We start from the raw sequence: 1153433 nt of genomic DNA on the forward strand, positions 1-1153433 counted from the left end.
AGCCCGGACCAAATGGTCACAACAGGACTGAAGATGATTGGAGTTAACTGCCCTAGTGGTAATAGGGGCTGGAACTACTTTACTTACTTGGAAAATGCAAAGGAAGAGGGAGGAGAACGCAGTTTACCCAGGCTCCCTCACCCCTTCCTGCTAGGACCCACTTGGCAACGGCAGAGACGACAAAAACCAAACGAAAGGCTTTCCCAGGGGTGAAGCCCAAAGGTCAGTCCCAAGCTGTGGCGGACAATGGGGACCCAGCCTCCTCTTGTATCTTCCTACGGGGGGGGGGGGATGAAGGAGTCTTAATGAAGCGAGTTCCCCCCCTCGTACTCCCCCCTCCAGCGAAGATTCTCAGACCCAGCGAGTTCCACTCCACCTCCAGCCCGGGGCGGAGGAGGGGCGCAGGGCTGGGACAGGCTGGGATCGGCCACGCCCCTCTCCTGCCGCTGCGCGACCCCGGCCCCCGCCCGCGCTCCTGCGCCCCCGCCCCTGCCCCCGCGCGCCGCGCGTGCCCAGCCCCGAGCGCGTTCCCGCACTCCCGCGCCGCTGGCTGCGAGCGCTCAGATCCTGGCCGCCGCCGCAGCCCTTTCAGGCAGGGGACAGCGTCCGGCCCTAAGCCCCGCGCCTCGTCCGGGCTCGGTTCCCGCGCCCACGCGTGTCTAGCCCCGCAATCGCCTATTCTCTCTCTCTCTCTCTCTCTCTCTCTCTCTCTCTCTCTCTCTCTCTCTCTCTCTCTCTCTCTCTCTCTCTCTCTCTCTCTCTCTCTCTCTTCCCGTCTCTTCTCTCTCTCTCATTCATCACATGTCCAACTAGACCCTGGCCAGTCATCGGCGTCCCCTGCCTCAGTGTCCCCACCCTCCGCACCCTAAGTTGCACCCCAGCGGCCAGCGAGGGGTCGCGGACCAGGCTGGAGATGCGAATCCTGCAGCGCTTCCTCGTGTGCATCCAGCTACTGTGCGTGTGTCGCCTGGGTAAGTGATAGGACCTCCGCGGGGCGGCCGAGCGGGGCTCAGTCCCTGGGACACGGCTGGGGGAGGTTTTCAGAACAGTCGGCAGCACCCTGGAAGTCACCCTGGCCTGGCCTTCTAGATGTCACCCCGCGGACTGCGCCTCCACTCCCCCTCAACCGCGAGGCCGCCACCTGCCGGGCCCCCGTACTGTGGCTCGAGTGGTCAGGACACCTGGACCCCCGAGTCTGCCGAGTCAGGGTCCCCTCTTGCGCGCCCTCTCTTCTCCGCGTTGCAAACTGTGGAAACAGCCTTGTAGACCTATATACGAGGATGAGTCGGTGACTGGAAATACAATCCAGCGAGCGGTGGCGAGGGGCTGCGACCGGAACGTTCATTTTTATGCTGCCAGGACTGTGGACCTGTACGGAAAGTACACGAGTCTGTCTTGAATTACACGCACTCGCCTGAAAGATACTGAACTGAACAAGCACCGACCTGATTTCTCGGTGGTTCTAGTACTTTCAGTTTGGTCACGTTCAAGTCCAGGCAGCCATTTACAAAAAAAAGTTTCGGTCAAATCCCTAGGAGCATTCTGCCCCAGCTTCCAGAGCTGCTGGTGATGGGCTTACTGGAGACCCAGATTTTCCTCAAAGCCCTCCATACCATAAACGTGTTAGACGACGTTGGGCTCTGCGACCAACTGTTTGAATCACCAGTGTGTGTGTGTGTGTGTGTGTGTGTGTGTGTGTGTGTGTTTCTATTTTCTTACTGAAAGCAGCCTTCATGGTGATTAAAGGACTATTTGGAGCCATGAACCTAAAATTTAGGATGTATGCCTCGATTTGTGATTTTAACTGTTTAGCTCCCATCAGTCCCATAACCCTACTTTTAACTTTTTAGATTGTTTATAATAAATGATATATTCGGAGTGCATTTCCAGCCAGTGGGTGGTGCTGCTTTTGGAGTCCTGGCCTTTGTAAACAGAAGTCCTTTCTAGTTCTGATGAGAATTGTGTCGCCACTATAGTGATGGCTGCCTGTACCTCTCTCTGTTTATTCTGTACCTCACTTCAGTCCCTGAGGCTTGATGAAGGTGTTCAGAACTGGTGTGCTGGACGCCTTGCACACCGCTCACGTGTAAGACAGCAGGACCCCCCCCCCCCCAGTCCCTTGCCTCCGCCTGACTGCAGGCTTGCAGTTGAATGCAAGTCTGGAAGGTCCCCCCCCAGCGTTGGAAGAACTCTTCTAATCCACACCTGTTGAATTTGCATTTCCGCATTCCACTCATAGGCATTTTAGCAACAAAGCAAGGTCCCCTTGATACTTAAACTATTGTTTAAGGAGATCTTGCGGTATTAGGGATGCAAATTACAGTGTTGCTCTGGACTTCAGCAAAACAGATGCCCAAGACTACTTTAAGAATGGTTTTAATTAAGAAAAACAACATCAATTGCCACACCGTTCATCTGTTTGAAGTGTAAGGTTTGGGGGTATTTTGCAGAGTCAGAGTTGTGTGTCATTATTGGCATCTGATCCCAGAGCATGTCATAAGCCCTCCTTGCTCATTAATAGACATTCCCATCCCATCCATCAGCGGTCTGTGTCTATTGACAAGCTTGCTCTGGACATTTCATCCGAACAGAATCCTGAAACGTGCAGCCTTTCATGCCTGGCCTCATTCACTCAGCAGAAGGTTTTCAAGGTTTACCTGTGTCATAGGGAGTATCAGCACTCACTGGTTTTTATAACTGAGCTGGATCCCATTATACGCAAATCACACATTTACAAAGTTGATTTTTATTTTTTTCCCCCATAAGGCATTACCTGTAGCCTGCTTAGGGTTGTATGGATTTTGGCTTATTGTCCACATGCATTTGAAGACATAGATCATAAGGGGGAAGAACTGAATGCATTGTTCAAGACATTTATAGGCTCATGTCAAGGCATCAAATCTAAGCCTATCCATTGTAACTGAAATAGGAGCTTTCTTTCTTTCTTTCTTTCTTTCTTTCTTTCTTTCTTTCTTTCTTTCTTTTCTTCCTTTCTCATTCTCTCTCCTCTCTCTTTTCTTCCTTTCATCCATCCTTCCTTCCTCCCTTCCTTCTCCCTTCCTTTTTCTTTTCTTTCTAATGACTATTACTCTGAGAAGACTGTTTTTATCCCTCGCCATTTTAAAGCAGCCCTTTGCATTGCTACAAATAAGCTGACCTGGGGACACTGGTCAAAGGGATAGATATATTGACCTTCCGGTGGCATATTGTGCAAAACTGAGTAACATTATCTACAAATGGAAAATTCAGTCTCCCCTTTAATGCCCGTCCATGTAGACATCGGTGTTTGGGGATCTTCAGTTGTTGGAGCCATCCAGGTACCGTACCTACCACCATAAAATGTGCTCAGTAAAAGGTTTGAGTACTGACTGAGGGAGTGATGCATGCTGGCAATTCTTAGATAGTTAGACCACTATTCATACCATTATCCAGGAGAATTCACTGAAGTACTCACTGTTGACAGTTAAGAACATCTCTGTGATCAGGGCAGTATCACTGTCTGAGTCCCACGCGTCCTGATCGTTTGAACCAAGCTATTTGATTTTCCCATACGAAGGTAGGACCGTGAGTCATGGAGGGAACCGAGGCGCTTGAAGAGCCATTAAGGAATCACTTCTTTTCATTCATGAGACCTTGGGGTCTTAGAATTAAGCCAGTCACAGAGCTGCAAGGGCCAACAAATCCTCATGTTTGCACACTCTTGTTAAATAGGTAACAGGTGAGATTCTGAACTTCCTTGTCATGTCTCACTGCTGTGGGGGCCACGTTAAAAATGGGTCATACCCTAAGGCCCCTGCAACAATTATGACTGCAGTGGGTTCTGGGTGTGGTACCAGGGGCTCCTTCAGTGTTGACTCTCAGTTTGTCCTCTACAGCGAGTCATCTACCTCCAAATAATAACTAGTCACCATTCAGGAAATTTATTACTTTTGATTAGCATGATAACACTTTCTTGTACATGGGATTCCCGCCCCCCCTCGCCACTGCCACATTCAGAGCGGGGCTGCTCTCAAGAGAGAAGTTTGCGGAAGAAATTACCTTATCAATGAATTATTTCTACACTAGAAATGAAGGGTCTCACTAACATTGTCTATTGGGAAAATTTTGCTTCTGGGAAACAATTTTCTTCTGGAAGCATGATCTGTTTCCCCCTCTCCTCCCACTTCAGGGAGGTCTGAATGGGTCTGTCCTGGGAGTTCAATTTGAGTACCTGTTTGCTAATGTCTGTCTCAGATTGTGTCTGGAAATGGCTCTGCCAGCCAAGACCACGGCGCCTAAAGGAAATAGTTGGTGCTTTAGATCCACTTGCCACCGACTTGAGCATCCTTTTGGTACCATTCCTGTGAATGTCTACCCATCTTCTCATTTCCTTCTCCTTCTGATATAAATTACGGATGAGACAACATAGATACAGAGAAGTCAAATGACTTTCCTGGCATCACACAGCCTAGTTAGTCTTTGTTCCTTTTCTGTGGTTTGTTTTTGTGTCTTTTGTTTATTCGTTTTGCTTTAGACCGGGTCTCCTGTAGCAGGCTGGCCCTAAAAACTCTGTGTAGCCAAGGATGGCCTTGAACTCCTGATCGTCCTGCCTCCACATTCTAAGATCTGATGTAGGAGGCATGTGCCACCATGCCTTGATGATGCCTTTTGTGTTCACTCCGATAGTGTATTTTCCTGTTGAGAATTTACAGACTTGAGTTTTGGAACGAGATGTAGCATTCAGTCCTGTTTGCTTTCCTGCAAATGCCCCTGGTGACTTTCCTTGTACATTTCCATGTTGCATTTATTTCCCTTTTAAAAAATGAAGCATAGTCTGTCATATTTAGGCGACCTCAATGTAATCTTGAATATTGTGGCAAATCCATACTGTTCGTGATGAAGGTAGCCCCACCTGGACTACTGTTTCCCTTCCTTTGCTGTTGTCTGCTGCACATAAAGAACCCAGCAGGGCTGAAGAGGTCTTGACACCTGTGCCCTCCACCCACATGTTCTGATTCAACCCCACACCAAAGACCTTTAAATCTTATTTTTAAGCCATTCATGATGGTTTATGCCTATAATCCTAGCACTTGAGAGGCTGAGGCTGGAGGTTCTTGTGAGTTCATGACCAACCTGAGCTACATAGTGAGCTTTAGACCAACAGCCTCTTCTACAGAGTAAAATCTGTCTCAAAAACAACAAGAGCCAATAAATAAATCAATACCACCCCCAAGAACCGCATCCTAACTTTTATGATTTTTACTCCATTGACAGATAGTTGAGAGTAACTGTCTTTTCCAGCAATCTGTGAATGTGTTAAATGTGTTAGTTCTCAAATATTTTAAAATGCTTCCACTCAAACTTTAATGCTAATGGCGAGAGCCAATTTAAGTAAGATACATACATGCATGTATCTGAAGTCATTAGAATTATCTGGAGTGTTAATACATGGCTTGTGTAATGGGAACCAATTTTTATCTATATCTGCAATTCTTCTGATATATGTATTACACGCATTAGGTGTTAAAAGGAAATATTTTATGCTGTTGCACATTCCTAAAAAATAATTCAGTTTTTAAATTATGCTGCTTAGTACCATGGCCACTAGGCGTATGTGATTGATTCATAGTCTATCAAAGTGAAATCACTCACTTCCTTTGCTCACACTAACCGTAACAACTGAAGTGCATCTTAGTCATCTGTGTGTGTGACTACAACGTAGGGCAATTTCAGCGCATTTCCATCACTCAGGAAATCTTCTGATTGGGAGACGATGGTGCAGATGGCAAAGTACGTACCTTGTAAGCATAAGGACTGGAATTGAGAGCCCACGGTGAAGCCACGTGTGATGGTTTCTGGTTGACATTCCAGTGGTGAAGACTGAATAACACAGGCGTGTCTATGGAGCCTACTGTCCCAACAGTCCCGCCTACTAGACAAAGCTCTAGGCCAATGGCAGACCGTCTCACACAAAAGTGGGTCGCACCTGAGGAAGGACACCTGAGGTTATCCTGTGACCTCTGCATATGTACACGCACATATGCATGTGTGTACCTGTGCACACATATAAAGAAAATTCACCAAACACTGTTTTATGACAATAATAAAAAAATCATAGAGAGCAATAATTAAAATTAAAAAGCAATCATTAAAATTATTTGAACTGCTGATACGTGGTGGTTGTTTCTGGACTGTGTTCTGTCAACTTACAAAGATCCTGAAACATGATGGTAGTTATGTGTAATGGATAAAGAAGGGTTAACAGTCTCTTTGTGGTCTTTATAAGCTGAAATCCACAGCTGGTGATTTATGTGTGAGTGATCTGTCTCTTACTATATTTCCTAATCTGTTTTTACCATATACTGTATTTTCTGGCAGGACATCTGTCTTCCCCACTAGACCAGCTCTTCAAGAGCAAAGACTGTATTGTAGTCTTCATTAGCTTCTTAGACTTGGCATCTGGAGGACATGCCTATTAAGTCCTTCAATGTTCAAGGCCTTAGGGTTAGCTCTCTATTATTGAGGTCTGCCATTTTCTGTTGGTCTCTCTTTGCTTCTGTTTCTCAGTCAAGACTTTGGTCAGCATTACCTTGGTCTGTTCATCAGTAATGCCTCTTCGGGCACCAGACCCTCATTTTCAGTGATTTTCTCAGATATATTTCTGAGGATCACCTAGATCCACACACTCTATTATCTATGCATAAAAAGCAAAGTGCCCATGCTTAATATTGCATGGATGGTTGCCATGGTAGCCATAAGAGAGCATTTAACTGTTGATGAGTTGATGTGCGTGAACCTGGTTATGTTTCAGAGTTCAGGGTGAATGTGCTTCTCTGTGTGTATGCTGTTCATGTGTTAGAGATGAGAGGATGACGGGATGTGGTCAGTAATAAGAAACAAAAGATCTTCTCCATAAAGACTCTGCTTCCCATCAGCCCAAAGCCATGGGATTGGATAAATTTCGTCAGAAGGACCATGAGAGGTTGGTGGCCCAAGACAGTTCTGAAAATAACACAACAGCCAGAGTGAGGAAGATGGGGAGTACAGTGGCATCTCACGATACACATTTCTTAGAGTTCTCCTACCATTTGATTAATCATAAAGGCGAAGTACAGGGCATAGTTTATTCTTACACATAGCATGCATGCAGCATTTTAAAAAATGGAACTGAATTCAAATGGGTGGGGATTGGGACAGGTGAGATATTGCCAGCTGTGAAGAGGTGAAGAGCAGAAGTTAGGGGATTTGCTCTTTTATTATGGTTGTCTTCCAGATGTTCTTCTCTACATTCTCCTCCCTCCCTTTTTACGTTTTTGATGTTATTTCCTCTTTTATCATTACTTCCTTTGAGCACTGATTTATGTAATCAAGCAAACTTGGCACATTTCCTCCCCACCTTGATGAAGAGTTGGATAGGGATGAAACTGATGGTGTTTGATGTTATTAGTAAACGAATTTTTACTTTGCTAATATAATTTGGAAAGCATAGTGGTTAGCGTAATTTTAAAAGGATGGGTTAACAGATGCTTCTGCTGAAAATTCCCATGGTTAAAATAGGTTCAATTGTCTTTTATTTCTTCTGATATTTGCTCACAGATATTAAAGTAAACTCAATTATTCAGGGTCTTGGTTGATGTGAACTTGCTGCTCTGATTCATTAAGTGTGAGTCTTTTCGTGTGTTTGTTCATAAGGCATAAATTTTATAAATTTCTTTGGAAATACTTTCTTCATATTTTTGAAAAGAATAATTTATTTATAATTTGGAAAGAAGGAGGTTGGATTAAAGTATTTATGAGTAACTAGGCTACAGGTAGCTTTTCCCTCATAGAGAATCATTCCATCTGTCTCTCTCTGCCTTCCTCTAAGCATGGGTCTTATACTAGATCTTTCTCAAACTGACTAACTCAGTATCTTGAATAGGAATACATAGAAAAAATGACCCTTTTAAAAAGTGACCCTTTAAAGCAGATATCATGGCTCCTACCCAAATCCTGATCACATACTTTGAAATGCTGGACAGATATACATAACCTTCCTGAGGTGATCATGGTTTTCAATCACATCATCAGCCGATTACAACTGATTTCTATAACTAAATTGTCATCCACGTTCATCTACAAGTTTTCTTGAAGAGAACATGTAAAGGTGTCACTTGTGACACAGTAATGCAGAGTCAAGAGCTGCTCACAGGATCCATCAGCATGGCTATCACCCTCAGGTTTGCTTCTCCGCAAATGTGATCATAGACCTTGACTGAGGTCATGAGTTTCCAATCCTGGCCACACTTTAGACAGGGCAGGTGTTATTGTGTGCTTCCCCCACAAATTCCATGTCGAACCCCTATCAGGGTGCTAGTACTTAGAAATGAGACTTCTAAAGGATAAATAGGTCATGAGGTTCAAGCTGTCATAAAAGAAATTAATGCCTCAGAGAAAAAAAAGACAAGAGCTGTGTCTTTTCCCATCCCATAAAAACCCAGCAAGGAGCCAGCCATTTGAAAGCCACAGAGAACTTCCATCAGAATCAAATCTCTCGACCTCTTGATATTGGACTTTCTAGCCTCAAAACCTGTAAGAAACAAATGCCTGTTGTTTTAGCCACTCGGTCTAAAGATTTTGCTGTGGTTCTCAGAGCTAGCCAATTCACACAAATAAGGTCTTGCTAAGCATGGTATAGTGTCCGAGTGCTGTGATCAAGAGTGGGTGTTCTCTTAAAACACTTCAGGTGACTGGAGGACACAGTCAGCGTTTGAAAACCACAGATCTAGGCCAACCTCATGATACTACTAATCTTAGTTCATTTTCCTTCAGGTGGCGACACTGGCAGGCTGTGTGCCTTGCTAAAACAAAGCCAGTTCCATGGGACAAAGGCCTTGGAAAATGGCCCGTCCTTTTTTCCCTTTCTTAAGGTAGCTTCAGTTTCAGAGTAATCCTAGAAGAGGAGCATAGACTACAGTTGCTGACCTCAGAGTCTGTGTGCATGTCAGACTTCAGGAGGGCAAGAGTCTTGGGGCTGTTCCAAAGATTCAAGTCTATCAGCAGCTGGGAAGACAAATGAACCAGCTCCAGAGATAAGAGTCTCAAGTACCATTTGTCCAGATCCAAGCATTTATTATCTTTCCATTTTTCCAGTGATGCATATTCTTGGTGGTACCTAATGTTGTTTTCTTATGAAAATTTCAATAGAACTAGTTAGTGTTTTCTATTAGTTAATAAAAGATTTTGCTATATTTACCATCTATTTTATGCTTTCTCAAAGCTAAAAATTTATCAATGTATAAATTATGGATGATAAAATTCATAAAGAAAATATCAATTATTTATTATGTCCTGGCTCTTTGGGTTTTACTGTGTTTGAAAGGCCTTAATAACACATACTTAAAAGCTAATGATGGACTTTTCTGGGTGGTCAGCTTACCTCCTCAGTACACTAATGCTCAGTAATGATAACCTAAGCACAAATTGATGCTGTAGATCTTGATTAAGAATCTTCTTTGAGACAAATATTTCTCTAGAGAGAATATATACCTACTGGTTAATTAAAACCTCCCAATATATAAGTAGTTTCCTAGCATCGAAAACTTTGCAGATGGATTGGGTGGGGTTATATGTAGCTTTAACCCATATCTGGAAGACAGCTGTTTTTAGACCATTCAGGGAGGATGGGTAGGAAGACTTGAATGGTCAGTATAGGAAGCATAAGGCATAAGGGCCAGCAAAGACATCCACAGAAGCATAGAGGAGAGTCAGAGTTTGGTATTTGGAGAGGGGGAACGAGTAGGGTGGATGTATAGTAATAAAAATGCTCAAATAGTAGGGCAGATTGCCATCAGCTGCTTGAACTGATGGAAACTTTGTAGCGGACAGAGGATGAATATGAGGTTTTGAGTAGCAAAACTGCGTGAGAAAATCTGTAGTTTTAAAATTTCTAAATTATTTTTTTACTATAACTGCTGTATTTGATTGAGCATATATAGGGAGATAGATAGATAGATAGATAGATAGATAGATAGATAGATAGATAGATAGATAGATAGATAATGGATGATAGATAGATAGATAGATGATAGATAAGTGGATGATAGATAGATGTGTGTGAGAGCGATAGCAAGAGTGAGAGAAAGAAGAGCTTTATTTGTATCTGGTTATGCTTGCCTTTGTGGACATGTGTGGAAGCTAGAGGTTGATGTGAGCATGTTTTCTTCAATTACTTTTCCATCTTGTGGTTTGTTTTTTATTTATTTATTTATTATGTATACAATATTCTGTCTGTGTGTATGTCTGCAGGCCAGAAGAGGGCACCAGATCTCATTACAGATGGTTGTGAGCCACCATGTGGTTGCTGGGAATTGAACTCAGGACCTTTGGAAGAGCAGGCAATGCTCTTAACCTCTGAGCCATCTCTCCAGCCCCCGTCTTATGTTTTGAGACCAGGTTTTTCACTGAACCTAGAGCTTACCATTTTGGTTATACTGGTTGATCATCAAATCTTAGAGACCCCACCAGCCTCCATCTCTCGGTGCTGGGGTTATTTGCATACATCCCACACACCTGGCTTTTATGTAGATGTTGGGGTTCTAAAAACCAGATCCTGATGTTCATGCTGCTGGCACCGTATCTACCCATTTCCCCAGCCCAGGTCTATAGATTATGGGACAACACAGGTATGAGAGGAACGTGACAGGAGCAGAGTAATACAGGGCATCAGGCTCTTTCGGTGCTGTTACTGTGGAAATTTGCTGGATGGTTCCAAGTGTGCGAGCGTGATAGCACCACACTATCCTCATGCACGACTTTAAATCCCAGCAAGCACTTTCAGATACATCACTTCATGTGATTTTAGTAGAATCGGAGTATTTGATAGGATGTGATCCCATTATGCGAGAACAAGACATTGGTCATTCTCAAGGGAGTGTCTAGCCTGGGAAGGTGAAGGTGTAGCAAGGAATTTAAGAGTGTTAGAGAAATAGCCAAGAAGGGAAAGTATAGGCAGCAAACATGTGCAGTTCTAAAAGAGCTGATGACTTGGAAACAAAGGGAAAGAAAGTGCGGGCGGCAGCGAGAGCTTTCGTATCGATTGAAGAATAAGACTAAGCCTGTTAAAATGAGCCCCAGGCATTGAAGGGAGCCATTCCTCCAAACTGATTGGGGCAGCAAGCAGAGTTAGTGATGCTGCTTATGGAGAAACTTGACGAAAACAAATGTCTTTTGAAGGATGAAAGGACCTGAGCAGATTGGTAGCGTCGGGTGCACCTGCAGCGCCCACCTCGACACGGTTCACTTCATTGTCTTGGGAACGCCCACGTGGTGTGTTCCCTTTTCACAGTGAGCGCACACACCCCTGTAGCTGCAGCCAGCGGGCTACGGGTACCGGAGCTTTCTTAATTATCCATGAGTTCATCTGAACTGAAGTATATCGTAGTCATCTCCCATAAACTAGTGTCTCTGGAAATTGCTCACAATGGGGGCTTCCCATTAAAAACATTGTGACAGGAAACAATTGAAGCAATAGTCTTCCGTGAGTTTGCTTTGAAGTTTATTTTTGAAAGGGAGATAAGAGGAGAGAGGGAGAGTAAGGGAAGGAGGGAGAGGAGGAGGGAGGGAGGGAGGGAGAGGAAGAGAGAAAGAGAGAGAGCATGAGCATCACACCAGCTTCGTACTGTGTGTATAGGTTTTTACTTGCCATGGTAGCATTTTTTGGCAACCACTTTCTTTAAGATTTAGTTTCTTTCTTTCTTTCTTCCTTTCTTTCTTTCTTTCTTTCTTTCTTTCTTTCTTTCTTTTTTTTTTTTGTGGTTATTTGCTGCCGGGTGATCCAGTCTGACTGGTCCACAAGCTTCTAGGAAGCTTCTTGTTCTTATCTTGCTGTAAGAGTTCTAGGAATATAGATGTGTTATTTGTGTTATCATGTATTGACATGTCTAGTCTTTTCATAGACCCTGGGGATTCAAGCTCGAGTCTTCATACTTGCACATCAAGGTTGATGTGCTGTGAATTAATGAACAAAAGACTTTTATTACTTACTATTTGTCTCTTTTAGATAAATTTATGATATACAAAGTAGTAAACTGAGAAATCATGTAGCTTAGGAAAGGAAGAAAGTAGCTACAAAACAAAAATATATGTCTATTTTTCCATATGTAATGGAAATATAAGCACAATTTTCTGTATGTGATTAAAAATACAGTATATTGTACTATATAGAATTTGATAGCAAGGTTAAAGTATATTAAAAAGGGTGGACTGTATATAAAATATGCTTGGTTGTGGTCAGTTTTTGTTTGATGACTTCTGTAATAGGAAATATATATACATGTAATATATACATTATTACACTAGTATATTATAAATTTATAGTTACATAGACATATGTACTCATGCATAAATTAATGAGGATTTATAAATACATTTATATGAATAGGCATAAACATATATGTGTATGTTTCTTGTTGCTAAAAATGGAAATACCTTTTAAAGTATTAAAACAGTATCTCTTTTGTGAAAACTATTCAGATTAATTCTAGCACACTTATTGATTTTTTTAAAAGATTTATCTTTTTTTAAAAGATTTATTTCTTTATTACGTATACAACATTCCTTCTATGTACACCTGCACACCAGAAGGGGACACCAGATCTCATTACAGATGGTTGTGAGCCACCATGTGGTTGCTGGGAAATTGAACTCAGGACCTCTGGAAGAGCAGTCAGCGCTCTTAACCACTGAGTCTTCTCACCAGCCCCCCCAAAAGATTTATCTTATTATTTTTATTTATATGTTTGCATGTGTGTGAAATTATGCCTTTTACATTGAGGACTATATTCCATGCCTATGGAAACCGGAGGGTAGTGTCCAGTTTCCTGGAGCTTGGTCGAGTTATAGGCAGTTGTGAGCTGCCTGAGGCGGGCCCTCTGAAAGAGCAGCAAGCATTCTCAACTGCTGAACCGTTTTTCCAGCCCTAGGTTTGACATTTCTGAGTCTGACTTTTTTTCTGGACCCAAGAAGAAAGACAAGAAAGATGCCCACTGCTCCCTGTGACCCGAGTCAGTGCCCTGCTCTCCACAGGAGCTGGGCCCAGTTGGATAAGTGACACTCTGCTCAGCAGGTGCTTCCAGGAGTTACTGTGCGCTCAGCACTACACCTGGGCTTGAATCGACATTTTCCATCCTTGAGGGGGTAAATCTCGTTACAGATACAAAATACAACCGGGTGCAATAAGGTCATCAAAAGGAGAGAAAATAAAAACGTGAAAACACTTTCGAAAAGTCACATGAGTGGGAGCAGCCCTTCTTTCTTCCTTTTGAATGATACAGTTTGTTGTTTCCTTTCATAAACATAAGCCTCTGTGTGTCCTCTGTTTTTTTTCTGTGGCAGACCGATCTTTATGGATTTGAGACCAGGCTGGTCTACATAGCAAGTTCCAGGCCAGCCAAGGCTGTATGTAGATCAAGACCTTGTCTCTTAAATTTTTCTTTTCAGACTGTAGATTGTTTACTCGAATTCTCTGAAATGTGTTTAGTTCTCAGTATTCCTCCCATCACACTCAAAATAATCACGTAGCTAGGGAAACATCCAAACAAAGTGAACAAGTTAAAACCCTCTTCGTGTACATTCAGTTCACTATCCCGTGCTAGGGACGTGTCACATGGTTTGTCCAATTAGACCTGTTCTATCATGTTGACGGAGGGAGCTGCCATTCGATCACAAAGGCCAACTCTGTGTGCTATAATGTTAAAGAGTCAGTCAGGAAGGCTCTAATTTTAGGCTACTCTAGAAAAATTCTGAACATAGATAGTAATGTCTGCTGAATGGATTTCTTGAAGAGTGAAAACACATTTTAATTGGACAAGAGTGGCTAGGGCAAGCTGCCCTGAAATCCTATAAGACAGCACAATCTGGACTCCGTCTATCCTACCAGGAAGTGCCCAGAGATGCCTGACGTGACAGTGATCCCAGCTTATTTTCTTGCTAATCTTTCCGCACTTTCTGACTGTTCGGTATTCTTGGCAGAATTAATCAACACAAAACGCTTGCATGCTCCTCAGTAGATTCTAGATTTTATACAAACCTCTCTCCCACTGGCAAGATGCCTGTAAGACAGCCTTCTGGTTCAGTTTTCGAAAGGAGCTTGTTGCAATATTTAAAAGTTAAAATCCTGCAGGGCAGTGGTGGTGCATGCCTTTAATACTAGCACTCGGGAGGCAAAGGCAGGTAATCTCTGTGGGTTCAAGGCCAGACGGATCTACAGAGTGAGTTCCAGGACAGCCAGAACTACACAGAGAAATGCTGTCTCAAAAAAAAAAAAAATCAAACCAACAACAACAGTAACAACAAAAATCCTGCAGCACTTGTAAATTGAAAGGTGGGGGGCTTTTGCTTTCATAAATTTTGACATTCAATGGAATTTAGGCTAGTAAAGATGAATAATCAAGTAGCCTTTCTATTGTAGTCATTGCTGTTAAGTCATTTTTCCATGAGGCAGATTAGGTCTTCTGCTGGCCAAATGTGCCTCTGTGTAGTAAGTGATCACTTATAAATACACGGGGATTGTTGGATTTTGCATAGGAGTCTTCTGGATGAAAGCTCTCAGACTGCTGGAGATCTGCTTGGGTGATTGCACTGCTTGCAAAAAATGAATAGAAAACAGGTTATCAAGCAAAGACTGGAACAGTCATTTTGTGAGGAAGTAATTGTGCTTGCCTGTTGCCCCCTAAGAGGCGGAACTATGCACTTTCAATAAGAAAATATTAACACGCACATGTAAACTTAGAATTTGTGGGCTAGAGTTGAAATCTCCATTAATTATTCCTCACAGGGGTCTCTATGAACTCAATAACTAGAAATGATATGGTTTCTGCACATATTATGTATGTCTTTCTTCATCCACCTGAAAATCCTAGACATACATAATAATTAACCAAAACACAGAAGGAAAGGTTCTCTGCTGGAAATATATCCAACACCAAGCCATAGCCATGAAAATCAGCACACATCTGCCTGCTCTGAGCCTAGGAACGGCACACCATCCAGTGAACATCCTTAGGCTCTAGACATAAATAATTGTTTTTCCAAGACTGACATTAAAAACTTTTTTTTAAGTATGCGGCAGTGGATGTGGGGATACTTGCTGGGACTTGCGTCCTAAGAGGACTTTGTGCTTTCACAGTATTGTTGCTGCAATTCTAAGAGGGAAATCTTTTGCAATCAGCCTCAGAAGTGAAACATAGTGAGTGAGGTTTGCCAGAGTTTCCAACCACAGAAACCTTTGAGGAAACAGTGGGTAAGATTCTTGTATTTACGCTAGCCATTACTGGGAAGAACACATAGGTTCTTGCACCTTCTGATGTCCTGTGCTGCACTTCTGGGGCATCCAAGGTGCTTTAAAAGCTGAACTCACATTACTTATCTGGTTTTCCTTCAATCTTCATATGCTGCTCTTTCCCCTCGACTCTAGATTTTTGTCATTTAGTGGTGGCGTTTGGCCTCTTGAATCTCTAGTTGTGTCCTCTCTGTAATCTTCAACATCACCGCATCCTCAGGTCACTGCGTCCCTCAGGACCCAGCATTCATCCTGCCTTCCTGTTCTTTCCACAGTTTGCTTTTTCTTGAGGAAACAAATCTCAAGATTTACATCCACTGGGCTATAAGGCCATCTTGCCTATGTAGTAGGCACACAGTACATTTCTGCAGTCCTTATGAGTGAAGTTCCCTCCAAACCATTTGTATTGAAGACGGAAAAACTAGTATGATCCTAGCTAATGACGGTCGCTCTACACCAACTCTTTCGGGGCACTCTTCGGCAGTCTAAAAAACTCGGGATCCCAGTTCCAGTGCTGGGAATTAGAATTCATGTCACCCTCAAATTCACTCAATTCCTCTCATTTATCAAAAGGTAAACTAAAAGTGGGCAATCCAATCACATACTAATTTTCATTGGTCCAAGTATCTATATAGATTTTGAACCGAATTGGCACACAATCGCGGACAACTTCCTAAGGGCTTTTGCTCTTGGCGTTCAGACTTTTAAGAAAATTAAGCGACTAGAATAGAGCACAATAGTGAATGCAGAAGAAGGGAAGAAAGATGTCTGTGGCCAGAAACATGAAAGAAAGAACACTATAAGTTTCTTTATTCTACGCAGCGGTGGGAGAATCTACTTTTTGGCCTGCACAGCGGATACACCATTTCTTTGGGTAAGTTTCCCCTACGTTTCCTGTCAAGCCGGGGTTTTAATGAAACAAAACGATACCGGATCCCTCTCACTAACACTTCTACATCCCCCCAACACGCTAGTCAGCGCCAGCCAAGAGTGTTTCTCTCAGCCTCTTTTATCCCCTTTTTTCCCAAGAACAAGATCAGATATGTGAGATCCTGTTTGATTCAAGCTTGGAGAAAGTGCTGTGTGCCTCACCCCCATGGGTTACCTGCAGCTGCCAATAGTGGTATTGTCCGCCCTGTGTCCTGGGTCTATACTTTAAATCCTTCAAGCAATAGGAAAGACTTATAGAGGAAAAATTATTTTCCATGGAAGAGAGGGCTGGGCTGTTGACATTTCAAAGTCTTTAAGAAGCGAGAATAGCACAGCTGTGCCCAGCTCCGTTTGGAGGCCCTCAGAGACATTTTCAAACCACACACTTTGTGTCGACTCAGTTCCTTCTCTCGGAGCTGTTGGCATCGCTTCTCTAGTCTAGTTAGAGAGGTCTCGATGACGGCAAATAGAAGTCCACCAAGATGCTGCAAATGTCTAATAGAATACTAAAGAAGTTAGTGTTCTGTTCAAAAGAGTGACGTAGTAGTTATGAGGCTAATAGACAAGCGGAAAATATTCTAACACAAATAATCACACTGAGGAAGGAAAAAAAACATTAGTTTTAACTAGATGTGAATTGAACTGACAATGAATTGCAAGAAATTTAAGAACTTGTAATGTAGGTTTTAACATGTTTAAAGGCAACCAGGACGATCTTAAGGAATATAAATGAAGAGAAAGCAACACATCTGAGGGAAATAATTGCTATTCTCAGATGTAAACCTCCAAATTGAATTGCCTGATAGAACAGTGATACTCGATAGAATGTTAACTAGGTAATTAAAAGTGTAAAAGCCATTATTTCATTAAATACTAAAATCAGCAGTGTTTATGATAATAAAGAATTGTCAAATATCTATATGATCAAGGCTCCTGTGAAACTCCAAGTGGGGAAACTAGGCTTAAAGATACAGTTACATAGGGAATTAATTAAATTATTCAAGTTTTGAAATCATGAGCACAGGGATGAAACTGGTAGGTTTGACACTAGTTTTTAAGGAATAAATGTTTCATTCTGCTTTTGGAAGAGTTTAGCTTTTTACTTACATAAAATAAAGTCCCACTTAAATATTCAGTATAAGGGTACTTATGGAAAATTTGCCATTTTAGCTACAGCCCTTCAGAGGCCATAATAATATTAGTTATAAAATTGCAAACAGTCTGTTTCAAGAAGCATTTGATAGCGAATGATGTTCTCATCAAAAGGAGAAGTAGATATTCAGTGGTAGAGAATATAGCAAGGTTGCCTTGAATTACTGTGAGGGAACCCTACTATCCTCGAGCAAAATGAACCAAATGCTCACAGAGGAGAAGCAGCTTTCTAGGTACAGGATTCTTTTGTTTGCACATCATGTCTATTTGTAATCAAAGCATGGATGCTTCCTCTCAGGTTACTATTTTAGTATTTGATAATGCTAATGTTTTTTTTGTTTGTTTGTTTTTTAAACATGCGGACCTATCCTCATTAAAGCCAGCATTTCCTTTTTGGCCAGGGAGATGTTTCTGTAGCTAAAGCATGCACCATGCAAGCAAGAGGACTGGAGGGTGGATCCTAAAAACCCACGTAGAGCCAGATGTGCTAATATGCACCTGCAATCACTGCATTCCTACAGAGCGATAGGAGGGTATAGAAATGAGAACCCCTAGAAGCTCCGGGTCAGCTAGTACAGTGTTTGCAACAATAAGCAGGCAACACCTGTCTGAAACGGGGAAGAAGGTGAGAACTAACATCCAAGGCTGTCTTTCGACCTTCACTCACATGTCATGAAGTGCGCATACCATGGTGCACGCATGCCCACACATGCACATGTGAATATGCATACATATTAATATGCACACACATGTGAATGTGCGCACACACACACGTGAATAAAAATGAAGCCGAGTGATATTCTCTTCGCCTCTGCCACATTTCTGGCCTTGCATATATCACAAAGCTCTTAGAATTTTCCACAGTTAGCATCCACATTTTCTCTCTTGCCCCTTGTTTGAGTCTGCAATAAACAAGAATATGCTCCCATCACTGCAAAAACTTCCCTTGACCTATCTCAGCAGTACCCTTGAATTTGTTATATGTAGTTGGCAGAAATCTCCATCATCACTTAGCTCAGCCATGGTTTGTAATTTGTAAATTTGATTCTGGAGATGCTTGTTGCCTTAACTTCCAGAATGTCTCATGGGCCCACTTTCCTGCTACCTCATTGCCATCTTTCAACCCCTTAATTCCTTCTTATAGCTTCAGTTCTAGCATTAGAGCCACAAAAAAACTCATACCTTGAGCTGTACTAATGTTAGGACCCTAACGGACCCCCCACGACTTGTATGTTGAAGTTTTGATCCCCAGTATATGCACTGTTGGGAGGGGATAGAACATTGATGGAGTGAGGTGTAATGGAAGGAATTAAGGTCACTGGTGACATTTAGACTATCCACCCCTTGCTCTTCCTCTCTTTTCTTTCTCTTTGTCATTGGAAAAGCAATGTGGTCTGCCATGTTTTCTGTCCATGATCACTGCCTAGCTACAGGACCAGAGCAATGGAGCCAGTTACCATGTTCTGAAACCTTTCTAATTATGGGTCAAAATATACCTCTCTCTTTTTTAGGATAATCACCTCGGTTACAGTATTGAAAAGGTGCTAATATAGGCTGCTTCTGTCTACACACTCACCTGACTGCCCGACAGTCTCTTTTTTACATTTTATGCATTGCTGTCTCCAGGATTTATACCTATAGGCTAGAACTCTTACCTGAACACCATATGAACAAATCTAACCACCCATTTCAGTATTCAGTGGACTTCAGTGTGATCTGCTGACCATTCTGGCTCAAGCTAAGAGCCTTGGGGTAATCAGCAATTCTTTCACTGCCTGTATTAACCTGTCGACAAATGTGGGTGCGTCTTCTGAACAGTCTTCCTCCCCATCGTTCCTCACTTGCTTTCTCAGACTAGCTTCCCAGCTGGTTTCCTTGCCTTGCTTCGCTCATCATCCAGGGTGCGCTTGCTGAGCTGTCAGGTCATGCCACTCTCGATTTCCCATTTCCCTCAGACTTGCCATTGTCTCCACCGCTCTCACCAAGCTCTCAGTGGTCCAACGTCTCATTCCTTCTTCAGTTGCTCTTATGCAAATGATCGGTGATCTGCTGTTTAGATTTAAAATAAAGTGCAAGATTGTATCATGCCAGCAACCATCATCATTTTTATTTGTTTTATTAATGAGGTTTAGAATGCCGTTTGATTGCATTTGAGGAAATCTCAACTGCATCATTCAGACAAGAAAATTCCCTTTCTTTCTGTTTACTCTGTGAATCCATGCTGATTGGCCATGTTCCTGCAGTCAGTGCAACCCACCCTAAGGCATTTGAAAGCAGGAGAACTGGCCATGCCCCTTGCTTACTGCTGCAAGGGATGAACTGGTCATGGTAATGCTGAAAAGCCCATCTTGGTGGCAAAGACAGGTGAGCGCAGCATCAAGGGCTGCAGGATCTTCACGACACAGGGTAGCAACAGGCTTGAGGACCCTGGTATCTGCTGCACCATCAATGTTGGGCTCTCGGTGGAACTCTTTCTGAACATCCCATTGCTACCCTGTGTTGTGGAGATCCTGCAGCCCTGGCTGCAGGGTGGGCTCTCCCATACCTACACCTTCAGAGCCAGCTCTGCTGTGTTGTCCAGGCATGGCGTAGGGGATACTCTCCAGAGTCCACAGCTGACAAGGGAACAAGGACTGTTCTCCCTCTTATGATCTTCAGGCCCAGCTCCTCCACCTGCCTTGGGGGTTGATAGAATGAGTGTGGGAGTGTGGGAGTGAGGGAAGGTATAATTCTGCAGATTGCTTTCCTGCCAAACAAGACAGGGTATTTTTATGTTCATTGAGAAAAATGTAAAGGGGTAGTATTTTACAGCAAATGGGAATGCTGAGAGAGCAGGTATTTTAGTACTTCATATGTTGTGGGAGCTTATCATAGACACAGTTTTATTGTATTCTGGTGCTTTTTTAGATATCTTCTAGTATTGCATACTTTTGATCTCAAAAATAAAGATTTCTTTATCTTAAAGGTTAATCTGAAAGCCTTTGAGATAACTCATATTGATCTAGGACTCTTGGGTCCTCAACCTTGGTCATGCTATGACCCTTTAATATAGTTCCTCATGTTGTGGTGACCCTCAACCATAGAGTTATTTTCATGGCTACATCAAAAATGTAATTTTGCTACTGTCATGAATCAAAATGTAAATATCTATGTTTTCCAGAGGTCTTAGGTGACCGTTCTGAAAGGGTCATTCTATCCCTCCCAAAGAGGTCACCACCCCCAGGTTGAGAGCCGCTGCCTAAAAGGCTAATATATAAAGTGGACGGCAGCCTACAGTCTTTGCACCAGGCTAGGAAAACAATTTTCAAAGAATTCAAAACACCAGATCCTTTCTATAGCCAGGTAAATCACAAAGAAAGCCTGTCTTAGCATCTTTCTGCCCTCCCTGATGCGTTCCTTCCCATCTCCCCTAGACACACATTGCTCCAGGTGCTCTGAGAAGGGCTGCATCACCATTGTCTGCACTTTGGGGCCTAGTCACTAGACGATCTCTGCTCTTTAACAGAAGTCCACTGTTCTGCCTTTTTCTTAATCAAACTCGTCTTTTTCTTTGACTACTTAGTTGTAGATTTCTTTAATGAATATCAGATCAATATAATTTATAGTAGATATTTGAATAGCCACTACTAATGACACATACGTTTGAAGAGTGTTTTAAATCAATAATTATTTGATTGTTATAAAAGACGTTTTTAAAAATGTATTATGCCAAAAACATACAATGTAAGGTGTACTTTCTTATAATTCTGATTCTATAGTATAGTATAGATCACTACAAGTATGCTGTACAGATGATATTTGTGAAGTTTTTTCACCTTGAATTTCAGAAACTCTCAGTAAATATCAACTCACATGACTTTCTACCCAGAAACCACCACTCTATTCTCTACATCTGAGAGTTTGAATATGTTAGATACTGAGCCATTTTCACAGTAGCCAAGAGATGGAAACAGTCTAAGTGTTCACAGATGATGAATGAACAGAGAAACCACCACACGCGCATGCAGTGAAATTTAACTCGAACTTTAAAATAGGACCGTTTAACATATGTTGCAGCACTGATAAGTCTTAAGAACATTATGTGCAATCAAATGAGGCCAGTTACAGAAAGATAAATACTTCCTAATTCTGCTAACATAGAGTAGATATTTCTTCTGAGCATAGGAAAACAGGCTTTGTGGCATGAGACATTTTCTACTTCTTCTTACTTATGACCTCTGTGCATTTTCTTTCCATTAGCAATATGCTTGAATCTTTAAGTTGACAGGGATTCATTTCATAATTGATATTTTCTATATGAATAGAGAAACTAGCTTGATTCATATTATCACATTAGCAATGATCTCTTGAGATATTCATTTAATATTGTATTTTCATGTGCTATTGATAATATTGTAATGGACATTATTGTTGATTTATATTGTTCATTCTTTAGTTTCTGTTAATTCACAATTGGGAGGTAGAAGAATTTAAATTTGTTCTTAATTTGTTCCTTCCCAAGTCCTTTGCTTTTGGTCCCTATCACCTTCAGTATTGATGAGATCTACAGAAAATCATGGCAGGATTAGGATTTAAAATTGGTTTGACATAGTTAATTTTAGCATATACATTTCTAAGAACTAATCTCTATAGTAGGAAATGTATTTTTTTCCTAAAAAACCAGAATCTCGAGTTTCTCAAGTTGACATTTGGTCCTTGGGCTGTGCTGTATGGTGCTCTCAGTTGTGAGTATGTGTGTGTATGTGTGTGTGTGTGTATGCACGCGCACATGTACAAAAGAGCTTCTGTTTGTCCTTGGTGAGCTCAGGAGTGTGAGTTTTAGAAATGTGGGTGTCCAGGGTGAGCTCAGGGCTGTTGGTGTTCAGGACTATGGGTGTCCATGGTGAACTCAGGAGTGCGGATGTCCCCAGTGAGCTCAGGGGTGTGGGTGTTCAGGACTGTGGGTGTCTACAGTGAACTCAGGAGTGCGGATGTCCCCAGTGAGCTCAGGGGTATGGGTGTTCAGGACTGTGGGTGTCCACGGTGAACTCAGGAGTGCGGATGTCCCCAGTGAGCTCAGGGGTATGGGTGTTCAGGACTGTGGGTGTCCACGGTGAACTCAGGAGTGCGGATGTCCCCAGTGAGCTCAGGGATGTGGATGTTCAGGACTGTGGGTGTCCACGGTGAACTCAGGAGTGCGGATGTCCCCAGTGAGCTCAGGGGTGTGGGTGTTCAGGACTGTGGGTGTCTACAGTGAACTCAGGAGTGCGGATGTCCCCAGTGAGCTCAGGGGTATGGGTGTTCAGGACTGTGGGTGTCCACGGTGAACTCAGGAGTGCGGATGTCCCCAGTGAGCTCAGGGGTATGGGTGTTCAGGACTGTGGGTGTCCACGGTGAACTCAGGAGTGCGGATGTCCCCAGTGAGCTCAGGGGTATGGGTGTTCAGGACTGTGGGTGTCCACGGTGAACTCAGGAGTGCGGATGTCCCCAGTGAGCTCAGGGATGTGGATGTTCAGGACTGTGGGTGTCCACGGTGAACTCAGGAGTGCGGATGTCCCCAGTGAGCTCAGGGGTATGGGTGTTCAGGACTGTGGGTGCCTGTCCCTGTGCATCCTTCTGTGCATCCTTTTCTTCTGCAGTTCTGGTGCACAGTGTTGGCTACTTGGCCTGTGCATAACCTCTCAGCCACTGTTTGTCTTAACAACCATCACTCACTAAGATGTCATGGTCTTAATCATCCTGCTCATCACAGGTCTAGGCTGAGCAGCTTCCTCTGTCTCTTTCCCATGGCAACATAGAATCAATGTCCACTGCTTCCTGGGAAGAAGTGTTAGTGATCAAGAATTGCTAAGTGATTGTCTGGTCAGAATAGAGAGGGACATGATAGTATACAAGGCCAATTTTTCTACTCACGACTTTATTACTCATTCAGTCATTCAGCTAGAGGTTTTTAAGCTCCTGCTATTTCCCCTGAAAGCTTATCTATTAAAACAGTCCCATTAAATCCATTTTTTAATATTAAGGAAAAAACCTTTTCCTGGGAAAGTAACATCTTGTTAGATGTAGTGTATACCTCCTTGGTGACACATTTAAATGCTATACTACCAGAAAATGATACTATCAGTATCTACAGATACAGTATAAACTTCAACAGAATAATAAACCAGAGAAGCATGTGGCATGTCAAAGAACATATGTAGCTCTTATAAATCTCGTTCTGCCCACAAAATCCTGTTGTTGTGTTATTTTACTTTTTGGGAGGCCTGCCACCCAGCTCCCAAATAAATCATACACGAGGCTTATTCTTTGTTATGAATGCTCAGCCTCAGCTTGACTTGTTTCTTGCCAGCTCTTCTTAAATTATCTCACCTACCTTTGGTCTCTGGGCTTTTTCCTTTTCTTACTTCTGTGTATGTTACTCTTACTCTGTGGCTGGCAGGCTGGCTGGCTGGCCCTTGATGTCCCCTTGTTCTCTTATTGCTTGCTCCCTCTCTACCCAGATGTCTCCTCCTGTTTAGTCTCTCTGCTAGCCCCTCCCATCCTTTCTCCCGCCTTGCTATTGGCCATTCAGCGCTTTATTAGACCATCAGGTATTTTAGACAGGCAAAGAATCACAGCTTCACAGATTTAAACAAAGGCAGCATAAAGAAAAGGAACACACCTTTACAGCGTTAAACAAGTGTTCCACAGCATAAACAAAAGTAACACACCTGAAATTCACTTTTCACAGCAAAATCCCCTTCAGGGAGACTTCCTTTAACCACGGAGAAGGGGTTGGTGGGTTTCTCACAGTTTATTCAAGTGGCCCCTAGAACTCAACAGAAGTGAGACATGTTTTTACTCAGCCTCAAAGTTCTGTCTCACCATTTTGAGAAGGTAATTCTGATGGTTAGAGGAATTTCTGGGATTTTTTTTTTATCTGCTGTTCTTGGTAGCCGTGATAGAAATAAGTAGATATTATCTCTGCTGCAGTCAAACAGTATTTTCTAGAACAGAAGAGGAAGAAGTTTGCTTTCAACACTAACTTTAAAAAAACCCTGTTGTCTTCCCTGCTAGCATACTGCAATTGCTTCAGGTTGGTGGGGGGAATGAATTTGAATATGTTCTTTTGAAGGAACTGAACTGAGAGATCTGCCCAAGTAATACTGCCGGGTGCTTTGCTAATCTATGGTAGAACAAGATGGAAACGTCTCTAAGAACAAATAATGTCTGTTACAAAGAGAAGTTTTCCTACTCACAATCTATCTATCGCAACGTCCAGGGGAAATTTTAGCAAGTGTTTGACGCTAATTATCCTTAGGCAAAAGAACAATAGAAAGCATATAAGTAAGAAGTGAATTAGGGGAGCTGGGGAGATGACTCAGATTGGAATGGGCTTGCCCTGCAAGTGTGAGGACCTGGGTGCAGATTCTCAGCCTCTATATAAGAAGCCAGGTACATCACCTTGCCCTCCAATCCTATTAGCAGAGAGAGGGGGATTCTGGAGGTTTGCTAGTCAGTTAGTCTGGCTCTAGGTTTAGTGAGAGTACTTGTCTCCAAACTAAGGTGGAAAATGAGTGAGGAAACCATACAACATTACCCTCATAACTCCATACATACATACCTACATACACATGTGCGTATATACAAGCATATACACCAGACACAAGTAAAATAATAAATAAAGTAGGGCATGGAAAAGAGTAGCTAATAGAATACACAAGGAATTTTCAAGCTATGATGATACAGAACTTAGAAAGTTGAAGTTGACCATTTAGTCTGTAGACTGACCTTCATAAAACCTCAACTCATTATAATTTAAGCTTTTCTAGATGGCACTATTCCAACACTGCTTTGTTTTCTCTTTCTTCTTACCACTCAAGCTCCTAGATGGCAACATTTCCACTGTTATTCCCTTTGTTTTAAAAGGCCTCAACATTAGTGGCCTTCACTGAACTGAAACAAGAGGGATAGAATCATCTCATGCTCCCTCTTGGACAATCCTAGCAGACATTGACGTTTATATCCAACTTCACACTGATTGCATTTATGTTCCGGCATGACTCTACCCTCTAATACCTGGGGGTGTATTCCTGTGTGGGTCATAGAGCTCCAAATACATGCTCTGCATCTTTCTTACTTCGCCATCTATTATATGCAGTATTTTATATGCTTAGCTGAATACACATAAGGTGAATTCATCTGACCGTGAGTTATTGGAAGTTTTGCTATTATTGTTAAAGTTTCTAAAAGCTTAGATTTCATTTGAACAGAATGCCAATTTAGTGTCTCTCTTCCTCTGCCTCATTTTTCTTCTGTCTATGCTTTCCTGCCTTCTTCTCCTCTTCCCTCCTTTTCCCTCCAGGAGGATATTTAGATTCGGGAGCACCATAAAATCAGAATATAAAGAGACTGAGTAGCTGTGGACTTGGGACAAAAGAGGGCCTTTTCTCTAGACCTGGGGAAGGACCCTGTTTAATTGGAGAATTCTGAACCAGGGCTGTGAAGGCATTGGCAGGTGGTTCTTGTCTGGCCCCTTGAGACACCATGAAATGGAGGGTATGGATTAAAGATGTTTTTTATGGCCTTTCAGAGACTTCATGTGGAGCCAAGAAAAGTTAAAGTATAAGCTAAGTCTGGCAATATCATCTGTTTTGGGGAATTAGTTCTTCAATCATTTAACCATTATGATTTCAGTGGATGAATAGCGGGAACTGCATTGCTTTGAAACAGATCTCAGGTCATGTTCTGAAGCGTATTCCAGCCCAGTCAGTAACTACTATCACGACTAAAGTCTGAGCAGAGGTGAGATGGTCAGTTAGTAGAGCAGAACAGGATACATGAGCAGTCACTGAAACCTGAGAGACAGGTGTCAAGCTCATATTGATGCTCAGGGTGGAGAGGTCAAGTTTGAAAGTTAGAAGAAAGTATGAAACATGACTGGGATGAAGACAGAGTGAGCTGAAACAAAATATCAGGGATGCAGGGTTACCAGTGTGTACAAGGTCACATCCCTGGTGAAGCAGAAACCAATACCACTCAGGCAAGGCCCCTCACTTGGAACAGGGACAGACCACTTGTGTGTGACCCTTTTCTCTTTGTCTGAAGACAGCTGCTCCTCTTCTGTGGGATCACATTGTTTCAACGTATCTCTTGATTGGATCAGATAGTATGAGTGGCTTCCTTTCTACTTGATAGCCATTGCTTGTGCACGTTTCTTCTTGCTCCATGTGGAGTTCTCCATGTCACACAGTAGTTCACAACATATGAACCATGGAGCACTGTAGAACTTGAGAGCTCCTGTAGATCAGGATGCCTCTCTGTGTCTGAATTTGACCTGCCATAGGGCTGAGATGGGCAGAGGGGGATAAGAACATGCCTGGGGCCAGACCATGTGGCTTTATAGGTACTGTTAGCAGTGTTTGGGATACAACAAAGAAATGAAATCCCTGTACTAGAGAGTCACTTGAAAGGTATAATGTGTGCTGTTTCTTGCACATGCTGTACTTACCAGTCCCTGCTAAGTATTTTGCATTTATTTAGTAATTTAGCTCTGAAAGCTTTGCAAGATGTATTATGTGCATTTGATAAAAGAGATAGAAGCATAGAGAAGTTACATAACTTGCTCAAAATGATGGTTTCAGTTGCAGTTACCCCACAAGAAGCAACTTAAGGGAGGAAGAGTCGATTTTGATTTATGCATGGGGGGGGGGCATAGTCCAACATGGTGGAAGAGGACTAGAGGTTGGAGCCAGATACAGCTGGTTTCTTCTAAGGGAATCAGGAAGCAGAGAGGTCCAGTCCAGATCCAGTACAAGCTTACTTCCTGTAGTGAGGCCCTCTACCTCCTAAAAGTTCTACAATCTCTGCATACTTAAAGTGAAAAAATTAGAGTTGAAGCAATGTTTTATAATGCTTCCAGAAGTCATAGACCCTATAAAACAATTGACTACTATTTCTCTACTAAATGAACTTAATATTAAACTGATTTCTAGTTAATTTTTATACTATTAGATTAGTGCATCTCTTAATCCTCATCAGAGAAGCTTCTATTTGCCATAGATGGTAATTAATGCAGAGACCCACAACTGACCAAGGTATAGACAATAGTGGTGTGGGCCAAGTCTGTATTCTGTCAATTATGTTTTAAATAAACGCTGATTGGTTAGTAGCCAGGCAGGAAGTATAGGTGGGACAACCAGACAGGAAATAGAGGCAAGGCAATGAGAACAGGAGAATCCTGGGAAGGAGGAAGCCCATTCCTCCCCAGTCCTGTCCAGACACTGAAGAAGGAAGATGTGACCTATCCTGCTGAAAAGGTACCGAGCCATGTGGCTAACATATACTAGAGTAATGGGCTAATATAAGTTATAAGAGTTAATAAGAAGCCTGAGCTAATGGGCCAATCAGTTTATAACTTATGTAGACCTCTGTGTAATTTTCTTTGGGGCTAAATGGCTGTGTGACTTGGTGGGAGGACAGAAACCAGGCAGGGCAGAAACCCCAGACAATAGAATGGTGCTGCAGAAACCGGGCAGAACAAGGACTGGACAGGATAGAAACCTCAGTCAACACAATAGTTAACTGTGGAATGCTCAGTCCTAAACGGAACATGTATACCAATCCCTTCCTCCCGAGGACTAAGGGGTTAATGCAGAAGAGGAGACATACAGGGTGTAAGAACCATAGGCAGGGGGATTGGAGAGATGGATCAGAGGTTAAGAGCATTGCAAGCTCTTCCAAAGGTCCTGAGTTCAATTCCCAGCAACCACATGGTGGCTCACAACCATCTGTAATGAGGTCTGGTGCCCTCTTCTGGCCTGCCGACATACACACAGACAGAATATTGTATACATAATAAATAAATAAATAAATAAAAGAACCATAGGCAGTGAAGGGATAGAAGGAAACAGCAGAGAACAGCTCCACATACGAACTCAGGGGTTACGTCTCCATCACAAGCCCCAAGCAAGTTCAAGCCAGGCAAAACAACTTCATGAGAGGGAAGGTGGATATGAAGTTCCACCCCTGGTCAAGGGACTTCTGACAGTTGATAGCTTCTGGGAGAGGAATAGCCAGTTGTTTTTGAGAATGTTTGTTGTAAATGGTGAGCAGGCTGCTTTTCGTCCCGCCTGGCTCCTGGCTACTCGAAATAATTACACGGAAATTGTATTCATTTAAACACTGCTTGGCCCATTAGTTCTAACCTCTTATTGGCTAACTCTCACATATTAGTTTAACCCATCTCCATTAATGTGTATTGCCACTTGACTGTGGCTTACTGGCATGAGTCTAACCTGTGTCCATATGGGAGAAGAGAACCATGGTGTCTGCCACACTGCCTTCTTCCTCCCAGCATTCTCTGTTCTATCTACTCCACCTAGCTAAGCTGCTGTCCTATCAAAAGGCCAAGGCAGTCTTTATTTAACCAATGAAAGCAACACATAGAAAGAAGACCCTTCTACAGCAAGTGATGTCATTTGCAGGTCCTCTGTGCCCGAATGGAACACCATATATCCGTGACTATATAGGCAGCACAAACTGAACTTGATCGGTTAAAAGAAAATAAAAAAAAAAGACGCAAAGTTGAATGAGTAGGGAATATGGGTGGATCTGGGAGGACTTGGGGGAAGGGGTGAATGTGGTTGAAACTCATGCTACAAAATCTTCAAAGAACGAATAAAAATCTTTGGGAGAAAGTTAAATCGAAGTATTAGTGTAGAAAAGATATATTTTATTGAAAATGGTTAATACCAGAGGAAAACATGCAGTAACAGGTTGCTTATTATATGTTTGCCTCATAATATAGTGTACAGATCACTTTTAAGATAAATGATGCTGCAACATTTAAAGAATTCTCTGGTTGCCAGGTGGTGGTGGTGCATGCCTTTAATCCAGCCCTTGGGAAGCAGAGGCAGGCAGATCTCTGTGAGTTCAAAGCCAGTCTGGTCTACCAAGTGAGTTCCAGAATGACTAGAACTGTTTTACAGAGCAACTCTGTCTTAAAAAACAAAACAAAACAAACAAGCAAACAAAAAAAACAAGAACAAGAACAAAAACAAAAAGAATTCTCTGGTTACCAAAAATATCTAGACTAGTTAAAATGTTCTAAAATTTGATGATGAAAACATTGTATGTCAAGTGAAAATTTAATCAGTCACTTGATAATTTTAAATAATGTGTGCTTATGTTTTAAGAAAATATCAATTATTTGACTTTTTGATATAATTTGCAAAATTATTTCTCTAAGAGTTATTTCAGATTTCTCATCAGGTCATTAAAATTCATGTTAATTTGTATCCTTAGTTTTCTTTCACCTATTTTAATCCAGTGTCATAGGAAGGGATTAATTTCTTTTCCCCATCACCAGTCTGACCAACATGATACCTCTTCCACATTGTCTTCCTTCTGTAATACCCACCTGCACCCAGCTAGTTGAGTGGGCTACCCCCAAGTGACTCTTTCTTCACACGTCTCTTTTCTATTACCCAGAAGGGAATGGAGCATCAACATGCCCTCTACCAATAAGCGCATCGACACTTAGAAAGTAATATTATTTGGAAATAAGTGTGAAGGATTCAAGGCATACTCCGTTAGCATAATGAGCTACTAAAGGTAATTTATATCCAAAGGATATAAATTCCTCCCCCCCCTTTTGTTAGACTTTTTTTTTAAGTTCAGAGACCTGCAGTGTGAAGTGTGTGTGTGTATGCGTGCGTGTGTGCGTGATTTGAATACTAGAAGAAAAATCATGCAAGCCTTTCAGTTTAACATTTTAAAAGTTTTAAATTTACTTTCTTCTTTTGTATTCATTTAGTCCTTTTCAGCTAGGACTTAGAGAATACCACGCCATATCCTATCTTTCTTTATGTGCTTTTTTCATCTTCAATAGGTCACAATCTTACCATAAAATTATTTGTTGTTTGAGAGTTGCATTCTCCTTTCTAGCACCAGGTAGCTAAACCTTTTGTTCCCTTTTTCATGAAGCAGCAAATGCACTTTAATTCCCTAATAAAATTTTCAGGCTCCTGCAATCAAGATATTCAGTTGATTTTATCCAGTGAGAATTGGAATAATAGTTTTTATTGTTTCTTAAAATTTAATAATAGCTTTAATAATTTCTAGAATTTTTATTTGATTTCTGAAAATAAGGAGAATGTGGCCTTGGGTAGGAACCACAGCATTGCCCATTACTACTACATTACCAAATATAAATACTGCTTAGTTGGGTGTCTATAAAGATGATGAGCAAGCAATCTATCATATTTTAGTGTTTATGTAGTCCTAAGAATTATAGATACCATTTTAGCTTTACTTTGATAGACTAAAAATAATTCTATTTTTGCTGCCCTTGCAAGTTGTTCAAGTTAAAAATCTTTTACGTGAGCTGTAATTATGTAGATTTATGTCTGTGTAATCACCTTTAAAGCTCGCTGACTGATCTGAGCCTTAGGATATCTTCTTTCTGTGTTGATTACCCAGAGGAACTATAGGTAATTTCTCCGAGTAAAGAGATATTGAGAAAGACTCTTCCTCTTGCTTTGACGTTTCTGCTCTCAGTCCTCAATGTTGCATGTTTCACTGAGTGGTCCCAACAATATTTAGAACAATAGCATGAAGCGTTAACCAAGAGAACCGTTCAGGCACCAACAGATTTTTACCCAATAACCCTCACTCTACTCCAGCATTTGTGGGGAGAGTTCTAGACAGGCAGTCACCAGGGCCAGATTCCTTGAGCGTGTTACAAGGGTGGATGCTGTATCTCATGTCCAGACCACAGCCTACCCCAAAGCCAAATAGATGATGGGATTAAAGTGGGAGCCTCATTTAGAAAGATTGGGGAATTCTGCAAGAAGTGGTAATTGACATCTTTAATCTAAAATCATTGTGCACAGTGATTCATGTGTTTATATCTTCACACACACACACACATAGGCACATGCACACAGAGAGAAATGGAGCCATCTGGGCTTTCATTACGAGAGGGGAAAAGAAAAATGATCTGTGATATGAATTCAAATAATTCAAGGCTGTTTTGCAAATCCACACCTGTTCACCATGAAAAAAATACAAGTAAACTTAAAAACTTAAATATACCTAATCATGTCATCACCTTGTTGAACACCTTTCCTAGACAATTGACATGATTTATAAGCGATAATTGTCTATAGTCTTTATAGATCTATTTCTATCATTTACTTCCACTACAGAAAAGGCTAAAGACCTTACCAACTTCATCTGAGGCTCTCTGTATATGTGGTGGTTTCTACAATCCCTGTGTAATGTTTCAGGGTAGATTTTTCCTAGACAACCAGGAAATTTATATCTATTAATGGGTTAATAGATTAATGACAACAGGGTTTAAAGAACTCTGCCCCCATTTTAAGGGAACAGTCATCCCGAAAGTTCAAACTCTATGGTTGACTAAAGATTGTTTCAGAGATGAAAGATAATGCCAGTAATATTTCCTGCCCAATAAACCTCTCATATTTAGAATGTGAATTTCACATTTGGAGGAGCACATACTAGTCAATTTCCAATGTCCAAAATGGTTGTTTGATTTTTTCATATTATATAACAGGCTCTTATAATAAAATTATATAGATTGTTCTAGAGGAAAAATGAAAACTATTAAATTTTGTCCATTTTGCTCAGCTATAGAAATCTGGTATGATTCAATAACCAATGTCATCATAGTTCAAATTCAGATTCATGGTTTATGAAGAATGGAAGCTAAATTGAAGATTGCTTGGTACGGAGGCATTTCTTTCCAAGTTATGTTTGAAGGCATTTCAGGAAATTGAGGTCAGTTTCAGGGAGGCAGTCTGATTTAGACAGGAAAGGACAGAGGTTTCTGACCACACCTATCATACATGTTAACAGTGTACCCCGACTTGACATCTCTGTTCAGTGGCTTGCTGCATCTAGCTTTGCTGATATTAATGAAAAAAATCATTTTCAAGTCATTCACAATATTTAGAAAGTGACGTTTATGATTTTGGAATAGAACTTGGGTTCTATTTATTATTCTTATGGAATAATAAACTATTAGATCTTTAAGAGCACTGTTCAATATGGGAAACTCTATCCTGTGTATGCAGGGAGATGTCTCAGTTTGTATTGTATAATATAGATAGTGTAATTGAAAACATGAAAAATCTCTGTGTGAATATTTTTTGTAACTAAATATCTCATTATCTAAGTAAATGCTATTTACAGAGTTCAGTCCCATCAATAATTATACCACTAATGAATGCTAAGGAATAACCTTATATAATCTAAATTATACTTTTACTTATAATTATCAAATTAACAAAGGGCCAGAGTTGTATCAGTGGCTATTATTATGAATGGTAATGATTTTAAACTAACTGGAATATTCATTAAAATTCATCTTAGTTTTACTGAACTATATATTATAACAAACAACGTGAAAAAGTTAAAAACAAATTAAATATGGAAGCTAATTTGAAGACATTTAACTTACTTTGTCATGTCCGGATGAACATTAGGAGCAGGAATTTTGTGAAGAGAAGCCACAGTCTCAAGTTGCTTTATGCCTTTGTATCCATGTGCTGAATGCTTTTTATTATTTTTAGTGATATACAAGGCCATGCATTAAAGAGTTATCTAAGCACCTAAACCTTCACATAGATTCTTTAATTATAGGACTAGAAGCCTATTTTAAATGACTAGAAAATGTCATAATGTATTATAGATCATGTCTTTGTCAAAATCTGTGGAAAGATTCAAGGTTAAAAAATCTTAAAATATAATTTAGTATATTTTAGAAATCTAATTTATCATATGTATGCCTACTTATGCATTTCACAAGCAATTGTGATTTTTTAAAAAAATAAAATTAACAAAGCCATTCAATTGTGATCACCATATTTAGACATTCCGTCTTCGTGTTCCGGTCAGGAAGAAGTTCTATAACAGTAGTGCTCCTCATCTTTTGAAATAAATATGAGGTCCTCATTGGTAAGGATTAGGAAAGTGCAATTCTAAAACAAATAGGATATTAAAAACAAAAATAGCTATAGGTATCTGAAGAATTATTACGGAGCTCTACTCCACGTATATAGGGCATGCAGTGGGCACATGGAGGCTCTGGTTCTGAGATGTTGCTGACTCTTCTGTGCATTCGGTAATTTTGCTCATGCCACCGTTCCGCTGACTCATTTGCTCTTCTTCTGCCTTCACACTGAGTTTTTGCCTGGTCCTTCATCCCCTGCCTTTCAGATCCGGGCATAGAACAGCTTTAGAATGAGCGATGGGGCTAAATGAGCACACAGACATATACTGAAGGTCTCAGGATAATCTGGGGGCCTTTACTCTGCACTTCTGCATCCTAGTCCCAGAATACCAAACCCCAGACACCCAACAGACGGAGACTGGCAGCCCACGATGAACAGTTCATTTTATGTTGCAATTATCCCAAGGGGAGCTGACAAATACCATTCAATTACACCCAACCTGTGTTTATTTGGTGTTTTCCTATTAAATAACAGTCAAATGGCTAAATCTAAGTAACCTATATATTATTTTGAATAATTTTCATTTTGTGTGATAGCTACAGTTTTGAACTGCATGGAACTACATAGTTTAACACTGACAACCTGACAACCTATCAATTTGCGTTCTAACCAGACAGTTAAATAAAATAAACTTTTTATTCTATGAATTATAATGATGAATAAATAGATGCTGTGGTTTTGCTTCGTATCAACAGCAAATATTTCAACACTGAGTACATTTAAAATATCTCTTCATACCTAAATGCTGATAAACACCTCAAGCAGATATGTACAGTGGTTAACCCAGTGTCGGACACACTTTTTTTTCCTTGTCTTTTTTAATTGTCCTTCCCTTTGCCTAGATAAATGGCAAAGGATTGTAGAAAGGTATGATCGTAAGTGTCCAGACTTTCTAGGACATTTTTAGAGTGTCAAGGGTAAGTTTCAAAATCAAAGGAAAAAGTTACTAAGGAACAAATTCCACTAACTAGTTCTTTGTAAGTATATTCAGCTTTTCCCCTCTTGAAACTGTTTTTATCTCTCCCTGACGGCTGTAAATTTTAAGACACAGGATCACTCATATAAATCACAGAGAAAAGATTATTAGGAGTCTGTTTATATTCTGTGCTTATAAGAAATGCTTTTTGTTTAAATAAGGTATTTGGTACTTCAATAAGATTTTCTGTACTGTAGACACCTAAACAACTATAAGGCCAGTCATAACATTTATCTCAACAGCAAACCTGCACAGGAAGAACAGAAGGGAGAAGTAATTGAAGTTCTCTTCATGACCTCTTAATCAAAAAGTAAAGGTGTTTCTGAAAAGGAAGATGGGAATTATATTTGAAATGGAAACTTAAGGGGAGGGATTTTCTACTGGTCTGAACATTGATATTTTCTTTTATCCTAAGAGGTTAGTGTATAATTGAAGGTTTCAATAATTGAAGAGAAGGAAGTACTGGCTAAGTTCAAGAAAACTTGGTAAATCCCAAGGGAACTTTGAAGTAAGTTTCATGTTTTTATGGCTAACGGCAACCATTTTCTGTGAAAATGACAGTAAGACAAGGTTTACTTTTTGGAACCAATAAAGGATCTTCTTGTGCTGCTCTCTCTAGCAGAAGCTGATACTGGGGGCATAAACTAAGAGATGCTTATGAAGTTGGAAGTGCATTTTCATCCCTTGCCATTCATTCTGTATTCAGTAACCTCTCTTATTCATTTTTCTATTAGCCATTAAACACATTCTTTGCCTGTTAAGGTTGATAGATTTGCTGGCTTCCACTGGTAAAGTGATTCTCCAGACCAAAAAAAAAAAAAAAAGAGGTTAGATGTCACAGGAAGATGACAGGTGACTTTAGTAGAGTGTTTGGAAGTGCACATGTCTAGTGCATTTGGTAAAGGGCAGAAAATAGATAAGAATTTTTGGGGTAATTGGGCTTGATTGTGTTACAGGGTCCAAGGAGATGAGTGAAGAGAGAGACTGAGGCTCAAGTAATCCTACAAGAGGTGAGAGGATGGAAAGGGTGTGAATATTGTCTCCATGAAACATAGAGGGAAAATAGCCACTGAGTGAAGAGCGAAATTAGTTGAGAGATCTCAAAGAGGCGGGAGCTTGCAAATGCCTGGACAATGGCTGCATTCTTCTCTGTGATAACACCATCAACAGAACGACAGATTTAGTACCATCACTCTTCTCTCTAGGAACAGAGAGGATGGACTTGTATGTGGCAGAAAACATTTCTCGGAGATAATAAACCCTAAATCCATGTTTATTCATTGAACTGGTAATTTGTAAACACCTACCAAGCACAAAGCTAAATTACCTGATTAGGTACAGGGAACACATTTTGAATTCTCAAGGAGTTCAGAACTAAACACAAAGAATAAAAACATGTGTTAGACAAGTTATGATTCAGTTCATGAGTCAAAGACTTGTCATTAAAGGAAGATTAGGGCTGGGGGGTATGGGGTGAGGCTTAGAAGGGAGAAAGTCAAGATACCGAAACAGAGAGTGGTTGAGTCAGGGCCCTGAGGCAGAAGAGAGTTTGAGGGCAGCAAGGTGTTCTACCCAGAGTTCCTCAGTACCCTGTCGGGTTATCACTTTACCAGCGCTTGCCCAGCTATTATAGACTGCTGGAGGGTGCTAGATAATTAGAATTTTCTGACTAGGCTGGAATCTGAAATAGTTTAAGAACCCTGAAAACTGACCCGTGAATGTTTTCCTATGTGAGATCAATAAGGCACATGAGTAGATGTTTGGAAGGTGTATTTTTTAATTATTATTTCTCCGAATATCTTTATCTATTTAGCAAATATGAACTTGGTAAAATTATGCTATTTTTAATCTGCACTAATTTAATGAGTATTATGAGTGGTCACACAGATGGTCGGAATGACCAAAGACCTTGGGATGGCTTTCCCTGGATATTGCCATGGTTACCTCACCTCAGCAAGGAAGGTGGAAATGTTCCGTCCTTGTTTATTAGTGTCAGTATAATTGGGTTACATTGAGTGAAATTTCAAGAATTCAACTCAAAGATTCTAGGCTCGTTTACAATAATTAAAACATTCCAGAAATCATTTATAATGTTCAGACTTGCTGGGAAAAATTGGATTCAAGGCTTGGAATTATTCACCCACACTGTCAGGTTGATGTTTTAATTGCATCCTTACCCTCTTTCCTTCTGTACATGGTATCCCTTTAAGAGAAGCACAGAGCTAGAGTTTCCGCTTGGGCTGCTCCAACTCAAGAGTTCTTACACCTTTACCACTGCTTTAAATCACACCATGTGTTTCTGGTCGCTTGGTACTTTCTGGAGTTTTTCGTGGTCCTCTTTGGCCCGTGTGCATGGCAATTGTTTCTTCCTTTCTCTGACTTTCCCATGGTAATTTATAATTACAAAGGTGAATATTGTCTAAGGGCCCAAGAATGCTTTAAACGCAGAGAGCGCCACTGCTTTTTCTTCTCGTTCCCCAAATATAACCCCGTGGAGATGCAGGGAGTGAAAGGCATCCGAGTGTGTCCATGGCAATCGCTGGCTGTGTGCAGGAAGTTACTGTGGCATCAAACCCTGAAAAGGACTGATTGTTTTTGTGAAAAATCCTCAAGACATGCCTTGAATTCAAAGAGTCAAGTTCATTAAAATCATAAATCATCTGCTGACTCAGTCCCTCTCTTCCCCTCCCTCTCTCCTTCCGTCCCTCCTTCCCCTCCTTCCTCCTCTGAAATACCTTTAGCAGTCAGTGCTATTTTAAAGAACAAAACTTCTAAATTTTTATTAAAAGAAGAAATTGATAAAATAATTTGAGTCACTAGAACTAAACCCCTTTGTGCTCTTTTGCCCTAAAAGCTCCTATTGGACACTTGCTACTTCTCTCCATCCATGGAACCAAATAGTAACTTCATTTACTTCCTTGTGCACCAGGACCATGCTGGCTATACATATGAAAACACTCCCTAGGGTTTACTTATTATTTCACAAAGCACTGCCAATTGGACTTAGGTTTATAGGCAGTGTCTGTGAAAATCTGACGAAATGGCATTAATCCTTGTTGTATATCCATGAAAGAAGGGGATGTCTGTCTCCCAGAGGAGCAAAGCCCACCAGTGCCCCTGATTACACCACACTGCTTTCCTTCTGGATTACAGCCATTTTAAGAGACTAGAAAGCTGTTCATGTGATAACATCACCAGTGGTTTTCCCTGGCATGAACCGCCAGCCCTAGTCACTAGCCAACCCTGTCGCTTTATCACCAAGGAATGTCCAAAGTCACTATGTAGCCCAAAAGTGTCTCCTAATAAATGCCAAGTGACTTCTGTTCCTTGCTCATAGACCAGAGAGGCTTCTGGGAATTCAACCTTACTAGGAATCAAGTACTTAAGTATAAGACACAAGGCATTTCAGTCAGTTGAAGATGTATAGTATCGTTTAAAATGGAAAAAGCCAGCAGTGTCTGTGTGAATTGTTCCTGAGGATGTAAAGGTGACTTAAAATACACCATTGTCAAGCCTCTCAAGAAGGAGACTGCGGCAGGAACAACCATGTTTTAGGGCAAGTAGGCAACACAGCGAGATCCCATTGCATGCTGCTAGTTCATGATCTCCTTAAGTACCAAATATTTACTGTGAGACTTCATTTCCCAAGTTGAATCAGTATGTATTGTGCCTGGCGTGGCATATCATCAACCAAACGCTTTTTCCATCGAAACAATTTTGCCTTAGTAAGATTAATGTCAGAAGTATAAACTTCAGGAAAGTATGCTTTTTTTAGTCATTTAAAACTATATGAGGGCCAGAGAGAGGTCTTGGAGGATATAGGTGGTTGCCGCTAAGTCCAGCCCCTTGCATTTGATCTCCAGAATCCACCGGTAGAAGGAGAGAAGAGACTCCTTAAAGTTGCCTTCTGACTTCCACTCATGTATCCTGGCACAGGCAACCCCCCACTCACACACAAACACATGAGTGCTAAAGATTTTTTTAAAGCCCTGAACAGAATCATCATTCCGTTTCAATATCTTGTGTCTTCATGGTATCATATACAAGATTTAAGGCCTAAGTCCTTTCAGGAAAACACTTTCTTTTTCTTAACTCTGTCGTGAGCCGCACTTCTTCTTTATTGTCACCCTGCAGGAATATGTTAATTACCTTGAGGTGTCCCAGTGGCCTAATAACTTCAGGGCTAGGTGCCAGCAGAGTCCTGGTTGCAATCCAGGTCCCAAACACTCCGTTCGCTTGTTCTGTCTATTGACATGCTCACAAATGAAACGGTAAACCTGGAGAGAAAACGTGTTTGCGCCAACTAAGTGAGCTAGTCCAAGAAAAATAATACCTAGCCCCTAGCCAGCCATTTGTGATTGTGTGCAGATGTAACTAGCGAGATGTATCCTCCTAGGCTGTTCATTACACGCGGAACAGGAGCGCTTTATGCATATTGTTCCTATAAGCTCAATAATGCTGCGTTATCTAGGCCACCTAGTGAGCATTTCTGAGCATCTGCCGCTGTAGTGAGCATCCGCGTTTCAGCCAAAATTTATGAACAGCTGTTGCAATCGTGAGCCAATAAGAGCCAAGGCTGCTGTCAGTCAAGTACCGACCACAAGCTTTGAAGAAGAATGTCACAATCGGTGATCGAAATGAGTAATTTTTCCTAAGGCCGGCTTTGCTGGGCTCAGGGAATGAGGACTGTGAGGTCACCGAGATCCAGAAAGAAGGAGGAAGTAGTGTGCCCGGCTGGCATAGAGTAAAGTTGTGGGGTGAAGAAAATCTAAATACTACGCAGAGGAATAAGACACAAATAACACCAGCCCGGTGGCCCAGAAGGCCATCAGTAGGATTTGCTCAGTTTCTGGTGCCTCGTGCTTTTCGGTGGGCAGAAATAAGGGATAAGTAAGAACTGGCCGCGAAACACCTGACCGTACTAAAAAAACAATTTTCTTTTTTTTATCAGAAACACCAGTGACTAACGTAGATTGGCACTTGATAGCAATTGAAAGCAACTGACTAAGGATGTTATTAAAACATCTTTACATTTAAACTAACAGTGTTATTAATCACATAATTTTTAAAAGATTACCCTTGGGGAAAGTCTTTGTAAACTGTAAAACATGTGCAGTTTTAACAAACAGTGGTCCTGAGCTATCATTAACCTTTTCTAATACAAGGCAAAGGTCAGTGTGCTAAAAGTCTTGCTGTTAGAGTTGTGTTTATTTTGAAAGCTGGGTGTGGGATAATATACTCCTCATCCCAGCCCATGGAAGGCTGAGGCAGGAGAGTCTTTACTGGGGACTGCCTTGTGCTACAAGACACTGGCTCAAAAGAGAAAAGAAATAACTCACTTTGAGATGCAATGGAACACCTAGATAAGAGTGGTCCCTCTGAGTCTAACTGGAATTCAGTATTGACCTTCCCGGTGTCCGTACTGCTCTTCAGAGGAAGCTGTTTGACGTTCACATGTAAGTGTATCATCTCTATGTGCATCATACGTCTAGTGACAGTAATTCACAGCTCTCTGGGCTGAGAATCTGGTAACAGCAATAATCAAGTAAATGGTTCTGCGGCTGAGCCAGTGTGGACCATGTGTATTTTATTGGTGTCAACGCTTTTTGTTTTACCTTATTATTGAGAAAAATCCAAAAACATAAAACAAAATTTAGAAAATGATATATGTGATATGAACATTTTTTTTAAACAAAGAGCTCAAGATGACATGTTCTGTCCCTTAACTCCATGAGTAAAGAGTGCTGTGTGTTCCTCGTCTACATTTGTGGAAATAACAGCAAGGGACATGACTTTGTCAAGGTCATCTCTCAAAGTCCTACCTAAGAATGGAGTGATGAGGCACAACAAATATTCCCATATGTATATAATCAAAACTAGGCAAGTCTGCCATGTTGGCCTTGATCTTTTTTTTGAAATATATTGACTGGTGTAAGTAGGTTTAATGAGCAATAACTTGTAACCCATTCAGTTTGTAAAGAATACTGGCAAATAAAAAAGTCAAATCATTAAAAAAAAACATTGAAAAGGCAACAAGAAGTTAATTATTTTGAAATGCTCCCTATGAATAATTTATTTTTTTTCAAGACCAGTGAAAACAATCTAAATGGCGTTAATGACAAAAATGGATTTCCAGTCCATACCCTGGAAAGAAGTCAAGAAAACCTCTCTGTTTTGCCCAGATTTAACTGTGATGAATCTCTCAACATACTGGCAGCAGCTTTAAAGGACAATCCATACCTATTTCAAAATAGGTTAGCACATAAAGCTGCCAGATTCTCCTATTCATGGGGTTTTAACTTTTTCTGCTAAGAAATTTACAAGAACTAAGATATAGATGCGGATGTGGCAGTCTCAAGAGTTTCAAGGGTCCCGCACAGTGGACGACACCCTCAGTCTGACCAGAGTGTCATGGGGACAGTCTGCCAATTAGCTGTGGCTCTTGGTAGTCTAAGTGCCAAAGCTGCCTATTTAGACTCAGGTGTGTTTCCTTAGTTTAACTTTAACCTGTTCTTCATGTTACATCTGTGCCTACAGTTGCCTGGGAATAAAGATAAGCTTTTATTGTTAAACCCAAAACGAGAAGCTAAATTGATTTTCAATCCCCTTTAAACAGTCTTTAGAATATGTATTCATCTTTCATTTGTCTGATTGTAGATTCCAACAATGTTTCAAAGTGTAAATGCACTAAATTAAAAAGAAATTGATACTGTCTCATCAAATATATTCAAGTCATAAGAACATATAAAATGAAAATCCTAATTGCTGGTAGTGACTTCTGTCCTCTACAGTTGCCACAGTACGAGAATTTTGAAAATATAATCTTAATGGGTTCATATTCTTACCTAGTATGAACATTATACAATTTAGATGCCCCCATTTTGCACATTTGCATATTTTCCAGTGGCTATCTCTTAATTGCAGTGCCATCAATATCTTAGCATATAATGTGTGTTCTCTCTCCAGTTAGTTTTTTTTATAATCTATGATCATAGTGTCTAAAGAATAGACTACCAAAGGTTCATTATCATGCTCACTAAATGCACACTCTCTTAGTTGTATTTCTTTGTGTGTGCACATGTGCACTTGTAGACAGACACACAGGTGCATGTCTGTGCACATGCACGCAGAGTCCAGAGGACAGTGTTGGGCGCTGCCCCTTGGGTGCTCTCCAGCATCTTTGTAGGCTGGACCTCACACCAGTCCAGGACTCTACAGGTAGGCTAGGCCAGCAGGGCAGTGAGTCCTGGAGATCCACCTGTCTTCACCCTCTCAGGACCAGGATTGCAAGTGCACTGTCCCAACTGATGCTATTTAAAGACATGAGCTCTGGAGAGGAAACATGTCTCTACGTTCTTACCTGGCAAGCACTTTACCAACTGAGCTGATGTCCCAGCGTCAGTTCTTAGTAGCGCTACTGCAGCTACACTTTTTGTTTTTCTGTTCATATTTTACTCTTATTGGAGTGTAGAAATTTATGCTTTGAATACAAGAATTATAAAAATTAACATCTATATACATCAAGCTGCCTTCTAAATATGTGTATTTGTGATGCTGCTTATAGCATTTACAACATTAGTTAGAAGAGTTTCGTTTTTGCAGGAGGATGATGCTTTCTGTGGAGACTGAATAATGTGCTGAGAGTGATTGACTAATGAATGCTAAGTCCTAGGTAGACCACCTTTATCATCCTCGTTAAGGGACCATCGTTTTTGAAGGCATGGAAATAATGTAAGAGCCAGTGGGAGAAAAGGCAGGCGTGTGTGGAATGCTGTCCTCCAGGAATGACATGGTTGCTGCACTTAAGAACTCACCGTCACTCTGCTTACCTGTTCAAGACTGAGCCTGTCAAAGTGACACATATCTGTCCCCTTAGCAGATATGGTGGGAGCTTCATTCCCTATGGCTTATGCCCGTTTTAGCAATGAGCTTTAGATTCAGCTTATATTACTGGGTATACATTGCCTTCTGTGGAGGGTGCCTCGAATCTAGTCAAAGAGCAGTCGGCTACTTCAATGACAGTCATGCCACTATTGCACTACTGGGCCACCTTGACTGGCAGGTCAGAGTCCACAGCTTAGGAAGATCCCGGATGACCTTTCTTTTTCATGAGCCTCCACAGAACCTTTTAGCACCATGAAAACGAATCATGTCCCAGCTTGATTTTTCTAGGCATTTTTGTTTTCCTTCATGAGCCTCCACAGAACCTTCTAGCACCATGAAAACGAATCATGTCCCAGCTTGATTTTTCTAGGCATTTTTTTTTTTGGTATTTTGTGCTTTTTATAAGTGCCATTATATTCTGTAGCTGCTCATATGAGTGTGCATGTTCTTTGGGAAAATCTAAGCAATCCATCATAGAAGGCACAACAGATGTTCTTCCACTGTGGATTTCAGTGCAAACAGGAGAGCAACAGAGTGCCTGGCAGCAGTCTCATTTGTATTAGTAAATAGTGTTGCACTATCACAGCAGAGGAGATTTAATAGTACACAACAGTACAGTGATAGATGATACAGATAGCACATTCAATAATTTATAGTCAGTTTCCTAACCACTTTCAGGAATGTTTCCTTACCTTTATGTCTCTTCCTACTTTTCATCCTTTCAGCTCACCCTGCTTGTACATTTCCACATGTGGTTATTTTTATCTCTAGTCTTCTTCTTATTACTGTGTCATCAAAAACTAGATTTTTCTTTTATGGCAGAACAAATTCACTGTTAATTATGGGTATAACATAGACAGCTATGATTGTGTGATAACAATGAGTTGTCCATCTCATCATATTTTTTTTTGTGAAAAGTGGTATTAAGCTACAAACTTTATTTTATATATTGACTTATTATAGGCTGGCAGAATGGAACTTGTCACTCATTTAAGTCCATCAGACATGATTTTCAAACTTAAATAAACTTTTAAAGTATTTTACTATTATTATTTATTATTGATCGTTTTAAATTATGTGTATATGTGTAGGTTTGTTCATGTAAGTGTGGTGTCACAGAGGTCAGATGATGGAGTCAGATCCCCTGGAGCTGCAGGTAGATCTGACCATCTCTCCACCCCCAGACTTTAAATATCAATATCCAAAGGTACAGAGAATGCTTTAAATATATTCCTATAATGCTGTAGAAGCATATTTATTACCTTGAGATTAGATCAGTGATTTGTTAGTTTGTGAAAAATACGCTTTATCAACTGAGTAAAAGATTTCATTAAGTTTATGTAAAATTCAAATTAAATATATATATGACTACAGAACACTTTTTAAACATATGCATACCCCCCATTCCGAGACTCAAAGATCAATATGGAAGATGTAGAACACTTGTAAAAGCCAGAGGTAGTGGTTGCTTGCAACCAAACAGTGTTCTTTGGACATGGCAGGGCCATTGCACACATCAGCTCCCAGCGCTGGGACTGCATGCACAAGATAAGCCAGGTAAAATCTTGGCACGCATGGGGGTGGGTGGTCATGAGGTTCCAGCACCAACTGAGGAGTGATTGGGAACTGATGCTGATGGGGGAATAAGAGTCAGGTCTCTTCATGGTTGCAGCCCTTGAGCAGCCCATGATCCAGAAGATGAGTCTATACCCATGCATGCACGTACAGGCAAAAATAGGTAGATTCAATGGGCTTAACGCAAAGAGCACATGAATTTGGGAGGGAAAGTGTGTATTGGGGGATGGAGAAGAATTAGAAGGGAGGAAATAGGGGATGGACTTGAACATTATATGCATATATGAAATTTTCAAGCAATAAATAAATAAAATGAATGCATAAGATCATAAACTATAATTGTCTATAAAAAGATTGTGTGATTTTAAAAACTATTTTGTACATATGTATTTTTATAACTCATCTAAAACAAACATGCATGAGTACCTATGTGATAAAGATTATTATGAGCATGTCTTTAAATTTTAAAAATCTTCAGCTTTAGAAATATAGATGTGTCACTGAAGGTTAAGAGTGTGTGTTTAAGTATAGGAAAATACTGTAGTGTAATGTACTCTCCAAGAAGTGTCTGTGACCATTCTGAGCTGTCATTGGATACTCTGAATAGAGTGGGTAAACTCCCTGGCTGGGGAAGCACTGTTGGTCCTCGGTGTCTACTGAACAATGACATTTCATGGCTCACCTCTGCCTCTTCCTCAGCACTAGGAGACACACAGACTTCATTGGATGTGTCACTACTGAAATTAACATTTGAAAAAATGACTTTCTTTGTTCCTTTATTATGACTAATCTTTCCATATCTTTCGTTAATTTTATTATTTAAGGTTTTTTCCGAGTTCTTCGAGCATCTACCTTTTTTTTATCTCTTTAAGTTTACTGTCTAGAAACAGGTTACTTGAGCTTAAAACTTATTTTTAATCTAGCCTTCCTCATCATTAATAATACAAACCAATGTGCCCTCCTGTTTGGCACTGTATTCCTTCTTAACTTTTGAGACTTTCAATACTAATGTTGCTGTGAAGCCCCTGCAGAAGGGAGGAAACCCAGTGGCATGCTCCCTCTAACACTGGAAGCCAGCTGAAAGGGAACAGCTGGAGTCAGGCGTAGTAATGTACACACTTCAGATTTATTTACTTATTATGTATACAACATTCCTTCCATATATGCCACAAGGCCAGAAGAGGGCACCAGATCTCATTATAGATGGCTGTGAGCCACCATGTGGTTGCTGAGAATTGAACTCAGGACCTCTGGAGGAGCAGTCAGTGCTCTTAACCTCTGAGCCATCTCTTGAGCCCGAATGTACACACTTTACAAAGAGACATGGTTCTAGAGACTTGGGTTACATTAACAGTAAGAAAATGTTTGGGCGATTACTATATCCTAAGGAAGCTATATTATCTGGCTGACTATAATCAGTCAGGTCATAGCCACAAATGTCGTTTGTGTCTATACTTCATAAAAGAGAAAAGGACAGGCGACATAGTCATTAGAAATGAATGACAAGAGAATGAGCAGAGAAAATCCACCATTGATCGGTTGCCCTTAAGCAGAGAATTGTGTTGGTGTGACTTGCATTGAAATGATGCTGAAGACTCTTTACACACAGGCAAATTTAATTTTACATGCAAAGTGTGCATTTGTTGGCTGCTGACATTTGATCACTCAGATAATGAATTGAAGTTTCTTGTTAGAAAGAGAAAGACAATCCCAACAGGGAAATCTGGGTACATATTTTGGCCTGAAGATGAACCGATCTCTGTGGCCTGGGTGTTGGTGGGCAGTGCTTCAGTTGGTGGCACTATTTTGGGAGGTTTTGGAAATATTAGGAGGTGAAATCTGACTGGAAAAAGTAGGTCACCATCCATGGTCCTTCAGTGAATAGTCTTCCTGGCTTTGCCCGTCTCTCTGTTTCCTGTCTGTGATGAGGGGAGCTCACTTCCCTCCACAGTCTCCCTCAGTTACTGTGTTCTTCCCAAGTCATGGGGCCAAGAAACGGTAGACTGAATGCTTTGATGCCAGGAGGTAAAAATGAATCTTCCCCCTCTTATGGCATCTCTGCCAGGTATTTGGACACAGCTACATAAATGTTGTGCCTACCACACAGAGGGGCTTTACTCTTGTGTGGTATTATCGTAGATATTCCTTCATAACAAGTGGAATCTCTGCTGAAACGCTCATTTCAGATTTTACGTTATTGTATTTTCATAACAGGTTATCATGACATCTGTCACTGTCAGTCTTTTTAAAAATTATTGCTGCATAGTATCTGCATGCCAAAACATTTAGTGGATAATTGCTCTGACCATACTACACTGTCTCCAGGCTTCTGGCCCCTTGTTCATGCTGTTACAAGTCACCTAACTTTCTTTATGGACACATTCCCAAACCTGTTCACGTCAGATAAAATATTTATCTTGTTGCTCCATAATCTTTTTTGATATACTCCAAAGAGAACTGAGACAGGTATCAGAGCCAACATGCTTCCATCAGCTCAGGAAACTACATCCTTTCCATCGAAACCAGAAGTCCTAGGAAGGAAAGGAAGTAAGCTGAAAATTAAAGGTGGGGAGATTGATTCAACCTTTTTTCATAACGAATGTCCCCAAGAGTAAGTCTCTAATGATCTGCAGGCTGATGTGAGAGGTTGGCTGACCCTACAAGTTTTGGAAAGCTCCATCTTTTGCTGCTCCTGACTATCAGCCCCTTTCTTCTCTTGGAACACGCACTTCCTCTCTTCATGACTTTCCTTGTGAGCCTTTCCCAAGAGCTTCCAAAATTCATCCTATTCTTGTCTCTTTCCCCATCCTTCTGGGTTCTCATCACCAACCGACTTCTTTCCTCCCTCTGCTGAAGAGTGTGGAGATGTCTTTAAAGATTTCCAGGTGTAGAAGTATTATCTACTTTGGCAAATTCATCTTCAGAAATTCTGTGGTTGTGTTTTCCCTGGTTTCTTTTTCTGAGAATAACTGTTTCTCCCCTCCCTCCTTTATATTCTGGACATTGTACGACATTAAATATGGACATATCTTTTTATGCAAAATCAAAACACTGTTCCTACAGTCTGTAGCAGGAGGCAGATGTTGATCAGGATGTAACAGAGAGGTTAGTTAGGGTAAACTCGCAATCAGAAGTGATTTTATGATTAAAATATTTATGATATTTTAGTTGGAAATAAACATCTCATTTTTATTTGGAAAGAGGGGATTTAAAACGTGAGAAAAATAGTAATGGTGGTTATCAAAGAAAGTAAAACTTTCCTTTACATGAGTATAAAGAGAAATAAATATATAATTGTGTATATGCTTATATGTATATTCCTACTTATTTTTATATAGATTGTTTGAAATATTTTTTTTTTACTTTTTTTTTTTTTGGCCTGGGAGAGTACATGCTTTTCCTGGTTCAGAAGTCAGAGGAAAGCATGTAGGGATTTCTTTCCTTCCACTGTTTGAGTTTCCAGGACTGAATTCAGATTAGCATTCTCAGCAGCAAGTGCCTTTATCCCTTGAGCCCCTTATATTGATTCTTAAGGCAAGAGCAAGATGAAATGGGCTGAAAAATGAATGTTTAAAGTTTTCTGAAAGAAGAAAAAAAACCAAAAATGAAATAAAAATGGGGCTGGGGATTTAGCTCAGTGGTAGAGAGCTTGCCTAGAAGCTCAAGGCCCTGGGTCTGGTTCTCATCTGGGGGGCGGAAGGGGGGGGCAGATAACAAAAGTTATCTGAAAGAACAAAAGCTGAATCTCTCTCAAGTTTTAAGCAGTTTCAAACATCACTTCACACTAGAAAATATTTTTTTGTAACAAATTTCAGAGTAGCCTTTTAAAAGACTCACTTGGATGATATTCATTCCCGTATAGTCTCGTGTACAATTCCTTAGAATTTCTCTCCTGCTGTATCATTACAAAACAGACCTGAACAGACTTAGTTGGGGTTGAACCATTTTCCCAACTGAAGTTCCCCTCTTCTGATGACTCATCCTTGTGTAAAGTTGAGCTAAAACTAGTCTGGACATAGACTTAGGTGTTTTCAATGCAAAGAAATAAAAATCTAAAAGCGACAGAAACTGAGATCTACAAAAAAGTAGAACACCACTCTACAGTTTATACTTTGAGTGAATGGCGAATGTTTAAGCTCTTTGAGAAATCACACTTTCTGTGGGATTTCCTGGCCTTCGGGGCATACAATGCTAGGGAAAAAGTGAGCCCAATCCTTTTCTCCTTGCTCACTGGAGCTATCATGTCTCATCTGTCCGACCTCTGAGTGTAGTTCTCGAAGTGGGGTACTCTCTCACGCCCAAGGTCTGTGCGATTAGCATATGAATGTGTAACGGGATTGTTTGAAGTCACAATTAAGGGAACAATACATAAAGGAGCTGAAGAGACCTACCAACACCTGGGAATCTAGCATTGAAAAGGCTTCCCTAATGTATGTAATTAGAAACCAAGGACAAAACGCTCATTGTGTGGTAATAAAGCCCTAGAAGGAAAGCCAAAACGTGGCTCATATTTTGCTGTCATTCTTTGTGGTGAATGTTTAAGCAAGGGTTTATCGTTACACTTACTTCAAAGGAACCCTGGTTAAGTACAGTTTTTGCATGGTATCATCTTGGAAAATCATCCAAAGGCTTCTATATGATAAAAATACCTAACAGCTAAAAGTGAAATATTTCAGATGCATAAACAATTAGAGAATGATTCCTGCAAGGTGGGTGCAGAGTTTGAGGAGAAACATCCTGCTGATTGCCTGGACAAACCACACACATCCAGTTAATCCTCTGTAACGGATTTCTTTTCAGTTGTGCCCACAGACTGCTACATGGTTTTGCTTTGTTTTACTTCTCTTTAAGGTATACAAGGATCCTGCTCAGGAAACAGCACCTTACCAAAGTCATGAGGAGCTTTTTTAATCCTGGGATCAGTGATTGGGGGAGCAGGGAGTGGGGGTATTAGTGCTTCCGTTTTTATCGATGACTGCATGTACAAATTAGTCCTCTGGTATTATCGCCTCATAGTGAAAAACAGAACATTTCCCCGTAAATTGTTAAAGTTCAAGTTGTATATCTTTCTTTATTCTCAGCATTTAAATTCATCTACATAACTATCATTTTAAGAGAACTGGATTTGAACAGTTAACAGTGAGCCTAATCTCACCGTCAAGCAGAGAAACAAATGCAGGTGTAACTGTTCACAGCACTGTTATTCCATAATATACCCCAAGGGGAAACTAGTGGAGAGCCCATTGGATGATGAACGGGTAAATTAAATAGGGCATGTCTGCTCTCAAAACAGTTTTCAGGAGACAAATTAGGCTATTGCCGTAGAAGAGAAAAGCCAGAGCCAATCTGACCTCAGCTCCTGTGAAGTACGGTTTTCTAAGGGCTGCCATGAGCGGGTGGGAAGGACCTGAATGACATCTGGGGAACGCAGTAGTAACGTGTGCTTGTTAATAGATGTTATCCAAAAGAAAAATAAACTCAGGTTCTCGCCATGTGCAGCAAGTTCTCACTGAGACTGTGAGACAAGGATACTGTTTCCCTTGATGCCTGTACTCCTCCGGCCTCGTACCCAGTACTCGAGAAGCAAATTGCCGGATTGGCTGCTAAAGATTTCTCCATCTTAATGGAAGAGAAAGATTTTAGAGTTCCAGAATTTCTGCAGTAAAATGGAAGTCTAAGAAAAGGGAAATGAGCACCAGGAAATAAGTGATCAGCATTTAATCAACCCCAGGGGAAGTTGATCCTGACTTGGTAACCATAGAGTGCAATACTCTTTGTGAGTAAAAAGAAAATGGATGAAGTTTTGGTGAGTGCGGACCATGAAGGAGCCTTGAAAACATTACATAAAACGAATGAGGTCCATCACAAAATTATTTATTGTACAATTGTGCTTATACAAAACATGAGCCATATTCAAATGTATGAAGAGTAGGTAATAAGAATAAGAAATAGTTTTCCCCATTAATAAGAAAAAGATCAACATATAACATGTACGTTTGTGTGAATATTCACAGGACAGTGGTGAGAACTTCATATTTGAATGAACATTGTTCCTCAAGGTCATTAGTAAACTGTCTACAGTCTTTTCTGAATAAAGAGTTCTGTCAGCTGCACTGTTTGGGTCCCAGACACAGCTTGCAAAGGTTTCCTGAACTCACCCTGAAGCTGAAATAGAGCAGGGACCTTCCGGTAGTTAGGGAGTAAGGGTCTGTGGCACGGTATTGGCACCGTGAATCCTGATCCCTGAGTGTTACAATGGATCTAGGCACATTTTGAATTACACAGAATGAAGTTGGGGACTTCCAGACACCTTCTTCCTGTATGAATTGTCCCACATTCTCCCTAGAGCCTCTCTCCTTGGGCCACAAGGTATCTGCCACTTTCATAATGGTGGAAGCTTTCCAAGGTCTGACCTGCACCAGGAACTTTCATTCCTCCAGGGATGAATTCACTTACAATGAAGGGAGATGATGTGGTATGTCCTTCAGTATATGTGTTGTTTTTATTGGCTAATGAATAAGGCTGCTTTGGCCAGTGACTTAGCAGAATATAGCCAGCCTGGAAGAGATAAAGGGAGAGAGTAGGTGGAGTCAGGGAGACTCCATGTAGCTGCTGAAACAGAAGGACGCACCAGAACCTTACTAGTAGGATACAATCTTGAGGTGATACAGATGAAAAGAAATGGGTTAGTTTAAGATATAAGACTTAGTCATAAATATGCCTAAGCTATTGGCCAAACATTATTGTAATTAATGTAGTTTCTGTGTGATTATTCGAGTCTGGGTGCCAAGAAATGAACCAGCAGTCTCCTCCTACAATAATATTTTCCCCAGTCACAGTCATACATTAAAGATTTCAGTTTTGGGGCTGGAGAGATGGCTCAGAGGTTAAGAGCACTGACTGCTCTTCTGGAGGTCCTAAGTTCAATTCCCAGCAACCACATATGGTGGCTCTCAACCATCTGTAATGAGGTCTGGTGCCCTCTTCTGGCCTGCAGGCATACGTGGAGGCTAAACATTGTGTATATAATAAATAAATAAATCTTTTTTTTTTTTAAAAAGACATTTAAAAAAAAAAGATTTCAGTTTTGCTTTGTCTGCCCTTCTTCCGCAGAGGCAGCTTCTGCCTCTGTCTCTCTTCTCTCCTCTCCTTTTTCTCCTTTCTCTCCTTTCTTCCCCCTCTGTAACCCACGAAATAAACTCTATACAACCCCCCCCCAAAAAAAGATTTCAATTTCAAGATATCTAATTTCATTGTGTTTTAAAAGAAACACAAGTTTTGAACATAAGATAGCCACTGGGCTCTTTTAAGTGTTTATAAATATGTGTTGGATCTATAAAACCACAAATATGTTTTCAAGCAACAGGATTTCATATATTGAACAGAGACAAGCTGTCCTTTCTGACCATGCCCTTCTTTGTGATGATGCCTCTAAGTTGCTGAGAACTTTGCTCCATCTCTGCTTGAGCTCAGCATTTACTAACTACTCCAGAACAGGGGCGTTGATGTTGATCATGGCAGAGGTGTAATTGAGTGGAGATGTTGGGAGGGTGACATAGAAACAAATATTGAACTAACCACTCATGGTGTGAAGAATTTGGGCAACATAATTCTTAATGCTTTTCTGAAAGTTAATCACGTAATTTTCCTTGGTTCTAGATTGGGCTTATGGATACTACAGACAACAGAGAAAACTTGTTGAAGAGATTGGCTGGTCCTATACAGGTAAGCATATTACTGACACTGTGAGAATTAACAGAAGCCTCTCCCCCCCTTTTCTTGCTTTGTAACTGTTACTGTACGTAAAAAGGAATTCTTATAAAACCTAGTGCATTATTTTAGTTTCCCTGATTTTTAGTGGGCTTTTCATAAGTTTGGTAGTATAGCATATTGGATAGAGCTGGGCTTAGATCTCAGGACTGTACTTTTATTCCTTGGGACGATGCATAACCTCCCTGAGGGCAAACTGGGCATAAAGTGAGCTAATGAAATGAGAAGCACTTGCTTAGACCTTTCTTTAAATGGAAACTTCCAGTAAGTCCTAGTGGCCAGTGTTATAATTGTGTTAGTGATTATTTTACAACTCATTTGGCAAACTTTGATAATGCACGTTTTTTTTTTTTTGGAAGTGTCTTCCTTCTGAATGACTGTGACTGAGTTCACTGGAATCAAACTCTAAAATTATTCTGTCTGATTACCATACTTGGCTTGAATCATCACAAATGTTTGAAGTAGGTTAGAAGGAATCCTAAGCGGAAGTCATGATCAAAGCCCTGGAGGGAAGAGAAGCTGTAGTGTTGACTGGAAGAACATGAGCGGGAGATGGATGCACAGTTGGTAACCACTTGGGATATTGTTAGAAGTGCTGCAGTTAGACACTGATTACACATGAGTGGGTTGGGGAGATGAACTCACAGTAGAAGGGACTGACTATGAGCCTGACCAGTCTGGGCTTGATTTTACAGAAAAGCCCAGCAAAGTCTATTTTTATATAGAAGGACATGCTTTTCTCTTTTTGTTAATTTATGGGTCCTTTTGCTCCAATGAATCTTTAAGCGAAGAAGCCAGGTGATTACCAGGACTCTTAGCCTGCAGTGCCTTTATACACCCTCCCTTACCCAAAATGTAGAACTAGAAAATGGAGGCTCTCAAGTTTGGGGAGAGTTATCATTCTCATCGCTCCAAGAAACGGCAGCAGATACGTATGGACAGATGGGAAGACTGTTTAGGTGTTGCCCAGCTTTTCCAGGTCCCAGAAAAGCTGGGTATACCTGGTGAGCTAAGAAGAAAGCCGTTCTACCATGAGTTTCAGTAGATAAACTGGGAGCAATGCAGTGCCACTGTGCAATATACGATTATCTTGGGAGCTAGCCATAGAACTACTCCCTTGAATGTCCTAATTGAGCAAGGCATGGCTCATTGGTCAAATGACCAGGCTTGGAGCGAATCAGTTTGTGCATACATAATGAGCACCTCTATCCTCTATAATCGGGTTTTATGACCCTGCCCATAACCAAAAGCCTGTTGGTTTTACCTCCCATCAGAAGCAGTCTCATGATCCAAAGTGCAAACGTATTAAATTGTGGCATTGCTGTGGAAGGGTAACACGTTTCCAAAGGGATATTCGACAGTCGGGTGACGGTGGAAGATGAATTGTGTTGTTTATATTAATGCCTTCTATTGGGTTGGGAAATTATTTCTGGAATGGTTTAAAAGTCTAAGGAAATTTTATAGTTGTTTACAGTTCCTGCACAGTCTGACTTTATTCTTTTGTAGCTGCAATATGAAATAAAATAGCTAAGAATTTTATCCAAATGAATGGATCTCTCCCAAGAAAATCCTTATTTACCATAGCATTTACCTCATTTTAAAATTCGAACATTTAAGGCTGACCAGTGCTTCCAATGCTTTGCTTACTATTCTTCCTCAAAAACAAAAATTATAGCTACATATAAAATTTAAAATTAAGTTCATGGTGTGATTCTTAAATGTACCTAATTTTGTAGAGAGCAGAAACGATTCCATTTACACGCTTAGTCTATATTTTGTGTTGTGGTGTTTGAATTTGTTGAAGTAGCTGAACTCTTTAGAAGATTTCTGACAGTGTTTGCCCATAGGCTATTCTGCTAATAAAAACTGCAAGCTTGACGTTTTTCCGTAAGGGTGCTGTCAAGCCACCAGAAGTCATTTTCGACATGGGACACACCAACATGATTCCAGTGGAATCACTTAAGCTGAGATTATTTATATGCTTGAAGTAGATGAAGGAACAGTACAAATCCCTCCTAGCTACCAGATGGGTGGAGAAGCAGAGAGCAGGCAAGAATTACTCTCTTAATTGTGCTTTTTACGTAGATTAAAAACAACTTTTCTATTCAGGACTGCTGTCATTGTGCTAAGAAATGACAGGGCTGCTCCATAAAGATAACAGTCCCAATGTGAAAGTTTTTTTAGGAAGATAGGCGAGGTGTGGTGGGAGGGCTGACTGAAAACCTGGGGATGTCAGTGCTAAAACCCGACTCCACAGTTTTACTCTTTGTAAGCTCTTAGAAGACGAGGTTCACTCTGTAGTAGTATAGCATTAGATTTTCTATGACAGTGTCCAATTCAACATAATTGCGTGAGGACAAATATTTTTGTCTTTCATTTTCACTATTATGAATGTGTAGCTCAAGATGATCCTAAGAGATGCTGGAATCTTCTTTTTACTTGACTTGTTAGGTCTTACCTAACAAGCTTGAGCAATGATAAGGTTATTGGAAATACATGAACTTTGACTGTTCCATTCTTAGAAGTTGTCACTACTGAAATATCTTTACCTCCTAGACTTACAAAGATTATATTATTTTCCCTTTAGCATTCTTTAAAGAAACTTGGAATTGACTTTTTCATAGTGATATGTTCTCAAGTTTTCTTGCCTCCAAGCACCTTTTTAAAGATAAGATTTAGTTAAAGGGTTACAATGGGCACAAGGCAGAAAATGCAGCCCTTATGACCAGTGTTGGGTTTGCCTGGGTACCGAATGAAGGGAGATTTTAAATACTAAATGAATCTATTTCCTGGAGGAGAATATCTTTTTTTTACTTGATAAATTTATAGAGTAGAGAAGTTACTGAGAAAAAACATAGAGCCACGTGGGCCGTGTGGTGTTTGACAAGGCATACACTTTAGTATTTCAGACCATACCTAACACAAAGACTATGTGAACCTATGCAGAGTAATGGCTGGAGTCTGGCTTGTCTGGGTTGTTTCCTGCTTCTGGGATGTCTTTTCAATCCGTTATTTATTCTTCTTTGATCCCTTATATTTGAATGCCTTATATTAAAGAGATTGTTCATTCTCATTTCAAGTGTAGGAGTGGAAAAAAAATCAAGTAACAGAATTGCCCCATTTCTGTCTAAAATTGCACATTCATGTGGGCAGAGAGGAGAGGCCTGGGAAAACACAGCCCAGACCCTTGGTATCATCATCCTGGAGAATGACTCAGTGGAAACAGATGAGAGCATAGCAACAGGATTGTCACTTCCTACTGTGCACGGCTCACTGAGCCCTCTTTATATTGACAAAGAAAGATTTTGAAAAAAAAATCATTGTTGTAAGTTATTTTTCAGTGCATCTATCTTGTTTAGTTGAAAAGGAGAAGGTCACTAGGTAAGATCCACAGCTCTGTCTTTACTCACTGTGATAGGGGTCCGTGCTTGACTGAGTCTCAGTGGATCGAGCACAAAGTGCACACAGGGCACTGTGCATCCAATTCCCTGCCTGTGGTGACCTGTAGGCAGAAGAGGCTGCTAATTGCTCTTCATTTCAGGTTTTTCATCTGTAAAAAGTTCTTAATAACACCCTATCTAATTGAGTATGGATTAGATAAATGCTTCCCATTGTTGCCAAAAAAAGCTCTTTGAGCAAGGACTATATGCTGCAAATCCAAGTGATTATTGTTTGGCAGTGTCTTAGCTTGAGCCCGAACAGATTGAACAAGCCTGGGCGCGTCTGATAATCCCACAGGAGGATTTAGAAAGAGTAGATCAGCTAAAATGCATCTTATAGACATATATTTCCTATGCGCTGTGTATTATTTGAAGCTTACTTAAGATTTATATTCTCGGTAGATATTTTGCCTGTGGTAAATGCAATGATTCATCATGCTTTGTTGTGGAGGCTGAATAAGCTTTGGTGTATGGTATCAAATTCAGAGTTTTCCTGTATTGTATTCTCAAAAATCACAGAAATAGTGTAGGTTACATGTTCTCATTGCCACAAAATGATAAAGATGTGAGGTAATGCAAAAGTTAATAAGTTCAATTTCACTATTGTACACACACACACACATACACACACACACAGCATATGCATAGATAACATGAAAGTCCCTGAGGCTAGGTAGGAATAATAGCATATGGGAAGGGTAAGAAGAAGACAATAGGAAGGCATGATGGAATATGTTCAAGGTAAATTATATACATCTATAACAGTGCTTTTATATAACCCAGTGTAATCACATGTGTGTGTGTGTGTGTGTATGTGTTGTATGTGTGTCTGTATGATGGTTTATTCCTTTGTCTCTAAATACCATGTTATAACTACAGTAGACTGTAGACTATTTTGTTGGGGTCAGAGATCCCCTAGACTAAAGCAGAAGTAGGATTTGTTCTGGCTGGAATACAAGGGGTCTGTTGTGTTCTTTGAACACTAGCATCCAAATTGTAATTCATTGTTTAGGAAGCATCCTAATTATCATTGAACAGTCTGATGTACCTATTGCCACAGGTCATGATCCGTGGCTTCCATAGAAAGAGGAGGAAACTTGAACCCTAGTCAAAGGTAGGAGTTACAGCTGTGTAGCATCAGATGAACTGTGGCAGTGGACCTGATGGAAGCCAGGATTCAGAGAAAGACAGTAAGTCTAGAAAGTCACCCTAGGGAGACTGCTGTGGAGAAAAAAAGCTGGCAGTAGAGACTGAGGGCAGAGTTATCCATAAGAGCGGGGCTGAGGTCATTATGGTGATCCTAGATGTCTTTACGATGCCCCCTTTCTCAGAGACTCCCTCCCCATAAAATGCCTGCACATTCTGCCCTGCAAACGACATAACCCAAGCTACTCCAACATGGGGCTCTTTCTGAAAGAGGCAGAAAGGAACACAGGAAAGCTAAAACGCTCAGGGTTCCAAGCTAGACACCAGGGTCGGTCAGAAGAGCATAGAAGGTATTGTGACAGCCAGTAGAACATTCCCAGGTGACAACTGATGGTCTCCAGTCAGGAGCAGAAACAACTTAAAATTGGATTCTTGTACTCACAGGCTGCACTTTTTGCCTAGGGTGTCTTAGGGTTTCTGTTGCTAAGATGAAACACCATGACCCACAATCAAGTTGGGAGGAATGGGTTTTTTTGACTTACCCTTTAGCATTGCTGTTCATCACTGAAGGAAATCAGGAAGGACTGATGCAGAGGCCATGGAGGGGAGCTGCTTACAGACTTGCTTACCATGACTTGCTCAGCCCACTCCTTTGTAGGACCCAGGACCAGCAGGCCAGGGATAGCAGCATCCACGATGGACTAGGCCCTTCCCCATTAATCACTAATTGAGAAAATGCCTTACAGTGGGGTCTCATCGAGGCATTTCCTCAACTGAGGCTCCTTCCTCTGATGACGCCCAGCTTGTATCAAGTTGACACACACAACCAACCCAGTACACTAGGGGATGCTCTAGCTCTATAGCTTTCTAATTTAGTAGAGTAAGTTCTGTTGATAAACTGAACAACTGGTCACACCCAGGCATTAGAGACCTAGTGGGGGGAAAACTACTATGTATGCCTTTCTAGTCATTTACCCTCAGTGCTGGGTTTATGAAGTATAAGCATCCAGATTATTTTCCCTGGTGTGCACTGTGTCAGTTTGGCATATGTTTATGCATGAAGAAACATGTTCATTTAAGATAAGAAATTATACATATGTGTGTATGTGTATGTATGTATGCACAATAGTTGGAATTATTTTAACCTCCAGAAGTAATTGCTATTAATGCCTTTGTTGGAGAAAATATAGCTAAAAATAAAAATTTATCTTAACTCAGAAATTCTTTCCATGAGGATATAGAGAAGATAGGGGACCAGTTATGGGATGATGATGAAGAATATGTGCTAGGCATCAAAGGACATCTCTCCATGAGACTGCAAAGGACTCTGCAGTTCATAATCAATCAAACATAACTTACTAGATCCATATTTTTAAGATAAACTATAATTAGCCTTCATATAGAAAGACTTGACAGTAATTTTGGTCATATGGTATTCATCCAGTAATTAGTTGGCAATTGGAATGACTACCTGTGTTGACAGATTCACTTTTTCCAGAGGAAATCCATTACAGATTGGCACAAGGGGCTTGCAGAAATTGGGTCCTTGTCTTTCTATGAACATTGGGAGTTGTGTTAGACCTGGTACTCTAACGAGGTTTCTGCATATCAGAAAGATGGCTCCAAAGTCCTAAAGGAAGACACACTGGGTCTTAGGCTGACGAAAGGCTAGCCTATCTAATATTTATAAGGTCTTGCATTCGTTACAAAGAACATCCTTATAAAGTACTTACACTGATCCATTTAGGGAGCATTCTCTTTTTTTTTTTCTTCTTTCTCTTCCCTATTTTCATCAGGAGTAATTAGGCCTCATCTTATTGTTTGTGTGTATTAAATTGTCCTCCTGACAGTCTGAGAGCATCTCCCTCTATGTACTGCTGCTCTCTGTAGCTGCTTTGATTTCGCTAACAGTTTGTGGATGTTGTTCCAGGCAAATGTATTATAATTAAGTCTGTGGAACAACAGAAAGCATACATGTCTATGGGACCGTTTTCTTTATTGTATATCTCTGTCTAAAACAGAAACTCACCTATCATAGGTACCAAAAACATATTTGGTAATTAGTAGTCTCTTTCTTCTGTGTCACTGGGGACACGGAATTATTTCATCTTGGAAGAATTATGACTACCAATGTCCTGATTTTAGAGGATTATTCCAGATCCTCCTAAAAACAAAAGATATATGCGATAGATAGATAGATGATAGATAGATAGATGACAGATAGATAGATGATAGATAGATAGATAGATAGATAGATAGATAGATAGATAGATAGATAGAGTGGAGTGACTGTTGGACTATATACAATTTGCAGAGAAACTGAAAAGAAAAAAAGTTTGCGTTTTGTAGACCTTTGCAACCTGGAAACAGAAAGAGTGACACACACCCCTGAATTAGTACCAAAGGGAAATCTAAGTATGGTGTGTGCCATACTAGACAGCTTACATCTTGCAGATCAATGGCTTATGTAGCCTTTACATGCATGGTTCCCATCTTTACATATTCTATGAGTGTCTCGAGAATGTATGATCTGCATGCAGTACCCCCTTCTAATAAATTTTGCACGGTTTTTCATTTTCAAAGCCCCTGAGTGTTCTTTTTTAATCAACTACATTTTGTGCATATAACTTCCTAAGCTCTCTGTTGCTGAGATGTTTACCTTAACCACCCAATATTAGAATGTAAAGGAGTCAGCGTCTTATCAGTTCTCCAGGCTCGCCCCCTCCTCTAATGGCATCCCCACCTCATTGGCAGGAGAAATGTAAAGTGGTGGGATCCTGAGTTTCATCAGTATGTGCCAGGAGCGAGAAGATGCAGGACATCAGGGAGGCAGCTGTGGACGGGAGCTGTAAGCAGTGTGCAAACAGGGTAACAGTGAGATTTTTTACAAGTGTGGTCTATGCTGCAGTGGTAGACTGTCGCAGCTCTGAGTCCCCAGGATCCAAAATAGCCTGAGGATTTTAGGTGAGATGGCTGGAGAAAGGGAGCTTAAATTGAGCCGGAGGATAGACTGCCGTCATCTTAGTACTGCAAAGGATGCTCTAGGTAAAGGGAGTAGCTGTCCTGACCTACAGGGAAGAGAGGAATCTCCAGACTCCAGCCTACGGTGGCCTCCCTGCCTTTTGACCCAACTAGGAACATGAGAGGCAATCTTCATGAGATATGAATTTTTCCTATAATTCTTATTCTATTTAGAATTCTAGGTAATCTTATATTTTTATTGTCAATGACCTAAACTTGTAGTCACTGACACTGGTGTCTAACAAATGTATGGATTGATTTTATAGCAGTGTTTCTGCTGGTAAACTAATGGAAGAAGAAATGAAGAGAGCCTTTAAAGGACAGAGGAAATCTTCCATACTCCCCAAAGTGGGAGGGTTTCCAAGTAGACAGCTCTAATGGGCATCTCCCATATGTCTGCAGGGAGTTCACTGTGAGATGCTCATGACTGGCTTGGGTGTGTTCTAACAGCAGGATTAGTGGATGTCCTTCTACTGGTTCGCCTGATAGGCAGAGTAAATGCTGTGTTGTTGATCTACGTGTTCAACTTCAAATCTGGCTTCCACCTTTATCTCTTTTAAATTCGGGCTCCACAGTCATCATAAATGCCTACTTCAAAGGGACTGACGGGGTTATGTTAGTCTGTACTCACCAAGCACTTACAAATAGTGCCTGGCATGCATGAAGTGCCCAATCAAGTTAGCAAAGTCACATACATCTCTAATACTCAATGATTTGTCTTGGGCCAGGATGTTTTTAAAGTATACATATTTTAAAAATATTCTCTGAGTTTTCAGGTCCCTTGATGGCTCAGTGTGTAAACTGCTTGTTGTGCAAGAATGAGGACCTGGGTTTGTAATGATAAATAAAAAATAAGGGCAAAGTGGGTACCTTTCGGCAGGCCCTGCTCAGGTATTCCACTGGATAGGAGAGTGTGCTCATATAACACACACTCGGTAAGGGAGTGTGTTCATGTAACACACACACACACACACACACACTCACACACACACTGGATAGGGGAGTGTGCTCATGTAACACACACACACTGGGTAGGGGATTGTTCTCACATAACACACACACACACACACTCCCTCTCTTTTTCCCCATTACTCAAATGGGTTCCTCACTAGAGTGTGTCACAGAGTGGTTGTAATAATCCAGTTCAAGCCCAGCTATATTTTTCCAGTCCTCACAATTGCTTTTCCCTATGCCTGCTGTGGTCTCAGCACCTTTGAAAGCAAGATTCCAACTCTAGCTGTTCCTGGATGTCTTGCCTTGTCTCCGGCCCTTCAAGTGCCGCTTTCCTGCCTCTCATCCCCTGTCCTGAGAAGACCCTATCTCTTCTCTAAAGTACCATAACGATGTCCTCTTTGTTGTAACAGTGACATGGCTAGCGGTACAATTCATGCCTGTGCCCTCTTCAGAAAGTCAGACATACAGTGCTCAGCCTAGATGAATACATACGTGAGCAAAGCCACCAAACCCCAAGTCCTGGGTTTCCAAAAGAACAAAGATGAAGTGATAGCCAGGAGTAACAAAGTAACCAGAGACTCTGACTGGAATGCTGGTCCTGACACCTGGGGGTGGTTGTTGAGCATCCTTGAGCATCCTGTAGCCACTGGGGCTCCTCCTGCTTTGGTGACTGGGCAGTAAATGGAAGCCATGAAGCTCTGAATTCCTGTGTAAATATTGATTATGCTGGCTTCCTCGTCACCATATGCAATAGCATTTTGTCTTCCCGGTGCATTGTTTTAAGGAAGGTGTTAAAAGTAGTCGCTTCTGGAAAGTGGAATTGTAGCTGCTTCTCAATTTCATCCTTTTGTTCCTCTTTCTTCTTGTTTTTTTAACAGACATGCATTCATTTTATAACTGAATTGGGAGAAAGGGAATTAAATGTCTATCTTGTAGAGTATAAGTGTAATTAATTTCACTCTTAGGATGGCTTAAGAAGATGGAAGAAAAGCCTTCCACGTCTACGTGGCTCTCCACTCTGATTCTAATTCTTTTGTGTCTCAGTGGCCTGTGCCACGGTGAGCTACTCTACTGATCAGTCAAGGCAGAATGACCATGAATCATGTATGTCTTTACAAAGTAGGGGAAACTTCCCAAGAGAATATTCTTTTAGAGAAGCGGCCATGCTATGTATTAGCATTTTGCTAAGACTCCGTCTAGTCAGGATTCTACCTCGGGCGCTTCCAGTATCTCATGACTTGATTTTTTTCTCTGGTGAGAGGCAGCAACCTCGCTCTGAATTCGTTTCACAATCTGGAATCATTATCCCTGCTCAGCGAGAACCAGTCTCTCATAGTGATTGTCTGAATGGCTGCCAGCTCAGCCACGTTCTGTACATCATCCACCACGGGGGAGAGTCTTTTAAGAAGTGAGAACAATGATGCAGGAAACCCACAATCAGGATATGCTCTCAAATAGGTTTCAGAGCCATCCCTACCCACCGGCAGCTTAAGGTTCTCTGCAAACTAATGACAGTATTACTGAGCTATAGATCGGAGTATCCATCCCACTCCGGCACTGGTTTTGGTTTTAAATTCTGTCGAGTTTATTGCCGATGCAAATATTGCCAGATTGCCTAAATCTTCCGTAGCAGGTACAAAACTAAAATAGGGGAAAGCTTGATTGGTTTGTTAAGTTTTGTTTTATGAGACAGATCTTTGCTATGTTTCAGGCTGGCTTTGAGTTCACGGTAATTTTTCTGCCCTGGTCTCCCAAGTGCTAGGATTACAAGCACGTACTCCACACCCAGCTTGGGAAAGGATTTTAAAACATCCTTTGATAGTTTTGTACATGTATGCAGAGTGTTTTGCTCATTTTCACACGAACACACACACACACACGCACACACACACACACACACACACACACACACACACACACACACACGCTCCATTAATCTCTCTCATTCCCTCCCATTTCCACTGAACCCTATAAGTCCTAACAAACCTTCCTCCCATTTTTATGTCTTCTTTTGTTTGTTTGTTTGTCTGTTTGTTTGTTTGGGTTTTGTGTGCATGTGACCCCACAGAATTTAATATTGTTTACATGGCTGCTTGCATTCATGGCGTGGGAAACTCAACAGTGGCTATACCACTGAAGAAAAGGACCGCCTCTTCCACAGCCAGCATTCCTGGCTCACTTTGCTCTGCCTCCACCAGTCTGAAAGAGTCTGTTTTCTTTTTCTGGGAGAATTCATGTTGACTGAATAGTCTCTATCGTTTATTGCTTCCCAGAAAAATCACGTCTTTAATTTCTATGACTACAAGGAAGAAAAGCAGCTTAGCAAATGCTTATGAAGATTCAGAGCACAGATAGGGAGAGAGTCCTATGACTTAGTAATGATTCCATCCCTGGCCCCTCAGGATGTACATTAGTAGGTAAATTATAATAACCCTGCTATTACTTTCATTCTGACGATTGCTTATTCATGCTTGAGCACAAGGGAGAAGCACTGATTGAAAATCTAGGTCCTATTGCTGTGTTTTTATGCCACCAACATTTTGTAAAGTAAATTGAGTAGAAAATTGAGTTCTGGCATATGATGCAGAGTTCTCTAATGTATCTGGCCTGCCTATAATCATTTATGAGTTCTCACTGCAAGATGCTGATATAGATTAGATACCATGGAGATCTAAGGAACTATATTTATTTGATCCTAATTAATACTTGGCCTTAGATAGATAATCACATTTCTTTCCAATTTTCTAATGTTAAGCAATTAAGCAGACAGCAGCTGTTGGCTTGATAGGTATTAAACTTTGCCAACTATATATATATATGTAATTTCTCCATGTTTGGAATATATTATAAGGTGCAGCAAAATCTATATATGCTAATATTATATATGTTATCAATGGGTAGTTGTTTATTATGTTTAAAGTGTTAAAATTATACTTAAGTACTGCAGACAGTTGTACAACAAACACTTGTGCATAGCAAGTGGACACACCAAATAAAAACTTGGGGCCTGACTTAGGAAAGTGTTTTGTATGTATGTGACATACATAGCCCTTAATGTAAAGTGTGGGGTTCCTGAAGGTTTTGTTTTCTTAGCAGGAATAATCTTAAACTTTCATAGCTTGTTCCTTCTCTTCAAAGTGAAGTTTCCCCCAAAGCAATTACAATAGTGAAGGATGAAGGGAAGATTAAATATAGATACCGTATAATCTACGTCAGGTTTCTAAATTTCAGAATGTATCAGACTTACCTGAAGGGATTTACTGAAAAGAAAAGATTGCCGGGATGATCTCCATCGTTTCTCGTTCAGGAAGTGGAGACAGCAATCCCCCTTTAATATCTAACAAATTCTCAGGTCTCCCCGGTGCTGCTGAAAAAAAGACGCCTCGTTTTTCAGTGTCTAGAAACGGGATCCATCCTAGCTTATGTTGTTTTAATTTGCAAAGTGAAGAAGCGGGAGAGCGAAAAAGAGGAAGAGAACGCGCTGTTTCTGCGCTGTTGGAAGTGCTGTAGCTCTGCGTACGAGGGGACATAAAAGACAGTGTGATGGCTTCTCTGCCGTATGTGGGCATCTTCTAACATCCAGACCTTAATCTGTGTCAGGAAGAGATAAATACTTGGTACTGCAACTTGCAGTTTGCTCCCAGTATTTTCTGGGTGGGGCCTGTTACCTGGAGAAGTTCCTGGCTTCACTGTGTCTTTTAGGCTTCCCTCCTTTGTGGGTCTGTTAGGAGCCCTCTTGTGGCTCATTCCCTCTGGGCTGATTTATGCCCAGTGATTTCAAAGAAAAGCTCCTGTTAGAAGAAGAGTCTTTAGGGCCGGAGAGATAACTCAGCAGTGGAGAGCACTTGCTGCTCTTTAGAGGACTCGTGTTCAGTTCCTAGCACTAACGTCGTGGGGTTCACAACTTCCTGGAACTCTAGCTTCAGGGTGTGTGACATCCTTTTCTGTCCTCCTCAGCACCCATACACATGTGGGCAGACACATAGGCAGAAGTCTAAACTTCAATAAATCCTTGAAAAGAATCTTTAAAGAAACTTGGTTCTACCGCCACCAGCAGATATCAACAGGGAGTAGCTTTTCGGCTAGGGGTGAGGGCTTAGCCCCTCCACCTCTGTTGGAATGCTCGCTGCCTTGATCTTGGACCAGCAGCAATAGCTGGTGAGTTCCTGATTGTCACTGTCCTGTCAGGTCTGCCAGATGCCATTTTGCCCTAGTCCTTCCCAGCCTATGGCTACTACGATGTTTTCACTGTATTCAGAGACGGTCCCTGAGCCTTGGGCAGAGGGAGTGGATACCTATGTCCCTCTTGTGATGCAGCAATCTATGGTCACTTATTCTCTGCCAGGTTTGAGCCACTGTCCACTAGACAAAGAAACTTATCTCATGACGTCTGAGAGCTGCACTAGTCCACGGCACAGAGAAACAAATTTAGAAAACAGTTGTAAAGTGTGTTGGCCCTGGTAGGTCAGCCAGGCATTCGCAGACGGTCCCACACCCGTGAGGTTATGGACAGCACAAATTGGACTCAATTAATCAAATATCTGACAACTTGGAAGGGGGTGTAGGGGTGCAAGGGGGATTTGGGAGGAGTTCGGGGAAGGAGTAGGGGATGAAGATGAATAAATGCATTATATGCACTAAGAGTTCTCAAAAGAATGAGAACTACTATATATTGATTTTTTTTTAAAAAAATTATTTTTTTGACTTCAAGAGATCCTGTGTCCTGCTAATATCAAGATTCTATTTTCTGGCTGGGGAGGTCATAAGTGAAGCGTTTGATATGTAAGCATGGGGACCTGAGTGTGCACTCCAGAACACATGCAAAGATGGACACCATCCCAGATGCATCTGTCTGTCATCACAGTACTCCGATGTATGCAGAGGAGGGGGCAAGAGCATCCTCTGTTTGCGCCCAGGTCACCTAGCTAGCATGTACAGAAGAGAACAAGAGAATCTGGAGATTCCTGACCCTGACCACCCCTCCACATGTTTCAGAGAGAGAGACAGAGAGAGAGAGAGAGAGAGAGAGAGAGAGAGAGAGAGAGAGAGAGAGAGAGAGAGAGACTGAGATACTATCCATTCCTATGGTTTTGTTTTGTTTTTAAATCCCAGTAGTATATGTCTCCAACAGTATATTTTTGTTAATAATGACCTAAGAGTTTGCTCTGTGGGCGGCATAATGTAGTGGTGCCTTTAAAACTCACAATGTATTCCTTGATTTTGTTTTGTGTGGGTGCTTATCCATCCTTTGCTGCATTAGCAGTTTGGAGTTGAGTAAATCATTTCATCATCACTTTTCAAGGCAGCGCTGTCAACGACACAAGACAAATGGCTGACTGCTACACGGACCAATTACACTTTCCATCACTGGCTTGATTTTCCCCAGATTTTAGTCTCCAGGCCTTTGGGGTGTATTTGAAACTTTGTAATAATTATCCATTAAAAAAAAAAAAAAGCTATGTCGCTTCCCAATCCTGTAACAGAGAACTTTTTAGAACATCTTTGTGAGGTTGGTTTTGTTTTGTTGCTTTGGTTTTGGACACAACATCATACACTGTGACCCATGTTGGTCTGCAACCCACTACGTTGCCCAACTTGGAATTTATGCAATCCTTGTGCATCAGCTCACAACGTCTCAAGTGTTGGGGTTGCAAGGAAGAGCCACCACACCCAGCACAACTGTCTTGTCATGGATATTAGATCCTGAATTTGATGCGTAATAATTTTATTCATTTATTCACTTAATACTTCTTAATTGAGCATGCCTATCTGCCAGGTACATAGCGACACAAAGGAAAGAGAGAAAAATACGAAGTGTCCCTCATGGTCCTCGCATTCTAAAATACCTGTTGGAAAAGAAATGACTCATGGTGACTGTCTACCATTCTTGAGTGTCAAGGAAAGTCATTTTAGATAATTAGCCTCTGGGGAATTTCCAAAATTATAGAGCTTAAAACCACTGCTCTAAGTAAATAAATAACTGAGGATTTCCAAGACGAACCCAGTTTGTTTTAATTAAATCGCAATTATCTATATGTTTTCAAAGTGGAGAGTTTCATAATACTTCCCCACCCTTACCCAATTTGCTCGAAATCAGGTTTTCCCTGGCTTAAAAAGATGTATTGTATGCCACCAGGGAGTTTCTGAAGCCCTACCGTGCTGCATCTCGTAATGACTTGCGCCATGTAGGAGCGCCTCCAAAATCTTTCGAGTCAACCTTCTCACATTTCTCTTTGCAGGCAGTCATGCTTCCTCATTTGCATTCTATACTTCCTCCCTTCAACACCTTAAAGGCAGCATGCTTTGCACAGTATCTCAACCCATGCCCAGTGCAGGGAGGAGTTATCTGTTCCTTATAAGCCATGCAGTAGCCCTTGTAGCTTAAAAGCTGCCTCACCTCCACCACCCTTGAAAGCGTGTTAGACTTACTAACAGGATCATTTTCTTAAAGATGTGTAATAAGCAACTTGTCGGTTTGTTCAGCTTATTGTCATGAAGATTCTGAAGGCATCCTGCCCTGATTATGACATCTCCCTTACTCACGGAGAGCCCTGCACTCCACCCAGCATGTGTACACTATTTGATTTTAGTCAAATGGATAATGACAGGGAAGTCTGACAAGTACCTCTTAAAGCAGTAGGCAAAGGTGATTGAAATTCCTGGAGCTGAAACAAAAACTTTCATTCTAAACAAAGAAGTTGGAAGGAGGTGAGCCTAGATATTAGCTATACATCTGGGAAGAGCTGTTCAGCTACACAGATGCACTGTTTGCCCATGTGGGTTAATTTAGCACCTTCTCATGTGTATTTAGTGTTAACTCCAGCCGTGAGAACCTTTTCTGGACCCTAGCATGAAGCTACAGTGGTCTGGATGAGGGTGAATATAATTCTGAGAAGGATTTCAAAGTCTCATTAGGAACTATTGATTTCCTATATCAACCCTAAGAACAGGCACGCGGCTCTTATTCTGTTTTTTTTTTTTTTTAAAGAATCAGTATTAGAAAGAAAGGGGGAAACAAAGATCCTGATCTTGTAGGACTCCAATCAATAACTGTAGCAACTCCTTGTACCTAGTGAATCAACGAAGAAATGGGTTTTAGCCAATATACATCAAGAACCAAAAAAAGTTAGTTGATGGAGAATTCTCAGGTATCGATGTAATTTCAAATTATCCCCCCTGCCCCCCACACACATACAAGATACCTTCTAATTAAGAGAAGGAGTGTGGCATTGTAGTGAAAGAACTCATGCTTCCCTGACACGCCACTTTTATCAGGTGATCAAAGAAAACACCAGCAATGACGAGCCCTGTAGACTCCCCGTGACTAAAGCACAATGATTAAAGCGCATTCCTTTTTGGTGACATTCCTAATAAAATCGCAGAACCCGAATCTCTCACGAGGAACCATCAGATACATTCAAATTGAGGGAGACCATAGGAAGCCGCTCCAGGTGGCCAGAGTGTTGAGATTGTGGGAGTCAGAAAAGGATACAGGAAATAAAATGTTATCCGTTGATACGACAACCAAAAGAGCTGTCACCAAACTCAATGTTGCCATAAAGGACCTTATGGGGAGGTCTTGTTCATACTCCCATCACGATTGGAGAGGGCGAATGTTTTGATGATGGTTTTGCTATTATATTATTCTGTGTTATAATAGACTGAACTCTCTTAAGCCATTGGGAAATGCCGGGAGAGTATTGGTGGACTTGTCCACTTTGGTGGCCTCCTGCCTTTGTGAAATGTGTCTCTGTATGTTTTTGTTTTTCTAAAGATGCGAGTTTGTTTTTTTTTTCCCCTGCCGGCTTCGAGTAGCACTCCGAGTACTAGGTGAAAAGATAGTTGCTGACCACAGTGATGGAAAGAGTACTAGGTGCTTCTCAGCTTGTTTCACGGTTCGGAAGACTGCGAAGGCACCTGTTTTGGTTAAGCTTACATTCTATTATGGAAGAACGGTGAAAACAAAATGAGTAGAGAAGAAACTTGCCGCGGGATGAGTGCTGAGAGAATGGATATAGCAGAGGGAGGCAGTAGCGCTGGGACTACATAAAAGGGAAAAACCGAGCCAGGGAAGAGAGAGGAGGGGCGATGTTCAGCGCATGCGCATGCTCAAGGAAGGCGCCAAGGTGCCAAGACGAGGAAAATTTATAGTTGTATTTTCAGGTTTGGAAATGATAAGCGTGTCAAAAACTAAAAATCTGTAACTAAGGCAAGTAGCAGACCCTTGCCAGTCTAGAGAACAGGATAAGAAGGCCAAATAAAGCCAAATATAGAAATATGACACATTCAGAGCCAACATTCGTTTCCCAGATACGCATCAAGGTTCTAAATGTGAAAATGGTCTCCAAAAATAACTCACGGAATACAGTTTTGATTGGACGATGGTAAGAGCCAAATGATTCTTTATAAGGCATTATGGGTTATCGTTGAATTGAGTTTTAAAACTAGAGGAATTTTCCATGTTCTGTTCTTCAAGTTTTTTCAAACCAATTGAATTAGAGTAAATTCATGTAAAATGAGTGTTATTTGCTAAGGCAACTAGTTAACTTTTTCAGACCTGCATCAGGGTCGGGTTTATGGTCAGATGATGTCTTTTGTGGTGTGGAGTGGGACTATGTCTTTTTAGAGTGGAGGTGGTGGTGGTAACCGTGTGTCAACTTTAGCTTCTGTACCGCCACTGGAGACGTCCTGTGTGCGATAATTTGGCATGTGACTAATAGAATTTCTATGTTTTTCATTGGAGAAGTGAGGATTGACTTCTTTGGGGTTTTTCTGGTTCAACTGTCGTGAACACCGTTTAGCAGCGTGGTGCTGATTGTTTGGTAATTCCAGTCTGGTTTCTTCTGGCCAGCCTGCCTCTCTTCCCTGCTTCAGTTACGCTATCGCGGAAGTCCTAAGCTTTCCTTAGGGTTTCTGTGATTCCCACCTTCACTGCTTAGTACCTGCTCAGTACCTTGTTCTGGTTTCCTGACAGTGCGTTTGTATGCAATTATGCGGAGGTGAAGTGAGGAACCTACTTTTTAATTAGATGTAAAAATCTGCTTTGTCCTACTGTACTAAATAGAGGAGAAAGGAATGTTAACCAGGCTGAATAATGTATATGTAATTTAAAATACATTTGAGTTTGTGCAAGTGTATTTTTGGATAGTGATTTTTAATATTTTAGGTCTTGTATCTCATGTCTCAACATAATCATTTCTGACATTCTTTCCAAATGGCCACAATATCTTTTTTGTGTGGATGCTGTACTCTTTCCTTGGATAGTCAACCAGAGTTCTTCCTTTGTCTCCAGTTGGATATTTGTCCATCTTGTAAGACTTATCCCAAGCATCTTGTCTTATAGGAAGCCCTATTCGTCTTTTGCCCCATCTTGGTTATATTCTCTTAGTGTCTCTGAAATTCTCTGTACACATTTCCATTATACTTAGTATATAGCACTGTAACAGTTTGTGATGTTTGCCTGCTCTAGTGTGAGTTCCTTGATAGGAAACGCTTTATTCATCTTTGAAAATTCTGTATGAAACCCCATTTTCTAGCTAACGCTAACCTCTCCTAAGTACTTACTGAATGAGTAAACATAAGAACATTAAAAACTGAATTTAGGAGCACTTCAATTTGACAGGGTCTGAGGATAATCTGATAGGATTCTAAACAGTGAATTTGACTGCAGCCAGAAGAGAGTCAAGGATTCTTTTCTGGCCTTCGCATGTGATCAGTTACCTGCATCTAGGGGCTCTGATACGAGACCGTTTCATGATTAATATTTAGCAATTGAATTCAGTTATTCTACATAGGAATTAAAGAAAGCGCTGACCCTTTGAGCAGCATGCTCTTTAAACAGTGATGCAGCAAATAATAAATAGATTTTGTCATGAATGAAGGATTCTGGGATATAGCCGTGTCTCAGATTTCAAACTTGAATCTCGAACCATCATGCCAGACTTAGGGATTAGAGTCACAGTTGAGCCTTATATGTATAAACCTATGTGTAATAAGCACGGGAGAAAGACATGCTGCTGCTGTCATGTCGGAGACCTGTGATGTTATGTGGCTACATTTTTGTTTTAAGTACCTGGCTGATCAATTATGGAAGAAAGAGGAAAGTTGGTGGCCAAAAGAGAATTTTCAGTGGCTGTCAGGTATCACCATCATCATCACCATCATCACCATCATCATCATCATCAACAACAGTTACCATCACCACTCCTTCCCAAACCAGAATAATTTCTAAGGCTGACTCTTCTGTATTTGCTTATTTCGTTGGCATTAGCCAGACATCAGCGTCAAAAGTCTTCCTCTCTTTCTTTCAATCTTTCCTCACGTAGTTCTCCTGCCTTTCATTGAGAGAAAATAGTTCATTGCCACTGCTACTAGCGAAAAATTGCTACAATCATCATCTTTCACTGTCTTCAGGAACTTGTGTGGACAATATAGGTAAATATAGAATCTATAACGCTAATCAATATTACTATCTTTGAGTATCATTTTTTTAAAATGGAAATTTATCAGAGAGGCCAGAGAAACAAGATCTAAATGGAATTTCTTGAGCTTGTTAAATTTACTCTGATTGTTTTATTCATTCCTGATTTAATGTTTCCTACCAGACTAGTGCAATGGGCTTATTTCAAGATTTGAATTGAGCACTATCAGTCTCTCCTTTTATATTTAGAAGGAGGGGTTGCAGAGGAAGCCTGAGTTGTAATTGTTCTATAGCTCTTTAAAAAATTTTACCTTTTCTTCCTGTTGCAGATTAGAGACCACTATAAGGGAGCTTATTGGTTCCTTTTCTGTTTCTGCCACAAAAATACACAGCAAAAAGCAACTTGGGGGTGATAGGGTTGGTATTGGCTCATGGTTCCAGACATGTAGAGTCCTTCCTGGAAGGGGAAAAAAATATGACAACAGCCAATGAAGGTGTGGTGGCAGGAGCCAGAATCTGGCTGAACCCAGTGCATGCTCACACAGGAAGCAGAGAGAGAAAACAGGAAATAGGGCCAGGCTATTGGACTCCACCTCTATGTGATAAACTTCTTCCAGCATTTGGAGACACCAAGTTCTAGCACAGGAGCTTACAGGAGACATTTCCCATTCAAACCACAACAGAGAGCTTCAACACAAAATCTCCAGGACCTCCAGTTCTGAAGCCTTTTATCTCACTGCCCAGTTCTACTGATTGCTGCTTACTCCTGCAACCACATGCCCTCTGGCTGTCCATCAAGATTGTTGACCTTGTCCCCAAATATAAAACTATTTAATAAAACCGAACACGCACTCGTAAGGATTAGATCTCTCTCTATGCTTGTCCCTGTCTCTGAGTACCACCGTCTGTCAGTCTGGTCTTCACGGCAAGTTGTATCATACTCCTCTTCTCAAAGTTCAAAGACTGTCTAGAAGAGGGAGTGAAAGTTTTCTAAGACCTAGAGACATTGTAGGACAAGGAAACAGTGTTTTCTAGACATAACAGGGTATTACACATATGAACTCAGAGCAATGTGATCACAAACACAAGACCTATATAGGCTCAAGCCAGGCAAAAGTCTCAGCATGGAGGGTGAGTGAGCAGGGCATGGAGCCCACCCCTCGCCGAGGCACTATTAGCATTTGAGGGCTCCTGGGAGAAAAAGAATCAGATTTTTTTTATTTTGTTTTTGTTTTTAGTGGTGTGACTCTGGTAGACCAACCATGTCCTGGGTCAGGTCCCACATCTCAGAGTATTTGGGCAACACAAATTCTATTCAGTTGTTTCTATTTTAAAATTTCTTTTAAATGAGAGAACACAAAAGTTGGGTGGGTACAGAGGTGAAGGTAGAGTTGGAAGAAGTTGGGGGAGGGTGATAAATACTATCAAAATACATTGCATAAAGTTCTCAAAGAATCAATAAAATATTTTTAAATATTTATGGTTGGGATACTTGTTAGCTTATAAAAAGCTATCCCATCAGCCGGCGGTGGTGGCGCACGCCTTTAATCCCAGCACTTGGAAGGCAGAGGCAGGCGGATCTCTGTGAGTTCAAGACCAGCCTAGTCTACAGAGCTGGTTCCGGGACAGGCTCCAAAGCCACAAAGAAACCCTGTCTCGAAAAACCAAAAAAAGAGAAAAAGAAAAAAAAGCTATCCCATGGCCAATTATAAGGCTGTGGCTTAAGCGTGTGAATTCGTGAGTGAAGGTTTTTTTTGTGTGTGTGTGTGCAGACTAGATTCTGCAAACATTACTATAATGTCCGCCTCATTATCTCTTAAATTTCATATAGTATTGTTATAGATTAATATGGAGAGAGACACAAACATTTTGTGCCAAACCTGGGACGCATGAGAAAAATTTACGAATTAGAGCATCCTAAGTGTTATTGCAGAACATCTCAGCCTTTAATGACCAGTTAGGTATAAGTTTTTTTTTTTTTTATTTTATTTTCGAGACAGGGTTTCTCCGTAGCTTTTTTTGGTTCCTGGCCTCAAACTCACAGAAATCTGCCTGCCTCTGCCTCCCGAGTGCTTTGATTAAAGGTATAAGTTTTAAAATTCAGATCTTATTAAGTAATAGCAATTTGAGATTTTTGTCAGATCAGTGTTCAGCCGATATTCTGGTAATTTTTTGTGCATTATTTGATGTTTCAAGGCAAGATCCAATAAAAAAAATAAACCCAATAAAAAATGAGGAGACTATGGGGCATAGGAGAGGGAGAGTCAAAGAGAGAATGTATTTAGAGGATATCCAAGGGAAAATGACTTTTCTTTCATTCTTTTGTTTGCATCATTCACTCACTTTTTTCCTCTGTGTATGTTTTCTCCAAACATTCAGAAATTTGCATATGAATGCTATTTTACTACTTTCCTCTTTATTTTACATTTATTTTTCTTACTTCATAATTTTAGTGCTAGTGACCACTGAAGTAATGTTTCGCAATGTAGAGTGCTTTGTAAAATATATTACCCTCTAGAACGGCAACTGTCAATCTGCGTCGTCACAAATGAACACTGAATGGCAATGTCACACTGATTTGTGTTTAATCCTCTGCGTCAGATTCTAAGAGCGGTGCTGAATAAGAGACAGATATATGGACATTCAAATAAGTCCAGGACACTGTCAATTCTATCCACATGGTGGTAGAAGATGCCTGTGAAAATAGCCGTTGATTTTTTTTATTTCTTTTTTTTAAATTTATTTATTTATTAAGGATTTCTGCCTCCTCCCCGCAACCGCCTCCCATTTCTCTCCCCCTCCCCCAATCAAGTCCCCCTCCCTCATCTGCTCGAAGAGCAATCAGGGTTCCCTGACCTGTGGGAAGCCCAAGGACCGCCCACCTCTATCCAGGTCTCCTAAGGTGAGCATCCAAACTGCCTAGGCTCCCCCAAAGCCAGTACGTGCAATAGGATCAAAAACCCGCTGCGATTGTTCTTGAGTTCTCAGTATTCCTCATTGTCCGCTATGTTCAGCAAGTCCGGATTTATCCCATGCTTTTTCAGACCCAGGCCAGCTGGCCTTGGTGAGTTCCCGATAGATCATCCCCATTGTCTCAGTGTGTGGGTGTACCCCTCGCGGTCCTGAGTTCCTTGCTCGTGCTCCGTCTCCTTCTGCTCCTGATTTGGACCTTGAGATTTCTGTCCGGTGCTCCTCTGTCTCTGTCTCCTTTCATCGCCTGATGAAGGTTAATATTCATGAGGATACCTATGTGTTTGTCTTTGGATTCACCTTCTTATTTAGCTTCTCTAGGAACATGAATTATAAGCTCAATGTCCTTTATTTATGGCTAGAAACCAAATATGAGTGAGTACATCCCATGTTCCTTTTTGCAGCACCTTTCTTCCTACTGTGCCTGGATTCCTCTGCCACCTGAGTTTGCTCAGGCTTATTACTCAGTGGAGCAGGACGTGGGTTCCCTCGGTCAGAATCATGTCTGTCCATTAACGCCCACACCAGTATGCTTTTACCGTTCTTGTTCACTTTTCTTCACCATGTCCGCTCCTTTCAGACGTATGTGGATTTATTTAACAGTCTGCCCACACTTCCCCCTCCAACAAGTAACAAACTAGCAAACAACCTTGAACTCCGGCAAACTCCCCTACCGAGTTTGGAATTGCTTTCCTTTCCACTTGGAATAGAGAGGGCATAGTATACAAATAGTCTGATGCACAAAGACTATTTTACAAATTCCTAATTTGCTTTTTCTGTATGCTAGACTTGGTTTGGCAATCATGTGTACATGAAGTAGACAAGTTAGCTGAAAAAATTACAGCCTGTTAAATCCTCCAGTGACAAGCACAAGAAATCAATGGGAGTGGTGCTAACTCAAGTGAGGAATGAATGGGTGAAAGATTTGATAAAGGAATAATTTGCCTACATTACCTAGAGTTCCCATTCAGTATTCTGAAGTGCTTGCTACAGGTAAATCATCTAATGGTCTTCTACAATTTGCCCAAACACAACTCAGAGAGACTCGGTTTGATGAATGACACGATCCACCTGCCTTCTCAGATGCATAATCCTAGGCTTTAACCACTGCATACTAAAGTCTCCAACCACGCTAATGATGAACTTGAGAACTTACATAATAATGCTTAAGTATAAGAGTAATTTAACCTGTGTGTGTGTGTGTGTGTGTGTGTGTGTAGAACATTGACATTTATTGGCTAACCTCTCTTGATTTTTGTGCTCCCTGTCATTGAAACAGCCTGTCTTTTAGAGTCCTCTATATGAGGAGCCTCCTCAGTTGTTACTTTTCTTCTGTGGTTTGTCTTCTTTCTTTATTTTTCTTTATTTACTTTTGCTAGAAATAAAATCCTTAACCTTACCCTGGCCTCTTTTCTTTTGCCTTTCCATCACAGAAATTAAGGAGTCATTTAGATCATGTTCTGCTCCAAAAATCACCACATAGCAAATATTACAGACTAATGCACACTCTGTAATTTGTGTTTATCTAAAACTCAATTTAGCTGCTCAGCCCCATTGTGCTATAACATAAGAAAACATAGAGTTCAGACCTTGGTTCTTTCCTGGTATGTTTCAGCAGAACTTCAGAATGCTCTACTGTCATCCAGCAAAAGCAAGATTTACAGTTGACTTTAGGAATGTTCCTGCAATTGGCCTTTTTCTTTTTTAAATTTTGCTGTTTCATGTTTAATTGCCATGAGTTCCAATGCATAAAATTGTCACCATTTCTTGTAAACAAATGTTTATGGAACACTATTGTGTACTATTTATTATAGATACTAGTGTGTGTGGAAACAACAAAGAAATAAGCATTAATGCATTAGAAGAAGAAATATAAACCAAAGACATTGAGCATGACCAAAAGCAGAAAAATATTTTTGTGAAGCTGCTGTGATAAAGTGTTTCTAGGGAGTAGTATCTGAGTAGAGACCCAACTGAAGCCAGAAGACCTTGCAGATATATGGGAGTGCAGTCCAGGAGATGAGAGTAATTTCCAAGATTTTGCGTGCTCTGGAACAGTGTGGCTCTAGCAGAGTTGCCAAGGGCAGTGGGAAAGAAAAGCAGAGAGGATGTAAAGTGGTACCAGACCTGACAGCCTGGGCAGCGATCTTGTCTTCTGAGTGATATGGACAGGCACTGGAGGATTTAAGGAAGGAGTGGACTGAGAGCTTATGTGTACTGAGCTGGGTGGTGGTGATGCATGTCTTTAATTCCAGCACTCCAAGAGGCAGAGGCAGGTGGATCTCTGAGTTTAAAGCCATCCTGGTCTACAGAGCAAGTTCCACGCTGTCCGGTGACAGCCAGGGCTACACAGAGAAAGCCTATTTCAAACACTCGAACACACACACACACACACACACACACACACCACTCACACACACACAGATTTGCTAGTAAATTTTATTGACTGCAGAGTAATTAAATTACTAGAGAGCGATTTAAACACAATTTAGTTTCTGGTTTCTTGGGGTCAGGAGTAATGAAGCCTTCTTAGTTGGGTTCTCTGCCCAGGGTCTCACAAGTGTAACAACAAGATGTCTCATTTGAAGTTTGGCTTCTTCCAAGTACATTCAACTTGTTAAAAAAAAATTCACTTCTTGCAGATCAGAAAATTGTGGTGCCTGGTTTTGTTAGTTTACTTGCTCTGGTTGGGAGTTTGGGTGCACCCTCAGCTCTCAGCCTTGGCTCTTCGATCCTGGGCATGTGACCTCTTAGAGTCTGGTCACCCAATTCTTCAAAACCAGGCAGAGAATCTCTAACACCTAAAATCTCTTATTGCTGAGGAAGTTTCTACGGCAAAATCAAGCAGTGACTTGTTATTGCCTTTGCCATAGAATATGAATTATTCAGAGAATGACTGCCCACCATTAAGCACAAAATGTATGAGGTATAAAATAGTGAGAATTTGGAGGGGCATTTCATAATTGCGCTTGCGACACACAGAGAACAGAGTTGTGGAAGAGACCAAGATGTAACTGTAGACTTGAAAGAAAGCACTAGAGATTTCTTGGCTAGTGTGATATTTCACGTAGATGAATTACCTGGGTATTGTATTCAAACGCAAATCTGGCGTCATGGGGCTTCAGAGAGCTGGCTTTCTTAAACCCTCCTTCAGGAGGCTTCTTCTGAAACATTAATTATAACAAACCCGGTTTGGGCAAGTATGGTGATGGTAGAAATGACAGATAGTGTAATTATTTTGAAGGCAGATCCACTATGACTTACTGAGATGGAAACTGAGACCTGTCAATAATTTGTAAGTTTAGAGAATGGCAAAGTGTATGAAGAATTTGTTTCAGAGAAGAAACCGAGAGTTCCATTTTGGAGACTGAGTATGGTGACAAACACCTTTAATTGCAGCCTTCAGAGAGAGGTGGATATCTTTGAGTTAAAGGCCACCCTGGTCTGTATAGTTCTAGCACAGCCAGAGTTAAATATGTAGAGAGGCCCTATCTCACAAAAAAAAAAAAGTTCCATCTTGGATATGCTAAGATCCAAGTCAGAGTGTTGATGAAATGCAATGGACCAAAGTCAGCTTCTATGTTACACACAATGTTACCAGAGATGTAAAATTTCGTGCTCTGTGAACTATGGCTATGTGACTCTTATTTTTAAATGTAAGCCATGAGAAGAATCTTATTGATTCATGCTGCAACTCTGTATGATTCCTTTACACTGACATTAGTAAAATTAGCAACATTTACTTGTCCCCGTGCCAAAGTTCCTACATATCAAAGTGAAAGCAACATATCATTACTGAAATCAATAAAACTATTTCTAGAAACCAAAATGGGCATCACTGTACATATTCAAAGCACGTTGTGCTCAACAACTCTCGAGGAATATAGCCAACGTCGGGAGTATGTTTTTATCACCTATTGATTTTGGTGAAATCCTCACTCTGTGGTATTATCTGCTTTCTCCAGGACTTCAGAGGTGGTCTCACGGTGTGACTAATGATCCTTTCTTTCCAGGGATGTTTTGCAAATTAGCTTTGTCACACTATGGAGACGTGGTCTTTCAATTCAGCTTACACGGAAGTTATCCTGCATCTTCTCTCACATCCCGAGGGGGTGTGTGGTGTAGGCTGGGGCCGCACCAAACAGAAGTCTTTACTGGGGATTTCCAAAAAAATTCTAGTGATACCAGCCAGCTAGGCTTCAATCATACGCATTTTTAGAAAGAAAAGTTTTCAAAATTATACCCACTTAAACTATGTTGCCATTTTCCCTTCTTTGTGATAACTGTAGAAAAGTGAGAAAAGATTGAGCCTCGGACTTATACTATCATAAGCATTTGAATGAAACTTTCAGTAAAAGTTGCCGATTCCTAGCACCACTCTGATTCTGTGAATGCGAGGGACGATGATGAGACGACTCCAATGGGCGAGAAATCAAGGCCATGTGGGCACTTGGATTCTGAGGGCAGTTTGTTTTGTGGAAGAGATGGAAATTCTCTCACTGGACACTGAAATATTAATAAGGTGTTTTGGTTTAATGTGGTTATATAATAAGACTTGATTGTATGACCAAGTAGTACAAGGGGAGCCTGAGGGTTGTTTTCAGAAATAAGACTTGAATAGATGGAAATTAAATCAAATCTTTGGGTGGCAGGAGCGAGGGAGGGTCTGAAGGAGGCTACCTCATGTGGATTGGTAAAGATGTCAGAACCACTCCCAGTGCCTGATCATCTGGACGCTGATCAGGACTATCTTGGCTTTCTGAAGACTCAGAAAACGCTCCAGCCAAAACAAGCTATTGATGAACACTAAATTTGGGAAATTTATGAGTGGGCCAATAGTTTACATAGTTGGGATTTTAGGAAATTCTAAGTAAACACATCTTTTGGTGCAACCCCAATGTGTACCGTACTCTCTTGTGACATGGGAGATGATGAAGTATTTAAAATCTAACCTCTAATTGAGGCATAATTATTAGATGATTTATTTTGAAGATATGCCATTTCTATCATTCTAATGTTTTTATGTCATATATTATTTGATAATGTCGAAATTTAGTTTTTACTTGGTTATTTAAGAAACTAATGCTCTTTTTCTTTCTTTTCCCTAGGAGCACTAAATCAAAAAAACTGGGGAAAGAAATATCCAACATGTAATAGCCCAAAGCAGTCTCCTATTAATATTGATGAAGATCTTACACAAGTCAATGTGAATCTTAAGAAACTGAAATTTCAGGGGTGGGAAAAAGCATCCTTGGAAAACACGTTCATTCACAACACTGGAAAAACAGGTAACGGACTTGTCTCTTTCCTGTGTCAGGTTCTTCAGACAAAAAATACTTTTAGATAAGATGCATTTCCTTTGAATAATATGCTAGGAACCGAAAAGATGCTGATAGTAGAAAAACTGAAATGGAATAGAGACAATTAGACATTTTGTCAAAAAGAAAGATTTTGAAAATTTGTACAAAAATGTAGCTAACAATATCATCATGTCGTGTTTTGTATTTGTGTAATGAGAGTGGTCTTGCCATTTGATGTGTGAAAAAGATAATGAAATTAGGGCTAGTGAAATTTTGTAGTTCAATACGTAATCAGACACTTGGTCAGTATTTCTGTATCTCAGGCATTAGAATTTGATCTTGGATGTTCAGCTGCATGCTATAATCAATATTTGAATATGGTGGGATAATTATATTTAAATTAAAGAAAAAATAATAGCTTTTTGTTTGAGAAATAAATTTAAAATTATAGTCCATCCTTAAGGAGTTACTGAGCAAGCACCTTTTGTAAGATTATTTTCTTTTCTCAAAACATGCAAAATGTAATTCCTTAAATATATAGTAATTAATATTAATATAATAAAATAAATTATTATCAAGAAATATAATTTCTTAAATTAAGAAAATACTGGTAAGCCATGAATATCTATACTAGTTTACAAATGTGAAATATTTCCCTTTTGGCAATTTTCTTCTTGACACAAAACATTTTGTGTATACTTACCTGGTCTATGACTCAGTTACCTTATCTGTAACAGAGATCACGATGATCTTTGCTTCCTAAGGTTATGTGACAATCAAGTAGATAGATAAGAGGTATAAACAATCCATACCAACTAGGTACTTCATAAATGGTGGCTGTTAACTGCCATTGTTTTCATTATTGTCATTGTGCTTGACTTTCTTATTATCATAATCAGTGGAAGCATGTATCACTCGCTGGCTAGCCGGTGTGTGTGATTTAATCAATGGCGCCAATACCAACTGATTTCTTCTTAGCTGAACAAGGACAACTTAAATCAGACTTAGGTCTTCTTGAATCAGAATGAGAGACATTATCATCTCACACTAGGCAAGCCAGAGAATCATTACCCTTCAGATTAATGGTAAAACTAAAGCCAGTAAAAATCTGTGGGACTTGGGGGAGTTTGGGGTTCTTGTGATGGATACTCCAAGTTTAAATGTGGAAATGCAGAATCCTCTCATTTGAATGGGCTTCCCAACCGGCTTGCCTAAGACAATTTGTGGAGCCAGATGAGGTCTGAACTGAAAGTAGAAGTTAGATGGAACAAAAAGATGTAGGGTGAGAAGCTCTCCTTCTGCCTTTCCTAAGTCCATCCCATCATTGTTATCAAGCCCCTTGAGGCAGCAGAGCTTTGAAGAAAGAGCAGTCTCAGTAGACCAAACAGGCTGTTCTGCGGTGAGAGCCAAACAGGGGTCATGTCTTCAGTGTCCTTGATTTGTGGCAATAAGATGTACTAAGTATGTTATAAGGGCAAAACTGAAATTCAAAATGCTTTAAAACTCTTAAAAGTTGTCAAGTGTGTTTTATCATGTCTCTTAAGAAGAAGGAAATTCGGTAAAAAATCATAAATTTGGTTTTCAGAAACTTAGATGAATTTTTGGTATTTTAAATTTTTTGTTTGTTTTGTTTTGCTTTAGTGGAAATAAATCTCACTAATGACTACTATCTCAGTGGAGGACTTTCAGAAAAGGTATTCAAGGCAAGCAAAATAACTTTTCACTGGGGAAAATGCAATGTGTCTTCGGAAGGGTCAGAGCACAGTTTGGAAGGGCAGAAGTTCCCTCTTGAGGTAAGGTAGCAGCCTGCTCATTTCAGGCCTACTGTCTACATCTTTGAGATTTTCTCTCAAATATAGAATTTGACTTACTGTTTTGTTTAGAATTTCGAACATACAGTTGTGTTTTGATGATTTGATCAATATATGCTTTCCTTCCAAAAGACTGTAAAGTCAGTGACCATCTTTAGCCTTTAGATTGACTACATAGATACCCAGATTATTCTTGACTAGCTTATCAATAAATGCAGATGAGAAATTGAATGAATAAAATAATCAAATTGGTGATATAATCAAAGTACCACAGAATGCTTGCATTTAAGTCATTTAATTAAAATGAGAAAAATCTTATGTTTAAAACTAAAAAAGAGTTATAAGTATGATAAATGATGTTTATATTAAAAACTTTCATATGTCTCTAAAGTATTAAGCTTTCTGGAAAATAGTTCGATTTGTATTGAAACTTTAAATTGTTTATTTTTAGTATTTTATAATTTGGATTGTAGCAACATTTCAATTATTAATTATTGATTAATATAAATTACTCAATTTATGTGTAAAGATTTTTATATAATATTAAATATTGTAACAAAGAGCATGATGAAGAACATTATGATGAAATTTCAGACCTTGTAAAAATCATGTTTTGAGTGATATAATTCCCCGGAAACTTTCATTCGGAGGGTGGAGAGATGGCTCAGCAGGTGATTCCAGTGCTCCTATAGCAAGGGGGAGGGGCAGAAAGCAAACACCCCAGAAGCTCTTGGGCCAGCTGTCTTGGAGTAAGTAATGGAAAGCAACAGAGACCCAGCTTCAAACAGGTAGATAGCAAGACTCAATATCCAAGACTGTCCTCTCACCTCTATACCCACACCATGGCATGCCATCCCCCCTCTCTCTGACACACACACACACACACACAGAGAGAGAGAGAGAGAGAGAGAGAGAGAGAGAGAGAGAGAGAGAGAGAGAGAGAGAGAGAATTCATACCCTCCCATCACAAAATATTTTATATTATTAATGCATTGGGAAAAAATATAAAATGGTCTGACCAGCAAACTTGGGAAAACATGAAAACTAATTACATGAGACTGGGCCAAATGGACCAGACTCTACCCTTAGTGACATGGTGTTGTACAAATCATTCTATTTGCACATTTTTCTATTTCTGTCCTAGTACCAGCTGTATGGAGTTAATTAAGGGAGGGAATATATTTAATACTCTTTAAAAATCCTTCCGAGAAACCATAAAAAGGTGAACAGTGGGTTTCTTGAAATGATAGTATTATAAATGCTTCTTATAGTTGCTTCATTACCCACAATAAAACTGTATTACTTTTTATAATTCAAAAATAGTTATTAGTAATAAAAACAATGCTAGAGTGAATTTTGTTGAAGAACCAAAAGGCCTTTTAAAATGTGAATAATACATTTGTGAACTATAATCAGGAGGGGTTGTATATTAACTATCTAGGAATAAATTTATATGTATTAAATGTGTCAAAGAAATAAACACCAACAATTTAAATACATAGCATCTCGCTTCTATGACTTAAGCTTTTGTACAGTTATCTACTTTTTTTAAGCAATCAAAATAAATACAAAAGAATGTATGAGGTTGGGCGGTGGTGGTGCACACCTTTAATCCTAGCACTCCAGAGGCAGAGGTACGTGGATCTCTGAGTTCAAGGCCAGCTGGTTTACTGAGTGAGTTCCAAAGTAGCCAGGACTCTTATATAGAGAAACTCTTTAAAGACTCTTTTAGAAGAGTTGTTTGTTGGCTTGCTTGCTTTTTATTTTCTGTGCTGCTTTAAAAAAATATTTTTCAGGCTAGAGAGATAGCTCAGGGATTAAGAATTGTGTGCTGCTCTTGCAAAGTGCCCCAATTAAGTTTCCAGCACCTATAAGATGACTCACAAATGCCTGTAGCTCCAGGTCCAGGAATCCAGCTCCCGATTATGACCTCTGTGAGCAACTATGCCCACATGCACCTACTTCCACATAGACATACACATAAGTACAGCATTAATAAAAATAAAAATAAATGAAAATAAAAAATAAAAATAAATAAAGTTCAAAGATTTGACTTAGTGGATAAAAGCATTTGCAGAGGATTGAAATTCAGTTCCCAACACCCACATGGTAGCTCAGAACCATCTATAAGTCTTGTTCCAGGGTACCTGATGCCCTCTTCTGGCCTTCCTGGGCACCAGATATACGTGTGGTGAACTGACAAACTTGTAGGCAAAACAATCATAGACACAAAACAAAATTAAATACATCTTTAAAATAAGTGAATCCTAGAAGTATTTTCCATGCTGTTGTTCATGGAAAGGAGGATCCTAGAAATTTTCCTTCTATTCTTTCTTCTTTCCTTCCTTCCTTTGTCTCCCACATTCCACAACCAAGTCTTTTGAATTCTTTCTACAAATTATATGTGTTTTAGAAAGCAAATTCAAACCATGATTATTTCTTCATAACTTTTTAAATGTCAATATATTATTAGTTTTTCTTTCATCTCAGTCTCCTTCAGTCCATCCCCGTTCCTATCCCTTACCATTTGTAGACAGAAGTTTCTGTCCTGCCTGGTTCCACAGCCATTCTGTCCCAAATAAACACACAGAGGCTTATATTAATTATAAACCAGTTGGCCTGGTGCTCAGGCTTATTACTAACTCGCTCTTACAACTTCAATTAACCCATAGTTCTTACCTATGTTTACCCATGTGGTTTTGTACCTTCTCTCAGTAAGGCATTCTCATCTTGCTTCCTCTGAGTCTGGGTGGCTACTGACTCCCTGCCTTTCTACTTTCCAGAATTCTTCTAGTCTGGTTGTTTCACCTAGACTTCCTGCCTGGCTAGTGGCCAATTAGTGTTTTATTAAACCAATATGAGTGACAAATCTTTACCGTGTACAAGGACATTATCCCACAGCACCCATCCTTATGTCTGTTTCCTAAATGACATTGGTGACTTCCCATAGCTTCATGGTGTGACCACTGCCTGCTTCTTCAGCCTCCTCCCGTACAATGATCCACTGATATCACATAAAATGACTTTCAGTTTTCCATGCTTATATTTTCTTGGTGTACACCTTTCTGGGGGCACTTCCTTAGAACAATAGAGCATCCATCAATTCCTTCCCATTTCAACTTACTCAAATCTCTTTGTCCTTTGTTGGCTTAGATGCCCTCACTGAAAAGGCATTGTTGGCACACCATAGCCACTGCTGTCCTGCTGGACATGGTGCTTCTCCACTTACAGTACTTGAGAGTTCTCACAGACTTTCTACTCTCTCCTGAGTTCTACCTTTATATGAGGGGGCCCCTGCAGGTGTCGTATAGGGAAGTGAACCACGTGAAGAGATAGCAATGGAAACTCAGTGCAGATTGACTTTATCAACCTGGATCAGACTGTGGGAAGCCTATGATCAGGCAATTAATTTCCATTGTATTTAAGTTCTGTACAATTTTTTAAAAAATGTTTCCAGGTGTAATACAGTCCTTGTTGCACAAAGAAGCATAATTATATTGAAACTCTACTCAGGGTTCATGTCATTTCTTCCATGTTGTGGGTTCTAGAAATAGGCTACCTGTGCCAGCTGAATCCTAAAAGTCTGGCTTAGTCATGCAGATTGCTTAGACATCATTTGGGCTATTAGTCACCTCTGGTCCTGGGTGAGGGAGCTTTGGGGAACCTCTGGCTATAAGCGTCATTTAGATTACTAACCTTTTCCGGTTCTAGGTGTAGGAGCTTGATATGGTTTGGCTCAACTGATGATACAGATCACCAGGCCGTTAAAGATTTCTATTTCTTAGCTTTCTAGATGGAAGAACAGGTTTTTCATCTTTACCTTTGGAGAGACAATCCTGAGTGCTTAACATTCCTGGTTTCTCTGGTAATCTGTGGGCACAAGACATTCTGGCTATGTGCCCAACATTTATATAGCTCAGTTACCTGGGTTTAAGCCCATAAGTGAAGAATCCATTAAAAGCTTGCATACAGCCTGTCATGGCTGAGCATCTAGAGTAGACACTCAACAGGCTAGCTGCACAGCAGAAGTTACAATAGGAAGCTTGAAACACTTGGCATTTTTTAAATACAAGTAGACTCTTTTAGAATTTCAGTGTAAGATCCGTAAATACCCTGAGATAATACCCAAAACTGTAATAATGGGCCATCAAGAAAGGAATGCTTACTCAAGAAACAGCAAGTTACAGGTTTGTAGTAAGTAAAACAGTTAAAAGAATCTTTGTTAATTTTTGTAGGTTCAATGATTACTTAGTGAATTATTACTGTCATGTTTTGCTATTCCCTTGGTAATACATGCTATCCTAGAAAGATTCTGTATTTCCTTTTTTATTCAAAGATATAAATGATAGAAAACTTATTTAAGTATATGTGTAACTGAGAAATTATTTGGGGAATGCAGAGAATATAGAACTATGTAGTCTGTAGAATTTTTCAGTAGATTTTGCTGACTTAGTCAGCTTCTCTCTTTTGTCTCTGTTGATTTTCATGCAGTGCTTCTAACAAAACTGTCATCATTACATTTACAGATGCAAGTCTACTGCTTTGATGCGGATCGATTTTCAAGTTTTGAGGAAGCAGTTAAAGGAAAGGGGAGGCTGAGGGCTTTATCTGTTTTATTTGAGGTAATTATTACACACATGTTTATAACTAATCTTTTCCATCGTAGAACTGTCAGGAGTAAATGTTAATATAAATACAAGCTGGAGACATCACCACCTTAATGATCATTGGTGGTCGTTTCCAGGAAGGGTGACCCCTGGCTGGTATGTTTAAAAGAGGGGGTTTATACTCATTTACTGGAAAGGCTTCTTCCAGCTGAAGTGAATAGGTTAAGTGCACAGATTTGCCCATCTGTCCATGAAGAGTATCCCAACTCAATAGCAAGTAACTAAATCACAACATTTTCCATTTTACTTTTCAGAGTGTAAAATAAAAAGTTACCGGATTTTTATGTTTTGTTTTTACCTTGCTCTTGAAAACAATGGGTGGGGTGGGGTGTGTTCGGAACATACTAAAACATACTTAAACTGGAATTCCTTGTGCAACAGTCAGTTAATTGTTGGATTCTGTTCTCATAATGTCATTCTTCTTTCACAGGTTGGAATGGAAGAAAATTTGGATTTCAAAGCCATTATTGACGGAATTGAAGGTGTTAGTCGATTTGGTAAGCTGTTACGATTATGATATGAATTCCTATGAGTATCTGCAGTGTGACAAACCACTTGTGAAGGATGGAGAGGAAAATGTCTGTAAAGATGAGCGTATTTCCCTTCCCACACTTGACTGCTTTTTTATTTCTCCTAAGTAAAGAACCATTTATCAAAGAATTTTGTACCTTAAAGACTATGAGTACTTGGCTCTGATGGCGCATGCCTTTAATCCCAGCACTTAGGAGGCAAAGGCAGGTGATTCTCTCTGAGTTTGAAGCAATCTTGGTCTATACAACTAGTTCCAGGACAGCCAGCAAGGGCCACACTGTAGGTACTGTCTCAAGTAAATAAATAATTAAATGACTAATTAAAATTTTAAATTATATGTTATAAATGTAAAAAGAAGTCTGACATTGTCTAAATTCTTTCTTAAAAATAATGCGATTGTACTATGCTCTTAAAACATTCACCTCTTAGGCTTTGGTATTATAGATCCCCTTAAAAACTATTTAAAACTAATTAATTAAGAAATTACTTTATTATTAATTAATTTCGTTGATTATTTTTTAACAAATTAATTAGTAATTAAGCTAATTAATTTTTAAAATATCAAATTGTGAAGTGAAAAGGAATTTTACTCAAGTGGACATCTAATTCCCTGGTGGTTTTCTTGGCAGAAGGGTATTTTAAAGAAGTAAAATACTTGCAAAATGTTGCAGGTTTACATAGAACAGGATGGAGTGTGCTTTATATTATTCTGTCTGACACATACCTTGTGGATCTTGTCATACATCACAGCAAATGCTTTTGACAACCTTGGTGACAGGCTCAAAACCTGTGCCCACACAGATGATATTAATGCTCCCTTGGTTATCAATAAAAATGAAAATTATTCCTCCCTGGTAAGCCAAAGATTCTGAAGTCAGAAACAAGGCTCCCATGGTCCCCTTCTTTGAAAGCAGAAACCCAACCTAGGATTCATTCATCTTCGTCATTTACATTTGAAGATCAGAATTGACTGAACTTTTCATGAGTCAGGAATGTGTGGACTCCTGCAGAGGAGAACTCTGCTTCCCCTCTCTGTCTATAACGAAAGGCAAGATCCAGCTGACTGCCCTTCGGTCTACCTGGAAGCAAATTCAACACTGAATACCATAAGCTGCACTTAGCTTTCTCTCAGTAAGTCAGAAAGTGGATTCTCTTTCACTGAAGGAAGAGGACCAGGTTGGCTTTTTTTTTAAGCATAGGAACCTGAGTGTTTCTGTGTTTTCCATCAGCTGAAGGGACAAGAGAACCAGACTGTTCACCCTAACGTGTGAAGTTATGGGACCTTCTCCATTTTCTTTCGCACTCGGGAACATCCCCTAGATTCCATGAAACTGGGGGCTTCTCAGTTTGGTCTGCTGAGCTATTTATTCTTATAGGGAATCTTAAAGACTGACAATAGCTGTGACCCTTAGACAAAGAGGACCCTGGACTGCATCCAGGTCTTGATTCATGGTCTCCATGTAAGAAAAGTTGCAAACAACTCAGTCTCAAAAACATCATTCAGAATACAAAATCTGCTCGCTATGATGTGGGCTGGCTGCTCAGCTCCTGCATTTCTCTCCAAAAGGCAAATCTCATTTCGCTTTGAGATCCTATTCTCTCTCCTTTTCCTCTCCCCGTAACTATTTGATGTTAGGCATTTTATCTGTAGACTGAGGAGAAAGGTGGTGACTGTGCAGTGATACAGAGATAAAATATTAATAATCTTCAAGCAGAACAGACAGAAGAGAGAGGTATTACTGAATCTTTTCAGCTGCAAAGATGAAAAACATGCAGGTAATGTTATCAGTGGTTCTCAAACGGACTGTCTCATCAGGGCTACTTACGCTGCTTGCTCAATTGCAGAGTAGGCCCAGCCTTCTGCATACTGAAAAATCCTTGCAAGCAGTTTTGAGGTGGCACCTTAAATGTCGTTGTTGTAAGTAATAGTTGCTATGTCCCCAGTAGCACTCCTCTAGTGCTGGGCTGTGTTATGGCTCTCAGTCACTTGTCTCCGCCTCATCTTCCTCCTTTCATTGTCAACCTCCCCAGGAAAGGAGCTAGCATGTTGGTTGGTTAATCATCTGTGTTTGAGAGACTGGTGATTGAGAGGAATGCCTGAGCACTGATGGAGAGCTGCTGGCCCGGCGTGATTCTCTTATGTAGTTATTCAGATGGAAGTCACAATTATTTCACGAGTCACAAAATATCACCATAGTCCAATTTTCTCAGTGTATGGTGGCAGGACTGAAAATCAGAGCCAGAGTTGAAAAGTTTAATGTGGTATTTAGGACAGAATTTTAGGACAAACATGAAAATACCAGCTGTAACAAACAGCGTGAAGTTTTATCCCCTCAGCAAAAAAAAATATGCCTCCTAAGGTCCAGAAAAGGCAGAATGGATTATGTATTAAGGAGAAAAAAGGAAGACCTCCCTATCTTCTTAACCTTCCTTACCTTTAATCATCTCCATGTCCCAGGAAATTCTGTGCCCCACATCCCCACATAGGTCTCAAACCTCTGTCCTCTCTGCCCTGCCTCTAGATCTTGAATTGATCAAGAATCAATTCAGTTTCTCCCAGCTAGCAGGGCATCAATTTCCACCTCTTGATTTAATTAGTATATTCCACAATCATATTTTCATAAGACACATGTTAAAGAAATTTTATCTTTTGTAGAAAATAAAAACTGTTTTAGTTCATTTACGATTCAAGAGATTATTTAATCACCAAAAAATTCAATACTTAGAAACAGAAATCTGAAACTGGAAAATACCCATGGATTAATAGGAAATACTCCAATCATTTCCTGAGAACTTGAGTTGGAATCTGTACTCTGATAATCATTTTTATTTTCATTTTTGAGATTATAATTTAATTACATTTCTCTCCTATTTTCTCCCTCCAAACTTTCTCAGATACCCATCAATTCTTCATCAAATACATGGCCTGTTCCCCACTATTTATTATTGCATGCATATATATATGTGTGTGTGTGTGTGTGTGTATATTCCAATATATAACTATTCAATACACATAATGCTATATATATATGTATGTTTTCCGGGCTATTTGGCACAGGGGAACCAATTGGTATGCTTGTCCCCACTTCTCCTGCTCATAGATTTCCTCAGTTACCCATAGTTCTTTGTCTAGGGTTGAGGTCTCATGGACTTTTCCCAGTCCTAGTTTGACCCCAAACACTAGTAACATCATAGTGCATCAATAGTCCATCAAGCCAAACAAAATGTGAACTTCCTAATGAATTAAACTAAGATTTTAATTGATCCAGGAGAAATGTAATTCAGTCAAATAGTATTCCATTTGTAAGATTTAGTCTTTAACTCAAACTCTAGTCAATTAGCTCTAGTTTTAATTATTAATAATGTCCATGAAAAGTGTCAAAAGAAGGGTGAAAATCTTGGAAGCACTTCCTTATACCTGGGTTTTATCCTTAACCGCATGTCTGCCTCATCTGAGGATATATTTCACAATGCTTGCAGCCAGGCTCCACTCCTAGAAGGCCTATTTCCAGTGATGGGAAGTCTTTGACATTGATGTTATTTTAAAACTCCTTGGGTTCTTCTAAGTAGGTGCTATCTCACACGGACTCAATTGGCTCCAAGAACACTGTAATACAAACCTAAATCTCCCAGACAGGTAGATTTTTAAGACATGCACCGGATTAGGGATTGGGGAAGGTGGGGAAATGCAAGAGATGTAGCTAGCCAGCAAATCACTGCCTATATGACTAAGGGCAGTAAAGAAAGAGCTGGATGGCAAAGGTGGTGCCCTTGACAAGCACTGTTGGAAAGGAATCATACATGTCATGTCTGCAAAATGTCACCATATGGTTTTCACAACAGTATATGATCAGCAAGCCTTCTTGTCTGCAGTTGACATTTGTGCAGCTTGCTATTGTTCAAGATTATTGGATTTATAGACTGTGTTTCATTTAAACTTTACAATCAGCATCCCCGTTAACAGATGAAAAGCAGAGGTAGTGGAGCATGCTGTCGGTCTCAGCACTGTGGTCTGTATAGTGAGTTTTGGGATAGTCAGAGGTACTTGTATTTCATATTTCCTCTTATTTTAAACCACGTTGCTTTTGCAATAGTAGCTTCTGGGAAAGGGATATCAGTTTTCTCCAATGGAGTGGCACTGGGTATATCAACCACAATCCAGGGCAGGCCCCATACTCGGGAGGAGTTGGGCAGCACAAAACAGACTCCAGTTTTGTTTGTTTGTTGTTTGATGCTTTTTGTTGTCTTTGTTCAGTTTGAGGGTTTTATTTCTTTTTAAAAGAGAATGGACATGAAATTGAGTGTACAGGTAAGCGGGAGGAAGATTCTGGGAGATATTGGAAGAAATATATTGTATAAAAAAATCTAAAGAAAACAATTTACAGAAAAATTATTTTTTTGTTGTTTGAAACTGAAACTGTAGAAATACAATTATGTTTTATTGTACTGGTATTGTGCTCAGTGACTTTGCCAGATTCATTTATTAAACAGAATAGTCTTTTAAAAATACTTCTCAATATGCATGTTTAATTCAATTTTATCTTGAAGCTTGCAAATGTGGTATATAGTTAAATTAATACAGAATTTAAATGAGAAAAGAAATAAACCTCTTCAAACACACTCAGTCAGTTCTCCATTGTCTATTAAAATGACAAGAGCTCTTCACCTCTTCGCTTGTATATGAACTTGCTTAATTCCCTGCCTTATGAATTCTTCTTTGTATAATTGTGTTTGTGCCTTTAATTCTTCCTCTTCTCTTTTTTTAACCCTTAAAAGCATTTCTTAAAAGACAAGTGTTTATTCCGAATACAACAATGCTTATTCCATAATAGTAATGTTTCTATTATTTATCCTTTTTCAGAATACTTGAGATCTTTCTCTACTACAACTCAACTTTTCTTATTTGTAAATAATAGTATCTTGTTTTGCTTCTGAACACACCAGAATTTTTAAAACATGGAAATTTCCGAATAGATGAGAGCAGTGGATCCCAGAAAAAAAAGAAGCATCAGTTGATATTGATTTTGAAATGACAAAGAGTCCAGAATCCAAAGAATGCTGGCGAGAACACATTTTGGCTCTCTTATTCTCCATTTTTGCCCCAAATAATCACCAAGGTGCTCTTCCAAAAGTTTCCTCAATATCCTGATTTCTTTTATTATTATTATTATTTTATTTTATTACTTAAAATATACCAATCCGAATTCCCACTCCTTCCTCTCTTCCCACTTCTTCCCACTTCTTCCACACGCCTTTCCACCCCACCCCCTCCAATCCTAAGAGAGAGCAATGCACCCCACTCTGTGGAAAGTCCAAGGCCTCCCCACTACATCTAGGTTGAGCAAGATATACATCCAAAGAGAATAGGATCCCGAAAAGACAGTACACACAGTAGAGACAAATCCCAGTGCCAGTCAGTGACCCTCTCAGTCTGTCCCAACTGTCAACCACATTCAGAGGGACTAGTTTGATCCCATGCTCATTCACTCCCAGTCCAGTTGGAATTGGTGAGCTCCCATTAGCTCAGGCAAACTATCTCAGTGGGTGAACCTCTCATGGTCTTGACTTCCTTGCTTACTGTTGCAATGAGACCACTTGTTTGTCCAGGCTACCCAGCCCCGAAATAATCACACAGAAACTTTATTCATTAAATCACTGCTTGGCCCATTAGCTCTAGCTTCTTATTGGCTAACTCTTACATTTTAATTTAACCCATTTCTATTAATCTGTATATCATCACGAGGTTGTGGCCTACTAGCAAAGTTTTAGCACATCTACCTCCGGCTGCAGATCCACGGCATCTCTCTGACTCTTTCCTTCTCCTAGCATTCAGTTCTGTCTTTCCTGCCTACTTAAGTTCTGCCCTATCAACAGGCCAAGGCAGTTTCTTTACTCATTAACCAAGAAAAGAAACACACAGAGAGAAGGACCTCCCACACCAGCTCATACTCTCATTCCTTCCACTCTTCAACTGGACCTTGGGAGTTCAGTCCAGTGCTCCAATGTGGGTCTCTGCCTCTGTTTCCATCTGTTGTTGGATGAAGGTTCTATGTTGATATTTAGATAATCATCAATCTGACTACAGGGCATGATCAGTTCAGGCACCCTCTTCTTATTGTCTTAGCTGGGGTCATCTTTGTGGGCTCCTGGAAATTTTTCTAGAGCCAGGTTTCTTGCTAACCCCATAATAGCTCCCTCAATCAAGATATCTCTTTCCTTGCTCTCATCTCTGTTCTTCCTCCATCTCGACTATCCGGCTCCCAAATTTTGTCAGATGATCATGTCTCTTTCCAATTTCCAGGTGGGTATATGTTTGTTTTTCTTTGGGTTCACCTTATTATTTAGTTTTTCTAGGATCATGAACTATAGGCTTAGTATCCTTTGTTTATGGCTAGCATCCACTTAGTAGTGAGTACATACCATACTCATTTTTTGGGGTCTGGGTTACCTCGCTCAGGATAGTGTTTTTTAATTCTCCATTTGCATGCAAAATTCAAGATGTCATTTTTTTTTTTTTACCACTGAGTAGTGCTCTAATGTGTACATATGCCACACTTTCTTTATCTTCAGTTGAGGGGCATCTAGGTTGTTTTCAGGTTCTGGCTATTACAAATAATGCTGCTATGAACATAACTGAACAAATGCTTTTGTGGTATGATTGAGTATCTCTTGGGTATATTCCCAAGAATGTTATTGCTGGATCCTGAGGTAGTTTGATTTCCAATTTTCTGAGAAACCGCCACACTGATTTCCAAAGTGGTTACACAAGTTTGCATTCCCACCAGCAATGGATGAGTGTTCTCCTTACTCCACAACCTCTCCAGCATAGGCTATCATTAGTGTTTTTGAACTTAGCCATTCTGACAGGTGTAAGATGGTATCTCAGAGTTGTTTTGATTCGCATCTGATTTCTTTAAAAAATATTTTTCAGAGTTCTGTTTTGCAATTCTGTGGGAGTGGTGGCCATTCTTAACACTATTTAGTCTTTTAAAAGAAAGGCTTTTAATCAAAACAGTATTAAATCACTTTTCTTGTTCCCTTTTCTCCCCACAGCCCATCCCATATCCCCCCTCACTCTCAAATGGATAACCACTTTTTCTTTGACTATTGCTGCTCCATATATGCACAAACATGTGTATTTACGTGTACGCAAAAATGTATATAAATACAACCTGTTGAGTATGCTTTCGCTGTTTGTGTGTATATGACTTTCAGGGCTGACCACTCCTTATTGGACAATTAATAAGAGTCTAAGCCCTAGGAAAGGTTAATTTTTCCCCTCCCAACAACCATTAGTTGCCTGTGGCTCTCTGTCTAGGGATGGGGCCCCATGAAAATTTCCCATCTTCTCATTAACACGTCCACTGCTTTTTGTCATTGTCAAAGTCTTGTTTGTGTAGCCATTTCTAGGAGAGACCATTTCACACCTGACTTCCTGGTATTCTGGCTCTCTCTGCCTTCTCTTCTGTCTTGTTCCCTAAGCCGCAGATGCGCAATCATGTGTGCTGTTTGCAAATTTGGATGATATCAATTCCTATAAATCCTAATTGTTTTCTCCCCACTCCTTTTTTTTTTTTTAAAGAGCGTCTCCCTAAGCAACCCAGGCAAGCCTCCAGCTCCCAATGCTGGGATCAAGCCATGTGCCAGCTTCACTCAGCACAGTTTTGTTCTTCTTCATGTTTAATATCAAATAAATGTGATGACTTGACACACCCTTGTCTCGTTCTTGACTTCCCGGGGAAGCTCTCAGTGTGTCAGCCTTAAACTAATGCTCACTCTAGGCTTTTGACAATGATCTAAACAGGTTAGGCCTTTGCTTTTGTACTCCATGAACTAGAATGATTTTTTTTTCAAAATATGTAGAGGATATATATCCATTGACATAAGCATAAATTTCTTTATCTTTTTATATAAAATGATCTTTTTTCAGCATCATTTTACAAGAGAAGACATCAAACAGCCTATAATGATATATTTAAGGTGATTTGTGGTATGCTCAATATATTATACATACATATATATCATATATCTAACATTCTTAAAAATTTTATTCTATGTATATAAGTTAAGAGTGCACTCTTGTTTCATAGCAGATTTGATAAGTAAGTTCCAGTGTTGGGACGCCAGCTGAGATGTGTGTTATTACTTCCTAGGGAAGCAGGCTGCCTTAGATCCGTTCATCCTGCAGAACCTTCTGCCCAACTCCACTGACAAGTATTACATTTACAACGGCTCACTGACATCTCCTCCCTGCACAGACACCGTGGAATGGATTGTTTTTAAGGATACAGTTAGCATCTCCGAAAGCCAGGTAATCTCGGAGGTTCACATAATGAGGCAATTTGACGCTATTGTAAAAGCATTGCTTTGTAGCTGTGCTGCAGACTATCCCGTTAAAGCGTTTGCTGAGGCTTTTGAAGCCGGTGTGTTAAATGATGTGGTCTTCTTTCCAGCTGGCTGTATTTTGTGAAGTTCTCACAATGCAACAGTCTGGCTATGTCATGTTGATGGATTACTTACAAAACAATTTCCGAGAGCAACAGTACAAGTTTTCCAGGCAGGTGTTTTCCTCCTACACTGGCAAAGAAGAGATTCACGAAGCAGGTATGTATTGAAATATCCTTTTGCTGTGCCCCTCACAGACTCGGCGTCGATGGCTATTTTGGTGTGGTGGAAAACGCGCAAGGCTTACAGTTTTTGAAAGATTTAAATTAACTTCTCTAGCTTTAGGCGAGCAATTTAGCTTCCCTAAATTGTGGTTCCCACATCGGCAAATGAGAATTTGAAAAATCCATTCTTCCTCTATGAGTATTTTTACAGGTGAGAAAAATAAAATCTGATAAATGGAAGCCACTTTTCCAAATTACAACAAGCAGCAAAATCCACATAGGAGTTCCAGCTTCACTTTAAAGCATTTGCCGGGCTGGAAGCTGTAGGAAGGAAAGGCTGCGATAGGCAGACCTTGGGGTGTCGTGTCTGGTTGGCATCATCAGGGGCTTGAGCTGGAGGTGGTAACATGGACGGAAACTCAACATGAGATTATGGTGCATACACTTGTGTTGCCAGTTCCAAGAAAAAAATAAAGCACCTAATAGGTATTGAAAATGTTATAATGAATAACTAAAATGTCCTCGATTTCTTTCTTGGGAGGAAAATAAGTTTACCTTCATCATAACCAACCAGCAGGGGGGAATATGTGAGTGTGTGGGTTCCTTGCATATGTTCTGTGTTTTTTGTGCCTGACATAGGACTCCAAGCCATTACAGATGTCCGGAGGACAGAACCAGAAGCATCTCTGACTTATTCCTTTCTGTTTATTCGAGGCAGTAGTCATCCATGAAGAAATCTTTGGAGTAGCCTTCATTTTGAAAAATTAAGACTTTCCAAACTAGATTCTCTTTTATCTCAGCCCTGCACTTAATGTTTTGTCATGAATAATATTAATTTAATTTAACATTAATTTTTAAATTAATATTCAATATTCATACTTTATTGTTTTAATGGGATATTTAGAAGTGTTTTTAGCCAAAATAAAAACTAATGACAACAGTATTAAATAACTATGTCTAGTTTTGACATTCGCATTCAAGTTAAAATTGCCCAAAGTGATAAAATTAGTCATATTTCCGCTAGCCATCTCAATTACTTAAATAATTTCATAGTGAATAATATGTAATTGATCAGAAAAGAGAAAATGAACCTGAACTAACTCCTTTTCCAAAATACAGTAGACTAAATATCAAATTTAAAATATGATAGCTTTTTCCATTATATTTTAAATCACATTTTATTGAAACTCTGGATGGCTCCTCGACACTTGTAGATTAAAGTCAGAGTCTGTGACTAGATGTTGGACATGTTTCGTGTTCACTCATCTTCAGCAAGGCTTTGTTCCTCGCTCTAAACCTTCCCTGAAGCAGGGCGACACAGCCTCACACGTCCCCTGAAGATTTTTCCTCTGGGCAGCATGCATCTTCCGCTTCTGTTGTCTTCACACTTTTGCCTGCTCCTTGTTCTCTCAAACTCAAGAAAATATTCCTCCTCTAAGAGATAATGTCTTGTGGGACCCTTATCTCCACGCTGTCTGAATCTAGTCCATGAACAGGACTGCTCTCAGGTGGCATCAAAGCCGTGGAGTTCAAGGCAAACAATGTTCATCTGAACTCCATACAGTGTACCCAACTAGATGTTCCTTTTAATGACCAGACTATAGTAATTGCCTGTGTTCATGGCTGTCTCATTGCCCTCTAAGCCCAGGAAGGCAGTAACTACATCTTTTATCTCTACGTCTTTCTGAGGTAAACCAAAGCTTCAATTCACTGAATATTCACTGCACATCCAAAAGACTAAGCTTCCATATAATAAAATCATGGTGATGCTTGATAGATAAACTCTGCCCTGTTAATGTGTAACCCACATGTAGCTCTGAATTAGCACGGGACAATATAGTTTCCATAATTAAGTTAAAGACTTAACTTAGTAATAATGACAATAAGCAATGATAATTACCAACTTCGTGTAACACTACCTTGCCTTGAACCAGAGAGCATTATACTCAAGCCTCATATCACCCAGTTCATGATGCTGGCCAACATGTTTCTGGTTTGCATTTTGGGCATCTGATACTGAGTGATTTGTCCAGGTTTACACAGCTAGTAAGGGGTGATGTCAGTATTTGAACTCAGATGTCTCTGACTTTAAAGTTATCCAGAGTCCTTTCTACTCTACAGAATACCTTAAAAGAAATATAACTTTAAATTTTTTAAAATCAATGTCCTTAAAAACATGAAACTTTAAAAAGTATTGACTTTTGAGGGTTTTGCTTATCCCAAGGTTGAACAGAGACGCTACACTCTCTACACTATTCGGTGTTCTGAGTTACAGTAAGCGTGTTAACAGACCATCAAGGGAGGCAGGCAGTTCTCAGATGACACATATGGGCATGGATTGTACTCCTCTCAGCTGTGCGTGTATATTGTCACACTATCCCCCAGCTCTCTGGCAGCATTGTTATGACTGCCAGAGTAATAATTATCACATTTTTGCAACTTTGTTCCAAAATAATTAAAATAGCAGAACTCGTTCTGCAAGGGGGCTGTTGGAAATAGATATTTTTATTTAATTGGAGTTACAAATGCAAACTTTAAAATAAATTCTACCATAACAATGTTCACCCACGGGCTCTTTGGGAAGTGTGCTCGTTCGTAGGTGCCCTTCTCCCAGGAACCCTCCAGAACAGCCAAGTAGTGTTTCACACAGACATCTATGTGCGCAGCTGAGACAATTGCTTAGGCAGAGGTATTGCTTTATATTGAGCCAATACTAACTTTTACTATAGTTTTGTGTCTTTGAGATCCAGGCTCTGGCCCTCTGGTCATTTGACCTTCCCCTTGTCCTGTCTCCCTGGCAGAGTCTCAGCTGCTTCCTTCATCCTCCTGTAGTTCTTGGGTTCTTCTCAATGAACGAATTACCTCGGCCCAGGTCCTGGAGATCATCCTACCCATTCCCATACCCACCCCTTGGAGTGCTACCCGCTCTAAGGGCCTCTATTTACCAAGATGCCATAGGAGTGAAAGAACGTCTTTCTTTTTCCTTTTTTGGTTACATAGCATTTAATTTTAAAGCTTCAGTTTTTAAATCTGCCTATTACCAAATTCCAGTCTGTTGGTTGTACCAGTTTCATCTATACAGTTGATATCAGTCAAACATTACTTATTTAATATGAGACATTATCAAATTTTGGCAATTCATCTGTCTTACTCAACATGCCTTTTCTCCATCCCTGAAAGTAGCCATTTCTGCTGAACTCCTGGTCCTTTGTCAGCAGTGATGCTATTTTTCATTGCCTTGCTTCAGAGCTATTCATGCACCTGTTTCACTTTTTTGATAGGTTTTCACCTTAAGGATCTCACTGTCACCTGTAGCTCGAGAGAAAGGACAGTCCCTGTCTTCTAGGGACAAGGCTTCTCCTCTCTTGAAAAGTGAGGGAGACAAGAATGAATTAAAGAATACGCTCAGTTCCCTTGTTCCCTAGCCTTTGGGGCTACAAGGAACATGCGTTATTGGCACCAGGCACCAAAGGAATGAGTGGCTTTAGATTTCCAGACAGGTCAAAGCCAAGTTCTTCTTTATGTAATGTTATTTAAATTTTTTTAAATGCTCAAAGTCTTCAAAAGAATGTATAGCATACTCTTCTGATTCTCAGTTAAAGACAGCTTCAAGGAAAGATTCTAATTTTAAAAACAATATCTGTGTCATAATAAAATTAAGAAATCATTTCCTCATGACTGAGAAACAGATACCGTGAACCAAAAAGATACAGCTCCTTATTTGAACTCTGTCACTATTCAGGTAAAACTATGATTATATTTGACAATGATGTATGTTTAGCATGTAAAGATAATTACATAGTAATCTTTCGGATTCCTACTGTATAATATTTTGCATTTACTGAACTTATAATAAAAACTGAGGTGCTTGCTCTCTGTTTGCAATTGAGAAGGGGGATTTCTGTTTAGAACAGGAACATTTGCTTATGAACTGAAACAACTCTTTTTCTAATACGACTGACTGTTTGCTTTTCAGTAAGTATTATTATTATTATTATTACTTCATTTGTTGTGCATATCCCTGTGGTGTTTTTTTTTATAATAAAGCTTTATCTCCCTTCTTTTTGAAACTGAATTTGACAACAATTTAGGGTGTAATTCAGGTTTTAATTTTTGTCAAATTTAGTCTGAAATAAGATCCTACATTGGTTCTATTGTTAAAGTAGAAAATATGAGCTGAGTGTGGTGGTGCATGCCTTTAATTCCAGCTCTCAGGGAGGAAGAGACAGGTAGAGCTCTGTGATTTGTAGGCCAGCCTGGCCTACAGAGTGAGTTCCAGGACAGGCATAGATGCACAGAGAAACTCTGTCTCAAAAAAAAAAAAAAAAAAAGAAAAGAAAATATGTGTAAGCTCACAGAAGACGCCAAAAATCCCTTATGATGTCACCACTCAGAGATGACCCCTGAGAACTCTGTTGGATATCCTTTCAGACTTCCTACTCCAATTAAGAACATAGTTGTATCTCATAATGGCAAAATTTTTACATAGTGATATTAAATGAATCTTTAATAGAGCATTTAACTGTTATATAGTATTCTACCACTTAATGAAATTTTCTTAAACCTTTTCTTCAGTGTTGGATATTCAAGGTATATTTATACTTTCTCCATTTATAAATATCTAACATCTTCATTTTGACTAAAACAGAAATAAAATGTAAGGTAAAAATTGTCAGAATCTTTCTCTTAATAAATGTATCACAGGAAATACATATTTTCAACATATGTATCAAACGTGACAAGCATGTGACTGACTCCCTGTTTCCAAGTGCACTTGGAGATTAAATCCCAGACGATATTCATTTTTACAGTCACAACAGCCTCTAAGTATTCATCCCTCCAGGACATCGATGCTCTAATTTTCTGCTTCCAAGTAAGGCTAACCATTTCTTAGCAAGGCCCTTCATTTGGGCATCGTAAAGGGGACATCGTAGATTCTACAAATTGTTGAATTTGATAGAACCATCTGATCTGGAGGGGGTTTTATAAAGGTTACCTTTTAAGAAAGCACTATGAACAACAGTTTAAACATGTAAAAGTATAACGTAGGCAAATTTTTATTTACTCCCTTCCTCCCTGGCACAGACACTACCATGCTGTGCTGTTAGAACTTTAGCAATTCTCCCATTAGAGAGTAGGAGTTATTGAAGCATGCAGCTAAATAACTTGGTGTCAAAGACCAGAGAACATTAACTTCCAAATCTAGTACCAATACCTGGTTATGTAAAAGCCATTACACTGTGGATGTTATAAAATACCATGTCTTCACCTATAAAAAGAGAAGAATAAAAGTGGCCTCTCCAATCCCACATCAGACAAAGGGCTGATCTTCAAAATACATAAAGAACTTAAGAAATTAGACATCAAAATTCCAAATAATCCAATTAAAAATGGGGTGCAGAACGAAACAGAGAATTCTCAACAGAAGAATCTCAAATGGTCAAAAGACACTTAAGGAAATGTTCAATATCCTTAGTCATCAGGGAAATGCAAATCAAAATGATTCTGAGGTACTGTCTTACACCAGTCAGAATGGCTAAGATCAAAACCACCGATGATAGCTTATGCTGGAGCGGATGTGGAGTAAGGGGAAGACTCATCCATTCCTGGTGGGAATGCAAGCTTGTAAAACCATTCTGGAAATCATTGTGACAGTTTCTCAGAAAATTGGGAATCAACCTATCTCAGGACCCAGCAATTCCACTCTTGAGCATATACTCAAAAGATGCTCAATTTCTCTCTCTTTTCTTTCTTTTTATTTTTTAGAAAAGAAGCAAACTATCTATTTTCATTTTACATAACATTCCCAGTTCCCACTCCTTCCTCTCCTCCAATTCCTTCCACCTTCTCCCTCACCCCACCCAATCTATTCCTCAGAGTCATTAAGACACACTGCTGTGGGGAAGGTCCAAGGGCCTCCCTACTATATACAAGGATATACAAGGACATTTGTTCAACTATGCTCATAGCAGCATTATTTGTAATAACCAGAACCTGAAAACAACCTAGATGCCCCTCAACTGAAAAATGGATAAAGAAAATGTGGTTCAATTACACAATGGAGTACTACTCAGGAGTAAAAAAAAGAAATGACATCTTGAAATTTGCATGCAAATGGATGGAACTAGGAAAAACCATCTTGAGTGAGGTAACCCAGACCCAGAAAGATGAACATTGTTCTTATGTACTCACTCATAAGTGGATGCTAGCTGTAAAACAAAGGATGACGAGCCTAGAGTCCGTGAGCCTTGAGAAGCTAAGTAACAACGTGATCTCTAAGAAAAACATATATAGACCCACCTGAAAAGGGGAAATAGACAAGATTGCCTGAAAAAATTGGGAGCATGGGTATGGGGAGGCGAAGGGAGAGTGGAAGGGAAAGAAGAGGGAAGAAGTGGGGAGGAGAACTTGAGGGAACAGTATAGTTGAGATGGAAGATGAACAGAGATGAGAGCAAAGAAAGAGGTATTTTGACTGAGGGAGCCATTATGAGGCTAGCAAGAAACCTGGCACTGGAGAAATTCCCAGGAATCCACAAGGATGGCCCCAGCTAAGATCCTAAGCAATAAAAGAGGGTGCCTGAATTGGCCTTGCCCTGTAGTCAGATTGATGAATATCTTAAATGTCACCGTAGAGCCTTCATCTAGCAACTGATGAAAACAGAGGCAAAGACTCACAGCAGATTATGGGGCTGAGCTCCCCACGTCCAGTTAAAGAGTGGGAGGAGTGAGAATATGAGCAAAGAGATCAAGACCATGATGGATACACCCACTGAAACAGTCTACCTGAGCTAATGGGAGCTCATTAACTCCAGCCAAACAGGGAAGGAACCAGCATAAGACCAAACTACTCCCTCTGAATGTGGGTGACAGTTGTACAGCTGGGGCAGACTGAGGGGCCACTATCAGTGTCACCAGGATTTATTCCTACTGCATGTACTGGCTATTCAGAACCCATTCTCTTTGGATGGATGACTTGCTCATCCTAGATATAGTAGGGAGGCCCTTGGACCTTCCCCACAGCAGTGTGTCTTAATGACTCTGAGGAGTGGATGGGGTGGGGTAAGGGAGAAGGTGGAAAGAATGGGAGAAGGGGAAGGAGTGGGAACTGGGAATGTTATGTAAAATGAAAATAGATAGTTTGCTTCTTTTCTAAAAAAATAAAAATAAAGAAAAGAGAGAGAAAGAGAGAAAGAAAGAAAAGTGGTCCCTGCAGAGGCCTGCTGTGAGACTTATAAAGAGGTAAATTTTGCAGTGTTCCACAGTGCCTTAGATGAGTAAGCTGCCGAGTCAGTGACTGCTATTGTTGCCATTTGTCATGTACATAGAGAAACAAGCAATCACGGTGAAGACGTACAGCTTTGCAAAATTAGCATGGCGTGCATTTAGAATACTTTGTTATAGAGTGTACTTCATTGAAGTACTCATGAATGGACTTCCAGTGTTAGCTAGCAATGTAAAACATTTAATGTACAAATTTAAAGCCATATAAAATAGTGTGCTTTTCAAGAAATAGAGCATGTTGGGGGTGTCTTTGTAACATAATGCATCTCAACTCTGTAGCCTAAGGCAATGAACTGCAAGATATTTTCTACCATTTCCTAAAAAATGTCATGAATTATACATTAGCAAATCTACTTTCATAATTAACAGTGATTTCTCATAACCAAAGAATTTTCTTGCATTTCGCCTCCATTTCTTTTCTGCTGTCTTTTTCTTTTTGCTTTTTTTCTTTTGTTCTCAAACTACTCAGCACCTTGCTTAGTAATCTTTTGATTCTTTCTCTGTGTGGGAATGTTCTTCCATATATTAACTACTGCCCTTTAGGCCAGCCAAACGTGGGCGACGCACTTTGCAACCTTGAATGTTTACATGGGACTTTTGATGAGCGCAACCCTATTTGGTCTAAGTAACAGACTATTTTGTTCTATTTTGTTTGGGTTCTGGTTTGTTGTGCATTACTCTGCAAAGGAAGTCAAGAGGTTAGACGCTAAAGACACCTGGAACTTTATGACTGTCAGCATTAGAAAGCTATGTCAGGAATGAACTTCCAAGGGGCAGGAAGAACAGATACCCCATATGCCAAGAGTAACCAGAATCAACCTGAGTGGAAGACTTCAGCTGCTCTTAATCCAGAACACATGTGGCTGTTTGATCAAGGAGATATTTTAGGGAGCTTTTTTGCCTGTATGTAACACGTAAGCACTCTAGAGCTCTGTGTGCTTCATGAACCAGGTTCCTTCTCTCAGTCGTCATTGCTTAAAGAATGAGTGGCTGGGATCCAGATTGAATGTAACTCATAAAAATGACTTGAAAGGTAGCATGCTCTCCCAGTAAAGTTGATGAAGCCTATACAAGAAAATTATAACTTTTATTGTTTACATTTTTGTTAACATGTGTTTGATATCAAAATATATATTGATCTAGAAAAGACTTCTTGATTTTTAGTCCAAATAGTTGGCTTGGTATAGTTTACATCTTTCTAATAAGAGAATTGCACTAATTTCAGGGAATGAAGATGGCTCAACAGTTAAGAGAACCTACAGCTAAGAGTGCCTAATAGGCTGGCAGAGGCCTTGGGTTCAATTACCAGCCCCATCTGCTCACAGCCACTTATGGGTAATTCCCGCTCCAGACAAGCAACGCTCTTTTCTAGACCTCACCCATTTCTGCAATCAGTGTGTACGACTTCACACAGAGACATACACTGCGTATTCATATACTCTAAAATAAAAATAATAACTAATGTCAATAGAACAATAGTAAGGGAAATAATATTAGGTCATGTTAAAGATCTATTCCGTGGTCATTGCCTAATTTTATGTCAAAATACCAGACTATATTTATGGAACCAATTGGTTTGTTCTTAAAAGATCTAGTCAGTGCTTTGGCAAGATCACAGTGTTCAGATGTAAGTTAGACTTTTCTCTTGAACACATTCTAAAGTAGATATGTTTTATCCCCTCGTGTCCTTTGTTTCAACAGTCAAAGAATAAGACTTACCTAAAGGTTCATATTACTAAACCACTGATTATCAGTTAACAAAAAGGATGTTTTTTTAAAAAAATAGTGTTCTGATTAAAATAAAGCTGAAGATATATGTGTTTCACTTAGAATATCTACAGTGGTAAGTTGGTCAGTAAGGCATGGGGCTGGCAAGATCTTCCAGGGAAGAGAAAATTTTATTTTTAAAAAGCCATATGAAAATCTTCTACTATAGAAGTTTACTAAAATATATAATATATAAAATATATACACATATTTAAAAGGAGTTTAAATGGCATTACCATATTATGGGGGTAGCAATACCCCAATTAGACATTGTATGCTACCAAAGAAAAGTCCGAAGAATTAAGAATGGGTTACATATATTTGAGTTGTTTATTAATGTGGTCTGATAGAAATCCCAACCATTTAGGGCAATTGCCATTGTGGTTGATTACCCTCCTGCATTTTGACAGTGAGATCCTATTGCTGAGGACACCATGTGCTTATGTCATAGAACATGGAGAAATCTAGCAGGTACTCATCTGGAAGCTTCATCCCTTCTGGCTTGCATTCGTGTATTTGCAGGTACTCTACATGCTACACAAAGAGAAAAGTGATCATCAGTCTCCCCCAGCTATGAACCCCAAGAGTTACAATAATGACATACCTGCAAGATGTGCCTGATGATAGACTAGTAACACAAGTGTTATGGGAATTACCATCATTTTTTAAAAATTTGGAATTAAGGTCCACTGCGGAAGATGGAACCCATATATATATACCATCAATGAGATCAAAAACTTGACATTAGATAGGTCATTGACCTACTATTATTACTCTGCTAAATGAAATAGCAATGAAATGACTCCTAATGACCTATCATCATATCCATAGATGAGTGAATGACTCAGCCTGCGTTGGAGAAACATTTTCTTGAAGTATTCGGTAATTAACACAGAAACTTGCCCGTGGTCCGCATGTAGAACACAAGAGATGCTGGGATGCTCGGCCTTCATTGGGATGTCTCTGTCACACTCTCCCCTCAAGGCTCGAACATCTATGCAGAGGAGGGAAAGGAACCTTTATAAGAGCCCGAGATAGTACATGACCTTAAGGAAACAGTGTCTTCCAGACACAGCAGAGCAGATGTACTTAGGAACCCACAGAGATGATGGCAGTGAACACAGGACCTGCGCAAGCTCAAGCCAGGCAAATCCCAGGACAGAGGAGTGAAAGCAGGCATGAAGTTCCACCTCTGGCCAAGGAGCTATTGCCGACAGATAGCTGCTAGGATAAAGAAAGTCAATTTTCTTCAGTGGAGTGACACTGGGCATATCAGCTGCACTCAAGGCAGGCCTCAGGCTCAGGAGTAGTCAACACAAACAACTGCACAATTTTTAGAAGGAAGAAAACATGAAGTTGGGTGGTTAGGAAGGTAGAGAGGATCTGCAAAGAGTTGCGAAAGGGAAATGAAGAAATAAAGGGGAAATCTATAAGCCCCAACTATGAAACTAACTATAAGAGTCATATAGACTTATAACTAAGACAGTTAAAAATGAGAACCTGCTAGCAAAGAAACACAATTTTCTTTGAAAAGTCTCACTAAAGATTAAAACAGAAGGTTACCATTTGAAATGTCTTAGACAGATACAGACAAGCCAGGGAAGCTGCGTAAGAATGCTTTGGGCAGATCCCAACGAACACTTTTCTGCTTTTCTCAGGCCATTTTTGCTTTGTGTGGATGCATTCAATTAATAAATTTTACAGAGTACAACTCAAAAAGCATAAAACTTACATCACTTTAAAGCATTCTCCTTCTCCAAAAAGAGGGATTTATTTTAGGAGGAGAGAATCTACAAATTATTCTGTCAGAAACCCACCTTCTACAGGTCCACTCCTCTAGAAGGAAGAAGGGGGTCATCTGGGTATTTCAATGATACTTATGTGATGCTCTGGGGTTGAGATGACTTGATTGTCTTCTGCCATCTGGTGGAAAAGTCACAGAAGTGTCACAGGTATATGGTGTAGTCTAAACATAACTTGGAAACATATTTTTCGTCTGAATTCACATTTTTCACAATGAAAGAAATTTCCTCTTATTCTTAGAGGGACACATCACTCTAAGCCCTTCTTAAACAAAATAAAACATTACCAGTTTGGGGGGCAGGGGAAGGAAGGAAGGAAGGAAGGAAGGAAGGAAGGAAGGAAGGAAGGAAGGAAGGAAGGAAGGAAGGAAGGAAAGAGAAAAGTCCTATCTCTAACTCATGTAGATTTACCCAGGCATTTATTCAAAGCATATGTTTATATTTTGTGAATAGCTAATTTACTGTTGCAGCTACAGGGTTGCTAGCTGCTAATGGTCAATACCATATGGAAGACAGGCTGCTTGTGAGGGAATTGTTAGTCGTGGGCGCCCTCGTGTGTTTATGAGACGAACTACAAACGGGAAAGGAAAGGAAAAAGAGAAAGGGCGAAACCCTTTGGGTCGCACTCTGACACACCTGTTGGCAGTGTCAGAATCCCTACAGGTGTCTTACCCACCATGAGTGGCTCATTGAAGGCACCCACATGCTTCCATGACACAGCTTTGTAGCTGAGATGTCCCTTGAAGAGTGTCCCAGCAGTGAATTTCTTATCTTTGTCCTGAGAGATTTTTCTTTTTCTGTGCTTTGCAAATGTCTGTGGCATCTAACCTTTTCCCTGTAAGCTACTGCAAACTTACCCATATACATACACTCTACAGAGCATCAGGACCGTTCCTGATGGGACTGAAATTTTGGCCCAGTTCCTACTCGATGTGATCTTTAAGTTACATTAAGAAATTTTGAAAGTTTTTCCCCACAGTTTTATTTTCATATGAGACAAATATTCTAATTCCCTGTGCTTATTTATTTAATCTATTAATGATGCCAGGGTGAAATTTCATTGTCAGTTCTCAAAAAGACTGAATTAATGGTTTTAGTTTTGATATGGCTTTCATGGGTTGGGAATTTTTTAAAATTATTTCAGGGTTTCTCTAGTAGCAAAAACGTCCAACTATAGATCATATTTTATAATTGATTATTTTCTAGTCCCAAGCTAAATAAATTTGCCAGGTATCAGATAAGACATATACAGACACCATGAGTTCGAAGATATCCTATGTTCATTTTTTCGAATAATGAATGTCCATGCCAAACACTCTCAAAACTCTGTTCTAGGCAACAGCAAACGAAAAAGGAGAAAGGAGCTATAGTTCTTATGCTTCAGAAACTAATCTAAACATAGTGATTTTAAGCAGGAATTTGGTTCCAGGTTGGGTTTGTGGAGGGAACCCCTGTGACTGAATGCTGGCAGTGTTTAAGGGCAGAGGAAGGGACCTTTACCGACAGTGAGATTACACACGCTCCCGTCAAGATGGATCATGGTCAAAGAGCCTACAGCAGGACTTCCACCCTGCGGAGCTGCCAGCCAGAGTAGCCCTCTTTTCTTCTAAAAAGAACCTACCAAATCCAATTTTAGGTGCAAAAATCGGAGCAAGAAATAATATTTTACTTCCTATTAAACTAAGATACAATAAAAAAAATTCCCAAGTATGTTTTATTTAATACAAATTCCAGAAGTCAATGGTTGTGCCAAGGACTTCCTTTTTTTTCTCCTGAAGTGTGCAGCTCAGAACCAGAAAATGTGCAGGCTGACCCTGAAAACTACACCAGCCTTCTGGTCACGTGGGAAAGACCTCGAGTTGTTTATGACACCATGATCGAGAAGTTTGCTGTTCTGTACCAGCCGCTGGAGGGCAACGACCAAACCAAGCATGAGTTTTTAACAGATGGCTATCAGGACCTGGTAACTATAAGATGAATTACTTTCTGTCTGATAACATTATAGTTTGGCTTCCAAGGTAAGAATTTGCAAATGACTATGTATTTTTGCCTGTGGTCACTGTAGATGTTGAGTGAAGGTGTCCCCAGGGAATAAAAGGCATAGTAAATTATGTCAGTAGTTAGAATTAAATACAAGATCGTGACCCTGTCAGCAACATTATAAGAGGTGGCTACATGTGGAAAACGTAAGCACAGAACATTATTAGTGTACTCCTCCCTTATAAATAAGATGATGTAAGGAATAGATAAATATTTCAATTAAAATCTCACAACTGACCTGAGAATCTCACCTTGTAATGTTATGTATTCTCTACTTAATCACAGGAAAAACAAGGTAGGGGACTTAAAAGTTCTTTGCTTTGCTTTAGATTTCTAGTGGCAATTATCAAGTGGTAACTATGTCAGAATTTTGAGGATAGAATAACATAAAAGATCCACTGAGCCATCCCATGAATTACATGAATGAGAGAAAGTACAGCTCAGATTCCTTGTGTGGTTTGATAGGAAGGGTTGGCCCAATGGTGGTGAGTTGATAATCCCTCATCTGGATGCAAGTACGGGAAGTCGTCACTGCACCAGAAAAGTCTCTGGGATGTACATCCAGGCAGCAAGACGACATGTCCTGAGACCCTACTTAAATAAACCTGCCATTATTAGTACGTTTGATAGCATATCGAACAACAGATAGGTTTTAACTACTTTTACACTCATTTGGGATGTAGAGAGAAAGGTATAGGAGAAGATGAGGATTTGGTGAGCAAATAGTTCCTCTCACAATTTATAAAGAAGATAACACCACTTTGTGAGACGAAAATGCGCATACACACATGCATTTTCATGCAGACACACATTGTCAGGATAAAGAGTTGTCCCTTTGTCTCTGTTAATAATGTCTAAAGAGAATGTTTTGTATAATTTCTAATGTCTTTCTCCTAGGGTGCTATTCTCAATAACTTACTACCTAATATGAGTTACGTTCTCCAAATAGTGGCTATATGCACTAATGGCTTATATGGGAAGTACAGTGACCAGCTGATAGTTGACATGCCTACTGAAGACACTGGTGAGTGCTTTCCTAAGTTGCCCCTCTGTTTCCTGAGCAAATGAGGCTGTTTTGATGATAGGGGACACATGTGCTTTCTTCTGGCTTTGTTGTGTGTTTTTATAAAGTTTCATTTTTATTAGCGTTCAAAGCAATGAGTTTCATTATAGCCTTTTCATACATACATACTTATTTTGGTCTTCCCACACCTCCCCTCTGCTCCCCTCCCGCTGATCCCATTCCTACCCCCAGAAACCACCCTTCCGCTTTCATGCTATGTTTATTTTATTTTCCCCACACAGTTAAGACCTCTATTTTCGCTCTCATGGACTCCTTTCTAGCTTGATGACTTGTGCCCACCTACCTCTTCACATATATGAAAGTCAAAATCTAGAATTCCATGTAAATGATAAAATATAGTATTTGTCTTTCAGGGTCTGATTGTTACTTAGCTCAGCGTGGTACTTTACAGCGTCACCAATTTCTACAACAATGCCGTGATTTTTTTTTTTTTCTGTAATGATTGACTTCAGTTCTATTGTGTGATAAGGGCATTCATTCATCTGCTGATGGACATCTAGGCTGGTCCCATTTGTTGCTGTCACGAATAGTACCACAGTAAATACAAACGTGTTGCATAGGACAGTGACCTAAAGAAATGGCTCTCCAAGGAAAGGACAGAAGGGAGGGAGGGAGAAAGGAAAGGAGGAGAAATGAAAGAAATGCAAATGGCCAATAACTATTTTAGTAAATGTTTAACATTTTTAGCCATCATAGATATGCAAATTAAAGCCACATTGAGATTTTTATCTCACCCTAGACAAAATGGTTCTTTTTAAGACAAAAAAAAGAGAGAGAGAGAGAGAGAGAGACAATCAATACTAATGAGAATGTAGGGAAAGACCTTTTCAGAACTTGTCTTAGGGTTTCTATTTCTGTGAAGAGACACCATGACCACAACATCTCTTATAAAAGAAAAAATTTAATTGGGGCTGGCTTATAGTTTCTGAGGTTTAATCCATTATCTTCATGGCAGCAGAGAGGCAGATAAGGTGCTGGAGAAGGAGCTGAGAGTTCTATATCTTAATCCATAAGCAATCGAAGCAACTGTGTGTCACACTCAGCATAGCTTGAGCAAAAGGAGATCTCAGATGCAACTCCCACAGTGACTCTCTTCCTCCAACAAGGCCATACCTCCTAATAGGACCACTCCCTAAGGGGGCCAACTTTTTTCCCACCACCCCAGAGCTCTTATCCACTAATGTTGGGAATGAAAACTAATACAGCCAGTATGGAAATCAGTGTGGAGTGTTCTCAAAAACATAAGTATAGAACTGACTTTATATCCTTTCAAACGCAGAAAATTTCCTTTTCTGTTAGAGGGCAGAAAAACAAATCATTTTTTCTAATAAAAGGTGATCTGTACTTTTATTATTAATGCCAATATTGTATACTCATACAACAAGAAAAACAAGATCTATTCAGTTTGTAAAAATCATCGAATGGAAATTGACAAGTGAATATTGATACTTATTTTAGACTTACTAAAGACTTGGTTTCATTTATATTTATTTCCTTTTCAGCCCCCAAAGCATGTAGTAAGTATATTCTACCCTAGAATTATGCCAGGTATTTTGAAATATCTACATGAAGCATCTCGAAATATACTTTAAATGTTTTTCCACTTTTTTTTTCTTTTTCCACTTTTTTATAATTTGATTGGGGCATGTTTTTTGCTTCCTTAATGCACCAATCTTATTTTGCAGAAACAAAAGTGTTTCTAATTGTGTTTCTCTGCATGCATCCTTTCTAAACATTAAGAAAAATTCTTTTGATCTTGAACATATGCAATAGACAATTCAAGACATAGGCATAGTTTAACAATTTCAGATTTACCTAGGTTTCCTTTTATCACTAAAAGTAGTTTTCATTACTGGAATTGAAGTGTGTGTGTACACATATGTATGGGTGTACTCCACAATATGCATATTCACATAAATGCATATCTACATACATAAATGGGAATATTCCTTAGCCAACCCTCACATGACTCTAGTCATTACAGTCTTTTCAAGTTTTTCATGTCAATGAATAGTTGTAGCATAACCATGTTTTATGTACAGAGAAGAAAATGCCTGGCTTTAATTGTCTACAGGCTATAGCAGTTTAAGCCAATGTCAGCCCATGTAACAAGCATGTTTCATCACTAGCTGACATTTAACTTTAAGGAATTTGTGACTGTTAAATATCATAATGCTTTCCCTTGTCAACCAAATAATACAAAGCCCTTGCTCATTGATAGTTCATGACTTGCTCATGGAATCTGCTTGTTTTTAAATGTTACACCTCATGGCCACTATCTAACCATTTTCCCTACTACCTTTATTTAGTTTTGTTTTAAAAATTGGGTTGTTGTTTTTTCTTTTATTAATTTTTTCATTTATTTTATATCCTGACCACGGGGGCCTCAGTTGCCCTTCCCTCTCTCCTCCCATTCCCTCCCTCCCCACCCCCTACACCCCACCTCCTCTCTGCTCCCTCATTGTCCACTTCTCCTCCATCTCTGTTCAGATAGGGGCAGGCCTCCCATGGGCATCAGCAAAGCATGATCATCAAGCTGATGCAGGACCAAGCTTCTCCCCTGCATCAAGGCTGAGCTATGCAAACCAGCATTGGGAATAGTTTCCTAAAAGTCAGCTCAAGCACCAAGGATTGGCCCTAATCCCACTGCTAGGAGCCCCAGAAACAGACCAAGCTACACAGCTGTGCAGAGGGCCTAGGCTAGTTTCATACAGGTTCCCTAGCTGTTGGTTCAGAGACCATGAGCTCCCAGGAGCCCAGGTCAGCTGTCTCTGTGGGTTGGAAAATTGGTTTGTTTTTAAATGGAAAGCCAATGCTAAATTTTATTTAAAGGTGAGACATGCAGGAACTGACCACAGTTATATTCTGTGTCATGATATTCCAGGGAACAACAACTTTCTCTAAAGTTTCCCACATTAAAGTGACATTGTCCAGGTTAGCCAGGCACATATAAATAGGCCAAAATGTATTATATAATTGATGCATTTAGTATGAAATATATTGAGTATATTCACTTAATTATCTTGTTTTAGTTATGTATAGCACTCCCATCTCTGTACATAAAGCAGATTCCAAGGCATTTATGAGAAACGAGCTGCTTAATATAACCTGTCCTACACTGCTTACTATGCCAGATTTTCCAACTTTTTGAAATTTTTTGTTTATTTTTTATCTTGAGATGCTTGTTGCATATGAGAACGATCAAATGGACATCTTCTGTATGATTTATCTCTGGGTGCTTTGTTTTTAGAGTGAGTCTATCTTGACACGTTGCTAATTGTTCTAGTATTTTCTCATTTGTACAAAATAATAAAGATTATGACTTAATTTCTATTTATTCAAAGGATCGGGGCACTGTTGAACATTTCTATGACGAGACGCTAGGTTGGACCTACCATGTAATCGCCACGGATGTCTTAGACCCAGAAAACACTTTGTACAGTAATGGTGCTTTAGTCTAGAGTGATATTTGACTGGATAAACGTAAGAACACAAGATAATGAACGTAGTGGGTAGATTGTCCCCTAACTACACCCATCGAAAAGTCTCTGTCAAGAATCAGTTTATTTCAAACTTGGAGGATTCTTATTAATTATTTAGAAAATATTAATTCTCTTAAACCTTCTCACTTGATTTTAAAGGCTGCTTCTTTATTTGCTTACTTACAATTCTCACCAGCTTCAATATTGATTCTATGGTACACACGGCACACTCCGGACGGTGATGCCACCTTTCTACTTGGTGGATTTTGTTATTTTTGTGGCTGATATTGGAATGTCTTAGCCTGGCGAGCATTTTGTAGCTCTGATCAGTGCCTTTCTATGCTGTTTGCCATGCAACTCCTTTACCTGAGTGATGTTATGATACAGACGGTTGAATTAATCTGCTATTATTTAAAATAAGCTGTTTTCTACATGCTGTATAGCTTATTGATCTTGTTCAAACGGGAAATGAATAAGGGAATTTATGATTGCCCTCATGTTTTCTTAGATCTCCAGTATTAAGTCAATATCAGGAAAATTCAGTCTTCTATATTGTTTAACTTCCTCATTTGATTAAATTCTGCATTTAAATTGATTGGTTTACAACTTTATTGCTTGTGCATCCTAATTTTACTGGTCACTATATACAACAATATTAGCATAAACTAACATCCATTAATTATTATTTCAAGCACGATTTTAAAATACATGCATAAATTCAGGTTAAGAAAATAATTTAGAAGTCTCAAGATTTCCTTCTTAGTGTGGAAAAGAAATATTTTAATATATATTTTAGGAAATTATATTTACAAATGTAAATTATTCCTAAATGAATAATTGATAAATATATTCATTTCATTGTAACTATCATAAGCATGTTTAATTCTCTTCTCTGACATAAAGATTATGCGATATAAAAGACACTTACACATAAAGATTTTAGGATTTTGGTAACTATATATGTTAAATTTAAACACATGGCGAAACACATCCACACGTTTTACTATCTACTCACCGTGTGCTTTGTGATTGGTCTCTGGCATCATTGTTACATCGCTGGAGCTGTCATGACTCCCCATGCATCATGCCATGCTACTAAGGCTTTGATTCACTTCCGTTTTAAATTACAGTCTGAAGCGATTGGAGTTTACATTATTTTTACATCCGGCACTGTGAAACTTGGCTTACCTTAAAACAATTAAATAACTTTGCTGTCAAACATTATCAGTGTTGCGTCCTTGTATTATGAAATATTAAGGTTCTAATGTCTACTAATGTATTACTTTTAAATACATCTAGCATTATCTGTGCCTCTGAGTTTGTCACCCGTGTTTGATCAGCTGTTACACAAATGTGAATTTTAAGTATTCACTTTAAAAAGAAAAGAAAGAAAGGGAAAGAGAGGGAGAGAAAGAGAGAGAAAGGAAGGGAGGAGGGAGGGAGGGAGGGAGGGAGGGAGGGAGGGAGGGAGGGAGGGAGAAAGGAAGGAAGGAAGGAAGGAAGGAAGGAAGGAAGGAAGGAAGGAAGGAAGGAAGGAAGGAAGGAAGGAAGGAAGGAAGGAAGAAGATAGCCACAGACATTTGTTATCAGATTTCCCTTGGGTCACTTGCAGCCTATTTAACTGAAGTGAGGATATTCTATAAAGCAGTATAATTTGTAACTTTTTGATCAGTAATACCCAAGTCATTACTAGAATAACATTTATCATTTTTGAGGAGCCATCACGGGGAGACCAATGTGAGACCCATTGCTGTCCAGCTCTACCTTGGGTGCTGGTCTTGAACCTTCACACTCAGAAGTATGGCTTCAGGATCTTGCAGGGAAACACCAACGGTTCCTAAAATTGCCCTACTTATGAAACCCCAGATTTTCTATTCAAATGGTCTGAGTCCAGTTGGAAACTAGAGTGAAGATCTTTCAAAGAGAGTTTGTGTTTAGCATTGTGAAGATGGGGACCTGCTCCTTAGGGTTCGATGGGACAGAGAGAGCCACACAGGCTGCTCAGAACCTAAGGAGGCCCAGAAAAGGCTTGTTCGTACTGTAGTGAGCAGTGAACTCAAGTCCAATAGCAGTGACTCATACTCTGGGGTGACATGGTTAGATGGATAAGTATACACATTTCATTTGGGGGGAGCCATGATCCATATAGTTAAGTAATGCTGATTAATGAAAGATAAAATATATCAAACTCAATATATACTGAGACTACTGAAATGAAAGGAAGTCAACCTTCACCCCCAACCCTGTTAAATAAATAAGAAAATTAGGGGGTTTTTTTTCATTAAAAATATGTAGTCAGATGAAGTTAAACAGTCTTACAAATCTAAAACATGTCCTGATACCTGTTGAAAAAAAGCACAAAACTGTTGAGTTTTTTCATAAAGGTGAAAAATATATAGTAGAATATAATCATCATTAAGAAATATTGCATTATGATTTGCTTTTATTATAATTAAAATGGTTGAAAGCAGATGAAAAGGCGCGGCTCCTGGGAAGCCGCAGACAGTGTCCCATGGACAGCATTTGGAGATGCTCTCCGCCTGGACCTTTCCACTCCTGCCGCAGCTTTCAGAAAAGCAAGTCTAGCCGCAGTGCATCGTGTGTCGGTTATGTCCCACATGTTGGTTTTTTTGACGGTTACACGGACTCAGGTGTTTGAGAGAATAGATATTACTATAACTCGGAACCGTTATGAGCAAAGAACATGAAAACTAGATGTGAGGAAATGATTACATAGGAACAAGAACAGAACAATTGGTCCATATAAAAAATTTCCAAACTCTTTTGTAGTCGATATTCATAAGGAAAAATAATTGAGGAGAATTTAATGTAATCCTGGGAATTTTCACTTTGATAGTACAGAAAATTAGTAAGGGTAAGTAACTCTGTAACAGCTAAGCTTTTAAGAGTATTAACTTTAAATTATAGGAATTGAGTACATTTATAGACATCATGTGATTTCTCTTGTAAATAGAGTTCATGTACCCAACTATGGTTTTGCTTTTACCCCTATTAATACCTAGCAAGTTTCTGATGATAAAAATGAACTTGTGACAGTCGATACTGAAGAAAAAATCAAAATATGATGAATATTAAATATCAATTCAGCTATGCCATGGAATTGTTCAAAAATATGCCTTTACTGTATAAAGACTTAAACCTGGAGCACAAGCAACATCAAGGTGGAGCACAAACTGCCAATGGAGTAAAGTTTCATAACAGCCTGGATAATATCAGGACATCATTGAAACAATGCCCCAAACTCTCTCTGCTGCTGTGTTTATCTTTATCATAATAAACCCAACACTTGGCTGAAGACTGAGAAATAGCTATCAACTCCCAGTTATTGGTTTGTGTGCTAGATTCCTTTCTGTACACCAAGAACCAGGTTTTAATCTTTCCCAGGCAAGCACTCAACCACTGAGCTACATCACCGGACTCTTAGCCTATTCTAGCACTTGCTAATAGGTCTTTTTTTAGCAACAGTAAAACTGTGTTGATTCTAATTGTTTGGGAAAATAAAAAGCAGACTTGAATGAATCACTTACTGATTCTCTACAATAGCGTAAATGGTATTAGCTGAGTTTCCCTGGAGAACATACAAAGGAATCTTTCTGCCCACTTCTCCGTGGTGCCAGCCCATGCTGAAGCTTGCTGATAAAACGTTCTCGCTCTTACCTGGTGCAGGAGCCTGCATTTAATAAGTACAAGTGCTCTTAATCAAAAGAACTTCGGGAAAGAATCCTGCCAGAGTCTCTGTCACCCCTCAGTTCTCCTCCTGGCGGCTCCAAAGATGCCCTGGTGGCTTGTTTTTACATCAGTTTTAGCACTGCCGTGTCCTCTTTCTCCTTCTCAGCCTTGGTGGGAGTTGGGCTGGGCTTGGGGAAGACAATTTGAGGAGAAGATAGAAATCAATGTCATATGCCAGTTTTTAGTGCTATGTTATGGGTTGATAACTAGTGTTGAAAACTAAAATGTGGCATTTTTATTTTGAGATATTTTCAAACCTAGTGATTTTTCACTTTTTTAAAAACTCTCTATCTACTCAAAGATAAGCTTATAAGGTTGCAAGAGTTAATTGAACACTGTTAATAATATTGTTTTTAATTTTGTAGAGCTTGATCTATTTCCTGAGCTAATTGGATCTGAAGAAATCATCAAGGTATTATAGCCATTTTTACATTCAATTTTTTAAAAGTTTATAAACCTATCTAGAATTAATTCTTGGATTTTAGATACTGTTGTATGATTCACTGTTAGAATAGTTGCTCAGTATATGTAATTTTTGAAAAACCTGGAAGATACTTTGATTAGTTTAACACCCAAAAATGATTATAATGAAAAACTAATCCGTTTTACAAATAATTTTAGCTATAGGTTTCAGCTAGATTGGATCTTTGTAGCTACCTATTTTTTCTAGTAATGTTTTTATAGTTTTTAAAATTGCTACAGTTTATAAATAACCAATGGCAAACTAATAATAAATATGAACCAGGTTATAAATAGAATATTTTTTGTATTTGAGCTATTCATATAAAAAGTATGTTTCCAGCACAATGTCCTCTGAATAAATAAACATTTGAGAATATCACCAAATTTAAATTTATCTTACTTTTTGACATGAGAGAAAACAATTGTTGCATAAATGTATATTTCAACCTAACCACAAATGTATTGTTCATCATAACTGAAACTATATTTTCAAACCAAGCACTCAAAATGATATAAACATGTGCATATGTACAAATTGTGTAGGAACAGAGAAAATTATAATTATTACCATTACCTAGTAATGAATTGAAATCAGGCTATCATTTTACAGAAATAATTGCCTCAATGATTTATATATCTATCATTAACCTTTCTTACAATGGATTGTCTTACCCAAATACTTATTCTACTTTATAACAAGAATTCACGAAATTCATCTAGGGTTAGCTTTTTGTGTGTGACTACATATTCATTTTCACATATATACAAATAATGGATAAAATTAACAAAATCAAGTCAAAAGAATGAAAAATACTTTTTTTGCTATGCTGCCAAGTTAACTCTTTTTATCTGATAAACTGAAACAAGCCCTTGTTCTAGTAATTTAGCAAATATTATTTGTGTTCCATTTTGTATGAAATGTAGTATACAATTATTTTTCATTATAGTAGCCATGATTACAATTCCCTATTTTTTTTTTACTAGTAATTAGTATTGACACTACAGAGGCCTCGGGAGATGCATATGAAGTTGTTTGAAATCTTCCAATGTTAATTACTAGCAAGTTTCTATACAAAACTACTGTGTTTTGCTTATTATAGCATTTAGTTGTGTGACGAGGCTATAAATTCTAGCAGTGTAAGGTTTGAGATCCTAAAGGAGACTGAATATAATACATATTTCATATGTAGCGTGTTATTTAAGGCTCACCAGCTACATGTACTACAAAGAAGCAGATCTTCTCATTAGAGAAGTAAGCTGCAGTGTTTGCGAACTACACCTCCACAGTCTATCTTTAACTATAGTTAAAGGTTCCTCTACAGGAAAAGGGAAAATAACCCAGCGTATCTATTCAGATTCCAACAAGAAACAGATATCACAGACAAGTGTATTCAGTGAGATTGATTAAAAAAAAAAACGATTCAAAGGTGTGTTTGAGAATGTCAATGGATGTCAAGAGGTAGGTTTGTACACTTGGAGCTACAGCTATCAGAGACTGCTATATACCTACACCTGAAAGTCAAGGAAAAGATGTAGAGACTGTCTTCCAGCAGATGCTGGGACCCCTGTGGAAAGACAGGGCCATCCTGTCATGGAAACATAAACTACGAAGTTCCTGGACAATATTCTCACTCTCCTTCTTCCTACTTCCTAGCACAGCAGAGTGGAGAATTGTGGGAATCAGGAATTAAAAGGGGAGAATACATAGTTCACAGAGAAATATATGTGAGTAGACTCAGTAAAACTTTTAAAAAAATCATCATTTTCTTGTCAGGAAGGTTTGTGTTCTGTCAGAAAAACAAAGGATATTCAGTATTTGTGGGATTTCCCATGGCAATAGCATCCAAAGAAGCAGCAATCCATTTTATAATGTAAAAAACAACACAGTTTGCATTGCTATGGGAAAGGAGTCGGCTACCACCACATACATGGGACTTTAAGCATTAGGTCCAGGTACCATGATTAGCCAACTTAACTTTACAAATCAGTATATTTCAGCTTATAGAAATTAACTATCAATGTATATGGTCAGGCCCGAACAGCTACATTTAATAGTGTGTTTTCCTGCAGTATGACTTTGAGGTGGGTTGAAAATACCACTCACCTTACGCACTGTTTATTGTTTATTTCCCAATACCTTCTACTCTTCCGTTCCATGCCTGAGTGAACGAGAGAGGCTGAGAAGGGTGTGGGTTGTATCCATGATAGTTTTTAAGTCCTGAGTATCAAAATGAGAAGTAGATCCTCTCCAGGTGGAAAAGCATCACTGTGGAAAAGACACCTCTGCATGATCAGAGCTTTAAAGCTTCAGATTCAGAAGGGAAAAGTTGAGAAAACAGGTATGGTAACACAGAAGCAAGAATAGAAATTACAATTCTATGAGAACTTACAAGAAGAGTGTTGATTAAAATATTTGCAATCATATATATATATATATATATATATTAGAGCATGAAAAATATATTCTCGAAATGGTGGCACAGATGTTATAACCTCACAGAATCTACAGAACGTAGCAAAGCTTGGAGAATGGTCGATCATTTCCCTCAGATTCTAAGAGATATTTTATTTGAAAGTCATAAAATTTTAAATCTGCTAGAAAAGAAATCACATGAAGTATATGTACATGATGGGTGTAAAGCTTTTCCCCCAAAATATGCTTTGGGAAAAAATAGGTGAGTCCCACCAGGCTCCATTAAATTGCTTTGGAAATCCTCATGGTTAATGGTAGGGTATGGTAAAGTAGATTAGTGGAGAACATAAGCAAAGATGAATATTAGTGTGGGGCCCATAGAAATTATTAGGCCATGTATAGCAATACATGATTTATCTTTTGGGAGATTCGGTTCAGAAGGGGAAAGAAAAGTAAAATGATAATTGAGGTTAAATTTGAGATTTTCTTTTATCTCCTTTTTCAACAGAAGAAACCTAAATTCACTTAAACTGGTTAGAATAATCTGAGGATTTGAGAAAATGAAGAAAACTCAACTGTGTTCAGTTTGTAAAGAGACAATAGAAAGTCCGCTCCTACACAGATGTAGGAGTGAGCCTTTGGCGGAAAGCCTAGCAATTACGTAGAGACAGTAGAACAGTACAGGTAGGGGTGACTGCACTGAGCGGTGTTTTCAGTGTTGGGAACATATGTGATTTTTTTCTCCTTGTTTTCCTTGGAAAATGAACAAGAAGATCATCCACTAAGAATGAGAAAAAGAACAGGAAGTGGAAGGCTTGATCAGTGCTTAGTATTGGCCGTAGTCTGTAGTGACATCAGAGAGCTAGGCAGATTCTTGGACGTTTAATATTGAGGTGGAGGGCAGAACTTCGATCCCACTAAGCTGAACACTGGTGCTCAGCAAAACTGGGTCAGATTATAAAGCAAATATTTTTTTGCAGTATTATTTTGTTCCCTTATTATGCAGCATTAAAATGAAGGCAGTCGTAACTAAAGTGGCTTCATTTAGTTTAATTGCTTTCCCTAGTGAATATAAAATAAACGGAATACAATAAATGTGTGTAAAATAAATCCAAAAGATAAATAGAAGGATAGGATAGAATAGAATAGAATAGAATAGAATAGAATAGAATAGAATAGAATAGAATAGAATAGAATAGAATAGAATAGAATAGAATAGAATAGAATAGAATAGGAGAATGGTGTCCTGTGAGGATCAGAAGTCACCAAGGTCCTACAAGTGTAGAATCATAGTGTAATGTGTAAGATATTTAACTTTCTTCTCTAATGTCTTAATGCTCCTTTAAAATTTGTTCTCCTTTCACAGGAGGAAGAATATGGAAAAGATAATGAAGAAAACACTGGCTTAAATCCCAGTAGAGACAGTGCCACAAATCAAATAAGGAAAAAGGAACCCCAGGTTACTACCACAACTCACTACAATCACATAGGGACTAAATATAACGAAGCAAAGACTAACAGATCTCCGACAAGAGGAAGTGAATTCTCTGCAAAGAGTGATGTTCTCCACACATCTCTGAATTCAACTTCCCAACAAGTTGCTGAATCAGATACAGAAGAAGACATGTCTTTGCCTTCTCAGACTGGAACTAAGCTGCCACGGCAAGGTGTGGAAAGTACTTCAGCCCCCTTAAATGATGGATCTAAAACTCTCTTTGTCTTCCCACAGATGAACTTGTCTGGGACTGCAGAATCTCTAAACATGGTTTCCATAACAGAGTACCAAGAGTTGTCCACTGACATCGGCGAGGAAGAAAACTTATTGACCGATTTCAGGCTTGATAGGGGAGACGATTCTTCAGGCTCCAGCCCTGCCACCTCTCCTGTCCCTTTTTTCTCAGATAATATATCCCATGGATATATATCTTCTTCAGAAATGCCTGATGCAATCACCTACAACGTTCTAAAGCCAGGATCTACAAGAAGTGCTTCAGAGGATTCAGCGGCGTCAGGCTCAGAAGAGTCACTGAAGGGTCCCTCTCCTGACGGGAGCGTGTGGTTTCCTGGTTCCACAGATCTAACCACTCAGCCTGAGACTGGATCTGGCAGAGGGAGCTTCCTCCAGGTTAACTCCACAGACCTACGTGTTGATGAATCTGGGGAGACAACGGAGTCGTTTTCTCCGGGTGCCACGGTGTCACAGGGCCCTTCAGTCACAGATACGGAAATGCCACATTATTCTACCTTTGCCTACCTCCCAACCGAAGTCACACCGCATGCTTTCACGCCGTCCTCCAGACCACTTGATTTGGCTCCTACTCTCAACGTACTCCACTCACAGACAACTCAACCCGTATACAATGGTGAGACACCTCTTCAACCTTCCTACAGTAGTGAAGTCTTTCCTCTAGTCACCCCTTTGTTGCTTGACAATCAGACCCTCAACACTACCCCCGCTGCTTCGAGTAGTGATTCGGCCTTGCATGCTACGCCTGTATTTCCCAGTGTTGGTGTGTCGTTTGAATCCACCCTGTCTTCCTATGGCGGTGCATCTTTGCCCCCATTTTCCTCTGCTTCCTTCAGTAGTGAACTGTTTCACCACCTGCATACGGTTTCTCACACCCTTCCACAAGTTCCTTCAGCTGCTGAGAGGGACACGCTGTCTTTGCATGCTTCTCTGCTGGTGGCTGGGGGTGATGTGTTGCTAGAGCCCAGCCTTGGTCAGTACTCTGCTGTGGTGTCGCATCAGGCCACGGCTCACGCTGCTGCTTCAGAGACGCTGGAATTTGGTAGTGCATCCGCTGTCCTTTATAAAGCATCTATGGTTTCTCAAATCGAGTCACCCAGCAGCGATGTCTTTATGCATGCTTATTCTTCAGGGCCTGAAGCTTCCCATGCCTTTGAGGGCTCCCGCCACGAGCTCACTGTTTCTTCCAGTTCTGAAATACCCACGTATGAGTCTGTCGGTGTAGCCGATCAGGGGCCCTTACGTATCAGTCCTAGCCATACCCTAATGCCTGGGTCCTCACTTGTTACTCCAACTGCATCACTACTGCAGTCTCCTACTGCCTTCTCTGGTGATGAGGAGTGGTCTGGAGCATCCTCCGATAGTGAATTGCTTTTACCTGACACAGAGGGGCTGAGAGCTCTTAACATTTCTTCACCTGTTTCTGTAGCTGAATTTACATACACGACATCTGTGTTTGGTGATGATGTTAAGCCGCTGTCTAGAAGTGAAGTGATGTCTGGGAATGAGACTGAACTGAAAGTGTCTTCTGTCCGTGAGATGGGGTACCATTCTGAAAGCACAGGCATGCCAAAGATGTCTGCTGTTGTAGATAAGTGGGATACAGCTTTCCAAGAAACCTCCGTTCCTACTTCTAGCATAAATGGCATGCTGCCAGAGTCTCTTGCTTATCCCCTCACTAAGGTTTTTGATCAGGAGATTAGTCACGTTCCAGAAAATCACTTCCCAGTTCACCCTGCACACACTGCATCTCAAGCACTTGGTGATACTTGGCTTAAACCCACGCTTAGCGCAGACACAGAGCCAGCCTTCTCTGACCCTGCTCCCAGTGAAGTATTACATCCTTCAACACAGCCCTCGCTCTCTGAGGCCGCGTCTCCTTTTAATACTGAAGCGTTGCTGCAACCTCCCTTTCAGGCTTCTGATGTTGACACGTTGCTTAAAACTGCTCTTCCATCTGTGCCTAGTGCTCCAGCGTTGGCTGAAACCGCCAAGGTTGAACAAAGCAGCTCTTCCATGGGGCATCCCATGGCATCAGAGTCTGCTTGGAGCGGAAGCACGCTGCACTTTGCCTCTGCGCCCGTCCTTGATGTGTCACCTTCTAATACGCACTCCACTTCACTTCGAGGTTTAACAGTTCCCTACACACGTGAGAAATACTCTGAACAAGGTTTGCGTAAGAGCGCAAGTCCCCAGCAAGTGCTGTCGTCTTTGTACAGTAACTATGAGCTGTTCCATACTGCACATCCGGACAGTAGCCAGGCCTTTCCTCCGCAGGAGGGGCGTGCATTTGCTACTCCTGTTATTTCGATTGATGGGCCACAAAATACACTTCTAAACAGGCTTGTGTATTCTGAGGAAGTTTCCATGCTCACTGAAACTTCTAGTACTGATAAGGTACTTGCTGGCCTACCAACGCTTGTTTCTGATGTCCTTGTGTCTACTGACCATTCTGTTCCATTAGGAAGTGGGTCCATTTCCATTTCAACTGCTTCCCCCAGCAGAGATGTCACTGTGGCCACAGCCAAGTTGCATCTTCCTTCTAAATCCACTTCTAAACTGACTCCTAGTGCCAGCTCGGATGCTGATTTAGTGGGAGGTGAAGATGGCGATGACTATGATGGTGATTATGATGACATAGATAGTGATCGCTTTCCCATAAATAAGTGTATGTCATGCTCACCCTATAGAGAATCACAAGAAAGGGTAATGAACGACACAGACATCCAGGAAAATAGTCCTGTGGATCAGAGTGGCCCAATTTCCCATTTGCTATTGGAGACTCCTGAAGAAGAAAATGGAGGTGCAGGTGTAACTAGTGTGGACAAAAGTCCTGATAAATCACCACCAACAAGTATGCTCCCCCAGAAGAACAATGAGGGGAAAGAGGACAGTAACATTCCAATGGGAGGTGCTGTCCTTCCTCTCACCCCAGAATCTAAAGCCTGGAGAGTTTTGACAAGCGATGAAGAGAGTGGGTCAGGGCAAGGCACCTCAGATAGCCTCAGTGATAACGAGGCTCCCGCAGATTTCAGTTTTCCAGATGTTAACGAAAAGGATGCTGATGGTGTCCTGGAAACAGACGACACAGGCATAGCTCCTGGATCTCCACGGTCCTCCACACCATCTGTTAATAGTGGGCACTCAGAAGTATCCAACAGTTCAGAGGCAGGTTAGTTATGAGCAGAGAGATAGGTCGAGATGTGCTAATTTTCTTGCTATGAAAGTAAAATAGAAGAATCATGGAAGAAAAGATCGCCATCAGATCTTCACTTTTAATCAAAACACTCGACAAATCAATTTAAAGCTCCTAAGGACATCATTATACTTATATGAATATTCAACATATTTTGGCCCTTGATTTAATTATCTTCAACAATACAATTTTTATGTTTTGTTACTAATTCTTATCCTACAGGTTTCAATTGTGTGTAGAATCAATTATGTGTTCATAATACACCATTGGTACATTACAATGCAGTGTGCTGTGTTTAGACAATTTACATGTTCACATTTGTATCTTAAAATAACTTGTAAACTAATCCTTTTGGATTTAAGAATCTCAGTAATATGCTATAAGCACCTGTGCACCAATGGGAAGCAAGGAGACACTTCAAATGTCCTCCGTAGCTGGGAGAGCTTTTAAAAATAATCACAAGGTTTAATAGTTAAGCAAGATCTTTATAGACATATTGTTATAAAAGTATCTTTCTTTGAGTTTCTTTCTGTCGCCTAAAGAGGGCAGTATAAACCAGTGAAATACATTCTACTTTGTGTTTGTTAAAATATTTGTCATTCCTACTTAAATAATAGACATGAATATGCATAGTACATATAGATATTGTGTGACAAGATGTAAAAAAAAACCTGGAGCATTTTCTGTAGAGATGCATTTCATTGTTAATATATTTTATGCAAATTGGTTTGTTAGCCAGATGTTTCTTGGAGCAGATTGCAATATACCATACAGATGTGTGCTTTAAATGTCAATGGTAACAAAACTCAAGTTTAATTTCATTACGCATATGAATAACTAGGTAATTCCACAGACTTCATGATAAAAAATATAATTTGCTTTGATTAATTGATAAGGTATTTTTTTTTTTAATTTTCAGTAAAAGCATTTAAACCTTAGCAGGTCAAAAGATAATCTAATGTAATATTGGGTAGTAATTGCACAGAATTTAATGTTCAAAATTCAGAGTATAGAACCAATGTCATTAAAATATGTTTTCTTTTAGTTATTTTCATCATTCAAATGAGTTGTTTATTCTTTAGTATGGAAGCAAATAAGAATTTATATATTTACATAGGGAAGTTCCTTTCTCCCGTATTCTGACTCGATGTCCGTTTAACAGGGCTTTCAGCCTCAGTGTATGAACTGACGTGTGAGAGGGAGTGATGAGTCCATGGGTCATTGTAATCAGTAGTATTGTTAGCTATAGGCAAATTGTTATCATCCTCAATTATAGAGCTTGTTTTTCTTTTTACATCTCTAGATTTATTTTAAAGGCAAAGATCCTGAGTCAATCTATTTTTCTTCCTTGCAAGATTATACTCTTATGGAAAGGCCACTTAAACACATATATAATAAAGCACTACATCTAGAATTAGTGAAGGAAACCATTTCTCTTGGGCACACTAATAAGATTTATTTAGCTGTTAAGAATAAGCTCCCCAAAAAACAAAGACAAAGCAATATGAATATAACATCCATCATCATGAAATATTATTAATGAGGAGTTAAGATCAAATAAGACTGGGGGAAACTGGCATTTTTAAAACTGTATCTGTAAAACTAATGGAGAGTTTTTCATATCCAATTATTGAATATTCCCTAGTCTGAAACTTAGCATTTATGGTACTTAAGATGTAGAAAAATTTACATAATATTTCTTAATATAAATAGGGTCTGTGTATGTGTGTGTTGTGTGCAAACATGGACTAAAAGATACTTGATCTAGGTCACGTAAAGAGTCACTACAAAACTAACCCTGAAAATGTATTATTAGTGTCTCTCTTAGAAAATGCTTATATGAAAGAGAACAATAAAATATATATTATGCTTAAATTTTCACACCAAAGTTATATTGTTTTATTCTCAGCCCTTTAAAATGTCAATCTTATTGTTTATTGTTTAACTGAATTACTGTTAAGTAACCTATCTAATAAGTTCTATCAAAACACATATTTTAGTCTCAAATAAATGAAAATAAGACAACTAATTGTTACTCTCAGTAACACACAAAGCTGCTAGCCGACTGTCTGTATTTTCATAAGGTATGCCATCCTGTACAAAATGCTTAGGTTTCAATAATATGTAAATATAAAATTATTCTAATTCTCAATTACAGACTTAAAGATCAGATCTCCCCAAGAACTTAACACGGATGTTTATGGAGAACATAGATAGATAGATAGATAGATAGATAGATAGATAGATAGATAGATAGATAGATAGATAGATAGATGGATAGATGGTAGATAGTGTGTGTTTATAATGCAAGCATATAAATGTAATTGCATTTGTATTACATATTTTCAAGATACATAATTTTCATATACATCACACATAAGACCTGACATATTTCATGTGTGTATGTATATATGCTTAAGCTATATAATTGGCTATATACACATATATGTTCACACACATATATGTATATGTATGTATATGTTGTGTTTGTAGTATATATTACAGTGAATCTATGTGGTCATAGAATTTATGTAAGCTTCATTAACTTGCACTTTTTGTTCTTAAACTTGAACATGCACTCTATCCAAACAATCTAGTAGGGTTTCAGGGGGACCCCAACTTTACATTCTTAAAACATTGCAGGTGATGTTGTTGCTTTTATTCTAGGGGTTACAATTTAGAGATGATAGTATGAATGAGAATATAGCCACCCTTTGGAATCACTGGATACCAAAGGTTACAAAAAGGTCATTTCTTTTATTCCCCACAATCTCTTTCCATTCAGGTAATATTTATAATAAAAAACGTGTAAAGATAGCCATGGAAGAGGCAAAATGTCATTTTAAAAGTTATAAGGACATTTAAGTATATTGATCATCAGATTACTTATGTGTCTACATGAATCTCCACAGAGAACATAATGGCCAGCGCATATGGATGACCTAATTTAAATATTCAAAACTTTGGCTTTCTTACAGGAATATTAACCACAATACAAATAGGCTGGTCTATGATATTTTATCATTTATTTATATGGTTTTATAAATTTTTAGGTACGTCTTTGAATTTCACTTTTTTTTTCCAACAAGGATAGTTAATCTAAATGGTTATCAGATCCTGGAAAATATGGGTATCATTTGTTTTCTTTGGTACATTTTTCCATAGGAATGGATCCAAGTTCTTAAGCCTACGTTCTCAACGCTAGTTACGCAGGAAGCTGTTGTGCTAAACCAAATCTGGTTACACAGGAAGCTGTTGTGCTAACTCAGTTCTCCACAGTTAGACACGTAGTGGTATCATATGTGCATTTAAAGGAGCTTTGATCTTCCCAAAGTTTAAAGGGTATCACATATTTGAAATTAACTCTTCATATTTGTGGCCAGTGAAACATTTGGTATGCACCACGAATTGTATCATATGCTGGAAGTATGAAGACTTTGATGGGAACTTCAAGTTAGTGTTCTCAGCACCTGTTCATGACAGCAACCGGGGTCAGGTAGAGTTGAAACAGCGCTCACGAATAATTGTCTTGGCTTTCCACTGAATACCCTTCAAACCAGAGAATCGAAGCTCTTTACCAACATCCACAGTTCTGGAGTTCTTTTATTTGCTTATTTATTTATTTACTTACTTATTTTGACAATCTATAAAAAGTAACTTAGAACTTAGTTACAGTGATTTTTTTTTCAAAGATATTGTACCATAGAGTACCTGATTGGACATGAAAGTAGTGGCTCACCAATTTTTATATTAACTCAAGTTCTGTCTTCAGATGTTTTCAGTCCACAAGTGTATTTGAAAACAATTTCTTAAATACATGTTTTTTTAAGTTCACATTAAATAGAGAATTTATGGTTTTTGATAGAAAAACAGCAGACAAAAAATTTGAAAACAAACCTGATCAAAACCCATGATATGGATGCATGAAATTCTCAAATAATGAAACATATTTAAAGGACTTTTGAAAATAACACAAAATCAACCTATGTTTAAAATAGAATGTTTGCTTGGTTGAAAAGTAATTATCTATTTTTCTTAATTGTTTACCAAAATACAAGGTTGATACATACATAGAATTAGTTCTAGAACATTAAGGTCACATACAGTGATTTAGTAACACTGTGATTCCCTAACCTTTAACAGTAATTTTCTTATATTCATATTTCAGTTATACATTGAGCAATTTTTTTTCCAACCAGTGTTGGTTCCAGGTCCTGCTATAACCACCCTAACTCTGATGATTTATATATTTTTTAATAGCTCTAATATCTTACCTTAATGTTTAAGCTTAAGTTTACCTAAACTGATGTCTAAACAACCTTTGCATCATAGAGTCAGAGCTGTAAAGGTAAGTAGAAACAATTCAGGCTGTACTTAACCAGCTAGAAAATACCATGACTCTTCCATCTTAAATCTCAACTCTCTCAATTTTCTCCGACTACAGAGGCCAGTAATAGTAGCCATGAGTCTCGTATTGGTCTAGCTGAGGGGTTGGAATCTGAGAAGAAGGCCGTTATCCCCCTTGTGATTGTGTCAGCACTGACTTTTATCTGTCTAGTGGTTCTCGTTGGTATTCTCATCTACTGGAGGTAAGTTGAGTGTTTTGGAAATTTGCGTTATTAGAGCTCAGATTTCTGCCTATATTTAATCTGAAAGATCTCCAAATCTATTCAGAATTCCCTTTACATTAAAGCTGTTATTAATGTATTCACCTGTGAAGAAGGTAAACTTATAAATCTAAAGGTTGACGTTTTCTGTGCTTAAAGAATTAAAGGCAAATGGTAGAACCATGACCTTAGTTGATGTCTATTAAGGTGTCTCGACAGCTGTACTTTTATATTAACCAAGTTAACATTCTGACATCATCATAGCATTTACCACTGATAATCAGCTTTTTATCAACTGTTATAAATACAAGAGTTATTACTTAGGGAAAACAATTTTATATGAATAAATATTTTATGGGTTTTTCTATGATGTATATCACTGTGTACGGTAATGGAAGATGATAGCCTATACACAAAAGCAAAACTGAGCAACAAAAATATAAAAATATGATAAATGGCTATAAAGAATAGTGGAAGGACCCTTGCCACTTCGGTTTAATATGTCAAAGATGATATTGAAGACAATTTCTTTCTAGTACATGTTATCCTTTGACTATGATTGTTTTGCTTGCTTTAAAAGAGAACATGCTGTTAACTGGGTTTTTCATTTCTTTTTTTTTGCAAATTCACCAAATATTAGGAGTTTGCACTTGGAGACAGAGAGGGGCCATGTTTTAATGTTGTCTAACTTAAGATACTAATTGAGTTCCGGATCTCAAGAATTCATTAGTGTCATATTGGTCGAGAAGTTTCCTCTTTATCATTCAGACTAAGTTTGGGAAGAATTAACAAAGCCAAAAAGATATATTAAAATATATTTGATCCTTTCTTTCATTGTGTATATACCATTAATAACCACCTAGTCATTTAAAGACACTTTTGTGAAGATCTAGCACCCAACTGCTTTTGTTACCATTTTCCCTGTATCCTACTGTCTAAAATGAATTATTTATTAATTCAAATGTTCATTAAACGCACAGGAATTTAATATGCCCATTTTAAGCATGTGATCTATCTATATTAAACATTATTTTCTGTGCTATAAAAAAGAAGGAAAGGCATTTAAAACTTTTTATAATTGGCTTTGAATTTGAAATATGCCCTCATACTCTTCGCTGATCCTTCAAAACTTTTCCAGGACCAGGGTAGTTACCTGTTAATAAGCTCCTCTCTTGTACCAAGCAGAGCAGACAGCTAATTCATGAATTTATTAAAGACACAACACGTCAGTAAAACCATTTCTTGGAAAATAAGAACTTGATGATGCTGATGATAGGAGAATTTCTGTCTACAAGCCAAGAAAGGACGGCTCACATTATTAGGATCCCATTTAGCCACTAGCAAGATGCAGAGGCAGCTTTCTTCTGTCCGTGCCCACGTGGTGACTGTCACCTTCTATAGATTCTGTAGCATAGAAGATGCCGTGGTTGCCAGCCTCTGAGTATCACATGCTCACATACATGTTCTTCAGCCAGCGTTGGTTGGATTTTCCTGACTTGTTGTTCAAAGTTTTGGACACATTTTTCTATTCAGTTTCTTCACTTTTTATTTCTGTCTAATCTGATTTTCCCTACAAAATGAAACATTTAAATGAACGAGAATTTGTTTTACATAAATTTAACAAAACATGGAAGACATGACAAGATGGATTTCTTATTAAATAATGCTAATGTTAAGCTCTAATAAAATGGCAGGCGATTTATGCTTAAATGAAATAGCTAGAATAAGTTTCATAATTTCTATTATTTGTTCTAAGCTATGTTGTGCAAATTTAAAATTCATTGTGTTTAATATGGTCAGATACTTCATGAAAAACTAAAATCCAAGTGTCTTAACTTTTGTTAGTATGGATTATCCCATATATATCGTCAGGAAAATCAGATTAAATTGTTAAGACCAGTTGATCCTCAGTAGTAAGACGTTTCTCTTTTCCTCACAAACACTATTTCATGTACCTTGAATAGAGGATGCAGTTAAAAGATCAAAACGCATGCATTTTGTCTAGTAAATATACTGACAAAAAATGCCACTCTTTGCTAACCCCCTTCAGAATGTGTTAAACAATGTTAGATATCTGTCTTACACATGTCTGTATGAAATTAACTCACTAGAAAAAATAGCTTCTAGATTGATTTTAAAAAACTAGGGTTGTGGGGAATTGTGCCTAATCACAATAGTCTCTTGTTCAAGGTTTGTGGGAATTATTCAAACTCCAATGTAAACATATTTATTAATAACATACTTCATCAGCCAAGATAAGTGCATTGTAGGTGTTTGTGACAGTCATGGCTCATGGGAAGGGAGAAAACACTAAGGCAGGGGAAGCAGTTCAGGTTGAGGAGAGCGCTATAAAGAACATTCTGAAGAAAACTCGGTGCAGTGAAACAGGAGAGAAAGGGCAGGCGCAGTGCAGGCCACATCCACTCACCTGCTTCTCTACAGTATCTCAGGGCCTTCCTTTTCAGGAAAAGAAGAGCCTTCTGGAGTTGATGTCAAGTTAAAGAAATAATTTGCTTTCTAGAATAAAAAAAAAATCTAAGGCAAGAAAAAAACTAATATGTGTAGTACTCACAGTCCTTATGAGTTTTTCCAAATGTTTATGTTTAAACTTAAAAAAAAAAACCAGCTGGCACTTTCATGAGATAAAGCTAATGGATCATAAAAGCCATCTGTTTGGCGTGGGCAGTGCAATGCATTCTGTGCTCTGCAGACTTTCCCTGGTGACTAATAGTGCTGATTAGTTATTTTCCTTGTCCTTACTCAGCAATTTCCTATCGTTAGAGAACTGTGTGCTCAAATCCTTTTCAGCTTACTTTTAATTAGGTTATTTGCTTTTTGTTTTATTTTACTGAGTGTCTGTGTGCATGCGTACATGTGTGTTATGCATGCATGTGTGCATGCATATTTGCATGTGTGTGTGCATGTATTTGTCTGGGTATGGATACAAGTATCTATGCATATTATTCATGTGCATATTCATTCATCTTAGGTGTCTTCCTCAATCTCCCTCCATCAAATGTAGAGTCAGAATTGAACCCAGATCTCGCTGAAGCCAGGTCTTGCCCTTTCTGCTGTTATAACCGGTCAACTTGCTTTGTGGATTTCCATGTCTGCCTTCCAGTGTTTTAGGATGACATACAGTCTGCCATGCCTACATGGCTTTTGTGTGTATTTTAAATATATAAATTCCAGTCCGCATGCTAGTATGGATGTGCTTTATCAACTGAACTATCTCCACAGTCCACGGTTCTTATATCTGAATTGTAAGCATTTTTTTTATATGTACTACATATAATGTCAGTCACCATTATCCAATTTACAATTTTTTCTACTTTGTGTACAGACTTCTTATTTACAGAGTACTATCTTTTAACATATTATTGTTTGTATTTTCGTGAAGTCCCCTTTATTACTTTTTTTTCTGTCATTGCTTATGAGTTGCTGTTGCATCTAAAAAGGCAGCTCCTAACCTGGAGTCATAAGGACTTACCTTGTAAATTTTCTTCTAAGAATTTTGCAAAGATGAATGGCTCACACTCCCTGACTTCAAGTTTGTTTCAGAGCTGGAGTAATCAAGAGACTAGTTCTGGCATTAAAAATAATCACACAGTTCAAGGAAGTAGAACTGAGAGCCCAGAAATAATTTCTTATGTTTGTGATCAACAAATTTTAGACAAGAGTTCCAAGTTCTTCTTGGGAACAGAGAATATCATTTCAACAAATGTTATGAGGCTGTACGATTCCACAAGTTGGATCTTTTCCTCATAACACACACACAGACGCACACATACATATGCATACACACACAACTCAAAGAAGATCATAGAGGCTAGGAGATGGCTCACTGAATTCAATCCCTGGAATTAACGTTGGCGGAAGGAAGAACTGACTTCCATAATTTGTCATCTGCCCTCTACAAACATGTGCCCCCCGCCTACACACGCAAAATAAGGAAAAAAATGGAAAGGATTGTAGATAGACCTAAATGTGTGGGGGGGGGGTAAAATTTAAATGTTTTTCTAATATAATTTTTAGTAGAAAATTAACCTGAATGGCATCATGAGTCTTGTTCTTTGTCTAACTTACCCAAGTGCTTCCCTGTGCTTTCGTAGAGACACCGAGAGAAAACAGTTTAGCAGAAAGACAGAATAAATGGTAGATGGCAAAAATGGAATCCCTTCCTCAGGTTCACCTCTAATTTATTCGCTGGCCTTGGTTATGCCATTCTGACCTATGAATGTGTTTCTTCTGTTTTCCATTGGACAGTACCTGTAAGGGCATCTTTAAGTGTGCAGTGAGGCTTTCTCTAGGTGTCCTGTGAATGAACGAACTTTCTGAATGTTGTTTCGTATTTGTATGAGGACTCTAAGAGGGATATAATTACACATTTCCAGCTTTTAATTCCAAATACTGTGAAAGAAAGGTGTAAATTAAATAATCAGATTACCATTGATTGATGGGACCTATCTCTACAAGTTTAAAACAGTCATCACTTTTTTCAGCATGGTGGAGTGATAATTAGCAGGAGACACAGTTATCAACGCTTAGCACATAGACGTGAAGACATTAGCTACTTATTCGGAACAGATGGGCTATAGAGAGTTAGGCTTGTCATACATTAAGTAATATGCCTTGAAATTGTTTTCCAGATGTTTTAAGGTATAATTTACATGAGCCACACCATAGGATTTTAAGATGCAAAACTACTTCCACAGGGAAGATTTGTAGAGTCTTTTTTTTTTTAATTTTTTATTGAGAAAAAGAAAAAAAAGTTTCCGCCTCCTCCCAGCCTCCCATTTCCCTCCCCCTCCACCCACCCTTTTCCCCCTACCCCCAGTCCTCTCCCCCTCCCTCTCCAGTCCAAAGAGCAGTCAGGGTTCCCTGCCCTGTGGAAAGTCCAAGGTCCTCCCCCCTCCGTCCATGTCTAGGAAGGTGAACATCTTTTTTTTTTTTTTGAAAAAGGAAAACTACAAAATTTTTTAGAGCATTTAAAAAGAGTTAGACCATGAAAAATGCCAACATTATGTGTGGCAGAACGACTCATCACCAAAAGTAGAGTAGAACAGAAAATTTCATAGATACAGTTGTTCTCCTTCGAGAAAATGGAGCTAGGAAATATGAATTCTCTCTTGACTTTAAATCCGTATTTGTGAATCCTGGGAAAGAACAAACAATGCTGAATGTAGGCTTCCCAGTACCATACTACCTTCAAGTAGAATGTCACTCTCCCTGTAGACTACCCTGGAAAACAAACCTACTGACTAAACAATGTCAATTCTTCCTCACACAAAAGTTTTGATATGACTTATAAGAGTCTTGGGAAAACTAGTGCCAAGTATCATCATTAGGCCACCTGTGTTCAAAATTTCATTATGCATTTGAAATGAGCAGAATTGATATTAACCCAAGTGCTCTAACACACATTAGCAACATGGCAAATTAAAAGGTCAATGTTTTCACTTCCATTTTTATATTCTATTATATATTTTATATTATATATATTCTATTATATATTTTATTATAATACATATTATATTATATATTCTTCCCATTTTCTCGTTGTTTCCAGCTTATCTTCTATCCATCTATTTATTTATCCATTCAAATTGTTTTTTATTACTATTTTTATTTAGCTCTACACTTTTTCTCTGCTCCCCTCCCCTTCAACCCTCTCCCAAGGTCCCCATGCTCCTAATTTACTCAGGAGATCTTGTCTTTTTCTACTTCCCATGTAGATTACATCTATGTATGTCTCTCTTAGGGTCCTCCTTGTTCAAATTGTTAATACATGTGTATTCCATCTGTCCCTTTCAAACATTTTGAAACATCACGTTATCATACTTGAGGCTCAGTAAGACAACAGAATCAAGTGTGCATCTGAATGGCATATAGTTGTTAGGGTCTATTTACTACTACAAATCCATCTAATTCAACAGATGCTGAGTACTATTAGACTCTTTTAACTATATTAAGAGTTGGGTTTCTGTAAATAAAAAGACATAGACAATTATATTATAAAATAACTATCATAAAAACAATTACTTAAAGTAATTAAAATAACATATTTTGATGCCCAGACACTGAAGACCACTTTTGGACTCAATAACTATTTTTTCCAAAGCAGTCTTTTATAGATTCAAAAAATGAAAATCTGTGGCAGGCGCAGTAGATAGAGAGGGATTGGGGTCTAGAATCTGCTTAGACGATGAAAGCTGTTTCACAGAGCAAATGCTTTGAGCTGTCTTGAAGGAAAACAATGCTTGCCTGGTCTATTGACGAGTAAGACATTTGGGTCCCAATGCAGGTAGGAGAAACACTAATTGGCAAGAACAAGGCAGGCTCAATTGCCTGCTATGTAAACAGATTATTAAACTATAAATGTCAAATACAAAGTCAGAAAAAGAAAGGACCACAGATAAATACGTTTGGGTATTAAAACATTGTGGACTGCATAATCTAAAAACTATATAAAATATGAACTAGGTCCAGAAGATATATCTAGCAAGGAGTCGATACCAATAGAAAGGTGGGCACAGCATCACTGCAAGTAGCCCTGCTCCCTGTTCCATTTGGCAATACTTACGGGAGAATGGGCTTTAAGTTAGTAGAAGAAAGAAATGCTTAGCAACTAAATGTGAGCTCCTTGTTACTGAAAACCCCAAACTGAACCTTCCCTAAGTACCAGGGCTACTGCTAAATGATTCGTGTACCAACTGTGAATTGCAGGCAGTCCCAGAAAGCATGTTCTAAGTCCATCACCTCCGTGTCAGTGACAGAACATGGTTCCCATGGCTGCACAGGCAACACACTTGACCTAGCGTGTCTGCTCCAGTGGGAAGCCAGTGTCACTCGTGTGCACTGTCATCAGCACGGTTTCTTTATCATGGCCTGGTTGTCTCCAACTGTCCCATTCCTCATCTGACTGCAGACTCTGCTTTTCAAGATGAAATTGGTGTCAGGCCCCTTTGGTACTTGTCTTCTTATACTACTGCTGTCTCTGGAAGATACTCTACTGTTCTTTCGGGTGTGAATTTCAAGGTCTTAAACTCTTAAGAGCCAAGTGCCATGTCTTGCTATGAACATTGTTGCTATATATATAATATATATATTTATATATAAATATAGGTTTATATATTTCTCTTGATGGTAAAGTTACAAAATAAGTTATAAATACACAATTTTATATTACATTCATTGAAAATGTATCTTGGGGTATGTATAAAATGATGGCATTTATGAATAACATTGTAGTAATTAAATATTTTTGCATGATTGGATTATATTTTGGTGGAGAAAACTAAGTATAAATGTAAAACATAAATGGATGTATAAGTAATGGAAGGTTTGTAGCTTAAGATGGCTCCACTTTTTTTTATCTTTACCATACTACCAAAAAGGAGTTCACATTCAGTAGAAACTGTACTTCAAGTTTTGAATTTGAGGTAGCATGCTGGACTTGCTAGATAAAGTTCACTATTCTCTGAAGTTGCTGGGCAGTGAAAAAACTAAAAATTTCCAGTCACATTATCACGGAAGCAAATAACCAACACTCTACCTCATACTATGTTGCTAATTTATGGCATGTGGTATGTTGGGTGTGTATTTAATGCGTTTTCAGCTTGAGTTCATCCAGATGTAGTCCCACCCGAAGTAGAAGAGGATTTGCATTTTTCAGAGTGACATGGGCCACAGACTAAGCAAAGGGAGGAGAATAGTGACAGAGATATCCAGGGCCCTCAGAGGATGTAGCGTTTGGGATGATGCAAAAGTAGCGGGAAGAAGGCATGTGGCCAGAGGAAGGGCCACACATGAGATGCTAATGTGGTACAGGTGGGTTCCCAGAGTGAAAAAGAGAGCAGGAAAAGCTGAAGCTGGGTGAAGGGGTCGTTGGCTATGCAGGGACAAAAGATTGGTGGAAGCTAGGGCCCTACTGACCTTGCGGCCGTGGGAGGCCATGCACAAACTGTATCCAGAGAACCAATTTACTGGGAAAATCCTGAGATTTAGGAGGTCACTGAATAAGAACAAATGTCACGTTAAAAGCTCATTAGGATACATAACATGTAGCTCGAAGCTTTAAAATGGAAAGTAAGATTAACATTTTCTGTAAAGAGATGTTTCTGTTGAAAATCAACCATTAGTGGATACGTTAAATAACAACGCTCATCAAAAAGGAGTCGTTAGCAGTTTTAATTACCTAAATTTCTCAAATGAAGGGAAGGCTTGCTTTATTGGAGTGCAGCAGTTGCATCTCTGCTCTGATCGGTACTTTGTGGTGTGCTCTCACCAGATGTTCCTCTTATTATCAGAATGAATATAGATGCAGGTGACATTGCAGGTCACAATTGTCATTGGTTCTAAATATATTCATTCTCCAAATGCTCATCAGCAAGACTAGCATCTGTCAGAAATAAAACCACCTCTGGTTTTGCTTCTGTGCTCATTATCCTCACTTAAGTTTCATCACTGCCGCATTATTGTACAGTAGAGGCTGCCTTCTTTTTTCCTCAAAATGATGCCACTGTGGAATCTCATTTCTATGTAGACATTGCCTTTTCTACCAGTTGAATATGCTCCAGAGGACAGGGTTTAAAGAATGTTCTGTAGGGACTTACTTTGCTTTCAGCCCGTGTCCTGTCAAGTTGGCAAGACCCCTCGGTATATGACAATATAGGAGAGAGTACCTAAGAGACATTGATGTTTCCTGCATCTGCAAACTACCATTTGGTACCCACTGCCCCTTCAAATGCTACCTCTGCTTTCGCCTTGTCTGGTATCTGCTCACTCTTTTGCATCTGGTGTGGGTAAAAGTGAGATTAATTCAGATGACATGGAAATTCTTTAGTATTTCTGCTTTATGAAAATGGACGTAGATCCAATAGTTATTCTTCTGGTCATGTATCCATTTCGTTGTAATCTAGAAACTTACACAATAACTTTTAAGAAGCTTACATGTCATTCTCTTATATGTTCATTCTTTCTTTCCAGAAAATGCTTCCAGACTGCACACTTTTATTTAGAAGACAATACATCCCCTCGAGTAATATCTACACCACCAACACCCATCTTTCCAATTTCAGGTAATGACTTAGAGCGTGATGAAGAGTAACTGAATTATACTGAAAGAAAGAATGATGTGGGAAGGTTTGCCTTTGTTAGAATAGTTTGCAAATGTTTAAATGTTACTAAAATATATGTTATATCATGTGCCAAGTTCCCACTCTTTAATTTCAAATAGATTATATATCAAAATAATTTATAATTATTCTGGTATAATATGTAGAAAACATTATTAGTCATTAATATTAGTTGAAAATAATGATCCTAGTTGGATTTCCATTGTTGGGATTAAAAACCATGACAACAAACAAGTTGAGGTGGTTTTTTAGCTTGCAATTTATACTTCATTGCAGAGGGAAGTCAGTACATTACCCAACTCAGTAACCTGGAGGCAGGAATTCAAACAAAGAACATGGAAGAATGCCACTTACTGACTTGCTCTCCATGGCTTGCTTATTTTGCTTTTTCTTATAACCCAGGACCATCTCCCTAGGGGTTGTACTGCCCATAATGGGGTGGGTTCTCTCAGATAAGTAGATAGTTTAGAAAATGCCCCATAGACATGCCCAAAGGAGAATTTGATGGAGGCAGTTTCTCAGTTGACATTCTCTCCTCCCAGATGACTCATCTGTGTCAAGTAGACAAAAAAACTATCCAGCACAATGATGCTTTCCCTCATTTCCATTACTGTAGAGGAGACCTAAGCAGAAATTGTCAGATTAACTCAAATTAATGAATGTGGAAAGGAGAAAAAGAACATAAATAAGGCCAAAATTTAGTTCCTATAGTAGTTAGGGTGTCTATTGCTGTGACAAAATACCATGACCATAAGCAACTTGGGAAGGAGAGGGTTTATTTCATTTTACAATGCTCAGTCAGGTCTTACGTTATCATTGAGGGAAGTCAGGGCGATACCTCAAGGCAGGGATGTTAAGGCAAGTCCTGAACCAGAGGTCACAGAACAGCATCACTTAAAGGCTTGCTCCTCATGTCTCACTCAGTCTGCTTTCTTATACAACTCAGACCCACTAACACAAGCTTGGCCCTACCCACAGTGGGCTGGACCTGCCCACTTCAGTCATTAATCAAGATAATGACCCACAGACTTGACCAATCTTGGAGAGGAATTTTTCTCAACCTAGAGGCCCATTCCCAACTTACTCTAGTTTGAATCAAAGTACCATAAAACTAACCAAGTCAAATGCCCAATTTTCAATTTGACATACAAACGTGCAACTATCAAACCATAACATTTCTTTTCTTGTTGTCTCTAAGATGTCATGTTCATATTAATATATATATAATAAATATTAATGATAATATTAAGCATTTCAACTTTTGAAAGTTCTACGATCTTTAAAAACTCAAAAAACACTTTAAAAGTTCATTCTCTCTTTCGTAGGAAAGTTTTTCATCCTGCCAGCCAATTCTCAAATAACTACACAGAGCTTGGGCTTATCCTTAGCTAACTCTTACAGGTTAAATTAACCCATTTCTACTGATCTATGTTCTTCCCTGAGGCTCATTTACCTTATTGTATACTTCCCATCCTGCTCACTCTGTGTCTCACAGTGTCTGGCTCCTAAGATTCTGTCCTACTTCCTAACATCCTCCTAGTCTGGATCTCCTGCCCAGCTATAGGCCAGCCAGCTCTTTATTAACCAATGAGAGTAATACATATTTACAAGCATACAGATTATTCCACACCACTCTTTGAAATTGAAAATTCCAAAGCATCTGTAAAATATCCAAAAAGCTCTAAAATCCCAAAGTCTTTTCACTGTGGACTCCGGGAAAGTGAAAAGTGTAAGAGTTACGTTCTTATTTAAGAAAGGAAAATAGTCAGGACACAGAATCAAATCAAGGTAAAACCAGTCCAACAGTACAAAGCTCAGTATCAGATTTCTGGGACTCATGTTCTGGGCTCCAAAGGATCACTTCTCTGGATCTGCCATTCACAGCACATGCAACTTGTCTTGAAAGCTCAGGCTGGCTCTGCTCCGTACCAAGCGCTGTCCTTGGAGGTCATCTCATAGTAACGGCGTCTTCAAAGTGCTGGGGTCTCTACTACAGCTATTCTACACCTTGGCCGGTAGCCTCCCCTGGGCTCTCTTCAGGAACTCTGGCCCTCCCATGTGGTTCCAAGCCTAGTTTCTCTTCATGACTGTTTCAGTCCTGAAAATTTCAGTGTAACTGAGGCTACACCTTCACCTGACCCTTCACAGTGCCAAGCCTCAAATTCTCTTCATGGTTCCTTCATTTCTTCAAAACCAGTAGCCCCTATAAACTCTTACATATGACCAAGTTGGAATGCCAGTAGAGATACAGTCTAGGCCATTCTGAACTACAACATCTGCCTGCTGACCCAAGAAAACTTGCCAGAAGATTTTTGCCTTAGTGATACCAATCTCTCCCTAATCATAGCCAGTGTTTCAGATTGAGATGACCAGAACCACAGATTCTTTTTTTTAAAAAATAATATATTTTCATTTGAACAAGTATATCCAAAGTGTTAGCATGTCAACTTATAATTAATACAAAAGTATTAAAGATATTTTTACATTAAGTCTTCAAAATTTAGCATGGCTTTTACACATGTATAATTCAACTTAGTTCATATTGCAATGACTAAGGCAATGCTATCCTGTTCTTACTTCATTTTGTGTTGCTTAAACAGTTCTGTCTCTCCTACCGTTCTCCCCACGATGGTCATGTCAGCCTCGGCAACACATTTGAGATTTCCACGGACTCAATTATGTTTCAGCTGTATTAACCAAAATAATTAAAGTAAACTAAAACAACTAGAAAAGATATAAGTAAAACATGATTGGCATGCTATGTCTAAAATGATTACTATAAGCTGTCAGGAAACAACATCTCAAGGTTACTCTGGCCTCATCGAACCTTGATGTAAATCATGATCTTTGTGACTTTTGCTTTTAAAATTTTCCATATATTTGATCTTGATCACCAAGAAACTTTTCAGAGGGATGAGCCCACTCTTGGTCTGGCTATCTAAACAAACAAACAAACAAACAAACAAACAAAATGAAAACCTTCTCATTGGCTTCATCAGCATGTTGATAGCCATCTAACATGGATCATTTCCATATTCCCAATGTTCAAGAGAGCTCTATGCCACCAAGCATGAGAATAATGAGGCTTTTAGAAGCAAATTTCTATTGTCTTAGGGTTACTTAGGTGCATCAAGGTCAAGCAGGTGAGCAGTGTTAAAGAAAAGAAAATTCAGGTGCCAAGACCTGAGTCCTAGTGAGGTTTTAGGCAGCCTGCTGGTTCTGAGACCTTCTTCCTATGTCACTCTCTCAGCAGCTGATCATCTCTAGACCTCAGCCACCACAACTCATCCTGATGTAGTGCACTTTCTGCACCAAGAAGCCTATAGTGTCTGCTTTTATAATCCAGAGAAATAAATACCACGTATGTGTTTACTTTTGAAAAGCTGGATAACACATTTTTAAAAATTAAACCTCATAGGATACAGGGGCCTAGAAACTCCCCCTATCCAGATTCTCTTTTTAAATATATATGGGCTATGGGAAGCTCGTTAACATAACTGCTTCAATGTAGGAAAAAGCTGAGGTCCTATGACTTCAGGAAGTGTTGTTTTGGAGACAATTTTGACTTCCTTGCTGATACTCTGGACTCTTGCAGGCTTCTGTTGCCTTCTGGGAAACCTGAATTAACTTTTGCATTGTTTTGTCAAATTCATTCCAAACCTTCAGGATCTACCAAGGATGCATATAAGCAGAATACTAAACTAGTAATTCTCTCTAGTACTGTTTTCATCATTATGTTTCTTTAGTTCATAAGACTTTAATTTTAAAAAGAAGAACCTGACAGGCTTTACTGTCAGGGTTTTGAATTTTTTTTAGATGGCTGCACATTTTTTATTTAGACGTATTATACTTAGAATTAAACATTCTTTAAGGGACTCTCAAATTTCCCTCTGAACCTTCGTAGGCAAGGCCTCTATTGTAGACAACGCGCTAAGCATGACCATCCAAGTTCCCATGATACTTCATTAAGATCTGAACACTCAATAGCTTTTCTAAGTCCAAAGCCTCCAAAAAACATTGTCACATCTATCACAGCGATCTCATGAAACTGGTACCAATTTCTTTTTCAGTTGGGGTTTCTCTTGTAGTAATGAAACACCATGGCAAAAAGGAAAGGGTTTATTTCATCTTACACTTCCAAGCCAGATAGCAGTGGTACATGCCTTTAATCCTAGCACTCAGGAGCCAGAGCCAGGTGGATCTCTGAGTAATCTAGAATATGCATTATTATAATTTGTTCTTTCTATATATAGGAATTGCCTTCTGTTCTTCTAGCTGATCTTAAACCAAATTTACCTCAGTGCAGCACTAATTCTTTAACACTTTCAGCATTTTGATCCTGAAAGCTCTCAGTTGCCTATGGAATTACGATTTCCTTCACTTCCAAACATCTCTTCTGCATACTCCATTATCGTGGGCATTCAGGTTATCTCTGGTGTTAACCAGAGGTCCAAACAGTAGGTTATCATCAATAAGACACAGTAAGTCAAAATCTAGCACTTGTCAAAGAATCCCCAAGCCGTGCCCTGTGAATGTCAGAAGAGCTATAGCCAGAGGCAACTCCTCTCATTTAGGTCCAAAACATTCACTCTTGATCACCGGGGCATTTACTCTTCACGTGAAATCAGAAAAAGAAAATATCCTAGTCTCGTTTGCAGACCAAAATACTTGGATGTGCCTGGAATGCTGGACTGGCTGGGCATGGAAGACCTGGGCATTTGGGTCTGAAGAACATTTATAGGAACTAATGATTTAGGTGTGACAAATCATTTGTTTTCTTACCTAATTATACATGCTTCTTGCAAGATCTTTCTCTAGGTGTGAAGGAGAAATGACACCTAGGTGCTTCTCAAGCTTCACTGGCTAATTCAATGTTAGTATTCAGGTCCACTCATCTAAGGGGAAGAACAGATGGATTCTCATTTTTTTTAATCAAGAAATACCTAGTAACTGAAGCTTAAAATTTTTAGAAGGCCTAAATATTGAACATCTGTTAATGTAAATAACTATTTCTAGTGAAATGTGTTTGATGTTCCCTTATTAGAGAAAAAAAATGTATACTGTGAACTACTATGTTTAATCTCAGAAAATCTTTCCCAGAAAAGAAAAAGAAAATACTGGGCTAGTTAAAATAATTTGGCTCCTTCACAAATAGGTTCACAAATCCATGACTTTGTTTACCTGGCATATTTTCAAGTTAAAATTCCTGAAACTTTACAGATTAAATTTCCAAATATTTTTTTTAAATTATCAGTCACATTATCATTAACGAATACTCCCCATTTAGAAGCTTTTTGTTACATCTAGAGGGAAGGAAGAAATATTTTCAAGTATAAACATGTAATTGTTGATTATAAAGTGTTGAACTATGTAATGTTATACAACTGTAATTGTACCATAATAGATTTAAAATATAGCTGAGGGTTGAGCTACAATACTTCAACCCCAGGGACACAGACAGAACAATGACAAATTCAGATACAATATAACCAACTTAAGGCCAACTTTTTATTTTTAATACATTTTTATATTTTTATTGAGACCATAAATATAAATAAATAAGCAAAATAATATATTACTTCTACAAATCTTTTTGCCAGAATTTACATGCCATCTTTACTCATATTAAATGAAATTTTCCAAAACGAGATGAATGCGTTGATAAGAAGTATGGTTTTAGTGTTATTTGTGAATTAACATCGAAAAGAAATTAGTTTCTATTTAGAGTATATAAGGAAAAGAAACGTGTAATCAAATTCAATTTTATAACAAATGTATCTAAAGTTGGTCATTGCACCTTGCATTTTAGTTAGGATTCTCGTGGTTGAATTGTGAAGTTGTTTTAGATGACTCCTTATAAACAGAAGAAACAGTAAGTTCTGCTATTATTTTTTCTAATATGTTTGTTTGTTTTTTATTCACTTAGATGATATTGGAGCGATTCCAATAAAACACTTTCCAAAACATGTTGCAGACTTACATGCAAGTAATGGGTTCACTGAGGAATTTGAGGTATGAGTTAAATATGTCTCTTTTAATAATATCAAATATAGTACATTTCAAAGTTTCACCAGGAAGCTACTTCATGATGTAAAGACATTGACATCAGTTTTAGTTCTAGGAAGAATATGAAAGATTGTATATGTGTTTAGGAAGTGTGCTTTAGTTACTAAAACTTAGAAAATCGGCTTTCTGCTTTAAAATCAAGTGTGGGCTAGGAGAAGAAGCAAACCTAAGTGTGACCCCTTTCGCACTAAGTACAGACAGTTAACATTCTTTTCTTAATACCTAAATTAGTAACAGCGATTCATTTTCATTTTCAAAATTATATAAAGAATACTAAACCACTAAACTTGAGGATTCTTAGCAAAACTGAATACAAATCCTTAACTGTACGTGTGACATCTATGCTACACCAACACAAACTCAGAAGCATTTAAAAACTTGAATTATACAAAATAAAATCACAACCACTTTCCAAGAAAATATGTAATTCTAAAATCATTTGCACTTTTAATCCTTGAGAAAATTTCTAATGACCCTGTTAAATACTCTTAGAGGAGGTGGAGAAACTTACTGCAAGTGTATTGTGCCCACCAACCTATCTCTTAAGCATACTTCTCAAAATAAGGAGGCAGGAGTCCCAGGTTCGCCATTTCTGAGGGTCACAGGTCACTAACCAGGGGCTTCATGGTCAATGTTCGTTCAGCTCCAAGAGTCGTATTTTATTATATGGAATCCTATAATTGATGCGATCAAACTTCGTAGAAATTAATTAGCAACTGATAAACAGCAAAGCTGCGATTCAAACCCAGGTTTGTGATTTGAAATCTCATATCCTTTCCATTAACCTTCACATCAAGTAAGCAGTAGTCAGTCTCCCCTCCCCGCCGTCACCCCGTCACCCCAGCTAGGAAGCAACATACTCTATATTGTTTTTGTATCTCTTCCTCACTCCCCACCTCCTCAGCACCCCCTAGAACTCTCTCTCTTTAATGGTATGGCGCTCTGGCCCTGATCATAGTTTTTGTTACCCTTTCATCTACTCTGTGCATACCCAACAACTTCTTACACCCAACAAGACTTCCCAAGAGTGCTGTCAATCAAGACAGCTACAGAAGGGAAAGGCAACATATTAGAAAGTTTTCAAAGGAATAGAAGTAAAATGTCGTATAGTATAGCGTCTCATGTTCACAGCACCAAATTGCTTTCTTACTATAAGCTAGAGGTTACTGGAGTACAGGATTGCTTTCATGGTAACTGTCATGTTAAAGTCACCTGCTCCCTTAACTGGCGGAAACCATCAGGCTACCATGAAATAGAGCTATAATTCATCAGGGAAAGATGACTCTGACTTTCCAGATATACAAAAGCAAATCCTAAGCAAAAAATAAATGATTTATAGTTAAAGTTGGTGACAGCGTTTGTCTCAAGGCTAGTCAACACTAGTCAAGCCACCCTGAAATTATTTAAACAGCCTGTAATAATTAAATTAATATAATAACCATATTTCTACTCAAATATTTCTCTTAATCCCATTACTTTTCACTCAGTCTGATTTAAGAAAATGTGTAACTAACTTAATAACTGAATAACTAATTATTAGCTGAATAACTAAAAATGCTAAAACTTTTAAGTGGTTCTTATATTAGATTGTTTTTAGTCATTCAGAGAGTCTTGCCAAAGAGGGTGTAAGTGCTTTTATAGAGGGGTTGGAGCATTTGCTGGGGCTAGATTCATATTTGGTCTATACTTTCTCATAAATTAGAAGACTTTCATTTTATTTATCCCAGCTCTATATATTTATAAATTCTAAACCGATATGTTTAGATAGGAAACAATTCTGGAAAAATCTTTAATCCATTTTAATAGAAAGTTACTGGAACTTTCTCTGTATCCATATAAATTGTTTTTAATTGACCTACTAATTAAATCTATAAAAAGTAATGATTTTTAAATTTTATGTCAATATGACAATGTCTATGATTAAAACTCTTCTAGGAGTATTTAACACTTTGACAACCCTAAATCTGCTCTAAACCACCTAACAAGAAGCTATTTATTCCATAAAATAACTCAAAAAATATATCACTAATTCAGAGTTTCAAATAGTGCTATTGAGGTCAATTCGAATTATATTTGTACATTAGTAAATCCAATCACTATGACAGAATGGGTCATGGAATATGTGGTTCTTATTTGCATTTTAAATATTCATCATATTACACCCGCATCCCCATGTAAACATGCTGTGTTTTTTCATTTACATAATCAAGGTTCCAAAATATTAGGTGTTTTGATTTGCATGCAACTGTTTGAAACATTCTGTTGTGTTAGTATGTTGACAAATGTATTTATTGCATAACCATAGTTTTCCATTGTAAACCTAATATGAACACTTTCTTTTCTCATTTGTCGTGTGCTGTGGAATTTGGTTTCTTTACTTTTTTGGCATTCATTTCCTCATTAGACACTGAAAGAGTTTTACCAGGTAAGGCATTATTTCACTGCATTTTCTTTTAGCCAAGAAGTAGTTGTAACATATAAATATGTATATGTATCTATATATATGTATACATTTTTTTTGTTAGACTATTTTATTTGTTTTGTCTCCCATATATATTTAAAGGCACTTGTTTTAAAAGAGTCTATGTTACAATGCTATGCGTGTCATTTTTTTTTCCAGGAAGTGCAGAGCTGTACTGTTGACTTAGGTATTACAGCAGACAGCTCCAATCACCCAGACAACAAGCACAAGAACAGATACGTCAATATTGTAGCCTGTAAGTACGCTCTTTCCTCCGCTGACTCAAGCATCATCCGTGCTTTCCTGTTGGCTGACGATGGATGTCCTCATATCATCTGTCAGTAGACCCTTATTGGGGTTGTTTCAACGCCTGTGTGATCAGGGAGGGAAGTTTCTGTAGCATGCTAATATCGGCGTTAAACTAAGGACACACGTACTGCTGTCAGTGGCATGGGTTTACTTTCTACAGAGGGACTTCTCTTTTTATCTAGTCCTTTCCTCACCCCCATAGACTGAATCTCTCTCACTAAGGTTGCAGCCAGTGTTTATAGTCCACAGTCATCCTCCTTCTTAGCATCCACTCGCTCCTAGTGGATCCTGCTAACCTGCTGAGCTTCTCTTGACTTCCTTTATCCGCTCCTACCTTCACTTGTTTTCATCCTTTCTTGGAATTCTTCCTGGGTTCTGTGGTGGATCTGCTAGAGATACTCCTTTCATTCCTCCCTCCCATCTTTTCTTAGCTGCCTTTTTCCTCATCCTGAAGCCGCTTTGGCGCTTCCATCCTCGATGTGGTTTTATTTCTGTCTTCCTTCTAGCCCCATCTTTCTTCATTCTTGTTATGGATCTTGTTCTTCCCACCTTCCCTCCCATCCGGATCCTCTCTCATGACCAGATAAAATAGAGTAAGATAAAGCAAAATCCATCACCTCGAAGTTGGACAAGGAAAACCAACAGAAGGAAAAGAGCCCAAGAGAAGGCACAAGAGTAAAAACGCACTCACTCGTACTTGGGAATCCCATAAAAACACTAAACTGAATGCTATACTATACACTCAGAGGACCTGATGCCAATCTGTGAAAGCTCTGTGCTTACTCCTTCAGTTGTGAGTTCAGACGAGCTTTGTTTAGTTCATCCAGAGGGACTTGTTCCCCTGGTGTCCTCCATCCTCTCTGGCTCTTAGACTCTTTCTGCCTCTTCTTCCATGGAATTCCTGGAGCTCTGAAGTGGGGGGGGGGGGGTTGATGGAGACATCCCATTTAGAGCTGAATGTTCCAAGGTCTCTCTCATTTTCCTGTGTGTGTAATGTCTAACCCCTAGGCGGGGTGGGGGTCTTTGTATTTGTTCCCATCTGCCGCAGGAAGAAGTTTCTCTGACGATCGCTGAGTAGAACGTTAGTTTGTTAGTATAGCAGAATGTCATTAAAATTCATTTTCTCACTACTGTTTTTTTCCAAGACCAGTAATATTTGTTTTTGCTATAGGTCTCTGGGCTATCTAGTCTCTGGTTTTGGTAACCGAAGCAGTGTCTGGTATAGGTGCCATCTCATGGATTAGCCCTAGGTCAACCCAGACTTTGACTCATTACTTCCGCCAGCTTTGTGCCACCATTACCATAGCATATTTTGAAAGAGAGGACAGCATTGTAGATCAAAGGTTTTGTGACTGGGTTGGTGTGTGTGTGTGTATTTCTCTTTTGGTAGCCTGCAGGGTACTTCCTCCACATCTTGAAATCTGGTTTCCTGTTCATTCTTCCCTCTAAGGAGAAAAATGTAAAAACTCCAATCTTTTCTCCTATGATGGTTGGATGGTTTCCTAACCATATGCATTGCTACAAGGTCACTTAAATTCTGGCTCCAGTCCAGCCTATAAGACTTCATATTCCTCCACTTAATTATCATGTTCTCTTCAGCTGTTTGCATAGATACTTCCTTCCTTTCAAACAAGTATTTACTTTTTAGAAGGATCTACTATGGGTTTGTTTCTTCCCCTGAGACAGTTATCCTGGTTACATTAAGAAGGAACAGAAGTTGACATGTGTTAAACACCTGCTATTTCCTTAGCACTGAAAATAGTACTATCTTATTTCCCACCTAAATAACCCTGCAAAAACAGGTACTAACAGCTCTATTTTAGAAATGAAAAAAAAACCCAATTTTAAAAAATGTGTTAGGCTCAGAATATAGAAACAGGTCAGCCTGGCGTCCAGACCCATTTTTCAGGAGCCACAACTCTCTGTACACGTGTGTGTACACATGTAGTCTGCTATTGTCAGGGAAGCCTCAGTGTCAGGCGTCTTAATAGAACTGCTACAGTTTGATCGGTGTTTACTTCCTTGTCCTTGTTTCAAGCAAGCTCTTCCCAGAAACTCCCAAGGGTCCCTCAGCTTCCCTCCCTGCTGTCTCTTCCTCTTCCAACTTTCTGTTCAGTATCCGCTGCCAGTCTTCACTCCTTGAGACACTCCCATCCCTCTTCTCTCACGTGGCACACCACTATCCCCCATAGTGACATTTTATTTGTATTTTAATAAATAAAGCTTGCCTGAAGATCAGAGAGTAAAACAGCCACCCCGGTCAGCCTTACAGACCAGGCGGTGGTGACATACACCTTTAATCCCAACACTACAGAGGAATATAAGATGAGAGGAGACAGTTCTCAGGCTTAGTCTCATTCTTAGGATTTCTAGAAATAGGACTGCCATTTTCAGACTGAGGTAGAGGAAAGAACCCATGGCTGGCTGCTTTGTTTTTCTGGTCTTCAGGTTAAACTCCAATATCTGTCTCTGGGTTTTTATTAATTATACTATAATTCCTAACCCCTGGACCATTTTTAAAATCCACCTAAGATGTCAATGCCAGATTCCAGTTTCTCTGAAAACTTTGGTTATTGCCTTATGCCAATAGTTCTCAACCTTCCTAACGTTGTGGTCCTTCAATAAGGTTTCTCTTGTGGTGGTGACCCTCCCATGACAAAATTATTTCATTGCTACTTCATAACTGTAATTTTGCTGCTGTTATGAATCATAATATAAATATATGGTATGTGATCCAATGGGGACCGTGACCCACAGGTTGAGAACCACTTCTTTACACCAATATAGTGTCTACTTTACATTTTTCTTGGTAGTAGTACCTACCTCTTTGCACCTGCATGTCACTTTCTGGGTATTCTAGCCTCACTGCATGAGAAACTCTTAAATCTGAGATCCTTGTCCATTTGTCTTGGTCACGTTTGTCAAATCAGTATGACCCAGAATTATGATAGTATATTATTTTCTCTTGAATTTAATTTTACAATAAAATTATGTGCAAATATAGAAGGTCTTTATTATGAAGAGAAGTCTATGCTTTAGTGAAATATATTCTTTGTTGTTATTGTTGTTCCAGATGATCATAGCAGGGTTAAGCTTGCACAACTTGCTGAAAAAGATGGAAAGCTGACTGACTACATCAATGCCAATTATGTTGATGTAAGCATATTTGACTTAAAATTTTATGGAAATTTTGCAAAGTCCTGAATTTTCTTGTGCCACAGATATATATATCTGATATATATATATATATATATATATATCTGATATATTATATCAGATATATATATCTGATATAATGAAATTACAAAAAAATGAATAAATTTTAAGAACCTATGGCTATAGGTCTTTGGGTTAACTAATACTGTCCTTCTGTTATATTCTAAGAGAGGGAATGTTGGCAGAGACTGCTCATTTGTTCCCGCTGCTCAGACCTGAAACAGCCGCACAGAAACTGTATTATTTGCAATACTGTTTGGCCAATAACTTAAGCATCTTTCTAGCTAGCTCTTATATCATAAATTAACTCATTTCTATTAATCTGTGTCTCTCCACGTGACTGTGGCTTATCAGGCAAAGTTCTGGTATCTGTCTCCTCTGGCAGCTACATGGCTCTCCCTGACTCCATCTTCTTTCTCCCAGCATTCAATTTAGGTTTCCTGCCTAGCTCTATTCTGCTAAGCCACGGGCCGAAACTGCTTTATTCATTGACCAATAAAAGCAACATATATACAGAAGGACTTCCCACACCAAGGGAAGAATTTAGGCTGAAAATACAACACTCCAGGTAGAATATGGATATTCCGATAGACTGATAACTCCATAAATATGAGGGTATAGGCCTTATACTTAGTTTGAGTTCCTGTTCCAGGAGCTATGTGATATACTGTTACATATATCACAGATGATCAATAAATATAAATGAAAATTCTCAATGGTAGTACTAAACAATAGGTAAATGATATTATGAAGCCAGCATTCAGCCTCTGTGGTTTTAAGCAACCTCGTGACATCAGCTTTGTGGCATTCTTCAGAACAGCAGATAATGCCAGAACTTAATTACCCAATGTGATCAACTGGATGTTAGCAGAACTCTGATATACTGCTGGCTCTGTTCTCACAGGTCAGCATCTTTGTGTTAAGGCTACATTCAACACTGAATTCAGAGCTTCCATTTCTTTTTTCCAGAGGAAGCCATTTGTGTGTCAAAACAATGCAGGCTTAGAAGGTATAAGTGCTTATAATCCCAGCTCTGTCCCTGGCTCGCAATGATACTGGACAGTCATTTAATTTCTTTGAGATTTGGTTTCCGCATCACCAAGTCAGGGCTGATGCTTCCATTTTGTACAATGATTGATTTAGAGCAGTGTTTGCACAGCATCCGTACAGCACTGCCTGCTTCTTAAGAGACATCTGTTAATGATTAGCCAGGCTCAGTGTCCCCTGACACTGAGAAGGAGAAGAAAGAGGTCGTAATTCGAACACTTTCTTAACTGAGCCTTATTGCCTGAAAAACATTTCAAAGTAACACAATTAAGGAGCAGACTTTAAGCACAGCAAAAGTTTTGGACCGAATGCCTCTGAAGTAGAGATGTAAGTCTGTGGTTGTCTAAAGAGAACTCACTAACCTTTCCAAAAAGTTAAAGTTGAAGGCAAGCTACTATCTTTATTAGTATCATCAATGTTCTACAGCTTTGCAAGTTATTTATGTAGTTTTCTGATATTGAAAAGGGGTGTTGACCTTAGATTCCACAGTTTAAAAAAAGTGTGTAATTTACATAACAAGACATACTTGTGATTTGTTTCTCCAGGGCTACAACCGGCCAAAGGCCTACATTGCTGCCCAGGGTCCACTGAAGTCCACAGCAGAAGACTTCTGGAGAATGATATGGGAGCATAATGTGGAAGTCATCGTTATGATAACAAACCTTGTGGAGAAAGGAAGAGTATGTGGTCATCTGTCAGTTAGCGGTGCTTTTAATTAGATAATCTTATTTTGTTTTATTTTCTAAGGCATGGTTTCATGTAACCCAGGCTAACTGCAAACTCTCTACAAAGTTGATCTTGATTTCCTAATCCCTTCTTCCTTTCCATCCCATGTGCTAGAATGGCAGGGCTATGAAATCATTTCCAGCTGCTTCTAATATCTGATATAGTCAATATTTGAAACCAGCAAAAATTATGAAAGATAATTGTATTCTTCCTAATTATTTTTATCTTATATGTATGGGTGTTTTGCCTTTGTGTACATCTGTGCACACTTGCCCTGTGCCTGTGGAGACCAGAAGAGGGCATTGGATCACCAGGCACTGGAATTACAGTTTGTGAGTTGCTATGTGGTTGCTAGAAATTGAACCCAGGTCCTCTGGAAGAGCAACAATTGCTCTTAACTGCTGAACCAGTTCTCTAGGCCCACAGTATTCATTCTAGTATCATGACAACTCAAAGGAAATTGTTGCCATTATCAATGAAAATGTTTTATCATCAGGTCAAGTGATCTACTTCTTCAATGCATTATTCATAATATAAAGAAAAGTAAATTGAACTCATGAAAACCAATGAAGAACAGAGTAGGTTTCAATTCGTGGAACCTAAATTTGAGTGCCGAGCCTATAGTAACCCAGTGCTCCTGTTTTACTTCCCTTGTCTGAAAGATGGAACATGGTACTAGATCATATGAGATGTCTTTCAGACCTGTGATTCTATCTCTGGATCATCTAAAACTGATTTGCCGTTGCTTAGGAAAGAAGAGAAAATAGTCAAGAAGTGTCGGAGCTCATTGATAGGGTTGGAGAAATGAATGGACTGGCTGGTCTTCCCGAGGACCCAGGTTGAATCCCAGCACCCAAATGGCAGCTCACAGCCATCTGTAACTTAAGTTCTAGAACATCCAGTGTCATTTTCTGGCCTCTGTGGGCCAGAAAACACACAAGTGGTGCATAGCTATGCTTGAAAAACATGTATGAAAAACATACATAAGGCACCATAGGCCATGCCCATAGACCGTTGTGGCGAGGCATTTTCTCAATTGATAGACATAAGAGAATATACAACGATAATAATAAAGAGTCCATTCATGTCAGTCTCCCAGACCTTTACTGTCTTCAAGAGTGATATGCACATTGGATTTTGAAACATGAAAATTACATAATTATGTTTTTCTTTTACAGAGAAAATGTGACCAGTACTGGCCTACTGATGGTAGTGAAGAATATGGAAGCTTCCTAGTGAACCAGAAGAATGTTCAGGTGCTTGCTTACTATACTGTGAGGAATTTCACCCTAAGAAACACAAAGATAAAAAAGGTAAGTGTTTTAGGGTTTCTATTGCTATGATAAAGCACCATGACCAAATGCAACTTGGTGAAGAAAGGGTTTATTTTAGTTTATGACTCTAGGCAACAGTCCGTTACTGAGGAAAGTCTGAGAAGGAACTCAAGGCAGGGGCCTGATGCAGAGGCCATAGAAAAAAGCTATATATTATCTAGCTCCTCATGGCTTCCTCAACCTGTTTTCTTATAGTACCCAGGACCACCAACCCAGGGGTGTACTCCCCACAGGGAGCTGAGTCCCCCCACATCAATCGTCAGTAAGGAAAATGCACCATAGGCCATGCCCATAGACCGTTATGGCGAGGCATTTTCTCAATTGATATTCTCTCTCCCAAAGTGGCTCTGGCTTGTTTATGCTGTACACCATAAATACACGTAATTCTTACTTGCTGCTCTCAGCTGTCTGCACTCTTCCAGGGCTCCCAGAAAGGAAGATCCAGTGGGCGCCTAGTCACGCAGTACCATTACACTCAGTGGCCTGACATGGGCGTTCCGGAGTACTCCTTGCCAGTGCTGACCTTTGTGAGAAAGGCTGCCCAGGCCAAGCGCCACGCGGTGGGGCCTGTTGTTGTCCACTGCAGGTGAGTCCCGAAGACGTGCTTCTAAGCGTGCAGGATTGCTTATGATGACACGAGGGAGCCACTTTCCCAAACCAGAAGCGATTTCATGCAGTAGGAGAAGTTAAATTATTTTCCTGTCCTCCTAAGCACTGACCAGTAAGACCGAGTATGCTAGACTCACAACTGGAAGGCTGGAGATGTCACAACTGGAAGGCTGGAGATGTTGCTCTATCTGAACTGGACTTCAGCTTATTAACTGTATGAGTTAGGGACAGCGCTGCTTTCTTCCTAACATCTGTTAGCCACACACAACACCATAGGGTGAAAATGCTTAAAACATCATCCTTGTCCTGACTTAATCTGTTGTCGAATTTATCATGCCAGCTTTATATATTAGAGAAAGCAAGGCACTCAGACGAGGAGAAATTTAGCAAGATAAACCTGATAATTTTTTAAATACTTTGGCTCCCCCAAATCTCTTTCTTGTTTCCCCAGCTCCTTGAAAGTCACGCTGACTCTATTAGCAATTCATTGTTGCCCAAGAACTAGACTTTCCAAGAGGAGGCTGATAAAAGGAATAACACAGTTGGGCGGGGGAGAAAAAGAGAGCAGTTCGTATTGGAGATGTCACTGTAATGTTCTACAGTTAAAATAATCAAAGCTAATACTAAACAAGTATGACAAGCATCATCACTGCCCAAATCACTTTGACTTCTTTATGTAGGATTTGAGGAGAAGCAGGGGCTGTGTTTACACAGCAGCGACTTTGATACACAGCTCATCTGACACATTTTAATCACCTGCTTGGTCTTGTTCTCAGATAAAGTTGGAGAGGTTGATCCTGGTGGTTTTTTTTTTAATCTGGTAACTTGACAATAAACTGAAGAAAACCAGAGAATTCAAGGAAGCGGGCTTCTGAAGGTCAGGGATTGTCTCTCGGCAAAGGGACAAGGGTCTGACTATTGTGCAGAACAGGTGCTAATTCGAACTGTAGTACTTGTGGGGACTTTTGAAAAGAAGCCCTGCCTGGATTCTGTCCCTCAGACAGCGGCTCTAAAGAAGGTGGACAATAATGGCCCTTTAGAAATGGCAGGAGATGTGCTTTATTCCTTGTGTACTCTCGGAGATGAAATTTTCAGCTGAAAGCCCCATCGAGTTCTCTTTTTCTCATTAGTGTGAAAACCTTTGCAAACATGTCTACTTGGCAGCACAGACCCTGGGACCTTTACCTTTCAAATCTGTTGAAGCTGACGGCTTCATTTCTGTCAAACTAAATGTCTGCTTTACTCATGTATCCCAATGCATAATATTTTCTTTGTAGAGTAGACAAACAACAGTAACTCTTGGAACTGTTTTTGAAACATCCCTCAGAAACAGCTAGGTTGCCTTGCAATTTGACCCACAGCAGAAACAACCAAAAAGTAAACTTATTTATTTTAACGTGTTAGCCCAAACTGCCAAACTCTCCAATTTTAGATCACGAAGTTTACTTATGGCTTATTCTCTTGGGGGAATGGAGCTGTTTTTCTCAATGTGACAGCTAATAGTGACCTACCTTCACACTCTTACTGTACTTGACATTAAAGAGTTTTTCTTTCTTTTCTTCTGGTCAGTGCTGGTGTCGGGAGAACAGGCACATATATTGTTCTGGACAGTATGCTGCAACAGATTCAACACGAAGGAACCGTCAACATATTTGGCTTCTTAAAACACATTCGTTCACAAAGAAATTATTTGGTGCAAACGGAGGTATGACTTTTTAAATACATCTTTAGTAATCTAAAGTATGGAGGTGTTCCTGAAATCTAGGTGCGTTGGTCTCTGAGAATGGCTGTAAGGAGGGACTACTTATAGTAAAAATAACAATGACAGAAATGTATTTGCTACAGGCTGAATTCAGAAAAAGGCCATCAGTGAAGTCTTTGCCGGGCTTCGATCCTCCATAAGCTTGGAGAGTTGTGTGCTTTCTGGCCTTGTTTTGGATTCTGGGGCTGTGTGTATCCTTGATCATAGGAACATTATTCTAATTTTTCCCTCTGTCTCTTCATGGCTTTCTTCCCTCTGTGTCTAAACTTCCCTTCTCTAATGTGAATGCCCGCCACCTCTCTATGCTAATCATACCTGTGGTACCGCTATCTATAAGTAAGACTGTATTCAGAGGTATTCCTGTGCTGAGTTTCAATTTATCTTTCAAGGAAATACAGTTCGACCTATAACAGTAAGTTACAAATGAGTCATGACTAGGACAGCTAAATTCTGCCCATTTTGTGAGAAAATGAGGGCTTTCGGATGGTATGAGCTATGGTAAAGTCTCAGCCTCAGTAGAACGGTCAAAAGCCACCCATGCGAGTGAACAGCTAACGCTGCTCAATGTGGGAAATTAATGGATTTGGTTGCTTTTATTTAAAGTACATGATCAAATATAAGACAGGGCAGAGTTTAAAGATCTCTGTGTTATTATTTCCTATTTTCAAATGAAAATAATTATAGATTGAAAGTTATGATACCAACGTAAGCATACTAATACATATGTGGCCAGTCTGAAACAAAAAAAAAAAAATAATAACAAGCCAAAGCCAAATTCCATCACTGAGATAACTTTCTGCTAGACAGAACCAGAGAGAAGTCTAACTAATGAAATATAGGAGAGTGTTTGAATACAAACCAGACAAACTTGTTCCCTGTGGCTGTGACAGAACAGTGTGACCAGAACCATTTGGGAGAAAAAGGTTTGTTTGGCTTACAGGTTTCAGTCCACCAGCCATGGAAGACAGGGAAGGAACTGAAGTAGAGATTCTGGAAGATTGCCGACTCTCAATTCCCCTGACTTCCATAGCTACCGTTTTTATACAGCCAACACCTACCTGCCCTGGGATGGCATCACCCACAGTGCCGTGGGGTAGACCCCCTTACATCTCTTCACAATCAAGAAAATACCCCCATAGACACACCCACAGACTAATCTGAGGGAAACAATTCCTTGATTGAGCGATCCTCCTCCCAGGAATGTCTGGGTTTGTGTTGCAATGACACATACCTAACCAAGAGCCTACTTTGCTCATATGTAACAGGCTACCAGGAGAGCAAAGTATTTCCCATGAGAAGCACTCCCTTGGCCCCAGAGCTTCTGGTGAGGTTTGAGACTGCAGGAGGGCAGAGGACTTTGCTTTACCCTTGCGAGTTTTCTGTCCTTGTCTTCACCAAGATCGACGTGGGACAGAGAGAGAGGTTGTTTCTCTCTGGACCCCCTCTCCGGTCTGCTTTCTAACCATTAGCAATCTTTGGCAAGACCTCTCATGGCCATTTTGTTGAACGCTAGCATTCTGTCAATGCAAGTTTCTGCATTTATACCTAGGTATCCGCCAGAAAATCTAAAGCTGTCTTCCTGTCACCATTGTTTTCTCAGGAGCAGTACGTCTTCATTCATGACACACTGGTTGAGGCCATACTCAGCAAAGAAACAGAGGTGCCGGACAGCCACATTCATTCCTATGTTAATACACTCCTCATACCTGGACCAACAGGGAAGACAAAATTAGAAAAACAGTTCCAGGTGAGTTTCCTTGCTTCAATGCCTCTCTGCTGTCACTACAGAACTGAATGTCCCTGTAGCTCCTCATTTGACTAGACAAGGCCCACGTGGAGGAGTTGGGAGTGTTGCTGGAATAATGGCTTTGCATTTGAATCACCCTTGTTCCTTACAAAAGGTGCCAGGGCCAGGAGATAGAGTTTAAAGAGACGCTTAATTCTAGTAACAAGAGGAAAAGTTGTCAGAAACCGTGGGCTAACTTTGATAAATGCAGATGTGACCCAGGAAAGAAGGACGCAGAATTACAGAATGAACAGACAAGACTCAGAATACAAACTGGAGAAGTACTCTTTTTGCTTTCAAAAGAACCAGACCACTTCAGCACAAGAGCAGTGGCTCAGGCTGTTCCTGCTACTCTTGGAGACAACCTGTGTCTCACTTGAAACCCTTGGGCTAGAACAGGTCACCTACCCACAATAGCTGCCTCAACCCCAGTTTCTCCCACTCACCAGTCTCGCAGAAGAAAAACCAGTGAGGGAGGGAGACATGCTTTGTTTGTTCCCGAATTTCCAAAATGCTAGTGCTCCGACTTTTGGAAATAACTTTGCAAAGATTTCAGAAAGTGCGTGCTAGCCGACCTGCATCTTGTACCAGAGAAGGTACAGGCTGAGCCTGGAAATGAGGGCTGTCCTTTCCCTGCACACAACCCACGCTATCCTTAAGCTTCTCAAGGTTTCAGGAGAAACAGGGTTACTTTCTAAGGAGAAACTATCTGGGGAGAATTGAGAAGACCCTAGGAAAGGCTCAGAAGCTTTAGATTGAGATCTTTTCTTCTTGCTCTTTGCCTAGCCCACAACATAGTGTGCTAACTGTCAGCCCCCTACCTCTACCTTCTTGGAGCTTCCCTTTTTGTGCTCTGGGAAAGGAAGAAAAAGATTGGGGTGACTGCTGACCCCAGACTTTGTTTTCAGAAAGATGCCGTGTCTTTCTCAGCAGGCCTATGTGGGTTTCAAAGGGATGGATTGGAGAAAGTATACAGTCTGGTTTTTAGAAATAATAAAGAAACATAAATCAAGAAAATTAGCTGGCAAGCATAACCTTTACAGAGATAAAAGGAAATCTCACTTCCTAATTTTGAAGTTATATCACCTTTATATCAATATAAAATATATATTTTATTGTCAATATAATCTCACTTAAATATGATTAACCCAGTGCACAGCCACATAAGAGAACTCATACGACTTAAGATGAATTAGTCAGGGTTGAAATAGAAATAAAACTTAAACATTCTTCAAAACAGAGATTTGGCTCTTTTGTTCCTGTTCACAATATAAGCATGGAAACGCAGGTGTAAGGTGCACTGTCTCATTTAAAACAGTATTCATTCAAGTTCATATAAAGAGAATTTTCTTTAAAACAAATTACATCTCTATTCTATGAATACTTACCAGATACCTATTAGATGGCAGGCTTCAGTGGTTAGTACTGAACTATGAACTTGTGGGCTGAGGCGATGGCTCAGTTGGTAAAGTGCTTGCTGCATGAACATGAGAGTGTGTATTTGCATTCCCAACCCCACAGGAAAAACTTCACATAAGTGGTGCGGGGCCTGTAATCCAGCCTGTGGAAGCAGGTTCCTGTGCATCTCTAGGCTCGCTGTCTCATCAGTCTAAGTGAATCAGTGAGGTCCAGGTTCAGTTAGAGATTACTCGGGAAAAATGAACTTCTGACAAAGATATGTGGTATCAACCTCCAGTCTCTACATAAACACACACACACACACACGTGCGCGCTCACACACAGACATTCACACACTCACATAGTAAAGGAGCAGCTGGAGAGAAGGCTCAACAGTTGGGAGATCTGATCTGCTCTAGCTAAGGACCCACATTTATTCAAAGCACCCACAATGGGTAGCTCATATACAGCCTGTGACTTCAGCTTTAGGGAATCCAGAATCCTCTTCTGGACTCCTCAGATACCTGAACTCACATATACATGTAACCACACACACACACATACACATGCACACATAATTTAAATTAAAATACATCTTTAAAAATTAAAAGAGCACATTCAACTCTTACTCTCATGGTGCTTGCATTCTATCGAGAGAGAAAGATAAGAAAGTAGACAAACCCAGAACTCTGGGACGTCCCACTGTGGAAGGAAAGATTCTGTAGGTGCACAGATGAGGGTGCAACTTAGGGACTAACTGTGTGCATCCAGAAGAGGACTCGTTTGACTTGTCCTACAAGTCAAACATTTGCAAAGGAGAAAAGTCAACTATAATAGCTCATACTCTGTTAAGTAGGAGGGGGCGATGGTCTCTGTGACTGAGAATTCAAGAGAAAAGGCACGCAAACACAGGATGTGGTGGAGGACAATTGCTCAGATCACTTGTATGTCTATGTAACTTTGAATTTCTAGAGGCATATTAGCAAAATTTTTCTTGTTAAATCAAATGACTGAGGTACAGGGCTCTAGAAACAAAAAGTTTCCTTGGGTGTGATTCTATGGACACATGGTACAAGGAGTCACATCCGCTGATGGCTTTTTTGCTAAATGGCAAAGTCTCGAGTTTCTCAGAACATCACCTGACAACATGATAAGCATTTGCATTCGTGTATCTGTGTGTGTGTCTGTGTGTGCGTGTGTGTGTAAAACTCTCCACCTCTTATAAAATATAAAGCTACTAGGATTCATTCATGGGAGCTCTAACCTAAAGACTTAATGTAATCCTAGTCACCTCCCCAAATCTCCACCTCTATACACCATAGCTGACCTCAGTTTTCACACTCTCAATACCTCACAGCAGGGATTAAATTTGAACACATGAAGCCTTGAGGAGCACATTCAAACCATCACCAAACAATAGCGGAACATGCTTCAGTTAAGGTGTGTAGTACGTAACTTAATACTGAATTTAAATGGTAAGAGATAAAGCCTGGATTAACTTGGAGATGCTTATTTGAAGTCTGGGATCTGGGTAAGATGAGTACTAAAAATGAGGTGTTTATGAAGGTTTGAGAGAAGGTATAGAGAGAGACACAGCTCAGTGGGAGAGCTCTTACCTAGCACACACCATGCCCTAGGCTCAAACCCCAGTACTTCAAAAAAAAAGCAGGAATGAAAGGAGTTAAGAGGGGTAAGTGGAAAGCAGGAGAGAATAAGGAATGGTGACAGATAAAAGAATCCAAAGAAAGTAAGATTTCAAGCAGAAAGAAAAATGAAGAGGCAGCAAATGCTGATAACAAAGGAATTCCTGGGCAGAAGGCAATGGGGCTGAACTTTTGCAGGAGCTGTGTCACAGAAGTGGGGCGTTGAAACCAGATAACAAAGTTACAAACCAAATGACGAGAACACAGCAAGAAGCAGGCGAGAAGAAGGATAAGGCATTAGAGGAGGGACGATTGGGACAATATATTGACAGATGTGTATGAAAATGATCTGGTAATGCCTGTCTCTTTGTGCAACAAGCTTTTAAAAAATCAGCTTTATCACCTCGAATTCCAACTAAGCCTCAATGACATCTTTAACATTGTCGTCTCCTGAATCTAATGGAGCTTACGTCCTGTCAAACATGTCTTGACTGTTTTCTGTCCCTCCGGTTGTGGATTTAATTCAAGTCCCTACTGGGTCTGCCTAGATTTGTTACTGTGACGGCTGACTAGGTCATCATCCTTGCTGCCAGCCTGACTCACAAGTGCCAGCAGAATGAGCTTCTAACTATATCTGACCGCATCAGTCAGATGTAGAAATGGCTGATAGTTCACAGAGATCATCAGGAGAAATCTGTTCCTCTCACAATTGGAAGTATCTTGTGGTACCCTTTAACATCAAGCTAAAGTCGTCTCTCCTGTGTGAGCACCTCACTGTCTGCCACTGTAGTGATAGCACTTAGAACAGGCTTTCGTTATCAACCTTAATGCCTGCCTGACTTTTCATTAAAATCAGAGTTCTTAAAATCAGAAAAAAAAAATCAGCTTTATAAACCAACTGTGTTTGAGGAAGCATAGAGAACAGTCACATAGCTCTTTTTAAAAAGTGGTTTTCTGAAGTCCGTAGAGATGTCTCAGCAGTTAAGATTGATTGCTGCTCTTCCAGAGTACCTAAGTTCGGGTCTTAGCACCCATATCAGGTGGCTCTCAACTAATACAACTACAGCTCCAACAAATATAATATCAGGCTGGAAGCTGAGAAAAAACACAAGGAATGGGCACAAGTCTGCCCTTGATGCAGGAAGAGGAAAATATTCACAAGCTAAGTAGGTACATGCTGGGTACAATGGCCCACACCTGGAATCCCAGCATTCAAGATGCTGAGGCATAAGGGTTGCCACAGATTCAACATCAGCCTGGGCCACAGAATGAGACCCTATTTTCAAAAATGGAAGGGGTCATAGAACATGATTAATACTTTAGAAATATTTTTCCATTTTTTAAGATAATATATCTATTTTTATGCGCATTGACATTGTGTCTGCATGTATGTCTGTGTGAGAGTGTCACATCTTGGAGTTATAGAAACTTGTAAGCTGCCATGTGGGTGCTGGGAATTGAACTGTGGTCCTCTGGAAGAGCAGTCAGTGCTCATTGCCACTGAGCTATCTCTCTAGCCCCCTAGAAGTATTTTCTAACCTTAAATAAAAACATACTGTAAAGGTGGGAGTAGGAAATAAGGCTTTGCCAGATTTTTAAGAAACAAAAATTTCCAAATATTGGTGGGGAAAAAAAAATCTAGGTGGAAAATCAGCCCATCTACTTTATGAAACACATAATTATTTGGTACCAAGAAGGTGTGTGTTTACGACATTTATAGGGCAGTGTCAATAGAATGGTATTTAAGGTTTCAGTCACCGAAAACCAACAGTACACACTTTAGCATCCTGATGAAGTAGTTTGTAGGATTCCTTCCAGAAATTTAATAACTATTTAACACCAGTGAAAGTAATTAGTGGAGAAGGAGGGCACAGGGCCACAAAGGAAGCCATCAGGGGGTCTCTCTCATAATCAAAGGTCTTGAAATACAGCCTAGATGCTTCAGGACGTGACTAGAAAGGGGCTTAAATCAAGCCATAGGAAATAAGTCGGCCACGTTTGCAGTGTCCTTCTTTTGTCGAGGGGTTGTCGGTGTGGTTCGGGCATCTGTGGCCGTGTGTGAAATGACCTGCACTCTTCCTTGCCTCCCGTATCAGCTTCTGAGTCAGTCCAATATTCTTCAGAGTGATTACTCAGCAGCCCTGAAGCAGTGCAACAGAGAGAAGAACAGAGCATCGTCCATCATCCCTGGTATGTTACTCGGAATCCTGAGAAATCCACTCGGGTTTTTATTTCCATAACAAAAGGCCCGCACATCTATCTTTAATAGACATGTATACCAATCATAATGTTATGTCTGTTGTCATATTATTCTAATTATACCCAGTATGTGATCATTTAAAAGGACTCAAGTCCTTGGCGTCTTATCCAGAATGAAAAACTTGGCTTTAACAATTCATTAGCCGATTAGTTTAACCATCAAAGGCTCTCGTTGAGAAGTGTAACTTTGGTTAACATTTGGGAGTTGTTGGGGGAAAGTGGCTCATCACAGCGAGCACGTTTGTTTACTTGGAATGTTCTGTGTTCCAGTGGAGAGATCGAGGGTGGGCATTTCGTCGCTGAGTGGGGAAGGCACAGACTACATCAATGCATCCTACATCATGGTAAGTCAAAGACATCCTGGGAGAGCTTACCAAAAGCCTGCGTGTTATCAGAATTAACAGCAGAGCAGGCTGGCTCCCAACAGCACCTCTAGGACATAATTATGGCACACAGTTATTAGCGACCAGAGGAAAACCAGCACACCTTGAGGTTTTCATGTGTGCTGGAACTAAAGAAATCTCAAGCAAAATTAATAAGTTAGCACAGGGTCTCAAATTCACCCTTTAGAGCTAATGGACAAATATAAATCATATGTTTCCATTCCTCAAACCAATATGTGGCAGAGACAGGACACATCCGCAGGACACAGGAAGCTCAAATTCACTATAGTTAGCACCCCAGGTTTTTAGCATAGATCTTCCCTGTATACTGGATTCACTTGAGCTATTGGGTTTCTAATGACCTTTTCCAAGGAGGTTGTCTGCTGAGTGGCTGGGTGCTTTGATGGTTTCATGATCCTTTATTAACATCGCAGGATGGTCAATCACACAGCTTGGTTTCAAATGAGAGTCTTAATCTTAATGCCCAAGCCATTGTTCTAGTTGGCCAGCAAAGACATGATTAGAGAATATGCGTGTGGGGAACAAGGTGATATGCAGATACTGCTGTCGAACACACCCCACTTCAGATGAGTCCGTGGGAGAAGTGAAAGACCACACAGTACACAGCATGGAAACCATTTGATCCAGTTACCCCACTTTCCAGGCTTCATAGATATAACCAGAAAGGAGCCTTCCTGATCCCTCTCATAGGGGAGGCAGCCATGAGGCCAAGACAGGTGACCTATGGTGAAGAGGTGTGAGATTTAGTATTCTGATGCCAGGAGCTTGTGGACAATAAGGATTGTAAACTCTGTCATGGATTTCCACTCTACCTAGTGCAAGACGCATGTGCACAAGCCATTTTGGTACTTCTGCTCCTAGTGGTCATAGCATTGCTTAAGATAAAGTTGCCCTCAACACTGAATTTTACCCCAGTTTGGTCACCATTAAAATGAAAGTTATGGTTTCTATCTCTGTCTCATTGATTCTTTAATAGGAAGGAAACTATACCTAGCAAATAGACAGTACCCAGCAAATGCTAGTTGTAATTCAGTATTATTTCAATACTATATCTACAATTAAATTTACTACTTTAACACAAAACATGTTTCTCTGCCAAGTCCTATCAGGGTTCTTTTATCTTGTCTTTGGTTTTGTAGGGTTATTACCAGAGCAATGAATTTATCATCACCCAGCATCCCCTTCTACACACCATTAAGGACTTCTGGAGGATGATATGGGATCATAATGCCCAGCTGGTGGTGATGATTCCAGATGGTCAAAACATGGTAGGTCACTTTTGTTTCATTTCTTACAAGGATAACATAATATTGCAATAGCCAGAAGCCTATCATGCACACACCAAAAAGGTAATCTTATTTCTACCTAATGGACTAATCTCCCTGGAGTCGTGCTTTGCTGGGCTGGATTAGTTATATAGTCTATAGTCCTACTGGATCGAAGTAATGAATGAGAGATCTAAATGAAAGATTAAAATTGCTAAAGATGCATTTATGATGCTACGTAAGCACATCAGGAGCGCAACTACAAATGACCCAAGTCCTTACTCTTCTATTGGCATTTTCAAGATAAAATACATAACATTGTGTTGAAAATCCCATTTAAGTCTCTGTGTTTTTATTTTATTATTTTGTTTACAATCCCATGAAGGCATAGTTGAAGAAGTAGTTACATTTTCCTAATAATATCAACCAAGGCTGTTCCATGTTGACTTGGTAGTGTGAGTCTTTTTTTGAAGAAGAGGGAGATTTAGGAAACTTTCAAATTTGTTCTTTGAGAATTTCATACATGCATAAAGTGAAATAGGTTCACCCCCAACTCCTGGATTTTCCCAACACACACCTCTCCCAACATGAAGTGTTTGGTTTATCCTTTTTAAAGAGTTCACTACAATTATTGTTGACCATATATGCATAGATACATCACTGTCCATTGGAATATGGGCACCCTACAAGTGCCATAGCCCCAAAGAAGAATAAATCCTCCTCTGCAAGCTGTTCTCACCTCAGCTCCTCAACTAGAATGGTGCCCCATGAGCTCCTCTCCTGTCCATACTAGAAAGCTTCGTTTTTTAAACAATATAAACTTGTAAAGAAAGAGTCTCTACAGAATCAGAATATCAGTGGCACGTCCACTCTTTTCTCTGTGTTTGTAAAACCTAAAGACTTAGTCAACATTAATGTTTGACTTGGGCTTTGCATATATCCTTAATTAACCCTCATACTCAGTTCGCGTATCTAAAGTCACAGAGATTCCAAATCATGCTAGAAACTGATGAGCTCTTGCTTTGTCAGTTATAGAAGCAACAGGCTCAGTAATGCTACTACTGTTGAGTCAGGAGCACAAAATGCCATGGCAATAGTTTGGGTGGTGCGAGGTTTTATTTTACACACATATCTAAGGTGCATTAAGATATCAAGATCATTTTAATGGTAAATTTTGTTATTTAAAGAAAATTTTGATTTGAAATTTGTACGCCAACTAAGGATCTTATTTCACAATCAAACCAATGAGCCAGTCTGAAAGTCTATGCCCTTCCTTGGTCTCCTTCAGGCAGAAGATGAATTTGTTTACTGGCCAAATAAAGACGAGCCCATCAACTGTGAAAGCTTCAAAGTCACTCTTATGTCTGAAGAACACAAATGTCTGTCGAATGAGGAAAAACTGATAGTTCAAGACTTCATCTTAGAAGCTACTCAGGTATGGAGACATGCTAAGGGATGAACACATGCCCTGCTCTTCTGTGAGACATGTGCTAACTTGGGAATCTTTCTTTTTTTATAATTCTTTTTTTAATTGTTTTATTGAACTGTTTATTTTTCTCAGCTTCCCTCCCTTCCTCCTGCTTCCCTTCTAGCCTCTCCCATGCTCCCAATCACTCAGAAAATCTTGCCTTTTTTTAAATTTTTTTTTTAATTTATTTATTTATTAAGGATTTCTGCCTCCTCCCCGCAACCGCCTCCCATTTCCCTCCCCCTCCCCCAATCAAGTCACCCTCCCTCATCTGCTCTAAGAGCAATAAGGGTTCCCTGACCTGTGGGAAGCCCAAGGACCGCCCACCTCTATCCAGGTCTCCTAAGGTGAGCATCCAAACTGCCTAGGCTCCCCCTTTTTTAAGAAGTGGAAAAGATTTCGATTTCTTACAAATGCACAAAATTCCAGAACTAACCAATATTCCTTTACTTACAATGTTTACTTCCAAAATCAGACAGAATCATCAAGCCATTAATCTTAGCTAAACTAGACAATCCTTAACTCTGTGTTGTCAGAAAAGCAAAGATTTCTCTTTTACTCCAGATTGGTTGCCGAGAGAACTTAGGTTAAAAATATTTTTTAAAAAATTTAATTTTAATTCACTTTACTTTGAGATTAATTTTTATTTTCTGTAAATGGATGTCTTATCTGCTTTTTTGTCTGTACACCACATGCATGCAGTTCCCATGGAGTCCAAAAGAAGGCATCAGATCCCCTAGAATGGGAGCTGCAGGTGCCATCACATTGGTGCTAGGAATTGTCCTCTGAAGAGGTGCTAGTGCTCTTAACGGCAGAGCCTAATTCCACATCTTTTGTTTTAAAATCAGCACGGTGTCATGCTTTCCTCTCATAGGTCTCCGTCGTTAGTAAGAAGGCATATTTCAAGAAAATATTCATTACAGATCCGTTGTCTTGTTCGACTGATTATCCGATCCCTCTCATTGCCTAGCTCAGCCTTAGGAAATACAGCCTTTCCCTAGTATTTTACAGAAAACACACTAAATAATAAGCATTTATGACTAACTCCAGTTCAATGCATCTCAAGTATGTAAATCAAATGTCGTTAGTGTCCTAATCTCTAGAAAGCCAGTCCAGGAATAATAGGTAGTTCTAAAGCAACGGGTGGGAAGGCAAGATAAAGTAGGCATTTCCATCCACTTCGTTTATAGCTACTGTCTCTTAAAAGTCATAGCATTTGAGGCTGGTAAAGAGGTAAAAGATGATGCTGTATGGAACAGACTCACTTCACCATCCAGAAAGTTTGTTAAATAACGAAAGTCAAAATCTGGGTGTCTGTTATTTATTTTTTATAAAGACTATTTTTAACATAGTATATATAATACAGTACAGTGATGCAGTAAATGATTCACAGGCTACTGAGTTCAGTAAAGGAACCTAATCTTGACCTTGAAGATCCTTCACGTTCCTACTCGTTCATGTTGTCCTCCCTTCAGATATAGTAACCTGTTCCTGAATTCTTTTGACTTACTTCGTAATTGGGTATATGTCAATTCTGTTTGCTTCTGCTATCAACATATCCATTATGGTTTCTCTATTTTTTTTTTTTTTTTGGTTTTTCGAGACAGGGTTTCTCTGTGGCTTTGGAGCCTGTCCTGGAACTAGCTCTGTAGACCAGGCTGGTCTCGAACTCACAGAGATCCGCCTGCCTCTGCCTCCCGAGTGCTGGGATTAAAGGCGTGCGCCACCATCGCCCGGCTTGGTTTCTCTATCTTATATTTAGGCCACTACTTGTTTGAAGTTGGTTTTTTGGTCTTTTTGCTTCATTTTGTTTTGTTCAGATTTTTGCTATTTCAAGTGGTACCTCACCGAATGAAATGTGTTTACACATATGCAAATTTTTCATGGGTCCACCTTAGGGTCATGGAGAATCAGCACTTTCAACTTTTCAGTGTTGTGATTGCTGGAAAAGTGGGCCTATTGCCCTCCCGTTTAGAGCCCACAGGAAACTTGGACTCTTCTCTCCACTGCTTGTGTTGGGGATGAAATGACATTTTTTTGCTCCATTAGTTTGAATTTTCCTTGTTGAAAATGAAGGTGAATATCTCTCCAAAATTGTATTGGTCATTGCATTGGTAATTAATTTCTAGTGGTAAGCCGTCAGGGATTTTGCCCAAGTTTCCATTAGAGCCTTAACAACTGACTTATTTACTTATGTGGGGTCTTTTTAGAGTCTAGCTACTAATCCCTTTCCAGCTACATATGTTGCAAATATTCTTTTATGTAATTTAAAATTTATTTATTTATTTTGTAAATGAAGGTTTACAAGCCTGATTCATGTGGATTTTATTACCTCACCCATTTTGTTATGAAGAATCTATCACTTAACATTCACTGTTAAGAAAAACCCTGTTGGGGATCAAGGATGCAGTTCAGTGGCAGAATGAAGGTGTAGCATGCAGGCATCCCTGGGTTCTATTCTTTGCACCAAAACCAGACTGAAAACCACAACAAGATATGTCTGAAATCAAGACACTTTTTCCTATGTAGCATTGTGTTCTAAATGTTTTGTATCTTACCTTTATTTTTTGTATTCCTTTTTGCAAGTCAAGAGTACACGTATATTTTCCATACACTATCACTGCCCTAATGTCCCAGCGCTTACAAATCAGCAGTACCAGCTCAGCCACACATGTAGCATTATGGACTTGTTCCTAGCGTCACCACCCCTTTCCAGTGGGCTCCTCATTGCTCCCTCTGGTAACATGGAAATCCCTTCATTTTAGCTTATAATAATTCTTGATATTTGATGAGTCAATACATGACTTTATTTTCTTTGTTAATAGTATTTTGGTTGTCTGGGAAGTTTACATTTACTGCATAAAACTGATTTTGAGACATTTGTCCCATTGCAATGATTTTCTCCTTCCACAATGAGAGATGATATTTCTTTTCATTATCTAGCTTCAGTTTCTAATTTTTTTCCAGTTGTTCCACTTGTGATAAACTCTTACTAGCCAGCACCCTTTAAAAACACTAATTTGTGCTTTCTTCTTGTAGGATGATTATGTTCTGGAAGTAAGGCATTTTCAGTGCCCCAAATGGCCAAACCCGGATGGTCCCATTAGTAAAACATTTGAGCTTATAAGTATTATCAAAGACGAAGCTGCTAACAGGGATGGGCCCATGATTGTTCACGATGAGTAAGTTTCACAGTCTCAATCGCTGTACACCTCTGGGTATATGCATGCTTCTCTTGTCTTCAGACCAGCCTGGTGCTTTGTGCGCATGTGCTGATTCAACCAGAGTGGATTTGTTTATCATCAAAGGTCACACAGAACATTTTCCCTTTTTTGTAACTTCTGGTAAAGGCTAAAGACTTAGATATGAACACAGAATCTGCTCTTACGCTTTATAGCGGGGGCATTTGTTGAGATGAGACAAGTTTTCAGCACTGGAAGCTACCCCAGGATATGTCTCAGCTATTCACTTCTTGAGGAAGGAGTAAAAAATGACTATTGTTTCATGTTTCTTGTTGGGTTTGTTTCTGTTTTTTTCTGAAAGAGAGCTCTTTATCCAATGATTTTTTTTCTGTTTCTGTAACAATGAAAAATGCTAGAATTGTGTTATATAGCTATTCTATAAGGTATATAGTATATATATATATATATATATTGTAACTTCAGTCAAACATGTTTTACCTGCCCATTTAATAGAATAAAAATAACTATGCTTACGCAAACAGTAAAGTTTCTATAAAGGACTTTGCTGTTAATGCCATGAACACTTGGCACTCTGTCCAATTCAACCTTAAGTCTTGTACAATGAAAAGAAGGAAAGACATGCCATTTCAAGACTGTGCTCTCAGTTACAAAGGCATTTGATGCATCTGAATGGAGTCTTTACCTTTTCTCTTTACTGCAAGGCATGGAGGCGTAACAGCAGGAACTTTCTGTGCTCTGACAACACTTATGCACCAACTAGAAAAAGAAAATTCCATGGATGTTTATCAAGTAGCCAAGATGATCAATTTAATGAGGCCGGGAGTCTTCACTGATATTGTAAGTGATGAACCTCATCTTTCATTTTTGAAGTATCACTTCCTAGATGGTACTAAAGCCTTTTTATCCTATATAAGGAAGATCACAGTGGTTGGTAACATTCAAGCTAAATTACAAATCTGCACCTTGTAGAAGACTGGCAGATTAAAAAAAAAAATCTAAGTCACACCATCCCTTTTTACAGGATTCATTGTGAATCGTAATATCTTTAGTGGAATTAACCACAAATCGATTTCTTCAGCAAATTATGGACTTAAATTCCTGGGGTTCAAGTAGGGCCTTCACAGAAGCCCAGGAGATACATCTCAAAGACTTAAATGTTAGAACTATTAACTCTTCTCTAGCCAAATCCAGTTTCTTTTTGGTTTGTTGTTTTTTGTTTTGATTTTTGGGTTTCTTTCCTTTTTTTTTTAATTGATTAACTTTTAAAGTTTCATTTTACATTCCAACCACAGTTCTCTCTCCTACTCCCCCTCCCCCCAGCCCACCTCCAGTCCAGTCCTCCCAATGGGTAACAGCTCAACAAAGTCTGGCACATTAAGTTGGGGCAGGACCAAGCCCCTGCTCCCTGCATTAAGACTAAGCATGGCATCCCACTACAGGGAATGGACTCTATCAAGTGAGCTCATGCACCAGGGATAGATCCTGGTCCTATTGCCAGAGGCTCCTCAAATAGTCCAAGCTTCACCACTGTCTCCCACATATGGAGGGCTTAGTGTGTACCATGGAGGCTCCACACCTGTCAGTCTAGAGTTTCTGTTCCGCTGTCTTTGTAGAGTTCCCCTTCATGATCTTGACCTCCCTTGCTCATATATTCCCTCCTCCCTCTCTTCAGTTGGATTCCCGAAACTCATCCTAGTGCTTGGTTACAGATCTCTGCATCTGGTTCCATCAGTTACTGGATGAAAGCTCTATGATGATAGTTGGGCTGGCTATTCACCAATGTGATTACAAGGGAAGGACAGTTCAGGCACCCTCTCTACTATATGTCCTCACTCATAAGTGGATACTAATTAGATGTAAAACAAAGAATAACCAGACTACAATCCACAGCTCCAGAAAAGCTATGTAGCAAGGAGGACTTTAAGAAAGACAAATGGATTGCCCTAGAATAGAGAATTAAATAAGATCTCTTGGGTAAACAGGGGGCAGGGCAGAACAAAGAAGGGGGGTGAGAACCTGAGGGAACAGGATGGTGGAAGGGGAGGGATGTAGTGAGAGAGCAATGAAAGAGATATCTTGATAGAGAGAGCCACTATGAGGTTAGGGAGAATTCTGGTGCTATGGAATGCTCCAAGAATCCACAAGAATGACCCCAGCTAAAACTCCTAGTAAATCCGGGATCTTAAATTGACCAATTACTGATTCCTGGGTGCTTTTAAGAGGAAAGAGTCATGACAGTCAAGAATGAGACACACTACCTCCTGTTCCACAGTTTAGCTTAGAAAGAACCTGGAAGTTGTTATTATTGTAACAAAGTAATGCCGAACTTGATGAGAGTCTCCGGCAGATTTAGAAGTCCTGGCATCACTGTTGTCTTCTTAGCTGATTACAGATAAGGGCCTCATCGAAGGATCATCTGGTAGCATGAAACCCATTTTCTCAGGGCAGACCATCAAAGCAGGCAGAATGATAGAGTGTGAAGAACATTTGCTGAGCAGTGTGTCCAGTCAAGGTGCTATGCTCTGGTGATATACTACAGTCATTGTTGAGCCCTTTCTGTGGATGCACAGAAACATGTGATTACACAGTGATTAAAGGAAAGTAAGATGCTTATCTTTGAGGGTTGGGGTATATGACTCAGTTAGTAGAATGCTTCCTTAAAAAGCATAAGGAATGAGTTTTGATCCCCACAAAACATGGATGAATAGTCCAATGACTTGGGAGGCAGGGACAAGAGTCTCAAGTCATCCTCAGCTACATGGTGAGTTCAACACCAGTTTCAGGTTTATGAGACAAAGAAAGAGGCAGAAAGGGGAAAGAAAGACATTGCTTTTGAAAAGGCTATAAATGCTGAGCACCAACAAACTGCATTTGCATCATATTCCGACTGCAGAAAACAAAGGAATAAGAACTGAGTGCTTATGACTGTCTGATGTGCATGGGCTTCTCCTCCAAATCCAATGTCCACTTGCTCATTCATTACAAAACAATTTTGACGTAGCCAAATAGGTAAAAACCAAATGTAGATTGTGCACCTCCGCTGAGCACAAGCCCTTAATACAGCCCTGCACCCTTCTGTGAACACTGCCAAAATGCATCTGAAATCCATTCCTGGCTTCTGCAAATTCATGTCTCTGTGGAGCTTCCTGTTTGTGATCTCCCTCTCTGTGTTTTCTAGGAACAGTATCAGTTTCTCTACAAAGTGGTCCTCAGCCTCGTCAGCACAAGGCAGGAAGAGAATCCATCTGCCTCTCTGGACAGTAATGGTGCAGCTTTGCCTGATGGAAATATAGCTGAAAGCCTGGAGTCTTTAGTTTAACACCGAAAGGGTACAGGACAACCCAGTCTAAGCATTGTTCTCATCTTTCTAAAGTTAGAAAACATGAGTCAGTTCTGTTGTCTGTTTACTTCCCGTGACGTGATGGTAACTCATTCTGCTGCCAAATTGACACCATTAACAATGTGTGCCTTTTTGAAAGACTTCTTGTAATTCACTTATTATGTCGAAACTAAAACGATTGAATTTTACAGGGTTTCTAAGAATTGAATTATGGTATTTTTTTTCCATATTGATTTTAACAGAAAAATTTCAATTTATAGATGATAGGAATCCCCATCCTTGGAAAACATTTGTTTCTAAGTGTCAAATTTTTAGCTGTATTTGTAGCAGTCATCCGGTTTGCGAGAAATGTAACTTTTAATATAGTAGATTGTAAGTCAACCACTTCATCCCCGATGTCATCCAACATTTTACAACTGCAGAATTCACCTGAAGGAGCGATCTAATAACTTATGTAAATACTGCTGTGATGTCTTCATGGACCAAATTTATATTTATAATTGTAGATTTTTATATTTTACTACTGTGTGAGTTTTCTAGTGGTGTACTTGAGGTTAATGATGTAGTTTATTCTCTGGTCTTACTTACTCCACGTGTCTTCTGAAGTTGTACTGTGCTAGCCAAGGCACTAACCCTGTTTCCGCATGTCATTTTAACTCTTGTGGGAAATAGAAAACCACTTGTTTTAAAAGATGTTTTTATGGGAATAACACCTTACCAAACGTTCCTTGAATGGTTTTTATCCAGGAAGTTGCAAAAATAAATATATTGCCATTAACTCGTGTTCACGTGTGGAATGTTGTGCTGACCGATGTGTGGGAGAAAATTACGAACATGGGTCCCACTGAGGAAAAGTGCAAAGCCCAAAGAAATGAGACAGAGTATCAACCTGGGGTTCCTATCACAGTTTGAATGTAACTGAACCCATAATCTCATAGGGAGTGGCACTAATTGGAGGCGTGGCTGTGTTGGGGTGGGTGTGGCCTTATTGGAGGAAGTGTGTCACTGTGGGGGGCTTTGATGTTTCCTGTGCAGGATATCGCCCAGTCAGTCAGTTGACTTCCTACTGCCTTCTGGCCAACATGTAACCAGCACTTTCTCTGCCTACATGCCTCCATCCTCTCCACCATGATGGCAATAGGCTGAACCTCTGACACTCTAAGTGAGCCATTCCAATTAAGTGGTTTACCTTATAGAATTGCCATGGTCCTGGTGTCTCTTCACAGCAATAAAAACCCTCACTAAGACTCTAGTTCCCAGACTGTGCTCCTTGTGGTACTCAGGGAACTCACAAAATGTTATGATTTTGAGTTCAACACTGTTGCAGGAAAGCCTGCTTGTTCGGCCCCGGCCGCCCAGCTAGCTTAGCCCTGAAATAATCACACAGAAACTGTAATTATTAAAAACACTGTTTGGCCCATTAGCTCTAACTTCTTTTTTTTTCCTTTTTTTTTTATTGATAAAAGGAGAATAAAAAAAAAACAAATTTCCACCTCCTCCCAGCCTCCCATTTCCCTCCCCCTCCTCCCACCCCTCTCCCCTTCCTCCCACTCCTCTCCCCCTCCCTCTCCAGTCCAAAGAGCAGTCAGGGTTCCCTGCCCTGTGGTAAGTCCTAGGTCCTCCCCCCTCCGTCCATATCTAGGAAGGTGAACATCCAAACTGGCTAGGCTCCCACCAAGCCAGCACATTGCATAGGATCAAAACCGCGTTATTGACTAACTCTTACATACTAGTTTAACCCATTTTTATATCACCACGAGGTTGTGGCCTACCAGCAAAGTCTCAGCACGTCTATCTCCAGCCGTGGGTCCATGGCTTTCTCTGACTCTGCTTTCTTCCTCCCAGAATTCAATTCTGTCTTCTCCGCCTACCTAAGTTCTGCCATATCAGGCCAAGGCAGTTTCTTTATCCATTAATGCTAATCACAGCACGCAAAGGGAAGTCTCACATCACTACATACCATTAATTCATTGGAACCTGCTTGCTTAAGCAGAACCATTAGGTGTTACTTTTCTCTTATGAAATTTCCATGATACAGATATGCGTGACTCCCCCAAACCCATGGGTTAAGATTTGCACCCCTAGGCTGGCAGAGAGAAAAGGCTCTGTCCTGTGGGGGGAGGGGAACATAGGGAACAGGAGCAGGAGGCTTCTGGGCACATCATATCTTTAGGCAGGAAGCAGACAGAGAACAGAGAGGGGGTTCTGGCTATAAAACTTCAAGCCTGTGCCCATGACTCACTTCTACCAAGATTGCTCTATCTCCTATTGGTCCCATAACTTACCAGAACAGCACTAGAAAGTGGTCAAATACAAGTCTATGGGGGACGTTTTACATTTAAACCACAGTGTCCTTAAACAAAGGGGGCCTGAGAATGATCCCTGTAAACTTCTCACAGTGAGAAGATCATAACTGAGGGGAAAAAAAAAGAAAGAAAAAAGCAAGTTCTTGCCAGACTTGAATCTGCCAGCATTTTGGCCTTGGACTTTCTGACTTTTCAGTTTCTAGAACTGTAAAGAGAAAAACTGTGTAGTACACAGACACCCAGAGCCTGGTGCTTTGTTATTTTAGCCCAAGCTGGCTGTGAAGACTGCTGCCAAGAAAGTAAGAGCACCATGTGCCAGGAAATGATGGGTTCTTGCTTCAGAGACAAGCTGTGTTTTAGAAGCTGCTGGACTGGCTGCAGACTCCAGTTTAAGCAAAGATGCACCTAGTCAAGAGGGTGGAAACCAGGAAAACAGAAGGCCACATATTCCAGAATAGAAAAAGCAGGTAGTCTCTGTTATCATAAGGATCTAAGAGCTGTGCAGAACTGGGAAGCAGGAAAACTAAGCCATAAATAAGCCAACTTTGATGCTTGAAGCAGTCTCCTGCCTCAGCCAGAAGTGTTTAGAGTACTAATTAAGAGGACACTGGACTGGGTGGTGATGGCCCAGGCCTTTAATCCCAGCACTCAGGAGGCAGAGACAGAAGAGCTCTGTGAGTTCAAGGCCAGCCTGGTTACAGAGTGAGTTCCAGGATAGGCAGAGCTACACAGAAAAACCCTGTCTTGAAAAACCAAAAAATAAAAGGATACTAGGTGAAAATATTTCACCTGGAATAGCAATATGCTGAATGTATGATGTTCTGATACATTAAAAATCTCCCTTCTTAGTAAAATGTTGAAATGTTACAGCAGGCAGCTTTAAATAGTGAGGAAAATAAATGAACACTACATCAGTGTTAGGAATCGAGACATTATTGGCCTTAAATTGTAATTCACAAGTTTTTTTTCACCCTCTTAAGATAATTGTCTTCAAAATGGAAACAGAATTTGATGGAATAAGTAAAACATAGCATGAAATAGATATGTTTGATTACATCCATAACAAGAAATTCTAACTAGTCCATCACCAGTGGTAGTTTGTAAACAATTCTCAAGGCACAAACTGGCCTTAGAGAGAAGCTTTTCAGGTAGGCTAATTTTAAATACCTCCCTCCACAATTTTATATAATCCACTCACAACATCTCAGCTTCCTGTTACATTATTTCAGTCCCGTGGTTGTTACAATAGTACCAAATTATCCACAAAGAGATGGACTGATGCAAAGAATTTATTATCTTTCTTGCTAACTTAATTACTTTGTATTAAAAAATTACTGGCATCCAGGATCTTAAAACTAAGGTACTAAAATAGCAAGTGCTATTATTAACCTTGTTATGTAATTATTTTTAAGCAACATAGAAAGTTAAAATTATGCATTTCTAGTTTTGGTTTGGGTTTTTTTTGCTTTTTTAATATTTATTTATTTATTTATTTATTTATTTATTTATTTATTATGTATACAACATTCCTTCCATGTATGCCCACATGCCAGAAGAGGGCACCAGATCTCATTACAGATGGTTGTGAACCACCATGTGGTTGCTGGGAATTGAACTCAGGACCTCTGGAAGAGTAGCCAGTGCTCTTAACCATTGAGCCTTCTCTCCAGCCCCATTTGTTTGCTTTTTTTTGTTTGCTTTTTTTTTTTAACATGTATGTGTTGTTTGTTTTTAGACAATGTTAAATAAGAAACCTTCCCCAATTTTCCTATGTGGTAGTCCAGTTTGAAGTCCAAGAGAACACATAAAAAGGCTCAGGGAACTCTCAAGGAAATAAACAAATAATATTGAAGCCAAGAAGAAAGGCTAAACCCTGGGGTTCCCAGTGCTGTTCACAGAATCCACCACTCTGCCACTGTCCTTAGGACTCCAACCTGTGGCAGATTGTTTCTTAAAAGACCATCTTTGTCCCATGTCCCTTGACACTCATGGAACTCATGGAACTCAATGGAACAGATGACCCCTGTCATCTAGACAGGTTACGACTACCAAGGTCGAGTAACAAAATGCTTGCATCTGATTCCCTTGGGATGTTGTCTTGAACAATGCCACCAAGCCATGACTCAGAGACACACAGCAGTGGAAAGAATCCAAGGTCAAGCTTCCAGCTGATAACCAGATGAAGGCACTGACCGTTGATGAAGTGAGACACCCAAATAGGCTCTCCTGGTTGCCACCAACACAGCCCAAGTAACACTTTGTGGGACAAATAAGCTGTTCACATTGAGCCAGACCCTAACTGCATAGCAATGAGCCGGACAAGCGACCCATGCTTTCAGCCGTTGTAAGTGGGGACTGATAAAAAAAAAAAACAGAAGCACTTTGGCCACTACATGATCTTTTTAAAACATTGTTTAGGTTGTCTCTGTGACACATGCCGCTGGAGTAGCTGTTCTCACCCCTTCGTCTTGCTCTCCTCCCGTGTGTTACAACATCGCTTCTGCTTTCTTCCGTGCATGAGCTCAATTCCATTCGGCTTCTATTCCTTTTTAAGTATCTCTCTCCATCTCAAGAGAATAAATTTTTGCAAACAATTTGCTAAACCAACAAGATGTAAATTTTCTTTTTTGATTGGGACTGTCCTGTTTCTCTAGGGAGTTGTTTTTTAGCCTATGAGAACCTCACCATGAGTCAGGATCAGAAAAAATGAAATTATCTCACTAGAGTCAAATGCCTGAATAATTGTCCTTGACAATAGCCTAGAATCCCTGTCACTCAAATCTGACAGCAGTATCCATGCCACCTCACCAAGCTCTTCTAGGCCCTAGGGCTTATGTGTGATCTGTTCATTTCATACGCATTGCCAATAGACAAAACTAGAAGGCTATCTTACTACCGCAGCAACTGAAAGGTAGAGACAAAGTCTCTTAATTACCTAACAATTTGGGACTCACTGCTGCATTTTATTATTTACCTAGCTAATTAAAATTAGGAAAGATTGTTAAGGCAAAAAAATTACGAGGAGGAAGAGGGAAAAGGAGGAGGAAGAGGAGGCATTTGATGAGTTCTCAGCTACTAGCATTTATTGCTACAAGACAGCCAGCATTTCCCTGTGAGCCTTTGAAGTCACATTCTGAGCAGAGATGGCCCATGTGTAATCCCAGCACATGGGAGGCAGAGACAGGAGATCCCAGAGCAAGCCATCTGTCTGGACGAGATGAATGAGTGAGCTCTGGATTCAAGTAAGATGCTGCCTTAGTATCAAGGAGAGTAATCATGGAAGACATTCAACATCAACCTCAGGCCCCTATATGCACACACATGCATCAGCAACATGTCTACACACTTGTGAATTTGCATGCATATCACACATCCATGTGCAAAAAGAGACTGAATTACAAAGACACTCTTAGGCTATCTTCAGATAATGGTTATTCAGTATGAAAACTTACCACCCTAAGCAAGTCATTTCACTCAGTGACACACATTTTCTCATTTGTAGAATTAGAAGGCTGGCCAGTTACTGTGGTGCCCTCACCCTTACAATCATTTTAAATTCCTCCCTATGAAATATGTAGCACATCTTTTTTGAATAGCATGAATCTTTGAGGCCTCTTTCAAACGTAGGTGATCGTTCTTCTAAATGGCTGGACAAAGTTTCAAAGTTAAAAATCATAAATTTCAAAGGAAAAATGCTACTGCAAGAAAAGGAGGAGAATATCAATGTTTTCGAGCATATACTATGTGATGAGCATCTTCTTTATCTTGTATAACCATCCAGAGTATTGCCTATATAGAAGGAAGCAGTACTATTTACAAAACCAAGTAACAGTGTCTCATGAGTTTAGAACAAGGAAAACTTGATAATGGTAATTCTCCATTGGTATTATCTGGAAGCGACTAAAAGATGGAAATATGACTCCGACGGTGGTGGCTCACACCTTTAATCCCAGCACTCAGTAGGCAGAGGCAGGCGGATCTCTGTGAGTTCTGGGCCTACCTGGTCTACAAGAGCTAGTTCCAGGACAGGCTCCAAAGCTACAGAGGAACCAGATCTTGAAAAAAAAAACAACAAAAGATGGAAATATAAAAGACATGAGCCTTCAGTTTACCAGAATAATTAGATCAAGAGTCCATATTTGGCTTGCGATCAAGTGTGCCAAACATGCTTTTCTAATAAAGTTTTATTGGGACAGTCATATTCATTGTCTATGGCTCTCTTCACATAACAAAGCAGGAATGGGCAGGTGTTTGTTATCTTGTCCTTTACAGAAAAAAAAAAAACACAAAAAACAAAGAAACATCTTACTGATCTTTGAAGAGCCATATGCTCAGAATGCTTTCATTCATACCGACCCCTCCAACTTCAACCTTTATTGTTGGAAGCTCTGGAGGGAAACTTCATGTTGAGTCAGTTGAGTCTGACTTCTTACACTCAAGGTCAATGTTTCCTTTTCTATCGCTACCAGCAGACATTAGTAGCTGTACAGTAGCTGCGGCAAGTGGGAGCAGGCATTTTCCACTCTGACCCTTTCCAAACAGCGCCAGATATTTTCTTGTCATATACCTCATGCATAAATAGTAGATTATCTCAGAGGAGGAACTAGTTTCACATTCCAGAAGGAAAACACATAATGAAAGTCAGATGAGTACTCAACAGAGTTTTAAAGCCGAAGTTAATTTTATAAAGAAGCAAATACATTTTACCTGAAATGCAATCTTTTTATAAGTTGGAGATTATGTCCATATATATGTGTATATGTATATATATTTATACATATACGTATAAATCATAGTTTACACACTCCAAGTGTACAAGTCCTTGATTTTTGTATATTCAGAATTATGCCATTGTTAAATGGTTTATTAGCAGTCATGCCATGGTATCCAATCCATTTCATCTCAATTCTCCTAGCACTGGGTAACTATGCATCTTGCTCTATAGAGAGAGGTGTTTTTTTCTGGATGTCACAAAAATGAAACTACACAATCAGTGGCATTTTGTGTAACAGAATACTTTCAATGTTCATCCATATCATACAGAATACATACCTTATTTCCTACTATTGAGAAATAGTCCATTGTGTGGGTATTTCACATTTAATGTATTCATTTCCTAACGGATGGGATATTGCAAATAATGTTGCTATTAACATCCAAGTACATGTTTTTATAATTATTTGCATCCATCATTCTTAGTTATCCTTCAATAATCCATTAAATATCTTTGCATCTACATGAACATGTGTTATTTTTTTTGATTCCTGCCATTCTCATGAATGTAAGGCAGTATCTCCCTGAAGAAGTGATTTTCACTTTCCGTACTATTAGACTTTTGTATATCTTTAGGGAACTCCAAACTTCTAAACACCATTAAAATTGGGTTATCATTTTCATGCTGAGTTCTTTATGTATTTATTCTAGCAACATATCCCTTTCTGAATAAATGACTGTAGAAAAATTCTGATTCTATGGGTATTTGGAAGTGAGGTGTGTGTTTATTTCTCAGCAGTTTCCTTGGAAACTCAAAAGTTCTAACTTTTTATTACATCAGTTAGTCTATTTTTTTCTTCTGATGTTTGTGATTTTTGTTTCAATTACTTAATAAACTATTGCCTAATTCACACACATGAAGATTTATGGCTATATTTTATCTTAAGATTTTTACAATGTAACTCCTTTTTAGATTTTTTTAGACCCATCATTAGTCTAAAAATTAGTTTTTATGAATGCTGTAAAGTAGTTATCCAACTCCATTGCTTCTGATTATCCATGTTTTCAATCATTTGATGAGAAAGCATTTTTCTTCACTGAGTTGTCTTAGCACACTTTAAAAAAGGCGATGGAGCATAACCTCTTAATCTTGTTACCTTTTTTCTTTTTGACAATGTTGTTTTTCTAAAACCACTTTTGGTTCATATTATACAGAAAGGCAAATGCTGCAAGTAGTTCCTGAAGTTTTTCTGAATTCATAAATTCAAATGTTTTCTTTTGCATTGTTTTTACTATGTCTTTGGATTTCCTATGCAATTCTCGGAGATTCTATGCAAACAGAGTTTATTTTGTTTCTTTCCAGTACAGATGTTTCATGTTTCTTATCATTTTATTTATTTATTAATTACCCCTTTGGCATGCCCTAATCTCTCAGTACAGGTTGAATCAGTGTGGCAAGTGACAACATTCCTGTCTTACTTGTGGTATTAGGTGAAAATTACTCAGCCTCTTGCCATTAAATATGATACAAGTTGTGGGTTTTCCATGGCTATCCTTTATAAAGGCGTCCCTTTCTACTCTTGGTTTGTATGTGTTTTGTGGCAGATTTTCTGCTTTGTTTTTTATCATGGAAGGGTGATAGAGATTTTCAAGCACTTTCTCTGTTTCCAATAAAAGGATAATGAAGATTTGGAGTTTATTGTATCAATTCTCTTTTCCAAAAAATTTACTAAATAGATCACAACTTTACAAAAGGCATGAAACAGTACTTTTGCAATTGTTTGTAGATAAGTTGGTTAAAGGCATCTAGCAGAAGCAATTTGAAAAATACAAAAATATAACTACATGAAATTTTTCTGGAAAAATGAATAGTACACAATTGCTGATGACATGTTCTTAGAAGAAAAAAAAGAAGCACAATAAATTAACAAACTATGATCATCAATCACTTTTACATGCACACAAAATACACAGTAGACTTATTAAAGGTCTCTGTAATGACTGGCATCTTCTACCCCCAAAGTTTTACTAAAATAGAGATTTGAGTTTCAAAAACACCATTCCATTAACTTACTCAAAGCATACACTTCACATTTTGAGTAAGTTAAGCTCAAAACATAAAGCCGTATGCTTCAGCACAACAGCAAGCATGTTCGTCATACACAAGTTGACATCTGTGATGCCTAGAAAAATAAAGGCCTATTTATAGTTTGATTGTGCTCTGTGTATGAAATACAATGCCTTCTGCTTTAATCCGCTCCAATATTGGCCCATAGATCTCCTTCGTAAATGGCCCCAGGAGGCCTTTGGCTTCGATTTCACCTAAAAGAAAGCAGATTTTTGATTTTCAATTTAAAAGGTAATGTTAAAGGTACATATCCATGTCAAGAATCCAACACCAGGGCCAAATGGTATTGTATTCCGAAGCAAAGGTGTTCAATCTATATGTGACCGTGAAGGGAGAACATGGAAAATTAAGATTTGAAATTCTTTACAGAAAGTTCCAACTTAGTCCCAGAGAAGGTAAGTAACATGATCGCCCTGGAAAGGTAAAATGGAATAGATTTTGTAGGTTGACAGCTGTAGGTGAAGATAGGAACAGGAGGCATAAGGTGCGGAGGGGTGGGGAGGCAAAGATGACTGGGGTGGAGGTGGGCATTTGGGAGACTATGTTGAAACCTAGTGAGGTGGAAACTCCCTGGAAGGAAATCCATGGCAGTGACCCTACCAAGGCCTCCTAGTACTGGGGGATGGGGACCCTGAACTAGCCGTCTTCTATAACAAGGCAAGGCTTCCAGTGGTGGCATTGCGACACCAGGCAGGCCACCAAACATTGACCTGCCTGAAAGATGTACTGGGGGAAAGGCAGCAGAGATCTTGTGAGAGCGGTTAACCAACAGCCGGTCTAACTTGAGGCCCACACTATGAGAGGGACCCATGCCCAACACTGTCTGGGTGACCAGGGACCAGAGGTTGGGTAACCCGGACACCTAGAATAGAACCAAATACAACTGACCAAGAAGAAGGCAATAGAATGATTCCTAATAATATTCTGCTATACTCATAAATTGGTGCCTAGCTCAATTGTCTCAGAGAAGCTTCATCCTGCAATTGGTGGGAACAGACGCAAAAACCCAAAGTCAAACATTAGGCAGAGCTTTGCAAACCCTGAAGAAGAGAAAAAGGAAGGATTTTGGGAGCCAGAGGGGTTGAGGATACCATAAGAACACAGAATCAACTAGGCAGGACTCATAAGGGCTCACAGAGACTGACAATCAGAGAGCCTGCATGGGTCTGTGTTAGGTCCTCTGCATATATGTCATGGTTGTGTAAGCTTCCTGTTCCTGTGGGACTCCTAACTGTGGAAGTAGGGTTGTTCTTGACTCTTTTTCCTGCTCCTGAGACACTTTTCCTCTTCCTTGGTTGCCTGGTCCAGCCTTGATATGAGGGTTTGTGTCTAGTTTTACTGTGTCTTGTTATTCTACGTTCATTTGAGATCCTTAGAAATGCTGCTCCTTTCTGGAAGGAAAAGGAGGAATAGATCTAGGGGAGCGGAGCGGGGGTGGATGGGAAGGGACCAGATGGAGTGGAGGTAAGGAAAACTGCACTCAGGATATATTGTATGAGAGAAGAAAGGAAAGAAAGGATTGGCCTCATAGTTTGTAAATGATGCAAAAACATTAAGAATAAATTCTACTTAAAATTTGAGTTCTGTCCAAGCTAGTGATATGCTTTATGACAGTGTGCCATGGTGCCGGGAAGTAACAGGAAGTCACAGATGCCAATCAACCAGAAAGTCACTAAAGGAGGCAGCTGATACTCTCCAGGGGCCTGTGTCACTGAACTATGCTTGTCAGTCCTCCAGCTCTAATGAATGTATCTTCCTTTGTCTTTCAACTTACAATAACTACTCACAATAAAAACCCCTCTGTAATTCAAGGAGCACATCAGAAATACTTGTTCCGTATAGATAATATGCTAAGACATGAGAATTAATAAACCAGTCTATAGCCCTGACGGCCTACAAATGAACACCCTCTGCTAATTCAGAGCAACCACTCACTAAAAGTACACATGAAAAGGGAGGAATTTAGGAGCCAGAGGGGTTGAGGACACCACCAGAACTCAGCTTTGACTTTCCACGTTCAATAGGAGGAGACCTTGGCCTACAGGTGTTGAGCTATATCTATTCCATCATTCTGAGGTCCTGTGACTAAGCTAGGTGAAAATTTGGTCTCTTGACAGGGCCTAATCTCATTCCTCACCATAGTGTGGCCCCCATCCAGGTTCCTCTAAGATTGTTCATTTTTAATAAAGCAAAACATTTGCTCTCCAGACACGGGCTGACTTGAAGGTAGAGGAAACAGACTTAGCCCTGATGAAAAAGGGACTTACCATCAAGCAACATTTTGGCCGCCATGGCCGTTGGCAACCCCACAGTTTTAGCCATTGCTGAAAAGCCATTGAAGTCTCCATAAACCACAAGATCAATGACCTTGTTTTCTAAATGTCCAGACGGATGTCTGATGCCAAAGCTGTCTCTCATCACAATCATATCCTTTTCCTCGGGACCTTGAGATAAAGACAAACATTCTAAATCATCATTACCACCTACCCATTATTGTAGTCTACCTTTCCGCCCTTCTTAGACGTTTCCCATCCAATTACATATCATCACTAGATAACTCCCTATGATGTTTTTACCCAAAGATCAGTGCAAACCTCAAAGAAATGGAAACTCGGACCATGTTCCTTTCTCAACATCGAGTAGTCTGGTTGATAAGACAAGTCACAAAAATACTTGCTCCCCAAAATACCGCTTTGGTGTTTACCTAATACATTACATACAAAATTCCTTCACCTTCTTGTAGTTCCTGAACTCATTATTTCCTGACATTTTTTCTCCTATTGTCTCTACCTAGTGCTGTTTCCCTCCTCTCAAATCTCTCCCTTTGTATTGCATGGATGCTGCTCTCAAAACCAATCCTTTGGGGGCTCTTCTTCAGCATCGTTTACTATAAGCCCATGCATGACCTACCATAGGAGAGCTTTGAGACCAAGTGCTTGGAGAATGCATCCACAATGGACTCGGCCTGAGGGACTTGCTCATCGCCCAGTAAGCCCAACCTGAAAAACACAAGTGCCACTGTTAGTTCACAGTCTCTGCATGCTCTTCTCTGGGGAGTGGGAAAGAGCCCCTGGGCTCTTAGGAGTCAGCTCACAAGTTCTAAGATTCACCTGAACCGAAAACTGATAATAATGGGAGCGCCATAGCATCAGAATCTCCCCGGGTCCCTGAAACACTGCTTCATAGAGCAGAGCAGAGAGGATATATGCAAACTCATTTTTATGACATTTTAAGAGCTAATTTACAGATGAGTGGTCTCACATGAATGAATAATTACCATAGTCACATGAATGAATATTCTGCAGTCAGTGGGGGATTACCCAGAGAAATCCCATGTTATCCCGGAATGGAATGAGAAAATGCTCCAAAATAAACATTTTTCAGTTCATAATTGCTATCAGGTTTCTTCACGTATCTAGTTTTTGTCCCAATATACACAATATATTATAATCTCTCTAAGGCCAACTAAAGAGCATCAATTAGCTAATAAACAGTTAATTAATCAAAGACAAATACAAAGTATATGGTGTGTCGTAGCCTTCCTTGGCCAGAAAGGACTAGGTCATTAATCATTGGTTCCAGGTGTTTTGATCTAAATGAAAAGGTGAGTACATACCATTCAGTAGCCTCCAGCTGGGTGCTATCCCCACCCAGCTTTGTAAAGACCACTTCCTTAAGCTGCTCACATGAAGAGGAGCGGGAAATCCCAACTAGGTCACACAGGAGCTGTTTCTGATTGGGAAAAGAAACATGGGAAGTCTAAGTCCCTGAGAAGTAAAACAACAGTTATCTGAAAAGTAAGTCTATCAAGACATCAGACATCGAGTGTACCCGAAAAGTTTGTTAGAAATAATTGATATAGAAAATTAAAACATAAATTATATATGTACAAATATATAAATATGCATGCATGCTTAGCTGTATATTACAAATGTGTGAGATGCCAGAACAATATTTAACAATATTTTTTTAAAAAAATCAATGCTAAAAAGGGGAAGCACACAAACACTTCCTGGTCACGTATCTTCCCCATCCTGGTCATGTGTCATCTTCCCCATCACTTTTTTCACCCATACCACCCCCAGACACACACACACCCCTCACACACCCTCTAACAATCAATCTGGAGCAGGTTAAAGTACAAGCGACTTACTGCCGTGGTTGCCAATGGCAACCAGAGTTCTTTTGTAGCTTCAATAGATGAGAAAGACCTCGCAGGGAATCAAATTTCAAAAGAACACTTAAAAGAGTGGTCATAGAATTTTCTTCTTTCTAAACAAAACCTTTTCCAGGGTCCTGGAAGGAAGCTAGGCTATGTTCACAAGTCAACCAATTGGTTCCCAGGCCCAGTGTGGCTCGCTACCTGGTTTATAAAATAGAAGTTCACTGGAAGGCATACCCACCCGTGTGCCTATGCATTGTCTACGGCAGCACGAGATTCTTCTGCAGATACTGCTTGGTCCACAGAGTCTAAAATGTTTCTACTCTGATGCTGTGCAACAGGTCTGTCATTTGTCACTTGTGCCCTGCAAGCTAACAGCATCCTGGGAGAGCTAGGACAGCCCCCCTCCCATCAGCTGGTAGTTAAATATCAGCCACTAGTGGGAGCTCTACTTGACATCCAGGGACAAGTCCTAAATCCCAGCCCAACTCTGAGATGCCAGGGTGGGGGTGACACAGAAATGCCTAAAACTCAGTAATAAACTTATTGCCCACGATGATAAGTGGCCCAATGAGCGGACTGGCAAGACTCACACCAACATCTTCCCAAATACACACCAATGGGGCCAAGTGACCTACACAGCTGGGAAATTCCAGACTGCAAAAACAAAGTGAGTGCATCTCCTTACAGGGATGCAAGGGTGGGGGTGGGGAGTCCTGTGAGTGAGTGAGTGCAGGGCATTTCCTTACAGGGTGGAAGAGGGGGTCCTGTGAGTGAGTGAGTGAGTGAGTGAGTGAGTGAAATCTCCTTACAGGGCTGGGGGTGGTCCTGTGAGTGAGTTCAGGGCATCTCCTTAAAGGGTTTTGGGAGCGGGGGTATGGGTGGGGATCCTGTGAGTGAGTGAGTGAGTGAGTGAGTGAGTGAGTGAGTGAGTGAGTGAGTGCAGAAGCAGCCAGGCATATTAGCCCATCAACTTTTTCCATCCTCCCCAAGTGCAGAATGGAGAGGAGATGTTCACAAGGACTCATCAGTGTACATCAGTCACAGAAGGGATGCTCTGGAGTTCTCTTGAGTTCTGTGCAAAGCGGAGCTCAGTGGGCCATCTCAGAAGGTGTGTGTACAGCAGACAGCACAATTCTGGAGTTACTCACCCAGGTGAGAGGGTTGGCCTCAGGTTGGAGCGCGGGATATGCTTCTCTGTTGATGAGACCTAACTTTACAAATCCATTCAGAGCTTTGGAATATCCCTGAGGCAAGAATTAATAGGCCGCAAATGAATATTTTCCTTTAAAGACAAATGAATTTCTAGCTATTTTTTAAAGAAGGTATTTTTAAAGAGGGTTTTATATTTATAACCTATAAATGTCATAATTCAACTGGTTTACATAAAAGACTTTGTAAATGAGTCGTTTCTTATTTTCTCAGTGCTATATTGTATGTTATGTTCTGGAAGCTTAAGGGCTAAGTTCCTGGTGAATTGAATAATGCAGTTTAACAGAATATTGTTTAATAGGATAGTTACATTTTAGTCTTTATTTGTTACACTGCTTTGTTTTCTTTTAAGTGCTAATGATCACATCCAGGGCCTTGTGCATGCCAGGAAAGCATTCTATTGGCTTAACTTCTATCTATTTTGTTTTCTTGTGATGGAAGGGACAATAATCCATACCCCCTAAAAGAGAGAACCCATCCTATAGAGAAGACCTGGGCATGTGTAGAGTATGGGGAAGGATGCCATGCCATTCTGTTGCCTGGTTTTATCATTTTGAATATACTCATAACATCTCAAACGTGGTCAAATGAAGCCCTATTTTGTGGTAAAGAAAGCACTTCAAATTGTTAAGGAAGTCCATCTAACCCTGTAACTTTTCCCAGCCTCAGTCCATGTGTTTCAAATGTTGTTAACTCATCATGAGCTCTGAAGACATAGAAGATACATAAATCACAATCAACAAGACAAAGTTTATATGTTTAGTTATCAGCAAAAGGGGCAGATTTGTCACTCACAATGGATTTGAACCTAATAGGCCTTAACGGAAAACTGGAACCAGAGACCAATGTAATCTTACAAGACCAAGAAACAAAGCAAGCACTCATATCCAGCTACACCTAGAGTTGGCCTCCTACCTGCTCCCAATCCCTAAAGAGTCAATAAATTCATGCTTTTGAGTTGGGTCTCCTAACACTTTAATAAAAGCTCCCCCACATCGTCCCAGTGAACTGAGTTGGAAACAGAATATCATAGCTGTATGGGGAGTCTGAGAATTAGCGGCAGTTGAGTGTTCAGTCCCAAACAAGACATTTATATCATCCCATGTAACATTGCAGAAGGAAGCAGAAAGACTGTAAAAGCAGGAGGACAGGGAGAGGGGAGAAAAATGATGTAGTCTACACTCTGCACAAAAATTGCAGTTATGAATTCTCAACAACTGAGTGAGACTGCAGCATGTATACATCCAGCAGCCAGGCAAGGGTGGAGAAGAAACTCAGGGGGCTCAGGTGTTCATTGCTTAACAATTTCCTATGGGTAGAGTCAAGAAAAGGGGGAGTCTTTACCTTCAGTTTACACCCAATGGCAAGCCTACCAGACTCCCTAAGGGATGGTACCAATTCAATGATCAGACAAATAGCTCTGTTGTATGACTGAACGGGTCATACAGCAAAACCAAGTCATAAACCTTGGAAAGAGACAAGTATAGAAAGGGGTGGAGAGATTGGGGGATCAAGAGGTTATAGGAGAAGGTGTAACCAGAATGTATTATATAAAAGTATGAAATTGTCAAGTAACTAACTTAATAATAACTAACTTATTATCTGAAAAAATAAACTCCAACTTGGTTTCCCATTTCAATTATTAGAAGAAAAATAAGCATGTATATTTTTTACATCAAAACTAGCAATGTGTTTGGTCAGGATATACACAGATGCGAGCCTGTTCCACCTTGTCTGAAGGTCACAGAGCTTGAGCTTATTTTTGCTTTTTTGAAGTTGTTGACAGCAGGTGAGACTACAAAATAAGATATCCTGACCTAGGGTGTGGTGACTTGGTGTTTTGGAGATTAAAGTGGCCCATAGAGGTGGATTGGCTCTATCCTGACCAAAGGTGAGAAATTTCAAACATATCCCTGTGCTCCTTCATTTAAAATAGGACATTTGACACAAGGAATGACTGCCTAGGATACTTGGTCTAGGGTGTGTTCACCACACATTCCTGCCCAAGACATCAATGACTTTACTCAGGAAATAATGACTTGATGTCTCAAGAATTAAAGCAAGTAACTGTACTGGTTGTTCTTTGTGTCATGTTAAAGCAATACTTTACCTTCTTTCCCCCTTTTGTATTGAAGTATAAAAGCATGTGAAAAATAAATGCAGGTGAATTCAGCATTTAATATTCAGTGATTTTCCCTCCCGATGCTGTTTTGTGTTTTTGTCTCTTATTTCTCTTATAGTTCTCTTCCTTTTGCTTAATAATTCTAATCCTCACGCTCCTACCCTGGAATGTATGAGTTATGTAAAAACTGGTTTTTGACAGTGTTTGAAATAAAGCACTTACCTTATATCTCAGTGTTCCCCTCAGCAATGTATGGGCAGTTGGAATCCCATAAATTTCAGCATATTTTGTACTATCTCTGTTAGGATACCCTTCCAAGTTCAGGCCTGGGAAGTAATCCATGGATGTGACAGAGTCAAGAAAAGAGACTCCCCCTGTCACATTCACAACCTGAGGAAGAGTGAAAAATAGCTGGGGTTCACAACAGCTTGTTTCTTCTTGGTTTATCTGCATTACTTATACAAACAAAACTAACAGAACTTTGAAAAATGTTAGTGAAACCACGATCAATATTTAACATGCTATTAGCCAAGCTGTTCTTCCTGAAATAACTTGCCAGGCTTTCCCCAGACTTCTATATCCTAATCTGTAGGCAGAGACTGCTCTTTTGTTTCCCTGCCACCCAGACCCAAATAATAACACAGAAACTATATTAATTACAGTGCTGCTTGGCCAACAGCTTAGATATATTTCTAGCTAACTCTTACATCTGAGTTAAGCCATTTCTATTAATCTGTGTATCACCGTAAGGTTGTGACCTACCAGTAAGGTTCTGGCTGGTGGCTGGTGTCTTTCTCCTTCGGCAGCTACATGGCATCTCTCTGACCTCATCTACTTTCTCTCTGTATCTCTGTTCGGATTTCCCACCTGGCTTTACTCTACTAAGCCATTGGCCAAAACAGTTTCTTTAATAACCAGTGGTAATAAAACACATTCGTAGCATACAGAGGGGACTCCCACATCTCTAATACACATTATTTTCTAAACAAAAGGCTTGTTTTCAATTGACTCTTGCCCCTGGCTAAAATAGTGTGATGCTGCATTAAGGATTTTTTGTTTGTTTGTTTTGCTTTACTTTTGTGTAAGCTAATAGCGTCAAGTAAGCATTCAATGGCTTGTATGCTCTGACAGCAATGGCAATATTCTTTTTTTAATTTCATGTCTCTTTTAGTACTAATCTTGCACTTTTCACTCGCCCAACTATTGTTTATTGAATACCCATTAAATATGTGCCAGAGATGATACAAATTGTAGAGAGAATAAGAAAAATAATGAATAGAATTCAATTCACATCTTCTGTTCACTCTGTGTTTACTGTAAAAAACATTTGCTGAATGATCAGCAATCGCCAGCAACTGTGTAGAGGCAGCAGAAGGAAGACCTCCCTTCACAACAGAGACAATGCCAAGACTACACAATGAAGCTCAAATACAACTTCTTTTTAGTGAGAAGCAAAATCCTGGTTCCCTAGAGCCGTGTATTCCTCCCCAACACATATTCAAAGTGCAAGGAGGTGTTGCTTTGTGTTTAACTTTAAGTAAAGTATTACATTTCGCCTTAGAGCTGGAAGTCTGTGGTTGTCCTTGGGATAATGAAAAACATTCTGGAATGATAAAATTAGGGCTGAGGCTGCTGTCAAGCTGGACTTTGTCCTGCTGGAAACAATTTCACCCTGTTTCTAAAGCTGCACAAACCAAAACTGCAGGGGGCAGTGGCCAGGGTTCACAGGGATTTTTCCAAAAGAAGATGGGCTAAACAATGGTGCCCAGAATACATTTGTGGACGAGCTCACCTGTATTGAAGTGTAAGAGAGAAAATGGAAACTAATTTATACACAACCGAGGGTCCAGAAGGAGAGGGCTGCCTTGTACACAGATGGATGTGGAGAGATCCTTTCAGTTGAAAAGACAGATCACTTGCAGTATGCCTTCTAGAATCTCTCAGAAAGAATCCAAGGAATGTGACTGATACTTCCTATTTAATGTGTTCAGAGTCCCTTCTTTAGACTGTACTGAACTTCTTCTAATAGAATTCTAGTTTTCAAAACAACCTAATACAGAAGCCACATGCTGGGTCTCTATATCAATTTCACTTCTGTAACCTGTAGCAATTCTAAAGTTCTTCTTCTTCAATTGAAGATCAAGACAATCTTTAAAGAAAAATTCTTACCAGGCAAAATGGTAAAAACCTATAATCCCAGAGTTTAGGGGCCTGAGACAAAGGTATTACTAAAAGTTCGAGGCTAGCCTAGACTATGTACTAAAACCCTATATAATAAGAAAAAGGAAACAAATATATAAAACTAAAATATATCAGCAAGTTTTGTAAAATCAGATAGTTTAAACTGACTGTCAGTGATTCACTTAGAGAAATTAACAGTCAATGAACCTGATCCAAAATAACAGTATGGGCATGAGGAACTAAGAGTTAGATTCCCTAATAGGCAGACAGATAGGGAGAGAGACCACAGCCAGGTAATAGCAATTTGAACTTTCAAGATGGCTGTTTTTTCTTCTCTGGGATGCTGGCTTCTCTATCACCCTCCTGATCTGAGACAAAATCCTAACAGCTTAAAACCTGGTAAACTTTTTTCCACTACGAGGGCCCCTCTTTAAGAAGAGACTGAATTAGAAACTGCTGGGGTCCTCCCTCCCCACCACACACACTTTGCAGAAGGCTCTTCTCTGTGCCTTGCTGTGTGTGTAGTTCCTCACCGCTAACAAAAGCCTTTCTTCACCAGCTGATCCATCTGGCGTGTTTCAGATTTTCCCTGCTGCTATCTAAGGCTCCTGAAATTTTTCCTGCCTTTTAATTATCTAACTGGCAAAGAAAACGAACCAATCAAGATCCCTCCACAGCAACACTTCTCACCATTTGATAAGTAGCTGGCAACCACAGTGTCTTAGGTTCAAAAACAAGCCCCGCCTAGTTCCGTGTTCTATTAAGAACTTTAAGGAAGACATTAAAATTTATCCATCCATTTTACAGAGGAAATTTGTTTCTCTCTGCTCAGACAATGCTTGTGCCCCAGACCAGCTCCAAGCCGAAGCACAACTCATCTCATGTTGTGGTTGCACGATTCTCTGAGGCCAGTTCTATTTCACACACAAACATCACACAACCAATGAGAGAATCACAGACATATATCGTAGAATAAATATTCAAATAGTCAAAATAAGTAATGAACCAGCCTGCCTCCATCTTGGGCTTGAAAGTCATCTAATCATAAAGACATACTAGGTTCATTCCTGTTTAGGATTAAACCTCTGTTTCTCAAGGATTGGGCTATGCCCCATCTTTAACCTTAACTACAAATGGTTCTGTACTGCCTGTTCCAGGAAACAACTATCATGCTTTTGGTTCTAAAAATTATAACTATCTTGCAATTCTTTGTTTCAAAAGGTTGTTATGACTTCCTGTTGTTATGACCTCCTTACAATCATGTCTTTGTTTCATAAAGTTGTTACATATAATTTGTTATGCTCTGCTCCTGTAACTCTGCCTGTTTTACCTGACAAATCCATTTAGAGACCCACTCGCCCTGAGCTATAAAAACATTGTCTACCTAACAGTATCCAAGTGAGCATAGAGATCCATACACATGCCTGTACACATGTTGCATGTTTCTAAGTTTTCAATGTAGAAATGTTAAGTGTTTTTCTTTTATTTCATTAAATAACTGCGGATATAAAATTGTAATAATGCTACTATCTGAAGAATTTCTGGAAGTTTTAAATCTGTGGTAATACACTATGATTTATAACATTTTATTTGGGTGTGGCAAGTATCATCACTCAAAGTAGCACTTGGGATTTGCAACTCTTTTAATTAGAACTCTTAAGAATTGAGAACAGTCACTGTTAATAAAGTAATCGCCACCCAACTGTGTTATGCTAAAAAAAAAACATTGTCTACCTCATGTCTGTTAGAAATATTCTTAAGTGGAGCCTCGCCACCTATGCAAATAATTCCAACTAGACCAGATTAGACCGAATCAAAGATGCCCACGTGGGTGGCTGGGAGAGCATGATAAAGAGAAGGGAGAGACAGAAAGGGGGGAACAAACAAAACCCAAGACCACCTTTTCCTTTTTCTGGCGCAAGCCTAAATAGCCTGTGGGATTGGTCCTGACCCTCCCTGGAGAGGGGTTAGTACTTGGCAGGCTTCCCAGAGGTGGAGTCCAGACCAAGGTAACTCCCAAGGGGAGGGGGCTTAAGATGGATGCTAGGGACTGGGGTGACACTTCCAATCATCCCAAACTCCTTGGATATAGGGGTGTTAGAGGGCTGGGGTCTCATTTCCAAACAAACAATGTCCAATATTGGCCTCTTTAACCTCAACTTAGAGGGAGGTAGCCTATGTACATGAATTAAAAAAAAATCTTTATTTAATTTAACCATGATCATTTCTCCTTAAACCTTTGGGATTAATCAATCAGCTAATCAGAAATTTAGCACAGTAAACGTACAGGCTGCCATTTACTAGGGACCCTCAGCCTCTTAATGTTTTATGTGCTTACTTTTTAATCCATGTAATTGCACTTTTTTCAGAAATATAAACAGGCTGTCTGTCTACCTGACCAATTGCTGGTGTACGTTCTACTGTATCACACGAACATCTTTATTTGGCTTTACTTTTGGATCACTATTCTCAAAGGATATTGACCCAGTACAGCATCAAGGATCCTGATACAAGTACATCCTTCAAAAGCCATGCTATGGTTATGGGCACTGGGAGCAATGAGTAACTAAACAGGATTTTCTGAAAAGGAAAAGGGGCTTGCTTCCCACATGCATGGATCTCCCACTTTCCATGGTACTTTCCATGGGAAGTGAACCACCACCTATGAAGGATGGAACTAAGAGAAGACTAGTCACTGCCTTCAGACATTTGGGAGGAAGTCGGATTTGCTAGGAGACAGAACAATACCAATGAACTGACAAGAACACAGGACGATACACTATGTTCTAATTCAAAGACTCCTTTCTAATTACTAGAAGCGTTTCAGGCTTCAAATTCAAGCCAAAAGTAGGGATGTCTTCATCATTATGGTTCTATAAATTCTGTAAAGCCGGCTCTGTGGCTGAGGTGACAGGGGCAGAGAGGGTAGTGGCAGAGGGGACAGAAGAGCAAGGATATGAGAGACTTTCTAAAGGAAGTTTAACAATCAAGACTGGAGAACAGAGTTATAGACTTGAATCACGGAAAATTCTTAGACACAGACAATCCAAGTACCTAAGTGTCAGACACTCTGATTGAGTTCAGACAAAAGAACAGTGAACAAAGGCTGGAGTGGCTAGGAAACTCTGCAAGAGGAAATCTGAACAAGACCTTGAAAAAGTATCTTTTTAGCAGAGAAAAGAGAAGCATCGTATTTTTCTCTTCAAATCTGCCAATGTCAGAAAAATGTAAGAAATCCCTCCATTTAAGAAAACAAGCTCAGGATGAAAGGGGTAGGGAGGACTTCAAACTCAACAAATACAGCTTCTGCTGCCAGAAATGACTTGCTGCTTTGCCTGGGCCCTCAAGAGCACCGAGTTATTTCCAAAACTAGTATTTGCTAATAAGTTGGCTGTTAGGCAGATCACAGTCTACATGGATTCACTAATTCACATAACAAGAAGGCTACAAAGTGTCATACACCAGTGGCACACGTCTTTAATTCCAGCACTCGGGAGGTAGAGGCAGGCAGATTTCTGTGAGCTCAAGGCCAGCCTGGTCTACACAGTTAGTTCCAGGACAGCCAGAGCTATTGCACAGATACATGCACAGATAAACCTGTATTTTAAAAAAGGAAAAAAATGTAAAAGGAGAAAGAAAGATGCAAAGTAGTCATTATCATCCTTGTTTTCAGACAAGTATCCTGTGATAGCAGGACTAGAGAGCAAAGACAGGCTTCTGATGCTGATACCTTGCTTGTCCCTAAAGGTATGTGCCACTGACTGACTCCAATTCTCTAATTCTTGTCTTCCTCATAATTTATACAGCCTCCTGAACACAAACACGTCATGACCAATAGGAGCAGACATTTTTTTCCAGCCTTTGCATATTACTCTATACCAAACAAGAGCCAGAGAGATTGCCAAGGTGAAAAGGGGCTATTGATACACAAAGAGAGACAGGCTGAGGGAGTGTGATTGGTAGGATGTCAGGCATGAAATTTCCGTGCTCCCTCACACAGCAGTGCCTGGTGCCTGGTCTCTGGAGACACTGTGAAGGATGTCAACATGGGCACCAGAACCTAGAAGTGTCTTTCTCATCTTAAAGCATCCCTCTAAAATATCCCGCTTGACATAGCTGTAGTGTTTGACATAACTGTGATTCTCTGGTTACTAAGCTTTTTGTTCTGAAGTTCAGTTGCTTGCTAAACATCTCTTGGTGAGCTTTGAAAATTCTCCAAAGTCCAAAATCTTTGGGAGCGAGGTTTAGGCATCCATTCTTTTCAAACTCTCATTAGGATGCATTCACTGTGCCGCTACATCTGTGAGTCACACTGATGTCACAGACATCAGTGACCAAGGCTGATAGAAACATTCACCTTGAATCATCGGAAATCCTCTCAAATACAGACTATGTGATTGCTAACTATATTCACCCTATGTAAATGAACTCCTTCCTTTTAGCTACTGGTAATTTTATACCTCCTAACAAATCTTTCCTTATTCCTCTCTCCCTAAATATTATCTGGAAAAGGAATATTCAAATGATCTTACCACAAAAATAAAAACAAATGTTTGAGGTAATTATTATGCTAATTGCACTGACATAATTCTTGCATAAATAAACGTGTTACATTGTATGCCATTCCTGCATGTATCAGTATAAAATTCAAAACTTTAAGAAAAAAACCTTTAGTATTGGAAAATATTTAGATTCACGAATAAATTGAAAATATGAATATTGGAAAAATTCTTTTTTCATATAGCTCTGAATGCATTTTTTATCCTGAAGCAAGGTCAAAGAGATGCCTAGGATACCTGATTCACAAATGAACCCTCAATCTTAATACATTTTTTCCCCAAATGTGAGTTTTCCTTAGAGTCAGAAGCACACATACACAGAGGGTCAGCTGTACTGTTGAGGCCTCCTCTGTCCCTTGCATTCTCTAACTGCAGGTGGGGCTCCCTCAACTTGTCTTCCTCCTTACAGCCATGCTCTCACATCCTCTCCCACTACACTCTGCTTCCCAGCCTCAATCTCTCCACACGGGAGGCAACTGAATTCTGGTCTGCAGTTCTGTGATAAATTATACTTTGGAAGAATTCTTCCTTGGTTTACAGTTGCTTAATCCAGTTTCTAACTCCCCTCAAAACAACAACAAAATGGAATCTGGGAAAAGAATTGGCTTTGGAGGAGTTAAGGACGTGATTCAGCTAATAAGGACACTTGCTACCAAACTTGAGGATCTGGGTTTGAACCTACATAGTAGGAGAGAATCAGCTCCTAGAACACTCTCTGTAGACAAGGTTGGCCTTGAACTCACAGAGATCTACTTGATTCTGCCTTCTGAATGCTGGGATTGAAGATGTGCACCCTTTACCTCTAGATGGGCACCGTGGCTCCCACGGTTATGGATGTTTGTGCACACATATACATACAATAATAAATTAACGTAGAAACAATTTTAATAGCTTTGTAATTAGTGGAAACCAGGGTTGAGTCTCAGGTGATGGCCTAAATCATCCTCACTATGCCTTAATCTTATTATTATAAAAGAGTAAAAGTAATACCAATAACGGTGTTAGATAGCAAACAGGGAAGAGCTGTTAGTTTTATTCTCTGAAGGACCAAACCTCCCATGCAAAGGGGCACTTTGTAGCCATGCATTCTCTGAAATCAGGAAAGTCAGTCAGTCAATACGACAATCCCTGGTACCAGTTTCAAAGTCTTACTGAAGTTTGTGTCATACTGAAATTACTTGAACAAATAACCAGCATTTACCTAGGCAAAGAAGATAAGAAATTCATTTACAGAAGCAGCCAAGAAGAAAGAATGAACATGGGATGGGTTGGAAACAATCAAGGTGACCTCATTAAATGGAACAGAATAATAAACACTGGGGGGCAGCAGAGAAGACAAGGGAGAGCCGGTAGCTGCCATCAGACAGCACCGCTATGGTGTGTATGTGGGGGGGGGGATGCTCAGAGTCCCCCAGCTACCGCCTCAGGCTTTTATCTCTAAGGTGTCCATGATGCTCCTTTACCTTCCCATTGAGCAGATAGCTAGCGGGCTGCATGATGTTCATCAAGACTCCCACTGGGCTCCAGCTGAATTTGTATCGCAATGGATTGTCTGAATATTCAGGGGCCGGGAGGCCGCCGCAGTAGGAAACATAAGACTCAACCTACAAATAAGGAAGAATCAATAATATTTAGAAGAATTATTATTTTTCAGTTAGGGTTAATGATATCAATTAGTATGTTTTTTATCATGGTTTATGTTTTGAAGTGATTGAGGCTTTTAAATATATATTCTCAAAGACAAATGCTTAACAAGAACTACACACATATATATGTGAAAGTATATATATGATATATGCAAAAATATGAATTATATAATATATCCACTAAAGATAATGGCTAAAATTTTGATCATTTAAAAATTCCACTATTAGAACTGGAGGGATGAATTAGGAGTTAAGAGTGATTGCTCTTCTTGCAGAGGACCAAATTTGGTTTCCAACACTCACATTGGTCAACTTACAACTTCCTGTAACTCCAGCCAGCTTCAGAGACTCTAACACCCTCTTTTGACCTCTGAGGGCATCCACATATATGTGTATCCATGCATGCAAACATATATGTATGTGTGCATAAATGAAAGTAAGACAAAGCTTTAAAATAACTGAATTAAAATTCAACTATTAACTCACTTTTTCTTGGCTTGGTCCTACAACTTTTATATTAAAAAAATACATACTTATGTGTATATATACATATATATGCATATATATGTCTGGGCGTATGCCAAAAATTAAAGCACTTAATTTGAGTGACTATATCTACATAGATAGTAATTCTGTCATATATAAATGCTTCATAAACAACAGACTAATATGCCAATTTTTTCTCACTTTTAAATGTCAAGCATCAGAAAATCTATCTCAAAGACAAAAGTCTTTATGAAACAAGGATGTTACGGTAACGTCTATCTCTCCAACACTCAGTTACAAAGAAAGCTCAAGTTGTGTACTCTGCAAATGTATCTGTAGATGCTGCAGTTTTTGCGGTTCCTAGTCAAAGGATGGCTGTAGTACAGAAGACCACTAATGAGATGCAAAGGAAAATCCCATCTCTGCGGAGGAAGCTTGATCTTCAGTGCTTTCCTAAGTAGAATTCTGCACAGGAACTGGGCTCACCGTGGCTCCCAGCTCTTTGGCCTTATCAATTGTTTCCATTGCCAGCATGTGGTCAAGACCAGGATCTAATCCCAATTCACCAATGACTGTGATGCCGGCGTCATCCACACTGCCACAGGCGGAAAACAAGAAAATGTAAAGGTCAGACACCAACAAGGAACACGGCCTCTGGAGGCACCTTCCCAGAAGTGGAGACTCACCTCTTTTCCAGTTCTTTCATGGCTGGTGTGATGTAGCTTGCCGTGATCATGTTGACTCTGTTTGAGATGCATGCCTTGGCCACGACAGGATGCAAAACATAAGGCAACAAGCTTGAAACAGAGGGAGAAGGAAATCAGAAGCTTTGGATCCCAACCCTCCCTCCCTTCCAGGGTGTTTGAACTGTATGTACTACAGTCCTGAGAAACTGCCCAAATTTAGCAATTCTCTCAGCAATGACCAAGGTCTTCTGGACTGCAGAACATATTCATCCTGCTGCCTACCACATAACAATCTTTACTAACCCTTTCTATACTTTAAAAAATTTTTACAGTTATTTATTATGTGCATGTATGTACACAGGGGCCACATGAACAACACAAATATGATCCAGATATTTTATTTCTAGCTTTCTAACACAGAGCATACATACAACTGCCAAAAGACAAATACTAAGTATACAGCATAACAGCCAAAATCAAAAGCACCTAAATTCTATCAACAGCATAACAGCCAAAATCAAAAGCAACTAAATTCTATCAAAGTCACAATAGTGTTAATGGTATATTCACACAGTAGGGCATACACAGTCAGTTCTCATAATTACAATATCAAATGCATGAAGGCTGTCATAAACAAGGGCATACTGAATGAATCAACTATACAAACTTTGAAAACATGTAAAATCTAATCTATTGTTAGAAGAACAGTGTTTACTCTAAGGGATAAAGACAAAAGCAACAAAAGGTTAATAAGAAGGCTTGTGGGATATTATCAATATTGTTTCTTGACATGAATAGTGTTAATTTTGTAGGTATTCGTTGAGCAACATAATTTTTTTTATCCATGTGTGTATGTGTATATGTGTGTGTGTGTGTGTGTGTGTGTGTGGTGAGAGAGAGAGAGAGAGAGAGAGAGAGAGAGAGAGAGAGAGAGAGAGAAAATATTATTAATTAGCCCAAGCTGGCCTCAAATTTTCAATCTTTAGCTTCAAGCAAGTAAACAAGCTCTAGGAATATGGGAATGTACCATCACACCCATATGTAGTTATACTTTCTATATTTTCATACATATGTTCTTCAGTTAAATGTTTATGAGAAAGGAAAAGACATAAGAGGGAAGGGAAAGGGGGAAAGAAAGGCAGAGAGAATTTATAGAAGATAAATGCAATAAAACACACTCAGGACTTTCTGTTGCCAAATACCTGATAACAAGGTCATGTGATGCTACCAAGGATTGCAGCTTCTCTTCTTGTTTACCAACGTTCACGCTAACAGGGTTAATATTGTATTTCTTGCTTAACTGTTGTATTTGATTTGTCATGTCAGAGCCTATTTTGAGAACACAAAAGTACATTTTTTTTAGATTTCCTCCCTTTAGACACATTTCCCTATCTCCACAAAATAGCTTTCCAAAACTTAGAGATAAAAGTCAGCTAAAATTCAGATTCAACATGCAATGAAGTTAGTTATCTTCTTTTTTTTAAAAAAGGAGTTAAGACCTATTTACCTACTGTTATTTCTATATTGTTGTCTCTTGACAGATATTCTAAAACAGGCCCAGACACATAGCCAGACCCAAGCACCAACACCTTCTTCTTGGTACTCATTGAAAGGGATTGAATGCGTTCTCTGTTTAAAAAGACAAAAGAAGGGAGTAATTAAAATTTCTTTTAAATAACAGAAGTTTTATATCCCCAAATTATACACAACGTTAGATGATGAGGCAACAAAATCTTCCTGCATCACTTACAGTAGAAACTCCAACAGGAAGGCCTTAAGCCAATGCTTTTCGTTATTTGTTTTAGATCTTGTATGATAGACCCTGACATCTGAGATGCCCGATGTCTACCAACTTCCATGAATTCTGAGGGCCAGAATGAGAACTGGACTGTTTTCTTCTCCTCTACTTACAAGTGAGAAGCTGAGGAACTTGTTTCATTCTTTATCCTCCCAGACTTGCTTGTTCACTACTATGCTGAGTCTCGGTGCTGGAAACCTTATCTCCTTTTCACAGCAGTCCAAGGAAAAACAGCTTCATTGATCAATCTGTTAACTACGTCAAAAACTGTCTTGTCAAGTATCTTTCAACTAATTTAAGAAATTAAGACTAGAAAGGACTTGACTTCTTGAACCATTGATTCTGTTAAAAGTAAACAAGTGTGAATGTAAGATGCCCCCACTACTCTTGACTCATGCATGTGACTGATAAGATTTCTGTTACCCACTACCACCATCCCTTTTAACCTCTGAGAGAACTACAGCTATCGGCTTATTAGATAGTCTTTCCAGTAGTACCTAATATGATTTCTATAAATGAAACATTTTGATGCATAAATATGAAATGTTCAAAACATATTTTTAGAAATCTACTCAGATTCGACATCAACCATGCCCCTAAATCCCAAATTCCAAGTCACTAATCACTGCACTAAGCAATGAAAAGTATCCACGAATAAGTTAACAATCAAAATAAAGTAAATTCCCTTCCCAGATCTCCATTATCAGATTCCTGGCATAAGAATACATTAGAGGATGGAAATAAAAAGTTCCAGCAACTGCAGCCAATCAGAGCAGGTGCCCCAGGAAATCTGGTGCATAGACTAAAGAAATGGCTGGCTGGTTGACACATCATCCCTATCACAGTAAGACATCATCAGGTAATAGGAATAAAATGAATTGGGAATAACAAGCAAACAAGAAGGCTTCTCTATAAGAAACTCTCCTACAGAACTATAGAGATAATTTGATTTTAGAAGGAAAAATACTCGGTGTTTTATTCCAGAAGATACCGTTGCCACATTAGATTCAGCAGTTCTGAGCAAACCAACACATGCAAGAGAAGCACATGAATAGGGAACCCTGATCCTGGCACGCCGCCTCTTCATCTCTTGTGGCAAGAACCACTGAAAAGAAGGAAGTAGAGTGCTGGCTGAGCCCTTAGTAGATTCCTGGGCTATTTTAGGCAGCTTTCTCCTCTCAGCATTTTCCTACTGCACTGTCTCTACTAATGTCTACTCATGGTCTCACTTTACCAAACATTATACTGAACAAAAGAAAGTCCGAATCTTCCATGAAACCCCAGCAGAAAGTGCCACAGGAAGGGTTAATATGCTCATTTCCTTTGAAAATAATAATTTAGAAATCACAATGTATGAATTGAAGAGAAAACACAAAACAATGCAATAGCGCATTGTTCAGCTTCTCCTCAGTTACAGGCCAGACCCCCTCAGATGTTAATGGCTGTGAGGATGCTTACTGCTCTTCAGAGAAAAAGAACTCACATTGGCTTCAGCTAGTTGCTTGCTTTGGATTTCAAACACTGTCAACCTTCACATGCTATATAAATCTAGCATTAATAACTATCACTGAAACCTTTATGCACACTCATCAAACCCAAGGTAAGAATAAATTACTTACCTGCTTTCTCGGAGTTTCTGGATATATTTGTATTTGTCAGTCAATATACCATTGGATGTAATCACTGCCTAGACATGTATAATAAGATATTTCTTTAGTATCCAACATTCTGGTCCTAGAAACATGGCTGACAGAAGAGACAAAACAAGAGAAATACGAGGGAGGAGAAGAGAATAGAGAGGAGGGAGACATAAGAGAAGGGCTGTGATGGAGGAGAGTATTCTGTTTTATATAAAATTCATTGGTTAATAAAGAAACTGCCTTGGCCCATTTGATAGGCCAGCCCTTAGGTGGGTGGAGTAGACAGAACAGAATGCTGGGAGAAAGAAGCCGAGTTAGGCAGTCGCCATGATTCTCCCACTCCAGACAGATGCAAGTTAAGATCTTTCCTGGTAAGCCACCTTGTGGTGTTACACAGATTATTAGAAATGGGTTAGATCAATATGTAAGAGCTAGCCAATAAGAGGCTGGAACTAATGGACCAGGCAGTGTTTAAAAGAATACAGTTTCCATGTAATTATTTCGGGGCATAAGCTAGCTAGGCAGCCGGGAGCTGGGGCGGCAGGGAAGCGGCCTGTCGCTCCTCACAACAGGGCTGGGGAAGGGAGGAGTATTGTGGAACAATCTTTTAGTACACTGTGACTGTATATTACTCTTATTGGCTAATAAAGAGCTGACTGCCTATAGCTGGGTGGAAGGAGGTTAGGCAAAAAAATTAGACCAAGAGGATCCTGGGAGGAAGAAGGGTGGAGTCAGAAGAGTCGCCAGTCAGCCAGACACAAAATGAGATAGAGGTAAATGCCACAAGCCTCAGGGCAGCACATAGGTGAATAGAAACGGGTAAAGTTAAAGAACACTCAATCATACCACAGGGATACTTGTTCAACAATGCTCATAGCAGCATTATTTGGAAACAACCCAGATGCCCTTCCACTGAAGAATGGATAAAGAAAATGTGGTACAATTGCACAATGGAATATTCCTTAGCTGTTAAAAACAATGACATCATGAAATTTGTAGGAAAATGGATGAAACTTGAAAAAATCATCCTGAATGGGGTAACCCAGACTCAGAAAGACCAACACAGTATTGTCTCACTCCTAAGTGGATAAGAGGTGCAAAGCAAAGAATTACCAGCCTACAGTCCACAGATCCAGACAAGCTAGGGAACAAGGAAACACATGGATCTTTCAGGCAAGGGAATTAGATGAGACCTCCTGGGTAAACTGGGAGTAAGGAGGGATGGTAAAGGGAAGGGAATAGGAGATGAGAACATGAGGGAATGGGATGGTTGAGGGGGAAGAAGGACAGAGTGAGAGAGCAACAAAAGAGAGATCTTGATGGAGAAAGCCACTATGGAATTAGGGAGAAAACTGGTGCTGGGAAAATTCCCAAGAATCCACAATGATGACCCTAGTTAAGACTCCTAGCAATAGTGGAGAGGGAGCCTAATCTGGCTTTCCCCTGTAATCAGATTGGTGAACACCCTAACTATCATCATACAGCCTTTATCCAGAAACTGATGGAATCAGATGCAGAGATCACAACCAAGCACCAGGAGGAACTCCGGAAATCCAAAGAGAGGAAGGAGGAAATATATGAGCAAAAGAGGTGAAGATCATGCTAGAGAAATCTACATAGACAGTTGATCCACACTCATGGAAACAGCTGTGGAGCTTCCATGGGACTGAACTAGGCCCTCCATATGTGGGAGACAGCGACTCCCACATATGGAGCTTAGACTATCTGTGAGGCAACTGGCAGTAGGACCAGATCTATCCCTGATGCATGAGCTAGCTTATTTGAGCTCATTCCCTATGGTGGGATGCTATGCTCAGCCTTAATGCAGGAGAAGGGGCTTGGTCCTGCCCCAACTTAAGTGCCAGATGGGAGCCATTACCTGTTGGGAGGAGTGGGTGGGGGGATGGGTTTGGGGGAGGTAAGAAGAGAGGCAAGCGGAGGGGTTTGGGGGGAGAACTGTGGATTGAATGTAAAATGAAATTTAAAAATAAATTAAAATAAAAGGAAAATAGGTTATGTTGTAAGAACTAGTCAGTAATAAGCCTGAGATATTGACTGAGCATTTATAATGCATATTAAGTCCTGAGTGATTATTTTGGAACTGGCAGTTGAGACAGGAGAACTCTGCGTACAGAGGAAAAAGAACAAATACACAAGGAAAAGGGGAGAAGGAAAGATAGTAGAAAAGGCTACATTCACAGGAAGTTCTCGTAACTTACATCTCGGACCACTGGAGAGAAGTTCTGGCTTTCAAGGGGCTGCGACGCATCTGATAGCAACTGCAACGACAGAGAATGGGTAGAGATGAAATGAAAGCTCAGGAGCGGCTCGATGGCATTTTCTAAACACAACAAAGTTTTGCTTAAAGAAAAAGATTTTCTGAATACTGCTAAATATAAATAATTGGTCATAGAAATCTGTAGATAATTCTGTATCCAGGAATATAGCGCTTCAAGGCAAGGTCCAATTTTAAAACTCAAATTTGATTCTAATCATCTTTGCTTGCTGAGAACACACAAAAACTCTTTCACAAGCAATCAGTGGTATTATATTGAATGCGTTTCAAATTCCTCAAGCATTAAAGCCATAATCTGCTTTCTGAGTACCTCTGTCCCACCCCTAAGTTTAAACTGCTCCGTGAGTAGTCAAGCTCACCAACCTTATAGCAGACGTCACCCTTTGGCCAAATTTAGTTCTGTGGGACCACACATTTCAAACTCTTAGGGATAATGGCTTGAACAAATAGAGCTAAAAATGACGCCTATAAACTCTGTCCATTTTCTTGAAGATAGACTCAGAAAGACAGGGTCTACCTGCATAGCCCAGGCTGGCCTTGAACTCACAGAGATCTGCCCGCTTCTGCCTTGCATATGCTGGAATTCAAGCTGTGATCAGCCTGGGCCACATCTCCCGTATTAACACCCGAGAAGCCTTCTCCTTTTACCAAGACCCAGAACTCTTGTTCCCAAGTAACAGAGTATCAGTCGGAACTGTTACCTCAGATATTCAAAGATGAAACTGAAACTGTCTTTCTCTACCATTCCTAGGCTGAGGTCTAGAACAGTTACCCAAATAAACAAAACTTACAGAGGAGATGCTAGAAACAGAATGTAAACTTGTTTTCCTGAGCCTGAAGCAGATAATCAACAAATATCTATTGAATCCCAGGGGGGAAAAAACTTCCTTATAATTCCAAAGCCTGTGCCCTGTAATACCATAGACTCTGTACAGACTTTAAGTAAATAGTTTAAAACAAACAAAAGTACAGTAAAATGACCCCTAATGACATTCTGCTACACTCATACATCAGTGCCTTACTCAGTCATCATCACAGAGAAGCTTCCTCTCGCAGCAAACAGAAACAAACACAGAAAGCCACAACCAGGTACTATGCAGAGTGAGAGACCTTGGAACTTTCAGCCCTAACTGGGGTGTTTCCATCAAATCCTCTCCCACAAAGTCCAGGGAGCCCTGTAGAAGACGAGGCAGAGAGACTATAAGAACCAGAGGGGATGAAGGACATCAAGAAAACAAGGCTTTCCATACCAACATGACCAATGCACATATGAACTGGCACAGGGCCTACGTGAGTCTGCACCAGATCCTCTGTGTATATATTATGGCTTCCAGTTTAATCTTTTTATGGGATTCTTGAGTATGAAAACGAGTGGGTCTCTCTTCCTTGAGCCTTCTTTTGCACTCTTTGCTTTCTGTTTCTTTCATCAAATTCTGACAAGTTATTTTGCTTTCTCTTATTTCACTGTTTTATTGTCCCATAGAAGTCTGTTTTCAGATGAGAGACAGAGAGGCGGTGGAGCCAGATGGGAAGGGAGGTGGAGAGGAACTGGAAGGAGTAGAGGGAAGGAAGCCATAATTAGCATATATTATGAAGGGGGAAAAGTCTGCTTTCAAGGAAAAAAATGATTAAAAAAGTCATAAAGAGGGGGAAATAGGGTATTATATAAACTCTAAAATAGTTCTTGCTACAGTTTGTAACTAAAAGTTCCCCTCGGCTCATGTGTTTGAGCACTTGGTCTTCAGGTGGGAGTACTGTTTGTTTTGGAAAAGTGTAGAGCTTTTGGGGACTGAAGAAAAGAGGGTTACTGAGGGTAGACCTTGAGGTCTGCAGTTCATCTTTGTTTTTTGTCCTATCTCCACTTCCTGTTCTTCCCAGTATGATCAAGCCATTCCATGCTCACAACTGAAGGTCATTCTTTCTGCCTTGTTCTGAAATAAACCTTTCTTCTCTTAGTTGCTTCTTATCAGGTATTTAATCACAGCAATGAGAAAAAAACTATTTAGAGAATTGGTACAAAGAAGCGGGGAGATTGCTATGATAAACTGGACCATAAGAGCCTCAGTCCTTTGAAGCAAGTGTATTAGAAAAACATAGAAGAGTATGGAAACCTGTTAGCTTACGGAGTCCTCAAATATCCACTAGCAAACATTATTTTGAGTGAGGTAATCCAGACACAGAAAGACAATTACAACATGTACTCACTCATACGTGGTTTCTAAACATAAAGCAAAGAAAACCAGCCTACAAATCACAATCCCAGAGAACTTAGACAACAATAAGGACCCTAAGAGAGACTTACATAGATCTAATCTACATGAGAAGTAGAAAAAGACAAGATCTCCTGAGTAATTTTGGAGCATGGGGACCATGGGAGAGGGTTGAAGGGGAGGGGACAGGCAGGGAGGGGAGCAGAGAAAAATGTAGAGCTCAATAAAAAATAAAAAGAATAAAAATTTAAAAACCCATTAGCAAAGCTAACAGACCATTCTGATAAGAACTGGAAAGACCAAACTGTCAATGGGAGACTTATTGTAAAGTCTGGGACCATGGGTATTCAGACAGAAGCAGGACTCTATCCGGAACTAGACCAGAATCCATTTGTGTTACACTCTGGGAAAGAATCCGGCTGCTCATGCTCATGTCCAAAAAACTTAACTGAGACCAGATCCAAACGTGGTGGAGTAGGCACGGGAAAGATGGCTCAGCAGTTCAGAGCACTTGTTTCTCTTGCAGAAGACAAATCTTAGTCCTTAGAACCCACATGGGGGCTCACAATGGTCTATAACTCTAGTTCCAGGGGATATGGCATCCTTTTCTGGCCTCCATGGGTACCAGGCATATAGTACACATGGATACATGCTGACACTTACTCACATACAATTAAACAATTATTTTTAAAAATTAAGTAATAGACTAATTTGTTGAGTGGAAAAATTTGAAGATGGTGTAGCATTCAGAATATGGTAATGGCTATTACCGTGTTTGCCATATTTGTGAGAGGGAGCAAATGTGGACAATGAGTTCAAGCGCTAGGACCCACTCAAAGGTGAGAGAATGGATTACACACACAGGCAATACCACATGCACATCCACACACCTCTTCTCTCTCTCTCTCTCTCTCTCTCTCTCTCTCTCTCTCTCTCTCTCTCTCTCTCTCTCTCTTTCTCACACACACACACACACACTAAAAATCTAAAATTATTCTATAGAATATACCAATTAAACAGAATAAAAACAAATGTAGCAGCAAGACATGATAAAGTACTAGATTAAGCTCATCCATAAACACAGATTTAATAATCCCAAATAAGATAAAGCAATGTATAAACTCAATAGCAGTTAACTGGTAATATGAACACAAGCATGTATGAATGCATACATACAAACACACAACACAGAGATATGTCAGAATAACTTTATAGTATAATTGTTAGTAATAGCTGCAAACAGAAAACTAAATGTCAACTAACAGTTAAATAAACAGATGTTGACATAGCCACTAGCAACCTGATTTTGATCATAAATAAAAGATTATTTTAGCCAGTTGGGTTTATTCTATGAATGTAAAGATGGTTTGATTTGAAAATCAGTTGACAGAATTATAACATTAGCAAAACAAAAACCATAAAATCTTGATGAATGCAAAATATATAAAAATACAACCATTATAATAGATAAAAATCTTTAATATAAAAAATCATGAAAACTTCACAGTAAAGTCAGACTTGCTGGTGAAACCATTCACTGGAGAGTGGGTGAAATGAATGTAGGACTAGACGGGGAGAGTAAGGCTATAAAATACCATCTTCTATAAAATACAGATATGACAACCATGAACTCACAGTAGCTGACTGTGTGTACTGTCCCCTCTTGACAGTCAGCTACATAGGGGGAGAATTCACAGGACTAACAGCCAACCAATTCTGGCCATTAGGGAGGCATGGTATCCACGTGTGTGCCTACTGGTCATCAGACCAAATTCTAATGGTTAGCTCCACCTTAGGATCACACAGAAAGCTCTGATTAAACTCTGAAGAACTCTAAACAAAACCAAAGTGAATGAATAGGGAGAAGAGATGAGGAGGGACTGGTGGAGGTGGGAGGTGCATAGGAGAAGGCAGGAGGGAGAGTAACCAGAAAGCAGTATATGTATAAAACTTAATATGTATAAAACTTAAACTAACAAAGAATAGATTTAAAGATAGAAAGGCGCAAAGTTGCTTATTCTTATTTTTCACCCAAAAAGTACCAATAACTTTCAAAAGATAGCAAAATTGTCCAGGGTTAGAAGTCAGAAGAGCAGGTATGGAACCTTTGAAAGGAAGGATGAGGAGAGTTCTTGGGGAGAAAAGTGGGGGTGTGGGGATTCTGATTTAGAATACACAAAAGCTGTACAAGATCATGACAGTCAGAATGCTAGTACGGATAGAGGAAGGGTTCATAAAGCCGTGTTCCTAGGTGCTATTGGTAGTTGATGCTTACTAATGGAGGGAGAGTCATTTGTCTTTGGGGTTGGGGTCAATGGTAAGGTACACATGCTTTAGGAGATGGCTCCTGACTCAATGCATACGGCATTACTAATAGGCCTCCGTAGATTATTTTTTAGATATTAATTGGGAAGGGAGATATATTTCAGGCTTCAGGGCAGTGTTGGAGGTGGGGCAGATAAAATCAAAATGTGTTGTATACATTTTTAAAAGAAATATTAATAGTTACATCTGTCCACATAATTAATCAATATTCAACAAGGTAAGAACTGGACTAAAGTACACATTTTTTGCATTGAAAAGAATGACAAAGCCAGGGATCTGCCAATACTTCTGGCTTTCCCAACGTTCTGCTGGAGGCAAGGTGATTCAATCCACTTGTTAGTACCAGACAGTTTCATGTTAGATGTAGGACTCTTACAAACAATTTCTCCTTTAAATACTAGGTGTGAACCCTAGACAAAGCTTAGGCAATGACAATAGTGCCTACAATAACAATAACTGCAGGAGGGTTCAGAAAGGGAGGGATAGCAGCTCTGGGGAAGCATCACAATGGAAGAGCATCTACAGGAAGAGCTGTCTCCCATTTTTGGTATTGCTTTGAGGAAAAGCCATGGGTGATGCTCTGGTTTCATTCTGCCAATGTCAGAAACTACACTGACCAAAGCAACTTACTGGAGGAAAGAGTTCATTCTCGCTTACCAGTTATAGTCTTTCATTGAAGGAAGTGTAGGCAGGAACTCAAAGAAGAAACCATAGAGGAATGCTATGTGCTGTCTTTCTCACTCATGCTTAACTAGCTTTTACCTACGGCCCAGGACCACCTGCCCATGCAATGATGCTGACAACGGCACGCTGGATCCTTCTACATCAAGTAATAATCAAGATGACTTTCCACAGAATTCACAGAAAAGCCTGATCTATACAATTCAATTAAGGTTGTTCCACTCAGACGACTCCAGGCTGTATCAAATTGTCAAAAGGTAAAGAGGTATTGGAATAAAGAGGTGTTGGAGATGTATCAAGCCTAGAGCAACTAGACTCCAGTGTGCTAGGGGTTTAAAAATGGCAGATTCAGAGAAAGTGGGGTCAGCCCTTATGCAAGTCTCTTCTGTCCCATGACCCCCAAACTGGGTATATTCAGACCAGAGTACATTAAATGCTCAAGTAGAGATAAAAGATCCAAATTGCTGTTTAAGCTGACTTGTTCCACAGATGAGGTGTAATTTTTAGTAAGAGTCTAAACAAGTTGAGTCTAAATCTGCTTCTAAAAAGGTTCACCATTTCTCACAGTAACATCACAATCCAGAATCCCTATATGTTATACGATATAACATTCATATCATCAAAACACAATGAAATCCGCAGCCTATTCTCAGAGGCAGAAACAATTCCCAAACTCTAATCCTAAATTTTCCCAGAGTGCTGGAAGGATAAGAGACAGCAGTGTTTCCTTGTTTGCAGTTTTGCTTCCCATGGTTTTGGTTACTCAGTCCATTAGGGTATGAAAACAGTCAATAGAAATTCTTGAAATAAACTATTCATGAGTTTCAAGTTACATGTCCTTCTGAGTAGCAGATGCAACTCTGTGTTGTCTGCTGCATATTGCTTGACCAGTGTATCCATACTGTATATGCTACCCAATCACATCACTTAGAAGCCATCTTGGTTCTCAAATTAGCTGTGGTGGTATTTCAGTCCTGGACCCTACATCTTTCACCTCACTTTCTTTCATCACAAAGACTTTTTTTAAATAAAATTATCAATACAAATGGAAGAAAGAAAGCATCTTCAACAAATGGTGCTGGCACAACTACATGTCAACCTGTAGAAGAATGAAAATAGACCCATATCTATCACCATGCACAAAACTCAAGTCCAAATGGATCAAAGACCTCAATATCAATCTGAGCACACTGAATCTGATAGAAGAGAAAGTGGGAAGTACCCTACAACAGATGGGCACAGGAGATCGCTTCCTATGTATAACCCCAGCAGCACAGACATTAAGGGCAACATTGAATAAATGGGACCTACTAAAACTGAGAAGCTTCTGTAAAGCAAAGGACACTGTCACTAAGACAAAAAGGCAACCTACTGACTGGGAAAAGATCTTCACCAACCCCGCAACAGACAAAGGTCTGATCTCCAAAATATATAGAGAACTCAAGAAACTAGACTTTAAAATGCTAATTAACCCAATTAAAAAAATGGGGCACTGAACTGAACAGAGAATTCTCAACAGAAGAAGTTCAAATGGCCAAAAGACACTTAAGGTCATGCTCAACCTCCTTAGCGATCAGGGAAATGCAAATCAAAATAACTTTGACATATCATCTTACACCTGTCAGATTGGCTAAAATCAAAAACACCAGATAACCTTTACTGGAGAGGCTGTGGAGGAAGGGGTACACTCATCCATTGCTGGTGGGAATGCAAACTTGTGCAATTACTTTGGAAATCAGTGTGGTGGTTTCTCAGGAAATTCGGGATCAACCTACCCCTGGACCCAGCAATACCACTCTTGGGAATATACCCAAGAGATGCCCTATCATATGACAAAAACATTTGTTCAACTATGTTCATAGCAGCATTATTTGTAATAGCCAGAACCTGGAAACAACCTACATGTCCTTCAATGGAAGAATGGATGAAGAAAGTGTGGAATATATACACATTAGAGTACTATGCTGCGGTAAAAAACAATGACTTCTCGAATTTTGCATGCAAATGGATGGAAATAGAGAACACTATCCTGAGTGAGGTAAGCCAGACCCAAAAAGATGAACATGGGATGTACTCACTCATAATTGGTTTCTAGCCATAAATAAAGGTCACTGAGTATATAATGTGTGATCCTAAAGAAGCTAAATAAGGTGAACCCAAAGAAAAAACACATAGTTATCCTCCTGTCTATGGGAAGTAGACAAAATTGCCGGGCAAAAAATTGGGATCTTGGGGGTGGGGTGGGATGGAGGTAAGGGGAGATGGGGAAAGAAAAGTGAGAAGGGGAGGATGGGGGGAACTTGGGGAAACAGGATGATTGGGATAAAGGAAGGTTGGATAGGGGAGCAGGGAAGCACATATCTTAGTTAAGGGAGCCACCTTAGGGTTGGCAAGAGACTTGAACCTAGAGTGGCTCCTAGGTGCCCAAGGCGATGTCCCCAGTTAGTTCCTTGGGCAGCTGAGGATAGGGAACCTGAAATGACCCTATCCTATAGCAACACTGACGAATATCTTGCATATCACCATAGAACCTTCATCTGGCGATGGAGGGAGATAGAGACAGAGACCCACACTGGACCACACTGGGGCTGGGAGGTGTGGTGGCGCACACCTTTAATCCCAGCATTTGCGGGGGCAGAGGCAGGTGGATCCTTGAGTTTAAGTCCAGCATGTACTACAGAGCAACTTCCAAGACAACCGGGGCTACACAGAGAAACTCTGCCTCTAAAAACCAATGAGGGTGGTGGTGGTGGTGATGATGATGATGATAAAAACATGGAGATTCTCAGCAGGGAAAGAGAAAACTACCAAAACGGTAAGTAACAACCTCTCCCTCCCCCCCAAAAAAAAGTCAATTATAAGAACATTAAATTAATCTGAAATTAAAGAATGCACAGACAGGCTTGCTCCTAGGACAGAAACTACAAAGACATTTGCAGATCTGAAGCATTCTTCTGAATTCTGCAGGTCATCTGCACTCACACGCATATACCCAGGCATGCATAAATACACACAATTGATTATAATGATAATAAATATTGCTTTAAAAAAGAAATCTAGCCAGCAGAGAAAAATCACAAGGGAAAATGAACATAAAATACATCTGGAGATATTTACTAATCCTTTTTTCCCTAGACACATGCCATTCAGGCACTGAGACATTTACGTCTCTAGAATGCTGGGGGAACCATTAAAAGTAAATACCACAACCACTCAGTTTTACAAACAAGGTATCTGAGTCTCCATTCTAGCTGATGCCTTGTCTCACCTGCCATTAGTACCCCCCTAGTGCCACCGCCTCCCCTAAGAGCCAACTTCAAACACACTGCAGACTCAGAAGTGCATTGGCACGTTATAGAAAGTGGGAACCATCTCCCCTAAGCCGTCCTCTGACCTCCACAGGCACATCATGGTTTGAGCATTCTGTTGTGTGCACATGTACACATACAAACACATCAAGAAATAAATAATAACTTTCCACAGTATTTTCTAATGTGCTCATCTTCTTATAACTCCTTGTTAACCCATTGGTTACACATAGCAGACAACTTCAGATTAGACATTTTGTCTCCACTTCATAGTGGGAGAGAAGTGGGGAATGCAAACACAAGAGCTGCTGTTCAGGAGTTTGGAATCTATGCCAGAGGTCAACTGCTGTTAGCAATAAAAAAAAAATAGCAGGGCAAGTCTAAATCCAAGATAAATACTGAGAGAAGGAAGAGTTTCTTTGGTAAAGGGAAAGGAATCTAGATTGCACCGAACTTCAGAATCACTCACAGGAGAAAACTCTATATTATCATAAACTGTCACTGGACAAAACCCTAATGGCTTGCATCTAGTAATATTATCTATAATTCCGATTGTTCAGATCTATTAATTACAGCACTGTAAAAACTCCCCCAGCATAAGTTGGTCGAGATAGCAAGAGATTGGATGATAAAGTAACTTTATCCTCCCTCCTCCAAGTCATAAACACCCTTAATAAAATGATATAATGCGATGAATGTATAATTGTGACTCTGAGCATGAAGTCAGTGATATCACAATCCCGACGAGACAAGTAACAGATTTTGTAGAACAAAATGGCCCTGTAAATACATTTGGGGAAGGGCTGGCATCTCATTTGACAACAGATTTCTTAGACACAGGAGACCAGAACATGTTTAAGCTCACTCTACATTTCCACTTAAAGTCATAGAGTTGCCGTGGAAGCTACCAGCCCCCTTACCATTTCTTCAACATAAGGGTAAAGCATGTCCCCAAAATATTCCGTAGCCTCAATTGGAAGCTGTGCTGGCAAATTGTCAATGGAACACATCAGAATCCCGGAGCCTTCAACACTAGGAGAAGCAACAAGCTTTATTGAGATGCACAAAGCATTACTAGAACATTGTACATTTTCCCAGGCTTTATCTCATCACAACATTGGTTTCATTGTTACTTGAATATTTGTAGTCTTGAAAAATAAAGCATGTCACTATAAATAAGACTACTCTTCAAACAAAGCCTTTTCTTTACTTGGCTACTCATCTCCCATTTAAAAATGATATTAAATATTAAAAATACACATTTAAGCATTCAAATTTCAATGTTTTCCACTTTTTTACTGTGTTGGAGTATATACCTGCAAATTTTCACATCTTCATAAAGAAGTGAAATGCTGAGTACTTTGAACTAAGCTCACTGAGGTAAGGAAACTTTGGCAAACTCACCTGTCGTGAATAATATGCTGGTCTGCATCATACATGCAAAAGGGCCGCTCTATTGTAGTGCATTCAGTCATGAAGTCTATGGAGCCCCCTGTGTCTGCAGAAATGTCACATATTGCCACAAGTCTGAAAAAAAAACACCAACACTCAGATGGGAGGGTGGATTTCTCAGGCCTTCAGGAAAACTAAAAATGAATAAAAATAAAATGTGCTTGAAACAAATTGCATTGTGGCTGCCAAATATTTTCTGGGCACTTAGGATCTTTGTCCTACAGTTCGGTCTTTGGAACACTGGGTTGTTCTGAGACACAGAGTTCTTTATTTTCTATGAGAATAGTGAAAAACAAAAGGGAAGGAAGTAGAAAAAAAGGTGGGGGAGAAACAAACATTTGACAGCAGACAGAATAAGGAGGCCTGGTTCACCATCTGCAAATAACTGTTCTAGACAGTACAGTTGCCTCTTTACGTCCAGGTTCCACACACTTGGATCCAGCTGAGAGCTGAAAGCACTTGAAAAAGAATGTTGCAACAATATTCTACACACAAAAAAATTTCCTTCTCATTATTATTATCTAAATAATAGAGCACAATCATTTGTGCCGTACTCCTGAGAAACAATTTTATTAGCAATTGTCCACTGCACAAATAGTTTTTATTTTAACTTTTCCATACATGTATATGACTTAACTAGTTATACACACGTATTTCTCTTTTCTTTCTAACTTCTCTTCCATTGGCGGGTACTGAATCTAGAACTTTAAGCTCTTTAGCCTATCATTCTCTCTCTCCTCTCTCTCTCTCTCTCTCTCTCTCTCTCTCTCTCTCTCTCTCTCTCTCTCTCTCTCTTTCTCTGTCTTTGAAATCAGGGTATCACTAAGTTGCACAGTTTGGTCAAGAAGTCTCTCTATCCAAGACAAACCTTACACTTACAATCTTCCTCTTCACACTCACACATATCTATCAATATCACAGACCAGCACCAACAGAGCCAACTGACTGTACTGATGAGCTAGGCATCATAAGCACCACAGAACTGATGAAAATATACAGTAGATGAGGAAATTGAATATCTGTAGTTATAGATATTATCTATTATATAATCCACATATATATTATCTATAGATATTACTCTCTACCAGGGCTTAGAAACCATTCCTCACAGACAGGAAGAGTTGACCATGCTACATAATTCTCCGTGTATTTATGTAGAAATCTCAAGAATTATGAATGACAGTCAGTCTTTTAAAAAGGGACTAGTCACAGTGTCCATGTCTTGTCTCCAATCAAAACATGCCCACATAGGATTGCATAGTAGAGCTAGCCTTGCCCACTATTGTGTTTTAGAGGTTCTGAACTTACCAAGTAATAGTCCTACATTGAAACACTCATCCTCCCCCTCCCTTTTTAGTAAAGTTTTGTGGAGCCCAGAGTTAGCCACTTATCAGATACTTTAAGAACAATTACAAAGCGTGGGGCAAGGGTACTGCTTTATCTTTAAAAAAAACGTTAACAGGCCTTCGAGTTGTTTTGTGTTGAACAGACCCTTCAAAGAAACTACAGGGACAAACACAGTAGCACACTCTGTCCCATCTTTATAAGGGAGAACAAGTTTGTTGTGGCAATAGCAAATGCTCCACCAGGAGGGATTCCCATTCCTCATTTTCCAAATGCGCAATGCATAGAAAAGCATTGCTTTGAACTGAATGCATCCAGGAGTGTGTCCACCTTTACATGTCATGAAAAGTGATATGTGTGTGTGTGTGTGTGTGTGTATGTGTATAAATATAGAGGAGTTTCTTCAACAAAAGACCCTTGCTTTCTTTGCTGAGGGAGACACTGCTTTTAGGGATGCTCGCAAAGGCTCTCCTTACTTGCTACAAGTAAGAGAATTTGCTTTGCTCTCATTGCAGAGCTGTGCTGATCAGCTGTGTGCTCATAAATGACCCAGCCATGTGTCATGTTCCTGCTGTGCCTACTTCATCTGATCTCCTATGTCACTGCTTGTTGTTCTTAGAGTTCCAGTGACATTTGCTTCAGAGCAGGAAACAGCCCAACTATGCTTCGCTGAACTTCAGCTTAGCAGAATCCCTGGTAGATAAGATCTTTCACAAATATTTTTTAATTAACATTCGATATTTAAGAACTAATTAAGTGTCTATTTTATACCAAGTACTTAAGGTCAAGACAGAAACACCCCTCCCTATCATTCGGGAGAATCAGTTCCAGCAGGAGAGAGAATGACCATAAACATCAGAAAATAGATGACTGTGAGTCTCTCAAAACAAAATAACAAACTAGGGAGGAATGAGATTAATTATAAAGAGATTTCTGAAGAGTGAGTTTTGAAAGCAAATAAGTCAGAAGTCAGTCTCCGCAAGGGAAGGGGAAGATGAGCGACTGTAAAATGCTTCCAGGAGGTCAGGTCAGACTATCACTATGTCTCCAGCATGCAGGAACACTATATTCTTTGGTCCCCTGATAATGGTGATGCAGCAAAAACCAACAAACAAAACCACCACCAACAAAACTTCATTTCGATGACATATAGTCCTTACTTGTGTGGTAATTCAGGGCATCCTTCAACAGGAGCAGCTGAAGACTTCACAGGGGCCAGGAGACTTTTAGCATCCTGGCGAGTTAGCAGACGAGGGGTGTTTTGCTCCCAGTAGATCCCATTAATTAAACAAGTTGTATATGGTGCAATCTGTGAAGCAAGTTCCATGTTCAAGACAACAGGATGGAGCTCATTTTAATATTATGCACTGAAAGAAAACTGCATTAGAGCAAAGCCCATGGCAGATCATCAGTGGTGCCTTCATGGTCACCTGACATCTTCTGAGGAAAAAGATAATATCCACCCACCATTCGCTATAGAGTTACTCCATGCTAAGAAATGAATTGCCATAGAATTACTCCATGATAAGAAATGAATCAATTAATACATGTATATTTTATTCTACAATATGTTGCATAGGAAGGAAAAATAAAATAGCGAAGAACCAAGTGATCCAGAGCTCTCTTTTCATTTCAAATCCCATAGAGCATAACTTCAATCACACCCAACACCTCTGAACTTTATTGCTCTTCTTACTTGTCAGATGGGGATAACAGTCCTCCAAAGAATGCCCTGGGGATTAATCAGAGAGTCTCTCTGGGGAACAGCTTACACAAACACATGTACATGCTCATGTGCAAGAGGGTCACCATCAGTTTCAGTATGTATCTGCATCTAATCACTAATATTTATGGTCAGGATAAAATTAGGGGCAGAAAACCAACTAGGGGGCTCATCATCAGAAAGACTATCTCCTACTGTTAATATAGCATTCCTTATTGCCTATTGCTCTTTGTCTAGCAGAGGGATCAGCCCAGAATCATGTACATACAAGTAATACTACATGGACTGGGCAGTTTATATTTACATATTTAGGCCCATGCACACATTTATATACACATATATAAATACATGGAGTGGGAGAGACAGATGCATAAAGAGACAGACATGGAAAAGAGGCCAGGAATTTGATCAAATCGCAGTACATTGGGAGTGAGAGAAAAGGGGGCACTAAACGAATATGTGTGAAACTAAGAAAGGATGGATGGCTCTTTCCAGCCAATACCGAGAGATAAGCATCTCTTGGGACAACACAAGTACCATAAGACAATGAGTAACAGAAAATCCTACCCCAAGAAGCAGAAGAGTGAGCTGAGACATCCTGCTGCCAATACTAAGATTGGCCTTCGTAGTATACACACAATCTGAGAGCGAGGAGGCAGTTAGAAGTGCTGTGCCCTAAGACTGGATGTGGGGAACTTTTCCTGGGGTTCTGAGTGAATCATTGATGTTGTCTACAGTGTATCCAGTGATGAGCTGGTCCACACCAAGACCGTGGTGAAGAACTGCGTTGTGCTTATTGACAGCACACCATACTGACATTGAATGAGTCCCTCTACGCCACTGCCCCTGGCCACAAGAAGGAGGGGCAAGCTGAATCCTGAGGATGAAAAAATATTTTTAAAAAAATCAAAGAAAATTCAAAAGAAATATGATGAAAGGAAAATGAGCACCAAAATCAGCCATCCTTTAGAGGAGCTGCTCCAGCAAGGCAAGCATCTTGCCTGGCGTTTTACCTCAAGACCAGGCCAGTGTGGCGGAGCAGATGACTATGTGCTAAAAGGCAAGACTCTGGAGTTCTATCTAAGGGAGATCGAATCACAGAAAGGCAAATAAACCATCATTCCATAGCTCATGGTATAAAGGTATTTATTGTTCTATTAAATAAAGAAATAAATATATTTTTTCAAGGAAGGGATGAAATATACTTCAACCTAATTTGTTTTTATATACCTTTTGTGCTTTAAGTATCACAGGGCATTCCCACATGAAAGGGAAGGACTTCCTCCATAACACACTATCTATACATGCTAAAATAGCAAAATTTCATACCATAATCTAAAGGGGCTACATTTACAAACACATTTAAAATTATTTAAAGCATTTCTTTTCGTAACACGTATGTCCATTTTGAATTGGGTTTGGTTTCTAGTTTGTCAGCTTATTTGAGGAGAGCTGTTACATGACAGAGTGTATGTCTTAGATGTATCTTGGAGTTTTAGGAAATAATGCCTGTCCATATTGGCTTGGGTCTTGCCTTAGGCTGATGACTCTTTTCTTCTTGTCTGTTCCTGACTTTTAAAATGGAATGTATCCTGTGAGGCTAATTTGCTACTGTATCTTAGAAATACCCAGCTTGGCTTTTGTTTTATATGACTTTGTATCCAGTGATGTTAGACTTGAGTTCCAAGTGAGACTCTGGAGTTTGAAGTTAACTTGAGTTTAGACTTTGGAACTACTTGAAATGAAATGCACATATATTAAATGTGAGGGCATAAGTTTTATAGGGCCAGTGACATAATAGCATGATTGAAATACAGTTGTCCCCTAAACTCATGCAAAGACTAACCAGCAACGCCTAGAATTCATGGTATTTAGAGAGTAGAAGTTGAATCCAACCATGGTTTTAAGAGGTGAAGCCCTTAGAAAGTGATTAAATTATACTAGAGTAGAGTAGAGCTTCCATGATGATCCTTCACGGTTTAACCAGAAGAAGGCAGAGGCTACATGGATAGATATGCATGACCTCCCACCATGATGTGATGCAGCCAATGAGAATCTATGAAAGAACCCGAACCATGTTTTGTTCAAGCCTCCAAAATAGTAAACGAATAATCTCTTTTCTTTCAAGTCTTAGGTCTTTAAAACTAGATAACATGCTCAATGGGATTATGGTTATAATTTTTGGTAACAGAAAGAATAAACCTTTGGAGAGTTGCTCAGTGGTAGAGCACTTGCTGAGATGTGAGAAACATTAATTTCACTCCCTAGTACTGAAAAAAAAATTAAATGTTAGGACACATGTTAAAATCAAGTCTCAAAGACCTGCATTTTTGCCAATAGTGCTCACTAGTATAGGCTAACTCAGAAACAAAGCTTTCCGGAAACCAGCTTAGAACTAATGAGCACATACATTGTGAAATCGAGAAAGACTGTGGAGTAATGAACATCTCCACAGAAGCCACCAAGACTAAGCAGAGATCACCTCGATCCCAGGTGTCAGTGGGCGCCAACTACTAAATCCAATGCATTAGAACCAAAGGACTCACAATCAGTCTACACAGGGAACCAACAGATTAAGCTATAAATTCACATTTTTTCCCTCAGAAAACTACTTAACTACGGTGTGCCATAGCAACCAAATCAAAGCCAGATACTCACATCTGTATTAAAACGACTGATGTAGCGCTCGGGATATTTCTCATATTCTACAGGATCATACACACCATCTGTTTTCCTGACAAGATGATGATGGCGACTTAACACCGTCCCATACACTTTCCTGTGGTCTTACAAAGAAAGAAGGAATTAGTAAAGGGACAAATGATAGCAATCTGTGGTGGTAAAATATTAACACAAAGACGATTACAAAAGATAAGGTCCTCCCTCACCCCTTACCTCCAGTTTTTGAAACTTCTTTTAATTCATGGGGCTCCACATACTCACAAGGTAGCTCATTAAAGACTGCCTGGGCTCCCTGTCAATAGCGCAGGAGCAAAAGAGTCAAACCTCAGTAGGGACGTGGCCAACAGATTTCCTGCAAGGATTCACAGTTGCATAGTTGCCCTTGCCTTGTCCTCTAACCAGAATCACAACACAGAATCACAGAGGGGTGTCATGCTGGGAGCTTACAAACCTGTTTTGGTTTCAGTTGCATTAGAAGGACTCAGCATTTTAACTGGTTCTTCAGAATAGCCACAAGAGTTTAGAGACGTGGGTGTAATACAATGTGCCTATTTACTTTTAGATTCACTATGGAAATTATTTTAAGTGGGAAAATGGTCTACCACAGAAGGAAAGGATCAGATGCATGCTTTACAATTTAGCACTCAGAGTTTCTGTTCATAAAGCTTCTGCACTAGAGACCTATTTTTTCAAATACAAGTTTCTCCAGGAGATTACAAAGGCAGCCACAACACCCCACCAGAAGGAAGCATTAATTCCAGTCTTAATCTTCCTTAGTGTGCTGGCTGGTCTTAGGGCAACCTGATACACAACTGGAGTTATCTGAAATGAGGGAACCTCAGGTGAGAAGATGCCCCCTTAAAATCTGGTTATAAAGAAATTTTCTTAATCAGTGTGTAATTGAGGAGCACCCAGCCCATTGTGGTGTTTCTACACCTGGGCTGATAGTCCTAGGTTCTATAAGAAAGCAGGCTGAGCAAGCCACTCCCCTCCATGGATGGTTACTGCATCAGCTCCTGTTGACAGGTTCCTGTCCTGTTTGAGTTCCTGTCTTGATTTTCTCTTATGATGAACAGTGATGTGGAAATTTAAGCCAAATAAACCCTTTTCTCACCAATTTGCTTTTGGTCATGGGGAGGAAAGGGTTTATTCTATACTTCCACAGAACTGTTCATCTCTGAAGAAAGCCAGCCTGCTTTTATATAGAATTCAGGACTGCTAGCCCAGGGGCGTAAACACAGACACAATGGATTACCCCCTTCAACAATAATTTAAAAAATGCCTTATTTTTTCACAACAACAGAAACCCTAACTAAGATACTCAGTTACTAGCAAGATTCCAAGCAGTTAATGAAGGAACAACTCATCACTGGAAGGGCAGTGCTTTATATTATTAACAAGGAGTTAACAAAAGAAGGGGACAGAGAAGCAAGGAAGGAGGGAAGGAAGACAGAAGGGTGAAGGGACACTTTAAGCCTCTAAGACAGTGGTTCTCAACCTTCCTAATATTGTGATCATTTACTATAGTTCTTCATGTTGTGGTGAACCCATACCTTAAAATTATTTTTGTTGTTACTTCAAAACTGTATTTTTGCTACTGTCATAAATTGCAATGTAAATATCTGAAAGGCAGGATATCTGATATATTAACTCTGTGAAAAGGTTGTCCAGCCCCCAAAGGAATCATGACCCACAGGTTGAGAACCACTGCTTTAGTAGATGATATCAGCTAAAAGCAAAGAAAGTGTTTGGGTTAGTACTGTTATTTGTTATAGTAAAAACATAAAACATTGACAACAGAAATATTCCAAAGTGAATGGTCATTCATTGGGTTTGAAATGCCCACAAAATGTTCAGCATTTCAGATTGCTTGAGAGAGAGGATGGGTGGGGCTACCTTTGATACGTTGCCAGTCCCCGTGAACACAAAGGTTAAGGGTCCTATTGACCTTGGCATTAAACCCAGAGATATTTCATAGCCTGCATCACGGACAGCTTGCACAGCCTGGCTGCTGTTCCTGTAGTTGTGAGCCATGCCAAGATGCTAGAAGCAAGCACACACACAATCCACGTCAGTCCACTATCCCAAAGGTGTTTCTATGCTGAAAATATGACACATTTCCAATAAAAAAATAAAATCTCTCACCATAAAAGGTGTATGATGTCCCAAAGCAAGGAGCCGTAAACCCATTCCATGTAAGATATTGATCATTCCTGTCACAGAACCAGACCGACAAAAGGACCATTAATTGAGTGCAGTTGAATAATAGCCTTACTTATCCTCACTAATAGTATCTCTCACCCCTCCTCAAAGAAGTTCCTTTTCTCCAGATAGAGATTACTATGGAGATTCACAGTTGTTCAAACTTCAGAAAATAAGTGAGCCAGCTTTGAATGATACATCTGTAGTGTAAACCCTATACCTAAGGCTCAAGGAAAACTTTGGAAGAATGGCAGAAAACTTGTAAGTACAGACAGTAAGGACAGGTTGTCTGCTGCCAACTAGTGTCTCCTAGACACTTGACATGAAAGCTATGCTCATGAAGTATCAATCATGTGGTTGCTGAAACAAGACCTGCACAGTGACATGCACCAGGTGACATGCCAATATGTATGAGAAGAGTTTCATAAGGCCCCACTCCTAAATGAAGAAGTACAGGGAACCAATTAATGCTGAGAAAAGGAGAATGAGTTTTCTCCAGGAATAAGCTCCCAGATAGGTTATTCAATCCCAAGGGGTCAGCCCTAAATGCATGTCCATACAAGCAATGCTAAATTGACTCAGCAAGGTGTGTGTACATGTGTGATAATAATAATTTAAGAAGAGGTCATTAAATTGAGAGGGAGGGTGGGGATCATAGAAGGGGTAGAAGAAAGAGGGAGAGGTGGAAATGATGTAAATCTAGCACGCATGAATGAAATTCACAAAAAATTAAAGTAAATTTTTTGAGTTTTTCTATGTAGCCCACATTGGCCTCATATTCATGACAATCCTTCTGCCTCAAGGTTCTGAGTGCCAGTCTGTCACAACAAGAACTTTTGCATTAAAAATAAAATTCCTTTTATAAAATATTTTCTTTTTCTTATAAGTTGAGTTTACTTAATACTGCAGAGCCAATTTTTTCTTGCAGTTATTTCAGCCATTTGTGTCTTCTAAATGTTTGTCTAATTCATAAGTTTGTCAAGCTCACTAGCCTTAGTACATTTTTTGCTGTTCTTTCAATGTTTGCAGAGGAGATTGCAGTGTTCTCTCTTAAGTTTCTTCCCTCTGCATAGTGCTATCTCCCTTTTTTACTTTATCTATTTAGATTTTTTAAAAATATTTATTTATTTATACAATATTCTGTCTGCCTATATGCCTGCAGGCCAGAAGAGGGCACCAGACCTCATTACAGATGGTTGTGAGCCACCATGTGGTTGCTGGGAATTGAACTCAGGACATTTGGAAGAACAGGCAATACTCTTAACCTCTGAGCCATCTCTCCAGCCCTCTATTTAGATTTTTTAAAATTTATTGGTAGCAGGGCTTTACATGTGCCTACCATTCCTTTCTCCTTACTTGTTTACGTAGGTTTTACTGGGCCAGCAAGTCCCAGCTTCAGATGTACTGTCTCAAGGTCAACCCCCCAACAGCTATTTCCAACTCAATGCTCTTCCTCTAGCAAGTAGTACTGACGCTATACTTCCGGATTACCTTGCCTCCATGACTTTTTAAAGAATAAAAGCCACATCCTATGCATAGATATGGTGTTATTCCTGAATCAATTAGCATATTTCTGGCCTGTTCATTTTCCCTAGAGAAAAGAACAGTCACCTGGATGAGTCCAAAATGACCTGGAACAATACAGCTCAACCCTCACTTGGTAAAGAAGTTCATCTCCCAGATTTTCTGCCGCTGGTGTCCCATTACCAAACATAACTTTGTTTCCTCACAGGATCATCTAGAAAACTAAAACCTATTCTTAGGCATTAACCTTTTGCCTGCTTCCTTTTTTTCCTTTGTGTTTTTGTTTTAGCAGTAAACATAGGAAAGAGAAACACACTTGTACTGCTGAGACACACTTAGAAGCTTACATGAGCCCAGCCATACTTACCTGCCACACCTGCCCACTGTCCAAACGCCACTATCCGAGACCCTCTGTGATCCACCATTTTCTCATAATCAATTAGTCGAATTTCCTGAAGAAAATAAAAAAAGAAACAGTTGTGAGCAGGTAAATTCAGCTCAAATTCAATATATTAGTAAGCCACATATAAAGAAATAAAAAATTTATATTTTTCCCTCTTAGGAAATGCATGTTGACTAACTAACCCATTAACAGGAGGTGCACAATTAAATGCTTTGAAAATGCTTTATCACAGACCAGCTGTAATTAGAGCTAAAAGAATGAACTTCTTGTTAAACACATCCTTTGAAGTGAGGTAAAAACATAACTGAGGCAAAGGTTCCCCAACCTGCCCAAAACTATTTGAAATATGCCTATGTCCTTTCTTATTGTCAGTCTTCTGGTACCAAAGAAAACACATCCTTCCTAAGATGAATCCCTGTGTGCAAGCAAATCCTTGGTCATTCCAAATCCTTCCTAGTCAGTCTTCTTGAACTAATACCTCTTTTTTTTGGAATATTCTTCCTGTACATTCCTCCTCAGTTATTTAAACTATCCCTTTTACTTAAAAAATAACAACAATCTATCCCAACATTCTCTCTTTCCGTCTCTCTCCTCTCCATCTTACTCCTCCTTTCTCTCCCTCTTTTCTTGATCTTTGACAAATATAAATTCTTTCTCTTTCTTCAAACACCTTTCCTCTCTCAAAAAAAAAACCCTTTAGTGTAGGATGTGTGATGTTTTTCTGGATATGTGTTGCTTTTATTGGTTAATGAATAAAACTGCTTTGGCCTATGGCAGGACAAAAAATAGCCAGGCTGGAAATATATATATATATATATATATATATATATATATATATATATATACATACATATATTAGGCAGAGTGAAGGAGACACCACATAGCTGCTGAAGATAAACAGATTAATATAAAAGCATTAATTTAAGATGTAAGAGTTAGTTAATAAGAAGCCTGAGCTAATAGGCCAAGCAGTGTTGTAATTAATATAGTTTCTGTATGATTATTTGTGTCTGGGTTGCCAGGAAATGAATGAGCAGCCTCTGCTTACAAATTGATGCCCAATGTGGGACAACCACATCCACATAAAACCTGAGAGATCTTAGAAAGTAACTCAAGACACAAAAGAACACACAAAAAAGTTAAACACAGCTTATTGGTAGCAGCATTTTCTCAGGTGGCCTCTGTTTGCTAAGGGCAAGCATGTCTCATTTAAGAGAGGATTCCTGACTCAGTTTTAGCTGCAAAAACCTTCAGCTCCTTTAACAGGCTTTTCCACCAAACACTTAAATGATGTTTATGAATCACCAACAGCACACTTCTTGGTGGTGGCATGGACCTTGAAACTCCGTAGAGTTGTAGCAATAAACATGGATCCCACCAATACCTCTGCCATGAAGTTAGACTCTCCACAAGCTGAGGAATGGGGTGAATCCAGTCATCAAAGCCATGGCTTTAATCCTATCCATATCACTTAGCAACTTAAAGATTCATGTGGTCAGAAAAAGATATATACAGTAAAGATAAATTCAGACAAAAAAATATCTAAATGGTTTACCATGTGTTTAAAAAATATATGTAGGCTTGGGAGGAAAAAGAAAAAGGATAAAGTCATTTTTACAAAAAGAAAAAGAGTAGTTGGGTGTAGTGGCACACACCTTTATTCCCAGCACTTGGGAGGAAGAGGCAGATGGATCTCTATGAGTTCAAGGACAGCCTGGTCTACAGAGTGAATTCAAGGACAGCCAAAGATAAACAGAGAAACCCTGTCTCAAAAAACCAAAAATTAAAAAGAAAAAGAAAAAAAACAGAGTTTAAAATGAAGGCACACAAAGATGGAAAATACACAGAGAATCTGGATACTGGATGCTATTGTGTTGTCTTTGAATTTTTTGGTGGATGAGGAAGGAGCAATAGCTGATAAAAGGCATTTGATTGTAAATGCTGCTGGATTAATCCAACATATATATTTTGAAAATGCCTTAACTTTAAAATTTAAGTCAAAATACACATTACTTTGGAGAAGAGATTTTGGTTTTGTTTTCATAGGAAATGAGAGGCTGTGGATTCATTCTTGGCTAAGAAAATAAGTTTTGATCATGGAAGACCCTCTGAAAAATCTCCGATAAGAGCACATGACCCAGATAATCCAACTTTTCAGAGGACCTCTTTTGGAGTTTCCTCTAAGTTCTACATCCAGAACAGCCTCAAGACTGCTGGCTGAGATGATCAAGCCTCACAGAATGCTCCAGTCAGGACTTGACCATAATCCTAAATTTTCTTTCGGTCCCCATAAGATTATCAGTGTTCTCAATAAGCACGAAGTAGCCTAAAAAACTACACCCTCATTCCCCAAAACTGGATTATGTATGTTGGGCTTTGTTTACAGTATTGGTTACAAGTTGTTATGGATAATGGTCAGGAGGAAAGCTAAACAAAGGAGATTAGATTTAGAGTTCCTACTTTGAAAATAAAGGGGGAGAAGTACTTTGGGATAATGGTCTTGTACCCTGTAAAGATTTGTCACTTGTATTGGTTTAATAAAACACTGATTGGCCAGTAGACAGGCAGGAAAAACAGGTGGGGCAACCAGAGCAGGAGAATTCTGGGAAGAGGAAAGGCTCAGTATGCAGTAATTACCAAGACACAAAGGACACAAAATGAGAATGTCTCACTGATATAAGGTACCAAGCCACATGGCTATCACAGACAAAAATTATGGGTTAATTTAAGATGTAAGGGTTGGTTAATAAGAAGCCTGAGATAATAAGCCAACCAGTTTATAATTAATGTAGGCCTCTGTGTGTTCCTTTGGGACTGAATGACTGTGGAATTGGGTGGGACACCAACCTCTATCAACAAACGGGTTCTTAAAAGCTATATTATACTTATACAATATTTTTATCCCTTCAAAGAATGTGGGAATTAGAGGTCCTGGGTACATTGCTAAGCATAATATAGAGTACTTGCTTAGCATGTGCCAGGTCTTGGGTTGCTAACCCAGTACTAGGGAATAAAACTGTATAATTTAAAATCAAGTTTACAAATTTAATGATGTTCAATGTATAACCAACTCTGAATGTGGGCTTGTTAGAGTACTGCCCAAAAGCCGTTCTGCTATGTCTGTTTTTATTAATTTTCTAATGAGGACCAAAAGTTCATATAACAAAATGTTTCTGAAGTTCTCCATAAAAGAGTTTATTTGCTTCAAAGTGGTTTTGAAATTAAAAGGAACATATCCTATTTCCCTATGCAAAATCCATTTTCCCTATTGCTAGTATTTTTAGTAAATGCAACCCTCTGTTCTATTCTCAGATTCTATATCAAATGCTCTATCATCCTTACTGTCGGCCATGGGCCAAGGCTCTGGTCTGTATCTCCACTCACAACCCACACTCATCTAGCCCCCTGAGTACACACACCACCTGTTCTCTCACAGTTCTGGTCAGGCAAAGCTGCTCTCCTGGGCTATAAACTCATATCCAATATACTATCCACTTTTCTGACAGCTGTCAAAATGTAGATATATGACAAGCTAAACCCCTCTGTTCCCAACATCGCTTCCTGTCCACAGACACAATGTGGCCACCTAGCTTGCTCTCCTCATAGACAACATGGCCATCCTCAAATTCTACCTTCCTGTCATCAAGGAATTTTGTAGAATTCACCTCTAAAATGAAGTAAGGTTCCACAAACATCACAGCATCTACTTCACCACCCAGGAGCTAGCCATCTTCATCTATTGCCTATAGACTAGACTGGCCCTAGACTAAGTTATCTGATTAGTGTTGCTTACTTCCTTATACCTCCAACCATTACCATACAAAAGGAAGATTAAGCATGTTAGTACATGGCCTACTCTATCTACCCAGTCACAGAAACCTTTTGGATATTTATCTTCTATCATCAGACATGGCTTGGTCTTTGTCTCCTTCAAATACCTACTCAAATACCACCTTTGGGATGAGGCCCTATCGACAGTTGCCTTGTCCCCTCTTGGTGTTCATGTTCCTTTCTCCTTCAGTACTGTATCTCTTTTACTGATTATGTTCTGGTGACATGGGTTGTCTTCTTTGCTTGTCTCTGCCTCCCCCCACTGAATGTGGCATCAAAAACACAAGGATAGCAGATATTTTGTATTTTCACTGAGGTGAATTGTGTAAGACACATTGTAGGCACTCGATACTGATTTCATTCTGTGGGCATTCCCATTTTAAGTAGCTATTAATATTTTCACAGTGTTTAAACTTCAAAATATACTTCATATCTTATAAATAGTGATGAATTAAAAAGCATTTCTACTCATGTTATTTTGCCATAGAGCTGTGTAACTTCAGTTAAGTTACTGTACCCCTCTGAGTCTTATGTGAAAAACAAGCCATTAGATTGCAAGATCTCTGAGGTTCTTCTTCAGCTCTTGAATGCTACATGGTGGGATATACTCACTTAACCTTATAAATTAGTAACTGCTTGAGGAAGGAAAAACAAACTTTTATTCATCTATTTCAGAATATATAAAATAATGATATGTATACTCCAAACCTGTGTAACCGAGGATAGCTCTTCATTGGGCACCCTGCCGTGGATCCCATCTCCTGCTAACATGAGTGATAGATCTACTGTCCAATGCTGCATTACTGCTCATGAATATTGGTCACAATTACCTGTTTCAGGACCTCATCCAGCAAGCTCATATTGGCTTCCTGGGCCTTTATTGTGTGGGAAAAGAAGGCATAAGTCTTCTTGGACATCAGTTTTTCCTCTGGAGGTCTTTTTACTCCCAAAATTAGACAAGCTTCTGTAATGTCCTCCTGAAGAATACCACCAGCCCTGGCATACTCCTGGGGATTGCAATTTGGACCAAAGATTACTCTCCCAGATTGTAATACACATGCTTTTGCTAACAAAAAGTGCAAAGGTACAACCACCTTGATAAGGATGGGGTTTGGTGAATTAGTACAAATAACAGTGTAGCTTCTTCAATTAAGATGTATCTATCCTGCTTGGGTTTTATAGAAGATTAGGAAAATCCAGTATTTACTCACAGTTAAGAGCAGATTATACTTTGATTACAAATGAAGATAATAGGAACACATGTTCAAGGTCATCAATGGCTATTTAGTAAGTTCCAGGTTAGTGTGAGCTACAGGAGACCTTTGTCACAGTATTATGTACTGATAGCATGCTGAAACACTCCATGTCAAGTATTGATTTGCAGCCCTTTTGTATTAAGAGATAGGATATATGCCCACCACTGGTTTGTTGTTGTTGTTGTTTTGGTTCAGTTAACAGCTATTACTTCTCTAATGTGAAGATTTGTGCTTATAAATAGCACAGTGAAAGACAGGAAAGGTGTCTCCATGAAGGAGCTGTTGTAATATGCCAGGAGCACAGCATAAGGTCATACTCAAGAACATTACAATCAGGAGAATCTATGGAACATTCTAGGCTAGTGGATAGTAGGATAAGAAATACAGAAAGTCAAGTTAATCAAAAAGGTTGGGTGGGTGGTGAGAGGAGGAGATGAGGTCTACAACAGCAGCAGCAAGACACCTGAAGACAGGTGCACACATACAGACATGAAAGTGATTGGGTGCATTGATGATTCTGTGTGAAAGATGCCATCATGGCTAATATGAGACCTACCAGATAACAACAACACTAGTTGACTGTTACTAATGTATTGTTGTATATTTTGATGGGCTCTTTGCATGAGTTGCCTCACTGAATTCTCATATAATTCCCATGAGGTGGAACTATCCCAGTTTTATCATCGGGACACCTGAAGATTACACACTTAAGCAAGATAATCTAGTTAGCACACAGACATTAAGAGACAGTCATTAAGATGTTTTAAGTAAAGGAGTGACATGATCTGAGGAAATTTTAAGACTATCTACAGTAGCAGTTAAACGAAATCAAGACACAGTAATGTACTTCAGACAAAGTGTAGATGAGTAGGAGAGAGGGTAAAAAAGATTTTTTTTTATCTGGTTTCTTTCAAAACAGCACATTTATAGTAAATCGATTCCATATACCATGGTAAAATCATGTAATCACAGCCATCAATAGAATAAGACATGGTACAATGCCAAAGATATGTTGTTGACTGAATAAAACAAGATGTGAGTGTTTACATATAGGTATTATATAATATCTTTATACACCCATATATATGCACTATATATATATATATAGGCACAAAATAATATGTATGACATATGACCTTCTATAAATGAACGAGCATGAAATAAGAACACAAAAACACAGATGCTAATAGAAAAAACAACAGAAACTGAAGGATGTTTTGAGGCAAGTGGGAATGGGCAGTTGATCACGATGAGGGCTAGACTGCCTCTCTAAAATGTATAAATATCACACTTATTTGAAAAATCAAATCCAAAGAAATTTAAAAGCAAACATTCCAGGTGAGTAAAAATTATAATATGGGTATCTACTATCACATTGATAACATAATCACATGGAAAACATATAAAAATTAAAACAATATTCAGAATAAGCTTTGTGGGTGTAAAGGCCATAAAAACACTTGGAAGTAAGTGACATCGGGTTTCGTCTAATGAGCTGTTAATCGAAATAGTAGTACTATGGTCCCAAAACCACTTTTTAAACTTTAAAAATACCTTCCAAGATCAACGTTTAATGTAGAATATTATTAGCTCATGACTAAAACAGTGTGTGTGTGTGAGAGAGAGAGAGAGCAGTCGTGTGTAGGTACATGCACTTACGCTTCAAAACTCTGTCTCCTAAAAGGACCTAAGGGCAATAATACCTTAGTAAAAATTACAGACACCAGATCCTAATTTCTATATACTAAAAAAACCCTCAAAGTTTCTTAATAAAATAGTAAATCCCAGGTGCAAGTGGAGGAAGTGCATATCAATGGTAGGATAATACGCTATTCTAGGAAAAGAGACAGTTCAAAGAAGGGAATTAGCTGTGCCAGAAACACTTGAACCTCCTTGAATGAACTCCCATAACCAAATTTGGGAGATGTACAATACTCAAAAAGAATGAGCGGAATAAAAAGGTTCATAATCCCAAATAATAATCAAAAAGCAAAAGAGAACAAAGAGAAGCAAGCAAACTAGCAAGAGGGCCAACGTCAGAAACAAACAGTTTTGCAAGCTTCTGTGCAAACAGTCATTCAGGGGGAGATTCACAAAGAGTGCTGATACAGCCGGCTGAGGAGCCAAAGAACAAGAATTTCACAGATCCCAAAATACACAGTGCTTACTGATTACACAGTAAGGGCAAAGGAGGAGATACATTTCACATTTCCACGCTGGAGAGATTATCTGGGAACCACCTTCACCAAGTGATCACACACAGCTGATGGTAGGCCATTTTGGTATCTTGGGTCTTTGATGCAGCACTATGGGGAAATGATATGTGACTGACATTTATGCCCCAGTTGTCTAGCCTAAATCTAATCCTGAGGACGTAATCATACTAGTTCTTCTCAAAAGCAGAACATGCAACAGTTCAGCTCTTTGGACTCATCAAAAAAGAAATCAATGGTATTAAAATAAAACCAGGAAGGGAGGAGATGCCCCAGATCATAACTAAAGATACAGAACAATAGTCTGTAGGAATCTTAGGTAAGCTTTAATTGAGCCAGCGAAGAGCTTGAACACAGACTGTATGAGGAAACAGGGCAGGCTGCCTAATGTCTGCCACCCCAGCACTTGGGAGGTAGAGAAAAAACAGGGTCAGAAGGCCAAGATCATTCTTGGCTACACAGAAAATTCAAAGACAATCTTGGCTACATGAGAACCTGTCTAAAACACAACAAAAGCATAGATTATGGGGTGCTATTTCTCGTGTGAAAATAATACAGTGGTTATGTAAGAAAGCCCTGTCTAGGAAATACACAGCAAAGCATTAAGTGCTAATGTGTTCATGTTAGAATGTCTGCAACCACTTTCAAATGATCCAGCAAAAGGACATGTGCATATATATTCCTAAAATTGGAACGAGACTATAACTTCTGTTATGATTATTGCAAAAAAGTAAACAGAGATGAATGTAAAGGGCTATCAAAATAGCTGTTGAGGTACACCCTCACGAAGAATAAACTCTACCTGAAGGAGCATTCCTAGGTGCAGGAATGGCAGCTTAGTTTTTGTCTTTCTAGTCCCAAAAGTGGAGCTGCACCTGAAGGAGGAGGGGTTGTGCCTAATGGAGAGAAAGACTGAGACCCCGAAACATCTAAAAGCAGTCCCTTATACACCCAGCGGGAAACATGTGGAATGGGGTAAAATACTTTTAGCAAAATAATGGAATTAAAGTGAAATGAACGTATTTTGCTTTCCTTAAAATGCTTCTGAATTACCACTGTTGTGTTCACAGCTATTTCTAGAGTTAAACGTACTCACCTTGTCATGAATGGCCCGTCGATTGGAAGGCTGTATCAAGACCTTGTATCCCAGTTTGGTGAGGCCCTTGATGTGCTTGGGAGCCAGAGGTGCCCTGCGCTCCCAGGCATTCACATCCTCTCTCCGGAGTGCCATCACTGGCTTGTGGTGGAGCCCTCGGAAGAGGCAGGCTCTCAGCCTGGCCACTCTCGGCTTCTGCACTCGCAGCATCTTCAAGTCTGGTAGCTGTAAAGGCAACTTTCAACAGTAGCACAGAAAAGGACGGAGGGCTCACAGATGAGTTCTGGTCTCCTCAGAAATCTGTTGCAAAAGAGCCAACCCACTGGATAGACATGAATAGGATAAACCTCTGGCAGTAAATGTGCCTTTAACCAACTAAAGTCTCCAAAAATTGGTTAATTTAACTTCTTAAAAGTTGTATTAAATATGGTTTTAGCACAAAAGCTTAAAAGTGCTAATCTATTACACAAAGGTAAGGAAACAACAGATATCAGTCTTTACAAACTGGTCCCCATTTTGAGGGCTTAAAACTTAAGATTCCTATAATGATATACAAGAGTCTTAAAGGTTCCTCGTGAGATTTCTCCATAAGTTTCCTGAATAGGAGTCACCAGTGTGCTCTGACCCCTGGTGGCCGCAAGTGAGTTGTTTTAAGAAGTGTCAGCAGAAATAAAATAAAATTTAAAAAAAATGTATAAACCTTGCTACCAGACATTCAGGTGAGTTTAGTATTGCATGCCATGAGTTCAAAGTGATGTCTCAAAATAGAGAAAACAAAACAAAACACCTCATGATCATTTTTTCTAGACCACTCGATCACATGGATTCCTTCACCACAGACTCTAGTTTCCCTCACACAGATCTATCTATAAGGCTTCCTCTCCATACTCAGCCCTCTGCCCATTGCATAGAAGCCCTGCTGGTCTCAGCCAGTTCTCTCCCGACTAGTCATGCATACACAATTCCACTCATTTAGTTAGTCCGAACAAACATATTTACAAAATAAATATTCTGTGTCCTATACAAATAAGCTTTATATAGGTTTTTCATATAAATATCTATGTCTAAAAGTATTTTCTTTACCCTTTTCAAATGTTTGTATACACCTTACATATTAGTCAAATTATATATACATATTAGTCAAATATGGCTAATAAGTTTTTAGATCATTCATATGCTATTATTTTTCCATGGAAGGTAGGCAGCAAATTACGGGAATTATATATTTCTTGAAAAAATAATCATACCCATGACTTTATAGTTCTAGAAATTTCCTACTCCTTACAGACAACACATAGTAAAACTTTTATGTTTTGTAGTAACCCATTTTGTTTGCTGGAGAATTTAAGCTCTAAGGAACACCTTTCTCATAGATGCGGACGGTGACCAAACACTCACAAGTATTTGCAGTCTATAAATGTAGAGAGTACTTCACAACAGAACCAGAGGAGAAAACAAGAAGGAAGGCACCCAGGAAGAGAGCTACACACAGCTGAAACCACACAGCAGGATACCAGTTCAGGCTTTGGTGGGGACAAACTGTATGATGAGAACAAGAGATAGAAACTGGTCAGTAGGAAGGGACCCCAAGAGAGTAGTTCTGAGAATGCTTTTGTTGAAGATCAGGAATTTCAGGAGAGACATTACAGAATAACAGGAGATGAGACAAGTACCTGAGCTGTCTGTGGGTAACCCAACTGGACTGACCAGCCCTTCCCCCTCCCCATGCCTCACCCTAGTCTCTAACATAAGTCCTTTTAAAGTTCCCACAGTAGCAGCCAGGGGTGTGCTATTTCCTGGGCTCATTCCTGCTGTGGAGAAGCAAGCCCTCTCTATGATTCTTAAGCTCCCACCTATGAACTGTAATAAACATTTTGTCTAAAACTCTTTCAAAGCACAAAAGCCTGAAATTCAATGGCTCAGGGCAGCTTTCATGGCCAATAAATTCTGTGGGATTTTTTTTCTTTACACACTAAGCTCAAAAACCCAAGAAAGGTGCAGCTGAACAACATTTCACATATCATACAGGTGAACAAACCAGTATTTAACATTTCAGTACAGGATTTCTAACACTACATGTATTTGGGGGCTTATTTATATAATTTTGTCACTCAAAAAAATGCATTAAACTCGAGCCTAAGTCCATAACACTTACTATTCCCCAACCAAAGGATCGCATGCAATGTCTCATGCACGTGAACCTCTTTGTTCCTAAATACCAACTCCAAAGACAGAGTTTCCTTTGAACATAAACACACACACACATGCATGCACACACACAAGCATTCATGCATACACTGTGCTTCTTGAATTCACAGGTGAAGACATTATGAGTTTCCCTTAGGGACCTTAAATGAAGGCACGTGCACACATTCCCATTAGTTAGTGTCCCTGCTTCCAAGCTTGATTATTAACCAGAGTCACCTTCCCAATCTCAGTGACATCCTCTCCACTTCTGGGGTGAGTGTGGGCTTGGAGAAGCAGGGGACACACATACCATGCATAGTCATACAATCTAAGGAAACTGGAAGACAAAATCATCAGAAACTAGGATTCTATTAAGAAGTCACATTCACTTTTTGTAATGAATTTCAAAATTATCAAATTGCTGTAACTTACATTTGAAATAAATGAAATAGTTACCATTGATTAAATATTATAAACCCCACACTGTGGTGCACCCTTCACAGATACCAACTCATTTCCTTCTTGCAAAAAATAATAATAAATAGTCCCTTCCTCACAGATAAAGAATTAGGACACTATAGTTTTACTGGGTGGTTCACATTTGAGCAGAGGCAGAATTCCTAGACTGAAGCTTAAAACCTGCGATTTTCTTTTTCTATTTATTACTTTATAAATAATACCAATCAAAATTTTCACTTCCTCCCCTCCTCCCACTTCCCTCCCGGTCCCCCCCCCCACACACACACTCTCTCCAACTGGACCCTCTGAATGTAGCTGACAATTGGGGCAGACTGAGGGGCCAATGATAAAACCTGCAATTTTCTCTGCTTTGCCGAAGGCCAGGGATTTCACTAGACAATGAGGTGTGACACACAGCTACTCTCACCAGCTCTGGCTTCAAAAAGAAATCTGGCATCCAACTTCAGTCAATTATCAAAGCTCCCCTCTTGACCCCTATTCCTCTGTTGACTGAAACGTCTTTCCTGAATCCCTGCCAAGGTAAATTCTAGACCTCTCGGTGTTTGGGGAACAAAAGGAACTGACTGAGATTATAGGAGCTATTACCGGTCACTTGTAACTGGGTGAACTTTGAGACCTGTTCTCAGCACAGAGCTTCATGGTCACCTAAGGTCATCAAGAAATAGGAAATGGACAGAGGATGAAGCTCAAAGAAAGAGCATGTGCCTAGCATGAAAGCAGATTCCACTTCCCAGCACCATGAAAACAGGCAACAGTGGGAACTTCAGAATTGTATAGAGAGGAGGAAGCATTTACCAGCAATGACTGTGAGAGCCACTCTGGATGTTTTTGGTCCAGGATTCTGTGACTTTTGCAAAAATATTAGGAAGTGTGAGTGCCATGTTTATTTTTCAGACAAGGTGGAATGATTCTGGCTTACCCACTGATTCTAGCAAAATCAGCTGACATTACTGAGTGCCCATAAGAAGGATATAAGAGCAGGCGGGGAAACACAAAGAAGAGTGAGACGAGAGAAAGGAGTTAAAGGGGGAGAACTTCACCCTGAAATTCTAATGATTTTTCCTCCAAAACATTGAAGGTCAACATTTCAAATACAAAAATGTAAGTTTAAAAGTATTCTTCTCTGTGTCTTTGTGAAAAAAAGAAAAAAAGAATAGCTCTAGGGTACATTCCTACTAACATAGGATTCACTGGGAGATTAAAGTGCCTCTAACAATCTCCAGAGTATCACTGTGAGTTGCACAGAGATACACCGATAGCAATAAAACTCTCCAGAACTACAGAACTTGCTATGTAACAGCATCTCTAGCTGCTCTTTTCAGGCCCTCACATTTGCACAGCAAGTAAATTACCACATGATGGTAAACATAATCCTAAAAGACAATATCCCCTCTCCCAACAAAGTTTGTACTCAGGGCTTGGTTATAATAGTATAGGGTTAGGGGTAGGCTCAGGGATTTCATTTGGAAAAAAGGGGGGGGGGATTGGATGGGAAAATATATAGATTAGTGTAAGCTCACACTAATAATAATAGTAAGTAATAGTGAGAATACTTGTGAGCTATTATTTATAGACAATTTATATTGGCATAGGTTCTTATATATTGATACAAATTCAAACTGTATTTTTTGTGTTGAATATGCTATTTTGTGCACAATATTTGTGCACCCATACAAAATTATTTTGTCATATTGTATGCATGCATGTTTCTACCACTGCTTAAGATATTTTGTATATTGATGCACTTTTAGGATATATTTATTGTATTGCACTATACATTCCTACCTCTAATCAAGATACTTATACATTGTTTACATTTTAAGGTCATTGTCCTTATTTGCTACACAGTTATTTAAAAATTATTTAATATTTTAATACGAAGCCTTAGTCTTTAAGCTATATAGGTATTAAAAAATATAAGTCAATAGTGATCCATGTTTGTCATACCTATAGTTAGTCTAATCAAGTTCTTTAGATGCATAGAGATTACATTCTACATAGATAGATAATCTACAACTACTTCAAAGAACTGTAGAATATGGCATTTAAATAGCAGGATTCCATTTATGCAAGACATGATTGCTACTGGCAGCACCAATCTATTCCTGAGAGAATGTTGGGCACTGAAGATAGTTTTCTTCTTGGCAAAACTGGCCTTTAGGCAAAAAACTGCTCCTGCCTCAACCACTGACAAAATTCAGGGTGTCCATACTGGACAAGCAGTATACAAACAAAAAGACTGTCAAACCTTGCCAAGATAGGATAAGATGGTTTTGAAATTTTTCCTGTCTCTAAAAATGGTCTGTCGGATGCTCTAGGCCTTAACCAAAGTTGGTTGCCCCAATATTGCAAATGAGACTTTGGGTGATTGCCCAGGCAGTCGGGGTTTTGGTGTCTTTTTTTGTCATTTCTTACACCTTTTGGAAGTTGCTTGATTGCACTTCCTATTTACTCAAGTGATAGTATTTCCCTTCTCAGATCTTTGAAGGGATTAAAGACTAGGTAGTCATAATTACTTTCTTCTCATGACTTCACCAAGCCATTTCTAATATGAGACTTAGACTCCTTAGGGTAGGATAATTATTAAAACATTTAGCATATGTTTTCTGCTTGATGTTGTTTATGCTGGCTATAATTTTAATTCTTATACTTGATATTTGTTCTTATTGTATATCATTTTGTTTTGGGCTTGAAACTCTCTTATTTAGAATAAAGAGGGAGGTGGTATGGGAACTCCTTCAGCCAATGGCCTTTTGGATGCTGGCCCAGTTTGAGCATGGTCTCCTGTACTATAAATGCAGATGGAGGGGCATGTGTGAGCCCCTTGACCACTGTATTCAGTTCCAGCTCCCCACACACTCAGAGAACTGAGGATCTCTACTCTTTCTGTGAGTTTTCTCCCAAATAAATCAACCTTAGTTATACTCCACTCTGGGCTAGTGTGAAAGTATTTTATATCGCAACATCCCTAGACCTTTTATGGATCTTTTAATTATTCTATCCAGTATCAAAAATCTCTCTAAATTCTTCCAATTTTTTGCGTAACATCTACTCATGAGAAAACACTCTGTAAACTTGGGAATCATTAGACCAGCAGTTCTCAACCTGTGGGTCATGACCCTTTTGTGGTCACGTATCAGATATCCTCCGTATCAGATATTTACATTATGATTCATAAAAGTAGCAAAATTACAGTGATGAAGTTGCAACAAATGTATTTTATTGTCGCAATCATCACATGGGGTACTGTATTAAAGGGTTGCAGCATTAAAAAGGTTGAGAATCACTGCAGTAGGTCAACGTACAATCACAAAATATAAAGACCTAATCTTGCCTTCTCTCAACTTCTACCACTTCCACTGAGACATGAATAAGCTTAAAAATGTAAATTCATAATTGAAGAAATTAAAATCAAATGTTCTGTCTCTGGTCTCGAAACTTAGGCACGTCTTAGGGACCACTTATTTTGAATCATTAGAACAATCTACTCCCCATATTTCAGTGACCGAATTACTAAATCACAAGAAGAGGTTTTTCAATGCCAAGTTATTTGCAGCAAACGGATACATACCTGGACTAAATATTAAGAGACCATGAAAGGGTTAACATCGGCCTCAGATGAAGAAATAAGATAATATATAAGAAATGCAAGTTGTTTTTGTCTTTTTAGTTAATTCAAACCTGCAGATGTCTTTTAAAATATACTTGGTATTTTTTAAGGTTTATTTTATTCTGTTTTGTGTGTGTGTGTGTGTGTGTGTGTGTGTGTGTGTGTGTGGTGTTAGTACAGCCCCTGAATCCAGAAGAGGAAATCCAAGCCCTTAGAGTGCAGTTCCAGGTATTTATGGGCTGCCTGATTTAGGAGCTAGATACCAAACTCCAGTTCTCTGCAAGAACAGACAAGTGTTTTTATTCGCTGGGCCATTTCCCCCACTATACACATTAGTATTTTAAAAGAATATACCATATTTGGTATATGGTAATTTCCATATACCATATCATCCTAGCATATGTAAGCTAACACAGTGGCTCCATACCTATCCTTCTTACCTATTTCCCGGACCTTAGTGTTCCTGGGAACTTCAAGAGTTCCAGCGTCAACAGAGCATCTGACAATGGCTTAGTTCTAACTAAGCCAAATCCCTCCCAACTCCAAGGCTTGTTGGAACCAAGCCTGGAACTGCAAAGGCACTGGCACCAGATATTCACTTCCTCTTCCCCAGTCCATTGCTCAAATGCTTCCGTGTTGAACCTAGTATAAACGCGCTAGCCAAATGGTTAAAATAAAATAAAATAAAAATAAAATTTAAAACCACTTGAACTGTGTTGATTAACCTTCCCTGTCAACTTGATAGATTTAGAATGCCCTAGAAGACACGGCATCTTCAGAGAGGTTTAAGGGAGGAAGGAAGACCCTCCCCGATGTCGGTGGTGCCATCCCACACACTGGGATCCCGGGATGAATAAAGGGGCAGGGGGATAACCTGAGCTCCAGTGTTCATCTTTTTCTACAGCTTGACCATGGACCATGTGTGGTCAGCAACCTCACACTCACACTCATGGCTTTCCTCCATGATGAACCTCATCCCTTCTTCTAATGTGAGCCAAGAAATCTTTTCCCGCTCAAATTGCTTCTATCAGGCGTGTGTGGGGGGGGGGGTGCACAGCAACAGTAATACAGATAATAAAACTGCAGAGAGACCTCGTGGACAGGTCTCTTACTGTTAATTTATCTAGTCTGAAAAAATTCATATTGTCTCAATCCTCCAGCTGCTATCATTCAATAACAGAAAAATCCGATTCTCAAAGTCAGGTGTGGTGGTGCATGCCTATAATCCCAGCACTTGGAGTCAGAGGTAGGTGGACTTCTGTGAGTTGGAGGCTCGCCTGGTCCTTAGTGAGTTCCAGGACAGCCAGGACTACATAGTGGGAGCCTGCGTCAAAATCAAAGCAAACAAACAAAAACTTGACTTCCCTAGCTCACAGATTTAGACTCAGTGAAATGTAAAACAGTGTTCTAAACTGCAGTGCAATCCAAAATGGTTTTATAATTTTGTTAGCCAGGTAAAAATTTTAAATTATTTATCTTAAGATAAATAATGAGAAAATTTAAGTATACATTACAAAAACCTATGCAATAGAGCATGTATAATAGATAAATATGATAAATAAGAACTAAATTGCCAACGCATCTTCCCCACCCCATTCCAAACACACAGGGTGGGGGAACAAAAGTTTAAACATAATTTAAAAGCCTCCTGATTTCTCCAATGTGAGCATAGTCACACCCCCTAGTCGAAGACACTGCTTGCCCTTACTCTTTGTCACACTATAGTAAATTATGCTTCCCAAGAAGAGGAAAAGAGAATCCAAACTGAAAGAGCCTGTCCTGAACGCCACTCTTCAGACACAGGTGAACACGTAAGATCCGTTACCATTCTAGCTCTGCTTCGACCAGGTTGAGACACGTTTTCACATTTTAGCATCTCTGCCACAGGGATGCGCCTTAATTTGATGACACTTTAGATTCAATGAAAACAGCGACCGTGGTAAGAAATATGATTTTCTAGAAGACTGGGGAAATACCTCCAATAAGCAAACTCAACTTTTGTCTTCCTAAGACACTTCGAAGAATGACAATCAGATTTTGTAACCAACAAGTTTATGCAGCCCAAGGTCCGCTCACCTTCATGGAACAGAGTGGGGTGGCCAAATACACATGCGCGTGTGCACACAAACATGCAAACGCGCACACACCATGCCATGCCATTTGTGTTTTGTACAAAGAACTGGAAAGACTCTGTGTACATCATAGACCATTCAATGTGGTGTACCGAGCCTCATAACGCTGGTCACAGCTAAACATTGCTCACATTTTCACAATTCATGACCCATAACATCCAAGAAACATCGATCTCTACTGATTTAGGAACTAATTCATTTATTCAGCTTTTTTCTCTCCCTTTCTCCCCCTTTCTTCATTCAACCAGAGTTAACAAAGTGTGTGTGTTCACAGTCATCTTCTTGCGCATCGGCCTGGCCTGCACAGCACCTCCCCCCACCCCCCTCCCGGATATCGAGAGTTTGAAGAACAGAAACCCAACTTGCCCAACTTTCTGTCTCATGCCTATCTCAATTAGAGTACAGACTGACCCCGCCATGCCTCTATCTCAGACACAGTGGCCAGCCCTAAAACTGCAGCTAGGCGTGGGAAATTCGGTGTCACAGTTCACAGTTCCGCGGACTCAAACGGGGACCAGGGCTCAGGAAGAATCTTGCTTCTCTCCATCTGCCACCACCGGCAAAGAAGTTTTCAGTCCAAGAATAAATAAGTTATTCACTCTGCAACTTTAATTTCAACATCAACCCATAGTCCCCAGCAACAGCACCACAATCGCCAGGGTCCACCCCCGAAAAAAGTGCATCGCCCTCCTCCCCCTTCCTATTCAGACGCCGAGGAGCTGAACCCACCGCCCTCCCTCCCTTCAGGAAAGCTGGGCGGTGAGGCCTAAAGTTTGTCCCCCTCCCTAGCTCTGTCGCGGCCAACAGCTGGAGTCCCGCGGTTGAGCCGGGAGCTGCAAGTGCATCCTGCAGGCAGGGATCACGCCTGCATCAGCGTCGCCCTCCCGGCCCTCTTCTCACCTTGTGACTTCTGAATAGTCCTCCGCCGCCAAGAGCTCCTGAATCTGGACCCTGAAGTCTCAGATTTCCGTGAGGGGGAAAAAAAAATTGGCTTGGGGGGCAGGGCAGGGGGCGAGAAGGAGGAGGAGGTGTTTGCTCAACTTTTAAGTACGTCACAAGTCTTCCCTCTTGCAGCCAATCAGCAGCAGCCTCGAAGGAACAACCTTCTCTTCCGCCAATCGGAGGCGCTGCCAGGTACTAGGTCATGCCCTGCCCCTGTTCTACTCTAAGGTTCATCTGCCAGAAAGATCTCTGACCCTAGAGCTTAGCTCAGGACCTCCCTAGATGGTTATTGACCAGGTTTGTAACTGCCTGTGGCAGAAAGCAGGCGAAGACAGAAAAAGAACGAAAGAAACGTCTGGGCAGTAACATCTCCTGGAGAAGTCGCAAGCGCAGGTGTCATGTTTGTTTTATGAAACGCACCTTTTCACGACCTGTAACAGGAGGAGGAAGCCCAGTCCGATGAGAATTCCAGCGTGTTTTTAGAATCCTGATAGCTGAGAACGGAGGTACACCACATCGAAGGAACAGAAGTTTGTGGATGACGAATGCATTACAGAGTTCAGGGTTGTGAAAAACGTGTTTCATAAAGACTAGCCCCAGCAATCGTGGAGTCTGGGGGTAACAGCCAGAAGGGCATCATCCCTCCTGTTTTCACAAATTTCTCCTCTATTTAGACTTGTGAGGCAAGTTTCTGGAAATAACCCTAAAGTACTGGATAGTTTGTGTCAACTTCTCCATATGATCCGGCTGCAGGCAAGCCCTTAGGACATTTTCTTAATTTGTGATTCCCTGGAAAAGCCCATTGTGGTCAGTGCCATCCCTTGTCTAGGTGATCCTGGGTTCTGTAAAAAAAAAAAAAAAAAAAAAAAAAAAAAAAGTTTGAGCAAGCCATGGAAAGCGAGCCAGTAAGCACCGTTTCTCCATGGTTTCTGCATCAGCTCTAGGTTCCTGCCCTCACTGCTTTTGATGACAAACTGTTGTATGGAAATAGGAGCGAAATAAGTCCTTTCCTCCTCACATTGTTTTTTGCCATGGTGTTTCATCACAACAATAGAAGCCCTAACACAAGCTGGTACCAGGATAGTGGGGCATTGCTGTGAGAGACCTGCTCTTGTGTTTTCAAGAGGATTGTGGAGGGCTTTGTAACTTTGGAAGAGAAAAACCACTGAGTGTTGAGATCTCAGTGGGCTTCTCTATAGGAGTTTGGAAGATATGAATGTTGAGGGCAATGCAGACAATGGAGGCCTGGCTTGTGAAGTTTCAGAGAGAAGTTCAAAGTCTCTAGTCGGGCCATTTGGTATTTTGAATTAAGATCCTGTGGTACTCACTGTTTAGCTGGGGCTGAAGTGTCAGCCATGATTAATGAGATCCCACAACTGGTAAAGCAAAACCTTACTTTGCTGGGATAATCAATGTTGTCAGCTGGAACTGAGAAATTAGTAGTGATGAAGAAGGGACCAGCATCATTGTGTGTTTCCTGGGAGTCGGCACACAGAAGCTGTGTTCCAGACGTGGCCAAGGTTGTCCTTTGTGCTGGCAGTGTGGGCATCACCCAGGTCGTAAGGTTTTGAAGGTGTGAAGGGATCGTGGAAAGAAGCTGAGGCTTGGTACTGGGTGGCAGGGTTGGAGCTCCTGAGGAGAGCCCAGGAGAGGTTACCTGTGAAAGGGAAGCCCAGTCACAGCAAAGACGCTAGCGTTTTGGGGATGCTACCACCATGGGGTGACCCCCCCCCAAAAAAAAGAGCAGCAGCAGTGGGATGGTGGCAGGCACAACCTAGAAAATAAACTGTGGGTGCTGCAGAGGGCAAAGCTGGAGAAGCGACCCAAGCCCTTTGGAAAAGTCAGGAATCTGATGAGTGAATCCCAGATGACTGGACATTGAATTATTTACACCTTTGGGAATTCGGGTTCACTTTGATCAGATTGTGACTGCGCCCTGGTTCTTCCCTCTTGAAGAAAGTATTTAAACTGATTTTGATTTTTACAGGAGCTCATAGATGAAATATTTAGAAATTTTAAAAAAGATTTTAGACTTTTAGAGAGACTGGCTAGTCTGAAGAGATTGAACTTTCGATGTGTTTGAATTTGTAAAGTCTGGACTTTTTTAAGTTATTTATGTTTTCAATGTGAGATCTTGGGGATGAATGAGAAAGGAAGGATTATGGCTTAACGGTGATGTGTGTGTGTCAAGTTGACAAGGGGTCAATTGTGCTGCACAATTTCTGTCAACTTGACACAAGGTAGAATCGTAAGAGAGGCGGGAGCCCCAATCAAAAAACTACCTCCTTAAGATTGGGCTTTAAACAAGTTTGTAGGGCATTTTCTCAATTAGTGATTCATGGGGGAGGAGTTAGTGCTGGTGGGGCCACCCCTGGGCTGGTAGTCCTGGATTCTATAAGAAAACAGGCTGAGCACACGAGTAAACAGCACTCTGCCAGGTTCTTGCTCTGCTTGGCCAACCAGGGAACAGTGAACCAAAGTTCATGGAGAGAATCTGAGACTGCAAATGCTTACTGACTGATCAGAGCTTCAGTGGTGTGGAGAGGCTGCACTATCAAGGGTCCAGATCCAAGTTATCTAAGGTCATATTTAACCCCCTTAGAAGCCACTTATTGCCCATAAGTGCCATAACGATCTTGTGACTGTTCGGTAAATCCTTTGGAATATACAAATAGACCCTAGCTTCCACCGATCCAAAATTTCAGAATGACATCCGAGAGCATCTGAGGCCTTGATCTGAGGTTCTCCCATTTTGCTGACACTCACCTACCTAATGTATATACGCATGCATTTGAAAACTGTGCTGACTTATCTACTTCTTTGTTCTATTAACTGTAAAAACTTTATGAAATTGATACCATATTGGAATATGAAATTTGAGGTTAGCTTCAATCTCCCTGAGCCATGGTCACAAATATTTGAGCCCTGAAAAAAAAAACAACTCAACCCCTTTGAGTGGTGTGGCTTATTTCCAGTTTTTCACAACCCTGAACTGTTAATGGGTTTTGCATTAAAGGCTTGTCTTCTCTACTTTTCCCAGTGAGTGAGATGCTAATAGTAAGTGTGAGGTATGGCAATAGTAGACTATGTTTAGTGTTTGTGAGACATCTTAGGTTATTTTAGAAATAAAGGAAGGCCTATTGTCACCTTGGAGATACCTTGGGAGCCCACATGAGGAATGACTTCATGTATTCGAGTCTTTAGTAACTTCTTGAGCCTTTTCAGTTTTGGCATCCTAGGTTGCTAATCAATCCATGAAGATTTCGGCACACAAAGCATTTTTTCCTCAGTAAGGAGGCATGCGGATAAAAGCTGACTTCCCAGCTTGTCCTACACACATCCCTCTCCTGGGTATGGGGTAGTGACTTGGCTCTACCTCCTGGGTTACCACAGAGACAGAGGACACAGCCCTGCTTGTCCTAATCTTTTTCCATCGGAGCATGAGTGGGGAGAGTAGCTTGTGTTTCTCTTTCCAAGCTGCACAAATGATAAAGTCTCTTAAAAATTGTCCACTTTTGTGTTTGAGACAGCAGAATCTTACCAATCATTTCTAGTCAGTCTGTCTCTTTGTTGGGAGGCCCATTCCTTCCTTGCTCTTGTGTAAGATCGACTTATGTTTAACTCCGGGGCAAGAATTAGCAGAGCCATCTCTGTTGCCTGGAATGCTGCTGTTTGGCCCATGCACTGTTGGCTTACTTCTCTGTGTGAGAGTGGGATTGCATTTCTGGCATCCTTTGCAGTGCATAACTGCTACCTGTCTGCATTACCAGACAACTTTGAAAGATACAGCATCGGGGTCATATTTAATCAGAGAATTTGCTCCCATTAAAAGTTCTCCGGGCGGTGGTGGCGCACGCCTTTAATCCCAGCACTCGGGAGGCAGAGGCAGGCAGATCTCTGTGAGTTCGAGACCAGCCTGGTCTACAGAGCTGGTTCCAGGACAGGCTCCAAAACCACAGAGAAACCCTGTCTCAAAAAAAAAAAAAGTTCTCCAGTTGTGTGAGCATGGAAAACTATTCAAGCATATGTACAGTCAGGCACCGACTTATCTTTTCCCCTTTGTAAAGCTCAGCTTTCTGAGATGAGCTATTAGAAGAGGTTTAGCCTCTATTGCCTTGTGAAGGCTGAGAAGCACAAATCCTGCCCTTCAGACCCTTTGTCCATGTAGCAGTTCCCATCTGTAAACTAATATACACGAGGATTCGCTAAGGACTTATCCTCAAGGCAAGCTTGCTAGAACAGACTTTCTCTATGACCCACGCAGAAATGAGTTAATGTGTTTGCCTCAGACATAAGAGCATAGTTGCTGGGCTTAGTGTGTGGCAACTTAAATACAATTTTGGTGATTCCAGGAAGAGGACTTAGAATTTAGCTAGGTGTCCCCTAGTTAACCATTGGTGCCCTTTGATTGCAAGGACACTTTGAACTTAGTGGGGGGTTAGGACCTCGAACCAGTGTCCCAGAGTGAGTTTAGTTGCCTCATCCACTAGCATTGCTGTAATTGTGACCGCTCGTAAACAGCCTGGTCAACCACATAGTACAGAGTCCAGCAGTTTGGAAAAATAGGCTATAAGTCTGGGGATGCCCCCACAGTTTTGAATAGGAATCCTCAATGACATGCCTTTTCTTCCTGCTATTTGGAGAAAAGGTTTTTTTCTAAAACAGAAACTACCAAGCTGGCACTTGGAAAACAAAGGCATCCCTCTGAGTTAAGGCCAGCCTGATAGTGATACCCAGTCTCAAAAAAAAAAAAACTAAAATTATATTGGATTTGAGTGAATACCAAGTCCACTGAAACTATCCTTATAAAGACATTGAAAGAAAGGAATTAGGAGAGGTAATGAAGGATTCTGCCATGATGTCTTTGGAAGGAATGTAGGCCTATCTATACTTTGACTTTAGATTTCTGGTGTTTGGAACCTTGAGACACATGTATTTATTGTTTCAAGTCACCTAGTGATGAGAGATTTCCCTCTGTATGCTGTGAATATGATTGGTTCATAAAGAAAGCTGGCTTGAGCCTATAGCAGGGCAAAACAGAAGTAGGTGGGGAAAATTAAACTGAATGCTGGGAGAAAGAAAATAGTGTCAGAAGAAGCTATGTAGCCCTGCCAAAGACAGGTGCTGGAACTTTACCCGGTAAGCCACAGTTTTGTTGCAATATACAGATTAATGGAAATGTGTTAAATTAATATATAAGAGCTAGCCAAAAAGAAGTTAGAGCTAATAGGCCAATCAGTGATTTAAATAACATATTTTCTGTGTGATTATTTCAGGTCTGAGCTTCCAGGCTGCCGGGAAACAAGCAAGTGGTCTCCCTACAACAACCTAATTAATACAACATCACCGAGAAACTAATATACCTTTCAGCACCCAGGAACCAGGAGCTGTAATTCATGTTTCATTATATGAAGACCAAATAAAGACCTTCACTGAACGAAGGAGGGGAGCACATACAATAGCTAGACAGACAGGAATTCAAAGTCAAGATCACTGTGCTAGATTGATCTTCAAAAGACTGCTGCTTTCAACAACCAGAGAAACCAAAACTGAAATACAGCTTTGCTGCGAGCTCCAAAAATCAATTGGAAATAAGGCAAACATCAGCTGTCAGAGTCTACTTTTCAGGACCTTTATACTGTGACTTCTCATAACTATGTCTATGGTTTTGGAAAAACTGCCTGTAATGTCTGAATATCTACTTAGCAAGAATAGCTCACTGACAAAATTTATGAGAGAAAGTGGTGGGAACATGTTTAAGTTTCCCTGATCCCTAAAGAGCCTGTAATTCCTGGCTGTCATTATGTAGAATGATAAAACTATAGAGAGTTGAAGTACTCTGCCTTGTAAAAGATATCATTGTTTCTATTATGCAGGATACACAGGGCATAGTGACTAATAAGAGGTAAGGAAAAGTCAGGAAAATGCCACCGTCAAATGACTCCAATGCACATCAACCATATGCGGTAAGGAATAAGTAATTTGAGAAGCATTTTTTTTTGCATGAACAATGGAAGGCACTAAGGAATTTCCCTGTTCTCTGAGAGACCACAGTTGGCTTCCCAAAGAGTGACCTAAGAGATCTATTAACATAAAGAACTGCAATTTCTTTTTCTATTGTTTTTATTGAGCTATATATTTTTCTCCACTCCCTTCCTTTCCTCTTGCTTCCTCTTCTACCCTCTCCCATGGTCCCCTTGTTCCCAGTTTACTCAGGAGATCTTATCTTTTTTCTACTTCCCATGTACATTAGATCCATGTATGTCTCTCTTAGTGTCCTCATTGTCTTCTAGGTTCTCTGGGATTGTGAATTGTCAGCTGGTTTTCTTTGCTTTATATCTAAAAGCCACTTATGAGTGAGTATATATTTGTCTTTCAGTTTCCATGTTACCTCACTTACTGAATATGATATTTTCTAGACCCATCCATTTGCCCGCAAATTTCAATATACCTTTTTTTTCTGCTGTGTAGTACTCCATTGTGTAAATGTACTACATCATCCTTATTCATTCTTTGGTTGGGGGCCATTTAGGTTGTTTCCAGGTTCTGGATATGACAAACAATGCTGCTAAACATAGCTGAGCAAATGTCCTTGTGGTACAATTGAGTATCCTTTGGGTATATACCCAAAAGTGGTATTATTACTGGGTCTTGAGGTAGGTTGTTTCCTGGAGGAATCACCATACTGATATTCAAAGGGGCTGTACCAATTTGCATTCCCACCAGAAATGGAGGGGTGTTCCCTTTACCCCACATCCTTTCCAGCATAAGTTGTCATCACTGTTTTTTGTCTTGGCCATTTTGACAGATGTAAGAAGGAATCTCAGAGTTGTTTTGATTTGCATTTCTCTGATGACTAAGGATGTTGAGCATTTCTTTAACTGTTTTTCAGCCATTTTAAATTTATCTGTTGAGAGTTCTCTGTTTAGGTCTGTACCCCATTATTTTATTGGATTATTTGTTCTTTTAATGACCCTTTTTTTTGAGTTCTTTGTATATTTTGGAGATCAGCCCTCTGTCTGTTGTGGGGTTGGTGAATATCTTTTCCCAATCTGTAGGCTGCCATTTTGTCTTGTTGACCACATCCTTTGCATGATAAATGTCTCAGAGAGAACAAGGATACAAAGAACATACTTAAACATAATAAAGGCAATATACAGCAAGCCAATAGTCAACATCAAAATAAATTGAGAGAAACTCAAAGCAATCCCTTTGAAATCAGTAACAAGATAAAGTTTTCCACTCTCTCTATATCTATTATAGTTCTTAAGGTTCTAGCTAGAGCAATAAGACAACAAAAGGAGATCAAGAGAATATTAATCAGAAAAGAAGTCAAACTCTCACTATTTGCTGATGATATGATAATTTACATAAGCAACCCCAAAAATTCTGTCAAGGAACTTCTACAACTCATAAACACCTTCAGTAATGTATTAAGATACAAGATTAACTCAAAGAAAATCAGTAGCCTTCCTGTACACAGATGATGAACAGGCTGAGAAAGAAATCAAAGAAACATCACCCTTCACAATAGCCACAAATAGCATAAAATATCTCGGAATAACTCTAATCAAACAAGTGGAAGACCTGGGTGAAAGAGCTTTAAATCTTTGAAGAAAGAAATTGAAGAAGACACCAGAAAATAGAAAGATCTCACATGATCTTGGGTTGGTAGAATTAGCATAGTAAAAATGGCAGTCTTACCAAAACCAATCAACAGATTCAATTCAATGCCCAGGAAAATTACAGACCTTTAAAGAACAATACTCAACTACTATGGAAAAGTAAAAAACCCAGAATAGCCAAAACAATCCTGTACAATAAAGGGACTTCTGGAGGTATCACAATTCCTAACATCAAACTCTACTACAGAGTTACAGCACTGAAAACAGCCTGTTATTAGCATAAAAACAGACAGGAGGGCCAATGGAACCAAATCAAAGTCCCAGATCTCTATCCACACATGAATTACGAATACCTAATTTTTGACAAAGAAGTAAAAAATTTAAAAAAATGGAAAAATGAAAGTATATTCAACAAATGGTGCTGGCATAACTGCATATCAACATGTAACAGAATGAAAATAGATACATATCGATCACCCTTCATAAAACTCAAGTCCAGATGGATCAAAGGCCTCAACATAAAGCCAGACACACTGAACCTCATAGAAGAGAAAGTGGAAAGTACACTTGAATGCATTGGCACAGGAGACCACTTTCTAAATATAACCCCAGTAGCACAGACGCTGAGAGAAATAATTAATAAATGGGACCTCCAGAAACTGAGAAGCTACTGTAAAGAACTACAATTACATTACTTGTCTTCTGTCTGAAACAATGATATGGTAAGGGAATAATAGTGAGGTGCATGCTGCCTTTCAAAAGACAGAAAAGGGCCCTTCGCAGAAAATAAAGTCCTTGGCCAGGTCAGTAGAGTTTCCATATCCTCACACAGAAATACAAGCATAGATCCAGATCTGAAGGGCCTGAAATATTCTCTCGACTCTGGACAATTATCTTTAGTAAAATAGTCAAAACTGTAATTTCAAAATTAACTACAAAAGTAAATAAAAATTACTTGTTACAGATTTTAAATTTGATATCCCTTCCCCCCATATTTTTAGACAATTAACTTGAAATGCTTACATAGAAATGCTTCTTGGTTGTAATTCTGGCTTCATTTAACTATCTAGACTCTTCCGTGGATTCTAGTTATGCTCAGGACTCACAGGGCTCACGCAAAATAGAGAAGACAGAGAAGAGGGTTGAAATGATGTGAATGCAGTACTAACATATCAACTCCTCAAATAATTTAAATTTAAAGAAGTAGGGCTAAAATTGGAGCATTTTTTCTTCATTTCTGTGTATAGAGAAGAGGGTTGATATGCCACAACAGAGACATCTGCGCAGCAGGATGTACCGTAAGCGGGACTGTGTAGCGCTTATTACAGGGTAATGGGCTGACATTTAATGTGGTCAGTCTCTCTGTGTCTTTCTTCTCTCTGTCTATCTCCATTTCTGTCTAGTTCTAAATGATTTGTTTTGAGCTGATGCTACATGAACTCAAATTATCAGCTCTTAAGTTTTTAGGGACTGACCATGTAGCACTCCAAGAACCCTGAGTTATTCCAGAAGTCATGCTGTGCCTCTGATATGTCCAATAAGAAGAGCCTGGCTCCAAATCTATACATGTGTATGTTTGGAAAGAAATGCTTCATTCTCCTTTCTTTTCATACACACGGATCACCATCACCAGGAGAGATAACTCATTGTTGTATACAAATCAAGTATGACCTAAAATTAGGAGGAATTTATATTGAATACAGTACATCCTGGCCTACACTATAAATAAGCTCAACAAACATGATGAAGTAAACGTATGGAAAATATAAATTCATGTTTGTTGTCTATGTACACTAAACCACGCAAACTGATGCCTCTCCTTCTACATTTCAAATCTCCACCAGAAATAAGAGTTTTGATACCTGAAGTTCTGGCACCTGGAAAACCCTTTCTCGTGTCGTGTACCTGTCTGCCAGGATCTCTCAAACCTGGAGCTCTGGCTCCCGAACTCAATAGGCACAGTGTTGCCCCGTCCTATTGCTCTGCAATGCTCATCTAGAATCATAAATTGCTTTCTGTGCCTATATTTGATGAATTCTATGTTTGTACTCCTATCTGACTTTGTTAATTTTTTAAAAGATTGTTTTTATGTGTACGAGTGTTTTGTCTAAATCAAGTAGACCATTTGAGGGTAGGGCCGTCAGTGGTCAGAAGAGGGTTGTCATATCGCCTAACAGTGAAGTTGCAGGCAACTGTAAGCCACTGTGCGCTTCTTAGAACCAAACCCAGATTAGCTTCAAGAATGGCTGATTCTTTTGGAACACTTCAATTATGTTCAGTGTTAATGGCTGCCCTAAACTGGTCCCACCTAATTTCTCTTTCTATATAGTGTACCAGTTAATGAAATAACAGGAGATAGCAAACAAAGAGTCTCTTTCCATGTTTAAAGAAGCATTACCCAAAGAGTTATAGACGAGATTAAGGAAACAAAAATGACTTGCTGATATACCCAGTTACAACGGAAATCATTGCCATCCCAGAACTGAAGGGGTAAACAATGAACAATGGTTTCTCTGAACTTGAAAGGTATTTGGATTTATGAATGAATAACTGTTGAGCAGAAACTGTAAACATACAGTGTATCCATTGCTGTCAAAAGCCGTTTCCCCCCAAAATTATTACAGGAACCATTGCCCTGAGGAGTTAGCAGAGAAGCCCACTTCCCAATTGTATAGAGAATTGTTCTATTGACAGAGCCTACCCCTCACCCAATTATCTGTTACTAGAGAGCTATCTGTTAGCGGAACCTGCCCCACATTCCAAACTATCTAGAGAACTAGGTGTGTCAACTCATGACTTCCTGGCCGAGGAATCATGCCCTGACCTATCGTAACCTCTTGGCCTACGTGACCCAAATTCCTCATCCTATATAAGCTGTAACCATACTCTAATAAACGGAGGCTTTGTCAAGAACCCTGCTTGGCCTCCTTCTTTTCACCCACCCATATCTTCCAGATAGCGCCTCTCCAGGACCCTGGAATTACTGACCCTGCCAGGTGGGTTACAACCCCTAGACTGAGTAACCCACCAAGGCGGTTTACACATTGCCAATACTGTCTCCAGCCAAAGAGAAGAAAGAAGGGAGATGGCATAAAATTCTTCTTTCCCCGACTTACTATGCTTGCAGCTGATTCTCTTTCAACCCACCTGGAAGGCAAAGGGCAAGAGAAGTATAGTCATGGGAGGCATAGAAGTGAGTCTCCTGGAGCACACAGGGTAAAGGGCATGGTATAGATCAAAGCAAGGGTACTGGGCAGCAAACAGACTCAGCCATACAGTCACAGTCACCTCTTTGGCCAATCCACATCCCTTTAACCTTTGCCTGGATAAACTTACAGCCTCAACACAGAATTGCAGTCTCTGCAGTCACTGTATCATAACTGAGCCATGACTGTTCTGTCATACAGCTCACTGAAACATAAACTATTCCACCCATGATGCAAAGTGGGGACAGTTAAGTAGCTTAAAACTATCTGTTCTGTAACTTCTCACAAAGCCTAAATTGGTTAACAGTAATTTCTTTTCAACTTCATTTTTTTACTATCTACCAGCACTTTGGCTGAACAGAAATCTGCAGACAAGTTTCTTTTCTTTGAAATCTTGGTCCTTGAGGTCATCAACTTTCTAAAATCATTCGTCTTCTTCATTAAGTAGTGCTTTGAGCTTACAGTTCAAGATTTTGAATTTGCTCTATTCTTTAGGTATCTTCCTCCCAATAGCCTGAACTGTCCAGTCAACCTCATAGTCTGCCTCCTTATTGCCAGAACAGCAAAGAGCCCCAGCTAATTCAACTCAGCACTCGGGTCTCTTTATGCACATGACTGCATGTGACCCTCCATAGTAACCTCATCATTGTGAAGCCATTTCCAAATATGTGGGATCCTATTTCTTCCTTCCAGGGAGGTTAACCATATAGTCAAGTATGCAAGCATCGTAATCTCATAATCTTATTTTGAGTAGTAGCCTCCCAAAACCTCTTCAAGGGCCATTATGAGTCAGAGTCTCAGTGGAGCAAAGGTGACTCATTCACTGGGTCCTGTAGCAGTTTTTCTTCTCCTAATCCAAACTTTCACCAGATTAGCTCACTGACACTGTAAATATGTGTTGCTTTCATTGAATGAGTAAAGCTGCTTTGGCCTGTAGCAAAGCTTTAAAAGGGTTCTAATACACAAAAATGGAGCCACACTGGGCTTCCTAGTCTCACAGTCTCATACCAGCAGCAGAGCAGAGACAGGTCTCTCAACAACTGCCTCCAAGATGGAGCAAGGTCATCAGTCACCATGAGTTAAGCAGCACGGCATGTTTCCACAATCTCTCACTGGCCTTGGTAAAGAGTGGCTATCAGCCTGTGCTGTGTGGCCTTTACCTTTTGTGCCAACAAACAAAAAATGTTTGTGGGCCAGCTGCATGCTGCTTGATGTCAGCAGTAGGGGAGTAAATGTGACCCTTGTTGCTACTTCCACCAGGTTCAAAAGCTGAGAGGAGACGGCGACCACATGGAGCAGACCAAAAGGTGAGTACTCAGCCTCCCAGATAGATAGCCCAGTCTCTAGGCCCTAGGTCCTGGGGGCAAAACCCAAGGCCCTTCCCCCATCTACATCAGCTACAAGTTCAAGCCTCCTGCAGGCATGCTACTCCAGCACCCTCCATCAGACCCTGCAATCTACAAGTCTCACTCTCCCCCCAAAGTTATCCAACCAGAGACCTCAGTGGCTCCTAAAAACATAAAGAGTGACTGCATAGAGTAGACCAAGAGTGGCTCCCTGAGGCACAGACAGTGACTGCACCAATCGGTCCAAGAGAGAAACCCTGACTCAGAGACACAGACTGCAATAATTGAATCAAGAGGCAAAGAGATACTGCCTACACCAGTTGGAGGAAGACATGGTAGACACCAATGCAAGAATAATTCAACAACCTAAAGAGCAATATAGCACAACCAGGACCTAGTAGTGCTACTATAGGAAGACCTGAAAGCCCCAACCCAGAAGAAGCAGAAGAAAACAACTTTAAATATAACTTTATAAAGATGATAGACATCTTAAAGAGGAAATAAAAAATTCTCTTAATGAAATGGAGGGAAAGACAAACAAAAATTGAAGGAAATCAATAAGTTTCTTAAAGAAAGCCAAGAAAAAAAATGATCCAACAGGTGGAAAAAACAATCCAAAACTTGGAAATTCAAACAGAGGCAATAAAGAATACACAAACCAAGGAAATTCTCAAAATGGAAAATTTGGGTAAATGAACAGGAATTATAGACACAAACATAACCAACAATATGCTTGAGATGGAAGAGAGAATCTCAAGAATTGAAAATACAATAGTGGAAATAAATTCATTGGTCAAAACATTAGAGACAACAAATTCATGACCCAAAATGTCCAGAAAATCTGGGACACCATGAAAAAAAAACAAAGCTAAGAAAAATAGGGATAGAAGGAGAAGAATACCAGTTCAAAGGCACAGAAAATATATTCAACAAAATCATATAAGATTAGTTTCTTAGCCTAAAGAAGGAAATGCCTATGAAGATACAAAAAGCTTATAGAACACCAAATAGACAGGACTCTCCAAAAGATCCCTTTACCCCATAATAATCAAAACACAAAGTATACAGAATAAAGAAAGAATATTAAGAGCTGCAAATGAAAAAAGTCAAGTAACATATAAAGGCAGATACACCAGAATAACACCCAACTTCTCAGTGGAGACTCTGAAAGCTAGAAAGTCCTGGACAGACATTCAGACATAAAGAGGCCATGGATGCCCACCCAGGCTACTATATCCAGCAAAACTTTCAAACAACACAGATGGAGAAAACAAGCTATTCCATGACAAAACCAGATTCAAACAATACCTATCCAAAATACATATCCAAAAATCAAGCCCTAATGAAAACTCTAGAAGGAAAACACCAACCTAAAGAATTTAACTGTACTCTAAAATACAGGCAATGGATAATCCCAGACAACAAAATCATAAAAAAGGGAAACACACATACTACCACCAAAAAATAACAGTAATTAACAGTCACTGGTCATTAATATCCTTTAATATCAATAGATTCAATTCACCTATAAAAATACACAGGCTAACAGAATAGATACAAAAACAGAATCATCCTTCTGCTGTGTGCAAGAAACACGCCTAAATGTCAAAGACAGACATTTCTTCAGAGCAAAGGGTTGGGAAAAGGCATTCCAATCAAATGGACATAAAAAACAAACTGGCCGCCGGGCAGTGTGGCGCACTTCTTTAATCCAAGCACTCGGGAGGAAGAGGCAGGTGTATCTCTGTGATTTCGAGGCCAGCCTGGTCTACAAGAGCAAGTTCCAGGACAGGCACCAAAGCTACAGAGAAACCCTGTCTTGAAAAAAAAAAAAAAAGAAGTTAGAGAAATCCCACACTAGCAAATTAACAGAATATCTAAAAGCTCTAGAACAAAAAGAAGCAAACTCATGCAGGAGGAAAAGATGCAAAGAAATAATCAAATTGAGGACTGAAATCAATAAAACAGAAACAAAGAAAACAAAACAACTCTTTGAAACAAAGAGCATACAGAGGAAAATCCCACAACACCTGCAGGTGTAGCTTAACAGTCTAAAGTTCACTTGTGCAGTCAAAACAAATACTAAAGATACACAATAAAAGAGGTCAAGACAGAAAAAAAAAACAAGTTCTTATATATATATATTTTTTACAATATGATAGGCTTAAGAAAGTCTTTAAAGAGAGAAGTAAAATAATAAAATAGAATAAGCCACATAGAGATGGGAAATACACAGTGAGTCTGGATCCTATATAGTATTGTATTGATTTTGAATATTTTAAATGTTGATGATCAAACAACAGCTATTAGAAGACCTGGAACTGAAAGAGGGACTGTTGAAATGAGCCAACATACATACATAAAAATACCTTAACTTTTAAAAAGTCAAAAAAATGTATTGGTCAAATGGAAATTAAAAATGCTTTGGAGAAGTGGTTTTGCTTTGGTTTCCACAGGAACCAAGAGGCTATGAATCCATTCCAGGTTGATATGGATCTGGTTTGATCAAGGAAGACCTCCTAAAACTTGACAGGTGATATCTATCAACAAAGGTTATAACTGATCTTCCCAGGACTTGGTCACTATTTCAAATTTTTTCAGGGACTCTAAAAATGTTTCACCCACAGACAGCAGGAAGAAGATTTTAGGGAACAACATCCACATTCTCAAGAGTTGGGGTGTGTAGATGGTTTTTGGTTATTTGGATGTTTGTTGTATTTAGTGGAATATAGGCAAATATGATAAAAAGGCAACTATTAACCTCAGATATTTTGCATTGGGATGGATTTTGGATGATACAAATTTAAATGGAATTTTGTTATACTTTATATATGTTTCTGCTATTGTTTGGGGCTTTGTGCTTATGTAGCTCATTTAAAAATGCAAGATATAATTAAGAAATGAGAATAGTAGTCAATCTATAATGACTAAATATTTAAACACATTAGGTATGTTTTCAAGGTTAAGTAATGGGATGGGGTTGGGAGCACTGCGGTGGGGGTGTGGTCAGGATAAGGGGAGATGGGGAGAGAGAAGGGAAAAGGGGAGGATGGGGAGAACTTGAGAGAATGGGATGGTTGGGATGAAGGAGGGGTGGATGAGAGAGCAGGGAAGTAGATATCTTAATTAAGGGAGCCATTTTAAGGTTGGCAAGAGACTTGACACTGGAGGGGTTCCCAGGTGTCCAAGGAGATGTCCCCAGCTTGTGCTTTTGGCAGCAGAGGAGCGGGTGCCTGAACTGGCCTTATCCTATAGCCACACTGACGAATATCTTGCATATCACCATAGAACCTTCATCTGGCAATGGATGGAGGTAGAGACAGAGACCTACATTGGAGCACTGGACTGAGCTCCCAAGGTCCATATGAAGACCAGAAGGAGGGAGAACATGAGCAAGGAAGTCAGGACCACTAGGGGTGCATCCACCCACTGAGATGGTGGGACTGATCTAATGGGAGATCACCAAGACCAGTTGGACTGGAACTGATGGAGCATGTGATCAAACTGGACTCTCTGAATGTGGCTGACAATGAGGGCTGACAGAGAAGCCAAGGACAATGGCACTGGGTTTTGATTCTACTGCATGGATGGGCTTTGTGGAATCCTAGTCTGTTTGGATGCTCACCTTCCTGGACCTGGGGGGAGCAGGGAGGACCTTGGACTTCCCATAGGGTAGGGAACCCTGACTGCTTCTTGGACTGGAGGGGGGAGGGGGAGATGAGGAAAGTGGGAGGAGGGGAGGAGGTAGAAATTTTTAATAAAAAATTAATAAATTTTTTAAAAGTATGTATAGTTTAGATAGATGGTTTTCAAACACTTCAAAGACCTACAGAATATGGTATTTAAAATGTTTTGTTAAGATAAGGTTTTTCATGATAATAAGACAATGATAACACCAATTTACATCAGAGATGGTGGGTTTTGAAGAAACTCCTTATGGATTTTTATTTAATTGTGGTAATATTAGCCACTAGGCAAAAAAAAAAAAACCTGCTCTTGCCTTTGACTGCTGACAATGTGCTCTGCAGACTGGACATACAAGACACACAGGAAAAAGACTGTTGAACTTTGCCAAAACAAGGCAGAACAGTCCTTCAAAATTCTTGTTTCAGAGAAGAGTCTGTCAGACATTTTGCAGGACACAGAGGAAAGTGACTGATGAACTTTGCCAATACAAGACAGGACAGTTCTTGCTTCACAGTAAAGTTTGCCAGATACTCTAGGCCTAGATGCTAAGGATGGATGCCCCAAAGTTGTAGAGGGTGACTGTCCAGGCAGTCAGATATCTCTGTTATTTTTAGAGTTTTTGGAAGTTGTTTTGTAATGCACTTCTTGTTTACTTAAATAATATTTATCCTTCTGGTGACTTTGATAGAGTTGAAGACTAGATAGTTATAGTTCAGTTTTCCTTAGGTATGATAGAAAGTAGGTTAGATATAAAACTTTTGATTTACTAAGATAGAATAGATTATGGAGTATTTTCTTTAAATTTTCCCAACACTAATGAACTGGAATTCAGTACATTGTGTATGCAATCTTTATTTGATAATTATTCTTACCGTATTAAAGTTAAAACTTTTTATTTTCATTTAGACAAAAGGGGGATGTAGAAAAACATTATTTTAAAGTGTGTTGAATTTTTTTCATACTTATTTTATTAACACCTTAAAGATGCATTTGATTAAATAAAATTAACCTGTGAAGAGAAGGTTGAATCAGCAAGTAGCTGCCAGAAAATGGTAAAGAGAAATCACATGTAGCAAGGATTTTTAAGAGGGGGTGGAGAAAAGGATGCTTTTTTTTTTGGAAGACACCAGCAAAGGGAGAAGGTTAGCTACTTAATATTCAACCTCTCTGAGAGAGCAGAATTTCATTTTAAACCTTGAGTTGTACGTTCTTTAGATTTAGATAGTTAGTTTTCCTTAATAGCTTTGAAAGAGTTGGTGCCTGAAGGAACAGAATCCCCTCAGGTTGTGGCCCTTGAAGCCAAAGCTGTTGCTTAAGGGGCAGCTATGGTAGATAATAAAAAACTTATAACCACAAGGGAGTGACACTATTTGAAAGGATTAAAAGGATTAGGAGGTGTTTAGGAGGTGTGGCCTTATTAGAGGAAGTGTGTGGGCTTTGAGGTTTCAAAAGCCCACACAAGGTATAGAGTCTCTTTCTCTCTCTCTCTCTCTCTCTCTCTCTCTCTCTCTCTCTCTCTCTCTCTCTTTCTCTCTGTCTCTCTTTCTCTCTCCCCCCTCTCTCCCTCCCTTCCTCCCTCCCTCCCTCCCTCCATCCCTCTCTCCCTCTCTCTCTTGTTCTGCTCTCAACTACTGCTCTGGCGCCTGTATGCCACCATGATACTCACTGTGGATAATGGACTGACCTCTGAAACTGTAAGCAAGCTCCCAGTTAAATACTTTCTTTGAAAATCGTTGGCCTGGTCGTGGTGTCTCTTCACAGCAGTAGAGCAATGGCCAAGACACTGGGTTATGAATTTCTTTGAGCTTTTCTGTTTGGGTTCATTCAGTTTCTGTCTTGATTCTGGATGTTTATCCATTCTCTCAAGCTGAGAATGTTTTGGCCATTCTTTCCTCAAATCTTCTTCTGTACCTCACACTTTCTCTTTTTTCCTCTACGACAGTGACCGTGCAACATGAGACATTTGGCATTGTTCCGTAGATTCCATCAGCTTTGTTATAGTTACTTGTTAGCTACTGGCCAGAAATGATTATTCTAATGAACCTTGTATCTGGTGTATTCATTCCTTCAACTGTACCGGATTCTTTTTTCTATGTTGTTTCTTTTGAGTTCATCTTTGCAGCACCTGCCATTTTGTAGACAATCCACCATCTCACTTTGTTTTAAAACACTTTGCCTACCACCTCTTAAAACATTTTTATAATAGCTATTTAACAGTCTTGTCAGGTGATTTCAATATCTGGGTTGTCTTAGCATTAACATTAGTTGATTTTGTTTGTTATGTTTTATCCTATAATTTGATACTTTCCTAGTTCTTTGTACGACAAATGTTTTCATATTATAACACAGAAATTTAAGTACTAACCCATGACAACATGGGTCTAGTCTAACTCCTAGGAGAGTGTGTTTTCTCTTCTCTATCAAATGAACCCTACGGGTCTAAGCTGCAAGTTTAGACTTGTGGTTGTATTGTGGTTTCAGTGATGATTCTGCTTTCAAAGTCACATGTGTGCCACCCAGTGGACGTCCTGATGTGGATTTAGCCCAACTGACAAGGTCTGACATGTTACTTTGAATCAGATTTACTCATGGGCACGTCAGTTCTGAGCCCAGCAATTCATAAACCATTCTCTGTGACTGTGTTACCAAAATTCCTCTTTCAATGACCTTCTTTGTATTTTTCATCTCCCTTGGGTCATACTTTTCATTCCAGTGAGAAAGCTGGGGTTGTAGTTAGCTCTCTCTGACACACATTTCCTGCAGCTGTGAAGGACTAAGTCATGACAGAATGGATGGAGAAAGGAAAAGAGGCCTCCCCCGTCTCCTACCAGGATCTTCTTTTATCTCTTGTTGACTCAGTTGAGTTTCTACACAACTGACTGGAGATGTCTTTACATAAAATCCATGCTCAGTAACTCCCCTCTAATCCCCCAAAAAATTATTATGATGAATAGTAAATTATGCTCATGTTCAAACAAACAAATATGTTTTAATTTATTCATGTGACCTATGTATAGAAAAGATAGTTTGATTTTTAAATTTTTGATCAATGTTTTTTGTCTTAATTATATTTTTTCTTTATATGTAGCATACTAAGTTCCTTCAGAAATCACTTTATGGTTACATTTATTTAATAAAAATCTTTTAATACTGAAATGAATATGCCAGAATATTTTTGCTCTCCTTCCTCAACATTAGCTATAAATTGAAGACTTCGTTTAAACATTTAACTCTAAAAGCCCACCACCATTTACATAGCCATTTCTCCCTAACATACCCTTGGCTCTCCTCACATGCATCTTTCCTCTCCTCTGAGTAAAATCCTTTGCTTCAAAGTGACTCTTCCCACAATTCCCTTTTGCAGCTATGTCAGGAACTCCAGCTGCTGCTCTGTTCATAAATCAGAAACTGGAAACAGCCTAGATGTTCACCAACTGATAAGTGGATAATGAGAATGTGGTACATTTATTCAATGGAATACTACACAGCTCTACAGAAATCTTTAATAAATAAATAAATATCTACTGCACATGCTTGAGTTCCATATGGGAGTTTAGTCAAACTTGTTTTTAAAAAGATAGAAGTTACAACATTGGCCACTTTAAGAGCTCAAAATTGTCAGATCCATCATAGAGATTCATTAAAAACCTAAACAAACAGCTTCCATGTGATTGATGAAGTACTCCCACTATGAGGGATATACCTGGGGGGGGGGGAGGGATTGTCTCTCAAACAAGAACCTTTATTTCATGTTCATGACATTAAGAACTAAGAATAATGTGTCCATCGGTAGATGAATTTTACCAATGAAAAATATGGAAACCATGTCACTTGTGGCAATGTGAACAGAGGTGGAGATGGTTATGTAGAGTGAAATAAGCAAACACCAGAATTTAAAAACCATCGATCTCATGGAAGTTGAGGGTAGAATTGTGGTTACCAGAAGGCAGGGGAATCAGAAGGGGGACAGGAGTGATCAACATGTATTAAGTTATAGTTATGTAGGCATGAGGAGGCCTGGTGTGTGATCCTACACAGACGGATGGTTATAGGATACATATATATGATAGAGTCCTAAAGCTAGAAAAAAAATTCTTAATTCCTTCCCTATAAAAAGTGATAAATCCTCAAAGATATGTGCGTTTGTGTGTATTCAACATTACACAGTGTCTAAATTGTATTTTGGAGCTGTGTATTGAAACTTTATGATATTGGAACATCAGGTAGTACTCCTTTTTCCATGTACTTTTCAGGATTTCTCTACTTAACCCCTCCCCCAAGCTAGTCTTCATTCAGTCTGTGTGTCAGGGAACCCAGGTGGGTGTTCAGCGAGTGACTGAATGATCATGAGGATTGGGCTGTAGTCATTTGTCTACCTGGCCACCCTGAACTACATTTTCCACAAATCCATTTCACATAAATTTCCACATAAGTGCCTCAGAAAAGAGTCTTGTAAAAGATTTGGAAGGTAGAATATATATTTATATATCTGTCTGTAAATAGAGGCAACAGATAGATGATACATATTAGAAGGATAGATCTCTGAATGTGTGTATGTGGTGTGTCTGTGATGTGTGTGTATGTGATGTGTGTTGTGTGTGTGGTGTGGTGTGTGTGTGTGGTGTGTGTGGTATGTGTGTATGTGTTCTCTGCCTAACTACCTGGTCATTAGACTTTATGATCCAGCACCAACTGTCTCATAAACACTTCTTTAGCTAGTTCCCACAATTATCATGTCAGGTCCAATCACCACAACAAACCCGTCAAATGCTAATAGATTTCACAAAGATTCTTCTTCTCTAGTGAATATTGATACAATGTATTTCTATATGAAAACAACAGATTTCTTTAACATGTTAAATGTGGGCTACAAGGTAAAGGGAAGGTAGTGGGTACAACATGAGAACCAATTTGGAAAGGTAGGAAATGAGTCTACAGGGAGGAAAAGAGCATCAGAGAGCAGAAAATGAGAACAGTAAGCAAATTGGAAAAACAATAGGACCCACCAAGAGATTGAAAGGGAGCACTCAGTGAGGCACAGAACAGGGTATCCAACTGTGCTAAGGGCTTCTAAGGAGGAGTTAGAAAAGGGGAACAAACTGGTTAAATGGTAAATGTTTTATTTAAACTGAAGGATCATAAGGGACTAGAGAGGTGTCTCAGCAGATAAGAACCTTTGCTGCTCTTGTTCCCAGCTCCCTAATGGCAGCTCACAACCATCTGTAACTCAAGTTTCAGAGGATTCAATGTCCTCCTCTCACCTCCTCTGGAACAAAACATACATGTGGTGTGCATATATGCTTGAAAACAAAACACCCATACACATAAGATAAAAATAAATGGTTGTTTTAAAAGATAAACTGGAGGAGTAAGTTTTAGTGGCCCATTGCACTGAATAGTGACCTCAGCTAGTATGTGGTACTTTACAGAATTGATAAAGTGTATTTTTACTATCTTCACCATCACCACCCCGCCAATACATGAGGCCATATCAACTAGTCTAGACTCATTTACTAGAGTCATTTAGAAAGAGGAAACCTCAGTGGAGATTGGCCTCTGGGCAAGACTGGGGGACATTCTCTTCATTGATTGAAGATTGATATGGGACAGCCTAGCTCACTGTGGGCAGTGTCACCCCAAATGGTGATCCTGGATGCTACAAGAAAGTTGTTTGAGTAAGCCATAAGTAACCCAGTAAACACCATTCTTCCATAGTCTCTGCTTTGGTCCCTGCATCCACGTTCTTGCTCTGACCTCCCATCATGCTGAACTATAACGGTAAATTAAAATAAACCCTTTCCTGTCCAAGTTGCTCTTGGTCATGGTGTTTTATCATAGCAATAGAAATACAAACTAAGACAGCTAGCTCGACAGAGTCTTTGTATAATATCTGGATAGATCAAAATATCCCATTAAATTGGGCTTGTTGGCACACACCTACAATACAGGAGCATCATGAGTTTTACCATATAGCAAGATATTACCATCAATCCCTTAATTTACCAATTAATGAAATATATTTCTTAAAACACAGGTTAATGTTTGAAACATAGCATTGGATTTAAGAATAGAGATGCCATTTTGAGGGCAATTTTGACTTTGATGAAGGAGATAAAAGCTTGGCAAGGCAGACTGATGAAAACATAGGAATAAATAAGCAGAAAATCATACCACCGTCAATTTTTTTAGTATTGAAATCTTTTTGTCAAAAGAGAAGAACAGAAAAGTGGGAGACCTGGGATAAACAGTAGCTTTCGTAAGATGGTGCTATGTAATACAGCACATATCTGGATATGTATACAAATCTATACATATTTGTGTGAATGATCAAATAGATCAATAAGAATTGAGGATTTACAGAAAAATGCCCTTGGGGAAGAGAAAAAGAAAGCAGACCCAGGCTATAAGGAGCAAGGTTGGCTTGTATTAAATATAAGCTTTTTAACTGGTCTTTCAGCAAAAGGAAGGTGGCGTGTAGGCTGCGACATGGGTGTGCTTGCAGATGAGCTAATACCAGCCTGCAGATGCTCTTTGTGGCATCTCTATTTTCTCAACAACGTTAGAATCAAGACTGCAGGTCAATAATGTAATTCTGGGACGGAGAGTTGGAAATTTGATGGGAGAAGAGAAGAGAAATAAAATATTTATCTAGGAGAACAGAAGTTTAAGTGAACTAGGAAAAATGCAATGACATCCTGGAAAAGCCTTGAGCCTGGCAAACATTGAAGGACAATCTGCAGTTAATATATCAGCAGGTGTTCTGTGTGAGAGAGGCACAGTCAGACATAGAAATGAGAGAACACGAAGACCTAGAGCCGAGCATATTCAATTATTCCAAAACACACTGGTTAGACAAGCCAGGGTTCCTCCATGTAGAGAGGCAGAGAGAGGCTGGTAGCAGCCCATTTCTTCTTGAGAGAAAGAGAAATCTCCTTCCTTCTATGACAGCATGAAGCATGAAGAGCTGCCACGGGGAGGGGGGACAGTGTATGAGTAACACACACAAATCACACAATGTAACACAGGACTTCACACACACAACCCACACAACGTAACACGGGATCACACACACATACATACCATACAATGTAACACAGGACACACACACACACACAAGTCACACAGTGTAACACAGCACCACACACACACACAAACCACACAATGTAACACAGGACTTCACACACACAGCCACACAATGTAACAGAGGACCCCCACACACAAGCCATACAGTGTAACACAGGACCACACACACATACACAAGCCACACAACGTAACACAGGACCACACACACACACACAATGTAACACAGGACCACACACACACACAAGCCACACAATTTAACACAGGACAATCTCCCCAAATTTGGCTAGAGATGTAAGCGAGCACAGGATGCGAGGCTTGCGCACTGCATTTGAGGTAAGCATACATCAGCCTCAAGAAGAGCAAGTCTGATTGCATGTGGGTTGGTGTCTAACTCCCACCTCTGTAAAAAGACACCGGACAGGTCTAGTGTTCTCTGAGTGGATGACACCTGGACAGACAATAGTACATGGTTCATTTTTAACAGAGATCAGACCTCTACTCTTACCTGTTGCTTTACAAAATAAAAGGGGGAACTGTAGCGAGCTGCGTGGAATCACAACTGATGGAGATGTATAATCAACTCCTATGGCTAAAGTCTGACCTATGCTATGATCACGCAATGATTATCAGCTGCTTGCATATGCGTGGGCCTATGGGCAGTGCCCACCTGGCAATCTGGGATTGGCAGGCAGCCCGTGCCTACTTAAGGGCTGGGAGAGGTTTGCCGGAGAGGAAAAAAGGAAAGGAGGGGGGAGAGGTCAGAGAGAGGAAAAGTGAGAAAGTGAATAAAGTCCTGGAATAAACTGCAGTGAGAAGAGCTCCGGTGGTTGCGTCATCCTTGCGGGTCGAGGGTGGGGCGTGACAGGCTTCCACTAAAATTTTTTCAGATCTTGGAAATTCCCATCACACCTTGAAAATTACCTGCAACGTTTTAAAGCAAGCTAAAACTTCTGATGGAAAGTCTAAAGCCAAAATAAAGCAAAAAGTGGTACAAATGAATTACAAATATCAATTTTTCTTATTGAAAACCATCTAAGTGAAAAACAATTCATTGTGAAGGTGTTGATGAAAATATTACTGAAAAATCCTTTCCTGTCATAATGGTGTGGAGGAAAGGCAGAGCAGAATCTTACAATGAGATAAGCAGGACTTGCTGGGATTTAAGTCAAGTGTCTATTACCTACTATGCAATTACTAACCCTCTTGATACCCAGCTACCAGGACATTTCCAGAATCATTCATTCCTTTATTTATTCTTGGACTACTAGGTTTGTAAAGACACAATTTTATTTCCCATATGGACTTTACAATAGGAATCTCTACAGTGAAATATGAAAAAGATCAACTGAAAGATTTCACACCAATGATGATTTTTTAAACTCCTTATGAGTTACCTTGTTCAAGCTATTAACAGTGGGCTTATCCCTGCGACCCCGACAGTTTCCAGATTTCCATCCTCATGTGATCTGTCAACCTCCCTCCTTCATAGGATGCTACTGCCTACAGCTGGAACTGGCTCTAAATTAAATGTCTCTAAATTAAAAGTCTCCCAACTGGGCTGGCGAGATGGTTCGGTCATTAAGGGCTAAAGTCACAACAAAAAAATATAAAAATGTCCCGAATAATCCGTTAATTAACATGCTTGTATGATTGAAAAGTACAATCCTGTTAGGAAAAATCCCACATTGGCTACCCAAAGGACACTGACGACTTCATAGATAAACTCCTGTTGGGTCAAATCATGAAGTTCCCAGTGCCTTTGTAATAGTCAAGTAACACTAGGCTGTCAGGGACACACACAGTATGTAGAGGGGATGAGAGATTAAATAGAAAATAGAATAAAGTCCCAGATTAGCTCAGAATCTTTAAGTATGGAGACAGCCTTGGCTTCTAAGAGCCTGTCCTTTGATAAAACTGTCTCTAAGACCTTCAGATAACAAAATGACAAATATTTACCAATCAAAGGTAAACAAGTTGTTCAAACATACTTAGCAATTGAAAACACTGGGAAACTACATCTAAACATCATATGCAATATGATAATTTTTAAAGAATTAATGATAATTTTAGTTTTGAAGCTAGCATTGCCTCTAAAGTTGGAGGAAATTTAAGATTTTAAAAGAGATGCCCATGTGGGAAGTACTAAACTGTACTATATATGCAATAGAGTTGCCAATTTCTATGTCAGAATTTTCATTTATACATCAGAATAGTTGTATATATTCATGTATGACTCAATACATGTACAATGACCAGAAAAATCACAGAAAAAAATTCCTCTTTAATGTATAGCTGTTCTCAATCACAATTAGAATCATTCAAGGTGTGTGTGTATGTGTGTGTGCGTGCGTGCGTGCGCGCGCGCGTGTGTGTGTGTGTGTGTGTGTGTGTGTGTGTGTGTGTGTGTAACGGGTGGGATGAGAGCGAGAAAGCCACACTTCACTGCAGGCTCCCTGTGTTATAATGAAATAGGGACTAAGGTGAAGAGTGAGCTCTGCTGTACTTTCAGAAGTTCCCTGGGTGATGCTGATATCTACAAAAAGCTAAGATGATGATTCCAAATCTTGCTGCATCTAGAATCACTGAGAAGGAACTAAAGTCTAAACTACAGCTTAGAACAAGTAAGGCAGACTGTTGGATTGTGGGATTCTCTTCACGCTCCTTGGTAAATCTTTACAGTTTGCCACCACCACTTTCTAGACCACTGCTTATATGAGAGAGATCATATTAGCTTTTTTTCATCAAAATATTAGTATAAATAAATTAGACAATATAAATACACTGTCTGTGGTGTATATTAGTGGTGTTTTTATACCATTGGAAGCAGAGGCTTTCATAGAAAAGAGGCAAAATGTGGGGCAGAGCAAGGCATAAGAATTAATAGTCAGATCTGGCACCCTCTTTACCCATTTGACTCACACAGTATTAGAAGTGGATGTGTTAAACTTGGCCATGATGGCACCTGCCTTTAATCCAGCACTTGGGAGCCAGAAGCAGATCTCCAAGTCTAAAGACAACCTGGTCTACAGAGTAAGTCCCAGTGTAGCCGAGGCTGTACAACAAGCCATGTCTCAGAAAAACAAAATTGGATATGTGTAGAGAAATCTGGATGATGAGCAACTGGGCAGCCACCATGCACTGTAAGGGACAGCTTCATGTTTAAGCCACCAAGCCACAGACAGATGATCCCAGATGGCACCAGAGTACCTGTGCTGCAGACCTGGATGGCCTGCCCAGACTTCAACGTAAGATAGAGCATTTCTCCACTGTACTGAAACCAGAGCTGTTCTTTACCTGTCTCGCTCAACAACCAAGCATCATTCTCAAAAACTTCAAGTCCTGAGTGGGAAACCTTAGTAAAGGAATACTTGTTCAAAAAGGGGTGTTCCCTAATACATATGGTCACTTCTTTCCCCAGGAGATAAATACTTTCTGGTATTAGATAGAATGTTCCTGTGGTTGGGGGGATAAATTTCAATGTACATGCACCCCAATATCTTCACTCTACTTAGTAGAGATATTCACTTCTAACTTGGGAACCTATTTGTTCCATACTTAGCCCTCCAAGTGACTCAAAATTCACCAGGTTCTGTAAATGGAGACAAGTATTTAATTCAGTGTGAAAATATTACTTGTCTACTGTAGAAGTTTCCAAATCATTGTATCTGGTGTTTAGATCTTAAAATAATAAGAAAAAATTCTCCCTCTTTCTGCTCAGCATGTGGACAGCATCATCGTTCTTTTGTGATTTATTTTACTTAAACGTGTGTGTGTTTGCCTACATGCACAACCTGGCAGAAGCTAGCAGAAGGCGTGAAATGTCTTGGAGCTCTGGATTTAAAGTTGTGAGCTGTCTGATGCGGGTGCTGGATCAGAACCCAGGTACTCTGCAAGAGCAGCAAGCAGCCGTCTCTCGGCCTCTTAGGCTCCCACTTCCATCTTTTAATTCATTTTATAATTCATTATTTCGGTTAAGTATGATTCCAAATCACTTATTGTGTCTGTGGATTGTAATTCGTCTTTATTTGAAATTCTTTTTCCCCCTCATACTGTGCCTATTCTGCAATTTACAAATTGGCCACGAGGTGGCACCAAATTTTACCTTTTTGTTTTTCCTTTGAACTTTGTACGCAGTTGTAAAGTAAATATTTAAGTTGAAGCCGGTAAAGAATTAAATACTTTAATCGGGTAAAGCTGTACCCTAATCCCTATGTCAATGCCAAAAAAACAACACTTGCGCCATGTTTTGTAACTGAAGAAACAGCTGACGTTTAAATAAGTTAAATAAGTCATTATTGCAGTTCAAAAGGGCTCACTTAAGTTGTGTGCAACGTTGATGAATTCTTAAACCTGAAACTCGATTAATCCAAAGGAAACTGTTTAAATATGTTAAGTCACAACAAACACTAAGAAGCTCATGGCGCAGACACAAAACGTAATTCGGCTGGGTTCGGATTACACGCATTCCGCTTAGAGACTATCTAAAGCTTTTGAAAACCACCTGCTTTCTTGGATGGTCTGCTCAGGGTGTTCACACCGACGATCTGAGCTCTTGATGATTTCTGTAGGCTTTCCCAGGTCTACGAAGCTATCTTTTGATCTTCATATCAAAGGTAGTAAACATCTAAGATGCAGTTGTTTTGTGCTCAGACTTCCTCTTTTTCTCTTCCCTCTGATGGCAATTTACGCACTCAATCCAAAATTGTATTTTATGAAATGGCTGTTTGTGGATCGCGCATATCCTAGACAAGTAAGTGCATAGGAAGCAAAGGGACATGAGAAACATATGGGCAGGAGAAGAGAGCTTGTCAGACAGCTACCTTGCCTATTGCACGGACCAAAGATATTTGGAATTGTCTTCGATACGTCTTTACTAACACTGAGGATTTGTCAGACACCATTGACTTTACCTTGAGCAGAAAAGAGGTCTCAGGCCACTTGCTTTCCATTTCCCGCTGTAACTCTGCATAGGCCTCCATCATTCCGTCAATGGCCTAGTAACTACCCTTGCTGCTCCATCTGGTTGCCTTCAGTCGGCTCTCAGCAGAGTTGAACAGCAGTATTATTTTAAGTGCGGCACATCACCGCTATTAAAAGGCCTCCATTACTGGGAGAACTGGTAACATTTTAACTGAAATCTATATAGCTCCTTATTGCAAAATGTATCCATGCCGATAATAACAATTTTTTTTCTTGTTTAAAATGGGCACATTAGTAGGATTCCTAACCAACTTCCTCTTTAAAGTAACAACTGTACTGAGAGCTATGTTGGGAACGTGGCATTTCCATGGATGCCTCCACAGTATCACAGTCTTTTTTTTTAATATTTTTTTATTGAGAAAAGGAAAAAAAAGTTTCCGCCTCCTCCCAGCCTCCCATTTCCCTCCCCCTCCTCCCACCCTTCTCCCCCTACCCCCACACCTCTCCCCCTCCCTCTCCAGTCCAAAGAACAGTCAGGGTTCCCTGCCCTGTGGAAAGTCCAAGGACCTCGCCGCTCCGTCCATGTCTAGGAAGGTGAACATCCAAACTGGCTAGGCTCCCACCAAGCCAGCACATGAAGTAGGATGGAGATAGAGACAGAGACCCACACTGGAGCGCCGGACTGAGCTCCCAAGGTCCCAATGAGAAGCAGAAGGAGGGAGAAGATGAGCAAAGAAGTCGGGACCACGAGGGGTGCACCCACCCACTGAGACAGTGGAGCTGATCTATTGGGAGCTCACCAAGGCCAGCTGGACTATGACTGAAAAAGCATGGTATAAAACCGGACTCTCTGAGCATGGCGAACAATGAGGGCTGCTGAGAAGCCAAGGACAATGGCACGGGGTTTTGATCCTACTTGTATCACAGTCTTCTGTAACTTATTTACTGGCTTAACCTTTTAGTATTTCTCTGTATCACTCTACAAGGGCTTTACCTCACTTTCAAAATGAGCCTCAACTCAGCGGTCCTCTGGACAAGTCTATAAATACCCCAGATAAGCTCATAGGATTTGCTTCAGAAAATTTAAAAATAATGCCGCAGTGATCATCACTGTATGTCTGCCTGCGTGTGGGTATATGTAGATAGCTGAAGTTCTTGAGGTAGAATCCCTAGACACTACAGGGGATATGAGGCATGCGTTGGTTGTCTGCCTTGGGTTTTCTAGCAGTCTTGTCTGTGCCTTACTATCATGTGAGAAACACCGTTGTGCCCCAGTTCTCCTTAGATGTCACAGCGAAGTGCTTTGACATCATCTAAGTGTCCCATGGACACAGCAGTGATAATCGGCATTTTCTAGATCAGGCACAAATTTATCTCCAAAGCTATGGCAACCTGACAGATTTCACATACTTAATAAGGTACACGACAGTTAAACTGAAGGCCATGTGACTCCAAATGCTGCAATAATTATCCTGTACTACTGGTTCTCATGTATGGAAATTATGTAAGCATATATTTGTTTCTGTTGAGGACTGTGTGACGATGCAAGCTAATGGACTTCCGTGTGACTCTGGATCTCGATCCTGGTTGGTCAGCTCATTTAGATACTACTGACATTATTATCGATCTTCCTAAGGAAAATCCTGAGCTTCTAGCAACTTGCAAGGTAAACGTAAGGTCATGATCAATTCTAAACGCCTTCTTGTCATCACAGAGAAGCCAGAGTCCACCATGGCTTACCCTTCTGGATACTTTTCATGTCTTATTCCCTTCCATTGCACCTCAGTCACAGCCTGACAAATTCATCTCTAGACTTGGAATTTTTCTTGGCTGGTCTCTGGGGCAAAATATATATATATTTGAAATGCATTCTTTTCTTTTACTCTTGAGGATAACTTTATTAGAGTTTCAGGAAAAAAAAAAGACCCGAGGGCAGTCAATCTGTAAGTCTCCTCAAACACCCAGGAGGACAAAAGGAAAAGAGCCGTGCCATTTGAGTTGCCAGCATGGAGGTCCACCACATAGTGACAGGCAGCCACGTGATAAGAAGGCAAGCTTTAGAGAAAGGGTAAGGAAGCCCACGCTGTCAGGAAAATATTTAGGTTCTGGCCACCATCTGAAAAAAAAAAAAAAAAAAGACAAAAAGGAGCTGTGTTCAGACAGGTGGGCCCACGTAGCTGAAGCTCAGGGTGGCTCTGCGTCTTTTCCTAATGCATGCTAATGTTTATCTCAAGCACAGTTTTAAGTCCTTGATATTATCCTGTTGATGTAAAGATGTAAAGACTCAAAGGAAATGCGGCCCTGAGCTGACTTTCAGCTGTATGGGGGAGCTATGCTGGGCAGGCAGCGATTCTCCGTGCTCAGCGGCTTTCTCGGGGACAAGGTGGGAAGGACTGGAGAGAAGAAGGACGTCTTTGTAAGAAAACCAGCTCTCTTGTTCAATCTCTGCTTCAGTCTCATCTCTGCACGTTCCTCAAGGAAATGGATTTAAAGTATTCAGGAAATAAGCCGAAACCGCTCAGCTGCACGCAGATCCCACTGCCGCATGGAATCTTGGGGTTGAAGAGAAATGTAACTTTAGACTTCAAGGGCGTTCTTTATTCTTTCCCCGGGGTATAATGAAAGAATTGGCTTCATCATGGCATCACCATGCAGATATGCTGTTGTACTTTATTTTTACTTGTTCCCTTCCTCTTTCCCTCCCCATCTGGCTTTCTCTTTGTCCAGTTAGTCCCCTTTCTGCTTAATTGGTTCATGTATTCCATTAGCCTCTATTTCTTACCTCTATGAGGGTTCCTTCCTCCTCTATTGTGGCCTCTTTTATAGTTTCATGACCCAAATTTATACAAATGAACACACACACACACATGTACCCCAGATTCGTGACATAAAGGCCTGCCTCTGGGTGAACCCCAATCCTACAGAAGAACTGAGAATGGAGAGCTTAAATATTCAAAAGCAAGAAAAGAAGGATATCTTATATTCTATAATATCTATTTTTATCAGATCACACAATTATCAGAAATCAGAACATCTAATAATTAGTTGCATTTTCCAAATATACCTCAAAGCAGTGTTATACATGAATGTTTATAAACAAATTTGTATTTATAAGTTTTCTAACTACCTGTGCTATGGGACAGTGATCTTGCACCCTGTAAAGATTTATCAGTTGTATTGCTTTAATAAAATGCTGATTGGCTGCCGGGCGGTGGTGGCGCACGCCTTTAATCCCAGCACTTAGGAGGCAGAGGCAGGTGGATCTCTGTGAGTTCGAGACCAGCCTGGTCTACAAGAGCTAGTTCCAGGACAGGCTCCAAAACCACAGAGAAACCCTGTCTCGTAAAACCAAAAAAAAAAAAAAAAAAATGCTGATTGGCCAGTAGCCAGGCAGGAAGAATGGGCAGGGTGCCAGGCAGGAAGTAGAGGCAGAGCAATGAGAAAAGGAGAATTCTGGGAAGAGGAAAGACTCAGTCTACTATGGTAAACCAGACACAGAGAAAGTAAGATGAGAATGCCTCGCTGATAAAAGGTACCAAGCCATATGGCTAACATAGACAAGAATAATAGGCTAATTTAAGATGTAAATTAATAAGAAAGCCTGATGTGCTAGCCAACTAGTTTATAATTAATGTAGACTTCTGTATGTTTCTTTGGGACTGAATGACTATATGACCACGCAGGACAAAAATCTCTGTCAACGTACCTGGAAGTAATGTGTTCTATAAGTGATCATTATCTAGATCAAAAGATATGCTTCTTTCCCTTATTAAATCACTTCTTTAAAATACACTAGCAAAGCCCAGAATTGCGGCATATGCTTTTAATCCTAGCACTCACAGATCTATGTGAGTTTGAGGCCAGCCTGTGGTCTATATACTGAGTTCCAGAACAGTCAGGGCTTATAAAGAGAGACCCTGCCCTCCCCCCAAAACATAATAACTAACATATAATAAGTAAAGGGTACAAATAAGATACATGTGTAGTATTTTATGTGGATTATTTCATGTAATAATTAGTTCAACTTATCAGGTAAGTACCATGTCTTTCTTAGAATACAAAAAACAATTGAAGAACCTTAAGAAATTTCTCAAAGCCTCATAGTACATAATGAAGTACGTAAAAGTTTTTGAAAAATTCTTTTTACTTGACAACATCTGATGGCATAGATGTTTTGGGACAGAAAAGTGTGTTGAAACCCCAATAGAAACACCTTCAGGAAAGGCATGTACTCACCCCTTCATGGGACAGTCCACCAACTTACAACATGTTTCTAATAGTCAGAAGCTCTTCAATGAGGGTCTTACACAGGAGCATGCTGAACTTGGGGAGGAGGGGTGCTATTTATGCTTAGCAAGATTAAACCAATGTTTACGTAGTTTTAAATTTTACATCTAAATTCCATAATTTTGGCCATATGGTCAGAAAGAAACTAAAAGGAAGACAGAATAAAATATAGTCAAAAGCCAAGTGTAAGTATATGACAACATGGTATTCTGATCAATAGGTAAGGGCTAACTGTTCATGAGTAGTTAGTTACCTCTGTAACTGGACGTTTAGAGGGCAGGGGAAATAGTAAATTAGAATCTGTCTCACCAGATACAGAAACATATATTCCAAAAGAAATAGATACTAGGAGAAAATATCAAAAGATTTTAATGACTTGAGTATGAGAAAATCTTTGCAAGTATGTCATGAAAGTCATATATATTTATATTATATATATGTTAATATATTCATATATATGCAAACTGAAATAGTTGGCTAGATTACTAGCTTCCATTTGCAGGAATGGCTATGAGCCTTTCACATACTACGGCACACAGAGTGCTTGTAAAAGTGGTTTAATCAAATACGCATGGATGTACTGATGCCCATTTCCTGGTTTCCACTGTGTGCTCAGCTGCACTTGGTGGTACTATTGATGGGATCCAAGTCAAGGACAGGTCCTTTACTGCAGTGCCTCCTTATCTATTTTAGATGGGACAACTTTTTTCCTATCTATAATTACTTCCCCCCAGAGATTAAACAGTAAAAATAAATGTATACATGAATAAAACAATAGAAAAATATGAGTTTTAACTGTGGGAAGCAATATATTTGTATATATGTATAAATAAATAATAAAAGGTAAGAAATTAGCCAACATCACCAACAGCTCAGCCTCTGTGATCTAAAGAACTGGGTCAAAGATCCGGTTCCTCATCTAGTTTCTCATCTGCAAAATGGAGTTCAAGATACCTACCTGTGCCATGAGGATGGAATGAACTAACCCCACTAAAGCCCTAAACTTTGTGCCTAGAGGAGAGTCACTATTGTTTCCAAGGTGGGACATCGTGGTGCATGCCTATAAATTACAGTGCTTGAGAAGCTGAGCCAGGGGAATCATGAACTCAAGAATAGCCTGGGCTACATAGTGAGTATCTGGGTCAAAAAACAGACTATGCTATATATACACACACATATCTTCAGACACACTGAGGTTATACCTTCAATATAAAGAACTTAACTTTGGATGTTTGTCCTGGTCTAAACGTGGTAAAAGTATTTTTTTAAAAGTCATGACAGCTGTTTTCAGCTTCAGTTTTGTTCCAGGAAATAATTTATTAAATATTTCGTAGGAAACCACCAGCGCTTTAATTTCCTTTGCTCGCTGGTTCTCAGCATGCTGGAAAGTGTATTATAGCACTGTCTACTTAGTCCTGGAATTTCGTTCACACTGTTCTCAGGAAGGGTTGCCAAGGAGAACAGGTGAAAATCAGAAGCGCAGGTCTTTTCCATTCAGGTCTCACCGCCAGCTCCATCTTTGATGGCTGGTCCCATTAAAGGCGAAAGTGAGTCGTTATAATGTGACCTTTAAATCGCACAATCTTTATCTTTTAAAAAAGCATTATTTACTCAAATGGCAGCAGGTAGCACAGAACCCGCTGCTCCTTGTAGCATTTTTTAATATAGGCAGTTTTCTATCGCGGAGAGAGGAAAAACCATGAATGGACCCAATATTAGAATGACCAATGACCCTGCACGGGTGTGACTGCAAGAGAAAACTAGTTAAAGAACAAAAACACAACTACTAAATGCCACCCTCCAGGTTTATCATGAGGAGAGGGTTTTCTGGAAGTGCAGTTCTCTGAATCAGGACCTGAGCACTGAGATTAGATGGTGGTGATCCATCCAGAAAAAAAAAAAAAGAAAAGAAAAGAAAAAAAAGAACGTAAGACTCACGATTCTTCAAGGAAGGCAATCGGTCAAACTGTGTTACCGCTACCTCAACAGCCTGTCATTAGAATTTACATTTTTAACCCTTAAGCTTAGAAATAAAGAAATAACATGAAAAAAGAAATAAAATCCATAAAGGAAGGGTAGACATGGGAGCAGAGAAATATATATCCTAATTAAGGGAGCCATCTTAGGGCTGGCAAGAGATTTGACTCTAGAGGGGCTCGCAGGTGTCCAGGGAGATGTCCCGAGCTAGTACCTTGAGCAACTGAGGAGAGGGAACCTGAAATGACCCTATCCTATAGCCATACTGATGAATATCTTGCATATTACCTTAGAACCTTCATCTGGAGATGGATCGAGAGAGAGACAGAGACCCAAATTGGAGCACGGGACTGAGCTCTTAAGATCCAAATGAGGAGCAGAAGGAGGGAGAACAGGAGCAAGGAAATCAGGACCACAAGGGGTGCACCCACCCACTGTGACAGTGGAACTGATCTATTGGGAGCTCACCAAGGCCAGCTGGACTGGGACTGAATAAACATGGGATGAGACTGGACTCTCTGAACATGGCGAACAATGAAGGCTGATGAGAAACCAAGGACAATGGCACTAGGTTTCGGTCCTAATACATGAACTGGCTTTGTGGGAGCCTAGCCTGTTTGGATGCTCACCTTCCTGGTCCTGGATAGAAGTGGGAGGACCTTGGACTTCCCGCAGGGCAGGGAATCTGGACTGCTCTTCGGACTGGAGAGGGAAGGGGAATGGAGTGGGGAAGGGGGAGAGTGGTAGGGGCATGGGAGGAGGGATGATGTGTGCGAGGAGGGGGAGGGAAAGGGGAAACGGGGAGGAGGCGGAAATTTTTCTTTTTTGCAACAACAACAAAAAATAAAATAAAAAGAAAAGAAATAAAATCCAAATAATGACCCTAGTCCATTGTGAGGCAGAATTGTAAAGGCTTTTTTGAGGGATGCTGGGTTACTCCGAATAAAACAATGATTCTATGATGAATAAAAAGGCCGCTTTCTGTAGCCCTGTGCCTGGCATCAAGAGCAGGATTGGGAAGAACAGCTTTTTTCTAACCTAACGAAAACAGTGCTGTCCGCCCTCTGTTAGCAATCAGCTTAACCTCCTCACTTTCGAGATTTGCTACATCTGATCTTTCAAAATTGGGAAACCCCAAAGAAAATGCGGTCGGTGCAGATCTGAACCTTACACACTCATCAGCATGCCATGGGTTTTATTCAAGTTCCGCATCTAGATGGGCATAGTAGTACATGCCTATGAGCTAAGGCCTGCCTGAGTTTTTATATTGTCGGACTTCGTCTCAGAAAACAGTAAGAATGGAGAGAGCTTAGCTAGAGTTGGCCCACCTCAGTCACTTGCTCAACCAAAATGGGAATCGAAAAGATTTATGCGGAAAAGAAAACAAAAACCACTCAGATACCAAAAAAAAAAAAAAACACCTAGATCCTTCTTGCTTAACCAGGGAGCAATGTGGAGCTCAGAGGACATAGGGGAAGCAAGATAGGAGGAGACCTCTGAGCAACAGTTTCAGCTGGGGTGGAAAGTCAAGGGCAGGTTCAGAATGCATCTCCTTTTCTGATTGGATTGCCTGTTGAGAGCATCCGTTTAAGAGCTGACTGTATTTATCCTCACGCAGACCTTTGCCCATGCAACATCAGAGATACTGCTCACATTCTGCAAGGCTAATCAGCTCTTGTCTTCTTCTTCTTAAGTCCTCCGAGCTCCCCCAATGCATGACTGCTGGAAGTGGAGCCTACAGGCTGAAAACAGCACGCATTGGAGGAATCAAAGAGAAGCTGGGGACATCCTAAGAATACAAGGAGAGGAGAAAATGTGTTGGAAAATTGCTTGTTCTCAAACATTGATCATAACACTGAAAAATAATCTCTGAGATGATATATGATGGCTTTACACAAAACATCGAATTTTCCTTTGGTTGTTTCTTATATTAACTCATTCTAAATTATCATTCCAGAGAAAGTAACATACTTTATTAAAACTTATATGGAAGCATAAATATTATCCAAGGTATATGCCTAGTAAGGTGATAAACGAGTTCTTCAGAAGTACATGCAAATTAAATTAACATTGAGAGTGAAGTCTATCTTTGACAAAAGAGTCCCACACAGTCTGTGGTTGTCCCCCTGCTGAGAGTGCTAATTTATTTTTCTTAACTAGAAAACGGCCTAAGAGTGAGTTTTCTGTTTATTAATTTCTTCCATTGATTTGAAGATACTTTAATAACAACTAGCATCAATGGTTACAGTATTTTCAAGCTACTTAATATAATGTCAGACAATATGTTTCATAGTAGAAAGAGAACCGGTTTGGAGTGTTAGGCAGTTTGCCTCTCTGCATAAGGCATCAAAAGACATAGTGGCAACAATTTATCACAGCCTCAGTGGCCCAGTTAGCAGATGGAATTCTTTCGTCAACAATAGATATAGAGAGAACAATTAATTTCCAAAGCATTTTATTCAAAAAGCAAATCAAGTAGATGCATTTATATAAAATATCTGGTGCAAGCAATGGTTTATGATTTTTTTCATCATTCACCAAAGCTCAAAAAATGGAGGGGGGATGACACGTCACTCTGCTCACCAAGGTAATTTTTGGTATAGGTATTAAGTCCCCAAGAGAAGAAACTCATCTCTGACTTGGCTCCCATCAGCTTGATTTGTGACCAACATTTTTCTCTTTTCTTTCATCCCAAATGGCACAAGGCCAAGTTCGAAAATTCTAGTTGATTCAGTTCTAAAAATTATTTGGGAACTTTAAATATTGTCAGGCAGGATATCATAATTATGTGTGACCCAGAAAAAGTAACTTCATTCCTCTATCCTTAATCTGTGATGTGCACAATTGACCCAATTTCTGCCTTCCCTGAAAAATTACAAAAGTGAGACAGTAAACACAACACAGTGTTTTACTTGGTAAGCATGTTAGATGAACATAAATAAACCAACTTGGACCCTATTAAAATTGGAAATGAATTTCAAGTATCTTAATTTGAAGCCATTTATTGAAATGCATATGCACATAGTACACAAACATAATATAGCTATCAGCTCAATAAATTTCATACATATAAAAATACATACCTATGCAGAAAAATCAAGAAATAGAACATTACCAGTGTTCCAGAAAGTACAGCCACACCTTCTCAAAGGTAATCTATATTCTAATTTCTAGTATTACAGATTATTTTTGTTCATTATTTATTTTAAACTTAATATAAATGGAATCTCTAGTATTTTGTATTTCATTGGGCTTTTATCCCTTAAACATTATATCTTGTTGATTGTGTCCTTTGCTTTGTTTTTCAGTTTCAGGAGGTTCCATTTATTAGTTGTTTCTCTCAGTGTCTGTGCTACTGGGGTTCTATTTAGGAAGTGGTCTCCTGTGCCAATGCATTCAAATGTACTTCCCACTTTCTCTTTTATAAGGCTCAGTGTGATTGGCTTTATGTTGAGGTCTTTGATCCATTTGGACTTGAGATTTATGCATGTTGATAGATATGGATCTATTTTCATTCTTTTACATGTTGATATCCAGTTATGCCAGCACCATTTGTTAAATATGCTTTCTTTTTTCCATTTTATATATTTTGCTTCTAAAATGGCTGAAAGACATTTAAAAAATGTTCAACATCCTTAGCCATCAGAGAAGTGCAAATCAAAATAACTCTGATATTTCATCTTATACCTGTAAAAATAGCCAGGATCAAAAACACTGATGACAACTTATGCTGGAAAGGATTTGGGGTAAAGGGAACACTCCTCCATTGCTGATGGGAATGTAAATTGGTACAGGCCCTTTGGATATCAGTATGGCAATTTCTCAGAAAATTAGAAAACAACCTCGAGATCCAGCAATACCACTTTTGGGTATATATCCAAAGGATGTTCAACAGTACCACAAGGACATGTGCTCAACTATGTTCATAGCAGCACTGTTTGTCATAGCCAGAACCTGGAAACAACCTAACTGCCACTCAACTGGAGAATGAATAAGGAAAGTGTGGTATATTTACACAATAGAGTACTACACAGCAGAAAAAAATGAGATCTTGAAATTTGCAGGCAAATGGATGGAGCTAGAAAACTTCATATTGAGTGAGGTAACTCACACCCAGAAAGGCAAATGTACTCACTCATAAGTGACTTTTAGATGTAAAGCAAAGAAAACCAGTCTACAATTTATAATCCCAGAGAACCTAGACAACAATGATGACCCTAAAAGAGACATATATGGATCTAATCTACATGGGAAGTAGAAAAGACAAGATCTACTTAGTAAACTGGGAGCATGGGGAGCTTGGGAGAGGGTTGAAGGGGAGGGGAGAGCGAGGGAGGCAGAGAAAATGTATAGCTCAATAAAATCAATTTAAAAATCATTATATCGTAAGATTAATCTAAATCATGTTTCTCATTGTTCTTGCTTTTCTTACTTCACTATGTAACTAAACCATGACTAATATTTTCTGTTTTAACTCTTGATTGGCTATTGGAGCTATCACATGATAAATGTACTGTAAAAATTGGTTACATAGTGGTAATGTGGAATAATGGTACCATGATGAATCTTTTTACATGTTTAGTGAAAGTTTTACATGTTTAGTGTATGTGTTTGGAGTGGGATTGCAGGGTCATAAGGTAAGTGTAAGTTTGTTTCAGTTGATGCGGCTAATGTTTTCACAGACATGATGCTATCTTACATGCTCAGGAAAGAACCATAATACTTACAATTAAATGATACATCTTTGGATCCATTTATTATTATTATTGTTTGGTTTTTCAAGACAGGATTTCTCGGTAGCTTTGGAGCCTGTTTTGATAGACTGTAGACAAAGCTGGCCTTGAACTCATAGAGATCCACTTGCCTCTGCCCCCTGAGTGCTGGGATTAAAGGCGTGCACCACCACGCCTTTAATCAACAAGGATCCATTTATTATAATAGAAATATTTGACAAGAATTATAAAGCACAGGGAACCCTGACTGTTCTTTGGACTGGAGAGGGAGGAGGAGGGGAGTAGGGCATGGGGAGTGGGGGAGGGGGAGGGAAAAGGGAGGCAGGGAGGAGGCGGAAATTTTTAATTAAAAAATTGTAATAAAAAATTAAAATAAATAAAAAACAAAAAAGAATTATAAAGCAAAGGGAAAATATAGAAAACTACCAAAATATAATACAAAAAGATATGAATATGAAAAACACAAAAATAACTTTAATAAACAAGGAAGTTCAAGCATAGTGAACTGAGTCTTCTCACATCTATCTATCTATCTATCTATCTATCTATCTATCTATCTATCTATGTTTTACAAATAAGTGTGGGTGTGGGAAATATGATCACAGAGAAGGAAGTTTGAACACTGGCTCAATTAAAAACCAAACATCAAAGCAAATTTTCAGGAAGAAAATGAAACAAATATTAATTCTACAATTTCAATTGCTTTCCCAGCAAACAACACTATATTTGTTGTGATAACCAAGATTTATGTATGGAAAAAGTAACAAAGGAGCTATAGAAAGAGATTGAAGATAAGAATGTAATTAACACAGGGTGAGGAGGGTTGGGGAATGGCTCAGTTGGTAAAATGTCTGCTGCACAAGCATAAGAAGCTGAATTTCGTTCTCTAGACCCCATGTAAAAGCTGGACATGATGGCACACCTCAGCATTGGGGATCCCTGTAGTTCATTGGCCAGTTAGCCTAGTCAAATTGGTGGGTTCCAGGTTCAGTGAGAGACCTTGCCTCAAAGAGAGAGAGAGAGAGGGAGATAAAATGTCAAAGGAGATACTTGACATCTGGTCACCATACACAGGTACCTGCACACATGCATTCACACATGAGCATATACATACAGCACATAGATTCATTCACACACCACACACAAAAATAATGTAGCTAACATTAGGAAAGTGGGAGATAACGAAAATACAAGACAAGGTATGAACTGCTGATTATCTTCTTTTCTTCTAAAGGGAATAGCTTTGGGAAAGTTCCAAATTTAAAATTAGAAAAATAACTTATGACAATAAATATAAATGGCATAAATTCATCTGCTAAAGAAAAACTCTCATACTGGGTATTTTTTTTAATTTTTCTAGTTCTGTGTAAGATGCATAAAACAATGTTGACTCAGAAGTAGTTTAAAAATTAAAGTAGGGACTGAGTAGATGGCTTAAGAGCTAAGAGCTTTTGTTGCTCTTGCAGAGGACTCAAGTTCAGTGCCCAGCACCTACATGAAGTGACTAACAACTGCCTATGGCTCCAACTCCTGGGAGTCTGACACCCTCTTCTGGTCTGTACAGGTTCCCATACATACATGTGCATATACACACAGAGGCACATTCATTCATATAAATAAAAATACATTTTAAAAAAAATGAAACTATATAAGACTATAATACAAAACTAACTGGATGGGAATGACAAAGCTTATTTTCATAAATAATAATTATAGTTTCATATTTACTGAGTGATATAGGACTTTTACATGAAAGACAATCATATAAATAACTTTCTGTGACTGATTATAGATAAAGCAAAGGAGGTTCAGATAGGTTTTTCAATGAATCTTAAATTGTATAAGTAGATATCTGACGAAACTAAATTCCAACCAGGTTTCTAGCTAGTGCCTGACTGATACCAGCCTTATGCTTTCTTTATAGTTTAGACAGGAATACAGATGATTATGAATTAATATAAATTTAAAATATGTACTTGTATCATAGAACATTTTCTATGAAGGATAGATTAGAAGTTATAAAATACCAGTGACCTTTGGGAGAGTACACATAAATTTAAAAAGGCATTTGCCTTCTATTTCCATATTTCTTTTAATTTCTAGTTATTTATTTGGTATGGGAGAATCTATTAATAGCTGTTCATGTGATGTTAGATGCACACAAAAAATTTATGCAATACTAATATATTAACAACAAAACAAGTCAATAAACCCCATGAGTCACTTAGCTTGGAGACACGTTCATTTCAACTACAGCTACAGTTTTTCTAAACTAAAATTTCATTTAACTGTTACAACTTGTGGTGGTTTAAATAAAAATGGCTCCCAAGGGCCCACAGGCAATGACACTATTAGGAGGTGTGGCCTTGGAAGAAGTGTGTCACTGGGCAAGAGCTATGAGGTCTCAGATGCTCAAATTGGGCCCAATGTGGCAGATTCTTCCGGCTGCCTTCAGATTCAGATGTGTGACTCTCAGTTACCACTACAGCACCATGTCTGCCTGAATACCACCATGCTTCCCACCATGATGATAATGGACTAAACATCTGAACTGTAAGCCAGCCCCAACTAAATGTTTTCCTTTATAAGAGTTGCCATGGTCATGGTGTCTCATCAGAGCAATAGAAACCCTTACTAAGACACAACTGTACCATTTTTGTCTTTTTGCATTTCTGATAAAAGAATTAAAAATAAGGCGTGGCATGGTGGCACATGTCTTTAACTCGGACACTGGAGAAGCAGAGGCAGATCTCTGAGTTCGAAACTCGTCTACATAGTAAATTTCAGTTTAACTAGAACGTCATAAAAGTGAAACCCTGTCTCAAAAATAAAAATGTTTGAAAAGAAGTAAGGAATAGACTGAAATATTACTTTCTGAAAACAATAATGATCCTGCAAAAAAAACATGACAACATATTAGGTGAAATGATGCCCTTGATTAAACTCACAGCCACCTCAGGAAGCATGAGATGTTATTGAAACATCCATTGTAAGTCTATATAGCAGGCTGTTTCGAAGCTTCAAGAGAGTACATGAATTATAAAAGGATAAGAGGAACTTCGTGCAAATGTTCTGCTTAAGAATGAAGACTATAAAAAAAACTCGCCATGGCTAGAGGCTCCTCTCACCACTCACTAACAGAGGAACCCGCAGGTACCATCTGTTTTATCGCTCTACCTTTGTCTTTGCCAACATCATTTTCAGTTTAAGGAAAAGAAAGGCACCCGAAAGCCTTGACACACGGCAATCTTTCCTACTCAATCCTGAGATGCACAAAAAAGCATTGTTCAGCTGCTCCACCAAAAGGTTAAGGACCTTTAATAATAAAGTCAGCACATTCGCAATGTCCTCCAAAGATTTATTCTGACTGAGCACAAAGGCGGAGTGGGTCCTGGCACCAGTACTTTCAGGTATCCTTTCAAAACCTGTTTCTCAATAATCCGGTACCATGCAGAATCTTTCAGCACTTAACAGAGAAGTTTTCATTCCGGAGACAGCTACTTACTTGGAATAATGTTTTGTTGGTTTATTTTAACAGAAGTTTTAAAATAAATTCATGTTCTTTACAAATGCAGTTTTCTATAATGGATTCTCTTCAAGTGATAGTTGACTTCCTTTCCTGCAAACAGTTTAAAGGACAATTCAGAAAATTGGATATGAAGATGTTGTTGGAAACACTACAGAAACAAAGAATAAAAAATAAAATGAAATGATCATGTCCTTTAGCATGATCTTGGCACTGCCTGTGCAGACATGGCTTCGGCTGAAGGACCTCAAAAGCCAGAGCCATGACACAGCTGAGTTCTGGAGTTATGTATATTCTTCCTTCAGAACTTGGAAGACATCTTAAACGTGCATAGGAACTGCAGGAAATAACTTATTGTTATACTTCCAGATAGCATAAATACTGCTGATTATGTTGCCATTGTATAACTAGGCAGACTGTGTGAGCCAAACATACTAAGTGCCTTCTTCAGTCGTCCTATCCACACGAAGACCTACTATTGTTTTAGGAGAAAATGGAAAGTCAGAACTACGGAACCTTCCTGAGACCGCAAAATAGCTGCCCTGGCTTCTGAACCTGACCCTGCTCGTCACAATCATGTCTTTTTAAAATAACCCCTACACCTGCTCTTGTGCAAGTCTTGTTTTACGTCTGGGTTGGAAGTCAACCTAAAACCTCATTTCATATCATTTAAAGAGAAATTATTATTTCATGCCACCAATTATATTTTTAAGAAATAGGTTTTTATTCTTATTTCTGTGTATGCCTCTGGAACTCTGTGCATGGGATCCTGCAGACCAGAAGAGCACACTGGATGTTCTGGAGCAAGAGGTCCAGGTGACTGTGAGCTGCACAGATGTGGGCCCTGGACGTGAAATTCCTGCTAGCACAGCAGGTGCTCTAACCACTGAGCGGCCTCGCCAGTATAACCAGCAGCATTTCTGTAGCTGAGGCACCTGATGTAGGTTTAGCAAAGAGGAATTTTGATTCCTGTCCAGTATATTTTCTGGGAACTCTATTCCTCTCTTTTCCTGTCCTCTTCTCATGTGGTATTTCTAATCCATTATCCATGACTTCATGATACAGCTAAGTACAATTAATTTGATTAGAGATAACGTAAATAGCAAGATCTGAGACCAATATTGTCTTCCATTTACAGTGGAAAATAGTAAGAAAAGTAACAGAAAAAAAAAAGTGCCTGTGACCCAAGCTGGCTGTGTTTAGATAATTGTTCATAACAAGATACCTTGGTGATTTAGGATTCCTCATAAAAAGCTATGGTGTTACAGATTGGAAGCTGACTCTGGGACAGAATGGACACACAAAACTTTCCTGGGGAAATGCTCGTAGAAACAACACCTGTGGAAAGAAGGCTGCACGAGAAAGGGCAGGCAGAGAGGGGCCTTGTGATACAGTCCCAATAAAGGCTCACTTCCCTACCGAGGAAGCCCTGTTCCTTGGGTGGTCCTTCCAAGTTAACTCAAGCTGGGACAAAGGGGCCAGGAACTTGTGCTTAGCGGTTGGCTTAACTACGGAAGGAGTTCAGAGTTTGAGCGAGGCTATTTTCTCCAGCTGAGAGAATCCCAGAGAGGCGACTGTTGGGTGACTGTTGGGTGACTGTTGGGTGACAGTGTCTGTCACCCAGCTCTGTTCATAGAATCTCAAGGAGCCTAGACGCCATGTCAGTGCTCCTCACATGTTATGCATCCGGTTATGTCCCCCCTCCCCCAGATTAGTGCATTAAGGTCTGAATTCTCAGTGCCTCAGAATAGGATCCCATTAGGAATACAGTCAGTGCAGATGTGAATTAGAATTACATATTCACATACTGAAATAAGATGGTCATTAAATTCCAGATGATTTGCCTCCTTATTAAGATAGGAAACTTTAAAAATTATAGTATTAGACCTGTTGAGCTAATATTTCTTGTGGTAGTTTGTGTGTTATATGGGTTTGAGTGTGCATGCACGTGTGCATGCAGGTACATGTGCCTCTATATAGGCATGTGTGTGATAGGTGTTTTCTTCTATAGATCCCCACCTTATTTTTTGAGGGAAGATTTCTCCCTGAACCTGGAGCTTGAAGTTTCGGTTAGACTGGCTGGCTATCAACCCTTGAAACTGACGTATTTCTGTCCCACTGGCCCTGGGGTTATAAGCACTGTGCCACATGCCTGACTTTATCCTTATGTTTGCTCAGCAACCGCTTTACCCACTGCACCATCTCCTCCGCCCTGAGGTGGATGTTTTGCTTATTGACAGCAATGAAAGAATCTGCACCATTTTTAAAAGATCTCTGAGTGGGAAAAGGCAAAGTATGATGATGGACATTAAAAAAAAAAACATGATTGCAGACACACTCTGGAGTGTGGCATATGGGCTGAGGTATAGGAGACAAGAAAAAAATACAACATTGTATGAGAATTTTACAGAATATCTTTCTGTAATTTGGTTTACATAGAGTATAGTTGTAGACTGAATGAGACATAGTATCCAAGCTAGTGGGTTTTAGCCACTGGTAGCTTCTCGAAACTTGATATGCGGCTAGCTATTCAGTTTTAGATCTGTGATAGAAATACAATGTAGTCTAAATTTGATGACTTAATATTAAAATGATTGTGCAAGCTATCCTAATAATAGTTACAGTGATTATATGTGGAACTGATCATATTTGGTATGTGGAGTAAGTAAAGTATATTACTAAAGTTAATTTTTCACCCTACAGCTTGCCTGGCCTCAGATTCATTGCAATTCTCTGGCTTCAACCTCACAAGTGCTGGAGCAGCCATGCTTGGTTTATATCCTTCTTTTGAAAGTGTCAACTAGACAGAGTTATCCACAGAGTTTCCATCTATGGAAAGTACTTCTGATGAAAGTACCTCAGGGTCAAGATTTAGGCCCTGCCCTGTCTTTTCAGCATTTGCTCTATGAATGTAGGAGAAGGCATAGATGTCAGGTTGACTAGCAATTGACTGAAGTCCAGGTTGGAGGGATGGGACAAGATCAGTATTCAAACCAGACTGAAGAATTTTCTAACCCTGAAGGATAAAATATTCAATACAGAATGTAATGTCATGCATGCCCTTGGTTTAAAAGAAGTTCAACTATAGTTGAGAAAGGTATGGATAAATGTGACCCGGGGATTTTCAGTGACTACAAGCTCACTCTGAGACCACTGCACAGAGAGAGCTGCCCTGAAAGCAATGCAATCTTGGGCTCCACTTATAAAGCGCAAATGAGAAGAGGTGATGATCTTGCTCTGTCTGTCTTACCTGGGTTGAACCACATCTAATAAACCAAGTGCATTCCCAAGATTCCTGCAAGCTAGAGGTTACTCAGAAGAAAACTGTCACCATACCAAAGACCTTACACAATTTACATGGGGGGAAAGACTGAAGAAGGTGGCGAGAATTTACCAGAAGAAATAGGAGAGGCTGAAAATACTGGTATGGCAAGATGATATTAGATCCCCTCTGTATGCTGTGAATATCATTGGTTAATAAAAGAACTTCTTTGGGCCTATAGCAGAGCTATAGCGGAACAGAGCTAGGTGGGGAAAACTAAACTGAATGCTGGGAGAAAGGGGGTGGAGTCAGAGAGAATCTGAGCTGGACAGAACTTTAGCCGGTAAGCCACAGCCACATAGCAATACACAGATTAATAGAAATGATTTAAATTAAGATGTAAGAGCTAGCCAATAAGAAACTAGAGCTAATGAGCCAAGCAGTGTTTTAAATAATATAGTTTCTGTGTGATTGTTTTGGATCTGGGTGGCTGGGACAAACAAGCAGCCTAATACAACAGAAAACTGATTCTACTTGTTCTGAATAAACTTAGGCAACACAATTCAATGCCGAAAGGCTTCAGAGACAGCACAGGGAATCCGCGTAACCCAAGAGCTATGAGCTTCCTCTGAAGTTGCTGATTTTGGAGTGTGTGTGTGTGTGTGTGTGTGTGTGTGTGTGTCTGTGTATGAATGTGTCTGGCTATGTGTATGTTGTATGCATCCATGCATATGACAGACATGTAGACCTGTATGTATGCACAGGGCACAGAGGAAGATGCAGGGTATTCTGCTTTATCACTCTCCACCTCGTTCCCTTGAACAGAGTCTCTCTCTCTGATCCTGGAGTTAGGTTGGTGGCAGCAAGCCGCAGTGATCCTCCTATCTTCACTTCCCTGTAGTGCTACAACTACAGGCACCTATATAGTTATACCCAACTTTCAGGTGGATGTTGGAAATCTGAAGCCAGGTGCTGATGTTTACACAGCAATCTTCCGAGCCCTTCAGTGTGGTCTCTTAACCCCTTATTCAAAGGCAGGAAATACTCCTGTGGACATAAACCTTGACTCATTTCTTCCTGGTGGAAACATATTGATGTGTCCTGTTCATGCTTCCCACCAACCCCTCTTCACTTTTTATTTCTATCCACTTTCATTCCTCTGGGTTCCATTTCCCTTTCCCTGATCCAAAATTAGGCCAAGGAATTTTGCACTCAGAAAGAGTCTAGATGCCCATGATGCAGTTTGTCTATGACAGCCTTGAGAAATGCTACGTATCCCTCTCTGACACATCCTCATTGCTTCCTGCCAGGGCCGCTTTCCCCACATCTGTGCCTTGCTCCTGCATTGCAGTGGCGATGGAATGGCCATGATTATGGCTGGGGAACCTAATTCCCTGCATCATAATCCTCTCTCCTCATCACTATGGGTTGTGAGATCTTAGACAGCTATTGACTTTCTCTATACCTGTTTTGGTGTTCAGGCAATGGTGATCACCTATATAACCTGCAGTATTTTACAGGGCACTGTTATCTTTTAAAATGAAAAGTGGCTTATTACTACTTAGTGAACATTAGCAATTATTATTCAGTATTCACACTCCCTTCTCTAACCCACATCTCTAATCTTTTCTGTAATGCCTGTCTACTTTTACTTCCTCCTCTTTTTCCAACAATACACCTACACAGTCTTATCTGAGGCATCACTGAAGGTGGAAACATGACAGGCAGACTCACAATATGTTCAAGACTGTCTACTCTCATTTGAATCACAGACCCTGCACCACCACATTTACTAGTTTTTCCAATATGTACCGTGTTCACCACGGGTGCCTTGCGATAGCTGAACTTGTCCAATCACCATTTTTTAACTGCAATTCAAAACACACCTAATTTTATGTCTAACTAGTGCCTGGATTGGTAACCAAGCTCTCTTCTCTGTCTCTGTCTCTCTCTCTCTCCCTTTCTTTCTCTCTCTCCCTTTCTCTCTCTCTCTCCCTTTCTCTCTCTCTCTTTCTCTCTCTCTCTCTGTTTCTGTCTCTCTCTCCCTTTCTCTCTCTCTCTCTCCCTTTCTATCTCTCTCTCTGTCTCTCTCTCTGTCTCTCTCTCTCTCTGTCTCTCTCTCTGTCTCTCTGTCTCTCTCTCTCTGTCTCTCTCTCGAGCAACTACAGGGGAGACATCAATAGGTCTTTTAGTACAATGATTTCAATTCACCATGTTTCATTAATGACAGTGAAGAGTGGTAGAATTTTTTTTAACTTCTTGCAAATTCTAAGCATCTACGGAATTAGGGAAAACTAGCTGTGTAGCTTGGTGGTACCAGATTCCATAAATCACAGGTAAAATATTTTATGAATCTAATCTTATCTGAACTCCAGCAAAGCTGCTTTTCCTGAGACCTGCTACGGGTAGCTTAGAAATATTTTAAATGGACTCTCCAGTGATATAGTAACTTCAAGTGTGATAGCCAGGCCTGCAAACCTACTACTGAGGAGGCAGATGATGATCTTCAGTTTTCAGCCAGTTTAAACTGGATAGTGAGCTTGAGAGCAGCCTGAGTTACAGTGAGACCCAACTTCTAAAATAAAAACAACGCAGGATTGGGAAGATGACTTAGTAGATGGTGTGTTTGCCACATAAGCATGAGAATCTGCTCTGATTTTTAGTACTCACACAAAGAACTGTAGACAGAAGTTTGTGTCTCGCCATGTCCCATAGCCATTCAGTCCCACATAAACACACAGAGGCTTATATTAATCATAAACTTGTTGGCCTATTGCACAGGCTTATTACTAACTAGCTCTTACAACTTAAATTCACCCATGATTTCTTTTCTATGTTTAGCCATGTGGCTTAATACCTTTTCTCAGTCAGGCATTTTCATCTTGCTTCCTCTGTGTCTCTCTTTCCTCTTCCCAGAATTCTCTTAGTCCGTTTGCCCCACCTATACTTCCTGCCTGGCTACTGACCAATCAGTGTTTTATTAAACCACTATGAGTGACAAATCTTTACAGTGTACAAAAGCATTATTCCACAACAAAGAGTCCACGAGAAAACGGTGGTACTTCCAGCACTCAAGTGATGGTCACAGGCAGATTACTGAGACTTACTGACATGTAGGTCTAGCCAAATCAGTGAGCCCTAGGCTCAGTGAGATACTCTGTCTCAAAAAAATTAGGTAGAGAGGAATGAAGATGCCCAATGTGGATCTCTGGTTTCTACACATGTGTACACACACATGTGCACCTGTACCGTACACATACTTGCATATACATGCACATGATTGTGTATATGTATGCATATTATACACTTATGTACACACACACACAATGTACAAAGCAATGACTGGGGATGTAGTTCAGTGGTAGAGTATTGGTCTAGCTTGGGAAAAACCTTGTATATCTCATAATTGGCAAATGTGTAACATAGTGGGAGAGGAGGAATCATACATACAATATATGTAAGACTATTTGTATGTGTACAGAAAATTATATATATACTACAAGTAGGCCTTATAGTATTTGTTTTATGTTTACTGAAAAAAAGAAAATAATAAGACACCAGAGAGACCTGGGCAATGACCGGTGCCTCTAGGACAAACAAGTGTGTGGTGGAGAGACTGGAAGAAAGAAAAGCAGAATGGTTTGGGCACTGTGAAGAAAGATAGAACCGGAGACAGGAGGACAGTGAGTAGCCTGCACTGCCACCTGAGATCACAGTAGTAACTCAGTCCGTGCTTCCACCAAGGGCCATGGCTGGGTCCATGGCCCTACAGTAGCAGGGGTCTGGGTCATGTCCACATAGCTAATGTTACTGCCAAAGGTCATTCAAACTTCCCACGTCTGAGCTTCTGCCTGGGGCCATGTAGAAGTTCAAGGACTACATAGAGCTGGTCCTGCCCTTTCTCCTGAGCAAAGTGGATAAGCCAACCCAGGGTGTCACCTCGGGAGAGCTGGCCCTGACTCTCCTTGGCCTTGTGATGATGTGGGTACTAGAGAGATGTGGTCCTGTCTCTTCCTGTCCATGGCAGGCAGAGAGCAGCCCCTGAGAGAAGAGAGCAGAAGAGCTGCCCTTGAACCTTGCCTACCCAAGGGTGTGAGCATGAGATTGTTTGTTCTGCCGCTTGCCAGCTACCACAGGCGGGAGAACTGGCCTCACCCCTAGCCTAAGCAAAGCAGGAGAGCTGGCCCTGGTGATGCAGCTGCAGGAGAGTGGATGGGTTGACAAACTCAGCTACCACCCAGGTCCAGATCCAGGGCTTTGTGATTGCCAGCCCCAGCATCTACTCCATCCATGAACTGCTGGAGCACAGTGATGTGTCTGGTCCTGAAGACCCAAAGCTGCGGGATCTCTGTGACACAGAAAAAACAGCAGGTTCATGATGTGAAATTCATGAAGAATCAATACATAGTTTAAAACAAAATAAGAATAAGAAAAACACACAATTAGGAATACAATTAAACTAAAATTCCAAAAACTACGTGCTTATCACGTCTCAGCAAATGCTTGGTAAGACTAGAATACAGTCAGCAAACCTGCTTAACACCTGTTAAACAGGAAATATGCTGAAAGGAGAAAGTTAAATTCCAATACAACCTTATACTCTTGTAAATATGTAATATGTTAAATGACAGAAAAGTAAGAAGCCCTAGCAACAGACAAAATGTGAGATAGTTTTAAAACCCAGACTGGGTCCTTTCAAAGTATGAAAGACGAAAGCAGGACATCTTAATTCTAGATTCTTATGACAATACAAGGACAAAGAGTTGACTGACTGAATATTTCCTTAATGGATTCCTTTGATCAAATGAACAACCCAGTCTTCCACAAAACGGAGATAGCCAAGGCGTTCTAATTTTTTTTCTTTTGTAAACCGGAGTTACCTTTTAACACCTTTTGAGTTGTCTTTTTGTTCCTTCTAGCATCATAGCAAACAACACAGGCAGACAAAACAATGCCATGATCCTATCCACGGCTTTCTCGGCAGCGTAAAAACTGGCATTTGAAACAAATACTGCCTTCCCTATATTAGAAGCCATTCCTGACTGCAGTAGAGCTCTGATCTACAGTCCAATTAGGTAAGTCACGGTGCCTGATACACTGTCTCCCTCGGCTAAATCTAATTGCTAACAATTAAATTCCACCAGTAGGTCTGTTCCATATTGTTTTAGATGTATCCTCCCAACTCATTCGCAGGCAATAGCTGCGGTTCTGCAAAGGGCTCTCAGAGGCAAGGCCACTTTGCAATTACAGGACAGCATGAAACTTCCATCTGTCTGCCCTTCTGTGTTCAACAGCACAGTCCTTGGGTTTCCGCCAGCTAACAAAAGACAATGCGTTGCCATCTCTTCTTATTAGATTATGCTGTTGACGGTATGATAATCCATGTGTGTCGGCAAGGCTGGAAGGAAGGTGAACGAGCAGACTTCTCTGCCGCTCAGCAAGCCTGTGGAGAATGTCATTTGGGTTTTGGCAAAAGGCGCTACCCTGCCAGCGTCCCTGGTTGTACCTCCGCATCAGCACTGTGCTCGGATCTGCTCTCCTCATCTGTGCGTTCCTCCTGGCCACATCTCGTGTTGTCAGCTTCGGAGAGGCAGGAAATCCAGTGTGTATTTGCCTGGTCCCTGGGGGGCTAGTGATCTTCTCGGAGTAGTAGGTAATCAATAAGGACGTGTTAGGCTAATTTGTTCGTCACTCTTGTTTGCCAACAGTTCACAGCTACGCTGCTTTGCTTGAGCTGGTGCTTCAGGAATCCTTTATAAGTCCTTGTAATGGTGTCACATGAAGGAAAATCAGGGGACACAAAGTTCTGATGTGTCTGGATTTTGGTCTCTGTTTGCTGCTTGGATGTTAAAGGAGATGCTCAGTGTCACCTTGCTGTTGGTGCGAGCCACTTCCTTGCTCTATTATATAAAACAACCACCCTAGCTCTAATTCAGATCTCCCCAGTCCTCAATTCCATTGCACTTACCACTCACTACCGTACAGGTGTGTTTGCCTATTGACTGTCTCCCTTTACCAGCATGCAAACCTCCAAGAGAGCCTAAACCAAATTAATTTGGACAAAACTATCTCACCTCTTAGGGTTATACCTGGGTGACTTGACGCTCAATGGATGTTTGCTCATCAGTAAATGCCTTCTGAAAAAAATCACATAACTATTATGCCTCTTGTTTGGAGAGGGAATTAATAGTTTGGAGACGTGCTAAGATCAATTGCTCTGAGATTTGTCGGCTCTTTTCCCAGAAGACACTCTAAGTGCTGCGACAAAAGAAGAGAGCAAATAACCATGGTGAAATTCCTATTATGAGGCCTCTCCACGTAGAGCTTTTTGCAAACCTAATCTTTTGGCTTCTTCTGGGGAATATTGATAAGCTCGCTCCATCATCATGATTAACGGGTATTATCTGTAGTCATTGTTACAGAAATCATTTGTTGAAAAAAAAAAGTTAACAAACAGGACCATAAGTATTCCTCACATTAAGTGGTAGCACTTCAATTCATCAGAGACAGAAATGACAAATTCAAGAATCTGAGGTGTGTATGTAGTCCATCCTAATGTCTGAGAAAGGAACACCACCTCATAACCCAATATCTAAGGAGTCCTTCCTCAGGAGAGAGTTGAAAGCAATGTGGCCTATTGTTCTATTTGATGAGAAGATGCTTTGATTGACTGCCTCTTTAGTATATTCTGCTCCTGGGTATCCTTCCAGTTTCCATTCCTCACAACTGAAGGGTCAAAGAACAATGCAGGCTGAAAAAGGTATCATAAAATAGCAATGATACTGACCTGAAGGAGACAGTCACTGGCCACTTATGTCTTGGCACACCATTTTATTTTGCTGTTGTTCATGGTTTTATGCCATCTCGAGCCCTTCGTGAGAATGGACACATATAAAAATGGAATCACAAGTGTTCTTTCCTGGTGTTGACTCATTATGAGTTCGCTTTGTTCAGGGACCTACCCCTGATTACTTCTCTAATCCCTGAATGCATACATTCGGCACATAACATAACCACTGCCACATTACTTACAAAGAGATAAGAGTTGTTGGGCTAAGGAAACATCCAGGCCTTACTTCACTAGCCTGAGAAGGTGAATAAAGGTAAGATTCCTTCTTCCAGTCATGTCAGAAGGAGTAGCAACAGCCCATCCCTGCTATCCTAATGCCAAGACAAGCTAAAGAACATTTTCTTAAAATTATGGTTTACTGAGCCCTATTTACATACTTTTATAATCCCAGCACTAAAGAGGTAGAGTCAGGAGAAACCTAGGTACAATGCCAGCTTGGGTTGCAAATCTCCCTGGGCTACTCTGTCTCAAAACATAAAATAAACAAAAATAAAAGAAACATGACTTTGATGAAGTTGTCAGAAAGCCTATGTCTCAAAACGTGAAATAAAGAAAAATAAAAGAAGCATCGCTTTAATGAAGTCATCAGAAAGCCTATATAAGGCTTTAAGCAGCTTCCAACATTGATGAGCTCTGAATATTGTCCTTGCCTGTGGCAAGGGGGATCATCAGAGCTTTAGCGTAGGTTTGGCAGCACATGTGAACCAGAGTCCTAAGGAGTTGAGAGAAAGGACAGGCTCTGGAGAGATGGCTCAGGGGTTAAGAGCACTGACTGCCCCTGAAGAGGACCTCAGTTCACTAGGTTCACTTTCCAGCACCTACGTGGCCGCACTCCTGCAACTCCAGTGCCAGGAGATCTGTGACCCTCTTCTGACCTCTGAAGACACCAGGCACAGGCACAGACTTGGAGCATTTAAGTACATACAGGTAAAACACTCACGTGCATAAAACAAAAATATATAATGCTGTGGAATAATCCTTCTGTACACTGGGAATATGTATTACTCTCACTGGTTAAAATAAAAGGCTGGCAGGCCAATAGCCAGGCAGGAAGTATAGGAGGGACAGTCAGACACAGAGGACTCTGGGAGGAAAGAGGGCGGAGTCAGGAAATGCCAGTCAGAGGCAGGGGGAGCAGAATTTGAATGTGCCATACTAATAAAGGCTAAGAAAGGTACTCCCACATGGCACAACGTAAATAAGAAACACGGGTTAACCTAAAATGTAAGACCTAGTTAGTAATAAGCCTGAACTATTGGCTGAGAATTTTTAAGTCTCTGTGTGATAATTTGGAAGAGGCTCCCAGGACAGAAAACACTTAAAATGAAACTCTTAAAAGAAGAGAGAGTGTGGATTCCCAGACCAACATTTTCCCACACGCTTCTACCAAGTTTATGGAGGTGATACACCAGAGAAACGGTGGCAATAGTACCGGAGAGCAGGAAATGTTCCCCATTCTGCGACAGCCGCTGTCCACCTCCCCCAAACTGGCAATTGGGATAAGAAGCACAGACACACCAAAAGTCTTGGTCCAGCTCCATACCAAGGCCTGATGCTGATATAAAACTGCCAGAAGCCAGAGATGAGTTGAATTTAACCAACGCTGCAAAAAGTCCAAGTGGCAGTGGTGACTCACACCGTGGATCCCAGTACTAAGGAGGCAGAGGCAGGCAGATCTCTGTGAGTTCGAGGTCAGCCTGGTCTATAGAATTTGTTCCAAAACAGTCAGTGCTACACACAAGAGAAACAAACAAACAAAAAAGTCCAAGTAGAGTTCAACTAATATTAGAGTACCTAGTAATGATGTTAGTCTGATAGAAGCACGTTGTCTCCTATAGTAGACACTAGTTATCTTAATGTTTAGTGTTCTTTTACATGTAATGTCTGGGAATAAAATCATTGTAAGACATAAGAGAAACACAGGGATATGTGGTACCTGGCTGTGGAGAACAGTAAAGTCAGATTATAAAATACCTCACAACAGAGCCCAGTATGGGAGGTAGAGGCAGGAGGATCAGGAGTTCCAGGTCATCTTTGGTTACATATGGAGTTCTATATCCAGACTGAGCTACAGAAGACTCTGTTTTCACTCCCCTTACCTAGCCCTAAAGATCTTATCACTAAAAGATAGAAGTTTTGAAGTAAGTATGATAAATATGTTAAAATGAGATAGTAGTAAAAAGACATGTACAGATATATGAAAGATAAGATATGAAAAATATATAAAGTAAAATGAAAAATATATCAAAATTAAGAATGAAATCAGTAGGCTTGACAAAGAAATATATGTTACAGAGGGAAAAAATCAATCCAGTGGGAGGCATGGCCACAAGCCAATCTGATCAAAAACTTGAAACAAAAAATCTTTCATTTGAGAATTGCTCCTCCCAGGTGCCTCTAGGTTTGGGTCGTGTTCACAGCTGACGCTGCGTGTGATAGCTGCAGTCCACGTGTTTAACACGCAAGTCCTTTAAGAACATTCTACATCTACAACTAGTAGACTACCGTACCAGAGAGAATGTGATAATTAGGACAGATGAGCAAAAGTATCTAGTATGTGATGAATATCTCGCATATCACCTTAGAGTCTTCATCTGGCGATAAATCGAGAGAGAGACAGAGACCCACACTGGAGCACTGGACTGAGCTCCTAAGGTCCAAATGAGGAGCAGAAGGAGGGAGAACATGAGCAAGGAAGTCAGGACCATGAGGGGTGCGTCCACCCACTGAGACAGTGGAACTGATCTATTGGGAGCTCACCAAGGCCAGCTGGACTGGGACTGAATAAGCATGGGATGAAACCGGACTCTCTGAACATGGCGGACAATGAAGGCTGATGAGAAGCCAAGGACAATGGCACTAGGTTTCGATTCTAATACATGAACTGGCTTTGTTTGAGCCTAGCCTGTTTGGATGCTCACCTTCCTGGTCCTGGATAGAAGTGGGAGGACCTTGGACTTCCTGCAGGGCAGGGAATCTGGACTGCTCTTCATTCTTGAGAGGGAGGGGGAATGGAGTGGGGAGAGGGGAAGAGGGGGAGGGAAGTGGGGGAGGGGACGAGGAGGGAGAGGGAAATGGGATTTTTTTTTTGCAACAACTAAAAATAAAATAAAATAAAAAAATAAAATTTAATTTAAGGAAAGTATCTAGTATGTTGGAAGCTTTTCTGGAAAAACATGTTCCAGAGGACTTGAGATCCATACGAAGATTCGAAATTGACAATATCAGCAAGGTTTGGAGGTCTTGGTTTTGACTGGGGATAAAGAATTGCTATTTTGTTGTTTTTTATTTTGTCTTTTGGATTTCAGTGGTCTGGAATAGTCCAGAATTATCAATATAATGTTCTGGCAGCAGGGTATGATTTCCAGTTTACAAGAAGAAATCCATTCACCAATGATGTGGATTCCAGGAGATGAGAGAAAAGACAGGATCTGCAACAGGCGGCTGTAATGCAGGCAGCCCTGATACTCGGGACCTTCAATCCAAACAAATTTTATGGAATATTTAAGGAACCTACACTGAGAAATGATGGCTGCATTAGCATCAAGGCAAGAGGAGAAGCAAAACATTAAAGTTTAGCAATCTAGAGCAAGGTCATGCACTAGCATAAAAGAATTATCTATAAGATGGAAGTGGTACAGCCGGTGCAACCCCCAAGAAGGTAGACACAGGTGAGCAGAATGAGAAGGTGATAGCCGTTAAAGCTTCAGAGACAACCCTATGGTCAGTGGTACTTTATGCCCCGGTGACAAAGGTGAAGAAAGGTCAGGTTGACTTCATGTATGAACTCTCTCAGTATGTGAGAAATCATATCCTCACTCACGAGGACAACCCGGGAATGAACAAAAATGGTTACAGAAAATCATCTGCAAAAGCCCTGTGGATAAAAAGCCCAACCCCCTTGCCTCAGCTCAAGAAATATCTGCTATGTCTCACTATCACATACTGTGAAGTGGGCAGAGGCCTCTGTTGGTGCTGCATGGCAGTTGGACATCTCTTCTGCCCAGTACTGTTTCTCTCCCATCCTGGTAAACAGTATTATCCTGAGCATGTCTTAGGATCCTACCTGGACTGAACTCTCTACTTCACTGTATCTTGGGAAACAGAATCTGCAATGATTAATAAAAAAAATAGAAATTTTAAGAAAGCAATAAAAATTGAGCCAGGATTTAGAATTGTGAAGTTTATGGGCTGGAGAGATGGTTAAGCGTTAAGAGGACTAGCTGCTCTTCTAGAGGACCTACATGGCAGCTGACAACCTTTTGTAACTCCAGTTACAGGGGACCCAGGGCCCTCTTCTGGCATTAAGCACACACATAGTACACAGACTTATATACAGGCTAAACACTTATACACATAAAAGAAAATAAAAACAAAATGTATTTGTAGAAAAGATCCTGACATTTCTAAAGTTTGTGAGGGAAGTATGTAGTCTTTCTTGGAAATACAAGCTACAACACACCTTTAATCCCATCACTCAAGAGAAGGAGGAAGGCAGATATCTGTGAGTTCGAGGCCAGCCTGATCTACACTGATCTACAGAGCTACAGAGTGAGTTCCAAGACAGCAGGGGAGTTATACAAAGAAGCCCTGTCTGAGAAAAAATATATATATAAATAAAATCAAACAAACCATCAACCAACAAACAAAACTAGATATGCAAGCTAACCATCTTAGCATATTTACTCCCTGAAAATGGAGAGACATCCAACTTAAGTTCTAGTTGGGGCTGTTTTATGGGGACACCCACTCCACTGTCTGAAAGCAGAGGGCACTTCCATCTGATACACGGGAGAACAAATAACTTTCCAAGGTTCCCCCACGCACACCTCCTGTAGGCAGGCATAGCTCCCAAAAGGCTAATGCTTGCTGGAGGAACTGAGAGTTCCCACGAGATCTACTTAGCATGCATATATCTATACTTAAGGCAAGGAGGGTCATTAGCATTGAATGCTGAAGGAAAGAACCACACACAGTATAGGAACAGTCATTCTACAAGGCAGTCCCCAAAGGGCCAACATTTCTTTCCCTTTTCTTTACCAGAATTTTTATTCGACCCCAGGTGCAAGGGAGCGCAGTAAGTGTAATCCTAAATTCAGGTCAGAACTTTCATGAGATATGAGAAAAGGCTCCTTTTTAAAATCATTTTCTGTGTACTTTCTGACTTTTTTGCGTTTTTTAAACCATTTTATTCTTTTTTATTGATTTTATTGAGCTGTACATTTTTCTCTGCTCCCCTCCCTGCCTCTCCTCTCCCCTTCAACCCTCTCCCATGCTCCCCATGCTCCCAATTTACTCAGGAGATCTTGTCTTTTTCTACTTCCCATGTAGATTAAATCCATGTATGTCTCTCTTAGGATCCTCCTTGTTGTCTAGGTTCTCTGGGATTGAGATTTGTAGGCTGGTTTTCTTGGCTTTATGTTTAAAAATCACTTATGAGTGAGGACATGGGATAATTGTCTTTCTGGGTCTGGGTTACTTCACTCAATATGATATTTTCTAGTTCCATCCATTTGCCTGCAAATTTCAAGATGTCATTTTTTTTCTGCTGTGTAATTCTCCATTGTGTAAATGTGCCACATTTTCCTTATCCATTCTTTGGTCAAGGGGCATTCGGGTTGTTCCCAGGTTCTGGCTATGACAAACAATGCTGCTATAAACATAGTTGGACACATCAGGGCCTTTGGATATCAGTGTGGCAATTTCACAGGAAATTACGAAACAATGTTCCTCAAGACCCAGCAATACCACCTTTGGGTATATATCCAAAGGATCCTCAATTGTACTTTCTGACTCTATGTTAAAATAAATCACTTCCCAATTTGAAATTAAAACAGAGACTAGCTTTTGCCATCTGTACAGAAAAGGCTATATTTTGTTGCTTGATAATGCACTCATTTGTTGGTTTAGTGCACTAGCGCCTCACAGTGTTCTCTCCCTGGCCTGGAACTTGTACTGCAGACCTTTAAACTTTGAACTTACAGATTCCCCTGTGTCTGCCTCTGTATCTTGAGTGCTGGTATTTTAGGTGTGTGCCACCAGACCTGGCCGCTTGTTGGTTTTAATACTAAAATAAACAATTGTGAAATCACATCCTTTCATTGTTGCCTTGATTTCATTTTGATACAGTTCTCTTCTACTTGTATATTATGCAAGACTTGGGCTAGTTAGGATAGGATATTTGTTCTTACTGTATATAATTTTGTAGTAGGTTTAGAATGCTCTTACTTAAACAAAAAGGGGAGCGCCTCCCGCAGCGCAGTGGGCTCATACTTTAGCAGCTATTGGCTGAAGGAGCGGAAGGTCCTCCCGCAGCACCTGTATATATTTATTAATAGTTGTTTTTAAGTTTATAGGGTTTTTTCTTTCCCTGTATTGCATTTTCTAATAAAATGGATTGTGGGTAGAGTTCATGCAGGATGTAATCTCTAAGGACTTTTAAACTTAAAATCCTAAGACTTACTGATTTTGTCCTATGCTGCTGTGTTCACTTCATTTGTTTGTTTATTTATTTTTATATTTTAAAGATACGGTATTAACTCTAAGCAATATAAAAATTACATGCACTTCTGGAAATGTATGTGCAGTAAATATTTTCTTATCTGTCCTCAATTTAAAATCCATCTTTCCTTCCTCTGTAATTCCACCACGTCTTTATGTACGTACTTTCCTCAGTCTTGTGAATGTACATGCCTTGCCTTTTCTTTCCCCAACAGTTTCAGGGAACCATGGAATCATGTGTTTAATCACAGGAGGAGGAGTACTTGTTTTTCTAGAAAACCAGAACAGGGAAATCAAAATGCCTTTGATACAATGCCACATTTGAATAACCCCTGTGCCTACACATAAACCCTGTTCTTGTGTCTCCCTTCAGTCCACCTGAGGCCTTACACCAGTTGAGCTGTTTGTAAAGATTCATTCGGTCGGGCATAAAGAACTCTCCTGTGGTATTGAAAACACATCCCTCAGAGAATAAAGGACCAAGCTGTCGGGCATAATGAAAAGCACATGTTAAACCTTAGCCGCGCAGGCACTTCACACACCTGGAACAACAGCCTGATGCTTTCGAGAGACAATGGCAGAAAATGAATCTCATGTGTATTCCAGATGGTTCTGAGGGATCATAGACAAAAAAGCACCCCCTTCTCGAAGCAACTCTGATTAAAATTTCCTATGACTTCCCACTAAATACTGAAAGTTAAGCAACGAATGTCACCGCCAAGTGCCACGGTGCTCTTATCACCACATTTGCATGTGAACATGAATGCATCTTTGGGGAGGAGATTAAAAACACTCTGAAAGATTACGATTGCACTGACATCCAGGTGAAGGTAATGACTACTAGGATTCTCAGGCTACACACCGAGATTAGTGCAGATGGAAGTGAGAAACACATGAGCCGAGGCCTAAGGTACTGAAGAGTCTGAGAGACAGGAACCCCAGCTCTGAGAAGCAGAAACAAGTGGGTGATAACAGCCACATCTCCGCAGAGACAGAGAGAACACAGTTCATCATTCACAACAGCTTTTAAAAGAGCAAATATTTTCTATTCACTCTAAAGAAAATTATGTTTGTGAGACTAGGAAATTGTGTGGATGCAAATTCTCCAACCTCGTAATTATCTCCGATCCATTTCAATAAGCAAAGGTTTGGGGGAATTATTCATGGATGAATCATTTTCACTGCTTTTTATTTGCAGAATAGATTGGAACTGTATGAATAAAAGACCTTCAACTCCTATTAACATTTTGCATGCAATAGAGGCTCTCTAGAAATTAAAAGACAAACATTGGTAAATCAATAGAGGAAAACATTATTTTATTTCACCTTGAGCTCAGCCACCCACTGCCTAGCTTTCCTTCATCCTTGGAAGTTTTTCTTTTGAGCTGACCCAGCCAGAATGTAGACAGTTGAAAAAGAGGTTGGGGGGGGGGGAGTGCCACTGAAGGATGTTGCTTCAGTAAAGGTTAGATTTGCATGGGAAGTGGAAAGACAAAAGGAATTTTCTTGGCTAGGTTTAAAGATCCATGTTTAAAGATCCATGCAGGGAAATGGTTATAGAGGAAGAGGCAGATTATGGAAGTATTTGGATGTCTCGAAAATGGAAACCTGCACAAACCACATTGTGTGTGTGTGTGTGTGTGTGTGTGCGCGCGCGCGAGCGTGCGTGCATGCGCGCACACACACACATAGGATGGGTGCTGTTCAAGGACTTAAGATAACCAAGTATTACCAGAAAGAAGCAATAACTGAAGTTCTGGCATAGAGTTTCAAGAAACTGGCTCTGCTACCACCAGGAAATCTTGTATAAAACAACACCATTTCTCTCTAAAATGAGGATATTAACAATCTCTACAGCTGGATATATTGGCACTTTCCTATAATCCTAAATACTCAGGAGACAGAGGCAGGGGAATTTCCAAGAGTTCAAGTTCAAGATCTGACTAGTTTACATAGATTTCTCTATAGTCATTCTCTGTATTTTTTTCATCCATATTGGGTTTCATGGTCTAAAGTTGATGGGGACATTCTCTGTATTAGATTAATAAAAATATCCATTACTCTTGCACGAGGCTGAAATATAAGAAATTAGTTATGGGGTGAGGTTGAAGCTCAGTGACAAAGTACTTACCTAACACAAAAGGTCCTGGGCTTGATCCTTAGCACAACAGAAAAAAAAATATAACAGTAATAACACAACAGAGCAGAAACGTGCACTGTTTTAATTTTAAACAGCATTAAAAGTTGTGCCCTTCTTGGAGTAAGCCTTGCAGGTTAGACTATCCCTGGGGCAAAGTGAACTTTATCTACTGAAATTGCCAAGAACGAACACAGGTGAACTTCAACTTAGGTGTCTGCAAAATTTCTGTGGGAGGCAAAAAGATTGGCTCGGGTCTAGAGAAAAAGGTTTAACTTACACGTGAAAGGCAAGTCTATGCAGAGAACACAGAGTAATGGCTGTATCAGCCGGGAATTGCCTCCCCCAGGGAGGAGCAGAACAGCTACAGATTGTAGCAGGTGGGGATTAAGTTTTCTTTGTTTGCCTTTACAGGGCCGGAGCAGGAGAACAGGATGGAGTTACTCAGCTGCAGAATTAGGCAACCCCATACCCACCTTGTGCAGCAGTTCTGTCTCTCTTTTGAAGGAATGAGGAAATCCAATGAAAAGGGCTTACTCATTTTCTAAATAAGAAACTTAAAAGTCAGGTAAGGCAAGTGTTTGTTGCTTAGCTGAGCAGGTGACGGCGCGAGGTGGGAGTAAAGTTTATGATACATTACAATAAGCATGTAGTGAAGAGCCAACCCTAACTCTTTGTTTATAGAAAGGAAAAGAATAAACTTGAAATATTATTTTAAAAATAAAGAGGGGAAAGATTGAATTAGATGTTTCAGTTGCTTTCAAAATCTCGAATCCTTACCCACATTAGCCATATTTTATCTATATATTTTAGCTCTTCCCAGCAACATATGATATTTCATTGGAAACCTAGAGGATGTTGCCTCATTTTAGAACAGGTGCTACGTTCTCATTTAAAGTAGTGTATAAGGCCCTTTGAGGTAGAGTTTTTTTATTTATGTTCCTATCTCCAAAATCATTAAACAATTCATTGTGATGCAAAAATATACAAAAACAATAGTAAGTCATAGCCAATTGGGATTCATCCTAAGTATTCGAAGATGGGTGAAGAGTCAAAAATAATCAAGATGGCTCACAATTTTTGTAAATTACAGAGACGTTTCATTTGATTTTATCAAATGATTCAATAAAGCATCCAACAACCTCTAACATCCATTCGTGAGAAGATCTCAGCACACAGAAGAAAGAACTTCTTCCCCCTGATAAGTGTCATCTACGAAAAAATAAATATTGCACCTGACATTCAACTTCACGTTGAGATTTCTGAAGACCAGGAACAAAACTGAAATGCTCTCTGTATCACTCCTACCCAACATGGTATTATTAGCTTAGCTAGTTTGATAAGACAAAAGAGCAATTTTTAAAAAGATGGAAAAAGAAGCAATAAAATCATCATCGTTCACAGATGACATGAATTACCTACTGAGAAAACTCTAAAGGATCAACTGGAATTAAAGGAAAATCAAAATCAAAGAAGCTTTCTGGACTGATTGCTCTAGTGGCAAAATCACAGATACAAGACCCATTTACTAAAAGGAAATTACTTGTAACAGAACAACAACATTGCAGAACTATCTAGAAGATTCAAAAGCATATAGCATACAACTTACAATGTCCCCAGAATTTGAATGTTTGATTACAAACATACCATAATACATATAGAACAGTGCTTCTCAACCCTCCTCATGCCTTAACACTTTAATACGGTCCTCATGTGGTGGCAGCCCCCAACCATAAAATTATTTTCCTTGCTACTTCAGAACTGAAAGTTTTCCATAGTTATGAACTGTAAGGTAAATAGAGATAAAGGTTTGTCAAAAGGTTTGTGATCCACAGGCTGAGGGCTACTGAGTCGCATGTGCAAAATTTTAAAGCATTAATGAAAAAATTAAGGAAGCCTAACGTTATTAAAGGGTAACTTGTGTTCATTGGTTAGGAACTGACCCATGGCTTTGGTATGTCAGCGAACAGGCACACTTGTATATTTTGATTCTCTGGGTTTCAAGGATTAGAAGCAGGCCCAGGCCACCCACAACATTGTTTTAAAAGGGAGAGATAAGTGCTTCTAGAAAATTAGTGACTGAATCTAGGAATCTTCTAGTTACGTTTCCATGGCTGTGAGAAACAACATGACCCCAAAGCCACCTGGAAGGGAAGAGTTTATTTCATCTTATAGCTTATATTCCATCATGAAGGGAAGTCAGGAACTAAAGCAGAGTCATGGAGTATCAATATTTACTGCCTCGATCAGTTTGTTGTGATTTTTTTTTAATACAAGGCAGGACCACCTGCCCTGGGTTGGCACTGCCCACAGTGGGTTGGGCTCTCCCATATCAATCATTTATCAAGAAAATGGACCTAATCTGAGGACAGGCAATCTGATGAAGGTCATTTCTCAGTTGAAGTTCCCTCTTTCCAGATGAATCTAGCTTCTGTAAAGCTAACAGGACCTAGCCAGCACAAAAAGTAAGGAAGAAAATATGCAAAATATACTTGGGACAGCTGACAGTGATGGTATGTAAGGGATCACTCAAATGTATGCACGTATGAAAATGTATGCACATATGCAAACCCATGTACAGACAGTACACAGCCATGAGCATGTGACAAAGAGATACTGAAAGAATTAAGGAGCTGAAGAGATGGCTCAGGGGTTAAGAGCACTGACTGCTCTTCCAGAGGACCAGGGTTTGATTCCAAGCACCTACATGGCAGCTCATAACTGTCTGTGACTCCAGTTCCGTGGGATTCAACGCCCTCACACAGACATACATGAAGGCAAAAACACCAGTGCCTATAAAATAAGTAAATTTTAAAAAAGAATTGAAACAGTACCCAGGGGCCAAAGCTACAATCATCTAAAAATAAAAAGGTTAATATTTTAATAAATCCCAGAAAATTATCAGATGATAACTGAAGCTATAAAAAATTACTTGTCTATAGTGTTATAAATAACAATTGAATAAAGAAAGAAATGACGGCAGAAAGGTAAAGCTCTCAGGCAGAAGAATTACACGTAATTTATGTAGATACTCTGTCTATGTAAATGTGGAATTACTTAGGTAAGGTTGGAAACTAGGCAGGAACACTCTATTCTGTGGCTCCTTAACATCGCTTTAACAATCTGTGTACAGAGAGAAAGCAAGAAAATACATTAGTCCAAGAGCAAAGTTTGAGCTGAGGATACAGTTGAACTAGGAGGGGCTTAAGATGCTGAACCTGCAGAACTGCAGCTGACACATGTTCTAGGCTAACTAGGGAATGTGGACACCGTGCAAAGTGCAGGAATCTGGATAAAGGAAATTTGGGTTGTTCCCAAAGGAGGGAATTCAAAGGAAGCCGAAAATGGAACTCAGCAGCAGAGAGGGTGACTTGGCGAAGGAGCAAAATGACCAGGCGACACTAACATTTTTACTGTAGTGGGGGATGGAGAAGTAAGACTGCACAACTATGTAGTTTTGAGTCTCTGATTTCCAGAAAATGTAATGGAGTCTGTAAAGACCATCAGCCCCTGTGCTTTCCTCAGCCTGGGTCCCAAGCAGATGGCCTCTGACATTTAGGATGGCAAATTAAATGATGGCAAAGAGCAACGTGTCTGTTCTTGAGGAGCTCAAGTTGGAGGTGCTTCTCATCTCATCTCATTCATTCATTCATTCATTCATTTGCTGAGGTAGGGTCTCACTAAATAGTCCTGGCTGTTGTTGGTATACAGACTGGCCTAGAACAGAGATCCAGCTGTGCTTCACAGGTGCTGGAGTTACAGGTGGGCCCTACCACATCTGCTGAGACTGCCCAAAGTTATTTCAAGTTGTTTGTTTGTTTGTGTTGTTTTTTTTTCCTCAGACACACCAGCAACACTGAGCACTGCTTGTGGGTCTGATGTTTCCTTTTAAGAGGGTCCTCTTTTAAGTAGCTACCCTTGAAGAGGGAAAAGAAGACCATCTCATCACCTTGGACAACTTGCCATGCCCAGCTAAATACAGTTCAGTCTGCAGATTCAACAGCATTCTGTTTATTCAATAACAGCATCCATTTCTTTGCTGCACTGTGGTCTGAATTTCTATCACTCAGTTCAGGTGGGAGATAGAGGGATGGAAGGGTCGATGGAGAATAAGGCTTCTGTAGCTTATCCATCTCTTATATTTTCCTCACCCTCCCTCTTCTATTATTCTTCTGAACTTGAATCCAATTGAAAATCAGATTTTTTTTTTGCTGCTTTCGTGTGTGTGTGTGAACATTCTCAGCCTGTTCAGTTCTGTGCTTGTTTTTAGTTCCCTTTCCTGAAATGCTGTCATGACTGTGTAAACACATCTAACTTGATCTTTAATAGACTCTTAGATTCACCTCTCCAGGAACAGTTCTTCTGAAAATACATGTTTCCTCCCCCCTTACTCTTATTTATGGACAAAACATTTTTCATTTAAATTTTTTTTTAATTTTTGAGGATTTGGCATATGAGTATTGTTGGGGAGGCAGAAGTTTCAAATTGTTTATTTGCAATACTATCTATACCCTGTGGTAAGGAACCAATAATATTAGTTGAGTTAATGAATGGAAGCTCTAACTTCAATCACACAATGGCTCAGATTCTACATTTTTCTTCCTTTTTTTTCCCTTTGTGATTCTGAGGACTAAATCCAAGGCCTTGAGCATATTGGCCAACTTCTGTTTCAATGATCTACTTTATTAACCTTTGACTTCTTGTAACACATTTTTCTTATGCAGGTTAGGCATAGGGATAGGAACAGGACAAAATAGGTCTGGGGGTGAGAGGAAGGGAGGGAGAGAGCACTAGGAGAAATGACTGGAATTGGGGGGCATTTAGTGGGCAATGTAGAAACCTAGTTCAGTAGAAACTCCCTAGAATCTACAAGAGTGACCCTAGGGAAGAATCTTAATAATCAAGGCTATAGAGTCTAAACTGGCCATCTCCTATACCAGGTAAGGCTAATAGTAGACATCAACCCAGCCACAAAACCTTCGACCTACAATCTGCCCTGCCTGAAAGGCTAGGGCAATGGTGGAAGAGAGTAACCAACCCATAACTGGTTCAACTAGAAGCCCATGACAAGAGAAGGAATCCATGCCTGACATTGCCTGGATAGCCAAGAACTTGTGGTAAGGTAGCTCAGAGACTTAGGATAGAACCAAACATAACTAGAAAAAAGAAAAAGTAAATGAAATGATTCCTAATGATATTTTGTTATGCTCAAAGGATCAGCGCCTAGCCCAGTTGTCATCAAAGGGGCATCATCCAGCAACTGACGGGAGCAGATACAGAGACCCACAAACAAACATGATGTAGAGCTCTAGGAACCCCTCAGAAGAAGGAGAGGAAGAATTATAGAAGCCAGAGGGGTCAAGGACAACATGCGAACACACTCCACAAAACCAACTCAGCAAGGCTCATAGGGCTCACAGAAACAAGTGGCGATCATTGAGCCTGTATGGTTCTGAGTTAGGTCCTGTGCATATATGCCCTGTTTGTGTAACTTGGTATTCTTGTGGGACTCCTAACAGTGGGAGTGTGTTGGGAAGGGTCTCTCTGACTCTTTCCCCTTTTCCTCCTACTAGTTGTCTCATCCAGCCTTAATATGAGGGTTTGTGACTAGCTTTATTGTATCTTGTTAGGCTATGTTTAGGAAATAATCCTGGGAAATCTGTTCTTTCTTTCTTTTTTTCTTTTCTCTCTCTCTCTTTCTTTCTTTCCTTCCTCCCTCCTTCCCTCCTTTCTTTCTTTTTTAAAAAAAAAACCAAAGAGTAGTTGATCTGGGGGAGAAAGGAGGTGGAGGTGGGGGATGGACTGGGAGGAGTAAATGGAGGGGAAACTGTTGTCAGAATATTAAAAAAAAAAGTAATAAAGACTTGAGATCATTATTGGTCATAACGAAGACTAGTTAAGGATCATAGTTCAAAGAGAAGTCAATATAACCTAATCCAACATAGCAGAGTGTCCAATCCTTGATTGCAGTCGTATCTACAATTTTAATTATCCTTAGATAGGGAATAATGAGAGGATGAAAGAGCCTGCAGGCTGGGAGAGAGTAAAATCAGTAAAGCGCTTGCCATGCAAGTGTGAGGGCCTGAGCTAAACTGCCCAGAACCCACATAAAAAGATTTGGTGTGGTGAAAGGAGCTCTTGATGCAGCAGTGGAGAGATAGACAGGGGCGTCCTGGGGTTTGCTGGTCAACCGATGAGTTCCAGGTTCAGTGCAGACCATACCTTACATAATAAAGTAGAGAATATTTGAAGAGGACACCCAGGCTTCTGGCCTCTATGCATACATAAACACATGTGTATGTCCAACTCACATGCACATATGTGCGCCCCCCACACATGGATACATGAAAGAGGGCCTGACAGAAGCTGAAGAGATGGCTTACCAGTTAAGAGCACTAGCTGCTCTTCCAAAAGACCCAGGCTCAATTCTCAGCACCCTCATCACAATTGACAATGTTTTTCACTCAGTTCCAAAGGTATCAGATGCCCTCTTCTGGACAACGTGGGCACCAGGCATGCAAATGATGAGCAAACATTCATGCAGGCAAAACACCCACATACATAAAACAATATTAAAACTAAAATAAAAAATAAAAGTGCCAGACAGCCACAAACAATCCAAAATATCCTTTTATCTCACATTAGTAACTTTTGCCCTGAGCCTATGTGAGACCATTTGAATAGAATTGATATTGGTTGGCATTAATCAGATAGTCGGATTAATGTTAAGCAGACAAAATATTACTTTTTATTTAATTCTCTTATTTTTGAGATTATAAGTGCATCATTACACCCTTTCCTTTCCTCCCTTCAAGCACTCCCATAAACCCATCCTTTCTCTCTTTCAAATTCATGCTTTTCTTTTTTTGTTACATATATGTATATATTATATATATATGTGCGTGTGTATGTATATACATACAATATACACACAAAAGAATATTACTCTTGGCTATGATTCACCAAGAGTTCTATATTTGGTTCTTGCTATTTTGTGTAATTCACTATGGCACTCCATTATGATGTAGTGTTATTTCTTCTGCTATGGACTTGAGGCTAAACATCCCCCAGATGACCGGTTCCAATGCTATCCATGCCAGAAAACCACTGGAAAGGGATTAAGAAGTTATGGAGAAGAACAGATCATGAGAAACCAGTTTAATGAAGACACACACAAGTTAGAGATCCCAACAGCCACCAAGACATTAGCAGACTCCAGAATTCTGCAAATATCCAGAAAGCAATAAACTCACAAGATTTGAAGCTTGCAGAAAACCTTGTAAAGGTCAGTATTCAGGAGGCAGAGGCAGGAGGATCTTGTCTACAGATCGAATTCTAGGACAGCCAGGGACCCCAAAAAACCCTGAGTAGAAAAAGAGAGGGATGGTAAAACAAAACAAAGCAAGCAAACAACAACAACAAAACATAATCACAAAACGAAAACCAGAAAATAAAACAAACAAACGAATCCTAACCCTTGATAGATGTGAACAGCCTGCTCTTACTTGACTCCTTGCTGGTCTATGGAAGCAGCTCATCTAAACACACGGCATAGATGGTTGTGGCTATCACAGCTAGTTGGAGAGGGAGGTCAGAAGCAAATGCCCCACTCTCTGGAAGAAGCAGTTCTTCCAATATTCAAAGGAACAGATGCAAAAACGACCAAGAACAGACAGAACACAGAAGAAAAGAATGTGCAAACGAGCATGGACTATCCCTCAGGTTCATTCTCAATCAAAGAAAAGTACATCAAACATTTTTGAGCATCGGTGCCAATCTTTCTAAGAATGGCGCTTCGTGTAAGGTGAAATGCAGATGTGCACACTCTCATAGGGCTCTGGCCAGAGTACAAAGGGAAATCTTTTCGAAAAGTTGTGAGTGTGTGCATATGTGTGTGTACACCACATAAAACACTACACAGTCATTTATTCCATGGGGGTTTATTGGAGTTTCAGTGGGTATTAGCATAGGCATTGTCCTTACCATCCATCACTTAAACGGTAGCAGGAATGAGGGGAGCAGCTAAAACCCCACAGGATTTGCTGTACTTTGTGATAGTATGTGCTATGAAGTGAAATCATAAGGTGTTATGAAATCATAAAGAAGTAGCTGTTACAGTGTTAATAAGCCAAAACATTCCATTCATTGAGGTATTGATATTTATTCAGAGGTTCAAAAGATAAAACTCAAGATGTAGTTTGAAGGTGCTTGAAGGTGATTATTTCAGTCTGAACAGACAGCATAGGCAGAATTTGAGGAGAGAGAAGGGCTTGGTGTGGATCATGTGTGTCTTCATGGTGCCACAATAGGGATGGTGAAGAAAGATGTTTCCATCTTAAACCTGGGATGAGATAACTAAAGAGATAGCAAGCAAAAGTGGGGTAAGTGGGCTTCACAGTAATAGTAAGGTCAGCAGCACCAGCTCTTCAGAAATCCAACGATTTAACCAGTAAAAAACTCGGTGGTTGTATGTACAAAGGCGTACTAAAATAATATATATCCTTTTGAAACTTTCTAGAAGTTGTCCTTAAAGGCTTAGTAAGGAAAATTTGCCATAGAAAGCTATGCAGCTCTTACTGACGACAAAGAGAATCTGGGGCATGAGAGCTATGACTAGCGAGCGACCTAGCTACCACTATTACATAATGTGGGCTTTGACAGATCTGTCCTCATATTTTAAATTCATGAATGCCATCAAGTTTAGGACAAACTACACACACACTCACATTCACCTCATTCAGATCTAAACCCCAGGATCAGTCCTATGTCAGCAGATACCAACTGCGAGATCAAAGATGTGGAAAGAATATTTCTCTTGCCCTTACACTGTAATGATTTGTTTCATAATTTGAGGGAAAAAGTTATCTACAGAAAAATAATGACAAAAAAATACAAAATCAAAGTTGGACATGGTGGCTCATGCCTGTGATCCTATCACTTGGGAAGTTAACACAGAAGGATTTTCACTAGTTCAAAGCCAGCCTGATCTACATAGGGAGTCCCAGACTAGTCTGGACTACAATGTAAGACTATTTCAGACACAACACAACCGTTGTCTATACCGAGTCACGTTTCTGTCAAAGTCAGTTGTATATTTACAGGCTTTTTATGGAAATATTCAATATTGTGACTAGGTCCTTTCTCATCTAGTTGGTCTACAGATTTGTTACAAGCTCCATCATAATTCTAGAGGGATTTTGGTTATGAATTCACAGGCTAAATAAGTATGGAAATCTAACAGTGCTAGAATGTTCATAGTGATTTCCAGGAAGGATGAAGCAAAGGTTTACTGTAATGCCACAATCAGAACAGTGCACCGTTAGAATGAAGGGAGCAACAAGGCAGCACCCTGGGCCTAGAACACTGTGCAGGCTCTTTCTTTTGGGCCACTAACCAGTTCCCAAATCATGACATGGAGACTTATTAGTTATGAATGCCCAGCTTAGTTTAGGCTCATTTCTCGCTAGCTCTTTTAGCTTAAATTAACCTGTTTCAGTTCATCTACCTTTTGCTCAGGGCCTTTTATTTTTTTTTCCTTCTGTGTATGTTACTTTCGCGGCTTCTTGTGTCTGGCTGATGGATGCTTGGCTTCTGACCCCAGGTGTGTCCTTCTCTTTCTCCCTGGTTCTCTCCTCCTCCTTCTTTTCTCATTCCCAGATTTTTTCCTCCTATTTGTTCTCTCTGCCTGCCAGTTCCGGCTAGTTATTGGCTGTTCGACTTTTTATTAGACCAATCAGGAGTGTTAGGCAGGTGATGGGAAACAAACACGACACATCATGACATAATCAAGCAAATGCAGTATAAACAAAAGTGACACACCTTTACACAAAGTAATCTGCTGCAGCATAAACAAACGGAACAGAACACACCCACAATTATTTGTTATTTGATTCTCAACAAAAGTACCAAAGCGATCTGCTGAAGACAAAGAAGATTTTTCATAGATGATGGGGGAAAAACTAGATATCCATATGGGAAAAAATTAGTCTCAGCCTCTACCTTGCTTCATAGTCCTATGCTTGCTTAATTCCTATTAAGCAAGGTGAATTATAGACACAAATATGAAGTCAAAGTTTATTACTTTTGATGCAGTAAAAACAAAGTTCTCATAAAGGAGAATAAAAGAGCAAATATTAATGAACCTCATCAGGGTTGAGAGCTGCTTATCAAACGGTAGCAAGAAGAAAATGAGTTGGTGAACTATAGACTGCACATAATATCAAAACTAAAACAACACATTTGTAACAAGAGACTGGGTACATACATATGTCTTAATACATTGTTTCTTTGGTAACGATAGATAGATAGATAGATAGATAGATAGATAGATAGATAGATAGATAGATAGATGGATGGATGGATGGATGGATGGATGGATGGATGGATGGATAGATAGATAGATAGATAGATAGATAGATAGATAGATAGATAGATAGATAGATAGATAGATAGATAGATGATAGATAGATATTCTCTTTTGAATAATATAATATATGGATGATAGATGGTTAGTATTATAACTCAATATAAAGATGAGCAATGTAGCATGAATAATAAAGCCAGGGACAGAAATTGAGGTTCAACCAAAAACCAGTAAAGCAAAGCAGCCAAACCACTAGAGAAGTCTTACCTCTACCAAGGTTGGGTGACTATGAGTTAGAGCAGACTTAACCTCGCTCTCCTCCCATTTTATATTCTCTCATGCTGGGATTAAAGGTGTGGGACACACCGCCTGGGTTTGTTTATGCACTGATCTTGTGTGCCCAGGGTAGCCTTGAACTCACAGAGATCCAGCTGTCTCTGTCTTCAAAGTCCTGGGATTAAAAGCGTGTGTCACCTGATCTCTAGTGGCTTTAGCTTTGCCTCTGGTCTTCAGGCAAGATTCATTTATTAAAATACACATAACATACCATTTGTTTGTTAAAATACAAATAATATGTCATTATAGAGCAATCCAGCAAAAATAAGTTAAATATTTGAACAAACACGTCCTTAAAAATAATACATGAATTAAACAATAGTCACAAGAAAAACTTCCCGGCATTGCCATAACATCCATCACAGAGCTAAGGTCAAAATCACTAGAAGCACAAATCCTAACTAGATACAAAGCAATTGGAGTGTGTGTGTGTGTGTGTGTGTGTGTGTGTGTGTGTGTGTGTGTAGAAAAAGTCTCACTATATATTTCAGGCTAGCCTTGAGCTTGAAATTTGTCTCAGTCTCTTGAGAGCTAGGATTACAGGCATGCCTAGCTTTAGGACTTGATTAATATTTTAGTGGATGGTAAAATGTAAAATGTTCTAGCCATGTTGTAATACTTTCTTATAAAATTAATTATAAATCTTTCTTATGTCCTGGTAGTTCCAATTCTAGGTGGAACAGAAAATGTGTATGCAAAAGAAGACGTGGTAAAGTCTTATATTTGCTTCATTCAAAATAGCCGAAACCCAGGTGTCTACTAATAGAAGAATGCAAAAACTAACTGCAAGCCAGGCAGGTGTAGCACATGTCATTAATCCTTGCACTCAGGAGACAGAGGCAGGCAGATCTCTGTGAGTTTGAAAACAAACAAACAGCAAACAAAGAAACAAAAACCTAAGTGCAGGATATTTACGCAATGCAATGCTATTTTGTGCAATCAAATGCTTTTTGGGAAATCAAAAAGTGATTATACATTCATATTGTAGATACACGCAATAAGGCGGGTAAATCTCAAAAATGCATGCTGATGAAAAGGGGCATTTTCTTGGTTAATAATTGATGTGAGAGGACCCAGCCTACTCGGAGCAGTGCCAACCCTGGGTTGTAAGACATTGGACTAAGCCAGACATGGGAGGCAAACCAGTAAGCAGTGTTCCACCGTGGTCTTTACTTCAGTTCCTGCCTCCAGGTTTTTGCTTTAAATTCCTGTCCAGATGTTCCTTTCTGTCTTGGGAATTGTAAAACGATTAAGTCCTCTACTCCTTCAAAATGTTCTTCGCCATGGATAATTGGCTGAATGAATTGATTGTTATGTATTCTGCTACTATGCAGAATTAAATAATAATAGTTAAGTGTGGGTGATGAGTGTATGTATTTACCATAAAATACCTTCAAATAGGTTTAATATTTTGTAATAAAATGTTGAAGAGAACAGAAGATTTGGTTCACTATTCTGGGTTTCTGTTGATGAGTCATGAATCTTTTCTCCAAGAACACTGGCCTCATTTCACAGTCGCAGGGACTCCAACAGATGTCCACTCTCAAACTGGCTAGCAAAAGCCAATGACTAAATTTCTAGGAATTCTGGAGTCAGTTGGTGTCATAGCTTGAATTGGCCACAGTGGGATTATTTACACCAGGGTATTACTAAATGCTGCCCATCAGGGCTCCTTGGTTTTTGTTTTTTGAGAGCCTGTTGTTAAACATTTATCAACACACACACACACACACACACACACTACTGCCCACTCTCTATCGCCCTCTGGCAAGGAAAATTAAACAAAATAATATTAATTAAGCAAGATACATCTGAGTTAAAGTAGAATATGAGCACCTTGTCCATATCAAGCCTTTCTAAACATATAAGAAAAAGAAAATGACTAAAGACTGCCAAGCAACATTGTCACACATATGTTTTGAAAGTAAGTTGTAGGTATTGGCTAAGGCACTTAATGCTTATGACCAAATATAATTTTATATTTATAAATATCATGAAACATGAAGCAAAAAGTTTTGATGAGTTATTTAAAATGTTTAATTTAACATTTGCAATGACTTGTATTTGTGAAAACATAATTTGCAATAACTATTAACTTTTACAGTGAATTAATGGTCTAATTTTTAAACCTGTTTGTAAAGCTAAGTGGTAACACATTTTACCTCTCCACATGTTGCCTTGGCAATAAAGACAAAGATAGGAACTATTGTCTAAATCATGGCAGCAATTGGTTTAAATGGGCTAGAAGAGAGAAAGCCTCATTTCCTCACTAGCAGTAAACTCCTTTTTCTTTTACTATGATGAGGTCAATTGGTGAGTCAGAGCGTCCCTGTTTCCTATGACTGATCTAAGTACTCAGAAGAATAGAGAAGAAATGATTGGTTAAGTCCTGGCAGCTCCATAAAATCACCTGGGAAGCTTTGCAAGAAAGGAGAAACACCTTTTCTTCAAGAAATTATGAACAAACTTAATACAGATATACTCTACCACAAATCAGAGAAATTAGAAAAAATTATGTTTCAAGTCCATTTGGATCCAAACACTCAAGGCAGTGTAAATCTACAGAATCAAGGTATATATATATATATATATATATATATATATATATATATATATATACCTTGAAAGCTCAAAGGGTAACAAAGAAGGAGCCCCTATCCTTTCCTTGCCCAAGACATTCGAGCTATGAGAAGTTTTTCCCAGTCTTACGTCATCTCTTATACAGGCGTGGCATCAAAACCCTTCCTTGGGAGAACATAGCTTTCACAGCCAGTTTTTTTGCACATGCTTATTGAAGACACAAAGATCATTTCAAAGCCCCAAGTGTCACAGGCTGTTTTAGATGGAGGGTTTATAGATTGGTTGGCCATACAATATTCTAAAATGCTTAGGAAATTTCTGGAATGTTTGAAAATTCCCAGGTCATTTAGCCATAATCCAAGCTTCGTATTTGATTAAGGGATTGGACCCATGCATCCCACTTTGCCTTGATTCAGTGATGAATAACATAAATATTGATGCCTATAAGCTGTTCTTTAGGGCTTATGTGTCCTTACCACATTGGCATTAATCGAAAGGATTTCTGAATTCTTCTTAGCTTATATAAACTCTGAGAATACATTCTTAGAGTAATAAGAAAAAAAACCATCTATTATCTTCTGAGTCTATAAGCAAGTGGGTTGCCTGTCACCTAATGTGCTACAGAGGTAATTCTACTGAATATTTTTCCAATTGCGAAAGAAAATATTTCTAGCACTATGACCATAGATGTTGGTTTCTTGCCATCCATTATCTGATCTAAATCACTTGCACACATTTCACAGCTGTGTCGTAGCAATATCTACTCCTATGTTTGTTGGCAGAGGCTAATACTTCATTCCTTGCCACCTAGACCTGAAATAACCACACAGAAACTGTATTGTTACAACACTGCTTGGCATATTAGCTCATTCTTCTTATTAGCTAGCTCTTCTTAAATTAAGCCATTTCTATTAATCTGTGTATCGCCACATAACTGTGACCCACCTGGTAAGGTTCAGTTCAGCATTCATCTGGCATCTGTCTCCTGAAGAGATACTTGGCCTCTCTTTGACTCCACCTTCTTTCCTCCAGCATTCAGTTTAGTTTTTCCTGCCTAGCTCTATTCTGCCTTGCCACAGACAGTTTCAATTTCTTTTCTTTTCACAGTTTTCAATTTCTTTACTAGTTAAAGTAGACAAATATGATTAATAAATATTATCCCTAAATCTGTAATAACTCCAATGTAATAAGCTCATTTGAAATATAAAACATAAGCAAACAAAAAGGACCAGTAAAGGTTCCTGATAAGGTTGGTAGCTTAAACCCACGTGATGACCAAATGAGTTCTCTCTGTATGCAAAGGTCCCACTGTCATCTGCTCTAATAAATATAACTGGTTGATGAAATAATTGCTTAGCAAAACTATTGGGTAGGAATCAAACACTGAGTTTCACTTTAACTTTCGCTGGTCTTCTTCTATTGCTGAAGACAGCACCAACACATCTCATTGAACACAGAGAAGCTAGCAGGTGTCTGACTAGAGCGTTCAGCGCTACTGAATGGTTTTCTCAGTACTGGAAGGTATGTTGCATGCTGCAAGAGGAGAAAGGGGATATCAACCCAGCTATAAACCCTTACCTCTATAATGGTGACCTGCCTCCTATTGACCACTGCTCACAAAGGAAAAATTAATTTTCTCCAATGAAGTCTCACTTGGGTATACAAACCATACTAATGTGCATGCCCCATGCACAACAGTACATGACCAACCCAACAAAACAAACAAAAACTCAGTGGTATTGGGGAGGTTTTTCTCATAATGTCTTATCTGTTTTTAGTTTTTAATATTACTTGTCATTTGTTTATGTATTTGCTTACTGATTTTGTCTTTTCATGGGCTTTTTGGGTGAGCATGTATTTCTGACTATCTATGTGCTTCTTATATATTTTTTCTTTTTCTCTGTTTGTTTTATTCTATTCTGCTTTGTTTCTTTTTATATTTCACTTTTTTTTTTTGAGTTAAGTGTTTGGAAATCTCTTCCTAAGGAAGTGATGTTAAGAGGAGTATTTTAATTTACCCTCTGTATCTTCCTTGTCAGCAAACTATTTTCTCCCCCAAAATGAAATGTATTATTAGGAAAGAGAGGAATATAAAATTCTTGAACAAGAGGACTATCACTGAGTCTCAGGTTTGGCTCCAGAGTGATGTCTTAAAATCTAGGCTTACATTATTGCCTATCAAAAAGAAGATAACTTTTTCCTGAATTCAGAAGATATTTCATCTTTCTAGAAATCTTAAAAAAATTATATATAACTATAAGACATCTAAGTAAAAATCTAATTATTTTGTAAATTTATTAGTTGATCTTAGAGAATAACACTTAAGTCATGAAACTTAGTCAAGCGATTAATTTAATTATAACTATAACCATAGTCAGGATTTGTAAAATATAGTCTTTGGGTTGAACATGCTACTATCTTGGAAATGTTATTTTCTCCTGTGATGATGAGCAAAGACTGCCTGAAGCCATTCGTCTTCACTTGGCAAGGCCAGCAGAACACTACCTCTTCTTCTTTCCAAGCTGAATGAATTCTCATGTTCCTTGACTGACCTAAATCACGGGAAGTCATGTCGACCTACTAAACTAGTTACTATCTACTGGAAATATCTTAGAAGTATTTCACTTGGAAACAGTACAATGCTAGAATGAGAATAGACAAAAATGAAACAGAAAATTATTCCATTAGCAAAACAACTCAAAATAAGTGTAAAAACATTAATTAAGCCAAGGAATAAAGAAGAAAAATTTATTTTTTGTTGTTTTAATTGAAAAATGTATTTTTGATACAATATATTCTTATCAGGATTTCCTCATCTCCTCCCAGATCCTCTTTACTTCTCCATCCAGCAAACTCCACACATTCGTTCTCTCTTTCTCTTTAAAAAACAAACATGTATCAGGTGATCGTGGCACACACCTCTAATCCCAGCACTTGGAGGCAAAGGCAGGTGGATCTCTGTAAGTCTGCGGCCAGCCTGGTCTACAGAGCAAGTTCCAGGACAGCCAGGTCTGTTACACAAAGAAACCCTGTCTCAAAAAACCAAAACCAACTAAACAACAAAGTGGCAAATATAAAACAAACAACCCAGAACAAAATAAAGGACACAGAGATTTTTCTTCTTTTGAAGAAAAAGGTACAAGAACCATATATATGCAGAAACACATGATCACTCAGAAAGGCCACGAAACGACAAACTCAGAAAACAAACGTGTAAACAAGCAACAAGTAAAGTTAAAAAATTAAGAACAGATCAGACATTATGAGAAAAAAAAATTTCCCCAAATACCACTGAGTTGTTTTTTTTTTGTTTGTTTGTTTGGTTTTGGTTTTCTTCCTTTTTTTCCTTTTAGAGTTGGCCATTTACAGTTGTGCACGGAGCTTGCTGTAAGTGTAGTTTGTAGACCCAAGTGAGACATGGTTACACTTCCTGCCAGAGGCTTGATTCCCTTTAACAATGGTTTTGTACTTACAATTATTAAATATTTATGAGTACACATATCACAACTGACATCTACCAAAGCTTGGGAAATGTCCCTCTTTTCTCACCAGGGCCACTGCATGTTTGTGCTAAATTAAGCATACACAAAAAAAAAAATATTTTGCTGATCAACTAATTCAGTACACATAGTATTTCCTCTCTTTTTCCCTCAAGTTTCTAATCTAGAAGTCATATCAGATTTAGGAAGAAATCTGAAATAACCCTTGACTGCTCTAAACTTATTTAATTTGTTATATTTTATTTTTTGTTTGTTTGGTTGTTTTTTGTTTTGTTTTTCCTGGGTAAATTTATAATCAATTTCATATGTTTTAAACTCACTCTCTGAACAAAGTATTTGTGCTTAATTGAATAGCAATAAATGTGTCTATGTCACAGACATATGCATCAAGATGAACCATGAATTGTCTAGCAGGACGTAGTGTTCTGATATTAGCATGCCAAATTTCTGATCTCCTTATTTTTATTCATAACACATTTCTGACTTTTTACACCACATTAAATATATTTATTAAGGTTGCCCTCTCTTCATGTTTCAAGACCCCCCTTTGGAATCCTGAAACAGTAGATAGTTCCAATCTCTACATATGCCATAAGTTTTCTTCTCAAAATGACCATACATTTCTATTTCTCTTTTACACATCTTTAAATAAACTCCATTTTTATATGTTTCTTTCTCTTTTAAAATAGCCTAGGCAATATAAATTGTCTATCATCATTGGTTCTTAACTTTCTCTTCTCAGAAGAGTGTCAAATCCACCAGTTCTCTCCCTTTTTATCGTTCATTGACAGCAATTGAAAGCCCTCAAAAAGATCACCTAAAAGAAAAAGAGTGAACACAGGTACCCTGTGTGGTTGGCCAATACAGTCTCCAGAAAACATGGACTATCAAGTTCAAATATCAGAGCCAAGTGAGCGATACCCCTACCAGTTATCGGTCAGGGAGGACCCAGAAGTACCTCTCCCCATGCCAAACAGCACACACTATTGCCATTCTTCTTGATTGCTCATCAAAAGTAGATGGTGAGATTCTATTTCTAAAGACACAACACCCTTCAATTACAGGACATAGAAAAATAGAACTGGACTGAAAACATCATCCGTTTTGGCTAGCTTGCATAGTGCCAGAAGATGCTATATGGGCAAATCAGGGGGGAGGGGGGGAGGAGTCCTCAATGATACTTCTCAGCAATGGACCCTGAATGCTACAATACTGACCTGCCAGAAAACATGTATTCATTGGTACAATACAGTGTGAAGGTTATGGGGGTAACCAACCACTTTCTGACTGCATTTGAGGCCTGCTCCACCAGAGGGAATTCATACAGTTGTTTACTAAATAGACATGTTACCAAACTCCCTTCTAAATATTTATGTTGGGCTGGAGAGATGGCTCAGTGGTTAAGAGCACCGGCTGCTCTTCCAAAGGTCCTGAGTTCAATTCTCAGCGACCACATGGTGGCTCACAACCATCTGTAATGAGATCTGGTGCCCTCTTCTGGCATGCGGGCATACATGGGAGGAATGTTGTATACATAATAAATAAATAAAATCTTTAAACAAATAAATATTTATGTTTCTTTTTTTAAAGCTTATTATTTCTTTTTTAACATTTGTTTATTTATTTTTATTATGTATGCAACATTCTGCCTCCAAGTATGCCTATGCGCCAGAAGAGGGTGTCAGATCTCATTTCAGATGGTTGTGAGCCACCACGTGGTTGCTGGGAATTGAACTCAGGACCTCTGGAAAAGCGGCCTGTGCTCTTAACCACTGAGCCATCTCTCCAGCCCCAGTGTTTATGTTTCTATCCATGGCTTAGTACTGCCTTCATCTTTGGCCCTGAGCAGCACTTACTACAGAGACTCATAATTCTAGTAAGTGACTTCTGGGGGCTGCACCCCAAATGAGACTCCTGTATCATCCCCTCAAGCCTCAGAACAGGTTGAGGAAGAGGAGGAGGGGAAGAACGTAAGAGCCACAGATAGAAGCTAGTGTTGTGAAACTCTGTCCTTTAGACATGGTGTGATCATTGCACTCCTGAATTCTCTGCACGTATGGTTGGTTGCCTATACAAGGTCTGTATAAGATCAAGCTAGCAGTGCAAGGTCAGCCAACATTACAGCAGGCAACATTAATTGGATTCAGTCAGTTACAAAATAAAATAAGGACCATGAAGGAAGGGGGGAAGTGTTAAGAATGTCTCGCGTGTTAGGGGAGGGAATTGGGGGTGGATACAATCAAGATACTTTGTACACAAGTATGTATCTTCAAAAAGTAACTAAATATTATTCTTTATTCTACTGATGGCTAGCTACAATTTTCTTCATTACCATCAAATGCCGTATAAGTTTCTTATCGCTGCTGTGACAATTTACTGCCACATCTCCAAACAACACAAATAAAAATATTTTTTAAAAAAGACTAATTTCTGGCTAGAAATCAAATATGAGTGAGTACATCCCATGGTCCTCTTTTTGGGTCTGGCTTACCTCACTCAGGATAGTGTTTCCTATTTCCATCCATTTGCATTCAATATTCAAGAAGTCATTGTTTTTTACTGCTGAATAGTACTCTAATATGTATATATTCCATACTTTCTTCATCCCTTCTTTCATTGAAGGGCATCTAGGTTGTTTCCAGGTTCTGGCTATTACAAACAATGATGCTATGAACATAGTTGAGCATATACTTTTGTTGTATGATAGGGCATCTCTTGAGTATATTCCCAAGAGTGGTATTGGTGGGTCCAGGGGTAGGTTGATCCCGAATTTCCTGAGAAACCGCTACACTGCTTTCCAAAGTGGTTGCACAAGTTTGCATTCCCACCAGCAATGGATGAGGGTACCCCTTTCTCCACAACCTCTCCAGCAAAGGCTATCTAGCCATAAATAAAGGACATTAAGCCTATAATTCGTGATCCTAGAGAAGCTAAATAAGAAGGTGAACCCAAAGACAAACATATAGTCATCCTCCTGGATATTAACCTTCATCAGGCGATGAAGGGAGACAGAGACAGAGTCCCACATTGGAGCACTGGACTACAACCCCAAGGTCCAAATCAGGAACAGAAGGAGAGAGAGCCCGAGCAAGGAACTCAAGACTGCAAGGGGTGCACCCACACACTGAGACAATGGGGATGTTCTTTCAGGAACTCACCAAGGCCAGCTGGACTGGGTCTGAAAAAGCATGGGGTAAAACCGGACTTGCTGAACATAGCGGACAATGAGGACTGCCGAGAAGCCAAGAACAATGGCACTAGGTTTTGATCCTACTGCATGCACTGGCTTTGTGGGAGCCTAGGCAGTTTGGATGTTCACCTTACTAGACCTGGAAGGAGGTGGGAGGTCCTTGGACTTCCCACAGGGCAGGGAACCTGGTCTGCTCTTCAGGCTGATGAGAGAGGGGGAGTTGATTGGAGGAGGAGGAGGGATATGGGAGGGGGTGGTGGGGAAGAGACAGAAATGTTTAATAAATAAATAAATTTAAAAAAAGACTAATTTCTCTTTGCACATCAAGTCCCTTTACATCACTTATTTTATTGACATTTGTGTGAATGTTTAATGTCTAGATTGGAATGACAGCAATCCTTGAATCATGGTTGTAAGGTAATGCAAAATTGCAAGGAATGTTTCAAGGTGATAGACTTACATGTATTTAGGGCAAACTTTTTTGTGACACAGTTGCTTACTGTAGGGTTATTTAAAACTCTTGCTATGTGAAATTTCAAATGAAAGCAAGTTAGTATGTATAATATGATTTTGTTTACTGTCACCCAACTTATTACCCACTCATGGCCAGCATTTGAAATGGTAAAAACAATTCTTTGGTTTTATTAAATATCCAGTTAGAACTCAATCCCATGAGGTATCAGATACCACAAATTAATTCTACTTCACCATGCAATGATGGAATTAGAAGTGATAGAAGAGTCACACATCACAATTGTCCTGTTTTTAAAACCCCTTAATTGTTAGAGCCTCTCTTTCTGCCAGTTTCTACCCCCATCTTTCTCCTTCTCTTGATCCTCCTCCCTCTTTCTCTCTCTTTCTACCTCCTTACAGTTTATTTGTTGAACAAGCTGGGTTGCTGTATTGTTTATATTAGTCCCTAAATTCTATTTTGCAAGCTTTTTTGTTAATTGCCCATGCTTCCTGATAGTTTTGTATAAACCGAGCATTGTTTTAGAATGTTTCATCCACTTACATGGACACAGTGCTGTGTTCCCTCAAAACCTATGTTGAAGTCCTAGCCTATGATGATACTTAAAGATGAGGCCTTTGGAGACTAAGTATTAATGGATAAGGTCATGAGGAGAGAACTCTGTTCTGTTGGGATTCACGTTCCCATGATAAGAAACATAGGGGCACTTGCTCTCTTTTTCTCCTGACTCTGACCTTACTCCTGAGAGGATCAAAGAGGGTCTTGTGATCATATTCATCATGGTCAAAGTGCATTATATGAAAAAAATATTTAGAAATAAATAAAATAAGAAGACACAGAGAGGTAGGAGGTGGCTCTGGAAGGAACAGAATGTGAACATGATTAAAACACATTTTTTAAAATCCTCAGAAGTTCAGAACGATAAATTTTAAAAGCAAGTTTTCAGTTAAAAGTTAAAAACAAGTAAAAAGGCAGTTCTAGGCCCACCAGAGAGAAACCCTTTGAGCTGTGGAGTTGGCTTAGATGCTAAAGTGTTGACTCCCAGGCACAAGGACCTGAGTTAGATCCTCAAAATCCCTTGTGCTGGAAAGATAGTTCAGTGGTTAAGAACACATGGCAGAGGACCCAGGTTCGGTTCCTAGGCCCCATATGTTGGCTCACCATCATCCACAACTCCAGTTCTAGGCGATTCAATACTCTCCTCATCCACTTTTCTGTTCTGAAAAATCATTTTTTATCCTTTCCTGTTTCAAAAACTGTGGGTTCAACACCACCACCACCACCACCACCACCACCACCACCACCACGCTCTCCGGGGGGGAGGGGAAAAATGCCCTCTGGCTCCTTTGGCTCTCCTGGAGGGTGGGAGTGTCAGGCATTCATAGAATTCTAGCATTTCTCCTTTCTCTGTATTTATTGGCTCTCCTGGAGGGTGGGGGTGTCCGTCATCCATAGAATTCTAGCATTTCTCCTTGCTCTGCCTGTTGGATTCAGACATTACACTGTGTTTCTGTGTGAATAGACAGATAGCATTTGCAACCATGACCACCAAAACAAACAAACAAACAAACAAAATCCCAGAACTGGGAGGTAGAAGCATGGAAGTCCTTGATGTTCTTTTGCTAGTCAGCCAGCCCTACTTGTCAAGCTCCAGGATAATGAGGGATACTAGAGAGAGGAAGAGAAAGAGAGAAGACAGAGACAGAGACAGAGAAAGTCATAACCATACTTACCAAAAACTTTAGTTTCCAGAATGATGAGAAAATAAATTTCAGGTATCTAAGCCACACATACTGTTTTTTTTTAATTCTTTGACAGTTTTAAACATGTGTATAATGAATTTTTGTAATTCTCACCATTCCACTTCCTCTTTCCCCCACTCTCCCCCGACAAGTCCTCCTCCTATTTTCATGTCCTGTTTCTAGATGTGACCAGCTGAGTTTAATGATGGTTGCTTGAATGCTAGCAACCTATTCGAGAGAGGCGGTAGGAATTTATTTACTGAAATATAGGCAACTGACCAGCAGCTACTGTACCACTGAAGACAATGACATCCTCTACATCAGCAAATATTAACTGCCAATTGACCCCAAAGGAGGGTTGGGAGCTCATTGAACCCTCCTCTGTCCATGATGTACTAGTGATGAGCCCAGTCACCTACTGTTCTTCTACAGATAACCACAGCTATCCTGAGTTGATGACTGTAACAGCCATCATGTCTAGAAGATGTATTTTTGCTACACATTTTCCCATCTTCTGGCTCTTATATTCTGTCAGCTTCCTCTTCTGTGGTACTCTACTCCCTAAGCCTGAGTTGGGTTGATAAAAATGTCCCATCGTCCTGCTATACTTTGTGTTGCTGTGATAAACCCATGACCAAAAGCAGCTTGCAGAGGAAATGCTTCATTTTATCTAATACTTTCACATCACAGTCCATCATAATTAGAGGTGGCACCACTCACAGTAAGCTAAGCCTTCCCACACCAATCCCTAATCCAGAAAATGTCACATGCTTACCTGTAAGCCAATCTGACGGAAGGATTTTGTGAGTTGAGGTTCTCTCTTCCCAGACAAACTCAGTTTCTGTGAAGTTGACAGTCATCATCATTAGCATCATTAGCAGCAGCAGCACAACCCGTTTAGTGGCAAGCACTCTTTCTGCTCTGGCCTGTTTGTTTGTTTGATGGTAGCTCAAGCTGGCTACTGCATACACTCTGGATTGGGTTCCCATTTGACCAATAAACTTCATTTCAATTTTGAGCTATCAAAAGAGGTCACCTTCCTTGTTTTTATGACTAGAGGGCCACACGTTGGACTGAACTTTCAAATTTCTATGAGGAAACAGCCTGTTATTATTCCTATGAAGAACAGACATAGACCACATGTCTCCTCTTCACCCTGTGACAGAAGTCCAGCTCCTGTCAGGAGCTTGCTGTGCACTCTTCCCGCTCCCACAGATTAGCACCCGTGAACATTTGTTGATTGGACAGCAAAGTATTAAGCCAGGAGACTTGTGTCAGAAGAATCTTGTTCCACTTACTTAGTAATTTAGACTCACTAAGATCAAAATAAATGAGCTATTTGACACGAATAACAGAGACTATATCTGGTCATTTGAGATGTCTTTGTTCCTGTGCTGTGGCATGGTGAATTTTGGCTTTTCCTCAGACCCCATTATAACATGTCTTAAAAGTGCAGATAAACATAAAAATAGAGGGATTTTTTTTTCCAGCAAGATCATATAGATATCGGGCTTCTTCCTCTTATTCCCTATTGAGTGGAGTGAGATACCCTACCCTGGCTAAAACAGGCAATTTTGGAGTAATCACAAGTCCAGTTGACAGGTGTGCCATTAGCATACTGTTATTGGTTTCTGCTTTGCTCTGGAGCTGTAATAGGCACGTGCTTTAATTCCTAAAACTGTGAAATTCATAGCAAAATATCCTCTACTTACAAATAGCTTGCTTTTTAGTTTTTCATTAATCTAATAAGACCAAATAACTTCTTATGGCAAAGTGATTTAGTTAGGTTTTCTATTGCTGTAACAAACCACTAGAACCAAAAAGCAGGTTGGGCGAAAAGAGTTAATTTGGCTTTACACTTCCATGTTGTAGACCACTATTTGAAGTCAGAATAGAAACTCAACAGGGCGAAAACCTGGAAGCAGGAATTGATGCAGAAACCATGGAGGGGTGCTGCTTACTGGCTTGCTCCCCATGGCTTGCTCAGCCTGCTTTTTTTTTTTTTAGAACCCAGGACCTCCAGCCTAGGGATGGCACCACCCACAATGGGCTGCGTCCTCCTTCCTCATCAATCTCTAATTAAGAAAATGCCCTGCAGACTTGCCTGTGGCTTCTTATGGAGGCATTTTCTTAATTGAGGTTCCCTCCTCTCAGAAGACTTCAGCTTGTGTCAAGTTGACATAAACTAACCAGCATAAAAAGTAATTTCATTTCAGCAAAGCACAGCAAAAAAAAAATTGATATTTTATCAGGTTCAACAATTACTTCTTTTGAGATCCAGCAGCTTCATACTCTTACCCAATTAGGGTTCAGATTGACTTCCAAGCTCTTTACAATGCACTCTGGTAACTGAACAAGCAATTGTGCCTTAAAGCAAACCTCACAAACAAAAATAAATGAATAAAGATTCATCCAATAGAAGAGCTTAGAAAGTGAGAAAGAAAACTTTATTTTTTTCTGTCTGCCTCAGTTTTGGATTTGAGATCATGTATAGCTTATAATTGTATGTTTTGTGGTATTTTTACAAACACAAAGCAGGCCCATTACAGTTATATACTGGTTGGGTCTTTAAGCTGTTGCCAGTCTTAGCGAAATTAATATGCCTTATATAACTTACATAAAGGTGAAATCTATCAAGCAAGATGCACAGATTCTAGAAATTAAGACTTTTCTGCATGGTAGGTATTTTTTTTCTGCTTTGTTGTTGTTGGTTTGTTTGCTTGTTTGTTTGAGACAGGGTTGCCTTCTGTATCCCTGACCAACCTTGAACTCTCTATGTAGACCAGGCTGGACAAGAACTCAAGCAGAAGAGTTCTACCTTCTTCTGCCTGCCTAGTGCTGGAATTAAGGGTGTGCATCATCATGCCTGTGTTTTAGAAGAAGTGAAACTTCAGATATCACTAACAAGCAACAAGCAATGGCTTTACCAGTATTCAATCCCAGTTTTGCAGAGAAACTTGTTCATAAGTTATACTTTTGGAAACCTGGGGAAATTATTATACTTAGTAAGCCATTGTTAGAAGTCTCAGTTTGGGTTCTATATTAAGCAGGTAGAATTTAATTACTTACATTGCTAATTCTGTTTTCTAATATTTTGATTTCTAAAAACTAAGTAAAAACATATAATCCCAGTGGATCACAACTTTAAAAGTTCATCTCAGCATCTGCCTAAATTATCTTCCTCTGGACCAAACTAAAGAGAAGCCATTTTTCTACTTTAAAATCTGAACACTGGCCTTACCTTTTAGGAAATATGAAAGAATTTACTGGCTAATATAAAACCTAATGAAGATAGGTTTTGAAAAGATCAAATTCTGCTGCATATTCGTTATAGGGTTTGTGTTCTATGAGCAAGCACTAAAATCTATGTAAGTTCAAATGAATAGAGGTTAGATAGTCAAGCAAGGGCATCGCCTTTTAATATTTACCAGAAACAGAAGAACCGTGAGGTCTTCCATTGACGATCTGTTAAGTGTCCCACTTTACCCTTCGCCCCCATAAACTGAATCCCTGAGCTCATATTATCTTTAAGGGGTACTCCTTGATTATAGCACTCTTGGAGAGCTTTGTCAAAAATCAAAGTTCACTGATCTCCTGACAAGTGCTTCTCTTGAGTGCTCAGTTTTGCAGAATTTCCTTTGGACCTCCTCTGCGTAATCACCAACACTCCAGGCTTCTGTTAGTAAATGACAACCATTTCCCCTGTAAACCTCACTGGAAACACTGCAGCATCCACACCCAACCTTAGACAAAGTCATTTCATGCTATGGACCCACTATAGCGCCTATATTCTATTTGCCCTCCTTCTGTCCCTACCTCCCTCTCCCCTCTCCTTTCCCCATGCCTTCCCCCCACCCCATCTATCTCCCTCCCCGTTTCTTCTTTCAACATCACAAACAAAAAAATCTTTGGTGAGGCAGGTCTTTATTTAGTATATCAAAGCATCCTGGCATGGGTTAGGAGATGGAAATGCCCATATAAATGCCTCCTAAAACGTATTCTGTGGTGTAGGTGCTTTCCTCAACAATGTTCATTTGCTTTTCCACCTCATAACAATGGCATCGCCTTGCATGTCTAAAGGACATTTCACCCTAAGTTTTGAGACTAAGTCTGAATGCTAATTGAGGATAAGCTCAAGAAGCAAAGGCTCCGTTCTGCCCTTGAACTTAAAATATATACATTTCAAGTTATAACGACCTCTGAACTCGTTCTTCATCTTCAAAGGAACAAATGATTTCAGGAGCCAAGGAAGTCACTTTGAAAAGGCAGTTGCCTGTCACCTAGGAGACATTTCTCAACACACTCTACTGCTGCACAGGCAACTATAAGGGAATGTGGTCAGGGTTTGGAACGAGGAGATCAAGTCTGATGTCATATTCATAAAGATATGGAATCTAACTGGAAATCTCATGCTTTCCGAAGTCAAATCTAACATGGGTCCAAAGTCTGTTGACAAAGAACAATGTGGGGGTGTGAAGAGACGGGGGAGATAAAAGTCCGGATTTGATCTCATGATGTTAACTTGTTCACACTTGCATTTGGATGTGCCCACTGGCGCAAGCCCCAGGAACGCGAACCAAACCTTAAATCCTTGCTGCCCTTCTCGGGAACCCTGCGGCTGCAGCTCGCTCCAGCACTTCCCCCTCCCACCTCTCTTCCAGGACAGGCAACGTTAGTGAGTCCCAGTGGGATTCTCACACCCCCTTCCGCTAAGAAGACCCGCAGGCGCCTTTGTCATCTTCCAGCTCCTTCCTAGCCCATTCTGGGCACCCAGAGCAGTGTACCCTTCGCGGCCTTGATTGAAGTAAGAATTCTAGTAACCTAGAAAGTTGATGCTGTGCCTTGCGGTGGGCCTCTGCTCATCTTCCACCCGCTCGTGGCCTGTCGCCCCACCGACCCATCCTACCCATCCTTTTCTAGTGGGCTACGTGATGATCAAAAGTGAGGCACGAATGCTACCCAGTAGCTGTCTGGTGATTCCGGACTGGCAAGGTCATCCTGCTCCAGGCAGGAGAAGAAAGTGCTTGGCTCTCAGGAGACTGAGTCTGCCCTATGAAAACTGGAAAACTGGGTGGATTTTCTGGGACACACAGCCCGGGCAGCAGCTCCGGAGTTGGGGGGGGGGATAGTCAGCACCAGGCGGCGGGGACTGTGATGGGGGGGGCTGATGCCCGGCGGGAATCCTGTAGTTTCCCTACCTTCCCGCCCCCAGCAGCCTCACCCCCAGGACGAGGCTCGCTACCACAGGACTTCTATGCAGGGCTGTGAGTTTGTCTGGCAGCTTCTACTGAGCAGCTAATAGTATAACAACCCGGCTTTGATAAATCTGAACTAATTACCCCTCTTAATTAAAGTCTTTAGCAGTTGTTTCACTGTTTTGGCAAGAAAACAGGAGAGACTTGCAGTTAGAAAACACCAGAGCGCCAGCACACAACGGAGCTGCTGATTAACACTTGAAGCGTTTCAAGGACCTGGCGCCCGCCACGGTTTGGTTTTCATCCATGTCTCCTCTTTGAATGGAAGTATACTCGGCTATAAACATGTGCACACATCTAAAAACACGGAGGCTCTCTTTGCCAGCTGTGTACCAGTCAGTATGAGTCTTCAGAATGCTGGGGAGGGACAATACTTCCTCTAGAAGCAAGGTCCCCACCTTTTGTACCATAAATCTATCAGGCACACATCTTCGGTCTCAGAATTTAACCATATTTCATAACCTTGCCCAAAACATAGACAGACTGCTTGCATAAGGTAAATATTCAGAACAAATTAGTAGGCATTATTAATCATAGAAACATGAGTATGGGTGAGAAAGTCGGAGCCAGGGATCTTTAGCTGAATAATACAAAGTCTTGAAGTTTGTTGATTAAATAAGCATGTTCCAAGTATTTATTTCCAACAGTCAATGAATCAACTTCGACGTGCAAGAATCAAAACCAAAATTCAAATTCATTCATAATGAACCACTCTTATCTAATGTCATGTGCGTGTATATGTATGTGCTCACAAACACTGGACGTGCCTTCACGGGCACACACATCTGTGTGTATATAGAACATACACACCGTGTTTCGTTGCTTCAGGGAAGGAGAAAATTATGAACAACCAGCAGGCATTTTGAGACAGCAGAATCGACACAATGGAAATATATACAATAATAAAATTAAAATGGTGCAGCATTCCCGGGTAGAATAATACAGATCTCAATAAATACAGCAGGTATATGTTTAAAAACAAAACAAAAACAAACATCATCTCTCCACCCGAGATGAAAAGTCATTTCAACTTAAAAAAAAATTGAAATAAGCCCCTCCAAATGTATCATAATTGTTAGTGCCTATATCGAATATAATACACAAAACCATTTAGCAGGTGCATGCAAGAGGCGAAAGGCCAAGGAATGTAGAGGCTTCTGGTCTGCCCGAAAGTGAGGGGCTCAAGGTGCCTCGATTTTTGCACGAGAGCCTAGACCAAGCGGTCCACCCTAGTCTGCCGACCTCCGCAGTGGGGGCCTTCCCGCTGGGGTTGTGAAGGATCTTTGGCCTCCATCACTGGTGGCCTTGGTGAAGCCCGGGTTGCAGAGACCCGGGAGGAGGCAACGTAGGCTGCAGTGGAGGCAGAGGTGCAGGCGGAGGCTGTTGCAGCTGGGACGGCGGATCGTTGCCTGGCTCCCCAGTAGGAGTGCGGGTCAGCCCCAGGCTGCTGTCGTGCAGCTTGCGAACGTGCTTCTTGAGGTCAAAGTTCCTGCAGAAGCCCTTGCCGCACGTGGGGCAGGTGAAAGGCTTCTTGTCGTTGTGAGTGTGCATATGGAAGGTGAGGTTATACACCTGGTGGAAAGCCTTGTTGCAGATATTGCACTTGAACTGCTTCTCCCCGCTGTGGGTCAACTTGTGGTTTTTGTAGTTCCCTGAAAGAGAAAAATAGCCGGGATAAGGTTCAGGATAGAGCTTGACAAGAAGATAGAAGATGGATACAAGGTAAAGAGACAGGCTGAAGAGCTAACACAGCTCTGACCCAGGATACAGGGCGCTGGTTCTCCTGCATTTATTTTTGAGCACACTGAGTTTATTTCTTCTACATTTCATATACATTCATTTATCCAATTATACTAAACGCAAACTGGAGGTTACAAAGAAGTACCCTTCGATGTGTCAAATATGTATTTTCTAACTCTGGTCAGACCCGAGGGTAGGGAGTCAGAATGCAGCCTTCCTCAGGTAAGCACTTAACAGGTCATTTTTAAGATTGAATCGAGAAGATTCAATCCCGCTTTCCAAAGACCCAATATGAGAAGTCATCTCCTGGGTCCAATACCTTTTTGATGAAATCCTTTGCCACAGAATTCACACACGAATGGTTTGTAGCCCGCGTGGATCCGGGTATGTGTGTTTAACGTGGAACTTCTATTAAATGCTTTACCGCACTGGTTGCATTTGTGAGGTTTTTCCTAAGCAGCAGAGAGAAAGGAAATAATAGAGCCTTTAATTTGAGGTACTTTGTTATTTTGATGTGGAGTCCTACCAGCACAATACACTAACACCCCGAAGCTTTTAAACAGAACAAAGGCAACAATACAAAACATCTCCCCAGTCCAGCCAGCACAGTTCAACAGATCTTCGGCTTAAGAGAGAGGCTCTGCCGATCGCTTTTTTTAGGGAGTGGGGGGTGGGGAGCAAACAGTTCTGAACTCTACCGGGTAAAATTATACAGAGGAACATACTTGCGTGTGAATGATCTTATGCCTGCAAAGGGTGCTGGCTTGCCGGAAACCTTTGCCGCACACTTTGCAAACGAAGGGTCTGGCTCCTGTGTGCACCGGCATGTGACGGGTTAAATTATAGTGCGCATTAAAGACCTTAAAAACAAACACATAGAAACAGGTTAGATGACCAAGAGATTTGAATTCGAAGTGGACAGAGGAAGAAAGAGGAGAAAAAGACGTTTTACCCCCTCTCTCAAAATACTAAAATGGGATTGAGGGAGGAAGAAAGGAAAGGGAAGGGAAGGAAAAATAAGAAAAGGAAAGGAAAGGAAGGAAGGAAGGAAGAAAGTCGTTTTTGCTTAATACCTTTCCACAGACTTCACAAGTGAAAACTTTGGGTTTGGCATTAGGAGAGCCGCGACTGAAATCCGAGGTTTTGAATGCGATTTTTTCAGACAAAAGTTGGGCGCTTTCTTTCATATAATGCTGCAGCTGAGCCTGGGACAGGTCTTTGAAAGCTACACCCGAAGGGAGCTTCTCCACCGCCGGGACAACCAGTTTATTCCTTTCGGCTAAGTATGTTTTTGGCTGTGGGTGCAAAGGGGAACTGAGAAAGTAGGAGGCCACAGGGTGGATGTTCACGCCCGCAGCCGGGTGGCACGGGCCATCACCTCGGTTCAGGTAGCACAAGGCGCCCATGGCGTGGAAGGACGAGTGGTTGACCACACGCGGCCTTACCAGCTTGTACTGCTGCAGTGGCAGCGCGTCGCGGGCCAGGTCGCCCTTGAGACTTAGCGCGCAGTTGAGCAGGTCGCTGCAGCTGAACGCCGGCGCGGAGGGCACCGCGGGCGGCGCCGGAGCCTCCAGACTCGGCTTGCGGGACTCGGAGCCAGTCACTCCGGCTTTGGAGCTCGTGTCGTACGCCACGGGGACGAAAGGGATCATGCAGGGGATCGACGAGCTGAGATGCAGTGAGTGCTTGGGGTCTCCTTTGGGCAGGGCTCCGTGCAGGAAGTGGGGGACCGGCAGGGCCTTAGGCTCTGGGGTGCGCGCCATGATTCGTTCGATGGAGAAAGCCAAGGGTTTGGATGTGTTCATCACGTTGCCCCGAGCTGGAGCAGTCGTTAGCATTTTGGTGGTCGCGTTGAGGCAGCTACTGTCCATGACTGAGTCGCCAGCTTCCGTCCTCCGGGGTTGGGTTGCACGGTCGTTGCCTTGTCCCCTGCTTGTCACAGACCTGCGGAGAGGACAGGCACCGTCACAACCAGCAGCCTCCTCCTCCTCCTCCCCAGCATCACCAGTCGAACCTGCCTGCCCAGCCCAATGGACTCCTGCCAGCCCATCGCAGAGTTCTTGGCGCACCAATGACTCGGGGACAATCACTACTTATTTCTATCAATAGAAAGTGTTGTGTCAATAACGCAGCCAAGATCTCGCCAATCGTTAACTTCCAAGAGGAGAAGGTAAACTAGATAATTGCTCAATTCGCTTCCAACAGTCAACAGGAAAACTTTTTTTTCTCTGCAGTCGGTGACTACTTTTCATTGGTGAGAGAGGTTCCCCCGCCCAGAAGAGGCGGGGGCGCTCTCCGCAATGCGCAGTGCCCTCCCCTACACGCAAGCACTAGCCCGCACACACTTCTCTACTCTTCAGCCACCCCTCCCCCTTGCTTCCTCTGTCTTTTTAATTCTCAATCTGCTTAACCAGGCTTTAGAGGCCAAGCAAATCTGAGATCAATTTTCTCGTTTAGCTCTAAGTGACATCATCTAAAATCATTGTGCTAGGGCTAAATAAGGAAACAGAGTCTAATTCAGGGGCAAAAGCCAGGCTATATTTATCAAACGCCAGGCTCTAGAAAGCCATGACCAGGAAGCCTCTGACGGCAAAAGCCGAGTTTTCTTTGCTTGGTTCGGCTGAGCCCAGATCTGCCACGCTGCCTCCTACGCAACCCACTTTCGCCCTCCAGGACCCGGGGGTGGGGGCTGCTCGTTCCCTGAATCCTGGAGTCTCTACAGCTCGAACCGCGTTTGGACCCTTTGGAAGACACCAGCAGGTAACTGGCCTCCCAAAATGCCCCTGAGATTTAAAGGCCTTGGGAGGCTTGTTATGTGTTTGTGGTTTTGTAAAAGCGACGCCCATGGCAATAGTCCTGGGAAAGACGCACTAGCACCACAAAGTTGAGGAGTTACAAGGAATGAGCGGGTGCCACACCACAAGAAACCTAGACACGGATCGGACTCACACACAAACACACGCGAGAGCGCGCTCCCTTGAGTTTCCAGAGAGAGTCCCGAAAAAGCATTTCTTCAAAGAACTTGCGCCCACGGCTCTTTCCGACAGAGCTTTCTAAATGTTGAGCCAAGAAGGAAAATAGAATCTAACGATCCCCACCACGGCCACCAATGTCTGCAAGCCTCAATAGCAGTCAATGTCTGCAAGCCTCAATAGCAGTCACTGTCCGCCACACCTAGTGTGTCTGGGCGTAAAGACTAACTAAGAGAACCGTCCGCCCCAAGTGGTGGTGACCACAGCCACATTTGTGGCCCCCAAAGAGCGCTCGGCGACCCTGAGCGCACCCCCCCCCACTCTCCCCCGGGCGTCTGGCGCCCTTCTGTTTGTGACGCCTGGGCCCAAATTCCTGGGCTTGAGCTGCGGGAGCTGTGCGAGGCTTCCGTGAAGATGCCAAAGGCTGACGCTCCCAGCGAGCGGGTTCCTGGGGGCTCCAGCCCGAGCCAGAGCAGAGCAGCGCGCCCGCCTTCCCCCGCGCAGTCGGAGCAGAGCCTGCTGTCGCGAGGAGTAGAGTCCGGGGGTTAGGCGTGCTCCAGAGGCTGTAGGTAGCAGGAAAAACCCGCGCTTCTCAAGCTTGCGCCCCCAGAAGCGCTGAGCTGTGAGCCCCGAGCCTCACCACCTGGAGGCAAACTCCAAGCACCACCCGCCTGGTGAGTTACTCTAATGTGTGTGGGTTGGGTGCCCAGGTATCTGACCAAGAGTGTGATGTGCTGTCCTCCCGGTAGGAACCCTGGAAAGGACCAGCAACTGGAGGTGGGAGCCTTGGACGGTTGAGCCCCAGGCCAATTTACTTAAAGGTGCCAGGATGGGGTTCAAGTAGAGGCAACTGGCTTTCAAATATTTCTCCCGCCATACCCCAAACCAGGGACCTAGGCTCCTCCGCCCCACCTGACCTGGCATAAGCCAGTTTAGCCACTGCCAGGAAAAACCAATGGGCTGGAAACCAAAAGAGCGAGTCGTTGAGACCTGACAGCGAGGCAGAATCACAGAGTGGAAGCTGGAAAAATAATCGCTAAAAAAAATAAGGGCCCGCAGAAGTCTTTTTGAAAGTTGCGGCGGCTAAGAAGCCAGATGGTGGGAAAATCTGGCTGTTGGAGGCCCGCCTTAGTGGCTAGGCCAGGGAGTGTCTCATTTCAGGTATCCAGGCTGCTTCTGGAAGACCGGTGAAGCAGAGAGGAGCAGGAATCCCGGACGAGACACCCGGTACAGAAAGGAAGAGGCTACCCCAAACCCACACAAACCCGGGAGGCGTTGTGGAGGCCTTTTTGGCCTCAGTTTCCCTCAACCGGAAATGTTCATTCGATATGTTTTTAGGGCCTCTGAACCTCTGTCCTTCACCCTGATCAGACAAAGGGTGCGAAACCCGAATTGCTTAAGGAAAGGCCGCAGGGCGGGGGTGTCCCTGTCCCACGACAGATGGGTAGAGGTTAAGACTTTAATTGTTGCCTTTGGGAGCGGATCAGATTCCCTTTCCTACCTGCCATTCTCAACAGCGAAAACTCTCTCTCCTGCCGCACTCCTCGCTCGCTGGTACAAGTTTAAGGAAGAAAGCCAAGAGGCGAGAAACCGCTCCCACGCGGAAAGCTTTGGAGCGCCCAGCTGACTCGAGCAACTCGCTGGCCTCTGCAGCGTTACCTGCCTTCTGGACTGAAAGCCACCAGTTTCTTTTACGTTTGTCCCTCCCTCTCCTCTTCTTCCCCTCCCCCTCCCTTCTCCTCAACGGGGGGAAAAAACCTTTATTGGCCTTCGATAAATTTCCTCTTCGATGGACATTAGCTTTTAAAAGAGGAAAATATTAGCTAAGGGTTCTATATAGTTAACATTTCAATAGTTCGCTTCTCGTTGGCCTTTCGGGATTTGCCTTTTATGCCAAGCGTCTGAAAATGTCATTTGAGTAAATATAGCCAGGCACCAGTTATTTCCTTTCTCTTGAGATAGCCCTGATATTACTAACCCCAAAGACCGAAGGTGCGTTATACAAATTCAAGTCTCAATATGTCGATATTTGTTAATATTTCCCACTCAGTAAATAACCAAAACATGCATTAACGTTAAATATGCGTTCCATAAGGTACAAGATTATCTTAAAATATTAAATGTATTTAGGGACAGTTTTTTTCTTAATGTCAGAAATGAATACTTTGTTTTATTTAGAAACACTTGAAGTTACAGAAACAGTAACAGGTGCAGAGCATAAATTTGGAAGATTTAGAAGCTTCTCTGAGATTCCACCAGTTTAAATTGTTTGATTTACTTAAAGGGACATAAAGGAGCTTTGTTCATTCAGTTAATAGCAAAATAGAAACTTAGGATCTTTAGAATTTCTTGGAGAATCCTATAACCACCCTGTTTGTTTGTTTAGAACTGATTTTATGTGCCCTACCCATAAACTTTAAACCCAAATGCAAATTGGGTTTAAATATTTAGGTTGGCAAGCATGAGACAGCTCAAGAAACCAGACTAGCCCTTGATGTAAGGAGGCCTAATAACAAAGTGGAATCGATACCTGAACAATAAGAAAAATCTTCCTACTACATAACAATTGAAAGTTACATTTTTCTGTGGAAATCTAACCTTCGATTTCAGTGTTGTCTTAACTGTATCCTTTATAATTCTTAAAAACTTGTATAATAGCCATCAAACTTTTTACTTGCCCCCTGTAATAAGCTGGTAGTTTTAGGGTAAAGATTATTGCCATCTAAAATTTAAAGAAAAAATAGAAGATAGTCACGAATTGTTCTGTAATTTTTTACTATTTCCTTAATAACTCACAAAATACTGGTATTTCTTTAATTAAAAAATGAATTGGGAAACACGATAACATAGCAGATCTTCAACTAAGGACATTGATTTGCCACTACCTATATTTTTAAGGCTCTCAGACCCAACAAGCACCCCTGACTTGCAACCCTCTGCCGCTAACAGTCAGTGTTCCTTACTATTGCTATAATCATTGTGACATCCTGGATGTATGGGTGCATCCACACTGTTTCCTGTCTAATAAAATAACACCACCAGCGACACAGGTCGCTTCTACAAGAAAAAAAGGCATCCCTACATTCCTCTGCAGTCTTTGTCAGGAATGGGAGTTTTGCTGTTTCTTCTGCTGTGCGGATAGAGAGGTGGTGTTGGGCTGGGACACAAACAAGTTCTGCCTTTTTGAATACTTGAGACTAAGGACGGGATACACAGTGGGACTCACTTAGCAGCACATTAGCAAGCATGAGGAGGACGGCTTCAGATTTAAGGTTTCTAGATTGCTTTTAGTTGATTTGGTGAATGATGCCGAACTCTTGAGGTGGGTACGGGCGGAGAGGACTGGGAAGTGAATATCAAATTACATTGCAATAAATTCTCATACAATGAATACAAATATTGTGTTAAAAAAAAAGAATCCTTGACAATTTTGTGTAACCTGTCACCAGTTAGGACTCTGAAGAGTCGCCCCCTCCCCCACCCCCGCCCCCCGCGTTGGGAGAGTTTGAGAACAGTCTGTTTTTGTCTTTAGACCTCAGTTGCTACTATTTCTTTTATATTAGGATTTTCCTTAAATCTAATGATATTATTCCTCTCAAAGCAGCATTTGCGTATTAACTCAGTTTGTAAAGGGAAGTGGACCGGTCTAACTTAGGGGTGTTCAAAAAGGCGGAAGGTAGCCCCGTCAGCCACCTCTAGGGCTGGTCGGTGTCTCTACCCCTACCCTAATACTGAGATTTCTCTCACCCGTTCCTACAGGCCTGTGAGGCGTGCTCCTCTCGGCTGCAAGGCTACGTGCAGGCCGTCTCAGGCCTGGACTCGGTGGAAAAAGAAGTTCACAAACAAGGAGTTCAACTTTTCCGCGGAGCAGCTTAAAAGTCAAGCCATCAAAACCAGCCGTTTTGCTTGTAATTTGCAAGGGTGCCAGTGAAAGTTGAGAGGCAAACACGTACAGAAGGACGTGCCTAAAGTAATTGTTCCTTCAATACGGACAGCGTGTCTACAATGATAGAAAAGCTGGTTCATGCAATTGACTGACTAGCATTGCGCAGAAGTTACCAGATAATTCCTAAAAAGTCCTTGAGTGACTAATAAAAACCATATTCCACATAAAGCGCGACTCTTCCTTGATTTTGGCCAGGGTTTTAAAGCAGTTTCGGTGTTAAGTTCAAACTTTTTTTTTTTCCAGAAGTGATTCCGTGAAATGAAAGGCGATAATAGAAATTGAAATAACACAGAGTGAAGGATGAGATTATAGCAATAGAGAAGCAATATAGGCAAATCAACATCCGTGAGCCAGAAATCTCTAGAGCCTTTTACGAATTCAGTTACCTCCTGGATTCCCGTCCACAGCCGCTTGGGCCCAGGAACGCCTTGCGCTGAACCGCAGCCCCTGGCTGTTTCAGCCTCCATCCGCCTGCTTTCGGCCTGGAAGCCCCGGGCCCCAGTTGCCCAGGGAACCTATGTTCCCAGTCGCTTGAGGTGGAGGATAGAGGCGATCTGCCTCGGTTACGCTTCAGTTGCCAGAGCCCGACCCGAAGTAAAATTCGAAAGCTGAAATTTCGTCCCTGTCCGTACTCTCTGCTCTGCTTAGTTCTCGCTTACAAAATCAGCTAAAAAGACGTCTCCAGGGCCGAGAGAGGTGGAGCTGCTGCGACTGCTTAGAAGCTGGGACTTTGGTGGGGGCTGGAGAGCTGGGGCGAGTCTCCAGCGGCGGCTGCCAGACCTTCCCGCTCACCCGCAGCACCTTGGGTGTCCCGCCCAGCTCTGAACAGCCGCGGTGCCTCCCCAGGGCACGGCCCCCACCTTCGGTCAGGCCAGCGTGACTGCGGCCGATCTGGTCCCGAACTCTGGCCTCAGGACAGTCTCTGGCCCTACAGCCCCTCCCCGGCTCAATCGTGCTCCTCCCTCCCCGCTCCACTAGCAAAAGACGAAGAAGGAGGGGGAGGCTTGTAAGTTTCGGGAGGGGGCGCGGGTTTGTTTTTAAGAGACCAAGAAACAGTTGACGGAGAAGTCGTCTGAAAAGTTTTTGAACAGGACGCTCATTAATAGCCAGGCTTTGACGACTCCGGGTGTAAGTGAAGGGTCAGTCAATCTACAGGTCAGGTGGACGGAAACAGACCTGGCTGTAGGGCAGGCCTCAGGAGGAACGAAAGATTTGCTGTTGTTTTAGTTATTATTATTAGTTTTGTAGGTTACTTTCTTAAACTATTTCAAAGTACCTGTAGCACTTCTCAGTATATCCTGGAAACGTCTTACAGCAGCGTGTGTGTGTGTGTGTGTGTGTGTGTGTGTGTGTGTGTGTGTGTGTTCTCTCCACTCTTGTCTGAGTTCCTGGAGATTCCTTACTTTGAAACTGGTTGGTTGGTGGTTAGAAGTAATTGGCCTGACTTTGGTCCTTACCGTCCCAGCGACAAGGAAAAATTTTCCTAACAAGAGATCTCTTTTACATCTTACTTTTTAAGTTACACGTTTCTGTTTGTCTTTCTGAGTCCTGATTTCTCTTGGCCAAATCCCAGACTTCCACTAACACTGAAGTGAGATGGCAGTGGTACTAGGCATCCTTCCTCCTGTGGCCACCTCCAGCTGTCTTCCACAGCCTTCAGGGGCAGAAGGAGCTGGGTTCTAGCATCTTTCACTGCAAAGCGGTAGATGCTCTTTGATAAGCCCTTTAGCTCGTCCTACCCTCCTAAGAAGTGGGTTTGTTACCTAAGTTTAACATAACCCTTAACATAACCCACTCCAGGGAAATCCCTAGAAGAAAGAAGGTCTCTTACTACATTTTCGAATATCAATTTGGGTTGTCCATCCTTCTTGCTGGATGGACATGTTTGTTGCCTGTAACCCAGCGTTGAGAGAGCCCGAGGCAGGAGGATCACTGTAAGCTCGAGGTCAGCCTGGCCTACAGAGATCCAGTTTGAAAAACCTCAAAACAAACAAGCAAACAATTTTACACTCTTAGTCTGAATTGATTTAGAAGTTTTTCCGTTGTTTTTCTAGAAATCTTTCTTAACTCCTTCTGGTTAATTCTGGCCACTAGTCTCACAGAGGACCAGGGTCCTGGAAACATCTAGAACCTCCAGCAACTTGTTTCGGGCACTCGGTGACCTGGGGGATGGGGGCTAGCAGCTTGACTTCACGAAAGCCTGTGCTGGCCTCTAGGCCAGCCCCCGTGAAGCTACAGGGCAGCAGCTTCAGAAGGCTGTCTGGGTCAAGAGTGGAAGGGAAGTGCCTGTAGAGAAAAAAGCTGGAAGAACCGGGCAAGGCTGTGTGAATCATTCAAAGACTGAATGAGGTCGGTTCCTGTATAGCTTGTGAAGGAGGAGAGTGTGTATGCGCGCGCGCGTGGGGGGGGGGGGCTCTCCCTAACCCTGTGATTCACAGCTTCTCAGAAATTTACATAATACAAGGGCGTAGATGTAAACCTAAAGGACAAAAATAATAATTCAATGGCACATATTTTATTTTCGCACCGCGGACCTGGATGTGTTCCCGGTGTTGGCACGTTATTCCATTTTAGAGCTCTTTACTCAGACGCAGAGTAGCTGAACTTTCACACCACTGCCGAAGGAGAGGAAATAAGAGAGAGACAAGGAAGAGAAATTGCCTTTCATAGCGCTGGTCCACATTTCTCAACTGCAAAAGACTTTTTTTCTTCTTCCTTCAATTAAGAGCATTTACTTCGTACAAAAGGCAGCGAGAGCGGTAATAATTGGAGTCTTTTCATTCGTAGGGACCCAGTGTCATTTTATTTGGCTGATGTTTTATTTTAAGCAGCGTAGTTAGCCTTTAATATGAATAGAAAGTTCTAATTCATCGTTACCTGAAGTAAATGAATATCTCAACTCCTGCCAAGAGAACCGACTGTCAAAAGGGCTGAGACTTAAGTTGAATACAGGATAGAGAACCAGTAAGGAGCAGGGAAGCTACAAAACACACCGGCTTCATAATTCCCCCCCCCCCTCTCTCTGAGTTTGTGTGTGTGTGCGTGTGTTTGACTTAGATGCCTTTGGGAAGTTAAGATTCAGCACCCTATTGTGGCACCTTCTTAATGATTCCCCATAGAATATCTGAAAGAAAAGCTGGACCAGAGTTGGTGGGATTCCAGTATTCCTGTATTTCAGAGAGGAAGGCACTGCCCTATGCCTTCCAACTGTGTCTGGGATCCATACACACGACCACACAGCCTTAGCTGAAATATTGAGTTTCCCTCTCTGTGTGTTTAGATGTGGGAGATGTGATCCTAGGGGCCTGAAAGTTGGTTTCCTTCTCTCTTCCCTGTCTCCTGTATTTTACTGCTTTGCTTTTCTCTGAAAAAAATCCATCTACAGAATTGGCAGCTTTCTTTAGCATCCAATCCAAGAAGAGTTGTCAGTGATTTTAATTTCCAAAATTTTGGTTAAAATTGTAGGACTGGGAATTTTGTCTGGAAAAACCACCATTTTTTTTTCCTTCCTGGGCTTCTACTTACCAGAATAGACTCTTTCTCCTCTTAGAAGCTTAGACTCTTCCATTATCCATGACAGATAAAAGTAACATTTCCTTTTAAGAACGTTCTTCATAAATATCCATAACACCAATTTGTCTTGAACGCTTGGGACACACACACATACACACATGTGTGTGCAAACACACATCCCTCCACATCCCTCTTTGGAGTCCTACCCTAAGTGCTCCTGCTTGGATCAGGCCACACAGAACACAGTGAACTCCTGGTTCCGAATGGAGATTAGTGGTTTTCTTTTACCTTGAACGTTGCCCCTGTAAAATGGGACTACACTGGAAAGTCTTTTTTAATCCCTGAATGACAGGAAGATTGAGGAAAGAACTTAAACAGAGATGACCCTATGTATGAAAAGACAGCACACTGCTTTAAAAGTTAGAAACTTTTCCAAATTGTTCAGACAAATGGACTTTAAAATAACTCTGCCTCTCGACGGCAGGTTTTAGGCCAAATAAACGGAAATGTTAAAAACAAATGCAAGGTTTGCATTTATGAATTCTATTTGACCATCCCAAGGACTTTTCTTGTCCTTGGGGGCCTCCTCTCTTGCATCCAGCTCTGTAGTCCCCAGGGTACACTATTCTGCAGACTCAGGAATTAACTGTTCACAAAAGCCTTTTTTTTTAAAAAGATGCCAATTTGGTTAAAGCAGATTTCACTTCTTATGAAGCAGTTACACATCTCTGAAGTCAATCAACTTTCCACGGACTATTCTCGTTTATGAAAGAACACACCCTGTAATCCCACAGGGCAACAGCAACAAACCTATAGTGATTGAATGAATGACAATGAGTGAACTTCTCCCATACGTTAACTTTGAAGTAGCTCAAAAAAATTACTAGCAGCTCCACCTAGGAGAACATAACTAAAGCCCTGTTCTCATAGGATTCACCTGGATACTCCCTGTTTCACTTTCTACTTTTTGAGATATATGCAAACTGGGTTTTTTTTAAAAAAAAAGTTTTATATGATACTCTTTAATACAACTTTCCCTTCTTTCTCTACCACACTCTCCTGAAACGACACAGCATTGTCTAATGCCTTTCAAAAGACATGCACAGAAAAATAAACTTTGGGATTACAATAATTTTTCTTTCTTTTAGTTGTACCCAAGAGAGAGTGGGACAAGGGGTGGAGGGACTACGTGCTAAAAGACACACCAGATTCCATGTGAATAGATGCTAACTAAAATAGCTTGATGCATCACTTTTAATTTTTACACAGGAGTGTATTGGTGGCATCTATGTTTATGGTCTCTGTAAACAAACAGGGCAGACCGCACTTTGGGAGGAATAGCTGTTGTGTCTAACGGTGTTCAAGATCAACTATTCAGTTGGAATAACTCTGCATTTCCTCTTGGTAGTGAGAATCCCTGATCTGGGGGCCTACGATGTAGATTGAAATTGGAGACAAGTCTAAAAGACCGTGTTGTTGTTGATATTACCCTTCTGTTACTCAGAAATAAATACACAAATACAAGACCTTTCATTGTTAAGTTGCAAAGTACAGGGAGACTGAAGGCATCAAGGTGTTCAGTCCCCAGTTCTGGGATTCAGAAAGTTATAGGTTGGCTTCTTAAAAAGTCATGGCTGGGTTGGGGAAGAGACCACAGGTTAAACAGCCCCAGCCCCAAATTCGCTTTTCTCTTTGGTGAGTATGTGGCCTCAGGACCACTCACTGTCTGTGTCCCAGCCTCACCAGGGCAAAGAGATTCTCAGAGGGTATACCCTCTGCTCTGTGCTGGGCCTCAATGGTGTTTGAGTTTTCCTCAGTCCGGGAATGTTTTGTTTAGCAATTCGTTGGGGCTAGATGCTGGCTCTCCCTAACACTACCTGTTGTTCTTCCAATGTTTCTGTGTTTGTTCTGTGCCTTGGTCCACAGGGTGTGTGTTGGTGGTGAATACTGAAGAGGATTTCTGTATCTTTCCCTCTACCTCTCTCCCTCCCTCCCTCCCTCCCTCCCTCCCTCCCTCCCTCCCTCCCTCCCTGTCTCTCTGTCCTGTTGCTTCTCAGTTTGCAAATGGTTGCTTCTGTTGCAACCTTATTCTAGGACTCAGAATACCTCCTTCCACTTAAAAAAATATTAACGTACCTTCCCCGGTCCCATTTGCCTTCTGAATTTAACTGCATTGTCCACAAGCTGGGGTTTCCCATTTATTGTCTGGCAGGAAACTGATTGGATCATCCTTCTCCCCACTTACCACCATTCCCACAGAGATCCAGAGTGTCTCCAGTTGTCTCCCTCAGCAGCCTCAGCTTCAGGGGCTGCTGTGGCAGTGCCTGATCTTTCCCCCTCCTGTCCCCTTAACAAAGCTGCAACAGGACAATCCTAGCCGGTTCACAAACATCACAAGTGTGGGGCTGGAGATTCAGAGCTGAATGTGAGCCAAAAGGAACCCATGCCAGCCTCAGGGAGGATGGCGTGTGAAACTGGTGGTGCCTGCTGGGCCATGATGGATTCCCACCATTTTTTTTTAATCCATCACTCCACCAAGAACTAGTTAATAACAACCAGAACTGTATAACATAACATGATTCTAATCCTTAGAATAATCTTCCTTATTAAGTGCCCGGAACAGGACTCAGATATGAGGAAAAGGTGTTGTCCACTGTATTCAGTTCAGACTGATTTTTCTGACTGTAAGCCTGGGCTTTTTGCAGGGGTATATGTTACTGCCAGGTCAACTTTTCCATAACCCTTTAAATTAGTAAATCCTTAATCCCAGCTCTTGGGTGGCAGAGGCAAGCTGATTTCTGTGAGCTCAAGGTCAGTCTGGCTTACAGAGTGAGTTCCAGGGTAGTCAAAGCTACTGTAGTGAGACCCTGTGTGGGGTCGGGAAAGGGGGCACAACACGAGGGGTGGTGAGGATGAGCGGGAGGACATGGACAGGCAGATGGAACCTTTCTCTACCTTATAAAGGATCAAACCCAGGGCTTCAAACACGCTGAGATAATGCCCTGACACTGAGATATACGTTTATACCTCAGCACGCTTCCCTTTTCTATTCAGAGACAGGGTTTTGCTAAGTAGTTAGGGCTGAGCCTCAACTTCTGCTTCTTCAGAGTCTGCCGGGACCACAGGCGTACAACCGTGCAGTACTTCAAGGACTCCAGGTGTAACTGCACATTCTCCCTGAAAGTCACCGAGTATTGTAAAGCCCATGCGTGACAGACTTTTGTGACTTGTGAAGCCCACTCTCAAAGTCTGCAGCGGCCCTGTCTGAATGGCCTCTGCTCCCTTCAATATTAGGAGGATTAGTTTGAGCAAATCCATATTCCATCTTCAGCTAACAGTGGGATAGCCCAGGATAGCCTAACCCTGAGGTGGGGCAGGGAACCCGCCTTCGTCCAAAAGTTTTGGAGTAGGGGGAGAGGTGTCTGCTTGGAGTCGCTGCGAGGCTCGGGAGCGCAAGACCTGCTGAGCGCCTCCCAGGATCACACATCTGTGACTTCCCTTCAAGAACCCGGATTGGCAAATTTCCATTTTCTGTGTTAAGACTAAGAAATAAAGGGGACTAAGGTCCTCCTCTCATCTTCTCCTCAATAAGACACTTTCCCCAGATTCTGGGCCATGGGGTAAGGAAAGCTGGGGCGGTGACTTCCAAGTGCACTCTGCCACAGTTACTGTGGTAGCCTGAAGTCCCCGCAAGCGTTCGCTCGCCCCAGCGCCGCTTTTGGAAAGTAAAGCACGTGAAGGAAACGACTTCGTGGGCTTTTTGCTGTCTCAGGAACCTGGAAGGAGCTGTAAACCCTGTTACTGGGGGTGGGGGTCATCGAGTGCTCCAGGTCACGTGACCCGGGAGGAAAGTAATGGGGGGGGGCAAAACCCCTTTGCACGGGGCCTTAGAAAACTAGCAGGAAATCTCTTCTCCTGAGCCAGGGACAATGAGAACTGGCTAAAGGGAATTTAAGCGGAAAAATACGTGAATGCACCGACTACCCAACAGCTGGTGACGCACAGAGTTTACTCAGGGCTGTGTGGCACTGTTTCCTGTCAGAGGATGACGTCGTTATGAGTCGTTATGATCTTTCTTCAATAAACGTTTGAACACTTTTCTTTTTCTTTTTTGCGGATGGGTTCATAACTTCTCTCTGATTGCGCTCACTTACACACACCCACACGCCCTGAGCAGCGTTCTATGCTTCCCTAAATACATTCACGAGGAGCGATCCCACTTCTGAAGATCTACAAGACTTGTTAGGTTTTTAAACTCTTCGTTTTTCCTCCTAAAAGTACTTTCCAAAGAGTAATACCATCTAAAACGGATTTTGCTTTAATAGCTGCTTGGGTGCCCAACACAAGAATCTCCCTACATCAATGAACAATTAAGGCATTTCAAGAAAATTTTCATTGGGTTAAAGAGACTTGCTGGGCAAAAGTCACTGAAGCGTTTTTTCTCTTCTTTTCCATTACTTCTTTTATCTATCTATCTATCTATCTATCTATCTATCTATCTATCTATCTATCTATCTATCTATTAAAGATTTCTGTCTCTTCCCTGCCACCGCCTCCCATTTCCCCCCTCCCCCAATTAAGTCCCCCTCCCTCATCAGCCCAAAGAGCAATCAGGGTTCCCTGCCCTGTGGGAAGTCCAAGGACCACCCACCTCCATCCAGGTCTAGTAAGGTGAGCATCCAAACTGCCTAGGCTCGCACAAAGCTAGTACATGCAGTAGGATCAAAATCCAGTGTCATTGTTCTTGAGTTCTCAGTAGTCCTCATTGTCTGCTATGTTCAGCGAGTCCAGCTGTTGGCTTTGCTGTTTTTTCATCCATTACCATTCTTTAAAATATGGTTTCCACACCGTTTTGTGACTCAAAGGTCAGTGTGACTGGAGCTGGCGTAAACATGAGCAGGTCCATAGCTTGGTTTGCTGTTGTCCTAGCTGTGGGTGAAATGGGTAGGAAGGAGGGAATGAAGCATTTAAAAGGGAGCAAAAAGTGTCTCCCTCTGTAGAAAACTCAAGGCTGAGGTACCGTGGGCAAGGCTGCAACAGCTCATGTCTGCCCTAACACTGTCCCTACTTCACTTGTTTCTCCCCTTGCTTGGGAGTCCTGCCAACTAGACCTTTTCTCTGCACACAAAGTAACTGTTTTAAAGAGTTCTGGTAGAATTAAGAGGATGGGGTCATCAGGGCATTTTAGAACAACTTGAGTCAATTACACTGATACCAACACCACCAAGAGAGTGGAGAGTTCACTGCAAATGGGGGTTCTGGAGTAGGTCAGCAGTAGAAGTATGCCATTAGGATGCCTACGGCCAAGGGTGCAACCCCCTGTGTACAAGCACACACATGTCCATGCGCACACTGGTTTCCAGGTTGAGAGCAATTTTGTGCTTTGAAGGTGCCACTGGGGAGTCAAGGGTCACATGACAGGGTACTTAGGACTTAAGGCAAAGGGCACTGATGGTGGAGAAAAGGAGGGAATGTTAGTGTGGACAAATTCCTTTCAAAACAGCGAGTCCTTGCTTATTCTTTCATCAAGGAAAAGGGAGGAAACTGTCTTCTTTCATCTGTATCATGTCATCTTACTGTTAGGACCTAAACATCAGGACCAAGTGTTGCTATGTGATAGTTGTGGATACAGCAGATGTTTGTGGACCATTCTGATCACCCTAGCCACAACAGGAGAAACAAGCTTGGAAGTTCAAGGCATTTCTGGTATGTTACCACATAACTGTTGATAAACTCAGTAGCATATTCATTTCGATACTGAACAAGTTATTTGTCAATATAGTTAGGTATGGTTGGTATATGCCTAGGGCTACTTAGGAGGCCGAGGGAAGAGAGTGATGGGAACCTTAGACTTCCAGGCCAGCTTGGAATCAAAATCCCACATCAAACAACACATTAGTTGTGAGTGTGCGCAGTAGCATAGTATGCCAGGGTGTATGTATTAGGAAAAGCCCCAAAATAAAGATGGAGGGAAATTACAAATCATAACACTATATCCTTTAAAGTAATATCAAGAAAACACTGAGAGAATTATTGCCAGTAATGCCAATTGTTAATTAAAATTAGTGTCGTTACTAATACTACTAGCTATCGATCGTTAATATTATTAATATACAGTAGTCGACTAGGTACTTAACATTTTCTTTGCTGTGAATGTGTGCGCTTGAAACAATTCGTCTATCAGATTGTAGGCCTACCAGGTACAGAGTATGATGTCTGTAACTTTTGCTTATTTGACTGAAAACGAAACATCACAGAATAAAACAAAAACACAGAGCCAGAGAAGAGGATGTTTGAGATACTGCAAATATCTTTTACTGCATTTAATCTATTTAAGTTTAATGAAACCTAGAAGTTGCTATGACCGAATGGATCTTTATTGCCTGCAAGCAGTTACACTTAGAAGCAGAGTAAGGGATGTCGATGGAGCACACTTAGTAATGGCGTATACATGAAGGAACATTCAGAAAGGAACAGGACGTAAGCCTGGGGACAGTCTATGCTATATTTGGGCATGGCACTCTTTGAAGTCCAGGATTACATCGGCAGACAAATTCAGAGTTATGAAAACCAAGGCTAAAGCTTTGTACCCATCACAACACTGGAAAATTAACTACAGAACAAACATTGCACCTAAATTATAACCAGGAGGCACACTATTTTGACAGAGGTACAATAGAGCTGTTGCTGTGACCAGGGATGGCTTTTCACAATGTCGTTTCGTAGGAGACAGGAATCTCATATGACACACAGGACATTATTTCTTAGGACTTTTGAAAAGGAAAGCCAAATATACTAACAGCAACAAAGAAAGAAAGCAACATTAAAAGACAGAAGAACTTCAAGTCCCAGTCACGAGCAAAGCCAATTTTAGGTCAAGCTATACATATGAATATGGTTTTCTTTCAAAAAAATACTTGGCATTTCTCTCTTTATCTCCAAGTTCACTTTCTAAAAAAAGCTGAGCATTTTTATTTGGTCAAGACAGTAAGTACAATTACAAGGACAAGGTGCACAGAACAATGCTAAGGCCTTCAGTCTATGGAACTGTGCACCCTCAGCCTTCCTCTTCTTCATCACTGTCTTTCATGGTGATGCCCTGAAGTCCTCCTCCTTCTGAAACAGAGGCTGTGGCTTCCTCCACAGTTAAACGTCTGTGCAGAGTGTCGTACGTCTTACTGTTCAGGGTCCCCTCCAACACACCTTGCAATCGGAAATCCCTATAGGTTTTCTGGAAGAGAAACAGAGTATTTGCTTTGATTAGATGTGTGCACATACATACATGCCTATATGTGCAGACATATGTTTGTGTACTCGAACAGCCTTTCAGAATCATGGGAGAAATCCACTAATGGATTCCAACTGTGGGTGCCCACGTCAATCATCTTGCTAGTGTATTTCTGGGGAGGAGACAGGATGAGTGACTTTGTATAGTGCTCCTCAAGCTGCAGTCCTTATGGACAGATCAAAATGTTGTGACTACCAGATGGCAAATTAATCCCCCTTCTCCAAACATTACTAATTGCACAGGGTTTAGTAAGGAATAGTCTGTAACAAAGATAACATGATATGTTGTGTGCGTTTTTAATAGGAAGGACTTCTTAGGTTTTCAATTTTCCTTTTATGTTGAAAAATATACTTAATTTTATCAAACATATTAGTTTCAAAGGCAGGTGTTGAAGGATAAAATTATCATAATATGAGTAAAAGAAGTTCACATTTTATGCACTTATGAATTACAAACACATTTATTTGTGTTATACTACTGGAAATTTTTATTATAAATGCATTATATTATGTATAAATAATATATTATATGTATATATAAAATGCCTATAAGTTTTTTTTACCTTTTTTCTTTGAAATGCTCATAGAACAGTGAGCTCCATGATTCTGAGAAAAAGCTTCAATAATTAGAAGGTAAAATGAGCATTGATACATTTTTGGAAAAACAATAAGTCGCTATATTACACGTTAGAACAGTGATCTACAGACCACATACAACATAGAATTTAATGTTATCATTTCATTCTATGGTGATTCTTTTTTTAAAAAATTAAAATTACATGCATTTGTTTCGTGTGTGTGCATATCTGTGTGCATGTGTGCACATATCAGAGGAAAACTAGTTGGAGTTAGTTTTCCTACTATATGGATCTTGGGAAAAATCAATGCAGGTTGTCAGGCTGGAGAGAAAGAACCTTTTTTTTTTAACCATCTCATTGGCCAATCTATAGTGATTCTTCAAATTTTCTTCCTGTAGGAAAGATGTGCAACCTATAGCACTTCCCTTATGTTTAAAGTCTGATTATTTTCACACATTTTTATGACTCAACAAGACTGTTATATTAATAATAGTAAGAGTAGTATTGATTTTGAAAGTGAGAGAAAGGAGTCTAGATATTTAAACGGAGAAACCAAGAACTCATAAAGATTACCCAGGCTAAGGAATTTTGAAATGCATTTTTAATGATAAGCATCTTTTACAATTCTGCTACTTGTTAGATTTGGACTGGGAACAGACTTCAATGTTTCAGTTGATGTCATTGTTCTAAGTGATTACTAGCAGCCAGTTTTTTTAATGTATACTTAACAGATGAAAGAAAGCCAAATCAGAAGGGATATTGTATCTTATTGTTCAATATCATATGACTGTAAATATAAAAGAGAAGCATTCTCTTGATGAATTACAGCCTAACAGCATACATGGTCCAAACACTTCCATCGGAACACTCAGAAAATCCCAGAGGACTCAAGCATTTGCACTAAACGCACTTAGTGCAAATTCACCTGGGTCAGGAAGTGCATATTTATCCCCTCATTCATCACACTTGGTCACTTCCCACAGTTTTCCAGGAAAAGCAGTAGTACCACAAGGTAGTGGAAGCTCTGGAGTGGTGTCAGTTTACCCTCCTGCCTACTTTCCCTGACTTGTGCCTGGGATGTCATCTCGTTTCAGAGTGATATGTAAATGGTAAGTGTGAAGGGCAATATAATCTCACTGATCTGATTGCCTAATAGAAATAAATCCATGTTTAAAGAAAAACCCACACCAATGTATAAAATTAAGTTAAAGCCGGAGAACCGCTGCACAACATCAGGGGTCAGCGTCTCCACCACAGCAAGTAATGATGCAGATCCAGAGAGTGTGTTTTCTTAGATGATTAAATCTATTTCCACTTTTAAGTTGGAATTATTGAAATTTATCTCAGGTTCTTTTAAGGCACACACAGTCTTCCACCCTCATATTTTCTAAGTGGGATAGACTTACTGCGATGAGGTCATAAACTCTGATTCATAAGTACCACTAAGAGAGCATATTTAAAACCAGAGAAGTATCTCTGAAAAATGAATGTTGCCTAGAAACTGTGGTAACTAATACATACGGCATTATTAACAAAAACATTTATGTTAGAGCCGACTTTTGTCTTTTTAATTAGACCAAAATTGCATTAAGCACACAACGAACTACTCACATACAGATGACCGCCATACTTCATTGTGCCACAGACAATTGCTTACTAAGCTTCTAAGTTTGTCTTTCTGGTTTTCTTGGAATAGTTTCCTTTGGACTTAGTTTAAGTATTAGCCCTGGGAGACTTAAACTGAGGATGTGAAGAGCCAAAGGTTTTTTAATTTCAATGTGGTGAAGACCGTTTTATTATTCTGTTAAAAAGGTAACAACCAGGAGACCAGGTGCAGTGCTGGACCTTGAAAGCTCTGACTCATAACCTGTTGCCAACATTGGACTTTCTCAGGCTTCCACACTGGCATGGTTGGCTCTTCCTTAAGACAAGGGCTGGCCACAGGGGGCTACTTGTTTCCTTTCTCCTGGCAAAACAAGCCACCGGTTAATATTAATTGCTTTAAAATGTTTTATGGCCAGGAGGGAGAACATAAATCAACAGCCATTTCGATCATTTGGAGATTTTTACTTTTCCCCATCTCAGAGAAATCATTCTGATGTTAAATCTTCACATGTAATTTCAGACCTTAGTGTTTTTATGCCAGTCTTACAGGGATTTTTATTTTTATTTATTTATTTTTAACAAATGAACAAATTGTGAAAGAGGACACAGTTGACTCTTGTATATATCACTTTCAGATCTTCCTGGGCCTAGAATACTGGTATTGCCTGTGAGGAACAAGGAGAGGAAGGACAGCTGAGTCTAGGCAAGTTGACTGCATCCTGGTTAGGACACAGGGATGTGCTGTCACCCGCAGGCCAAAAAATCTAAATGATCTGGAGAGAAGGGCCACTTAGCAGCCTTCACAATTCTACATGCATGTTGCTTAGTCCTTTAGAAATGAGTTAAACAATTATTATTCTAAGCAAAACCCACTATTATGAACAAAACCAACATCACTTCCAAGGAACTGATGAATCCATGTATGAAATTGGTTTCAATGCATTTTTATTCAAAGTAGGGAACTTGTTAGAATGCTAATTTATTAATTTGCTTTGCTCTTCATCATGAAAATAATAATTTTAATTATTAAATAAAATCATATGGCCTGGTTCAATGTATAAGCCAGGAAAGCTTTGCTTGAGCTTGTGGAGAGCTAAATATGAGCTGGGGCTGGTGGCATAGATCTGCATCCCTGGTATGAAGCTGAGATACGATGATCCCTAGGTGTTCAAGATCTGCCTGGGTGACAAAGAGAGTCTGAAGTCATCCTAGGCAACTTAGATAGACAGTGTCTCAAAAATAAACAATGCATGAAATGAATTTGGAATACAGCTCAGTTACAGAGTGCTTGCCTAGCATGAATGAGGTCCTAGATTCGATCTCAAGCACAGAAAAAAGTAAAAATAAAATCAAACATTTATGAAACTTAACTACACATATTAGTTTTCATTATTTATAGCCACGAATGGCGATCATCCTGACATAACATTGGTTTGGAGCACAATGAAAATGCTGCTGTAATACTTACAACGTTATTACCTGTTCTTTCATATTAAAGTAGTCACTGATAAGATGTATTCTCTTGGCAATTTTCATGTACATGTTATTAACTATCCTTATGTTGTACACTCCGATTATAGACATTTTTGTCAACTACATCTCAATAAGCTGAAAAATGGTACATTCTCTTTACCTATTAAGATGCATTAACATGAGAAAAGAAATAACTCTGAAGAAACAAATGATGAACAAGTAAAAAAAAATGAACATTTTAATTCCCCAAACAAAGAGATTAGCTATCCATCAATTGATGTTTGTCAGGATATATGACTCCTGGTATCCTGAACATGACAGACAGAAGCTTGAAGCATGGCTGCTTGGCCCCATTTAAGTAACAGTACGGGCTGTGGCATCAACAGATATATGTATATGTAAGATAAACACAGAATTCTGGTTGTCTTTTATGCAAAACCAACCAGTTGAAAGTGTCCAAGTTCCATTCATAAAAACAAGGAAGAAATGATGGTGAAGCGAGCCACATCTGCACGTGTCTCAGTGTGCACTCAGCTCTTTGTAAACAAGCAATACCTGCTCAGAGGAAGTGAGGATGTTTTGTTGATGAAATATGTGGCTGGAATATAAAAATGTCATGGGTGGCAATAACTTTACTTGTTATTGATTACTGATCATATTACTATGCGTATAGCATAGTTCACGTTCTACCTTTGATTCAAATAGTCCAGATCTGAATTTGGCACAGAATTCAGGTGTGATAATGATTTGTGATAACTGTGGGTCAGTAGCACAAAGTAATTTGTATTTGAAGTAGACTGTAGGAACAAAAAGAACGGTGGTAAATTTTTACTGTGCCTCGAAACTTCTTTTAAAGCTGTAACTTAGTGGTACTTGCAAACTTCAGTATGGAATTAGTCTTCTGGGATCTATGGATCTAGTCTTATCACTAGTTCCTGATTCCACAGGTCTAGGCTGTTACCAAAAGACCTTTAGTTCTGGCAAATCCTCAGGGGACTAAGAGTTTTAGGTCAAAATGGCACACTGAGAAGTACTGTGTGTGTGATCATACATCCATGACACATTACATCTACATAGGCATCACTAATAAAAACACCAAAATGGATATATAGGTCTTCTGTATGAAAAACCCTTGTTTATCAGTTTGTTTTCAGCTATAATACTAAAATACTGTTTCAATTTAAGACAAGCTAATCTTGAAGTAAATTTTGGCCTCCACTAAAATTTACAAAGTGAAAAAAATTACGTTGAATAGATACATTATTTTAAATCCCCACTCGTTAAAGACAACATACATAGGGTAGTACCTATAGGCGACAGTCCAAGTGTTCTGTTGAGTGCATGTAAGATTGGTGTTAACCATTTTAGATGATCTCTAACACTCAAAATGGCCATCTTTTACATATAAGGAGAGGCAGATTTCCAAAAAGAGTCAGGCAGTGACCGTGTGTAATGTCTTACTAGGGCATGGTAAAATCACACATTCTCCTAATTTTACTGGAAAGTACAAATCAAAAGTCCCCATGATTAATACATGACCCCAATAAACATGAGGAATGCACTTTATTTTTATGCCAATGAATGTAAAATCATTACGGACCAACCACACTCAAATACATGTGCTAGGGAGACTGATGTACACTGTCTTGCACTATAAGTACTTACATCCGCCACTCAGTTACAGCAACCTTGATGTCTTTCTTTTGGTGGGATGGTAACTTACCACTGTTCTTTACAGCTTTTGGTGGGCAATTTAAAATTTCAACACTTCTCCTTTACCTTCACAATCTTGATGAGCGTCTTCAGTTGGTAAATATGAAGCTGAAGGTCTAGTCTGTCAGCCAGCCACACACAAATGACTTTCATGGAATTGCTGTACCATTGCTGGAGAGAAGGACGGGGTGGAGGGGAGGGGGACAGAAAAAGAAAACAATCTCTGCAGTATTCATTTAACAGATTCAGTAATGAGAGGGTAATGAAGCACTCCGAAATGACCACAGATCAGCACTTGAAGTCAATAATGCTATAATTTCCTGTTAACAGAATTGTACGTTCGGGTGGCATATCTGCTGAGCTGACCCAGGCTGTTCTTTACACGAATTAGCATTACACTGTTTAGCTGTAACATATTCATGGGAAACTGGATTTTTGCACTTTGCAGCCTAGCGGATTGCTTTGCAATTTGTAAGTAACAATGGGCACTAAATACATATTGTGGGACTGAATGGACGGCCAAGCTGCGGGGGAAAACACACACACACACACACACACACACACACACACACACACACACACACACACACCAGGTAAATCATTTTCAAAGGGAAATTTCCTATTGGTCTTCATGCTATGAAAAATTCAGACAGTAGGAGTGTTAGAACATAAGTCATGATGTCAATGCCTAGAAATAACATTTTGAAGGATGGCAAAAAGTACCCACAGTTTACTAAATGGTGATCCCTGATCATCCTTTTGTAATAAATCAGTTATGAGGCAGTTGCCAAGATGTTTAAACAATACTTAAACCAACATTTACTCAGATCACAGGAAGGAGCCTTGTAGAGACGGAATTCTTGTGCAATAAGAATCACAAAGCATACGTCATTACCCAGATTATGAAAGGAAAGGTCTGCTTTGCTTTGCAAATATTTTTGGAGGCTTTATAATTTTTCCATTTATTGCAACCCTGTTGAGGGAAAAAAACCTGAAATTCTTTGGAGGCAATTCCCTGTTTCTGTGCAATATAATATACAATGATCAGAAAAAAAATCATAAAAGAATGGTTTGGTCTCCTATTTTCCAAAAAGACATCTGATATTAACTGTGACATTTTAAGGGGTTCAATGATTCCATGATAGAGCCCGGGGTTGGTAATGGTATACTAATGCTGCCGCTCATTGAGGTAACAGAGAAATATCTACATCAATATGGCGTTTACAAAATGAAAGGAGTATTTTGAGAGAGATTTCTGTGTGCTGCTTGTATACCTAAGCATAGCGACACACCATATTTGTATCTGTTTTAAGGAATCCAAACACAGATGCTAAAAAAAAAATCTTAAATATTTTTTTCTCCATATTATTAACACACAATAAAATCTAACTTCTGTAAATCTTAAGTTCTGCAAGTTTTAAATTCATCCAGGCTTGGATTTATTGACAATTTAACGGCAAGACAATTTAACAGAGCAAGAAATCACAGGTTAAGTACAAGTAAAAAATGAGTTAGTCACACATTTCATCTGTTTCTATGAACTTGTTACTCTATTGAAGCTGCATGCATAAAATGTGATAAGCAAATTAAAATGAGCTGATTTACTAAATATGACCAAACAGATTACTGAATTCCAAGTTTTACATTTCAGACTAGACTGAGACTTAAATAGTTCCTGTTCTTTCCTAACAAAAATTTGTTTCCTCTTAAGCACATGTCAAAATATATTAAAAAGTTTTACAAGATTCAGATACCTACACTCATAAATTTTTATAAAACCCATGGCTAGTAGATGTCGCACTTCAACTGATATGTGAGATCTCAAAAATCTTTTACGGATACATACAACCTTTTATTTCTGACATTAACTTTATATTCACTTATTTCCACTTAGTACTTAGTCCTGGTGGCTTCTGTTTTGATGTAGCTGAACACTCAGGTATGACTGACAGTATTGAATTAGCATACAGGACCAAACGCTTACTCCGTTGCCACCACACTCAAGAGACAATTTGGAACTTAAAATGCTGTCAAAATGAATTAGAATTTTAGATATTCTAGTTTCGTTGTATGGGATAAAAATTTTCTCTTTCTTGTTGGAGGAGAGAAAATATACACTGTTTAAAGGCTTGTCCAAGGCAGCAGCCAATACATTAGCCTATACAGGTATATGGTGAGTTGAACAAGTCTGAGAGATATGAAACACTTCCAGAAAACCACTCAACATATACTTCTATGTCCTTAAAAAAAAAATCCTCATTTCAAATGATTTTAATTTCATTTCCCATCTTGTATAAATGATTTCTATGCTAACGCTAGAATGAAAAGAATACTTAGGAGAACACGGAAATTATTAATCTAAGATTTCGAACATAATACCCAAATTATAAATTCAGAGAGCATGAACTTGAGAAGAACATAATCTAAATGCAACTATAGAAATAGAGATGAACGGGACGGCAGCTAAGGGAAGTGTTGAAGCTGCTTCCTTGTCATCTGACTTTAAGTCAAATATCTCAGTCCAGAGGCAAAGGCTTCCAGGAAACATTATCCCATCAGTTCAGAATGTGCACTTCTGATTTAAATCAAGGTCGCCTGGAGAATAACTGTGGCTAAGTTGAGGAAATGATTAAAGAGAACAGTGGCTTAGAGCTCAGGGCTCAACCTAGCTCCACTGCAGCTTTCCTGCCTGTGATGAAACTGGACCCCTCATCCCTCCCCAACAAAGCCACCAAAACAGAAACTTCTTGCAGTTTGATATTTTGATGCTGGAGTTAATACAAATCTTTTCTCAGGGGTGAAAATACAGTTGGTTCCCCTTTTGTTCATCTTGAGAAGAGTCAAAAAGTGGGTTAGCTTCACTTGCCTTATCAAGTAAAAGCAAAGCAAGCCTTTGCATGAAACAAAGGGGGGAAAAAGAACTTGAGAGGGTGAATATGCAGAGGAGCCAGGACATTAGGAAATGTCTTTTTCACTCTGAGAAGCTATTTTATAAGGTAACTTATGTGACCACTTGCTTTCCTTTCAGAAACACACAAGAAGGACGCAGCCTGGCTAGAGCCCAGGAAATGGCGTTTACATTTTACTCCTTGCTCTGGGCTCTGGTTCTACTCAGGAATAAAGCAGCAACAGTATATTTTATATATATATATTTCTCTGCAGAAATACATGATAACAGTCTACCACTTTAACCAAAAAAAAAAAAAAAAAAAGCTCCTTTTTTCCTTTTGTGGTTCATTCAGCTCCTGTAAGGGCATGCATCACTCACTCCATTTTCTTGAGATATCTCTTTTAAAGCAAAAATAAAAGAAAAGGAAAGGCCAGGGTTGACTCTGCGAGACCCCTGTATTTATTCACACGTATTGTGCATGACTGCAGACTGGTAAATCATATTAGCAGCCCGTCTCCCCATCAAGCTGCTACTTGCTTTCCAGCCCTGGGAAGGTTCAACAAATCAACAGGAGCACGGAAAACAGAACATCAGTCTAATCTAGTGTTTAAGGTGAAGTTTTCAAACCCAATCTAAGAAGATCTTTAGAGCAAGCAACAAGCTGAAGGGCTCAGAAGGTGGTATTGACAATGAAAGAGTGTGGAAATATTGAGGAGCGCAGCCCTCGTGCATTTTTAATAACAAGAGGGTCAACAGGGGCACAGCTCCCTCAGTGCCAGGAGTTGCCACTGACTATGGAAATTGCCACACCAGGGCCATAAACGCTCGCAGTTCATCAGCCTTCTTAAACACCCTGAACCCCCTCCGCGGACCTTTAGTCTTGAATTAACAAACCAAAGCAACGAAAGAGGGTGCAGCCTGAATGGCTGGCATTGATCCCCAACTGTGTCAGCACTGCTACAGGCCCTGAAAATCTCTCTCCATTGTCAATAGAAATTGACAAACCTCTGCTCCCTAAATAGTGCAGCTGAGCCGGGCGGGATCCACGCAGCTGTAAAGGGCTCTGCTCTTGGGGCCCGGGAGCACTAACAATGGAACAGGCATGAGCTCTTTGTCAGCCTCAGACTCGGCAATTTTCTAACAAGGATTAAAGTTGTTTCTCCGCAGAGCCGGTGAAAAGAGATTTAGCAACATACCGTGCTTTCTTCATGCAAGTTAAAGAGAAGTAGTTAAGGAATGTCATTATTCTGTTGACTAGAGGAGATACAAAACAAATATATTAAATATGCACAACTCCCCTTTTTGCCTCGTTTCTAACATTTGGAGGATGATTCCATTAAGTATAACACTTATCGCCTGGGAACAAGCACTTCACATTTATTTTGGAAGTTTTATTTTTTGAAAGTCCAGCTGCTCGCCACCTGGAACGAGGTCTCAATACATACTAATGCACAATGCCTTTAGACCCTCTGTGGCTGATATTCCTAAATCTGAATCCCAAGACCCCATAGGGTTTATATATGGAGGCTGCTTCAAGCAAGTGATTTCTGGCAGAATGCAGCCTCTGATGATGATAGCGAAGGAAAAATAGCTGCCTCGCCATGGCACAGATCTGGGATGTGTTTTCCACTTAAGCGTTTAGATTTTTATTGATTATGAATTGGCCCAACCACTTGGTATATTTTCATCCTTCTCTAGTTACGCTTGTCTCAGTAGGTAAAAAACAGAAAGGAAGGAAGGAGAATAGGAGGAAGGAAGGAGAGGGGAAGGAAGGAAAAAGGGAGAAATGAAGAAAGGGAGGAAGGAGAAGGGAAGGAGGAAAGGAAGAGAGAAAAAGAGAGGAAGGACCAATATTCTCCAGGGCACTACAGTGTGGTGGAATGGCTATTTTAAAAAGCCAAATCACTGCTGAAATGGAATAACATCCAGAAAATCTCATTTTAGTAAATGTGAACGTTAAAATCCAATAGTTCAATTGAATTAAAGAACAAACAAACAAATCTAAAAACATTGAAGGTTTTGGCATGACTGAGAACGATGAGCCACCCTCTGGGACCACTTCATAGCTCTAGAGAGAAACAAAAATTTAGAAATACTGGTGCCCTGCAGTTTAGCAGCACAGGGAAAACACGCACGCTTTATCGGTTACCCGTCCTTACTCTGCCAGCAGCACACGTAACAATATTTGTGCCTCTCTTTCGTTCACTTCCCATTTCTAAACATTCAAATGCAAATTTGATATTAATGTCAATTTGATACAATAATGCCACGCCACCCCCAAATTCCAGGCATCACACTGAATCTATCCAGATTCATCAAACAGCCCCAAAGCACAATTTTAAGTCTCAAGCAGAGCCCTTTATGGCTGTGCCTTAGCTGAGAAAAGGATGAAGGGTTGTGTTTAAGGAAAACTGAAACCAACTCACTGCAACTAGAAACAAAGGGTGTGTTCTACACAGCTGACACTCTGTCAGCTTGGTACAGAGGTAGCCATGGAGGATGTGGTGGGGTCCAGGGCATCTCCTGGACATAGCTGCTGAGGACGAGCAACCAGACACTGAGGAACAGAAAATAGCCCCTTGGAAGGAGGATCGAAGGAAGACCATTACAAACCTCCAGATCTACTATTTGCTCCAGTGACTTGGTCAAACGACTTGTCTGTGCCTCAGTTTCCTCACCTGTACGAGGAGGCGCATATCATATAAGCTAGTTCTAACTCAATAGCTCTGTACAGTTCAAGGTAGAACACGTGCTTAGCATGTGTGAGACTCCGGACTCTACTCCCAACAATGGGACAAAAAACACTGTGAAATTAAATTAAATTTGATTTAATTTAACAGAAAAGGCACAATGAACTCGTGAGCCACATAAAACTAAACTGAAAGGAAAAGTCAACTTTTCATTCTATCAGTTTGTATATGCTGCTTGGCTATAGCTTCATTCTTTCAGAATAAAGAAACACGAAAGTTTTGACTTCTAGAGCTTCCTATTGTCTGATTATTGCTTTTAATTCCGTTCATCTTTTCTCTCTTAATGAACTATAGATATTATAAGGATGAAACAATGGAGTGCGTGAGGAACGAATGAGAGTTATAGAAACGTGGATTAGCGCTTATATTGCTTTTGTTTTATATTAGTACTAATTATTTTGAGACAGAGCTGCGTGCATGCTAGGCAATCACTTTACTATCTGAGCTACTTCTCCAGCCTTATGTCAGTACTATAATTCTGATTATAAAGGCATCAGGGACGTTTTATGTGAGGCTTAAATAAAATGAACTAAATCCAACTATTAATTTCAACAAAGTAAATGTTATTAACATTTTTTCATACTTGCATATTCATTAAGTTGAACACTGGATTTAAATTAAATAATTTACTAATTCAGATCTATATAGCATATAAGATTTTTATTTTATGTTTTGGCTCCAAAGTCTACATCTATAATTATGCAATTGTATTTCCTTTCTGGAAACAAGCTAGATTTCTGTTCTGTCACCAAAAATTCCTTTGATGCAATTTGAAGCTTCTAGCATAAAAACAAGAAAACAACCCCTTAAATTCCTGGTGGCTGCTGATGGAACACAACACAATACTTTGACAAATCCAAGGGATTTCTCTCAATCATTCCAAAGATGCTCACAAAGTTTCTTTCAACTTTAAGAAATCCAATCTGTCAGACACCAAACATACCTACAAATCTGCTAATGTAATATGCAATATAAGTAAATTCTTTGAAGAACCATATTTCTTGTTAGAATAGTCAAACAACTATTTTATATCTTCCATAATCTCCCCCTACAAAGTCTGTTTACTTGCCCTATTGTGTAATGTTTAAGAAATACTCAAAAGAGCTTTTTTTCAGCAGCACATATACTAAAATTAGGATGATACAGAGAAGTTTAGCATGGCCCCTGTGCAAGAAGAAAATAAAATACACAAAAAACACAATTTTTTAAAACTACAACAAAACACCGAGCTATAGAGAAGAGATCCTTGGCTCATACATCAGAGAACCTTATACATGTGGCTCTTTTCATGTTATGTTTGTTCCTTAAACACAGAACAGATGACACATGTTTTAGTTGATGTTTTACGATTAGGGGGATTTGTTTTGTTTTAGGTATAACAAAACACCTTGATGTTTTGCAAGTTATGAACTTTTCTCTGTTCATTTATTTATTTTGTGAAAGATTCTCATGAAGCTTAAGATGACCTTGAGCTCCATATACACTTGAAGGTGACCTTGAGCTGACCTTGCCTCTCCCTCCCACAGGCGGGTTTATTTCACTAAAGGAAGAAAAAGGTAGGATGTGCCAACAAGGGAGTGCTGGCATCTAGTAGACACTCGCTGAATGCAGAAACGAACTTCACTGCCATTGGGGTTCCAGATTTCCTCTTTTTAACTATCCATGATTCCTGTAGGTGAGGAGGTTCTGAATTAGGTCCTCTTCAGCCCCAGGGCAGAGTAGCTTATAGAACAGCACCAGTTCCACACACTGCAAGGTGCAGAGGCTCTGTTTAGCTCATTGCTCTTTAATAGCCCCAAAGCCTCTTCATTTTAATACATTTTCCTTACTATATACAGGGTATCAACATCGATATTGTTTTAAAATATTTACTATCAAGTAGGCAACTGCCTCTGTCAGTCCATTGAACAGCTCTTCTGATGCTATAAGGCTGGTACCACACAGTAAACAGTTATTCCCCTCTTCCCTGCTACGGACTCATGATGGGTGAATACTGGTTTGGTTACTATTTGAACACCAAAAGATGGTTTACCAGAAATCAGTATGCCTTCCTGTCATAACAGTGTCTGTAAATGTCTAGGACACTGAAATAAATTAAGAGTTGAGTTTCTTTGGGTACTATGACCATTTTAATTTTGGTTGGATGGCAATTTACACACTGTATATAAAGTTTTGGTTAATAATATATTTTAAATCAATGACATAAGACCCTAAAGAGAGATACAGTAAACTTTAGGAATTAATACTAAATGGCGCAATTTAACTTCAAGATATGATCTAGGCTTGAGAATTTACTGTATGCATGAATGGGAAGCATTCCAAAATTCGTGTATTGAAAGTATACAGGGAATGAAGTAAGTGGCTACCATTCTGTATTCCTATAGTGGGCATGCAGCAACCACAGAACCGATGGCTCTGCCTTAGGTTGGACTTCTCTGTGCCTTTGGTTTCTCAGCTTGCCCATTGGTGTGGAATTTTATTACCAACTCCATCTCCTTGGCTATTCATTCATATTAGTGCTATCGTAATTTTGGTATTAGCATTATTATCAACTCATTATTGTGTGCTATGAAAGAAATACTATTTTCAACAAGGGAGACTTGGGTGCTTTCATGTTTCATGCTGCTCATATCCTAGCCAGGTGTTGATAATATTACTGCACAATGTGTTTATCAGCCCACCACAAGATGTGAGTAGCCGCAGTGCATTTATAGAACCTGAGTTTGATCGCTATCTTTAGCCCTTGGCAGAGTGTTTGGACCACAACATATATTACAAATTTGTTGATGGACTTTAAAAAAAATCTATTTGGAAATATGAAATACTATGTGTATTTATATTTTATATATATATATACATATATATAATAGTAAGACTTTTCTATAGGAAAAGGACAGACTTGTCTTAGGGTTAGAGTCACTGCTGTTTTGAATCAATTTTATCAATAGAAAAAATTTAATAGGTATTTAATAAATTGCTCCATTGGTAGAGTAACTTCCTGCCAGCATGAGTTTAAACCTTAGCACTGCATAAATCCAATAGATACTAAAGTTGTTGAAATTATCAAGGAGGCCATTGTATTTATCTAAAGAAATGGAACATAGGACTAAAGTGGAGCTTAACATATGCCAGTCATTTCATTTTAGGTGACGAGAGATGAGAAGAAGAAAGAATCATGAAGGAAAAAATGTCCGTGTCCATATATGTATATTCATACATGAAGCTACATTAGCGATGCAAGAGAGGATTCTGTCAGCTCCGGACTGGCTTCCAGACTGTCACCCAAGCATCAAACTGCCTCTCCAGAAAGTCCTGTCACCTGCTCTTCTGGTTATCTGAGGCTCTGGCACATCTCTGGAGATGGGGCTGGCTGTACTACAGGAGGACTTCCACTAGTGAGTCACACATCTGGGAAATGTCTACACCTGCTGATCTTGTGAGTCCTTTCTATTGCTGTGGAAGTGTGGACATCTCTTTGAAGATACATGAGACTCTCTTGGAGCCTAAGAACCCAAGGCGGGTAGAGAGAGGAGACCTTCTGTGCTATGACCTTTCAGTTTCTGAATTTGGCAGTGAAACCCTGGGACTGGGTACGAACTGCGTTGGTGCTAAATCTCTGGCAGATTTCCAATCATCTATCTGAAACAGAGAGAAATAAAGAAATAACCACTACTTAGTGATCTGAAAGGGTACTCAATGTAGTCCTGCATTGCGTTCTCATCTGTCAATCCATCTGTGACTACTCTGTAGATGAAACAGTGTGAAAATTAACTACTTCTCATGAAGGTCTGTGTGCTCTTAGAATATAAACTCCTTTTGGGCAGGCACTGGATAGCAACAGGCTTCCGGCTGTTTGCACTGTGTGATTTTTAGAGGGGAATCAATAAATACAGGCTACATGAAAACAATGAGAGTAATAAGAGGGGCTGGAGTCTCTTCTGTTTAGAAGCCAAACTACACATGCTACAGTTAACACCTAACATTGGTATTCCAGTGCTCACCACTATTATTTACACATGGCAATTGAATAGGGTAGTAGGCTTGTCTTTTGCATGCTCGACATGCACAATAGCCACCTTAAAGGGTGTTCAATACCAAGACACAAACGCAGACAGGAGGGGCTAGAGGGAAAGTCAGCAGAAAGAACTACAGTAGTGGAAACCAAGTTCAAGGAGATGGCAGGGCATCCATGTGGGAGAGCGTTTGTAGGAACACGGTTTGAAAGAATCTTGTCCAGCCACATTCAGAGGCCGCCGCATCTTATCCCTACTTCGAGCACGACAGTGAACACTTTGAGAAATTTCAAAGCCCAGCCACGGCAATGATTAAAGGGTTAGGGAAGGGGCCTATGATGAGAAGTTAAACAAATAGGGATTATTTATCTGGGAGTAGACAGATATGACAGGCGCTGTAATAACAGTCTTCATGCCTAGGAAGGATTATTGCCTCGGAGGGCGCTAAGAATCTGTGTTTTGTTCTCCAGTGAGAGGAAAGGAGGAAGTAAGCTCAAAATGCAGCATGAAGAATTGAGACGAGGCAGGCGTTAGAACTTTTCGTTTTCATAAGTCAAATAGTCTGCCCACATTAAGATAGCAAAAATTCCGATTTCTATCTTTCATTGGCAAGAACCGAGATGAGGAAATAGAGGCTCTCGTTGGGTCAGCTGTTTTATATGCATCTTGAGGAGTTGTTCTTCAGTTCAGCTTTCTGTCAAATCATTCGGGAACTACCCTGAATAATGATTCTGCCAAAAGCTACTTTGCCATGTAGATTTTTTTTTTTAATGTGGATTTAGCCAATATTGGCAACCTAGCTGACACCGCTGTGCTCACCAGCAAATGGTGCCAAAACCTGCAGAGGGGGCTGCATGGAGGAGCTGCTAGGGTGACTCACAGAAGCAGAATCCAGAAAGCAACTACGGAAATTGGCATGGAAGCCTTGTGTGTTGTCTGCTTATGGAGTTAGCATTGAAAGAAGGAGAGCAGCTATCGGTTCTGCACAAACTGCACTGCACTGGTCAATGGTAGAGATGTTGGCCTCAAGGGAGCCTGGGCATTTTTCAGTAATAAGCCACCGGTGGCCTGATGCTGTGCAGGCATGCCAGGTCGGCTGGTAGACTCTACATGTGAGGCTCTACATGTACCAGACTCTGCATGTGAGAGTTAGAACCCCCAGACAAGCCTAGGTGAAAGAAGCAGGAAGCCGCGTCCCTTCTTGGTTCCACATTCTCCTTGCTACCCATCCAATACCAGTGCATAAGCTCAACACTGTTTTCACATCTCCAGGGGCACTCCACCAACGCGTTGTTAGTGGCTTCAGTGTGTGACAGAGATGGAAGATTCTGCAAGCGGTGGTTTAGAAACATTTCTCCCACGTGAAAATCTTGTCACCTTCTGTGGGGTCAGGACAATTTCAGCATCGCGGAGACATCTTAGGGTGTCGGCCACATTTTTTTCTCTTAGGCAAGCAAAAAATCTCCCAACCGTTCAGCCAGTGTCTCCCCCTCCCCCTTAATTCCGAGCACAATTAAAAGGTGAGTTACGGCTCTGGTGGAAATCTAAAGAGCATCAGCGAAGCTGAGCACTGCTCAGCTTTTGAATTGCTTTTCTCCTTCTCGGTTCTTTTAAATGGTTTTCTATGGCAGGGGCATTTTTCTTAATTAGTCACAGCTAATTAGTGTTCTGGCATAGACGAGTAATCAGAAATGTCAGAACTGCAAAGCTACATCGCCCTAATCCTTTGATAATAATTTAGCCTCCTGGGAGGGCCCCAAGCCGCGGTAAGTAGTGACTGACAATAAGGCAAAATTAGGCGGGCGGCAGACCATTAGGATAGAAAAATAAAAAGCACTACCAAATCCTGCTGAGCACCATCAGGCAACTAACTGTACTGCCAGATGAGGTGCCTGTTTAAGCCTGTGTTGTTAATTAGCTGATTCTACCAGCGCCGCCACAGATGTCCAGGTGCCTCATGCAAAGATGTGTGTTTCTGGGCATGTGCCAAGTGACAATTGTGGACCATGATCACATTTCAAGAACTGAAGTTTAAGGAGTCCACGTATGTCTTGAAGATTCTTTTGAATTATCAAAGAAATAAGATCAACAAGCTACATTCTTTTTTTTTTTCCCCTCCTCGTTGAGTTTCTCTTTAGGCAATTAGGCACGCTTATCTCAAGTTTCTCGAGTTTTAATTCAGCTGCAGCTCAGATTCAAATGAGGGCCTTTGGCCTCTCAGAACAGCGCCCGGACTTGCCAAAGCTATTTTGGCACACATTGTACATCAAAAGTAGATGCTTTTTAAAAAATAAATTCTTACACTTACAAAGAATAACATTAAAAGGAGGGTTAGTCATGCAAATGAGCGAGACAACCAGGACGCTGTAACGTGAGAATACCTTTTTAAAGCAAAACAAAGTCTGAGGGGGAGGCAGTCAAGAGTACCTTCTGAGTCACATCGAAGGAGGCGGAGGACACCATCTCTACCCAGAAGGTTTGGCTGCGAGTACCTCAGAAGCGGTCGAACAACTTCAGTGCTCAAGTACAGCAGGTAAAACAAAACAGGAATATACGCAAGTAAAAACACAATGACCCCCGGAAGACAAAGCCCTGACCTAGCTGCGAGAGGGACAGAAGCACATGACGGGAGATGAGCAGGAGTCTGCCTCCAGCATCCAGAGAACCAACTTTTAAAATCCATCTTTAGCGTACAGGGAGACAGAAAAGGTGCCACAGCATAAGGAGAGAAAGAAGTCTCTTCAGAGATCCTCAAAGACCCCACTGAACGTGCATGATCCATCCTTAAAAGGCTATGTTTGGCACAGGTGTCGCGGGAGTGCTAAATTTCTGGTGGTTGCTAGAAAAGTCCTGGCAGGGCCTAACTGGCCAAGACAGAGTGTTTTACACTGGCCTGCTTTCTACACAGAGAACGAAACACCAAAGATAATCTTTGTCGATAGAAAGCTATGTTAATTTAAGGAGACTTTAGAGCAATTGCGGAGTAATTTGAAAGCGAAAGATCATGGAAAGAGGAAGGTTGCTCTTCTCCAATAGACGTCCACACGGAAGAGAGCTTTAATAAGAGAACAGAAACGGGGGAGGAGAAAGACAGTCTTTGGCTGTGTGGAACCTCCTCCCATAAGTTATATATAGGCTGATTACAAGGAGAAGGAAATCTTTCACCCAGTGATAATGATTTAACATATATACAGTCAATTCTAAAAAATATCTGATCAAAGGCATTATGGAACAGAAGTTTTATCTAGTGGGGTAACATTTTTCTCCTTTCCCTGTTTTAGAGCGAGGGGCTTGCCATATAGCCCAGAGTAGCCTTGAAATCGGTCCTCCTGCTTCAGCCCTGTGAGTGTGGAAATTACAGGTGTGTAGCATCATACCGAGTTCAGCAATCACTCTGACTCTTTGATTTAAATTATTCTTGGGACATTTGCAGAGTAACAAACTGAATCTTTAAGTGAGTTAGGAGCAGTGCTACTGAACTCTTGCAGGCTGGATAAAAACATCCTAAACACTTATCTCTCTCCTTTTCTTCTTTAGGAGTACAGAGGCAAGAGACCGTAAGAACGAAATTAATTTTATTTTGAAATCCTATCTCATTGTATTGCTTTCCTGTTTTGCTTTTTATGATAGCACAAATAAGTGACTGAACCTATTTCTACAGTAAAGGCTAGTTTGGCCCAAAATGTTTAATTTAGTTTTTTTTTTTTTAACTAGGAAGAATTCTTTTCAGGCAATGTCTTTAGAAATTAATCCTTTATAAAACTGTTTGGATGAATGTAACTGATTAGCTATCATTTAAAGAATTACATTTAATTTTATAAGACATCACAACAATGTCTTTTAAAAAATCTCATAAAGATGAAACTCCTCAACAATTAAGTATTTAATCAGTTTATAACACAAGAGAATGCTTAATCTGCATGATTTGCCAATTAGACACTGGCACCCTGGTGTGCCTGCAGCAACATGGAAACCAAAACGAGATTGTTTTAAGGGGACTCCAGTGGCGCAAGCCCAATAAATGTACAAGGTTTAGAGAGCTGGATAGTGTTGACATCCTAATGGCGAGTTTTCTGTCTCAAGCCTGAAATTCTCAGATCCTAGGAAGCCGTGGAGAGAGTATCCTAGTGGCTTTGCTGGGGGATTTTGGTTTTAACGTTGGAACTGTCACTTTTCAATTGAGAGAACGGATACACTCTAGGAATGTCCCCAGGCTCTCTCACGACACCGGGATACCTGTGGCTGTGTTCCAGACCCTGAAGCCTGAGAAAGTACAGTAGACAGGCTACCTAAGAGTAACCAAGGGCAGCAGAAACTGTGGGTCTGCAGAGATGTGTGTGTATGTGTGTGTGTGTGTGCGCGCACGCGCCCCAGCCAACACGTGGAGATCAAGTACAATTTGTGGAAGTCAGTTCTCTCCATCCAAGGCTCCCAGAAACTGAATTCTGGTTGTCATGCTTGGAGGCAAGCCCCTTGACACACCGAGCCACCTGGCTGACCCAGTTAGTTACGCTTTAATACAGACTGTCTTTTCTACCGCCCCATTGCACCTGTTGTTGCTTTTTAGCTAGGACACTTTGGTTCCATCCAATGAACACAACAGAGTGAAAACTGTTACCCTGCTGTGCAAGACTCCGGATGCAACCAACCCCACGGTTTCTACTACCATTGCCAAAGTAAAAACAGAAACGGTCATTGGATCAAAAGTCTGGATTTCAGAAACGATTTGAAATTCTAGATGAAGAGGTTCAGTCTTTATACAGTAAACTGAATATTATACAGATGTTTGAAAGTCACCCACACCATTAATGGCAGAATTAACAGGAAATTCTGATCTCTGGAATCCCAGTGGAGTGTTCCTCACAGAACATGACTTTGTTATTTCAAATGTTGTCAAGTCTGAGGCATGGCTGAGGCATGGGATTTCATAGAAGGATTTTGAAAAGAGAAACAGGTTCAGAGCTTGAGGACACCAAACAAGCCACTTATTTTCTCTGAAGAGAAGACCCTTTAATTCCACAATAAAGACGTGAGGGGGTGATGGCATATCACCCATAATGTTGGATGCACCTAGGGAGAGGAACAAAATGCTAACATTGTTAGGAACGCTTGAAGAGTGTGTGTGAGTGTGCGCGCACATGCGTGTGTGTCTGTCTGTCTGTCTGTCTGTCTGTCTGTCTGGTGAGCATGTGGAAGTCAGAGGACAACTTGCCGGAGTCAATTCTACCTTTCAATCCTGGGGGCTCCACGGACGGACTGAACTCAGGTTGTTATGGTTGTGAGTGAGTGCTCTGACTGACCGAGCTATCTCACCAGCCCTCCACCTTATTTTTTGAGACAGTTTTTCACGGTGTCTCAATTCACTGATTCAGCTAGCTGGCTAGCAAACCGGCCAGCCTCAGAAACTGTCCTGTCTCTGCTTCTACGGCACTGGGATCAGAGGTGCTCACTCACCACTGTGCTGGGATTTAAACGTAGGGACTCCTGTTTGCCAAGCACTTTACCAACTCAACGGCTTCGCCAGCTCTTAATCAAAAACATGTCTTAAACTCAGTTTTGTTTTTTTTTTTTTAGCGGCTCAGTTGCCAGTTATTTATACTTTATAGAAGCCATTTCTGTCCCAAACACAAAGGGCTCTGTAAGTTTAAGCACTTACAGGATAAAAAGGACAGCATATTTGTACCAATAATTTGACATTTAGCAGGTACTTAGGATTTTGATACCCCCCCCCCCGCAGATTTAACATAAAAATCTAAATCGACAATACTTACAACTTTAGGGATTGATACAGATTTATTCATTTCCATTTTTCATATGTTGAGGTCAAGAAACAAAATCACTTCTCTGTGGGTGTCGAAACAAAAATAGCAGGGCAGGATGGACCCACCACGAGTTTCATTCAACATGGTATGTGGCCATGTGGGAATAGTAGGGAATGCGTCTGTTCTCATCCCTAGATGTCCTAAAACAATAAGCATACATCCAGGGCGATGATCACCCTTATACCTTAGATACCTTAGTCAGGAGTACCATTATTTAAATGGAGTGCATGGGTATTTCCCCATAAAACTAGGAGCAAGTAAGATGCTTAATTGATGAAAAAGTACCAGAGGCCAAGGGTATCTTAAGAAGTGTGGCAACTTTCACAAATACTTTGACAGCCCTTCTCACGGTTAGGGTATCAGCTGGAAAGAAGACTACGCGGTAGAGCACACTGGTTTCTTTTTAACGTGGCAGAGACACTTTAAAATTAATGTGTGTCTTGCAGACTAATCGTTTTTACGTAAAATAGCGTCGGCATTTTTTCTAAACCGGTGAATTCCATCTGGGTAAAAGGCATATTATTCTTTAGGAGTTAATCCCTTATACTGTATGATCAGAAATCGAGCCCTGGGCATTTTGCCAAATGGGATACAAACAACTCCAAGCTAACACTTCCTAATGTGTGTGCATTGGTGTGCACCTCAACTTCGGAGGCTCCATTTCCTTACTTGTGTAGGAAGGAGTCTAATTGGACGAGGGAAAGTTTGCCACTATGCGCAGGACTATTGTTCTCTTCCATCTTTTATCTGTAATAGGCTATGGTTGCTAACAGTGCACTTAGGGTCATTATTTTCAACTGTTTCTTGACACCTAACAATATTATTTTAAGCTCCAGCCAAGTAGATTTCCAATAATTATATAATGTCTCTCAGTAATGATCTGTTGCTTGAGCTCCACATTCTACTTTACCTTTCAACACATACTTGATAACCTCTCATTTACTAACTGTAATTGAGGCAAATTCAGCCTTGGCTAATTAGGGGCTCTTAGTATCCCCTCATCTCTGCTATTCTTGATGACATACCAATAGAGTCAGGGTTCATTTTCATTTTTAATTAAAGCAACAAATATGTGCAACTTTAAAAAATAGAATGTTTGAGGACATTACAATTATTGTACAAATAACAAGTCCAGAGCTCTGCTGGGGGTGTACAAAATAAATGTGAAAAGCTTCTTGATAAAACCTAGCGCTTTTAATGCAAACCTACAACCAAGCCAGATGCTTAGGTATCGGAAGGGAAAGAGTGCCTAATAGCGCAATGAAATGAACGTACTATGTGAGTGCTGGCCTCCTTAGATCTGCTTTAGTTAGTTCTTAACAGTACTGCAAAGTCTTCTAAAGTTCAGCAAATGAGGAAGAGTTAAAGTGGAGAATATCTTTGAGGTGAAAAAAAATTCTACCTTTGCTTACTAACTGGCCTAACAGTGGTTAAGCTCGGCCACAAGTAGGTCACCAAGACATAAACATTGAAGGTCTCCAGAAAACAGTCTTCCCTTCTAACAGTGACTACCCAGAGGGGACTGTTTTCAAGATGACTCCACCTTCTTTCCTCCATCAAAGTTGTACGTGCTCTAGCGAGGAAGAAACATAACAGACATAGTACTCACTCACCGTTCTTTTTCCGTTCAACATTTCTGAAAATCACCTCATAAGCAAAAAAGCAAAAAAGTTGGAAATGAAACATATGCCCGTCCACGCACAGAAATTCCAAATGGAAGCAGAAGTTGCTAATACGGTTTCAGTATTTTGTAAAAGAGCCAGCTGGATAGATGATAATTTTGCTACCCCTGCAGGGCATCAAAGCTTTTAGGAAATCCTTCTTTTCACGCATATTAACACATATCTTATTAAAACAGATGATACTTTTATTGTAAAATGGCCTGGCAACATAAAGCCAGAAAGATAAGGTGCACTGTGACCACCCAGTTGCACAGACAGCACACACGGACACGACAGAGCATGGCGAAGATGATGACGTAGCGGGACCTTCTGTAACTGCCACAGCTGAAGTGTCGCCGCCAAGTCCGTGAATTGCCGTTATGAAAACATTTGCGGTAACTTGCATAATTAAACGAAACTGCCAGAAAAGCATTTCTAAAATGCAGAGAAGATGCACGTAAATACACTTCAAAGAAAATAACCTAGGTTCAGAATCAGCACCGGGGCAAGCTGGGCAGTTATGTCACCAGCTCGATATCATTTTCTTGGATTTGAGTGATCACAGTTATAAGTGAATAACGCTCTTATTTAAGTTGAGTACTTTCTTAGTTAGCTTTATAGAAACTTGATCAAGTATCTAAAACTAACCCCCACGCCTAGCTGTTATGCTTAATTGAAGACCTTAGTATCAACAAAATATATTTTCCATACACATCTACATTTTAAATCAAGATAAAAATGTTCAATGTCCCGTGACGATGGCAGCTACTTACATCAAACAACTTTTCTATATACATCTCTTCATTGACTTTTTCTCGAAGGATATCCTGGTTTTGCCGAACAAACATAATGTAGGTGTCTGCCAGGTCCATTCCGGGTTTCTGTTGCATGGGAAAAACATGGGGAATAAAAAAGTGTCAGTTCTCATTTCTAAAGCTTTATTTAATAGTAGTTTGGGAAACAATTTTAGTGGCTGTTGAAATTGTTCACCCCTGTGAATTGTGTGTATACCAAATCAACAATGATTAGCATGTGTAAACGTTTAACACTCATCTTTACTACTTAAGGTCACATCCAGTATTGTTGAGATGATTAGGAATACAGGGTTGTAAGGATAATGTATGCATATCCTTTAAAAAGATCTCTTTTATTTTTAATTAATGATATGGCTGTGTCTTATGTGGGTATGTGTATGTTATCACATACATACACAGCATCCAAAGTGTTGAACTATCCTGTTGCTGGAGATGACAGGCAATTGTGAGCTGTCCAACCACACTCAGGTCTTCTGAAGGGTAGCATGCAACTTACCTGCAGAGCCATCTCTCCAACCTCCCATAAGTGTCTTTTAAAAAAATGACTATCTTGAAAAGTCAGTGTGCCAAGAAGTATGAGAGAAGGTTAAAAGAAAATTTGTCAATGGAAAGATTATGTCCTAATTGCAAGTGTTATACAACTGACTTTTTACTCCCCCCCCCATTTGCTCGCCAATGGTATGAAGCCATAAACTGTCCTGATTTGCCTCTTTAGAATATTCAGTATTAAAGGAATACAAACCAGTGTTCTTATTCAGATTAGAAAAATACTAGGAAACCTGGGAAACCATTTAATGCAAAGTCAAACAGGGTACTTTTTGATTTTCTATTGCTTTTATTCATCGCTTACTGATACTATCTTAGGGATTTGTTATATTATAGAAGTGCATTGAGAACATCAATAAACTCATTTCTAATGTAGGGCCAAGGAGGTGAACTAGGGAACTCACTAAATTATCATTTTGCATTTGGTATTATTTTCCTGTTTGAGGAGGCAGGGTAGTTAGCATTATTCCTCCTTGCTATAGGCCAGCGGTTCTTAACCTTCTTAATGTTGTGACCCTTTATTACAGCTCCTCGTGTTGTGGTGACCCTCAATCATAAATGACTGCACTGTTACTTCATAGCTGTAATTTTGCTTCTGTTGGGAATCTTGATGTAAATACCCGATAAGTGACCCTATAAGATTCATGACCTACCTATAAGTAGGTTGAGAACTACTGCTGTAGAATTTAAAAGAAAAGGGAGAAGAAAAAACAGAATGGGGGTCAAAAGCCTTCGTGGCTGCCAAAGAGATTTCCTTCTCAACTTATCATGAGCTCTTTCTCAAGTTTCATATGCACGCTAGGCTGACTGATGGAAAGAATTATTTACATTACTTACATCTGGGCTTGACTCATAACCTGCACTGAGTTATTTGATTATAGAGTATAACATTAGTAAGAACTTAACAGTAGAACTGATAGCCAAGTAAGATAGTCAAGCTTCTACCATCCTACGGTTATAAGATGTGCTTACAGCCTTGACCAATAGACGGAGTGGCAAAAGTGAGTAGTGAAAGACAATCAAAGAGCATATGAGCTACTTAACTAGCGCTACTTCTGTAAAAGCAGCACAAGGTGTGGATTGGCTGATGGCAACATGGTGGAGAATCTTCTTGTGAGGGACCGAAAGTCTTTGCCATTTTAGGCTCTTTTTGCAGCGGGTGGATCGGTATTTTATTTGCCACAGTGAGTGTCTATTTCCTAACCATTGCATTTATAAGCACCAGGATATTTTGTTTCAGTGATAAACATCAGGCTTTTTGTTAAAAAATTATTTTTCTCTTCAGTAAAAATGACTGCATTTTTTTTTTGAGACAGGGTATCTGGTGACCTAGGAGGCCTTGAACTTGTAATGTTGACGAGGATGACTTTTGATTCTGATCCTCTTTGCCTCCATTTTCCAAGTATTTGGATTACCAATGTGCACAACCACGCCAGTTTATGAGGTGCTGAGAGTAGACACACAGTTTTGAGCATGTCAGGAAAATATCTATTAACTGGGCTATACCTCCAGTCTTGATAATTTAAATTCACCTTAAAGCATAGATATCAAAATCTCAGGAATTTTTACAACGTAACTATGATATAACTAAATTACATTAAAAATATAAAACAAATGTTTATACAAATGTTCTCACAAGTGTCTCCTTTAAGAGCATCCATACATAATATAGGCAATGTATTGCTAACCTGATGGAGGCAACTGAACAAATGCATTCCTTGCTTTTCTGCATGATCCTCATAACCAGTGCTTGAAAGTTTAAGTAACCCCAAGGATAATAAACTAAAACTTAAGTTGGTTTTATTTTGGGGAAGTGAAGTTTGTACATCAATTTTTCAAGGGAAGAGGTTGGGTCATTTGTACAAACATCACCAGTCCTGATTCTACTCAGGTGAACGGACCCATATGATACGGATTTTTCTCTGTGCCTCTCAAACTTTGTCAAAACACTGAAAATTAGAACGCCCAGAAGGCACGATGTCCTGGAATGAAAATGACACGAGGCCAGTTTTCTTTGCTCACTCCTGAGGCAGCTCAGCATCTGAGTTCCATGCAGGTGCCAGCGAATGAATAAGACGCCATGACACCCATAATAGCAAGGTAGCGAGCCCAGTCTGGCTACACGGAAGCTGAAAAGGAGGTTTGTCTTCCCATCGTTTCTCCCTACCCAAACCTTTCTTATTTCCACCCCTCAAAAGAAAACTATGCTGAGAAGTCTAATCCACTCAATCACTTCCCCCAACAGAGTCCGTGGAAAACCAGTCACTTCCAGGACCAGTGGAGAGCAGCGGCCAGGCCAGTTTCTTTGACAGACACTCCTGCGCTCTTGATGACTCCCAAACTAACAACGAACTTCAGAAGACTCCAAAAGACCCTGTCCAGGAATTGTTACCTTTCACCATCTAAACTCAACAAACACTTTGCAGCTTAAACATAAAAGAAAACTAAATCCAGTTCCCTACTGACAGACTCCAGGGAAGTAAAGGTCCGAGCTGCAAGCTGAACCGAGTTCTGCAACTTTGTATGCAACTTCGTAAGTGTGTGGGCTGAAGCTCAGCCGAGTTTGCAGTTTCAAAGTTGCTTTTCTTCTCTTTCGGCAAATTATGATGTTCTTGCTTGGAAACTAAAGCCTAGACTTCTTAACATTCCTCATTAGCATTATTCCTTCCTTTATCTTGTGCTGTTTACCTATTCTTGAAACTGTGACATATGGGAATTTCACACCTAGTGAATATATTTTCATGCAGTTTGTGGCATGAGACTGTAATCATTAAAAGGATATACACAAGTAAGAGTAGCTGCAACACCTGGTGACATGTTCCAATTAGAGTTATAGTTCTTTAAAAACACTTTATCCTTCATTTGGCGTACGAGAGGGTAATTATCTATGATAAATTGCTGGAAAAGATGCAATTTTCCTTTTAAACAGTTTCTACCTTCAGCGCAAACGTGTTTGGATCGAAGACATTATCACTGGCTCAGTGCTCCTTTGTGCCAGGGCTGCTGGGATGTGGCGGTGGAACTGACACACTTGACAAGCCACCGCTTCTGGTTGCAATATTAACCATTACCTTATGTGCTAATGCTTCAACCACCCTGCACGCTGAGCACTCGGATGCTAGCTTCCTGTGCACATTTTGGAGTGTAGATGAACTAAATGTTTGGGACTGCACTGTGGAGGTGGAGGAGGCTCCCGACTCTGGACAAAGCAGGTATGCTGTCCAGTTCCTCCAGAAGAGCGCCCTGGGAAACTTCAGTAACCATGCGTTGCCATGCCTCTTTATCAAGAAGACTGTATCCTACAGAGTCATGTTTAGAAATCTTTTCTCCATTGTTAATTAAATTACAGCCTCCTAATGAATATGAGAAAATAACAATTAAAAAACCACATGGCGAGCACTCTATTAAATATAATTTAGGAACATAAAATCACTTTTTTTTCCCCCTATTTTCAATTTAAGCCTCTGAAACTCTCAGTTCTCTACATGAACTTTTCCAACTTGCTTGTTAGGCTAGTTGTCTCCAAACATAAAGAATTCCTAAATTACTTTTAATCTTCTAACCAGGAAAGGCAAATTTTGGCCAACAAAGCTATAGTAAAGGGACAAAAAGATATATAAAAACATTCTCCCAATGAGCATAAGGAAATCATAGCCATGGAAGGAAAATGAATTATTCTAAGGCGAGTTCTTCTGACGGTGGTCGTAAATGCCACCGAATCCACCAGGGAGTGAATGAGCAAGACGCAGATTCCAGCACAGTCCCCCTACCCTTCCAAGCATTAATTACTAGTTAACCCAGCGAGATGAACATACCACTTAAAAAGAGAGAGAAAAGAAATCCTTGCTAATTATATGCTGCAAACGTTCTTACTTCCTGCTGCCCTACCTAATCACACAGGTGTGAGTTTTTGCTTCCCCATTCATGGGTAGGTGGGTATGGCATGGCCGTCATTTTCCACAGTGACAGATTAAGATACAGAAGACGCAGCTTAACCTTCCACTGGAGGTGAACACGACACTACACAAACACTGTCATGGTGTCTGTTTAACAAGGAGACACATTTGAAAATATGCCGTTCCTGTCTCAAAGATTAACTAGAAGCTACAGTGAAACTGACTTAATTTTAAAAGTGCACATCTTAGATTCAAAAGAAAGAAAGGAAATGGAAGGAAGGAAGGAAGGAAGAAAGAAAGAAAAGAAAGAAAGAAGGAAAACTTGCACTGGAGAAGCAGCCAAGTGTGAAACTATGCTATCTGTCCTCTCCTCCTGCATGTTTTTTGTATGCACTGGAAAGGAAATGCCACATCTGGCTGTATAGCAATCGCTGACAAAGTGAAAGGCATGAGATAAGAGCAGGGCTTTGGAATCTGAAAGTGTGGCAGGAACCCAGGAACCCTTTGTGGCCTAGCTCCAGCACACAAGGCTCAGTAATAACTTAACAACTGATTACTAGGGAACACATAATTGGTCTTGGTGATTGTTAAAAAAAAAAACAGCATGCTTTTTCACCTCCTAATGTATATAGTTCATTATATTGGCATTTACACATTAGACAATAATTCCTGTGATATTGTAAAAAAATACACTTGATTTACTTCATTAGTTTTTTAATGAAGTATCAAAATTATATTACACCTATGCAGAAAGCCAAAAGGAAATAGAGCCAAAACCTTCAAACTAGATTGATACCAATGTGAGTATGTTATGTATCCCTCTCTGTGGAGAGAGGACTAGTTTATGGAAAGGGGTAGAGGGAAGAAATTTAAATGACAAAATATACAAAGATGCTTTAAAAAAAAAGACTTTAAAGTAGATTTTCTATTTTATAAAATAGTGAAACAATTGTTATCTATTAATTAAGATATATGATGCCCTAGGTTAGGTCTCTAGCAACAGAGAGAGAGAGAGAGAGAGAGAGAGAGAGAGAGAGAGAGAGAGAGAGAGAGAGAGAGAGAGAAAAGGGGGAGGGAGGGAGGAAGACAGAGAGAGGGAGGGAGGGAGGGAGGGAGAGAGGAAAGATTGATTTTATTAAATGTGAGTCAGGCGGTGCACACCTTTAGCACTTGGGAGGCAGAGGCAGGTGGATCTCTGTGAGTTTGAAGCCAGCCTAGTCTATAAAGTATCTATAAAGTTCCAGGACAGAGTTGTAACTTAGAGAAACCCTGTCTTGAAAAACCAAAAAAACAAGAACAAAACAAACAACCTACCCCCTCCCCCCAAAATCCAACCAACCATCCAAACAAAAGAAACCAAAGAAAACCAAAATATTATTATGGTTTTCCTGACCCAAATGAGAAATAGGGAAGAAGGGGTGTGGAGAGGTCACAATAGATCAAGTAGTTGCTGTGAATGCATGAGGAACTGCGTTCAGATCCGCCCTGTCCCCCATCCTCAGCTGCACATGCCTACATTTTCAGTACTGGGGGGAAGGGGTGGAGGCAGGTGGAGCCCAGTGGCTTCATAGACAGTCAGTTTTTCAGCCACTCTAGCCAAAATGGCAAGGTTCAGTGAGAGACCTTGTCTTAGAAAATAAGGTGAAGTGATTTTCTAAGGTGAAAGCAGAGGGACACCAACCTCTGGCCTTTACACATGCTTGCACTTACTCATAACTACATACAAATGCAGATGCACGCACGCACGCACGCACACACACATAACACAAAGAGGTGAATGGGAAAATTGGAACTACAGATGGCAAAACCTTTAAAAAATATCTTTCAGGTTTGAAGTAAAATGTTCTAAGTGTATGTATATCTGTCAGTCTTAGATTTCCGAGGTGTTGTTCTTTTTTTTTAATTTGTTTGCATTTTATGTACATTAGTGTTTTGCCTGCATGTATGTCCGTGTGAGAGTATCAGATCCCCTGGAAGAAGAGTTACAGTGAGCTGCCATGTGGGTACTGGGAATTGAACCTGGGTTCTTTGTTTTTTGTTGTTGTTGTTTATTTAATATATATATATATATATATATATATATATATATATATATATATACACACTTTCCAAGAGACAGTGCCAGATCTCATTACAGGTGGTTGTGAGCCACCATGTGGTTGCTGGGAATCGAACTCAGGACCTCTGGCAGAGCAGTCAGTGCTCTTAACCTCTGAGCCATCTCTCCAGGCCCTGAAGTGGTGTTCTTTTACTGCAGAGTTTATATACTGAGTCAGTAAGAGTCAGACTCCTCCCACAAAGTTCAGGAACACCTGACACCAGAATGGGCTAAAACCCAGTAACGTAAGTAGTCACACTGCTTTCTGTATTATTTCTTTTAAGGAGTGACATACTTTATATTCCAACATGTCTAGAAATGGTTGCTATAAGCATGTGTTTGCTCCAACATTTTTTGTTGGAGAAATACCTTTTCAAGGACAAGGTTATTTAAATATTGGGGCAGAAGCCTCATGAGCACATCCCCTTCAAGGTTAGCATGTTTATTTGTGTGGTCCTTGTTCAGGTCTTATCAGTCATGTTGATGAGTCAAAGAACCACATACAACCAAAGAATGCTGACGGCAGGAGAAACCGTCTTCCTCTAAGAAGGGACCAGCCATTGACTGTCCAAAATCAAGCACTAATAAGTGAATCAGATGCAAGTTCCACACAGTTACAGTCACATTGAATGCTACTGATACAAAGTCTCTGCTCAAAGGTGTCTGCTAACTTTCCCTCTTCTATCCACAGATGTTACAGTATCATTGACTAAAATAACATGAGTCTTGGAGGGGGTCAAGCTAAGACTCTCTGTGTACCACTTCATGTTTAGTTTTTAAGATTTAGAGGGACTGGGATTCAATTTAGGTAAAGGAGGTCTGAAAACACTAGGCTGCTCCTGGCCAGGGACAGGCCACTGACTGATTGAGCATATAAAAGAAAGAAGAGCTAAGTGGGGAAAAACAAAATCAAACAGAGCAAAGCAAAAATGACAGTAATGTTGTGCGGGTGAGGGAAGCCAAGCTTTTTGTGAGAGGCACATCACATCTACCTGTGTCACGTCCTGGTGATCACACAGATCCTTCCAGGGAAGCATGGTCCCAAGTCCTGCCTGGCTTTCCCTCTTATGTATGGCTCTGAATGTCAAAGTGACCTTATCTAAACAGCAAACAATATCAGAAGCACATATGTGAAAGGATGACCCTGTGATGCTAGTATCCTCAATGCGAAGGAAGGAAGGAAGGAAGGAAGGAAGGAAGGAAGGAAGGAAGGAAGGAAGGAAGGAAGGAAGATGGAAGCCACAGGTGAGCAGCTGAAGTGGACTAGAAAGGGACCTGAACCTGGATATTGGACTTTATGTCCTTTGTGTAATATGGAGCTAAGTTTAAGCCACATTTGTGGAGCTTTAGGATTCTACATGTTTTTTTGTAATGAGCATAAAGATAGAATGTTTGAAAGGATTGATACTGAAGAGAACACTGATAATGAACTGGCCATCTTGTCTTTTTTTTATTGACTTTATTGAGCTATACATTTTCCTCTGTTCCCCCCCTTCCTCTCCCCTCCCCTTAAACCCATCTTGTCTCTTAAGTTAGGTTCCTTTCAGAATAAACACCCATTCCTCTCCCTCCTCCGCTTAGCTCCTCACAAGCTACTATTTCCAAGTTTCTTGGGTAGGACCCTTATGATGTGGGGAAGGTCATTTGTCCATCTGTTGTTTCACTGGTTAATCAATAAAGAAAACTGCTTGGCCTGATAGGTCAGAAAATTAGGTAAGTTGAGTAGACAGAACAGAATGCTGGGAAGAAGGGAAGTGAGCCAGACGCCATGCCTCTCCTCTCCAGGGCAGATGCAATGAAGCTCCAGCCCAAGATGGACGTACACTAGAATTCTTCCTGGTAAAGCTACTGCCTCATGGTGCTACACAGATTACTAAATATGGCTTAAGCAAGATGTGAGAGTTAGTCAAGAAGAGGCTAGATATAATGGGCCAAGCAGTGTTTAAAAGAATACAATTTGTGTGTTGTTATTTCGGGGCATAAGCTAGCCAGGCGGCTGGGAGCTGGGAGGCGAAAAGCAGGCCCGCAGCTCCCTTCTCTACACCCTTAACTAGTCTGGCAGCTTTCTACAGGATAAGTTGAAAGGATGTGTTGTTTTTAAATGTTTTATGTTACTTGTCCACAGTACTATAGATACAATCAATAAATACTGATTTTGTAGAATATAGTCGTCAAACTTTATTTTATAATCAATAGACATGTATGATAATAACTAACATTTAACTGAGTACTAATTACACTCTAAGAGGCCTGGAAAGTGCTTACTCACAATAAATCTGTAAGAGGTATAATTATATCTTCATTTAATAGACAAGGAAATTGGTGCCCAAGGTCATACTGACATCATAAGCAAAGTGACGGAGGGAGAATTCAAGCACAGGCGTCCTGGTTCCCCAAAGGGACCGTACTACCTGCTTAAAAAAAATACTCCACAATGTTGTCTCAAATGATACTTTACGAACCTTTGTGTTCATTTATCTCAGCTTCGTGTATATGTATGCATGTTCCAAAGTATTCGTGGAGCCTGTGTGCTACTGTGTGCGACCAGCCTTCAGCGCTGGTGTGGGAGTCGGAGAACAAGGAGGGGCGCTGGTTCTCATATTCTATCTTATTTGAGGCGGGCTCTCTCTTTTGGTACTCACTGCTGCTTATACCAGGCTGGCTAGTCAACATCCTCCTGGGGATTCTAATGTCTCTGTCTGCCATCTCACTGAAGGAATTCTGAGATTTCAGACACGAGTGATCGTATCCAGATTTACGTGGGTTCTGGAGATCTGAACTGAACCCAAGTCCTCACACTTGAGAAATAAGTGCTTTTATCTACAGAGCCATCTCCCAGCCTCCCATGCCCTTTCAGTTTTTTCTTTAATTACATCTTAGTTTATTTATTTTGTGTGTGGAGTGTAGGCATGCATGGGTAGAGATCAGAGGACAACTTTTGGGAACTGATTCTCTCCTATCCTCTGGGTTCTGAGGATTGTGTGGGAGCCCCAGAGAAGTAGGTCCGTTTCACCTTGACCAAAGGTCCGAGAATTCATGCCCATTCCTTCTCCTTCAAGTTATGATGGGGCTTTGACCTAGGAAATGGCTGCCTACTGGATGCTTGGGTCTAAGGTGTGGTCACTGCATGTTCTTCCTAAACAACAGAATGCTTGACTCAGAATATAGTTACTTGAGTTTCAGGTATTGAAGAGGTAACTGCTCTGTTTGTTCTTTGTATCATGATAAAACAGCCTTTTGCCTTCTTTCCCCCTTTTGGATTGGGGTACATAAGCCTATGAAAAATAGGTATGGACAAATTCAGTATTCATTGGATTACCCTCCCGGTTCGGCTCTATTCTTCATCTCTGTTCCTTTCCTTTCATATCTCTGTTCCTCTTGCCTGATATTTCTAATCCTCATGCCACTACCCTGAGACGTGATAACCCTGCCGAGGCTGAACCCGGACAGGACTGAACTCAGGTCATCAGGCTTGGCACCGGCTGCCTTTACCCACCTAGTCACCTTGTTGCCCTTTGCCATGGATTGACACACTTTTTATTTTTAAATATTTTATTTTTATTTTTTAATGTGTGTGTGTGTGTGTGTATGAGTGCAGAAGCCATTAGAGGATAGAAGCGTCAGACCCCCTGAAGCTGAAGTGGGGTCTGACAAATCTGCTGGGAAGTGATCTTGGATCCTCTACAGAAGTAATACACGCTCTCCATTGCTGCAGCATCTCTCCTACAGAGATGGGTTGATTTTTTTTTTATCACATATAGTACTTAGTTCAGTGTTACCCAGTTTATGGTTTTGACCTAGTGCTCCCGTTTTATAAGGCCAGGGTGAACTGTCTCCTCTTGCTCCAGCATTGGGCACGCTAGCTGCCACTCTCACATCTGTATTCCTTTCTTGTAGGTATTGTCTTTTTTTTTTAAAAAAAAAAAAAGATTTATTTATTTATTATGCATACAACATTCTGTCTCCATGTATGCCCGCACACCAGAAGAGGGCACCAGATCTCATTACAGGTGGTTGTGAGCCACCATGTCATTGCTGGGAATTGAACTCAGGACCTCTGGGAGAGCAGCCAGTGCTCTTAACCTCTGAGCCATCTCTCCAGCCCCTTGTAGGTATTGTCTTGACAGAGTCATCATATCCAGGTCTGTAGGTCTTTTTTTTTTTTTAATTAAACCAACTGGGCATGACGCTACATGCCTGTAATCCTAGAACTTGGAAGGTAGAGGTATGAAGATCAAGATTTTAAGGACAAGTACAAATATACTGAATTCTAGACCATCCTGGTCTATATAAGACCCAGTCTAATACCCCTTCCAAATTTTAAACCACCTGAAATCCTCATCAACATGAATACTGTAAAGCTCTCTGCTGGGATGGTGAGCACATCTACTAAGCTTGTGCTCATAAATGATACACTTTGGTCACTCGATTTGAACACTCGACCTCTCTCCTCCTTTTCACCCACATCTTTCATCCAGGGTTTTACTACGTAGGTTTGGCTGGCCTGGAACTCGCCTGGACCAGGCTTGCTTTCGGTTCACAGAGATCTGATCCATCTACCTCTACCTCTGAGTGCTGGGATTAAAGGCATGCACCACCATGCCTGGCCAATCAATTTCTAACTAGCTCTCATACCTCAATTGTGTGGTAATTTCTTTCACGTGATCAGGTCTTGGGAACATGAATCTCCCTTCCCCCTTTTAGAAAATAGATATTTAATTATTTCATAGGTAATTTTAAATTTTATAATGGGTCAGTATTTCTACTTATTTGTCAAAACAATGTCCAGCGAGTGACAGTATTGTGAGAAGGTATTATTCCTGTCCCAGACTGCTTTCCTAGAACTTTCCTTCTCATCATTTTATGGGAAACATCTTGGGACCAGCTTTCCCTCGGACTTTAACAGATATTTAGAACTCAAAGCCTAGAAGCTTGTCATAGGATTGCTGCAAGTCGCATAACGCCTTTGCTCATTTTATAGGAGACTAAACTGAGGTCACCTAAGGAAGAGCTCCAGGCTATACCGTTAATTCATTTGTCCAAGGCCATATAAAAAGAATGAAAACTCAGCCATTTCTAAGTCCCAGGCCAGTGAACCTCTGTGTGAAAAGAATTAATTAATATTAATCAACTGTGTATGTGCCCTTAGGGGTGTGTGTGTGTGGGGTGTGTGTGTGTGTGTGTGTAGGACAGATAGCTCTGCTGCAGGGGATAACTTGGTTGAGCAGTGGCCATGGCAGTTACAATTCGTCTAAGCAGTGATAGATATGATGAAGAGCCTGGGAATGGCCAACTCAGCATTGCTCATGTTGGCATGTCCATATACTACTCCATTCCCAGATTCTCAGCCACTGGAGGTATGGGGTGCACAGTTCCATTAAGAATGCCCATGGTCTGGAACACATCCAACACAGGCGGTTCAGTGAAGACTTAAGGGTACCTAACCCAAAGAATAAGAGTTGCTCTGATAACACATGCATTTTAATAGGCACCACAGCTCCTGGGGAGAGGAACCATGACAAAGATCATCATATAGTTGAAGGATTATACTGTTGAAGAAAGAACAGAACTAGGATTGGCAGGTGGAACTCACAGATGTGCAGAAGGTCAGGTTAGCATATTTAAGAGCAGGATGCCTAAAGGCCAGTTTGCGACCACCGAAATACCTAAACAGAGCTGAGAGCATCTTTGAGAAGTATGTCAAGGGACGTTCTTTCTGTATTGAGGGGAGTGGATGAAGCACTTTCTGCTTCTCCCAACTAACATTTTATGGCATATAGGACCTAGTTCATAGTCACCTTGAGAGCATCAAAAGCTCGAGAGACATAAGTAATTAGGATACCCTATCCTATTAAAATTCAAGATGAAACCTATTATATGATATAGAAGTAGTCCATGGAAGTAATGTGTACATGGTAGCTTGTCTTTCTGAATACATAAACTATAAAAACCCTTAGTTCTCCACTCCTGTCTTCCATGCATGTATTTAAACCCATGTATCTCCCCGCTCTGATCCTAAGTACATGACAGACAGGGTGCAGAGGCTTCTGTGGGGTCGTCCTTTAAGTAAAATGTTCCAAAGAAATCCCAATGAATGACAAGAACACCCAGGGCCTTCTAGTTTATAATGTCCACTTAAGACTACATTGGTCACACTGGTGACAAAACACAGGTAAGCATTCGCAAAACAAGAACCACCTCCAACTGTTGCTCAGAGATTCTCAGCAGTCACACTGCTTACGTGCACAGCAATGCTCCCGAGCTGATGCTCAGGAACAAAGAGTTGGGTTAGAATCCAGCAATGTGCTGTGTTTAAGGTTAGTCACCATGATCTAATCGTGTGGAAATTGATAACGTACGCTCGAGTCCATAATTAGATCACTTTAGACTTGGATCATCTATAAACCATATATTTGAAAGTGATACTAATAAAATTTAAAGCCCAAAATAATTCAGTACAGCTTCAAAATAGTATACTAAATCGGTTTATGCATTTATCTTATTCCATGATTTCCAGTCTTGGTATCTTAATTTTTGAACAAATTTATAGATCATGTATCAGTTCCAAAGAAGTCTTTGAAAAGCAAAACGTTTAAACGAGTGATTATTATTTGTCACCTTTGTATCTGGGGTCATTGACTTACCTGGTGAACCTTTGTTGCTATTTTAATTCTGACTAGAAACTTGTGAGAGCCTTTCTATAATGAGTATGTAGAGTACTGTTTTATATGTGTAAGGTATTCTCTGTCCTACCCTGGAGGTTTGTAAGTTCTTTCTGGAGCTCTAATGCCATGTTTTCATGACAGACTAACTTTTTGACAGCTCACAAGTTACAGGAAAAAAAAATTAAACAGCAAAAAAAAAAAGGTGTTGCTGAGCTTTTACTATGAGGGTTAGGATTGGCTTAAGGGAAGGAAACTACTCCCCAAGGGATGATACTGGTTTAAAGAACTGAAGTCAGCCAGTACTGAATAATTATGAAGGGCTGGGGAGAGAAGGAAGGGCAGGGTGGATGGATGGAAGGAGAGAGGGAGGGAGGAAGGGAATAAACACATGTTTATAAATACTTACAGGGACATCGACATATTTTGCTGCCGCTTTCACCTTAAATGGGAAAGAAAAGGATACCCATGAGGATTCTTAGCGGATGCACAAGTACTGTGGTCACTGTTACAAGGCAACACAAGAGAACTTACGGTGTGAGATACTTACAGTGAATGACAGTATGGATGAGAAGAAAGTGCCCTCGTCATACCTGGACAGCTTGGACAGCACCCCTTCCAGCACCGACACAAACTGCAACAGAGTGCATTGGCGAGGGGTGAGAACGCTTCTGTGCATGCAGTCCAAGAGCAGGGCACACAACCCATAAAGAACTTTTCTCAGACAAGAAAGCCCCACAGCAAATACGCTGACAGCTGAGTTCGGGCAAACTTGTAATGCTTGTTCTGTTACTCAGAACACAAGCTCCAAGATCCCTTTCCACTGCTGGAAACAATACGTTACTTTCTAAAAACAGAAAATGTGAAATAAAATAGCATATTTGACCTGGGAGAGCTATGAATGGAGCCTTAAATTATAAACTTACTTAAAACATTGTTTTTTTTTCTCATTGAGCCATCCCTGATCATCAGTTTTATAGATGACAATGTCATGTCACAGCATCACTTTCTCTCTCCATCCCCACTTCATATCTTTAACAATCATTTACCAGACAGTTCTAATTGGGACAGCCAAGGAACACACACACATACACATTTCTGTAAACCATGGATTGTGTGTTGAACACCTCTGCACGTAGCTCAAGAAAGTCCTTCATCCAGTGTGGTCCAGAGAAACAAAAAGGCTGAACACCTCTGGTTTAAACCATTAGTAAGTAGGAATCATTTTAAAACATTTCAGACACTTGCAAACAATGATAACTAAATATCTATTATGTATAGTTTGCCTAGAGATCCACTTTTTTTGACATATAAAGAGGGGACTGGCCAGTGCAGACTAGGCAATAGAAGAGAGCTGAGACATTCAAAGTTTTTACAACATTGGGAAAAGCTTGCCACACTTTAAGATTTTTTTTTTTTTTGGTTTTTCGAGACAGGGTTTCTCTGTGGCTTTGGAGCCTGTCCTGGAACTAGCTCTGTAGACCAGGCTGGTCTCGAACTCACAGAGATCCGCCTGCCTCTGCCTCCTGAGTGCTGGGATTAACGGCGTGCGCCACCACCGCCCGGCTTGCCACACTTTAATAAGCATTTATCAGACAGTTCTAATTGTGATACTTGGGGATCATCCCTGCTTCCTGAGGAGCAGTACAATGTAGACTTCATTTGTTCTACACATGCGCGTGTTGGGGGAAGGAAGAAGGAGTGAAATTCAAATTACTTCAGAAATGTTTCAGATACAGAAAACGTTTCTTTTCCATCTCCTCTTCCCCCTTTCCTTTTTCCTCTTCCAAACCCCTCCACTCCCTCCTTCCCCATTTCTGTTTCTGTGACAGGGTGTTATGTGTTCCATTCTGGCCTTGGACGTCCATGTCTTCAAGAGTGACTGTGAACTTCTGATGCACCTGCTTTCACCTTCTGAGTGCATGCATCACCATGCCTCCTTTATTTGATGCTGAGGATCAAAATTCAGGCTTTGTGCCTGCTAGGTAAGCAAGCATCCTATCAATATAGGCTGCATCCCTAGCCTGCCTGCCACCCCCTCTCTCATATATATATATATGATTGCTTTTTTTTTTTTTGAAACAGGGACTCACTATGTAGCTCTCACTGGCTTGGAACTCACTATGTAGATCAGGCTAGCCTTAGGTTCAGGGATTCAGCTGTCTCTGCCTCCCAAGTGCTGGGATTAAAGGCATGTGTCACCACACTTAGCCCTAAAATAATACATACATTTTCGTGTTAATAGATGCATTATTTATTGATGTGTGTGTATGACACAGTATGAACATGGAGGTCAGAGGACAAATAGTTCTCTCCATTTACCACATGGGTCCCATCCAGGAATCCAACTGAGGTCATTAGACTTAGCTGCGGGCACCCTAATTTGTTGAGCCATCTCAGTGGACAATTTTATATTTCTACAATATAAAAAAGGATTCAGCAATATAAATTTGGAAAAATCTTATTTTAATGAGTGGGAACATATATCTGACATGAAGATCAGTGAAAAAAAAATAAATTAATAAGGACGTTTTACCCTGCTTCTCTTTTCTGTATATCTAAAATAATAGGTACTATTGACAAATTACATACTCCCAAAGGGAAAATACTGACAAGGTTTTTTAAATATGAAAAGGGAAATTAACGAAGGCTCGTTTTTGTTCACATAGCAGCTTCTTCAACAAAGTGATAATAGTTCCAGGGACGTGTCTTATTAGTCTCCGGTGGCCACAGAACTCACTCTGAGTGCACAGGAGATGATCAGCTCTCTATGGCTGGTCAATTACTGCAAAATAGTTTATGCAAAAGAAACAAAAACTTCCCTGTAGGCTTCTTCACCACATCATTTGCGATATGATGTAAGAACATAGAAATACAATCATGCAAACTGCAAGACCAAAGTTGTATTTCTCGAGGAGAATCACATTCAATTGGGTAACCATCTTCAGGGTTCTAAGCAGTGAAAACTGCAAAATTACAAATTGCTCAGGACTCAGAGTCTACTTACGACGTTCTTCCTGCCCACTAAGCTTTCTTACCAAGTACGACTGGCTGCCTAGCTCAACTTAATGTGGTTTGTCAAGACCCAGGAGACCAACTCTCCAGAGCTCTGTCAGACCAGGGGAAGGGAATTCCAGACTTAATGGCCCTCTGTGGAAAATGCCTCATCTCTTATAGCTCACATCTTGAGAGCAAGTGTGTGCCAGGTGATCTTATTTGCCTGGAGGAGAGACAACTACTATGGTTACCTGACAACCTGAGGCATCAAAGACACATGCCCTGTTCAGTCACTCTGCTAATACGGGTGAATACAGTAGAGGCAGAAATCCTACAGGCTGTAGCTCTGCTACTGTCTGGATAGATCGGGTCTTTTTGCTTCTCTTGCCTCATGGGGAAGATGAAGTTACTAGATCACCTGACTATGATGGCACTGAGAACGGTGAGGTCATGAATAGGAAAAGATTGAAAACAGCCAATACTAAAGACATAGAAAGAAGGAGCATCTCTGCTGTGATTCAATTATGGTCAGGATATTTCGGAATATCTAAATATGTTAAGACACATGTAGGACAGGTGGGTGACAAGGAGTTGCTAATGAGCGTGGCTCACAGCCAGTAGGTCTGAGTCACAGCAATCTACGGAGGTGTCTAGAGGTGGGTGGGGTTGAGGCTGTCAGACCACTTGAACTCTGCTTTCTTTGAGCACACTGGGTGGGTAGCTTGGGAGAAAGGCTTTGAAGACAGGCGGTCTGCCCTACTGCCCTAGTTCTTCACCATAATGCCACCGAACTGAGAAAACTGAGATGATCCAGTTAAAAAAAATGTGCCCAAGCACCTAAGAAGTGCTTGGTGAATGTTATTTTGTTATAATTATCATTAAACTAGGACTTACCACAGGGCAGGGAACCCTGACTGCTCTTTGGACTGGAGAGGGAGGGGGAGAGGAGTGGGGGGAGGGGGAGAAGGGTGGGAGGAGGGGGAGGGAAATGGGAGGCTGGGAGGAGGTGGAAACTTGTTTTTTTTTTCCTCCTTTTCTCAATAAAAAAAAAAAAACAATGAAGACCGAAAAGACAGCATGGAAGAGATCTAGGTCTCTTTTTTCAGTTCCTTACAAAGTTGTGGAAGGAGAAGACATGAACACAAATGGGCGTGGCATGAGGCGGATGTGGCTTTTGTTATTTGGACACACGGTAAACCAAAACTTGAGAGAAAGAATGATTCTGAAAGGTTTACACTGTTTCAAAATGTACATAACCTCATGGAGGTTTCGACAGTCAGATGGCAGACTTGGAGTCGATGAAATGACACTTGGGAAGCCTCCTGGATAGGAAGGAGGGAAGAAATTTCTCTATTGAGGCACCTGGTAGCCTGTCTTGTTGTCTCTGGATATATAACACTGCTGGACTATATCAGAGTAAATCCTATGAGTAGACCACAGTCATGCCACACACAGTGTTCCTTGCTTTTTAGTTCAACAATAGCAGGAAGCCTCTGTTTGGGTTCCTCCCTGTCCCAAATGGTCCCCAGGGAGGCACAAACACAGGAGAGACTCTAAAGGCTTATAGAGATTGCACCCCTGGGATCAACCAAGTGAGCCCCAGTTCCTACAGGAAGGTTTCCTTTGTAGGATTGTTGTTGCGGGCCTCGCGATGGAAAAGCTACCTTCCAAGTCAGACTTTATTAAAATCAAGATTAGTGATGGCATATTTTCCCACTTGGTTTTTAATTGCACAAAACAGCAAGAATCCAATGAAATCCAGCTAAATGCTGAGCTTCCTCGCTGCATCTTTAACTGTTTCCTGTGAACTTTCTCCATACAGCTCTGGGAGATGATAAATACTTACGTCTTTGCCTTGTGCTTTCTGCTCTCCTGAGGGCGTTGGGGCGGAATGAAACACTGCAATTTCTTTGTTTCCCTGCTCTTTATTGTGGATGTCATGCACTGGGTTTGTTTGAGCAACATTTAACACTCGGAGTCTGGGTAATTACTGCCTTTGCCTCATGATACATACTCTCAAGGAAACGCAAGATGACGGCACTCGGAAACAACTGGTGGGGCAGACATGAGGAGTGCCACAAGGCGTGATGCTTTCAATCCCCTGCTGAATCTTAAGAGGATAGAAGAATCATTGCAACAGGCTGTGCGTGATTCATATATTCAGAGCAGGGTATAAAAACCACAAATTCTGAGAAGTGGTGGGGACGACAGGTTGCTGGGCTCTTCACACGGCTACTGCCTCTTTAGTCATGGAGTAAACAAGGGCCAGTTGCTTTATTTCATTTCCGCTGCGAAGTTTAATTTTTTTTTTTTGACAGAAAGGTCAGTCATTCATAGTAAGACTGATCACAAAAAAGCATGTTATTGTGGGTAAAAACAAGGGAGACTCAGGCTATTGACCAGCAGATGCTTTTGTTAAGATCAGGACTAACTAGCACACACAACCAGATAATCAGAGCCTATAAGACAGGTTTTCTTCCCTCAACAAGCTATCACTAACACGATGGCTCTTTCTCCGTTCTTTCTTCAGGCATGAGCCAGTTCCTTGATGCTTTGTTGTCACCCTGGAAACATCTTTCTAGATCATGGACATCTATGTGAAGGATGGGTAGTGCTTGTGTTTATTTGTAAAGTATCTTGTCCTGCAAAGACTCTCTAAGATGGTGTCCAAAACACCACACCTAGCCCAGATGTTACCAAATCCCTGTTTTCCTTCATTGTTTCTTCTTCCTTTGTAATCCCCAGTGCAGTGGCCTGCCTTAGTTCCCACCTCCCTGGGAAGAACCCTTAACGGCATTTGCCATACCTTTGAAGCACATACTTGGATTTAATCAGGTACCTTCTGCATAGATGGCGCTGATCCAAAGAAGCAAATTTAATCAAAATAATTTTACCATGCTGAGCTGGCAAGATATTATTATCATATCAAGGTAGTTAAGTGAAATTTCCTCTCTGTCCACCTTATTCCTCAGAGGAATTTGGGATAAAGCATTCTATGTTCTTAGAAAGAGCATGTGTACCCTCACATTACTTTATGAATTTACATATCTATATCTATATACTCAGTGAGAAAGTATTTCCCTTACAATATTCTCTTCTCCTTTTTTCCTTTCCAACAATATTTGAGGATCAAAGAAGTTGAGCATTCTTGCAATGCTCTTTTAATTCATACCCAGACAAACAGTGCCTCAGTGATGAGAATACATTCTGACCGGTGTTCACTTTTGTATTCTTAATTCTTGACAAAGAACCAATGTCCCAGGGTTTTTGTTTTTTCTGGTATCTGCACCACTATATGCAATGATTTCCATTTTCATCTTCCTGTCCAAACCAGTCTTGTGGTGTGCATGCCAGTGTGGAACTAACATCCAATGAGCAGGCCTTTGGGCTGGCTTGTACAAACCATACACAAGGAAGACTAGAGGGTGGTGTTACCACTTTTTCCCTCTGTGATCTTCTTGAGTTCTGTAGGGAGCCGTAGAAACGATAGAGGTTTAGGGGCCAGTAGGATTCTCCTAGTATGACCTCAATTGTCTCTTTTCTCATTTATAAATGGGGGAACTGTAATGTGAGCCCTAGTTCCACCCTGGGGAGATGGGACCACACAGATGGGTCTCCCATCCTTTCTCTCAGTCAGAACAGCTTAACTTCAGTGAGTGTCACGTGTTGTTTTTCTTCTTATCCCAGATTTTGAGTGACTTAACTAGTTTTTAACACAAGGTGGCAATAGCTATAACATTTAGCATTAGATTTCGAGTTAGTGTTCTATCTTCCATTTTTTCCCCTTGGTAAAAATGTTCTCAGTTCCCTTCTGTTTTCTACTTCTCCTCTGGGGGCTGCAGTTACAGCCCCTCAGGGCTGGGAGTAACAGCTACTGAGGGTGCATCATTTCAAATTATCACATTGATAATTTCAGCCCATCCACTTCCCCTCCCCCCTCCATATCTAAGGATCTCTACTGGCATCTCCCTTGGATATCTCAAACTTAATCATACTGTGAGCTATCATGTCATCAGGACCTTTCTCTCCAAATCTGTTTCTCTTTGCAGCGCACCCGAATCACCGGATGACACTTGATTCTTTTCTGTGAATCATGTCATAAACCTAAGGGTAGCCCTCAATGTTTGCCGCCTCGGCACTGTGGTAAATCCTGCTCATGATACATCTTAAATGCTTGGGATTAGTTTCCTAGAGGTCAAAGTAGAAACCGTCTGTGAAGTCTGTTTGCTATAGGCCATCTGACGCATCTTCTAATACAGAGCTGGTTAATTCTTCACCCCCACCTTGCACCTCTCCCATCTTTTCAGTGACTTCCTACTGCTCTTGGGATCAAGGCTCAAAACTCCTTAGCACATCCTATCAGCTTCTCCTCACCTCTTTCAGCTTCATTTTACACCAGGCCCTGGTGCCTGCAGCGTCTTCCACCTAACCGCTATGTCCCTCTTTTTTTTTTCTGGTTGACTCTTTCATTGTTTAGAACACAGCCTCTGCTTGAGAAAACCTGCGCTGTCCTCCAACTACATTGAGTCACTGTGCCATATGGTTTGTGATGCACCACACACCCGTCTGGACGGAATGTTTGTTAGCTCGTTTCTCCCAAGGGTTCAGACAGCTCCCCAAAGAGCAGGACCATGACTGTTTTGCTAGCACTGTATATTCCTGGTATTGAACACACTGCCTGGCACACAGCTATACCTTGAAAATCATGGATGCCTCATGATCATAAGAATCGATGCTTTTTTTCTTGTCTTTTCCATTTAAATCTTTTAAAACAATAAGTACTCTCATGAAAAGCAATTTATTCAATGTTCCATGTAACAGATAGAACTGACCCAGAGCACTGGCAGTGAAGCAGATTTGTTTAGTATTTTCCAGATGTAACTTTCATATTCTTTTACTCCTAGTCACTCAACAAACACCGTTGCACGAGAAGCACTCCACATAGTATATAGTTTAACGGAGAAAGAGAATGAGATTCTTGACTGCAAGAGACAGAGAGACTCACATGTGGACACACGGTAAGTGATGGAGAAAGGTGTGGGTAAACAAAGTTGGCTAGGGGGGTTATACGGCTTCTAAGAAGGAAATCGGAGATTATTTCAGTGGAACTACAAGAATAAAGGGAGAAAGAGCTTCTGAGCAGGGAGTCAGGTTGTGAAAAGGTACAGAGCTTAAACAGGCAATAGAGAAGTCACTATAGAATGCTGGAAACACTGGAGCCTGGGATGTGAGAAAGAGTGTCTGAGGGACAAGAGGGATTGAGAAAGACACGGAGGTGACATCTGGTGTATGCGTGAGCCTCTTCCAAACTACTCTGAGGATTCTTACTCTTCTGTGTGGCATTACTCTTAATTATTAGGATAGGTAGGAAAGGATACTAGGGAAGGTTAAGGTATGGAAAACGTCCTCTCAAACACTGCGTCACCAAATACAACAACCACTCCTCATGGGACGTTAACAAAACTCAAGTGAAAGGTTCAACTGAGAAACCGATGTCAAAGCCGTAAGGCACAGCTGACCACAGGGAACACCTTGAAGACATGGCCTCCCTTGTGTTCTGTAAGGCACTCCAGCTGCATTGCAGAGGCCTGACTAGTGGAAGGGAAACATGGTGGCAATCTCTGAAGTATGGGTTTAAACAAAGATCGAAAAGAGGGTAGCAGTGAGAATGGAGTGGAGCAGAAAAGGGCATGTTCAGGAGTCTGACTCAATAGGCTCTGGTACCCTCTCCTGTGAGGAGCTTCAGAGGATTCTAAGAAGGCAAGGATCCTAGGATGAAGATGCTTTTACAATGTGTAGACAATTAACATCAATCAATGGATTCAGGAAATGCCGAGGAACAGCATTGAGTTTGAAGTTGATGCTCACATTCTCACAAAAACTGACTTGTGGAGGTAGTCAGGAGGCCACTGGAAATATGGGCTTGTAGTCAAAAACAAGAGCAACAATAAGAACATGGTTTATCATTTAAATAGTACTTAAAGCATACAAACTTCTGCCCTAAGATTATCTGCATTAGCCTGGTCGTGACGATGCATGCCTTGATCCCAGCACACGGGAGGTAAAGACAGGCTGACCTCTACAGAGTTCAAGATCATCCTGATCTACAGAGCAAGTTCCCAGCCCTCATGTCAGGTAGTTTACTACCACCGGAACATGGGGCATCTGATGCTTCTGGCTCTGTGGTGTGTGCATACCCACACACATGTGTATGTGCATACCCACACACAGACATACATATTTGAAAACACTAATAAAAAATCTGAAAAACACAAAAATGGAAACCCAGTTACCAGAAACTGTGAGATACACCAATGCAGGAAACATTGAGTGACTATGTTAAAAAAACACAAATAATAAATTAACAATGTGCAAGGTCTCAACAAAATCCATAATTAGCAGATATAATTAAAAACCAGAGAAGCAAATAATACTGACATAAAAGAGTAAAATGGAGAATTATTCTTATAAAAAAATAAAATTGATGAACCCTTAGCCAAACTCACTAAAAGAGAGAAAAGACACGATAAATAAACAAACAGAAGAACAAGTGAGTGAGAGATGGAGACACACACACCACAGAGACAGACAGACAGACAGACAGATGAGGGGAGAGACTATACACAAATAGGTTCATTAAGGAGTATATTTTAAAAATTTTATTATGTATTGTATGTGTACAGGAATTTTGCCTACATGTGTATCTGTATCACTACCCACATGAGTGCCTAGTGCCTGAGGAGGCTGGAAGAGGGCATCATATCCCTGAGACTGGAGTTACAGACAGTTGTGAGCCGCCAGGTGGGTACTGGGAATCAAACCTGAGCTGTCTGGAAGAGCAGCCAGTATTCTTACTGCTGAGCCATCTTTCCAGCTCATCTTTTAAGAATATTTGAAAACTTAAACTGCAGTAAATTGAAAAATATGTAACACATAACCAAATTCCAAATTGAAGCAAAAAGGTGTGACATATCAACAATAAATAATGAGTTGAAACTGTCATAGAAGTAAAACTAAGCTAAACAAAGACAAGCCCAGGGCTGGACAAATTCACAGCCTAATTCCATCAGACATTTAAAGTGGAACAAACCCTAGTACATCCCCAGATATTTCTTGGAATAGAAAGGGAAGGATGCTTATATTAAATATAGACCCTTCTCCTCTTCCCAGATGTCTCATTTAGAGAGAACGAAGACTAAGGTATTGTACAATGCATTTTAACAGCTCACACGTAATTTTCTGGCGTGTTGACATCTAAGAACTGTTTCATAAAAATATTTTCCTTCCTTAATGAATAAACCCACCATTTATCCACTCCTCAAACCCTGGCAGCTGGCCCACTTGGAGACCATGTCAGTTGGCTCAAGCTAAATTTCTTCCCATGGTGACTGATGAAAGGTGTTTCTGTCTAAAGGTAATTTGTAAATATTGGTCAAAGCAATTGGTTGTTTGGAGGAATGGGCACCAACACATGGATGATCAAATCGGAGAAGGATGATACAACCAAAGAAATAAAATAAACCTTTATCCAGCCTAAATAAGTGGAATGCACAAAGTGTCTGATACAGAATTCAAAGTAATCACGCTAAAAAAAGCTTACTGAGACCCCATTGCTGAAGACACCACTTACTTTTATCAGAGGAAATGAAGACACCAAGGTGATACTGGCCAGGAAGATTCCTCCCTGCTGGTGATTGGCTTTCAGACTAGAAGGTGCTATTCAGGCCAAAGGGAGGGGGCACAGCTGTGAACCCTGTGAACTACAATGGCAACCAGTGTGGCAAGGTATGTCCAAGGGCTCTATAGTGGCAGAAATGCTATGGGAATACCCAACTCTTTCAGAGAAGATTTAAGACCAGTTCCACAGGAGAAAATACATGCCTAGTGCTGTAAATCTAGCTAAGAATCCATGGTTGTGGAGTTCATAGGCTCTGGGTGTGAATCTACTATTATTTTGTTAAATGGGCACAGTGTCAACCTGTTGCGGGAGGTCCTTCGGCTCCTCCAGCCAATACCCGCTGAGATACCAGTCCATTGGGGCGTGGTCTCTCTCCCTTTAAAAAAGCGGCTTCTTCCAGATGAGATCATTATACGCTCATCTCTTCTAGGTGTTTTGGATTAGATGATTCAATAATCACAAACATCATTGCTCTTAGTGTAAAGTCCTTATCTATCTCATGTGGCTAGGACCTTGAACCCATTAGCCAATGAATTCTCTACCTCTTTAAGTTCTTGGTGCTGTCAGCATCACTTCCTTAGTAAGCTTTGATTTCAAATGATACCTACGTTTGTGCCCATGCCTCTCTGAACATGCCCAATCTTTGCAAACTATATCCATGGCCATCTGTTATGTCTTAGCGGCCTCTAAGTCACATAATTGCCAAATGGCAAAGCCATTTATTGCTGACTTTCGTGTATACAATGAAATACCATTGCATTTATTGAAGGCATTCCAAGCACCAAGCAGAAAATTTGGGGGGTTAAGTTCTGATACGATCCTGCCAGCTTTGTCTGTGCTTAAGGCTAGATCTCCAGCCCTAGGGAGATCTACAACAAACAGGCTGAATTCATAGACTGAAGATACTCAGATTTGCTTTGAAAGGAAAACGGCGAGCGTGAATGTGGTATAATAAAGAATTCTTGGAAAGAAGAATTGTTTTGCAAAGGAAAACAGTCCAAGAAATGACAAATTTCTTCACACAAGCAATCCAACAAATCAATCCCCACAGTGTTGATTGACACAGTGTTCATTTTCTTGTTTGGAGTTTTTCTCAAAACTGAAACAACTTTGCTTCGGTGTTTGTGTCTATGTGTGTGTACTCTTGCATGTATTTGCTTATTTTGTTTTGCTAGTGATTGAGTCCTGGGCCTTGTGCATGCCAGGTAGGCACTCTGGCACTAAGTTATATACCCCAGTCACATTTATTTTTTAAACTACCATTTCACACTTAGATATTTATAAACATAAGAGATATCAAAAATTCTCATTTGATGATTATTTCTTAATTTCATTTGCAAAGGAGAAAAAATGATACATTACCTTTGAAACTAGCAGGGCAATGATTTCTTTCACAGTGTTGTCAATCAAATCATCTATTTTTGAATGGTACTGTTGCTAGGTTTGAAAAGACAAAATGCATTAGTGGATACAGACGTGAATTCTTTGCTGTAAGTCATGACGGTTATAAAGCTACTAGTTACGGCATATCAAATTTACTTAAAATGATCGTTTTGAACATTAAAAGGACAAAGCTGTGACAATGATCCATCCAGTCAACACTTTTTTACATTGCGGTTGGAAAATTTTCCCATGTGCGCTGTTGAGTTAAGCAGCTAATGGGGTTATTACGGCGGCTGAATTGAGTCCTTATCCGTATTCAGGCAGAGGAATGTGAAGGGTGCTTTTTGTCTTCTCCTCTGTAATGAAGGTGGCCCTGTATTTTTCTAAAGGGTTGGTTTAGCCAGAGAAACAAGGGGACTCAAAGGAGATTTAATTAATACAGCATTTCATGTCTGGCAACTCTCATTCATAAGTTATTTTAAATGTGCTCTAGAAATAAAATGCGCTGCCAATTGTTCTCCCTAAAAGGAGACTTTTTGTCAGCCCAGGAGCAGCAGCGTATACAATTCTTACAACATGTTCAAGCAAGGGCAAAATTAAAATTTCATCAACAAAAGGGAATAGATGGTAACAAATTAATAGGCCATAAAAGCTATAATTAAATGACACTGCTCCCCATAGCTTTATTACTGCTTCCTCACCAACAAGATGTCTTTATATAAATACAAAAAAGATGTATTTAAAATAAACCTGAAAGACTCCCGCTTTTGCTTTCTTCTCTAAAGATTACTAGAAGGCTCCTTTATTAAATTAGCAGAAGCTTGGGCTTCCTGGCATATGTAGGCACCTCTATTTAAACAGCAATTCTTTCTTTGGAAGCATTTATCTGACAGCAGATTGTCCCCAATGGCCACTTGACAGAAAATGCGACTTGTAAAGACCAACCCTATCCTGATGATCAAGGCTTCCAGGAACAGAGCGCATAGTGCACAGACTAAAAGTACTCATGTCAGGATAAACATTAGACCAGCTTCACAGCTGCCAGCTGAATGCTTCCCTAAGTTCGATGTATTTGAAAGCCATTTTTCTTCCTGCGGAAAACATGTCTCAAAGTTTCCACACAGAACAAAACATCAACTCAGGCTCGCTTTGGAATACGAGGGAATGATCCCCACACCCTCAAGGGCTCTACTAATAGCTAGAGTGGTCATCATCTCCTTGTGTAAGTAATGAAGAATACTGTTGGAGCTTCTAAGTTATTTTCTTTCTTTTTCTCTCTCCTCCCCCTCACCCCCCCCCCCGGTGTGTGTGTGTGTTTGTGTGTGTGTGTTGACATTAGTCTCAGATTAACCACATGCACTTGATCACTGAGATTTCTGGTATGTAGTAATTGTCTGGTTCACTTAAAACCTTGCTGACTCCCAAAGCTTTGGTCCCCAGAGGACAAAGAGAACAGGCGTTTGGACATAATGGGTGAATTTACACTGCAGGAGAGTTGGAATATTGGTATAGGAAATGAGACAATTAAAAAAAAACCAAATTTGAAGCAGAAGAGTGATGTTCAGTCATACAAGCTGACTGGTAGGTAGTCCAGATTTACTTTAAACAGTTAATGCCCTGGACCATAAACACGCCTCAGGTCCAATGCAATGGTTTCAGTACTCGGACTAAGTGATTTGTAGGGTGAAACCCAACAGACAACTTGCAGAAGGGCCTCCCAGCCCCAGTCAAAAGCTGCACAAGGAACTGGGTGTTGAAAGAGCTTATGCAAATGAGTTCTGCCTCTCCCCTTTCATGTCCCTGCTCCAGACCCATGTCTGTGCAGCACAAAGGAATGAAACAGCAGTTATGGCCCCTCTGTGGGGAGGAACTGCAAAGAGATACAGGAGACAGGCACGAGCTTCCTACATTCCACCAAAATGGAAACAGTCCACAACAGGGAAGTGCTACTGAGGCCCACGGCACCTCAAACATGTTCTTAAACATGCCTGGGCCTCAAGCCTTTACCTGCCATTGATTCATATTTTCACTCTTTAAATATTTTAAAAAATATTTTATTGTATTTATTCTTCATGTGTGTATGGATATCTTGCCTATTTGTCTTGCCTGTTTGGTGCCGCAGGAGGCCAGTAGAAGGCATGGGTTTTCTGGGTCTGGAGTTATAGACAGTGTCAACCAACATGTGGGTGCTAAGAGTTGAACTCAGATCCTCTAGACGTACAGCCACTGTTTTTAACTACTGAGTCATCTCTCTAGCTTCCATATTTTAATTCTCAAGAAACAAAATATCTCAGAATGCTAGTACATATAAGATAATAGAGGTTACACATTACATTTTTCCATTGGATTAATTCCGGCCATTCTTAAAACCAGTCATGAGCCACTCAAGAAGCCATTTATACTCCTTTTACTGAAAGGCTTAGAAAGTCAATGAACCTTGGGGGGTCAAGAAATTCTGATAATGTACAATCTCTTGATATACTTTCTTTGATTCCTGATATAGACATAGAGCACAAGAAAAGAAAGGACGAGAGAGAGAAATGACCGTATAAGAATGAGTGAAGTTAAAACAAAAAACAAAAGGATCAAAACCTTTAATCTATTATTTCAGAGGTCAATAAGTATGGGGTCACTAGATTTAAATACTATGGGAGTCAGCTGCTATAGATTCATCCCATCATCTGGGAACACCAGCCAAAATGTATATGAACATCCATATTTAAGGTATCCATTCTGCAAAGACAGCAAACCGTAGGTATGGGTTATATGGGTATGCCAATACAGGTATAAGAAAGCTAGTAAATTATTCAGTAGACCTGATGGCTTCCCAAGATAAAAGGTAACACTCTAAATCACAAGATAGCAACAAACAGAATTTTTTCTGTAAAGCTATCTTTATTGCCTACGCTAAAACCAACACATTGTTTTCCACTTCAACGATCAGATAACATCGTTGATAAAAATTTAGAAAGTTTTTGTCCCTGACTACAAAAACTTTTATAAATGATGTATGTGTGTGTGTGTGTGTGTGTGTGTGTGTGTGTGATATGTGTGTGCATATGTGTGTACGGGTGTCTACATACATGCAAGTTAGAGGTCAACCTTGGGCTATTCTTTGGCAGTTGTTTATCTTGTTTGTTGATACAGGATCTTAATGGTCTGGGGGATTTCCAATTTGGCTAGACATGCAAACCAACACATCCCAGGGGTCCTTCTCTTTCTTCCTCCATGATCTCAGAGTGCAATCCTGCATCCCAAGCATTTGCAGGTGGCTCCAAGGGACTGAATTTAGGTCCTTATGCTCATATAGCAAGCACTTTGTTGATTAAGCCATCTCCCCAGCTTCAAAACCTTTGCAAATTCTTGTAAAAACATTTACATTTATTTAAAAATATTCTTTTTTAAATTTTAATGTTTATTTATTTATTACGTATACAATATTCTGTCTGTGTGTATGCCTGCAGGTCAGAAGAGGGCACCAGACCCCATTACAGACAGTTGTGAGCCACCATGTAGTTGCTGGGGACTGAACTCAGGAACTTTGGAAGAGCAGGCAATGCCCTTAACCTCTGAGCCATCTCTCCTGCCCCCTAAAAATATTCTTATTGGGCTATTTCAAGTCAAACTGCTAGTCCTATGTACCATAGTGTTGGCAGAGTGTAGCTCAGTTGCAAGCTGATTTTTTTCCACATCTGCCCTCACAAGCAAACAGGTTATATCTTTCTTCTTCTGAGACTGAATCTCAATTTACATTTGGGCAATCATTTAGAAATCCTTGCTTCACAGCTCAGGCACATTTGAAATCCTGGCATTGCTCCACTCCGTTGGATAGCATCATTTCACTCGACTGTTCACACGCAAATATGTTGGAAACTGAGACTGACCAAATGCCAGTGCAGCCTAGACTTTGGTCCTTGTTTTGGGTTGCATTAGTAGGATTGGTCTGCTTCTTCTGGGAATGGGCAAACTCCCCTTTAACTAATAACTAATCCTGTCCAAGTAGGACCACTGGTTCACCTGAGCTACTCACTGATTTGTTCACATTCTCACTTCTTTATTCTCGGCCAATGGGACCAGGGTGACGTGGCTCAGAGGGCAGATGGAGGTCTACAGCATAGGTAGTCATCCGCTTTTCTATAGTACTGGATACTGAGGATTTAAAACAATGTGGTGGTTTTATGATCTCAACATCGGTCCTGCGGGACTGGCCTAAATCTGTTGACTCATGATAAACACCTGTCATGTGAGTAGACCATCCAGTCACTAATCACTTCATTAACCCCCATACTGGGCCTCAGAGAGCATCTTTGCCTCATCACGTATCACAAAAGAAAATAGAATTGCGATCTGGGGACACAGGCAGGTCTTTGGTGTGGTTAGGAGTGGAGGGATTTTTAATTTCGTCAATGACAATATATTCATAACAGATTATTAGAGTTCAGTGAATTAGCTTCCTTTCTGTTTCATTCATAATTTCATTCATAGTACATGTTTTACATGTTTCTGAACTGTCCATTAATCTAGTTTTGTTAACAACTCCGTTACTCTCTGGAACAATTTCAAATCCTGGCAGAGAGGAGACAGACAGAGACAGAGAGAGACAGAGAAAGAAAAGAGACAGAGAGGCAGAGGGAGACATAGACAGAGAGACAAAGAGAGAGAGACAGAAAGACAGACACACAGAGAGAAACAGAGAGACAGGGAGGCAGACAAAGGGAGGAACTGAACAATTCTGTAAGTGTATCTATTGGAGATTAAAAGCAACATTACAATCCTTTTCTTTTGTACTTGTTTACCACTTTTCAGGGTTGCTAATAGGTTTTACACCTGCACATTTTGAACTGCATTAATTGTGTGAAAGTTGTAAGGAACTAATTGTCTCTGGTGAGAAGGTACAGATGCAGACATAATGAATAGTAGCAGATTACTCTTCAAAACAACTCACTTCTTAATGTAAAGAATCGCTTGGCTTGTCGTTTGTGTATGCAGTGGCTACTTCTCTTTTAAGTACTAGAATGAATCATTTCTTGCAGGGGAAGAATTTTAGAGCAGTGATAATACATCAGCCTGCTCATTGTTCAACACATATTTAACAAGAGCCTGGTACATTGTAGGTACTGTGTACATATTAGAACTAATATATTCGCTCAGTATTTGTGGGAAGCTCATTCCATCATCTAGATGAGAGAGCAATGAGCTTATGAAGCCACTTAAGATAATATTCTCAGACTGACAGCACAGGCTTACATCTGGGTGTTGAAAAACATGAAGAGGTGATTAGGGGCCATTAGCATCCATGCCAGCGGCTTACTCGTTTGGATAATAAGAAGCAATAAATCACGTTGTGAGTGATCAGACAGTAACTACTGAACATTCTGTAACACTGGCAGATCAGTTACTATAAATTTGTATGACTGTATGATATGGTATTAGAAATATATTTTCTCCTTAAATTGCACACAGAAAATTATGAGCATATATACATGACTATAAATGAAACCCAAATAGCTAATATCTATACCTAGGTTAAATAAGAAAGAAGTTCACATAGTAGGTATTCTTAGTTTCCTTTGTACTTAGCCAAGTCTATAAAATTGCTAGCTAAGTAAGTAAGGTCCCGATATTTGGTTTTCAGGTTTCAGCAGAGTGGTTTATAAGAATGAATATGGTAACAGAAGAAAAATAATACTGAATAATGACAATAACAGAATGCAATCTGGTCAATCACGTATGCATGAAAATTCGAGGGCCTTAACCTCCAAAGGTCAGGTACCACTTTACCACTTTAGGGCACTATTTTAGGGGTTAGTATGGGTCTCATGGTGCAGACTGATTCCTCCCTACCAGAGGAGGCTGATACTTACATCCTAGGTTTTTGAGGATTATTGAAATCCATATTTGTATTCTTCAGTATGAAGTGACCTTGCGCATGGGTCTAGCCCCCTGATACCAGTACTTAGGAGTTTCCCTGACATAGGGTTCATGATTACCTAAAGCTCCAACTCCATATTCTACAGGAAGTATAAACTACATACTTGAAAATAATAAGTCACTCTCCCTGCATATTTATTTGGACTTTGGTTTAAAGGATGCTGAATTCACTTGGCTTTAAGGAATTTTATGTTTTCAAAATGTAAGAATAGTTTGTAGATTCTGTTGCCCGAGAGAAAAAGTTTCTGTCTGACATCTTCTAAAGTATAAGCATTTACATGCTATTAATTTTGTAGATACACTAGATGTCTTAAGAAAACTTGAAAATAGAATATTATTTTAATTTGAAAAAGATGAAAGCAAAGAGTACATAATTCTAAAATGGAAGATAGGCTTTTCCAAACACAAACAACACTCTCCCCCACCCACGAATGTAGAAAACTCCAAACCAAACCGAAACAAAACAGGAGACTTACCCATTGGCTCCTAAACTGGATCATGTGATGGAGGAAAAATGAGGTAATGATGAAGGAGAACATGGGGAAGAACAAAGAAACGATGAAAAAAGTAATGACAACAGGAAAGGACACAAAATGTCAATGTAAAAATGTAAACACACAAATCTACAAATACGGATCCATTTTTACCCAATCAACACTTTCAACAAAAACAAATCATGAGGTAAGATGATGTTGCAGAGTTTTGAGTTTAAAATAAACAAACAAACAAAATTTAAAAGTGAAATAATGATATTTTTATTAGCGAGAACTAGTATGTTTATTGAAATTTAAACTGCATTTTAATTTATTCTGCGTTCATGTTTATGGAGGTAGACGTGGGGTGGGTCCTTGGCATTGTGTAGAGGACAAAGTACAACTTGTAGCAATTCCAGTCCCACTATGTGGGTCCCAAATATGAAACTGAGGACATTGGGTTTGGTGGCAAGTTCGGAGACCTTTACCCACAGAGCAAACTCACTTGGCCCAGTAAGAACTAGTGTCTACTTGATCCTTAAAAAAGGAAACTTCTGTATAAATAAAGTTTTCCATATGCAATCATTTTTGTGCCTTGCTTTTATGGATGCAAACTCTTGAGTCTTCTAAATTTGTATAAACAAAGTAGGCATAATTTTAGCTTTCTTATTTGCTTGCAACAAGCAATGTTTATGTAAATCATCAACACCAAAATGGTATACGGGAAATTAAACACCACTTGGGAAGTTTTAGCAGGCTTATAAACAAAAGGAGAGGCTGTCCAGAGCAGAGGATCCTCCCTGTCACACTACTGACCCCTAGGACTTACCTCCTGTCCTCCATCCAGGGCACAAAGCTTGGTGCTTTGCTTTTTAGCATCCACTAATACATTAAACATGGTGCACACGGAAGCTGGGATGCGCAAGTCGGTGGTTTTGTTTGCCTTTTGCAGCTTGAGTTCAAACGCAGCTCTTGTTCTAGTTATTAAAACATGAATTAGAGTAAGAGATCTCGACATACATCCTTCCCATTTGTAAAAGTGAAATCAATTCTACAAGCTGATAATGTAAGACAAGCAGAAACAGAGTAAGTAGCATGTTGGAGCTAGGGAGTAGGGAACTGGGACCTGCTGGCCTGTTCTATGTAGGTTTCTCAAATAAAGCTTAGACTGTGATGTTTCTATAGAAGAACAGAGTTTGTATTCTTTACCAAGTGGTATTTTAAGTGCTAGTTTATGCAGCCATTCAAGACAATACAGACATCCAAATGAAGCTTTTGGTTATATCTCATGTGCCATATTTGATGAGAATTTTACTTAGTGCCTAAGTTAATATCCAAGTAGAAAAACTACATGTTCTTTCTGTATTTAAGCAGAAGACATTCTGTGTGTTCATGCAGAATGAAATAAAACGGTACCAGTCTAGAAAGCTGGAAAACTAACAAACCACAGAAAACGACAATCCTTTTATGTCATTTAAATTGCCTCTTAAATGCCTGAAGTTCCAGGTAAAAACTTGTGAAACAGGTAATTTATAGGCTTTTGTTAAAGACCCCACCACCACCACCATAATCTGACCTACAGATTTGAGACTTGTAACTCACAGCTGAGAGAGTTTTAAAAATTAAATAATCCAAATCACAGTCTTGTCTTAGGAGGGCATTCACATTACTCTAAGAACTGGACTTTCTTGGCTCAATGTGTTTAGATACTTGGTAGGGGTACTCAGTTGTTCCAACTAATATTTGAGTGTGACTCATGTGTACTCCCCCCAAAATCAAAGACACAAGTAAACACATCATAAGTAGAGGCACAGGAGACATTTGACTTATTAGCATGCTATGCTAACATTGCAAGAACTATTTACAAATAAAAGGATATTTGCAAGACTCTGAAGTCTTTGAGTTATTTCTGGTTAAGTGCCGAGGAATGCACACTACTACATCATCTGATGTAACTGGCAAATTCCAGAAAGCGGTGAGTAACCTTGGAACGTGGATGGTGCTAACTGTATTTTGAGCTTATCTGCCCACTTCACTGCACACAGACACAATACATAAGGCATGAGAACTCAGTAGACCATTTCTGGATGTCTGAGGAGATGCTATTTTGGGAATATAAATCACAGTACTCCTAGAGAGTCACGCATGGTTGATGTGATTAATATAATGTAGGTGCTACTGATTAGAGAAATGGGTGGGAGACCTGGAAACAGTATCGTCAGACTGAGTTCATCAATGACATGGGTTCTCAGAATTAAGAAAACTATCTTAAAATTATCTTTAAAATATCATAAAATTATCTTCTCTTCCAGATTTGGAAAAGTATTTTATGCAAGAAAACTTGTATGCTCACACCTATTAATACCCTATCGTCAGAGAATGCAATATCCAGGACATTTTGAAACAGTGGTTCATACTCATTTCTTCCCTGTGGTAATTAATAACGGGGATTTGGCAAACTGTGGTATGACGGGTGCTAGCAGACCAAGCAGCAACTTGAAACACACATCTACCTTTTGACACAGGCCTCTATCATATCACTGGCCATAAGTTTAAGTCTCTGCTCTAAGTGGTGGGCAAATTCTTGTTCTGGCCAATGCAGGTCATAGACAAACATTTGCAGTGCATCAAGTTTCCAGAACAGGTCTTCAGATGTTGCTGAGCCATTGCTAGAAGAAAGAGGAAGAACGAAGAGCACTATGAACTTGCAGCATTCACAACAACATGGACCACCCATGATTTTCCTTTCTGTGCTATTGCCATCAGTGAAGGATTGACCACATACAATCTCTCATGAGCCAGGCTTCTCTTGGGTTGGCGTTCTAAGTCCTCCTTTCAACTTCTTAACGGGGTAAGGCAAAAAGAACATGAGAGAAATAGATGCAGTAGTGAGTTTTTGCAAAGGGGACAAAACTGGGTACAAAAAAGACAAAAGATAAGATATCAAGCTGTGTAGCCGGGCAGTGGGGGCACAAGCCTTTAGGAGACAGAGGCAGAGGCAGAAGCAGAGGCAGATGAATCTCTATGAGTTTGAGGCCAGCCTGGTCTACAAGAGCTTGTTCCAGGAGAGCTAGGATTGTTACACAGAGAAACCCTGTCTCAACAAAACAAAACAAAATAAAAATCAAGCTGTGCATAGGACAGATATTTTAAGCATTTTTTACCAATTTCTAAGATAATGATGAATACATAAAATTATCCTCTCTTCTAGATTTGGAAAAGTGTTTTGTGCAAGAAAACTTGAATGCTCACACCTATTAATACCTTACTGCCATCCATGTACCTACACCTCTGTCGTCACTGTGGTTTCTATCTACAAGAACGGAGCACACAGAAAATAAGAAAATAAGGTAGGAAGGAAAACCTTTGCTTTAAGTTTGAACTGCTTTATGCTGCTTCTACCTTATGACTCAAATCTAACATTACAGAAATGGTCTAACACAGAAGTGGTATTTGAGGTGCTCTGAAGTTGGAGCAAAATCATGCATTTCCAGTCTTTATGCATGACTTAGCCAGCATTCACTATAGTGAGAAAACTACTCTAGGAAATGGTATGTATGAAGGTAATCTGCAGCTGAGTTTGTATGTTATTTGAGCAAGTGATACCATCACTACTTTCCATGAGCCAAGTATCCAGTTGATAGGATGACAGATGTTTGAAAGTAAAATACTCCTACATTAGAACATATTGAGACTCAATCGTGAAATCAGAGCAAAGCAGAAGTAAAAAGAAAAAAAAAAAGGTCTGATTTATTTGTTCTCAGTGTCCTAATAACTATTTCACATTTATTACACTAAATTTATATTCTTACTTTGTAAAACAAAATGTAAGAAATAAAACCCATTTCTTACAAGGTCACACTGGAGACTTTAAGACAAATTATTTTAAACGACCACAATGTTTAGCTAAATATAACTCAATTAGCGAGCTTTAGAAAAGTCACCCTTGCCCTGGCTAATTAAAAGCTTGGTTTCTGCCCTGCACCCTGGCCTCAGTGTCTCAGTTCTAGCTCCAATTTAAGTTGCTATCTCTATCTGTTCTGCCAGGAATTTCTCAGGATCTCCTGGTCTAGCCAACTCGTCTTCGGAGTGAAGTTCTCAGGGGACCAATCATGACAAAACTGAATAGCGCACGCCGAATTTTCCTGACGGATTGTCTCTGCACCTTAATGTGTGCCGCATGCAGCCTCAGTAAAGACCTGACAAGGCTGCACCGATACTGCCGTGAAGAATGTGTAAGACAATGCCCTCTTCACATGGATCCCATGTACAAGAAGGACATGAGAAGAACAACGGGGTAGGCAATCTCCCCTCATGTATCCAGTGGGTATAGTTAGAAGAGCTGTGCTTTAATTGGAGGTACTTGGCAAGAGGCAACGCCGGCTAATAAATTTTGGAGGACTGTAACTTTGGAAATGTGCATGCTTTCGCAATACACCACCAACAAAAATTATCATCAAAACAAAACAAGATCTCATAGCCAAGATAAATCTATTAATTTATTTTACACAAAATGTGAATTCTACTTGATAAAGACATGACCGTGGTTTTCTTCTGCTTAATGCTATGTTAAAATTAGAGACAATCAATGTGTTTAACTGGAAATTTAATTGGTCTAATAAGTGTCTGTTATAATTGAATAGATGAAAAAATATAAATAGGTTTTCTCTGGATTTGGTCCAGATAACCTGCAATTTATTCAGAGACTTTGCATTTAAGGTTATTTCTAATCAGTGACCTAGTCCTAAAAACATTACTTACAGATTAAAGAACTCAAATGTGAATAATGGATGCTGATAAATTCTCTAAGTCAGTCAAAATTTAGCTCAGTGACATTTATCTGCAGGGCTAATGATAATTACTGCCACCCCTTTCCAAATAATGACTCTATCTAGAGAGAGAGAGATAGGCAGGGATCATCTGGATCTTTCTTTCTTAAAAACGTTGGGAGCCTTCTTCTCTGGGAAAGCATCAAATGGCAGATGATGCTGGTGCAGGTGGACCCGGGACCCAGGATTAGGAGGGTATGGCAGCTTCTGTGGAGGATTCCTTGTCATTGTAGAGGCTGTGGTCATGGTCAAGGCTGTGAGGCTCATGGAGGTAAAGATGAAGACAAGGAGTGGATCCCATCACCAAGCTGGACCACCACATTGAATTTTTCCTAGGAACATCCCCGAAGGATGAGGTTCTAAGGATCATGCCAGTGCAGAAGCAGACTCGGGCCACAGAGGACCAGGTTCAAGGCTTTTGTCACTATTGAGGACTATAATGGACATGTTGGTCTTAGAGTTAAATACTCCAATGAGGTAGCCACTGCCATCTGAGGGGCATCACCTTGGTCAAGCTTTCCATCATTCCTGTGTGGAGAGGCTACTTGGGGGAAAAGATTGGCAAGCCATATACTGTTCTGTGCAAGGTCAGAGGTTGCTGTGGATCTGTGTTGTATGCCCTATCCCTGTCCCAAGAGGCACTGGCATCATCTCTGCTTCTATGCCCAAGAAGCTACCAATGATGGCAGGTATTGATGGCTGCTATACATCAGCCAGAGGCTGTAATGCCAGCCCGGGGCAACTTTGTCAAAGCCACCTTTTTATTTGTTTGTTTGTTTATTTATTTATTTTTTGGTGTTGGGGGTCAAACCTAGGGCCTACATTAGAGGCTTGCTCTCTTACCGATCTATCACCTTAGTCAACTTGGGATCAAACCTAGGGCCTACATAGGGGCTTGTTCTCCTAGTGATCTATCACCTTAGTTGAGTTGCTCAAAGCACTTTTTCATTCTACTGGGAGTAAATTCTTTAATTTTAACCCAAAATGGAAATATTTCTTATTCCTCAATGTTTTATAACAAAACATCAAGAAGAACTGATTTAAACAGTAGGAAAATGAATATAAAAATGCCAGGCTCAGAAAGACAAGTGTTACATGGTGTTGCCAATACTCTGGACTTAGACTTCAAAAGAACAAAAAGACCTGAAAGTAGAAGTAGAAAACTATTTGGGAACAGAACGGGGACCGCTGGAAGAGGAGGGGACAGGAAGGGCAGGCCACGATGTATCAGAGTAAATTATGATCCATATGTGTAAGACTTTCAGAATGAAACTCATTATTTTGTACAATAAACATGCTCCAATGTAAAACGAGAATTGCAATAACATCATAACATTATGAATAACCACGGTCACTATGACAACAAAGAACCTAATAATCTTGGTAAATATCATGGAGGTCAACTTTTTACATTTTGTATTTGCCTAGGACAATGAAGGCATCATTAGGCACTTGCCATGATTCCTGGCTTAAGATGTATGTCACTTTGTTAAGGGTTTGAACAACAACAAAAGAAAGGGCTCAGGTTTCCCATACACCTCCAAGCTAACAGAATAGTAATAAGAAACTAAATGATACAGGATAATGTCCACAACGCTGTGCTAGTAAATATGTAGATGGAGAAGGAGGAGGAAAAGTAAAATTGTACACCAGTAGAGAGATCAAAATCATAAATTTAGAAAGGCTCTTATCCTGCAAAGGTAATGTCTGAGCATACACAGAAATCACGCTATATAGTCCAAGGGCATAAAGCAACTAAGTCTAAGAAAATAATTGACACGTAGGACTATAACCTAGTCGTGTTTTCTGTCTATAATGGTGTTTAACTTGGGAGAATGCTACCAAGCTTTTTCACAGGCTATTGCTCTCTTTCTTGGTCTCTTTCTCTTTGTTTTCCTGATTGGATATATACAAGATCGAATAGATTTGATGGTGGGTAGTGGGTACAGAGAAAGTTAGTAAGTTTTTGAGCAGTCTGTTCTGTTGAAGCAGAATAAAAAGTGAAGCATGTGAAGGGTTTGGAGGGCCAACGAGTGTGGGTTCAAATTTTTGCCTATCATTTACAATTTGTCTATCAATGATAGCTGTTTTTCTCTTGTTAATTTACTCGGGAATGACAGTTTTTAAATTGTGGAATGGAGATAGTGACACTTACCTTACACAGTTGTAATAATGATAAAAATGAGATAAAGAACTTGGCACTGTATCTAGAACACAGGAAATTCTGAACACATGGATAAATTCTCTGTAATTCTTGTCTTGTAGTTGTGCTAACTGAATAAGTATGAGATCATGGGCAAAAGATTTACTGACTTTTTACAACTGTAAACTAAGTATGTAACTTCATTAGATTGCTATAAGGCTCTGACTTTCCAAAAGAGAAAACTGTAAATAATAACGATGGGATAATAATACAGAGAAGTAATTACCATTTCTTGGACACCTAGCATGTTCCAATAGCAGTAATTATTTATAAAAAGCTTAGTATGTGCCAGACACTTTTATACAGTGTTCCTGCTTTTCCCCCATCAGACTATCTATAAATTCGGAATCAACCATTTTCAAACCAAGGAAAGGGAGGCTAAGAAAGATTTACGATTCACAAGTTAAGGTTTAATGTGAGACCTATTCAATTTTAGAGCCCTTTCCCATAATAACTCTTAGTCTGTAGTAGGTAGGTTAGCCACAGGGTGAAGTAAATAAATGTGGCTTTTAAAGGTATCAAAAATACCTTAAAATTGCAAGTTTTTCAATTTAATCAGGAGAGGAATGGCAGAAGAACATCCTGGTATTGGGAGCACTTATTTCTCTGTAAGGTCTAATTCCGCTTCTTTGTTGTTAACACTAAGATAAAAACCACTCAATATGATGCCATTGAAACCCTTTTTTGATGGTTTTCTTCATGTACAAAGTCAAGGATGTGGGCAGTAAGAAAGCTGAACGCAAGCATCCTTGAATTTACCACAATTATCAACATAGGAAATTCAGGGTTGGACTACTTAGGAGAGATTCTACAACCTGGGATTTAAAAAAAAAAAATGAATCTGCCACACAGAATAGACACGAACAACATAAAACCAGTGTGCTTTCTTTCTTTCAACCTCTATCACTTATCATCAATATGCTAAGGTCAGCTTAATAGCTTAAAACACTCAAACGCATAAAGCCAAAGACAGTACTCCTCAACCAACAGTGATCAACGCCATGCACTCTGAACACATCTGCACGGAAGACAGCCCAGGCCATGCACTAGCTAACACAACACCAGGAAGTAAGTGAGGGATACACACGTGGACTCATATAAAGAAGCCATCCACGGAGGAGTAGAAAAGCTAGGAATCTGTGGAAGATTAAGAGGCAGACTTGGAACTTTTGGAAGAGCTACATTGGGAAGACTGTTGGCGATATTCCTGTAAAGAAACAAACAACGTGGGAAGGGGGCACCATAAGCAATAACCACAGATGGCTGTAGGTAAAGTCATAAGGTCAAGACCAGGACCGGTGCGCTATGGACACCGGAATACCTACTTGACAGGCTGCCATGTCTCCTGCTCAAAACCTCTGTGGATGGACTGGGCGATGGCAGACTCCATCAGGTCCACGTAGCGGACAACCAAGGGCACAAAGATCTCTTGCAAATGTTTGTGAAATTTTCCATTACACAAAAGTGCTGAAAGAAGCAAGAAGAAACAGTATTTGTCGGAGAGATAATATCAGCTACTCAGGAAAAAAAAAATAAGTGGAATTTCAATTTTCTTAAAGAGTCTCACAGGGGAAAACTGACAGAATACAGAGAGATGATAATGGATTTTGTTCATTATATTGAATATTATATCATGGAAATTATCTCAGAATTATAATTAGTCTTACATAGATGCTTGTCAAAACAAAAATAGATTCTATTTCTGTAAAAGGTTCTAAGCAGGTGGTATGTTTGTACTTCCTAAGAGATTTAACACATAAGCACATGACCACTTACTGTAAATTCAAGGGAGCTGTTGCCTCCACAGAAGGTCCTGACACATGTAAATGCAGCAATTAAGCAGAGTCAGAATACCCTTGCTAGGTTGTGTATCGCGGATGCAAAAGCTAAACCTGTTCAGTGATGTGAGGTAAGCTTGATTACATCTAAGAACTATACTTTTGCATTCACCTGGGAGGATGGCTGTGGCCCCAGGAATATCCTTTCTGATTCACGAGTTTTTTTAGGTACTTGGAGATTTATTTCTGAGTATTCAAATTAGTTCATTACTTTTTGTGTCTTTAGTGGTTTTGGGGGTCGAACCTAGGGTTTTTGTATATTAGGTAAATGCTCTACCACTGACCTACACGTTCATTCCCAATACCTCTGTATTTAAGAACATCACGTTTTATCTCTCAGTTTCCCATTAGTCTGAAGAATTAAGGTTTGGAACACTCTTTGTACAGGGACTGTAGAAGTCTTACATTTTTTTCTACTTGGTTAAGACTATTGGACAGGGTGTACCTATCTCTTCCTGGAGATTGATGTTTTCCATGCAAAGGTCACAATTTCATTAAAACAGGCCACAGGATGAGGCTAACCTGCACCTGGAAAGGACAGACTATGCAGGAAAGTACTAAGCAATGCTAATTGAGATAGAAAGAATTTTAATATTTTGATTAGTATTAGTATACATTGTAAATTTTTTCTCGAATATATCCTAAGCACATTTATGAATGCTTCATATCTTCAAGCTAAAAATATACTCATTAAAAATACATCGTTACCACATCAGCACTTGAGAAGCAGAGGCAGGTTGATCTCTGTGAGTGCAAGGCCAGTCTGAATTGCAGAGTGAGTTTCAGGACAGCCAGAGCTACAGAGAAACCCTGTCTCAAAATACACACATGCACATATGCATGTATACACATACATGTACAAACTCACACACACACTTGCAGTCTTTGGTCAGGAGAGGCATATGTGAAGAGATGAGCTAGGATTTAAATTTCATCCAAATATCAGAAGTTTCCCATGGGAACTCTGTAGTGGGGAGTGGTTTACTGGGTGGAAGAAATAGCTAGCATAAAACTTCAAGGGGACTGAGCTGGTGTCCTACAAAGATAAGGAACACCAGTCAGGAAAGGGAAGACTAGTTTTGGGGGGAAGCTAGGTTCTAGGACACTGTGGGAGTTTTCTGGTCACAATGGCACTTGTCAGTAAAGGAATGACCTGGTCTTTCTGGTCACTGTATGGCACATGGAGGTCATCAAAAAAAGAGAAGAGGTGGCTAGTGACAAGTTCTAGGTAAGGGATGATGATGGTAGCTTTGATGAAGGTGTCAGAAGTGGAAGATGTTAAAAAAATAATCTCTCATCAATTTCCTTCACTTCATTGGATTTGAACATCTGCACATGTTGAGCCATAACAAGTCTACTCTCTAGAAACTCCAGCAGTCTGGTCTTATGGCCAATATGACATCTTCTCATGTTATTTTCTTTATATAAAAATGAATAGACGGTCTTACGACCTTGACAAAGCACATGCCATTCACTAATATAACATGTTTAGGGAATGCTCTCAGTGTATTTCTGTGGCTTATAATTTTGCCAAAGGGTGGAGAAAAATGGACTTGTGAGGGTGGAATAGATCCAGAATGTGCAATACTGATTTTGTTTTATCTCTCATGTGGCTTAGTTTTTCTTTGTCGTTAAAAAACAAATCAAATGAACAAACAAATAAATCTACAAAGGAGGACCTGAGTTTGGAAAAGCTAGGCACAGTTATGCACACCTGTAAACTCAGTGCTGGAAAGCAGGAAAAGGGGTATCTCATGCCTTGCCTGGATTGTCCATCCAGTTGAATCCAGGAGCTCCAGCTTCACTGGGAGACACTGTCTCCAAAATATAAGGTATAAGCAATACAATTAAGGAATACACACGACTTGGACCTCTGATCTCCGTGGGTATACAGGCATACCACTAAAGAAATCTTTTCTTGCTTATTGGTATGCAAAGGTCTCTTATTCAAGTAGAGAAATTGTATTTAGTGATAAATGTGCTATTGAGAAACTAATATCATCTTATGATGTTTTCATTGGTACACAGAAGGAAGGTGTTTCATTTATTCCCAGAGATGCAAGTCACAGAACTAGACAACACAGTCCAAGGTGTAATTCAGTTACCCTTTCACCAAATGCCACCTAAATAAAGATGCCAAGCTTTAAGGGTAATATGTTCTCACCTGAAATATCAAAATCATTATGACAGCTCAATTAAGAAATGTAATGAAATCTTACTGACTGCATCTTTGCTTAAGATCTCTCCTCCTCCTCTATATAAGTATTTTTGGAGTGTCAAACACTGTGTTGAGTTGTATTGTACATTCTTGTCACTTAACTGTCCCAAAATCTCTAAGAAGAAAGGAAGATTTTTAAAGAAAGAGTTTAGAGCGATTAGAAAATATACCTAAGGTCATTCAGTTACTAGGCAATAGAACCCGGATTTGACACCAAAGCCACATGTTAATCTATATCATAAAAAATCACAATTCTTTTATTTAGGTTACTATAAAATATTGCCTGTCTACTTGTCCATCTGTCAACCTAGTATCATTTTATTAATTAATATTAAATGGATTAATATTTTTAAGACCTATAAATACAGTGGATTGCTTTTATAAGAAAATGTGTAGGCTGATAATATCATCTTTATTAAAACCAGATGGTTTTACACTGCTGTCCACCGAGACTGTATGACTAAACTTTATTCTTACGGCGCAGCACCGACAAACAAACAAACAAACAAACAAACAAGAAACAACGAAAGAACTCTGTCTAGCTTCTCCTTTTGGAGCATACTGCTAACCACGGTTACCGTTTTACTACTCCAAGACCTGTTAACAATTCTGACAATTACAGATGAGCCTGCAACTCTTCAAGTCAAAAGCTACTTTACAGAGATATCAGGCGATTTGGCAGTGAATTCACAGTTTAATACAAGGCAGAAGTCAAAAATAATTCTTTTCAACGGCGTTATTAAATGTTGCCATAATTTTAAGATTAAGTGAAAGTTGACTCACAGGTACTTCCAGCAAGTGTTGTCTTTATATTTGGAAAGTAGTGGCTTCGTTGTCTTGTATGTTTTGATTTTCTTTTTTGTTGTTGTTTTGTCATTTTTGTTTTATTTATTTAGTTTTTTAGGTAAAAGAAATAGCATGGAGTGGGTAGGGAGATGAAGAAGATCTGGGAGGATATGGGGGAGGGACAAGAATATGATCAAAAACATTGTGTGAAAAAGAATTAATAAATTAAATATAATGAATAAAAGCATTACATTTCCCAATCTTTGTGTTCCCACCCCAGAGTCAAAGTGGAGATTTCCAATCTCATCTCTACACCAGCATTGCTGAGTTGAGTGTCACAGTCTTTTCTTCACTCCCTTCATCCAGTCAGTAAACAAGACCTGTGTGTCTTCTGGCTCCCAAGTCTTTGCACCTGATTGGTCCTCTGCTTATCTCTGTGGCTGCTACTCAGTCTGTTATTCTCGTCTGCAATGACTCATGCAGTCGTTTCCTAATTGGCCTTTGGGTTCCTATTTTTCCCTTGGTCAGCTCATCTGCTCACAGCGTCAAGCAGGAGGGTTTACAAAAAAAAAAGTACAACTATCCCCCACCCCCACAGTACAGTCCTTGCATGTGGCCCTCCAACAAACCTGAAAGCTTCAGCAAGGCATGGGGCTCTCAATGACACCCTACCATGGCCTCCCCAGTCAATTTCTGGTGCTTGTGGCCCATATTTCCTGTGGCATAAACTTGATTTTCTTGAGTCACTCGAATTCTCATATCATGACTAATACTTTATTCTGCCCCCTCTTCCTTGACTGGTTATTGGCTTTTCCATGTTTTCATGTTTAAACCCTGTTAGCTGATGTCTTTTTCTCCCTCTACAGTTATTCCTCTCTCCTTCCTCCTTATGCCAGCACTAGTCCTTGAGGTAGGGATCATACGTTTTCTCAATATTGAGCTGAGGCCTGGCTTACAGTAGTGTTTAGGTGTTTGATGTATGAATGAATATTTTGGATACAAGAACAGCTACTATATCCTTTTTTTTTGGAATACTGCATCAAATGACAGCTATATAGCCAATTGAGGCCTGTATATTCTTCACATTTTATATAAAATACGTTATTAGACAATACCGTCATGATAAATTCTATTATGATCCATAGATAGGGCTGCTAAAATTTCTACTTGATAAGAGGCCTTCTTATTTTAATGGATATGGCACAAATAGCATTTTTTGGTCAGTTATTACTACTAGCAATGTGATTATTTCATGCATGACTTGGAGAAAATGAAGATTACCTATACTTCTTATGAATTTCTATAACAAATAATAAATTTTGGCTAGAAGTTTGCTCCAATTTCAGCTGACACTTGCCTTTAATTTTTGGTAGGGCTGGGACTGAACTCAGGTTCTAGGTACTTGTTCTAACGATGCGATATATCTCTTGCCTTCTTTTTTGATTTTTTAAAAGCCCCATTTTTTAAAAAAAAATCAAGAAAACCTGACAATATTAGTTTGTAATTACAGAGAAATAAAAGCAGAGAGAGATGGGGGAAAGGGAAAGAAGGGCACAGTGAAACAGATGAGGGAAGACGGGAAGGGAAGGCGAGGCAGGGGAGAAGCAGGGAGAGCACACTAGTGTGGGACAGCACAGCTACAGAAATTCACACCTGTCAGTCACCGTGCGCTGGTCCCTGCTTGCCCATCTGCCAGCTCTCACCCAACTTCCATCAGACAGAAGCCCCTCTCCGAGGTAGCCTGAGGCATCAGGAGTCTTCTCCTGTGGTAAGGATTCGCTGCCGTCACCTGTTTAACCCTTGGCTTTACAAGGCACCATTGCAACAACGCACTGGAAAGGGCAGGTGTTCAACCTGGCTTCATCCAAGGAGGTTTCTTTCTTCCTCATTTTTTCTCGCTGTGTGGTCCTGGCGTATTGGCCTAGTACTGGCGATGTTGACCAGACTAGTCTCAGACTCACAGGCGGTCCAACTCAGGCACCTCCCCCAGTGTCAAGATTATATCTGACATTGTACTCCAGGTGTGGAGGAGCCATGAATTGTCCTGGAATCTTAAAAAGATGGCTACAGCTACTTAAATGGAGGTTCAGCACCTAACTGACCAAAATAACCATTTCTTCCCAGATTCCATGTACTGAAATATCACCTCATTAGAGAATGAAGCAACATGCCTGATAGGATATCTTATAGTACTAGTAAAAATAACAGTAAAGGAAGAAAAAGGCCTAAATAAAGCAAAACTCAGGATGCAGAGGGCCTAATTAGTTTGAATGTCTCCAATAATTAATAAATAAAAAGTACTTGACAGAGGCTTTTAATAGCAATATTTCAACATACTTTATGATCTAATTAATAAAAATTACGGAGATAATGATTACTGAGTAAAATGAATAGGCAAATGAGGTGTTCATGTATTGTTTTCAGGGTAAACATATGCTGCTCTCTCTTGAACTATATAATCTACTTTTATGTTGCTGCTCTGCCTTCCAATTAGTTGGCATTAGTGAATTACTGGTAAGAATGATTATTCTCCCTCAAATTCTAATTGGTTATTTTATAAGTAAAAGTGTAATTCACGGATAACAAAACAAAGTAAACACCACCAACCACAGGACAACCCGAGAGACTTTGCTATGAGATAGTTATTCAAGGGAATACAAATTCTACCAACATGCAGCAAGACTTAGACAATGGATTAAGGTATAAAATTAATAGTCACTCTTCAGGTTTATATATACACAGAACAAAGACAAGCAGCACAGCAAACCGGAGTCGGCATTTCAGGAGGGAAGTGAGGAGACTTGTGGCCGACAGCAGCATCGTGCACCCAGCCGAGAGCCTGGCATATTAAATGCTCACTCAATAAATGTGATTCCTGCATGCAGTTTCTAATAGAAGTTACGATAGCTTCCCACTCAATTCAAGTAGAAACACAGTGGATTGCTTTAACCATTCACTTACATTTTAACACACTTATTTACTTACTTTTGTGTGTAGAGAGTGCTCTCTCTCTCTCTCTCTCTCTCTCTCTCTCTCTCTCTCTCTCTCTCTCTCTGTGTGTGTGTGTGTGTGTGTGTGTGAATAAGAGAATAACTTGGTGGAATCAATTCTCTTCCACCAAGTGGGTCCTGAGACTTGAACTCAGGCCATTAGACTTGGCTGAAAGTGCTTTTACTCACTGAATTTTGCTAGCCTCAATCAGCTAAAATTTTTGAAAAGCAATTTTATATGGTTTACCAATATTTAACTTATATGCTAACTATAAACAGACACATGTATGTATATAATACATCTAAAGGGAGGTGTCAACTGAAAGCTCAGATGTTACAGTGTTTCTTACTTTGGGGGCAATAAAGGTAAATATACCTATTAAATGGATACAATCAATATAACAAATGTAATTTTCTAACTATAAATAAAAACTTTCAGGGGCTAGAACAGAGACTGAGTTGTTTATCTGCTATAACCATTTATTATTTTATATTTAGTAACATAGAAATGTTCCTATTGACCATTAATTTTCATGCTTCTTAGAGACAGGAATAATTTCTTACTTTATCCACATATTTTGTTTTATACGAGTTTTATTCAGGCACAACTCTGTAGGAATTTTTAACCAAAGCTCAGGACCACAATGCCTTCATCTCCAGCAGTCCTCGGGCTGACTTTATGAGATTCTTTAACATCAGAGCCAGGGGTGAAAGTCTGATTTTATTCCATGTGCCACAGCTTTCTGATGTTTGCAGTCAGGTCCCATAATACCTTCTTCTCCCGTAGTGGAAGCAAGTGTGTGTGGTTGCAGCAGGCTCATTGTTAGTCAAGCCTGGGTTTTTTGAGGTTGAGAAGCAGAATTCATAAATGTTTCTGTACATCTTCTGTGACGGACACAGGCACCTGTTAGAGCAGGTTATTGTTATCTTTAAGCAAGCAAATCCTAAGTAGAGCAAATGAGGATTGAAATGGTTTCAGAAATGTCTACGTGAGACATAGAAACTGGAGTTGTCCTGTGGAATTCCAAGGATGGAAAATGCTACTGTCTGCTGCTTTCATAACCCTTTCCTTTTTCTGTTCAAGAGAATAAATTCTGTTGTATAATTTAAAATTCAATCATCTCTAGGGATTAGAGTTCAATACATTTTCCTACTGGGTGGTCATCCCATCATTTGAGAGGCGCTATCCCTAAAACTGCTGGCACACAACCAAGGTGTAATGTAGAATTTATACCCTTTCTGCATTGTTCCCTGTGTATGTATATACAGATAACTCTATAAACACCGCTTCGTGGACTGCAGACACACAGCTCATTTAAGCACTGGGGGTGGAATGACACGCAGGTGTCAGTCCTTCATATTTCAAAGCTTGAAGATTAACCTAATATACAATATGGTGACCTAACAGTTCTTCATTTGAAAGAAATCTGAAAAATAATCTCTGATACAGCCTGAGTGTGAGAATAGCCCAGCGGGATTTCCACCTCTTCATTTCTTAATGAGTTTTTTGATAATGAGAGGTGACTTTGCCAGTCACTCTGGGCTCTATTATGGCTAATTTGACTCCTCTTCACTCTCCCTGTTAATTATTAACACTAGCCTTTTTATCCTCACGAGACCAAATTCCAATTTTTCCCTTTTTCGATTTTTTTTTATGAGCCCATCTTTATGGAGGTGAAAGTCTTGGGGAACAGGTTTTCACTTAGCGCCGAGCCCGAACATTTATTATTCCTTTAGGCAGAGACGCTGTGACATTGATTACATAAGCACGGGTGTTCTTCGGGCTGGCTTTAATGTGCTAGCAATGTGAAAAGGCTGTTAATTAAGGAAGAAGCACCGTGGTATTTTTCGCTTGGGAATCGGTTCCCAGTAGAATGGTCATTTGCCACTTGCTAGCATAGCCACAGATTAAAAGGTGACTCTCTGCAAGGGCCTGCCTTTCAGGAGAGCTGAAAGAAGTGATCGGAGCCATTTGGGGATGCCTTTCATTCGTCAGGAGCGGTCACTGCTGCGACTATTCTCCACGGGACAATTGGGGAGAAGCCCATGCCAGGGTAGACTCTATCTGTAGTTGCCTTGTAGTCACTTAGCTATCTTTTAACTATCGTGGTAATTGCTTCATTAGGAAGACATTTGTTTTCCCTTCCACTTTTCATACACTTCTCTTCCAAATGTGCTTCCCTGGCTCCCTCTGAAAGTGACTGCCTATCTCATTATCTCTAGTCCGGGGAGCAGATGGGGTGCACGGAGACCGCCTGGAAGGCAAGCAGAAGCTCGGCCATTTTTGGCCAGGAAAGGAACCCAAGTTTGTTTACCTCACCAGCCTTGCTCTGGGAATCAGCGGGTGAGGCCATGAGGGTGGGAGGTTGGGGACAGTTGCTAAAAGCGTGATGCAGCTGGTACCCTTCCCCCTGAGGGAAAGCACACTTCATCTCCAAGTGTTCTCAGAGCGCCAGGGTGCTCTCGACATTGTTAGCTGCAAGGGAAGTCACACACCTCAGACGTAACATCTTTCTCCTTTTGCAAAGAGAAGCTGAACATGAGGTCTTCGCCCCCTTTCTCCACTAATTTCCCCTGGAAATCTTGTCGCAGATGCTCCTAACATGTATGCTCAGATAATCCACTCCTTTACCAGACCCTTTCTGTCCTTGATAACCGGTACCGCCCTTCTGTCCGCATAACCTGGTGCCCCCAAAGTATTTTCTAAGTTAAAATTAAAAGCTCAAGGAATTCTTTAAAAATAATATTGTTATATAAATGCCCCCAGAACATGGTTTGTTACTCTGGAATGAAGCTGAGCTGGTGACAGAGTGATCTTGCCGCAGCCCCCCTTCTGTCCCTAACTCCCTATGTGCTAGGGCCCTGCTTGGGCTCACTGCCTTCACCAGCCTCAGCTTCCTCAGCTGGAAAACCAAGAGTCCTTCCCTAGGATCCCCTCCTCCACAGGCCAAAAGATAAGACAGTTCATTTTAAATAACAAGCATAAAGATTTTAATACAAGAGGGTGGAGTGGAGGTTGTGTGGAGAGAGTGAGAGGAAGGGAGGAAGTGGGAATTTGGATTGGTATGTTTTTTAAAGTAATAAAATAAAATAATAAAAAAGATTTCAATACAAAATGATGGCAAGGAACTTATGGGAACAGTAAAAGCGGTTCACCTATAAGGTACAAATAATAATTGGTATCTCATCTTGAATGGTCTTAGTCATTTTAAATTTTGGAAAAGCAAATATAAGATGAATCATTTATTAGTAATACGCCATGATCATTTAAAATCCTCTGTAAGCAGCAGGTCACTCTCTGCAGCACACACCTCCCCCGTACACAATCATCTGTAAAGGAAGCATCATTTATTCAGCAAATTACCTCCCGTCCCAACACTGAACACTCAGAGCTCTCTGCTGCTCGTGTTCCTGGCTAGTTTAAGTTGTAATTAATTGGGATTTGGACAATAACTCTAATTGGGTCAATATGGTAAAAACTGCAACAGCATGTCCGTTATGTAAATCTCCCTTTCAGGGAGACTAAAGGAAAGACAATGTTTTCCCATGGATTTCAAAATGGATGATTTGAGGGCACTTTAAGTTGACACTAAATATTTAAGCAGATTTCACCAAATAGTTATCAAAGGAACGTAATAAAACAAACACATGATTATTTACAATTGTCTTAATTATCATCAAAAGTGATAGTAACAACCAGGAAAAAAAAAGAATGTTTTAGCAACTGCTGAGAATTATTTAGTGACTTTGCTTTTGAAGCAAAACTTGTGAGTTTGGGATGAAAATTGTTCATCTTCCTTCAATTCCCTAGGCTGCACCAATCTCCCCGTACCAAAAGGCAATTATGGCACTGGGGAACTTTTTATTTACCTCACTACATGAAGGAGCTGTTTTTCTCAGAAATAATTGATGTTTTCTAAAATCTGTTAATCACTGCAAAATCCAAGCCAAGATACAGGCACCCTCAATTTTGACTGGGCCCCAAAGAGGTCTCTAATAAATACTTCTCTGTGGATCTATGACTGCACAGCAAAATAACCCAAAATAGTACCATACATGCTAAACTGTCGTTAATTTTAAGAAAACATTAAATAGGAGTAGAATAAAAAACCCCATGAACTCGATATTTATGAATCTACCCCCAAATTAAAATCTTGTGGTTTACTTGGGTCTTGAGAGAAGAGTTCAACAGTTAAAAGCCCTCATTGTTCTTACAAAGGACTCATATTTGGTTCTCACGTCCCACAACTGCCTGTAACTCCAATTCTAGGTGATCTGATGCTCTCTTCTGACCTATGTGGCCTCATGCATATTTGTGGTGTACATACACATACCTGGGCACACATATATACATACACAATAAAATGAAGATTATAGAATGCTGTGGTTCTCACTCTGATGTTTCAGACATTTACACTTGAAAATAAATAAAAACAATATTAAATCATTGATATACTTGTAAGTATTCAAGAAAAATTTTCAAGAATCTATATACTATTTTACTTTCCTATATGAAAAATCCAAGTTATTTTATATAACTTATATGCTTAATCATCTTTACCATTTGAATGTGAACATTAACCAACACAGATAATTAATACGATTACTTCTTTGTGTGTGTGTGTGCACATTTGTTCATGTGCACATAATAGGTGGAGGCCAGGGACCACTCCAGTGTCCTTCCTCAGGAATTGCTTTTTGAGACAGTGTTACTTACTGGTCTGGATTTTGCAGCTTATGCTAGGCAGTCAGCCAGTGATGTCCACAGATATACCCGTTTCCATGTCTCTAACACTGGGATTACAGGGCATACCACCATTGCTGGCTTCTCATGCCACTTTTGGCCTGAACTCAGTTCCTCATAACCCCAAGTCTCGCGTATCCTTGTGTTTTTGTTCAAATGGAGGAAGCAGTCTCAAAAAGATGTCTATACTTATTTACCCCTGACCTAATACATAATTCATGTGCCTATTGTTATAGGTAAAAGATAAAGTTTTTTTTTTTTTAAACAGCCCTCCGTTTTGTCAGCAGACTGTGAATGAAGACAGGCAACAAGAAATGGGAGGCTTCCAGAGCCTCTGTCTGCTAGGAAGGAACACATCTGGCTTTTCTGAGCTGGCTGAGGCTGACATGCAAAATGAATGATTCAATGTGGAATTAGGATCTCCTGAGCACAGACATTGTGGCGAAATCTGAAGTAGGAATTGTCTCTTAGTTCTTTGTGTTCACAATAAACACTATTTTGGAAATTTAATGAAACGGAATAGAATGGATAAGTTGACAGAAATACTTAGTACTGAAATTACAGACGGAGAGCCTACAGTATCCATGATATCCCCTTAGCATCTATTGCATGTGAGTCATCATCCTATTCACCCTCACCACCAATGACCCTGTGAGTGTAATTACCCTGGTCCTTCTGTAAATAAAGACTGGCTAGCCTAGAAGGTTAACGGCTGTCAAAGGTCAAGTGGCAGAGATATGAGTCTATGGAACTGAAGCTGTTAAGGACCATATAACACGATGCCTTTCTCATTCTAGCAGGGTTCTTGGTCTGGCTGGTGCTGAAATTTGGGATGCTCCCGGGGTGTACAGCATCATGCTTTCATATCCACATGAGTTTCTTTCTCAGTTTGAGAGGAGCAGACCCAAAGGGATGAATGACTATATAGAGATAGATATCAGCTCCTAACAATGAACCAAACCAAAGAGTAATTAAAAAAAAAATTTAAACCGCAACTGTAAGACAAAGATTCAACTTTTAAACGGAAAGAATGCAATAATGCTTTTCAAAGAGAGAACAAACTGACTTGGAGTTTGAAGATCCAGAAAGTTCTATGTGTACAGAAAGCATAGATGGAGCGAGACCAGCCTTTGGCAATGGAGAAGCAAGGAGTGACTCAGGGGATATTATGACCAGAGTTCTGAGGACCAAACTTCAAAGCTACAGACAGAAATGGAGTGAGGTATGTTCAGAAATGTCAAAGGCCTGTTGTGTGAAGGAGATTTAAATGATCTAGGATAACAGAAAACTCGAGCAAAAAGATTTCCGTAGGATCAAGGACAATCATGACCAGATTCTAGGAGGCAGAATGCAGCAGGCATATAACAGCAAGAAATGTACTAAGTAGGGAATGAGTGCCCTCACCCCCACACAGAGGGTAAGAGCAGCTACTGGTAACTAAACCGAGTCTGGGGAAAATGGAAAAGCCCATCATAGAAATGGTTCAGGAATCTATATACTACTATTTTAATAAAAGCCAAGTTCACACTCTTGCTAGACCACCTACTGGAATAACTATGAAAGTTATTATTATACTGGGAAACAGTCTCAATGGAGGACCCTTATTTTCTCTTTGATTTCTAAATATGAATGAACAAGAAATACACTTAGCAATATTTTACAATCACCTGAGGAGATAAATCCACTCTTGGGAAAACATTTCAATCATGGTGCATGTTAAAAGGGAATCTTGACACACGGAGTGTCTCTCAGAGATGCACGCAGTCTCAAGTACTGCATCAGTGCCAGACTATATGGGTTTTTCTGATCCTCGAGGTGCCATGAGAAAGCTGTCTATTCCAAACAGCAGTTGTTATGAAGTTCAGGGAAGGATGTGATGTGTCATTCCCCTCAGACTCTGGCCTGAGAGACTCAGGCAAAGTCAATAAACACTCTGGTTATCTATGGCGACTCTAATTGAGATCCGACTTGGATGATGTACATACATACTCAGAGCTAATATGTATCCACCCCTTGCCATTTCATATAGGAAGGGAAACACAAGTACTCACTGTCATTTCTGAGGAAGTTGTTAAGTAGCTGGAAAAGAGGAAAGCTATCCCAGGAGTCTTGAGGTTGGGCCTCCAGTGCAGTATCCATATCTACCGTGAATAAAGCCCAAAACTTCTCTGCGTGCTCAGCCAATAAGTCTGGCCACCAGGCAAATGCCTGCAAGAAGATAGAGAAGTAAAGGAGAAATTGATGAGTTCTTAGAAACATGTACACATACTATGCTCCTGAAAAATATACCACATGTCTCAGTGTTATAAAAAAGGGAGTATAATAAATAAAATAAAATTTTAAGATAAGAAATTTCATAGGTATGACATATATATCACATATATATGAGCAATTCTACCATTGATAAATGAAACCTAAAACAGACATTTATTACTCTAGAAACAGACATTAAACTAAGCCATAGGAAAACTTATAAAACAAAGAGAAAAATTCCTCATAAATGAAAATTTCTAATATTTTCTTTGTAATGAACAGAAATATTACCATATTTATCATCATACTGAATCATAGTTTCCTTTGATTTTTGTCTTTAACAAATGCATGGTATTCTACTATGAGATGATAGTCTCCTAATTTTTGAGATTCCCAAGGACAATGTGGTAAGATCTTTGCAAATAAATCCTCAACTGAAATATGATTATTCTTATTTTGGTTTGGAGATGAAGTGTCTCTCCAAACGATGTGAGTTGGAGGCTTACTGCCGAGCTGGTGGCACTGTTTTAGAAGGTTCTAGAAACTTTCGGAACTGGCTGGAATCTGTCTACTTCTTGATTTGACCTGCTGTGCTCACCATGCCTTCCCCGCCATGACAGAAAGAACCACCTGAAATCATAACCCCAGAAACATCCATCTTCTCTTACACCATTCCTTGTCGGGTATTCTGGTCACAGTGAGGAACAGTAAGTTTCCTTAGGATACGCTTCTAAATATGAAGGGGTTAAAGGGTGTCTCAAAGCCTCTACATTGCTCTCCGAACAGTCTTTACTCCGGTCCATGCGCTCAACTGCAACAAGTCACAGTTTTACTGTTTAAGAACATAAATAGGTCACACATGGGAAGCCCAAAAAGCATTAACTAAGCTCGCAAAGCCCTGGGACCTGTACCAGATGGGAATCTTCCTGTCCTGGAGAGGAAGGACGTCTGGTGTACCAATGTGAACTAGGCCCCCTCGGCAGTTCTGAGACCCAGCAGCTTCAGCTCACCAGGTACAGCGATTGTGCCACGTGACTACAAGTCCGCTTCTCAGACTTTAATCGCTGGTAGAGACAGTTCAGGTCTGGCTCATTTTTTACTCGGTACTTGACCAGGCCTGTTCATAACTGGTAAGGAAAACAATCACTTTAAAAATGTATGCTTCGTTAGGAGGAGAAAGTAATACTTCACTTTTAGACAGTTCTTGAAAATAATGGGGATGCCTCTATTCTCAGTTTTATTTTACTTTGCTTAGCTATAATTAAAAAAAACTTAAGTTTTCATTTTCATACACTTGTAGAATTTTAAAATCATCTTTTTGTGTGCTGTCTTTTAGATCTTGCCTTTGTTTCTTTTCTATTAAATATTAAATATTTTCTTGTGTGTGGTGTACATACGTGTGTGGTTGCACATGTATGTGCATGTGCAGGCTAGAGGTTTTCTTTGAATCACTCTCTGCCACACATATTGAGGCAGGGTCTCCCACTTGAACCCAGAATTCCCTTATATGGCTTGCTAGTATAACCAGTGAGCTTGGGATCCCTGCCTCTGCTTTCTAAGCATGAGAATTGCAGGTAGACTGTGGATTTGCCAGATGTTTGTGTGGCTTTGGGGATCTGAACTGACCTGGTTCTCACAATTGCATAGCAAGTACTTTTTCCACAGAGCCATCTCCCAGCCCACGTTCATAATCTTTTAACCGATAAAAAACATGAAAAGTTCTGTGATACACTTTTATAATTGTCCCTGTTGAAATAATTCATTAATAATATTTAAATCCGGTTCAAGTGCAGGCCACACCAGCCAGATGAACAGGTAGGTAAACTCAAGAGGAGACTCCCTAACAGATTAGAGAGCACACTAGCTACCAGAACTCCAGATAGGCCGCTAGCCCTTGAATCATATCCATTCTCTCTGTACCCTCCCTTACTATCCTTAATGTCCCCCCTCCTCCTTGTCACCATATCTCAGCCCCTCCAACTTGGGCGGAGATCCCCTGCTTGACCAAAGTCCACACAAGGGCACCAATGTGTGTAGAAGAAAGATTCCTAAGCGTTAAATCACACTTCAACCCTCACACATTGACAATGGAAGACTTCAAAACCCCGCTCTCAGCAACAGACAGTTTATACAGACAACAGCTAAACAGAGAAATACTAGAGTTACCAAATGCCATGAACCAAATGTTCCTCACAGATATCTACAGAACATTTCACTCAAACACAAAAGAATATACCTTCTTCTCAGCACCTCACACAACTTTCTCCAAAATTGGTAACAAAGCAAGTCTCAACAGATACAAGAAAACCGAAATGACCTCTTGCATATATATGAGACCACCACTGATTAAAGCTGGATTTCAACAAAAGAAACATCAGCAGCAGTTCTACAAACTCAGAGAAGCTGAAAAACTCTCTACTGAATGAATACTGGGTCAAGGCAGAAATAAGAGAAATGAAAGAAAGCCTAGAATTCAGTGAAAATGAATGCATGACATACGCAAACTTAGGCCACAATGGGAGTGGTGCTAAAAGGAAAGTTCACAGCACTAAGTGTCTACGTAAAGAAATTGGAGAGATCTCATACTACAACTTAACAGCACACCTGAAAGCTCTAGAACAAAAGAAGCAAGCAAACCCAAGGAGAGTAGATGGCAGGAAATAATCAAACTCAGTGCTAAAACCAGTAAATTAGAATCAAAGAGAACAATACAAAGAATCTATGAAACAAAGAGTTGGATTCTTTGAGAAAACTAACAAATACACAAACTCCTATTCAAACTAACTAAAAGATAGAGAAAGAATATCAAAATTACCAAAATCACTGGGCTTTTCCTAGCCAGCCAGTAGGGAGTTTCCTGTTGGTAGGCTTCCCCTCGGCCACCCCACAATCCAACCCCATCTAGCAGCCACTCCAAACTACTGGAACCACTTCGCCCCAAAACCTGCCTATCCTCCTGAAACCTCAGTGGAACTCTGAAAGACAGCTTGCTCCAATACTGAGGGGACTTAAGAGGTGAGTGAACAGCCACATGGAGGGACACCCTACTCTCTAGGACCTCCAGAGTGGGACAAAACCCCAGGCCCCTTCCCCAACTCCCTTGGCTTTCCTAGTCTGTCAGCAGGGAGTTTCCTGTGGGTAGGCTCCCTCAAAGCCCAAACATATCCACTGGACTCCCCAAGCTACTAACCACACCCCACCTAAGAGTTGAAAGCTGGCTATAATACTGAGGGGACCAAGAGAGAGCACCAAGAGAACAAACCAGGAGAGAAGGAAAAAAGACTTATAGAGACCTCAAAGACTTTCCAAGACAGACATTGACAGTACAGAGCAGACCAAGAAAACCTAAAGAAGGATATCCCTATGAAGGCACAAGAACACCAAGTATACTGGATCAAAAAAAAAATCCCCTCACCATATAATAATCAAAACATAAAATATATGGAATAAAGAAAGAATATTAAGCCGGGTGGTAGTGGCACACGCCTTTAATCCCAGTACTTGGGAGGAAGAGGCAGGTGGATTTTTGTGAGTTCGAGCCTGGTCTACAAGAGCTAGTTGCAGGACACACTCCAAGGCTACAGAGAAACCCTGTCTTGAAAAACAAAAACAAAACAAAACAAAACAAAACAAAAGAATATTAAGAGCTGTAGTGATGAGGTGAGCAGGCCTGCTTTTTGTCCCTCCCGGCTTCTGCATGGCTAGCTTAGCCCTGGAAATAATAACACGGAAACTGTATTCATTTAAACACTGCCTGGCCCATTAGCTCTATCCTCTTACTGGCTAACTCTCACATCTTGTTTAACCCATTTCTATTAATGTGCATTGCCACTTGACTGTGGCTTACCAGCATGAGTCTTGGGTAGGAGAAGCATGGCGTCTGCCTGTCTCTGCTTTCTTCCTCCCACAATTCTGTTCTGTCTTCCCTGCCTACCTATGTTCTGACCTATCAGGCCAAGCACTTTTTTTTATTAATTAACCAATGAAAGCAAAAGATAGATAGAAGACCCTCCTACATCAAAGAGCTACAAAGAAAAAGTCAAGTAACATAAAAGGGTAAACCTATGAGAATTATACCCTACTTCTCAATGGAAACCATGAAAGCCAGAAGGTCCCAGATAGATGTGATGCAGACACTAAGAGACCATGGATGCAAGCCCAGACTACTATACCCAGCAAAGCTATCAGTCACCATCAATGGAGAAAACAAGATATTCCATGGCAAAAACAGATTTAAACAACACGTATCCACAAACCCAGCCCAACAGAAAGTACTAGAAGGAAAACCAACCCAAGGATGCTAAACTACACCCACAAAAACACAGGTATCTGATAACCTCCCACCAGCATAACCCAAAAAAGGGAAACACACAAACACTACCATTGAAAAATAACCAGAATTAACAACCACTGGCCATTAATATCGTTCAATATCAACTGGCTCAATTCACTCATAAAAAGACACAGGCTAAGAGAATGGATATGAAAACAGGATCCAATCTTATGCTGCATACAAGAAACACACCTCAACAGACACTACCTCCAAGTAAAGGGTTGGGAAAAGGTTTTCCAATTAAATTGACCTAAGAAGCAAGTGGGTGTAGCTACCCTAATATCTAACAAAATAGATTTCAAACTAAAATCAATCAGAAGAGATGGAGAATGACACTTTATACTCATAACAAGAATAATCCATCAAGATGTAGTCTCAATCCTGAACATATACACCCCTAATACAAGAGCACCCACATATGTAAAAGAAACATTACTAAAACTTAAATCGCACATCAAATCCCACACATGAATAGTTTGAGACTTCAACACTCCACTCTCGCCAAAGGACAGGTCAACTAGACAGAAATTTAACAGAGAAATAAGAGAACGAACAGATGTAATGAATCAAATGGACTTAGCAGACATCTATAGAACATTCCACCCAAACAGAAAAGAATATACTTTCTTCTCTGCACCTCATGAAACCTTATCTAAAACTGATCACTTACTTGGTAACAAAGCAAACCTCCACAGATTTTAAAAAAATTGGAGTAACCCTCTGTGTCTTATCGGATTGCCATAGATTAAAGTTAGAATTTAACAACAATACTACTCTCAGAAATCCTACAAACCCATGGAAATTGAACAGTGAGCTACTAAACCACCCTAGGTTAAGGAAGAAATAAAGAAAGAAATTAAAGACTTCCTCGAATTCAATGAAAATGAAGACATAGTGTATCCAAACCTATGAGAAACTATGAAAGCAGTGCTAAGAGGAAAATTCATAGCACTAAGTGCCCACATAAAGAAAACGGAGAAAGCTCACATTAGTGCCTTAACAGCACACCTGAAGGCTCTAGAAAAAGAAAAGAAGCAGACTCACTCAGGAAGAATAGAAGACAGGAAATAATCAAACTGAGGGCTGAAATCAACAAAATAGAAACACAGAAAACAATCCAAAGAATCAATGAAACAAAGAGCTGGTTCTTTGAGAAAATCAACAAGATAGACAAACCCTTATCCAAACAAATCAAAAGGCAGAAAGAGAAACATTCAAATTAACAAAATCAGAAATGAAAAGGGAAACAACAACAGACACTGAGGAAATCAGAGAATCATTAGGTCATTATTACAAAAACCTGTACTCCACAAAATTGGAAAATATAAAAGAAATGAACAATTTTTTTAGATAGATACCATATACCAAAATTAAATCAAGACCAGGTTAACAATTTAAATAGACCTATAAACTACAAGGAAATAGAAGCTATCATCAAAAAACTCCCAAACAAACAAACAAACAATCAAAAAATCCCAGGGCCAGAAGATTTTAAAGCAGAATTCTACCAGAACTTCTAAGAAGAGCTAATAGCTATACGCCTCAAAGTGTTCCACATAATAGAAACAGAAGGAATAAACTCTTTTTATGAGGCTACAGTTACCCTGATACCAAAACTACACAAAGACTCAAGCAAGAAAGAGAATTACAGACCAATCCAACTCATGAACATGGATGCAAAAATCAATAAAATATTGGCAAACTGAATCCAAGAACACATCAAAAAAAATCCACATGATCAAGTCAGCTTCATCCCAGAAATGTAGGGCTGGTTCAACATACAAAAATCTATCAATGTAATCCATCATCTAAATAAATTGAAAGAAAAACATCATATGATCACTTCATTAGATGCTGAAAAAGCATTCAACAAAATCGAGCACCTCTTCATGATAAAGGTCTTGGAGAGAGCAGGGATAGAAAGAACATATCTAAATATAATAAAAAGCAATGTACAGCAAGCAGATGGCCAACATCAAATTAAATGGAGAGAAATCCAAAGTTATTCCACTAAAATCAGGAACAAAACAAGGCTATCCATTCTCTCCATATCTCTTCAACATAGTTCTTGAAGTTTTAGCAACAGCAATAAGACAATAGAAGGAGATAAAGGGATTCAAATTGGAAAGGAAGAAGTCAAACTTCTGTTATTTGCAGATGATATGATAGTATATATAAATCACCCCAAAACTACCAGAGAACTCCTAAAGCTGGTAAATACCTTTAGTGATGTGGCAGGATACAAGATCAAATAAAAAAATCAGTAGCCCTTCTATACACAAATGATACAGAAGCTGAGAGGGAAATCAGAGAAACATCACCTTTCACAATAGTCAAAAATAACAAAGTATCTTGGGGTAACACTAACCAAAGAAGTGAAAGATCTATTGGAAAAGAAGTTTAAATCTTTGAAGAAAGAAATTAAAAAAGACACCAGAAAATGGAGAGATCTCCCATGCTCTTGGATAGGTAGGATCAACATAGTAAAAATGGCAATCCTACCAAATGCAATCTATAGATTCAATGCAATCACCATCAAAATTCCAACACAATTATTCACAGAGCTTGAAAGAACAATAATCAACTTCTTATAGAAAAACAAAAAACAAGGACAGCCAAATTAATCTTGTACAATAAAGGAACTTCCAGAGGCATCACCATTCTTGATATCAACTCTATTACAGAGCTGCAGTAATGAAAACAGCTTGGCATTGGCATAAAAACAGAGAGGTTGACCAATGGAATAGAATCGAAGACCTGGGTATTAATCCACACACCTATGAACACCTGATTTTGATAAAGAAGCTAAAGTTATACAATGGAAAAAAGGAAGTATATTCAACAAATGGTGCTGGCATAACTGAATCTCAAGACAAAGAAGAATGAAAATAGATCCATATTTATAGCCATGAACAAAGCTAAAGTAAAAATGGATTAAAGACCTCAATATAAATCTGACCACACTGAACCTCATAGAACAGAAAGTGAGAAGCAGTCCTCAATGCATGGGCATAGGACCCCACTTCCAAAATATAACCCCAGTAGCACAGATACTGAGAGCAACAATAAATAAATAAGACCTCCTGAAACTGAGAAGCTTCTGTAAAGCAAAGGACACATAAGTCAATAAGACAAAATGGCAGCCTACTGAATGGGGAAAGATCTTCAACAACCCCACATCAGAGAAAGGACTTATCTCCAAAACCTATAAAGAACTCAAGAAATTAGACATTAAAATTATAAATACCTTAATTAAAAATGGAGTAGAGAAGTAAACAGAGAATTCTCAACAGAAGAATCTCAAATGGACAAAAGACATTTATGGAAATGTTCAACATTCTTAGCAATCAGGGAAATGCAAATCAAAACAACTCTTAGATACCATCTTACACCTGTCGGAATGGCTAAGATCAAAAACACCAATGATGGCTTATGCTGGAGAGGAAGTGAAGTAAGGGGAACACTATTCCATTGCTGGTGGGAATCCAAACTTTACAACCACTTTGGAAATGAGTATGGTAGTTTCTCAGAAAACTTGAAATCAATCTACCTCAGGACCCAGCAATACCACTTTTGGGCATATACACAAAAGATGCTCAATCTTACTACAAAGCATTTGTTCAACTATGTTCATAGCTGCATTATTTGCAATAGCCAGAACCTGGAAACAACCTAGATGCCCCTCAACCGAAGAATGAATAAAGAAAATGTAGGACATTTTCACATTAGAGTATTACTCAGCAGTAAAAAACATGAATTTTGCATGCAAATGAATGAAATTAGAAAACACTGTTCTGAGTGAGGTAACCCAGACCCCAAAAGATGAATATGGTATGTATATATACAGAGATAAGAGCAAGGAAAGAGATATCTTGATTGAGGGAGCCATTATAGGGTTAGCAAGAAACCTGGATCTAGAAAAATTTCCAGGAATTCACAAGGATGACCCCAGCTAAGACCCTAAGCAATAGAGAAGAGGGGGCCTGATCTTGACTTGCTTTATAATCAGACTGATGAATATCTTAAATATCACCATAGAATCTTCATCCAGCAACTGATGGAAACAGAGGCAGAGACCTGTGTAGGAGCACTGGATTGAGCTCCCAAAGTTCAGTTGAAGAGTGGGAAGAATGAGCAGATGAGCAAAGAGGTGAAGACCATGATGGTTACACCCGTTGAAATAGTGTACCTGCGCTAATGGGAGCTCATCAACTCCAGCCGGACAGAGAAAAAAAAAAAACAAGCATAGGACCAAACTAGTCCCTCTGAATGTGGTTGACAGTTGCATGACTGGGGCAGACTGCGGGGCCACTGGCAGTGGCACCAGGATTTATCCCTACTGCATATACTGGCTTTTTGGAATCCTATTCTCTTTGGATGTACACCTTGCTCAGCCTAGATACAGTAGGGAGGTCTTTGGACCTTACACAAAGCAAACTGCCTTACCCCCTCTGAGGACTGGGTAGGGGTGAGGTGGGAGGGTATGTGGAGAAAATGGGAGAAGGGGAGAGAGTGGGAACTTGGATTGGTATTTTTTAAAAATCTAATAAATTAAAAAAACAAAAATTTAACAAAATCAGAAAGGAAAAAGGGGTCATAACAGCACTCAACAAGGAAATTAATAGAAGTAGGTCATATTATTAAAAACGTATACTCTACAAAATTGGAAAATCTAAAAAAAAATAATGGACAATTTTCTTTTTTTTTTCAACCATCCCACATCAAGATGTTGGTTTCACCTAAATATATGGATAGAAGTATTTTTTGAGGTTTCTTCTTTTTTATTGGTCTTATTTCTTTTTTCAGTGTTTTTATTGAGCTATGTATTTTTTTTTTCTGCTCCTGTCCCTTCCTCCCCTTCCCCTTCAACCCTATCCCATGGTCTGCGTGCTCCCAATTTACTCAGGAGACCTTGTCTTTTTCTACTTCCCATGTAGATTAAATCAACATATGTCTCAATTAGGGTTCTATGTGTTGTATAGGTTCTCTGGGATTGTGAATTGTAGGCTGGTTTTTCTTTACTTTATGTCTAAAAGATACTTATGAATGAGGCTATATTATATTTTTCTTTCTGGATCTGGGTTACTTCACTCAATATAATGTTTTCTAGATTCATCCATTTGTCCACAAATTTCAAGATGTCTTTATTTTTTCCCACAGTGTAGTTGTACCATATGTTCTTTATCCATTCTTTTGTTGAGGGGCAACTGGTTGTTTCCAGCAATAAGACAAATAAGCAGCTATATACATAGTTGAGCACCTGTTCTTGTGGTATGGTGGAGCATCCTTTGGGTATATACCCAAAAATGATATTGCTGGGTCTTGAGGTACATTGTTTCCTAATTTTCAGAGAGATTGTCATACTGATTTCCAAAGTAGCTGTACCAGTTTACACCCTGCCCCCCAGCAGTGAAGAAGTGTTACCTTTACCCCACATCCTCTCCAGCATAAGCCATCATCAATGTTTTTGATTTGGGCCATTCTAACAGGTGTAAGATAGAATCTCAGAATTGTTTTGATTTGCATTTCTCTGATGACTAAGGATGTTGAGCACTTCTTCAAGAGAATTGCAAAATTCTGAAACTAGATTTTAAAATCTTTTATAATAAATATGGACTTAAAATAATACATGTTAGAATAATTATATGTTAAATGTTAAACAAAAATAATTGCCATAAAATAAGTAGAAACAAAAGCTAATTTAAACCAGAAAATGCAGCACAAATAGACTTCTTAGTTACAGGCATCTTAATGTTTTCCTCAATACTCTGATAAATGTACAAATGAGAAATTTGTTCAGGGATGTTAGCCTTCATAAACTGAGCATAATGTAATAAGCAGTGGTTGTTTCTGAATATGTTTTGCTGAAATTCATACCAGAACAGGGATCTATAATAATATATAAAAATCTAATAATATGATAACTAATTTTAATAAAATAGCATTAAATAAATCATGTACAATAATAGTATGTGTTGTATTTTACACGTCTTGCCCCTGACCTTTGAGTTACAATGGGGACAAAGTAAAGTAGAATCTGAGAGTCCTCACTGAGAAGAGCAGGATAGAAATGCTAGTCAGAGTTCAGTCCTGGGAGGAGAGATGCAATCTCACTTGCTGTTCACAGCCAATACCGTCACAGAAGGCTATAATTAAGACCCTACCAGGTGTGTTAGTGCAGTTTTGTTTCAGGGACTATCAAATTCCAAAAGCTCATTTTAAAGTGAACTTGGAAGAAAGAGCCAGGCTAGAAATGAAAAGTAATAGAATACAAGTTTTTAAAAAAGCTTATGATTTTGCTATCTATCAACCACACACTTCATTATGTTTTGCAGAAGTATTATTTAGGTCTCAAATTGTACTTTTGATAAAGTTAGTGCTGTGACTGTACGTCAACACACGGCGAATACCTTAATGATAACTTGAGAAAGTTTTAAGCAGTCATTCTTTTAATTAATTATTAGTTAATTTAAAGTGTATGTGTGGTTCTGGGTGAACGTACATCATGTGTGTGGTATATATGGTGCCCATGAAAATCAGAAGAGGGCATCAGATCCCCTGTGACTGGACTTATTAGGCTGTTGTGAGTTACCTAACATGGATGCTGGGAATTGAACTTTGATTCTTCGGAGGAGCAGGAAGTGCTATAAACACTGAGCCATTTCTCCAGGCTGCCAACTACTGTCTGACAATCTAAGCAAAAGTCAGAGTTATTTTAGAACATAAAATCAGCCTCATTGCCTGCCCCTTCCTTTTTCTTGCCATCCCACTGGAGGTAGCTGTTCTAACCTGGACTGGAGGGAAGAGGGGCACTGTATCGTTTCCTCCGTGGGGTTCCATTTATTGAGGTGGCACAGGTTAAAGAGCAACAGACTCTCCATGGGGGTGGAGGAAACCCTTCTCAGAAAATCACCTATCGAGGGGCACCTATGGAATGTCATGACAGGACTTCTCTAAATCTGTCTTGGCTCAGTGTTAATCCACAACTTAGTGTAAGCGATTTGACAGAGGCAGATGGCAATAGTTTATTAAAATAAATCTTGAATGATTTATAAATAAATATACATCTATATAAACAATATAAATATAAATGAATATAATATATAATATAAAGAGGAAATATAAATAAATCTTGAATGATTACTATGTGTGACAGGTTGATAATACTTTGAAAGCCTCGTCAGTTTTGCTCCAATGTAGATGAAGATGGAGGCAGATAAGCATGAATGCTGTAAAGCATTGAGTTTCTGAACTTATAGACAAAACTTGAGTTATCAGAAGCCCATCCCCTCTCTGCCTGGATTTCCATTTCCTTGTTTATAACAATAATAATATCTTTAACCTCTAGGTTATAGTGAAAATAAATCAACATGGAAATTTCTTTCTGTACAAATGTTAGTGAATGTTATTGTAATTACAAAAATACATTGAAATTAACATACAGATAATGAGGTAACGTGCTTTAAAATGTTCAAGTTATACATGGTGGAACATGTCTGTAACCCATCACTGGGGAGGCTGAAGGAGGAGAATTCGCGTTTAGGGACAGGGTGGGCTACACAGTGAGATCCTGCCTTAAAAACAAACAAGTTAAAATGAGAAGAAATGTTTAATATGGATTTAAAAAGCTTTGTGTGTCAAGTACTGTTCTAAAGTTTTATAAGTGTTATCTTAGTTAATCCCCCAAATTGCTCTTTTGAGAAGATAGCATAAGTATTCTTGTTTTATATGAAGAGCTAGTAACTGGGAGAATAATTATGTAGTTTTCTTAAGTAACTATACAAGGTACACTAGATCATCCATCATCCATCCATCCATCCATCATCCATCCATCCATCCATCCATCCATCCATCCATCCATCATCCATCATCCATCCATCATCCATCCATCCATCCATCCATCCATCCATCATCCATCCATCCATCATCCATCCATCATCCATCCATCCATCCATCATCCATCCATCCATTATCCATCCATCCATCCATTGTCTACTTTGCATATTAGAACACTGCTACTGTTCCTTGATTTTTCTTACCATAAACACATGGTTTATTTATATATTTTCTAATTTACCTGAGGTCTGAAGCCTTTAATTCCTTTTAACATTGTAATACATAATATATAATTTAATATAAAAATGGAAGATTGCTCTAAAACAGAAAACTAGGTGTTGGCATGCTTATTTTATTTCACAAGACAACATTAGTCTACAGTGCGATAATATGTGAATGACTATAATAGCTTTAGAGACAATTCAATAACTAGCATATCTCTTGGCCCTACAATATACATACACAAGTACACACAGATCAATATGAAATGCCATCTTCTAGAAGGGGCCAGTAGAATGGACCATAATATAAAAAGATGACATCTGACTAAAGCCTCTGATTAGAGGCTTCTCGCAGTTCTGATTTATAATTTTGATAATCATTATTCAATATAGACAAATATTGAAATAATAAAAAGAAATAAGGTGAAGACACTTTAGAATACATCATTTAAAAATGTTACCTTTGTTCTTATAAGTTTAAAAATCAAATATATAAAAAATAAACTTAAAGAAGTAAAAAAATCTCTTTAGTACAAATTGAGCCAGGTGGTTGTGGTGCACACCTTTAATCCCAGTACTTGGGAGGTAGAAGCAGGTGAATCTCTGTGAGTTCAAGGCGAGCCTGGTCAAAGGAGTGAGTGCCAAGACAGCCAGGACTAATACACAGAGAACCCCTGCCTTGAAAAACTAGGAAGAAAGAAAGAAAGAAAGAAAGAAAGAAAGAAAGAAAGAAAGGAAGGAAGGAAGAAAGAAAGGAAGGAAGAAAGAAAGAAGAAAAGAAAGTTGAAATACAAATGGCAGAAAAAGAAGAGGACATAAGCAGAAAGATATCATATATTGGGAGAAACAACATTAAAATGCTCACATCACGGAAAGCTAGCTACATATTTAATGCCATCACTCTCAGAATGTCTATGACTTTCTTCATTAAACTATGAAAAAGCTTCTAAAATTCATATGGAACCACAAAAAATTCCAAGTATCCAAAGAAACTGCAAACAAAAAGGACAAAGCATAAGGCATCACACACTGCTTGAATTCAAAATATACCAAGTTATTAATTAACTGTAAAGAGACAAAGGGGCAGGTGAGAGGACTCAGCAGGCAAAAGTGTCACCAACTCAGATGACCTGTGATCCTGGGACAGACATGGTGGAGACAGACATTGTCTCCACTTGTGTGTGCACACATAGAATCAATCAATCAACAAGTAGGCAGTAAAGAGTCAGGCATCAATAGAATAGAACAGACGACTTGGAAGAAAACTTGCACTCACAGTCAACTGATCTTCAGCAAAGGTATGCTGTGGAATAATCTGTCTGTAGTACACTGTAAAGATTTGTCACTTGAATTGGTTTAATAAGAAGTTGGCTGACTGGTAGCTGGGTAGGAAGTGTAGGTGGGACAACCAAACTAAGGATGCTAGGATGAAGAAGGGCATAGTTGGGGAAGTCCTGAACGGACACAGAGTGAAGCAAGATGGGCATGCTGTACTAAGAAAAGGTACCAAGCCAGATGGCAAAGCATAGATAAGAAATATGCATTAATTTAAATACAACAGTTATTTAGTAACAAGCCTGAGCTATTGACCAAGCATTTGTAATTAATATTAAGCCTCTCCTTGTCAATCATTTGGGAACTGGTGGGTGGGAAAGAAAAGTCCACCAACAAAGGTACTAAAAACTATATTGGAGAAAATTTTAAACAAAAACAAAACAAGACAAAAAACAGAAAATAAATGGCACCGAAAAAAGTCAAATACCCATGTGAAGAAGCTAGATTCCTGTGCTGTCCTCAACTCCAAAAACCAACTCAAAATGGATTAAACACACACACACACACAGAGCCACTGTGAAACTATGGAGTGAAACTATGCAAACACTAGAAGAAAACTAGGGAAGCAGATTCGGATGTTGGAAGGGGCAAGCGTTTAGGTAAGACTTGAAATTCACAGAAAGCAAAAGCAAAAATGGACTAATGGAATTGTGTCAAAAAGATCATAGGTACAGTAAAATACCAGTTTAACAGAGTAAAGAGATAACCTAAGAGTATGAGAAAATAAGTTGTTTGACTATTATGTATCGGCCAAGGGTTAATGCCAGAATATCCAAGGAAAACAACCCTAAAATTCATATGGAACAACAAAAACACCAACAAATAACAGCAAAACAAACCATAAAACTCCAACAATATTTGGAACCAATAGCCAAAGCAATATTGACCAATAGTATGTATGTATGTATGAAGACCTCGGTTGGTTCTGTTACCATCACCATATAAAGTTGGCATGCTGGGGTCTGCCTGCAATTCTTGAAGTAGGGGGATTAGAAGTTCAAGGTCATTCTTTGTTACATAGCAAATTAGGTACCTCATATTGTAGGAGGCCGCTTGTTTGTTCCTGGCTGCTCAGCCCCAAAATAATCACACAGAAACCATATTATTTGCAATACTGTTTGGCCAATAGCTTAAGCATATTTCTGGCTAACTCATATCTTAAATTAACCCATCTCCATTAATCTGTGTATCACTATGAGGCCGTGGCTTACCAGGTAGTTCTGGCATCTGTCTTTGGTGGGGCTACATGGCTTCTCTCTGACTCTACTTCTTTCTCCCAGCATTCAATTTAGTTTTCCCCTCCTAGCTCTACTCAGCCCTATCAGGCCAAGCCAGTTTCTTTATTCATTAGCCAATAAAAGCAACACATATACAGAAGGACCTCCCACAACAACCTCATTTCAAAGTGAAACACATACACATAAACCCAAAAACTAATTGTACAGACATGGTACCATATATTTGGAATCTGGAAACTGGGTAAAGTGGATATGAATAGGAGGTCAGTCTGGACTATATAGCAAGACCCTGTCTCCACAAAACAAAATTTATAACCATAAAAACAATAACTAACCCAAACCAAAAATAATAACAAAGGCTAGGTTGGAAGCTCTGTTACTAAGTCTGTGCTTGTTTCACAAACATGCAAACCTAATTCTGGATTGTTAGCATCCACATAGAGAATCAAGGGCAGATGAGGAGGCAGAGACATGTAGCTCACTGGACCTTGCTGTCCAGCTAGCCTAGCATGAATATGTGAGCTCTAGGTTCAATGAGAGACCTTGTATCAAAGAATAACGTGGGGGATGACAGAGGAAGACAGACACCCGATGTCAGCCTTTGGTCTGTACATATATGTGCACATATGCATGTGTAGTTGATTAGAGCTAATGACTTTTCTAGTAAGCACCTGGACTTTCTAGCTCTATGAAAGGGAATGCTTTTTGGATGAAGAACTGCTAGATCCATTTGTCTGAAATCTCTGATCTGACATCTTCTCCATGAAATGTGGAGAAAATCTTAAAGATTTTGCTGGAAAAGAGCTAAAATCTTCTTTCTGGGGAGGAAATGCAGTATCTTAAAGAAAAACCTGAGAGGTCAAGAGGTCTCCAGAGGAGGAGGGACTGCCTTAAAAGCAAGTTCCTGTCAAGGAGATGAATGTCTCACTGAGGGATTGTGGGAGGACAGAAATGGCCACTTAGTCCTGTTGAGTGGACTGCACTGCAGAGGGAGGCAGAGTGGAAAGAAGAGTGGGAACCAGAGCCACCTGAAGGTTGTCTTGAGGCAAACGCATTAACCTCCCCAGAGGAGGTGAAGTACAGAGGAACTAGGCACAGCTGAGAGTAAAGAAACTGGCCCTGGAAGTCAGCAAAATGAACCTCAGTGGAGAGTGCCATCCACCAACGCACTCAGTCTGGAGATGACTTTGAAATCAGACCAATGTTTTTCTCTAGTACTGCTCAGAGGGAATATCTGCTATAAAGATGGAAAGAAAGATCTAAAAAAAAAAAATCAATGAAAGGCAAAGCAAAAAGCCACTGTTTCCAAATTCCCTGCATTGTGTTTTGCTTGGGCTGCAAGGCATTAATTATGTATGTGATTATTAACTAAACACCATCACCTAACAGTCTAGCAAAGGCGAGCCCACTCAGAGGAAAGTCTTGCATTCCAAGTAAAGGCCTAAGTTGACTTTAACGTGACAACCATCAAAACGGGTCCTGCTTCACAGTCACATTGAAAGGCTGTCTTATGATAGAAAAAGAGAGAAACAGTTCTACTCACCTCTCTTCCCTGGGGGATTCCAAGAATTTGGAGCATAAGCAGAACAGAAAAATGCCACTATGTTACACAATATTTATAAAGAAGTCATCAGTATAGTTCCTACGTCATTGCAGCACAGAGGAAGGTGACGCCACTGTGCTGTGAGTGTTTCAATGAAGTCAATTGCATGTTATGGATTAAAACAAATAGTATCTATACTTCAATTGTGTTTGACTCATTATACTTTTAACAAGCACGTTTAGTGACCACATCGACTCTGTTAAAAACATTATGATTTAATTTCTATTAAATACATGTGAATATTAGCTGCCTTAGCTGAAACACATACTGAAACAGAATATCTTTTCAGATTAAAACTATATAGAATTGCCTTGGACTCCGATGATAATCTCTTTCAGAACAAGACAAAGACGACGAAACATACCTATATTTTATCATATGATCATTTTCTTTGTAGCATGGCAGTGATGCTAGCCCAGAAAATATCCCCCTGGGAATTCATTTTAAATTATTGGAGCAGCTGTTTCTTCAGTTTAAAATAAAATATCCATAACAAGTTCACACATGACAGATGCAAGCTAAAAACTAGATTCCACAGTGTGAGCTAAAAGCAGATGTTTTGAATGATCATATTTATAAGTAGATACAATAAATCTTAGTTGCCTGTAGTAAGGCTCCATGAATACTCTTTTCTAAGAATTTGCTCAAAATATAGGCCCTGTAGTTTCTCATATTTTTTGAAAACTAGATTCCATTAAAAATAAATATTCTATAAATTCATATATATATGCTCTATTTTCTTTTGGTTCGTTACATCTGCTTCCTCAAAAATAATAGCACTGTCAGGACACTAAAGTTTATTGTATTTATTTAATTCTGCATATTTCTTCCATTTAATTCAAAAACCAGGAAATTGTTTTTGTAGATAAACTCACAACTATAGGAAAGAGAAGGTTAAGTCTCAGAATAAGCAGGTTGGTGTGAGAATACTCCAGATTTGTAGTAAATGGTAATGTTCAGTTAGGACATTGGCTGGCAATGGGCTCAGGGCCAGAGCGTTGGGGAACACATAGAAGGGTCCAGGTTCCTCCCAAGCATGGCGAACAACAATAGCAGCCACAGCAAAACAACCAAAGAGGTAGGGAAAACACACAGAAAGTTTGATAGAAGGGGGAAGATCACAGTCAGCAGTCACACAACTGTGAATGTTTTCGACTGTAAAGTTCATCACAAATCTCCCATTTTAATGCTTACCAGAACACATTTTCACACAGAGCGATCGTATCATGGGGATGAGAAAGCAACTGGTTTGTCATTCCAAAATGGGTGTGTTCCAGCTCTGCCAACTATTGTTTATGTATCTTAGGGACTGATCTTCTCGGCTTTCCCATGTCCTTATTATCTATATGAAATCACACACACACACACACACACACACACACACACACACACACGCTGTGTAACATACAGGAGTCACATTTCCAGGAACAGATACACACTGAGACTCCAGTCATGCTGCCTTTTCAGCGCTGCCTCACTATGGCAAAGCCCTTGGGGGAACTTTATGTCATCACCTCAGCATGATGCTCCTCATTCTGCTGTAGGACTTCTATGCAGAGCTCTGCGAGATGAAGAACCTCTTCCAGCTTCCTGGCAGGACTTGCCTGGTTCATGGTCTCTGTATTAAAAAAAAAAAAACAATCATAATGTTACCTTGAAAATACAAAGCCAGACATGTTCTACGATGTAGGGATGACTGGAGTACTGAGACAGCACAAGGAAGCACACTTTTGAGAGATAAGGGATGCGAGGGACACAATTGAATGCATTGTCTTTAAAAAGCCGGTTCACCAGATTGCAGAAAATATTTCACCCACAAAGCAATCACAGATCTGCAAGTGCTTTGCCATTTCGTATACAAGAACTAACAGGTGCAACAGCACATTAGATGCTCAACTTCTGCAACAAACAAGTTATAATTCTGCTCAAGGTCAGAAGCACAAAGAGAGCAGATAGCACAGTCTTTTCCTTCTGTCTGCATTGTATTATCAATACAATACAGTTCTCACCAGATGAGTCATTCCTGGCATTAGCAGACCGCAGGTTTTTTGTTGCTATGTGAATTCTCAGTTCATGGTGATCTTAAACCCGAGTACAGAGTAACCTAAAACAACTCTGACAGCTGCAATTAACTGATTTTCTCCCCTGTGTGTCTGCTGTCATCTCAGTCCACTTCCAACTGTGGGGGTAGCAGGTTAGGGAAGGGCAGAACCCTTCTTTGAATTTGAAGGCTCCTTTGCAAATTGGTGCAAAGGGACAGAACACATTAAGTGCAGCTACCAGAAATTCAGCAAAAGAGAACACAAAGTAGCCTTTTTTTTCAAAGACACAACGAACTGGCAGAAACTAGAGGTGCCCTACATGACACAACTGTCTCAAAACCAGATGAAGCACAGTTTTCACTGGGAACATTAAGGACACCCTGCCTCGGTTCACTTTGTGTTGCTATATACAGAATACATGACACTGAGTGCTTTACAAAGAAAAGAGGTACATTTTATTCAGTTGGGGCAGCTTTAGCCCGAGTTTGGGTGGCTCCATCTTCTTGGACTCTTAGCATGTTACAATATGGCAAGGAACTGGGCAGGAAAATGGCCATAAGCACAAAGGACCATGTATGTGAGGTCATTGTACTGTGCAACAACCCATTCTTTCAAGAGAAAACTCTTGCAAACTTCATCTGAGAGGCCAGCATTCACCCCTCTAAGAGTGGTAGTCCCACGGTCCAGTCACTTCCTTCTAGGTATCACACCTTAAAAGTTCCCCCATGACTCTGGAGATCAAGGTTCCTGTATTTGAGTTTCTGGTGAAAATACTCGAGCTAACCCAAAGTAAATCACAGCAACTCTGCCTTACATTCATGGATCTGTTGCATTGAGAAGCAAAGGCAACATGTCTGTTGAAAGGGAGGCTGTAAGGAAGGGAAGTCAAGGTTTTTAGAAAAATGAAGTTCCTCCTTTCCTCCTACTTCAGTATCTACTATGTTTTCTAGAAACAAATCTTTTCTTTCAACTTCTCCCCAAATCTCAGTTTTAAATTTGGAAGAGATTCTTAACGTTTTCTTGTCTTAGTTCATTCTCAAAGGGCAGGGAACAATGCCTTCTGGTTGGTGCTTGCTCATTAAACTTTTAATGTGCTTTAAGTCAGTCAGACATGGCATGAAGTGTACAGGGTCCATACCGTACATTCCCCTATAGAGGAGAGGCATTTCTTACACTTTGACAGTAACCAAGAGCACAGTGATTCTGTAGGAACATCTGCCTGTCAACACAGAGATGTTTTCATCTATGGAAAGTAAAGGGAACGAAGCAAGCTTATCAGAATGGTAATTACAATGAAGGTTTTAGCTTACATTTTGAGATGGGCTCTTGTTAGAAAGCTCAGAATGGCATAGGATGGCCTGTGTAGCATAGGCTGGCCTCAAACTCAGAATCTTCTTGTTTTCCTGTCTCATATGCTGGGATTATAGACATAAGCCACCATGCTTTGTTTCCCAAAGAAATGTTCCTTTCATTGACTTTCTGGTATGTTTTGCTTTGTCTCTCTCTTTTTCTTTTAAGATAACATGTCCTGATTTCAAACAATTCAACATCCCAAATCACATTATAAAGAATGTCTAGACAAAACAACTCTGAGATTCCATCTTACACATATGAGAATGGCCAAGATCAAAAACACTGATGATAACTTATGCTGGAGAGGATGTGGGATAAAGGGAATACTTCTGCATCGCTGGTGGAAGTGCAAGCTGGTAAAGCCCCTTTGGTTATCAGTATGGAGATTTCTCAGAAAATTAGAAAATAATCTTCCTCAAGACCCAGTAATACCACTTTTGGGTATATATCCAAAGGATGCTCAATCGTCCTACAAGGACATGTGCTCAACTATGTTCATAGCAGCACTGTTTGTCATAGCCAGAACCTGGAAGCAACCTATATGCCCCTCAACAAAGAATGGATAAGGAAAATATGGTACATTTACACAATGGTAGTACTACACAGCAGATAAAAAAAAATGACATCTTGAAATTTGCGGGCAAATGGATGGATCTAGAAAACAACATATTGAGTGAGGTAACCCAGATCCAGAAAGGCAAATATCATATGTACTCACTTATAAGTGGCTTTTAGATATAAAGCAAAGAAAAACCACCTTACAATTCACAATCCCAGGGAACATAGACAACAATGAGGACCCCCAAGAGAGACAGACATGGATCTAAACTACATGAGATATTGAAAAAGGCAAAATCTCCTGTGTAAATTGGGAGCATGGGGATCACGGGAGAAGGTAGAAGGGGAGGGGAGTGGAGACAAATATATAGCTCAATAAAACAATAAAAAACCCAAACACACAGGCATATTTTTTTTTAAAAAAAGAATGTCTAGACAACACCTATCAATTCATCCACCTGTTTCAAGATCATTTTAACATTCTTCAACCAAAGTGAAGTCAAGCTAACTCATGACTTAACATGGCAGCCTGTTCCATATGGAGGCACTTCAAGCTATTTAATTAAGAAAAAAGAACCTTAAAAAGTTTGAAGACAAACACATATGTGTTATAGGAGATGGTAAGAGAGTTGAGGAAGCATGGTCATAGAGGAATAGCATGTGTAAGAAGAGAAGTTTCCAGATAGGAGAACTGAGGGCAAGACACTGTGTGAGGGGAGGGTTGGCAGTGATGTGTACAAATGAGGATGGTTCTCTGACAAGCCAGGCACCATCAAGCGTTTCCCAAGTTTCATCATGTCAATTTTCCTAACACTTTTAAGTCATGTTTATATTGTTTGTTTGTTAGTTTTTTAATGTATGTAACTCTCATGGTGAGAGAGATAAAATGCAACAAAAACAACTAAAACCAACAAACCAACCAGTCAAACAAACAACAAACAAAAAGATGAAGGAAAGACTTGGACTTTGCGTGCTCTTACCTGGCTTGAGAATGTGCCAGAATTTGCTTCATCACCGTGGGCTTTAGGTAAGATGGGCGACTATTGACAGATGCTACAGTGCAAGTATTGTTGTAGCACCTCAGAAAAGACTGAGCTTTAGGAAAATGTGTTCAGTGGTTGTGTGTAAGAGATTCTGTGAAGTCTGTGTAGTAGGACGATGGCCTCTGGGAAGACGACAGGAGGATGAAAGGGGAAGATACAAGGAACCCTTCCAAACAGTAATCCAAGCCCTGACTATGCCCACAGGTGCCGAGAATCACTGAATCAGACATTCTTTAAGCTTCCTTGTAATTTAGAGAATCTCTATTGACGAAAACGTTTGGGTTTTAAACTGGCTGGTGGTAGAACACGCCTTTAAGCCCAAAACTTCTTGGGAAGGCAGAGGCAGGTGAATCTCTGAATTTGAGACCAGCCTGGTCTACAGACCAAGTTACAGGAAACTTTTGGGTTTTGTTTTGAGATGTACAACTTTAATGTACGTACGTGTGCTATGCACACACACAAAATACAGTTTTTAAAGGATTAAAAAATATAAAATTCAACCACAGACAAAGAACTTATATTTCCTTACATACTTTAGGATTTTGTTTACTGAATCCTCAAAGCTACCCTATAAGCTAGAGAATCAGGACTTCTGTTGTTAGATCCAGAGAGGTTGAAGCCACTTTTCAAGGTCATATAGCTACTAAATAAGACAGAATTAAGTCTTACCAAGTGATCAGTCCTAGACACACAAGCAACATTGAATGGACTCAATAGGTTGTATATACATGTGTGTATACACACGTATGTTTATATAATGATGAGTCAAAGGAGATGATATCACGGATATGGGAGTTGGGGAGAATATGGAAGGAATGTGGGAGAGAGCAGAAGCGATGTGGATGCAGTGCTCATGAAAGAAACTGGAGACAGACAGACAGACAGACAGGCAGACAAAGAAGTAGAGACAGACACAGAGAGACAGAGAATATAAATGTATCTCACCTTCTGTGCAGTTTTGGAGGTTCCTGCCCTTAGTTCCATTGTTTGGGAGAGGCAGTATGCTTTTTTGAATTTCAGGGAAGCCAGAACTCAACATTAAGACTGTGTATAAACTACCAACAAACCAACTAATGAATAACAACAAAGAAAATCTACTGAAAAACAATTTGATTACTTTTATTATAAATCCTCTGAGTAGAAATCACATACCAATATACAGCTTTAGCTACCAGTATGCAATAATGGAAAAGAAATGAGAGACAACTTATTTTTATTTAAGTGTGAATGTGTTAAATCAGCTTTTACATTTGATACTGTCCTAAACAAACAAACAAACAAACAAAAACAAAAAACAAAAAAAAAAACCATTGAAAGCATCCTGTGTCCTCGGTGAAACTCGAAAACTGTTTAAACATTTTATTCTTCCAAGATAAAGTTTACTGAGAGGAAGGAAACTTAGTCCTTGAACATAATGGCCACTCTTAATACTTTAAATAAATAGCATTTTTTATCAAGCACAATAAGTACACACCCTTGGTTTTCACCCATTTTTTACTGCAGTACAGAAGTTTAATGCACTCCACAGTTGGAACTGTTAGATAACAAGGTTATCAACAGCTCCATTAATGTCTACACTGAATATCTGAAGCTAGAATCCCTCTTTAAGAAGCTTTCTTCCACTCTCTTTGTAATGTTTCTCCCACATTACAAATGTTGATATTCCTCAAGCTTCACGGTAAGTTGTCAGTTGTTGTAATACATTTCAGAGAGTGACATTTTAAACAGGCATGCCCAAAGCAGAGAGGTTCCTTCATGAATTTCAATGCACTCCTCTTGGCTGGGATTATTCTTCATTCTGGAACATTTTTCATTTTCTATGATAACACTCCTTGGCTCCCTAAAGCTTATTCTTTTAATTATTCCTCTGTATATTTAAGAAGAGCTCCCACTGGGGAAAAGGCAGGGAGATGGGAAGCTGTGAGCAGACAGACTGACTGCTTTGCTATGGTATGCTTTAATTAGGAGTCAGGACTTCAAGGAGCATGTGGACTCCTAGGATGTGCTCCCTGACTGTTTCCTTGCTGCCATTTCTTGTCAGAGTCCCAAGTGGTGGACGAGAAATGATGTTCATGGGGAAGGTTGCAAGGGCGTGTGGGAAAATGACTACGCACATCACTTCCTTTTCCCATATTTGATATGTTGATTTTTCATGCTTATGATGTAAACTTCATTTTAAAATATTTACTTGATAAAAATCATAAATATCCAGGTAAACTTTATGATTTGACCTCATCACAACTTGGTGAGATTTGTAAGTATCTGGAACACACATGTACCTATGAGCCATTTGTTCCACACCATTAACTCCTTAGGTCTTCTTTGTTGGCTCAGGACATTTCTTTGGGGCAATGAAGCAGTTGGAAAGTCAAATTTGTTATTCATTTTCTGGCACTTCCTCTTGACATCCCGACCTCTGATGAGTGGCCTGGTGTCAGACCTAGGGCAATCGGACTCCAGGGACTCTTAAAATGGGCCAATACTCATGGGTCTTCTAACCTCCAGAGGGAAAGAAGATGGGAAATTAGATACCTTCTTTCCCATTAATACAAAGACTCCCCCTTCCCCCACCTGCCTGACACTGTAGAACTTGTGCGTAGGTTGGATGGTTCTGGGGTAGCCTCTGAAATGTGTACCGGCGTAAATGAATGCAGACAGATTGTAATAATATATGCAGCTTTACTGGGGAAATAGACTTACAGAACCACAGGTTCCCTCGGAGAACAGGAAAGCAGAAGGGGCAGTTGGGAGCACGCCCACAATCTTTATAAGTAAAAAATATCCTCGGGGGACCCCGCCCCCTGCTAGCAAGGTGATTGACTGGGTCTCTCCTACAGAAATGGGTGCTCTAGAGCAGACAGATTGGAAGGCAACCTCACAAAAGCGTGGGAGAGTTCCGAAAACTCAATGTCACAGATTTTTGTTAAAATAGTGCTTCCCAGGTAACTAAGCAGAGAGAACGCAGCACCAATGACATCAGTCGAAATGATGCTACGGTTCCAGGATTGCCTACATCCACAGATGGAGCGTCTTCAGTAGATGTGCTATGCACCAGAACTACCTGAAGGACTTTCTGAAACGCAATTTCTTGGCATCACCTCCAGAGTGTCTGATTCCACTGTTTTGGGTGAGGCCTGAGACTTTGCATTTTGAAATGGTTGCCAGGTGATGCTCCTGATGTCGGTCTCAGGAGCACACTGTCAGAACTATCCGCACTCACAAAAGATGGAGTTAGACTCAAAGGTGCTCTGTATAAATCCATTTCCTCCCTTGTTTGAAATTAAGCTGTATCCTTTTCATCCTTGCAAGTGTGTGTGAGTATGGACAGGAGTGTGATATGTACGTGAGCAAAAGTCAGAGAAGAACCTCGCTTCTGACCTTGTTTGAGATGGGTCTCTTGTTCTCTGCTACATACACCTGGCTAACCAGCCTGGGAAGGCCTGGAGATTCTCTAGTTTCTACTTCCCATGTTGCTATAGGAACACTGGGATTACAGGTGTACACTACCATTGTCATTCTCTGGGTTCTGGGGACCTGAACTCAATCACTTATGCTTTCACAGAAAGCATTTTACCCCACTGAGCCACCTTCCCAAGACCTCAGGCTCCATCTTTACATACACATCCTTTAGTTCAAAGGTGATTTTTTTTCTTGCAAATTCTGAATAAGGTTTGCATTTTTACATGTTTATCATAAAATGACATTCATACCTGGGCAATTCTGTCTATGAATGAAAATAATCTGTAGTGGTATGACTTCCCTACAGTTGCTTAGAATCTGCAAGTGTGTGATGCTTTAATTGTTTGAAAACAGTAAGCCTGTGGCCTCCCACTTCCATGACTCCCTTTGGGACCAACTCATTTAATGACTGTCATTATAGCACAGTTACAAGGAAGATTGCTTTAGAATTAGTTATACTAATAATACAGTGCTTTGGACGAATTCTTCTACAGTTACTGTCACATTAAAGACTTCATCTGAATTGGCTTTAACATGAATAAATTCCTTTTTTAGGTCAACAGCAGACCATAGTGAAGAAGGCAACTGGGGTATAAGTCTTGGGCAGCCACAGAAGATTTACAAAGAGGGACTGCCATAAGCCAACAGGATGTGGCGGTTCATGAGTGACAGGCCACAACAGATGAGGAAAAGTCACTGATTTGATGTGATACTTCCTTTAGGGGAAATTTTTGAGACATATCTACACCCTCCCCTTTGCTTAAAATCCTTCAAATAGGGGTGAAGAGATGGCTCAGGGGTTCAACTCCTAGTATTCACATTATGGCTCATAGTCATTTCCCGAACCCAGTTCCAGGGGATTCAGCAAGGCATATAGTCGGCACACATACATACATGCAGGCAATACATTCATACACATAAAGTAAAAGAAATAAATACAAAAGCAAGGGGTCATGATGATGGACTATGACAAACAGAAACTAACGTTTTATCATGTTAGAAGATGTTATAGTATATGGCTTATCAGAACATTACTAAAGTTTTTTCATTGAGAACGTGTGTGTCTCTAGGTTTCCAGAGTGAAACGGTCAAAGGCTTTTTAAGAAGCACACATCTCCAGCAGAGCTGCTGGGCTATGAAAGTTTCCTGTAGTTCAGAGGTTTCCTCTATCCATATAATACAGATGTGCATCTATATCACATCCCATCACCAATTAGTCCGTTTTGTTTAGTGTTGGCTTTCTGGTTACCTGGCCATCCTCTGTAAGTAAGGAATCCTTCTTAATTTCCCATACCATGATAGTTGCGCGGGCTTTGAGCACTTACCAACTCTGCTCAGAGAAAAGGATAAACCTGTCAGTTTGCATTACTCTGATTTGGAAAGAGCCTTCCTAATGCATCTCAGCTGCTCATATTAACAAGGTGATGCCGGAGCAGAGTGCTACATGTCACTTGGTTTACCTGTTGACACGCCGCTAGTAAATAAACAGGGGGTTACCAATCAGGTGCTTTCAAGTTGTGACCTCAGAGAATGACAGGCTACGGAACTGCTTGTGAAAGTGGAGAAGCTTGTTACTGCAAGGCAGCATTTATCTGTGAATCGCATTCCATATGGAAGTTAAAAAAAGCCAGAAAGAACCAACAACAAATCCGTGACATACTGTCAAGTGAGCTGAGCAAACTGGCATATTTTTTGAGACCTTTTAGGAAGCAGGTGTTGAATGCCTGTAATGAGATTTTCATGCATCTTGAGAGGAATGAGGGAAAATTCTAGCGAGAGCATTGAGAGTGTCATGCATTGTGTATCCCCCTCATCCCGCCCAGCCCCGGCTGAGGGACAGTTCCTGCTGGGGAGTACACGGAAGAGGCTCTACAGAAATGTTTCTTGTCTGTGTGGTACTCGTGTTCTCGGTCAGAACTTTTTCAATAGGCTCTCTTTTATCACAGGTTAATTGTTAGAAGAATGAAAAATTTTCTGGTTATAAGAGACTCTGAAAATGCTCAGTATCCTGATTTATTATCTAGCAGCTTCATCCATTTCTATGTAAAAAAAATGAAGGAACTAAAATGGAATATGCCATTTTTTTTAAAGAATGTTAAAACAGTTTGTTTCGAGCTTAGGTATAAAATAAATGGAGAGGATTGACTAAAAAGGTAAAAATCATATCCTGGGATAGTTAAAAGGAACTACACTCCTAAGGTAGGGCATTTCCCTTATTACACAGGCATCCTAATCTCTCTGGAGACTAAGGTTTCATTCAGGAAACCCATTTTTCAGTCATTGCATTGCAAGCATCCCATCTTTCCCTAGGGATGTGTATTCCAAATTTCTTTCAGATGAAGCATCCCAGGCTCGCACACAGACTGAAATTTCTGCTCATTGACAGTGGGCTCTCACGATGGTTTCGTAACCTGTATCTGATAAGACAAGTCCTAAAGGCACTTTTTTTTTTCGAGACAGGGTTTTACTGTAGTTTTTGAGCCTGTCCTGGAACTAGCTCTTACAGCTCAGGCTGGCCTCGAACTCACAGAGATCTGCTTGCCTCTGACTCCCGAGTGCTGGGATTAAAGGAGTGCACCACAAAAAAAGGTTCAATTAGTTCATCAGTACCCTTCTTTCTAGATTTAGATTTATGGTAGACGTAGAGTTCATAAAAATATAATTTTGATGAACAAAAATTGAATTTATGGAGCTAATTTAGACTTTGATTGTGGCTAAAGAGCAGAGGCTCTTGGAGTATATTCATGGACTACTGGTGGTGCACAAGACCTTTCAGAGCTTATAAATTTTGATTTTTGCTTCTGAAACTCTGCTGACATTTATACTAATCATACAGAAGTAACAGGAGAAAAACCTGCTATCACCTTAGTATGATTCATGAACCATGCTGCTAGATTTAATTCTTCACCACCAAAAACTTAAGAAAAAGGGAACAGTTTCTTCCAGATACAACAGGGCAGCTGTATGCACGAACTCAGAGGGTCTGTGACCGCATGCGTAAGACCTGTGCAAGTTCTAGTCAGAGAAATCCCAACATGGGGAGGGGAGGTGGGCATGAAGTCCTACTCTGAGTCAAGGAAGCGACTGGCTACTGAGAGCCAGTAAGAGAGAGTGTCAGTTTTCATTAACAGCCCCAAAGGCCACCTGAGAACATAGGGGCAGCAAAAACTGAAATTGATGGCGGTAAATAAAAAAAAAAGAGGACATTAGAGTTGGGTGGGTAGGAAAGAGGGGGTGTATCTGAGAGGAGTTGGGGGAGGGGTGAATATGGTCAAAACGTCTTGTATGATGTTCATGAGGAACAAGTCATGAAGCATTACAGTACTTGCCAATATTAGAAAGATAATTCACTGAATATGTTTTTCCCTAGAATCATTATGTGAAGTGAATACTGACATCATCAGTTCTAATGGCACACATTATTTCATTTGTTATCTCTTATGTATTCCTCAGGAGTCTACTTATTATGGCATAAGAGCCCAGCTCTTTGGAAGGCATTGAGAATGGAATATGGGAAAGACCATGGCAAAATCTCTTTTGGAAGTCTAAGGAGGAAGGAATTTGAGCTTTCGGGCAGATCTACCAGGCACTATATCACCAGATACTGCAGTAGATTATTTACGAATCTACTGTGATCCCTGTGGACCAGGAATCACCTTTAATCTGTTATGTTTAAAAACAGAAGTACTTGCACAATAATCTCCTTGGCTTGTAACCATGTAAACTTGGGAATTTGGATAGCACAGAAGTGCAGGGGTAGCTCACCCAGTCCGTTCTTGTTTTTTTTTTTTTTTATTATCTTCACACTTTAACAGAGGTAGAAATGTCTTACCACCAGGTACAATGCATGCTTGAAAGCCACACCTCTGAGAGGGAAGAAGTAAAGGCAAGGGAAATCAGGGGAAGACTATTTATTCTCTGACAGCAGCTGAAGAGGTGTAGAGTTCAGGGTGCACATTTTGAACAGTGATACCATGTCTAAAAATAGAAGGGAAAGATCTAGAAAGAAGATACAGGTACCATTCACAGGAGGAAGAAGAGATACACAATGACGCAACAATTATCCAAAAAGATATGGGTGGAGTTGGGATCAGCATTACAGGACAAAGAACTGGCTCTGAAGTGGATGATTACTTGGGTTCCCATCAGGGACAATTTTTCCCTTCCAGGCTAGACTGACACAGGAACTCTATTTGATATTTAAATGTTATGTGCCTTAGGATGATTGAGAACACCCGCCTCCTCTCATCCTTGTCAGCATGGCGGGCTTCAGCTTTCTGATTCCTTACAAATATCCACACCCTTGCCACTTTAGTTCTTTAGCAGTAGAGGAGAGTGATGGTGAGATTCATTCCAATTTGTGGGTGGGTCCCTAAAACCAAAGAGGACATGAGGAGTTTACAGTAGTGATGGAGGAAGGTCATTGGCTAATAAAGGAACTGCCTTGGCCCATTTCATTGGTTAGAAGATAGGTGGGAGGAGTAGACAGAACAAAACGCTGGGAGGAAGAGGAAGTGAGGTCAGACTTGACAGCTCTCCTCTCCGGAGCAGACGCCTCAAGATAGACGCCATGCTCCCCGCTCCAGGGAAGATGCACGCTATGAAGCTCCGGCCCAGGATGGACTTAGGCTAGAATCTTCCCGGTAAGACCGGTGCTACACAGATGATAAGAAATGGGCTAGTCCAGGTGCGAGAGTTAGCCTAGAAGAGGCTAGGTAGAAATGAGCCAAGCAGTGTTTAAAAGAATACAGTGTCTGTGTAATTATTTCGGGCATAAGCTAGCTGGGCAGGCAGCTGGGGTGTTGGGGACGCAGCCCCGCCGCTGCCCTTATTACTACACAGTAGTCTTAAATGGAGAAACATATCCCACCACTGTTTTGAACCTACACTCGGGAAAGCAGGAGGGATGCTGAGTGAACGCACACTTGGGACCAATGGAATGGATTTAAGAGTACAGAAGCCTCATTCTCCCTGACACTGTGGATGCCTTCTAAGAGTGTTGCAAGCCTTATTTCATGTTTCTGCAATGGACAAGCGCACATCCCTTTTCCTCATTTGACTTCTCGCGCAGTTACCTGAATGTGCTAGAAGCAACTGGTCCACTGCACACCAAAGACTTTCCTTTGTATTGGAAAAACTGAAGCTACACACAGACTCCAAAACCTTGTTAGGAATGAGCAAGTAATACATTCATTTGCCACTTCTGGTTAGTAATACTTGCAGCCCCTGCTTATAATGCCTCCCAACATCTTTTCATCCACAGGAATTAATCTGCCTATGCTGTAATAAGCTAATTAGTGGGAATATAAATTACATAGCATGTGGTATTTTCTTCTGTAGTTAATGAATAGGTGGAGAAAAGTTGAAGCAAACAAACAGACAGAATCCTTGTTCTTTCTAAACCAGAGCTAGGAAAGGCAAAGTGAATTCGTATTATGTTTAAGTGTAAACTTAATAGAATATAATCAATCTGGCAGGATCAATGATGTTCAATCCAGTATAAGGATAAAAGCATATTAATAATAATACTTTTATTGGTTTATATTACCCGATGGAATCAAAGCAATATAAGGCTATTAGGAAAAAATGTATCTTCTTAGGTAATTTAAGCATGTGATTACCATGTGAAAAATACCCAAATCTTTAAAAATACAGTACAGAAATGAAGCTTGATGTGATCCTTCAGCCAGTGGTCACAACAGGTAGACCAGCGTATCCACCAGATCTTTACAGTGTGTTCATGAATTTCTTTTGCTAAAAGCTTTGGGGCACTAAGAAGTCAGATTTGAATGGCTTCCTCAAAAATGTTATAAATACCATTTCTTCCTTTTGTTCTATTATCAGAGATTGTTATCTATTGGTGTACCACTAATTAGCAGGTGGTTTAGAAACAGAGATTTTACTGTGTAAAAGATCCCATTATTTCTAATACAGAGTTCAAAAAGTCAGATGGGAATTCTTCAATTACCTGTTGATTTCTACTGGGTCAAGATTCAGTAGTCTTCAGTTTATAGATTATTTTCTGCAAAGTGTTGTCATGCTTTGGAAAATGTATTTTGTGTCTATCATTTAGGTTGCAGAAACATCAGTTCATGCTGACATCTATTTTTAAATTTTAAATTAATTTTTAAAATCTCGTGTATATGCCTGTGTTTGTGCATATGTGTAGTGACAGCCATCTAACACTAAACAGACTTAAGTTTTTAAGCCAGCACATCCAAGTTCTATGAGAGGAAATGATCACTATGTTAGAAATATTGGCAAGAAGCTACTCACGGCTGACAAGACACTTTGAACAACGGCGCTGTTTTGAATATACCTCTTTCTCTTGGCACACAGATCTTAAGCAAACTCTACTTATTTAGTATTTATCACCCTCGCCTGACAATGTAGTGTAGTGCTAAATTAAAATGCCACCCAGATGGCACACACATCCTCATGACGTAAGGACCGCCACAGTGCGACTTCTTTTCTCAAAGAGAGTCAGCACAGAGTCTCCTGGGAAAGCATTTCTGTGCCATTCAACTGGTACTCTGGAAATGAGTCCACTGGGGATTGGATCTGGGAGCCTAGCAACGCGAGGACCCAAATGGGTCTTCACAGCACAACGTCCTCTCCCGTTCCATCCGTGCCAAGCACCTCCAAAGCCCCAGATTCAAAAAGCACCTATTTAATAAAAGTCTATACCGGAGAACCATGTGAAAGCTAGCTCTGAGAAGCATGCGTACATTGTAAGTCACAATACAAAGCACAGTTCCTAGAGCATCACAGGGACTGATGTCATACGTATTACTGCTGTTCTTGTCTATAAGAAACACATTGAACTAGATAATCCAAAGGGATTTTTTTCATCACAAACAACACCTAGTTTGTGTTATCAAGCCATTCAATTTAAGAAGAATAAGCAATTAGGAAGATAAGGTTTAAGTGTCATGATGAATTCTAGATTGTAATAAGTTAATCTCACTGTTACAAAACTAGCAATAAAAGTAAACAGATTTTTTTAAAAAAACATTGGTTTTGGTACAATGTAAATCAAATGTTATTCATGAGGTATAAAAATATATAGAAAAAATATATAAATATAAACCTAATTAACTAGTATTTCATGGTCCCCAAGTTAAATAAGAATTACATTTCCAAAATTTCAAATGTTCCAAGTGAACTAACAGCTCAAAGGAAACATACAATGCCCAAGAAGGAGAAACATCAAATGAGGCCATTTGTTTTCATCAAATTATCTCCCGATTTTAAAATCCCTTTATTCTACACACACGTGCTTCCAATGGACAACAAGAAATCCCAGAGGAGAGATGAAACTGTGAATCACAACCGAGCAGCATGGCGGATCATGGAACAGGGGAGACCATGGATTGCTCCATACCGTCTATGCAGCTGGAACCTGTGCCTCCTCCGATCCCGCATTGATGTCATGCTGCCTCTCTCTCCTGTAATCAGAGCATGCGACTCTGCTTTATTTTCCAATCCTGTCATTTTGAAGTGGCTAGCTTTCGCCCTGTATTTTAATTATTCAGTGATTGGTTTGAATGACCTTTCACAAGGCAGCTTGCCAGCTCATGGATGTTCTTTCTGCTGCAGGTAGCCAGACAACTGTCTGTGTTGGGAGCTCATTTGTTCATTCAATAAATATTTACTGGGTTCCATGCATGTGCTGTGCGCCTGGCACTTCGCTCTAAACTGGGGATGAATCCGTTCCTGAAATACATACCCCTCTCCTCATGGCGCTACCACTACAAGATGGTAAACAGGAGAAAGGAGGGACATTGTCTCCTCTGATTTTACAGACAGCAAGAATTTTTAACATGACAACTGAGATGAATGTGGAAATATTTAACTAAGTGAAAATGTAATGATACCAACTGTTCAAGAGGGAGACAGTGAAGGAGGAACGTACATGGATGGAAGCCCAGACACAACGAGCTTTAATGGCCTACTTACAAGGTGTGTGACTCTAAATAAGTTGTTGAGCCACACAAAGTTTCACTGTAAGTGGTAAATGAGGTGACGTCTATAAGCCGTTAGAAAGGTCCTAGCACAGAAAGTTTGTCTCATATGAGGTAAGTAACTTTATTTTGTAAGTAGCAATGAAAGAGTATTAACCATAGCTTTTGTAAGATGGCGGAGGAGGGTGTCATAAAATGTTATCATTTTTAGTCTGAAAGTCTTAGAGGCCCAGCAGCCAGTGGAGAACGAACAGGATGCATTTCTGGGTCTCAGAGACCAGGCAGTATTCCAAAGACACAGAATTTTGATAATGGTAGCACAACTTCTTGTTCTGAAAGTCTCAGTGACTTCTATAAAATACCCAATTTTTGTAAACTTCTAAAACATGCAGACTGACAGATCACAAAATCATAAGAAATCTTGGGCAGACCTTTCTTCTTTCCTAGGTAGTTCAAGAGATTTTTTTTTCTGAAGGATACATAAATAGAAAGATTTTTATTCACGTTTAAAATCACCCTGGGTCATGTATCAGAAAACCTCCTTGGGCTGGCCTACTACTGAATGCAACTAAAGGAAAATATACATTTCTTAAAAATCTTTCATTGATTTAGAACACTTCCTCAGATTTCTGTCAATCCACCCACATCAAAGAATATATTTATTTTTATTTTTATGTACAAGCAATCAGGGTTCCCTGACCTGTAGGAAGCCCAAGGACCGCCCACCTCTATCCAGGTCTAGTAAGGTGAGCACCCAAACTGCCTAGGCTCCCCCAAAGCCAGTACGTGCAGTAGGATCAAAAACCCACTGCGATTGTTCTTGAGTTCCCATTCTTCCTCATTGTCCGCTATGTTCAGCGAGTCCAAATTTATCCCATGCTTTTCAGACCCAGGCCAGCTGGCCTTGGTGAGTTCCCGATAGAACATCCACTTCTGTAGATGGATGTCATCCATCCCAGATTGCTCTTTGAGCAGATGAGGGAGGGTGACTTGATTGGGGGAGGGGGAGGGAAATGGGAGGCAGTGGCGGGGAGAAGGCAGAAATCCTTAATAAATAAATAAATAAATTAAAAAGAAAAAGAAAAATCAATAGGTAAAAAAAAAAGCAAAGGACACCGTCAATAAGACAAAAAGGCAGCTTACTGAATGGAAAAAGATCTTCACCAGCTCCACATCAGACAGAGGACTGGTTGCAAAAATATATAAAGAACTCAAGAAATTAGACATCAAAATACCAAATAATCTAATTAAAAATGAGGTCCTTCTAGAACTAAGCAGAAAATTCTCAACAGAAGAATCTCAAATGGCCAAAAGACACTTAAAGAAATATTCATCAGGGGCTGGAGAGATGGCTCACTGGTTAAGAGCACTGACTGCTCTTCCAGAGGTCCTGAGTTCAATTCCCAGCAACCATACTGTGGCTCACAACCATCTGTAATGAAATCTGGTTCCCTCCTCTGGCGTGTGGGCATATGTGGAGGCAGAATGTTTTATACATAATAAATAAATAAATCTTAAAAAGAGAGAAATATTCAACATCCTTAGCCATCACAAAAATGCAAATAAAAACGACTCTGAGATACCGTCTTATACTTGTCAGAATGGCTAAGTTCAAAACCACCAATGATAACTTATGCTAGAGAGGATGTGCAGTAAGGGGAACACTCCTTCATTGCTGGTGGGAATATAAACTTGTGCAACCACTTTGGAAATCAGTATGGTGGTTTCTCAGAAAACTGGATTTGGGATTGCCTGCATAGCTAAAAAGCTTTCTCAGTTTTGCTCATTTATCCCTCCCAGATCTGTCGAAGGGCATTTGACAACTTAAGGTGCTGTTCTTTAACAGGTTTCATAGTCCAGTATTAACCGATTTCAAGTGTATCTTCAGAGGTTCAGAGTTCCCAGTTTACTTTAATTGTATTCTAAAATGTACATACCTTTTAACCTAAAGCAATAGCCTTTTGCTATGATGTAAATCTGTTCCAGTTCTCTTACAGGTTCCTGGGAAAGTTCTACTGCTGTATCAAAATCAGGTCTGGTAAAAAAAAAGAAATAACGGTCTCCAGAGCCTTTTGCTAACCCCAGACAGTTTCAAGTATATTTTACAAGTCACTCCTACTGTCTGGGCCAAGACCAACTCACAAAGTGTTCTCCAGATAACACCAAACACCTGCACCACCTCCTGGGACTTTACCGTTGGTACCAACTCTCCCGGATGAAGGGCACCTACCAACTAAAATCTGGTTGTATCTGATACACCCAAGCCTCATCTGTCCAAACAGGGGCTTCCCTATTCCATTCTTTATGGCAGTTAATGCACAGACCAGTAATAACATTTTCTTTTCTCCTAGCTACCTGCCTTCTCTTCTTCCTCAAAAAGCAGCTTCCTGAGGACTCCAGGATGACAGCAAATTGGATGCCACCCCAGCCACTCCTCTCGCTGAGCGTGAGTGTGCCAACTCTCATCTCTCCCCTCTCCCATATGGCCCCATGCCCGCAGGAAGTAGCCAGACTTGAGCCAACACCCATTTATCCAGAGAGCCTAAAATGTTGGTCATAAATATCACCTAAGCTCCTTGTCACACCCCTATATCCAAAGAGTCTGGAATGTTGGTCTGGACTCCAATTTTCAGCCTGCCAAGCACTTGGACTCCAACTCCCAGCCTGACAAGCGCTGGCCCCCCTCTCCCTTTGGGAGGGTCAGGACCACTCACACAGGGTATTTAGGGTCACGCCTGAGCAAGGAACATGTGGTTTTGGGTTTGCTTTTGCGCTCCCTCTGTCTTTCCCTTGCCTTGTTCCCGGCCACCCGGGAGTGTGCTGTTTATTAAACATGGGCATTTGATTTCGCTTAATCTGGTTTGATTGGAGTTCTTTGCACTGGTGGAGAGGCTTTTCTTAACAGGTACATTTTAATATATTCTTAATAATTTATTTACTTACTTATTTTCTGAGTGTGCACACTACACATGTGAGAAAGCCTATGAACAACCCGAGGAAGTCTGTTCTTTTCTTTAACCATATGTGTTCTGGGGAATGGGCTCAAATTGTCAGGCCGGGAGTAAAGTGTTTTTATCTGCTGAGCCATTTTTTTTGGTGGCTTCATGAAATATTTTGAAAGAGTTTGTTAAAAAACAAACAAACAAACACAGAGCTGCTGATATTGTGTGGACTGTCATGTGTGGAGATGATAAAAAAATCTCATTTTATTCTAATTATTTTTTCTCAAGTGCAATCAGTAACTGTTGTAGGGTGTCTTTCTTACCCCCCTTTGCGTCTCAGTGTTTTGTACCTGTCACATTTCAGGACTCAGAGTCTAGAAAGTAATAGAAAAAGCTTCCCGCTTCTCACCAAGAAATAGAGCCCTTAGTAGAAGATGTGCGCTTTAAAATGAAAGGAGAATTTGTCTATAACACTGCAAGTGGATGTGATGTGAGTATGGTTTACCCACTTGTCTCATGCACCATTGTTTCCAGATGAAAACTAATTAACAAAAGTTCAGAACACTGACTCTATCACCAGGTTAGGTGCCCAGACATAAGAGGAAGAAGGCAATAAGCATTCTGCTTGAAAGAGTCTGAAGGGGGGGGCAGGGAGAAAGTACAGAAAATGATATACACAGTTAAACTGATTACAGTTGTGGTAAGGAGTTAAAAAAAAAGGAAGAGGACCGTAAACATTTCAGAGATTCAGAAACACCTATACCCACCCACACCCCCCCACACACACACACTTTCCTAAGACAGGGATTACAGCCTCTGTTCATTTGTTCAGAGTTAAGGCCATCTTCCTTTTGCTTGATAGCAGTTTTGCTTTTTATTCTCATGCCTGCTTTCAAACTTGAGAAAGGGAAGATAGTTCTCACTTCTGTTTGTGAGAACCCTTCAGATATTGGTAACCACTTCCAAATAAGATGAGTATCCATACTTAATACATAATGTATAACATGTATGGCATCTAGTTTCTTATCTTAAATTCATATAAAACTACTGATCATCTTCCAGAGACAAATAGCATATATTTCCCCTACAAAACATTAGCAATAGCTGTAAAAAAATTCAAGTATTTTAGCAATAATTGCAAAAAATAAAAAAAGTGTTTTTAATATCCTTGTGAAAGGGATCAGACAATTACTCTGACAGGGGAGTTACTTATAAATGTCAAAGCATATAGCCAAGAGGAAGGAAGACAACAGATACAGCCAGCAGAAAGGAAGACAGCACATATAGCCAAGAGGAAAGAAGACAACAAAATGAAAGGGCAGCCTGTGAATGAGAGAAAATACATCCGAGAGTGGGCTAACATTTGAAATATACAACACACAATCCAAATAATAGCAGAAACCCTAAAGTAACCTAATCAAAATGGGCAAAAGAACAGAATTAGACATTTACCAAACGAGGACCTACAAATGGCCAATGGGTCTCTTGCTTATAAGAAAAATGTTCAATGCCACTAATCTTCTTGGGAATGCAAGTAAAATCAAAATGAAATATTACCTGCCCTTGAACAACGATGGTCACACAAACCCCATTGCCTGATATAACAAGCGATGGGCACGGACATGAAGGGAAGAGCTTAGATACCATGGGTACCAGTGGAAATGGATACATATGCTGTGGAAAGCATGCTATGGAGGAGCATGAAAAAAATATAGAACTATCATAGGGTCTGCTGTAAATTCAAAAGAACAGCCGGGTGGTGGTGGCGCACGCCTTTAATCCCAGCACTCGGGAGGCAGAGGCAGGCGGATCTCTGTGAGTTCGAGACCAGCCTGGTCTACAAGAGCTAGTTCCAGGACAGGCTCCAAAAAACCACGGAGAAACCCTGTCTCAAAAACAAAAAAATTCAAAAGAACAGAAATGAAAATCTTCAAGTATCTGTACTTCCATCTCACTGCAACTTTGTGCACAATAACCAAATCACAGAAGAAGTATCTACTGGCAGACAAAGGCTGTGGCAAATTTGGTATATGCAGACAAAAGGAAATCCCATCTTTACCCTTTGTGATCTACACGTACGTGAAGAGCATCGTGGTAACAAAGCAAACCGGCTATGGTAAGAAATACTACGTGACAGCACAGAGTGCTTTTTAACATCGGGAAAGACAGAGAGTATACTGGTTTCAAGGTAGGTAAAGCAGGAAAGCATCACCTCTGTTTTGTGAAGTTCCTGGTCACAAGATCAGTAAACTGTACAGACATACCATGCATCAGAGTGAGCTCTGGCCAGCAATGCTGTTTTGCATACTTAAAAAGTGCTATGAACACACACAGTTAGTTCCTTTTTCCCCCCTCTTCCCAACCTGGTTATAATAATAAGGAAGAGGGTAGGAGGAAACTTCTGGAAGCGGTAGACAGGTTTATAATAGTCTCTGTGAACGGTTCCATGGCTGCATTTTTATATACATTAAATATATGCTAAGTTTTACAACAGTGGTACTTCAAAGATGTGTCTAAAAAGTCATATGCCACCACATTAGACATAATAGCACGTGCATGCAGAAACACATTACCTGGGTCCTTTTCTGCGGGCCCTAAAACATAAGAAAAGAGAATTTAAGGCTACGCAAGCAAAGAAAACTAGCCTGTCTTTCTACTTCTAAATCATTTTATATGATCTTGCTCTGGCCTAAACATTAAAAATAAAATAAAAATAGAAAAGTTGGAAGTAGAAACTAAAAAAGCATACAAGTTTTCCTCAGTGTATGAGCAAACATTTTATATTTTTGAAGTAAGACAGCTTAGCAGTACTTCTTGAGTAGATTGTTGGGATCCATTTTCTAGAATACTGTCATATTAAACTCAAAATGACTCCAGGAAAGGGAACTATTGGAGGATCCCTGCTTTTTTTCCATTTGGTCTTAGGACAGACTTCTCTCTGTACAAATAAAAGAAGATCTTCCATTTCTTTTACAATGGGCTCTACAACTATAAACTCCTGAGCAACTCAGAGAAATGTAGTCTATTCTTCTCGCTGCATTCTTGCACAGCAGTAAAACATATCGCCAAAGGAGCTCAGAAAGAAAAGTTGCCTTCAGTGATTTTTAGATCGGAAACATATTTGTACGAAATGATGGTTGAAGGTCCCCCCAACTTTCCCTCTGAGATAGTTGAAAGGTTTTAATGTCAGTTTGTATATCAGCTCTTTTAATCACGTTTGGAACACTCAAAAAAAACCCTAAACATGAAAACTACATGAACAAGTATTCAAGAGTGAAACCCCAAGTGTTTATCTTCCATTTCCTTCGAATGAACGAGTGTTCACTGCGTTTGCTTTAACACAACATGATATCGTAATTAATGATGTTAAGCTGGTAACTAAGGAGGTTTCATGTTGTTACTCTCGTGATATAATATTGGTTGCTATGGTGATGAGATGGCTCTTTTGTTAATCACTCAGGAGGTTGGTTATCACATGCTTGTTAGTGAGCTTGTCTACATTTGGAGAATAAAGGAAAGGCAGAACAACATTTATCTTTCTCACTGGCCGAAAACTGATGAGAAGTATTCTACTACCAATTAGTTCACAAATTAACCATTCACTAAGCAGAATTTTAAAAGATTAAAAGTTACCAAACTTTATCTACAGGATGACTACGTTCTTATTTTAAGATATAAACATTTAATAAACATTTAGCAAGACACAAACTTTTCCTTTCTCTTTGGTAATGACACATGTACGATGTAAATTTTATGATTATTTGAACAAACAATTTAAAATCTTCAGTACTTTAAAATCGTCTGTCAAAAGACTGGAGAATTAAAATATGATCTTGTGACTCTGCTACAACTTCCCATTTATTTACCTCTAAACATTTAAAATATCAGTGTTCTTAATGAATAAAACTCAAACAGGAGGAAAAAAAAGTGCACAGTCCTCTCAAGAGGTCTCATCTTCGAAACGCATCAATATAGAGCAATCAATTAGAAGCGGCAGGAAGTTCTTTCGGCTTATGTCAGCCCTCCCCAACAATCCACAAGTTTCTTCTTCCTCTTCTGAACGACACTGCAGATCAGAAAATAAAATTCCGTAATGCTACACTGACCCCGCTCAGGAAAGAATCCATAGCCCATAGTTTAAATGTTAGGCATACTTACAGTGATGTCAAAAAAATATAACCCATGAAAACACCTTTTGGTTTCTTGAAAACTCAAAATAAGAACAAAGGAAAACTTGAGCACGGATCCTAGGTCTTCCATTCAGGCCGACTCCCAGGAGGCATATTAAAGCAATGAATAGGAAAAGCGCTTCAGTTCGCCAGCTGAGATTTTAATGAGACATTTCCCTTTGCCACGGCACAGGGTTGTTCGGGGAGGGAAAGGACTTTTCAGAGAAAATTCAGTTAATAGGCATTGTTGGCTCTCACAGCCACTTCGGCAATTGCTCAGGGCACTGACCTTCAATTTTGGCATACTCCGTGAGCCTGGTGTAATTGATCAAGGCAGCTTTCTCCAGACATTTTCTGACCACTTTCTTCACCTCCTCTGCGGGGATAGGAGTGGCGATGTCTTTCATTAAAACCTATAGAGAGAAGAGAAGAAGAGTGGGGTGGGCGAAAAAGGAGAGAGGAGAGACGCTGCATCAAATAAGGTCTAAAACTAAATTACACAAATTGCCCCCAGACTTAAGTGTTCCTGGGAAGGGGGAGGGGTCTCCAGTAACTTGTGGGAAGTAATGAGTCGGCACTTCACAACTGGGACCTAATCCTTCAGCATTGGTTCCTCCTGGCTAAGCCTCATTTGTACACACCAAAACCTCCCACAGGCCAGGTCACCAGGATTCAGTGTGACTGTCACTTTTCCTCCAGGGATCCACGACACCATTACTGCAGCTGTTTCAGATCAGGATTTCAGTCTTTGGCACAAGTGATAAACACAGTTTGTCTTGTGTAGTCCTAAGGTAAAAGCCCTAACTAAGTCTTCTGAATACATGTGAAAAAAAATCGTAAGAAAAACTCCGCCATGAACAGGCATCATTTTGGAGGTCTGTAAAAATTGCTAATTAAACTTCAATAATTGTGATCTGCTGAACACGAAGTGGTGAACTACACAAAGATGAAAGAAACTTCTTTGCCTTAGAGGAATGGACGCTTTATGGGAGATCAAGTGCTGAGGCACATGGAAACTTCCTTCAGTTTTGGACAAAAAGAAGATGCAGGCCATTCTTTGCTGGGGTCCTAAAATGTGTTCTTGGATCTTTTCCCATAACATGTTTCATTATTGGCAAGAAGCAAATACAGTTATATAAAAAGTTCAGAAGGTAATTTAAAATACTTTCTAATGAGGCAATCAAGCCTTTCATTTAGACTATTTTTTTCATGCATTGAAAGTAATTGTCATGCTTTGTTTATATCCAAACAATGATACATATGATAATATAAAGTGCTTTTTAAGTGTGGTAAGCATTCTATTAATCTCTTACATTGAAATAAATACTAACAGAGACTGAGAATATCCATTAAAACTTTATTATTTTATTCTCTTTGCACCAATGTTTGCACACTCTTGAATATCTTCTAGCATGCAAGCATCAATAACCACTGACAGTATTTTCAAGTGTATCTAGGCAAGATTTTCTTTCTTGAAAACAACTAACTTGATTATTTAACATGTCTTTTATTATCCCATTCGATTAGGACATATATATTTGGTACTTCAGAAATGCATAATAGGTCTTTGTAGCCTAAAAAATACCTTCTGTGCATAGTAAAATAAATATAGGCATCAAATGTGAACTATTATTTTTAATGAGATCTGTATTTATCTCAAAATGATGCTGTTCCATACATAGACTTATGATTTTTACCTAGGTTTCCCATGCAGATAAACATCAAATAGTAGAAAGAGTAACTAGAAATTAGAATGTATATGTTTACCTCAGAGGTAAGGCTAAGGTTTGAATAGTATTTTATTTTCTCTAGGAGCCTGAGCACTTCATGTGGGGCTCTTAGGTGTTAAAAATTCACTTGCAGATTTTATTGTGTTTTTGTAAGTTGCTAATAAGAGAGATTTCAAGATAAAATGAAGAAATGGTCCTTAGCATTTCTCTTTCAATTCAGTAAGAGATGTGATTAGGGACTGTAACTAGAAAGGGTCACACTGCCACTGTCAAAGCAAGGCCCAGGGCATCTCTGGATTACTACCTCTTCCCTGCTGGGAGGAAAAGCAAGACTCTGCCATGGAAACCAGGACACAGAGAGGTTGTGTGAGGCACCCAAGAAGGTATTCTGTTACAAAAAGTAGAGCAACTTTAAGAATTGAGTTACTTGTAATGGTCTTAAGAAACAGAACAGAATACATATCTTAAAAAGCTAAGGCTACATGCAGCTTTTAACATCATAAAAATTTGAATATAATTAACTCCATACTGTTTCATTCAATGCACATAAAACAGGAGACAAAGTATAACACAAACTCAACCTGTAATCTGAAGATTTCATTTTAATCCCCCAGTCTAGCCCTTAACTCTCTTATGAGCAATGTTCCTGCTACCTCTTTCTAATAGATATGCTAGGAGGTAGCATCGATTCTAAAGTTAGTTTAGCAAAAAATAGACAAGATGAAGTCAATAAATTAGGACCAGCATAATAAAAACAAGCTACAGAGAATAAACAAAATTGTTTAGAATTCTGATACTGAAACGTTGCTAAGACCATATTATTTAGTTGGCAGCATTACACCAACATTTGGAGATCAATACACATGAAAAAAATACTTTCCTCAACACCCACAGAAAGAGCGCACATTATGCCTTAAAATTGTTTGTAAGGATGGCTTTAACAAGCTTAGTTGCTATGTATTTTTGTAGGAGAAATGTATTTCTATGATTTGTGAATTATTTGATGATAACACACCAAATGTAGAGCCTAAAAGGAACTGAAAGGAATGATATGTCCATCATTTTACACAGGGAATGCTGACATGCACGAAGGCTATAACTGGGAAAAAACAGTGGATCTGAGAGGATAATAAAAGCGAGTGTGAAGTGGTTTGGGATGGAGAAAGAACTATCAGCAAGTAAACAAACAACAATGACAACAAAACAAAGCATTTCATGAGATGATAAGTGAGGGAAAAGATGGAAAGATAGATATCATCAAAATAAAATGATAACATAATATCACGGTAGTATGGTGGCAGGAAGATGTCAAAGGAAGAAGGAGGGGGGAGACAGACAGTAGTAACAACAGGTACACCGTTCATGCAGTGCTGTGGGTACAGCAAAAAGCGCCAAATCATGGGGGCTGCTCAGTTCAACAGCTGAAACACAGCCCTCAAGAACATAAACAGCATTTATCAACCCTTATACATACCCTTTCAAGTAACGAAAGCGTAGCTTTTAGAGCACCCTCAGGTCGTCCAAAAGGAAAACAGTATCTTTAAAAACAAAAGGAGGAACAAAAAAACATCAAACATCTAATATTAACCCAAGAGCTAAATGACTACAACTTTGATAACTTGACATTAGTGGAGAACCTTGAAGAGAAATGGAAGAGCGAGCTGGTTTGGAAGTTACTTTAACTGTAAAATTTTACCAAGTCTATGAATCCAAGGTCTTGAACTAGGTAGGCATCAATTATGATGAAAAGGATTATTAAGTTTTCATAATACATTCACTAAAAGAACATACATTAAAGAAGAGTTATTGTAGAGAAATTATTGTATAATATCTAAAACTTTCTTATTTAAAATTTGATATATTAGCTCCAGAAAAAAAAGGAAATAGTTTTCTCATGCCTTTCTATATTCATGTATGGAAGAATAATATATATACTTCCACTGTATACCAAACTTCTAAGGTCAACAATGTTTCAAGACCCTTATTTGGGGACACTACAGTTACTGGTGTTTAATTCTTTCACCTCCCTAGGACACATGCAAACCCTGTGCAGACCTTTCTCAGAAGAGCCAATGTTCCAGTGTTTCTTGTCTGATGTATTCTAACTGCAGAGCAACAACTGGAACTAATGGGACTATTCTGAAACTAAGACCAGACACATCTGTTCAAGGAGAAAGTGGACCCCTACTAAAGTTAGTGGCCACAGGGTGCTAACAGGTGTATTTTTATTTCATATCCATCTCCACATAGCACTGAGAACTGAGCTGGTACATAGCCTGCTGCAGCCACTGGCTTTCTTGAACCAGATTCAGCCAAGATCCCTCTCCCTCTGAGGCTGTAGCGCCCTCCCCAGGATGCAGACTGCAGGCAGCTAGCTGGCTGTCCTTATGCTGCTACCCCACTTTGACTTAGAAATCTGCAAATTAATGAGTTGGAACGGAGTTTGCTTATCTCCATGTCCTACTCAATTATCTAGTGGCCTCAGGAAATTATCTCTTTCTGCACTGTAATTCGAATGGATTTATCTAGAAAGCATATAAGTTTCAAGTAAAAATTTGTTTACAAAACTAAATTTTAAAAGAAAGAATAAAAGATGTACTTCTTCCTTTAAAGAATGTATTTGCATTTGTTTGGGGGTTTATTTGTTAGTTTTATAAAACTTTCTCCAGCATAGATAAATGTAAATGAACATTTTCCAGATCTAGCCACATAGTGTTTCCTTCAAAGTATTAATCGTTTATTAACTGTTAGACCATGTATTTGCTTAGTTTTGCCTCTCTGTGCCTCGTTCCCCCACATTGAGACAATTTATTTTAATAGACTTTTCTGTGCCTTGGTGCTTCTTATGCTTTCGCAAATTAGCAAAGTAGCTTTAATCACTCTGTGTACTCTAAAGCTTAATCCACATTTAAATAAAGCACCACTTGGGTTCTTGTAGTTCCCTCCCCTGCTTAATCTTTTCAGTGTATTTGCATAATCCGCCCGTTGTCTTTCCTATTGTTTATTTCCATTAACCTATGGGGGAAGCATTTTATGAATGGAACGTTACTGATCCTCAGATTACATTTAGCATTTCAGGGCTCTGAGGTCCCAATGGGTATGTTCTGAATTAGCATTGACAATAATGCAGCACATTTAGAGTAATCCTGAATCAATAACATACAGAAAATAACTACACAGAAGCTTAACTAATCTTTATAATGCAAGAGCTTTAAAAGAAAGGAATCATTTTGCTCTGCCACCTTTCAGGATAAATATTTGGGGGTTTTGCCTCTCTTGACAGCTATGCACCAGCAAAGCAAAGTGGAAAACATTCAATTATTGAATAAAATTCAACCACATTTAATACCTAGTCTGAGAAAACTAAAGGCATCCTCCTTCCCACTATGCTAAATGAGTTTCAAAGATAAATGAGCCAGGTTACACCCACCTTACGATTAGTCACCACCCCCTTCCTTATTTAAATGCAGTATTAATGTTTATTAAAATTCTACGTGCATGGCGCACCCTTCCTTCGACAAGCTGTTTTGAAAAAGAGACCTTGCATCCTTCGTGTTTGTTCTGCCTTGCCCCAAATAATTTCTGTTTTAGAAAGTATAAAATAAAAAGATCAAGTCTTAGCTGCTTCTTTTGACATTTGAACTTTATATCCTCACACTGTGTGTGATTTTGCTTCCCGACTTTCCTACCAACTTCCTGCTATGAAAGAGAATTCCTAGACATTTATATTTTGGGTGCTGGGGACATTGCCTATGACAGAGAAGTGCCATCTGCAGCTATTCTCAACCTCAGTGTTATCTAGTGGGATGGTACAGAATAAATTGCATGTATTTCAACTGTAAGATTTTAAAAATTTAAGTTGTGACAAGGAAATTTATGTCCTTCCTCTTACTGCAGGCAACCAGTGATTAACTTTCTATCTTTGGAATGAGATTACATGTCTAGGATCTTACATAAGAGGACATAGATAGTTTGTAGATTTTTGTGTCTGAGTGCTCAGTTGGTATTTCATCCCTTTGCATTGGGAGGCAGCCACACAATTCTATAAGGATACTGTTTATCTAGTCCTTAATGGCCACTTAGATGGCTAATTTTCATTTTATTATTAACAATTTTGGTATGCACATCCATTCAATCTTTGGTCTACATGGACTTTACTTTCATTTGAGAAAATTCCTAGGCATGAAATAGGTCCTATCTGCAGCAGGTGTTGACAATTCTCAGAGTCCACTAACCCAACAGTATTTGAAAGTTCAGATTTGCTGTTCTGAATTGTAAGTATATTAAGAGGTCTATAGGGTTTTGTTTGCTTGTTTCTGGCTGGCCATTCTCCTGCTTCAGTCTCTCTAGCATTAGAATTCCAGACTCTGGCTGCCACCCTGGACCTAACTTCAGGGTTAAGTTGAATTTCTCTCATGAATAATGATGCTTCCTTGACATTTTTTCCAGCACACGTAATTTTTATTCCTTCTACTTAATGAAGTTCACCATTTGGGGTCACCATTTAGTTGTCACACTACTTTAATTGAGGTAGAATAAAAACAGAAAGAATTATGGGGACATGGGAAAAGAAAAGAGCCATCAGCTTCAGAATCCAGTTGAAGCCTCTGGCCAAGTCAACAATTCCAACACAATTGGAATTGAATTTGTTGAAATAAAAAATTCCAACATAATTAACATTTGCTGCTGGGAGAATATTTCTTCTTTTTAGAGATATTTTCAAACAAGAATAAAAGATGTGTTTTAATTCTCTTCTGAAATTCCAATATTGTGGTTTGAATTCATCAGTTGTAATCCCACCCATGGCACCTGCGAGGTCACCCTAGAATCCCACCCATGGCTCATGTGCAGGCATTCTGGAATCTCCTCCATTGAAAAATGAGACTAAAAAAGAGCATTGTTCTTACCAACCTTTCAGAGGTCACTTAACCACCAGCCGTATACATATGGCTAGAGTTAGGACATTCCAGGTGACTCTGCTTTGAGAAGTTCATACCCACACTCTCAGGAGTGCCTTTTATTCTATTTTCAATAAAGCCTAACTCTGCTTTACACTGTCCCATCTTTAAATTCTTTTCTGTGGTGAAGTCAAAGATCAGTTTTACCTGATGGGAGGTCCTTAAACCATGAGAACAGCTGCACCTTCTGGAAGTTTTCATGAACTCTGTCTCGCAATGGTGTATTTTTAGGTTGTATGTGTCATGTTTTCACACGGTCTCTAGAGTTCCTATTCATCCTCTGAAGTTTTATTTTAACCGTTCAATCTCATTTTTCATTGATAGAAGCTGTCTCTTTAAACTTCTCTAAAGACTTTAATAAAAAAATTCCAGCACTTTCCCTTTCTCCATACACTCTTCCCTCTTCCCAAATCACCGCCTCCCTTGTCATCCACCTGTATTATTTTCTTTCCTCCACATTAAATACTTTTTTTCTCACATATCTGATGATCTACATGTATGACCATTTTTCAAAAGTATATTAATTGGAAGTCTAAAGAAGCTGTATGGATGTAGGCAGTTCTTAAGGATGACAATCTTTGTGGAAGGTACCTCTTGCTAAAATCTTAGGGAAGTCTATACTATGTACAGCTGTGGAGTTTTGGTTGTTTTTGTTTGTTTGTTTCTTAGGTTGGTGAAATAGTCAGGAGAAGATAACATGCATGCCTAACTGGCCGCTAGCTTTGGGGGAGTCACATACATGAACTGGAAGAAGTATGTAGTTCTCAGTTTCATAATAAAGGTTTATACTACCTTCCTATTGGAACTTTTGACCACAGGTGATGTTTCCTGTGCCCTCCAACTCCGTACAGGTACCTTCATTTTCTCTGTTGTGTAGACTGATAATACTGGTATAGGAGAGCTGTGTAGGGAATAACAGCTGGGGATTTAAGTACTTCTCAGCAGGTTTATAACTCGTGTAGTTAAAGAGAGACAGAATGATTTAAGTTAGAAAAGCTGGCTAGAAACAAGTCAAGCTAAGGCCGGGCATTCATAAGTAAGAATAAGTGTCTCTGTATTTATTTGGGAGCTGGGTGGTGGGCCACCAAAGGGGAGGGGGAATCAAAGAACAAACAAACAAAAACCTACAGACTCACAAAATACATTTAACGGACTCTCTATACCAGAGGCAGCATTTTTAACAACAGTCAATGCAGAAGCAGATCTTCACAAGCACAAAATACAAAAACCTTCTTTAGGTCTGGGTTGGATTTGTAAACTGAAAATGGATGTAGAGAACGAAGTCTAAAGTTTGTAAGTTGAATTCCATCGTGCTATTGGGACACCGTGACTTTCTACTGTGGGTCTAGCACTCGTGACCGTGTAGGACTGAGTCCTTTGTCTGTACGTGTGGAGGTGAAGGTGTCAGCCGTAAGCCTCTAGTGTAAATCAACAGATGCCACATTTTCTCCTTGAGGATTTACTGCTCAGTACCATTCTTAGAATCGCAACCTCTGTGCTCTTCATATTGCAGACAAGGGATAAGACACAGATTGGACATGTTCAAATGCAAATAACAATTTGGTAGAAATGTATATTCATAGAGTTTGTTGATTTTTTTAAATGATTTAAACCATATAAACATAACATGATAGGCATTCTACAAAACAAAATTAATTGATATAAAATACCTCATAGAGTCTAATAAGAGTAGTAGTAGAAGAAAATACATTTGCATATTTATATTTATGTTTCTAACTATTGGGTTCTTTGAGACTAATTAAAACCAGGACAAGAATAATATTATTTTGCAAATGATTCTTAGTATTGCCATCTAATCTTTCAAAACAAGGAGCACTAGGTGTTCTAGCTTATGTTGTGAATACAAAGATAATTAATGGCTTAAGCAATGAATTTATTGACTATGTTATACAGGAACAAGTGAGAAGCACAAAAATTGTTACAAGACTTGAGACTATTCTTTGATAGAGAAATTGAGAATGCCTCCATCATGGAGGTGAGAATCTCCTTGCCCACTAGAGCTGGGATGGACAAAACAAAACAAAAAAAAAAAAACCAAAAAACTACATGAAGACGAAAATGCAGAGGAGAAGTACAGGAAGAGCAGATAGACTTTAGAGCAGTAATGCCTCATGTATAAAAACAGTGGAAACAAACAGCCATCTGGGAAAGAGACCGCAGAATGAATCCTGGATCATACACTGCGAACAATTGGGACCTACCGGCAATTCTTGACTGGTGGTAAGGAGATTTAATAAGGAAAAGTATACAGGGTCAGGGATGCAGGATAAAGCATGATTGGAGAAGCAGATACTTGGATCAAACACAATGTATACCTGAAGTGGCTTATCTGGTTTTCTAAAAGGGCAGATAGTCTCTCCTTTATCTCCTCAAACCGTTCTTTTTCTTCCACTGAAACAGTTCCAATTCCATCAGGTCTGAAAAAAAAAATGAGAATCAGAGCAATTTGTATTAATAGATTATTTACCTTGAAAGATTTTTATACATTCAAATGTGTCCCTAAATCATTCAAATAATAAAGTAAAAGGCATATTAGCCTTAGCTGTGTTTATACTGGGAATGTAATAGCAGCATTTGCAGCCATTTGCTTCATAGTTCTGACCCAGAATGAACGGAATGAGTTTATTCTTTTAGGCAGCCTTCAAGGTGAATGATAACAATGAATCGTTTCCAGACACACAGAGAACAACAACTAGTCCTTGAAAATGGCAGGGAAAATGTTCTCTAGTGGAATTAAACATCTGACCAATTAAATGACTATCCCCTGAATGGAACGATTATAAAAATAGACCGAATGCAAATGGAAATGTCTTAACTACTTCTCTTCCAAATAAAAATAAACAAAACATGAGCCTGGAGATACTCAATTTTTTTAAGAAAGAGAAAATTTGGATTAATATGTGAATATGTAACTAGTAGATAAGAAATATTTAATAAGTAATACTTAGAAAATTCTCAAAAAATTCTATATCAATTTAAATCTCTGCTTGTATAGCAGTCTTGGGAAATTTGAGAACATAAACTATCCATGCTAATACAGCGTGGAAAACACATTAATCTTCTATTTACTTTAAACCTTATGTACATCAAGAACATCTTTGGCATTTGGTAATGGGCAACAGGCATTTTTCTCATTAGTTTATTTTTAACTGATTATATTTTCTCAAAGATGTGCACTCATTATTCTAGAGTCTTAATATTACTGCTTGTGTATAAAATAGGTAGAAAAAAAAGATTATTAAATGCAAAGAGAAGTGGTTAGAATTACTTTGCAAACAAGGTTTTAATTTGATGTTTCCCATTTGTGTGTGTGTGTGTGCTCATGAATATATATTTCATGCTTGTTAACTAGTCAATTAGGACAAAAGCAATTAACTTGAAAGTTGTACCTTAACCTTGCTGACATAACGATCTTCCAGTCACATCTAAGCATCACTTAAGTATGAGGACTTTGTCCTTATAGACAATAAATAATTTGTGACTTCAGAAATTTGCATGCTGTTGGGATTTAGCCTTTGAAAACATTTCTTGCAATTATAATTAGTTTCTAAACAAAGAAATATTTAATTTTATATTTGTAATAACACACCAGTTACATTTGTCATATAAGAATGCATTTTCAGTGTTATCTAAGGGAAGACCAACGAGAAATTAGTGGTACTGATTTTTCAAGTACTTTTAGGAAGGAGAAAATGCCAATGCGTGAGTTACCCGCATACAAATACACTTAATTTTTCACATACTGTTTCAAAACCATCTTTCACTAAGCAAAGCTTAATACAAAGTCCAGACAATTGTATTAGTTATTACTAATCATTTGTGGCAATGATCACAAAATATCATCTATTTTGTTGCTTTTTTATTTTTTTAAGACAATGTTTCATATATCCCAGGCTAGCCTCAAGTGGTCTATACAGCCAAAAATGACTTTGAATTCCTGATCCATCTCCCAAGTGCTGGATCACAGGCAGGCACCACTGTGCTGGTGATGTGGCTCTCTGAACTGAACCAAGAGCTTTGTGTATGTTAGGCAAACACTATAAACTGAGCTACACCCCCAGTACTATCTGATTATAGTGGTATTTAATTTATATTTTAATAGATAAAAGCTTGCCTGAAGATCAGAGAGTAAAACAGTCAGCCTTACAGACCAGGCAGTGGTGACACACACCTTTAATCCCAGTAGTCATACTAGCTTGCCATAGAAACTAGGCAGCAGTGGTGAATGCCTTTGATCCCAGCACTAGAGAGAAATATAAGATGTGAGGAGACAACTCTCACACAGTCTCATTCTAATATTTCTGGACGTAGGGTCACCATCTTGGACTGAGGTAGAGGTAAGAGCCAGTGGCTGGCTGCTTTGCTTTTCTGACCTTCAGGTTGAGCTCCAATTTCTGTCTCTGGATTTTTACTAGTCGTGCTACATCTGAAGGTCTCATGTAAAGCATTAGCCTCAGACTTTGGGCATTCAGGTACAAACTAGTCTTAAATTATGTTGTTACACAGACAGCAATAAGAATCCATTCCATACAGTTAGTGACAGTAGACTGTTTCAGAGTGAGCCATGAAAATTTGGTAAAAGATCAAGGCATTTCCCATACTGATGATGAGTATGCTGATCTGACAGTTGCTGCAACGTGAGGTCTTGTTTCAACTGACTGATGAGATTATGCTCTGCAATCACGGAGCACTGCTTGCCTGGCAGGACAGAATACAGTTTCGGGCAATGAATAGTGAAAAAGATGAGTCTGAGGGGAGGGGTTCTATCAACTATTTATCAAGGTGATAAATACCACCACGCGCATAAAAACACTGTTAGTTCACCGAGTTTATTATAACAAGTATAACTCAAAGACATAAAATACACTGGATGATTTGAATTTGCCTTTATCCACCCCCCCCTTTAAAATAAGTGCACTGTATAAGAAAAACTACTGGATATTAGGAATATGTAGTAGCCTTCTACTCTAGAGTATCAGGGATGAATGACAACTTGGCTGTGATCAAGCTTCAGAGGAGTAGCTTAAGAGGGTTTAGTAATAAAGACAAGTAATTCTTATGTTATCAACAGTTTTCTGTTCACTATCACTGTCAAAAGAAACATTGTAATTATTAATTACAGAATTCAAACTATGCACCCAGCATTGGATAGGTGAGGTTTTTGTTTGTTTGTTTTTGCTTGCAGAGTAACATGATGTTCCTAATAGTCTTGTCGGTAGTTTCTAAGAGAGAAGGATTATGGGGTTCACAAAGGTGAGGTTTCGTCTCCAAAAACAGAGGAGGCAGAAGACTGGAATTGAAGTTGAGTCTCCTACAGTCTGAAGCTAGTGTTCTTTTTTTTTTAAAGATTTATTTATTAAGTATACAACATTCTGCCTCCATGTATGCCCACATATCAGAAGAGGGTGACAGATCTCATTACAGATGGTTGTGAGCCACCATGTGGTTGCTGGGAATTGAACTCAGGACCTCTGGAAGAGCAGTCAGTGCTCTTAACCACTGAGCCATCTCTCCAGCCCGAAGCTAGTGTTCTTAATGTCCATACCTTACTTTATTTCTCTTAAAGCATATTAGACAACAACAAGGACCCTAAGAGAAACATACATGGATCTAATCTACATGGGAAGTAGAAAAAGACAAGACCTCCTGAGTAAATTGGGAGCATGGGGACCTTAAGAGAGGGTTGAAGTGGAGGGGAAAGGAAGGGAAGGGAGCAGAGAAAAATGTAGAGCTCAATAAAAATCAATAAAAAATAGTGAAGAACAGATAATCCTATTTATCCTGGATGATTGGAGTTGTATATGAGAAGCAATAACAGAGGAAACATTTTTAAAATTCTTATCAATGTCACACATTTTCTATATTACTTATGTAAGGTACAAAACTTAAAATCTAGAAGTTTAACAACAATGCCTCTTATCTACTTAGCTGAGGATGTTAACAACGGAAGCTGTAAAACCTCGCTCTTTTACATACCATAAATATGTTCACTGAAGCCCTGAGAGAAATCTTAAAGTAGTTACTGCAATTTCTAAATAGGTTTTAGTAGCATTAGAATAATATGAATTTTATTCATTTAATTTCTTACTTCTTTTATGCATATGAATGTTTTGCCTACATGTATGTCTGTTCTCTACATGCATGCCCAGTGCTCACAGAGGCCAGAAGAGGGCATCAGATGCCCTGGAACTGGAGTTAGAGACAGTTGTGAGGTCCCTTGTGGGTACTTGGAATCAAACCTGTGTCTTTTGGTCAGTGGATAAGAACAGTCAGTGTTTTTATCCACTGAGCTAACTCTCAAGTCACCCTAATAGATAGTTTTGTAGACCAAAAGAATAGATCTATTAGAACTCAACCATCCCTTTGCTTCTTTTCCCACTTCTCTTGTAGGGCTACCCATGACCAGTTCTCCTCGACCACTGCACTAGTCCTTCTGGTTTTCCTCATCCAACCCCATCTTTGTCAAGTATAAGCAGCATGTTACTGTACGTGCCTTCAAAAGCGGGTCTGATCACGTCTCTCTTGGCTTAATACGATGTAAATGATGACACAGTTCATAAGCCAGGGCCTTTCTATTCATCTGCAACACGTTCACTGCTCCCCTCCCTTACTTGCCAGTCCGCCCACTCCATCCTCTTTCCATTCTTTATCACTATCCATTGTGCGTAAGGCCAGTTGGTATGGTGAAGTAATTACAAATTATTTATTCTTTGCCTCTTTCTTGCTCTACCTCTGGTATCTGACATGCTGGTTGAGACAGTGTGTAGGTTCCAAGCAAACAGAGTAATGAAACAAAGGAATACCACTCAGGAAGTGAGAACAGCTACTGTCCGAGGTTAAGACAGCACAGAAACCGTGTTTCCCATCTAAAGACAGGTAAACGCTTACCATTCCTCAGTAGTATTAGCGGCGTTAAAGTTACCTGGCATATATGTATCACCGAGCAGTATAAAGGATCGGGAGTTTGGTAAAAGGCAACCAGGTGCACGGGTTGTAGCTGAAGTACTTGGGTAGAAAAAAGCACTCTAACAGAGGAAACATCTGTTTAGACGTAGCAGAAAATCCCTAGTGTTTAGTTGTCATTTCGTTAGCCTCAAACTGATTTACTTTAAAATCTCAAGAAGATAATTCTTCTCCTGAGGTATAAAAGAAAAAAATATTAACATCCCTTTTACATTGATAAAAAAATTGGCAAAATGTAGTTATTTAAAATTCTAACATAAATGAACAATTTCCTCCACCTGGATGTTACCTGGGGTTTAACTCTATGACTGACAAATAGTGAAGCAGTTCTACTGAGAAGAAAATGTGCCCTCGTGGATTGAGATTGAATATCCTCATTTTTGCTATTTTGGACTTGTAGCAATTGAAGGAATGAGATTTCCATAAAAACAGGGTGCTCTGTGAAAGAAGCTTAAGTCGCGAAGTCTAAACACTGATTGGAAGTGGAAATCTTTTTACGTACAGATGAAGTCAAACTATAATAGGGAGGCCCTTCTTGTATTATTAAGCAGCTAAATAATGAATACAGTGGTATATGTTCATATTTCAAAGATTATTTAAGGACATAACTTATATACTAAAACCTTCTGTCACTGATGCCCAAGTGATTATACATCATGTTTTAATTTTAGAGAGACGATCATATATACATATGCATCTACATATACACATGCTTATTTGCATATGGTATCTGCACACATGCAGGAAAAGTGCATTTTATTTGAGATGAAGATCCATTAAAATTACTCCTGAGGGCTGTATCGAGTAGTTGGTTTTGAGTGTGTGTGTGTGTGTGTGTGTGTGTGTGTGTGTGTGTGTGTGTGTGTGTGAACTTGACATAAACTAGAGTCATCAGAGGAAGGAGACTCAGGTGAGGAAAGGCCTCCATGAGACCCAACTGTAAGGCATTTTCTCACTTAATGGTCAGTGGGGGAGGACCCAATCCATGGTAGGTGGTGCCACCCTTAGGCTATTGGTCCTGGCTTTTACAAGAAGGTGGGCTGAGCAAGCCATGGGAAGCCAGTTAGCAGCTCCCCTCCATGTCGTTGGCATCAGCTCCTGCCTCCGGAACCTTGCCCTGTTTTAGCTCCTGTCCTGACCTCCTCTAGTGATGAACAGCAATGCTGAAGGGTAAGTCCAATACACCCTTTCCTCCCCAACTTGCTTTTTGGTCATGGTGTTTTGTAGCAGCAAGAGAAACCATAACCAAGAAAAGAGCTATATAGCAATTTTAATTCTTCTATGGATTAAGGTATTTTTAACTTGTAGTATTAGTCAACATGGCAGATTGAGGTGTTGTGTGACCCTTTCCTTGACGAGTCATAAACAAACGTCTAGTCACCCGAGACATAGAGCTAACAACAGACCAAAGTAAGGATACCACTGAAGTCCATCTTGGTGAACCAACGAATTTTATGTGGTCACTTCCAGGAATGTTGGGAAGGGGTTACTTACAGTAGCAGACATAACCCAAAGATAGTCAAATGCACCAAAAAGCCACATCAGCATGGGTGACAGCTCATACAAGCTGGAAATATAGACTACACGGCACAACTTAACATGCGGCTCAACAATGCTGGAAACTCTTTCAGTCAGCTCAGATGATCTGAGCCTCTTCCAAGCACCTCAGCCAATGTGTTGCTTCCAGGCTGCTTGGCTGGTCTGTTTCTTTCTGGTGGCTCAGCTGTTCTAAGCCTCTTCTAAACAGCTGAGCTTGTCTGAGAGTATCTCTCATCAATCCATTTGGCTTATATAAGCTTGAGGACTGAGAGACCCAGTGTTTCTGGCCAGGTTCAGGGACTCCCTGAAGCTTTTGTGTTGTTAATTCCCTGAGGTTAATGAGCTTCTCTGCAGGATGGAATGTTTTGACCTCCCTTTTTACCTTCTCAGTCCCAACAAGCTTTCCCTCCAAAATGGAGGTTTATCACCAAGAAAACTGTCTCACCACAGTTATTAAAAGTGGAAAGAAGTTAGATACGATGGACTTCTCGTTTTGATGAATAGTTTTACCAGCAGTAAGTATAAAATGTGATAAAGTTGGCTAGAAAAACATAATGCAGGAAAGAAAGTTAAACAATATTATTTATCCAACTTTCTATTGTCTAATAGAAAACAAGTAAGAAATAAGTCCCTATAAAGGAAAATGTTAAATAACCTCTACTTAAAAAAATTAGAGGTAATGGTACAAAAATGGGTTTTAGCATTCAGTGTTTGAGTAGAAAAGAAAGTTAAAGAGTCTACTTAAATGCTAGGATATGGATAAAAGGCATAGCGACACTTTCTGTGCTTGAAGAATTTATGGTTTATATATTTGAGATTTCTTTTTAATAGTCTAAGAATTTTCAGAAGTCCATGATACCAATGAAAAATAATCTTAGCATGTCTAAGAACCATTTTTTTGTGTATAAAATTGAGCACAGATGGTTTGCTGTTTGTATTTTCCAAAACATGCTGTAAAGGACAAAGAACAATGATCTCTGGAGATGCTCTAGGATCACAGGATGAACAACCCCAAGCATCCTCTCAACAACACAGATTATGCTGCCTTCCCTGAAATTCACAGTAAAACTGTATTAAGAATCTGAGATGTCTGCTAGCAACAGAATCCATTGAACTTTAAGTGGCACTTCTAAAGATTACTTAACTAAGGGTATCGGTTGTAGAATATTAGTTAAGATGGGTTACATATGTTTATGCTGTGGAATATTTGTTTAAAGATGCAAAGATATGGAGCCTAGCCAGTTTGGATGTTCACCTTCCTAGATATGGACGGAGGGGGGGAGGACCTTGGACTTTCCACAGGGCAGGGAACCCTGACTGCTCTTTGGACTGGAGAGGGAGGGGAAGAGGAGTAGGGGGAGGGGGAGACGGGTGGGAGGAGGGGGAGGGAAATGGGAGGCTGGGAGGAGGCGGAAACTTGTTTTTTTTCCTTTTCTCAATAAAAAAAAAGATGCAAAGATATGTTGTATCCTTTATGTTGCATTTGTTTAACTCTGTGAAGCTATGTTATTTTGCCTGTCTAAAACACCTGATTGGGCTAATAAGGAGCTAATTGGCCAATAACTAGGCAGGAGAAAGAATAGGTAGGACTGTCAGACAGAGAGAATAAATAGGAGAAGAAATCTAGGAGGAGATTGAGAACTGGGAAAAGGAGAGAGGAAGAGGCCAGTGATCAGTCACCTAGCCAGATGGAAAAAGAGGGAAATAAAAGATATGGGGAAATAGGGAAAGGTAAAAGCCAAAAGGCAAAAGATAGAAGGGACAATATAAGAAAAGCTGCCTAGAAATAAGTCAGACTAAGCCTGGGCATTCATAAGAAAGAATAAGCCTCCTTGTGATTATTGGGAGAGTTAGGTTGTGGGCCCTCAAAGAGCCAGAAGAGTAAACAACAGGTTTCCCCTACTTTTTCCTTAAAAGTTACCACCTAGAGTCTAGGAGCTCATGCTCTTACTGAAAACTACTGTAGCTGTTATAGTGACTTTCCCGCTTTTATCAGCTGGACAGTCTCTAGACACTTGGGGGCTAACTGAGCCCCAAATCTTTAGGCATGTACGGGGACAGAATGCTCTGGAAGTATGGATGAATGAGCCAAAAGTGACACTGAATAAAAAGACAGATTTTATCGATGTTACAGACTTCTTTCAAAGTCATTCTACTCTTTGGGTAAGTTTTTTTGTCTTGGTTTTTACCGAACTGGAGGCAAAGGACTGGGAGCAGAGAAGGGAGTGAAACCGTGGCTGGGACGTAAAATATATAATATATTTTTTATTTATTTAAAAACAAATGTAAAAAGAGCTTATTTGCAAGTAATGAGGAGGCAAATGCTACAGGGTAGGGAGCTCTGAGTGTCTTCTGGGCTTCTTGTCTCCTTTCTTCTCCTCTGAGGAATGTCTGACATCCCAGTTTCCCCTAGAGAGCGTGACAAGGGGAGAGACACCTGGAGGGTGGTATTTCTGATTGTCAATTCTGCCTGCAGCACAGCAGGTAAAGCCACTTTGCACTTCGTGTATTTCCCACCAATATCCATTTGTGAACAGAATGGAAAGGAGAGGAAGTCACGGTGCGAGAAGAGAAATGGCGGGAGATGATGACGGGAAAACAATAGCCCCTCTTCTTTGTTTCCCAGTCAGTGTCACGTCCTCTCTTTCAGTCAGAATGAGCTAACATCTGGGTGAGGACATGCTACAGAAACAGTGCTGTTCCCTCTTCTCTAGTTGTCAATATGAAAAAATTCTGAAAAGATGAGATTTTGAAATGATGTTCACTCTTACGCTTTTCAAAAACATTTTTTTTATTTTTGAAATTAAAATATAATCACATTATTTGCACCTTCTCTTTCCTCTCTCCAACCCTTCTTAGTACCCCACCCAACTCTTTTATGGTTTATGATACCCTCTCTTAGGATCCTTTCTTTGCATTTTGATGTCTTGGAGATTTTGCATATGAGTAGACACTTCTGCAGTGTAAGCAGAAATTTCAGTTTATAAGGTCACAAAACTGGATGGTGTTGTTTCTAGGCTGTGCCAAATACAAAGAGGTATTTGATGTCTAGTTTCTCTTGGGAACACACAAAGAAACGAAATTTTTTAGAGCAATTCAAACTAAGATGACTGTTGTAAGCAACTCTAGCTTGCAAGAAAACAAAATGTCAAAAGAAATTTAAATTAAAAGTAGAATTGAGATCTCCACATAGAGTTCTTCAATATTTATTTATAATCTATCACCTATCTATATAGCTATATATCACTGATTCCCTCATATTTAATATTGTATTTAAAAATATATGTTTTAAACAAAGAACTTTATAGACATTAGAGACAAGGAATTCAGAAAAATAATACAGAATAAAAATTTCTTATAAAATGCCAACCAGAAACAACTGGAAGTACCATTCTAGTTTTCTTTCTATAAATCAATAGATATATGATTCAATTTTATTATTTTAATGAGCTTAGTAGATAACTTAAATATTCTAATATATCTTTCTATTGGAAGACTATTTCATCAGATGGCATATCCACGTAATTTTCTTCTAGCATTAATTTGGAAGTTTTCCCTCTAATTTAGCTATCATAAATCACACTTTAATAACTAGTTTTGTACCGTGTGTTCTTAAATCATGTATTTTTTTTTCCTTGGGAAAAGTCTCTGGTGTATGTATACTGCTAAGTTAAACATATGACATACTTGAGTATTTGGTACATGGTAAAATTTCTTTCTTTCTTTTTCTTTCTTCTCTCTCCTCGCTCCGTTCTTCCCTTCCTTCTTCCTCCCTCTCTCTCTCCTCTCTTTGTCTCTTTCTTTTTTAGTTTTTGAGACAGGTTTTTTTTTTGTGTGTGTGTGTGTCTATTCCTGACTGTCCTGGGACTTGCTCTGTAGACCAGGCTGGCCTCAGACTCACCAAGATTCCACTTGCCTCTGCTTCCCAATGACTGGGATTAAAGGCATGCACCATCACCACTCAGTGTAAAGTTGCTTTTTAAAAAGAAAAGACGTGTCTTGCAGTCTGACCTGTAGTGTTTGAAATCATCAATTTTAATGTAATAGCATTAACAGTGGTCTTTATAATTTGTTATGATTATTTTTAATTTTATATGTAACAGCCACATTCTTTATAACATAAAATTCTACACTTAAAATGACAGCCACCTTGCTATGTAGTTTGGGCCATTTTCACGTACCATAAAGTCACTCAATTGAATCAATTAAAGTATTTAGCTATTATTTGACTCAGTGTTGTTAAAAAGAAAAATGGTTTGGGACATGCCAAACTGTCCAAACATGGTCCATGAAAGAAGCTGTGTGAGATTTCTGAGAGCTTGTGAGAAAAGTCCAAGTAAAGAAGAGCCTGGTAACCATGTTTATCCATAACATGGGTTGTTCCTAGACTGTGCTTTCGTGCTCCTCCCAGGAGTAGTGAGCAGGAATGGGGTTGTTTCAGGTTACACATCATCTGCTCCTATGCATGGTTTGTCCTCATGACTGCATGCAGCCTAAACTCGTGTGAACCTTGCTCATGTGATCTTCTTTAATCCCAAGAATATAAACTGTCTGATGCTCGGAATAAAGTTGGCTATTGCATGAGATTTTAGTCTGCCTCATTTTTAGGACCCTCTCTGCCAGATTCACACAGCCAATATGAATGTCACACCACACTCAACCAGATGATGTCAAATCACAATCAAGGAAGGGAGTGAAGACCTAAGGGGAATTGAGCTGGTTTTGTATGCAGCTTCAAATGTTCAGCCGTGTACCTGGTAAATATTCAAATACGACTGTCATAAAATATAAACTGTAGGAGAAAAATACACAATAGAGATGATAACCTCAGTGAGCCAAAGGAAGAAGGTGTTCCAAAGTGTGACACAAAAAAGAAAACCTAGATCAAAACAGTAAAAGTTAATTTATTTTCATTAGTATGCATGTTAATAGTAAAGGGACTGAACTGACTAAAATATTAACCACACTAAAAACCTAAATTAGAAATTATTTTAGTGTTGTATCACACACTAAAATTCAAGACTAAAGAAAATTCAAAAGGTATGAACAAACACATATGAGACAAATACAAAAAGAAAGTAACAATAATAATCTAAATACATTTCACAAATCAATACTCCTTATGGTATGGGTCACCAAGTAATAATGTTCACAGGAAGACTGAAGAATTTCAAGCTTGACTGTGTCTAATAAAATGGCTTCAGACTATGCAAAGCAGAATGAACAGAAATGAAAGAAAGTGTAGTAGCAATAGCAGGTCATAACTCCAAAGATCTAACAGGCAGAATTTGGTAAGGGCTAGAAGACATGAACCACTGCTTGCCCTAACTACGACAAGGTAAAAAAGCAACTTTTGAATCATTTTTAGAATTTTGATATTTGATACATATGTAATCATAAAGAAAATACCCATAACTTAAAAAGAATTGGCATCTCACAGATCACATAATAAAATGAGGTTTAGATCAAGTCTCAAGAATTTCAGTGAATAAAATTTCTTGAAAGAATTCTTAATATTTCCTACATAGAAGATTTATAATATGTTGTAAAAACAACATTTAGGAGGGTATATTGTCTCAAACCCCTCATTAAGGCAGACTAGATGATCCACTATGAATCAGGAAGAAATTATGGAGAAAAATTCCTCAAAATCAAGGAAGAAAAGAAATGAAGGGAAAGAAACCAATCCATGACAAGGAACAGAGCTTTCAGGGTGGTGGGAAGAGGACCACCTTACCAACAACTGTAAGAACTAGATTGCAGAGTGGGCTTTACCCCATGCAAATTTGCAAATGCAAACCAACAACTTAATAAGCAACAACACAGAAACAGGACGCCCAGGGATTTATAGACGAACTGTATATTGTCACAAATGCATGATGTCACCTCACCAAAGATGATGGGAGATAAGCTGCTGACCTATTGGATACTGGAGAGCTCTTCACTAGAACCAGAGGTAATAGATTAAAGAGACGGTGCACAGTGCTGGACTCCAGTTGGCAAGCTCTGAGTAGGCTGCTACCTATGTTGGGTTGTACTCCGTAGGAGATGGATAGTGAGTGGTGGGGGTCAGCAGCTTCCATGGCAGATAAGGATGAAGGAAAAGTTAAAGCCAATATTGTAGTTCTGGGTTAGCAATATACATCTTGTTTCTGTCTGAGGCTGACCTGATGTATCCCATAAATACTAAAACACCCTTTTCTTGCCTCTCTTCCTCGGTGGCTCCTTATTTGGTGCTTTAGAAAAATCCCAAAGTTGCTTAACATGACCAGAAAACAGAGGAAACTGATCATGTGACCTCAGTAACTGTTTTTCAAGATGCAGTCTGTCTCCCTGCCTAGTTGACAATAGAATTCCTTCCTCCAGCTTTAGACTATGATTCTGTTAGTCTTCCATTAGGCCTACAATGGTTCCAAGCAACATGGTGAAAGGGCACTACAAGATTCCAGAAAATGATTCAGGCTAGAAGCTTGTTTATGGAATACTCCACCCACTACGGAGCTCAACATTCACTAGAGCACTCAGTGCTTCTAAAGCAAGAGCAGCAGAAGCCCATGCACCTGATTCAGGTTGAGCCTCCTTAATGAAAAAAAAGTCTGAAATCCAAAACTTTTCCATCAGCATTGCTCAGTCACAGCTGGGGTGTCTGAGCAGTAAAATTTATACAAACACCTCCTAATTCAAAAACATTTGAAACCAGAAACACTTGTTGTCCCAATTGTTTTTTATAAGGGGTAAAAACTTACACAGTATATAAAAAAAGGTCAAAACATGATACTTCGACGATGTCTGATTATGAACATTTTTTTGTTTTTTTTAAATTTATTTATTTATTAAAGATTTCTGTCTCTTCCCCGCCACCGCCTCCCATTTCCCTCCCCCTCCCCCAGTCAAGTCCCCCTCCCTCATCAGCCCAAAGAGCAATCAGGGTTCCCTGACCTGTGGGAAGTCCAAGGATCACCCACCTCCATCCAAGTCTAGTAAGGTGAGCATCTAAACTGCCTAGGCTCCCACAAAGCCAGTACGAGCAGTAGGATCAAAACCCATTGCCATTGTTCTTAAGTTCTCAGTAGCCCTCATTGTCCGCTATGTTCAGCGAGTCTGGTTTTATCCCAGGCTTTTTCAGACCCAGGCCAGCTGGCCTTGGTGAGTTCCCGATAGAACATCCCCATTGTCTCAGTGTGTGGGTGCACACTTCGCGGTCCTGAGTTCCTTGCTCGTGCTCTCTCTCCTTCTGCTCCTGATTTGGACCTTGAGATTTCTGTCCGGTGCTCCAATGTGGGTCTCTGTCTCTGTCTCCTTTCATCGCCTGATGAAGGTTTATATTCAGGAGGATGCCTATATGTTTTTCTTTGGGTTCTCCTTTGTTCACATAGCTTTATTTGCTCTATTTAGGAACCAAAGGAGGTAGGCAGCATTAATGTTCTTAGTCATAGGTAAAGGAACAGGTAGAGAGTTGTGGCTCACAAAGATTAGGACTAGTTGTTCAAAGTCAAACAGCTAGTAAGTAGAAGAGTTGGAAACAAGAACACAAATGTTTTGTTTCCCATGCCAGTGCTATTAGGTCATATCAAGTCTCTCCTCTCCCCGTGTTATTTTTCTCTTGTGTTAAGAGTGCATATTTACCCTGTATCATGTTGAGCTAAGTTGGACAGATTTAGGGATGTTCTATATTTTACCGAAAATTTAAAGACATCACATGATTCATATCTGAAAGGTACTCATTCATCTTACTCTTCAGCTCCTGTGCATTTAACACACTGGCTGAAATCAGCCACTGATGGTACTTTATTTGGCTTCATACTCCCTGGAAATGAGCCTCTGCACTTAAAATTTTGGTGATATTTACATCTGAATTTCTTTTGACAAGGTCTCCTGTAGACTTGGCTGGCATCAAGCTAGTCATATAATATAAAATGATCTTGAATTTCTGGTCCTCCTGTCTCCTCCTCTAACATGCTGGGATTACAGTATTAAAATATCATTTCTTTAAGCTGTATACCTAAGCCTAGAGTAAGAGGCAGTAGTGAAAACCCTTAAGACCCTCCTTGATTCATGATCTGTTTTACTAAAATATGTATTCCTATCTCTAAAATAAGAATGGAGAGGTATAAACAAGGGGAATGTTAGCATCCATACAGATAGAAGTGCCAAAATATGATGATCTGACAGGTGCCCAGTAAGGTTTTCTCCCATCCTGTGCTATGATCTGGAAGCCACAGGAAAAAGAGGGTGATTTTTATACATGCTACAGTCACATTGCACACTTCTACCGCCTACTTGCAAGCCAGTACATCAGAACTCTCCTTTGATAATCACGTAACAGATCCCAGGTGGCTTTACCAAAGAAAGAAGAATGGGGGACTACTATATTGTAGGTCTTACATTAAACTGGGACATAAAAGCCATTTTACGTTGCGGCTTTCATTTTTCCACCCCTGATGTGCCTTACAAAATCAAGCCTTATAAGCACACATATCAGCCTCGAACTTTGCCCTTCGGATGCATTGTTTCTCGCATCTCTTTTCACCTAGCCGCCAGCCCTCCGTGGAACCGTCATTGTGAGGGGCTGTGTTATTCATGGGCGTGTGTGGTTATCTTCCTGCCGGAGTGGGTCCCTTTCTGTCCTTGACTCACTTTTTCTTTCTTCTTTTCTTCTTTCTGTTTTCCTCTGTGTCGGTACCAGCCAAGCCTTTTCTGTTTACCTCTATTCTTTCAGATTTCAGAGAGCTATTCAGAGAAGATGCAGCCCACAGAATGCGCACACCCAGCAGCTCAGCGCTGCTTGATGGGATGTGCTCCCTGAAAAAACTCACTCCAGACGCGGCAGCGGCGGCCGCTGTTGTCCTTCACTCCAGCTAACAACAAAAGGCGAGCCTTCTTCCCTTTCAAATTTTTTTTGTCAGAGGTGGTTTTCAGGCAATGAACAAAACGACTCTCTGCGGATCTTGACAGATGTAAAAAGAATCAGCCAAATGAATGGTGGTAGATTGCAGAAAAGTAGGGATTTGACACTGCATCGCTCTGCACAAAACGTCGATGTAGATAAACACGGGAGACATGAAGCACCAGGGCACATTCTGAAGAAGGGAGTGGTTACACTAAAGTACTCTATTAGCAAAGATATTAGCAGTATAAGCACACGCGCACTGCAATATTTCTGTTTAGTAGAAGGTAGAGCGGCTGGACTACAGGCTTTCTGCATTTTCTCCTTCCTCATGGCTTACATCTTCCTGGACTGGGAGGTGGCTGTTAGGACCGCACACCAGACAAATAGCAGCTGATACTGATAAAGAGTCTCTATATTCATCCAGTGTCTTGATAGTACCGTTCCCTCCTTTCATACCTAAGAACTCCAGAATTCCAGGAGGTTAAGTAGTTTTCCCAACCTAGTTGAGTCTGCAAATTTCAGAGTCAGGATTCCAGTAGACATGTTTGGGCACTTTTATTCTTTGATCATGGGGGAAGAACGTTCCTGAATGGCAGTTCTTGGACTGCAAACATCACAGGAAATGCCACAACTCTTGGCGTATTTTCGATGACGTCTGTCCTAAGCTGAAGTATGAATCTCCTTCAAACTCCACTTCTTCTTTTCTCTTTTTTAAGTTGCATCCACCCACATGTTGAATCAGAGACCAACTTACTGTGTATATTTTAACTTTTTAAAAAGTGGATTTAATGGGGAAATGATGTAAACTATGCAGGGACATATAAACGGGCTAAAAACAACAGGAATCTTCAAAAGAAGAAACCAGGCTTGGGAAGCACACTTAGGAATCTGGAGGACCATGAAGTATTAGCAAAAGGATAGTTGAAATGAACAAATGAAGGCATGAATGAATGAATGAATGAATGAGTGGATGCCTGAAAACACAAATAACTGGAGAACCAAAAACGGTGAGGCCAGAAGAAGAAGAAACTAACCAGGGCAATGGTGAGAGAGGTTTGATGAAATCCTAGAGCTTACTTTCCACATAGGAGGTTGAAGGCATCAGGAGAACATTCCAGGTGTCAACTGTTAGTAACAAAGAACCTTGTAGCTGACATAACAATACTTCAGACAATATGAGTCAATTTTTTAAAAATACTAATGTAACAGTTTTTAAGTGCTCTACATTTACTAATATGCTTCATTTCCAGCTATGATTCATGACTTTGCTTCTCTGAAGGTGGGACCTCTGGAAAACATGATGAAATTCATCCAAGTTTCTTGGTTATTAATTATCTATTTGAACAAGGATGTTCTGACTTTTGAATTCCTTGGCCAATAGGTCATGCTGTAAATAACCTGAAACTTAGCCAGGTTTTTGCAAAGAAAGGAAAGGAAACTACAGATACACAAGATAGAAAATAATTAAAATCAGAAGGGTTAGACTATATGGACCTCAGTTATAGGGGGAGCCTTAACAAAGGTAATCTGTAGATAATTTTCGGAGGACAGAGTCATAGGTGAGTTTTCAAGCCCAGAGGTACTGAACTATAGAGGGTTACACTAGGTGATTCTTCTGTCTTAGTAAAAGAAGAGGTGAGTTCAGTAGCTTAGAATCCTAATGCAAAACACTAGCTCCAGAAATGGAAGCTAGGAAAGGGGTTGGGCAGAATCTTAGCCTGAGTATGGTATCTGATCCTGCTTTAGCATTGAAAGTTTATTCCATAATGGCTAAGAAAAGGTCTTTAGGTCTGCATCATCCTGCAGGAAATCCTCCCCAGGCACGCACATGCACGACAATAGGAATCATCCGGACACTTGAGCTATACAGAACCAGGTGGCCCTGGAGAAGAAAAGGCAACTTGCACTCTTGTGGATACGTTCTCTGTCTCTCTCTCTTTCAAGTGGTTTCGCCAGCAAAAAGAAACATAAAGTGCAGCTCACCTAAATCAACAGCATGTTGATGTACATTTTTCCTTTGTGTGGGTTTTTTTTCCCCTAAGAAGTACCTACTATTTACAGCCTGTTACTAGGTGATAATGGCCAAGCACGTTCTCTCCATCTTCCGGGCAACCCTATACATTTCACCGAGTATTTGCAAGTCAAAATACCTGTTGCCGTGCACGTGAGAGGCACAGAATGCAAAGCTGTAATGGAGCAGGGTGGGGTCAATGACAGCACCGTTTTCTGAATGTTCCATCAGTTCTGTAAGGTAGCAGAGATGCCTGTGACAGCCTCGCACACCATAGCGGGCACAGTATTCATCTAACACAAACACTTGGCCAGGGCTAAACCACCCCTGCAAGAGAAAAGAAAAAGACACGTTTTTTTTCCCCCGGCTAAGATTTGTTTTTCTGTATGCACATTTAAGGCATTGCAAGCAGCAGCAGCAGAAGCAGCTAAGAGCGTTTGCTTTGTTGATCATCAGTTTTGGAAGTGACACTGACAATCTAATATCTCTGAGACAATGTGCGGCACACTGCTCTTCTCTGCTGCTACTCAAAAGTAGTCAAATTCTATTCAGAGGACTTGTTTCCATTCGTCAGTCACAACAAGTGATGTTCCCTAAACTCTGATTTATTTAGGAGTCAGTTAAAAAGAGAATAAGGTGGCATGGTGGGGGGGAGGAAAGGGAGGGAAGTGGGGAAAATGTATAGCTCAATTAAAAACAATAATGCACACATGTATATATAAAAAGAATAACCAGGTAGACACTAGCACCAAAACTGACCACTCACTGAAAACATTTTATAATATGAACTAGAAAGAAAATTTCAGTAAGTCCACCAGTGACACACATTTGCATGCTTATGCCTGGAATATTTTTCTCAGTCTGTCCTTCTGTGATCATAAGAGTTAAGGTTTTCCAGTAGTGGTTTCTTGTTCTTCTGAAGTAAGATGCTCATTGTAAGAGTAGGGCAGAAAGCAAGCAGCCAGTTTGGTTAATGCTGCAAGGGTAGGACTGGGTGGCGCAGCTTCATACAACACCATAACAAACTCATTTATAGAAATCAGATTAAAAGATATAGAGAAGAAGGGAGCTTTTGAAGGAAACAGAGTAACTATTAAGGAAGAGGGGTTAGGGTATTACAGGAAAATGTATTAACAAAGATAAATAAGAGATATCAACTCAACCCCACGTGGAGGCAGGAAAATCACAGTGGACCAGTCCCACACAGTCACTGGTTTCTAGTATTTAAAACTGTCTGACATAAGAAACTTACATCAGAAATGGGAATAGAATTGTCCAAGACCACACAGAAAATCACTTAGTGAGTCTTGATTGACAACTAGGTCCACTCTATCCCAAGCAATGTTTCTAATCACACCACATTTCGTTTTCAGTGTATACAAGACAGAGGGTAACATTTTTCCTCCCTTCATCCTTTGCTCCCTTCCTCCAATCCTCTGTCCCTCCCTCCCTCTCGAATTTACTTCCCTCCCTTATTTTTTAAGACCAAGCCTCATTATTTAGCCCTGGCTGGCCTGAAACTCTTTGTATAGACAAGGATGGTCTTGAACTCATAGAGACCTGACAAATCTGTCTGCCTTTGCTTTTCAACTGCTGCAATTAAAGATGTTTGTCACTAATCCCAGCTCTATTCTTAGACTCATAGACAAATTAATGAATTGCCAATGTAGGTATAGCTGTTGGTTCGTTTCCTCATGTCTACTGGATATCTCCAAAGACTTGAGAACAAACTGTCTGAGTTAGGACTTCAAAAAGAGTATAATTTATTCTACAAAGTTATTAGGCTCGGTATCCACGAGAGTCAATTAGTGACAGAAAATACCATTTCCAATAATAAATTGTAGTTAAGCTATAACTTTAATCCCCTGACTCTGTGGTATCAGGGAAACTATAAATTATAACATTTTATGTTCATCACAAACCAGGTAGCAGTTAGCTATTTAAATCATCTCTCTGTCTCTAGTCCTCTGTCCCTTGCCCCTCAATGCCTCTGCCTCTCTCACAATTCAAATTATCTCTGGATGAAATGCAAGCTGTCCTGTTTTGTATATCCCATCATGTTGTTACTTTTTCCATTTCTTTCCCTGTCACTTACGTTATCCTAGGAATCAAAGAGACAAGAGCAAGATAGCAATATCTGCTGAATAGGACATAAGCTTTAAAGTGTCTGTGCAGGTATTGGTGACTCCTATGACAAAGGCTTTCTGTCTGTCTTTATTTAAAGTATTCTCCTTTCCAGTCGGCATTGTCTGGGGCCACTAGAGTTCAGCATCTATTCCAGGCTATTCTCCCGTCTATTGAGTGGCACAGCAGTGGTCTTCAAGTGTATAATTTTCAAATTGAGAAGCAATCGATTGGAATTCTTTATTCCCTAACCCCAACTACAGTGATTAAATGAGTCAGGAATAAAATGTTGTTTTACAGCAACTATTTCTCACTTCTGAAAATCTTTTATTCTAACCTATAGGTGACCAGATAGACAGATTTGTACCCACCAAGCAGGAATAGGAATCATTCAGTCTGTGATCCAAAGTCTGTCTCTGGAGAATTCTGAAGAGGAAGGCATGGTCAAGTTTGCAAGGACTAGCAGAAATAAACTCATCCATCCCATGTTTCTGAAAACGGTCTGCATCTGTAAATTCAAAAGATCACTTACAGTACATTCATGTTTCTGATTTAATAATTAACAATATAGTTTATGAGGAACACGAAATTTAGGCCTCATGATAATTGAGGACCACACTTTTGTCCTTCAACTCGCAAAAAATACATCATATTAATATGAATTGCAAAGTCTGAAGCCCCCAAATGACATGAGGACAATCGGCAAACCATTTAAAATGAGTACATTCAAAGAAAAACTTTTAACTGCATGCATTTATTACGTGTGCAAGTGTAAGTCATGGCGCACACATGGATGTCAGAGAACAACATGCAGGACTTGGTTCTTTTGGTTCTGCTACGATGTGGGTATCAAGAGTCAAATCCAGGTCATCAGGCTTGGTTGCAAATGACTTTATCTGTTTGATTTTTTTTTTTTTTGGTTTTTTGAGAAAGGGTTGTCCTGGAACTAGCTCTGTAGACCAAGCTGATATCGAACTCACAGAGATCCGCCTGCCTCTGCCTCCCGAGTGCTGGGATTAAAGGCGTGTGCCACCATCCGCCTGGCATGACTTTATCTGTTGAGCCATTACCTGGACTCAGAATCCAACTTTTATTCAAAGTGGATTCTTATACTTACTGGAAGAACAACTGTTATTTCCCAATTTTAAAGAAAGTTGGGCTAGACATGGTGGTGCAGACCATCATAGTACTTGGGAGTCAGAGGCTGGTGGGTCTCTGTGAGTTTGAGGACAGCCTGATCTACATAGACAAGCCCAGGCCAGTCTTGGCTATATAGTAAGATGATGTCCAAAAATAGGGGTCAAGGATTGAAGAGTTGTTGTATTTTATGAATATCCTTGCAAAGAGAAGTAACCGGAAAACAACCCAGGTCTATTCATAAAGGAAATGGCAATGATGGCCAGAAGCCTGCTTTCCAAATGGCAAACTAGGGCAGAGATAAGCACACAGCTTCAGCTGGATCACTTCCAGTCTGCTTTTTGTATGGAGCTTTTAATGGGACCAACTTCAATGCAGAAATGGCATTGAACGCTCTCAGGCTTCAAGTTTAAGAGACACGAAAAAGCGAGCATCGTGTCTGTGCAGATATGCAGACAATGCCCCCCGTCCCAAATGGCACTTCAATCAAAGGTTCAAACTTATTGTTCTTTACAGATTGCATCTTTCAATGCCTGTGGACCCTGCGGGTTTATCAAAAGGCACGCTTTTATGATTGCTTTCGTTAATGGTATGTTTTGTCAAAGTCTTCAATGCGATTGACTAAATATAGACAGAGAAAGCCCTACACATCCCAAAAGGAGTGCTGGGGTGTTACTACATTAGCTCTGCGCTAAGCAGTCAGTGACTGGAGTGGACCCTTTCACAACTATAAACATGATGCCCATTGTTCCTTCAAATTTACACATAAATCCCTTTCTGGTCATCACAAGAAAAGAGTCCTAAATGCAAGCTAAGTGTAGTTTCTAAAACCTATGTGGAACAACCCTAAATCTGCAAAGGAAAAGAGACAAAAGTTTATTGATCAAACCCAATTATAGAGTCAGGCTCATAATAAAACTCAATATTGATCTGTGGACATGATGCTAACATAATCAGTCACATTTAGATATTTAGTCCAGATCATATTGATCCATGTCAAGTTCAACTTTCAGCCATATTTGTGGATGGAAGAACTGTATAATTCAAGCTGAAGGGTCTTGAGAATCACATTAAAAATAAAAGACACTAAGATGGATGTATAGCTCACGTCCACGTAACATGAGAAACCCGAATACAGCAGCAAAGCAATGGAAAACAAAGCACTGGCTACGCAAGGTACGCCACGGTTCTTTCTAAATAAAACACCAGTTTTGTTCTGTTACATTTAATGACCACCCAAATGATGAACTATTTCATATGCTAAGTGGTATTAAATGGATGAACACTAAACTTTTTTCCTTAGGTTGAGAAGTAAGACAGTCCAGCTTCTCTTATATCCTGTCTACAGTCTTGTAAAAGTTGAATATGTTACAATATGAAACAGCATCAAATGAGTAGGAGGCAGAACACCAAGGAAGGCAAAACACATGCATCTTCCAGTTGAAGGAGCTGATCTATTTTAGCATCTTCATTTCTCTAAGTACAAAATTTGCTTGGTGTCACCTTTATGAGATGATTATTTCTATGAAATAACTGATGATTTTTATTCATTATTTCTTTCAGCGGAGGTCATAAGAAGCAGTTAAAAATAACGACCATTAATGGTTTATCTGTGGAGAACGGGATATGTAATAAATTTCAGAGGAAAAACTCTCATAATTATGATGTTATTATAAAGGTTTAAAGTATCATTTTTAAAAGCTACAGGAAAATAGTCTTAAAATGTATATTTCTGAAAACAAGTCTATAGTTAATCTTTACAAGTACACATTTTTAAACTAATAAAATAATATTTTATGAGATACAGTTTCAAATAACTTTTACTAATGTGACAAAGCACAAATAAATGAAAGATTATTTTTGACAATTAGATAAATGCTAACATTATACTCACAAATATTAAGTCACAAATGAATATTCTCCTTCAACTTAGAAAATACAGGCAAACCAACTCACAAAAATTTTAAGGTAAAAAACAAAATGAGAGCCAGGAAATGGTGGCACACACCTTTAATCACAGCACCTCAGAGGCAGAGGCAGGTGAATCTCTGAGTTAAGGCCAGACAGACCCACAGAGTGAATTACAGGATATCCAGGTCTACCTAGAGAAACTCTGTCTCAAAGAAAAAAAAAGAAAGAGAAAAAAAAAGGGCTGGTAAGCCAATTCAACTTGCTAACAAGCTTGTTGACTTGAGTTGGATATCTAGAATCTGAATAACACAAGGAGAGAATTGCCTGCCTCAAGTTGTTCTCTGAATATCATAAATTTGCTAAGGTACATGCTTGCTACCGAACAAATAAGAATTAAACAATATAATGATGATGATGATGATGATGATGATGATGATGATAAAACCAACAACAACCTATAGAAGGGCTACAGCTTTGTAAAACACATTCTGTAAAGAACCAGCGTCTCTGCTTCTATGTCAGAGAAGCAGAATGCAAAACACTGTACGAAAAGATTATGTCACCATTAGCTTCTATCAACACAGAAAAATTAAAACGAACTCTAATGAAATTTAGACCTCCCTCTGTGACAAATGTTTTTGTTTTTAGCTTTTTCTTTTCCAATCAATCTTTATGTTTTTCAAAACTAAAGTTGGTTTAGTTGTCTGGCCTTTATTTTAAACAAAGAATGGCCATGTATATGTTTATGAGTGCTTATGGCACGCTATGAAGTACAAAGATAGTACCAGCATAAAAAAGAGGGAGTATGACAGAGATGCGTGCTACTGAATGCTTGTTATTGTCAACAGAAATTTCATGTTATATATTAGGATATAGTGTCATAGAATATACAAAGAGTAGAAGAGAGAGTAAAGTGAAGCAGATCGATAGGTCATACGGCACAGTTAATGGCTGTGATAAAAGCAGCTACAACCTACTTATTTAACAAAACCAGTTAATGCGCTGAAGTCTCAATTATACTTTTCAGGAAACCTACACCCTACAAAGCTGTTACTTTATAACTTTTGTGTATGTCTACATTTCTTCATCCACATTTTTTTCTCATAAACTAGAACAAAAATTAGCTATAATATTGTCTCATGTTTCATTTTCAGAACATATTTTCATATAGTTTTCCTTTGGCATAACTTATCTACATATTTTTTTAAAAGACACAGTTGCGACATCTGAATCAGTTAGGAAATGTGTTTCCAACCACCTGTATAGCCGGTATCTGTTGTATAAAATTGGGTTTTTATCAGATTACCTTCAATTAATGTTTATTGTAAGAAAAAATTATTCAATATTTTTTAAAAATAAAGAACCTCTATAGTACTATTCAAATGTTCACTGCTACGATGCTAGCACATTTCAGTGAAACAGTGTAAGAAGATTATCACAATAAGCCGGCAAGCTATGATATTATTAAATGATGCCTGTGATAGTGCTATAAATTGTGATGATTAACCTATGGACTAACTACAGATGTGGGGCATGGTAATTGAGAGTGCTGGTGGAGTTTCTATGGTAACAGCTGGATATCTATGCTCTAACATCTTTAGGTGGTATTGTCACCAAGAGTGCTAACGGTAGATGGAATCAAATCTAAATTGGGCAATACTGCTGTTTGCTAGAAATTCAAGAAGTGATAGAGGTCTCAATCAAGTGGTATGTGAAAATTCGAATGTTTCATTGGGATAATAGCTGTGTGGACTCATTAGAAGAGAATAGGAGGTCAACAGTTTCAATTTATACAGATAATACTGACTTGAAATTAACCAACAGAGCAAACACAGAAGGACCACCAAAGACCTGGCTAACCTCTCTGCTGTGACGGAGGATATTATATTGTGTGGGCACTGACCCCAACTAGCTTTATGTGCCAAAGGATCCACATCTCCAGAAGGGCATTGAAGTCAGAGCTCAGACTATGCAATGGAGAAATTACTTTTCTACACAGTAATGACTCTGTGGCTTTTGCTTCTCTTAGTGTGGTGAGCTGTTGTGTACATACAACAGGAAGGGCATGAAGACAGGAGAGGGCAACTGAATTCGGAAACTTTGAACAGCAGCTGGAAGTTACTGAGGAGTCTGGGATCAGGACTCAGTAGCAAAGGGCTCTGATGACAGGGATCCCTAGCTGAGACCATTTCTCCTCTCTAAAACACAGAACCACCTTAGATGAAACTGCTGAAATAAAATTCACTTTGCTATGCTTAAAACTAACATATGCTTAAGGGGCTTGCCCACAGATCCATATACCTTACACAAACCTGTCTGTAAATTTCTTGTAGTTAAAAATTTACGGGAAGTTACCTGTAAACTTGCATGAGTTAGCAAAACTGCCATGTTTTTGTTATCACATATATGACCTTCAATGAGTTATGTATGTAACAATATGTGTATATAACTAAACATATGCTTATACAACAGTATTATAATGTTTTAAGTTTCTGTGCAGTTAAGTCTGGTAAGTATGGTCTTATATATGTAGGTTTTTGCTTAAGACTAGAGGAACAGTTAATACAAACATTTAGGAGTTAATTCATATTTCAATTATTGATCAAATAATTTATTAGCTTCTTTTTGTTATGTTAGTTAAAGTTGACATGGTATGTGCCTTGTTTTTTGTAGTAAATAATACAAAATTATTTTCACACAATAAAAGTCTTAATTAACAATGGAGACTGAGGATTATAAATTAGCAAAGTAAAAGAGTACTGAACATTCACCAGAACTAATATGTTCAAGGTGAAATAAACTAATGCTTTACCTATGAAGTGTAAAATTTAACATGGAAATGAGGAAAGTAAGGTGTTGTTTAACACAGCAACATACTAGCAATGTGGAAAGCAAGTTCCCAAAATAAAGCACAAGCTCTGCTCCCTAAAAACATACTAGGCAAAAATAAAATAGATGGTAGTGTTTCTGGATCATGGTTACAAAATATTATCTTATTTGTAATTGTGTAATATTTAATTATGTAATATATATGCAAGTGTGATTATGTAATTGTGTTACTATGAGTCCAGAAGAGTGGATTCGGGTCCCCTAGAGCTAGGGTTACAGGTGGTTGTGAGCTGTCTGACATGGGTGCTGGGAACCAGATTCGGATCTTCTGCTGAAGAGTAAGTGCTCTCACCTCCTGAGCCATCTCCCCATCCCCCTGGCTCACATTTGACGTTTATTATTAGAGGATAACTGTTTTGTCATGTGGCACTAAGATCAAAAATAGATTGTGCTATATATGTAATTAACAAAAAATGAAAAGCAAGGTGGTTTTGGATCGAGACAGCAAACAAAGGGTAGGTAAAATCCTGCTCCCTGTCCAAGGCAGCTTGCTACATTTGAAATGGAAAATTTATTAGCAGCACGTGTCTCCTGTTCGGCTCACTCTGTCTAAAGGGTTTCTACACAGGCTCAGATATAAAGACAAGATCTGCTTGTTGGAGAGATCTATAAATATGTACTGTTGTTGATGTCCTAAAAGATAAGGTGATATTCTACTAAGTTAAATTTTATAAACATTATTTTGACTATCCTTAAGTACTCATTATGCTGAGTAAAGGAATATACAGGTTAGATAAAAAAGAGAATATTAGAAGAAGAAAATAACTGGTCCTTCAATTCAATTCATTAATTATGAATGTTTTGGGTATAAGTATGCCTCCTACCTTTTCTTATTACAAGTAGGTTCCTAACATAGAGGAAATGATACCATACATAATCTATAATGTTTCTGCTTCATATATTCTGGATATTTTTGGATGTTATTAAAACATTATCTTTACATCTACATGAATAATAGGTATTAGATTGTTTCTACCTTTGTTGTGGTTAAATAATAAATGTGAGAGCTAATGAAAATTTTCTGAGTTTAGCTAGGAAGTTGGAGGTTGATATTGTAAAAGAGATGACAGTCTTCCAAGTTCTTATCAACACAAAATATAAGCAGAAAGAAAGAAAAGAGAAAGGAAGCTTATCTTTACCAACCACAGATCAGCAAAGAAATTAGAAGAGGAATGAGAGAAGGAAGTACAGTTATACAATGAGTCACTTTAACTTTATGTTATCTACTTTTATTGATGATTAATAAAGTGTTCCAAGAAATGACCAGGAAGAAAGAGAAAGGAACAATGTGGAACCATGGAAGGCATTAAGGGATTGAGAGCAAACTCAAGAAGGTCAGAATTGAGATGGGAATGTACCCATCTTCCTCCCCCTTGTTCCCTCAAAATTTGTATTTTGTTTATTTGTTGAAAACAGATTAAAAACAAGAGGTCTGCTCTGATGAAGAATACAGCTAGAAGCTTGCCGACAGAGGGAGGCAACATTAGCAGTGATAACAGTTTGTTTTAAGTCAGAACAAGTACAGCCAGTGCCACCCAGCCTGACTGGCACTGTCTTAACCATAAAGCTACACCAGACAGAAAAAAAAATGATGTCAGGAAATGTCCTAGGGCAGTCTTTTTAATGTGCCAAACGCCTCCATGATTCCATGAACATTGATGCGCACTATCAACCAGTATAAAAAGTGAGTCAATATAGATGCAAAATTTATAAGGCAGATTATATAAATTTTAGATACAGAATAAGCACTTAAAATATTGTTTTGGATGAAGTTTTTTTTTTGACATTTCAACTGTAATGTCTTTTTCCTTTTTTTATTTCTTAATTTCATTTTACATTCCATCCAAAGTTCTCCCCAACCAGTGGCAATTTCTTATTCATGACATTAATGATGCTGCAATGATTGATCTCAATTGTCAACTTGAGCTGGATAATCACCTGGGAGATGGGCCTCTGAGAATTCCCGTGGGAGTTATCCTAATTAAGTTAACTGAGGTGAGAGGATCTGCCCACCATGGGTGGTGCTATTCCCTAGGGTGCAATCCTGGATGACAGAAGGAGAAGAACGTGAGCTGAGCTCAGATGCTCATTGATTTCTTCTTCCTGACTCTGTGTGGCACATGGCTGGCTGCTTCCAACTTCTGGTCTCTTAGCTTCCCCAGCATGGATCGAGTGTATTTTGAACTGTGAGCCAAAAAATTCTTTCTTCCTTAAGCTATATTTGTCTGGGTATCTTAGCATAATAACAGAAAGGTAACTAAGACAGGTATAACTATTTAAAGAAATGAGAAACCAAGCGCCTAATTCCAGCATTTTAGATGCTGATGCAGGAAGATTACAGACCACGAGTTCCATCATGAAGCATTGCCTTAAAAGCAAAAGCCAACTAACAGCAAGAAAGAAAACAGACTTCATCAAAAATTGATATACATTTCTTTTGAAAAGAACTGTTATAATTTATGGTAAATCAAGCCACAGATGAGAAAATATTTGTCAAGTAAGAAGTTTGACAAATATCTTGCAGAATATAGAAACATCTCTCAAAACTCAATAATAAGAAAGTAATTCAAACTAAATATTGTAGAGGTCAACTAACAAAAAAGACAAACAAAAAGAATAGCATCTCCTGAAACCATAGGTTTTTAATGAAAACCAGGGGTGGGTTAACCACAAGATTTTGATTAGAATCCTCTGAGGCCCCTAAAACAATACAGACATTTACTGTGTCTGAAGGTCGCTTACCAGAACTAGATGGGCAGACTCTGCTACTGAAGACACCACATGTTTTGGTTGTAGCACATATAGAAATCTAGCTAGAACCAAGATGAAAGCTTTCTTCCTGCTACCAAGCTGCCATAATGCCCAAAGATACTATCCAAGATGTTTGGGGGAAGGGCCGGAACAGTATTTTCAATAAGAGTCTCACTCAGTTGTAGACCTTGTGTGCTCTGCTACTGACTAGCCAGACAGAAAGATTCCCTATGCTGCAATAGTGGCAAGCCAGTAATGGGAGCAATCAACATCTTTTTGACTGGATGAGAAGCCCACTCCACAGGAAAGAAATCCCCTCTGATGCTGCGAGCCTGGCCAAAACCCATGGCTTAGGAGGTCATAGGCCATAGTGAAGAAGCTGTTCTCATTTTTGTTAAAATGGACACAGCATACTTCCCAATAACTATGTTCATATGCATTAGCTTTGGTCAAAGAGGTTTCCTTTTACAGTGGGCAACAGAATAACGGTAGAGAGTCGGAAATGAGAAAATGCAGAGCCTAAAGGACTGCTAAATATTTTTCCTTAAATAGAAAAACCACTTTACTCCCTCTAAAGTTCAGAGAACACTAGACAGAGGGACTAAAAAGCATCTAAGAGTGAAAGAGAAGAGAATGAGGAAGAGAGTGAGATGGAATGCCCTGTGCAGAGACACCCAAGGCCCCAATCGTCCTGAGTACAGACAGTTAATTTTATGGGATGATGAAGATGTATTTTCTTCAGTGCGTAATCACCCGTAAGAAACTCATACTTGTAAACAATGCCTCACTCAGGACCCTTCAAGAAACTCCAAAAACCTCAATGCAAAAATAACACAAAAATAAACAGGAAAATTAAAAAAAATCATGAATGTAGAAAGGAGACTGGTTGGGAATAGGAAAGACGCCTATAGAAGTGGGAGGGGAGCAAGAGAGGACAATGAAAGGTGAAAACAGTAGAAATACATCACGTACATGTGTGAAAATGCTCTAATAAAACCCATTAGTTTGTATAATTAAAAGTTATGCTACTTGAAAGTAAAAAATATGTTCATATATGGGCAACAATACAGTAGAAAAACAGGAAATATAGATACAATAACAATCTAAGCATGACATGTGTAGAAATTAGCCAGGCTAAGAATAAAGGAGTGCTCTACAGATAAGAGATTAGTGTTAAAAAACAGTGTAGGACTTTTGAGTAAATGAAGATTTATTTCATAGGTGCAGCTGAAACAAGTTAGTATTAATCAGGTAAGATTTTGGATACATTCTAAGTATTTTTTTTCTCTATAAGAGTAAACAGGGAAAATATAAAGTGAATATCGTGATATTTTATTTGTGTTTTAATAAGTAAAGTTTGCCTGAATATCAGAGTGCAAAGCTAGCCACACTAGACAGCCATAGAGGCCGGGCAGTGGTGGTGCCTGCCTTTAATCCCGGCACTAGAGAGGAAGATAAGGCAGGAGGAGAGAGAAACAGTGAAACCTGTGGTTTGGTAGAGAACACTGCTGTCTACAGTCACTCTGAGGACAGGATCACCCCTTTGTCTGCGTCTTGGTAGAGGTAAGAACTCTCTAGTGGTTGACTGCTTTGCTTTTCTGGTCTTCAGTCTGAACCCCAATATCTATCTCTGAGTGTTTATTATTTGTGCTACAAGTGATCGTAACAGTAGGCACATGTACTTCATTATCACAAAGTAAATAGCAAGGAGAATGGGATTAGGTTCACACACAGAAACAGGAACGAGTATTTCCAAAAGAGAGGAACAAGAAACTAATACTCCAATATTACTCGTGAAGCACTGACTGCTCACATATTAAACTCAGATTTTCAAGAAGACAAAGAGGTTCACATTAAATACCGTGGAACAGTATCCCACGAGATAAAGGACAGAGTATGGTCTATGAATGTGGACAAAATACTTTGTCTATGAATGTGGAAAGAATCCAGTTCTAAATATGTCTGTTTGTCTATGGAGAATCCAAGTCAGGAGAAACAAGAGTATAGATCATCCAGAAGGGGAAAAATAATTCAGGAATAATGTCTGATTAGAACAATAAAAAAATACACAGAGGAGGAAGGAAAGCATTCTGGGGTGTGTGTGTGTGTGTGTGTGTGTGTGTGTGTGTGTGTGTGTGTATGTTTGTGAGCTGACAAAGCCTTACATCTGATGGCTCAATATGATAGCCCATGGCATCATTTCTCACCTGACATTTTCAGCAGAAAAGATGCCATTGATGTGGCCAGGCTGACGGAAATGTCTAAACGACCCCCAGAATGAGCTCTCCACACTCCACGTGGAGTGTAGCATAGTTACCAAGTGACTATGCACTACTGTAGCAACAGCCTGCTGGAAATGTGAAGCAAGGCATCCAAAGGTGGCAAAGGAGTTGAGATGAAGGCACAAATCCCACCTTTAATTGTTTGTCCTCTTTAGAGCCTTTAAAGATGCTCAGATGTAATCTACTGAAGAGTGTCTAAGAAGGAGAGGGTAATTATTTGATGCATGAAAAGGAAAAGAAGAAAATAATGCATGTCAAGATGTTACTATCCCGCAGGAGAATCTTGACAATAAAAAGCCACAACTTGAGATTAAACATAGAGACAGAATGCTTTATGTAGAAGTAAGGGAAGTTTTCTAAAGGAGTGTAAAAAGATAAAGTGATCACTGCCAGTGTGTTTGGAACTGCTCCTAATGCAGCTACACATTACACAATCAGCCACTACTGATTCAACAGGAAAGATGCACTGGATCTGAATGTTTCAAATCAGCATACAGAAATTGAGGGAACACTAAAGCGTCTGGAGATAAGAAAAGCTGTTTTTTGTTGTTGTTGTTTTTTTACTATATGTTCCTCTTATCATTCTACAATACAGAAGGAACCAGCCCAATTATTCTTGCAGTTACCAAAAACAAATGCACAGTGTGATTCTTCTACATTCCATAGAATTTCATCAAATTTCACTTCACAATATTTTTCTCCTAACAAGAAACCTAGGCTAAAGATACAATAAACAAAATAAAATTTGCTTTTGGAATGTCTGTAGAATTTTTAAAAATGTTTTGAGATTATAATATAATTGCAACATTTCTCCCTTCCCTTTTTTTTGCTTCAAAATCTCCCAGGTCTTCTTCAGATTCGTGGACTCTTTATTCATATTATTACTAATTGCTATTACATGTAACTATGTATACATATATATTCCCAAATATAAGCTGCTCAGTCTATCAACACACAGGTATCACTCCAGATTTATGTGAAAAATTAGATAACTAATTCTATGTCTAATAGAAACGACTTTTATTTAATTAGTTAATTAATAATACAAACTATAAGACTGAACAAATTTCCCTCAGTTTTATATTTTATTAAGGTTATTAATTGATAATCAAATTAATTTTCACAAAACTTACAAAGCTGAGCATCTGCATGGAGAGTTCCTCCTTTAGGATTTAGCTTCTGGCTTTGAACCACAGGAACTGGTTTATAAGACTGGCCCGTGGCCCTGTACATGGCTTGTACCCATAATATTCTGTCTTGTTCATCGTCACTGGCGAATATTACAGTATCCCCCTCTTTAACAGCGTTAAAAAACACCTGACCACCCTGAAGGCCTGTGGAAGAAGAGAGACACCATTAACATTTAAATGATTGGCAGATTTTATTTACCCAGCCTCATCCGTATGAGCTCAGTGTTTTAAATGATCTTAGTTGAGAATCATATCCCTAGTCCACAATTTAAAGGGGCACAGCCAAAACACTTGTACATATAGATCAGGGAGACTCTAGCTCTCGACAAGACAGCATTAGGCAGTACAACACACATACCCCATAGAAACGCAGAGTGAAGTCTGGTATTCCTTGCCAGAGGAGTAAACACTTTGTGTTGGCATATTTACCATGAAGTGAAATATGAACTTAGGGGAAATAAAAATACTGGTAAGGCAGAAGTGATACTTCAGTTTGGATTGCAGTTTAGTCTTTAGTATTTCTATTTGTAAGTGAACAATTAGAGAATATGGCCACCAATTTGTACTTCATCTCGGTATGTTATATAAAAATGTATCTAAGTCTTAACTACCGGGGTTTTTTAACATTGCTGATTAATTTAACTGCCTTCCATATATCCAATTATTCGCTCATTTTCGAGCACCGTGTCTTCAGTCCTACAGCCACCACAGATGGAGGAGCGCACGCACCTGGAATCTTGATCTCAGAGTATTTGGAGTTTGGACTTGAGCTCATTGCAAGTAATGAGTTACGTGAAGGATGAGATCCCAGTCTTAACACCAATCTCACAAATACTTATACCCAGAACATGAAAGCAATTTTTATACAGTATTCTTATTGTCCATGGATTTTAACTCCAACTTGTCAATTAAGGCCAGATGTAAAATTTTCTAGCTGTGGTATCATATAAATCTTCAAAAAATGTTTCAGACTTTGATTTTAAATTTTCTATTAGGTCACGTTCAAACTACTTTAACATACATGGAGGGACAGAAATATAAGGAAGTGTTTTGTGTAGGAAATTAGAATATAATATATATGTTGGAGGAGTGGTATTAACCTTAACTGGGAGGCAGAGGGATGAAGACCTTCGTGAACCTGAGGTCAGTCTGGTCTACATAGTGAGTTTCAGGTTAGCCAGGGATATATAGACTCTGTCTCAAAATTTGTCTGTCTGTCTGTCTGTCTGTCTATACATTTACAGCTATCATTTATTGGCATTTTAGTATCTTCTCTGTAATTTTGCTTCCAAGTGATGTTTCTGCATGTATCTCATCTAATTTTTCTATCACCAAAATTTAAGTATTTTATTATTGTACAAAAATTATAGAGATGAGAATAGATCCATATCTATCTCCATGCACAAAACTTAAGTTCAAATGGATCAAAGACCTCAACATAAATCCAGCCACACTGAACCTCACTGAAGAGAAAGTGGGAAGTAGCCTTGAATGCATGGACACAGGAGACCACTTCTGAAATAAAATACCAGTAGCACAGACTCTGAGAGCAACAGTTGATAAATGGGACCTCCTGAAATTGAGAATCTTTTACAAGGCAAAGAACATAGTCACTAAGACAAAATGGCAGCTGACTGAATGGGAAGAGATCTTCACCAACCCCACATTGAACAGAGGACTAATCTCCAAAATATATAAAGAACTCAAGAAAATAGACATCAAATTACCAAATAATCCAATCAAAAATGGGGTACAGATCTAAAGAGAAAATTTACAAAAGAAGAATTGAGAATGGCCAAATGACCCTTAAGGAATTGCTCAACATCCTTAGCCATCAGGGAAATGCAAATCAAAACAACTTTGAGGTACCATCTTACACCTGTCAGAATGGATCAAAAACACCAATGATAGCTTATGCTGGAGATGATGTGGAGTAAGGAGAACACTCATCCACTGCTGGTGGGAATGCAAACTTGTACAGCCACTTTGGAAATCAGTATGGTGGTTTCTCAGAAAACTGGGAATCAATCTACCTCATGACCCAGAAATACCACTCTTGGGCATATATCCAAAAGATGCTCAATCATACTACAAAGGCATTGTTCAACTATGTTCATAGAAGCATTATTCATAATAGCTAGACCCTGGAAAGAACCTAGGTGCCCCCAACTGAAGAACGGATAAAGAAAATGTGGTACAATTACACAATGGAGTACTACTGAGTGGGCAAAAAAAAAAAAAAAAAAACCAAAGACATCTTGAAATTTGCATGCAAACAGATGGAACTAGAAAAGAAAAAAAAAACATCCTGAGTTAGGTAAATGAGACCCAGAAAGATGAGTATGGTATGTACTCACTCATAGTGGATACTCGCTGTAAAGCAAAGGATAATGCGTTTATAGTCAATGACCCCAGAAAAGCTAAGTAACAAGGAGAACCCTAAGAGAGACATTCATGGATTCCCCCTGGGAAGGAGAAACAGACAAGATCTCCTGAGAAAATTAGGAGTGGGGAGAAGAGAGGGTGGAAGGGGAGGTGAAAGGGAGAAGGGGAGGGAGGAGGAGAACATGAGGGAATGGGATGTTCAGGAAGGGGGAAGGACAGTGAGGGAGAGAAAGAAAAGAGATAACTTGATAGAGTGTTCATTAAAGGGCTAGGGAGCAACATGGCACTAGGGAACTTTCCAGGAACCCACAAGGATGAGCCCAGCTAAGACTCTAAGCAACAGTGAAGAGGATGCCTAAATTGGCCTTCCCCTGTAATCAGATTGATGACTACCTTAATTGTCATCATAGAACCTTCATCCAGCAACTGATAGAAGCAGATACAGAGATCTACAGCGAAGCACTGGGCCGAGCTACCTGAGACCAGCCCAAGAGAAGGAGGAGCAATAATATGAACAAAGGGGTCAAAACCATAATGGTGATACCCACAGACACAGCTGACCTGAGATAGTGAGAGCTCACTGACTCTGGACTGATAGCTGTGGAACCTGCATAGGACTAAATTAGGTCTACTGAATATAGGGGACAATTGTGAGGTTTTGACAGTTTGTGAGGTGACTGGCAATGGGACAAGGATTTAACCCTAGTGCTCGAACTAGCATCTAGGAGCACATTCTTTTTAAGGGATACCTTGCTCAGCCAAGATATGCGGGGAGAGCCATGGTCTTGCCTTAAAGTGAAGTGTCAGACTTTGTTGACTCCCCAGGGAAGCCTCACCCTTTCTGAGGAGTGGATAGGGAGGCGGGGTGGAGGGAAGGTGAAAGAAGCAGAAGGAGGGGAGGAAGTGGGAATGGGGATAACCATGTAAAATGAGAAAAGACTATATTAAAAAATTATTAATTAAAAAAATAAACCAAAAAATTATAGAGATGCAGATGATGGTAAAAGACATAATTTGAACCTCAAAGTCTTGTCCATTTGCATGAGCTTCAGATAAGCCTTCTATTCATCAAGGGGCATTTTAAGTGGAGAACAAATACAGAATATTACGAAGCTGTGGATATCCACACACGACTGGAAAAGTGGTTCATGTAGCATTACCTGGGTGGGGGTCTGTGTAATCCACAGTGTATCCTTCAAGTTGCATTAATTCCTGTGGTTCAGACTTCTTTTCTCTGTAACTGCACATAGCGAAGGTGTACTGGCTAACCTGCCCAGTGGAAACAGAAAGGTGGAGATAGAGAAAATAAATTGTTTTCAGTTAAAGAATAATAATCAAATTTAACTTTTAGTTTTTCTTTACCCAGACTTCTCTCCAAGCAGAAACATGTAATCTGCATGTAAATTATTCTATATTAGCATTCCTCGAAACCCAGCTCATCTGAAACACCTTTCGTAGGTCAGCTGGCAGTTAGAACTCCCATGATGAGTATGGTGTAGTGTATCCCTGCCAGATATACTTACATAGGAAATGGAAAACCAACCAGCCAGATGTGATACTACTTCACATTCACTCTTGCCATATATTCACAGATCTGTACGCAGCTCCTTTTAATCTCTAACTAAGCATGAACAGCGAACAGATCTCCAGTTTTCCACAGTTACATGGGCACGGTATATCAGTCACATCTGTCTTAGTAAGAGAACTCTCAATCATTGTCTTTGTTTTATCCTAATCTGGTCTTGAATACAGCAAACGGATTACTCCTAATCCACTACCAACTCCAGCGTTCATCCTCATGTATTTCCACCTCATTCTGGTGCTATTAGTATGTTAGCGTTTAGTAACAGGATACTTCACTGTTAAAATATATAATCGTATATATTAAATATCAATTTATATTTTATTAATATTACATTTCTCTAATATTAAGTAGTTTCTGTTTATTTGTTTTCTTGCTGGTCACTGCTTCTTGAATCTCATGTCATCATTTTGAATTTAGTCCCTTCCTTTATTAGAAGCTTTTGTGTTCTTATTCATAAATGACCGTCTGCTTTCTACTCCGGCAATCCTATCAGCATTTTGAAGATAATATTCCATTTTTAAAGGGTTATGTGTCCATGCTGAAAACTTTGGTGAAACTTCAATTGTATTCTCTTTATACTCAATCCTCCCCCTTTGTGGCTGTTCTTAAATGTTCTCTCCATCTTTGGTGCTGTCATGATGGTCAGCTGGTAAATGTGTTTGGCATCAAGCCTAACATGACTTGAGTTTGACCCCTAAGACTCACACAGTGGTAGAGAGCAGACTCCAGTAGGCTGTCCTTTATTTCTATGCAGACTCAGTGATACCCACACACACACATATGCAAATAAACAGACAATGTAACAAAAAGGTTGCTTTCCCCTCCACTCACTCTAGTTTCCCTGGGAACTCTTTGGGAGTGACAAGCATATCCTAGTTAGGATCCTGTGTCTCTTCTCTTGGATAATTTCAGGCAATATCAGTTTTAGATCTTATCACTTCTAAACATTGATTTTTGTCCCATTTTTACTTTTCTTCCTTTCAATTTTATAAAAAAGTATCCTGGAGCTTACAGTCTTTCCTATATAGTCTTTAACCAATTATGTATTTCTTTTTTCTCCATCTGTCCATTTTGGGTTGTAGTTAATTTCTTTAGAGTCCTATAAATAGTTGCATTTGTGATCCTTATTGTAGTTTATTTTAATTTTTATTATAGATTCCTTCAATTTACTGTTTAACCTCCCCTTCTGTAAGATTCGCATCTCAGGGTCTGTATTTTTAAGGTATTTAAGTTCCACCTTTGGAAAGGGCCTGATTTAAATCCCTTTTTTGGTTTCCACAGTGTGATGTTCTGTTCTTACGTTGTGGGTTCTTTTATTAAGTTTGTGAGACGGTTTAGAAATAAAAACAGCTTAAATAAAACTGTTCTATAGTTTATGTATGTGATAGTTTAATGGCTGAAGTCCTTAAGGATCAAAACAGTTTAGTTTCATAATCTTAGATCATTAGCTATTTCAATATAACTTTCTCTATGGATATTCTATGAAGCCTGAGTAAATAATTGATATCTCCATGTTCTTTATTCTAGATGTTCCAGGGTTAAGTCCAGGCCAGAGTATTTTATATAACTTTTCATTTATTTTATTTTTACTTATATGCTGCCCTCCCCTCCCTCTCTCTGTGTGTATGAGAGTTACATGTACATGACATGAACGCAGGTAAGGAACCTTCCATGGAGCTGGAGTTGTAGGTGACTGTGAGCCACCTGACTCAGGCGCTGGGAGATGAGAACCTGGGCCCTCTGCAGTGCAATATGAGCTTTTCAAACCCGAGCCAGCTCTTGACAGCCTGGGTATTTTTTACCTTTGATATTTCATTTATATTTAATAAAACAAAGATATTGAGTACAAGTTAATTGAAATTTTGAAAGCTAATTTTTGTACACATTTAGACCCTAAGTACAAACTCAAGTTTATAAGGCTGGGGGTAGATTATTGTCTTGGTGCATCATCTCTTGGATATTTTTTTCTAATTTACTTATGATCTATATTTTAAATTCTGTCTCAACTATGACTTCCTCTGATTAGACAATAAATATCAAGCACACCAACTTAATCCCACACTCCAGCTGCCACTGCAGCCACAGACCTAATTCATATGGAAGCTTACATATCTTGTTTTTGATCTCTGGCCCTTTTTCTTAGAATTCAGTTTAGCATATAAGAAGATGAATAATATATACAATCCAGTACTTCTAGGTGTTGGACAAGAAAATATTTATCTCCTAGAACTGGAGACTGAACCCAGGGTCTTGAATATGTTAAGCACACATTCTACCACCAGGTTCCATTCCTAACCCTTGTTTCTATGACAAAAGATCATAGCATAGCCTGGTAGTGAATTTTATAATCCTCCTGCTTCAGCCTCCTCAGTTATTGAATAATAGGATGTGCCATCATGGTCATCTCAAAAAAGAACTGTTAGTATTACAACTAGACCACATTACCAAATGAAATACCTTAGCCAGGACTGTAATTACCCCCACCCGAGGGACTTGCTGATTAATAGATCTAATTTCTGTCTTTGAGATATGAACCTAAGAGACATCAAATGCCAACCTGACATTCCAGACATAAAAACAATTACAGTGCGGGGTCTAGTATATAAAATAGAGCAAAATAAGACAAGTTGTAGGGGTAAGTTATTGTAATTAGATGTTAAGGGCTTTGGCAATTTATACTTTCACAATAAATTAGTAACAAAACAAAAGACTATTTTCAACATATAATTAATAAACCTCACATCTCTATCTCTTACTTGAGAGACTTTAAAACCATAATAAGAGGAGTTCCCTGGCACATCACTGCCGTAATAATCCGAAACCTGCTGAGAGAAAGATGAAGAACACAGGAGGGTCTGACTTCTCTACACAGCTGGCAAATACCTCCAGCAGTTACGAACAGAATATCACTGGGTGAAGTACTCCAGACACACTATTCATCTTGCCCACTTCAATCATTTCTTCACCCGAACTCCCATGTAGGAGAACATTAACTTTATCTTAAAAAATTCTTTCTATTTCTCAATCTAAACCCCTTACATTTTTCCCCTAAGATCTTTAATACTGGTCTCCATTGCTTTTCTAACTGTATGACCTTGCCTTCTGTCTCCTTCTCAATGACACAACTTCTCCAGACTGTGCATAATCCAACTTTGGAAGTGTGCAGCTGAAATCTCTGCCCACGTCTACACGGAAGTTATTTAATTTAAATTAAAAAATGTTCTATTCTACCATATTTGAAAGTGCGATACTTCGGAGAGTATAAACTATAATTTTTATCTTGTTTTAAAAACAAGTAGCACAAATAGTTCTTCCGGCCATATGACATAAACTTCTTCCCTCCCTGTACTCCATCCAACATCTTCCATGCCCCCCTTAGTCCTTCTAAAATCCATAGCCTCTTATTATTTATTATTATTGTTTCACATCCCCTTACAATGTTAAGTTTACTTAGTATTATACATACATGTTTAGGGCTAACCCTTTGTGATTGGCTATCTGACCAATCAGGGCTTGATCCTGGAGATGACAAACTCTCCCTATCAGTAACCATTAATTGCTTATGCTCTTCATCTATAGGGAGAACCTTCTGAGAATTCCCCTACCCACACTGGCATGTCAATTGGTGTTGTCATTTTTTAGGTCTTGGATAAGTAAGTTTCTCAGCTAAGCTATACCACTTTCAAAAGCTAGAACTATGAAGATTTAGGAAACAAACGTAGAGACAGAATAAAATCCAGACTTGGAAAACAGCTAGTTAAGGTGTGATTACTAACACAACAAATGTGTGTTTGTATTATTCATTTTATATCTATATGTGTATGTGTGCTTGATTGTTTGTTATATACACAACATATATGCAGTATCTGAAGAAGCCAGAAGAGGGCACTGGATTCTCTGAACTGGAATTACAGGTGGCTGTGAGCCAGAACATGCGGATGCCAGAAACAGAACCCAACTCCTCTCCAAGAGCAGCAACTGCTCTTAACTGCCAAGCTTTCTCTTCAGCCCTGAAAAAGCTATTTTAACTTCTTAAAAACATATGTAATCCATGAGAAATAAACCATTTCTATGGAATTCACCATTTAGAGAAAAAGAAAACGTTAAAACATTGGAAGGCAGTGTGAACTAAAAATAAAGTAGAAAAAGATAGTATTTTTAATTATAAAGATTGCAATGTATAGAAAAATAAACTCTATTGAGTTTGACATATACATTTTCTCTTGTAGTATGACTGGAGCTATTAGAATTACGCATTTATTTTTATGGTAGTGTTACATTCTACTGAGCCACTATCAGCAAATATTGACCCAATGAATAAAAAGTTATTTTAGCATTGAAGACTTAATGCATTTTGATGATGTAGTAAGGATTTGAAGAGAATACTTTTGCAACTCAGACATTAGGATATTCTGAGGATTTGTAACTCACTAAATAAGTAAGAGTTGATCTGAGAGCTAGAATTTATTGAAAAAAAATATATAATTATTTTCTAAAACAAGCTGTAAAATTATGATTCGTACCCTTGTGAGGGTGCGGTAGGAGAATTATGAGTTCTAAGCCAACTTGAACAAAACAGTAAGACATTTGCTCAACAAAACATGACAAAGCAAAAACAAAATTGGAATCTGCTGTAACATAGTAGTTCTAAGAAATGTATGATGAAGTCATTATGTAAGATAATCCCGGACTACTATCAAAGACGAACAAGAGCACTGAAGAAAAAAGTGAATTAAGTAATAAGTCAAGGTTACTGATCTCTTTATTATTCATTTCTTCTCAAATATGTATGTAATTCCAATATCCAGAGGGCTAAAGTACAGGACTGCCTGAGTTACAGATTAAGATCTAGTCTTAAAAATCAAATAAAGCCAAACACTGCTACTTCCATCACCAACAAATAAGTCCTTCACCCCATGGAAAGGACAACGAAGTAACTTTGGGTAGTGAATTCTTCAGCAGAAAACAAAAAAATAGTAATAAAAGGTAGAGGATTGAGTGCTATGAACACACAGGGATTGGGTGCTATGAAGACACAGATATTGGATGCTGTGAACACACAGGGATTGGATGTTGTGAACACAAAGGTATTCGATGCTATGAACACACCAGGGATTGTTGACTCTCCTCTGCTTCTGCCTCTTTACTCATTACTTCTCTTCTCTCTTTTGGTCTTTCCCCCATTTTGTGGCCTGATTCTGACCATATCATTATGGGTAAAACAAGAGCATATGACTTTGGTGTTGAGGATGTTAATTGAAAGCCCTTACAAATGAATAATAAATTGACAGAGACATGAAAAAGTGGCCATGCACCTAATTGCAGTTTTAAATACTATGCTGCTCTATTTCTAGTAAAATTATTCTGGGTAATTGTGCTATAAATTAAAAGATATTGTCTTACTACAATTCAAAACATTGTTCTTCCAAAGGATTTTTACGAATATTGTTGATATGTTTACATTGTTATCTGTTAAAGTATACAGACTTGATATACATAAACCACCAAAAGAGTGAAAATTTTGTCATTTAAAAACTAGATATTAAAAACGATCAGTAGGTATCCAAAGGGAAAAAAATAGTGATGTTTATTCTTTATGTAAATTGGAAAATAGGCCCAGGTCCTGTTAACATTTATTTTAAAATTTTATTTCTAGCTGGATTCAAATAATAAATCACTCTTTAACAGCAGGTCATACAAAGTCTCAAGTACCAATCAAAGGATCTTTAAAGAAACTGAAGGCGAAAAACACAAATTCCAGCTTTAGAGGAATGAGTCCTTTTCTAGAACATGGTCACAAAATGATGAAATCTTAAAAGGCTTGCTTAATTTATGTTTTACCAAAACATCTCAAAAACTACCCAATAGATTCAAAATCCCTTCTAGTAACTGGGCCCACAGGTACAAGGAAGAGTACAGATGGGAGAGTAACAGAATACCAACGGTGAACAGAGTTGTCACTAACAGTGTGGAAACCTGACCCACGGAACAACTGGGACCCTGCAATTAGGCTTTGGGAAGATCCTGGCTCCAGCAGTAACGAACCTACTAATAGTAGACGCTGAGTCACAACTTACTTTTTTGGTTCAATTATGTGATGCACACTTCAAAATCCATTTGCTTACTCTAGAATTCCAAGAGCTCCGACTTTACCTGTTTATTTTACTAGGCCATGCTATGTCACATACATAAGGCTGATTCAACAAGCCATCTATAGTTTGCATTCAGATGGTAACACTATGGAGCTACTGTTTGCCAAGGAGGGCCCAGAACACGTGGGACTCTGCTGCAAGGTCATCTGCAGGAGCCAGAGGTCACCCTGCTCCATTCTTGAAACATGGAAGTCTGACCCACACTGGTCAAGTATTTGTTTTTCTCATAAGCTTCCTGGTGTATTACTGAACAAAGCTCACCTAATTTACTAGATTAAAATAGAAAAAAAATCCCTGCAGCAATCATAAACATTTAATATTCTTTTCTCAGTCCACTTGTAATGACTCCAAAAGGAATAGATTTGTTGGGAATTGGGGGAGACAGACAGACTTTAATCTGAGGACAGCATTAAGTCTGGCTTTGGCATCATTGCTTTTGTCAGGGCACTTTTACCTGATGGTGGTGGCCCCACATGGGATCCATGTCTGGGATAGGAAACCTCCTATTTCGTTCTTAATTGCCAACCTGCTTGCCACCTGCCCATATGCACACATGTAGGTGCTAACGAAGAGATTTGAGAGACCACAGCATCCGGGTTTGTATGTGTATTACTACTGTAGGGATCATATTAACGGCTGGCAGCTTAGCAACTGCCACCATCTCATTTCAGTAAGATTAAGGCTTTTAAAATCCTTAGCTGGAGATATTCTTGGCAGAGGGCAAAGGTGCTCCAGGAGTTATTTAAAAAAATAAAAAAAAAACCCAGAGCTTAATTTAATCAAGGAAAATGAACACATCTTCAAGATACTGACAGATTTGAGTTAAATATATAATATAATTATCTGTCTTGGCCAAATGGCATAGAGAGATCTAACAATCATGTGTAAATTCCTTCAAAAAAAAAAAAAAAGAAGGGTAGCCTTGTTACCCAAATGCTTAGTGATCTGCATATACTCATTTATTTAACAAATATGTAGTCTCTTTCTATGTTTGATAGAGTGCTAAGCAGATACTCTAGAAAGGGTACACAGATTAAAAACTTAAATGTATCCATAAAATATTTTAACTGGAGATAAATGTTCCAGAAAAATTAAAACAGAGAGCTGCGACAGAGAGTTGTTGGGATTTTAAATTCCGTGAGTGGATAAGACACATTTGAAATGAAATCTAACTTAGTCAGTAGAAAGAACAAAGCCATGGGGAAGAGAAAGCAAGTGCATTATGTTTGCAGGGAGGTATAGGAGTGCTCAAACTATCTGAGGGAAAGCAGGGGACTTCCTCTAAAGTTGCATAGGCACTGAAATCACAGAAAACTCATATTTTTAGGCAGCACTGGAAAGGGGTCCAGAGACCTGGAAGATGCCAAGCTTTTGGCTCCGCAGCAGTGATGCTGGATTTTAGAACGGTAGGCGCTGATTTGTGATAGGAAGCTAAGGACCAGAAACCCGTAGAATGTTTGTTATGTCATGGTTATTTATTATTCTAAGAGCCATGGGAGTCACTAGAAGGATTTAGGCAGAAGGGTATCTTTTTTAAAATTTTTCTAATAAGGCTCAATTTATTCGATGCCCTAGAGTAAAAGTCTTGATCATAACCATTCAATAGTATAAAAAGTAAAAAACAGATCTGCAGATTTCTAAAATATTAATACAAAGTACATCACTACATAGAGTAAATCCCTGAGACAGAGTGTGGAGGGGGAGAAGACAGTGGTTTAGGTCTAGTAATAAATACATAAACACAAAAGTGGAGATGATCTATCAAAGTATATTCTACCACCCACATTGCAGCCATAATGTACAAAAAATTCCCAGGTCAAAGTAACATAGGAGAATGGTACTGGCTGGACTCTGTGCTACTCAAGGGCTGTGGAGAACCAACCCACTCAATGAACAGTCTGTGTATGTGGGTGGTTTATACTAGGTAGGTTTTTCCCAAAAGGAAGAGACACACCGTGTATCTTAATGTGAGTTATGTGTCAAATGGTTATTTAGGTACCATGAAGAAAAGGTTATAAAGAAAATGGGGAAGTGGGAGAGAAAGAGCAGAATGCTACTGTTGGGGCCCATGTGCAGATGATGGTGGTCTCAGCTAGTTTAGGGGGCAGAGTAGATGGGCGTAAATGGTCATAAGTGGAACACTAGTTTTCATAATAAAAGAAGCAATACTTTATGATTGACATGGAAGTAAGAAAAAGAGAGGGATCAAAGACAGTCCTAATAACATTTCAGGGTATATCATACAAATGTTATGGCCACTGTAACTTTTTTTAGATATTCTTTGGAAAGTTCTAGTTATATATTTTCACATATACATAAAAGTTAATATATGAGGATTATATTTTTACTTTATCATTGTTTGTATACAAAAACAAATTTCTAAGCAAGTAAAAAGGTACAGTTTATGGATATGATTTTTTTATTTAAAATAATAAAGTAGATAGATTTCTACCTGTTGACATGTGAGTGTTACATTTTAAAAAGAGACCAAAGTAACTCACACATACACACAGAAAAAAAAAAGTCAATGACTGATTCTGTTAGAAATGGATATGTGTTTGTCTATGTACATTTAGGGAAAACTTCCAGCAATCGTTACTTGACTATACTTGTGCAGGAGCCTGGAGTAGGTGCTATCTAGAAATGTTGATGGGGGTCTTGATAAAGATTTGTTTTGCTATTTATTAAACAATACCCATACACAAATATTAAAGAACAAACAAAGTTCAGTGAATTGCAAGCTACTGCAAAAATACCTGCCTCCACTTGCTTCCTGTCTCAAAAAAAAAACAAGCTCCTTCTTGCTCCACTTCTTCTCCCTGGTTTTGTCCCATCCAACCCTAATAAAAAACCCATCTCTCTGACTAAAACGCTCTTTTCAATCAGATAGCGAACCCATGAAAGAATTCCCATAAAATTTCCCCCTTTTTCTCTAAGAAGGAGAAATTTTAACTCTAACATAGTAAAACTATACAATAAGAATTATTATCAAATATTGTCCAAATAGAAAGGAAAAGTAATAACCTAAACAAAACTGAAACTACATATAACAAGAACAATTTTCAAGTAAGAAATACAGTTTCAAGGTCAAGTTCAATAGTAACTGACAAATTTATAGAGACTACTCCATTAGCTGTCCTTTTCTGAAGAGTCCAGAGTTTGAAACTAGTACACTTTTTACCCAGGTTTAGGAGAACTATAACTGTAACTGTCTAGTCTTCAACTCCATCAAAAACATGAGAAGAAAATAATATTACCTGAGTAAGCAGGAAGTGCATAGCAAGTTACTTTAAAAAATATGAGAAATGACAGAAACAGCTGGCTGTCTGAACAGTTACCCAAAGTTCCCAACATTGGGGCATTCATCTTTGCCATATAGGTCTAGAATATCTGACAGACATTTTTCAGAAGCAGGAAATTTTAAAGGACTTCCTACCCTATCTTGGCATTTTGATAGTCATTTTCCTTTGTGTCCTTCTTGTCCAGTTTGAACAGCATACTGTCAGCAATTGAGGCAAGGGCAGTTTCTTGCCCACACGGCTGGCTTTTGCCACAAAGGAAGCAAACTCCATATGGAGGTTCTTCAGTGCCCACCATCTCATTTTTGAAGGAGACTGGTGCTGCCAGGAGCAAGTGTGTCTCACATCGAGAAAAATTCAAGTTATTAAAGCATTTTAAGTGCATCTTCTGTATGTTTTGAAGTGTCTGAAGATTACCTATCTATCTAAAATATATCTCTGTATCAGCTTGAAAACATAACAAACATGATTATAAGTCTGATAGTTATGGGTGACTATTAACCTATATTTCTTAATTATGCTAAATACTTTGTAAAGGTAATTTTCAAGGATTAGAAATTTACATTATATTGTTAAATGAACTGCATAGGTACAAGAACTTAAACAAAATTAGAAACACATGCACAGTGTGTTATAACAAATATAACCTTAAATTTGCATTAATATACAAAAATCCATATAAATGTAAAATATTTAGGATTAGTATTTGCTTATTTGTTTAAAAGTAGATTCAACAATTTACCCTTTTATCCTATCATTTCTATCCCCCTTTTTTCAAAATGAGAACTCTGAATCTAATCTCTTTTGTTCAGTCTTTTTTCTGACTATATCCAATAACAGCTTGTAACCAATCCCCGTATATGATGACAACCATCTATAACAAAGTAAAAGACCAAAAAACACCCACCCAACCTTTTGCAAATGTGGGTATTGTGTTATTTAATTTTTTTTTTGGTTTTTCGAAGTATTGTGTTATTAAAATTACTTCCTAACGTCTGGGGGCAATGGCAAATCTAGGGGTCCCTCAGGAAACCGAAGCAATGGTCAATTTGCAGAAGGGTTACCTATATCATTTGTTCCCAGTTTCTGAAAAAAATGTAGGGCTTATCTGAAGTTCTGGCTGGAGTAGTGTATGAGGGTGCACCATCTCAGCTAGCTACTTGGGAATTGTCTTGAGCAGTTTATAGTCCAAATCCAATCTTTGGGTGGTGTTTATTAGTTTAGTAGCATTAGGACAATCCAGGTGGAATCATTGTTGTAGGGTCCCACCATCCTTTTGGTGACTATACAGGTTGCTGTTAGTAGTTTATTGTATTCTGTGGATAGCTTAAACATATTTAATGTCATAGGTTGTAAATCTTGGGGAGATTAAAGGACCATGACTATTAAATACATCTAGGATACATAGTCTAGGTAACATTTACACTTCTGGGGTCTTTGAAGGAGTTAATGACTAAATAATTAGACTTAAAGTTTTCCTTAGTTATAATAAAAGGTCTAAAACTTTAGACTCACAAAGTTAGATAGATAACAGAATATTTTCTCTTAGTTTGCCAAATATAAATGGACTGGATATTGTAACTATAATTCTTAATTAATAACTTATTTTAGTAACTGTTTTGTTTTATATAATTTTACTATGTTAAAGTTAAAACTTTTTAATTAGACATAAGGAGGGAAATGTTATGAAATAATCCTTTTATACACTGTAAAGATTTGTCACTTGGATTGGCTTAATAAAAACTTGACTCGCTGGTAGCAAGACAGGAAGTATAGGTAGAACAGTCAGACAAAGAGGAGGCCGAGAAGAAAGAGGGCAGAGTAAGAAGAGTCACCAGTGAGACACAGAGAGGAAACAGGATGTGCAAGATGAAAGAGAGGTCATGCCACATGGCAGAATATAGATTCAGAGAAATGGGTTAATTTAAGTTATAAGAGCTAGCTAGTAATAAGCCTCAACTATCGGTTGAGCATTTATAATTATTATAAGACTCCACGTTGGTTATTTGGGAACTGACAGGTGGTTCAGAGAAAAACTCTGCCTACAGGGTCTTTCATTTTCTACCACAAAACCATGTGTTCATATATTAAGTATGCCCAACTTATATAGTCAGCCACAGAGCCACCATTCTGATCATTGTTGATGTGACAGCCATCCCTTTATTACTTCAAACGGTCTTGTTGTACAAGCAATCAAATGCTACTCTAAACTCAAACTGCAACCACCTTCATGTTCTATATGCACCCGTGTCATCTCAAATGCCTGTGAGGAGTTAATTTCAGTAGGTCCTCCAACTATGCTGAGTCCTTCAAAAATCATTAGGCAAAGAGAGCCACTTATTTAGGTTTAAACAGAATACCAACATGTTCCCGAGAAACGGTATTTCTCATGTGCTTGCAGCGTGTTCTGATCATTGCCTGTTAACATCCCGTGCCAAGTCAGCTGATATGTAATTAACATTATGCCTTGATAGCCTGCTGTTGTTTGCAGCAACTTCAAGTCATGATTCTGACACATCAACAACAAGCAGTGAACACTTGACACAGGGCCAACACAACATAGATGCCTGCTTCAGTTTCCAGCGATGTCACATAGTCAGTCCTTTTCCTGACCCCGGGTCTCTTCAGGCTACCACTCTTACGGTTACTTCTTGGATGCAGCATCACTGTTTTGTACCTTATGGCACTAATAGTCCCCAGTGATTTTTTTTTAAGATATCTGTTTATCTTCAGATGAACTGTGGTTGTGTGCATTAATTTAATCATAGCCATATGGAACAGGAAATATGAGTTTTGCCTCTCCTGTCAAATGGAACATGATTTGGTTGACGTCATCTCATGCCTAGACTAATCCTTAGAACATTGCATAATGCTCCCACATACACTTTGTCTTATCTGCCCTGCGAGGGAAATAGTAACACATCCTCTGGGCAGGCTTATTCTAAAGAGAAAAGAAGATAGATCATATATTAAAAGGGCATTAGGCAAATGTGAGCCATTCGTTAATCACTTAGTAACAATTAGATTAAACACATAAAAGATATGTTAATGTGTAAGTGCCTAAGGAGAATTTGAATTTTCATAGAAATATACAATATCTTGTCTATACAGCTATTTGAATAGATGTTAGAAAATTGTAAGAGAAATAATTACACTTAGTTAAATAAAAAAACTTTCAAATCAATGATGATTTACATCCTGAAGCAGATTACCTGAAGAAAAATTGTTTCAAAGAAATTCATTTCTTATTATAATATGAATTACAATATAATCCCAAAAGTATAAATCATCATAAATGTTAAGTAAGACATTGGGGAAACATAAAAATATGTAAGAAAAATTAATTTTGGTAAGATTTCAAATATTTTCTTTGTAATTGTTCTTTTAATTTAACATGAACAAAAATTTACCTTCATTTTTAAAATTCAGTCTCTTAGTTATTAAAATAGATTTATTACTGAAAATATACCAGGGTTAGAATATAAATGGGATTGCAACCTAAGTAGTAAGCTAAACAAATACCCAACATTAACCGATAATTTGCTTCCTGGTTTTCTAACTCTAATTTAAATTGACATTTTTGCCTCCAATTTTCATGTTCGTATGGGTCTTTGAAAAGTCTTTTCCCCTCAGTGGCTCCTCAAGTGTTCACTTGGAATGATGACTTTTCAGCTGGCCCAACCTGACTCTCAATCAATTTTTATGAGGACAAATTCGTGGGCTGATGGCCGGGTCTCCAGCTCTATCACTCACATAATCCACACTCGCACGCGGTGATGAGATTCACATTATCACTAGAGCACCATTGTGCCGATGGCGGCAGCAGAAACAGCAGGGTATACTGTCCTCCCTATGAAAAGCGACTCCTTCACCTTTCAATAACGCAGTCTGCAGGTATGGACCTACAAGCTGTGTGCAGACAGAATGAGAAATGTCTTTAAAAACACTAATAAAAACTACCCAGTTCCTCCCAATGGGTCATTCTCATCGAATCTCCATACATATCCATCTTGATTTTGAAGTGAGAGCATTCAATTTGGCTTCCCATTACATTTGGAATTGGAAGGAAGATTCAATTGTGTTTCAAACTTCAAAAAGTTATTGGAGAACTGGCATATATATTTCAACACATTTAGGCATAGGATTCTCTCAGTGTGTGTTTCTATCTATCTATCTATCTATCTATCTATCTATCTATCTATCTATCTATCTATCTATCTTCTATCTGATATATCACAAGTATAATAAATTCTAATTCAAGTTTGGTACAATTTTTCTTAAATTTAAATTAAGGAGCATGTGAATTTAACAACGATTTTGATGCAAGTTGACTTTTACCTTTTCAAAGAAAATACATATTTTAGTTATCTGGAAAAGTTAGTTCCACATTTAGTGTTTCACAAAACACACTACTTTATAATTCTGAAATGTTTCTATTCCTTCTTATATTTCTAAATTATCCAATAAATGATATTCAAAATGTATACATTTGTGTTAAAATTTTTGTCTCGTGGGACTATTTCCTAGAAAATAAGAGAGGAAGCAAATGATGATCTTAAGCCTTCCCAGGATTCAAAGCATTAGGTCAGCATTAACTTTTCAAAGCCAGTCTCTAGTTGCCTAATTTTCATACTGAACCAATAGATACACTGGAGACTTTTATGTACTCCCTTAACAAATGTAACCCGCTCATCCTCTAAAACACACTTTCTTATTTCTCACTCACATTTCCATCAGGGAAACAAGAGCCAGCTTAGTTGGTTCAAAAGTAGTTTATCCCCCAAATCATCTATTGGGATTAAGGAATTATCGGAGATTCTCTACAGATTCATGAAACAAAACTGAAAAAGCAGCTTTGTTCCCACGAAAAGTCAGTAAAATGCTTCCAAAAGACAGGGCAAAAACAAATCACAATGATAAGCATGTCCAATTAGGTGCAGATGAGACATCTATAATAGGAATAAAATATCCAGAAAGATTTATATTCAAATTTATTCATAAGCATATTTAGAATTCTGTGCCACTGTAAACTTGAAAACTGCAGAAGATGTTTAATTGGAACAGTTTTGGGGGGGTAGACTACTGAGAACTCTGAGTGGAAATCCCTTCCACAAAGCAATTGTCTGCTCTTTGGATCAAAAGATTGTGTGTTTGTGTGTGTGTGTGTGTGTGTGCACGTGCGCTGTATAATCATGTGCACACACACTATAAGCCATACAAGAAAAGTTTACACTTTAGCAAAGAATAAAATGGACTAGTGATCTACCTTGTAGACACAACTCCTTTTGACTGAATTTTAACACTTTTCTTGAAGACACCATGCTACCACGGAATATCAATAAACTAATTTTTTCCCCAGCAACTGATGGATGACTATATCTCTAGAAAACAACAAATGATAATTTTCCTCCAATGGCATTTCCCCATATCATTCTGATCTAGCCCAGTTAAGCTTGGCTAATGTGGTAGCAATCAATGGGATTTTTACAGGCTCTTCTGTGTTAGGATTCCAAGGGTGATTCTCTTTTCAGGTATTTCCACTGAGAATGGAATAGTTTGAATTTATTCTGGAATGAAATGACTATTTTGAAATCTATTCTTTAATGTAACTAGAATTTAATGATTATGAACAAAGGCTACTTATGATTTTGAAAGGTCAGACGAACACATATACCAATAATGTATATTCAGAATGCAATTACTAGCGGTGGACTATTTGATTTATAAGCACATTTATACGAATACACACAGACATATTCGAAGAAAGCGAGAGAGTGGATGGACCACAATTTATATGCACACTACTACCTGGACGATGCAGTTTTTTTTTTTCAAGGATTGTCTTAGCATCCTTTAGGTCCTTTTAGGAAGCCTTGATTGCCAACACAATTTCTGTAATAATATTATTCTCTTTTTGCCTTTTCCACACAGACTTCACAGTGGCCCTTTGCAATGGCTATTGAATTTGATACCATAACTAGTTGAGCACAGAAGCTGACAAAGGAAAACAGTTGTATACCAGACAACACAAAATATGCACAGAAGGACAGGACATCATTCATTTCACTGTAAGTTGCTTGACATGTTTGAAATAAAAATATAAAAATATTGGCATACAACGAAGCCACTACTTGTCTATTTTCAAATGAACTGCTTTAAAAATAATTCTCAGTTTAATTTCTAATGCAGGAATTATTGTGATATAAGAGATATGACGCAAACAGGTAACAGTGTGAGAGTCTTGTCAGAAAGCAGGAAAATAAATGACTGACCTGAACAAGAACAAAGTAACGCTTTTTCCATCTTTTCCAGACCTTCTGTCCAAGGGCATACAGGTACCTGGGAAGAAAAGCGACAGAATGCATGAATCGTGGTGCCGCCCCGCATAGCCGCACGTCTTCCCTAGGTACTTATGAGACCAGCCCGCTACAGGCAAAGTTTCGTTTCTCTGAAATCGGAGACAACATGCAGCTTCTGTGTTACTAGGTGACTGCGCTGATTCTCCATGCCTGAAAGGAAATTGATTTATGTGGCTTACAATTTGTGAGTCCTTACAGCAAATTGAACGAAGTAGGAGTTAGAAAGGATAATCAAAGAACCAGTTGGAATTTTATTTTCGCACACGTTTCTTAGGCGATACAGAGGCTATGAGCGAAGGAACTTGCACCGAGTTCTTCAGCGCTCAGCTGACTGGTGCTGATGATGAGCGTGGCCTGAGAAGGAGGTAGACACAGAACCAAGCATCCAGGGTGAAAGGTCATTGTCCTGCTGGGTGACCTCGCGATAGGCCTGCACCAATATCCACTCCCATTTCTTTGCCTGTTAGAGGACAACGCTGGGTATCCTGATTTCCAAGTGCTTTGGCGGCTCTGTCATTTTGAGATTTATGTGGCTCATGTAAGTTCTTCACTGAACATTACTTTTCACTACGAAACTCAGCTAATGAAAAAGGTGACATAATTTAGTTTAGCACCATTTCAGCTATGGCTTTTAACTTTGCATGGCGTCTGTAATCTGAACTGAAATGATTAACCTGGACATGCATGTGGAAAGAACACACGATGTATGTGTTCATATGTGTATGCAAGTGATTTGGATAGAAACCCTTCGTGGTATTGTTCATATGTGTATGTAAGTGAATGTCCAAGCTCTTGTGTGTGCATCTTCATGTAAAGTCTAGAGGCTGTTCCCAGGAGCTATTCCTTCTTATTTTTTGAGTCAGGGTCTCTCGCTGGCCTGGAGCTAGCTAAGTAAGCTAGGCAGGCTGGTCAACAAGCTCAAGGTAATCTACCTGTCTCTGCCTTCTCAATTCTGGGATTAAAATCATGTGAAATTATGCTTAGCTTTATTACATGGGTTCTAGCCACTTTACCTACTGAGCTATTTCCTCAGCCCTGAGAACAGAACTTTTGTTCTTACCGATATAAAGGTTATTCAAATGAACTTTATCTATGTACAGTGCTGAGTAATAATGCCACCTCTAAGAGTTTGAGGGCTCAGAGGACTGACCCCTCACAATTCCACACTAGAAATTTTAGCTTCTGTCTTACAACTCACTTTTATGAAACACAGCAAACTTATCCTTTCTTTCTTAAAAATTACTAATTTGAGATGCTTGGGAATATACAGTGGATATATGGACATTGTCTTTAATAACAGTGGGAGCATTAACAGGAAACCTTTCTTCTGAGAAATAGCGGGGCAAGATGTAGAAACGCCTAACTTTCTATTATGGAGTTACTCAGGTCCTACCTGACGTTGTATGAGCACATGGGGTACTACAATTTGCATTTCTGAAAATGGACAACAAATGTTCAAGAGTAAGGGACGTATTAACTAAATGCTAACATGGTATATTCATAGAAAGAAATAATGCCTTGTCGCTGAAATGATAACTTTCATAAAATTAATAAGATGCAGGAAAAATTTACATAATATCATATGAAAGGGTCAGGGTTCATATTATTTCCATATTTAATGATTTGGAATTTATAAGAACAAACACAAAGTAAGTATTCTAAATAATAGCAGAATTAGGATAAAGAACTAAGGAGCTACTAAAGTTCAAAACAATTGGGCTCTTGCATTGGAAGTATCACTCAAATGGCCCAATCAATTATTCATTTGCTTTTAAACACATCAGCTAAGTGTGGAAAGTTCCTCTCTGGCAATCATAATGTACCTAAAGCTACTGTCTGTTTTTGTGGATGTAACATTGAACTCGCTTAGACATTGGTGAAAATGTTGGCTCTTCTTGTTCTCACCTGTTCACTGTTTCTTTCCAAGGTCCCCTAAACGCCCTTTCTTTTCGCCTCTAATTTCTCTTGTGGTTGTGGTGATAGGTGTTTAGCTGCTCTCTTTCTGTCTTTTCTCTATAATTTCCCTCTCCTGAAATGCACATACCCATGTTCCTATTACAGGGTTAACAACAGTGACCTAAGGAGCTTGCTACTGTGGACGTGATGGATGCTCTCTATAAAAGGGCACTGGAATAACCTCTGCCCGTGACCACAGCCTGCCTCTCAGCTCTCTCAGAGCATCTCACTTTGCAGAGTGCTGGGCAGATGGGTCACACATAAGTGAGAGTGATCCACGAACCATCATTACCACATGCAAATTAGTTATGAGTGTTCTAAGCATGCAGGTTCTCTGTAAGGAGTACTAGCCAGATGAACATCATTCAAAAGGATGGGCCGATGAATTTAGAATAACAACGTCTAGTTTCTCTACAGACAGTAGGGGGATATGTGTACGGTGTGTGGGAATAAATACATTTGGATAATAGTGGATGGTTTTATGAGGAAGAAGAATGAAAGCAAATTTGGTACTGGAAGCAGGATATTTGGAAGTCGGATCTTGAGATGTATGAGCTATTGCACTATGAGAAAGAATTTGTTTGAAAACACACATGAGTGACAATTGTCTAAATACATCCAGAAATGAACTGGTCGTAAGAATTTTATGGGCTCTACACATAAAAAAGGAATGACAGTCAACGAAAAGGAAGCATTGTAAACACTATGTGAAAAGCACACACTATTTATTCCTTGTAAAAATTTTAGCAGGGTGGTGTTGGTGCACACCTTTAAGCCCAGCACTTGAAAGGTGAAGGCAGCTGGATCTCTGTGAGTTCAAGGCCAGCCTGGTCTACATAGTGAGTCCCAGGACGGCAAAGGGTACACAGGGGAACCATGTGTGGAAAAATATTCATATTAGTCATATACAATTTTTACCTAAAAACAGAAGTGGGATCTATAAGAAAACATATACACGCTGAAAAAGAAACGTTAAAGTTTACATGTACTTTGTTCTCACCGTAAGTATGAGCTTTGTGATTGAGTCCCAAGGCCTAGCTGCCTTCCTCTATAAGAACAGATTCTTTTCATAAGGAAAGTATTGAAAATTAATGAGTGCATGAAGAAAAATGGTTTGCCAACACTGTTTTAAAATGGAAACTTTAAGCTCACATAGTAAGAAATGATTTAGGCTACCATTAAAAGAGATGCTAAAAATAATAATTATAAATAATCACCTGTAGTCACCACTACAATCAACCTGTGGAATGCCGGGTTTATCGTCTCCATCATGCTTAGTTCTTCCCTTACAGCCGCAGTTCTGTGTATGATTCTGCATCCGACCTCACTGTTCATTTCTACAATGCCGTTGGGATTATACAGCACAGCACATTTTGTGTCTGAGTTTGAGACACAATTTTGTTTTTGATAACAATACTTCTGGGAGTCATCCTTTATGTGTTCCAGGAGTCTATCCCATTAATTACTAAGCAGCATATTCCACTGTATGAATGCATTCCCATGTTGGCACGTGTGTGAGTTGTTGCCACACCTTTGCTTATGAAAAACTGAGTTCCCACGGACATTTACGTGTAAGCCTTTAGCGTTTTCATGCTTTTCTCTCATTCTAGTGTCCAGAAACTAGATTGCTGTACCATACTAAATGTGTGTGTTTAACTGTGTCAGAAATTGCCAGGCTGTTTTTCCAAAGCGATGCTGGTTTGCTGCATTACCACTGGAAGTGCGTGAGAGTGCATCTTGCTTTTGTAACGAAAAAAATCACTGTTAAGAAGTACTCTGGCTATGTGGTCATTCTGACTCCACAGCTATTCCTCATATGATTAAATTGAATACTTTGAACAAAGGCAAGGGCCTTTACCTCCGCCTTGAGTATAGTGGAGAACTCCTCGAACACTTTCCCTCTAAAATGAGTTCTTCAGTTTATAAGACCCTTGTAATGTTTAAAATTCAGAAGAGTTTAAATTCATTACAGATGGGTGCTAGGATTATTAAGAAGGGTTGGAGTATAGAGGAGCGAGGAAAAGGAGCACAACTTATTATTATATAAATACCAGGCAGTCCATTGATCAGAACACATCTTACAAAAATGAAAACATATTCTCTCTCAACCTATCTGAAGACCCAGTGTGGCTACTGAATCACCAACCTGACACTTATTTATTTTTTGAAATGTTCAATGCGAGTTTGCACATCACTTCTTTTATGATATCTACATCCCAGAAGATTTTTTTTAATTTTAGAAAAATATGAAAATTTACCCTGAAATGATGTTTCACTGGTTAACATGTGTTATTCCATACATATTAATGTTGGGATACTCATTAATTACTAAAAAATTATTCTCTCTAGAGATATTATACAATATCTAAACTAATTTTTAGAGAAGTTGTATACAATAAATGACTTTGAATAGTGGTAAAAGACAATTCTACATCTCTTTAAAAATTTAGAAAGGGCCTCAGGACATCTTAGGGCCACTAATATAAACACCAATTATAACTACCTAATGTTCAACAAAAAGTTTAGCTATTTAACTATTTGGTATAAAATAGAAATATCATTAGGCATACCCTTAAAACCTATTTACTTGTTATTTGTGTTTTAAAACAGTATTATATTTTAAAAGTCAAGCTTATATTTCCTCTTGTCATTTAAATTCTCAACTCATTGATTTCTGAACAGGGTTCTATCAAACAAAGGTGGGGCATGGTAGGGTTATCAGTAGAATTGTACCTCATCTTAGATGGGACAGAACTTGCTTAAAGCCCTAAGGATCTGCTGCTAGGTTGTCTCTGATGCTGGCCTCTTTCTTAGCATTTTGAAACTTGCCAAGTCATTGCTGGCTTTCTCTTGAATGCATGGTCAACTCAATAATAAAGTTGTTTTTAAAGAGTATGAAAATCAGACCTGCTAAATAAATGCATGTTTTTATCTTGGTGGCAATTTATAATGTTGCTCAATAAACAAATATCACCAAGCATGGCACAAGCATTATCTGATGAGCACTGTAGATGTTTTTCTACTTTGTTTTTAAAATGAGTGTAGATGCATTTATTTATATTGTTGGGGGGCTCACATTACTTATTTTCAACACCTATAGAATTTGCCTATATACAAAACATTTTAAAAATCTTTTAAAAAATTTTCAGTGAAAGACAAATAAAAGTAGTTTCCATGCTCCATTCTCTACTTCCATCAGAATATGGTCTTAGGAAACAGGTTCTTTAGCTAGAGTCACATTTGGTCCAAGAATGATTGAAGGGAGTTCAAGGGAAATACTGTACTGTACATCTTCTTACACACTGCCAGTACTGATAGGAAATACGCAGCTTCCCCCCACTGAAATGTTTCCAGAGAACCACAGGGCTCGTGTAACCAGAGTATTCTGAATTATCTGACACTAACTGCTCGGATACTATTTAAAAGTATTTGCTTTCATCAATACACCCAACTTAAGTGTTAAGAGGTTGCTCTCTTTGAATAAAAAATTATCTGCTTAACTTTAAAATCTTCTCTTCTTACACTGGATTAGGTAACAAAGAAATTAGCAGTTCTGACACAATGCTGGGGTTTAAAAGGAGGTGACGGGGTAAGTCCTTGGATACTGGGTTTCAGAAGTCAGTCCAAACACTGCGAAGGTCTTAAAGTCCTACTGCTTCAGCCATGGAGAGTTTTGTTGGAAAGTATGATTTTTCCCCCCAAAGAAACATGAATCACTGTCAAAAGGCAATGCAAAAAAACATCTAAATTATTCCTGTTTCCTGGCCTATAACGTTTACTTCTGTGTATACAACAACCCTATGACATCATATGGTATCTTCAAGTATCAGAGACATATGAAGCCAGACTCCAAGACTTTTCAGTCTATATTTAAAATATGCTGCTAGGGGAAAGTTTAAAAAGAAAATAAAATGACAATGGTATTTGCCTACTTGATCTTTCTCTTGCTCTCTCTCCATTCTCTCGCTCTTTCTCCCCATCTCTCTAATGGTCAAACCTAAAGATACAAAAGCTTCTCCCCATAAGGTATACAGTATATTTTCAGCCATTTTTAGTCAACAGTTTCACCTGGTCATTAGGGTATCTCATTTAAAAATGTACAACCTCTTTGGAAGCAACACTGTTTTTAAAAAAAAAATTTGTTAACATATCAAGATGAAAGATGTACCATGGCTACTTGTCAAGGTTTTCCTTTAGGAATCAACCTAGTCTTTCCAAAGTCTCTCAGAAGGTTCTAGGGCAACAGGAATAAACACTTCTTTAGACTTATGGTGATCATTAACTATAGGTATTCTAGGATGAAAATGATACAATAACAGATGTACATAACAACATGAAGCTTAGTAGAAAGTAAACTTTAAACTAGACAAGCCCTGGCGTAACTGCTAAGACTGCTTTTTTTTTTTCTGTCATCATTATCACTTACAAAAGTATTTAAAATGCTGTTATGGCCAATATCCCTTTGAACACATACTTGAAAGATAAATTAAAATACAACGTTCTGGGAATTATCTTTTTTTAAGCCAGTACCCTCAGCGGTACATTTTACTAATACATTAAATACTTCCTTTAAATAAAATATACTCCATGCTGATACGCACACATTCATACATACACACATATATACATAATCAAAAAGAGTTAAGGAAGTTTGAAGAACTCTCTTTCTAGTCAGTCTGAAAAATTGAGATTAAACCCATCCTCACACCCAATATGAACTGTAGCATGTATTTCCCTAGTCATAGTGAAGAAGCAGCTAATATTGAACATGCCATGTTTGGGACAGGAAATGGTTATAAGAAAGAAAAGGTCCCATTTAACCAAACACTTCAGAAACATTCTATACAATCTCTCTAACTTGAAGATTATTCAAAGAATGTTTCCAACACAAAAATTCTCCAAAGATTTCACTAAATATTGCAGTTTTCTTTCAATTAGAATGGTGGCATACAATTCTAATAGAAAAGAGAATACGACAATTTATTTGCATAGAATCCATGCTGTGAGAGTTCATGGTTTACTTTACAAGGAAAAATCATCACTAATGAATATTTGAAAAACATAATTGTATACAGAAGATGGGAATTATTCAGCGCTTGGGGGAAAAAAAGGGACTATTACTTTGGGTGGATCACTTATGAGTCCCGGTTTCTATTCAAAGAAATTGAACAATCAATCTACATGTTGAATAATAAAGGCTTTTCTTCTCCAAGGCTTCATTTTTCAAGGGAAAATACAGAAAGAAAAAAAAAATCAATATATAGAGTAGTTTAGTCCTGGAAAGGGCTTTCTTAAAGGGAAACCTCAGTCAAGGTTGAAAGAGCAATTAATGCAGGCTCAAAAAGCTGGGCCATTCTGATAGAGTTCGGTTAACATGTGGCAGAAGTAATCATCCACTTGTGAAAATGATTTTCGGTTCATTCTCAAACACCTTTCAGACACTCATGATCCCATTTAACTGACAACAATACAGGCTATCTGTGGGCACCATTGCATTTGATGTGAAAACCAATAGGGACCAAATGCCCTCAGGCACTTCCAGTCACCCAGCAGCACAGTCTCCGCTGCTTGCATAAAAGGAATCTTCCTTTCACTACATTCTTGCTTTTATTTAACTCCACAAGATTAAGCCTTTTCCTTTTCTTTTTTTTCCTTTTTTCTTTTTTTTTTTTTTTGGTTTTGTTTTCAGCTAAGGATGAGAAAAGAAACGGAATCAAGACAACACTGTGACCTGAGCATTAGGAAACCCAGAAATAAATACTTTCCAGTTGGTTTTTATACACCCTGTACTTGGACAGGAAAAAGTACAAAAGAATGGGTCTTCACCAAACAAAGTACCTGACAGTTGGAGAGAAGTTAAGGCCAAGTAAAGCCAGTAACTCTTAACGTTGAATAAAATGTTAGGCTTCCATGATGTGGGAACAGGAGACACAGCGACAGGCTTGAAGGACAGTTCCCCATTTTACTTAGGTAATAGTCCATATAGAATCAAGAGTTCAAAGCTACTGCATCTCTTTTTAAGACTTTTACCTTCTTAAATATAAACCTCAGCAGGCACTAGCATTTTAAGAGCTGAATGTGGAAAAGGACCTTTATGAATCCAAACACGAGGCAAACAATCTAAGTCAAATTGTTTAGAGAAATCTTCTTTTAAGATGATAGTTCCTCAGCCAAATGTGGTGGCTCTTCCCTGTAATCACAACAGTTAGGATACAGAGGCAAGGAGGCTGAGAATAGAGGCCGGCTTCTTCTGTCCACGGAGTTCAAGACCAGTCTGGGCTATTTAACAATATCCCTTCTCATATAAGAAAACCTAAAATGAGGAGGATATGCTAATATTTATCTTTGATAATTATTTGATGATATTCTTTTAGAACTCAATTAGCAGAAAAATATGTCCAAAATAGAGTACATATCCTCTCAAAGGTGAATATTTTCAAAATTATATTAATTTATTTTTTTAAAACAAAATTTTCATTAACAAACTGGTATGCATTATGATACACAGCATGCATTTAAATAAGCATATATTATAGAATGTCTAGATGAAGTTAATTAATATTGTATTGTCTTAATATATTCAGTCATAGAATGAATACTTCATAAATGCACAATTCCTTGGTTTTCCCTAATTTAATTGTTCTTCCCTCTCCCTTCATCTCCAGCAACTTTGTTGCTGTTAAATGCTAAGAAAAAGTTACTGATATTTAAACTCATTTTGCAATGTCCCAGATATAATGTAAAGGGTTGAGGGTATGGACAATCTAGCCTTCCCTGCCTAAGCCAAGCAAACATGCCCACAGCACCAGGAAGCATCATGGATCTTAAAAGTTGGAATGTCCCTGGGACCCAGCTTGACATCTTCCAGAAGAACAACATTCTGTAGCTCATAGCAAAAAGAATCCCAGACACCCAAGATTTCAGAGAAAATTATTTACTATTATGCCCTACTAATGGTAACTTCTCTTTAGGGCACACTATCTCCTTAAAGAAAAATGATCAGACATGGCTGAACATTATATACGATACAGGTAATCAAACTTTTAGGTTTCCATTTTTATAAATGGAGATGCTGATTTGCCTTCTTCATACTTAGAAGTTTAAGTGAAATAGATACATGAAATGCTCATTTTCACAATCATCCTTTAGCAATAAAATCAACAAGAATACAGCCCAAGATTCAGTGTGTCCCACAGAGTGCACACTGGATCTCTGCATTCTGGGAAGCATTATGAAAAGGGAGAGGTTTGGTGGGCAAATAAAAATGATACCGAGTTTTAGAAAACTGAACACTTTCAGTGAGACATGGAGAAAGGGGTTGGGAGACAACAGTACACACTGTGTCTCTGAACCTCAGGGTCAAAAGATTCTAGAAAAAGATTCTGTCGAAGCCCTGCTCTCTAATGTAGTCTTGTATGAATAAGCTGGACAGTAACCACGAATAAATCCTCACTCATACAAGTAGGCAACTGAGATTTTACATTTTGTTTAGAATGAACTAATGGGTCAGAAGAAGACCCCCTTTCACTTGTAACGTGGCTAGGAATCTATTGATTTGTATCTGAAAAAGAAGAAAGTTTGCTTTAAAGTTTGGTTGTATGCTCTTTGATGGCATCCATCCATTTACATGATTCCTGGAAGGTCTTTCACCCTTTAAACGTTGTTTTGTTGGCTCAGTTAACAATGACACGGGTTGAGAACTCAGAAATTTTCATAGGCTGACTCTGTTCACTCATATTTTCATGATTTAGTTTACAAAGTCATTGATCTGAACCCCTCCTTTTCAGCATGTTTCAGATTTCCTATATTAGGTGACATGAAGAGGTTTTTCTGATAGCCAGCCTATATGTGATCTAATGTCCATTACCTGTACTAAATGACCAACTTCTCACCACCGTCCTCAGCACCAGGGCTGGGTCTTTATGTGGTACATGTGCTGTAACTAGTTATGAGTTACTGAGGAGCTATTCCTACCTTGGTCATTAGGAATAACTTGAATGTAGAACTAGTGTAGAAATGATGTAGAAGAGAATTCTGGGTAAAAGGTATTCACAAACCACATCAAGATAAACTAAAACACCTTTGCATTTCCCACAAATTGGTATTTCTTTGGACTGAGAATAACCACGTGACTTTAGCAGCATAAAGTGACCCTAAAACTGAGTTAACACAGGAGAGCTAAGCAAAAAAAGAACACAAGTGAAAGCTGCTGTAGACATAGGGACAGAGACCTTCAGGGATGCACTGAGCCTTATACACTCCAAGGAGACTCCTAGTGCTTCTAAACCCGGATAAAGACTGCCTTTTGTAGGGTTAAGACAGCCCCTTTAGGGGGCGGGGTTTGCCTTGGGCGAATGCGAACCGATAAATGGGCGTGTGCTTGGGAGGAGGCTCCGCCCCTTTTTCCTTCCTACCTCCTGTGCTAAGCGGGAACTTTGGTTCTGTAAGTTTATCATTAAAGTGGCAAATATTCTTTAATATCTGCATTGCATTTATTTGCGCCGATACAGCCTTTAATCCAAAGTATCACAGATACCTTCTCCATCAGAATCAGTGTTGGTCCATGTCTGTAGACCTCAAAGTGACATCAGAAATGTAACCTCTACAATAAAGCTTTTTAAAGAACGTTTTATACACAAACTTTGGGATCTGTTCGGTAGCAGTACAAGACTTCTTTTTCCAAGTATTGAACAAATGAGTCAGCTGGCAGAGGTATGATAAAGTAACTGCTTATGTTGATAAAGATGAAGCTGGGAAATGTGCCTTGTTTCTACTAGAAATGGGCTTAAGAACTTCAGTGTTGTTAGATGGATTGCCATGGACAATAATTTACGGAACTATGCATAAGAAGATTTGACCCATGAGACGTACTCAGGGACAGGCAGAGTATTAAGGGCACCTGTATTAAAGCTCACCTTTGCTCTGTAGCTGAGATGTTAGGTAAGTAAATGAAAAAGTCTGGGGAGAGAAGTGGGCCCATGTGATCCGAGAGCAGGGAGCCAGCAGGCGTATTATAGGAGTGCAGAAAATTGGGCCTGGAAACAAGCAGATGCAATTTGATTTGGCTTGTTGATTTGCATTTATCTTTATTTTTGGAAAATAGAGATGAATGTGTGAAAAGAGGTGGGGAGGGTGTGCATGAGCGGGAAGGAAGGGAGAGGTAAACAGAAAACATGAATGCTTTTCTTAGGTCTTATACCCCAGAAGTGGGAACATTCCTGGTATGAATTTTATTCTTTTCAATGCCAGAAAGGGATCAGAAATATTTGTCTTTACTGTAGCAGACAGGCCTTCCAAGCTAGAGAATAAACCGAAGGACTGCTATTGATATTAGACTAATAAGAGAACACAAAGATATTTAGACTGGAGGCCAATAAAGATGGCTCACGGGTTAAGCCCACTTGCTGCTCTTGAGGAAGACACAGGTGTAGTTCCAAGAATCGATAAGGAAGCACCCACGTTTGTAACTCCAGTTCTCAGGAATCCAATGCCCTCTCCTGGCTTCCATGGGCATCAGGCACACATATAAGCACATAAAACATGTATACACGTGACCTTCTAAAAATGACTCTTGTCTGGTGAATAAGAGGAGATAACCTGGGATAGTAGTACTTACTCAGCACTTAGATGGCTGAAGCAGAAAGGTCAAGGTTCAAAGTTAACTTGAGCTAACTGACTTCCAGGCATACCTGAGATAGACTCATCCCCAAAACAAACAAACAAACAAACAACAAACAAACAAACAGAATAAAATGGGTGTAGTGGTAAAATCTTTTAACCCTAGCACTTGGAGACCATCCTAGTTCCAGGCCAGCCAGGGCTACATAATGAGAACCTGTCTTATAAAGGGGACAAAGAAAAGAATAGCTAGATTGTTTTAATGCTGTGCTTTATGTGCTATCGTAGGTACATCTCAGAAGTAGATAGACTCAAGCTCCCATTTCCACTCAATATCTCAAAGGTATTTGCTTGTGTTGGCAAGACAACAAATAAAGGCGCCTCCTGCCAGCCTTGCAGACTGAGTTCAAGGCTAGCACCACATGGTAGGAGAGAACCAGCATCCTATGCTGTTCTCTGCTCTCCACATGTGAGCTGGATACACTCACTCGTACACACAATGCCAAAATAGAGTGGGAAGTACATTTGAACGCATTGGCACAGGAGACCAAAATCCTTTCTTAAATAAAGAACAAAGTTGAAAAGTTCTTGCTCCTCAGCTCTATTTTACCAAGTCTACCAAAAGCTATGCTAAGTGTCTTTTAAATCCTTTATAAATATGCACGATTTTCTTATACGTATGTCTGTGTGCCACACACGTTCCTAGTACCTGCAGAGGTCAGAAGATGGTGCCAGATTTCTAGGAACTGGAGTTATAGACAGTTGCAAAGTGCTATGTGGGTGCTAGGAACGGAACCAGGGTCCTTTAGAAGGGTAACCAATACTCTTTGACCCACCAAGCCATCTCTCCAATGCCAGCAAAAGAAATTACTGCAGAAGACCAGCTTTGAATTTCCAAGCTGCTAAATTTCTTATGTTCTACTTATTAATTATTTATTAACGTCCCCAACACCAGCACCCAAAGAATTCCACAGACTACTACAGGAAAGTTTACTTTGAGGTTCAAGTTTTCTCTCTCTTCATGTGGACATGTGGAGGATAATGACTAGCAAAAGCAATAGTAACAGTAAGTGTAGGTCCAATGGGTTCGAATTCACTGCACTGAGTTTGTGCAAAGTTTTTTTTTTCTTTTCAACTTTAGCTTAAAGCTCAATAATGCCAGGTTTATGATTTTTGACCTACAGACCTGTACTCATATTCTGCCTGTGGATATGAAATAAAATGCAAAACGAAATCCAGGTAGTCAACAGAGAAGAAGAAAAACAACCTCTGACCACTGGCATTTCAATGTCCGACAGTTGTGGTTGAAAGCGACCTTGTGGTAGTTGTGATGACCCCATACCACCATATATTTGAGCTGTCTTATATTAATTCAGTAAAGTGTCCTGTCAAGCTTCATATATCCAAAATGAACTGCCACTTCTCCTTCTTCTAGCATCTTATTTTTACATTTTAGAAAAGAAAATGTACTGATGTCTCTAATCTGTAAACAGAGCTCCCCCCCTCAGCCTGCAGTCATTAGAAGTTTTTTATTTGTGGGGAGTGCTTGCGCCATCTACTGGGAACATCTCCCTCTTTTTATCAAACGTCTACAGGGATGCTTTCAAAGATGCCCTTGACGTCCTTCCTCTCAAAACCCAAATGGGGCACAAAATCTGCCCTCTCCTCCCTTTATTTTGAGGAACATGTAAATAAGGAAGCAGCGTTCTCTTCTAAGAATGCTAACATGCAGTAGATCAAGTAGTCCAGCATTTTCATCTCAATGGAACCATATATTCCTACGTTAAAATGGATAGGAGAAACACATAGTTCTGTGACTAAGAACTATGTGTTTCTCCTATCCATTGGCTTGAGTGAGCCTCTAACTACCACACAACAAACGTAGGTGCCAGTACAAAGTTAAGTAAAAATGTATTTCATTATTTACTAAAAGATATGCTGGGCGCTAACTTAAAAACTGAACCTGAGCAAACTACTTTCTCTTTTATATGAAGCCAGGGATAAATATTGGAGCTATAGCACATGAATTTGTAGAGGATCGAGATGATTTCACAGAAAAGAACTTAAGCTAATCTGATGGTAACTACAGATTTGTCTTAATTAATATCCATTAAAGATAGTGTGTGTGTGAGAGAGAGAGTGTCAGTTTTTGGCAGATGATGACTCCATCTTCTCTTCATGGAATCACAGTCTAAATAGTTTCATTATCTTTCATTAGTTAGTTACTTCAGTTTCCATTAAAGAACATATATTACTCTTGCCTTAGGAAACAGAACAGCAAGTCTCCTTAAAGATTTGTGTCATCTGCTTTTTCTGCTTTTTAGTGGGATGTCGGGAGATAACAATGTTGACATTGTTTTGTTGTTGATATTTGATATTTACCAAAAGCCAAGTAATCCTCAATTAATTGATTCTCTCTCTCTCTCTCTCTCTCTCTCTCTCTCTCTCTCTCTCTCTCTCTCTCGTAGAACTGAAAGAAAATGAGATATAAAAATTTGAACATTTGTACTGTGTTAAAAGATATAGCAATCATTAACACCAACATAAAGCAGAAGATAATATGAAAGACCATGATAAATTAGCATGGAGGTTTCCAGACAATGCTTAATAATCAAATAAAAAAATCCATGAACTCTTTAATAAAGCAATATGGAATTATAGTAAAATGAAAACTGAAAAGGTTATAGACAATTTTTTACCTCTAGAGAGGTGGTTCGTCTGTTAGGGTTCTTACTGTTCTTGCAGAGGTCCCTGAGTTTGGTTCCCAGCCATCACTATCAAGAGGTTTATAAGTTTAGTTACAGGGGACCTGATGCCCTCTGGACTCCTTTGAACCCTTCATTTTATGATGCATCTAGGCACACAAACACATACAGATAAAAAAAATGAAATTTTAAAGTTTTTGGTTGTACCCAAGTTAACTTTATTCCATGTGAACACAATGAAACCAGACTTTACTCTCCCTGAAAGTCAAAATCTGATAAGGGAAGTTAAGTAAAACAAGTATATTATAGTGGAGTGTATTCTGCAGTCTGCAGGCTGTCCTGATATGTCAAGGGACTATTCTCAATGCATTTCATCATCGCTTTTCTTATAATTCACTCAACTTTTGACAAACTGATTTACTGACTATCTAACTCCAGGGTCTGTGCTTTTACACGCTACATGCCTTCTTTTAGTTACTACATTAATTTCATAAGGTGGGTACACTTTATTCCTCCAGATGATACATCTATATTTTGCAATCAAGTTCTACTTTTAATTTTATGAAACCTGTGCTGAGGACTGTCCTTAAGTATTAATTAGCACATAATAATACAACTTGTTGTTTTGCTTAATAATCACTTTAGGGTCATAGTTAAAGGGTTCCTGGATATAACTCAGTATTTATCTCCATGTAAGCTTTTACCTTTTACACACGCAGAATCTGACAATGTTTGATCAGAATGTTCTGATGTCTGCACAGGAACAACCCCATCCTTTGTACTCTGGAGTGATATGCAGCCTGTGCTGGGTGGATTGGTCCTTTGTTAAAAGTGCTTGCATAGGAAGACAGGTGGCTGTCAAGGCAGGGAACTATACTCAGACAAAGCAATACAAAAGGGAAAAACCTCCCAAGATGCTTCTAAAGTCATCTCCAGTGAAGCACAAAGCACCACAAGACACAGAACAGCTCAGAATCTTCTGCAAATACAGCACGCTTACATAATACTTTGTTAAGTCAGCTGCAGGATCACTTCCTCAATTGTATCTTCTCCCCATGAAGACTCAACAGAACTTTTGTACTTTAACTTCCTCAAAGAGAATCCACAATGGAAGATAGGAGATAACAAAGAGGCTCATCCAATGTCCCAGAAAATGTGAAGAAGACTGTGAAATAATAACAATGGGAGGAAGGAGTGCAGAATTCAGGTTACAGCTCCTCTGTGGTCTCGCTTCTGGATGGTTCTCTCTCCTCCAACTAGAAGCATGGAGTTTTTCTCTAAGAGCAACGGGATTCTCCTCCAACAGTCTAGAAGGTCTCTTTTGAACAGAGCAACAGAATCACTGTTAAAGAGACCAAGTGCTTGGGGTTGGAGAGATGGCTCAGAGGTTAAGAGCATTGCCTGCTCTTCCAAAGGTCCTGAGTTCAATTCCCAGCAACCACGTGGTGGCTCACAACCATCAGTAATGAGGTCTGGTGCCCTCTGCTGGCATACAGACAGACAGAATATTGTATACATAATAAATAAATATTTTTTTTTTTAAAAAAGAGACCAAGTGCCATGGTTCTGCTTTAGTATAGTCGTCACAGACAAGAAACGTCAGATTCGGCTAGCTCACCACTTCGCTAGTGTTTTTCTAAAAGTAAATAGAAGTTCCGAATGGTTTCCCAACTGCCTGAACCTTTATCAATTTACCAACACACATAGTAGGTGTTTCAATGAGTGCAAATTTAGTCCGGAGATGTTAGAAAACATTGTTAGAAGCATTATCATGGACTCTAGATAATGTTTCTGACATTATCACAAGGAGAAAAGTTTTATAAATAACTGGCTAACTTATCTACATAACAGAAAACAAAAGATTTGTGTTAAAATTTGCCTGATTATATTTTTTGAGGGGGATGTGGGGAAGGGCAATGACTACCAGGATGATGGTACCTCAAGTAGATCCAGTCGCGTATCTATGAAGAGAGAAATGGCTTCAGAGTCTACACATTAACACTAACAGGACTTGTCTCTAAGAACAGTGATTTTTCCACACTATTTAAAACATATATTTTTGATCCTACTGCACGTACTGGCTTTGGGGGAGCCTAGGCAGTTTGGATGCTCACCTTAGGAGACCTGGATAGAGGTGGGCGGTCCTTGGGCTTCCCACAGGTCAGGGAACCCTGATTGCTCTTTGAGCAGATGAGGGAGGGTGACTTGATCGGGGGGGGGGGGGGGGGGGGGGGGGGGGGGGGGGAATGGGAGGCGGTTGCGGGGAGGAGGCAGAAATCCTTAATAAATAAATAAATTAAAAAAAATAAAACATAGATTATAAGCTAAATACTAAAAAGTTTTTCAGAATTTGTTCCAATGTGCTGGTTGCCAAATGTCAGTAAGCAAGCCATCTTTCAAGGAGGGCTTCTGGAGAGCCGGCCTGCCAGGAATCAGGAGCCTCGGATTCCAACAGGCCAGAGAAGGGGCCTGAGAATGTGCCCTGCCAAGGCTTCACGGGAGGCTGGTGCTACGGCTCTGCAGAGTGCCATGTGAAAAACACTCTTTTAATTTATACCTAATCAAGACATTTAAAAAAACCTCAGCTACTTCGATATATTTAAAAGGCATTTTATCTAAAAGTACATAATTAGATTTACAGATAGAACAATGGGTAATTTTTCTAACTGAAATAAATCAAACAATTTTTTTTCTTTTTTTTCCCCTCCCTTAAATTTGATCACAGTGCCCCCAAGTGGATGTAAACATTTCCAACAAGAAAGAAAACAGCGCTTGAAGACTTAGGCATATTGTGAATTCCATGTGCCACAATGCTTGACTTGGGGCTTTGCCCAGGATATATTTGCCCAGTAAAAACTAAATAATTGATTTTAGTTCTCCACAAATATTTTAAAAATTTCACCACCTTTGCCCTCATTATTTTATTTATAAAACATGAACACAAGGTCAATTGGTCCACAAATCTCATTTAACTTTTAAATTTTGTGAGGTGTGCGGTAACCACAGACTATGTACAATACAGTAGAATTATAAGGAAATAAAAAGAAAAACCAACATTATTCTACATTCCTCTGTTTTCTCCATCAAGCAGTTCTAGCAATTATGATGCTTTCATAGTAAAACTAAGTGGGGGTTCAAAAAAATTATGCCCATTTAAATAATGGATAGATTGCGAGGAAGTTGGATATATTGTGGCTAAGCACCTACTTCCAATGCAGGAAACTCATAGCTGTCCATTCGTGCCAAATTCTAGAAGAATTCTTTGAGACAAAAACACAATTTATTCCTAGGTATAATCAATATTGTCACTGATACATAAAAAGTAATTTTTAACATAAAACACCGATAGAGACTTTGATTAGTGTTATGTGGTGGCAGGCACATAATCTCAGTTTTATGGAGGTGAGGGCGGGAGGAAAAGGAGTTAAAGGCCAACCTGAAACACAAAGAGCTAGACAGTGAATCTGAGACCAGACTGAGCTACAAACCAAGACCCTGTCTCAAGATACAATCAATCAATCAATCAATCAATCAATCAATCAAACAAATAAACAAACAACATTTCAAACAGCCAAAACTGTATGAGCAATGCAGAGCACCAGCAAGAGACACAGGGCAGTTATAGGTCTGCTATTGACTAGACCCTCTAAAACATAATTGCTTGGCTGAATATTTATATTCTTGTGTCTATCTGCCTTCAGCAAGCAATGACTTATCCGTTTCTTCACTTTTCACCAGGCTCCACTGATTAGAAAAGCTCTTGTATATTAAATGTGTAACCATGGTCTAGAAATTTCTAGTCCTTCACACCAACAAACCCATCCTGGATAATACAATGATAGAAATGCAAAGGGCACCAGGCAGTGGTCCCTGCAAATCCTAGGAGGTGGCTAAATGACACATTTACCTTCTTGTGTTTTCACGAGCTTGCTTATACACATGCACTTCTCATGTGAAGCACAAGCAAGTCTCATGTTATTTTATGCCAATTAACAAATTGCTAACATGTCATGTTAATAAAAAAAGCAATTGACCTAAGTAGAGGGGCTAATTAAATGGAGTTAGATAATTAAACGATTCTCAATATGTAATCAAAAATTATGGCTGGAAGTGTTTCACAATGTTGTCTTTTTGTTTTCAAGTATCTGTCTATCTGCAAAATTCTAATCACTACACCCATATGCATAAAAGACAGATCCGGTGCAGATGTTAATTTGTTGCATGATAGAAATCAGGTGTTCAATTACAAATAATGGGGTGTATGAGAGAACGCCCAAGATTTCCATTTAGCCGAACACATGCATCTCGGCCGACAAACGACGGCAAAGCATTCTCACTTGAATTAGCTACTAGCATGCGGCGGAGGCGCATGGCATTCAGCTCCTTTATTATCCTCATTATGTAATATCCACATCTCCAGCCCTTGGGTGTTACCTAATTTGCCACTGATTTACGAGTTTGAACATTCACTGATCTAAATTTTATTTACTGTCCTCGCATTCGCTTCAGTGGATTTTTTTTTGATTTTTATCTAAACTCCAGAGCACTTGAACAGAAGGGTTTTGTTTCCTAATCATACATTTAGACAATCAAAAGCATTTGCTTTTGTAGCAAGGCAAATATTCCTCCTAGTTCTCAACACGCCAAACCAAACTCAACAATACCTCCTGACACAGCGTACACTGATGTTTTGACAAAGTAACTACAGCCCAAACCACCAAGCAGATACATTTGCCTAGAAGACATTGTGTCAATTTTCTTTTATACACTGCTCACCAAGTCACAATCTTAACATGCAAATAAAAATTAAGATATTCAACATGTTGAAAAAAATGACACAACCCTGAGATAAAGAATAAATGCTAGACTCATGCAAAAATTATTTTATCTTACATCGAGACATTACCATTTAGAACTTGTAGTCTGTTACTGAATATTTAACACTGTCATGTCTCAGAAACCTTAATGTCAGAAAATGACAGAAGAGATAACAGAAAGATGATCTGATTGCTTAGCTGAGAACATCATGGGGGGAGGGGCTTCATTATTTTAATAAAAAGGGATTTTTTTCAAGAGCACCTTACTTTTAATTCCTCTCATTCTCTTATTTCAACGAAAGCAATTTCAAAATGCATGACTAGCTAAGCATCCTTATTCATTAAAAATAAATGCTGTTTGTCAGTCTGTAGGAACCAGTCGAGCTTCCCAGGGATTCTCAGCTGATGTAGAGGTTCTATTTCTGTAAACTAAGTGCTGCAGACCGAGGACCACATGGGCCAGATTCAGCCACAGATGTGCTTTGAAATCAGACCATTTAGAAAACATATTTTGTGGAATTCTTTTTGCAGGGCATATTCTCTTGTTTCCTGGGATTCTCGCAGTTCCACCTCTCACAAAATGTCACCAGGTTGCTTCACGTGTGTATTTGGCTGGCCAGGCCTTGGGCAGTATGTGAGCACTGGAAATCAGCGCAGAAGAAAAGCTCTGCTTAGGACTAGGAGTGCAGCATGCTGGTTCAGACCACGAACTCTGGAATCAGACACTCAGATCAAATCGTGGCCACTTACTAGCTAGATATGACGCAATCCCTCTCTGCTTCCGAAATCTCACTTGTAAGCTGCTATGCTAACACTTATCTCACAGAGATGAATAATCTGAACAAGAATATAAAGTTCTTCATACTTCAGCATGTTTTTATATAATGGCTCTGCTTTGTTTTGACGTCCTAGATATAGAGTCACATACTGCAACGTTTTGCTAGTAAATAATAATGTAATGTAATGTAAGATTACTCTAAACTTGTGGTTGTCTACCAGGTGATAAATAAATGCTTTATTTTTTATAAAGAGTTGTATTAAAGTCGTTTTCTAGTGTGTTCACATGATTTTAATGGGGAAGAAAGCAAAGTTGTTCCAAATATTTTGTTACTGTCTACTACATATTCTTATATTCAAAGGAAATACCTTCTTGTGACTGAAGTCAACACTTAAATGCATTTGAAACTTAGCAAAGGTTTCATGGCAATTTAAAAATCTCATTTTAAAGGCTCTTTCATGCTAGTGAAAACAACTCTGGGTTCCCAAGTCCTATCGGAATGTTTGTAAAAATCGTACAGCAAGCTGTACTTCCATTTTCCCGAGCACTCTTGAGAGCAAAACAGGTAACAAGACGGAGGAAATCCTAGACTATTAGCACCATGCTTCAGTACACACGCACCTGCCCAGATGTTTAAGAGAAAAGAAGGACAGGATCCAAATAATCAATGTGTCGGGAAAAAAAAAGTTGAATATCTATAGCATAATATATCTCAATTTGAAGCATACAGTGTAGCAAAAAAAGGAGGGGTTGCATGTTTTATACAGATATATGACATTAAAGATACCCTGTCCACTACAGCCTGGAAGACTGAACAGAGTAGACCCTGAGAGGAAGCATGCAATATCTAAGTCAAATAAAGGGAAGCCTAGTAACCATACACTATGAAATGAGGGATGTGATTTCTTTTCTCCTCTGAAGCATGAATACTAAAAACCTAGAGACAGATGAAGGGGTTAAAGCTGAAGATCAGAGGATCAGAACAGAAAGCCATTTACCTCCATCAATGCTCAGACCAAATGGGTGATCCTCCCATGGTCTAGACTGTACTGTCTCCACCAAACCTCAGACTCCACACTCCAGCGAGTTACTGTTCTTTTCCCTTTATATTCCTCTCTCTGCCCAGGCACATCGCTCCTGCCTCCACTTCCCTAGAGCTGGGATTAAAGGTGTATGATTCCCAAACACGGGGATTAAAAGTGTGAGCCACCTCCACCTGGATCTGTTTCTGGATTGATGTTATGCAGCTCAGGGTAGCTCTGAATTCACAGAGCTCCATCTGCATCTGTCTTCCGAGTCCTAGGATCAAAGGTGCATACCACCACTGCCTGGCCTCTAGTGACTTAGCTTTGCACACTGGTCTTCAGGCAAATGTTATTTATTAAGATACAAATAAAATATCACTACACCACTCTTCTTAAGAAAACAGGTTAAGGCAACCAGGACAAAGCTATCAGTCTCCCCTATAATAAATACAGTTGTGGAGAAAGTAGTAGAAACAGTTGAGTATTCACAATTTTGTAGCTTTTAAATGTAAACCTTATCCGTGAGACACGACCACATTTTTATATAATAACCATGTGAAAAAAAGTTTTGTTCATTTTTATGTTTTTACTTTTCATAGTATATCTTTAATTTTTTAAAAAAAATGTATTTATTTTTGTTTGATGTATGTGGGTTGGTGTTTAGTCAACATGCATGTCTGTGTACCACAGGTATGCTTGATGCATACAGAATCTAGAAGAGGGCATTGAATCCATTGGAACTGGAGCTACTTACAGCTATGAACTGCCATGTGGATGTTCAGAATGGAACCTGGGTCTTCGGGAAGAATAGCCAGTGATCTTAACTGTGGCTCCATCTTCCCATTTCTTTATGAAACTTCAGCTGATGGTGTTAAGTAACGACATGTCCAAATGTGTCAAGTAACACTCAACACCTGATTTCTTTATTTTTTCCCAATTTTACTGTTTTAAACCTTTTTTGAGTATGTAGGGTTTAATTAGCTTTAGAAAAATTGGGAATTTTAGCTATATTGTTTAAAGTTCACTGAACATCAAGACATTTCTAAAAGTTTCTGTGTATTTCTGACACAACTTGGAATCCATATAACATGTTATAACTATGTTGATGTACTTATTTCTAGGGGAGCATATTTCCAAGTTGTAATAAATGTTGAAACAAGTAAGAAAAAAATTACCTGCATCCCAGAAATCTTAAGGCATTTCAGGAATTTAACTTAGTTATAGCATTTGAATAAGAACATACCAAGTTTTAAAATACTGTGAACTCCATTCTTTCAAGTTCAATAATCCAATGAAATTTAAATTGTACAAAATTAAAGAAACATTTAAAAATTCATGATTGTTAACCTCTCTTAACCATAAATCATTTTAACAAAGTCTGTTGTGGGTATGTTCCTGAATTTGGAACTAAATTTATATCTCAGCTCCTGCAAATATTCAAACTAATTATTTCAGCCTGAATATTGAGTGACACTTTAATTAGTAATGCATCTCTAAGCAATTAAGATTCCTTTGCTTCTCTTAGCAATTAAAATGGCAAGGCATATTATTGAGGTCCCATGATTCTTCCTACCTCTTCCTGACAATTACCACGGGAAACATTAAAGGCATGATCACAGCTCTAAACCATTCGCTGGGTATTTGGTCGCAGGATAAACACTTTCTACTCCTTGTCTAGTAATTTTTTTCATTTGACACTTATTACCTATCAATCATTAACGCAATCTGTGCTCTGTTTCACGAAGTTCAATTTTCATATTATATGATTTATTACAACCTATTGATTTAGTAGAAATGTAAGATGTAGGAATAGTTTTAATTAGGAAATAATTTTTTAACCATTTACTCACATGACCGTAATAGAACAATAAATACATAGAGAGTGCTTAATGCTGCAGAAATATCACTTCTTGAAAAAAAAAGTGTAAAATTACTGCAAGAAAAAAAAGGTAAAATAACAGACACATGCAAAGATAGAAGAAAAAAGATATATATATATTTAATTCTTCTATACCTAAGTGTATTTTTGAAGTAATATGTTAATGTGATTTGAATTATCTTTTCATGTTTCTCTGATAATTTTAGAATTATGTGTAAGAAAGTTATAATACAAATGATATATATATATATAATATATTATTTTTATTTTATATATATACACACACACATATAATTTATGTCCTGGCATATATGGACTGCCCATGCACGCTTCAGCTATATATATTACTACTGTAATAAGGAAATATCACAAAGTAACAGGACCCACAGCCCAATATTGGGTAGAGAGAGAGTCCAAATGAAATCTCCATTGTGTCCCTCCCTCTGGAGCTCAGGAAACCCTGCTGAAGAGAGAGAGGAAGAAGGGTAAGAGCCAGAGAGGTCAAGGACACCAGGAGAATGTGGCCATAGATTCAACTAAACAGGGCTCAGAGGAGCTCACAGAGACCGAGGTGGCAATCATGGAGCCTGCATGGTTCTATGCTAGGTTCTCTGCATATGTTATGATTGCTTAGCTTGGTGTTGTGGGAGCCCTGAGACTGGGAGTGGGGGTGTCTGTGACTCTTTTGCCTGTTCTCCTACTGGTTTGCCTCTTCCAGTCTTGATATGGTTTGTGCCTAGTCTTACTGTATCTTGTTAAGCCGAAGTCAGCTGATATCCCTGGAAGGCCTGCCCTTTTCTGAAGGAAAATGGGGGAGAAACAGATCTAGGGGAGAGCAGAAGACTGGGGAGTCTGGCAAGAGTGGAGGGAAGGGAAATTGTGGTAAGGATGTACTGTATGAGAGAAGAATTTTAAAAAAGCACATTAAGATAGTTAAACACGGGCCCAGCTGGATATATTTGCAGGTAAAGTATTCGTTATGCAAGCATAAAAACCTGAATCAGCATCTGGAAATTCAATCAAATGTGAAAGAGGAGAATGACCTCCCATGTGACACGCCGTGTGTGCCCCACTACTGCATCACATTTCCTCACTACCTTCACACAGATAATAATAAAATAATAATAATAATAATAATAATAGCTATTTAGATGACTGTTTCAGGTATCAATAACAAAAATGAATTATTATGTGCCAGACAAAACAATAAACATTTAAGTGATAATAACTCATTTATCACATAGCGACCTTTGGAAAGAGTGATTGTGGATGTAATTTTGAATGTGAACAAGTGAATTCAAGAAGGTCAAGTAACTTTTGTTGAGATCATCTAGAGATGGGCATCCTAGGAGGCACAATGGTCTCCCATCCAGGGACACCAATGAGCATGCACTGCTCTGATAGCACACAACCCTTCAGGAAGTTTTCATTTTGTCTCAACACAATTTATTATTCATGTGTACAATACAAACACACGGAACCCTCTGCTTCTTTCAGATGTATTAGTAAACCGATGGCTGTGATAACCATTGTTGTGATAACTTTATCCATATTCTTTGAAGTTTTCTCAACATCAGTATGCCCTCTGTTTTACTGTGGTTGGCTGGTGGATTTCAGTGTTTTGTTCATCTCTTATTCTTTATTTTCTTTATCTAGGGAGCTCTTTATTGGATATAGAAGATGATCATTTTGGCTGATGTTAAAGTTTTGGCTAAAGGAAAATCTTTTCACTACAAACAGAAAAGTAAAAGGCAGAAAGAACATTTGAAAGTTCATAACAATAGGTACCACATACCAGCAAATAGAACTGAGCTTAATACACATGGCATTCTCTCATCATTTTTATAATGTATTTATTATAGATGATAGACTATTATTTGGTAGACTTTAAGGTTAGTATCCTTAGTATTTCACACAATATAGCATGATATCTCAAAGAGGCAGGGCCTGCAAGTAGGCAAGCTAGTTCCATTTGTCTTTAAATATAACTAATCTAGAGTTACCAAGTTCACTCTTGGCACTATTTGTTTTTTTGGGAGGGATCTATCATCCTTTAAAGGATGAGAACAGAGGGTAGCATATGCAGAAGTCCTGACTTTCCAGGCTGGAAAAATCTGCAGCACGGTGATTTGCATGCTGCAAAATAGACACTAAACAGCTATGCTTCCCCTCAGAGGTTTCTCAGGGTTATAGTCTTTGTTAAACATGAACAGACATCAAAATCCTTGAAATAATCGAAGCAAAACTCCAGCTGTCTTTAAGAATGACTAGGTAGACGACTCCTTGGCTGCTGATACCATAGTGATATGGTATCAACATTTTGGTTTGGAAGGTAACCATTGCTTCCTTGCATAGATCATTTGATGGAAATGTGATGGGGGGGGGCAGAGCCATCTTCTACCCAGAACTGGCAGAACTGGGTGGGGCAAATGTAGTATTATTGACAGAGGTTTCTGTTCTGCCCAGTCACGCAGCTGTTCATCCCAAAGAAAAACACAGAGGCTTCCATTACTTATCAACTGGTTGGCCTATTAGCTCAGACTTCTTATTAACTCTTACATCTTAAATTAACCCATAATTCTTGTCTATGTTAGCCATGTGGCTTGGTACCGTTTATCAGTGAGGTGTTCTCATCTTGCTTCCTCTATGTCTGGCTTGCTCTGTTGTCTGCTGACTGAGCCTTTCCTCTTCCCAAAATTCTCCTGTTCTAATCGCCCTACCTATAAAGGAAACATACTACCCCGCCTGCTTTTTTAATGCTAATGTTGGGGATCTGAACTCAAGTCCTCATACTTCCACAGCATTGAGCCATCTTCCCTGCTTCTAGGAATCTAAAATATTATTTATTTAATTATATGTATATGTAATTTTTACTTTTTAAATTTCCTATATGTACATTTAGTACCACGTCAGACAGCTTTAAAAAAAAAACCCAACAAAGCCAGTTCAATGAGAGCAAGCTGTGAGAAAAGGGATACACTGTAGTGGAGTTGGGGCAGTACTCTCTGGACATGGCTCTTTCTAGGGACCTCATAAAAGACAATGGGGGTCAGCACTACAGCACCAGCAATGGCAAAGGGTTTTGGAGATCTAATCACAACAGCACTAATCTCTCCCAGTGATTATTTTCATAAAATATTTACATTATAAAATTAGAATATTCAATTACATGAATGCCTTGAGTACCATGGTAAAAACAAAATAAAAGTCATTTTGCCATTAAGTGTTGAGTAAGCTGTTCAGGCTTATGGATGCCTTCTTAAATGAAGAACTTCACAAAACTATAGGGTAAAATAAAAAAATACAATGGAGATGAAGTTAAAACTAGCATGAAGAGGTGAGGATCATGTGACTGGAAAAGTTTTAAACTTTTAAAGTTAGTATTTAGAGTCAATAATAAAGTTTTTATGAAAATGGCTGAGAATTTAAATGTTCCTATCATAAAAATGTTACAGATATTAAAACACATGTGAAGTACCATGACAGCCATTTAATAGTGTATATACATTTTAAAATTGTATTTAATCAACACATAAATTTTGTAGATTTAAATGGATGAGTGAGTGAATGTAGGTAGAATTAAAAAAAAAAAGAAATGGGGCGGGCTGCAGGGGCAGAAGGGGAGAAATAAATTTCCTAGATTGAAAAAGCTTAAAGATGAGTTAGCAAGCCTAGGGCATTGCTTACAAGACAGAAAAAGAAGGAGCATATGAATAGAGGCCCAGTAGCTGGAGGCACAGGACTCCCCAAGTACAGTCATTATGCTCAAGAGGAATTAAGGGAGAAAGGGGTCCGAGGCTGGAGGAGGTTATAAAATAGCTTTTATAACATTATATTTTAATTTCTCCCTTTCTTATACTTGTATATCTACCAAAACTTCTGTTTTTGGGTTCTAGCATGAGCTGTGATATGTGAACTTGCCCAGCACCCCCTGAACACATTTCACATATTAGCTACTGCTTGTCCTTTAGTGAGGTCGCTCATCCATAATTTACATCTTGCTTCTGAGAAAACTGAGGTAGAGAGAGGTTTATACATTTCCCAGAATCCTTAGGTTAATTCTAAGATTCATGTTCCTGGACCCAGAAACCCTCTTAAACATTAAATGTCTAGGTACTCCAGGCTTACATCCAAGAATACTCTCAAACAGATTTCTCAGATTTTTAATAAAGTGATTTAATAAATTTTAATTAATAGATTTTTTTTAGTTTGACACTATATTCTTTTACAAGTATATCACAGAAAATCTACAAAAGCAAGAAAAGAAAATTTCACCAGCAGTTTTTTGTGTTGTTCTGTTGTGTTTAGTTTATTATATTTCTAAAGTTCACAGGTATCTATTCTTAATCCCAAGAGTACAGTTAATTGCATATCATGTGCTTTCATACATGATATAATAAAATAATAAAAACCTTTATGTTGACAGAGGTTTATATTCCACCCTGTTCTGCAGTCTTTCAGTCCCAAAGAAATGCACAGAGATCCACATTAATTATAAACTGGTTGGCATATTAGCTCAGGCTCTTTATTAACTCTTATAACTTATATTAGCCCATAATTCTCTGTGTTAGCTATGTGGCTTGGTACCTTTTATCAGCAATGCATTCTTATCTTGATTCCTCTGTGTATGGATGATGACTGCCAACTGACTTTTCCTCTTCCCAGAATTCTCCTGTTCTCATTGCTCCACCTATACTTCCTGCCTGGCTACTGCTAATCAGCATTTTATTAAAATACAACTGATAAATCTTTACAGGGCACAAGATCATTGTCCCATAGCACTTCCTCTCCCCCTCATTTTTTTCAAAACAAGAACTCTGGATCTAATCACCTTTGTTTAGCTTTCTTCTCCATAACAACTTGCAACCAACACTCTGAACAAAGAAAAACATCCGTTCCCCTCTGTACGCTGTGGATAGCATTGGTTAATAATCTGTCTTAGGCCTGAGCAAGGCAGAATTTAGGTAGGTGGGGAAAACTAAACTGAATGCTGGGAGAAAGAAGGCAGAGTTAGTGAGAAGCTATGTAACCAGGCTGGAGACAGAGGCTGGAACTTTACCCAATAAGCCACAGCTTGGTAGCGATATACAGATTAGTAGAGATGTGTTAAATTAAGATATAAGAGTTAGCCAATAAGAAGCTAGAGCTAATGGGCTAAACAGTGATTTAGTTAATACAGTTTCTGTGTGATTATTTTGGGACTGAGTAGCCGGGAACAAAAAAATGGCCTCCTACTACACCTTTCTTAGCCTTATGGAAGTTAATCTTCATGTTTCCCGTCTTTGCCTTCCAAGGACTCAAATTCCCAAACTGTTCCTCTTTTTCCAATGTACCACATTCAACTCACTCCACCAGAGTTTTCTGTATCACTGTACACACCAGGGCAAGGAATGAGTGGATCATGTGCTTACAAGGGACTAAGAAAGGACTTACTACATCATAAATCTCTGGGCCCAAGAAGCCTTTCAGCTTTTCTAGTCCACTGTCACCATTTGAAAACAATGAAACTAAAGCAAAAAACAAAAACAAAAAAAACCTGATGTCCAAGCTTACCCACATTAGTGACATCATTGAGATATGAACCCCAAGTGTCTTGGACCTGGACCTAGCTTGGATTCTATATAAATAGTCATCCTTCTGCTCTTACATAGACCAGATACCAGCCAAAATACAAATGCTTAGAAAGTCTAAAGGCTTTAAATCTCTCCCACAATGCTTTGGCATTAAAGAAACACAAGACATTTTTATTTTATTAATGATTATTCACACTTGCAAACTTCCAGTTGCCATGCCATTGTACGCCACAAACTTCTTTTTCTTTTTCTCCGTTTCTTGTTTTGTTTTTCGAGACAGGGTTTCTCTGTGTAGCTTTAGAGACTGTCCTGGAACTTGTTCTGTATATCAGGCCAGCCTCTAACTTACGGAAATCCACCTGTCTCTGCCTCCTGAGTGTTGGGATTAAAGGAGTGTGTCACCACCTCCTGGCTCGCCACAAACTTTTTTTTTTACAGTAATACTTAAATTTAGAAAATGAAACCAGCAGGGTGTAGTGCCACATACCTTTAATCCTTTAATCCTAGCACTCTGGAGGCAGAGGCAGGTGGATCTCTGTGAGTCTGAGACCAGCCTGGTCTACAAAGTGAGTTTCAGGATAGCCAGGGTTACACAGAGAAACCCTCTCTCCAAAAACAAGAAATCATTCAAACAAACAAACAAACAACAACAACAAAAAAAAAACAAAAAAGAAAGCAATTTTACTATAATTCTGTTCGTTAGCTTTTTATAAAATTTAATACACAGTATTTCTAAGTAAATTCACTTAAAAACATCTCACATTAATTAAAATGACTTATAACTGTATGCCTGAGACACAAGTTGACCAGTGAGTGCACCACAGAGTCGACTTTCTGATGCAATCAAACAAGGCTTCTTTATTCTTTTACAAGCTCGCTAGCAGGAGCTTCGTCCTATCCACTGAGGATGAGGGAGGAAGGCCCCTAGCTCACAGTGCAAGGGGTCTTTAAAGGAATACACCACAAGCAGGGAGTTATATGCCTCGCTGCTACCAGATTGGGTAGGGGGGTATGCTTATGTTGCAATTGGCTCTAAGTCAAGAGGGGATTTTTGTAACTTTATACAAAACACCAGGTAACTATAAAAAGTTGTTAGTCTAGCTTCTGATTGGCTGTCCTAAGATGTCTAAGCAGTCAGGTAGTTTTTTACGCCGTTTGTGGCTTTTCTCAGAGTTTTCAGGTACATGGGGTGGGGTGCCTGAGGTGGGGTTCCTGCTAGGTTAACACAAAATGGGGCCTATAAAATGGTTTTAGTCTTGTCTCTTCATAGCTATATATAAGTGCCTTTTAAAAGAAATTAAAGAAAAAATACGAGATTATGTTCTAACTTAACAGTTAATATGTCCCTATATCTATAAAAAGGGTGTCTGAAGATGTTGGGAAATTTATTTAACACATAAAGCAGTATATAATGCGTGTCAAGGTGTTCCTTCTCCTGAGAAAGAACCTTAAATAGAATAATGAAAAGATCAACTTTGAGTCTAAGAGTAAACATCTTATAAGGAGAAACCAGGAGAGCATAACACACTTAACCAATGGGCTTAATGAGTGACAACAGGGAGGTTTCTACCATGACCAAATATTTGTTACCAAATCCTAAAATGTGAAAATACTGTTCTTAATGATCTAGAATGTAGAAGATGCTATAAATATTGAAGGGATTTGGAAAAAGAAGCTGGCCTTTTGGCGTGTCCCCTTTATCATCTTAAATGTGATGACCCTGCTATTTATAGAGGGCCACACACGTCTCTTACGAGACTGTATATGGACAAGGAAGTCAGTCTATGCTTGAAAGCCTAGCAAACACTTGGCCAGAAGTTCCATCAATATGGCAAGCAGTAAGATATGCATGGAGTCAGAATAAATGCAGACTAAGGCGTTTGATCTGGGAAGGCAAACAGAACTATACAGAAATGTAGGTGAAGGCTAGAAGGCACATATGGCTATGCTCTAAAGGGGCTTATAGAAAATTCATTCTAAAAGTGGTTTACAGTGAGAAATCAACTTCCTCTGGCAAATAAAAGACAGAAGACTAATAATGTCTGAAAGGTTGGGCCCACAAGCAAACCTGGACATGGTGCTGCTCTCCTTCTAACCAGCTCAGGGGCGAATATCTAAGACAGAAACATGTAACAGTCAAACACCTAAGATAGAAACAGGTAACATGACTTTCCCAGAAGGGATGCATTTCACTTGGAGCAAATGTTAAATGCTCACTTTGAGTTGCACGCTGTGATGTCCTGGTCTGAGGGCCTAACTGCTCTTCCTCTGGACAAGCATGGGATGCTGAACAGACTGGAGTCCGGGTAGACACGAGGTCAGAGGAGGGAAGGCTTTTACCCTGTTTTTCTGTCAGAAGCTGAGCTAGGGCCTCCTCTGGCTAGAAATAAGCCTCGCGTCAGGTATAGATTTATGGTGTAAACTAAAGTGGGCAATGTTATTTGTGACTTCAAAATATTACAAATTGTCTATGCATTCAACAAATACATATGAAATAAATTAAGACTCTACACAACGAGAAACTCCAAAACATATGGCTGAGATTTTTATCTGGCTCGTTATCTGGGGATTAAAATCTTCTACAGTTATAGGAACAAGAGACTTCTATTCATTTTTATTAGAGAAGCAATCAGCTTTATACAGACTTCCAACATCTGACAGATCATTGTTAAAAATGATTTTACGTAGATGTGACAGGCACTTTACTGTCCTTCTGTCTCCTTTTGGGGTCATAGCTTCAGCTTCTGTAATAGTCGGTCATGTAGTTCATTAGTCTCATCTTATCTTGAACCTGTCTTTTCCTGAAGGAAAAAAGATCCTGCGAACTAGGAAAGCACTGTACATAAACAAGGTTAGCAATTTTGAGTTTCTGGTTAATGCCGCTGCTTAGCCACTAGGCTATGCTAAAGTATCATCTATTTGTTCCAGAACACTTACATTCTCCAGCTACGCACAGAAGCGAAGAGGCCGGAGTGAATGCCATAGAGTGGGGGGTAAAAAAGAAAAAAGAAAAAGAAAATTTCGCTGATGATTTACCCTTTCTACAGTGAAGAAAATAGTCCAAAAGAATCGATGAATCCAGTGTTTTTTTTTTCTAATAATTTCTATGGTAACATCCAGAGTGGTTTTAAAAGAATGGCATCATGATTAGGCTTATTTTCTCCAAATCAAAACATTTTTTTTCACTTTCACATAGTTACACCTGCTCTAAAAAACAACAACAACAATAACAAAAAAGGATAGTTACAGAGTGATTAGCGATCCGTAGCAGGAGCTTTGGATAAGATATATTTTATTTTCCATATAAAAATCCTACATAGTTTTAAAATACAAAATTTGAAAACCAAACACCACTTACTATTTTTAACTTTTTCCATAAAACTCCATGGAGTATTGAAATCTCATATTCATAACCAGTATTTATATTCATATATGCCCTTGACTGGACATAGTAGTAGGGAGATTCAAGCAAGACTAAAAAATGTACAATATACTTGGGAATCCACTTACGATATGGAGTGAACACTGCTGACAAAAATCTAAGGTGGGGGCTTGAGAGATGGCTCAGCGAGCAAACTGCATGTGATAGTGTACTTGTAACCCCGGTGCCAGGGTCGGGTGTAGACAGCTAGACCGCCAGAGCTCAATATGGCCAGATAGTCTAGCTGAAACAGAGAGTTCTAGGTCCAGTGAAAGACCATATCTTAAAAAATATAAGGTTGAAAGCAGAGAAAATACTCTGACCTGACTTCCAGCCTCCACAGGTACCTACCCAGTCATGGGCACTTATGGAAAGGAGCACAAACCCACTCTAATTAGGGTCAATCCATGGGGGCATCTCAAGAGGATAAGTAAAACAGAATGCATGCTAGGAGTTCTCACAAAAAGGATTACTTGTTTCCTATATGACTGAAAAAGAGACTAGGTTCATAGGATCAACACATTAGAGAATCAATGTCAAATCTGACTTGCTCTGAAGGCGAATGCCTAAAACTCTCCACTTATTGTTTAATTCACTGAACTACCACCAACAACTGTGCCATATTTTGAAGATGAATTAATGTCTCTTTTAAGGTTGGCTTATCTTTTAGTTGTATTATTCATTACTCATCTGTTAATTATTCATTTTTGAATAAATTATTGACAGAACATAATCCAGTTCCAAAGAAATGCTGTGAACCCCACTCCTCCTTATGCATTATTGCTGTTGTGTACGATAAAAGCTGGAAGGCAAAGGTTTCCCAATTTCTTTTTCAAATGTAGTTGAGTGGGCTAAAGTCTATTTAGGAAGTACCTCAGAAGATAATCACTATAGTTAAGCTTTGGGTGAAATCAGGTTTTATTGTATAAAGCTAGGTGGACAGCAGACATTTGAGATATTTAAATCTTTTACCAAACAGTCACTGAAGAGCTGCTGTAATGGATGCCTGGTAAAATGTCTCCACCTGTCCCTGCTCACAGGGATCAATCAGTTTCACAACAGTGCTGAAACCTTAAAGGCTGCTAACTGTTACTTCCAATATATTCATATTAACCATTTTTTAACGACTCACTATTATGGAATATAATATTGCTAATGCTTTAGCTACATAACTCTTGAGTGTGGTAGATGAACGGCATAAATATTTTCATTTCTAGAATTCAGCAGTTTTGATTGCTATGAACTAGAGTTATCCAAGTGCCCAGAAATGACTCCTAGTACCTCCTCACAGTGAGAGGCACTGATTTACATGACCAGGACATGGAACATTCTTGGTTCTTTGGGCGATTCCTTGGGCTTTATGAATTAATCTGCTGGACTATGATATTATCCTATTTATTTTCTCATCCAATTTGGGGGAAAAGTAAAGTACAGAACCATTATGAAAATCTTGATTTGGTCAAATAAATGTAATAAAAAGCAAATTCTCATTTGATACAAAGGAAAGACAGCCCTAATCCACAGCTTCCTTGTAAGGTGGTTAGGCTGATCCACCTGCTCTGACTAATTCTTGACTAGAAGTTGATAGGTCAGAGTGCGGATTTCTTCCCACAGGAGCTTGGGCTGTAAAAACTGCTCTTGTCTTACTTCATGTTCAATCTTTGTTCCTGGCACTGTCTGGGGGCTCCAGGACTATTCAATTTGCTCTTGGCCACTCTTATTTCTTATTATTGCATCCATAAAGAGAAAAGAGGCACAGAGCAGACAACAGAGAAATGTCCTAGTTCCTGGAACATGAAGTATACCTTTATGTCTAATTAGAAGCTCTGCTCGTGTCTAAGCACTTTACATAACCAGCGGCCTCTAAGCTCTTCAGGCAAACCGGTCAACTTGTCATCACTAGCTAAAGCCCACTCAGAACTCCTGCCCTTTGTAAACGCTTGCCATATGATAGAGATACCCTTCCTTCCCACTGGCCACTGGCTGAGTGTTTCCTTGACTTCAAATGTCAGAAGTAGTGTGTGACTTTAACCAGCCCCAGATAAGATTGGGTGTTATTTCCAACAGGTTCCCATTCCTACCTTAATGCATTTATCACTTGTTTCTACAATTGTTTATATACAAGCCAAAGTCCCTCACTCGACTTTCAGAGAGGCTTGTGGTTGTATCTTCTGGATGGAAGAGAAGGAGTTCCAAACTACATCTGTGGCACAAACTGACAAGGAACAGGTAGGTGAACAAAACAAAACAAAACAAAACAAAAAATACCTCTAAGTAGTCAGTTCCAGGATCTTTATCTGTATTGAGTTGAATCATAGCTAGATTTTCCTTTACATTAACACATTAAAGATATACACTGTAGCCTCCTTGAAGCATGATTAATAAAAGTTCAGGATCAAAATTGGGGTTCAATCTGAAGATCCAAAAAGCATAATAGCCAGCCACTGACTCTCACTTCGACCTCAGTTTGAAATGATGATCCTGCCTCCTGAAATCTCAGAATGAGACTAAGAACTGTCTTCCCCACATCATACATTGTTCTCTAGGGCTGGGATTAAAGGCATGCACCATTCAATTTTTATGGCAACTAGGGTGATTGCTGGGATTAAAGGTGTGTGTCATTGTTGCTACTGGGATTAAAGGTGTGTGTTGCCATTATCTGGTCTGTAAGGCTGACCAGTGGGACTGTTTTACTCTCAGATCTTCAGGAAGTCTGTATTTATTAAAATACAATTAAAATGCCACTACACCTCCTGAATTCCAGTTCTCTAAGAAACATACATAAGTGGATAAATCCCTACCCAACACCCAAATTTGTTTTCCTTGACGTAACCAACAAGTCCTACCTTGCTTTTGGAGATTAGGCATAAAAGTCCCAGACCCACTTACAGGAATGCACTTTTTACAGTGCTAAGTTTGTTGCTAAGCTTAAGTGAACCACTTCAGCAATTCTTTATCCTCACAGTAATAAAAATGGTCACGCTTGGGAGCAAAACAGATCAGGTTGGGGAGGGATGGAGGGACAGAGTATTTTGAAAGACAACTGGAATTGGAGGGAGGCATCTTGGAGACAAGCTAGAAACCTAGTTTAAGAAAAACTCTCAGAAATATGAGAGTGACCCTAGCTAAGACTCCTAGCAGTGGTGGATACAGATCCTGAACTGGTCATCTCCTGTAACTCCTGTAACCAGGAAGTTTTCCAGTGGAGGAACTGCGACACCAATCCAGCCACAAAATCTTCCACCTATAATTTGTTCTGTCTACAAGACATGCCGGGGGGTAAAGCTGGCACAGAAATTGTGGGAGTGGCCAATCAATGACTGGTCAGCTTGAGACCCATGCCACTGAGAGAAAGTTGACTGCTGATACTGCCTGGGGGGGGGGGCAGGACCCAGAGACAGAATAGCCCAGAGAACTAGAATAGAACCAAACTTGACTGGAGGGAGTGAGGGAGGAAGGGAGGGAGGGAGGGAGGGGGAGAAGGAGAGGGAGAGGGAGAGGGAGAGGGAGAGGGAGAGGGAGAGAGAGAGAGAGAGAGAGAGAGAGAGAGAGAGAGAGAGAGAGAGAGAGAGAGAGAATGAATAGGGGGGATAGAATGAAAAGATTCCTAATGATATTCTGTGTACTCATAGATTGGTGCCCAGCCCAGTTGTTATCGGAAAGCCCTTATCCAGCAACGGAAGAAAACAAATGCAGGCAACCACAGCCAATTATTAGGTGGAACTTGAGGAATCCTGCAAGGGAATCCTGCAAAAGAGGGTGGAGGATGGTTTATAGGAGCCAGAGGGGTCATGGGCACCCTAAGAAAACCCACAGAATTAACTAACCTGGGCTCAGAGAAGCTCACATATGGTTGATATCCACGGGAGGCCTGCCCTTTTCTAGAAAAAAATGGAGGATGAGTAGATGGGGTGGGACAGAGGGGAACTGTGGGGAGGGACTGAGAGGAGAGGAGGGAGGTCAAACTTCAGTTGAAACATAAAAAATAACAAAAAATGGTCACAGTCTTTCTAAACAAATAGTATTTGAAGCCCAAAATTTGTCTTAACATGTTAAGGGGAAAAAACTATAAACCTTTGAAAATTCATTTTCTGTAAGAGAGAACCGTGCATAGTGGCACATGCCCTTAATCCCAGCCCTTGGCAGGCAGACACAGGTAGATTTCTGTGGGTTTAAGGCCAGCCTGGTGTATGTAGTGAGTTCTAGGACAGCCAGAGCTACTACTTAGTGAGATTCCGTCTTGAAAAACACCACCACCACCACCACCAACAATAACAACAACAAAACCCAACAATAGCTGAATGAGTTCCGACTTAGTTCTGAACTGGTTCCTCTCCAGTTACTGGAGAAAAAGAACATTAGCAATGACGACAGCTGTGTTAGATCCTGGCAATCCCCAGATGAAAAGCTCTTGCCTCCTGGGTTTCCATCAACAGTCTCCATTGGGACTGACTTAGTTTTCACTCATATAGAGGGTGAACACTCACATCCCTCCTACCAAAATGCGCATGGCCTTTTGGGTCATATCTGACCTACTGTTTAGCTTTCATATATTCTATGACAGTTTAACCATTTCTAGAGCCCTGAGCACCAGGTGTGAGTCCACTATTACCCTTCCACTGTTACCCTGCACCAGGCATGAGTTCACCATTACCCTAAACACCACTGTACCTGGAATGTGAAGACTATTTCCTAAAAAGTATGTATAACTCATATGTTGTGCCAGGGCAAGATAATTCAGGGGTTGCTTCATCTTTTATTCTTGTTAAGGCCATTTCAGGTGTAACCAGAATTTGACCTCCTTGATGGAGAACCCCAAATTATCCAACTCTATTCTGGGACCCGAGGCCAAGATGCTTCAGTTAATTGATTTTAGCTTCTGCTACAGTGCCTGCTTGGGCCGCCCTCCCCCTGCCGCAGCAGAGTGAGAGACCAGGATGTGGTTTTTCCCTGGAAAAGAGTGGAGGACAACAGATAAGCATTGGAGAAGCCAGGGAAGATAAACACACAGCTTACCTCTCTTCAATGAAATGAGGTGTACAGTTGTTCTTTTTGGAAAGTTAGGAATGATGTAGTTTTACAACTTGGTGGTCCTTTGCTGTCTGATGAGACAGACTCTGCCCGCATCTCCCAGAATTTATGGTTTTTACTTCTCCAAGACCCTCTTCCCTAAAACCCACTCTTATGAATGAGGTTACTGTGTTTGATAACAATCCAGGTTACTTCTATGCTATTTTAGGGCCAGGCCAATCCTGACACCACAACCAGAGGCATTGTTATCTCAGTCAAGATCCCTAGACCCTAAACCTTGGGCACTATCTCTGAGTCAACAGTACCCATTCTTGTGAAAGAAGCCAGATACACTTGGTGAAGAATCTCAGTGAAAACATGTCTTAAACTGTTGTGCACTTGGGACTGAGTTAATTGTTATCTGAATACTTTATCCCCAAATTGTGCTGTGCTTCAATATGACTAAAGTCTAGAAGTCTTGGTCCAGTGCTGCTTTAAGTAAAATAGGCTAAACCGAGTTTCATTCTTGTCTCTTCGTGGATCATTTCCCCCTGTCTGCTGTAAAGCCTGCAGGGGAGCCACACCACATAAAAGCATCCTCATGGCTACACTCGGGTCCTGAGCACTAGAGTGCAGTCCCAAATAGCTGGAATAAAGGCTTTCAAATGGCTATAAACTGTGTCTGAGTGATCATCTGTGGTGATTGATCAGTTTTAGATCAATCATAACAAAGTGATATCCATACAATCTATAAGCAACAGTCTTTGGTGCTAAGACATTATCAGAATACCTATTTATTTATGGAGATATGACTAGATTTGCTATATAAACAACTTACTTATGTCAATTTGTTGAGAAAATTGAACACAAATATCTGAATCAATGGTTTCTTCCCTAGCCACACATGATACAATGAAAGCAAGTCCAATGATTCGCAGGCAGAGAAGAGCATTCAAACACTCACCCACTGTGCTTCATGTGTGGTGGTTTATCCATGCGCACTGCCAATTTGATCTTTAAGTCAGAGTCCTGACTATTCTTGGGAACTATCATTCGGTGTAGTTCTGCTGACTTGGAGCTATTAGAAGTTGGGTAGAGTATCACCTGTAAGCAACAAAAGAGAACAGCTCTGAGTGCATGATACAGAATTGGAACTAAAACCTTCTGCAAACGTTTTCCTATGTGTGTCTGATAGACCACTGGACTCACCCCTCACAGCGGATGGATTTTCCATACTGATTCATTTGTTTTTCACAAGTATATATTTTCCCTATTATCACACAATGAGTTTTCTTTCTCTTCATACTGAGTTAATGGCTCAATATGTGGCATTTGAGATGCCACTTGGAAAATACTTAATGGACACTTATAATTTCAACACGATTCCAAACAACTCAGGGCATAGAAGTTCAGGGGGAAAAACATGAAATTGCAGAAGCAAACACCATAAAGCAAAACCAATTTTTGAAGCCGTACAAATACACCTTGTATTTTAGTATCTTCCCTGTAAAATGGCATTAAAGGAAAGCAACTCAATTACAGGTGGCAAAGAATATGCTCATAACATGTTTCCAGTTTTAGATCAATACCAACGACTATCTTCTGGCAAGTGTCTATTGTCAGAATGATCAAGGTGACATTATAACTGAAACAAAATCATATTTTAATCAAAATATTAAATTCATAGGTGACTATCTGAGAGCACCTCACTTTGCCAAGCCAGCTTAGGAACGAGAAGTCTGCGCTTCTGACGCTACCTGCCTTATCAGTGAAACCACCCTTTTCCCATCCTTTCCCCTTCACACAATCTTGACTCCTTTGAAACACAACCATATCCACCCTTATGGAGGCATGATACAATAGAAGGACTACAGTCTGAACGACAAAGCAGACACAAGGAACAGCACGCTATGAAAGTCATCTGTACCCTAAGACATCAGGAAGAGCATATGAACCTGCTATCCAGACATGAACTAAGGACTCATAAACATGATCAGGCATGGAAATACTTTCTTTTCTTATCTTCCTCTCTCTCTCTCTCTCTCTCTCTCTCTCTCTCTCTCTCTCTCTCTCTCTCTCTCTTGTGGCATCAGAGTGGCATGTCCTGGAGGAACTGGGGTACCAGTTACCACAGCAGCAGGGGGCACGACGCCCCTACTGTTTATGCCCATAGCACACCCCACAGTTACTTGGCCCGTTGGTATCCCTTGTTCTCTCACATCAGGGAAGTTTCTCTGAATCCTTCTTACTGTCGCCCATCATTTCTTCTGGTGCCGCTGCATTTCTTCCTCAGGGCGCCTGTGCTCCTCTTCCTGCCTGAGCGCTAGCTGCTTTTGTTTTTCTTCTAAGCTTTTTTGACACTTCATCAACTCCTGCCTCATTAGCATAACCCGATGTTCATGGTGTGCTGCCTCCAACTGCATCTCATTTCTCACGAGCCTCCTTGATGTTGCAGTCCACTTGATCGGCTGTTGCTTCTCCATCTCAATTAGTGCCTTCCAGCGCGTGACATACTCATACTCAAAGGACCCAGCCTGTGCAAATCTGGGTGGCTGTTCTGCTCCTTGTGAAATTGCTTATTTTTTATAACCAGCTTCTCCGGAAGTCCCTCCTAGTCATCTAACTGGTCCATAGGCTCCACAGTCACAGGCTGAGGAAATGCGGTTAGGAAGAAGGAGCCTTTTACCGCATCTGTCCAGAACTTTCCCAGTGGTTGCCTTCTCTGAGAACTCAACAATGCCTTTCCCTGAGGGCCTTCCTCGGTCATCCACGATGGCCACAGCCCTCTCTACCCGGACAAACACAGAAAAGGCTCCTTATAATTGTTTGTAGGCCACATACTGAGGACGGCTGTGGAATGTAAGGGATGCACTGTGACAGGCAAAGCACATTATCCAACTCCACTTCAGTAATTTCTACTAGGGTTCATGTTTCCAAGGGAATAACTCCAAAGCCTTTTTCCTAATCAATGAAAACTTCAATTGCTATCCCATACTTCTCAAAACGTTTCCTCATTTCCTCCTCAGTGATGTCAGGGGGAGATTGCCCACAAAGAGACAGCTTAATTGGGTGAAGTCTTCTTTCCTGGTTTCCTAAAGTTCTTGAGGGAAATGGTTAAGCCGTCATTGTGGCTGCAGTTGCTGCTGCAGTTGCTGCTGCTGCTGTTGCTGCTGATCTCATAACTCCATTGGAATTCATGCTCTCACTAGCAAAGAACTACTGCTAAAGAGCGTTGAGTCAGCTGAGAGCCATGTTTCTGGGTTTCTTTTGCATCTGAGTGTAAAAGTTCTAGCTAATGACACGGGCGAAGAGTGCAACATGTCACACTGATGAGTAAGGTAGAGATAGACTGTCTTTACTCTGCTCACCAAATGCAGAGAAACACCGATGGCTATACGGAGTGAGAGAGACTAAAATGGGAGAAACTAGAGCTTTGAATGACCATGTCAGAGGTGTGTGAATACTGAAATGTTTCACTGGCTTGTTACAGTTGCCCAGTTGTCTTATCTCGAATATTAAGATAATGGTTTGCTTCACAAAACTTTCACTGTAAATAGGTACTTAAAGAACTGCTGTTTATGATAAGCTATATCAAATTCAATAGTGTTTCATTTATACACAAGGAGGCACGCCTAATATAGGTCATCATAATAACCAAATTTTCTGACATAAAAATTGTAAATACATACCTAAACTAAATTATAGCTGTAGAAGGAGCTGCGGGCAGCGTTCCTGTCGCCTGGCTAACTTATGCCCCAAAATAATTACACAGAAACTGTATTCTTTTAAACACTGCCTGGCCCATCAGTTCTAGACTCTTCTTGGCTAATTCTCACATCTTGCTTAACCCATTTCTAATAATCTGTGTAGCACCATGAGATGGTGGCTTACTGGGAAAGATTTAGCATGTCTGACCCGGCTGCTGGCTTCATTGCGTCTGCCCTGGAGAGGAGAGGCATGGTGTCTGACCTTACTTCCCTTCTTCCCAGCATTCTGTTCTGTCTACTCCACCTACCTAATTTTCTTACCTATCAGAACAAGCAGTTTTCTTTATTAATTAACCAATGAAACACCAGATTGATAGAAGACCCACCTACATCATGTAGCTCTTTATAAAAAAGTAACTACATTTACATTTACTATGTATTTCTTTTAACTTCTCTTTATATATATTTTCCTGCTTCCAGGGTATTTCTTTTTGCTACTAACACGTTAAATGTCTTGTCACTTAACACGACACAAAAATGTTATGATGTCTTACTTTGAAGGCAACATATCTTCTTCACACACAAAAAAGGCAAAGTGCCTTGCAATTTTGCTAAAAATATAATTAAGGATACAAGACTTTTAAGCTTAAAAACTGTCAAATTTAATACATAAGACATAAACCAAATGTCATAAACATGCATTGCAGTAATATAGGGCTCATAAGGATGTTTCTCTTAGAATCTACTAACACGGTATTTCAGAACCTTTCTCTTTAATTCAGATACCTTGTTGAAAAACTGAGTCAAGCCATGTGCATCTGTCTATCTCAAGAATTAAACTTTGTGACTAGAACACACACACACCTTGGAATTCAACATCTTAGCAGTAAGGACTTGTCATAGGCTCACAATTCTGATGCTGACATTCTCACCAAGGACACAGGGTCTATGTTCTTCCTAAAGTGCTGTGGGACAATGTTCATTTATCCTGTCACTTGTATTATTTTTAATAAAATGCTGATTGGCCAGTAGCCTGGCAGGAAGTATAGACAGGGCAGCCAGGCAGGAAGTAGAGGTGGGGCAATGAGAACAGGAGAATTCTGGAAAGAGGGAAGCTCAGTCTTCAGTCGTGATCCAGCTGCAGAGGAAGCAAGATGTGACTGCCTCACTGAAAAATGTACCAAGCCACATGGCCAACATAGACAAGAATTATGGGCTAATATAAGAATTAGTTAATAAGAAGAGCCTGAGATACTGGGCCAATCAGTTTATAATTGATGTAGACCTCTGTGTGATTCTTTGGGACTGAAGACTGCAGGACTGGGCAGGACAGAAACCTCAGTCAACATTAAAGATGATTGTTCAGATGTTCCCTTGTTGCCTGTTACCTTGTTAGCCTCCATAGATTGTCGTCAAGATAATTTCAACCAGTGTGTAGATACTCATTGCTTCTTAAGCCATGCTAAATCACCTTATATTCTCAAAGGTCAAGGAGAAGCCCCATATGGAACATGACTATTTATGAGACAGAGTCTCCTGAATCCCAGACTGGCCGCAAACTAATAATTACAACACTGAAATTCTTCTCTTCCCTCCTCCACTCTCCAGTGCTTTATTCACAGGCATGCCCTCTTTAAGTCACACCGGAGATCTTCTACATGTTACAAAACACTGTATCAGGTGAACTATAATCCAAGCATCATTATTTTTTAAGATTTATGAAAAGTAGGACTTATCATAAATCTTCTACCCTGAGTGAGGTAAGCCAGACCCAAAAAGAGGAACATGGGATGTACTCACTCATATTTGGTTTCTAGCCATAAATAAAGGACATTGAGCCTATAATTCGTCATCCTAGAGAAACTAAATAAGAAGGTGAACCCAAAGAAAAACATATAGTCATCCTCCTGGATATTAACCTTCATCAGGTGATGAAAGGAGACAGAGACCCACATTGGAGTACTGGACTGAAACCCCAAGGTCCAAATCAGGAGCAGAAGGAGAGAGAGCACAAGCAAGGAACTCAGGACCGCGAGGGGTGCACCCACACACTGAGACAATGGGGATGATGTTCTTTCGGGAACTCACCAAGGCCAGCTGGACTGGGTCTGAAAACGCATGGGATAAAACTGGACTCGCTGAACATAGCGGACAATGAGGACTACGGAGAACTCAAGAACAATGGCACTGGGTTTTGATCCTACTGCACACACTGGCTTTGTGGGAGCCTAGGCTGTTTGGATGTTCACCTTACTAGACCTGGAAGGAAGTGGGAGGTCCTTGGATTCCCCACAGGGCAGGGAACCAGGTCTGCTCTTAGGGCTGATGAGGGAGGGGGAGTTGATTGGGGGAGGCGGAGGGATATGGGAGGCAGTGGTGGGAAAGAGAAAGAAATCTTTAATAAATAAATAATAATAAAAAAGAAAAGTAGGACTTAATAATTGAAGTCTGAAGCCAAGCACTTAAAAGAAAATCAACAGTCTGGGGCTGGAGTGTTGGTTCAGTGCTTAAGATCACTTATTACTCTTATAGAGGATATGAGTTTGGTTCCAAGCACCCACATGGAGACTTATAACCAGTTGTAACCTCAGTTCCAGTGAATTCCTCACCCTATTCTGTAATTTCTGGGTGTCAAACAATAATGTACTGAACATAAATCCATGCAAGAAAATATACACATAAAAATAAAAAAAGAAATCAAGATCGTGATATACCATATTCTATGGGGGAGAATATTACCAGAAATAGTAATTAGTAATTAGTGTCAAATGGACATTAAGATGCCAAGTGTGGTAGGCCCAAGAAGCATGCGGCTTGCTCAAGAAGCAGAGTGGCCACAGTCACTTGAAAGCTCAGTCTGAGAAAGATCAGGTGCTGTCAGCCATGGCTGTGGGGAAAGATTATATCTGAGGTATAGATAAATCCTTCATTTAAGTCTTAAGTCAGCAAGATCAGGTAAGTTGGACATGATTACTTTCACTAAAAGATGCTGTTACAAAGGCGGATCATAGCCAGTTAGCAATGTTGACTAGACAAGAGGAAGCTGGTCTCTACTGATAGACCCAGAAGGAAGACTAGTGTTCTGCTAAGGTTTCTAGTCTATCCACAATCTGTACGTAAGAGGCAAACCAACGATGTTTTTAAGCAAGGGGATGAGGAAATCAGATTCTCACACTCACGAGTCAAGAAAAATGCCCCATTTCCCAGCTCCCTGTAGCCTAGAGAGGAATCAGGTGCACTCAAGTCATCTCATATGCAACCACAGATAGATGGGTGTTACAAATGCATGTTTCATGCAGATATAGAAGTAACTAAACATGACATCAACAGATATAACAGAGGTCTTGTTTAGCTTTTGCTTGATATTTTTCCCCTGTAACAGCTTTGTTTGAAAAATGGAGAATCAGAGCAAAAGTCTCATGGATCTTCCCTCCAGATAAGTGGGGTCCATATCTGCAACATTTTACGTTCAGCAGCAGGCACTTTATACTGCAGGAACGATTCATAGCCACAGTTGCTTGTAAACCTTTCAAGTACCTTGCTACGAGTTTAGGACCTGGAGACACACACACATACACACACACAAACACATACACACACACAGTGGAAGAACTACCTGAATTTCCTTCAGTTCATAAATAACATTTAGCAGATACTACTTCTGAGCATATCTTTGTTCTATCAGGGCTCTTTACAATGTGGAGTAGATGAAGCTGATGGTTTTTCTGAAAAAAATTAGTATCCTGCATAGGTAACATTTTTAAGTCTTTAATGAACTTGAGGTTGCTTAGTCTAAATGATTTCTCATTTGATTTAATATCATTGTTCTCTGACCTGCTCAGTTGAAACAAATACATAAATTAAACCAAAAAACCCAAACAAGCAAACAACAGCAACAACCAAAATCACTTGCTCTCTCTGGCTAACACAATGCTCATTTGTATTCTGAAAGATTAGCCCAAAGTCTCTGTCAATCTTATTGTTCAAGGGCTAAATCTAATTTCTTTCATTTTAAAGGCTAGAAAGAATCCTGGAGGTTAGAATAATGAACTGATCAAACTCCCAAACCCTTACCAATGTGTACTTTGCTTAAAAGGGAATTACATAGTCCCCTCCACCGATGTAGTTCATTTATTATCTTTTTACAAGAAAAATCTGTTTTGAAAAGAACAAAAGAGTACTTTTAAACAGTACTGGGACTGGAGGTGTGGTTCAATGGCAGAGCAGGCACAAGGTTTCTGGTACAGTGCCCAGTACAGGAAATCTGGAAAATAAGTTAAAAAGGAAAGTAGTATTGTTCTAATGATATACTCTTTCTTGCCATTAGAACTTGTCAAATAATAGAAAGGAAGAGCTTTGTTATTTCCACAATAGGATATGGAGAACTGAGCAAGAAAAGTAAAATGAGGTGTGAAAGCCTATCCCTTCTTTTTTTTTCTTATATCCGTGTACTAAATAATGTTCTGCAGTAGGAACAGGTATTTAACGGGAGGGCAGCACAGGATCTACGGTGTGGTAAATGCAGCAACTGGTCTGTAGTATACAGGATGGTTAAGACAACATCCTTAAGACATTCTGTTTTTTCATTTTAACTGAAATTATATTTAAGGTTGCAGTGTGATATTCTGATATGTTGAGGCTAATTATCAATCTCTTCACACTACTATTTTAAAAACAAATGATAAATATGCGTATTAGTGGACTTCCCAAGTCAAATACTAAATATACTTAAAAAGAAAAAAAGTGTTGCCATTTGTAACATAGGTGAGGGTAGAAGGTGCTGTGGGACAATGGTCTTGTAAAGATTTGTCACTTGCATTGTTTTAATAAATTGCTGATTGGCCAGTAGCCAGGCAGGAAGTATTGGTGGGACAACCAGACAGGAAGTAGAGGCGGGTCAGGAGAACAGGAGAATTCTGGGAAGAGGAAAAGCTCAGCCTGCAGTTGTCACCCAGACACAGAAGACAATAGATGAGAATGTCTCACTCATAAAAGGTACCAAGCCATGTGGCTAATACAAACAAGAATTATGGGGTACTGTAAGATATAAGAGTTAGTTAATAAGAAAGGCCAACTCAGGTCCTCATGTTTGCAGAAAAAGCACCATACCAACCAAGCATTTCCACAGCATCTCACAGAGAGTTTGACATGTGAAAGGGGAAAGAGTCGGTGTGAGAGATGGGACATGGTAGAGGCTTGGCCATCCACTGATGGCTTTGGAAATGGGAGAAGGCCATGAGCAGGAAGATGCTGACAGCTTCCAGAAACTGGAGAAGTAGAGGGTTAACATTTCTCATCAAAAGAATGCAAGCCAGATGCCCTGATTCCAGCCCACAGAAGGGCATTTTGGACTCATGACCTTTGCTATAACTTGCCTGTTTGCTGCTGTGATAAACACCATGACCAAAAACAACCTGGGGGAAAAAGAATTTACATGGTTTACTCATCCTCATCACAAATATCATTTAGTTCAAGTAGGAGCAGATGTGGGGCCACAGAGGACAGGTGCTTCTCTCCATGGCTCCCTGGGCTTGCTTTCAAGCCAGCACAACCTGCTTAGTGGTGACCTCTCCACTGGCTCAGTGGCCAAAGTGTTGGCCCCTCCCACATCAATTATTAGTCAAGAAAATGACCAGCAGTCTTGCCCACAGGCCAATCCGGTGGAGGAAATTTCCCTAGACATTTCCACTTCCCAGAGGACTGGTTTGTATCAAGTTGATAAAACTAACCAACTCAACCTTCAAGCTTACTAGGTAAAGAATGCATGTTATAGAAAGACTATGTTTTTGATAATTTGTTACAGCAAAATAGGAAACTAACATAGATAATGAAAGGTGAGATTTCACTGGGAAAAGAAACACTCACCAATTCAAAGATATTTTTATGTAAATTTCTACCACCTGCTTTATCTGATCAGTTACACATGTTTACTTGACATATTATTTTACTTCAAGAAAGATTTAAATACAGAATATGTGCATGTACGTGGGCCCGAGTGAGTGATGTGGGAAGGTCATTGGTAAATTAATAAAGAAACTGCTTGGCCTGATAGGTCAGAACATAGGCGGGTGGAGAAAACCGAACAGAATGCTGGGAGGAAGAGGAAGTGAGGCAGATGCCATGCCTCTCCTCTCCAGGGCAGACGTGATGAATCAAGCCGCCAGGTCAGACATGCTGAATCTTTCCCAGTAAGACTGGTGCTACACAGATTACTAAATATGGGTTAAGCAAGATGTGAGAATTAGCCATTAAGAGGCTAGGACTAATGGGTCAAGCAGTGCTTAAAAGAACACAATTTGTGTATTGTTATTTCGGGGCATAAAATAGCCATGCGGCTGGGAGCTGGGTGGCAGGAACGCAGGCACAGCTCCTACTACAGGTGAGCTTATGGGACCACATGTGCATAGGGGCATGCAGAGGCCAGGGAAGGGCATCGGACTCCTTGGAACTGGAGTTACAGGCAGTTGCAAACCAACACGTGGTTGCTGAGAGCCGAACCTAGGTCCTTTGCAATAGCCGCGAGTGCTCTTAATTGCTGGCTATCTCTCTAGACCCATCTGTCACATTTTTATAGAACTGTATCTGTCATAAATGTTTCAGATATAATGTTTTATCTCGTATTTTAGCTATACTTGTAATTAAAGCAAAATTTAAACTTCTGCTGTAATAAATGTAAACATGAAACAATAGAAGTGGAAAGAACAAGGGCCATCACGTTTACTTCAAACAAATTTCAAGTTCCATAACCCAAATGATCAAGGACTATTTCTTCTATTTAAAGCCTTTTAAAGATTCTGAAGGACATAATCAAGCTTGCCAGCTGCCATGTTTTCCATGGTTCAATTAAGGTTTTTGGCCTTTTTCTTTTTCATGCATCATTTTTATTCCCCCAAAACTATTGATTTCATATTTCTTTTTGGAAGAAATATTATATCCCATCATAGACTCATCTGTGTCTTAAAAGCATTCTAGACAGGAAAGCATCCTGATTATTCTTGATCTATGCCCCTCAGTCATAAATTATGAATGGCCATGACCTTTTCATTTACTTACTGATACAGTTTCCATCATGGACACCACATGAGCAGCTCTATTAAGTTTTTTTTTTAAAGCCTAGCCTGGTTATAACAATGTCTGTCATTTACAAGACCCTTTCAGAGTGCCACAGAGAGCTTTATGAAATTTAAATTAATTTTCACATTACCCTAAAATGCCAGGCATCACCCTGTTATGTAAATAACTTGACACTGAAGTTAAATGAAGAGCTAAGAAAGGTTATTTCAAGATAACAATAAACTCTTCCAACTTCACTTCTCCTCCTCAGCCCAACACATTATCACTTTAATTATCTCACAAACATTGTATGAATGTGCTTTGCTTTGTTCTTACCATTTGGATATCAAGTAGGATGAGAATTCTTAGAGCCAAGTTGATTCCTGTGTATCAGTAACATGATGCTACATGTAGGAACAGGTAGTGTCAAACATGGATACCACCACAAGTATCCTTAAACTCAAGAATGTGGGGCATATAATGTACCAAAGTGTTCTGGGTTTGACTCACTCCTTTATACATCATATGTCACTGTCAGTATTTGTATTAAAAACTATCTGTTACTCTGGAAGGGGTCAGAGGATGTTTATTGTTCAGTCAAACTCCATGCAGGGGCTGTAAGAATCACAGCTTAAATATGCTAAAATGAGACTAATGAAAACCTTCCCAGTTCATCATTTTAAAGGGGTAAAAAAGTCAGAAATCATGTAAGCAATGAGGAGGGAAGAGAGAGGACTTCACAGTCAAGAAAACCGTAGGAATGCAGTGTGGCATGAAATAAGATAGAGGGGAGAAAGGGAACAAGGCCCAGGGAAAAAGGGAAGACCACCACATCCTTGTAGCTACTGTGGAAAACTGATTTGAAGACATTTTTAAAGACTTTGTTCCTGATTCATGAAATTTACATAGTAATTCGAACTAGCTGTAAATCAAAGGACACAGCTCTTAACTAACACTCAAAGCATCAAGCAGGAGGCTCTTCCCACCCAACGTCACAGAGGTAGAGATGTCGAAGAAAAATTACATCTCTTTTCTAAGATACAATATTTTCATATAAACTTAACATTTATTCTGTGTCCCTGTGGTGAGATAATTTAGGGTTTATCATGTAAGAAACATTTCAAGTATATTATTATTATTATCATCTACAATCATCAGGATGAAAATGGGTTGCCAGATTCTTGCTTGGCATATTTCACTTAGCAAAATATTTTCTAGAGCCACCCCTGTTGCTGAGGATGATAAGATTTCCTTCTCTTCAGGCCGAATAATATTCCATTTCAAGTAAATATCACTAGTAGCTCAAAACCTGCAAACCACAATAAGCAATCATTTCACATCTACTATAATTGCTTTTATCAAAAGATGAGTTCTGTGCCTTGCTCAACTATCATCAGAGAAATTTTCTCTTTCAGTGAATGGAAACTAACACAGAGGACTATAACTGGACAACATATGGAGAGCGAGAGACTTTGGAACACTCACTTCTAAGTAGGAGGTCTTCATAAAACCCCTCACCATAGGACTCAGAGAGCCATGTGGAAGGGGAGGTGAAATGAAAATAACCGACAGAGATGCCAGGGAAACAGTGTTTGTTAGATACGACAGAAATGATGCAACATAAACTCACAGAGATGTTGGCAACACACACAAGACTTTCACAGATGAAGCCAGACAGCCCAAGCATTGAGAGGGGGAAGTGGACAAGAGCTCCCAGCCCCTAGCCAAGAATCTATCCATGGTTGACACCCACTTACAAAGGAGAATCTAGTTTTCTCCAATAGAGTCTCACGGGGTTTATATGACTTCGCTGTTAGGTTCAAGTCTTGCATTGTTCTACAACAGATGCTCCAATTTACCACTAGTATCTCAGGCCTTTAAGCAAAAGTTATCCATTTGCTCCTTGCTATCACTTTGCATAAGAGAAACGAGACTGAATAAGGCAAACCACCAGAAGTATGTTCATTTTTCAACATTTGTTGAATGTATACTGTGAGGAAGAAATTTCTAGAAAGACATAATGCTACAATATGACCTTGCTAGGTTGCTCAGTTTTTTTGTGTGTGTGTTCCTAAGGGATACAAAGAATTAACTTCCGTCTTACTCATATACACAATATGTAACTGTCCATTTACTTAGTATACTTTTTCTTCTTAAAATCCTGATTTTGTTCATAGAAACAATAAAAACTTCAAAACTACAATATTCTAAGAGTGTCTTGAATTCAAAGATATTAAAAGGATATTAAAAATTATTGTATAAACTTACTAGAAGACATAAAAGTCATCTAGTCCAAGTCTATGCAATACTATTTTGAAAATGTTAACAAAACCCAAACAAGTGAAAGAATATACCATGCATACCTTAGTTCCAATTAGTGTTGTTAGAATAGTCATTCTTATAGAATTGAAGTAGTTTTCTTTTTTCTCATTTTATTATCTTCATTATTTTGTCTTTTTAAAATTGATTTTTATTGAGCTCTACATTTTTCTCGGCTCCCCTCCCTGCCTCTTCCTTTCCCTCATTCCTTTCCCAAGGTTTCCATGCTCCCAATTTACTCAGGAGTACTTGTCTTTTTCTACTTCCCATGTAGATTAGATCTATGTATGTCTCTCTTAGGGTCCTCATTGTTGTCTAGATTCTCCGAGATTGTGATTTGTGGGCTGGTTTTCTTTGCTTTATGTCTAAAATGTCGTATATTTACACAATGGAATATTACACAGCATAAAAAAATAATGACATCTTGAATTTTGTGGGCAAATGGATGGAACTAGAAAACATCATTTTGACTGAGGTAACACAGTACAGAAGACAATTATCACATGTACTCACTCATAGGTGGTTTTTAAACATGAAGTAGTTTTCTTAGACAGAAATATATGGTCTGATTCTAAAATTCATAAATTCAAATTACCTGAAATAACCATAGCACAGGCAGGAGAATGGAGGGGAGAAGAAGACATATTTAAAAATATGAAGATGTTAATTATCTGTCATCATAGTAGCATATTATTGGTATCAATATAGAGAAACAGTAAAATAGAACACAAAATCCAGAAAAAGATGCCCAGAAATGCATACAATTGATTTTTCTGTACAGGTATTAAGTAAATTCAATCAAGAATGTTTTTCCTCACATTAATGCAGAAAATTGGTGATTTTTATGAAATGAACATGGATCTTTACTAAAGGCTGTTTATGTGGCTCTTAACTAAATATTAATTATGAATGGAGCAAAACCCACAAAAGTTAAGGCTGAAAACAACAAAAATCTTAGAAGAAATCAATTCTGACGTTGAGCTTGGCAAGATGCCTTTGATAAAGCCTTATAAATCTGAGTCATGAAGAAGAAAATTTAGATACTGGACTTAAGAAAAGGTAAAATGTCTTTCTAAGATAGTATAAAGAATAAGACACAAGCAAAAACTAGAAGAACATATTTATGTCCTGTAATCCATTAGTATCTGTATATGAACAATATACCAGCTTTTCAAGCTCAAAATAAATAAATACACAACATCAACTTGGAATAAAAGCCAGAAAACTAGAAAGGGCCCACTAGGTGGGTGTACATATGTAGGAGGGGATAAAGGCCTTAGGAATGACTAGATAGCAGAACCCAGGTGGTATGGAGCTGGAAGGGAGATTATTAAGAGAGGGATGGGAATACAGGGCAGAGGAAAGGGTGGAGGAAGAGTTAAATGGAAGATGTATGAAAAAGTCATGTAGAAATATATGCTCACTTAAAACTAACAAAAAATTGCTTCAACAGAGGTTCCCTACATGGGGCCTGAGAGGGAAGAAAAGGGGGGAGGATTAACACTCCGCCAGAAACCATAGGTTATTAAACAAAACTCACACTGTCAAGCATGGGAAACCTCCTACAAGTGGTTGATCATGGACGTCTAAGTGGCCCCTAAGCAATGCACACCATTGCTCTTGTCCTTGGTCACCCAAAGAGAGCTCAACAGGAAGACCTTGTTGCTGAAGATAGCACAGGCTTTGGTCACAGAATGTGGAGAGATAAAGCTGGAAGTTTCTCCCATGCTGGTGAGCTTTCTTAAGGCTCGAAGGTGGTATTCAAGCTGTTGGCAGGGAAAAGTCAGTCTTACAGAGTTGTGAACTCCGAAGTAAAATAATGACAGGTCTGTAAAGGTGTGCCCATCGAATGGTGGTAGGGTGAATGTTATGGGAGCAACTGATTGCTTTCTGATTGGATTGGAGGCCTGCCACACAAGAAGGAATTCATAATTAGTACATAGCAAGAACATGAGGGTTCACTGTAGGGCGGAACCTACCACTACTATTGCTTTGGTGTCAAATTGACTCTGAAGTACTTATCTTCACAGCCAAAGGTTAGTGCACTTCTTAGTCTTGGTAGGAGCTTTTGTTTTATAGAGGATATACAGAGATTCACAATGGCTCACACTGCAGAGAATAAGAGACTGACACTTTAAACAGGCCAATTATATCACTGTCCCCATCCCAAGGCTCCCATAGAAGAGAGGACAGTAAACTATTGAGGAGCCATTTGGGGAACACTACTGTGCAACACTGTCTTCTGGAAATTATCTGACTGATGTCCTCATGAACACTCTTTAAACTCCATAAAAGCTACACAAGACAGGTTCATTAACATTGTACAGTGAAGGTGGGAAGGGGTCATGGGGCCCCAGTCCTCTCTACTGACAGTTAATGGCTACTGGCAAAGGCATGGCACTTTTTCCCAATGTCTTGTCACAGATAACATTGTCCATGCTTCAGTAACTGTCTCATGTTCATGTAGGCAGCCATGTTTAAACTCAGTGGGTCACACACATGAGCAAGACATGAAAGCAGGAGGTCAGCTTGCTTGTAAGAAGTGTTTCAGCAGAGGAGGGGAGGACTAGACAGGCTAACAGTGGTGAAGGGAACAGAATTTCATTATATACTTGTATAACACTCCAAGAATGAGAAATAAATTAATTTCAAGAAAGAAGAGACAATTTGAAAAGAGGAAACCTATATGACATCAGAGCCAACACAGGATAAAAATGAGGGGGGTGAATATGACCAACAGACACTTCAGGCATGTCTAAGTACTTTGTATAGCATATATCGTAATAAAGACAGGTAAAATGTTTAAACACATTCTTCATCAAAGAAGTATAGATGCCAAGTAATCACATAGTCATTATTGTGTTAAGAAAGTGTAAAGTATAATTAGAATGGGACAACAAAACACAACTATTAGAAAGAATTGGTGCAGTGTTTAAGCCCATTATTTGTTTTGTCACGGACAGAGGAAGGTCTTTATTGTTCTGGGGCTGTAGAGAAATTTCAACCTCTATGGCTATAATCCCTTCCAATGCCATCATGGAGGGCACCAATCTATTGCTCAGCTCCTCTCAGTGGTAAGAAGGCAAGCTGTGCTTTCTCCTACTTCTGTAGTGATGATGATCTTGGCCAGCTCCTCAGAATGTGACAGATGAACTCACTGAGGAAATTCTAACTGGTGTGAATTACCAAGTCACCCTTCCTTCAGAAGAAAAAGCACAGGCTTTTGAACCAGACACAACTAAATTGTGCTAGAAACAATATCCCAAAAGGACAGGAATCACAGATACGTTATCATCTCTGGTCCTCTACCTGCCTGTCTCTGCTTGTCGTCTTTAGCACAGAGGTTAAGGTTTGACTATGATTCTCTTGAGAGATATTGCGAGAAAGACTGAAGAAGGAAGAAGTATTTTTTGTGTGTGTGTTATTTTTCAGTTTCAGGGAAATTGTAGCACACTCGAAAATAACAAAAATGAAAGGTCTCCTGTGTATAGCGAGTGGAGTTAGACAGATAAAATATAACAGAATCCGCATTTCATTTTGCAGCAAATGATATAAATCCAATATCTCAGACAGCAGTCACCGAGAACTGGCTATTTCAATAAAATTGGATATTAAACTTTGCTTTCAAATTGAAGAAAATACCTACGATTATGATTTCCCTAGCAGCTCTCTGCTGCTTTCTGAATTCATACACTGTGCTAGCCCTTTAAAAAAAAATCCTCAAGCGTAAATTTTTTGTCTGAAGTAAGAAAAGGCCTGAAGTGATTTTTATCAATTTAACTGTGTGATTATTTATTAAAAATATTACAATGATTAATTACACAATCAGCATTTAAAATCTATCCCTGGCCTTGTATGTTGAAAGGAGAAGTTCCACGTGACTCTGTATAACTAGATAATTGGGGAGGTATTCTAATCACTTTGTTCTAAGAATATGCATGGGACTTAAGCTAGCCACGCTACCTTTGGCTTAAAGAGTTACTAAGTCTCCTAAATAATAAAGGAGGAACTAATTATAAATAATATATGGGGGAAAAGGAAAACAGAGCAGAGCTCTGAAGAGCGTATTAGTCTTTGTAATGCAGTGTCCTTCAGTCAGTTGCCTGGCTGCGCCATAATGCAGTTTCTCTCTCATCAAGACTAAAAACAAAGCTTACGCGGCCTCTGATAACTTCCTAGAGAGTTTATTTTGATATTCCAGAAATGCAAACAAAAGAAGCCTTTGAAAAAAGAGACAGTATAAAAGCTAACTTAAACTTGAGAAGTAAAGATGTTGTGCAGGTTTTGAAAGACAACAGTTTGTTTCCACAGAGTAATCAATTTATGGGGCTAATTTACCTTAAGACATAAAAGTGTTTGGAATCAGCATCTACTAATTCCACACTGTATTTATAGTGATAAAACAAACACCCTTAATAGCACTTTCATACACCGCATATGAGTACCTCTACTTTAAGAAATATTTCAGTAGTATGTAAATAATGGGGGCAAGGAAATTTATAAAATAAAGGCTTAATTCCAAGAATATATCCAAAGCATATATCCAAGAAATGTGTGAAATTTCAGTTTATTTTACAATGGTGGGATTTATTTTTAAAAACGTTCTAAATCTGCTGACTAAAAAGGAAAATAGACTGATCTGAATGCTTCCCCATCCTCCTGGGATAGAGGAAGTGATACGCAGTGTACAAATGACACCAGAGCTGGGAACTCAGCCCAACATCTTGTGGTGACCTCTGCTACAATCCCAGTGCTTGGGAGACGGAGGCAGGAGGAGCTCAAGTTCGGGGCCAGCCTGGATATGTAGCTACATAGCGAAATGCTAATAAAAATAACAACAACAAAAAACGTCTTGGTAATACTTCTAAAAACTAAAAAAAATTGGTAAATTTTCCATTTTTTTCTGTACTTAAGCAAAGCACTTGGCAAATGCACTTAGCCTTTATGCATTATGTAAGTGTGATCCATACTATGAAAGGCTCAATGGAAGCTACATTGTTCAGAAATGAATGGGACTAGTCTAATTTTTTAATACATTAATGTAAGGCAAGCCTCACTTTTCAGAGATTTCAGGGCAAATCCACTTTGGAATGAACTATATATACAGTTGGCTATTTATCAGCTAGAATACACATTCAGAATTGTTTCCTTAGAAAAATCACAATTCTGCCTCCAGGTATCCCCTTCACACTCGGTAAAGAGTTGGACATCAGTTCAGATGAAAAATGTCCATATGCCATGTCCACTTCTATAAATAGATATTTGCATATGGCATCCACAAACAAATCCACACGCTGAGCCCCTGCCAACTAAGGGAACCTCCAACTGCTGAGTGCCCCCCTTATTTTTGAGCCTTCATTTCACCACTCACATGTGGTGTATGAGAATGTTTTCCATTGTCCCTCTCAGTCACTAAGGCTCAACCCTGGCTGCAGTTCAGAATCAGCAATAGGTATGCTGATTAACAATATCTATCTATGCACAGGCCTAGCCTGGGTGTGCTTTAATGCCTTTCCTGAGACCACCTCAGATAGAGGTCTGGTCTTGGAACTTACATTCTTCTAAATACTCAAGGAGGTGTTTATTTTTTGTTATGGCTGTTTTGTTTTATTTTGTTTTGGGGGTGTTTATAGCAGGAGTTTTTCAAGAGTTGCTTTGGATCAGCATTTCTTTTTTTTTAAGTTAATATATGTGTATGGGTGTTTTGCCTGCATGTATGTATGTATGCATGTATGTGTGTATATTGTATGTTTGTTTGTGCACCACATGCAGGCAGTGCCTGCAGAGGCTACAAAAGGGTACTGGATCTTCCAGAACTGGAGTTATGGACAGAAGGAACCATGGGGTGCTGGGTCTTGAACCTGAGTCCCATGGAACAGCCACCAATGTTCCTAACTGTTGAACCTACGCTCTAGTCTCATATATCAATATTTCTAAAACTAAAAAGTTACTGTGATAGAACTTTCAAAATATATCAGTACCAAAGAATAGCATTCAACAAACTAAACAGTTTAATTTTAGTTTAATATATACCTACATTTCTACATATGTAGATATAGCAAACAAAACCTAAAATGTATATCACATACAAAATGATTTCAGCTTAAGTAATTTTTGTTTCCTGATTTATGAATCATGAGATTTTAAATCATCCTACACCTTGGTTCATAAAACACATACTCAAATATACTCACCCTCTCGGTCATAGCTACTTCATGTTTGGTATGAAGAACACACTACACAGTCAGGAATCCACATTCTGATACTTTTGTCCACTTCTTAGGATATTTTCATGTGTGTATCAGTATACTTTCTTCATAAGCTCACAACCCCCGCCCTCCCACATTCCTCCTCTCCCTCTCACTACTCTTCCTTTTCCCCCAAACATTCCTGCTTTGCTTTCGATCCCATGTGTGTATGTGTGATTCTGTATCTTACATGTGACAAAATTGTGCATTATCTATCCTCCTTCACGACCCTTGTCCTGACAAACCTTTTCTTTCTAGAGACTTTCCTCTTCTTCATAGTGTTTCTTGTGTTTCACATCATCCATCCATCCAACCAACCATCCAATCATCCATCCATCTCCATCCATCCATGCATGTATGTACCTATATATGTTATACATAAAACAAACAAGTCTAGATTCTTACTTTTCTTATTTAAAAAGAGAATATTTCCACTACTCTCCAAGAGGATTAAGTGGAATTATGTTTGTAAAATAAGTAGCGATTATAGCTAATAATAAAATAAGAGAGCACCGGAACAAGAAAAGATGCATTTCTATTTTCCTTCCGTCAGTTTTTAGACAAGGGATCATAAGTCTGGAAACTAAAGATCTTTACATCCTAACACTGTTTCAAAGCTATCAATAGGCTATGCACACCCTCCTCTGTCTGCTGAAAGGATACAATGGATTCAAATGATCCAGTTTTTCAGCAAAGAACAATTGTATCATAGACTTGTTGACAATAATCTGCATAAGAGAATACACATTTTCTCAAAGGTTTTCACCTTTCAGTTACTTGTGAACATAGTTGTTAAGTATGAAACTACTGGGACAGACACCAAAACACAACAGACAAAAATATGATCTAGAACACTGCCTTTTACTTTCCAAATTCACTGACGGCAGAGGCACTGATGCACACTCCCCTGCTCCAGGTCCACCGCCATTGCTAATCTCTTTAGTGATAATAGAATTCAGAAACCAAATTCACATGCAGTACTGGTTTCTAGTTAATAAATGTATTTATATATACTCAAAAGTATGAGTTTATGGGATCCCTACACTATTCCTTTACATTCTTGGGTTCTTTCTGGGAAACACACCAAACAGGTTCATGAATAACATATCAAAAGCCCTTACCAAAGATACTGAATAATATTATCATATGTCTTTCCATAGCTAATGTTTACATTACAGAATAATTTAATAATATCATGAGTTGCTAAGTTAGTACAGAAAAGTTTTGTATACACCTGAGCCAGTTTTCTAAAAAGCTAAGATTTTGTATTACCATGGAATACTTATCAAAAGCAAGATGTTTAAAACAGCCCACTACTATAAGTAAACTACAGATGCTACTGGATATCAGCTGTTCTTCAATTAGTATCATTTCCACTTTAAGAGCTAATCCAACATACTTAAATTGCATTTACTGTTCATGCATCTTTATTCTTCTCTAATCTTTTATTAGATTATTTTATCATTTTTTATAACCTTGAGAATCCTGAAGAGTCCTGGCCAATCTTTCTGTACACTGTCCCTAATGTGGCTTTGCCTGACAACTTTCTCACGTGCTGGCTGGGCTTATGTTGGGGTTTGAGGAAAGAATGGCACGGATATTGAACATGGCCTTTGCTCATCACTGTGTGAGTGGGATTCAGGAAAAGTATTGATACCACAGTAACCAGACTTCTGGGCATGTGAGAGTCCTGCTGTTTTGTCTTAGTGACTTAGAGTCTTTTCCCATAAATCTTTTAAATGAATTATTTTTTTACATTTTTACAATTTTTACAATTAATTTTGTTTAGCACAATTTCTATACCACATCGAGATCCTTTTGATACAATGGGTTGATGTGTGTACACGTGTGTCTGTGTGTGTGTGTGATGTGTGTGTGTGTGATGTGTGTGTGTGCGTACACGGACTACTGTGTATACATTAAACTACATTCTGCATAATACAGAGTTCTCTGGAATTTTATCAAATATGTAATTTATTAATCCAGCCCTTCGTACCACACAGAACTGATCCACCATTCTGAAAGTATCCTATATACCCTTGATAGCAACCACTTCCCAATTAGTCTCTAGCAAGCACTTAGGCTTTCATTCTTTTAGATTTGTGTCTTATTTTCCTAGAGTCACTAGACCATATACTTCATCATCCTTTGGGATATAATCTTTAATAACTTGCTTTGTCTTTTAGCACAAAATAATATAGATGCATAGATGCAAGTTACCAATCCACCTGTTTACTGATTTTGTGAGAATGTAAAATACATAAGCCTTGTGTACATGTCTAAAAGTGGAAGCCATATGATATGTTTATGTTTAATACATAAGAGACAAGAAGATCTTCGAATGTAGCTTCTCAATTTTGTATTACCTCCACTGATACATGAGTTTCTGCTCTAGATTTTTACCAGCATTTGCTAAAGTCACTTTTTCTATATTTTAACAGTTATAGTAGATATACAGTTGTATCTTGTGATATAAACGTATTCTCCATCGTTGTTTTTTGTTTTTGAGGTTAAATATTATACACATGTATAAGTAAATTTTATGTATAAAAACAAGCTTTTCTTAGCTGGGCATGGTGGCGCATATCTTTACTCCCAGCACTTAAGAGGCAGGCAGATCTCTCAGAATTTGAGTTCCTGGACAGAGAGGGCTACACACACACACACACACACAAAAAAAAAAAAAAAAAAACCAGACCAGGCCAAATCAAATCAAACTAAACCGCAACAACAAGAGAACAAGCTTTTCTTATGTAGATTTTTTAATAATGTAAACAACAAATCTCACATCATATAAGTTAAGGTCTTTGTCTGAGAGGAGTTTCCTAAACCTAGATCAGTGTATAGATGATATCAGCATTGCCCTGCTTTACAATGGTTACCTTCCATGGGCATATCTCACATGTGCTCATAACGTGACACATCTGAGGACCTCGAGTCCAAAACGGAAACGAGGCGTAGATATTTGAAATGAAAGCCAGCAAGCCAGATGTGAAGGCAGAAGGACAATCGCAAGAGGGTTATCATGTACAGAAGAAGGATCTGGAACCAGAGGTCAGCTCACCGAGCATGGTTTCTCTAGATTGGGTGTGTGTGCAAGCCAGCAAGAATGACATTTAAAGTGCACTGCAGTCACCACTTCCCAGGTTGGGAATCTAAAGCGGGACACGACAGCCAGCATTTTAAACTAATATCCAGGGGCTGCTGATGTGGTTGCTCCAGGGCCACTATGAAGGCTTATCAGGCTAAGATGAAGCGTTGGCTTCTTCCTCCAAAGAGGTGGGATGTTAGGATGAGGGAAGGAGAGACGGAGGGACCTCTCGGTCACTGACTGACAACGCCTGTATGGAATACTTCTTTATGATCGTGTGAATTGTGTGTTCTCTTTGCAGGCAGTTTCAGCATGTAAATCTGAAGCTCCAAGGAAGGAAAGTAACTCTGGCAGTCAGACACACAAACAATATCTGCAGTCTTCAAACTGACGTAGATCATTAGGAAAGACCAGAGGTTTCCAACATGGACGTATGACTTGATAAGGGCCTCTGGGGCCATCTACAATGTCTTAAGACATTTCTGATTATTGTATCCTGGTATTTATTGACTAGGGGAAAAGGAGGACATTAATATCACAAAATGAAAGGGGCAGCACCCAATAATAAGTACTTTGCTTAAAAGATTAGAATACTAAAGTTGAGTAACTCAGAAAAATTATCTGATTTCTGAAAGTTATGCAAGTGTGATCTCAAATTTACAATTATATAGGAAAATATACTACATATGTCTTCACCTTAAAAATTGATTAAATATGTTATTAATTATCTCAAAATGAATCAAAATAACCAAAGAATGACATACAAAGTTAAGTTTCAAAGACCTGCTCTTTAATACTGAGAAATAGTTACAGTAAGGAGATAAAGTAAATGGATATAATAGTAGTTTAAGTGAAAAACTCTGATTCATAAATCCCTAAGATGAGATTACTCTCTGCGGATCTCCTGGTACATTACGCTACAGGCACCTTTACTGAGAGGATAAATGTGTGACTCTATGATTGCAAGAAGAAAACGTTCAGCTTAGCTGTCCAAAGCATGGAAAAAAGAAGCAACCTGGAACTGCAAGAATTCCAAGTGAGAGGTAGAAAAGGAATTAATAAAACATGATGCTGAGAGGGGAAATCCCCAAACAGAGATGGCTGCTGCTGTTTGTCTATATCTATACCTGCAAAAGTCATCCATAGTACCACTAAAGGTGTATGTTCCTGAAAACACCTGCGACAGCTGTTTTCAGATCTGGGTTCATATAGCAGAAAACTGTCACACCTCAGAACATATCCACCTCATCAGACTGCAAATCACCTTCCATACTGGGCTGTGGTAAGTACTAGACTACTTAGCCCTTTAATGCCAATGTGAAGAACACAGGGGTTATAAATATAATTCCAAATAAAAGGCAGTGAGTGTAGGGAAACACATTGATGCCGTGCTAAAAGCAATGCGAGGAAGACCACATCCATGGGAGAGCAGCAGAGAGGAAAGAGAGATGCCCTATAGGAATGCCCTATAGAGGGATTCCAATTTGGTTAAGTGCTCCAGATTTAAACAGCAGGTAGCCTTGTTCGTTAAAAACGGTCTTTCAACCCTTGAACAGAGTCATTAAATGAGACTGACATTTCATCTGGAGGGACAAGGGGGCTGGGATGGATGATATTCAGCAACCAAAGATGGAGTTGGTGATTCTGGGCTCATGTGTACCTCTTAGGCATCCAAAGCCTGTCACAATATTTTCTAATGTATACACAGTCATGATTAGTAGATTATAGCTGTAACATGGATTTATGGAAAATTATAAATAAGTAGTCTGATATACTTTGCATTTGTTAAATTATTTTGTGTGTGCCTGGGTATGTGTATGCATGTATGTGCATGAGGGCAAACACATGCAATGATGAGGCTTTGGAGGTTTTAGGACCAGCCATGTTTCATGTGGAGATTCACCATATGGGTTACAGGGATTGAACTCAGGCCATGAGGGTTGGTTTAGGTACTTTCACCCATTGAGTCATCTTGTTGGTCAGATTTTTAAATACTTTATAAACACAAATTTTACCTGAGAAATACTTGTCGATGTTCCTGTGAATCATGCTAATGCCATGATACCCTGGACAAGCAGGAACGAGAAAAACTCACCCTTCCCAGTTCCTTGTCTTCCAGGGCCAGGACCCCAGTGCTTTCTGTGAAGAGTTTCACTTTGACCACAGGCCGAGGATGGGTAGTACTGAAATCGCCTTGAGTTCCCCATCTGCAGTGAAGTAAAAAAAAAAAAAAAATGTCTTTACTATGCAGCATTAATTTCCCACCTAGATAGACATGTCTCTATTGAAGGCACATTAAGCAACGGAGACTCTTTTATGACTCAATGAGATTTTCATCTTTGTTTTTGTTTCTGACAGATGGCACCATCCAAAGGAAAATAACAGCAAGCTTTATAGCTTGTAATAGTTATTCAGCTGCTCAAAAATTAGCATACTGATCTCCAAAATATGGGATGCTGTATGAATTTAGGTTAAGGAAAGGCACTATGGAAGTTTCTAGTGAAATCTATTATTTTATCAATTACAATGAACAATGCAATAGAATTTTTATGAATAGGAAAACTGCTAGGGGTGTCTATGTGGGAAATGGCTTTACAGAAACCTGCTCTTACATACCATGGAACTTTACTCCCCCCACCTCTAGGAAGTCTTTACTAAATACTGTTTATCTTTATTGTTTGAAAAGTGAGGACAATTATCTTAGACTATTTCTTTACAGGACATTTTATAGCATCTTTCAAAAAGAATGAAATATGTTCCATAAAAATTTGAACAGTCTGTGGCTAATTTCCCAATACATTCTCTAAAGGATGGAAATAAGTCTGCTGACATCTGGCTTTTCAACTCATCATAACAAAATAACATGTTTTCTTGGCTTATCTTTTAATTAATGTCATCTTATCTTTATCACGCACCAATTCATCTGAGCTTATTGACAAACTCAACTGGCACACAGCTGAAATTAAAAAAAAAAATCTTATCAGATTTCTTGAAATTCTGAGAGATCCCAGGTATGGAGACACAGCATGAACAAAACACCATTGAATAAAATGCCGCAAAAGAGAGGAAAAAAAAATTAAGGGTTTAACAAAATACAGATTCTGGTTAAAAATAAAACACTAAACCATGCCAATTTTCTTGTATGTGTCAAAAACAACCAATTTATCATTTTTATAAAGCTTAATATGTTTATATTATAACTCTCATTCAGAAAGTTAGTTAACTCTTAAAAACAAGTATGTTAAAAACTGAATAAATGTTATGTGTTTGTCTTCTATCATAGCATTGAAAACACTGCAAAAATGCATTCAACAGTAAAAGCTATTGCAATGACCGGAGAAATCAGCATTTATATGAAAGCTGTTCCATTGAGACTAAAGTCACAGGCCAGAGAGAAGGGTTCAATCAGGGTGGAAAAGATGCCTACGCTCTATTTCAGACTTCTATAAAAAAGACATCAAGTTCTTATTTTGTTTGTATTTTTTTTTGCCATTTTACTGAATAAAGTTGGTCTGTGGTAGAACAAAGGCAAAAAAAAATAAAATTAGAATAGAAATGGATTCTCACTATATTGTGTGGAAGTACAAGTCTTGAGTTTAGCTTGAAGTCTGGTTAGAAAATTTGGATTCTTATAACATATCTTCCTTAATTCTTTATCAGATGGCTACAATTTCAAGGCTATCCTTGGATAATTTTGCTATGGCTAGGATTAAAAATTTATAACAGTCTTGGAGGCACCTAATATTCTTCCATAAGAATTTATTCATCCTTTAAACAATTTCCATTTAACAACATTTCTTTAGATTTGTGTTTTGCTTTGGGAACCGATAGATGCCAAACTAGATAAGAGCTAGGGGGGGATGGATGTCTTAAGGAAGTTGAGCTAGAAGAACACAGGCAATATGGAAGTAGAGAAGGGAGTTCTTGGAGTCGAAAGGTTCAACAGGGATGGGGTAGTGGAATAGAGGAGATCAGAGAGCAATGAGAAGATTAACCAAAGTGAAGGACCTATGGGTACCATACTGAAACCTATTACTTTGTAAGCTGATTAAGTATGTAAGTTAAAGATTATAACTAGAAGGGAGTTATACTTCATAGCTAAATAATGCTGCTCCTTGTATCAGGCATGGATACCTCTCTATAAATTTTTGGTCAGGGAAGCCTAGAAGTTCCCAGAATAATACAGGTTATTGTCTTATTGCCTTTTCTCTCAGTTGCCCACTGGAACTAGATGGACAAGACCCTATTGCCAAAGACACCATACACCTTACTTGACAGATATAGATAAACCAAGCTAAAACTCATCTGGAAGATTCTCCCTGCCTGCTAGCTTTATAGTGCCCCGAGTGATGGTTGTTCGGCACTTTTTGGTAGATTGTCTTTAACAGATATCCCTTTTTTATCATATGCATACAAATAAATCAGAGTCAATAGATGCATGCACCTATAATTAATATACATAACACTGATATTACATATATGTTACATAAAGGATATGTACATTATAAATATATAATATAAAATCAAATACATGACATACAAAGGAGATATATAAAAATATATGTACACACATACAATCACAGGATGCATGGTGTTTGGTCAACAAGAAGCTGAATGCAAGATGATGTTGCCACATAATCCAGAAATGCATCAGCTGTACAGAGTTTATTTTAGTATTACTATATGATGTTTGCACAACAGAACTTGTCATTATTTTCAAAATGTTTCTACCATATTAAGTCACATACACACACAGGTATATGTTGACCTTATCCCAATACCATGGTTACCTTTCAAATATTAAAATACAGAAATAATACTAGGCTAGTAACAGTGATGAGGGGGAGGATCTTTGGGGAGTCAGAAAAGGTACCCATAAATTTAATATATTTCAGAATAAGCAATGATTCATATAAACACAAAGTGATTCAACATATAAGAAGTAATTATTAATCAAGATCATAGAACCTGATATGAGTGATCTCAAACCAGTCTGATAATTAGGTTAGAGCCTGGTAGGCAATAAACATTATATTATAGGTCTCTGTAGTAATGTAGAAGAAGAATCCCCACAACTGATTTCTAAGAAAAAGAAAAGAGAATACTAAAGACCATTTTTTGAAATGAGAAAAGCAAATATAATGTTTTTTCAGGCTGGGAGGAGCAGAGAAGCAAGAATATCAGGAATTCTGATTATAACAGACCAGAAGACTGATGCTTTAATTCCACTGAAAACGTACAGTTTTAAGGTCAGTGATATGGCTCACGAAGTCAAAGTGTCGCCACAGGAGCCTGAGGACCCAAGTTTAACCCTTGAAACCGACATAATGGTGTAAGGAGAGAACCAGTTTCTGAAAGCTGTCCTCTGAGCTCAATATATGTGCCATGGTAAGCCTCATCCTCTCTCACATCAAAGAAAATAAAAATAAGAAGTACTAACAATGTGCAAATATAAAGAGGGGAGCAAATAGAATTCTACGGTACTTCTTTATGCTAGCAACTCACTATATAAGTAAAGATTGATAACATCTTGATAACTTCTTCTATGAAAAATAAGAACAAGGGCCTAGAGAGATGGCTCCATAGCTAAAGACAGGATTTGCCTTTCCAGAGGACCGAAATTTGATTCCCAGCACCCACATTCAAGGTCACAACTATGTATAATTACAGTTCCAGAGGATCTTAGGCTTTCTTCTGTCTCTGTAAGTACCAGGAACTCCTGTAGTGCACAGATACACATGCAAGCAAACAGTCATAAACTTAAAATGCAATATAAAACTTTAAAAAAAAGTTAAGAATGTGCAATAAGAATATACTTATGATTCTAGAATAATGAATGAATAAAAATCCCATGTGTCCCACATCCCCTTGAAAAATGATTAGGAAGAGCCAAGAAGACAGTAAGTCTATCTTTCATGTTTACTGATCCATTTCCCTATTTCCTACTCAACTGGCACTTTCCAACACTTTCAGCAATTAATACCAAAATTTCTATTACTTTTTTAGTATTAAGTGATAAAAGAATACATTGCACTTGCTATCAATTTACTTGACTTAAAATACACTGCCCTTCTGTATTTGTATGGCTACAACCCTACTTATGAGGATTCAGACTTGAGCGTAAATCTTCAAATGAATTAAACATGTACAAAGCACCTTTACAAAGACAGCAGGACTTCCTGACTCTGAAAACACAGTTTAGTTCACACACCAGCTGAAATAACTAACATTAATTATGCATTGGATATTAAAGTATACTGCAATTTTTATCTGGGGCCAAGATGCATATTGCTACTTTTTCATTCAGTATTTATTCAATCAAATAATGCTACACATTAAATCTACTATACCACCCCACATAACAGCAAAGATTTGAGCACACTGAATGCCTTCTATTATAGAGAGGTTATGTAAAATATGGGTATATTATGGAACAATTTGTTACCAAATAATGATAGTTGTACCGAGGATGTAAAACCATGGAAAAGATGAAAAATTTAAGAAATAGGTTGTAAAAGCAAATGTGTTTCTCTTAATTCATGCAAAATAATACAAAGCACCAAAGCTATCCTGTTGGCACTTAGAGGCTAGTAGACTGCACATGATAAATAGCTTGTTGACTACATTTTGTAACATCTATTTCTCACCATCCCTGTCCTTCACTCTTAAGATCTGGCTATTTCCCGGGACCTCCAAATAGCTGCAGAACTAATTTACACCTGGGATCTGAAAGGTCCTCCAATACCACTAACCTCTGCGTTTGAAGTATGTTCAAAAATCATGAGCAATAAAATGGTTGTATCAGAGTCATTCAAATTTCTTAATTAGAATTCATGTTATAAATATATAACAAATGTGTGATTATAAAACTAAGTAGCAATCAAATGGTCTTCTAGATATTTATGTTGATAACCTTAAACGAGTGCTGCTCCCATCATTGATTAGAGAAGCTTCCTTTAGCAGTGGACAGTAGTTAATGCAGAGACTCAGAACTGCTCAAAGTGCTAAGAGTGACTGTTGAAAGCCCTAAACAGGACTTCTATCTCACTCCCTCCAAGCTCACGAATGTCACTTAAAAAAAAAAAAAGAGTGGGGATCTTGTAAGGGCTGGGAAATGCAGAGGAGTGTCTTTCAATGCTGTTTCTCAGATATGGCATGAACAATGTCATCAGAAACACTCTGCTGCGGTGGCTACAGACAAAATGATAAAAATCAAAGTATAAATGCATATGAGCTGGGAAGAAAAAGGCAGAATGTCTGCAGGAGTAGTGGAAGAGAGGATAATGGGCATAGATATGTTCACAGTGCATTGTGCATGTCTGAAACTGTAAAAAATAAAACGAATTTACAATGTTTAAAAAAAGAAAGGGAGGAGAAAAAAACAGTATTTAAATGTATGCGCAGCGAACACCTAGGTCTACTAACAGCACTACAGAATCTCATGAATGATTTCAATGTACTTCCTGTTTATGCCTTTGAAATAAAAACTAGTATAGAAACACTAGACTACCAGTCCAGTCATTTCGATTATGAACTTTATCATTTTGATAGCCTTCCCTTAATAGAGATTCTATAAATATGGACGTGTATTTCTTTTGGAGGTTAGAGTAAACAGTTCATAGAAGGCTACCTACAAAGATATACCTTGTCCAGGCCCTTTATGCTCTCTGCTTCCTGCTATGAGCCTAATGGCTCTTTCCTCTACCAGGCTACCATGCTGTGGTGTTCTCCCTTGCCACAGGCCTGAAGCCAGAGGAAGGAGCTACTGGACTGACCACCCTGAACCATGAATACAAATAAAACCTTTTTCCTCTGAGCTGTTTTTTTTTTTTTCAGGAATTTGTTACAGCAATGAAAATTCTGAAACAATGATTGACCGAGTTTACAAAAATGTCTTATCTCAATATCTATTATTAAATACTATAAGCAAATTTGAAAATTCCCTTTAGTGATATGAGGGTCAATAAATACACAAAGCCAAACAGCTTTGGCAATGAATGAAATCATAGCAGAATTTTGTAGGCTACAAGACATTTATTCTTCATATCACATTGTCAGGTGAATCACTAAACAATATACTACCCTATATTTTCAAGAAAATAAAAAATATTATTGATGTACATATATCAAAATAACAACATTAATGAAATTAAGGACACAAACATCACAATATTGTTCTGGACAGTTTTACATAACCATGTGTGTGGGAAAAGTTAAATTAATTAATAAAAATAATAGCTGTTATTTAATCTCTACCCACACAAGAGCATAGTAGTTTGAGGGCTAAACAGGGAAGAATTTAGAGACAGAATTTACTGTCTTACTTGCAAAAGGACAACCACTCTATCCTAATTCAATAATGTTCCATAGAATTTCAGTGAGGCAGTCATGTAAGGAACTCATTTTAATACTCATTTAACACGTTAACACTTCTTTAATTAATACAAGGGCACAGCACTTTTCACAAAGAAAATATGGAATGTGGACCATAGCTATTAGTATGTTTACGGTAGTGCTATGATTTTTATCTCTACTGCCTGTACAAAATGGTATCTACTAAAAAAAAAGTAGTTTAAAACATTGTAATTTTAATAAGTCTCACTAAATGTTGATATTAAAATCTAGACCAAAAGTAAACACAACAATGAGAGAGATTGGCTGCCAGCAAAGTATAACAAAAAGACAGGAAGAGGAAGGAAGGGACGGAGGGCATGAGAAGGAGAGAGAATCAGAAGAGACAGAAAGAGGAAGAACAGAAATGAGAGAAGACCAATAAAAGCATAATCTGGAAACAGTAAAGAGAATTATAAATAATGTATATTTTAATGTACATTTGCATCCAATTAAAAACCTTCCCCCTTTTTTGTGTGTGTGTGTGTCTGGAAAGGGAGGGGTCCTGTAGAGATAACTTTAGGATCTCCATGACTTTGAGAACAGCAGCATGTCTGAGGAAAGTTTTGGTACAGATTCCGTGAAGATAGTGTGCCAGAGGCCTTGAACCAGACCAATGACTCTTTGGAATGAACATTTGGAGATGGACAAAGGGGTTGTGGAGGTTTGAAAAAAAAAATGGCCCCCAAATGGAGTGGCACTCTTAGGAGGTATGGCTTTGCTGGAGGAAGTGTGTCACTGCAGAGGTAGGCTTTGAGGTCTCCTTTGCTCAGACTTCCCTCAGTGTGTCAGTCGGTTGACTTCCTGTGGCCTGTGATGTGTGGTACTCTCAGCTCTAGCACCTCAACTGCCCGAATGCCATCCTGCTCCCCATTATGATGAAACTGTAAGCAAGCCACCCAATTCAATGGTTTCCCTTTTTAAGAGTTGCCATGGTCATGGTGTCTTTTCAAGTAATAGAAACCCCTAACTAAGAAAGAAGTTGGGCTGAATGAATTTTTGCATTATAATAGGGCTATAAGCCCTTGGGGGCCAGTGACTGAAATGTGGTGGTTTGTAAGAAAATGGCACCCAAAGGGAGTTGGCACTATTAGGAGGTGTGGTCTTGTTGGAAAAAGTGTGTCATTGTGGGGGTGAGCTTTGAGTTCTCTTTTGTTCACGCTTCTCACAAGTGTGACTTCCTGTTACCTACAAGATGGAGGACTCTCAGCTATTTCTTCAGTGCCATGTCTGCCTGCATGCCACCATGCTCCCCACGTGATAATAGAATGACCTGAAACTGTAAGCAAGCCACCACAATTGTTTTCTTGATAAGGGTTGCTGTGGTCATGGTGTATCTTCATAGCCAAAACCCTAATTAAGACTGTGTGGTACACTGCAACACCCAATGTCACCGGTATAAGTAAAGAGGTACCTGAGGGATGGAGGAGAAAGACATTTTTTGTTATTGTTGTTGTTGTTTGTTTGCTTTTTGGTTTTGATTGATTTGGGAAGGCTCTTTGGGGGATGCTGTAAGGTTGAGGGGAGGATGTGGAGGAACTGGCAGGTGAGTAGGATTGGGGTGCACAATGTGGAGTTTTGAGATAATTAATAAAAAATTATGTTATAATAATCTAAAAAAGAAATATAAGGCAAAAAGTCTACAAAAATAAAAAAGCTTTCCTTTAAAAACAATTATCATTCAAAATGTTGATAAAAGTGTTTAATAGAACTAGGAAATAATGTTTAAGTAATGAATTAATCATCACTCTAGGCTTTTGACATGTCTTGAAAAACAGATGAAAACTTTATATAAGGGTAGACAGACAATACAAAGTTATTTCTTCAAACAGGACAGAGTGAAAAAAAAAGTTGAATTCTATCTCCTATTTGGGAAGCAGCAAACTTTTGGGGGGATGGTCAGGGCGGGTAACAATTACTTTCAGGAGGAAAGAAAGGCCCTACAGGCTTCTTTCTTTCCTTATTGTCTCTTAGATATTTTCCTTCCCCTTAAAGGAGATAGCTCCTATTCTGTTGCTCTCAAGATTGTAAAAGCCTCAGAATAATAGGATAAAATTGTCCTCTAATGTCTGTATTTCTCTTCAGAAGTATTCATGCCATTAAACCCCCACATCCAGCATGGAGACATCATTTACACTTGTATCATTTTCTTCTGGGAAAGACTAGCAAGTGTGTTAGCATAACACTGGGGAAGATAGAAGACGCAATCTCTTACAAGTATTTCTGTTCTCTTTCTCAGAGCAGGGTAGTTCAAAACATTAGCTTGAAGCATCTAATTTTAAAGAGACAATTTGTCACATCCTGTATTACAGTTTTCCTTGGCCAAGACAATACCAGAAAAGTATAACTTCTTGTAAGATGAAAACTAGGGCTTTTAAGAGTTTACATATAGAAAAACAGTTTAAAGATTTGATATCTAAGAGGAATCAATTAAAATGTTCATTTCAAACATGTATATATATATATATATCCAGAATGAGACAAACAAAAAAAAATAATCACAGAAGCAAACAAGATATAATATATAGTGAGAGTGAGTGAGCCACCTACAAAACTTTAACAGTATATTTATATTATTACAAAACCTTGAACTTACAGGTTTATTTGAAAGAATCATCTTGGTTACTTCTAATTTTGAGTGTTTGTAAAAGCTAGCTATAATATAGGAATTGGAGAGAAAAATCCCTACAATTTACTTAAATCCCTACAAATTAAAATGCAATTTAATGTATATAGTATCTTTATCCCTTTAATATTTATTTTTGATATTATAATATGATTATAATATTGTTGCCTTCCATTTCCTCTTTCCAAACCCTCCCATACACCCCTACCCAAGTTCCTTCAAATCCACGGCCTTTTTTCACTAATTGTTATTGTATCTACATATGTATATACATATATATTCCTAAATATATTTTGAAAGATATAAAATTCTACAAAACAAAATAGACTCTATATTCTTAGGCTATAACTATCTCTAAGTAATCACTATAGCCCATGCCACTAACAGGTTGGAGTACCCACAAGCTACTAATTCCTTTTATCAGATGCTCTCCAACAATTCAGATCTGAACTGACAGGGGTAAAACGGACTAATATTGTTTGGGACAAGTCATAGGAGAATATCAAATACCTTGCTTAGTAGTTCCTTAACTTCAAGGACTTAAAGTCATATTTTCTTGTCAAAGGCTGACAGTTAAAAGCAGACACCCCCGAGCTCTCTAGTTGCTCCAGATATAACCATCTGCTCCATCCAGCTCTGGAGTAACAACATTGAAGGTTTAAAGGGGGCACACTTGGATGAATCATCTCCACATTTCCTTTCCAATTGTCCGCTGAGTGTCTCCCCAGAGATAACACAACTTTTACCTTTGTTTTCTTTTTTTAAGTGACAGTATCTTTGGATGCAATGATGAGAAGGTCCAACTGTACAGCGGGAGCTGAGAGCAACAGAAGTCCCTGAGTTCCACGAACATCCTGGCTTCCAGAAAGAGCCAAATTGCCTAGTATTATTTGTAAAGGATTCAACGGGGGAAGACAGATAGAAATGTCAAGCAATCTGCCAGGCGAGATAACAAAGCCACTGAGGGTCAGCTGAGAGGGCTACTTCCACAGCTGCTGTTATACAGCTGCTTAGTGTGCTGCAGATGCTGCAGCGGCGGTTGCTAACGCAGAGGCAAAGGGACGGGGCCAGGTCCAGACAGAATAGGTGGATGGATGGACTGCGGACAACAGACAGGCAGATAGCAATTTGGGTGGCCTGTGTCAATAGCGGGAACCAATTTGAGATAAGGAATCGTTTAGGACAACTGTGGGTTCCTTGTTTATGAGTCTCCTGGTACAAATAGAGGGAGAGTCAGAAGGCAGTAGATAGGTCAGGGCTGCTATTACCATAGTGGTACTAGGGATTCACCTCTTTATGAATTCCAGATAAGGGAGTCAAATGCTTTGCTTCATCTGGTATATCTGACAAGTACTTACTGATAAGGCTTTACTATCTCTGCATGCTCTTACAGTCCCAAATCACTTTGAAAAATTTACAAGGTGGTACCTTTTTGACTTCAGAGAACATGTCATTTATCTGTCTATGCATGTGGATCATTCTAGTGGGAAATCAAGAGTTACATTTTGGTTTTTTCAGATTCCCAATTCAGGCCATTCTCCTTCTTTTGGCTGGTATACTCAGAGGTGAGATTTTTATGTCTTTATTCATCTCTCTTTGGGCTGTGCTACTTCAACAATAAAAATAAAAGGGCTTAGTTTTAGTAAGGTGGAGATGACATTAAAATCCACAGAATGAGTGCAGGGCCAAGACAAGTGGCATAACCGCAGCCAAAAAAAAAGGCAAATTCACACAGGTAAAATGTGTCACTAAGCCCAGAACACAGCGCAGACTGCAGTGAGCAAGCAATCAGAAAGGGGAGACCGAAGAAAGGCATCTAAGGAATTAATTCTACACAGAGATAAACCAGGGCATAGTCACACAGCAATACAGAGCCAAGCTAATGGGAGAAGCAGAGTAGACAACTCTGTGATGGCCTTTATTTAACTTAAACTGGGATAACCAGTCTCTAACAATCAGCTTCCACCCTGTAGTAAGGGAGCAGAGGACCTGCTGCTTTGGGCATGAACGACCTTCATGGGTGGTTCTTTGTTATCAAACCCCAGCAGCTCTTTTCTTTCCCTCAGAGTTTACAGTACTGAGAAATCCTAAGGAAATCTGTATTTATTACAAACAAACAAACATCAACTCCCCTCCCCTATATACTTACTGGAGTCTGTGGGAAAAAGGGGAAAGAGAAGCAAGGCAGTCAGATGCAAATATCTTTCTTGGCATGATATATTTCTACCACCATGCTCAGCTGCCCACAAACACCTCACTCACAAGGCTCTAGACACTGAACATCTACTCTTGCCTCTTCTTCACTGACAGTGCTTACTCCCTACCCCATCAACTGCTGGCTAAATCCTTGTCCTTCTGCTCAGAACTCCAAGGTTACTTTCTCTTTTAGAAAGAGTTTAACCATTCTACCTGCTCCACAGGATAAAACTCTGAATGCATTATTTTCTTAGATATCTGTATAAGAATATTTTCTTTCCAAAGCAGTTACCCAGTTTGTGATTATATGTTATTGGTATTTAGTTTTACTGGCTATTTCATACTGTATGTAAGAAGCTATTTTTTAAAAGCTAACATTAGTGAACATTTCAAACCCAGTAGGGTACCTGATACAGAACAGATCTCAACTATTTGATGAATGAAAATATACCAAATGACAACATATACCTTATTTCTAATCAATTCATAAAGAGACTATGAATCAATATACAGAAAAATGGAAGAGTATAACCTAGCATTACAAAGAATGCTAAAGAACAGAACCCAAATTGGCCAAATTTATAGCAAGCTTTCAATATCGCCAGTCCAGTGACTGCCTCTCTTTAAAAGTTAGAGGGGATTTGAGAGGCCAGCCCCAAACATAGGAGAAGTGGGGTTTTATACACCCCCAAACTGCAAACGTAGGGGGTTTCTAAGGGTTGAGGACTTCCAGGGTAAATTTTGGTTCCACAGGAACTTGGCAGAACATCTTATCTTATGAGGATGGAGGTCAGGATATGGTTGGAGTATACGGTGTGGAACTTGTAAAATTTCAGACACTTACTTTTTACAGTAAGCAGAAACAAACTTACTTTGACCACGCAACAAGATAGCTACTGATCTTAAAATGGAGTCTGGCTGATTCATTACTAAGCCGAGTGCATATAAGAACTTTATCAAGGGGAATTATCGTAGTCAATGGCAAAAGGTATTATTGTGTAGCTATTAGAAAAAAGTACCATAATCGTAAGTGTGCATCATCACAGAGGGTAGAAGAAGACAGTGTAATGAGGGCTGTAACTCAGGGAAGCCTGAGTTTTCTTGACAGTTTACTCAACTGTGCTAAACACAGAATAGGAATTGTGTAGTGTCAGGAACTGTTCTCATTAAAAAACTACCATACTGGAAAACCGCACAGGCTCTTCAAATGAGACCGTCACTGATAAACACCAATAAACAAAAAAGCATGTGAAATACTTCAGATTCACATTTCCTTATGGAGAATGTAAACAGCTCAAGGGAGGGAAGGCTCTTAATATGAGAAAACAGTTTGTTCCAAATTAGTCTACATTTTAAAACATGTACTTAGATGTAAATGAAATCCAATATGATATTAGTATGTATACAGCGGTTTATAAAGATTTCATGACTTAAGTGAATATCTACACATCAGAACTATCACAGTTGACAAATAGAAAAGGATTTTAAAAGTTTAAAAAGCATTTACCCAAGACCATTTGCTTCTGGCCCAGTCTCTCTGTCCAAGGTCAACTAAAAAGAAGGCTAATTTCCTCGAAGCAATTTTTTTCTAGGTACTTTTTTCAGTGGGCAATATGTTTTTAAAATAAACTAGCAATTTTTTAAAAAAATGCTTGGAATGCTTAAACTTATTTTTTGAGGTTTTTCTGGGAGTGCTTTAGAAATCAGTTTGATTTTTTTCACTAGTCTTTCTGGGTTCACATTTTAGCATCCATTTCATTTTTCAGGAATTATTATCGAACACATCATATGAATTAAATGTCTGTCAGCTTAAGCATCAGCCATGGTTTTTTCTAGAGATGAATTTCTTCCAGTTTACTGATTTATTCACTAAGAAATTCTACTCAAACTCAAAAACAAATAAGAATACCCAAATTGGGAGACACAGACAGAAACAGCACATAGCAGACCAAGAGGTGAGTGATTAGCCCCACAGCTGGACAGCTCAATCTTGAGGCCCTAGACCTCAGGGCAAAAGCCCAGACCCCTCCCCCGCCTGCCTCAGCTGTACTAGCCCGCCAGCAGGCAGGCCTTCCTTAGGCAGGGTGCCCCAACACCCTCCCGTAGAACCCTGTAATCTACAAGTCCCACTCAGACCCCAAACCCACCCATCCCTGAAGATCTCCGCAGCTCTCTGAGACAGAGACAGCAGCCCCAATGATTAGTCCAAGAGAGGATTCCCTGAGACAGAGACACTGACTGCAAGGATCAGACTAAGAGACAAAGACACAGCCTGCACAATAGGAGGAAGAGACAGGTAGGCAAGAATACAATCAACAACATAAAGAGCAATATGGCAGCACAAGAACTAGTAGTCCTCCAACAGGAAGACCGGGACATCAATCACAGAAGAAGCAGAGCAGAAGAAAACAACCTTACATACAACTTTATGAAGATGATAGAGACTCTTAAAGAGGAAATAAAAGACCCTTAAAGAAATGGAGGAAAACACAAACAAAAAATTGGAAGAAGTCAATAAATCTCTTAAAGAAAGCCAAAAATAAAATTCAAAAATTAAACAGTGGAGTAAACAGTTCAAGACTTAAAAATCTAAGTAGAGGCAATAAAGAAAACACAAACTGAGGGAATTCTGGAAAAGGAAAAGCTGGATAAATGAACAGGAACTACAGATACACGCATAATGATCAGAATACAGAGATGAAAGAAAGAATTTCAGGAATTGAAGATACAATAAATAGAAGAAATAGATTCATCAGTCACAGAAAATGAAAAATAAAAAAAAAGTTCTTAACACAAAACATCCAGGAAATCTGAGACCATGAAAAAATCAAACCTTAGAATAATAGGGATAGAAAAAGAAGAACTCCAGCTCAAAATCATAGAAAATATATTCAATAAAATCATAGAAGCAAACTTTCCCAGGCTAAAGAAGACATGCCTATGAAGGTACAAGAAGCTTACAGAACACCAAATAAACTGAAACAAAAATAAGTCCTTTTACCACATAATAATCAAAACACTAAACATACAGAATAAAGAAAGAATATTAAGAGCTGCAAAGGAAAAAGGCCAAGAAACATATAAAGGCAGACCTATCAGAATTATACCTGACTTCTCAATGGAAACTCTGATACTAAGAGACCACAGATACAAGCCCAAGCTACTATATCTAGCAAAGCTTTTAATCAACACGGACAGAGAAAACAAGATATTCTATGACAAAATCACGTTTAAACAATACCTATCCACAAATCTAGCCTTATAGAAAGTACTAGAAGGAAAACGCCAAGCCAAGGAAGTTAGTTTAACCCACAAAAACACAAATGACAGATAACCTCACACAGACAAACCTCAAAGAAAGGAAACACACACACAAAAGAAAGGAAACACACAAACACTACACTGAAAAATAACAGGAATTAACAACCACTGGTCATTAATATCTCTTAATATCAATGGATTCAATCCACTTATAAAAACACACAGGCTAACAGAATGGATACAAAAACAGGATCTATCTTTCTGCTGCATACAAGAAATACACCTCAACCTCAAAGTCAGACATTACCTTAGAAAAGGGGTTGGCAAAAGGTTTTCCCATCAAATGGATCTAAGAAACAAAAGGGTGTAGCTATCCTAATATCTAACAAAATAGACTTCAAACTATAATCAATCAAAAGGAATGAAGAAGGACACCTGACACTCATCACAGGAAAAATCCTTCAAAATGAAGTCTCAATTCTGAACATCTATGCCCTAAATACAAGAGTACCCACATATGTGAAAGAAACATTACTGAGGCTGAAATCGTACATCAAACTCGACACACTAATAGTATGAGACTTCGACACCCCACTCTCAACAATGGACAGGTCTGCCCGAAAGAAACTTAACAGAGAAATAAGAGAACTAATATTTGTCATGACTCAAGTAGACTTAACAGATATCTTTAGAACATTTCATCCAAACACAAAAGAATAAACCTTCTCAGTACCTCATGGATGCTTCTTTAAAATCAACCACATACTAGTTGACAAAGCAAACCTCAACAGATAAAAAAAAAAATAGAATAACCTCCTGAATCTTATCGGATCACCAACAATTACACTAACTGCAGAAAGTCTACAAACTCATAGAAACTGAATAATGGTCGATTGAATCACCCCTGGGTAAAGGAAAAAATAAGAAAAGAAATAAAGACTTTCTAGAAGTCAATGAAAAATGAACGCACAACATACCCAAACCTATGGGGCACAATGAAAGCAGTGCTAAGAGGAAAATTCATAGCACTAAGTGCCTACAAAAAGAAAGTAGAGAAATTTCGCACTAGAGACTTAATAGCACACCTGAAAGCTCTAGAACAAAAAGAATCAGACCCAACCAGAATGAGTAGGTGACAGGAAAATTTCAAACTGAAAACTGAAATCAATAAAATGGAAACAAAGAAAATAATACAAAGAATCAATGAAACAAAAAGAAGGTTCATTGAGAAAATCAACAAAATAGACAAACCCTTCTCCAAACTAACCAAAAGGCGAGAGAGAATATCAAAATTAACAAAATCAAAACCTAACAATAGACACTAAAGAAATCCAGAAAATCACTAGGTTATATATACTTTGAAAACCTGTACTCCACAAAGTTGGAAAATCTAAAAGAAATGTATAATTTTCTGGATAGGTACCACATACCAAAATTAAAACAAGACCAGAGGAACAACTTAAATAGATTTATAATTCCTAAGGAAAAAGGAGCAGTCATCAAAAGTATCCCAACCAGAAAAATCCCAGGACTTTTGTGATGGTTTCAGCAGATAATTCTACCAGAACTTCAAAGAATAACTAATACCAATACTCCTCAAATTGTTCCGTACAATAAAAACAGAAGAAACATGCCAAACTCTTTTGATGAGGCTACAATTACTCTGATACCCAAACCACACAAAGATTCAACTAAAAAAAAAATTACAGACTAGTCTCCCTCATGAACATTGATGCAAAAATACTCAATAAAATACCAGCAAATTGAATCCAAGAACACAGAAAAAAAATATCATACAACACGATCAAGTTGGTTTCATCCCAGAGACACAGGGATGGTTCAACATACAAAAATCTGTCCATGTAAACCACCATATAAAAAACTAAAAGAAAAAAATATGATCATATCATTAGATACTGAAAAAGCATATATCAAAATTCAATACCCATTCTTGATAAAGGTCTTGGAGAAATCAGGGATGCAAGGAATGTGTTTAAACATAATAAAAAGCAATATACAGCAAACCGAGAGCCAACATCAAATTCAATGGAGAGAAACTCAAGGAGATTTCTCCATTAAAATCAGGAACATGACAATGCATCCCTCTTTCTCCAGATCATCTATTCAATATAGTACTTGAAGTTCTAGCTAGAACAGTAAGTCAACAAAAGGAGATCAAGGTAATAAAAATTGGAAAGGAAGAAATCAAGCTTTCACTATTTGCACTAGATATGATAGTTTACATAAGTGACCCAAAAAATTCTACCAGGGAACTCCTAAAATTGATAAACACTTTCAGTAAAGTAATAGGATACAAGATAAACTAAAAAAAAAAATCAGTAGCCCTCCTATATATAAATGATAACAGACCTGAGAAAGAAATCAGAGAAACATCACCCTTTAACAATAGCACCAAATCACATCTTGGTATAACACTAACTAAAAATTGAAAGACCTGTATGACAAGGACTTTAAGCCTTTGAAGAAAGAAATTGAAGAAGATATCAGAAAATGAAAAGATCTCTTATGCTTTTGGATAGGTAGGATCAATATAATAAAAATGGCAATCTTACCCAAAGCAATCTACAGATTCAATGTAATCACTATCAAAATCAAAACTCAAGTCCAAGTGGATTAAAGACCTCAACATAAATCAATCCAAACTTAACCTCATAGAAGAGAAGAGAAAGTGGGAAGTACCCTTAAATGCACTGGCACAGGAGACTACTTTATAAATATAACACCAGTAGCAGAGACACTGAAAGCAACAATAAATACATAGGACCTCCTGAAACTGAGAAGCTTTGTAAGGCAAAGGACGCAATCAATAAGACAAAACGCAGCCTACTGAATGGTAAAAGATTTTCACCAACCCCACATCCTGTTGATACTCTGCTATACATATATATCAGTTCCTAGCCCAATTGTCATCAGAGGGGCATCATCCAGCAACCAATGAAGGCAGTTGCAGAGACCCAGAGTCAAACACTAGGGAGAGCCAGGAGAACTCCACAGGAGAGGGTAAGGAAGGATTGTAGGTACCAGAGGAATTAAGAACATCACAAGAACATAGACCACTGAATCAACTAAGCAGCGCTCATAGGGGCTCACAGAAACTGAAGCAACAACACAGCCCTTGTATGGATATGAGCTAGGTCCGTCGCCTGTATGTTGTAGTTGCATAGCTGCGTGTTCTCGCGGGACTCCCAAGAGTGGGTGTGGGAGGTATCTCTGACTCTTTTGCCTGCCCTTGGGATACTTTTCCTCTGACTGGGTTGTCATATACAGCTATGATACAACAGTCTGTGCCGAGTCTTACTGCATCTTGTTAGGCCATGTTTGGTGGATATTCCTGGGAGACCTGCTTTTTTTTTTTTCCTGATTGGAAACAGAGGAGGAGTTGATACAGGGGAGAGGGATGAGACGGGACTGTGGGGAGGGGAGGGAGAAAAAAGACAAAGTTTTAGTTAGGGTTTCTACTGTTGTAGAACACACCATGACTAAAAGCAACTTAGGGAAGAAAGGCTTGATTTGATCTTACAGCTTGTAGTCCATCGTTCAGGGAACTCGGGGTAGGATCTCGAGGCAAGAACCTGGAGGAACTGGTACAGATGCTATGGAGGAGCACAGCTCTCTACTATGGCTTGCTCAGCCTGCTTTCTTATTTCACTCAGGACCACCACGCGAGAGCGGCAACCACTCACAGGGGCAGGCCCCATCATATCAATCCCAAGATGATGTCCCACAAGCCTGCCTATAGGCCAACCTGGTGGTCTCTACCGTTTCCTTAATTGACTTTCCTTCTTCTCAAATGATCTAGCTTGTGTCAAGGTGAGAAAACAAAGCAACAAAACTAAACTTAAAGTTAAACTTAAAAGCCAGAACAGGTATATTGTATAAATAACACATTCTTTTTAAAGAAAACTCCATTTGTGCCCTTTGACCATGACAACTGCATATGTTTGCAGAGAGTTTAAGCTATTGCTTGTTAGTACTTATTTCCATAAACCACACTGAAAAGCAAGCCATGTAGGTGGAAATATTTTAAGTGTAGACACACACAGTTGTATCTTGGGTTAAATAAAAAAAAATCCTACGTATGTTTCAAAGATGTCTGTTTGGGACAATGTACCCTATTAAAACGGTACTATAATACCTTTAGCAATGTTAAAATTCCATCTTACATTTAGGAAGTGTTTCCCACGCACACCAAAAATCTCCGTGCGAATTCAGAGGAGTTTGTATAACCTACACTGCTTCTGCTGCTGTAATAATGTTCCACATGGGTATGATAGGATATAATGTTGCATTATTTAGAATTGGTGGAAGAAAATTTATGCCATAGAAAGTAGATGGTATGATGTAACTTAGACTATGTTTAGCTAGGTAGTGGGTTGAGACGGTAAGAAAGAGCTACTGGCTGTTATTAAGCACATTTAGAATACTCCAGCTTACCTCTTTCATGCACGAATGATGGAAGGTCACAAGTGTAAGACAATGAGTGGCTTTATGTGCATATCTATTTTTATTTATCAGTATTCTCCTTATAACAGAGTGCTCTAATGGGTATTTCATTAATAGACTCAAGATAGTACTACTGACGGCCATGGAGGGGTCAAGTGATGCATCAACATGAGACCGCTCAGTGACCCAGATACTGAGTGTAACTCTAGCCAAGAGCTCACAGGCTTTGAGGAAAAGGAAAGGGGGATGCCAGTCACAGACAGTGAGAATTTCAGGCACTGAGACCATAACTCTGCTACAGGCTTAAATAAAACTTTATAGGAAGAACACCTCACACTGCACCTTTGAGAGTGGATAAGACATGACAAGCAGACAGCCCTGGGTGAGGACAAGGAATCCTCTTTTCAATCCCCAATTGTGGGCATTTAAAAGTGAGGGTGGACCAGAGGCCAGGAGAGCTAACAGGCCACCATGCAGGGGCCACTGTGACTGACAAGAATTATTACCATCAAAAAGAAACCATACTCCTGCTGACAAGCCAGTGGGTAAGAAACTAAGATGGGAAAAAAACAGGTGGGTTGGAGGGGAGCAGAAGTCAGGCCGGGGAGTGGGGGGTAAGGCTTTGGTGAGACTTCACTTAGGAGATAGAGCCACGTCAGTGCTGGGGAGGGTGAGACTTTCCACAAGACTTCAACCAGAAAGCAGAGTCGCATCAGTGCTGAGGAGGGAAGTGTGTTATATGAGCACCTGTGTGCTTTAGAACCTGGACTGAAAAGGCAAGCAAGGATGGAGGCTGGTGTCAAACAGAGCTTCGCAGAATAAATCTAGCAAGGCCCAAAGCAAGGTGCAAGGGGCCAGCCACAGTAAACACAGCAAGAGACAGACTTGCTTGCTAGCTACATGAATCCCCATGCTTCAAACATGGGACCAGGGAGAAGAAATTAGAATCCCCCAAGTTTCTAGCTGGGATACTTGTACAGGTAGTAACATGTCCATACAGTAGAGACAAAAGGAGGGTTGTCCTTAGGGTTTTTAAGCGTAACGACTTTGAAAGTTATGAAGGAAAGGGTCTGAAGGTATTAAGAGAGAAGGCACACTCTCTATTACTAGTCTAGGTTTTTAAGAAGTAGATTTTGTTGATCACAGAGTTTCCTTCTACACCCAAAGGCTATTTATTCCTTTGTATTCTTTTATGGGAATTGGTTCTTTGCAAAAATTTCTTTCATAATAGACATGCTGCATACAATACAAAATACATGTTAAAGTAATGCAGAACAAGCAATAACCCATTTCCTATTAAATAGAAGGGAATAATTAAATTTTACGATGAAATTATTGCTCATCTATGCCATATGGATAAGTATTCCTAGACGATATTAATCATCGTCCTTGTAATACATCTTAATTTACATGTGATTTAAAAAAAAACTCTGGGCTGTTTGATTAGAGTAAAAAATATGCTGTTTAAAGATGGTTATTATGTTGACCAATTTTAAGAAAATGATCACTAATACATATACAGATACTGTTTGCTCAGGCTAGCAGGAAGCTACATGATAGAACAGGAGGGCACCAAACCACAACAACACATGCAGTAGCCTTTGTGAACAGAAAGAGCAGCCCCACGGTGTTAAAGTAGCAGAGCCAAGCTCAGCTTGGTGTAAACAAGCTTTTTCTTTCTAAAGATCTCACCACCTGCAGGAACACAGCAAAGGTCACTAGCTAGGTTGGGGACCTTCTCTGAAAAAGGGGAGCCATGAAACGTTCGCAGAGATGCCTAAGAAAACACCAATAATGAAATTTTAATGTAATCACCAATCTGATGATGGAGGAACAAGTCCATCTGTTAGTACGCCTCATCACAAAAGTGACTAATCGCATGAGGTCCACACACTTGTTCGAGGCTTTCCAAAAATAATGTTGCTTGTGCAATTTTAATGAGTTTGTGGCAGCAGAAATCAGGGCCCCCAACTCTAAACCTGATTATGTATTAATTCCAGTCTCAGGGTTAGTAGTGCAGGTGATTAGCCTGACACTCATTAACAATAGAGTGTAAAACAGCCACATGATACCAGGTTGCTGAAAGCTGAATTTGGAAAAATATCTGGTCTGCCTGTTTTGGTTCTAACACATTGTCTAGATGCTAGTTTACTGAGCTTTCTTAGAACCAGTATTTGTACAGAGAGAACTGGAGAGTCACAAGACTCAAAACACTGGCCAACGAGGGACCTCCTTTTGAGTGCTCAGAAGGAACCTTACATACAGCTGTTTAATGTGGATGGTGGGGTAGACCCTTGGGGACTAAGCACAAAAACACTGAGTGCTCCCTTTCAGGATGTACTTCTTGGCTGTTAAATGACAGGCTAAGCTTTTAGGACCTTAAAATTACACTTGTGCTTTGTAAATTTTATTTCCTCTTTTTCTCCTAGATACCTCATTTGAAACTGAAACAATAAGCGGAGTGAGATTATTAAAATCTAGAAGATTTCATCTCTGCCACTTTGGCAGACAGATAGAAAAATCTGTAATATTTTTACATGCAAATATTTAAAAAATTGTGTATTCTTATAAGAATTTGCCAAATTCAATAAAATCAAAATGTTGCCATCTGCCACCAAAGCTATATTATGGCAAAAAAAAAAAAAACAAGGAATACTAAACATCAGAACACAGTGAGAATCTCACAGACTTGCTCCAGGTAAAACTGTGCTAGTTTATAAGCCAAAAGATTTAAAGTTGTTGCCAACCAAAGCCATCTTGCACTTTATGTAACAAGGAAGTCTGAGCCAGAAATGTGAAACTAAGTATCGACCAACTCTTCATTTCTATTTCTTTTGCCACACTTAGTATCAGGGCAGTTTCTTTGGTGGTTTGCGGCCAATGTAAGTTTTTTTAGAAATCAAGATAAATGAAGAAGTGTGTCTTCCCAAACTGTTCAATTATGGTAGTTATGCCCAGAGTTCTGCAGTTTGTCTCTTGAGTGAGCATTCTCCAGAACACACATGCAAGAGAGAAGAGGATGTGTTTGTGCAAAAACAGTTCCTTAGCACCTACGTAAACAGTCTTTCCTTATGCCAATAGAAAATTCCGTAATCCAGACAATAGGGTTCTTGCATTTAATATTTTCTTCATCAAATTTCAAAAAAAAGGAAAAGGTATATGTATATTACATTTAAAAAGTTACCTGAAAAGGTGGCCTGCCTCGGATGGTGCATCTGAAAACTCCCAGACATGAATGCTTATAAGTTATGGTAATTTTTTTAAATTTATTTTTTAAAAACAAAATCTTTTTCATTTTAAATACCAATCCCAGTTCCCATTCCCTTCCTTACTCCCCTTCCCTCCACCTAGCCCCCCAACCCACCCACTTCTCAGAGAGTGTAAGGCACAATGTTTTGGGGAAGGTCCAAGGCCCTCCCTACTATATCTAGGCTGAGCAAGGTATCCATCCAAAGAGTAGGTTCTAAAAAAGTCAGTACAAGCAGTAGGGATAAATCCTGGTGCCACTGCCAGTGGCCCTGCAGTCTGCCCCAGCCATATAACCACATTTAGAGGGACTAGTTTGTATCTATGCTGTTTCCTTCCCTGTCCGGCTGGAGTTGGTGAGCTCCCATTAGCTCAGGTAGACTGTTTCAGTGGGTGTCCCCATCATGGTCTTGACCTCTTTGCTCATATTTTCACTCCTCCCACTCTTAACCTGGACTTTCAGAGCTCAGTCCAGTGCTCTGATGTGGGTCTCTGCCTCTTTCTATTAGGTTGCTGGCTGAAGGTCTATGTTGATATTTAAGATATTCATCAGTCTGATTACAGGGCAAGGCCAGTTCAGGCCCCCTCTCCTCTACTGCTTATGGTCTTAGCTGATGTCATCCTTGTGGACTCCTGGTGGACTCTCTAGTGCCAGGATTCTTGCTAGCCCCATAATGGCTCCCTCAATCAAGATATCTCGTTCCCTGCTCTCATCTCTGTCCTTCCTCCATATCTCGACTATCCAGTTCCCTCAAGTTCTCCTCCTCTCCCATTCTCTTCTTTTTTTCCCCTTCTGCTCTCCCTACTTCTCCTAACCCCATGTTCCCAATTTTGTCATGCAATTTTGGCCGTTTCCCCTTTCCAGGTGGATCTATGTATGTTTTTCTTAGGGTTTACCTTGTTTCGCTTCTCTAGGATCACGAACTATGAGAGTTCAATATCCTTTGCTTTACAGCTAGTATCTGCTTATGAATACAGAAAATGGAAATATCTCCCATGCTTGAAGAGGTAGGATCAACCTAATAAAAAATGGCAATCTTACAAAAAGCAATCTAAGGTTCAATGCAAACCCCAATAAAATTCCAACACAATTCTTCACAGAACAATACTCAACTTCATATGGATAAACCAACACCTGAGATAGCCAAAATAATCCTGTACAATAAAGGAACTTTGGGAGGCATCACCATCCCTGACATCAAGCTTTATTATAAAGCTACAGTAATGAAAACAGCTTGGTACTGGCATAAAAACAGACCGGAGGACTAATAGAATCAAATCAAAGACCCCGATCGTAATACACACTTAATCTTAAGTGTGGATTTTTGACAAAGAAGCTAAAAATATATAATGGAAGAAAGAAAGTATCTTCAACAAATGGTGCTGGCATAACTGGATGTTAACATGTAGAAGAATAAAAATAGATCCGTATCTATCACCATGCACAAAACTCAAGTCCAAACGGATTAAAGACCTCAGTATAAATCCAACCACACTAAACCTGATAGAAGAGAAAGTGGAAAGTAGCCTTCAATGCATGGGCACAGTATACCATTTCCTAAATATAACCCCAGTAGCACAGACACTGAAAGTAACAATAAATAAATGGAACCTCCTGAAACTGAGAAGCTTCTGTAAAGCAAAGGACACAGTCAATAAGACAAAAAGGCAGCCTACTGAACAGGAAAAGACCTTCACCAAACCCACATCAGACAGAGGACTGATCTCCAAAATATGTAACAGACTCAAGAAATTAGACATCAAAATTACAAATAACCTGTATGGTTATTTTTAACACAGTGATTTTAAAAAAATCAACTTTCAATTAACTTTATTCAGTGACAGAATGTCAAAGATAACATAGAAGATAGAAGGAAAAATTGAAGTAACATATATTTTCAAAAATTCTTCAGCAAGGCAAAGGTGTCATTAAGGTGGTTTGAGCTGAATGTTTCTGCATATAATTAGACAATGCACAGATGAGAATCATGATCAAAGTAAAGGCAAGAAAAGAAAGTCTAGTTTTTTCAAATGTCAATTACCCATTTGAATGAATGAGATAAACAGTATAGAGCAAACATATAAAAATAAACTTCATTTGCAAAGATTTGTGTTTGTTTTAAATTATGTGTGTGTGTGTGTGTGTGCTGTGGGGGGGTGTATGTACACGTGACTGCAGTACCTGCAGAGGCCTGAAGATGGAGTTCCAAGGCTATGGGGCGGCCTGATGAGCAAGTTAGGAAACAAGCTGGGGTCTTCTGCGAGAACGGTATGCTCTCTTAAGTGCTGGTCATTTCTCCAGCTTTTTTAAAAATGTTTTTAAAGATTTTATTATTTATTATGTATACAGTATTCTTAGTATTCTGTCTGAAGGTATGCCTTCAGACCAGAAGAGGGCACCAGATCTCATTGCAGATGGTTGTGAGCCACCATGTGGTTGCTGGGAATTGAACTCAGGACCTTTGGAAGAGCAGGCAGTGCTCTTAACCACTGAGAAATCTCTCCAGCCCCACAAATGTGTAGCCCAGGCTGGCCTCGAACCCGTGATCCTCCTGCCTCTGCCTCCTTCAGCAAATCCTACCGGTGTGCGCCACCACAATCGGCCATTTCTTCAGCTTTTTAACCTTATCACAAGCACTATAATTATATGCCATATAATCAACTAACTGTAAAACACTATATAAAGTGTATATGTATACATATATGGGCATTAAAAGACAAATTTTCTATAAAGTCACACATGTTGCTAGACTGAATATAAAAACTGAAAGATAAAATGGTATATTAATGTTAAATATTAAAGACAATTCTTAATAAAAAAGAGTATTCTAGGAATGGGGATAGGTCTCAATTGATAAGGTACTTGTTTTGTAATCATGAATACCTGTGCCTGATCCTGAGAATCAACACACACGCACACACACACAAACACACACACACACACACACACACACACACATAGACACACAAAGCTGGGCACGGTGGTGCAGGTAGAATCTCAGTTCTGAGGAGGCAGAGACTGGCTGATCTTCAGAACTTACTGGTAACCTACTTGGTGAGCTCCAGCCCAGTGAGAGATCCTGTCTCAAAAAAAAAAAAAACCAACAACAAACAAACAAAAACAAAACAAAAAACATGGTTTCTGAAGAACGACATCTGACTTCCACAGACACACAACAAGCCAACAAGCATGTCTACATAAGTACACCCATACACATACGTGAATGCAAATACACATGCATAAACATATGCAAAGTAAAAAAATCCAAAACAGAAGAGTGTGTTCTTAGAACAGCCTCTTCGAAGTCAAACTGGTCTTAAAGCATTGATCAGAGCTTGAGGCTGGAGTGGGTCTAGCGAAAGGTTGTACACTCCAGTTCAAGTACAGTTGAATGAGAAAGCAAGGCATTTTAGGCTCCTACCTCCCTTGACTCCTCAGCTCATCAGTGCTATTTGAATGCCATGATTTATTTAAACAACGTCCTATGTCTCCTCCTCACCATGAGTAGACTGGGAGCAGCTTGCTTTGATGTGAAAATGGACACTGTCTCCAGCTGCTTCATGGATTAGTGTTAAGAGAAGGGTCCTCTGTGTAGCAGCCTTGGGGAGGGGAAGCCATGGAGAGGAAGGCAATGATGCCACTCTAAAGACATCCTGGGTAACGTCACTAATGGTTTGTTACAAAGAAGCAAGCTTTGTCCTTCCTCGGTCCTTCTCTGACTTCCTGCTTCACCACGTGACCTCTCCATCTCATAAGTGATTCTGCCATGATATACACCAATGTATGACGCAGTGATGGGAAAGGGGCTTCAACAACCTAAATGTTTAAGAATCATGCGGTTTAAATGTTGAGCCTCCAAAAACTGAGCTCAATGGATCTCTTTCCTTTAATATTATTGCATCTCTGGTGCATTTCCTATCTGGTAATAGGAAAAGGAGTAGGAAGATTCCAAGGGGTTCTACAAACTCCTTCAAATTTTCTTTAGTCTCACAGGATCCCAATAATACAAAGTTGCATTTGTTATCAGCCCAGTCTTTCTTCTGCTGATCTATGTTCCCAGTGCCAGTCCCCAGCTGCATTTCAAGTCCACAACTCCAAAATGTGCAACCGTTGAGTACCCTGGACATAATATATTAACACAATGCCACGATGGGAGACACGCCTGCAAGATTTCTGCCAATATTTACAGCAGAGCACTTGAGGCCTTTTGACAGCTGAGTTTTACCAGAACAGATATAAATCTTCTATGACATCAACTGAGAAACAGAGCCAGTGTTGATAGCGAATACATGACAGCCAAAGGATGTTTTCCCATCATGACTGACACAGGGGCATTATTCATGCTGAAAACCACATCCATTTGATGGAAATTAACTCTCAGATCTTTAAAAAAAAAAGGGGGTGCTTGCCGAATAAATATCAGATAACAATACAAATATCCAAGCCAAAAATCCCAGACAGGCCTCAAAAAAAAAAACACAACAACAACAACAACAAAAGCCCATTTTACTTCCCATAATAATTCTTGATGCCCTCAAGAGCACTCAGTAGTTCCTTAAGGTTAGTTCATCCTCCTCCCCCAGCATCTAGAAATTCCTGGACTTAAAGCCAGGATGCCAGAAGGAAAGTTTAAAGACAGCAGAAATGTGAAGGCCTGAGTGGAGGAAAACACAGGTTAACAGGAAAAAAAAAGCAAGAATATAGGCAGAGGAGTGGTACTTTAATCTACAAAACATTCCTTCCAACAGGTACCACTGTTTCGAAGCAGACTCAAAGAGCCTTAAGTATCTATGATACCACAGCTAATCGGAGTCAATGTTAGGATGTATACCCTGGTATAGTTCATGATTCATCCGAGGCCCTTGTTATTCTGATAAACATCCACTACAATAACCCTGAGATCAATGTCTCAAGATCACGAGACAATTCTCTTGCTGTATGGTTTCCTGTACATGGAAAAGTAAAAAAGAGTAAATGAAACCAAGAGTCAACACTGGTTGCCAAAAGCAGTTTGGGGGTGGGGCACGGAGGACAGGGGGCAGGACTAACTAAAGGACATTAAAAGATGCAAAATCATCTCAGGTCAAAGATGATCAAGTTCTGGAGATGCAGTAGCACTGACGACAAGGGACCAAACTAAACCAGCTGTGAGATTCATTACATAATCTGAGGACATGCTGGAAACGCACACTACAAATTACTGCCATTGAGAACTGAATTCTTCTTTCTCCCTCTTTGGTTTTTTTACAACCAAGGTTTCTTGCCTTGGAACTCACTGCAGACCAGGCTGGCCTTGAACTCAAAAAGATTGACTTGCCTCTGTCCACTAAGTGCTGGAACTAAAGAAATGTACCATCCCTGCCTGACTTTTCTTGTGTGGGAATTATTTTAAAGATTATTTACTTTCTTAACTGCTACCCCATATATTTATACTTTAATAATTATAGCTGTTGGCATTTCTTCAAATTATATACTTATTTGACAAACCACAAAATGGTATTCAACAAGATTTCTTCAAATGGCTTTATGCTTCCTCTTCACTCTTTGCATTCCTGGATTCTTCAGAGGACGCCGGCAAAGGTAGGAAGAACTGTACTATGTTGCCTGGGGTGCTCTAAGCATTACTTTTTTGTGTAACACTAGGTATGTTTTCCATGGCCCGCAGATCGTTCTGATCTGTACCCCTGCACTAGAGGGGTCCAGGCAGCTTCCTGGGGCTGTGGGATTGTGCTGAGAGTAAAGGCAACTCTCTGACTCTGTGTGATTTTCGTGTGTATCACAGCTACAAGCCTCCTGACCTGAAGGCTTGGTTCTGACTCCAGGATCTGGCAGCTCTTAGACAAGCCGCCTTCAAATCTTCTGCAAAGCGACATAACCCCTTCACACATTTGTAGGTAGACATTTAGAAATTTTGCTGTAAATCTGAACAGTTGCAAAGGGTGGTGATTTGTGGTGTATTTTAAATACTGGCATTTAACATAAAAACCATGATGTTCCCTTTAGGTAGAATCTATGCTATCTAATGCTCACAGCACTGTCTGCAGCACTTTCCACTTAAAGCGGAGCAGTACGGTGATTAACAGGACACACAGCAGTCCCCCTTTCCTGGAACTGCTTCTTTGATTTTACTTCTCAAGAGACTTAGAATTTGACCATAATGTATATTAATGAGTGAGCAAGCTTTGATAGTCTGATAGGGATCTATCTATATCCAATTTTTGTCTAAGAAAATGATTATTTGCTCTCACTAGAATGTCCCTTTAGTAAAACACCTGAATTTAGTTATTCTTAGGATTACTAGTACTTGAGGACTTCAGTGCAAATGATAAAGTGTAAATTAATTTCATAAACGTGCATCTCAAAGAAGCAGCCTATGCTTTGTTTCCTGAACAGCTGTGTCCACGGGTCCCCAGTGTTTAATGCTAGAGTGAGTCAGGGTTCAGCCTGGATCTTATTCCAGGTTTTCATTTTTCATTTTTTAAGAGCTAAGAGAATGAGTGTATGGGACTATTATGATAATGATTCCCATCAATTTGCTTACTTTCTATGTAAATGTCTCCAAGGCATACAGTGATTAACAGACAAAATCTAGCTTTCAATTATTTAGCAGGTAAAGGCTCGAATAAATCCATCAGCTCGGTTGAAAACAAAGTAGTGGAAGACATCTAATTTGCAAAAGGATTGATTGAATCATAACCCAATCGCTTTCTCAAAATCAACAGTAATATTTCCCTTTTGAGTACTGCTCTGGAGGGCTTTCAATTCTGGGGAAGAATCGACACAGAAGGAAGGAGTTGCCTGAGAGGGATCGCTTTCTCTTGGAAAACAGGCAAAGAATAATTGTGAAAGGGGGATGAAGACGAGCTTTGCAGGTAACGGGCTCTTTCCTAGACAGAAAAGGTAGGTAGGAAGGATTTCTCGTGGAGCCAGGAAAGTCATTTGTCAGTTCTGCTAACACCAGCAGCCTTGGGCTGAATTATTCCTGGGAAGCAAACTGTCTTGTTTATCCAGGAGGCCTCACAGCTCAGTTTAGAAAATACTGGCTCAGCCAGAGAGGCGCATGTACAAAAGCGATTATGTAACTCCAGCCTAATTGAACACACACAAGAAAAGAACTGAGCTCTTGGAGAGAATGTTTTCTATGGAATATCTAGAAATATAGGAATTCGGGGTAGGAAAGAAGACAGGGACCAACTGGTAGACGTGTTTGCACCGTTTCGGGGCTGACCACTTGGCACTGGACAACCCAATGGGTGTGCTCTTCTTTGGAAAAAACTGTTTCTCCAACTCCCAGCTTCCCTTAGTTTGCTGTGTTCTTTGCGGTGACTGGGTAGGGTTTATGAGCTGAACATTCTCCTGGCCACTTCATTCCTTCTATTGGTGTTGCAGTTATTCATTTCATATTTAGGCAGTCATACTGGTGAGACTTTATGGGTGTAGCTTCTGTCAGTCCTAGGAGGCACAGTCTCACAGGAAGTTCCCTGCTCCTCTGGCTCTATAAATGCTTGTATGCAGATTATTGGAGTACCTGCGAGATCTCTTACTGTTCTAGTGCCAGGGCAGAACTCAGTGGTACCATATACAAACCTTGTCTTCAAGGAGCCTCCCATTTCTTGTCCCTCTGCCATGTAAAGGAAGTTTAAACATAAACAGAATACATGGGTTACATATTTAGTTCACTAGCCCAGTGGGACAGTGATGAGGACAGCCCTGGGCTGCATCATTCTCTGAGAGATGGAACAACAGCAGAAGACCTAGGAACTGGTGAAGGGAGAGAAGAGCATCAAAGACCTGTTCTACCCTGCAGCAGCCATGTCCATGACTCCTGTTATTACCAAGGGCAGTGAGGACAGCTGGGTAACAACTGCTGACAAGCCTTGACCTACCCACTCAAGCCTTGTCACACATAGTAGCTGATACAATGAAGGGTTGCCCAAATGAAATGAAACAGTAACAACTTCCAGAGATTGCTGTAAAAGAGGCAAGCTATCAGCAAGCTGTAAACCTACTGCAGAAGAGTAAGTAACCCTAAAGGGATGGGGGGGTCTCCAAACGTCACTGTTGCCCTCCACTGTAACTTAGGTGTACTCTTTGACTACAGTCTGGAACACTATTCAAAATTCACATTAGATCATGTCTTCAATTATGACATACCCCAGATTAACTTTCTTTACTCACAAATATATTCTCAATGAATTTCATGCCTGTTTTAGGCCAATGTCTGTCTCCTTCAGGTCCACTTTGCTCTGTATCACCAGCATTATTCCTAGCAAAATGTCACTTTTAGAGACTTTAATAGGAGAAAGCAATCTGTCATAATTTTAATGATGGAAATGAGAAGAAAAAAACTACATATAATTCAAATGTTTTCCTTTCTAACGTTTGATGTACAAAATATAGCATATTCTATTTCTAATCTATAAATATTCTGTACTAAATTATGCCTCAAAATTCTAATATTAACAAGTAAGAAAAAATAAATATTAATTTCTCATTTAAAAGAAATATTTCTTTAAGAAACATATTCTAGTTTAGCTTTATGCAATCTGTATATTTAATCTCTAAAATATTGCCCTACTACTTGAGTCATTCTGAGAAGCTCCATATTTGTAGCTGCAATATTCTTATTGTTTTGACAATCATAATGGTGCACAGATAAAAACAATTCAATTTAAAGTATTAAGTTTACATAAATGCCTATCAGAAGTAAACTATACTTCTCATAATTCTGCCCAGCAAACATAAATAGATTTCTCTAACGATGTCACATCAATTTATCTCACTCCTCTCGGGAGATGGGAAGCAGAGAATCAGTAGTCTAATCACATAGCTCCAGAGGACGAAGAAGATACAGAGGCTGTGGTATCAATGTGCTGTTGTTTACTAGAGGTTGGGTTCTGAAAGTCTTGAGATATCCCAGTCTGGCTTCAAAATTGCTATCCTTCTGCCTCAACTTTCCTAATACTGAATTTTCAAGTGTTTATCCTCTATTTGGTTGTTTTGTCTTAACAAATGAATGTAACCAATATTTAATTCATTGTTCTGATTAATAGTATATTCTTTATTATTATACTAACTTATACATTTAAAATTTATGAGGTTAGATCTTTTGTGTTAATTGAAATAATTTCATTGCCTTTATTTACAGAGAACCAACACTTATCTAGATTCTGCCTGTGAGATCATAAACTCCTGAGGGTGTGCATGCCCTTAAGGGATGATTGGCACTGGAAAGAATAGGTCCTAGAAGGTACAGACACCTCAGAAAATCTGTGTCCATTATATGAGCATAACAAATCCTGTGCTCACTTGTCATTATTTACTATCCTTCTATTTCCTTCAGGTGCTTTCATGGTCTGGGGCAAACCTCAGATGAAGAAGATAGGGGAAAATGGTAAAATGTTACAACACTGTATCAAAAACATTCTAATGTCTTATCCCTGGGTAAAACTTGCCTTGGCAAAAATAGTTTCTCCCCATTCTCTTCTTCCCTTCTGTATATCAAAACACTGACATAAAGGAAACACTTTACCAAGTTAGTAAATCCTTTAAACTTATCTGTCAATATTATTTTCATTGGACTTCAAGTTTTATATTCTGAGTAATAACCAAACTTCCTTGCTATTTCTGTCTAATTACTGGCAAGAATTCTGAACTACAGGAATGAAATAGGCAATGGCTAAAACTCTTGATTATGTTTATTGGAAATATGGACTAAATAAGGCACCTTAATTAGTATCAGACAGAAGGATGAATTTATCTCCAACAAAGCACAAACTGTTGAAGCCATAAAAAATTTAGAAAACGTGTCTGAGGTGTAATTCAGAATGATGATGGAAGAGATGAATCTCTTTCCTGTTGTGCAAGACGAGTTTGGGATTAAAGCGACCGCACCAGAAAGTTGCAGTTGGTTAGCACTCAGGCGGTGTGTTCAAGACTATCTGCCCCCAGGAAACGGCCATACATTCAATTTTTTTTATTCATTTTAAAAGTCACTCAGTATTTGCAGCAAACCAGAAAGGTCAGGTTTCTTTGTAAAGAACAGTCTAAAGGAGTACTAGGTTACTACTACTGTAATACTTTCTCTGCAACAGTAAAGAGTTGACTAAAATATTCATGAATAAGTTCCCTATCAAAATATTTTATAACCATATTATCTTAGAGATTTAATGGGCAACAAATAATAAAACCTTTTATTTTGTGAAAGATTTTAGTGTTAAAGAAATACATAAATAAGCTGAATATAAGATTTTGTAGAAGCTATGCTAAATAAATAAAAGCCAACTATACAGAATAAACATTTCATGATTCCGTTCTTTTATCTTCCACCTTGATGTTTTTCTTTCCTGGAACAATGAGTAGAGGCAAGAACAGATTAAAAGTGGGTGTGACAAATCTTTTCAAACTATCTTTTAGGATACAGTATTGATGCAATTGAAAATTTTAGTACCTGTCATTTAACTTGTGAAACAATATACTTATAATATACATATTACAACCAAATAAAAAGTGCTTAAAAAGATTACATAAAAAAGGCACGGCCATGAGAACCCTTAGGCCAGTTGACCCTCACAGACTAGTAGGGAAGTTTAAATAAACAAATGTTAAGTGCCAGAAAAGAGCTCAAGGATTCAACTGTACTAGCGTGGTTTTGATTCTTCTGTGTTGACTAGACTTCAGGTAGATCAGCCATTGGGGTGGATGGGGAAACCTGGGGCTTTCATTTTCTGTTCCTAAGAAGCTTCTCCCATTTTTACTGACCAAAAGCACCATAGTGAATGAAAATGAAGGCACACTATAGAGATAAACACAAACAGTGCTAAAATCACGCATAAATTGACAGTCTTAACTGCATGAATTAATAAGAATGTAAGCCAAATCCAAAATTGGCACGTGAAGGTAGTCTGAAGGAAAACAGGAAAGTATACTAAACTTAAAAAAGAATAAAATCCTGTAAGATGAAAGTTAATTTATAAGATTTCTAAAATTATGTAAAAAAAAAGTTTAATTGGAGTTACCCTCCATGGGAGGTGGGAGAGGGGCAGGGATGATGATTGCCCTGGCCACCAGGTCATCAGATAAAGACTACTTACTGCCAGGCTTAGGATGTCAGCCTTGGTCCCAGAGACTTCCAAAACAATACAGACTAGTGGCATTTCTCTTGGTTTATTCTAGAACATTATTGCTGTAGATATCACGTACTGTGACCACAGGTCATAGAGCAGCAGTTCCTAATCTGTAGATCACAACCCATTTCGGGGTCACAAACCAGATATCCTGCATATCAGATATTTACACTACAATTCATAAAAGCAACAAGATTACAGGTATAAAGTAGTATCAAAAAATAATTTTAAGGTTGGGGTCACCACAACACGAGGAACTGTATTAAAGGGTTGCAGCATTAGGAAGGTTGACAACCACTGCCATAGAGCAATGAGGTTGATACCTGGATACTTCCTTCCTATTGGTCAGCTTCATTGTGCCGAGAGGTATGTATGTGCTATGTAGGTTGCTGTGAGAGACGAGTCATCACTTAATTGTGAATCCTGAGTGCCACAATGATGACCAGACTGGCAATGTATACCCATCAGAACAATAGTGGCATAAATTTTGCCAACCACTTTCTGTACGGTTTCCATACTCCACACCCAACATGCCAAGCAGTAACAATAATGAGTTGGTAAGAAAAGAAAAAAAAAGAGTTGGGAATAGAACATGCTAGGACCTAGAACTGCATTTAATTGTATACATATATGAAATGGAGGAGCAGTGGATTGGGTCCCAGGAAAAATGAAATGCTGCTTTGGGACACCACAAGACACTGTTTGCAACCTCTGATTGTAACACATAACCCTCTGGATCTTGCCCAAGTTCCTCCTTGAAACCAATGTGATTTCCACTGATGTCATCTTCAGTGTCTAGCCAATGCGGGCTAGGATTGCTACAGAAATTCCCTGAATGATCAAAGTGTACACTGTCATAATGCAAGAAAGAAAACAGATATGTTCTAAAAACAAGGTTCCAATGAACATTCGACTCCCTCAGGCCAGAGAGGCTTTTTTATGTTTTTCTTTCTTTTCTTTAAAAAGTTTATTTATTTATTTCACAATATGACATTCCCTTCCCTCCTCTCTTCCCATTTGCCACTTGCTCTACCCCCAACCCACTTTCTCTCTGTTTCTGTTCAGAAAGGGGCAGGCCTCCCAAGGGTACCAACAAAGCATGGCATATCAAGTTGCTGTATGAATAAGCATCTCCCCTTGTGTTTAGGCAGGGAAAGGCAATCTAGTATGAGGAATTGGTTCCCAAGAGTCAGCCAGAGAATTAGAGACAGCCCCTGCTTCCACTGTGTCCCCCAAATAGACCAAGCTACATAACTGTCACATATATGTACATATGCCTAGGTTGGTCCCATACAGGCTCCCTGGTTGTTGGTTCAAACTCTGAGTTCTACGAGCCAGCTTAGCTGTTTCTGTGGGTTTTCCTGTGATGTCCTTGACCCCTCTGACTGCTACTACTCTTTCTTCCTCTTTTCAGCAGGATTCCCAGAGTTCAGCCTAATGTTGGCTGTGGGTCTTTGCAACTGTTTCCATCAGTTACTGAATGAAGGTTCTCTGATCACAGTTGGGGTAGCTACCAATCTGATTACAGGAGATGGCCAGTTCAAGCTACATACCCACTATTGCTAGGAGTCTTAGCTTAGTCTTTGTAGATTCATGGGAGTTTCCCTTGCATCGGGTTTCTACCTGACCCTGAAATGCCTTCCCCTTTCCAGTCATCTCGTTTAGTATTTTCCATTCACACCCATCCCAATTCCTCAAGTTCCCATCCCCATTGGCCCCCATTCCACTCAGAGAATCTTTACTATTTCCCCTTCCCAGGGAGATCCATGCATTCCCCATGCATTACCTAACCCAGAGAAGAAATTTCTATTAGAGATAGTGAAGCTTCCCAAAGGTAAATCAGGTAAAGACAGTATCTTTTCAGCTTCATTAGTCATTTTCAAAGTTTGAAACATGGTAAGTCAGCACAAGACAGTTGCATCATTACTGATTTTTGTGTGGTATTATTCTTTAACGGCTTACTGTGCAGGATGTCTATACTATAGAATCATAGAAAAGGGGAAGCTACCATGACACAATTTCAGTAATTTACACAGGTTCAAAATAACCCCTGTACCAAAAACAAATGTTTTGTTGCATAGTGATCAGCTTCATATCTGTATCAATTTGAGAGGTAGTGGTGGTGGGGACATGGAAATAGTGGAAGAGAGGAGACAGGGAGGATTTGGAGGGGGGAAAAGAAAAAAGAAAATGATGTGATTATGTTTTAATTAAAAATATGTATCATAAAAAGAGAAATGTGATTCTAATACAGTTGATACAAAGCTAGCCAAATGGTTTCAGTTCCTAGGCATAATATCATATAAGATACTTTTAATCGGATGAAATAAAGTGTATTTTTTTCTAGTGAGCTTACTGTGGCCTTGAAGCTTCAGCCTGGTCTGTCTGGAGTTTTTCTCCTCCTTCCACTTCCATTGTACAGTAGACGATTCGATTAGGAGCAACTGACTTCAAACCTTGCACTTCCATTATGACAATCTAAAGATAAAACAATTTGAAATTAATATACAAGTGGATACTGGTAAGTAACACAGAGAAGTATCAGCATAGATAGTTGGGTAAGGATCTCATAAGGCCTCATTCCCACTCTTAGCTGAGGATCTATGGCAGTTGATGGCTTCTGGGAAGAGGAAAGCCAGTTTCCTTTAGAGGTGTAACGTGGCATATCGACTGTGGTACAGAGGGTGGCTTCAACTCATGCCCATTCAAGTCACACTAATTTTAGATTGTGTGGAATGAATATATATATATATATATATATATATATATATATATATATATATATTGACATACACATATACATGTATCTTGAAACAGTTGAAGAAGGGGAGTTAAGGTGCTGATATGATCAAAATACTTTATACACGTGTATGAAGCTTTCAAAGAATAAATAACACATTTAAAAGACACATTAAATAACACATTTAAAAGGATTTACAGTCAGAAGTAATCCAATCTTTAATCTAGTGTTATCACTAGTATGTCTGGTACATATAAATTAAAAAAAAATACAATCCTATAGGTCTAATTCCCAAGGAGGGGAACAAAACCAGCCCCAAGCATTAGTGAGAAAGAGCCAATAGTCACAGACCATCAGCTAACGGAATTGTAGCTGTTTCAGTTGATTCTCGACAAAATCGAATCATGATAGTACAGAAAATAAAACTGAGCTGTACTGTATGCTGCGTCGTCTCTCCTCGGTCTCTCTGTGGCTAATGAAATGAGAAGAAATAAAAGGAAAGGAGGCGTGTGTACAGCAGGTGTGGGAGCAATAAGGCTCCATGACAAGCAGGCAGCTGAGCAGAATGGTGGGATGTGATCATGTATCAGGAGACCCACAGGCAGGCCCAAGGGCTGCTAGCCTAATGTTAGTGTAAAAGTTCAACGTGAACTTAACCAGATCAACCCACAGATCCCTCGTGGAGTTAACGGACTCCTAGATTGTCAACCATGTGCTCTTCTTATTTTGCTTGATTTTAATGTACCTTTACATGGCTTGTTCTTGTGTTCTGCTTTATCCTTCCTTCTAAATGCTTTATACATGGAAATTATGCAGATGTGATTCCGTATGTCTAACTGCTTTGGATACCATAAACTTCCTTAACGTGTTCACTATATACTGCATGACCTGAGCGCAGGCACTGGTTAGGTGTTTCCCACCCACCAGTAAACAAAAAGTGGGTTGGCTGTCTTTGCTGCAGCCAACAGGCCCATAGCAGAAGTCAGATTCTAATGGAGATAATAAGCCACTGAGCCACAACCTGGCCGTGCGGCTGTGCCAAAAGGGAGCTCAGTAAGCAACAGGAACGGATAGGAAAAGGGGCCAGGAGCCATTCACTCAAGGGAAGGGCGTATGAGCAAAGCTTTTCAAGTCTGTATTTTACTTCCTGAACCCTGAACTCACATCTTAGTTTAGATGCATTCTACTCCCAGCACTTTGTAGGTAGTCTGAGTGAGTGAGTGAGTTCGAGGCCAGCCTGGTCTACTAGTCCCAGAACAGGCACCAAAGTTACATAGAAAAATCCAGTCTCAAAAAAGCAACAAACAAACAACAACAACAATAAAAAAAGATACATTCTACACTGGACCAGTTCCAAGCCTAAAAACTGATATGTGAGTGTTTTGCCTAAAGGGCCTGGCTGTTGGAAGGTTAGCCACTCATCCCTCAGGTATTCTAACCGTCCTTGCTTAGCATGATTTTCTTGGGATGCTGGGCACATAACTCATTCCTGAAACGCTGTGGGCACAGAAGACAGATTTGTATTCATCTGTGGGCACAAAATATCTGCCTTAGACAGATACGGCAATAAAGGCTGTCAAAACAATTTTATAAATATGCAAGTTTCTCAGACCACACAAAAGGAAGTTTCAGCTTGCATTCTTTTCTTTAGAGATTACATTGCTACCTCAATAGCTCAATCTAATATATTGGTAATAAAACAGAGAATAACAATTCAGTCACTTGGCATCACCATATAAGCCCAATCTTGACTTTGAAAGGGAAAAAGAACTCCTAAGTTACTCTAAGTTACTTATAATCTTTGAAGCCTTCTAAACATTAAAAAGGGAAATGCTCAGAACTGTATTTTTACTTCTGAATATTTATTAAGATGGAAAATTAAATATCATTAAAATTATTTTTTCTATATTATCTTCCCATAAATTTAAAATGCAAAATCTTATGAGAATAAAATTACACTGTAATTACATGATTTAGGAGAAAAAAAATTAAAAAAAAACGTTAGCATTTCTTTTTCTGTCAGTTAAATATCTATGGTAGGAGATGATGAGAAAATTCAAAGTATAATCCACTATGTAGTTCCAAATTAAACACTCAAGCTGTAGATGCAGAAAAAACCCTGGAGGCAAACCCATCAGGTAAACCCAGGATGAACTGAGTTACAAGACAGCCACATATTTTCACTCTGACACCAGACTTAACACATTTACCTACAAAGCATCCTGGAAGTAAAGAAAGACAGGCAGCTGTCACATCTTTAAGTCCGTTAGGTAAAGGAAAAATAAACAAGGACAGACGTTTGTTATTTTTCTGCTACCACTTAGCAAGATGAACATCATGGAAGAATGTAAAATCTAGCTCCCAAGATGGGATGTCCTCGTCGTGGCCAGTCAGCAAATACCAACAGTGGCATCGGGAATAACACAAAGCAAGAATCACAGTCCAAGGAAAAACTATAACACTCCAGTGGAAGCTTTGGGAGAAGGGCTGCAGATGGCTCAGTGAGTAAAGAGCGTGCTCTACAATCATGAGGCCCTGAGTTCAGATCCCCAGCACGCAGGTGTGGCAGCAATGCCTATAACCTTAGCACTGTGTACTGGGATGGGACTGCATTAGAGACAGCAGATCATGAGGGCTCATTGGCTAGCCAGGGAAGCAGAAATGGAGAACCCAGGGCTTCCAGTGAGAGACCCAGTCTCAAAAGGTAAGAAGGTAAAGACACTCTAATGTGAACCTCTGGCTTTTGCATGGGCCCCCACGAGTGTCAGCACAAATATGCAAACACACATACATACATCATTTCAGAAACTATAAATTTAGCCTTGACACTGCTGTCATTTGTATACAGAACAGTATCTTGAGTTAAAAAAACTGGAATGAAAGCTAAATGCTGACCTGACTCTGTAATAATAATACAGCCTTTTATCATCATTTACTTTACATAAGTTTTTTTTTTCCCAAAGACTTTCGTGGGAATAAGTGTGTAAGCCCACAGACGCAGTCCACAAGTCTAGAGTGGACACTGACACAGATTAACACACTCTCCTGAGAGACAGGAGTGAGCAGCCTCGACATCAGTAGTTTCTCTGGGTTAGTAGAAAATGGACACAGTTCTGAGGCTTTGAGGACACATTTCTAATCCTGTGCTATTTGTTCCTGTCCTGTTCTTATTTCCTATCTCTATAATCCAAGTAGAATTCCTCAAAAAGAATCTCTTCATCATTACAGCTCCTAACACTGTGCTTTACAGCATTGTGATTGATTAAGCTCCAGAATGCTAACCCCACAGGAGAAGTAAACTAAAACCCAAGTTAATCAAAAGCCAGATTAGACAGAGTCACTTATACGTTTAAATTCTATCTGCACCCCTGTGTATTTGAGGCTTTGTCAATGTACTTACACTGGCTTAAAGGACACATACCCACGACTCATGGCTGTTTCATTCATTCTTAACATGGGTGCTACATTGAAAACAACTTGTATTCATCTGGATATGGAACCTATTGGTTCAGACAACGAGGGCTGCTTCAACATTTCCTAAACACACTCTCCGGCTTTAAATTCCAAACCTTACCAGGAAAGTCAAAGGCATTCCAGCACAGCTCATGTCTGTGGGGAGTGAGAGGGAAAGTCACTTACCTCTAAGGTGAAAGACAGCACCACATCAGACTTGGACAGCTGGATCTCATTCTCGTCTCCCAGGTCCAAAAATGCAGAATTCTGGGAACGCTTTAACTTTTGTAATTTAAATTCTGGGCCACCTTTTGAAACAGGAAGACTTTCTAAATTGGCCATTAGCAAATTCACGGAGGCCCGCAACTCTTCTATGTACATGTTCTCCATTTCTTTTGAGATAAATCTGGGGAATCTTCTTTCCTTAAAAACAGTTAAAAAGAAAATGATGTTAGGGCAGCCCCATTACAGCTATACCAGAAGTGACTACATGATACCATGGCTCACCTGTACGGTTCTATGACACTTTCCATATCTGGGGGTTTAAAAGCCCCAGGTTTTGGTAGTCTTGAATTTTGCATACAAATGGATGGAAATAGAAAACACTATCCTAAGTGAGATAAGCCAGACCCAAAAAGAGGAACATGGGATGTACTCACTCATATTTGGTTTCTAGCCATAAATAAAGGACATTGAGCTTATAATGCATGTTCCTAGAGAAGCTAAATAAGAAGGTGAACCCAAAGACAAACACATAGGCATCCTCATGAATATTAACCTTCATCAGGCGATGAAAGGAGACAGAAACAGAGGAGCACAGGACAGAAATCTCAAGGTCCAAATCAGGAGCAGAAGGAGACGGAGCACGAGCAAGGAACTCAGGACCGCGAGGGGTGCACCCACACACTGAAACAATGGGGATGTTCTATCGGGAACTCACCAAGGCCAGCTGGCCTGGGTCTGAAAAAGCATGGGATAAATCCGGACTAGCTGAACATAGAGGACAATGAGGAATACTGAGAACTCAAGAACAATCACAGTGGGTTTTTGATCCTACTGCACGTACTGGCTTTGGGGGAGCCTAGGCAGTTTGGATGCTCACCTTAGGAGACCTGGATAGAGGTGGGCGGTCCTGGGGCTTCCCACAGGTCAGGGAACCCTGATTGCTCTTCGAGCAGATGAGGGAGGGTGACTTGATCGGGGGAGGGGGAGGGAAATGGGAGGCAGTTGCGGGGAGGAGGCAGAAATCCTTAATAAATAAATAAATTTAAAAAATAAAAATAAAAAAAATAGTCTTGACAATATCTAAAAGTACATTGGATATTCTATGTAGTATAAGGATGGAGGTGGGTCTTGTATCTATCTGTTGCTTTCATTGGTTAATTAATAAAGAAAACTGCTTGTCCTCATAGGACAGAAAATTAGGTAGGCGGAGTAAACAGAACAGAATGCTGGGAGAAAGAAGCCGAGTCAGTCAGTCGCCATGATTCTCCCGCCAGACACAGACGCAGGTTAAGATCCTCCCTGGTAAGCCACAGCTCGTGGTGCTAAACAGATTATTAGAAATGGGTTAAGCAAAGATGTGAGAATGAGCCAATAAGAGGCTAGAACTAATGGGCCAAGCAGTGTTTAAAAGAATACAGTTTCCTTGAAATTATTCCAGGGTAAAGCTAGCCGGGTGGCGGGACACAGCCTGCCACTCCTTACTACAGTATGGAATGAATAACATTGCATATATTCTTTCATATTTTCATTATAATAAGATGAGCACAGGTAAAAACAGATATAGTGGAACAGCTTAGTGTATAAATACATCTCAGTGAGCTCCATCTTTGAAGGACTTGGAGTAAGTAAGTGGTGTGCAAGAAAACACTCAGGACACGCTGCTCTGCCAATCAGAGGAACATTTTCCTGGCACCAATCTCACCGTACATGTACAACACCATTGGGAAGTTATACCCTCTGTACATGAGTACTCACACTAAAACCCCCTTCACTGCAAATATTATGGATATATTTCTAGAACTGGAAATGTTCACGTTGCACAAACACGCAAAGATTCTTTATGGCTGCAATTCAGTCTTTCACTAAGGTTTAGAATAAAACTGAGTTTAAAGCAAAAGGCCAATTTATGACAGAAATCTGTTAAATGAAAAAGAGATAACAATATTAATCTGGGACATTCTATTTTATTTCAGGAGTATATTGACCGCTTATTTTTTTTTACCTCTGCAATCATTTTCTCACTTATTATACTCAATTAAAAGTGACATCCTGGGGGCTGGAGACATGGCTCAAACAGTAGAGAGTACTTGTTATTTCAGCAGAGCTGAAATTGTTCCCAGCACCCATCTGTAAGTTCAGTTCCCGGGGCTCCAACTGCCCTTGTTGACCCCCACAGGCATGCGTATGGTACACAGACATACCTGCAGGCCAAGCACTCACACTCACAATATAAATAAATTGAAATCTAAAACATAACATCCAAAACGTTAATATTTAGAGCTAAATTGTCCTCCGAGAAGGTAGGTTATGCTAATTTATACTCCATAAAACAGCAAAACAGAACATATTTTCTGTCTTTACTCCTTGCTAACTTGGCACTTGGCTCTTCTCTGCAATGTCAAGAGGATGTATCTATTATGTGAAGTCCAGAGTTCCGCCACTCTAAGGCGGAAACTAAAGGCTTGAGGATGAAGGCTTTATAAGGTCCCATTTCAAATGATTTTTGAATGTTCCAGAAAATCTCAGCCTCATTGTTGTTTCCATTTGTGTCACTGAGAACCTCATCTTTAATAATCCCCTCACAGCAGCTGGATACATTCAGCTTGCTCCTAACGGATGCATCAGACTCACCAGCACTGGGCTGTTAACTGCAAGGACTAGGGCATCAGGTCAGGAATCAACTTAGGAGTCCAGCTGCCTGCTTGCTCTCCTCTCCTCCACTTTAACCTTCAGATACTTCTCTTAAAATCATTTACACACAATCAATATTAAAATACATATTTTTACAAACATCACCTTTCTGCATTAATAATTAATTTTCCTCAAGACCCTTATGTTGGATGCCTCATCACTTAATCGAAATTTTGCATATCCAGCAGGAAAATTTTTCAGGTTCCTTACAAAATAATAAAGGTGACTCAATGTTGTTTCAACGAAGACAAAAAAGGAAAAAGAAGTCATTAAACCACAGCTATGTATATTTTTATGATTTAATTAATTTTATGTATTTGAGTCTATCTGATACCTGCAGATGTCAATAGAGGGCGCTAAACCACAGCTATGTATATTTTTATGATTTAATTAATTTTATGTATTTGAGTCTATCTGATACCTGCAGATGTCAATAGAGGGCGCTAGGTTCCGCCTAGCACTGGAGTTAGGGATAATTTTGTCTTCTCTTGAGAATAACATGTGCTCTTGAACACTAAGCCATCTCTCCAGCCCTAGTTATATATTTTTGGACAAGTTTTAAAAGCTTTGTAAGGGGCGGGGAAGAATTATGTGAAGGTCAGAAATGAGCAGAAGGATGAGGGACCTGTTTGGAAATAAAAGGGTAATGCTCATCTTTAACCACCAGGGGGCCAGGTACTGCGTTACACTTCCCTTATACTAGCGATTAATCCTTCCAGAGAAGCTACGAGTTAGCTTTTGTGATTTTGTCTGAAAAAGATGTAAATGTTTGTCTCCTATTTAAAATAGCCCATGGCTACAATATAAGTCTGCATTTTAAATTAACCACTTTATAACAAATTCAAGAAAGTTAAAGGACACCCAAAAACTTTTTTCTCAGATTCTCTTGGAATAATTTTTTACTCTTCCACTGCCTTGCCCACTGATAATGCACTGAATAAAACACTACGTTTTCATTTTCTAATTGTATGGACTTCATAGTTTTGCCTATTAAAATTCTATGTTCACAGAGGAGCAAAAAGAAAAAGAAAAAACTTGAGACATATTTGAAAGCTCAAATACATCATTTTTTTCCCCAAATTTCTAAGGTGTTGCTTTTATGAAACCTAGCATTAGTACATAGCAGAAACCTGTTTGTATTTAGGTATTGCTAAACATACTTCACCATCATCTGTCAAACAGGAAACTGATTGGCATCATTAAAATCAATTTATTATTTCAGTTTTGTGGGAAACTGACTATATTACATTTTTATTTATTTTGTGAAAAAAATCCTCATAAACCTTCTTTTAAAGATTCGGTATTTATAGGAAATATTCCACCAACTTCATTTAACCCTGCTTTTGTTGACCCTTGTAAAGAAAGTGTCGATCATAGATCAGGACACAAGTTAAATATCATTTATGTGAATGGGATTAGACATTATTTTCAAGTTGTTTAACTATGAGTTTTCACCATCAATGAAATTCTAATTTGTCCCCATCTGATATGGTGATACATGTTATTACATTTGGCCCATCTGATATGGTGATACATGTTATAACATTTGGCCCCATCTGACATGGTGATACATGTTATAACATGAAAGTTTGTCTTCTGCAAAGGTCTCTATTATTGTTGCTCATTGCTTCATGTTCTCTGTACTTTTCTCCTCCCTTTCTTGCCGAGCCCATTGGTGAGTCTCCCTAAGATGATACATCTTTCTTTTGTCCTTCATGACTGCTCAGGTGGGGTTCCTTTAATCCAAAAATATGAAATGCTCCAAAATTTGAAACTTTTTGAGCACTTTGATGCCACATACCTAATGTGTGATAAATATAGTCAAAACTTAGGTGTACCAAGTAAACAGCTGTACAAAGTCACCTTCAGCCTACTCAATTAAGGGATGAAATATCAGGGTAATAGACTTTCTATTGAGACAAGGTCCTACTGCTGAAACTACTCAAGCATACAAAAATATGCTAAAAGCTGAAGAATTTCAAATCTGGAATACCTCTGTTTCCAGTTAATCTGTATTAATTTTAGGATTACAGTATCATTTGAACTAATGAATGTAGTAGACTCAGTACAAAGGCAATGGAAGTATTTGCAAATGTGAAAAAATTTCAGTTATCTCAACCATACTGAAAGTCTCTCTTTCTTCCTATTTAAGAATGCTCCTGCATGGGAGAAGTCAAGAGTCTCACAAATATGTCAGGAATTCAGTCCTGCCCTGGCTTTCTGATGATAATGTGTAGTAAAGATTCCACCATTCAGAAGACATTCACATGGGCTGCAGAGATGCCTGAGAGAGTAATGGCACGTTCCACTCTGCTGAGGACAGAGTTTCGAGTCCCAGCACCCGTGTGGCATCTTACAACTGTCCTAAACGCCAGTTATGCTGGATCTAGTGCCCTCTTCTGGTCTCCACGGGCACCCAGGCATGCACACAGTATACATACATACTATACATACATACGTGTAGGCAATCATATTCCTGTCAGTAACCTTTTACCCATGCTCCTATGAGAGAAAAAACAAAACAAAACAAACAAACAAAAAAACACTCACTGGTTCACTAAGCTGGACTCGAGTGAAGTATTTCTTTTAGTGTGACACCAATTCCCTGTGTGAGCTGACTAAATGTTTGTTCACAACTTCCCAGTAATAGGGATGCAATGACTGTATGGGTATGCCTCATTCAGAAAGCTTTGAAAGACCATTAAGCAAAGAGACTAATTTGTACTGAAGAGCAGCAATTCTGCCTCAAGACAACAAACCCAGAAGCCCTACTTGAATCTCCCTGCTACAGGCCTGCTCTGCAGCTGCAGACATAAGGCCCCACTGCCTCCTAACTGAGTTTCCAAGCTGCCACATAGATAGATATATAGACAGCCATAGGTAGAGAATATCCTTTCTTCTTCTCCATCTATCTGACTTCCTGTGGGTTCTGTCTCTGTAGGAAGCCTACCTAATATGGGGAAGAGAAGCCTGAGTGTCCAAAAAAGATGGTTGTGAGAAGGACATGGGGTCTTGTCCTTGACCTTGACCTTCCTTGACCTTGAAGCAAGGAAGAAAGGGTCATGATAGATGAAATGAACTGAGCCAGGTTCAGAACTCAGGTATTTAAGGTCAGTAGAGCAAGAGACCAATCACAGAGCACGGAACAACAGCTCACACTCACGGGCATAGTACCTTCAAAGGCTTTTGCAGAGACTCGCTGGCTGTTGTGTTGCTGGTGAGGGGTGGAGGCTGGAAGACCAGCTAAAGGGACAGAACAAATGCTTTGATGTGAAGCAGAGGTGGATGAAGCCAAACAGAAGAGGAAAAATGGCAACAACTGTCAGGTGGAACTATTTCACAAGTAGAAGCAAGCAGAAAGTGCGGTGGCTCCTGTCTATAATCTCAGCACTCAAGAAGCTGAGGCAGAGTGGTCAGGCTACTCTCCGAGGTTACTTACCCTTGGCTACAGTGAGATCGTGTCTGAAAACATAAGTAGAAGCAAAAGGGTTTCCTAACAAGTTTTTCATGAAGCATGAGAAAAAGAAAGAAGTCAAATATGATGCTGTTTTTTTTGTTGTTGTCTTTTTTATTTTTTTGGCTTGAGTGACAGAAAAAAAAATGGTGCTGCTCAGAGCTACCTGACCACTCATCCTTCTTCCTGCACAGCCAACCTCATGGATCTGTTTTCTTGGTAGTAACAATAATCTTCCATAGTTTAGCAACACAGCATCTTATCACTTCTCATGAGCCTTCCCAAATAAAATAGGAGCTGTATTTGGCATGTAGGAATATTTCTGTCTTGTCTTAGTCCAAGGCAATTATATTCGTCTGGCTCTATCTTAAGCACTCAGGATAGTGCTTGCTCATAGTAGTGGATGCCCAGCAAATATTGTGCAAAATCTAAATAATCTGCATATTGCTGCACATCTAAAAAGAACACAAGGACTTAGCTCCAGCTTTTCCTAGCCTTGTTAGCATCCCCTAACTTCTTCCTTGGCTAAGATAATAAAAATGGATATCCCCTATTATTTGACGCAATATCTGTTAGACTAAGAAATTTGCAAATGTAGACAGTAACCAGCCCCTGGAGGCCAGGACAAGGCCAGTGACCTAGTCTATTTATGCAGTAGCTCTGTGACATGGGAAAAATGAGTAGCCTTCCAAAACCTCAGCATCATCTATAGAACCCATGCTACCACCTGCCCTTGTGGCTCACGGTGCAGTGAAAGAGGCATCAATCCACACGGTCACTGTGGTGACAAATTAGGCCTCTGTAGTAACAAGTCCAGTTTATAACGAGGCAACTGTAAGGTGCATCTAGACATATCTCTGGATTCTTTCCTAGCCTTTGACCTATAAGAAAGGCAACTAGCCCACTAGGCAGGATCAAAGAGGCTGGCATTTCCTGTAAGACTGCTTCATCTCTACAATTTCCAGGAGCTTTCAACTGCTGGATTTCTGCGCTGTGGATTGCACAGTGTACATTCTGGAATGGTTCAGTGCGTCTATCAATTTCCGGAGGCCAGCAGGAAGGCAATTCTCTTCAACCCTGCTCTCTGTATGCACATCACTCTTCCGCCTCTCAGTCACAGCATCCCACATGGTAGGTCATCTGGAGAGTCTCCCTCTAGAAATCTGCCTTGTTTCACACAACCTACCACCAACTCAATTTCCCAATTTCTGTTTGTCTTTCTCTTTTTCTGTGCAATATCTCAATCTGTTCTCTAGCATTAAATTTAGACAGGCAGAGTATTAACACTCTGAAAATATCATATAATCACAAATATATTTTTTTTCTTGGCAGAAGCATACAATGTAATGTTGGAGTCAGAATATGAAACGAATTTCCAGTGCTGGAAAAATTCACTGTCTTGGCTTAGGTGGATAGACATATACTCATTCAGTAGTAAATGCTTATGAATGCTGATATACATGTTAGATAAGAGAGAGGTGAGAGAAAAGAGAGAGAACATGGGAGAGAGGAGAAAGATATAGAAAGGAAAAGATAGAGAGAGGGGAAGGAACAGAGAGAGGAGAGACAGAGAGAGAGACACAGAGAGAGACAGAGAGAGACAGAGAGAGAAGGAGGCAGGAAAAGCCACACAGGAGAGAGGGAAGGAGGGAAAAAAGAGAGAATGAGAGAGAGAGAGAGAGAGAGAGAGAGAGAGAGAGAGAGAGAGAGAGAGAGAGAGAGAGGATAAAGGAGGAGGAGGAGAAGGGCATTCTATCCACCCACTACTCAGTTTTTGTTCAGCAGAAAGAAAAGGAAGTCTTAAGTCATTGAACTAAATCAATCTACCAATTCACACCAAAGAATAGTTTTAATAACCTGCCAATTCATACGAAAGAATAGTTTTGGTGGTTAAGATGCATCTCTCTAAATATTCAAATTATTAAAAAGGAACTAAGCTTTTGTTTTAAGTATATTTTTGTTCTCAGAAATCGTGATTATGCAAGTAAAAATCTCTAGGATTATTAAAGAAAACACATTTCATCTGTCATATTCTGTACTATAAATTTCAAATTATACTTTAGACAGTCAATCATTCTATCAAGTTGGCACCACTATTTGCCAAGGATTGTGCTTGAAATTTTGGAATACGATCTTATAAGGAAACCTTTCTCCCTGAAAAAAAAAAAAAAATATATATATATATATATATATATATATATATATATTCTAGTGCAATATTAAAACCTTTTCAGGTCTTGTTAGCAGTTAAACAAAAAATTCAGATTCTTTTAAATTACTACTTTTAAATTATCACTGAATTTGGACAACTCACATAGTAAGCATAGAAACTCCAAGTAGATAGTCTATTCCATTTAGAAAATATGAATTCAAATATTTGGGATGAAGAAGTTATTCATATAGAAGAGCAAACCATAAGTCATGTTGGGCATGTTTGTCTGGGTCAAGCATGATTTGGCAGACAGACATTCAGACAAGAAAAGATATGCGGTACCGCATGTTACCCAGCATAACAAACATACCTTTGCCATTTTCTCTGCCAACTGCAGGCGGCCATCGAGCTCCCTTCTGATCTGGGCTGCTTGCTCGTCAGCGTTATCCAGCTTAAAATGAAAAGAAATGCACGTGGGTATAAAATGGGACCTCACTGGCATAAAAACAAAGTCAAAATGACTAAGAAATTCTCAGTAAATCCCCTCCGCTACCTAGTCAGAAGTCTGCTTGGTTCCACTGTAGCCTAATAATATTACTTTTCATTGGGCTTTAGTTACAAAATTTTAAATTTGAAAGATTCAATAGCTCCATTTATTAAGTAATCTTAATCACTGCAATAACCCTGTGCCAAATGTGTTTGCAACAAACCTAAAACAAGAAGTCCTTGTTTCCTTGAGGTTGACACAACTCATTATCAAATTTCATTATCCCATTCTCCTCTCTTCCAGGTCAGTCCTGAGCACTTATATTGATGAATTTCTTACTTGGTTCTCTTTTGGATGACAAGACATCGATTAACATTTCATTTCTTATTTCCTACTTTTTAAAAGCATCTCTTCAATTTTTTGGTCTCCATGAATGCTAGTCAGTGAAAGCACGGCTTGATTGACAACTTTCTGCCATTGAAGGCTGCATCCTAGTGATGGCTCACACGCGGCCAAGACATGTTCGCACATTTCTACAGACAAGCATTGCCTTAGAGCTCTACTTTCGGGTTTGAAATTCGACAGCCGGTAAATAAAAATGTAATCATTATCTTTCAGAAATCCCCCACATATATGGAAAATTATTCCCACTTGTTAATTGAAATTATCAAGTTTTACTATAATCTCCTCATGCTTATCCCCCTTCCCAATTACTCAATCTTCTTTTATTAATTCATCGTAAGACGTTAAATTTGTGGTATTCACTGGTAAATTCCTTCCCACTTCAATCCATTTTCTTTTTTCTATCCTAATTATCAGAAGCTAGACCAAAGGATGTAACCATATTTTATTAAAGATAATTTAAATATTTATGTGTATGTGTGTGAGTATGACTGCATCCCACATATGTGTAGATGTTCTTGGAGGACAAAAGAGGGTGTTGATCTCACAGATCTAGAGAAACAGGTGGTTCTGAGTGCTGTTATTTATTTTTTCCACTGGGGGAAAAATACAATAAAAAGGTGATTTTTATCTAAAGGAGTCATAGATTTTCCTCTCAGAACATTAGTATTTGAAGAAGTCACAAAACCCTTCAAATTTCACCAGAGCAATGTTTACCTCATTAAAGATATACTCTTTAGATCAACAGTTTTACTTATGTATTTTTCAAGACAGGGTTTCTCTGTGTAGCCTGAGCTGTCTGTTCTTTAGACCAGGTTGGCCTCACACTCAGATATGCGTGCCTCTGCTTCTCACGTGCTGGGATTAATGGCATGCGCCCCCATAATCTAGCTGTTTTACTTAATTTTAAAGAAGGGTTGTTCCACTCGTTTCTGAATTTTAATGGGGTTCGTTTTGCAAGAGACACTGAACGACGTTAAAAATGCCCGTGTCTTCACTGCATCTGTCTGAGGATGTAGGCAAAGGAAAGTATTCTTCAGCGATCAGGAGTCCTAACTTCACTGAGCAATGCTGATCCCTCCTGGTATCTTATTATAATCACAGCTCTCTCCTTTTGCCCAGCCCCCAACTAGTTAGTTTTGATAATGATGAACTTCATGTTACACAATGCTTAAAAATACATTCTGCTACAGAAAAGAGGATTATAATTTACATAACAAAATAAGAGATACTCCCCAGAGAAGGCAACGTTGATAAACAATGGGGAGCTTTGAGTCTGAAGCCTGTGACCTCCTTGCAGTCTCAAAGGTCAGAGTGTCCTTCTGAATACTCACGTTCAAAACTAGCGTCACTGACTAAAAACTCTGAAGTGTGTGTGTCTCTGGCTACAACACACCATGGGAGACCCAGACTTACCTTTAACTATCTACTTAAAAGTTCAACTTACTCAAAGAAAAGGCATATTGAATTTAATGGTCCCAGAAGAAATAAATCTTATACTTTGACTCATTCTGCTGAGCACACAATGCCATGTTCTAAGTGATATGTTATCTACCCCATTCCTTAAGTCCTAAATACAGGGGTTGTCTTTGCCCTCTCCTTCCTAAACAGCTCAGGCCCAATGTACCTACAGTCATACAGAGCAAGCCTAGAGCTACATAGTTGAAGACATGTGTACCTGCAACACTTCACCCGATCTCTTTTTGTACATGAATAGTATGTATACCTGCGTATGTGTATGTGTACACATATGACCTTCAAGCTCCATCAAGTATATCCCATTTTGCAAACAGCTACAAATACTTTTACGAAATAATTAAGAATAAAAGTGATGGGATGGGGGAGATAGCCCAGGGAGTGAAGTGCTGCGTGAATACCTAAGTCCAGGTACTCAGCACATATATAAAAAGCCAGGTGTGGGATGTAGCGATACACATCTGTAAGCTCAGAATTGGGCAGGCAGCAAAATGAGAATTCCTCACCTTGGCTGGAGAACCACCACCTTAGCCAATCAAAACGCACCTGGTTCAGTAAGAGACCACATTTCAAAAATAGGCAGAGGTTGACTGAAGAGAACTGAGAACTGACACCAACCTCTGACCTCCACATGCACACACACACACACACACACACAACACACATATTACACATATAAGGGAACACATATACACACCTGTACACATAAATATATTCTCAAAAAGGGAGTAAAGGAGAAAACAATTTCTTTGTTCTTTAAACCCTCGGTGCAACCTAAATAAGTGATTTTGCACACACGCAAGGGAGTATGGTGTTCAAGAGAAAGTAAAGCCCGAGAAATTAGAGAGTGAGCTTTTGGAGATACTGGTGACACAGCAGAAGCCATTGCTGAGCATACAGCTATGTGGCCTCAGAGGCTGCAGCAGAGGATAGCAGGCAAGCCTCCACTTGAGCAGTGCACCCTCTATTGCAATTTCATCTCCTCCAAGTACGTGATTTCAATATTTTATGTGACAAAAGATTACTTACCACACAGATGTCTTTCATAGCACTGGGGACAGGACTTTTTAAAGAGTGTCACTCAACCCTGACCATGACAGATGCACAAAAGCCCCTCTCTTCTCAGCAAGGCCTCTAGTTTATATCACACAGACATTTTAACTTCAAGTTTCAAAGTATTTCACTAGCTTGTCAGACGGTATTAAGAAACGTACTTTGATTTTTTCCTCACCTTCGCTGCTACAGGCATTTACTATTTCCCCATTCACAATTCTCTAGCTGAGAACTCTTATCTTGACCCTTAGGGGAGTTGAGACTGTTTAAAGTTGTGAGCAGGATTTTATAGAGAAATATGTTTTCCTTCCCAGAACTGCTTGGGTTTGATAGCTGCAGTACAATTACAACAAGAAACAGGTCAAGTATTGGAGAAATTTCTTCAATGAAAAACTTACTGGGATCAGTAAGAATTTGTGAATGTGGAAATACTTAAAACGGAGAACTTTGGCAGGCTGATCTCAAATCCTAAACTATCATTGCCTTTTTTTTTTCCTCTCGATCTGCAGAGAAAAATAAGCACCAGAGAACAGAAATACTTTTGAGAAGTACTGGGTAGGCCTATGCATGTTGAATAGTATCTTAAAAAATTTTTAAAGAATTTATTTATTTTAAATCTTGACCTCAGTTTCCCATCCCTCTTCTCCACCCACCTCTCTTCGGCCCCCTCTCATCCACTTCTTCTCTGTTTCTATTCAGTAAATGGCAGGTGTCCCATGCTTATCAACAAAACATGACATATCAAGTTGCAGTAAGACTAAATACCTCTCCACGTATTAAGTCTGGGCAAGGCAATCCAGTATGAGAAATAGGGTCCCAAAAGCCAGCCAGTGTCCTAGACAGCACCTGCTCCCACTGTTAGAAGTCCCACAGAGGCCGGGCATTGGTGGCGCATGCCTTTAATCCCAGCACTCAGGAGGCAGAGGCAGGCGGATCTCTGTGAGTTCGAGGTCAGCCTGGTCTACAGAGCTAGTTCCAGGACAGGCTCCAAAAAGCCACAGAGAAACCCTGTCTCGAAAAAACCAAAAACCAAAAACAAAAAACAGAAGTCCCACAAAAAGAAAAGGCTATACACCAGTATCATATGTGCAGAGGGCCTAGGTCAGTCCCATGCAGCCTCCTGGGTTGTTGGTCCAGTCTCTGTGAGCCCCTATGAGCCCAGGTTAGTTGATTGTGTGAGTTTTCTTGTGGTGTCCTTGACTCCTCTGGCTCCTACAATTCTTCCTCCCTCTCTTCAGCAGGATTCCCCAAGCTCTGTCTAATGTTTGACTGTGAGTCTCTACATCTGTGTTTCTACCAGTTGCTAGACGAAGCCTCTCTGATGACTACTGAAGTAGGTACCAATCAATGAGTATAGCAGAATATGATTGGGCATCATTCCATTGACATTTTCCCCCTCCAGTTGTGTTTGGTTCTATCCTAGGTTTCCAGGCCATCCAACCTCTGGGTTCTGGTGCTTCAGGCTGTGTCAGGAGTGGGCTTACTCTCATGACATGGGTCTCAGGCTGGACCGGTTGTTGTTTGGCATCTCCTCCAATCTCTATGCCACCCTTACCCCAAACACCTCCCATAGGCAAGATGACTGTAGGTCAAAGGTTTTGTGGCTGGGTTGGTGTCCCAATCCCTCCACTGGCAGTCTTGCATTTTCATAGGAGATGGCTGGTTTGGGCTATGTAATTCCTTATTTCTAGGCATCTTAGCTGGGGTCATCCTTGTAGATTCCTGAGAGGTTCCCTTGCACTAGGTTTCTACTTGATCCTGAAATGACCTCTTTTCCTCTTTTTCAGTATTCTCCCCCCAACCCCACCCCACCTGATGGCTCACGTTCCCATCCTCACCTACCCCCAGTACACTCACTTAATCTCTTCTATTTACCCTTCCCAGGGAGAGCCGAGAAGAAAATTGTTTCAAATTTATTTTTAATTATGTGCATGTGTGTCTTTGTGTGGACATCTGCATATGTGAGTGCTTCTGCCCACAGAGGACACTGGATCCTCTGGAGTTGTAGCAGCTGAAAACCACTTAATATGGGTGGGTGCTGAGAAATGAACTCAGGTTCTCTGCAAGAGCAGCAAACACTCTTAAACAATGAGCCATCTCTTCAGCCTAAGAAAACTAGGGCATTCAATGTAAAGATAACTTTACGAAGTTTCACCCAATAGATTCTTTACATAGACTGTGACTTTGCCTTCTAATGCTCCAAAAACTACCAACAAATTCTTTTTTTTTTTTTTTGATTTTCGAGACAGGGTTTTTCCATAGCTTTTTGGTTCCTGGAACTAGCTCTTGTAGACCAGGCTGGCCTCGAACTCACAGAGATGCGCCTGCCTCTGCCTCCCGAGTGCTGGGATTAAAGGTGTGCGCCACCACCGCCCGGCTCCAATAAATTCTTAAATTCATTAAATCTAATCACATATTAATAGATTGTTCTAAAACTGTCCTTCATGGCATGGTTCAGTATGAAAGTCTTATGTGATTAAACTGCTACAGCCAACCAGGCTGACTGCTCTTATATTAATCTTGTTGACCACAAAGAAAAGATTAATAGTTCTGTTTTTCCATAATGGCATCTTTGTATATGCTAACTTGAACAAAGTGTACCTCTCTTCCTCCCACTGGAAAAAAAGTCAATTACATTTTTCTCTGAATTTCCACTCTAATTATGTCATATTTTTGCAATTAAGTATCTTGTTAATTTTCTTACCAGTATGAAAAAATACAAATTGGCTATGATTTATACTGTTACATAGCTTTGTATTTCCCTTGAAGTTAATGCATAATGGTATACTGCATAAATTTTATCTATAAATCTGTTTATTTACATATATCCATCAGAAATAACTGTTGCAAACAAAATGCTTCTCTAAAATCAGTTTACAGAGTGCTTTGGGATTTATCATATAGTTTTACAATACCCATTGCCTACTTGATGATATCCACTATACAAATAAATTCTCTAACATGGTCTCAAAATAGTGATCAAAGTATTTATTATTATCAGATTATTTTACCTCACCTGTTAATTCTCTGTCATGACTTAAATCACAAATGGAAACAGAGCATTTTTCTACCCAGATGACTTTAGTAAATCATGTTCCTAAGTGTCCCAGTTCCCCATTGTCTCAGGCGTGTATTTCTGTCTTCGTTATTAGCTGCTGTAGTTCAGATGGCCTATTGCAGCTATTTCTCAATGAGGAGTCATAAGTCAGGCACATCTCTCACGTTTCAGATCTAGGAGTCCACACAAAGAAAAGTTCTTTCTTTATAGTCACCCTAACATGAATTCAAATTAAAACTAGAGTGATCTTTAGAACCAACTCCTTAAAGGTTCTCCATAATGGTATATGAATCTTACTATAGTGGATCATGCTGAAATCTCAGAAGCAGAAGGGAAAGTCCCAGGGGATTAGAAGAGGAAGGAAACAGATGAAATAAAAACTAAGTAAGAGAGAATGATGCCCTAACACCTTAGCCCAGTATTTAGACTCTCAAACTCTTTGTAACAAGCCACCACCCTAACCTATTGTACTGTTGTGTTATCTACACAAATTTATCTATAATTTTATCAATCATGAACATTCAAACATTTTCCAAACTATGTGCACAGGGCTCACTTCTCCTAGGGGAATCCTTTTCTTCCAACTTTATTTTATTTTCCCTATCAATTTCCAAACATCTGAGAAAAGTATTTGAACCAAATATTTAGCAAATACACTATCCAAAGATCTACTCTTCACAACTGTCTTGAATTTCTCAGGTGTTTATGATCTCTTGTGCCAGATGTGGTGCACATACTTTTTTTTCCACTTTATCTCATCCTGCTGACAGGAATGAAACACATCCATCTTTAATAGTGGGATTCAAGCAACTCTATCTTAAAGCAAAGACAGAGAATAATTCCACTTGTATTTGGAAGTTTCTTGAATCCTAATTTATTCTTCGTATTGATTCATTTCCTATGAAGCAACCCCATGAGAACAAAACTAAAAATCTGCTCCTTGCCTTTTGATGATTAAAAATGAGCTAACAACTACAAAATAACTATTTTTTTGTAATTTCATACAACAAAAGAACATAAGGAAATGAAGTTATTCCCTGACTCTTGAGAGCAATGTGTTCCCTGTATGATGTTATCTATGATAGAATCAGATAACATCCTGTCTGCTCGATACAAACCTTTAAAAGAACTCCCTTATATCTACCTCTTAAATTATGCATAAAAATCTGACTCAGAAATAGAAGTTCTGCCACAGATTCTTGTAGAACAGTTCTAAGAGTCTTAAAAATTCATTTCCCAAATCACAGTTTCCTTTGAATACGTAAAACAGGGAAAAGATGAATGAGTTAATTAGATAGATAATTACCCTATGTGAACCGAATTAAACTATATTAAATAATGGATCAAAATGTTCAAAGGCAGGAGCGTAAGAAATTTAACCTCAAATGTTAAAGTCATGCGATTTCTGTAGCCTGGAGGATATACACACTGTTCTATAGGTACACATGCACGTAGCCATGCACATATAACCTTAAAATGTGAGATGCAACTTTGTAAAATCTTATACATCACAAAGTTTTTCTTTAGAATCTATATTAATATTTAATATTTTAGGACTAGATAGAAGGATCAGGGGTTAAATGTAATTGCTTCTCTTCCAGACAATTTGGGCTCAGTTCTCAGCACCCATACCAGGCTGCTCACAAATGCCTGTAACTCCAGTTCTAAAAGATCCAATGCCTTTTGGTCTCCATAGGTACCAGGTAGATACATGGTACCCATATATACAAGGAAGCACTCACACATGCATGAAAAGTACAAGTTAATAAGTTTTAAAAATTCATCTTTGTAAAGAATTAATTAACTAACATTTTCAAGCAACAATTTGCTAATAATATTTTCTTGATAAAATGGTTTAATCTATATTCACATTAACCATCGTGGGGTTGAAAGTTTACCACTAAATAAAATAATGTACATAAACTCACTTTTCCGGATAGGAACTGTCACTTCATCATGACTAATAAAAACTACATGCAAGCATCACTTATTTGATATCATTAACTGTTCTAACTTTTATAAACATTTGCCTCGGCTAGCCTTAGAGCATTCTTATACAATGGGTCTCATTACTGTCCTAAAGTCAAGAAAATCTTAATCACAGGTGGTTTAAGCCACTTTCCTATGGTCACATAACTGATAAAGGGTTGGACAAGGGTGTTGATCTTACTGTTGAGCTATGGGTCTTAGCACAACTGTTTCACAGTCCTATGTTCAGTGTAACATATACCTTCTGTTCTTTGTTTTTCATTTTCATTATATATGAGTAAATGCATACAACAGGAAACACATTATATATTACTATACAGTTAATAGAAAAAATAACATTTACCCTGTTTAGGTTGTTAAAATAGAGTAAAGGAGGCATCTCTCTCTCTCTCTCTCACACACACACACACACAGATCAATAGAAAATGACAGGTTTACAGAGTATGACAGAAAATTGTAATTCCTCATATTTTTTATCTTCTCTCAACATTTAGCAAAAAAAAAATGGAGGGAGTAGGAGGGAGGCCTTTGTAGAGGAAGTGGTATTTCCTTTGGTGTTGAAGAATAGAGAGGTAAGATAGCCAAGTGGTGGGGATCATGCAAGGTAAAACCAAAATGTAAAAAGATGAAGCATGACAACTATTAATGTGGTATTACACAGCTAAGTGTTACATGACAATTAGATGTTCTACAGATGTAAGGCTGTGTACGTTTCATGCAAACTCTGTACTATTTTATTTTAGAAATAGAAGGAACATCCACATATTCTGATGTCTAAAGGGGGTTCTGGAATCATGCCTCCACAGCAACCGTACAAATGATTCAGAGATGGAGAGAGAAGTCTTATTCACCGGAAATTGCTTATAGAAGAGTTATAACATTACCTTAACGTAAGAAATGATGTCATTTTAAGTCTTTAACAACAACAGAAGTATTTCAATTACTTTGTACTAAGATTTAGGAATTAATCATTTATTCATTGTATAAGATCTTTCTTACTAAAGTGATAACCAGACTGTACTATACTAAGGTGATTGGGACAAAAAAAAGAATTTATAATTTTTTTCTAGTTTAAAGCAAGGAATATTTAAGATAAAGCTTAAAATATTAAAATTCTCTCAATAACTGCTAAATCTCTATTCCAAAACTTATGCTTAATTATAATTATAAATTTGCATATCAAATTTCATGTATTATTTTCAAATAGATAAATAATATTTGGATTTTAATACATGTAGTGCCAAACTGATTCCAGGAACCACCAGTGAGAAGCCCTGCTTCTGGATAATTGCGACCACACATGGAAGGCTGGAACAATGCTCAAGCAGAGGAAGCACTGCGTTGGAACAAAAGCCAGAGACCACGTTTTATAGAAAAGCTCTAACAGACAAACATAACCAATTCCTACCACTATTGGGATTTACATTTATATTTTCTTTCTTCCAAGGAAAGTTGGTGATTCATTGTTTTCATCTAGGCAGATATGCAGTTATTCTGAAATAGAATCCAGAACACAGAAACAGAAGAATGTATGGATAGACTTTAGGGAGGCCCAGCTGTTCAAGAGTTTTCTATGCAATAGAGAAGTAAATACAGATCTCTGTTTTGGTTTCAAGTTGCAATGTCACCCACAGCCTCATCTTATAAACACTTGGCTCCCAGTTGGAGACACTGCTTTGGGAGGATACACAATCTTTTGGAGGTGGGACTTAGCTGGAAGCCATGGAGCCCTTGACGGTGCCTTGTCTAGGGCCCTCTCCACACTCTCTGCTTCCAAACTGCCATGGAATGAGCAACTCTACTGAACCAACCATGATGTTCCATCAAACAAAGTATATAGGGCTAAGTGGCCATAGGTTTGCATTGTTCCTCACAGGAATTTGGCTTTGGAATTTTGTAATGATGCTCAAGCAATCACTACAGTAAAGTTGTACCAGAAGTGTGGTCTTTGCACAAGGGGTATAGGAGGAATTTGGAAGAATCACAGTCCTGGGCTAGAGAAGCTCAAAATGCTGTAAGCAGAGCTGTACAGATAGCTTTGGAGGGAACTCAGAAATCTCCTGGAAACAGAAGCGACCATGAGTTTCTCGTAGGAATAGGGCTCTCTTGGAGACTGGACTAAAAGTTACTTCTTTTACATGCTGGCAAAGAATCTGTCTTCATTTGTCGCAGTCCTGGAACTTGATGGGAAGCTGAGTTTAAAGGTAAAAAATGAATTACATGGTGGAGGAAATTTTACTTGTAGCATCTGGACTATGGCATGGTTATGGATAGCTGATTTTTGAATACTAAAATTTCTGAGAGTTAAAAAGAGGCCTGAGACAATAAGGGGAGAAAAGTATCGCAGTAGATTTAAATATATACAGTATGGCTAGAAAAGGCATGAGTAAAAGGTTTTGAGCAATGAAAGTATAGTGTTACATTGTGGAACATTTTTTTAACTAGGCAAAGATGGGTTACATTTGTTTATGCTGTGGAATATTACTTTAACTAAGCGGAGGTGTGTTACTTTTGTTTGTACTGCATTTGTATAATTATATAAGGAGGTATTGCATTTGTTCCACCTTGCCTGCCCAAGACACCTGATGTAATAAAAAAAAACTGACTGGCCAAAAGCTAGTCAGAAGAGGAATAGGTGGGGCTGGTGGGCAGAGAGAATAAGAATAATCTAGGCTGAGGAAAGAAGAGAATTAGGGAGACACATGGGGCCAGACAGACAGACACAAAAGAAGCAGGAAACGTAGGATATACAGAAAGAAAGAAAGGTAAAACGTCCCAAGGCGAAAACAAAAATGAACAGAAATAGGTAAAGTTATAACAGCAAAGCTATGTCCAAGCATTCATAACTAATAAGAAGTCTCTTGTCATGATTTGGGAGCTTCTTGGAGACCCAAGAGAAAGCCTGCTACAACGTTACAGATATTGGTGTTACCTTTAAAATTTTGAGTTACTTTCTAGTGGGACACTTAGAAAAATGTTTCTTTAAGTCTAGGCCCTATCCATCACAAATTCCCAGGATACAAAATTACATAAAATTGTTCATTTTAAACTTTCATTTGAGAAGACAAATCCCTGGTACATCTTGTTTACACAGGGAAGTCTAAGAAATTGTATTCTTGAGTCCAGCCACTCAAGCCTTCAAAAGCCACACCAGTAACTACCCAAAGAGGCTTAGTAGCAACTCAGGTGTCAGCAGACCTCAGTATCATCCACTTGACACTGCATTTCCAGGCATCTAAAATGCATGACAAGACCACGGGGACATCTACTGATATTTCAAAGGAAGGCTCTGGAAGTTAGACAATGTCTAGCAGAATTAGATTTCCTACAAAGACCCTTAGGTGAGAGAGAGGATGATATGTAAAACTGTGTGACGTGGGAGTGATTTCTTTCTAATCTGTTGCTTTCATTGGTTAATTAATAAAGAAACTGCCTAGGCCCATTTGATAGGCCTACCTTTAGGTAGGCGGAGTAGACAGAACAGAATGCTGGGAGAAAGAAGCTGAGTCAGGGAGTCACCATGATTCTCTCACTCCAGACAGACGCAGGTTAAGATCTTCCCTGGTAAGCCACCTTGTGGACTACACAGATTATTAGAAATGGGTTAGATCAATATGTAAGAGCTAGCCAATAAGAGGCTGGAACTAATGGGCCAGGCAGTGCTTAAAAGAATACAGTTTCCATGTAATTATTTCGGGTAAAGCTAGCCGTGCAGGCAGCTGGGTGCCAGGAACGTAGCCCTGCCACACATATTCCAACAACTGTGAAGGTGAAGGCTACGCCATAGTGGAGACTATAGTGGGCTAGAGATGCCATGATGTGGAACATAACAGACCACACATAGAGTGATCCTGAAAGAGAACACAGGCTGGCAGGCTGGAGACCACCTGCATAGAATTGAAGGGAACTACAACATTCAGTGGGTACCCTAACGAGCTTGGTCTTGTTCTGATCTGATCCTTACTTTTGATCCCTCTATTTACCCCTTTCCCAACTAAAATATTCCTCAGCAGTGCTTCCTATCACAAGGTAATTCCTAAGCTCTTTCATCAAATTGTTTGACTCTTTAAACCCATCTCTCATTTATCTAGAAATTCATACAACATGCCTTCTAGTTTACGGCAATCTGTGTATAATTAGGTTTTCATCACTGTGACCAAATAGCTAAGAGAAAATAATTTAGAAACAGAATTTATTTGCTTCATAGTTATAGCGGCTTTTTTAGTCCTTGTAGAAGAAGAGATTCTTTTCCTCATGGTGGATGGGAAGCAGAGCGAGGCAGAGGTTTCTAAGAAGAGCTACATCTCTTAGGGATATACCCCCAGTGACCTAATTCCTCCAGTGAGGTGCTGGAGCTGCTAGAATCTCCTTAAATAGTGTGACTAGCTGGGTAGAATCACTCAACACACGAGCCAGTAGAGGGCATTTGATATTCAAACCATAATATGAGCCATCTAGTCCCTTATGCATTTGTCAATGGTATTTCTTCCAGGAGTTAAGTTTATGTGCATCTTCTAAAACACGGGAACTGCCATCTTTTAAGAGCAGTCTTTACAGAGGTGATTCTGGAATACAGAACACGCACTGTTCTCAGTGTGCATCCCAGCACCAAGTTGAGAGACTCACATCTACCTGTAACTCTAGCTCCTGGAAGTTCACCCTCTTATGAACCTTATGGGGCACCCCTACACTCATGTAGACACACATACACATAAATGTGAGATTTAAAACAATCTTTAGGTGGGCGGTCCTTGGGCTTCCCACAGGTCAGGGAACCCTGATTGCTCTTCGAGCAGATGAGGGAGGGTGGCTTGATCGGGGGAGGGGGGGAATGGGAGGCGGTTGCGGGGAGGAGGCAGAAATCCTTAATAAATAAATTAAAAAAAATAAAAATAAAAAAAAACAATCTTTAAAAAATCCTGTTACACTGAGTAAGACTCCAATATAGAAGCTGACTTATTCACATTCTCTCATCATCTCCCCATCATGGACACACTTCCCTTATCCCCTGACAGATCTAGCCATAGGGAAGAGTCCTATAATGAGACCTTAGGGCAAGTTCCTCAATACTCAATTTCCACGAGCATCACCAAGGAACAGCAGACATTAAATTCTCTTGTACAATCTGTTAGACTTAAAGGTCTTAGGGTACCTCCTAGTTCTAAAAGATCTTTTATTTTGCTATTGTGCATGTAGAGTTGAAGAATCATAAAGAAATCACGAATGTAAATATGACACCAAATTAAGACCTTGTTATTAATGTGTTCATGTTAGGTCCACAGGCACATACCCTCAGAAGTGTACTGATGAACTGTACTAATATCTGTCTTCTGATCTCATGAAAATACCTCGAGGGAAATAACCAATTCTGGGTCATGTATCATACAAATGTATCATCTTGGTTTTGCAAGATACAAATTCTCCATTAAAAAATAACAATAGCCTACGGGCTGCAGAGGTGGCTCAGCAGCTAAAAGCACGTACTGCTCTTGAAGAGAACCAGGGTTTGGTTCCAAGAAAACATATGGTGGCTTACAAATACCTATAATTCAAGTTCCAGGACATACGATCCCTTCCTCTAGTATCTATGGCAGCAGCATACATGTGGTATACATACATGTACTCAGCATATATGTATAAATTTATATACATAAAATAAAAATACATATTTAAAAAATCCCAGTACTCTTCATATATACCAAAAATGTACTCTCAGAGAAGACATTATTAAAAATATGATCTTTTTAATAGCTCAAAAAAGTACCTAGTATTAAGCCTAAAAAAAAAAACTGAAAGACCCCTAGGGTAAGAAATCACTAGATGATGGAAAGATCTTTTTTGCTCTGGATTGCTAGAAAAAATATCATGAAAAAGGTTATACTACTAAAATTTATATAGAGAGTGAATACAATAACCATCAAAATTCTGATGTCATACTTCACACACTTAGAAAAGACAATCATATACAACCACAAAAAAACACAATTGGAGGTATGAAAATACAATACCTCAAGTCATACTACAGAACTACAATGGGAACTTGAATGTTTTCATTAACAATCAACCATGAAGGATAAAGACATCATTCCTAACTATGTTTGAAACAGCACGCTCATTAACAGTTGAGAAAAGTAACAAGTAGATTAGCAAAACTACATCAATTATGAGAAATTCTCATTGGTCTGTAAATGTGTTCTACTATTATGAGAAATTCTCATTGGTCTGTAAATGTGTTCTCAGTTTTAAAAGTGGAAAAGTTGGAAACATTTTCTAACACCAACAGGCTTGATCTAGAAAAACAAAACAAACAAAAGCAGAAGCCGGAGGGCCTGAAAATTTTAAAATGAAAAGCACAGTTAACACAACATTTTGGAGGAGTTTTATTAATGAATAGTCTCTATTTTACATTTTTGTGAGAGAATTATCACTTAGTAGCTTGCAACCACCCTGCTTTATCTGGGATTGTAGGTGTGAGTCACCACACTTAGCCAAAAAGACAAAGCAAGCATGCAAACAAAAAGCAAACCACCAGAACAAGACAAGCACAGAGTCTTGTTATACAGCCTAGGCTGACCTCCATTTCAAGATCATATCTCAGGTTCTCTGGTGTAGGTGTTATAAGAGTACACCACTAAGCCAAACAGCAATAACCTTTTGTGTGGCCATACATAAGCCCAAATTAAGAAATAAAATGTATAGTGAAGTGATGCACACTAATAAAAATCTATAATTTGATTTATTTACAATGCTAAAAAAATCTAATTTTTAGAGAGGAAATTTACTGAATATTACTAACCAGAGACTCAAATTCACTTAACTTGAACTCATCTAATTTATAGTACCAGGCAATTGCATGAAAAAGAAATAAACATATTTATAAGTATTTATAGTTATTTCAATCATCAATTTTAGTATTTCAAATTCACTTAAATCAAACTCATCTAATTTACAGTATCAGGAAATTCTGTAGAAAAGAATTAAACATATTTATAAGTACTTATAGATATTTCAATCATCAATTATAATATCTTAAAAATGGGAAATAATAAGATTTATTTATTCTCAAGGTCTTAATCATACTTGAATGTTTTAAGTATTTTTGACATTTCAAATTACATATACACACAAGTATCCCTAAGTAATTATAATTTCCTCATTTATTGCTTTATTTTGAAGGTTATCAAATGTAACTCCACATAAAACATGCATTTATTTTCTCTGAAAACACAATAACTTTCTAGCCTAAGCTACTGGATGCAAATAAGTGAAAAGGAAGGTGGTGGCAGTGAAAGTCAGTTCTAGTTTTGGGAACATTTTTCTTCTATGTTCATGTTCTTTTGCAGGCTTTGAATTGAAGTGTTCAGAACATTTAATGCCTCATGGTTTCTGGGTTTTGGAGGGCATCCCTTCCATAGGGAAAGAGCCAAGGAAGAAAAGCAGTTACTTTATTACTTAAGTAAGCCTAAATCTAAACTCCAAATTCATCTCCAAACCTTAATGTTCAATACTTGGAAAGCTTCTAGAGAAATGGAATCATAAACATTAAATTTTAACAGTTCACAAATATTTCCGATTACCACTTTAAAATCACTATGGTAGTTCTGCGATATTCTTAACTGCCCTTCAAGTTCTCAGAGTACAAGGAATCTGGGTGAGGGATATTTAGAGATCAAGTTCTTAATTAACATTGCTTTGACTTTTGAGTAAATCTAGGTGAGTCATTTTATTTCAGTTAATGGAATGTGATTATAAAACATTGATAAAGGTTGCTTCAGGCAGAAAAGATCAGGATCTAGATAGTGATAAAAATTGAGTTACTTAATCCTCTTAAAACCTAAATATAGAGGCAGAAGGCTGAGCATTCCCATGAGTATATACGGTACTATGCATATACTTTTCAGGCTCTGGTTATGTACTTCTGTTGACGTCTTTACACTCTGGAAGACCCTTACCTTGTTATGTGAATGAAATTGTGAGCCACAACCCCAACTCCTGTTCTACAGTCTGTGCATGTGGGTCTCTCTGCCCCAGAGAATTTTGGCAATTTAAATTTTGGTAAATTTGTTTATGATAATATGTTATCCTGCCTTCCTCAGACTCGGCAGGATGGACCCATGCAGTGAGGTATTACATCTCTGTGGCATTTACAAAGGCACACTTTGAAAAATTAAGGCTAGCAAATACCTAGATCTTATCTGTCACTGTATTCTGCTCATTTCACACAATTCATGGAGCATATTATCTATTTCCATGCATGGTTACTAACTGATGTGAGCATGCTGTATTTACCTTATGTCATATTTTAAAAAATCTTTAATAAACATTTAATTTCTGATTAAAGAAAATAAGCTTACTGATCCAACTTATTGCCATTTTAAGTTATACAAAATAAAATTATTTAGTAATTTAGACTATAAGTGCCCATCTTTTATAGCCAGTATTATCCCTGTCACTGCATTTTGGATAGTCTCCTGAAATTAGAATTTCGGCTGACTGTTTATTCTTTGTCCTTAGTTACAGTACTTTTAATATTCTGGGCTAAATCATAGCTAATGATCTGTAGAGCTATGATGAACACTCTAGATGAGTTCTTTACAATATGTCCCTCTAGTTTCTTATCTCCTCTGGAGTTTAGGTGGCAGCTGAAGACTGTTTCAGAGAGGCTAAAACAGGAAAATCCTAAAATTGCTCAGAGGCTTGGTGAACAAAAGAATAGAAAGTCTAGCTAGGTGGGCTGGAGCCCCACATGCAGCTCTGTTGGGCTCCCCAAGTGCATCTCTGGCCTGTGCTGGTGGCTAAAAAGCAATAGGAAAACAGCTTTTCCATGATTCACACCCCAAGCATTGGGCGCCAAATGTAGCACAAATAATAAAAACCAGAGACAGATATTGGTGTTCATCCTGAAGACCAGAGAAGCAAAGCAGTCAAGTCTATGTACTTCAAAACCCGATTTGCAATTTCTCTCTCCAGAGTATTCCCTTCCAATAAAACACAGTGTTTTCTGTGACTTCTGACTCTCTTTACTTTTCATATTTTGTTGACTAGTAGAGATTGCGAGGGTTGCTAGAGATGGAGGGAAGTGAAAGAGTGTGGAGAAAGAGACTGAATACATTACAAATGAAATCATTCAATACAATTAGTCGATAGAAAAGAAAAACAAAACAAAACAAAAACACAAGCATATTGGGATTTTGAAGTTTCTTGTATGGATGGCCCTAAGAAACAGGCATCACTCAGCCTCCGGTCAGATTAGCACAATTCTCACACAACTACCTTATTAGCTCAGATCCTATCATCTGATACAATATACGTCACTTTCTAGAATAATTCAAGATGTATATAAAGAGATGTATAAAAGACTCAGAAAGAACAAATCAAATATCTCAACCAGAAACAACTGTCAAACAAGGAGATGTAATTACGACTATTAATATGCCTCTAGTCTCTCAAAGAAAAATGTTTAAGACTCAACAGAGAGTGCTAGTGGTAATAAAAAAAAAAGCACTTTAACAGTAATGAATAATGCCATCTTCATATCAGAAAAGTTAACTGTTTAAAATGATTGTCATAACATGTTGATTGACTATGGCATATCAAAGTCAAGATGGATTATACCAATACAGCATAAGAAAGGAGGAAGAACACTGAATTGTAGGGAAGTTGAACTGGACTTAAAAGGAATTAGGCGATTTTATGATCTACAATATATAACTTATGAAACCTAGAAAATATACTTAAAAATGGAATGTGTGCTATATCAAAAGAAGATATAAAATGAAAGCATAGAACGTATTAAAGACAAAATGATATAGGGACAAAGGAAAGCAGCAAGAAAAAAGTAGCCGATTGTACTATTTAAGTCAACTATAGTAATCCCTTTAATTATGATTATGTGGTCTAAACACAGGCATTGAAAGTCAAAACTATCTGAGTGGGTGTAAACAAAACAAAGAAACCCCCAAGACCCAATTACATGTTTAAAAATAAAAATCATGTTAAAAGTCAACACAAAGGAAAATATCCACCATGCTACCTCTAATCATAGGGAAGCTCCAGCTAGCTCCATTAGGGTAAGACAAAGTAGGCTTTAGAGAAACAACAAGGACATCACGATAAAGAATGTAATTCTACAAGAAGACAGAACAGGTCCTACATGAGGCAAGTTCTGATAGAAGTGAATGCAAATATAAACCCACCATTATATCATTGACTTGAATGGGAAGTATGTTGTGCTGCAAGTCACAGGAGAGAGAAATTACAAGGTCCAAACCTCATATGCAAGAACAGTTTTAAAAAGAAGACAAAAGATTCTGCGTTAATAACCATAAACCTATAATATGTGGGAAGGCATTTTAAAGGCAATATAAATTGGAATGTGTAGCTAACTATTTGGGAGGTTCTACCACCCCACTGCATCTGGAACAGGGAAGCAGTTGGTTCAGCTTGTTTTTTTTTTTTAACTTTGTGAGTCTTTTGATAAATTCTCACTAAATAGCTACCGAATGACTGAATCTCAATTTTATTACTTAGTGTTGCTCATCAACATGAACTTTACAAAAGGACCACTATGGACAGTATGGGAGGCAATGTCTTAGCTGTATACTTTTGTTAATACATAAGCTCGTGATTTGCTGTCATCCTCCACTATCCAAACACCACCTGGCTTAATGGCACGGTGAAAACAATGACGGTGAGCACACAAACTGTTTGTAGGGTTGAGGTGACATACTAATTATTAATGAATTTTTAATTTATTAATCTAAATTATTCACAAATTAGTGATGAAGAGTAAGGAACATGAAAGAATACAGAAATTAAGAGAAACAAACTTGCAAAAAGATTAAAATAAATATGTGTACAATATAGAAGTATAATTCTTAATGAATTTTAAAATGATAGAATTTTGGTAATTTGAATTGTATATTAGGGCTGAGTTAAATAATACATACACCCAAAAAAGCAAAAAATGCAAATACCTAAGGAATATATTATTAGACAAATCAGTCTAAAAATGAAAACCATATGAGATTTTATTCAATTTTCATATGCATGACCTGAATAACAACTTAAGAGAAAACATATTATTAGCTGTCATTGCTTTAAATTAGCCAGTTTAACAATCATGCTCAATTCATTTCTTCCCGGCTGAGGTTAAGAAAAAAAATTTGAAATTTCAATTACTTTGATAACACTCTGAAAACTAGCATCATACTTTAATGACAAATTATTTTGCACTGAGGAACACTGGCTCATTATACATTAAAGACATTGTTGTGGCTGAATATGACTGTCATTTTTCTATTCAGGTCCCACCCTGAATATGCCTAGTAGCCACAAATGTGATGTCCTTAAATAGGGCACATGGCACATTAACCTGACTGGTTAATGATACTGACATTCTCCCTCCACCCAACTTCTTCCAAAACCTCTTTCAAATATCACTCTTTGATTTATTAAAATTCAGTCTCACTCAGCTATTCAAGAGAATTGATTGTAGAATGAAAAACACTTATTCATAAGGTGATAGAAGAAATGCTCCTTCCATGCATCCGACATGGCAAGGACAGGCATCATAGCACTTACCTGGCAGGCGTTATAAAGGAGCTGGTGTTCCAGTTTCTTAATGCCCAGGATCTGCTGGAACATTTCATAGAGCTGCTCCTTGCTCAAAATAAGCTCAGACACGGCACTCAGGGTCATCCTGTTTGGCTGCTTACACAAGTCTTCTTCTCCCCTGTATATGGCATCATACTTGGCTATCCAGGAGCTCAGCACCGTCTCTTTGCTCAGGCCATCTATTTCCGGCAAGCTGCGTACACGTTTCTCGATGTTCTTCTTAAACACCTCTCTGAAGTCATTAGCAGAACACCCTCCACTCTGAACCATTCTGGCCACTCGGTCACTCTTTAGAAAAACCTGAAAAACAAAATCAAACACATCTGTAATTGGGCAGGGTCACTAATATCTATGCGTTCAGCAATCTAGCCTGGGCACAAAATGTTCTGCCATGGCTCAAAATGCATAACACAAGTATAACACAATACATGATAACATATGAAAGGAGTCGCAAATCTCTGGAAACTGTTGAAAACTCGAGAGAGGCAGTATGTAGTCCTGAGGAAGCTGAGATAACCTACATCCTGAAGGTCAAGGATGCACACACAAAAGTGGAGTCCCAGCGTTTGTTACCAGGGGCCTGGAAAGGAGACTCTATAGTTCCGTCTCATTCCTCTGCTGCCTGAGAACACAGTGATAAAAAACAAAGGCCTAAGAAGCAAGTGTCATTCAGTGAACACAACATCCTCTGGCACTTTGACTTAGAGCAGTGGTTTGTTCTCCACCTTCCTAAGGCTGTGACCCTTTCATACAGTTCCTCATGCTGTGGTGACCCCCAACCAGAAAATTTATTTTCATTGCTACTTCAAAACTGTAGTTTTGCTACTGTTATGAATTATAATATAAATATCTGTGTTTTCTGGTGGTCTTGGATGACCCCTGTGAAAGGGTCATTCCACCTCCAAAGAGGCTATGACACACAGGTTGAGAACTTCTGACTTTGAACTTCCCAGACTCGGAAATTAGAACTAAATTTACGTTGTTTATAATTCTCTCATTTGACTCCCCACCTACCTCATTCTCATTCAAATGGTTAAAAAAAAAGAAATAGCCAGGTAACTACTAAGTAAAAGAAGGTTTGGAGACCAATAGTTTTGTCTCCAATAGAAATACAATTGAAGTCAATAAACAACGTATGTAGCTGTTAACTCAAATTACTTCAAGATACAGAGGTCAGAGGTATTTGGCTGTCAATGAGCATGGATGGGGATCCCTTTCACCTTGACTAAAGGTGAGAGAGTTCAGGCGTATTCTTGCTCCTTCAAAGTTATAACAGGAGATTTGACCCAGGGTGTGGCTATCTACAGGATGCTGGGCCTGGGGTGTGGTCACTATATGTCCTGGCTAAACGATAGACTACTTAACTCAGGATGCAGTTACTTGATGTTTCAGGTATTGAAGTGGTAATTACTTTGTTTGTTCCTTGTTTGTATCATGGTAAAGAAGTCTTGCCTTCTCCCTGTTTTTGATTGGAGTATAAAAAGCATATGAAAAATAAATGGGTAAATTCAGTACTCACTGAATTGCCCTCCTGACTCTATTTTATATCTGTCTCCTTTTCTTTTGTGCCTTTTTTTCTGTATAACATTTCTAATCCACATGCTCCTACCCTGGAACACATGAATCCATCAGTGCCGGATCCTGATAGATGACCCTCAATGTAGGGCTAACAATAGATGTTGCCCCAATGTGGGACCCTGACAGATGTTGCCCAGATGTGTGACCAGTACAGGTAGAGAATGTGGTGCATACCACAGGTGTAGAAGTAAAAGGTGAGCACTCAAATAAATAATAAATGTGGAAAGGCAGTGATATCAAGAGTAAAAATTGGGTATAATTGTACATATGGGATAAGGAAATAGTATTCAGTCGTGTGTACATTTACTTGGGGTATATTTTTTAAAGCCAGGAGAACTGGGGTGCAGCAGTGAAAAGTACAGACAATTTTAAGAGTTTGCAAATAGTTTAAACTTCTCCCTCCCTCCCAACACTAGTGGCACCACAGATTTTGGTCTGCTCCTGGGCTTAGGCAAGGAAAAGCATTAAGGCCTTGCATGTCTGCTTTAGAGCTTGGAGAAAAGAAAGCTTGCAGTCCCTCCGGGCAGACCAAACCTGTGGCCACCATAATGGGGTGGGACTGTCCACATTTCTTGCATCCAGCACATTCTCCTAAGCTTACAAGCAGCTGCTGTAGCTGCCACTGCTGCTCAGCAGGTGAGGGAGGGAGTGACTGTGCCATCCTGGCCCCTTGGGGGTTGCCGGTCCCACTGCCCCAGCTGAATCCAATCTGCACCATGCTGTGTGTAGGCAGGAAAATGCAGGAGACAGGAAATTTTGGAGGGCTGTGCCTCCTGTGTCTGGCACCTGGAGCTGGTTGGATGGTGGGGAATGGCTAGAAGCTACATGGCCCATGAGCCAAGGAGATTGTGTGGGTGGGTCAATAGCCTTTAGCAGAAGATGTAGGAATTCTAATATTTTGATTAAAAAGAAATCTGGAAAATGGAGACTGATACAAGATTTAAGAAAGGAAAACAGGAATAGTGAAAACAGTGTGGTTCCACCTGCCTAAGCGTCCAGCCAGCCAAGCCTGGGCTGCAGTTAAGTTTGCCAGCCACTGCTGGCCTCCAGTGGGACCCACCCAGACCTGGAGTTCCCAGCAGAATGGCAGAACCGCAGAGAGCACAGCTCTAGGTCCACCCATCCAGGAATCTGTAAAACTGCAAATGAGTCACCCAGTGAGACTCTTGCAGCTTGGATGATAGCTTACAAACTTTGAATGGCTTTCATAGTTATTAGGAGATATCCAATGGCTACAATCCTACTTAAAGTTGTCTTTAAGCCCCTCAATGTGATTCTAAGGGGATGAGTAATCCAGCAGACATATTACAGACACTACTAGACAAGTACTGGTAAAAGGAGACTATGAAATACAGAATCAGCAGGTACATTATATTAATTATGACCAATCTTGGCAAGCATATATTTTACCTACAAAACTTACTTCCACAGCAGTATAATGACAAAATGGTCCTCTTTTATGGCTGCCCCTTCCTGTTTCACCAGTCAAGATATTAAATCCCTATTATGTAGCAGTAGCTTTTTAGTTCAGAAAAGTCAGATGAAATCTAGGTGATATTTGGGGAGGTAACCTAATGTGATCAATCTTCCTTATACTAAACAACAGGCTGATTGGTTATTTTAAGGTAATAATTCTTGGGTAATTGCATTTGCTTATTTTTTAGGCCAAATTGATAATTAATTTCCAGCTGATTGAGTGCTATGACTTGCACAACTGCATTCCTTTATTTTTCCGAAAATTATAATTAAAGACCATTTATAGGATGCCATGTTAACTTTTACACATGGGTCTTCTAATGAAAGAGCAGCATATGTTGTTGAGGGTAAAGGATACATAGTGCAAACAGGTAAGGCCTCAGCTCAAATAGTTGAGCTGCGAGCTGTTGCTGTGATATTCCATCTTGTTGCAAATGATACATTTAATTTATATACTGAGAGTCATTACATATTTAAAGCCCTCCAGGTAACAGAAACTGGACCCTGCATTGGAACTATCAATAGTCAAGTTAAAATACTGTTTCAGCAAATTCAAGATGCCATTCATCAAAGAAAATCGCCATGCTTTGTGGATCATATTGGAGCACATTCAAATCTTCCTGGTCCACTGGCTGAGTGCAATGCTTTAGCTGATAAATTTACTCTTTATCTCAACTCCAACTCGCCCAGCAATCTTTACATCATCAAAATAAAAGTTTAAGAAAACAATTTGGATTAACAAGAGAAACTGCTCTTCAGATTGTGAAGCAATGTGATATATGCCCACAATATTTACCTGAATTTTATATGGGAGTAAATTCTCAAGTCCTGCTTCCTAATCATTTATGGCAAATAGATGCTACTCATATTGCACAATGTGGCAAATTAAGACATATGCATGAGACAATCAATACATACTCAGGATTCTTAATGGCTACTGCACAAACTGGGCATGCCACTAAGCATGTGATAACATATTGCTTAGTGTGGTTTTTCATATATGGGAATTTCTAAAATTATAAAGATGTATAATGGATCTGGATACATTGGTAAATCATTTCATCAGTCTTGTTCCCACTGGAATGGTGGTTATAAACCAGGCATTCCTTATAATCCCCAAGGACAAGGAATTGTGGAGCGTGCCCACGGCTCCTTGAAAACAACTTCAAATGAAAGAGGGAATTATACTCTCAGCCATGTTCTTTTTGTTCTAAATTTCTTGAATGTGGATGCCTGTGAGCAATCTGCTGCAGGCAGATTTTGGTTTGATGGCACCAGAGTGACCTTCACTAAAGCAAAATGGAAAGACCCTTGCACTGAATTATGGAAAGGACCTGAACCTGTTTTAATATGGGGTCAAGGGCATGCTTGGTTTTTCACAGGAGGAGAATGAAGCTTGGTGGCTTCCTGAGCACTTGGTGTGGTGTCCAGAACAAAGGAGCAGAAGCCCTGATGGCAGAGTAGCTGCTGAGGCCTTCCCAGAGGAGTTGGATTGAGAGATTGCTGAGCCTCGTTCCTGACCTGCTGATGTCATCATGCTGAAGTCTGAGAAGGAAAGGAGACCGTGGTGATGGTTAGTGGTTCCCACCTTTCTGACAAACCTGCTACACAGATTTCCAGACCTTAGTGAGCCCTATTCACTCTGAAGCCAGCCCAAAAACGCTGGCTGAATGTTTGACTGTTTACAAAATATCTTGGTACAAGAAGTTAACTTTGCCAGTGTGATGGAGGAAGGTCATTGGTCAAAAAAATAAAGAAACTGCTTGGCCCTGATAGCTTAGAACATAGGTGGGTGGAGTAAACAGAACAGAATGCTGGGAGGAAGAGGAAGTGAGGTAAGACGCCTTAGACAGATGCCATGCAGCTCTCTCTCGGGCAGACGCGATGCAGCCAGCCACCAGGTCAGACATGCTGAATCTTTCCTGGTAAGCGCACCTTGTGGTGCTACATAGATTATTAGAAATGGGTTAAGAGGCTGAAACTAATGGGCCAAGCAGTGTTTAAAAGAATACAGTTTCCGTGTAATTATTTCGGGTAAAGCTAGCCGGGTGGCGGGAAGCAGCCCGCCGCTCCTATTACAACACCAGTGTGGTGTCCAATCTGTTATTGAAATAGGACTTGAGAACTGGGAGCTCAGGAATTTCCCCTCTGGAGTAAAGAGACTTGTTAAAGCAATGGAACACTATTATGGAGGCGATATGTGACTGAAACCCTCTTCAGCAAATGATGAGGAGTGGCATAAAAGTTTGGCTGCTACTGAGAGACAGGGGCAGTTCAAACTTATCTTTGGAAGTTAGAAGCAGCAATGCAATCGGATTATAGGAGAGGAAAAAGACTCACAACTCATCCATCACAGAAATCTTTTCTTGTTTTTTTTTGATCAGAATTAAGTTAAGAGAATTATAATTTGATAAATTATGTATTTATTCTTAATTTTCATACAAGTATTGACAAGTTAATGTCTGTAACTACTGTAGTTCACTATGAAGGTATTGATTAGCAAAAGGTTAGATCTTATCTGAAGAAAACTTGACATGATGCCAGTGAGTCTTTAGATTTGTTATGTTTGATAAGACAAATTTGGGTTTTGACGCAGCTAAAACTGCTAATGACATCCTAGACCAACTTAAAAAAGACATCCCAACTTGGTCATTCTCTACTCCTTTATTAAAAGATTTTTATGGCTATTGTAGCATGTACATCGTAAAGCATTATGTACTTGCCTATTATTATCTAGTTATTTTTGAACTCTCTTGACGTAAAGTTGGCTCAAAAGGGCATGGCATCTAGTTATATGTTCTCCCTTAACTCTTTATACACAGATGCTGGTAGTCAATGAAGGGTAAGATCTTTTTCCCTCCAGGCAATCTAAGACAGGATGTGCATGATGGAATGTATGTATTGATAACAGGTTTAAGTCTGGAAGGTGGAAGGATAAAACCTAAGTTAGACATAGTCATCTGTCCTGCAGTAAAAGCACAGCCTTTAATAAGTAAATTAAAAGGGGGGGAATATCTTGGGTTCTGTGGATGTGGATTTGTTCCACCTTGACCAAAGGTCAGAGAGTTCAGGGCCTATTTTTGCTCTTTCAAGTTTATGATAGGAGATTTGAACCAGAGTATGGCTACCTACAGGACGGCTTGTTCTAGGGTGTGGTTGCTGCAAGTCCTGTCTAAATAACAGACTACTTAACTCAGAATATAGTTACTTAATGTTCTGTGTAATTACTTTGTCTGTTCATTGTTTGTACCATGGTAAAGAAGTCTTCTCCTTTTGTTTTGGATTGGGGTATATAAAGCATATGGAAAATAAACATGGGTGAATTCATTATTCACTAGGTTGCCCTCCCAACTCTTCTATGTGTTTCTGTCTTTTTCTTTTGTGTCTGTTTTTTTTTTTTCTGGCTAATATTTCTAATCCACATGCCCCTACCCTGGAATGAGCGAACCTATCAATGCCTGACCCCGATAGATGGCCCTCAACGTGGGGCTCACGACATTTGGTCCTTTCTCTCATTTCAACAGCTACCCATGTTCTTAATGTCTCATAACTAGAAGAAATGCATGTGATGAGAGGGAAGTATCGGTAAGATCGTTGTGAATCTCTACTAAACATAGGTAAGAATATAGTAATATAATATTTCTTTATAAAAGGTGACACAACTAAAAAGAAAAACAATAATAATTACAGAGAGATAGACTAATGAAATACGTAGGGGGCGATGGGTAGCCATAATGTTTTGAAGAGATACAACAGATTCATTAAACAACTATTTTGTCAATGATATGCCTATGAACCCAACAACTATTTTGTCACCAAGACTTACCATATGATACTGCTATTGTTTATTTTTCTTCTATGACATAGATTTTTCCAGAAGAGACTGAAAAACTAATGCAACTAACATGTATTATTACATGCTGCTACTGATGGGACAAAAAAATGTCAATTAATAGTTATTGTTGTGTGTGTGTGTGTGTGTGTGTGTGCGTGCACATGTGTGGATGCATAGATTTAATGTGTGAGTTGTGAGCATCTATGTATATCTAGAGATAAGAGCATATCACATATCTTTATCACTCTTCACCTGGTCCTCTGTAGCCAGGTCTTTCTGTACTGGTGGTTTGGTTTGTTTTCTTAGTTAGGTTGGTAACCTGTCATTCCAGTCATCCTCTGAGGCCTGGTCTCTCCATGACCCTGTGCCTTTACCTTCATTAGCTGGCCTGGAAGCTGGACAGCCTCAGTCATCCAGTCTCTACTGCATCTGAGCACTGGAGTTAAAGGCATGTAGGGAATACCTGACTTACTACATGGGTGCGGGGTCCTTTTGACTGTGCTGTACACATTCTTGACTTCTGAGCTCTGTCTCCAGCTCCCCAAAGGGCAAATTTGTTCCTAAGAACTGACTCAGAATGATTAAATAAATACTCTTAAGTTAGGACTACACCATTTGATTACCCCACCACAGCTGTATATGTGTAAATCAGTGACAAACATGTACCCCAAATATCAGGTGACTCACTTTCTGGGGGATGTCTTTCTGTGTACTGTGAATATGTGTTGTTCTCATTCACTGATAAATGAAGCTGCTTTGTCTAATGGAAAGGCAGGATAGAGCCATATGGGAAATCCAAGCAAAGATACAGGAGAAGCAGTGTGGAGTTTGGCAGATGCCATCCAGCCACCCAAGGAACAACATGCCAGTGGGACTGGTAAACACCAAAGCCATGTACAATACTTAGATTAATAGAAATGAGTTAATTTAAATGTAAGGGGTAGCCAGTAGTAAGTCTGAGTCATCTTCCAAACATTTTATAATTAATATAAAGCTTCTGATGGCTATTTTCAAAGTGGGTGCAGGGCTGGGTAAGAAAAAACCTCCATCTACATCACTTGTCTACTATCTGGCATGTGTGGACTCTTGACTCCAAAATTTCCCAATTGCTTTTAGTTTTCTTTTGGGTCATTTGAAAAAGCTGCTTAGTTTTTTGATGAGCTGCAAGATATGGAAACTAATTCTGAAAATAAGATTTTCGTTCTCTTTGTAACTGTAATTAATAATAAAGGTGGGTAAGTGTATATATTTACACATTTTTAATTAATTAATTAATTTATTTATTAAAGATTTCTGTCTCTTCCCCGCCACCGCCTCCCATTTCCCTCCCCTTCCCTCCAATCAGGACCTCCTCCCTCATCAGCCCAAAGAGCAATCAGGGGTCTTACACATTTTTTGAACAAAGAGATGATGTTGTGAGTGTTAAGAGATAACTAATTTAGTTTGGATAGTGGTCAGTAGAAAGAGCACAGTGATGGTAAAATGATAAAAGTACAGTGAAGAACAAAAGCCTAAAAAACCTACATTTAAATGATTCTAAATTAAATTAAGTGAAACCAACAAAAATTGTGTCCAGTAGTGGTCAGGAGAATCAGGGAAACAAAAAGCAAAATACACACACACACTAGCAACAAAAGCAGGAGATGCTTCCAAAGAAAACAACAAGAACCAGAGGCCTCTAGAACTAACAGATCAAATGAAAGCAGATCGGATTACTGTTTCCTGTTCCCATGTCACCTTGGGCAGAGGACATTTATCCAACTGAAGATGAAGAGCCAGCTACAAGAGGGAGCAAAGGAGACAAGGCACAATAAAGTTAAGATGGCAACCTTAGATTGTGCTTTTAGAAAGGATGAATGGAAGAGGAAGATGGAGGGAAGCCAAGAGAAGCAAGGCTGGGAAGTCACACTCAAGCAGTAGGAACGGCAACTCAGTAGCACAGAAGACCCAGCAAAACCAAGACTGGGCCACTTCTGAGATGAGACCGTCACAGGCTGTGGCACTCTTTCTTGCTCTTGGTCCTTAACATGTGCCCTGCGGGAAGGAAGTTGCTGCGAAACAAGGACCCGAGGTCCCCAGTCTAACAATCCTTAATGAACAGAAGTCTGTTCAGAACCACATCAGTGAACCGGGAAGCAAATTCTTCAGTCCCTGTTAATCCTCAAGGTGCATGCAGTAAAGCTGACAACTTGATATCATCCTTTTCAGAAACCTTAAGAACGCCCAGCTAGGCTGCCTCAAAGATCCTTAATTGAGAAAAGACAAGATAGTCAGTCCTAGTTTTTATGCTGGTATTTTTGAAATGACTTGTTATAAAGGAAGATACCATCCACAAGGTGTATCCTCCTACTTCACTTGGGTCTCGCTATCATCATCTCTTAAGATGATGATAAGAAGCCTTAGTATTACTATAACTTATTATGCCATGTTTGGTTGATATCACTGGCAGGCATGATATTTTCTGAAGGGAAAGAGAGGAGTGGATGTGGGAGAGAGGAGGGACATAGAAGAGGGACTGGGAGGAAAGGAGGTAGGGGAAACTGTAGTTGGGATGTAATAGATGAGGGAAGAATAAAGAAAAAAGAATAAAAGAGCAATCCCTGTCCTCCCTCTATCTCTCATTCATCATACTTTACCTTCTTATCCTCTTTGTCTCTTTTGCACAAAATACTATTTGACATCTATTGACTATATGTCTCCCCAAAGTAAAAAGTAGCTGCCAGTGGGGTGGATTCCACTTTGGTTGCTGATGAGTCTAAAGTCTAAAAAGAGACTGTCACTTATTAGGAGTCAAAGAAGGATTTGTTAAAAAAGTAATGAAGGCCTGAAGATGATCGACGCTTCAGTGATGAAGAAGACCAGATACAAATCTAGCTACAGGCATCCTAAGATACAGAAGGCTGCAGGAGACACCAAAGGTGGCAAAAATCCGTAACAGTAAGCAGAGGGAAAGCTATGCTCAAAAGGCACAAGCTCCAGAATACAAGAGCTTCATGGAGAAGAGTTCTCGTGGTTCTGTACACAGAAGGAAGTGCCTGGCCTCTATGGCTAGTTAGTGGCTCGCTCCAACTCCGATCCTCATGCAAACTTTATTTGTTACAGCACAAACAAAATATCATTATAGTATTGTTCAAAGGGAGGAGGAGATTCAGATTCTCTAGTAATTCCCATTGTTTGTAGTGTTTTATAGAAAGAAGCACATGTAGTTTTTATAATCAGCTTTTCATGCCACACAGCTAAGAATCTATGTGACATTGATATGTCAAGTCTCATTAAATATCACACATTTTAATCCAATGTCCTTTCACAACAAGAGCTATTATAGGCAGGCAAACCATGGCTACAGTCAAGGCTGATCTCTAATCTTGGGGTTTTCAGAAAATAATTCTCTCATCTGCAACAGAAGATCATTTGCAAAATTCTGTCTGAGAAAGGTCAAAGGTACCCAGATGTAGCTTGCATGGGAACTAAGCATATTTTAAAAAATGCACCGGTGAACAGGTATTGTCTCTCTAGAGATCTCTGATGTGATTTCATCTAATTGGCACGATTACTCTTTGTTTCCTGTTGTGGAAGGGGACTGCTTGTTGGACCTGACCGCCCAGCCATGAAATAATCACACAGAAACTGTATTAATTAAATCACTGCCTGGCCCATTAGTTCTAGCTTCTTATTGGCTAACTCTTACATATTAAATTAGCCCATTTCTATTAATCTGTGTATCGCCATGGGACTGTGGCTTACCCGCTAAAGTTCCTACTAGTGTCTGTCTCTAGTGGCTCCATGGCATCTCTCTGACTTGGCCTTCTTCCTCCCAGCATTCAGCTTAGTCTTCTCCGCCTACCTAAGTACTACCCTATTAGGCGAAGGCAATTTCTTTCATTAATGGTAATCAGATTACACAGAGGGGACTCCCACATCAGTTTTCTGAATTATAATTTTCTCTTTTAGATTTAGTGGTGTAAACCAAGAAGTGGCTAGACTAAGGACATAGTTCCTCTGTGAAAAGAGTGGGAAACTTAGCCTATGGATTCAATGATAATTCTGTTTTACTTATTTTTCTTACACACCTCCATTGTGTACCCAAAGATACTCTACTGGGTACTGACTAACACCTGTGGAATTACCAATCAGTGATCTTCATGTGAAAATTCCACATAATCAATTCAGCATGGGTGTTTTCAATCTACCACCAGAGAGCTTTTCCATATACTTTGTGTGCTATTTTTCTCCACATTTTGGTGGAAATTTAATTTTACCTGGTCCTCTTGGAATGCCATTCTTCCTATTCATTTGTCTGGCTCATATACCAAAGAGATAATTGAAATCTTGACAAAGTTACAGGGAACCAATAACAAAATTAAATGTGATGACTATAAGAAACAATATCTTCAAAGGCCAAGTCTGCCTAGCTGTCCAAATAAGACTTCAAATACACTTTTCTATAGAAGTGCTTAAGATGCACAGTGCTGCTGATCTGAACTGCACACTGCTTCTTTTATGCAAAAGGATTTCATAATGACTAGAAAAACATTATCTTCTTGCCAAATCATTGTGGCTATCTATGAGATGCTTCCTGGGAAGACTGCCAGCATGTCTTCAGGCAGGAGGATGTTGAGAAAGTACAAGAGTCCCACTTATAAGAGATGCCTCTTCTCCTCAATAATGCCAAAGAAAACATTGTCTCATGAGTGTTATAATTTGCAACGTCCTTGAAGAATTCAATTTAGAATGTTTTTTCTTAAAAGACTATTTTTTCAAATGTCATCAATTTGTGAATGCTGTAACAATGGTGAATTGAGTATCGCTAAAAATTAAACAATATCTATTTTTGCAAAATACAAATTATATTTGCATTGGGTCACTATGAATAACCAAAGCCAGCCAGAGGTTTCTCTGCTAGCACTATTTGACTTAATTTTTTTCCATTTACCAAGTTATCCTGACCTCCTCTTCCCAGATCTCTCTTCATGGCCCTGAAGAAGGTATTTTCTGTTCTAAGAAAGGGAAACACTTGTTTGGTCCTCAATATGCTCTGTATATTCCTTCCCCAATAAATATATATCAAAGGGAATCATGTTCTGGGTTTGATCATCACTGCCATGACAAGCACATGTATTTGCTTATCCTATATATTATATCCTGTATCCTATACATAGTGAGAAAAACAGGCACACAAGCTGATTTACCTTGATCTGAAAGGTAAACAGTCTATTAAGTTCAAGAGAAATGAACTCTAGACTCACTGAATAGAGTTCCCTAGTATGTTGTGCCTTTCAGTCAATATTTGTTGAATGGCTTTTCAGGCTTAAATCTTGTAGTTATTTGTTTTTCCACCAGATGGCAACTATGCATGAAAAACAATATTTTTGTTTTTTAATCCTAGAATCTGATTCTCGAAACTGTGAGGAACCCAGAAGTTGTAAATTCAATCATCTTTATAAAATTTGAATTCCTTCTCCGTGCCCCCCAACACCTCCACCACCATCACCACACAACCACCCTCCCCCACCACTACCCCGCCCCACACCCACATACATCACACCACCCCCAACCGACCCACTCCACCAATACCCTCCCACCCAATCACCAAAACCACCACCACCATGGAGATAATAGTCAAACATTTATCAGGCTCCTTAGAGAAAGTCAGACTGTGTGTGGTGAATAACCATTGGTCAGGACTAACTTCTCAAACCTCTGTTTCCAGATGGCATCATTCTCCCCTTAGCCGATATTTTCCCAACTAGTTCTAACCTCCAGAGTAACAAAGAAACGGTACATTTGTCCCAAGGCCATGCTACAAGTGTTTAATGGCAATTAACACACGCCTCTGGTTTCCAGGCTAAACAGACCTCAGGTGTTTCTGAGGGGACCAGAATATCTCCTCGCCCTTCTGACTCTTCACAGCACATAGCTGGTTTTGTGTGAATGGGATCATTTCTTTCAGGTCTGTTCTATTATGCTTTCTGTTGCTGTGGTAAACGCCACGACTGAAAGCAATTTAGGGAGGAACGGGTTTATTTGGCTTAGATTTCTAGGTCACAACCCATCATTGAAGAAAGTTATGGCAGGGACTCAAGGAGGAACAGACAATATGAATCATGGATCAATACTGTTGATTGGCTTGTTCCCATGGCTCAGGCTCAGCCAGCTTTGTCCCTCCCATGCAAGGGCTAAGCAGACGAAACCTGCTCAGCTACCAAGATCAGATGAGATCATGTGTATTCAGAATGCTATGGGTATGGATTCTGCCACTAGCATTCTTAAACAATGCAGGACCATCAGTCTATGGTGTCACCCACCCTGGGCTAGGTAGGTCCTATACCAATAAAAAATTAAGAAAATGGGGCTGAAGAGATGGCTCAGCAATTAAGAGCACTGGGTGTTCTTATAGAGGACCTGAAGTTTAATTTCTGGCACCTACATGGCAGCTTACAACCTTTTATAACTCAAGTCACAGTTGATGTGATGCCCTCTTCTGGACCCCATGGGCACAAGACACACTTGCTTCACTGACATACATGCAGAGAAAACACACATAAATGTAATTTTTAAAAATGTCAAGAAAACACCCTACAGATATACCCACAGGCCATCTGATAACGGCAATTCTCCAATTAAGACTCCTTCCAGATAACACTTGTCTGTGTCATATTGACACTTGAAGCTAAGTGGGAAATCTGTTCAACTATTCATCTCTTGGTAATAACTTTCTATAAAACCACAACTCTATCTTCAGTTTCCTGTGACCATTTTTCTTTCCATAGATCATATAATTTATCTAAGATAGCAATGATATTTTCTTCCTACTAAAAAGTGAGTCCCAAGAGAGAAATGACTGCTGGACTGGCAGCAGAGAACCCTTCAAGGAACCAGTATTTGCTGAATGGACCCATGAGCCACCCACAACAGAGGGAAAATCTCACAATCAAGGGAAGAGTAGTGATTAATTCCTACCGGAGAAACAGTGCTGTTACTCATGTAGGAGAAGACACCACATACCTTCATCGGTGATTCACACTCCCAATGGTGCATTTTGCACTTATTTGAACTGAACACCAGCCAGTATGTATGAAACTATGACCAAAGAAAGTTTGCATGATTCCCTTCTGAATGTCACCTTCGGCCACTGTTTAAGTATTCAAGTATCTGTACAAGAGAGGGTCCTGCTGCTTTAATATTCATGCAATAGCGGAAAGGTTTATTTTGGCTCACAGTTTCCTAAGTCTCGGTCTTGGTTCTCTTGACTGTGTTGTTTTGAGCCTGTGGCAGAGCGAGCGAGAGAGAGAGAGAGAGAGAGAGAGAGAGAGAGAGAGAGAGAGAGAGAGAGAGAGAGGAGTGGCGGGGGAGGGAAAGGGGGAGGGTGAAAGAGAGAGGGAGGAAAAGGCTAGTGTCCCAGGATCCCCTCCATGGGCATACCTACCTGGCCCATCTGGCCTCTCCTTCCTGTTTCAGGACAGCACCCTCCACCAATGCCATCAACTGGGGACAACACCTACACATGAGTCTTTAGGGGGACATTTAGAATCCAAAGTACGATATCTTTTGATTTTGTTTGTTTTTCGAGACAGGGTTTCTTTGTGTAGCCTTAGTTGTCCTAGAACCTGCTCTGTAGTCCAAGCTGACCTCAAACTTAAGAGATCTGCCTGGCTCTCCTCCCCAAGTGCTGTGATTAGAGGCATGCACATTGCACCTGGCTCCAAACCATAACATCTTAAGAACCCAGTACAAAGGAATTGGAAAGCATCCTCTTCTATTGGTGGCTGCAGAATTGAGTGTAATGCTCCATTTTGTTTTTGTGTTATTTTCTATCATTCTGATTTGGAAATTTCAATCTGTCTAAAATCTATTAATTTTCGTCACAACTTCCTCAGCAGATGTGATAGTGGTGGTGAATAAAGAAGCAGCAATGTGAGCTGGAAGAAGCATTTATATGCATAAATCAGACCAATCGCACACTTGAAATGTGCTTAAAGTTATCTCAGAACTGATAGCAACTGCTGTAATATTCATAATTGCTTTCACTTAATATTAGTTCTGATTACAAGTGTATGATGAATTCTAGCTAAAAGGAACAGATCCTCTGATTAAATGAGATTCTTAAACTCGAATGTGCAGCAGAGCCAGTGGAGGACTCCCTGAAAACAGCCAATGGATCCCCTAAGATTTCTGACTGCATATACCTAAGTGAAACCTAAGATGGAGGGGGGGTGCAGGTGATGCTGATTGCTGTTGCCACAGTGGGACTCACCATGGCTCTGAGGTATTCACTGGGGACAGAAAATAAATTCAGGTGACTTTATAGAGATGACACATATTCTTTTAGAAAAGAAGATCTGGGTTGTACGACTGAACTTAAAACAGCCAATATCAAACAGCAAGGGAATTATGAAAATTGCTAGTCTTTCGAACTTCTTTGAGAAAGGCACCTCACATCAAAAGTCTCTGAGTAAATAAGTGCTCTGCACAGAAGAGCTACCTGCTCCTCAGTCAGCACAGCACCGCCAATGTCTTTAGCTGGGATTTCTCTTACGTGGTTCTATCCTTTCAGTTTTCAAAACTGCACTCATGCTAAGAGTTTCTCCTTCGCTTAAACGCTTAAGTATCTAGCTGCTTGTCGTGTACAGGTTAAAACAATCAGCTATGGAATTATTCTAAATACAAATATAGAGTTAACATGAAACTGGCAGCATCATTTGAGTGCTCTTGACATCCTGACCATGAGAGCAGAGACACGAGCAGACTGTCACACGGGACTGCAGTGCAGCTGCTCAGGGTGGATCAACTTCAAGACCTTCCAAGGTTACATGGATAGAACACCTGCCTAACGTGCATCAAGGTCTAGGTTCAATCCCTAAAAATATGTAAATTAAAGAAAAAAAAAGAATAGGGTACTTAGTGTTGATGCCAATCTTGCCGTTTCTGCGATGACTGCATGAGTTCCTACCTAAGAAAGGCACAATTGAATTAACTGTATCCTGCAACACTGTAGCTATAGTTAATCCTCTACCATTCCTAGATTACTTGCCATTGCCATCTAGGTTTGAAGCATTGGAAGTCATGGACCATAAAAAACAGGAATACTATGTAGAAAGGCAGCCAAAATAATATAAAACAGGAAAATCATCACAATATAAGTAGAATTTGAGCGAAAATTTGTGAGTTAATTACAACTTACTACTTACCATGTATCATTCTTTGGCTGTTTAATTTTAATTTAAATGAATTTAATTGGGCTAGAGCAACATTTCCAGCTCTTTATTATCACTTAGAAGTTCTATTGTTTCTCGATTTGGCATTCTCTGAGTTTCAATACATATTTTTTTAACCACACATTATGCCATCTGTTAGTTTCCATTTTGGTGAATGTTACTGTTATAACCTAGAGGCACACACCAGAAGAGGGACATTATCCCTGACTCTTCACCGTTCCTCAAACGACTCCTGACCTATCTCCACCTCTTCTATTTGATTGGTGTATTGCTACATTGGTGATACATAAAAAAATGAAAATGACAGAAAGCTTTCAAATCAGTGTTGCCTTGGTCATAAAAAAAGGAATATGGAAAAATTTGTACCAGTAAATAAGAACATGGTATCTTGAAGATAACTCACCCATTTGCCTATTATTGAGTTGGCACATACTTGAATACCAATGCTTATGCTAAAAACCAACAGCATTTTGAATGTCCTGTCTTATCAAGTCCTCAAGCAAAACTATATTGGCCATTTGAAATTCTTTATGAAACATTTGTTCCCACTGCTGCCTCCAGTAGAACGATGTTATCACATTTTCAGTGTGTGTGTGTGTGTGTGTGTGTGTGCGCGCATAAACCACCACAGTATGTATGGTGCACAAACCACTACAGTGTGTGTGTGTATGTGTAGAAACCACCACAGTGTGTATATGTATGTATGACAGGAGAAGGAGGGAGGGAGGAAGGGAGGGAGAAAGAGAGAGAGAAAAAAGAGACAGAGAGAGAGAGACAGAGAGACACACACACACAGAGAGAGAGAGAGAGACAGAGAGAGACAGAGAGAGAGAGAGAGAGAGAGAGAGAGAGAGAGAGAGAGAGAGAGAGAGAGAGAATGTGTAAGTAGGAACTCAGATTGTCAAACTTGATGGTATGAGCCTTTACCCACTGAACCATCTTGCTGGTGCTGAGAACAGCTTTTCTAAACCCAGAGGTATTTCCACTTCAAATATTTTCAGAAGATATTTTTCATTTCTCCAGGTGAAACCGATCTCTAATTTCCAGAAGCCTATTTTAACTCTTTTCAGTGAAACTTAAGTCTTTCAAAATTGATACTTTGATTTCTACATAAATATATTTCATAAATTGAAATCAAGTAATCTCGAAGGAAATTAAATAGCCGAAGCTCTTTGTCATAGCCCTATGCCTAGTTCCCAATCTAGAGTACAGCTGAATTGCCCTGATCAACTTCATAGAGATTGGAGCTGCGTCTAAGTCTAGAGATGTAAGTAGGCGCATTGAGCCTTTTAACTCTTCACCAGGCTATTCGGATATGCAGCCTAGGCTTAGAAATACTGCCCTGCAGAAAATGGAGAGGTTATACATTTTTAATAGGAGCAAAGGTCTTGTGAAAAATAGATAATGAAGATCCACTACAACCCAAATAATGAGCGCCTTCTGTGGAACAGAGGTATTAAAAGCAGGTACTTTGATTAAGAGTAAATGATACTAAGAAAACGGTTAAGAGGAAGCAAAATATGGTACCTGGATGGTAAAACAACTTGAAATTTGAGTCTGTGTCATGCTGGAAAAGAACTGGAGGGGAGGGAAGCACTGGCGGCTGAGGGAGATCTTCGTGACAATGAGAGTCAGAAGCAAGGCTGACGGAAAGGTGGGGATGGGGCCAACCAGATTTCAAGCGGAAATTCTGTGACCGGTGCTCTAACTTGGCAAGCTTTCAAAGACAACAGAACTTGATATGTGGCAAAAACAATGTTAATGGGGAGCTGGTGAGATGAGCCAGACAGTAAAGTAATTGTCTTACCTACTCGAGGACCTACATTCGATCCTAGCACCTGGGGAAAAAAAAACCAAAAAACAAAAAAATCCTGAACCATAGTCTACCCTTCTATTTCCAGCTGGGGAGGCAGAGACAGCAGAATCTTTGGGGCTTGATGGATGGCCAGTCAAGCCAAATCAATGACCTCTAGGTTCAGTGAGAGACCTTGTCTCACAAAGTAAGGGGAAAGTGATTGAAAAGGCACCTAACATTAACCTCTTGCTTCTCCATGCAGGTACACATATATGTAGCCACCTATATCCAATCACCCCTCCCCCCACCTCACACCGAGGAGATAATTGCTGAAATAGAGATGAAATAAAAAAAAAAGCAGGTAAGTTATTAAATCAGTGATTGACATGACACACCTAAGCTGATCGGGCAGACAGCGACCTGGGGAGAGAAGTGTAACAAGTTGGGTAGAACTGTGTAAATGGGATGTCTGTGATGACATATTGGAACAACAGTTTCAACAATTCTGGGTTACAAGTTCGTCTCCTTCTCTCTATATAACACCCACCCACCCCCAAATAAACCCGTCTTTTGCTGAAAGCCAGGTATGTTTTAAGATATTCCTATGATAGCTCATGCAATAATTTCTAAACAGTTAAAACCTGTTAAAGACTGAAATCACAGTAATTACAAAAGAAACCAAAGCACTCTTAAAACTTCAGGTGGCGCTTATTGGTGAGCAATGAATTAGAAGACGGAAGTCTCTGTTATAATGATTGTAACTCAGACACAACAGGGGACGATGTCCCCTTTGCCACTCAGAGTTCCCCAAGACTTTGATAGTCCTCTTCTTGGTTCCTGTCTGTTGTTTCAATATCCAGATGTCTGGAAAGAGACCACTGTAAGTACACAGTGTGCTCATCAGGCCAGGCGGGTCCCTGGCTCACTAGACCTTATGAAATGCTCACAGTACTTCAAAGTTATTGACCAACATTTCTTTCTAGGATCATTACAACCATTCTACAGCAAGACACGAAGATGTTACCATTGCAGCTTATGTTTAATGTGTGCTATTCTGATGTGGGAGTGTCATATCAATCTGTTGATTTCTTTGGCTAAGCAATAAAGAAACTGCTAGGCCCATTTGATAGGCCCACCCTTAGGTGGGTGGAGTAAACAGAACAGAACGCTGGGAGGAAGAGGAAGTGAGGTCAGACTCCGCAGCTCTGCTCTCCGGAGCAGACGCAGGAGAGACGCCATGCTACCTGCTCCAGGGAAGACACACGCTATGAAGCTCCGACCCAGGATGGACTTAGGCTAGAATCTTCCCGGTAAGCGCACCTAGGGGCGCTACACAGATGATTAGAAATGGGCCAGAGCAGTGTTTAAAAGAATACAGTGTCCGTGTAATTATTTGGGGCATAAGCTAGCCGGGCAGGGCAGGCGGCTGGGGTGTTTGGGGACGCAGCCCCGCCGCCGCTCCATATTACTACACTATTCAGTCATGCGATCACAGGGAAAACTTGCCCCACTAATGACGAGAAAAGAGATTTTATTTTCATTAAAAAAAAAAATCAACACCCTGCTCATTGTGGGGCATGGGGGCAGGAAACCACACACTGACCACCGAAGAACACTAAAACCTATAAAAAAAAGATTATCAAAAGGAAACTCATTATATTGGCATTGTGCTAAAGTACTATACTTTCCAGTTCCATATCATCAAGCAAAATATATTAGCATTACTGGATCCAATACAAAATGCCATCGCCTATAGTGCAGGTACACATACTACAACAAATACTTAATATCATATAACTATCTAATAGCATGGTGATAATTCTAGGTCCAGGTTACTTAGCCCACAAATAAATAAAATAAACCTGGAATAAAAGTGCTTTATTGATTTATTTATAGCTACTCACTAGAAGGGCAGGGCTGAAGCTGCTGTTTCGTTTTCACTTAGAGAGCGGCTCTGCAGAGCACTTGGCTGCATTGTCAGAGACATAGAGGCACTCAGTGCCTCCAGTTCCCAAGTTCACAGACCCGACCCTCCTTTCCTATCTCCTATGTTAAATGTTCACTGTGCATCCTAGCAAAAGACACCTGTTACATAAGCGAACAAATGGTAATTCGTTAAACCTGGGAGTTAAGTCTAAGCTTGGCGGTGATGGACAAAGGAGGGGGGGGGGTAAAAAGAGGAAAACTGAAGCCAAGAGGATACAGAGGAGGAAAAGGAGAACACGGTGGCATTTTGAGCAGAAAGGATAAGAAAAACCCTCATGAGCTATGCCTATTAAGAACCTCAAGTAAATTTCTGAGGCGCTATAATGATCTAGAACTTTGAGTGGAGAAAATGCCACAGTAAGAGACATACACATTTCAGGTATTTTCTTTGCTTTTTTATGGTAGTCTTTGTGGTGATGGAAATGGAACCCAAGTTCTTCAAGGCCTTGTACAAATATTTTGCAATGTACCAACCCAACATTTCCACAGCTTTGCTGAAAACCACTGGAGCCAAACCATCAGCCCCAGCTCCCAGTGGCCAACTTATAGTCTAAGGATGGCGGCTCATCTATTCCGCATTCTTTGACCCAAGAAGAGTTCTTGTAGAGTTCTCTGGGTCCTTCTCTCTCATATGACAACAGGTACTCCAAGAAACAACTTTACTGTCCTAAGAAAATCCTGGAGACACTGAAAATTCAGTTCTTGCTAAATCCGCCAGTAAACCTGGTATTGTGTGTGATCAGTTGTCAAACTTTCCCAGGGTCAGGAACACAAAGGCCTGTATGGAACAGGAAGCTGTGGCCTCCTGGCATCTGTCCAAGCTCTGCTGTATCTTGGCTCTCCTGGCCCGGCAGGAATGCCCTTCCTCCCTTAATAATTTCCACTGGATTGTGACTGCAGCTGAGCACTTCCCTTCTGCAGGAACAATTCACAAAATTCACACTCACCAGTCCCCTCTAGCACTGCCGAATAATTCAAACTCCAGTACTGGTCGCAGACAGTTCAAAGGCTCATTGAAATTATGGTAAACTACTACGAGAGTCAATATGAATTATATTGAATTCAACACTAAAATCAAAATTTGCTATTTTTGTCAATGTGATTTTGGAAGTAAAATTTCAGAATCAGTTTTCCATTATTTCTTACAATAGGAATAAATAGCTTAGTTTATCAGATTAAAATGTAACATATTATGAAAAATATCTATACTTTATTATCCCTAAACTCACTCATCAAAAAGCCCTTGAGTGGCCTACACTGTGCAAGACTACATCCAGTGAGCACAACTAACAAGAACCCGCTATGTCAGAACGGTCACCCCACATGGTGCTACTTTCTCCAAAATAAGCTGGCATGGTGTAAACATTTTCTTTAAGGACAAAAACGAAAAAAAAAATCTGGATTTGGATTGAATCTCCTGGAAATTAAATGTGACAGGACAAAAGAACACAGAAATTATATAACTTTATTCAACAAATTGTGATCATATAATGCCTATAAGTAATATTGGGCACTGGAATATTTACTTTTCATAGAGTTTTACTACTTTATTTCTAAAGTTGTTATGCAGACACCTGCTATATGAAACTTACTGATAGAAGAGAACTCTTGATGAAGGATAAGTAAAAAATTCTATATCACAAATTTTCATTTCAAAGAATGAAAAAACACTGCAACATAATGATTTCAAATTACTATCGTATAGTATAATTTTTACTCTTGCTAAAAGACGAAAGTTAACCGATGATTTCTTATAAGAAAAATGCAAAAATATATTTAACGATTTTCTTACCAAAATAAAGCCATGTATAAACACATAAATATAATTTAGGGGGGAAGTTTGACCCTGGTTTTAACACAGGCTAATTAGAAATAAACACAGGCACACTCACAAGAATAACACATTCACAAAAAGTTAAAATTGGCAGTGGTAAAAAGCCATAAAATCCTGTCAGGTTTTCTTTCCCCTGTATTTGAAGCTTGACAGTGAATTTGGGAAATGAGCAGACAGCAAATGACACACAACGCACACAAAAAAAGCACTTCAGACAAACTGCTTGTCAGTGTGAGGACCTGATTTGACAAACAGGTTTAATCCACTTGCTCAAAGGTCAAGCTGTCCAAGTGAAGGATGACCAGTTTCCTCTGCTGCAGGAGGCTGGCTGCCAGTGTTTGGAGGAGTAGGGTGCTCCTGTACATGGGTCACTTTTCCTGAAGTTCTTGCAGGCGGAAGTTCATTATTTGTCTCTTCTTCCACAGGTAAGAAGGTTCCAGGCAGTTCATTGGCCATCAGAACTTGCAGAGACTCTGTTCCATCCTCAATGTCCATTTGAATCCCCAGAGCTTTCAGGATATCACATTTGCACATGGGGCATGTGCCATGGGCTAGAATCCAGGGGTCGATGCAGTTCTTGTGGAAGAAATGGTTACAGGTGAGAATACGCACTGTATCGTTAGGTTTATAGGACTCAAAGCAGATGACGCAGCTGTCCGCATTAGGATGGACTTCCTCGTCGCCCTCTTTTAACACTCGAATTTGCAGCTGGCCAAAAGCTTTCTTGAGTTCTCTTGTTAACCGCTTCCATCTCCTGTCCTCAATCCTTGCAACCCAAAGTCTCCGAATATGATAAAAGGTGAAATATGCCAAAGTAACAGTTGTGACGATCATAAAAGAGACAAAATAGTGGTTGAGCCAGATGATATGTTTCCTCCCCACCTCAACCATGACTGTAATGTGAACTCCCTTCCGGAGCAAATTCAAAATTTCCATGCCTTTCAGGTTACCAATCATAACTACAACGGTGTCATCAAACGCCTGGTGAGACATAGGGAAAACCTGGTTGCCGGTACCTGGAAAGTTATAGATGATCACTCCTCTGGCTCCGTTCTCAGATGCCACCTTAATTTTCTGTGTGAAAGTGCAGCCTCCTCGTTCAATGAGCGCGATCCACTGCTCATTGTTCCGTGGCCGGTTGAAAATGGTGTTGGGATCACAAGCGTTTTGAGTTTTCCCCTGTGGCGGGACAACCACCCCTGCTACTCTCTTCAGGCTGGAACTTCTCCCGAAGACCCCAGTTTCCCCCAGCTCTGACAGCATACGGTTCCCCACATGAAATGAGATGTTCATGTAAGCCGTCCAAACTGCACTTGCTGCGCAACAGTTCTGACCAAGGAGCCAAACGAAACCGAATTTCAGAAGCCAGAAGGACGCAGCGCTGTTTGGCCAAGTGCCAGTGTAAAGGAGAGTCATCCCTGCCTTTCGCGAAGGACTTTAAGAGCCCACCCAAACAGAGGGTGTGGCTTCCACATCTGCTGACAATCAATTCCAAACGAGGAAGGAAAAAGGAGCTTCTGGGTGAGAACACGATCCGCTGTCTCCCAACATGGTTCAGCAAGAGATTTCCAAAGATGTCTTCAGTTTCAGATGTTTGATTGGAGAGAAAAACTTTAGATAGTAAAGAAATCCCTGCCTCACCACTGTAACTTTGGAAACTGCTTACTGTTGTTGCATGAGGTGATTGTGACATAAAAGACCAAGCAGCCAATTAGGGAAGAGCTCAGAGCACACTGTAAATGCATTGGCTTAGATGTTTCCACTGTGGCTATAGGTAGTTTGGGAATGCTTATAAGACGATTTCAATCACTGAGCCATTTAAAATGGTAATAGGTAGCACATTAAATTTTTTTTTCAAAAAATCTCTGCAACTGACTCTTCTTAAAAACTCAAAACATATATAAGAATGCTGTACAACTGTCACATTTCCTAATCTGACAAAATGGTTTGAAATATACAAAGAATCATAAATTAGGACTGTGACCAAATGAGAATGAAAGGCAATGAGATATTTGGTCCCTGTCAGTTTCTTATCACCATGCAAAGAAATAAATGACATACAATTTCTGAGACATTTATTGGTTTTGTCTCATTTTGATCTTTTAAAGCAGTGTTTCTCACAGGTCATGACCCCTTTGGCAACTTTTAGCTCCAAAATATTTATATTACAATTCCTAACAGTAGCAAAGTTACAGTTAAAAAGTAGCAATGAAAGTAATTTTCTGGCCGGGGTGGGAGGTGGGAGGGATGGGGGATGTCACCACAGCATGGGGGAACTGTATTAAAAGGCTGCAACAGGCTGGGCGGTGGTGGCGCACGCCTTTAATCCCAGCACTCGGGAGGCAGAGGCAGGCGGATCTCTGTGAGTTCGAGACCAGCCTGGTCTACAGAGCTAGTTCCAGGACAGGCTCCAAAGCCACAGAGAAACCCTGTCTCGAAAAACCAAAAAAAAAAAAAAAAGGCTGCAACATTAGGAAGGTTGAACATCAATGCTAAAGTACAGTACAGAATCCAGCTCAATTTTCTTGTCTCATTCTTACCCAGACAGCCCTGCAGCACATACAGGTGAGTAGGAATAAATATATATAAAAAAACTTAACATCTTACAGGAGTTTATTTCTTTGCAGACGCTGACAGGTATTACCAACCTAGCCAACCTCTGAATGAAGAGAAGAAAGGATGGAAGAGTAAAGACTAAACACAGCTGTAGAATGCAAGTGCCACTATTTTCCAAATGTAACTTAATTTTTTAAAAAAGATTAAAATGAACCAAAATGACAGTAACAATGGTGACAGGTCATGGAGAGAAGATGCTGACAAAATTTTTGACCAAACATAATATCTCTCCTAGAAGACTCTATACACCCTGCCATCTCTGGCTCCATTTTTACTGCCTTTATTCAATGGCTTTAAATAACTTTAAACGCATAGAATTAACACACATTGGCAGTGACAAATGTTGCTATATGTGTTCTCATGTAGGTATCAATATGTTTCTACTTTGCTAGCTAGAAAGTCAAAGCTAAGGACTTTTACCCTGAACAAACGTTTTTGGTCTCTATATGCGGGTTTGGAAAACAAGTCATTTAAAACTGGTACTTTTTGTAGTTTATGAAGTAACAAGCTGAGGCAGGAATGAAGAAACTTCTACATGCAGAACAAAAATTAGCATATAAGGTTTCGGCCAGGGAAATTCCACAGCAGCTCCCAGCCTTCCTAATGCGTTCACCCTATACTACAGTTCATGTTGTGGTCATCCTCAATCACAATTTTTGTTATTGTTACATTATAACTAATTTTTCTACTTTTGTGAGTTACAATGCATGTATTTTTGGAGCTAGAGGTTTGCCAAAAGGATCACCACCCTACAGGTTGGGAACCAATGCTCCAGAAGCTCACAGAGCAATATAGGTTCTTGCCATTCCTCTTGGTTGCCTGCTAGAATTAAATGATAAGACCTTATTGTTAAAGGCGGGGCATACCTTGGATTCATGGTACAGAGAAATCAGGCTGGAACAGAGCTAGAAGCTGGCTCCCGAAGGCTAGCTCTCTCAACTCTGAAAGATGCTATGCAGGCTACTGATAGAGAAAAAGACATCAAAGATCTTACACAGTTGTGACTCCTATGATCTACAAAACCAACTTGCCAGGCACGATGCACTCACTCGTGTAATAGTAGCATTAGTGTTGGTGAGCAACAGCTATGATTGAATTGGACACCCATGACATGGTAGGTAATCTGTGTCTGGTACTGTAAACCTGGTCAAAAATACACGGCTAAGGAGATCACAGGTCCTAGTGCAAGGTGACAAGTGTTAAACTGTGATCCAAGTATTGTTTATATTCACAGACATTGACTACCCTCGGTCTTCATCAAAGAAGCCTCTCTTTGTCGTGAACAGTAGTAAATACAGAGACTCCTGACTACACAGTGTTGAACTAAGTGTCCTTCTTCAAACAAGACATTTATGCCAGTCCAGAAGAAGATGCAGAAAGAACGTAAAAGCTGGAGGACTAGAAGAAAGGACTTCAAAATACTATCTCCTGGAAAAGGCATGTGATTGAAATTATGAACTCACAGAAGCTGTGGACGTCGGACTGATTCTGTACAAGAATGGACACATCAATAGTCAGGCATAGTTGCAGGAAAGGCTCATAAGAGTCTACTCTTGAGTGCAGAACTATTTCTTCCTAATGGACTCAGGGGAAGAGGGAGCCATTGCCTTCAGTCGTAAACCCATTCATGACTGCACCAGACCCCAGTGGGTGGTTCTGATCTAATAGTCAGCCAGAAAGTACTGCTTAAACTGTAAAGGTCCTAACTTAGAAGGAATTAGTGGCGGTGAGGGGTGGAGACTGATAGGCTGAAAAGGGATAAGGGTATCTGGGGTAGATTAATCAGAATACATTGCATATATGCACAAAACTGCAATTAACAAAATAAATTAAAAGTTCACATAAGTTGCATAACTCAAAAAATATTAGTGTGAAACTTTTCATCCACCATGGTTGATTTTCTCTTGCTGAAGCAATGTCTGACTCACTTCCAAACAGCTCCTCGGGATAAGCACAGTAAACAGTGTGTAGACTTGCAAAGACCCCACCAATGCCATCTGCATTGAACATTAAAAGCAAGCTAAGAGAGATTTTTCACCCAATCCACAAACCCTTGTCTTTCAGCTTTTTAATACTACGTAGGTGCTTACCCACTCACCAGAAATGAGAGTGAAAATGAGTCAAATGTAATATTGGAATTGAAACGGAACAAAATGTTTAGTTCTGCTGTAGTGCCAAAGGCCATATAGATTCTCACTACCAACTGAGAAGAGAAGCCAATGATGACAGCCCCTAAGGGATATTTCTAGAAGAAGCTCTTGTCACCATGGCTGTTTCACTATGGTAGGATTTAAAGACCCATAACAAACAGGTGACATTTTGCAATACTGCTCTAAGCAATGCCTAAAATACCTTAAAACTTTTATGTATGTAACAAATTCTATCCTGTAAAATTATAAGAATAAAGTACATTCAACCCATAGCTTTGGAAAACAGAATTTCATGGATATTATTAAAATTAATTAACCATGACAATTTAAATCCAGTTAGGATGTAAACTGTTTGGTGAAGTATTAAAACAAAGCCCCCAAATAAATATCTTAAATGAAATGGTATAATAAATAGCCCAGCCATTCCCCACTACATCAGTGTCATAAAACAGAAATCTGAAGATCAGAATGGGTATTACTTTTAAAATATACCTTCTTTCTTATTTGGCGACGCATAACAATGTCTAGCAACTAAACTGACCAAAAAGACAACGGTTGATGAGTATGATATGGAGTTTTATTTTCAAAGCACACGCATTTCATCTTCTGTGGCTAGATAGAGGAACCAAGGGTCAAGTTTTCTCTGTGCGTACGGTGCATTGAGAGACTTCATCTAGTTTTAATCTGTGCAAAGCTCTTGAGCTTCCTAATGGTTCAGAATGTCACACTTGCACATGGGGCATGTCCTATGGGCTAAAAGCCAGGGGTCAATGCACATCTTGTGGAAAAAATGCCTGCAGGTTAAAATGCGTATTACATCCTGTGCTTTGTACATATCAAAGCAAACGACACAGTTGTCTTCATTTGGGTCTAGTTCCTTATCCCCTTCCTTGAGCACTCGAAGTGGCAGCTGACCAATAGCTTTCTTCACATCGGCCTTTATCCGTCTTTGCCTCCTGGTAGAAGAATTGGGCACTCGGGGTCTCCAGGCACAATACAGGAAGAGGTAAGCAACTGTGGCTGCCAGGAAGGTGAACAGAGACATGACATAGTGACTGAGCCATGGCATATGCATCCTCCCCACTTCAATGATGATTGTCACGTAGACACCTTTCTGGACCAAGTGCAAAAGCTCCATGCCTTTGAGGTTGCCTATCATCACGGCAACGATATTGTCTGTGCCCTGGTGAGACATGGGAAACACCTTGTTGCCTGTACCTGGATAGTTATAGATGATCACCCCATTTGCTCCCTTCTCTGCTGCCACGTTGATTTTATGAGTAAAAGTACAGCCTCCTCGTTCAATGAGGGCCAGCCAAGAGTCCGCCTGATCAGGCCTGCTGAAGTTGGTCAGAGGATTACAAGCATTTTGATTCCATCCTTCAGGTAGTACCACGGCACCGGATGCCCTTTCCAGAGGAGAATGATTCCCATACACTCCACTCTCTCCTAGTTCTGATATGATCCGGTTTCCCACCTGGAATGTTATATTCAGATGAGCCGTCCATATTGCTTTTCCTTTGGAGTCTGGGAGGCTAAGCAGTAGAAAGATGATAAGCCTCAACAGTCGAGATGAAACAGACCTATGAGCTGAATGTGTAAGTCCAAGTGGGTTCATTCCTCCAGTAACTGACAGACAGGAAAAACAAAACAAAATAACAGCTGCTTTAAAAGAAGGTAAAGTAGCTGGCCTGAGCTGTCGAGAACAGATTGCTAAAGCCCAGAAATGACGAAGGTCTGCCTGGATGGAAAACACCTTGCTCCTTCCAGCATTTTTACTCTTGGTACTTTATCTTATAGTGAAAATTCAAGAGATGTTATTAGTTCAGTGTGATTTCAGGAAACTTATGACTTCCTAATGGGTAAATTGTGACATCAGAGGCAGTTAAGCCAATCCAGTAGTTTATATTAATGCAATGTATACTGAAATCCCATTGGTCAAAAGGGCTACTAAGCAATAAGTCAAGAGGTATGTATTCATACATATGTCTATGTATTAGTATATGAATTAGATTACATGTTATTTTATATTATATAAACATACACACACACACACACACACACACACACACACACCCCACACCACTTAGAACACACTCAAAATCACTGAATAAAAGTGGTAAGCATTAGAAAGAATACAACTTGAGTTTTGTTTTTTATATATGGATACACTGAAATATATCATGAAACTTTCCAAAACCCACTCACATTAGCGAATGCTTCTGGTCAAGTGTCAGCTCTCACTATGCTCTACACTACCTAGTTGGCCACTGTGGACATTAGGAGTAAATCACCCCACACTCTGTTGGCACTAAATGCTAACACCAAGACCAAACAAAGATTTAGCACTGGAATGAGGAAGAAAAAAATGAATTTTTTTCTGATATAGACCCATCCCACAAGGTAAACACATTTTTGTTCATTGAGTCTGGTTCGAAAAGACCTACGATGTGCTAAGAAAAAAGATGAAAATAGATACTGGGCCAAAACCATGATACAATGAGTAGATTTGAAACAAATAGATACAGATAAGAGTAACTGTAAGAACTTTGCACAGAAAGCACCAAGTACAGAGAAAAAGATGACATGGACTGGGGACCACTCTTAGCGTCTCAAGGTAAACTTGTCTAAGAAATGATAGCCTGATACAAGCCTGGAGGTAGACGAAAGGGTAACTTTGTTCTCTATGATGGAAAGCCACATGGTAAGTTAAAGGATCTGAAGGAATGCAGACTCATCAGGAGGCAGTGAAGGAGGAAAGACAAAGGGTAATTGGTAGGTTTGGTGGCACATAATCCTGAGGACTCGGAGTTATATCCCAAGACATGAGAAACATATTGCCAGTTTTGTGCCTTTGAGCACCTTTCAGACCCTTTGCTTTTACTATGAATCTCTGTCTGAAATCTTTGCACAGAGATAGGTAAGTTGACAATACTCATTCAAACATGTATCACCTGGGTATAGGACAGCTCTCTGTGACTGGTGTGTGGCAAAGCATTGGGGACACAGAAAGAAAAGACCTTGTCTGTTTATGAGGTTCATGTACAGACTGGGCCCTTCCACTGAAAATGCAAGTGTTAAGAGAGGGTATGATTTTGACAACAGCATTCTTTGTACCACTGAGCAACAACACTAGATGACATTTGTTTGCAAGGTGGATATTGATCAAATTCTCAATTCGCACAATTTTATTTATGTGTGATTCAGTTTGCATTTGAACTGCCTTCAACGGTGGAATTTTCCATGTTCATAGTGTGAACTACTGTTTGGTTCTGTAAAAGTGAAAATGTGAGAGCCAGTTAAGTTTGATGTTACTTAGGGGGTACTTGTTTAATTGGTGATTGCGTTTGGAAAGTGATTTAGTTCAGGAATGTTTATATTTTTGTCTGTGCACCATGTGTGTACAGTGTCTTTAGAGGGCAGAAGAAGGCACCAGACTGGAGTTACAGACCATTGTGAACTGTGATGTGGATGCTAGAAATTGAACCTGCATCTCTGGAAGAGCAGCAGCAAGTGTTCTTACCCCCTGAGCCATCTCTCTAGGCCCTGCAAGGTGATTTGAAAACAATCTGATTCTGACATGGCCTTTATATTTTGGTGGGTTTGTTTGTTGTTTTCAGATAGGTTACTACAATGGACTCAAACTTGATATGTAGTGTAGGACAACCTTGAATTCCTAGTCCTCCTGCCTCTGTCTTTCAAATGCTGGAAATACTTGATGTGGATATGTCTTGTTCCACCACATCCCAAATCTTCTACTGAGTTTGGAAGGGTGAAAAGTTTGCATAGCAAAATATGAATGGCTCAAACCATATCTCAAGTCAAGAGTTTCCTTTTTTGGTTGGAAGGAACAACTTATAAAAATCCCTACATTCATTGACTTTTCCTTGCTATAATAAGAAGTGGCTAAGGCCATGGTAGTTAATTTTTCTCTTCTGCCATAGTCCTAGTACAAAATGCTCCCTACATCTAACAGAGGCTCTCTGAAGCAGATGTAATTTTGCCTTCTGATGGGTATTTTCTATTTTCAGAGACTTTTTTATTATTATCAAAACTGGGAAATGTACCTGGCATAATGTGTCTAAAAGTCAAGGATGCAACTAAACATTCCGAAATGCTGAGTGTGGCCTCTTAGATACACCTAGCTCAAAAAGTCACAAATGAGTTTAGGAAAGCCTGTGATAATGGTACAATCTTAGGAGAGAGGCACTACCTCCAAAGTCCCTCATCACCAAGAGACAATAAATGCTGAGCTCTGGTTGCACAGTCAGCTTTTGTAGCAATATGTCTGTCAAGTAAGATGCTCTCAGAATGTGCCTCCATTTCCCCAGCTTTTCCTAGCACAGAAACAGAACAGCTCTCTTTAGGAATCCTTATTATCCCATCAGGGATGGTTGTCAATTGCATCTATTTTAACAGAACTAGAGCAAAGAGTCTTCAATCCTGGGACTGGCACAGTTAAATAGGGCAGAAAGAGGGAATGGATAATTGATGCCACTGTAATCGGTTCGTTTAAAAATAGTTATTCAATGTATGGACTCTTAGCACCTGGAGATTTTGTTCTTTATTCTATTGATGCTTGCAGGTAGATTAAGGGAAACAGAACATACAACTAGGGTTTGGAAGATCCAAGTTCAGCAGTTCCTGATTTTTTACATCATTCCATTCTGCCTTTAAAGTATGTTGGTTTTCCCCTTAAGTTGGCTCCCCTGATGAGCTCCCAGGATGGTGACTGTTCCAATTACCCATATGCACACAGCACCCTGAGGTACAAGGCAACATTTCTACTCCTACATTTCCCTTTAAGAAAGAGGGAAAAGATTCCCCCAGATATTTATCAACCTTTTCCGAATGTCTGTGGCTAGAACTACTTTTCAAATTCACAGTTAGTGGATACATAAAGTGAGTCTGGTCATTATGATTGACACAGGCAAATCGCAATTTGTCTTCTGGAGGAGCCCACGCCTGGCTGAGTACTTGAGTGGAGAGAAGGTAAAGCTATCCATTCTCAGCTACCAATGGAGAAAATTAGGAAGCAAAAGGCAAGGATTCAGACAAGTGGCAGCTGGAGGACCTAAATCCCTGATATACACTTAAAGAAATATTTGAATAACCACTAACCAGAACAAACACAATGTACAATCCACACACGGTACCACCCTAAGACAGGGTTCTTGTTGAGGTGACAGACCAAACACATCCTGGTCCTTAGGAGGGCATGACTATAAGAGAAACAATTACAGAGAAACTCTGAGTATATAACAGTTGGACTCTGGGGAAACTTTGAGGATTATAACCATCATGGAGTAACGGGGATGTGATCAGCTAATCTCCACTCTTCCTGGTTTTTGATCATTACGCATGCCTCCAAAAACCCCAACTGTGATAAAGAAAAGCAACCAAGAACATTCTGCTCTTAACAGCATCTCTACAACATAGGGAAAACAGAAGAAACGCCATCAAAGTAACCCACAAGTTCTAGTACACAGATCACGAATCACGAAAATTCCCTAGGTTTCATAAAGCACACTTACTTTGCATGTAAACTCAAGAAATGACAATTTAATGTTCATTTGTTTCTGAAGAGAAACATCATAAAGGGATTTGAGGGTAAGAGAATGCTGATTCAAAGTGGCTTGCTAAAAGGAACAAAAGAATTTTCTGAAAGCAAAACCTTGTTTTTACAATAAAATTTTACTTTGTATTATATTTGATTGCAAGTTTATAATTCTTTTTTTGTTTGTTTATTTTTATTTAATGGTGTTTTGCCATGGGTATAGGGTCCCCGGGAACTGGTGTTGGGTTCCCTGGAACTGGAGTTACAGACAGTTGTGAGCTGCCATGTGGGTGCTGGGAATTAAACCTGGGTCCTTTAGAAGAGCAGTCGGTGTTCTTAATCACTGAGCCATATCTCCAGCCCCAGTTTATAATTCTTATACCTAACAATGTAGTCTTTTTTTTTCCTGGAACTTATATTAAGTTAATCATTATACTCACATGTTCAATAAAAGATGCACATGATAGAAAAAAAACATGTTTTAAACATCCTAAACCACTCTCAATCTAAGACAGTGAGTTCTAAACATGCTAAACATGGAATACAGTAGCTTTAAAAGATTACATGTGAACTTCTGCATTGTTTTCATGTTCACACATGGGACCAGGAAGAGCACAAAAGTCAGGAAGAATTGGGTAACACCTTGTGAGTGGATTTAAGGCTCGTTCCATGAGATGGAACCCATACTTGACACTACTGAAAGGACCATGAACCTGACACAAGATTCAGCCTAGAAGAAAACCTACAATATTTCTCAACTATTCCCTTCTCCTTCACCCTAACAAGTATAATACAGTGCTACAGTCAACAGGAGAAACATTATGACACCTACCAGGCAACTGGGAAAAATTTAATATTGTATTTTTTTTCCATTAAAGACATAGGAGTCATTGAATAATCTAAAATAAACACAAGGCTATTATTTCTGTTTGAAGTTAGATCAAAATCATCTTCATATTAACCATTTAAATCAAATCTTTAGCTCAGGGGTAAAAAAGAGGAAACATACAAAAATATTAACTATACCCAAGCAGGATAGTTTGAATTATCAAGAGAACTCCTCCCATTCGCCTGATAACCTATTCTGCCCTCTTCTCACTAAGGTCTGGTGGTACCAAGACCTACTGGGTATGGGCACTATACTGGGGCTGCAACACATCTAAGATATTCTAGAACCTAAAGTGGGTCTTGCACCTTCCTAAGCCTCCGTTCACCACTGACGCTTTTCACAAGCTCTGCCTTCCTAAAATATTTAAAATCTACAAGTGGGCATGAATTCCGAGTGAACCTGTCACAAACTGGAATTGCAGCAGAAAAGATGAAGGGAATTTCCCATTTAGAATCCTTGTATTTTTTTTCTCAGTTTACAGGTCAAAAATCTCATTCTCATTTTTAGCTAATGTAATCTTACCAAGGATGCATGAGGGAAGGGAACAGTATAGAGCCCACACATTCACAGAAACTGTACTGTGTGTCACACAACTCTGTATGATAACTATATAAAACTTACAACTCTGCTATCTTCTGGATGAGAGAGGACCATACTATCAGTATTTGTTCCTGTAGGGTATAGAAGTAATGTCTGCTTCTAGATGTCATGGGGAATATCAGATGGCATATGTCATACCTATTTATAAATCCCCAAGAATACTGCTAGCTTGGCAGATGCTCACTAAGTGGGTCTTCACAATCCCTTGTCCCATATCATTTCTTTTTTCTATTTCCCACCTAATCAAATTCATCTCATCCCCCAAAATCAATCTAACTCAGTCTGTCTGGTCAAAACAGTCTGTTCCTGTGACATAATAATTTTGCACTCATTTTGTCTCACATTATGTATAATGAGATGCTGATACATTTGTCTGTGCTTTTGCATCCTGTAGGAACATCTTATGAATAGTACAGTTATTGTCTTATTTTTTAAAATTTCTGTTTTCTTCATTCCATCCCTATATTACCACAAGAAAAGCTATTCAAGAATTCTGACACATGCTTGCCTTTCTAAATTTCTACTTTTCAGAACATTAAGATACAGCAGCAGTGTTCACAACCTTTGCTTTATATGACCACCAATTAGAAACAAAAGAGGCAACCATTTGACAACTCTTCCCTCAGCTAAGAATTACAATGACAACAGTTGTCCAGAAAAGAGGTTATTTAATATCAAAGGATCAGGGGCCATCTGTCTAATAGCTTCACTCTCATATCTAAGAAGAAATTTCTGCACATCTGTTTCTGAAATAGGTACTTAACATACAAATGCAACCAAAAATACCAAGAATTTCTAATATACAGCAATCCAACTTTACTGATGAAAATGCACATTTTAACTTTTACATGAATATATCGGTTCATATACACTCATTTGTCTTTACCAACTTATCATAAAACATGCAGAAATAGATCTATGGGCACAGATACTTATAGAGGCCTATATAGCTATATGTTGTCATAAACCCCAATGAGTCATGATCAGAAGTGGGTATCACATTAATAATGGATACCTATACCTTAGTACCCTGAGGAAGGTTCAGATATTGTAGTAGCAGTAAAAGTTAGAGAAAATATTTCTATAAGCTATAAACTTCTTCAACCCAGAATGCTTCCTATCCAGATATAGTCAAATTTAGCAGTTTTACACAATTTCCTTTGTGTATCCACACCAATAAATTCAAATTTGTATTCATAATATAGCAAAGATACATAATATTTATGTACGTATTTTTATTATCTTCTTTGACACGGGGTCTTGTGTAGCCCACTGGCTTTCAACAGGAGGCTGGCCTTGAACTCCTATGCTCCTGTTCCCACCAGAGTTGTACTATAGGCCTGCCCCACAATGTTCAATTAACATTTGTCCACATTGTAAATATTAGTGTTTGAGTATTTCTGGAAATAGAAATTATTTCATTTAAACGGTTTGCATAGTTCCTTTTGATTTTTGTTTTTGTTTTTGTTTTTTGGGGTTTTTTTTTCGAGACAGGGTTTCTCTGTGGTTTTTTTTGGAGCCTGCCCTGGAACTAGCTCTTGTAGACCAGGCTGGTCTCGAACTCAGAGATCCGCCTGCCTCTGCAATCTGTTTATCTTCTTAGTCTCTTACAAAGGTTTTGTTTTATCTCTAATTGAAAAGTTCTGATATATTCCTTTGCATTCCTGTTGGGGCCTAGCAGACTAGAATATATATTTATATATATTTGTGGAATTCATGTCAATTAATTGACATGATTTCCAGTTCTATTCTGTTATATAATCCAAAACTAACTCCCTATTAAATGCCTACACAACCGATTCTATCATTCACTTATTCAAGTCAAGAATCTAACACAGACATAGGTCTAGGTGCTGGAAATAGAATTTAAAAAAAAAGGACAATTCCTGTTTTCATGATCTTTCCATGTACCCAGAACTTCAAAGGCAAGGTCAAGATTGTATCTTATTCAAGAGGCTGACATTCTGATGTGATAAATGCTAACCAAGCTTCAAAGTGTCAGAAAAACACTTACTTGGTGGTTTAAAAATAAAACTTTACTCATACAGATCTGGAGTCTGGTAAACCAAATATAAAGGAAGTCATAGAGTCTAGAGGGAAGTACTTTTCTGGCTCACCAATGGAGTCTTCCTACTGTGACGTCACTTGATAGAAGCAATGAGGAATGTGCCTAGGTTACTGTGACGTCACTTGATAGAAGGAATGAGGAATGTATCTAGGTTACTGTGATGTCACTTGATAGAAGGAATGAGGAATGTACCTAGGTTACTGTGACGTCACTTGATAGAAGGAATGAGGAATGTGCCTAGGTTACTGTGACCTCACTTGATAGAAGGAACGAGGAATGTGCCTAGGTTACTGTGACCTCACTTGATAGAAGGAATGAGGAATGTACCTAGGTTACTGTGACCTCACTTGATAGAAGGAATGAGGAATGTACCTAGGTTACTGTGACCTCACTTGATAGAAGGAACGAGGAATGTACCTAGGTTACTGTAACATCACTTGATAGAAGGAATGAGGAATGTACCTAGGTTACTGTGACCTCACTTGATAGAAGGAACGAGGAATGTACCTAGGTTACTGTGACCTCACTTGATAGAAGGAATGAGGAATGTACCTAGGTCACTTTCATAAAGGAACATGCCCTGTTCTCATGACTTTTGTCCCTTGTCCCTATCACCTCCAGTTTCAATTATTTTGGTTGTGATTTCAGCACCCCAAAAGGGACATAAAATTTAATATTTAGTTTCAGAGAAATAAAAAAGATCATACTTTTTCCTGCTGCATATCACATAAATGAAAAAAAACAACCCAATGATCATAGCCAATGGTTCCTTCATTCAAGTATGTCAAAGTTTATATTTAATGACAAATATTTATTTAACATCACATCAATAATTCCTTAGGTTGTTTTTTTGTTTCCTATACAGGGTCTCTTCTAGCCTGAGCTGGCTTAGAACTCATGATCTTCTTGTCCCCGCCTTCCAAGTTCTGGGATTACAGTCATAAAACGCCACACACTCCTGAGGCTTGCACGGAATAGATGGTGTCACATCTCACTAATACTTAGGCCAGACTGGCTCTTCCTGTTTTTGTTTTGTCTTTTGTTTTTGTTTATCTCCACTAGCTCTGTGACCCTTGCAGGTTGCCTAAAGATACCTGTCTTAGTTTTCTTTTATGCACATGAGTGTAATAACAGCCCCAAACTTTTAGGACATCTATGAAGACTAAATGAGATTTAGTACAACATTTCAAGTACACAGAGCATTGGTTAGCTCATCCATCACGTCTTCTGTTCCCCAGCATCAGTAACATCACTGTGCATACATCAGTATTAGTTATTGGTGTAGGATGTGTTGCTTTCATTGGTTGAATAAAGAGACTGCCTTGGCCTTTTGATAGGGCAGCCTTTAAGTGGGCGGAGTAGACAGAACAGAATGCTGGAAAGGAGGCACTGTGGCAGACCATGCTTCTCCTGCCCAAGACAGACATTGGTCAGACTCATGCCGTAAGCCACGACCTCGTGGTGAACACACAGATTAATCGAAGTGGGTTAATCAAGATGTGAGAGTTAGCCAATAAGAGGCTAGAAATAATGGGCCAGGCAGTGTTTAAATGAATACAGTTTCTGTGTAATTAATTCAGGGCTAAGCTAGCCGGGCGGTGGGATGCAGCCAGCCCTCTCCGTACACCAGATGATAATGACTCCAAGGTCTTCAAGAAATTTCCTAATCTTAGAGTTCTGAAAAAGTCTCTGTACGGACACAAATACCACTTATCACTTTTACATATCCACTCGAGTACTAAACATCTGTTTATATGACATCCTTTAGTAGCTACAGAGCCGATGTTTGTCAGTTAGAGACAAAGTACTCCGAGCTTCGTAAAGAATGCATGAAAATAGATGGAATACAGTTACTATGAAGGTCCAGGTCAAGTTTAAAAAAAGATTGCTTTTTGAATCCATACGCCCACAAACCTCCCATTACAAACTAAAAAAGAAGTAAAACCTTGGTGAAATCTCTTGGCACAAGAATGTTGAATTTAATGACAACAGCTTTGTTTGACTAATTGTTACATTACAAATCCATATAAAATTGCAGTAATTACTCGTGCCACCAATGGTACAAAAGTTTATTTGAAATTTAAGGAACAATAAAGCTACAGTTCTGTGAGAAGACATAAAATAAGTTTTTAATTCACACATAGAAATTGCTTCTGGGTAACACCTGTGTTGCTTGTCTATTTAATGCAGAATGTTAAACTAACAGAGATGAAGCAGGTGCCCGAATTTAATGATTGATAGGCAATGCAAATCAACAGAAAAGGAAAACAACTAGTTTGAAAATCTACATGTGGTAGACACCGCATAAATGTATATAAAGTAGACATAGTACTTTTTGTTTCTACAGGCTTTACAATTTTTAAGTTGTTTGACCATGGTTTTAAGTTTGAACTTCTATGGACACTTGATCAACATTTGTATTGAAGGTATTTGGCATTCTTATCAACAATTCAATAAACTTAAATAAGAATAAGGGTCGTAGAAGAAACTATAGAAGGAATCTATAGTAAGCTTGAGAATGGATTACGCAAAATTTTAATTTTCGTATTTATGGTTCAATTTAAACACACCACACACATAAAATGTGTTACTGGAGTGAGGAATAAACAGAGCAGACAGAAAAAAAGTTCACTGCCCAATATATGAATAAGCCTGTTCACTTTCAAGTTGATTGTATGCTTATGAACGTCTCTTGTTACACTCCGACTTTTATAGTCTCATCATTGTTAGTTAGCTAAGAGTAAAATCAAAAATGTCATTGCCATCATGACTTAGCCTTTCCAAAATGATTGTTGCCTAGTACTTTTATCCCATCTACTTCTTTCCTATGAGCCTGGCCTTAATGGCTGAGCCACCTTTCCAGACCAATGTCCTGTCTACTTTTAAATTCACCATAAAGCATGCAGTGGCATGTACCCTATAAGAAGTTTACACAGAAATAAAGTAATACTTGAACAAAGTAATCTGTTAACACCATACAACATTTATCTATTTATCTATCTGTCTGTCTGCCTGTCTGTATATATATTATATTATATATACCATGTTTGTGGTATAAATACATACTTGCATGTGGTTAGGTGTGCTTGACATATGTGTAGAGGCTGCAGGTTAACACTGGCTGTCTTCCTTAATCACTCTCCATGGATAAGACTAGACTGGCTATCCAGCAAGCCCCCAAAATAGTCCCATCCTCACCTCCCCAGTGCTGGGATTACAGGTGTGAGCCCCCATGCTCAGATTTAACATGGACCCCGAGACTGAGCTCAGGGCTTCATGTTTCCTCACAAGGACTTTACTAACAGAATTATCTCCTCGGCACCTCACAACCATTTATAAGGGGTGCAACCACTATTTGACTCCAGTAATTATCTGAATGTCTTATATCACAATTAAAAGTCTGAAAACAACTATGTCCAGTTAGATAAGTGATTATTTCCTACACAGAACTTTGGCCAAGAACATTTTAGATGCCGAGTAAATCTACCCCATTTTGAAAAAAAAAATTTAAGTCCCTTAACTCATTACATTAAACTTAATGTTGGATTTTTCCAACAAATACTAGCTATATTCTTTACCCAATATTGGTGACTCTTAAACATGTTAGATAGAAATCATTTCCCAAGGCTTCTGCAAAAAAATACCACAGAATACATGGCTTGATAGGAGAATTCAGTGTCTTTTTAGTGGAAGGGCAAAGTTGGCAGAACTGGCTCCTACCAAAAGTCCCAAGCAAGCATCTTCCCGCTTTACTCTCAGCATTTGGCATTGCCAGCAGTTTCTGGGGTCCATTGGTCTACAGACATATCACTAACTCCCATTAAGGTCAAGACAGCCAGAGAAATCACCATCTGGAAGAGGCCAAGAGTTCCCCCAGGAAAATGAAATCTTCCTGACAAGAATCTGGGTTTCTCCCGTGGAACTCAGAGCATGTTTCTGCCGCTGTAAGCGGCTCAGTTCATTGCAGTTGTCACCGGGTGGCATGAACGCCATGCACTATGCTATGCTTGGAATTCTTATTCAGATCCTTATTCACTTTGCTCGGGGGTCATTTGCCTTTTCACACTGAGGTATGGGACTTGTGCATGCATCTTAGATGTGAAGCCTGTGTTGCTTACAGACATCTTAGCATCTTTCTAGTCTTGGCTGACTTCTATCTAGGTGAGTTGTTTGGACCACAGGTCTCTGCATCCTTGAGGAGTCTCCTTTCCCAGATGGAGGTTGTATAGCTATAAGGAATCTATGATCATAGGATGTCTGAGCCTTATAGTTTAAAAGCAACAAATTATACCAAAAACTTTTCTTAAATCCCAGCTACAGTCTCATTCCTTTGAATAAGGACTAGAGTGTATCGCTCTGCCTTAAAAACAATGTCCGGATGGCTTGACCTGGCACAGAGGGGTCCTCAGGTGCTAAAATACGTATTTAGATATGGGTTAGACCCTAATATGTACAAAATCAAATGGAATAGAAGCAAATCAAATCAAAGCAAAACACAATAAAAATAAAACAAAACTGTTTAACTTATTATCTTTCACAGTTAAGCTTCTAACTGGCATCTGGCTCAAATCCTCTCATAAAATCCAAAGTCAAAGCCAAATAAACAAATAAAAACAGAAGAAAATAAAAATCCCCTCCAAATTGTGCAACTGTAAAATGAACTATGTACATTGATTTAAAACCCCAGTTTAATAATAATAATTAGAAAAAATCTTGCCTGCTTTTATTTATGTATGATTGAAATTTCAAATCACCCCCTAAGGCCCTAATAGAAATCATAATTGCACATTTTGTTCTCCAAGATTTCATTCCCAAGGATCACGGTCCTTTTATACATGGTTCACTACAAATTCGAAAATATTTTTCTGTCACGTTTCTAGTAAACTCATTGAAAGGAGGGATTAAACCTGACTCCTTGAAATTGCTGAAAGAATGCATGTCATATGTTTTCATCATACACAGCTAAGTATGTAGGTAAAGGATACACAAATTAAAATGGCTGAATCTTTCTACACGGTGAGTCTATGTCAGAACATAACATAAAAGCAACAAACAATAATAAAATGTGGAGGCCCTAAGTTCAGTTCCTAGCACCCATAGCAGATTTCTCACCAGTTCCTAAATCTCCAGATCCTGGAAATGAGATGTCCTCTTCTGGCTGCTGCAGGTACACACACACACATATCACACATCACCCCAGTCCTCTGTCACACACACACACACACACACACACACACACACACACACACCACCCCAGCCCTGTCTCAGACACACACACACACACACACACACACACACACACACACACACACACAAATAAAAACAAATCTTATGTGAAACAAATACATTTATAGTTTATATACTCACTCAGTACAGCTACTCACAAATGTTGCTACAGAGACATTATTGATCTTATTACAGTACCTAATATTATGCTACTCTTTGTCTCCAACAACTTAACTCCAAGACTGCAAAAAAAAATTGAGTAGACTATGACCTTTACCTGTAATGTTCTAGTTGACATACATCCAAACTGCAGACAATCACAAATATGGGGGTCTACATTCCATGACCAGTCACTGCCCCAGTCCCTACCATAAATGCAGATATCTTAGTTAGGGTTACTATTGGTATAAAACTTGGGGAGGAAAATGTTTATTTGGCTTACAAATACTGAGTAACCATTGAAGGAAACTAAGGTAGGAACTCAAACTGGCCATGAACATAGAAGGAGGGGTTGATGCAGAAGCCAAGAAGAAGTGCAGCTGACCAGGTTATTCCTCATTGCCTGCTTTCTTATTAAATTCAGGCGTGGCATCGTACACAATCATCTGGGCCCTCTTCTGTCAATCACTAATTAATAAAATACCCAACAACTTCATGAAACCGAAAAGCTTCTGTAAGTCAAAGGACACTGTCATTTGGACAAAACAGCTGTCTACAGCATGAGAAAGATGTCTACCATCTTCACATCAGATAGTGGGCTAATATCAAAAATATATAATGAATTCAAGAAACCAGACTAAAACAAACCAAACAATCCAATTTAAAAATGGGGGGTACATATCTAAGCAGTTATTTCTTTTGTTTAATCAACCCCAGTTTTCCTTTCTCCCTTTCTCCTGCTTCCTACTTCACCCCATTCCAACCCCCATCCATACCCTTTAGAGGTGTTAAGGCCTCCCTTGGGGAGTCAACAAAGGTCTGGTATACCAAGTTGAGACAGGGCAGGCTCCCCACCTCTGCATCAAGGCTAAGTAAGGTATCCCACCATAGGAAATAGGCTCCAAAGAGACAGTTCATACACTGAGGATAAATCTTTGTCTCACTGCCAGGGGCCCCACTAACAGATCACACCACACAACTGTCACCTACATTCACAGGGACTAGTTCAGTCCTGTGCAGGCTCCCTAGCTGTCAGTCCAGAGTCCCTGAGCTCCTACTAGCTCAGGTCAGCTATCTCTGTGGTTTTTTCTATCATGACCTTGACCCCCTCTCCTGGCTCACACAATTCCTCCTCCCTCTCTTGAACTGAATTCCAGGAGCTCAGCCCAGTGCTTGGCTAAGGATCACTGCATCTTCTTCCGTCAGTTACTGGATGTAGGTTCTATGATGACAGTTAAGGTGGGCACTAATCTGATTACAGGGGAAGGCCAGTTCAGGTACCCTCTCCACTACTGCTAGAAATCTTAGCTGGGGTTACCCTTGTTAAGTCCTGGTAATTTTTCTAGCATCAGGTTTCTCCCTAACTCCATAATAGCTCCCTCTATGAAGATATCTCTATCCTTGCTTTACCTCTCCATCCCAAATCCCAAGTAACAGAACTGCTGGAGGTATTATCAACCCCAATTGCAAGTTGTACTTCTTTTATGTGTTTGGAGACTTTTTTTTTTTTTAAATCACTGCTTGGCCCATTAGCTCTAGCTTCTTTTTTTGATTGCTTTTAATTAATTAAATTATTTATTTATTAAAGATTTCTGCCTCCTCCCCGCCACCGCCTCCCATTTCCCGCCCCCTCCCCCAATCAAGTCCTCCTCCCTCCTCAGCCTGAAGAGCAATCAGGGTTCCCTGCCCTGTGGGAAATCCAAGGACCTCCCACCTCCATCCAGGTCTAGTAAGGTGAGCATCCAAACTGCCTAGGCTCCCCCAAAGCCAGTACGTGCAGTAGGATAAAAACCCATTGCCATTGTTCTTGAGTTCTCAGTAGTCCTCATTGTCTGCTATGTTCAGCGAGTCCGGTTTTATCCCAGAGACTATTTTGACATACAAAGGTTTTACCACATTGATTGCATTCCTAGGGTTTCTCTCCAGTATGTGTTCTTTTATGTATCAGAAGATTGCTGATACATGCAACCACATGTATACTACCACAGTGATTACATTCAAGTTGTACTTGAAACAGGACTACAGTAATAGAAACTACATGGTGTTGGCACAAACATAGGCATGATCAATGGAATCAAACTGGAGACCCACACATAAATCCACATACCTACAGATGTGAGTTTTTCTTCGACTAAGATACCAGAAATAAACATTGAAAAAAAAAGGTAGTAGCATCTTTAAGAAATGATGCGGGTCAAACTGGATGGCTACATATAGAAGCACCCAAATAGACCCAAACTGATCACTGGTAGGAGTACAAACTTGTACAACCACTATGAAAATCACCAGTTCCTCAAGAATAGGGGAATCAAGGTACCTCAAGGTCCAGCTATACCACTCTTGGGCATATACCCCAAGATCACTTCATCTTTCCACAGAAATATTTGCTCAATCATGTTCATTGCTATAAGGAATAGCCACAAACTGGAAATAACCTAGATGACCCTCAACAAATGAATGGATAAAGAAAACGTCGTACATTTACACAACGGAGTATTACTTAGCTGTTAAAAATAATAAAACCCTATTTATGGCTAGAAACCAATTATGAGTGAGTACATCCCATGTTCTTCTTTTTGGGTCTGGGATACCTCACTCAGGATAGTGTTTTCTATTTCCATCCATTTGAATGCAAAATTCGAGAAGTCATTGTTTTTTACCGCAGCGTAGTACTCTAGTGTGTATATATTCCATACTTTCTTCATCCATTCTTCCATTGAAGGGCATCTAGGTTGTTTCCAGGTTCTGGCTATTACAAATAATACTGCTATGAACATAGTTGAACAAATGCTTTTGACATGTGATAGAGCATCTCTTGGGTAAATTCCCAAGAGTGGTATTGCTGGGTCCAGGGGTAGGTTGATCCCAAATTTCCTGAGAAACCGAAACACTGACTTCCACAGTGGTTGCACAAGATTGCATTCCCACCAGCAATGGATGAGGGTACCCCTTCCTCCACAGCCTCTCCAGCAAAGGCTATCCTTGTTGTTTTTGACTTTAGCCATTCTGACAGGTGTAAGATGGTATCTCAAAGTTGTTTTGATTTGCATTTCCCTGATTGCTAAGGAAATTGAGCACGACCTTAAGTATCTTTTGGCCATTTGAAGTTCTTCTGTTGAGAATTCTCTGTTCAGTTCAGTGCCCCATTTTTTAATTGGGTTAATTAGCATTTTAAAGTCTAGTTTCTTGAGTTCTCTATATATTTTGGAAATCAGACCTTTGTCTGTTGCGGGGTTGGTGAAGATCTTCTCCCAGTCAGTAGGTTGCCTTTGTGTCTTTTCTAGCCATAAATAGGGGTCACAGAATCTACAATTGGCGAACCTAAAGAAGCTAAGTAAGAAGGTGAACACAAGGAAAAACATATCGTTATCCTCTTGGATAAGGGAAGTAGACAAAATTGCCGGGGAGAAAAGTGGGATCTTGGGGGTGGGGTGGGAAGGGGGTAAGAGGAGATGGGGAGAGAAAAGGTAGAAGGGAAGGAGGGGGGACTTGGGGAAATAGGAGGATCGGGATAAAGGAAGGTTGGATAGGGGAGCACGGAACCACAATCCTTAGTTAAGGGACCCACTTTAGGGTGGGCAGGAGAATTGACCCGAGAGGGGCTCCCAGGAGCCCAAGCTGAGGTCCCCAGTTAGTTCCTTGGGCAGCTGAGGATAGGGAACCTGAAATGACCCCATCCTAGCGCAATACTGACGAATATCTTGCATATCATCTTAGAACTTTCATCTGGCGAGGGATGGAGATAGAGACAGAGACCCACACTGGAGCACTGGACTGAGCTCCCAAGGTCCCAATGAGGAGCAGAAGGAGGGAGAACATGAGCAAAGAAGTCGGGACCACGAGGGGTGCACCCACCCACTGAGACAGTGGAGCTGATCTACTGGGAGCTCACCAAGGCCAGCTGGACTATTACCAAAAAAAGCATGGGATAAAACTGAACTCTCTGATCATGACGAACAATGAGGGCTGATGAGACGCCAAGAACAATGGCACGCAGTTTTGATCCTACGCAATCTGCTGGCTTGGTGGGAGCCTAGCCAGTCTGGATGTTCACCTTCCTAGATATGGACGGAGGGGGGAGGACCTAGGACTTACCACAGGGCAGGGAACCCTGACTGCTCTTTGGACTGGAGAGAGAGGGGGAGAGGAGTGGGGGGAAGGGGAGAGGGGTGGGAGGAGGGGGAGAAGAGTGGGAGGAGAGGGAGAAGAGTGGGAGGAGGGGGAGGGAAAGGGGAGGCTGGGAGGAGGTGGAAATTTGTTTTTTTTTTCTTTATTCTTCTTTTATCAATAAAAAAATGTTTAAAAAAAAAAAAAAAAAAAAAAAAAAAAAATAATAAAACCATGAAATTTGCAGGCAAATTGGATGGAACTAGAAAAAAATCACGCTTAGTGAGGTAACTCAGATAGACAAATATGGTATTTATTCACTTAAATGTGGAAATTAGATGTTAATTGATGATATGATAACCAACCTACTACCCATAGAACCACAGAGGTTAGATATAGAGTGAGGGTATAGATAGCTCTCACTAGGAAAAGGAAATAGAATTGATAGTTAAGAGTGGATATGTGGGAGACTGAACAGGAGGGTCAAGAGGACAGATGGTGGGAGGAGGGGGATGAGGGAAGGAATATAAAGATAGATAATTAAAATTAAGGCCATTTGAGGGGAATTACAGAAACCCAATACAGTAGCACCTTCCTAAATATACACATATATGAAAAGTTATTGCCAAATAACAGGGGAGACAGAGCCTGAAGTGGCCATCTCTTGTCATCAAATGAACCTTCCACTACCAGGATTGGGTTGCATCTAATTGAGTGGTTGGATAAATGGTTCCCATGAGAACTCCAAACAACCAAGGCTGCTGCCAAGACTATAGATTGCTCTCCACAAAGTGTTCTCCGCCAGCAGAAAGTGCTGTGGGAAAATAAGACACACCTGAATATTCTTCCCAACTGCGTTCCCCAGGGAACATACTGGAGGAAGGGGGCAAGGTGAGAGGCAGGACCAGGGCTATGGGTTATCCCAAAGCAGTGCTCCTTGGGAGCAACAGTGAAAAAGAGTTCAACCAGAAAAGGGGAAAATTAACTACAAGAAAAAATAGGCATAATGACATCTTGAATTTTGCAGGAAAATGTATGGAGCTAGAAAACATTATTTTGAGTGAGGTAACCCAGACACAGAAAAACAGTTATCACATGTGCTCACTCAAAATAGGCGGTTTTTAAACATAAAGCAAAGAAAACCAGCCTACAGACCACAATTCCAGAGAATTTAGACAACAATGAGGACCCTAAGAGAGACTTACATGGATCTAATCTAAATGGGAAGTAGAAAAAGACAAGATCTCCTGAGTAAATTGGGAGCATTGGGACCTTGGGGGAGGGTTGAAGGGAGGAGGGGAGAGGCAGGAAGGAGAGCAGAGAAAAATGTAGAGCTCAATAAAAATCAATAAAAAAAGAAAAAATAGGCAAAGTATCCACTGAGAATATACATATTATTACAGAAAACGGAGAACATACATATTAGTATTAGAACTCTATTAGAACACAATAAACTCTCTACAGCAGTTATGTGTATTTTTCCTATTTGTAACATGCCACGAAAATCTGTCACGTTAATGGGGCTTTATAACAAGTGAAATGACAAAACCAAGACTTTTGTGTAGCATGAAGGAGACTTGCTAATGCGTGTGCTGTGGACCGTCCTACTTTCAAACGCAGGATACGTCCGATCCTACACAACTTATTCACAGCATATCTGACAGTTTCTATCACTTTTTATCATCTTGAATTAATTTTTCAAATAGGCTGTCGAAACCCAATTAGAAAGTTACCTTCTCCTCTTCGTTTGGTCAGACTTAGCAAGGAAAGGTGACAGATATTTAGTAGCAAAGCTTGAGTTGTCTGGCAACTTCAAAAATGTGTAAATTGAGGGTACAAACACATAAACAGACTATAAATAATTCTTAAGGTGTAAAACAAGTAGAATAAAAAAGATAAAACCATTTAGAACTTTCACAGGGACTGTAAGACACACTGGCATTATAAAAAGCAGTATCTTTTAATCTAAGTGAGTACTGACTACAAATGACATATATGGTATTGCTTGAATTGATCTTTGATGTGTTCTTGGAATTGGAAAGGTAACAATCAACTTTTCCAGACCAAAGTAATATCGAAAGTAAAGTCACCTCACTACAAGGAGAGCACAGAATTCTCCTGGGCAGAAAATATTTATAACATTCAACAATGGAAATCTATCTTCCTTATCTTTAAGCTAATGGGTCCTAAAATTAAGAAGGTATCTTGTAAGAGGCAAATTATTTCCTTCATGTAGTAAAGTTACTGGGCAGAAAATACTGGGCAGATTATTCTCACAGAACAGCACAATTCTCTACGCATGGCTTATTATTTGTTATGCCAGGAACTGAACTCAGGGTCTCTTCATTCTTGGAAGTTACTCTACCACTAAGCTATGTATGCAGCCCACACCTGTTATTCTATCTTAAGAATGTGTGCTCTATATTCTTCATGTATATTTTTAGATCTTTTTTTTTCTCTCTCTCTCTCTCAATCTCTCTCACCCATCTCCCCCTCTCTGTCTCTGTCTCTCTCTCTGTCTCTTATGTCTCTCTCTGTGTGTGGGGGGGGGTGCTTGAAGAGGCCAGAAAATATCAATGGGTCCCCTGCAGCTGAAGCTGCAAGTGGCTGTATCACCCTGAAGCTAAGGTTCTAAGAACCAACTCCTGTCCTCTGTAAGAGCGGCAAATGATCATAACTGCTGGGCCTTCTCTCCATCTCCAACTCTTTATTCTGAAAGTTCGCACATTTAGAGTTCGCTAAGGTAGAAATGTCCTACATGCCATTATTATTATACAATTTAACCATTTTATCTTCGCCACTTAAAGCCTTCTATTTTTATTATTTTCTATTTATGTTTACATAGATAGAAGTTTCTCTGACATAGAAAATATTATAGGAAGAGGACATGGGGGGAGGAAAATAGGTTGGGGGAATAAAAATGGGAGAGAGGCAGACTAGAACGAGAAAAAAACCTGGGGATGAGAGAGGAAGATAATAGACCCAGAACACCTAGATCAGTTTCCCATAGGCTATCACCAGAAACCAAGGGCTCACAGGATAGGTGGAAAATTTAGGTAGATCTTAAGAGCCTTAGAGCATCATAAGATGCTTAGTAAAGTGATAATATAAAAACACTGAAAGGGAGCTAATCAAAAGGGTCATACAAAGGCCTCTACAGCAATAAAACATGCAGATAACCAAACACTTTGGCACAGAGAAGCTGAATCCCTGAGCACTGAGCAAGTCTAGCTGTTTCTTAGAAATCAGTGGGTCCAGACCTGACCATCAGCTTTAGAGAATGAACCTATTTTCATTCATGGAGAATCTACCAAAATTAGCACTCAGGGTGGACTTTATCCTTTCTTGTCCTACTCAGACGCTGTTTTGTGTTTTGGACATGTCCCGAGTGTAACCCCCAAAGGAAAGCCTAGTGGAAGGTTATTAGCTCATAGGGACCACTAATCTTTAAGAGATTAGGGTCACTCTTATGAAACCCCCTGAATGGTGCTCAAGAATAGGTTCTGATAAAGGAGCAAGCCTTGGTCTTCCTGATGTGGAATTCCCCTCTGTATGCTGTAAATATGATAGGTTAATGAATAAAGAAACTGGCTTGGACTGATAGGGTAGAGTAAAGCTCGGCGGGGAAAAGCAAGCTGAATGCTGGGAGAAAGAGGGCAGAGTCAGGAGAAGCCATGGAGATGCCGCCAGAGATAGACAGAGATAGTTACTGAGAGAAAAAAAATAGAATAGAAAAATCACTGATTACTTTTTTAAAATCTTGCACACACTGATGGTCACTGGAGAAAGAAAACTGACCTCTCTACAAATATTTGTTATATTTGAGAATTAAAAGTAGGGCTAGAACTTGATCAAATCAGGGATGTTTCTGAACAGAAAGCTAGAACTATTTAATATTTGTTTGTCAGATATTATGATTGGCTTAAACACTCTGTGAGTGCCCTATAATTTTGGAGCAATAAGTTGTTTTCAATTGCTGGTAAGTACACACTCAAATATTGTCAAATATTGTCTGAGAAAAAGTAAACCAAGTTTGAATATGATAGTAGGTATCAATCAAACCTATGAGTCATTTTAAAAACTAAAAGACAAATGTATACGATAATGAAAATATAGGATTGGCCAATTTCTGACTGCTGTTCAAGAGGACATTCCAAATGGCAGGTGGATTTCCTTCTTTTGTAATTTTTTTTCCAGTCACTTTGGAACGCATTTAATTAACCCTTTAGACATTGTTGAGACTATAGTGTGACCGCGGAGCTTTAGGAGTTTCTATGTTTGAAAGAAAAATGTAATAATGCCCAGCCTAGATAATCTTCTACTATGTATATAATTATATGTACATCTGATAGTGTAGCTAGGGCAGAAGGCGTTGAATTAGTGACACAAACAGATACAAAATTAAATACATACTAAAATACATCATCAGGCAGGTATACAAATGTACATTCTTAAATATATCATAACAGTAAAGATTCAAACACTGTAATAGTATGAACAATGACTTCTTAGAGGTATATGTCCAGGGCTTTAAGGATCTTCATCTGTAAACAACAACAGCAAAACCCAATAACATACCATCTACAGTGTTCCAGCAAGGCAACCAGATACTGACTGCAAACTCAGAAGATTAGCACCACATACCAGGCTACCTGGGCAAGATATCAAATCGAATTCAAGGTAGCTGCTTCAAGCACTATTGGGTTTACTGATGAGAAGCAGACATTTTTCAGTACATCAAAATGGCAAAAGATCAGCACTTTCATAGAGTTGAACATAGGGTTATGTGAAACATAGTGAGGCTTAATCTAATTTAATTTTCACAGCTTCATAAAAAATATCACATATTAGGGCAAGATTACTCTGCAGTTAAGAGCACTTGCTGCTCTTCTAGAGTATCTGAAATTAGTTCCCAGGACAAATAGGCTATTGCATGTAGCTCTAGCTCCAGGGGCTCTGATACCTTAATTTGATCTCCGCAGCACTCACATACATGTGGAAAACACACGTACATTTAAATAAAATAAGATAAACCTTAAAAAATTATACATTTGTGCAACATAGAATAAAAACTTTAGAAAGGGAAATGGGCTCAGTCGGTACACACCCCCAGCTGGCAAAGTGGATCACGACAATTTTAATAAGCAATTACATACACATCGGTTCATTCCATTAGACTACATCCTTTTCTTACTCATCTATATAGTTCTAGGACACAAGGCAGGATGTGACTCGTTCTTAGATAGGTACTCATTTGCAGGCAAATGGACGCAACTAGAAAAAAAAAATTTCCTGAATGAGGTAACCCAGACGCAGAAAGACAAATATGATATGTATTCACTTCTAAGTGGATATTAGCTGTGATGTAAAGGTTAAACTACAATCCACAGACCCGGAGAGGTTAGGTAATGAGGAGAGATCTAGAGAGAAATGCACAGACCTTGTTTGGAAGGGGAAATAGAAGAAATTTTGCAGGTGGACTGGGGGCAGGTGGGGACTAGAACTGGAGGGATTAGGTGGTAGGGATAGAGGAGGAGAATACAAGAAGAAACAGCTGGAACTGGGGAGCACTGGGGATGAGGGTGTAGTGGAAACTTCCTGGAATCTGTGAGGGCGACCCTAGAGAGGACTCCTAGTAATGGAGGGGATGAAGTCTGAACTGGACACCCTTTGTAGCCAGGCAAGGCTTCCAGTGGTGGGACTGGGTTACGTTCCTTTTGAGTGATTGGCCAAGAGTGCCCTGTGGAGACTTCTAAATAAACTAGGCTGATGCTAGGGTAGAAGGTCACTCTCTGAAAACAGCAACATGAATGGGGAAAGGTCCATGAGGCCTCAGTCTATACAAATAATGACAGGTAAAACACAAAGTTACATTCTTTAATCCAAACAAAGTTCAAAGTAAAGGGAATAGGTTCTTAATATGTTTTATGCTGTGTCATATCAAAATAGAGCCTTTGGTCAGTACTTTGATAGTAATCTATATAAAAAATTAAATTCTGTGGTTAAATCAATTATAAGAGATAGATGACCAATGACTATCTTAGACAGTCTCAGTGTTGAAGATTTTATTCTATCCTTCTCATGAGCATTCTATCTTTAGTTTTATGAAGATAGAATAGAAAATATTTAAATATAGTAAGGGGAGACTAGGTCTTCTTATGACTATTAATTGGGGTACTCATGATTTCTTTCAAACTAAATAAAAGATAATGTCAACAGAAGATATGTCTTGAAAGAAAGATTAAATCAATTTCTTCATTTTACAACTACAATAAAAAAATTCTGACCTATGAAACTAAAGAACAAGGATGTCTTTTAAAACAGAACTCTAGCCGGGCAGTGGTGGCGCACGCCTTTAATCCCAGCACTCGGAAGGCAGAGGCAGGCAGATCTCTGGGAGTTCGAGGCCAGCCTGGTCTACAAGAGCTAGTTCTGGGACAGGCACCAAAGCTACAGAGAAACCCTGTCTCGAAAAAAAAAAAAACCAAAACAGAACTTTAATGCACCATTGAATAAATGCCATAGAAAATGAACAGTTGAAATCATTGAATAGGCTCAGGTGTAACAGCTGAGCAAATACAAAACGTCATGACACTTTGGGGATCAAGAAAATGGGATTATTTGCTATTGGAACTCAAATCTTGGAAATTCTAACTCTAAATTTAGGCAGAAAAAAACTACTCACCTAAGACAATGTTGGTAGATGTGGAAGACAACTAAGCTATGAAGGTAAAACACAACTTCTGAAGGAAAAATACAAAGTTACAGAGCATTTTCCAGAAAAATTAAGGAGTACCCTGAATCAATGAAATCTGTGTCTAAATGGGCCCCCTCGAAATCTACAGGAGCTTAGAAGAGACCTACAGCTTAGAGATCCTTTGAACAATGGTGTGGAGTTTCTATTCAAGAGGGATTATGGCATTGCTGGTACTGAGCTGAGTTAATGATTAAGAATGTCTAAGAATCCAGTGGTTACAAACTCTCTTGAAAGGATTGTACAGAGAGTGAAAAAAAATCTTCATTTTGTTGCAATGCCAAAGCACAAAAAGTATGATATCACAATAACAATCAGCAAACATAATAAATGTACCAATGTGTTGAACATGGGAACTAGGGAAGCATGTACCTCTGCTCTTCACTGCTATTTGGCTTAAATGTCTATACTCTAGAGTAAATGGAGGGTTGAACAGCCTATGTCCCTGTTACAAAAATGTCAAAAAAGAGATGAATTAGATAAAGGCTCAGCCCTTCTGTCTGTCGCAAGTCTGCTAGATGAACATGGAATACTCATAAGCTCAGTTAGTTCTAAAATTGCTTGGAGGACAATTGTGAAAATATTGGCTTTCTCAATTATTCTCAAATATTATTCTTTAAATGCACATTAGTTGGTCTATATATAATAAAAGCCGGTGTCATAGAGAATGCAAGTGACTTTACATAGTCCACTGAGAGGTAACATTGACCCAGATGCTCTAAATAGCAATAGAAATCTCAGACATAAAAACACATTCTCCACATTCTTACAGAATGCTTAATTTCAAATGTCACTCTTAGCCAATACAAAAATATGTGAACTCAAATAGCTAATATCAAAAATAACAAATACAAAGTGATTTGCAGAGCTCAGTGCAAATCTGAAACCTCACTCCTTATTACTGGCAATGGATTTCATCTATTAGTGTGCTGACCTTTCTTCTATCCCTTCCTGCCAAAGCTGGCAATCTTCATTTACTTAGCGATTATCAGTTCTCTATGAATAATGCCTCTTCCATGGCATTATTTCAAAGTTCAAAAAGATTTTGACAAGTCGAACACTTTCTAGAATATGCAAAGCAAATCTCCCTATGTCAATAAAACAAGAGAAGTCCCATTAAAACATTTAAATGTTATCTTACAGCCACTAGTACCCCCTCTAGCTTGCATATGAAAGACTAAGAAATAAATGTTATATAGTCTGCAAAAGGTAAAGAAATCACATAAACAAAACAAAACACAAAAAGGTTTTAAGAGCACCTACTTTTCTTGCACCGACAGTGCTAAGGGTGACAGCGATGGAGAATTGGGTCGTACATTTGTTTCCTTAGAAAAAAGCATCAGCTGCTGAAGTCAAGTCCTTTGTTACCTGAACTAGGAATTTAGAGTGCATATATGGAGGCAAGCACCTTGGCTTGGACATCCACTCTGGAGGTAGAGAATTGAGCCATGGTACTATTTTGTTCTTCATTTTTTAGAGATACAAAGTCATTCAACAACAAAGAAAAAAGATAAAGGCACAGAAACTTTATTTAGTTTCTAGAGTCCTAGACAACTGGAGGGAGCTTTTGAGATCATCGTTCTACAGCCCTAGGTAGAGCAACAGGACCGTGGCAATGACATGAGTTACAGAAGTGGAGGCGGGGGGGGGGGGGGCAGAGTGGAACTTGAATTCTACAGAGCTACCAGTCCAATGGGGAGGGGGACTGAAATCAAGAGAGCTAAAGGAGGATAGGGAAAGAGCTACTGTCAGCAGTGACTCATGGACAAGAAGAAAATAGAGACCAAAGGAAACCAAATAGAGTGCAGTACCAACCTGAGATGTGAATTGGGTTTGCATTCTTACTGGGCTAAGAAAGGGTCGTATCAGAGGCAAAAAGACCTCACCAAACAAGGATGCAAAATGCAAATAGAAACAAAGAAGTTTTGGCTTTGGCTTTAAAGTATTAATAGTCCAATAAGGGTATAAAAAAAGCTTATAAATCAGTATTTCAATTAGTAACATCCAAGTGGAGAAATAGACAAAGAAAAAGTATTTAAAAAATATGAACAGCTGGTGAGAAGTGAAACTTCACTAGTAGTAAAAAAGAAAATGTAAGTAATAAGAATAGCTGGCATTTTTTAACAATACCAAAATAGGAGGGGCATAGTTACATGTTATTGGGATAGAACAAATTGCCACTGCATTTTTCAAGGAAACTTGCAGTCTGCATTAAAAGCTTAAACAAGGCTCTTTATCCCATTTGTTGTGATTTTCCAAGATGGCAAATTTAGGAATATATGCAATCCTTTCAGACATTTTGAAGCATGTTTTGAACGGAAGTAGGATTGCAGCACTTTTCCTCTTTCCTCCCCACTCCAGCCCCTCTCGGCTTCCATTCTTCCAACTTCTCTTATGTCCTCTTGATTCTCAAGTTGATAACCTCTTTTTCTTTGGGCATTATTGTTATGTACATGTATATATATATATGTGTGTGTGTGTATATACAATAATGTATATAAATACAACTTATTGGGGGTTTTTTGGTGTTGTAGATATGATTTCAAGGCTGATCACTCTAGATGGGACCGCCAATACGGGGGCTTAGACTTGGGAGAAGCTAATTGTTAACCTGCTACCAGGAGTCATTACATGCCTGTGGCTCTCTTATAGCAAATAGAGACTATTGTAGAAAAGCCACAACTAGACACAACGTACAGATTAACTGATCATGGGAAGTCCGGCTCCAACAGATACATCTATATTGCAGTTCCTGCATATATGAAGCAAGGAACAATCTAGAAGAAACGAAGATTTTAAGAATCGGAATACCAGGAAGTCTGATATCAAACAACCTTTCCTAGAAGTAGCAACATAATCAAGAGAAGGACACTGGACATGATCACAGGAAGAGGGGAAATTTTGCCCCAGACAAAGATTATTTCAGGGTTTTTCAAAATTTTTAAGTAAAAATCCAGGCAACATAAATACTAACAATTAGGATATGAAGTGATATTTATATTTACCCACTTAATGGACTGTTGCATAGTAATTTAAAATTATGTACATAAAATATTTGCTATTAAAGGATGTTCTTATTATAGTATATAAAAACCTGTAATGACTCTAATTTCATACATATGTAAAAGAATCAAGAAATTGTTGTTAGTTGCTGTTGGAATTGCACATGAAATATCAATTTTCTTTTCCTCCTTTTATTAATTGATTATTTTGTTTTAGGTAATTTTACTATTACAGAAAATATGATTTTACTAAATATTTCTTTCTTTTTTATTTTTTTATTTATTTTTTAATTTATTTATTTATTAAGGATTTCTGCCTCCTCCCCACAACCGCTTCCCATTTCCCTCCCCCTCCCCCGATCAAGTCATCCTCCCTCATCTGCTCAAAGAGCAATCAGGGTTCCCTGACCTGTGGGAAGCCCAAGGACTGCCCACCTCTATCCAGGTCTCGTAAGGTGAGCATCCAAACTGCCTAGGCTCCCACAAAGCCAGTACGTGCAGTAGGATCAAAAAACCCACTGCGATTGTTCTTGAGATCTCAGTATTCCTCATTGTCCACTGTGTTCTGCTAGTCCGGGTTTATCCCATGCTTTTTCAGACCCAGGCCAGCTGGCCTTGGTGAGTTCCCGATAGAACATCCCCATTGTCTCAGTGTGTGGGTGCTAAATGTTTATTATGCTATGTTTAATCATAGCTTCAGTTATTATTGCTATGATTAAACACCATGACCAAAGAAACTTGGGGGATGAAAGGGTTTGTTTGGCTTATATTTCTATATCACTGTTAATCATCAAAGGCAGTCAGGACAGGAACCCAAACAGGGCAGAAACCTCCACAGGTGCTGGTGTTGAGGCCACAAATGGGTGTTATTTACTGGCTTGTTCCCATGACTGGTTCAGCCTTCTTTCTTATAGAACCCAGGGTCACCAGCCTAGATTTGACACCACCTACAAGCCCTACCAATCACTAATTAAGAAAATACCTTACAGCTGGATCTCATGGAAGAATTTTATCAACTGATTTCCCCTCTTTTCAGACAACTATAGCATTTATTTATTTATTTACTTATTTATTTATTTTTGTTTTTTTGAGACAGAGTTTCACTATAGCTATCAAACCTGTCCAGGAACTTGATAGCTTTTGTAGACCAGGCTGGCCTCGAAATCTCAGGGATCTGCCTGCCTCTGCCTCCCGAGTGCTGGGATTAAAGGCGTGCCCACCACCGCCCAACTTACTAATTCTTTTGAAAGCTATCATTAAAGACACACCTAAGCAGAAATCTTCTGAGTTTCAAATTTTGACTGCATGGTGCATATAAAATAATGAGTAAAAATTAGAGCTGAACTGTTGAGGTGTAAATGTTTATTTATATGTTTTATATTAACAAGACCCTAAAATTATTTTTAATTTGTTGCAGGGTTTTCCTTTTTCTCCCTATACAAATAGAAAAACTGAATGGTTAGTAATTATGGTCACAGTAGTGGTGAATATGTTTAATACTCTATTGGTTACGTTTTGTTGATGTAACGTTTGGAAGAAAGAGTTTATTGTAGCACCCGTAACGATGATGTTTTCTTCTAAAACTGCAGATATTAAAGGGAAATATTTGCAGAGTAAATACCTGCACACACAACAAACTGACACAGGACTATCTGCTGTGTAGACTAACAACATGGAAAAGGCTATTTTATTCAATAAAACGGAATCTCTGAAGATGACAGAGGAAATCTTCTCCATGTCAGTTTTGACCTTTACTCTAGTTTTACTTTGATGACCACATATAACACAAGCACAATCTGTTGCCAAACTAAACATCTCCAGTCTTAACATGTGAACAACAGAAGATACATTCAATACCCTAAGACCTTGGTTTCGTCATGGCTTCTGATTTATTATGCTTGGAAGAAACTACAGCTCTCTGAACACAAAGGTTGTAGTCTATACTTCACTACAGTTAATTTCATCAGCATGGCTTAAGCACACCTTTCACTAAACTTTACTTCCTTCATATTGTGCATATAAAAACAATTTATGGTGATAGCACTGCTAATGTCTCTTCAGTCTGCCCCAGCCATACAACTGCCACCCACATTCAGAGGGACTAGTCTGGTACTATGTGGTTCCTTCCCTGTCTGGCTAGAGTTGGTGAGCTCCCATTAGCTCAGGTTCAGTGGGTGAACCCATCATGGCCTTGACCTCTTTGCTCATATTCTCACTACTCCCACTCTTCAACTGAACTTTGGGAGCTCATCCCAGTGCTCCTCTGTGGGTCATTGCCTGTGCTTCCATCAGTTGCTGGATGAGGGTTCTATGGTGACATTTAAGATAGTCATCAATATGACTACAGCGTAAGGCTAGTTTGGACACCCTCTCCACTATTGCTTAGGGTCTTAGCTGGGGTCAGGGGTCATCCTGATTCCTGGGAATTTCTCTATTGCCAGGTTTCTAGCCTCATAATGGCCCCCTCAATCAAAATACCTCTTTCCTTGCTCTCCATCTCTGTCCTTCCCCATCTCAACTATCCTTCCCCATCTCAACTATCACATTCCCTCAAACTCTCCCCCATTCCTCTTCTCCTTTCTTCCTCCTCTTCTACCCACCCTTCTCCCCTACCCCCATGATCCCAATTTTGTCAAGAAATCATGTTTTTTTTTCCCCTTCCCAGGGGAATCTATATATGTTTCTCTTAGGGTTCACCTTGTTACTTAGCTTCTCTAGGGTCATGGACTATAGGCTTGTTATCCATTGCTTTGCAGCTAGTATCTACTTATGAGTAAGTACCATGTTCATCTTTTCATCTCTCTGGGTCAGAGTTACCTCACTCAGGATGTTTTTTTCCTAGTTCCATCCATTTGCATGCAAAAGTCAAGATGTCATTGTTTTGTTTTTGTAGCGAGCTGCATGGAATCACACCTGATGGAGATGTATAATCAACTCCTATGGCTAAAGTCTGACTTATGCTGTGATAACGCAATGATCATCAGCTGCTTGCATATGCGTGGGCCTATGGGCAGTGCCCACCTGGCAATCCGGGATTGGCAGCCCATGCCTACTTAAGGGCTGGGAGAGGTTTGCCCAGGGAGAGAGGAAAAAAGGAGAGAGGAGAGAGGTCAACGGAGAGAGAGGGGAAGAGAGAGAGAAGTGTAAAAAGTCCTGGAATAAAACTGCAGTGAGAAGAGCTCCGGTGGTTGCGTCATCCTTGAGGGACGAGGTGGGGCGTGACGTGTTTTGTTTTGTTTTGTTCCACTGAGTAGCACTCTAATGTGTAGATGTGCCACATTTTCTTTATCCACTCTTCAGTTGAGGGGCATCTAGGTTGTTTCCAGGTTTTGGCTATTGCAAATAATGCTGCTATAAGCATAGTTAAGCAAATGTCCTTGGGTATATACCCAAGAGTGACATTGCTAGGTTGTGGGGTAGGTTGATACCCAATTTTCTGGGAAACAGCCACACTGATTTCCAGAGTGGTTGTACAAGTTTACATTTCAACCAGCAAAGGAGGAGTGTTTCCCTTATTCCACATCCTCTCCATCATAAGCTATGATTAGTGTTTTTGATCTTAGCCATTCTAAGGAGTGTGAGGGATAAGGGGAGTAGAGGGAGGGAATTGGAGGAAAGGAGGGAGGGGGAACTGGTATTGGTATGCAAAATAATAAAAGGTAGTTTGTTTTCTTTTTTTAAAAAAAATGAAATAAAAAAGTGAAAAGAAAAACAAAACAGCTTATGCTAAATGGACATAATAATAAATTGCTCCCTGAGTTCTTATTTTATACCCAAAGATTAAAGAATTCCTCGTTTCCCATCAGAGAAGTTCCATTTTGTAGGAGGTGGTGATTAATAGAGAGATCCACGACTATGAGAGATATAGATCATGACTCCTGACCCTGAAGCTCAGCATAAGAGGTGAAAGACGCTAAAAGCCAGAGATAGTGGATGTCTGCCAAAAACAGTTTACCAGATATGATAATGGTGTTGCACACATGAGTTCACAGTGACTGTGACTACATGCACAGCGCCTGTAAAAGAACAAACGAATCAAATCCCTGTATGGGTGAGGAAGGGGCTCGTGAAAGCCCACCTAGTTACTGACAATGGATGGGTACTTGGGGGAGGGAGAGTCTGTTTTTTTTCTGAGCGACTAACCTTATTCCAGTTGGTGGGCAGACCTATTGCATTAAGTAGACTCACTGAATTTCTTTGAAAACGAGCATATAAAGTTGAGAGGGAAGTGTTGAAAGGGACAGAAGAGAAACCGGAGGGAAATGGATAAGCAGTAGATTGATAAATATACATTAAGTGCATGTACAGAATTCTCAAGCAATGAAAAATAAGTGTTTTTAAAGAAAACCATGACTATGAGTTGATAACAGAAAAGTCTTCCCGTGGCTCCAACTTCACACCAGTCTTTGGTGATATCAGTTCTGCGTCATGGCCTTTGGAACAGTGATCTATTGTTTTAATTTACAAATCTGTCAATAATTTATAGTCTTTATGCTTCTCTAATCCATAAGTGTGGTGCTAAATTTTTGGTGAACTTCTTTTTAAGATTTGTGTGTTTTTATATTACGGGTATGAGTTTGCCTCCATGTACATCTGTGCACCACCTGTGTGCCTGGTGTCAGGAGAGGCCAGAGGGGATGCTGGATGCTTTGGAACAGGAGTTACAGACGATTGTTAGTCACCATATGGGTGCTGGGAATTGAACCTGGGTCCTCTGGAAGAGCCAGAGCTCATAACTGCAAAGCACCTCCTCTAGCCCTTCATTTAGATTTTCAAAAAAATTTATTCTCTTGTATTTGTATTATTCTCTCCTTTTTTCTTTTTGTTAAGTTATTTTTTTCATTTTACATACCAACCCCAGTTCCACCTCCCTCTCTTTCTCCTACCCATCCCACTCCCATCCATTCTTCAGAGGGAATAAGGCCTCCCTTGGCATCTTCTAGGAGTTATATAGTGTTACATTTAAGTCTATGATTCACTATTTCACTTGGTGTTAATTCCAAGTACAGATCAATGTTTTGTGGCGCCATCACATAGTTTGAATTGAAATGATTTTATTGTGGCTGCTCTTTGAGCAAAAATTATTTTACTGTAGTAGTGTATTTCCAGGTGCCCTATTGTGTTTCCTCAATCCATTTGTATTTTACAAACATCCACAGTCTTGATCATTGCAGGTTTTACAATAAATTCTCAGGTGGATTAGGAAAAGAAAATACTTATTTTATAATAATTTTAGATTTATGCAAAAGTTATAAAAGTACTTTTAAAAACCTCACCCATCCAAGAATTTCAACCAGTCCTTTTCTCTTAGTGTGCCATGCTATGTTTATCAAAACTCAATTGAGCTCATTGATTTATTTTTTTTTAAAAAAACTGACATCTTTGTAGACAGCTCTCCTTTGAATTCATGTTTTTGTTTCACTATGTACTATTGTATGCATGTATGCATATGAATACTCATCTTCTAAGATTCAGGGAAAGAGTTTAATCATGTAAGACTCTGACATTCAAGGTAAGATTGAAGCCCTATTAAGATAGTCTGAGTTGAGATCAAGTTAGACAATATATCCACTATAGCTCCCAGATCTGTGTCATGAATACTTGGTAAGCAAGTCTTCCATAACTGCCAGATGATCCTTTAACTCCATATATACTTGTGCAGTGGAATATTAAATAGCATGTCATTCATAAACCACCAGTATTTTGTTTTGCACATGACAGTATTCCCTGCCTCAGGGCAGTTCAGAATATTATGTCTCCAAGCTTTCAATTTTCCTCTAGCCTATGTTATGTTGTATGCCATGTTTCTTCAGACGAATTGTCTAAAGCTTTTGCACAATGAAAGAAACCCGACTCCCAAATGACTCTGAGATGCTTAGGACATACGTGAACTATCCGATTTAACATATATTGGCAATTTATTGAAACAAACTCATGATCTTATGAGAAAGTTATTCACAGGAAACACACAGAGTTCCCATTTGAGTCGCAAGCTGAAATCAGAAGCAACAGCAAGATGGACCAGTGGGTATTATTCATTCAATTAGAAAAGAAAATGCATTCGCTTGAAATTAATTAGTGGCCTTAATTATTATAAAGCTTAGAGAACAAACTGGCATAAGATAGTGATTTACCATTGAAATCCTGATTAAGAAGGATCATTTATGAATGTGAACAGGAAGATAGCTAAATCCAGCTGTATAAGTCACTGCCAGAAGATGATTCTAAACAGTTTTCTTCACAAACAATGTAATTTCCAATTTTATTTATCTCCCAAAACCAGGCTGTGGAATTAGAGTTTTTAAATTGCAAAGTAGAAGTGACAATCCTTTGGAGAAAGTCAAAAGCTCAAAGACTCTGCCATACCAGTGACAGCCTTTAAATGGTCCCGGAAAGAATCACAGTTCCTGAAACAGCTCTGCAGACTCACCTCATAGTAACTTCGGACTGCATTGCAAAAGGCTTCATCGGCTACTATCTGAGTTTCCCCATTGAGGAAGGCCTGGAACCGTTCCTTAAGTAACTGCAACTGTTGTTTGTTGAGCTACAAGGAAAATAAATAAGTAAATAAATAAATACATAAATAAATAAGCTGATAAATCAGCCAATCTATACAATAGAACAATCATTAAAAGTTATATTTGTTGTAGGCAGATGAGTTAGACATAGATTTAGCTTGATAGTAAAGAAAAGAAACTGAAAAATCTTCCTCTCTGTACTTATGAACATTTTCCCCAAGTGACTTCCCTACAAATCTCAGAATACAGATGTGGACCTGGGCTACAAATGTCTGCCCTAGACAGAATTCCTTGTGTTAACTTTCAGGCCCTTTGCAGAGACAGGGAAAGCTAAAATTTTGCTGAGAGTCTGATGCACAAAATTGTGCTGAATAAACAAAGCCAGAGGGTAAGAACTCTTAGAGACAATAGACACCTTTTGGGGAAAGAGGCAATAAGGTAGAATATCACAGAACACAAGAGCAAAAGGGACTCAGGACAAAATCTTCTGGAAGGAATGAGTGCTGGCTTCTAAACGTTCCAGTTCCAGGAACAAACATGCTTTACATGCCTGAACTGAAATAAATAGAGACATGAGCAGATGACAGATCTGGAAGATGAGCGACCCACAGATAAACCGGGAACGCCTACTCAAGCACTCCTGGGGGAAGAGATGAGAGGCTGAGGGGGAACACAAATTTACAACCCAACTTCATCAGCACTGTAATGCGACTGCCGTCACTACCAGCTGTCATAACAACCCAGGCTGGCTCAGACACAGGCTGTGACTCACCAACCATGTCCTCTAGTCAACTACAAACAGCATCAGTCACTTCGGTTTTAAGCTGCACTGCAAAATAAAGACCAGGTGTCTCTTGTTAAAAAAATAAAAAAGTATAAAAAATTCCATGATAGCAGGAACAGAGATTTAAACCCAGTGTTTAGGCCCCTGAAAACACTGTCTTGGGGCTCTGTGTTCATTCATGCCATGAACCTCATCTTTAACACACACACACACACACACACACACACACACACACACACACACACCCTTAAGACAGGCAATAGGTCTAGACATATAGAAATGCTGTGTTCATGCTCCACTAGACTAAGGCAGTTCTGGAAACAGTGTTCACTGGAACACATAACAAACAGCAGAGGAACGATGTTTCTGTTTCATCCCATCATGATGAGCCTTCACTGAAGAACCTAGTCCAGTTGTGGAGTCTACAGAGGCGGAACCACGCTGGGGGAAAATGATTAAAGGATTAGAAAGCGAAACAAAACCGGTATGATTTGGCTTCAAGAAGAAAGCTGGTGTGAAATAAGTTTAAATCTGTTCAAAAGGCTTATTAAAATGCCATTCAAATATCAGAGAGACAAGCTCTTTCAAAACCTGGATTTTATTTAGGAGTCTAACAAACAAGGAAGCTTGAAATGACACTGTTGCGGTTGCTCCCAGGCTGATAAAAAAGTGTCCCATCGTGTGCCTAGGTGTTAGAAGAGTAAATAAAAGCGCTTGCTCTGAGGAATGAAAGATGAAGATGGTCCATTCTTTCAGTAAGGTTACTTCCTTCATTTTAAAAGGAGTTAACCCCGATGAAGTACAGCAACAAGAAACATCACCATTATGTTACAACCTACATCTCCATAGTAAAAGAAGAAAATAAAGAAGACACCTTCTGTAGGCATGTGTACAAGCAAGGCAAAGTTAAGTCCACAACTTTAGTACTCTAAGCAAAGCTCACAAATAGGACTTAATGGAACTGGGACAGCAACTGCTTAGTGTACGGCAGCTGAGAGGTTTTAGTTTCGGAGCCATGGGAGTCACAACAAAAAGCTTTACCTTGCAAATCCAGCATTGGATGAGATGATAGAAATGGAAAGGTTTGTGGGGAACCAGAGAAGACTTTCATGATCATTTGTCCAAGCTCCTCCACTGAATGAAACCTCATTCAAAATAAATAACTTGTTTCTCCTTCCAACTTTCTTCTATCCAAAGTATTTTGTTATTCCTTTTAAAAACCACTCTAAAATATTATCTCTGTGAATTCTAGTTTATCATTATTTAAGTTTAGTTGTTAGAATTACTTTCCAATGATTATGACATGGCAAATTCAAAGACAGTAATCAAAGAAAGGAGATTTGGAACATGCCATCATCTCAGACAAAACCAGTACAGTATCAAAAACATGCATAAGCATGTACCTACCTATCAGGATCCAACATTTATAAATAAAAGAATTTTAATTCAGTCACTTGTTTGCTTTTTTCTGTGGTGGATAAGTGGATAAAATATATTTAAAAAGTGTAAAGTATAAAGTTTAATATAAAGCTTTAGTCCGAATCCTACTCTACCTGTATAGAAATTAGATTTTGAATCTGGTTTGTTTTTTGTGTGCTGTTTTTATTTGCAAGTTTTTCATAAGAAGTTTATAAACTTAAAATTTGAAAATGAATATGTACATATATGATAGATTACTAAATAGATACATAAATAGGTATACATAGACAAAAGATACTGCTGCTATATTTAAGAAATGAAACAGCATCAAATATTAGTTAGATAAGTTAAATAAGTCTCTTAATTAACAAGTATTTACATTTCCATACAGATAAAATGGGAAAGAAAAATGAAATCAATCTTCAAATACAGCACTGATAACTGTTCTCAGAAAGTAGTTTCCTAAAATGTTTTGACCTATACAATCTCTATTATAGACTAAGAGACATACTACTTGATTAGCACACAGATAGAAGAAATCAACACAGAAACAATCAGAATCAAAATACTAGTCAAATGTGATTTACATTTTGCTACGGTGCACTTTTTACTACAATATAATACCAAAAGTGGCATAAGAATATATGATTATCTCCCCCGAAAAATATAGATTACAGTATAACTCACAATGATATGGATTAAATCATTTAATATATAAAGGTTGAACCATAATGAAACTAGAAGAAAGCACGAGAGAATTCCTTTCTACATCAGTGTGAGAAAAACCTCTCTAATTATGACTCAAAACCCACAATTCCATTAAATGGAAAGAAACCTTCTGATCTGTATTTCTCATGAATATAAATGTAAAATCCTCAAGAAAATGTTAGAAAGCTGAATTCAATTGGTATAAAATCAATTACTCAAGCAAAACCAAACATGATTCATCATAAGTGTGTGGTTCAACACTCAAAAATCTATTAGTAGAACTTATCCCATAAACAAGCTAAAATGGAAAAGAAACACATGATCCTATCAGTAGCTATAGCGAAAACATTTGGGAAAGTCAACAGTCATTCATTATTTTTTAAAAAGAAACGTCCATAAACCACAAATGGAGAGTAACTCCCTAAACTTATATGTTAATAAAACCTCCTACAAAACCACACAATCACTGTTAGATACAATGACAGGGCATGAGCAGCTTTCTTCCTGAGGTTATGGCAAAGGATGGGTGCTCAGCTGCCCACTGCTCATAAAGAGAAAAATGGAAGTCATCGTAGATAAAGCAGCAAGACAAAAAAGGTAGAGGAAAAGGAAGAAGAAACAAAACAGTCTTTCTTCATAGATCATAATGAAAATCTATGAAAAAGCCCCAAAAATATCAACGACAAAATGTCCCTGACATAATAATCAATTATAGTCTGGCAACAGTGTGTAGGTTTAATGTACAAAAGTTAACTGCTTTTCTGTACAACACCAATGAATAAGTTGAAATTTTAATTAGAGTTACAAGGTAATTTTTATTATCTACTAAGTGCAAAACCTGATCATAACTCTAACAAATGTATAAGACTGTAAAAGACAACCATGTAGTAAAAAGCACAGAACCAATGAAGAAATCAAAGCAAACAAATTGGAAAGATATTCCCCTTCATGGGTAAGCAGATCAATATTGTTAGGATATTGTTTCTTCCTTACTTGATATGATCGACAAAACCATCCTCACTCAAAATTCTGACATGTCATTTTCTGGAAATCAACAAATTAATTTTACTATCCAGAAAGACAAAAGAACAAAAGTAGCCATTGTGTTATTGAATGACAAGAATAAAGTTGGAGGGCTGATACTACTCACCTTCAATGTATATGGCTATGGTAATCTAGAAACTGAAATTAGCAGACATGTAGGCAAGCAGATCAATGCAGTGAAAAAGGATGCCCAGAAAGAGACCTAGAGAACTAGTATCAACTGGTCTTTAACAAAGTCAACTTATAAGAACAGACAGTATTTAGAGCAAATGGCACTGGAAGAGTTAGACAGTCACAAGAAAAATATATGGGTCTAGACAAATACATTACTTTCATTACAAATATTAACTTAAAAAGATCACAAGTCTAAATGTAAAACTATGAATGTCCTAATCTACGAAAAATTTTATATGGCCATGTATTTGGTGACTTTTTGAGTACAAGGGCAAAGGCATAAAATGAAAAGATAATTGAGGCACTAGCACTAGACTTTCTTTAAATTAAAATTTCCTCCTCTCCTCCAAATACAATCCCCTAATCTCAGCCCCATCTTGGTAGCAGACTACCGACTATGTCCTCCCCTCACCCTCAGTCCATATCTCCAACCCTAAAGGATCAGCAAACCTTCCTCCCTAAACATCTTGTTATCACAGTCCCAGTTCCAGGAAACATTCAGCCTGACAGAGAAGCAAGTAGGCCACTGAAGCAGGAACACACTCAAGCTTTAGGTCTTTACTGCCCTACCGCTCATCCATGACCAATCCCACAGGATTATCCCCGGCTCTGGAACAGGCCAACTATTGTGGCCTCCCCTCTTTTTCTGCCCAATTCCTGGGGAAACACCCTACTTTCTTCCTTCCTGTGGACCTCTTCACCCCTTTTAGCCCATCTCCATTCCTAAATGTCAGTTCCTAATACACAAGAACATGTTTTACCTGGACCCTCTAGTGGCCGCATCTATCAGGATCCCAGAAGAATTTCCTACCAGACAACACATAGCTACCATGCTGCCCTATGAACAAGAAAGGACAACAGAAATCAAAAAGCAAATGCCCACCCAACAAAGACAAGACCAGATCTGAGCACTTACAACTGCAGTCTTCCCAATCCCAGATGCTTAGATGCTAGTGTAAAAACCAGAATCAATAACAGCCAGGACAATACGCCACCACTAAAGTCCAGAGGCCAACATAGTAGGCCCTGAGTTTTGAGACACAGCTGTAACGAAAGACAAAGACCTTAAAACAGAATAAATTTTACATGCAAAAATGCCCTAGGAGACCATGAAAAGGCTAACTGGAAAATTGATGGTAGCAATTCATATCCTAAAGAACTAACATCTAAAGACATGGAGACTTCCTGAAAACTGATGTAAACCTAACTAACGAGCCAGAAAGATTATGAATAAAAGACACATTGCAGGGCAGTGACACTCAATCTAAGAAAACATGCCTAGCCCCATGTAACTCCAATAAGCTATTTGAAGTGTTTGGAAGCACACAAACTAATACCTCAAAAACAGTAGGAAATTTTGTAATAAATACATATGTCCCTGATATCAATAATTGTACTTGGTGATTGACAATACTGAAATACTTAAACACATGTAAAATGAAAGCATTTACTTCATTAAAATTGCTAATACTAAAAGTGGGAATGATGTAATAAGAGGAGACAAATTTAAGACATACTACATTCAAATAATACACTATATTAATTGCACAATAAAAATATAAGAATTCTCTGTGTTCTAATATGAAAAAATTCCAAAAGAAAGCAACTTAGAATGATATTTAAGATAGGGTTTGTTTGATATTGGAAATAGGCAAAATGAGAATGAGTATGAGAATTTGCCTTTGTATGCTGAAAAAAAACTAAGGAAGATAGTGGTTTTACAAACATGACAGGTAGAAAATAAGAGAAGAAAGGCTTTTCAACTTACAGTGCTTTATTAATTTGGGGATTTAAAGTCACACATTTTATCTACTCAAATTTTATTAATATAGATTTAAAATAGGCTATAAGTCTTAGAGTTTATATTGCCTTGGTAAAACACTGTTGTTGGGAGCAGTGAGACTCCAGATGCTGAATTTCGTGTAATCCCCTGATCCAAGTGCCTACAGCTGCTCTGAGCACGCGACCTTCAGGAGTTCCTGATAGATTCATTTAAACTCTTTGTTTTGTGAGGGCGTAATGCTTCCTTACAGTATCTATTGGAATTTTCAAATACAAGTTGTTTTATCATAGGCATGGCTGCTGTCTCATCTCCAAACCATCTTCCTGCTACTTGTAATAGTCTATCTACATAATCTTGGAATGGTTCAGACGGTCCTTGTAGAACTTTTGATAATTGATCCCCAGCTGCTTTGTTAGGTAGGACCTTCCATGATTTAGTGGCAGCTGCGCCTATTTGGGCGAATACTCCTGGATCATAAATAATTTGTTGCTACAAATTGGCATAAGCCCCATTCCCAGTTAACATATCTAAATCATGTTGAGCTTGACCTGCTAGAGCATTTAACTGGGCCGTTTGCTTACAATTTTCCTGATATTCCCCTTGCCATAGGAGATAATCTCCCCCAGATAAGACAGCATGGCATAATTGCTGCCAATAACTTGATGTTAAATTCATAGCAGAGAAAGATTCTACCATTGTTGAAAGGAGTGGCAGGGCTGCATTCTGGCCGCCCTGGCTCCCGCATGGCTAGCTTTACCTGAAATAATTACACAGAAACTGTATTCTTTTAAACACTGCTTGGCCCATTATATCTAGCCTCTTCTCGGCTAACTCTCGCACCTGGGCCCATTTCTAATAATGTGTGTAGCACCCCAAGGTGTGTTCACCGGGAAGATTCTAGCCTACGTCCATCCTGGGTGACTTTAAGCTATCCTTTCAGGAGGACAAATTAGATAATGTGGGATTCCCCTCTTTATGCTATGAATATTTTTTACTACCATTTGTTAACAAAGAAGCTGCTTTTGCCTATAGCAGGGTAGAATACAGCCAGATATATATAGAAAGTAGGAGATGGGATGTAGCTGCCAAAGGAGAAAGACCTGCCAGAACCTTACCAGTAAGCTATAGCCTTATGCTGATATACAGATTAATAGAAATGGATTAATCTAAGATATAAAAGTTAATACGAAGCCTGAGCTAACAAGCCAAGCAGTGTTGCAATTACTAGTTTTCTGTGTGATTATTCAAGTCTGAGCAGTAAGAAAATGAAAAACCAGTCTCCACGTAGAAAATGGTACAAAAGGGGGGCAACTACATCGCATAAAAACCGAGAGAAGCATTGGAAGGAATTCTAAACACAAAAGAACAGAGTCTAAGCATGGCTCCTTGGTAGCAGCATTTTCTTCTGGGGGATCTGTTTGCTGTTGGCAAGCAGAGATGTGGCTCTTTTAAGAAGGCTTCCTGGTTCATACTGGCAGCACTAACAGCGCTGGCTCTTTCGGGAGATCTGGCTACAGGACACTTCAATGGGATCTGTGAGCATGGTGCTACAAGTTGCTTAGTGGCAACATAGACCTGCTGTGTCCCTGCAGCTGGGGCAATGAGCATGGCTCGCAGAGCTGGCAGTAAGTGTACCAGCCATACTTAAAGACCAAGAGATATTTAATTATGGGGTCTGTTAAGCTAAACCAACATAAAGATATCTTGACTTCAAAATTTGGGTCTAATTTGGAAAAGAGGTTTTGCTTTTGTTTCCACAGAGAAAGGGAACCTGTGGATTTCTTCCAAACAAATGTGGTTTGATGAAACAAGACTCCCAGAAAGGTCTCCATGAACACTAAAAAAATACGTCATCCAACAAATAGCAGGAAGCAGTTTGGAGAAAACTATGCCCAAGGTCCCAAAATGATTGTTTGTTGGTGTTTGCTTTCATTTAAAGGGGGATATGAAATAGAGAATACTTTGTACTGGTAAAAATCTTGATCTGTTGACACAAATTTAAGGTTGATTTTGTTATACTGTGTATATGTATTTTGTTTAAGGTATTGTGTTTGTGTAGCTCATTTAAAACTGTAATGTATAGTTAGGAAATACACATTAATAGTCATCTGTAATAAGCAAACTTTTAATTATGTTAGTTAGGTTTTCAAGACATAGATATATGTTTCAGTTAGATAAATAATCTTCAACACTCCAAAGATTTACAGAATATGGCATTTAAAATGTTTTAAAAATTTAGACTTTTCTTGACAGTGAGTCATGTCTGCTTCTGGCAGCACCAATTACATCAGAGAGGTTGATGACATCGAAGAAACTTGTTATGGAATTTGTCTTCAATGTGATAAGGCTAGCCATTTGGGCAAGAAACTGCTCTTGCCTGGCCTGTCTGATGGTATGTGGTATGAACTGGACATACAAGACCCATAGAAATATGAGTACTGAACTTGCCTAAGGAAGGTCCTTCAGAGCTCCTGCTTCACAGAAGAAACTGCCAGACATTCTGCACACACAGAAGAAAGCAACTGATGAACTTTGCTACTACAAGTCAGACAGATCTTCAAATTTCCTGCTTCATGGAAAAGTCTGCCAGATACTAGAAGCCTATAGGCTGAAGATGGATGCCCTAAAGTTACAGAAGAACTTTGGGTGACTGTCCAGACAGTGAGATGTCTCTGTCATTTCTAGAAGTTTGTAAGTTGCTTACAATGCACTTTCTGTTCATTTAAGAAATACTATATCTTTATGGGGTCTTTGATGGAATTGAAGACAGAAGTTGAAGGACATGCCAGAACCTTGTCAGTAGGCCACAGCTTCGTGCCAATACACAGATAAATAGAAATAGGTTTATTTTAGATATAAGAGTTAGTTAATAAGAAGTCTGAGCTAATACGCCAAGCAGTGCTGTAATTAATATAGTTTCTGTGTGATTATTCGGGTCTGAGCAGTTAGGAAATGAACAAGCAGCCTCTGTTTATACATTGTATTATTTTTTGTTTTATTTTTTAAACATTTAAAGTATGAGGCTTTCACTGAACGGTAGTTAAAGAAAATGAAATAAAAACCATGCTAATCTTATGCCCATATCATTCTAAACAATTTATTCATTTTAGATGATTGGATTTTAATATAGTTTGGTTTTGAAATAGTCTCATGCAACATGCTATGTGGCCTAGGCTGGCTTCAAAATCAATATGCTCGTCTTGAATTCCACATTTTTCTGCCTCTGTCATACAAGTACTTGGATTATAGGCATGTACCACTACACCTGGGTCAATGTATAAATCTCATAAAATGTCTAACAAGTGATTTCTCAGAATTCATTTGAGCCCACTGTGCCCACAGACAGAGGTTGGAGAGAGAATCTATTACATTAAAGAAACCTATTCACAATTTGGGCAGTAATAAAATGTTGCAGGGAGCACTACTTGTTTGGTTCCTGGTTGCCCTGCTAGCTTAGACCCAAAGTAATCACACAGAAACTGTATTATTTAAATCACTGCTTGGCCCATTAGCTCTAGTTTCTTATTGGCTAACTCTTACATCTTAATTCAACCCATCTCCATTAATCTGTACATCATCACGACGTCATGGCCTACCAGCAGTTTCAGCACGTCTATCTCTGGCAGCTCCATGGCATCTCTCTGACTCTGCCTTCCTTCTCCCAGCATTCAGTCCAGTTTCCCCCACCTACCTAAGTTCTGCCCTTTCAAGAGGCCAAGACAGTTTCTTTATTCATTAACCAATAAAAACAACACATAGAAGGACCTCCCACACCAATGAAACATTAAAATATTCATCCTATGACTTTGTAGTACAACCTATCCCTTATTCAGTACTTTCTAGGGCAACACAGACTAGAATTAGGTTCTTCAACACATCAATTTAAGAATCTAAACACAAGCATTTGCTGAGGAGTCTTCACTTCTAGAACAAAATTTTGGGTTTCTCCATTCCCCTGAATACTCTTCACTGTAGTTTCTAAGAAAATAAACATGCTAAATCAAACTAAAACCACAAAAACTCCTGGAAAGCAGTAAGATAGGCAAATGAAATGTATTACAATAGCAATGTTCCCTCTTAATATAGACTGGTAGAGTGTGTATATCTCTCCTAGGATAGAGCGGCCAACACAGAAAGAGTTGTGGGAAGACAGCTTCCCACACCGTGAGCACTCCGTGTCTATTAATTCAACCCAAGAGATAATTAGCTCTTGGCAGACACATCAGCTGACTCACAGCACACTTCTTGTCAACAAAAACTTCTAAGACTTTCTTCCATGCTCTTCATTAAGCCCTGTTTCATCTTTCTAAATCCATTCAGTTCATTGTTACAGTTGATTAAGACTTCTGTTTTAACTTCTGATTTCCTTTCCCCCAGGTCTGTAAAGCTCTGCCAGTTTGCTATAGTCACTACTGTAATAAGACATTCTTCATAGTCTTTGTTGCAGTAGTACAAAATCCTTACTAACTCATGATTAAGAATTCTGATATTTCCATTATTGATGCTGATATACAACATCAAACAATATTTTGTGGGGTCAGCTGACTTCCTGTTCAACCATGTTTGAAAACTGATGATATTTTATCATCAGGCATCGCTTTCACCACCAATGAATAAAATATTTCTTTCAAATATAAATAAAAAAACTAACAATCTAGTGGGGATTTAAAACAAACTTTATATAAAAATAAATTATAGAAGCTTAAAAAAACACACATATCCTTGAAAATATGTAAACACAGTCAAGACACCATGCTTATGAAAATACTTCAAATATTGACAGTAAAGGCTGCATTTTATAGATCCAGTCCGGCTGTGCTAATTGTGTAGCTGAAATGACAACTGCAATGGGGAAAACAAAACCCTGGGTTTAAAGATGTTCTGTTTCTCTTTGGCATTTTGTTTTCCAGCTCAAATTAGATCATAGACTTTTCATGCTAAATCATGGACTAACTGAAGACACATTCCAGGATTCTTCTAGACAAGAGACAACTCAGTATGCCTCCAAGAACCCAGCACCCACTACTGTACTGTGTGGATCCTGCCTTGGCCTGCAGCTCTCGTCACCGGGCTCACCACTTACAGTAGCAGCTTCAAGATAACAGATTCCATAGCAAAGCAGCACATGACCGCAGGGTAGAATATCTTTGGGACTGGAATCAGAGTTGTCTAGGTTAAGCTTCTTTACTCCAGGCACCAATGTTCATGAAAATGCACGAAGGCACACTACTAATTAGACTCAGCAAAGGACACCATAAAGATTAAAAGACAGGAGGGAAAAAGGAGTAGTGTGTATCAGTAGTTGGCAAATAAAATGTACAATACTGACACCTTCCACAGTCTAAAACACAAAGGCCCTCAAAAGGGCAGAGCAAAGTAGCTCCTGAGAGAGCCTCTTACGTGGGAAACATTAGCACTAATCATTTCCAATTCTATAAGGTTTTGTGTCCTCTTGCATGAGAACACATGCAGGTTAAGCTTTGGCTTTGGATAATTTTGGTCCTCATAGCCTTCAGATCAAGAATGCTTAACCACAGAGTTTATGTCACATTCCAAAAATTGGGAAGAAAAGATGAAAGCTGAAACATTTCTGATGACAAGGCTTTCAAAACATGGATATGCAACCTGTTCTTGGGACAGCGACTATACCCACCAGAGACTACAAAGACCAGGTTTATTGTGTGACCAATGAGATATAAGATAGGAGATAGGTATAAATTCTTGCAGGAACGATGCTGCAGCGAACGGTTCCTTTCCACTCTCTCTGCGGCTGACATTTCATATGACAACTGAAGGTGACACGTTGACTAGGAAGACAGAGAAATAGCAGCATAAGCAGAGTTGGCGCCCACAATAGCAATGCCACCCTGGACCCCTCACCTCTTCACTTTGACTAAGAGAGAATTGACCATCATATACAGACAACTTTTATTCTGGCTTCATTGGCAATATGTAGCTACTGGCACTTAATCCTAAGGAATTAAAAAGAAAAATCAATAAAGTACAGAACCAGGAGGAAAATAGCACAGTACGCAGGTAGCCTAATATTTCCTGTAAGATTATTCTAAAATATTTTTCATATTTTTTGCAATAGAAGATCATCATTCAATAGGTCTGCCCCAATAAACAGGGAACATCTAAATAAAAGTGCCTGAGGCAGACTGAAAATAATATTATTTTGGAAAATTGAAATGTTATTATCTCACAATATTATGAGGGAGATTAAAAAGTCCCAAAGGAACAATAGCAATTTAACATATCTTATAATAAAAGGTATTCTAACTAATGAGTATAGAATCACACCTACTGCGTTATAGATAAATGGACCCTAGGCAAAGCTAACTCAGCTATGTTCTTGTCAGAATGAAAACCATTATGATGCTGTCTTTGGTGTGTACGTGGGAGGCAGGTGAAAAATGAAACTACAAGGTGTAGTCCAAGGATTTCACTAATTTCCCTGCCAAGGGGCATAAACAGCATACCTCCAAATGCCTAGTTTTTCTTTCTTTTTCTCCTTGTGGAATTGTCATCAACAAATAAAAATCACACATATTCAAGGGTATTTATAATGAGATGTTTTGTCATCATTTGACCTTTTCTGGACTGGTTTATACACTGCAAATTAGTTGCTATAAATAATCTAATTAACATATTCATTACTTTCTAGTTAACTTGTGTGGGTGAGTGTGTCTACATGTGTACTGAAGATGCACTTGCATAACGGATTTCATATATGTAATATGATATTATTAACTGTAGTTGTCAGGATTGAAACGATATCTCTAGAACTTTCCATTCTGTATAAGTGAAACTTTGTACCCTTAGACGTGGGTTTCTGCTATAACTCTGATTAAAACAATGCTTATCACATAACAAGTTCTCAATATTTCCTTTTTAATGAATGCGCTACGAAACAGAAATAATGTGCTAATAAAACTATTCCTTTGTAGGATGGTCATATCCTTTATTCTCATATTTGAGTCTCCACTCCCTTCCTACCCAGCAAGAAAATAAAATGAACTCAGCAACAACAATGGATCAGAAAATAATCCACCCAAGATATTTCATCAATTAACCAGTCAGTTTACATAGTAGTAAAAGGCAATGGAGTCTTCTCCTGAGGTTATTTCATTTCTTTTTATAACTTGATCCCCACAATTTATATGGCAATAAGAGGGCTCATTAATCTCAGTGCCTCACATTCTTCATCTACATAACAAAAACAGTGATAACATTTAACAAGACTGTTACACTAAACAAGATACTCAAACTGAAGAGATTAACATATTAGATGGTTTGTAACTGCTATTACTTTAGAAACATGCGGTTGTTTTACTTTAGCAAATTCAAGAACCACAGGAAAATAAATGAATCTTAGAATAGATGCCAAAGAACAATTAATAATAGATGGATACAGTGCCATGCTACTTACCCTATAAACATAAACCATGGCCATTTGGCACTTGAATTATGCTGGTCCAAGTTCATGTTGTTTCAAACACACACACACACAAACACACACACACAGAAAAACAAGAACACATCAACAAAGTCTTCATTAGTTATATGCAGAAAAAAATGGATATAAAGGTTAAAATAAGTTACGATAACCTTCATCTGTTCCTTTGAATGTGTTTTTAAAAGGGTCCCAGAAAGTCTAAATTACATCTCTGGCTCACATTTTTCAATTGTTCAGTATCAGTATGTAGAAACACGGGTGATATTTAAATGTCTCTAGACGAAAAGATGAATGGCATCATGATATCCCATGCAAAGCAGATATGGCCTGAATCACAAAAGGAGATAGAACTGTATATAAGCTGAGGGCAAAGTTCTGAGATATGGCTTATTCCTAAGAAATTGAGTGTGGACCAAATGCAGTGTTTCGAAGTATGCCCACCTTATCTCCAAGTTCCACTTCTATAGCCATCCACATGCAGAGAGAGAATATCCCAGAAACACAATTGTCCCTGGATTGGATACAGGCAAATTTTTCTTAACATACCTAAACAATAGAATATACCAACTATTTTCATAGCAATTATATTGTGTTCAGTACTATGAGCAATCTACAGATGACTTAAAGCATACAAGAGATGTATAAATTACATGCAAATACTAGGCATTTGAAATAAGACAATCGAGTTCTTTGTATATTTTGGAGATCAATCCTCTGTCTGTTGTGGGATTGTTGAAAATCTTTTCCTAATCTGTAGGCTGTCGTGTTGTCTTGTTGACCACGTCTTTTGCTTTACAGAAACTTCCCAGTTTCAGTAGGTCCCATATATTAAATGTTACACTCTGTGCCTGTGCTATTGTGGTTATATTTAGGAAGTGGTCTCCTGTGCCAGCGTGCTCAAGTTTACTCCCAACTTTCTCTTCTATGAGGTTTATTGTGGTTGCTTTTACACTGAGGTCTTTGATCCTTTGGAACTTGAGTTTTTTGCATGCTAATAGATATGGATCTATTTGCCACTGTTGGGTATATAACCAAAAGACACTCAGTCATACTACAAGGACATGTGCTCAACTATGTTCATAACAGCATTATTTGAAATAGCAAGAATATGGAAACAACCCAGATGCCTTTCAACTGAAGAATGGATAAAGAATAATGACATCTTGAAATTTGCCGGCAAATAAATGGGCCTAGAAAAAGCCATATTGAGTGAGGTAACCCAGACCTAGAAAGACAAATATAGTATAAGTGACTTTTAGACATAAAGCAAATAAAAACCTGCCTACAGGTCACAACCCCAGAGAAACTATATAACAAAGAGGACCCTAAGAGAAACATACATGGATCTACATAGGAAAGTGAAAAGGACAAGATCTCCTGAGTAAATTGAGAACATGGGAATCATGGGAGAATATAGAAGGGGAAAGGGGAGGAAAAGAGGGGAGTGAAAAAAAAGGTATAGCTCAATAAAAACAATTTGAAAAAAAAACAATGAAGCATCTGTGCATGTTGGTATCCATATGGAGAGCCTCAGTCATACATACGTCTGAGATACAGAGGAGAAAACTATGTTTCCCTAGTCTTCTTTCATTGTTAGACAGCAAGGTAGGCATTATTGCACACCAGCACAGCCACAAGTGTTGTGAAGTAGAAGACCCAGGGGCAGACTAAAATAGAAATGCAGATTTCAGAACTGCAACTCTAATCTTGGTCTCTGCATTCGGAGAACACAATCATAACTCTATTGCTACATCCTCCTCATACTGCTGGCAGTTCTAATTTGACTCTGTGTCTTCATTCAGCTGCATCTTTTAAAAAGATAATCAAGTTAAATGCAAAGGGGTTATTCAACAACGCTCTCTTATGTCCCTGAAGGAGATGATAAGTAGATAAGAAAGAAAGCTGGCCAAGCTTATTGGTCATTATCTTCCAAACATCTGCTTTAGAACAGTCTTATTCATTGACAGCATCTATTTAACTGCCCCCAGCCAGAGTGAAAAGGATGATAAAAATAGCCTTCAATCATCCCCACCAATAACATAAGCTCATCAAAAGTAAATCAAACCAATTATCATAAAGAGTATCCTGAACATTTTTTTTCTGCTGCAACCAGCAGTTCAAAGATGACCGCGGTAATAAGAAACACAAGTCTCCAAAGCTATCACAAGAAGTTCTTACAGCAATTAAATCACATTTACTCCTTGCCCAGTCATGCAATAAGGTTTAACTGAAGCAAAGAGGCTATACAAGCTGTTCTTTCTAAAAGCTGCCATGAAGGAGGCAGAGAATAGGAAGAACGGTGTATGATGGGCCGTCTTTCTACCCTATAACATGAACACAGCATGTCCCAAGTCACTAGGCAATTCAGAGCCAATGTTTCTAATGGACTATGTCAAGGGTGGGGAACTACACTTTAAAAGAAATTGACTTCCCTGCCTACCCTCACCAGATGTATAACTTAACTGGAAATAGCAGCTAACACTCACCGACCGTGTACTATATCCTAAACACATTTCTGACTAATTCTGGTGGGCTATTTTAATATCAGGGTCTCCCCCTAGGATGGATTCCTTCTTTTTCAAATGAGGAAGTTAAGATTACACAACAGTGGTCCAGTTTGAAGATTCTGTGGGTTTAGCCTGGCATATCTAACATACTTGTACCCACTGACTATGCCTAAGGTTTCCTATGGAACCCCTTAAACAACACTCTCTATAGCTTAATGTATAGGAACAGCTGAGACTAGCAACTTACCCTGTGATTAAATTAGGATGTGAATGTGAGTGATTTCCCCTTAAAACTCAAAACACCACCTTTGATGATAGTTCGTGCCATTCTGGCTTTGCACAAACTGTTTATTACGTCTTACTAGAATTACCTTTTACCCTTTAGAACCTAACTTCAATAAAACCTTCAAGAAATTCACTTTCTTCTGATGTCCCCAAGATTAAGACATCATGTCTTTTGTGTTATTTCTGTACCACATGGACATAAGCATCGCTTGCTTATTTCTCTTTTTCCTTTCAAGGACGCAGATGATTTAAATGCAGACTCCCCTGATCTCTATTGCTCCCACACTAAGTCTGGTGTTTGCTATTAGCAGTTCGTCTACCATAGAAAAAGAAAACCACTATTTGCTATTACGTTTCAGGACAGTAGAGTGTAGTATATAAGTGAGTGGGATGGAGAGTGCAGGCAAAGCCTTGGAAAAGAATTCTAAGATAACTCAGCGTTATTCAAATATACTCATGGCCATACTCTACAAGTAGGAAGAAACAGCGAAGGAGTTCTCTATGGAGTTGCAGCTGAGAAGCTCTGTTTTGCAATGATGTTGTTCTCAGGCAGGAAGAACTTTGTGCCTCAATACCATCTGCTACTTCATGGCAAGGCTCCCTATGATGAGTCTTATTTGCAAGACACAAATTTTACAGTCATCACTAAGCACTCAAGGGAGGGATGCTCCTTAGCAGCAGCAGACAATTGTTTGCCCGTCTAAAAGCTTAGCCTCCTCCTGTAGGTAACAAGTGCTTTCTCGGGGTGAATTTAGAAACAAAACTCATTAGAAATTAACTTTCCTCAGAAATGATGAAAGTTGTTGCTCTTTCTAAATTGAGTAGATATCACAGATGTGCAATTATCTTCCGAAAAGAAAAGAAAGGGAATAAAGTGAGAAGCTCCAACTCATCTTATTTCTGACCATTCCTCTGACAGAAACAGCAGCAGAATATCAATGCGACCATTAGGTTGTACCCCACTCAAAACTTTGACTGAGAGTAACAGAACCCCAACTTCACATGGCCCATTTTTATAAGAAAGATATTATTACATATCCCAAGAAGACCCAAAACTAAAGGGCAACCGAGATAGTTTGTTCAGGTGCAACAGAAAGTCATCACGGAAAGGACTTTCTATGCCATGCTCCCTACACTGGCTTTTGTCCTTCTACATTAAATTTACATAAAGAATCCTCACTGAAAGTACCAAAGGCTGAAGAAAAACTTTTATATATTTATATATGAATACATGCACACGTGTGTATATCTGTGCATGAAGAGAAAGGAGAGCAAGAGAATGTGAAGCCAAAGAAAAAAGAAAGAGAGGAAACATTTCCAAATGAGTCTTGCTTCTCTCACACTTGGCCTGACATATCCCTGTCCATAAATTGAAATGTTTCCTAATGAAATTAATGGGGTAATGGAAAGGGAGTATCATTACTGACCAATCAGCTGGTCTGAAGAGAAACCCAGTCTTCCCTCCCAACAAATAATAACAGGGCGGGAAATCTAAATGACACCCAGGTCTGGTAAAAATGGAAGATGGCTAGAGACATGCCTGCCGGATGTGCCTTTCCTACCAAGAGGCTTGAAATCGCAAACCATACACCAACAGGAGGACTGTCAAGGCCTGGATGAATGAATCTTTCTCTAACAGATAATAAAATCCTGATTGGTGCCTAAAGAAGAAAGCTAGCAGCAAAACTTCTAAAATAACTTATTCAAATTAATTTAAATTTTACTGACGAATTACCACATTTATATCCATAAATTCATGGGTAAAATGCAAGCGCATCATTCCCTTAATGAAAAATTTTACATTTGCTTTTTTCTTTTATCAATATTTTAGTTGGCAGGCATGCTATATTCCCCAAGACCTCACCGCAAACACATTTAAAATATTAGCAAACTTCAGGGTTTGTAAAGAATAAACGAATAAAAACTCTCCTCAAGATTATCATTGAAAGAACTGAACACCTAGACTGGATGACATAAATATTCACATATGGTTTTTCAGATTCCAAAAGCAATTCTGAATTTATATACAGCACATTGCTGCTGATATGCAAATTTTTAGCATATCTATTCACCAAAGAAGGTTTAAAAATAAAAAGAATATATAACTATTTTTCCCATAAAGAGGGACTGAAAACTTGGAGTTGATAGTGTCAATTACAAAGCAAATATTTAAATAATCAACAAAGAAACAGTAAATGAAAAGTGAAAATATTTTAAAGCAAAGTCTCCTCATTTATGAGCTAGTTTAACTGAATGGCTATTCTACACTCTACAAGTGGTCTGAATTGTAAGCCATATATCTCTCCTATCCTAGAAGTTCCAGACAAATTTGAGTTTTTATTAAATAACAGGTAAAGTTAAGAGTGAATATTTACACTCACTGAAATAAAATAACAAGAGTATACCTCGGGCAACATTTATTAGAGACATTAAGATACATCCATTAGTTATTTAAAATGCAGGCCATATTTGTATTGTATCTTCTGTTTATATCCCTCACTTTATCAATATATTCTTTTTGTTCTTCAGACTGTCTTGCAACTCTGCCTAGACACTCTGGCTGATAGAATTTGATATATCAGAGGGCTAGTCACCTTCAACTCCTTCATCTTTCCAGTGCTATATGAAAAGAAATCTCAAAGGAAACTTCCACAGCAGATCTCACCATGCTGGAAAAATTTGAAAGCAGAAAACAGATGAGATGCTACCAAGAAGCAGGTAGGTGTGACCATTACTAAAGAAGTAAAGAAGAAATGGCTGAAGACCAAACCCAGGTGACCACATGTTCTGAGAAAGCAACACGTCCCTGCTATTTCAGGATTAATACTTCAGTGGCCTTAGAAGGTCTAGTTTAAAGTCCTGAAAGATTTCTGATGTTCAGTTAGGTTTGGAAATTGATGGAGAACATAATTACAAGTAAAAAACATCAGCCAACTAAATCAAATAACGAGAGAGGTCAGGGACGAGATTGGACTGATTCAAACAGCAAACTCCCTTGCTATAACTTTGGATGACTGATTGCTTTTTTCAAATGTTATAGATGGTGACAGATACATTCAATTCAGAGTATAAAACTAAATCCAAATTTATTTATGTATTTTTTTAGTGTGTGCACATGCACTCCAACAGGCTAGGGGGTTCTCAATGGCTTTTGATACCAATTTTTAAGATAACCTTTACTAAACCAGGAACTTGCTGGTTCAGCTAGATGGATTGGGCTGGCCTGCAAGTCTCAGGGATCCCCTTGTCCCTACCTTCCAAACCCTGAGATTACAGGTAGGTCTAGGGTATTGACCTCAAGACTTCATACCCCTGCAAGGCAAGCACTTTATCAATAATCAGTCTCCTAGTACTAAATTCATTTTTTAAATCAAGCTTCCTCTCTCCACCAAAATTACTCCTTAAAATTCCGATGAAATCACTTGAAAAACATACAGACCTAAAAATCAACTACTATCTACAGCAAATTTCTCATGAGAAATAATTATATGGGACATTTTTCAAGGGACTAGGGAACTGCAATTGGGATTCCCTAAAGCGTACTACCTATTCCACCAAAGGAATAGCTTTCCTGAATCTTGCAGAAGGTGGGGGCTTCTAGTATGTCTTTTCACCACACCTAAAAGAAAAAAAGCACGTAATACAATAATGACCACACCATAAATTTAAAATGATTAAAGTAACCACTGAAAAGACTCTCACAACCCAAGACTCTGAGGACAACAGATTACCTCCAGGATGCAGAGAGGTACTGCACTTGTAAAGAACACACCGTCACTGATGCTGGTCTATAGAGAAAGCCAACACTACATAATACACAGCCATCTGGTGACTGAACAGTGAAGAGGTGTGTACTCATGGCCTTAGGATATCTACTTTGCTCCTAAACTTTGGCTGTTGGGTACAAGGTCTGCCTGACTCTATCTCAGCTGCTATCCACCTATTTACAGACATAGGACCAAAACAACTTGCAGAGGGAAGAGCCCTCAGTCACCCTCCACTAGTATTTAGATGTTACCATCAGCTCCACTTCACAGAAGCTTGGATGCTCAAAACAGATGTCCAAGAAAACTCAAAAGGGATTCAAGAGGCTAAAAACTAAAAGATTATCTAGAAAGTAAATAAATAAAAAAGTCTTAAATATTTTCCGTTCAAGTAGATCTGAAATTTTTCATATTAGAACACATTATTATAGCATTAGTTTATGGATTAATTTCTTGTATACAAAGTTCAATTAAGAAACTTCATTACACACTAAAGATAGTTACGAGTCAGGTGTGCAGGTTCATGTCTGCTATCACAGCATGTGAAAACCTGTGAGATGAAGACCAGCCTGGGATACTCGGTGAGTACCAGGTAAGCCTGGAATACAGTGTGAGATGTGAGACCCCCATCTCACACAAAAACAAAACAAAAGGTCCACATTTATATTAATAAATTAGGGGATAATTCTGCTATTTACATGATAAGAAATAAATAGCACCTTGATACTTAATGAAAAATCCTAACTGTCATTAATTCCTGAATATTTGTCTACATGTATGAAATTTAGATGTAAATTAAGGTAGAGAAATGTGTAATAGAGAAAAGCAATATATTTATGGTTAAAAAGATAATTTAACATCAAAATGAATACTGTAAGAAATTATGTTAAAGATTATAAAATGTCCAAATTTAGGAAAATTTTGTACGATCAAAAGATGCCTGTGTTGCTTTTGGAATCTCCCTGGTGCCCTACTGAACATTGCCCACCACAATGACTCGTATTCTACAGCAGCAATGACAAATTCTGTGGGGTCTTGGCTTGCTGGTAAGGTTCTTCCTCATAAAACATCCTTCCCTAGGTAAATATATAAATTCTTCAGCCCCTTCGACTGTATGGTAACACAACATTAAGTTCATAGCCTATTCCCACATAGGACATTTCAAATAATAACTCCTCCCATTGCTATGAATTGAGTACGACAAATACAAAGAAAGTAGGGGGAAAAAAGTACCTCACATGCCCAGATGGTTGTGGAATGGAGAGAAGCAAGAAAGAAGAGGAACAGGCATATGTGATATGATGTTATACTCGAATTTCAATCTCTAAAGGGAGATATGTCAGGAGAATTGTAGTAAGGAGGTCACTTGTTGGTTCTCGGCTGCTCGGCCCCAAAATAATCACACAGAAACTGTATTAATTAAATCACCGCATGGCCCATTAGCTTTAGATTCTTATTGGCTAGCTCTTACATATTAATTTAACCCATCTCCATTAATCTGTGTATCACCACGTGGCAGTGGCTTACCAACAAGGTTTCGGCATGTCTGACTCTGGCTGTGGCTCCATGGTGTCTCTCTGACTCTACCCTCTTTCTCACAGCATACAGCCTAGCTTTTCCCCACCTAGTTCTGTTCTGCCCTTGCCATAGATTCAAAGCAGTTCTTTGTTCATTAACCAATAAAAGCCACACATAGACAGAGGACCTCCCATACTAGAGAGTGGCCAATGATGCTCTGGAAGTAGATCAAGGCAATCAGTACTTCCTTGGGTCTGTGAAGGGCCTCACCCTTGATCCCAGCACCATAAACAGAAAGACAGAAAAACTAACAAAGCCACCTTAGTCCTGAGGTAAAAAGATTTAACAATATTCACATATTACAAAAACATTTTTTTCACTGAAATGTAATATGGCATAATTAAATCACAGCTAACTTTCCTAGGAAAAAATCATTGCATCCTTTAAACATTTACAAGCACAGAAATTCTATAATGCATAAAGTATAACATCTCTCTCATATAATGCTTTAAAAATATTATTACATCAGCTGAACAGGATTCTAACTGTACACAAACAGGAAAATTTTAAAGCAATAGCTGACTCATACCTAGATGCCCTTCAATGGAAGAATGGATGAAGAAAGTATGGAATATATACACACTAGAGTACTACGCTGCGGTAAAAAACAATGACTTCTCGAATTTTGCATGCAAATGGATGGAAATAGAAAACACTATCCTGAGTGAGGTATCCCAGGCCCAAAAAGACGAACATGGGATGTACTCACTCATAATTGGTTTCTAGCCATAAATAGGGTTCACAGAGTCTACAATAGGCGAATCTAAAGAAGCTAAGTAAGAAGGTGAACCCAAGGAAAAACATATAGTTATCCTCTTGGATAAGGGAAGTAGACAAAATTGCCGGGGGGAAAAGTGGGATCTTGGGGGTGGGGTGGGATGGGGGTTAGGGGAGATGGGGAGAGAAAAGGTAGAAGGGAAGGAGGGTGGACTTGGGGAAACAGGAGGATCGGGATAAAGGAAGGTTGGATAGGGGAGCACGGAACCACAATTCTTAGTTAAGGGACCCACTTTAGGGTGGGCAGGAGACTTGACCCTAGAGGGGCTCCCAGGTGCCCAAGCTGAGGTCCCCAGTTAGTTCCCTGGGCAGCTGAGGATAGGGAATCTGAAATGACCCTACCCTAGAGCAATACTGACGAATATATTGCATACCATCCTAGAACTTGCATCTGGCGATGGATGGAGATAGAGACAGAGACCCACACTGGAGCACTGGACTGAGCTCCCAAGGTCCCAATGAGGAGCAGAAGGAGTGAGAACATGAGCAAAGATGTCGGGACCACGAGGAGTGCACCCACCCACTGAGACAGTGGAGATGATCTACTGCGAGCTCACCAAGGCCAGCTGGACTGTTACCAGAAAAAGCATGGGATAAAACTGGACTCTCGGAACATGGCGAACAATGAGGGCTGATGAGACGCCAAGGACAATGGCACGCGGTTTTGATCCTATGCAATGTGCTGGCTTGGTGGGAGCCTAGCCAGTCTGGATGTTCACCTTCCTAGATATGGACGGAGGGGGGAGGACCTAGGACTTACCACAGGGCAGGGAACCCTGACAGCTCTTTGGACTGGAAAGGGAGGGGGAGAGGAGTGGGGGGAAGGGGAGAGGGGTGGGAGGAGGGGGAGAAGAGTGGGAGGAGGGGGAGGGAAATGGGAGGCTGGTGGGAGGAGGTGGAAATTTGTTTTTTTTTTCTTTTCTTTATCCTCCTTTTATCAATAAAAAAATTAAAAAAAAAAAAAAAAAAAGAATTGTGTCACATTTTAATGTGACTTCAAGCACCTAATAATTCAACAGTTCAGCAAATATTTATTATAAACTTGCTATAACCTCAGAACTCTTACAAAAGAAAAAAAACTCATCTAGTCTTTACTATCTGTTAAAACATATTTTGGGAAAATACATTTTCATTTTCTAATATATTATCAAATAAATTGAAATATTTTGAAACAAGTGTTCAAACACATTTATGAGTGAAAAAAAGAAGGTTTTTTTTTCCTGTGATCTTGGTTTTTAAAATGGGACACTTTAGCCAACAATCATGGCTGCCAAAAATTAGATGAATAATTTAAAGCCAGCTCAGCTTTATGTGTGTGACTGTGTATAAACACAAACACACACATACATACACAATCACACAAATGCTTGAATGGACTTAGGAGATGTGGATGAGCTTCCCTGCCCACCTAATATGTTCACTGGAGCACATGTCCTCAAACTGTGCTACAAGTCAACACAAAGATATTGATTCTTATAAATTAATCAAAATCAAAATTAATACAAAAACTTAACAAAGTTAAGTTGTGTCTGAACATTATCTGTCTTCATAAACTTTACTAAATAGTTGTCATTTTGGAAAGAAAGAAAAAGATGAAGGAAGGAAGGAAGGAAGGAAGGAAGGAAGGAAGGAAGGAAGGAAGGAAGGAAGGAAAGAAGGAGGGGGGAGGGCATTCCATGACTCACCAGCCCAAGAAAAGGATGTGCAACCCAACACAAAATCACATCTCTGCTGACCTTCTCCAGCACCTCATCCAGTCAGTAGATTAATTCTGTCATAATATATTATCAAACTTTCATTTTACAGACACAGTTTCTAACACAATTGATTTGTCGTTTTTCACACATTTCTTATTAATACAGACTATGGCATTGGTTACCACTACTGTTACTCTTATTATGTTTTGATTTGTCTTGTTTTTAAGATTCTGATAACCTTGTGATCTGCTTTATTTCTGGAGAATGGTAAAAGAAAAGGAAAAAACATATATTCACTACCATTTGAGGACAGTAATAGTGGAGCAACCATTTCCCTTCTGATCCAGAATGGAAAACGTCCTTGCTTGAAGAAGAAAGGTATAATTTTTCCCTAGTGAAGGATCATCCATCCATTTTTGCAGAGATAAAAGAATTAAAACATATTATTTATTATCATTGCCATTTTCCCATCACTGGGATCCAACCAAGTGCCTCTTGCATATTAAGCAAATTGCCTGCCACTGGCCTCTAATCTTAACCCTCTTTTTATAATTATTTTTCATTTTAAAATAGCATATTAGCAAGTATTCTAGTCTGGCCAAAAAGTTGTGATCCTTTTGCCTCAGCTTTCTTATTAGCTAGGATAATACAAGTTTGTATTGAATACCAGCTGCTACTATTACTTTCTTCTTAATATTTAAAATATCTTAAGCGTATATGTGTTTTGCCTGCATATATGTCTATACATCCCATGTGTGCAGTGTCCTCAGAGGCAAGAAGAAGGCATCAGATCAACTGGAAGTGGAATTGCAGACAGTTGTGAACAGCCATGTTGGTACTGGGAGTCAAACCAGTGTTCTCTGGAAAACTAGACAGTGCTCTTAAACCACTGAGCCTTCTCTCTGCCCCGACTATTACATTTTTAAATTAATATTTTTACACTGTACTTAATTGTATGAATTTTATCAACTGGTACTTCTTAATTTACCTACTCCTGAAAGAATCTGATATTGTTAGAAGAATGTAATTTAAAGCACGTGTTAAAGGGATGTGAAAGCTTTAATAAACCTTATCTCATGATTATATCCATGTGATACAAATTTACAAAATTTAATTAGCTAAATAAAAATTAAGTGTTTAATTTCATGAATGGACCTTTTTGTTACTATCTTGTTTTAAAGTATATTATTGAAAATACAATTAATTAGATTTCTTTTGTAAATCAAGTTTCTGAATTCACAATTTTCCAGGCTCCTTTGGAACTTTATAACTAAATTGATTTAATTTTTTCGGATTTTTTTCCACATAAAAGCAACTTTTAATTCTTAGAACAGATTTTTCTCAGATAATAGTCACAAATGAGGTTTACATTAAATCCATCTCTAGTGATGCTTTCCTGTCCCCTAAGCCTTCCTGCCATGTGCGGTATGTCAAGTGGGACACAGGTGCCATGTGAACTGTACTAATGTCCTCCCACCAACCATCTCCATTAAATCCTAAAATCTCTGAAAGTTAAGGCCTTTGATATTTTTATGAATTTATTTCTGGATTGTACTAGATGGAAATCAAATCCTTAGGTCATGCAATAACTATACTCAACCAAAGCATCTCATACAGTAAAATCACATCCTCACAAGCTACGTGAGTCATAGTAACATTGCATTGTGGTTGGGAATCAATGAAATAAAGGATGCTGAAAAGTATCAGGGCTCAAAATTTTCCATAACCATGAACTTGCCAGATGACAGAGAAAAAACTAGTTTGAAATATTATTAGATCGGGGGACTGGAGAGATGGCTCAGTGGTTAAGAGTGCTGACTGCTCTTCCAGAGGTCCTGAGTTCAATTCCCAGCAACCACATGGTGGCTCAGAACCATCTGTAATGAGATCTGGTGCTGTCTTCTGGCCTACAGGCAGGATACTGAATAAATAAATAAATAAATAAATAAATAAATAAATAAATAAATAAATAAATATTATTAGATTGGGAGAATTTCTATTACACTGTAACGAAGCTCCAGATGTTAAAAGCCAATCTTATGTCGAATTAAAATTTAAATACCCGGAGATCAATGCCTTTACTGTTTCCCAACATGATATTTTTGCAGGGAAATAAATTACTGGTGACGATGGTTTAAGAAAACTTGGGATCACCACTAGGACATTATATAGAACATAATGTGTTCTGACTGAATATGTAAAGACAGTAATGTGAAAAGCTTGTCCAGAAAACATTGTAATTAGAGGAGCACAGGGTTCTGTTACCAAAGAAGCCTTCTTATGTGTAAGATTGTGTCAATTCCATATTAAATTATGATAAAATAATGAATAGACTAAAATCCAAGATGTTACTGCCCCATCTGTTTCCAGCTTTTATGTGAAGAAAAGAGATAAAGTGGCACTTATCCTTCTTCCGACCACAGCTTATCAAGGATACAGAAAAGAGATTAAGAGATTGAAGAGCAGATGCAGAAGCTAAGAAAGAGTACTTGCTGCTCTTGCAGAGGATCCAGGATCCCAGCACCCCATGGCAGCTTACACTGGCAGCTAATTCCAGTTCCAGGGGATCTGATACTCTCTTCTGAACTCCTCAAGCACCAGGCAAGCACATGGGGCACATAACAAACATGCATGCAAAACATTCATCTACATAAAAGAAAACAAATTAAATAAGATTGTAAAAGAGAAAGAAAAAAGCCAAAGTTTGTGAAAGGATATAGAAATTCCTTTTTCTAAAAAGGTGATATTTTAGAATATTTAAAATACCTTATTTGTATCTTTCAGATTGATGGCTAAGTTACTAACTTCAAAAGGAGCTTAATGGGAACACATGTTTATAACCCTAGCCTTTGGCAAGAGAATCAGGACTACAGTCAGCCTTGGTTACGTTTTGAATTCAAGTCCAACCTAGACTTGAAACCTTGTCCCAATGAAACCAAACAAACCCAAAAGTTGACAGAAGGTCTGACAATAACCAGCACTTTAAAATGAACTAAACCGACATCACAAGAGATTCATGAGTACATGGTAACATGTACACACAAGAGTCATGAATTTCAAAGGACAATGCAACACTACAAAAATTCTAAGACAAAGGGGAATATTATTTTTTTTACTACAGTACTGTGAAATATCTGAATATGCAATTATTTTTAATATGGCAAAGTTCAATTCAATTAGAAAGGATTTGTGTTATGAAATGAAATACATACATATTTGTTAGAAAAGTATAAAATGTTAGATTGAAGCAAGTTAAGTTAAAGGAAACAAAGGGATGAATTGATGAACATTTGTAATCTTAATGTATGAATAATTTTCTACATACTTCACCATGCCAGGATCCTGTAAAGAAAATGGCTTGAATTCTTTCCTAAAACTCCCTACAAACACCAGCTCCCTTCAGATTAAACCCTAAGAGGAGCAGAAAGGTTTTGCCCTATTGTACAACCCTAGGAACATCATTGAGATTGCATTCTTGCATCACATTCCCTAGGAAGTGCCCTGTGTCCTCTGTGTCTGTGACGAGAGAGTCCTGATGGTGGCCAAAAGGTAACATTTTAAACATTGTTCCTCCAGAAGTCCTGCATGACAACAGGGTGAGGCAATGGCCCTCGATGGAATACCCTGGGCACAGTTCAGCACGCAGGGCCAAGGTTAGTGCTTCTGGATAATTTCTGGTATAGCTTTTGCTATAACATGAGGGAACAACATGAAGACCCAAGTTCCATCCTCAGTACAAAAAGGGTAACCAGCACTTTATATCCATGCTTTACGGGCAGTGCAAAGGAAACACAGGGGGATATGGCCAGCCTAGCTCAATCATCAAGCCCAGTGGGAGACCTTGTCTTGAAAAGAACAGGGTAGTGGGCTCCTGAGGAATGAGGACCTCTGCCCTCCACCTGCATGAGCATCCATATGTATGTACTGTTACACAGACAGACACACACACACACACACACACACACACACAAACGCATGCATAAACACACAAATTAATTTTAAGACTACAGAGCTGTAAAAGGCTGGCTGTTTACCTGTGTATGTTCCCATGGTTCAAAGCAATCAATGGCCAGATGATGCATGAGTCTACCATGCAAGCACAGCTAAAATTTCCAAAATTATTTCATTTTCCCTACTTAAAATACCAAATATCTTTTAAAAACCATTATTTGCAAAATTATCTTTGCTATCTAATATTTTCCTAGAAAAATAGCAAATTCATTATTAGAAACAAAGCCAAGAAAAGCTGTACCCTTCGTGCTTCGTTAATAACTTGTAAATTATAGATATAATCGTGATTAAAATTTTAGTTTTACATGCACACACATACACATACATATATCATCCCATTCCCATGAAAATTATGTTTCTTTTGCTGAAAATTGCCAAGCCTTACTCATTTTTATATCGCCTGCAGGTTTCAAATAAGTGAGTTTCTTGGCTCCTTTGGGTGTTACATGCCCAACTTGCAGAACGAAAAAGCGGTCAGGCTAAACACAAAGTAAATGTTTAAAAAGTTGAGGCAAAAAAAATTAGATGTATTGCAATCATTCATATTAGGACAATAACAGAATTTCTACCCAAATCCTGAAACCCGGATTAAACCGAAGCAGAGAGGGCTTGAAACCGCTGTAAAGCAAAAAAGTGTGGCCTCACAGTTGCTGTGAAGCACCGAGAAGGGCTCTAATAAAATAAAACAACATTATGGGGATGTATTCTAAATGATAAAACTAAAAGTCTCATTCAGGTATAATCAACATGAACCCTAGCTTTATGCCCCTTAGAGTACAAATTTCTGAAGCTTAAATTATCTGTACTGCACTTAAAGTAGTAAATGAGATACAGCAGTGTGGGCCAACACCACTGGAACCCGGAGGAAAAGGGGGCTTGCGTATGCTAACTCACCTTTCCCTAAGCAGTTTCCAGAGCTGATGCTAAGCACTAGTGAAGGTCATTCAAATAGCAGGAAAGTCTCTGCCACCAAAGCGATAAGCCCACTGTGTCAGAAACAATCGTCAATCAACAGCATGCGTGTTGGAAGGGGAGGGACCACAGCAAATATAAAAGCATCAGGATTCGTACATTTTAAAAGTGTGTTTGTTTAGAACAGTCTCTGTGTCTCTCTGTCCATCCTCCCCATGCCCCATGCCGAACCCCCAGCAGAACCTAAAAATACTGGTGTAATTTGTTTCAGAAGAAAAAAAATAGGCCCTGAAGAGAAAGTAACCTTAAGGCAGAAAGTTACAGAGCAGTGACCTTTGTTTCCAAGAAGCTGAATAGAGCATGCATACATACATCTAAACATACACAAATGCATGCATGCATGCATATAAACATACATGCATGCAAACATATACACACATACATGCATGCATGCATACACACACACATACATACATACACACATAATGAAATTGGTCAGGCTTCCTTCTAAATAGAGACATCTGTGGTCTTTTGAGCCTTGACAAAAACCATGTGGGTCTTGTTCCATTTGCTCATTGGCAATTTAGGGAACTGCCAGAAAACTAGAAGCCAGTGGCAGCATAAAGTCACCATGGCCCATGTTACTAAAAAGAGCACACTCTTAAAAGGAGTGAATGACTTGTCAGGCCAGCAGGCAGAAGCAGGACGACGGGCATAAAGCAAAGTCTCATGTGTCAATACGCAGATGAGAAAAGAACTGGAATCCTATTGTAATAAAGATACATCTATTTTCTAACTTCTCAAAAGTGCAAACATGAAAGGCTGCCACCTTTCTACATTTTATTGAGAAAATAAATAACCTTGGGATACAGCATGGGTAGGCTTCTGAATTTTCAGAAGTCATTCATAGTTTCAAGAAAAAAATGTTTTGAAAACTTCTGAAGGATATGTGGAAGAGCTTAAGTTCATTAGATTACACAGTGAGCACAGTGATTTATGAGAAATGTAATGGTTTTAACAGGTTAACTAAGTAGCATGAAGAAATGGAAAGGCAGGGATAGAGAGATCTTTCTGGCCCAGGCCTCTATTAATCCAATTGTCGCTATTTCTGAAGAAAGCCACTTGTCATCATAATTTGATTTTAATATTACATTACCTAATTCTATTCAAATCATATGGTAAATACTGAACCTTTGCTAGCAAGGGAAGGATCAAAATATAAATAAGATTAATACCTTAAAATAGAAACCAAACTACAGCTCATAAAAATCTTCGTTAAACTAATTCAGTCACAGTTTTGCATTTATCTGATTATACATACACATATGTATACAGTAAATATAATGAATATTCCTATACTTATATACACAGATATACATAAGCTTTATGTACTGTACAATTAGTAAAGTACAGAGTTATCTATAACCAACCGGGTATATAAAACAAATTATTAAAACTGCATAATTAACAGAACAAACATATAAATATCATTAGCTTTAGGAAATATAAGGAAATAGAATTACATCACCGCACAATGTTGCTACAGTTACAAATGCATAAATGTATATGTACACACGTATATACATAATGCAATTATTTGTAGATATTAGACAATTAGTTAAGCTTTCACTTTTAGTAGGCTGTACTAAAAGTGTACACATTAAACTGTACCCACTTATCATAGCTCAGATGTTTTAAAAGACACTAGCGAGAGACTAATGAGAACTAGCAACATTGTCAAGCACGCATTCACAAGCCTTGGAGTCCGACCACTACAGAGAGAAAGAATATTCAAAAAGCCATGTGTAATGGCACACTCCTGGAACCTCTAGTTCTAGAACTCAGGAGGCTAAACCAGGAAGATCATCACGAGTTGAAGGCCAGTCTGGGCTATACAGCACCACTATTTCAAAAGAAAAAAAGGAAGGAAGGGAAGGTGGGCTAGGGGAAAGGAGGTTAAAAGGGAGGGAGGTTAAAAGTAAAAGGATAGCAATAAGAGTTTGAAAACTGGAGAGAAATGGACAACTGTTATCAACGCCACGATTTTTCCAAAAACTAGATCCTAATCTGATAATGAAATACCAATACTGATCAGCACCAAATTATCATTAAACCTCACAAGCTGCCAGCTTCAACAATCTGTGATACCATGTGGCACAGAAACGAATAAAACAAGGAAGTACTACTGAGAGGTGTTATGCAACACATGTTTATATTCCTACCCGTCTCTACATTGCAGGGTGCCTACCCTTCCCTGCTCAAGCAAAGACAAAGATTTCCTCTCTGGGAAAGATAAACTCTCACCTACGGGTCCTAGACACAACAGAGGCAGGACACTATACAGGAAATAAAAGGACCAAATAAATAGACGGAATCAATTGCACGCATGAAGTGTCTCCACCATTCACTTCCGGGTCACCACTTCTCGAGAAACACTACCCATCTCTAAGGAACCATCTCAAGCCAATGTAAAAACACTTAAATAAACCTAATGGTGGGTTCCCTAGAACAACGTGGCTGGAATTCTAATCAATAAGTCCATCTGTGTATTGAGTATTCTGAATAGTGTTTAAGCCCCTGATTCTTAAAAATATACATTGAATTAGTATGGCCCGAGAGGTGAGAACAGCATCTAATACAAAAGTTCAAAAACAAAACAAATGGAAAAGGGCAAACTAGAATAAACAGAAGATCTAATTTCTACCACACGGTCCTTGATAGCATCCACAAGCAAAATCTTGTATAACACGAAAAACACGAAGCATATCACAAGACAAGAATTCAGAGAATTAAAACAAATGCTACTGAAAATAAAGTTAGGGCAACAGAAATAAAGTACACAATGAAAATGTTAAAAAAAATAACTAGAAACATTCTGCCAAAGTAGAAAAAAATAGGTAAGAAAAGTAAAAGTTTAAAAAGAAGTCAAAAGACTGATTGGAAAACAGCTGACAATGGCTTGAGGGGAATAACTAATTCAATCACAGCACTAGTTGGATAGCATTGAGAAATATGAGCCACCTGCAATTAGAATAACAAAAGTAGTTTTCTTGAGCTGGAGAGGTGGCCAAGATCACATAATGTTCTTCCAAGGGACCCAAGGTCAAGTTGCTCTAAGCAGCTTCCTTTGGGGGTCCTCCTATTTGGTATTTGTCACCTGGCCAACCTTCCACACTAATGTCTGCCTTGATCCAGCTCTTTCCACCACACAGCTCAGACAACATCTTCCTCAAGATGCCATCTCTGGTCTCTAAAGTTGAAGGCCCCAGTGTTCCCACATATTCGTGTACCACTCACAGAAGATAGCACCCTGAACTCCCTGTCTTGTCTCTTTCATTTGGAAACAGGATCTTGATTAGAATGACTCTCTCCTATTTATAATTGTATCCTTGGCAACCAGTACAGTAATCATCATTACATAAACATTTCACTAATAAGTATATTTGTTCATTAATTTGAGCAGCATTTATTTAGCACCTGCAGGGCACAAGGCACCTTTCTGGGCATCAACAACATGATGAGAAAGAGAACAGACAGTTTGCTTTTATAGAGTTTGCATTTCTAGAGGAAGGGATTGAACAACACAAGGAAATCCGGCTGTAATCAAAACTGCTGCCCTGCTTTTCTCTTCAGTTGCTGTAATAAATACCATAACCAAAAGAAGCTGGGAAAGAGGAATGGATTTACTTTGTTTACATTGCCACATTTCCAGGTCACAATCCACAGTTGAAATTTAAGGCAGAGAAGCCCCTGTACTGAGCTCCCAAGGTCCAGTTGAAAGGCAGAAGGAGTGAGAAGATGAGCTAAGAAGTCAGGACCGCAAGGGGTTGGTCCACCAACTGAGGCAGTGTGCCTGTTCTAATGGGAGCTCAGCAAATCCAGCTGGACCGGGTCTGAATGAGCATGTCATCAAACCGGACTCTCTGATTGTGGCTGACAATGGGGGGCTGACTGAGAAGACATTGATAAAGGCACTGGGACTTGTTTTTAAGACATGTTCTGGCTTTTTGGGACCCTAGGCCTGGATGTAGGTGGGGGGAGGGCCTTGGACTTCCCACAGGGCAGGGTTCCCTGCCCTCTCTCAAGCAGGGTGGGAGAGGGAGGAGGGGGTGTGGGGGAGCGGGAGGGATTGGGAGGAGGGAAGGAAGTGTAAATACTTGAATGGAAAGAAAAACAAAGAAAAAAAAGAAATTTCAGGCAGGAATCTGGAGGCAGGAACTAAAGCAGAAATCATGGAAGAATGCTGCTTCTTGGTTTGTGCCTCTGCCTTGTTCAGTTACCTTTCTTACATACCCTAAGCCCATCTACGCAGGCGTGGCACCATGCACAGTGAGCCGGAGCATTCTGCATTAGCAAGTAAGAAAACGACTCTCACACACAGCCACCAGACAACCTTCTCGGAGCAGCTCCTGTATTCGAGATCTGTCTTCACAGACAAACCCAGGCTTCTGTCAAGTGAATCTGGGGCCAAGTGTGACAATGCTGCTTAGTGTAATAAAGCAGCACAGATCAGAGCAAAGACACAAGGAGAGGAGAGGACAGAACGCTGCTTTGGACAGAGAAACCTCTGAAGGAATGTAAGGCTGGAGATGTGACTGAGTGACAGAATAAGTCATGCAAACAATGCGGATGAGAAGCAAAGAGGACACACTCTTCCCTGTTTCTAAAGCACGGCAGGTGCGTTCTTCCCTACCTTCATGCTCTCCGCATGTAGCCCATGTACCTGGATGCCTGCATGCAAAATGATGACAGGGATAGTCGACCACGGTAAATCAGGAAGTCCTTCTTCGCCCTCTGTCATGCAGCAGGCTGTTCTAGGTGGTCAGTAAAAACGCTTTCTGCGGGCCAGCCCAAGCCCCAACAAAATTTCGCATCTCCACAAAACTGGCCCATCCTCGTGCTACACTCACTGTACTGAAGATGCTCTCTCAGGAATGTCCAAAATATGGCTGGAATCTCAATAAATACCTGACGAGAGCGTAGATGGCTGACTGGCCACTGGGAGATAGCAGAAGCATTAGGAACTCGGGAATCACAAACATCCAGGCTTTCTGAAGACGGACAAGGTAACTGAACTTCAGACTTATTGAATCATTGAAACTCACTGTTAGGGTATTTTATTCATCTTTATTCATAGTTGAGCAGACAATGTCCAGCCAGATGTGTGACAAGGTCCTCCAGCCCAGCCAGTAGGCAAATCTCAAGTCTCTTTGATTTCTAGTCAGTTCCTCTATCTATTGAGCCTCCAGAGAGACTATATATATTTCTTTACATTGATTTTTAAAATTTCTACATCTCTAAGGCCACTGAGATGGTCCATTGGGTAGTAGCATTTGTCATTAAGCCTGATGACCTGAGTATGACTCTTGGAACAAAAGAAATGACTCCTGCAAATTATCTATTTATCTCCACAGTGTATCCTGCCTTCCCCAACAAAGCAAATAAATGTAATAAGAATTTTAAAAACATTTTCTAAAACTCTAATCATTTTCCAATAGGCCATGGAATTCATTCCCCTCAGGAGAACAAACAAACAATAAAACATAATACTGTTACAGAGCCCTAAAGACCATGTTCTCTGGACCAGTGGGTAGGAGACAGAGGACAATTGTTTACTCTGCCTCCCTGTCAACACTTGAAGGGTTCCATGCAGGAGAGCATGCCATTTCATGCCAAAATTACTTCGAAATGTCATTGTGCTAACACCTAAGAAAAGGTGTTAGTAAGGGTTTATATCATCGGGACAGACAATAAAGCTCACTCAAGGACTATTTCCAAAGCTTTTAACAGATCTACAGAACACAGAGATGCGGGGAAATGTGCATCAGCACACGACAGCATCCTAGCTGTCAGCATGAGGAGAGGCAGGCACCTGTTCATGCCCTGCGGCAGAACTGATAGCAAACTCCAGCTCTCCCATCCATTCCTTCCTGGGAAAATAATGCAAATTCTCCAAGTCTCTCCAGCTTTGCTTCCCATGTGTAAAATATGATTCTACAGGACTGATACGGGAATGAAATTAATTAATACTTATAAAATGACAGATTTTTTTAAAGACTGCCACCGAATTAGCTTCTTAGTGTTTAAAAAGTCATTAGTCCCTGTTTACTTTAAGAAGCATGAGGAGGACACTGCCTACTACAGCCAAATGTTAGCGCAAATACACATTGTTTGTAATAGACATTTCCAGACATTTTATCTGAGTTTGCAAATATACATTGTGTCCTTTTAAGCCACTCCCCACCAGAGAATTAAGAAAGAGTCCTTTCAGAAAACTTCCTAGGAGCAGACACAAAGCTGAGAGATACTTTTTCTTGTACAATCCTTGAAATTCTCTGAAGTTTTTTAGAAGTATCAGGCATGGGTTCCATCTTACAGAGTAGGACTTAAATCCAATCACAAAGTAGCCAGGAACCTGAGATTAGATAGGTCATGGACTCCAGGGGAAAACCTACCACTATTCTTCTGCTAAAGAAGCATAGCAACAAAATGACTCTTTTTAAAAAAAAATATTTATTTATTTATTATGTATACAATATTCCGCCTGTATGTATGCCTGCGGGCCAGAAGAGGGCACCAGACTTCATTACAGATGGTTGTGAGCCACATGTGGTTGCTGGGAACTGAACTCAGGACCTTTGGAAAAGCAGGCAATGCTCTTAATCTCTGAACCATCTCTCCAGCCCCGAAATAACTTTTTTTTTAAATTTATTTATTTATGAAGGATTTCTGCCTCCTCCCTGCCACCGCCTCCCATTTCCCTCCCCCTCCCCCGATCAAGTTCCCCTCCTTCATCTGCTCGAAGAACAATCAGGATTCCCTGACCTGTGGGAAGTCCAAGGACAGCCCACCTCTATCCAGGTCTAGTAAGGTGAGCATCCAAACTGCCTAGGCTCCCCCAAAGCCAGTACGTGCAGTAGGATGAAAAACCCACTGCCATTGTTCTTGAGTTCTCAGTATTCCTCATTGTCCGCTATGTTCAGCTAGTCTGGATTTATCCCATGCTTTTTCAGACCCAGGCCAGCTGGCCTTGGTGAATTCCCGATAGAACATCCATCTCCATTGTCTCAGTGTGTGGGTGCACCCCTTGCGGTCCTGAGTTCCTTGCTCGTGCTCCCTCTCCTTCTGCTCCTGATTTGGACCTTGAGATTTCTGTCCTGTGCTCCAATGTGGGTCTCTGTCTTTGTCTCCTTTCATCGCCTGATGAAGGTTAATATTCAGGAGGATGCCTACGTGTTTGACTTTGGATTCACCTTCTTATTTAGCTTCTCTAGAAACATGAATTATAAGCTCAATGTCCTTTATTTATGGCTAGAAACCAAATATGAGTGAGTACATCCCATGTTCCTCTTTTTGGGTCTGGCTTACCTCACTCAGGATAGTGTTTTCTATTTCTATCCATTTGTATGCAAAATTCAGGAAGTCCTTGTTTTTTACTGCTGAGTAATACTCTAATATGTATATATTCCATACTTTCTTCATCCATTCTTCCATTGAAGGGCATCTAGGTTGTTTCCAGGTTCTGGTTATTACAAACAATGCTGCTATGAACATAGTTGAGCATATACTTTTGTTGTATGATAGGGCCTCTCTTGGGTATATTCCCAAGAGCGGTATTGCTGGATCCAGGGGTAGGTTGATCCTGAATTTCCTGAGAAACCACCACACTGCTTTCCAGACTGGTTGCACAAGTTTGCATTCCACCAGCAATGGGTGAGTGTACCCCTTTCTCCACAACCTCTCCAGCAAAGGCTATCATTGGTGTTTTTGATTTTAGCCATTCTGACAAGTGTAAGCTGGTATCTTAAAGTTGTCTTGATTTGCATTTCCCTGATCGCTAAGGAAGTTGAGCATGACCTTAAGTGTCTTTTGGTCATTTGAAGTTCTTCTGTTGAGAATTCTCTGTTCAGCTCAGTGCCCCATTTTATAATTGGGTTGATTAGCCTTTTACGGTCTAGTTTCTTGAGTTCTTTATATATTTTGGAGATCAGACCTTTGTCAGTTGCGGGGTTGGTGAAAATCTTCTCCCAGTAAGTGGGTTGCCTTTTTGTCTTGGTGACAGTGTCCTTTGCTTTACAGAAGCTTCTCAGTCTCAGGAGGTCCCATTTATTCAATGATGCCCTTAGTGTCTGTGCTGCTGGGGTTATACGTAGGAAGTGGTCTCCTGTGCTCGTGTGCTGTAGAGTACTTCCCACTTTCTCTTCTATCAGGTTCAGTGTGTTCGGACTGATATTGAGGTCTTTAATCCATTTGGACTTGAGTTTTGTGCATGGTGATAGATATGGATCTATTATCATTCTTCTACAGATTGGCATCCAGTTTTGCCAGCACAATTTGTTAAAGAGGCTCTCTTTTTTTCCATTGTATACTTTTAGCTCCTTTATCAAAACTGAGGTGTTCATAGGTTTGTGGGTTAAAGTCAGGGTCTTCTATTTGATTCCATTGGTCGACTTCTCTGTTTTTATGCCAATACCAAGCTGTTTTCAATACTGTAGCTCTGTAATAGAGTTTGAAGTCAGGGATGGTAATGCCTCCAGACAATCCTTTATTGTATAAGATTGTTTTGGCTATCCTGGGTTTTTTGTTTTTCCATATAAAGTTGATTATTGTCTTCTCCAGATCTGTGAAGAATTTTGATGGGATTTTGATGGGGATTGCATTGAATCTATAGATTGCTTTTGGTAGAATTGCCATTTTTACTATGTTGATCCTCCCAATCCAAGAGCAAGGGAGGTCCTTCTATTTTCTGGTGTCCTCTTCAATTTCTTCTTCAAAGACTTATAGTTCTTGTCAAATAGATCTTTCACTTTCTTGGTCAGAGTTACCCCAAGATATTTTATGCTATTTGTGGCTATTGTGAAAGGTGATGCTTCTCTGATTTCCCTCTCTGCTTCCTTATCCTTAGTGTATAGGAAAGCAACTGATTTTTTGGAGTTGATCTTGTATCCTGCCACATTACTAAAGGTGTTTATTAGCTGTAGGAGTTCTTTGGTAGAATTTTTGGGGTCGCTTATGTATACTATCATATCATCTGCAAATTACGAAAGCTTAACTTCTTCCTTTCCAATACGAATCCCCTTGATCTCCTTATGTTGTCTTATTGCTATTGCTAGAACTTCAAGCACTATATTGAAGAGGTATGGAGAGAGTGGACATCCTTGTCGTGTTCCTGATTTTAGTGGGATGGCTTTGAGTTTTTCTCTGTTTAATTTAATGTTAGCTGTCGGCTTGCTGTAAATAGCTTTTATTATATTTAGGTTGGACCCTTGTATCCCTATTCTCTCCAAGACCTTTATCATAAAGGGGTGTTGAATTTTGTCGAATGCTTTTTCAGCAATGAAATGATCATATGGTTTTTTTCTTTCAGTTTATTTATATAGTTGATTACATTGATAGATTTGCATATGTTGAACCAGCCCTGCATCTCTGGGATGAAGCCTACTTGATCATAATGGATAATTTTTCTAATGTGTTCTTGGATTCGGTTTGCCGGTATTTTATTGAGAATTTTTGCGTCGATATTCATGAGTGAGATAGGCCTGTAATTCTCTTTCTTGGTTGGGTCTTTGTGTGGTTTTGGTATCAGGGTAACTGTAGCTTCATAAAAGGAATTTGGCAATGACTCTTCTGTTTCTATATTGTGAAATACATTAAGGAGTATAGGTATTAGTTCTTCTTGGAAGTTCTGGTAGAATTCTGCATTGAAACCATCTGGTCCTGGGCTTTTTTTCGAAGGGAGATTTTTGATAACCGTTTCTAATTCATTGCGAGTAACAGGTCTATTTAGAACATTCACCTGGTCTTGGTTTAGCTTTGGTATATGGTACTTATTTAAAAAAAATGTCCATTTCTTTTGTATTTTCCAGTTTTGTGGCATACAGGCTTTTGTAGTAAGATCTAATGATTCTCTGAACTTCCTCTGTGTCTGTGGTTATGTCCCCCTTTTCATATCTGATCTTATTTATTTGCGTGTTCTCTCTCTGTCGTTTAATTAGTTTGGATAGGGGTTTGTCAATCTTGTTGATTTTCTCCAAGAACCAGCTTTTTGTTTCATTGATTCTTTGGACTGTTTTCTGTGTTTTAATTTTGTTGATTCCCACCCTCGGTTTTATTATTTCCAGTCTTCTACTTCTCCTGGGCGCGTCTGCTTCTTTCCGAAATAACTCTTAAGGAATTGTTAGACCTGTCGATCAATGCATCACTTAACCTTCATCAGAGAAGCCTCTTCTTTCAATGGATGGCAGTTAATAAACAGGTCCATAAGTGGACAATGTGCAGAGAGTGGGAGAATTGGAACACTCAGCCTGAAATGGAATGTCTTTATCAAACCCGTTCCTTCAAGGCCCGGGGATCTCAGCAGGAAGCAGAACCAGAAGTGGTGAATGAGTCCAAGGAAATATTGTCTGGTTGATACAAGACTGATAAACATATGACTCACAAACCCTGTGGCACTAAATCCTACCCTAACAACGAAGCTATGTCCAAGTGATGCCTGCTGGGAGAGGGAAAATCAGCCATCTTCTCCAGTTGAAGGGCTCTGGCTGTATCAACCATCCTCCAGGTCAGGGCCTCATGTCCCACAGCAGTTGGCCAACACAACATGGACTCCATGGTAGTTCTGCATTTTTTGTTTTGGTACTTTTGTCATATTGTATTGTTTTGATTTGGGGGTTATTTTGTGGAAGGAAGAGAGAGAATGTGAAGTTGAACAGGTAGGGAGGTAGGAAGAGGAAAGAATATGATCAAAAGAAATTATATAAAACAATTTTAAATACCAAAAGAAGCAATGATGTCCGTGTTACGGTCCATAGTCCATTAACAACATAGCATGAAGGCAAGTGACCATGTAGATGAATGATGGATCTCGGTTCAATCTCAAAACCTATGCTTAGAAATACTATGCTAACCTAACCCCTTATTTCCTTGGAGACCATAGTAGAGCCAACCATAGCGCTTTTCAGAAAAGTTAAGCTTCCCAGTGGGGAAGGGATTATCATCCTATTATTTGTAAAAGAAAAAGTCAATAGTACAGAGTGGTTTTGGAGAGCCTGCAGCTAGCCCAACAAAGGCTCTCATTCCGCACAGCTGGCACACGCACTGTGCCTTTCTCTTATTCCCCCTGACCTAAGCCTAGACAGTGTGCAAAGAATTTTAGAAACTCAAAAAGAACCATTTACTGACATTCCAAACACCCTCATTCCAAGAAGCCTGTGCCTGATGTGAGGTGCTCTTAGATTGTGAGTCTTTTCGTCATGCTGAAATTTTAAAGGATAAAGAGAGCAACTCCTCAGAACTCAAATGATCTGAAAAACAAAAAGATCGAAATTATGAAATCTCCCTATGTCTAACCTGCTGAGTCTCATTTGTCATTTCACTAGGGAGACAACAAGCAGACAGACCCTTTTGTTTGCCATTCTGGAAAAAATAGAATCAGGTGGCAGAGATGGATAAAATCAATTTCTGTTCTTAGATACAACTTCTGTTACTGTCTGCAGCCAGGTGTCAGTCACAAATTCACAAAGAGAAATGTGGTCGCTAAAGCCAAATCTCTCCCCAGCGAAATGAAGATTTAAATGTGACACCTTCAAGATTCTGTAATCTGACTCAGTCAGACTAGCATTGGCAGAAAAAAACAAACAAACAAAAAAAAAACAGCTGATCTCATCAAGTTCAAATCCAGAGTTATAAGTCCACTTCCTAGTTATTGCTATAGTGTAACAGGACAAATAGGGTGGAAAAAAAACCCTAACATTCAGTGATACCTATATCAGAAATAAAAACACAGCCAGGAAATCTCAGTAAGACCATCCTGTTAGGGAAATAATAATTAAAAATTCCCAATTGAGCAAACATATTTTAAAAAGAAAATAAAAAGAAAGAAAGGAAGGGAGGGAGGGGGAGGGAGGGGGGATGGAGGGAGGGAAGGAGGGAGAGAGAGAGAGAGAGAGAGAGAGAGAGAGAGAGAGAGAGAGAGAGAAGCAAATCAATGATTGCTTACTGTTAGGTAGGGTAACAAGAGGAACCTGAGAAGGTTTTAAAAATATCAGAGAGCCTTGGCACTGAGCCTCTCGAGTGCTTTTAAAGTGCTTTTGGGCACAGTAGATTCTGATTTGAAATGATATTGAGGAAAAGATGCCTAAAGTGGATACAAAGTAATTATTCCAATTTTTCAGAGCGATATAAAATATATGCTATTCTAAAATTTCCTTCTTCTATCTGGAGAAAAGCATATTGTAGATAGTTGCATGATAACAGTTCCTCGGGAAGCCATATGTTTGCGCTTATAGGCAAATATTCTCCTTCTTCTGTTTCATTTCAATACTGAGAGGCCCAAAGAGCTCAAACACATAACGTCACAAGAGAGTCCATTCTGTTTGTTCTAAACAGAAAACCCAGATGAAGAACGACTACAGAGTTACAGAGCACAAAGCGCACATCGAGAAACACTGATGACCGAAAGGCAGCAAATGCTCCCGAGTCCCATCAGAAGTTGTGGTAGCGAAGAAGCATTTCCAGGACACGACAGGGCTGTCACTCAAACAGCTCTGGTCAATTACACTGGTGTACACTCAATGTGAGATACACACCTCAAGGGTTTCAGAGAGCTGAATGAGTGACAGCTAATGTGACTTTCTGCTGTCCCGTCAGCACGGCCCTCACGACAGCTCAGCGCAGTTTACTGGACAAGGAGACGCTTCATTCTTACTGCCCTGCCATACAGAAGAGCATGTTTAAAAAAAACCCAGCAAACAATAACATCAACAAAAAAACTAAACTAAAAATTAGATCCTGAATTTCATCTTTAAGCACAGTAAGGGTCTTCGACAACATTTTGTTCACTTTAATTCCCTAGCAGGGCAGAGCTGTGTGTGCCTTGGGAGGGCACAGTTCTGAAGAAGCCCTGAATCATCCAGGCCAAAGGGATAATGATATTTCTTGATTCATCTCTTTTAGTTCATCTGAACCCATCACCTCACATTTTTCATTCTTTACCCTATCTCCCTCTAAAACCATTCGACATAGGGAACATAATTTTCTCAAAAATGACATTCACCTACCTGTCAATCAGTTTTCTCAATGCATTTCCAAAATAGAAAAAAACTAAAACCTTCCTATAGTGTAGATTTCAAAATATTTATTAACGCTTAAATACTTTCCCCCCTTTTCCAGAGGCAAGAAGAGGGCTTTTGTTTGTTTGTTTGTATGGTTTGGTTTGTTTGTTTTGCCATGTGGGACTGTAAAAGAAGAGGCACGAGTTCCTTATGAGACAGACATGGATTATGATCTTTTTCTAGTCCTTAACTGTATATCTTAGACAAGGGATTCAACTTGTCTGAGACTCTACTTCTTTCAAAAATCATAGTAAAAGATTAAATCTCAAATGACTAAACTGAGGGTTGAACTGTCCGAATTACCATGATCATAATTATAGCTAATATTTATTAAGTTATGATGCACTATATATTAAATCTTTAGGCATATATATGTACATTTAGTCTACTTATAGTAGTTTACACATGAAATGTCTCCCCAGAAGACTTGTGTGTTGGATACTAGCAATGAACGACCCTATTGATGAGTTCATATTTGAGTAGGTTATTAAGAGGAAGGACCTAGCTGGATGAAGCAGACCTGTCTTAGGGTAAAAGACATGGAGGGTACTTCTTGTTTCCATGCCTTTCCCTGTCCTCTTGGATTCCTAGTTGGCACGAGGTGAGCCATTCTGCTCCACTAGTTTCTCAAGTGTGTTACACTGCCTTACAGTGGCCCGGGAACAATACAGCCATGTGACCATTACCTGACAGTATGAACCAAAACAGATCCTCCCTTAAGTACTTGTCTCAGGTATTTTCTTCACAACAAAGAAAAACTGGCTAACACAGAAACTACCCAAAAAACCAGAAGATGAGAATTGCTGCTTTGCCAAGACAGAAACTGAGACTCAGAGAGATTCAGTTACTAGGGGAACAAAAACTGGAACTGGGTCTGTGAGAAGAATGCAACTCTCCTTCCATCCTTCCATGCTCATGGACATAGGGATGCTGTGTGCAAGAGTCTATTCATGCAGAACCATCTCCTGCCTTTTCCTTTCTACTGATCCACATCCCCACCCAACTCTACAGCATGCAGATCATGAAATCAACTTAACAACTGGTAGGAAAGCAATATAACACTTTCATTACAGATAAAGGCTTATAAAATATGATGGGTTAAAAGGACCACCCAAATTAAAAACAAGCAAACAAACAAAAACACTAAAGACATAGACAGGAGGACTATTCTCCAAGTTAGCCAGCTATCAAGTAATCTCATCCAAAGAAATTCTATACAGAACACAATATGCCATCATAATAGTCACCGGCCCCACCCCTTTAAAGGTAATATATATTAGAACATAGGTACTTCTGTTTCATTTGATGTTCATTTAACAGAATATGACAAAAAAAATGGACCCGGGAAAACAACCTATTCTCTTCAACTCAGCATCTAGTATAGATTGGGCAGAGCCAATGCTATAATCAAAGACAGTGTCCGACATCTGGAGGACACTGATGACCGTATCCAGTTTCTACACACTGAGTCCAAAATTACATGACCAGTTACCCTCACTGGGAAGTCCTATACAGCACCAGAGTCACCTGAAGCAAATGTTGATCCCTCCATGAGTAGGAATAGGTAATGTGAGCAGATTCACAGACAGGTAGAGCGGCAGGACCTTGAGGAGCTGATCTCAGAGTGAAGAGACCATTCTTAGCATAAAGTCGCGAAGAAATAAATGCTCAATAAGCTTTCTTGGAATCTTCCAGATCTACAGGTTAGAGGCTCCTGGGAGAGTGGTACTAAGAGTAAGACAGGTTTTATCTTGTATATTAGGTGCCAGGGGTATTTAAACAAAATGCTGAAGCTCTAACTGGTCTGGAACAGGTCCTCAATCTCCTGGAATTTTCAGAGCTTCGCAGGTATGCCAATATGCCACATGGGAGGCACAGCCTCCTGTAGTTAAAGTCCGAGAAAACACAGCTGAGAGCTCTTTATCAGGAATATGCTGTAAATCACTAAAGAGTTTACAATGCTGTTGTAAAAGGATTACAGGTATCTTTTATCAATAATAGGACAGTGTAGTGAGGAGGAAGAAGGGGTTACTATCAACTTACAAATCAGACTATACTTATAGGCTGTTCACGCATGCACCCACTTACCCAAGTAATACTTGTCTCGGGTAGTAAGATGAAAAGACACACAACGTTTGCTGTAAAGAAGTTCCCCCACAGATGAAAGGGGAAAACGAATTAAAACACTACCCAGTGAGTAAATATAAATATGCAGGATGTGGTGGGTATTATAAGATACCTGATACCTAAGATCAGTATGAACAGTGAAAGTACAAAATATGATGTAGGTTGTGAGCCACAGAGAGGAGTTTAAAGAGTGTCAGAGCAAGAAAGCAATGGATGACTGAAGGCTGTAAGAACCTTGGGTCATGTTTCTGTAGCATCAAGTTACATCATGAAGCTGGAACAAAGGCAGAAGAAGGGACCAGAAGGCTGCCAAAATCAGAAATGACTAGTGGAAGACTCTCAGTTTCACAGCGAAGGCAACTGTGTGCCACCAATTAACTCTAAAACCTGAAATGCCATGGTCAGGTCTGTATGTTGGGGGGGGGGGGGCGGGGGGGATCAGCTTGACAGAATAGAAGGATGAAACTGTAGCACGTGGGAGAGAGCTTTGGAGGACACTCAGCAGCCTGCCTGGTGCGGAAGAGTGAGGAACAGTGGGGAGTTGGCTGGAGAAGTTAGATCGTTAGCTACAGAAATGGGTTTGCTACTCTGGTTTCTCTCTAGGTCATATTAATCCTTTATGTTTTTAGAATGGTTTTGCGCTTAAGCATGAAGAAGAGGAAAGAAAGGAAGGAAGGAAGGAAGGAAGGAAGGAAGGAAGGAAGGAAGGAAGGAAGGAAGGAAGGAAGGAAGGAAAGGGTTGGAATTAAACTAGAACAGCAAGGTGAAAGGAGGGAGATGAGAGATGAAGAAAATAGGCGAGGCGGCCACTGCCTAAATCAGACTGTGGCAAATACTAGAGAGAGAAAGATGAATCAATTTCTGTTGTTTATTAGAAGAATAAGCATCCAAATATAGATCTTATTTCTTCAAGAATGTTTTACAAGCTTCATTAACACATCACTTCAAAATTTCAAACTTTTGGAACCGTTAAATGGCTTTAAGACTTGCCAAAAAGTATCTGTGAAATTCAATATATATTCCAGATTTCTTAAATGAATAAATGTTGAGAATATCATTACAAGATGAATTTGAAAAAAAAGAACACAAGGCATTTTAGTGGGTAATGAAATTAATGCACATACCATTAAAAGCCATACAAAATAAAAATGTCATTTTACTTTTATGTATAACTTTCAATCTAGTATGTCAGAATTAATTAACTGAATAGTCACTGGTGGAAATGTGAGTCTTCTGAGTGCAAAGGATACAAGAAAAATTTACCATAAAGGACAAAAATCAAGGCTTTCCTACTGATTAAAAACAATAGTATGGTAGAAAAATCCACTGATGAAACAGAAAAGTATACTGATACACACACTACCAAATAAAATCAAATTTTGCAAAGGGTCAGTGAGATGTCTCAGCAAGGTAGAAGTGCTTTTTGTACTAGCTGAATAACCAGAATTCAATCCCCAGATCCCATATCAGAAGGAACTGATCTGCAAAAGTTGTCCTTTGACCTCCTCACATCTAGGGTACACACACGCCTGCACACACACACACACACACACACGCATGCACACACACGAACACACATTCACACACACACAGGCACTCACAATAATAAATAAGACTTAAATGTTTAGAAAATCCACTGCAAAAAGCAATCATAAATTAATCATCTTAAAGGGCTCTATAATCCTATTTAAAGAAAACAAATCTTTATTGAAAGAGCTAAAAAAGGCTTGAAAACTGGAGGAAAAATATACAGTCCAAGATGAAAAACTAGGAGATAATTCTTGCCAGACTTACATGTACACTTACTGCAAATACAGTAACTACAACGATTCCCTACACCTACACCAGCCACGTAAACCTTATCACGCTTCGAGCAAACAGAGGAGAATCTGAAGTTCTTGGCAGTAAAGAATGTTTTAGACAGAGCAAATGACAGTCTACAAGGTGTTTTAAATGCACAAAGCATTTGAAAAATCAAACAGATTCCAAGAGAAAAAAATGCAAACAAACTAGAAGCAAATAACACCAATGAAGTGGGCTAAAACTGCTTCTAATGGAGTGAGGTTTTAATAAAGGGCAGACAACAGGAATAATCCATAAGTCTGAACTGCAGAGGGAGGAGCAGGCAGAAAGCCCCCTAAGACAATAAGCTTATATTTATTACTTAAAATTCACATTTTTAGAATTATTATGCTCAATTATTGGTAGGCATAAGAACTGGGAAGGCATTTCTGAAGGGTTAGTGGCCTAAAGCCTCAACATAATCTGCACTACTAAAAGCAAACACTTTCTATTCGTAATAAATCAATTCCAATAGAATAAATGATTCAAAAAATCAATGTTCGTTTACTTAGTGCCTTAATTACAGTACTAAATGATCTGTACTACATTGCTGATAATATAAAAGAAGATATCTGAGCCATATTCAGATTAATGGGAGAGATAAGCCAGCTGTGAAAGAAAACGGAGGAGTGTCTCTGAAGGACGCCCCCCACCCCGTCCCAGTCAGAAGGTCGGGAAAGGTTTCCTATAAGAAATGCTGGATTTATATAGAAAATGTCCATATTTGCACACATCTCCCATTTTGTTCTCCAATGAGCAAGTATTAGTTTTTAAGCATTGCCTTACTATGAAACTAGAATCAGCATATAAAATACTTGTTCTGTTTGCAGCAAATGCTTCACAGTCTCACCTCGCTCTCATTGCAAGGCTTCCCTGTACACCACCTTCCACAGTCTGCAGGAACAACCAAACCTGCATCTTCAGTAGTTGTGTTTCTGCCTAACACCCTGATTTTCCTTCTGCCTTTGCCCGGATGCTAGGCAGGTCACAGATGTACACCCGATTAGTTTTCAACTTGTGCAGATTTGGTATATTATGGATAAAATATTTTGCCTTTATTTTTTAACTTCCCTTTATTGTTTAAAATGTCATATATGTATATAATTAAATATGATCATATCTAATCATATCTACTCCCACTCCCTGACACTGACTTCCACCAAGTTCTCCCAACATTCTCCATGACCAAGCTCACATTTCTTTTTTCCTTTTAACCCACCGGTCCAGTCAGTAACCCATATGCACAGGTTTCTAGCGCCATGTACTAGAGCAGGGGACTCTAGCATGGCCGTATCCTCAAGGAAAGAACAATTCTTTCTACCTTAGCAACTATCCATTAACAATAGCTTCTTAGTTATGGGTGAGGCTTGGAGTCCATCTACCCCATCTTTGCTGAGGGTTGGGAGCCTTGACCTTCTGTAGGAATTCTCAGCTACTGTGAATTCATGAGTGTGAACCCATGTCATGTGTGGAAGACACCATTTCATAGGCCTCCTTTCCATTTTCCTGCACATATAACCATTTTGTCCTCTCGTCAACGATGTTCCCTGAGCCTTGCCGTTGCTAGTGTTAGTAAAGATATCCCATTTAGGGCTGAGCACTGAGGCTCCCATTCTCAGCATTCTCTCACTGCCTCACTGATGACAAGGCAAACAAGCCTTTATCACACTAGGTCTACAGATACAAGTATTGAGAAGACAATTTGACATGTTAAAAGTTTTATTAAAAGGCTGCAAAAGATAAGATAGCTAGAAAACTCACTGTATCCCACCAATATCAAAAGCCTTATAATCATTTTAAATTGAAAAAAGAACAAACAAAATGACTTTTCAATTTCAAGTACAAGTCATCTCTAAAGCAGGTATAAATTAATCAAAGTTGATGTTTTTTAAGTTCAAACAAGTAATTTGCTGAAATGTATTCAAGTCTTTGTTACCAAAAACAAAAGTCATATATAGTCTGGAAACATACTAACTGCCAAAAAAGTCATCTCCAACAAAAATTTTGGAAGTGTAAAAAGTTATATTTTTCTTTTCTAAAAATGGAGTGATGTGTTGAGACAGCTTATATTTAGCAGTAAGAACCCAAATCATTCCAAGCAAAGTTGGCTATGTCTGTCTAGCTTCTGCCCTGAAATCTTTGCTCATTTGTCTTGGCATCCTTTTACTCAAAGTGTGAGGTTTCAGATTGTTTACCGATTTTGAATTGTCTACTTCCCATAACCTTTTTTTACAAAGAGTACCTTGAAGAATACATCTTAAAAGTCAATCAAAACTCATGTGTGGTCTCAACATTGTTTAGAAAAATGTTTAATTTCTTTGAGAGTGTTTATTTCAAATTTTCATGTGGATTTAGGCAAGGAAATAAAGACAAACATCTCTGCTTGTATTCATTGAACTTTGCTTTCCATCCCACAGTATATATTGTTTATGTGTATCACAGGCACAATACTTTGCATTTCTATTTTTATATTACTCTTTCATTAGTGATATCCTTCTGTGTATATATAGATCAACAGTTATTCAACATGTACTTATTCAAGGTCTTCTAAGTAACTGATATTTTCCCACTTGATCTACTAAACTCTAAAAGAGATGTTTAAAAACTCCTCGGCTATGATGCTAAAACCCCAAAATAACACACGGTTTTAGATGTCATGTTTGGTAGTTATGTCGCCCTGCATTATAAAAGTTTTATGGCAATTGTCCTAATTGTAGTGATACTGCATCTTTTTACCTTGAGAGAATTTCTAAAACATTTCCAACATAAAACAAAAACAGCACAAGGCAGCACTGGAACCATGCGCACACTGACTCTCTGTCCTCAAGCCTTTCAGCAGTGGTCTGAGTTTTCCCACAGTAATCAATCATACATTACTTTGTGTCACAGCGTATAACCTTGGAGTTCAGGAATCAGCAACATTTCCAAAGAGATAAAAGACAGATCTGCCCAAATTCTGTCTCATGCAAAATAACACACCATCCTTATTAGGAGACAAATCCAGCCCTTTGTACTTTCTTTTCCAAAATATTGTGCATCATTTTTTTTCTAGTGGGTATCTTTTTCTACACTTGTAAAAACTTTTTATTTACTGCTCTCTCCAAGACCAAAGACCATCTAACAAATAACCTCAATATCAGACACAAGATATTGAGTCTTTTGAGTCTTTGCTCAGGGATGTCTAAGAGACTCCCAAGTATTACCAACTATGGCTACTGCTGCTGGTTTCCACAGAGGAGGTGTAAGGCAAGCTCTTACGGCAGAAGACATCATGCACTTGGGTCACAGAGCCCAGAGACCTCTGATCTGGAACTGCTTTGAAAGCCATCTCCTCCCTGAGAACTAGCTTCCATGATACCAGAAGGTGGCATGCAAGTTTCCAAAAGATGGAAGAAAACAACAGTCTTAACCAGGTGTAACACATCTGAACCACAACAGCCAGCGTGTCATCAGAACCCTGAGAATAATAGTATCATGCATACTTAGTGGTAACCAACAGCTCCCTAATAGCATGTAAGACCCTCTTGACGAGAGGGAAACCAACGTGCTGCTAGAAACCTGCTGCTAGTTAGGGCTGATGAAGCGAACTCATGAGTCTTGAAGGAGAGCCTACAATTACCACTTTACTAAGCCAGCAGAATCCCTAACAACAATCTAAACGCTTCTCTTTATACCCACAGATAAGTGTAGTTCTCGGCCCTCATCGAGGAAACTTCTCTTCACAGCAGAGACCTTAAAGAAAACCACTGCCAATCAAAACACAGAGCTGTGGAGACCAGTCTCAATGGTTATACCTACAAAACAACTTTGGCAGCTTAGGCTCAAGGAACACTCCAGTGGCAGAAAAGTCTAAGACCCAGAGGGTCTGGCAGCTTGCTGTCAGACTGTGTCTCCTAGGGATGCCAGAAGCTACACCCAGAAAGTCTCGCTAAAAGGAATGCTTAAACATGAGCTGCAAGGGCAACAATAGACATGATAATTTGGATAGGAAAGCCTGTGAGGCCTCAACCCTGCATTAAGAACTTACAGATGACTAAGGATTGCCGAGAGTGGGAAAAACAGTCTTTCCCAGGGGAGAACACACCAACTGGTCACTCAACACAAAATGGTCAGCCCTGAAAACATAAATACCAGGAACATAATACAGATTGAGCAGGATATATCTAAGAATATATATGTATATGCAAATTCAAATAAGCATGTCACAACAATTAATGAACAAAGAAGCCAAGCGTTCGAATGAGAGGGCTCTATGGAAAGGTGTAGACGGAAGAAAGATAAGGCGGGAATGATGCAACAATATTATAATCTCGAAAATATAATTAAAAACAAATTATATTTGGATCTGTGTGATTTTATGCCGTATGTGAGTGATTGCTTGTGGAAGCTAGGGTGGACATCAGATCTCCTAGAGCTGGAATTACAGGTGATTGTGAACCACCAAACATTAGCCTGGGAACTGAGCTTAGAACTCTACCTCACATTTTATTTAGTACTTCCATGTTTTTATTATTTTTTGAGAAGTTATAACATTGTTTTTAATGACAACCCCACCAACTCTTCCCATATCCATACCCAAATGAGTCTATCTATATCTGTATCTTTATATAGATATGGAGAGGGAGACAGAGACAATCACAAGGCCAATTTGTACTGCCCAAATATTCTTGGATGTGTGACCTTCCAGTAAATCACAGCCACACTTATTAGAGCTATACTCTGAAGAAAGACCAAGTCATCCTTTCCCGGAAGTTAAAAACTGCCGAGCATTCTATGGCCCGGGGTAGGATTACGCTCCCAATTTCCCTCTCCATGGTGAGATTCTGCTTGGGTTGGACTTACACAGATCTTGTACAAGGTCTCATCACAACAGCTGTGAGTTCACACGTACAGTTGCCTAGCTGTGTGCTGAATCACAATTCCTTTGTAGCCAACTACTACCTCTGGCTGTTTAACTTCTCTCCTCTCTTTTGCAATTATTCCTGACACTTTGGATGGAGGTGGGGTATAAACGTTCCTTACAGAAATACAAATTCTTTAGTTTCTTATTTTCTGCACTTTGACCAGTTTTAGGTATTAGAAACTTCTCTGATGATGGTTGAGGGATGTATTCGTACTTGAACACAACTGTGAGAAGTCAGTTTAATACAGTCTAATATGCCTATTTAACAGAAACGAAACTAGGATCTCCATTGCAGGACCTGTGACCTGTCTAACCACAGGCTTTTGACCCAAAAATGGTGCAGGTATGTTTATTTATCTTGGGGAGCCAGACTTAAATCCAACCATAAAATGATTGGCTTGTTCCATGATGTTCTTGCCAGTATTGCACCAGTAGGCATGTCTTTGCAAACCTCACAGGGTTCACAAGTAAGACTGATGAGTCCTTTTCTCCTTTGGTAGTATGTATGGCACCTCCTAGCACTATAAAAGCCAGCCAGTAGAGATGACACGTCCATTCAGTGCAGGCCTGATTTCTTCATGTTCTGTGCCTCAACTATGTGGTATTTTTGGCGACTGCGTCTTACCACCAAGTTCTGGAGGATAATCAAGTACATTGGCAATGTAGCCCAGTAATTCATATTTTAACTCACCCCCAAAACAAATTTGTCCTTTACTTGTAGTCGATCTCTTTATCCCACTTCTGCATTGTACTGAAATGGCTCCAATGTCTCATTTTGAATTTCCTTGTATTGACTCAGTGTTTCTCTCTACGTCAACATACTGTGATAAACAATTAATCAGTAAAGAAGAAACAATTAAGCTTATTTTTTCTGACTTTTCAGTATCTGGCTTTGATTTTTGTAATTCGCTCTGTTCTGTTTTAAAAGATGACTAAGTGGCTGAGGTTCTACCTTCCATCTAATTTTGTATCTTTTGTAGTCATATATACATGTGTATACATGCGTGCCTGCATGTATGAATGTCACATGTGCACAGTTGCCTCAGAGGCTAGAAGAGGGCTGCAGGTTGCATGGAACTGGAGTGACAGACAGCTTTAGGCTCACAAAAATGGATGCTGAAAAACATCCATTCTGTCCTCTTACAAAGCAGTGAGTGTCCTTAGACACCAAGCCTTTTCTCCAGTCCCTTCTATTAGTCATTTCTAAAAATGATTTGCTTTTGTTCCCTGTTTTGAAGAGCCTGATCAATTTACTTTTCTCTCATTCACTTGAGAATTTCGCTGTACTATTCTCTTCAATTGGTGGTTAACTGCCCATGTTTTATCTCTAGTCTAAGACAGATGACTCATTAAAAATAAGATTTCACCTTTGACAACTTTATTTTGCAAAATTATGCTCTATTTACCATTGATTTTTCTCTAATAGGCTAGGGGTTATTTTTGATTGCTTTAAAATTTTCATTTCCACCCTCTCCTTGTTACTTGGACTTTAAGGCGCTACATGATACAGCTTACTTTTAAATCGTATGTACAAGTTTAATATGCCCTTATATATACTGAAGTTACAAATTCCTGGAAAGTGGTCTCCATTCATCCAATTTCTAAATATCTATCTGCTGATTATCTTTCTAGTTAGCAGAGTCTGTTCTGGTTAATGTACGGTTTGGTTAGCATATGCCCTCAGATATGCAGCTGATACTCTGATATATCACACAGCTTCCATCCCTCTTCTATCCCCCTTCTGCCTCTTATTTCCTCTTTAGATGTTGAAGCTAGACTCTTCCATCTCCTTTCCTGACTTATAAATGAGAAAGCCAAAGAAACGCTGGTTCCCACAGCCAACTCTTTCTCAAAGTTATTTGGAGTTTTTCACCTGAAATCTTCTATGTCATTACAGAACTTGGACATTTTACAAGATGTCTAGACATGGGTCTTTTCAAGTCCACTGATCCTAGACATTGCATAGCCCTTCCAATTTACAGGCCCTGGACTTTCTCTAGCTCAGGTCAGAAACATTTTTGTGTTATGTAATTACCACCTTTTATATTTGTGCTCCTTTTCCCCCACTTCATTCAACTCATTTCATGTCTCAGAGATAAGTTCTCCAAGGCTCCACTCTCCTATTATGGCTTCTATCTCTTAATTTTCCATTCACAGTTTACTCTGATTTTATTTCTGTGCTTGATCTTCCAAGACAATAAATCACAAACTTCAGAAGTAACCAACAACTTCCATTTTATTCATAAGTTGTATCATTTAATGAGGAATTGTGCTTAATACTCAGGCACTATAATTGAACCTCGCTAGGTGACTTCACTTTTCCATCTTTTTTCTATCTTGCCAATTCATACTTGGCTTGCCTTTAGTTATCCTTTCTTTGTGTGCTGGTCTTATTATAAAGATTATCATCTTTTCTCAGATCTCATGGGTTCTTCAATTTGGCTGTGTATTAGATCCACCTTTTAATTCTGTTTCATTTTTAAACTTTCTTGAAGTACTAGTTCATTAAGAATTCCTTAAGGAGACACCTGGCTTCAGAATATACATCAATATCCCCAGGAACTGGTAGATGTTCATCATGAGAATCAGAGTGCTAAGAAATCTGAATTTCGCTGGGCGATGGTGGCGCACGCCTTTAATCCCAGCACTCGGGAGGCAGAGGCAGGCGGATCTCTGTGAGTTCGAGACCAGCCTGGTCTACAGAGCTAGTTCCAGGACAGGCTCCAAAGCCACAGAGAAACCCTGTCTCGAAAAACCAAAAAAGAAAAAGAAAAGAAATCTGAATTTCACTTTATAACAATTTGGCTATTGCTATGCTACCCATTAAGTGATGTTATTTTTTGTTTGTTTGTGTTCTTTCTTTCTTTCCAAGGGATCTCTGTTTGAAGACTACTTGATCATGAAGTTTAGTTGGCAAGAGAGGGCTAAGATTCCTAACTTGAAGTTGCCCACCATGATCATTTGAACATATTTTCAGGCCCTGCAGGGACAGCAGAGGAACACTTTTTTACTCTCGGGCATTTCCACCCAAATTCATCTACTTCATGCATTTAGCTCCTTCCTGGATTTCCAGGAGTCAATGAGACCCAGAATATTCATATGCATCTACTCTAAGAATCTTCAGTGCTCTAAGACTGGATTCTTTTTAGATCTGCAACTTTAAAATTTTTTATCCTGGGTCAAACACTATTCTTTCAACAACAACAACAACAAAATAAAAAAAAAAGAAAACGAAAAGCAAATGATTTCAAGGAAGTACCACACTATGCTATGATTTCTTCCTTGAAATCCCATAGATTTCAATTTATTCCTCAAAGTGGCTGCCTCCAGGTCCCCCAAATTAACATACCCTGGTAATAAAGTTAGAAGAGTAAAAATAAAGAATATCTAGCTCTTCAAATTTACCTCCTAGAATAGGACATCATATGGACTTGCACTGTTTTAAAGTTTTCAATGTTGGTGGTATCTAGTTTTCTCCCTATTGGAAAATTATCAATATCAGGAGATTAGAGGGAAGTCACAAGAATGGTAGAATTGCTTATAGTGATATTAGCTTATCAACAGCCTTTCAAAGGAGAAGCAGGGATATTAATCTGTCAAGACAGTGAGCAAAACTGATCCATATTGCCTGAAGAAAAATCAAAATCATTTATAAACATAAGCAAATATGTAAACAGTACACTAATAAACTAATAGCTTTTATAACACATAGGTCTAGAGTGTTAGGGTATAAAATTCACTCTTCCACTTAGGCAGTGGTTCTCAACCTATGGGTCAGGAGCCCTTTGTGATTCAAACAACCCTTTCTTAAGGATCGTTTGAGATCGCCACTAAATACTGATATTTATATTGCAATTAAGAAAAGCATTAAAATTACAGTTATGATGTAACAACAAAAATAATTATATGGTTGGGAGTCACCACAACATGAGAAACTGTACTAAGAGCCTTGTAGCATTCATTAGGAAAAGAACCACTGTGCTAAGGAGCATCTGTTATCTTTAGGAAAGTGTTTCTAAGAATTCATCAAAATTTTCTTTTGATATTTATGGATTTAACAGTGCATCGCACTCACCTATGAGACAAATATACAGTACACACTTTGGGGATAATTGCGCCTTCCAATTTTAAGACAGAAATGTTTTCACTAATGCTGTGAATTTCAAGTTTGCAAGAACTACTTTTGGCACTCTCTCCTTACATAAGCATTGAGTAAAGGGCAGGAAAGCATCACAAATTGCCTTCTGTTTTCTCTCTCTCTCTCTCTCTCTCTCTCTCTCTCTCCCCCTCTCTCTTTTTCTTCTCTTCTTCTTCTTCTTCTTCTTCTTCTTCTTCTTCTTCTTCTTCTTCTTCTTCTTCTTCTTCTTCTTCTTCTTCTTCTTTTCCTCCTCCTCCTCTTCCTCCTTCTCCTCCTCCTCCTCCTGCTCCTCCCTTTTCTTTCTCTTCCCTTTCCCTGTTCCCCCTCCCCCTTTCTTTCTTTTTCCCTAAAAGTCATTTTTAAACTCGCAATGTACCTGGGTCAAAAAAAGATAAATTAATTTTTTTGCACTGGGGAACTGGAGAGATAGCTCGGCAGTTAAGAGCATGTACTGCTTTTGCAGAAGACACATGTTTGGTTCCCAGCATCCACATAGGGTAGCTCACAATCTTCTATAACTCCAGCTCCAGGGATTCTAATGCTTCTGCCCTCCATAGGCACCTGCAATTATGAGCAGAAACCAAAGCGCTTGCGCGTGCACACACACACAGAGACACACACAGGCACACACAATTAAAAATTAAATTAGTAATAAAATAAACTTTTAACACAAAAATTCACAGTAGAAAAGAGATGAGTGTGGAATTCATCATGTTTCTCATACGTATGTTCCCAGGGCTAGGAAATTTGAGGCACATAAGCCTTGCTAGATAATCTCTAAGCTATGACAGAGCTGTTTCAAATCACTACTCAAGATTTTTCAGAGGCAACAGTCCCTAGGGCATCAATCCAGACTGAATGAAAGGTTGCACGCCAGAAGCAGCAGTACCCTTCTGCTGAACGGTTAGGAGTAGGTATCTCAACCTGCTATAACTAATCAGACTTTAATAAGATGCCACCCCACCTAGAGAAAAAGTTGACTCTCTTGTGTCAATGCCACTTAACAGCAATGTGACATGACCTTGACAAAAACTTTTGACAGCATCGAAGGAAAGCTCACAGAAGTCAGTGACCCAGCAAGGGGTTGGCTGTGAACAACTACTGAATCTTCTCGGCATGTGGCTCGGTTGATGTGTAGCAATCAGGAAGCCCTGGCTGTTGACTTAACAGCCAACATGACATACATAAGCATGGTAGTACATGCCTGCTATCCTAGCACTTGGGAAGTAGAGGTAAGAAAATCAGAAAGCCAGCATCATCCTCCACTACACAGTGAGTTTGAAGCTAGGCTAAAATACACAAGGCCTCGTGTCAAATACACAAAAATTACTTTCTGAATGATGTTCTCATTTTTCCTCTCTCTACAAATCCACAACTTAATTCTTGCACTGAGTCTACCCACAGTCCAGAGCAAGACTCAATTTTCTCATAACTTCAGGCTTAGTGAGGTTTCAAGGGAAGTTAGGAGTGTGGAGATAGTCATCACCAGCTTTGTGTCCCCAGCAGAGGGAACTTACCCTAGTTCTAATGCTACAATACATTACAATGGTTCACCTCTATGCTCATGCCGCAGGATATATGGGGCTCCTCAAGGATGAGTAATTAATGGAGCTTACTGAGTGTTATTCATGAAAGACTATCAATTCCCAGCCGCATATCTGAAGAAGGAAATAATAGTAACTGCACTCTAGGATATCCACCATTTGCACGTTAGGTAACCTTACTAACACTGCTATTCATATATCAGTCCATCTCACTCAATAAGAGAAGCAGGGCAGATCCCAAACACCTGATCCTTGCCAACAGACATTTTCTTGCCTTGGAAAACAAGCTTAGAAGGGTGCGCTTGCATGGACAAACTGGAGAGAAGAGAGTCACTTGCACATAGTTATCAAATATTATATGCTCTTATAAAACTGAAAAAGCTACAGGACCCTGAAAGGGTAAAATTTAACTCAAAGAAAGTAGCATTTGTCTTGGATATTCCTCATGTTGGCATTCGATAGAACCAGCTTCAGAGGAAAAGGAAACAATGGCTTTCTATGAGCGTTTTGCCATCTTGAGCATCATAGTGACACCCTGGTGAGTCTCCTGTTCTTTTCCTCAGTACCAAAAACTTTCTGTTGAAAATTACAGTAGTCAGGAGGAGGCAGTCTACACTTACTGGTAGATTGCAGTAGCCTTCACAGCCAGGGCAGAGCTTCAGAAAAGAGATATACATGATATTACATTGTTCCCATGGCACATTTTCAAAGAAACAGGATCTGGGTTCATTTTGCAGTGATGTTGGCCCATTTCTACATGGCCATGCTTTGTTCTGAATCTATCAGAAAAGTTGCTTTCACCTGAACAATACTCTTCCTCAAAATTTTGTCATGTGTGGAAGTACATACTACATTTCTAACGTTAGAGGCTCAGGCAGAAGGAACATGAGCTCAAGCCCACCCTACGCTACACAGCAAGACTATGTTTAAAAAACAAACACACACACAAATCCCAAGTCAAGAGTCTTTCCCTTCTTGGTGAGAAGCTGAGAGCGTTTCATCTTCTGTGTGGTCGCTGTCACTGTAGGAAGTCACTAAATCCATCTCTTGGGGACTGTAGCTTCACCTCTGATAGTTTCCCGTTGATGAAGCTATGACTAAACTTTAAGAAAGCTTCTAGCAAACACATTTCCATTATTGTTTATAATCAAGCAAAGGTTTAGGGCATTAAAACTGTTCTTCCAGAGGAAATATAGGACCCCACTTTTTCCTTTGGGTTTAGTTGGACTGCAGTGACTTTTGTTTTCAGAGAGTAAGTTGAGTCAGTCACCAGGATTAAAGATAACCATGCTTCTGAAGCAGGACATGCGCTTAGGGTCCTGTCCCCAAGGCTTGTTCTCAACACTCAGAATGCCTGGTCCTGCTGGATGCTGATTAGCCAAGGAGGCAGGAGCAGCCTGTTTGCTCTTGTTCCCAGGGCTTCAGAGGTTGATAGCTCAGGCATTCTCAGCAATAGAAAGTACCAGGTTGCAGAGATCATAATGGTTCTTCCCGTCCTTTGGCTTGGCTCTACTGGCTTCCCATCAAATGGAGGAGGCAAGAGTGAAGACACTGAACTTAGGAGCAGACTTTTGTTATCAATGGATCATTCAAACTGGACAGTTGAGGGATACCAAAGAGAGCAGGCTAGTATGGTATACCAGATCAGGATATTTCTGTCTACCTTTTTTTAATCTGTCAGAAAGGTAGGTCATGCTGGACTAACCCAGCTTCCCCAAGACCCGTACATTTCAGAGAAGGGTTAATTTCTGATAGGTTCATTCTTCCAAAGATCTAGTAATTAGTAATACAAGCTTCTACTTAATTGCCTTAACCGCTTTATCTTACTTTGGAAAGCATTCAAAAGAAAAAGAGTCTCACAGAGGATATCTGGGAAGGAGTACAAAACAAGCCGTTATTTACTATAAATATCACCCTGTACCTCCCAAACACCTGTAGTCCCTAAACTAGAAAGCATTTCTTTTCATCCACAGCAAAATAGCAAAATAATCACAATAATATGTTTAATGGAAATTTACATGCTGATAAAATATATAAATGCAACCTGTAATTTTAAAACAAGTAATAGAATTATAACTCTTTTCAAAAGTTATTTGTGGGAAATATCCAAACGCAAAATAACCAAACAATGAAAAATGAATAATCTGACTATCTAAAACTATAAAACTTGCTTATTTAAGCCAAAATATAAAACGCCAATCAGAAAACAAAGATATGGGTGACAGAGTCTAAAAAATTGAAAAGGAAACAAAGATAAAGACTGTGGAAATATCTCTTTTGGAGAGAGACAACTGCTAGTTTCCTGTGCATAGAAACAGAACCCACTGTGGGCATGAAGACACAGTGAATACAAAATGAAACAGAAAATGGCACTCACCCATTCTCTTGGGAAATCAAACTGTAAATGCTCAGTGCTAAAGAAAAAAATATAAGAAATTCGGCATGTGCTCACAAGTATGAATAATTGATCACTAAACAAGGTCTGTGAGGTGGAAAACAAAGGGTCTCATAAAAAAAATAAATGGGAGCATGGGGACATTGAAGGAGGGTTGAAGTGGGGAGGGGAGAGGCAGGGAGGGGAGCAGAAAAAAATGCAGAGTTCAATAAAAATCAATTAAAAAGAGAAAAACATTGAAAGACAATACTGTATATTTAAAATTGGCAGAGCCAGATCTGGTGACATGGATCTGTAATACCAGCTACTCTGAAAGCTGAAGCAGGAGAAACACAATATCAGATCTAACCTGAGCCACAAAATAATTCCAAGGACAAACTGGGAAAATTAGTGAGAATAGTTCTCAAAAAAAAAAAAAAAAAAAAACAAAAAACTGAAGTTAAAAAGAGATCTAAGGAGCCAGGCAGTGGTGGTGCACACCTTTAATCCCAGCATTGGAAAGGCAGAGGCAGGTGGATCTCTGTGAGTTCGAGACCAGCCTGGTCTACAAGAGATAGTTCCAGGACAGGCTCCAAAACCACAGAGAAACTCTGTCTCGAAAACACAATAAATAAATGAATGAATGAATGAATAATGGGAGAGAGGAGAGATGTTTCTGTCCCACTCAGTCCTACAGCCGTTAAGTCCCAAATAAACACACAGAGATTTACATTAATTATAAATTGGTTGGCCTAGTAGATCAGGCTTCTTATTGATTAATTCTTACATCTTAAACTAGCCCATTATTCTTGTCTATGTTAGCCAAGTGGCTTGGTACCATTTTTGGTGAAGCAGTCACACCTTGCTTCCTCTGTCTCCGGATTACAACTGCAGACTGAGCTTTCTTCTTCCCATAATTCTCGTTACCATGCCTCTACTTCCTGCCTAGTCGCTGTTGCCCCACCTATACTTCCTCTCTGGTTACTGGCCAATCAGCATTTTAGTAAAAATAATACAAGTGACAGGATAAAAGATCACTGTCCCACAGAATATAGCTTCATGATAGAGTACTGCATAATCCCCAGTATTACAGATTTTATTAATTAATTAGTTAGATTAATTACCAGTTAAAATATAAAGAATAAAACTTTCTGAATGGGTGAGATTTTACCAACATGAGATTTACTAAAAAATAATCTTGTAACTCAAAAATATGTTCCTACCCACCACCTAGCCAATCTAATTAAAAATAAAGGCATCTTATGGTAACCAATGGAAAATACAAGACCTATATATCTTAAAATAAAGGCAAATGAAGATTTAGCTAGCTCTTATGAGTAAAACATTCTATTTAATCTATATGAAACTGTTTTTCATGAAATGTGGTATCCAGATCCCTCAGCCACTCTGGAATGTCACAGCTCACCAAGAGCGCTGGGCCTGAAATCCATTTTGGAACAGGACTTAAAGGCCCTGAGATGCAGGACCAGTTCCACCAAATTAATCTCCTACTTCAAGATACAGAGGCATAAAGATCCAGGCCTTCCTCAGAGCCAAGCTCACCAAAGGCCTCTCTTTACAACTGTTTCTAGACATGAGTTCTTAACACTAGAGTATTTAGGTTTACACAAACTGGGGGCAACAAAAATAAGAAGGAAAAGATATTTTGGATTCAGTATACAATGCTCTCAGATCAGGTCCTCCTGTCCCTTTTGATGTGGGAGTGTCATATATCAATCTGTTGATTTCATTGGTTAAGCAATAAAGAAACTGCTTGGCTGGCCCTCATAGGTTAAAACATAGGTAGGCGGAGTAAACAGAACAGAATTCTGGGAGAAAGAAGCTGAGTCGAGGAGTCGCCATGATTCTCTCACTCCAGGCAGACGCAGGTTAAGATCATTCCTGGTAAGCCAGCTCGTGGGCTACAGCAGATTATTAGAAATGGGCTAGTCCAGGTGCGAGAGCTAGCCTAGAAGAGGCTAGATAGAAATGGGCCAAGTGGTGTTTAAAAGAATACAGTTTCCGTGTAATTATTTCGGGTAAAGCTAGCCGTGCGGGCGGCCGTGTGCTGAGGACGCAGCCCCACCGCCCTTATTTCAACACCCTTCTGCAGCTGTTGGAGTGTCTGTTTAATACACTGACCAGACCAAAGTAACTTCTATTAAACATTGCCAATGGGATGATAAAAGAGCAGCTGGCAATGCTTGAGGCTCAGGTGTTGGGGTTCTTTTAACTTCACCGTTTTCTGATGGAACTGTTCTCCTCTCATGTATTAAGAAGGCTTAACTTTCATATTTTATGCTACAGACAAAACAATAGGGAAACCACAGATGGAATGAGATGGGATTCTTTTCTGAGAAAGCCACACAAAAGTAAATTCTCAAGCAATGTAATTCCTAAATTCTTCTTTAGAACATTCTTATTTTTCTTGAGTCATTTCCTTGACTCTCCATGGCAAGTCAGTCTACAGTTTGCCCCCAAAGGGAGCAGAGGATCCAAAAGCCAAACACATGGTAAGATGTTCCCAGCATTGCAATATCTACAATGTCAACAGCAGCTTTTCCAGCACAGCCTGGTAAAAGGCTGCACAGAATTCTCCTAGCAAATACACTGAGGTTTAAGGACTCTACAAAGGAATTGACTACACTTTATTTCACATAATTTCTAAATTTTTCATGTTTTTAAGATTATTATTTGTGTGTGAGTATGTGTGAGAGAGACAGACAGAAAGAGAAAGGAGAGAGAGAGGCGGGGGGGTGCCACATGTGTGAGTGAACATGCCCACCAAGGCCAGAAGTTGCTGAAGCATCTGAAGCTGGCATTAGAGGTGGTTGTGAGGAATTATATGTGGGTGCTGGGATTGAGGCTCTAGTCCTTGGCAAGAAAGCAAGTGTTATTAACTGGTGAGCCTTTTCTCTAGTTTCTGAGTTAATAATTTCAAATAAAGCAACACAGGATAGAATAATCTATAGAAAACATTCTACCTTCGGAGTTTTGTTTTTTCAATTTCAGAGAAAAGTTTTAAGGTCAAAAGAGGAACTCTAACTGTATGGCCCAGATTTGAGATGTCTGATCAGAACTCAAGACCAGAGCATCTCAAATTCCAAATCAAAAAGGCTAAGTCACAAATTTTTTATTTCAATTATACCATTTATATAGCTACTAAAATATATCTATTTTCTTAAATCACCATTGGCAAAGAAAATATAATTTCTATTAATATCTCATCTTAAGGGAACTAAAATCCAATGGCTAATTCAGTCTAAACAACAAGACAGCAGTCTTGCATTCTTCCCCAGAATATTTAAAAGGAACCTCAAAATGCATAGGTACATTCAGAGTCTTGTCAATCAAACTATAACTTTGTACCACATCCTGTGGTGCTCATACCAAGCAAAATGTATTATGAAGCACTCCCCATAGGGAAGAGATTAATTAGACCACATACCTGGTAACATACTGTGAGGAAAAAGAAATCTACCCAGCAAGCACTCCCTTTAACAATCTACAATGGTCTGAATGTCTGTGCTCCCCCTAAATTCCTATAGTGAAATTACACCCTCCCCAGGTAATAACATTTGAATACTGAGTTACAGGAGATAATTGGGTCTCTGGGCTGATTAAGAGATGACCCTCAGCTGTGTGAGCCCCTCAGGCCCCTTTAAAACGCATTCATTTAAAGAGGCCCCAGAAAACCACCTCGCCCCTCAGTCATGTGAGACTTCAGGGAAACAGCAACTATGACTCTGAAGCGGATCCTCACCAGTCACCAAATCTTCCAGACGTAATCTTGGACGTCCAAGTCTACTTTATGGAGCTGTTAGAAATAAATTTCAGTAGATGGCATTTGGCGGTTGCTGTGTGAATTACCCACGACAGGTACAAGAGATTTGAAGATGCACCAGCAAGATCCCCCAAACTTCTTCAGAAGGATGCACCATGGATTTCAAGAAAATTGCATGGAGTGGTCTCTCAAGCAGCCTGTGTTCTTTACACAGCAAGGACATTAAATCAGTCATAAAATGTTCACTTTGAACCATGAAGAAAGTGAACCAACAAAGGCAAATGGCTCGCCTCATGCCAAGAAACAGCAATCAGCAGAACATGTGGTCTCTCCAGATGAAACACTGCCTGAGAACACTGCAGCTTCGGCTCCAGGGCTCCAGATGTTATCTGTACAATCCTAAGTGGATGTAGCAATTAAATATTCTGTATATTTGGACAAATTAAAAGTCAGCTTGAATCTCTGTGCAAAGAATGCTAAATGTAAATGAGGAAATACTGAAGCTAAGCCTTTTAGCTATCTCCTGATCTGCACTAGAAGCCATTATAAGAGAAGTATTAATTCATCGTAGTGTAAAAATATGTGCTCTGGTTCTTCTTTGACTTGAAGATTTCACTACTTTCCTCTCCCCTTTCTTTTTACCTCTAATGAACTCTTCAGTCCAAGTCTCCAGCCTCTACCACTGCCGAGAATTCCTTTTCTGAGGTTTAAGCTCAGAATGCTCATCTTTACAGTAAACGATGGTTCATCACCATTGTCAACTTGACAGGATTCGGCATCACCTAAGAAATAAACTTCTCAGCATGTCAGTGAGGGTGTTTTCAGAAAAGACCAAGGAAGGAAGACCCCCTGAATGCAGAAGGTGCCTGAACTGAATCAAAAGAAAAAGGTGAACACAAAACAAGCATTTTTCTAGTTCCCTGCTGAGACTGCAACACACCGGGCATCCACATACTCCTCTGAGAGGCAAAATAAACCTCTTCTCCCTTAAGATGCTTCTTGTCATGTATGATCACACAAATGATACACCACAATCCCTTTAAAAATGTCAACAGATACCATCTTAGATGGCTACCAATCAAGCAGTCTAACACCATGAGAAACTTCTAGTGAGGTTTTCTTCTCTCCTTCACTAACGCTTTCCAGGCAGAGTATGTCAACTCTGAAGAACAAGAATCGGGAGACAGAAAGGCCCCAAGGCCCTCACACACACCATACTGTTTGACATAACAATCAATGTTCACCCTGCTCCTGGGTCCAGAAAAAAATGTTCCTGTCAAATTAACCATATGAATTTCACCCTATATTAGCTAGGTAATCTGAAGGGAGAACTGTGTGCCAAAAGTGTGTTGAGCTCTTTATTACAAATGGAACTCTAATTCCTCAGTCAGTATGTGTTAACAGTTCCTGTGTTGATACTACATGAATGTAATATTAGAATACAGCATCCCTTCTCCTTTCACAGATACCAACACGTACCCTATGGAGACATGGTCTGTGAGGCTCTAGCTAACAGAGTACAAGATGCCAGGATCTCTTAGCTGGACAACTGAGTTTGCATCAATGTTGATATTGGTGGCCACACATCCTGCTACCTATCCCGTCACTCCTGCCTGGAAATCAGAGTCCTTGGCTGAGGGAAGAGAAGCTCACACCACTGTAACATGAAGGGCCAGGCCTGTTTGTTGTGGTTTCTGTCCCGCCTGGCCCCCCAGCTGTTTAGCCCCAAAGAAAATCACACATAGGTCTCCATAAATTATAAGCTGATTGACCCATTAGCTCTAGCCTCTCACTGGCTAATTCTCACATCTTGATTAACCCATTTTTCTGATCTATGTTAGCCATGTGGCTCAGTATCTTTTTCAGTGGAGCAGATCACATCCTGCTGCTTCGGTGGTCTAGGCGGGAGTCGGAGGAATCAACTTCCTCCTTCCCAGAATTCTCCTGTTCTCATTACATCATTTCTACTTTCTGTCTGGTTTTCCTGCCTATACTTCTTGCCTGGCCAATCAGGGTTTACTTAAAACATGACTGACAGAATACAGACAATTCTCATGCACCACACCATGCCCCACACTCGTTCTTACAAAGGTATTAAGAGACTTCCTGAATGAACTAAGACAGCAACTTCTGTCACCCAGGCCCTGATTTCTGCTCTTCACAACTCCTCCCATGTTGCTGCTATGCTGGGATCTAAATTCTCCTCAGAGCATCTGCATCACACTGGTGTCTGTCTGTCTGTCCATGGAATTCAATAAACCCCATGGCTTCCAAGAACAATGTGTCTAGGTGTCTACTCTTGTGTCTGAGATGGTTCATATGTCACTGAACAGATTATAAAAGAGATCAGATAGAGTTGTTCGGCTCACTTTTCTTCAAGATCAGGAAGGGGGCTTGTTAAGTAACATACATTTCGACAGTTGCATGACACTTAGTGGAGTCAGCTGATCCCTTGGTGAGGACAAATACAGCCATCTAATCCGGAACAGATCACACTGACAGAAATGGTCTCCCTGTAAACATGCTCTTACCCTTCACACAGTTCCTGGATAAAGTAATCGTAAGTTGCCCTACAAGCAAAGCCCTAAATAGAGTCAAGTTTGTAATGTTTCTGCCATTCGATAATGCAACAGGAGTTACTGGGTAGAATTTTTGGGGTTGCTTATGTAAACTATCACATCATCTGCAAATAGCAATACTTTGACTTCTTTTCCAATTTATATCACCTTGATCTCCTTTTGTTGTCTTATTGCTCTAGCTAGAACTTTGAGTACTATATTGAATAGATACATACAGAATGGACAGTCTTGTCATGTTTCTGATTTTAGAGTAACTGCTTTGAGTTTTTCTCTATTTAATTTGATGTTGGCTGTCAGTTTGCTTTTATATATTATGTAAAATATATATTACAAAATAAGTATTTTATAATTATGTATTACATATGTATAGTGCTTTTATTATATTTAGGTATGGTCCTTGTATCTCTGATATCTCTAAGACTTTTATCACTCAGCAGTGTTGGATTTTGTCAAAGGGTTTTACAACATCTAATGAGATGATCATGTAGTTTTTTTCTTTCAGTTTTTTTATATGGTGATTTATACTGATAGATTTTCCTATGTTGAACCATCCCTGAATCTCTATAATAAAGACCACTTAATCATGGTAGATGATCTTTTTTATGTTTTCTTAGAGTCAGTTTGCCAATATTTTATTGACTATTTTTACATCAATGTTCATGAGGGATATTAGTATATAATTTTCTTTCTTTGTTGAGTTCTTTTTTTGGGGGGAGACTTTTAATGACTTTTTCTATTTCCTTTAGGGTTGTAGGTCTATTTAAATTGTTTATCTGATCTTGATTTAATTACTGTATGTGATATATATCAAGAAATTTGTACTTTTTTACTTTCCAGTTTTGTGGAGTACAGGTTTTGAAGTCGGACTTAAATGATTGCCTGAATTTCTTCAGTGTCTGCTGTTATATCTCACTTTTCATTTCTGATTTTCTTAACTGGGATATTTTCTCTCAGCATTTTAGTTACTTTGGATAAGGTTTGTCTATCTTGCTGATTTTTTTCAAGAACCAACTCTGAATGCGGTAACTCAGACCCGGAAAGACAAACATGGTATGTATTCACTCAAGAGTGAATATTATCTGTAAAGTAAAGGATAACCATGCTATAATCTGCAGACTCAGAGAGGTCAGGATCTCCCTGAGAAAGGGAAATAGAAAAGACCTCCTGGGTAGACTAGGGTGGGTGGTGATGGAAGCTTGAGGAGTCAGGCTGTAGGGTAGTTGGGGGGGGTAATGAAAGAGATGACAGGAAAGAGGGTGCATTTCGGGGTCAGGTAGGAACCGGGTGCAAAGGAAACTCCCACAAATTCACAAGGATGACCCCAGCTAAGACTCGTAACAATATTGGATAGATAGCCTGAACTTGCCATCTCCTGTGATCAGATTGGTAGCTACCCCAATTGTGATCAGAGGTTCTTCATGCAGTAACTGATGGAAACAGATGCAGAGACCCACAGCCAAACATTAGACTGAGCTCAGGGAATCCTGCTGAAGAGAGCGAGGAAGGATTGTTGGAGCCAGAGGGTACAAGAACATCACAAGAAAATCCACAGAAACAACTAACCTGGCTCATAGGAACTCACAAAAAAATTAACCAAGAACCAGAGAATCTGTGTGGGACTGATCTAGGCCCTCTGCATATATGTGACAGCTGTGTAGCTTGATCTACTTGTGGGACTCCTAACAATGGGAGAAGGGACTGTCCCCAGTGCTTTGGCTGGCTCTTGGGAACATATTACTCATACTGGTCTGCCTTGCCCAGTTTTAAGAGAAGGGAAGATACCTATTCTTCCCGCAACTTGGTATGTCATGCTTTGTTGATACATATGGGAGGCAGGACCATTTCTGAACAGAAACAGAGGACAAGGGACTGTATAGGAGGTATGAAGACGGTACTAGAGAAGAAAAGTGAGGGGAAACTGTGGTCTATAAATAAAATTAATAAATAAAAAGAATGCAATAGTTCCTGTTGGGCAATAGCCTTAGGTCAGGAGAAATTGAATCAGGCACTAGCCATAAAGAATAGCTTAATGGCAGCCTAACAATTTTGTTCTACCTGTAGAAACAATATGCCTGATTATCAAAACCAACCCACCCTGTCCCATTCAAATATTCCCAAATATCTGTAACTTCCATTAGTTAGCCAAGTAAATGTGTGTTTATACATGTGTGTATATGTGTGTGCATATGTGTGTGTACATGTGTGTATATGTGTCTGTGTTTGTGTGCATGTTTGTGCGTATACAAATATCTGTCCCTCAGCCCTTCTAAATTCGCTCAATCTTCATCCTGTGGAAAGGATGAGTCTCCTTTCCGTTCCAATAAAGCAGTTTCAGCCTGCTGAGATCAAGCATGTCTGCATCAGTTTTCTTATAGTTCCCTTAGCATGCTAGTGTTGGGATAATGCCAATTTATTTTAAAAATAAAACCTAAAAACTGTTGTGCCTCAATAGTGCACAAACCTCCAGAAGAAAACAAACATGATTTTGTTCACTTTAACTAAGAGAAGGAACAGTCTCTACTTAGTATGACCACAGGGAATAAATATGTAGTATACAATTAACTTGAATAATATAAATGGCACCAAAAGAAAGACTGCAACTCGTGAGTGATGAAGGTAATCTGAGCAGGTTAGTGTATAGCATTGGCACTCACATGAGTCTACATATACTTACCAGTGAACACTCTAAGTATTCAGTTATTGATTCCGGTGGAGAAAATGCCCAGTGGCTGATTTATATTCATTTAGTCAACACACTTATTGGTGAAGAGAAAATTCATTCGCCCTCAAAGCAGGGAAGGGATGGGAATTTACATGCTGGTTCTGCATTGAACGAGCCTTTAGAGAAGATATCTTTCTGTTCTTCCTCCTTGGGGAAAGATTGTTATCCCTGGAAGCAAATGACACCAAATCTATATAGGGCTCAACAAATAACCATTTTGTGGTATTTGCACATACAAGATTATTTCACTACAACGTATCCAGTTTGGTGTTTGGAATATTACACTTTTAATATAACAAAAAACAAATACATCCAGGACTATAATAACCCTAGTTTTATTCTCACAACATATATATTAATATATAATATCACTATTTTAACAACAAATTGTTTTCATTAATGTAGTATTCTGGAAATTTAACATGTTTCTCAGAATTCTTAGGAGAAGCACAAAGTACTTAATATAATTTGTCCAAACAAGTAACTGAAGATAACTTCTTACCTTAAAAATAGGTATGAGTTTTAGAAACCATATAATCTTTATAAAGCCAAAATAAATTTCAGGCCAGATAATTTTAAATATTACATGTATACAGTTCATGTGGAAGTTTTCTTCAAAGCAGATGCAGGCCTAGAGATGAAGGATGGGGCCTCAGAGACTGTATTTCTAGGAAGTTACCAGATAACTGCTTGTCTGAGAAACATAGATCAATGACACAACTCAAGACCACAAAGAAAAAATTCCAAGAAACTTTCATCATATACCTAGTACAATGAAGTAGGATCATATTAGAAAAGAAGAAAAAAAATCAAGCAAACTTTTCAGTTTTGTAATTAAGAAAAAAATCACTATTAAGCTAATGGGACAAACTAAATGGAAATTACGTACAAAGCATATAGACAAAGGAAGCCAGATATTTCAAAGTAGGAACACTGTTGGACAACACAGAACTGAGATGAAAATGCATAGTTATATAAAAAGAGGCACTAAAAAGGAATAAACAAATATCCAGCTTTGAGACAAGCATATCCTAGTGAACAAACCCAGGCAGAGAAGCACCACAGTAGTTATAAATAATGCTACAAAAAATTCTAAAGCAATTAAGGCTCATAAGAGGAGTGCATATGAAGTCAATCACGTCCTAGATAAATCCGTTGGCTTAGGAGATTAAAGGACAAAAGCCTATGATCAGATCAGCGAATGATTTGAAAGACTTTATCTAAGTAATTCATCAGTGTTTGCTAACAAAATGCAATAGTGAAAGAAATATTTCAAGGAGCTGGGCAGTGGTGGTGCATACCTTTAGTCCCAGCACTCAGGAAACAGAAGTGGATCTATATAAGTTCCAGGCCGGCCTGGTCTACAGAGCTAGTTTCAGGACAGGCTCCAAAGATACACCCTGTCTCAAAAAAGAATGAATTCAAAGTTCATTTAATAAAAGATAGAAAAGTATATTTAGCATAAATCTCCATATATGATAAAGAAACCTATATAAAATATTACATATGCTCCTATGTGCTCATAAAACGGCAAGAATACCTAGTATTACTGCCACTATTATATGTTAGTTTACAAAGAATGTTATGCTCACCCACAAGAACAAAGAAGAATTTTTTTTAATTATCTTTACTGGAAATTAGTGTTTATAGGCAAAAGAGGAATCACTTTATAAAGTATTATTAGAATTAATAAGACTCGTGAAGATTGAGATATAAAATCAATATACAAATATTTTAAAAATAATCTAACATCTCACATAAAAACTTAAATATCTGGAGTTTCATGTGGGTATAATCTTTTTTCTTCCCCTTCATTTCCTATTACAAGGCTGTGGTATATGATTATAATTCTAACACTTAGGAGGCTGAGGCAGGAGGACTGTAGGTTTCTGGTCACCTTGGGCACATACTAGGCTCTGAGAACAACCTGACTTTATAGAAAGACTGTCTCTCACATGAAGAGAGGAAGGAGGGAGGAAGGGAGGGCAGGCTTACAAGCAAACTTAAATAAGAAAAGAATGTATTTCCACTGTAGAGAATACTAAGTAAGTCACTACTTGCTCTATAAATGACAACAACAGACTAATATTCTCTTTTAACAGTAGCAAAACTCTTTCCTGGCTCCAGGCTCCATCCTTCTTTCCCTTTTCCTCAAATGCCTTATAACTAAGTGAGCGGTACTGGTTGGCCAGACTCACTCACTGAATCTCTGATATGGGATTTCCCTCTGTATGCTGTGATTACCATTAATGAATACAGAAACTCCCTTAGTCTGTTGACAGGGCAGAACTTAGGTAGGCGGGGGAAACTAAACTGAATGCTGGGAGAAAGGAGACAAAGTCAGAGAGAAGCCATGTAGCCCTGCCGGACCAGAACTTTAGCTGGTAAACCACAGCCACATGGCAATACACAGATCAATAGAAATGGGTTAAGTTAATCTGTAAGAGTTACCTAATAAGAAGCTAGAACTAATGGGGGAAGCAGTGATTTATATAATACAGTTTCGGTGTGGTTATTTTGGGGCTAAGTGTCCGGGAACAAACTAGCAGCCTCCTCCGACAAATCTCAACACTAAAACATCTCCTTCTGAAACTTCCTTGGCTACAGCAGAGCTGCATACTTAGCCCCTGTATGTCTAAACGTCACACTTCCAACAAGACTTGCCCTGCCTGTGTCTACCTGCTTCTCCTTGAACACTTCCATAGGCATGGACTCCATCAGTTTCTGTAACATATTTCTCATCATTACCGACAGACCCAGAGTATGCCTGATTTGCAGTTCTCAAATACTTAACTATGTTTTAAACACTTCATATTGCCCAACAATGTAAAAGTCTATATGGTTGGTTAGTTACACACAAACAAAATGAAATATTCAGGCATTAAAATGTTGCTGGTAATTGAGAAGAGCTGTTAGAGGCCACACCTGAACGCACAGCACAGTCCTCTCTTGAGAGGCAGTGATCTCTGAACAAAAGATCCAAGTAAGCATGCCCATAACTAATGATTCCAGCCATACTCATAATACACGTTAAGTGGTCTTTACTTACGTTTATTTCATTTTTACCTTTCCTAAAAACAACTGAACTATTTTCAGAGCTATAAAAATCTCAATAAGGGTTTGTTTGTTGTAATTATATGTGTATCTCTAGTGTGTAAAGGAAATTAACTTCTGTATTTCCTCCAACTCCCCTTGTTTTTTTATCCCAGTGTTCATAAATGTTGGTGGAAAAAAAATCACCAACAAATAAACTATTAGATTCAACAAAAATATATTCCTGGGGGGGGGGGGAGCCAAAAATACCATGGAAATTCACTCAATTACTTACTTTCCTGCTTCTAAAAACTCAGGAAATCTCGGGCTTTATGCCATTCAGTCATAGGGAACTTGCCTAGCATGTGCAGAGCTCTGGATTCAATGCTCTGTACCACCACATACACATACACAGGTGTCTGCCTGCATCCACATTTATGTGGACACACTGAATGGCAATTCAGAAAAATTACTTCATTTTCAAAGTAAGAGAAATGAGATAGAATCCCCCTTAAATTCTCACTTTGGTGGTGTACAAGAAACAAGCAACGGATGCCCTGTTTATCGCAGAATCTCATTTTAGAGTTTGAGGAAACGTTCTATTGCTGCCACTGTGACAGAGAACTTGTTATTTCCTAGGGTGTTTTCTATCAGCATCAGGTATGAAAATGTGACACACCATAAATCACAGTAGTCTTTTGCCACTAGATGGCGACCTTGTGACTTAGCAGCTCTGGCCTCTAGGGTCACTAGCCTTTCAAAAAGAAAAACAACCTAAGAAAGCAGACTGGCTCCATCCATCTTAAAATGCTAATGTTTTAAATAAGAAACTAAGTACTTTGCATCTAAGCATTAGGCAGTTAACAAACAATTATCAGAACATAGTTTTTGCATTTCAAAAACCAAACCAAAACATATTACTTTTTTAATACACACATTTTAACCTCAAATTAAGGAGCATGGGGGATGTTAGTGGAGACTACTTGTTGATTTCCTGGTTGCCCAGACCTGAAATAATCACACAGAAACTATGAATTACAACACTGCTTGGCCTATTAGCTCATGCCTCTTATTGGCTAGTTCTTATATCTTAAATTAACCAATTTCTATTAAATTGTGTATAGACATGTGGTTGCTGCCTATCGATAAGGTTCCATACAATATCCAGTGTCCTTCTCCTGCAGCATCTACATGGTTTCTCTTTCATGCCAACATGGGACTGAATAAATCCATGTAAAACCTGAGAAAGTTTGGAAAGGAATTCTAGACACAAAAGAACAGAGTTAAGCATGGCTTCTTGGTAGCTAGCATTTTTTTTTTTTTTTGGATGGACTCTGTTTGCTGGTGGTGCCACAGCTCCTTTAAGAAAAGGCTTACTGACTCAGCATAAGAAATGGTGGCTTCCTGGTTTGGGTAGCATGAACACTGGCTCTTTCAGGAGGCTGAACACCTGAATGGGGTTTGTGAGCAGCATGCTGCAAGTTACTTGGTGGCAGCTGGGCCAACTGGTTACCAGAGTTGAGGTGGTGAGGATGGCTCTCACACGTCAGTCTCAGAGGCAGTGAATGGACCTCCGCCATGTTGGACTGGGCAGAGAGAAAAGACAAAGCAGTATGTCACGCAGCTTAGCATTTTAAGAAGTGCTCCTGGACAGAGGATTTCAGATTCACAACAGGACAAATTCAGACATAAAAGACCTCTAAACCAGACACAGTGTGTTCAAATAAATGTATGTAGGCTTGGGAGAGAGGAGAAAAAGAGTAAAGAGACAGTAAAGTAATATAAAAGTGTACAGACAGTCATAGATTAAAGGAGTAAAGATAATAACATAAATATGAAACTTGTAGGGAAAAGTAATAGAGCAAGAAAAATAAGCCATGTAAAGATGAAATATGCAGAGAGTCCAGATTATATATATTATTGTGCTTTCTTTGAATTTTTTGGCTGTGAATGAACTAAGTACGGAGAGACATTTCACTGTACAGTCTGTTAAGATAAACCAGCATATATATTTTAAAGCTATCTTGACTTCAAAATTTGTGTCTAAAGGTGTGTTGCTTTGGAAAAGAGGTTCTGCTTTTATTTCCACACATGATAAGAACCTTTGGATTCCTCCAATACTACTGCTGTTCAATGGAACATGACCCCCTGAAATGTCTCCGTAAATCCCTAAAATTATTTTGACCAATGAAAAGCAGGAAGCAGTTTGAGGAGAACTAAGCCCAAATTCCCAAATTTTGATAATAAATGTTTATTTAAATTTAAAGGGGATATGCTATAGAGATGAATAATTTGCATTGGTATGGATCTTGGTCTATATAAATTTAAGGTCTATTTTGTTATATGTGCATTCTGCTCTTGATTAAGGTATTGTGTTTGTGCAGCTCATTTAAAAATGTAATGTACAATTAAGAAATACAGATTACAAGATAGTCATCTATTAACAGTCCAGCTTATAGTCATGTTACTTAGGTTTTCTAGATGTACAGAGATATATTTCAAAGACTAACAGAAAATGACATTTAAAATGTTTTAAGAATTTATGAATTTTCATAACACATCTGCTCCTGGCAGCATCAATTACTTCAAGAGGAAAATGGGCATCAAAGAGTCTCCCTAAAGAGTTTGCTAGCCATTTGGGCAAGAAACTGGTCTTGCCTGGACTGCTTGATGTTATGCTGTGTAAACTGGACATGCGGGGCCCACAGACTGCTGAACTTGCCTAAAGGTGAGACACTCCTTTGGGGTTACTGTTTTATGAAAGAACAAAAAGAGTTTGCCAGATATTCTGCAGTACACAGAAGAAAGTGACAAACTGCCAATAGGCAAAACTGTCTTTAAATTTCCTGCTTCAAGGAAAAGTATGCCAGATACTATGTCTTATTCCTAAAACGACCCCACCCGCCATAAGACAAGCGGCTACAGCTTCCCACCAGCGGGAGGCTCCGGCGGGTTACCAGAGGTGCTGGGTGCCTGCTCTAGAGTCCGGCACCCAAGCGGTGGCAAAGTTCCCATCAGCGGGAAGCCATGCGCGGCGGTTGTGAGCAGACCCTTGGACACAGAAAAGTAGCCATAAAAGCAGCTGCTAGCCCCAAGAGATGGTTTTCAGTCCCCAGGGCGGGCTGGCGGGGCTGCCATGCGACAAGCGGCTACAGTTTCCCACCAGCGGGAGGGCACGTACCACGAGGGCAGTGGCGGCGGGTAACAGACACATAAACACAAAAGATAGACATAAAGGTAAAATATTTATTACAGAAAAAGGAAAGAGGAAAAGAGGGGGGAGAGGAAAGGAGAGAGAGAGAAGGCAAAGCCGTGTGTACACTGGGAGAGAACAAAAGAAAGAGAGAAATGGTGGGCGGAGGTCAGGGGTAAAAAAGGAGTGGGCGTGGCTAGAGCAGGGACCGAAAGAATAACACTATGGGCCTGTAGGCAGAAGATGAGTACCCCAATATTACAGAAGAACTTTGGATGATTGAGGCATCCAGGCAGAGAGATGTCTCTGTCACTTCTAGAGTTTTAGAGTTGCTTATAATGCACTTCCTGTTTACTTAGGTAATATTATATCCATCTGTAGTTTGATGGAGTTGAAGAACAGATAATTATAGTTTTCCTTAGCTATGATAAAAGATAAAATAGATATAAATATTGTATCTTTAATTCTTGCTTGATACCTGTTTCGTTATATGCAACAAAACAGAAAAGGGAGGTGATGTGGAATTCCCCTCTGTATATTATGAATATGTTTCATTGCCATTGGTTAATAAAGAAACTGCTTTTGGCCATGGCTTAAAGGAAAATAGCCAGACTGGAAGAGATATCTATAGAGAGTAGGCAAAATCAAAGAGAAGCTGTGTAGCTGCCTCAGGAGACAGACAATGGAAGCCGGATAGAACCTTACCAGGTAGGTCACAACCACATGTGAATACACAGATTAATAGAAATGGGTCAATTTAAGATATAAGAGCTAGCCAATAAGAACCAGGAGCTAACAGGCCAAGCAGTGTTGTAATTCATAGTTTCTGTGTGATTATTTCAGGACTGGGCAGCTGGGAAACAAAAGAGCAGTCTCTTTCAACACAGATATGGAGCAGAGCACTCTACTTACTAAAATAAGAAACATTGACTTCGGAACATCTACTTCTAAGGCCTCACTTGCCTGTCTTCTAATGAGTCTTGAATAGAAAATTCCTGTACATGGTTCAGACAGGCTTTCTTAAAATGACAGCTATGCTGCAAGTAGTTGCTATTCCCACACTATTCCCAGCTCCTATAGAGATGACTGTGAAAAAAGAGCTGAGCTCTAGTTTATCCGGTCAAGTCTAGAGTTGAAACATTGGCTCTGACCTTTGGGACTGTCTTTCTCCACATCAGGACCAAGAGATCCATAGAACCAGCATTTTTCTACAGGGGCAAATTATACATTTGTTTTTGAAGTTACTTCTTATGAGGCAAAAACAAGGCTTATCTATAACATCTATTTAAAATGCATATTCACAAATGCTAAAGACTAACTCGTGGCATTTTTACAATCATGAGTTTAAGCTGCATTATGGTTATCTTTTGTTTTCAGAAAGAGAGTCTCAATATAATTAAGCATCTGCTGCTGAAAACCCAAGATGAATAGCTGACAATTTTAGAAATCACTCATAGCCTAGTTTAAAGACAAAAGCTCATTTAATTTACTGTTTTATAGAATATTTCTAAAATATACTGTAAGGAAATAGTAGAGATTTTGGTAGAGCTAGAAGACACATTATTAGGGAATGAAAGGAGACTAAGATTTTCTTCAAGTGTGTACTTATCATTGAAAGGTCATTTACTCCCTAGGTTATAATTCACAATGATGCCGCGCCATCACCAGTGGGTCAGTTTTCCTGCATTGAGTGATTTGAAGACTGTTGTATTTTCAAATACTTTAGTATGTATTATATTCCCTAAGTTTGTCTTGAAGTTAGCCGATATTCCTCATTCTATTTCACTATGCTTGTATATAAGCTTGTGCTCACATCTACTGGCTCTCTCTAAGGAGACTTAAAAATAAGATCTGCTGGGGCTAAAAGGGTTAAGCGCACTTGTCATTCTTGCCCAGATTTCAGTTCCCAGAATCTACATAGCAGCTCAGAACTTCAGTCTCATGAGATCTAACACACTCTTTTGGCATCCAAGTGTACCAGACGTTCACGTGTCCCACAGAGATACATGAAACAAGAGTTGCAGGAGATAAACACAAAAGAAAAAACCTAAGGATGGTTAGGAAAGTCACAAGGAATCATACTATTAACTATTTCCCTAAAAATACTTACAATGCAATATATATATACACTTATAATGCAATATATACTATATATATGTATTATATATAATACTTATAATTATATATTATACATTTATATGCCCTTTTAAAATAGGATACTAAGTCTTTTCAAACTGTATGAAGGTGTCAACCTACTATAGAGATTAGAAGAATGAAGTTGTTGCTGCTTCAGTGCTATGGACTCAACTCTGTTGCCTTATTTATTCTGGGCAGGACCTACACCATTGAACTACACTCCCAGCCATGGCAAACAATCTTATTAATCACACACAAAGTTTGTGACTTGGAATATGGTAACTTTGTTTTCTCTAGACATATTTTGTCTTGTCTTCTTTTGTAAACTGTAAGTTTTGTTGTTATCTCTGGGGATTTCAGCTTCAATAGAGTCTCATGTGTCCAGACTGGCCTCAAACTTGCTGCATATAGCTGAAGCAGCATCTCTTTTGTAACTAGAGTTACCCACCCTAGCTAAGGTACGTATTTTTTTGAAGACAGGAGCCACATGAATGTGCTACTAAAACCACCTGGCTGACTCCCAGTAAAGCATCATAATCTATGATGAAATTACCCCCATGTACTTTGCTGTTTATCTCCTTTCCTTGTATCGTGGATGGATTTGGTCAAATGAATAATGCTTCGCCAACAGGAACAGCAAACGAAAAGGCTGAAACTCTTCATAATCATTCGTTTATAACCTAAGTCATAGTTCTTCCAATATTATTGTCTCTTTTTACACTGATACATTACACAATCCCCTTTCTTGGGTATCATTCAAGGAACAGGGGAAACTATCAGAAACCACAGCAAAGGTCTCTGAACCGTGATGCACAGAGGGTAGCTAGCAGCTGACAGTAGGGCCACGGCATGAGTAGACGTCACTAAGATCTGAGTCCTCTGTAATTCACTGGAGACTCCTTCCCCAACAAAGGTAGAATGTACCTGGATACTCTTGGGCTGTGGCTGCCGTCCATGCAAGTAAAGTTTAGGGCCATACAGTAAAGAATACTGACTTATAACACTTAGGCTGCACAGTGGTGGTTTACATTATCTAAGCTTGACCCAACAAGAAAATAGTATCTTCTCTTAACTAAATATATTAAGCTTATCTTTTTATCTGCATTTAGGCTTCTGTTTGACATCATCATTGTTGTGTGCTTATTTCTAAAGGTAGGGAGAAGTTATACTAAGCTTGTTTTACTGCAAATGTTTGAGAATGTTTTGTGTGTGTGTGTGTCAGAATCACACTGCGCTGAGACATGTTTTCTCAGAAGCTATTTAGCAGGTAAATGCTTAAAAAACTATGAACTAAAGTTACAGGGGTGAGACGTAAATAAATCAATTTTGTGATTACCTAGCTTCTATGTTGAAATAAAAGCACTTAGCAATGGTAATAAAAATAATTTGACTTACACCAATTTGTTCACTACTAGTGAGCTCACAGAATGAAAAAAAGTACCTAAAAAAGTTTTGATCAGGAAATACAGGCTAGTCTTAGAATTTATTGCCCCATTAATCTTCCTTTTCTATGGCCACTATACTACCAAGGTTGACTTAAACACCTTGAGATGTATAGATAGAGAAACTGATCACTTGGAGTCTTACAGCTATTAATAGCAGCCACGGTACTTTTACCTTTCTGCTAGAGCTCAACATTAATGATATTTGTGAAGCATTCTGCTACAATAATCTCAATCCAGGTGATTTAAACCAAGAGTTAAGTTGATGTTAAGAATTTGTTAGAACAATCACTTATATATACTCCATTCCTATACAGCTATTTAAAATTCGAGTCTGAAACTTCTTAGTTTCTCAGGCTAAATGACTTTTCGCAATCAGAAACTGATTTCAAAATTTTAATACCTGTTAATATATGGAAAACTATCAATCTTTTCTCTCGCGGGTACAATTTTATCATTTCTTGACTGCTCTTAGGTGAGAGAGATGAACACAGAAAGCAAACAGCATTCCTTTTGTTGTGAACATGATGTTCACTAGAGGGATGTGGCTAGGAGCTTTCTTTCCTGGGTCTAATGCTCCTTCCTTGGCTTCCTCTTAGTCCTATCACTGAACTACAAGCAGAACTCTCTGGAAACATACAGTGGTAATCTACCCCAGATGAATGCCTCAACCAAGACTTAGTGAGTTCATAGCCCCACCCTTCCCAATTAAAAACTCCAATAGAGCCACCCTAACATGGATACATGTATTTTACTTGTACACTGAGAGAATATGGAGATGTTCATGTTCCCACTGTCCAAGTCGCTCTATAAATATGCCACCGAGGCCCATCCAAACTTCCAAGATGTGACCCAGCCTACTGCTACCAAATTGTCTGATATGTCAGGTTTTCTATTTACCTGCCTACTTTGGATGAGACTAGGATTCAATGAGGTCTCAATGACACTGAATACAGGCCTTCCCTTCTATGTGTATCCCTTTCGAATAGTTTTCTACTGCTTGCTGTAACCAAATACCAAACACTGAGTAGTCTCAACATCAGAGTTATTTCTGCCTAGTCCATGATCATGAGGTCACTCTGGTCAGTTTTCATATTCTTGGGTGTATGTTTCTCAAATTTTCCTCTTCTCAAAATGTGAGTAGAGGGCAAAGTCAACCAAAAGTAAGAATAGATGAAAATGCCATAAGGAAACCTGCTATTCTGTAATTAATCAAAGTACATTTAGACGCTGTAGAGAAAACCAATGACACCAGGCAAACTAGATAACAGCCTATCCTAATGGCTCATTTTAACTTAATCACATATTTAGAAACATCTCAACACACAGCTATGTTGAGAGGTGCTGGGAATTAGGGCTTCAACATATGAACTTTGGCAGAATAGCACAATTCTGCCCAAACCATCATAACACTAAGCTTGCAGGAAGAACACTAATGTTCTTTTTGCTTTCATTTTTAATCCCTTGCTATGGTTAATGGCTTTTTAAATTAAATGTTTTTTGTTCAAATTACCATGATTTGTGTTTTCAAATCAAATGTTTTCTAATACACGAGTTATGCATTCTCGTTGCTTAAACCCTACCTCTCCTGCTAGCGCGCTCTCTCTCTCTCTCTCTCTCTCTCTCTCTCTCTCTCTCTCTCTCTCTCTCTCTCTGTCTCTCCCCCCTCCCTCCCTCCGTGTGTGTGTGTGTGAATTCACATGGGAATACAGGTTCTTGTAGATTCCAGAAGAGGGTGTCTGACATGCCAATATGAACTGGAATTGCAGGCAGTTGGGGTGTGCCTGAGTTAAGAGCTGAGCACCATATTCTGGTTCTTTGCAAGAGCCGTTACAAACACTTTACCGCTGAGCTATCTCTTCAGCCCCCGGTCACATTTTAATAACCTCAAAATTCCTAGAACTTCAATTTCATAATTCTTTCACTTAAGACTTTTAAAGAATACGTGGAGTTTCTTTTTTCTCTTATTTCTTTCTTTTAGTGTTAAAGCATAGCACCGTTGAATGCTCTAATCCCTAGGAATTATTCTTAACCACCATGATAACTTCAGAGATCAAGAATATAAGGCCCTGTGGTAGAGCATTAAGAACTAAATTCCAGTGGCTTTACCTACTGCTAAAATGACGGATCATATATAACCACATGCTTGATATGAAAGATGACCCAGGCAAAGACAAGTATTGTTGTCAGGCATATGAGAAGCTGAATGTGAAACCATCTATTTCTTACATTCATACTAAAGTTTTCATTCCAATGTAAAGCAAACCAAATTCAGATAGCTCTGAAAGGAAGCATGCTGTCCACCTGTCTGTCATTTTTCAAAATTTGCCACAGTAATGCACTGCTTCATTGAAACTTCATGTGAGATAAAATTAGGGGAAACTGTATTTTTGGAGCTCAGTATTGGTTCTAGGACTACTTACTACTGCTAGACTTTTCTGTGATTTTAAATAGAACTGGGAGAGAGTTAGGGGAAACAGACTTACTATTCTTTAAATATACATGGCACGTGTTCCAATGTATGATACATACATATATATGGTACATATGTCCACATATATGGTACATGTGTGTTTTATGTATATATGTATACACATACATACATTAACAATAATATTCAAAGAAAAAAAGGTGTTATTGCTTTGGGGAAACAAGAAAGGAATTAGAGAGAAGAGACTTGGTAGGAACTGGAGACAGAAAAGAGAAAGGGGAAAGCAATGTAATTATAGTTTGAATTAAAAATGTGCAAAAATGCCAAAAAAGCTAATACCATCTGCAGGATAAATTTACCCCCAAAAAATTAACTTCTTTTTGGAGATCAATTAGAGAAATGAGTATTTGGGTTATAATAAACAGGGTTCCTTTGTGTATGAAGGGCCTCTCCACAGTGCTGGAAGGATCCATTTGCCAAGTCTTTCAGTCCCTACCATCTTTCAAGTATTACCAACAATAGAAACCTAATGATAAACCGTGGTCCTACCACTCTCAGATTCCCCATCTCTGGTGTATATATAACATCCTGCTATGTTCAGAAACCTACTCTGTCCATCATCCTAAAGGCAGCGCTTTCATCTCCTTGGTGCACAAAGACAGTACTACTGTTTTCGCCAGTGCTCTCTGCTATTCTGACTAAGTGTTCCTGTGATCCCAGAATGCTTTTGGTGTTAAAGTCAATATGGAACACAGCAGGAAACGCTGCCATCAATAAACTCTAGGCCCTAAGACTTCCTATTCTTCCTCCATCAGATTCCAAAGTAGTATAGGCAATAAAAATTGAAGCCAACGTTCTTACCAAAGGGAAAGTGTAAACTAAGTATGTCTTTATCATTACTAAGCATCTTTGACCCTCTCACTGAGATGTAAATCAACACCTGCACTTATGTATTTTCTTCTCTTTCCATTCTTAATAAAAAACATACTTAAAGCAAAATTATGAAAAGGAACAAACACTTTAATTTTCTATACAAGTTTAATTTTAGGTTTAATTATATGAACAACCTACCATAATTATGTTGTTTAATTGTGCTAATTTATAATAATTACATTTAAGCCTTTTGGATAAAACGTTATTTTGAAATCACATAACTGATCATTTCAAACTGCTGATTACCATAAATGGAGTGTTTATTGTTCCCCAGTCAAAGCCATTCAAAACCACTGTCACTTGTAAATTACCTTGCTTATTTATGAGGAGTCCCTCCAGTACAAAAACGTTTATGAAAACTGAACTTTATCAAGATGGATTTAGGGAAATTATCTGCAAATGTGTAGAGGCTATAGAACAGCATCTCACCATCTCACTCCAAGGAAACGGAATATGTCTGAAGAGCGGCCCCAGTGACGCCACTGTTCTCTGCAAGGTTGGTTCCTAGCATCATCCTGAGCACAGACTGAGTAGGAACTAGAAATTTTCCTGATCAATGTGTTAGTTTAAAAACTACATATGGAGGAGGACGTAAAGGCTAACCCCTAAACATGAAGCTATTTGCAACTGATAACTGTGAAGAAAGGGTAAATCAGTTTCTCCAATGGACTGAAAACAGGTATATCAAACCTACTCCAGAAAGACCCAAGAGTAGTTGGTCAACACAAAATGGACCCCATGTACTTTGCATTCTCTTTTTTCCTCGGGTGTTTTGACTTATTTTTGTTTGTTTGTTCTAATTTTTGTTTCTTGTGTTTTAGAGGGGGGGGAGAGATAGAGAGAGAATATGAAGTTGAGTTAGTGAGGTGAGAAGGGTCTGTCTGGGAGGAGTTATGAAAAGGAAAAGAATATGAACATAATACTTTAGACGAAAAAGATTTATTAGACTAAAAGACGCAAGCCAGTTCTCATTCTCTAAAAACTAGAAGAGAGGAATCATATCACAGACAGGCAAGGTTCAATCAGAAATTCGCTCTCGTTCATAAAGATGGGGATTGATCCAAAGAGACTAAATGATGTAAAGTGGCTTAAGAAATGAGTAAAATACACAGACCCAGGATGTCTATCCCCCAAACCTGAATAAAGCAAAATTAACATTGGTTTAAAAATACTTTCCCTTAAATTTAATATATCCTATCAAAATAGATAGAGCAAACTCTTAGTTGAAGGTATAAAAACAGTATTTACTCTTCATGCTTGCTTTTATGATTTTTTGAAAAGTATTTTATCAATACATATATAGGAACCTGGACAAGCCTAGTCATATTATACTTACTTTGTAACCAAATAGGTTGAGACTGAGGAAAAATTTAATGCCGTGATCAGTATATGGACTCTGACTCTTTAACTATTCTATTCTATGCTATTCTCTTCTGATTTCTAGATATGTTTGCTCAATTGTGTTCATAGTTGCCACAACCTGGAACAACCTAGATGCCCCTCAACTGAAAAATGGATAAAGAAAATGTGGTACAATTACACAATGGAGTACTACTCAGTGGGGAAAAAAATGGCATCTTCAAATTTGCATGCAAATGGATGGAATTAGGAAAAAAAATCCTGAGGGTGGTAACTCAGACCCAGATAGACAAACATGGTACGTACTAACTCAGAAGTGGCTATTAGACATAAAGCAAAGGATAACCAGCCTATAGTCCATAATTCCAGAGAAGCTAGTTAACAAGGAGAACCCTAAGAGAAACATACATGGAACCCCCTGAAAAGGAGAAACAGACAAGATCTAGTGAAAAAATTATGAGGGGGGGAGAATGGGAGAAGGGGAGAAGAGGAGGAGAACACGAGGGAATGGGGTGCTCAGGAAAAGGAAAAGACAGTAAAGGAGAGAAAGGAAAGAGATATCTTAATTGAGGGAGTCACTAAAGGGCTATCGAGAAACACAGCACTAGGAAAATTCCCAGGAACCTCAAGGTAGACCCCAACTAAGACTCTAAGCAACAATGGAGAAGACGCCTATATTGGCATTCTCCTGTAAACACATTGATGACTCCCTTAATTGTCACCATAGAACCTTCAACCAGCAACTGATGAAGCAATAGAGAGACCTACAAGAAGCACTGGGCTGAGCTACCTGAGACCAGCCCATGAGTGGGAGGAGTGATAATATGAGCAAAAGGGTCCAGACCATCATGGTGATACCCACAGAGAGCGGACCTGAGCTTGTAAGAGCTCACTGACTCTGGACTGATTGTGGGTGAACCTGCATAAGACCAAATTAGGCCCACTGAATGTGGGGAACCGTTGTGAGGCTTGAACTGTCTGTGGGGCCACTGGCCATGGGACCAGAAATAATCCCTAGTGCTTGAACTGGCATCTAGGGGCACATTCTTCTTGGAGGATACCTTGCTCAGCCTAGATGCAGGGGGAGAGGGCATTGGTCTTGTCTCAAAGTGAAGTGTCAGACTTTATTGACTCCCCATAGGAAGCCTTATCCTTTTTGAGATGTGGATGGGGAGGTAGGATAGGAGAAGGTGGAGGAAGCAGGAGGAAGGGAAGGAGTGGGAACAGGGATAGCTACATAAAATAAGAAGAGATTGTATTTATACAAGATAGAGAGGACAGTATGTGTCATGACTAATTTTAAGTCAACTTGATGTTAGCTAGACTCGTCTAAGAGGAGGGAACCTCAATTAAGAGAATGTCTCCGTAAGACCCAGCTATAGGGTACAGTCTTAACAAGTGATTGATGGGCGATGGTCCATCACATTTTGGGTGGTGCTATCCTAGGGCTGGTGGACCTCCATTCTGTAAGAAACAGCCTGGTCCTCAGAGAAAATTTTGGGACAGCCAAGCCTACACGGAGAAACCTTATCTTCAAAAACCAAAACCAAAATAATAACAAAAGCAAAAACCAATTAGAAAGAAAAAGAAAAGAAAGCAGGCTGAGCAAAGCCATGGAAGCAAGCCAGTAAAAGTAGTACTCAACACCACCACCATGGTCTCTGCATCAGCTCCTGCCTCCAGATTCCTATCCTCACTGCTTTCAATGATGAGCTGTTATATGGAAGTGTAAAAGACCTGTTCCTTCCCAGTTTCTTTTGGTCATGGTGTTTCATTACAGCAAAATTAGTCCTAACTAAGACACCGCTGTAGAAAGATGCTTTTTATGAATACATTAAATCTTTGCTTTTTAGTTTTGACTTTGGAATCAATTTGCTCTTTTAATTCTTTTACTGACTCTTAATTGAATTTTTTTACTGAGATAGTTGCATTCCCATGCAGATATGAGACAGAAACAAGGCTAGTTAGCTCCACTGTCAACACTTTTCAAAACTATAATATTGACGTAATCTACCTATATTACTCCCACTCACCATCCGTCATCACCACTATAAGCCAGTCCTGCAATATCACCGGGTGCTAATGAAGTCCTTGCCTTCTGATCAATGAGCACAAAGGGAACTTGAATCAACTTCTATGCAGCAAACTGGCACAATTCCAGTCCCACCCAGGTGGTGGCAGAGGAGGCCTGATGGAGGCAGTAGCTTTCACCATGCCCCTCTGGGAACACCATATCTGCAGAGAACAGGGAGTAAATCTATTGCCACCCAGCAGCCACACAGAGCCCTGCATACATGTCAAGGGATTCTGACTGGGGATCCTGAGCTTGTACCTGGCATAATAAGGCAATGGTTTCCTTTCTCCTGAAAACTCAGAATCACAGACATCATCAGAAACACAGGATCCAAACATAACAAGAAAATTTCTCAGTTTCAAAAGGGACAATAGCAACATGGGAATGGCAGGGATATTAGACCTGTCTTATATTTTAAAACACATGACCATAAAATTATGCTTGAGGGACCAGTTATTAGTATGGCTAAAGCTAATGAAAGAGAATATAAAGGAAAAAAAATAAACTAAAAGTTAGTAATAAAGTATATAATAAAAAATTAAAAATTTCAGTCTTTGAAGTTCAATGGCAGAATGGCTGAAACTAAAAGGGGAAAATATCAATAAACTAAAAAGTGAAATAGTAGTGGGGGGAGTGACTGAGAAATATGAATGTAGTCTTGGAGACCCGGGGGATTATCACAAATAACCTACATTTGTGACACTGGAGCCACAGAAAGAAACAAACAGCGGAACATGCCTGTATGGTACCCAGTGGTTGAACTCTACAAATCAGCCAAGGGACATAAACCTATTTATTGATTCAAGAAGCAAGATAATTCAAAGTTCAAGTTAGTCTATTTCAAGCACATCATCATTAAATATCTGAATTCTAAAGACAAGAAATCTTCAGAGTACACGAGAAAAAAGTGGTTAAAAAAAAATAGAGTAGAGGTCCAGCCTTCTCAGAAGCCATCAGGGCTAGAAGTTAAGTGGCAAATGTAATTTAAGAGTGGTCAATCTACGATCCTCTATCTATCAAAACAGCCTTCAGGAAATAAGGAGGAAATCAATACATCCTCAGATAAAAAGAAAGCTCAGAGATTTTTTTTTTTTTTGTCAGTAAATTCACTCTAAAAGGAGGCTTGAGTGAGTTTTCCAATAAGAAAGATGATTTAAAAGAAAAAGAAAAGGAAATTGAAGCAGTAGCAACCAGGGACATCAGGAAGAAAGAAAGATCCAAATAAGTCACAGTCTGCCCACTGATGACAAAGGGTGACACACCTGCCTGCTTTTCTTTAGTTTGTGAATTATGTCAGCGGCCAAACAAAATAGATCAAGATCACGTGTTGATCTAAAAGGAGGGAGAGGGGACAGATCTCAAGAGAGGGAATGTTTCTATACTCCAGGCCAACTGCTAAAGCAGGGAGCCAATAGCAAACCGTGATAATCCGTGTATATTTTGGCGATGACAGAGTGACCTCTGAAAGATATATACCAACTACAGGTGAAGTAAAACGGAATGCAAAAATACATCCGAGCAACCTACAGAAAGGCAAGAGAAAGAAAACAAAAATGAAAAAAAAATGTGAAACACAAAATCAGAAACTTAAATCTGAATATACAGTCACGTGGAGTGTAAATGGTTAAATATGCTAATTAAAGAGACAGGTAGCGCGACTTTAAAAGAATGCTTCAATAATGTGCTGCTTACAGAAACTCATCTCAGATACATAATGACACGGGCGAACTGAAAGTAAATGTGAAAAAAAGAAGATACACCATGCAGACATTAAGAAGGAATGACAATGTGCCAGATAAATCAGACTTCAGAGCCAGGAGTGTTAGCGGAGATAGCACTGACATTACATAATATATGGAGTCGATTCACCCACAGACAGACACCTAAACGTAGAGATACACAGACAAAGCTGAAAATGCAAGAATCCAAAACTCCTCAAACTGAAAACATAATAATTAAAGCCGCAGCTTTAATACAGTCCGAAGAGCTATCAGATTAAGACAGAGAAGAAAAAAAAGGTGCAATTACAATGATAGCAATGTCAAACAAAAACAGTACTAAGAAAAATCTATATGCAACTATCTTTCACAAAATATTAACAGATAGAATTGAGCAGGACGTAGCCATTCTGTGCTGTGATCAAGAGGGGATGGAGTTGCCAGTCTGTCCAATGCAGTATGAGATGTTGGCCTATACTATTAGTTAAGGATAGTCAGTAAGAAAAAGAGGGATCCGTGTCCTCTGCCATATCTGCAAATGCCTCTTTTCCTTTTCTGTTCTGCTCATGTTTGCTTGATTTGGAGGCACGGTGGTCTGGCATGCAGATATATGTCCAGAATCCTCTTCTCTCTGGTGCATTTACCCTGTCATGATTATGAACTGTCCTTGTTTCTAATTTCCCTTGCTCAGAGTCTAAATGGCCAAATATTGATACAGCCATTACTGTTTCTGATTAATGTTTGTGTGGCATAATTTCTCCCAACCTTTTACTTTGAACTTACCTATGTCATTACATTCGAAATGGGTTTCTCAAAACAGTTATAATTGCTAGCTGTATTTACGATGCGCTCTGCAGTCTCTGTATTTTGTGTAGAACATTTAGAACTTTTATTTTCAAGGTGGTTTTTGCATGCTACTGTTTAAATGTGTCTTGTTATTATTATTTGTCTTCTATTTCCTCTGGAGCCGATTCCTCAATTTCTCTTTCACTTCTTCTCTTCAGCTTATCTGACCATTTTTACAGAATGGCATCTTAGTTTCTTCAATGTTTTAAAGAATCTTTCTGTATAGGTTTCATAATAAATACTCTAGTTTCTCAGGGTATCTTATATGTGCGCATATATGAACACATCTATGACTGGTTTATAGTAGCCTGCTAATACCAGTACAGTATCACCTTCAGGGGAGCATGGAAACATTATTTTCATTTAGCTCCTTTGCCGCCTTGGCTTTTAAGTATAGTTTTAAAGTATTACGTGGCATTGTGTTTTTTTTACAGTAAGTCAACATGATTTTTAAAGGTCATGAAGAGATGTTTAGTCTATTCTGTGTGCTCTTCTTTGAGTTCTACTGTTGTTCCTCATTGCCTGCAATTTCTTTTACCATTTCCTTACTGTTTAAGAACTTTATCCTACCTAAGAACAAAGGTCTTTCTGTAACAAATTGGTTTATTTGTTTGTTTTGCTTCAGTTAGAAAAGTTTTTTTTTCCCTTTTGTTTTCCTGAGTGACAATATCACTGATCTACAGCTTGCAGTGGATAATTCTGTTCTTTTAGTAACTGAAAATATTCTAGGCTGTAAACTATTGGTAGACCTGGCTGGGCTTTTGTTGAGTGAATGGAGGACACAAGACACCTTTGCTACTATGTTGCCCCTGAAGACCTTGAGACTTGCTTACTCTATTGAAGGTTTCACTTGGGAGTCAAATGCCACTGGTCTTGAAACACAAGGTACAAATGTCAAATACTTCAAACTCAATTTTTTTTTAAAAAAAAAAAAGTTTCTTCATCCTTTAAACCAGCAATGTAGAAAATGAAGTCAGACATCGAAGACATGATGCCATTGCTTCTTCCTCAAGAAGGATGGGTCAGCATAGGTGAGGAGAACTGCATCCATCTCCTTAGTCATCAGAGAGCATTGTCTTCTCCCAGTGGCATCGTTCCTACTTACATTTTACGCTAATGCGTGGCATTAGTACTATTGATTCAAGTCACTCAAGTGATCTATTTCTCCATCATCACAGGAGTAGAGAATACAAGACTCTACCTTATGAAAGATCTCTCCTTCGCACTAAGAAATATGAAACAATACATCAATTTTGTTTATATTCTGTGCTTGACAATGAGAAAGAAATGTGAACAGCATTATTGGACTGTCTGCCATATTTCTACCCTTAATAGAAACAACTGTATATTGTTTCGTGGTTAAAAAGAGAGAGAGAGAGAGAGAGAGAGAGAGAGAGAGAGAGAGAGAGAGAGGAATGCTAAAAGGCACTGGCAATACATTCTTTTTATACATCATATTTAAAACAGGCATGACATAAATATTTGTAGGAAACTCTTACAATATAGTTCTACAGTTACGTAGTCTACCTCAGACCCCAATGACTTTAGGTCACCAGTTTCCATCATTCTATAAATTAAATGCACTCAAAAAGAATCACTGTGAAAATGAACTGAAATCAGTTCAAGATAACTCTGAACCCCAAGCTAAAGGTGAAACCTGTACATTTTAAAAATTACTTTTTGTAGACGTTAGCTCGATTTTGGAAATAACCAGGCCAGCTAAAAGATAAACAATTATGTATTATAAGGGGAAAAACTCACGAAACAGGAACGAGAAGTCCACGTTCAGCTGTGTCACGAGGGAACCACAGAGAGAGAGCACCTTAACTTGATCCTTACCTCTTGAAGATAATTGGTTAACAAAGCTTCCCCATCAGGTGGTTCTCTCTATAATAGTTCCAGGCCAGCCAGAACTTCTTAGGGATTCTTATCTCAAAAAAATACGGAACAAAGCAAAAATCTCCTTGTAGCCCTTCGACAGAGTCCGATTAATACATTCAACAGTACAAATTCTCTCAGAAAATGCCTCAGCACCCTCTTGTCATTGGCTGGGTTTTGTTTCTCATATTGGTTGTATCCTTTTCCAGAGTGCTGAATTTCCCTTTTAGTTGGTCATTTTCAGTCTGTAAAGACTGTATCATTTCTAAAAGTGCCTCATTTGACTGGTTTTTGTTTGTCAAATTGGTTGTATCCTTCTCCAGTGTGCTGAGTTTCCCTTTTAGTTGATCATTATCAGTCTGTAAAGACGGTATCATTTCTAAAAGTGCTTCATTCTTGGCCTTATTATCAAACCATGTTTTTAAGGAGAAAATATGAAGGACAAAGCTAATCCCAGAATCAAATAGAGATTTAAGGTAAACAAACAGTAAGAATATAAGTAAACCAAGAAGTAACATAACTGCTCCATCTCCAGTATGGTAGTAAGGAGTAAGTAGGCTCAATGTTTAAGAATTTGCCTTTTCAAATTTAATAACTGAAACAAGTGTTATCTTGGCCCTGGAGTATCTTCAATCTTCCATCAAGTAGTTTATTCAGAAAACAAACAAGAAAAAAAAAAAACGTTAATTAGAAAGGGAAAAATGTTAGGTCATAAAAATAAAAGGCTAACCCCATTGTATTTGAATTTTTAAAAGTCATTTGACATTTTTCATTTGTCGATCCCAGCTACAAATCATGAAACCTCAATGAAGATCCTCATAAACACATCACCATTAAGGAAAGCAAGCAGCTTTTCACTCGACAAAACTTATGAATAAAATAAGCATAAGTAGAGGACATAAGTATTTAAGTGGCAACAGAAGAGCAGTTCAATACCACGAAGCTCTCTATATAATGGAGGGGGGAATTAAAGTTTAAGCACGTCAATTAGGATAGTCAAAAAGAAACTGTGAAGATGTGTTAAGAGAAATGCCTCTATGCAAGGGCAGACGAGATGACTCAATAAGTAAAGTACCTATGACATGAGCAAGAAAACCTAACTTCAGATTCCAGGACCCATGTGAAAACCAGGTGGCAGCAAACTTCCATAATACCAGGACTGGGGAGGCAGAGCAAGGTGGATCCCTGGAGTTCTTTGACCCGCCATATTAGCACACTGGTGAGCTCCTAATTTAGTGAGAGACTTATTTTTTGAAAAATAAGGTACAGAGTCATTGAAGTAAACATCATCTCTGCCGGGAGAGAGAAGACGGAGGGAGGGAGGGAGGGAGGGAGGGAGGGAGGGAGGGAGGGAGGGAGGGAGGGAAGGAGGGAGGAAGGGAGGGAAGGAAGGAAGGAAGGAAGGAAGGAAGGAAGGAAGGCAGGCAGGCAGGCAGGCAGGAAGGAAGGAAGGAAGGAAGGAAGGAAGGAAGGAAGGAAGGAAGGAAGGAAGGCAGGCAGGCAGGCAAATTCAACACCACATGCTGAAGTAAACTCTCAGTTCTGTATTAAACCCTTAATTCAAAGCATACTACTTTTTTTAAACCTTTTTGAAACTTGGTTTCCCCTTTCTCCTAATAAATATTTTACTCTATGTCATCTGTATCATGTAAAAGAGAAACACCCAGTCTTTGAAAACAGTGGCTACCAGCACCCACATCAAGTGTCTCACAACCTTCAGAAGCTCCAGCTCCAGCCGATGCAATGCCATCTCCTGTCTATGCAGGAACTCCAACCATGTCTCCAACCCCTCTCACCCCCACACAGATGATTTCATAAAAATTAAAAAATAAAATGTTTTAAAAGGGCCCAAGAGATTTTAAAAATGGGGGTAATAATTTGATAATTCATCAGGGAAAAAGGTAGTGTGGCTGTTTTACATTAAGTCACTATAATTACTGCCACAAAAATCTCAAAAACATGAAACTCATTTCTGACTTTTCATCTCAGCAGAGCCAAACCCTGAACTTGCAAAGAATCTTCTCGCCCTCACACTGAAACAATTTCACAGAAGACCATAGATCCGTTTATTCTGTGCATACGAGGAGAAGAGGTTAACAGAGGGCACCCGATGGAGAAAGGCACACATGCCGACTGCTCCCAGAGAGTCACTCTCAAATATAAAAATAAGGGATCGAAATTTCTGATAAGTTATGGTGGCTTTCTCCTGTCAAAATTAATGAAAATCCAAGAAAAGAAAAATACCAATTTACTATAAAAGGGAAACCATTTGACTACAGAAAAGGGAAGCAGTGAACGGTCACATTCTCTTTAGAATATACAAATGCAAAATAAATCATGCTATAAGAGACAGTCTCGCTTCTGTGAGCATAGGTACATTTAAATGCATATATATAGATATTATTTGTTCAAAAATAATTCAAAGTTTCTTAGTAAGTATGTCTCAAGCACATACAAACAAAAACAACCAGTTTAACATAATTCTAAGACCTTTGGAAAATAGCACTTGAACAAATAATGTAATCCCTTCAAAACATCAGAAAGTTATTTTCCTATCAACAGTACTTTGATTGGTTAAACCAGTTTTAAAGATTGAAGCCACTTATAAAATAGGAAACTCATAAAGGTATATTAAGAAGAGTATAAAAGAATCACACAGAGGACTACATAATGGTTATTATAATTCCTAAATGTATAAACTTACAAAAAGTACAGAATGATCAGCATTTAGAAATGTGATCTTGTAGGTGGACCCCCAGTTGTGTGAACTGTTGAAAAAGAATCTTATAGTATAAATAGAATTTAAAACTATTCATCTGTAAATTGACCTCATGCAACCATCCTGTCCAGAAGTCAATAGAAATGCCAGGGCAGTCTTACAATTGCAGAGAGCAGAGGTATAATATCAATAGACTGCCACCCCCGCCCCCCACATGTGCCAGGAGAGATCCCCCATGGACCTATGTGGAGAGACAGCAGAAGGACCATTTAAAAGCAACTGAAGCAACCATCACTGAGGCAAAATGAAGACACACTAAAATACTTCTTAGAAATCGAAATAAATTCATCATTGGAAAAAACTGTGATAACCAAAGCACATCACCATAATGTAGTGAAAGCTGGAAACAACCAAACAAACAAAAATAAAAAAACACTTTATGCCAATCCCCTTTTTAATGAAATAATTTTCCCAATAAGAATTTTGTCATTGGCTTTTTCAAAAGACAGTTACTGCAGAACTGAAATCCAGGTATGAAGGAAGGCTGTTCATTGGCTTGCCCCCCACCCTACCCCCCCTGCTTAATCCTAAAACTTTCTTTCTTACACAACCCAGGAACCCCAGCCCAGGGCTGTTACTGCCCATAGTAGATAAAGCCCTCTTACAGCAACTAGCAATCACCCCCACAGACATGCTAATAAGGCAATTCCTCAACAAATGCTCCCTCTTCTCAGATGACTCTAGCTTGTGTCAAGTTGACAAAAAAAGCACAACCAGTAAATAAACTTGTTTAATTTAGAGATAGTTTCTTTCTATATGAATTGCTATAAAACTGTTTTAAATATCACCTTACTGGAGACTTATAAACAAGAAGACCAGAGAGTAAATTAATAAGCAGACTTGGCTAAGATGAACTTACAAGGTGCAGGAAGTTGTGTGCCTTGGAAGACAACCACCCAGAGAGACTGGGGAACAACACCAACAGCAAACACAGTGGCAGGAGGCAAGATACTCAACACAGAAAAGAACTAAAAAACAAAGCTTAACCATTGGTGGATTTTTCTAGAAATAGCTGATAAACTGTGACATCCTATGGGAAAAATATAAAACAACAACAAAAACAGGGGTATTGTCAAATCAGTAAGAATTTAAGAAGCACTGGAATTTACAAAAATTGGCAAAGACAGTTTCAAGAGCCTAAGAGTACGCCATGGTCTGTAGGAGCTGGAGAATGCCATCGGATCTAGTGGGTGAGGCCATTCAGAGCTTCTTCTTCAACCGGACAGGACAGTTAGAGCTTACAGAGTAAGCAATTAACCTTTTCCACAAAATACCAGTGCAAAGCTTAAGAGAGGACTTGGCAATGGGCAAAGCAAAAACCCAGCAAATCAAACATGAGTGTTCAGGGTTGATGTCTGACACAAAGTTTTATCAAAAGCTGAACTTGTGGGTGGTAAAGAAAGGAACCATGTGTCTGCTGGGGAGGTGGTCCCAGACTGAGAGAGGGGTCTGAGTCTGCTAAGAAAGCGCAAAGAGACTAGTGGTGAGTGACAGACACAAAGGTATGACACGAAATTAGGTCACGGAATCACTACAAGAACTCTAGCTTTTCTTCTCAGTGAATGGGAAATTAGCTAGGAGTTCGAGCAGATGAACGAAAGCCTACCTGAGCAGAGAGCCTACCCACAGAAGAACTTACTGTAATGATCAAAGCTGCTCCTACGCAGCTTTCTGTTTGGCAGCCACAGTGTTGAGGAACTCGGTCAACACTGTTGGCTAGCTTTGTCATGAACTCCACAGTGGGATTTAAATGTTTCAACAGTTGGGCTCAGAGGAATACATACAAAACCAACAGGAACAGCCAGCTTCATATTCAGCTGAGTGTCTACGTCATGCTCTAACTGTGCTAGGGTGTGACAACATTGGGCAGCACATCCAGAGGCAGGAACGCCTTGGTCATCTAGAACAGGCATTCCAGCTATAATCACAACTATAAAACTTATTTTATTATATGTTTTTAGAGTCAGAATACAAATTAATTTTGGTTTTCTATTTCTATAAAACAGACATGATAAAAAAAAACGAACTGAAAACATATTTTTTTCACTATCTTACAAGTGATTATACAAATTGACCTTCACCTTTTCCTTATCTGTTCAATTACCATAACTTTCACCAGAACCATATTTGTGTAGCAGTGTATATAAAAATATAGTTGTATGTGTATACTTACTGTCTATGAAAAATATAAGTCATTTTATTTTACAGTGATGGGCAAAGATTATTTAAAATAGTCAACAGTTTACAAAAGGCTAATAAAAACTTATTAAAACTCATATTTGGCTTTCCATTCGACTTAAAATGAAGATGAAAAGATCTCACTTTGTCAGCTAAGAGACTAAACATATACACATGCACCTAAGTATACCTCTGGTAAATAACATGCATGCTTATGTTCCAAATACAATTGCAGAACCTCTTGTTAATTATAGTAAAGGACTGCTACATGGAGTCTCCAACCATCACTAAATACGGTTAAGAAACACCAAGGCAAGCATTAGAGGGCATTTCTTATTCTTACTTTTATGCTGAAAAACAGCCAAATGTTCATTGTGTACACAGATTATGAAATTCTACAAAACAACACTGAAAAGGATGACGATCGAGAAAATGAGAAGAAATCTATCATCAGCTTCGGAGACCTGTTGGTTTTCTGTTTCCCGTTCCCTTGCACCACTGTGTATAAGGATCGGAATAAGCCACTAATGGGAGGTGCTACTAAATGACATATATGTGCAGCACAGTTTCTGTAGACTATCAAACTCTAATTAAAAGTTACCTAAAACAGTCACATACAAAATTAAACCAACCGTGGCAGCCTCCAATTAACATGAAACTTACTACTGTACCCATTATTTGAAAAACAAAATATTTCTCATCATTTGTATTATATTGTTTTCATTTTGATTACTTCTTTGAGAATTCCAAACAATGTATGCTCATATTCACTTCTCCCCAATTCATTCCCCCATTCCGTAGATAAACAACTTCTTAACTTCTTAAAAAAGAAAATAAAATAAACCATGAAGGCCAATTTGTGGTACCCCTATATTCTTGGATATGTGGCCTTCCAGACATGGTTGACCTACCAGGTGATTCACCCTTAAAGAAAACTGACACTCCCTCTCCCGCAGTAGTTACCAATTTCTCATGGTTACTTAGCTTGGGGTAGGCTTTGTGCCCACCTCCACTCTCCGTACTGGAATTTTTGTTAAACTTGAGCAGAGTTTGCTTACAGGCTGTCTCAACTTCCAGGAATACATAAGTACAACTGCCCTGCTTGCATTCAGAAAACACTGTTTCCTTACATCCGTCAGCTACCTCTGGCTCTTACTCCCTCTCCTTCAATGATCCATGACCCTTGGCAGAGAGAACAAGTGATACAAACATCCTACTTAGGCCTGAAAGGGCATTCTGTTATTTCTTATTTTCTATGTTAATCATCATCTACCGCAAAAGGAAGCTTCTCTGCTGAGTTGAGAGATACACTAATCGATGGGTATAGCAATAAATCATTTCTAATCTGTTTACTGTTATGCCTATTTTGTAAAGTAATAGTAGACTCTACCACATAAGTCTATTGCCTGTCAAGCCACATGATATTGGTCCCCACATTGGAGACAAATAAGAGTTTACACTTATAGAACAAGCCTTAAATCCAATCAGAAAGTAGTTGGCTACTCCCCCGACATTTAGTGCCATTATTGCACCTCCCAGGCATGGCTTCCAAAGCTAATCATTGTCGTGGCTTGCAGAGTTCACAGCTAGACACAATTATTAGTTTTTCCTCCAGGTGCCAGCATAGCACTTTCCAGCACTATGAGAGATGGCTGGGAAAGTATCAGATTTATTCATCAGTGTTCAATGATTTATACGTGGTATCTTCAATAACAAGGTCTTACTGTCAAGTTCTGGAGGATTGCCAAGAGCACTGGTAATAGCAAGAAATGTTTTGGGGGTCTCTAAGTGACCTCATTGGTCAACAACTACAAAAGAAGTCACCCATTTCTGTCTCTGGGCTTTTTATATATTAACTTCTGGTATCTAGTAAAGGTAATGTTGCTTTCTTATAGGGTCACTTCATTTTAATTAGTGTGTGTGTGTATGTGTGTATCTGTCTTCTCTACTCACCCTCCCAACTTCCACTACCTGTAACCCTTTCTATTCATTCAAATCTTTATACTACTGTGTTCTATTTTTTTCCCTTGGAATTCCCCCAACTATTTTTTTTTAAATAAAATCATTTTGAATCAAAGTAGGAATTGGATAAATATAATAAATAATTCAAACACGCTATAGAACTTCTCTCCAAATACATGAGCCCCCAAAAAGGCTCAAAACCACCATACTTAACTGACAGTAATAAAATTCATAAAGGACTATTATTTTTAATATAATACCTACAGAAATATACTGACAATATCTAGTAAAGCATAAGCATAATATAATTTTCATATTTTAACATTATCAAGTAACTAGAAAGTAATATAATAAAACCACTAAACCTAAAATGTTTATAAAATGCTAAAACTGAATGAGAGTATACTTAGTGAAGTTGAACACAGTTGTTTAACAGTGCTATATCATATATTGATGGAAAGAATACATGTTCCTTAATAAAAAGGATATGACAAATACATCAATTCTCCTTAGTTAATTCTTACATTCTTTGTATAGTATTCCTCTAACTCTCAAAAAAAAAAATCACTCAGACAGCAAATCAGGTTTTTTACTTGAAAAAGAATGTGTTGTCAAGTGCCTTAAATGACAAACAGGAAAGAGACCATCTGAAACCTTATCTGGTAAATTTATTATGCAGTAACAATCACAAAAGCCACTGTATACTGCCCCAAATTAGAAAAGTAGATGGATATGGAAACTAGAAGTCCAGGAAAAATCCAATTACAGACACTTACTACATGGTAAATTAGGCATCATGAAGTCAAATCAAAGGGAGAATTACTTGACAAACAACTATATAGTCTATCACCACAGAAACTTCTGATGTAAATTTATGCCTTATATTGTAAAATATTTATGCCATAATAAATAAATTGTAGGCACAATTTATCAAATAGAGGTACAAATAAAGAACGGGTATTCATTTTCTATGGAGATAGCATCCCCAATGCTCTGCTCTAAGAACAGAAGAAAACACAGAGCTAAAAAACAGATGATCCAATGATCTGATACACAGGGAATGTAAAAAGCCTCTAGACACTGTCATAACCAAGGGGGGAGAAAGCTGACTTATATTCTCAGCTCTTCCCTCCAAAAGAGTCAGAAAGAACTGAAGAACTAATTTCATGTTGAGTCAAAATCATTCACATGGGAATCCAAATACGCAACATCTCTTCTGGGTGATACAAAACATCTCCTGCTTGCAGCAATGTGTTTGGCTTGATGTTTCCAAGTCTCAAAAACAAAGCAGATAGGTCACTTGAATGGATAAAATAGAGGGTTTCTTTGCATGAAAGCTATGGCGTGAATCACTAGAGAAGTGGTGTGGGATCCCATCAGCTAAGCTATTCCACCCAAGGATAAAAAGGACAGTGAAGAACAATCACGGAAACCTTGAGGAACAACCACAGCTAGACTGTTCATGGGGACCAAGAAGTCCAGTTCAGAAATGATGCTACCTAGGCTTCCCTTGCAAGATAAGAACCATAGGCAACAGTAATTGACTTCTCTTTCCTGCTTCCCTCCAAAAACATCAATGGAAAGAGAATTTGAAGCCATACTGTCAGCCTCTGGGGTAAACAGTAGGATGATTAAAGGAGCAGACATGTCTAGAGTAGCCAACGGTCACCCCCATGACCACTCATCCACCCAAGCTCTTGTTTGCATCTTTGTCCTTTGTTGACAGAGTTTTCTGTCCAACCAGGTCCCACAGCCATTGTATGCCAAAGAAACACATAGAGGTCTACATTAATTATAAACTGTTCGGCTCAGGCTTCTTGTTAACTCTTACATCCTACACTAACTCAAAATTCTTGTCTGTTTTAGCCACATGGTTTGGTACCTTGTATCAGAGAGGCATTCTCATCTTGCTTCCTCTGTGTCTGAGTGACAACTGCAGACTGAACTTTTCCTCCAGTCAGAATTCACCTATTCTGGTTATCCCACCTATAAGTCACCCTGCCTATACTTCCTGCCTGGCTAATGGCCAATCAGAGTTTTATTAAAACAACACAAGTGACAAATCTTGACAAAGTACAAGACCATTGTCCCACGGCAGTCCTTGCTGGTTTCGGCCATGTATTACACCTCAGGGGAGGATCCTTGACAACCTGGGGCTATCCTCTTTTCCTCTTTAGTCACTAAAAAGCCCTTGATGCTGAACATCAAAAAGCAAAACTTCGGAACAAGCTATATGATCAATAGCATGACAAAGAAATGAGCAATAGGTTCATTATTATGAAGCCAAATATAAACATGATTTCACTCTATTGTATGGAAAAGGCTATGTTCTTTTAACAGTTTAACATTAAAAGCATGAAAACCACATATGAATTAAAGTAGGAAGAAATAACTTAAAAATTCGAAAATAATTATGCCACTAAGTATGGCTGGGAGAAAAAAATGAGAAAGGGAGAGAAATATCTGTCTATATTATCCAATAAAGACACAGATAACACTTGAGGACAATTGTAAGTTTGCTATATGAAAATTAAAGAAAATGAGCTAGGGATCCTGCTAAAACTTTATCCACAATACTAGGGAAATGCTTGGTTTTGTTGTTGTTGTTTTAAGTTAGAAACAGAAAACAAAACATAACTATATGTAAATGGGAAGAATAAATAATGGAAAAAGCATATTTTAATCTCATAAGATCATGAAATTTGAGACTATATTTCTTTTCAAATTCGTTAAGACTATTCAAAGGTGGGAAAACAAGAGCCTCCATTAAAGGATTATTTTCTGTGAATACTAACTAATCCTCACGTAGGAACAATATTAAACAGAAGCCTCTTACTACATAGACAAACTCTGGTTATTACATGGGTTATTTTTCTTTCCTATCATATGAAAATATAATAAATTTATTTTCAAAGGTATACATACTGGCTAGTTTTATGTCATCTTAACATAAGCTGGAGTCATCAGAGAGAAGAGAGTCTCAACTGAGAAAACGCCTCCATGAGATCAGGTAGGTACACCTGTAGAAATCTTTTCTTAATTAAGTGACTGATGGAGCAGGGCTGGTGGTTCTGGGTTCTATCAGAAAGCACCTGAGCAAGCTATGATTAGCAAGCCAGTAAGCATCATTCTTCCATCAGCTCCTGCCTCCATGTTCCTGCCCTGTTTGAGTTCCTGTCCTGACTTCCTTCAATGATAGACAGTGTTATAGAAGTCTCAGTAAAAAAGCCCTTTCCAAGTTGCTTTGGTCATGGTGTTTCATCACAGCAATAGTGTCCCTGACTAGGACAGCATACAAAAATGAAAATCCAAAGAAAGTCACAGAAATTTATTAACATATATCTTGCTATGGAGAAAAAAAAAACACTATCAAAGTGGTAAATTTTGAAGGATCATATCATTACTTTGACCTGTGAGTTACCTCTGTATCAAAAAGCTATACCTGGAATGAGGGATACTTGGCCCAAATAGTACAATCATGACTTCAGAAGCACTAGTACTTAGCGGTGATGTCTAGCAGCCCGAAATGGAGGCCACCAAATGTACCTGCTACTCAAAATGACTCAAATCTAGAGAGTTGCTGTTTCTATAAAAATACTGGATAGAGTCCTGTTCAAAAGAAATCAACTATAACAACTCCCTTTACAGCCATAATTGGCCACACTATCAGACCTCTGACACTTCCTGAGACTCAGTCCAAATGACCTCTAGTCTTCGTGGGATAATTAGTCCTTCAAAGATGTCAAAATCACAATTCACTTCAAATGCAACTACTACCCAGTCTATATTCTCAATCTTAGGAAAAAAACTACCAGAATTTACCCAATCATTGAAATCCAAAGTTGGGAATCATAAATCACTACCTTTCTCTAAATCTCATCCAATTCATGACAAAAATATCACTGATTCTTTCCACAGGTGATTCTAATGTACAACCATTGTCCAGAATCATTGAACCAGAACAAATATTTCCCATCCCTGCCCTTCGATCTCAGACAGAGAATGCTACCACTCATTTCTCAATGTTACATGAACTGTTCCCCTGGAAAGATACAAACAAGTATCTGGATCCCCCAAATATGGCACAGATAACAAAACAAAGTAGAATTTCACCAAGTCCAACTTGAGAAACCAATGAGTTGACTGGCTGAATTTCAAAGCATGGGTGAGGGGTTGTTTAGAGAAATGTAATTCCAAGCAACCACGCCATCAAAAAGTCTCTCCCTCAAATGGATGACAACTTCCCCGTCATGGTGTCCACAGAATCTCCTCTTTAGTTAACACTCTATACACTATGTATTCCAGTGCCTAGGTCACATGAAATTAGGGTAAAATCATATAGCGCTGATAAGTGCAGGAGGCAGTATTAGGTGAGGATCCAATGTCCCCACCTCTTATGAGTCTTATCTTGGTCTCTTGCAAGTGGTTACAACTGCTCTGATGAAGATGATGGCTATTATGCTCAGAATACATTGTGCTCTAGAACATTCACCTTGACTGTATTTTAGCAGTCAAGCTACAATTTACGTAATAGAGTGAAGAGAGTGACTGAAAAAGCAAGCATCCTTTACATGATTTCTTGCCTAAAGTTCATCAGACACTATTCTTACAAGGACAGCTTCCATAACTATATTCTTGAAACCCCCTAACTCTACATCCCCTATATACAGGAACATCAACATAGATCAAAATAGTATGGATGTCTAGCCAAAAATGAACATTATTTGACAGGTTGGTTACTGTCAAATAAAAACAAAGGCTGAGGGGGAGACAATGAGAAAACAGTTTCTCCACACCCACAAGCACTGTAGAGTCACTAACTTTGGCATCACCAATTAAAAACAAAGGAGCAGAAAATGCTGTTTATAATTTTTAAAACATACACACACAGGGTGCCTGCCTGGACACAAAAGTTCCTTTTGAGTATTTCTCACTTATGCTCATGACTGAGCTCTCACCTCTGAGCTAGATCAGAGTTTTCTTCCCTGGCAGGAACCAGGAATAACTTGGGATAAGCAGTGTGTTGACAGGTAGAGTGATAACAAAAGTTCAAGGCTGTTTACTTGTCGTGCTCATGAAGAGTAGAGCAAGAAAGACCTCAGTACCAAGACTAGGACATCCAGAGAGGAAACGAAAGCCCAACTACCCTTGCTCAAGTGTTTCTGGTTCCAGGGTCAAGCAGCTTCTGAGGTTTGGCTGCTCACTCCACCCTTGAAAGTATGAGATAATTTCTTTGCCACACATCCCCACTAGTTCTCTGGTATCCTCGGATAGGTTTTTCTACTTACAACTACACGGGATTGTGAGTAGCACCGGTTTAGCCTAGTTCTATCTATCAAGCGTTGTACAGACAGCATGAAAGACGGGTTTCAGTGGTCACAGGCTTGGGTAGCAGATGAGGACTTCAAACGAGAATATAAGCTACATCTATAAATCTCAGATTCATAGCTAAAAAGAAACAGAAGCCAAAAGTGCCCAGGTTTTTAAATGTCATAGCATTTTGAAAATGAGAATACAGCCAAATATTGAAATAGCAAATGAACTCAAATGTGAAAAGACAAGAACTAAAGCAATGCATTTTGAAGAGGTTGAGAAAAACCCAAGGTCTCATAGCTAATAATTATCATAAAGAGAGTTTCCACTATTCTGGTTTCATATTTAGTACTTCCATCACACATGGCATTTGCCACATACAAACAGGGAGCTCTCTACATGGAAGCTGTTATTCCTTTTTCATTTAACCTACACATTTCCACAAAATAAAATAGTAACCGAGATTATCTTGAATTAAACCCAACTACTAAAAGTGAAAGTCAATCATTAAGCTTTATCCTTAAGCATTATCAAACCTTGTATTTGAGGGGGGGGGGAAATGTACTATTTCAAAGAAAACAACAGTTATGTCATATAAGTAGGCATGTACAAGTAATGGGTCCTTAGAGTTACCCAATTGCAGGGCTGTGCTTGCCGTGGGAATTATGAGGGTTAGCACCAAACTACCAAGCCTAGCAGCAAGTGATGGTGATGAAGTCACTATCCCTGCCCTCCCTGAGCAGGGCAGGACAGCTCCTCCACAGGCGAGCACTGCCAGCCCTCTAAGAGAGAAGGTCCCAAAGTCAGACCCGCCCTCAACCAAAAGCACTCTGAAGATCTCTGGATCTAGCCACAATTTCCAAATAAAGGAGGGTAAAGCTGGCACTAACTGGGCAAAAGCCAACATGACTGGGTGATCCTGGACCTGTTCAAGACATTGACATACATGGAAACCCACTTAGGATTAGTTCCTAAACTAACTCCAACCTATACCAATACAAACATATTGCAAAATTTTAATAGGTACAAGATATTTTCAAAAAATACTATTAAAAGCAATCAGAGCATTAATCAATGGAGGACCGTTTTGCTAGGAAATTAACCAATAGCCATTTTATGGTTTATAAAAGCACACTGTTGTCCCACCATGGAATTCAACCTCCCATTGTAATATGCTTGCATCAGTCTGCACCCGTGACTCATACAATCTGATTTTATATAACTATGCACAGATGCGTCTCAATTTTTATCTTCTAAATTGGTTTTGAATGAAGACTTACATAGGGTTAAGATGTAGCATTATTAAGTTTAGCTTTACTTCTTTATGTCTCTGTAAGACATTGCACCATTTAATTATAGTTACATTGTCTATGAGTTCCGTTTTAGTAGAGAGACATGGTATTAAAATGATTTGTTGTTTTAACAGGAAGCCCTGTGCTAATGGAATTAAGGGTAAGTGATAGTCACTGTTCTGATTTTTATATGCTTGTTTAAAACTTAGTTATGTTTGCACCTTAGATCACTAACACTGCAGTTTCCTGTTACTTTCTAGGTGATACAGGATTTATATAAATAAAAACTATCTCCCTTTTTTTTTCACAGTGAAAAGAAGTCTTTATACTTTCTCAATATCCTAGGGCCATTAAATCTATACCATCTCGGTGGCTTCCCAGACATGAAGGAAACCGACACAGGGAAATCAAGTCACAGCTTCTGGAGGTACAGTGATAGCTTCCTAGAAGAGTAAGAAAACAAAGAATCAGGAGCAACTTAATGTCTGTCCAGCATTAATAAATTAAAATCTAGTAGATGCATTAACTGACAGATTAATTTAATTTATTGGTTGATTTAATGGGCTAATTTTACAGATTATTTTTGTGGATTACTTTATTTGCATGGATTAATCACTGGATTAATAATCACAAAGGTAAGTGCATGAAATTACCAAAATTTGTTTCTCTAAAAGCTTGTTTATAGAAATATTCTTCCAGGAGAGGGTGAAATGAATCAAAGATAAGCAAGAAGAAAAAAGTTAAAGCCATGGTTTCATCCAGGGTTTTCCAGTATGTCCTTGGATAAACTATGAAAACGCATAAGCCTTTTTTAAAAAATTCTTCAGTTGTAGGCCTGCCACATATAGATAAACCTGGACCAGAAATTATATAACATCATCATAATAAGGAGAGACTACTTGGAGGTGGCAATGGAAGGAGACAGAATATAGGCAATTTGACACAGAGAGCAACTATTTTTTTTAATGCAGAACAAGTAATGCATGTGTGATTGGCTCTAAGCCACAGATCAGTTCCTTGGGATACGATGAGGCCAGATTATAACACCGGACAGAAGAAAGTTAGCCTCACCACAGAATGGAGCAGTCCTACATGACAGACTAAGAAAGGCTTGACTCCGAATTTCCCTGATCAGAATACAATGGAAAGAGACAAAGGACACGAGCTAATGAAGAGGTGGTAAAGAGGGTCATGCATCTCCCAGCAGAGCTCCAGCAGAAGATGAGTCTGCAAGATGAAAAGGCAGGTGCGGGCATCATCATGAGGCAAAAGTTCAAAGTGAAAATAGGATCCAGGTGAAGACCAGTCAGCTTGGAAATCATTTTGAGCGGAGAAGCCTGACAAAAAAGGCGAGCAAAGAATTCAAGATGAGTATAGTGTGTCTGAAAGGAAAAATGGGATGCCCAGCAGAGAAGGGCTTATGGATGAGTAAGACAGCAATCCAGTTTCCTGGCAACTGGGTGCCAAGAAGAATGTGGACCTGACCTGAACACAATCCAACCCAAAGCTGCTGGCTCCCTCAGGATAGCACTATCTCTACCTGGGGAATGAAGCTGAGTACAGGTTGGCATCAGACGTCACAAAAGAAAAAAAAATCAGGCAGAACGGGGGCATAATTAGATGTAACCAGGCTGGATGTCAGATTTGCATCCGTTTATTCTCTAAAATTAATGGTGAACACTTCCTTTTATGATTTCACAATTATAATAAATGGCCAATATATTGTTGGTCCCAAAAGGAATACATGATGATCCATTAAGAATCAGGGCTCTTTATTAACAAACTCCGTGTGTGTGTGTGTGTGTGTGTGTGTGTGTGTGTGTGTGTTTTATTTCTAAGAGTTTCCTGTTCAAGAATATGTTATAATGCCATGTTCAATTATGTGGAGGAACTAGAACTTTCACTAAGTATTCTGAATTGTCACATTAACCACAGGAAACATTTAAGAAGGTGGTGTCCAAATATGAACATAGAAAGCAATAATGGTTAACAAAACAATTCTCATTTTCTATCTATTATTAATGTATCCTGTTACACAGCCTGACGCCAAGAACTCAGGTCTAATGTATGTACCAAGAGTTTATCCAATGTCACATTAGATAAAGGACGAGAAACTTAAGAACTCTGTCGTGACAGCTGCTCAGGTTTAAGAGGCAAGGAGAGGGAGCACCATTCGGCAAAGGATGAAAGGACTTAGCAAAGCTCAGAGGTATAGAGACAAGAGGTCAAAAACAACATCACAATGTAAAGATGTTAGTGTCATTCAATTCAAAGACTTTGGTCTTGCTTTTTTTTTTCCTAGCTTTCCAGTTCATCCAATGATTCAGAGTAGGGACATAAACAAGATGTTTTGAGGGATTTAAATTTTCAAAATTAGCTCCTTGGTCATTGCTTCTAACTGAAGAAATATGACCTACGTAACCTCAGTATATATTCTCTAACACAAACCACAAGGAAAAAGGGCAACAGGAGTTAAAAACATTGGTTAGGAACAGGGTAACAAATTCAAGGAACTTTGGGGCCATAAATGCCTTTATGTGACTTTGCATTGACGGCTGTGTACTCACCAGTCCATGGCTGATATCATCTCCATGGACTGTCACAGTGGGTCTCAGATCTCCTGAAGGATGTGTTGGGTACCATCATAATTCCAGCATCACCTCCATAAGCCTCAGGTTCTATCCCACAGCACTCAGAAACACCCACAACTTGGTCTTTCTATTTATTATTTATTTATTTATTTTGAGAAAAGGTTTCTCTTTGTAATAGCCCTCACTGTCCTGGAACTCATCTTGTAGACCAGGATGGCCTTGAACTCACAGAGATCCACCTGTTTCTGCCTTCCAAGAGCTGGGATTAAAGGCGTGCGCCACCACTGCCGAGCTAGACTTTCCAAGTTTAATCCCTCTTAACAATACATACTATACCAAAATCTTACCATGATGCACAGTCCTACTACCTGTCACTCTCCTGTACCATGTCTTTCTCACCATTATCTCACCTGCTCACTAAAAGCCATCTCCTTTGTTAATAAATTTTTATTCATGAACTCCATCAAATGTCCCCCATCTTCTTGGTAATTTTAATCACCCAGTAAAAAAATCAACCTTCTAGTACAAATATGACAGACTTTCTTATTCAACTTTTATATAATTTACAATTTATTTATGATTCATGGTTAAACACATAGTGTCCATCATGATTTTACAAGCAGAGACAAATTAAATCAATCATGTTACCCTAGTGCCTACCATGCAATCAAGGCAAAAAAAAAAGCCAACTACAGTCAATTTCTTATAGATGATATGCAGTCCTCTATCAGTGCTCAATTGCTAGTGAATGGTTATGTTTGCTTCTGCTAGTTGCAGCACAGAACAACTGGTTAAGCTATTGAAACAAAGCATGCACATGACTGCTCACACATGCATGCACTAAGAACATGCATAGACGATGAAAGATGATTTGTTTTGTCTTGTATGACTTCACATCATATAGTCTCTTTGCTGGTGTAATAAACTTAAAGCCTGAATAGTATGAAGTCACGCCAACTAGAAAGAAAACAGCCATTGCCACCAACCAAGGGCCAGAGCTAGGACCTCTCAGGAAGGAAAAAGAAAAACAAATGGGGATGGTATCAGAAAATACCATGCCATTAACTTTAAATTCTTGCCTGAACTCTCTAGGACACGAGTAAACACACAGCTGTCTTTATTGACCTGAACTGCTTTTCTTCTACTCTCCTCAACAGTGCCCCACTGGGAGACAGACACAAGATGCTGAATGCACTGATAATTAACCTAACACACCAATACCTTCCATCTGCCCTGTAACCCCTGCACACGCACACGCACACACACACACACACGCGCGTGCGTGCGCGCACAGACACACACTCGCGGTCTTCCTCCTCCACCAGCCCTCCACAGGGTACTATCAATGTGGAGTTCACCTGGAGATAAAAGAATCTTTAATTGCTTCTTGGAGTCTTGATTATCATAAAAGATTAGATATTAACTGATGAGATAACACTATGGAATTAATCACAAAAGGAAAATAATAGAGCATCCATGTTTTAATCCAAATAAAGTTATGGTACCTACCTGAGATTGTATCTAAAGAGTTTCTATCTATATAAACAAAACATATTTGAAGAACACAAAGTCAGTTTTGACTGACATCCTGTATTCCTTCATTCAATGCACTAGTTAGAGAGGAAATGCTGGAGTCACTGTAAAATTTCAAAAGTAAGGAAATGCAATGCATTCCAGCTATTTATCTATAAGGATTTTCATAGTTCCCAAACATTTACTATAATGCAAGGCACTGAATGCAAAGTGTTGCATCTTACAAATTCCATTTAGCCATATTAAAATTAAAGTGCTGAGAATGTTCAAATATTAAGTGATAAAGGTACTATCACGTCTAGTATCACAGTTTATTCATCTCTACTCCAAGAAATAAAACGACATAAGACAGACTCAACAACCCTGCTTAAGAAAAACGACTTCATATGTGAGAATATACTGTATAAGAAACTACAGCCTAAAGAAAAACCTATAAATCTCTGAGATACCAAGAAAAATCATCGTATATATTTTAACAAATACTGAACCTCTTGACAGGCTTTGTAAATCTCCAAAGTAAACTTAGGTTAGATTTAGTAATATACAAAAGTGGTCAAAGGAAGCATAAAACCAAGAACAAAGTGCTTCAAATACCATCTCAGATATATACATAAACTCTATAGATTCATATTTAGAATGAGAACATGTGAAGAAATCCATAAACTATGAGACTGACAAGCATGTTGGTATCTCTCCAAATACAGGCGCCAATAATTTGAAGAACAGGACAGACTGGTTATTTATATCTTGATAAGAACAAACTGCCAGGAACAGACCAAAGTGTAGTCAAAAACAGGATTCGAAGAAACAAACACAAGATGCAAAAGCTCTTCCAATTCCCCAAACATCACAGGGGTATCTCCTCCATTGGAGGAACATGCCAGGCTCTGCAAGACCTCACAGCAAACTTCTGCCATCTTAGTGAGACCACTAGCCAAAACTCCAGTGCTTATGAACTGTACCTAAGTCTCTTATCAAACCCGCTGACCCAGTGACTGGCAGCAGGCCCCTAAAGGCTCTTCAGGTGACTGCAATATACACCAGAGCCCAAGAACCACGGCTTTCAGCGCGGGAACTAAGTCTCTTCGTTATTCTTCATGTTCGACACTTCAAATCCAGTTCAATGTGCTCCTATCAGAAGCCTTCAGAGGTTAAATTTTTAACCATTTTGGGAGTTTTATAATTATCCGTGCAGTTCTAGAACTTTCCCAATTTACAGCTATTGTTCTTTCATTGTCCTACTTGTTGAATAAAAAATGGGCAAAACTTACATCCTTTGTTATACATACTTAATTCGTAGTTTAATCTAATCATTAATAACGACTTCACAGAAAAGACAGGACTTATGTATCCTTTAACATTTAGGAAAAGATACCTTCCAAAAGTTTGCTTCAGTGAGTGCTACCTGGAAAGAATAAAGTCATTATTCCCAGACCACCTCATCGGTTGCTACTATAAACTATACGGATTATAATCTCCTTTCATCATATTTTTTTGCAAGATTGAAAGGAAGCGACCGAGAATGTAGCTGCTACAGGAATAGCCATAGTAGGAGTGTTAAGTAAAGGTCATGCATCATTCACCTACACTTATGATCAAAGAAATCTAGCAAATTCAATGAAAGGAAACTTGATCCCCAAGTAAAATGCTCTCTTAGGGAAATGCAGAAGGAAAGTACTGCTCTAGAGCAATTGTATGGTGAGCTGTTAGGACAGACCATTCTGTGCTGATCCCATCAGAATAGGCAGGACTTTCCTCATAGTTAAGGTCTCACAGCTTTTATAAACATCCCCAAAGAAGCAATACCCCTCCCTCAAATAAGCAGCATGGCGTAAACAAGATGGTGTGAACAAGACAGATGCAGCCACTGGATGATAAGCTGTTGCTCAGAATCTTAGTACTCGGAGGTTACTACCAGAACACATGGAGGTCACAGCCACAAATGCCCATGTTTTTCTCTGCACTGTGCTCTGTTTCAATCTTTCATTCAGAGGCATTGCAAGTTAAAATACACACTTCCAAGCAGCAGACTATATTAACATTTTGCATCTGTGTTTAAAAAGCAGAGATCTAGCTGAGCTTTACCCCTAAGAGTTTCAGACACCAAAGCAATGAGAAGTTTTAAAGAACTCCCAGGAGATAAGGACGGTGGGCGAAGGAAACCTGGAGATTTAGATGCAAAAGTCATATCTTTAAAAGACTTCACAAAGGAAAAAATATGCCTCTGAGACAACTTTCAGTGGTTTTTCACGTTCTTCTAAAAGTTCTGATACATGAGCATGAAACCTGCTTTCCAAAGTCTCAGACAGGTTTACAAATAATTACTAAACCTTTCAACCCTGAATGACTAGTTTTCATTTGAAGGGTAATTGAGAAAGCCAAGTCCCCAGACTCGTTACACATCTAGACAGTTCAGACAAATCAAGGACGCAATAAGGATGCTCATACCTCAGATTCAATTTACTCATGTTTATTATATTTTAACCCCTCTTTAAAAATAATGTGGGAACATTCAGCAAAATATCATAAGAAAAACATGACTTTTGACTAACCAGATTATTGCAAAAAAAATTTTTACTTGTATTTTGTCAAACTCTTGCTTTAAAATATTTATTTTTATTGTACATATATGAGGGTGTGTCTGTCCTCTGTGTGTGCCTTGGGCAAAAGAGTCCAGATGAGAACAGTGGATCCCCTGAAGCTGGAATTACTAACAGTTGTGAAACACGACATGGGTACTAGGAACCAAACATAAGGTTTTTCTTCTTCAAGAGCAGCCAATGCTCCGTTAAATCTCCATAGAAATGCCTTCAATCATTGAGCCAGAGGGACATTACCAAGGTGATTTCAAAGCTAATCACTCAAGCCTGACCATCATAAGGCCACCTCTTGCCAATGCCCACACTTACCACTTAAATCATAACAGAGGTGCTCATTGTAAAACAGGAGAAAGTTAAAGTTGGGGGTGAGATTGAAGAAGCTTTTAAACAGAGGAGAGAGTCTGACTATGAGTTAGTAGATGTGCAAAGGTGAAGAAGGAACCCAAGGAAACACAATCAAGGAACAGAAAACAAGAGCGCGAGTTGGCCGCTCCATAAACATCAAGGATGTGAGTTAACGTAGAGCAGGGAGAAAGCCAATGAAGCTGTAGATACAAAGCAAACAATCAGGTAGGGCCTGAAAGGCCACTCCAGGCTTTCACTTTCATGGACAGTACAACAGAATTTCCAAAAGGCCCTAAGCCAGGAAAGCAATCTGACTTCTGATACAAAGAAAGCACTCCAACGTCTATGGAGACTAAGTAAAAGAGGATGGAAGCAGGAAAGGAAATGGAGGAGCAACTGCAGAATCTTGCATTGCGAACTGGACGTAAGCTCCAAGCCAACCATCTTACCGCAAAGAACCTAAAGTGAAAATGGTAGAAAGTGCATTTGGGATGTAGCTGATAACTCAGAGAATAATTCTTTGAAACCTACTTAAGGAAAAGATCTGGGCCTTTTCTGTACCAGGGCTTTTCCTGAGTGTCTCCTTTTACTCCCCAGCCTTCTTCTGTACATAACCAAACCCTGCAAACGGCAGGTCCCAGGCTTCCTTTAGAGCTGGGTTTTAATTTAATAAGATGATGAGAAACCAATAGGAGATTGAATAGCTATGAGGAAAGACCAGGACACTTCTGTGCCCACCTACTCTGCTTTATATAGCATTTACAAAAGCAGCAACAACTTGGATTTAATTATTATGTTTTGTGTGTCTCTTCCATGGTACCAGTTACTCCTGGGAGACGGGAGCTTAATCCTAGGTTCTGTTTCCAGTGGGATGGTTCTCTGTCTCCCTCAGGAAACTCACTCCTTGGGTCTGATATCAACTCCCCACTTTGTCCATTTGCTCACAAGTAGTGAAAGTCTTCCTGCCATTGGTAAACTCCATATTACACACAAATAGCTATTGTTATTACATTTTTCAAATACTTCTCAATTGCAAGCATTGAATCAATTCTATGAAATGATGCAGCAATTATTGTTTTCCCAACTATCTAACATACCTCTATAGAAAAAGAATATGCATTTATGTAACTGTGTTTCGTTTTAAAGGTATATATACATAATTGTATATATATATATATATATATATATATATACCTTGTATATATATATATATATATGATCTGTATCGGTTATGATAAATTCCTCCTGGGGCAATTAGCCTGGAGCAGAGAGAACAAGAGAGAGAAGGCAATAAGAAAATGGAGAAGAGTATGGAAAGAGGTGAGGGGGCATGAACAGTACAGTGTGCCATGGTTCCTGTGGTCTGCAAACATTCTTCTTCTGAAGGCCAAGCCCCCCCTTATGCTCTCTGAAATCAATGGTAGAGAACTCCAGAGTTTACTGAAATGACTAAACACCAGCAGGTCCGTATGGCAATGACAAAACTCTGGTCTGACTTTCATCCACCTTCTGATCACAAATAAATAAATAAGTAAATAAAGCCACACACACAAACACACACACACATATATACATATACATACACACATACATATGTGTGTGTGTGTATATATATATATATATATATATATATATATATATATATCATGCTCATTCCACACATTGTTACTTTTATGTATGTCTTTTCAGAGATGACATTTTGGTATTGATTAATCAATTGGTGTGATCATCCCTGGGAAAGATGTATACCAAAAATCATCTTAAATTTCTTTATGATTTAATAAAGTGTGAGTTGTTGTTCTCATAAAAAATAAAGTCAGAAGAGTGTATGAACAAAATATGCAGTGGAGAAAAACAAGTCACCATGGCATCAAGATGGAAGTATCATCCATGTTTGCTCTAATACATCAGCCAGTGGGACACCAGGCATCGTGTTGCTTAGGTGTGCCAGAGCAAAGTGTGCCACACACACACACACACACACACACACACATACACACACACACACACACACGGACAAGAGAGACTTCCATGAGCATCCCTAAAGCTATAGCTCATTATCATTGCAGATAAATAAACAGCAATGAACAATTTAATGTCAAGTGCGTACAGAGAAGAAAAGGTGCTATAGGAAAACATTTAAGGTTATACTGTGTTGTATAAGTGTGTGGTACAAGGGAATGCTGACGTGACCTCAGGAATAGGTTCTCTCGCTGACATGAAAACATCGCTTTAGCACAACAGCTGTTAGACACCACTTAGTTTAATTCAAAAAAAAAAAAAAAACCTGTATCCTTGAAACTCATAGTATAAAGAAACATCATTATATTTGTGCACAGCGAAAAAAAATTAGATTATGTTTACTGAGTTGTTAAATATGAAAACACACATACAAATATAACCTGTGAAAGCCTTCAAATTACTTAAAAGCCTTTCTGCCTGGGTAGGAAGCAGTCTATAGTGGAGCCTGAAAGCCTTTTAGGTATAACGTTGATCCCATCTGCTGCAGGCAGAGCAGGAGGGGAACATTGATGGGAGAGAAAAGAAGACCTCCCCAGAGAAAGAGGTTGCTAATTTGTGGGAGAGATCATTCCCCTAGTGTTAAGAATAATATCCCCCAGGAGTGTTACGCCTGGAAGCCAGCTCTCCCAATATCTGTGTTGGGAAGGAAGAAAACAAAGGAAGCAGCTACTCAAACACCAATGTATGCCATTCCTCGAGTATGGGAAGATGTTATGATGAAGGGAATGAAGAATTTGACTACAGCCATACTTCTGATATGTAGATCAGAATTCAATTCTACACATGGAAAATGGACCCTCCTGTTTACAGAAGAATATCCAAGAGAATCCCAAAAGTAACTAGTTTAAAAAAATAAGACAGGGGTGACTTAGACCAGAATGAGAGGATGCCATGGTTAGTTTAGTGCAGGGTATGACCCTGATGCAAGAAAGTGACATAAGACCTACCCAGCTAAACACAATGTAGAGAAAAGAAAGCTGTGGATACAAGCAGGAACCAGAAAAATGGGAATTTTTTAATTTTTTAGAAACAAATCTATGCCATTTGTATACCTATTTAAAACACACATGACTTCTGGACCCTTATCAACCTTTTCTGTTCTTTTAAATTTTTATATATATATAGTGTGTGTATATATACATATATACAATATATACATATGTATATGTATATACATGTATCACATATATATGTATATGTGATACATGTTCATATGTATGTATGTAATATACAACACATAGAGGTCATAATACAATCTGAAGTGATCAATCCTTAGTGTCACCTTATTTGGGACGGGGTCTCTTTTATTGTTCACTGTTGTCCATGCTAGTCTACCCTGCCAGAGAGCTTCTGGAGATTCTCCCCTCTCACTGCCTCCCATTAGGCAGTAAGAGCACTGGTGTTATAGATGCATGCCACTGTAACTATTTTTGGTCTTTTCTGTTTGTTCGTTCATTTGCCTTTTTACCGAGGTTATGCGTATTAACGTATTATATTATCATTACACATACCCATCGAGCACTTTCCCCACTCAGCTATCTTCCCCAGACTTTTTGTTTTTGTTTTTGAGACAGAGTATTATATTTGCCAGGCTGGCCTCAAACTCCTAAGGAGCAAAGGATGATCTTGAACTCATAATTATTATGTTTCTACTTTTCTAGGTCTGGGATTAGAGGAATTTCCCCACCATACGTAGTTTTATATAGTACTGGGTTTCTAACCCAGGAAGCTTCTTTAAATCTTTAAAAAAAAATAACACTCTTTATCATATTTCCTTATATAATACGCATTTTACTTGCTTTTCATTGCATAAAAATATCCAACAAGAAAAGTCAAAATTTACCCTTATTCCTGAAAGATGGTGGCTAGTCTCCCATTCTAAATCCCTTCTCTTTTTACCTCCAATGCAGGTATGGGTGAGAACACTACCAATATGCCCCGCCAATGGCACTGAGTCATGATCCCCCATCCCTGTGCCTTGCAAAGAATCCCCAGCAGCTTAAGCTACTAGTATGCACATTTTGTTGTTATCTGGTGTCAACAGAACACTTATTGGAATGTCCTCCAATTCTTTTCTTCTCTATTTCACTTCTTGGCAATGACTCTGTCCTACAAAAGCTCCAGCAAGATATTGGAACAATCTCTAAATCCAACACATTCAGCTCTTGCTCGCCTTTTATTCTGTTCTTCAATATCTCTTTGTTCTCCTTCCTTCTCTACTGCATCACCCATGCCTCATTCTCTACTCTACCAAACTAGGAGAAGCCCCTCTCTTCCTCACACTGATAACTACTCTGCCTATACTTTTCTGAGCCTCTATTTGCAGACTTCTCACACACCTCCCCAAACCTACCCAGCAGAAGCCTTAAGAATAATTGGCCCATGTGCTAAAAACCCATGTGAAAACTGGACATTCACCCTGTAGATTAACACAGAATAAAAAGAAAATGAAAGCTAGGTATAGTGACCTACTCCTCCAACTCCTGTGTTCAGAGGCGGAGACGGGAAAGTTGCAAATTCAAGGGTAGCCTGGGTAGATAATTACAAAAGAGAAGGAAAGGAAGAAAAGGAGGAAAGAGAGGAGGGAGGGGGGAGAGGAAGAAGAATTTACTGAACAAAATATTCACTAAGCGGATTAAGTTTTTACTAAAAAACCAAATTAATAAAATACCCAAAACTAAGAGAGCTACAGTGAGATGAGTCAGAGACAAAGCTATAGCAGCAGTACTGGCCTGAACGATGACTCAATGTGCATTTCGAATTGTGTACATTCTAACTTGTTTCCTGTCTAGAAACATTAATTTTTTCCTCTCCTACAAGGTTTAGGCAGATAGTCATCATGGTCTAAATATCATGGTCTGTACACACGAGGGAAGAATATGAAGTCATCAAGAAGGCTCAGGAAGAGTTCTGAGTAGGAGCATGTTTGGTGGAGGATGCCAGCTGATGCAACACTGTGTTTCTAGCACGGTCAGTGGGAGAAGCAGAGAAACAGCCGTGATAAAGGTGGATCCAGAACTCGTCATGACTGCTGGACCAGTTAGCAGTGATCTTGCCTAATTTTCTGTTCCTTAATTCCAGTCTCAAAAAGGTGTAGAACATCTCCGGAGATAGAAGATAATAAAGAAACAAAAGGCAGTAAAAGTGGCAACATAAAAAGAGAATTGGGGCCAGCGCCCATGTATGGCATCTTTTCACTAACCAGAGTCACTGTTACTCCAAGAGAAGGAGTGGGTGCTCTCAAGAGGCCCTGGGTCGGGCACATGCAACCAAGACCAACAATTTCCTTAGTATTTGGATAGACTCACCGACTATTTATGCAAATACACAATTACAGTTATGAGATTCTGACATATATAAGGTTTTCTACTTAAGCAGTTTTGCAAACATGCTACATAAGTCCCTTTATAACACTACTGCTGACGATGATGGAAGTTCTCATGGCCTCGCATCAGTCTCTAACTACATACAACAATGCTTTAGGGGGCACACTACATGTTCTGCAAGAGAAAATTATCTTATATTCATCGTAATTTAAGAAATCAGTGTCTAAATAACACTTTTATGTAAGAAACAAAGCAGTTCTTAATTTTTAAGGAAAAGAAAGATATCTTGGGAAACTCTCAAAGAAAAGACCCCAGGACTTCGAGACACAGAAATGTAAGTTCAAATCTAAACACTGCCATTAACAAACGGGGTGACCTTGAAAAGACTATGCTTTCTGAGCAAATGCAAAACCGGAAATAAGATTATCTCAAACTTCTAAGACTTAAAAGTACCATTTAATCCTATTCGTTTCTTTGAAAAGCCATGCAGGCTTTATCACTTGCTTTTTTAACTTTCCTTCTCTGCAGAATAACATCTTAGAAGCTGATCAGCATTAATATTTCAGGCACATTATATATGGCTGACATTTAAAGACTATACATTTTCCTGACAATATTGATACTAGTCTGTGGCAAGGACTCTGGACAGCAATATGTAATTTTGGAATGAATGAAAATACTGACAACCTAGTGAGGTCTCAGCAGAAAGAGAAAAAAAGCAAGTAAAATGTGTATTATATAAGCAAATAAGGTAAAGATCGCTATTTTTAAAAGAATAAAAGAAGCTTCTTTGTAAAAAGAGAAGAGATCTCATTGTCACATACTTGGCTCTTGTGGGGACAGCACACAGATGGTGCTACATCCAGAAGCGATTATATATTGATATGATCAGGGAGCAGGGCCTGAGGGCCAGGTACGTGAAAAGAACCGGGCAATATTTGCTCATGGAACTTAGCACAAACTAGAAATCTCTTGAATGTATCACTGATTAACACAAGATTTTTAGCTTGATCATATTTTCATTGTTTGGAAGTTTACAGTACTTTACATTAATGAAAAACACTTTCAAAAGCCCAGTTTTTAAATAGTTGAACACTGGAGTCGCATGTAATTTAATAATTAGGTAGACGAGGTAATTTCAGTTCTTGCCCTTATCTTGATACATGCAACAATGCTTCCTGGTGAAAACATACTGCGAGAATGCATACAAAATTTCTTCTGTCATTTCTTTCCTAAGGCAAGCATTTGTATTTCATCACATCAAGGTCATTTTGGTCATCTATGGGTCTTATTTTTTTACTATCAGTTAATAGCTCCATTGATAGACAGGAATGTCAAAGATAAATCTACTAAATGCACACACACACACCAAAACATATGATAAATTGGAAATATTCTAATTATGTACATATGAAAAAGCTACTGCAATGTTTTTTGATTCTCTAGAGCAAACTATATTCCTCGTTATATACAAAAGAAGGCCAAAGGGCTTGTGAAAACACCAGTTAATGATAATCTTTACAGTATGACCAGAAAAACCACCCAAGCAGAACATTCCAGGATTCGTAAGTATACTAATAAAGACAGAAAGGCCTGCGGGAGGCGGTTCACCCTACAGAACAGCCAACCCTCTGCTTCTCCCTCTGGCTGTCCCCATCCTGAATTTCTCAGAACAAAGGAAATATCCCCCAAAATACAGGAATATTCCTAGCTCAAGGTTGTAACCAGCAAGTGCCTTATACAATAATTCATTCTTAGAAATCTAAAAGAATTAGTTGAACATTTTAAAATACCTTAAAGAAAGGACAAAAGCATTTAAAACACCGAGAAAGGAAGAAACAGTTCACATAAAAAAATGAATGAAATCACACTTCAAACTCTTCCTTAGCAACACTGGCTTGCAGAGGACAGTGGACCAATGCCTGTACAATTAGCTTCAGAAGGAGGCCAGTCCAGAATTCAATACCAAGTCAATTTCCCCCAACAAAATAAGATATGCATGAGATCAGAAATTTTATTACATGCTCTTTCTTAGAAAGGTACATGTAAAAAGGTTCAAACAATGAGAGAATCAGGCAACAATACCTCACATTCAAAATAATTATACAAGTGATTCCGCTCTGTCCAAACACTGGCTCAGACCAGAGCAAGCCAGAAGTCAAGGGCATGTCTAAAGGAAAGACAAAAACAGATTAATTACAGTTGTCTTCAATGCAACCAGATACAATGCTCTCAACCCAAATGTACGAGCCCCCCTTCCTTTCTGTCCTGATTTCTTTTGCCCTGGTCAGTCATCTTGATCTGTGCTTTGGAAGGGAAAGTCATAGGTGTGTGTGCTTATCAGCATCTCTTTGTGTTTTCCTTTGTACCAAGACAAAGCTGAGGTAGGAAAGGAAAGGATGAAAGGAGTTATTTATTTGACTTGCACACTGATGCTCCTGGTGTGATGCTGACTGCAGTCTTCACAGGAGCCCAGCTCTCACCCCCCTGTCCTAGAGCGGCAGTCCCAACCCTGTTATGACCACAGCTCCCAGGTTTTCCATTTCACCCCCTAAGACTAGTAAAAACCCGGAAGGGATACCTGAACTACTGTACCATCTTTCACGTTTCCCTAAATCCTACCTAACTATATCATCTGTGAAGTATTACTTTGAGTATAATCTTACCCTAAATAGTAAGACTTCCTTTAAAATAATAAATAATTTTTTATAGTTAGAAATCAAATTTATAGGGAGGATATATCATCTACACTGACATTTTAAAATATAAATGAATAACCGTAAGTAAAATAGAAATAAGCAATAAAAATCAGACGGATTTCAGTATGTAAAACCTCAGCCAAAATGGTCTAGAAGACAAAATAAACTAGGTGCATACACCTAGGTAAATAATGAAGAAGTCTGGTTCAGAAATGTTAGGCAATATTTTACTAAATGTTGTCAACACTATTCTTTATTTTTGACATTTTGAAATAAAAGCTAAATAGGTTTTATATATACCCATAAAATCAAGGGGAGGCTGACAGGTGAAAATGAAGGCTGACACATGTATCCTGCATTGGGGAAACAAATAACACAGACATCACTGCTGTTGGAGACACTGTTTTCCAAAATAGGGAGCAATTCCGGGAAAAGTTCCTGACAAAACCAAATTCGGTGTTCTCTCAATTTACTTGGGAATAGTTTGCATGTCTAAGAACGTTGCTATTTATTAAAATATGTAAAAGGCATCTTGAAATTGTGACATAAATATTCTAGGGCCAAGTAATTATAAAGAAGCTTTGACATAGATATTAAATAAGACTATTGAAACTCTATACAGGATAACATACAAATCTTTGTTGAGTTTTACAGTTTTTAGCAAACCTTCCTACCAATTAGTAACTGAGAACAATAATCACTGAGGAAGTAACATTGTCACTATGTCTCTCTCTCTCTCTCTCTCTCTCTCTCTCTCTCTCTCTCTCTCTCTGTGTGTGTGTGTGTGTGTGTGTGTGTGTGTGTGTGTGATGAAATGTTTGTTAGAGCATATAAACACCCCTGCTGAGAAAACCACTGACTTAACATTTACACCAGCATAAGGAGGCACGGAAGGAGAAGCTAAGTGGAAAAGAAAAAGAAACAATAAAAATCTATAATAAATGTGTACAAAGAGATAACAGAAATCAACTTCAACACATTAAATTAAGCGCAGTTACTTAAATCCATTTAGACATGACAGTCCTCTCTCACACTGAAGTCTAGCTAAGTGGTGTCTTTCCTCTGCAAAATTGTCAGATACCCAGGCTCACTCTTCCTAAATTGTTTCTTGGGAACTCTTATGGTTTCTATTGCAGCTACTAAACACCATGACAAAAACAACCCGGGGAGGAAAGGGTTTATTTGACTTACACTTCCACATCATAGCCAATGACTGAAGGAAGTCAGAACAGGAACTTTAAACAGAGCAGGAACTTGGAGGCAGGAGCTGATGCAGAGGCTGTGAATGGGTACTTCTTACTGGCTTGCTCCCCACAGCTTGCTCAGCCTCCTTTCTTATAGAATCCAGGACCAGCAATAGTCCAGGAAACACCATGGAAGAAACATCATTCTGATTCAGGGATACATCACTCTCACAAATGTAAGTAGTCATCATCTTCGTTGTCATGTTTGTTGTTATGGCCTCCTCTTCCCCCTACTCCTCCATGTATGCCTTACTCTCCTCTCCTCTCTTCCTCTCTTCCCTCCTTCTCCTCCTCCTCCTTCGTTTTTCTTCTTTCTACCTCTAAGAGTAGGAACAAATATAATATATCAATGAATTCACCTTTGGTGTGGTAATCTTTTTGAAGAGAAATCTCAGTAGTCTCTAACCTATCTTCTGAATTCTGTCAAAGCTAAAGTATTGCCTCTGTGATTTTTGATACTAATCATCTCAAGGTTCCATTTTCATGTAGTAAAAATAATAAAGCCATGTTGTGTTCTCAAGCTGTGTTTTCATATCTTCTATAGACAATCATGCTTGGACTCATTGCACTGAAGGGAAGAAACTAGAAGATGAAAATATAGTCTTCTATCAAACTACCACATACTCAACTAAAACTAAAGTGCTCATAAGAAGGGACCAACCTTTTTGAAGTCCTCTAGCAAAAGCAAAAGAATTAGGCAATATCCTAAAAAGAAGAAAAAGAGCCAGATGTTTATATCAGCAAACTACAGCCTCACCATGATCCCTCTATAGGAAATCATCAAAACAAGAAACAACTTGTTTAGATTTTTGAAGAGTTTTCTTGAAGAACTTAAAAACAATAAGGGCTGGAAAATAGCTGTCTATAAAGTGCTTGCCTAGTAAGCATGAGGACCTGAATTTAGTTTTCAAAACTCATGTTTAAAAGCCAGGGGCACTTGCACACATTTATAATCCTAGCTTTGGGGAAGTGGAGATAGGAGAATCTGGCTTGGTAGCCAGCCAGCCTAGCTAAATCATCCAGTTCCAGGCTAATGAGAGATCCTCATCCAAACAACCAGGGGAATGGGTGCTGAGGAACAAAAGCCAAGATAGATCTGACTTCAACACACATGTGTATACTCATGAATACATGAACACACACAATGGGGTGAGGGTCAGAGGGGAGGAAGGAAGGATGAATTAACTGTTAAACATTAAAATGAAAAGAGCAGGACAGGGGACTGTTTTACGAGTTTTACAGGGCTCAGATTTCTAAGAATATGGGCGCGCGCGCGCGTGTGTGTGTGTGTGTGTGTGTGTGTGTGTGTGTGTAGCATTTTACCAAGGATAATAACACAATTTTGTCCCATCACTCATGGAATTTATGAACTTACGTGATATTTAGTAACTACTCTGACATTCTATATCTTCTTAAAGCAAACCAGTTTACCCGCTTCTATTCTTACCAACAAGAAACAGGTAACTAAACTTTCATGTACATTGTACATGTGCCTAGATCTGGCCCCAAATTATTCCATGGAATGACACGATTCATTCTCGGAGTAGACCAGTTTAGAATCTGAATCAGGTCATTTCCTAGTCCCAGTCAAAAAAGGAATCATTTGCCACAGCCACATTCCACTCTAGTTTTCGTGGAGCTCTCTGCAGTTTCTCAGAAAGAAAAAAAAATCATATTTATTCTACTGCAATACATTTTGTACTTGCTTTTAGTACAATCTTAACTACTCTTCTCACCTTCTCTAAGTAGCCCAATTTTTCACTTAATTCAAGTCCTGTTCAGCAGCTACTAGCTTCCCCATCTGGTTCTTCCTGGCCATCCCTCTCCACATAGTAACGGGTGGCAAACTCTCTCACATCATTGTCTTATTAATGTACATACACATGTATGTGTGTTAATCCTTCATTACCTGTACTAGAATATCAGCTACCAAGAATCCAGGCTTGTCCACATCTACACAACAGTACCTAGTATGATTCTTACCATAGAAAAGCTGTTCAAATAGTGCCTTGGTAATGTTTGTTAAAAGCAAAATACCTTGGGAATGTGGAGATGGCTTTGTGGGCAAATCATTTGTCACACAAGACAAGGCCGAGAGTTCAGATCCCCAGAGCCCATAGAAATGCCAGCAGAGTGTGTTAACCCCCTAGAACCCCAGTGCTTGGAAGAAGAGACAAGCTGGGATATTAGATCCTTGTGACAAGCTGAGCTATTAGACTAGCTGTCATCCCTAAACACTAGATTTAAGTGAGAGACCCTGCCTTAATATCTAAGGTGAAAAGCAACTGAGGAAGACCTCTAACATCAACCTCTGGCCATTGAACATGCACACACATATGCAACCAATTATTTTCCTGAAAGAAACCATGATAAAATTTTAAAGAGGAAACTCTTTAAAGGTTTGCTTATGCTAATTACTGAAACTCCATGCTTCCCAGAAACCATTTCATGTAATCTTCACAGCATCCCACTAACTAAAATATATTACAACCTGGTTTGCTCAGGTTGATACATATTTGAACATTTGCATAACATCTAATCTATGTTTGCTTTTGAAATTCACAGCTGAAAGGAAAACAGCTAAACTTGGTGACTTTACATTAACATCAAAGATTTACTCATGCCAGGATCCTTGATGACCTTCGTCTGGATTAAATCACAATTGAAATCTATGATATGGCTCATTTTTAATTCACTATTACAAAACAAAACAAAAATATACACAGGAAGTTATACACAGTTATATTTATATAGCTTCTCCCTGAAAATAATTCTTTACAAAGCCAAAACTTAGCAGTTAGGTGGCAGAACTCCTATCTGAAACCTTAAGCTGTTCACCAACTAAAGCAAGAAAGGCTGAATCAGTGTGTAAAATAGACTATTTCAGAATGTCAGCATACAAAAGGGTGAGTTATTTATGAAGACTAAATTGAGTTGCTTGGGTCAATATTGGTAGGGTCATGTTCACATCCATAAATCCAGTTACCATTTTCAATGCCTAGCTCACCTGATTTCTCCACAGCTCCTGGCTCTGACTTAACTTCCTCTGTCAAACAGATCTTTCATTTCCATGACATAGAACATCTTAACTTTCTTCTGTACCTGGCTATTCTTATTTCAATTCCCTTTGTCTTCCCAGCCTCTTAGTCTACTCTAAAGCATTTAAGGCTAGTCATTAAAATGTTGTTCCCACTAGACTATCTTTCCTCAGGCTATCTCATCCCAGTGCCTACTGCCAATTACAAAACACCTGACAGCTCCCATTTAATTCTTGTACCGAAATCTCACCCTTAAACACTAAACACCTGACTTCTTGACGTCTTCCTATTTGAAGGGCCATAAACTCAGCAACTTACCAAATGCGCATCAGCTTCTTATTATAATAATAATAGCATATCAAATATAATTTCTCCCTTTAATATATTAGAACATTAAAATGTAAAGGCAAAAAGAATCAAGTTTGAGCACAGGATTCTAAGATTTTATGACAGCAGTTAATGGGAATTCTTCTGGTATTAAACACTTAAGATACATAACTTTAATTTTGCGTAATTACTTAAATATTTGAAACTATCTCTCTGTCATTGCTATATAACAATGCTGTCATGTTTAAATAAATGGAAAACTCATTTCTTGAAAGAAACTTTTAAAAAATTCTTTTATTTCTTGTGATTATGAAATATTACATCATTCCCCCATTGCTTTTTTTTATTCGAAAGCCTCTCATATATCCCTCCTTGCTCTCTTCCAAATACGTGGCCTCTTTTTTCACTAATTGTTGATATAGATAGATATATTCATAAATATGACTTTCTCAGTCTATATAATGTTACTTGTATGTATGTTTTTAGGGTTCACCATTTAGTATCAGATAACAAATTGGTGTTTTCTTCCCTGCAGAAGACTCTTTCTCCCACTCTTCCCAGCATTCCACTGTTGCCCGCAGCTTTTGTGTAAGGTTGAGGCATTGCAGGCTTTCACCATCCATGTGAGCATGTCCACTGTTGTCCTCGTTCAGCTCAGAGACTTTATGGGTGCAGCTTCTGAAAGTCAAGGAAACAAAGTCTCCAAGCAGTCTCTTGTTCTTCTGACTCTGAGGAAGCCTCCAACAGAAACTCCTTACTCGAAACATGTGAAGGAAACCTAGATCTTGTGAAACCAAAGACAAGAGATTACGGGCTTTCAGCTCAACACTCCTCCTTCTTTCCAGTCCAGAACACATGCACTCCTCCTGATTAAGAACACAAGGGAAGACATGTTGTAGGCTATGGTTGCCTTGTTGCATCTGGAATTCTTTCCCATGATATTATTCAGCCTTTTTAAAACCTTTTTAACTGGAGCAGTACTTTGAGCTTTAGTCTTTTTTTCTTTTTGCAGAGACCCAAATTAAGACTTATGGCTTTAAATAAAATTTTGAATCTGTTTCCCTAAAATTGAAGTAGTAAGAATGTAGGTTTTGTGGTAGCAGAAGGTCTTTTTTACCCACCTTCCATATAAAATAATTCCAAGTTGATATAGAAATACTCCCCTTCTCTCTGTCGTGTGTGTGTGTGTGTGTGTGTGTGTGTGTGTGTGTGTGTATGTGTGTTTAAAAGAGTAACATTTTGGAGAATAGACTACCTGATAAAATAGACCACCCAATTTCAAAGGAGCATTCACAACATTCACTAACTTTGTAACCGTAAAACAAAACTGGACATGTAGGCAGGCATGGTGTCTTGAACTAGCAAACCCAGCACTAGAGTGACAGAAATGGGGAGAGCCCTGGCTGGAGTTCCTTGACCAACCCGCTCCATGCACTCACAAGCCTCAAGCCAATAAAAGACTGTGCCTCAAAATACAACATGCTAGGTCCTCTTCACATATGTTATGGTTATGTAACTTAGTTCTTGTGGGACTCATGACAGGGTGTATGTGATAGCCAATGATGTCGTCTAACCTGCTTCCACATACTCAGGCAAATGTGTGTGTGTGTGTACATCAGTACACACACACACCCACAAACACACACACACACACAAATTATGCATAGAAAACCTTGTGGAGCCACGACAAGACATAAAGTACTTGCTGTGCAAATTTAAGGACCTGAGTTCAGATCCCCAAATCCCACATAAAAAGCTAAGTGTGCTGGAAGGTGTCTCTAACCCCAGTAACTCCACAGCCATAGAGGTTGGGTGGGGGAGTAAAAGTGGCAGAGACAGGGATAAGCAGACTCAGAAAACTCACTGCCCATTCAGTCTAGATAAATGGGAGAGCGACAGGTTCAGCGAAGAGACCCTAATTTCAAAAAGTAAGGGGAAGAGCAAGGCCACCCTCTGTTTATCTCTGACCTCCACATACATGTTCATGTACACCCACACAGAGACACACATGCACACACACACACTAATAATACACTATTAAAGGGAACTTAAAGTTATCTATACACAAAAAAACGAATTTTTTTGCAACATAACATTAAAAACCTAATACCAAAGAGAAAACAAAATTTCCTCAACCACTGCAATGCTTAATTTATCCCTCTATCTAGTTCAAAGAAAAGAAAAAGATCTGAAATAGATTAAATATTTAAATTTAAAATAAGCTTTGCAATGTAACATGTAGATTGATGCAAGACTATACATAGGGGTTGCTGTGGTATGAATGTGAAATGTACTCCAGATTCATGTGTTTAAACACATGGTCCCCAGCTGGTGGTGGAAGAGCATCACTGGAGGCAGGCTTCAGCATCATCACTGGAGGCAGGTTTCAGCATCACCACTGGAGGCAGGCTTCAGCATCATCACTGGAGGCAGGCTTCAGCATCATCACTGGAGGCAGGCTTCAGCATCATCACTGGAGGCAGGCTTCAGCATCATCACTGGAGGCAGGCTTCAGCATCATCACTGGAGGCAGGCTTCCGCATCATCACTGGAGGCAGGCTTCAGCATCATCACTGGAGGCAGGCTTCAGCATCATCACTGGAGGCAGGCTTCAGCATCATCACTGGAGGCAGGCTTCAGCATCATCACTGGAGGCAGGCTTTAGCATCATCACTGGAGGCAGGCTTTAGCATCATCACTGGAGGCAGGCTTTAGCATCATCACTGGAGGCAGGCTTCAGCATCATCACTGGAGGCAGGCTTCAGCATCATCACTGGAGGCAGGCTTCAGCATCATCACTGGAGGCAGGCTTCAGCATCATCACTGGAGGCAGGCTTCAGCATCATCACTGGAGGCAGGCTTCAGCATCATCAATGGAGGCAGGCTTTAGCATCATCATTGGAAGCAGGCTTGGTGGTAGAACAGCATCATTGGAGGCAGGCTTTAGCCTCATCACTGGAAGCAGGCTTGGTGGTAGAACAGCATCATTGGAGGCAGGCTTTAGGTCTGAGAGTCTAGTCCACTTCCTGTCCATTCTCGTTCGTTGCTGTAGACACAATGTGACTAATAATCTGATGCTCCTTACTGCTATGCCTTCTTCCTACCAACTGTCCTGCCACCCCACCAATATATTTTTTAAACTGCAAGCCAAGTTAAGCTTTTTCTTAAGCTTACTTTAACTAAGGAATTTTGATATAGCAATGAACAAATATCTAACAAAGATGTAAATACATAACTTTGTTTTCATTATCTTATAACAAAGCAGAAAAAAAAATCAGGAGAAAAATCATACTTTCATATCTCACCTTTGATCAGTCCTTACCAAAAAAACAAAACAAAACAAAAAACAGCAACAAACAAAACAAGAACAGAACTATGAGAAAAAAGAATAGAAACTACAGAATGGATAGAACCAGCTCTCTGTGGAAATCCTTTCTTCAGTTAATGATAAAAATATACATAATTTATGTATTTCTCTTTCCATGTTAATTATTTCAATATATTAATGTAGCTTTTCCTGTTCACAGAGCCAACTAATTTTGATGAAAAGTTGCTATGTATTTTAATTTCTGGTAGTGTTTTTACTTCTTTGTCGAAAGTTCCTTACCTTCCATGATCCCCCCTTCCTTCCTGACTTCTCCAGTTGCTAATCTCTGCATAAACACATTTCATCTCAGTGGGTCCTGGCTGCTTCATTTGCTCCTGTGATTAAATGAGATGCTGGGTGTAGCATATTTAGGGTATTGCAAGCTAGTATCTATTCCATTTGGAGTGCTGTCATTTTAAACTCAGTCTAATTAAGCCTTTTTGGGAACTATGCTTGCATTATATCCAGTCTTCTAGGAGCTCAGTCTACGCCATTTTCCTCAATCTTCATGTTTTTGTAATAATTTGAAATTTTGATTTTATGGAGGCCTCAAATTTATAATTATGGTGATTTTTTGAGTGTTTTATACTTTGTTGTTATTATTGTAGCCTGTAATTCTCCATAATTTATTTATCTAATTATGGGGAAGTGGGGAGCTCTTTAATTTTTAATGCTCTAACTAGTCATATTGATTGTACATATTGACGGCTCACAGTTGATTCCTTTAATATTGATCTTTCTGGGTCTCTGTCTGGCAAGGCAAAATGGTGCTGATGGGGGTGTGCTTGCCGTGTGCAGTAGCTGGCCCTCGTCCATTTTACATCTCATTGGCCAGAGTGCTAGGACTGGTTACCAGCCTACTCTCTGTGGCTCTGCTAGGGAGGGCTTCGTGTAGTTTACCAGTGAGTGTACTGCTGGCTAAAATTTTAGGATAGATACCCTTTATCCTAAATATTTATCCTTTCATTTTTATTACATTAATAAGACAAAACATCCAAAATTGATTTTTGAATGCTATAAAATTTCTTTTTTCTTATATATAGACTGTGGGTTGCTTCTATTTGGTTTATATGTGTCAGATTACATATTTTCCATGAAATCAAATCTTCAATTCCTAGGTAATTTCTACCTGTAGAGGATTTGATTTTGAGTTTGGTATACTTTTATTTTTTGTTTTTATACTTATGTTCTTAAGAGAAAGGTCTATCATTTTCTATTTTACAGTCATAAGTTTGGGAGAAATAGCGATGGGCAATGAGACACATTTCATCGTATGTGTGTTCTCAAGTACTCTCTTTTAGGGTGAAAATGCTCTAATAATTGCATTATCCACATCCAGAACCCATTGAAGATTTTTGTCTTTCTTTTTTCCTAATTAGATTTCTTCTCAGTTCCAGATTCAAATATGGTAATTGCCCATTTTTATCAAATTGGCCATTTCTAGAATTTCAAAGTGTGTTACCATAGAGTTGAACTTGTTTTTCACTTGCTTTCTTTCCTCTGCCTCCTTCTCTTCTTCTTCTGGCAGACTCTCAATATGTCGCCGTCGCTGACAGGAAACTTAGGTTTGTCTTGATCTCACAGAGATTGGCCTGCTTCTGCATCTGGTGCTGGGTTGCGAAGGTTATAGATGTGCACTGCCGGATGGGCTTTATTTATTATTTTTAAATTTTGTAACGCCATAAATAAATGCAGGCAGATTGTAAAGAATATATACAGCTTTAATGAAGAAATAAACTTACAGGACCAAGGTTCCCGTGGAGCACAGGAAGCAGAAGGAACCCGTGTGCCCGATTTATAAGTAAACATTCGCCCAAGGCAAGCCCGTCCCCTAAGGGGCTGGCTTAACCCTATAAAATTTATTTTTATGGATATGGAAGTTTTGTCTGCTTAGGTCAGAAAAGGGCATTGGATTTACAGACTGCCTTGAGCTGCCCATGTGGGGTGCTGGGAATTGAATTTGTAAGAGCAGCCAGTGCTCTTAAACACCGCACCATCTCTGAAGTCCCACTAGTTAAAAACCCATGTTTCCTCTTTTAAAATGCTAATTGAGTGGTGGAATTGTCTCCATTGGTAAAGTGCTTGCCACACAAGCGTGAGGACCTGAATCATGATCCTTGGTATCCATGTAAAAACAGGATGTGGTAGGTGATGGCACCCACCCATAATTCCATTGCTTCGGAGGTAGAGTCAGGGAGATCAGTGGGATTTCTAGTCTCATTCTAGCCAAACTGCTAAGCTTAAGGTTTAATGAAAGACTCTCTCTCAAGAAATAAGTGGGGTCACTGGAATTGGTTGTAGCCTCCACATGTAATCAGAAAAGACCAAATTAAATTTCTTTGCAGAATTATGATGATATGATTGACCAAAATAGCCTTTAAGTCATTTAGACCTTTTGCCCCAGTAATATTTCCTTTGTAGAAACTCATCACCAACTTGAAGGTTACATAATGAAAGCATATTTAAACCAAAGCGTTTACAAAGCTTTGCTATTAACATTTACATAACCAAAGTAGACATTTGTGATTTTTTTTTTTTTGGCTTCTTTTGTTGTGTGTTGATGTTGTCTCTCCCCCCTCATCTCTGCTGGGAATTGAACCTACAGCCTTATGCATGCAAAGCAACAGGTTCACCCAGAGCTGTAACTTCAGCCCCCATGATGCTTTACAGCATAAGTTTTCCAAATGCAACTCAATGGTTACCCAACTACTACATTCAAGGAAAAACAGGGGCTTCTGATTAATGTCTACCTAGAAAGTCAGAAGCTAGGATATGGTAGGAAAACACGAATTCACTCTTAAATCTTTCTCTAAATGTTTCTAATGATTTTATTTCATAAGAATCACTTGAGAATATCTTCTATAATATACTTCTCTGAGTATAGAAGACAGGCAAATTTTATTTCATTATTTTTATTTTTGAGATTCTAATGTAAATTACAATCTCTCTCCTTTCCTTTCCTTTCTCAAAATGTCCCCATATACACCTCCTATTCTTCTTCAAATGCATGGCCTCTTTTTTACTAATTGTTATTTAACGCATATATAACGTATAGACATACATGTTCCTCAATATAACCTGATCAGTCCACATAATGTTACTTGTATGGATGTTTCCAGGACTGGCCACTTGGCTCTAGACAACGAATTGATGAGCCTCTGCCCTCAGCTTTCCTGTTATCTAAAGGTGAGAGCTCTTGGACTTTTTAACATTCACTTTGGCACGTGCATTGGTACTGTTCTTGTTTAGCTCGTTTTTAGGCAGTCATGTTGGTGAGATTTTATGTAGCAAGTGTCTTTACCTGTTGGGTGTAGCTTCTGATATTACTAGAAGACAATCTTACAGCAAACTACCTGGTTATTTGGCTCTTAAAGGCTTCCTGCCCCTCTTCCACAATGTTTCCTGAGCCTTAGGTATGGGAGTGTTTTGTAAATGTATCCATTGGGACTAGGCCCTCGACCATGCATTTTGATTGGCTGTGGTTTTCTGTAGTGGTCTCTACCTGATGCAAAGAGAAGATTCCTTGATGAGGGGTGCGGACAACACTTATCTGTGGGTATAAAGACAAATGCTGAGAGACTGTTGTTAAGATTTATTCTGCTTTACTAAATTAGTGGTAGTAGATTCTACTCCAATAGCCATGACTTCACTGGGTAGTTAGCCAAGTTTCCGGCAGGAGGCATGATCACCCTCTTTTTGAGCAGGTCTTAAGTCCAATTAGAGAGCTGTTGGTTACCACCAAGGTGTGTAAAGCCACTACTTCAACCTAGGGTTATCGTGCTATGAAGGTTGTTGATATGACTCACTTGAGTCAGGTAAGGTACAATTGTCTTGAGAAGCATATATGCATGACTGAAACGCACTACACTGTTTTATAGAAGACTTCTGTGAAGTTTACTCTTTTAGGCATCACTTGATATCAACTCCACCACTGAGATTTCATGACAATTTTCTTCTCAATGTCACTGGGAAAGAAAAATAACAATTAAGCTTACTTCACAACTCTGTTTCCATTATTCATTTTATGTTGTTGCTAGTGATCTCTTTATAATTCTGTAAAAATTGTAGCTGCTAATACAATTTATCAACCATAATAAAACCTACTTAAAGACTTCAAAAGTCTAAATTACTGTACCGTCTTTCCCATTGTACTAAATCAAAGAATTCCATATTATTTAGATGCCCCCTTTTTTTTTTGGTGTTGCCTTTTACTTAATACAGAATGTAGGAGGAGAGAGTGAGCTGCCTGTTGGTTCCTAGCTACTTAGCCCCAAAATAATCACACAGAAACTGTATTATTTAAATCACTGTTTGGCCCGTTTGCTCTAGCCTCTTATTGGCTAACTCTTACATGTTAATTTAACCCATCTCCATTAATCTGTGTATCACCATGTGGCAGTGGCTTACCGGCAAAGTTTCAGCATGTCTGACTCTGGCTGTGGCTCCATGGCTTCTCTTTGACTCTGCCTTCCTTCTACCTTGCTATAGGCCAAGCCAGTTTCTTTATTCATTAACCAATAAAAGCAACACATAGACAGAAGGACCTCCCACTCCAACAGAATACCGACTTCCATACAGTATTCTGATTAATTACAAATACTTTCACCTTGACTAAGTGAAAATAAACCATTTTTTTCTGTAGCTCTCTTTAGGACAGTAGTTCTCAACCTTGGCTGCACACTGAATTCACCAGGGAAGCCTAAAGACTACCTTCCCATTCTCTGAGACTAATTTAATTAGTCTGCAGTATCACCTGGATAATGGGATTTTTTTTAAAGCTCTCAAGGTGATTTGAAATATGCAGTCAAAGAGGAGAATCATAGATATTCCTTAAGGAAATAATAAATAAATCTTTAACCAATATGCAGGGGCTATAAGAAAAATGTTAATTATTTTGGACAACTCCACCATTTGATACTTGACTAGTCTTCACTCTAAAGAATGCATCACCTTGCCACCAATGCACCTATGACTTGCAATCATGAGGTTCTCCCTGATGATGACAATACCATGTGAATACAATACCTTAATATATCCCTCTGGGGGAAAAGTCTCAATCGATTGGAACTTCATAAAAAAAATAAAATAAAAAACAAAAACAAACAAACAAAAAAAAAAAACATGTACAGGAATCCAAGTGGGCTGCCCCAAAGTGTGATTCCCTTTTCCATATTTCATAACCTGGGAGTCACCTTCCTCAGTCTTTAAAGTTCATTTTTATTTACTTAGTTTGGATTGGAATGGGGACATGCACACACGTGTGCACACATGTCAAGTTACATGTGTAGAGATGCAAGAACAACTTGCAAGGATCACTTCTCCATGTGGGTCCCAGGGAGTTAACTCAGACTGTCAGGCTCACTGACAGGTATCTTTACCTGCTGACCTATCCAGAGGGCCCAGCTTTCTCCATTTTCTTTGGAAATACTCCAATGACCTTATAGTGAGACTTGGCTGCTTATTTTCTGAGAATACAAGAAATACATGAAACTCTTAAAAGAAAAAGGAGACCGAAGAGGTAAAACACAATCCCAATACTTTATTTCACTTTACAAGCAGTCTTCAAACATCCAAATAAAGGATGATTACATTTTTGAAAGAGAGGGGCTCCAATACCACTTAATCCATTTGAGTTCTCATTAGCACAACTCATTCTAGCAAATTAAGCACTGCGGCTGTGGTACCCGGACACCCTGTGGAGGATTAGATGAATCAGCTAAAGCAATAGGCATTTTTCTCTGAGATACCATTTCAAGTCCCGCCTGAGGTTTTTCCTTAATGTGTGGTTTCCCACTGGATCCCCAGAGGACAAGGCATTCCCTATTATTAAAAGCATCAAACAGTGTAACCCATCCCTTTGGTATTTGCCCACACCGTACTAAAACCAAAGGAGCACGAAGGATGAATGATTCGGGCTCTGTTAGAATAGCACCAGATCTACTGGAAACTACGGGCAAAAGAGAAAGCCGGATTGCCAGGGTTCGCCACTGCTTTCTTGTCCCTCGGGTTTGATAACGGTACTGAGAAGGTTTCTATGAAGTCAGTTGTTCTATGTCAATAGAGATTTCTGTTTTCAGAGCTTCCTTCAGGACACTTACAGGTCTCAAATCATGTTGAAGGGTACGAGTTCTGCAGAAAACTAGAAGATATTTATACTTCCCTTTTATGGTATCTTTCCTCCATTCTAGATCTTACTAATTATTTGAGACATACACTAAATCTGAGGCTTGCGCAGACCAAACATTTACTAGATTCCGTATGCCATGCACTGTGTATGTTATGTATTAAGTATACTTATATACAGTATCAGTTCACAACTGTAACTCAAGCCTCAAAAGTAAGGCAACACATCACTCAGGCCACAAGGTGCCACACAAAAGAAAGATGCCCTCTCGGCACTTGGAAACCTATTATTTATTTCTAACAAAGCTGGCTTCCCTGAGCCTGTTACCAGAAGACCAAAAATAAATAAATACAGAAAGGCCACCTGTTTCCAAAGGAGATAAAAGTGGTCATTTTGAATAAGTTGAATATGCCTATCTGACGAGCATGGAGCTAAAAGGGTTGCAGATTTGGGATTTTGAAAAATTTGCATACATATTACATCGTATCTTGGGGATGGGACTCAAGCGTAAACACAGAATGTATTCATGTTTTCTGCTCGCCTTATAAACATAGGCCAAAAGTAATTGCTGACAACCTTTTTAGTTTGTAACTATGACTTATCAAATGAAGCAAGATATGAAAGAATCCACTCATAAATCACTAAAAAAAAAGTTTAAGATTTCTGAGCATTTAGGCTTATAGATTATCAGATTGTGGATGTTTTCTCTGAACTACAAAATTCAAATGAAAGATGGGCAAATAATCTCATCCAATATTGTATTTCCTTAACACAGTCCTGCAAATCAGTGTTACCGAAGAAATTTCTGCAGCTTTTTTAATATAAATTTCTCAAACTTAGAACTATCAAAGGCTATGCAAAATGCTAAGAATTGATTTACGAAAGGTTTATTTCATAAAATGCACTGTGCATCATTTCGATGGCAATGCAATTAGCAATGGATGAACACAGGCATTGAAGTCATGCGCAAAGTTGTCAGGTAACATTTTCATCTTTGAAATCCCCCTTTCCTTATTTCTAGTTAAAAACAAGAGTTGGCCATTTTCTCACCATGTTATATCCAATAATAAAAACAAAAATAACCGTGAAATGGCTGAGCACAATCTTCCAGTTCCTGCTTGATCCAAGCTACCATCTCTTCAAACAGTGTTCCCTGTAAATAGTTGTGAATACAGACTTAACAGGAGAAACACATCTGTGAATAGCCTTCCATGGTGGCCAAAGGGCTTGTCTTAGTCTTTCCAGCTTTAACCACTAAGGACCCCATTTGCTACTTTTCCATCTAGGTTCCAACATTTTCTATATGTATGACAGGTGCAGACAGACCTCATTAAATATATATGATTTGCTTGAAGATTTTTTGTTTGTTTTGTTTACTGTTTTTCTAGGTATAACATTGATCTCCCCTTCAACCATCTTACCCAATGGTAGTGATTACTGATAGTTCTATAACGGAACAAATACAATCAAGTCAATAAACACAAGGTGGTGTCAAGCAGTGTTTACTGTTGAAGCCATTTCATGGTGGCTGTTCGTCACCACACATGCCTGTCACGCATATGACCATGCATATATCCACTGAGGCAGTGGGACCACCTGAGACAGTGCTCTGTCACAGAAACAAACCAAACTCTACCCCAAGATTTTCTGTAAAAGCCGCAATAGTCACCGCCAGTCCTGAAAAGCGTCAGCTGTTACTCCTCTGTGTTGATGTGTGCTAGTCAAAACCACAACACACATATTTCCACTGAAGGGAGTTTACTACTCTTTAACATTCTCAAATAGCTCACACACACAGCCTCTTACGAGTTCTGTGGGACATTTTAGACAGGTGAAAAAATGGGGGAACCAAACAAACCCTGTAGCTCAGCTCTGTTCCTAAAAGCCAAATAGCCCTACCAGTGAGAGGCTTTGACTGCAAACCTAAGTCGTGGCCTCCAGGGTAAGGTTCTTATCTGTGTAATTCATTTTCTTCAGTCACAGAATGAGGACCCTCTCAGACCTCAATTTCTGATCCTCTCAGTTCTCAAAGTTGGGAGAAGTGAGAGAGCAGTGGAAAAACCGTTTTATTGCCTGTCTGACTACAAAGACGAAGAAGAAAAGTATACAATGGATTAGTGACTGTGCAATCTTCATGTTACTTCTTTTATAAAAACCCAACTGTATAATTCAAGACTTAAAGTAAGCTTTGGCATTAATTGTTGGCTTGTGCATCAAATTCACATGAACACAGTTAAATTCCCATTTTATTTTTCCTTGGAGGAAACCTGACTGCCAAGAATTGCTCTAGCTCCCTTTAGCAATCAGCATGTCTTGAAAGAAAGAAAGAAAGAAAGAAAGAAAGAAAGAAAGAAAGAAAGAAAGAAAGGTGGAGGAGCTTCTGAATAAGGTAAATATTTAGGACCTCCCCATTAAAATATAAATACTAAAGTTCATCTGATTATGCTTGAGGTTTACAATATTTAAAAACAAAAAGTCTAAGCATTCCAAATATTTTGCATAGAATGTATGCAGTGTTTTTTCTCCTTTCGTGAAACTGCGTTTATTTTAGTAATGACTGAGTGACATTACATCAACAGTTTCAGTAGCATTGTGAGTACACCTGTCTGCCAATTCAAATAACTGCTAGAGAAACATTCTGTTCAAACAGGAAGAGCCAGGAGAGCTGCATTATTTGACCAAACAAGGGAGAGTCCCTTCCTTAACAAACTGCAACAAGTATCCACAGTAGAAACGAGCCAGTTGGTAAATGACTTTCCTCATTAGGAGTCTAAAGGAAACCACTCCAAATACAGATGGCCTCTTGATTTTTACCAGATAATCATGTGTACATATGAGCACACTGAAGCTAAGCTAGATGGAATGTGAAAGGTGAAAGCTAGACACTGGATGATGCTCATGTACCCTGTATGGACTCCTACCACAACGGAGAAAACCCATGCTTAGTTTAAGAGGGCTACGGATATCGGCACTTGCTGGACCTACACAGATAATACAGACTCAACCCAAGCAGCACATGAGGATCTACGGCCTCCTGTAGGAGCGGAGCAGCAGGCTTGCCACGCTGCAGGGCATTCACTCTTCCGCTGAGGAATGGCAGCTTTCATCATGCCCAGTGGCTTGGTGCTAGAAAATGCTCCTCTGACCTACTTCTCTCCATTGCGTGAGGAGATGGCCTAGAGCTGGTTAGGTCTCTTATCAATCCGATGTTCTGTGAACTCCCTAGAGTGTTGGGCTACCTGAAGGGCTGCTGGGATTAGCCTTCAACAGTAAAAGAATGCGGCAAAGGTACTCCTCAAGGGGATCATAGTTTCAGCACAGCTCATCTGCTTCTGATTTTTCAAAGTTAGGAAGAATGCTTTTTAAATACGTAATACAGTATCGTTAACCTCAGGCAAATCCATAGTTGTCCACCAATCCCCGAACTCAATGAGTTGCACCCAGTAACTATGCACAGCTTTTAACATGTCAAGCAGACTTCAATAATAATAATAATAATAATATAAAAAAGACTGGATAAATGTGGACAGGAGGGTTGCGGTCAGAGGCACGGGTGAGTGGGACGTGATAGGACACTACTTTCTCTGGACTACGGTTTTATTTTAAAAGTCAATTCAAAAGGTTCTGAAAGAAAAGGTTCCCGTGCTGAAGTTACTATTTCAGAAAAACAAAAAAGGACTGTACATGTAGGTACCCTTTCTGCAAGCTCTGGGGTCGCTGGGTCCCCATGAATGTCACAAGCTAAGGGGATGCTTACAGATTCTTCAGAACCTTCCAAGTTCAGCATTCCACTAAAAGGTTTCCGAGACAGTTTCTAATGCACACATTTATCCAATGAAGGCGATTTCAGTCCCTTTGTGTATGGTACAGAACGTCAGACTCCTAGGGTCCTGTTTTCAAACTAAGCAAGGTAGCCATTCCATTTGATAGAACTTCCTTAAATGTGGGGGGAAAGTGCCATTGGCTAAGTATTTGCTCTAGTCCAGATAGCATCACCGGTGGACTTCATTTACACCTGCCATGGTCTGGAATTACTTACCCACAGTCATTCTGGGTGACTACCTTCCACGATGTTTGAATGCTACGCCCTGCTTGTTTGGCAGCACAGGAAACGGAGCAATGTAACTTTGCTTTTAATTCGCCAAAGAACATGTATAGTCCTTCGCCTGCAAGGAGATTTCTCTGTAATGGGAAAGTGTCCATGCTCCATCTGCTTCACCTAGCTACATGCTCCAGGCAAAACCCTGCTCCATGCACCCCCACAGCAACCCAAATTAAAGTTGTTGGGAGTTGCATCTAACCCTGTCCCAACCTAACCTGCCCAGGTGCAATTACTGCAGGGCCTGCAAGGTGCGGTCAGCTGTTCCGTCCACGTCTTGCGGATGGTGAGGTGAAGCTGATAGACCCTGCCAGTCCCTGCCAGTTCAGGCCAGTTCTGACCAGCTCCCACCGAGGTTAAAGACCAAAGCGCTCCCTCCTGCCCTAGACACCCCTCAAAGACTGCCTAAAATAGTGCCCCGGCCCCTCGCAGAAGGGTGGCTGCAGATGCCCGAGAGCTCTCCTAGGAAAAAAAAAACCCTGAGGGGAGAAGTAGCCGCAGGAGGCTCCCTGTCCCGCCACTCACCTTCTGCTGCCTGCGGGCCATGTCGGTGGGCTGCTTGGCATTGAATGGGTACGCGATGCACCTCACCACGAAGACGTACAGCTGCAGGCGGATGCGCCGCTCCTGCTCCTCGTCCAGCTGCCGCTCGGGCTCATCTCGCCCCTCGCTGAGCACCGAGGGACTCGGGCTCACGGGTCTAGCAGCTCCGCCGCCGCCGCCACCTCCGGAGCGCCCCGGCGCGTCCCGCCGCCCTTCCCGAGCCGTGGCCGGCGGTGCTCGCTGGGAGCCACCCGGCGCCACCAGCACCTCGCGGCTCTCCTCCTCCAGCCCCTCGTCCGACTCCTCCTCGCTGGAAGACGGGTCGAGCATGGTGCTGGCTGGGGCTCCTGGGCTCCTCGCCGAGCGCAGCTGTTCCCGCGGGTCCGCGGGAGCTTGGGTCCGTGCGCGGCGGCCGCAGAACGAAAGGGAAAGTGGCCCGGGCTTTCCGGACACGTCGAGTTCGGCGCCCGAGTGTTTGCCGCGGCCAGGACGCGGGGCGGGCGAGCGGAGCCGCGGGAGGCGAGAGGCGGAGTTAGCGCGGAGCCGCTCGGGGCGCCCCGGGAGCGCTCGCCCAGCCCGGGTCCGCCAGCCCGCGCGGGCCCCCCAACCCCACCGCCGACCCCCCGCAGCCCGCGCAGGTGAGGAACCTGTGGCGCCTCCAAAGCAACACGTGGAATGGAATGTCGAGGAGCGGCCACGGGGCCGCGGAGTGCGCGTGCGCGCGCCGCCGCCACCGCCTGGGCCAGGCGGGTGTGCCTGGTGCCCCGGAGCGCGCAGTTTGCAAGGGGCGGAAGGTTCAGAGCCCTTACGACCCCTACCCCCGAATATCCGTCATCCTGCAGGCTTTCTGTGGACTTGGTGGTGGGATAGGGGTAGAGAAGGCAGTACCCCAGGAAGACAAGAGGGCAAAGAGGTCCGGAGTTGCTGGGACCCGGTTCTGATAGCCTTCGTGAAACCCGAGTGCTGAAAAGTGAGTCCCTGCCCTCCACCTCGAAGTATTCTTACCAGGAGACGCGAAATGAGTCTCTTGCCCTTCTCCACTGCAATGGGACACTCTGCGAGAAGTCCAAATTGTAAACGTCACAGCATATGCATTAAAAGAACAGTTGGGGGGTGGGGGGAGGTCATTTAAACTGGTATATATTCTTTCTTGCAAACCCATGAGCATGTTACATTTTATATTTGTGAACTGATACTCAGATTCAGAACAAAAACAGCTCAGTTGTTTCCTAGGTTGAGATAGGATTGGCCCAAAACAGGGTGTATTGGGTGGACAGACATTCAGCAGACATCTGAGAGCCGACCAGGTGCCCAGCTTTGTCCGTGTGGCAGACACAAGCTGCGGCACACCACAAGCAGCCTCTCTGTTTTCTGGCCTCAAGTGGGCGTCTCGTAGTTGTAGCTGCACCTGAAGCCTGTATCTGTGCAGAATTCTCAGTGCCAAAACTGCCTAGCAGTTTCTTTCTGTCTTTCTGTAACTTGTGTCCTGAACCCAGACAGAAGCAATATGCAAAACAGGCATTCAACACAAGGAACAGTGTGCAGTGGCCACTCTGGCCAGGAGGGTGCAGATCTCAGGGGAAGTAACAAAGGAAAAAATGAAGCAGCCGCCACCAGCTTTGAGCTTCTCCATCCAGTGACCAAGGAGCAGTTTGGGGTGACCCAGGCCATTTGGTAGTTAGATACACAGATGTTCCTTCTGCATCTGAGGATGTTCTCCCTCGATGAAGGAAAAAGGAAACATTTTACTCCTAGGGAGCCTTCTCTATTTGTTAACCCTTAACTGGTCCCTTAGTAATAGAAGGTCTTTACCAAAGGCCTACCTGCTAGCTGATGGTCGATGCTAAGGAAAAATATCGCTTAAAATTGATGAATTTAAAGACTTTTTGTCTTGGACAAGGTAGACAATTAGTGGAAATCTTAAGCATTTTATTTAGGGCCTGATCTCGTGCAGTTTGCAAAATTCTGTGAGGCTATTTATCAAAGTAACCCCCTTAGGCAGGTAGGTGACAGTATTCTGATGATCACCCTTGGTGCCAGATTTTGCTTTAAACTCTACATGCATTATCTTTACTTCTATAGTGCAACGATGGAGCCTGATACTACAACACTAGTGATAAAGACTCAACATGAACTTTTATTTCTAGCTGTGGTCTTTTCTATTGTAATTTCCTTTTATTGTAAACCAGTGTATTAAAATGTGGTGCATATTAAAATAGGGACACAATTCCTAAAGACATAAGAGTACAGCTTTAATATAGTCTTCCTTTACTTTCTATTCAAAGTATATATTTCAATTTTATTAGTTACTACTATGTCTTGGTTTGATAAGTCATTATTTTCTTTCGTCTTGATTCAATAGGATTTCTTCCTATTAAAAATATTAGAAGTCAAAGATCTCGAAGCTTTGGAGATCCCAAGGGAAAACTTGTAATTATTTTTTAAAAAAAGCATGTACAGTGTTTTCTCTGTGAAGATAAAGAGAAGGGGCATCATTTGAATATTCAAATACAATAAAAAGGAAAGAAAGAAGGGTAAAGAGCAAATAAAGGAATAGAGGGTGCACGTATAAGTTCATAGGGCGTAAAACATAGAACAGGTAGAATCTAAGTGTAGGCAGTTATGTGTTAGGATTTGGGGATAAGAAAAATGTGGAGATAGACTGTGTGGTGGTTTGAATGAGAATAGCCACCATGGGCTCATGTGTTGGAATCCTTGTTCCCCGGTTGGTGGAGCTCTTTGGGGAAGGATTAGGAGTTGTGGTCTTGTTGGGGGTGGTGCCCCTGGGCGTGGACACTAAGGCTTCAAAAGCCCATTCCCAATGTATCACTCCCTGTCTCCTGCTTGTGAATCAGGACGTAAGCTCTCAGCTACTGCTCCTGCACCATGCCTACCTGCAGCCATGTTCCCTGCCACAATGGTCTTGAGCTCACCCTCTGAATTCTAAGCCTCCAATATGGTGTCTCCTCACAGCAATAGAAAAACAACTAAGACAGATCAGTAATTAAATGTTGGTGCTTTAGTTGATATTTTGAGAAACCACAGAAGGAGGGTGGAGGCAATGCAGCTTAATGGACTCTTGGTCTGTGTTTGGGAGGCATGCCCTTGGTGTCCAGGGAAGGGGGTGATGGATGTCTACCTGAGAAAATAAATAACGAGATAAACAAATTAGAAATTGGGTGGATACAGGGCTGAGGGAAGCAAGCGAATTCCTGTTTTTTGTTTTCAGTTTAATTGCTATCATATTACAATTGGCAAAATACAAACAAAGCTCAGGTGGCAGACTCCAGGTGGTGAGCCTGCATGATTGGTCAGCAGAGTAGGCTGTGATCAGAGGCCCCTGGTGTTTGGACCCGCAGTGATGATAGCATGGATGATACCAAATTCTGTTACCACGTCCTTGATTGTTTCCTCCTGCTAATATTACAAAAACAAACAAGACTTCAGTCTCTTTAACTTGCTAAACCATTCCCTTTGTTTCTGCTGGGCATAGGATAGTCTTCCCTCTTCCCATCCCATACAATCCGGTGTTGAGCATTACAGCAAACCTCCCTCTAAACTATGATGAATATGCATTCTGAAGCTTAAGAAATAAGAAAGACGGAGGGCAGAGGAAGTCCTGAGTGAGTGAAGCCCTGAGCAACTGTGGTGTTAACAGGGGCACAGCCATGTCAAGGACCCTAATGCCTCAATCCCATTTCAGAGAAATTGCAGCCTCGTGTCCACGTGTGGATGTTGATCATGTATGTAGAATATGTCTTCGATAGATTCCCCCTGCCCCCATCCCAGGATGTTTATAGCCTGGGTACTGCTTCCCTACAGAGACTGCTCTTGCCTCCTTCATCTTGCTTTACACTGTAAGCCCTGCTTCCTTGTCCAGGTGTATGCAATAATGCCCCCACCCACATTCAATGGTATATAGTAATATACAGAGCCTCCAGGGAACTGCAGCTTCTCAATCAAAAAGTCCAGTTAATCAGATCCCAGGATTTCTCTGTATCTGTCTTTGTCTTTTCTTCTCACCCTAGGAACAATTCGAGGACCCAAGCCATACAAGGGCTTGACATGACAGGGCTTCAGTGAAAAAGTACTTGCCTAGCATACACAAAGCCCTAGGGTTGATCTCTAATACCACATTGTTAGAAATAATATTGTATGAATGTGATTCCACCACTCTAAAGATGGAGGCTTACAAGTTCAAGATCACACTTGTCTGCATAAGGAGCTTGAAACCAATGTGGGCTACAGGAGACCTTGTCTATCTAAATAAGTAACTAAGTTGTTTTATTTTTTTAAGACTTAATATCAAGTAATGTGGTGGCACTGAAACCAGAAACAAGCCGCCATGAAAAGATAACTTTAAAAAGTCTAGGAGAGATGATGAGTGCTCAGATTTAAGAGTGGAGGAGAAGGAAACCCTACAAGATACTAAAAGATGATCATCACGTTAATAAAGTAAGACAAGACCCCCCGAAAAAATCAAATAGCACATGTTTGCTCTAGTATGATTTCAGACTCTGTGAAAACGACTTGAAAGCAGAGGGGATACTATTTGGGAATAGTAGTATTTGGGAGGGGATAAAGAGGCAGATAAGTTAATGGAGAATGAATTGGAGGAAAGCACATGATTTATGTGTAAGAGAACATCATGATGAGACACACGGTAATGTACAAAGAATGGACATAATTGAACTGGCAAAAGAAAGACATGGAGAAATCAATGAACTACTTATGAGGCACTCAAGAAGAGGAGGACTACGGATAGGATCCACATCCAAGAATAGAGTAACTCCATTAATAGTAGATATTGAAATATGGATTTTCAGGAGACTCGTAAAATTGAACCATCAACTCTTTGATGGTTTTATGTTACATATCAGAGAAATCATAGGCATCATTACAAATGTAAACTGTTACATCCAGATAAGCAGATCTTCAGCACGTGGGTGGTAATTGAAGTCACAGATGTGACAGTAAGGTCCAGCAGGCGTGAGTTCAGGAGGAAATGAGAGATGAGGATGTGAGCATTCTTGGCTGCCCTCTACTTACAGGGTGGTGTGAATAAAACGGTAACTGAAATTAATTTCCAGTCGTTATTAGTTAATTTACTGTTAATAACTTTAATTAATTTTTTTCTATTTTTGCTTTTAATTGAGCTGTTGCCACAGTCCCCCTAACATATTACCTTTTCGGGTCAATAGCGTGCTATTTGATGCTCTGAAGAATTGACTGTGTGACGCGCAACATAAAACTATGATTGGTTTGTACCATTTCACAAATGCATGCAATATACTTGGGTTATTTGGTGATTTATTTTTGCTTTGGTAAAGGTGAGCATAAAAACAAATTGAAGTTATACAGCTTTTTAATGAAACACCTCAAATGCTAAGGAAAGATGGATGAACAGTAATAAAACATAAAATGTGTTTTGGCAATGATATTTAAGTAGGTATGTGATCTGAATACCTGTAGGTGGGCAGTTCTGTGCTAAGCTGTCTGGTGCTTGATATGAAATGAAAGACTTAACTCTTTCAGTCACAGATAAAAAGCATTTTTTTCCTTTTATAGAATATGTACCATTCTGAGGACACTGAATATACCCTCTAATAAGATTTATATGAAACAGATATGAGAACAGAACAAATAATTATGTTATCTGTGGTGTTAGAGAAAAAATTATCAAAATTTTCTTAAGCAATTTCAAAGTGGACGTTTTATCATGTTATGTCATGTACCTGGAATTAAAATTATTTTACATTAAAAAGCAACATTTTTCATGGTGAATGGAGGACTCATTTTGTAATATTTATAAGGAAAGTGTCAAAGTACAGCCCAACTAATAAAAAGAACACACTTACAAAGGTAAAATGAAAATTATCAACATTTTTTAAACTTTGAGGTGACCAATTATGAGCCTATAATCCTCCTGAAATATTCATTTTAATCTTAATATTTTTCTCTTTCTTCCTTTCAGTTAGAATTTAAATTCTGGAAGAAATTGTTCAGAGATACAACAACTTACAGATAATTGTTGAAGATATGTACAAATGATTAGCATAAAATGACTGCCAATGAACAACACATGCACAACACACACACTTAAAGAGAATTTGTGAAGATTAACATAAGGAAAAATACTTGAAAGACTATGTAGCATATTTAAAATCTAGTATTTCACAGCTATTAGGGTCACTTTCTTATTAGCTTTGCTTTCAGACATAGAACTAGACAAAGAAAAAACTAAAATCACAAAGAGTTATATACATTTATTGAGTTTTACACAGCTCAGATTTCATATTCCTGGACTGTTAGCCTTCAAGCAATCAGACCAACTCACAATCATTCATTGTTACATTTTGTTATGATTTTAGATGTTTTATAGGTATTGTAAGAAGGTATGGCTTAGAAAAAAAAGTTAGCATGGGTCTGCTCCCAGCACATCTGAGAGCATTCACTAGTAATTGATAGCCATTTGGTTGGTGTCTAATTCTTCCATGCTATGAGAAATTTGAAGGAAACAAATAAGAGTAAATTGGATTGGAAAATGCAGGAAACAATAAGAAGGTAGAGACATACTGTGCTGAGCAGCCAAAACTGTCCTAAGAAAGGGTCATATAGTTGAAGATTCGTATACATGTATAATCATGGTCTCTAGGGAAACTGATAGCAACCTCTGGGATCCATATTTTAAATGTTAGAATACCCACAGACAATGAAAGATGTTTGTCACAAGGGATGAAGTTCAGGAAGTTTGCTCCAAAATGAATGAAGAAATAAGTAGGCAGAATCTATTTTTTCCTTCCAGCTTCCTGAGTGTTTCCTTTTTCTTTTTTCCTTTTTTTTTCCTTTTTTCTTTTTTTTTTTTTTGACTTATATTGACTTTGCTGTTAAATGCATTTTCTGCCAGTCAATATCATGTATTGAGTGCCTATTTTATATTAAACCCTACGAAAGGACACTGTAAAGAGAAAATTGCATTGATTGACTAGGATCTCAAGCAAGTCTCACTTCTAAGATGAGAATGTTACTATCATAAACAACTTGTAATATGTCAACAATAGCTCTCACAAAAATAACTGCAGTGAAGAATTTTCTCCAAAAATTCTCATAAAACGGCAACAAATGGGGAAATGAAGATGCTTGGTTTTTAAATAGATAATTACTATATTTACTTTAATCTGTAGAATTTATTAATGAACTCAGCCAGGCAGTGGTGGTGCTTACCTTTAATCCCAGCACTTGAGAGGCAGAGGCAGACTGATCACTGTGAGTCTAAGACCAGCCTGGTCTACAACAGCTAGAACTAATTCCAGGGCAGGCACCAAAGCTACACAAAGAAATTATTTCTTGAAAAAAATAATATTACTAAATTCAATTTCAGGATACATTTTCACTGCTAAAAGTTATTAATGACCCCAATAATTTTTATTTATATGGATTTTATTAATTTTCAGTCTTGCTCATATTAGGAATTAACTATTCATCTAAAAGTACTTGTCTTTGTTACTTTTCTATTTGTGATAAGACACCATGAGCAAGGCAACTTATAAAAGAAAGTGTTTAATTTGGGAACTTACGGTTTCAGAGGGTGAGCCATAATGGGGAGAAGGCATGGTGGCATGAACGGTTGAGAGCTAACATCTTGATCTACAAGCATGAGGCAGAGAGAGCAAACTGAGAATTGCATGGCCTTTTGAAACCTCAAAGAAGGTCACATTTCCTAATCCTTCCCAAATAATTCCACCAACTTGGGACCACGTATTCAAACCTATGAGCCTGTGGGAGCCATTCCCATACAAACCATCACAATAACCAACTTCTATATAACATCAATTGCATATTTTTATTTAAAATACTGTATTTACAAAATAGGTTTCATGAAAAGAGTGGGATTATTTTAGACAGTACAGAGTCCTTTAATTTCTGGTTTAACAGAATTAAAATCTCATATATCAATTTCTCAGTTTATATGTTACCATACATTATTTTGGTTCAAATGGATTAAAAACCATGCCCCACATAAATATTTGATCTAAAGGTACTATTTAACAGCTTTTCAATTTTGTTCTTGCTGGAGGAAGGATGTCTCTAGGGGCAGGCTTTGGGGGTATAAAAGCCTTACACCATCCCTAGTGTTCTCTGTCTCTCTCGGCTTTATGCTGACAGTACAAGATATGAACTTTCTTTTCCTACTGCCATGCTTGCTGCATGTTACCATGCTTCTGCTCTGCCATCATGAATTTTATCCCTGTGGAACCATAAACCAAATAAACTCTCTCCCTAAAGTTGCTTTGGTCAAGGTGCTTTATCACAGCAACAAAAAGTTAACAAATAAAGGATGAATATTCGTCTTGGATATTACACGAATGCTCATCACGTAGTAATGTAGTAGTTTATTTAGGTTCAGATGCAATAAAATCATATCAATACATTTGTTTGAATATATACTACTTAACAACTGATCTGTAACTGCAGGTTTCTCTCCCACTTACCAGTTCTCAAATAAACACTCTGAGGCTTGATGTTAATTACAAACTGTTTGTTCATTAACTCAGGTGTATTATTAACTAGCTCTTACAGCTTAAATTAACCCATTTCTACTATTTGTATTATACCACATGGCTGTGGCATTAATTTACATCTTGCTTCTCTGGCGGCTGCTGACATCTCCCAGACTCCCCCCTTCTTTTTCCCTTTATCTTTGCTTAGAGTTCCTGCCTGGATCTACTCTACCTGGCTATCAGCCAAATCAGCTTCTATTTTAAATAATGGTAATAAAACATATTCACAGAAGGGCATCCCACATCACTTGCCACTGTATCTTCTACTTCGATGGATCCTTTTCCTATACACAATTTTATAACCACATCCATGTGCTGTTTGGAAAAATTTTGTTTGTTGAATTACAGATCTTCCAAATAATCGTTCCAAACATAGTTCATTATATAACATCAAAAATTACATTTATCACTAACTACCAACCTCAAAAGAAGAAGTTGTTTTAGTTATTCTGCTGTTATTGTGACAAAACTCTGTGGCCAAAAGCAGCTACAAAAGCAAAGTTTTCTTTGATTTTATGGTGTCAGAGGAAGCGTCCATAATGGCAGGGAGACAAGGCAACAGACCACTGGAACAGTAAGCTGAGAGATCACATCTTCACCCACAAACCAAGATAAGGGAGGGAGAACTGGAGGAGGCAAGGTTATGGACTCTCAAAGCCTGCCCCTAGTGATGAACTTTCCCCCAGCAGGGCTGCATCACTTCCCCAAACAGCACCGCTGAGTTTTAGAATACGCGAGCCTATGAGGGACATTTCTCATTCAAACCATTACAGTACTGGGGAACTGTCAAACGCCGTGGAAGATAAAAGTTTTGCAAAACTGGAACTTTCACGTGAAAACTTGAGTTTTCTCTTTGGCAGTGATATCATCAGTGTTTCCACTAAGTGGCAGCTCGGTCTGGTCACTTCAGAGGAAATGTCGGCTGGAAACCCAAGTCACAAAGCGGTCATCTGCGTGTCAGTTCCCTCCAAGGAAACCTGAGCTCCAGGGCTAGAGAGATGGCTCAGCTGTTAAAGTGCTCGCTGTACAAGCATGAGGACCCGAGTTAAATCCTGAGCACACGTGTAAAATAACAGGCATAATAGCGTATTTGTGAGTTGGTCTGATTCTTTGAAGGCTAGCAATCCAAGAATATGAAATCTGAGCTGTGTAAAAGCCAACAAACAGACTCATGATCTCAGGACTCTGGAGACAGAGACAGTAGAACAACCAGGAACTAGCAAATTGGCACATCCGGCTAAATTAGTGAACTCCAAGTTCAGTGGATATTACTCTACATTGAACAGACATATATAGTAGATTCTGTTATACTTAGATATACAGAATCTAAAATGTTCTCTTTCATAGTGTAAATGTTCAGATATCTAATTTTTCATTAACTTTTATTCAATCTGACCCTTGAAAAGCATCATGTTAAATAGTGAGGTTATTCTATAACATTGATAAATACAATTAATATTTAAATAAAAATAATTCTCTTTCTTAATATGGCGAAAGCTATCATTTAACTTTTGAATGGTGTTTGAACATTGTATTATAAATCTAAATTTTATTAATTTTCTGATATTAAACTAAAAAAGGGTCTGTTGACATCAAAGACATGAAAATGAAAATATACATATGACAGAACTACAGCTTCTCAATAATTTTTTATTAGTATGCACATCTAAAAGAATTGCATGATCGTACTCAAAAACGTCAAAGATTAATCTTAATTGTCTTTAAAACAATCTAGACTCTCCTGGGAAGGGAACTGCAATGAAGGGTTCTCTAGGTTAAGTTGACCTCATGGCGTGGCTATGGGTGGATTGCCTTTATTAAGTCAACTGAAGTGGGATGACCAGCCTAGTGTGAGCGGCACCATTTCATACTCGAGAGTTCCTTCTGGAAAAGCAAGCTAGCACATACCCATTCATTTCTCTCTCCTAACTGCAGACTTGATGTGGCCAGCTGCTCCAACTCACACTACAGGGATCTCCTCACCATGATGGATTATGCCTTGAACTATGCACTGAGAAATAAACCTTTCCTTCCCTCATCCGCCCAAGCCAGACTATTTCATCACAGCAAGAGGAAAGAAACCAAGACAGGCACAAATTTTATATCTGAAGCAAAATTTAGAAATTTAGAACAAAGAATCTACATGTATAGAGCATGAGTTGTAACGAGGCTTTAGAGCCCTCACAATGTGAGAGGATAAAAACAATGGTCTACATTGTTCTTCTGTGCTCAACACCACAGCTTCACATCTTACTCTTAGGCAAGTACCATAAAGATGACTTACATACAATAAACATATAAAAATCCATTTTGATGTGGCTTCTATATAATGTGTTGGGAGATGACTGAAAACTAAATAGGAAAGTGTATGTATATATGTGAGTTTATGTATGGTTATCATGTGCTTCTGTGTGACATGGGGGGGGGGGAGAAGGAATAAGATGGAGGAGAGAAAGACAGAGAGATAGAGAGCAGAGAGAGGCTGTATGTATCAAAGTTACAATCATTGCATCCCAAGAGGATTGTTTATACTTTGTCCGCTCCTCAGAAGTATGAGCAAATATAAATAAAATAATGTCAAAAATACTATTTAAAACTCTACTCTAGGGAATTTAGGGAATCTAGAAACCTCGCGCTTCATACAAACTAAACTATACCCATGGGCTTTATCTAAGGAAAGACTTCAACATTTGTATCATGAAATATAAGATACCCCAAAGCTAAGAACCACTGTATCTAGGTGCTTATTCTTAATTAGAATTGTGGACATGCCTCAGGTCTGTATTTGGTAACTGGAGTAAACTAGCGAATAATGGTTTAAGCCATATGTAAGTAGCTACTCCTTAACAATTCACTAGGGAGTTCTAGTCACCATGTTCCCTATAACATCCTTAAGCTGGCTATGAGATTTATATTAAAATAACTAAAAAGATGCTTGGGAAAGGTTTATCGGTAAATGTCTGTGCTAAAACATGAACGGGGGGATGGGTGTAAATCACTTATGAAGGTGAGTAAATGCTAGCTAGGTATAAGGAGTCGTTGTCATTGGTTACATATTTTTTGCAGATAATTGAATAGTTTTATGGTCACATCTCGATTTCTCAGCGCTCTGTCGAACTGTGGTTCATGACTGTGAAAATATTACTACTCTGGCGTTGTCCTCTACTGTTACAGCATCCTAGAAAGGTGACAGTCAGTAATGTCCCAGTGTCCTTTAGAGGCTGCCAGTATTCCGGGCCAGTGACTGCATAAATTTATCAATGTGTATTGTAATAACCATTGTTCATTTCACTTCTTAAGATAATGCTTAATTTTCAACCATGAACATACCAGAGCAGCAGAATGGCATGTATGTATGACATGCCCACACACATACAAGCACATGCATTACTCACTGTATCATTTTATCTCACCATATCAAGGGAGCTCCTAGCACCGCACTTCCACTGCCAAGAGCCTCTTTCTCTTTCCAAGTACAAAACGATTTTTTGAGTTCCAATTTTCACAAATATAGAAATATCCATAAGATGGTGCTGTATCTTTAATTTAATTTTGTCACAGACCTGCACACTGAAATGCATCTATTACAAATAAGGTTAAAAGCTTGGACTAGATTTTCTCCCTTAATAAAAATCTTAAGCTGTGTAGCTGACAATGTAGAGATAATCAGAATCTTGAAAGCAACTTCTCACATTTCATATAATTGCTAACGTATCTTTGTTCCAGATCTAGCTGCCAACAATACATTAAAAAGTAATCGAAATTCTCATTTCAAATGGCATTTTCTGAATTATAGGCACTGTTCATATACCATATTAAACAAGAAATGTGCTTGAATTATATACAGTATCAATTTCTACCATGGTCAATAGTAGTCTCGAAAAGTCCTTTGAATTCCCAGTTTGACTGGGAATTAGAAATGACACTGTATGCAAATTTTTTCTTTCAAATGTTGAAGACTTCTATAATTATTAACTCAATAAAATGTAATAACTAGTAAAATTTCTTTTTCAGTTAAGGAAATGTAACTTAATATGCTAATTGTAGTCTGATATAGGGTGATGCCATCATAAATAATTCTTAATTTCCCATTTCATTACTGCGAACAGATTTTGTAAGAATATTTAAGATGGCTATTATTCTGTTATTTTCAAGATAAATATTTTTATGTCAAAGGAATAAAAAGCTTTTGTCAAGATGTGACAAGGGGAAGCTTGTTCATAAGAGGAAGAATTCGAGGTCATGACAGACAGTGACAGCCACAGAGACATATCCAAAGGAAGAACCCCGTCCTATCAATAAATACATGGAAATCTCAATTCAGTCATTTACTGTAATGAGGTATGTTTAACTTCATGGGTCCTTTTTCCACTTATTTTCTCATTTCTCTCTTTGGACGTTGCTGCTTCTGAGTGACGCCATCTTTATGTCTCTTGTACCTAATATTACTATAATTGTGTAAGAAGCTGGATAGATGTTTGTAGGCATGCTAAAGTATACTTTACAAAAAAAATACTGTACAACATATTTCAAAGTAGGAAAACCTAATGAATATTTATTATTAGTAAGCTCCGTATTTATTCTAGCTTTTCTGTCAGCAATATGCTTACCTTTTAAAAATTATAAAATAATCCTAAGAAACATTTCCTAGGGCTAGGATTAGTCTTTTCTGAATGTTAGCATAAATTTTTATTGTTCAAATGGTGATGGAATGTTTAAATAGTGTTTATGTAAATAAAAAGCAAATTATATTAATTTGATAAAATAAATCATTGAAATAAAGAAACTAGAACCTGGGATTTGGGGGTGTAACTCAGTAGTGAATTATCTACCTAACTCGTGCACAGCTCTTAGTTTAATTGTCAGCAGAAAAACTAAAAAAGAAGGAAGGAAGGAAACTAAATTCAAGTAGTTTTATTGTCAACCATTTTCATTAAGATAATTCATCAGTCTTTTAGCTGCTTATTTTCCACTCACTTGACAACATTATTGATAGCATAATAAATATTTTCATCTATAATACCTTCCCAAGGCCACTTTCAATAGAAGCTTTGTATATCCAGTGAAGAATTAGTTTCATAAGATATATATTATATATATTAAAAAGAAGATAAATTACTCATGAACTGTGTTTGTGCATTCATTTTTTAAAAGGCAGAGCTGTTATCCAGACCTGAAGATATAAGATGGCTGTTCAGGAAGAGGAAAGGGGTCAGCCTAAAGATTAAAGGCCCCAAAGCACAGGGTTTAGCAGCATAAAATCTGGTGTCAATCAAAAGATCATAAAAAATAACCAAAAAAGCAACAAGACACATGGGATATTTTTGTAGAAATTCCCTTTGCTTAATTAATTCAGTAGCTATTCATGAGACATCCACTTAGAGTCAAGCGTTCTGGCATATGTAGGAAATTGAGTAATGAGCAAAATAGGCAACCACCCCCCATGAAACATAAAGTTTAGAGGAGAAGATAAATGTTATAGCTAAACCCACTCAAACACATAACACAATTGTAAAGTAAAAATTTCTGGGTCTAATGCAGTCTGGTAGAGAGATGAAAAAAGTAAGTGGCCCCTAACAGACATCTTACTGGAGTAAACTTTATAGTATGTCTTGGATTTGCTTCAAAATTATGGAGCAGGGGTGGCGTGGGTGGTGCTTTGGATGAAATAAGATTAGTCATATGTTGTAATGAGTGTGATGCATCAACAATAAAAGCATATGTACAAACATACACACACACACACACACAAATACATACAAAGCAGGGGTGGAGGTTATGCAGAAGGCAGAACAAGTTTGAAGTTCCCTGAGTGAGGAGGAGCTAGATGTGTTCTGAGTTCCTGAAAGACAGCAGGAGTAGACTAGAATTGAGAACTAAAGGCATTCAGGGACCCCATGTGCCTAATAAAACTAAGCCCTTTTATCCTAAAATCAATGGTGACTATTAAACATCAGAGTCATATTTTTAAAATTTTATGATATAACCACTCAGGTCATACAGTAGAGTTAAAACAACAAAATGGGGGCAGGTAAACAAAATGGAAGAAATTAAACACATTGTGCAAATTAAACACACCAATGAAGAAGTGGATTGTACATGCACACACAGAATGAAATTAGGCAAAAGTTAGAAGAAAATGTTAAGATTCCAACAAGCTATCCAAATCTGCAAAACTTGGTACTTGAACTCTTCCTAGTTAAAAACAAATAAATAAAACCCTGTTTACATATCATTTCAGAAATAACACATTTTGGTCTTGGCATCTCATTACCACCATGAAATTTTAAGCAGCACATGCTTTGTCTCTTTTAAACACAAAGTGCCTCTGGTGGCGGTAGATTCTTTCCATTAGCTGTGCTCTCCTCTGCAGTGTGGCCGCCACAGCACCAGGCAAACTGGTGAGGAGGATAAAACAGCAGCAATCCCCTCATTCTGCTAAGAAATCCAGGATAAGAATTACACCTGTATAATCTTACTAATTCATTATCTTTTGTGATCATATAGATTTTTCAGTCAGGAACCATAATCGTATGGACCAATCTTTGGACAAAGACAATAGATATTCAAAATGTAAAGTTGAGAAATTGTTAAAATAAACATTTATACCAAAACTAGTTGAAATTGAACTTTTTTGGTAATTCTATAATTTGTCTTTAAGTATTCTAAATTTAGTTTAGATTTACTGACTTTTTACTTCATGTGTATGAGTGTTTTGCTTGTGTGTGTGTCGCAGGGTGGTAAGTATGCCATGTGCATACTTAGTACCCTTGGAGCTCAGAAGAGGGCACCAGATTCCCTAGAGCTGAAATTATGGATGGATTTGAGCTCCCATGCAGGTGTCGGGAATTAAACGTGGTTGTGCATCAAAAGCAGCAAATGTTCTTAACTGCTAAGCCACTTCTCCAACCCCTTATTTATAGGTTTTAATATACTAGTGGCAGTGCTAGGTTAAACTACATTACCAATGCATATTAACTAGAATGGGAATCACTGGCTCAGGATTACGGTAGGCTACTGAAGGATTTTAACTCAGACAAGGAATTTCACTCAGAATCCTCAAGAGACTACCAAGTAAGGTGTTTACTACAAAGAAAAGATACTTCAGTGAAATATATTGTTTATCTTTTCTTTTAGTGTGTTTAGTGCTGGTGATGCAAGGCTGTTCAGATATTCCAGTTTATTATTTTAACAAGAAAATGTGGAAGTGAAGTAAGTCTTTAATTATACTCCCATTGAATTTCTCTGGAAATCAACACACACACACACACACACACACACACACACACACACACACAAATGATTTTTGAAGCAGAGTCACTCTATGTAGCACTGAAACTCAGTATGTAGATTAAGCTGGCCTTGAACTCAGTTATCCTCTTGTCTCTCCCTCCCAAGAACTGGTAATAAAGTCTTGTGCTTCCTAAACCCAGCTTAGAATTTCTGAGATTATAAAGGTAACCTAAGTTTTAATAGAAGATAGAACAAGTTAAATCCATGACTAGTCTGAATTTTACTGAAGTTTGATATGTGCAAACAACTGTCCACATAATCCAAAGTTCAAAGACTCCGTATAACCCTGGACTGACTTCTAGGTAATCAAATGCAAATATCATTGAAGAGAGGCACTGGGGCTAGAGAGATGGCTCAGATGCTAAGAGGTTGCAGGGTTCTTCCTGAAGACTCCTACTCAGCTCCCAGCTCTCAGTGACTCCAACTGCAAGAAGCCCAATGCCCACTTCTGGACTCTGCAGTTGCCTGTGCTCATTTGTGTACATACATGAGGTTGGGGGATAGTTTAAAATAAAACAAAACAATACCCTTTGAAACTGAGACGTTACTAGGCAGTGTTCTGGTGTACAGTCAATGAAGGAGGAGAAAGAATAGATGGATTTTACTCTAAACACAGTGCTTGCAGTTTTTAGTATAGAGGTTCATTTGATTGTTTTCTGAACTTTGTTGTATGTTTAAAAATTGGTAGATTGATTTGACAGCCGTGGATATCAACCTAGAGTCTCATATATAATAATTGAATGAGTTCTCTGCCATTAAAGTATATCCTAACCCTGTTTTAATTTTTCATTACTTTGAATCATGGTCTCACTAAATTGCCCAGACTGAGTTTGGATTCACTCTGTAGCCCATGCATGCCTTGATCTGTAGTCTTCCTCCGCCCATCTCCCAAATACCTAGAAACGACATATCTGGCCTCTCGGACATGAGACAGTATATATTCTGTAATTAAAGCTCCCCTTTTCAAACTACAGAATACTTTAAATTCAAATAAGCTTCCAACTAATAAAACACTCAATGAACCAAAGAGGCTTATACTAAAAGACTTCCGCAGCACTCACCTAATCTTGGGATTCACACAGCATTACTTTGGGTGTCACTAATTAGGTAGTCCGGGAAGACAGCACAAACACCCTGTGGGTGGTGACTGTAAGTCTACTGTTGAAAGAGGATGTGATTTCCCTCGCTATTTTCCTCATTTTTATCACGAATAGAAATGAATTACTTACATAATTCAAAGCATACTCGGCGCTCTTTAAAATTTCTAAGCAGAGGGGATTGTTTTAAAAAAGATTTCATTTACTCTAAGGTGGCAAATAGTTACAAAGCACCTACTGGCTACACAGTAGTTACTAAAGAGACAATATGGGCATTTTGGTTAAAATTGTAATTTCTCTATGTATATTTGGAAAAGTTTTGGTGGCTAGTGTTTTATGGCAGTTTTGTAGCGGAAGTTCAGAGAGATTTAAAGAGGCACAGCTAGTTTCCAATGATGTGCCCTGGCTTAAGTCTCTTTATTCAATACACAAAACTTTCTCCTAAAGTAGAGATCTTTATCTCCAGCCCTTGGTTTGTTCAATGTATTTGCATGTATGAGAAATTGCTCATTATTTCCCCTGTGAGTAGCACCATGCATTGACTGACATCTATAGTTTCTGATCTTTTCTGTCATTTAGGTAGCTGAATAACAATAGTCTCCCTAAAACACAGTGGTGTCACACAATCAACACCTCCCTCACCTGTGGGTCACCTGCTCCAGGAAAGCCTGGGCTCTGTTACAGGTTGGTTTTTACAAGTATAGCACCTGTTTTCGTCCTCTTTGAAACTGTCTAGAGGAATGTTTTCACTGGGATGCCATAAGCATAGGAGGAAAAGATGGGACCCAAAAGGTCACAAGAGACAGTCTCAGGTTGTAAAAACAGCAGTATTCATTGTGCAATTTTCAGAGTCGCAAACATCTGTAGAAACTCAGCCAACTGCATAATTTATACGTATGCAGTTTGCCATTTGTAAATTATAGCTCAATAAAGTTCACTTACAAATTAAAAGGAATTCCAAAAAGCATTGAATTAATTAAAATGACCTGTCGCAAACTAACATTTTATTGGAAGATATTTTTATCGTGCAAATAGAGAAAAGTGGTATTATTGAACATTAAAAAAAAACTTTAGTTAATTCCTTAAAACTAACATTGTGCAGAAAATGGGAGGAAACCAAATAAAATGCATTTTTTAAAATCTTCACTTTCTAATTCATAGAAATTCTTCTTAAGTCTCACTCTGCTGTCCTCTATCTTTTGGTAAAACAGGCATTGCTCTACTTTCCTCTCTTTATCTCCTTTCTTTATTCTCCTCTCTCCCACATATTGTAAAAATCTATTTGTTTGGCGCCAATGATTGTACAAAAAGGTTGATTTTTTTCCCCCTCTGTTTATAATCTCAGAATTTTTTTTTCAGAGAGAAAGTTAAAATACTGAAATTGTATATGTAATTCCATTAATGCCCATGAGCATACTGACAATGACGAGACCCCTCCTATACCATCTTCCGAATTCAGAGGAGTTCCCAAGGTTATGGTAACGTGCTAGTGCTTACAAAAAGCTTGTGAAATTCAGCCCTAATTTAGCATCTCTCTAAGGAGGCCACTGCTGGTTTCTCTTGATATCCCTCACAATTGACTTTCTTGAATCTGCAAATCGAACTTACATTTGTTTTCCTTTCTTTACTTCTGAGAACATCAACGAGAATGGAGTAGATGTTAGGATCTGCTTCTAAAATAAACCATTTCCTTGGTGTTTCAATCCAAGTCATGGGTAATTTTTATCAGAACAGTCTCAATTAGTTGTAGTTAATCAACCCTTTTCTGCTTCAGTGTTCCAAAAGACTAACATTAAAGACATAAAGCAAAGATAACATGAAATTGTGTAGAACTGCAATACTTGCAGGTTTTCCTAGGAATATTGCTGTGACCAAACCAACTCACTCCTACTATACATGTATCTACACACATGCCTGCCCAAACCACACAATTCCATGAGGTAGACTTGAGAAGAGAAAAAAGAAAGGAATGGTTTGAGAGGAGAGTAATTAATAATCAGCATTTTAAATACATGACTGTAGCAGTGGGTTGTCCAAAATTTTCATAATCCAGTCTTATCAACAGTGATACACCATGCAGGAGAATTGAGGGACCTTGGAAATGCTCTGAATGCAGAATGAACCATACATAATGTTCATGTTCACCCCATCATTGAGTTGTGAATTGTAGCATTTGTGGAGGAATATATCTATATGCCAGAGCCCCAGAGATGATCAGTGCTGAATTTGGATTATGGGTGGTAGAAAACAACCCAGGAAAAGTAGACGTCTCATGTGACTGCTTCTTGTAGTACCTCTAATCTTCAGCAGAAAGTTTACCTGGAGTCCTCCTGAAGCTAGCCCAAATTCACTGCCTTCTTATTCATAATGCAATTTCATTAGTCTTTGGAACTTGGTGTCTAATCACCCTGAAAGTCAAATATTTCAGTAACTACTAGTAACAATAGTCACAACAACTGCCATTAAACCCTGGGACGCTGCCATCTAGAAAGAGAAAGGGAACAGGTCTCACGTGCCAGCTGCACTTCTAAAATCTTGACAGGAAAACTTGCATTGGATTCTCACAAAATACCCATATTAAGTAGAATCATTTATTCTACCAATTTTGAGGCCAAGCAAGCGGAGACTTGCGGAGGTGTTACATCGTTTTTTCAAAGTTGTTCAGCCAGTGAAAAGCAGAGCCAGGGCTGGAATGTATACAGTCTAGACTGCAGACTCCTATTCTGGCAGTGTACGGAAGAGAGTCTGGTAGCTAGCTTTAAGTGAAGAGTGATAATAAGGAACATTTCTTAGAGGGTCCTACCTTAATCAGTATCACAGCATGCTCATGTGGGCGGCACCTGTGCAGGCTCTCAGATCTACAAGGCCTGGGCACCTGGCTGGGGAGCTCACATGCTGTGAACGGGAGTTTCACAAATACAAGGAAAGTGCTGTACAGCAGAGTATAGAGAGTTGAAGAGAGAGCTTGGGAAGCAGAGGGGAGAGGACTGGGGGGCACCCACAGAATCCGAGCAGCCTTTCCTAAGAAGACATTGTCTAAACTCAACAAATTATTTTCTTGGAAAAATCTATTTTAAAACGTGTCGGAGTCCAAGGGAAACAAGAGGTAAGATAACAAGATTACCAGTCAAGGGGGCTGCAATTCAAATACCAAGACCCCCCCAGACCAGACAGACACTAACTGAATACATTCTCAGTAGCTTCAAATCTGTCGTTATTTTCCTCTGAAGCTTGTTTCTAGAGAACAGTTTAATGAAGAGAAGCAAATAGCAAGGGGATGATGGATAAAATAAACAGAAGTGGAGTATCATTCACACAGATAGGAAAATACAGGAGGGCGTTGAAGCTTTGTGACTAGGCAGATACTGATCTAAAGGACAAAGGACTCCCGGCAAGGACCGATGACATCTCCTGGCTTTGCAAGGCATTCAACTGCTACTTCCTTTAGCAAATAACAGCATGAGAAAGAAATCAAAGCTTTTGTTTATTTTCTTGAAACACAAGGGGAAACAAGTGCAAACAAGTGGAAATTTTTTCTAAAAGAGTGCTTCTGTGACATCTTCAGTTCCTTGACCTATTACTTAACCCACCACAATGGGTCTGTATTCTTACCGGACACCTCTCTTCTACGGTTAATCATCCCTCTGACTAAAGGTCATAATTTTTTGTTTGTTTTTCTTAGGCTAAGCAGACCATGTCAATGTAATCTCAGAGAACACATTAACTCTTTCTTGATGCGTGAGTCCAAGGAACAGATAGTTCTTAAACTTTTAAATCGGCTTAAGCAGTGAGATCATTTATTGGTGAAGAGGCCTGACTGACTTTAGGTCTTTTTAATTTAATAACTTCAGCTTCTTATCTTGGGCCTTGAGTGTTGGCTTTCCCCAGGCTGCTCCTTTGATAATGGCAGCGCTTCTCCATCACGACACTGGAGAAAGCCGTCTAATTTGGAGATCCATCTATAAAGTGGGGGATTTTTTTTTCCTCAAGGGTATTCAGCAGGCCTGCCCTTCATCAGATTCTGGTTGAACGATGTACTAGAAACATGTTGTGTGCTGATTTGGTTAGAGTTGGATCTCTAAACTAATTCCCAATGTCTATCCTCCATCTAAACACACAAACAAAATCTCCAGTGGTGAGAAGAACCAGCTTCTCTAGAGGTTCTTGGATTGTGAGAAGAAAAGAATAATGATCAAGACATCCCATACAGGGGTTTTGGTGGACAGTGAGAAAGGGCTAGATGCTGGGGACAAACCAACTCAGGGACAACACTTTCAGGGTGCTAAATCTTTCCCAGTACCGTAAATGAACTAGAAGGAAAGGAAACTGAAGGAGATGAAGTATTAATTAATTAATAAAATGAATAAAAACCTCAAAAGGGCTTCCTCTCAAAGCAGATATAAAGGACATAGTTCATTGTCCTTTTTACTATTTGTAAAAAGTACCCATTCTCTCCCATCACCCCCATGATGCTCTGAACTTTATTCCTGGACTTCTCTTTTCTCTCATTATATTTGTCTTAAGGAAATGCATCTCCATCCATACAGTCATGGATGGAGAGCAGAGCCTCAACCTGCCCTCATGGTCCATCTCCTTACACCCAGGAAGCAGATTGTTGGGTAAAACAGAGTTACCAAGGACAGGTGCATGTCCAGTAAGGACTCTTCTACCCTGTAAAGATTTATCACTCATATTGGTTTGATAAGATGCTGATTGGCCAGTAGCCAGGCAGGAAGTATAGGCAGGGCAAACAGACTAGGAGAATTGTAGAAAGAGGAAAGGCTCAGTCTGTAGTCACAACCCAGACACAGAGCAAGCAAGATGAGAGTGTCTCACTGATAAAAGGTACCAAGTCACATGGCTAAACATAGATAATAATTATTGTTTAATTTAAATCGTAGAGCTAGTTAATAATAAGCCTGAGCTAATAGTCTAAACAGTTTATAATTAATATAAGACTCTGTGTGATAATTTGGGTCTGGGTGTCCCAGAAACAAATGTGCAGTCTCTGTCTACAGCTCTAAGCAAACTGTTAAGTTGCAGAGATACTGTACACAACTGATCTGAGAAGCCAGCACTGTGAGACAGTCATTCAATGTTTTCCTAATGCTGAAACCCATTAGACAATGAAAATGAGGAGTATGAACATTTTTTATATATATCTATCAAAGAAAGTTCAAATTTTAAGTACCTTTTCTGTGCTTATTTAGGCTTGTGCAAACTTCCCTGCAACTGATCTTTTCACTAAATAAATAAGAAATACTGGTAAACATATTGAGTATGTAAACTTCCTATCAGTTAAACATTTGTGTCTAAAATTTGTCCAGATTTTTTTTTTAGAATTCACATTTAATGTCTCCTGCTGACTAAAACATGGATGGATGGGTTTATTGATGTCACCATGATGAATTTTCACAAGTTCCAAGGCTTAAAGCACATGCTTATGTTATTAGTTATTTAGTTTTGTGTGTCATTGAACTAACACCAAGATAGGAATAGGTGGTTTTCCTTTCTGGAGGCCTTAGCTCTTTGCTTTGCCTGTACCCCTGATCCTCTATTTTAAAGTCATCTATTTTAAAATTAAAAACGTACTGTGCCATGTAATGTTTCTCACACCTTGCTCCAACACCCCCATTCTGATTTCCCTTGCTACATTTTCCTATAGTTCTTATTACATTGAACCTACCTCCATAAAGTATTAAGATCTCCCTATTTTAAGTTCATTTCTGTAGCAGGAGAATTGTCTCTATTCTGTCAATTATGTTTTTGAATAAACGCTGATTGGCCAGGCAGGAAGTATAGGTGGGTCGACCAGACAGGAAGTAGAGGCGGGGCGATGAGAACAGGAGAATCCTTGGTAGGAGGAAGCCCATTTCTCCAGTTCTGCCCAGGCTACTGAAGAAGTAAGATGTAATCTACCCAGCTGAGAAAGGTACTGAGCCATGTGGCTAACATAGATAAGAATAATGGGTTGATATAAACTACAAGAGCTAATAAGTAGCCTAAGCTAATGGGCCAATCAGTTTCATAACTTATGGAGATCTCTGTGTGATTTTCTTTGGGGCTTGCCGGCTGTGGGGTACCGGGCAGAACAGATACCCCAACAAGCAGGCCCCTTCATGGTATACATTTCACCAGCATCTTTAATTCCCTCTGCTTCCTTAAACTTTCTTTTTCATATAATAACACACATACCACACACCACATACACACATGCTAAGGGTTATGATGTGGATAGATATTTGAGGGAAACCGTTGTTTTCTACACCACACAATTAATTTTCTGCATCTATTCTGTTTCTGTATATCTCTAAATTTACCTCTATTCACCTTTCTGCACTACTGTGCTTAGTTTAGGAACTCCCGTTGTCTATCTGCCCACCTTTCCTTTCGTTCTAATTCTGGAGTTCACTCTGCTGTCCCTTTTTATTCTCCTTCTCTGACAGGGAGATTCCAAAAGGTTTCTTAACAACAGGCCATGTTTTCATCGGTTTTATGTGTTTCCCATGCCTACATTTAGTCTTCCATAAAAAGGGCCTATAACAGTTCTTCACGTAACTGTCTTGTTTGGGGACTTACAATATGTAAACTGTATCTTTCAGATATTTTCTAAACTAGAGAATATGTGGTAAGCACGAACTAAACTTTCTTTCCTAGCTTTATATTAGCCTCTTATTCTTGAGCCAATGTTACTTGTTACACAATTACAATTACATTGACAGCTACTCTGTAATAATTACGAGGTAAGTACACCACAATTATGTGTTCATGCTTTTGTTTTCACATTATGTCTTATATTAATGCAATTTGTCTAATTGTGTTTTATTTAATATCATAATACGCAAAGTTCCTGGCCATATTTTTAAAAGAAATTAAAATTATAGGCAGACATTGGGACGATTCAGTAATAAATTCATTGGAGATGTACTTGAATTTTTTACTATAAAAGCTATGCATTACAGAATCCTTGTTGTGGGAGGTCCTTCTATATCTTGATTTTAGTGGTTAATGAATAAAGAACTGCTTTGAGCCTATGGCAGAGAAGAACAGAACTAGGCAGGGAAAGTAAGGCAGAAATCCTTAATAAATAAATAAATTAAAAAAAAACAACAAGGCAAAAAAAAAACATAAAACAAAAACAAAGAAAATGGTAGCTTCCTGGCCTTGAACTGTGCTGCTAGCACGAACTCTGACTCTCTTGGGAAACTGAATATTTGGATGGGGTTTGTGAGCAATGTGCTGTGGCTTGCTTGATGGCAACATGGGCTGGCTGTGTTCCTGGAAGTGGGGTGGTGTGTGTGACTCTCCAAAGCAGTGAACAGCTCTGCCATGTTGAAATGGGCAAGGCAAACAGAAGGTACCGTAATTCCCCTAGCAATGGTGCAGCTTAGATTCTTAAATGCTTAGCATTTTAAGAAGTGCTTCTGGTCAGGAAATAATTACAGATATCTAATAAAGACAAATCCAGACGAATCATAGTGTTGAATAAATATAAGTAGGATCGGAGGAAAAGAGTGTAGAGTTATAAAATAAAGTTAATGCTTTAAAGGGGGGGGGGGTAAAGTCTTTAAAGTGACAGAGTACAGATAGTCATAGATTAAAGGAGTAAAGAAAAATAAGTCATATAAAAATGGAAAATTCGCAGAGAGTCCGGATTATGTATATTATTGTGTTTCTTTGAATTTTTTGATTGTGAAAGAGGTAAGTAGCCAATGTATATACTTTAAAGGTATTTTGACTTCAGAATTTGGGTCTAAAGATATGTTTTGCTTTGAAAAAGAAGTTCTTCTTTTGTTTTCACAGAAGATGAAAACCTTCCAGACCAATATGGTTTGATGGGAAAAGACCCTCCAAAAGGTTGATGTGAACACCCCCACAAAGAAAATACTTTACCCAATAAATAGAAGAAAGAAGCTTGGAGAAACTATGCCTATATTTCCAAATATTGTTTATAAATGTTTCTATACATTTAAAGGGTGATATGATATAGATTTGAATAATTTGCTTTGGTATGAATCTTGGTTTATTGATACAAATTTAAGGTCAATTTTGTTATATGTATATGTATTTCTGATCTTGATTAAAGTATTGTGTGTGTATCTTATTTAAAAATATAATGTATAAATAAGAACTATAAGCTAATAGATACTCATCTATAATGGTCAAGCTTATAGTAATGTTACTTAGATTTTCTAGATGTATAGAGGTACATTTCAGTTAGATATGTATCCTTCAAATCTTTCAGAGACCTTTAGAATATGGCATTTAAAATGTTTTAATAACTTAGGACTTTTTATGATAATGAGACACATCTGCTCCTGGCATCACCAGTTACTTGAAGAGGAAGCTGGGCATTGAAGAGGCTCCTTATGAAGTTGGTTAGTCATTTGGGCAAGAAATTGCTCTTGACTGGACTGCTTAACTGGACATTCAGGACCCATAGAGAAATGACTGCTGAACTTGCCTAAAGGTGAGACAGTCTTTCAGGGTTCCTGTTACATGAAAGCATCTGCTAGACATTCTGCAGGACAGTGAAGAAAGTGACTTACAAATTGCCAATATAGGCAGAACTATCTTTGAAATTTCCTGCTGGATACTATGGGCTTGTAGACTGAAGATGAATGCCCCAATGGTACAGAGGAACTTTGGATGACTATCCAGGCAGTGAGATGTGTTTGTCAATTCTAGAATTTTGGAAATTCCTTACAGTGTACTTCCTGTTTACTTAAGTAATATATCCTTCTAGAGTCTTTGATGCATTTGAGGAGTAGATAGTAATAATATAATTTTCCTTAGTTATTATAGAAGACAAAATAGATATAATTGTAATTCTTGCTTGATAACTTTTGTTTTATGTAATTTTACTATGTTAAAGTTAAAGCCTTCCTTTTGTTTAAACAGAAAAAGGGAAATGGTGTGGGATGACCTTCTTTCTGTGTGTTGATTTTATTGGTTAATGAATAAAGAACCGCTTTGAACCTATGGCAGGGAAGAACAGAACTAGGCAGGGAAAGTAAGGCTCTATGCTGGGAGAAAGAAGGGTGAAGTTAGAGAGAAGCCATGGAGCCACTAAAGATAGATGATGTGAACTTTACCCAGTAAGCCACAGCCACGTGGTAATATACATATTAATAGAAATGGGTTAAATTAATATAAGAGTTAGCCAATAAGAACCTAGAGATGATGGTTCAAGCAATGATTTAATTAATACAGTTTCTATGTGATTATTTTGAGTCTAAGCTAGCTGGGCAGCCAGGAACCAACCAGCTCCCTCCTCCAACAAATCCTCATTGATAAGATTACATGGGATAGGAGTTCAGGTAAAGCTCTGATGTAATCAAATATTTCAGAGTTTGTACCCGCATCTTTCAGTGTGTGTCTGGAATCAAGATCTGGCACTCCTTTGGCTGTAAGGGTGTTTTGACTATATTAGGAAATAATCTTATCTTCTGCCAGACACTGATACCTGATAGACTTGAGAGCAACAGGAGCTCAATGCCAAGGCCACTTTGAATGAGTAATGAAACCCTGTAGAGTTGGTCATAACTAGCCATGTGTCTCTGACATGATAAATACAGAACATACTTCATAACATTCCAGGGACCTTTTTCTGACTTTACTGAACTAGCACAGGGACAGTTGAAGTAATTAGATATGATCATTGGGATGGTGTATAACCAAGCCCCAGGTATATTAATATTAAACAATAATTTGATCTATTACTTTTTATGGCATGCTTAACATTTATAAGAATTCAATTTAATCTTAATTTTCCCTCTTGTCTTGTAGATTGAATGAAACTTTCTAACACTCTAGAGCAATATGAGGTGAAATGACATGTTACCTAGTAAACATAATTTAGTTATCCAATTCACAAAATTTTATATTTTTTAATAAATCACATTTTGTGATGTAAGAATGTGAATAGCATATTGCAATTATAACAACCAAATTATGTACAATTTGCTTGATTAGTACTGAAAATGGTAAGATGAAATTGATGATTAAGGGCAGTATTAAAAGTCACTGCAATTAAAGAGTAGTTAAAAATTGTGTGAGTTTATTTAGAAATGGAAATGAGGCTCCAGTTGCTTTTGTTTTCCAAGTTCCAAGTGAAATTTCTAACACAAAAAAGAGAAATTCTTCTGTGTATGTAATCTAACTGGGTAGATGGATGGATACTGTGAAGTTCCAAAAATAGTTTAGGTTAAGCCTTTGAATATAGATTGATTTAAAAAAAAAAACTCCATTCTTCTTCATTATGTCCTTTTTTTGGCTAAATTTCCATTTTAAAAATATATAGAAGACTTTGTAAGAAGTCTACAAATCTAAATATTCTTCCCATTAGTGAATGCTCTCTTGTCCCCCTATATTTGTGTTTCAGCTTTGTTCACCTTTGGGGACTGATGTCAGGGGAAACCATAAAGTTATTGCCATATTCATCTATTACTCTTTCCCTATAAAACATGGCAAAGGAGTAAGGTGTAATATTCTTCAATTTCTAGGTTATGTTAACTATATGTAATCATTTTGAAAATTTAAGTTATTCTAGGATATGTTACCAAATTATTTCATAATCAAAATCAATACAATATCAATGCCTAGACTTCACAAACTGAAGGATTTCTTATTATGCAAGTGACTAAAAGATGGGGGAAATAAAATATTCTAGAGTAAAAAAAAGAACCTTAATACTCAAAAAGGTAAACAGTTTGGGTGTAACTTGGCTGATACTCGCTGAATTCAAGGTTTAGTAGACACCTCTGAAAAGTGCTGGGTTCTTCTGTCTCCAAAGAATATTAAAAGAGACACACCTTTATAGGGAAAGCAAAGTCAGTTCAAAATTTTATGTCCTGTTGATGTATTTGCATGGGGGAAGAAATGCTTAGATCAAAATAAAGTGATATCCTTTAACTATTCTCTACCCAGCTAGGAAGGAAATTTTAAATCTTAGAATTCTGCTTTCTTCTTCTTCAGGGATTCTGCTAAACATTTCAGAATGAAATGTCAAGACTTTCAAGCTCTTACCTATTTATAATCTAAACCAAGATCAAGATAGCAAAACATTAATTTTACAAATGTTTATGTATTTGATATTATGTATCTGCATGTTTTGCCTGTATGTATACACATAGACCTCATGAGTACAATGCCTGCTGAGACTAGAAGAGGGTGTCACGTCTTCCAGCACTGGAGTTACAGATGGATAAGAGCAACCATGTGGGTGCTGGAAGGCAAATCAGGGTCTTCTTGAAAAGTAACAAATGATCTTTACCACTGAGCCATTTCTCATCAAACATGATTTTTTTAACATTTATTAATTCTTATTATGAAGAAATTTTACATGTATAGGAATTCACAAGGGAAGACTGGTTAACTGTTTTCTTTTATGATTTATTTTATTTATTTAGAAATATATGTGAGTGTCTATATGACTGTAAGCCTACCTGTGTGTGCTGATATGATTATCCATACATGGAGTTCAAAAGGGGGTTTTAGATCCCTCAGAATTAAAATTATTGGATTTAGAGAGACATATGGTTTGTTGCATGGGTGCTTGGGTCAGGACTACATTCATGTGCAGCAAGTACTCTTAACTGCTGAGCCTTCTCTCCAGCCCCCTAGCTATTTACTTAGACTTCTCACAGAAGCTGGGTGTGGTAGTATGTGCCTTTAATCCACGCACTCAAGAAGCAGGGACAGATCTCTGTGAGTTTGAGGCTACTCTGTTACCATAATTCTGGCCAGCAAAGGCTACATCATGCGACCTTGTCTCAAAGAAAAAAGAAAGGCTTTTCACAGAATGTAACAACACTAACCTTCACAATCATTAGATTTGAGACTGATCCTGAGACTAAAGGTATGGGAATCATAGTTAATACAAATGCGGTGGAGTGATTCTTCTGTACCCTGTGAACATGCATTACTCTTACTGGTTAATAAAGCACCAACTGGCCTATAGTTAGACAGGAAGAGATTGGGTGGGAGAGTCAGACTAGGAGAATGCTGGAAATTAGGACAGAGTCTGAAGAGTCACCAGTGAGAGGGAAAGGAAGCAAGACTATAGGAGAGGTAAAAGCCGTGAGCTTAAGGAAAGTACATAGAGTAATAGAAATGGACTAATTTAAGTTGCAAGAACTAGTTAGTAATAAGCCTGAGCTATGGGCTGAGCATTTATAATTAATAAAAGCCTCGGTGTGCTTATTTGAGAGCTGCTGGTGGAACAGAAACTTCTGCCTACATACAAAATGAATCACACCTATTTGATGTATTGGATATGTCTAATTTAAAGAAAATCAAAAACGATCAAGAGTTTGAAATAAGCAAGGAATTGTGTTTTGGAAGCATAATTAGAAACTAAGTTGCCTCTCAATCCAGAAAAAAAACGGGATAATGAGGACTGGGCTTTGCAATTTAGGGTGGACAGCCACCCTTTCCCCCAAAAAAAGTCCACATTTTTTTCCTTCACTGAAATGGAAAGTGTCTTTGGTCATATTGGCATTTTCCTCCTTCTCAAAGGACAGAGATGTCAGAAATATTTAAATCAAAATGACTTTGGTTTTGCACTGGCCAGACACCAAGGTGCCAGAAGGAAGGCTTGGATTTTCCTTAACTCCTTCCCCCTGAATGAGTACTGTGTTCCCAGAAACTATGCATGAGGATGCCACTGAAACTGAGAGGCATAAGGACTCCTGGGAATGAGCCAACTGCACCAACCAGTTCATCTGCATTGGTGCCTGCATCCAGAAAAACTGTATTTACTCCAAGGCCTTCAACAGAATCCTAGTTCCAGGGATCTGTTCCCACTACACAGGAACTTTGTCTTCTGTTTTTCTCTTTAGCACCTAGATATGAATGTGTAACAAACTACTTTGTAAAATTCACCCTCTGTGATCTATGAATTTCAGTTTTCAAATCTGGGAGGTGAGAATCCAAATGCCAAAGACTCAGAGTGGCTTTGGTAGACATGAACTTTTTGGGACCCCTACTACTTCAATATAAACTCACAAAGAGCCAAGAAAGGCTTTATTACTCTCACAGAAACACCAGTTTCAATATTATATTGGTGCTTTGGGCCAGAAAAATCAAAGGAGGTTGTACAGGTGCTGTAGGAAATTATTCAACCAGCAGCCTTTAAGTTACCTGTTCACTTGGGTGTGGTCTTTTATACTATAAATGCCATTGTAAAGCACATGCTCCTTTTCTCTTCCAGCTGCTGGATTCCCCATTCAAACAGAGACTGTGATCTGTGAGTCTACCCCTAAATAAAGAACCCTGTATTATATTCAATTCTGAGCTGGTATGGGATTTCTTTTTAGTGTCCCTCTTTATCTGGTAACCCATGTGGATCCTGACTCCACATCTACCAGTTGCACCTGTCCAAAAAGCCCAAACAGTGCACCTGGCTTGCTTTCACCTACTCCCCTGCCACAGTGGCGTGACAACTTGGAAATTTTCTAATCTTGTGCACATTTCACCCCACCAAGGCTGCATTCCCTACCATGCAGCGACTTGGGCAGCTTCCAGTTTACGCTCTCTGCTCATGAGACCAGCACCAAGGTAGAAGGCTGAAGGTGCACAGGACTGTTTGTGCAGCCACCAGTTGTGCCGCTGGACTTACCTCTGCAACTTCAACACCTGCTGGATGATAAAGATTACACTTAAAACAATTTAACAGATCTTATAACAAGGTAACCATTTGATTAGTTAATATATCAAAACCTTGAAAGTTATATAATAGCAGACAACATTAGCACACAAAATTTTATTAACCTTTTTGCTGATCCTATGGATTATATTGTGCAAGGCTTATATGGTTTTGTGATACATCCATTTATTGGATATTGGGACTCAGTTTTTTTCTTCATATTATATACTTAAGAAAATGGTTTGATAACAGGACCAGGAATGAGGCACTTTTAGAAATAATACAGTCTTTACACACTAATAATGGACAGTTAGCTGACAGGATTAATACCATCAAAAATCAATAGTTACTATTGAAAAGGATAACATTAATTTTACAAACAAAAGTAAATCAATGTCAAAGAGTATTGAGGAAATTATTAGAGCTGGTGAGCAGGGACAGAAGGTACGAGGACAGAATTTAACATTGCCAATACCTGTCAGAGATGACTTACTCAGAGTTAGCTTCCTACCCTGTAATCTACTATAACAAAGCATCAAGTTTTAAATGCCTATAAGTATCCAAATAAGGTAGATGGATATCTATAAGAATGAACGATCTAAAAGAAATTAAGCAAGAAATAGTATTTTATGGCTTGCATTCACCATTTGTTAGTGAGATAATACAAACATGGGCTTCTAGCATTAAGGCTACTCCACAAAACTGGCTTCAATTAGTTTCAGCAGTCCTGGATGATGGACACCAACTGCTGTGGAAATGTTATTCATGAGAAGAGGCAAAAGTTTTAGAACAATAAGGAAAAGCAAAAGGACTTGAGCTGTCCAAGAACAAATTCTTGGTGAGGGCACTTATACTGACCCACAGACTCAAGCTCTTTATGATGAACAAATCTTTTCCCTATGCCACAAAGCAGCCTTACATGCTTGAGACAGGATTCAAGAATTAATAAATAAATTGAATCATATACCAGGGTTAAACAAGGCCAGAGAGAATCCTTTAGTGACTTTTTACAAAGATTAACTAAGGCTGTACAAATAGGAGTAACAGACCCAGATGCTAGATAAGTACTTATTGAATCTTTGACTTTTGAATATGCCAACTTAGAATGCAGGAAGATACTTGGGCCTTTAAAGATTAGGTCAGCACCAATGGATGAATGGATTCTGCGTACAATGAAGATTAAGATATTTGACTATAATACTGAATCTTGGATAGAAGAAGCAATTTCCAAAGGTATGAGGAGACAAAGCCAGTTCATGTATTAGGATCGAAAACTAGTGCCATTGTCCTTGGCTTCTCATCAGCCTTCATTGTCCGCCATGTTCAGAGATTGTATTCTGCATAGATAGGTAATCTTCAACCATTTCGAAGAGCTGTAGAATATGGCATTTAAATAACTTAGGGTTCTGTTGTTATGAGACACGATTGATCCTGGCAACATTGATCTATTCCCAAGACAATGTTGTGCACCAAAGACACTCCACTTGAAGCTTGTTTTCTTGTTGGCAAAACTAGCCTTTAGGCAAGGAACTGTCCATGCATGGACCACTGACAAAATATATAATGTCTGAACAGGACAAGAAAGATACAAGAAAAAAAAGACTATCAAATCCTGTCAAGACAGGGTAAAATGGTTTTGAAAATTTTCCTGCCTCTGAAAATGGTCTGTCAGTTAACCTAGTCTTTAGCCAAAGTTGGTTGCTCCATTGTTGCAAATGAGACTTTGGGTGATTGCTCAGGTAGCCAGTTATCTCTGTCATTTGTTGCACATTTTGGAAGTTGCTTGATTGCACTTCCCTGCTTACTCAATTCATATTATTTCCCTTCTTGGGTCCTTGGTAGGGTTTAAGACTAGATAGTCATAGTTACTTTCCTCTCATGAATTGACCAAGTTATTTATAATGTAAGTCTTAGACTCTTTAGATAGAATAATTATTGAAACATTTATCACGTTTCTTACTTGATATCATTTATGCTGGTTGTAGCTCTATTTTTTATACTTGACATTTATTCTTATTGTGTATAATTTTGTATTGGACTTATAACTCTCTTATTTAAATAAAAGGGGGAGGGTGCTGCAAGAAATCCTTCAATCAGTAGCCTTTAAGTTACCCAACGACTTGGACATGGTCTCTTATACTATAAATGCCGATGTAAAGAGCACAGTCCCTCTCTCTTCCGGCTGCTGGATTCTGCTGTTCAGGCAAAGGACTGTGATCTGTGAGTCTACTCCTAAATAAATAATCCTTTATCATATTCAATTCTGAGCTAGTGTGGGATTTCTTTTTGGTGTCCGTCTTCGTACAGGACCAACACTGTTTCACTATTTTAATTTTACCTTATTCACCCTTCATATTGTCATCCTTCCTTGCAAGCAGGAGGAATGGTCTTTTGTCTCTTATTTCTTCTTTCTGCTTTGAACCTTCCTTTCACTCGGTAACTGCACACATTTGAAACTAGTCAGATTTCTTTGTGATACCCAAATACAACTCCTTCTGTTTTCTCTTTCAGCTGCTTGTGAGGCACCAGGAGCTAGGAGCATGCCTGAATAGCCTTCCTGCACTATAGATATTAACTATGTTTGTACCTGGCAAGGAAAGCCTGCAGGGGCAAACTTCCAAAGAGGGCTAATGCTTTGAGATAGCTGGACTTGTGAGGCCCATGGGAATTTCTAGGGGCTGAGGGTGGAGTCTGAGAGAAGCACAGATCTCACCTGAGATGGAGCAATAATTTGCCTTGTGTTAGACAATTCACTGCCAGTAGGAAGTCAGCAGAATCAGCTGCAGCAGGAATAGCTTGGAAATGCCTCTACTGTGTATTTTGACATATTTTTCTTACATCCAAACTGGATTCCCTTCTTTTTCACTTCCACTTTCCCGTTGCTGTGGCATGGTCAGTCTAAGGAAAACCTAAAACTTCTGCAATATTGTCTGAAGTGCCTCTATATACTGAGATTTCAAAAACTCCATGGGGAATGGAGACTAGTATAAGACTTCTGTTCTATTAATAAGGCTATGTTATCTGTCTTTATTGGAGCCTCCAATCCATGTACCTTACTGGCTCAAGTTCCTGAAGGTGCTGAAAGATTGGTGGTTCTCAACTTAAAAGACCCTCGACCGGCAAGGAAAACGCAACACCCAGAGCTCTTCTTGCAGCAGTTTATTCAGGACCTCTTTTACAAATGTATCTCTCTCTCTCTCTCTGGGCAAACCTCTCCCAGCCCTTAAAAAGGCATGGGCTACCAACCCCGGATTGCCAGGTGGGCACTGCCCATAGGTTCACGCATATGCAAGCAGCTGACTATCATTGTGTTATCAGACCTTTAGCCAATATTAGGAGATGATTATCAGGTGTGGCTCCATGCAGCTCTCTACAGTTCCCCCTTTTGTTTTGTAAAGCAACAGGCAAGAGTAGAGGACTGATCTCTGTTAAAAATGGAACATGTACTAGTGTTTGTCCAGGTGTCATCCACTCAGAGAACACTAGACCTGTCCGGTGTCCTTTTACAGAGGTGGGAGTTAGATATCAACCCAGACGCAATCAGACTTGCTCTTCTTGAGGTTGATGTATGTTTGCCCAATGCAGTGTGCAAGCCTCGCATCCTGTGCTCAAATATAGATAACCAAGCTTGAGGGGACTGTCCTGCTTCAATGACCGTGAAGGCCTGAATGATCATAACTGCATTGCGATGCTGTGAAACCCTTATGTGACAAATGCACCATAGGCATACCAGGGAGGCAAGCACCACCAAGCCTGCTAGGGCTCTTATTCCCACCCACTCCCTCAGATGATCCATGGAGTGATCCAGGAAGATAGTCCTTCTGTTAGGCTGGTATCCATGCATGTGGAATTTGCAACCACTATTACCACTTGCAGCTTTTCCAGTTGTTTTTCGAATTCACCAGACCAATTACCTAAAAGACAGCTAGACAATTCTTTAGACAAATTAGCTGCATGAGTAAATTGACACGAGTCATCCTTGAATTCCCCAAGAATGCCCCCTTTATTGTGTTCAGGGGAAGATTATATAGAGATGGCCACGCCCCAGCCAAACCCACCAGAAACCACTCTCCTGCCATCAGGAACTCCTGAAGGTCTCGTGCTCAGAGCAGCTGTAGGCACTCAGATCAAGGGAAAACAAGTTGTTTACAAGAAATTCAGGATCTGTGGTCTCACTGCTCCCAACATCTAGGAGTGGCTCTGCCATGACCCCAGACCCCAGGAGCAGACAGAAGCCACTGCTCCTTCAGCAGTCCCCTAAAGAACATACCCATGTCAGCTGAGTGCATGGAAAATTCGCTCTGCTGCAGACTCTTCAGCGGCGTGCAGAGCCTAAAACTGCCACTGCCTTTTCCTTGCCCTGCAGCTGCGTTCTCAGGCAGCCCTGTGGGGTCTGTGCTCCAGCTTGTCTCAGCTCCAGCACTTGTTGTTGCGTTTGCTGATACTCTTGGCACTGCTGTGGCATCCGCCAGGCTAGGCACCGACTACAGTTCTCAACTTAAAAGATGCTTCCTTTTGCATCACATTCAACCCTGATTTCTGATATCCTTCAGAGGTGGTTGCTCACTTGACTTGGGCAATGAGACACTGAGGGCTCCTACATTTAACCCCTGCCTATTTGGGCAAACATTGGAAGAACTTACCCAGATTCTCTCATCCCAGGCTCAGGTTCTTCCAGAAAAGAACCATCTCTGTGTCCCACAGAGGCACTTACAAAACCTGGAGAGGAAAGCTGTTGAAGTTTCAAAATCTAAAGTGCAACTGTGTCCTGACATTAAAATAGTAAATATTTTGAACTAATTTTGTGACAGAGGACTAGAGCATAAAGTAAATAATGGGCAAAGCCCATTGTCTCCTATCCATTGCCTAGAAGTTTCAAGCAACTTAGAGGGTTCTTAGGAACTACAAGATTCTATTGGTTATAGATCTCTGGTTGTGAGAAGATACCTTGCCTCCTCTGTCAGTTAATAAAAAAGATATGAAATCATCAAGACCTCCACTCCTGACCTGGGAACCAGAGATACAGTATTCCTTTAGCAGGGTCTAATTGAGGTCCCAGTCTTCAGGCTACCAATTGGAAAAGTGTTTAATCCTTATGTGTCAGAATAAAAGGAGATAATTTAGTGAGTTCTGATTCAGGTCCAGAAGCCTGCCTAACAGTCTGTTTGGAGACTTGAGTAAAGAATTCGATCTAGTTGCCAAGAGATGGTTAGCTTGCCTTATGGCCATAGAAGCTCTAGCTATTCCAGAGGCTACCAAATCAACTTCAGGAAATGACCTGACCTTGTCCACTTATCCTCATGTGTCAAGCCTGTTTTCCTCTTGTGGAAGTATCTGGCTGACTGATAATCTCATCCTAAGAGACTGGAGGGCCAGCCATTCAGTTAAGGGCTTGGTCTTTACTAAATGTGCCCACCTTCCTCCTAGATGAGGCAGAAGGCCCAGAATACAGGTGTGAGGAAATAAGTAGTTCTCTGAGTTACATGGCTTGAGAGGACCCCCTTAAACTCAGCTCACCAAGAGTCCTAAAAAGCCCCATTGTTCTCAGAGACACCCAATGTTCCCATATTGTGTGGAAAATAACTTTTGCAAAAGCAGTAAGAGCAATGAAATATGCACCAGAGGCAACACACTGGTGAGATTGCCGAGATTAAAGGGGATCTTGCCTTTTACAGCCAAGTAGGTAATATGTTTGTACAGAATCTTAAGATGAATAAACTCCTTCCAAGAAGACTACACACCTTTTCATCACACCTAGTTCACTGACATTTCACTTACTAATTGAGGTAGCCATCAGTGTCAGGTAATTGGTCTTATCAGGAGAAAATTAAGCTCTCACAGTTGTATCCCAGGATACTTGTGCAACTCAGAGAAAGACTTCTATTGGCAATCCTGTCCTCTATTTGCACTGTACTGTATCCTTCCATAGACAGTGAGAACTAACAGCTCCATCTTTCCTGATGATACTTTTCATCTGGGGCACAGTAAGCTGACAAGAGGCTTATTTAACTATTAAAAGGATTTATATGGATTTCAAAAAGAAGATTAAGATTTTGTGAACTTTCAAGTGAATGTTTTAAGGGGAAACAGGGGAGTGGTCTCCTCCCTAATTTTAAAAGGGAAAATTAAGTCTCTTATCTTTAATTTTTGTTTGCCCTTAGAGTTAAACATTTCAGTCTTTAATTTGCATCAGGCTTCCTTGTGAGAATTTCCTTCTAGAAGCTTGCGCTTCACCTCACCACCCCATAAAACTCATGTTTCTATTCATTAACACACTCATCCTTTAAATACATTGCTGTTTCATTCAATCAGCTTACAATTAGCCAGGAAAGCTATCCAATCTCCGAGGCAAATTTGTTTACTGGTTGTTTATACATCAATTTCAAAGTTTGTCTCTTAAGACAAACCCATTTCCCCCCTTTTTCCTAAGTTCTAAAGAGGCATTCCTTGTTCTGCACTAAAAGAAAACAAAATCTAACAATAGAGTTTACCTGGGTTAGTGCATTGCTGCAACAGGCACTCAGGAACCATTGCTGATTGATTGGGCAACCTCATTAACTGAGAGCTAGGTATAACCTTCATTCCCGTTCAACTGGCTTCTGTGTAAGCCTGCATATTGGCAATTACAGGAATGGTTTCCATTTCCCTTTGCTGTTAAAGAAACTAGCAGAATTAAGCAATCAATGGCATTACCAAAATGATGGCTATGTCTAAAACGGAAACATTGCGATTGGTGTGTGAATCATTATCCAGCCTCTTGAGATTTACCTGAGTTCGTGAAATCACTTTGCCGTGAAAATTTAGACTATAAAGAAATCTTGAGGTTGAACTACAGCTAATGACATATTCAGTTCTCTCTCTCTGAACCTACATGGAGTCACTGTATTAGCGGCTCATTGCTGAGGGTTCTGAGGCAGCCTTTGTCACTGTGATACATTCAAATTAGCATGCACATAGGAAACCTTTGCGTGGATCCCTTGGAGCTCGATTCATCTAAAATGACCTCCAGAGGCAGCTCAACTAATCTATGTCCACCCCTCTAAATAGGGAATGATGCCCTATCACCATTTCTTAGAGTAAGAAGCCTTAGCTGGTAAATTGCTTAAATAAAGTAGCTGAGAATAACATGAAAAACAAAGGTAAATTAAGACAGCTATTTTAGAAGAGATACTAAATCAATCACTCAATATGTTTCAGCAAGGTATCTAGTACAAATTTCTCTAAGGTCTCTACCAAATGCATTTTTGGTTTTAGAAATAAAAAAAATATATTTTTAAAAAGAATTCCTTGGCAATTTCATACACACACACACACACACACGCACGCACATATGTACCTTGGTTGTATGCATCCCCCACTGTTTCCTTCTAACTCTCCTGCATCACATATCCCTTCTAATTTTATGTATCTTTTTTTTTAAAAAAAAAAAAGTAATGCATTAAGTCCAATTAGTGTTGCCTATATGTTCACAAATGTGGGACTATCCACTGGACACGAGCAACCTACCAACCTCTCAAGCTCTGCCCTTGCCTGTGCCTGAAAACTAACTTTCCCCCTTCAACAGATATCTACTGCCATGAGCTCCTCAACTAGGCTTGTGGGTGATGAGAATGCATGCTACATGTTTTAACTCCTTTGACCTTGTAGAGTTCAAACGTAGGTAACCCCAGCTGCTATGAGTTCACAGGTATAGCAATCATGTTGTGTCCAGGCACCATCCTGCAGCTCTTCTGTTGTTTGTCTCATAAAGAACCCTTGTTCGGCAAAGGAAACTGTGAAGTAGAAGACAATCCGTAATTTAAGTTTAGGTTTTACATGTGAGAAAAAATGTGATGTTTGTCTGGCTGTCTGATCTGGCTTAATTTGCTTAGCATACTATCTAGTTCCTTCCACTGTTCCTGAAAACTGCCATGATTTCTGCTTTTCTGTCTAGTTGAATACAATTCTATCAAATATATGCACCACATTTTCTTTATCCGTTTACCTGTTGGCCATATATAGACTGGTTGTACGGATAGGCATGGGCAAGCAAATAACTCTGCGTCATTTTGACGTAGACCCTTTTGGGCATATAGTAAGACATGGTGTAGCTGGATAAACAGTTCTATTCAAAATTTCTTAAGGAACCTGTGTACTGATTTCCAGAGTGGCTGCATTGCTTTTAGTGCACAGAAGTTCAGCTTTCCCTCACCAGCATTGCTCTCCTTTGTTTCCAGGTAAAATAAAATGTAGAGCACTTTTTCTAACACTTCTTGGCCATTTGTGATCCTCCTTTTGAGAACTATCTGTTCAATTTATTAGCCCCTTTACTGATTGGATGGCTTATGTGTATTTACTTTTTGCAGCCGTTATTTATTCTGGGTATCAATCTCCTGCACAACTAGAATTGGTGTGCCAATTGGTTTATGTAAACTTAACACAGACTAGAATCCTCTAGGAGGTGGGAATCTCCACCGAGGGACTGGTGGGGGGACAATTCTCTATCTGTCAATTATGTTTTAAATAAACGCTGATTGGCCAGTAGCCAGGCAGGAAGTATAGGCGGGGCAATGAGAACAGGAGTATTCTGGGAAGAAGGAAGCTTCCTCCCCAGTCTTGTCCAGACACTGAAGAAGCAGAATGTGACCTGCCCTGTTGAAAAAGGTACTGAGCCATGTGGCTAACATATACTAGAATAATGGGCTAATATAAGTTATGAGTTAATAAGAAGCCTGAGCTAAGGGTCAATCAGTTTATAACTTAAGGAGACCTCTGTGTAATTTCTTTGGGACTTTCCAGCTGTGGGAACTGGGCAGGACAGAAACCTCAACAAGCAGGACCTCATGTTACAATGGACTGTCTCTGTCAGATTACCTTTAGATGAGTCTGTGGGACATTGTCTTTATGAATGATTGATGTGGGTAGATCCGTCACCCTGTGAGTGGTGTCACTCTAGACAGGTGATCCTGAAGTATACAAAAAAAGCAAACCGAGGAAGCCTTAGGAGGCAAATCTAGGCAACAATGAGGACCCTATGAGATACATACATGGATCTAAACTACATGGGAAGTAGATCTCCGGAGTAAACTGGGAACATGGGGACCGTGGAAGAGGGCAGAAGGGGAAGGGAGAGGTAAGGAGGAAGCAGAGAAAAATATATAGCTCAATAAAATCAATTTAAAAAAACCTAAAGTGGTAAAAAAAAAAACTTGTAACCTAGAATGTGTCCATTTTAGAGAAGACCCTGTGAACTGTGAAGACTTCATTTTGTTTCTGTCAATAACTGTTGTCTTTTCAATTTGTAGTATAGTTTGATTGTTTCTTTTTTGATGACCTATCTAACATTGTCAGTAAAGTTCTAAGGTCACCTACTGTCATTATATCATGTCTCCTGTGAGATTTTGTGCTTGTGAGTGTTTACTTCCTGAAACTGAGAATCCCAAACTCCCATATTACAAGAGATTCATAAAGCCTTCTGCAAGATTGAGATGGTTGAAGTTCACACCTTTCTCATATTCTTATGTGGAAGAGTCCAAGGTTAAATTCCATACAGCTCTTCTCATCGGTGGGGAGTCTCTGGTGGCAAATTCATGACTTTGGCTCCTTTCCGTCATGAATTGAAGCAGTCTATGATTCATCATGGATTTAGATTCGCCTTCCTTGCCCAACTGATGCCTGTCAGCAGCGTTTTCCATTGATTACCTAACTTTACTGTAAGAAAGCATTGATTTCTTGTAATGATTTGTGATTATCTAAAATCATATATAAAATATTTACTCCCTATTTCTTGAGAGTTTGTGTAAATTTGGCAGTATTTCTTTTTTAAATATGCACACGTTTTCACCTCCAAAACCATTGATGAATATGGCCTTTATTTCTATTCGTTATTTAGGGATTTTGTGTATGTGAGTGTATGTACACCTGAGTACTAGTGCATAAGTGAGCAGATGCAGGTGGTAGTGCAGAGGTTGACGCTGATGTTTTCCTTAATCGTTTGCCACTTTATTTATTTATTTATTTATTTATTTATTTATTTATTTATTTATTTATTTGAGTCATGGTCTATCACTGAACACGTAGCTCACACATGTAGCTGTGCTGAAGAGCAAGACCCAGGCAGGTATTCTCCTACAACTTCTCCTGCTGGAACTATTGATTCATGCCTGACTTTTATCTGGGTGGCGTCATATGGGCCAAACTCAGGTCCGTTTACTAACGTGGCAAGAACTTAACTAATTGGGCCATCTCATCAGCCCTAATTTGTTTATTTAGGCTGTTTATTTGGCTGTATGTTTGATACAGGATCTGATGTTGCAGTCTAAGCTAGCCAGCCTTTAATTCATTCAAGTCATCTTCCAAAGAATTAGGATTATGGGCTTGAGCCACTACTTCTAGTTTGGTTTTCTTTTGAAGAGAAATCAGTGTCTTCAATGTTTAGAAGTTATTTATGCTATGTCTTATATTAGTTTTAATATTTTGCACTTTTGTCATTTATCAATAACACTTAATTGACAAGCCTAATAATTTAAAATTAATTTTAAATTCTTTTAAATATTTTTCTATATTTTAAATTTCAGACAGGGTTTCTCTGCCTAACAGTTCTGGTTGTCCTGAAATTCAATCTGTAGACCAGGCTGGCCATGAATTCACCAAGATCACCTGCCTCTGCCTGCCGAGGGCTGGGAATAAGGCATTTGCCACCACTGCCTGGCTCCAATAAATTCTTAATGGCAGATTGTGCTTTATCATGATAAAATATTACTTTAACTTTCAAAGAATTTCAAAACTTTTCCAAAGTTTTGTTAACTTTACTGAATAATTTATTTAAAAATCCTTTTAATATTGTTATTTACGAACTTCAATGCTAGGATTGCTTGTACATCATAATGTATTGTTTGCTATATTTTTATTAGCTCATGCTGTTTTAACTCTTTTAATGTCTCTATTTTATGCCAAGCATTGGATAAGGAATTATAATAAAGGTTGTATATGATATAATTTCCCAAGATAGGTCTTCTTCATTTTGTTAGGTAAAGAAGAAGAACTGATAACTCCAGTCTAATAACAGACCTTGAAAGTTGATCTTCATTTTTTTTTAAAGTGGGCTTGCTGACACTTTTGCCTCTGTGTCTTTCAGTTCTCTTTGATATAATAGGTAGACTATGTGGGGTGTGTTTGGGTTTGGGGACAGTAAGCTAAGATTTGCCAACCCATTTTGCACAACCTGAAACACTGACAAGTTTCTTGAGTATGATGAGTATGGGTATCAACATGAATTTGATGCACATACTCTCCTACTGGCAAGAGTATTTCCTAAGAATTCTAAGATAATGAGATTTTCCTGTTTGCTTCTTATAAGTTTTCATGTTAGCTCCCTCCCCCATTTCATGCTACCTTTCAGAAAATTGAAAATACAATTAGGAATATTTGGATTGAAACTCATCACACCATCCCATATAGATATTAAAAGAAGCATCACTCTATCATCTAGTAGAATTCCTCTGTAGCTCATACACATGCTATATTAGTTACTAGATGACAACTCACACTAAATTCCTATTCAAATCACCATAGGCTCCAAAACTCACAGGTTTGGTTCTGCCAGAACTATCAGTTGAAGTAAATTGCAGAACAGTCATGCCATCTAAGGATGGATATGAGGACTCTACCTCTTAAAGGAGGCAACGTAATGCTTCATTGTGAAGGCTATGCATATGTGAATAATATGAGCTTTTATGACTGTCCTTGCAACACAGTTGTAGTTCATGCTCAAAACTGGCATGAATAAGGGAAGAAAATGTGCAGTGAATATCAATTTACCAAAAAAGGCAATTATTTTTATTTCATATTCTAATTTACTAGTTGTCCATTTATTCTACAATGTGCTTCAAAGATGGTTTTAAAAATAATTTTTAATCCATTAAGTATATATCTTAATGAAAAATATAAAACATAATTTTGGTGATTCATTTGTGCTTTAGAAGTTTTATAGTGGCTTTTTGACCTTCTAATATTAAAGCAACAAAAATTTACCAAACTGCAAATCTGTAATACTATGACACATTTAATAAAAGAATAAAATACATTAGTTTATGCAAGTCTAGTAGAAAGATGATATTAACACATGAACACTGTCAAAAATTCAAAATGTTTGAAGATTGTTGAATCCTGCTATCTCGTTGTTCTTGAGTGTGTGTTTTCCATCTTTTGATTTTGCTGGTGGGATATTATTTATTCCCTGTGTTTTCAGGGAGTAGTGAACCTCCTTTGGTTGGACTTTTACTTTTAGCATCTTCTGTAGGGCTGAATTTGTAGATAGATATTGTTTAAATTTGACTTTATCATGGAATATCTTGTTTTCTTCATCTATGGTGATTAAAAGTTTTACTGGGTATAGTAGTCTATATTTGCATCTGTGGTCTCATAGAGTTTGCAGCACATCTGTCTGTGCCTTTCTGGTTTTTAGAGTCTTCACTGAGAAGTCAGGCGTGTTTTTAATAGGTTTGCCTTTATGTGATATTTGGTCTTTCTTCCTTTGTAGTTTTTATTATTCATTCTTTGTTCTGTGTGTTTAATGTTTTGATTATTACGTGTCCAGGGGGTTTTCTTTTCTGTTCCTATTTATTTGGTTCCTGGTGTGCTCCTTGTATCTATAGTCATCTGCATCTGTAGGTGAGGAAAATTTTCTTCTATAATTTTGTTAAAAATATTACCTAGGCTGTGGAGCTGGGTTTCTTCTTAATTTTCTATTCTTATCATTTTTAGATTTAGTATTTTTATAGTGTCCCAGATTTTAAAAGTATACACTTACACTATTTTTTTTATTTTGTTCAACTAAAGCATAAAACTGGTTCTAAATTTATAGTTCAGTAAACAAGATTAAATGAAATAATTGAAGGAATTTTTTAGTACGATTTAGTCTGCCAAATTGCAAAATTCCCTTGAATTTGTTAAGCAATCTATTTAGTGGTTTGTAAGGCTTAACTAAGCCGAAATTCATTCATTTTACAAATATTTTTATAATGTGTGTTTGCCATAGAATGAAATTAATGAGTAAAATAAAATTCTTTTATCATATGTGCTGGTGATTAGCCACTTTTCTGTTTCATACCTACTTTTTTATGTTCTGCCTTGTTCCACAAGGACTGGAATTCTGAATCCATGTTTCTGCTCTGCCAGTTGCCTTTGTTAAACTTTGACAATAGAGCTTTCTGCAGGAAGATGAAAGGTCAGAGGTCATGAAGAGACACGTTCTTTTCCTGTTTTTCTACCTGTGACAACATCACCTGGTCAATGACTTTTTCGCCTTGGAAATTTCAGTGGGCAATGACAGAATTTGTTTCCAGCTACTACTTCTTGTTGTGGGATATTAGTTAAAGATGTGTTACATTTGTTTATGTGGTGGAATATTTGTTTACTGTTGCAAAGATCTGTTGCATTTGTTTAACTCAGTGTTACTTTGCTTGTCTAACACACCTGATTGGTCAAATAAAGGCAGGAAAAAGTATAGGTGAGGCTGGCAGGAAGAAAAAATAAGTAGTAGAAGAAATCTGGAAAAGACTGAGGAACAAGAAAAGGAGAAGGAAAGAGGACACCAGGGACAAGCCACGCCACTATACAGCAAACCATGGAGTAATATAGAATAAAGATAAAAGCAAAAGGTAGATGGGACAATTTTAGGTAAGAAAAACTGGTTAGCATAAGTTGCCATCAGTGTTTTTGATCTTGGCCATTCTTACAGGTGTAACAAGACCACAAAGGGTCGCTTTCTTCCTACCTGCAACTAGAATTCCATTTGACTACTGAACATCATTTGAACCCAAACAAGCCCAGAACTTGGGAGTGACATTACAGAAAGGTGGGAAAAAATAACTTACCATGAGACATAGAAAGGGGGGTTCTTTGATGATGTCTGTACCCCATTTTTAAAAATTGGATTATTTGTTCTTAGGACAACCAATTTCTTAAATTCTTTGTATATTTTGGAGATCAGACCTCTATCAAATGTAGGGTTGGTGAAAATCTTTTCCCATTCTATAGGCTGTCGTTTTGTCTTGTTGACCATGTCCTTTGCTTTACAGAAGCTTTTCAGTTTCAGGAGATCCCATTTATTAATTGTTTCTCTCAGTGTCTGTGCTTCTGTGGTTATATTTAGGAAGTGATCTCCTGTGCCAATGTGTTCAAGTGTACTTCTCACTTTCTCTTCTATAAGGTTCAGTGTACCAGGCTTTATGTTGAGGTCTTTGATCCATTTGGACTTGAGTTTTGTACATGGTGATAGATATGGGTCTATTTTCATTCTTCTACATGTTGATATCCAGTTATGCCAGAACCATTTGTTAAATATGATTTCTTTTTTCCATTTGATATTTTTTGCTTCTTTGTCAAAAATCAGGTGTTCGAAAGAGTGTGGATTAATGTCTGGATCTTATATTTGGTTCCATTGGTCCTCCTGTCTGTTCTTATGCCAATACCAGGCTGTTTTTGGTACTGAACTTTTTAGTAGAGTTTGAAGTCAGGGATTGTGATGCTTCCAGAAGTTCTTTTATTGTACAGGATTGTTTTGGCTATCCTGTTTTTTTTTTTTTTTTTGCATTTCCATATGAAGCTGAGTACTGTTCTTTGGAGGTCTGTGAAGAATTTTGCTGGGATGTTGATAGGCATTGCATTGAATATGTAGATTGCTTTTGGTAAGATTGCCATTTTTACTATGTTAATTCTGCCTACCCAAGAGCATGGGAGATCTTTCCACTTTCTAATGTCTTCTTCAGTTTCTTTCTTCAAAGATTTAAAGTTCTTGTCATACAAGTCTCCCACTTGTTTGATTAGACATACTCCGAGATATTTTATGCTATTTGTGGCTATTGTGAAGAGTGTTGTTTCTCTGATTTCTTTCCCAGTCCTTTTATCATCTGTGTACAGGAGGGCTACTATTTTTTTTAAGTTAATCTTGTATCCTGCTACATTACTGACAGTGTTTATGAGTCATAGAAGTTCCTTGGTAGAATTTTTGGGATCGCTTATGTAAACTATCATATAATCAACAAACAGTGAAAGTTTGACTTCTTCTATTCTGATTTACATCCCCTTGATCTCCTTTTGGTGTCTTATTGCTCTAGCTAGTACCTCAAGAATTATATTGAATAGATATGGATAGAGTGGACAACCTTGTCTTGTTCCTGATTTCAGTGGAATCGCTGGGAGTTTCTCTCCATTTAGTTTGATGTTGGCTGTTGGTTTGCTGTATATTGTCTTTATTAAGTTTAGGTATGTTCCTTGTATCCGTGCTCTCTTCAAGACCTTTATCAAAAGAAGATGTTCAACATCCTTAGTCATAAAAAAATGCAAATCAAATAAACTCTGAGATTCTATCTTACACCTATAAGAATGGTCAAGATCAAAAACACCAATGACAACTTATGCTGGACAGGTTGTGGGGAAAAGGGAATACTTCTGCATTACTGGTGTGAATACAAGCTGGTATAACCTTTTTGGAGGTCACTGTGGCAATTTCTCAGAAAATTAGGAAACAACCTTCCTCAAGACCCAGTAATACCACTTTTGGGTATATATCCAAAGGATGTTCAATCATTCCACAAGGACATGTGCTCAACTATGTTCAAAGCAGCATTTTTTGTCATAGCCAGAATCTGGAAACAATCTAAATGTCCCTCAACCAAAGAATGGATAAAGACAATGTGGTGTATTTACACAATGGAGTACTACACTGCAGAAAAAAATAATGACATTTTGAATTTTGCAGTAAAATGGATGGAGCTAGAGAACATTATTTTGAGTGAGGTAATCCAGACTCAAAGACAATTATCACATGTACCCACTCACAGGTGGTTTTTAAACATAAAGCCAAGAAAACCAGGCTACAAACCACAATCCTAGAGAATTTAGACAACAATGAGGACACTAGGAGAGACTTACATAAATCTAATAATCTACATGGGAAGTAGAAGAAGACAAACTCTCTTGAGTAAATTGGGAGCATGGGAATCTTGGGGAATGGTTTAAGCGGGGAGAGGAGAGGCAGGGAGGGGAGCAGAGAAAAATGTGGAGCTCAATAAAAATCAATAAAAAGTTATCTTCTAAAAGCTCATTGCACTCTGTATATGAAGTAGTTTTATTAAATTATTCATGGGTGATAATCCCTTAGATACTACTTTTTCCAAGTACCACGTTTGTATTTTTAACAAAAAATTTCCAGCAATTAAATATTTAAAGAATAGAAAGTTTCTTCACATAGATACACTTTGGGCACTTGTATTTTCTTCATAATTTAAATTGTATTTGTAGTTTCCTGGAGGGGAAAATTTAGAAGTGAACAGGCCGATCCTTAAACACAGAGTGTGAAGCAGATGTAAGTAAAGTCTCACAGACCATCAAATACAGCAATCAGTTTATATTTATTAATTCAGGAGTGCAAAGGAAACATTTAAGCCTGTGCATTTACAGAAAACAGACTGAAAATATTTAATGTAACTAGTTTAATCTTTGCACTCCGCGTTTAACTTTTAAACTCACATTGCAAGATCTCAAGTAATTATAACTGTTGTTTCCGAAGGACATCAGGCTGAGGTGTCTTAAGTGATTTAGAAAAAGAAAATACAATGCTTCTTAGGAAAATATCAACCTCAAACTCTGATTGTATTTTGTTATAAGACTTCCAATTTTGTTTTGTGAGAAACAACAAAAGATTCACGTATGCTAATGTCTGATGTGTAAAGCATATTCTGTAGCTACTTTAAAGGAAGAATTCTGTTTGTGTTGTAAAAGGCTCTGACATTTCTTACAGGGATTGGTATATTTTGTTGAAGTAACTTGGGGTCTGTCAAATCCTGAGAATGGGGTATTTCAGCTGGCGTGAATTATAAATTATTTGAACTATCAGCCTTATAATTAACATCTGACGACTATTTATTAAGTGTTTCACCAAAAATCCTGTGCTTATGGCCTCCTTCTAGTTCTAGGCCTATATTATTTTTTAAATTTCATTATTGAAATGCTGGGAAACATGGACAAACCAGAGGAGGAAACGTCTGTTATCCCTATCTAATACTTATTGTGTATGTGTCGTGTTTATGGTTTTACTTTTATTTTCTTTATTTTTTTAAAACAATCTTTTCTCACTTTACATACCAAGCCCAGTTGCCTCTCCTTATCCTACTCCCACTTCCCCCACCTCCTCCCACCTGACAAACTCCTCAGAGACCTTAAGGCTTCCCATGGTAGTCAACAAAGTCTGGCACATCATTTTGAGGCAGGAACAAGGTCCTTCCCCATAAATCTAGGCTGAGTAAGGTATCCATCCAATGAGAATGGGCTCTAAAAGGCCAGTTCAAGCACTAGGGAAAAATCCTAGTTCCGCTACCTATGAAGGTACAAGAATCTTACTGAACACCAAATAGAGTGGACCAAAAAAAAAATCCCCTTGCCATATAATAATCAAAACAATAAACATACAGAATAAAGAAAGAATATTAAGAGCTGCAAAGATTTTTTTTAAAAAAAGGCCAAGTAACATATAAAGGCAAACCTATCAGAATTACACCTGACTTCTCAATGAAAACTCTGAAAACCAAAAGGTCCTGGACAGATGTGCTGCAAACACTAAGAGATGCAAGCCCAGATCACTATACCCATCAAAGTTTTAAATAACTATAGACACAGCTATAGAACAATACCCAAGATGGAGTATGTTCAGCAATGGCAATTTAGTAAGACCATCGCCTCCAAGTAAAAGTAAAGGCAGGGTTGGTTGCTTAAGTCAATGACAGAGTACCTGCCTAGCATATACAAGGTTCTGAATTTAATACTTAATACAGAAAAAAGAAAGGAAGGAAGGAAGAGGAAAGAAGGAAGGAAGGGAGAGGAGAAAGAAGGTTAAACCAAGATTAAATCTAAATGAGCTATAAAAACTAGTTAACATTTAAAACAAGTACTCCAATAGCCAGAATTTTACTGATTTAACAAATTAGACCTTTTCCTAACTTTTGATTTCAGCATCAAAGTGGGACAATAAGTAGTTGTAAGGCACTCTCTTGCCTGTCAGTGGTTTATCAGGCTGTGAATCTAAGGATGGCGCATGAGACTTTGAAGCACTTTGATTGGGAGTAACTTTGGGGTGGCATTGATTGTCTCCTTCCTGCCATTACTTTGTGAAATTAGATTGGGACATACTTTTCCCTGAAGGGCTCTACATCCACAAATGTTTCCCATCATTTGAAATCAGTCAACGTGTGAAGGGCCCTCTTGCAGAGAGGAGTGTCCTACTGTTCTCTATTGCCATGGCAGAATAACAGCATAAGCCCTGACATTGAAAGAGAAGAAAGAATTTGGCCTTTTTGTAAAGCACTTATTACTAAGCCCATCTTTCTTAGGGTATCCTGGGTCTCCTATAGTTAACTTTGTGGGAAGTACTGTGCGCTAGGCACTGTCTTAAACATTTTACTAGCGTTAACTCATTGATTCTTCACAGGAGACCTGTGAAACAAGAATTATTATCACAACTTTATGGTTAGGCCAGACAAGGCACTAAAAATTGTTCTAAAACATCACCCTTCATGAGGCAGAGAATGGTATTGAGATTAGATTACAGGAATTAATTTCTTATTGGGTAAAGATTGTCCCATGCTCCCCCACAACACACAAACTCTCTTGTTTCTGGCTTCATTGGGTTGTGCTTTGCTTCAGCTTCCCTGTACCATCTGCCACGGAGCTATGATCTCATCAGGTTTCCAAAGCCAGCTGAGCTGAGTCTTTTAATGGCTTCCATTCTAATAGAATCTGACAGTGCAGAAGTGAGTGGCTGTGAGTTAGAGCTGCCTTGTGCTGTTTTCCTTTTTCTTTTTTTTTTTTTTTTTGCGTGTGTGATATATAACATCCAAAACTATCTTTTATCTCTGATTAGTTATCATTTCATGGATGTCTTGGTCCTACACATAAATAGACGCTAAAGAACATTTGTGCAAAGTTGTTGCATGGTTAATTAGCGCTCTGGGCAATTTCACGTCATTCTGAACAACACAGATCCCAGTGAGAAAACATCAATTTTAAAATTTTCTGTGTCCCACTCTTCTCAAAGGCAAAATCCTTTACCATTTCTTTATAACACGGAAGGTGGTGTTTCAAAGTGGAGTTACTGATATCCCTCCTCATCTATCCCTCAAGATAGCTAGGTACTGTGGATTTAAATCTGTATTTAAAACAATGATCACAAGCTAGCCTCAGGAACTCACTGTTCAGTACTCATATTTTATTGTTTAAGCAATACCTTCCATCACAAGAAGCCACAACCAGAGAAGAAGTTAACAAGAACGTGACTAAGTCAGGGTATGGGGGCAAATTTTTGTAATCCCAAAACTGCTTAATCCCACATGGCAGAAGAGAAGAATCAGAACTGAGTCTTGGAACGTGTTCTCTGACCTCCAAATGCCCACCATAGCACACATGTGTGTATGCACACACACACACACACACACACACACACATACACACACACCTCCCACAGATAAATAATTAAATAGAATAAAATTTTTAAATGTTATGGGGCAACCAATCCCTTATTGGCTCTAAGGCCCCTTCCACATGAGGACACATACCTGGTACTGTATATCTGGTCATAAGAATCTATGATTCATAGGCTCCAGTGGTGTGCCTGCTATTATTATTCTGCTAAATGGACATAGTACTAAACTTCCCTCTTATTTCTGCTAAATGGAACTAGTACTAAATGTCCTTCTATATTTATACTTCTTTCTCTACTTGTAAGTGCAGCTCTTGGAGTTCATCAGCGAAGTTTCTTTGTGCAGAAGCTCATAACTGGCCAATGTCCAGAGAGTAAATGCCAGTGGAGTGTTCAGCTATAAACAGGACATGTATATCATCCCACCCTCTATATTCAGGAGGAGATGGAAAATTATGAGGCAATACTGTAAGAGCCAGCAGTCAGGAAGGGAGGACTGGGACAAAACAGTGTCTTCCGGACATGGCAGAGACATTGCACTCAAGAAGTCACAGATACTGTGCTTGCCTCTACAAGACCTCCATGTGATCAAGACAGTCACCATTCTAGTATGCAAGTGTAGGAGGACGGGGCCACTTGTACTTCCCAGCCACCCGGCTGCTTAGGCCTGAAATAATCACACAGAAACCGTATTATTTAAATCACTGCTTGGCCCATTAGCTCTAACTTCTTATTGGCTAATTCCTACATCTTAATTTAATCCATTTCTATTTATCTGTATATCACCAGCAAAGTTTCAGCACATCTATCTCTGGTTGTGGATCCATGGTATCCCCTCCCAACTCTGCCTTCTTCCTCCCAGCATTCAGTTTAGTTTTCTCTGCTTAGCTCTGTTCCCCTACAGCTCTGCTATATGCCCAAAGTAGTTCCTTTATTAACCAATGAAAGCAACACATAGAAAGAAGGACCTCCTACACCATTGCAAGAGAAAGGGGTTCATGAGCTTGTACCCCAACTGAGAAGTTATTGATAGTTGATGCTTCTTGGGGAGAGTCAGTTTTTAAGGTTATGGTGCATGGTAGATTGACCATGCTGCATTGGATGGCCTCAAAGCTAGGAGTATATATATTTATATTCATAGAATATTAGACAAAAGAAACAAGCAATAAAAAAAGAAAAAAGCTAGATGGGACATGTAATTTGGGATAAGGAGATGGGGATGAATCTGGAAGGAGTTAGTTGAGGATTAGTGTGGGTGAATATGAACAAAATGCACTGTATGAATTGCTCAAAGTATTATTAAAATATTTTTAAGAATAATAGAAGAAAACCATGAGCTGAATTTGGAAGTTTCATATTAGATGTTGTCTTCAATGTTGACTGCTGTTGAGAGTATTCCGCTGAGCTTGAGTTCGGAATATCCTGCTGTTGTTTTCGTCTTTGTGGGAGCTTGATTCCATCTCAGCTCCGGAGGGGATAGACCTATGGACCCATGACCACAAATATGGCTACAAAGATTAGTCTCTGCATTTTTCTGCCCTCTAGAGCATCTTTAAAATAATCCAATGTCATCTCTCTCTCTCTCTGCTTGTTTTTGTCCTTGCAACCTCAGAGAACTTAGAGAATTAGCGTGAAAACGCAGCTAGTAATTGCTATTCGGAGTAGCAAGTAACACAAACAAAGCAATTTTCATTTCATATAAAATAGTCCAATCTTCCAATGACTGCTTATGTTACTTTTGCTCTCATTTAATATTAAAAGAGGAAACTGCAAAACCAGAATCCCAAGATTGATATAAAAAAACGGTTTCTAAAACTGACACTTGGGCATCATGTACTAAGCATTCTCATGGAACATCTCTTTTAATAATTTAAGGCTCTCTCTGTCTCTGCCTCTGTCTGTTTCTCTGTCTGTCTGTCTGACTCTCTTTCTCTCTCAAGTGCAATATAGGATTTTGGTCCTAAGCAGCTGAACGTGATTCAATAAATGCAGCCCTAATGTTGAGATTTGAAAAATACTGTTGCTTTCTAGTTCTCTTAGAAAGAGTGAAATTACCTAGGGGTGAGTGAAATTAATAAACGAACTCAATTATGTTGAGGTTGTCTTAAATATTTAAATTCCAAAAAGAATGAGGAAGGAGAAAGCTTTCAAAAAAGATTTGTATCACGCCAGTGGGAAAGGTCTCGAATTTTACTTAATCTCATAGCTCTCAATAGGAAAGAGAAAATAGTGCTTCTTAAACCTTACCCTGTCTTCCAAACCAAAAACTTATTTTTATGTTTAAATTTATTGTTTATATGTATTTATTTTCCTTTGAAGACTGTTAATATCCATATACTTTGACTTTGAGCCAGAATATGGAAACATATGTCTCATAATTTAGGTTATAACATATACAGAATAATTTAGTTTGAATGTCATGATAGAATTTACAGTTATATCTTCATTTTTCAAAAATGCATGACCACATGATCAAATGCAGTACTGCTTGTTCCTAAAGCAATTATAATGAAGCTTATGAAATTTAGAGGGCAAATCAAGATGAAGAAATCTATAGTGATCTACTATCTTTAGCTTTTTTTTTATTCTTCCTTTCTTTATCTTTCTCTATCTCTGAAGAAAATTTTGAAAAATCAGCATCCTTCTCCACTATATAGTATCCTCATGGGAAAATGTCTATGATTGTGACATGTACTCTCCCCTCTCCTCCCACTGTTTATTTTTAATGGCATAATCATAATCCTGTAGGTAGAGTTTTCCTGTCCTGGAAGTGCTACCAAGTAACCACTCAGAAACTTATTATTAATTGTAAATGCTTGACCTATAAGCCAAGCTCAGGTTTGTTACTAGCCAACTCTTACATTTAAATTAACCCATATATCTTCTCTATGCTTTTTGCGTGACTTGGTACCTTTTCTCAGTACGGTATGCCCATCTTGCTTCTCTCTGCATCTGCTGGTGACTCCTGATTCTGTCCTTCTCCTTCTCAGCATTCTCAGTTTGGCTCTCCTGCTTAAACTTATTCAGCTATTGGTCAGCAGTCAACTTCTTTATTAGACCAGTCACAGTGACATATAATCACACAGTATATAGAAATATTACATATGATCCAGTTTGTAGACCCACCCGTTCTTCATCAGTCACCTGCCTCTAATCTTGTGTCTTGCTTTCTCTCTCATTGATTGTGTTTTCTCTCTCATTCTTCTATTCCCATTGCTTTTGGATCTGATGTATTCATCAGCGTAAAACGCATGCTCCATTGGATGAACACCCACCCTCCACGTCTTCACTTACTCTGCTTCATCTCCATGAGATTGAGGACCTATCCCTGCTGACTTTTTCTATTTTATTCAAATGTATTATTTTGTACCATGGTCCCATTTACTGAAATCTCTTATTAAACTAAAAAGTGACCAGAGGAACCTAAATCAAACTTTCTTGTCTTTTTCCCTCTTTTCTGTGATTGAGAGAACCATGCTTGTTTGCTTTTTGAATTTTTTCTTTGTTTGTTCCTTCTAATTGACCCCCTATAAGGTTATTATGATCCTACTAGAGGGATTTCTATGTCCTTGGCAGAACTCCCCACTTCCTGATACATTGCATTTTTCTGACCCCACAATCTCTACAAAAAGTCCAATTTCAGAAACTGTAAAGGCAGAGTCCTTTTCGTATATTATCCATGCTTCTAGACACTTCTTTTTGCCCCACTTCTAAAATCTCTGGACAGCCTTAAGATTTTTATTTCCTCCCGATACTTTTTTCCTTCTATCTTAATTTAGTCTATCAGTTTCAGTGGTACGTTGTTGTGTGTACTTTAGGTACAATAACATCAGTCTCATTCAGTGAAAGTCTATTGTACTTGTTAAGAATTGTTCTTAATATTACAGAAAAAGAAATAGCTGATTGCCTATGACCTCAGGGTTTTCCAAGTAGCAAGGAAACCAAAAGAACTTTAAACATGTATACGGTGTATGTGAGAGAGAAACAGAGAAAAAGCTCATTGATTACACAAACATACTTATCTTGATTGAACGCTATATCATGTCCACATGTAAAACATCACACATAAATACATAAAATTTTATCAATTTTAAAAATCAGCTTTCAAAACAAAGCAATAGAAAAACTTGAACTACCAGGAACTCCTGTTTATGTATAGGGCTGCTTGGAGCCAACTTTATTTGCCCTAAAAAGAATACATTCAGAAAACTGTACTGATGTATTGATGTAGCACAGTATTCATTTCTTACTCTGGGAAAAAGTGAAAATTGCAGATAAAAGTAGTCACCTTTTCCCAGAAACCATGACTTCAGAGAACAGGACATTTGAGAACAGGTGGGAAATTATTAGGAACTAAATGTATCTCATACAGACACAGAAACCAACACACATATTTTGTGAGTTTGACATTATTACAATAGTTCTGATTGACTGATAAAATTTCAGTTACGCTTTTGTGAGAGGAGACCACTACAGAACAGACTACAGCCACTTTAATTTGCTTATGCCTGAGCACTTTCTAGGTTATGCAAAGCCAGATAATTGTAGGCAAACCAGGATGAACAGGTAGCTTTGTCATGGGCTCCGCATGAGGTATCAAGGTAGGCCAGTAGTTCTGACCTAAGTTCTTTTCTGTGGTCTACAGATTCAACTATCTTCAGCAGTCCAGGCAGGTAACAGAAAACAAGGCCATAGGAAAAATCTATGGAAAGTATAGATCCATTCTATGAGTTTACGAGGACCATTGCAAAAATACCATAAACTGTATTGCTTGAAAAATATACACTCATTGTATTATGGTTCTGGAGTCTAGATCCACACAAATCAAGGTTTCTGTAGGTTTGGATTCTTCTGAGAGCTTAGAGCAGAGAGTCTGTTCCCAGTCTGTCCCTATCTTAGAGATGTTTATCTTCCCCCATTTTCTATGTATCTTTGTTATATACTTATCTCTGTGTTCAATTTTTCTGTTTATGAAACATCAGGCTTAGGTGTGATTCCAAGAACATCAACTTAACGATTATCTCTGTAAGACAATATTGTCAAATCAGATCACATTCTAGGGCATTCAAAAATAATTTTGGAAGTGTCTGATTCAAAGCCTGCCTTTCATCTTGAACAATATCTAAGTGTGTTGACAAACAATATTCTATACCTTTCTTTTGAGTAGTCTACTATGAAGGAAGTCAGATTTCCCTCACAGTAATGGCAAAAGCAAGATGCCTTCATAGATTACTTTAATACTGTATTAAACCCTGGAAACAGCCAATGAACTATTGCATGAATCTAATCTTTACCTGGGACACACTAATTGTAAGCTTAGGAATCTAGGCTTCCCTTAGGGATGACATCAGTATTCTGGGATCTGGGCATACCATATGCTTTATCACTCTGGTGGGCAAGGTTGTATTTGCCAAGGAAGATGAGTTGTTTCCAATAGCAACAGTAAAAATACTTGAGAGTATTAATTGTAGAAGAAAAGTCTGTATCATATATGGAGAAAATATGGAACTCGTTTGTTGCTTTCGTAATTGCTCTTCCTGCTCCTAGTACTGGAAGCAGTAATGGATCTTTATGTTATTTTTGCATTTCTGTTTAGCAAGTCACTATAAATTTAGAAGATTATGATACTGTTCATTAATTATCCCATAGTTCTACATGTTCAGAGACTGGCACAACATTCATAGAGTCTCTGTCCAGAGTTGTATGAAGCCTGAAATCAAGATGCTGAACAGGGTAGGATTTTTTTTTTTAAACCTGAGGGATCTGAAGAAAAATATAAATTTAACCTCATGCAGGTTATTGGTATAACTAAGAGGGTTGGAGCTGTAGGACAGAGTTTATGGATTTCTTCCTTGCTTTTGGTCAGAAGATCTCTTTTATTCCTAAACCTCCCCGTTTTGCACTATGGTCCTCAACTTCAAGCTAAAAATAAAATGGCATGTCAGATCTTTCTCAAGCTTCAAACTCTGACTTTTTTCCTGCTGTTTATGATGCTGTTAAAGAGACAGAGTGATTAACTCTAATGTGTACCTGGATGACCCAGAATTATCTCTTTGTCTTAAGGCCAACCAATTAATAACATAAGGTCAACTAATTAGCAACCTTAATCACGCTGTAATGTCCACTTTGCTATGTAGTATGATATATTAATAGACATAGTATTTCATTATACCCATAGTTCATCCTGGATGTAAGGTAGGAAATCCCAAAAGGCAAATTTTAGAATCTACGTGCTACAGTCTTTTGGAATAGGCATATTTATTAAATCCTTAGAAACAAAGACACAAAGGCAGGGGAACTTGTCAATATGGATAGGTAGTCACTTGAATGATTAGTTTTAATATTAATCAAAAGAAATACTTGAGCCTGGGAAGAGTGCTCAGTGGGCAAACAGCACAAGTAGAAAGATCTGAGTTCAAATCCCCAAATTCCATTTTAAAGTTGTGATCACACATGCACCTATATCCCATATGCTATGAGAGCTGGAGACAGATATGAAGCTCACTGGGGGCTTTTTATTTGTTAGCTTAGTTCCAGGTTCATCGAGAGACCTTGTCAGAAGGAAATAAAATGGAGAGTGATAGAACAGGATTTTTCTTTGTTTTTTTTTTCATATTCATGGGCATACACCTCTGCATGGACGTGTGCATATGCACACACACACACACACACACACACACGCACGCACGCACACACACACCCCAAAATGTGTGACTTTAATTCATACATATTAGAGAAAAGATTTGATTGCAGATCTTAAAGGTACTAGAGATGGAGTAATGAGAAAAGCACCAGATGGAGAAGTAGCCTCCTCCTGACCATTGTCTGGCCCTTTTCTTCTCAGTACAAGTCACTGGAGAGATGAATGCATACAATTTCATGGCCAGAGTCACATTCTGAAAGGAAACAAGCTGGACTTAATCTTCCAGAAGGATGTAATAGATATTCCTTCCCCCAAAAGCCATGGGCTCTAAAAGCATAGAGGCTCTGGCCTCCAAATAATATGCACTTTCTAAGATAGACACCAAAAACCTCATTGATGTCTTGTTCCACATTCAGAAGCTTTGTGTTTCCCTATGTCTTGGGGCAAGTAGAAGAAAAGAAGAGCCATTACCTTTTCAGAGATAATTTTCTCCACTCAAGGTTAGCAGGAGTAAATAGGGCTGCTCTTTAGAGTAGAGATGGGTAAAAATCATTGTGGGATGTAGTTGATTCATGCAGATACTTCTTGCCTAGTGAATGTGCAACTAGAACAATGTTCAAAAATGTATAGTGACTGATTGATCAGACCCATCAGAATTGAAAGCATAAGTTACAAAACTAGGTAAGTCAGAAAGAACTACAGTCAGTGATGACGGATAAAGGAATTTGTTAAAGCTCAGTATTCAGTGACAGTAAAATAAATACCAAGGGATTCAAAACAAGCAAGTAGTAGTCATTGTTTCCAGTTTAATAGGACAGCTGTGCCACCTTGTGACAATATTTATGTCTTGGGAACAAACCAGTATACCAACAAAATTCAAAGTTGTGTTAACCATAGGAAAACTTTTGCTATAGGATTATTAGGGATAAAAGTGAAAAGAATCACTTTTATTTTCACCCAATAACCTCCGGTCCCAGGAACCATGGCTAATAGAAAATTGTTGTCATATATAAGTTTCCAATTGAGAACATACAACCCACTTGGAAGATAGCAATCATCTCCACGGTATATTGTCACCCAGCTGGCATTGCAATTCAATCCTCATAAAGTCATTATTTCCATATTACATATAGTCGATTCTACTAGAATAAGCCCACTAGGGAATTGTTCTTTGAACTGAGTTCCTTATTCGGAAGCAATGCAGATGGGAATAGCTTAATGATGGATGTTTTTTTCTATAAAGCCAATGATAGTGATTTAGTCAAAAGAATTGCACGCAAGAAAAGCAAATGCATGGATAAAATGTTTTTGCTAAGAGAATAAGAAGGTTTCTTTACTCAGAGAAGTGTTAACTTTTGCTGTTCGAAAACTGAACACTTAAAAGAAAGATATACCTGGCGAGTAAAAGGCCATGATACTAAATAAAACCAAAAGTATTCTCCCTATTAACATAATCCACTGTGTAGGGGCACATGGCCACCAATGGGGCAGATACAAAGAGGTGACTGACATCTACGGAGTATCTTGTACTACAGAGTTCATGTGATCATGAATCCTCTTCTGCTGAGATTACCCAACAATGAGGATTTGTGTATGTCATGAATATACTCAAATTCTGTATCCTTTCCAAATGGTCACATATCTCATCCATACTCCTTCTTGTCATCAGTTTTCTAGGTGTGTACCTCGTACGTTTTTGACATGTAGCCAAAACATTATCATTGCCCATGAGTCAGTGTAGACCCATACTTGTTAACATGTTTTCCCCAGCAAAATGAGAATCAGGTACAGAGTTCTTTCTATATTCTGCCTATTGAGAGGGTATGGTGGTTTGAATAAGAATGGCCCCATAGGCTGATATATTGACATGTTTAGTCACCAGGGAGAGAAACTTTTAGGAAGGTTTAGGAAGTATGGTCTTGTTGGAGGAACTGTCACTGGAGGTGGGCTTTGGGTTTTCAAAAATGCATGCAAGACAGTCTCTCTCTCACTCCCTCCTTCCCTTTCTCACTCTCTCCCTCCCTCCCTTCCTCCCTTCTCCTTCCCTTCCTCCATCCCTTCCTTTCTTCCTCCCCTCTCTGTGCTTGTGGACCAGGATGTAGCTCTTGGCTACATTCCAGAACTATGCCTATTCACTGCCATGTTCCCTGCCATGATGATAATGAGCAAAACCTCTGAAATGGTAAATAAGCCCCTAATTAAATGTTTTTTTTTTTGCAAGAGTTGCCTTGGTCATGGTTTTCATTGCATTTGAATACTAAGACGAAGGGTATCTTACGTGACCCTCCATCATGGTCACCTCTGATATAGGGACATTGTAGTGTAAATACTAATATTCTGACAGTGACAAAATATTGTGTAGTATGATTTTACTAATTCTTTTTCCAATTTTCATTAGTTGGTCAATGTGACTTTCTCATAATATTATTGATGTAATTCTACCCTAGATACTAAAACTTTGCCATTTGAACTATTAGGGGTGACTCAACAATAAAAATACAACAAAACAAATCACTTTAGAAATGACAGATGGAAAGTAGAAAACAGCAATCCCCAGTGATCTGCACTAGCTAGAAATCAAACACCACTTAGACACAATCACACTTGTAAGCAAGCACCAGCCCCATAGTGCTCCTACACGTGATGCCTAGGGACAAAAAGCAAACCAATAGCTCTCTCCATTCAAATATCATGAGCAAGAGAGTGAGAAGTGTATTCTTTTATAGCTTACCAGTGTAAGAGTTGGACATGGGGTCTCTAGAGAATACCATACAATCCAAAATATCTTAGCAGGGCAAAAGTTTATGCTTCAGAAGGATGCATCCCCATGCCAAATTAAGTAGGCAAGCCCATACGATGGGATCCATTTTTATCCCTAATGCAAAGGGGTCTTGTGCCTCTGTCTGAGTGCTCTGAGCTCAGCCTCGCATTCTTGCAGGACCGGCTGATTTAAAGTGACAGAGTTGACAAGCAGAATGCAAGTTTGAACACCAAGTATAACCTTGAGCACATGTTTTGATTTCAAGAAGTGCTGACCTTGCTTGTTTACTTCTTTATCATTTTTAATGCAGCTTTGTTTTATTTAAACCCTTGATAGAAAATATAGTGTGTGTGTGTGTGTGTGTGTGTGTGTGTGTGTGTGTGTGTGTGTGTGTATACTTACATTCCCCATACCACGGTACTGTTGGGGACAGAGGATGGGAATGAAAGCACAAATGACAGCGATCTGTCACTAGTCAGCTGTTTTTCTTTCAAATGTAAAATACAAAATTCGCCATCACCACCGCCTGTAAGATCCTTCCTGAGAACGGGACCAGAATGGGGTGGTTAGAGGCTAAGACAGGGCAGGGGCGGGAGGACAGGCAGGAAGAGATGACAAGGAGCCAGATACCTGAATGGCTGGGGAAAGATGCCAACAAGATTGAACAGCTGAACACCTGCAGTGGAAGTCGAGACTATAGCTTTGCTCACAGCTACACCCCATGATTCAGCTGATTTCTCATGCTGGCTGTTTTGGAACTCACTCTGTAGATCAGGCTGGCTGCAAACACACAGAGATCCACCTGCCTCTGCCTCCTGAGTAATGGGAGGGAAGGCGTGCACCATCATGCTGGGCTTCAGCATTAGTTTTTAAATACAAGTTTTGTATTTAAAAAATACTATTCTAAAATTCGAAAAAAAAGCCTATGGTGTTCAGTAAGATTCATTTAAATATGAACTTGTTCTGCCCTGAAATTAATAAATTCTTATATAACGATACAGTTTGAGAAATTGGAATCATGTTGCCCTGTTTTAGTAGGTATTAATCCCTTCGTTTTTATATCAAAATGGGATCTATGTTAATTTCTGGGTGGTAGCCCACTTTTTGTCTGTCACGAGTTACATTTTTTCTGAGATATTAAAAGTAATGAAACAATTTTAACATTGCTAATATTCTTATAAATGGAACAGAAGACATTTAAAATAGATTTCACAGGACTCTCATAGCTCAGGAACTCAGTTTAGATGATCTGGGAGCATCCTATAAAGAGGTCCAGCTTTGGGAATCACCAGGCAGGCCTCCTTCTGTTCCCAATACCTTGAATCGTTGCTATGAAATACCAGAAAAGAACTTTCTTGGAGATCGAGTGTACTTAGATTGAATGAGCTGGGCAACAGCAACATCTGGCTTTAACTTCTGCTTTTCTGAAATTTTACCAGAGGGATTTCTATAATGACTCCGTTTAACCTTACTGTCATTAGTCAGTGCCAGGCTCTTCTGTGGGTGTCTCAAACTCACTTTCTGTGGCTGGCTGGTCACTAAGCAGCGCCAAGTATGGGAATATCTTCCTAGGCTTTAGTGACGGTTAAGCTCTCCAAGACATCAAGCTTAAATACTGCTCTTAATTGCTCTGATTCCCATCTGCTTGCCTGTAAGATTTGCCCAGATCAGTTCAATCCCATGTATAGTTTTTAAAAGAGCCATCTCAAACATGTTGTCATTTCAAAATATCTCTGCAGCATAATGCCGTGCTCTTATGGGGCAGACAACTGTGAAGAAACCTGGATGTTACAAACCCAAGAGGTTTGCATTTAATCTACTGTGCAATAGAACAGCAAGGTGCCTTACATGCTGTAGTAATGAAATTATACCTAATACAATTTTACCTTTTCTGTGGCATTCTTGGATTTTTAAAAATGACTGGTGCTTTTTGCCTATGAGCATCTACTCTCTATCCTATAGTAAGAGAGTATTTTGATAAACCACGTGACAACCAGCCCCTCTAATATGAGTCCTCACCAAGTGACAACACTCTTTACATGAAGAGGAATGTCTTTGGGATTTCCCCCTCCTTGACATACGTAGACAGCCTACTATTGAATGTTAACCTATACCTGCATCAGGAGGTGAGAGGAGCAACAAGAGAAATACAAACCTTGGACCACCTGGACTGTTATAGGAGAGAGAAATAAACACTAAACACTATCACACTTCTATAATTTGCATCTGGAATGCCCTTGAGAGGCCCACAAGGTCAAAGGCTTGGTTGCGAGCATAATACCTTGATAGGTGTAGCACGGTGGGCTTTTCTTTGGTCACACTGCATTCTTGAGAGAGGATAGTCCAACTCTAGCCATTAATCCTTTTTTTTTCTTTTCTCCTGTCCATTAGTTGAAGATTTTACTTTACAAAGCAAAAACTTCCTATATTGATAAGCTGCCTTTCCATAGGTAATAGACTGTGGTTTCAGACCAGGGAATGAGATATATAGATTTGGCTTATCTCAGACAAGCTTTATTTGTTTATGGTTGTAGCATGCTCTTCTTAATTTTATGTGCTTGCTACAATAGTGAAAGCTAATACACATACCTGAGCCATTCTAGTCAGTTAAATCTGGAGTCAAACATGTAAATAACTTCCCCTTAAATTAGAATTGAAGAGCAAGGCAAAGTATGAACAAACCACTTTAGCACAAGAAAAATTACCACAGAGGGTGCTGAGGATTCTGTGTGCAAGAGCAGCCACAGATTTGATGGATGGGTCTACAGTGCATCATTTTCTCACATAGCGTTTCCCGAAGCTCAAAGTTCTGTTTTACCTTCATAATGCTTGATATAGCCATGTCTACCTCTAACATTACTTGTTCAATATTTCCTTTAAGTTGATCTTATATAATTAGTTTAAGAAGGTGTTGCTACGACTTGGAGTAATACCATTTACAAAAGTAAATGCATTGAAAGGACAACACACTAATCAAGAGTGAGATTTTTCCTTTTAGTTTTCCTTTTAATTTTCCTTTTAGCATCATTTGAGTGACAATTAAAGGGGAAATTCCTTATTTTAATTGTGACTTAAATATTTTGCACAAATATTTCCTTAAAAACCTAAAATCACTCAGGCATTCCCATCATGTGCTGTAGGAAAGGCTGCTGGGTTTTTTCTCCAGTAAGAAGAGATGGTAATGACCAGAGAAAACGTTGGAGGTGGAGCAGAGGAGCAGTCAAGCTCTTGCCAGTTTTGTGAGCTTCACTTCTGCTGCTCCTGCGAAAAGCAACCCCCTGAAAGACGATGGAAAAGAGTCCGCTCCTTCCGTGGGAGCATTCCTGGCTGCATTTTTTTAGTTTTGTTTTTCAATATTTTATTTTTCAATTAGACTTGAAATCATTTAAAAAAAGAAACCTAACCAGTTGGTGATCTCGAGAGTAAAATTGTATCACTGTGTTATGAGTGAAATGAACGTCAGGGGCAAACTGGTTAGGCTTGACCAGACATTCAACCTTAGACCTGAGGATAATACACATCAATAAAGAGCAAAAGTAGAAGGGACTGGGTCATTTTGCAAAAAATACAGCTTTGCTTAATCTCGATGGCTTCTGATTTCAGGGCCCCTCCTAATCTTTTGCGTAATTCTTATTCCGAAACTGCAAGAACACAACGTTTCTCTTGAAAAGGTGTGCCAATGCTGCCTACGAAAGTCCAGGCCTGAGTGCTGCCTGTGGAAATGAACACAGGCGTGGGCAAGCGTTACAGGAGCTTCTCCATAGGGCTTCTCTGCCACATTGGGTCATCAGGAAGGATGGCTAATTCATGGTACAAATGAGCCATTAGTGGGCTCTTTAGCGTGTTCTGAGTGCTTTCAAATCCACAGTACACCATAGGAAATTTTCTACTTGTGTTCGAAAGGTCTGTACTCACGCACAAAAAGGCTTTTCCATAATGTTTGTCAAGTAAGTGGAAGCTTTGTTCGTTCAGGTTCTCCGTTTAGCACTCGATGTTATGCATCCCCCACACAGGAAATTAAAAATAATTTTTTTCTCTGTTTTCATTCTCAAATTCATCTGGACTTGTGAAAACCCAGGACGTTTCCCGGCTTTAAAGAACAAAGAATGTGCTAGACAGCTGCATAGTCACCGCAATCTATTTCCTCAGTGCCTGGCTGACTGACAGGTCTTAACACCCACCCTAAGACGCCCTGTGTGACCAAGCTCGCTCTAACAGAATGGTGACTAGGGCTACCCAGCTCCTCCATGATAGTCCCTAAATGGCAACCCAATGATCTTTCCTTTTTCCTCTGCCAGCCAAGTGGGCTTAGGGAATTCAGACAATGGTGATGAGTTCCCAGGCAGTGGTGGAACTGAAGAATAAATATCCCTTTCCAGACTCTGAATGGCTTTGCCGAGCAAAGCCTTATTTTGCTGCCACTTGTTGGGCAATATTGTCAAGAAATCAAAAAGTAAACATATGTGTTAAGGCACTATTATGAGTGTTTTTGCCTAAACAGATTCAGCTTTATATGATAAAAAATGTCAGGTGACCACTGAGAATTATGGAGTTGAAACAGAACTGGAGGGTATCTAAGCCCAGAGTCTGCTTGAGGGGAGCTTCATGGAGCCGGTGCAACACAAACACATTCCAGCTACACACATCATACCTGCTGGAAGGAGAACGCCCCTCCTAAAATCTGCTTCCAAACTTTAGGTTCACATCTCTCCAAGTGCCAATCTAAGTTCTTCCCGAAAAAATAGATGAATGTTTTCTAAGGAGAGAATCTAACCTTCAGTTTACAAGCGGGAAGATGGAGACTAAGAGAGTTCAAGCGATTTGTTCACCCTCATTGATTTACTTAATCACTAGAAGAGAACCCAGCCAAGCAGGTTCCATAGTTCATTTCTAAGTCATTAGCAGCAGCTGTATTCTCAAGTACATCAGAATAGCAATGAGGCATAAGCTTTAGTTAGTATTTATTGATGCAATGTATGAAGATTGAAAACGGTGCTGCGTTCCTGGCTCTTCCTCCATTAAGGAGAAAAACTCCTGTTGATGCGGGATGACCTTCTGTGAGCTCCTTAACTCCAACAAGAACACTCCAGAGACAAGGTTATAAAAGTTCTTAGAGTGTTTGTGGCGCTCCTTTGGAACAACGCCATGAGATGCAATCACCACTTAAATTGTTAAACTACAGTGACTAGTCTCGCCCTTTCTCCTCTAGCCGAACGCTAATCACGTGTGCCCAGAGGAGCCAGCTTCCTGGCTGGTGTTTCGGATATGTGAGCAGACCTGTCTTGACTCCCGACACCAGCTCATTGGGTCAGTTGTAACCCAAATATAACCTTAGTCGATAATCGGACAGAGCAGACTTCCCCGGACTGAGTCTTGCTGGAACCCCTAGCCTGTGAAATCTTGATATAGGAGAAAAGCAGTGGTTTCAAGCGCCCTAGGGCTCATGGTAATTGCTTCATTCCATAGTGCTACACTGGCAGAAACACCCCGAACTACACCAGCAGAACACCCTGCACTGAAATAGCCTCTGCTGCCCACTTAATGACTGAAAGATTTGTTTGCCTGCACCTGGAAGAGGCTCCTGTACGAATCTCCTCCTTATCTTCTCCAGCTTCAGCGGCCAGCAGTTCCACTCAGCAGAGAAGCCGCCATATTCTGTGAAAGGCAGGTGGTGTTTATGTTCTCTACGCTCTACACCTCCAGTGTTGGCTTAAAATAAACCAACTATGTGGTTGGACAACTTCAACATCATAGGCCCTACTATTAGAAACACAGAAAGTAGGCTGCCGTAGATTATGATGCTATAGACCAGGTATCACATATGGTCATTTTTAGAAGGTATATATTAAGTTTGAAATATCCAAGTGGTACAGAGGAAAACAAAGAAAAGATCAGAAAGATTACAAGAAGAATCGTTTTAACATTTTACCTTTATGTGAATGTTACTGCACATAATAATGATGTAACTTAAACATACTTAAAATAAATAAATAGAAGAATCAACCCGGTGGTGTGTGGTTCATACCTCTGGTCTCAGAATTTGGGAGGCAGAGGCATACTGATCTCTGCAAGTTCAAGGCTAGCCTGGTCTGCAGAGTGAGGTCCAGGCTATCCAGGACTACACAGTGAGAACCAGTCTCAAAACAAATAAATAAATAAATAAACTTCCACCAAAGTGTAGTAATTTAGCTGGAATACATATACATAATAACACACTTGATGTTGGTGTATTTTTATGCTTTTTTTTTTTTTGGATTTTTTGAGACAGGGTTTCTCCGTAGCTTTTGGTTCCTGTCCTGGAACTAGCTCTTGTAGACCAGGCTGGCCTCGAACTCACAGAGATCCATCTGCCCCTGCCTCTCGAGTGCTAGGATTAAAGGCGTGTGCCACCACCGCCTCGCTGTTCTTTTTTTTTTTTTTTTTTTTTTTTTTGCTGTAGTGGTGGTGCTGTGGTTTCCAGTGTTTCCATTTCATCTAAATATTCACATCTTTATTTCAGAGAAATTATTCTTCTAATTATATACAGGTTGGTTTACCATTACCCAACATATAAACTGTGTTTAGCTAATTGTTTTAATCTCTTTCTTCTAAATATGCTGCCATTGCCTCAGTTTTTTTCCATGTACATATTACTACATTTTCAGCAAAACAAGCTTTCAGTCATTTCTGATTCCAATATTTTTAATTAACTCTGGAATAATGGTATACTGATTTTCCTTTTAAGGAGTCATTTATATAAATGTTTTATCATCTTTTCTTTGGGCTCATATTACATGACTTTTTGTTCATAGTCTGTTCTTTCACGACTCAATATGGTTCTGGTAACTTCACCTTGAGTATTTTCTTTAAAATATTCTTAATTTTTTCCGTTTTTTATGCATGTCTTCCTCCTCTCTCCTTCTAACGTGTTTATCCATTCTTGTTGGTTGCTTTTCTTCGCCTCTAGCTTGCTCTCGTCTAGTGTGGGTAAACTGCATCAGGTAGTCTTGGCATGTAGTCCAGGCTAGTCTCAAACTCCAGGTTGAATGAATTTTGGCACAATTAACGATTACCTAAGACTACTTGGTCTTTGAACATGGGAGATGGGATTGCCCTTCTTCTGTGTGAGGAACTTTAGCAGCCTTCTTAATAGGATTTCAGTGTCAAGTTATTTTAATATTTTGTTATTGTTTCATCCTATTTCTTCAAATGCTGTATTATTTTGTTATGTATTAAAGAAACAATGATTTCGGGTTTTAAATTCTTCTCTAACTTGTAATTAAGCCCTGAGCAATGGCATCTTTAACATCTTCTGCCTCTATTACACCTTTTAGCACCTGTAGTACATCTACTGCTTTGACTGAGCTCTTGTCCTCAGCTTTCCCCTTTAAGCTTACTTCCCTTTCAAAAGCCTTCTCTTTTCAGTGACAGCATTCGTGAGAATTCTGAGAATTTAGTCAGTGTACTTTTCCCCGTGGTAACAGTCTTAGGATTTCTATGTCATGTATAAAAGTCCCAGAAGTTTCTTTATCTTTTTGGTTACAATAGATGTATCACTTTAAAATTGTTGCTTATGTAATTGCCTTTTTGGGAGTAGGAGACCTTGTAATTCCATTGCGCTTTGTCATCTTTAAAAGACCTGTAAAGGAAAAAAAAGAAACCCACCAAAACCCAAAAAACCCAAACCACCACCTTTGAATAGTGTAATCAACCTGTAACTGATTTAGAAGGAAACAATAGAAATAACAAAGTGATTGGAAATGCTGATAGTTAAGAAACACTTTCAGTTGTAATTTAAGAAGGAGCAGAGAGAATCTATCTGTACTCAGGAAAGATTCAGTCAGCAATTATTAAGCCTCTCTCTCTCTGTCTCTCTCTCGACAGGGTTTCTCAGTAGCTATAGAACCTGTCCTGGAACTCACTCTGTAGACCAGACTGGCCTCAAACTCACAGAGATCCACCTGCCTCTGCCTCTTGAGTGCTGGGATTAAAGAAGTGTGCCACCACTGCCGGGCTATTAAGTCTTTCTTATGAAGCCGTGAAGGGCTTTAGCGTGTCTGGTCATATCTCATTGGGCTGTGAGTGGAGCTCAGAGGGGAGTAGGGTTCAGATTGGTATTGAGAACAAGCTTGTGAATGAGGAGGGAGCCTGTGACCCTGTTCTTCTTTAAGCCTCCTTGACGACTTTTCTCTTGCCCTGTGATGTCTTCGTTCCTGTTTTTTCAGACAAATTTTCCAAAGTGTTCTATTAGTATTTCAGTCTTTCCTACACTTTATATCTCATTATTTAGTTCAACCATTAACACCAATGTGAAAGTAGACATGGTTTGTGATCTTGTTTTTTTTTTTTCTGTTTTTCACTTGCTTTATTTGATCCATTTTAGTTGCTAGCCATTTGACTCAGTTAGTGACTACATTTTAAAACTATTTAAATTTACTGTTTTCAAACATTGGATTAGTTTTCTTTTCCACTAATAGAAATTAAGTTTATGGATAGTCTATGTATATTTTATTTAAGAAAAAATATCCAAACATATTCCCAGCTTTCTAAAAATTTATTCTTTAATAATTTACAAAACTGGGTGAATAAATATGTAATAATTACAACTTGTGAGATATAATCACAAAACATTTATTTCACAAAAATGTGAAGCCTGGTGGTACAGTATTCTCCCAGTTGAAATAAATGTTTGGTAGCATGAGGACCCTATGTTTTCCATGTTCTAAAAGTTAAATTTCATATTCCCTTAAAGAATTTTAATATCCAATATAAGAACATGCAAGAAAAGAAACAACTTTACATATCTCCCTTCTAGCCTACATCCAACCTTTATAGTTAATGAGGCTTTTCGTTATTTATATAATTATGCTGAGGCAATTTATCTGAATGAGCAGCTACATATTAAACTAAATTATTAAAAGTTGTAGTGTAGAAGATTTAAGAAAGTATATATGTCACATAACTTTAACTGTTATGAACATTTTTCCAGAGCGATGCACTTAGCTGTGGTAAGTGTTGTTTGATAGCATTGGGAAAGAAGCATCTATAAAAGATTCTTATTCTCTGGGGACTGGAGAGACAGACAGCTCAGCAGGTAAAGGCATTTACTGCTAAGACTGACAATCTTTATTCTGTTCTTGGGACGCAGATAATGGAGGAACAGAGCTGGCTACTACAGGCTGTCCACACAAAGGCTGTGTGACATGCAAATGTGTATGAATTTGTGTGCTCTCTCTCTCTCTCTATATGTGTGTGTGTGTGTGTGTGTGTGTGTGTGTGTGTGTGTGTGTGTGTGTATTCTTCTAATGTTGATTTTAGAGTAAAATTCCAGGACACATAATTCAACAGCTCTTTCTCTCGCCTTCCTCATGTCCTCCCAACCTCTTTCTCCTTTTCCTAATGTTTTCTTTCCTCTTCCAACTCCTTTCATTTTCTCCCTCCTCTTTGACCCTGTCTTTAGAGAAGACGGGAAGAGCAAAATGTCCAGAAACATGTCTGCAAAATGCCCCCATCTCATGTAAAAACAATGTCTTTCATTGCTCTGTGCTCTGTGTTTTTCTTATTGGGAAAGGAGAAGTAGGAACTGAATGGGAAGAAAGAAAGAAAGCAAAAGTAAAAAAAAAAAGAGTAGAAAGATTAAATATCATAGTCAGAAAGAAGAGAAGGAAAACACACTGGGATTGTGAGGAAAAGACAATGGTTGAGTAGTGAATGAGACCCAAGGAATCTGATGAAATCCAGAGGAAGTATGAGAAGAGAGGATGGTGATCAGCTTCCCTACCCCACCCTGGTCTTTGTGGCTTCTCTTTTACTATCTTTATCTTCATTACATTCATTTATTAAATTTCTTTGATTTCTCCCTGCCCATCTCTCCCCCTCTCCCTCCCCTCTTTCTTTCCTTTTATCTTTAGTTTTTGTTTGTTGCTGTGCTACACAACTGAGTCACACCCCTATGTATCATTTATTTTTTTAAAACTGATTTCTAAAATACATTCTGCCAATGTAGAATATAAATTAGGAATATTATTAAAGAAAGAAGGCCAACCAGGGGGTGGAGGCTCACAACTTTAACCCCAGCACTTTCAAGGCAGAGGCAGGCAGTACTCTGTGAGATCAAGTTCAGCCTGGTCTACAGAGCTAGTTCCAGAAAAGGCTCCAAAACTGCACAGAGAGACCCCGACTCGGAAAAACCATCCAAACCAACAACAAGAAAGCACAGACCCCAACCTGTGAATAGTTGTAGGAAGGGCAGCAGGCTGCGTTCCCACCTGGATCCCAGCTAGCTTACCCCCGAAATAATAACACACAAATTGTATTCATTTAAACACTGTCTGGCCCATTATTCCTAGCCTCTTATTGGCTAACTCTCACATCTTGATTAACCCATTTCTAATAATCTGTGTAGCATCACAGGGTGGTGGCTTACCGGGAAAGATCCTAACCTATATCCATCTCGGGTCGGAGAATCATGGCATCTGACTCACTTCCCTTCTTCCCAGCATTCTGTTCTGTCTACTCCACCCATCTATGTTCTGACCTATCAGGCCAAGCAGTTTCTTTATTAATTAACCAATGAAAGAAACACATAGAAAGAAGACCCACCTACATCAAATAGTCTCAAACCAGATCACCTTCTTCCAAATACAAATTTTCCCTCAGGATCCCATGCTAAGCACTGTGCAATCTTTCCTTTACCACTGAAGATGATGTAATGTTCACTTGTAGTTTTTATTTTTCTGTCTTGTTCTTTCTTTTCAATCTTAAAAATAAAGCTGAGGATATTTTTATTTTTTACAATTTAAGTAAATAGAACTTAGAAGTTAACATTTTTTTAGATGCAATCAGATATCTAATAATTGTATTTTCACACTCTGAGAAGGCTGAAATTATTTCCTTATTTTTTTTCATATTTTTAAAAAATTTCCTTGTGGTTCAGCATGGGTTAATCCAGTCTAAACTAATAGTTTGTCTGTCTTCCTCCTCCTTCCCTCTTCCCTTTCCTGTGGAGATTGTTTACTTAACAGTAGAGACCCTTCCTAATCCCTCAGCACAAAAGAAGTGGGTGTCATTTCCTGAGGGAGAGACTGAATTATTTCTAGGGTTTAAACACTAAGACCCGTCTGTCTATAAACACGAGCTGTGATCCAGGTAACCACAAGGACATCCCCCATGCTTTTAGAGTTGTTTAACCAAGTAATTGGCTGAAATGGGGGTTTTCTTTTCTTTTTTTTTTTTTTTTTTTTTTTTTTTTTTTTTTTTTTTGGTTTTTCGAGACAGGGTTTCTCTGTGGTTTTTGGAGCCTGTCCTGGAACTAGCTCTTGTAGACCAGGCTGGTTGAAATGGGGATTTTCAGATGGCAATGCATATGTTCTGTTCCTCATGATTTTTACCCCAGTTTATAATCTGTGTCTTCTGGTCACCCTGCCCCTCCTCCACAGAGATGGAGAGAGAGGGCTAAGGATTCTTTTGTTCCACTAGGAATACAAACATGGGAAATAATTTTTAAAGCATATGACTAAAATATTAATGGAGAAGTGTGTGTGTGTGTGTGTGTGTGTGCATGCACATGCGTGTGCGTGTGTGTGAGAGACTATTGTTCTAAAGAAGTAAACTGTGATAGTCCAAGGGTGTGTGACATTAGGAAATGCGGTTGTATTAATAATACCCTTGCTACAATTTGAAAAAGCAAATTCTAGCTGGAGAATAAAATCCAAACATCCAAAGCTCATCTCAGCTTTCGCATATAAAATATTTATGTTTCAGCAAAAAGCAAATCTTTACCTGACCTTTCCACCTGGCCTTCTCTGCTTTTGCTTCCATAAGACCGTATTTGGGAAATTTTTCTCTCTTGGAAAGCTGAAAGAACTAACGCTCTTCAAATATCTTACACATTTCACGTGTTTTCTCTCCTTAAATGATTGGCTGTGCAGGCCAGCCTGCTCAGGCTCCCGGAGATCATGAGCCTCAGACAGACCACTTGTAACCCACTACAAGGAAGGCTGTGGTGTTACAGGACAAACAAAGAGGTGTTCTTTGTCACACCTCCCCCTCTGCAGAAACAATGAAACTGCTCTTTTCCCTTTTTCCGATATCAGCACAGCCAGCAAGGTTAGCTGCCAGATAAAAGTGGATTTGTAATTCTAGACAATACATTGAGTCACTGTTTCCTCTTCTTGTAAAATCATGAACACTGAGAATCTGAGCTCTGTATGTCCTGGTTGAGAAGGAGAGTCTATGTGGTAGGCAGAGTCTGGTGGCTTTAGGAGTTAGAAGGGGGCAAAGAGTTACAGAGCAATACAGAAGATTCCTGCAAATCAACGCAAGCTGAAATATACAGACCAGTTTCCAAAGAAGTCTGTGTTTCAGAAGCAGCAACAATGTGGGAGGAACAGCCCTGTGGTAGAGGAGCAGACTGTATAGTCCCATCAGATGTAACTAAGGAGAGAAATCTCGGACACACAGAAACAATTGAAGATAAATGGCAAAGGATGCAGGCCTGAGGGACCCTGACAATTAGACTTGGTTAGGAAAACTTCCTTTCTGCTTTTACTTATTTTTCTCTTTCTCCTAAGCTGTCCCTGAACCAATTCAGATTATGTGAGTAACATGTATTCATTATCAAAACCTTGGAAAATGCAGAAATGTCCAACAGGAAAAATGAAAATCGTTTGCAGCCTACAATTCAGACAACAATACCGTTACTTGAATACATTTTCTTCTTAATCTTTTCTCCTTGGCTTTTATCCCTCAACATATAGTTTTAGTTTTTATCCAACTTCTACATGTGTAAGACACTAAGAGAACAATATTTTTGTGAAGTCTGTTAGGAAAAGTGATTCTTGACAGCTTTAATGAGTTCTTTTGATATCAGCCCACGTGGCTCTAAGAAACATGATCATTTTGTCTTTTCAAACTTCTGTTTTACCTATTATCTGTTGAGAGGAAGCGGCAGTTACTAAGCTGTGGTTCTTTAAATGAGAATACCATGACTTTTATGCAACCTTAAAACTAACATTTGTCAAACTTAGTGATTTAAGGTCACAGTTTAGTTTCCGATTTCTCTTGTCTCTTAAATTGCCTGAGCAACTTCCTGGGTCTAAAAGGACAAGGCCTGAGGGCTGTCGATTCTGCCTTTTGGGTGGGCTACTCAGTCTAGGGGTTGTAACCCACCCTGCAATCAGTTATTGCAGGGTCCCGGAGAGGCACTACCTGTAAGATATGAGCTAGGAAAGAGGAAGAAGGCCATGCTAAGTTTGTCAGAGCCTCCGTTTATTAGAGATGGGTTACAGCTTATATATGGTAAAGAGTTGGGGGATGGGCACAGGGGTCTGGGTTCTTGCTGCTTGGTTCACGTTGGTCACATGGTTCTCGTTGGTTACATAGCCAGGTTACCTTCGGTCAGGTCACTGTAGGCCAAGAAGTCACAACTAGGAGATGACACACCTAGTTCTCTAGATAGTTTGGAATGTGGGGTGGGTTCCGCTAACAGATAGCTCTCATTAACAGCCAATTTGGGTGTGGGGTAGGCTCTGTCAATAGAACGATTCCTAACACAATTAGGGGTGTGGGGTTCTCTGCAGACTCCCCAGGGTGACGGTTCCTGTAATGATTTTAGGAGGAAATTGGCTCCTGACAGAGGGCAGCAGGTTGATGCATATGTCTTACACCACTGCTGGTCTGTTGATCAGCCAGCTCAGTTCCTAGACAATGGTGCACTATAGCTCTTCAGGGACACACAGAAACATAATTTATTAGGAGATTGTCTACCACAGAGATCTTTTATTTTGGTTTTGTTTTGTTTTTAGATATTTCCTGTGATCTCCTTCTTTTTATCTCCAGTTAGAGCTTTGTTTAAATACCTAGACGCTGGTCAAATGTCTGAAAGTACATCCAGTGCTCTTAGGATATAGGGCTAAGAGACAGACTGGAAGCTCATGGGTCATATAGAGTTGATTGAAAAAAGAGTCACTCCAAGAAGGCCCAGCTAGGCATTGTCTAGTGGTCCTGGAAAGCACTATGACTTGCATTGTCTGAAAGATATGAACTTGACTGATGGTGCTCTTTCCATGGGTCTTGATAAGAGGAAGTTTTCCTATGGTTATCTCAGCCATGCCAGACTTCCTTATTCAGGCATCCTGAGATTCTGCAGACAGCAGCAGAGCTTGATTCTTTCACTTCAGCATACTTCATCAAAATCTCATGCCGTGTCATGATTGGCTGCTTAGCTTTACATATTGCCAATTTAGGGTCCAGCTCTTCAGTAAGGCTGCATCCACTACCACATATTGTCTCCCAGCTTCCCCCATGTTGTTTCATTGGTGAGTCTCCTTTTACCTTTGCTTTTATCCTTGCTTTTCCACCCTCTTTATACGGTAAATGTGGTTTCAAGAAGAAACAGTGACTTTGGGTATGTACAGATTTAATCAGAATTCTCTGTTTTAAGCTCATTGCATATATGTGTTAGGTTATTAGCTTACTATGTACATTATGTTCCTTTTTAGTATGTAATTCTTGCCACTATTAAGACTCTTCTGGGTATTGTAGTGTCACTTTATGGATGCTTCTATTATAGATCAAATACTGTGCTTTATGACATCACTCTGGCCTCTGTTAGTTAAAAGCAAGGATGAATACTACATCCAAAGAAATCATGTGTGTGGTTTATGTCATAGCATTTGAGATGATGTTGACTGAGGTTTCTGTCCTGCCTGGTCCTGCAGTCGTTCAATCCCAAAGAAATACACAGAGGTCTACATTAATTATAAACTTGTTGGCCTATTAGCTCAGGCTTCTTATTAACTCTTATAACTTATTTTAGTCCATAATTCTTTCTGTGTTAGACATGTAGCTTGGTACCTTTTTCAATGAGGCTGTCACATCTTGTTTCCTCTGTGTCTGGTGATGACTGTAGACTGACCTTTCTTCTTCCCAGCAGTCTCCTGTTCTTGTTGCCCCACCTCCACTTCCTGCCTGATTTCCCCGTCTATACTTCCTGCCTGGCTATTGGCCAATCAGCATTTTATGAAAAATAATACAAGTGACAGGATAAAAGACCATTGTCCCACAGCAAGATGGTCACATAGAAGTGTTCTTTGTGTATGAGCAGCTTCATGTTGAATGTAGCTCCTATTTTCCCAGGTTGATGCTAGACACTGGACATGGTCATTTGTTTTAATTCTCAGCTTGGACACTGTCTGAGTTAGGGCTTCTCTTGCTGTAAAAAGGCACCATGACCACAATCATTCTTGTAAAGGAACACATTTAATAGGGGCTAGCTTACAATTTCAGAGGTTTAGTCCATTATCATTATGGTAGGACATAGTACTGAAGAAGGGGCTGAAACTTCTATTTCTTGATCCACAGGCAGCAGAAGAAGATTGTGTACCACACTGATTATACTCTGATCATATGAGACCTCAAAATCTTTCTCCAGGGACATACTTCCTCCAACAAGGCCACACCTACTCCAACAAGGTCACAGCTCCTTATAGTGCCATTTCCCATGGGTCACTCATTCAAACATATGAATCTGTACGGTCATTCCTATTCAAACGACCACAAATACAATGCAGATTCACCTACTAAGAGAGTTCCAGTGAGGGATTGTATAGATGAGGTTGGCCCATGTGCATGTCTTTGGAGCATTCTCTTGATTACAATTGATTATAATCAATCAATTCTCTTGATTAGTGAATTGAGAATACCATCTTTTGTGAGTAGCACTATTCCTTGGGTTTGGGTTCATAGCAATATAAATGTAGAGAGGAGACTGAGCACAAATAATTACACATACATTAATTTCTCTTTGTCATTGATATTGAGTATAATATGATTAGATACTTTTAAGTTCTTGTTATTACTTTCCTAATTTCATGGGCTGTAACCTGAAACTCTAAGCTGAAGTAAATCCTTTTTTCCCCTAATTTATTTTTTCTTCAGATATTTTATCATACCAATAGAAATGAAACTTGAATACACATGCACAGAAAAAGTAAAGATTCTGTCATTGTGTTACTAGGGAACCATAGGGTTATATATTTTGGGTTCTTAGTTTCTTCCATAACAATATTTAGAAATTTACACAGAAGCAAGCTCAAAGACAAATTTATCAGAGTTTGGCAGAAAATCAGCAGGGTAGGCTGTTAGATATCAAAGAAATCCAGACAAAAGCCTAACTGAGGTGCTTTTAACATACCAAACTGGACATTGGCCAGTTCCCACAGCATCCCACAGTACCTGTGGCTCCTCCCAGCACTTTCAACCTACCCCTACCTTAAACTTATCCAGCTCGAGGACTGGGCTTTGCTTCCTGTTCCTGAACTTCTGATGTCTATATAACTCAATTGTTTTGACTATGTCCCTCTTGGCTCTCCTGGTTTGCATATATTCTTTTGTTCCTCTTGACTTTCTCTTTCCTCTTTCTTCTCTCTCTCTCTGTCTCTCTCTGTCTCTCTCTGTCTCTCTCTGTCTCTCTCTCTCTCTCTCTCTCTCTCTCTCTCTCTCTCTCTCTCTCTCTCCTCATGAGCCAGTTCATTCTGGAAACTTCCAGATGCCTCTGGATGTGCTATCCCTCATATCTACAATAAAACCCTTCTCCTCAACCATACCTAGGAGGCATCATGCCTTCATTTTCATTCACAGACAAGCGGAAAAATTAGTAGATGCTCATAGAAGAGAAGAGAGATGGAGAAGAGGAAGAGAGAATGCCATGTCGTTTACAGCAGAAGTCAACAAGCAGCTAAATTATATAGGGAGAAAGGCTTCAGAGAATGAGTGGCAAAAGGACCAGAATGTCTAGGCAAGCATGTTCAGGCTTTTATTCAGTGTCTAAAAGGAAAAGATAGAAGAAAAAGGAGAAGTTCTGGTTTTCAGAGTTCAGGCAGACTCTATAGTGCTGCCTGGTGAAATCACTGCAAGCTTTTGCCCCAAGGGAGGGACTGCTGGGAAAGACAAGCATATTATCTCATTAAGGGGATAATTAGTCCTTCCTTCTGTTAAGCAAGTCTTTAGGCAAATAAGATTTCCTATGGTCCTGAGGAATGGGAGAATGGGGGGGTGAACTTCTGTTTAGGTGATTGACAAACACTGCTGGATTAACTCTTAAAAGGAGGAGGCAATAACGTGAAATATTTTGGGAAGTTTAGGATGTCAGATTTTCTCCCAGGGTCAAAAATAGAACTTAGATTTATTCTTTTTTTTTCAGATTTATTTATTTATTATGTATACAACATTCTGCCTGCATATATGCCCACACACCAGAAGAGGGCGTCAGATCTCATTACAGATGGTTGTGAGCCACCATATGGTTGCTGGGAGTTGAACTCAGGTCCTCTGGAAGAGCAGGGAGTGCTCTTAACCACCATCTCTCTAGCCCCAGATTTAATCTTTAGTAAGCAAATTAAAAGACAGTATGACGGAGTGAGACCAATGGAGGAAGTGTAAAGTAAGGCTTGCAGGCTTAGTGTTATCAGAAAAACAGGAGGTGGGGTCCAAAGTTGACTTTGAAAGAGGAGTCCATCCTCAGTGGCTACATATACACTAATATATACCTAGCTACCTAGGAATGGAAACATAGGAGCAGTGAGGAAATTAACCAATCTATATTATACTGGGATTTGGCAGTAGGATAGGCATGGCTGTTGCTGTTTGCAAATAAATACTTGCACCAGAACTTTTTTCTACTTATATTCCACGACTCTGTGACAGTGATTTGTGACTTTTCCTTTACACTGTGTGCATCTGTGTTATTGTGATTAGTTTAACAAAGAAGCTGACTGGCCTATAGCTAGGCAGGATAAGGTTAGGAGAATCTAACTAGGGATGCTTGGAAGAAGTATGGAGTCAGAAGCGTGGACTGAGGGAACATGCAGAAGAGGTAGCAAGCTATGAGCCATGAGCCATGTGGTAACACATAAATCAATAGAAATGGGTGAATTTAAAGTAAAAGAGCCAGTTGGTAACAAGCCCAAGCTATCAGCCGAGGTTTTATAATTAATAAAATGTCTCCATGTGGTTATTTGGGTAGGACAGAAAAACCTGCCTACAGTCATTCCTACTGACTATTTCATTTACTTCTCTTCAGGTACATCCAACAATTCTAGACTGATTAGCATAAGCTGAACATAGCTCTATTTTCAGTGCAAACTGAATATAACAAGGTTTCCGTTTTCTAACAATGGTGAATGCTGGACCTTTGAAAGACCCCCCAGTGTGGGGGAGACTCTCACTCAAGTCTCGGGATAACACAACTCCCCCAGTAACTCACAAGAGACTGTCCTGCTGCAATCACACGAGGTTTATTTGACAGGACAGGAACCAGTGCACTGGGGCTGAGACTCATAACCTACGCAGGGGAGTAACCTCGAGTAACTGGGAGAAGGAGATTTCAAGGGAAGAAACCACAACCCAGTAATCCAAAGGGGGTAGGGAGGGTGTCATTGAAAATTCCGAAAATACCAGTGATAATCATAAGGGGGTAACTCCCTCTTTCTCAAGATTATAATCTAACTTTATCTTCAGCTAGTTCCTGAAACAGAGTCACTTAACCTAGATTTTTGGCTCTATTTTTTCTGCTAGAGGGGTCTGGATTTATTCAGGTCTTTCACCTTAATATTGTAGTGATAGTGATCATGGAAGAGAAATTCTGAAAATGCCTGCCTTGTGCTTCATGCAGTATGATAACTAAACTCTGTTAGTGCTGTATGCATGTGGTGGTGGGAGGAATAGTATCTCAGTTAAATACGAAAACCATAAGCTCTAATCCTAGACTTATCACCAGCTCCCTGAGTTCTTGGAGCAGGTATCTTAAACTCTGGTATTGCCTGTTACTTTGTCTGCTAACTGAAACTTCAGAGTCAGAAGATTCAGAGATCTTCCCTTGTTCTCAAATTCTGCATCTATAGAACCATCAGTCTTCCAAGATCACGAAGATCAAGATGTGTGTGCAGCTTCTCTTTATCTCCCAGCACTTTCTCCATTATTTTCTGTCTCCTCATTGTTTCTATTATGATAATGTGGTATTGTGGTATCTAGAAAGGGAGAGAATGTACAGGATGCTGGCCTCTGAATGCACATACCTGCTGTATGACTGGAGGGTGGGAATGCAGGATGGTAGCATGTGTGAATGTGTGTACCTGCAGAGTGACTGGAGGATGGGAACAGTAAAGATGGGAAGAAAATACATGGTAATTGGACCTGTGTTATGACTTAGAGATGGAAGCAAACCTCTGTGAATGCCTGTAAAGAGTTTCTAGATTAGATTAATTGAGAAAACAAAACCCCCATAAATGCTTCTTCCATGGACTGAGGACTGAATAGAAGGGAGAAGGATTTGAGGGGCGTCTTTACTAGCTCTCTTGCCCTGAGCACAGAGGATGAGTGGCAAGACACCTCAAACTCTTACTGGCAGGACTCTCCTCCCAGATTGACCAGAACCTACAACTATGACCCTAACTAACTCCTTCCTGCATTACCTGTTTCGCCAGATAGTTTGTCACAGTAATGAGAAAAGCAGTTGATACACTAAAAAGTAGGCCTGTTGCTATAATAAACCTGACCATGTGGTTCTTAGGCTTGGGCAATTACTTTGTGGGAGAAAATGGAAGAGTTTGGAATTCTGGGCTAGAGAAATGTTGCAGTATTTAAACAGAGCTTACCATGATTGGAAGGCCAGAAGGCTGAGAGAAATTGTATACATTGAAGACAGAGCTCATGAGGTTTCTGAGAAAAGTAAGGACTTTATTGGGAACTAAGCTAGAGCTACCTAGGTTATATTCTGACAAATAATTTGACTGCATTCTGTTTGTCTTGAGAAGATGTGTTAACATTTATAAACAGGTGATGGGGAACTGGTCCCACAAGAAGCACTCATGGGTCTCCTTAGGCCTCAGTGGGTCCCCTTTGTGGTGGGAGACCATGGTGTGGTGGGTAAGAGACAGACAGAGATGCCATGCAAAGAGTTTGGGTATAGAGTTTATTTAGTGGGTTACAGAGGAGAAAGGGAAGGGGGAAGCGGAGATAGGGGGAGGAGAGAGAGATAGAGAGGGGAGGTGAGAGGCAGTAGCCTCCTCAGAAGAGAGACAACAGGCTGGAGTGGAGGCAGAAGATCCACTTGCTTAGGCGGAAGGGGTAGGGTGGGAGTAGGTGAGCCTTGTTTCTTAAAGGGACAGGATACCCAGGTGACAGACCAGGCCAGCAGATTATAACAACTTGAGTATGGTTGAATTTGAAAATAAGGGGCTAAAGTGTTTGGTGGAGGGACTTTCAAGGTACAATAAATAGTATTCAGATTGCTGAATAACTACTGATCATCACTTTCCAGGAGGGAAAGGGGGATATAAAAAATGTTCAGTTTGTCAAAGAGCAAGTTTAAAATTGTATTCAAGATGAGTACTAAGAAAAAAAACCCTGTAATTATTAAAGAGAAGCAATGGGAAAGGTGCCTGAGGTAAGATAAATCCATCAAAGGCTCCGACTTATAAAAATGCAAACTTATTTGCAAGGACTGAGCCCAATTGGAGAGCACAGGTGAAGCCATTCCCTGCTTAGGAACAACTGCCTAAAAATTAATTTTGCAGATTTTGCCTGTAGAGTTTCTAAAGGCCCTTTAGTCATGATCAAAGAGGCCTAGACACCACCAAAAACTAAAAGAACCATCCATGTGATACTAGTTTTGCGAGCATGAAAAATGCAAGTTGAGGTGGTGCATTAGTTTGAAAGAGAATGCCCCCCCCCCCACATAGACTCATATATTTGAATGCTCTGTACCCAGATGAAAGAACTCTTTGGGAAGGATCAGGAGATGGGGCCTTGTGAGAAGGTTTGTCACAGGTCCATAACACAACACAGCACAACACAACACAACACAACCTAGGGTTTCAAAAGCCCAAACCATTCCCACTTAACTTTCTCTGGCTTTGCTTGCTGCAAAGGACCTAAGATCACAGATACTGTTCCAGGGCCTTGCCTTCCTGTCTGTTACCATGCTCCCCTGCCATGATAAGCATGGAACTGTGAGCCCTAAATTAAGCATTTCTTTTATAAGTTGCCTTGGTCATGGTGTTTGGTCACAACAATGGAAAAGTAACTAGGAGAAGGAGTGCACAGCATCTTGCTCCATAGCTCAAAGAGACACTGGATACAGACAAGGTAAAACAGCCTCAGATATGTTACTTGGAGACCCTGATGTGGCATTGTATGAAGACTCGTGAAGGTGAAGCCTAAGTTTCAGTAGAGACCCCAGGATATTGAATACGCCAGGATCATGAGATACAGGACCATGGATGAAATGCCAATGAAGACAAGCTACACATATAAAGTAGACCCCAGGACAAGTAAAAAATTTTTTTTCCTTTTTTTTCCGTTTTTGTTTTTTGTTTTTTATTTATTTATTTTTATTTTTTTAAATTTATTTATTTATTAAGGATTTTATCTGTTGCAGGCAGCAGAACATGAGGAGACATCCTACCTAAGACCCTTGAAGTATAGATAATTCCACCCAGATAGAAAAGAGCTGAAGAATTTGATGTTTGCTCTGCTGGGTTTCAGTCTTGTATGGATAGTCCTTGATGTGCCGGCCCCCATCTTCCTTTTGGGATAGGAATGTTATTCAGTGCCACTATACGTACATCAGAAGTTACATCAGAAGTTTGGAATTTGTTTTTGTTTTTCAGGAGCTCATAGTTAAGAGACAGTCTTGAATCTTAGAAGAAACTTGGACTTTCAACTTTTAAACAGTGTATAAAGTATTTTAAAAACTATGGGTATTTTTTTTTATAGTACCAGAGCTATTTTGGATTATGACATTGGAGGTGAGCCTATAGGGACAAGGAATGAAAGGCAAAGGCTAAAAAGTGAGTGCATCTCATGTTGACAAGGGTGAAGCTGTGCTTATTCATCTTGATTGCCAACTTCATGGGGTTTAGAATTGTCATGGAAACAAATGTCTAGGTGTGTCTGTGAAATAAGTTTCTAGAATAGACTAGTTAAGGCAGGCAATTTCATCCTGAATGGGTAGTACGATTCTGTGGGCTGGGGTCCTGAGCAGGATGCGAAGTAGAGATGAAACTGAAAAGTGGTATGTGCCATTCTCCGCTTCAAGATGACAGACCAGTTTATACTCTCATAACCAATGCATGAAAGTTCCACTTCACCAATCTTTCTCCTACTAAGTATTATCTTAGTAGTCCCTATTTTGACAAAAAAAAGATATGGGCACTTACCAATATATTCAATCAATATTTCTTTAATCTTTCTGGAGACAAGTGGTAGCTGAAATGAAAGTTGTCATAGAATTGTTGCCTTCTGACCCTAAGATTTTAATTTCTATGAGGTTGAACTGAACGAAATATTTTTATTCTATTATATCTAGATCTGCATTGGCTATGATCTCGATTTTATATTGTCAGAGTTTAACACGCATGCCACTGTTTACCCATTATTCTCAAGATTTTTTTTGAGATAAACACTTTTAGGCATGTAATACTCTCTTCCAGCAAATTTCTTTTTATATGAAATTTACATTTTTTTGGAATATACCCCACTTCTGAGAAATTTGTGTTTATTTTCTTTCAAGTCTTGGTAGATTTTTATTCTGTGGTTTTAGATTTCTCTAATTTTAGGAAAAGTTTCTCTTTTTTCACTATTTTTGAAAGTTTTGTAAATATATACAATTTTATGTGATTATATTCACATTCTCTTAAGCTCTAGTGTCCCCCTTATTTTCTCTGAACCTCTTCTTTTTCCTACCTATTCCCCCAGTGGCTATACCATTTAAAAAAATGATGCCTCCTCTCCCAGCAACCATTAACAGTCATTGTCTGTAGTATTTGGAGCTGCAGGCTGCGTCCCACCACCCAGCTAGCTTTACCCGAAATAATTACATGGAAACTGTATTCTTTTAAACACTGCTTGGCCCATTAGTTCCAGCCTCTTATTGGCTAGCTCTTACATATTGCTCTAACCCATTTCTAATATTCTGTGTAGCCCACAAGGTGGCTTACCAGGGAAGATCTTAACCTGCGGCTGTGTCGGGTGGGAGAATCATGGCAACTCCCTGACTCAGCTTCTTTCTCCCAGCATTTTGTTCTGCCTACCTAATTTTCTGTCCTATTAGGGCCAAGCAGTTTTCTTTATTAATTAACCAATGAAAGCAACAGATAAATACAAGACCCATCTTCATCATTTCCCCTTTTTCTGTTTAAACAAAAAAGAAAGGCTTTAACTTTAACATAGTAAAATTACATATAACAAACAGTTATCAAGTAAAAATTACAGTTACAATATTTATATCTATTTTATCTCATAACTAAGGAAAGCTATAACTATCTATTCATTCTTCAACTCCATCAAAGACTCCAGGAGGATATAATATTACCTAAGCAAACAAGAAGTCCAAAGCTCTAGAAATGACAGAGACATCTCCTTCCCAAAGCATCATATCCTTAGACCCAAATTCTGAAATCATAATACCCTTATGATATCTTTTCTGGTTCCACTTGGCAGCCCATATAATGAAATGTCTCTCTGTACTTAGCTCCTTCACAGTCAAAATTTTTAAAGAAAACACAATATACATAATCCAGACTCTCTGTGAATTTTCCATTTTTAAATGGCTTATTTTTCTTTATTTCTTTTAATCTATAACTATCTGTTCTCTGTCTCTTCAAAGACTTTACCCTTTTTTTTAAGGGCTTTAACTTTATTCTCTTTCTATATATATATTTTTTTCTCTCTCTCAAGCCTACGTACACTCATCCAACATTATGACCCATAGAGGTCATTTATGTCTGAAATCTGTTTTATTGTGAATCTGTAATTTTTTTTACTATCCAGGAGCATTTCTTAAAATGTTAAGCACTTCTTAAAAACTGAGGTTGCACCATGTACAGGTACTACGGTACCGCCTGTGTCCTGCCCAGTCGAAACCTTTACTGCGCTGTTATTATGGTAATTACGGTAGTTCCTGGCTAAGACCAGCACAGTTCAGCATAGAGCAGCCGCTCCTGCTTCAGATCCATTTGGTGCCTCTGAACTGTGGGCACACAGCAAGTCCACATTGAAGCTGCACTCAATAGTTTAATTCTGAGACTGAGCGTGCGGCACAGGAACTCTTTTCATCCAAGTTACAACTAATCTGACACGCAGAGCACTGCACAGTCTGAAAACGCGTCTCTGTATGGCGGCAGGAATCCGCCATGCTCTTCCGCCTGCCTAAGCCTGATTCTGCTGTCTGCCCAGGTGCAGGCGGGGAGTGCTGAGCCATCGGCAGGGTCTCAGAGCATTCTCCTTCCGATCCCAAGCGGGAACACAAACATCCAGTACCTGCCATTAAAATGCTTTAAAGCCAGAGTTTGCACTGGCAGTACAGCCCCAGGAAGCCGCTCTTTAAAATGACACAGCTTTTTTTTCTGCTGCTGTTGCTGAATCAGGAAATCTCTCTACAGCACACCACCAACAAACAGCAAAAATCTGTGTTAAATTCTCTCTCCCTTATTTTTAAGCCTTCTCAGGTTTTTAAGTGGATTTAGTCCATCACATTGGGCGCCATTGGAAGATTAAAAGGCTCAGTGTGGTAGCGGATTCATTTGATAGCTGCTGTGTATTTATGTTTGTAACAATGCCTTAACCAATGCAGTATCTAATGACACTCTTCCCCATTCTTCTGTTCATAAATTATTTCTGCCATCTCCACTGTGAGCCTCACAGGCAGGATGATAATAATGTCTTATTACAGACTATGTACTTATCAGTCACTTACTCTCAACACTTTCAGAATTAAGAGTCTTTGTATTAAAGGTCAACCTTTGTGAAATGAACTCTGCAGGAGACTGAAGTCGTGTTGGTCAGTGGGTATAAATGTAAATATTTAGAAGGCAGTTTGACAACATTTCATTTTGGGAAACAGTTCATTTAGGGGCACAAAGATAGTATATTCTACTTGGGTCCATAACTCCCGATCCATAAGTTTTTAATCAGGTCAAGTGTGTAATAAGGTATACATTCTCATTCTGTGCAGTGGTCCTCAGATTCTGTCACAAAGCAATGATTATTCTTAAAAGAATCAAAATCACTAATACATGCATGCATGGGCATATACTGCCTCGTGGGTTGCTATTATAGGACATGTAGTACATATGTGTAGCTGGGTGAGACTATTGATGCCTTTTCTCTCTCAGAAGTCTGCATAGCACCTTTGATAATACGAGAGAGAGAGAGAGAGAGAGAGAGAGAGAGAGAGAGAGAGAGAGAGAGAGAGAGATTCCTACTCAATCTTATCTTTATTTCTCTCTGTTCAGGAAAGTTGTCTTATATTAAATTTTGAATGCTTTTTCTGTGACTCTTCTATATCTTCCCAAGGAAGCACCGTTAGTATGCACCAGTAATATGTAGGTTAGAATGCCATTCATTTCTGTTATGCTATCTCTATTCCATTTTCATTTGCTTTGAAATATAGCATAAACCCACAAAAGAAAAATAAAACTATAAATGAAGTATGCTCAATATGTAAGACCCTGAACATATAGACCATCTATTTCAAGAGACAGATAACTACTAACACTCCCTAATCTTCCTACTTCTCCAAAAGCAAATTCTTATCCTAAGTTTTTTTTATATTTTTAATTTCATTTTATTCCCTTAACTCACATCTGGTTGGCATATTTCTTAGTTTGAATTTTGGATTCTTAAAATTTATTTCATTTTAATTTTTGGTATTTCAAGATAGGGTTTCTCTGTGTAGCATTTCTGGTTGTCCTGGAACTCACTTATTGACGAGGCTGGCCTCAAATTCACTGAGATCTGCCTGCCTATGTCTCCCAAGTGCTGGGATTAAGAGTTTGTGCCACCGTCCAGCTCATTAATTTTCCTCTTAGCTGTTTCTTTCATGAAACATGTGGTCATTTAATTGTCTCCTTTCACATTCAGGCCTACTTTCATTTTACTCTATGATATTTTTCATATCTTTTCATTGCATTTTTATTTTTCATTTTTTAGAGATCTCACATAGCCTAGTGTGGCATCAAACTTGCTGTGCAGCCAAAGCTTGCCTTGAACTCTTAATCCTCTGCCTTTACTTCCCTAGTACTAGGATTATGAGTACAACCAGCTTGGATTTTTAATCTGGTAGAGCATGTTTTTGTGATTTAATTTAAGGGTTAGTAAATATATTTAATCATAATCATAATCTTCTGTATTGAGACCTTTACTGTAATATCCTCTTTAACAACATTAATTTTATTTTGATTTTCTCCGTTTCTTATATGTTTTATATTGGTTTCTATTAATGGCCTTTCATTGTTGATTACTCTGGATTCTACCTGGATTTTCTATTTACAGAAAAATCTATGTATGAGAGAAGCAGGCATAATGCTCTGAGTTTTTAAGTTTCATTACTTTCTGTATGAGTTTGTTTGCACTTAGACTTTTAAGCTAAAAGTGCTTAGATATTTAGGGCTAATTATTAGGGAGACTCCTAGTGGCAGCTAATAAACTCTAGTTTTATTCCATATATATTGAATTTGAAATACACTGCATTCTGAACTCCATGAGCTTTTGTAGAAACATGTGTATTATTTCTTGACATTCAATCTTACATTATCTGAGTTTTCATTACTTTTCTGAATCTTTTATTTTTAGATGTGTGTGTGTGTGTGTATGTATGTATGTATGTATGTATGCACGTGTGAGCATGTATAGGCCAGAGTTAGTAGACATCCAGGGTCTGCCTCTATAGTTCTTCACCTAATTAATTGATACATAGTCTCTCATTGGTTATACCAGCTGCTAGTGAGAATGAGGGATCTTCCAGTCTCTGTTCCTATCACACGCAAAGGTCTAGGGTTCTGTAACCTTAGTTACATGTGCTGCCACACAAATTTGTACATGGTTGTTCAATAAAAATTTTACTGACTGAGCCCCTCCCAACCTCCTAATTATATATATAAAAAGAGTCATATGACTGTATTCTAACTTCAGTTTGTCATTCTCCCTGATGTTTTGTGATAATTTAGTATCTACTGAAAAATGTAAAATTGCTTTTAGTTTTCCTTTCAATAAGACAGACATAATAATAACTTTATGTGTTATCATAATTTGCATCTCTAAACTTTCATTTTTAAACTTTAAAGTTTTTATTGTATATATTCACTGTGCATAGTGCTTTGTTAAAGGTATTTTTTACAAGTATTTATTGCATGTTGAAAATATTCTTACTGATATAGCTCTCTCTCCTTCTATTCCTTGCCTTTCCATTGCTCCCCTTTATTCTCCTACGGTTTTACTTCTCCTTGCATGCCATATATTTACATTATTTTTTGATATTTATAAAAATTCAGGTCACACAATGTGAGAAAAAAATATGTAATAATCTTTTAGCTATTATTTTAATTAGCTTAATATTATTTTTACCTGGACTCACTTTTGTGCAAATGACATAACTTCATTTTTCTTTAGGGCTGAAAACAATTTCATTATGTAAACATACATTTTCTTTTTCCAATCCTCAGTTTTTGAATACCTAGGTTGGTTCTGTAATTAAGCTACTGTGGAAGTGAGGGTGCTTTATATCTAATTCTTCTATCTTCAGATATTTGATATTTACTTTTTGGAAAGATAGGCAGTGAGATTTCAGAATTCTGGTGCTGGTTGCTTTTTAACTAAAAAGATAACTAAGTTGTATCTAGTTGTGTCATGACCATGATTTCATTTTCTTTTTTTTTTTAATTTTTTTAATTTATTTTTTTAGTTGTTGAAAAAAATTTCCGCCTCCTCCCCTTTTCCCATTTCCCTCCCCCTCCTCCCAAACCTCTCCCCTCCCTCCTTCCCTCCCCCTCGCCCCACTTCTCTCCCCCTCCCTCTGGAGACTAAAGAGCAGTCCAGATTCCCTGCCCTGCGGGAAGTCCAAGGTCCTCCCACTTCTAACCAGGTCCAGGAAGGTGAGCATCCAAACAGGCTAGGCTCCCACAAAGACAGTTCATGCAGTAGGATCAAAACCTAGTGCCATTGTCCTTGGCTTCTCATCAGCCTTCATTGTTCACCATGTTCAGAGAGTCCGGTTTTATCCCATGTTTTTTCAGTCCCAGTCCAGCTGGCCTTGGTGAGTTCCCAATAGATCAGCCCCACTGTCTCAGCGGGTGGGTGCACCCCTCACAGTCCTGACTTCCTTGCTCATGTTCTCCCTCCTTCTGCTCCTCATTTGGACCTTAGGAGCTCATTTTCTTAATAGCCACAGCACAGACAGCTTTCTAAGTTTCCAGCAAAGGACAATTTGTGGTTCCTCTTTCATTTCTCCCAACTCTTCAGTAGCAGGGACAGGCGCATCTTTCCTTGATTCCTTCTTATGAAACTTCCGTGTGGCTGGTAGTTTGAATGAGAAGTATTCCTCAGAGTCTCAAGCCTTTGACTCCTTGGTCCCCAGTTGTTGGGGGTGTTTGGGAAGGTTCGGGAGGTGTGGCCTTGCTGGAGGAGGTGTGTCCCTGGAGGCTGGCTTTGAAAGCATTGATTCCCTGCCTTGTGCCCTGGTTAAGATGGGAATTCTCAGCGTCTTGCTCTCGTCACCATGGCCTCCTGCTGCCACTGCCCTGACACTAACCCTCTGGAACATAAATTAAAATAAACTTTTCCTTCTATAAGTTGCCTTGGTCCTGAAGTCTTCATCAATAGAGAAGTGACAGGTTGAAAATGAGCACAAAATTACAGTTTTGGGAAGGAGTTGGCAGATTGCAGCCAGTGGAGTGAATCTGGCTGGTTGCTGCAGTTTTGTTAACATCTCAGATGAATATAGCCATTTATATCATTAGACATTGTTGATGGCTGCTTTTGTATCATAGCATCAGATTCTAGTCTCTAGACTTATTTTTAGGAAGGCTACAATAAGAACCCTTTTCCAGAAAAAGTTTTAGGATATTCTACTGCTTCAGTGTTCATTTAAACCCCGTGAAAAACTTAAAAATTATGGTATCTTGGCTTCCACTTGAGCTATTAATTTCAGAATATCTGTAAAAATTGGAATTATCATTTTTTAAACAGTTAAAGTAATTCTTAAATTCTCAGATAATCTTGAGGTAAACACTGAGGAATACTATCTCAAAGCCATCAGTAAAATAAAAAGAAAGGATTAGATTATTTAAAGAGTTGGTTTTGGTATTTTTATCATCTTCTCTTCGATTATAACCAAACCTCTGTCTTTCATTTTCCCATAATACAATGTTGATATTTAAAAAGAAAATCTAAATATATCTAAAGAAAATGTACGTCATTGAAGTAGATAAGGGAATCTCAAACTTGAAGTAACTTGAGGTGTATATTAAGACATTTGGAATAGTGAGTCACTGTTCACCAGTCATGTCATTATGAGTGTGTTTGTTTGTTTCTGCTCATATAACAATACATGCATTAGAATAATTTGTTTTTAAAGGAACACTGTTAATCCCTGAATAATTTTCTTGGAGACATTACTCTAACAAAAATAAATAAAGCACTTATTTTTTTTCTCATCTTCTCACTAAAATTTACTTACTTTAAAGTCAATTTAATGTTCTTCTTTTTTTTTTGTTTTTTGTTTTTCAAGACAGGGTTAAGTTTTCTGTTTATACGTTTAAAGAAATTACAGCTTATGAAAGCACACACAGGGCTCCAGGTGTTTAGTGTCTATGTGTTAAGTATCAGAATTATTGTGACTTCATCGTCATAAATGATTAATTAATAATATGAAAGCTATGTTTGAGGAGACTATAAAAAGACCATTCTAAAACTTTTCCCCAGAAATTCTAACCAACAGAATTTTAAAAGCTTTACTAAAAATTTCACATTCTCTGAACCAGAAAAATGGTTCAGTGGATAAAGTTGCTTTCAGAATTAGTCACCTAATTGCCTAAATTCAGACCTCTAGCACCAACATTAAATGTTGGAAACTGTAGCATCTGTCCTGAATCCTAGCCCTGCTCCTGGGAGAAGGATGCTGAGGCATCAGAATACCCAGCAGGTCACAAGTTATCTAGCCTAGAGTGCAGAGAGCCACAGAAACAGCAAGGCAGACTGTCTCAGACCATGTTCTATTTGTCTCTTTGGTCTGATTTTAGTTTGAAGTCTATTTTTTTTGTGGTAGCTCCGTGTTGTTTTTGTGTTGTTAAGCTGTCTACCCATCTTTTCCTCTAATTGGTGTAGTTTAGGCTGTTTCTCTAGTGATCACACCTCCCACTGTCAGTGGGTCCAAGGCTTAGATTGTTGCTCCTAAAGGTCGAACTGGGGCCACGGTTCTGGTTGCTTGGAGCTCCCAGAGGTGTTTTAGGCCTTCTTACCTGCTCCAGGAGTTCTCTCAGGCCTTGCTTGCCTGCTTCTGGAGGTTATTTGGGCACTGTTTGCCTGTTCCAGGAGGTCACTTAAGTCTTCCTGCCTGTGTCCAAAGGTTGCTAGGGTCTTGCTTGCCTGCTCCTGGAGGTTGCTTCTTCAGATAATTCTTCCAACAAGGGAAGTTCAGGGAGTATTGTGACCAGGCCAGATTTCACTGTTAGTGGAGCTCAGTGTAGGCCTGTTTTTCTTTGGCATTTAAAAATTATAGAAACAAAGTGGGCTTTACTCTTTAGACCTCTTTTTGTAGATACTCTTTATTCTTCTTCACATGGGTTTTGCTTCCCATAAGAAAGAAGAGGTATATGATTTATACTTGAACCATCATCTAAACTCTATCTATCTGGTGTTGGAATCTTCAGCTTAGGTATCCTGAATCGTTATAGGCCCAGTTCTGTTTTACACAATTCATCTTTCAACCTTCTTGTTATAAGAAATTTAGGCCATATCTCTGAGTCTGTCATCTTTTTCATCTTCCTGCAATTATGACTAATCTGTTGACATTCAATGTCAATAAGAATTTGTAGGTTCTCTATATAACTTGATGCATAATATTTTTCCCTCTATATACATACAGACAAAAATTTGACTACTTGTTGGATGTTTTGGGAGGTATATGAAATACATTCAAACTAGGGAGGGAAGTGATTTTATATGGTGCTTTCATTACTTTTATATGTGTGTGTGTTATGTGCTGGTGTTCACACGTGTATGGTTGAACATATTTTCAGGTGCCTTTGCACCTGTATACACCTGCTTGTGGAGGCCTGAAGTTGACAACACGTGTCTTTTTAATTATCCTCCACATTATTTTATTGAGGCAGAGTATTCCATTGAAGCTGGAGCTCATCAATTCCAGCTGGTCTACCTGGCCATCCTCTCCCAGGAGCCCCTGCTTCTGTCTTCCCAGTGCTGGGTATACAGAGACCTGCCATGTCTTTCCAGGTCTTATAGAGGCTTTGGGAATCTGAATTCCAGTATTTATGCTTGAACAGTGAACACTTCATTCATTGTGACATTTCCCCTATGTCCATATGGTGTTATAACAAGAATAAGAAAAGGATATATGATTTGCAAACATTTTCAGTATCATAGTGTTTATTTATTCAATGAAAAAACTGCATATGTGCTTTTCATGATTTCAGAAAAAAAAAACCTTTGATTGGTGGGGCATTGCAGAAGTCATAGTCATTTTAGCTGGAAGCATTTTCCTGAGGAAGGAACATGAGGACTGAGGTTTAATTTTAGCAAAAGAGGACAGAGTTTGAAGATCTTAAGACTAAGATAGATGTCTTTTGATATTTCCTCTGAGATTAAGATTCTGCGAGTTTTCACACACTCAGAAATTCATATTCTAAAATATCTTAGTCTAATCACTTCCCTCTATTTTTTCCTCTCTACTGCATGTGTTAGGGGCTCAGCTATGCAGAATTAAGGAAAAAAACACGCTGATGTAGGTGCTTACTCCTAGCATGTAGAATGCTAATAAGTATGTACTTTTATTTCTCAATGAAAAAGACTTTAATAAATCAAAAAAGGGTACAACTTTCCTGAACTCACCACAGAGTCTAGGACTCAGGGCAGCTGCAAAGCCTGTCATACAAAAGGGAACAAACTCTCTCAAGAAAAGGAAAGATATGAGAACTGATTGCTTATGGCTGGACAGATGAGAAAGAGGTGTCACTCTGATAGAAAAATATGCACCCATATTTAGGCACAATATTGTTTGTCTTATCCTCTACTCTTCTATATAAAATGTCTGACATTTAGCCAACAATTACAAAGCATAAGAAAAAATACACTTACTCTTATGAGACAAAATTTCCCATACATTGGAATAGTTAAGGAAATAATTATAAAATGTACTTTACATTTTAAAATCACTTGGATTAATAGAAAAGCTGCAAAGAAAACACAAAATCAGCAACTCGTATTATCAAACTTTCCATTAGACTACATGTTTGTGTCACAGCCTTGAAATTAGTAGAGTTTGGAACCTTGATTGTAATAAGTTCTAAGGTAGCCATATTTGATTGTCTTTGTCTTCTTTATATTTTTCCATGGATTATAAATTGTTTTAGAATTGTCATTCATTTTCATAAACATTTTATGTATATAAATATTATAAACCTGTGACTAATGAACAACAGTGACAGATATGTGAAGCACACGAATATCTAAACAACAGGCCATATATTTGTATGAGAAAGTCATGGGAAGGTTTCTACTTCTTTTAGCCTATACTTCTTATGTCCCATTTCATGTGGCCCTTTTCTGGAGGGCAGAAAGCTAATCAAGACATTGCCCAGGCACACAGAGCAGCTTTAAGTCTGCGTGAGTCTGTGTGACTCAGGGTAAGCACAACAGAGGTACCCATGAGAGATACAGAAGCAGTGGGAAAGTGGACTGACATGGAGGAAATAATCTCAAGACAGAGGAATTAGATGCTCCCGCACAGGTGCCATGGGAACTCTGCTTTCTGGTCCCTAACATCATGAATGTGGAATGGCAGGCATGGCTGCCATAGCAACCTGAGATGCAGGTAATCATTCCTTTTGGATACATTGCTTCTGTCTGGTCTACTCACCTAGCATTCCCTGAAACTTATATGCTATCTAAAGTATTATTTTAATTCCTCCTGCACCAAATCAAAGAGGAAGAAGTTTATTTCTTGTAACTAAGAACGGTGACCTCGACAATAAAAGTATCAGTTTAAACCACAACCAAGATTACTTCCTAAATAATATCTCAATGATATAGACACACTCTGCTACATTTTAAGTTCTGATCCTGATCTTTAGGAAAGATAATGACCATCCTATCAATTATCTAGGGTAGTCAGATTGAGATAAACTTGTTCTACTGAAAAGGAAGCTGAAGAGAATGAGAATGAGATCCATTGCAGAATGGACCCATTGCAGGATGAAAAATACCAGGGAAGCTTCTATTTAACCTCAATCCATATGATTTAAAGTTTATGTTATGAAAATTCATTGAGTGTGACCAGAGCAGAAAGTGATATTATATAACAATCTATCAAAGTTTATTAAGCATTGGAACAAGCTACCTCACAGAGGTAGTGAGTGGTACTACTTTTCTGGCTTTCACTTGTTATTGTTGTTGAGGGGTGGTAGACCAATCTGTGAGTAACAAACATCACTCTCAGTGTCCTAAATCTGGGCACAAAAGTCTTAACTGTGCTATACTGACATCTCATGCTATCCATTTTGTACTTACTCGTTATAGGATATGGAATTCTCCACTCACAGATGCGTATGTACCTGGGCGTAGCCATCACAACACGGGATGGAGAACAGAGTGAGAGGATGAGCAGACAGAGCAAAAGCTGAGGAAACTGATGTTGACCCAAGTTCAGTAGATAATAGCATGGAACAATTGTCAGTACGGCTAGACGGCTTCAAGTAAGCTGACCAAACATGGCCCTTTTCCAGGTGTAACTCACCAAACACAAACCTAGCTTTGATGTGTGTTACCTTTTTATTTGGTTGTGAATTTAAATTTGTTTTTCTTTCTCTTTTTAAGACCCACACACTTGTTTTTCTATGTAGTATGGACTCTGCTTTGACATTAATCCTGAACTTGACTGAAGAACCCTTGAATCATCCATTTTCGGGATAAGTCTTAGATTGTTGCATTTAGGGAAGAGGTAGGGAGGAAGCTGATTTCTTGATTTACACCAGGAGACCACCTTATTTCCAAGTTCTTGAAACGAGCCTCATTCAAACCCTCAAGTACTGACAACACTGATCTGCCAACGTCCTCAAAATAACTACCTACACAGCCTATCTTTAGCCTTAAGAGTGAAAGCTTGTGAAATGTATCTTTCTTCCCATTTTAAACTCAAATCTGAAGTCGCTTTCCCCCGAAAATATGTGATTATTCTCAGTCATTTTGACTACCTTGGCTGTAATTCAGTTCCATCTAACATAGTTTTAAAATAGACACTCATTTACTTATTTATTTTGAAAAAGAACTCAACATTTAAGTTAAAATGTAAAGAAAAAGAATGGATTCATAAAGAATTTCTACTTTCCAATGAATGGCTAATCTTCCATTTTTATATACATATTATCAAAAATATCAACTTAGTGGAACTTGGCATTGAAATTGTTTATCCAATCTTTGCCATTAAAGCTCGTCGATTCACACTTAGAATCAATTTTTGAAAGTTTTACTAAAATAGAAGAAACTGTTTTAGAGATATACTGTCCTGACAATTGGGGGCTTGGCAGGTAGATGGTAAACAAGTCCCATGTTCTAGTCTCAATTCCTTGTAGAAAGTCCACTATATACTTCTCCTCCTATTTGTAAGCTTCTGTCTTTATTCTGAGTTCCTGAATTGTGTTATACCTTACTGATGTAGTCTTCTAGAGTCTAGGAGAGAAAGGTCCTTTCGACTCCCTTTCTTAGTATACCTTTCTGAAACAAAAGCAATACTGTAAAATATTTCAAAATGGTTTACAGTTGTAATTATATTATAAATATTTTATTGCTAAAATGCTTCTGATATCATCTTCTTTGATAATATCAGGCCAATATCTATCTATCTATCTATCTATCTATCTATCTATCTATCTATCTGTCATCTATCATCTATCTCTAGCTTTCTTTGTCTCCTTTTAAAGCAACAAGACCAATTTTAAAAATAAGTCACCATAATTTACAATAGAAATGCAAAAACATTGGTAAAACATAAAATATAAATATGAACAGAATAAAATTGGAACCCTAGGTTCAGGGTTTTCTACCAGGGGTGGAAAGATTCTGTTGTAAAGCCTTAGATTTCATGATGCTCCATCAGGATTCATATGGAGAGCCATGGCAGGTATGGTGATAAGAAGCTAAGGCCTTTGGCTAAGCTTTCTGAGAAATGATATTATCTTGGGATAATTCGAAGTAGGCTCTAAGTCCAATGCACAGACTTTCAACTTCTTGTAACAAATGTAGTGATTAGGCCAAGCCCAAGAAAGAAAGAAAAAAATACTCAAAATATTCAGACTAAACCTTTTCCTAAAATCAGCCTTTCTCAGCAACATATGATAAGTCTTATGAACCTAAAAAATGTTTTCATTTTAAGGTTTCAAAATTGGCATTCTAAACATTATTCTCATACTCAATTAGAAATTAATTTTGTCACCTATTTTTTGGTCTAATTAAGAAGTTGAGAGCCAACTGGGAAGTTGGGAGCATAGTCTCTCATTTGCCTATGACACCTTTTCCTTTTTCTTGTTTCTGAAGGATCACCATATTGAAGGAAGCCTGAGAAAGTAGAGGGGTGTCTCGACTAGTGGTGCATTCTGGAACCCTCCATAGAGGAGGGTGTGGAAATACAGTCTGTTTCCTGTTCTCTAGAACATGGGAGGCTCTGCTGCTTTTACCATTCCTTCATAAGGGAGAGAGAGGCAGCTATCCTCTAAGCATTGTCTGCTGTAGACTTGCTGTGAAACATCCAAGTCTCGGCTCAGGGCTTCTCAAAAGCAAAAATGGCCAGAGATATTCTCATAGGTCTACCCTGAGTATCATCGTCATTATACACAACTCGTTTTAGTAAGAGAACACATGCTGATCCGAACACTGCCATCTATCTTTGCATTCCCAGTAGAGTACAGTAAATTACCACTATGAGAAGTCATAATATTACATCATATTTATTTAATCCTAAATTCCCACATTCAGTCTTGTAACTTATCATCCCATTGACATCATTTAACATTAATTTAATTTCTTACGTAGAGAAAACTCTTACAAAGGCACAATTTCAAAGAGTAGGATTTTAAAATGGAACAAATCTCTCATTGATATCACATTGATGTGTAGTAGAAAGAGGAATAATTTTGAAGGGCAAAAGACTGGTAGATTTGGCATTCATGCCTTAGCAGGAATAGTGCTAGGCCTAGAAAGCCAATTCATTTAGAAAGGGAATACTGGGTAGGAAAGGTAAATGACAGCGAACGTGAGGAGTACATTTTCTATGCATAGAGGCAGCCTATGCAAATATCCTGTGCAAGGATGTTGACACTCATAAAATAGTGACGAGATATGCCTCATGCAAACACTCATGTTTACATTGTAGATTATTGGAAGTTAAGACTGACAGGTGTTTCTGAGGCTGAAGATGGAATCTCTTGACTACCAGATTCAGAAAAAAAGCCAAAAGGTGAATTGGAAGTTTCCGTACTTGTACGTTCTGCCTGTTAGGACTGTGGATAAAGAGGAAAGACATTTCCCTCCCAAATAACATCTGAGTTAATTATGAATAGACTCCATGACAGATGTTATTAGGAACTTATCATTGTTTCCAGTCTCCACGTCATTACAATTTACCAAGATCATGGGGTTCTGTACAAAGAGCAGAGTTTTACTTTCAAATTGCTTCTAATTGACATGTATATATAGTTTATGTCTTTTCAGGTACCATTCTGCAGGGCTCACAATGTTTTTCCTAACTTCATGGATGCTACAACTTGGCTTCTGAGCCTGGACCCATAACTTTCCTAATTCCAGTATTCAAAAGGCACTCGCTGCTAAGTATAGTGGGCTTATAACATAAGATAGAATATTGAAGATTGAACAACAGAAACACATTAACCCCTTGGTAACTAAAACTCTCAAAATAATTTCCTTACTCTTGGACACATTCTCTATATGATTTTTCTACAGCATTTCCCTTTTTGTCGTTTCTTTTTTCTGGATTGAAACACTCTGCTCCCTGAAAAAGCATCCCTTCCTCTCCTATCCATTTTCATTGGTTTTAGGGTGAGAATGAATCATCAGTGTGGATTTAACTTTTGAAGGTCTGTTTTCTGCTGTAGGTTGGTTGGGTGATCTTGACTTGTCCTTCCAGTTCGAAATGAGATAATGTATGTAAAATCTCCTTGGGAACTGGTGGGTGTCACAAATATGTAGGACAAGCATCATTTCTGTTTCTATTTTTTTCAGACTTCCTCATCCCTTCAGTCGTTTTTAACACTCCAACCTCATATATGTCATGGATAAGTTTTCCATTGCACTTTATTCAAAGGAAGATAGTGAGAATACTAAAAATATTTCCCAGTTCCTGGAATAGCATCTCTGTGTGTGATAGTGGAGACAAGTGGGCTCTTTTGCCTTTTCTCTATTTATATTCATGTAAAGAGAACAGTTCTTATTTCTCCCAGCTATCTGATATTTTGGAACATGCAAGGTCCCTTCTGGATATAGATACAAATAACAAAGGTATAATCCAAGTTTCACTGGCTCTTGCTCAACCCATTCTGAAAGGATCCCAAATTCTTACAGCTCAACTCTCTAAAAGCTTACAACCCCTTCTTAAGCGTTTGTAGTCACAGTGGAAGCATTTACTCTCCTCAGTATCTCTGCAGGTAAGACTCCGCTCTGCAGGTATCGCCAAATCCTCCAGTGTCCATCCCACCTTCAGTTGCAGTTGAATCACAGTAGTTCTAGAGATATTCAGATTGCTTGGAAAACTTCCTTCTTCAAGCAGGACAAGGTTTTTTCTCTCTTATTCATTCAGTATCAATGATGTTGTGGGAAAATGCTAAGTGGCAGTTTTGGAAGTAGTCTTTAAGGGTTTCTTACATTCATGCCCTCATTTCAAATTTTATTCACCATGGAAGACATATCAGAGTGACAGACTCAAGAGAAAGAAGATCCATTTCTTTCCAGACATTGAGCTTTGCTTTCACAACCAAGCATGAGTTACCCATATCTCTTTCTCCATAGGATGCTTTGCTTTCAGGAGTAGTCTTCTAAAGAAAGAGCCAAAAGTTCAAATCACCAAATGTGTCCACCATGTATAAAAGTGGGAAAGTTATGTCCTCTACCTTGGCACCAGAATGCTGGAAGACATGTGGCTATGCTTAGGAGAAATACATTGAAAGTGCCAGGGATAGAAAGATGCCAAGGCATAAGGGCCCCAAGTTAGTTGTTATTGAGATATTTGGTTCCTAGTGAGTCAATATGAAAAGCAAAGCGATGAAGAGAAAAATATGGAGGAGTAAAACCAGACCCTGTAAAGGAAAAGGGTATGATATTTATTAGATGGGAAAGTTGAAAAGAGTTTCTATAGAACAATAAATGATGTCTTGTTGGTGATTAGAAAACTGTTTACTCTGTGGTTCCTATATTCTTACCAATTTGGGGAGGACTTTGGATTGTTAGAAGCATAGAACCCTAGATAGAGTATGGAAAATATCAGCTGGCATCTCTCACGTGTTGTGAAATAAGAGGGCATCTTACTCTGTGTTATATGGAGCAATCCATAGACAAATTAAAATAACTGATTACAAACTAATACAAGAAGTTCTCTGTGTGCTCACTCTAAGCTACAGTACAACTTAAACAAAAATCAAGGCAATAGAAATCATTAGTTGTTAACCAACTGAAATCATTGATATTTAGAGATACTAAGGATGAGACTAAACTGGATAAATGGCCCACTATTCTGGTGAAGAATACAATGTCTTGATCAATGAAACAAAATAAGAATTAAGTTGTTAGATCTGTAAAGGAATAAGGAGTGGTATTTGGATAGAGGCGAAGGGGAGTATAAATTTCTGCATGAAGATCCAGAAGCAGTGTAAAAATATTGGACATGGTAAGACATTTCTCTTTTCTAGACTGAAGTTAGGAAGGTGAATTAATGGCTTAGTGTGGTGAAGTGCACAGACAATAAACTCCTGTCAGGGAGGGGGATTCATATGTGAAGCAGTCAGTAACTGTGAGAATGATATTGACTCTAATATATAGAACATCTCATCTTTAATATTCCAGAAGTGGCAAAAAACTAAGGGAAGACAGGGTAATCAGTAGAAAAATCAAAACCATTCCAGGACTATGACTAGGACAGGAAAGGAATGGGTCAGAAGAAAGGATTTACAGAATTGGGCATCTGTGGGCATGGAAGGGAATGAAGCTTATATGGCAGGCATTTCATTATCAGATAAGGACCTTGCCAAAGCAAAGGCTTCTTACCCTAGAGTTCTTACTGCATCTCATGCCTCAGGAAGGCTCTGGTCTTCAGAACTGCATCGTCAGTACTTTTTTCAGTGTAGGATTGCTCATCATCAGTGAAGTGTAATGAATACAGACCAAGCCATAGATGACAGCTTCACAGACCCAAAACCAGGATTTCTTATCAAATACGGTCCCAATAAAGGAGACTACTATAGTCAGAAAATAGGAGGTGAAGAAGATGAAAAAGGTAGCAAGAGACTTCAGAACAGTGGACTGAGCTTTCATGCTGGAGTCGTTGGTGTTAAACTCTTTCATCTGCTCCCAGTGCCGGACAAGAGAGATGGTGAGTAAGATAATAGAAACCAGGAACACGAGGAAGGGAGCACCAAAACCAATCATTTTGAGAGGATTAGAAAAATATTGTTCAAACATTTTAAGTCTTATAATCAAAGAACTGTTTCTAGGTAAATGATCCAGGGTAATTAATTCAATCTGAATGTGATATTTAACAACGGAAGGGATGATTGACAAACAAGAAGCTATCAGAGTACCCAATATCAGCCAGGGAACCAATTTCAAAATTTTCCACCTCAGCCAGTGGAAGACAGGGTGGGTGAAGGACGAGACCTTGACACAGTAGAAGACAGAGAGCAAACTGGTAAGCCAGAATGTCAAAAAGTTCATAAACTCCCAGATGACCGAAATCTTCCAAAATACAAGGGCAGGTCTAGAAATGGTGCCGAAGTTGTACAGCATTGATGCCCACTGTAGACAGAAATGCGAGATGCCCAGGCTAATGAGAATCATTTCCACCGGTGACAGTCTTTGAAAGTTCATCCACTCTCTGCACAGCGCTACAACAGTTGTACCACTTTGAATAAGTATTACCAAGGACTCAAGCACATACAGGATGATGGAGAAGGTCGTGACTTGATTTGGCACCATGCTTCTGTTCTGAAGGATCTTCCTGGACAGCGACTCAGAAGTTCTGTACCAATTTCCAAATCTGCAACAAGTGTTTCTCACTCGAGTTCTCACTCTCTTGGTATAAGGGAACACCTCCTTATGGATGCAAATTCTCTAATGTCTCTTTTGACCTAGTCATTTTCCTATCTACAGGATTTGTCTTGGTTTGCATGTTGGGTTGAATTTACATAGAGATGCATGAAAATATTATTTGGTTGTGGATTCTTGATCCTAAGAGGATTTGATTATGTTTATAAAGAGAAATCTATTACATCCTCATGCTGTTTTTTCTCTTTTCCGCTTTATATGTTCAAGGTACTTTTGATTATCTTTCCATCTTCTTTAAATGATGCCTTTAACATTTGTGAATGTAAAACTTGAGCAGTAGAAAAGATGAATCCTTCATTGTGTATTGATGTCCTGAGTAATGTTTTCATTCGATCAAAAGCCATATTGGTGGAATCCTCAGAGTCTCTCTCTTTGCAGCACCTTCAACAGCTGGGGATATGAATACTAACAACAACCTGTGAGGAGAAACAAAAAGGGTACCTGAAATCTTCGCTTGGAAATCCCATCCATAATTACTAGAAGTTTTGGCCTTTCAGTGTCCCCATCTGTTGAAAGTCAATCTCAAAATTGTGTGCTGAATGTCTTAACTCAGAGATGACAAATTACAGGGAAGCCATCACTCGCTCCTCTTTGACCTCCCAATGGAGATGAAATATTCTTGTTTCTACTCTTCTACTAATTCTAATGCCTTCAGTAATATCTTACATAGTTTTGGAATTTGTTCTTGTTTCATTAATATCACTTTTGTCTCTCCTTTCTTGGCTATGTCCTTTAGGTCCCTTTTCCCAGATGAATTGGAAAAGAACCATCCCAACACTAGTAAAACATATCACCTCTAAATGTGTACGGCATCCTTTCACAGTTATACAAGAAGGCTAGAGAAGGAATACATTTTCCCTTGGTACTAGACAATTCTCTAAATAGAAGCCAACTATTTAATTAGTGGCTTCAAAAATGAGATCCAGATTCTTGTAATTGATAGCTAGAGAGAGGAAGAAGTGAAAGTTGTTGGCTCTATAAATTCCAAACCTGGATGTTCATTTAATTATTTAAAAATGACAAAGCAGAAGTAGTCTAACATGAAACTTAGAATTGTTTCGCATAAACCTTCAAAGGCCACTGAACTCAGTGGTGCAAAGGAAAACAATAAATTTTCAAAACTTACACCAGCACATAGAATTAAAATTAGAAAACATCTTCTTTGCATGTTCAGTAAAATACAAAAAGTATGAAATGAAACAATGAAACAAAAGCTTCTAATTAAAGGAGGGATTGATTGAGACTAGCCCCCCCCCCATGAGAGGTGAAAGAGTGTGAAGGGTTTTTAGAGAAACATACCACGACAGCAATGACACCTGTTTTATTTACTGGTCTGCTGAGCATGCTCCTTCCTATACACAGTGACCTTAGAAAGACTGTGATGTTGTAAGTCTCCGTCTCAGGAGTTGCTCAGTTTGGGACATCATGTCATAGCCTTCAGGACTGATGATAGCTACAAGAGTTTAACCAGAAATGAATCTCTGTTCAAAGTGGAATTTTATAGCTATCCTTCATCTGAAGCAACACCTGATACTCTGCTCCCTCACAGGGATTCCTTCATGTGGTTGTGAAGACTAAATTTCCGAGATAATCCTTTTTGAAGAGTTTGACTGAGACACAGGATGAGTTGATAGTCTCTGGGATTCAAACTCCAAATACTGGCTCTTGTGTTGTGTGGGTGCCTCTCTTCACTCTCTGCTGTTGTGATACCAACTTGGGCTTTCTCTCTTCTTTCTTTAGCACCCACCTCTATCCTTTTCCCATATCCCTGAGAATTGTTGTCCATTATCCAATGCTGAGAAGTTGAGAGGGCCCAGTGTGTGTGTCTATGACTGTGTGTATAGCATTCATGCCACAACTTACATGTAGAGAGGTCAGAGGGCAACTTTCGGGAATCAAGGTTCTCTCTGTTTACTATGGGGATTCTGTGCATCGAACTTAGTTGGTCAAGCTTGCCTCTACCCATTGAGCTTTCTAGCTTTCCCAAGTTCATAGATGGAATGCAAGATCTCCAAACTGCGTGTTCGATCCAGTTCTGTCTCCACTTTTTAGACACAGCAAAGACCCACAAGATTGATTCCTAATTGTTTTTACTCTTTCCTTATGAGCAATATAATATTCACAGGTAGGGGTTTTGTATCTGTCACGCCTGGTTTCGCAGGGTATAACCTAGTCTCATCTTATGTAACTTAATGTTACTTATTTGTAAGTATTGTATAACTATTTTACTCAACTGTGGATTTTACTATTATTAAACAAGACTCACGCAGTCCTAGGCACTAACCTATTTTTTAATCAAAAATGGATTTTTTTCTTATAATATATTTGATATTATAATATATGGTTTCACCTCCCCCAACTCCTCCTAGATCCTCCATACCTCCCACAAACCCACACCCTTCCTTGCTTTCTCTCTTTCTTTCATTAGAAAACTAATCTCTTTTTTGATATATGTGTGCTTGTGTGCACATATTCATTTTGTAAAATATCAAAAATTTAAAAATTAAAAAGAATGTTCAGTTAAAGAAGGCAATCAATATAACCAAGAATATTTCAAAAAAGAACACTTTTTAACCTTCCCATTCCCAAAACACAGTAGACAATTTTGGTAATAGCAACTTCAGTTGGAATCTATAGGAAAACAGAGAGCTGGAAGGAATGTAAATTATAGTTATACACTCAAAAGCAATTTGGTCCCATCAATAAGCTATTAATTGTTGGGTACATGCTGTATATTATAGAGAAACTCTTGCATATTTGGGACAAGAGAGATGTTTACTGGACTAGAAATCGTGTAAACAGCCAGCAGCTGAGAAAGAGAACAAGCATAGCACATTCATATGATGCTATAAAACCACACAGACATTTATTTGCCAAACTAGTTTACTACACTTGATTCTTGCTGGCAGAAGTTGCCTCTTACTGGAGAGCTTTTAAATGCCAGACTTAGTTTAATGTCTCCTTTGCATATTCAGCCTGGGCATGAAAATCAATTCTGGGGATAGAGCCCAGAAGAGAAGCCTGTTGATGTTCTTTGGGAATATTCCTCTCTGATAATACAGAGATCCTTCTTTTCATCCTGTTCTATTCTAAATTACATGTGATGCTGAGGACAGCTATTGCGTTGGGGGAAATCAGTGGAAGCACACAAACCAAAAACATCTGCACACCACACACACACACACAGACATGAATGGACACACACACACACACATACACACACACACACACATACATACACACAGAAGCACTTACTATGAAAACAATATAAGAACCTAGGAGCCAAACTGTACTATTACTTAGTTGTTAGGTCTTTTTTTTTTGCCTTTTTTTTTTGTTAGTCTATGAATTATCTTTTATTTTGGATCTTTAAAACTGGAATTCATGTCATTGTCTGCTAAATTATTCTTCCCAGCTGTGAGTTTCTATAAAAGTAATTTTGGTCAAGAGAGGGTTAAGGAACAGAAGCTGCTGTGATGTAGCCAAGCCTCTCCTGGTGATTTTTTGTTGTTGTTGGAGTTGGAAAGCTATTTTCTTTAATTTATTTTATATACCAATCAAAGTTCCCTCTCCATCCCCTCTTACTCCCCTCCCCCCAACTCACTCCACCAACTCCTCAGAAAGTATAAGGTCTCCCATGGGGAGTCAACAAGGCCTGGTGCATTCGCTTTAATTTGTAGATATTCACATGTAGTAACCTTTGTTAACAGCAGCACTACCTCAGAAGTCACTGTTTTCATGTGGACTTCCAAAAGGTTTGCTACTGAAAAGAAGATCTTGAAGTAAGTGAGACACAAGGAGGTGCAACGACAGCAAGGGGAACAGTCTCCCTTCCCTTCCTAACTCTGCTACCTACCTGCACAGCCCAAAAGGAGTTAGCTTTCATTTGCTTCCTATCTCATCCTTTAAATAAAACTCCACAGTACTAATTTGTTTAGTCTCCAACACATTGAGTGGATGCATTCCTGTAACTCTGGGAACATGTACACAGTCAACTGGAAAATTGAAAATTATAGGAAATACAGGAACAAGAATTTAATGCTAACATTATACCTAGATAAGGTTTGGACCAAGAGAGTTAAGCATTGCTTCTATCATCAATAATGAAACAACCACATTCAGGCTACACACCACATTGGCAGAAACTCAGTTTCTAAAGTCAAGATACCAGAGATTCAGTTTTCAAGTTTCTTTTTTTATTGTTTTTATTGAGCTATATATTTTTCTCTGCTTCCCTATCCTTCTCTCCTTCCCCTTCTACCCTCTCCCATATCCTTACATTCCCAATTTACTCGTTTCTACTTTAAAAGATTAAACTTTAGGTTTAATCGGATGATTCATATAAGCAATTTTGCTGGGAACAAAGGATTGCACTCTCTTCTTTTATCCTGTTTGATAGAGTAGTAGTACAAGCAAAAACAATTTAATAGGCCATGGTCCAAGTCACATTTGAGAAAATTTCCTCCATGAAGATCAACTATGCAGGTTGTAACTATGATCACTTATTCATTTCACAAATATTTACTATGATTCTATTAAAAGTCAGACTATCATAATGAAGGCCTGGGGAGAAAGAAGGGATCTGTACACACTAAGCAAGCAATGTCTACTTTAAACATCATCTTAGAGAAATGTGTGGTAGCTGGATACGCATTTCAAGAATTCAAGGATAAAATCAGGGTTTCTGTATAAATTTAGGACTATGAGGCATTTAGAGATGTTACCTAAAATTTGCAGCTCCATGACTAAAGACTGAGGATGAATAAGCTCTGAGGACTAAGTACAGCAATACTCCAATCCTTAGAGGTCACACTGAGGAGGAACCAGCAAAGGAGATCAGAGAAGCAGGTAGCAGAAAGGCCAAACCGAAGAAAGTGTTTCAGAGAAGTCATAGCTATCAGTTATATCCAATGTGACTGATCGATACACTCTGGTAGTCACTGAAAATTAACTGTTAGATTTTTAGCAATGTAGAGTTTGCTGGTAAGCATGCATTACAGATTTAGACTTTCTTTTAAAGTTTTTATGTTGGATGCTTACCCTCTCACTACATTTAAAATAAAATTGGATTTGTAAATAGACTCTTTGAAAATAATATTAAGTTAAAATAAATCAATTTGATTAAGCCCTGAATCAATATGACTAATATCCTCACAAAAAGGGAAAATCCAGACACAGACACACTCCTGTAGAGAAACTAGATCCCAGAAAAAGGCTTTCAGGGAGAAGAAGGTCTTAAAAATGCCATTTTGTTTATACTTTATCTTGTTCTTCCAACCCTCAGCACCGAGAAGAATAAAGTTCTGTTGTTTAATCCACATAATTTCTGGCACTTTGTTGGGTCAGTCCTAACAAAGTATCATGACATGTTAAAAACTGTCTTAGAAGAACTGTAAGAAATAATGACAAACATAATACTCACATTGCAAGTCCCACAAGAAAAATGTTGAAGGGGAAATAGGTATAAGGAAACAGATATATTAATTACTTACTGAAAGGGGAGGGAGTAATTTTTAAACATGTAAATAAAAGCAGATATGATAAAATGGGGATAATCTAGATGGGGGGGAGTTAAAGCCTAAGGTTAAGTAAGAGATGGAACTACTTTGAGTACCTTGCAATAAGACCTTTATCTTATAGAGTAGAAGAGTCTCTCAGAAGCAAAAGGGAGATTTGAGGACTAACCAAGCAGAGACACTAAGTATTTCTATGCATACCCAATGAAATTGTGTAAAGCTGTGACCATGGCTGGATAACTTTTGATAGTCACAACTGGAGGACAGCTGAATGTCTGCTCCCGTGATTTTGCCTACACAGACCCTGTGAGCACACAGAGCTGAGTTGTCTGACCATTTCATGTAGCAGACAAAGTACCTCCTATGCTAGAAGATACTGATGTGTTTAACTTGTAAAACAACCAATGTAGCCCTCATGAGAGGTATGACCTTCCCATAGATGGGCTGATGACAACAGTCATATCCCAGGAGGATCTACCTGAGGACATATTGGGCTTTATGAAGGAGGAAAAATATAAAACAGATATGCATGGATTGGCTAGATAAAATAACAAGTAAATTAAATCTGTGAACAAAAGGATTAATAAACTTGAACAAGTAGCAATAAAAACTACCTGAGACAAAGCCCAAAGTGAATGAAAACTTCAATATAAAAGGATATGGCAGAGCTGTGGCTTCAAGTAGGTAATATATGTATAATTAGAATCCCAAAAAGAGATGAGAAGAGGGGAGAGACAGAAAATACCTTTAAGATCTTTTAAAATTGTATGTTCATTAGGTAAGTGTGTGTATAAATTGTGCTAAACTGACAAGGGCATATAATTTAGTGCTCTAGGGATTCAGAAATCTTAGGCCTTGAAAAGACAAGGCAGGATCCTAAGAGTATATTTCTAAGTACAAGAAGCTAATTTGAAAGACCACACACTATGCAATCCAACTGGGCGACACCATGGAAAAGGATAGCTATGAAAATAGGAAAACAATTATTAGTGGTCATGAGGGACTAGCAGAACACAGAGCACTATTTGGGGCAGTAAAACTGTGTGATAAATGTTATTATACATTGTCAAAACCCAGAGAATGTATACCATCATTTGAATGTAATGTAATATATGGACTTAGGGGCACAAGAGTGTGACAGATAATATCAATCAAGTGTGACAATACTTCACTGAGATGGATGCTACCGACAATGACAGCTGCATCTCGGAAATACGAGCATTCTAGATAATTTCTAGTCAACCTCACTACAAACCTAAAACTGTTCTAACTAACCAAAATATATTTGTTCATTTTGTGTGTTTGTGTGCTTTGTGTAAATGTATGTGGTATGTGCGTGCATGTCTTTTGATGTGCACATTTGTGTGTATGTTTGTGGAGGTCAGAGGTCCATATTGGGTGTCACCTATAGCATTTCCTCTTACTCTTTGAGACAGGATCTCTTCCCTGAACACCGAGAAGTTGATTCACCTAGAGTGTATGCCCAGTGAGATCCAGTGGCCATCTTGCTTGTATACCACTCCCTCAAATGCTGGGATTATAGACATTCACCAGTATTTCTCACATTATAAAAAATGTTTAATTTTTTTTAAGTGTATGGGTGTTTTACTTACATGAATTCCTGTGAATCATGTGTGTCCAGAAGAGGGTGTTGGATCCCCTGGATCTTGAATTACAGACAGATGTGGGGTGCCACATGTATACTGGGAATTGAAATTGAGTCCTCTGGAAGAAGAGCAAGTGCCCTTAACCACTAATCCTACTCTCTAGCCCCTACACCTGACTTTTAAGTAGGTGGTGGGTAACTGATGTCAGGTCTTTACACTTGAACACAAACATGTTAGCACATTACTGATTGGCCATATCTCCAGCCCTCCGACATATATTAAAAATGAGAGTTAGGTTAATCCTGAATATTAAAAAAAAATCAGAAATACTTTCCAAATGCTGTGAAATCTATAATTCCATGGATTTAGAAGTGGGCTCAGTGATTACCCTCTTAGTACCAGTGAAGAAGCTGACTACCATTCATGCAGGACATGCTGGAGTCTGACTTTTTCTTCTCTAAAATATCCATGTCCCAAATGGATATAGGAATATGATGCAGAGTTACAAAAAGGATTGATAAACTGATTTTGACAGGAATATAGAATTCTAAAAAATGAGTATGAATGTAATGAAAGGAATATTGCAGTATCAAAAATCTAAAAATCTGAAATAATCTTCCCAATATTTGAGGAGTCCAAGTATAAGAATGTTTCTTTTCTGTGCAAAGGTATTATCAGAAAATATGCAACATTAAAACAGCAAAAATGTGAATTTTAATCAATTAACAAAACCACAACTTAAACTCTGACAAAATACATTCCCAACTTTAGTTTGTATGTAAATAAAATATTGAGCAAGTATTATACTGGCAAAGAAACAATGAGCTAGTAGAAAAATATAGACTTAAAAACATTATATTAAGTCAATAACATATTTTTACTATGACTCAGTGTCTCATAAATATTCATTGATTTTTATATCCCTTCTTGTTTTCATATAGATATATGCTTGCAATTTCATCTCTTCTACCTTTCTTTAATATATTTTAGGAGAAATATATGAAGTGCAAAAGACCGAAATTAATTTAATTATTCTTATGCAGATGTAATATCATGGCATTTGTACATCACACAGTGTACCAGTTTTAATATCTTCTCCCAGGTTTTCATGACGTGGCCTGTAAATTCAGCATGATTCACAGCTTATTTGCCTGCTCTGTGCTAGATAGACAGGAAAAAGTTCACTCTTCAGTATGGAAGAATAAGGTGGTGTGGACAGAGAGGTTAGCTAGCCACTTAATGTTTTGTAACAACGAAATCTTTATTCCTGTGCTAGCTGTTTTAAGATTTTTTATTGCTGTGAAGAGATGCCATGACCAAAGCAACTCTTATAAAGGAAAACATTTAACTGGGGCTGGCTTACAGTTCAGAGGTTGAGTCCATTATTGTCATAGCAGGAAAAATGGAGGTATGCAGGCACAGTGCTGAAGAGGTAGCCAAGAGTTCTACATCCGGATCTGCAGGCAGCAAGAAGAGAGAGTGACACTGGGCCTGACTGACGGTCTGAAACATCAAAACCAACTCGCAGGGACATATTCCTCTAACAAGGCCACACCTTTTAATAGTGCCATTCCTTATTGTGGTAATAGGGAGCTGCGGGCTGCGTCCCCAGCACCCGGCCGCCCGCGTGGCTAGCTTATGCCCCAAAATAATTACACGGAAACTGTATTCTTTTTTTTTTTAAAGATTTATTTATTTATTACATATACAGTGTTCTGCTTGCATGTACACTTGCAGGCCAGAAGAGGCCACCAGATATCATTACAGATGGTTGTGAGCCACCATGTGGTTGCTGGGAATTGAACTCAGGACCTCTGGAAGAGCAGTCAGTGCTCTTAACCTCTGAGCCATCTCTCCAGCCCCTGGAAACTGTATTCTTTTAAACACTGCCTGGCCCATTAGTTTCAGCCTCTTATTGGCTTACATATTGACCTAACCCATTTCTAATATCCCTGTAACACCACGAGGTGTCTTACCAGGAAAGATCTTAACCTGTGTCTGTCTAGAGTGGGAGAATCATGGTGACTCCTCAATCTGCTTCTTTCTCCCAGCATTCTGTTCAGTCTACTCCACCTACCTAATTTTCTGTCCTCTTAAAGGGCCAAGGCAGTCTCTTTATTTAACCAATGAAATCAACACAAAACAACAGACTCCCACATCACCCTATGAACCTATGGGGACCATTTTCTTTCAATCCACCATACTAGCATTCCCAGGATTTCTGAAGACCCACTATTCAATTTAGGGTGGGTTTTTAAAATTTCTGCAGAAAAAGTCTTTAGAATTTTGATAGAGATTGCAACAATGTTAGGGCATCTTGGGGAAGTATCACCACAGAAATGATTCTATTTCTTTGTATCAAATTTATTTCTTACTTTTCTATAGCTGTTGGAAAATGCCTGAGAAGAAGCAGCTTAAGGAAGGAATTCATTCTGGCTAATCCTGTGAGTGGGTAGATTCCATCAAGCCGGGGCAGGTATGGTGGCAGGAGTGGGAGGAAGGCTGGTCACCTTAACTCTCAAGGTCAACCCTGGTAACCCTCTTCCTCCAGTGAGGCTGTCTCCAAAAGGTTCCACAACTCAAACAGGGCCTCCAGTTTGGAATCAGGTGTTCAAACACATGAACCTTTGGAGTACATTTTATGTTCAAACCAAGAAAGGGTGGCTTTATCATGAAAGCAAATAATTTCTATCAAATAAATTTTCCAAACCAGAGCTGATCATATGCTTCTATTTTTTTCCATCTATCCCTTTGAAATGCTTAATCTTCAGTTGTGACGCTAACATTGACTTTTAGTAACAAATACCAACAACAGCCATTCTATACATTCCTTTGGCTTTGCTGCTAAAGTTGCCTTGATAGTATTTAGCTGGAGTTTTGTTTCAGTGTTTACAAAGGTTGTCAATATGAAGACTTCTACCTCACTCTCTCTCTTTCTTCTTTTGCCCCTGCTCTCTTGGAGACAGGGTCTCACCTTGTACACCACACTGACAGTAAGCTCCTGATAGCCTTGTTTTTACCTCCCAAGTGCTAGGACTAGAGTGGTGTGCTTTCATATAAACACACAGAGAGACACACACATGCGCATACACAAATGCACGCATGCATGCATGTACACACAAGTGTTATATATATATTTAATATAAGTGTATAGAGATACAAGTGTCTTTCTCACTGCTATCACTTTCTCTGGAATTTTGGCATGCTGTATTTTCATTGTCATTTATTTCCAAATATTTTCTAATTTAGTTTGAGAATTTTGTCTTTGATATATTAGCTATTTAAAAGCCCATTATTGAATTTCCAAAGATTAATGAATCTTCCAGTTTCACTTCTGTTGTTGATTTCTAATTGAATCCCATTGTGATCAGAGATGATACTTCACAAAATGATTGCTTTTTAAAAAGCCATTGGGATTTAATTTCTGACCTAAAATACAATCTATTATGTAAAACTCATACCTTAAAAATGTATGATGACACTGTTGTGGATGTTGTGTTTGAAAATTAAATGTCCCCGACAGGCTCTTGGTTTGAGTGATCATTTCCCATGTAGAGGCACTATTTTTAGAGGAAGTATCATTTGTTGGGGGTGGGACCTACATGGAAGAGATATGACAATGGAGACGGATCCTTTGTGATATATGATCCATGGCTCCTTCCTGTAGTTACAACACATTTTCCAATAATAATAATAATAATAGTTTTTATAATTGTTCATCTATTTACCTTTATTGAGACCTTTTAAAATATATAGTGTTTTAAGTTACTCTTTATTTGGGTTCTTCTCATCTCACCCTGCAGGACCTTCCACATTTCTTGTAGAAAATGTTTAATGATATCAAACTGCCTCGGGTCTTCTTTACCTGGAGTTCTCTATACTGTCCTTCACTTTGTAGTGATAGTAGGAAGGATATGAGATTTTTGGTTGACACTTTTTACTATTTCTGGTGACAAATATGCTGGCGGTATGAATAAAAACCTCCTATGTGATCATTTATAATCCTGCTTCTTTCAAGATTATCCCTTGGGAGTCATCTTACTTGGGACTTTTGAGTATTCTGAGTATTAAGCCCTTCACAACATTTAGGAAGTTTGAACCATCATTGTTTCTCCTTTTGGATGCCCACACTGTGCTCTGGTCTACTCACTGATGTTCTATTGGTCTCTTAGGCTCTGCTTGTTTCTTTTCAACTTTACTTCTCTTCCTATTCCTCAGACATAGGAAGTTTTATTATGTTGCCTTCAAGTTCACTAATGTTTTCTCATATCAGCTTAAATCTATATTTAAATAATTTGATTGAATTTTTAAAATTTCAATTCAACTTTTCAACTCCAAAAGTTCTTATGTATTCTTTTTTTACAAATTCCTTCTCCCTATTGTTTTTAGTTTGTTTGCACATTGTTTTTTTGTCTTTCTTTTTAGCTTTATTGAGTTCTTGAAGCATTTTAAAGACAGTTATTTGTTTTGAAGTCTTTTTAAAATGTATCTAACATCATTCATTTTCCAGAGACAGTTTAATTCTTATTATTTCTGCCTATGACTAGAACACAGTTTTATGTTTCTTTACTTTTTAAATAATTTTTGATATTTTGAGATTATAATTGCTGTTAACACTTTCTTCCTTCAAACCCTCTAGGTACTCCCTTACTCTCTTAAATTAAAAGTCTATTTTCCTTTAATTATTGTTAAAAATAAATGGAGGTATACATACATATGTGTATGGTGAAGGACACTTAAAAGAAATCCCACACTAACTCAGAACTGAGAAAAATGGACGGTTATTTATTTAGGGGTAGATTCACAAATCAGAAGCCTCTGCAGGAATAAAGAACAGAAACCAAATCCTGCAGCTGGAAAAGAAGCCGGATGCATACTCTACATCAGCATGAATAGTATAAGAGACCACACCCCAGTGACGAGTTGTACTGGCTGTAGAACTTCCAACAGCATGTGTATAAATATAAGTATATTTATTTAAATATATTCTTAAATAAGGAAAAACAACTTGCTCAACCTATATATATGTATATATACATATATGTATATGTATACATATACACACATAGATACAAGTAACACACATATATACATACATAGATACAAGTAACACACACATATATACATATAAAGTAGCATATACATATGAAAAATTTAGTGCTGACCATTTTCTATTTCTTTGTATTGGTTTCTATTTTTTATGTGTTAAAATGTGGGAAGAAACTATCACATATGAGGTGATCAAGGCTGATTAAAGTACTGAGAAGGCAAAGAGAGATTGGGGAACTCAGTTTTCTAAAGCAAAATGTTGTGGAATAAGGCTCTTGTACACTGTAAAGCTTTGTCATCTGTATTAGTTTAATGAAACACTGACTGGCCAGTAACCAGCCAGTCAGGAAGTATAAGGGGGGCCAACCAGACTAGGAGAATTCTGGGAAGAGAAAAGACAGCGACAGAGCCATTAACCAGGTATAGAGGATGCAAGATGAGAGAGCTGCACTGAGAAGAGGAACCAAGCCATGTGGTTAAGCATAGATAAGAATTTTGGGCTAATTTAAGTTTAAGAGCTAATTAAAAATAAGCCTGTGCTAACAGGCCAAACAGTTTATAACTAATATCAGCCTCTGTGTGTTTCTTTGAACCCTAGAACTGAGTTGAGTTCCCAAGTTATAAGTCTCTCACTGTAAGAGCTGGAAACCATACATCTCTAGTTCTCAGCACTGAAAACCTTAAGTCTTGGAATCCATCAAAGTCATAGGCCCTTAAACTCTTGGGAATATAGAGTTAGTAACATTGAGGCAATCATCTTTGCTAGCCATACATTTCCTTCTACACAGAGCAAAAAACACATCCAGCCTGTCATTTATGACATAAACATGTTGAAGTAGGAGAGGGAAAATATTACTTAAAGCCCCGAGTTTACATGAAGATGTTGATTTAATGAAACTTGAGTTGCAATTTAATTTTTTGTTCGTTCACAATTTAACTTGACCTTGAAAATAGTATTGAACTTAAGCAAAATCAAAGCCCTCTAAAAAAGGAAGCTCTAATCCCACACCTATTGCCCCCTTTGGTGTCTTGGATAAGGGAGCCTTCTAACCCACAAGTGATAAATCAAGGATTGAAAGCCGAGTCATCTCCCTTCTACTTTGTACTTTGGGACAAAATGAATTGATTTTTGCCTCAAATATTTGCATTTGAAATTAAATTTAATGAATATTCTACTATATTTCAGAATATGATTCAACAACTTATTCTTCTAGGTAACATATGTCATCTATTAAAATTATGGGACTTCTTTTTTACATTCAATTGTCACAGAGCTTCTCATGTTTAATGATATATTTTTCTATCATTAGGAAATCATTACCCTCAGCCACCTCCTTCAGTAACCTTCAATTCTTTCCTTTATATTCCTCATCCCACTAATTCCAGATAGAAATGTTTAATATATACAGGTAACTTCTGACTGTCCTGGAACAAACTTCTTATCACCTCTGATCTCAAAACCCAGTGTTATTCCCTCACACAAACCCCTCCAGTGGTTTACCAAGGCAAACTCCTAATGAGGCCTTCTAATACCTTTCTTTCCTAAACCAACTCATAATATCTCTGGCTCAACAAGTTAACAATCTCAAGATCTCCCATTTAAGCAATGTCTATTTTATTGTGATAATTCATAATCTTTGCACACTCTTACCATCATAAGGAGGCTTCTACTTTCATCCCATTTTAGATGTCTCCCTCTTTATACCCACTCCACCTCCTAGATGCCTACTCTCCCTCTCTTATCAAGAGAAATTACTCCCTCTTTAAACCTACTCCACCCTGCCTATTTTCCTTCATTTTTGCTCATGGAATTTATTACCGTTTGCCATCTCACAGACTAAAGTATTCATTTCATGTTCTACTTTCTGTACCAGAATATATGTGACATGAAGAGAGAAATTTTGCTATGAGTACCAGTATAACCCTGCTGCCTATAAAAGTTTCTGAACTAAAAGAGGACTCTGGCAAGTATTTATTGCATTTTGCAAAGAAGTAGCGTCAGATTATGAGATATGTTTACAAATTCTTAAGAGTAATGATTCATTAATAAAAGGGGGCCACACAAGACAAGGTGGGTAGGTAATGAAAATTAAAGAAGTGATTGATATGCACACAGTGATATGATTAAAGAACGGGGATTTGTTCATGAAAAATTCCTCCTTATATCTATGTTAACAAAGCTAAACGTTGGATATTTTGGCAGGGTGGTATTTTGTCTAGAATATATGTAGTTCATTCATTATGTCCTAGAGGAAGATGTAATTCAGTCAAAGCGATGTGCTTGTGAAAATGTAGCACAAGTAACATATAATGGTGGTGAGGAAAATAGAAGCACTTGAGGAAAATGTCAGTTGGGTATAATGACTCTGTGATTATGAAATATGATAATAAACAATATGCTGTTGCTTTGAATATGCCCAAAGATTAAATTTGCACAGGATGTTCTTCTTTCTCTTTCTGTTTTCATGTGCTAAAATAGCACATTTTAAAAAGTTACCTTGGAATGCTGCAGCCTGACCTGAACTGCGTCTCAAAGGAAGATGCTTCTTCTCATCTCCCGCACTCATCGAGTCTCCTTTTGATGTCACGAGCCTGTCTCTGGTACCCATCCATCTTCCTCGTGTCATATGTTCCTTTTCACATTAGCAGTCTCTTGTCCACCCATGACTCCTGATTACCCCCATATCGACTTCTTCCATCCCCCCCCAATATTGTTTCTTCTTCCATGCCTGCTATCACATAACTAGTCCATTATCATAGGTCATTTCTCACTGTATACAAACCTATTTCTGCTTTTATTCCCTTTCAGCCATGCAGGTTTACCTTCCCTCAATTCCTCAACTAAGAGTTAAGGTTAACCAGGCCTAAAAGGGAGGTTAGGCATTAATAATTCCTATCTCTCTTTCTCTCCATAAAGCTCTGAAATATTGAACTCTCATTGCTATGTCCCTGTTCGTTGTCCCCTGCCCCCATCTCATCATTTCCATTGCTTCTGAGATTATTTTTAAATTTTGTCTTCTTCTCGGCAAACACCATTTCTCTCATTATTTCTTCAGCCTTTTTTATTTTCTCATATTCCCAGATGATAAAATCAGAAAAAAGAAAACCAAACAATCAAAAATAAAATTGCACAGAATCTTGTTAATACTTACAACCCTTATTTAACCTTCACGATTATAATGAAAGACCCAGAAGTATAAACTCAACCAAAGTTTATACTATTTATTTCTGCTTACACTTCAGGAATGATTATTTATTTTGCCTTTGACCTGAAACTACTCAGCAGAACAAACCACCAAGCAGTGTACCAAAAAAATACATTCTTTTATTCTCCCCCTACCTATCAGTCATCTAGTTTATACAAAGCAGTATGGAAGATCATAAAATACTTAACACACCAGTTTCAGACTTCCTCTGAATAGGAAGGCTACATTATTTACTTGCTGGTTGAAAAACAAGTGAGAAAATGAAGTTAGATATAGAAAGCATACGTTAAGGGGATTATGTCTTCTTATGTGTAAAAATAGTATAACAGACCAAAAAAAAAAAAAAGTAAAGAGAACTGTGGTGTAGTGAGAATTGACTCTTTAGTTAGGATTGGTCAGATCGACTGGTTTAGAATCTTGGGACTCAAGATTTGCCATTCATGACTTTAATCAAGGTGAATTTTGTCCATTTTTAGTTATAATGGAATATCTAGGTCTATACAATATATAAAGAAAAGAGGCTTTTAGCTCACACCTTGGATACTGAACATCCTCACGTCATGGTCTTGATTTGATGCGAGCCTTTCTTAGCTAAATGACATGACATATGTCATCACAATATTAGTGTCACATGTAGACCAAGCCAGCTCAGGGTAAGCAGTAGGCAAGAACACAGCAAAGGGCATCTTATCACAACCGATTCTCCCGATAACTAATTTAACACCCCGTGGATCAATCTTACTTTTTTAGGACAGCAATTTCTCCTCTTTCAGCTTCCCTTCTTGAAGAGCCTATCTCCTCTCATACTGTTATTAAGGGACCAAGATTTGAACTCGTCATCTCTGGGGAGATAAACTATATCCAAGAAATTGAATTTGTTCTCTGTAAATGGGAATATAACTTACATTCAAAATATAATTAAAATGCAAAAATTTAGCATGAAGAATAAAAGAAAATTAAATAGGTCATCTGGTTGCCTAAACCTTAATAACCTTATCAAATTACTTACAGAAAATGCCATTGGTATTATGAGAAATGAGGACTATGTCAAATGAGAAATTTGACACAGAGGTTAGCTTTCTCTGTGTCAAATGCCTTTTAAGACAAGTGGATATTTGAAACAGATCTTTTCTGTGGGTGTGTTATGGCACTTATTTCAGTATGACTGAGTCTGTTTTGCCTACTGTCTATCCATTCTTCAACTTATTTGTTTGGGGATTTGTGATAGAAATGGATAGTTGATCACAGTATCTGTATTCCTCTTCTGTAAGCAACAACAAGTTGAACTTTAGCTGCTTACCTGGTAGCTCAATAAAGAGTCTACCTATTCCAGACTATTTGTAACAATGTGGGAGCCTATAACTGTATTATGGCCAATGAGAAGCAAGTACAGTCCATGAAAAATTTAAAAAGCTATTCCTTTTTATTTTTTTCCTCTTTTGTCTGAAATGTGGATATGAGAACTGGTCCTTGAGTGACCATACTTGATCACAAATCAGACCACTGAAGAATCGGTGTTCCTAAGGACCTAACACTGATGACACCATAGACGTACCTTTTTATGAACTGCCTGCTTTTAAATTCCTTTTGAGAAAAACGAACTCTTTCTCTTAGGACCGTTATCTTTCTTGCTATTGTTACTGCTGGTTCTATATGCAGCTATGTTCAATTCTATGTGACAATGTTTTTCAATTACATTCCTCAGGAGTTTGTTCAATTCTCCCATTTTATTTGTAGACTGGTCTAAAATTTCCAAATTTCACTCACAGAAGGCAAAAAGCTAGTTATTTGAATTATATTCTTCATTTTCAAAATGTTTTTCTATTGATTCATATTATGTTATGCTTATTTTCTAGTAAAATCTCATTGCTTTATTTACTATTATCTTCATTTACTATTGTGGTACCAAAATTCCCCAAAGAAATAATTGCTTTTCTAGATGAAAAGGTAGAAAGTAGAGATTAATCACAGACTGGAAAGAATAAAGAGAAAACCTCGACAAGGTTGAAGATTAAAAAAAAAATGTTGCTTCCACGAAGAGTACCATGAAAAATGACCAGTTATTTTCAGATGGACTTTAACATGAGGGTGAAAAACACTGGAAAAGTGGTATTTGTGCTCCAAAGCTTCGACCACAACAATAAGAAGAATGCCTGCTTTCTAAGTGATTGTGGTGTTTAAGGAGGAGGCCAGCACCAATGGAACATAGTAATCAGGATTTAATAAGCATGGGTCACAAAGGCAGGGCAAGTCATTGAGGCTGAATTAGGAAGATGAACAACATAGACCTGTAACTATGGAAACACAATAAACCAAGGATAATTTTAAAGCCCCCCCCCCATCAGTTTTTGTTTTGCATTAAATGCCATCTGGAAAAGAAGGAAAGTGAAGTGCGGAAAATACTCAGACACGACTACACAGAGCTTATTAAATACAAATTAGCAGAGCAGTATTGCATGTTTGCTATAACTAAGAGCAAAACGATATACACATGCTTGCCTAACGAGATACAGGAGGGACTTCTCAAAGAGGATGCTGCATGACAAGCAAGATGTTCCGTGCTTCTGTTGGTATAGAAAGTAGAAACGAAAAGTATTAAAACACATGACCACATAAGTGCAGTGTTACAACCAGGTATATGCAGTGATTGAAATAAAATAATGGCTAAATATTGACAGACCAAAATAGGAGGAACCTCAGTGTTATATGAGTTCGATTTATTGCATATAATTATACACAGTGTATGTAATTAGAAGCCATTCATTAGCATCTTACACATGCGCAGGGTTGTAGTTAACTGTGACCAAGCTCTCTGCATGTAGTGAGGAAGAAGGTGTGAAGGTTCAGTAGCATAAAAGGCATCTCTTGGAAGTTTGACACTGCAGCCTATCCATTTGATTAAGAAAATTCTTTCAAACTCTCACTCCTAAGATGGAAATAATTATTTTTAATCCACTTTTTAACTCATAAGGAAGTGGCATAATCATGTTTATAGTAATTTTATGTTTTGAGATGTAAACATTTGCCAATACTTAACTAAACTTACAGGCATTGTTTTATTCTGTAGCTTAGATATAGTAGAGGAATTCCATCAACATCCCATTTGTATCCTAAAACTTTTAAGTGGCAGAGTATAGCCTGCATTCAGAAGTGGCATTTTTATTTCTAGAGCACAATATCATGGGCAGATTGGAATATGTTTTTGAAGATCCCCAAACAGTTCCCTTCAGTAAGCCTCAAAACACTCTTGGATATTTGTCACATGATGAAGGTGTTTCTTCACTTTCCCTTGGGGAAAAGTTATCAATTAATAAATTATGTTGATTAATTTAGCTGTTCCAAGGTCTATATTTGTTTATGAGAGTGATAAATTGCAGCACATTGTAAAGGGAGTGATGGAGCTTTCCTCAAACTCCTATGAGAAGCCTTACCATTCAGTGAGCGTTTCCTCTCTTGCTATTCAACACTAACATCCAGGAGGACAGAAACAGAACATCCCTGTCCACTAAAACATCCTTCCGCATATCAAGTAAGAGACCAGGACTCTGATGGGCTACTATGACTGCCTATATGTGTTCTCTAAGTGAAAATTATATTTCCCACTTTGAAGCAGTTGTGTGATTGTGCAAAAGTGACTCACTGAATATTCTAATACAGGAAGAAATGAGACTGAGTCTCTCAGATGTTGTGGCCCCCTACGTATATAGCCTTATATCTGTTCAGAAGCCTGTCTCTTAAGGAATGCTTCCCAAAAAATGATAAGCAAAATGGGCATACCACTGGAGATATTTGGAGATAAAGGCATATGATTTTTTTTAATTGGCCAACCGTGGCCTTAGTCAAAATTGCAGCCTTCCTTCCTAGTCTTCAGGCTTGTATCTGATGGCTTTCTCCTTCTTCTGCTGTCCTTCTGTGTCCTCTCACACAGGTTTCCCTCCTTTAACTCGTTTGCATATCTAATCCTGCCTTAGCATCTATTTCTTGAGGAATTCCGGTTGGCAAAAGTGGGATGAAGAGCAGTCTAAGAATATAGGCAGCAAGCATCAGCTGGCGAAGGGGTTGATCCACCGATTGACAGGTGGCATGTGCAATGTGTGATATGAGTGGGTGGCTCAGTTCCTGAGTTTTCATTGGTGGTGACCTTGATTACTGCTGGAAAACTGGCAACTACGATGATTCTGACATTTCAGAAACATGAGGAAAATTCTGGTTAGTGGGGAGATTGCCACTCTGTAGTATTTATATCAATGTAAGGAACGGAGACCTGCTAACCAGCAGTTGAATAAAAGAAAGCCTTGCTAGTAATATATGAAGAGACATATGTTATTTATGATGTAAGATGGAGACTGAATTTTGAGGTTAGCAGAACTCCAGAGATGTTTGACTATATGTAAAACTTGGGAACCTATTAGGAAAATCCTTTGGGACAAAGACCAAATGGATAATGTTGGTTACAATTTATTCATTTTTATTTATAGAATTAAGGTTTGGAAAGGTTACTCAATCAAGTCTTTCAAGGTAAGTCCTTTAAAATTTTGTTGGACTTTTCTGGTGGACATTGTACATCCTTAATTCCAGAACTTGGGAAGCAGAGGTTTGTGGCTGTCTCTTTGATAGTTCCAGGCCAGTCATGACTTCTTAGGGATTCTTGTCTGAAAAAAAACAACAAAACAAAACACTGAACAAAGCAAAAATCTCTTCAGTCATAATTAATACATTTTAGCTATCTTTATAAGAGTTTGTTGTTGTGCAAAACTAGACAAAAAAGCCTTTTGCACTATTTAAAAGTCTAGACAATCAAATTTTTTTGATCACTGTTTCTACTATAAACCACTTTTATTGTTCCTACCATAGACACTTCCTCTACTGGCATTTCTACTCTAAAAGAATTATCCATCGTTATTTCTAGTTAAATTATTAGTTATAGCTAAATCTGGAATAGGACACAGTTTTTTTTTTCTCAGCACAGAAGTGAACACTCTCTTTTCAGGTAGAGGAGACTTTGGCACGAGCTTCTTCATTTCAACTTATTGTACTTGAAATTTCTGCTCAAGGTTACAGGTGTCTGATGTGTAACTCGACGAGCAAATTTATAGAAACCAAAAAATGACAGAAAGAAGTAATGAGGCCGAAACGGAGGTATCATTGACAGGCAGGGAGTATTTGTAAATTGCACAAGATGGGACAGCTCTCTAGTAATCCGGACTGAGTGCACTAACTTACTTGATGAGTTATTATAGGGTGGGGGAGGAGATCGTTTAATTTGACATAGATTTCCATCATACTTTAACCTGCCTCTCAGTGTGTCTCTCAGAAAGGTCATATTTTCAATTTCCCCAGTGGGTGAAGGAAAAATTGCCTTTCATTAACTGCAGTCACTTTTTACTTTGTGTGAAGGACTGAAAGTTTGAGAATGAAAGTAAAAGACACATTCTATATTTCCTGGCTCTTGAAAGCCAGAGGAAAAAATAGAAGGTAGAAGGAACAGATAAGTCCCCCCAAAAAATGATCTAAGTCTTGCCAGAAAAAGAAATAACAAATGTAAGTTACCTGAACTGCCAAGAACATCTGACACTTCATAAAGGAGCCATATTATAAAGAACCATAGGATGATCAAGGATTCGACCCACTCAAGTGACCAATGAAATGAGGCCAGCTCAGACAGGCTGACTCATGTCTGAACAGAACAGAAGAATTCACACAAAACAAACAACTCCACTAAACGGCTATGGTTTGTTTGTTTGTTTGTTTGTTTTTGTTAGTAAATTACCTTTTACAAGAAACAAAACAGTTCTTACAAGGATGCTAATGGAAGGTAAAATTCTCTGGGGGATTATTTACATAACGTTGTAGCATTTACATTATCACTAAGTATTAATTTAAAAGGTAAATAGAATGGTAACTGAAAAGAAAATGGATGTGTCACAATAGAAAGAAATGATGAAAGAGGTGGGGAGATTGGTGGGAGTGATGTTTTTAAACCAGGAATGTCAAGAGTTAATCTCTTTATATAATTGTGGGAGCCTATCCTGTTTGGATGCTCACCTTCCTAGACCTGGATGGAGGGGGGGAAACCTTGGACTTCCCACAGGGCAGGGAACCCGGACTGCTCTTTGGATTGGAGAGGGAGGGAGAGGGGAGTGGGGAGAGGGGGAGGGAAAAAGGAGGCAGGGAGGAGGCAGAAATTTTTAATAAAAAAAATATTCACAGTCATGACAAACTGCTTTTACAGAATGGACAAAGGCTATGAAGAAGGTTGTCTGGAGTTAGATACAATATCTGGCATATTTGTTATTGCATGAATATTTAGAAGTGAGGAAAGTCAAAGTCCAAACCAAGATAATTTACTTAAGAAGCATATTTATCAGAAATAAATACCTAAAATAAGAAAATATAACCTGAGGATCAAGGAAAGAGGTTGACTCTATTAATTGTAACTGTGTTTCACAAAAATAAATAAATAAATAAAATAAAACTTCCATTAACAATAGCTCTCTATATTTTTTATGACCCTGAAAAGAAACCTAGAAAACATTGGCGCACTAATCAGATCGAGACAGTGGGCAATGTTTATGGTTTTATTTCATTTTGTTAATCCTTAGGTTGTATCAGCTCAAGTCACATTTTTAAAAATAAATATAGCTATACCAAGATATTTAGATTAACCATCACCCAAAAACAGACATCTAATCTAATCTCAGAGGTAGCATGAAATATGTCTAATAGCATAGGCCTGAAGGCTAACACTGCTTATATGTGGTGAGCCAAAACCAACCCTGATCCTGGAGCCTGGAAAGAAGGCAAGACACTTGAAGTTCTTTTTGTGTCCATTTTTCAAGTAAATCATGTTCTTTGAAAGCTTTCCATCTATCTGTATGTATGTATGTGTATATATATATATATATATATATATATATATATATATATATATATATATAGTTTTAGCAACATTTGTGTTATTTTATAAAGCATAGTACTACCAAAAAAGAAGCATTGGTAAAATAAAGCAATTGCTACAAATTTCATGATTTCAATTGTAGTTGTAGGGTATCTTTAAAAATTTGTTATTTCATTTTGATTGATAATTTTTTCCTCGTAATAATACTTAGAATGTGTTTTATTTTATTATGAGAAAAAGATCCACAAGTCGCGCATTCAAATGTAAGTGGAACTCTATGAGTGACTGAAACCTTACTTTTTAAATCAAGTTGCTTCTCTGTGAAGTAGAGTCAGCTGCTGTAAGACATGCCATTTCTCTAGTCTCCTGATGTCCCTTTGTGTTCTCCAGTGTGACGACATTGTTTGTAGAAGACAGCTCAATTCTAGACACAAGTTTCAAGGTCCTTAATGTACTGGTGATTGACAACACCCCGTCCAGTTCCATTGCGATGTTGTTACTAGCAGTCAAAATAAGAGACTTCCTTCTAGCCATTGAAGAATGGATTTTTGTAATGTCTGCTTTCAGTTTACAACTTTATAATGTATTATAAAGTAAAACAAAAACATAAAACCCCATGTCTTACCAAAGATTGCTCTCCTCACTAGGGAACATGTGGATGTATAGAATAAGGGAACAGAGGGCATGCATAACCACCTATTCTGATCTCTCCTAAACCCAAAACACATTTTATCACCATCTGTTTGTAGAGATTTAGAGACTCATGGCAATATTGGCTTTTGAATAATTTAGGCATATTGAAGATTCTTTTCTGATAGTGATTTGGAAATAAGCTGGTCTAATTTCCTGTACTTTGTGTAGGGCGGAAAAACAGCCTATATGAAATTAAAAATATTCTGTCAGTTCAGTGAAAATGTAATCAGTCTTACTGCTTATAACTATGATAAGGCCTTGATCTTACCAAGTTTGTTTCTGAATATTATTTTTAGTGTGCAGCGTTCTTTTTACTGGTGTGGCTTCTTCTATGAGCTCACTGGATTTCTGTGAAGACCAAATCAGCTAATAGAGAAAAGTAGGCTTTGAAAGCTGTGAACATTTATGGAACTGTGGAATAACAAGCCTTCAAATGACTCCCCCCTTTATTTACATATTTTGAATACCAAAGAGACTAATCATATCTCCAGTGTTCACTCTTTTTCCTCTGTCACAGTTCTGGGTTAGTCAGGATGGCAGTATACGAAGAAACAAAAACAAATGAATAAGTCTAAGTCATCTTAGACTCCTCTATGAGAAAGTGCAGAAAAGAAGGAATAAGGACAATCAGTGTGTCTGTGCTGTCCTTCCTTACTCCTCATCCTTTATTCCTGGAATGTGTGCTTTGACTAGGATAACAACAGCCATCTCATGGTCTGGAAGTGACCTTAAAATTGGAAACCACCAGCCAGGTTAATAGAGTGGAAAGGCAGGGATGCTGGGAGCATCATAACCTGGAGCTGCTTCATCAGGTCCTGGAATATCTAACTCCAGACTGGGTGTATTCATAGAGAAAGATCCCCATCTTTTCAGTCCTCACTGGCATACATTTTATTTCCCACTCAGAGCAGCTTCTAACTGAACTAGGATAATTATAATATCTATACCTTTTGCTACCTAATTTAAAGTAGCTCTGTATCCAATGGTAATATTTGATATTTACTCTAGTGTTTCAAATGTGTCAGGTATGTCTCACTGGCATTCACAACAACTCAGAACTCAACTTCCGAATTCCCCTTATTAAACTCTGCAAAGCTGTTATTATTCTCTTAGTCAATAAAGCAAAACTGTAGATGCTGAACTTTTACTTCCTGGCTATCAGCCCTGACCTTTGTATCTGGCCTTTAAACCTTTAATATCTTTTGTGCAAACTTCTGCAAAATGCTCTGTTCTCAGTGATCCCTCTAAACTGATTACGATTCACTAGCTTAAAACCCTTCCTACTGTATAGAGTAGTATGTCCCTGTATGATACATATAGACTTTTATGTGTTTATTGGGAGTAATCGGGTTAGACTGCTCATTGGAAGTGACCTGGTCAGAGCCTTTTTAGTCTTCCTAGTCACTGTAAATATTCCAGTTCATGGACTATGCACCTGTATCAGATTCTGATGGCCATTTTGACACAGATTGTTATTTAGTACATTTTGACTTGGGAAAATACAAAAATCCTATTAAGCTCTTCCAGGATCTAATCAATGACTCTCATTTCAAGTTTATCTTAGGCTCCATCCCTTCATTTCCCTGTTCCTCACCATTTCCAATGAATGATTTTATTTGCATAGTCAGGTACCACATGAATACAATGCATGAAATGCATAAAGATGTGTTTAATGTGTGTAGCTTGAGTACCTATAAGATTATGTCCTCCTTTTAGGCAAAGAACTTAATAATTCTAAAAGTAAAGTGATAAATATGAAAAATACTAACTGCAATTTTTATACTAGCAAAATTTGGAAAATATGAAACATCCTTTAAAAGGTTACTGATTAAATATATAAAATATCTACTTTTAAAAAATCTTCAGTGAGTAAAACAGGTATGCAGAAGTATGCATTCTGTGGTTATAGTCATATTCAGAAAGCAAATCTGTATATATGCATACATACACAAACACACACACATATATGTAAAGTACAGTGTGTCTCTAGAAAGATGTATGAGAAACCAGCAAAAGCACTGGCCCACAGGAGACAGACTGGTGACATGGGAGGAAAGGGTTTAGATTTACCTTCCATTTTTTTTTTGTATATTTTACCTTTGAATAAACTACTAGGTGAATATATTACTTGTTAAACAAACTCGTTCATGGAAACCATGTTCAAAAGGAATGAAATTCATACACTAATGACAGGATTGAAACTAGTCAGTTTTCCAAACTACATATAGTCTTTATGACAACAAACGGACATCTGAACAGCTGTTAGAGGCTTATACATGCATACATATATTCCATATTTATCAATTACATTAATTTAGATCATAGCTATGTTGTTTTGAAATGTAAGTATGTTGAGATTTTCATTCTCTCTCTCTCTCTCTCTCTCTCTCTCTCTCTCTCTCTCTGTCTCTCTCTCACACACACACACACACACACACACACACACACACACAGACATGATTTTCTCTCCAAACTAGATGTTAACTATCTTTATGTCAATTTTTCACCTTTTAATGCATCAAAGCCACATTAGCATTTTCATAAGAAGAATAAAATGTATTTATCGATTGAGAAATAAATAGATAATTAACAGGTTTAAAGTCTGTAGTAATTCCAAACTCTATCTATACAAAATAAAAATATAGTCATTTTGTTCAGTGCCTTCAAATAAACATTTAGCATGTGCCATCTTCTTTAACAATTGAGTTATCTTAGAGAGTTATTAGCTATTAACAGCGCTTATCGAATGTAGTCAAATAAAACTCTAGATGTGTTCATAAAACTTTGAAATAAAAGTGGAATTATTGTTCTTAAGCTTTAATATAAAAGTCATCTAGAAGACCAAGAACTTGATATAATCATACATGCAGGGTCTTGCTCATCTAGTTTAGGGGAGACATGATCTTAATCTTTCTTTTACCTTTGTATGCTCTTCATCCTTAGCTTCCTATCATTATTCTTCCTCCTTCTTAGCTATTTTTAATGATGCAGTGTAAAATATGAAGGTCTCAATAGATGCTGACGGAAGGAACGAGTGTGTGTAGGGACAATTCCTGTGGCAAGACTTAAATAAAGCCTTTGAAGTACACGTTAAATGGATTCATTTGCATAAGTGGCCTTGGATTCATCCTTTCTTCTCTGACAATGGAATAAGTGGGAGGAAGTGCCAGAGAAGCTGAAATTTGGGAGGAGCAACTGAGGAAGTGAAAGGAATAGCGTGGTGAGTCTCAAACCACAATTCTTCGGTGACTGCAATGAGTACACACAAAAGATGATCGATCTCAAGAAGTACATGTGACATGGAGCATCCACAACCCTCTGAAATGATTAGAGTCACAGGGTTCTAGTGGGAAACTCTTGGAAAGACCTTCCAGGGAACAGTGATGACACCTTGCAAAACAGGATTCTTTGAGAACATAATGGAGTTTCATGGAAGCCAGAAACACTGATAGGGAGCCATAGGGACTGAAATTTTGGTTGGTCAATAGGATTGGGGTCATTATACCAGAGATGAATGTATCATTCAACCCTCATCAGAGAAGCCTCTTCTCGTAGTAGACAGTAATTAACAAAGAGACTCACAAGTGTACAGTGTGCAAGTACGGAGAGAGTTTGGAACACTCAGCCTAAATGACATGTTTTGATCAAAACCCTCCTATGTGGGAAAAAAGACAGAAACATTGTAAGCGCCAGAGACAGTGGATGACTCCAAGGAAACAGTGTCTTCCAGACACAAAAAGGGTTAATGCACATTTAAATTCACAGAGACAGTGGCAGCACACACAATGTATGTGCAGGATTAAGCCAGGCAAAAATCCCAGCACTGAGGAGAGGAAGTCCCACCCCTAACCAAGAACCGATTTGCAATTGATAGCTGCTGGGAAAAGGAAAATCAGTTTTTTTTTCCCCCCAGTGGAGTGTTACTGGGTATATCAACAACAGTCCAGTGTAGGCCTTATGGCCAAGAAAAAAAGTACTATGTGATTTTTCTGTGTATGCTTTTTGTTTGGTTTGGTTTGGGTACTTTTTTGTCTGATGTTTTGTTTGTTTTAATTTTCATGGTGTTTTTTTTTTCTTTTGAAGGAGAGAAAAAAATATGACAATGAGTGTGTAAGGAGTTTGAGAAGGATTTGGGAGGATTTGGGAGAGGGAAAGTATGAACAAATAAACTGTAGAGAAATTTTTAAATAATAATAAAAATAGAAAAAAAGCTTTTTTTCTAGTTCCTTCCATTTGGCTGCAAATTTCAAGATGTTTTTCTTTTTTGCTACAGAGTAGTATTCCATTTTGTAAATGTGCCATATTTTCTTTATCTATTCTTTGGTTGCAGAACAATTAGGTTGTTTCTGAGTTCTGGATATTAAAAATAATACTGCTATGAACACAGATGAACAAATGTCCTTGTGGTGTGTGTCTGCATTCTTTAAGTATGTTCCCAAGAGGTAGGTATTGCTGGGTCTTGAGTTAGATTGATTTACATTTTTTTTGAGAAATTGCCATACTGCTGATTTCCAAAGTGGCTATATAAGTTTGCACTCCCACCAGCAATGGAGGAGTGTTTTCCTTATTCCACATCTTCTCCAGCATAAGCTGTCATTAGTGTTTTTGATCTTAGTCATTCTAACTGGTGTACGATGGTATCTCAGAGTCATTTTGATTTGCATTCCCTGATGGCTAAGGATGTTGAGCAGTTCCTTAAGTGCCTTTCAGCCATTAGAGATTTGTCTGTTGAAAATTCTCTGTTTAAATCTGTATTCATTTTTTTAAACTGGATTATTTGATATTTTGATATCTAGTTTCTTGAGAGCTTTATGTATTTTGAGACCAGTCCTCTGTCCAAAGTGGGGTTGATTAAGACTTTTTCCATTCTGTAGGTTGCCATTTTGTGTTCTTAACTGTATTCTTTACCTCACAGAAGCTTCTCAGTTTTAGGAGGTTCCATTTTAATTGTTGATCTCAGTGTCTGTGCTTTACTGTAATAACTCAAGAAGTTGTCTCCTCCACCAGTGCATTCAAGGCTACTTCCCACTTTCTCTTCTATACAGCTCAGTGTGGCTGGATTTATGTTGAGGTCTTTGATCCATTTAGGCTTGAGTTTTGTACATGAGGATACATATGGATCTATTAGCATTCTTCTACATGTTGACTTCCAATTATGCCAGCACCATTTGTTGAAGATGCTTTGTTTTTTCCATTTTATAATTTTAGCTTCTTTGTCAAAAATTAGGTGTTCATAGTGTGTGAACATATGTTCATAATATCAGGGTCTTTGATTCTATTACATTGGTCCACCTGTCTGTCTTTATGCCAGTACCAAGCTATTTTTATTATTATAGCTTTAAGCCATCCTGAGTGAGGCAACCCAGACAAAGAAAGACAAACACGGTATGTACTCACTCCTAAATGGATATTAGACGTGAAACAAAGGATAACCAGACTACAGTCCACAACCCCAGAGAAGACAGGAAACAAGGAGAATCTTAAAAGACACACATAGTGTAGTAATAAGGAGCGACAGCAGGGCTGCGTCCCCACCCCCAGCCGCCTGCCCTGCTAGCTTATGCCCCGAAATAATTACACGGACACTGTATTCATTTAAACACTGCTTGGCTCATTTCTACCTAGCATCTTCTAGGCTAACTCTCCCACCTGGACTAGCCCATTTCTTATCATCTGTATAGCACCGGTCTTACCGGGAAGATTCTAGCCTAAGTCCATCCTGGGTCGGAGCTTCATAGCGTGCGTCTTCCCTGGAGCAGGTAGCATGGCGTCTCTCTCTGAGGTGTCTGCTCCGGAGAGGAGAGCTGCGGAGTCTGACCTCACTTCCTCTTCCTCCCGGCATTCTGTTCTGTTTACTCCACCCACAGGGCCAAACAGTTTCTTTATTGCTTAACCAATGAAATCAACAGATTGATATATGACACTCCCACATCACTTCCCCTTTTTCTGTTTAAACAAAAAAAAGGAAGGCTTTAACTTTAACATAGCAAAATTACATATAACAAAACAGTTATCAAGTAAAAGTTACATCAGAAACATTTATACATATAACAAAATTGACCGTAAATCTCTATCAATAAAGCAAAATCTATACTAATGCAAATTATTCATGTCTATATCATATCCCCCTTTAAATGTAAAAGAACATTTATAAACTATATTTGGGAACATGGGCGCAGTTTTTTCTCTCCAAACTGCTTCCTGCTGAATGGGGGCGTCGTTAATTAGGTCTTTCATGGTATAACCTGTGTGCTAGTTTCATCTCAGTTGGCAGTTGAGCAAAGCAATTTTCTGAAGATGTTCACAGCAACCCTTCAGGAGGACGTGGTCCATCATACCAAATCGGAATAGAAGAAATCCATAGAGTCTCATCCTCTGTGAAAACAAAAGAAGAATCTCTTTTCCAAAGTATCATATCCTTAGATCCAAATTCTGAAATCATACCCTCATGATATCCGTTCTGGTTCCACTTGGCAGCCCATATAATGAAATGTCTGTCTGTACTTAGCTCCTTTACAGTCAAAAATTTTAAAGAAAACACAATGTACATAATCCAGACTCTCTGTGAATTTTCCATTTTTTACGTAGCTTATTTTTCTTTATTTCTTTTAATCTCTTAACTATCTGTACTCTGTCTCTTTAAAGACTTTACCTTTTTTTTAACCATTAACTTTATTCTCTATATTCCTTTTCTTCTCTCTCTCAAGCCTATGTACATTCATCCAACAGTGTGACTCATTTAGTGGTCTGAATCTGTCCTATTGTGAATCTGCAATTTTTTACTATCCAGGAGCACTTTTGATTTGCGCCTTTAAATCACTAGGCACTTAAGAATCTAAGCTGTGACATTCCTAAGTTAACTTTTTGCTTTTTGAGCGTATATCTGTAGACCAGGCTGTCTTTGAACTCTCAGAGATCCGCCTGTCTCTGCCTCCCAGGCATTGGGATTAAAGGTGTTTGCTACTACACCTTGAATTCACAGAGATCTGTTCGGCTCTGCCTTCTAGCCACTGGGATTAAAGGCGTGTGCTACCACACTTTGAAGTCACAGAGGTTTACTTTAAGAATTTTAACTTTTAGTCTGCATATATTTTTAACACACTTTAAACCATTCAGAAATTTTCTCTGTCTTTGAATCTCTCTTTACTGTATATCTCTCTTTTTCTGACCACAAGAGCCTTTAATTTACCAAGTAATATCAGTAGGACTAAAGCTGTGGCTTTGCGGGCTGGATCCAGCCCATTCCTTAGGTTTCCAGCCTCATGGCTGAGGTACTGGCTGCCAGCCAGAGAGCTACAACAGATAACACTCAAGTCCTCTCTCAGTAGCCGGCCCTCCTGCCTCAGTCAGAGTTTGCCCTGGCAGGATGGCCCAGAAAGCCGGCAATTTTAAACGCGCAGCTTTTTTCCTGCTACGGCTGAAAACCGAAAAGCATGTGTTCAGCTTTTCGTCAACACCATTTAAGTGTTTCGTGGCAGGACCTCTTAATGAGCTGCAGGCTTTGCAGCTAAAGCTGAGTCAGGAAGCCTCTCTTAGATGAGGCGCTTGCTTGCCTCTGGCAAGCAGAGTAGATCCGAGAAATTGCCACAAGAAACATGCTTTACTCTATTCTTTTCCAAGCTTTCTCAGGCTTTCTGTGGACTCAGTTAGCCACACGTCTGGGCGTCAATATAGATACCCCCAGAACTGGGAAGTAGACAAAATCTCCTCCATAAATTGACAGCACGGGAGGAGGGAGAGAGTGGTATGGCAGTGGGAAGGGAAGAAGGGGAGCAGGGAGGAAAACATGAGCTATAGGGAAGATTGAGTTCGGTAAAGGACAGAGAGGGAGAACAAGGAAAATATACCTTGAAAGAGGAAACCATTTTGGAGTTAGTGAGTGTTAAGTATTTTTTGACCAACAAACCTCTCTGTTGATGCAATAATCAAAATCAAGCCAGATCAGACCAAATTAGAGATGCCCAGTTAAATGGATGCCAACACTCCTGGGTGGCCCTCTGGAAAAACACAAAGAGGGGAACAGAGAACAGAAAGACCATGGAAAACCAAGAGACCATGTGTTCATTCTCTAGGGGGGAGGAGCAGTTTAAATAGCCTGTGGGAATGGCCTTGAGTTTCCCTGGGGAAGGGTCACCATTTGGTGGGATTTCTTGACCCTCTCTGGAAAGGAGTCACCATTAGGCAGGCTTTCTTGAGGAAGGCGTCTGGACTGCGACCACTTTCAGGGGAGGAGGTTTGGAATGGAGTTTTTCACCCAACATTTTAAGATTGATGCCAGGGGGCTGGGATAAAGACCCTTACTAAATATTCTAGACTGTTTGTATAAAGGGGTGTTAGAGAGCTGAGGTGATGCTTTTAACCAAACATTTCAGACTGTTTTCGGATAAAGGGGGTGCTGGCTCAAGTCTGGCTACTTCCCGTGGACATGGAATGATCCATTATGAGTTGGTGGGCTCAGGCTCAGCAAGAGGTGTAGCTAGAACAACATCTGGTTTACTGTCAATCTGGAGTCCTCGGGTAGCTGTTCTTTGAGGGAGATGAGAAGGCAGGTTGCTAGGAGAAAAATATATTATTATTATTGGCCCATGAATGGGGCTAGCTATGGGAAAGGTCACTAACTGCCAGAAAGAATTGGACAGAGAAGTGCCCTGATTGTACAGGTAAGACTCGGTGACTAAGTGAGATACCAGAGCAGAGATGCCCCTTTAAAACTAGATTTTAGTTGGTAAGTGTCCTTGAGCCAGGAGAGTTGGTACCAATGGTGAAGTCCCAGGAGCTGGTGCAGGTGCTGGCATTATCTGGAGGGCCCTCTGAAAGTTGGTTTTGGCCCAGACAGCAGGAGTGATGTGACAAACTTTGTTGACTCCCCAAGGGAGATCTTATCCTCTCTGAGGAGTAGATGGGGGATGAGGAGAAGGTGGGGGGAATGGAAGAGAGAGGTAACTGGGATTGGTAAGTAAAATAAGATTGTTTCAAAAATGAAAAAAAATAAGAAAGAAATATCCCAGGCTTTTGCTGTTTCTCTGTCCCTATAAAAATTATGTGCTGAATGTTGATAAGGGTTGGTGTGCCATACACAAACTCTCATGGATAAATCCAATAACGAAATACAGCTATGCACATATGTTCAGATCATGTGCATTAACATATCTTCTAGTTCAAGAACTTTAGCTTGCTGTTTGCATTAGATCAGCATAGCTCCTCTATTATTTGATGAAATGTTAAAAAATGAATAAATTGCATCTTTGCAACTAAACTTTCTGGTATTTTCCACTGAGAAGGTTTCTGTTCTTACAAGAATAGGCCCAGTGATAAGGAAATAGTGGGAATTTTTTTCTATGAAAGAATTCTAAACCTACATCAGAAATATGAACATTTAAGTTTAAGTGTGTATGTATTCCTTCATTTTCCAATTTGGAACACACAGATTTCCTGATAAATAAACATTTCTTAGTTAAAATCCCCCTCTCTCCTCTCTCTCTCTCTCTCTCTCTCTCTCTCTCTCTCTCTCTCTCCATATGTGTGTGTGTCTAAAATATACAAATTATTCTCACGTTATATGCTCTCAAATATACACATTGATATATACTTATACTGTATACGTATGCTATTTGTATATATTTGCATTCTCTTATTAACCATCAGGAATTAAATGGTTAAATGGATCATCAGAAAACTTTATTTTATTTGGTAACTGACATTTTCTTACATTAAGAAATAACTCTTGAGTTGACAGACATCCAACTGAGGGAGGTGAGTTTTGATCTGACAGTTGCTTCGCTTCACAGGGTGTTAATCACACAGCCAGCATGCAAACTTCAGAAAGCCTCAGAAGACAGTAGCTAATGCTGACTGGTATACAGTCCATTGCTAGAGCAATAGCAAGAAGACATGTAGCAATTAAATTTGAGATTCACTGGGAACCCAGAAATGTAAATCTTCATTAAGACTATGAGTTTTTGTTTCTTATAGAGAAAGGAGAAAACCCATCTCACCTACTTACTTTATCAGAACAAAGGAACTGCTGCCAATAATTGTACTTTTACAATAATTAAGACAGACTTATCCATTAAGGTATTTGAGCCATTTAGTTGTTTAAGCTATATCTCTTTAAAATATATCAGATACTTTATTTTGGTTATATTATTATAACTGTATTTTAGTTATATTATTCTGAAACACATATAAACTTTGTATATATTATTCTGAATAAGATATAAAGTTTTCTGACATTGGCTTTTGAAACAGAACTACTGAATCTCTCTAAGTTGATGTTATATATTTTCAGCTTATCCAGATGACCAAAGTGACCAAATTAATCCTTCTTTTCTCATTTTAAAGCAGTCAGTTTTTTATACAAGTTTTTTTTTTCCCAGTTAAGGCTTCTTTTCCTTGAACTCAAGCATTGTTTTACAATTGGGTTCCAAAATATTTGCAGAGTATCTATTTTCTGCCAGGCAAGGAGGAGGTTGTGAGAAATGTGTCTTTTGGATGAGCAAAATACTACTAAGCTCAAATGCTTTGGAAAGCAGAAACAGTGGGTGTGTTAGTTATGCTTCTGCTGCTGTGATAAAACACCATGATCAGAAGCAACTTAAGGCAAAAAAAAAAAAGAGTTTATTATGGTTCTAGAGGGAATGTCCATAAATGACGGGGGTGCCAGTGGTAACGGGGGCTAGAGCAGGAAGCTGAGTGATCTCGTCCTCAACCACAAGAAAAAAGCATAGAGAAGAAACTGGGAATGGTGTGATGCCATAAACTCTCAAAGTCTGCTCAGAGACATACTTTCTCTAGAAGGCTCTTAAAGATTCTGTAATCTCTCCCAAACAGTGCCTCTAACAGGACACAAAATATTCTATAACATGCAAACTATCATGGTGGGGTTCAGTATTTCCTTCTAGGTTGTCTACATACCAAAGCATGCCCAAGAACTCTTCTTTTCAAAGGAGGAAGAACTCACAAGACTCTACCCCTAACTTAAGAACTACTGGGGTAGAGCGTGATTCTTCTCTGGTCCGTGGCCACTGGTTGGGAAGGCCTCCATAGCCACGCAGATATGAGCGACACAAAGTGAACGCAGTGTTTTTAGTGAGAAATGTCCCTCCTAGGCTCCTATATGTGAATATTTGGTCTCCACGTGGTTGTACCCTTTGGAGAGGTTGACTTGCTAGAAGAAGTATGTCCCTGACGGTGGGCTTCACCCCACTTTGAGTTTAGACACTCTGCTTTGTGTTTGTGGCTCAAAATGTGAGCTCTGAGAATCCAGCTTCTGTTAACACGGCTGCTTTCAGTTATTCTGCTGCTCCCTGCCATGATGGACCCTCTGAAATAATAAGTCCCCCAAATTTATCTCTTCTCGATTTTTCCATAGTCATGATGCTTCATCACAACAGCATAGTAACCCATTGAGCTATTTTTAAAAAGAAGAGCTTACAAAATTTGGAACATGTTTGTGGGGTTTAGGAGCAATTAAAAGGAACCTTTAGGGATTGATATAATCAGATTACATTGTATACCTATGTGACATACTCAAAGATAAAAAGGACTTTTGCTTTAAAGGTATTTTTGGAATTAGCTGACAATCATGCATAAAATATCTTCTGACTGTCATCCTAGAATCAGACACATAAAGTTTTCTATGGCTGTCCACCTTTTTCAAGCCCTTAGACCCTCTGAGACAAAACCCCAAGCTGATTGTACAGTCATCACTCACAGAGCCACCTAAGCAAGCATGTCTGTGAGCTTTTAGATCAAGATGGCTCAGTCTGAATTTTCATATCTCTACCCATATACATGATCAAAAATGAAAGTCCTCCATGAATTTCTATAAAGGAATTTGTGAAAAACATTCAAAAAATCACCAACATATAAAAGTAGAAAAGCCAGTTTGCTATCTTTATTAACCTTAAAATTTTCATGAGATAAAAAAATATTCACTAATACGCACACAGACTTCTGTAGTAGTCCTGTGTTTTCCCATAACTTTTGCACTCTCCCTTGCAGAATTGGTGGTCCAGGCCTTAGAGATTTCATAGCCCAGTCAAATAAAAGTTCTCATTGTCCTACTCTATTAATAGTAAGGTAGCAATTAATCCTCCCCGCATGAGTCTAATATACAGCTGGGTTTTCATTCTTTAATTACATTGATTTAAAGTTTTAAGTTAGAAATGTTTTTATTGCTTTGTTCCTTTAGCAGAATTCTCATAGTATGGTTTCCCCAGGCCCATCTAGTCACATGACAAAATATTCTATATGGATGTCTGAAGGGGATCTAAATAGGATAGACAAATAGCTGGGAAGACAGAACCCCAACTGGATATCTCTTATCACTAAATAAAGTCACTGGCTCTGGGAATGGGCTACATCAAATTAAGTTGTTGGCCAAAGGGTTCCCAAGGGAACTGCCATACAACCCAGGATGTTATCATGGCTATTGGTTGTTCTCCACAAATAGATGGTAAGACCCTATTGCTGCAGAAAACACCTACACAACCAACTGAACATGGAGAATTTGAGTTGGTGCCTACCCCACTGACTTGTGTTCACAGTACTGGAAGTTCTTTTCATGGAACCCAAGGATAAGCAGCAAACACCAAACGAGCTATAAACCCTCTGATCTACATTGGTGACCTGCCTGGGAATGTGTGAGTGCAATAGCAGCACAAAGCCTGTGGGGCTAATCCATCAGTGTCTGGTTTTACGCAAGGCCCACTCTATAAGACGAAACCCAATGCTTTCACTGCTCAGGTGGTCAAGAACCTGAGACTAGATAGCCCAGGGACTTAGGAAAAAAAACAAATACTACTGCTCTGTTAAGGAGCATAGCAAACAGAGTAACCCCTACGAGCATCCTGCTATACTTATTTCTCAGTGGCTTGCTCAGTTATCAGCAGAAAAGCTGCCTCCTAGAGTAGAGGGAATAAATACAGAGTCTTCAGGGGAGAAAGTTCAGAATACTCAGCCCTATATGGGATGTCTCCATCAAGATCCTCCCCACAGGGCTCTGGGAAGCCTGCAAAAGAGAAGGCCAAAAGACGGCAAGAGCAAGAGGAGATGGAGGACACTAAGGAAGCAAGGTCCAAGCGCATAGATACTCAGAGAAACTGGCAGCATTCACAGGACCTGCGGAGGTTTGCACCAGATAACATCCCAGGGCTGGGAGGGAAGGGGACACAAGCCCCCATTCCTAACCCAGAAGTCATCTCCAATTGATAACTGCTCAAAAATGAAAAATTAGTTTTCTCCAGAAGAGTACACAAGGTAGACAAGCCACCCTTAAGGCCAGGCCCCAGAACCAGCAATAGATGGCAACACACAATAAACTCAGTGGCATTTTGGAGGGTCTTTGTCTCATGTTTTGTCAGGATATTATTTTTCTATTTTTCTTTACAGGCACCCGTGTATACATTATGGCTTTTGATTTTATGTTTTTATGTGATTTCTGTGTTTGTGGATGTGTGTGTGTCTCTGCATGTACCTGAGGTTCTTGTGCTTTCTGTTAGGACCTTGTGTTTCTGTTTGATTTTTGTCCTAATCTGGTTTGTTGGATTTTATTTTAATCTAATTTCATGTTATTATTATTATTATTAATGCTTACTTGTATTCTAATGAGAGAAAAAATAAAGGATGTGCATTTGGATGGCTGGAGACGTGTGGAGGATGTGGGAGGAGTTGGGAAAAAATCAGAATATACTGTAGAAAACGTATATTTTCAAAAAATATACAGCATTAAAATTTTAAAATAAAAGAAACAAAAATGTTTTTAATAAAATAATTAGCTTTTAAATTTTTTATTTTATTTTTGACATTTTAATATCAAAATTACACCATTTCTCCTCCCCCTTTCTTTCCTACAACACATCTTTGTTTCCAAATTCATGATTTCTCTTCATTAATTGTTGTTAAAAGGCACAAAAACTACAGTACATTTTCATAGACCCATTCCAAATACACATTTGCTATCTTGTTTCTGAGATAATGGAAGATAATTTAATTTAAGATAATTTAATTTCTGAGATAATTTAACAAAAAGCTAGAATAAATCTGATTCCAAAATAACTCAAATTTTTAAATCAAAGACAGTGTACCAAAATGCATTTCCCCCTCTAAATGAGCTTACTCTACAGTATATGTTGTAACACATTTCATATTTTGACATTTTGGTAACATCTTTTAATCATAGTCTTAAATTTTACTTTTGAAGTTTTCAATATAATTTGTGAGTGAATGACAGTGCTTTTGGACATATGAACATTTGTTCATATGCAGTCTAGGGATAGAAATGTTTATAAGCCCATCTTAAAGTATAGGTCAAATGGAGAAAATTTTGCTAGAAATAATTTTAAAAAGACATTTTACAGGCACTAAAACTGTGTGTTCAGGAGAAACAAGGTGAGCTAGTTTCTGCCTATTTTGACTTCTTTTTCTACAAGATTCATATAATAAAAGGGATAAAATATAAAAACTCAACTCAGGAAATATGATTGTTATATTAGTTCTATTTGATGAGGATGAAAACCATAAATGAAGGTCTTACAACTTTCTCCTCTAGGGCACCTAGATCTCACGGAATTTTAAAACTGGGAGAGTTAAAGGAAAATAAAATGGTATAGGTATTTCAGAGAAGTCTCAGCTGTGTTATTCTTTCAAGCAATCATATTATGAAACCTCAATATTGAATATAGTTTGTTGACATTTTATACTTAAAAAACACTTCTGGGTAAAATTAAAGTGGCTTCACACACAAAAAAAAGGCAGCTGGAGAATGAGTGCTCCAGATTTGTTCAAGCGGACAGTGATCAGAATGGTTCAGAAAGACAGACAACACACACACACACACACACACACACACACACGTACGCACGCACATGGAGAGAGGTCCTCAGGTGAACTTGGCTGTGAGGCTCTAACTTACATACAAATTTGATGTGGGATTCCCCTCTGCATGCTGTGAATACAATTGGTTAACAAAGTGACAAAGAAACTGGCTTGGTCTGATAGGGTAGAACAGAGCTAGGTGGAGAAAACTAAACTGAATGCTGGGAGAAAGAAGGTAGAGTCAGGAAGAAGCAATGGAGCCCTGCCGGAGACAGATGCAGGGGACTTCTCACAACACAAATGGGGAACTGTGGGGTCATAGGACAGCCTCTTAGAGCTATCCTGTTCCCCATTCCCACACAGGTCATCCACCCACTAGGACACAGAAATGGGACTTGGAACAGTTAATGACCTGTCCCTGGTTGCAGAGTTTAGAGTCTCAAAATTTATACTTTGACTACTGACCAGAAAGCCAGAATCAGATTCCAGAACCTACAGTACTTAAAAGCCTGTCAGGGCTGGGTGATGGTGGCCCATGCCTATAATCTCAGCACTTGAGAAGCAGAGGCAGGAGGATCTCTGTGAGTTTGAGGCCAGCCTGGTCTACAGAGCAAGTAGTAGGACAGGTTCCAAAGCTACACAGAGAAACCCTATCTTGAAAAACAAAGATAAAAACAGACAAACATACAAAGGTCTGTCAGGTATGGAGCTTTGTCATTTAGCTTAAGGAAAGAGGATTCCAATTTTGACATGTTAAAATTATTTTTGTAGGAAACAGCTTGCTCCAATACTGAGGGTACTTAAGAGGTGATGGAGTCAGACACTACACTCTCTAGGACCTACACAGTGGAAGAAAAATCACAGCCCCCCCCCCAACTCACTTGGCTTTTCTAGCCAGCCAGCAGGAGACTTTCCTGCAGGTAGGCTTTCCCAAAACCCAAACCCATCCACCTCACCCTCCAAACTAATAGACCCACCCCTCCCTCAAACTGACCTATCCTCCTGCAACCTCAGAAGAACTCTGAAACATAGCTTACTTCAATAGTGAGAGGACTTAAGTGCTTGCTACAGTACTGAGAGGACCAAGAGATTGCTAAAACACTGAGGGGCCAATAGAGAGGACCAAGGGAGCGAACCAGGAGAGAAGACCAAGTGAGCAGGCTTAGCGAGACCTGAGAGGCTTCCTGAGTCACAGACATTGACAGTACAGAGAAGATCAAGACAAATTCCCAAAACTCAGACAGCCACTGCAAGGATTGGACCAAGGTGCTCAGACACTGCCAGCCTCAGTTGAAGGAAGAAATGGGTAGGCATCAATGCAAGAATTCTTCCAACAATCTAAAGAGCAACATGGTAACACCAGAATCCAGTGAGACTTTATCATCCTAACGCAGAAAAAGAAAAATTAAACCAACCTTAATATGTACTTTTTGAAAATGATGGAGACTTTTAAAGAGGAAATAAAAAACTCCCTTAAAGAAATGGAGGAAAAGACAAACAAAAAATGGATGAAATTAATAAAAACCCTCAAAGAAACCAAAGAAAACCAAGAAAAAACAAATCAAACAGGAAAAGCAAACAGCTCAAGTCTTGAAGACTGAAATAGAGGTAATAAAGAAAATGCAAACCAAGGGAATTCTGGATATAGAAAATATGGGTAAGTGAACAGGAACAAGTATAACCAACAGAATACAAGATAGAAGAAAGAAGCTCGGGTGCTGAAGTTACTATAAAGAAATAGACCCATTAGTCAAAGAAAACATTAAATCCAACAAATTCTTAACACAAAACATCCAGGAAATCTGGGACATCATGAAAAAGCCAAAACTAAGAATAATAGGAGTAGTAGAAGTAGAAGAACTCCAGCTCAGAGATACGGAAATCATATTCAACAAAATCATAGAACACTTTCTCAACCTAAAGAAGGATATTCCTATAAAGGTACAAGAAGCTTACAGAACAACAAATAGACTGGATCAATAGAAAAATGTCCCCTTGTCATATAATAATCAAAACACAAAACATACAGACGAAATAAAGAATATTAAGAGCTGCAAAGGAAAAAGGTCAAGTAACATATAAAGGTAAACCTATCAAAATTACACCTGACTTCTCACAGCAAACTACAAAGGCCAGAAGGTCCTGGGCAGATGTGCTGCAAACACTCACACACCACGATGTAAGCCCAGACTACTCTACCCAGGAAAGCTTTCAATCACTATCAAAGGAAAAAAATATTGTCAACAAATAATGCTGGAATAACTGAATGTCAAAATGTAGAAGAATGAAAATAGATCCATGTCTATCACCATGCACAAAACTCAAGTCCAAATGGATTAAAGTCTCCAATATAAACCCAAACACTGAGCCTGATAGAAGAGAAAGTGGGAAGTAGTCTTCAATGCATAGGCACAAGAGATCACTTCCTAAATATAACCTCAGTAGCACAGACACTGAGAGCAACAATAGATGAATGAGACCTCCTGAACCTGAAATGCTCCTGAAAAGCATGGGACACATAGTCAATAAGACAAAAAGACTGTCTACTGAATGTGAGAAGATCTTCACCAACTCCACATCAGACAATGGACTGATCTCAAAAATATAAACAGAACCCAAAAAATTAGACATCAAAATTCTAAATAACCCAATTAAAAATAGGCTCCTGAACTAAACAGAGAAATCTCAATAGAAGTATCTCAAATGGCCAAAAGATACTTAAGGAAATGTTCAACATCCTTAACCATCAGGGAAATGCAAACCAAAACAGCTCTGAAATACCATCTTACATCTGTCAGAATGACTAATTTCAAAAACACCAATCATAGTTTATGCTGGAGAGGATGCAGAGTAACGGAAACACTCATCGACTTCTGGTGGGAATGCAAACTTGTACAGCCACTTTGGAAATCAGTATTCCAGTTTCACAAAAAACTTGGAATCAACCTACCTCAGGATCCAGCAATACCACTCTTGGGATTAGACCCAAAAATGCTCCATCATACTACAAAAGCATTTGTTCAGCTATGTTCATAGCAGCATTGTTTGTCAGCCAGAACCTGGAAACAACCTAGATGATACTGAACTGATAAATGGATAAAGAAACTGTGGCACATTTACATATTAGAGTATTACTCAATGCTAAAAATCAAGAACATCTTGAATTTTTTTTATCAAATGGATGGAAGTAAAAAACACTATCCTGGGTGAGGAAACTAAGACCCAATTAGGTAATTATAGTATGTACTCACACATAAATGGATGCTAGCTATAAACAAAAGATATTGAGCCTATATAGTTCATGATCCTCGATAAGCCAAGTAATAAGGTGAACCCCCCCCCAAACAATGTATATAGTTCCACCTGGAAACTGGAAACAGACATGATCGCCTGACAAATTTGGGAGTATGGGAGTGGGGGGAGAAGGGAGGGTGGAAGGGAAGGAATGAGGAGAACTTGAGGGAATGGAATTGTTGAGAAAGAGAAAGGACAGAGATGAGAACAAGGAAAGAGATATCTTGACTGAGGGAGCCATTATAGGGTTAGCAAAAAACCTGGCTCTAGAGAAATTCACAGAAATCAATGAAGTTGACCCCCACTAAAACCCTAAGCACTAGAGGAGAGGGGGCCCAATCTTGACTTACCCTATAGTTAGACTGATGAATATCTTAATTATCACCATAGAACCTTCATCTAGCAACTGATGGAAACATAGGCAGAGACCCACATTGGAACATTGAACTGAGCTCCCAAAGTCCAGTTGAGAGTTGAAGGAATGAGAATATGAGTAAAGAGGTCAAGACCATGATGGGTACATACACTGAAATGGTTTACCTGAGCTAAAGGGAGCTCACCAACTCCAATCAGACAGGGAAGAAACAAGCACAGGACCAAACTAGTCCCTCTCAATGTGGTTGACAGTTGAATTACTGGGGCAGACTGAGGGGTCACTGGCAGTGGCACCAGGATTTATCCCTACTGCACGTACTGGCTTTTTGGGAACCTATTCTCTTTGCATGGATACCTTGCTCAGCCTAGATATAATAGGGAGGGCCTTGGACCTTCCCCAAACAATGTCGCTTACCCTCTCTGAGGATTAGATGGGGGTGGGGTGGGAGGGTGTGTGGTGAAAATAGGAGGAAGGGAGGGTGTGGGAACTTGGATTGGTAGGTATAATGAAAAAAGATTGTTTTGTTTTTTTAAAAAAATTAAAAATAAAAAAGGTAAAAAAAAGAATTATTCTTATATGTTTGGCCTTTTGTTTATTCACTTAAAAAATAAAAAATAAAGAGAGAGAGAGAGAGAGAGAGAGAGAGAGAGGGAGGGAGGGAGGGAGGGAGGGAGGGAGGGAGGGAGAGAGAGAGAGAGAGAGAGAGAGAGAAAGAAAGAGAGAGAGAGAACCAAATAAAAGCTTACATTGCAAAGATATGCAAGCAGGTTAGAATGAGGTAAAAATGCTCCCAGGTAGGGCAATCAAAGCGCTCTGGGGCCAGTGGAGGGAACGGGTTTCTGGCCATCACTACTGCAGTGAGCAAGAAGAGCCTTTGCAGCTGACTTGGTTGCTACAGCCCCACTGGGCAACTTCAAGGACGCAGCTAGTTCTTAAATCATTCTTTCATCCATCTGTTTGTTCATTTGTTCATTCATTCATTTGCCTCTTCCTTCTTTTCTATCTCCCTTTCTTTTAAGTAAACCAGTACAATTTTGTGAATCCCAAAATTTTTAAGAAGAAAGAACTGTTCTAGCAGATCTATTCTATGTGCCTATGTCCTTCTCTAATTCATCACCCTTTTGATTTCACTCTGATCTCATTAAGATCTCATAAAATGAGTCACCTTCCTGCAGTTCTGATGGTGTTGGGACCATGTGACATCACATTTCCCAGAAAGTTTTATCTATCATTGTAGTTGGTGGGGGATTCTCCTCTGTATGCTGTAAATATGTTTTTATTACCACTGGCTAATAAAGAAGCTCCTTTGCCCTGTGGCAGGGCAGAATATAGCAAGGCAGGAAGTCCAAGCAAAGATAGAGGAGGAAAGAAGGCGAAGTCAGGCAGTCTCCATGTAGCTACCAAAGAAAAAGTGCCAGAACCTTACCAGTAAACCATGAGACTTGTGATAAAATATATTATTTAATAATAGAAATGGATTAATTTAAGATGTAAGAACTATCTAGGAATATACCTGAGCCGTTGGTCAGGCATAATTGTAATTAATATAGTTTCTCTGTGGTTATTCAGATCTGGATGTCCAGGAAACAAAAGTACAGTCTGTTTTTCAGTATTCAAACACCCTTGGAATAAAGAATCATAAATTAGTTTTAAAATAGGAGCTACAAACACTGGGAGAATGTATCAAACAAGACTTGATTCAATTCTACATACTAGGGAATAAAGTAAGTAATCAACCCTTTTAAAATCAGCAGAATATTGCCACTACTATGTGCTAAAAACCCAAATGGAAAAGCATCCTTAATGGTGTACATCTTTGAATAATCATTAAATCCTCATCATGGACCTTCACTTTATTCTGGTCATTTTATTGACAATCTTTGAAACATGTTTGAATCTCCTCTGAAATTTATTTTCCTTATTATGTTGGTCCTCTTTTCTTAAAATCATCTAGACCGTTCAAAAGGTACCTTCCCCTATGGATCCTGAAGCAATTCTGGGAATTGATGCGGAGGAAGGTAGTACCGAGCTTTGACAGTTCTTCTCTGCTGATGATATCACTCCTTCCAAAATACATACAAAAACATTCCAAACCTTCCAGTCTGTTTTTATTAATATTTTCCCCACATGGCTGAATTAGTTTTAGGCAGGTTTTTATGAGATACCCAGATGGAAACTCTGAAATGAACTGCTTTAAACTTGGAGGCTAGAAATGAGGTTTATCTTGTCTCTTCAGACACCCCGTGCACTCAGGAGTCGGAATGCTCTCTGTAGAGGGAGTAAGGCTCGTGACATACATAATTAGGTTCCACCTTATCATAACGGAGAGCAGGTCCTAGGCGGGCTGCAGGGCCTCTGTAGCACTGACATAAGCTGCTTGCCAGGAAGAATCTCACAAGTGTCCTTGTATTAGGAAGGAGAAGGGAAAGCATTTTTTGTGGATAGAAAATGTGTTGAATTATATGAGGGTTTAATGAGCTTTGTGGGGACAGACAAGCAGGGATTCACATTATAGTCCCAGTTTTGAAAAATATTATTAGTGCCCTCTATGTTTGTAGAATGTCCATGATCATAAAAAGTAGATAAAACAAGTTGTATAATGTACCAGCCTTTTTCTTTTGAGACTCCCACCAGCTTCCAAATCATGACAGGGAGACTTATTATTTGTTATAATGCTTGACCTAAATTCAGGGTAGCGTTTTTTTGGGGGGGGGAGGAAAGGTTTTTTTCTTTTTTAATTTATTAGATTTTTAAAAAATAGCAATCCAAGATTCTACAGCCTCTCCTCCTCCCATTCCCTTCACACACCTCTCCACTCTACCTCCATCCAATCCTCAGAGAGGGTGAGGGACATTGTTTTGTGGAAGGTCCAAGGAACTCCCTGCTATATATAGGCTGAGCAAGGTATACACCCAAAGAGAACAGGGTCCCAAAAAGCTAGCACATGCAGTAAGGATAAAACCTGATGCCACTGACAGTGGCCCCAGTCTTCCCCAGTTATGCAACTGTCACCCACATTCAGAGGGACTAGTTTGGTCCCACGCTTGTTCCTTTCCAGTCTGGCTGGAGTTGGTGAGTTCTCATTAGCTCAGGTAAACTATTTCAGTGGGTGTATCCATCATGGTCTTGACCTCTTTGCTCATATTCTCATTCCTTCCATTCTTCAACTGGACTTTGGGAGCTCAGTTCAATGCTCTGATGTGGGTCTCTGCCTCTGTTTCCATCAGTTGCTGGATGAAGGTTCTATGGTGATATTTAAGATATTCATCAGTCTGACTAAGATTGGGCCCCATCTCCTCTATTGCTTAGTCTTAGCTGGGGTTATACTTGTGGATTACTGGGAATTTCTCTAGAGCCAGGGTTTTTGCTAACCCTATAATGGCTCCCTCTGTCAAGATATCTCTTTCCTTGCTCTCATCTCTGTCCTTTCTCCATCTCCAATATCCCATTCCCCCTAGTTCTCCTCAGCCCTCATCTTCTCTTCTCTACACCTTCTACCCTATCTTCTTCCTGTCTCCAATGCTCCCAATTCTGTCAGGCGATATATCTGTTTCCAATTTCAAGGTGGAAATATATATGGTTTTCTTTGGGTTCAATTTATTACTTAGCTTCTCTAGGATCATAAACTATAGGCTCAGTACCATTTTGTTTATAGCTAGTTCCCACTTTTGAGTGAGTACATACCATATTCATCTTTTTGAGCCTGGAATACCTCACTCAAGATAGTGCTTTCTATTTCCATGCATTTGATGGAAAATTCTAGATGTCCTTGTTTTTTAGCATTGAGTAGTACTCGAATGTGTAAATGTGCCACATTTTCTTTATCCATTCTTCAGTTCAGGGGCATCTAGGTTGTTTCAAGGTTCTGGCTATTATAAATAAGGGTATTATGAACATAGGTGAACAAATGCCTTTGTAGTATGATTGAACATCTTTTGGGTATATTCCCAAGAGTGGTATTGCTGGATCCTGAGGTAGGTTGATTCATTGTTTTCTGAGAAACTGGCACACTGATTTCCAAAGTGGTTGTACAAGTTTGCATTCCCACCTGAAAAGGATGAGTGTTCCCCTTACTCTGCATCTTCTCCAGCATAATCTATGATTGGTGTTTTTGATCTTAGTCATTCGGACAGATGTAAGTTGTTTTGATTTGCATTTCCCTTGATGGTTAAGGATGTTGAACATTTCCTTAAGTATCTTTTGGCAATTTGAGATTCTTTTGTTGAGAATTGTCTATTTAGTTCTGTACCCGATTTTTCAATTGGATTATCTGGAATTTTGATGTCTAATTTCTTGGGTTCTGTTTGTATTTTTGAGATCAGTCTTTTATCTTATGTGGAGTTGGCAAAGATCTTTTCTCATCCAATAGGCAACTTTTTGTCTTATTAACTGTGTCCTTTGCTTTACAGAAGCATTTCAGTTTCAGAAAGTTCCATTTATTTATTGTTGCTCTCAGTTTCTGTGCTACTGGGGTTATATTTAGGAAGTGGTCTCCTGTGCTCATACATTGAAGACTACTACCCACTTTCTCTTCTATCAGATTCAGTGTTTGGATTTATATTGGAGACTTTAATCCATTTGGACTTGAGTTTTGTGCATGGGGATAGATATGGATCTATTTTAATTCTTCTACAGGTTGACATCCACTTATGCCAGCATCATTTGTTACATGTGCTTCCTTTTTTCCATTGTGTAATTTGAGCTTTTTTGTCAAAATCAGGTGTTCATAAGTGTGTGGATTAATATCTGGGTCTTTGATTAGATTTCATTGGTCAACCTCTCTGTTTTCATTACTGTAGCTCTGTAATAGAGCTTGATGTCAGGGATGGTAATGTCTCCAGAAGTTCCTTTATTGTACAGGATTGTTTTGGCTCTCCTGGGTTTTTTGTTTTTTCATATGAGGTTGATTAGTGTTCTTTCAAGGCCTGTGAAAAATTGTGTTGGGATTTCGATGATGATTGCATTGAATCTATAGATTGCTTTTGGTAGGACTGCCATTTTTACTATGTTGATCCTGCCTATCCAAGAGAATGGGAGATATTTCTATTTTCTGCTATCTTCTTCAATTTCTTTCTTCAAATACTTTAAGGTCTTGTCGAATAGGTCTTTCACTTCTTTGGTTAGTGTTTCCCCAAGATATTTTCCCATTTGTGGCTATTGTGAAAGGTGATGTTTCTCTGATTTCCCTCTCAGCTCCTTTGTCATTTGTGTATAGGAAGACTACTGACTTTTTGAGTTGATCTTGTATCCTACCACATCACGGAAAGTATTTATCAGCTGTAGGAGTTCTCTGGTAGAGTTTTTGAGGTCACTTATATATACTGTCATATCATCTGCAAATAATGAAAGTTTGACTTCTTCCTTTCCAATTTGAATCCCCTTGATCTCCTTATGCTGTTTATTGCTATTGCTAAAACTTCAAAAACTAGGGCTGGAGAAATGGCTCAGAGATTAAGAGCACTGACTGCTCTTCCGGATGTCCTGAGTTCAATTCCCAGTAACCACATGGTGGCTCACAACCATCTGTAATGAGATCTGGTACCCTCTTCTGGCCTGCAATCATACAGACAGACAGAACACTGTATACATAATAAATAAACCTTTTTAAAAAAAATTCAAGAACTATGTTGAATAGCTATGGAGAGAGTGGACAGTCTTGTTCCTGATTTTAGTGGAATTGCTTTGCGTTTCTCTCCATTTAATTTGATGTTGGGTGTTGGCTTGCTGTATATTGCTTTTATTATATTTAGATATGTTTCTTGTATCCTTGATCTCTCTAAGAACTTTATTATAAAGGGATGTTGGATTTTTTAGAATGCTTTTTCAGCATCTAATGAAATGATCATACGTTTTTTCCCCTTCAGTTTATGTATATGATGGATTACATTGATAGATTTTTTTTTATTGAAAGAAAAAAAAAGAAATTCCCGCCTCCTCCCAGCCTCCCATTTCCCTCCCCCTCCTCCCACTCTTCTCCTCCTCTCCCCACTCCTCTCCCCCTCCCTTTCCAGTCCGAAGAGCAGTCAGGGTTCCCTGCCCTGTGGAAAGTCCAAGGTCCTCACCGCTCCATCCTGGTCTAGGAAGGTGAACATCCATACTGGCTAAACCAGAACATGAAGTAGTATGTTGAACCAGCCCTGCATCTCTGGGATAAAGTTAACTTGATCATGGTGGATTTTTTTAGTGTGTTATTAGATTTAGTTTGCGAGTATTTTATTGCATATTTTTGCATTCATGTTTATGAGTCAGATTGGTCTGTAATTCTCTTTCTTAGTTGAGTCTTTGTGTAGTTTTGGTATCAGAATAACTGTACCCTTATGAAAAGAGTTTGACAATGTTTTTTTCTGTTATGTGGAACACTTTGAGGAGTACAGGTATTAGCTCTTCTTGAAAGTTCTGGTAGAATTCTGCTGTGAAACTATCCAGCCCTGGGCTTTTTTTGCTAGGGAGGTTTTTGATGGCAGCTTCTATTTCCTTGCAGTTTATATTTAAGTCTATTTAAATTGCTTACCTGGTATTGATTTAATTTTGGTATATGGTATCTATCTAAAAATTGTCCATTTCTTTTATATTTCCCAATTTTGTGCAGTACAAGTTTTTGTAGTATGACCTAATGATTCTCTGAATTTCCTCACTGTTGGTTGTTATGTCTCCCTTTTCATTTCTTTCTGTATGCCCTAATTTTCATGCCGCTTCTGTGTCTGTCTGTCTGGAGACTGCCAGGATGGTTAGCCCAGGGCATTTCCTTTTCTTTCTCTCTTGTTCTCCCCTCTCTTCTTCTTTCTTCTTTTTGATCCTAGATATTTCTGCCTACTCATTTTCTCTGCCTTTAAGCCCTGCCTATCCTTTTCCTGCCTACTATTGTCTGTCCAGATTTTATTAGACAATCGGGTATCTTTGGCAGCCAAGGTGAATCAGTAACACATATTTTCATAATTCAACAAGTGCAACATAAATAAATGTAACACAATTTTACACATTTAAAGTGGCATTCTGCATTATAAAAAATATAACATGTCTTTACCTAGTTAAAATAATATTTTACAACCGTATAATTCCTGGCTCTACATGTTAAAATCATGCCAGAATGTTGAAAGATCACCATCACTCAGCTTTTGTATGCCTCTCAGTCTTAGGGAATATTGTTGAGGCTCTTTCTGTCAGCTGTTGTATAGTTGAGTGAAACAAAATACTTGCATTAAGTTGATACAACTCTTAAAGCTAACCAAGAATTCCTCCCTAATATGAACAATCCCTAGAATTCTTGCTGTTCCTGAAGCTGCACAAGTAATGTAAAGTTAAAACAAAACTGTTTCAGAATAAATAGGAACTCTTAATCAGGAGCAACAAGTTATACCTGCAGACCACGTGGTAGGATGGGTACCGGTCAACACCAGACTCCCCAGCCATCAAGTTCTTCCGGGAAGTCTGAACTTGACCCCGAGTCAGCATTTCCCATTCTTCAGATATCTGGATCAATGCAAGTATTCTTATTTTTTTTTTCCTATTGGTAGAACCTTTCCTAAAGAAGGTAAGCACTAGCATTTTTAGCAAGAGCCCAGAGCTTTATGTCCTTGAAATTTTCAGAAACAAAACAAAGAATCCTGAAAACGCAGAATTCGTTCACCTGTACCTAATTTGGTTGAATTCCTGTGAGGAAGGACAACTGATGTCAAACCTAATAATAGGATAACAACAACAATGGCACTAGTCTGTGATCTACTGAAAAGATGCAGGGGAGATCTGTCAAGAATGATGTGGTTGTGATGACCCACCCCCAAATAGTTATTGGCTTCTCGAGATGGTCGTGTTTCTATATTGATTCTAAATGCACGTGTGCACACATCCCAATATAGACACTTACCTGTGCTGTGCACTAATTCTTTGACATATGCATAGTTTTAGATAGAGAAATTGTATGACATTATATATCTCTGATGTATGAGTAATACTGACGTAAAATAATAAGGTAATTCTTTTTTAATATCCTTGGTTTATGGCTAGAGTACACTGATGTGTGAGTACATACCATATTCATCTTTTTGGGTCTGGGATACTTCACTCAGGATAGTGTTTTCTATTTCCATCCATTTGCATGCAAAATTCAAGATGTCATTGTTTTTTTACCACTGAGTAGTACTCTAATGCGTATATATTCCACACTGTCTTTATCCATTCTTCCATTGAGGGACATCTAGGTTGTTTCCAGGTTCTGGCTATTATAAATAATGCTGCTATGAACATAGTTGAACAAATGCTTTTGTAATATGATAGGACATCTCTTGGGTATATTCCCAAGAGTAGTATTGCTGGATCCTGAGGTAGGTTGATTCCCAATTTCTTGAGAAACTGCCACACTGATTTCCAAAGTGATTGCACAAGTTTGCATTCCCACCAGCAATGGATGAGTGTGCCCCTTACTCCACATCCTCTCCAGCCTAGGCTATCATTGGTATTTTTGATTTTAGCCATTCTGACGGGTGTAAGATGGTATCTCAAAGTTGTTTTCATTTGCATTTCCTTGATCACTAAGGAAGTTGAACATGACCTTAAGTGTCTTTTGGCCATTTGAACTTCTGTTGTGATTTCCCTGTTCATTTCAGTACACCACTTTTTAATTGGGTTAATTAGAATTTTAAAGTCTAGTTTCTTGAGTTCTTTATATATTTTGAAGATCAGAGCTTTATCTGATGAGGGGTTGGTGAAGATCTTCTCCCATTCAGTAGAATGCCTTTTTGTCTTAATGGCAGTGTCCTTTGATAAACCAAGGACACTAAGCCTATAGTTCACAAGCCTAGAGATGCCAAATAACAAGGTGAACTCAAAGAAAAACATATATAGATCCTCCTGGAAATTGGAAGCAAACAAGATTGCTGGGCAAATTTGGCAGCATGAGGGTGGGGGTAGGGGTAGGGGTTAGCTTGGGGGAAGGGAAAAGGGGGAGAGGGAAGGGAGAAAAGAAAGACTGGGGAGAGCTTGGGGGAGTGGGAGGGTGGAGATGGAGGAAGGACGGATATAGGAGCAGGGAAGAAGATATCTACATTAAGTGAGCCATTTTAGGGTTGGCAAGAGACTTGGCTCTAGGTGAGATCCCAAGTGTCCACTGAGATGTCCCCAGCTAGGTCCTTGGGCAGCAGAGGAGAGGGTGCCTGAACTGTCCTTGCCCCACTATCACACTGATGATTATCTCGAATATCACCATAGAATCTTCATCCAGCAATGGATGGAGATAGAGACAGAGACCCTCATCAGAGCAATAGACTGAGCTCCCAAGTCCACTTGAAGAGAAGAAGGAGGGAGAAGATGAGAAAGGAAGTCAGGATCGTGAGGGGTTGGTCCACTCACTGAGACAATATGCCTGATCTAATGGGAGTTCACCAAATCCAGCTGGACAGGGACTGAACGAGCATGTGATCAAACTGGACTCTGAATGTGGCTGACAATGGGGGCAGACTGAGAAGCCATTGATAATGGCACTGGGACCTGTTTCTACTGCTTTTTGGGACCCTAGTCGATTTTGATGCACACCTTCCTAGGCGATGTAGGGGGGAGGGCCTTGGAATTCCCACAGGGCAGGGTTCCCTGCCCTCTCTCAAGCAGAAAGCAGGAGGGAGAAGGGTGGGTGGGGAAGGGGGAGGGGAGTGGGAGGAGGGGAGGAAGTGTAAATTTTTGAATGGAAAAATAAATTAAAAAATTCTTTTTTAAAAGCAAATACTAAGTACTTCATTAATTCAGATACCATTTCTAGAATTAGAGAGCTAAGTTAAAAGAAGTGCCTTCTCTCATGGTTCTTATATTCAAATTTGTGGGAACATAAAATAAATGTATAAATTCCAAGTACTAATAACTCTGTTAGGAAATTGGGGTTGAAATCTTGGAGTGATCTTGAGCCATTTATCTACATCTATGACACCAGCATATTAGGTGAAATCTGAAGAGACCCAATCATATAATTTTTATGGACATATTATATGTGAAGAAAGTTTGAAGTATCAGTGAACTTGGCAGTTTTGAAAAGAAAATAAAAGAATGCCTTAGGGAGACAGAAATAAATGAAAATTGGGTTGCTATGATTAAAGGGAGAAGAAAAGTCCAATGTGTCAAAGCAAGAAGGGCATAATACAGGTTGACTATCACTGGTCAGAAATTCCTGGGCCAGATATTTTTAAGATTCCAAAAAGATTGTTTTTCAGATTTCATGTTATTTTCATTTTCATAGACTTTACTGTTGGTCAAAATGAACTATTCTTATTCTCCTTAGCACATGGGCTGTATTTAAATCAATGTTGAAAAGAAGACTGATACATGATGACATTATATAGCATTTTGGATTGAATAAAACATCTTATTAGAAATAATTTTAGCCATTTTTTTGTTTCTTTACATTATGGTAGCAGAAAGTTTTATATTATGTTAGGAACTCAGGCTATTCTTTTATTTAAATTGGTTGGCAAGAACATTGTGAATCTGATCAAATAGTTGTCTCAAATCAGACAAATTGGAACTACACTTTCAGTTGTTTTATTTTGCTAGCATTAATTTAGTTTTATTTTCCTTTGAATCATTTGCAATTGTTTTAATTTGTGTTTCTGGAGAGTAGCCAGAAACACAGTGTATATTAGAAAATGTCATTAATAATTAACAATAGACAATCCTGAACTGAACATAGAACACTTGAGATTTTGAAGTTAGAAGTTTGGGCTGCATCAACTCCCTAGCTCATAGTTCACAATAGGGAAAACTGAATCATTCTGCTTATTTTCATATTTCTTTGAATATAGAATGAGGAATATTAAAATGTTTTAAAAATTCAAGTGCTGTGAATAATTGAGACTCCTTAGCAAATCATTTAAAAGAGAGTAGAATTTTAAAATTTTCTTCCCTTTAAAGACCTTTATTTTATTTTCATTTAATAGCCAGACATTGCTAGTAGTCATTAAGTAATCTGTTCAATAACACATTTTCCTGTTAGTTTCTACAGGCTGAATGTGAACCCCTAAAAGAAAACATCAAAGTGATTCATGCCTATTTGTGTACCTGCTAGGTATCAAGAAATACCCTGGGGTACAGCAGTTTGTGTGATGTATGCGGTTCATCTTTTCAAGGAACCCACAGTCTTATGTGTGGCCATTTCCCTTGCAGAGTTTTGTGTGGCCATTTTCCCTGCTGAATTTGGTGTGGTCATTTCACCTGCTTTTTTTTTTTAATTTCTCCAAAAAAATAGTATGCTCAAGTTTTGTCTTCCATCCTATCATTTCCCCTCCCAGAGAAAGGGAATCGCCTGACTTTCTGTTCTTAGAGTCTCGTTGCTACTCTTAGACCCACCTGTGAATGTCCAAGTTAGAGTGAAGGATAAGGAAGTTTGAGAAGCTACCGGATGGGCTCACAGACATCTGTGGGAAGTGAGGGTTGTTCTAAGGTTCATGGCCATTTGCCAAAGTGGGATATTCAAGAAATCACCACTGCAGGTTTTACTGCCCTGAGAAAAACACCAAAGTCACAATTTTACTGGAATGTGCTCTGTATAAAAATGGTTCTTCCAAGAAAATTTTGTTAAAAAAGATTTCTATGTTCATCTCTTCAGTGTGTTCTAAGGGTGAACAATGTAATGTGCCCCACAAAAGCCAAGAGTTAAAAAAAAATGCTAATAACTAAATACTGCTTCATCCAAGTTTCTATAGGATAGGTGTGAGAATGCATATCTCTCTCTCTCTCTCTCTCTCTCTCTCTCTCTCTCTCTCTCTCTGTGTGTGTGTGTGTGTGTATGTGGTTTACTTTTATAAAACAATCAAAGGTGTTTCATTGTGGGTATTCAAATTATGTTCAAACAAAAAGAAGGTAAAAATATTGAGAAAATAAGTTAGAATACACCCACTTAAGTTGGAATAGAAGTGAGCAAATTCAGGTTTTATGTTTTCCAGCTTCCCTTTGGAAGGACCAAGAGAATAAGTCTATGTATTAAAATGTGTAACTATGTTAAAGACATAACTGATGTATCAAAACAACACTAATATCCACCTAAAGGTCTAATTTAATTATTTAAAACAGAAAGTCTGAGTATTAATAATACTAATCGTAAATGCTGGCATAGATAAGATGTAGAAACGTAACTGTCAGCCTTCCTTTGCTGGGGAAACTACTCAAGGAAACAACTTGAGGGATGACACATCTACTTTGGCTCATGGTTTCAGAGGTTTTGTGCTATGGGAGGCAGAGTATCATAGAGGTGTGAGCGTGATGGAGAAGAGCTGCTCAGCTCACAGCAGTTGGAAGCATAGAGAGGGAGAAACATGATGTACTCTTCATAGGCATGACCTTTGTTGACCACTTTTCTCTCCTGAGCCCACCAGCACACTGAGCTGGTACCTTTATAACCAAAACACTTCTCAATATTGTCACAATCTCAGCACTACACCTCAACACATGAGTTTGTGGGTATTTCATATCCAAACTGTATCACTAACTGATGAAAAGCATGTTGAAAAATCCTAAGACAATAAGAGCAAGGGCCATATTTTACTCATTACAAACAGGGAAAAATGTTCTCAGGGAGGAAGATAACATACAGAAGAGACCAAAGGAAACAAAAAATCTGGATTATATTGTTAAAAAAAAATGAAACCTTTATAAACCTTTTGGTGATCTTCCCTGAGTCTAAGATTCGGGAGCTGTGAAGAAGATCTATTCTCTGGTGTTGGGATCCAGCAACCTGTTCTTTGTGTTGGGTGCAGTTGTGGTTTTCTAAGGTGGTTTCTATTTGCTGTAAAGAGAGGTTCCTTTGGTAGCTGATAATGGCCCAGAAGGAAAAACAAAATAAGATGGAGGAGAAACCTGTGATTCAGCTTTCACAGCCCCCACAGAAAAGAAGGTCTAATTTGGAATCTGTCGACACTGCAGGGTGCCATTCTGCCTCCAGAGATTCCAGACAAAGAGACCCTGCTGAGATGACCTGACCACCAGGACTGCAACTTGCTGCAGTTTGAACCGTTTCCTTTGGAACTAAGATACAGACTGAACATTTGACTGTTTTAATTTCAGGGACACAACTCATTTTGGTTAAAATATTGGACCTGAAACTAAGACCTAAGCTTTCCCCTCAGGGCAAAAAGACTCAAAATAAAAAATGACTAAAGCCTGCTTCAGCTAAGAAAGAGGCAGTCTAAGGATTTAACAGCTGCTCAGAGACTGAAACTGGTGTTTTATAACAGCAATGTCATTGTGCTCTTACCGGTATTGACCTGATATTAGTTACTGCATATAAGATTATGAGAAAAGTTGGGCTTGACCAATAATGCCGAGAATCGTGGTACTGACCTAAAGAGATTTGAAAAAGTTGGCATTGACCGACAATGCTAAAAATTATGATTTTGACCTGTTGTTTGCAACTGCTGAGAAAAGTTTGACACATCCTGTAAATGCTAGGAGTTAATGCGTATCTTAAGAATTTTAGATTTTGATGCAATGTAAAAGATTTGAGAGGGTGCTCTAAACTATCAGAACAAACATTTTCAACTCAGGCAATGCTCTTCTCCTTTAAATAGGAGACTATAGCGTTTGGGAGCATGATTATTCATAAAGCATTATAATTTATCCTGACAAGAAAGTATGGCTCCAAGACACAGAGCTCAAAAGTATCTCTCTCCACTAGTCTCTTTTCTTTACAGAGATCAGCAGTCAATGACGGGTTTGAAGCTTCTTCTCCCCAGGTGCCTAAGACAGGAGCTCGCATATATGAATGCCTGTTCCAAAGACAAAAAAAAAAAGGGTAAATAAAGAGGTCTTTGCTCAAGCCAGGTGTGATAGTTCTGTCCTGTTGCAGAAGCACAGGTTTTATTAAAATTAATAAGAGAGAGTGAATTGTAGGTTCATATTTCTACATGGTGTGACAGCCAAGTTCTCAGGCCGTAGTTGGTATCCAGAACAGTCACGCACCCTGCCAGACAGGCTGTCGCTACCCTAATAAAAACTCAGGATTTGTTGCTCCTTTTCTTTTGTAATTATGTAGATTGCCTGAGAAGAGGTGTGAATTCCAAGCTAGTGACCAAGCTGCAGACATGACTGTAGTCCTGTTACCGCCAAAACAGAATGTTAGTGAACTTCCACCTCTAGATTGGGGGATAAAAGGTGTTTGGATAATAAATGCTGAGGATCCTCAGGGTTTAAATGAAGGCTGAGACTCCCTTCTGATATTGCTGTGTGAACTGTGCCTCAATTATTCCCACACCTCCATGCCGGTCCAGAGAGGGAAAAGTAGTTTATGTTGGGGCATTGGCCTTAACAAGCCTGGAAACAGGAACGGAGGCAGAGCCCAGTAAAGCTACCTTTCCTATATCAATTAAAAATCAAGGAAGAGCCCCTTATACATGTCCATAGACCAATCTGATGGAAGCAGTTATGCAATCGCTGCTCCTTCCTACCAGGGGTGTCAAGTTAACAACCAAGATTAGCCACCACATTCATCATCTTAATAAAATCCACCACATAAAACTATGAATGACTTTTTAAAATGTGTTATTTTTTTTTGACACTTCCTGGTGTTTGTGATGCCTTCTGTTCATTGGCTTTAAGGACCATTACCTGCTGGGGAATAAGACCATATCCTCCTTAGTGTTAGACTGACAGAGATTGAGCAAAAAAATCCCTGCCCTTAACTTTTTTGAAACATCTTTGGATGTAGAAAACACCACAATTATTTGTAGACTTCCTATTATGAACCGGCCAGGGACTATTACAATTCTAGATCTCTACAACTGTTATAAAACTGCCAATATTACTCAGGGTTCTTGAAAGGAACAGAGCTGTTAGAAAGAATATATGTATATGTATATATACATACATATATATATATATAATATATATATATATATATATTAGAAGGAGATACATTAGATTTGCTCACATGATACAGGCTGGGTAGTCCAATAATAGCTATCTTCATACCGAAAAGGCTAATTAAAAAAAAAATTTCTCCAGCCCACAAGGCTGTATGCTTCAGTAGCCACCGTAAGGCACTCAAGCAGTGATGATTACAGTGGGCCTCTAGTCTTCACCCCACATTGGAAGACTCAAAAAGCTGGACTCCAGTATCCATAAGCAGTATTGTTAGTGGCAGCAATTGATTTGATGTGCAATTGATTCATCTTAAAGGGTGAAGGAAGCAGACGAAAAGGGAATGTGTTCCTTTTGGAACCTCTTGATGCCTAGGCCAGCTGCAGAAGGTACACTCACTCTGCAAGAAAGGTCTTTTCCATCCTTCTGGGAGATGCACTAGCCAATTTACTGAGAGCCTTTCCTCTCAGATTCAAACAAGTTAACAAACAGTCAAGACTATCTAAAATGCGTCCTGAAAAAGATATGGAAATACATAATTAAACAATTTTAATTGAAACAGTTTAAAATGATCTTCATTTTACAAAACATCACAAAAATGCCCCTCCTTTTTTAAAAAAAAAAAACAAAACAAATGATGCAGATGTGAGACGTGAGGGTGGGGGTGGGTATTCAGAGGAGTGATATGCAGTTTGGAACAGCAGCAAGCAAAATAAATAAAACATTGAAGAAGTGGTAGCGTTTTAATAACTAGTCATTATCCGACTCGATTGTTTCTTTTTCTTAGAGATGAAAAGAGTTTTAATTTAATAGCTGCAGATCAACTTCACAAATAACAGTGAATTTCCAATTGCATCTAAAGTTATAAGAATATTAAAATCAGTCACAGTGATAAAGTGCTTTGGGATTCTGGGAGAACAGGGAAGGCTGTGGTTGGATTTGAGGTCTGGGCAGAGAGCCACTCTTTGGAGATCTGATTTGAAGTCATGGTTGTAAGGTTTAGACATTACAGTGATAACAATACCCTTGGCTATGCCACATCCTAAACAAGCCCTTGTGCCACTTTAGGGTGAAAAGTCATTAACGTATCCATAGCATTGAGAAGAATCTGCCCCAGGAGCCCCACTGGGGCCTGGATATTCTGCTGTCAGTCTGCTCCGTGAGAGGTAAGTGTGGAAAGGTGAAGTCTAAATATAGCCTCCTAATTCCTCTTAAAAGATAGTCAAACATTCTCTGTTATCTCCCTAATGCAGAGCCTCACTTTGCTAGGAAGTCCAAGCATGCTGTGACCGAGCTTTTCCTGGGACACTATGAAGCAGAGAGTAGGAGCTCCTATTCCTCTCTTGTTCAGAAAAGGGTCCACTTTTGGGTAGTCCACTGTAAAGCTGACAGGGCTCATATGGATTCTTCTGTGTCATCAACTCAAATTATGAGCATACATGTAGCACAATTATTATGCTTTTGACTGGAAGATGGTTTAGCCAGTAAAGTGCATGCTGTATCATCTAAACCAGAAGGAAGAAGGGTCCCTAATGGCAGAGTGTTACAAGGGAGGAACTGGGATGAGAAATAAAAAAAAAAAATAAGACAAGAGAAATAGCTGGGATCAGGAGGCCTTGCTTAAGCAGATGATTTATACTAAGCAAGTTTGTGAAGAAGTACAGCATCATATATGCTATTTGTAGGAGGCAGAATGGCTAAGATCATCAGAGAGCATTGACAAAGAGAACACAAGAGCCCTCAGACACAGCTGCATAAGGACTGATAATCACAGCTCAGAAGGAAGAGTTGGGGCTTTAGAAGCTGCAGTCTTGACTCTTCTGAGGCCTCGGTTCCAGTGTCTGACTGGCCTTGCATGTCTTCTCCTGGACAGGAACACAGAACTAAAGTTCCCTTTGTTCTTTCTTTAATCAGGGACGTTAAGCAAGTCTTAGTCAGTCTAGCTACCATACAACCATACAAACATAATTGTATGAATTTGATTTCTAGCACCCACCTAAATGTCATGTACAGTGGCACATACTTATTCCTGCCCCAGAATGTGGAGATGATAGGATCCCTAGGACTCACTGGCCAGCAGGACTAACTCAGCAAAGTACAGGCCACTGAGTAATCAAATCTTAAAAAGAAAAAACAGTTTAGCAGCCTGGTATTGGCATAAAAATAGACAGGAGGATCAATGGAACTGAATTAAAGATCCAGCTATAAATCCACATACCAACGAACACCTGATTTTTGACAAAAAAAAAAAGCAAAAATATCAAATAAAAAAAAAGCACATTCAACAAATGGTGCTGGTATAACTAGATGTCAACATGTAGAAGAATGGAAATAGATCCATATCTATCACCATGTACAAAACTCAAGTCCAAATGGGTCAAAGACTTCAACATAAAACCAACCACACTAAACTTCATAGAAGAGAAAGTGAGAAATACACACTGAATTGAACTGAATGAATGTATTGGCACAGGAGACCAATTCCTAGCAGCATAGACACTGAGAGAAACAATTAATACATGGGACCGCCTGAAACCGAGAAGCTTCTGTAAAGCAAAGGACATGGTTAACAAGACAAAACAACAGCCTACTGAATGGGAAAAAATCTTCATCAACCCCACATCAGACAGAGGGCCGACCTCCAAAATATACAAAGAACTCAAAAAATTGGTCATCAAAAGAACAAATAACCCAATAAAAATGGGGTACAGAACTAAACAGAGAACTTTCAACAGAAGAATCTAAAATGGCTGAAAGACACTTAAGGAAAAGTTCAACATCCTTAGCCACGAGAGAAATGCAAATCAAAACAACTTTGAGATTCCATCTTATACCTATCAGAATGACCAAGACCAATATCACTGATGACAACTGATGCTGGAGAGGTAAAGGGAACACTCCTCCATTGCTGGTGGGTTTGCAAATTGGTCCAGCTGCTTTGGATTTCAGTATGGCGATTTCTCAGAAAAATAAAGAACAACCTTCGTCAAGACCCAGCATTACCACTTTTGGGTATGTACCCAAAGGATGCTCAATTGTACCACAAGGACATGTGCTCAATTATGTTCATAGCAGCATTGTTTGTCATAGCCAGAATACGGAAACAACCTAAATGCTCCTTGACCGAAAAATGAATAAGAAAAATGTGTTACATTTATACAATTGACTACTACACATCAGAAAAAATAATGACATCTTGAAATTTGTGGGCAAATGGATGGATCTAGAAAATATCATATTGAGTGAAGTAACCCAGACCCAGAAAGACAAATAGCATGTGTACTCATACATAAGTGACTTTTAGACATTAAAAAACAGCCTACAATTCACAATTCCAGAGAACCTAGACAACAAAGAAGACCCTAAGAAAGACATACATGAATCTAATCTACATGAAAAGTAGAAAAAGACAAGATCTTCTGTGTAAATTGGGAGCATAGGGACCATGGGAGAGGTAGAAGGGGTGGGGAGAGGAAGAAAAGACTGGGGGAGGAGAAAAATATAGCTCAATGAAAACAATAAAAAGATTAAATAAAAAGGTAAAGAAAAAAATTAATTTGGGTGGTACAAACTTTGAATCTTAGTACTCAAAGGCAGAAGTGGGTGGCTCTCTATGAATTTAGGGTTATCTTGGTCTTTATAATGTATTATAAACCAGCCAGGGCTACATAGTGAGTCCCTGCTTAAAAACAATCAATGAACCAGCAACAAAAGAACAGCCTAAGGAATAACACCTAAGCTTGACTTCATGGACATTCACCTGCATAAATATGTACCAGTACCAATATTCACACACCCCCATACAAATGTGCACACACACACGAACACACACACATACACACAATGCTTTTAAATATTTTATTTGTCCAACTGAGCAAAGCCCATTTGAACCCACAGAGCTGGAAGCTGCATGAATAGGGCCCACATGTGTACCAGTTCCTCTACATATGCACTATTGTTTTCAATTGTGTACTTTCATGGGATCCTGAATGTGTAAACAAGAGGATCTCTGATTGTTGTGCCTTCTCTTGGGGCTCTTTTATTTTTGTGGTGGCTTGTCTCATCCAACTTTGATATGATGGTTTTCACGTTATTGTGTTATGTTTTGTTGTCACCTCCTAGAAGCCTGTTCTTTCCTAATAAGACACAGAAGGGGAGTATGTTGTAGGAGAGCCACTTGTTTGCTCCTGGCTGCCCAGATCCAACATAATCACTCAGAAACTATATTATTTGTAATACTGTTTGGCCAATAGCTTAAGCATATTTCTGGCTAGCTCTTATATCCTAAACTAACCCATCTCCATTAATCTGTGCATTGCCACGAGGCTCTGTCTTACCGGGTAATGTTCCGGCGTCTGTCTACATGGCTTCAATTTCTTCTACCCTACCACAGGGTCAAGACAGTTTCTTTATTAGCCAATGGTATTCACAGAATACAGAAGGGAATCCCACATCAGGGGTAGATCTGGATGCAAGAGGAGGTGGGAAGGACCTGGGAGGAATACAGGGAGGGAAAACTACATTTTGGTTATAGTTATATGAGAAAATAATCTATTTGTAATAAAAATAAAATTTAAATAAGAAAATACTCCATTTGTTGATAATATTTTTTATCTTTGTATCAGTTATCCATTTAGAAGAGAACTTTTTATCAATACTATTTTTATCTAAACTTATACTTGCTATCTAGCCATCTATTTTTGTATCTATTTAATTAAGTAATTTTGAGTAACTAAGTAGCACAGAACTCTTTAGTTAAATACATACAAGTGCACTTCCTGTTGAGAATATTGATGGTAAAGAAGATTCAGTGATTTGTTCAGCATAACAAGCTGGTACTTTTAAAGATCTGGAGCTTGCTCTCAGCCGGAAGACAAATCCCTTCTCATCTGAGATTTGGAAGAGGGATTACTCAGGCTGTGCAAATGACTGAGTTCTGGTCCCTGTTAATGCCAGAGTTTTGGAAATATAAGAGTTTTTTTTAATGCAAATAAAATGTAAAGTTTAAAACAGAAAACTTTCTCCCCTGAAATGTAGGCGAGATGTCTAGCCAGAAACTACAGATATCAAGGGTAATTCCGTATTTCATCATGACAGGGAATGAAGTAGAAAAACCAGATTAGGTACACAATGTCAATTCATATCACATTATGTTATATTCCCGGATCCAAGGCTATATAACTGGCATTGCTTGGATGTATGTGTCCTCGATGATCTGATGAAATCTGGCTTGTATTTAAATATTCAATAAGCTCACTGTCTTGTAAACAGTCATCATTCCTAATTACTTTCCTTTTTTAATTAAAAATAGATTCTTCTCTCATATAATATATCCCAACCACAATTTCCCCTCCCTCCACTCCTCCTAGGTGCCTTCTACCTCCCCCAGTCACCAGACACACTCTCCCTTCATTTTCTCTTCAGAAAATGGCAGATCTCCGAGAGATGGAAGCCAAATAGTACAGAACAAGATACAATAAGACAAGGCGAAAGCTCTCATATTGAGGATGGACAAGACAACCCAATAAGAGGAAAAGAATTTCAAGAGCAGGCAAAATAGTCCAGAGATACCTGCTTGCACTGATTAGAGTCTCATAAGAACACCAAGCTAACGACCATTAGCATAGATACAGAGGACCTGATGCAGACCCATGCAGGCCCTATGCTTGCCATTTCAGTCTATGTGAGCCCTGCTTCGTTGATTTGGTTCTCCTGGTGTTCTCCATCCCCTCTGACTCCTATAATCTTTCCTCCCTATCTTCCTTGGAGTTCCCAGATCTCTGAAGGAGGGGACCTGATGAGACCTCCAATTTAGACTCTCTCTCTGCATAATTTCTGGTTATGGATGTCTGCATCTGTGCCCATCTGAGGCTGGAAGAAGCCTCTCTGATGATGAATTGACAAGGAATCATTCTATGAGTACAGAAGAACATCATTAGGTACCATTTCTTTGATTTTTTTTTTCCATTTGTGATTGGTTCTCCCGTAGGTCTCTGGGCTATCCAGGCACTGGTGCCTGGTCATCCAGGCAGTGTAGGGGCATGGGCTCCCTTTTGTAGTACGGTCCTCAAGTTAAACCAAACATTAGTTGGCCACTCCCACATGTTCTGTGTCCTCATTGCCCTAACACATCTTGTAGGCAGGACAGATTTAGCCTGAGGGTTTTGTGGCTGTGTTGGTGACCAGGTTTTGTTTTTCATAGTTTACTGTGTGTCAGGAGCCGTTTCCTCCTAAAATTATTACAGGAACCATTGCCCTGGGGAGTCTGCAGAGAACACCACACCCCTAATTGTGTTAAGAAACCGTTCTATTGACAGACCTTACCCCACACTCAATTAGCTGGTAATAGAGAGCTTTCTGTTAGCGGAACCCGCCCCACATTCCAAACTATCTAGAGAACTAGGTGTGTCAACTCGTGACATCCTGGCCTACATGACCTGACAGAATGTAATCTCCTGGCCTACGTGACCAACATGAACCACGCGGCAAGAGTCCAGGCCCCTGTGCCCACCCCCCAACTCCTTATCCTATATAAGCTGTAACCTGTCTCTAATAAATGGAGGCTTTGACAAGAACCCCCGCTTAGCCTCCTTCTTCTCTCTTAGCCCATTATCTTCCAGATAGTGCCTCTCCGTGACCCTGGAATAACTGACTGAAGGGTGGGTTACAACCCCTAGACTAAGTAACCCACCCAAGGCGGTTTACAACAGTGTACCATCTATTGCCAAAGAGACTAGAGTGTAGGGGTAAAGGCTCCAAATCTGGACCAGCTCAATCTCTCAGCATTCAGTGAGCTGAATTGAAGATGTCCTTGACAACAGGGTGCTACTGTCAGTTTTCTGTCCTAGCATCAGCCTGGGTTGGTTAGGGACCGCCATGGGACATCCTTGACCAGTAGAATGTAACCCAGTCCCAGCGTTGGAAGCCTTGCCTGGCTACAAAAAAAAAAGTGGCCAGTTCAGACTGCATATAATCATTTGTAATTTCTATAAACTATAGTGGTAAGAAAACAAATGACTTGGATAATATATGTACATACAAACTGACTTAAAATACATTTTGATCCATCCAGAGTATCAGAAAATAATGGTAGTCTTAATGGTAGAATTTATATGCATTAATTATGAATTCCAATTATTAATTTTACAGTGAAAGGCTCTGCTTCATAAAAATAGAGTTACAATCAACATTTCTTTTCTCCCAGCACCAGCAAGGAAGCATTGTATTACATATTAGTCAGATAAACAAAGTTACGCTGTGGTAGTGACATTAACATGAATTCCAGCATTGCATTATAGGCTCGTTTAAGTAACATATTTTATGCTCACAGTGGGACATGTCAGAGTCACTCAAGGGTCTTGGTTAAGGGAAGAGCTGATACTACACACAAGGCAGTAGGAAGGGAGGAAAGGACTGGGGAATTACATAGATTTTTTTTCCCTGTTCAAGTCTAGAGGACACACATGCTATTTCCACTCAAATTTCTGTAACCAAGACTTTTGATATGGGCCTGCCTCACTCTGGCTTGCTGCCCTGAGGATGGGTCCATAGAATTTATCTCTGCACATTTATGGTACTTACAGCACAGACAAGGGATCTGTGAGTAGGGACAATGACAAAGAAAAGCCAACCAGCTTCTTGGAACTGCATAATAATCACACTTAAAGAAGGGTATGCCAGTCTGTCTGTTTTTGTGGATATTGTTGAGACATAATAAATAAACCATTTATTTACATAAGCATAACCACTAGGTCTGACCAAAGAGGCTGGATTTGCCCTTGTGCCTTCAGCATGTACCTGCAAGCCATACCCTGCTTTTTAATTCCTTAAAAATCAGTGATTTTAGTAAAAAAGAAGTGAGGAGTGCTGCAGAACTGTTCACTGCTAGATAGTGAGTCTAAGACCTAATGACATCCTGTTGGGACCTGCAAATTCCTCCCCCAAAATAAGTTGTCAGGTGGTTCTACACCATTAAGCCATTACAGTGTTATAAGGCTTTCCTTAGGTTCTATTTCTAGTAGGGAAAGGCATCCATCTCCCAAATCAACTGTTAAAATGAATATGAAGGTGAATTCTTCTCTATGCTTTAGAATTAGGTGCTTAGAAATCAGTAATATGTTAAAAAGTAGGAAGTGCACTGCTGTCTAGAAAAAGTTATTCATGACTTATAAGCAAAAGAAAACAACAACAACAATAAAACCTGTCAACCATTACATAATTGTTGAAGCAAAGACTTTGAGAAAGAATCTTCCCCCACAAGTACCCCACAAAGAATACTTTGGGGTTCTGAGTGACTTAACAATTTAGTCATATTGTTGTCTATTTCTAGGGCAAAAGGCTAAGATTAAAATTGTAATGCTAGTAAGTTGCTATTAAAATTTCAGTTGGGATCAGGATTTATCCCTGGTGCATGAACTGGCTTTTTTCTTCTTTTTTTTTTTTTTTAGCACATTTCTGATGGTGGGATGCCTTGCTCAGTCCTGATGCAGGGAGGAGAGGCTTGGTACTGCCCCAAATGAATGTATCAGGCTTTGTAGACTTTGCATAGGAGGCCTTACATTTTGGAGGTATTGATGGGAATGGAGGGGGAGGGATGGGAGAGGGAACTGTGACTGGTATGTAAAATTAATATTTTTTTAAAAACTCAGGTTAACAACACTGAGATGGGAAGTAGCTAACTGGACACTGATGACTACGCAGTGCACCCATGTGAACATACAGGTACTCATGTGTACACATACATCAATGGGATGTGCATTTCCCTGCACTGAGGTGAGGTGCAGGGCCCCTTACCTTACACTTTTGAGGTGAGTAAGGTTCTTGTGGGCTGTCTTTTGTACTGTAGGATGTCCAGTAGCATTCCTGGTCTCTTTCCCTGCTTGGGGCTTCTTTCCCTCCAGATATGACAATAAAAATGTCTCCAAACAGATGCTACTGACAAAGACAAAACACCTCTTTTTCTAGAGCCACTAAATTAGAGGGATATTGACCACCAGAAAGGACACCTACAGGTTAGGCTAAAGGAAAATATTAAAAGAAAATGAAGAATTCTTTTTTTAAAAAAATCAATTGTTTGTTTTAAAATAGACAGGCTGAAATAAAAAATATAAGGGAGGGGAAAAGACAAGAATAAATACTTTTGAATGAAACTTGTAGAATAAAATGGTTCTTCTGATTGGTTTTCATATTAACTAAGGCGGTGGAATGCAGACACAGGAATGGGAAACCAGAGAAATGAAAAAGGACAGAGAGCTTAGCAGTACACTAAGCACAAGAGCCCTAACATTTGAGAGCTCTGATAAGGAAGCAAATGAAGCTAAGTGTGTTTGTTAGGGCACATAGAAAGCAAACCAGCAGTCTCCAATTGTGGATTTGGCCCAAAGGCATTGCTTTCTCATTCCCAGAGTTCTTGCAAGCAGGCATGTGTGATCATCTGTTTTCAGATTTACATAGCTAGGTCTTTATTGCTTTCACTAAGTCAGGCCTTGTGCTTAGAAAATATCCTGATACCAACAGAAGTCATAAGACACTGATTACCTAGCCACCAGATTGCCCAAATGAGAAAAGTATCCACTTTCTTAAAGAATGAAAGTAATAGACTTTTTAATCTTCAGCGCTTGGTTTCTATTCATTAGACAATCTTCTTGCAGTAGATTGTAATTATCACAGAAACCTTCAACTGGACATGCAGAATGAGAGACTTCAAAGCAATCGATCCTACATGGAATATGAACCTCTCCTGGGGGCTCAGGGATCCATACAGAAGAGGAAGTGGAAAGAGTTTATGAGTCAGAGGAGGTAGATGACTGCAAAGAAACTCCATCCTCTAGACACACCAGGACTGGCACACACAGAAATTCACAGTGACGACGACGGCACATATAAGACCTGCACAAGTCCAAACCAGACAAAATCCCAGCAAAACAAGAGGGGAACTAGATACAAAACCTCAGTCTTAGTCAAGAAGCTATTTGCAAGTAATGTCTTTTGGAAAAGAGAAAATCAATTTTCTCTAATGAGTAAATGATTATATTAATCACACTCTAGTGCAGCCCCATGCTTGAAAGTAGTTGGCCAACACAAAATAGACTCCATGTTTTTTGTACACATGCACAAATGCATTTTTTGCTTTATTTTAGTGCTTTTAATTCTACTGTTTTGGGAGACTTGGGTTTTTCATTGTTGTTATTCTGGAGGGGGCATATGCAGTTAGGTTGGTAGGGTGGTGGAAGGGGGAGGATCTGAGAGGAATTAGGAGAAAGATTATCATTAAAACACATTGAATGAAAAATAGCAATATTAAAAATAATAATATCAATTAAAGAACAATACCTTCAAAATCATCAAAAATAATTGAATATAGTTAAAAAGACTGCGGTCTAAAATATCTAACCAGATCATTTAAAATAATTGTGTTTGAATTACAAAAAGTCAGAGGGGATGGTTGTTCTTTGTCTTTTGGTACATTGCAGTACCAAAAACAGAAATCCACTGTATCTTGTCATGGATGCTTAGAATACTTTGTGTGACAAAGATGACCTCAAAATCATATAAATTTCACTTTTGGGGGGAAATGTTGAAAAGTGGGCAGTAGTTTAGCAAAATAATGTTACCTGTTTTTCCTGCTGTGATTATATTCTTAAATTTTATGAAGTTTGTATGTTTAGAAAAACTATTTGTTGTGCATTTTGCCTGAAGATAGTACTGTATTTTTTGTGTGTGTGTGTCTGTTGCTTTGTGCAGTCTCTAGAACCTAATAATCATTTCAGAATTGCTGAATAAGATAATAGTGGATTTCAGCTGTAAAATAAAAATGCTTAACAGGAAGCTGCTGTGCCCGGGTGGCTATGATGATACATTCAGGTCCTGTTAACATTATTTCCATGTTAGAATTTTTTACATTTACAAGTCTGATTAATATTTGAAAATACACTATTCAATTAAAATATAAATTTTAAAACATTTTATTATATGATCACCATCTTTCTGTATTTTCTGTATGTTGGATCAGTTGGAGGTATAAATGTAATTAGATGCATTGTATATTCAATTAAATATGGCACATATCAGTTATTCCAATCTGGAAGTTATTTTGGTCCTTGAGGAGACAACTGGAGGCTCAGGTCTATTTTTGTTGTCAGAATCAGAGGGAGTTACCCCTGGCATTGAGAAGATAGAGGACAGGTATGTTGCTAAGTACCCTACTACGCACAGAACAAACCCATTACAAACAAACATACCACTCTGTCAAGAAGGTCACTTCTACACATTCTTATCTGAGCTGAAGGGACAGAGGAAAGAAAGCTTTCATTGAAAAGCAAGTTTGTGCTCCATTGTGAACAAACATGGTACAGAAATCAAAATCTCCTAGCACACAGGATTTCAATACACATTGAAGCCTCTATTTCTTGTTGATATCCTTCTCTGCCTGAATAACAGTTGGAAGAAAAGATCCTGCATTCACCACTGTAAGCTAAGAGACTGAAAATAAGGTAAACACTTATGTGTATGTATAGAGTGATTAGGAAAAAAAAATTGCTCATCAGAGAAGAACAAGGACAGGCTAAATCAGTTTGGTTCAAAAGACCATGAGAAGCTGAATGAATGGGTCCTGTGACCTATGGCTGCATCACAGAGCCACAAAAGAAAGCTTGAGTGAACAGTTGCCAACGTCTGTAAACAACAGTCTATTGGAAATCCCATTTGGCCATAAAATGTAATAAAAATTCTGTTTCCATAGACTGTATAAAAACTGTGTGAGTGCTTTCCTCTAAGCTATTTAAACATTAGAAAAAGTCGCCAATAAATATGCAAAAGCAGCGAATATAACTTTTATAAATGCCACCCAGTGAACGAAGAAGGAAAGTAACAAAATAAACTGCAAAGATCATCTAAGAATTTATAGAGTCAATAGAAAAAGTATAAGTGTATTAAAAGCCAAATTATAAATTACATTCAGATATCTTAGCATATTTTCCATAGACTATGCAAATAGTAGCTGAAATTATGCAAATTTAATGTATTGTAGCAATCTTAATTTAATCTTAACATAGAGGGCAAGAGGAAATGCTGAGAACCTGTTTGTTATTAACCTTGCTAATGTTGAATCTGAACTAAATTAATTTTTTCACTTTAAACGCATCATTGAGACAAACTTCAAGTGTATATGAAGAAGGAAGGTTAAAATGTTACTTTGAAGTAAAATATACAATCTGTGTAATTAAATACACATAAATCTCCCCAAAACGTATTTGTTTTACATATTGCAAGTAGTAAAATGGAGAAAGTGTAAGTACAGCTTTGGGGATTGCTGTCCCCAATGGGCATGACATGGACACTAATCTTTTGAACTATTAATATCTCTGCTTACACCATGAGGACCTACAGAAGACCGGACTGAACTTGGTGACTTTCCACTAAGGAGTTGAGGGAGTCTTTCAAGGCTTCTTTCCCTCTCCAGAGACTTAGAGGCCAAGAATGGTTACTAAGGAGAAGGCACAACGTATATGGACCAAAGAAGAGTTTAAAGTTGCGGGTAGAAAGGTTTTTTTCAGTGTAACAGCAGCTCACATTTTGCCCAAATTCCTGTAAATAACCCTTCACCTACTCCCGTGTTCATAGCTGCAGTTAAACTTACTGTTTTCATGAAGTTAACCTTGAGTAGAATCATGTTGTTTTTTTTTTTTTATCTGTTGTTGATGCCCTTTCTGGTATAGGTGAATTTTTGTGTCCAGGAATATCAAATGGTATACAGTGTTCTCAGGGCACAAGTTTTCACATTACTGGTTCTGACTAACAGGGGAAATAAACTATAGAAAAACACATCTAGTTAGAGAAGGAAAGTAGTTTTCTGCAGTGCAGACATACAATACAGAAGCGCAAAGCCATCAGCCTGAGTGTCCAGTTGCTGAAGCACCACTCTTGGGAGTCAGGACCATAAGGAGAATTGTGGGAAGGAACAAATCCAAGTAATGAAAATCAGTGACATTCAGCAATTCACAGCAAGAACAGACGGGTGGCAGTTTTTAGACATGATGAGACAAGTTAGGGAAGACATATTGTGTATAGTGATCTCATTGAAACCTATGTGGAATTCCACAGTGGGAGAGGTTGGTAGGAAAGCATTGTTCTCTTGGGGATAACATCAGCCACATGCTGATAGGACCAGCATAGTACCCATGGGAATAATACTGTAGCATAGTATAAAAGGACATAAAATGAAGGTTGGATTAACATAATATAAAAGTACATACTGCATATACTCAAATACTCAAATGTTATGAACACAGATAAAATTAGCAGCAAGTAACTGAGAAAACATGAACCAAGAACTAATCATAAGTAAACACATGCAGATTAAAATTTACTATTAATGCTTTTAATCTCTAAATACGTAAGCATACTTTAAAATATCTTTCTTCTATTAACTGGTAGTGTCTCAGACACTATTATATTGTTGTGAAGAGGCAGCATAATAATGACAATTCTTATAAAGAAAACATTTAATTAGGGCTTGCTTAGAGTTTCAGAGTTTTAGTCTATTGTCACCATGTTTGAGGGCATGGTAACATGTAGCAGATATGGTGATGTAGAAGTAGATGAGAGTTCTGCTTTCAGATACATAGGCATCATAAAAAGAGAGACACTGGGACCGGCATAGGCTTTTGAAACCTCAAAGTCCACCCCCAGTGACACTTTCCTCCAATAAGGCCACACCTATTCCATCTAGGCCATACCTACTTTAACAAAGCCACACATTCTAATCCTTTTAAATAGTGCCACTTCCTAAGTATTCAAAAATATGAGCCTATAGGGACCATTCTTATTCAAACCACCCCTTTTCATTTCTGGTCCCCATAGACTTATAACAAAATGTAAGTCTGCATTCGGTCCATCTTCAAAGGTTTCAGTAGTGTATGCCAGTTTCAACACTGTTTAGAAGCCCAAAGTTTAAAGTCTCATCTGATACTCATGGCAATTTCTTAATTTTAACATCTTATAAAATCAAAATGAAACAACAGATCACATACATCCAACACCCAATGTCACAGACTTTATGTTACTATTCCATAAGGGAGGAAAGGGATCATAATGAGGAAATACTAAACCAAAGACTGAAAACTGCCCTGGCAAACTCCGATCTCTGCATCTATACATCTGATGTAAAAGCCCTCTTTGGGTCTTCAACCCATTTCAACTTTGTTGACTGCAACAAACTTCTCTCTCTTGGGCTGATTCCATACCCAGTCTGCGACTTTTCATGACATGTGTATTCGTGGTTCTGATATCTCCAACACCTTAAGTTCTCCAAGAAAATCTAAGCTTCTCTGTCACAGTTTCATGAAATGGATCTCTGATTTTCTGTACAGTGACACCCATGACACAATATTGCCTCAGTAGCTTTCTTTAATCTAAGAAGGTGACATCATAACCCATTTCTTGTACCCTTGATTCTGAAGCCAGAAGCTTGTGGTCAAAGCTGCCAAGTTTTTCTGCTTTGTGGAGCTGAAACTGGGCCCCCTTTTCAATTATATTTGTACCAGCTTTCTGTTTTTGATAGTTTCTTTCACTGTTTTAAGATTCTCTTTAATTTCTTTTCATAAGTTGGAAACTTAGCTGAATAGGATCTTGCCCTGAGGTCATTCCTATTATTATTATTATTATTTTGCATCAGCCTTTTCTTTAAACTATTAATCTCCTTGAACACTAGACTTTGTTTCATTTAACTTTCTGGTGAGTTTTTCTCCTCAAATTGTACATTTTGTATTTTTCCTTGTTCAGCTTGCTCCTTTTCATTATGGATCTGCATAAGAGTGTCGACTAAGAACTACACTGTTAAGTCAATACTAGGCTGGGTTGACATTTCCCTTGCTAATGACACGAATCTAAAGCTTGTCAAATTAGCTTCAGGCAGATTTTTTTTTTGACAAGGGCAGAAAGCAGCCACATTCTTTGCCAAATTAGCACAAGAACAGTCTGTATGTCACTCTAAAAGCTTTTGAGCCAGGCTGTCACAATCTACATTGCTCTCAGCACCCCTGTCTTTTATGTTCCTACTAGTATGGTCTATTAAGCCCCACTTACAGCATTCAACTGCTTTCCTAATCCAAAGTCCCACAGTCTATATTCTGCCAACAAGAAGCATAGATAGACCTGTGGTAGCACTTCCCCAATCCTTGTGCCAACTTCTGTCTTAGTCAATGTTAGCTTATTTCACTTCAGTTAGAAGGCAGGACTAAACTTGGTTTGTTGTTATTTGATGCAACTTGGTTTGTGAACTAGACTATGGTCAATCTATTTCTGGAAAGTTGAAGATATAAGACAAGAACATGGTAGCTCTCTAGTATGGCAAAGTTCATCATCACAACTTTTCTGGAAAATTAAAACTAAGGTGAAAATAATTAAAAAATGATTTTTAATATTTATTCATAAGAATTTAGATTTAATAACATCTTACTGGATATTAGACAGTGAAAAAAATGAGCATGTATGTGGAAAATCAGACAGAGTAAAATGTTAATAGAATAGCAGAGTAGGTATGGATGTAGGAATGTTTCATAAAGTTTCTCTAGTTTTGTTTATGATTGAGAACGTATATTAGAAAATGCTTAAGGGAAAAAGTCTATTTATTCAATCAGTTTATATAAAGACTTAGATGAAAGACAATCAATCCAATATAATAATCTGAGATAACAGAAAAAAGTAGGAACTGAGGTCTAATATCACTTTTGTATGTTTGTTTTCCTATTTACAAAAATAGGAAAACACTTGATATGTAATAATGCTATAGTCTTTACAGTGAAAGTGAACATGGACAAGGAGAAAAAGTACATTCTAATTTCATATATAAACATTTTTAGGAAATATTTAAACAGCTTTATGACTATGGGGAAAGAAGATATCTCTTAAATAAGATGTTCAAGTTCATTGATAGGGTTTCAAAGAGGTACATTCATAATAAGAAGAAAAATAAATATTAAAATATTGACTCAAATACATCTACCTTGAAAATATAGAGAGCCCCCTCCTGACAGACAGTAGAATAAAATTCATCTAAAGAATCAACACAAAGAAATAAAACAAATAGTATACAAGTAGGAAAATAAATGTGTTTGTATTCACAATTCAAAATTTATTAAACTCTGAAAAGCTAATAATTATATGGAAAATGTTCAGTCTTAGTGAAATCAAGGAAATGTTAAAGCATTTCATTTTCTAAGAGAACACCTAAGAATTCAAATGTCTAACAATAAATGATGGCAAGGACAGAGGCAAATAGAAATGCCTATCCATTACTGTTCACAGTTTTATAGATTAAAAACTCTACTAGTTAACCAGGTGATATCTTGTGATATTTATACATATTTACAAATGTGAAAAAAGTGGTAAAATATGGATAGATGGAAATAGTATATTTAAAATTCAAAATAGAGTTTACCTCTAGCAAAACGGTTGATCATAATGAATTGGGGGGTTTCAATTGCTATATAGAATATTTATTGGGGGGAGATTTAAAATACATTTTATGAATGGTGGGCTCATAGGATAGTAGATAGCTTGACATTGCTATTTTCCACATTTTTGAGCTCTTTTGTAATTTTAACTTCTAAATATCAACGGAATTCATATTTATTGGATGGTTTTAAAATACTATGAAGTGAATTTTTTTCTAGATACAGTATTTAAAATCAAGTCAGTTAGATGCCGGACCCCTGAGCTAAATCATTGTTTTCATGTCTTCGCTTTATGGCTTTGGCTTCATTGTCTCTATCATACCTCTACTCTGGGCCATTGCATTACTTGTTTTTCTTTATTGACACTTTCATTATTTTGTAGGTTTTAATCATAAGATACTAGAAGGAATAACTCCAGTCATTATATCAATGTAATCAAGGACGTGCAGTGAAGACACCTGTGGCCCTATGAAAGCACACTTAGTGCACTGTATTAATTTAATGTCAATTGCTTTTCCTGTACTAAAGTCAAAATTTATTGATGACCTGCCAGTTAGGGTGAACAAAATCTATCTGGATAATTTTAAAAGCTGCCCTTGTGGAGAACTCCATAGTGAGATGGCGTATCTCATTTGTTACCCTGGAAATGGAAACAGTACTATCCATATCACATCTTCTTTCTTCTGTGGTTGGGACAGGACTGGGGGGGAATGGGCTTCCTCCTTCCCAGAATTCTCCTGTTCTCATTGTCCCACCTTTACTTCCTGTCTAGTTGTCCCACCTAAACTTCCTCCCTGGCTACTGGCCAATCAGCATTTATTTAAAACATAATTGACAGAATATAGACAATTGTCCTGCACCAGTGGGGAGCTTAGCCCCTGTTGATACATCTACAACACGACTCCTTCACCTAGTGCTGAGGGAGAGGAAAGATTGAAAGAGCCTGGCAGTTTGCTGTGAGACCATGTTATCTAACAATACCTATGAAAGTTCAAATTCATGGCTTCCTAGGCAGGACCTGAACAATTTCCACAACAGTTGGCATTGTAACTTATCCAGCTCTGGGTGAGCTACTGGCAGTTAGCAACCTCTGAGAGAGGAACCCCTGATTGGTTATCCTATACCATGTGGTCAATTCTAGAAACATACAGCAACAATGAATGGACTCATCAGATTAAGTAATTTGTCAGTTACATATGTGTGTGTACAAATACATGTGTGTGTAAAACAATAGTGGTTAAATAAGGGGAGATCATGGTATTTGGAGTGGGAGTGGACATGTGAGAGGTGGCAAAGAGGAAGTAGAGAAAGGAATAATGTGATGGTTACAATTTTAAAGGAAAATAATAATAATAAAAAGAAAACAATGTATGGAATAATTTTTTAAAATGAAATGAGTTGACATACTTCCAAGAAATCTATACAAATGGCCTATAGGTAAATGAAAAGAAACTCAATATTATGTAAATTGGAACCTCAGTGAAGTCTCACTTGATCCTTGTTAGAATGCCCACTATCAGAAAGGCAAAAGTAGCAAGCGGTGAGGCTACAGGGGAAATGGAAGTCTTCTCCTCTAGTGGGCATGTACAATATACAGAAAGATCACTGAAGTTCTTTTTTTTAAAAAGGTAGACTAAGCCGGGCGGTGGTGGAGCACGCCTTTAATCCCAGCACTCGGGAGGCAGAGGCAGGCGGATCTCTGTGAGTTTGAGGCCAGCCTGGTCTACAAAGGGAGTTCCAGGACAGGCTCCAAAGCTACAGAGAAACCCTGTCTCAAAACCCCCCCCCCAAAAAAAAGTAGACTGCCCATGTGGTCTAGCAATTCCATTTCTGTGTATCTATAGAACATGAAGTTGGACTCTCTTTAAGAAATATCTGCATGCTTATATTTTTGACAGCATAATTTATGATAGCTATTATATAGAAATGACCCACATATCTACTGATAAACAAGTACCATTCATATATGAAAAGGAAGGAAATTGAGGCACTTTGAAATAACACTGATGAAACCAGAGGACATTATGCTAGGATAAATCAGCAAAATGCAGGAAGACATTCACAGTAGACTCTACATTCAAGTACAATGTGAAACAGTTGGCTTAATAGAACAGTGAGTAAAACTGCCGTTAAAACAGTGGCTAGTGGTGGATGAGCCCAGAAGAGATAGAGACACTCAACACAAGCTTTCAGCCAACAATGAATAAGTTGGGAACACAACCCGTGCATGGATGTTGATGAATATGTTCATTAATTTGAAACCAGTGCATTATATACAATGAAACCATTTGATGAATAAAAATAAACACCATATTGTAAATGATGTTTAACAAGCAAACACGACAAAATAAAACCAAAACCTGAAAAAGCAAGTCACCAGGAGGATTAAAGAAGGTGCTAAACCCTCAGTTCTCCTCTTGTACAAAAATATGTTCCATGCAGGCAAAAGCGCATCTTATAAGTCATAATGAGCTCTCTTCAAAATTAAAATTTTAAATGAAAAATTGGGCACATGAATTAGGATTAAATCAGGAGCCATGAGGAGCTGTGCACTAGCCTTACAACATTTTCCAGAGTGGGAAAAAGGTTTTAAAAATTAAATAACTGAACCAAAGTTAATGCAGCAGAAATATTCAGACCTGAACATTTTTTTTTACACCAAACCTAGGCTCTTAGCACTTTAAAATTTCCCCCTACTATTAAATTAGATAACCATACTCTAGCAAATTACCTAATGTAGTATAATGTTAGATAATATTGCACCAAAGCCTTCATCCTATATAATTTTAAGACATTTCTCGCCACCATCACTTCCATTCTAAGGTACTCTTACCTCCACTTAAGCCTTACAGTGCCTGACTCATACATTCTTTAGAATCAGCTGAGCATTAGTTTTCATAACCAAAGATATTTATGAACTCATATTAACAAAAACCACAGGATAGCTTTTCCTCCCAAATATCACTGTCAATTTTCATATACTCTTTTCTTAATGCAATGGGAATATTTATTATGCAAGTACATTTTTATGAAGAAATAAAAAAAAGGATTATCAGAGAAAACTTACAGCCCATTACAGACTTTTGATTTTTAATAATGCTTTGCACAGTGAATTGAATCAGTCCCTGAGTGAGTGGAAATTCCCGAGTCTTCCAATTCTCTTGAAAAGTCTTGAACACACACTGACAAGAATTTGGAATAACTGAAAGAATGACAACAAAATTAAGTCATCAGTTTTTCCCCAAGAGAATAGAGAGGGATTAGAAAATGTCAACGAATGTTTTCTGAAAAAAATCCTAATAGACAGATTGACATCTCCTCATAAAAAAAGACATGGAAATATACGGGGAGTGTGTACTTTGATGTCTCATATGCTGCCACTTTATCTCCTAGAGAGTACTTCATCAGACTGTAATAAAATTGAACAGTGTGAACGTTCTCTGAGAAGGTGCAATTACGGTGCAGTGCATCTATCAATTAACACATTGATGTGCTGAGTGTGTTAAAGAGGCACTCCATCAGCCGTTCTGACAATAGGAATGAAAACCAGATGGATTGAGAAGCCTGGAAGTCGGAGAAGAAAAAAGGAGGACGAGGGTCATTCCTACATGCTCAGTGTATCAAGTCTTGTCCTTCCAGCTAACCCAAGTTTCAACAATGGCTGGGAAGTACCGCTATAAGCCTGTTTGCCAGCTGCGCTCTCCACCTAAAACATCACATTTTCTTCCCTGATATCCATCTTCAGGCTTTTTTTTTTTTTGAGCGTTTGCAATTGTAATGAGAGACATTATAACTGTTATGCCCAAATCCGCGAAGTGCCCCAAAAACCAATGAGGAGACTGAATCCCGTAATGTAGAAGCAAAGAGCCTTTATTTTATGCAAGTTTGCAAACTTGGTCTCTCCGCATTTCCATTTCTGTTAGAGTTGTGTTTTTATAGTTGTAAAGGTGGGGGTGAGGGGTTTCTGAGGTTCAGGACCCCTGATTGGCTGACATTTGTCTAGGGGTGTCCTGGTGAGAGTGGGCTGGCAGGTGATCCTATCTACAGCGGTTGGAGCATTAGGCATTTCCTTTGGATGGTCTGTTCTTGGGTGGTGCTCAGGTAATCTAAGTTCACAGTCCTTCCTGCAACCAGGTATTGCTTCAGGATAAACTACTGAGACTCAGGCCCCCTTAATCTTATCCATGGCTGAGACCTACTCTGGCAGGTGGTAATGGTTGGAAATAAAGAACTTCCTTTAAGTGATCTGTTCATATTTATCTTATCATGGCTGGCTCCTCCAATAATGATACAAGAATATTCATAGTTCCTCCCCTAAACATTATTCCATCAATAACCTAAATAGTAAAAACATTGAAGATGCTTTAGACAATTCCAGTCAATGTTGTGGACAGAAACACTTTGTGAACTCAGCTGCACCACATAGTAGGAGAACTTGGTGAGAATGCAGGCAGGTGGCCATAATTTATGACTTGATATGTTTCGAGAATCCAGACTTCTAATTTTTGTATATTTACTAACGAGTATCTACAAATATTCAAATGCAGGTTTTTGGTTGAGAATAAATTTTCCTTTCTAAGACTATGACTGCGTGTCATATGGCAGTTTTGTGTTCAGAATGGTTCTGTTTCCCACTCAGGCTGGAGCTATTACATTCTCAACAGTGTTGTCTGAATTATTGACTTTCTCCTCATCTGCCCATGATGTTTCCATTCTTCTTTCTGGTAGCTATTACAGCAAGTGTGTAGCAATAGCTCATAATTTTAATTCATTATGGTTGATGGCATGGTATATATTTTAAATTCTTTGAATTGCTTCGCAGGGCTGGGGTCAAACTCAGGGCCTGTACATGCCAGGTAGGAGACCTGGTACTAAGCAGAGTGCCCTGGCTCCTATGTTGAGTATCTTTTTGTGAGTTAAATGACATCTGTATTTCCTCCTCTGTGAAATGTCTGTTCATAGCTTTTTTTTTTGTCATTTTATGTTGCATTGATTGCTTATCGAGTTTTAAGACTTTGATACGTATTTTAGACAAAGATTTTTGTCAAACATATGTTTTGGGAATAGTTTTTTCGCTTTTATACTTTTATTTTTTCAATGAAGTCTTTTGATGAGGGCAACTTTTTCATTTTGATGAAAAATGAAACGATTTGCAGGTGGAAGACTAGCATTTAAAATAAAGCCTGCAAGGTCCTCAGTAATCACAGTTCCCAATGACTTTCTTCTGAGCTTTTCTCATAGTTGTATAATCTTCTACTTTACATTTAGACCGGTGATACATTTTGAGTCATTTTTGTCTAAGGTATGAGTTGTGAAGTTTTCTTTTTCTTTTATTTTTGTGGCATATAGATACTTACATGTTCTGGCACTATGTGATGAAAAAGATCATTATTCCTGCATTGAACTACATTCAGAACTTCATAAAAAAAATCAATGAGGCCTAGGCAGGCCTCTGCATGTATGTTATGTCTGTTAGCTTGCTGTTCTTTGGGGCCTCCTAACAGTAATAGCAGGTGTGTTTCTGACTCTTTTACTTGCTCTTAGGACTTTTTTTCCTCCTATTGGGTTTCCGTGTCAGCTTTGATAAGAGGGCTTCTGTTTTGTATTATTATATCTTGTTTTGTTGTGGTTGGCTGCTGTCTCTTGGAGTCCTGATCCTTTCTGAAGGGAAACAGAGGAAGAGGGGATTTGGGAATAAGGGAAGGTGGGGGATGCTGGGAGAAATGGAGGGAAGGGAAACTGTGGTCTGGATGTATTGTATGCAAATAGAATCTATTTTCAAAAAAATTAGCAAGACGCATTTTTATGTGACTGTTTCTGAGCCTTCTATTATCTGCACACAAATATGCATGCATGTATGTGTATATATATTTATAAAAATGCATATAGTCTTGATCATTGTACATATGTAGCTATGTACTCCTGAAGTTTATTACTATTAATTTATGGCTATCTGTTGACACTCAAGAACCTAAAGTTTATTTCGGCTTGTATGTAAGTTGCTACTGAGTCACTCTTTCACTATGTGTAATATTTGGAACCTAGATTTAGAGCATGTTGTAGAAAGGGTTAACAGTATAATATAACAATAAGCACTTGCATGTACACTTATCATCTTTGCTTTCTACATATTTTCTTAAGATCTACATACTATTTTTATGAGTTTTGTAGTAAAAACAATACTCTTTCTTGACCACTGGCTTATGTTTCACCAAGTACTTGGTTAATGCTATTCTGTGTGTGTTGGGTGCGTGTTTGTATGTATGTGTGGAGGTATATATGATATGTAAGTGTATGTGGAAATCAGAGATAGATTTTAGACACGTTAATTTCTTGTTTCAACATTATTTTTTTATTTTATCCACTCAAAATTAGAACATAATCATTTTGCCTTCCCTTTTCTTCCTCCAGTTTCTCCCACACAACTCTCTCCCTTGTTCTATACCTTCTCTTGTTGTGACAGATTGTCTCAATGAACTTGTATCTTATCAAGTTGGTTATTCTGGTAAAACAATGAGTTTTAATGACCCATCAAGCTCTGCCTGCCAGGTGTTGAGTTACAGGTGCATGTCTTATTGCTCAACAGGTACTTTACTGATGATGTCATGCATCATACATATACACATCATATGGAACCTGTGGTTGGTGAGGTCATAGATCCTAGAGGAGAACCTACTAAGGCTATTTTTCTAAACAAGTGTAATCTCTACATGCGTTCTAAATGTTTATCTTTGTATCTTTAGATAGGCATATTTCTCACTCCTCATCAAAGAAGTTTCTTTTTTCACCAGATGGGATGCCACTACAGAAAAATACAAGTGGTCAAACTGAATAGAAGAACTGACTGTCAGGTCTTCAATACCAATTGACACATGAAAAAAAGCCGAGCTCTTGAATTAGGAAAAATAAATAGTAAACACAAGTAACACTAGCTTTTGTAAATATTAACTTTTAATATGACTTTAACCCATAACAAATATCATCTAGCATTAAACTTGACATGTAATTCTGAGTAGAGTTGCAATATAATAGAATGCCAATGAATGAGGATGACTCCATAGGCTTATATGTTTGAATGTTTAGTCCAGAGTTAGTGGAAATGTTTGGGAAGGATTAAGAGGTGTGTCTTGGTAGAGGAGGTAAGTTGCTGTGGAGGAGTTTGAGGATTTTATAGCCCTTGCCAGGTCAAGTACCTTTCTCTCTCTTTCTGATGCCTGGCAATGACAATATAAGCCTCTCGGGTACTGCTCCAGTGCCATGGCTATCTTGTTCCTACCATAATAATAATAAATTAACTTCTAAAACTGTAAGCAAATGCCAAAATTAAATGCTTTCTTTTATTAGAGTTGCCTTGGTCATCCTGGTTTGTCACAGCAACAGAACTATAACAAAGACAGTCACGTCCTAGATTTTCTGAAAGATTCTAGCCCTGTTATAAGTATGAAGATAAGCCATGAGTCAGTTCAAACTGAAGGAGGATGAAAACATCCCTAAAAAACCTAGAAGTTTCCCCACAGCTCTCAGTATCCTCTAATGCTGTGCTGCCCAGAAACAATTCCTTTCCTGTTTGAGATCAGGACATCGAAAGGAGCCAAACAACACCAGCAGAAATAGATAATTGGGACACAAGAAGACTTAGCTATGATGGGTGTGGTTATTACCTGGATTATCGTGAAGGTGACACAATTGAATGTGTACACCCAACCTTACCACATTCCATAAGTAGCTTCTTGTATACTGTGTACTTTAATAAATATGGGTAATTAATAAATAAAATACACAAGCATAAAAAATACTAAGTGTAACTGTAATGAATAATGCTGTTGAGAAAACACAAAGGGCATACTCACTCCACCCTATGGAAACACTGTATTTAAAATTTTAAATGTTTATGTCGTCACTGTTTGTTGACAAATGTTTCTGTCCTGCCTGGTCCAGCAGCAATTCAGTCCCAAAGAAGCACACAGAGGCCTATGTTAATTATAAACTAATTGGCTTATTAGCACAGGATTCTTATTAACTCTTATATCTCACATTAACTCATATTTTTTTGTCTGTGATAACCACGTGGCTTGGTACCTTTTATCAATGAGTCATTCTCATTTTGCTTTCTCTTGGTCTGCCTGACAACTACAGACTGAGTTTTTCCTCTTCCTAGCATTTAATTTTCTGGCTGTCCTGCCTATACTACCTGCCTGGCTACTGGCCAATCAGCATTTTATTAAAACAATACAAGTGACAAATCTTTACAGGGTATAAGACTGTTGTCCCACAGCAACTGTTCTCATCCCACATTTAAGTATTTATAGATAGTCCCTCCTAATGTTTTCTGATAGGTGTTAAACACATCTCAGACTGAACAAGGTTTACACTTCAACTCATAAAGTCATCTTTCCCACTTCCCATTGCCACGATAACGATTTTCAGCAGAGTTTATTCTCTTATTTAAGGGCTTTATTTACACACCAGCATTTATAATAGGAGATTCCATAATTACCCCATTAACTCAGTTTGTCCCAATTCCAAGCTTCCTAGGAAAAATAAAAAGAGTCATAATTGAATTGAACTGTTCTAGGAACTTCATTCTGTATTTGCTAGGATATAACATTAGGAACAAAATTTACTCTTCTGTCTGAAACAACTAGGAAGCAAAACAAATTATATGAAATAATATTTTCAGAGTTTGAACTTCAGGCAACACATGACAGGAACTTTTGACACATAGGAATATGTAAGTGTTATAATGGTTCTAGGTCATTCTATGGAGACAGGTTTTAGGAAGAAGTTCATCTAAAGGAACTCAGCTTGATTCCACTGTTCACTGTGGAGATGTGAGCTTGGGGTGATGAAAGATTGCAAAACAGAGAATCACAGAGGAGAAAAATGCACAGACCCAGACCATAAATGAGATCACCAGAAGTAATAAGCACCCCGTTCCCATGAAATCTACTGAACAGTGATCACCATAAAAAATCCAAGTGAGGCAAATTCTCAGGGCTCCTGCAGGACTGAAAATAGCTTGCCATCCAGAGTGGAAAACTTCTAAGCTCATGGAGCATCAGACACACACAATACTCAGCTGCAATGCTTAATGCATTGCATCAGAAGAGAATCTATCCAAACTTAAATCAAGCTTACTTGTTATGTGTTGAATGCAAATTGTTACCACAAACTAATGATCTGAACTCCCGGTATCTAGCAAATGGTTCTAGTTTGAGATGATATGGAAATGTAAGGATGTGGGACCCAGTTGAAAAAGGAAATCACTAGAGGTTGGTCCTCATGGGTATGATGTTCCTTGCTTCTCTAAGTTCTCAAGCATTTCTGGTTGGGGTGGTCATGAAGTGAGTAGCTCTACTCCAGCAAACACACTCATATCAGGGGTGTTCTGCCCAAGCACATTGGGCCAATAGTCATGGTCTGAATTCTTTGAAACTGAGCCAAAAAGCATCTTTCAGCGGCAGGAATGTTGGCTGCAGTGATACACATTATCACGTAAATGTCATGTCACTCTTAGCCCCCAGCAAAGGAGCTTCTTTCTGTAGCGGATGGGTTACAGCACAGACCTGCAGCTAGTCAAAATTCAGGGAATAAGTGGCTGCAGGGTACACAAGCCATTTGGTACAACTACAGTACAAGTCCTATGCCTCAAAGCCAGGGAATATGAGGAAGATTTAAGAGCCAGGGGTCCAAGATAGTTGCAATAATGTAGTCTGTACTAGACAATACAGGAAATCTTTGCCCATGAACTCACAACAAATATGGTTGTCTAACAACACTTCATCCCTAGATAAAGAACTATAGACAATCAATGGCTGGTAGGAGAGGGATAATCAGTTTTCTCGAAAACAGAGAACCCTGATAGGTTATTCAATAATCTTAAGTGGTCAGCCCCAAGTATATATGAGTAATACTAAATAAACTTAGTAAGGTGTGTGTTTATGTGTGTGTGTTTATATGAGTGTTTCTCAACCTGTGGGTCATGACCGCTTTTGGGGTAGAACAACTCTTTCACAGGAGTAACTTAAGAACACCAGAAAACATAGCTGTTTGCATTATGATTAATAACAGTAGCAAAATTATAGTTATGAAGCAGCAAAAAATAATTTTATAATGGGAGTCATGAGGAACTGTATTAAAGGGTCACAGCCTTTGGAAGCTTGAACCCCACTGCTTTATAGTTATACATTAATACTAAAAAGGTCAGGAATCTCAGTTGGAGGCAGGAGGAGTTAGCGATTGGAGAGCAAAGGAAGGGGTGAAAATCATGAAATACTATGAGCTCAAGTATGAAATTTGAAGAAATAAAGGAACTAATAAACCAACAAATTTTAGAAACAAATCTCAAGATCAGAATTTCTCAAATAACATTAAAAGGTCGAGAATGATAACCAAGAACATTTTGGTATAAAAATGTACAGTAACGAAGGTAACAGAATTAACAATGCCCAGGGTTTGATTATAAAACAAATATCAAGGCAGAAAACAAAAAAAAAACATGTGACTCAAATCAGACAAAAAAAACATTTGAAAGGATTGTGCTGAGATGACACAGATTCTTGATGAGACATAGAGCAAGCATATACCATATTTATACATATTGAAGAAGGTAGATACAGAAGAGTTTGATGAGTACCTGGGAAATATGGAGTGAAAGCCAAAGGCAATTTTTCTTTCCTCTTTGCTTCCTTTTAGACATTGTCTCCTTTATCTTAGGCAGGCCTCAAATTCATTATTTATCCACGGACAACTCTGACTTCTGATCCTCCTTCCTCCATCTCATTAGTGCTAGTGTTGTAAGTGTGTACCATCACATCTATTTTATTCAGTGCTTGGGGTGAAGCCCAGAGCTCCATTCATATTGGGCAAACACTGTATAATCTGAGTAATACTCTAAGGCCAAATCAACTTCCTAGAGATTAATGTGACTATATGTGAAATTAAATAGAATTAGCATCAGATAAGACAGAACAAAAATAATCATTGATTCTAAAGAAAAACATTGGAAATTGTGTAAAATAAACGTTTGAATAATTTTGATAGAAAATGACTGAGGAATAAACAAACAAACTGATTTGTCTTAATAAATTCCTCACAGGAAAAATAAAGAAAATAACACTCAAGTTCCTTCTCAAGGAAATTTCTTAAAATAAGCAATAATGAAAAAATTTTGAAGCAGCCTAGCTAGCACAAAGGGAACACAAAATATAATAGAAAAAGCAAGAGATGAAAACACTTCCTATAGGAAAAATATGTTTGAATGCTAAGGAAGAATGCCTTACCAGTGCCGAGAGAGGAAAGGGAACACTGGCTCCCACCCCTAACCAAGAAGTTATCTTTCCATTGCTACCCACCTGCAAAAGAAAATTAGACTTCTCTAATGGGGTCTCATTGGATATATTAGCCACACTTCAGGGTAGAGCTCATGACCAGGAGTAGTTCAACACACAAAAAAATTCTCAATGATATTTTGGTCTCATATAGTTAGTTTGGGCATTCTTTGTCTTATTGGCTCTCTCTCTCTCTCTCTCTCTCTCTCTCTCATTGTGTGTATGTGTGTGTGTGTGTGTGTGTGTGTGTGTGTGTAAAACTCTCTCCCTGAAACAAACATACAACATCTACCTCCCTTTGTCAAAATTATCTTTTCTATTATTCATGGTTCTCCAAAGGAATAGAATGAAAATATACAAGAGGGAATTTATTAGAGTAGCTTCCAGTGTGTGAGCTGAATAGTCCAGTAGTGGTTCAGCCCAAAAAACTAGATGTCTCTGCACTTCCAGTCTGGTGCTGGAGTCCTGGAGCTGCTGGTCTTTAGTCTACAATGAATTTCTAAAGAACTGGGTTCTAATGTAGTGAACTGGGACATCAGAAATAGGGTAGATGAGCCTCAAGCCTTTTTTTTTTTTTAACTATCACTTGGTCTACAAACATATAGAACAAGTCCACCTCTTGACCACTGCCTCCCCAAACACCACCAACAACTGGGGCCAAGTATTCAAACTCCTGAACCTATGGGAGAGAGTTTCCATTCAAGAGGCCCGTCTTTGAGTCATGCCTGCAGGTTAGCATAGCTTCCTTAAAAGTGTTAGCTCTAAATGAACAGCTACCAATACTGTGCACTATTTCTACCTCCCTGAAAAAAGCAACAATTAGATTAATCCATTGTCTTTTGGACTTATACATTATAATTTTCCTGATTATAGATTTAATTTTTTACAAAGACGTTTGACGGTTTTTACTCATTATTCCTCATTAGGTCATGCATACTTCTTCTAATTTTTTTTTATCTTGTTTGATATATTCTTTAGAAGACCTTAGTGAGTATTTGACGTTAAGGTCAGTTTTGTTGATTTGAGTTCTCATTTTGTCTTTAGTTATTGAAACATTTAATTCTGGATTTATAGTCCATTGTTTTGGATCTTCTGCATGTTTGGCAATCACTCTCTCTTTAAATTATAGTCCTGGCCCACCCCCCTCTATGTAAAATAGGACTAACTGTATCCCTCAGGCTAGTTTTGAACTCCTGATCCTCCTATCTCTGCCTCCCAAGTGCTAAGATTACAGGTATGTGCCACCAGGTCTCATCTCTCTCTCTTGTGTTATTTACTCCTATTCTGATTAAAGACGTATTTCTCATTTTAACTTGATTTTTCTTAACTCCCTGTGGGTGAGTAGTCTTCCTAGTTGACTTGATGGGACTTAGAGTTGCTTTGAAACATACTCCTGGATATTTCTGTGAAGATTTTGAGAAAGGTTTAACTGAAGAAAGGACTCACCCTGAATATGGGTAGTATTATATCTCATGGACCAGAATCCTAAATGAAATATAAAGGAGATTGTGCGTGGAGCACCACCATGCACTTCTCTTAGCTTTCTGACTGTGTTTAGAGAGTGAACAGCTGCACCATGCCCCAGTTGTCATGCCTTCCCACCATGGTGGACTACACCTTCAACCCGAGCCAAAAGAAACTTTTCTATAGTCGTTTAGATACATTTCTGTCCCAGCATGCAGCAGCTAATAAATCTCCCTTTCAGAGTTCTATATTTTATCCTGGTGCTATACATTTTGCATGTTTTGAGCTTGTCCTCCAGTTCACACTTTTGAGTTGTAAAATGTGTTCCCTAACCTCATATTTTTTAACACTGCAATACTTCCTACTTCTAAAAGTTCTATTTGACACATCTTCTTCTCTATACCATGGTTTACAGTCTCATGTTGCCTATTGTATTTGTTTACTATTGCTATCATAACACATTACTGTAAATTTAGTGGCTAAAATGACACCAGTCATAATTAGAAGTTCTGTGGAACTGATGGCCAAAACAAAATCTTGAGGGGTAACATCAGCAACCTTCACATACTGGCTGTTGGTAGAGTTCAGTTTCATGTCACTATAGGGCAAACTCCTAGATGAGTTTTTAGTTGGGGACCAACCTCATTCACTAAAAGCTGCCTGCACTACCTGACTTGAGATTGGCTTCACCCACAACCATCAAAGGTAGATTGAGTCTCATTCTCATTTCCATGCCTCTTCATGTTCTCTCCTCTCTTCTGCCTTTAAGGGCTGATGTACTTTTCCTGGGCACACTTGAATAATATGAATAATCTAGCATTATACTGAAATCTTAAGGGAATGTTGTCAGTTTGTGCTTACTATCTTTACACTCTTTCCATAACTCTCCTCATGTTTTCAGATATTAGTTCTCATGATTTTATGGCCTACATTTAACAGTTATGATACCTGATCTCTTTGTCATTTGGATTCCACTTATTCTGTTAGTGTTAGGTCATGCACATTGCTTTCACATGGGTGTAGTTTGTCAGTTTTTATTAAAACATCATACAAAGTGGTGCTGGAGAGATGGCTAAGTAAATAAGAGTGTTTGACATGGGAGCATGAGTTCAACCCATAGTGCCCATGTGGAAAGCAGAGCATGGTCACGTGTACCATAACCCCAGTGCTGGGCATGGTTATATGTTTATAACCCCAGTGCTCGTCATGGTCATAAGTCACAGAACCCTAGCGTTGGGCATGGTTATATGTTCTGTAACCCCAGTGCTGGGCATGGTCATATGTACTGTAACCCCAGTGCTGAGGATGGGAGAGAGACAGGAGGATCTACAGACTTGTTAAACAGCTGAAGACTACATATTTCTAAAACTCCTTTTAATTTCTGCCTGTTAGCTATTTCTAGTGACAACTGAACTAATGTGGGTTACCACCACAAAAGTGACCATACTTTTGATAGTTGCCTTCCCAGAACGTATCTAGAGCATTTTTACAAGTTATCGTGGTTTGTTTGTGTGTAAGATTGCTAGTGCTGACCTGGAGTAACAGTTTTTAACTATTTTTCTTTTTTAGGCTGTGTTCCAAGAATAAAATTGACTCATTTCTCTTGGGTTTACTGTTTCTTTCCTAGCATCCATCTCCTACCAAAAATAAGTAGGAAAAAACATTCAATTTGGTAAATTACTTTGGCGAATTAATTTGGTAAAATACATAAACAAATACACATTAGAGTTACTTATCAAAGAAATCAATACAGTTTTGGGATAAAAATATCACCACAAAGGTTCTTTTTATTGAATACTATTTCTATTTATTCTTTGAGAAATTCATATACTAATAGACCATGTTTTTATCATCAACACTCACTATCCATGTCTAACTCTCCTAGACCCCACTATTCATGTTCCTCTCCCAAATTCATCTCCATTTCCCCTCCCTCCTGCCTCCTCTTTTTTCTTGTTCTTCTTCTCTTTTTCTTCCTCTTTCTCATTCCTGTTTTCCTCCTGCTGCTCCCCCTTCTCCCGCTCCTCCTCTTCTTCTTAATCCACTAAGGCTGAATTAAGTGCTATCCATATGTGAATGGGTAAAGGAGCATCTACTAAGGCATGGGCAATCTACTATGGAAAACACTGCCAAAGAAAACTAACTCCCTCCTTCAGCATCTATCAACTGTTATTAAGTCTTCAGCTAGGGGTAGGGCCTTGTAAGCCCTCCCTGAAAGATGTTGGAATTTGACTCTCTTGATCTTGTTAACTGCAGCCCTCTCTAACCTCTTGTTCCTACACTCTTTCTCCTCTTCTTCAGTGTTGTTCCTTGAGCTCGGGATAAAGGAGTGTGGTAAACAAGTCACATATATGGCCAAGCACTCCATAGTAACTTATTCTCTGTACTTGGACTAGTTATAACAAAGGTTCTTTCCAAATATTTACCTGAGGCAGAGATACAGAGATAAATGCAACAGCCTTTTACATATAGAAAGCATGTCAAGACACAAACAACATGCCATGATATTGTTTTGTCAACTGTGTGCAATAATGTTAATTAGTAGCAATTGTTGAAAGTCAATTTCTCTACCTTTAAGAGGAGCAAAGACATGGAAACCAAGAAGGGGGGGACATCACACACTCGCTAGAAAAGGAGGTCTGGATCCTGGAGACACTGCCCTGCACAGTAGTAACTGGGGCACATGAAAGACATGCATATGCCAGCAAAGCCTTCAATGTACTTACGTGAACAGTGAAGGAGCAGTTAGTGAAATTGCTACTATTATCCAGACAAGATCTGATCCTAAGTAAGATGCTCAAATTTAAAGTGACAATGATTACTAGTTAACCTTTAAGTGATGTTCAAGATAATGGCAAAAATACTATCTGCAAAAGAGTGGGAGGATGAAGACATGTTTGATCATCTGTTTAAGAGAGTCTTTTAGAAATTTCAAAGACAGCATGCAATCCCCAGATTTTAAAAGCTTGAGAACTTTGATATAAAAGGGATTAATGTGAAATGAATCATCAGTCAGTTCTGATATATCGACCAAACATAAAGATGTGGCAAGAAAACAGGAAGGCTCAATTAAACAATTTTGGGCTAAGTATTACCATTCTTGAACTCAGATGGCAGCTGCTGGAAGTAATACATTAAAATTATTCAAGCTGAAATGCTGATATCATTTTCTTGAGACCAAAACTTATTCATAATAATTGGAAAATTCATTTTAGTTTTTCATAATAAAAATGTACCTAATACATAATATAATTTATCAGTGATAAATTAAATGACAAGTAGTGAGCAGAATTTAATCTATATTCCGGATCATAAATAAAAGTGTGACATATGATAGGGAAAATAATAAAGGAATAAATAAATTAATTGAACATAGATGATTTTCACAAAGCAGCAGGATTATCTTTTAAGATTAAAAAGAATGACTTTTTATTTGAAAAGATGATTAACTTTCATTGACTAATTACCACATGTAATAACAGACGATTCATTGTACGTTATTTTAGAAGATATACCTGACACTGCTTGGGTCACCTGAGACTAAATAACACAGAGACCTAGGATAAAACCAAATAGTACTCGTCTAAAAATAGAAAAAAAGTAGTGATGATATGACTGCTGATGATACTCTGCTGGACTTGTAGATCAGAGCCTTGTTCAACCACCATCAGAGAAGCTTCCTTCTGTAACAGATGGGGACATGCATAGAGGTATGCATGTTCAACCACATCCACGTACAACACAGAGGGTAAGAGACCGTGAAACACTCAGCCCTGAATAAAATAGCTCTATCAATTTTTATCCCATGCTTTTTTTTGGTAATAGTCCAGCTGGCCTTGGTGAGCTCCCACTAGATCAGCTCCACTGTCTCAGTGGGTGGGTGCACCCCTCGTGGTCCCGACTTCTTTGCTCATGTTCTCCCTCCTTCTGCTCCTCATTGGGACTGGAGAGGGAGGGGGAGAGGAGTGGGGGGAAGGGGAGAGGGGTGGGAGGAGGGGGAGAAGAGTGGGAGGAGGGGGAGAAGAGTGGGAGGAGGGGGAAGAAAACGGGAGGCTGGGAGGAGGTGGAAATTTGCTTTTTTTTCTTTATTCTTCTTTTATCAATAAAAAAAAAAGCTAATAAAAAAAATAGCTCTATCAAATCCTTCTCCGTCAGAGCTCAGGGCATTCTATGGAAGCAGAAAGAGTGTTTGAGCCAGAAAGGATGGAGGACACCAAGAAAAACACGGCCCTCCAAATCAACATGATCAAAATTCATTTAAACCCACAGAGACTGATGCAACATGCACAGGAGATGCCCGGGGCTGAGCCAGGTCCTCTTTGTACACATGTAATCTTCCAGTTTAGCGTTTTTAGTGATTCCCGAGTGTGTAAATGAGTGAGTTTCTTATTCTTGTGCCTGCTCTTGGGTTCTTTTCCTTTTCTTGGTTTCTCTTGTTCAACTTCAATGAATAGTTTTTGTTTTATCTTATTATATTTATTGTGTTATATTTCAAAAAATGAATGAGTGGATTAATGAATGAATGAAAACCTAGTCACTAGGGTAAAGGCTAACAAGGAAACTGTCACTTGTATCTGCTGGGAGGGGGGGAAATCATTTTTCTCTAATGCAGCGGCACTGGGTAAACCCCTCCAGGACAGGCGTCATGTTCAGGAGCAGCTGACAAACATAAAATGAAAAGCCACAGTTATTTGTTTGTGCCTGTTTCTGTTTGGTTCAGTTTGGGAGGTAATTTCTTTTGCTTCTTGGGTAGTGTTATTTTTTTTTCCTCAGTTTTGGGGACTTTAGTTGTATTGGGTTTTTGTTTCCTGAGAATGAACTTAAAGTTGTAGAGAGGTGGAGAGTATCCTAATGAACTTTAGGGAGAGGAAAAATAAGATCAAAATATATTTAAATTTAAAAAAATCATTTAAACGATAAAAAGTAAGAAAGATATATCATAATTTTTAGAAACCTTTTGATGCTTAATTTCAAGAATAATTTTATAAATAGTAGCATTTAAAAAATTTCCAAACCAGGCCTTAACGTCAAGGAATGTGCAAATGAGGAATAAAAACAAAAGTTCATTTTGACCTCCATTTCATTTTTAGCAGGAAAATTCCATGCTCTAAAGTCAATTTTTTCTTAAATGGACAGATTATTTTGGTTTTGATAATTTTATTTTTTTAGGCCAGCTTTGGAATACCAAAGATCTTTCTTTTTTTTTTTTAATCTTATTTCTTGTTTGTCTGTATGCTTGAAGGCTGGTTTTCTTTATCATAAGTAGTTTTTTTTGTCAAGTACATCTTTTTAATTTTTTATTCTGTACTTACTTCTATCTTTCTTATTTCAGTATCGATATAATAGATTTATGTGATTTACTTCTATATATAGTAATATTTTCAAATTACAACTCATTTTTCATATATTGTTCTCTAAAACAAACACTTTTTAAAATAAAAATAAATTTAATTAGAATAAAGTGAGAGAAACGATGCTAAGGAGGGATTTTAAATGCTTTTATCCTGCTACGGTCACCTACTGGACATCTGCTAACCCAAGTGAAGAGTTTGCGTCTTGACAACAGTGGTTACAGGGCCCTACAAAGTAAGTTAAGCAAAGTTTTCAGAGTACTAGAGAGAAATGACTACGCTTCTGGTTATTTTCTTCAAAATTTGTAGTCTTTGTGCCAACCCAGGATTTGTGAAACTGGGGGCTTTTTTTTTTTTAGTTTATTTCCTCTGCGAGACTAAGCAGGGGAGAATCCAAATCCTGTGATTCTGTGGTGACAGATGCAGACGTCAGACATTGCACAGATGTGTTAATAGTTTTAATGCATGGCTTTTCTAACTGTACCCTAAAATACTGCAAATCACACCTCATTTATTCATAACTCCTGAAAATGCATTGCTCAGCATGGAATTCACAGACAAATAAAATGAGAGCCTGTTTATATGGACACATAGAATTAATCATTGTAAATTTTCTACTATCAAATGAATTCGTGGATTTTGGAATTTATAACTATTTTAATTTCAATTTGTTTTGTCTATACCTTAGTAATAATGCAGCTGGAATTTTCTTTTTTTTTTTTTTTTGGTTTTTCAAGACAGGGTTTCTCTGTGGAATTTTCAATAAATAAATAAATACACATGTTACTTTTTATTACACCAATGGCTGTGGCTTGATTCCTTAGTAAATTCCCTTGAAAAACACTATAGAAATGATTTATTCAAGTATCACATTTACTTTTATACTTTATTTTCTGCTCTTAGTTTCATAAGAAGATTTCCAAATAATAAATTAATGTTTGAAATGTTACACTTAACTCCAGGTTTAAGATGTGGAAAATGGCCTAACTTTGTTGAAGATACTAGCATCATTTTTATGGAGAAAGAGTGTGAGGGTCTGCCAACACAATTTCAACCATAGGTTTCTGAATGTAGGTGTGTAGATGCTCTTTGGTTGTACTTCAAAAGACATATAGACTCTATGACAGTGAGTGTGAGGCATTTACCAGGACTGCAGTGACTATATCATTGATTGATATGTGTCAATAATATACAGTTACATCTTACAATGAATTCCTAGCAAGTCCCAAAGTCACAATAAAGTAGGTAGCAATTTTGTGCTTGTCATGGCATGGTCTGATTAACAAAATTGGGAGCCCAGGCAGGGTACTCATTGAGATTAAACATAGATTCGATCCAGGTGAACATGCCCAGCATCACCACAGCAACACCCAAAATATTTACTCCAAGTCCAGCTTTAACCTAGAACAGGAAAAATGCACACATGTCAGTCTCCCAGTGGAAAAAATTCCACAGCGATTTCAGAATTGCATCACACAAAGCATAAGCCTGATTTACATACACTCTCAATGACCTGCATAAGTCGTGATTATCATCAGCTGGGTATATTCTCCCTTTCATATCAAATGAGAATCTGTCCCTCACTATCATTTTGACAGCACCAGAGAGGCTTCTCTTTGGAATATATGTCAGTCACTCTGCCCTTGTATGTCAAATTACAATTGGTGATTGATGATCTTATTTATGAATGAATAGTTTTCAGGAATGCCATGTGATAACAGTATTCTTCAGGATCATTTAGCATTACTGGTTTCCCATGAGAGTATTTTTTTATTGAAATTTTGTAATGCCACTTCTATTCCTCTTTCTTGTGTTGCTATTTTTTTGAAACTCTTACATCGGAATTCTAGTGTGTCCAATGAACAATCTCAAAATAGTTTTTTACATATTAGAGATTGTCAGCTGCTGCTCTTAAATTGTTTTTTGTTACTACCATTTGATTTTTCCCTAGACCATATCGTTGCTCATTTGTTTATAGAATATCATTAACTGGTTATATGATACAATAGTGGAGGAGGGTAATTGTGGCAGAAACTCTATGGCCTGCAAAGCTTAAAGTAGTTGTGGTTGGTCCCCTTACAGAGACTGTTTGCCTGTTCCTGAATTCTCTGCATTAAGACATGGCTTTCCAAAGCAAAAGGGAAATATTTAGCATGATTACTTTGGATATCCCTTTTCTATCCACACAAGCCATAATTTTTCATATCCACACACATACATGTTTGTGATATTTTGTGTTAAACATTCTATTTTGCAACAAGATATTATGTGCCTTGAGCATAGAAATATTTCCAGAAGTTTTATTTCACTGGTTTTCAGGGACAGCAATTAGGGTGGGAAAAAGGAACAGGAACTCACCTTGTAACTCCACAGATGGAGCAAACTCACAGAACTGATTTTGACTTATTCTCCTTTGGGTTGGGTTGGAAATTGGTGATGGAGATTGGGTTAAGACTGGAATATTCTCAAATTGGTTCTCAGCTACCACGATTTGTATTTGGAAACAAAATGTGTGTTCTACCACTTAAATTTTTCTTTGTTTCTCACAGAGATCCTCTAGAAAGACATCTACAAGATCTACACGAAAGGTACTTTTCCTCAGGTATTGAGCAATGTCTTCATCAGACCAAATGTTGCATAAATATTTGTGATACAGAACAGTAGTGTGCCTGTTTCTATTTTGCCTTAGGTTGGATCCTAATCTTGGCATAGGTTTAAGGAGTCACATTAAGAAATCCCATGTTCTTTTCCCTTCCCCAGACCAATGCTCATGCATTCCACATCTCTATTTGTGACCATAAACTCTAATGGCATGTCCACTTCTTGAAAATAATCCTATGACCATTCGTACCCACAGTTTTAGAAACAGACTTCAAACTCTGATTTTATCAGGATTGATTAGAATGCAAGGGTAGCACTTATTTGGCCCATCAGGTAGAGGAGTCTATTGGGTGACATCATGTTCTTATAGCTGCTAACTTACCATGTCGATGACTTTCAAGTGGCCGTATGAAAAAACAATAGCATTGGGTGGATTTGCAACTGGCAGAAGGAATGCAAATGACGTACAGAGTGTAGAAGGCAGTAAAATATGAAGGGGGTTCACGTGAATGGCTTCCGCCTGTGGGAAAAGCCAAAGGAGGGCAGAATTAAAATGCTGAGGGTGGACACCAAACATGAAAATGAACAAAGTTATGGTAAAATACTTTCCCAGAATAGAGTTGAAACCTAAAAGCATAAAATAATGCATAATTTAGAACTTTTCAGAGTATTGTAAAGTACCTCTTATTTTTATTGTTATTGTTATGTATTTAGACCTTTATATTACAATTTATTTAGAAAGTAAAGTATACCTTATCTCAGAAACTACATTAAACAAAATATATTTATTATGTAATTAGTGTTACATACATTCACATATTATACTATATAATAATATCTTTGTATATTCTTAAACATTTTAGAAAACTATAAGATGGCAAGTATAGCTCAAAGTAATAGATGATGTCACTGAGGTCAGAGACACCAAAGAAATTGTCGAGCATGCAGACAACCAAGAGAATCTTGGGAAGGCCTAGGTGCCTGTGGCTCTAGAGATTTTCAGTGTACTATTTACTCAATTGCTTCCATGAGAGATTTAAAATTCCTCAGTGATCATTACTTAGCGAGAGTGGTTATTATCTGGAACTTGTCGCATAATTTTCTGGTGGTTTATTTCATGAAATAAAACCAGAAAGCCGAAAGCTGAGATGACATGTTGTTTGTGATTTCTTGCCAATAGGCAATTGATAAACAATCTAGATTTTCTTTTTTAGTAGCAACTCAAGTATATGAGCAAATAACTCTGTGGAGTGGCTGGGAATCATTTTCAGAAAGACAATCTTTGCTGTCTCTTTAAAACAGTTCTTAATTTAAAGTGCTTTCTTTTCACCAACATCACCCACCTGAATCAGAAAAACATTTCACGCAAAGTTATCTCATGTGCTTGCTATGGAGTGTGGAAAAGTGGTCTTCTTCCCCCTTTTAGCACACTGTCTCAAGAACTGTCTAAGAAATTTAGGCCTCAAGGTTAAGACTATATTCTCATTCGTCTGTACATCACTTATAGGAAGAACTTCCCAGAAACTTAGAAACACTGTTCGGAAAGGTGATATTTCAAAGTGCCTAGAACTATTGAATCAACTTAGGGCTGCACTGGATCCAGAATAGTTTCATATCTTTGCAAATGAAAACAGAACAAAACAAAAACCTGTGCAGAGAAAAGGTAAATTATTTACTAAAGATTATCCTACTTGGATGCGAAATATAGTTCCCTTGAGTAAGCATCACCTGGTGCAGATAAAGACCATATAGGTTGCTTACAGAAGGTTCATTTGGGCCAAAAGAAACTATACCACAGGATGAAAACTCACAGTCAAAATGACAAGAAAACCTACTCTAGAGGAAAGCAATATAAGTGTAATACTCACCAAAGGAGATAATATTGGGAAAAGGATGGTGATGGTAGCTGGATTGCTGGCTACCTCCGTCAAACTCGTGACAATCAAAGAAGAGATCAGAATTATTAGCCAAATTGGTAATGAACCTAAAGGAGACAATTTACTTCCTATCCAGGTAGATAGTCCTGATGCCTAAAAAACAAATTTGCAGTATTTATTATTCACATGATTTATTTTTATTAATTATTTTTTCCATTAAATTTACATCCCGACCACAGTTTCCCTCCCTCCCTTCCTGTCTCCTCCTCTGCCTCCCCTCTACCCCAACCCATCTCCTCCTCCTCTGTTTCTGTTCAGCGAGGGGCAAGCCACTCTTAGGTATCCACAAAGCATGGCATAACACGCTGAGGTAGGACTAAGCTCCTCACTTTGCACTGATGCTGGGAGAGGCAACCCAGAATGAAGAATAGGTTCCCAAATTCCAGGCAAAATGTTATAGACAGGCCCTGATCCCAGTCCTAGGAGGCTCACAAACAGACCAAGCTACACAGCTGTCCCACTTCACATGATTCATTTTAATGAAGCCCAATTTAATCACATCATTCACATACACACATACGGTATTTACTGAGTTTGTTTCTGAACTATCATTTCCCATATTCTTGTGTTTTGATAAATATAGATAGGTTTGATATGAACAAGTTTTCAGAATTATTTCAATACTATAGTCAAGCTTTAAGAAGTTTAAATTCTCTCTCTATGCTTTCCTCTATTAAACATTAATTTTATGTAATCAAAATATCTAAATGTCTTGGTAAGTCATGATGGACCATAGAGCTTTAAGAAAAGGGAAGCCTGCAGGCTCCTTCCCCTTCTCCTAAGCTGTATCCCCCATAGGCAAGAATTGTCAACTGTTAGTAGCTATTTACACTGATATTTAGTATTAGTATAGGTATCCTTCAAAATAACGTTCTAATTAAGCTTTTTCTTAAAATTTCAACTGGAAACATTATTTATTGATTTCCTAATATGTTGCCTGAGGATTATGTTTTTTTTTATGCCATTCATCATACATATGTTTTCTGCCCCTTAATTCCTCAGAACATTGCTATACTTTGGTTAAATCGATATTTAAAGATTAATGTTATAATTATATAAATATTGTTCATTGATGAGCCACTTAACCATCTAAGATTATATTTACTTTGTTTTCCAAAGAAAACATTAGTCTGAATGCTTAGTTTTCTAAAAACCTATCACCAATTCATCATGCTCTTCAAACTACCTGGAGACCTATCCAACAAGCAAACAAACACGTGAAGCAAGTGGGTTTGCTTTGTTCGTGTTCCCTCAAGATATCTGTCCTGGAATAGACCTTTTCCTGCTCCGTCTGGACTAGATTAATTTTAGACCTACTTAAGTCCACTGTTGTCTCATCACCCTGCTTTGTGGGAACAACACATCCTTTCAAATATGCTGAGATTGTAGGAGAGAAAGTACATTTGCAGAGTATTTATAGGTCTGAAAATTATTTTATTTCTTTTCACACTATTTTTCTAGTTCTGAATTTGGGAATTATAGTTTCGAAATCATCAAAATCACTCAGCAATGGTAAACTATCAATTTATTTTCGGTGTCTTTCTGTGGGATTCTTTAAATTGACTAGATATTGATCTTTGTTTCATTTCATGGAGTCCAAAATATTGCCTGCACTCGGATTAATCGGTTGATTATCTGATTTCTCCCTAAATAGAAGGAAAAGTCTACCCTTTGTGATTTTATACTTATGAAAATCTAGGCTATGCATCAGGAAAACACTTTGATTATAAGCAATAAATTCATTTCCAAAGTAAATACAAGCATCACAAATATGGGCGCTAGATATCAGTTTTATTGTTTATTGTTTTGATTCATATACAGAATTAACTATTTTATTTGTATTTTATCATGTGTATGTTTGTGCAAGTGCATGATTATATTGTGTATGTTTATATGTATGTGGGCACATGCCCGTGTGTGTGTGTGTGTGTGTGTGTGTGTGTGTAAGCCTGAGATTGATGCTAAGAGTCTTGACTGCTATACACTCTATATGTGGAGTCAGGTTCTCTCAATTTAATCCAGAGTCCACTGATATGGCCAATCTATCTATTTAGGTTGCTCTGGAATTACAGAGGGTCACCATAACCACCTACAATTTACATGAGTTCCTGGAGATTTGAACTCTATTTCCCAAGCTTGTAGAGGAAGCATTTTATCCAATGAGCCATTATGAGAATGGATATTTAGCTTTATGGATTTATACATATAAGGGTATGAATACTGAGTGTAACATTTAGAAGTATAAAAACTAAAACACAAGGACATAGAATCCTAGACAGTGAGTGAAGATGTGTTTTACCTCGTTCTGATTGAGTGTGAGAGGAATGCAGCAAGTGTTTGTGATTCGTTCTGGAGTCCATTATGATTCTATCTCCACCTCAAGATTATGAGATCTACAATGTAGACTCTACGTAATTCCCTCGAGCATGAACCTTTTCATAGTTCTCTTAGCCAAGAATCTCAGAGACTTTACTTCTGAGACATTCCGGGTGTTATTAATAGAGATCTCCTTCCTTTCTACTCTTTTTCTCTTTCTAAACTGAGTCTTGAGGAGTTTGTAGACTAATGCTCTAGTTTTCTTATCTTTTCACAATTTTACTTTATTTTTGATTAAAGTATAGTTGCATCATTTCCCCTCTCTTCTCTCTGCAATTTCTCTAATTCCCCCTTCCCTCTCAAACTCATGCCCCCTTTTCTTTATTGTTATACACACACAAATACAGACTCACATACATAAATGCTTATATATGTACACACATACATATACACACATTCAAGCTACTGAGAGTGTTAATGTTGCTTAAATGTATATGTTGAGGGCTGACCATTTGGTACCGGACAATCAACTCTTTTTAGTGTTTACTGTCTTTTTGCCTTTTGTTGTATTTCTGACATATGTTAGATTTTATCTTTAAAGAATGTTGCTGACTTTTAAATATAAAGTTGATACCATAATTCTAAATTTGAGAGAATTACTTTGTTATTATTTTTAAATGGTATTTTCTTTTACTTTTTGTATCTTTCTGACATCCCTTTGAGGCACCAATGATAAAATTTAAAGAATATATTGCTTTGTTCAATCTCTTTACTTTTTCCTTGTTCTATTTCTTTTTGTTTCCTTATTTCATTTTAGTTTTCTTCCTTTGGTTATTGTAAATGGGGCTTCTCCCAACTATCTCTTGGCTCTTGACTACATACCCATTTTTATTTAAAGAGACTATTAAATGGTGATTTAAAGCTCTTGGTAATAAGCAATGATTATTGATGGAGACCATGCTTAAACTTCGCTACAAAATGAAACAGTTTCCTAAAGACTGTGTGGCCCTTCAAGAATAGGGATAGTAGTTGAAGAAATTGCATAACCTTGGAAGCTTTAAAAACCATTTTAATATCCAGCCCTGGCTTCTTCCTTGCTTACAATATTATCCGTTGCTTCCAATTCTTTCTCCCTTTCAGGATCTTAATATTAAATAATTTAATTTCTTGAGGACCCTTCCATTTTCTTACCTACATAGTTCATCTACTTTCACAAAACGATTTACTCATACAACATTTTCCCACTATCTTGCATGGTTTTAAACATTTTTTGTATGCTATTGACTGTGTTGTACAATTTTTATCTTTAAAGACTGTTAGTACTCTTTGTCATTATTTATTATGTTCTTGAGAACTTAGGAATATTTGAGAAAACAGTATTTAATCTCTCACAGTTATCGTAGAAAAAGCATTTGAATAATGTGTAAAAAAACCAACAACAAAGAGAAATTATTCACTGGGAAGAGTTAGACAGTATCCATCACTTTGTGAGACATTCCTCATCTGAAATCAAGTCAGGGGCATTTAAGAGAAAGGACACAGTATGAGGTAAATAGCACATAATTGCTACCTCATGGTTCTTTTTAATTTTTTGGTTATTTTTTAAAGTAGAAATATTCCGTGGCTTGAGACATTTGTCAGACAAATTATAACTTTGAACAAAAGTTTTTCAAGTTGTCTCCTAGTATTTTGTAAAACCAATTTTTAGGGTCACAATTTTGTACGGACTTTTTTTTGTGTGTGTGAGAAGCTTTTGACTTCAGTTTGGTTACTCAGGAGTAGTTTTTCTGGAAATTCTTGCAGAATACAGATTCCAGGTACTAGGATCTTTATAGTGAATTATTCCTCCCTCTGTGATTTCCTAATTCTTCCACTGAGAGAGCCATGTGCATCAGACTAAATCCACACCTTTTCATTTCCTCAGATTTTGCTGTTCTAGGGTCTGGTCGATGCTTTCAAAGCCACTTTGAGTGTCTAGAGTCCAGTTTAGACATATTCTGAGCAGAGAAGAGCAACATTCTTATGAATGCCAGACTTTCTGATTCTGCTTTCCTCACAGTTCAAATCAGCAGACATAAAGATGGCAGTTATTATTCTGAGAATGCAGATCTCATTACTGCTGAAATAGTAGAAAAGAAAATTGTTATTGTCTTATACTTCTACCATTTTTATCTGGGCATATCTAAGCCTAAAGCAATTTGGCAAAAGGCTCTCTGAGTTGAGATGGTTTCTAAGACTTACAGTAATTACTAACCCTTATTGCTGAAAAGGTCCGAATCTAAAACCTATGCAGGAACTAGTAAGAAAATTAGAAGTAAACAGTATTCTCCTATCAAGAAGAAACAATAGCACTTTGTACTGTAAATTGAAATAAATAAATATATGACTTCGAAGAAGTCAGGGGACTTGTCACAGTTCCTCCCTTGTCATCCTGCTGTTTGTGACTGAGTATGGAAATAGATGCAAATCAGCGCTGAGTATTTAATAGAAAACTATGAACCCCCTGAGTGACTGGTGTGTAGTCAGACAGAAAGATAGAAATATTCTTTGCTTTTTCAAAACAAAAATTGAGAGTTTCATACATTGACACTATATCTACACCACTCTCAAGATTCCCTCAAAAATTTTCTTCCATGTCTCCCCTGCTAAATGCATGGTCTCTTCTTCAATTATATACTATATATACATTATATATAATATATATTATTCACATATATTATTTTTCTAATATATACAAACACATATATACAACCTACTGAGTACATTTGATCTTGCTTGTATGTACATATTCTCAAAAAGTTTTAGAGAAGATAATTTTCTTCTAGGAAACCTACAATGACCAGGGCAATTAGAAGGGATAAGAGCTTGCTTTGTGTCAGCTGGTGGATAGATCAATGAAATGGCCATCTGTCTAACTCATGATGTTTTCATTTCTTCCTGACAGTGGACATTATTTACCAGAAATTGCCACATTAAATATTCTGGAATTCATTCACAAGATAAATTTATGGCATTATTTTTCATCTCCTTATTTGACAATGATAGAATGATGGGTTATTGAATTGAAACTGAAGAATTGCACAAATTCTATATGAAATGACATAAAAATATAAGCAAGCAAACAAATGAACATGTCGAATTAGGAACCACATTTTTGAATCTAAGTTTTTCCTCCTACTAAGCTACTCTTCAAGTATAATGTCATGGATTAAGTATTTTAATCTTTTTTGCATTATTTTCTTTGACATTCTGAGACCTTGTGACATTATTGTTTATGCTTACAGCCTGTAAAAGTTCTTGAACTATGAACTCACCTCATCTCATGGGATACTGCATGGCTATTGAATTCTGCATTATTAAAATGAGAGGATAAAGGTGACTATGCCCAAAGCTTGAATGTGCCTGTATTCTTCTTTTCAACCACCTAGTTAACTGTTAAATCTCATACACACTGAGCATTACCTGACAGCCATCTGCCAGGGCAAAGCCGCCACCAACGAGAATAGCTATGTCCCACGGCATGAATGCCTGGAATTCTTTCCAAGTAATCAGGGGAGAGAAATCAAAAGCAACTGCAAAACAAAAACCCTACAGTTAAATATTGTTGAACACAAGAATATTCAATGATTTTTATCAGTCTCCTGAATAGTCATGTTACAAGAAACTTACAATATCTTGATACTGTTTTCCAGGCAGAGATTTGGCCTCGACTTTGAGTTTGCACTGACTTTAAGTGGAATATTATATTATACTGATTAAAAATGTTATAACTCTGGAGGTGGAGAGATGGCTCAGAAGTTATGTCCACTGGCTGCTCTTCCAGAGGACATGGGTTCAATTCCTAGCATCTACATGGTGGCTCACAACTGTTTGTAACTCCAGTTTCAATCTGACACTCTTTTCCAGCCTCTACATGGATCCAAACAGTGCACACGCACATGTGCAAGGGAACACTCAGACACAGAAAAAATACTTTAAGAAACTTTGAGAAAGTATTTTGGTCAAATCCTTCTGATAATATTTGAATTACATTTAGATAAATCATTATGATATTGTCATTAGTCATGCCATTCTTTCATGGGCTCATCTTTCTACTCTTACTATAGGACAGTGCATTGAACTCTGTCAAATGGGCATGACCTAGAATCAACTGAGAAGAGAGACTCAATGAAGAATTATCTTGATTGCCTTGGCCTTTGGATATGTCTGCGAGGGACTGTCTTAACTGTCCATTGATGTGGGAGAGCCCAGTCAACTGTGGGTTATATTATTTCATGAGATGACCCCTGGAATTTATAAGACTAGAGGAGGCTTCAAAATAATAAAAGTATTTGTTTTTTTTTTATCTTGATTGTGGATGTGATGTAACTGGAGTTCCTGCCTTGATATCTACCCAATGATGGACTGTCCTAAGATTGTAAGGCAAATAAGACTTCTTAATACTGTTCTGTCATTAGGCTACTCACATCAGCAACCAACATGAAACTGTGCTTCCAAACTGTTATAACCCATTTGCCCTATGTATGCACATAAAAATGCAGCCCCTGAAAACTGATGTTAACATAAAGCACAGGCAGGAGCGAATCATGTGTAAGAAGTGCATGTAGGAGAATGCATGCTCCTGCAGATGTGTGCACTTCTCTGACCATGCGTTGTAAATACTGTGAGTGTTCTTACTAAGCACCTTTTCCAATTGTGAACTCAGGCTATGCCTATAAGATGCTTGTTTTCTTTTCTTCAAGGACTTTCTGTGAAACTGTAAATAATCTTTCTCATGAAACTTGTCTTTCTCTAGGTCCTCAAAAATTATTACTGAGGTCTCATCAATCATTCTTCTTTCCTTGTTAGTCAATATTCTGATTTTGGCAGGGGAGGCGATATCCCTCAAGAAGAGCTGTAACCTGGGTATAAAAGGAAATAGACTTTCATTTCTGCACACTCTAGAGAGTCTTCCTGTTGGTAGAGATAAATACTGGCCGAATAGGGGGTTCAGGGTATAAGTGGGATAAGCTAAGATAGAGGTTATACTGACATGGCCATTTTTAATATTCTATGTGCTAACTGAAGCTTATGGAATTTTAATTTCTTCAAAAGATGTTCTATAAATTTACTGTTAGAAATGATACTCATCTATTTCCCCTTTTCTGGTGGATATGTATGTTTTTCTTAAGGTTCACCTTGTCACTTAGCTTCTCTAAGATCATGAACTATAGGCTCAATATCCTTTGTTTATATCTAGTATTTTCTTATGAGTGAGTACATACCATCTTCATCTTTCTTGGTCAGGTTACCTCACTCAGGATGTTTTTTTCTACTTCTATCCATTTGCATGCAAATTTCAAGATGTCTTTGTTTTGTTTTGTTTTGTTTCCCACTGACTAGTACTCTAATGTGTGAATGTGCCACATTTTCTGTACCCATTCTTTGGTTGAAGGGCATCTAGGGTTCTGGCTATTATAAATAATGCTGCTATAAACCACGTTGAACAAATGCCCTTATAGTATGATTGAGCATCTTTTGAGTATATGCCCAAGAGTGGTAATGCTGGATCCTGAGGTAGGTTGATTCCCAATTTTCTGAGAAACCACTATACTAATTTTGAAAGTGGTTGTACAAGTTTGCATTTCCACCAGCAATGGAGCATGGGGGTGGGAGGAGTAGGGAGGGCAGAAGGGGAAGATGAGGGGAGAAGGGGAGGGGGAAGAGAATTTGAGTGGGCAGGATAGTTGATATGGAAGAAAGACAGAGATGAGAGCAAGGAAAGAGATATTTTGATTGAGGGAGCCATTATGGGGCTAGTAAGTAGCATGGCTCTAGAGAAATCCCCAGGAATCCACAAGGATGACCCCAGTTAAGACCCTAAGCAATAGTGGAGAGGGTGCCGGAGCTTGACTTGCCCTGTAGTCAGATTGATGAGTATCTTAAATGTCACCATAGGACCTTCATCCAGCAACTAATGGAAGCAGGCAGAGGCCAGCAATGGAACACTGGATTGAGCTTCCAATGTCCAGTTGAAGAGTGGGAGGAGTGAGAATATGAGCAAAGAGGTCAAGACCATGATGGGGACACTTAAACAGTTTACCTGAGCTAATAGGAGCTCACCAACTCTGGCCAGATAGGGAAAAAACGAGCATAGGAACAAACTAGACCCTTTGAATTTGAGTGACAGTTGTATGGCTGGGGCAGACCGCAGGGCTACTGGCAGTGGCACCAGGATTTATCCCTACTGCTTGTACTGGCTTTTTTGGAACCTGTTCTCTTTGGATGGATACCTTGGTCAGCCTAGACATAATAGGGAGGGCCTTGGACCTTCCCCAAAGCAATGTGCCTTATCCTCTCTGAAGTATAGATAGGGTTGAGGTGGGGATGTGTGGAGGGATTGGGAGGAGGAGAGGGAGCAGGAACTGGAATTGGTATGAAAATGAAAAAAGATAGCTTTTTTTTTCTTTGAAAAGAAAAAGAAATGATACTCAACCAATTTCTCCTGAAGATGTAGTTTTTGTCAATTTCTTAGCTGGAATTAGAAAGAAAAGTATTCCGGCAACTAACGCAACAGTTGAATCTGTAACATAACCAGAATGCCTGAAAAATATGAACAAACATGTTCATTAAAATGGTATGAAGGACTTATATGAGATAAGATATCAATGAATTATGTTAATAACACTTAAATTGAAATGATAATAAATATACATCATTTAATCTACACAGTCTGTTCTAAAACGTAGTTTCCCAATGAAGTGATGTAACTTATAAGGACCAGTCATTTCAGAATGCATTCCTAATAATTCAATACATCCTCATATTGCCAATACTGAATAACCAGATAATACCTTATCAGACCAACAGAGCAAAAATTTCAGGTAAACTTTCAGATTTGTTAAGCAATTGCTTCTCTGAAATACTGCTTTTTATTATAATGTCAGAGAATTGAGGCTTAAACAGTTGCTGGAGTTTGGCAAAGCCCCATGTAATTGATTTATAATGTCATTCTATTGAATTTAGCGAGACATGCTGTTGCTAGTATCCCCTCAAACTCCTCTATACACTGTGAAAGCAAATTGATCTGGTTTCTAGGATGAAACACCTGCTTCCACCGTGGATACTAACCATACATCCAAAGGAAATCAACCCCTTTGATGCTTTGCCCTCTAGAAACTTAAGAAGATTAATGACCAGAATGACTTACGAGATGCTCACAAATGATCCCTGTACGAATTAAGAATAATTTGGGAACAGATGGGGCTAGGAATTGTCAGACCATTCTAGCAAAAAGACAGGTTCCCGGAAGCCTCCACAGTTAAGAGGCACCTGGACATTATACAAGTGAAACAGACACAAACAATTAGAATACAGCCTCAGAAGTCAGCAGTATCAACGACATGCACTTTTGCGAGTGAAGAAACACGAGCGTCATCATTCTTGTTTTCTTATCTTACATCTCAATCGACTTATTTTTTTTACAAGAGTCTCTACTTTTGCAGCTTATGTGAAAAATCTAAATAATCAAGGGAGTACATTATTTTTCTCAATTTGATATATATATTTTTTTTTTTTAAAAAAAATGCATCTTCAATGCAGGCTGACTTTCTTTCCTTGTTGACAGAAAGACTAGAGTGGCAAAACTTTCTAAAAACATGACCAATCCTTATAAATCTATTGTTCCTTTATTATTCTATTTTTGTTACAATTTTTGGCTAAGCTTTTGCCAGACTGAGCCAGGTGTCATGTAACTGGATTTTGTTTTATACGAAAAGACATATTGAAATCGGTCCAGATTCAAGCAGATGGAATGAAAACATTGGGTGGTAGCAATAAATCTTAATATATCATACCAGCCTTAGAAATTGTTGCTGCCTAAAACCTGCCCACAGTACACGCATTTTACAGAATGCATACTTTAGACAAATTAAGGTATAAAGGTTGACAAACATTTTCATAAAACATTTTAGATATAATTTTTCATTATTACTTTGAATTTTGATTCAATAGGAACTGGGTTATCTCAACACTATCAAGAATTAAGCCTATACAGATTTTATTGGCCTTGTGCTTGTTTTATCTCTACTGCCGAGCTCTGTCCTCTTCCAAGCCCCGTTTGCTTTCCTACTGCTGTCTCTCATGAGGTTAGGCGAGAGGAGAAGCCCCAGCTCATAGCACATACTGTCTTCCTGACACAAACGAAGAGCATCTCCTAAATTATGTTTTCCGCGACAAGGAAGAAAAATTAGATTTGATTGTACTGAATATGCTACTTTCTCCTAGGTTTTATTTACTGTTATTTGCTACTATTCCATCTAATTCTCAGTACATTACAGAAAGAGAAAGAGAGAGAGAAAAACTTTGTGATAGTTGATGTTGATTTTAAAGGGAGCTGGAGTTATTTATTTTGCTCTATATCCTATTAGAAAAATATCAAGTACCAATCTTCTATTAAACGATAGCTTGTTTTAAATAAATGGATGATGCTTTTAATTTGGCCTTCTTAAAAATGAGAAGTTCTTTGTCTAAAGGAATCAAGAGCATCCAGCTGATCTTTTAAACTATCCTGTCTCATGCACTGCTTGAGGCAAGGTAAGATAAGACATCTGCATTCATCGTTTGGGCCTTAAAAAAAATTATTGCTATGCCTGTGGAAACAGAAAAGTCAGGCTGAGGGAAGGTGGTGTTTCTCTCTTCCATCAGGCCAAATTACGTCTGACTCAGTTTCAATTTGTGCTCGCAAACTATGTGGGTTCTTGCTGGGGATGTGAGACCGGAAGCGCAAGATGAAACTCCTCTAGATGTAAGAACCAGAGTGTACTGGTCAAAAATGGACCGAGAGAAAACATACTGTGTAGCATTTGTTCCACACAATATCTATTTAGCACTTTTACTAGAAAAGAAAAAAAAATTGGAGTATTCTCTGCGCTACTGTAATTTCCATCTTCCCAGTAGAGGAAGTGGGAGCGAGCAGTGATTTGTCCAGAATAAATAGAAGGTTCCTGAGCAAAGTCGGGCGGTACAGCTCTCGCAACTCTGCTACCAGCCTAGATCCTGGTCAAATGCAGCTCAAATGTCTAACTTGGTCCTGAGGTAGTAGCTGTATGTCTAATGGACCCTAATTTTTATACAGAGGATAACGGCCATCCTTTTTGCTTTCTTACCTGATACTTATCACCTCACCACAGGAGATTAGGCATAAAAATATTTTATTTTCCCAAAGAAATATCCAAAGCACTTCACTGCAGTTTTTCAACAGTTAGTTAGCAGCGACACAGCACCGAACAGAAAGGGCTGACACGTGAATACTTACTCTGAAAACAGGGCCGACCAGCCAGTAACAAAGCCAGGATCCCGACTGAACCATAGCAAGGCCATCACGACGAAGATTACCAAGGTCACGATTTCTTGATACCTGTAGAAAACACGCTGCTGTCAACATTTGTGAGAAATCTGAGCTGTTGTCAAGCTGATGGCTGCTGTGGGAACATGATGCGCTCTTATTTGGAGAGTGCCGGGGCTCTAGAAATTGCCCTTTCTCCTCAGCGTCTCTGAATGTTGTTTATGTTTTTTTCTACCTAGCAAATTTTAATTGGGCAGTGGTATGGATTTCATTTTAGTGACTTAGTAACTTAAAGTCACTGAGCTTCTTAGGTTTGTGGTCTTCGTCAAGACTTAGGACTTCTTTGCTGGCAAGTAAGTGATATTTTCTTTACATTAACTGCCTGTGTTTATCTGTGTGTTTCCATGTATGTGGTGTGTGTGTGTGTTACTCATGCATATCTTACTTAATTGGCCCCAGTTTTTCATATTCTTGCTTGATCACCTCGGCACATGCTTTTTCTTTGGGTGTTTTGATTTTGCCACATTTGAACATCTCCTTGAAGCTGAAAAAGACAAGAAAGCTTTAGAGTGAAGGAAATTATTTTACTACCACCCTTCCTTACGGAAGAACTTCAGGGAAGGCTTTATAAACGTGACTGTCTGCTGACATTAGGAATCCATGCCCTGTGCCTGTGTCTCTGGTTCTTTCTTAGACTATTCCCTTCTCTGTACTGTCTGGCTTGCTCACTTCTAGATGTCTAATTTTTGCATTGCTTTCCATGACATCAGCCCATCGACTCCCTTTTAAAGATCTTTTTGTACCACGCACATATTTCCATGTGGCGCTCACCTTCATCAGTCCTTATACAATGATAGTTGTACATATGTACTCCATGCTTGATAATGATGTTACATTAAAATGTATTATTTATTGGGTATCTTGGTTGCTATGTACTGTGCCTATGGAAGTTAGTCTAGGATCTTTAAACTTGGACCAGTTTTTGTGGGACATTACTCTAGATGTAACCTTTTTTCTTTTTCTTTTCTTTTTTTTTTTTTAAAGAATACCTCTGGAGGAAGAATCAGATGGGAAAATAGGTTCCTGGGGATTGTCCCTTGGGATGATGGTGAGTGGCTCAGTTAGAACCTTATGTGTGAGGAATAAACACAGAAACAGTCTTCTGTAAAGTTATAGTTTAGGACACAGTGAAAAGGAGACAGAACAGTGAGAAAGTAATTACTAACATAGACACGGTTTGTGCTTGGTCATACAACTCTGCTCTAAAACATTGTTCCATGCTTTCTTTTTGAAAAAGTAGAATTTCCTTGATTCTTTTAGCTGTTGTTGTCTGTTTGTTTCTTTAATACAGGGTCTCTATATACAGTTTTGGCTGGTCAGGAGCTCATTATATAGACCAGGCTGGCCTTCAGCTCACAGAGATCTGTCTGTCTCTGCCTCTCAAGTGCCTGGGTGAACAGCATTTCTGTGATTCTTAAACCATACCTCCTAAACATTCACAGGCACCCTCATGCCAACACAATGACCTCTGACTGTAATTAGTTGATTATTGTTTTCTTTATGAACGGAGAAGGGCTGGTGAAAATTTTATTTCAATTAAGCTTCTAATGCCAATCTCAAATTTTTGTCCCTAGTCACAACATAAACACTATTATTCCAAGACACAAATTGGAGGACCACCCTGAGAACTATCTATAGAAGTGAGAATAATAGTCAAAGATCAAACTTTTCCGTAGAAACTCTTTCCTGCCCTCTACACTGCCCTCTACACTCTATCCCATTGGATGCAGGCAAGGGACAGTTAGGTCAAGCCAAATTTTCTTTGCTTCAAATGAAGGTTCATATGGGACAAAGGAACTGATGAAGTATGTGAAGATGGGTCCACCTCTTCTTGGAAATAAATGCAGAGGATGGATGAGCTTCTCTCATGTAGGAGTTGTTTATCGTGAGTGAGGAGCTAACTGTGCTAACAGCCAGAACACTAATGAGAATGTATATTAGCCGGCCAGGGCAGTGGCAGCTAATTTCTGTTTGTCAATCTAGAGCCTTTAGAGATAAACACCCTGTAAAACTGAGAGGATGCTGGAAAATTAACTGGAACATGAAACTGCCATGTCTAACCAGTAGTGACAGCAAGAGAACTATTTAAAAACAACACCGATCATGATTTATGGACGTTGCCCAATGAGTGTATTTCATAGGGATTTTTTTTTTTGGTTCCTTGTTGGGAGCATATTCTAGTACTTCTTTTCTTTATCTTCTTATTTTTTTTTTATTTTTAGTGACATGCTGTATTAAAATAATAATGGAGGTGGCACGTGTGTTTGTTTAAAGTCATTAAAAGTAGCAACAAAGAAAGAAAACAGTACTGGGCTATAGTCACTGGCTAATGTCCACATCCGCTGGCTGGGATTGTTCTCCTGCTTCCAATCTTGCTACCTGTGCAACTAAACCAGCCCCCCAAAGCTTGAATTTCCAGGCAGGAGAGTTTAGTATGCAGCTGGCCTGTCACACTGAAGGCCACCTGCTGAAGTCAGTGACATTGCACACATTTGCTTCAGCAGGAGGACTGCCACATGCTGCTCTCACAATCTGGATAGAGCGTTTTTAAAAACCATCAGCCCCATCTTCCAACGAGTAGCACAATTGGGCAGTTAGGAAGGAACAATAAGATGAAAAATAGAGAGAGGAAAATATTGACCATTGTAGTAGTAGGAGCGGCGGGCTGAGTCCCCGCACCCGGCCACCTGAACGGCTAGCTTTACACGAAATAATTACACGGAAACTGTATTCTTTTAAACACTGCCTGACCCATTAGTTTCAGTTTCTTATTGGCTAGCTTTTACATATTGATCTAACCCATTTCTATTAATCTGTGTAGCCCACAAGCTGGCTTACCAGGAATGATCTTAACCTGCGTCTGTCTGGAGTGGGAGAACCATGGCGACTCCTTGACTCAGCTTCTTTCTCCCAGCATTCCATTCTGTTTACTCCGCCTACCTAAGGGTTGGCCTATCAAATGGGTCTAGGCAGTTTCTTTATTAATAAGAAATCACTCCCACATCATTTCCCCTTTTTCTGTTTAAACAAAAAAGAAAGGCTTTAACTTTAACATAGTAAAATTACATATAGCAAAAACAGTTATTAAGCAAGAATCACAGTTACAATATTTATATCTATTTTATCTTTTATCATAACAATGGAAAACTGTAACTACCTATCCATTCTTCAACTCCATCAAAGACTCCAGAAGGATATAATATTACCTAAGTAAACAAGAAAATGACAGAGACATCTCGCTGCCTGTACAGTCACCCAAAGTTCCTCTGTACCATTGGGGCATCCATCTTCAGCCTTCAGGCCCATAGTATCCAGCAGACATTTCCATGAAGCAGGCAATTTCAAAGACAGTTCAGTCACAATCTGCTGTGTCCTGCAGAATGTCTCGCAGACTCTTTCATGAGTCATGAACCCCAAAAGACCGTGTCACCTTTAGGCAAGTTCAGCAGTCCTCTCTCTGCGGGTTCTGTGTCCAGTTTATGCAACAGTCCAGGCAAGAGCAGTTTCTTGCCCAAATGGCTATCAAACTCCATAAGGATCCTCTTCGATGCCCATCTTCCTCTCGAAGTAGATTGGTGCCGCCAGGAGCAGACATGTCTCATTGTCATGAAAAGTTCTAAGTTACTAAAATATTTTAAATGCCATATTCTGTAGCCTTTGAGAGATATGAAGAATGCCTATCTGAAATATATCTCTATATATCTAGAAAATCTAAGTAACATGACAACAAACTTGACTATTATTTATGATTATCCATCAACAACCTATATTTCCTAATATACATTACATTTTAAAAATGAACTACACAATCACACCTTATTCAAGATCAAAAATACATATATATATATAACAAAATTGACCTTAAAATCCATACCAATGCAAATTATTCATACCTATATCATATCCCCCTTTAAATGTAAAAGAACATTTATAAACAATTTTTGGGAATATGGGCGCAGTTATTTCTCTCCAAACTGCTTCCTGCTGAATGGGGGCGTCGTTAATTAGGTCTTTCATGGTATAACCTGTGTGCCAGGGTCATCTCAGTTGGCAGTTGAGCAAAGCAATTTTCTGAAGATGTTCATAGCAACCCTTCAGGAGGACGTGGTCCATCATACCAAATTGTAATAGAAGAAATCCACAGAGTCTGGTCCTCTGTGAAAACAAAAGAAGACCCTCTCCAAAGCATCATATTCTTAGACCCAAATTTTGAAATCGTAATACCCTTATATCCATTCTGGTTTAGCTTGGCAGCCCATGTAATGAAATGTCTCTCTGTACTTAGCTCCTTTAGAGTCAAAAATTTTAAAGAAAACACAATAATACAAAGAATCCAGACTCTCTGTGAATTTTTCATCTTTACGCGGCTTATTTTTACTCTATCACTTTACTTTATTCTGTCTCTTTAAAGACTTTACTTTTACTTTTTTTTTTAACCATTAACTTTATTCTCTATATTCTTTTTCTTCTCTCTCCCAAGCCTACGTACATTCATCCAACAGTGTGACTCATTCAGTGGTCTGAATCTGTCCTATTGTGAATCTGCAATTTTTTACTATCCAGGAGCACTTTTGATTTGCGCCTTTAAATCATTAGGCACTTAAGAATCTAAGCTGAGACATTCCTAAGTTAACTTTTTGCTTTTTGAGCGTATATCTGTGGACCAGGCTGTCTTTGAACTCTCAGAGATCCGCCTGTCTCTGCCTCCCAGGCATTGGGATTAAAGGTGTTTGCTACTACACCTTGAACTCACAGATATCTGTTCATCTCTGCCTCCCAAGTGTTGGGATTAAAGGTGTGTACTAAGACACACAACAACTCTCTTCCTTTTTTTGTTTTTTGCTTTAAGAACTTTAACTTTCAGCTTGCATATATTTTTAACACACAGTAAACCATTTAGAAATTTTCTTTGTCTTTGAATCTCTCTTTACTGTATATCTCTCTTTTTCTGACCACATGAGTCTTTAAATTACTGAGCAATATCAGTAGGACTAAAGGCGTGGCTTTGCCAGCTAGATCCAGTCCATCCCTTAGCTTTCCAGCCTCATGGCTGGTATACAGGCTGCAGCCATGTTTATAGCATTTCAAGGTCCCTGCCAGCCAGCAAGCTACAACAGACAACACTCAAGTCCTCTCTCAGTAGCCGGCCCTCCTGCCTCAAACAGTCAGAGTTTGCCCTGGCAGGATGGCCCAGAAAGCCGGCATTTTTAAGCGGCGCAGCTTTTTTTCTGCTATGGCTGAAAACCGAAAAGCACGCGGTCAGCTTTTCGTCAACACCGTTTAAGTGTTTCGTGGCAGGACCTCTTAATGAGCTGCAGGCTTTGCAGCTAAAGCCGAGTCAGGAAGCCTCTTGGGGCTACCAGGTAGGAGCGGCACTCAGCACTTTAATTCTGAGACTGAGCATGCAGCACAGAAATTCTTTTTATCCAAGTTACATCAAAATCTGACATGCAGAGCACTGTGCAGTCTGAAAACACGTCTCTGTATGGCGGCAGGAATCCGCCATGCTCTTCCGCCTGCCTAAGCCTGATTCTGCCTTCTTCCCAGGAGCAGGCGGGGAGCTCTGAGTCATTGTCAAGGTCTCAGAGCACTCTCCTTCCGATCCCAAGCGGGAACACAAACATAAAGCCAGAGTTTGCACTGGCGGCACAGCCCCAAGAAGCTGTGCTTTAAGATAACGCAGCTTTTTTTTTCTGCTGCTGTTGCCGAATCAGGAAATCTCTCTACAGCACGCCACCAACAAACAGCAAAAATCTGTGTTAAACTCTCTCTCCCTTATTTTTAAGCCTTCTCAAGTTTTTTGTGGACTCAGTTAGCCACACGTCTGGGCGCCATTTGTAGTAGTAGGAGCGGCGGGCTGAGTCCCCGCACCCGGCCACCTGAACGGCTAGCTTTACACGAAATAATTACACGGAAACTGTATTCTTTTAAACACTGCCTGACCCATTAGTTTCAGTTTCTTATTGGCTAGCTTTTACATATTGATCTAACCCATTTCTATTAATCTGTGTAGCCCACAAGCTGGCTTACCAGGAATGATCTTAACCTGCGTCTGTCTGGAGTGGGAGAACCATGGCGACTCCTTGACTCAGCTTCTTTCTCCCAGCATTCCATTCTGTTTACTCCGCCTACCTAAGGGTTGGCCTATCAAATGGGTCTAGGCAGTTTCTTTATTAATAAGAAATCACTCCCACATCAGACCATTACCTTGCTAGCCCTGGAAACTATGGCCATAGCTAAGACACCACACCCTGCCCTACTCTGTCATTTTTCAAAAGAAGTCCTAGTAACTGAGTTCACCTTGGCTGTCTTAGAGAACAGCATCCTGCTTAGTTCATAGGTCCTTGAGGTTATTTAAATTAAGCTATCATGATAAATTTTAAATATTTCGTTATTCAGGAAAAATACTTTCATGATTGTGATATACCTACTTCCTAATAGAATATTCAGAGTTGAAAGTACAGGCTGAATTGAGATTGTGTGGATTAGCCCTTTGTGGTTTTCATGGCGGCTGTCATCTCAGTCATATGACTACTGTGTGCTTGCCAAACTACCCGCTTCAATACTCGAAAAGCAATCCTGAAATTCCCTTGAATTCAGAATTTGACATTTTAGTGGCATTTGTGGTTCTTTATTGATCAGTATGTCTTACTTCCGTTGCTGTAATTTGGACCCTTAAATGTTGACATCATGATGCTAGAAGTGATCTTATGAAATGTATCGGGTAAATCCTGCTGTTTACAGTGAAAGGTGCTGAGACTGATTATGGCAGGACTTGTAGAGATTGCTTATTTGTCCCTTGAGAAGCTGCTGTTACCTCTTGTGATGCTTTGAATTATAATGGCCCCTGTCTTTGGGTTTCTATTGCTGTGAAGAGACACTATGACCACAGAAACTTTTGTAATAAAAATATTACTTGAAGTGGCAGCTTACACTTCAGAGGTTTTGTCCATTATCATCAAGGCAGGGAACATCTGTGCAGGAAGACATGGTGCTGGCTACATATTGATCCGAAGGCAATAAAAATTGGGACTCTGATACTGGGCGATATCTTGAGGACATTTAACCTCAAAGCCTACCCCCACAGTGACATACTTCCTCCAACAAGGCCATACCTATCCAAACAAAGCCACACCTCCTAATGCTGCCACTCCATATGAGCTTATGGGGACCAATTGCATTCAAACTACCACAGCCCCTATAGGCTCATATCTTTGAAGACTTAGTTGCCAGGGAATAGAACTCTTTGAAAGGATTATAAGGATTAGGAGGTGTGGTTTTTGTTGGAGGAAATGTGTCACTAGGGGTGGGCTTTGAGATTTCAAAAGTTGATCCCAGGCCCAGTTTCTCTCTCCTTTTCCCTCCCCCTTATCTCCTTCCTCTCTCTCTCTCCCTATCCCTCCCCCCTCTCTTTCTCTCTCTTGTACTACAGATCAGGATATAATTCTCAGCTACTTCTCTATCACCACACATGTCGCCATGTTTCCCACCATGTTGATAATGGACTAACTTGAAACTGTAAGCAAGCACCCAATGAAACACTTTCTTTTATAAGATTTCTAGTGGTCATGGTGTCCTTCACAGTAACAGAACAGTGAGAAAGATACCTTACTTCTAATCACTAGTCCAACAGCTCCCCACAGAGAATCTACTCAGACTCTATTTTACTTTACTAATTTGAAGGTGTTAATCATCTCTGGAGCTATCATGAAGCAGGAAATCCTGCACGTTGACAGTTGAAATTATCTTGATAATCTTTGGGCATTCCTCTTAAAACAAGCAGAGGCCATGGCTTCTCACAACTCTCCTGTAATAGTTGGATGGGGATCACAATGTAATCACTTCCATATACCTTTCTGAGTAGTAAATATATCACTGGTTTGAGATTCAAAGGGAACCCGACTGGATAGGTATTTTATAGACTCTGCCAATGCTAACATTGTTTAAATAATTTCAGCTTATCCAAAATGTGCTTATATATCTTAAGTTTTTTTTATTGTGGTATGTGGAAATACAGTGTAGATAGCATAAGGGTGGTATGGGAAATCCTTCTGTATATATGTTGCTTTTATTGGTTAATAAAGAAAGAAACTGCTTGGACCTATGGTAGGGTAGACTAGAGATAGGCAGAAGCTATACTGAATGCTGGAAGAAAGTAAGTGGAGTCAGGGATAAGCCATGTAGCCAGAAGACAGACACCACCAGATGGAACCTTACTAGTTGCCACAACCACAAAATGATGCACAGATTATTAGAATGGGCTAATTTAAGATATAGGAGCTATTCAATAAAAACCATGAGCTAATAGGCCAGCAGTGTTGTAGTAATACAGTTTCTATTTGATTATTTTAGGTCTGTGCTGTGGGACAATAGTCTGTATCCTGTCATTTGTATTTTAATAAAATGCTGATTGGCCAGTAGTCAGGCAGGAATATAGGCAGGGCAACCAGCCAAGAAATAGAGGCAGGGCAACAAGAACAGGAGAATTTTAGGAAGAGGAGTCTGTCTGCAGTTCTCACAAAGAAAGACAGATGCAGAGAAAGCAAGATGAGAATGCCTTGCTGATGAAAGGTGCCAAGCCACATGGCTAACACAGGTAAGAATTATGGGAAAATGTAAGTTATAAGAGTTAATAAGAAATCTGAGCTACTAAGGCAACAAGTTTATGATTAATGTAGGCCTCTGCATGTTTCTTTGGGATGGAATGGCTGCAGGTCTGGGTGGGACAGAAGAAACCTCTATCAACAAATGTGGACAACTGCATCCCCAGAAAATCTGAGAGAGCTTGGGAAGCAATTTTAGACAGAAAATAACAGAGTAAAACATGGCTTATTGATGGTAGCACTTTTTCAGTTGGGCTCTTTTTCTTAGAGGCAAGCATGTCTCATTTAAGAGAGGCTTCCTGACTCAGCTTTAGCTGTGAAACCTTGCAGCTCTTTTAAGAAATCCTGCCACAAAATACTTAAATGGTGTTTATGAATTGCTGGCAGCATGCTTTTTGGTGGTGTCAGGGACTTTTAAACTCCATAGAGTTATAGCAATAAACATGGCTCCCACCAGTAACTCTGCCATAATGTTAGACCCCCAGAAAGCTAAGGAATGAGGTGGATCCAGCTGTCAAATCCATGGCTTTAATCCTAGCTATATCACTTAGCAAATTAAAGACTTATGAGGTCAGAAAAAAAAAAGATAAATAGTAAAGATAGATTCAAAGTCAAATAAAACTTCTAAATGGTTTATAGTGTGTTAAAAATATATGTAGGCTTATGAGAGAAAAGAAAAAGGATAAAGTCCTTAAAACAAAAAAAAAGGAAAAAGGAAGTAGTTGGGTGTGGTGGCACATACCTTTAATACCAACACTTGGGAGGCAGAGGCAGGTGGATCTCTGTGAGTTCAAGGTGTAATGGTACACACTTTTAATCCCAGCACTTGAGAGGTAGAGGCAGGCAGAGTTCTGTGAGTTCAAGGAAAGCCTGGTCTATAGAGTAAGTTCCAGGACAGCTAAAGATACACAGAGAAACCCTGTCTGAAAAAGCCAAAAATTAAAAATAAAAATAAAAGAGAGTTTAAAATAAAGCCACATAATTATGAAAAATACACAGAGTCTGGATACTGTATGTTATTGTGTTATCTTTAAATTGTCTGATGGCTGAGGAAGGATCAAAAGCTGCTAAAAGATATTTGGTTATAAGTGCTTCTGGATTAATCCAACATATATATTTTGAAAATACCTTGACTTCAAAATTTAAGTCAAAGGCATGTTACTTTGGAGAAGAGTTTGCTTTTGTTTCCACAGGAAATGAGAAGCTATGGATTCATTCTGGGCTAGAAAAATCAGGTTTGATCAAGGAAGATGCCCTGAAGAATTCTAATAGAAGCAGATGGTCCAGATCATCCAATATTTTAGAGGGCCTCTGTTGGAGTTTCCTTTGAGTTCTGCATCTAGAATGGTTTTGGCTGAGATGATCAAGCCTCACAGAATATTCCATTCCGGACTTGATCATAATTCAAAATTTTCTTTAGGTCCCATAAGATTATCAGCACTCCCTAATTAGCAGGAAGTAGCCTGGAAAACTATGCCTACATTCCCCCAAAAAATGGATTATGGATGTTTACATTTGTTTAGAATGTTGTTTACAAGTTGTTATGGATAATGGTCAGGAGAAAAGTTAAACAAAGGAGATTTGATTCAGAGTTCTTGTTTTGAAAAAAGGGGGGAGTGCTGTGGGGCAATGATCTGGACCCTGTCACTGTCACTTGTATTTCAATAAATGCTGATTGGCCAGTAGCAAGGCAAGAAGTAGAGATGGGGTGATGAGAAAAGGAGAATTCTGGGAAGAGGAAAGAGTCAGTCTGCAGTTCTCACAGAGGAAGCCAGATGCAGAGGAACCAAGATGAAAATGCCTTGCTGATGAAAGGTACCAAGCCAGATGGCTAACACAGACAAGAATTATAGGCTAATGTAAGTTATAAGAGCTAATAAGAAGCCTGAGCTAATAGACCAACTAGTTTATAATTAATGTAGACCTCTGTGTGTTTCTTTGGGATGGAATGGTTGCGGGTCCAGGTGGGACAGAAACCTCTGTCAACAGGTCTGGGCAGCTGGCAACGAACGAGCAACCTCTAACTACATAGGGGAGAACGAGCACTGGAAATAAAGCATGGGCCATAGGTACCTTTATCACGTCAAAGGAAAATGCCTACTTACTTGAATCCTAAGAAAAGCCACTGAAGCCAGATCCAGGACAAGAGTAGAAGGATAACCGCAACTGGGAAGGATAACAAAAACCAGGATCCAAAGTTGAGGCAACGACATTCAGGGTAGCGTCTACATCAAAGAGGAAAATGGGTTAGGGAGGAGAGACACGACGAGTCCTCACTGGTAGTCTAAGGAAAAAAGCAACAGTCTACATCATTCTTGTGTTCTAAGTAGCATTCTTTTTTTTTTTTTTATCTCCGGCTTCTGTTCTGTAACTATATAATTATGCTACACCCTACCAAAGTAGGAGAGGGTCATTTTTAATGCTTATTCTTTTTAATCAATCTCTCATGAAATACTTTTGAAAAACACCCATTGCTGTAGCTCATAGTCACCCAATACAAAACAAATAAGTGTGCAAAAGGGGTTGTGCTTCGTTGTTGTTGTTCAAATCATCAAATTAGGAATGAGCAAAGACTAACCAGATGAGTTAGGAAGAACTCATTGTTGGGTACCATTCCCCACTGGTAGTAGGCATCTTCATACCTGTGAAAAACTTACGCTCTGCTCAGACTGCCTCCTTCAGTGTTTTTCAGGTTGTTTGTTTGTTTGTTTTGTTTTTACCAAAAGCATGGTACATCATGGTGATATATGAGGCCATTCTATCTAACTTTGAACTCAATCTAATGAGACAACTCTGGACCAGATGAAAGCATTTTGTGTAAGAAGTCTGATTTTTCTTTATCTTCTAGTTATTTTACTTTCAAATTAACACAATAACAAAACATCAGCAATTAAACATGCTAAGATAACAAACATCTTTGTTTTTGGTGACCTTGCATTTATTACTTCAAAATATGGCTTAAATACTAAATAAATCATCACATCACAATCATTTTATAACTACAGAGAAACATCTGGAAGTTTGAGAAATAATTGGTATTAATTAATTTGTTCTTCAAGTGATAAAAAAAGAAAGTTGGAAATCTAAATATATACAAAAAATTGAAAACCTGTTTTTAGTGCTTTTTCAAATAACAAAATACAGAAAGCTTTGTGAAAAATAAAGATTTTCAATTTTTGCTACCATTTGGGGTTGCATAGCAATTTTACCTAAATTGAAGCATAGCTTCCTGGAGAGAAGAGTAGAGTTCATGAGACTTTGAGTGTCAACAAATCACACAAGTTCAGGACACTGAAACTAAACCAAAAAGCCACTCTGCTGGGTTATAATCAGGAAACAATTGCCAAGAAGAGGTTCTGGGACCCAATGAGCTGCATGCAAATCCAGCAGAGATCTCTGGGGTTGTAGCATTTCAGAGTTGTCAGTTATGATAGTGTGAGCTTTTTAGTGGAATAGCTGTCATTGAGCCATCCAAATTCCTATAAGGAACTCCAGTATGTTTTTCCAAGTTGAACTTAGTAGAATAGTTTATGATTGACCTGTTCTGGGTACTATATTTGAGGTGAGTAGGCATTTGTTCAGATCTCCTCAGGAAAAGTCGTATAACATTTCATATTGCATTTTGTTACTTAACAGATTGCATTTTGTTACTTAAGAAAATCGTATACCCAGGCCTAGAGGCACCTTGTAAGCTAACACTTGAGAGGCTGCAATAGAAGATTTTAAGTTTCAGGCTAGTCTGGGTTACATAGTAAGGCCATAACTTTTTTAATTCATAGAAATTTTGATGGAGGCATCCCTTTTAAAGCTTTCTGAAAACTGTCTGTTTGTGGGCCTCTGTTTTTGTTCCCACCTGCTGCAGAAGTAAGTTTCTCTGATGATGGCTGAGCAAGGCACTGATCTATGAATATAGCAGAATGTGGGTAGGAGTTATTTTATTCCTATGTTCCTTTAGTAGAACCATAGTATTTTGTTTTATTCTAGGTCCCTGGGTTATCTACTGTTGGGTTTGTGGCTACCCAAGCAGTGTCAAGTATCTATCTGTTCCATCTCATGGCATGGGCCTTAAATAAAATCAAATCTTCATTGGCTGTGCCCACAAACTTTGTGCCACTGATGTACCAGCTTATCTTGAGTATAGGTTATCACTGTATACCGAAGGATTTGTAGTTGTGTTAGCGTTTACCTTTATTTTCTGATAGAATGCAGAACCTTCCAGTAGCATGAACACTAGGGATAGGGATGAAAACTCTATGTAGGCACCAGTTCAGCTTCTCTGTGTTCAGTGTATTGTGTAGATGTATTCTTCAGCGGTGGGGCACTACTATCAGTTTGAGGAGAGCAACCAAAAGCTTTGGTGGTACCCTGGGTTGTTTGTAGGTTCCTGTAGGACCCTTTGCCAGAAAGAGTGTAAGATCCAGAAGGAATGGAGGACACCAAAGAAACAAGACTTTTTAAACACAGCACCACTGACACACATATGAACTCAGAGAGATTGAGGCAGCATACGCAGGGCCTACCTACATGGGTTTGTACCAAATAGGACTTAAGAGTTGAGAGGGGAAATGGATACGCACTCCTGTCCCTAACATAGAATCCAGCTCCAATTAATAACTACTTGCAAATGAAAATTTAGTTTTCTCCAAGGGATTCTCACTGAAGAAATGAACCACTCTTAAAGGTCAACCCCACCAGTAGCTAACCAATGTAAAACAAATTCAAAGGCATCTTTGGAGGGTCTTTGTCTCATAGCGCTGCATTGGAGATTTTGCTTTTCTTTTTTTCTTTTAAAACCTTATAGGTACTTTGCAAGTGTATTATGGCCTCCAGTTTTGTCTTTTTATGGCATTCCTGTGTATGCAACCCTGTGTGTTTCTATGTGTTCCTCTTGCTTTTTCTTTGACTCTTTTTTCCTCTGTTTGTTTGTCTTATTCTAATTTATTTGTTTCTGTTTTATTTTATTTTGTCTTTATTCCTTAGATGTCCACGAGAGACAGAAAGAGTGTGGATTTGGAGGAACTGAGAGGACCTGGGGGAGGGAAAAATGTATTTTCATTAAAAGAAAATAATTCATAAAACTTTTGATCTTGGTCATTCTGTTTGGGGTAGACACGGAGTCCCATCATGAACTAAGAAGTTATATGCAATTGATTCCTGCTGAGAAAGGGAAAGTCAGTTCATTCCTATGCACTACCATTGGGCATATCACCCACACCACAGGGAGGCATCGAGCCCAGGAGCAGTCGGCCAATACAAAGACTCCACATTTTACTTTTGCTTTCTGTGGCCTTTTTGTTTTTTGGGGGCATTCTTTTGTCTTGTTGGGTTTTTTTGTTTGTTTGTTTATTTTGATTTTTCCCTTAGTTTTGACAAAGAGAGAGAACTTGAAGTCAGACAGGTAAGGAGGTGGGAAGGATCGGGGAGGAGTTGGAAGAGGGAAAACATGATCAAAATATACTACATGAAAAATTAAATTATATATAAATAAAATGCCTTTTATTGCATGTACGTAGTAAAGTTACATACTTTAATTTTTTTTCTTGAAGACAGCTTCTAAGTAAGATGCACCTTGTTCGTGATGCTCTCATGACTTTTAATAAATCTATACTTCTTTTCCACACAATAATTAGCTGCTCACAACTTCAGACTTGTAACTTTTTTCTACAGCTTTCTTTGAACTTATAAAAACTCTTGAATCTCCTGACCTCTGGAGCTAGCATTATTAGCTTAATAATAACGGATATTTTTATCTACCTTGAAGACAGTCAAGGATTGGTTTATGTTTACATAATTAGAAATTGGCAAATGATAATTTTTAAAATGTCTAAAAATATATAGAATGAGATGAAAAGAAAATACTTTACCATGTCCAAGAGGTTCTGTTGCTTTTAATTGGAAAATAAAGCTTGTGAGGATGTACTCACGCTGAATGTTCCGTCAGTCATATTAAACATGGGTGAGGACACACTCAAGCTGAACTTTCTGACAGTCATGTTAATCGTGGGTGAGGACACATTCACGCTGAAAGTCGTATTAAATGTGGGTTACAGAATGGCCTTTGTTTTTCTGTCCAGCCCTTTGATACTTGGATGCACGATATGGATTAGGATCAGAGCAATGTCCCCAAAGCCTCACTTTACTTTTACCATTTTGTAACACCGTGAAATCAGGCTGCATCCCGCTCCCACAGGATAGACTTCTAGAGAGCATATTTGACTGAAAAAAAAAAACTTTTCAGAAGTTTTGGCTTGGGGAAAGTTTATTTAGGAAAAACAACAGAACCCTGAAAAGCTAAATCTGTGTGGTTATTTTTTTTCTTGAGTAGTAAAGAAGGCTATAAATAACTATATAGGAATATGGCCCTATAAATATCACTGTAATGCATACCTAGAATGAATGCGCCAAATAGTATGCTAAAAAAGAATTATTTTCCTATGGCATTCGTTTTCCCGTGGCTCTTCATATTATATAATTTAATAAATGCAAATTTATATCCAAAATAACTATCCATATTTTTTTATCATGGATTGTGCTAAAAAATTCAGTCCTGATAAAATCCTTTTATTTTTATCCCAAACTATGGAATATATCGCTGTGTTAAACATGAGTATTAGTGGTGGGTGTTTTCCTTGGTCTTAGTGATATAAAGATGAATGACCATAATAGAAGCTCTTAAGAAATTCATACTAAAATATGGCACACAGGCAATAAGTGGAAAATCTGGCAATCGAATAGAAAATCAAGCAGAATAACGAAATGTAAGTGGTTGGGAAAGGGAGAATATTTATATAGTGCACTGAGAGAAATGATGTTTAAGGTAAAACTGAGTTAGCAAGGATTCAAGACAGAAGGTGAGTGTTGGCCAGGATGTGAAGCAAAGGGAGCCCTTACTCACTGTTGGTAGCAATGGAAATGACAGAATGCACAAGAGAGGCTTCTAAGTCTCTTGAAAATAAAACTTCTATGTGATCTCGTTGTCTCACTAGTGAACATACATCCAAAAGGAGTGAAGTTAGTAGAAAAAATTACAAATATCATGTTTATTTGTACTTTTTACTTTTTTAAATTGTCATGAGGTGTCATCAAACTCTCAGCTAGTGATGAATGAAGGAAATATGGCAGATATTCAAATGGAGTGGTATCCAGCCACTAAGGAATGAAACCCTGTCATTTGCTACAATTTTACTATAGATAATCATAAAAGACATAACAGTGAATAATTTGAACCTGGAAACTATGTGTTGGAGCATAATTTAACATCCTGTAAATATAAAGAATTTTTTAATGTGTCAATTTAAAGTTTTAGTTGGTAGTGATAAAGATAAAAAGAAAGCAACAGGCTTTATTCATTTACAAATTGATATTCTTAAATAAATGGATACAGAGTAAGAGCTTATGATCAAATCTCATTTGTCTGAATATCAATCAATACCCAGTTTTCCCCGTAGTACTTGTGGAAAGTGGTGTTTTGCCTGTGGATATGAGAATAAATATTTAGAATATAGCTAGGAATTATGTGGGCTTAGTAAATTAGCCTTTGCAGATTCTTTTCCAAGAGCATGACTTCACTAACCCTGAGTAGCTGGATAAGTTTGTAGTACCATGCATGACTCCCCTCTTGCTGAGTGGGCCTTGAGTCCAAGTAGAGAGCTATTGGTTACCTCCAAGGTATGCATGCCACTAAAATGTCTTTTCCAGGGAAGAGCCTCCAATTGGTTATCCAATACATGGTCAGCCCTGAAATAATATGCATACAAGTAACATTATATTGACTGAACAGGTGGTATTTATATATTTAGCAATGTGTTTATATATTATTTTTATTAATATAATTATTATATATTATTCATATCTAATTAAAGAAATAGAGGCCATAAATTTGAGGGGGTGTCTGAGAAGGTTTGGAGGGAAAAAGGGAATGGAGAAACTGACATAATTATATATTTATATTTTTATTTATTTATTTATTTATTTTGGATTTTCGAGACAGGGTTTCTCCATAGCTTTTTGGTTCCTGTCCTGGAACTAGCTCTTCTAGACCAGGCTGGCCTCGAACTCACAGAGATCCACCTGCCTCTGCCTCCCGAGTGCTGGGATTAAAGGCATGCACCACCACTGCCTGGCTATAATTATGTATTTTTAAAATTTTAAAGGAACTGTCTTTTCTCTAATGTGTATTGTTGGTGTCTTTGTCAAGAATCAGGTGGTTGTACATGGATAGACTTATTTCTGGGTCCTCAGTTGTATACCACTCTTCAGCAGACCAATTTGTCTCTTGTGCCAGCTCCACGCTGTTTTTTATTACTATGACTCTGGAGTATAGCTTGAGGTAAGGTATGGTATATCTCCAGCAATGTTTTGTTGTTGTTCGGAACTACTTTGCAAGTCTGGTGTCTTTTGTGATTCCTTATGAATTTTAAGATTTTCAAAGGAGAGTTTTTGAGAATAGTTGCATTAGAATTTTCATGAGAATTATATGAATGAACAGATTGCTTTTGGCAGGATGGCTATTTTCATAATAGCAACCCTACCAATCCATGAGCATAAGAATTCCTTTCATAGATATGAAGAAAATGTGCCACATATGAAGACGGTGAAATCTAAAGGACAGGCTGGCTGGGGAACAGGTGATTCAGAATGACTTGATGTGCCCTTTAGTTTTCCAAGTGATCTTTGATAGACCTCTATGGACATGAGTCCAGGGTTAAGAGGAGAGGGCAGATACAGATATAAAATGAGAAGCCATTAGTGCATCGGTGGGATTCTAGGCCAGGGAAGGATGATCAAGCATGAATGAAACAGAGATTAGGGTGTGAAACTGTATCTCAGTGCATGCTTAGGCTCACCTTGATTGAAGAGGTCAGGAAAAGGTGCAAGGATGAGCAAGTAGGCTAAGAACTTTGAATTCTAATAAAATCCCCTGAGGATGGCACTTCCATTTCACAGGTAAAAGACTAAGTCTTTGGAACAAATTGTATTATTTAAGGTCATAGATTGTGAAGTCAAGTGGAATTTTCAACCCAGGAGAAGTTTCAATTAAAAACAAAAAAAACCTGTTTATCACTAACCCACTGTGTCTTCAACTACAGGTCCCACCTAAAATTAGAAAGTTTTATGTAGGTCATAAAATACCCATAAACTAGTATCAAATCTTTTTTATTCTAAAGACATTTAAAACAGCTACATTTTTTTTTCACCTAAAACAGATCTGCTTGGACATAAAGCATGTATATTTCCAAGTGAAGAAGATAGCATTGTTATTGTGTTTCTTATGACCAACTATGAACACGATAAATTAACTTTAATATCAATGAAAAATGCACAGAAACAGCCTCAAAAGAAAGGATGTAGATATGGAAACCTACAGTCATGTTGAAGATCTTTAACAGTCATAATGAGTTGGTGTCTATACTGATTATAATCTGTTTTTATTATAATCCTTTTGATTTAGAACTTTTTTAATTGTGCAAGGCTAAGCTGATTTTCAGCTCTAGATTTGAGGACTCTTAGATATTTATTTTTAACAGAAGTCTGAAAGTGTTGACTGCTTTTTGTTTTCAGGAGCCAGGCACAACTCCTAACAGCAAGAACAAGCAGCGCATATGAGGGCACAGCAGTGTGACAGCATGCACAAGACCTGGGCAAGTCCAAGCAGACTACATCCCAGCAGGAAGGGGCAGTGGGCGTGAAGTCCTGTCTCTAGCTGGGGAGCGGTTGCAAACTGTCAACTGCTGGGAGGGAAGGGTCGATTTTCCCTAGGAGCATAGCCCCTGAAAGGTTGACCATGCTTCAGTAGGAGACATACATCCAAGAATATCTGGGTAGCACAAACTGGCCTTAATATAGAGAAACATGAAGGACACCAAGTTGAGAGGCCATGAAACTGGCACATAGACATGGGGAAGACGGAGGAAGGAGTGTGGGTATGATCAAATGCAGACGTGTGGGATTCTCAAAGAACAACGACAGAAGAGCAAGGTGGCTACAACGTGGAGCAGCTGGCAATGCTGCCATCCCCAGGCCCTATGAAGAGCCACACACGTTCCGCACTTTAATCTTATGCTAATAAATTAGTATTTCCCCTGTTTAGATAAAAGCCTGATCTTGAAAGAAGTTAAGCTGATATATGACAGGGCTAAAATCTGAACTGACATATGATCCAGTCTTTGATGTCTACATTTCTTAATTAAAAAAATGATTATGCATTTGTGTATGATGGGTGTGGGTTTTTTTTGTGTGTCTGTATGTTCATGTCACAGAGCATATATGGAGGTCATTGAACAGCCGACAGCAGTTGCTTTTCACCTTCTATAATCTAGATCCCAAGAATTAAATTCGGCTTGTCCATCTTGATGGCAAACACCTTTACCTGCTTAGGCATTTTACTGGTCCCCACATTTCCTCTTTGGTACATGTCAGGGAATTTGTTTCAAGAGATTTATACTGCTCATTTCCAAAGTGAGAGCCGTGGTGGTTGTTGGGAATTAGTAATGTGTTGGGAGAAAATAAATTTATTTTCTTCATCTGGGAGTAGCAAAGACAATAAGGTAGCCAGGTAGGCTTTGAAACCAAGGCAAGAACAAATGCATTTCTTTCATTTCATTTCATATTTTATTTATTTATTTATTTTTGAGACAGGGTTTCTCTGTGTGGCTTTGGAGCCTGTCCTGGTAATTGCTTTGTAGTCCAGGATGATCTCAAACTCACAAAATCCACTTGCCTCTGCCTCCCAGTGCTGGGATTAAAGGCATGTGCCACCACCATCCAGTCACAAAAGGATTTTTTTTTTTTTTTACTATCCTCTGGCCCCATGAACCTTAAACTAGTCCACCACTTGGCCACCGTTTCATTTTCTGCAGAACAGCTGTCAGCCATCAATCATAAGCTAAAAATATTCATACTTGCTTTGACTCTTTCAAGAAAGAAAGTAGGTATGTTTTATAACCTCCATTACAGTATGTTGCTCTTCTAAGTTTTGATTGGTAGTGTAAAAATCTACTTTACAAATTCAGTACTATATGTGTAACCCAATGCCACATTGTGGTTCGATTCTATCAATAGGCATAGATTTCCACTGAGATTTTTGGAGCCTGTCTCGTGTAGATAAGGGGACTGCTGTAATGACTGTGTTCACTGTTAAGGAGAATGATTGTGATGATCTTAACGTAAGCATTCCTTCCAAGACACTTTCTATGCCCATAATTTTACAGTTAAAACTTAAAACCTTAATAATATATTTTTATAATTATCAAACTATGTCATTTCACCTGGGATAGCATCCCATTTTCTTTTGCTATAGCTCTTTCTTGACTGAGAGCTGTCATTTATTTTGTGGCAATAGTGCACGAAAACCTTCCGTACCACTACAAAAATAACAACCATTCTCAATAATACATTTCTTCTCACAAGCATATCTTGATGTAAACATTATTCAGTTGTTAGGATGAGCCTGAAGAACGATCAGTGCTTGTGGACTCCATGCATATCTTGCTACAGCTGGTCTCCAGCAATGCTTGTTAAGAAGCTCTCTTCTCCTTATTCCTCCTCAGCCTCCCTTTTCCAAGACTTTTTATTTCTCTCAGTTGTGAAAACCAGACTGAAATCTTACCTTTGTTCTAAAAGAATTCCCCCTAAGTTTTGGCCAGGCCAAAATTTATTCTTGCCTTTTTCAAACGTGAATAATGTCAACTTTGTGTCTTCCTCTCCCCACTATGGACTTCCTTCACTCTTCATCAGTCTAAATGTGTGCACCATCCACTGCTCTGTTGAGCCCACTCTCTTCCAGAACATCAAGGGGAACTGTGTCCCTCCTCAGCCATCTTCTTGCCCTTTTGTCCCTTCAGGAGCCCCTATTTCACCTTTTCCTCTGAAGGTGGACTTCAGTTTTGGCTATCAGAACACCGAGTACTTCTGATTCTTCTACTTTAATTAACTTCCTTCACCCTCTTTATGGGCAGCATTTATTTAAATTATTAAATAAATTATTTAATAATTATTTAACAATTATTTAAAATTCTATGTTCAAGAATTTAAGCTCTGCTCTTAAAGATATACTATTTGACCTATAATTACCTTAGGTGAATAAACTTACAAAAACTGGTACTTAGTAAGACATGTTAGCCTGTCTCAATTAAGTATGTTAATTTTTCCAGTGAATCTGCCTTTTCTTTTATAGAATTTCTTGGAACCACTGAGGTACCATAGTTGCTTTGGCTCCTCTTTAACCTGAAACTTTCAAAATTAATTATAATGACCTTCTGGGTGTCTAGTGTCTTAGATTTAAATTCTAACATCTCAGAAGTAGCCTTTCATCATGTGTCAGCATGTTAGTTATGCATTTCTAATTGGTTTCCTTTCCTCAGACTCCCAGAATGCCAACCTGAGAGCCCTCTGATACTCTAAACTATGTAGAGAATGGATACAGCTCCAGTCCTTAGAAAATACATTGTAGACATTGTTCCATTGATTTATGAGTTATTTGTACTAATTTTATTACTGTACATAGTGTTTGCCTTAAAAATCTTTCTGAATCATGTCAGATTTCCACTAGCAAATGTTCTGTAGCATAAAGCAGAAGTACTTCTTTAGAGCATACTGGAGTATTTATATTATGATGTTCTATTATTATCTCTCAACCCTATCTATAAAAATGATGTATAGATTTATTGGTAGATATATTATAGTAAATAGAAAATAAATAGGCAGGTAAATAGCTGGAACAGAATTCAAAATAGGTTACGTAATATTTTCCTTTCAATAGTGCATTTGGGAGATGGCACCTTACTTTAAATATCAGTGACAGAAATTGCTGATATTCAAGTTCCTTTGTAGTCTTTAGCATTTGGAAGAAAAAAATTGCAAATTCATCATTCTTCAAAACAACAGCAAGCCGTATAAAGAAGACAAGACTGTATTGCTTTAGTGAATTCCTAAATAAAGCAGAATATCTCTCTAGCTATTCTAGCTAGTATATATATACTGTTTATATATATATGTTGGAGAGCTTTAAGCTTCTGATATTTTTTCAATGACTTTGAATCAACATTGTCTTATTGTAGTTTTATGATACTACTGTATTTTGCAAAAAAGTATTCAAGGAAAAGCTCATTAAGTATCTATTTTATTTAATAATATAAAACTTATAAAATGACATGTATTTTCTCTTTTATAACAGTATTTCTATCAAATGGTGAATCTGATTTTATAATCACTCTTTCAATATATTATTAGTGCAAAGGCAAAATGTTGAAGATAAACACTTCCTTTCAGGGTGTATTTTAAGCATTTTTTAAATTTAAAGTAAATTTTAGTCAAATTTTATGATCAGGGACATAAGATTCATGAAAATAGTTTGATACTTTTGTTCAAATTCTTTAAAATGCTCTTGACCTGGTACGACAAATAGATTAGTGCATGCAAAGAATCCAGAAAAAGATGAAAAAATAGTAATTTTTAAAAACTGGTTGATATACTACAAAGAACCATGAAAGTTAGGGGCAAAGTCTGCATGGATTCAACTGTAGAAAGTGGTTTCATTAACTATCCTATACATAAGAGCAGTCCTCTGCCACTAACAGTAGTAACTGAGTCTCAACATTAGGAATAAGATTCTGAAGAGCTGGTTGAAATGCTGGATCTCTTTTCTTAACCATGGGTGTAATTCTAGCTTGCAGAAATGACTCAGGGGCAATTCCAGTCCTGAATTTGGGTGTTCACAGATACAGCCCTTCCACACTGATTTTTCAGATGTCCTCCACTTATGAATCAAGCATCTTTCAGATATTTCCTCCTAAGTGATTGTTGAACCTATGAAGCATCGCTAGAATGGGAAGTGGACACAAAGCTCCATCCTAAACAAGAAGCTATTTGCAATGGATACCTATGGGAAAGGGGAAATTCAGTTTTCTCCAATGGATTGCATTGGGTATATCAATCACATTTCAGGGTAGACCCCATATCCAAGTATAGCTAAACAATGTGGAATGTACTCCATATTTTTTAAGACTTTAATTTGTTTTTTCATGTATTAGTTTGTTTTGATTTAATTTTCGTCTTGTTTAGGGAAGAGAGAAAGAAAGAGAATAGGAAGATGGGAAGATGAGAAAGATCTGGGAAGAGTTGAGAAAGGGGAAAACCTTATCAAAATATATTGTTCTTAAAATCATAAAATAGCATAAATATATATGTATATTAAAATATATAAATTAAAATAGATGTGTATCCACAGAAACATTAAATGCACACAAAGGTATTCAGTGCTGAGCCTGAACTTCTACATCATTGTTTTCTGTACATAAGATGCTTCTCTTTGGAGAACAAGGAATGACATTCTTAGGGTTGGATTTGTTGGAGAAACTTTGTATGAAAAACATTTTACAAATAATTTGATAAGGTCCAAAGAGCCTGGGGTTCTGCCTCTTAGAGTGTAATGAAATTCCCTGATTCTGAGCCCTATCTTTCATGAGAAATGTCTATCTCCTCTTCTTGGCCTTCTTAAATGCCATAGAACTTCCTAGTACTCAGCAGATATAAAATGTACCTCTAATACTTGAAATAAACCTTCTTTCTGAGCTCAAACAAAAACATGTATTTCTAATGGCTGCTCCAACAGTTTTACACAGTGCAAAACATTTTAGCATTATTTACACATTTAATTCTCATAGTACTTTTACAAAATGTGACTATTTTACATATGAATAATTACATCTTAGAAATATTATTTTGGGTTGAATTTTATAAAGTAGGAAAGCGAAGTTGTAGAAGTTTTAACTAAAACAGTACCATGGTTGAAATTGAAGATTTCTCAATTTTTATAAAATTCTGGTCTCACAACTGTAAACTTTAATTATTTACATTTCCCTAGGATATTCTGGTGTTTTCGTCTCTGCTAGCTTCAGATATTTTTGGAGTTACCAACTTCAGCCTCTTGCAATTAGATCTTGTATTCACAGTTCACCATTTAAGTCCAAATGCTCAGTAGCCAATCTCTGCACAAACCATTTTATGCAACACTGCATTTGCATGCCCACTCATTATCACATTATTGAATTAGTTACAATGAAACAAATTTTCCCACTCTGGTAAGAGGCTCAGTTGGGAGTTCTGCTACACCCCATACATAATAAGCCTGCTGTTGATGATGTTGGCAGAATAAAATCATGATCTGATCTTAGATTAGCAGAGTGAACCTTCAAGTAGACATTAATTTACTAGATCCTGCATATTTTATCCTCAGTCCAGAGGAAGGTTTCTAGATCTAGAAACATTCTCATAAGAAGCGACGATATGTTATTCCCAAATAACAGTTCAGTCTCTGGATTTGATTAGTCAAGTAAGAACAACTTCTATGGTTTGTTTGCTGCCCACTTGTTAAACCACCAATCTGATTTTACTTACGTATTGAAGTGCTCAGAGAAGATCAGGTTGGTGGAGGTACCAGTGATTGTTGTCAGCCCACCAATGGTTGAAGAGTAAGTAATAGATAAACACATGAGTTTACACATCATGTGGTCCCTCTTTGACCGATATGCTATTCCTGTGACTCTGTTCTGTTAATAAGAAAATACATCATGAGAACAGCTCTACTTGTGGTCAGAACAACATTTCTTATATAATAAATGTGCTACAACTTTCCTGTGTCATATACATGATGGTGTTTGAAGATGGAACCTTTGGTAGGTAATTAGAGTTAATGCCATGAGGTGAGATCAAAGCCCTTTAAAAGAAGGCATTAAGATTTCTCTCCACCAAGTGGAAATGCAGGGAGGTAGCCATGTTTGCGTCCAGGAAGCAGTCTTTATCAGACCCCCTAAATCTGCCAGACCTGAATCCTACACTTAAGTGTGGTTAATGGGATTTTGTTGTGTTTTGTTATAGTAGCCTGGGCTGACTAATAACATAATACCTTCTTGTTCATAGAACTGTAACAATAAAATAAACATTTAAATAAAACACTGAAATACTTCACAAAGATAATTTCAAACATTCCTTAATGCTTCTCTTCTGTTTCTAAGCCAACTTTTCCTTCATCTCTTCCTTCTCATTATAACTTCCGAAGATTCCTATAGTTTCCTGATGTTATTGATGGTACATGGTCAGTAAGTGCCTCACTGCAGCTTCCAAAATATCCTGCATGCCTATACATGCACGCATGTGCGTGCTCTCTCTCTCTCTCTCTCTCTCTCTCTCTCTCTCTCTCTCTCTCTCTCTCTCTGTCTGGATATAAGCTGGATATTCTTTTCTATGCTTTTGATCTTATTCTGAAGTAGTTATTTAGTGTTTTCATTTAATGATTATGTCCGATTTGGTCTCTCCATTTTACCCAAAATATTTGTCCTGGTTTCATTTCTGTTTTGTGAGAAAATATCCTGACAAAAATACAGGCAGAAAAAGCTTACAATCGTAAACTTAACTCAGCTTACAATTCTAGGTTGATGTCCGGCCTGGTAGGGAAGTCACAGGGGCAGGAGCTAGTCACATCCAACTTGCTTCTGCTCAGGATCACCTTTACACACTGTACAGTTAAGGATTTCCTGAACTACATTCTATCCATGTAGATTTTGTATCTTAGAGACATGGGCAGTATTAAACCAAGTGACAGATGAAGACATAAGACACAGAGAGGTTAAATGAATGACCAAGAGTCGGTGCCTAAAAGTGGCAATGCTGGGTAATAAAATGATTGTTTTGCTTTAAAGTCCAGAGCTGCAACTCTTATTCTGTGTTATTTGTCCTCCTTTAAGTATTCTTTTACTCTGCTCACTTATTTCATTTATTTCCTTTTACTTAAAGTGCTACAAATGTGTTTAGATTCCTCCATAACCAAAGCCATGATGTCATCTTATGTTATCTCTTGCCTGGGTTGATTTAGTAATATCTTTGAGACTCCATGGTTCAACCCTTGATGATTTTACATTTATTCTTTACGCTTCAACCTTCAAATAAATCTAGGAACTATATGAGCACTTGTTATGTATTGTGCTGTATCCATATATATTTTAATATGTAAGGCTATTTTTACATCTGTAGTATATCAGACACATCTTAAATAGCTAAGGATTGCTATAAGTGCATTCACAGGTTATCTTGGTACCCAAGAACATCTTTAAAAAATACATTTATCCATGTATCTTGGCTATTGTGATAGTGCTCTAATGAATAATGGGGCCTAGATATTATCTGTAACTTTGATTGCATTTCTTTTTGATATGTGCCCAGAAATAGTATTGATGGATCATAGGTTAGTCCTGCAGTTCATTTTGTAAAGAACCTTTACAATATTTTATAAAATGCCTGCAGCAAAATGTACTCCCACCCACCAAGCACAACAAGGTGCATTGGTATTCCATACAGATAAGCATGCTAGCTGCGGTATTGACAGGGTAAGGCCTTTAACAAACTCATGATAAGAAAAAAATGACTTCTCTCTAAAAGTCATCATGGATGTGGAAATGGCAGGGTGTGGTACTATGGACTATAATTTACCATTACTTTTTAATTAATTTAAAGGTCATCCCCCATAGGTATCTATCTACTCTTCACCCAAAAGAAAAAAATTTATAAAGACTATTTGCCTTGTACTTTCTATATGGAAATGGTTTGTATTCTTCCTTGTGATTTTTTTCTATTTAAATGTTACCCAAAAGGTATTTAAAATATTGCAAACTTTATTAAAAATTCATTAGTGAACCTAACTGGAACCTGAAATATATGGCTTATATATAAAATATTTTTACTATAAAAAAGACATTTAACAACCCAGGAAGTGGTGTATAATTTGGACATTTTAAAACTAATAGGTACAGAGTTTTGAAAATGTGTTTATGTATTGCTCCCCACTGAGGTTAAAGCTTTCAGATTTAAAAGCAAATAAAAATACAGATTTTTATATGGAAGATGAACTTCAAATATTTGCATATAAACATAATCATTGAAATGCCCTGGCAGGTCTGTAATAAAAATAATTTCATACTGAGATGCCACAGTCTTTTTTTAAATAGAGAATGTAAAAGCAGCATTAATTCCAGTGTGAGCACATTAACTGATATTTGTGTAGATACGATGGATTTAGACTGGCAGAAAAGTTTAAGGTCAATTCAAATTTCACAATAAGTAAACATAATCACTAACTGATCACACCCATTAAGGGTTTAAAAAATGTTTTTGGTGTAGAATGGGACATACACATATTTCCCATCCTAGTGAACATGAACCTGAGAGTTACTGTCATTTTGTATTGGGAATGGGAAACTGAAGTCAACCCTTACACTGAAGCAAGGGGAGCCAATTGCTTATACAGAAATTACATAAAAAAGAAAGCTTTACAACAAATTCATATTCGATGTCCTCTTAAGACAATAACTTGAATCTAGAATCAAGTGTTTGGCACCAGAGCAATAAGAAGCTGGATTGAATCACTTGAAATAGACAGTTAGACCCCGCCCAAAAGGACACATGTGTTTGCAAATAAAAGATGAGAAAATCATCAATCTGTGGCTTCATAGTGGAGGCTTTTGGTGAGCGTTGTATGTTTGTTTTCTACTGAGTCAGGTGTTGGGAAAGGAGAATATGGATATAAGAATTTCAAAGAAAAGGAGGATTAAAATAAAATGTGAAGCATCCAGAAATATGAATTATGAAGTGGCCAGGAAGACTCTTGTGTCATGGGTGATGAGGGGCCTCTTGTGTCATGGGTATGACACAAGATGAGAGAGTGCTTATGTAATAAGGTGAAGAAGACTTCTGTGAAATAATGTAGACAGGTTGATGCACGTTCTCAAACACAAAAGTATACACACATGTACATAGGTGACTAGAAATAATGCTAAAAGATATGCCAAAATATTAATAATAGTATTTCTTGATCATGTAATTATAGTATCTGCTGCCTTGTTGATATATTTTGTATCCTTGGCACTTATAAGAAAGAGTTTTTTAACATGTAAAATGGTCATAGGCCACTAGAGCAGACAGATATGTATATTTGATATGGAACAAACATCATTTTTTTTTCAGATAATAAAATAAGCCCTAAATGTAACAGCCATTCACGACAGAACTGAAGCCACCGCTCCTGCAACCTAGCTCCCTCTTAGTGATTTCTTCACTACACTGCCTTCCAATGGGTTTCTTATTTATGTAAGGTTTTAAAACTACTTCTAAGAGTTTGACCCAATTCCAATACCTGCCATACAGTAGTGTTTTAATTAACACACGGAGATATGACATCTAAGACCTTGCTAGTGTTTTTCCAGATCTTCTGAGTAACTGAAATAGTTCCAGTTCAGTCACGACCAAACGCAGAAATCTGAGGCATAATCAAAGACGAGTCAGAAACCCCAGCCCTAGGTATCACTTTGCGATGCCTTCTGGTGGCAATGATGGTAGATGCCAGGAGCAAGATGTACACTTGCAACTTTGAATGTTGAAATTGTGCCTATGAATTACCAACAGCCAACCAATAGTCTCTAGAGACCCCACAGATTCGTTCACTGCAATGACCTGAATACACTGTGAACACATCAAGGCTTCTCTTCATATTTCAACCACTATAAAAGGATGATTATGAAAGCTGTAAGTTCTTACTATGCAGTTTCAGCTTGCCAACAGCTAGCCTACAATCTTGCAGATCTTATTGTGTACCCGCCTTAGTGTTTACACACTGTTAATTCTTTTTTGTACTAGAGAGTGAACCTAGAACATTGTCTGTGCATCTCCGGGCTTTTTACTTCTCTATTTAGAGATAAGGTCACACCAAACCCCTTAGACTGGCCTTGAATTCACTCTGTAGCCCACCCGGGCAGTCCTTGAGCTGGAAATTCTCCTGCATTATTCTCCCAAGTAGCTGTAAATACACGCCTGCACCACCAGTCCCAGCTCGGGACATATTTCACTTTCTCGGATATAGGCATTGCAATTCAATTTTTATATTCCACGTAGGCAGCATTTAACAACCCCCCACCAGCTTTCTTCCCTCAACCCACCTAGACTTTCTATTCTTCCATGATCTTAACATTATAATAACATAATTTGGATTAGGGTAGAATTCAGTGTTTCAGTGAATATGAAAAACCTGGATAGGAATAGATAGATGGTTAGACAGAAGCAGACAAAAGAATCTATAAAATGATATATACCACTCTCTTGCTCAGGATTTCGTGGACAAACCACTCAGTTCTAACTATTCCTTTCTGTCAATTTTCTCCCATTGTAATCAAATGCTAGGCTACTTTAAACACATCAAATAGTCTCCAGTGTTATTATCTAGGTATGATATCTGCCAGGACATCTTCATCTGGTCATTTCCCTTAGAATTCTAAAGAGTGAGCTAGGTAGCTCCTACTTCATTGCTGTTTTTGTTGGGCATTGATATTGATGGGATACGGTGCAAGCATAACTTGGAGTTTTGAAGGCACAATTTGGTTTTCTATTGTCTCTAATATTCTGTGTAAATAGAAAGAAGTATTCAGCTGTCCATATTTTTTAAGTCTTTTAAAAAGAATCAGTCCCCATTCCCTTTGCTTTTCTGAAAGCTGGAAGCATGTGGAGTACTCTTTCTACCCATGGTATTCTTAGCTCTCGGATTTCAAATGGGATCTGTGAGGTCTGCTCACTTTCTGGGCTGCCATCAGGACTTTAATGATAAATGTTCCATTCTTCCATGGTGAAAATACTCTTGGATTTCTCAAAGTTCTACTCCTCTTTGTTATCTACCCTTTTCCTGAATTCCTCATTACTTTCTTGCGCTTTTTTCGCCATATTTCACCATCTGAATTTTCCCTTTACAGTATATTCTGAAACCTTCACATTTTATTTATACTTCACACACTTATTTGCATTGTATATTTCTCTATTTTATATTCTTATATCCCCTTTCTGTTCTCCAGAATGCTGTTTAGATTTTATAAATGCAGTTTCTTCCTTGACCTCTCTAAACATAATGATGTTTTCCTTTCTCATATTTTCCTCTCCCTGCATTGACTGTTTCCTGCACATAGCTGATTTTGTTGTTTGTTTGGAACTTCTTCTTCATGCCTCAGGCTTTCTTCAGACATCTAGGAATTTGGGGTTGCCTGTTCATATTTAAAGCAGTGAAACACTGCTCAGAAGCTCTGCGTGTATGCTGTGGGACTCGCTCTTGGCTCGGAACGTCTCTGACAGGCCTTCTCTCAGAAACTTTAAGTCAGGATGCTGTTGTTTATTCTGTTGTACTGATTGCATTCCCCAGGGAAGACCTTTGTGGACTGCTGTCTGTTGACACCTGGAGGGCATTAGAGTGGGATGCTGGTTCCCAGCATAGAAAGCAGGTCTCAACTGCCCGCTCTCCTGGAGGGCATTGGAGCTACAGATTCCCTGTACACAGGGCATGAACATTTACTTGGTGCCCTTAGTTGCATTGGGATCTCTGCCCTCCACCCCTCTCAGCTCAGAGACATCTCTAAAAATTTTCTTGATTGTCTGTGCTGCCATTCCAAAGATAACACTTCTCCTTGATAGAGGAACAGCTGTCTAAGTGGATTTGAGGAAGACATTTGGAGATTTAATGGCTTCAGAAGCAAAGTTTGTCAGCTCTCTCCCCTTTTGACATAGATACTTTGAAGAATGCACTATTTAAATTTAGCTACTGGTTTTCTTTAGTATTGATTTTCAATTCAATTCCCACAGATAACCAAGTCTTTTCCACCCATTCATCAGGATTCCAGCTTCTGGAATTATTTTTCTGTTTTCCCTTGCCTTTATAATTACAAAATTGATTGTAATTATGGCTTAAAATTCTACTTATTCTTCATTTAATGAAGATTCAAATAGAGCTGAGGTAAATTGACCTGTTTAACATGTCATTTCAATGAAACTCTGATGCATATATTTCTATTACAACAACAAAAAATATAGTATAGGACCATAATACTATCTACCTAGAAGGCTGAAGCAGGAAGGTCTCTATTATACAAAGTGACTTCAAAGACAGCTATCTCCCTAGAAGGGTGAGGCAGGTAGTCTCTGATTACATAATGAGTTCAAGGACAATCTGGGAAAATTAGTGAGACCTTGTCTTGAAAAAAGGAAAAGAGAAAATTACGTTGGGGATATAGTTCGGTGGTAGAGTTTGTTCTAACTGTATGCACAGCCTCAGGGCAATCCCTTAGTTGCTGTTGTTTTAATGACTAACTCTTTACTGTTAATGAATCAACAGGTTAACTGTGGGGCCTTTATGGCCCATATGTCAGCAGATGATATAACTAATGAAGGAGAGTGAAGGCGGACGTTCAAAGGCACAGAGGTATGAGAACACCGGGCCTCATTCTGTTTGCACATAGAGTTTCCATGTGCTCCGTTCAATGGATAACAGATACTGTTATTTAGCTTTAATTAAGCTTGACTTTCCATAAGGTGCTTATGGCTTGAGATCATTTCTGTAAGGAAATGGCTTCTGCAAAGAAGTCACGGCATGTAATTAGTAAACAAGTGAGCAGAATCAAAACCAAGGGAGGGTTCATGCCCCAACTCTTAGGGTGAACACTACATGAAGATCTGTTCCAGATCTAGTCAGAGGTAACCTGGAGAACTCAGGGTTTCAATAAAAATGAAATGATCGAGAACAATCCTTGAAATAGGGTTTCCATCCTCTGAAGTTACTAAAGGACTATGATTCATGTTGTGAATGTAAATACCAGTTTACAAAGCAATAGGGAGAGGTACAGAACAGTTTTCAAAATTTAGCATTTGGGACATGGAGGCTACTCAGTGTTAAAAATATGCTATTTTTCAGCAGTGTTTTTTTTTCAAATTACGATTTTCATACTACACGGTTTACTTACAAACTTGAATTATGTTAGATGCTAAGTATTTGGAAACTTCCTTTACAGTTTTCTAGTTAACAGAAAAACATATGAGGTCTAGGTACAAGATATTCTCCCTATAGCAGTGAAATGCCTGAAATAATAGATAGATAATAGCATATTGTCTATTTAGTTTCACAACAAATCAAACTCCTGGTTGAACAATTTTAAATTAAAAACATTAAGCATCATTTTGAAAAATATCTCATGAAACTGCATGAAAGCAGAAATCTGTATTAACTGTAAAGTAAAGTGCAAGTGGGTTTAATATAAGGGAGAATCATGTCTGACTTTGCTCCAGAGATTTCATCTATCTTGATACAAAGGGAATTTGGAATGGAAGATAGTGCCCAAGGCCAGCTGTGTGGGGGGATGAGTATAGGAAAACATTCACAATGAATATAACCTTTGTAGAGAGAAGGATGTGTCAACTAATCCTGGAGAAAACTACAAAATATCCTGAACTTTCCTATCATAAGCACTTCATAGCACAAATGGTCATTACTTGTATGTTACAGGAAATATGGTACTATGATTGAAAACTCCTGTAGGCAGCTGCAACTCTGAACTCAGATTTTTTTCCCTGTGGAGATTTCAAGGAAAATTAACATTTCAACATTTGGAAGCACGAAACACACAAGAAAATAGTTAGCAGCATGAGACAGACCAGAAAGCAAAAATGGTCAGAAAGGGGCCATCGAAGGCACCAGAAACTAAAGTTATTAAAACAGGACACAAGTAAGTTTATTAATCAATGATAACTTTTTAGAAAGCTTTGAAATATTAGTACAGAAAATGAGGTTATAAAATATAGTTAAAAGCTTAGTGAATAGGTCCATCAATGACTCTCTATATATGTATGTATAAGTTGCAAAATACTTGGTACTCAAAATATATTTAAAAAAAGAAAACAAATTGAGAACCAAGGAAGACACACAGGCGCTCGTTGCTTCTGGTGGGTTAGACGAACTTGCAAATGCTTTCAGTATGGCTGAGCTTATGTTCTCTGCTCAATACTATTTTTGCAATTCGTAAAATAAAAAGTTACTAGGAAAATATATAATTAATAATAAAATATTTTTACTGAATTACAATGAATTATAGCCACCGTAGGATCTGGAACTTCAACTTTGGTTAAGTTTTTCTTTATTGATTTTTATTGAGCTCTACATCTTTCTATGCTTCTCTTCCTATCTCCCTCCTTCCCCTTCAACCCTTTCCCAAGGCCCCCATGCTCCCAATTTACTCAGATATTTAAAAATCTAAAGTGAGCTCCTAAATGGCAGAAGTAGTTCCCGAAGAATATATATATATGGTCATCCCCTTTCTCCATACTCAGCTCTTCTATAAATGTTATCTTTCAGTCATGAGATTTGCACAAGTGAAAGAAGACCTCTAAGTTGAAGTCAAATAAGAACTGAGCAGTATGCAACAAGTACAGTAGTTTCCCTGGTGACTGAATTTTACCTGGTCAAGGGTTGGGGAAGAGTAATGTAGAAGAAGCTTACATCTATAGAGCCATTGCTATTTAAGTTAAAACACCAATTTAATAATTAGTCTGGGACCAGGTGTCTAAATTGCTCTTGCCTTGCCTTGCAGAACTAATGGGCTTCATTCCTAACGTTAAGAACTCTATTTATTACTATGCTTACCAGACTTTGAATTCTTGGCAAGAACTAAGACGTGTTGTCTTCTATAATTTAATTTTCAGTCATAAGAATTTTTACCCCCAGACTAAACAACACCAAATTAAAAGCTTGATCCAATTTGTTCAAGGAAATTTTCTTAAACTTTTTTTACCTCTGAGGAAAAACAAGTTATATTAAATGAATAAAAAACAATTATCTCAGTTTTTCATAAAAACATACCAATTTTCCAATTTTGTTCATCCAAAGATGCCTGAAGGTTGAGAGATTAGGAGAGAATAAAACTCTGAGCTGTCTATTCGAATAATGCTAATGCTCACCTTGGAGGCCACTGGTGGTTGCTTCCTTTCCTGTTTGCGATTTCATTTTCGGAGGCCTAGAACATCCTACAAGGGATGGTTGGTTTTCTATCTGTAATATGGAACCTGAGAGATATCATCACCCACGTATTTTAGTGTTCTTTGTGTGCACCATTTCTTTTTCCAGTTCCTTTCTCTATAAATGTTACAGGTGTTTTTAGAGAGTAGTGTGGAATTTATGGCCCAGCTACTTACCTATCACTTTAATTCCTGGCATCAGGAGGATACCTGTTAATGCTTAGACCTTGCCCTATAATGAGAGGAGATCCTACTGGGAAAAAAATTCTCCCTTTGCTAGGTATGCAGCATAGGAAAGTGCCCCTTAGATGTGGGCACTATTAGATCGGTTCTTGAGACTCAAGGAACACTAAATATCGACCATTCTCCAGTCCCTTGTAATCACATCTCCAGTAATATTTTTTATCTTTTATGGCTTGTAGATAAAATGCATTGTTAAACTATACCAGGTTTATTTAAATCAATAGAACACCCTATCTACTCGAAGAACAATGCAGACAAACAAAACATTATGAACTCAAATATGCCTTCTATTTCATAACTAGATAAATTATGTATATATTTTTCCATATAGTCAGTCAGTGTTAAATGTCTAATGTAAACCTGATGAAGAACAGCTGCAGTTCTTTATCATTACTATATAAACCACATGACTTGTTTATTTATGAAAAGAGAGAGCTATATTTGCTAAGAATCAAAATCATTTTACACTTGTAGATTTTATTTTTGAGTGCCTGTAGAAGCCAGGAAGCTAAGAAGGGCCAATGGGGGGGGGTGCTGGGTAGAGTTTTTTAAGGGGGGAACAGTAGAGCTCAAGTGGTATAAAGGCAAATAATGTTAAAATTGGGAGGCTATGGATAAAGTGGAGAGGAGGTGGGAGGGTAAGACCGACAAGAGGGTGGGAAAGGGAACATTAACAATAAGGGGTTTTGAAAGAGTCATATGGAAACCTATTATTTTATAAACCTCGTGTGTGTGTGTGTGTGTGTGTGTGTGTGTGTGTGTGTGTGTGTGTGTGTGTAAATGGACACTGGAGAGATACCTTAGCAATTAAGAACACACATTGCTCTTGCAAAGGACCCAACGTTCTTCCCTAAAACCACTTCTGGCCCTTTATATCTGTCTGCAACTCCAGCTCCAGGAGATCTGACACCATGTCCTAGCCTCCTCAGGGCCCCTGCACTCATGCGTACATACCCATATACAGAAAAGAGAAACACACATATGCAAGATTAAGCATAATAAAAGTAAGTCTTAAAAAGGGTTTAGAGTTGCCCTACACAGAATAGTGCTCTCCAAGACACAAGCGGTTATCAAATAAAGAACCCAGTGCCATGTGTATCTCTCTTTGAGTTGTTGATCAGAGGCATGTCATAGAACTTCAAAATAATGCACTCTATTGCCATTGCTTCTGGTTACTCAACAGAACTTGAAATAGGTCAGAACCTATTTCTGAAGATACCACACAGCTGGGGCACAGAACCTGGAGAAACCAAGCCGGTCATGACCTGGGAGGTTTTCATAGTGGTAAGAGGTGCTCTCCAGGCTTTGGGGGAAGAAAAATCAAGTCTCACCCAGATATAAACCCTGTTAGCTATATTAGTGACCAAGTTTGACAACGTATGCTCATTGAATTGAGTGGTGTGTATATTACGGGAATAACGAAGCACTTTTTAGTGTAATTTAAAGCCCACTTCATACAACAGAACTGATATGTGACCCCCAAACCAGCCTGATTGGGGAGTTTACTGGCTACAAGAAAGAAATTACTATTATTATTTTGCTAAATCTATACCGTATCAAACTACCTTTTAAATACCCATAAATGAATGCACTTCTCAGACCTCATCAAAGAAACCCTCCACCCAAGAAGTGAACCACAGTTAATACAGAGATTCACAGCTGCTCAAAAGGCAGAGCTTAAGTGACTATAACATGCTCATCTCTAATTGTGGAATATTTATTATGCCTTCCTTCCCAAAGGCTCAAAGAACGTCAAGGAAGAGCCAGAGGTTAGGGAAGACTATTGCCAAACCATTTTGTGAATGTGACAGAGCCAAGAACTCGGGTGCTCACAGTAGCTATAGCTGCTTATGTAAGATCTGCACTGCATCAACCAAGTAAAAACTCCAGAATGGATGGGGGAGGCACTCATGAAGTCAACCCCTACATGAGGAATTCTTGACAGTTGTTCCTTGCTAGAAAGGGAGCATTTTCTTCAGTGTAGCTCCAGATCCACTGGGTGGCCCTACACGCGTGCTTATAGGCCTCACTAATTTGATTCCATGGTTTATTTTTAAAGAGGGGGAGGGATAAGAAAATGGTTAAGAGACAAATTTTGGCTGAGAGTTTGGGAGGAATAGGGGGAAGTGACAGTCAATACCATTAAAATGCTTTACATAAATGTGTGAAAATCTCAATGACTAAATAAAAATATATTCTGTATATACAAAGTAATGTTTGTTCTCTTTTCCAAAAAGCCTATTCTACAGCAAAAACAAAAAAAAACCCCACCTATTTCTATGATAGCTGAATTTTAAAGTATTAAAATCTGAGGCGCCCTTAGAATCAGAACTTAATGGTTTTTTTTCTCTTTCCTAAATGCCAATATCAATCTTTATTGCTTACAGTATGCCTCCAACTGCTTTACTTTTTCCAAGGGTAAGGTTTTCCTCACTCTGTGTTCCCCATCTCAATGTACCATATTCCAGTCTACCCCCAGTTTAGAACAGTGGAGACATTTTCTATAAATTTCTCATTCCAAGAGTCTTATTAATCAGAAAACAGGAGGGTCCATACCCGTTGCCTTTCACAATGTTACCAGACAATGCATCCCAACTCCACTGTCAGCTCAAAGAACTGCCCTTTTATTTCATTCATCTCTAGTACCTGTTCTGCAGACCTGGGAGGCTTTGGAGTTCGGCTGTGCTGTGCTTTTAACGAATATGCTCTCTGATTAGCTTGTCTTTTTTATTTTCTTGCTTCATAGTCACTCATTCCTGAATTGGTGAATGTTTAATACCTACCATGTTTCAGGTTGTGGGATAGGCTGGGGTCAAAATTAGAATAAAAATACAACTTTTCTTAAAGACTAGAAATTTACACTCTTCTCATGAAGACTGCCATTCCCCTCCGGACTCAAGCATCTTTACCTCCTACTCCTTCTCCATTGCATACCCATATTAAACTAATTGTGCTTCTTTTTGGGAGTGTTGACCTCTGGGCAAATTCTGCTGTAGCTTTTCTGCGTCTGTTTGTTGTTTTACAATCACTACATTCTGAAATATGTATAATAAAGAGCAGTCTGTTTTATAACATCTCCCCCTACAAGGCCCAGGACACAACTGATAGCAAGTAAATTTGAATTAAAAATGTAGGCATGGTGCCAAAAACCTTGATTGCTAAAGATATCTCCAAGCAAGTTCCTGGCTATGTGTACATTTTTTATTCCTTTTATTTGGACTTGATAGTTTTCATGAGTGTATATTCTTTATTCTTTCTGTTTAGACTTGCTAGTTTTCATGAGCATATGCAAAATTCATTTTCTAATATATGTTTCTATAACATACCTACCTCACCGTTAATTTTTAATGTTTTATAAGGAATAGTCATATCCTCAAAGATAACATCATTTTTTATAAGTGTATATGATGTTTTTTCTAGTAAAAAGCTTCAGTAGACATAGCTAATGGTTTAAACTTTGCTTTGCATTTATTTTCTCTTTCCATAGACCTCTCTCTTTGGAATTCCTATGAACCACAATAATGTTCCTCTTCCCATTAAGTTCCATGTTAATGTATCACACAGTCCAATGAGGGGATATATGCTTTGCTCTCCTCTTCTTAACGCTATGGTTACTGTAGGACTTATTAAGTAGGACTACTTTCAGCAATCTTGAAAAAATTGGGCTGCTGCAATGTAGTATAGTGTTTTATATGGATTTATTCTAAGGAAACAAATATATGGCACCATTCACTAAGTTCTCCATCCTCTCTTTAACAACCACTTTTTTGCCTATATTTGACAGAAACAACGCATGAATTCCACACTGAATTTTTAGTGGCAACAGGAACACTAAAATTACATGATCACTTGTAATCATACAGAAAAAGGTGTTTTAAGTCTTGAAGAAATGGAGATGGTGTTAATGAAAACCAGCATAACAGGTCAACAGGATTTAGTAAGAACGGACACAATATTCTACAAGTAGAATTGTATTTCTCTAAACTTAGTGGATAATTGCCAACTGAGATTCTAGTAAAAGGAAAAAAAGTAATGCTGCAGATTTATAGTTCCAAAAATAATTTTTATCTGGACGTCTATCCAAAGAGGATTATCAAACCATTGGACCACAACCAGACTTAGTCAAAGAAAGTAATTGTATATAATAGTTTTGTATCTAATTGCAGTTCTAATGTAATTCATGTACAAGTATTTAGAAGGAATCAAATGTAATATACCTTTTCTGTCTCCATCTTGCTTGAAACTTTCCCTGCGTCATTACTGCTTCTGAAACATAAATTGACCCAGTTTGTAATTTCATTAAAATCTAATTTGGAAAAGCCTTATCGAAATATCAATAGTCTTTACCCTAGAACTGGTGTTGCTTTCTCTTTTCTCTCATTTGTTTCTTGTCCAATAACAGTTTCTGTAAAATATTAAATGAAAGAAACACCATTTAAATAAAGTTATTATTGGGTCTTCATATGTGTATGTGTGCAGATGTATATGTAAGTGCATGTATCCATTAGAAGATGGAAGCATTATTAAAAGTAAACAAATTCACCTTACACCAAAATAGCATTCTTCTTTTATAAGCAGAAATATCCTGCAACATCTTCCATTGCAATCAGAGCAGTTCATCAGAGCAGGAAATACCAGTGTTGGAATTAATGCTGCATTGCACCCAAATAGGATATAGAATTAATGATCTATAATTTATGCAGGGAAACCATTCAGGTAAAAGGAAAGCAAGCTGGATGTCTACTGATAAGAACAAGAGAGTGTTCTGTTGAACTGACTGGAGGGTACAAAGGCATCCTTCCATTTTATGCCAGAGAGAATTTATTTAGCAGTTAATTTAAAGAAAAAATATTTGTAGAATTCATTTTGATAGATACTGGGGACTCCAAAAAAAATAGTGAGGCTGCATGAATCTCACGCATTTATGCATACTTCATTCAAAAATATAACCCAGAACTCTTGAATTTATGCCTACTGCCTAAATGACCGGACCCCACTGCGGCCATATCAATACATGATACCATCAACTTCCAGTCCATGGGCGGCAGATTCATTGAAATAAGTCATCTGAGTGGCCTCGGCCTCTGCTTCAGCACTGATGATCTGCTGCGCCACAGCCTCGACAATGGGCATCACCATGGCAGCGGTGGAGGTGTTGCTAAGCCACATAGATAAGAAGGCAGTACTGCTCATGAACCCCAACGTCAGCCTGAAACGAGAGGGTCTTTAGTGTGGAGCTGTGCCGTCTAGATTCAACTATAAAAATTACTAATTTACAGACTGGGAACTCTGTGTTCGATAACACAGAAGATTAAGTTTCTGTCCAGATGGGGAAATCTGAGTGTAGTGATATAGGCAGGTAGAATCAAAGTCGAACATCTAAGAGTATAGTTATTAACCTATATATCCCTTTCAGGGTTCTAGGGGAGCATTCTTTCTAAAAACCAGATGCATCATTACATTTACATTCAACTGCAAATTGGCATATAGAAAAATAGCTTGCCGTGTTACTAATATTTGAGTGCTTTTTAATGAACAGTTATTTGTCTTTAGACACAAATAAGATGAAAGTGCAACCACCTTCTGAGAGTCCCTTGCTTTTATTTCATCCTTTGGCCTCTTCTCTGTTAGTATGTGCACCAAGCAGAACCAGGAACAGGATTAATATTTATAAATCTCCACTTTACTCATTCACTCTTCTGGTTCAATATGTAGTGGGTGGAGATAATGGTTACAATCACACTATAAATTGAAGTTTCAGAATTTTCTATAGATTCTATTATTTATACTCTCTGGAACCTAGCGTTTCTTCCTGCTGTCAGGAATTAGATTTACTACTTGTCTCCTCTTATAACCAGAGTAATTTATCCTTAAAATAACAAATCTAAGACTTTGGGACTTAAACCATTTTTATAAAATTTCAAAACAAACTTGGGGGAAAGTTTGATCTGATAGGAGACCACCCAAATAATCCAGAAGCAGATATTTCTATGAAGTATCAATTATAAAATCTTCTTTTCAAGAAATAGATCCATATAGGCAATTCTATACCATGTTTCAGACTCGAGTATGGGGAATATTTTCCATGTGTGGAACAACATAAAACATCTTAGAAATTTGTTTGAACAAGAAGTAAATCTTAATTTTAAAAATGGAAGCTTTTAGTCGATATCTACATAATTATAGTTCTTCCATATTAAATAATATTAGCAACAGGTAAAGCTTCCGCTGGTGGAAATGCCTTAGACCAAAGAGCCATGCAGTGATGTAACAGACAGGAGTCTTCCCTTACTGTGCAGTATCCTATCCCCTCTCCCGGACTAATGACCAGATAGATAAGATTTCTATGATGCCCAAGAGGAAGACGCTTTTTCTAGTGTATGTACATAATAAATTCATTATAAAGAAATATATTTGCATACTAAATATTCTAAGCAATGTATTTTGTCAAATACATTGTCTCATATGTGTCATATATACACAGAGAAGCATGCATGAATATATACACACATAGTATTTTAGCAGAGAAATGTACTCCACAGGAGTAAACAGATACTTTGCTATGCCCTTGGAGAAATTATGCAACAGGAGTCATTTTTTTCTTATTTTCCAAAAAATGATAAGAAGGGCAAAACCACCTAAGGCTTTAAAGCAAAACATTATGCAAATGATTATGACACTGGAAATGTTCCTTAGCTGATGTTCGTGTTTATAACAAGAGGTAGAATAGAACCCAAATAGCCAATTAATTTAATGGAATAAAAAACATTCATTTCAGTGAAGGGAAATCAGTCAAATGAGTAATTTCACATATAGAAGAAAAATTTCAATTGATTGTTTCACTTTGCAACACTTGAATTGAAAAGAAAAATGTGTTCACCTTGAAATTTCTCTGTACAGATTTGTATTCTGTCAGTAATGCCTTTGTCTTTGGCTCATAACATCCTCCCTGTTGATAAAGGATGCTCTTGGATGAGTTTTGAATGTGTAATCAGGCAAATAAACAAAGTGGGATTGAAATCTACTCTGCAGATATCAGCCTCCTCCTTTGAGGTTCAAGGCTCCTCTAATCTTTGACTCCAATGATGCATTCAAGGTGAGAGTTGTGGTTATTTGTTACAGTCTCCCTGAAATTTGACCTGCGGTGAAAGAAAAGTTTTTTTTTTCCTTCCTACCCCTCAAGCACACTTCATATCCTTTTCATATTTTCACAGTCACCCTGCTACCCAAGCCATTTTCTGCATTACTGGTTTGTGGTTTGCTCTACACAAAATGGTCTGCTTAGGATATAGTGTAAATGAAGTCAACAAGGTACTCACCAGGCCGGATTCACACCCACCATCATCACCATCCTCAGAGCAATTCTCTTGTGCAAATTCCATTTTTCTATTGATGTTGCTAAACAGATGACTCCAATTAACAGCAGGTGAAAATCTTTGAAATAAGAAGAAGCCACCTGAAATTGCAGTTAAACCCACAGATTACATGTCTTGACTGAGAGAATGATGTACAACTAAGACACTCATAGGTTACCACACTTTACTGTGACCTTGAACTATGTAATTTTCTATTGTGTCAAAGAACAGGAAAATGTATTTTACTAAAAATTTAAATATGGTTATGGTTTTATTCAGAAATACAGCTATTAAAAGCATGCAGGGAAATATGCATACACAGGACACTAGATTTTTAAATATGAGTAATTTCATATAAGAGGTCATAATTTCTCCATCTACGAACTGATGTTACTTTTAAAATGTCCTATGGTGGAGTACCAATGACTTAAATGTCATAAAATTCCACATCAATCCCACCTGCTAGGGTTCAGCCCGCATGGTGGCCAGGTCCCAAAAAGGAGATAAGAAGCTGACAAGGGATGGATGAGCCAGGCATGATGGTTGAATCTTACAGCCTGACTAAACAGCGGGCAGAATGCTTCTTTATTTATACAAAACTCAGTAAGCAGGAATAGATCCAAGTTGTACCAAAGCATAGATCATATCATTTTTGTTTCCAGACATGTGTTTAACTTACTCTTGAACATCTGGGGTCATAAATTTAGTTGTCATTAATAAGCTGTGACAGAACAGTGTTATCTTTTACAATCATTTTTACTCAACATCCCCATAAACCAATTTTTAAGAATCTAGAGGCATTCTGGGTGGTGGTGGTGCACGCCTTTAATCCCAGCTCTTGGGAGGCAGAGGCAGGCGGATCTCTGTGAGTTCGAGGCCAGCCTGGTCTACAAGAGCTAGTTCCAGGACGGGCTCTAAAACTACAGTGAAACCCTCTCTTGAAAAACCAAAATAAAGGAAGGAAGGAAGGAAGGAAGGAAGGAAGGAAGGAAGGAAGGAAGGAAGGAAGGAAGGAAGGAAGGAAGAAAGAATCTAGAGGCACATGTAAGTCTGTCCCCAGACTGATAGCTTTTGCGGCTTCAGAGACACTAGACCAAAAGAAAATCTCCAAACCAGCCTGGGCAGATAGCCATTCTAAAAAGTTATTAGTAACTCTTAATTGTCAAAGTGCCCAAGAAAAATCTCTTGGCCAAAAGTGCTTCAGTTATTACTCAGTTTCTGTCATAATATAATGTTTTGCATTTTATATCTTTATTGAATTTCTTTCTATGTCTAATCCTTGGTCGTAAGACATCATAGTGGCTCTGCATGAGCTAACTTTTCTAAGAAAGGGAGGTCCTGACACCTCATCCTTTTGTCATCTTTCTTCATCATTTTTTGTTCATAAATGTATGCCCTTGTGTAAGGCGGAGGTAACCGTAGCTAATCTAACTTTATTGCTGTATATGTCACATAATTGCCTGAATGTATAGTAAGAAGAGATTTATAACCTGATCTGTGGCCTACTTCTGTAGCCACCAAATCTTGTAGACCTTTAAGTCTACTTTGTTTTGGTTCTCTTGTTCCTGAGTGAGTACAGGGCAGATGTTTCAAGAATATCTCCTAGCTTTATAAAGAGACTTCTGACTTCTTTATGAGTGTCACAACCTCCATAGAACCTAGACAACAATGAAGTCCCTAAGAGAGACATATATAGATCTAATCTACATGGGTAGTAGAAAGAGACAAGATCTCCTGAGTAAATTGGGAGCATGGGGACCTTGCGAAAGGGTTGATGGGGAGGGGAGAGGTAGGCAAGGGACCAGAAAAAAATGTAGAGCTCAATAAAAATTTTAAAAAAATTAAAAATTCAAGTAGATAAGTATATTTTCTTAACGGGGTTATCTTCCAAAGGAGAGGTGCTATGCTCAGGACTTTACTAGAAAGCTTAAAAGCAGTACTCCTTGAAGAAGGCATAAATGCTTAATAAGAAATTTTTTTCAATCCAATATCCTCAAATTGTACAAACATTAAAATTTCCCCAAAGTATACAACAGGTGGAGATTAAAACCAAAAGAGGCATGGTGGCCATCATACGGCTCAGCTTTGCTTGGTTTTTGTCAAGCAGCTGTGCTGGCTGCCATTCAATCTTCATCCTCACCAACCCAAATACACATCTTTATCACTGCCTTTTTTCTAAGAACTATAATCTTCTTTCATATTTGAATGACTTCATCTTGAAAATCTTTTATTACATATTTTTTTAAAAAAATCTTTACCCAAAGGCCATCATTGTAAACCACTTTAACTTACTATCACTCAGAGAGAAACAGTGCCCAGACACTTTGAGCAACCATTTGCCAGAATAATTCCAAAAAATTCCCAATATGTTAAATGCAAATTTCCCCACTCCATGAGAATTGTGTTCAATCAAGTTAAAATCTCAACTCTTAAAGTACTAGCTTTCCCCCACAGGCCTTTATAAAGCCTTTAAATGATCATTTATCTTCTTTTTCAAAAAGTGGCCTAGCATACTGTCCATTTTCAGAATTTCTTTACTTTTAAAAAAATTCACTTGAAACATTCTAGAAGGAAGCATCTCATGCAACTGAAATTTAGGAGAACTGACATTAGGAAATGCTTTATAAAATCAAATCACAAAGCTGTGATGAAAAAAGGGGATTGGCCGAGAAAATATCCTCACAAATGCCAGGCAAAATAGAAGGAGAGGGATAAACCCAAACTATTCTAATGCCATGGAAGACAAAGAGAAAAGAAAATGAATTCTGGTGGTGATTTTGCTATTTTGAATTATATTAACATTTATAACCGGCCTGACTTCAGTAAAATAAAAAAAAAAAGCTGATACTATCCCTTGAAACTGGAAGCAGACAAGCAGAAACCTGTACAATGTTTGTGAAACAATGACTTTTTAAATGTATTCTAAGTGTTTGCTATTTATTTTTGGTAGTAATTGGGTAATAAGTATACTAATATTATTTTGTTTATTACTGTAACCCTTAAAATATATCTGCCATCCATCCTAAAGTGTTAAGGAAACAGAGGGTGTGCAGTCTTTGTCTGGCCACATGAGTGCACAGAAAGTGGGTTAAAGGAATTAAGTCGAGCACAGGGAGACAAAATATGTGAGTTTTCATAGATGGAAACTGAGGGAGAATGCTGGCCAGTAGGAGTTAGAATGGCGAGTGGAAAGAAGGAAGGTTAGAGGGTGACCACCAAAAACTATTAGAATAGGGTCTACGTTCAAATATTCTAAAGCACAATATGTTAACTAGAGCTCAACAATTGATTACATCTTTTTGAAAAAAACTGGAAGAGAAGAATTCAACTTCACCACATAAAGAAATGACAAGCATTGGAGGAGCTGAAGAAGCTCTCCTCTGAGACAAAATGAAGGAGCTGTCTGATGGGTTCTTCCCCATGAGAACTTCAGTGGTGAAACATCTGGGATTTAAGTAGATTCTGCTATCTTTCTGACCCATTGTGTTTCCTTTCTTTGCCGTATCTTGCAACTGCTTTCTTAATGCCATGTTCCCTGTCTTACCCCCAAAACCACATGTTGTGTGGCTTCAGAAACTTGATGTTTTTAGATCATCGTATGTCCTGACACAAAGCAGAAACTCAGGAAATAGTATTAAATAAATTAAAGAGGAAGGGAAGGAAATTATTTCTATGCTCCTACCCTTCCACATGTGTTTATTCTGTTCTAAACCTTCTAGCCAGCTAACTCTATGTCATTACTTGGCAATAACTGTTTTAGTATATTGATTTTCTAGTGTGTCTATACTTGTGAACAACCTTTGTCCTCAATAGCTTGTTCCTTGCTCTTTGAGAAATTTTTTTCTTGCCTACTTTGAAATGTTTTAAATCTGTTCTCACAATTACATTTACTCTGGAAAGTTCCGTGTGCGCTCTTGTTGTTTCATATATCTAATGGACAATTCTAGAGAGATAATTTCTATCTCTGCATGACTAACATACACACTATCTAATATAGAAGAAATAAACTTTATACTTGCTGAATGAGTAGTGAGTACAGCCCTATGCTCTTTGTATCCTGATAGAGAAGTCCAGGCTCCAGAATATGAAACCAATGGACACTTTCATTTCCACAAACATCTAAAAGCACAATAACTCAAAATGACACCCATGTTCTCAACCCAAATATCCTACGATGTCTTCCTCTTATTCCCTGTCTCAGGAAGAATGAAACGACATCCAGTCTGTTGCCTAAGTCAAATTCCAGAGTTATCTGTGATTCCCTTTTCATTTGTGATATATGTGTCCTGTTCCTTGTATATTTTCTATATTTATAAACGCATTGAGTCTTCTCTAGGCACAAATAATTACCTTAATTAAGGTCCCCATCTTTCTTTTTATAACCCACTCTAAACCACCATTACTCGCTTTTTCATAGTGTGAATCTAGTCACATTATTGACCTTTCTGTGCCCTTTCAGTTCATTCTGTGGTATCTGAGAGCAAAACCTTTATTATCTGCTTGTCATACTTAACAAGATGAGTTTCACCTCATCGCCCCAGTTCAATCTTTGACCACCTCATCCAACTGCTTTCTGTTTATAGATTTCCCCAAACACAAAAATAATTTAGTATTTGCTTCCAATTTAAGATGGAATAGCCTTTCTGCATTTCTTCCAAACTCCTAATTTTCTTTCATGGATTAAAATGGATGGTAAATCTCCAAAGATTCCTTCTCTGGGACCCTAAGTTGGACTGCATGGTATTTCTCCATGTTATTACAAAAATCAGTGCCTATTATATTGATTTTTTTCACTTAATCTCCCTTTCACTAGACCAGATAATTTTGAAGATAGAATGAATTATATTGATCAGGTAGTTTTGAACTTAGTATGTACATAGCACATATGGTTTATGTTTAATAGATTTTTTTAAATTATCAAGTCCCTAGGTTCAAGAATCTTGTAAGTTATTAAATGAAAAGAAACAAGTTAGCCGAGAAGGCAAGACAGTGTCAGGGGTATATGTGGGATACTTCTTCAAGGCATAATTAACTTCCAGAGTAAGTGACCGCCTTTTTCCAGAAATATGGGAAGTCATCCTGCAAGACCTGATACTCGAATTTTAAAATGTACTCTAACCTCTTTTTGAGTTTGGCTTATCGAAATAACTCCATGACTGCTCTGGCATAATACTGTTGTTTCCAAAACTGTATATATTAAACTGTAAAATGAACATAATATTGGCTCTTCTTTCTTATGAAAGGATAGCATGAGCTTCTTGCTCCTTCACAGCAAGTAAAACATCAAGGCAACATCTACAGGGCTTTCTAGTTAAGACTTAACAGACACCAAATCTATTGATGCTTTTACTTTGTGTGTGTGTGTGTGTGTGTGTGTGTGTGTGTGTGTGTGTGTAAATCCTATGGAAGCTGGAAGAGGATATTGGATCCCCTAGGACAGGATTTATAGGCGATTGTGAGTTAGCCAATGCCAGTTCACGGAACCATACTCTGATCCTCTACAAGAGCAACAAATGCTCTTTGCTGCTAAACCATCTATCCAGACACTCTACTGGTATTTTGATCTTTTAGTTCTCAGCCTTCAGAACCATTAGCAATTAAATTTCAAATGTTTGTAAGTTCCCAGATAAGAGACTATTGTTATTTTGTTTTAGAAGCCGAATGAAAAAAAATTGTAAATTTAAAATTATATTCTGCTCATAGTTACATAATAAAATCTCACACTATCTTTCTTTATCCGTACCAGCATGTCACCCTACCTAATCTCTCGTGTATTTCATGTGGTATAGAACCTCTAAGTTAGTTATTAGTAACCCTTTTGGTTATCAGACTGATAACTATGGTACCAAAGTACTTATATTAAGTAATTCTTATTTTAATTACCAATGGATCTCAAGCAAAAGAAGACAGCAGGATATAAAATACGAGGTGGGTGGTCCTTGGACTTCCCACAGGGCAGGGACCCTGATTGATCTTTGGGCTGACAGGGAGGGGGAGGAAAATGGGAGGCGGTGGCGGGGAAGAGACAGAAATCTTTAATAAATAAATAAATAAAAATAAAATAAAAAAAGGCCAGATTAACTCTGGAACTACGTGAGAGCACTGAAGATCACATGAGAAAAATTCATAGTCCATGTGGGGTTCAGTTCTGCTAACAGTTTGGGGGCAATTTCTGGGCATCTTGAAATATATGCCCTGAAAATGAGGGGCAAAATACTGCATTAATAAGTGATTAAGTACCAGAATAAGTTCAAGACTGTAAGATATTCTTTTTATGGTTATGAGGGGACCCTGAGAAGGGTCTGTATGTAGCCCTGGCTGTCCTGGCATTCTGTGTGTATACCAGTCTGACCTCAAACTCACAATTATCCACCTGGCTCTGCCTCTGGAGTGCCGGTGCTGATTGTATGCATCACCATGTGCAGCAAGATATTCTTGTAACCAATTTAGTTTCTTGAGGGACTATCATGCTTTTAAAAAGATAGATAGTAAATTTTCTATATTTTTGGTGTTATAAGGTCTTTATACAATTATTCAACTTTGTGGGTGACATGCAAGAGCCAATGATAATATACAAATAAATGGCCAACGTTTTCAAACTTCAGTTTGAAAATTAGGTGCCAAGATGGATCTGCCCTCAGGTGTATAGATTACCAGTCCTTTACCAGCAAAGTATGATCTAATTTGTAAACAAATTTAGAGATTAAACTTGAAGAAGGAGGTCCATATTCTTTGTTTGCTCATGTAGAGCCTAGGTTCTAGTTTTTCATAAGGATCAGATAGACTTAAGAAAGAGCATTGTGTACAGATTAACTGTCCAGGAAATAGTAGCAAAAAAAAATTGCTCTGAAGGAATCAGGATGTGGCTCATCTTCTGGTAGAGTACTTCCTAGCATACACAGATGCCTAGGAATACACAAAGTCTTGGGTTTTAATATCAGCATCAAGTAAACCATAGCCTGGTGCATGTCTATAATCTCAGACTTGTACTCAGAAGGTAAATGTAGGAGGATAAGAAAAAGGTTCAGGTCATCCTTGGTTACATAGTAATTGTTGAGGCTAGCATTGGATACATGATCAGATAGATAGATGATAGATAGATAGATAGATAGATAGATAGATAGATAGATAGATAGATGATAGATAAATGAAGGAAGTTTTGGTGCTTTAGAAATGACACTGATAAATACAACTATTTGGCGAGAAAAATGGATATGTCAAGTAAAATTCATGAGATTTAAAGTCTACTTACAAGATCAAGATAGCTGCATTGCTGCCAGCAAATAGGATTTCATCTAAAAATATGGAATTTTTCAATCAGAACACCTGGGTTCCTGCCTAAGCATATAATTTATCAGCTGAGCAACCCTTGCACAAATCAATAAAAAGTCATAAAAAGTAGTTCTTCACATTGACTGTGAGCTAAATAAGAATGCTTCTTAAAAATGTGCTTTGTTGGTTAAAATTAATATGATTATATAGTTCATCTTTAAATATTTATTTCTTCTGTTTTCTAAACACAATGATAAATTTTCTGGTCTTCATATTTACTGACTTAGCAGCAAATTTGACAGCCTTGTCACTGCTTCATCCTTGAAGCATTTCCTTCACTTGCAGCCCTTCTGGTTTTCCACGACTCTGCTTCACTTCTCTGTCCTTACTCCCCTACATGATCTCATGTCAGAGACTTTAAAAAACATCTATATGCAGATGACTGTCAGGTAACTAATATCTCCAGATGAGCCCATGTCTCATGAACCCTGAACTTTTGAGCTGTATCCACATCTATTTTCAACATCTTCACTTAGGTACCCAATAGGCATTTTGCATGTAAACATCCAGCACTGAATCCCAAATTTCAGTCCTCTCCACAGCCAACCTGCTTCTCCCATAATGACTCCACTGTCATGGGATGCAATTCCATTTCTCTACCTGACAGATCAAAAACCCAGGATGTATCCTTGAATCTCTTCTTTCAATTGTATGTCATATTTAATAAATAGAGGAAGTCAGTTGTCTTTTCTTTCAAATTTCATTAACAAGATAGCCAGTGTGTGTGTGTGTGTGTGTGTGTGTGTGTGTGTGTGTGTGTGTGTGTGACAGCTTTGTTCTGAGTTACCATGGTCTCCACCTCACTTGCAGTAGCTTGCCTGTCTCCTTTCTGCTTAAGTTCTCAATACAACAGCTCAAATTATTCTTTGAAAATCATTGCCAGGTTAAAAAAAGTGTTACCTTTTTTGCTCAAAATTCTCCATTAAGTTTCTACTTCCTCAATTGGTAAAAGCTTACTGTGACCTTCTTTGACCATGGCCAGCCCAAATCTTACCATTTTGACTCCCTGACCCCATAGTTGATATCACATTTATTTCTTTTACTATAGTATACTGGCCTGACTTGAGGCCTTTGTACTGGGTGTTTCTCCCTTCAGTAGGCATTTATCAATATGCAAATGCATACCTTCCTTATCTCCAGTAACTGTTCAGAGGTTGTTCTACCTTGGTAACAAATTCCTATTAGATTAAACAATGCTAACTAAAATTGCTACTCCTTCTGATCTTCACTAACTTTTTGCATGTATCTGTATTATCAATTGCATTTCTTGTGTGTGAGTATGTGTGTGTGCATGATGTATCCATGTTTGTGTACCCATGTATGCAAGTGCCTGTACTTAAGCCTGCATATATGGAGTCAAGAAGAGGATATCTGTATATTTATCACTCTACCTTATTTTCAGAGACAGGTTCTCTCACTGAATTTTTGGCTCAGAAATTGTGTAGATTGGCTTCCTACCATGCACCTCCTATCTCCTACCTCCCTGGAGTTGACATTATAGGCTTATGCTGCTGCATCTGGCTTTTTGTGTGGGTGCTGGGCTCCACACTTACATCTTTGAGTTTACATAACAAGCACATTAAACATTAAGGCCCTATCAATTACATTTCTAGTAAACTATTCAACTCATCTATTTATCAAATATATTATTTACTCTCTTCATTCCCCTAAAAATAGGTAATTTTTCTCTATTTTTATTTATAAAATTTTCCCCAAGTTTTATTTATTAGTGTTTTCCAAGTGTCTGGCAGGCTCCACCACATAAATATTTATTGAATGACTGAGTAAATAAAATCTATATATGCATAGATTTTTCTTATGTATTTTATTTATAAACATATTTTCAACAATACCAATACTAATATCTGTTGTAGAAGATCAAATTTATCACACACAACTATTTAGATATTTAGGTATAATTCAAACAGTATAAAAATTCAATAGTTGTTGGTAGCTTTCAATTACAGTAATAGGCATAGCAAGGTTTGAATATCCAGCACTGGCCTTAAAGTAGGTAAGACTGTAACTATGGTGGCCAATAAAGGACATTCTTAGAGCTTTCCAGTTGAATGAAGATCTTCATCTACTCAATGATAGATTTGATATTTGAAACTCAAAATATGGGGCACAATGACAGGTAGCACTCTCAAAACTGTTGATATAAAAACTCATAGGAGTTATATCAGCATTTGAAAATTATTTTACATATTTTATTTAATTGTACAGCTTGACTTATCACTTCGTATTTCACTTACAGATGATAAAAAGGAATAATTAAGATACATGATAAAGATCAAACACATACTTAGGATACATATCAACTACTCAACTCACATCTTTTTTTTACTAAATTTGTAACCGTGTCCATACAAGCTTTGGATGTATGTCAAGTCAGACATTTACTTTTTAAAGTTTAATTGTCCATTGTGGAAAAAAGATCACAAGATGAATATTTAACATTAGTATGGACTTTGGTTTATTAATACAAATTTAAGGTCAATTTTGTTATATGTGTATTTCTACTCTTATTTAAGGTATTATGCTTATACAGCTCATTTAAAATGCAATGTATAATTTAAAATTATGGATTAATAGATAGTCATCTATAATATTCAAACTTGTCCACATTAGTTAGGTTTTCTAGATAGACATTTAAGTTAGACAGATAATCTTCAACACTTCAAAGACCAACAGAATATGACATTTGAAAGGTTTCAAGAACTTAGACTTTTCTAGACAGTGAAACATGTCTGCTTCTGGCAGCACCAATTATTTCAAGAGGATAATGGGAATCGAAGAAGCTCTCTATAGAGTGTGTTAGTCATTTGTGCAAGAAACTGCTCTTGCCTGAACTGCGTAATATGCTGTATGAACTGGACATTCAGGACCCACAGAAAAATGACTGCTGAACTTGCCTAAAGAATGTGAGATAGTCTTTCAGGATTTCTGCTTCATGAAACAGTCTGAATGACATTATCAGGACACAGAAGAAAGTGAATGACAAACCGCCAATAGACGCAAAGCAGTCTTTCAAATTTCTTGCTTAGTGGAGAAAAGTCTGCTAGAAACTATGGGCCTGTAGGCTGAAGATGGATACCCGCAACATTACAGAAGAACTTTGGGTATCTGTCCAGGTAGCAAGATATCTTTGTCAATTCTAGAGTTTTGAAGTTGCTTACAATGCATTTCCTATTTACTTAGGTAATAGTATATCTTTCTGGGATCTTCGATGGAGTTGAAGACAGATAGTTATAGTTTTCCTTAGTTATGATAAAAGATAAATTAAATATAAAACAGTAGACTCACAAAAATATTGTAACTGTAATTCTTGCTTGATACCTGTCTTATTACATGTAATTATACTATGTTAAATTTTAAACCTTCCTTTTTATTTACACAGAAAAGGGAAGATGATATGGGATTCCCCTTTGTGTGCTATAAACCATTGGTTAATAAAGAAGCAGCATTGGCCTATAGTATGGCAGAATTGGTTTAGGCAGCAAAACTAAATGAATGCAGGGGGGAAAGAAGGTGAAGTCAGAAAGATGCCATATAGTTGCCGAAGGAAAATGATGCCAGAGCCTTACCAGTAAGCCACAACCTTGTGATAATATACAGATTAATACAAATGGGTTAATTTTAGATGTACAAGCTAGCTAGGAATATGCCTGAGTCATTGGCCAAACAGTGCTTTAATTAACATAGTTTTATGGGATATTTGGGTCTGGGTGGCCAGAAAACAAAATTACAGTTGCCATTTATATATCACCACTAAAAGTCCTAAGGTCTTTGACTTCCTGTAAGCTCCCATTCCACTCACTAGGCAAAGGGACTCAAAGAGGTCCTGTGCTGTATGCATTTCAAAAGACTGAAACACATCAGACCAGAGTATAAATGGTTCACTTATTTGCTTTTGCAATACTCCAGCTATTTCTAAAATGGTCTGCTTTTGTCAGTCTACTAGCTACATTAATTATTTATTGAGTAGTTACTTTGTAGCACATTTAATATTTACCATAATATTGTCAATTTGATGAGATCTAGATTCGTCTGGTGTACAAGCCTTTGGAGATTCCAATAAGGAATTTTCTAGATTAGATCAGCCTCTAGGCATACATGAGATGGATTATCTAGATTGAGCTCAAGGAGGCAGAAAAGCTACACCACTCTATGGACTTCTATCCTGGACGGAATGCAAAGGAGAAATTGTGCTGAACACTAGCATCCATTTATCTCTACTTCCTGACTACAGATATAATATTACCAGCTATGTTAAATTCCTGCTGTCAACATTTCCCCAGAATGATTGACTCTACACCAAAACTGTGAGCCAAAGTACATTATCCCTTCCTTAATTTGCTCATGCCAGCATTCTTTACCACAGCAACAAAAAAAAAATAGCTAATTAATTAACTGATCTAATTTTCAGTAATGTTGACAAACCAGAGATAGTTCTAGGATGAGAAAAGAAGATAGGATGGTTGGAGTGATAGCGTTGGAAGTGTTAGGTTTGAAGAGAGGACTTATGGTCTAGAGATCATAAAGACTGGAGGTAGGGATTACATTAATTGTAACATCCAAAAAATGTTGTGTGCAAAAGAAAGATGATTTGTATTTGCAGAACAGTTGTGAGGTAAAAGTTGTATGGCTCAATGTAATTGAACATCAGACTTGGTTTAAATAAAACTGAATTTTTGGAAATCAAAACTGCCCCCTCTGTGAGTTACTGAAAACCTACAATCAAAAAGACATGGAGTATTGTCATATGTAGGACATAAATGGAGGAGATGCCTGCCCTAGGTGAGAGTTGTCTCAGGTCTCTTTCCACCTCTCAGACCCTAGGTTTGGTGATGATGTCACCTTTAAGAATAAAGATTTCTGAACATGTACTGCCAGACACAGTGGTACAACAACAATTATCTCCCACATCATGTTTTCTGTGCCTGATTGGTCTTACCCACCCATCAGCATGTTAGGCCATTTTAGAAACTTAGATTTTGGGTCTCATATTCCTCAGAAGCATAACCTCAGCCTAGAAGTAAGAGAAATTGAAGGATAACCCTTGGCACACTCACCTCCAAACCAATCAGAATAAGAAAGAAGGGAAGCAAAGTCAGGATGAATGTAGAAAACCAGTATGAAAAGAGAACAAACAGGGTCATAAGTACAAAATGATTTTGGATCCAACATGGGGAAGAACAATGTGAAAATGAAGTAGGAACAACTTGTCTCACAGGAAGAACTTAACTAAGACTGTCCACATTAAAGACATGTGAGTATCCAGACAATAGCATTGGACCAAAGCAGAAGATGGAAGAAAAGGTGGATGGTGCTGACTGGGTTGAACTTGAACTCCTTCCAATGAATGTTGGTACTCTAAGTTAGGCAACTGTCTGCTAACTAGAGACTAAATGGAGATAAGTGCTTTGCTTTCAGGGTGTTTTGTGTATTAAACGAAAACTGAATCTATTTCCTTTAGCTGGACACCCTTAGACTACATAAAGGTAAAAAAAAAAAAAGCAGCTCTCAGCATGAATAAACTCCTCCCAGCAAGAACAAAATAGAGATACACATGAAAGTTAATTTGGCTTCATCTTCTGAAATACCAGGTTTCCAGAAAAGAAGACAGGGAAGGTTTTTCTTCATTATAAGCAGAAAGTGTTTCCTCCTTTTGTGTGTGTGCTGTCAGTTCAAATTCTGTGGACTAGTCTGAGATGATTCAGGATGTTAATGAATCCCCTTTTGTTGGGAAAAAGGCACAAGATAAAAGTGTCAGCAAGAGAAGATGGGCATAGTTTCTTTTACAGACACTCATGACTCAAGTTCTGCCCTGTTTGCCCCCAAAAGTAGACAAGCATGCAGAATCTCAAAGAGGGAGCACTTAGATAATTTGGGGGCACTTATGAAGAGCCCTTACCTCAGGATCATGGCTCCTTTTAAAGCCAACATTTCTCAAACGATGTCACCACACACAACAAGCAATCAAATTCTGAGGACATTTGAAGGAGAACTTACATGTGTGGAAGACATGATCCCAAACATGGGAAACATTAAGCCAGGCAGTAGAGCTGTGACTGACAGGGGTAAGGCTTCTGTGACCCAAAAGATGGCAACAACGAAGAGGACGTAGGCACATTCTGCTTCCTGCAAAGAATCAAGACAAGACATCAGGTGAAAAACGAAATGAGCCCCAGAAATCACCCTTCAAATAATGAGAACATTTGCTGGATGCAGCTGAGAGAGGGAGGTTGTGGAAATGTCTCTGTTGTTTAGTTACCACCACATAGTTGTTTTTAAGGGCTTTGGAGAAGAAGTTAATAAACATGGAAACTGGAAACCTGGAAAATTTTCCATTATTTTTTCATATTTCCCTCTGAACAGAATATCTTAGAACCAATTTTCTTTGCTCAAATTAATGAGTGCACATGGATGTCTGTCTTTGCTCTCATTTGGCATCTCAAATGTACTCGGAGTGTTGTTAGAAAGCAGAACTAGGCAGGCTGGAGACATTTCTTCACGATATACTTTTCTGTTAATTGAATTACCTTTCTCTTTTAGCTGCGTGTGTTTGGATGGGAACTGCATTCATATCTTCTAACCAAAAGTGGGAAATCGACCTAGAAGAAAAGACTTCCTGGAGCGATGAGACAGGTGGCTCAGATGAACCTGAATGCAGCTTCTAAGCGTGTGAATCTAGGGGTGCAGGTTCATGTGCTTAGGAAAAACTGCCTTTTTGAGGAAGGCAGCTGAGTTGCTGCGGACAGCACAAGGAGGCTCAAAGGGAATCTTAATCTTAATGAAATCTGTTGCTTTGCTTAGCTGGAAACCAGGTTTCTGTCTTAGGGCACTAAAAGGAAGTGGTGAAATTTACAACCATTGTAACCTGAATAATTTGGTATGAAATCACCTGAAACTTGCCAAACAATCAATAAATGTTGTCATCTACTGTATTGCTGCTTCTTATTCTTGTGCTGTTTGCTGTCTGAGAACTCTGGGTTGCATTGGAAATTTACCGAGAGAGACTGTGTGCTAGGGTTTTGATGAGGTCTTTTCTTTAGGTCTGCACAATATCCAGCTTCCCTCGCTATGATTCACCAGCATCAAGCTGAATCCTCTGGGCTGGGCATTGGCTCCCCAGCATCCTTTCTCTTTCAGTGAATCTAAGAGAGTCTTAATAAGCCCAGACTCTGCCGCATCTTCATTGTGTTATCTTTTTAAAGGAAAAAGAATAAAGGTGTTTTGATGTTGACAGTTTTCACAGAGTCTGCCCCTGTAGTCTTGACAAACAATAAAACAGCAAAATAAAGCAAAGCCTTGACTGAACCCTTCTAAACAGCTCTTGAGAGATTCTGTAGACACTAGTTTAGTTTAAAATGCCAGTGTATAGGGACGACTGTGTATTTTGTTTTAACGATAACCCATAGATGGCCCCAAAACTTTTCCTTACAACCTTATGCTTCCTGCCGTACTTACAAGAAGACAGCATGGGCCCCTTGGCTATCATATGCTCCTGAGTTATGGCCAACCAGTCTCCTAGTACTGTTTACTGTTCTTACGCTAAGCCTCAGCTCTCTCTGCCCCTCTGCCTCCACCCGAGTCCATTAGAGACAAGCTTGTTCCAAGACCAGACCATCTTCTAAGAAGGCAGCTTGATTTCCTCATTCTCTTTCATAAAGCTAAGATCAAAGGCCCATACACCCCGAAAACACTCTTCAGCAACTACATATAGCACTCTACACCAGAAAAAATAAAAGAAAAAGCCAAATGAGACCGGTGAGTTCTGGTCACCACCTCTAACTTCTACCATGGGCTTGAAATTTTTCCCTAACAGTCCTAATCTGCTCAGATGGGACAGCTTTGGTAACAGAACAACCAGCAAAATTTCACTTTCTGAATGGCTACATTTCCTGAGAGATTTTCGTATTTTAACTAATGCAACTGTGACTTTATCAAGTAAGCACCTTTTAGTTGTTTTTTTAATAATAATTCAAAATTTTCAACTTGTATTCAATCATCTTTCCTCTACAACCAGACTTATCCCCATACTTCTTGACATTAATTTTTTATCTGCATAGACGCTTGTTGAGCCAGACATGGTGGCACATACCCTTAGTCCAAATTATTGGGAAACTAAGGAAGACTACCCGAGACTGAAACTAGTCTGGTCTACACAGAAAGACTGTCTCAAAACAGACAGTCTCCTTTTGAGACCCTCTTGATGTATCGATCTGATCCCCGCCTCTCACTTTGCGTCAGACTCTTAACTCACAGCATTTCTGTTTCCCAGGTTGTCTCCCAATAAGCCACAGGGCCTCCCAGGGGGCTTTTTGATACCCACTTCTGTTCAGATTCAGGACTCTTTACCTTATTTAAAGATCCGAAATAGTTGAAATTCTAACAGGCAAATTCAGTTTGTTAGACTCACAATACTTGACTATTTATGTATGTGAAAATTTGTGTATATGTAAAAGTTAGACTCAAGATTTATAAATCAGCAGATTCTACGTTAAAATACAGTGAATTTATGTTTTTAAAAAATGAGAGACTGGGTAACATTAGTATCGTGTTGTGACATCGTTCTCCAGAAACAAAGAGAATTTATCCCTTAGAGAATGCCACCTGCTTTCTCCCTCTGCATAGCACCTCCCCATGCCCTGCTCACCTGCTAAGTTAGCATTGACGTCAATGTCTAATTGCAAACCATTCCCTCCTCTTCTGACTTTCCTACTTGTGTCCTTATTCCCGACTTTTTGTATTTACTCATTGTCTCTCTCTGCTTATATCCCATATAATCCATGGACCAGCAATGTTGGATAATCGATTGTTGGGTCATTGAATCATGGATCACCTGGGAACTTGCAAGAAATTGTAGGATGTTTGCCTGTTCCTGAATATACTGAAACAAGACCAGAATTTTCAAAGTAACCAAGTGATTTTTATTGTTGTTGTTTAGGGTAAAGACTGAAAAGCTATTGGGTATATGATCACTTAGTCTTTTCTTTTTATATTTACCACTTGCTCCAGAATCTTGCTTGCAGGGAATATCCTACTGCCAGGTAAAATCCCTGGATTTATAAGCTATTTGGAAAGCCTGACAATCCTGCAATGTGCAGTCAAAATCATATCTCCTTCATGGACTTTCCCCAACAACATTTGAACATCAGTTTTTCCATATGATTAATTCACATATAATTATGCAATGTTTCTGTTGTCTCTGTTAGATAATTTGCAATAATTTGTAGGAATTTTCCATGCCTGAATGAAACTGAAATTCTAGACAAGGAGGGAACACACAGAGTCACCCTTGTCCAGGTAGAGTGAGGGAATTATTTTCCCAACCTCAAGGCCACCCTTCGAAGTCTAGTAGATGCTTGCAATACTTTTGGTGTTGTTATATAAACTGCAATCATGGCAAGCATACATTTTAATTCAAATTTTGTTCCAGAGTTAGACAAGTCGTTTAGTATTATAAATTCTTGATCAGCGAGACAGAAGTCAGAGTAGAGCTATTTTTATCTTGTTTATGTATTATGACAGAAAACACAGGAAGAAAAGACCTATTGGTCTTGGAATTATGACTATCACAGACATTGCAAAATATTTTCAAGATCCATGGTACCTTTTTCGAAATGCCATATGTGAAGTGAGCAAAATGAAGGTGGAACAGGCAAGAAAAGAAGAAGGGGAGGAAGAAAAAGGAAGATAAAAAAATATTCATGAATTTCCTCAGGACCAAAAATGCCACTTAGTTGTTCAAAAGTCTCTAGATCCCCTATTTTCCCTAAAAATATATATCGTTTATCTCAGAAAATAAGACACTCATTCAGGGAGAGGAGACTGTTTATTATATACTCATCAGACATTCCGTTAGATCGCACAGAGATGATGCCCTGTCCGGTAGCCTAGGATGCTTGCCTGTGCACCTCTCCTGCCCACTCTTGGCTGCCTCCACCTTTTCCTATCGCAGGAAGGTTCGCTCCCACTAAGGGTGATGGAAGTGTTCTGGGAAGACACTGTTCCTTTACAGTAAAAACATCAAGGTGCTAAAGCTTTGGAGCAATCTGCTTTCAAAGCGCCTTCAAATTTCTAAAATATTTAGGACAGTTAAAAAAATTACATAAAAGATATGGTTGTTTATCATAGTGAACAAGTATGGACTTTGTCGCATTAACTTATTTTTTTTTAATGTAAAACATTTCTGGGAAAAACTAGTCAGTGTCGCTCCTCTGTATTCTTCCCTGTACTTATCCCCCAGATTTGACCCTGTCTGGCATGAGGTTTGTCACTTTCCATCAGTATTTGTGTGATTTTTGCTATATAGAGATCATTAATATTTCCTTCTGCTCCTCCTCCTCTTCATCTTCTTTGGTTTTCAAAGACAGGGTTTCCTTGTGTAACAGCTCTGGCTGTCCTGGAACTTTCTTTGTAGACCAGATCGACATTGAGCTCACACAGATCCCGTGCCTCTGTATCCCAAGTGCTGGGTATTAAAGGCGTGCATCACTACCCTGCAAGACTGTTAACATTTTAATAACTATCTTTTCTTTTCTTTGTGTGTGGTGCCTGCATTTGTGCAGATTCATGTATGAGTACACCTGCCAGTGCAGACAGGTGTAGGGTCAAAGGTTCATGTTAGAATGTCTTTCTTAACTACTTCTCTTCCCTCTTTCTTGACAGTCTCTTAGTGAACCCAGAGCTCGACATTTTGGCTAACCTGGCTGGCCAGTGAGCCATGGCATCCTCCTGTCTCCACCTCCCAGCACAGGGATTACAGAAACACACCACCACACCTGGCTTTCTCTTGAGTGCTGGAGGCCCAAACACAGAGACCCACACTTGTGCAGTGAACATTACACATACAGTGCCATCTCCCCAGCCCCAACATGCACTTTTAAAATTAAATAATGCTTTATCTGTGTATCATTTTGTGACTTTTTCATTCGGCATTTATATTGCAAAGGCATATATGCTAGCATAGTATAACTATTGTCAAATTCATTTTAAGTAGATCAGATTTTCCTGTTAAAGAATATATTAGCATTTGGGCATACAGCTTTCTAACTCTCTCTAATTTTTCAATACTATATGGCTGTGAACATCTTTCTACCTAAGCTCCATATGGCTATAGGAAAAGGATTTTCAACCCTAGAACAGAGAGCAAGTAGCAAAATTTCCAGGTGGAAAAAGCTCATTTAAACTTTATTAGGTACTTCTATTTTCTAGAAAGATGGTTATACTAATTTATAGTATTGTTGTAGAATGACAATGTAAAAATTCCCAACTCCCTGCCTTATTGCTGCTTTTCAAAGTTGTTTCTTACAATATTATCATTCTTCTTAATTTCTGTGGTTTTTCAGTAAGGTTTCTGACCTATATTGGTAAAACTTTATTTTTCTCAAACTTGCTGTAATAGGCTGAACTTTACCTAAAAAATAAGAATTAGAATCATAGTTTCCTGCTAGGTCTTCATGTACTTCTCCCAGTGGTCCACACCCCATGTGACGTTCTGTTTTCCACTGTTATAATGGAATACCCAAGACTGGTGGTCTACTTTAGAAGACTGTGGTTATCCTCTGATGCTTGGTACCACAATGGGGGAAGTTCATATAAACCAGAGGTTAAGGAGAACCCAGACTGGCTCTTTCCTGTAACTTACTCTCATGGGTACTAAGGGTCCACAGAACTAATAGTCCTTCAAGATGGCTTTACCCTTGTTATTCCCAACTACCATGTCTCAACCCACACAATTGCTTATTGCCTGTTAACCATCTTCCTTCACCACAGGTGCCTGTTTTGTATCCACAGCTGAGCTTAACTCTCGTGCCCTCTGACTACACATCTAGATAATGTACCCGCTTTGCTCTCCCTGACAGTTATGTAGTTTAGCCCCCACCAAATTGTTCTGTGCATGGTACCCACTCCTCTCTTGCTAGCACTAGATTATGATACCCTGGCCTAGAGGATGCTCAAATTCAGATTGGAACTTTCTCTATAACTTCCTGAGCATTCTCTTAGTGGACCCAGAGCTCAACATTTGGGCTAGCCAAATGAATGATCATAATGGCCTGTTTCTAGAAATTCCTATTTAGCCAACCCAGAGTCACCCTGCCCCTTCTTGAATTCCCTCACATGTCTGTAGCCAGTGTTCCAGGCCCTTTCTCTTTTACTTCCTCTTGATATAAGCCTGGTGGGGCAATTGTGGTGACCATTAGGGAGACCTTAATATGTGACATAAGTAGATGTTTCTTATATCCCAAAAAGATAACTCTTGGAGGCCAAAATAACCATGCTAAAGTAAATGCCCTACCTGCTACGGTTGACATTCAAAGCTTTTGAGGTCTTCATTGCCCTTTTACTGACTGTTGGGGGTCATAGTTTTAGATAATACTATTATTCTTAGCTCTCCTTTGACATTCTGGAAGGATTTTGTTCCTTGAGATTTTCCTCCTGTTGTTGGTGGGTAGATGATTCTTGTCAAATACTTAAGAAACCTAGAGCAAAGGTGCCTAACCCAAGAAGCCTGTCTGTCCCTTGATTTGTTCTCCTGATTGATCTTCAGGACATTTAACACTCTCATTCACAGCCCTTGGAGGAAGTTGTCCTCACTCTCCAATATCTATTCCTTAATATTTGACAGACCACTGGGGTATGTTTTCAAGTGCTGGCAGACTGGAATGTAGAATGTAGTATATCTTGAAGAAATCTAAAATTAATGATGGACATGAGGCCAATTCAAATGTCTTGTAGGGCTGTTGTTACCTCATATTTTGCTACCAATCTTTCTGTAAAGGGGCAAAGGGATTTTCGGGCCACAAGGCAAACACAGCACAGATTAGAAAACAAACTCACCCTAAGAATGTCATAAGTTCCCTTTATAAAAGAAACACCTGCCAAAGTACCCCAGCATACTTAGGCATAAGAAAAAATAGTCTTCCTAATCAGTGCACCTCCTGGCTAACCCTGAACCATGACATTGTCATGCTCTTGCTATTCATCTTGCTGTGTGTGATGTTGTCACAGTAAATTGCTTGCAATGGTTGTTATGTAAGATTCATCTTTGATGAGAACTGAATTCAACCAAAGCGCAGACATTTCCCTGGGGAAATTGGTTACCTAGGACAACTCAAAACCCCCAATAACCCCTCATGATTTTTTATTTGTTTTTGTTGTTTTCAATTTCTAGGACTACCTTTATTCATGTCTATCATACCTACCTAGGATTTTTAACAGTCATCCATTCTTACTGACACTTCTATTTTATTTTTACATTTGTAGCACATACGTTCTCTCTTTTTTTTTACTTTCATTCTTCATAGTTCCTATCAGTTGCTTACAGTTAAATGTAGTCTGAAATATTAAATGAAAAGAGTTGCAAGTTTTTTTTCATGAAATAGGTTTAATTTTGGTAGGTTGGTTTTCCTACAATTAACTTTTTTATTAAATTTATCCAATTATATTACATTCCAACGGTAGCTTGCCCTCTGTCTTCTCCTTCCATTCCCTCCCTCACCGATCTCTAATTCATTCCTCCTCTTTTGTTGTTAAGAAAGGGGCAAGGCCTCCCATGGGTGTTAAAAAAAAAAACGTGGCATATCAAGTTGGGGTTAGCTAGAAACCTGATACAAGGGAAATTTCTCCAAATCTACAAGGATGACCCTAGCTAAGACTTCTAGCAATAATGGATAGGTTGCCTGAACTGACCAACAGCCAAGGAGCCTACATGGGATCAGCCTAGACCCTCTACATATGTGCATCAGTTATGTAGCTTGGTCTACTTGTGGAACTCCTAGCAATGGGAGCAGGATCTGTCTCTAATGCTTTGGCTGGCTTTTGGGAGCCTATTCCTCATACTGGATGTCCTTGCCCCACCTTAATACAAAGGGAGGAGATTGATCCTACCTTAACTTGACGTGCCATGCTTTGTATTTCTATTTAAAAAAAATCTGTCTTCGTATATGTATTCTCAGGCTGAATTCCTAATTACTTTTATTGCAGTTAGGATGTGGTCACCTGTATATTGATTTCTGCAGTCTTCTTTATTGTAATGCATTCATTTTTGAGCTTTTCAAATGTATTCTAGTGAGAATTATTCTATTTATATACTTTTAATATTTTTAATTAAAATGCAATTGCAGTCTTTTTCTCCTTCCCATTATTCCCTCCAATCCTCTCAACACACTTCCTTCATAATACTTTGTTATCACTCAACTTAATGGCCTCTATTTCTTTAATTTTTGTTGCATTTATAAACATATTGATATATTCCTAAATATATCAATACTACCTGCAATCCATCTACAGTACAATTCCTGCACGTAAGGCTTGTGGATCATAGCAGAAGAGGTGGAAAGATGGTAAGATTCAGAGAAACAGGAAGTTTGTTATGACATTTTTGTCTCGTAGAAAAGTCAAAAAGGCTACATCCATGAAGTCTCATCAACATGGCTGTCTAATCAAGATCTGAACAAGCATGATGACAATAGACATGTTTACATGAGAAGTGGGAAAGATCATGGTGCTTCAACCCTAGACAAAGATTTGTAGGCAACTAAGGAATGCAGAAAACAGAAGGAATAGTCTTCCCTGTGGAAGAGCCCTCAAATTGGTTTCCAGTATCAAGTGGTCAGCCCTAAAGTCATACACACAAAAAACAACTTTATAATTGCTTTATTTCTGTGCCTTCTCTTTCTATATTTATATTCCCACCACAGGAATTTCACTTTTGATCTCCATTAGTCCTTAGACAAGGTCCTGTCATCTGAGAGTACTAATTCTGCTAAGTATGACCCAAATGGGATGTTTGACCAAATAAGGGAGCTGATGTGTGGTTCTTCCTGGCCTGGAGAACTGGTAGTGCCTGCTTCCTGTGGACTAGAAGCAATGGTCAGTCTTACTCTCCTTGTCTTTCATGGGTTTGACAATATCTCTTCAGCCCTTAGTTTTCTGGTGTTGACCTAGATCTGACTCTAGTAATATTGGTGGAAACTCTTGACCATGGGTCCTCTATGATCATTTCTACTATTATGCTTAATGATTTATTTTGATGCTTATGCAAAACAGTTGTTTTCCATTCTCCTACAAGGTCCCTTAGCATAGGAATCTCTGTCACTTTACCTTGTCCCTCTTTTTTTCTCTCTCTTCTTCTAGCTTGGCCCCAGAGACTGTGACTCTCCCCAAGCTGAGATTATGTCTTTCCATTTTCCCCCAGAGTTCTCATCTCTCTAAGCAAAAGAATTATGACCAAAATATTTATGTGCAGAAGTGAGGGCCCCACAGCTGATGTTCTCCCATGTTCTCAGTCCCGATTTAAGAGCATCTTAGCCCTGTTTTTTCTCATTCACTGCAGCTAAGAGCAGCCAAGGCAAATGGAGGGATGACATTGCAATTTGCATTTTTCCCCTTTCACAAAGTTCTGTCATGTTATCTTGGGAAATGTGGCTACTAGGCTTAAAAATTTCACTTTGGTTCTCTTTCCAATGATGGCTCCAGATGGGATTGAAATATACATTCTCTTTTAAAATATCTTTTTTTTCACTCCTTCTCTTTTTAAATGACACATACTGATAACTGGGGAGTACTTTGGCTGATGGCGGGGTCCTTAATGTGGGTAAGAGAGTTCCTCTCCTTCCATCAGAGCTTGAGGAATGCAGACCCTCCAAGGTCTCACTCATGACAACTGGTTTCCCCGAAAAGAACACAAAGCAATTGCAAAGGGAGGGGAATCATGCATCCTGAGTCTGTGTGCTACAAAGAAAGCATTCTTACTGGCAAAGCCTGAAGAAGCTTTGCATGGTTTCTGACACACCTGTCCCTCAGCAGTGGCTGTAGCTCAAAGCTCAATCCATATTAATCAAAAAGCTTAATATACTTTAAAAGATTCCTGTCTTAGAAGATGGAAAGTATGGAGCTCAACTATAGAGTTAAGGAAAAATAGTAAGCATCTCTTGTTACATTTTAGACTTAAAATGGATAGCAGAGACCTGCAATTGGAGGTTCCATGATGCCATACCAGCAATATTTTTAAATTCCCCTTTTCATTCACCCTCGATACTTAGATAACACCCTAAAGACATAACTTTCTTCTCACCCAACCCCCACACCACTGAATTGGAAATAACCAAAGTTCTGCATTCAATACAATAGGATCCAATCCAAAGAATTACTATCAGAATCACCCAGTGATTCTTGTAACAATGCCCAGAAGCTGAGATTTAACAAAAGAATTTGAGGTGAACCTATAGGAGCTAATCTATAGAAAATATTTGAAACTTTTTATGAAGAGAATCCTCTTCACATTAAAGATGAGGAAATGGGCTGAGGGTAGCTAACATTAAATTAAATGGAGAAAAACTCAAAGACATCCCACTAAAATCAGGAACACAAGGATGTCCACTCTCTCCATACCTCTTCAATATAGTGCTTGAAGTTCTAGCAATAGCAATAAGACAAATAAGGGGATCAAGGGGATTTGTATTGGAAAGGAAGAAGTTAAGCTTTTGTTATTTGCAGATGATATGATAGTATACATAAGCGACCCCAAAAACTCTACCAAAGAACTCCTACAGCTGATAAACACCTTTAGTAATGTGGCAGGATACAAGATCCATTGGTACTCTAGGGACTGCACATAGTGACTGTGAAAGATAGGTATGGAAGGTTATTGGGATGAAAAGATCCTTGGCTGTATCCAGCTTATATTTTTAAGTTAGTACTCAGGTAAGACTTTTGGAAGGACTGAGACAGTGGGGCTGATCTAATGGGAGCTCACTAAGGCCAGCTGGATGATGAAGCATGTGATCAAACCGGACTCCCTGAATGTGGCTGACAAGGAGGGCTGACTGAGAAGCCAAGGACAATGGCACTGGGTTTTGATCCTATTGCATGTACTGGCTTTGTGGGAGCCTAGTCTGTTTGGATGCTCACCTTCCTAGACCTAGATGGAGAGGGGAGGACCTTGGACTTCCCACAGGGCAGGGAACCCAACTGCTCTTTGGACTGGAGAAGGAGGGGAAAGGGGAGGGGGGAGCGGGAAGGAAATGGGAGGATGGGAGGAGGTGGAAATTTTTAATTAACTAATAATAATAAAAATAAATAAAAATTAGAAAAAGAAAATAAGGGTGAAAATTGTCCTCTCAAAGAAGGTACAATGAAACTAGAAAATGGGAGGAAGATGGGCAGAAAGAGGAAAATCTAGATGGTAAGACAACATACTCAGTAATGGAAGAGTGACAGAGGGAAAAAGCATCCCAGAGGCCACACCGGTGGGGGTGGGACTAGTATTGTATCATGACTCTCCCACTCTCTTCTTCCTTTGACTCTATCTTGCTGTAAAATCCTTTCCTCCCTGCCCCCCAAAAAACTAAAACAAAAGTACCCAAAAAGAAAACTGAAATGTGACCAGCATTTTACAATCCATCACCTCGTAAATGTTTCTCGGTACCCATACGATTGTTTCCCTGTTTCTTTATTGTGAAAAAGGTTCCTAGTCAGTGCATCAGCTAGATGGAGTGAGGTATACTTCGGAGAAATGCGCCTAACAAAATAATATATGATTGCTCAGGTTTTTTTCTACTGCTTCTGAAACCTTCTGGGCTTGTTTATCTATTTGCATATCTATAGAGACAGCATCTAGTGAAGCTCAAACTGATCTTAACCTTGGCCTCTGGTCCTTCTGTCTCTACTTCCCAGAGGCTGGGATTATAGGTATGGCCTACCACACCTTTATATACTCAGTGCTGAGTTCAGGATTTCATGGATGATAACAAACACTGCATTGATTGAGCTATGTCTTTAGCCAGGCTTCCTTTTAATCTTTTTGTTTGTTGTCGCTTGTTTCATAAATAGTAATACCAAGAAAAGCTAAAAACACTGTAAAAATAAGAAGAAAAATAAAACTTAACACATACTGAAAAGATTAAAATGAACAAATTTCTAGAAATAGTCATAAATGAATACAGTAACGTAGGGAATGTAAGTGAAACTGTGGCACACTGCCTAGGTCAGTACTAACAGACTTCTGTATGGGAATAATTGGGGAACTTCTCCTCTAAAGTGAGAAGAAGACTTACTGTGACTATTTAATTCAAATAAATAGCAGTTGCATTAGAAGTTTGTTTACTGAGCAGTAACTACTAATTGGGAAAGAAACCTTTGTGTTTAGGTGAGAATTTAAAAATGCTTCTGGTGCTTCAGATTCATAAGAAGATATAATTTATTGAAGGAGCGCTTACAGAAATGCATCGGAATTGAACTTCTCACCATTATGGGAACCATAGAAATGCAGAGATTCACTTGTAATTAAAATTACTGGTCAGCACACTGAATCTGATAGAAGAGAAAGTGGGAAGTAGACTGCAACATATGGGCACAGGAGACCACTTCCTACTTATAGCCCCAGTAGCACAGACAACAAGAGCAACATTGAATAAATGGGACCTCCTGAGACTGAGAAGCTTCTGTAAAGCAAAGGACACTGTCATTAAGGCAAAAAGCCATTCTACTGAATGGGAGAAGATCTTCACTAATCCCTCCTCAGACAAAGATCTGATCTCCAAAATATATAAAGAACTCAAGAAACTAACTAGACTGAATTGAACAGAGAATTCTCAACAGAAGAAGTTCAAATAGCCAAAAGACACTTAAGATCATGTTCAACCTCCTTAGCAGTCAGGGAAATACAAATCAAAACAACTTTGAGATACCATCTTACACCTGTCAGAATGGCTAAAAGAAAAGACACCAATGATAGCCTATGCTGGAGAGGATGTAGAGTAAGGGGAACACTCATCCATTGCTGGTGGGAATGCAAACTTGTGCAACCATTTTGGAAATCAGTGTGGTGGTTTCTCAGGAATCAACCAACCTCAGGATCCAGCAATACCACTCTTGGGAATATACCCAAGAGATGCCAAATAATAATACAAAAGCATTTGTTCAACTATGTTCATAGCAGCATTATTTTCAGTGTGTCTGATCTAATGGAAGCTCACCAAGGCCAGCTGGATCGGGACTGAAAGAGCATGTGTCAAACCGGACTCTATGAATGTCGCTGGCAATGGGGGCTGACTGAGAAGCCATTGATAAAGGCACTGGGACCTGTTTTTACTGCATGTACTGGCTTTTTGGGATCCTAGTCTATTTGGATGCACAGATTCCTAGGCCTAAATGTGTGTGTGTGTGGGGGGGGTGCTTGAACTTCCCACAGGGCAGGGTTCCCTGCCCTCTCTTAAGGAGGGAAGAGGAAAGAAGAGGGTGAGTGGGGGAGCAGGAGGGGATTGAGACGAGGGGAGAAAGTGTAAATTTTTGAGTGGAAAAATTAAAAGACATACTAAAAAAATATAAAAAAATAAAATTACTGGTCATTCAAAGGACTCAGACAAGTGTTGTTTGGAAAGACGAGGAACCAGATCATGGCAAGCTCTTTACTGGTTTTTCTTTCTATTTTTACTCTGTAATTTTGAGTGAATGAATAAAAGTAATAACCAATTGATAAAAAATAAATCTGGTCTTCTGTTTAGCCTATACCCAGAAGCTTTAGGTCTAAGACACAATCTTCTTCCTTATAAACTACTTTTCCAATCAAAGCATTGAAAAACATGGGCCCAAGTTCTCACGCAACCTGATGGCATGAAGATACCAACCCAATGGGATGAGTCATAGTGAACCCTGGAAGGGAAAGGGTCACCATAACCTGACAAGCAGATGTAGCCATGTGATACAGCTGGGACTCTGGGACATTAGGACATGGCACACACCTAGTTCATTGCTTCATTTCTCAAAAGACCTTTCCCCGCTACTGGGAATCAATGCCATTCTTCTATCTGAAGCCTCTAAGGGCATAATGTTAATTAAGGAAATGGGTAGGATTAGCCTCCTTTGCTCTTTGACTTATTGGAGGCACTATGATGTTTAGAACCGCCTGAGCTGTTGATAAATGATTAACAATCCACAGGGAATAAGCCTTCAAAAACACAAAATGCAGACGAGTCCAAAACACCTGCTAACACCTTGAATTCTGAGTTTTGACAAAAACCCACGTTCAAAACAAGCTTCTCGGCTTTTGTTGCATTCAGCGTCTGAGCACGGATTCCTTCAGATGTAAAAGGAGAGCTCTGGCATGTCAGCCTTCGTCTGTTGGTTTGTTAGGTTAAATATAATGATTTGAGCAAAGCATTTGGCAGAATGCCTGGACCGGAGGAATGCTCTGGAGAGATGTCCATTCTCCTTCCCTCTTAAGGTTGCTTAAAAATTCTCTAAGGGTCCCTTTGTTGATGACACGTGCTCTACCGTAGATGGAGTCAAGATAGGAAGCAAGGCCAGTGCCTAAAAGCACTAGTAACAAGTAGAAGAATTAAAATATCAGCCAACATTCATTGCTTCTTGGTTCTGTGTCACGGCGATCCATTGTGTTTTTAAAGATAAATGTGGGCTTTGTTTTGCTTGAATTTTTCTGTTAACTTACTGCCGTGTGTCTCCAAATGCAGGCTCCCTTACTTCAGTAACAAAAATGTTACCAGTAAATCAATTCACATCCTTGTCAGTGGAAGCCTCTGTCAAGTCTCGTACCTCTTGCCTGCTTTCATTTCAAGAGTTAAAATAATGCTCTTTTACATTTAGGTAGAAGTTGGTTCATAATAAAATATCTATTCAAAATAGTCAAAAATGAAATTCTGTTTTTGTGTGAGGAAAAAATTTCCCATTAACCTTAAATGAATTTTAACAAATGAGCTGATGAGAAGGAAACACAGGAACGCACACACAAGGACAGCGTGTTTGGGGCTCCTCGCTGGGCACCCAGTGTACTTGGACTAATGCATAGATGTAATATACTCTTATCATTCCATGTTTGGAAAAGAAAAATCAATGAGTACATTTCTCCGCAATAAAGTACTTTCCAGTTAGTGAACCATGAATTCACACTATTGCTTTTAATTTATGGATTTGTTTTCTTTCTCAGTGGGCTCATATTTATTTTCCCTAAAATTACAGTTGGTAATTAGGGTGAGATTCATCTGTACGTCAGAGGAGCAGCACAGAAGATGTGCGGCCATGGCATGAAATTGACTTTAGTTTAATTTCCTGTGTTCTCTGCAATAAGTAAGACCCGATGTTGAGACAAAGGCTGAAATGTTCAAGTATGGCAAGCACCCTGTGTGAATCAAAAATGTGCCCATGATAACGTTCTGACACATCGGGAAATTCCTAAGACCAGGGGGCTTAGAAGAGGTTATTATTCACACTAGATAGAATGACAGACTTGCAGACGTGATGGGGAGGAGCTAAATTCGAGCCCTGTATGTATGAGTCAATTCTGTTGTCCGGTTTGTCCACTGGGGTCACACAGCTGCCTAGTCTCAGGGGTGGAAATCAAGCGTAGGGAGCTGCAATCGATAGATCTTGCCAGGCAGATCCCACCTACACCTTCCTCTGCTGACTTTGCAGGTAGAGAGGGCCTCGGCTAAATATAAAACACTCTATTACTGCGTATAAACTTCTTTAGAGATTTCTTGGTCGGGGGCTAAGACTTGTGAGAGGAGCTGGAGTGTTTATTGCGTAACAGTTAGTTATTCCGTTTTATTAATCCAACAGCACTCATGAGAAAAGAACATCGGGGAGGCAGGCTCTCTTCCACTCAGTGGAGGGACTGCACATCCCAGGAGGTAAGAATCGCGCTAGCTGTCCAGGCCACACAGGAAGGGGGACTGGAGGCCCTTGCTTCCTGTTCATTTCATCCTCACAACAAGCCTGCTTTGATCCCACTCTTAGGAGCAAACCGAAGCACAGGGAGGTTATGTAAGTGGTTCAGGTCACACAGCTTGCAAGCGCTAAATACGGCATCTCAAGCAGAGAGCCTCTCTCTTGAGCACCTGTTCTCCTACCACCAAATCGCACTTGTGCCTGGCACAGAGAAGGCGCTCCGCTCACTGTTTGCTAGTTCAGATCACGTCACCAAAACATGGGAAATTCACAGAGTTTAATATTCTGGATTTAATAGACTGGTTTTTTTCAAAAGCAAGCCAAAAGATATTCATAAACACACCGAAGTAAGTACACTAAAATCTGAAATATCAAAGCACGGTACGATGATTTATTACATTTTCTGATTAACCTGGAAAACAACTTCACATTTTTGATGTCTCTATTCTAGGAGGAAATTAAATTTCTGGGAAGGTTTGCGGCTGACTCTAGACCCTGTGCTGCCAATTGTTCTGCCCAGGGCTGTCTAACCGACAGCCCAGGGGCCTCCTGTATCCTAGAATAACTTTGAATACAACACAGCACATTTGCAGATGACAAGAGCGTCATGTCACAGTGTCACAAGAATAGACATCCCTGATAGTCTTTTATCCAGAGATTTATGATTGCCTATTCTCAGGGGAAGGGAAGGTTATCCACGATGCTCCTCATTGGTTGATAACTTGAAAGATCAGCTCGAAAGGGCTGTGTTTCCTTTGTTCTTCCTTTCATCTAGTTGACAAGTGGAAAACAACTCTTGTTGATTGCTATACTTAATTATTCCCGTTAATAATGCCAAGAAGCAAATAAGATTAACTATTAAACAAAGAAAATAGACGAAATATAATACATAGTGAAACATAAACTATTACCGTTCGTTCAGCTTTTAACCAGATTGTCATCAATATTGAAGGACAACCTAAGTAGCTCAATAAATGTGCCGGTCTGAGCTCTAGGCTTACTTACCTTGGTGCGGACAACGAGTGGGAGCGGCAATAAAAGGAGAACACAGAGAACCACAAGGAGAAAGCGGCGATAGACCAAAACATAATTGAGGGGTTTCATTGTCCTGAGCAGGTACCTTCAACAGTGTCCGCTTCACCCTCGGGCGGATGTTAAATAACCAGCTTGGATTAATAATTTTCTACCTGATCATCTTTACTTACTGCCTCAGACCGAATAGCGTTAGTTAAAATTAAAACTCATTTTTATTGCTTTACTATCACAATTAAAACAGAGAGATAAGCCCAAGAATGCTTGAGGACTCAAAGACCATTTGCTTATGTGATCTGTAAAAGGTAATACTAGTTCCTTTTCTCTTTCTTAGCGCGAAGTAACTGGACTGTAGCCTGGAGTGACCAGGGGAAGGTAAGATCATAACGTTAACCAAGAGTGTCCACTCTCAATCCCAGCTGCCCTTTTGGATGACTCCTGGCTTCTCCTAGCTGGAGTTGTCACGCTTGTGATCCCATCAGTATCCCTCCAGAGCCCTGCCTAAGAAAGTGTACTCGTGTCTAAGGTGAAACAGCAACTCCAAAAGCAGGGATTTCAGCACAGGGGAGTGAGTAAAAGAAAGGGTGTTGGGTGCTGACAAGGTTTCCTGGGGCTTCCTAGGTCATGTACCCAGTCAGCCTTCTAAAACAGTGATAACAATTTTTCCTTTCACTTTGAACGCAAGATAATCCATGTCTCTTAGAGATCCTAATACCACTTTTTGGTAAGAAACAAAAATAAACCTTGTAGAAACCCTCACATTTAAGACAGTGATGGGTTTGAATTGATATTATTGCCCTAATACTAGCTACATACTTGCCAAGGGAGCTGTAAAGAGATAATTCACTGGGGTCCTTCAAGATATGTGTGTGCATGCGTGTATGTGTGCGAGGGCCTCCATGTGTTCGTGACGAAAACTGTTACAACATAGAATAGAGGAGATGGCTAGGGATTGTCTGCTGTGCTTTAAATTGTAAATTGATTAGCCACTAAGGTTCAACTAAGCAACTGTGCGCTGTGCCCCAGATATCAGCAAAGTGCTTACCCAGAGCTCCTGTAATTTATAGTGGCTTTCTCTTGACACGGACTTCACTCTTACATAACGTATGGTTATTATTTAGATCAGACTTCTAATTCCATAGTGGTGTTGACTCTGTTTTATTTTTCTGTCAAGGAAAAAAATTATTTCCAATAACAATCCCTGTATTAATAATGTAAGTAAGAAAATTTCCCCTCTAAAATGATATATTTCCAGCCAAATCACACAGAGGGTGATTCAGGAAAACTAGACAAGTAAACAAAAAAAAAATGTTCTGAATAAGTATAGTGTACTATATAAAAAAATTTCACAGATGAAAGAAAGGGTGATTGCCATCTGAATAATGATAGTCATACAATTGTGATGATCCACAAAGTAGCAATAATGAAGAACATTAAGAACAGATTAAAGGAGCTGTTTATTTTTCCCACGAAGGCTCTGACTAGTTTATCACATGCTTTTCTTTTTTTTTTTTTTTTTGATTTTTTTTGAAGGAAAACTTTTGCTCTGATTATCTTAGGCCACCTGGTGTGAGCATTTGAACTTCACTGTCTCATCTCAGAGGATATGACTTTGTGAAATGATATCAAAAAAGGAAATGACATTTGTATGTCAGCTGACAGAAATGAGGGCCTAGGCAGTGTTGGGAGAGGTGACGCTTCAGTGGCACAGAGGCTAAGAAGAGCATTTGGTGTCTGTGCCTCTGCCCTCTTTCAGGGACAGTCTCTCCCCATAGGAAGGTTCTCAGGACCCTCATTCTGAGGCCTGAAGCTACAGCTAGACAGGCCTTTGGTGGGTGTCCACACAAGAAGTTTTAGCCCATAGTTACAGAACATCCACCCTCGGCTTCATGCCTACCACACAGCCATTCCCCTAATACTCAGCTATGTTCTCTAGCTGTCACAGACCGAAAAGATCTGACAAAGTAATTTCCAGTCAACTCAAAGGATTAGTAGGTGGCAAATGTCACTCAGGAGTTTCCAAGGAATGAATAGTCAAGAATTTAGAAGCTTCTAAAGAATGTATCTTAAGAGAATGCAAATTGTGTCCTGGTGTTAATCAATTTCAAGTCAAAGACAAGTTAGTTTCCCGTGTTAGTTTGCCTTATTTTTAAGCAGAGAAACCTAAACTTCTGTAACATACTACAGGTGTGTTATTTTAACACACAGTAATTGTGTTGTATAGAAATTAAGTTGTAACATCAGGTGAACATCAGTTAATTTAAAACACATTCTGTTCAAATATTTAAAAAATGACCAATACTACTCTCTTGTCCACCATATTGTACTATGCTCCAGGGATTTTGTAGTTGCGACCCTGATCAATTTTCAAAACCTAATACAATCCAGGCAGGTGATGCTGGCCTATAAATATAGTTACTCAAGAGACTCAGGGAGGAAGATTGTAAGTTCAAGTACATTCCAAGCTACAAAGTGAGCCTAAGAAAATATAGTAAGCTTAAGAAAATATTTAAAAGCAAAAAGGGGGATGGGTGTGGGACAGTAACTCAGTGGTAGAGTCCTTGCCTAGTAAGCATGAGACTCCAGGTTCACTTTCTAGTGACAGGAACATACACCAATACAGTCATGAACACCTGTATTGTTATTTGCTGTTATTATCATCTGTGTTTTGTGGAAACATGTCAGATAAAAATGTGCCAGAAATTAAGTGGTATAGTAATAGCTTGAATTGAACCTTTTCTGACACCTAAGGAAATGCTTTCTTCTTTTAAAAAAAAAAACTATTCCATATATCTACAATATTTTCTCTTTATTCAGCTCACAAACAAATAGAGACTTTGCATATGGGTTGGTAAGCCTAAGGGTTGTACCTTTGTCATTTACTCTTGGGCATTATGGATAACACAAGTGAGTTGAAAGGTTTGAACACAGATGGAAGAAGCCCCTTCCCCATCTGGCTTAAGACAGTTCGATTGCCCATCACACTTGGGTGGTGCAGACAATCAGTGGGAACAGAGAGGAAGTGAGTTTCCCTCAAACCTGTTTTCTGGTTGCCTTTTCCTTATGACATATTCATTGTCAAATGTGTGCTTTTCTTTGAGCCTTCCCTGCTAAGAATATGCTTTCCTTCTCTCCTTCAAATTTGATCTTACTAATCCATGTTCATTTTGCTTCTCTATAATGGTAACTCCAATCTGTGCCCAACTCCCTGATCCATTACTTCAAAAGTCCATCCCAGGAACCTTCTTAGGCCAAATACATCCATGTATTTGGATGCATCCTGGAGCGCTTGACATAAATGCAAATGAGTGTAGCATTGAACCAAAATGAGTCTTGACACACCTAATGCTTATGTAGATTTGTGTGTAATTTTATGCGCCCTAAAATTTGAGAATTATTGATTTAATATTTGGCAATATTGATTTAAATCTCTTTCATGTCCCTGAAGTAGAATAACTTATTTCATTCACTATTTTACTACTGCATATGGATCTTTTTTTTTTTATTTATTTATTTATTTATTAAAAATTTCTACCTCCTCCCCTCTTCCCATTTCCCTCTCACTCCCCCTCCCTCTCCAGTCCTAAAAGCAGTCAGGGTTCCCTGCCCTGTGGGAAGTCCAAGGTCCTCCCCTCTCCATCCAGGTCTAGGAAGGTGAGCATCCAAACAGACTAGGTTCCCACAAAGCCAGTCCATGCAGTAGAATCAAAACCCAGTGCCATTGTCCTTGACTTCTCAGTCAGCCCTCATTGTCAGCCACGTTCAGAGAGTCTGGTTTGATCACATGCTCGTTCAGTCCCAGTTCAGCTGGCCTTGGTGAGCTCCCATTAGATCATCCCACCGTCTCAGTGGGTGGGCGCACCCCTCGCAGTCCTGACCTCCTTGCTCATGTTCTCCCTCCTTCTGCTCTTCATTTAAACGAAGTGCATATGGATCTTAAATCCTCAGTAAGACTACTAATTCTTTGAGTGGGAAGTGTTCATTTGCCTCTCTTGTCTCTAGTAAAGTTCTGGGTATAAGTACATACTCTGTGGGTGGTCATCTCTGTGCTTACCTGTGCTTGTAATCAAATGAAGCCAGATAGGCGCATTGCTTATATAGTAAGGTGTTGATCAGTAGAGTGTTCATGTTTCAAAAGATACATAGCATTGCAAAGGCTTCTAAGTTTTTTTTAAGTGTATGCTAATGTACACTTGCTAAGGAGGGGAAAACACACCAAAAGTCAAAAGGCTTGTAGTCTTAGTGAATCAGCATCTGCTTCATTCAGTCACGCTGCTGTTTTAATCTTTGAACTTTCAGAGTATAAAATGCCTGTCAATTTTAGTCAGTTTCAATTGAGACTTTTGGTCAGGGAATTGAAAACTAGGATTTCTCCTGGAATTCATTTGTTCCTAAGCTTCCACTAGCTCCCAAACTGAATGTCATTCTTGATGGGTGTTTATTTATTTATTTTAAAAATTTATTTATTTTGTGTGTGTATAACTGTACAAACATATCTATATCATGGAACATGTATAACAATCAGGGGACAAATGCAGACACCAGATCTCTCCTTTGGCTATGTGGGTACCAAAGAGTGAACTTAAATCACTGTGCTCAGTACCAGGTGCCTACACCTGCTGAGCCATCTCACCAGCTGAGATGTCTATTTATATATTCCAAACATCTTTATAAATTTAAAGCTTTTAGACATCGCGCTGGGAAAAGGAGGTCTTATATGTGAGCTGATCTCCGAGCATTTTACAAGCTATTAAGACAAGACATTTCCCCCCTTGCCACCATCTAGTAGTCCTGGCATTTACCTTGGCATGTTTTACTCTTTTCAATTACTTTGGGTTAATGCATCAAAGCTTTAAGTTGAACCAAATCCTCTTGACAAAACCAGAACATAGACGGTGATGTTACATGGCTGATAATTACTTGTTCCCACTCTTGGGAGGACTGAAATAGGAGAATTACGAGTTCAAGCCCAGCCTAGGCAACACAGACAATAGAGTAAAACCTTGCTTCAAAACTAACTTCCCACAGGGCAGGGAACCCTGACTGCTCTTAGGACTGGAGAGGGAGAGGAAGGGGATTGGGAGGAATGGGAGGGAAATGGGAGGATGGGAGGAGGTGGAAATTTTTAATAAATAAAAAAATGTTGGCAAATTTCTAGGCCCATATCCCATTTCCTAAAATGAAGGATAAATTATTTGTCAACCATGTAGAGTGTAGATTTAAATACAAGTTCCCCAAATGCTTAGGTTGGCATCATTCATTAACTACAGCCTTAATAATCATGAAGTAAATAACTGACCAAGTAGATTAAGATTGAACTGTGTCCTGAGAGGCAAGGACCTGGCTTCTGTGAACCGAGGAGAGAAGCAAATTCCAAAAGAGGGATTCTTCAGACAGACTCAGTGACTAGTCTGTTTTAGCACCAGGGCCAACACAGGACTGGCCACTCCCTCTGGTAACTTGAGAAAATGCTTCTTCTGGACCAACTCTTACCTCATTTTTTTTTGGTACCACGGGATGTTAGAAGTGATAAATTCAGAGATGATAAAATAGAGGAAGGGAAGAAGAGAAAGTACATTCTGGTACATTAACGCTCATTCCAAAAGGGGCAATAAGATGCACGTTAGTCCATAAGCCCAGAGATTTGAATATTAAATAAAATTAGATGAATGTGTTCTTTATAGAGTGTCCTATTTTCTCTCTAGAGTCACTGGCATTATGATTTGTAAACAAATGCAATTAATTATTACCTACAGAGTAAACCCAAAGTGCTGCTAGCTAATAATGCCAACAGATGAAGCTGTAGTTTGAAGAATCAATGTCATTGGTAGAACTAAAGTCATACAATACAGAAGATGTTATTTGCTTGCTAATCCGAATGTTTTACAATAGGTCATGTTTCTAAAGTATGATTACATTCTATGAGGTAAAGTGACCACCAATATAATCTTTATTAAATTCTTTCATAAAATAGCTGAAAAAATAGTTACTGCTTATGGTTTAATGTGTTTACTTCTATTTATTAAGGACATTTTATTTAAAACCTGCCTATTGTTTCTTCAATTAACTTTTTTCTTTTATCAAAAATTAATTAAAATGAAATTACATCACTTCCTCCTTTCTCTTTTCTCCCAACCCATCACACGTCCTCTCCCTCTTTTCCTCTCAAATTGACTACCTCTTTTTGATTATTAATCTGACATATACACGCATAAATACATAAATACAACCTGCTGAGTCCATTTAATGTGGCCGTGTATATATAATTTAGGGTTGACCACTGTGTGTTGGATAATGAATTAGGAACTTCATCTCTGGAAAAGACTAATTCTCACTCTCTCAGTAGTCATTAATTATCTGTAGTTTTGTAGAGGCAGTAGGGCTTAGTGAGAATTTTTCCTTTCACATTTGCTGGTCTGTTGGTGGCATCATTATTTGACTTTTTTAGGCAACCATATGGTCGTAGTATCAGGATGTCACTTCCTTATCACAATCTCACAGCCTGGTTCTCTGGCTCTTAGACTCTTTTGACCCGTCCTTCCATGATGTTCCCTGTGCCTTCAATGCAGGGCTTATGTTGTAGTTGTATCCACTGGAGCTGGTCTCCACATGGTCCACGTATCACTGTATTATGAACCATTGTAATTTTCTGTAATGGCCTTGGTTTGCTTTGTAGAGAATTTCCTTGGATGAGGGGTGATGAGAGCTACACATATCTGTGACTGTAAGAAGTTTCGAATGTATTTAGGAATTACGGTGACCTGGTAAAGTGGCGGTAATTGGTTTTCATGTAGATTCATGATCTCACAGCCCCAGGTAATAGGCTCTATCTTTTCAATGCTGACGTTGTGTGTGTGTGTGTGTGTGTGTGTGTGTGTGTGTGTGTGTATAGTCTGATTTGCTATCTGTGAGGAACAGTAGAGCATAGGTTCCTTATAAATATTTTTTCAGCGAGCATTTTTCATAGAGTAGACATTTGTAGTTATCTGATATAGGAATGAAGAAATAAATCAATGAACAACTTATTATTCAAATTGTTTAGAAAAACAAAAGAATAAAGAGGGAAGGAGAGTAAAGCTACCCTAAGAAATGCAAGGATAGCACTCTTGCCCCTTGCATGCTGTGGTCTTACTTTTTTTCCCTAGCTACCTGGTATAATATTCACATTCCAACAGTTTCGGTGGTCAGTGTATCAGTTTTAATGAGAGCTACCAGCGTATTCAGAAGCAAACCCAGGACTCCTGAATGCAATGTTTATTGCATTTGCACACAGATGAGGAAGCAAATAAAGCCTGTGATGTTTTAGAACATTGATACAAGTTTAGTACATTCATCAAAGGAAAATGAAGACTCTTAGCAATCAATTACTTAGATCCACCATACAACTTGAGCTTATCCAAGCCATCACCCCTCCTGTGAAGTCAGAAGATTCCTGTCATGCAGATATAGGGATTCAGTCAGCACCAACTCTTGAGGAAAACTACATATACTTGTTTAAAGAAATGAGTGAGGCCAAAACATCCCTGTCCCCATCCAAGACACACTCAGTTCGGCTACAAAATCATTATTGCTCTCAGTCAAATGTGTTTGTTTATTTCTCTTAGGAAGAAGTAAAAAAATCCTTCTATTTGACTACCAAAAATATTGTTCCTTTGAAACATTCCCTATCCTTGATGATGATGAAAACAAAATGTTAAGGTTCCTAATGGTGATTTTAAGTGCAGCAAATGGCCTTGACACAGTCTGCCTTGCAGTCAAGCTGACCGATCGCTTTCAAAAATCATTTTTTACCTAAGTGTAGAATATTTAACAATATGCTATTAACATGAAGATGGAAGCTGGCCAGGCTGCCCTTCTGCAGTAATTTTCTGTTGGCATAGTTACAGCATTCTCTGTTCTTCAGCACTTGGATTTTTTTTTATTATTTGGTTTGGTGGCAAATCCCTCTTCTTTTATCATAGACTTACAAAGATAAAATTTCAGAACGTTTTCTTCTTGACTTATATCACTGTATGATTATACCATTAGAGCTGAAAAGTCCTGAGGATCCAGCTGAGTATATACTTTTCACCTGAATGCACAAACAATAGTGTTAAAAGACCAGTGTGAGCTCTGGGATATTTGAAAGGGAACTAGGCATCCGTGTCTTGGGATTAGTGCGTACCCTCCAAAAGTTCAAATGTGGAAGTTTAGTCTTCAATTTAACAATAATGAGAGGTGGTGACAAGATGTTTAACAGGTGGAAATCAACAAGAGTCAGTTAACTTATGAGAGCTACTCACATATAAAGTCCTCCTTAAGAGACTAGGTTAGCATTCCCAGGACAGGATGGGGTCTTGCCAAGACCTAATCTCTTCTGACTGGAATACTGACCATGAGACTTATTTGATGTCAAGTACACCAGCATGTCTTACCTCTCTGTGTTCATGTGACTTGTCTCCTATGCATGTTAACTTATCTTCCATCACGTGGGGCTCATCAGAAGCCAAACCAAAATGGTTTTATATTCTTGAACTTCTGCATCTCCAAAGAGTATCCTTACTGCAGCTTCTATAAAGAGTCACCAGCCTCAGGGATCTTGTTAAAGCAACAGAACATAGACTACCTTAGCAACTAATAAAATGGGACCAAGTAAAGTCTTTCTAGTAAGTGCCTTTTCTTATTCACAAGATACTATCTCTTTCAAAGTGAAAGACTGACTTGACAGGCAAGGAATCCTCTGGTTGGGTAGAGATAAGACAAGTGATATTGGAGGGCAATTAATTATTACTTGTTATTTGCATAATAATTCCTCTATAATAACTTATTATAAATTCTCAAGTAAACGTCTCATCCTAATATCATTTCCTGGACATTTTTAAAAACATAGTTCTTTTGGTTTGAAAAATTTTTCTAAGTCCTAAGGAAATATGTATATCAAAACCTGTTCCTTCTCAACACACTGCTGGATTCCTCTAATGACAGGTGGCTCATTGCTCCTTCCAGATTTTAACAACTCTTTTCCTCTGTTCATCTTATTCTTTCATTGACAATGAGCTGAAATTTGTCTTCTTGTAGGTTCATCTACTGTCCTAATTATTCTTTGAATTTTCTCTGTAAGGGAGGATCAAGGAAGAATAGGGGACATTATGTGGCATGGTAGAGAACTAACCTAATGGCAGGGGTATGAAAAATATATATAAAAAAAACAACGATTTCACAATCCAATTAGAAATAGAATTGGAGGGAGCTGTAGAAAATATGCTACATGAGAATGAGCGAAAGGATAGAGATTAAAGGTTCGATCAAGGATGATGGTGGGGGGAAAATAGGGGTAGGGAGACAGTTAAGCAAAACTAAGGGTATATAAAAAGCTTTATGAAATCTACTAGATAGAAGGTGAATTTCAATATATAATTTTAAAAGCATTTGAACTAAGGTACCCTGTGTGTGTGGACAATGCTGATTCCAGAAGAAGTGAGTTATCAAATAAAAATTGCAGTGCCAGGCGTGGGAATACTTCTCAATAAGTCAGGGAGACCACAGAGGTCTCCAAAACAGCACGTGCAATAGCCATTGCTCCTGGCTACCCGCCATTATTATATGGTGAGATCCTATTGTTGAAGAAGCACACCATTTTGGATGCAGGACATAAAGAAATCAATCTTACAATGAAATATGCTTTTGCCCTGTTAAGAATTCTCCAAACAGGGCTGGAGAGATGGCTCAGTGGTTAAGAGCATCGCCTGCTCTTCCAAAAATCCTGAGTTCAATTCCCGGCAACCACATGGTGGCTCACAACCATCTGTAAAGAGGTCTGGTGCCCTCTTCCGGCCTGCAGGCATATACACAGAAAGAATATTGTATACATAATAAATAAATAAAAATAAATATTTTTTTTAAAAAAAAGAATTCTCCAAACAAAGGATGTCTTAAATATTAGAAAATTAAAAATGTTCGTGTGTTCAATAAAGAAATTAAAATCAATGCAAAATATGCAGGATGCCATATGTGTAAGTAACATGTACCTCCAGACAGTCTTTTCTTTTCTCATGTAAGAATATGTGGAAACTCTACAAGCACTCAGGTGTCTCTCCACCACTGAGGAGACCACTGCTGAGAGGCCACTGCTGAGAGAGACCAATGATGAAAGAGGTCACTGCTGAAAGAGAGGCCTTGGGATGAGATGATATTTGCTTTTGCTATAGGTTTTAACATATGCAAACAACATAATAGACAACTTTTCTTTTTCTATCTATGGTAGAAGGATTATAGAACCCTAATGAGAAAAATTTTAACTAGAGAAGCACTTGATTGGCAATCATACTCAATTATGTCCTATGACACTTGTAAAGACAGAGGGGAAAAATTGTGATACAAAATAACTACTTTAAAATTTCCAAAATAGGTAGTAAGAGTGTCCACCAACTCCAGGACTCTTGTGGTTTACTGGAAAATTCATCTCTATCACCTTACAATACTGCAAATAGCAGCTGTAAACACAATAAAACACAATGCATGTCAAAACACTTTTCTGCCCTCTTTTGCTAGGTCTTTGTGCCTCAGTGTGCCTGCTAGGGACAGTCCTGTGCCATCTTCCTAACTTGCATTTGCCTGCCTCAGCCCATGTGGGAATGGCTAGATCAAGTGACTGGGCTGAGATTAGAGGGACTTTGTTACATTCCCACATGCCGAAGCATAGTAAATGCATGCCACACCAAGAGCCTCGCCATGCAAGGCATTCCAAAAACCACTAGCCAGGTTGGCAAACTTAAGTTCTCCCTAAGGGAAAAGGTACTTAATCCTAGTTAAGCTTTGAAATGCTGGGGGTTTTTTTTGTTTAAACCTTTTCACCTCAACTTTAAAGTGTCTCTTCACGTCTCAGACATACATTCAGTCTACTGTTCCCTTCACATGCACACTTTCACACAAAAGTTTTCGCTTTGTTTTTACCTGAGCTCACAAAACAGGGTTTTATGCTTTGTAAAAGCAAGCAAGAGACATGTGCTGTAGGAAGTCCTACAGCCAATGGATACCCGCCCACCGGGGCGTGGCCTCTTATTTATGCCAAAGTAGAGCATGCCTCTGACCTCTTTTCCAGCTGCGGGATTTGGTTTCTGATCTCCATTCCAGCGGAAGATTCTGATTTGTGAGTCTACCCCTAACAAATTACTATTTCTCAATTTTGAGCTAATGTGGGATGTCTTTTAATTGTCCTTCTTCAGACATGGGCTTCCTGAGTCCTGACTCATGTCCTTTAGAAGGGAAGTAAGTTTCTTCAACAGTTGAGCTATCTCTCTAAGCTTTGCTGCTAAATTTTAAAATCCACTCGAGAAGCATGCTTGGATTGACACCTCAGGTACTTTTTTCTATGGCAACCATACTGCTTGGTTACATTAGCTTAGCTAGTGTGTTATCATGACAATTAATATATCAGGATTCTTTATATTTGGAGAAAATTTCCAACTGTTGACTAAGAAGCTGGTTTCTCTAACAGTTATGATTAGTTTGAAAATCCCTTCACTTTTTTCTAACATTTTAAGGCTCTTAGAGATAACATCTTGCTATGATTCAGAAAAGTATTCACTGAAGACCCATATGTTTAAGGCTTAGATCCCCAGATTGCCGATATATGAAATACTGTGAACCTTTAGGAGGTGGGACACATTAGAAGGGCATTAATATTGGGGTGTAGCATTAAGGGAATTGTTGGACTCTGATCTCTTTCTCTTTTGCTTCTTAGAGAGAAAGTAAATGCTTTGTATCCTCAACACACACTCGGATATTGCTCTCTGTGATGGCTCCTCCCACAGAGCCTCACAATCTACCCAAACATAAGCAAGGACTTCCAAACCTGAGCCAAGCAAACTTGAGGTCTTGAAATTATTGTAACAATACAAAACTAACATGTGCTTATTTTCTTTGTTCGTTGTATGGCTTCTTTTATGTTGGTGTCTTCCAGTTAGATAACTGTTTTGTAGGCATCATCATTATGTCCTCTTTAAAAATCAAATATTTATATGATGAAATACATCTCATTCAGCTCTTCATTGTGTATGTTTTACAGATGATTCAAACAAACACTCGTCAATCCATACAGCCTTGTTCTCCCTGTGAAATAAACGTGTGATTATGAAAAGCTCCAGGGATAATTTCTAGCCTTTGATGGTCTTTTCTCTAAAAAAAGAAAAACAATAAAAACATTAAGAAAGCTTCCCAAGCCATGGTGACATCTGGCCAGGGCGGCTGCCTAGGGCCAAGTCTGGGTCCATGGTCCTATCACACCTGGGGTCTGTATTGATGTCTATGACCTATGTTGTCACCAAAAACCACACAGGTTGTCCAAGGGCCATGGTGTCATCAGAGCCAGGGCTGCTGCTGAGGGCCATGTCTAGGTCTGTGGCCCTTTAGCAGTCATAGTATGAGTTGGTGTCCTAGATCCTGCTACTACCAAGGGCCGTGCAGATGACTCAGGGGTCTGGTCAGTCTCCTGAAACCGTGTTGGTGTCCGAGGGCCATGCTGCCCCCAGGGCTATACTGATTCAGGTGGCCTGTGGTGCCACAGAGCCATGATGATGTCTGGCCCGAGCTGCAGTCATGGGCCACGTCTGGGGTCATGGTCCTACTGCAGCTGGGGTCTGTGATCGTGTCCATTAAGGTGTCATTGGAACCAGGCTGTGATGAGTCATTCCTGCCCTTCACTGGCTGAGATAACTGCCCCCACCTCCCACCCTACCCTCACCCCCTCTCTCCACCCTATCCCCCCACCTCACCACCCCACCCCCTGCTGGATTCTGCAGCAGAAGATCTGGACGCTCCTCTCAGAGGAGAACTGGCCCAGTGCTTGGGAAAGATGGCCCCATCCCTCACCACAGGCATGCCCCTCACCCAGGCAGCACACTAGAGTTGACCCTATGGTCTGGGATATAGGTGAGCTAACCCTGACGGTGAGAGAGCAGGGAATTGACCCTGTCCTACCTCATTTATCATGTGGTGGCATGGGAGAGAAAAAGGTGCCCTCACCCCCTCATCCGTTGCCATCTGCAGTAGGTGAGAGAGCTGTCCTGGGGATTGCCAGAGTGAGAGAGCTAGCCTTGACCCTCACACAAGAGTGCAGACCCTGCACGCCTTCTGGACAGCACACCTGAGCTGACCCTGTGTGAGCCAGCTCTGAGGGTGTGAGAGTAACAAAGCTGACCACCTCCCCTAGTCTGCCAAAGCAGTGGCATCAGTAAGGGAAAGATTCCCTCCCCCTTTTGCCCCTTGCTCCCTGTCACAGGCAAGAGAGCTGGCCCTGCCCCTTACCAACGGCAGCACACAGGAGAGCAGGCCCTGAACCTCACCTGGGCAGCCCACGAGAGCTGACCTCACTGTCAGGTGTGCAGATGAGCCAGCTCTGAGGGTATGGGAGTAGGAGAGCTGATTCTTTCCTCCTCTTCGAATGGCACCTACAGCAGCCAGAAGCCCTCTACATGACCCAAGGAAAACAGTAGAGCCATCCCTGGTGGAATGAATGTGGTGACCTGGATCTGAGGACTTGAGAGCAAGAGAACTTGCTGCGCTTCTTGCTACAGGCTGCATTGGGTGACCTAATGTGGGCAGTGCTGGAGAGCTTGCCCAGGGAGTGATGATGAAGGAAAGCTGCAGGGCTGACCAGCCCAGCTACCACCCAGGTCAGAACCGTGGCTTTGAGTTAGCTAATCCCAATATCCACCTCATCTATGAACGGTTGGAGCAGGTGAAGGAGACAAACCTATAGATCCAAAACTGCAAGATCACCATGACATAGGACAATAGCATCTATCCAGGAGGAGCCCCAGTGAGAGCTCTTTATCAGTGGGGTAACAGAAACCAGAGGCCTCAAGCCAGACCAATGACTCGTCGCTATGAATACGTGCAAGGAACGCTGAATGGACTAAGTAAACTATGTGTGACTTGGCAGGCTACGCTGCAACTTCACAACAGATCTCTCTCTCTCTCTCTCTCTCTCTCTCTCTCTCTCTCTCTCTTCTCTCTCTCTCTCTCTCTCTCTCTCTCTCTCTCTCTCTCTCTCTCTCTCTGTGTGTGTGTGTGTGTGTGTGTGTGTGTGTGTGTGTGTGTGTTTTATCTGGTTAGTTTGGTCTTTTTTGTTTTGGTGGCAGGCAGCGGGCCCTAGGAGCAGCCAGTCCCAAGCAGAAATGGCTGCCGGTCCCAGAGTGGTGGCCTGAGCGGTGGTGGTGGCGGGCCATGTGGCAGCAGACAGCAGGCCCTGGGAGCAGCCAGTCCCAGGCAGAGACAGCTGCTCGTCCCAGAGCAGTGGTGGCGGGCCATGTGGCAGCAGGCAGTGGGCCCCAGGCAGAGACTGCTGCTGGTCCCTGAGCAATGGCTGGTTCCAGGCAGGGAGACACATGGCAGGCAGGCGGAAGACAGAAACATGGATAGACACGACATGCAGGGTGAGGTTGAATGTTTATTCAGGGGGTTATGGAGGAGGAAGGGTGAAGGGGGGACAGAGAGAGAAGGAGAGAGAGAGAGAGAAAGAGAGAGAGAGAGAGAGAGAAAGAGAGAGAGAGAGAGAGAGAAAGAGAGAGAGAGAGAGAGAGAGAGAGAGAGAGAAGAGGAGAAAGAGCAGATAAGTGGGGAGAGAGGCAGAAGCAAAGCTGCCTTTCCGAGAGGAAGATGGAAAAGAGGACGAGCTCAGGCCGGAAGCTGAAGATCAGCCTGCCTCAGCGTATGGGGAGGGGAATGGGTGTGGCTTGTCTCTTAAAGGGACCAAAACCATAACATTCCCAGGTCTTCCTTATAATAAAAAGCACGCACGTCAAGGAAGCAGAAAAGGAAGGGCCCAAGATGGCAGCGGGCATGTCAGAGGTAACGGGAGTGGGCGTGGCTTGTCCCTTAAAGCGACAGGAAAGCACAACACGTATTATCTTCACTCTAACTTAACTGTGAGTTACAACTGACATGTAAGATTTGTTTATTTCTTGAAACTTTAATACACTTATCCAAAGGGAACTGGTCATCAGACTCAAGCTAAATAACACAGCGATTAATACAGCTCTTACTATCATTTTTTTACCTTATTCTTTTGTGGTATTGATTCATCATTTCTATCTTCTAATCAAATTTTGATTTAATACAATATTGTAAGTTGCTGTCAAAATTCTGTTTATTAAGTCTTCAAAACTTACTCATCCTGCATAAATAAAAAAAACCTGCTTGACCAATGACCCTCTATTTCTCCTCTCCAGCCGGTGGCAGCCACCTTTCCACTCCCTGATTCTGTAAGGTTTTCTTTTTAAGGTTCCACATTAAGTGAGAAATGAAGTAGTTATCTTACTGTCCCTCAACTATTCATTTTAAAATAACACCCTCTGGGTTCATTGCTACTGTCACAAATGACAGACAGCCTTTTACCAAGGATGAATGACAGTGCATTACCCCCACACAACATTTATCCGCTGGCAGAGTGTAAGTGGTTGCTTTGTCTTGGCTCTGTAACAATGCTGAAATGAGCACAAGTATTTTGAAGATACTGATTTCATTTCTTCTGCACATAGTTCCATATCATTGCTTAAAAATCATTAAGTGCCTTCCTCAAGACTTCACATGTTAAAAGTCTCGTCCCTAGTAGTGATACAGGACACCATGGAACCTTCAAAAGATGACCAGTCAGAGAGCTTTTGGTTGCTGGGAGCATTGTCAGGGACCAGCCTCAACAAAAATACCTCTTGCCAGGGTAGAGGCATGGGGATTTAGAAATAAAGAATATGAAGACATGAAGACGCGAATGAAAACAATAAAACGGAGAAACATATAGGATAGTATCAGGAGGGAACTCCAGTGAGTACTGAAAATTCACCCGTGTTTAATTTCCAACTGCTTAAAATACCCCTGACCGCAAAAAGTAGAAGACAAAAGACAGCATTAACAAGGAAATGAATTTACCAATTGAAGGTTGCAGGCTACTTTCAAAGTTAAACATTCTGTTGCTAAAACAAAACAGGCCACACTCACACACTAGACCAAAACATGCTGTAGGGAATCCCAGGTTACTTCCATAAAGGGAACTGGAACTTAGTTGAATCCTTAGACTCTTGTACAAGGTAGGAACAATCTACTACTTTATTCCTAGAGTACAAGGTCTGTCTATTAGCCACACCTGTTGACAATAACCTTGAGAGAGCAGAGCTCCAGAGCGACTTCTAGGTGGGACCTTTGCTTGAGGTGGAATTGCGACAACCTTAAAGGAACTAGAGATAAATTCCAACTTTCTGACCTTTGGTCAATAGGGAACTGGGCTCAGATTTCTGAGCCTCCACAAAGAGCATTCCCTTTGTGGAGATTAGACTTCTGAATTTCTCACAGAAAAACTCCATAAGACCAAGCCAGGGTCACTTTCTGACTTTCTGTTTTGCTCTATAAACTCTTGCTTACATGCACATTTATCAAAGGCAAAATCTTTGGGGTCCACACAATTTGAGAACCAAACAGAACTATATAATAAATCTCCAATGCTTATAAAGCTAGATTGCCTCTGACATTTCATTATAATAGCAGAAAATGGATTAATACAGTATAAGAAATAGGGTTGCTATATTTTATAATAATTTTATTTTTTGAGGAAACTCAAGATTATTTTCAATATGGTTCTACCAACTTATAGCCTTTCTTGTGGTTTTTAAAGTAGTTCATTTTTGTCTATCATCTACTTATCTGTCTATCCATTTATCTCCTTTTTAAAAACTACATTTTAAATGCTACTATATTTGAAAATATTCTTTTTAAGTAAACATTCTTACTAAGCATGATACCCTCAAAACTTCATAGTGCAGTTTTTAAAAAAAAAAGTGTGTGAAAAAAAATCAAAAAACTGTTTTAGAATTTGATTGTAACCTCTGCAGTGGTTCAAACAGATGGGCAAGACCCAAAACTACCTCCGCTTCTACAATGCCTGTGAGGAATTATTTACATTGAGTTCCTTTGGGTGGAAAGATCTACCTGGAATGCAGGAAGTGCTGTTCCAGGGGCTGAAGTCCTGGACTACATAAGGAAGAAAGCTATCTAATAAGTGTGAGCTGCATATTCCTGCTGCCAGGTCTTCTCCACCTGAAAGACCTGGATAAATCCAGACACCCTTAGCAGGAAAAAAGTAGAGCCAAAAATCTAAGCAGGGAGAGAAGAATCAGAAATCTAAGATGAGCCAGTTCAGTTTCAGGAACTAGCTGAAGATAAAGTTAGATTCTAATCTTGAGTATAATCTTGAGAAACAAGGAGTTGCCCCCCATGTGATCATCACCAATATTTTCAGAATTTTCTGTGAAGCCCTCCCTACCTCTTTCAGATTATTGTACTGTGGTTTCTTCCTTTAAAAACCCCTTCTCCCAGTTATTCATGGTCGAACTCCTCCCCTTCGTGGGTTATGAGTCTCGGCCCCAGTGCACTGGTTCCTGTCTTGTCGAATAAGCCTAGTGTGATTGCAGCAAAGAGTTACTGGGGGAGTCGTATTATCCCGATACTTGAGTGAGAGTCTCCCCACACTGGGGGTCTTTCACACCATGACAGACTTCCTTTAGAACTGTCTGCCAGAACTAACCCTTTCTTCCTTAAGTCATTTTTTTTTTGGTTACATATTTTGCTACAGCAATGTGAAAAGAAACTAATGAGTTTTGAGTTGGGATGTAGTTTGAACACAAATAATAGAAAGTCAAATGCCCCAGTACATAGAAATAGAGGATAGAATTGCTCAGAGTAAAGGGAACAACCTTTTATCAGAGCTAGTGTTTCCAAGGAAATATTTGGAAGGAGTTTACAAGCAAGGACAGAGAGCCCTCAGGAGTTTTATGACTACTTAAGGAAACATTTGCTCAAGTTGGTAGGAAGTGAATTGTAAAGCTTAAAGGAAGATGAATTAAAAGGACGAACCCATTCATTTGTAATATCTGTTTCAGATGTCTAGAACTGTGCTTGGAGAGGGGGTACAAGGAGGAAAAGAATATATTTCTTACCTTTGAGAGGCTTGCAACCTGGTGATGAGGTATTAACATATACTTTCAGCAATGTGACTGACAGACATAAAAATAGTTCCATGGTACATTGTGGGAACACAGAAGAAATGTGTATAACTCTGACAAGGGAACAGTAAAGGTCAGGTATGACTCAAGATATGAAAGCATGATCATCCGTTAGACAATGGGGAAAGAATTAAGGGTAACTTAGCAAAGGGTTAATAGCATTAAATAGCATTAAAATATAAGCAGGTAGAGTCTTGTGTGTTGTTTGGCATGTCTGGATTATAGTATCTTTATGGATGATGGAAAGGCAAAGCCAATAGAAGGTAAATTACAGCTTACGAAATTTGGACTTCATTCCACAAGCAGTAGGATTCCAAGAACTCCCTTAATCAGAAAATGAGAATAGATTTGGTTTTGCTTTCCGGAAGAATACTTAAATAGGTTTAAGGCATTGAACTGTGTTGAAATAAGGAGCGGCGGGGCTCCTTCCTGCCACTCGGGTAGCTTTATACCCGAAATAATTACACAGAAACTGTATTCTTTTAAACACTGCTTGGCCCATTTCTATCTAGCCTCTTCTAGGCTAGCTCTCGCACCTGGACTAGCCCATTTCTAATAATCTGCTGTAGCCCACGAGCTGGCTTACCAGAAATGATCTTAACCTGCGTCTGTCTGGATTGGGAGAATCATGGCGACTCACTGACTCAGCTTTCTTTCTCCCAGCCTTCTGTTCTGTTTACTCCACCCACCTAAGGGTGGGCCTATCAAATGGGCCTAGCAGTGTCTTTATTGCTTAACCAATGAAATCAACAGATTGATATATGACACTCCTACATCACTTCCCCTTTTTCTGTTTAAACAAAAAAAGGCTTTAACTTTAACATAGCAAAATTACATATAACAAAACAGTTATCAAGTAAAAATTACAATATTTATATCTATTTTATCCTTTTTCATAACTAAGGAAAACTATAACTATCTATTCATTATTCAACTCCATCAAAGACTCCAGAAGGATATAATACTGCCTAACTAAACAAGAAGTCCAAAACTCTAGAAATGACAGAGACATCTTGCTGCCTGGACAGTCACCCAAAGTATCTCTGTACTGTTGGGGCATCCATTTTCAGCCTTCAGGCCCATAGTATCCAGCAGACATTTCCATGAAGCAGGAAATTCCAAAGACAGTTCAGTCACTATCTGCTGTGTCCTGCAGAATGTCTCACAGACTCTTTCATGAGTCATGAACCCCAAAAGACCATCTCACCTTTAGGCAAGTTCAGCAGTCCTCTCTCTGTGGGTTCCCTGTGTCCAGTTTATGCATCAGTCCAGGCAAGAGCAGTTTCTTGCCCAAATGGCTATCAAGCACCATAAGGATCCTCTTCGATGCCCATCTTCCTCTCCAAGTAGATTGGTGCTGCCAGAAGCAGATGTGTCTTATTGTCATGAAAAGCCCTAAGTTACTAAAACATTTAAAATGCCATATTCTGCAGTCTTTGAAAGATATGAAGAATGCCTACTTAACTGAAATATATCTCTATATATCTAGAAAATCTAAGTAACATGACTACAAACTTGACTATTATTTATGATTATCCATCAACAACCTATATTTCCTAATTATACATTACATTTTAAAAATGAACTACACAATCACAACACCTTATTCAAGATCAGAAATACATATACATATAACAAAATTGACCTTAAAATCCATACCAATGCAAATTATTCATACCTATATCATTTCCCCCTTTAAATGTAAAAGAACATTTATAAACCATATTTGGGAACATGGGGGCAGTTTTTCTCTCCAAACTGCTTCCTACTGAATGGGGGCGTTGTTAATTAGGTCTTTCATGGTATAAACTGTGTGCTAGTTTCATCTCAATTGGCAGTTGAGCGAAGCAATTTTCTGAAGATGTTCACAGAAACTTTTCAGTAGGTCGTGGTCTATCATACCATATCGGGATAGATGCAATCCACAGGGTCTGGTCCTCTGTGAAAACAAAAGAAGACCCTCTCCAAAGCATCATATCCTTAGACCCAAATTTTGAAGTCATACCCTCATGATATCCATTTTAGTTCCACTTGGCAGCCCATATAATGAAATGTCTCTCTGAACTTAGCTCCTTTACAGTCAAAAATTTTAAAGAAAACACAATAATACAAAGAGGAAATCAACAGATTGATATATGACACTCCCACATCAGAACTGAACTTCCTTAAAGGCTGGTGGTGATATACAGAGAACCTCAGTCTCAGGAGAGCTGAAGGCCTTGACTCAAGGCCAATCAGAAGACTGGTACTCAAAATCACTTTCAAAATGGACCACAAAGTGCTGCCACTGGGTGCTAAAGTTAACTCTGCTATAATAATACTCTCATGACCATCACCAACAAAATGGAATCTATGGAAACCATCTTCTTCCACCTGCTCTCCTGATATTATGGCTGTTTATGAACAATTGCAGTTACCATATCTCCAGTCTCATGTCTGGGACCTTAGTACTGAGCAGCAAGAGAAGGCAGTTCTCTGGGCTATGCCATTGGAAGACCAGGTCTGTAAAACAGAAACATCTCTAGTCACATTCTCATGGACTGCAAGTGCTGCTTGGGCTTTCCAAGCAGAGGGCCACCTCACCTGGCAATGCAGTTTAGGATACGTAGGAAGGAATCAATACCAAAAGCATTGTACAGCAGTTCAGGCAATAAATTGACTCTGGTGTCATGCAGTGTGACTGGAAAATGGAAATCAAGGCTGGACATTTAGGAGTGACATCTATAGAACAGAAGCATCCAGTAAGACACCTGAGAGGAAAAGGAATCTTCAAGATAGACAGAATGACATTCTTAACTAGAAGTAGGAAAAGGGGAAGTATTGATGATAAAGGTAACAAGAGAAAATTAACGTACTTGTGATATCTAAAGGATTATCTTTTAGTGATATAGAAGTCTTTTTTTTTGTATCTTTTGTATTCCCATAACATTCACCAAATGAGAACATATTCACATAGTTTCTAGTTGTGTTCAATGACGTAAATTAAAAGCATTTCACATCTATCTTTTTGGAATAGGTATGCATTATAATTTTTCAAATGATAATTATATAGAGAGAACAGTATTGAAAAATCAACTTGTTCAGAAAATCATTAGATGCTGCTTTTCCTGGCAGTTCATTGTCCAATTAATTACCATGTCAGTAGTTAATGACCTACTTATCTAAACACATAATTGGTGTCACTGTGTAGTATATATAGGGAACTTTTATCTATACAGTTTGTAGTAATAGCTACTGTAATTGAGTCAGTCCAGGCTTCAAACTTAAATAATGAAGATAGATTACTGTTTATTCCATCATTGTCATAGCACGCACTGTGAATTTCTTGAGAATATCAATGGGAGGAAGAAGTGAACCTGGTCTATGCTCAGCAGAGGCTTGGCAGTCAGTGAGCACAGTCCTAGACAGTTTTGATCTATAGACACAGATGCTGTGGGATTCCTTTCTGTACATTGTGAATGTGCTTGCTACCATTGGCTAATAAAGAAGCTACTTTGGGCCGCTGGCATAGCAGAATAGAACAAGGTGGAAATTTCAAGCAGAGATAGAGGAGAAAAGAAGGTAAAGTCAGGGAAATGCCATGTAGCCGCTGCAGGAGACAGACACTGGACACCAGATGGAACCTTACCGGTAGGGAACAATCATGTGGCAATACACAGATGAATAGAAATGGGTAAATTTAAGATCTAAGAGCTAGTTAAGAAATGATAGAGTCATTGGCCAAACAGTGTTGCAATTAATATAATTTAAGTGTGATTGTTTTGGGCCTGGGTGACCTGGAAATGAACGAGCAGCCTCCTTCTACACACAGACTCCTCATAACTGAGTACCCAGAAAGGGGCTCAAGGGCAGCAGCACAAAGGCCTTGTCTGTGCTGATTGTTTCCTCCTACTCAGATTTTTTAGGATCTTCACTGGACAAGACAAAATCTTTCATTGTCATCTCTGGCATTTGGCCAGCAATAAGCCTTCCTTTTCTTTGCATTTGTGTGTGGA

At 39.1% G+C, this 1153433-nt stretch overlaps 8 protein-coding genes, 1 non-coding gene and 2 pseudogenes across 21 annotated transcripts; 3 read left to right on the forward strand and 8 right to left on the reverse strand.

The window, feature by feature from the left end:
- Positions 1-514: 514 nt before the first annotated feature.
- On the forward strand, positions 515-172302 carry Ptprz1 (protein tyrosine phosphatase receptor type Z1). Of its 4 annotated transcripts, none has more exons than XM_075953833.1 (30): positions 515-971; positions 51473-51538; positions 78643-78822; positions 80476-80627; positions 85172-85267; positions 85743-85809; positions 93997-94154; positions 94297-94447; positions 107083-107267; positions 108242-108368; positions 116026-116072; positions 119902-120898; positions 127923-128067; positions 137074-137165; positions 143149-143234; positions 145693-145713; positions 145909-146005; positions 149132-149214; positions 150867-151001; positions 152226-152360; positions 152804-152967; positions 154560-154695; positions 156353-156499; positions 161676-161769; positions 162109-162182; positions 163382-163510; positions 164796-164942; positions 168015-168157; positions 168880-169015; positions 171357-172301. In XM_075953833.1, the coding sequence occupies exons 1-30, from the start codon at positions 914-916 to the stop codon at positions 171495-171497; spliced, it is 4389 nt and encodes a 1462-aa protein (XP_075809948.1). In that variant the 5' UTR covers positions 515-913; the 3' UTR covers positions 171498-172301. The 4 variants fall into 4 exon arrangements, with proteins under 4 accessions (XP_075809948.1, XP_075809946.1, XP_075809947.1 ...); XM_075953831.1 differs by having other exon boundaries at positions 119902-123454; positions 171357-172295; XM_075953832.1 differs by lacking the exon at positions 145693-145713 and having other exon boundaries at positions 119902-123454; positions 171357-172302.
- A 7891-nt stretch (positions 172303-180193) lies between these two features.
- Positions 180194-241176, reverse strand: Aass (aminoadipate-semialdehyde synthase). 3 transcript variants are annotated; one of them, XM_075953690.1, is made up of 24 exons: positions 241013-241176; positions 231704-232003; positions 227969-228145; positions 223272-223356; positions 221324-221391; positions 221075-221221; positions 219392-219470; positions 219155-219282; positions 215934-216082; positions 213382-213504; positions 212898-213009; positions 203377-203436; positions 201137-201204; positions 199227-199348; positions 198922-199048; positions 197720-197830; positions 197520-197628; positions 196365-196505; positions 188384-188551; positions 185979-186074; positions 184282-184397; positions 183576-183664; positions 182933-183109; positions 180194-180859 (listed from the first exon to the last, which is right to left on the reverse strand). In XM_075953690.1, exons 2-24 carry the CDS (start codon positions 231911-231913, stop codon positions 180741-180743), a joined length of 2781 nt encoding a protein of 926 aa, XP_075809805.1. In that variant the 5' UTR covers positions 231914-232003; positions 241013-241176; the 3' UTR covers positions 180194-180740. The 3 variants fall into 3 exon arrangements, with proteins under 3 accessions (XP_075809805.1, XP_075809806.1, XP_075809807.1); XM_075953691.1 differs by lacking the exon at positions 241013-241176 and adding an exon at positions 233102-233226; XM_075953692.1 differs by lacking the exon at positions 241013-241176 and adding an exon at positions 233102-233120 and having other exon boundaries at positions 231704-231928.
- On the forward strand, positions 217043-217609 carry LOC142838475 (small ribosomal subunit protein eS8 pseudogene; annotated as a pseudogene).
- Positions 241177-330237: 89061 nt separating the features above from the next.
- Positions 330238-333312, reverse strand: Fezf1 (FEZ family zinc finger 1). The gene is made up of 4 exons (XM_075953737.1): positions 332446-333312; positions 332098-332232; positions 331692-331824; positions 330238-331284 (listed from the first exon to the last, which is right to left on the reverse strand). The coding sequence occupies exons 1-4, from the start codon at positions 333241-333243 to the stop codon at positions 330926-330928; spliced, it is 1425 nt and encodes a 474-aa protein (XP_075809852.1). The 5' UTR covers positions 333244-333312; the 3' UTR covers positions 330238-330925.
- Positions 333313-348093: 14781 nt separating this feature from the next.
- Cadps2 (calcium dependent secretion activator 2) lies at positions 348094-853802 on the reverse strand. Of its 7 annotated transcripts, none has more exons than XR_012908508.1 (29): positions 853314-853802; positions 716792-716905; positions 655482-655814; positions 635804-635884; positions 627098-627334; positions 623075-623196; positions 587503-587614; positions 563954-564093; positions 526121-526187; positions 509973-510081; positions 506371-506571; positions 494639-494775; positions 492283-492470; positions 475056-475157; positions 469236-469299; positions 466321-466444; positions 464436-464456; positions 444003-444119; positions 425734-425890; positions 412432-412573; positions 412194-412313; positions 406588-406743; positions 404904-405051; positions 397650-397724; positions 386163-386246; positions 386022-386054; positions 372369-372476; positions 354526-354630; positions 348094-349034 (listed from the first exon to the last, which is right to left on the reverse strand). XR_012908508.1 is itself a non-coding variant. In XM_075953362.1 (29 exons), the coding sequence occupies exons 1-29, from the start codon at positions 853659-853661 to the stop codon at positions 348861-348863; spliced, it is 3906 nt and encodes a 1301-aa protein (XP_075809477.1). In that variant the 5' UTR covers positions 853662-853802; the 3' UTR covers positions 348094-348860. The 7 variants fall into 7 exon arrangements, 4 of the variants coding, with proteins under 4 accessions (XP_075809477.1, XP_075809478.1, XP_075809479.1 ...); XM_075953362.1 differs by having other exon boundaries at positions 444016-444119; XR_012908509.1 differs by lacking the exon at positions 464436-464456.
- On the forward strand, positions 361201-361307 carry LOC142838536 (U6 spliceosomal RNA). The gene has a single exon (XR_012908589.1). It is a non-coding gene; the product is annotated as a U6 spliceosomal RNA (small nuclear RNA).
- On the reverse strand, positions 564526-566110 carry LOC142838476 (non-POU domain-containing octamer-binding protein pseudogene; annotated as a pseudogene).
- Positions 677179-678649, reverse strand: Rnf133 (ring finger protein 133). 2 transcript variants are annotated; one of them, XM_075953650.1, is made up of 2 exons: positions 678174-678649; positions 677179-678044 (listed from the first exon to the last, which is right to left on the reverse strand). In XM_075953650.1, exons 1-2 carry the CDS (start codon positions 678647-678649, stop codon positions 677504-677506), a joined length of 1017 nt encoding a protein of 338 aa, XP_075809765.1. In that variant the 3' UTR covers positions 677179-677503. The 2 variants fall into 2 exon arrangements, with proteins under 2 accessions (XP_075809765.1, XP_075809764.1); XM_075953649.1 differs by having other exon boundaries at positions 677179-678649.
- On the reverse strand, positions 682706-683650 carry Rnf148 (ring finger protein 148). The gene has a single exon (XM_075953954.1). The coding sequence runs from the start codon at positions 683615-683617 to the stop codon at positions 682706-682708; it is 912 nt and encodes a 303-aa protein (XP_075810069.1). The 5' UTR covers positions 683618-683650.
- A 98348-nt stretch (positions 853803-952150) lies between the features above and the next one.
- Tas2r16 (taste 2 receptor member 16) lies at positions 952151-953032 on the reverse strand. The gene has a single exon (XM_075953383.1). The coding sequence runs from the start codon at positions 953030-953032 to the stop codon at positions 952151-952153; it is 882 nt and encodes a 293-aa protein (XP_075809498.1).
- A 91918-nt stretch (positions 953033-1044950) lies between these two features.
- Slc13a1 (solute carrier family 13 member 1) lies at positions 1044951-1131478 on the reverse strand. Its single transcript, XM_075953500.1, has 15 exons — positions 1131380-1131478; positions 1114694-1114822; positions 1101311-1101447; positions 1099013-1099200; positions 1098339-1098396; positions 1098209-1098257; positions 1084284-1084435; positions 1070993-1071112; positions 1060670-1060768; positions 1060195-1060296; positions 1057375-1057481; positions 1054362-1054471; positions 1048515-1048676; positions 1047029-1047166; positions 1044951-1045446 (listed from the first exon to the last, which is right to left on the reverse strand). The coding sequence occupies exons 1-15, from the start codon at positions 1131476-1131478 to the stop codon at positions 1045309-1045311; spliced, it is 1788 nt and encodes a 595-aa protein (XP_075809615.1). The 3' UTR covers positions 1044951-1045308.
- Positions 1131479-1153433: the final 21955 nt, after the last annotated feature.

The sequence above is a fragment of the Microtus pennsylvanicus genome, chromosome 19 (assembly GCF_037038515.1).
Source record: "Microtus pennsylvanicus isolate mMicPen1 chromosome 19, mMicPen1.hap1, whole genome shotgun sequence".
Taxonomy (NCBI): domain Eukaryota; kingdom Metazoa; phylum Chordata; class Mammalia; order Rodentia; family Cricetidae; genus Microtus; species Microtus pennsylvanicus.

Excerpts from the sequence above, each read along its gene's own strand:
- Cadps2 (XM_075953362.1), bottom strand. The coding sequence starts at position 853,661 with ATGCTCGACCCGTCTTCCAGCGAGGAGGAGTCGGACGAGGGGCTGGAG. Across the intron at positions 397,725-404,903 it reads CCCTGGATGGAGGACAGGAG|CAACAGTACCATTCAAAAAT; the intron begins GTAAGTCCTAGG and ends TTTCAAACCTAG. Across the intron at positions 349,035-354,525 it reads CGCTCATCAAGATTGTGAAG|AAAACCTATAGGGATTTCCG; the intron begins GTAAAGGAGAAG and ends TTTCTCTTCCAG.
- Aass (XM_075953690.1), bottom strand. The coding sequence starts at position 231,913 with ATGCTGCGAGTGCAGAAGCCGAGAGTGGCCAGGCTGAGAGCCTGCCTC. Across the intron at positions 213,505-215,933 it reads TGCCCTGAATTACCACACAA|ACTTGTGGCAATATGTGACA; the intron begins GTAAGGACTATA and ends TTTTTTTTTCAG. Across the intron at positions 188,552-196,364 it reads GCTATCTGCTCAATGGGAAG|GTTGTGAATGTGACAGGGGG; the intron begins GTAAAGGAGCAT and ends ACTCTTCCTCAG.
- Rnf148 (XM_075953954.1), bottom strand. The coding sequence starts at position 683,617 with ATGAACCCACTTGGACTTACACATTCAGCTCATAGGTCTGTTTCATCT.
- Ptprz1 (XM_075953831.1), top strand. The coding sequence starts at position 914 with ATGCGAATCCTGCAGCGCTTCCTCGTGTGCATCCAGCTACTGTGCGTG. Across the intron at positions 51,539-78,642 it reads GATTGGCTGGTCCTATACAG|GAGCACTAAATCAAAAAAAC; the intron begins GTAAGCATATTA and ends TCTTTTCCCTAG. Across the intron at positions 152,968-154,559 it reads CCTGTTGTTGTCCACTGCAG|TGCTGGTGTCGGGAGAACAG; the intron begins GTGAGTCCCGAA and ends TCTTCTGGTCAG.
- Fezf1 (XM_075953737.1), bottom strand. The coding sequence starts at position 333,243 with ATGGACAGTAGCTGCCTCAACGCGACCACCAAAATGCTAACGACTGCT. Across the intron at positions 331,825-332,097 it reads ATAAGATCATTCACACGCAA|GAAAAACCTCACAAATGCAA; the intron begins GTATGTTCCTCT and ends TCTGCTGCTTAG. Across the intron at positions 331,285-331,691 it reads CAAAGGATTTCATCAAAAAG|GGAACTACAAAAACCACAAG; the intron begins GTATTGGACCCA and ends TTTCTCTTTCAG.
- Rnf133 (XM_075953649.1), bottom strand. The coding sequence starts at position 678,649 with ATGACTCTCCTTTACACTGGCACTTGGCCAAACAGCGCTGCGTCCTTC.
- Tas2r16 (XM_075953383.1), bottom strand. The coding sequence starts at position 953,032 with ATGGTGCCAAATCAAGTCACGACCTTCTCCATCATCCTGTATGTGCTT.
- Slc13a1 (XM_075953500.1), bottom strand. The coding sequence starts at position 1,131,478 with ATGAAACCCCTCAATTATGTTTTGGTCTATCGCCGCTTTCTCCTTGTG. Across the intron at positions 1,071,113-1,084,283 it reads TTCTCTGAGCACTTCAATAC|ACGCTACCCTGAATGTCGTT; the intron begins GTAAGTAAAATC and ends TCTTTGATGTAG. Across the intron at positions 1,060,297-1,060,669 it reads GAAAAACTGGGGCCAATTAA|GTATCAAGAAATCGTGACCT; the intron begins GTAAGATATGCA and ends TGTTTTCTACAG.